Here is a 1,124,673-nt window from a genome sequence, read left to right as displayed (position 1 = left end):
CTGGTCCTGTCCGTCCTCCCCCTGGTCCTGCCATCCTCCCCCTGGTCCTGTCCGTCCTCCCCCTGGTCCTGCCGTCTTCCCCCTGGTCCTGTCGTCCCCCCCCTGGTCCTGCTGTCTTCCCCCTGGTCCTGCCGTCCTCCCCCTGGTCCTGCTCATCCTCCCCCCCCGCCCTGCCGTACTCCTCCCGGTCCTGTTGTCCTCCCCGTCTGTCCTCCCCCCCGGTCCTGCCGTCCTCCCCCTGGTCCTGCAGCCTCCCCCTGGTCCTGCCAGCCTCCCCCTGGTCCTGTTGTCCTCCCCCGGTCCTGTCCATCCTCCCCCCTGGTCCTGCCCGTCCTCCCCCTGTCCGTCCTCCCCAGTCCTGGGAGCACTTGGCCCCTCCAGCTTCCCCCCACACAAGTGACCTTCTCCTGCTGTTCAGCTTCTCCTGACTCCTACCAAGGAGCGAGGCCTCGGGCGTGAGGGCCCCAGGGCACCAGAGAGGGACCGTTAAGTCCCTGGTGCTGCCCTGGGCGGGGCTCCCTTCCCTGCACCCCAGGGGTCCCTCTTACTGTGTGCCTCCCCCGCTGCCTCGGGAGCTGTCAGCAGCTCGGAGTCGGGGAGGGTCCGGAGGTGCGGTGCCCGGGGCGGCCAGCATACCCACCCAGCAAGGCTCCGGCCTCGTCTCTCTCTTGGCATCAAAGTCCAGAAGGGAGGAGGGCACCCTGGGGGCGGGAGGGCCACGTTTACGCATTAAACACAAGACAGGCTTCCACCTGAGCTCCAGCCTGAGCGCGCGCACCGGTTGAGCTCAAGTGACAACTTTTCTGGGGAAGTCACTGCCGCGGACCGAATGCCCGTGTGCCCCCAGATCCACATGCTGAAGCCCCAACCCCCGTGTGACAGGCTCTGGAGGCGCGTCTTCAGCAGATCACGAAGGTTAACCGAGGACCCCAGGGCAGCCCAGGGCTGATGCCTCCAGGGCCGGGACAGCGAGGCCCCCGGCACTTTCGTCAACTCCAGCAGCCGACCCCTTCTACTCCCATGAGCGTAAGCAAAGCCCAAAGTCCCCCACCTTCCCGCCCTCTCTTGGCCCACGTCCCCGTGCCCCGCAAACCGAAACCCTCGGGGCCACGTCCACTGCCGGCCGCTCCCTCTCGAGCCTTCACCGCCAGGTTCCGGCCTGGGCCCCTCCAGAAGCCGCCCCGGCCCTGCAGCCGGCCCCCGGGCCCCCCACGCCTGGTCAACAACCCCATCAGCCCCCGAACGGCCTCTCTGCCTGGCTCTGGGTGCCCCTTCCTCTCCCGCCAGCTGGCTCCTCCTCTTGGGTGGGACCCCCTGATCGGCAGCCCCCTCGCATCGGAACCTGGGGGACCCCGGACCCACTCCTCCTCTGTCAACATTCAGTCCCACGGTGGCCCAGCTGGTCTCGTAGCCTTGATGGCATTTCACCATCTGCACACTCCCCGGGACAGGGGTGAGCTTCACCCCTGGATTTCTCCAGAATCCCGTGTAACTGCCCAGCACACACCTCCACACGGCTGTCCACAAAGCCGCATTCCCGACACTGGGCCTCGACCTCCCCACCCGGTTCTGCACCTGGACATCTGGCCACACACACGCCCATCCCTTCGGCTGCTGGGTCGGCCTGGGCACCGCACTTGACCTGGTCCACCAGCAAAGCCCGTCGGTCCTCCCCCTGATGGCAAGACAACCAGGGGCCAAGCCCGCTCGCCGTCCCCCAGCCCCACCCCGCCAGGCCGCCCTTCCAGGCGTGAGCTGCATGGGTGGGAGGAAGCGGACCGCGGACCCGCTGCACCGGTTGAAAAACCCTGCAGGGTCGTCCCACCCCCTTTAGGGAAGGGAAAAGTCCCTACAACCTGCGTGCCCCCAGCGCACTCCCCGACTAGACCCCACGCAGAGACCGGCCACGGGGGAACGGGGACCAGCCGCCTCACCTCCCGCAGCAGCAGGTTTGCAGTCACACGGCTTCCCGCCTACACTGGCCGTGGCAGGTGGTGGCGAGACCCCCACCCAGGGAAGCAGGGACCTACAGATGCGGGGGAGGGGCCGGTGGCACGCCCCCTTGTGGAGCCTTCTGGACTCACCGGCCCCTCCAGGACGGGCCACCCTCTCTGCAAGGCAGTCCTTACCGCCTCTGGCCGCTCCTCCAGCCCTCCTCTGCGTTCATCACTGACCTCTGACCTGCCCCTGGCCATTCACGGCCCCGACCGGGCCCCAGCCTCCTGCTGTCGGTGACGGCGCCCCCAGACCTCAGAGCCTCCTGTCCGTCAGGCTCTGCGCAGACGCGTGTGAGCACAGCCGTCTCGGAAAGGCCTGCTTGTGGGGTGGGTGCTCGGCCGGCACCAGGGATCTGGGGTGCTCCCGCCATTCCCTACTGGAAACCGTGGCCGCGGTTTCTAAATTCCTTGTCCAAACACCGCTTTATGCTGAGCACTGCTCTCCTTCTGGGAGCCGAGGCTTGGTCCGCGCCAGGCAGACGGTGGCCGTGTGACCGGCCCCCAGGGCCAACGCTGGGCGCGGGGTCTCTGAGAAGCTTCGCTGGTGGTGGGTGCTGCCCACGTGCCGTCACGTGTGTTGCTGGGGGCCGGTCGGGGGGGGGGGGTCCACTGGGAGAGGATTCTGGAAGCCTGGGCCTGGTTTCCTCCATCCTCCGGCTGCAGTCGACCGCAGCCCCGGGTCCGCCCGACGCGGAGTCCCGTCTGCCAGCAGATCGCGGGACAGGGACAGCAGCTCGCTCCCGCAGCCTCCGCCTCCCCTTGCCGCTTCTCGGCTCCCCTGCCCCCCTCTCCCTGCAGGGCTCGCTTGGCTCCCTGCCCCACACACGTGCGTGCGCAGCGGCACGAACCCGCCTCCAGGGCGTCCCCGGTGCCGGGCCGCCTGCCCTGTTCCCCGACCCGTCCCACTCGTCTCAAGTACCCAACGCCTGCTGTGCGTCGTCGCTCGGCCCGGTGACTCCGCTTCCTGCTTCACCAAGGACGGTCACGGCCCCGACCCCACGCCACCCAGGCCCGCGTCTGTGCCGTGCACTCTGCTGGACACACTAGCTGGGCTCCCGATAAAGCCGACCTCTCGCTTCGCCACCTGCTCTCACCTCCTCGGGACACCGGGACAGCTCCCCAGCCGCGTCCCCACTCCTGCGTCAGCAACACTGTTCCTCCCCGCCACACCTCTCTCGTCAGCTCTTGAGGAAACACCTTCCTTCTCGCCCCACTGGTCTTGCCAGTACCACCCTGCCCCTCCCCTCTCCTGTGGTGCACACTTCTGGAAAGAACTGACTCCTGGTCCCTCATCCACTGCCCACTCTCCTCCAACCTGCCCCAGCTGGGATCCCGGCACCTCCTTCAGACAAGACAGGGCTTTTCAGGGAGACAACGGCCACCCTCTGTCCCGGGGGGCTCTCACCACAGGACGTTTGCACACACCGTTATCCGGGCTGCATCTCCTCTCCTGGCTCCTGAGGCCTTTGGAAGCCAACTTCTCAGACAGGCCTTCCCTGGCCACCCCGGTAACAACCTCAACTCCCAAACTCTCCCTCTGCCTGCCCTGGTTTTTCTCTGTAGACTTTCCCCACCCTACATACAGGATTAAGTGTTGTTATCACCCGTCTCCTTCCACTAGAGTAAAACCACAGTTACTTTTCTGTTGTGTTCACAGCACCAAGAATGCCCAACACGTGGCAGACGTTCAACATCCCTCGAGGAACAAGCACACCGGAATGCGACAGACCCAAAGTTAGCTTAGAAGCAGTTAAGACACAGAATCAGAAACTACTTTGAAAAAGAACCAGCATGACAGAGGGGACAGACCTGACGCTCTACCCCGGGATGCAGGCAACGGGGAGATCGTAGACGGGGACGCTGCATGGGACAGTCGGCCCCACAAGTACAAGAAACACACACAATGGAAGAAACACCGTTGGAAGTAAAATACGAGAAAAGTGCCTGCAGCTGTAGACAAGACTTCCAAATACCTCCCGGAAACGGTCTGGCAGCGAAATGTGATGGGAAGAGACGAACACGAGAACCAGGTGTCAGACAGAAGTGTTTACTTTCTAAACTGACATCCAGGAACATGTAACACCCAGAAACCCACTCCCACCCTGGAAAAAATCGTTATTTTCTGCTAAAACACGAAATGCAACGGACAAGAGTTGTGACAGGGAAAACGGTACAACGATACAGCTACATAATAGATCACACTCTTGTTCAAAAGCAAACAAAACAGAACACACCCATGTTGTCAACTACTCAGGCTCCGAATACGCACTAGCTGTCACATCCGTCCTGAGACACCATTTCCTTACAAAAGCACCGAAGGCAGCAGAAAAGTGACGAAAAGCGACAAAATGTTCACAGGAATGGCGAGAATTTTCACCAGCCATAGGGTGCTAACTCTAAATTGTCATAATTAAGAAGCAGGAGCCAAACGCCCAATATAATGTTTAACAGAAAACACACTTGCGGACAAGCAAGATATAGAAAGATTAAGACACTCATGCCACAGATAGAAAGACGGATGGATGGATGGAATGATGGATGGGTGAATGGATATATGCATGTATGTATGGATGGATGGATAGGTGGATAGATGGATGGGTGAATGGACGTACGTATGGATAGATGGATGGACACATGGATGGATGGACGGATGAGTGGATGGATGGGTGGGTAGACGGATGGGTGGGTGAGTGGATGGATAGATGGATGGATGGATGGATGGATGGATGGATGGATGGATGGGCGGGTGGGTGAGTGGACAGATGGATGGGTGGATAGGCGGACAGACGGATGGGTGAATGGATGTACATATGGATAGGTGGATGGATGGATGGATGAGTGAGTGGATGGATGGGTGGGTAGACGGACAGCGAGTGAGTGGATGGATGGAGGGACATATGGATGGATGGATGGATGGATGGATGGATGGATGGATGGGTGGACAGATAGATGGATAGATGGATGGGTGGATAGGTGGATAGATGAATGCGTAAATGGATGCACGTATGGATAGATGGATGGACACATGGATGGATGGACGGATGAGTGGATGGATGGGTGGGTAGATGGATGGGCGGTGGTGAGTGGATGGATGGGTGGGTAGACGGATGGGCGGGTGAGTGGATGGATGGATGGATGGATGGATGGGTGGGTGGGTGGACAGACAGATGGACAGGTGGATAGGTGGATAGACGGATGGGTGAAAGAACGTACATATGGATAGATGGATGGACACATGGATGGATGGACGGATGAGTGGATGGATGGGTGGGTAGACGGATGGGTGGGCGAGTGGATGGATGGATGGATGGATGGGTGGGCGGGTGGGTGAGTGGACAGATGGATGGGTGGATAGGCGGACAGACGGATGGGTGAATGGATGTACATATGGATAGGTGGATGGATGGATGGATGAGTAAGTGGATGGATGGGTGGGTAGACGGATGGCGGGTGAGTGGATGGATGGAGGGACACATGGATGGATGGATGGGTGGGTGGACAGATAGATGGATAGATGGATGGGTGGATAGGCGAATGGGTGGGTGAGTGGATGGATGGATGGGTGGGTGTACAGATAGATGGATAGATAGATGGGTGGATAGGTGGATGGGTGGGTGAGTGGATGGGTGGGTGAGTGGATGGATGGATGAGTGGATGGATGGATGGATGGATGGGTGGATGGGTGGGTGGACAGATGGATGGGTGGATAGGCACAGACAGATGGGTGAATGGATGTACATATGGATAGGTGGATGGATGGACGGATGAGTGAGTGGATGGATGGGTGGGTAGATGGACAGTGGGTGAGTGGATGGATGGAGGGACATATGGATGGATGGATAGATAGGTGGGTGGGTGGACAGATAGATGGATAGATGGATGGGTGGATAGGCGGATAGACGGATGGGTAAATGGATGCATGTATGGATAGATGGATGGACGGATGAGTGAATGGATGGGTGGGTAGATGGATGGGCGGTGAGTGGATGGATGGGTGGGTAGATGGATGGGCGGTGAGTGCATGGATGGATGGATGGATGGATGGGTGGGTGGGTGGACAGACAGATGGACAGGTGGATAGACGGATGGGTGAACGGGTGTACATATGGATAGATGGATGGACACATGGATGGATGGATGGATGAGTGAGTGGATAGATGGGTGGGTAGATGGATGGGCGGGTGAGTGGATGGATGGGTGGACAGACAGATGGGTTGGTGGATAGGTGGACAAATAGATGGAAAGACTGATGCATGGATGATCAGATGAATAAATGACAGACAAGGTTCTCGAACCCCTTCCGCTAACAAGGAGCAAGTGCGAACACCCGAGAGAGGTGGGGACGGAAGCTGGAGAAGGAGCACTCCCAGCCTCCGCCGCTCACCCTGAAGGTCAGCTGAAATGTACCTGGAGAACAGGAGGCTCCGAGTTCTCCTGACCAGCAAAGACCACGAGAAAGTATTTCCAGCCCACGTCAGAGACGGGCTCTCTGGCTGGGAGTGAACACTGGACGCAGAGCAAGGGTGGAAGACGTGGTGGGACTGCCCGGGGGGGAGGGGGGGCGGGTAAAAGCGAGCAGGGTGCGGTGGGAGGGGTGACAGATTCCAGACTCGGCACCACGGAAGAGCCCAGGCCAGGCGGAGCTGGCCGGAGCGGGAACGGTGGCAGGGAGCCAGAGGGAGACAGTGTCGACCCGTCTCCATACCTGAGTCATCGTGAAGTTCGGGAGTGATGACGTCCTGGGGGTGCCAGACACACCCTGAGCCGCGGGGTAATGTGACCCCTCCCCCCCCGCCACCGTGTGTCTCACAGATGCTGTGAGAACTGGAGGGAGCCTGGACGTACCGCCTTGGGGAGCACTCACCCCGGAGACCTGGGTGCTCGGGAGTCGGGCACACGCACCTCTCATCCACGTTGGCCGATCCGAGCACCAGCAGTCCACCGCGAGCGCCCCGGGCCCAGAGGCTCAGCTGAGCAAACAGATAGGCCACGACCATCCGTATCCGAGCCTGGGTGACACAGCGGGAAATGTCACCTCGTGCCGGGCATGGGGGCAACACACACTGGCACCCTGCTCCCCGTGCAGCTCCAAAGAAAGAGTCCAAGTAACACGAGAGCTTTCTAGCGTCCAGAGGAAACAGGGTCCTGCGATAATTGTGTGCACCGAGCGGCCCCCGGATCAAAGACGGAAGGACCCGGAGCCGGGGTGCGGAGGGAGCTTCGGTGGCAGGATGGGGCTGCAAAGAACTCTCGGCCACGCGTTCCACCCCCTTCACAGCTGGCTTTGCTGGAGGAGGGAAGGGCACCGTGGCCACGAGAAAAGGGACAGAGATGTGACAGAGCCCAGTGGCTGGAGCCCAGGGTCCCTCTCTCCCTCCACCCACCGGCCAGGGCCCGGCTCCCCTGCGGCAGCCCGATCCCTGAAGATGCAGGAACCTTACAGGCACACTCACGCACACGCGCGTGCACACACCCCACCCTCATGCTAACACACGCTCCCGTGCCCTCTTACGCTCACGTGTGTGCACGCACACCCCCCACGTTCACTAACACACTCTCATACCCGCACGCACGCACTCACGTCCCCTCACGTATTTTCACACACCCACGCCTGTGCCCACACGCCTCCCCCCCCCGCTAACACACGCCATCGTGCTCTCACAGGTGCACCAGCACGTGCACTGAGACGCACACACGCGCACACACGCGCACGCACCCGTGCCACCGTCGCAGACACCCACAGCTGGTCGCTCTCGCGGATGCGCGCACCCCCCCCGGCCTCCCCCGCGAGGCCCCGTGACGCCGGCCCGGCTGGGGGCGCACCTGCACGTTCTGTAGCGCCAGGTTTTCCCGGCGGCTTCCTCCGTGAACCGCGAACAGGGGCCTCTTCCCCGTCGCCAGGCTGAAGATGCCCACGACGGCCTTGACCGCGGGGTCGACGTCGAGACCGATGTGGTGGCTGTGAGGGGAAAGGGCAGGTGTGCGCAGGGCCGGGGGCACCCGGCGCGTCCGCGTGCGGCGCGGCCACCACCCCTGTCGAGCTCAGGACTCCCCCTCCCCCCCCAGGGAGCCCTGTGTCCGGACGTGCCACGGAGACGCCCACGGTACGTGGTGCTGTGGCTGGGCCGTTTCCCTGGGCACCACGCTCTCGGGGGTCCTTCCGAGGTAGCGGGTGTCAGAAGCCCCTTCCTTTCTGAGGCCGAACGACGTCCCGCCGTGGGCACGGACCGCATCTGCTCACTGCCTCGTGTGCCAAGGGACACCGGGCCACTCCTACGTTCTGGCTGCCGCGCTCGACGCTGCCGTGGACACGGGGGCAAGACGCCTGAGTCCCCGCTCTCAGTTCCTCCGGGGACGCGCCCAGGAGCACTGCTGGGTGGGGGCCGGTTTGGGCTGAGAACAGAGGACTCTGAAAGGACCGAGTCTCCCTGACCGGAGAGACGCCCTCTCCGACCCTGCTCCAGCCCAGGGAAGAGGGGGGCGGGCCCTCACAGCGCCAGCCCACTCCCCAGAGCCGCGAGTGGGGTCCCGGGCTCCCACACCGGGCGGCGCATCAGCCCCGGTGGCCGGTGTCTGGGATGCCAGGAGGGGGCGGGGACGGAGGCGTGGGAATCCGACGCGGCTACGGGGGGCGGGGGGAACAGACACGGTTTCCCTAAAACCGGGCTCGCGCCAGCGGCCCCTCTACCTGCCGATCTGCCGGGCCAGCTCCGCGGCTCTGTCACGCGTCTCCCGGGAGGAGTTCTCGCTGGCCATGTAGCAGGTCGTCAGCACGCGCCCGCAGAGCTCTCGGGGGTCCCGGGGAGTGTAGTCGAGGTGGTCCACGATGGTCCGGACGTCGGCCAGCACTTCCTGATCTGAGAACCCGCAGACAGCAGGCGGTGCTCAGGGCCCAGACCCTCTCCTCCGCCCCGGGGGCCGCCCCCTCCTACGCAGCAACCCCCTCGCTCCTCTGGAGCGCACGCCACGGGGATGTCTGACACAGAGCGCGTGGGGGAGGCTTTCGACCCGGGTTTGCCCGACCCCGAGGCCGTCCGTGTTCCTCCCTCCAGGCCACGCTTCGGGCACACGGCCACGGCCGCCCTGGCCCAGAGGCCCGGGGAGGGGCTTCACTGGCCTGCTGTCCCCAGGTCCTGTTGCGACATCTGAGCACATCGGCGGAGCCTCCCTCACCCTTGACGGCCGGGACCCGGGGTTCGCCTCACCCCGTCCTCTGAGCCCCGGAGCCTCGCTCAGACCAACGGACGCCACCTACTTCCGTTATTCACGGCCTCGCAGACCTGGCGGCACATGGAGTAGACGAGGCAGGCGGTGGCCGCGCTGTCCACGCCACCACTCAGGGGCAGGAAGAAGCCGGCCTGGAACGGGTCAACCAGAGGCGGGTGTGGGCAGGGCCTCGGAGAAGCGACGCGCCCAAACCTCAGCCCAGCTCCACCTGCAAACCCTGACGGGCACCCACAAGAACGTGCGGGCGTCAGCGCTCTCGCCATGGGCCGCGCGTTCCGGATGGATTATTCTAGAGGGGAAACAGACCTCACGCTGCGATGAGCATCTAGGACTAAACCCCGATAAGTTACAGACATCACGACACAGAACCAGTGGGACGTGTATCCCGTTCCCTCTGGACGTCATCAGACGGGACCCCAAAGGCGGAGCCAAACCCCGGGGGGCGCTCTGGCGTCTGGCTATCGTGGATTAAGCTCCTGACCGAGGCAGAGGGAAGCAGGGCTCGCGTCGGGGGAGAAACCCACCAGCCCACCACAGAACCGAACAAAACACTGGAAATCTTACCTGCTGGCTGCGTCTTAAGAAATCCCAGAGCCAGCAGGCGGGTCCAAGGCTGGAGACGAATGGGAAGCGTTAGGGCCGGGGGCTGCGGACCCGTCGGCAATCTACCCGGGGGCAGCTGGCGAGGCGGGAGCGGGGCCAGTGAGAACGGCCAGCAGCGGCTGGGCCCAGCGCCTCGTGAGAATTAATGCCCTCTTGTCCCCAGACAGCCCTGGGAGAGGGGGGATGCCTTTGGCTCGTTTTAAGACAGGAAAACCGAGACGCAAAAGCAAAGGGCAGGGCTGGTGTGCCCGAAGCCCCCCGCACGAGGGAGCGACAGGGCCGGGAGGGGGAGGGGAAGCCAGGCCGTCCGGCTGCGGCTTCGGCGCCCTCGACCCCGAAGCAGCGCGGCCTCCTCCTAACCAAGCAGCCGCCCCGGGCAGGCGGTGAGGCCCAGCCGTCCGCACTGGCTCGGGCCCCTGCAGCGGGCGAGGGTAGGGGCCGCGGGGACAGCACGACCCCTCCGCGTGCTCTCGGGCGGCCACCTGATCTCCTCGGTGGGACTGTGGTACTTCCACTCGAGGGGCTCGGACAGAGGCTCCAGCAGGTCCTCGCGGGACGAGAGGGCGAAGTCCACCTTCACTCGGGGGTAGGGGCTCGCCTTGCTGGCCTGCCGACGGAGATTCACGACAGTGACGCCCCCTCACAGGCCGCTAGGGCCAGCGGGAAGGCACGTCAAGCCCACAGTGGTAGCCCCAGCCCCGCGGGACGGCTGGAGCCAGAGACGGGCAGTGGCAGGCTCGGAAGCCTCGTGCGCTGAGGCGGCCCCTCCGGGGACTAAAGCAGAGTGACCGTGCAGCCCGGTGGCCGCACTCCTAGGCGCACACCCAGGGGAAGCGGGAAGAACGCCCGCGCAAAAACTCGCACGCACGTCGACAGAGCGAACTCCTCACAGACCCGGCGTGGGGACGATCTGAGTGTCCTCGGCGGACGGGCGGTCACAGTGTCGTCCCGCCCAGGAAGAGGCACGAAGCCCGGACACCCGCCACAACGCGGATGGGCCCCGCAGACGGCCTGCTCAGGGACAGAGGCCGCGCGAAGGCCCTCAGGTTCGTGGTTTCATCTCCGTGAAACGCCCACAGTGGGCGGGTGGGGGGCCCGGGCTGGGGGCGGGATGCGGAGTGGAGGTGGGCGGGCACGGGAAAGTCTCCTTGGGGTGAGGAGGTCCCCCGCTGCCAGGACACCGACGAGGCGATGGCTGTGCGGCCCCGTGAGCGTGCTACATCCCCCGAATCACGGGGTGCCGGGCAACATCCCAAGAAGCTGCTGTCACAAAAAACCACAAAGGGCTCCGGGGCCTTTGTCAAACGTCCCACGTGTGTCCACGAGGACTCACCGCCAGGTTTCGAGATGAAATCTCCGCCCTGTAGCTCCGGACGTCCTCCAAATCCAGCGTCGCGGTGAGAACTTCCTGGAGGAGGGGGTTTCGAAGGGAAAGCGTGACTCCCACCTTCTGTGGCAGGGACTGGGGAGCTGTGGGCCCCTAGGGGCCCGGGGAGAGGGGACAGCCGGTGTTGTTGCTGACCTGCAGCCCCGCCCTCTCGCTGCTGCCCCCAGAACCTCCAGTGAGGTCGGACACCTAGCAGCGGTCCCCTAATCACGGCACAGGATTCTGCCGATCAGTATCGGCCGGGACCTCTGAGCCAGCTTCTCTCTTCTTAGACAGACGCATGGGAGACAAGGGCCCCTTGGCTGCTTTGGACGTGGTTGTGTGGAGACGGGATGGCTGGAGCTGCTGCAGCCATCCTGTGACCATGAGAGGCAACCCAAGCTCCAAGCCCACAGAGGGGAAGGACAAGCCGGACAATGGCAGATGGGTAGGTCAGAGCCTCGGCAGTCCACGCCAGTGCCCCTGCCTAGATGTGCTGCTGTGTGACAGCGGGTGACACTTCTCTGCCTTCAAACCCAGGTGAGACAGGAGTATGAAGAGTCAAAAAACACCACAAAATAGGAAAAGAATAAGATTTCAAAAAAATCGCAAAAAAGAGAATTTTAATTTCATTTTAATTTGTCATATTATTCCTTTTTCTACAAAAATAACTCCTGATCAAATTATGTCACTGTGACGTTGTCTCTTCATGTACAAGTGTGGGACAGTGGGAGCTAACCGGCACAGCACAGGGGGACACAGGACAGCCGTGGCCAACCTGCTCCTGCACCGGCCCCGTGGGCAACTCTTGCTGTCAGCACCGGGCCCGGGCCACTCTGGACGTGCCACAAAGACCAGCAAAACGGGGCTCGCGTTTGTCCTCCCATCATTTCCCGAAGCGAGAGGCCGCCCAAGCCACCCAAAGTGCAGACCCCTGGGGTCCCAGCCCCAAGGCCTGGCCAGGGCCCAGAACCTGCTCCTCCCGGTACAGGTGGCCCCCTCCACTGCCAGTCAACCCTGCGCAGGGCACGCGTGGCCCTGACGTCCGCCCGCCGTCCCGGCCACACCGACCCGGCCTGAAGACAGCGGGGCGTTCCCGTGGGACGCAGAAGAGTGGCGCCTTTTTCACGAACTTGACCCGCCTCTACCGTGGCTGACGCCGAACACCTGAAGGCCTGTGGGGGTGCTATCACCTGGTGAGCACGGCCTGGGGGACAGCTGGGAGGGAGGGAGCGTCCCTTCTGCCAAACTCCCGCCCCCCTCCCCCCAGCAGGAGAGCATCACGGAGTTCACTCGCTCCGCTTTGAAACGTGACTTTGGTTTCACACCTGCTTCCCTCCTAACCCCAGCGGGGCGGCGAGGGGACCAGCGTCCCCTCCGCGAGCCGAGTGCAGAGGAAGCGAACGGGAGGGTTCGCGACCTGGCGTGAGCTCGCGCTGCCGCGTCCCTGCGGACCTGTCTTCCGCTCCCACCTGCCCCCGAACTAGCATTTCCACCCGACCCCCCGAAAACGGGTGGTGCCGCGCGAGGACCCCTCGCGCCCGCACAGCCGAGGGTCACTTGTGGCGTCTGCACGGCTGGCGTTCGTGTCCGTCTCCGGAGAGAACAGCCATTTTTTCGTTCTGAACTTGAAAGACCTGTCGGTGCACAGACAGCACGGACACGCGCCCTCACTGCAGAGGGCGCGTCTCCCTCAGCTTCTCAGAGGTCGGCCCTGTCAGGGCAGGATGGGACAGGTGTCTCAGACTGCCTTCCTGGTTGTCTCCCGCCCCCCGGCGCCCCAGGGCTGCGGCGATGCCTCCTCTGAGCTCGCCCCACGCCTCCCTGCACAGACGTGCCTGACCCCAGCCCACTCGCGTGTCCAGGGAGACCAGACGGCCCACGGAGGGAGGCCTGCCCCGGGGGAGCCTCGGGGCTCCCAGGACTCGGGGCCAGGGCGCTGTGAGGCCCACGGCTAACACAGGTGGCCCGGACACGTGGGGAAGAGCCAGCGGGTTGTGTCAAGTGGCCTCACCGAGCTCCCCTCCACCCTGCTTCTATGGACGAGGCCCCTGACGAGGGACACCCTCCTGCGGGGACCGGGCGGTGCCTGCTCACTCCCTGGGGGACCGGGGCTCACCAGCTCTCCTGTCACGACACAGCCTGCCCCCCACAGCACCTGCCTGCTCGCCTGCCCCCTGAGGGTGACGGTGGGGCCGGGTCCTCCCCCCAGGCCGTGCACGTGTGACCCTCGCGCTGTGGTGGCCTCATCTGTCCGGGCAGGGCGGGTGCTGGCCGCGGGGTGGGGGGTGGGGCGGAGACGACAGCCCAGCACGAGGGCTCGGTCACGGAAAGGAGCAGACGCCCCTGGGGTTTGCGAGCTCGCTCTCACCACGTCGTCCAGGGAGAACTGGGAGCCCTGCGCCAAGATGTGGCCGTTCATCGCTATCAGGGCACAGCCATCGTAGTATAGTCGGTCCCCGTCACAGCCCTTCTGATTGGCCAGCAAGTAGATCCCGCCGTTCTGGAGAATGCAGGGGGCACCGACATCACCGTCCCTTCCTCGGCCCTCCCAAGGCCTTAAACAGCGCCCTGCAGGGAACCCCCTGCCCCCCCCCGCCCCCCTCCCGCCCTTCCCCACAGAGAAAGTGCCTGCACACGGCGGGGGGGGGGGGGGGCACAGTAGGGCCCGGGACAGTGACCCGCCGGCCTTCCCAGCCTCCAGGCATCACGCCCAATGCCCCTCCCCCCGCTGCCCCCCAGCACCCCTCACGCACCGACTGTCGTCTCTGACACGGGAGGAGGGGGGTCACGGAGGACAAACCCCACAGCGTGGAACAGAGACCCAAACCCGCCCCTCGCGGGCTCACGCTGCCCAGCAGGGGCAGCGCCTCAGGACAGCTCCCTGCGTTCCAGCTCGGACCCGCTGAGCATGCGGCCAGCGCGTCACTTGTCCCTCGGTGGTGCCTCGGGCCCCAGGGCCCTGACGCCGGGGCAGGAGGTGCCCTGCTTGCCTCGCAGGGTCAGGGGAGGTCGGGCGCGCGAGGCCCCAGAGGGCGAGTCAGCGCCCGTTTGCAGAGCGCCGGCCGAAACTGCGGGCACCAATGCCCGTCGTGCGGGCCCGGCCCTGCGTGGGCACCGGGGACTCGGGGGTGTGCGGGACAGACGCGGCACGGGCCCGCGGCAAGCGTGCTCCGGCATGGCGGCCCAGCGCCTACCTTGGTGGTAGCCATGGTCACCAGATCCACCCTGGCGTGGGCTTTGCGCAGCACGTGGTGGCTGCCTGAGGCGTTGGTGAAGATCTCCACTCCGTCCAGGCCCATGTCCACGTGCGGGCTGCGGGCAGACGGCGGTTGACGGCGGGATGGGCCGCGTGCCCCGCCCGCCCAGCCCCGCTGTCTCCACCCGCGGCCACCCGCCAGGCCGGGGCCGGGGCTGACCTGTGGGGCGTCCAGAGCTCCTCACAGATCTCGCTCCCGATGCAGGTGTCGCGGGTAGCCAGCACCGCGTCTCCGAAGGGCACGGTTTCCTGCGGTCAGAGCACAGGAGGGCACGAGACCCCTTGGCCGTCCCGTCTGGGCTGCGGCCCGACCTCACTGCCCTTTTCTTCCAGCCCCAGTGAGTCCCTGCCCAGCTGGGGAGCACTCCCCACCCCGGCGGCCCGGCATCTCCCCTGCTGACCCCCGGGGCCTCTGGTCACAGCGTTCACTAGGCAGGAGCCATGCTCTGAGCTGCCACAGGGCCCTCTGTGGCCCCAGCAAGCCGTCACTCCACTCCGGAAGTTTCCATTGGCACCAATCCCCGTCGCCATCATCGTTATTAAGGATAAAGGGTCTTGGGGTGACCGGGTGGCTCCATCGGTTGGGCGGCCGACTTCGGCTCAGGTCACGATCTCGCGGTCCGTGAGTTCAAGCCCCGCGTCGGGCTCTGTGCTGACAGCTCAGAGCCTGGAGCCCGTTTCGGATTCTGTGTCTCCCTCTCTCTGACCCTCCCCCATTCATGCTCTGTCTCTCTCTCTATCTCAAAAATAAATAAACGTTAAAAAAAATTAAAAAAAAAAAGAATAAAGGGTCTTGGGGCGCCTGCGTGGCTCATTCGGTTCAGAGCCTGACTCTTGATTTCAGCTCAGGTCACGATCCCAGGGTCGTGGGACTGAGCCCCATGTCAGGCTCTGCACGGAGCATGGAGCCTGCTTTTCTCTCTCTCTCTCTCCCTCTGCCCCTCTCCCCTTGTCGTGCACGTGCTCTAAAAATTAAAAAAAAAAAAAAAAGAAAGGAATAAAGGGTCTCGTTTGTCCAGGGTCACTCCACGCCTGCCAAGGCCCGAAGCCCTTTCCGGCATCATCCGTGCTCCCGACAGTGTGACCGGATCGTCCCACCCATGCCAGGAATGACCCGAGGGTCATGCGAGAAATCTGAGAAAAGTGACCCCGCTCCTGAGTGGCAGGGCCAGAAGCCACGAATGGTGGCATCCCAGGGCCGGGGCAGAGCCTCCCCCGGGCCGGCAGACGAGGCGCCGGGGCCTCCGTGTGCTGACCGGTCAAGCGGGTGTGGACGCTCTCAGGCACGCGGACAGCCCTGACTTGCTGTCTTGGTCCAACTCGGCTCCCTCTCTTGATCCCAAAGCTACAGATGCGGCGAGAACCGATCCTGAGACAGGGAACACGGCCGAGCACGCTGGGTCGGGTTCCCCGATGCGTGTGCGTGAGTCCGACACCCTCGGCTGCCGAAGGCAAGAACCACGGCGTAAACCTGGCCCTGCTCCCCGTGGCTGCGAAGAAAGCCCTCACGCGGGACCCCATGCTGGCCGCCGGGCACCTGGCAAATAGCCCACGGGGACGGCCGGGACCCACACGCCATCTTGCCGTGAGGCGGCCAGGGCTCAGGGCCACGGGGCCCAACGTGTCCACGTGTGGCAGGTCCCGGGCTGCCCTTCCCTTGTTCCCGAACACACCCCGGAACTTAAATCCGCGGACGGTCACGGGGGCCGATTCGGGCCACCGCCCTCGGTCAACCGCCAAGCCAAAGCCCTGCAACTTCAGACCACACCCCACAAGGGCTCAGTCATCTCCAGCGGCAAGGCCTCCAGGACATACTGGGACCCCGCAAGGATGAAACGGGGTGCAGCTCCCGGTCAGGGCTGTGCCGACATGCTTCAGACACGGGCTCCCGCCAGACACACACACGGACACGGGGAAATGCACTCATGGGCGCGTTCCGCGTTCTGGGTCAGGAGGATTTTCAAACTAGCCCACTGCTACAGTGCACGGTCAAATGAGTTTCCGGGACACGTGGGAGGTGACCGGACCCGGCTGAGCGCCCCTGCCCAACCTTGGCTGTGCCCGTCCCGGAGTGTCCACACAGGGGGTGCTGAGCCCAAGCCGGCCCCTCGAGGAGCCTGGCTCAGGAATCAAACCCAATGGCGGTGATGGAATCTGGCTCCCGAATGGGGTCAGCCGCCCAGCGGCCAGGCAGCCGCCGTCCTCCAGGGAAGAGGCAGAGACGGTCAAGAGGCAAATGGAGCTGGAACCCGGGAGGAAGGAGGGGAGAGGGACCCCCGGTCCAGCTCGGGTCCGTCCCTAAGGTCCAGCTGAACCCCTGCCGGGCCCTCCACCGAGGGAGTCCGGACCCTCATGAGCTGCCGGAAGGGCAGTAATCAGGGGCGCGGAGAACCTGGCAGCCTGGGAGGAACTGTGACCCACTCAAATTTCTGTGCTGGGGTCCTGACCCCCAGCACCTCTGAATGTGACTATATCTGGAGCCGGGACTTTCCAGAGGTGATCAAGGTGACCACGGGGTCCTTGCAAGAAGAGGGGATCGGGACCCCGACACGCACGGAGGGACGACCCCGTGAGGACACAGGGAGAGGACGGCCGTCCTGACACAAGGAGAGAGGCCTCGGGAGCCCCGGCCCCGCCCACGCCTGGACCTCAGGCTCTGGCCTCCAGGACCGGGAGTCAAGTATCTGCTGTTTAACAACAACCCGCACCCCCTGCCCTCCGTCTCTGGTGCTGTGTTATGCAGCCTGAGCAAATTAACACACTTCACACCAGAATGGGACCTCGGACAGAAACCAGACCAGTCAGGCCTCCCCCCGACACCTGCTCTGTGCCCCTGGCTTCCAACCACCCGTGGGAAGTGGCCAGAACAGGGTTTCAGCTGTCACCCCAGCAGCTGCCAGTAGGAAGAGGCTGGACAAGGCCCCCCGGCTAAGGCTGGAGATCAAAGCTCTAAAGGCCTGGCCCAAGCCAGCTCCAAAAGACAAGGGATTTCCGAAGCTGGGCCTTCACAGAACGAGCAGGCAGCCAGGTAACGTCTTGCTTGGATTTTGTAACTAGAACCCTCACCCCCCCCCCACCCCCCACAGCTTCCCGGGTGACCCGGAGGCCCAAGCACCAGCCCGGGCAAGGTGGGGCGGGGACCCCTCCCCCAGCTCCCCCGGCTCCCCCGGGGCCCCAGCACAGTGGGCCGGGCGGGAAAGGGGCAGCAACCGACAGGCCGGGCTTCGGGGGCGTCACCCTCCCTCCTCGTGCAGGAACCTGTCCCCGCATGCCAGCCAGGTGCCGCTGTGGCCTCGGCCCACAGGGGCCTGCCCCCACGGCACACCACGGCCTCCAAGAGCAACAGGTTCTGTCCCCAGAGACTCACCTGCTTTGTCAGGCTCTGCAGCATCCGGGGGAGAAAATACTCCTCTGTTTGCCTGGGAGGGAACAGCACAGATCTGAGGAAGAGCATCTAAGGCCCGGGGGGAGGGATGGCATCCGAACGGGGACAAAAATCGGCCCGGGAGCTTCCAACCGATGTGGCAGCAAAGGACTGTAGGGCATGCACAGGTGCCCCGGGCATCCGTTCGAGATAAAAAGGCGAGGACATGGGGCGCCTGGGTGGCGCAGTCGGTTGGGCGTCCGACTTCAGCCAGGTCATGATCTCGCGGTCCGTGAGTTCAAGCCCTGCGTCGGGCTCTGGGCTGATGGCTCGGAGCCTGGAGCCTGTTTCTGATTCTGTGTCTCCCTCTCTCTCTGCCCCTCCCCCGTTCATGCTCTGTCTCTCTCTGTCCCAAAAATAAATAAACGTTGGAAAAAAAAAATTTTTAAAAAGGCGAGGACGGGCGTGTTGGCGAAGATGCTGTGCATTTTACTCGGTGACACCGTGGCACCCAGTGAGCTCCCGCTGGCTGGCTTCCCGGGGCCTTGGTGCCTGGCACTCCCGAGACACGCGTCACGGGCATGATCTCCAAAGAGGGGGCGGTCCGGGTGGAATCCCTGATCGGAGTCTCTGAGTCAAGATCACGCCGCGCTCACCCAACACGCAATTACAAGCCTAAACGATAAAGTTACGCTCCCAACGGAGTAAGACGGACCGAGCCTAACACCTCCCACGCAGCCCCCGGACAAGGCATCCCCAGGTGCCACGCCTCCCGAGTCCGACCGCAAAGGGGCTGTTACGGGATGCCGCCCGAAGACGTTCTGTGAGCTGCGGCTCTTGCTCCCTTCTCAGAATTCACGGGAGCCTCCCGCGGTGACCTCAGTGGTCGCTGCCTAAGTAAACCACAAAGCTGGGAAGCTGGAGGGCGATGCCTTCTGTCCTGTGCTAAGGCCGGGGACAGGACCTCCCAGCCGCCTCGCTGCCCCACAGTGAGTCTGCGACCCACCATTCACGGTTTGCCGCCACGGGTGTCGCTGCGTCACGATGAGCTTTAGAGGGAGGAGCCCGCCGAGGCCTGTCCCTTCCTCCGCCTGCACGCCCCGCAAGATGCACCGAGCAGCAGCCCGGAGCAGGACCGCCAGGGCACAGGCGTGCTCACCTCCACTCTCTTACTCCCGAGGCCCGCCCTCACCTTGTACCCGGCCGGTGCGTTTCGCAGGTTCACCGAGAGCCAAAAGACGCCGCGTGAGAGTCCCGTGCTGCTGCCGTAGCTGGTCACTCGAGGCTCGGCTCAGGCCGGCCCGGGGCCCCGCACCCGACTGTTCGCACAGCCTGCCCCTTTCTCCGGCTGGACGCCCCTGCTTCTCAGTCAATGCCGTCCGGAAAGATCCCAGCAGCGCACTCCCGCCAAGAAACCATCCTTGGCCGTGCTGAATACAAGTCTTCTCCGCCCCCCGGGGGCAACAAGAGCCCCTGCGACCCCTGTGCCTAGATCTAGGGTCCGTCTAAGAACACAATGAAAACGCGTAGGTTCTTAAAGTCTCTGCAGTCGAGCATCAGGTTTTTGTTTGTTTTGTTTTCTTAAGAGGCCTGGAACTGCACTTTGAACCTGTCGTGGGTCCATTACGAGGGCGGGGCCACAGTAACCCGGCCGTTTTATCGTTTTATCGTCTGCATTTTGGCACAGCTCCCAGGTGGCCTTAATGTTGCCAAAATGCGAGCTGGTCGCTCCGGCTCGCCGCCCCTTCCACAGGCTCGAGGAAATGCGCGAGGCTGAAGGAGTCACCGTGAGACCCACGCGCCCGCCCCCCACCCCCCCATCCCGGGCAAGAGCTGGCACGCTCCCAGTAAATTCAGAGACAGCACGACCCCATAAAAAGTCTCAAACGAGAGATGATCGTCTGCTGGAAAAAGATGAAAAGCGAGCTTGTGAACTGGGAAAGGAATCGGAAAGATGTGCTGATCTGGGCAGCCCCGAGCAGCACCAGACCGGAGCCTCCGGCAGACTCCTGCACAGGGCGGACTCAGGGGGATGAACCCCGGAGGAGGTACAAACAAACGGGCAGAGAAGAGGAAAGACACGTACGATATCCAGGGACACGTGACCCGCACACAGCGGAGGCTCCTGGTCAAGAGCGAGAGAATGAAATCCTTTGAAGGTGGGAAATTAGAAAATGTTCCTGAAATCAAAAACCTGACACTCACGTCCAAGACACTCACGGCTCAGGGCGCCTGGGGGCTCAGGCAGTTGAGTGTCCGACTCTTGGTTTCGGCTCAGGTCGTGATCTCCCGGTTTGTGAGTTCGAGCCCCACGTCAGGCTCTGTGTTCAAGCCTGGAGCCTGCTTCAAGTTCTGTGTCTCCCTCTCTCTCTGCCCCTCCCCCGCGTGCACTCTGCCTCTCTCGTTCTCTCTCAGCAATAAAATAAACATTAAAAAACAAAGAGAAATGATGTTTGATGTAAGGAAGTATGAGAAAATGAAAAAGAGCTCTTAGAGAATAGAAAGTAGACGGATGGAATCTTCCAGGCCGTGGGAAAGAAAGGTCATGACAAATAGAGAAGCTGGTCCGGGAGAGTCTGATCTCCGATCAAGAGGCATTTCAGAAACAGAAAACAGAGCAGAAATCGCCCAGAAAGGACACGACGTTCACCCAAAACACGGGGGCCCTGGAGAGCCGAACACGGGAGCCCGGACACCCGCACCAGGGCTCACAGGATACAATTTTAAAACACCAAAGACGAAGAGAAGCTTCTGCGAGTGCCCACACAGAAAATACCCGCAAGAGCGAAGAAGAATCCGCACGGTGACCCCTCACCGACGGCACAAGCCTCCAGGCAATCCTTCACACAATACGTCCAAAACTAGGAAGGGGCATTATTTGTAACCTATAATTTGTTTTCCACTCTGCAAAGCTGCTCATCACATGAAGAGACAAATGAAAACACCTGCAGGCGGGCAAAGTGCCAAAAGTCCACCTTCCGTGGATCGTTACTTAGAAAGTGCGACTTTGTGATTTATGATGAGAAGGCACATTTGGTCTTTCTGGAGCTGAGCTCCCGAAACCCTTAGAATTTCCTGCGACAGGAGCCACCCGTGTCCTCGTTACGTCGTTATGTCGTGAGTGGCGTGGAGAAGGGTCCCAGGGAGGGGCGCTGGCTCCCTGGGGAGCGGGTCGGGGAGCTGGACTTTCCGTCCCCGTCCCCAGACCTGGGGAGAGCGCCAGGCTGGGGGTGGAGTTCAGGGGCCAAAGGCCAACGACGTAACCAATCAGGCCTGTGTAAGGAAGCCTCTGTAAAACCCCGCAGGATGCGGTTCCGGGTTCGGGGAGCTCTTGGGTTGGTGACCGCGTGGAGATCCAGCGCACCTCCGTGCTCTCCCACCCGGCTGTCCAGATCATATCCTCGTGTGTTAGAGCCGTGATCTAGGAATTGAACCCAAGGTGGGGGCGTGGAACCTCGAGAATCTACTGGAAGCCGTGTCCCAGCGAACGAGCCACTCGTCAGAGACGAGTGAGGCCGGACGCCCACCGGCCTGGGCGAGAGAAGCCCCACGTGCCCGTGCCGGAACCGGGTGGCAAGTACAAAAATCCCGTTTTCCCACATAAAAATACTGACCGTCCGAAAATCTAACGCTGAAGTTCTGTTTCAGCAACAGCAGCAACGATAAATGAAAAGCAGCAACCGTAACAGGAGGACAGGGCAGGGCTGCTCAACCGGGGACGGTCTTGCCCCCGGGAGACATCTGGCAACGTCTACAGACACCTGAAGTTGTCACAAAGGGACGTGTCTACCGGGAGGTCAGCCGCTGCACAGCTTGCCACACGGACGGCAGTCCCAGAGCGACCAGTTGGGGCCGAGAAAGCCTGGCACACGGGGTAACTGGAGATACAAGGTGCCCCGCGAGATTTCAGTGGTGTGTGACAGGTCATCTGTATAGCAGCAGCATCAAATAGCGGTACTTAGGGGCGCCTGGGGGGCGGGGCTCAGTCGGTCAAGCGTCTGACTTCGGCTCAGGCCATGATCTCACGGTTTGTGGGTTCCAGCCCCACGTCGGGCTCTGTGCCGACAGCTCAGAGCCTGGAGCCTGCTTCGGATTCTGTGTCTCCCTCTCTCTCTGTCCCTCCCCAGCTCACTCTCTCTCTCAAAAATAAATAAACAGAGTCGCCTGGGTGGCTCAGAAAGTTAAGCGTCCGACTTCGGCTCAGGCCGTGATGTCACGGTTTGTGGGTTCGAGCCCCGCGTCAGGCTCTGAGGAACCTGCTTCGGATTCTGTGTCTCCCTCTCTCTCTGCTCCTCCCCCGCTCGTGTTCTGCCTCCCTCTCGCTCTTAAAAATGAATAAACATTAAAAAAAAAAAACAACAGCGGTACCTAAATGGCAGGAACTTGTCCCAGACTCTCACGTCTCTCCCCCCGTGACCTGGGCCAAGGCCACACACAGGGAAGACCTGAGACAAGCGTCCACAGGGCGGTCACAGACCATGCCCCTTGGTGCCGGGCACCGTGACTCACCGAGTCCTGGACCAGGGGGTAAACCAGCGTAGCTCCCGATAGTTGCCCTCGTTTGCCAAGGCCATTTTGGGCCTGATGAGCAGGATCCTCCTACAGGCGGGAAACCGAGGCGGCCCCTGAGATGAACACCCGGTCACGAGGGGCACCCGTGGGTCCACGCGCCCCGGACGGTGGACGGACGACCACAGAGCAGCCGAGGCCCGGCAGGTGCACGCCGTGCGAGCGGCCGACGTCCAGGGGCCTTTAGGGGACCGTGACAGACCGCCCTCCCTCCGATGACTTCTGGCCAACAGGGCCACGTGTCCCCAACCCCCCCCCCTGAGGTTTCTCTCCGCTGAAGGTGGCAGTGCTGGGCGGAGGCCAGGGGAAGCAGTGACGTCACCTGCCCGGGGCATCGGCCCCCACCAACGACCGGGCGTTTCCAGAAGACGCCTCCTAGCACAGGGCTCCAGGGGCCATGTCTGGGGCGGGGCGTGCGGGTTCCCCTCTCCCCGCGGCCACCTACCTGTTGAGAAATATCACCCTGCAGTTGTAGCGGACGTTCCGGTGCATCACGGGCCTGCGGAGAGGAGGCACACACACGCGTCCGTGAACGGCAAAACCACATGTCTGTTTTATTTTTATTTATTTATTTAAAAAAAAAATTTTTTTTTCAATGTTTTTATTTATTTTTGGGACAGAGAGAGACAGAGCACGAACGGGGGAGGGGCAGAGAGAGAGGGAGACACAGAATCGGAAGCAGGCTCCAGGCTCCGAGCCATCAGCCCAGAGCCCGACGCGGGGCTCGAACTCACGCAAGATCACGCGAGATCTCGCGAGATCGTGACCTGGCTGAAGTCGGACGCTTCACCGACTGCGCCACCCAGGCGCCCCACACGTCTGTTTTAATACGAAGCCTCCTTGGGCCCTTGAAGAGGGTCACAAGGCCCCTCTGTGGCTTTTCTCAAAGTTAAAAATGAGCCAAGGGCTCTGCCACGGTTTAGGCTCTGAGACAAAAGAGGCTCTTCTAATGTTTATTTTGGAGGGAGGGAGGGAGGGAAGGAGGGAGGGAGAGTGTGTGCCAGCACATGAGGGAGGGGCAGAGAGAGAGGGAGACAGAATCCGAAGCGGGCTCCAGGCTCCAAGCTGTCAGCATAGAGCCCGACGTGGGGCTTGAACCCTCGAACCCGGAGATCATGACCTGAGCTGACGTTGGCCACCTAACCGGCCGAATCCCCCAGAGCGCCCCCGGGGCTCTTCTAAAGGAAACACAGTCAACCCCTCTCATGGCTGTTCCTCCTCCTGGAACGTTCTCAGACCTGTCAGGGGCCTCCTCCCTAGCTCTCTGCACACACCTGTCACCTTTTCACCTCTGCCCCCTCCCGGCCTCACGCACCAGCTCTGTGCCTTCCCAGTTCTCCTTCAGACCACTCCTGACCTGCCACCTACACCCCTTCTAGAAGGTGGGTCTCCTAGGGGGTGAACAGATTCGCCCGCTGCTCTGACTGGACCCCCTCCCCACCCCGGCCACCTGGGGTGCTCCCCTCTGGAGGTCAGGGGTAAAGCTCCAGAAGCCAGTGCTCTGCTGGTCCCGGGCGGGGGCGCGCCTGCACAGATCAAGGATATGAACGTTTTGTTTAGGAGCTTATAAGCCCAGATAAATGCTAGATTTTGAAGGAACATATCTCCATTAGTTGGTGGTTAACGTTTTAAGAGCGAAAACAGGATTATAAACGCCAAGCCAACAGAAGAAAGCAGAGCACAGAAAACCAACCTCAGACAAGGGAAAACAAGAGGACGACAAGATGGCCAGGCCACTTAGCACAACCGCAGGGACCAGCCCCGGTGGCAGCTGGATCAGGAGTCCAGGGACGGCCCCGGGCCCAATTCCTCACCTTCCGTGGCGAGGGGAGCTTTGCAGAAGTGACGACTAAGTGCGGACGCTGAGAGGGGGAGGCGGCCCGGGGGCCGCCCAGGACAGTCCCAAGTCCTTACCCGAGGGGGGAGGGGTCAGAGTGCAAACATGCGCACAGAAGCGGAGGTCGAGGCGAGCCTCCCCTGGCTTCGAAGGCGGAGGAGGCCCCGAGGGTTGCTGGCCTCTCTCTCTCTGCGAGAGCCTCCGGGCTAACCCATATTTAAGACTTCCGACGCCCAGAAACACAAGACAAAGTTTTTGCGTTGTTTCTGTGTTTCGCTGCCACCATCTGTCACGGCAACAACAGAACAGGGAACAAATACAGTCCACGTACCGCCACCGATCGTGATAAACGTGGACACAGCGGGTTAAAAATCCCATCTGTGTGCTGCTTATGCTAGGCCCTAGGTCGTGTCACAGCGACGTGGAAAATGAAGCAGTGGGTTCGCGTATGGTGCACCTGCACCCCCCACGCCTGCACCCCTGGAGCCCGCCCCTCATTCGCCTGCACCCCTGGAACCCGCGTCCCATGTACGTGCCCCATAGACGCCTGTGCCCCTCGGAACCTGCGCCCCACGCACCCGCCCCCATGTACGTCTGTGCCCCTGGAACCAGCACTTACATTCCCACATCACAGATGATATCCTGAGTGACTGGAGACTCCAAAAGGGCAGCCAGGACTTGGAGCGAATGCAAGAGGGTGTCCGACTCGTAAAAATGATCCCAGCACCCGTAGCCGCTGCAGAGGAAGGGAACAGCCAGGTGAGACCTGGAGACATACCAGGTGAGGGCGGGGAGGGGGGCCGGGGCCCACGGGCCAACCGGGTCAGACGTGCAGGGGCGCGACCAGGCAGTGGGATCTTTTTAAAGCCTCCTGGCTGATTCCACGGTGCACGCAGAGCTGGGGCCGCTGCTACAGACGAGGATGCCTTTCACGGGAAATGAAGAAACCCCAGGTTACTATGAGAAATTCTCTTCACTTTCGGTTACTATGAGAAATTCTCTCCCGTCAAGTGTCTGCCCGTGGATTTTTTTTTTTTAAACTTTTAATGCAGCCCAAATCACACTGATCTACAAGCAAAAGAAAAAGGCTGGGTCCACAGGAACGTGTTTCCAAGCAGCTAAGATCGTGAATATCGTTCCAAACACCATTCACAGAGCGACTCCTGGTTCTTGCTACAGACACTTGTGCTGGAAGCAGGCCGAATGGTGTCCCCTCCCCAGAAAGGTGTGTCCATGATCCTGGCCCCCAGAACCCGTGAGTGTGACCGTATATGGGAAAAGGGTCTTTACAGAAGTAGTTAAGGATCTCGAGATGAGCCCAGATGGCCTGGGCAGGTCGTGTATCCAACAGGAGGACACAGAGAAGGGGGTTGTGTGTGGAGCCAGAGCCGGAGGGACGCGGCCACAGGACAAGGTGCTGGGAGCAGAAGCGGGAGGAGGCAGGACGGATCCTGCCCTGGAGCTTCTGGAGGAAGTGGGGCCCCGCCAGCACCCCGAGTCTGGACTTCTCCCGAACCGCGAGAGAACAAATTTCGGCTGTTCGAAACCCCCCTCCCCCGGCGTGGGGAGCTGCGTTACAGCACCCCAGGAGACGCGTGCGGTGCTCTGGGACGTCGTCGAGGGTGAAGACAGGCGTCAGGGCAGTTTCCGGGAGCCGGGGGGGTGGGGGGGGCAGTAACAATGCGCGGAGTGTCTGTAAACTGCTTCTAGGCGTTCAAAGGCTTTCCCGCCTACCACGCAGCAGCCTGGAAGCGACGTGCCAAGTGCTGGGCAAACTGCGCACACAGACGCAGACCCCCCAACTGGCACTTGCGTATTGAACGCCTGGAAAGCATGCCTCCCCGCCTCTGCTTCCGAGAGGAAAAGCCACGGTGGTGAGATGAGAACGAGGTCGACGAGACGTCCCGTGAGGGCTCAGGCCCTGGGCTAGCCCTTCCTTTCCAAGGGCAGAGTCCTGCTCCACGGGATTCATGGCCTGGCAGCTCCCGGGCCACATATGCTACCAAACAGCAACGCGATGCCAGAAGTCACGTGCCTGATGTCCAGCCATCGGTTGACCCCTCGCCCCTTTGGCCGGCCGGCAACTGGAGGGGCATCTCATAGCGGGGGCTGTCGGCAGGTGCCCCCGGCCCATTCTGGGTGGGCAGCCTTCCATCCGTGAAGCCTGTAGAACGGGCCCAGAGGACACAGCCAGCCTCTGGGGTGAAGGACGCCCCAGACCCACGAGTCAGCCTGCCGCAGTGGCACTGGCCCCTCATTCTCCTTCCAAGTGTCCCTCTGGGGTGGGAGCTGCCTGGCACCAGAGACAAGAAGACGGCGTGCCCGGTGAACGGACTTGGCTCGACTCCTGCCCCAGCTTCCTCTCTGCAGACTGTTGCAAATAACTGTGAGCCTGCTCGGCAGGCTAGAAGCCACTGGGAGCCCAGCTCAGCTGGGCCCTTATCCCTGCTTGATACAAGTATGCCGCCCTGGGGTCCTGTAGCTAAACTCCTCCCCCTTTTCAAATGACAGGTCCAGATTTGGAGACCGGAGGGTGGGGTGGGGAGAGAACAGGGCAAAGGAGGACGTAACCTGGAGGTGTCTGGGCAGCGACTGCACCCGGGGGACAGGGCCGTTGAGGACAACCCTCCAGTGGGAAGAACAGACCGAGACAGGAGCTCAGGAGCAGAAGTCACTCGGACAACGCGGGACCCCAGGGCTCTGGCCGCCGGCTGAGAAGCATCTTAAAGACCAGGTCCAGTGCAGGTGAAAACGCTCTTGGGTATTATGGGAAACACCACCCGAGATGAAGTCACGAGTCCGAGGACAGAAATCAAGCTAGCTAGAAAAATGACAGGTGTGGCCTCAAGGACTAACACAAAGATGCCTGTGAGGAGACACTTTCTGTCTACACAGCCCCCAGGAGGGACTTCTGATTCCACAAACGGCGAGGACCTGGACACACAAAACGGGAACACAGAGGAGTACGGAGGGCGGCTGACGTGTGTCACAAACGAACCGCGGCTTGCAGTGTGGCAACCAGTTGCTTCCTTTTGAGGAAGGGACAAGGAGGAACCGGCTTCCCGATCACTGGAAAAAGGCAGGGCAGAAGGGGTCGCCGACACTCGCTTGTGGAAAGATGCGGAGACAGTGAGTGAGACCTGTTTGTGGCCGGCTATGAGAGTGAGGACTTGGGAAGGGTGGCGGCAGACAGAGCGGCCCAGCCCGGGCGGCTGAATCTCAGCTCCTCTCATCACCCGACACGGGGCTCCAGGCTTGCCCGGGCGCCCTCGCTCGGTGACGCGAAGCAGGTCCGCTCACGGGTTTCTGGCGCCCCTAAACAGCCCTGCACGTCCACACCTGTCCACACCCGCCCCCTTCCTTGCCTTTCTGCTGCAGGTAGCTAATGTGGACACCTCTGCCTTCCCCGCCCTGGGAGTCTCTGTGTGCCAGTCTCACCATATTTCCAGTTCTGGTCCAAGCCTGTATGTTGCTCCTTTGCGTTTGGCAATTTCGATACCTACACATGGAGGCAGAGACAGAAAGATTTCAGTACCTGCAACGTGTTCAAGGGCAGACAAAACACAGCTGCAAGCCAGACAACAACCAAAAAGCACTCGGTGATCTCTCTGACCCCAGGCAGCCAAGGACCAAGGACAAGGACGAGACCCCCCCCTGCACACCCTGCTTACACCCTTTGGAAGCAAAATGCTGATCCTTAGCCCCTTGGGGGAGGGGGAGGAGGAAGTAGTCAGTCCCTGGTAGTTTATTAACAAGGGGATGTGGAAGACCGGGTGCAGGGAGGAGGCAGGCCTCCAAGGAGCACAGCCTATGGCGGCACCAGCAACCTCTGCTTGGAGACAGCAGCGCCCAACTGCACCTGCGGACAAGAGGCCAAGAGAAAGGAGACCCCGCTCTGGCCACCAACCGCCTTGCTCCAACCCGATATGCTCTGAGCCCCGAGGAGATGAAAACAGGTAGATGTTGGGAAAAAAGAAAAAAAAAAAACGATGACGGTCTGGAGGCACGTGGCTGAAAAGATGCTGTCATTGGTGCCATTCCGTCGCGGCTGTTCTTAGTGAGCCCTCTCTCGGGAATCGGCTCAGAACAAGACGGCTGGGGTAACCTGAAGGACGGCCCCTTCACGTGCAGGTGTGGGCCGCCGGACCTTCCACCATCAAAGAGAGGCTGGTGCCGAGGCTAACGAGGTGCTGGCCCCGCGACAACCACACCCTAGTCTCTAAGCCTGCAGGCTCACCCCTTACTCTGCTTGCCTCTTGGGGCCGGCTTCTCCCAAAGTCTGCCCATCAGGAAGATCTGTAGGCACCAGAGACCGAAACAGCCCTCCCGCTGGTCTTAAGGGTTGACTGGCTTCAAGTTCATGCACTCCTTGCTTGCGACCTAAGTCCTCGGTCTGTAGCAGAACTGACCCACTGTCCTGAGACCTGCAGACCACTGGCCTTGAGGAAAAAAAGGACCAGACTCTCCCAGAAGTTAAGGCCTGACTGCGTTCGGAAACGGCGGCCGCAGATGCCAGCAACTGTGCCCAGGGTCATGTCCACATGCGACTGCCCCCCCCACCAGGCACCTGCTTCTCCCGCACCTTCCCCTTCAAAACCCTCCGGCTCCCCACCCCCATGGGGAAGATGGCCTTTGACACATAAGTCCACCAGGTTGCCGGGTTCCTGAATGAAGCATACTTTGCTTTCCCCCTGTCACTTGTCTCTCCAGCAGCCAACTGCAAAACCTGAGTTTGGAACCAGTTGGGTGCAGGCTAAGCCGCACGGGACCCCAGGATCATCTGAGGACAGGCAAGCCTCATCTCTCTCATCCCCACCTCTGCCTTCCCGGTGACACTTTTCCCAGTGCCCGTGTACAACACGTGTTCCCACCAGGCATGACAGACCACCCCCAACTCACGAGCAGCGCTGGGCACTTGCGGGGTGGTCCTTCTGCATCATCTTACCTGTCCCCACGCCCACCCCTACGAGCTTCCACAGAGCAAGGATGTGCGTGTAACAGAATCGAGCCAGGCGGCAAGCCTGGACCTTGCCCCCGCCCCATCCCGCCGGCCCCCAACCCCGTCCCCCCTCCCCCCCTCCCGGTTTTCCCGTCAACCCCCGTCCCCCTACCCCGGTCCCCCTCCGCCCCCCTCTACTGTCCTCCCTCGCTCCCCCCAGTTCCACGACCGGCCCCCACCCCGCCGCCCCCAGACTCACTCTTTAAAATCCTCTGCAAATTGCCCTCGAAGTCCAGGGCCCATTGGTTGAGCGCGCAGGTGGCCACGGTCACTTTCCGACCCATCCCGGCGGCCGAGTCCCGGGCACTTCCGGGCGCCGCGCGGGTCCGGCCGGGACTAGAGGGCTCTGGACGGCGGAGCCCCGGCGGCAGGCCCCGCCCACGCCCCGCTCGCCCGCGGCCGCGCCTGCGCAGAAAGGAGGCCCGCCCCCTCCGCGCCCCGGGTTGCAGGCCCGCGACCCAGCGCGGGGGGTGGTCGCTGGGTCCCGGAGCGCGGGTCCCCGTTTCATTCCGCACCTCCCCACGGAGTGCAGCCCGGGTGCCTCGGCGACTCGGCTTTTCCCTCTCCTAGTGTTAGATACGCTGTTTTCATGGTTTTTCTGCGGTGTGGCGCTGCATGGTGGGCCCGCAGCACGAGCGATCCGTTGCTTGCTGGAGGCTTCCGCACCGTTCGCGGCGCTGTGCCAAGGCGCGCGCGGTGTCTCCTTCGCGGCCGCCTGGCCTTTCCCTGGGTCTACGGGCGGCTTCTGGGCTCAGCAACACGCCGTTGCCACATTTCTCCCCTGAAGCGCTTGCCGCACCATTTACCACCAGCCGGCTTTCACTTAACGCATCTCCTTCTTGAATGCCTTTAGGGGACGAATCCAGTTGTTTTTTTTTCCTTTTCCGTGTGAATAAGTAACTCTCACCATCACTGATGGAACAATCCGTCTTTTTCTCTCGACCTCCGTTGCTTCTTTGTCATACACACGTTTTCACATTTAAAATACATTCCCCCCCCCCCCCCCCCCGCACGGGCGCCTGGGTGGCTCAACAGGTTGAGCGTGGGACTCCTAATTTTGGCCGAGGTCTTGATCTCACGGTGTGTGGGATGGAGTCCAGCCTCGGGCTCCCCGCTGGGCGTGGTTTCTGCTTCTCCCTCTCCCTCTGCCCTTGATTACCTGAGCGCCCTCCCTCTGTCTCTCAAAATAAGCATTTTATAAAGTAACACTTGTTTATGCTAGACAATTTGGGAACTTGAGAACTGCACATGCTTATTTATTTAATCCTCACTCTAACCCTTCCTTCTTGGTAGCTTTCATTCTCGGAAACCCCTCAGTTTTTTTCAGGCTTCTGCTCCGAGATCTCTTGCCCCCAACAGCTGATTCCAGGCCTAGGGTGGGAAAGAAATACACTTCCAACATCTGGTTGTTGCAGGAAATAAGGAAGTGCTCAAAGAATGATGGGGACATGTTATTTTTAAAAAAGAGGGGTGCCTGGATGGCTCAGTCAGTTAGGTGTCCAACTGGCTCAGGTCATTATCTCGGAGTTCATGAGTTAGAGCCCGGAGACAGGCTCTGTGCTGACAGCTCAGATCCTGGAGCCTGCTTTGGATTCAGTGTCTCTCTCTCTGCCCCTCCTCTGCTCGTGCTCTCTCTCTCTCTCTCTCTCTCTCTCTCTCTCTCAAAAAGCAAATAAACATTAAAATTTGTTTTAAAAATTCAAAAGGAGTCACTCTGAAGGGGCTCCCACTGGCTAAATATGGGACAATATCCAAAGATAATGTCCTCTTTTGAAAAAAGATTAATGACAGTACAGACAGTAGAGAACTCAGTGAGTAAAAAAACCCATTAGTCCATACTGACCAAGAAATTAAGAGAGGGAAATCTTTTCCAAAAAAATGTCAATAAATGTGGAAGGAAAGATGATGAAATTAGAAAATCACCCCTTTACAAGAAGTAAATGACTCAGGCAAGAGTCCTCATTAAATGCAAGATGACTGGCTAAAAGGTTATCTGGGAGCAACATAGTTACAGTCTCAAAGTTTCACTTATTTCCACGGATTATTTATTAATTACCGAACGAAAAATGGAGACTTCTGGCCGCAGCCACCTGATCACCAGTAATGGGATGCAGGGGCATCCCGCGGCCTCCTGACATGGTGTGTGAAGACATCGCATCATCTCTTTAGTACATTGTCCTGCCCCAAATGCATTGCCTAAATGCAAGGGTGAGGAAAACAGCCAAATCCAAGTTGAGAGACAAGCTGAGAAAAGCTTGCCTCTTTGACTCTTCAAAGTCGTTGTCATGAAAGGGCCAAAAAGACACACGGAAAAGAAAGAAAGAAAGAGAGAGAGAGAGAGAGAGGAAGGAAGGAAGGAAGGAAGGAAGGAAGGAAGGAAGGAAGGAAGAAAGAAAGAAAGAAAGAAAGAAAGAAAGAAAGAAAGAAAGAAAGAAAGAAAGAAAGAAAGAAAGGAAGAAAGAAAGAAAAGAAAAGGAAAAAAGGCTGGGAGTGTGCTCTAGATTAAGGAATGCTAAGGAGCCTTGACAACTAAATGCATGGTGATTCCCAATTGGATACTGACTTTTACTGATAGCTGTAAAGGACATTATGGGGACAATTGGGGGAAGCTGAATATGGACATTAGATAATAGCATTGGGTTGATGCGAAATTTCCTGAGGGTAATGCATTTTATTTTGGTAACGTGAGACATGGATGCTGAAGTATTTAGGAGGAGGATGTCACCTGCAGCGAATTAACAGTTGAGGATAAAAAGTGGGAGGGAGGTGATAGAAAGAAATAAATTGTGGCAAACTGTTGTCAGCTGCTAAATCTAGGTATATGGGTGTTCACTCTAGTGTATGTTCACCTGGTTTGTATGTTTGACATTTTTTCAAAATAAAAAACTGCAGGGGAAAAAACCCTGTCACTATGAGGGACACAGAGGTGTGCCAATCAGATCCGGATGCAAACGGAGGCCTTCGTCCCAAATGTTGGCCTGCAGACACCTTCTGTGGCCCACCCCTCCAGGGGCTGCTCGAGTTGCACAGCGGCCCTTCCCAAGGCCATGCCCTTGCAAGGGTGGCCCTGTGCCCTTTTCCAGACGCAGGAGCATGTGGCTTGGGCATTCCTGTCCAGGAGGACGGCGGTGGTGTGCTGTTATCACCGGAGCTGTCCCGTGCGCAAACACGTCGCCCAAGGCCACCTTGCGTCACAGCTCAACTCCTCCCTCCTTCCACCCCTGCTGCTTCTTCCCCTCCCACCTCGCAGGGTGATCCCGACCCTAAACTGCGTCTCCCTCACTTCTGGGGAAACCAGACCCGCCGGGCCTCCCAGCAGAGCCCCCTCCGACACCCCCCAAATCAAACTGGTACACGCTCAACCTCTCCCGCCCCGCGCGCATCCTCGCCACACCACCTTCGTTATCTGACACCCTCCCTCGCTGACGCGGCCCGAGCAGGTGCGGGGTCCCGCTGGCGCCGCCCGCCCGCCCGCCCGCCCGCCAGCCGCGGGGCGGGCCCTCGGCCGTCAATCTCGCGGCCCGCCGGCGCCGAGTGGCGCCTGCGGTGGCCCGGAGTCAGCTCAGGGGGTGGGGCGAGGCGCGCGGCCAATCGCGGGTCTCGGGGCCGCCGGCCGCGCCGGGGCCGATTGGTCGTCCATAGGAACGCGTCTGCCTGGGGGCGGGGCTTCGGGTGGGCCCTGCCAGGCCGGGACTCCGGGACACCGGCGGGTTCGGAGCCGGGCGCTCAGGTGAGCGGGGGCCGTGCAGCAGGTGGGGGGCCCGCGGGTCGGCGGGGCGTGCGCGGGTCGAGATGCTGTGCGTGCAGGTGAACCGGCGGGGGTGGTCGAGGGCGGGGTGCCCGCTCTGTGCCCCCCTGAGCTCTTCCTGCAGCAACGTGAGTAAAGAACCGGGCGCCACATCGGGTGCCCAGATTTAAGACGCGGGCAACGAGGGGCTGCCCAGTGGAGGGAAGAGGACCTTTTGTATCCTCTTGGTAGCGGAAAATGACCCGCTCAGAAGAGCGCAATTCGGCGACTTTCTTCTTGATAAAATGTTGAGGAGTCTTTTTTTTTTTTTTTTGGATGCATATCCAGTTTACTTATTTATGTATTTATTATTTAATTTATTTTTAAAATTGACATCCAAGTTAGTTAGCATATAGGGCAACAGTGATTTCCGGAGTCGATTCCTTAGTGCCCCTCCCCCATTTAGCCCCTCCCCCCTCCCACAGCCCCTCCAGCAACCCTCTGTTTGTTCTCTGTATTTAAGAGTCTCTTGTGTTTTTGTCCCCCTCCCTGTTTTTATATTATTTTTGCTTCCCTTCCCTTATGGTCATCTGTTTTGTCTCTTAAAGTCCTCATATGAGTGAAGTCATATATTTGTCTTTCTCTGCCTAATTTCGTTTAGTGTAATACCGTCTAGTTCCGTCCACGTAGTTGCAAATGGCAAGATTTCATTCTTTTTGATGGCCGAGTAAGACTCCACTGTATGTATATCCCACATCTTCTTTATCCATTCATCCATCGATGGCCATTTGGGCTCTTTCCATCCTTTGGCTGTTGTCGATAGGGCTGCTATAAACATGGGGGTGCATGTGTCCCTTCGAAACAGCACACCTGTATCCCGTGGATAAATGCCTCGTAGTGCGATTGCTGGGTCGTAGGGTAGTTCCATTTTTAGTTTTTGGAGGACCCTCCACACTGTTTTCCAGCGTGGCTGCACCAGCTTGCATTCCCACCAACAACGCAAAAGAGATCCTCTCTCTCCGCATCCTCGCCAACATCTGTCGTTGCCCGAGTTGCTCATGTGATGAGCCATTCTGGCCCGTGTCAGGTGGTGTCTCGCTGTGGTTTTGATGTGTATTTTCCTGATGGTGAGTGATGTGGAGCATTTTTTCATGTGTCGGTCGGCCATCTGGAGGTCTTCTTTGGAGAAGTGTCTATTCATGTCTTTTGCCCATTTCTTCTCTGAATTATTTGGTTTTTTGGGTGTTGAGTTTGCGAAGTTTTTTATAGATTTTGGATACTAACCCTTTATCTGATGTGTCGTTTGCAAATATCTTCTTCCATTCTGTCGGTTGCCTTTTAGTTTTGCTGATTGTTTCCTTCGCTGTGCAGAAGCTTTTGATTTTGATGAGGTCCCAATAGTTCATTTTTGTTTCTGTTTCCCTTGCTTCCGGAGACGTGTGAAGTAAGAAGTTGCTGCGGCCGAGGTCAAAGAGGTTTTTGCCTGCTTTCTCCTCGAGGACTTTGATGGCTTCCTGTCTTACACTTAGGACTTTCATCCATCTTGAGTTTATTTTTGTGTCTGGTGTAAGAAAGTGGTCCGGGTTCATTCTTCTGCGTGTCGCTGTCCAGTTTTCCCAGCACCCCTTGCTGAAGAGACTGTCTTTATTCCATCGGACATTCTTTCCTGCTTTGTCAAAGATTAGTTGGCCATACGTTTGTGGGTCCATTTCTGGGTTCTCTGTTCTGTTCCATTGACCTGAGTGTCTGTTCTTGTGCCAGGACCATATTGTCTTGATGATGACAGCTTTGTGATACGGCTTGAAGTCCGAGTCTGGTTTGTTTTTTTTTTTTTCCCAAAAATACATGAATGGCTGGGTTATGGGCGATGAGAAACAGGGGCCGTGAGAGGCCCGTTGTAAAGTTCAGAATAACTGCTGATAACAGCTAATCTTCCTGGGTGCAGTGCCAGGTACTATTCTAGCAGGCAGCCAAGAGTGTTTCTTGGAACCTTCTCTGAACAGCACCCGGTCTGGTTTGGAGACTTGTTAGTCTGAGAGTAATAGAGACTGAGAAATACAGACCTGCCCAAACTGAACCTAAGATGAAAACGGATGATAAAGATCAGAATCTGTGAGAGGGTGATTAGCTGCTCTCCTGGTGTGAAGACAGTTCTTTCCAGAGGCCGGGTAGACCTGCCTGTCCACCCAGCATCTACTCATAGGAATTTATGGGGTCCGGGAGGGCTTTGAGCACTCGGTGCCATGACCTCATATCCTTGAGTAAGTGGGTGACAGCTGCTTTGTGGCTGGCAAGTGTTGCCACAAGTCGAATTCTAAGCGAGCAGCAGGATCCGGTCCTGCTGAGAACTCACAGCCTTGATGGTGACGGAGGGACCCCCCCCCCCCCCCGGGCATTTACTGCACCAGCCCCCAGGATCTCTGCCATGGTCCTGGTGTCTAGTGCATCCCCAAATTACTACATCTTCAAGATGCCAAAAAGCTGCTAAGTCATCTGTTGTGTGGGTCTCAGCCCATAGATAGTGATGCTGTGGGCGGGAATGCCCGAGGCACCCTCCTGGGCTCATGTTACTGTGGCGAGTCCCCCCTCCCCACCAGCATGGATGGATCACCCTTTGGGTCCTTATAATTGCAGGACCCACCTTAGCAACAAGCACTGGGGAGCTCCGAGGAGCAAGGTTTATCACTCACAGGTCCTGGAGGGTACACAGAATGCCCAGAGCCACAGTGAGCTCATGGGTGGGGAGAGAGAGAGAGAGAAAGTGTGTGTATAGATCTGGGGCTCTGCCTTCTTTAGGCCCAAGGGTGGAGGCCTGAGGTTTCATGGGTTCACTCTTTATTGGCCAGTTAAAACATAAGAGTGGGAATAAGGGCTTGGGAAGAAGTGAATCCTGCAGCGGTCAGCCATCTTGGTCTTCTAGGGCTTTCTGAAAGGGTGGGAGTGGCCTGGTTCCTTCTCTGATTGTTTTGCTGGTAGCTGGGTCAAGCAGCAGCAATATGTTTATTTGGGATGGATGTCTTTGCCACAAATGCCTTGGCAGTCAGAAGCTTGAGGTCAGGCACTTAATACTGCGTCATCCTCAGACCCTCAGGACCGATGTCCCTTTAGCTTTGGCCCGTGGAACTAAAAAACCAGTTGAGGGGCGCCTGGGTGGCTCATTCGGTTAAGCCTCCGACTTAGGCTCAGGTCATGATCTCGCGGTCCGTGAGTTCGAGCCCCGCGTCGGGCTCTGTGCTGGCAGCTCGGAGCCTGGAGCCTGTTTCAGATTCTGTGTCTCCCTCTCTCTCTGACCCTCCCCTGTTCATGCTCTGTCTCTCCCTCTCTCAAAAATAAATAAATGTTAAAAAAATTAAAAAAAAAAAAAACAGTTGAGAGAGCTGACCAGGGTGCCGGAAAGCCCCATCCATTTCCCTGGCTCATCTTTAGTGTGGGACACTAACCATCCCTCATCCAGCTTTAATAACAGAACCTCATGCGCATAGGCCTTCATGACCCCAGACACTCAGGAAGGTCACTGGGTCCCGTGAGTGTACAGAGGGCCAGGCTCCGAGCCCAGGTCACTCTTGCTGCTGCTCTGTGTTCTTAGGCTCTCACTGGCTCCTAGAATGTACCAATGGAATGTGCTAACTCTAGGGGGCTTGATTCGGGCTGATGCACGCATGAGCAAGCTTCTAGTAATGTTGCAGAGGCATACGTGGCCGCTTGGTATAAGTCTTCAAAGGAAATGCCTTTTGGTTCATTGCTGTCCGTCAGGTCTGCAGCTGCCTGTTAAGGCTCATGTCTGAGGTGACGCTTTCCATGGAGATCTCCATTCAGTGCCACCCATTGTCATCAAGTACCTACCATTTGCCAGGTACTGTGTGTACCAGGCAAAGAAGCTGGGTGGTAATACTCCCTTCCTCCTCCCCTCCCGTGTGGGCTGTCTTCCACTTTTGAACCTTGGCACACTGACCTTGTACTTCTCACTTGGTTCCAACAGGCCTTGAATAAATACTGTGTGGGTCCTGATCTACCTTCGGTCCTGAAATGTCAGCAACCTGATGTATTTATCATCTTTATGTCCCTGCAGGACTTTGTTCAGTGGGTTGAGAAGGGTCAAGCAGGCCTTGTGAATCATAAGAGTCTAGAGATTTTAGAGCGGCCCATTCAAGAAGGAAGACTTCAATTTTGTTGTGAAATCCCTACACAAGAGGTTGGAGGTAAGCATGTCTCAGCACTGTTGTTCATGGGCATAGACAGTGACTTTTTAGCTTTGAAAAAGTAGACAGCTGGTTCATCAACTCCTGTCTGTGAGTCTTAGGAATAAAATAAAATATACCCCAAATACCTCCCTCTCCCCTGTTTCCACATACCTTTTGCCAAGAGTATGACTTACACGTTTATTATAGGATTCATTGCTTATGCCTGAGGGGACTCCTGGGTGAATGAATTCTATAATCTCAAAAAATACTTATTTGGCCTTATTTTAACCTGTAGAAGATACACTTTTTCCTTTTAGCAGTGTTTTCTGTTTGGCCTTTCCACACTTAGTTCTTTTTTTTTTTTTTTAAAGTAGGATCCACACCCAATGTGGTGCTTAAACTCACAACCTGAGATCAAGAGTCTCATGCCCCACTGACTGAGCCAGCCAGACGCCCCTACCACACTTAGTTCCGAGCCTATAGGTTTCTGGCCGTTTTGCAGTTTTCTACCATGTTTAATCAAGGTGACTGCCATGCACCAGGCTCTGTATTCGGTTTTGGGGCTGTAGAGTTGGAAGGTCCATAAAGAGTTCTTCACCCTGCCTTGTACATCATGGACAGACATTCCATAAACTAACCTGTGAAAATTAAGTGATAACAGGTACAGTTCCCACACTGCAAATGAAAATGCTTTTTATCGCTGAAATTTTTTTTAACGAATGTACCTTTGTATTAAAGTACTTTTTCCAAAAGACATTTTTCCAAAAGAAATTAGTGTTAAAAGGCTGATGCATAGAATAAACAGCTCCCTACTTCATCCCATAGTCTCTGTTCCCAGAAGCAAATACTTTTCATTCTTGTAGTTACTTCTGTGTTGCTGTTTTTACCCGCTTATTTTTAAATGATTTGCTTTTGTCACTCCCAACTTCACATGTCCTTCTGCATCCAAACATCTACCAGCCTGTAGCCAGATATTACGTTGTTATGACAAAGTTGCTAGTATTTACTGTTAAGCCAACTAACGTACTACAATTATGGTGTTTGTTGTTGTTTTTCCCCTTTGTATGACTTCTGATTTTTCCTGGAGTTCGTGATTGCCTCACTTTTTCCACTTAAAAACTCAGGTTTTTATGCATCTGTCATTATTTTTTTTCTGAATGCTATAACAGAGCTTCATATATATCCATAATTTTTCTACACACTCTAACACAATAAAATTCATCATTTCCATTCTCCCTCCTGCTGTAGCCATTCATTTTGTACCAAGGTAGACTGGTTACTGTCTGGTGCACTGCACAGTTCTCATCCCTTCATCCTTTCTCTCGGCTTTCTTTTTGTAGTTTTCTTGGATCCTGTGTCTTCTCCGAATAATAATTAACCTGCAAATGGAATTCTAGGTTGCAAAAAAGTTTCCCTCAAAGTTTTTAAAGTTTTCCATCATTATCTTCTAGAATCCAACTGGTTGCTGACACGATTCTTAATCCTGGATTTTTTTTTTTAATGTTTATTTATTTGGCAGGGGGAGGGGCAGAGAGAAAGAGGGAGAGAGAGAACCCCAAACAGGCTCCATGCTTAGTGCAGAGCCCGACATGGGGCCCAATCCCATGACCATGATTTCATGACCTGAGCCAAAATCGGAAGTCAGATGCTCAACCGAATGAGCCACAGAGGCACCCCTCTTTTAGAGCTTTTCTCTAAAAGCCTTTAAAATCATGTTTTCTTACCTCCAATGTTTTGAAACTTCACTGTTAGAACTTATTCTGGAAGTGTAGATGTCACTGCTTCCCCCTTGGACAAGTTCAGTTCTTTCACCTTTTTTTTTTTAGAGTGATTATTTATTGAATGCACTGTCCTAGGACTGGGTAGTAGAGCAATGGATAGGACACGTGGTTCCTGCCCTTGGGGAGCTTACATTCTAATGGAGGGAGGCAGTCAATAGACACGCACTCAAATAAATTAAAGAATTCTACATAATGAGAACATGAGAAAATAAAGTAGCAGGTGGAGTGCCTCAGCAGGGGACTACAGGCAGTGTAGAAGCACTGATTGGCCTGTATATTGGTTCAAGATGAATGGCTATGGGGGAGAGGGGGCATGGAAATGATAAATTTTATTGTGTCTGAATATGTAGAAAAGTTGCTGGTATGTACATTAGCTGTGGTAGAGCATTCACAAAAAAACGTTAGCGATAGATGCATAGAAATCTTCACAAATGGACGGGGCGCCTGGGTGGCGCAGTCGGTTGAGCGTCCGACTTCAGCCAGGTCACGATCTCGCTGTCTGTGAGTTCGAGCCCCGCGTCGGGCTCTGGGCTGATGGCTCAGAGCCTGGAGCCTGTTTCCGATTCTGTGTCTCCCCCTCCCCCGTTCATGCTCTGTCTCTCTCTGTCCCAACAATAAATAAAAACGTGGAAAAAAAAATTAAAAAAAAAAAAAAAAGAAATCTTCACAAATGGAAAAAGTGGGGCGCCCATTAACTCCAGGAAATATAAAAAGTCACACTAAGGAGGGGCCATTTTACAAAAGTCCCGAATGAGGAGACCTGTAAATTAAGTTCTAAGCAGAAGCAGCAGGTGTCATGAACGAGATGAACCATATCCAAGGGGCGTTAAAGACCCCGTGGAAAGTATGAGGAGAGAGGGGTGGGGGGGAAAGCGGGCAGGAGCGTATCGCAAGAGGCCTCGGAGCCCTGGCTGACCCGGTTCTTCCGGTAAGAGGGCGTTCTGCCGCAACCTGGAGAATTAATCAAGATGAGCGAGAGAAGTAGGAGGGCCAGGTGGGAGGTTATTGCAGATTCCAGGAGAGAGAGACTGAAGTGCAGTCTACAATCTCTTCCCTGCCTGGAACCTGCCGTCTAGAACAAGGTAGCGAGTAGGCTAGTAGAAGAGCCAGTCCTGCAGAAGTTCCGAGCAGGGGCAGATGTGGGAGATAATGGTGGCTGTTCTCTGTGGGACGATCTGAGTAGGACGTGTCTTCTTTCCTCAGGGCCCAATGGCTGCAAAGTCCCAGCCCGACGCTCCCCAAACCAAGAGTCGGGACAGCTTTGCCAACGGTGGGGCTGCCACTCAGGGGCAGTGGGGCCGTGCCTGGTAAGGCCTTGACAGTCTTCCCAACTAGAAAATGGAGCGAGATCTTAGTGAGAGGTGGCCCACCCTTGGGATCTTACGGACCGGTCAAAAACGCGAGTTTTATCATTAAGACTAACGAGAGATAAGCCGTCGCCCATTTTGTAAAGTAAGGGATTGGAGAAGGAATGAAAAGCTGGCTAAAATGGGCTGGCTCTGGTGGCGCAGTATCCTGTTGTCTGTATCCTCCTTGGATCGGAGGGCGTGGGGACTCGGGAGTGGGTGAGTGGCCCCCGCGGCCCAGAACCGGAGAGCCTCTGGCCTTGTGGGTCGCGAAAGGCCTCCCAGCGTTCGTATTCCGGGGTCCGGGCTTCCTGTGGATGTCCTCAGATCTGTCAGCCTCCCCGGAGCTGGCGGTGGAGCACGCACATTGAGCGGTTCCTGCAGGCAATGGGGAGCCCTTTGCACCGAGAGCGAAGGGCTGTTGGAAACAACGGGACCCGTCCGCACGTGCGGTGCGTTGTTGAGGAGGCCATGCGGCTGGGGGGGGGGGGGGGGGGGGCGCGTGACCTCCTGCCATCTGCTGTTGCAGGGAGGTGGACTGGTTTTCGCTGGCCAGTGTCCTCTTTCTGCTGCTTTTGGCCCCTTTCATCGTATACTACTTCATCATGGCATGCGACCAGTACGGCTGCTCCCTCACTGCCCCCGTGGTGGACCTCGCCACCGGGCGCGCTCATCTCGCAGACATCTGGGCCAAGACGCCGCCCGTGACGAAGGAAGCGGCCCAGCTCTACGCCTTGTGGATCACGTTCCAGGTCAGCTTCCCTGGAGGGTGGTTGGGGCACGGCGGGCGGGCGGCGTCCCTCCGGCCGGGAGAGTCCTGGCCGTTGGTCCGGGAAATGGGATCTGGGCTCGGGTTGGCGTTCTCCTTCCCGGGACCCGGCAGGGCATCTGGTGTCCGACGCACCTTCATTGGGAGCCTCCCCGTAGTTCAGGGGCGTGTGCAGCCCTGCAGGGACATGCCGAGAAGTAGGGAGCGAGACCCTGTGGGAGGGTGTGAGGCAGGGCTGGCCCGGGGAAGCCCCATGCACGACGGGAAGCGTATCTTATCAGTAGCCCATGAGAAGGAGCATTCTGGCCCCCAGAGGTACGCTCTCGGTGACGAGAGACCCCACTCGGCAAAGCCAAGGCCTGTGTTCCCAGCAGGTGGCCACACGGTCCTGGCCACGGACGTCCTCGACTCCGTTGTGACCCCACTGGCCTTTGAGACCAGAAGTTCACCAGGAAGGAGCTGTTTGCACAGAGGACCTGGTGAACAGGGAGAGCTGTGTATCATCTGAATCCAGGGAAAAGGTGGCGGGAGAAGGCTCCCTCCACACCCCGGGTTTCCTGCCCTAGAGGAAAGCTCCAGCCGTTCGTCGCGGTTTCTGCTCAGGGTGCCAGCTTGTGGGCGTTAGAGCCCCTCTCATTTCTGGTCTCTTGGTCCCGTTGGGTGAAAAGATGAGAAGGGGCAGCAGGAATCACAGAAGCCTAAAAGTAGAGATATCAGAGGCCGAGCGGCTAAAACAAACGTTAGGCAGCCATCTGAAGGAAGCACTCACCTGTCACAGCGTGGATGGACCTTGAGAACATTCGCTGAGTGAAAGGAGCCAGTTACGGAAGGCCCCAGGGCGCCGTGATTCCATTTATGTGAAACACCAGGGTGCGAAAGTCCGTAGAGACAGAAAGTGGGTTAATGGTTGTTGGGGGGGGGGCAGCGGGAGGGGTTGGGGAGCGACTGCTAATGGGGGTGGTGAATGTGTTCCGGGTGGTGGTGCTTGCTCACTGTGTAAATGCGCTAAATGACACTGAAAACGTGTCACGAGGGCGACTTGTACGGCCGGGAATTCTTGCAAATTTTTTAATGACTCCAGAAACGTGAGTGGGAAGGGCTCCCGAGCAGGAAGTTCATTACTGGCTGCTTTGGGCCAGTAATGAACTTCCTGCTCGGGGCTCCTCCCCCTTCAGAGCCCCCGGCCGGCCTGCCTGCTGCCAGGGCTCCAGAGCCACACGCTTCCGGAAGGAGTACCCGACCGTAACCTGGATTTCTGCCACGGGTCGCGTCGGTTAACGAAAGCAAGGGTCCAGCAGACCCCCCAGGCCATGGGTCAAGCAGCTTAAAATCCCCACCGCAGGTGCTTTTGTACTCGGCGCTGCCTGACTTCTGCCATAAGTTCCTGCCCGGCTACGTGGGAGGCGTTCAAGAGGGCGCCGTGACCCCCGCAGGTAACCTGAACCCGCGGGCCTCCCTTCTCTCCCTGCCTCTTTGTCTCATGGGGCCTGCCCTCTCCCAGGCGGCTCCCGTCCCCAGGTGTGCTCACACTTGAAAGTGTGACAAAGTGACAAAATGAGTGTGAATTTTGCTCGGCCACTGCCGCGGCCCCGGGCCCCGATCGTCTCAGGGCAGCCTGGGACTGACTTGGCGGTGAGTTGGAACATCAGGCCCTTCGGTGAACAGAGGGCTGAGTGGTCCCTGGCCCCACGGCCGGTTGTCACAGCTGGGATCCTGGAGCATCTCCCCACCGAGAACACCGCAGCCACCAGCGCCGTCCAGGAAGGGTGGCTCCTGTTCAAGTCACCCAGAGCCCTGCAGGGGGGGGACGCCACCCCTGTCCCTGCCTGCAGACAGCCCCCAGGGCCGCGGGGAGGCTGTGGTGCTTGCTGACAAGTATGTTAGGGGCATCCTCACTCCCTAGCGAACTGCGTCCGTCCATCCACCCGTTCACCCACCTACCGGAGCTCACTAGGGAGAACCAAAGGGTGAGTCTGCCCGTTCCCTCGTCCAAGGACCCCGAAAGCAGGAGCAGTTAATCCCCGGACTAACAGCGTGATGTGTGCTGCTGGCATTTTGGCCCGGGGCCCCGAGCTGTAGGGGAAGCTGACCGGCTTCCGGGCCTTGGCCTGGGTGTCCCAGACGGGCCCCCGAGCAGCAGCCGAGGCCCAGAAAGCAAGTAGGGCCTGGGCTGGCCGCCCGTTTTCAAGCGGAAACGCTTTGATTTTTAAATCGTCGCTCTGCAGGGGTTATTAACAAGTATGAAATCAACGGCCTGCAGGCGTGGCTCATCACGCACCTTCTCTGGTTTGCAAACTCGCACTTCCTGTCGCTGTTCTCCCCCACCATCGTCTTCGACAACTGGATACCGCTGCTGTGGTGCGCCAACATCCTCGGCTACGCGGTTTCCACCTTCGCAATGATCAAGGGCTACTTCTTCCCCACCAATGCCAAAGACTGGTACGTTCTTCGGCGGCTGGTCAAGCCTAACGTGGGATGTGGATGCTTCCACCCCTAACCTTTCTCTGTGACCTTGGGATAGGAGTCGTGAAGCCCTGAGGATCGAGAATCCTTGAAGGGGGAGCCTGATGGAACCCGCTTGATTCTGGGGAACATCCTTTCTATGTGTCTGGGGGCCTTCCTCCGCCTTAGGAAGCATGCAGTTGAAGGTGGCCAAGTCCATCTTTGGCCGAGTCGTCACCTGTAGGGCTGTCACGGGAGCAGGGAAGTCAGCCCGTTGCTTCCATTTGGGAACATGAGTGTGGCCTGGAACAATCTTAGTGAGGAATGTGGTTATCTCGGTGGCTTCAGTGTAGCACTTCCCAGGGAGAGCCCTACTGGTTCGTGCCTTCTCACGGAAGTCTTGGGTTGTGCTCCCCACAGCCAGCCTTCTCTTCACCTAGCTCTTTATCCATCCATCCATCCACCCATCCACCTACCATCATCCATCCATCCACCCATTCACCCACCTACCCAGCCACTCATCCAACCCATCCACCTACCCACCCATCCATCCATCTATCCATCCATCCAACCAACCACTCATCCATCTAACCCATCCACCCACCCATCCATCTACCATCATCCACCATCATCCATCCATCCACCCACCCATTCACCCACCTACCCACCTACTCATCCAACCCATCCACCCATCCATCCATCCACCATCATCCATCCATCCATCCATCCATCCACCCACCCATCCATCTACCCATCCATCCACCATCATCCATCCACCCATCCATCTAATCCATCCACCCACCCATCCACCATCATCCATCCATCCAACCACCCACCCACCTACCCACCCATCCATCCACCCATCCATCCTCTATCCACCCACCCATCCATCCACCATCATCCACCATCATCCATCCACCCACCCACCTATCCGTCCATCTACCCATCCTTCCATCTATCCACTCACCCATCCATCCACCGTCATCCACTCACCCATCCATCTAACCCATCCACCCACTCATCCATCCACCATCATCCATCCACCCATCCATCTAACCCACCTACCCACCCATCCATCCACCCATCCATCCTCTATCCACTCACCCATTCATCCACCGTCATCCATCCATCCATCCATCCATCCATCCATCCCATCCACTCACCCATCCATCTAACCCATCCACCCACTCATCCACCCACCATCATCCATCCACCCATCCACCCACCTACCCACCCATCCATCCACCCATCTATCCTCTATCCACTCACCCATCCATCCACGTCATCCATCCATCCATCCATCCATCCATCTATCCATCCCATCCACTCACCCATCCATCTAACCTACCTACCCACCCATCCATCTAATGCATCCATCCGTCAATCCATCTATCTACCTACCTACCCATCTAACCATTCAATCCATCTATTCCATTCATCCCACTTGTTCATCCACCTGTTCACCCCTATCCTTCATCCCTGGCTCCTTCAATCCCTCCATCCATCCCTCCCTCCAACAACAGATGTTGGTTGGGTTCGTCCTGTAGATGGGTGTAAGCAGTCACAAACAAGATTCTTATGCTTCGGTGCCTACATTTTAGTCCCAAATACATTTAGGGGCCCAAATAAAAAGCAAATGTGTTTCCTTTAACTCTTGCTCTTGGGAAATGTCTCTGGATGACGGTGCTTTGTGGTCTGTGTGGTAATTAGGTAATGAGGCTGATCTTCTGTGGCTCATGCTAATCGTCTTTGCTGCTTTATGACTTTGTATGACTTTGCTGTTGTAGACTTTGTATATTTTGCTTTTCTTACTTAACATAACTGAGGCACGTGGACATGAAAATGTTTTTGCCATTAACACAGAAACCCCTATGTGTCTGCAAGTTATTCGCGAGGAGGGTCTCCATATCAGTCATCTTGGCTGATTCTCCGGTCACCCCTGGGGAGGGCTGTGGGGGAGGAACCAGGGCAACGAATGTCCAGCAAGGGTTAGTGGTGGGCCCCCAAGCCAGGCACCTTGCTCTGGACTCGCCACCCTGGCTCACTCTCTACCTGGGCGGGATTAATAATTTCACTTGCCCGTGGGGACCCGGGCACTGGGAGTGACCGCAAACTGCATGCTTGGCTATGCAACGAAATCTTCGTGAAGTCAAGCCAGTTATGCAGCTCAGCCACGCCAGGCCTCAAGGGGGCCTGGGGGAGGGTGGGGAGAAGCCCAGCTGGTTGAGGGAAGACTTAAGCAGAAAGTGTGCGCTTTCGTGGGACGCAGCGAGCACCTCAGGTGCCAGGTCTCGGGGTGGCTCTGCCGGGCCGTAGCCGAGTGCCAAGGGAGAGCAGGGAGGCCTTGGGAAGCGAGAGGGACCGGTGTGCGTCCTCCGGCTGCCCGCATCCCTGAGCTGACGCAAGGGCCAGGCTCGACGCCCTTGTCCACGTGCACACACGGGCCCCTTGTCGCGAGACGGGCTCCTTAGCGAAACGTATCTGCTGTTTCTATTTTCAAGCAAATTCACGGGCAATTTCTTTTACGACTACATGATGGGCATTGAGTTTAACCCCCGAATCGGGAAGTGGTTCGACTTCAAGCTGTTTTTCAACGGACGCCCTGGGATCGTTGCCTGGACCCTCATCAACCTGTCCTTTGCAGCCAAGCAGCGGGAGCTCTACGGCCAAGTGACCAACTCCATGGTCCTGGTCAACGTCCTGCAGGTAGCCTGTCTGTGGCCAAAGGGGAGAGAGCTCCAAGGCTTGCTGGGCCCCGGGAAATCCTGAAAGCCAGATGTGTCTTGAAGAACCTCACTCCACTGCTCTTAGAAGGGAGTCGGGCCCCTGCCCGTGCGTCTCTGGGGAGCGGGCTAGCGAGCACGCAGCGAAAGGTCCCTCATTGTCTGCCGGGCGCCGCGCCGGCCCTGCGGCCTCACTGGGCTCGGGGCCTCTTTCCGGGAGATGCCTGTTAACAGCTCAAGGGTGTCGTGGTCCTGGCCACGTTCACGGTTTGTGGCCTCTGAAGCGTCTTCCCCACGTGGTCCCCGTGGGTCTCAGGCGGGGTGTGAGGGGTTCATTCTCACCTTTTCCCCACCTGTGTATAAGGCCGCTGGCCACCTGGCCGTGCCGGCTGCAGGGGCGGCCGGGCAAAGGACTTCCATGCCGGCGTGGGCCCTGGCGTGTGGGGCACCTTCCCCGTGGGCTGTCCCCAGCGCCTCCACGGTGCGCGACCTGCTCTCCGAGCGCCGCAGCCTGGGCATCACCGGCCGGGGCACTGCTGGGCGTCCCTCTCGGTCACTGTCTGTGGGCCCTCATCCGCTTAGACGGCAGGCTGTCTCAGCCTAAGGGCTCCCTCGCTGGCCTCCCGGGCCCCCCACGTCCCAGCCCCGTGGAGCACGTCACCGAGGAGCTCGGCGACACCCCGCGTGCCATCTCCTCATCTACGCGGGCGTGGTTTTCCCTGGGGCCCCTCGGTGGCCGTGGCCGGCACGTGACGGGTCCTGTTTTGTAGGCCATCTACGTGCTGGACTTCTTCTGGAACGAAGCCTGGTACCTGAAAACCATCGACATCTGCCACGACCACTTTGGGTGGTACTTGGGCTGGGGGGACTGCGTCTGGCTGCCGTACCTCTATACGCTGCAGGTGAGGAGCGGGGTGGCCGGCCTGGCGGGGCTTGCAGCTGTCCGGTCCCCAGGCACGCCCAGGGCGGCCCCCGGCAGACACAGCCAAGCACGTGCTGAGATCCCCTGTTGCACAAGTGGGGGACGGTCGAGGCTGGAGGCGGGAGGCTGCCCCGTTTCCAGGAGGAAGGAGGCTTGGTGCATTAGTGAGCTTGGGCCCCGGGACAGATACCATAGACAGGCGTGGGCAACAGACAGCCACTGTCCCCGTCCCGGAGGCCGGAGCCCGAGGTCCAGGCGTGGGCAGGGCTGGGTTCCCCCGAGGCCTCTCTCCTAGTGCGTGGACCGCCGTCCTCTCCCTGTGCCCTCGCGGGGTCATCCCTCTGCGCGTGTCTGTGTCCTTATTGCCTCTTCTTTTTCTTTTTAATATTTATTTTTGGGAGAGGGACAGAGCGTTGAGTGGGGGAGGGGCAGAAAGAGGGAGACACAGGATCCAAAGCAGGCTCCAGGCTGTCAGCACAGAGCCCGCCGTGGGGCTCAAACCCATGAACCGTGAGCTCATGACCTGAGCTGAAGCCGGATGCTTAACCGACTTCTGGCAAGGACCCCGGTCACACGGGTTCAGGGCCCACCCTGGTGACCCCGTGCCACCTTGCTTACTCTTAATAGAACCACTCTCCAGGTAGGTTCACATTCTGGGGTCCTGGGGGTCAGGGCTCCAACATAGGGCTTTGGGGGGGGACACAGGTCAGCCCATGACACTTAAGAAAGATGACAGGGTGTAGACTTTCGGTAAAAAAGAATAATTTGGCTGAACTGGGTGATGGGGGGTGGTATTCATATTCACACTTATTCGAATCTTAATGCTTAAAGGAAAAGAGGATTTCTTCCCTTTTTTTGTTCCTTAAATACTTCACGAGGGTCTGTGTGGCACCAGGCATGTGATGGGGACGTGGGAGCAAAGGAGACGTGTGTGGGCCCTGCCCGCTTCGGGCTCACGGCTGGTGGGAGAGGCCAGGCAGCAGGCAGCCCGGTGCGGGGAAGGGGTGCTGGAGACAAGTGGGGTCATCGGCTCCTGAGGGAGGGCCCAGGAGGAGCCCCCGGCCTGCCACTGGCAGCTGGCAAACGCATCCGGAGATAAGCACGGCCTGGCTGAGAGCGGGACGGCGAGGCTGGCGGGTGAGGACGTTCCAGATGGGTGGGCTGGCACGTGCCGTCTCACTGCACGGAGAATTCAGGAGGACGTCGGGCCCGGGCTCTGAGGCGGAGACCCTGTGCCAGGGAACAGCAGTCTGGAGTCCTCAGGAGAGGCCTGGCCTGCATCGCACAATCGAGGTGTGGAAGCGCTGGCCTGGGGAGCCGCAGGGACCGGGGTTCAGACCGGCGGGGGAGGTGGCCTTGAATGGCCCCAGACATCCCTGGAAAAGGAGGGAGGCGCCGTGTCGGGGCCGGGCGAGGCCGCGCGGGGGCACCGGAGCGGCGCTTGGCGGTGTGGCCGGGCTGCTCGGTCGCTGACCCCCATCCGCCCGCCCTGCACACCACGCAGGGCTGCCCCGGGGCAGCCGGGGGGTGCGGGGGGCGGGCCTCGCATCAGGCTCCCACGCCCTCCCAGCTCCCGCGAGAGCCCCGGCTCTGCTGCGCTGGCTGCGGCAGCTTGGACACCCTGGCCGGGTGCCACCTGCTCATGTTGTGAGTGAGGACGTCCGGGGTCAGAGAGAGGGTGCGGTCAGGGCTCTCGCTTAGCCGGCAGCGAGCAGGGTGGCTGCCTGGGCAGGTTGCGCGAGAGTGGCAGGAACCAACGTGGGAAGGCTCGGTGACCTGCGCCGGGCCCGCACGGGCGAGGGGTTACGTGCTTACAGCCGGTCGTGCGAGGCCCGGCGACGTGAACTGGCTGATCCTCTCTGTGCAGCATCCGGAACCAGGGGCCCCCGGGGAAGCAGGGGAGTGGCAGCAGAGCTGGGCTGGGCCTCCGGGTGTCCCGTCCCCGTGCCGTCTATAACTCCAGGTGCTCCCTTGAGTGCCCGTCACCGTCTGCCCAGGACCCGTGTCTCCACCTGGCTGCTTGCACGCTCCCGTGCTCCCCGATTCTGTGAACAGAACGATAACAGATCAAACGTGTACATGTACAAACGTGCATAGATCATGAGTGTGTGTGATCACACATCTGTGTCTCTCACTGTGAACCAGGCCTTGTTTCGGCCTCTCTTTGTATGTTGTATGTGTATCATTTCATATATCACATCATATCACATATATCGCATCATATATCAATCACATCATGTGTCATATCACATCACAGCTGCGTTAGAGTTCTCTCCACACCCAGAACCAATGGGGGTGTTTATGCACACCTATGTGTATACATACAACTGAATGTATGCCTATATACGTATGTGTGTATATATTCGCACATATATATACATATTCACACACAGGAGAGAAGCAGTAACTAACTCATGTGATCATGGGGCCCAGCAAGTCCGAAATCTTCAGGGCGGCCAGCAGGTTGGCGGTCCAAGGATGTTAGAGTCGGCTGGAGTCTGAAGGCCGTCCGTCTGCTGGCGGAATCTAGTCTTGTTCTGGCGGGAGGTCGGCCTTTTTTTTTTTTTTTTTTTTCTTTAAGCCTTCAACTGATTGGATGAGGCCCACCTACAGGGTAGAGAACAAGCTGCTTTGCTCAAAAGTCTACCAGTTTAAGTTTTATTTTATCTCAAAAAATACCTTCCCAGCAGCCATCTGGGCACCGTGGCCTCGCCGAGGTGGCATCCGGTGGACCATCATAAAATCACATTCAGATGATACTTCCATCGTATGTTTCGCTTAGGCTACATACGCTGTGCGTGTGCGTGCAGGTGCGCGGATCCGTTTGCCATGCACCGCGGCGGGTGCTTTTTACTCGCGGAAGAGGAAGCCGGCGTGTGGGATGGCGGGGCGGCTAGTGCGGGGATGCGAACCCAGGCCGTGCTGCTCCCTCTCGCCCCGCAGGGCCTGTACCTGGTCCACCACCCGGTGCAGCTGTCCACCCCCCGCGCCGCGGGCGTCCTGCTGCTGGGGCTGCTGGGCTACTACATCTTCCGGATGGCCAACCATCAAAAGGACCTGTTCCGCCGCACGGACGGCCGCTGCCTGATCTGGGGCAGGAAGCCCAGGGTCATCGAGTGCTCCTACACGTCGGCCGACGGGCGCAGGCACCACAGCAAGCTCCTGGCGTCGGGCCTCTGGGGCGTGGCCCGCCACCTCAACTACACGGGCGACCTGATGGGCAGCCTGGCCTACTGCCTGGCCTGCGGCGGGGGCCACCTGCTGCCCTACTTCTACATCATCTACATGGCCATCCTGCTGACCCACCGCTGCCTCCGGGACGAGCACCGCTGTGCCGGCAAGTACGGCGGCGACTGGGCGCGTTACACCGCCGCCGTGCCTCACCGCCTGCTGCCCGCTATCTTCTGAAGCCCCGCCCCGTGGGAGGGGCCCCCGAGCGCGGCCTGCTGGGGCTGCCTCCCGCCTCCCCCCCCCAGGTCCGCGAAATGGAAAGAGCCCGTCGCTTGGGGCGTCCGTCCCCTCCCCTTGTCCCTCGGCGAGCCCTGGGGGTTTCTAGGGCCTGCGCCCACCGGCGGAAGTGACCAGCGTTTCCCACGCGTGTTCCGCGGGCAGGTGGGGGGCCCCCCCCCGCTCACCTCGGGCAGCCCGCGATGACGACGTCTGTCCTCCGTGTCGTCAGCCCGAGCTCCTGTGCTGCCCGGACATCTTCGGCTCCCTACCGCTTAGTCTCTCTGAATCGGAGGCGCGCTGCACCAAGCAGGGGCTCCTGGTTCGAGTCTCGGTGATTCCGTTTCATTCCCTGGTCTCTCACGGTTTGGGGGGTGCAGTGGGGGGACAGCCAAGGCGCACGCCCAGAGCATGCCGAGGTCCCGGCACCGGCCGTGGCTCCCCGTGTCCGGCCCTCTGAGCATCCGGCCGCCAGCCTCGGCCTGCCGGCCCTCTGCAAGGGCTCTGCCTGCATGCCTGGCGACTGCACGCATCGGCTCGGGCGACCCAGAGAACCTGTGTACCATCCAGGGGGCCTTCTCCAGCGAGATCTGAATCCCAGCCTTGAAGAGGGGGATGTCTTCCAGGTGAATTTTTTTACTCTGGGCACTTGCCCTTGACCCTAGGGTTTTCTTGAAAACTCTTTAAACATTACTGCCTTCGTTGACTTGGTAATTCTTTATATTAAACTTGCCCTGTCCAAACTTCTGCGTGGTTTCTGTCTCCCGATTGGGCCTGACCGGACGTGAGGGCTCCGTTTCCGGTACGTAGAGGGGTGATGAGCTGCTTGGGCACTGCTTCAGGGCTGTGGGCACTCACGGTGGGTATTTAGGGGACTGGCGCCAGCCTCCCCCCCACTGCCCGCCAAAGGAAGAAATCCCAGCGTGGCTGCCTGCCCACGGGAGTGAACAGAGGTGCCGGGAAGCAGGCACCAGGCTTGCCTCCTGCCTGGAGAAACCAGCCGGGAAGGAGGTGTGAGCAGGGCGGGCGGGCGGGGCCGGGTGGGGCCTCCCCTGCTTCCATTAGGAACAGGCAGAACAGGCTGGTGGCTTCCTCAACAGCCCGAACGAAACCCGTGAGAGATGAGAGCTCGGGCCCCACCCAGGCCGGCTTGGAGGGTGGTTTTCCACCTTGCTGCTCACCACCCCCCACCCCTGCCGCCCGTTCATTCCAGCCCCTGGGCTGCAGGGAGGCCCAGGCGTCCTGTTTATCACAAGCCACATGTGTGGCTTGAATACTGGCCAGCCTGGGGAACCAGTGTCCTGGATGGCCCTGAGTAGAGTGGACCCTCTTCTTCCTCCCACATGGAGTGGATTCATTTCAAAGAGGCTAGAGTGTGCTGGTTGTGAGCTCTGACCCTGGGTCCGGTGTGGAGCGGCTGTGTGACCTAGATCAGGCGACTTACCCTCTCTGTGCCTTGGCTTCCCATTTGAGAAGTAGGCAATTACTATTTTCATGCCTTGCTTCGAGAGGGCTTCTCAGGCTGTTTGCAGAAGAGTTGTGGGTCCAAGTCTTGGATCTGCCCCTGCCCGCTAGCCCAGTCTCGTTCGTGGTAGCTCTCCCGAGCTGGGCTGTGCTGATCCGTGTTCTGTGTGCTCAGCAATTGCGAGGCTGGGCCGTGACCCTTCTTGCCGCTGTGTCATGCAAAAGAGGCCCAGCTTCTCCAGGCAAGGGCAGGGTGAGCCTGGGAACGCCTCCTCTGTGAGCCGTGAGACTGGACCACGGGGGCCACTGTGTTACAAGACACAGGAAGTTCTCAGGAGGGGCGAAGCCTCTGGGAACACGGCCTGCCTTCTGCCTCCTCCCTGGGAGAGGGGCTGCTGGACCCCCACGGCCAGGTGGGCTGGCCCGGGCCCCAGGGGGGCCAGCACAGAAGGGACGGTGAAGGCTCGTGGCCGGTGGCGAGGTGGGAGGGGGCGCCGCTCTGGAAAAGGGTCAGTCTGCCTCCCTTGGGCCTCGCCGGGCGTCAGCAGCCCCCAGGACAGGGCGGCCGCCAGAACCTGTGCGGCCACATCCAGAGGGGCCACTGCCCACGAGGAGCTTAAATGTGGCACATCCTCCTCCCCACTGGGCCTTGGAAGACAGCGGCCCTTCTCCTGGAACCCGCCGTATTGGTCCCCGCGGTGTGCCGTGAAATGTTAACAGCTGCCTGCCTTCTGGTCCCTGTGAGCACGGGCCTCTGTCCCCCGGGGCTGACGGTGCTAAGAGCAGCTCAGGGTTTGAAGCGGCCAATCTCCAGTGACACAACCAACGAGAGGCAGAGGCCACGCTCAAACGCAGCCATGTTTGTTTCCAATCTTGCAGTAGCCTTTCCAATCCTGCAGTGGCCTCCAGCTTGGTGGCTGAAAACGACACACATTTATTTTCTCACGGGTCTGGAGGTCAGAGTTCAGAACGGAGTCTTAACGAGACTAAAATCAAGGCATAGGTGGCGGGGCCCCGCTCCTCTGGAGTCTCTCCGGGAGGGTCCCTGCGCGTCTTCCAGCGTCCCCAGGCCCGCGGCCCGGTCCCTCCAGCCTCTCTGCCTCCCATCCTGCAGCCGGGCACGAGACAAAAGTGAGCTCATGAGTGGCAGGAAATGCAAACTGCAAACGAGCCACGAAGATCAGAGAAGCTGGTCGGTGTTTCCAGTGATTCGAGGAATAAAAGTTAACACCGTGCGACACTTGGTATTCTTGGTCCCACTGGCAAGTTTCATCAACTCCCCCCCCCCCCCCCCCCCCCCCCCCCCCCCCGCCCCAGCCGGACTCTGCTCAGGTTGGGAGGAGGCCAGCACTGCGCACTGACAATGCAGCCTTTCTGGAAGGCAGTTTCAGCATGTGTGCACGGAGGCTTATACGTACGCCCCTTGCCCTTTAAGTCGGCTGGACAGGTTAATTGAGTGAGTTATCTTGTGTTTCAGTGTGGAATGTAATCCCCACGTCGCCTCGTTGTGTCCGCCTCGCTGTGCGTGTCTCTGTAGTTCAGCCACATCTCCTGGGCTGGAAGGTGGTGGCCTGCTGCGGGGGGCGTCCTGTGGGTCTCAGAAGCGCAGTTCCCCCTGGTCACCAGAAGCAGGTGTTCTAGGGGTATCCTTGGGTGGTGACTGGGCTCCATTTGCTGCAGGCGCGCCGGTGGGCGGGGCCGGCCTCGACTTTGCTTGGGCGCCGGTGGGCGGGCCCGGCCTCGACTTTGCTAGTGCGCCGGTGGGCGGGGCCGGCCTCGACTTTGCTGGTGGGCTGGTGGGCGGGGCCGGCCGCCACCGCAGGCATGCTGGTGGGCGGGCCCGGCCTCGACTTTGCTAGTGTGCCGGTGGGCGGGGCCGGCCTCGACTTTGCTGGTGGGCCGGTGGGCGGGGCCGGCCGCGACTGCAGGCATGCTGGTAGGCGGGGCCGGCCTCGACTTTGCTAGTGCGCCGGTGGGCGGGGCCGGCCTCGACTTTGCTGGTGGGCTGGTGGGCGGGGCCGGCCGCCACCGCAGGCATGCTGGTGGGCGGGGCCGGCCTCGACTTTGCTGGTGGGCTGGTGGGCGGGGCCGGCCGCGACTTTGCTAGTGTGCCGGTGGGCGGGGCCGGCTTCGGCTTTGCTGGTGGGCTGGTGGGCTGGTGGGCGGGGCCGGCCGCGACTGCAGGCATGCTGGTGGGCGGGGCCGGCCTCGACTTTGCTGGTGGGCTGGTGGGCGGGGCCGGCCGCGACTTCGCAAGTGCGCCCGCGAGGGTGGGCGGGGCCGGTCACGACCTGCGGTCAAGCTGGTGGGCGGGACCGGCCGCGATTTTGCAGATGGGTTGGTGGGCGGGGCTGCCCCCTCCTCCCGGGGCGGGAGTGGCTTTGGAGGCGCGCCGGTCCAGGCAGTGGCAGGGCAGCAGTTGCTGTGGGGGGACACCGGTCTTAACTTTGGAGGGGTGCCTGCTGGGGTGAGCAGGTTGGAGGGACCTGTGTGCAGGGGATGCAGGGGCAGGGTGAGCGGCGCTAGCGAGATAGATGGAGAGTGTCAGAATTGGCACCCACCAGCTTCAGGCCAGTGGTGCTGAAAGGGGACAAGGAAAATGGTAGCCCACCAGAGCTTCCGTTCCTGGAGAAAGTTCCTGCAGATCCCCGCCCCTCCAGAACGTGTCCTAAAATTGGTCAATAAATGTCCTTCGTGAATGGCCCCCGCCTCTGTGCTGGGTCTTGGACTGAGCAACATTGCACGCTGGCCCTGTGAAGCTAGGGTCTTACATTTCTGTAGCCCTCCGGCTCTCCCAGAGTCAAGTCCGGTTGATTTTGAAAGCCAGACATTATGGGGGCTCATCTTTCCAGTGCAGATCCCTGGAGGGGTACTGGAGGTGGGGCTTGAACCCCTGGCTCCCCAGAAAGAACCTGGAAGCTGAGGTATCCACCCTCCCCACCCACAGATGGGTCCCTGCCCTGGGAGTTTTGTTCCCAACCAGCCTGCGTCTCTGCCCCACTACCCTTCCTGATGTGGCTTTTTCTGCACATGTTTAGCTGTGGCTGAGCTGTTCTGCAAGGAGAGAGTTGCTCTATGAGTAGCTGCAACCTTGGTGTGTCTGTGGAGGTGGCAGGGGGGTGGGGGGGGAGGTGAGCTAAGGGTCTCCCTCCTCCACTGCCTTCCCGTTCAGTCTGGAAATTACAAGCGTGATTATAATCAAGTTTTACATGAGATGCTTGCAGGAAAGACATGTATGCACCCACATGCTAAGACTCCTGAGAGCTGCGTGGTGGGGTGGTGGGTTGATTTGATCATCTGTTTTCCTGTGTTTTTATTAAATGTTATTTTTCGGTAACTCCTCTGTAGGGTTGCATTACAGATTAGGAATGCTGCCTGTGACTGGGGCAGATCTGAGCTGTTTGTAGACCTTCTGTCCTGAGCGGGCCAGAGAGAAGAGGGAATCCGGGCAAAGGAGGAGGTGGGGTCTGCCCTGGAGATGTGCTTCCGGCAGCCGTCGGGGCTGGGTTTCTGTGCTGCTGTGCACGGGACAGAGCCACTCCGGGAGGGACAGGGGCCCAGGCATGGGCTCGTACCTTTCTTGTCTGCAGGAGGGGTTCTGTTGAAAGTGAGTGTTGTTTGCCAGTTAGGTCAGGAGAGGAGAAAAAAGGTCAGGCCACGATGCAGTCAGAGTCTCTGGATGTGGAGTAGAATACCCCGTGCAGTATTAAGGCGTGAGTCTGCTGTGCGTATTGCTATTCTAGGGAAGGGCAGATTGCTTTTACCGCACAGAACCCCCCTGCCCCTTACTGAACGCCGATCTTCAAATCTATGAGGGAGTGTTTGCAAAGCATGCCCTGGGTGTTGCTTGGGAAGACCACAGTGACTGGGGGACAGGGGTGGGATGGGTGTGGACGGGCGTGGCTTCCAGAAACTGGGCGTCCCTCCTCTCGAGAGTCACCAGAGAGGAAGGACCCTGCAGACGTCAGACAGCTTCTGTCATCTCAGAATGTGGGTGGGGTGGGGGGAGTTTGCAGAGGGTCGTCAGTATGGCCACCTGGATGAACAGGGATCCTTCAGGAGGGCTCTTGGTGACAGGCAGGTAGCCAGGTAACCTCACCTGTCTCAAGACTTTACATACCTCCCAAACACTGGGACCTCTAAACGTCCCTCTCTGATGCCTGTTGCCTGAGCCCCGTGCACACGTCCAGATACACCCTCCACACCTCGCTTGGGTGTCTAGAAGGCGTCTCAAGCTCCACTCATCGGCAGCTCCTGATGTCTCCCCAGAATGTGCCCTCAGGGGTGGTAAGTCTGCCCTGGTAGTTTCCTGGACCCAAACATGCAATCGTCCCTGACTCCCTTCTCTCCCCCCCATCCAGTCAGAGGCCAGTCCTACAGGCCACCCCTGCAAACTGCCTCCAGGGTCTGACCACCTCCGGCCACCCCATGGGATCCCCTCCCGCCACCCCACGGGACCCCAGCCCCAGCCTCCGCCCACCCTCAGCTGGAGTGGTGCCATGGCAACCTCAGGGCTGGCCTGCCTGCCTCTTCTTGCCTGGCGCCTGGTCTGTTCTTAGCCCCAGAGCCGGACTGGTCCTGTTAAACACGAGTCAGAGCACGTCACCGCCACGCAGAATAAAAGCCAAGGTCGTTTGAAGGGCCTGCATTGACTCAGCAATGTCCTCCAGGGTCCCCAGTGGTCTGCAACTTACAGACCTGTGCATGGGCTGTTCCCTCCACCTGGAGCCCCCTCCCCAGACGTCGTGTGGCTCCCGTAAGGGCCTCGAGACTTTCCCGAATGTCCCCTTCGCAGTGAGGCCTTCCTGACTCGCTCATCCCGGGCCCCTGCCTTATTTTTCTTCACGGAACCTGCACTCCAGGCACAGAGTATCAATCACCGGCTTACTTTGTCTGCCCCTCCCCCACCACAGCCCGGAGCACAAGCTTGGGGAGGGTGAACCTCTTGTTACAAAAGTCAGGGAGGGAGGGCGGGGCTACGCAGGATGCGAGTGGCAGGACTCTTGCGGGCCCGTGGGGAGGAGACACCTGCCAAAGTGGGGGACCTGGCTGGTGGCAGAGTTCCACGACGAGGCATGGGCCTTGTCACCCTGCCCTCCGAGTGCCTTCGAGTTGAGGTTCAGGGGCTCACCAGTGCTTATAGCTCCTGCCCGGCTTCTGCAGGAGCTAGGTAGTCCTGAAGGCATGTCGCTTGGTGAGCTAGAGATAAAGAAACGGTGTAGGGACCAAGCAGTGGCCGGCGCAGTAAGAGTGTGGGAGGCACAGTGAGAGGTGGCCGAGCCTTGGAGGTACCCCCGCCTGCCTCTCGCAATCTGACCACGGAGGCCCGGAGAGGTGACTGCACAGTGAGGAGAAACACTGCAAATCCTGAGACATAAATCAAGGGGAAAGATCTTCATGACAATTCTTAGGAAAGAGGCTCCTGGGGAGGGTTGGCTGGACAGGAGCGGGGGGGGGGTGGAGTGGGGGGGGGCGGTGCCTCAGTGCCCTGCCCCCGCCAGCCCCTCCTAAAGGCAGGACGCGTGGGGGCACCCTGTTTGTTTTCTGCAATTGCACATTCCTTCCATTATTAATTTTTAAATATAGGCAATATGCCCAGCAATTGTACTTTTGGGTATTTATCCCAGAGAAATGACTCTGAAATAAATCAGAAATCACTGAGAAGTCTTTCCACGGCCAACGGTCAAACTAGCTGGTGCGTCCATACTGAAGCGCTGTGGTCTGAGTGTCTGTGTCCCTCCCCCCCCCCCCCATCCATATGTTGAAACCCTAGCCCATAATCAATGGGATGGTATTTGGAGATGGGGCCTTTGGGAGGTAATTTGGGTCAGATGAGGTCGTGGGGATAGGGCCCCGTGACGGAATTAGTGTCCTTATAGGAAGAGGAAGAGACACGAGGTCTGTCTTTGCTTTGTGAGGACACAGAGAGCAGGCACCCTTCTGCACACCGGGGAACAGGCCCCGAGCCAGCCAGTGCCTTCACCTTGGACTTCAGCCTTCAGGGGGTGAGGATAAGTCGTGTTGCTCAAGCCCTCAGCCCGTGGTATCTTGTCCTGGCGGCCGAACCGACTTGGCCGTGCGGAATACAGCTCAGCGATGAAAAGGAGTGACTGTCGATGCACACAACCTGGAGGGATCTCTAGAGAATTCCACAGAGGGAGGAAACAGATCCCAGAGTTACGTGCTATGCGGTTCTTGTCATAAAATGATGGAACCGTAGCCCCAGGTCGTGGTGACCAGGAGTCAGGGGTGGGGTGGGGTGAGAGCGTGCCTCCCGCGTCAGGACCCTTGAGCTTAACCCCGAGCTGTGAGTCCTCTCTGCTCTCAGGAGCTTGTTCGTAACCTTTTATCTCTTTCTGTACGTGGAATTCTGTTTCCAAGCCCGCAGCGCTCAGAGCGGCGACCTGGAGGGAAAGGGGACTCCTCCAGTCGGGTTCTGGGCGCCGGTGATGGGGGCTGGCATCCGGGTGGCCGATCCGGGGTGTTTGCAGACATGCAGCGGGACCCTCGACACACAGAAGCAAGGCTGTTAAGCTGACCGCCCCCCCGTGGCGCCTGCCGACCGGCAGAAGCAGCGTCACCGTGCCCCTGAGTCAGCACGGGTTCCAGAAAGCCAACCGCCTGTTTGTTCAGCCCTACCCGCCACGACGGGATGTGTGTGCCAGCCCCACGCTGGGCCATGCCCGCTCCCCTCCGCTCCGGGCGCGCACCGTCCTTTCCAGCAAGGTGCCCACAGAGGGGGCCCGCAGCCTCTTCCCACCTTGCCTCGTCCGGGCCAGGACGCCGGGCCCTCCTCCAGAGCGACACCTTTCCCTGCCGGGGGCGGAGCGCAGCTCTGTCCGGCAGTCATGCCCTCCGACCAGCTCCCACCGTTCTCCATCCTAGACGGCGGCCTCCGCAGGTCAGGCTGGGGGCTGGGGTCCCTGCCGCAGGACAGCTCCGCGGAGGCCCCAGGCTCCACAGCAACTGAACCAGGACAGGGCCCAGGAAAAGTACGACGGCGAACGTGACAGCTAAAGACAGCATGCGGGGCCATCTCCGGCCGGGACCTCTGTCCGGGCCGGTGCAGGGCCCCAAGGCCACCCCTGCATCACAGCACAGTGCCATTGTGCTGCGTCGTGATGGCCCAGGCTGCCAGGAGAAGACCACTCACACCGGCGTCCCTGGCTAAGGAGGCAGGCAGGTTGGTAGCTTCCCCGAGGGCTGCTTGCATGTCTGGAAAACGGGTGTGTTGTAGGAGGGTTGCCGTCGACGGAACGCCCCTTCCCGGGTGAACAGGGCCAGGGAGGCTGGTGGGTGCCGGCGGGGCAGGTGGCTTCTCACCGCGTTTTGTTCTAGCAGCTCTGCGTTCACCGAGATGCTTTCACTGCTCAGTTAAGGTCTGCGGGACTCTTCTTAAAAAAAAAAAAATTTTTTTTAATCTTTATTTTTAAGAGAGAGAGAGAAACAGAGAATGAATAGGGGAAGGGCAGAGAGAGAGGGAGACTCAGAATCCGAAGCAGGCTCCAGGCTCTGAGCTGTCAGCACAGAGCCCGATGTGGGGCTCGAACTCCGGAATGGAGAGATCATGACCTGAGCCAAAGTCGGACACTCAACCGACTGATGCGCCGAGCCACCCAGGCTCCCCAGACTCTTCCTCATTTTTGAACAGAGAAAATGTCACTGGGCACCACCAGAAACTGCTGAGTAGGCACCAGGCCCTGCAGACACCTCGTCTCTTCCCAGGGAACACGAAGGTGAGAAGGAGGAAGCTTCTCCAAAGCCCCAGGGCTCTGAAGAACCCTAGGCTGCGTGCACTTTGGGGGTTTGTTTCTCCCATTTACGAACTAGCAGTTTTGTGTTTTCTCTGGATGCTTCCTTTTGCCTTCTTCCTCCAGCTTTTAAAAAAGACTTCTTTCCGGGTGGGATGGAACCGAATCACTGCTGCGGCCGTGTGCAATTCTAAAATCATCTGGGACCGGAAGTCTCTGTGGGTCTTTTCTGAACTTGAAAATACCGGGAGTCTTTTTGGGCTGGAAATAATGGCCTGCACATAGTAGGTCTGCAACAACTTTTTGAGCGCGTGGATCAATGGGCAGTGAAATCCACACAGGAAGCTTTTTAAAAAAAATTTTTTTCAGGGCGCCTGGGTGGCGCAGTCGGTTAAGCGTCCGACTTCAGCCAGGTCACGATCTCGAGGTCCGTGAGTTCGAGCCCCGCGTCGGGCTCTGGGCTGATGGCTCAGAGCCTGGAGCCTGTTTCCGATTCTGTGTCTCCCTCTCTCTCTGCCCCTCCCCCGTTCATGCTCTGTCTCTCTCTGTCCCAAAAATAAATAAACGTTGAAAAAAAAATTTTTTTTTCATTTGAGACAGAGAGAGAGCAGAGGAGGGGTGCAGAGGGAGAGAGGGAGAGACTCCTAAGCAGGCTTCACTCTGTGCGGAGCCTGATGCGGGGCTCAACTCCATGGCCCTGGGATCGTGACCGGAGCCAGAATCAGGAGGTGGACGCTCAGCCAACCGTGCCACCCAGGTGACCAAGGACGGCCTGTTGGCAGAGGCTTCTCCGTCGACCCCGCTCGTCCAGGAGCAGGCAAACTTTTTCAGTCAATGGCAGCGTGGGTCATGGGGTCCCTGTCAACTACTCGACTCTGCTGTGGCAGTGAGAAAGCAGCCACAGACAGTATGTAAACCACCGGGCATGGCTGTGTCCTAAAACTTTATTTACTCAAACAGAGAGCGGGCCAGATTTGGCCCGCGGGCCAAAGCGTGCGGAGCCCTGCACTCCATGGACTCATCACTTCAACAGGACAGAGACCACATCTGTGTTCCCGCGGGACCCAGAACTGGATAGTTTAGTTTAGTACAAATGTATTTTACCACGGTGCTTAAAACCTATTTTAAGAAATGCGGTCAAGTTACTATGTATTGTATTAGGGGCTAAATTGAATTAGGGGCTAAACCGACTTTGCTTCAGAAGGAAAAGCACGTGACCCCATTACCTTTCTGGCTCTCGGATTTGGGAACCAGCTCCGTGAGAATTGTGGTCTGGGGAACGGCCAGCAGGGGACACCCCGGGCACCCGGGAAAGGAAGCAGCTTGGCATGAGGAGCCGCAGAGTAAATTCTGGAGTCTCAAGGGTGGGCCCCATCCCAGGTTGTGCTGTGCGCACACCGGGGTGCAGGACCTGAGATCCTGGGTGGGAGAGACTGAGCCAGAAGCCTTCTGACACCGTGGTCCTTGGAGGCTTGTGGTGCTGACGTGCAGCATTCACCAAATAAACGCTTCGTTTTATTCTACTAATAATTTTTTAAGGTTTATTTATTTTGGGGGGGGGGAGGAGCAGCGAGAGAGGGAGACACAGAATCCGAAGCGGCCTCCAGGCTCCGAGCTGTCAGCGCAGAACCCAACGCGGGGCTCGAACCCACGAACCGTGAGATCATGACCTGAGCCGAAGTCGGATGCTCAACCGACTGACTGAGCCCCCCGGGTGCCCCTAACTGCTTCATTTTAAATGGCAGTGGGATGCCCTCATTTCTAGACCAAGAAGCATGACATCCTAGGGGAGCAAGGTGATGACTCTTGGGGCCACATTATTTAAATAACTGACCAACTTCTGTTTGGGGGAGAAGGTGCATCCTGGGAGAGGGCACATGCGGGGCTGAGCCTCACCCGGGTCTCCCCTGAATTCAGCTCCGGCCCCAGCCTGCACGCCTCACGACTCCTCCAGATGAAGGGACTGTTGCTGTTCAAACACACCCCCTGGCTCAAATGCACGTACAGAGGAATAGGGAATAGTACGCAGTGCGGAACGTGAACCACGGCCATGTGCATCCATGCAGGAATGACCAAAGACAGAACCACAGAAGAAACGTCTAGGGAGACTATTCCACCCACGTAAAAGCCAAAAGCAGGGAAGCACAGTGTCGTCTTTAGGGACTGATCCAGGTGTGGTGACCCGTAGAGGGGAGTAGGAGAATTGTCAACACACTTCAGGGCGATGGGCGCCCCTGGGAGCAGGCTCGGTGGGGACAGGTGCGCGGGGGTTTGGGCGGGGCCTGCTGCCTCACACTGGGCGGCGGGTTATTAGTTACTCACTAAAACAGGTAGCTGTCTCCGAAACATCCGCGAACGAACGTTACGTAAGGAGGAAGCGTGGACCCGGGCCATCTCTATTCGTGACCGCAGGGTTTGCGGCGTGGTTTTCTGTAGGGGAGTGGATGACGGATGAACCGCACCTCGCGTGGGAGCCGGGCTTCGAGGTTCGGATGGGAGACGTGACATGGGGCAGCCGTGATGACCCCAACGGGGCGGGGCAGGGGGAGCCGCAGGGGCCTAAAGCAGAAGACCCCGGGGGCGTCCTTGATCCGGCCGATGGCCACGCACTGGCCGGCTCAGAGGTGCCAGGGCCCCGGTGTGGCCGGAACCCCGCTCGCTCCCCGACACCGGCTGGGGACTGTCTGGGTACCTGTCGGCCCACTAACCTCGGGCCCCCGAGCCCCGGAGCCCACCCTTCGGCTCTTTGCCCCCAGGACCCGCACAGCATCGGTCCGTGCTCACTGCCGGGACCGCCCCCTGTACCGTCTGCGCCCTCGCGGCTTTCTCGGGAAACAGGGGGGCCCGCTGTTCCAGTTTGCCCAGGACCGAGTTTCCGGGGACACGGTTCTTTCAACGCGAAAACCGGGAAAAGCTGGACAAACCGAGACACGTGGGCGATTTCACCCGGAGTTTGTTACTCAAATATGGAGGAGGGCCCGGTTGTATTCTGACTGACTGCGTACCGTGAAAGCACTCCAAACATCCTGTACGCCTTGTGTAAATGCTCCGTTTATTCCGGAAGGGTCCGGGGAAGGTTCGGCTTCATTCTCCACAGCCACCAGGTAGCTCCTGTGACATCTCGGATGAGTCAGGGCTCCCCAGGGTCCGCGGCGTTTTGTCGGGTGACACTGAGCCAGCCCCACGACTCACCGAGGGCAGCTGAAGTCAAGGAAACAAAGCCTCCAGGCAACTGCTGCTTCCCAAGAGGCTGGGGGGGGGTGAGAATAGGACAAAATGCTCTTTTAAAAAAGTTTGTGTATTTATTTTTGAGGGGGGAGTGGCAGAGAGAGAGAGAGAATCCCAAGCAGGCTCCGCACTGTCAGCATTAAGCCTGACTCGGGGCTCGACCTCGTCAACTGTCGAACCCTGAGGTCATGACCTGAGCCGAAACCAAGAGTCAGATGCTCAGCCAACTGAGCCAGCCAGGTGTCCCATGAGCGAAAATGCTTTTCAAGCTGGGGCACCCACAATCACTTGGTTTCTGTAATCAAAGATGGTCTTGCCTGGGGTTGTCAACCTTTTTCTGTAAGTGGTAGCAGGGTAAATATTCTAAGCTTTGTGGCCGTCTGGTCTCAGCTGTTCAGTTCTGCCCTGGTGCCCCCAAAGCCGCCATACGCAGTAGGTGAGTGAGTGGGTGTGGCCGTGTTCCGACGAACCTTTATTTGCAAACCAGTCAGTGGGCCAGATGCGGCTCATGGGCTGGAGGTGGCTAATGCCTGGTTTAGACCATTACTGTGTGACTTTTGATAACCTCCTTAGCTTCTCTGCATTCTCTGTGTGCCTGTGGTGAGTAGATAACTTTGAGCCAGTTGACAACAGATCATCAAGGTCGTGGGAAGGGTCATTTATTAAAAGTACAGAGACAGTTGTAGCAGAGCGTATCAGTCAGCTGTTGCCGCGTAACAACCGCACCAGACTTCGTGGCATTACAACAGCAACCGTTTCACTGTTTCTCATTGGTCTGTGCTTTGGCTGGGTGAGGGTTCTGGTCTGGGGTCTGTGGTGTGTCGGGGGCCACCCAGTAGGTCACCGGTGCTGGATGATTGAAGATGAACTTTTGCACATGTGTGGCAGGTGGTTGGCCATTGGCTGGCTGTCTCAGTCTCTGGCACATGGTGGTCTTAGCACAGCAAGAGGGGGTCGCAGAGCTCACACAGGGTCACCTCCATCACATGATGTTGGCCTCAGGAGGAGGCACAAACCCAGTCCCGATTTCAGAGCGGGAAAATAGGCTCACCTTTGTACCAAGAGAAGTTGCAAAGAGGTGATGGCTGTTTGCTCAGTAGCCAGAGGTCTGACTTTACTCCCCTGTGCCTGACTCCTCAGTGAAAAATTGAGGCTGGTGAGCCCCAGCCCCACAGGGCTGCTGGGGGCTTATATGAGCTCACTTAGACCCGCGTCTTGCATGAGAAAGTCCTCTCCGCGTGGGGGCGGGTATTAATGTGTCAGCGAACCCCACAGATGTGATAGCAGTGAGGGAGGAAAGATTCGAAGACGCCCAAGACCATCTGGAACGTGCCTTTCACGAACTTCCCCGAGGCCCGCCCCACTCACCCCAGACTCCAGGCCTGTGCCTGTCTGTTCCCCTGTCTGGAATCTGTCCAAGTCTTCCAAAGCCAACTCGCAATGCGGGCTCCTATTTATAGCCTTATCACGATGAATTAAAGGTTTTTTTTTTTAATGTTTATTTATTTTTGAGAGACAGCGAGAGAGCCGGGGAGGAGCAGAGAGAGAGAGGGAGACCGAGAATCCCAAGCAGGCTCTGAGCTGTCAGCGCAGAGCCCGATGTGGGGCTCAGACTCACGAACCGTTGGGTCATAACCTGAGCCGGAGTGGGACGCTTCACCGACTGAGCCACCGAGGTGCCCCGTGGGTTGGATTCTGCCCTGAGTTGGTTGTCTGGACTCTGAGGCGTGTAAGGAACGTGAGGCTAGAAATGGTCACAGGCGTGGTCTGTCCATTCACGGATGTGTCTGTGCACCTGTGCGCACATCTGTGTAACCGCCCGGCCCGGGGCTCACACGGGTCCCTGCAAAGACTTGGGCCCGCTGACTTACCTTCCGTTCTGTACCACTCCCACAGCCGCTACACGTGCACACACACACACACACACACGTGCGCACGCGCTCCCTCCCACCCCAACCTCTCCTGTCTGGGAAATTCAGATTATTCAAAATACCATAAGGAGAAGTCCTTCACGCTATAATCGTGGTCACTCTTTTCACAGTTCATGAAACACGAGGCTTCACATTCACGTGCTCGTCTGTAGTCACAACAGCCAAGCGGGCGAAGGGCCCATCAGGCACACCACGGTCACAGGTGGGAAGAACCTGTCCTCTCACATCCATGGTGGAGGGAGGCGGTGGTCAGGCACGGGGCACCGGACGGGTGTACCGTGCATTTCGATTCCCGCCACATCAGGTTCACCGCGTAGTGCCGAGCACGGGGAGTTGGATGTCACAAGCGGTGAAACGGTTCGGAGAATCACCTCTAGGAATCAGATCCATGATGGGGCGCCTGGGTGGCCCGTCGGTTGAGCATCTGACTCTTGATGTTGGCTTAGGTCGTGACACTGGGCTCGGTGCTGGGCGTGCAGCCTGCTTGAGATTCTCCCTCTCCCTCTCCCTCCACCCCTCCCCTACTTGTGTGCCCGCGCTCTCTCTCCCTCGACAGAAAAAATCAGGTCCGTACTGACTGATCTCTATGCCCCCTTTATCTGCCCACTTTTTACTTTTATTGAAAGAAACGTCAGGGCTCGTTTGCCTTAATCGCTGGGCTCTCCTGGCGGCCCCGGGTCAGGATGCGTTAAATCTCCTTGGGTGATTGGGGGACCCCCCCCTCCCCGGGCGACCCCACACACTCCCTGGGTGGCGGCATTAAGCACCCCACAGGGAACCTGGCTGGTGGGGCTGTTGTTTAGAAACTTAACGTGCAATAGCTTGTAGGTGCCATTTTGATATCCCGATGACAGCTGATGACATAACGATAGTAACGGTTAATGTCGACTGAACAAGTCGTGTGGACCGGCCGCAGCGCCTGCTCAACCCAACACCTGCGAGGCGTGCGCCAGACAGAAAACGGCTCACCGGGGCCGCGTACCCGCGGGTGTCGCATGCTTTTCCTGGCGAGACAAGCTCCACAAGTGCCTCCGCGGACTCTGTCGCTCGACGGATTAGCGCCGGCGCCCCCGGCCCCCCGCGATCTCAGCCGCAGACGTGCCAGCGAGACCCGGATTCGCCTCGCTCACCGCGACATCTCTCTTGTAATCCGCAAATATCGAAACTCCAGGCAGTGACTCGCTGAGATCACAGAGTCCATCGCAGAACCAGATGCCAACCCGCCGCCTGCTCCTGCCCCCCGCCCCCCCCCCCCCCGGGTTGCCTCCACCCGGGGCCTCTCTGATCCCACGTAGCACAAGTACAGTTACCTGAGCAGTTTGCACTCAACGACGGCCCGGCTTAGCCACTCACGGTTGGGGAAAAGTTGATCAAGAAGGGTAAAACAAAATAGGTTTAAAGAAAAAAGAAAGGGAGGGAGGGAGGGAGGGAGGGAGGGAGGGAAAGAGGGGAAGGAAGGAGGGAAGAGGAAGGAAGGAAGGAGGGAGGGAGGGAAGGAGGGAAGGAAGGACACACCCCTCCCCAATGCCTGTGTTTGAGTCTCCCTGCCGAGCCCTGTGTAGGCAGAGCTAAAATCTTCAAAGTGAAAAGAAAATGTTCAATTGTACGAAAAAGGACCGTGTTCATTCCAATGTGTGTAATAATAAGTGATAGGAAGAGAAATAAAACAGATTGAGGGGATTAATAGCGACCACTCTGAAAAGCGCTCTCCTGGCCGGGAGGTCACATGTACCGAGGCGTGAGGATGAGAAGGGTCCAGGAAGGTGGGGATACGGCCCTTTTTCGCAGCGGTCGGGGCCGCGGCCTTTGCCCCTGCTGTGGGTGCGGTAATAAGTCCCCACCGACGGGGGGAGGGGGCTCAAAACAACGAGAATTCACCGTCTCCCGGTCCTGGAGGCCGGGGGTCCGAGATCAGGGCTGGTTGCTTCTGGGGGCGGAGGTGGAATCTGCTCCCGGCTTCTCTCCCGGCTTCTGGCGGTTGCCAGCGATTCTTGGCGTTTCCCTGGCTGGTGGGCACATCGCTCCGATCTCTGCTCTGTCTTCGCGTGACCTCCGTCTGTGTCCAACTTTCCTCCTCTTACAAAGACCCCAGTCGGCGGGTGAGGGCCTGCCCCAGCGCATGACCTCATTTGAACTCGGTCACCCTTTTGGCGAAAAAGGTCACATTCACGGGTGCCAGGGGGCCGGAGAGCCACATACTGTCTTTTTGGGGGGCAGGGATGCTCTTTGCCGACACATCCCTCACCAGTGCCCTTTCCTCCCTGACAGTGCCACACTCGAATGCCGCTGCTGCCGTGGGGTTTGGAGATGTCAGGCACCCCGTGCTGTGCCGCTGGCCGCCGGGGCCGCAGTGGCTTACGACCGACCAGCGCCTGGGGGACAGTGTGCGCGGGGCTAGCTGCTGGTACCGCACCCGTGTTGGTGCCACCAGAGTCCCATGGGGAGGGAAGGCCAATCTGCCGGGGCGAGCAGGGCCGCGGCCACGTCCTGCTGAGGCAGATGACACAGCCCAGGGCACGGCATCGGTCTCTGCAGGCCTGGGGGTGACAAGGGGGCGGGGGAGGATGAGGAGACGAGGCCCGAGCCCCTGCGATTGCCGGCGAAGCAGCCTTGGCGGGTGAGGTGGCCAGGGCAGGAGCAGAGCTTCAAGAGGGGCCTGGGCTGCTGCTTCCTCACGTGTCTGGTGGCATATGGACCCGGATGCTTCACGCGGGTCGGACTTCGGCTCAGGCCGTGATCTCGCGGTCTGTCGGTTCGAGCCCCGCATCGGGCTCTGTGCTGACGGCTCGGAGCCTGGAACCTGCTTTGGATTCTGCGTCTCCCTCTTTCTCTGACCCTCCCCTGTTCATGCTCGCTTGCTTTCTCTCTCTCTCTCTCTCTCTGCCCCTCCCCTGCTCATGCGTGCACTCTCTTTCTCTGTCTCTCAAAAATAAATAAACATTAAAAAAAATTAAACAAAGAATTTTGAAAGCCCACTAGTTCCGGAAACTGCCCTCAGCACCCAAACGGTGACTTGACCCGGGGGGGGGGGGGTGCCCACTCCGGGCTGGGGGAGGGGTGACTGCACAGCCGTGAGCGCAGAGCCCACGTCCACCCCTCCCCCCGCCGTCGTGCCCCACATCCAGGCGGCACCGGCCCCGCCGTCGGGTGCCTTGCAAACGCTCGAATCACCCTGTTGTGTCTCCTGCAGCCCGTCCAGGCCGCGCTCAACACGATGGACGTGCCCCTCGTCTGCGACTACGGCTCGGGCTTCAGCAAGGTGGGCTTTGCGGGCATGGAAAACCCCCTGGCCGTGTTCCCCACCCTCCTCGGGAAACTTCGACACGACGTGAGTTGCTCTGACCGTCGCTGTGCCCAGGGCTGCCGGGGGCGCGGGTGACGCATCTGAGGCGCCGTGTTTGGCTCCCCCGGGCCTGTTCTCAGGACCGGATTTGCTGGTCCATCTGGTGATCGATTCTGTGTGTAAGAAATTCAGGTTTTTGCGTCGAGATCTCAAGGAGAACTCACTTTTCTGCAAACCCCACACAGACCAAACAAAAGTCACGTGCTGGCTGGAGGCACCTCCTCCTGAACCTTTCCCGGGGGCAGCGGAGAGGACAAAGGACGTGCTCCAGCTCCACCGGCCAGACCTGCGTGTCGTTTGCAAGGTGGCCACTCCCCCCTCCACCCCCGCCCCCCTCCCGCCACCGAGGGCCCTGCCACGTCCTGGAACATTTCCCACTCGAAGCAGCTGTGAGACACTTAGTTCACATAACGACTGTAACTCGCTGAGTTGACATGAGCCTGGTGGCCCTACCGGGGAGTTGCCGTGGGGCCCTTCTCCCTGAAGAGGGGCCGGCATCTCTGAGAGGAAACGTGCTCATGTCCCTGTGTGAGCGAGCAGTAGAGGCAGGACCCCCCCCCCCCCACCTGCCTTCAAGGCCCCGGTGCTGAGTCACCACGCTCCTCCCTGGGAAGCCTACCCATCCGTGAGAGGGGGCACCTTGGTCACGTGGGGAGCCCCACGTGTCCGGGTCCCGGGGTGATTACGCCTGGGCTCTGCATCACTTGGAGCAAATCAATGGCGATGTTTCTAGCAGGCCGCTGGAGTTTTAAGACCGGCCTTCCTACCAGGGCATGCTGGGGGGCAGAAAGCCAGAGAGTCCCTGCTCTTCCCTAGGTGGGTCACGGCAGGTGCCTGCGCCCTCGCTGGCTGGCCGGCCCGTTTCTTTGAGATCGCAGGGCTTAGCGGTGAAGCGTGGGGGGCTGCGGGGTCAGGAGACCCACATCCGAACACCGGCTCTGCCTCCGCACTTGCGTCACTGGGGGCAAGTTGCCTTTGGGGCTCCGACTCCCCGCGCACAGGGCGGGGTGAACGAACACACACGTGCCACATCCGGGGGAAGCTTCAGTGAGGCGGTGCCCGAATGCCTGGCCCCTCGCGGTGTGGAACGGGCTTGGGGATGATGCTCAGGGTGCTGGCGGTGAGGAACGTGAGTGTCCTGCTTGGGGCGGCCATGACCGGTGACCACGGACCTATTGTGTCCCAGCTCTGGAGGCCGGAGGTCCTAAATCAGGTGTGAGCAGGGCTGAGCTCCCTCCACCGGTGCTGAGGGACCATCCTTCCTTCTCCAGCTGCCGGGGCCCTGGGCGCCCCTGGGCTCGTGGCTATGCCCCTCCAGCCTCCGCTCTGTCTCTTATACGGACACTTGTCACTGGATTTAGCCCTCTGTCCCCCAATAATCCAGGATGATCCCACCTCAATATATTTAAATTAAAAAAAAATTTTTTTTAAGGTTTATTCGTTTTTCAGAGACAGAGAGAGGGAGATCATGAGTAAGGGAGGGGCAGAGAGAGAGAGAGAGAGAGAGAGGGAGACACAGAATCCGAAGCAGGCTCTAGGCTCCGAGCCTTCAGCACAGAGCCCGACGCGGGGCTCAAACCCACGAACCGTGAGATCACGACCTGAGCCGAAGTCAGACGCTTCACCGACTGAGCCGCCCAGGTGCCCCTGGGGGCACTTTGACCTTGCAGATCATTTTGCTAAAACGTCTTAGTGGCATCTTGAAATGGCACGCAAGCTTGAGAAGGCCACCACCGCCAGCGCCGTGACCTGGAGCGGTCCCCCAGCTGCACGTCACGGCTCCTCGCCATTGCTCCTTGTGCATCAGCACGTGGAAGCCGAGTGGAGGTGAGTCACCCTCGAGAGCTGACCTGTCCTGGCCTGTGTCTTTCAGAATCCGCTGGTGGGGATGGGTGAGGAGGACTGGTTCCTCGGAGACGAGGCTCAGCATAAGCGAGGGGAACTTAGCCTACAGTATCCCATCTCCCGGGCAACCGTCACGAACTGGGCCAACATGGAGAAGGTAGGCTGCAGCTCCTGCTGGGGTGGGACCTGTCCACGGGGCCCCTACTGACGTTTGGGGGGCATATCTGTTCCCTGGCACTGGCGGGGGGGAGGTGCCCTGGCATCCGGGCCTCTCTGGGCCTCTCTCTTGGTCCCTGTGGATGCTACACCATGCTACAAACCACACGGGTCGTGGGGTCTGAGACCCGAGCCTGAATCCTGTCTCTACACCTTATCATCTGTGTCATTTTGGACGAGTAACCAGCCTCCCTGGTCCTCTGTTTCCTTACCTGTAAGAAAGGGGTGTCATTTTTTCTTGCCTGTAGTGCTGTTGTATGGATTCGAGGAAATGGATAAAAAGTCCTTAATCCACTCCACGCCTGTTTAAAGCAACAAGCAGAAAAACGGGAGATGACAAGCGTTGGCCTTGGGACCTCACGCAGGGCTGGTGGGAACGTAAAATGGTGCAGCCACTCGGATCGCGGTACGGAGGTTCCAAAACATGAAAGAATCGAAGACAAGGGCAGGAAGAGACATCTGCACACCCACATTCACTACGGCCAAGGTGTCCATCGGCAGATGGATGGATAAACAGAATGTGCTGCACACGTGACGGACCGTCACTCCGCCTTGAAAAGGAAGGAAGTTCCGACACCTGCTTCAACCCGGCCGGACCTTAAGGACATGAGGCTGAGTGAAATGAGCCAGGCAGAAAAAGACAAAAACTGTGTGATTCCACCCATACGAGGACTCTTAGTCGTCAGATTCGTGGAAACAGAAAGGTGGACGGCGGGCACCAGGGGGCTGGGGGAAGGGGAATGGGGAGTTAGTGTTTAACGGGGACAGAGTTCTGGTTGAGGATGGTAAAAAATTTCTGGAGACGGATGGTGTTCAAGGTTGCACAGCAGTGTGAATATACTTACTGCCACCGAGCCGTGCGCTTTTTAAAAAGGTTGAATTAGTATGTACGTTTTACCATAAGAAAAAAAATTCCGTAGGTCAGTGCAATACAGACGTATTCAATACGGCTATTTGAACCACTCTGTCTTAGCAACCGAAGGTTCTGATCAGGGTCTCCATATATGGCTGAAGTTTGCACGCTGCCTAGGAAGATCTATTAATTATCTACGCTGCATAACAAATCACCCCAAAACTTAGAAGCTTAAAACACCGATGGCCATCTACTTCCTCTCACGGTTTTTGTGGGTCAAGCGTTTGGGAGCGGCTCAGCTGGGTGGTTCTGGCTTGGGCTCTCTCATGGAGCAGCAGTCAGGAGTCAGCTGGGGGTGCATCATCTGAAGGTTCGACCGGGGCTGGAGCAGACACATCCATGGTGGTGCTCCATGGGGCTGGCAAGGTGGTCCTTCTTGGGGACCTTCTGCAAGGGCCTTGGAATGCCCTCACAGCATGGTGGTTGACTTTCCCTGGAAGAAACAATCAAGGCGGCCAATGTGAAGGCTGCGATGGCTTTATGACATAGCCCTATGGGCCACACACGCCTTCACTGTTGGTATATTCTGTGGGTTGCACGAGCCAGTCCTGGTTCAGTGGGGGAAAGGTCTGCACAGGGTGTGGATGTCAGGAGGTGTGTGTTCATTGGGGTCGTCTTGAAGGGGTTGTGGGAGTGTCGCTCACAGACACTTCCTGTCTACATGGCTGAAGTGTTGGCTCTGATTCTGGCTGTAGCCCTCCGTTAGCATGTCACAGGGAATACAGAAACTGAAGCGGTGTAGACAGGTCTTTGGAGTGTGTGGCCCACCAGCCCCTGGGCCCCGGGCTGCCTGGGCCGTAGTCTCCACCCTCCCCTCCCCTCTCTGGTGCAGGCTCAGCTGCCTGGCTGACCCAGGGGAGCCGACTTCTGGTGTCTCTTCAGCTGGTTCCAATTCTTGGTTCAACGCTTGTCCAAATACCAGGATCATTGCAACGATCCTCCCCCATGGTACCCCTCCTCCTACCTCGCACCCCCGCCACGTTCACCCCCACACAGCCTGTCGAATGACTGTTCTACATCTGATCGTGTCACTTCCCTGCTCCAGTCCATAGTGGCTGGACATCCAGCTGCGAGCCCACCCATCTGGCCTTTGTGTTTCATGGGCGCCATGTTGCCGTGTGTTTCCGCATCCCCCCTTCCTGAAACCCTTCCTCCATTGAACTTCCCCTCACTTCTGTTTTCAGTTCCCCATGGAGCCTCCTCCCCAGAGGCAGGCAGGAGCATTATTCATTGCTTGTTGAGCACCTACTGTGCACCAAGCACTCGGTAGGTGCTGTGGCTTGAGTCGTGTCCCCCAGTTTCTTAAGTTGGAGTCCTGCCCCTGAGCACCTCAGAACATGACCGTATCTGGAGATGGGGTATTTAAAGAGGTGACCAAGGGGCGCCTGGGTGGCTCAGTTGGTGAAGCACCCAACTTCAGCTCAGGCCATGATCTCGCGGTTCGTGGGTTCGAGCCCCGCGTCGGGCTCTGTGCCAGCAGCTTGGAGCCTGGAGCCTGCTTCGGATTCTGTGTCTCCCTCTCCCCCGCTTCTTCAAAGGGGTCACTGGGGTGGGCCCTGATCCCATGTGACCGGGGTCCTTGTAAGAAGAGGGCATCAAGACACAGACACTCACAGAGGGACAACCCCGTGAGGACACAGGGAGAGGATGGCCGTCCACACACAAGGAAAGAGGCCTTGGGAGGCCCCGGCCCTGCCCACGCCTGGACTTCGGGCTCTGGCCTCCAGGACCAGGAGGTGTTGTTTAAGTCACTTGGGCTGTGGTCTTTGTTACGGCGGCCACAGGAAACAAATACGCTCGGTTTTCTACAAACGTTGTGCCAGACCCTCTACGATGTCCTCATGACCCTCTCCAAGGAAGGGAAAGTTTTCCATTTTATAGACGAGGAAACAGCACATAAGCGTCAAGTTCCTTTTCTAGGCCCACGCCTGGTGCCACGCTCCCCCCACCGCTGTGTCTCGGGGCCCATGTCTGCTGCCCAGTCAGACGAGGACTAGGCCTCACACTTCGTTGTCTGCTCCCCGTCCTGACTCCAGGCCCGGCACACACATGGAGCTTCTGTGTCTTGTCTTGTCTGCAGCCGCTCTGTCCTTCCTGCCGAGAATCACATAAGCTACCGCGGAAGCCACTTTGCAGGGTAGGCAGGTTCCGTCCCCCTTCCAGAAGATCGGCGTGGCTCACGGACGTGCCTCGCCGCGTCTCCTGCTCTCTCCACAGATATGGCATCACTCCTACCAGGTGCTCCGCGTCGCCCCGGAGCAGCATCCTCTCATGGTGACGGAGCCGCCTTTAAACACGATGTCCAACAAAGAGAAGATGTCACAGGTGAGGGGCGAGTGGGGTCAGGGAACAGGCCACGGGGAGGGCAGCTCTGGCCTCCCCTTGAGCCCTGAACCTCGGGGACCCCCTCAGGGCGTCATCCCTTTGCTCAGCGAGATGAAGACACAGGAGAGGTCTGTCCCCTTTGACCCTGGCGGCAGGCATGACAGGTGCCATGGGAGAGCTCACCAAGGGGTCACCAAGTGGGTGAGCATTTGGGTCTCGCGGCCAGTCTATGGGCTGGGCAGTTACAGTCCCTTTGCACAGAGGAGGAAATCGGAGGGTCTAGGGGTGGAAGTAGACAGGGCAGGTGGCTGGGACGCCCGCTGGGCCCTCGAGGCCTGACCCTGCGGCCTTGGTCTCTCGGTGCGGTTTGTCCTGCTTGGAGCTCCAACCTGCCTTGAGAGCTCCCACCTTCCCCCTGGGCCTGCCCCCCGGCAAGGAGTTGGTGGTATGTGTGGATCGGATCGACCAGGCTGAACTGGGTTGAGCTGCTTCTCGGAGGCTGTCAAGGACGGGCCGGGGAAAGAAGGAGAGTGCCCCCCAGCAGAGCCCTCTTAGGGCTGGAGTGAGGTCCAGGTGGGGAGGGGCCGCGGGGCCGCCGCTGGCTGTCCAGGTTCCAGATGCGTCATGAGGCTTTGCCTAATGAGGACGTCCAGGAGCTAATTAAGGAAACGGCAAGTTTCTGCCACCTGGCCCACAGCCCCTAGAGCCCGATGGTGTCCCCTGCAGTGAGCAGTGACCCGAAGGGCAGGCCAGCGGCCCCCAGCACCACCTGCCCATAGAGGAGGCCTGTGCCGTGGCCCAGAAACAGCGCCATCGATCACTGCACGGGCGTGAGCTGCCGCCTCATTTAACACAAAGCCCCGAGGGGGCCGACGAATCTTCCTCTGCACATGGACAGGTGGATCGCAGAAGTGGGCCACGGCTGGGCTCCACGTGGACATGGGCACAGAGCCCACGGCTTTGAAACAGCAGGGATCCAGGCTGAGAGCAGCGTGTGCCCATCAGAGCCCCAGCGAGCTGGAGAGAGAAGAGGGAAGCAGGACTGTCCCTCACCCGAGGGCGATGTGCCGCTTCCACACTGTCTCAGGGCTCTCCGGAGAAAGAGTGGGACACACACACACACACACACACACACACGTGTATATGTAGAAAGAGATCTGTTTTGAGGCATTGGTTCACACGATTACGGAGACTGACAAGTGCCAGGATCTGCAGGGCGAGTCAGCAGGCTGGAGCCTTTTGCTCTATTCAGATCTTCAACTGATTGGACGAGGCCCACCTACCGTGGGGAGGGTAATTGGCATTACTCAATCCATCAATTTATGTTAATGTTTATTATCCAATGTCAATGTTAATGTTAATGTTATCCAAAAACATCCTCCTCGACAACCTCAGAATAATGATTGGCCAAATGTCTGGGCTCCCCGTGGCCCAGGCAACCCGGACACGTAAAATTAACCCTCACACAAAGCGCTGTGCCGGCCACACAGCCTGTCTCCGGCACTTGTCCACCTGTCCGGGGTCCACTGCCTGTCTTCTTGCCCTGGGTCTCTCTGAATTCACCCCCTAATTATATCAGGGTCCCAGCAGGAAACCAAAGGGGTCATTTTGATGAGACTTTACTGAAGAGATTATATACAAAGGCAAGCCTAAATTCTAGAAGAGGGACATGAACGAGAGCTCTGGGCTGGTATCAGGAAGCTGTTGCCGGCTAAGCCCAACAGAGCCCGGGGGGTTAGTAGCCCTGAGAGGGCCTCTGCCAGGAGCCGTGGCCTCGGAGGGACCAACAACGAAGGAGCAGGGAGATAGCTGTACTCCTCCCCTCTCCGCCTCCCTCAGACCTCTCTCCAGGGTCCCCACGGGCGGAACCCAGGGGGTCGCCCACAGAAGGGGGCCCGTGGCTACAGTCCAGGGCAGAGAGTGGTCAAGAAGGATGGAAGCTTCTGCAGGAAGACGGGGGGGGGGGGCAGCCAGCAATGGTGGCCCGCCCCCCGGCACAGGGAACACCACCGCCGTGCGGAAAAATAGACTTTTCCCCATCTGTGGGCTCTTCCCTGCAGAGTCCCTCTGTCCCGATGCCAGCCTCCCAGGCTCCTCCCGGAGGCTGGGACAGACTGAGAAGGGCTGGGCTGACTTCTCCCGGAATCAGTCTGTGTGTGAGCAGGATGCCTGGGGCCATGGCCCAGCAGAGAGGCCAATGCGGGGAGCAGCGCAGCGTGTAGGGAAAAGCCCAGCTTGGCCTCAAGACCCGGATTCTGGCCCAGGCTCTCCCAGCACGTGTGACCTGGGGAGGAATATGCATCCTCAAGGTGTCCTGATTTCCCCATCAGAAGGATGGTGATGGTGTCACCCTGGGGGTATCGCGGAAACGAAATGAATCGAGGCCGTGAGATGCGTGTCACGGGGCTTAGTGGCTGTTGAGCATTCAGCAGATGCTGCTTCCTGTTCCTCGGCCTCGGAATTCTCATCTGCAAGATGGGATTTTGATCGCAGGAACCCAAAGACCCTCCCAAGCTCTGTGACCTCCGGCCTCACCTCAGGCCAGGGGAGCTGAGGTTGGGTTTTGTCTTTGTGCTTTTAGGGGCAGGGTCTCTAGTTGGATCACAAAAGCTGCCCGTCCACACCCGCCACTTCTCCACCAGGATGCAAGTTCCGGGGGCACCAGAGAGTAGCACAGACTCCCAGACACTGCCCCCCTGCCCTGTGTCCTCCGAGGTGGTGCCTGTGTCCGGGCCTGGCCTTCCACATGCCACGTTACAAACGCACATCCCGGTGGCCTCCACTTGGGGGCCATTGGGAGTAAAGCCGGTGCGAATAGGTGTGAACCAGTCTTTGCAGGGACACACGTTTTTGCTTCTCTTGGGTCAGTCCCCTAAGCCCCCCCGGGCGGCTGCCCCCAGACGCATGCTTAGTGACCCCCCCTGGGGAGTCACACGCTCAGTGGTGGACCCGGCTCTGTGGAACATCGTTGTCTCAAATGCTGGCTTTACTGGGTTTTGGGGTCTTTGGCTAGAGGCCGGCCGGATCACTCCTCAAGCAGCCTGCACCCCGACCATTTCCCTTATTGTCCTGTCCCGCTCAGGGCCACTGCTCGCCTGCCCTGCTTGTCCCCACAGCTAGGGACAGCCCCTAGGCCCAGGAGCCCGTGAAATTATTCAAGGGAGCCAGCCCACAGGGCTCCCTCCAAAGCCAGCTAACCACCCTGCCGGCCGCCCACAAGGTGCTCCCCGACAGCTCCAGCTGGCTGTCATCCTGTCCCCCAGGTGCCACCCTCCCGTGGCCCCGCCTGGCCAGTTTGGAGCTGCAACCAAGTCTGCCTTTCAACCGTCCGAGTGACCCCGCGTTGGTCCCACCCTCAAAAGAATCTTTAAATTGAGGCTCCTGGGGGGGGCTCAGTCGGGGACGCATCTGACTTCAGGTCGGGTCACCATCTCGCAGCTCGTGAGTCTGAGCCTCGAGGAGGGCTCTGAGCTGCCAGTGCGGAGGCTGCTTGGGATTCTCTCTCTCCCTCGCTCTCTGCCCCTCCCCCACTCATGCTTTCTCTCTCTCTCTCGGACTAAATAAACTTAAAAAAAGGACCTTTAAATTCCTGTGGCACCGTCTTGAAGGAAAATCACTCGCTCACTCAGCCAGCGTCACAGAGGCAGTACCTCGTCGTGTCTGGCAGCCCGGGTTCATGTTACACCCCTGACACCTGCTCCCTAACGTGTTTGTCCACTAGTCTCCCATGTGGACAGGGGAGGACGGTGTCACATACCTCCGGGGGGACGCCGCGGGCAGCAGGATCAGGACTGTGTCTCCCCTGTTCATGCCTATGTGCAGGCAGTACCCAGGACAGCGTTCTTGACCAAGGCAACAGTGAGTTTTGCTGTCGCCATTATTACAAAACAACGGACCATCCCAGGTCAAAGTGTTGGGATTTGCGTAAGGTCCGCCTACCCCCCAAGAGCAGAAAGGGCGAAGACGTGGAGAGAACAATGGTGGCGCTGGGAAGTCAGCACCATCCCTGTGGGGATGACACGGTGGTCTGCAAGATGTTGCGATGCCCTCACATCAGTCTTGTGACGGTCTATAAGGTCTCCCCCCGCCATAAGGTCCCCGGGAAGGACGTGAGCCCGCATCACAGGCTGGGAAACGGTGTCACAGGGCTCATCAGGGCAGAGCTGGGGTCAAGAGTGGCACACTCCCTGACCTTGTTGCCTGGATCTCTGGGGCAGCCAAGTGCCTCCTACCGGTGGGCTTTGTGAGCCCGGGAGCTAAGGGGGGACCCACTCGCTCCTCCAGCCTCTGGCCTGGCCGTTAGCACCGTAGTGTTCTTGTTCTCCGCAGATCCTGTTTGAGACCTTCAACGTGCCCGCCCTGTACTTAGCCAACCTGGGAGTCCTTTCTCTATACGCCTCTGGCCAGACCTCCGGTGAGTGGCCCTGCTCCTAACTCCCCTTGTGTCCCTCCGGACAAGCAGTTTGCTTCCGCTCAGCGCATGTCCTTCCTCTGCAGCTTTACTGAGGTGGGATTTGTGCCCGTCAAAGTCAGCGTGTCCACGCTGTGCAATGGGATATGTTCTGACGCGTGGATACGCTCGTGCGGCCATCCGTGCGGTCGAGATGACGAACGTATTCGTTGCTGCTAAACCCTTCCCCTCCACTGCCCACGCCCTGCTCTAGTCTGTCCTCAGATGAGATTGCATTTTCTAGAAATTTGTATAGATGGTTGGGTATAGGGGGCGCCTGGGTGGCTCAGTCGATTAAGCGTCCGACTTCGGCTCAGGCCATGATCTCGCGGTCCGTGAGTTCGAGCCCCGCGTCGGGCTCTGTGCTGATGGCTTGGAGCCTGGAGCCTGCTTCTGATTCTGTGTCTCCCTCTCTCTGCCCCTCCCCTGCTCACGCTCTGTCTCTGTATCTCTCTCTCAAAAATAAATAAACATTAAAAACTTTGTTTTTAAATGTTGTTGGGTATATACCCTTTCTTCAAAGGTTGTTTTTTTTTTTTTTAACGCAGCATAACTATTTGGAGAGTATTTCATTTCTTTTTTTTTTCAACGTTTATTTATTTTTGGGACAGAGAGAGACAGAGCATGAACGGGGGAGGGGCAGAGAGAGAGGGAAACACAGAATCGGAAGCAGGCTCCAGGCTCTGAGCCATCAGCCCAGAGCCTGACGCGGGGCTCGAACTCCCGGACCGCGAGATCGTGACCTGGCTGAAGTCGGACGCTTAACCGACTGCGCCACCCAGGCGCCCCTCATTTCTTTTTTTCTCATCAAGCAGTATTCCGTTGTGTGAACTCCCTGTAGTTTGCTTCTCTCTTTACCTCCGGATGGACATTTGGGTTGTTTCCAGCTGGGAGCTATTATAAATAAAGCTGCCGTGAACATTTGCCTACAAGTCTTTGCGTGGACACACGCTTTCATTCCACTTGGGTAAAAACAGCTAGAAGTGAAACGTGGGGTCAAATGGTAAGTGTATTTTAGCTGAAAAAAAAAAATCCGCCAAACTAGCGGCCAGCGTGGTTGCGTGCTCCACTGGGATTTCAGCAGCCGCGTGAGCGTGCGGTTCCCCCGCAGATTGGCGTGGCCGGTTTTTGTCATCGTGGCCCTTGAAGCAGGAGTGCGGTAGTATCTCGCGGCACCGTTTGGTGTGCGTATAGATGGCCAGTCGGCCCCGCGCCACTTGTTGAAAAGACCCTGTGTTCTTCATTGAATTGCGTCTGTGCATTTCTTCTGGCAAACCAGTTGTCCGTGTACGTGTGGGTCTATTTCTATACTCCGTATTCTGTCCCGTCGATCTACTCGTCCGCCTGTGGGCTGATGCCACATTGTGTTGATGTCTAAGTCTTGGAATAAGAAGTTAGTGTGGCAGCTTTTGGTCTCTTGTTTTATGATTTTTTTTTTTTCCGGAGAACATTCCAGGTTCTTTGCATTTCCATATGCATTTCAGGGTCCGTTTGTCAATTTCTGTCAAAACAGCATCTTGGGGCACCTGAGTGGCTTAGGTGGTGACACATCCATCCCCAGCTCAGGTCATGGTCTCATGGTTCGTGAGCTGAAGCCCCGCATCGGGTTCTCTGCTGTCAGCGCGGAGCCTGCTTGGGATCCTCTGTCCCCCCCTCTCTCTGCCCCTCTCCTGCTCTCTCTCACTCTCTCTCTCAAAAATAAATAGACATTGATCAAAACCCAAAGACGCTTTTTTTTAGAACTGCATTGGATTTATAGGTCTCTCTGGGGACAACTGATATGTTGACAACGATGTCTTCTAATAAACATAGAGTATCTCCTAAGGGTTCTCTAATTTCTCTGGGCAGCGATTTGTGGTTCACGGTGTAAACATCAGGCAAATCTTTCATCCAATTCATTCCCAAGTATTTTATATGCTTTGATTGTATCATAAATGGTATCTTTATTTAACTTTCTGATTGTTCAATGCAAGTATACAGAAAACAAGTGTCTTTTGTATAATGATTTCTATCTCGGCACCTTCATTAAACTCTTTTATCGGTGCTGGTAGGATTTTCTACTTAGGCAACCCTGTTGTCTATGGTTTAACTCCTTTATTTCCAAACTGGGTGCTTTTTATTATTTTGTTGTTGTTGTTTTTTTTCCCCCTTGCCTCATTGCTCTGGCTAGAACCTCTGGTACAATACTGAGTAGAAATGGAAATGGTGGGAGCAGACATCCGTGGCTTGTTCCTGACCCCAGAGGGAAATCATTCAGTTTTACATTACTAAGTGTGTTGTTAGCTGTAGCTTTTTCATAGACATCCTTTCGAGGAAGTTATCGTGTATTCCTAGTTTGACGAGAGTTTTTTTCTTTTTAAATCACGAATGGATAGTGGATTTTGTCAAATGCATTTTTCTGCCCCTACTGATATGGTCATGTGGATTTTTCTCTCTTAGTTCTTTAACCTGGTGAATTGCACTAATCGATTTCTGAATGTTAAAACAACCTCGCATTCCTGAGATAAAACCAATTTGGTCATGATGAATTAGCCTTTGTCTATATTTGCTAAAACTTTGTTTAGGAGTTTTGGGTCTGTGTTCATGAGGGATCATGGTCTGCTGTGTTCTTTTCTTGTGACGTCCTGTCTCTCAGGGACCACTGAGACTGTCCTTTGTTGCTTGATGTCCGATATATTGAGAACTGTTGTTTCCTGTATTTTATTCTCTGTTTTAGGTGTTTCAAGGGTGTGTTGGGGGACCCCCTCCTTGTTCCATAGCTTACCTGGACACGGAGGTCTTCTTGACCCATTTTGGCTTCATTTCCAATGTGAGGACCTCAGGACGCCTGGGCGGCTCAGGTGGTTAAGCCTCTGACTTCAGCTCAGGTCATGATCTCACGTTCATGGGTTTGAGCCCCACGTTGGGCTCTGTGCTGACAGCTGGGAGCCTGGAGCCTGGAGCCTGCTTCGGATGCTGTGTCTCCCTCTCTCTCTCTGCCGCTCCCCTGCTCACATTCTCTCTCTCTTTCTCTCTCTCCCTCAAAAATAAATAAACATAAAAAAAATAAATGTGAAGACCTTGGTTACCAGATCCAACAGGTGAAAAGAGCCCACCGCCCAGACCCCTGGTCCGCTCTTAATGGCCCCATGTCGTGCTTTCACACAAAGTGAAACCTGTGTCCCCGTGACCACATCACATCTTTTGGACTAGCACAGAGACCTGTACTTTGCCTTGCTAACTAAAAAGTAAACCGCCTTCACCACACCCAGCCTCGTCTGACAATCGAGTTGTGCCCCGAGTTTTTTAGGGAGAGAGCTATTAAGGGCAGAATATTCTCCCCCTCTTACCCTTTGACAACTGTTGCTAACATCTGTGTGTCTGGTTGAGTAAGAAAATTTGCAGGTGTTCTGTCCAAAACCCTTGGTCCTTGGTCTGATCCAGATAGGCTTTATCCTAGCACACCCCCCTACAGAAGGAAGTTTATTCCTCAGACCCTTTGCCTTATCTTCTTATTATCTTCTTATCTCTTCCTGGAGACTTGACATTGGTAAGGGATATCACGCACCCTGTGTTATGACGCCAACATGTTCTCTTGTCTAGGAACAGCCATTGAGTCTGGAGAAGGAATGACGTACTTTGTGCCCATCGTCGATGGCTGTCCTTTGCATCAGTCAACCATCCAGATGGACATGGCAGGCCAAGACCTAACCTCGTATCTCCTGCAACTATTGACAGACGGTGGGCACTCGTTGGTGAGCACAGGTAGGAAATTGCCATTCTTGTCCAGGTGAGCCAATCCCTGGGGTGTAATATCCTTCTTGGCTGTTCAACCTTCAGCCCTCAGTTTATAAAGCTAAGGCTACTTGACCGTGATTCAAGTCTTACAAATAGCTTTACCTATGTTTAGGGACACCTAGTGACTCATAATGACAATGGGGATGATGGTGATGAGGATGATGATGAGGATGGTGATGATGGTGATGGTCATGGTGACATGATGACGACGATGGGCTAAGCTTTACGGAATAGTTACTCTGTGTCAGCCACCCAGAAGGTGGGAGGGGTGCGACCTTCCAGATGTTTCCGGGTGAGGGGGCCTGGCTGGCTGGGGCAGCTGTCAGCAGGAGGGGGCAGCCCTGAGCTGTTCGCGACCAACATTCACAGCAGGTGGGGATCGGGGCACCAACAGCAGCCCCTGCTTTAACAGGTGATGAGATCGGGTTTGATCTTCCAGCCCCTAGAAACACACGCCATCCATAGCAGGATATCAACACGTAACACGCAGGCGGTTTCCAAATGTTTGCACCTCGGTTCGGGACACCCCTGCTCTGACGTTCTCTCCCACAAGCCCGGGCCCCCGGCATACGTTATAGATCACGAGGCGCTGGGATCTGAGATGAAAACGGGAACAGGTGCTATGATTGTGCCGCGTCGTCCCCACCGCGAGGAGCTGAAGCTTCAGGAAGGTGCTCCCTGGGGACCGGCTGCCTCTGTGAACCATCTCAGGCCACGCCCTTCTCTGTCTGGCCCTTGGCCTTTCCCCCCATAGGCGACCGGGAGCACGTCCGGAGCATAAAAGAACAATACTGCTACGTGGCTTTGGACTTTGACAAGGAAAAAGTAAAAACGGACTCGCCTTCCTACGCCCAGAAAGTTCAGCTGCCCGATGGCCAGGAGGTCACCCTCGGGCAGGAGAAGTTCTTCTGCCCCGAAGTGCTTTTCCAGGCGGACCTCATGGGTGAGTGGTGGGAAGGGGCCAGGGGTGAGCCCAGATGCACACAGTAGGGCCGCTGTACGGGGGACGGAGCCCGGCAGTCACAAGGGGGGCGCTGTCTTCAGTAGTGAGTAGGTGCCCATTTCTAATTCCTGTGGGAGCAACTATCACTTATTGAGCACCTACTGTATGCCCGTGACTCTGCCGACCTTTGTACGCGGGCCTGCAGCCTTCAATCCTGCCCCATGTGCCGTGGCTCACGTTACGGGTGAGGAAACCCAGTGCAGGGCACTAAACACTTGTCAGGTGTGCCCGAGTCCCCGGCTGGACCCCGCCCTGCCCTTCCGCTGTGTGACTCCTACTCCGCCTGCCTACACAATAATTTGAAAAATGCAAATGGAGACAAAACAGAAGGGCGAAAACCACAGATTCTGAGGGAGCCGGAAACGTTTTGGCTGATGTAGAGATTTTTTTTTTTTTAAAGTTCTAGTACAGGTAACACAGTGTGTTAGTTCCAGGTGCACGAGTTAGTGAGCGATCGTTTTTGCTTCGTGTTACAACCCCCCAGCTCCACCCACGTTGCTGCGAATGGCAAGATCTCATACTTCTTTGTGGGTGAGGAATATTGCCATGCGTGTATACCGCCTGTCCTTTGCGGGACTGTGGACAACAGCCAGACTATGGGAGCAGCCCCAGTGACCTCGCGGTCCTAGAGGAGTACTGAGTCGGCTAAGCTCCCTGGCAGGCATGGCAAAACAGGAACGATGGGATGGACCGTAGAAGTCCTTGATGGGGAAGGTTTCCAGGTCGCCACGGAAAACCAGCCGTCTCCTGGAATCCATTGGCGAAAATAATTGTTTGCATTTATGAGGGACAGAGGGGAACAAGAGCGACAAAACCACTTCCCCAGGATTAGTACCTGGGATTAGTACCTCGTCAGGATGTGGCTTTTACAGGTGGCGCGGGCGAGCTGCGTTCACCTCTGCTCTCCTCATTGGAGTTTGCGGGGGATAAAGGCTTCAAACATGGCCCATGCCCCCCGAAATATTAAGTTGGATAAAGGAAACCATCGTCGGATGAATTTTCTCGCCCACAACGTGACCCTTCTTCTCCGCATCTGGGGGGACCTCAGCGAGCGTGAACGCGGCCAACCCCGTGATGAGAGCCCAGCATTGGCGGCCCGCGTTCACGTTCATCAGGCCAGGCACGTTCTCGATGATTCTGGCGAATCAGCCTTTTCATTCTTCATCCCAAGGCTGTGCGGTAGGTCCTATCCCAGGTGAGGAGAGGGAGTAACCGTCAGGCACCCCCGGCCACCCCTCCCAGAAGCTCTCAGTGCTGAACACACCGGAATACGCGCCCTTGTCCTTGAGGGCTCTTCTCTGCGTACTTGTGTTTACGTCTATGGACTAATGATGAGTCAAGAAGATGTCAGCTGGACGTATTGTGGCGATCGTTGTGCAATATGTACAAATAATGAATCATTAAGTCGTACGCCTGAAACGAATATAATGTATGCCAGTTACACCTCAATAAAACAGAATTTCTTTTTTTAAAAAAGGAATCATCAGTATAATTTTTCAAAGGCCACCCGAGCAAGGACGTGGCCTCTGCAGAAATCTGTTCAGAAAGTGATAGGCCTGTGGCATTAAAGGTTAATAATTGTCAGTAACATCTGAATATAAATCATCTCAGACGAGAGAGGAGAAGTAATATTTGTGTATTCAGCCGTCAGCCGTTGAGCCCCACACATAAGGGCCCTGTGGTCGGTGGTTCTGATGTTTGCCCACTGCCCTCGGAGCTGAGATCCGGGGGGAGCCTGTGCCCCCCGCCCCGCCCCCCCCCCGTGCTTGCAGCTGGGAGGAGAGATCCCAAGGGTGCAGCCGGCCGAGTCTCTGGCCCCCAAACTTCTGTCTCTTTCCGCCCGTCCCGACAGGGAGAAACGACCTGGGCATCCATATGAAGGCCTTCCAGAGCATCAGCTCCTGCAGCCCCGCCCTCTGGAAGATTCTCTTCGGCCACATTGTCTTGTCTGGAGGTACCGGCTCCTGTTCCGGCCTGCGGTTCCGGATGCAGAGAGAAATATCCACCCTGGTCTCCCCTACAATTAACGTGAAGGTACGGTCCCCCTGATGCACCCTTTGGGGGCTTCCTGCGTTCATCCCGCGGATATTTCTGGAATAACAGGGTTTCTGGTGTGCCAGGCACGTTGTCAGGTGCTCGGGGAAGCATCAGTAAACAGAAGCGTGGAAGATCCTCGGCGCTTACGTTCCAGGGGCGTGGGGGGAGCCATAAACAACACGAGTCCGCACAGTAAGGAATAAATGTGTTAGGAGGGGCTATAAGTCACAGGGGAAGCCACGGAGGAAGCAGGGGTGAGTAGTCAGGGTGGGTCTCCTCTGGAAGGAGCAGGGGAGCCACGGGGATATCTGAGGAAGCGCAGAGGGAACAGCCCCTGGGGTGGCCCAGAGGCGTGCTTCCAGAAGGAAGGGCTGGGAGGGGCTGGCCGGGGCTGAGACAGGAGAAGGGCTGTGTGAGGCTTGTACCCAGAGGACGGGGAGGTTTGAGCAGAGCCAGGCTGGACGGCCGACTTTGGGGGCGGGGCGCAGACTGTCAGGTGCAGGTGTCAGGTGGGCCGGGGACGTAGGGGTGAGGGGCGAGGGGCGCCAGGGAGGAGGCAGCCTGAACGGCCATCCCTGCGGTGGGGTGCGTGGCTCGGGGAGGTAAGTGGCGCTCTGGTGCCAGTCGGAGAGCAGACCAAGGATGTTACAGAGTTTGGAGCTGGGACGGGGGCTCTGGCGGGCTCCACGAGCCCAGGGAGGGGTGTAGACGGGAGGAGGACGGGCTCAGGCGGCCGGGGGAGAGGCAGGCCCGAAGCCCGTCCCCTGCTCGAGGAAGCCCGTCACCCCGCCCGGCCCCGGCCTTGCGCCGGCTTCCCCCGTCGTCTTGGCACCCTGTAAAAGCGCGACGTATATATTCAGCTTTAAGTTAATGGCCTCTGCCTTTTAGAGGAGTGTTAGCTTTACGGAGAACGGAGCAGAAAGGGGACAGTTCTATGCACTCCCCGCCTCGGCCCGTTGCACACACATCTAGCTCGAGCGTGATGCGTCTGTCGCCCAAAAGAGCCGGCATCGGTGCCTCACTACCGACCCGAGTCCCCGGCTCACGGAAGGCTCCTCCCGGGCTCCCACGCTCTGCCGGTTTGGGGGCACGTGTGGTGGCGGGTGTCCACCCCGACGGTCTGACGCAGTCGCTCCCTGCCCTGGGGCTCCCGTGCCCGCCTGGTCACCCCGCCCCTGCCCCCGGCGGCCACCGGCCCTTTCCCGGTCAGTCCCCAGGTTGTCCCTTCCCCAGAATGTCCTGGTCAGGCTGACTTCTCTTCGGCCCCGGTTTTCACAACTGCTTTTCTGTTTTTCTCCCTGTGGAAGTGGCTCGCGGTCATGGCAGAAAGCCTACAAGTAAGGTCCAGGTAAGGGGTTGGGAACTTCTGGCCCCCTTAGCACAGTGCAGAATGTACCTTGCTGACTGTGTCTCTAACTCGACCGAGCCGGCTCGGGCACAAGCCCAGCCTGGCTGGCCGAGGCCGGAGGGACAGACCCACCCACGCCATGTGGGTTAAATAAAGGCCTCCTTCCCCCTCGGCCACCCTGGGCCGCCTCCACTGAGCTGTCCTCGTGCAGCCTGCTCTTTGCTTGCTTCTGGCCTCGCGGCCTCTGCTTCTACACGGTGTCCCATGTCAGCTGGGCCTCAGGCAGGCCGCGGGCCCCCCCGACCTGCCGCGCGGGGGCCCCCACAACGGGCTCCCACGTTGCAGCTCTCGGGAGCCCCTGCCGGAGACGCCAGCCCCCTCGTGTCCCGAGGCCCCCGCTCACCGCTACCCTTTGCATCCCCCGCCAGGTCAAGGTACGGGCACTCGGCACACCGTGTGCCAAGGTCCAGAGGCAGGAAGTGTGGACAGACTGAGTCCCTCTGTCCCTGAGCTCCCCAGCAGCCACCTCACGCCTCAGCCCGGCTTTTCAGGCCTGCTGGCAGGTGGGGGGCTCTGAGAGAACTTTCTGGCTCAGTTCTCAGTGTCTTCTGCTACCTGCCCAGAGCCCCACCTGCCCCCTGGCCTACCTGCTTCCTTCCCTCCCTCCTTCCCCAGCCGGACTTGGTGGTGGCTGGACTATGGTGGCCGGACTTGGTGGCCAGACTTTGGTGGCCGGACTTGGTGGCCGGACTTTGGTGGCTGGACTTGGTGGTGGCCAGACTTGGTGGTCAGACTTTGGTGGCCAGACTATGGTGGCCGGACTTGGTGGCCAGACTATGGTGGTCGGACTTGGTGGCCAGACTTTGGTGGCTGGACTTGGTGGCCGGACTTAGTGACCAGACTTTGGTGGCCGGACTATGGTGGCCGGACTTGGTGGCCGGACTATGGTGGCCGGACTTTGGTGGCCGGACTATGGTGGCCGGACTTGGTGGCCGGACTTTGGTGGCCAGACTATGGTGGCCGGACTTGGTGGCCAGACTTTGGTGGCCAGACTTGGTGGCCAGACTTTGGTGCCTGGACTATGGTGTCCGGACTTGGTGGCCAGACTTTGGTGGCCAGAGTTTGGTGGCCAGACTTTGGTGGCCGGACTTGGTGGCCGTACTATGGTGGCCAGACTTGGTGGCCTGACTTGGTGGCCGGACTTGGTGGCCAGACTTTGGTGGCTGGACTTGGTGGCCAGACTTTGGTGGCCGGACTTGGTGGCCGGACTATGGTGGCCGGACTTAGTGGCCAGACTTTGGTGGCCGGACTATGGTGGCCGGACTATGGTGGCCGGACTTGGTGGCCAGACTTTGGTGGCCGGACTATGGTGGCCGGACTTGGTGGCCAGACTTTGGTGGCCGGACTATGGTGGCCGGACTTGGTGGCCGGACTTTGGTGGCCGGACTATGGTGGCCGGACTTGGTGGCCGGACTTTGGTGGCCAGACTTTGGTGGCCAGACTTGGTGGCCGGACTTTGGTGGCCGGACTATGGTGGCCAGACTTGGTGGCCGGACTTGGTGGCCGGACTTTGGTGGCCGGACTATGGTGGCTGGACTTGGTGGCCAGACTTTGGTGACTGGACTATGGTGGCCGGACTTGGTGGCCGGACTATGGTGGCCGGACTTGGTGGCCAGACTTTGGTGGCTGGACTATGGTGGCCGGACTTGGTGGCCAGACTTTGGTGGGCCACGGTGACATTGAGAGTGAGCGCAGGGCGGCCATCCATGCTTTGGGCAGCATGGGTCCATCCTCCCTCCCCGCCCCTGCCACCGGCCGGCAGTCACTGGGGCAACAGAGAAGATTCGCGAATTCCCAGGAAAGGCAAACCCGGAGACGCACAAGGTCTCCCATGTCGGAGCCCTGTTTGTATGCATGTCATAGAATGCGCAGGAGGGCGGGACGCTGTGACCTGCCCATCCCTTCCATTGCTTCCTCACCATGAAATAGTAGCTGTCGCCGGCTTCCGTGCCTGAGAGGCACGCCCACACAGGGTTCCTGAGTCTGCAGTCGGCCTCTATGATCGCGTGCTCAGTGCCGTCTGTGGCCTCGGGGAGTTTGCACGGGCCTGCCTCCTCCCTGCGGATGCCTGCGGCCCCATTATTTCATCTTACCCGCCGTCCCAGACCTTGGCCCCTCGGGCCCTCGTGTGAAGCCCCGCGCCCTTCACGCGCCGGCTCTCGGGGGCACTCAGCGTCAGCGCCGTGGCCTGCAGTGAGGTCACTGAATCAGAAGGGAAGGCACAGCTTAGTCCCGAATGGAAGTCAGGGGCGTGGGACCTCCTGTCTCCGTGCACTGTGTCCCAACCAATCCCGCAGCGGGAATCTGTCCGGCCGTCGGCTTTGTCCCGCCCTGCTGGCGGCCGAGCTGACGTGTGGACCAAGCTTTTCCGCCCATCCCTCTTCTGAGTCCCCAGGGAAGCCCTCCAGCCCCCCAAAACTCCTCCATATGAAGCTCGAAGGTGCACCTGTCTCCCTTCACTGCCGCCGCCTGATGCCCTCCCGTCTGGACTCTCCCTGGAAGGGATGGGGTGCAGCGCACTTAACCTCCACGGCGCCCCCCCCCCCGGTCCTTCCTCTGAAGGAGGGACAACCGCTTCCGAGAGCCGCTGGTTCCCACGGGCCAAGCTTCAAAACGATCCTTCCTCCCGACAACCCAAATCCTGCCCTAACGAGATTCTTGGGATAAAGCTCTGGTCACCATTTACCCTTATTTGTTTACAATTTTTTTTTTCTGCCTTAGAATCCACGTCTACACGTGGATTTCCTGAGCCAGAAACGTGTGCTCGGCGTCAGGCTACTTGAACAGATGGCCAGATTGTGCCCGGGAGCTGCCGGCCTCCGGGCCGGTCGGCACAGGGGGACAGCGGCTCGCGCCCGTCCGCTCGTTCGGGCACGGGGACGTCGGTTGCTTTTCTATGCTTTTCTTTGCTTTTGCCTTTTTGGGAACCGAAGGGTGGCTGACACACGACGTCACGTTAGCTTCAGGGGTGAGACCCAGCGGGTATGTTGTGCTCACTGCGGGTGTGGGGGGCACCCGCCACCAGGCAGCCCGATGACAGTGCCACGGTGGCCGAGTTCACCTGTGCCTTCCCCCACCGGAAGCCCACGCCTCCCACCCCCCTTCACCCCTTCTGCACGAGGCCCTGGTTTTAAAGCTCTTCCAACTGGCTGGATGGAAAGCCCACGGTGGCTCTAATTCGCGTTTCTTTAATTCCTGCTGAAGGTGAGTACTTCTGTGGGTCTCCCTGCTGTCGGGAGTTATTCCTCTTAATTTTCTTTTTTATATCATTTTTTAAAAAATGATTCATTTCCTTTTTGAGACAAACAGAGACAGGGAGTGAGCAGGGGAGGGGCAGAGAGGGAGGGAGACACAGAATCCAAAGCAGGCTCCGGGCTCCGAGCCGTCAGTGCAGAGCCCGACGCGGGGCTTGAACTCACGGACCGTGAGATCACGACCTGAGCCGACGTCGGATGCTTAGCCGACTGAGCCGCCCAGGCGCCCCCTCTTTTTTTTCTTTTCTAAACTTTCTTAAACCTTTTGCTTATGTCAACCCTTTGGCCGTTTTGCGTTCTTCTGAATGCGTGAACCGTCCCAGTTTTGGGCACACTTTTGTTTGCTTTTGCGTGTGTGTTCAGAGAAGACGCAGAGGTCACAGGTGACTCTTCCCAGTGACAGCCTGCGGGTGGCAGCAAAGATGGGCGGAGGATGTGGGTGCCTGGGACTGACTGTCTCCTCTCTGCCTGATGCCTGGCCCTGAAGGTGCTCTGTTCCCCGCTCCTGACTCACCATTTCGGCAGTGTTTTTTCTCTTAACCAACAGCAGCCGATGTTTTCGCCCCAGGCAGCGTTCTGTGGTGTGACAGAGCCGGTGAGGGACGGTAACCCCACTGCCACCCGGACTTTCCAAGTCCTTGCCCCAGATCCCCTTTCCCCGCGGATCCCTGTAGCAGTGCATTTGCCTTCCCATTCTACAAAAACAAGGCTGTCCTCTTCTGATGGGTCCATGGGCGTCAAGGAAAGGCAGTGAACGCGTCAGGATGACAACCGTCTGACCTTGCGCAGGTGACTCGAACCTTGCAGAGCAGTGGTCCCCCCCTGGCGATGGGAGCACGGATGTCCGGCTCCTCCCGGCCCAGAAGTGCCCTGACCTGGCTCGGAGGCTGCCCCCTCTCCGAATCCAAGGTGCGGGGAACGCACGCGGGGGCAGGTGTCGATGCGGGAGTCAGAGCGAGGCACGGTGCAAGTCTCCAGGGCTGTGCACCCCAACGTTCAAGGGGTTTCTCGAGGTTGTTTGTGATTCTTGTTTGCTTCTCCGTATTTTCTAATTTTTCTGCAAAACACCCAGGCCTCCCACATGGACTTTAACCAACTCGGAGATGTGCCGTAGATCTCCGAGTGAGTCTCAGAGCCAAGGGTGACTCCTTCCCACTCTTGCTCCTTTTGTCCCGTGGTTTGAAGCTACGGGCAGTCGGCACGTGCACCGACAAGCACCTGTAAAGGTTGGAATGCATTGCATTTGCACGGAGGGAAGAAATGACCATCCGTGAGGTGTGTTCAGGGGGTTTATGTCTCAAATTTGGAGTAGTGTTTTGATTCTGGTTTCTTTCTCTCCCTCCTCTGACCCCTCCGCCCCTGCCTCGCCCCCTTCCCCTCCCTCTCCTGCTCTCCCCTCTCTCTGCCTCCTCCACCCTATCCAGGTATCCACCTGCCCCAACTCCACGTACGGCGCCTGGGTGGGGGGTTCCATCCTGTGCTCGCTTTCCACCTTCAAGGACATGTGGGTCACCAGCCAGGAGTATAAGGACATCGGTTCCTCTGTCATCAGCAGGAGAAGCTTCTGATTTGTGGCTTTGTGGATGCCATCTTCTGGCCCACCGATGCCAACTCCACCTTGGCCGGGCTGATCAGTGCTGAGAACCAGCTCGAACGTGAGGGTGGCCAGTCCTCCCCGGACTTCCATCAACCTGCTCAATAAAGGACAGACAGTCTGGGCAAGACTGGCAACATCTTGGGAAACGCTCACGGGCAGTTGCTTTGTTGATGCAAGGTGACAAAGGGGAGGGGATTTCTGCCGACCCCCATGGATTGGTCAGCATGGCTGAATGTGTGGCAGCAAGGGACATCCCCCCGGCTCAGTGCCATAAACAAAAGTCTGTCTCCCACTCACGCTGCATGTCCATTGAAGGCCAGCGGGGCTCTTTCCTAGATTGTCCCCACGGCAGAATCTGACCCACAGAGCAGACCCTGTCTGGAACGTTGTCATTTACTAGGGGTGAGGACAAGAGTGCCCGGTGGGCCTTTCATTGACAATGAAACACTCCAGCCGGACAGGGACACAGGGCACATCTGCCCACAGTTAATTATCTGGAACAAGTCACACGGCCCCCAAGCACCACAGGGGCTGGGAAGTGCCATCCTTCTGCAGACATGACACCCCAAATGGGAAGGATGAAGCACGTGCTCTGGTTCAGGAGGGCACCGTTGGGGTGGCAAGGGACCTGGTGTCCTTCTGGTGGCTTTAATCCTCATGCCCGGCTGTGAGATTGGTTTATTAAGGCTGATTTCATGATTCAGGAACTGAAGCTAACAGAGGCTAATTAACTTGGTGAAGGTCATTACACAATGACTAGGAGTTCAAATCTGTGGATAAACCTTGTAGGGGTGCAGAGGGTGAGCATTGCAGGGGAGAAGGAACCACAGACAGTGCAGAAGCATTTCCCCCACTGAAGACACGTTTTCCATGTGGACAGAGCCCTGGGAGAGTCCCACACACAGATGCTGTCTGATGACACTTCCGAGCATGGAAGGCGATGAATAAATTCTAGAGGCAGTGAGAGAAAACAGCAGCAAAGAATCCGGTGAAGAAATGGGCAAAAGACATGAACAGACACTTTTCCAAAGAAGACAACCAGATGCCCAGCAAACACATGAAAAGATGCTCCACATCACTCATCATCAGGGAAATACAAATCAAAACCACACTGAGATACCACCTGACACCTGTCAGAATGGCTCACATTAATACTTCAGGCAACAATAGATGTTGGCGAGGATGCGGAGAGAGAGGATATCTTTTGCATTCTTGGTGGGAATGCAAACTGTTGCAGCCACGCTGGAAAACAGTATGGAGGTTCCTCAAAAAACTAAAAATAGAACTACCCTCTGACCTGGCAATTGCACTACTAGGTACTTACCCAAGAGTTACAGGTGTGCTGTTTCGAAGGGACACATGCACCCCAATGTTTACAGCAGCACTATCAAAAATAGCCAAAGTACAGAAAGAGCCCAAATGTCCATCAAAGGATGAATGGATAAAGAAGATGTTGTGTACACACACACACACACACACACACACACAGGAATACTACCCAGTGATGAAAAAGAATGAAATCTTGCCATTTGTGACAACATGGATGGAACTAGGGGGTATGATGCTAAGTGAAATTAGTCAGAGGAAGACAGATCTCTTATGATTTCACTCATGTGGAATTTGAGAAACAAAACAATCGAACATAAGGGAAGGGAAGCAAAAATAAGACAAAGGCAGAGAGGGAGGCAAACCATGAGAGACTCTTAAATACAGAGAACACACTGAGGGATGCTGGTGGGGCTTTGGGTGGGGGGATTGGCTAAGTGAGTGACGGGCACTGAGGAGGGCACTTGGGATGAGCACTGGGTGTCATCACGTAAGTGATGAACCACTAAATTCTATTCCTGAAACCACTATTACACGATATGGTAACTAACTTGGATTTAAATTAAAAAAATTTTTTTTCAACGTTAATTTATTTTTGGGACAGAGAGACACAGAGCATGAATGGGGGAGGGGCAGAGAGAGAGGGAGACACAGGATCGGAAACAGGCTCCAGGCTCTGAGCCATCAGCCCAGAGCCTGACGCGGGGCTCGAACTCACGGACCGCAAGATTGTGACCTGGCTGAAGTCGGACGCTTAACCGACTGCGCCACCCAGGCGCCCCATTAAATTTTAAAAAATGGGGGGAAAAAGCAAGCAGGTAAACTCTAAAGTACGGCTACCAGGAAAAGTCCAGGATGCCAGGCTACGTATGACTTTCAGAAGTACAACCACCAGCATCTAGAAGAAGCAAGTCCCAAACATTGCACGTGGTTTTATTTGCTAAATCTGGCACGTGTACTTGGAAAGGAAGAGGTCCAAGTGCATCCACACTCCTACCTGCAAAGAAGGTGCCGGAAGAGAAAAAGTTGAAGGACATTTCCCACCTCGTCCAACCGGGCTTGAGATGTTGGAAGGAGATACTCTGGCGGCAAAGACCCAGAAAATTTGCCACCCCCCTCCGCAGATGCGCACAGCCATGCAGGACCTCCTCCCCGCTCCGGGCAGTGGTGCTTGAAGGTATAAATCAGGGTACTTGTCAGGTAGTAAGCCCTTACGGAACACTTTTCTTACTTGTGAGTGGACGACTGAATCTAAAGCAGTGCGAGGCAGACGGGCCGCTGCCCTTTTTCATATTCTGACTTGTGTACCATATGCATCAAACTTTAAAACGTCACTTGAGGGGGCGCCCTGCGGGGGGGGCTCATGGGTTAAGGGTCTGACTTCAGTCCAGGTCACAATCTTGTGGTCCGTGGGTTCGAGCCCTGTGTCGGGCTCTGTGCTGATGGCTCGGAGCCTGGAGCCCGCTTCGGATTCTGTGTCTCCCTCTCTCTCTGCCCCTCCCCCACTCATTCTGTGTCTCTCTCTGTCTCTCAAATATAAATAAAAGTTAAAAAACTAAAAAAAATCACTTTAACTTGGGGGCAACCAATGGGAGATAACAATGAACAGCACATTTGTGGCATGAGTTTACAAAGGAAAGCTGGAAAGGGACACACCAGGGCATGGGGACAAAATAAGCCGATGTCGAATAAAACCCAAGCAAAATCATTACAAGAATCACATATTTCACTTACGAAGGGTGAGGAGCAGCCGTATTTGAGATGTAAATCTTTTTACCTCTTTCGGTGCATGTAGCTTCAAGGCTCAGCAAGTGAAGGGGATGGGATCTAGAATACCCTGAGGACATCTCGATCTAGAATACGCCAAGAGCTTCTTGATCTAGAATACGCCAGGGGCTTCTCAATCTAGAATACGCCAAGAGCTTCTCGATCTAGAATACGCCAAGAGCTTCTCAATCTAGAATACGCCAAGGGCTTCTTGATCTAGAATACGCCAAGGGCTTCTCGATCTAGAATACACCAAGAACATCTCGATCTAGAATACGCCAACAGCTTCTTGATCTAGAAAACGCCAAGAGCTTCTCGATCTAGAATACACCAAGAACATCTCAATCTAGAATACGCCAAGAGCTTCTCAATCTAGAAGACGCCAAGAGCTTCTCGATCTAGAATATGCCAAGGACATCTCGATCTAGAATACGCCAAGAGCTTCTCGATCTAGAATACGCCAAGGGCTTCTCGATCTAGAATACGCCAAGGGCTTCTTGATCTAGAATACGCCAAGGACATCTCGATCTAGAATACGCCAAAAGCTTCTCGATCTAGAATACGCCAAGGGCTTCTCGATCTAGAATACGCCAAGGGCTTCTCGATCTAGAATACGCCAAGGGCTTCTCGATCTAGAATACGCCAAGGGCTTCTCGATCTAGAAGACGCCAAGAGCTTCTCGAAGGGCTTCTCGATCTAGAATATGCCAAGGGCTTCTCGATCTAGAATACGCCAAGGGCTTCTCGATCTAGAAGACGCCAAGAGCTTCTCGAAGGGCTTCTCGATCTAGAATATGCCAAGGGCTTCTCGATCTAGAAGACGCCAAGAACATCTCCCATTCGGGATTAACACACCCCTGATTGCAGCGTTCATTTGTGTCCCCGTGAGTGACCATGCCATTCTCCCAGCTGCTCAGCCAGAACCTCTACAGTAATTCTTTATTTTATTTTATTTTTTTAGTTTACTTATTTATTTGGAAAGAGAGAGACAGAGAGCGCGAGTGGGGGAGGGGCAGAGAGTGAGGGAGAGAGAGGATTCCAAGCAGGCTCCGAACTCTCAGTGCGGCACCCCACACGGGGCTCGGACTCATGTACCATGAGATCATGACCTGAGCCAAGACCAAGAGTCGGACATGCCACTGACTGAGTCCCCCGGGCACCCCCTGCACCCCTGAAGTCATTGTTGATGCTTCACGTCCACGGCCCACATAAAAGATTGGCAAATTCTGTCGATTCTACCCGCTAACAACATCCAGAGTCCATGCCACTGTTCTCCCAGAGGCCATGCCTCCACCACCTCCTCTGGGCTTGGCGACAAGCTGCCCCCTCCCACCCAGCGGCCCGCGCGGTCTTTGGGACACAGGTGCCATCACGGCACTCATGGCTTAAGAGACACTCACTGCAGCCTCACTGACACACCTCCCAGCCACCAAGATGGTTATTAGAAAACAAAAACCCCAGGAAACAAGCGTTGGTGACAGCGTGGGCAAGTCGGACGCTTCGTGCACAGAATCACCACACGAGCAGCTGTCCTGCCTCTGGTGCTCGCCCGGAGGCACCACAAGCAGGGAAACATGTGCACACGGCCTCCACACCACCCGTGTCCATCGCCTGCTGATGGGGTCCATCCACACAAGGCAATAGTAGTGAGCCCCAGGGAGGAGATTCTGGCACCTGCTTACAGCCCTGGGGACATGACGCCGAGGGAACCGGGCCAGTCACAAGGGTGCAGATGCTGCGAGATCCCACTCCTATGAGGTCCGTGGAGTCATCAGACCTGTAGAGACAGAGACTGGATGGGCGCTGGGGCGGGGGAGGGGCAGGGGGTCCGTGTGTCGTGGGAACAGAAGTTCAGTCGGGGACGATGGGCAGCTCTAGAGACAGATGTTGGTGACGGTTGCGAAATAACGGGAACGCACCTCATGCAGGTGAGCCGGGCACTTAGACACGGTTAAGACGGTAAAATCCGTGCCGTGTATATTTTATCACAATAAACAAAACAGTCCCCCCCGTGGCCCCTCATCCCAGAAGGAGACATATAGTCTCAACTGGGTCTTTGCCTATGTGACCTGCCGGCTGCCGCCTCTGTGATGTCATGCTCCCTGCACTGTGCCCCTCACTCCCCTGCTCTGCACGCTGCTCTGACTCACTCCCAACCCAGGGCCTTTGCACATGCCAGTCCTGCTGCCCGGGACACGGGGGCCCCAGACAGCTGCTTGCCGACTGGCTTCCTCACGGCGCTCAAGTCTGTGCTGAAACTTTCTTTGGTACGGGGCCTTCCCTGACCGTACTGCCCTACCCCCCACCACTCTGCCCTACTCACCCCTGGGAGCTCCTATCACCCCCACCTAGTGTCTGTCTGTCTGCGAATTGTCTGTCCCCAGCCGGACTGCCCGCTCTGCCAGGGCAGGGACTTTGTTCCCTGCTGAGTCTTGGCACACTGTCCCCCAAGACGGTCAGCAGGTACTTGTTGAACAAATGGATGAGTGAATGAATGACAGAGATGAACAGAAGGGAGAAACGCAGGTAGTTGAGAACATCATGGATCGGTGTGCAAACTCACGGGGAGATTTCTTCAGAATCGGGTGGACTGTAGATTCCACCGGCTTCGGGGAACAAGGGGAACGTGAGAAAGCTATTGCTCGACACCTGCCAAGTGGAGAGGCACGCCCGCGTCTCTGGGGCGGCTTGTGGGGGGCCGGGCCCCCCTCGCTCACTGCTGGGGGCGCGTTCCGTCAGCAGGGCTCTGGGGGGCCCTTTAATTGCGATCCCTCCTCCCGTATTCTAGTTCGTCTTCTCACTGGACGAGGTTCTGTTCCCGTACGAGACCCTTCAGCGAGGGCCTGCTGGCGACAAACTCTGATGTCTGTCTGACAATGTGCATATTTGGCCCACCCTTAAAAAAGAATCTTCACTAACAGCTCACGTGCCGTGAAAGCGTCCCACTTACAGTGTGTAACCCGGTGGTGTTTGACGTGTTCACGGAACCTGTCACCAGCACCGCTGTGATGAACCCGGAAAGAACCCGGTCGCCACGAGCCCTCACTCTCCCTGCCCTCCCCTACCTCCCGTCTCTGTGGATCTTCGTCTCACATTTTTATGTAAGTAGAATCACGCGGCCCATGGCCTTCGGGGACTGGCTCCTCTCACCGAGTGTGTCTTCAAGGTCCATCGACGTGGTGCGAATATCAGCAATTCTTTCCCTGTTACTGCTGAATGACGCCCCCTTGCACGGAGGGACCCCATTTTGTTTGTCCGTTCGCTTTTTGACGCTCACTGCTTCCAGGGTAGACGCATAAGCTCCCTCCCGCGGGCTACACCGGATCGACCTTCGGCTGACCTTGGGTGCCGTGGGGTGAAGATGGCTGGAGGCCGGGTCCCAGAATCCCTGCCTGGAGGAGAAGCACTGAGACCCTTAGACACTCAGCCAGCACACTGGTGTTGGGGTGAGCCGTGGACACGGCGGGCTGCCCGCTAAAGCAGCTGGTGCCTCCTGGACCGATACACGCGGGGACACACCCTGGGGGGAAACGGAGGCCCTGAAGCTTGGTTTTATCACGTGAGCCCAGAAGCCAGCCAGACCTCAGGCTTCCAGCTCAGTCAGATGAAAAAAATCGCCTGCCCTTTTTTATTCTATGCGGTTTCCTTGAGCTTTTCTTTATCACCTGGGAACCAGCTAACCCTACGCGATACAAGGTACGATCTGCCATAGCCAACTAGGAAATAACATTCGGGAAAGATAACGCGACACCCGGGGAGGAAAGCCAGGCGCATAAGACGTGGGAGACTCACAGGAAGAAAACCGTCAGCTTCTACTGGCATGCCAAAGAGGATCCGGACGTGCGGACGGGACAGCGCGGCCCTGCCCGAGAGGACAACGCACGGGGTGTCTACTCTGCCAACAGGCTCCTCCGCGAGGTGTGCAGACAACAGCCTTTCCTGACAGCCGGCGGCCCGCCCCGGCCCCGGCTTCTCCCCTTCCCGGCATGGCCCAGTGGCTTGGTCCCGGCACGTCACAGGCATTAGGCTTGGGGTACAGCTGGTCTGGACAGGAGGTCGATGACAGTGTGAGCTGCTGGCAACGATCAAGGTGAAGGGGACACTGCTTGAGACCGAAGCCGTCACAGAAGAACCTGGGGTGGGGAAGGAGGAAGAGAAAGAGAGAGACTGAGATTCACCACAGCGCTGCTTGAACCAGCTAGGCCTGAACTCCACCTGAGGACTCATTAGTTGAGAGGCCGGTAAATCTCACTGTTGTTTAATCTAGTTGATAATTAAAGATGATTCTTTAGAGCAGACAAGGTCTGGGACACAATCACGGGACTTGTTGGGGATATTTAACCTTTTCCTTGTTTGTGTACGTGAACCCTAATTTTGCGCTTGGACTTAGTCTCAGATGTGCTTTTCCAAACACCCAGCTTTAGAGCATGAAGATTGCATGCGTTCATCCACTCCCTCGTTCTCGTTCTTTCCAAGAGCCCCCCTCCACGAGGGTTCGTGTGGTGGGGTGGGTCGAAGTCAAGAGGACCCACGTCTGAGTCCTAACTCAGGCACACTCTAGTTGTGAGGCCTTGAACCACTCAGGTCCCCTCCTCCAGTCTGTGTTCTGCCAGCTGCGAAAGCGGGCCGGTGTGACCCAGCGAGCGGGACCTGTGGGGTTTTGTTCCGGAAGGGTCCTGATAGAGCCGCACATCTCCACGTCTTTGCCATCAGCACCGTGAGCCCGTGCGGGTTCCCCAGAGCGGAAGCCAGCCTGGCCGAGAGGGCTGTCTCTGCCCCACACCCCAGCCGCCAGAACATCCGACTTGCACAGAAGGAACGTTCTGTCGTCCCCGCGTCCCTCTCCCACACCCGCCATCCAGATCCTCTGGCTAAAGTTTGGGAGCACCGACGTGTACCGGGTGCCATATGTCGGTGCTCAGCACGAAGAGTAAAAGGCGTTGCCTCTGCCTCCCCTGAACTCAGCGAGTGTCTAAGGGAGGTTTTGGGGTGCAGGGGGTGCTGGCGTGAGGCTCAGAGAGGTTCGTGGATTCCCACCCCGTGTTCCATGTGGCGGGAGAGAAACAAATCACTGCCCAAGTGTCCACTACAAGGCGCGTCTCACCTGACTGGCGAAAAGTCCTCCTGGGGAAGAAAGAGCCGAGGGGGGTTTAAACCAGGAATAGAGCGCCACCAGAATCCAGGCGGGGCGGGGTCGCTGGGGCTCAGAGAGGACGAGAGCCACCCACGTCCAGAGATCAGCAGGACGTGGGGTCTCCCGACCTTCCGTGTGGTCTCCCCCCATTAACGCTTGTGCCTCAGAAAGGGCGATCTGTCAGGTGTCCCACTGGCCGAGGGCCGTCCTTTTCCTGGGTGGCCAGGCGGCTAGGCCTGCAGGTGGCAGAAAGAGCCGACGTCCTGGGGCTGGGGACGTGGGCTCTCCAAGGAAGCCTCTGATTCTGGTCGTCTCTCCCCTTGGCCAAGCTCCCCCAGCTGTTCTCGGCTGATGGCCTCCAAGCCTGTCCCTAGAGGCTGCTCGGAGCTTGCTTTCTCGGAACAGAACGTGGATGCGGGATGTAGGGGGAGGTGTGGACGGTGTAAAGTCGCCCGTGGCACCCCAGAGGGCCCCATTTGGAAGCTCCCAGCCCTGCCCCGGCACAGGCGGCCCATTCCCTTTCCTCTCGGAGGCTCCGGGGAGCACCTCCTGGCGTGACTCAAGATGGGGCTACCGAAACCTTCCAGGAGGCCCAGCGGGGCAGTGGAGTTTTGTTCCAGAAGGTTTGTCCAGACAATGGCTCCTGGTCATGGTGCAGAGTGGTGTTAGGATCTTCCACATGAACAGGGGGTGGCTAAGAAGCAGCTCTCTGGGCTTGGAAAACCCCAGGCCGCTGGGCCACCACCTGGGCGGTGGGGCTCGGGGAAGTCTGAGACCACCTGCATGCGCCACCCTCCCCCCCCCCCCATGGCCTCCGTGGTCTGGGGAACTCCCCTTCCCTGGGGCCAGGAAGTCACCCGTGCTCTGGACATGTCTGAAAGGGCAGAGGGGCACGTTCTCCAGTTGGTTGTCACTCAGCCCCTGCCCGCTGTGTGTTCAGGGACGTCAGGTGAGCATGGCCCTTGGTGCCCTGAGTGGTACGGGTGGAGGGGCGTTCCTGGGCCTGGGGCCCCAAGCGGGCTCAGAGCATGGATGAGGTGGAAACTCTGGCTTCCTGGGTACCACAAAGTAAGGTGAGGGTCAAGGAGCCCTCGCAGCCAGGAATGAGAGGTGATGGAACTAGGGGCCTCCTCCCCAGAGGAGCTGCTGGCAGGGACCCCTGAAGGGGAGGGGTGGGAGCTCATGGAAGTCACACAGCAAGTGCCCACAGCCAGACCACAGACCACAGCAGCGACACTGACCAAGGGTGGAATGGTGTCCTCACCCTGGACAGTCAGGTAAGGAGCCATCCCTTCTCCCTGCCTCCACCCTATGCACATTGGAGCACCCAGTGCAGCCAAGAGGATGGGGCGTGATATAAACAAACCCTTCTGCCCTCCTCACTCAGCTGCTCCCCTGGCAGAAGTCAGGGCTGGGCAGTGGTAAGGGGACATAGAAGAAGGTCTTTGAATCAAATGTGACATCCACTCACCCACCCACCCATCCATGCACCGTCCACCCATCCGCCCATCCATCCATCTGCCCATTCAACCATCCATCCATCCATCCATCCATCCATCTGTCCATCCATCCATTTATCCATCCATCCACCCGTCCACCCATCCACCCATCTGCCCACTCATCCATCCATCCATCCATCCATCCATCCATCTGTCCATCCATCCATTTATCCATCCATCCACCCGTCCACCCATCCACCCATCTGCCCACTCAACCATCCATCCATCCATCCATCCATCCATCTGTCCATCCATCCATTTATCCATCCATCCACCTGTCCACCCATCCACCCATCTGCCCACTCATCCATCCATCCATCCATCCATCCATCTGTCCATCCATCCATTTATCCATCCATCCACCCATCCACCCATCCACCCATCTGCCCACTCAACCAACCATCCATCCATCCATCCATCCATCCATCTGTCCATCCATCCATTTATCCATCCATCCACCCGTCCACCCATCCACCCATCTGCCCACTCATCCATCCATCCATCCATCCATCCATCTGTCCATCCATCCATTTATCCATCCATCCACCCGTCCACCCATCCACCCATCTGCCCACTCAACCATCCATCCATCCATCCATCCATCCATCCATCCATCCATCTGTCCATCCATCCATTTATCCATCCATCCACCCGTCCACCCATCCACCCATCTGCCCACTCATCCATCCATCCATCCATCCATCCATCTGTCCATCCATCCATTTATCCATCCATCCACCCGTCCACCCATCCACCCATCTGCCCACTCACCACCCACCCACCCATCCATCCACACATCCACTCACTCACTCATCCACCCACCTATCCATCCATCCACCATCCATCCATTTATCCATCCATCCATCGATCCAAACATCTCCCCTTCTCTCCATTCACCCACCCATCCAAACATCCATTTATCCATTTCTTACTTTGCCTGAGCAAAAGTCAGGGCTAACGTAGTGGGAGAGGGGTACTAAGGGAGAAAGGCCTGAATCAAACAGGACATTAACAATCCTAAAACAAACAGGACCAAGCTGCAGAAAAAAATAATGAAGCTGCCTCATCCCTAATAAAAGCATAACTTGTCAGCCCTGTCCCGAGAACCCTCTACATGTTACCCCCTCAGTCTGCACTGCAATCATGGAAGAAGGAGTTACAGTTATCCCTATTTAGGGGACACACACACGGAGGCACCTGGGGCCATACGCCTAAGGCTCAATCCCAGGCAGTTGACTGGCCCCAGTATCCTCTCCACAGTAACCAGAAGTATCTCAACAGCAATAGAATCGGGTGAGCTCTCCCCCAGACTCCCTGCTGTTCAACGAGAAAGAGCAGGGGTGAGACAGGGTCTGACAGCATAGTCAGAAGCAACTACTGGGAAAATGATCCACATTTGCATCCCCGTGAGTCCAGAGTCCTCAATAATAGGTTCCAAACACACATACCCAGAAATCCGGCTTGCCTGTGTTCTCCAGAGCAGTGTAACTATCAGCATCCAACATGCGATGAATCATAACCACTCAAGAGTGAGTTTCTCCTATTAAATACACAACAATTAGTGATCTTAATAGTCCATTACAATTTAATTGGATGCTGAACATTGCTTTGTTAAAAGCCAGTTGAGGGATTAGGGTAAATAACAATAAACTCAGCCTCCAGATGACTTTCCTATTCCTGGAGAATTGGTCCTCATCCTTGGCTGGGTTACTGTGTGTAACACAGTACGGGCAGCTCAGACCCCAGGGGCAGTCATTCCCCAGGAGTGACTTCAGGTATCATGATGCTCTGACCTGGGCAGGAGCAGTGAGGGAGATTGCAGGAAGGCTCAACTGGGGCCATTCTGCTACTCCCAGGGTTTCCTAGCCAAACTACAATTTCAAGTGCAGTGCACCCCTCCCCAACTGATGCAGGATGCCACAGCAGCTCTGGGTGCAGTCACTGGTCCCAGCCCAACCTGTGTCTGTGTACTTGAGTGTGGGCTGTTCAGGAATATAGAGGCTGGGCTAGAGATGATCTGAGGGTGCTACTTCCTAGTTTTTATTTTCATTCATCCATCCATCCAACCATCCAACCATCCAACCATCCATCCATCCATCCATCCATCACCATCTATCCATCTCTCCATCCATCCATCCATCCATCTATCCATCCATCCAGCCAGCCATCCATTCCCACATCCATCCATCCATCCATCATCCATCCATCCATTGCCATCTACCCATCACTCCATCTATCTCCATCCATCCATCCATCTCCTCAACCATCCATCTCTCCATCCATCCATCCATCCATCATCCATCCATCCATCCATCCATCACCATCTATCCATCTCTCCATCCATCCATCCATCCATCTATCCATCCATCCAGCTAGCCATCCATTCCCACATCCATCCATCCATCCATCCATCCATCATCCATCCATCCATTGCCATCTACCCATCACTCCATCTATCTCCATCCATCCATCCATCTCCTCAACCATCCATCTCTCCATCCATCCATCCATCCATCTATCCATCCATCCAGCCAGCCATCCATTCCCACATCCATCCATCATCCATCCATCCATTGCCATCTACCCATCACTCCATCATCTCCATCCATCCATCCATCTCCTCAACCATCCATCTCTCCATCCAACTATCCCTCCAACCAACGATCCATCCATCAGTCATCTACCTATTTATTCCTCCTTTCTTCACTCATCTGTTAAATACTGAGGTCATGCTGTGTACGTATACAGGTTTTTAGTCAAACCGCGTGTATCTGAAGCTGGTTCAAATAGGCTCTGTGACCTTGAACAAGTTACTTAACTTCCTATGTGGCACAGTGTCTTCATCCACAAAATGGGGAAAATAACAGGCTCAGAAACTCACCTTGTGGGTAATTCATGCTCAAGAAACTGTCATTATCACCAAATCTTTACCAAGAGTTGTTGGGAGCCAGATGCTATGGTTTTAAAGAGAGGTGCAGAGAATGTTCTGAGGTGCAGAGAATGTTCTGAGGTGCAGAGGAGTTTCTGGGGGCGGCTTCACGGAGCGGCAGGGTGCTTGGGGACCATGTCATACTCAAGTTTCTCAGACGTGGGGAGAAAGGGAGATCAGCTTTGGAACCTGGCAATTACACGTCTTATGCTACTTGGAAACAAAGACAACACTGTCATCGATTCCTATGTCATCTGTTAAAGTCACGGCTCCCCTGCTCGTTTTTACGCAAAGCGCGACACCACAGGAAGCTGAAGAGATCCTGAGTAAGATCCTGGATTAACGTGTCGAAAGTGACTTGGCGTTTTGAACCAAAACCAGTTGATTTCCTGAATTTTGGTGAAGAGAAAAACCCTCAGTTTCCATGTCTCCAAAAGAGGTCAGACCCAGGCGACGGTCAAGATGGCCACACACGCCGGCCGAAGTCGGGGTGCATCCAGGCTGCCCCACCTCCGAGGCTGCCTGTTTATAGACGATGTTGACTCTGCACGTGCAGCGCTTGAGGGAAAGGGGATAACTGAGGAGGAAGATGGCTGATTTAAAAATAAAACCCATGCCGTGTAGTAGTCAAGCTGACTTGACTAGTGGTATCGAAGCCTGCGCGTTTGCTCCCTGCCTGCCGTGGGGGGTGAGCCGGCCGGCCGGTCCGAGGTCAGGAGTAAAGAGCGGGACGGCAGTGGGTACCGGTCTGTCCCCAGCACGGTGTGGATCCCAGAGTGCCGTGGGCCAGCGTGTTGGGCGAGATCCCAATCTCAGTGCACGACAACCTTTGTGGGATGCTCCAGCGGGATGGAGGCCTGAATTTTAATGAAAACGTGTGCGGAACGCAGCTGAGAAATCATTGGCTTCTCCTCCTTTCAGTGTCCTTTCTGAAGGAGGATGGAATGGTGGAGAAGGGGGAACTTGGAGCCCTGGCCCAGCTCGGGCAGCTCACGTCAGCTCTCTGAGGTTCTCTCTGCACATCAGTCCTGGGCTCCAGTCCTCCCTCCCTGCCACACACACACACACACACACTCCCCATCTCCATCTGTACCCTTATGCCTGTACGTATGTCTATCTCTATCCTTATGTCTCTCTGTCCCCGTCTCTGTCCCCATCTCTACGAAACACCACGTGCAAGGCATTTTGTCAGAGCTTTGCCGCACTAGGCGTTGGCACGAACCAGTGGCTCTGGAACCTGACGTGCACGAGAATCATCCGGAAGGCTTGTTGAAACACCAAGTGCTGCCCCTCCCCCAACGCCCAGCATTTCTGAGCAGCGAGAGATCCCCTTCTAAGGTTCCCAAGGCGATGCCGATGCTGCCGGCCTGGGGACCCCACTTTGGGCGTCCCCGGCATAGGCGTTTCCCATTGATATCTGAGTTGGTCTTTGCAGGTTATGCTTCCTACGTGTCTCCGCCACAAAGCAGGATCTATTTTGTAAAGATTTAGAGATTTCTAAAAAGTGTCTTTGTAAATGCATCATTGTGGCACGAAAGAACAAGTGTATTGTCATGTTTAGTTAACAGATGGACCTAATGTATTGACCCAAAGTGTATTTAAGGTGCTCAGAGAGAGGGTAGAAAGTTCTAGAACTTCCCTTCCCCCAAGCCAGCCCAGATCGGGGCCCCTCAGTAGCCTGTTCCATGATCCTTTGAGGCCGTGGAGGATCCCTGTCCCTGGCCAGCTCAAGCCTTAGCAGGTGCCCATTTGCCAAAGCCCCGTGTCTGCGCCCTGACGGCGGTCCCTGGCGCGTTGTCTGAAAATGGGCCGCGGTCCTCTCTTCCTCCCCTCCCCCTCTTCCCGGGGAAATTTAGACAAAAGCTGGCAGCTGTTCCAATTGGCCAGGAGCAGGAAGCTGGGCGTCTAGGAGGGGGCACTGTTCAGAAAGACGGATGACTGGAGCTCGTTTCTCCAAACAAAACAGATTATATAACCCTGACCCCCACCGTCCACAGGGCGCCACCGAATTCAGAAATTCAGACCTGCTTCATCTCGTCCTTGCCATGCTGCCTGCTTGGTCCTAAGCAAGGATTTCACACTGGCTTTTACTCGCGACAGCCGTCGCATCCCACAGCTGTTGACTTGGGGTTGCTCTGCCGCGCTAGGCCGTTGGGGAGCAGGCGCTGCTTGGGAAAAGGGTGAGAGTGGGGAGCGGATGGAGAACAGAGGTTGGGGCCCCCATCCCGGCTCCCTCTGGTGTCTTCCTGGTCTGCGTTTCCCAGAAGGCCTTGCAGCAGGTGGTCCAGTTGGGATTCGTCTAATTGGAAGTGCGCAGAAGGCAGGGGGACAACCACCTCTGGTGACTTCTGGGAGCTGTCGCTAGACTCTCTTCTGGTGGCCGTGGTGGCCGGCCTCTGGAGCCGGAGGACAAAGCTCGCAGCTTCCCGGTTGAGCAGGTGACTTTGGGTCAGCAAAGAGCAAGGGGCTTTGCTGGCTCAGTTTTGCTTTCAAAGTCGCTCCCAAATCTGCAGCTCAGAACCCATTTCTTCAGCCTCGCTAACGCTTCCACTCGCCCTGGGGTAACCCACGGTGAACCCTTTCTGTTCTAACCGGCTGGCGCGGACCCTGTTTTCCGCAACCGAGCCCCGACAGGTGCCACGCAGGGAGGGGCGCATCTTCTGGGAGAAGGCCTCTCACTTTCATCAGCTTCTCGCTGGGGCCATGACCCAAGAAAGCCCGGAGGCCTCACCCATTTGTGATCCGCGGGAAGTTCTGCTGGGTCAAGGCGGGCGTCCGGGGAGGTTTGAGGAGAATGCTTCTAGAAAGCTCTGCTAATTTGTGCCCTGCCCATCTGGACTTTCAGATCCGGGGTCTAATTAACGCACTTGCCCGCAGCCATTTCACCTTCAATTCAGTTCCACAAATTCAGTGATTTGTTTAAGACACACGCACAGCGTAAGCCTCACCGGGTCCTGTGCTAGGAGCCGGGGAAGCAGACGCGCCTGCCGCAGGTCCTGCCCGGGGACTCCACCTCTGCCTATGGAGGAGAGTCCCCCAAAACGAACCGTGGTTATATGGGGCCATTACGGCCACAGAGACGCGTGCAGCCACCGGTGGAGGGAGCAGGGGACGAGAAAGCACCCCAGAAAATGCCTGTGAACACCCACCGTGGCGGGCGGAGAAATGGCCACAAATTCTGCCCCTCCCCCAGGGGGCAGAGCCCACGTCTCCGTCCCTTGAACATGGGTCGGTCCTGGGATGAGCCCGGCACAACGGCAAGCGTGACCCGAGCCGGGGCTCCAAAGTGCCTGTGCACCGGCTCGTCTCTGGAAAGGCCGCAGCCACCGGCGCGTAGACGGTGGGCACACCCGGGTTGGTGGAGGCACCGGGCCCGTAACCCCGTTAACTCCAGCCGCCTGTCGGCCAGTCCAAACGCGGGTGGGTGTGGACCCACTGGGCAGCAGCCGCCCTCGGACAGGGAGTGAAGCCCGTGGGGCCCAGCCTGTGGTTGGGGCACCTGGTCACGAGCTGATGAACCATTGTTCTTTTAAACCACCGAGTGGTGGGGCCGTTATGCCTCCCCTGTGCCCAGATGGCTGCCAGGCAGAATTGCAGTGGCAACGGGCAGAATATTCTCCGCTTTCAGCTGAGGCGTCACACCCGAAATGGCATTTGCGTTCGGAGCAGGGCCCCGACCGCCTGTGTGGCGTCAGTCTTCTGGAACTTTCTTCCCGGTCTAAAAGAGGGTAACGGTGGCTGATGGTCCCAGTGCTGTGCAGATTGAGTCCTTTGACACAAAAAGCCATGCTCCGAGCAAACTGAGGCTGCCTGGTCTGACGGACTGTCCATCACGGTCAAGGACGGGGGCGCGGGGGATGAGGCATGGGCGTGGTAGGCACTGACTCTTCGTTTGAGTTCTAGCCCCGCCTTTCAGCGTGGACATGACCTTGGGGAAGTCCGGGCACCTGTCAGAGCTGTCACCTGTCATTTGCCGGCTGGCCACCCGGGCTGACAACATCAGGTCCCCGGTAACCAGGGGGTGGGAGGCTCGGTGCGCACACGAGCCTGCACCTTCTTGCTCCAGGCTGACTCTCTCCGAGAGAAAACGGGCGGAGGAGTGACCTCGAGCCTTAGTCACGGCAGGGGCCACGCCTCCAACAAGCTGGGTGACGCCACGGATTGGCCTGGAGGGCGCTGCGCTAAGATAACTGAGCCGGACGCAGAAGGACCGACGCCCCACCCTCTCACTTGTATGTGGTATCGAGAAAGTCCAACTTGTGGAAGCAGAGAGTAGACATGGTGGCTGCCAGGTGCTGGGGGAGGGGGAGGGGCGGGTGACGGTCACAGGGCACAGAGTGTCACTCGAGTGGGACCTAATAATGGACGGCAGGTGACTGCAGTGAACCGTTCGGTGTTGTGTGCTTGAATGACAGGCCCGTCCCCCCAGAGGTCCGGGAGCAGAGCGCGAACAGCCAACGGCGGCTACAATGCAGAAGCGGCTTTAAAACGTTTTGTTTTTAAAATGTGCAGTTAGTATTCCCTCTCCGTAATACAGCTCTTTGTGTTGAGGTGAGACACTGAAATCCCTCGCCAATTAAATCGCCGTTAAATCTCCCTCCGGAGAGGAGTCCAGGGAAATGTGCCCCTCATCCCGTGAATTCTGGTCCCCTGGCCACTGCTGGGTCCCCCCAATCCCCCAGCCGGGTCCCCCCCGCCCTCCCCTAACCTGGCTCCCCCTCTGTCTCCAGCCAGGTCCCCCCATCCCCCAGCCGGGTCCCCCCCACCATCCCCTAACCTGGCCCCCCACTCTGCCCCCAGCCGGGTCCCCCCCATCCCCCAGCCGGGTCCCCCCCACCATCCCCTAACCTTGTCTCCTCCTCTGCCCCCAGCCGGCTCCCCCCTGCCCCCATCGGAGTGCAGCCAGGACGCCTGTGAGCACAGCTGACGTCTGCTTGTGATGACGGAACGTTTCCAAACCCCAATCAGGCAGCGTCAGTGCAGGTGCCGGAGGGAGACTGGACGAGGCCGTCGGGAACCGCAGGGACTTTTTGAGAGTTTAGGGGGACTCCGGCGGCCTGGAGCGTCGGGTCACTGTATGTCCTCTCGCTTCCCTCCCCATCGCAGAGCCTGACTGGCCTGAGTGAGCGGGCGGCCTGCTCCCTGCCTGTGCCACTGCGGGGACAGCAGGTGGGGACGGCGGGCGGGCGGTCACCTGCTCAGAGCCCACAACTGCCCTGACGAAGCTGCAGCTCCCCTCGCAGAGACAAAGGTCGTTCCGCTGCTACCTGAGCTCCAGCTGCTGCCCAGCTCGGGGGGTGCGAGGGCTGGAGGGGGGCAAGGACGGGGGGCCGAGGGCAGGTGGAGAGGTTGAAGGTGGGCGGGGACGATGGACACTGGGGGGTGAGGGCAGGAGGGGGCCGAGGGCAGGCGGGACGACGGAAGGTGGGGGGTGATGGCCACTGGGGGGTGAGGGCAGGCAGGGTGGGAGGGCCTGCGGGCCCAGCGGAAGCCGGTTCCTTTGTCAAGGGGCTGACTGGGCACCGAAGGAGGGCACAGCAACTTGCCCAGAGGAGGATTCCCGAGCGAGGCACGTTTTATCAAGAGGATTGACCGCAGGCCGGCACGTTGCCTTCCCCGGCACTTTCCACAGCTTTCTACAAGACGAGGAGGGTCCTGGGGCCCGGAGTCAGTGCAGAGCCTGGAGTCAGTGCAGAAGGCAGCCTGGCGTGGGAGAGGCAGCTCTGGGCTTTGAGATTCGGGGGCCGCTCTTTGCAGCCGTGCGCCTGCCCGCACGGCCCCCCGACTCAGGCCTACCCCGCCTCGGCGGGCCAGGGCCCGGAAGCCCCAGCCTTGGTCCGGCGTGTGGCGGGCCCCGAGTGGTCACGGCCCAGCTGTGGACTGTCCCTCTTCGGAGACAGCTGCGGCCTAGGCTATAATCAAGCCAGCACATGACGGAGCATCCGAAGGCCTGGGTTCAAGTCCCAGCTCTGTCCGGTGCCGGTCCTCTGAGACCCAGCTTCCGCATCTGAGATGGGCGTGGCTGGCGGGGCCCTGGGGCTCAGGCGACGGTTCCGGGGCGATGGCTGCGAATCACGTGTTGTCCTCTGCGTGGCACCCAGGCCACAGGCTAGAGGGGGCAGAGCCCGCACCTGGCTCCGGCCTCGGGAGGCTGTGACATCAGCCCTGTGTGTTCTGGGCAGCCGCACCCTGGGCACCCAGGGCATCTGGTCCCGCAGCAGCGAGCCTCCGACTGGGGTCCACGTGGGAGGTCGGCCCCTCCCGCTCGAGCGGAGACTCCTAGGGAGCCGGGTTGTCAATCCTGTCACCTCAGGGGGGCCCAGGCACCTCCCCCGGGGAGCTGTCACGTCTGGGGACGCCGGCCCGTCCATGTGTCATCTGTGCATCCAAACTGCCTGGTTGGGGGGGAGCCCCGCCCACCGCAGGGACCTCATGAGAGGTGGTGTTCAGTGAACCTCCTGAAAGTGCCCGCTTGGGCTCCTGCCCGGCTGCCCGGCCCCCTTCACCACCGTCCTTGAGCGAGTCTGTGCATCCCCCGTGGGGCCGCAGGGCCTGCCCCCAGGAACTCACAGCGCACGACGCTCTCTGAGCCCCTGTCCGGGGGAGGCCGTTAGGCCGCGTCTACACAGCACGGGCCCGGGCGTCCACTGTTCCCGTTCTGGGCTGCCACCCCCTCCCCGCGGGACCGAGACGTGGGACAGACTCTGCTTCTCCCAGACCGGGGTCCGAAGAGCAAAGCCAGGCCATGAGGCCTGCCCGCTGGAGTCGCCGCGAAGAGGAAACGGGGCCAGGCTACCAGGCACGGTCGCCCAACGCCAGCTCCGTGGCCTCTCGGTAGATACTCGGTGCCGGGAGACTCCCCCCAGCTCGGTGCCACGCGGGCCGCGTCCTCGGGGCACGTGGGAATACGCAGACTCAGATGGCCCAGCGGGCAAGTCAGCCCCCGCCCCGGGCAGGACCTGGGTCTGCGAGTTTGCACCCTCGGGTCCAGGGCTGTGCGCGAGTGAGAAGCGGCCGCCGGTAGGTGTCGCCCTGACGCAAGGTTGGCAGGTGGCGCTCCAGCCTGACTTTGCAAAGCGGTGAAGGTCGGCAGTGTTCTTTTCCGCCAGCGTGTGTGCGCGGGGGACAGCGTGGCCCCTGGAGGGGGTGCCTGTGTGCCCATGGGGGGCGTGTGTCGCGGTCTCCGGGCATTTAGAGAGGGGGGTGGGCTGCACAAGCACGTTCCCCACGAGTGTCCGGACGGCAGAGCGCCCCAGGGAGTCGCAGCCCTGCCGGGACTTGATTTCCCGGCTGTCACCGAGGGCGGTGGCCGCAGCACGGTGCAGGGTGGGAACCGCCAGAGAAGGTGTGGGATGGGGGGGCCTGTCCCTCCGTGAGTGTCAGTTGCCACGCGTGTTGTGCTGTGTGGTGTCCCGCGTTCGGCAGGCCTTCTGAGCCCGTCGGGGGCCCGGCACCGAGCTTCCCCCTCGTGCAGCTGGAGTCTCGGGGGGACCGGTCAGTGAGGTGAGGGAGGCAGGCGCCGGATGGAGCTCCTTCCGAGGCGCTGAGGTCCCAGATGCCACGTGCCGCCCCCCAGTGTGGCGACCGTGGTCCCCGGCGGGCGCCTCCCAGCTTGTGCCCTTGGCCCCGCCTCGACTTCCATAGCCCACGCTTTCGTTAACGTCTCCGCCCTTGAACCATTTCGGGGTAAAACCCCGCGAGGACCCTGACGAGGCGGCAAGCGAAATGGTGAGATTTGCATCTCAGAGCGACTTGCAGGCAGCGTGGACGAGGTCGTGGACGAGGCCACGGCGGGACGCGGTGTCCAGAGCCGGAGACCGGGGCCACGTGAGCCGTGTGGGGCCCGGGCGTGTGCCAGCAGGGGTGCATCCTCCGTGGTGGGCCCGGTCAACACTTTAGACTGCAGCAAACACTGCGGCCCAGAATCTTCCGGTAGCTTCGAGTCTTTCTCTGAAACGCACAGAGCAGTGATGATGGGTTCGCGGAGCGCCGGGCCTGAATCCTTTCCTGAGAGGAAATCCCAAGACCGCCAGGCCCGTCCCCCACGTCCAGGGCCCCCTGCTGTGCCCAGCCCCTGCCGGACCCCGGCTGAGGGGCAGACCCCGTCGCCCGCACCCCCCCCCCCCCCCCCGGAGCGGCGCTGGCCTCGGCGGCGGGGTCGGTGAGCCGGGGGCCGGGACGCCGTGGGCGGGAGGGCCCAGCCCTGCCCGGGAGGCAGCGTGTGATCCACCGCGGCCGTCCCAGTGCCAAGGCCGGACCGCACCCGTGGCCTGTGGGGCAGACACCGCCAGCCCGACGTGACTCGCCCTTCCCACAGGGAGCTGGGCCTGAGTGGGGAGCCGTCTGTCGTCACAGGCGGGGAGCAGAGTGTTGACTCCGGCTGTCCTACACGTCAGTCGTGGCTTCCTGCGCCGCTGGCTGGGGCCGCTGCTGGCTCAAGCGCCGGCCTCCCAGCCCCCGGGCCGTTCACCCATCGACAGGTTGGGGACGAAGGGGTTTGGGCCTCCCGGGACCAGAGGGCTTGAGCCAGTAGGGTCCCAGGAAACAAGAGAAGCAGAAACCCAGGAGAAGGCAGGCAGCGTGTGCGTGGAGAGAGAGGGACGTCAGCTCTGAGCCAGGGTTCTGCTCTGCCACTCGCGGGCAGCGCGGCATGGCCTTGGACTTAGCTCCCGGACCCACGTCCTCGTCGGTGAACCAGGGACAACGGGACGGACTTTGCAGTGCTGTTGAAAAGGAAGGACGCGTGTGAAATGTGTACCACGGCGACACTCGGCCAGCGGTCCCTCTCACTGTGGCTGTAGGAGGGCCCAGGGGTTTGATGGCACCCTGGCTTCCTCCCAGCTGCGGGCCCCTTGGGCTCGGCCAGCAGGTCCAGGGGATCCTCGGAGCCCCCAGCCCACACCGGGGCTCGGCGGATGGGCCTGTCCACTCAGACCCCAGCCAGAGCAGGACACCACAGCTCCCGAGGGCCTGCTCTTGGCCAGGAAATGCACGGAGACCCCTTTAACCCCACGAAGATGCAGAGCTCAGGCCCCCAAGGTCACCCAGCTACCAAGGACGTGGGGGCAGATGTCCCAGCCCTTCTCCTGGCCCAGCAGCCACCTGCAGTTCCCAGCTGGAGGCGCTTTGCGCTTCTGAGCAGAGACTCGAGGTCAGGGGAACCTGGCTGGGGGTGGTCGGGGAGCAACCGGCGATCGAGGCGGGGTGTCCAATCGCTTCTGCCTCTCGGTGAACGGCTGCACATCAACCTGATGAAGCCGGCACCCCGTGGAACTTCCCAAACGGTCGTGGGGTCTCCGAGAGGACCCTCAGGCCTCAGGCCTCTTTGTCTTAAAAGATAGTTTAATTATTAGAAGGGGTACACACAGGCCCCTCCCCTCTGTCACCTCCCGCTGAGCCGCCGGCCAGCATCAGGCAGAGCCCCGGCAGAGGACGGCCTCAGATCCGGTGCTCCACGTACCCCACAGTGCTCGAACCAGCACTTGGGCCCGAGGGTGGGGCCCATGAGCCCCAGTGGGCGCTCTCGTGGCCAAGAGCTCAGATGGCCTCCAGGCAGGTATGCAGGTGAACAGCCAAGGAAATCTGAGGCAGATAATGGTCTCTGTAGGCTCACACAGCCCGAGGGGGATGAGGGTTCAAACCTGCCCCAGAAATCCCAGCTTCTCCTTTCCAGAATCCAGGTTTAACTTCTTTCCCCAGAAGGAACCCTGTGAGAACCACACCTCCAAAGCCCTCTGGTCACGTGTCCCTGCAAAGTGAGATGCTCAGGGCATCTATTTCTTCTTCATTGAGGTCACCACTTGCCTCGGGTTGAGGGGTCAGGTCATGGGTCTCTTAACCCCTGCACGGATGGCCTCACTTTGGTTTGGCGACCTCTTTTCCAACCCCGTGTAGAGGCACCTGGGATGGAGGGATAGATTGGGTGCATGGATGGGTGGGTGGCTGGATGGATAGATGGGTGGCTGTGTGGGTGGATGGTTAGGAGGGTGGATGGATAGAGGGGTGGCTGGGCACTGGCTGGCTGGCTAACTGGAAGGATGGATGGATGGATGGATGAGTAGGGGGATGGTTGGGAGGGTGGATGGATAGAGAGGTGGCTGGGTAGCTGGCTGGATGGCTAACTGGAAGGATGGATGGATGGATGGATGGATGGATGAGTGGGGGGATGGTTGGGAAGGTGGATGGATAGAGAGGTGGCTAGGTGGGTGGATGGTTGGGAGGGTGGATGGATGGAGGGATGGATGAGTGGGTGGAGGGATAGAGAGGTGACTGTGTGGATGGATGGTTAGGAGGGTGGATGGATAGAGGGGTGGCTGGGTAGCTGGCTGATGGCTAACTGGAAGGATGGATGGATGGATGGATGGATGAGTGGGTGGATGGTTGGGAAGGTGGATGGATAGAGGGGTGGCTGTGTGGGTGGATGGTTAGGAGGGTGGATGGATAGAGGGGTGGCTGGGCAGCTGGCTGGCTGGCTAACTGGAAGGATGGATGGATGGATGGATGGATGAGTGGGGGGATGGTTGGGAGGGTGGATGGGCAGGTGGTGGGTAGGTAAGTAGGTAGATGAAGGATAGATAGACCAGAATTGGATGCAGATGGGCAGACAGATGCTGTGAAGGAGACCACACCCCTCGGCGCAGGCTCCCCCTCCCACCTCTGACCCCAGGGACCCTCCTCACTGCCTTTCTGCAGACTCGGGATGATTTTGCCATGTTTCCCCCAGTGAATCCCCTTTATGAATGTGGTGATGAAGCCTGTGGTGTGCACGAATCAGGGTAATTGTGCCCACTGATGACACACTTCATCATGCCCAGACTGGGGGCTCACGATAAGCAGAGTGAAGGAGACAATCCCCACTGCTGCAGCCGACGCTCTGCCTGGAGTCCAGGCTGAGCAGGGCCAAGATAGGTCACCTCTAAATGGCACCGACGCCTTGGGTCCTGACTTTACTGCTGACCAGCTGGGCGACCCGGGGCCAGGAGCCCGACCTCGCTGAGCCTCCATCCTCCAAACGCTGGGTGTCACCCCCCGTGCTCCCTTAGTGTGACGTCGGCAACAAAGGGAACCAGAAGCTCTGTCAGTTGCACAGTGTCTCACGCACCCAGAGACGCTGGCTATTGTCACTGTGCTCAGTGATGGTTCCAAGACCGGTTGTACCAACAGGGAGCATGGTGAAAACGATGGTGGCGGTGATGGTGGTGACAATGATGAGATTGGTGACGGTTGTATTATCTCCCATTTGTTGATTGCCCCATACCGGCAGGTGCTCAGCTGGGTACTTGCCATGCAATTCATTGTACCCCCACATGTCCCCGCGGGGAGCTACTAATACCACCCTATAGTGCATCCTGAAAGGCAAGCCCCCAGGAGGAGACTCTGTGGGTACAGGGGCCAACATCAGGGCTGGAATTTGACCCCGGAGCCTCTGGTCTCCAGACCCTGCTCCCGGTCACTGCACGCATCTATCTCCCTGTCCCAATGGTCCTACATCCCCAAAGCATCCTGAGGTCAGCCCCAGAATTTCCAGCCACAGGAAAGACCCCTCCCCTTGTAGCCAAGCCTGCAGGGCCCTGCTGTCCCATCCCACCACTGGGAATGCTGCGTCTCCCTGGACAGCCAGGGTGCAGGCTGAGGGGGTGGGGGGGACCCACTGTAGCCCGGGTGTGACTATGGAGCTTCTCCCGTGTCTCAGGCACCCTGGGTTATGGTCCTGGCTCTGCCCTGCCTCCCAGCCCAGGTTCCTCATGGGTCCAGCTCAGGAACCAGACAGACCGGTGGGCTGGTGGGCTGGGAGGCAGAGGAGAGTCCGTTAGGGACAGGGGACCGTTGGTGGAGAGCCTGGCCTTGCCAACGGTGACAGGGACTGGGCAGCCCTCCCCGGGAACTCACTCTAATCCACACGGGAGCATCCTTCTCCTTGCGTTCCTGGCCTTCCCAGTGCCTGCGGTAGGGTCTTCCCTCATGGTAGTGGGTGCCCCGTGTCAGCCATCACTTGGAGACGCTGGCCATTGTCTCCGCTTCCTGAAGGGCCTGGGGCCACCACTGCCCCGCTGGGTGGCCTCTGGGCTGCTGCTGTGGACGTCCGCTCAAAGTGGGCAGCTACCAGCGAAGGGCCACTTGGAGACGGGGGGCGGATGGAGACCCCCAGTGCAGCACACCATGGCAGTCCAGGGCACAGGTGGTCGTTCTGGCACCGACCCTAGTGGCCTTCCAATTTGTTCCCACCGAGTGCAGTCTCAGCGTCGTGACCCAGGCTGTACTACCCCAGGGCAGGTACTGCTGGGCGTCTCCTGATGAGACCAGCCTCAGCCTTGAACTCAGCATGCTTGCTTCAGCCATTGTCTAGTTCCCTTCCACTGTCCAGCTCCAGAAGACTCTCTCTGCTGGGCCGGGAGAGTCTGGGCCCTCATTTTGGGCCCCCAAGACCAGCGGGCACCAGGAAAGAGTCCCCATCCTCCTTATTCCAGCCTTGGGGTCCGCCTTTGAGAGGGAAACAGAACAACAGTCTGGAAGTGTCTGAGGCCCAGCTGCCGCCCCACCGAGGGTGAAGCACCCACTAGGCAAAGCCGCCGATCACAAGCCCAAAAGACTCCCAGGCTCTCGGCTCCTGTGTGACCCGGCACTCCCTCTGCTCCGAGGCAGAGGGAGGTGAGCTCTGAGTGAGGTCGCCATGATTAATGGGTGACACCAGCTTGTCCCAGAATTGAGGAGGAAGTGGGTCATCTTAGAGGACCTGGGCGAGAACACGCACGTGTCACCTCTGAGTCTGCACACACCACCAGCCAATGGGGAGAAACTTCTAGAAGGTGTCAGGAAGCAGAAGTCGGCCTAAAACCACAGGATGGTGGTGGATGGCAAGTGAAAAGATCAGGTGTGATTAGAGCTGGCATTAGACACAAAGGTAGAATATTCTTTTTTGTTTACTCGGTCCACAGGCACCCACACCTTGCGTAAGATTTGGGTTAATCTCAATACGGTTGTTGATTCCAAGATATAGAGAGACTCACATATATTTGTAGATTCAAAAACAGCTTTAGATAAATGCTTGCATGAGACTCTTGGCAGGATGGTGGGGAGGAGCAGGGACAGCTCAGACCTGGAGTTTGCTCCATGAAAGGGATATAAACCCAACAAAACAAGGCCAAAGCAAATAAAGGAATTCCTCTGTCTTGTATAACTGAAAAGTCTAGACATCGATCTTGTGTATCAGTTAGCCTCTGCTGTGTAACAAACCATCCCAAACTATGATAATACAGCCACCATCGTACTATGGCTGATGAGGTTGAGTCAGCTGGGCAGTCTGGCCATTAGCTGGGGCAATTAAACTGAGGACCTGACTCATGAGATGGCCGGTTGGCTCTGGCTGTCAGTCGGTGCTGGTGGTTGAGGGGTGATGGGGCAACAGGGCCACGTATGTGTCTCGCCCTCTAGCAGGCTGGCCCAGGAGCAGCAGGAGAGAGCAGCTCTACACACAACCTCTTTCCTAGCCTCTGCTTGTGTCATATTTGCTACCACTGCCTTGGCCGGAGTAAGTCACAAGGCCAAGCCCAGATTCAAGCAGGTGGAGAAGTAGACTCAATCTCTTGCCTGGAGGAGGACTCTAAGGTCACAATGCAAAGGAGCATGCTTACACGGAAGGGAAAGAATGTGCGGCCATTCTTGCAATCTACCACACTGGACTTCAGGCTAGGCCTGATCCAGGGATTCAGGCAGCAGCTTTGGAATCTCCCCATCCTGGCTCTGCTCTTTTCTATGTCAGATGCACTTGTAGGCTGGCTCTCCCCGTGGCGTAGCAAGCTGGTCACCGGCCGCTCTGGGACGACAGGACAAAAGACTGTCTCTCCCAAGGTTCTGAAGAAAATCCTGGAATGGCCTCTCCTTGGCTCTGATTGGATCATGTGCCCATCTCTGAGCAGACTTTGCAGTAGAGGAATGTGAAGCTCTGATGGCCTCCTTCAGGGACCAGAAGGGAGAGTGAGCTCCACCCAACCACATGGACAGAGGAAGGGTGGTTGCCCAAGGAAACCAGGTGCCAACACCAGAAGCCAGAAGATGCTCAGTAGGCAAAAGAAAGGCAAACACCCATGGAGTGCCAGATAGCCACCTGAAGTGTCTGTTCATATGTTTTGCCCATTTTTACTTGGGTTGCTTGCCTTTTTATTATTGAGTTGTAGGAATTCTTTATATATGCTGGATGCAAGTCCATGGTCTTAATAAATATTTTGTGAATATCTTTTCCAAGTCAGTGATTTGTTTTCCTTTCCTTTTGTTTTCTTAGTGGTGTCTTTTGATTTGATGAAGAGAGTTTTTAATTTGATAAAGGCTAGTAATTTAGCTTTCTTGTTGCTATTTCCTTTCTATGTCCTGTCTAAGAAGTGTTTTCAAAGTCACAATGATATCCTCTCGGTGTCTGTTCTAGAAGGTTTACAGTTTTTGTTTATACATTCAGATGTGTCGTTGAATTGAGTTTTTCTTTTGTTTTCTTTTGTTTAAATGTTTATTTATTTTGGGAGAGAGACAGAGTGAATGCACAAGTCGGGGAAGGACAGAGAGAGACAGAGAGAGAATCCCAAGCAGTTTCCATGCTGTCAGTGCAGAGCCCATGTGGGGCTCAATCTCATGAACCATGAGATCACGACCTGAGCCGAAATCAAGAGTGGGACACTCAACCAACTGAGTCATCCAGGCGTCCCTTGAATTGATTTTGGTGTATAACGGGAGGTAAAGGTTGAGTTTCATTGCTTCCCGATAGATATCCAGCTGTCCCAGCACATCCCAACTGCCCTCTGTGGCACCTTGGAATTAACATAGAACTCAGTAGCTGGAAGACACTAGAAACCCCGTGCTTGTATGTTAAGCAACACATTTCTAAGTAACCCCTGGGTTGAAGAGGAAATGACAGGGAAATTGGACTAAGGAAGGGACTGTCCTCAATGTCGCTGATGATGCAGCTGCAGCCAGGCCAAGCGGGGACCTCCATGCCTCTGCCTCCCACCCCCACGCCCCATCCCACCCCCATCCCCACCTCCACCCCTGACCCCCATCTCATCTCCGGAGTCTCCTTGACAAAGAGGCCAGCCGCATGCTCCCCCAGAACACAGAGCGAGATTCACAGAACTGGTGCTCTCCTGGAGAGGCTGATACTCTAGAGAAACATCTGAGGTCAAACTTGACCTTCTCTTCAAGTCCTCTGTTTCAAAGGGCACTCGCCCACTCAGCCCTCCACTCAATGCGTGTGGAGCTTCCCCCAGGCCGCGGGGAAGCTAAACCGCCACAGTCCTCACTCCCGTGGGGCTCCCGGGTGGGGGACTCAGACGACAGCATCTCAGCAGATACAGAAAGTAAGCAGAGGCGCGTGTGTCCTATCAAGGAAGCAAGGGCTTCCTAAGAAGGCGGGGAGCAGAGCAGGCCGAGCAAACACTCCCTCGGCATTTGGCTGATCTTATAAAACCCCCGGCCCCTCCCTCCGCCTGGTACCTCAGGGGCCACAGAGAACTGCCGGGAGGCAGGGGTGGCTTGACCCCTGCCCAGGGCACAGGGCGACCCTCAGGGCCACCTGTTTGTCCTACTCCCATTTTAGACCGTATGCCCCTTGCACACAGCCTAGTTCTGGGCAGATGCTCAGGGCACCCTGATGTCATTGAACCGAGTCCCCCTCCTCAGGCCCCGGTCACTCGAGGAGTGGGGACTGAACGGGAGAGTATACAGAGCGCCTGCTCTTTGTGGCCCCCATGGGGATCGGGGAGCTGGGCCACGGATGAGGGTAGCTGAGCCGGAGTAAACTTTGCCCTTTGCCCTTGACCCCTTCAGCCTTTAGGGCCCTCAGGACTGGACAGGAATTTAGGGCCCGCTCGATCCGAGTGCCAGCTCAATCTGGGACCCTTTTGTCATTCCCTTGCATGTGACCATGCTGGTGTCACTTGATTGCCTCTGTCGACAGGCCACTCTCTGATTCCCAGGGCAGCCCCATCATCTTAGGAGGTGGCCGGGAGCCTCGTGTGAAGGAAGCACAGTGTTCTGGGATACAGAGTTCTTATTCCAAATCCATGGCTAGCCCTTGAAATCCTTCTAAGCGTGCCTGTACATTCATCAGAAAACCCTGTGTTTTCTGTGACGGTCTACGGACTAGTCAAAAAAGCCAAGCGGTTTCTTTCTTCTAAGATCCTGGGAGGAGTGGCCACCTCCTTGCGTCTGGCCCCACGGGGTGCAGGTGAAAGCTGGGGGCGCCCCGAGCCCCTGGCGCAGACTCGGGCCGAGCAGGGGGTTGAGAGTCGCGGCAGGGGCTCTCAGACCCAAGGGCCCGGTGGGCGATCTGGGCCAGCAAATCTGCTCACACACCACCTATTTTGAGAAATGAGGACATCAAAAATAGCAAGGCCCTAATTCCACAGCCTGAAACTCTCGTCTAGAGAGCCGGTAATAAGCTAAGACAATAACTCCCAATCCCGTGACATTTTCACAATGGACTCTTTTTTCAAGTGCTTCAAACTCGTTGAGGAAAAAAAAATTGGCTAAATGGTCTTTAACGACGGCAGGGCTGGGGCAGGATAATCTGGTAAAGTCATCAAGGATGGCCCCTCTGGCCCCTCCACGGGATGTCGGGACTGGCCAGCCCAAGGGGGTCTCGCGCCCTGACTTCACGTGGCGTGAAATCTGCCAGCAGGAGAGCGGGCGGTCTGGGCAAATTCTGGCAGAGACGAGTGAGATCGTGGAGGCCTCCGCGCGTGCTTGGCCGGTAGGGCCCCAAACCCGGGGAGAGGCTCGGTCTTGCTTCAGACAAGCCTTACATAGGCAAAGCGGCCGAAGGTCGACGAGTTCTAGAACTCAGGGTGTTTAGGGTGACTGCTCCCCCTCACCCCAGACCTTGCCGGGAGCCTGGGTTGGGGCGAGACCGCGTGCACACCGGTGGCCGCCCAAACCCACGAGAATAAGCAGCCTCTGCACTTCTAAGAGCGCTGTGCGGGAGCGGATGTTTCTGGGGATCCTTCGCCGCCCATCACGAGTCTCCAAGTACTGATGAAACCCGGGCTTTGGGCGAAGGCCCGCGGCGGACGCTGCCTGGGCTCCCGACGGCACGCGTTCTGGGAGGGAGGACGGCACGACCACAGCAGGCGGCTGGCGGCAGAAAAGCGAGAAGGCAGCCGGCCCGGGGACAGACAAGAGGAAGAGGCAGCCCCCGCGGCCCCAGCGAGGGGGCTTGGATGCCAGGGGCCGGGATGGGAAAATAAAACACGAACCGATCATGCTTGACGGAAAGAGCAAACGATATGGGGGCCCCCGGGTGGCTCAGTGGGTTGAGCGTCTGACTCTTGATTTCGGCTCGGGTCACGATCTCACGGTTCGACAGTTCGTGAGGTCGGGCCCCAAGTCAGGCTTAGTGCTCACAGTGCGGAGCCTGCTTGGGATTCTCTCTCTCTCTCTCTCTCTCTCTCTCTCTCTCTCCCTCTGCCCCCTAATAAATAAATAAATAAGTCAAATCCTGAATAATGATTCGTGCAGAATCTGGGGGGCCACCGCTTGGAGAGAAACTGCTGGCTGAAAGGCAGGGAGACGCATAACCGTTCCGTAGATATCGCCTAAAACTGGCAGGTCAAGGGCTGCACAGAGCAGTGTTTGTTTCAGAAGTATAGATGACCCGGGGGCCCCCGGGTGGCTCAGTCCGTTAAGCGTCTGACGTCGGCTCAGGTCATGATCTCACGGTCCGTAAGTTCGAGCCCTGTGTCGGGCTCTGTGCCGACAGCTCACAGCCTACAGCCTGATTTGGATTCTGTGTCTCCCTCTCTCTCTGCCCCTCCTCTGCTCATGCTCTGTCTCTCAAAATTAAATTTATAAAAAAGTCAAAAAATAAAAAAATAAAAATATTTTGAGGGGCGCCTGGGTGGCTGAGTGCGTTGAGTGCCCGACTTCGGCTCAGGTCATAATCTCACGGCCCGTGAGTTCGAGCCCCGCGTCGGGCTCTGTGCTGACGGCTCGGAGCCTGGATCCTGCTTCTGATTCTGTGTCTCCCTCTCTCTCTGCCTTTCCCTGCTCACGCTCTGTCTCTCTCTTTCTCTCTCTCTCAAAAATAAACATTACAAAATTAAAGACAAAGAGGGATTGATGACACGAACGCTGAGGACTTAAGCACTGAAAGCAGGTGTCTCTGAGGAGGGGGCAGGGGTGGGGGTCAGTGTCTTCACCCGCCCCTCAGCACCGTTCGACGTGCATATCCGGGCGTGTGTGCACACGACACACGTATGTGCACACAGGACACGCACACACGTGCAGAACATTTCACACACACACACACACACCACGCACACACGCGTGCTTCACAAAAGCATAGAAAGATCTGGCCCTTGCCTCCCCTGAGGGGAGTGTGACATGGGTGATGAGGGTGACAAGGGGAGGAGATGCAGGGGCATCTCTGGAGAAGCCCAGACCGTCCCGTCATCAGGGGAACGTGCCGCGTTGAACCCTCGATTTCCCTTTAAAGCCTGCACGGCCTTGAAGACCCTGAGGCCCCTGGGACAGGGTGTGGAGCCAGGAGGTGACAGGGGTCTGGGCTCACGTTTCTGCCCACGTGTTGCCTTCTCAGCCGGGAAGCCAGGGTCCAGCCCCTTTGCCCACGGACGCCGCCTGCTGCCCTGCTGCTATGGGGCTGGCCACACGTCCCCCCGCAGGAGAAGGGGCACCAGGCGGTCCTGCGCTCGCCCCCGGGGGCACTGAGCCCCCCTCGGACCCCGCATCTGGCCCCCCAGAGTCGCTGAAGCGTGGGCCCTCTTCACCTGCCGCCCAGAGCTGCAGAGGCGGGCTGCCATCCGCGCACCGGGCACAGGGCGACTGTGGGCCCCGTGCAGGAGACAGAGACCTGGTCGCCAGCCCCTCCCCTGCCTCCGAGGTCCCCCAGCCCCTCCCGGGCCCTGTCATCCCCGGCCGGCGGCTCGCCTGGACAAGGCTGCCCGCCACGGGGACACTGCCAACTCGTGGTTGCGGGTCCATGACAATGTCGGCTGGGGCTTGGGTCTCACTGTGGCAGAAACTGGGGGCCGCGAGCCCCCGCCGGCCCGGGGACCTGGCCTCACCCGGGGGAACGCACCTGCACGTTCTCATGCTCAGACACGCGCAGCGAGCTGGCGGGTCGCTGCAGGACAGCCACGGGGACACAGCCCCCGCCCAGGTCGCTCCTTCTCTCCAAGCAGAGCCGCACCTGTTTCCGACTTCCCTATTGCGTCACTTTCCCCTGACGGTCTAACCCTGCTCCAGGCTCCGGGCGACACCAGCCAGGCCCTGGTGCCCCGTGGGAGGCCACGATGGGCCGGGGGCGGGGTCGTGCAGCCAGCCAGACACGGATCCAGGCTCCAACCCCCCAGGCCTCAGTTTCCCTCGAGGAGTGGGGAGAAAATGCAGATCCGCAGATCCTTGTTCTGATTCCCGTCCTCTGGCGTTGTCTCCTGGCCTCTCCCCTTCCCGCCAGGCCAGCCGTCCGTGTGGCAGCTGAGTCTCTGAGGTGAGGCAGACACAGTCACACGTTTGCAAATCAGCGCGTTTCACCGGGGGGAGGCGTGTCGGCGTGTTCTAGCACCTTGTCCTCTCGGATGAGCCGTGTACCCCAGAGCAGCTGAAAGAGGCGAGTCTGGGCCTGGAAGCCGGGGCAGTGGGTGGGAGAGGAGACACCCGGGCCCGGGGACCGCACAGCCATCAGCGTCTGGGACTGGGCGCCAACGCCCCGGGCTCGGGGACGGGCTGGGAACAAGGACGGAAGTTGAATCCTTTGCACCGTGTGGGGTCCGTTCTCTCGGACGACCAGGCTTCGCTTTCATGCCAGTCTCTCTGTCTCTGTCCCTCGGGGCACGTGGCCTATGGCTGCTGGGCTCAGAGTTTTCTGAGAGGAGGAGCAAGTCCCCGGAGGTGCCCTCGGGCGGTGACAAGAACCCACAGCAGCCCCGAGCCCTGAGAGTCGTCCCTTCTGAGTCTCCTCGGCTCCCGCCGCAGACAGAGGACGCGGACCCGGCGCCCTGAGGGTGTCTGTCCCCTGCTGACCCAGCTCAGCGCTCCAGCACCCACAGCGGCCCTGCCTTCCCACCCGCGGGCCCGACCCCCTGTGGGCGTCACCAACACACCACCCGCCGGTTGCCGCCTCTCCTCGACCCCACGGGACGCCTCCATCTCCCCCTTCTGGAAACACTCTTCCGTGCAGCCTCTGAGCCACCACGGTCCCGCGTCGGGAGAAATCGGGGACGGCTTCAAAAGGGGCAACCGACGACGACACCACAGTGTCCCCGACCGTGCTGTCCAGCGTGCCTTCCTGGGTCCCCGCTGCCCTCACTGAGCTGCTTAATAGGCCGCGGACAAGCGTGCCAGACCATCCCGTGGGACACAGAACCACGCAAATGACGTTGTCCACGGACACCAAATTCACGGCGGTGGCCGGAGCGGAGCGGCTCTTGTCCCGTGCACGGAACAGCGTCTCCAGACTCCCCACCGCGCCTGATCTCTTTGGAACTGCTCGTAACATCTGCTTGGTCCCCTCAGTCATTAATGAGTTAAACACAACCTTCCGTCCTCACGTTACACCCGCGAGAGCCACGGTTTTGCCATTTTGAAGCGTTATTCTTCAGCGCTTCTGCGCGCTCCTGCTTTCCTGGCCTTTCTTTCGTCTTCTGCTGCTGACGGCTGCACGTCAGCTTGGCCCCCGACGTGCCCTCCGGTCCCCGCGCCTTTCCGTCCACCAGCCTCCCTCCAGCCAGTCCGGCCACCGGCTTCACGACTGACCTCTGTCCCCAGCCCCACCCTCTGCCAGGGGCCCCGGACTGGTAAGTCTGGCCCCTCGACACGGCCACGGGGCCACCTGGCACGTGTCTCAAACGGGACAGCGTGGGGTCCCTCAGACCCGTTGCGCTTTCCTGGGCTCCCGGCTCAGTTAGTGGCTCAAGGCATAAATCTTGGAGCGGTCCCTACTTCCTCTTCCTCCCCCACCCCACGATCGGTTTCCCAGCTGCCACCCCCGCCGGGCGGAGCCACGTGACAGGGACCATGAGCTGCATGTAGGTGGGTGTGCAGGATGGAGCTCCGGGGCCGCGAGGGGCGGAGCAGCCGGGACCCCCCGTCGCTGCCAGAAGCGCACATCAGCGCCGCAAGCGACGTGGCCATCCTGACGACACCCGGGGGGCAGCCCCACGCCAACACGTGCGCCTCAGACGGCCGGGCAGGGCGCCAGAAGGTGTCGTGGATCGCCACACCGTCCCCGGGCTGCTGCCGCGTGCGGAGAAAGGTCCCTCCCTCGTGCACGCCGGTGCTCGGGAAACCAGTGTGCCTAAGAATCGCCCTGAAAGCGTGTTAAAACCCAGGTTCCTGGACCCCACACCCGGAGATTCTGCCTCATGGGTCTGCTGCTGGGTCCGTGAATTTTCTTTCCTGATAAGCTCCCAGGTGACCGCTGACGACCGGCCACACCGTGAGCGGCGGTCTGGTGAGGGGGAGGAAGCAGAGACAAGATTGCGGGCAGGAGAGGGAGGCACCGTGGTCGGAGACTCGTGGAAGTCATGGGTATAAGCCGATTAACCCACGAGCCCTCGCGTGGCAGGGGCCACGTTCGATTCATCAACACCCTCACTGTAGCCTTCCCTCCCTCCGCGTCCCCGTATCCTGCCTGTGTTCTAGTCCGTCCGAACCCTCGCCGTTGGAGGAGTGGAATGACATCATTACCTCTGCTGCTCATTTTCAGACGCCACACTGTCCAGACATTGTCCAGGCGCTGTGCGCTGCTCCTGGGGGCTGGGGGAGGCTGGCACTTGTCCTTTCGGGCCAGCTCCCTGGTGACGCAGAGCTGCTGGTCCACAGACCACACCTGGAGTTGCAGAGAGCCGGGGGTCCCGTCCCCAGCTCTCGGCACGCATGGGGGGGGGGGGGCTGGGAGCAGCCCGCGTCCCTCCCTGCAGGCCAAGGGGGAGCCACGGGGAAGTGTCCCCCGTAGCCCCGGCCCCTTCTCCCCAGGCCATGGCATCTGTCCACTCCGCTGTGACAACTCTTGGTGGTTTCCTGAGTTAGTTTCTCAAAGCAAACAGCTCAGGGCCTCCTGGTTCCCTTCTTTAAGTCACGGCATCCCTCGCCCTTTGGGGGCGCCCCGACGGGAGGGCTGCGGAGGAGGGTGGCCATCCCGCTGAGCATCGGCAGCTGCCGGCTACTCTCTGTTAACCGGACTTTTCAGCCCCAGCTTCCTGGTGGGGAAGACAGCGCAGACCTTCTCCCTGGGAGCAGAGGCTTGGGACGCTGTGAGTCCTCTGAGGTGCTCGGCGTCCCCTGGGAGGCACTCAGGGGAAGGGGCTCTCGGGCTTGGGGGAGGGACACAGTGAGCAGGATGGATGGGGCGCTGGACCCTTCATCCCGGCCTGGAGCTGACTGTGGCTCCCTGCAGAAAAAACCTCTGCCCAAGTCCAGCAAATCTGGACAGAGCGAGCCTCCAGATCAGGGTTGGGGAGGGCGCAGGGGGAGAAATGGGGGGGAAGGGAGAGGAAGCCTCTCTCGATGCAGCAGCCGCAGGGGCTGGGCCGTGTTCTGCGAGGTGGCGACGCTTCCCGCGGGATCTACAGCAGAACGGGCTGGCGGGGGCGCCTGCCCAACGCCACATAACCCCGCCTGGCAGTTCAAACTCAGGGTCCCCCCGGATCCCGAGCAGAAGCCCCCGGGGAGCAAGCCGAGGTCCGGGGTCCACCCCCGGCCTGAGCCACCCAGGCGCCCCACTATATTGTATTTCTTTTTTTTTTTTAATTTTTTTAACATTTATTCATTTTCGAGAGACAGAGACAGAGTGTGAGTGGGGGAGGGGCAGAGAGAGAGGGAGAGTGCAGAGCCGGATGCGGGGCTCGAACTCAAGAACCGTGAGATCCTGACCCGAGCCGAAACCCAGAGTGGAACACTCGATCCAGGGAGCCACCCAGGTGCCCCTGGAAAGCCCGCCACTCCAAAGTCAGCTACGGTGGGGACTTGTGTTTGGAATGACCATCTACGTATTTTAGGACACGGTCACAGAGCCCAGTGAGCCGTGACAGTGATGAACCCAAAATGCGCTCTGGGATGACCTCTGTGTCCCAGGCATTCCCTTTAAACGCTGCACTGACTTTTTAGGCCACAGCCAAGCATGCACAGTGCTCCCCCAGAGAGCCCGAGAAAGAGGATGGGGACTCCTTTAAGCTCCAGAAACATCTGGGGTCACAGCCGGGAATCCTGTGAGTCGGGGGGAAGTGCAGGCTGGGGGTGCTTTCTGACTCCGTGGGGCTCCAGGTTACCCGCCTGGAGGCCCCTGGGCTGTACCCTCCGTGCGCGGTGCCTCCCAGGGCCAGGCGTGCGGGCCGCACAGTTCGGGAACCCGTCTCCCTCCCCCTTCTCTGGTGATGCATGAGAACACAGAAGAAGCTTCCAGTCTGTCTGAGGGGAAAGGAGAATGCTGACGCTTATCACGCAAACGTGTTTCCTCTTCGGAAAGTGCTGGAGGCAGCAGCCCCCTTGGACAGAGCACGGCGCGTAAGTGCATCGTGGGTCTGGGCGCAGCGGGGCCGGGTCACGGGACCGGGAGGATCACAGGCACCAGAAACGGGCTCTTTGGAACATGAAAACGAACCATAATGACCCGGAAGGGTGCTGAGTCTTCGTCCTGGACTCCCGACGGCGGGGTACGTGACAACGCTTGTAATTTCGTGATTTGAGAGGGCATCGATTCTGGAACACGACCGCGTGTGCGTGTGCCTCATCGCTGAAGAATCGGCTGGTCTTAATAAGCCCTGGGGCAAACGCCACCGGCCTTCAGGGACGCATTGCCTAAAAGCCATTTAGCTGCCCGCAGATCTCCGCACGAAGCGAAGGAAACATCTCCCGATGAGGATTCAGAACACGAATTCCCAGAGGAGGCCACGGTGCTGGGCGGCCAACAAGGCACTTTGGAATCTCAGAAAAACGGCCAATAATCGCTTAGTGTAAGCGTGGTGTCCTGAATATTGCATGGGGCACACTTGGGCTATTAAAACAGAGACGCCAACGGAACCGGCCGTCCTGTCCTTTACCAGGCAGCCCCATCTGGGCAGCCAGTGTTTCATGGGGGAGCTTAACCGCCTTCGACAGACTGTTTCTGAAGGTTGGCCTTTCGTTTCTGAAAACGCGAAGCTCTTCACAGAAAAGAGGAGACCGGTTCATAAGGAGTCTGGCGGGCTGGCGCTTGGCTCTGTCAGCAGAGCCCCCGCTCAGACCCGCTCCGCGTCAAGGGCACGTCTTCACCGAACCCTGCAGGGTGGGGATTCGGGCAGGGCTCCGAGAGTGGCCGGAATTCCTCAAGCTCACACGGCAAGACACCCAAGGCTCTTTAGGCGTAAGCGGGAAGAAAAACGGACGCCGACGGGTGTGAGCAAAGTAGACGTTTATTAGAAAAGTAAAGGCTTGCATGCGACACTGTCAGAAGGCAGGGGCGCGTTGCCCCAAAGCTGTGCAGCCAGGGTTGCAGAACCGGGCAGGGGAGGAGGCCGTGCACCGGAACCCCCGCCCCGGTGCCAGACGTCCCAGGCGGGACACCTGCTGGCGGGTCCGGGTCGGGGCACACTGATTGGCCAAATAATACACGGCAGATGCATCTGATTGGCTGGGAAGTTTCGGGGCGGTGCATCAGGTTGGCCGGGAAGGTCGGGACAGGCGCGTCTGATTGGCCGAGTGGCTCGGGACACGTACACCGGATTGGCGGATCCGGCCGCCTTCCCAGGCCCGGCGCCCAGGAAGGTGGGCCCCCGAGGGGCCGGGGGCTTCCAGTTTGCATCGCCAGCAACCGTCTTCTGTGCTCAGCGCTGCACCGTGGGGTGGAAAACCGAAGTGAACCCAGGCAGCCCCGAGTCCGAAGCCCCCTTCCCCCCGTTGCATTTCACCTGCCGCCCCTCTGCGACCCTGGCTGCTGGGTGGGCTGGGTGGGGGGCCACGGGGCGCTCCCCCCTCTGGCCTCCGGGTGCCGCACAGACAGAGCTCAGTCTGCAGACACGCGGCTCCAGCGGGGCTGCCTGTAAGTCGGCCGCAAAGACGCGTCGGCCCCGCAAGGACGTCTCAAGACCCCACCTTCTCGCCTGATGTCCGCTCGTCCTCGCAAATCGGTGACCGTTCGGAGCAGCCCGGCAGCCACGCGTCCCCGTCTGCCAGGCCAGTCCCGCCTTACACCTGTTGCCCCGGCCTCACTGTTGATGGCACCGCTGTCGTTCCCCGAACCGTCCAGTCTGGATGAGAGATGTTCACGCCACCGAGGGAAGCTCCTCAGGGAAGCCCCGGAGAAGGGGTTCGTCACCTGCGCGCTGCCATTCTGCTGCTGTGTTCCTGGAGGTGCGTGTGGCTCCGAACGCTTTTTCCCATTTGTGTGTCCGGCATTTCCTGTTACTTTCCCCAGAAACACGAAAGGACATTAGCGAGAAAGACCTCTGGGCCTCTGCTCACATTATCACATTTTCACTCGTGGCTCAGCACCATCTGGGGACCCGTCTGCAGGTTTCCGCAGCCAGCGACACATCTCTGTCGCACGCGCTTGGTAAACGCAGCCGGGTAATAGCAAGGTTTTCCCCGGAGCCTTCTTCCAGCTGCCGGGGGTGGTCCTGGGCCCCAGAGCAGAAGGTTCCAGGCCTGTCCTCCAATGTCCGGGTTCTGTGTAGGCTCTGGAACGGCGAGGGTTTGCGGCGTCTAGTCTGTTAAAACCTGCCGAGCGCCCTGCCTCCCAGAGGGCTGGGCTGGCAGCTCGGCAGCTGAACCGTCACCCCGCTCACTGCACCCACCCCCGGAGGGCAGCCGTAATGTCAGATGCATCCTTCACCCGGCCTCGTCCCCGCTCCGTCCCCCCGCTTCCCTGGAAGCCCCGCTCCGCCTGAGCTCTGCCCAGGACAGTGGCCTCGAGAGCCCAGCTGGGCTCCAGGCTCAGAGTCCCGAACACTGGAGAGCTATCGTCTCAGGGGAGCGTGAAAACCGGGTTCTATGGAACGCGGCTCCCAGGCAAGGAGAGTGAGCCCCAGGAGGGGCCGAGCTTCGGGCTGGAGGTTCCCTTCGGCGTAGCCTCAGCCCTGGCAGGCGAGCGCCCACTGGGTGCCGGCTCCCTGAGGCCCGCGGCGCACGCCTGACCTTGGGGAGGCTGGTGACCCCCCTGCGCTGTTGGTCCCCTCCCAAGCGGAGAGCATCTGTTTACTGTCCGGTCCCGCGGCCGGCACCTGTCGTCCGATCTGGCTCAGCCTCCGCCCCCGCTGGGGACCGCCGGCCCCTCTCTGAGTGAAGAACCTTCTGGTACTGAAGTGGCCTGTAACTCGTGGAGGCGGCTGACAGGCCTGTGCCGCTCGCCCACCGTGCGTCCACAGTCCGTGTGACCGAGGGGGTGGCCCTGTCCCTGCTTCACGCTCTGTCCAGGTGGCCACAGGATGAGGGAGGCAGCGAGTTCCCCGCTGCGGTGACCGGGTTCCTGGGGCTGCGGGTGACGGGAAGGGACGGGGATTCATGCACCGGCCGGGCCTTGCTGCTGGTGGCTCTCACAGCCGCTTCCACGCGAGGACCGTCCGACAAGCTTCTGGGGAACCACAAAGGGCTCCCGACCCCCGGCCGAGGACAAAGCCCCAGGTGGGAGCTCACACTGACCCTGCCCGGGACCCGGTGGGCTAGTCCTCCAGGGCAGCGACGGTGAGGTGAGGGGGGGAGACAGAACGGTAGGGAGGGCTGGCTAATGGGCCAGCGGGAGGGGACTCCCAGGGCCCGGCTGGCAGGAGATCCCTAGCATCTAGGCCCTGCTCAGCGTGGGCAGCCCGGCGGATACGGATGAGAGGTCCCGGGGTCCAGCCAGGCTCTCCGCCCCCTCCGTCTGGTGTGAAGGCCGTCCTGCTGGGAGGGCTTTTAGCCGTGGGATCCAGTGGCTGTCTCGCAGCGGGGAGGAGCGGGGAAGAAACTTCTTTCAGGACAACTCCGAAACGGCCCCAACCCCAGGCTTCCGATTCCAGACCAGCCCTTTGTCCAGTGCCGCACTGACCCCCAGGCCCTTGTTTCTGTCCGTCTGTCCACCCTCGCTCACCTGTGCTGGACCCTCGCTGCCTGCCGACACCGGGGAGGTGACTTTGGCATCCCTTCCTCCAGGCCTCCTGCAAACAACCCTCTGGAGAGACGCGTCCGGCCCTGCCCGGTGAGAGCGGAGGGTCTGGGGTAACAGCAAAAGTGGGGTCCACACGTGAGCCCAGGTCTGGCTGCGGAGCCCCGCTTGCCCATCACCCCGCACGGCGTTGCTCCCGTACCGGACGGCAGACCCGGCCCGTTCAAAGCTCGAAGCGCGGAGGGAGCAGAATTGCCACGACCCCTTCGAGGTCCTGGCGGTGCCCGGCTCCCCAGGTGTGGGTGGCCTGGTGAACTTGCTGTCCCGGCTGCCTGCTGGGGAGGATTCCTGTGTTTGCAGCGGCCAGAAGGCTGAAAACTCCGTTTCCCAGGTGCCCCTGCAGCCGGGGTTCTGAATGCAAATCGGACGCCGTGTGCAAATCAGCGTTCTCCAATTGTACACCAGTGAGAGCCGGGGGCGGCCGCGTCTCTGCGGGTGGGCGCAGCCGTGGCTGGGGCGCCCCTGCGGTCTGGCCACTGGCTTCCTTGGCGTCGACAGGTGGCTGCGCAGCTGGCACTAGCTGAATGATCTAGAAGTCAGCCTTTCCAAGGACAGCCTCCTGATCAGCCGCGTCCCCGGCCGCGAACTTTTCCTGACAGCCTCTCCTGAGGGCGAATGGAAGCACGTGTTGAAACTGTGTCCGTTTAACAGATTCAGGGACCAGGCACCAAGGGGATGACCAAAGCAGTGTCCCTCGTGCGGCCAAGACCGCTCCTCCAGCTGTTCACTCCGGGGAAGGAGGGCCTGTGGCGTGGACTCTGGTAAAAGGTACTGTGTCAGCACGGGGACCCCTGCCCACCTTGACTCTTGGCTTCCAGGGTCAGTCTCCTTCCCCAGGGAGCTTCGCCAGCTCGTCCTCGGGGCGATCCCATTGGAATGGGAGCCACCAGGTAATGGGAGTCGTGTCATCTGTAGGAAATGAGTAAAAAACACGGTAAGACAAAAACGGACTATGCCACTTAGGATCCACTGTGATAATGCATATGACACGCAGATTTATGCAGATGCTTCCGATCGTGAAATCGCATAATCTCGTACCCTCCCCTTCTAAATCTCCACGGCGAGATGCGGCGTTTGCCTCGGGTGTGTCTGGACGCCAAACTGAGCTTGAACGAGATGAGAGGGAAGGGAAGCGCTGGCCCATCCTTTCCCGAGTCACTGCCGCGACATCGAGCCGCGGTGCTTTTAACGTCCTTAATGCGGCTAAAAGTCTAGAGAAGCCGTCAATGGTCCCATTTGCTGCTCGGCCCCAGTGACCGATGAGGGCCCCGCAGAGCAGCGAACCCCAGGGCACGGGGGGCCCAGAGGCAGCTCTCCGCTCCCGGGGTCGATGCGGGAGGGAACAGATGGTCCGGCCCCGGGCCGGCACCCGGGTCAGGGAGGGGCAGCCTGCCGAGGGGCGCAGGGGCCGAGGGGGCCGTTCTTTCACCGAGACTCTCTCTCTTATGACCGCCCCCCGCCCCCAACTTCTGGGGCTCGAGCAGCGAATGCCCACCTGCCCTCCCTGCCCCCAAGGGATGATAGTAGAGAGGAGCCAGGAAGAATGAGTCAAAAGGCAGAAAGTGTCGGTTCTGCGGGGTCGCTGAGTCCTGGGCGTGCTGTCCGGTGCAGGGCCCACAGTCCGCAACATGGGCTTCTGTCCTTCCGAAGCGGCGGAGAGTGGAGCTCTCGCGTCAAGTGTTCTTATCACGAGGTGATAATCATCATGGCGATGATAGCAAATGAGCGGGAGGGAGGGAGGGAGGGAGGGAGTGTCGGGGGTGCCGGGTGGGGTCATGGAGTAGACGGTGGCCACGGCCTCGCGGGCGCACACTCGCGGGCGCACACTCACCTCCCAACGCATCAGCTTGTGTACGTGAATTAGGCACAGCTCTCTGTACATCAAGTTAAAAGCAAGAGACGGAGACGCGGCTGGGGGAATCTCACGGCTCCCGCCGGGCAAACAGCGATGCTCACAAAGGGGGGTGGGGGGGGGAGCTTGTCTCTGCCTTTGTTTCAGTAGCTGGAGCCCCTGTGGGGTGACGGAGAGTTTGGTGGAAGGAACTGTCTTCCCAGGAAAAAGAAAGTGTGCGTTAGCATAACATCAGATCTCGGCTCAGGGATCCCAGCGCCTTTGCTTGGGGGGCGAGAGCCCGGGCGGCCCTGGGGGTGCAGCCCGTGGCTCTGACCCCCGCGTGGCAGAGGCCGGAGTTGGAGGCAGGGGTGGGCGGCAAGAGCCGATGGCCAGACTCACCTGCCCGCTCCCCTCCCGGGTGAGAATGCCACCAGGTGCTCCCGGGGTCACGTGGGGAGGACAGCTCCCCGCCCCCCCTCAGGTACCCACCTGTATACACCCAGTCCTCTTAAATCCCCGGAACTGACGTGATCTGACTTCCTGCGAAACAGCACCCCTGCCCTTGCCTATTGCAATTCGTCCCTTTTGTTTACAAACGGAATGTTCCTTCGGCCACTGGTGGCTGTTTTGGAGGTTAGATTTCTCGTTAGCATCTCATGATTTACCAATTTAGCCCCTCCCCCCTCGAGCCACTGTCCTCGCCGGAGTGGCCCGGCGAGTGGGGCCGGAGAGGGTCCCGGGCTGGATCCCGGAGAACAGGGGTGAGGCTTGGGTGCTAGGCGGTTCCCCCGTCCACAGCGGTCAGGATGGACAACCAGGTCCCAGCAGGGTCCCAGGCTCACAGCCTGGAGACAGAGATCACCGTGCAGATCTGCAGGCCAGGGAGCAGCCAGGGGAGATGAGCCAGGAGGGGCTGGACCAGACCAGAAGTCACAGCAGGTGGCAGCCAAGGAAGGCAGTGGAAATACTCTCGGTGATGCTTTTGGGCACGTGCTGCTCGGAGCACGGCCTGGACGGTTCGGCTAAAAACAGAGTCAGCATACGCAAAGCCTGTTCTGTTAGGTGGGGGAGGGGGGAGCAGAAACCCAGCCTGAGGGTGGGGACGCGGGGGGCACCGTTGCCATCCTGTGACCTGTCTCCTGGACCAGGTGGAAGGGAGGTGGTCTCAGAGGCTGCTGTGGGCTTCTGCCCGCTCCTGCTTCCATCCGGGAGTTGGGCAGACTGGGCTGGCCAACGATGAGGGCCCCCCACCCCCACCCCCACCCCGGCGGCCCCGACGTGCTGAGCTTGGCAGTCAGAAGCCAGGAGAGTAGAGCAAACCCATTTTGCAGATGCGCCTCAGCTGACATGTATGTTTCTCCGCAGGACACACGTCCAAACACAGCGTTTGGACGGCAGAAGGTCCACGCACCTGCCCTCAGGGACCCATCCCTGAAGTGGACCTCTCCCCCCCGCCCCCCCGTGCTGCAGCCCGGGCACCTGTGTGTCCACGCCTCCGTGTCCACGTCCCTCCCACCGACTCCTCAACTTGCGCGGGACTCAAGGGGTCACCGCGCCTGCAGCCCGGTTTTCCAAGTCTCCGTCCCTCTCCTGCTGGGACGCTCACCACTTAAGGGGCATCCCTGACGTCAGGGCTGTAAGCAGGAAGGGCTGGGGAGCAGGTCTCTGGGGGGCGGTGCCCGATGCAGCTCTGAGACCCTCCCCTCCCACGGCCTCTCAGGCCCCGCACATCTGTCACGCACAGATGGGAAGGCCGGACAAAGGAGCGGCTGTGTCTGCGGGCACCCCAGGAGCAGGACACACGTGGCCTTAATACCCCAACGAGCAAGCCACCAGGAGGTGAGCCCATCTGCCCCCGGTCCTCCTCACCAACCGGCCTTCAGGCATCTGACGGTGCTGCGGGAGACCGGCTCCTTCCTGGCCCTTCCCGGGACGCGAACCGCATTTGCAAAGCAGGCTGCCTGCGTTTTTGTCCAGGCTCGGCTTCCTGGGGGCAGGACCTGGCTCCATGGGGTGGGGCCCGCGGTGCCCGAGCCCAGGTGCCTGAGCCGGGGATGGCCTTCCCAGTTATGTGGGGTCCCGACAGGTGCCTGGGAAAACTAGATTGGAAGGGCAGTACCTTCTGCGCCTCGGGCAGGACCACAGTGGCCGAGCCCCACAGACAAGGCGGATGAGGCACCAGCGGGATCCCCCCGATGCCGGAGGCCCCAAGTCCCACCCGCTCCCTCCAGAGGCCCCAAGTCCCACCCGCTCCCTCCGGAGTCCCCAGGGACATGCCCCCCACCCAGCCAGGTAATACTGAGAAATGTGTTACCTTCTTTAGATTTTCCTTCTTTAGATTCTCTGTGTACGTTCTCTTTCCTCCACTGGCACCGACCAGATGTAATACGTGCATGTTATAAAAGCTCCTGGTAGCTGCCTTAAAAAAAAGAAACACGTAAAAGATGTTCAACTAATGTATTTTATTTCAGCCAAGGCATCGTCGTAATGTCACCTGTACGTACGGCACAAACCACGGTTCGAGCGCTGAGTCGCCACCGGTGGCTGGTGGCTGCCGAGTCAGATGGCGAGGCCTGTGGCTTCCCCCGGCCAGACGGCAGAGACGCTCTGCGGAGGGGCGGGGTGTCTGAGGGATGTCCAGCCTCTGGCTTCCAGAAGGGATTCCGGGGCGTCAGCGGCCGCCGTGCCGTGGGCTCCCTGGGTGAAGGGGGGCCGGTGCCCGTATCGCCACGGAAGCAGGTCCGGGCGGGCTCTGTGGGTGCGGGAGACGCGGGGCTGGTCGGCAAACTCCGTGAGTGCCGGACTGTAAGAGCAGGGGGTTGGCCGGGCCCCCTGGCCTAGGGGTTGGGGGAAGGGATGACGGGGGAGGGAGGAGAGTCCCTCCCGGGAGGGGCGGCAGGTGAAGGCACAGGACAGGGTGCCCACGGGCCGCCCGCACGGGTTTCCGGGTGGTCATAGCAAAGGACGACCTCAGGGGCTTAAAACAGGAATTTACTGTCTCAGGTTCCGGAAGTGTCGGGTGGGTTCCTCCCTCGAGCTCTGCGGGAGACCCCCCCCTCCCCCCCCGAGGCCTCTGTCCCTGCTTCTCGTGACCGTGGCCGTCCACAGCGTCTGTGTCTGCACACAGCTGTTCTTCTTCAGAGGACACGGGTCACAGGGGATCAGGACCCACCCCGGTGACCTCACCCGCACTTGGTCGCATCGGCAAAGACCCTATTTCCAAAGGTCACGTCGACAGGTCCTGGGGGGTTAGGACTTCAACAGAGCTTTATTAGGAGCGTTATTCGGCCCCCAGCAGCCCCTCTGCGTGCGTTTACCAACCCGGCCGTTCGCCCGTCCCCTGAGGCAGGAAGTGGACGGGGCAGGGGGATGGCGCTTGGGGCGGTTGACGGCTCGCGGCGGCGGCTGGGGGAGGCAGGCTGATGTTCCCAGAGCCCAGCGCAGGGCAGAGGGGGGCGGGCACGCGGGGGCCTCCAGAGCACCCCAGGCCAGCTGTGGGCTCAGGGGGTCACCCCGCCACTTCTGAGAGGTGGCCTCCCTCCCCACCCCTTGCCCCAGGCGCTCTCTGGGGCGAGAAGCGGTTACCCCAGGGGACGTGGAACCCCAGGGGTCGACTGGCGGCGGGGGCCTGGTGGGGGCCAGCTTAGCGGTGGGCAGAACGGCGGGAGATTTTCTCTGCGCGGCCAAGTTCAACGCGCAGCAAAGTTGCAGAGCCGCTGCGATGGCCCCCTCACCGGGTAGAACCTGGAGGCGGGGGGTGTCCCCGTCCCCTGTGCCCTCACACGCTGGCTGTCTGCTCCCAGCAGGCCAGTGCCCACCGTCCTCACGGCAGCGTGCCCGCCCCCCAGGGCAGCGCCCGGCCCTCAGCAGGGGCTCGAGAACGTTTGAACCCTGGGCTTTCCGAGGCGCTGTCCCACGGCGGCTCCCTTGAATCCTGGGGCCTTGCACCTTCCGCGTCCTGACCCGTCCCCTATACCATCACCGCTTTGCCCGGCCGCGTCGTTCACTCGTGTGTCCGCTCACTCGCTCGCTCGTTTGCCACCGGAGAGCCCACCGGGCACCCGCTGGGTAGCCCGCGTGGAACTGCCAGCTGGCGAGGGGACAGTCTGCAAAAACCCAAGAAACCTGTCACCGTCACCCGCGAGGGCCACTGTGTGGGAGAGGGGCAGGTGAGCAGGTGCAGTGATGGGGAAGAGCCAGGCGGCTCTGCTGAGGCGCCTTTGACGGGGGCCCGAATAGCCGGGAGCCTGCAGAGGTGGGGAGCGTGGCTCTTCAGGCAGAACGTCTGTGCAAAGGCCCTGAGGCCGGCCTGTGTGAGGCGCGTCCAGGAGGCAGGAGCGGCAGCGCCGGGGGGACTGTTGGGGGTGGGGGGAGGCGAGACTCTCAAACAGCAGGGAGGGGGGCCTGTGGGGCCTGACAGGCACAGCAAGGAATTTGGACCGTGTTCCTGGAGAGGCCAGAAGCTTCGTGAAGATTTTAAGAAGGGAATGTGGTGAACGTATCCTGGGTGTTCAGCAGATCAGGGCAGCCGTCTGCAGAGGGCACAGCATATGGCTGCTGAAACGGAGGGAAGGGTCCCTCGACGGGTCCGTGTGGGACTTGGTGGGGACTGAGGAGGACGACAAATGGAGAAGGTGGCCCTCGGTGGGGGGGGGGGCGAGGCCACCGGCTGAGCCCAGAGCTGCACTTGGGGAAAATGAGGCAGAGCCCTGAGGATGGCCGCATCAGGTACCCCGATGTGGAAACGTCTGGAAACACCACATGGGATGGGGGGTCGGGGGGGGGCAGGGTGGGGAGGAGAGTGAGGGGTCAGCACTGGGCGTCCTTACAGCGTCAGCAGAGAAGAGCAGACAGGACCGGGCAGGGGGGCCGGGGCCAGAAAGCATTTAGGGGGCAGGGGAGGGGGGCGTTAGGGGGCCACCGACGGCGGCCGGGGATGCGTCCACGTCCCACCCTCTGTCCTGTGATCGAGGGCTTATCGGGAAAGGGGTCTTTGCAGGTGCGATTACACCTAGAATATCTCTGTGCCGTAGAGCCCACCCTGGACCGTCGGGGATGGGGACAGGGGGCTAAATGCGATGACTGCCCTTACGAGAGGAAGGAGGGGGAGGCTGGAGACGCAGACGCGGAGGGGCCGCGTGACCACAGAGGCAGAGGCGGAGGAAGCAGTCACAGCCCAGGGATGCCTGCAGCCCCAGCAGCTGGAAGAGGCAGGGGGGACCCCCCCCCCACCAGAGCCTCCGGAGGGAACGGCCCTGCCCCGCCTCGCTCTCAGACCCCGGCATTCACCTCCCGTGGCCCGCACTCCGGCCACACATCTGGGGCAGGTGATGACTTTTGTGAAACCTAAGGCAGAGTCCGGGCCGGGCCGGGCGGGCTGAGGGTGGGGCGCTCTCCCAGGACGTCGTGTGCCCTTAGCCACGGAAGGATGGATAGACGTGGGACAACCAGAGCAACAGCGAGCACTCGCCTGGTGTTCCTGCACAGAGGAACGCCGCGTCTGTCTGTCTCTGTTCATTCGTGTCCGTCGGTCCTCCCCTCGGCCCTGACCGGCCCAGACCCTTTGCGTTCTCAAGCCCAGGGCAGGACTCAGGAACCGCTGAGTGTCAGCGGGCAGCTGCTTTTGAGACAATGACAGAAGGCCAGGTGTGCCCGGCGGGGGTGGGGTGAGAGGGCAGGGGTTCAGCTCCCCCAGGGCGGGGAGGAAGCTGGGGCTGGGGTGGCTGGATCCTCCATCCTGGGTCTCCCAGAGCCCCTCGCTGGCACCCCAGGAACAGCAGCAGGGGCCACGGCGCGGGGGAACGGAGGTGCCCCCCCACCAGTGGCCAAGATCGCATCGTCCACCTGCACCCCGGACAGGAGGTCGGGCTCGAGCTGGGGCCACCTCTCGGTCAAAGAAGACGTGCGACTTCCTGTACACTTCTGGGCTCAGAGTCGGATCTGCGGCAACTGGATGGAGTGACGGGTCACAAAACGGTCCTATTTCTCCTCCCCAACCTGCCGGGGGCATGTGTGACGGAAGAAGAATCCAAGTTCACGCCCCGTCCTCGGGTCCCTGGGGCCGGGGTCTGATCCCAGGGGGTGGTGGCTTCAGAGGGCTCTGTGTCCCAAGGCGCTGTGGGAACAGGCACCCTCACCTCGGGTGGGGACCCCGGCCTCAGGGATGGGGCCTCCGGGTGGGCAGGGGGGTGTGGGGGCCAGAGCTCGGGGAGGGGCCTGTGGTCGGCCTTCCCAGCCAGGGAATCTCCAGCAGGTGAGCCCCAGCATGCCCAGCACAGCAGCTAAGGGCCCCTGGAAACAGATCCGTTGTCCCAAATCCAGCGCTCTGGAGCCTAATTCGACAGTAGTCACACGCGTCCGACCCATCCAGTCTGTGGCCTGGCTCACGTGACCGCTGACGACAAGCTTGGTAACCTCGAGGTCACTGGTTGCCCCCAGCCCTGTTGCTGTGATGAGTGTTCACATTACATTTGTCGTTTCTCTCCGAGCAGCTGTAATTTGCTGCAGATGAGAAGGGGGAATGTCCTTCCAGAAACTGTCAACACAAAGGGGCAAAAGGCAGCCAGGTCACCCCCCCCCGGGGGTCCCACTGGACCCCCACGCCTCCCTGTGGGGCCACCACCGTGGTCCGACACTATCCCTGGGGCTCAAGATGCCTGCTCTGCACACAGCCTGGCCCAGAGGCACCCATAGCCAGGAGGTGGTTTAACCTCTGCTTTGAAGACGGGGAAACTGAGGCAGGGAGGTTACGTGACTTTCCCCAAATCAAGTGGAGGGAGGAAGATTTTGATTTCAAAGCCCGTTCTCCTTGTGCTGCCTTGACCTTGAGCTCTGCAGGGACAAGACCCCCCTCCCACCCACCGGTGGGGGCAGCGGGGGGGGGGGGGCTGGTCTGAAAGAAAAGCACAGAGTTGTTGCATTGGGTAGGAAGCCAGCAAAGGCACAGTCTGAAAAGACCAAGCAATGATCAGAGAAGGGCTCCGATGGGACGCAGACGTTTGACTCACCTGACGGGGAATTTATCCGTGATTAAAATGCTAACGGCTCTGACGGAAAAAGTCGACAGCCTGTAAAAGCAGATGAGTAACGTCAACAGAGAGATGGGACCTCCGAGAACCGATCAAAAGGAAGTTCTGGCAGGTGAAAACCGCGGGGACGGAAACGTAGAGGGCTCGTGGGCTCGTCAGGAGACGCAGGGAAGTCTAGGGAAGAATCTGAACGTGGAGATCGGGCAACACAGACCTCCCAAAATGAAAACAAAGAGAAAAAATAAATGAAAAAGAACAGAGCAGCTAAGAGTCGTCGGGCTACAAGGTTGGAGAGAGAGGAGACAACAGAACAGAGAACTATTTGAACTCATGACAGCAGAGGACTTTCCAAAATTAGCGAGAGACACCACACACACACGCAAAGAGCTCAGAGAACAGCAAACAGGATGAATCGCACGCACGCACGCACACACACGCACGCACACCCCCCCCAACCCTATCATATTCAAACTGCAGAAATCCAAAGGCACAGCACAATTCTTGAAAGAAGCCGGAGGAATAAAACATCGTATCTGTAGAGAGACAAGGATAAAAATGACAGCGAACTTCTCATTAACAACCGTGCAAGCAAGAAGAGAGTGTAGTGAAGTATTTCACGTGTTGAAATTTTTAAAAGGGATTCCAGCAAAAGATTATCCAGCGAAAGTATCCTCTAAAAGTAAAGGAGAGAAAATTCAAGAGAATTAACAACAACAACAACAAAAACCCCTCCTGGAACTAAAAAGTGATTATAGCACAATTATAAGATACAAGCCACGAAAAGTCAATTGCTCTCCTAGACAGCAGCAATGAGCGAGCTGAATTTGAAATTAAAAAAACCCTAATCCCATTACATTAGCATCCAAAAAAAAGAGAGAGATCCTTAGGTATAAGTCCAACCAAATATGTACAAGATCTATATGAGGAAAACCACCAAAACTCTGCCAAACAAAGCCGAAGACTGAATAAATGGAGACATGTCCCACGTTCATGGGAAGGAAGACCCAATATTGTCGAGATGTCAGTTCTTCCCAAACTGATCTATAGATTCCGCGCAACCCCAATCGAAATCCCAGCAAGTTATCTTGTGGATATTGACAAAATGGTTCTAGAGTTTATACGAAGGCCCAAGACCCAGAAGCATCGACCCAACATTGAGGGGGACGAGTGGTCAACGAGCACCACTCAGCCTCCAGACTCACGGCAGAGCTGCTGGGATCAGGACAGCGTCGCCTCGCGAAAGTAGACAAATGGATCAAGGGAACAAGCAAAGGAAGTACCACGAAGCAACACCAGTCTTTCCAACACACGGTGCTGGAGCACGGACGTCCGTCCGCGTGCGAGAACATGAATCTAGACACAGACCTTATCTCTTCTTAAAAAAAATTATTCGAGGGCGCCTGCGGGGCTCAGTCGGTTAAGCGTCTGACTCTTGATTTCAGCTCAGGTCATGATCTCATGGTTCACGGGTTCAAGCCCCACATCGGGCTCTGTGCTGACAGCTCAGAGCCTGGGGCCTGCTTGGGATTCTGTGTCTCCCTCTCTCTCCGCCCCTCCCCTGCTCATGCTCTGTCTGTATCTCTCAATGATGAATAAACATTAAAAAAAATTTTTTTTTTAATGAGAAGACAAGCCATAGACTGGGAGAAAAGGCTTGCCAAAGACACATCCATAAAGGACTGTTATCCAACATATACAAAGAACTCTTACAACAGCAAACAAAGAACTAGAATCAAAAATGGGCCAAAGACCTTAACAGTCACCTCACCAAAGAAGAGACTCAGATGGCGAATAAACCCATGAAAAGACGCATCCTGTCCTACGTGGCCGGGGAAATGCAGGTCCCAGCAACAAGGTGCCATTGGACGCCTATTCGAATGGCCAAAACTCTACAACGGTGATGACAACAAATGCTGGCGGGGACGGGGAGCAGAGGGAACCCTCATTCACCGTGGGCGGGAATGCCGCTCTGGAAGACAGTTTGGCGGTTTCTTGCCAAGCCAAACATAATTTTGCCATATTGTGAACCGGCAGTTGTGTTCCTTGGTGTTTACCCAAAGGAGTTAAAAACTTCCATCGATACCAAAGCCAGCACCTGGATGTGTATAGAAGATTTATCCATCACTGCCCAAACCTGGAAGCAGCCAAGGGCTCCTCCAGCAGGTGGATGGATAAACTGTGCTCCGTCCAGACAATGGAATATTATTCAGCACTAAAAAGACATGACCCATCAAGCCATGAAAAGACTTGGAGGAAACATGAATGAATCCTACTAAGTAAAAGAAGTCAATGAGCAAAGGCCACATCCTGTAGGATTGCAACTCTAAGACGTTCTGGAAAAGGCAACACTGTGGAGACAGTCACAAGATCAGTGGTTGGCAGGGATGGGGCAGGGAGGGGAGATGAACCGCCAAGCAGAGGAGTTTCAGGGCAGTGACCATACCCTGTATGACAGATATATGTTGTCATACTTTTGTCCACCCACATAGAATGTACAACACCGAGAGGGAACCCTACAGTAAACTGGATTAAAAAAATTTTTTTAACGTTTATTTTTTGAGAGACAGAGCGAGATAGAGCACAAGCAGGGGAGGAACAGAGAGAGGGAGACACCAATCCGAAGCAGGCTCCGGGCTCCGAGCGGTCAGCACAGAGCCCGTCGTGACCATGACCTGAGCCCAAGTCGGACACTTAACCGACGGAGCCACCCAGGCGCCCCATACGGTAAACTGGATTTTGAGTCGATTCTGAGTCTATGCAGCTGCATCGCTGGTAGCAAATGCACCCTCATGGTGTTGACACTCACGCGCGTGGGGAAATCCCTGTACTTTCAATTTTGCCGCAAACTTATAACTGCTCCACACAATAAAAATTAAAAGAGAAGAAGAAGAAAAATTGTTTACCGGGGGGGGGGGGGAAACGTGAAGGAGAAGTAAAGGTTTCCTTGGGGGGTAAACTCTGGGGAATTTATCACCAGCAGACCTGTCCTGCAAAAATTGTTTTCAGGCAAAAAGAAAATGATGTAGGTCAGAAACGTGGATCTACACAGAGAAAGGAAGAGCAGAGGAGAAGGAATATGTGAAAATGCGAGAAAATATTTTTTCTTGTTTTTAATTGTTCTAAAAGATAACTGTTTAAAGTAATAATATGAGGTATCTAGACTAGACACAAAGTACTAGAGTGCATTTGAACATGAACTTAGATTAGTTTAAAATTAATATTATAGGAGCACCTGGGTGGCTCAGGCGGTTGAGGGTCCGACTCTGGCTCAGGTCATGACCTCATGGTTTGTGAGTTCGAGCCCCGCGTTGGGCTCTGTGCTGACAGCTCGGAGCCTGGAGCCTGCCTCAGATTCTGTGTCTCCCTTTCTCTCTGACCCTCCCCTGCTCGTGCTCTCTCTCTCTCTCTCTCTCAAAAATAAATACATGTTGAAAAAATAAAAAAAAAATAATTAAAGAGATTGTCCAGAGTAGATTGTACAGAAAAAGAAAAAATAAGACACAGCTCTATGTGGCCCACAAGAAATACCTTTTAAATACAAAGATCCAGATAGGAAAAAAGCGAAGCGATGGAGAGGGAAATGCTGCAAGGACACCAATCAGGAGAAAGCTGAAGTAGGTAGGTTAATTTCTGACAAAGCAGACTTCAGAACATGGATATTGATCGGGGATAAAGAGGGGCGCTGCAGCACGATAAGGGGATCGATTTCTCAAGAAACATACCAATCCTACTTGTGTATACACCTAACCAAAGAGCTTTAAAAGTAAGGCAGAACGTGATAGCACTAAAAGAGAAAATAGACAAATATGCTATTATAGTTGGAGACTTTAATGTCCGCCTGTCGGTAACTGATTGATTACGCAGGGAGGAAATCAGGAAGGAGAGTGATGGTCTGAACCGTACTATCAATCAACTCGATCACGTTGAAATATATGGACTACTCCATTCAGCAACAGCAGAATACACGTTTACATGGAGCATTCGCCAAAGCAGGTGATATTCTGGGCTATAAAACACACGTTAACGTATTGAAAATAATAGAAGTCATATCAAGCGTGCTGTCAGACCACAGTGGGATTAATCTAGCTACCAAGAACAGAAGGGTAGCTGGAAAACTCTCAGATATTTGGTAACTAAGCAACACACTTCTAAATAATCTGGGGGTCAGAAAAAGCATCAGTAGAAATTTAAAATATTGTGAACTAAATGAAGACGAGAAAGCAACTTATCAAAATTTGTTGGAGACACAAAAGCCATGCTTAGAGGGAAATTAAAGGTATCTACTGAAAGGAAGAAAGATAAAAAAAAACAATAATCTCGGGGTCCACCTGAAGAAACTAGAGGACAAAGAACAAAATGAGCCGAAAGAAGACTTATTAACAAACCCTAATAAACATTAGAGCAGAAATCAATGAAATTGAAAATAGGAAAGTAACAGAGAAAACTCAATGAAACAGAAATCTGGTTCTTGGAAGATATCAGTAAAACTGATAACGCCCCAGCCAGGCTAACCAAGAGGAAAGAGAAGACCAAATTACGAGCATCAGAAATGAAAAGGGAATCATCACTCTTGATCTCACAGATACGAAAAAATAATCAAGGAATACTGTAAATAACTCTATTCTTCTAAATCTGATGGCTGAAATCTGTTTCCTTGAAAGACGCAAGCTACCAAAACTCGCACAAGGGGAACTAAGTCACCTGAACAGACCTAAATCTATTACAGAAATAGAATCAATATTTTAACACCTTCCAAAAGAGAAAGCACAAAGCCCAGATAATTTTTTTAAAAAGCCCACAAAGCCCACAAAATAACTAGGGGAGATAATAATGCTAATTCTCCACGAATTTTTCCAGGAAAAAAAAGCAGAAGGAACACTCCTCAACTCATTCTATGAGGACAGCATTACCCTGATGCCCAAACCAGATAAAGTCATTGCAAGAAAAGACAACCAGAAACCAGTATCTCTCATAAATCTAGACATAGAAATCCTTAAAAAAGCATTCGCAGACTGAATCCATCAAATGGTAGGATAATATGTCACAGATAAGTGAGATTAATTTTAGAAATGGAAGGCCATTTCAACACCCATAAATCAGTCAGTGCAATCTTTCATATTAACAGACTAAATAAAAAAAAATATGCTCACATTAATAGATGCTGAAAAAACATTCAACAAAATTCAGCTCTCGATCATGATAAAAAGTCTTCAAAACAAACAAACAAACAGACAAAAACAGCAAGAATAGCGAAGAACTTCCTTAACCTCATAAAGGAAACATATGGCAGAAAACCTACACTAATCACACTGGTATCACTTTTAACAATGTGAGCCTGAATGCTTTCCCCATAAAACTGGGAATAAAGCAACGATGTTCTCTCTTACCACCCCTAATCGATCTCATACTGGGAGTTCTACCTAATGAATAAGACAAGAAGAAATAAAAAGGTATACAGATTGGAAAGAAAAAATAAAACTTCATTTCCAGACGATATGATTGTCTATGTAGAAAACCCCAAAGAATCTACAAAAATAATTCCTAGAACTGAGAAGCAGAATCACAGGATACAAGATCAATATGCAAAAGTCAACTGATGTCTTTTATAACAACAATAAGCGATTGGAATTTGACATATAAAACATGAGATCATTTGGGAATGCCTGAGTGGCTCGGTCAGTTAAATGTCTGACTCCTAATTTCGGCTCAGATTGTGATGTCACAGTTTGTGAGATTGGGTCCCGTTTTGGGCTCCACAGTGACAGCTCGGAGCCTGCTTAGAATTCCCTCTCTCCTTCTCTCTGCCCCTCCCCCACTCGTGCTCGCTCTCTGTCTCTTTTCTCTCAAAGAGAGAAACATTAAAAAATAATATCACTTAAAACAGTGCCCCCAAAATTAAATACTCGGATAAAAATCTAACAGACTCTGTTCAGATTCTCTTTGTAGAAAACAATGGTGGAGAGATAGATAAATGGAGAGATATTTTGTGTTAATGCATTGAAAGACTTAATACATTAAGATAGTGACTCTTTTTGACTTGATCTGTAGATTTAATGCAGTCCCAATCAAAATCCTGGCAAACTGTCCTGTAAATGTCAACAAACCAATTCAAAAATTTATGTGGAAAGACAAAGAGGTTGGAATCGCTAACACAAGCCTGATCAAGAGCAACACGAAAGGACTCATACTGCTCACATCTAGGACTAAGAAAAAGGGATAGAAAGTAAGACAGGATGGCTTCAGTGAAAGAATAAATACATAGGTCAATGACATGGCATAGGTAAGATCTACACGATCTTAGATTTGGATATGAGTTTTTAGATGCAGCACCAAAAGCATAATCCATGGGAGAAAAAAAATAGATAAACTGAATTTTCTTAAAATTAAAAAAGGCTTGCTCTGCTGAAGAATGAAAAGACAAGCCATGGATGAGAGGGAACCATTTGCAAAACACATGTCTGATAAAGGACTTGTATCCAAAATATACAAAGAATTTAAAAAAGATAACAATAAGAAAAAAAAAGATAACCTTATTTAAAAATGGGCAAAAGATCTGATAAGGCATCTCATCAAAAAAGATCTGTAGATGGCAAATGAACTCATCTGTCAACCCAGGCTGCCAAAACAAAATACTGGAGGTGGGGGGGCTTCAACAACAGGTGATTATTTCTCACCGTTCTGGAGACTGGAAGTCCACGGTCAGGGTGTCAGCATGGTTGGGTCAGCATGACCCGTCTTTCAGACTTGTAGATGGCCGCCTTCTGGCTGTGTCCTCACGTAACCTTTCCTCCGTGCAGAGACAGTGAGATCTATCTCTCTACCTCTTTCTTGTAAGGGTGCTAATCCTGTCATGAGGGCTCCACCTTCTTGACCTTATTTGATTCCAATGCAGTGGGGGTAGGGCTTCAACTTATGAAATGCTATGAAACACACACACATTCAGTCCATATCAAAGCACAGGAAAAGGTGCTCAGTGTCACTCTTCAGTAGGGAGATGCAAATGAAAACAGAGACATACCGCTTCTCACTCTCTAGAATGGCTACATCCAGAGCACTGACAACGTCCAAATACTGGTGAGGATGTGGGAGGGGAGGAAGTTTCATTCTTTGCCGGAGGAAATCCAAATGGTGCAGACAATTCGGGGGAGCTTGACAGTTACTCACACAGCTAAACATGGTCGTCCCAGGCAATCCTGCAATTGTGCTCCTTGCATTTGCCCAAATGATCAGGACACTTAGGTCTACACACAAAAAACCCGCGCATGGATATTTATAGCAGCTCTATTCCTAATCGTGAAAAACCTGGAAGCAACCAAGACATTTCTCAGTAGGTGGTGGGTAAGCAAGCTGGAACACATCAGAACACAGGAATACCTTGCTGCAATAAAAAGGAATAATCTGTCAAGCCACGAAGGGACACAGAGGAATCTTAAGGGCATATTGGTGACTGAAAGACAAAACTCCGAAGATGGAAGAAAGCACCTTCTGCACAACCGAGGAAATCATCAACAAAGTGAAAGGCAGCCTACAACACGGGAGAAAATATTTGCAAACCGTATGCCTGGGAAGAAGTTAATATCCCAAATATATAAATCGCTTCTACCTCTCAATAACCAAAAAGCCCAGATGACCCGATTAAACAATGAGCAAAGGACTGGAACAGACATCTCTCCAAAGAAGACACGCGGATGGCCCACAGGCACGTTCGACATCGCTAATTATCAGGGAAATGCAAATCAGAAACACAAGGAGATACCACCTCACACCTGGGGGGATGGCCGTTGTGAAAGGGTAAGTGTTGGGGGGATGTGGAGAAATTGGGAACCTCGTCTCCTCTGGGTGGGGAGGTGGAGGGGTGCAGCCGTGGCGGAAAACCATATGGAGGTTCCTCAAGAGATTAAAAACGAAATTGCCGTCGATCCAGCAATCCCACTTCTGGGCGTTTATCCAAAAAAATTAAAATCAGGATCTCAAAGAGACATTCCCATGCCATGTTCAAAGCAACACGATTCACGACAGCCAAGGTGTGGAAACAAACTAAATGTCCATCAACAGGTGAATGGATTAAAAAAAGACATGGATGGGGTGCCTGGGTGGCTCAGTAGGTCCAACTTCGGCTCAGGTTGTGATCTCGTGGTTCGTGGGTTCGAGCCCCGCGGCGGGCTCTGTGCTGACAGCTCGGAGCCCGGAGCCTGTTTCGGATTCTGTGTCTCCCTCTCTCTCTGCTCCTCCCCTATTCATGCTCTGTCTCTCTCTGTCTCAAAAATAAATAAACATTAAAAAAAAAAAAAAAGAAAAGGCGGGAAGAAAACACCCATGACGCGCAAATGCCGTGGATTTTTTTAAGGAATCGTTAAATCCTCTACGACGTTTTTCTCCTTTCTTGACCCCGCCCCAGAGGGAATAACTGGAGACGTGGGCCCCACGCTACCCCACACGTCCCGGGTGGCTGGCGTGGGGACATTTAAGACGAGTGTGGCCCTGGTCCAACGTCGTCCTGAATGGCCTGCTCAGAGGGCTTCTGCCTGTCTGGGGTGCCGGCTGGGGAGAGGCCAGTTCCCAGGACTGCTTTGGTTGTTTGTGCCAGGGACGGTGGCGCCCAGCCAGCCGCAGCATTCCAGAAGCATCTTCTCAAGATGCAAATGGAGGCCAAGTTAGGGGAGGGCCCCCTCCCCCCAGCAGCCTTTGCGTTCGGCCTCTTTCGGGAGAAAGGGCAGCGTCAATCCCAGCGGCTGGTGTGAGCGGCTACACCTCCAGGAGGCCAGGCCAGCGAGTCTGGGTTGCCTCTTAACAAGAGGCTCCTAACAGGACGTGGTGACACGTCCCAGTGAGCCCCCCGCGTGCCCGTCACTGTGCACGGCGTGGGGCGCGCAAAGCCCTCACGGCAGGCCCGACTTCGGAAAATATGCAAGATCAGAACGTACGGTGCCATTTCTCGAGTGACAGCCTCTCACACCCGGTGCCTGTGGCTCTCACAACAAACCCCCTGCGTGTGCGTAGCCCTCTTATGGAACCCCAAGGCTCGGAACATTCCAGAACATGCACAGGGTCCCACGGCTGGTGAGTGCAGGGCCCTCCCTCAGACTCCAGGACGTCAGCCTGTTTCCACTATTCCTGACACGGCCAGTGGGTGGGACCCCCTGCCCCCACAGGGCACGTGTGACGGTATCTGAGGACACTGCTGACTGTCACGCATGGGGGGGCGTCCAGTGGGTCGGGGAAGCCTTTCCGAGATCAGTGGTCCTTGGGGAGCTCTGTTTACAGAGTCGGAGAGCCTCGGAGCAGGTGTTTCTGACATTGCCTGAGAGGCGGAGACCAGCGGCCGGGCCAGAGCGGGTTTGGGGAGGGGAGGGGAGTCCTCCTCCCGGGGCTTCTGTTTATCACTGGGGGGTCAGTGAGCCCCCAAAACCCATGTCCGGGTCCTGACTCCTGGAACCTGTGACCGCAGCCTTATTTGGGGAAAGCGTCTTTGCAGATGTCCTCCAATTAAGGATCTCGTTGTGACGCCATCCGGCATCACCTGACCGGGCCCTAAATCCAACACCTAGTGTCTTCACGAGGGACAGAAGAGGAAAACTCAGACACAAAGGAGCGGCCGGGTGACCACGGAGGCAGAGCCCGAGCGACGTGGCCACAAGCCCAGGGACGCCTGGAGTCCCCAGAGGCCGGAAGAGGCAGGAAGGATCCCTTTTCTTTTCTTTTTTTTCAATGAATAGACTTTATTTGTTAGAAATTTTAGCTTTCCAGAACAATCGAGCAGATAATAAAGTGCCCATATACCCAACTCCCAGTTTCCCACAGAGCCTCCAGAGGGAGCGCCCTGCCCACCCCTGGATTTCAGACTTCTGGCCCCAGGGTGTGCTAAGTTGTCGGCCCCAGAAAAGGAGGCAAATTGTCTTTGTCCTTTGGTTCCAAGTGCTTTCAAGGAAACCGCCCAGGGCGGCGTGAAATCCAGAAACGCTCCTGAGAATGTTGATCTGGGGTCCCAGGTCCCAAGTCCCTGCATTCACCTTGCTGGTGGTCCGAACGGCACCCCGGAATGACCCGGGGCAGTAGCTGGGGGCCGCCTGGGGTCCCCCTGCTAACACAGGAAGGGCGGTCAATGTTCCAAGTCAGCGGGCGCTGGAATTCACGGTGGGGCCGGGCACACGGTCACAAGGTTGACAAGATGACAGAAGGGTTGTTTCAGGGGCGCCCTTCCCTGCTCTTTAAGGCAACGGCCACCGTGATGGTCTGGTGAATCCTTAGCTTGTGTTTGGGCACAGAGAGCCCTGCTCTCCTCGCCACATTTTGGCTTTGGCCTTGCGCGGTCAGGTCGGGTGGGGACCCGGTGTCCCCACTGCACAGATGGGGAGACTGAGGCCCGGGGGCCAGTCCTGGCGGCATTTCATGCCGCAGGAACAGGCGCCCCGACTCAGAGCGCTTCAAGCAAGTGGCTCTCGTGGCTGGAAGCACAGAGCAGAGCCCTGGAGGACGTTGCTTCCCTGGACCCCCCCGCCCTGCTCCCCCCACTGTTCAGCCCGGTCCTGGGGTCCGGGTTTCTGTGCCTCACGTCTTCTATCCGGACCCGGCAGCGGCCGCCGTCAGCACCTTGAAATTCTTCACGATTTGTCTTGAGCCGTGTTTGCAGCTGATGCCTGTGGAGACGGCAGAGGGCACGTGTCCCTGCAGAGACGTGGGCCAGGTGACGCCCACCACCCGCGTCGCCCCTTCTTGTCCAGCCCTTGTGAGGCCCCGAGCGACACCTGGGTGTGAAGCTAGACTAGCTTTTATTATTTCATTTATTTATTTATTTATTTTAATTTTTTTTTTCAACGTTTATTTATTTTCGAGACAGAGAGAGACAGAACACGAGCAGGGGAGGGGCAGAGAGAGAGGGAGACACAGAATCTGAGGCAGGCTCCAGGCTCTGAGCGGTCAGCACCGAGCCCGACGTGGGGCTCGAACTCACGGACCGCGAGATCGTGACCTGAGCCGAAGTCGGACGCTTAACCGACCGAGCCACCCAGGCGCCCCTATTATTTTATTTATTTACTTTTTTAGTATTTTATATCTTTTATTTTATTTTATTTTTTAAAATTTACATCCAAGTTAGCATATAGGGCAACAGTGGTTTCCAGAGTAGATTCCTTAGTGCCCCTCCCCCACGTAGCCCCTCCCCCCTCCCACAGCCCCTCCAGCAACCCTCTGTTTGTTCTCTGTATTTAAGAGTCTCTTCTGTTTTTGTCCCCCTCCCTGCTTTTATATTATTTTTGCTTCCCTTCCCTTATGGTCATCTGTTTTGTCTCTTAAAGTCCTCATATGAGTGAAGTTATATATTTGTCTTTCTCTGCCTAATTTCGTTTAGTGTAATACCGTCTAGTTCCGTCCACGTAGTTGCAAATGGCAAGATTTTATTCTTTTTGATGGCCGAGTAAGACTCCGTTGTATCTATATCCCACATCTTCTTGATCCATTCATCCATCAGTGGCCATTTGGGCTCTTTCCATCCTTTGGCTGTTGTCGATAGTGCTGCTATAACCATGGGGGTGCGTGTGTCCCTTCGAAACAGCCCGCCTGTATCCCGTGGATAAATGCCTCGTAGTGCGATTGCTGGGTCGTAGGGTAGTTCCATTTTTAGTTTTTGGAGGACCCTCCCTACTGTTTTCCAGCGTGGCTGCACCAGCTTGCATTCCCACCAGCAGTGCAAAAGAGACCCTCTCTCTCCGCGTCCTCGCCAACATCTGTCGTTGCCTGAGTTGCTCATGGGAGCCATTCTGACCGGTGGCAGGTGTTGTCTCACTGTGGTTTTGATTTGCATTTCCCAGATGATGAGTGACGTGGAGCATGTTTTCGTGTCTCGGTCGGCCATCTGGGGGTCTTCTTTGGAGAAGTGGCAGACGTGGCATTCTAATACCGAGCGACCCGGGAATCTGTGTGATTCTCCTGTGGCTGCCATAACAACCCCCCAAGCCTAGGGGCCTCACCCAGCAGAGACTCACTGTCCCCCGCCCTGGAGGCCGGAGCCCGAGGTCCAGGCGTGGGTGGGGCCGGGTCCCCCCGAGGCCTCTCTCCTTGTGTGTGGCCGGCCGGCCTCCCCCTGTCTCCTCACGGGGCCGTCCCTCCGTGCGTGTCTGTGTCCCGATCCCCTCTTCTTGCAAGGACCCCGGTCACACGGGATCAGGGCCCTCCCTGGTGACCTTACCATGTTACCTTAGTTGCCCCTTTAAGTCTGGATCTCCAAGTACAGTCGCACTGGGGCTTAGGGCTTTGACACATGAATTTAGGGGCCACAGCTCAGTCCTCAGCCCCCTATCCCGTCTCCCCTGCTCACAGGGCTTCCTGCGTTAGTTAGCCGTGGATGCTGGGGACGTCGAAGGCAAAGGAGAGATCAGTCTTCAATCCCCTTCGCTCATCAATCAGCTGTGAGCAGAGAGCGTTGACAGAATGTGCACAAAGCAAGGAGCGAAATAAAAACAGTCGTGTTAGTTCCTTTTGTAAGAACAAAACACAGACGCGAGCGTGAACTGCAAAATACAAACTGGGAATTCTGTGACTCTGTGCTTAAGCGAAATGCTCTTGTATTTGCATTTAAAACTGGCATCATGTGGGGCGCCCGGGTGGCTCAGTCGGCTGTGCATCTGACTTCAGCTCAGGTCGTGATCTCACGGTCCGTGAGTTCCAGCCCCGCGTCGGGCTCTGGGCTGACGGCTCAGAGCCTGGAGCCTGCTTCCGATTCAGGGTCTCCCTCTTTCTCTGCCCCTCCCCTGCTCGCACTCTGTCTGTCTCTCCAAAATAAATAAACATTTAAAAAAATTAAAAAAAAAAACCCCGGCATCATGCAATGAAAAGGTGAATGTTAAAATCCATGCCACAAATTTAAATGTAATTTTCTTTTTTTTTTTTTTTTTTTGCTTACAACAGTATTAAATTGTGACTTAAAAAGCACCATCAGGAGACAGGTCAAGAGAGAGACGGGAAATAACGGAAAACTGGATATTTTAGCACCTTAACGGCACTTTATTCCTGCTTTTGAACGGGGGACCCTACATTTTCATTTCATACCGGGCGAGATTCTGCACCCGGCCTTCCGGTGTATAAACGGGCCGGCTCCCAGCCGCCGAGCAAAGTCCCCGTCTCCGTCCCGATTGGATCATCTCCACGCCAACTGCTACAGCAGAGGAGACGCTCTGTGCTGGCGGCCTCCGGTCTGGTGACGTGCCCTCCGCTGCGCGATCACAGTGCCGGTCCCCAGGGCCGCCCCGGGGCCAACGGGGTCCAGGTTAGCAAGTGGGGAGTGGGTGCTGGTGGGCGGCCGGTGAACGTCTGCTGTGAACGCTCTCCTAGGACCTTTGGGCTGCCATGGAGAGTCTGCACAACTTAACTAATTGTACGTCCCATCACGTGTGACTGTCCCTCCCCCGGAGAGGCTCACTCGAATCCCTCGTTCCTGCAGGGCAGTGAATGATGCCTGCAGAACAGGAAGCGTCCCCGATGGCTTCTGGAATTTGGAATGGATGGCAGAGGTTAAGATGCTCACTCAAGGACACACCAAGGGCTAAAACCCAGGGCTCCTGACCAGCAGTCCAGCCCTCCCCTCAAGGGTCAAAGGTCAGGAACCATCTTCCAGATCGGAGCCACAGGGGGCCCCACAGCCACCATCCCCACGGCCTCACTGTTGCCCACCAGGGTGGACCTGTGGCACCGAGCAGGGCAGGATTGCAGGGCTTTACCCAGCCGACCTCTTCCTTCTAGATGATTCCACCAGTCAGCCTTATTCTCCCTCCAAGGGAGTGTGTCTGTCGTCTGCAGGGTGCAATTGTTGACCTGACTTGGGGGCATAGGCACAGAGACTGGATTACGACTTCCCCTGGGAGGGGCTCTGAAGGCCTGTCAAGGTTGGGTTTGTAACAGAGGCTTGTGGAGTCACAGGCCGCCATACTGGATCAGCATGGAACGCTCAAGCCCTCGAACAGGCTGCTTCAGAGATCAGTCAGTGATGAGCCAAGATTACTCCTTTGCCGGCTCATGGGCCAGTGCAAGGCGGGGAAGGAGCTGATTTGCAGCAAACTGCTCATTGGCCAGAGCAAAAGATAGGAGTGTGGGGTCCCCTCAATTCCCGGCCGTCATAGCTATCTGCAGGTGTGGGAGGCGCAGGGAGGGCCCGCTCCCCACGCTGCCCTGCACTGGCTCCCAGCACCCCCCAGTCACCTCAAGGCGCTTTAGGGGGCAGCTCCTGCCTGCTGGGGCAGCGGGGCAGAGAGAGCACCCCCCCTCTCCATGCTGTGGTGGGCTGCTTGGGGACGTCCCTGCGGGGCGAGGTGACCGGAGGGAGGAGTGGCCGGGCCTGACTCCGCCCCTTAGCGCCCAGCACAGAGCCCTGCAGGTTTGCGCCCGGGGAAGCTGGTGGCGACCAGGCAGAGACGGCTTCTGGCCACTTTCGGAGCAGGTGATCAAGAGCTTGGTTTAGTTAAATAAAAATCTAATCGCGAATGAAACTCTCGGGTCCGCATGTTCAACCCTCTAGAATGTGGGGCCGCGATCAAGTTGAGGAAGATTCTCACTGTGGCGTGGGTGGGCACAAGCATAGGCCCCCAGCAGAGACAACCGGGTTTGCCGTGGAGGACTACTGCTGGCCAGCTCAGCCCACCCCACAGATGGGGAGACTGAGGCTCGGGGACCAGGTCCCAGGCCATCCCACTGCCCTGTGGGCTCTCCCGTCCCACGAGGCTATTTTCAGGGTACTGTCTGTAACAGTAAGGGCTTTAGAGCCGGGAGCCTGTCCACCTCTCTTATTCCCGCTGAATCAGAGCAAAAAGGCGGGGGGGGGGGGTGGCCTCAAATCATGTCTGCACATTCTTCAACATTCTTATGCTTTCCGGAGCCGCAGCCTCATTTCCATCCCCTGAATAATGGTCGTCTTAGTGACTGGCTTATTGAGGAAAGAATGTGGCCGATGTGGTCTGCGGGACTCCAGCTCCGAGGCTAGATCAGAAGGCTCACCGGGCCTCTGCGGGCTCCCCCTGCCCGCCCCTGCCTCCCCCTGGAAGCCGGCCACCGTGCTGCAGGAGAGCCCAGGGCACCCGGAGGCGGGCGGGCTGGGTTTCCAGCCCTGGGAGGGGCCGCTGCATGGCCGCCGGCCGGCTGCGAACATGCGAGGGACCCCGGGCGAAGCCAGTCACCCCCAGTCGCGCGTGGAAGAGAAAAATAAATGGTACCGTTTTAAGCGACGGCCTTCTGGGGTGGTTTCCTACCCAGCAACAGGTGACGGGGACACAGAACAGGGTTCGCAGGCGGGAGTCGAGATCCTGCAGACCCCTTCCCAGCACATCTGCCTCCAGGAAGCCCGGTGGGGCCTCTGCTCGGGCGTCAGTTTCTGCCGCTGCCCAGATGCTGCTGTGATCACTCCTGGCTGCCAGAGGACCGGCGGGAGCGTCGGCACCGGGGTGGCATGGGGGGGGTGGTGATTACCTTGTCTCATGAGGACGAGAGCGCCCCCACGCAGGCCCCACCTCCATCCGGTTCTGGAGGGCGGGCTCGCAGGAGCTCTCCCCACTGTTCCCGTGGTGATTCTTCCCTTCTCCCCGACACTGAGGTCATGGCCATTGTTTTCTCCTTGTTCCTCCGTCAGAAGAAAATGTTCTGGATGATTCTCGGTTCTGCTCTCTGTGTGGAGCTGTGGGCTCACTCACTGTCGGGTCCACCTCGTGGGACGGTAGCTGTTTCCTCCGCTGTCTCTTCCGCGTCCGGTCGTGGGGGCTGTGAGGACCCAGGCCCTCCTGCCTGCTGAATCTGCCTGAAAATCCTTGTTCTTGGAGGCAGGTTTCGGTTTGACCAGGGGTTCGACTGTGCCCTGCTTGTAGGCTCGGTTTCTGAGCCCAAACTGGGGCCCCCGCAGCCCTGGGCTGTCCCCTTCTGGGCCTGGGTCCATCTGGCCTCTGGGGACTGGCCCAAGCCAGCCCCCAGCAAGAAGAACAATCTGGAAAGGCGGGTGTTTCCTGGAGGCACCTCCTGAGCCCTCCTGAGCCCACCTCCCCACGATTCCCCCTGCTGCCCGATGGCTCCCAGGCGGGTCCCTCATTGTGCCATTACAGCTGGTCTAGGGCCCACTAGGCACATGTATTCGTTTTCTGTGGCTAGACTGCATGGCCTAAAAATATCGGAAGCTGATTCTATCAAAGTTCTGACCGGAAGCCCAAACGAAGGTGTCCGCGGGGCCGTGTTCCTTCTGGAAGCTGTGGGGGAGGACCCTTGGCTTACGGACCCCTCGCTCTAGGCTCTCCCTGGCTTCCCACTGCCCTCCACCCGTGTGTCTGGGTCCGCCCCATTCCCATACGGACACTGGTCACCTTTCCATCTTGAACTTAATTTCCAAATAAGGTTACACTCACAGGCGCTGGGGTTAGGGCCTAGGATGCACCGGGGGCACCCGAGCCCCTCCTGCAACGGGTTTTGCACTTTGCCCTCCTTCCTATTCTTCTCTTTGATCCATACTGGGTCACGCATTCTCGATGGCCGCTTGACGTAACGTGTTAACGTCCTGACTGCTTTATTGAAGAAGTTGGATCCCGGTGGAAGACGTGTATTAATCTTTGACAGGCCGGTTTCCGGGCACGTGGATTTGATCGCGCTGGGATCAGATCGGGAAGCCCTGCAGGTGACGCCCCTTCTCCGGGGCTTCCCATCTGCCAGCAGAGACAAAGAAGGACCTGTGCGCACCTGCATTGACGACCCATCGCCTTGCATTTACTGGTCATCTTGCTGCGTCAGACTTTGGCCAAGACCCTGGGGACTCAGGAAAGGAGAGCGGAGAGGGAGACGCACAAATTCCGGCTTTAGGGACCGAGGAAAGGCCCAGGAGCCAAGAAGTGGGGCGGCCTCTAGAAGCCAGAAGAGCAAGGAGAAACATCTCCCCTGAAAGCCTGCAGAGGGAATGCACCCTGCTGGTCTCAGCCCCTGCGTGCTCCCCGCGGCCTCTGAGCTCCCAAGCCGCACATACAGATCCGTCTCGTCTGATGCCCCCAAGGGTACAGCTTCCTACAGCAGCCATCGGGAAGGACGCGGGCCGTGACGGCCTCTGAGGCCGCAGGTGCTCCGTCACCACCGTCAGAGATGACGCATTGAGTGGGGGGCTCCCACGGCTCCTTGTTTTGGGGAGAACGTGAGAAAGCCTTCGTCTGTAGGGAGGATATTAGCTGCGAGACGCTTGCTGGGCAGAAACAAGAGGGGGTGTCTTTGCAGCAAAGCAGGAATTCGTGTAGGCACAGGAGGCCGTGAGGAGGCTGCGTAGCCCAGGGGCAGGGCTGTGTCAGTCCTAAAGGGGGGGCTCCCGCCACCTCCATGCTCCGCTCCTTCCCAAAGCTCGGCTGCTAGTCTGCAGACTGGCCACCACAGGCAGAGTCAGACACTGGGGCCCCCAGGGGCGCCCACCCTGCAGCCCCCCGTGTCTCCAGCTGGGAAGTCAGAGTCCAAGCCACGGCTCCCGAGGCTTCTCTTTGTGGGATGCAGGGGGGGGCCGCGATGCCCTGGGGGCACTCTCTTCACCTCCACAAACTGGCTGTGGGTAGTGGGACCCAGGGAGCGGCTACAGGGACACCCCCTCGGGTAAGCTCTCTTTCCTGCGGTTTCTGTCTCCTGACCAGACTTGTCAAGGTCACAACCCACCTGCAGGGAGAGTGATGGAGGAAGTGGGCTCCAGGACACCTGGGGGCAGAGGGTGGGTTCAGGTGGGGGAGCTCACCCTGGCACGGCCCCTCAGGCCAGCACCGCCCTCTGCGGTGGCCACGGCCCTGGAACTTTCCAGGCTGGGCTCACTGCGGGTAAGGCTGTCCTGCAGCTAGCTGGGAGAGCAAAGCGTGTTGGCAGAGTCCAGGGCACGGTGGGGGGGACCCCTCAGTCGCTCTCAGCGTCCCCAACACCACTCCCTCCCCTGCCCGGTCCCCCTCCCACACCGACAGAGGCTGAAACATTCTTAACGCTCCTGACAAAAATGCAGTCTTGAAAAAGGCTTATCTCCAGGAGAGACCCCGGGCGCAGATGAATTCTATGCCTTTGCTCACCCCTGCCGCCAGCATTTTCTCCGGAACCTTCCCTGAGCTGGCAGCGTGAGCCCCTGTGTCTTCCACTTTCCTGGCAGCCATGGTGCCCAGCCCTCCCGGGGTCAGCAGACACCAGTTCGGGTCTGGGATGCTGCCGGGGGCCGTTGCTGGGGAAGCTGGGGCCGCTGGCCTCGCTGTCGGGGGAGAGCGGGAGACGATGTCATTCTGCCCTTCTCTGGTCCCTAGAGACCCGAGCTTATACAGCGTGTTCTTTCTGGGCAGAAAAAAGAAAAAGGCTTCATCGATCACGGAGTCTGGATGGCAGAACAGGCAAAATCGTGAAATACAACATTTTTCATATTTTTATGGGTGCCGTGTGGCCGCCTCTCCCTCCTCGTTCTTTAGTTTTCCTGTTGTGATAAACAGCACGCACCTTTCATTCCAGGGAGTACCGCCGGGGAGAGGTTTCGGGCTGGTCCTGGAGGACGCACGCTTCCCGTCCCTCGTCACAGGCCGTGCCAGTGTCCTGGGGCTGCCGTGACAAACAAAGCGAGCTGTGTGGCTTCAAAGAACAGAACCGGACTCTCTCCCAGTTCCGGGGGCCAAAAGTCAGAGACCAACGGGTCGGTGTGGCCGGTGCCCTCCGGACGCTCCGAGGGGGGCTCTGCTCCAGGCCTCGCTCCTGGGTGCTGGTGGCGGCGTCATCCTTGCTGTTCCTGGGCTTGTAGACACCTCCCTCCAGCCTCGGGCCCCTCTTCATGTCACCTGCTCCTGTGTGTCTTCTCCTTTCTTCTCTTCTTGGGACACTGGCCGCCGGGGGTCAGGCCACGTGCATCCAGGTGAACACATGTCATGATGCGTCTGTCCCGACCACTGAAGGTGCACCACCAAGAGGGAACCCCAATGTCCTCCTTGGACTCTGGGTCAGTGGCGATTCACGGCCTGTGACAGATGTGGCATGCTGGTGGGGACGTGGACGGTGGAGGAGGCTGTGCGTGTAGGGGGGCGGAGGGTATTGGGATATGGGCATTCTCTCTACTCTCTGCTCAGTTTTGCTGTGAGCCAAAACCACTTAAAAAAAGACGACTTATGGGGCGCCTGGGTGGCCCAGTCGGTTAAGCGTCCGACTTCGGCACAGGTCATGACCTCGTGGTTCGTGAGTTCGAGCCCCGCATCGGGCTCTGTGCTGACAGCTCGGAGCCTGAAGTCTGCTTCGGATTCTGTGTCTCCCTCTCTCTCTGCCCCTCCCCCACTCAAGCTCTGTGTGTGTGTGTCTCTCTCTCAAAAATAAATAAAACATAAGAAAAAGAGATTAAAAAAAGATGACATAGTTTTTTTTTAACTTAAAGTTTATTTATTTTGAGAGAGAGACAAAGACAGAGAGCCTGAGTGGGGGAGGGGCAGAGAGGGAGGGAGAGAGAGAATCGCAGGCAGGCTCCGCACTGTCAGCACAGAGCCTGAGGCAGGGCTCGAACTCACGAACTGTGAGGTCATGACCTGAGCCGAAATCAAGAGTTGGTCGCTTAACAGACAGAAACATCCAGGTGCCCCTATACTTTTTTTTTTTTTTTTTAAATACAGGATGTACCGTCAAATTTGACTTTCGGACAAGCAATGACTAATCTGTTAGTGAAAGTATATGGCACGACGTGTTTGGGACGCGCTTATGCTGAACTTGTCTGTCTGGCAGGCTCGCTCCGGAGAGAGGTGGGTGGTGGATGTGATTTCTTGTGCGACCAGCGACCGAGGGGAGGAGCCAGCAGCCTCCCCTCTCCAGGACGGGGTGTCACCACCAGACTTGCCATCGGCTCTTTCTCCCGTAACAGACAAGCGGGGAGTCGTGGAATCCCAGCTTAACGCAGTCTCAGGGATGGGTGGGTCCGCTGTGAGTCCTGATCCGGGGACCCCATCCGTCCCTGGTGGGCGTGGCCGGCGTCCCCTGTGGGCAGAGCACAGGGGACGCAGCCCCCGACCAGCCCTTCAGGCACCTGCTGCTGTTCCGGGGAGGGGGGTGGGGGTGGGGGCTCCCGTCCCAGCCCTGAGACTGCAGCCTCGAACACTGAAAACAGACGGTTTTGGAGTCCCGTGATCCGGTCGCTTTCAGACCCAGCCTTTAAAGATCCCGCATCGCGTCCCCCGGCGTTGGGAGCCCCGAGTGCCAGGCGCACCTGGCTGTTCCGGCGGGGGCCAACTGCCCGCCGGCGACCGCAGGCACCCTCTTACTCACCATCAGTTGCCGCAACAGCTGAACGGACCCCCGACGGACTGTGCAAAGAGCATGTCAAAGGTCAGGCCCACGGCTCCACCGGAACAGTAAACGCGGGCGCCGTGTCGCCTCCCCAGCCCACCCGCCTCCAAGCCTGCATCTCGGAGGCCACAGGCCAAGCTCGCCACACCGTGCCTGGGAACACCGTGGCCGTCCGGGGCCCGATCCTCCCATGCGCACAGGATGTGCCTGTCACGGCACGTCTGCTTTCAGTCAAAAGTAACCCGTGCTCCCCTGTTTCCGTGACAAGTGGCAGAGATGATGCTCTAAGGCAAATCCGTAAAGGGGAAAAGGCAACCCCGTCGGGCAACTCACCGAAGGGGAGGCGGCACGTGCACACATCAGTGCTGACCTGCTCGAATCCACCGGGAGCCAGAGAAACGCAAATCAAAACACGGGGGTTCCCCTGACGCCCCACAGAGCTGTAGAAGTTCAAGGGTTTGGCTGATGGCAGGCGCGGGCAAGACGTGGAGAGGCAGGAGCCCTCCAGCCCACTGTGCAGGGTGGGGTGGGGGCAGCAGATCCGAGCGTGCCTTTCTGGAAAAGACGGGGCAGGACCGTGCAGGTCTGCGATCCAGCAGTCGGCCGGACTGACCCAGCGATCGGGCTCCTAAAGGCTCGCTGGAGAGACACGGTCCCTGCATCCTCCCCAGTAGGGACCTATGCCCAGGAGCCACCCAGCTCCGCCTGTGGGAGTCAGGTGCGCGGCAGTCAGCGGCTGGGTTAGCAAAACACCGTCAAAGAGCGGAGGGAACCAGGCGGGAACTCACTCCAGAGTCAGGTGCGCCTGCGGCAGCCCGTTCAGCGTGAGTGTGGCCTCGCACCCGTTAGGAAGGTCGCGATGAGAAAGGCAGAAAATGCCACGTGTCGGCCAGGATGTGGAGAGATCGTGCACGGTTGGTGGGACTGTAGAACGGAGCAGCCACCAAGGAGACTCCTGTGGTGACACCTTAAAATAAAAATAAAACACAGAATTACCATGGGATCCGGCAAGCCCACCTCTGGGTGAATATATACTCAAAGAGTTGAAAGCAGGGAGGGGCTCGAAGAGATATTTGTGGTTTGTCTTTTTTCCCCCTCTTTGGTGGATTTTACTTTTTGGTTTAAAAATTGTTGAAGACCCACCCTCCCCACCCCCGCCTCTCTGGTAACCATCAATGTGGCTTCTGCAGTTGAGAGTCTGCTTCCTTCCTGAAACCATGATTAGGCTCCACGTTCATTAACTTGGATTTAAATAAAATTTAAAAAAATGAAAAGCCGTTGGAAAAAGAGTCGGTTTCTTGGCTTGTCTCTTTCTCTTTCTTTTTTTCCCCTTTGCTTGCTTGTTTTGTTTCTTAAATCTCGCATATGCGTGAAATCACATAATATTTGTCTTTCTCCGATGGACTCCTCTCACTTAGCGTTATACGCCCTAGCTGCATCCGTGTTGTCCCAAATGGCAAGATTTCATTCTTTTAAACATTTTTTAATGTGTATTTTTGAGAGAGAGAGACACAGAGAGAGAGAGCCTGAGCAGGGGAGGGGCAGAGAGAGAGGGAGACACAGAACGTGAAGCCGGCTCCGGGCTCTGAGCTGTCCGCACAGAGCCCGAGCCGCAAGATCATGACCTGAGCCGACCGGACACTCAGCCGACTCAGCCACCCAGGTGCCCCATGATTTCGTTATTTTTGATAGCTGAATAATATTCCAGTGTGTGTGTGTGTGTGTGTGTGTGTATGTGTGTGTGTGTGCGCGTGCCACATCTTTATCCATTCGTCCGCGGACGAATGGGCTGTTTCCATAATTTGGCTGCTGTAAGTCATGCTATGAACTCTGGGGTGCGTGTATCCCTTTGAATTAGTGTCTTTGTATCCTTTGGGCAAACGCCCAGTCGTGTGATTGCTGGATTATAGGGCGGTTCTGCCTGTAGCGTGTTGAGGAACCTCCCTGCGGTTTTCCACAGGGGCTACAGTGAAGAGGCATTTGCACGGAGATGTTTGCCCGCCCACAGTCAGCAGCCCTAGTCACCACAGCTAAAACGTAAAAGCAACCCAAGTATCTGTCGGTGGATGGGCGGATACAGTGTGGTCCGTCCACACCCTGGGATATTATTCAGCCTTAAAACGAAATGAAATCCTGACACCCGCTCCAGCAGGGGCGGACCTCGGGGACATGATGCTGAGTGAGAAACAGCCAGACACAGAAGGACGCATACTGTCCGATGCCACGTACACGAGGTCCCTGGAGGAGTCAGAGTCACAGAGACCGAGCGTGGACGGCGGGTGCCAGGGGCTGGGGGAGGGGAGTGGGGGTCGCTGTGTCACGGGGACCGAGCTTCCGTCTGGGGGATGGGCAAGTCCTGCGGACGGATGGGGTGACGGCCGTACAACAGGAGTGCGTGATAATAAGTAACACCGACGAGTGAAAAAAGCTCGTGTATCCCACACGTGGGCCTGACACGGTGCACGGGGTGGGAGCAGACAGTAGGGCTCTCCGAGTTATGCTGAGTATAGGGGAGGGTGGTTCGCACAGCCCCTGCCTCCAGAGCCCCCAGGATAAGGGCACGATGGGGGGCCACCCCGCCGTCGGATGGTGGGGAGGGACACAGACGACCCAGGCTGGGTGCGTCCTTCCCTGGGCCGTGTGCCGCTGTCTCCACCAGAGCTCAGGCTCGCTGCCTCGTCCGCTCTGTCTCCACGTCTTCTTTTTAGAGCTCCCCTGGGGGGTCCCGCAGGGCCCAGGTCTCGTCCATTCTCAGGAACCCTGGAGTTCCTACTCGGGGCTTGGAAAACATAAACGTGTGACAGAGGTGTGCTGGTTTAGGCTGCCCCAACCCAGTCTTCTTCCTGGAAAGGGCACGTCATGTCCTCCTACGGAAGCAGCCTGGCCGGACCCTCCATGCTTACGGTTCCCACGGGCTGACCTCTCCCTGGCAGCACAGGTCGGCAGGGGGTCCCTGCTTGGCCTGGCGGGTGTCTGGGCGTCCACACAGCAATCGGCTCAGAGATGCACAGGCGTCTGATCACGGTCACGTGTGCCAAGGGGCCTTGGGTTCAGGGATCTCGTTGGAAGTCTCGGGAGAGAGATGCTCATTCTACTGGGGGCACGGTCAGCACACAGGAAGTTATGCGGTGTGCCTTCCGTGGACTGACCGTGCCCCTCAAACTGATATGTTGAGCCCGGAATCTCCCATGGGACTGTGTTTGGAGAGATGGCCCGTCGGGGGGTAACTTGAGTTACATGAGGTCCAAAAGGTGGGCCCTCGGCCAATGGGATGGTGGCCTTAGCAGAAGAGGAAGAGAGAGATCTCTGCCTGTCTCCACCACGTCAGGCCACAGCGCGGACGTGGCCGTCCCCGCAGCAGGAACAAATTCTCACCAGGTCAGCCGGCATCTTGGGCCTCTCAGCCTCCAGAACTTCAAGAAACGAGGGTGTGGGTGCTTAGTTACGGCCGCCAGAGCCGCCTGGGACAGGAGCTCGTGACCCCAACACCTTAGCCGTCTACAGCAGCAGAAGGGGGGGGTGACCACCCCCCAGCAGGGATTATGTCATCTGACACTGATGTAATCGTATCTGACACAAACCCATTTTGGGTGGCAACCCCCAGGACGGAATGACGGGAGGGAGCTCACCCGAGCGCGGCAAAACGAGACGCACACAGACACAACCGAACCTGGGGACCCGCTGTCCTGATGCACCTTTGACTTTTCCAGATTCGCGAATCAAGAAATAACTCGGCTTTTTTTCTTAGACCAACTGGGGTGAGTTCTGTGGCCCCGGGAACCTGGAGCTAACAGGGTCTTTTCCAACGTGGAGGGTTTAGCAGCCCTTCCTCGGGAGGCAAGGGCACAGTGTGGGTTTCCAGTTTATCTCTGTGGAGGACGTTCTTTGGCTCAGACCGTCCTAGGCGGAAGGGCTCCATCACTCATCGTGCCCTGAGCACCTGCTGTTATCCAGCTCTGTCCCTGGCACTGGGGACACAGGGAGGAGTAAGAGGTGGTCACCCAGTTAGGGGCCGTGAGATGCTACGGGGACCGCGTAAGGGACCAGCACGGACAGAGCAGAGCGTATGCACACAGGCAAGGGGCACCTTGGCCCCAGAGGAAAGAACATCTCCTGTCTGTGCTGCGTGGCCCCAGGTACAGCCGGGGTCTATTTCAGGAGTTGGGGACCACAGATGGGAGCCTAGACAGGGGCTTGTGGCCCTTGCTTGGCCTGGGGAAGTCTCTAGGAGGCAGGGACGTTCCCTGGGCCACGGTGGGGGTCACGGCATACTGCTGGTAAATGTTTGACGATCAGCAGTGGCGGGAGATGTGGTGCTGGGGGCTTATCTGTGGCACTTGCTGTCTCCCGTGGTGTAAATCCTCCCAGCGTGGACAAGTTCAGGTACTACGGGGTGTTAGTCAGCAGCCGGCAGAGAGGCAGGACCAACAGGGCTTGTGTGTGTGTGTGTGTGTGTGTGTGTGTGTGTGTGTAAGTTCCTGTCCAAATCTGAGTTCAAAGTCAGGGGCCCGAAGTCCCCGCCCAAACACAGGCAGAGAGCAAGAATTTCCCCCTCCTCAGCCTTTTGTTTCTCGTCAGGCCCTCGCCTCAACTGATTGGACGAGGCCCACCCACTCAGGTTCGTGGGAGGACCATCTGCTTGACTCAGTCTACCCGCTCAAATGCGAATCTCATCCAGAAACACCCTCACGTCCGCCGGGGCCCGGTGCGGTTGGCACATAAAATTGATCCTCACACACCGTGACGTCGTCGGCCACAGAGTTGGGACAAAATGCGCGGTCTACTCTTCCGAGCCAGTGCCAGCCGCTCGGGCACACCGCGGCCCTGGGGCCCATCCCCGTGCCCTCGAAGCTGGCCCCCCTCTGTGTTTCCCAGGCTCCGCACATTCTTGAACAGACCTCTTGGTCCGGTGGGGTCTCTCTCATGGACTCCGTCCGGCATCTCCGAACAATCGTGCCCTGTTTTATTGTTTGTTGGATAAACAAGCTGGATTATGAAAAACAGCCCCTTCTTCCTGATTCTTGCCCCACGCAACCAACCCGACCAGCCCGGCCTGTTCTGAGCCAGGCAGCTGGCACCCGTCAGCTTCAATGGCACCTCTTGTCCTAGAAGGGCCCGGAGACACTGGTGGCCGAGTGGAGCGCTGAGAAGCTGGCATCCCCTCTCCGGGCGGCTGGCCGTCCACCAGCTGATACTTGAGGCTGTAAAATCCCCTTAAGAAAGCCAGATGCGCTCGACCCTTCCTGAGCGCATTTACTCAGCACACAGCACTTGAGGACGTCAGTGGGCCAGGCGCTGAACCCAGTACTGAGGATTCAGAGTGACCCAGATACGGCCTCTCCCTCCATCCGGTTGGGGAGAGGGACCCCGCCAGACTAGGCCGGCCCTGTTGTCAGAGCCATGGGCGGGACAACGGGGGGTGGGTGGTGCCCAGGGATGCCACCCAGCCTGGAACATCAAGGAGGTCTGCCTGGAGGGGACGGCTTCACCTGCCATCTGTGTCCGGGGCACACGCAGCTCTTCGCACACTCGGGGTGCCCCAGGATGCCACCGGGCGGCACAGCAGGGAAAGTAACCCCGCTTCCCCCACCGCTGGATCCCGACGGGTCCGGGAACCGGATCGGCACCCACACAAAGGCGTTGTGTTCTAGCATCACCTCCCAGGCCGACAAAGAGCTGATTGAGGGCTCTCCACTCCTGTCTCCTAAGCTGCTCTCCCGTTCGCCTTCCTGTTCAAGGTGCAGTTGATTCGGAGCGAGGGGGGCCCGGCAGGGATGATGCCGCGACGCCTCGGTCTCCAGCGGAATTGCAGACACGGGCCTCCGGGGTCCCGGACTCGGGGGTGGCCTGGGAGAGGCGGGCTTCCTGAGACCTTCGAGTCTCTTCAATTTTCTTGAGTGGTTTTGTGGCTGAAGCCCAGTGAACAATAACCTTTGGCCAAAAAAAGAAAAAAAAAACCAACCCAGCATACGCACTTTTACATAAATCATAGCAGGGTCATACTTCCTGCGGGGGCCAGACCGAGAGCCAGGCCTCAAGGTCGTTCCCAAGTCCTTGTTACCTACAGGTGACGTGACAGCCCCACCTCTCCACCACCCCAGCCCCACGGGCCTGGGACTGTCTCCTAAAAACTCAGAGGCTGTTTTCACTTGGTCCACTGATTTTCTAAGGCCTGGAGCCCAGCTGAAATGTCATCTCCATGGATGACCTGTCACGTTCCTCCCCTGGAGGCTCAAGTCGGTTCCACGTGCCTGAGACGGGGGACAGCTTGCATTTGAGGGTCTCAATTCATGCCCGGCGGCCCTGGGGGGTAAATGTTGTCCCCCCCCCCCCTTGCTGCAGAGGGGAAACTGGCTCAGAGTGGTGACGAGATGAATCCACTGTCACCCAGCCAGCCAGCAAGCGGCCAGCCTGCATTTTCATTTTACAGCTTTATTGACGCGGAATTGAGATACCATGAACTGCCCATTTATTTAAACAATTTTTATTGCCTATTTATTGAGAGAGAGAGAGAGAGAGAGAGAGCACGAGCAGGGGAGGGGCAGAGACAGAGGGAGACAGAATCCGAAGCAGGCTCCAGACTCCGAGCTGTCAGCACAGAGCCCGACGCGGGGCTCCAACCCACGAGCGGTGAGATCGTGACCTGAGCCGAAGTCAGAGGCTTAACCGACTGAGCCCCCCAGGCGCCCCTGAACTGCCCACTTGGAAAGCGTACGATTTGTTACGTTTCAACGTATCCACACCCCAGGGTTTCGACCTCAGCACCACCGGCAAGTTGGGCTGGAGAATTCTTTGTTACAGGGGCTGTCCTGTGCCTTGCAGGATCTTTATTTTATTTTATTTTTTCAACGTTTATTTATTTTGGGGACAGAGAGAGACAGAGCATGAACGGGCGAGGGGCAGAGAGAGAGGGAGACACAGAATCAGAAACAGGCTCCAGGCTCTGAGCCATCAGCCCAGAGCCTGACGTGGGGCTCGAACTCACGGACCGCAAGATCGTGACCTGGCTGAAGTCGGACGCTTAACCAACTGCGCCACCCAGGCACCCCTTTGCAGGGTCTTTAGCACCATCCCTGGCTTCGACCTGCTAGCAGCCCCCCAGCTGTGACAGTGAAAATGTCTCCGGATAGTGTCACATGAGCCACAAAATCGTCCCCACGTGAGAAGCAGGGGTGCACGTCCACGCAGCCGTCACGAGCCCGCCCCTCACCCTCAAAGTGCCCTCACATAACCCCGACCCCGGGCGACCGCCTGTTTCCTATCGCCGTAGATCTTGCTGGTATTTTCTAGACTCTTAAATAAATGGAGCCGTGCAGTATGGGCTCTCTCGGTTTGTTTCTGAGCTGGCTTTCGCCACGCGTCGTTATTTGGAGTGGCCACAGCTCTGACTCAGTTCTGTTCTCTGTTTCCCACTCATTGGTTTCCCAGATCCAGGTCAAGGCAGAGCCGGGTGGGTGGGATTCCCAGGGAAGGGGAGGCCAGCAGGACATGATGGGTCATCTAGAAAGTGCCAGAAAGAGGGCACTGAAGGCACGATGTCAGGAACCAACGACTTTAGACCCTCACCAGGACCCGGCCGCCCCAGCTGGGCCACCCATACCTTTCCTCCGGGATCTTAACTTTCATATCTCAGTGGGTGTAACCGCCTTCCCAGGAGCCCGGGGCCTCCCCTGACCCAGGACAGGTCACATTCCACAGACAAATGAGCCGATTTCAATGACTTAACTCTTTTCAAACCGGGAGAGGCACGACCAGAAAAAGGATGTATGCCCCTCACGTGTCAGTGGTCATATGCCTGGTTCATATACTGATGGTGACAAATTCTATTTAACTTTTTCTCCCTCGGTTGCCCCCATGAATAACGTATCTGTGTCTTCGAAATGAACCCATAATAGACTTCCAGGAAACCTAATATGGCCATTTACTTTCTTTCCACTCACGTGGCTTCGGCTCTTAACTGCAAATCTTACTAGAACGGAAGAATTTTTAATCTGCAGGGGCAGGCCCAGAAGTGCCAGAGAACCGACCAGACCTGTAGGAAATGTTTTCCCTTCTTTAAAATCCTTTAATAAAGATTTAACAATCGACGTAATGACAGAATAAATAAGTCTGAATTCTTGCACTAAATGAGATTTCTTTTTTTTCAAGGTTAAATACAAACCTTACGATAAGGTAAACAAGGGTACAAAGACTTTGTGTTTCTTATTTCTAGAAATGTGGGGATTACAATTTAATCCATAATTTTAATGAGAAACAGATTAGTTCCGTGTAGTACATTAGGACTTAGTCCTGGCTGTAATATTATTTTAGAACATTACGCCTGTGTACTGAGAGCCTGATCTTAAACCACAGTTTTCTGGCCAGTTGTTGCATTGGAAACATTTGAAAATACGGGGGATATTTCTAGAATGACAGCAAGAAACTATTGTCTCTGATAAGTGGGACTGGGGGTTACAGTAGGAAAAAGGGTTTTTTTTTTTTTTATGGGCTATCCCATGTATCATATTTAACCCTCTATGTAATAATGTCATAATTTTAAAAGAATGCAAAACAATATTTGTGAAGAATCACCCCTAATTCCCCAAATCAAGAGGCAAATATCATTACGTTTTTAGTATGTGTGTTCACGCGTGTTAGGTATTTATGGATGTTTGCTGGCTTGCGAGGTTTAGAATACGTATACGATAACAAAAGTATTTCCGAACTAGCCATTTTTCAATCTACAACAGTGGAGACACCGCCCTGCATTAACGAATCTGTCTCATTCGATGCTAAAGTCGAGCATAAGTCTGTGATCCGGCCATAGGCCCGAGGCCTGGGCACATTCTAAGTGTATTTCTTCAAAAAAATTTTTTTAAAGTTTGTATTCATTTTTTGAGAGAGAGAGAGAGAGAGAGAGAGAGGGTAGGAGGGAGGGTCACAGAGAAAGGGAGACACAGAATCCGAAGCAGGCTGCAGGCTCTGAGCTGTCAGCACAGAGCCCAACTTGGGGCTTGAACCCACAAACCATGAGATCATGACCTGAGCCAGAGTTGGATGCTTAACTAACTGAGCCACCCAGGAGCCCCTAAGTGTATTTCTTTTTAAAGTTTATTTATCTGTTTTGGCGGGGGGGAGACAGAGAGAGAGAGAGAGAGAGAGAGAGAGAGAGAGAGAGAACAAGTGGGGGAGGGGCAGAGAGAGGGAGAGAGCGAGAATCCAAAGCAGATGTCGTGGGGCTCGATCCCACGAAGTTAGAGCTGAGCCAGTATCAACAGCTGGAACTTAACAGACTGAGCCACCCAGGTGCCTCACGTTCTCAGTGTATCAGTCAGCTTTTGCCCCGGTAACAAACAACCCCAAGATCATCCTGGCTCTCACCCCTCCCCCACACATGTGTTTCTTACTCACAGGTGGGGGGTTGGCCGTGGCTCTGCGGGCCCCACCGGGGCTGAGGCTGGCAGAGCAGCCAAATCTGGGGCATCAGGAGGTGTGAGGGGCCAGCACCTGCGTCAACAAAGAATGGTCGGTCCCCTCCAGACTCCACCGAACAAAGCAAACCAGAGCAGCGGGGTGGGGGAGTGCGCGCGGGCCCTGGAGGGGTGGCGGGCTGGGGTGGGACACCGGAGACAGGTAGCTATTCGCGAAACGATCCAATCTGTGCACTGGGTGGAAAGAAACAGCAAAGGACTTGGGGGTCTGCTGAGCAGCCACAGACAGGGGCGTCAGACCCACCAGCTGAGCCGGCACCTTGTGGTTGGCACAAGGGTTCCCGAAATCTTGCTCCGTGCCGTTCTCTGGACCTGAAATACGTTCCTGAGCGGAATGTCACTTATGTGTCATTAATACCAGCAACGGTAAGAGCTAATAACAACTCATTGTTGGAGCACACACGACGAGTATTTCACTTACGTTGTCTCGCCGACTCGTCACCACAGCCGGAGGAGGTGGTCGTCATTATCCCCGTGGGAGAGATGACAGAACCGAGGTTTACAAGTTGCTGGTGGGGACCAGGCAGGACTCAGATTCAGGTCTGTTTGACCCTAAGACCGGGCTCTTCCACACTATAGAAGGTTCAGAGTGCGTGTGTATGTGTGTGTGTGCACACGTGTGATTTTAACACTCTCTTATTGATTTGGGAGGGGAGTAGACTGTGTGCTCTCGGGGAGAAGAAGTTCCTGGTGATCCATTCATGGTGGGCGCCTCAGTCTCTAGGAAAGGTGACTCTCTGTATCTATAGAAAACGTCCCATTTCTGGGTCTCCCCACTGTCCTCCACCCTGTTCCCTTGAGGTCCGACACGGCCACATGACAGTCCTTGGCCAACAAAGCCCGAGTGGAAACAGAACGTGAAGGCATTGCAGAGCTGATGCGGGGTCTCCTCTAGGCTCTCTCTTCCTGTGCTGTGACACTTTTGGAGGCGCGTGGAGGACAGCTGTTCTGGAGAGTCCCCCAGACCCTCAATGGTGAGTGAGAAACAGACCGTCACAGCGATGAGCCATCTGGAATCAGGGGATGTTCGTGGTCACAGAGCAACTCGGCTGGTCCTGGCCGATACAGGTCCCTCCCACCTGCCCCCAGCACCACGGCTCTCTCCCCTTTTGAAGGTTTACTCTCCAGCCAGGTTTTTAACACACAGACACACAGACACACACACACACACACACACACACACACACTTCCTCATCTCTGACATTAAAGAAGAAAATTCAAGCCTAGTCTGCAATATTCTTCACGCTCTGATCTATGACCAGCCCTGCGCCCTGTTGGCGGCCCACATGTCCTCCATCACTGGTGTGAGATGGGGTCACTGTTGTAAGAAATGCAGTGGGGGCCCCCCGACAACGTTGCTGTCCCCAGACTGGGCTCACGGCTGGCTCACAGGCCTCCTGGCCCTGCAGGCGGGTCCCTTTGTGCAGCTGACATGTTTTGGACTCACGCTCCCAGCTCTGTACTGGAATTTGTGGGGTGACGCCCCAGCGTCGGGGGCTGTCATAGGAGGAGCCTGTGGGGCCCCGTGAGCCCGCGGCCGCCGTGCAACTATCATCAGCACCTTCTTGGCGGTTTGCTGGGCAGGCTGTTTTACAGCAGCTTTGGTTGTCACTGCTCTCAGGACTCGGTCACGGTCCTGAGAGACACAGGTCACGGTAAGATTCCACCAAAGTGCCGGAATGGAGCCTCGTGGCTCCGTGGAACTAGCCAGAGTTCCGAGTAGGACAGTGTTTCAGCTCTGACCTCGCCGGACACACACGCCCTCTCTTGGGCACGCACATGACCCGGCCCCGATCATGGAGCCCTCACCCCGTCCCGCCCAGGGCTCCTCGTGGGGACCCTCAAGCTACACAAGCTGCCCTTACGTTCTTAACCGTGTGTTCGGTTTTTAATTTGCTATTTTTAACCACACGTGCGGCGGCCAAAACTCATACCTGCACGAGCCTCTGAGGCTCCCTCAGCTCTCTAATTAACTGCATTCCCCACCGTTGTCTCTGTGTTCCCATCCCATCGTTATTAAGGCTCCATTCGAATTTTTCCTCGGTGCCTTTTACGGTGGCGAGAGATGGGCCCCTCTTGGCCTGTGGTGCTCTTAATGGGAACCGTCAGCAGCATCAGCGTTGCAAGGCACTCAGGGGACACGCGGAGAGAGGCTGAGAGGAGTCATGAAGTGAAGGACCGGTTATATAATTCCTTGTAATGCACATTTCATAATTAAGTTATTACTGTGTCAATTAACCTTTAACGCCAGGGCCCGTAACACAAACACGCGTTCAGCAAGAGTGTTAATCATGGCTAATGAGGGGGGTGTAGGAGGATCTCTAGGTGGAGCCAGGGTCCAGCTGAAACCTTTTTTGTCCTCGTAGGGTTAGAAGACCTTAGCTCCTCTTTTTTTCCCCTAATGTTTATTTTTGAGAGAGAGAGAGAGAGAGCGAGAGAGAGAGAGAGAGCACGAGCAGGGCAGGGGCAGAAAGAGAGGGAGACACAGAATCCGAAGCAGGCTCCGGGCTCTGACCTGTCAGCACAGAGCCTGACACGGGGCTCGAACTCACGAGCTGTGAGATCATGACCTGAGCCAAAGCTGGGCGCTCAACTGAGTCACCCAGGTGCCCCGACCTTAGGTCCTCTCTCTCATGTCCAGCCACACAGGGACCCCACGGCAGCCAGCCCAGCTCTACACGAGTGTGTCTTATGGCCGAGTGAGCGGCCCTGGGACACACTCCAGCGTTCTCACACAAGCCCAAGTAGGCTCCCAGGGCATGGGCCACACGCCTCCCCAAAGGCACCACAGAGACATCCTGTCCTTTGTCCAGCAAATATTGAAATGAATGTTTGCCACAACAGTGGGCACAGGAGTGGCCCTGTCATTCAGGGGGAAATCCCGGCTCACAGGGTCACCGTGTGGAGAGCAGATACTGCTTGCTGTGGACGGGAAGGAACAGGGTAGCATGGCAGGTGCACATGTCCAGAAAGACCACTGTTTCCGGAACGTGGAACGGCGGTTTCCTGAGTATATACAGACATCTGGTCAGGGCAGAAACGGATCCACTTGGCAGAGACATCAGCAAGAAGGTGGGGCGGCAGGGCTTTCACTGTCATGTAAAAAATCCAATTAACTTTAATTGAAAATGTAAGTGAAAAATCAATTTGTTTTACTATTGTAAAAAAAAAAAAGTGTTCTCAGAATTCTGAAACTTGCTTGAAAATCAATCCTTCCCGCTTCCACATGCGCCAACCCCCAGATCCCTGAATTCGAAAGTGTGCTCTGAATGCAATGTGGCCTCGTGTCGCCGAAAGGTCCGTGGATCGAACCCAAACTGCCGCCTCCGAGTTCCACGGACGGCACGTGGCCCCCGGGAGCTGGGCCACGTCATGCTCGCTTCCACACCCCGTTTCTTGGGGACTTGGTGGCAGCCCTGGGTGCCAACCCAAGGCTTCTATTTCTAGATTAAATATCCGGTTCCGCAGCCTTTCTCCCGACGATCGCCAGCTCTCACTGCGCATCTATTATGCGGCAGGCTCCGCGCTAAGCCGCTTTCTATGCATCGTTTCATTTTTACCCTCATAAAACCCAGTGAAACACACACTATTATCGTCCCTGTTTGACAAACAAGGAATCTGGGGCTCAGCGTGCCTGAGCCAGCCCACCAGCCCCGCACGGCTGGTGCAAATGGAACCGGGGCTCGGGCGCCAGATCACACGGCGGGTGCCAGCTCTACGCCGGACCCACCCGCCAGGCTCGCCCGCCTCCTTCAGGACGGCTCCCTGTTCTCCGCGTTCCAGGCTTGAAACGCATCCCTCCACCGGTCGTTTCGTGTTTGCTTTGTGGAGGGGGTGTGGGCGCGGTGGTTTTGAGGTCCAAAAACTTACAGGGACCCAGTTAGCGTCGACTGACAGGGCCCGTAACACCAGTACGAGCAATTCTGGAATCAGAGAAGCTTGGCCCAGCCCCCCTCCCTCTCCCCTCCCTCCTCCCAAACTCAGGCCCCCGTGCACCCCAGAGATGGGCCTGGAGTAACATGGTCGGGGTGGGGGTGGCCGTGCGCACAGACAGGGCACAGGTGGTTTTCCCCGTGAGACGATGCTTGTATTCTGCATCTGGGCTGTCTGCCCGGACAAAGGTTTGGTGTCCTTTCACTCTATTATTTTAATAATCATAATAAATAATAATGTCACCACGTTCCTAGCAATGTAACAAGAACATAACGCTCATACGTGATAACGAAGTCGTCCCCGTAATTACGTGATATTCACGCATACAAGAGGTCCGACGGGATAGCATCCCCGCTCCCACCCTACGCTCCCCTGACACCTCCACTCTCCCCGTGGGGGCACCGGGTAGCTGTTGGGACAATGCAGTGGGATAATGGAGGGGGCGCTTGGTGACGGGGGGCTGTGCCCTCTTGCGGCCCTTCAGGCTCCGAGATTCTGCCCCCGTTGAGATGGAGGATGGCCGCTCCCACCCTGAGGTCCATTTGTAGGAGGAATTTCACAAATGAAGAAACGAGGTCTCTGAGAACAAACGAGGTTCCCAGCGCGTGGCTGCCTTGGAGTGCACAGGCTGCTTCTCGGTGGGGGGGACCCAGGTCACCTAGATAACAGCAGGTGGCCGATGGACCACTGTAATATGGCAGGGGTCAGGCACAGAGGACGGGGGTGACACTGCCCAGGCTCTGCGGGCCGGTGAGTGTCAGCCTGCCAGGCATGGGCTCTGCAGTGACCCCACTTACCCGTTATAGTGGGCCTGCCCCGGATGGGGTGGGGGTTCACAGTGCCCCTGCATAGGGGACAGGCCAGCAGCAGGGCCCAGACCCCTCGGTGGGGATTCTGGGGCTCCCCCTGACTCCAGCCAGCGTGGCCCCTGAAGCGACCTCCTGTCTCAGGACCCCACACCCAGCCCCACTGCATAGGCACGGAGCTTTGTTAAAACATGGCGGACCGTACGCAGTCGGTTAAGCGTCCAACTTCAGCCAGGTCACGATCTCGCGGTCCGTGAGTTCGAGCCCCGCATCAGGCTCTGGGCTGATGGCTCGGAGCCTGGAGCCTGTTTCTGATTCTGTGTCTCCCTCTCTCTCTGCCCCTCACCCGTTCATGCTCTGTCTCTCTCTGTCCCAAAAATAAATAAACGTTGAAAAAAAATTAAAAAAACAAAACAAAACAAAACAAAACAAAAAACATGGCGGACCGTGACCCACACCCTGTGGTTCTGTGCAGGCCCCGCCTAGAGCGAGAAGCTGAATCTCCTTTAAGGAGACCATCCCACTGTTCTGCCTCACGTGTGTCCTACGGGGTGGCCTCTCCTGGGGAACCAGTGCACTTGGAGCCCTGTGCCCCAGGCAGAGAAGCCGTTCAGACTCCCGTCGGAGGAAGTCAAATAATTTACCTTGTGACGTTTCCTTTTGACTTTTTTTTTTTACCTATTCCGGCTGGAATTAATCCCCTTAACTCTGGCCTAGCGAAGGACAGAACCACAAGGCTCTGTTTGAAGTGGGCAACCCACCAGGTGGCCCCGGCTGCTTCCCGGACAGTGGTCACGGGCCCAATGCGTCGCTGTATCAGTCACTTCGTCACTTCCTCATTTAACACGGAAAAATGTGTCTCTTTGAAAATATCGCCTTCGGAGCCGTGGATGCCTACAAGGCGATTCTCCTGGAGAAAATCGGCTCTCCCGGTTCTCACACATTAAATCACCGTGGGGTTTTCGGCTAGTGCACGGCGGCCCCGGATACGTGTGGTCCGCAAGCATTTCTCTCTCTCTCTCTCTCTCTCTCTCTCTCTCTCTCTCTCTCTCAGGCGCCACACGGCGCGACCCTCCTGCATATTTAAGGAACATGTTCTCTGGACGGGAAGGCGGCAGAGGCCGGTCTCCTCTCTGTGTTTCATCCTGAGCTGCTCCTGCCAGAACGTGGGTGGGATTTGCCCCCCTGCATACCGTGGTCCCTGGTGGCTGCGTTTCTTCCATTAAATCAATTCAGAGACCTGGTTTGGAGGAGGTCGCCGAGAGGACGTGCCCCTCGAGCTGGCCCTGGGCGATCGGAGGCTCCTGACACCCTCAGTCCTTGGAAAGTGCCCACGTGGGAGCCGCTCCAAGGACTCAGCCTTGAGAGAGCAACGCGCGGATGAGGCACAAGGGGCGGTACAGCGGCTGAGCGCTGGTAAGGCCTCTCTGGGGAGTCGTCGGAAGGGGACTTGCTTGTACCTGGCCTCCACCCACCCCACTCCCCCCCCCCCCTGCCCCCAGGTCTCTGCCTGCCCTCCACGTTCAGGCCTGTTTGTGACCCAACACCCACCCCGGGCTCCAACATCCACTGGGCACTCTGCAGATTGGGGGGGGGGCGCCTTGGGAATGGGACCCCAAGCTGGTCAAGACAGACCCTCAGGATTTCCAGCCCCATGGAAGGAGAGCGGGGCGGGGGGGCTCCGTGAGGGTTGGAGGCCCGACCTGCCAAGCGAGACAGGAACAGAGACAGAGGCAGAAGCAGGACTGGAAGTTTCCCTGAAGGGTGAGGACAGAGCTGAGGGTGGGGTGAGAAGGCGGGGAGTCCTGAGGACTTCAGGAGGGGTATGACCCGGGTCAGGGGAGGCTGGGAGCCGAAGAGTTACTGCAGGGGGGACCAGCCCCGTGGACCGTGAACAAGAGAGCAGGTGCAGAGCTGGAGGGGACAGACGGAGGACAGGAGTCGTGCACCGGCCGAGCATGGGATGGGCTGGGGGATGCGAGGGGCTCGGGAGCCGGGTCCTGGAGCCACAGATAGTCGTGCAGGTTGTGGTGTGAGAACAAGCGCGTGATTTCTTTGGAGAAGCGCCTGCGTCAGACGCGTCTCTACGTAAAAGCGTACGTGACGCACGGCTGCTTTCCGAGGCATCCGTGTGCTCGCGTGGACGGCTGAGGGTCCATCCCCAGCAGGTGCGTGAATCCTGCCCTCCGTCCATCCCCTCCTTGGCCGGCACTGTGTTCCCCCGAGTCCTGTCCCTTCTCTGATGATTAGCGACGAGGAGCACCGTTCCGAGAGCGCTGGAACGCGTCTTTGGGGGAGGGGCTGCCCGAATCTGCGTTTGCGCCGGACTGCCGGTTCCATCACCGCTGAGTTCTGAGAACTGGTGATCGGAATCTTCTGGATGCAAGTCCTTTGTCAGATCCGCGACTTGCAAGGATGTTCTCCCGGTCCTCGACGTGACTTTTCATTCTCTTTATAGTGTGTCTTTCAAAGAGCGAAAGCTTTGAACTTTGGTGACATCCAGTTTACCCATTTTCTTTCCTTCCATGGCTCGCGCTTTTGCTGTCGTCACTAAGACCTCTGTGCCTGACCCCAAACCAAAACGGTTTTCTCTCACCTTTTCCTCTAAGAGTTGTGTAGTTTTGACCGGTTACACTGACTGATGGTCCCTGGTGATGTGTTTTGTTTTTTTGTTTTTTTTTTTTTTTATAAAGTGTGAGGGTTCCCTTGCTTCCCGTGTGAACATCCAATTACTACAGCATTTGTTGAAAAGATTCAATGACTTTTAACATTTTCAAGTAACTTTTACATTTCTGTCATGTATCCATCCTTTAATTAGGCTTTTTGATGATTTCTATTACTTTTTAAAATATATATATTTATTTATTTTTGAGAGAGAGAGACAGGGCGTGAGTGGGGGCAGAGAGAGAGAGGGAGACACAGAATCCGAAGTGGGCTCCGGGCCCTGAGCTGTCAGCACAGAGCCCGACGCAGGGCTCGAACCCAGAAACCATGAGATCATGACCTGAGCTGAACTCAGATGCCCAACCTACTGAGCCACCCAGGCGCCCCATGATGATTTCTGTTACTTTCTAAATAGATATTTGTTTTGTAAGTATCCTTTATATATTTAGGATATGCATTTACTTATTTATTTGTTTGAAAGAGAGAGTGAGCAAGCCCTTGGTGGGGGAGAGACAGAGAGAGAGAGACAGAGAGAGAGAGAGAGAGAGAGAGAGGGAGAATCTCAAGCAGTCTCCAAGGTCTGTGCAGAGCCCTGTGAGGGGCTCGATCCCACCACCCTGGGTTCATGGCCCGAGCCAAAATCAAGAGTCAGACGCTTAACCGATGAGCCACCAGGCGCCCCAATCCATTAACTTTTTAATGCAAAGCGTTAAATATCTTCTCTGGCCGTTCACCCTTCATTTTGGTCGGTTTTGTTCCTTGGGCTGTTGTCCGGTGAGAGGCCCTGACTCCTGCGTGGTCTGATCTCAACTCTCCCGTTAGAACACCCGAAACGTTCAGAAAGGCCTCCCAGCCGCCTCTGCCTGGAGACTCTGAGGACGATTGTCTGTGGCGTGCCAGGCTCTGTACAGGAGCAACAGGTCAAGGCGGAGGGGGACCCCAGGCCCTCTGCAAGCACACAGACCATACCTTAGCTTCGGCGGGAGCAGGCAGTCAACGGGGTGCGGGGGCAGCGGAAATATGAGTGAAGGAGAAAAATATCCGAGTCAAGACCGGACAGGACGCCGTTGCTAGGTCGGTTTCATTTCTGCATCGGCCGATGGCACCATCGGCGTGCTGCTGGTAATGACCGGAGCTTTTCGGGATATTTAATTTGGGGCCTCCTCTGCTTCCTCTCCTTTTGGAGGTGTTTCTTGCTCTTCGGCAGTCGACTTTGATTACAGACCAGCAGAGCGAGGGAAAAGGCGTAAATCACACCTGCAGGGCTCCAGAACTTTTCCCAGAGCGCACCTACCAGACAAGCAGCAACCAGCCCCAGGGACAGAGCACTCCGGGCATCCAGAAGTCCTCCTGGTCTCCCTGCAGGTGCCCGCCTCCCACACCACAGACCGTTTCTGCCCGTTTTCCAACCTTATACAAGCAGAATTATACAGTCTGTGCCTCTTTCACTTAATGCGCTAATCATGAGATCGGCTCGTGCTTTCGAACACGCGGCAGTGGTATATCCCGTTTGCCACAGATGGGCTTTCCTTGCACAAACACGGCGCCATTTACTCACGCCCATCTCCGTCGAGTGCAGTGAGCGTGCTGGCGCTCCCCTTTGGGGCAGGGACACCGTCATTGCTGCTGGGCGCGCGTGCCCCCCCGAGGAGAGGGGTTGGGTCCTGGCAGATACCGCGGGACCATTTCCCCGGGCGGCTGTCCCCACACGTCTCCCACCAGCGGCGCCCGGCGTGCGAGAACCCGCGTCCTCTCCCGTGTCGGATACCGCCTGCCTTTTTCGGCTTAGCCGGTGGGAAGCAGTCTCATCGTGGGTTTACTCCCTCTCTGCCGACTGACAACATTGGGCATGTTTTCATACGCTTCCAGTCCGTTCTGATGGCCTCTTGGGTGAGATCTGCCCATTCTTTTATTGGATCGCCTTTTTAATTCTTTTTAATTGGATTGCCTTTTCCATGTTCTGGACACACACAGCTTTGCTTTTTTTTTTTTTTTTTTTTTTGCATGGTTATTTCTTCAGCTAGACCGCAGGCCACCCCGGGGCTGCACTGAGTTTAATGCTGTCGAGCGGGAGAATCGTAGCTTTACGGTGTTGACGGTCTCCGTTTAAGAACAGCAGACGCAGTGACGCTGGAGACAGCGAGCCGTGCTCCCGAGTAGATTATAGGTTCACGAACTTAACCTTTTACAGCCACTCTGCGCGGTTCCTCTTCCCATGTTACAGGAATGGAAATTACAGGTATGGAAACCGGGAAAGAGATAGGATAGGGGAGTACCTAAGTTGAGCCAGTCAGAAAATCATAGCGCCTCCCCAAATGATAAGTTTGCCTTCTTCGTAAAAACGCTTAACCTTGGGGTGCCTGGGTGGCTCAGTCGGTGAAGCGTCTGGCTCTTAGCTGAGGCTCAGGTCGTGATCTCACGGTTCGTGAGTTTGAGCCCCAAGTCGGGCTCTATGCCGACAGCACGGAGTCTGCTTGGGATTCTCTCTTTCTCTCCCTCTGTCTCTGCCCCTCCCTGCTTCTCTCTCTCCCTCTCCAAGTAAATAAAATAAATAAATAAATAAAATAAAAATGCTTAGCCTTTCTTACTGAGTTTTCTTGTTCGATTGCGTTGGCTGGTATTTCCAGGGAAACACTCAGTACTGGTAATGTTAGCAGGCTCCCATGTCGTGTGTCTGGATTGAATGAGAGGGATTTATTTAGCATTTCACATGGGACACGATGCTGGCTTTGGTTGGATACTGAACAATCTTAAAATGTTTCCAAACTACTTTTTTTTTTTTTTTTTTTTTAACTAGGAAGTGTTTTCGGCCAGGCGTATCTCCTGACAGATTCACTAACATGGAAGCATTCGAGCGTTCTTGGGATGCATGTGGTTTTTCAAAGCTCTGCGGTATCGTCTCCTGGAGATCGTGAAGGTTTGCTTATTTGTTTGCTTGCCAAGCAAACCCCAAGAGTCCGGTTATAACGGGCTCTTCTGATGGGTCTGGTTTCCCGATAATCGCGTCGGGTTGCGGGTGTGGCCCACGTCGGGGCGCCCTGTCCCTCCTGAGCGTGACTTCCGGCTGGCCTCAGGTCTGTTCATCTCCGTGGCCTGATTCGGCCGGGACTCCTTCTTCATCGATGACACATCAGATTGCACTTTATTTTGGGTTCCCCTGTGAAGCTTTCCCCGAAGCAAGGACTTGGGTGCAGCCTGCTGTCTTGGAGAGGTGACCCGGGATGCAGGAGCGAGGGAGGAGGGAGAGGGGCCCCGGAGGAGGAAGCTCCCAAATAAGAGTGTTTTGTTAAGGTCTCCGCTGTGAGCGAGGGAGGCCCCAGACGCACATCTCAGAAGCCACACAGGTTCCCTGAGCGGGACTGCCGGCCGGCTGGTGGCCCCGAGCCCGCCCCTCCCAGCCTCCCAGGCTGTACCCACGGGGACTCAGAGCTGCCCCTGGATCTGTGCCTGCACCCCTCCTGCTGCCGTGGCACCAGCAGGGGACGCAGGAGAAGTCTGGCCGGCCTTGAGGGCACAGCCCTAGCCCCTCTCCTCCTCCTGCCCAGGAAAAGCTCCTGAGCAGCCCCTCTGCGGCCTCAGATTCCAGCACGAGCAAACTCGCCTTCCCCGTGTTAGCATCCCCGTCCCTTATGATCAGAGAAGTAAGTCTCAGGAAGCCTTTGAAACCGATCGGTGGGAAACGAATCCATGGGAACTAATGGAGAATAGCAAAATTCCTTGCCGAGGGGCAGGAGGACAATACGGGAGGCACGTCTGCGGAGGAGTGGAGGGGTCTGTAAGATCTGGGAGTGTTTCCAGGATCAGGTTTGTGACTGAGCTAGAAGCTGTCGCAAAATTATGGAGAAATGACTGAGCTGTCCAATATTTGATGCGCGGGGCCGCCCGAGGGAAGTAGATCTCTCGCTGGAGCGGGAAACGTGCTGAAAACCATTGCAGAAGCGTGGGGATCTGGCAGGGATGGGGGAGTGAGGCAAGCTTGTCGGCTGGAGAACCCGCCTTCACCTGCCTTCACCTGGCTCTGACCCCATGTCCTTGGGCAAGTCCCATGCCTCCTTGTGCCTCAGCTTTCCCACCTGGAAGCTGGACGGTGGTGATGCCTGGACAGCCTGAGAACCCTGCGCTGGGGGTGCCGGTCCCTAGGTCCCAAACCCAGGAGCGGCCCCGGAGGCAGGCAGGCCTCCGACCATTGGGGTTCATCTAAGCCCCACAATACTTATAATGTTTTCCCCAGGACAGAGAAGTTGGTTATGTTCTGCATGTTGTAGCGGTACGGTGTCCCAGTTTCTAGCGCTCTGTAAAATAGCTCCTCTTTCCGGGAGGTCCCGGGTGCTCTGTGCTCAGTGGACAAGCCATAAATACCGTGGCTGATGGCTGAGGGCTTCAGGTTTTACAGGAAAAAAGAGCTGTCAGATGGAAAACGGCGTATCTTTCCGCAAGCCCATTCCAGCAATATCAGACATGTCGGGGGGGGGGGGGGGGACCCAGGGAAAGGCAGCTTACAGAAACAAAAACGGGGAGCTCCCAGGTCGAGAAGTAAAAGAATGATTCTCCTCTTCCCACACTGAAACTAAAAGCAAGGCGCCCTGTGACTCGTGCTGTCCTGGCCCCCCGCCCCCCATACACAAGACGGCTGAAAGGCTCAGTGCCGTGCAAAGGCCCAGCACACGGCGGGGACGGGCTGTCAGGGGTGAAGGTGCGCCCTGAAAATCCCTCCCGGTGAGCGGGAAGGGGTTCGAAAAGGCGGTGGCCGCGGGTCCCGAGTCTCTCATGAGAGGCTCTTCGAGACTTGAAGGATGTTGCCAGGCAACAAACGGATCCCACTGGAGGGGTGGCTAGGGGTGTCCCCTTGGGTGGACAGGCTGGCAGAGGCCTGGATCCCTGGGGAGGTGTCTCTTGAAGGTGGCAGAATGGCTTTGGCGCTGGGACCCCTCTGTGGGGACAACGGAAATGTGTTCACAGCTGAACGATGGCCAGCTGTTTCTCTGCTGGCCCCAGGGTGGTCCTAGAAATCTGGGGAGGAGCATCTGGGGGGGTTGGGAATCTGGGTGGAGGAGGTGACATGTTGGGGACTTTGAGTTGGAATTGCGGGCAGACCCACTACTTTGTTCAGATGACACGCTTTGTTTGGGGTCAAGGGGTCTGATGTAAGTTATGGGAAGGTAACCCCCACCTCCACTCCCTCTAAGCACCCCCTCTACCCCTGCTTACAAGTCAAAGAAATGATGCCTGTCGGATCCTGCCAGGGCCTCATTCTTCCTGTTTAAGGATTACTGTTATTTGATGGATGGCCTCCTTTATTCACTCAACAAACATTTTATTAAGGCTCATGCTTAAGGAGGCAGCGGAGAGAAAGACATCTGCCAGGAGCCCCGGAAGAGCTACAGTATTTACTTCACGTGTGTCCTGAAATATTTAGGCCCCAAATACAACTTTTTTTTTTTTTTTCTAACCTAAGTGCTTTTAAAGACTTCTTTGAAATGTGGGACAATTATGCAAGCAGGGGGAAAAAAAAGTATCTAGAGCAAATATTTAACTTTGCCTTTGGTGTGTTGAAGTCACTGGCCCATGCAACTCTCTGAGGCGTGTTCTAGAAGACTGGCTTTAAAAAGTATACGGATCATAACATAGATACATAAAGATGTAAATGTACTTATGGAGTCTTTACTGTTCCTCCTGGGGAGACAGCGGTGGGGTTTCGCAGAATGGAAGGCTGGCTCCTGAAAGCCAGGTCTCTGTCACAGCCTGGAAGCTGGTGCTTGCCGCCCCCACCCCAGCACCTCCCCCACTCACACTGCACATCTCGGGCAGGAATGGCTCTCCCTTCCAGAACACTGGAGAACTCAGGACACAGAAGCCTCCATAGCTCGTGTAATTACCAGTGGATTTGGGGGGGGGGGGCTCCAGAAGTTATTAGCCAATAGCTCAGGCATCAGGTCGGGAGTGTCACAGCCAGGAGCCGGGGCCCGGGCTGGTGACAACCCCCTTTGGGTTTCGTCAAACCTGGCAGTCCCCGAGTCCCGGTTAGTGACAGGATCCCCGGGGGTCCCCGGGGTGGGGGGGTGGTGCTTGACCCCCGGGCTTCATCTGAGCGGCGGGTGTGTATCCACCCCCCCCCGCCCCCGCCCTCGCCCCGAGTCGCTCCTCGGCCGGGAGGGCGGCTGGCCCCCGGAAGGTAGGCGCCCAGGTGGAAGGTGGCCCGCGAGGCAGCCGGCGGCGTCTCGCCCGAGCACAAAGTTTTCATTTGCCCTGAAGACGCCGAGCCGTGCCTTCGGCCTCTGTGTTTCCGAATCCTATTAACAAAACACTCAGGGGCGGGAGCCGGCTGCGTTCGGGATAATCGCGCCGAGGACTTCGCGGTCCGAGGGCTTTCTCGCGGAAGGGGGGCGGCGAGCCGCGCCACCCGGGGCGGGGCGGGGCGGCGGGCGGAGGCGGCCCCGGGCGCCCGCCGTCTCCCGGGGTTGCCACAACAGACCCCGCGCGCCGCGCCCGAGCCGCCGCCGCCGCCGCCGCCGCCGCCGGGGCCGGAGCGGCCGCGGCAGGTGCGGGAGAGGTCGCGGGCGGGCCGCGCTCGCGGGTCCGGGGCCGCGCGCGCCCTCGGGCGGCGAGAGGACCCCTCCCCCACCCTCGCCGGCGCCTGCCGCCCGCGCGGGGCCGAGGGGAGGGACCGCCGAGCGCCCCCGCCAGGAGCCCCCCGCCCGGGCGGCAGCGCGGGGCGGGGCCCGGCGCCCCCCACCCCACCCCACCCCCGACACCTGCGCGGCGGCGGCGGCGGCGGCGGCGGCGGCGGCTCCGGAGACTCCGGCCGGGCTGGGCGCGGCGCCGCTCGGGTCCCCGCGGCGGAGCCAGGTGCGCGCGGACGCCCGCCCTCCCCGGGGGCTCTCGCCGGCCCGACTCCCGGGACCAGGTAAGGCGGCGGCGGCGGCGGCACGGGGCGGGGGCGGCCGGGAAGGACAGGAGGTGGCCCCCGGGCGCCCGACCCTGCTCCCCGGCTGCATCTCGGGTGCGTCTGGATTACGGGAGCACCAGCTGCCGGTTAAGCGCAGCACTGAACCCTTCGGAGCTGGGCACGGGGTGGGGGTGGGGGGTTGGGAAGGGGGGGCTCCTCGCGTCCTGGTGGGGTCGCTTCTCGGTGAAGACACCTTCCCCCCGCCGCCACCCCCGGCTTCCTTTGGAGTAGGGGCAGGTTTCAAAAGCCGTGGAAGAGGAGTGGGCGCCGAGAGTAGGAGCGACTCCTTTGTGCCCCCGGCGCACGCACCCCCTCCCGCCGGGGCAGCACAGACCTACCTCCACCGCCTGCCCGGGGTCTGGTTGCCCTCGGTCGCCACCCGCCGGCCCGGGGACTGGAGTCCGTAGGCTCGGCCGAGGAGCGGGCTCGGGGCCGCCAGGGGGCGCGCGGGGGGCGGGGACCCAAGCCGCGGCGGCAGGGTCCCCAGAGACCCTCCTGCGGTCACCCAGCCGCGAGCCAGCGCACAGAGCCCCCATCCAGATACGCGCGGCTGGAGCAGCGGGCTCCGCGAGGCCGGGGCCGGCGCACCCCGCGCAGGCCCCAGGAGTCGCGCGTCGGGCCCCCCACCCCGGTCCCGGGGTCGCGCAGTGCCCATGCTTTGTGTCCAGCCTCTGCCCGCCGCGCGCCCCGGCCGGGATACGGTGGGGGGGCACCGGGCTGGTGTAGGTGAGGGGCCCCAGCGGCCCGCCGCCGCCGCCCGTGAATTATGCAGGAGGCTGGCACTGGCGCGCTCGAGTTGCTCAAGTTTCCCTGGCAACTTTCGCCCGGGCATCCCTCCTCCCGGCGGCCGGGCAGCTCCGCCCGCGCAGCCCGCGGCCCAGGCGCCTCCGCAGGGCTGCCGGGGCGCGGGGCGCGCGCCAGGAGACACCGACCGCTCACGCGCCACCTGGGCCGGGGCCGCTGGATTGCGCGAGCAGGTGCGACCCCCGTGGGGGACTTCGCCCGGGTTCGGAGGGTTCGGGGGTCGGGGTGGCCCTTGCCGCCCGCGTTCGGAGGGTGCGGCCCCTCGGTGGACCTCGCCGCCTGGGAAAGGAGGGCGCGGGGGCCGGGGTGGACCTCGGTTTCGGAGGGTGCGGCCCCGCGGTGGACCTCGCCGCCCGGGTTCCACCGCTCTGCGCGGGATGCGAGGGGCGTGCACGCAGGCCAGGTTTAGTGTTTCCATGGGGCTGGGGGCGTCCAAATGGGGTGAGGCCGGTGCTCTTGGCCATGGAGTTCGTGGAGGAGCTTTTAAAGCGACCCTGGGCGGTTGGAAGGCACTTGGGCCGCTTAGGTCGCGGTTCGCGAGGGGGCCTGGGGGGCCGGCAGCTGTGGGCACGGTCCTGGGAGTCCTCAGAGGCCTTCCAGAAATGAAGTGGTTTCCACGTGGAAATTGGAGGCAGTAAATTGGTGACCTCTTTTTTGTTTGAAACTCAAGTTCGAATTAATGAGGTCAGTCCTCTAATTAAATTAAGTTTGGAGAAGCAGAGAGGTAATTTCGGAATCCCTCCGCTGGGGGATGGCGCTTTGATCTCCACCTGGGACTTGGCCCTCGACTTTACTGACCCGGGCAGGAGTGTATGCTCGGCCCGGATTCAGCCTTGATCCAGGGGTCCTGCATTAAATGATAATTAGCAGGGAGCTGGTGGTGCTGGGGGGCTCCGACCATCCAGAACAGCCCCCCCCCCCCCCCCGGGAAGCCGCTGCGTTTGGAGACCCGAACTTTCTCGCCACTCGTGCCTGATAACAAGGCTGCACTCGCCTGGAGATTAGTGCCCACTGCGGGGGTCTGGGGTGACTAAGGACGGAAAGTGAAGGTGACTGCCCTAGTGGCCAAGAAGGGGGAGCCAGTGGAGTTTTGCCCTGGAAGTGCCAATAGCCTTAAGGAGGCCGACGGAGACCCTTGTCTGCACAGGAATTAGGCTGTGTTGAGAGCAGCTGGATGTAAGGCTGCTGGGAAGCAGTCCGTTAAAGGAAGCAGGTGCCGTTCCCACGCTGGGAAATTTCTGGTTTTCCAAGAAGGAGAAATTGGATGGAAAGGCACATTGGGCCCCTACGGAAGGCGCTGTAACTGTTCGATATCAACAGGAATGCTTGATGAATAAGGTGATTTTGCCTCTAAAGGCAGGTCCCAGTGGGCAGCGCTTGGCTGCTTTGAACAAATCAGCTGTCCGTTGGGAAAGAGGGGTGTCCTCCCGGCCTCTGTCTGCGAGTGTAATTTGCTGGAGAAAAAGCCCGATTCATATTCAGGAGAGTGTCCTAGGGGCTTTCCTTCAGGGCCCCCAGCTGAGGTCCAGGGGTCACCTTGTGCCGGTGACTTGGTCCAGGCCTCTGGGGGGGGGGCAGGCTAGCTAGAGGGAGCCCTGGGCATCCAGGGTCAAAGGTCAGATGTGAAGAAGGCCACCTGGGGAAGATAAAGCAGCTCTGAGATAGTGTCCTATTTTACTCACATCAGTGATGGGGACACAGGTGGAAGAAAAAGCCGAGAAACTAAGAAAAACACGCCGGGAGCCATCCGATAGACTGGAAGACACTAGTAAAACCTGATTTTTATGGAGAAGTAATTCGTTATCTTACTGGCTTTATTCTCAAATATGTCAGAGCCCTAATTGAGAGTGTTCTGGTGTCCTTGTTGTCTCCGGTGAGTGATGGGGGTTCCCCAAATGGGGGCCCAGTTTGGGACTTGAGCTGCTAAGGAGGCCGAGATCGGCCTCCGGCTCCAAAGGAATCCTGGGGGTGAGGCTGGGGTTTGCGGTCTACCCTCTGACCCCTGAACTCTCGTTCTCAGGAAATCCCCCCTCCTGCTGCGTAAAGCCGGAGGCAGGCGGAGCTGAGAACCCCGCCCTGGGAAGGCAGCGGGAGGCAGGGGCGTGGCTGGAAACGCTCCAGGAAATGAACAGCGGCGGCCTTCCCGGGAGCCTCCAATTGTCCTCAGCCCCAGGGGGGGAGCGTGTGTGACCTTCCGTCCTCAAAGTGATCTCTGCAAACTTACTAATTCTCTGCTTTGACGGAGGGGAGTTCGCAAAGAGGTGGGCAGGAAAGCGCCCCCAACAGGAGCCAGTTTAAAAAAAATCTTTGGAGTCCCCAGCCCTTCGCCTGGGTGCTGGTTGAGAGACCGGGGACTGATTGGGCGTAGTAGGGCTTGCAGCCTGGAGGCCCCCGGCCGCGTGCCCCTTGTGGCCTGGCCCCTGCACCTGGCCCTCCCACCCAGTGAGGGGCCTGCCGCTCTCTGATGGTCCGAGGTGACCTAGCACGTATCAGATTTTCTCTGCACGTTGCACTGAGTGAGCTCAAACGGCTGCTGAGCACCAGGCGGGGAGCTGGCCACTGCGGCTGTCCCCCTCCCCCGCCCCCGGGGGCTTCCAGGCTAGCGGGGGAAGGGTTAATGCACAGCGGGACAGGGGATGTGATAGAAGTGACCTTTGGGTGCTGTAGGGCACAGAGAGGGTCCCCAGCCCAGCCTGGAGGAGGTCTGGTCATCTCTCTGCCTGTGCTGCAGCGGGAACTCGGCAGAAATGGCCACGTTCTTGCTCCCAGAGTGGGGACATGCGGACGGTGCCAGCCAGTATACAGCGACAGCCAGTATTCCCACGTGCTCGGTGCTTTCCTTCTGGCAGACACTGCTTTGCACTCTTGCTACAGATTATCTCATTCAGGTCTCGGGAAACTTGAGAGAGAGAGAGAGAGAGAGAGAGAGAGAGAGAGAGAGAGAGATGGGGTTGATTATTCTCACTGTATGGATCGGAGCCTGGAGCTCAGAGGATCGAGAAGTCGCTAGCCCCGGGCCACACAGCCAGGGCGTGGGGCAGCCTCGATTAGCAAACTGCCCGGGAGAGAGAGCCTAGCCCTCAGGCCCCCCCCCCCCCGCCCCTCCCCGCCACCGCCGCCGTGCCACCCTCGGCCAGGCCAGGGGACGGATTACCCAGCGGGAAGATTCATCCGGTTGGACAATTACTCTTCCTGTAGCTGCGGCCTGAAAAAGAGCTACAATCTTCTGATCAGACTTCTTGGTGTGAGGGGCCCTTTTATTTTCCTTGGAAGCAGACTCCAGAAATGTTTTCAAGTGGCCAGTGAAGGCTCACGTCTTTGGCCCCAAGTGGAAATATCGAGGCCGGTCTTTGGGGGTTGGGAATGCACGTGGCACGGGCCTTCCCACCCGTCAAGGGGTTTCCAGTCTTAAGGGGGCCGGGGAAGGTGAGCTCAGTGCTGGGGCGGATCCGAGAGCCTGCCAGGGCGCTCAGTCCGGGCCCTGGGTGTGCCCAGGGATGGGCCAGCTGAGGCACGTGTCCCTTTCTGGGAGATTAAACCCCTAAAAGCCTGTGGGGCTGCAAGGAGTTTGTGGCCAGCTGCAGTGGAGAGCAGGGTTGCCAGATGGCAGTGCGGGGGAGGGGGCGGGGCCTGTGCCCAGTGACCGACCCAGACCGTGCTGGAACATTGTCCTTGTGGGGTTTGCCAAGGACTCTCACGGTGGCTCGGTGAGGGGTGTGCGTTGAATGAGGCCATGAGCTCCTAATGTCAAAGCTGCAGATCTCAAATGCTGGACCTTGGGGGTGGGGGGTGCTCCTGGGGGTCCCCCCGGACATTCTGGCTGAGGCCAGAGGTGCAGGAGCCCGGCGCTCCCGGAGGGTCTGCACCCTCAGGGGTCCTCAGAGCACATTTCGGGCAACGCTCAGGGTTCCGGCCGGCAGGATGGTGGGCCAGTCCTGGGCTGGTGACTGAGGAGACTCACCGGGTGGCATCCATTAGGTGGATAATCATGGCACACACCTGCAGTGGCTGAGCCTGGCTGGGCAAGTGTCTTTTATTTCTTTTCAATATGTGAAATTTATTGTCAAATTGGTTTCCATGCAACACCCAGTGCTCATCCCAAAAGGTGCCCTCTTCAATACCCATCCCCTCCCCTCCCCTCCCTCCCACCCCCCATCAACCCTCAGTTTGTTCTCAGTTTTTAAGAGTCTCTCATGCTTTCGCTCTCTCCCACTCTAACCTCTTTTTTTTGGGGGGGGGGCAAGTTTCTTTAAAGAATTTTTTTTTTTACCTCTCAGCTCCCTAAAAGCATTGTTTTTATTTTTTATTTTTTTAAAAGCATTGTTTTTAAAAACTATGTGTTCCCCCCCCCCCCCCCCATGTTTCCTGCACCATTTTTGTGTGAAAAATTCGAATATGCAGCAAAGCTGAAAGAATCACGCCCCGGGGCCCCTTTATACCCACTCCGGTTCTGACCAGAGCCGTTCAACCACGCGCCTCGTGCATTTTTTTAAGTCAGCATCTAAAGTTGTTCTCGGTAGGTTCTAGAATTTGCTGAGAATGGAGAACCTCGCCTGGGAGGTAAATACCGGCATTGAAAAAGTGTTGGCCAACTCGAGCGGTGTCTTCTGTCCAAACCACCCGCGACGTGGCAGCTCCTGACCCTGGCAAATGGGCACAGCGGCTTCGGGGACTGTTCATCGTTCCTTTGCCTTCTCAAAGCGCTACTGCCCCTCGCCCCCAGAGTGTTACCCCAACGGAATAGACGTCCGAGCTTGTCGGTCTTTCGTTAATCGCTCGTGCATATTTCTGTGCGAGAAAATACACACATGGACTTAGAGAAGCTTTTCTTGTGACATCAAGGCGCTCACGCGGAAATGAGGTCTGGCTGGAGGAGGCGGTAGGTTCGAACCCCATGAAACGGTGTGGATTTCAGAAATGGTGGAAAGGAAGGTTCTACTGGGCATGTACCTGTTAGCCAGTGGGCGGCGGGTGATTTTGGTGTTTGAATTCAAGGCTTGCTTGGATTGCCTTCCTCTGTTTGGTACTGGGAGCCCTTCCCCACCCCCACTCCCTCCCCGGCGAGGTTCAGAGGGCCTGAAGGCCTTTTCCTCTGTAGAAGGTGGGAGAGGCTGCTGGGGAGGGGGACCCCCCAAGGCCTTTCTACACGGAGCAGGTCAGGAGACTGGTTCCCTTTAGACTGGCCCCTTGCCGAGGGTCCACACTGTTTAGAGCCCCCAGCGGGAGGGAGAGAAGTGGGCCAGATCCCGCCCCACTCTCAGGGTTCCTGCAAGCGAGTCCCACCCTGGGGACGGTGTAGACCCCTAGGTGACAGTAGTGGCAGATGATGCCACCTGAATGCTCCACATGAGCCACGTCCTGCAGACTGGGTGTCCTGCCCCAGAGTGTCCCTATTTGGGGGACCCATGGGTCTTCCGGCCCATGAGACCTCCCCCTTCCCTGGGCTGAGAAATCCCGCAACAGTGCCCAGATCCCCGGGTGGGTGGGGAGAGGCAGGGAGCCGGGACGAGGGGCTGACCAGGGGCTCTCCGGGGGCGCTCGGGGACCCGTGGTGGTGCCTGAGCCTGAAGAAGGGATGTGCACGCCGGGTCCCAGAGGGCCTGGGGCCAGGGAGAGGGTCACACATTCTCAGTAGAGCTGAAGGCCTTCCTGGGACCCTGGGGAGCAGGAACGCCCTGGGGGGGGGGGGGCACAGAGGCGTGTCTGCTGTGGCACTTGGGCACGGCTGCCACCGCCCAGGGTTTTTCCTGCCCTCCTGCCCCCCCTCCCCCCAGTCTTTCTCCTTCTTGATTTTGATGGTGTTCTGTGCTCCCACCATCTTGTGCCAGGGGCCTGCCCAGCTGTAGGCATTTGCCCTGACTTTGCGCAGGGCCCCAGGCAGACCGGTGCCCAGGAAGGGACTTGGGTCTCAGCGTCCTGTAGGGGCTCCGGTGTGGAGTGAGCCCCCCGGATGTTTTTGAAAAGACCGATTGGCTGGAAGGCACCACCATTGCATCATCCGCCCGTGATGGCTTCAGACTTTCCTGGACCAGTCAGGCCCCGGCCTGTCCTTTCTCGGCCTCACTCCGAGGGCTTTAGACTTGGGCCGGCCCACTGGCTGCACCCAGGCCCGGCCTCAGGGTCAGCATCCCGAGGGACGGATCTTCTCCTGTCCCCGATCTGCCAGCTGCTCGGGGCTTCAGGGAATGGACGCCCACTGGGACCGGGTTAAGGGGGTATATTGTGGGGACACCCTCTGTCTCTTTGTCAGTGGACCATCTTGCGGTAGCGAGTGGAGGGGGCACTTGGGTCTTTAAGTGCTTTTCCAGGTGCTGACGTCATCGTCACCACGGCCCTGACCACGGACACTTGTAACACCCCCACCTCACCCAAGGCAGATGGAGTCTACCTAACCGTGGAAGGTCACGTGGCCGGGCCAGGACCCTGCGTCAGGCAGCCACCTGTCCCTGCCCTCCCCCACGGGGGGCCCACACGTGGGCGAGGGCACAGGGGTTCTCACGTTTTTGGTCCAAGCGATGAAGTTTTGGGGTGGTGGGGGGCTCCTGGGGTCCGGAGCCTACGGCCAAGAAAGAAATCTTGAAGACATCTTTGGTGCAAAAACGTGATTTTATTAAAGTGCGGGGACAGGACCCGTGGGCAGGGAGAGCTGCACTGGGGTCCGGATGGGTGACTCATTACAGCCCCTCAGGTTGGCAGGAGGTCAGGGATAGGGTAAGTCCCTAAGGAATTTTGGAAGCAAGGTTTCCAGGACCTTGAGGGGCTGGCTGTTGCTAGGGAAACGCCATTTATTACCATTTAATAAAACACATATTCCACGGCGGGGGGAGGGGGGGTTGCCAGCCCGTATTTGGTCCCTCAGCCCGCCCCACGCTCCCTCATCACCCTCTTAAAGAGTTTTTAAGGACCCCAGGAAGCTTTTTGCTTCTGTGCCTTGTAGCTCCTGCTATTTATCCCATTAGAAACTTTTTTTTTTTTAACGTTTATTTATTTTTTGAGACAGAGAGAGACAGAGCATGAACAGGGGAGGAGCAGAGAGAGAGGGAGACACAGAATCCGAAGCAGGTTCCAGGCTCTGAGCTGTCAGCACGAGCCCGACGCGGGGCTCGAACTCACAGACCGCGAGATCATGACCTGAGCTGAAGCCGGATGCTCAACCGACTGAGCCACCCAGGCGCCCCATCCCATTAGAAACTTAAAAAGAGAAGTAGAAATACCTACATAAGACCGCCTCAAAAAGACAATAAGAAACCCATGTATGTGAATGTCAATCACGTTTTTATGAAAACCAGCTATTTCCAAAACAGGACAAACTTCAGGGAGAACCGGGCCATGGGTCTCGTGTTTGCAGAGTCCCTTCAGTGTCTGGTTTAGCACAGGACAGCTGGGTCCTTGTGTCTGCTCTGCACTGAACCTGTTGTCACGCTGCATGTGTGCGGTTTCTGGAAAACCCCTCTGGACACCAGGGAGGAGTGTGAGGGGAAAACAGCTTATGCCCTAGTGTTTCTGTGAGCGCGGTTTGACTTCACAGAGGCCTGAAACGGACTCAGGGAACCCCTGGGGTCCCCTGGACTGCACACCGGGGACCTCTGGAAGAAGCCTGGCACCCGCAACCTGGACGGGACGTGGGTTTGAACACTGGCTTTGCCCTGTAGTCGGGTGGATGTTTCCAGCAACATCTGTCCCTTTTCTTGTCATTTAGGATGCATCTGTGACGTTTCATTGGGGGCTGCAGAGGGTCATCGGGGGGTCCCCTCCCCTGAGGAACAGGCCTCCGAGGACGCAGAGTTAGGGAAGTGGGACACAGGCTCAGGGGAGGCAGGCAGCTGGCTCCATCCACCGCTGGGGTCTGATGGGGTGAGGCCCTTTATCTTAAAAAATTTTTTAATGTTTATTACTTAGTTTTGAGAGAGAGAGAGAGAGAGAGAGAGAGAGAGAGAGAGAGAGAGAAAGAATGAGTGGGGGAAGGCTAGAGAGAGAGGGAGACACAGAATCCGAAGCAGGCTCCAGGCTCCGAGCCGGCAGCACAGAGCCCGATGTGGGGCCCCAACTCACGCCCAGGTTTTCAGCGGAGGCCCAGGCACGGGGGGCCGGGGGTTGCCCCTGGGTGATGGTGGATAAGGGCGCTTTCTCCCGGGCCTGGGGGAGGGTCTCACACTTGGCTTCCCTACTCAGCTCTGCCTGGTGTTGGGACAGGTGAGGTGGGGACGGCAAAGGCAGCTTTTTAAAGTGAGATGAAACACACTGCAGACAGGGCCCCTGCCCCCTCCCTGCCCCCATCCCGCCCCCACTCCTCCCAAGCCGGGATAGATGCTTGCTGAACCCATGAGTCCCTGAAGTGGGCCTTTGTCACTGAGTAACTGAGCGCCTGACTTTTGTCCCTCCTTCGCCCCTGGCCCCTCTGGGCAGTAGGGCTCTGAGAGTCTGTCTGCGCCCCCTGCCCGTATTTATGACATTCGAGGAGGCGGAACTGGGGACTGGGTCCTGGGTCCTGTGTGTGTTGGGGTTCAGCGTGGCTTGAGTTCTGGCTCTGGGTCTTGGTTTGTTCCTGCTTAAACCCTACGGTGCTTTGTGGCTGAACAGGCCTGGGCCGGGCCGGGGTGTTGGGCCTCATACCCTCTTTGCAAATTTCAGCAGCTCCTCTCGACCCTAAATAACAGGCAGGCCTTTTTCAGCGGAATCTGTGCCGGGGGCCGAACGTGTCTTGAGCGGGTGTTCCCTGCTTCTTCCCTCACAGCTGGGATGGTGGTGTTACCCGGAGGGCAGCTGACGGGCAGACGGGTGGTTTCTGCACTTTGGCTGTTTCCAATCGGCACAGGAGCGTGTGGGTGCGTTGCTCTCGGGTGTTTACCCAGAAGTGGGAACACCGGGTCACGTCGTAACCTGATGCTTGCCCCTCCGGGGACCTGCCAGACTGTGTCCCAGAGTGGGTGGGCCGCTCTGCGTTCCAACCAGTGGGTGAGGGTGCCCCTTGCCCACACCTCCTCACCAGTCCCTGCTATTACCTGTCTTCTTGGTTGTGGTTGCTACAGAGGGCGTGGGGTGGCATCCGGCTGTTTTTTTAAGTTGCGTCTGTCTCCTGACGAATGATGGGAGTGCCTTGCGTGCTCCTTGGCCATTTGTATACCTTGCTTGGCGACATGCCTATGCCAAACCTTTGCTCACTTTTTAATTTTTTTTTTAGTCCTTTTATTATCAAGTTGTACGAGTGCCATCTTGATGATAATTTGTCCCATTCTCTGGTTGATAGCGTTCTTTAAAGTATAAAATTTTGGGGCGCCTGGGAGGCTCCGTCGGTCGGTGTCTCCCTCTTGATATCGGCTCAGGTCATGATCTTGCGGTTCACGAGGTTGAGCCCCGTGTGGGGCTCTGTGCTGACAGTGGGGAACCTGCTTGGGATTCTCTCTCTCTCCCCCTCTCTCTCGGCCGCTACCCCGTTCTCGCTCTTGCTGTCTCTCTCCAAATAAATAAACTTAAAAAAAAAAGGTAAAGTATGAACATCTTGCATCTTGATGGAGACCATCTGTTTTTATTTTTGTTACTTGTGAACTTTTAGTGCCGCGTCTAGGAAGGATTTGCCTAACCTGAGGCCCTGAAGATGTATGTGGGTGTTTTCTCCTAAGAATTTCATCCTGTTAACTCTTGCATTTAGGCATATGATCCATTTTGAGTTAATTTCGGTATATGGTGTGAGGAAGGGGTCCAACTTCATTCTTTTGCATGTGGATGTCCAGCTGTCCCAGGACCATTTGTTGAAAAGATGATACTTTCCGATTGAATTGCCTGGGCACTCTGGTTGAAAATCAGTTGGCCACAAAATCATGGCAGCATTTCTGGACTTTCAAGTCTCTTCCTTTGGTCTATATATCCATTCTTACTCCAGTACGACACCATGTTGCTTACTGTTGCTTTGTAGTAAGTTTTTTTTTTTTCAAGATATGAAATTTACTGTCAGATTGGTTTCCATACAACACCCACTGCTCATCCCAAAAGGTGCCCTCCTCAATACCCACCCCCCACCCTCCCCACCCTCCCACCCCCCAGTAGTAAGTTTTAAAATCAGGAAGGGTGAGTCCTCCAACCTGGTGTTTTTTTTTTTTTCCTTTTCAACATTGGTTTGGCTATTCTGGGTCCCTTGAATTTTTATATGAGTTTAGGATCAGCGTATCAACTTCTGCCAAGAAGCCAGCTGGGATTCGACAGGGATCGTGTTGAGTCTGTAGCTCATTTCGGAAAGTATTGCCATTTTAACGATATGAAGTCTTCTGACCCATGAGCATTAGATGTTTTTGTAATCAGTTAGGTCTTTTGTTTCTTTCAGAAATGTTTTCTAGTTTCCAGAGTACAAATTTTCCATTTCTTGTGTTAAATTTGTGCCTAAGACTTTAATCCTTTTTAGTATCATCATAAGTGAAATTGTTTTCTTAACTTTATTTTCAAATAGTTCGTTGTTAGTTTGTAGAGATACTATTCATTTTTTTGTATATCGATCATATATTCTGTAGTCTTGACGATCATGTTTGTTCTAATCATTTTTTAGTGGATTCTTTTTTTTGATTGTATTAAACATGTGTATTTATTATGCACATTTATTTTTAAATTTACATCCAAGTTAATTAGTCTATAGTGCAACTATGATTTCAAGAGAAGGCTCTAGTGACTCATCCCCTACGTATAACACCCAAGTGTTCCTCCCAACAAGTGTCTTCCTTAATGGCCCCTCCCCCCACCAAAACCCTTGCCCATTTAGCCCCTCCCCCCACCCAAACCCCTCCAGCAATCCTCCATTTGTTCTCCATGTTTAAGAGTCTCTTATGTTTTGTCCCCCTCCCTGTTTTTATATTATTTTTGCTTCCCTTCCCTTGTGTTCATGTGTTCTGTGTCTTAAAGTCCTCGTATGAGTGAAGTCATATGATATTTGTCTTTCTGACTAATATCCGACTGACTAACGTCCGACTGACTAATTTCGCTTAGCATAATACCCTCCAGTTCCATGCACGTAGTTGCAAATGGCAAGATTTCATTCTTTTTGATGGCCGAGTAGTACTCCATTGTATATATATCCCACATCTTCTTTATCCATTCATCTGTCAGTTGACATTTGGGCTCTTTCCGTACTTTGGCTATTGTCGATAGGGCTGCTATAAACATGGGGGTGCATGTGTCCCTTCGAAACAGCACACCTGTAACTCTTGGATAAGTACCTAGTAGTGCAATTGCTGGGTTGTAGGGTAGTTCTATTTTTAATTTTTTGAGGACCCTCCATACTGTTTTCCAGAGTGGCTGCACCAGCTTGCATGTCCACCAATAATGCAAAAGAGCTCCTCCTTCTCTGCATCCTTGCCAACATCTGTCGTTGCCTGAGTTGCTCATGTGAGCCGTTCTGACCGGTGTGAGGTGGTGTCTCACTGTTTTGATTTGTGTTTCCCTGGTGATGAGTGATGTGGAGCATCTTTTCATGTGTCGGTCGGCCATCTGGAGGTCTTCTTTGGAGAAGTGTCTATTCATGTCTTTTGCCCATTTCTTCACTGGATTATTTGTTGTTTTGGGTATTGAGTTCTTTGATAAGTTCTTTATAGATTTTGGATACTAACCCTTTATCTGATATGTTGTTTGCAAATATCTTCTCCCATTCAGTTGGTTGCCTTTTAGTTTTGCTGATTGTTTCCTTTGCTGAGGTCCCAATAGTTCATTTTTGCTTTGGTTTCCCTTGCCTCCGGAGATGTGTTGAGGAAGAAGTTGCTGTGTCCAAGGTCAAAGAGGTTTTCGCCTGCTTTCTTCTCCAGGATTTTGATGGCTTCCTGTCTTACACTTAGGACTTTGATCTATTTTGAGTTTATTTTTGTGTCTGGTGTAAGAAAGTGGTCTGGGTTCATTCTTCTGCGTGTCGCTGTTCAGTTTTCCCAGCACCACTTGCTGAAGAGAGTGTCTTTATTCCATTGGATATTCCTTCCTGCTTTGTCAAAGATTAGTTGGCCATACATTTGTGGGCCCATTTCTGGGTTCTCTATTCTTTTCCATGGATCTGAGTGTGTTTTTGTGCCAGTACCATACTGTCTTGATGATTACAGCTTTGTAATACATCTTAAAGTCCGGGATTGTGATGCCTCCAGCTTTGGGTTTCTTTTTCAACATTACTTTGTCTATAAGAGGTCTTTGTGGTTCCATACCAATTTTAGGATTGTTTGTTCTAGCTCTCAAGAATGCTGGTGTTGGGGCGCCTGGGTGGCGCAGTCGGTTGAGCGTCCAACTTCAGCCAGGTCACGATCTCACGGTCCGTGAGTTCGAGCCCCGCGTCGGGCTCTGGGCCGATGGCTCAGAGCCTGGAGCCTGTTTCCGATTCTGTGTCTCCCTCTCTCTCTGCCCCTCGCCCGTTCATGCTCTGTCTCTCTCTGTCCCAAAAATAAATAAACGTTGAAAAAAAAAATTAAAAAAAAAAAAAGGATGCTGGTGTTATTTTGATAAGGATTGTTTTGGGTAGTGTTGACATTTTCACAATATTCTTCTAATCTAGGAGCATGGAATATTTTTCCATTTTTTTTGTATCTTCTTCAATTTCTTTCATAAGCTTTCTATAGTTTTCAGGTGTGTATTTTTCACCTCCTTAGGTTTATTCCTTGGTATTTTATGGTTTTGGGTACAATTGTAAATGGGATCGATTTCTTGACTTCTCTTTCTGTTGACTCATTATTGGTGTATTGGAATGCACCTGATTTCTGTGCATTGATTTTATATCCTGCAACTTCGCTGATTTCATGGATCAGTTCTAGCAGGTTTTTGGTGGAATCTTTTGGGTGTTCCATACAGAGTATTGTGTTAGCTGAAAGTTTGACTTCCTCCTGGCCAATTTGGATGCTGTTTATTCCTTTGTGTTGTCTGATTGCTGAGGCTATGATTTCCAACACTATGTTGAATAACAGTGGCAAGAGTGGACGTCCCTGTCCTGTTCCTTTTTTAGTGGATTCTGTAGGATTTTCTACACACGAGTTTATGTCATCTGTGGGTAACAACAATTTTATTTCTTCTTCTCCAACCTGGGTGCCTTTATTTCATTGTCTTGTCTAATTGCCCTGCCTGGAAGCTCCAGCAGAAGGTTGAGTAGACGTAGCCAGAAAGGACGTTGGTGTCTTGCTTCTGATCTGAGGAGGAAGCACCTAGTCTTTCACCATTACGTGCGGTGTTGGCCGTGGGTGTCTTGTAGGTGCCCTTTATCAGGTTGAGGAAGGTCACTTGCATTCTTAGTTTGTTGAGTGTTTTTGTCACAGAGCAGTACTGGATTTTGCCAAGTGCCTCTTCTGCATCTGTTGAGATGATTAGCTCCTTTTTGTCTTTTCTTCTGTTAATATGGTGCATTGCATGAATTGATTTTTGGATGGTATGCCAACTTGGCAATTCTCGGGACCAATCCCATTTACTCATAGTTTATAATCCTTTTCATCTGCAGCTGGATTCAGTTTGCTAGGATTTTCAGCACTTTGCATGTATATGCAGAAGAGATATTGGTTCGTCGTTTTCTTGTGATGGTGCCATGGTAATATTGGCCTCATAAAATGAGTTGTAAAGTGTTCTCTTCTACCTTTTTGGAAATGTTTGTGATGAACTATATTTAATTCTTCCTTCAATGTTTGGTGGAATTCACCAGTGAAGCCATCTGGGCCTGGTGCTTTTTGTGTGTGTGCGTGTGTGTGTGTGTGTGTGTGTGTGTGTGTGTGTGTGTGGTTTTAATACAGTCTCTACTTGTTATAGGTATGTTTCAAGTCTTCTGTTTCTTCCTGCATCATGTTGGTTACTTTGTGTCTCACCGAAATCTGTCCATTTTTGTGTGCAGTTGTATATAGTGTTGCCTTATTGGCAGAAATGTGCTCTCTTTCATTTCTGAGTCTGCTAATTTGAGTGTTTGCCCCCCACTCCCGCTTTTTTTCTTGATCAGTCTAGCTAACAGTTTGCCAATTTTAGCCATCTTTTCAAAGAGCCACGTTGTTGGTTTCATTGATTTTTCTCTTCCCTTTTACATTCATTTTGCGCTAACTTTTTTATTCTTTCCTCCCTCAGATCACTTGGCTTTAGTTTATGTGCTTTTTCCACAGGGGGGAGGATAGGTTATTGAGTTGAGATCTTTGTTCTTTTTATTATAGACACTTACAACTGAAAATCTCCTTCTGAGGACTGTTTTTGCTGCATCTCTCAAGTTTTGATATATTTGGTCTTTTTCACTCATTTCAAAATTTTTCTGGCTTCTTTTTCTTTCTTCTTAGTATTTTCCAGTTTCCCTCTGATTTATTTTCTGACCCGTTGGTCATTTAGACAGGTGGTGTTCAATTTCCACATATTCATAAATTTCTATTTTTTTTTCTCTTATCGACTTAACAGTTTCATTCGGTTGTGGTCAGAGAACATCCTTTGCATGACTGAATCCTTGTTGCGTTTATGGAGGCTCTTTTATGGCTTAGCACGTGACCCATCCCGGACAGTGTTCCGTGCGCACTTGAGAAGAACGTGGGTTCTGCTGTCCTGGGATGGAGCGTCTCCTAAACGTGTCTGATGGTTCTAGCTAGACTCTTGGGGTAAAACAGTAAACCAGAGACACCTATTCCTGCCCTGGACGGCCAGCATTCGAGCCAGGGGAAACAAACACTGAGTGAGGGAGATAATATAGGAGCCTCGAGGCCATCTCAGAATAAAGGAGAGCTTGCTTAGGGGGCTGTGAGAGGGATGGTTGCAGTCTTCAGTAGGGCAGTCAGGGCGGGCCTCCCTGAGAAGGTGGCACTTGGGCAAAGACTGGAGGGAGATGGGGGGAATCAGGACATGGTAAGTCCTGTGAGAATTTAACAGAGATTGACGTGAAAACACTATTGTGCATTTAATGCTTTGTGAGCGGTGGTAACATATACATAACATAAATTTTACCATCGTAACCATTGTTTTAAGTTGCAGCTCGGTGGCTCTAAGCACATTCACGCTGTTGTGCAGCCCTCCCCACCATGTGTCTCCAGAACTTTCCATCTTTCCAAATGGAACCTGTTCCAGTAAAACATGGACACCCACCTCCTCCCCCAGCCCCGGCGCCCACCGTCCACCCTTCTGGCTCCGGGAATCTGGAGACTCCAGGGACCTCGTGTGGGTGGGTCACACAGTGTCTGTCCTTGTCTGTCCTGTCTGTCCTTGGTCTGTGTCTGGCCTGTTTCACTGAGCATCACGTCCCCCGGGTGCAACCACGTTGTGGCAGGTGTCACCCTTGTCAGGGCTGAATATTACTCCGTTGTGTGGATGGACCATGCCCTGTTTTCCCATTTCTCTGTGGATGGACACTTGGGTGCTCCCACCTTTTGGCCATCGTGAATGACGCTGCTGTGACCGTGGGTGTGCAGGTTCCTGTTCAAGTCCCTGTGTTCGAAAAGCACGTTTTAAAGCAGTGACCAACCCAAAGCCCACCTGGTCTCGGGGTTCCAAAGCTGAGACTCTCCTGCCAGCTTTGCCCACCCAGTGGAAAGGGGCCCACTTTTCTTCTCAGGTCTGGGGACAGAGCAGGGGTGACCCCGTATGTTGGGGAAATTGTGCAGTACGCTCGCGGTGTCCCCGAGATGGAAAGGTGCTTCTTCCTGGGAGCCTGGTGTCTCCGTTTCATGGGTTCAGTCCACTTCAGGGCAGGACCGAGGGCTGTGTCACACAGAGAAGGGGAAAGAACGTCTCCCGCAGAAAGTAGCTCATTAACTAATCGGCTGCTCTCTGGTTGCCTCATGACCCGAAACACCGGCTGGTTGAGCAATGTGGTGTTTACTTATCTCGCCAACATTGGGACATGTTAGCTCGTCCAGGGGGACCCAGGCACCCGTGTGGGGTGGGGGACGGGGGGAGGCGGGCTAAGGCACTGTCTGCTCCCTGGAAGCTTTGTCTTGGTGGCATCGGGATTCATAGCTACTTGAAAAAAAAAAAAATCCCACCTCATCACGTCGCTCTAGTTTGCACATTTTAGCGGCTGTGTCGTATTTCGTGGGACGGCGGACCCCAGGTCTCTGGTCTTCTCCTGGGGACTCCAGGCTGTTTGCCGTTTGTCTTTCAGGCTGTGCTGCAGAGAACATCCTTGGCCAGGACGGCTCTTTCTTAGGGTCTGTCCTTAGGGGACAGGTGTTGGCCTCTGTGGCCTGGGGTACACGGGTCCCGCCTTCTCGGATCCTCTCCTCCCAACTGATTGCTCTCCACAGGGACTGTGCCCAGCTGCAGTGCCATCGTCACAGTGTGAGAGCCGTCCAGTCCTCGCGGAGACTTGACCCTGGTGCCGTCTCGCTGATGCCCACCCGATGGGCGGGAACAGGCACCCGGTTCATTTGCATTTCCTTCGCTCCACTGAATATCTCCTGGTTCACGGGCCACTCGGCTTTCCGAGCCTGAATTTCCTGGATTCCATTTTCTTTTTTTTTAATGTTTATTCATTTTGGAGAGAGACAGAGACAGAGCATGAGTGGTTGAGGGGCAGAGGGAGAGGGAGACAGAATCCGAAGCAGGCTCCAGGCTCCGAGCTGTCAGCACAGAGCCCAACGCGGGGCTCGAACCCACGGACCGCGAGATCATGCCCTGAGCCGAAATCGGAGGCCCAACCGACTGAGCCACCCAGGTGGCCCTCATTTGCTTTTCTTCTATTGACCCCATCTGTCTCTTTCTCCAGAAAATGGCCCGCCCCAGCCCCTGATTGGTTTGTCCCTCCCTCTTGTCAAGGGCGGAGCCCCCAAGCTTGTTTGGGGACTGGTTTCGGGCTCTCTTTCCTCTCCTGTTGGTCTGTCGGTCCGGGCCCTAAGTCCACCCTGAGTTTGCAGTTGCTTTAAAAGCAGCTTCGATACTCGGCCGCCTTCTCTCCTTTAGAACTCAAGACAGCCACGGTGCAAATGACTCATTTTGTGGTCGAGAGAAGGGACCAGCTGTGAGGACCGGTCAGCCCAGGGCTCGTGCGGCAGAGCGGATCTGACTCGAGTGTGCCCGGCCCGGTGCTCGGTCCGTCCAGGGTGATGCCCAGGTGCGGAGCGTTGCCTTCTCTTCGGCGTCTGGACACACTCGTCCCCTGATGTGATGGCCTCCTGCATCGAATTTCTGTGGTCCTTTGTGCTTGCTGATTTGTCCAAAGTGAGTGGAATGACCAAGTCCAGGGTCCTTGGGAGAGGACTTTGCCCGGTGGAAGTTACAGCGAGGAGGGGCTGAGTACCCGAGAAGGAACCCCCGTGCCGGGTTGGTGGTTCGGGGACCCCGTGCGGGTTGGTGGTTTGGGGACCCCCTGTGCGTGTTGTGGGGGTGATCCCCTGTGGGTTTGTGGTTGGGGACCCCTGTGCGGCTTATGGTTCGGGGACCTCCATGCGGGTTGTGGGGGTAACCGCCTGTGGGTTTGTGGTTCAGGGAGCCCTGTGCATGTTGTGGTTTGGGGACCCCCATGCCGGGTTGGTGGTTCGGGGACCTCCCTGTGCGTGTTGTGGGGGTGACTCCCTGTGGGTTTGTGGTTCAGAGACCCCAATTCTGGATTGGTGGTTCAGGGACCCCCATGCGTGTTGTGGGGGTGACCCCATGTGGGTTTGTGGTTCAGGGAGCCCTGTGCATGTTGTGGTTCGGGGACCCCCGTGTGGGTTTGTGGTTCAGGGACCCCCGTGCGGGTTGGTGGTTCAGGGACCCCGTGCGGGTTGTGGTTCGGGGACCCCCTGTGCGTGTTGTGGGGGTGACCCCCTGTGGGTTTGTGGTTCAGGGAGCCCTGTGCATGTTGTGGTTCGGGGACCCCCATTCTGGGTTGGTGGTTCGGGGACCCCCTGTGCATGTTGTGGTTCGGGGACCCCCGTGCGGGTTTGTGGTTCGGGGACCCCTGTGCGGGTTTGTGGTTCAGGGAGCCCTGTGCATGTTGTGGTTCGGGGACCCCTGTGCGGGTTTGTGGTTCAGAGACCCCCATGCCGGGTTGGTGGTTCAGGGACCCCCGTGCGTGTTGTGGGGGTGACCCCATGTGGGTTTGTGGTTCAGGGAGCCCTGTGCATGTTGTGGTTTGGGGACCCCTGTGCGGGTTTGGGGACCCCTGTGCGGGTTTGTGGTTCAGAGACCCCCGTGCGGGTTGTGGTTTGGGGACCCCCGTGCGGGTTGTGGTTTGGGGACCCCCGTGCGGGTTTGTGGTTTCGGGACCCCTGTGCGGGTTTGTGGTTCGGGGACCCCCATGCGTGTTGTGGGGGTAACCCCCTCCCTGTGGGTTTGTGGTTCAGAGACCCCCATGCCGGGTTGGTGGTTCAGGGACCCCCGTGCATGTTGTGGGGGTGACCCCCTGTGGGTTTGTGATTCAGAGACCCCCATTCTGGGTTGGTGGTTCGGGGACCCCTGTGTGGGTTGTGGGGGTAACCGCCTGTGGGTTTGTGGTTCAGGGAGCCCTGTGCATGTTGTGGTTCGGGGACCTCCCTGTGCGTGTTGTGGGGGTGACCCCCTGTGGGTTTGTGGTTCGGGGACCCCCGTGCGGGTTTGTGGTTCGGAGACCCCCCATGCGTGTTGTGGGGGTGACTCCCTGTGGGTTTGTGGTTCAGAGACCCCAATTCTGGATTGGTGGTTCAGGGACCCCCATGCGTGTTGTGGGGGTGACCCCATGTCGGTTTGTGGTTCAGGGAGCCTTGTGCATGTTGTGGTTTGGGGACCCCCGTGCGGGTTTGTGGTTCAGGGAGCCCTGTGCATGTTGTGGTTCGGGGACCCCCGTGTGGGTTTGTGGTTCAGGGACCCCGTGCGGGTTGTGGTTCGGGGACCCCCTGTGCGTGTTGTGGGGGTGACCGCCTGTGGGTTTGTGGTTCAGGGAGCTCTGTGCATGTTGTGGTTCGGGGACCCCCATTCTGGGTTGGTGGTTTGGGGACCCCCCTGTGCATGTTGTGGGGGTGACCCCCTGTGGGTTTTTGTTTCAGGGAGCCCTGTGCATGTTGTGGTTCGGGGACCCCCGTGCGGGTTTGTGGTTCAGAGACCCCCATTCTGGGTTGGTGGTTCGGGGATCCCCGTGCATGTTGTGGGGGTGACTCCCTGTGGGTTTGTGATTCAGAGACCCCCATTCTGGGTTGGTGGTTCGGGGACCCCCGTGCGTGTTGTGGGGGTGACCCCATGTGGGTTTGTGATTCAGAGACCCCCATTCCGGGTTGGTGGTTCAGGGACCCCTGTGCATGTTGTGGGGGTGACCCCATGTGGGTTTGTGGTTCAGGGAGCCCTGTGCATGTTGTGGTTCGGGGACCCCTGTGCGTGTTGTGGGGGTAACCCCCTCCCTGTGGGTTTGTGGTTCAGAGACCCCCATGCCAGGTTGGTGGTTCGGGGACCCCCGTGCGTGTTGTGGGGGTGACCCCATGTGGGTTTGTGGTTCAGAGACCCCCGTGCGGGTTTGTGGTTCAGGGACCCCCGTGCGGGTTGGTGGTAGCCGTCTGTTATCCCTCCCCGCCACTCCGTTATTGTCGCCCGTGGATCGCGAGGATCACACGCACACCACCCGCCTGCCAGGTTGGGTTTCACGCTCTGACTGGTCCCCGTGCAGGTGTAATTAATATTTTAACTTTGCACCTGAATAATTTTACAGGGTAACCGTTACTAAGCCGGGGTGACCTGCCCTGTTGTCTGAGCTGGAGGCTCAGGAGAATCAGGAGCACTTTGTGGACGTTGGGGGGGGGGGGTGGCAGCCGTGTGTGTGGGTGACACCCGGCCCACGGCGACCTTCCTGCCCCATCCTGCTTTTCGCACAAGCCATCTCCCTTGGAGGGGGCTGCAGGGCTCCTTCAGGACGCCTTGCAATTACGATTTCAATCTCCCTAGAAATGATGAGCACTTCCAAAAATAGACGCAGACAGCAGAAGGCTAACATTTTTAAATAGTTCAATAATTTACTTAGTCTGCGGGGCACAGCGAGGATCGCTCTGAAATGAAGGCTTTTAAAATTTCCTGCAACCCAGTCAGCGGTTTCTTGTCTCCAACGGGTTATTGGGAGGTATTTCGTAGACCGTACAATTCCCCCTCGAAAGTGTGCAATGCAGTGGCGTGCTTTTGTTTTGTTTTGGTTTGTTTTTTGGTATCGTCACAGGGTTGTACGGCCATCACCAAAATCTATTCTGTGACATTTTCATCCCCCTGAAAGCGAGCCAGCGTCCCCCCTCCCCTCCCCAGCCCTCGAAACCGCTAAGCTGCTTTCTGTCTCCATGGATTTGCCCGTTCTGAGCGCTTCCTGTAACTGGAACCTTGTGACACGGGGTCATTTGTGACCGGCTGCTTTCGCTGAGCATCATGTGTTCAGGGGCCGTCCATGCTGCGGCGGGCGCTGGTGCTTCCTGCCTTATCCTGGCTGAACTGTGTTCAGCCGTGAACGCGTGCATGGACCACACCTGGTTCACCCGTTCATCCGTTGCTGGGCATTGTGCTGTTTCCACTTTTCGCCCATTACAAACGGCACCGCTGTGAACACGGGTGTGCAAGTTTTCGTGTGGACATATGGTTTTTGTCAGTGTTAGGTATAGCCCGGGAGTGGAATGATGTGCCCTGGGCCACAGGGTAATGCTCTTTAACTTGCTTTTTTATTTGTTTTGTTTTCCACGTGGACTTTAAAAAATAAGAAGCCTTGGGGGCACCTGGGTGGCTCAGTTGGTTAAGCGTCCGACTTCAGCTCAGGTCACGATCTCACAGTTTGTGGGTTTGCACCCCACATCGGGCTCTGTGCTGACAACTCACAGCCCGGAGCCTGCTTCAGATTCTGTGTCTCCCCCTCTCTCTGCCCCTTCCCCACTTGCACTGTCTGTCCCTCTCTCTCAAAAATAAGTAAACATTAAAAAAAAAAGTAAGAAACCTTTTTGTTTTTATTTATTTTAATGTTTATTTTTGAGAGAGAGACAGACAGAATGCAAGTGGGGGAGGGGCAGAGAGAGAGAGAGAGAGAGAGACAGAAAGAATGTGAGACAGGCTCCACGCTCTGAGCTGTCAGCACAGAGCCCGACGCGGGGCTCGAACTCACCAACTGCGAGATCGTGACCTGAGCCGATCTCAGGACGCTCAAGTCGGCTGAGCCCCCCAGGCGCCCCTAATAAACCTTCTTAGTTTTAACTAATTGGAATTGGAAGACATAACGCAGAGATCGTCGGTCCCCTCCAACCCCCTATAGTCTTCACTCAGCTCACCCCAATAGCAAAATCCTGCAAAACTGCACTGCCTTCTTACAACCAGGACATGGGCAGCGGGGCGGCCAGATAGAAGTATGTCCGTTAGCTCGAGCATCCCCTGTGCAGCCCTTTGTAGCCACAGAGCCCTCGCCGCCCCAGCTTCCTCACCCGCGCAACCTCTGCTCTGTTCTCCATCTCTGCCATTTTGTTGTTTTGACAGGTGTGCAAAGTGCACTCACACAGCTCACACCTCTCGGGATGGGCTTTCCTCTCTCAGCACAACCGTAGAGGCGGTTGTGTGTATCCACGTGTCTCCTCTTGCTGAGTAGCATCCGTGGGATGTTCGCACCAGCATGGTTGACCGCTCGCCCTTTGAGGGATGCCTGGGTTGTTGGCAGCGTTTGGCTGTTGTGACTAAAACTGCCGTGAATGTTAGGGTGTGGGTTTTGTGTTTCATTTCCATAGGGTGAATGCCCCGAGTGCAAACTCTGGGTCACAGGGTTGTTGCACAGTTAGATTTTTAAGAAACTGCTACATTTTTCCTGAAAGGCCACACTGTGTGACATCCCTACCAGCAGCGTGCAAGCGACCCTGTTTCTTAAGCGTCACCTGCGTTTGGCGTTACTGGTTTTTATTTTAGCCATTCTGACAGGTACTCACTGCTGTGACGCGCATCCCGTCGGTGGTGACAGCGTTGAAGCGACTTTCCCTGTGGTCATCCAACGTCTAGCTCTCCTTCCTCACGAAGTGTCTCTTTATGTCTTCTGTTCATGTTTTAAATGAACTGTTTAGCTTTTTACCATTACATTTTGGGAGTTCCTTCTAGTAAAGACTCTAGTCCTTTGTTAGCTACGCAGGTTGTGAGTGTTTCCTCCCAGTCCGTGATTTGTATTTTCATCTGCATAATGGGTCTCTCACAGATAGAAGCTTGTCCAGTTCATCCATTTTTCTGTGTGTGGCTTGTGCTTCTGACGTCCCGTCTGAGAACTTGTTGCCTCGTCCTAGATCCTGAAGATTTTTCTCCTATGAGAAAGTGTTTTTCTGAAAGCTTGATAGTTTCATGTTTTGCATTTATGTCCATGATCCATTTTGAGTTCATTTTTGTATAACTAAGGTTATGGTGATTATTTTGCTTATTCATTGCTATTTACCTTTGTCCTGAACCAGCTGGCCATGTTTGTGGGCCTGTTTCTGGGCTCTCTGTTGAGTCCTGTTGATCTGTGTGCCCATCCCTCCACCAGAACCACACCGTCTGATCACCGTCCCTGCAGAGTAAGTCTTGAAATTGGGTAGACGGACTTCTCTCACTTTATTCTTTTTCAAGTTTGTTTTGGTTATTCTAGTTCCTTTGCCTTTCCGTGTATTTTAGGATAATACTGTCTGTTTCTACAAAAACATGCTGAGAATTTGGTTGGAATTGCATTCAACCCGTATGTTGATTTGGGAAGAGTGACATCTTGACTATGTTGAGTTTTCCAATCCATGAACGTGGTATGTTCTCCACTTCTGCAGATCTCCTCTGATTTCTTTCCCCAGTGTTGTGTAGATTTTAGCACACAAGGCTTGTACCTGTTTTGTTAGATTTACACCTCAGTATTTCATTAGTTTTGAGCAGTTATAGACAGTGTTGTATTTTAAATTTTGGTGTCTACAGCTAGCATATGGGAATACAATTGACTTTTATATGTTGACTTTCTTCTATCTTATGACTTTATTCAACTCATTCATTATTTCTAGGAGGTTTTTGTTTGTAGATTCCTTGGGATTTTCTCCAGTCCTGTCATCTGTAGATGGGGACAGTTTTAATTCTTTCTTCTCAATCTGTTTGCTTTTCGTTTTCTTTCTTGTCTTATTGTACTTTATAGAATGTCTATCACTAGGTTCGATAAGAGTAAAGACAGCAGACTTCCTTGCTTGGTTGCTGAGCACAGAGGGAAAGCATTTAGTCTTTTCTGTTTGGAATAATGTCAGTTGGTGGACTTTCGCAGATTGTGCTTTATCAAGTTAGGAAGTTCCCCTCCTCCTATTTTGGGGGAGAGTTTTTGTCATAGATGAATATTGGATTTTGTCAAATGTTTTTTTCTGCATTTATTCACATGATTCTATGATTTTTCTTCTTTAGCCTGTTGATACATAGTGTATTATACAGACTGATTAAAAAAAAAATTGAACCAGCCTTACATTCTTGCAGTAAATCCCAGTTGGTCATGGGATATAATTCTTTTCATATACTGCTGAGTTCTCTTTGATAAAATTTTGTTTGAGATTTTTAACATTGATATTCATGAGGGATATTAACCTATGGTTTTCTTTTTTGTACTCTCTTTATATGGTTTTGGTATCAGGGTAATAATACTTGTTCCATAAAATATATTGGGAATTATTCCTTCCTATTCTATTTTCTGCAAGAGAATGTGTAGAATTGGTATTAATTCTTCTTTAAACACTCACAGAATTCTCCAGTGAAACCATTTGGAGATATATCGTTTTTTCCGAAACTGGGAGCTTTAAAATTATGAATTTGATTTTCTTAATAGTTACAAGGGCTAGTCAGATTACTTGCTTCATTTTGGATGAGTTGAGATAGGTTGTATTTCTTGAAGAATTGGTTTATTTTGGATTGTCAAATTTATGTGTGTAGAGCTATGTATATACTCCTTTATTATCTTTTTGATAATAAAGACTGCTGCAGAGACCATAATGATATCTTCCATTTTATTTCTGGTACTGGTAATGAGTGTTTCTGTTTTTTAATTTGTCAGTCTTGCTAGTTTTGTCAATTTTATTGACTTTTACAAAGAACTAGCTCATTGTTTTATTGATTTCCTCTACTGTTTTCCTCTTTTCAGTTTTATTTTTCCCCCACTTTTATGATTATTGTTTCCTTCTTTTGCTTGCTTTGGATTTATTTTCCTCTCCTTTTATTCACTTTTTGAGATGGGAACTTAGAATTTGAGATTATTATTTCTTTCCTAATGTATGCATTTAGTGCTTTAAATTTGTCTTATTATTGCTTTAGCTGTGTTTCACAGAATTTGGAATGTTTTATTTTATTATTTTATTTTATTTTATTTTATTTTATTTTATTTTATTTTATTTTATTTTTTGTTTCATTCAATTCCATGTATTAAAAACGTTTCCTTTGAAACTTCCGTTGACGCATAGGTTGTTTAGAAGTGTGCTGTTTTAATTTAAAAGTATTGGAGACTTCTGTCACCTTTCAGTTATGGATTTCTAATTTGCATCTGTTGTGGTCAGAGAACACACTATGTATGAGTTCACTTTTAAATTTGTTGCATTTGTTTTGTGGCCCTAGATATGCTCTATCTTGGTATATATTCCAGGAGCACTTGAAAGAGTGTATATTCTGTTGTTATTGAATGGCATGTTCCATGAATATCACTCAGAATCTGTTGAGCTCTTCCACTTCCTTGCTGACTTTTCTGTCTAGTTAAATTCTATCAGTTGCTGAGATGGGAGTATCAAAGTCTCTAACTGAAATTGTCTCTTTTTGTTTTCATTTCTATACGTTTTTGCTTTATATATTTTTCTCCTCTGTTGTTTGGTGCGTATACATTTAAGGTTGCTATACTTTTTGGTGGATTGACCTTTTGTCAATTATAATGTTCCTCTCTGGTAGTTTTTTGTTCCAAGTCTACTTTATCTAATATTAATATAGCTACGTGTACCTTCCTGTGGTTAATGTTCGTATGTCTTTTATTTTCGTTCCAATTATGTCGCTATTTAAAGAGAATTTTTGTAGACCTTATATAATTGGGTCTTTTAAAATCTTTTAAGTTCAAATAAAAAAAATAAAATAAAATCTAGTCCATTTGGCCAGTCTCTGCCATTTAACTGGTATATTTTGACGTTTACTTTTAATGCAATTATTGCTATGTTAAGGCTTACATCTGCCATTTTGTTTTTTGTTTTATGTTTGTTCTGTTTTTCATATCTGTTATCATTTTTCTGCCTTCTTGTGGGTTATTTGAATATTTTTAGCATTTCAATTGGATTTATCTATAATTGTTTTTGGGCTTTGCTTAGCTTTCTAAGTGATTAGGCATTATATTTTATATGTATAATTTTACCACAATCTACTGTGATATCAGTTTGAGTGAAATATATGAACCTTACTTCCTTTTATGTGTCTTCACCCTCCCCCACTTATAATAATATAAATGTCTTGAATATTTTCTCTACGTGCATTTAGAACCAAATCAGATTGCATTATAATTTTTGCTTCAATTGTTAAACATAATTTAGAAAATTTGAGGGGAGAAGATAAGCCAATTTTATTTACCCCTATTCTCCCTTACTGTGTTCTTTTTTCCTTCCCAGTGTTCCAAGATTCCTTCTTTTATTGTTTCCTTTCTGTTTAAAGAGGTTTCTTCAGCCATTCTTTTAGGATACGTCTATTGATTGAAAATTCTCTTGCTTTCCTTTCAACCAAGAATGTATTGATTTTCTCTTTTTTCTTCTAGGATATTTTTGCTGGATATAGAATTCTAGATTCATAGTCCTTTTCATTCGTTACTCCAAAAATTTTGTGTGTCATCCATAGTTGTTTCCCTACTATAAATAAAGTATCAGTTTTCTCTGCCTGCTTTCAAGATTTTTCTTTGTTACTAGTTTTCAGAACTTTAATTATGATTCATCTTGGTGTGAATTTCCTTGGGTTTATTCTATTTGGGACCTGTTAAGCTTCTTGAATCTGTAGGTTTATGTCTCTTGCCAAATCTGGGATGTTTTCTTCTGTTATATTGTTGAGTACTTTTTTGGACCTCCCCGTTCTTCTCTCTTTCTGGGTCTCTGATGAGGTTAGAGGCACACTGGTCCCTGAGGCTCTGTTTCATTTTTAGCGTGTTTTCTCTCTGCCGTGCAGCTTAGGTAATTTCTGTTGGTCTGTCTTCCAGTTATTTCTGTCCCCTCCATTCTGCTGTTGAGTCCGTCCAGTGAGCTGCTTATTTCGATGACCGCACTTTTCAGTTCCAACATTTTGACTTGGCTCTTCTTTGTTTCTTTGTTCAGATTTTATGTTTTTTTTTTTTTTTAAATGAAACTTCCAGTTTTTTCATCTGTTTCCAACACGTTCCTAATTGTTTATTCTTATCGGGACTGCTTTAAACTCTTTGTCAGATAATTCTAACATCTTTGTCACCCCAGTATCAGCTGCCATGGGTTGTCCTTTTCCCATTTGAGATCTTCCTGGTTCTTGGGATGATGGGTCATTTTCGGTGGAGATGAGTATGTTCTCATATTATCTGGTGAGACTCTGGATCCTTGTAAACCTCAGTTTCAGCTGGTGTTCTTTGACACTGCTCTCTCAAGGGAGGAGAGGGTGCTGTCCCATTGCTGCCAGGTGGACAGAGCAGTCTCATCAACAGTTTGGCCTCTGTTGACACTCCAGTGGGGAAGTTCTTTGTTATTGCTGGTGGGGTTGGGCGCTCCTGCTCCCTATGTGGTCCCCACCAATGCCGTGGCAGGGTGACCTCATTTCTGGTGGTGATGGAGAAAGTCCTGACTTTCCATTAGCTCTTTCCTGACACCAGCTCAGTGGGGTGAGGGAGGGGGGGGTGCCTTGTCGCTGCCGAGTGGGCGTGGAAACCCAGTCTCCCCACGTTGCCCACACTAATGCCATGGAGCGAGAGGAGGATTCATTACCACCTGGTGGGGAAAAAAGTCCCAGCTCTTACTTAGGCTTCTCTGACACCACCCAGTGGGGGGTTGGGGTGCCTATTGCAGCGATGCAGGCTGGAACTCTCAGCTCCCTACTCGACCTTTGCTGCGGTGGGTCCGGGTGGGTGCCATTTTTTCTCTGGTGTCTGGCTGCAGGACAGTGGTCATTGTGTAAACACCTTGTCTCATTAGGCTGCCACGTTCCTGGTCCCTTGGCTACAGAGAACAATCACCCGTGGTGGCTTTTTGTCTGCTTCTACTGAACGTCTGGGTCTCCGACTTCTTTAGCTCCATGCCTGGGCTAGACGAGGCAAAAACCCAGCCTAGAGAACTGCCCACCGTGCCGTTCCTCGGGGTCCCTAGTCCCTTGCCAATCTTCCTCCTTCTCTCCCCCTCCAGGAGTCTTGTGCGTGTCTTCTGTACAACATCCTGGTTTTTCATTGCACCGTGTGGGAGAGATGGGGAAAGGCGCACCTGTACCATCTTGGCTGAGGCAGAGGTGCAGCCCCTGGTTTTTAGCTCAGAGACGCCAGGATCCACTTGGAGATTCTGCAGGGGGAGATTCTGCCCCTCGACAGCATCTGCCTGACCGTGTCCTGGTCTTCTTGTCTCTCCCAGCTCTGAAAGTCCCTCCAGTCTCCGTGCCGCGGCTCACCGGAGCACAGACGGTTCCTGTCCTAAGAAGCTTTTCTGCAGGGCCCAGTCTGCCAGCGCCTCTGGTGAGTGAGTGCATTTTCTCCTTGTCTTTTTCACCTGCAAGCTGGTCACCACCGTCCTGATGTGGTCTGCCTCACCCCTTTTGCACTGTGGCCAGAGGATGGTCAGTTTCTTATCGTCAGGCTCTTGGTTTTGTGTTAGGCTGGGTGGGGGGAGAGGGTGGCTGGAGTTGTCCTCAACCCTGGAGAAACAAAGCTGCTCCCTGGTCCCCTGCTGATGTGACCTCGAGGGGACTTACCAGGACCATCGCTTGGGGCCCCAGCTCTGCCTTTTCCTGTCTGCTCTGCGATGTCCGAGCTGCCGTGCCCGTACTGGACCCAGCCAGTGTGGCTAAGGGTTGATGGAGGACAAGAGAGGTGCTCTGAGTGTCCCTGTACCATTTTTGCATGGTCACGGGGACACCCGTTTGTGCTTGGGGGCAGGGAACAGTGGAGGGAAGCCTGTGACCTCGGTTCTGGAGAGTCAAGACACGCGCTGAGCCCATTGTCTAGAGCCCAGTGCCCGTCTTACTGAGCACCTACTGTGTGCTCCGTCGGCATTGTTTCACGGGCAGCATGTGGTTAAAGGGTGGGCACTCGCTGAGTGCTGCCTGAGTGTGGATCTCACCTTGACCGACTTCACCTTTTGAGGTTGTTGTCATACTCAGGGGAGGATGTGGCACCCAGCATACCTCGCTCTCAGCCACAGGGGCATCGGGCGGCTTAATTCAGCTCAGGCTGAGCACACACTGTGTCCTCTCCCCTGGCCCTGTCACTGGCGACCTTCAAGGAAAGTGTGGAGGTCCAAATCCCTTTGAACAATGTTTCTCAAACTTATCTTTTGTTGTTGTTGTTGTTTTTAATATTTACTTATTTATTTGAGAGAGAGACAGCACGAGCAGGGGAGAGGCAGGGAGAGGGGGAGACAATGCCAAGCAGGCTCCACGTGGTCGGCAAGGAGCCCGATGTGGGGCTCAATCCCACAAACCTCTAGGTCATGACCTGAGCCGAAGTCAAGATGGGTCGCTTCACCGACTCAGCCACCCAGGAGCCCCTCAAACTTACCTTTTTTAGTTATCTGTCCAAGAAGATGTTTTCGATATTTTTTTCCTAATTGTCCACCCTGATGAATTGTTCGTGCTGTGAAATGCTGCGTATCTGTTCGTGTGTCTCTTCTGTATCTGCACCTTATACTTAAAAACCCGAGGATCTGTTTGGCCCCCCGAGACCCTGGTGAGAACGCGTGTCCTGGGGATATGAATAGAGCAGGCGAGGGCAGAGCGTAGGAGCCACTGTCCCGCCCTGGTCCTGGTCGCCATCGGCTTTGGGGGATGCCTCAAGCTCCCTTCCTCCCAGCCCTGCCTGAAACCCAGTCGGACCTTCCTCTTCCCCTGTCCAGGCCCTTCCACGGCGTCCCTCCGCTGCTCCGAGCTGCGTCCCGCCCCTCCGCCGGCGAAGATGGGCGTTCTCCTGGCAGGGGGTGGTGGGGGGCTCCGTGGGGGACCATGCCAGCCCCAGCTGTCCTGGCTGAGTGGGCAGGGCCGGGATCCTCCTGTCTCCAGCTGCTGCCCGATACTGTTCCCTTGTCGGGCTTTGAACCCCGGCCTGCACCCAGTTCCTGCTCCTTTGTTGTTGCCTTTGGGGGCGTCTGCCTCAGGCCCGCCGTCCGTTCATGACCCAACGTCCCTGAGCTCCAGCTCGCACCAAGGCCCTCTGACTTCTGGGTTTCTTCATGACGGGAGGACACTGGCCGGTTGATTGGAGCTCTGGCCTGTCCCCATCCCGGGGGCTGTGCTGCGGAAGTTTCTCTGGAGATCCTTGGTCAGGGTTGGGCCTCGAGTCTCTCCATCGGGAACGTGCATCGGCTCCCCGTTGGTGGGGAACACTCGATCTCAGAGCGGCCACCCCTGCGATGGTGGGCATTGCCAAACAAGGGGAAGGGAGAAAGGAGGAGCCGGTCTGGGCCCCACATGAGGGCTAGGAGTGAATCTACGGTAACAGTTGGCCACCTGTAGGATACGGGGGTGGCTGCTCCCTGGGAGACTAGCCCAGGAAGAGCTTCCCGGGGCCCCTCGGCTGGAGGCAGGATGGAGGTCCTTGTGTTGTGGATGCGGAGGGCCTTCCGTCGCCGCGACGCGGCTCTTCTGTGGGCAGTGCTGGGGCCCCGGCTGGTGGCAGAGCGGAGGCGGGATCCTCCGTCAGGCCGAGGTTTACCTGGGCCCCTTTTCTTCCTTCTCAGCTGCCCGTCCGGCAAGGGACCCTGCCCCTCAGCGGCCTCCTGCTGTCCTAAGGGCCTCCGTTCATCACGTACGGCCCCTCACACCCCCCACGCCCCGGCGCCTGCGTGGGGCCGTGTGTCACGCGATGAACCTGCATGGACTGTGTGTGTTTCAGACTCTTTGCCGCCATCCCCTCCTGCCGCCTCTCAGAAAAAAGCGGGAAAGTACCCTCGAGTGGCGATTTGGTTAGTAGCCAGGATGTCCCCTAAGTAGCGGCAGAAGGGTTCCACTTTAGAGTGACAGTTAATTTGCTTTCTCACGCGAGTTCTCACGGACGACTCGGAGGCGTTAGCCTGCCTGCGAGTGGGATTCGGATCTCCTCAGGTGTTCTTTGTTATTGCCTCAAACGATCCTTCCCGCTTGCGGGTGTAAGCACCCCCCCCCCCCCCCAGTGAGGGATCAGAGAGCAGAGAGGGTTTCTGGTGCCCCAGGTGGTCGTCCTAGCGAATGGGCCGCCAGATCGGTTCCTCCAGAAGGTTCTCCTCCGTCCTAGTGAATGAGCCGGGTCGTTTCACTCTGACGGCAGGGCCTCACCTGAGGACCAAGAATTCTTGGGCATCTCGCAGATTCTAGCACCGGATGCACAAGAAATCTAATTCAGTAGGAATCTGTCTTTGTGGCCTCCTTCCAGAATGATTCTGCTGCAGGCCACATCGGTAAAACTCCGCTTTAACCCCTCGGGATCCTTAAGACCAACCTCTGGGGTAAGCAAGCATCTTTACAGTTACATACGGTACTCATCCTGAGCTTCCTGGCAGCCAGGGCGAAAAGGGAACAAAGTTGAGCTGTCTGGTGTCTCACCCACGGCAGGATTTTCCTCGGCATTCCAGTCTAAGGACTGTTTTCCGTGTGACGTGGTGTTTTCAGTTGGGGTTTTGCAAAAACAAAAAACAATGTGGTTTTCAAATACTGTCTGGCTTTAGAGAAAGCTGAACAGCTTTGAGGTGGACCCTAGGCCAGGCCGGGTCAGGTGTGTGTTGCTGTCACAGATTTTGAAAGCGACTCAGGTGAGGACCTTAAGGAGCCCTGGGCAGAGGTGACTTTTGGCAAGGACAAAGCTGTCCTCAAAAGTACATGGAGGAAGAAAAGACAATCGACTGAGCGCACGCTGTGTGATTCCACTTCTGTGACTCGTCCCGGCGGGCACGTCTCTGAGACAGGAGTGCCAGGGGGTCCCAGCGAGCCCTCTCGGCCTGAAGTTTTAGCGCCGTTCCCCTGAGCGGGGGTAGGGAGGCTTCTAGGCTGCAGTGTCCCCAAGGAATTGGGCGGGGGGGGGGGGCGGCAGGCTGGCCTCCCGCTCCCAGGGTCCTATGTCCGAGGACCCCGGGCCTGAGGGGAAGAGAGGGCGGCCAGCCACACGTTCCGTCTCTGTTCTCTGAGATATTTTACCTCCAGCCGTGGGGCTGCCGAGCGAGTTCTCTGGAGCAGGGAGGGCCCGGTCTAGGTGTGGAATGCGGTTCCCCCGGAAGCCCGTGCCAAGTGGGTGGCAGGAAGCAGGTGGAGTGACTTACGACCTGGTCTTCTCCGTGTGCGGCTGGATTTACTGGGCTCGCGGACACAGCCGGTCAGTGAGAAAGAGGTCAGGCGAGGCTGGATGTAAGTAAAGGTATATTCGTGTGAACACAAACGTGCACGTGTCTCTTTCAACTGAGAAGAGCCTCACAGCCAAACGGGGGGTGTTCTGGGCGGGGAGGGTGCCATTGGGCGTCAACCACCAATTACCAAGGGTGGGTTTACAGAACAGGCCCTGGGAGCCCCCTAGGACTGAGGTTCACCCCCGAAAGGGCCCCTGGAAGCTCGCGAAAACGGCGCATTTTCCACCTCTGGGGGCCACAGACTTATTTGGGCGTCCGATGAGTCTCCTGGGACTGATGTGGGTCTGAGGCACCCGGCTCCCGTGTCCAGTGTCTGGCGGGTTGTCACCATTCTCCTGCTCCCGCTAAGGAGTCCACGCCACGGGATCTAATCCCGGGGTGGGGGGTGCCCCTCAGCGTGTCTCCCCGAGGAGCCAAAGCCCAGGGGCTCCGCTGGGGGATCCCGAGTGAGGACCTCGCGTCCACAACGTTTGCTGTCTGAGAGCCCGGGGGCCGCAGCCAGAGAGGTGATGCTGGACTAGAATTGGAGCTCACTCAGCTACAGGGGGCACCGCTTCGGGGCTTGATGGCTTTGGGGGAGTTCACGAATGCCAGGAACGTGTCCCAGGTCTAGGAACCGAGTCTGCGTGTGCGCGTTGCCGCGTGCATGCCCGCCGCATGCTGTGGTCCCGTGAACACGCCCCCCACGGGAGGGGCGCCGTGACCCAGTGAAGGCCAAGCATGCGTGAGGCGCCGGGCGACATGGGAAGCCCGACCCATGGGCTGGGTCGCTTGGCCGGGTCCCCAAGCCGGAGCACCCTCTGCAGGTCATTCCAAGGCAGATCAGTGTCTGAGTCGCCGTGCGCACAGCTTGGGGCACCTGTGCCCGTTCAGGTTTCCCTGGGGTGGGGAGTGAGATGTGCGTCCTGAGTGGCCTGGCCAGGTGGCTCCCGTGTCCTGCAGGGTGGCTTCTGGGTTAGAACAGCCCTTGGGAGCCTCCCACCCCGTGCTCAACGCACTTTGCCCACTCCGTGTGGAGCCGTCCCTGTGCCCCGGGCGGGCGTGGGCTTGGCCTCTGGTGTCCAGTCTGGTCCGGTCTGGTGCCCTCGTCCTCCAGTTCCTGCCCAGCCCGCCCCAGCCCCGGGTGACATGCAGAGACTCGGCACCTGACAGAGAGTTTTACACGAAGCTCGGGGGATTCGATTGGAAGGACAGGCTGTGTTTCGTGTTGACTTTTTCCGAGACAGTGGGGCGAGTGTCCTTTCTGTTAGGGATGGTGCTGATGGTACATTTCGCTTCCTAAGATATCTTCTTCTGGGGAAATAAAACGTTTGACATCCCAGCTGCGCCAGGGAATTTCTTTTTCTTAATCTCCCTGGCCTGTGATACGCCGACATTTGGTAGATTCTTGTCTAAATCACAAGGGGTGCGTGCATATGCGTGTGCACCCTTGGGCTCTGGCTGTTTCACGTTATTGTGTTGTGTTTGTTGCTGTTTATTGGGCACTTATGTCCGGGGTTAATGCTGAGTGGCTTTCTGGGTGGGTGGCCTTAAGCCCATCTGACAGATAAGAAACTGAGGCTTGAGATTAAATATCCCCCTGAAGGCCACATGCAGGGAGAAATGCAGGGAGAAACAGAGTCAGCCTTTCTCATCCCTGAGATGCCCTTTGGCCCCTGTGCTGTGCTGACTTGTTTCCTGTCTGAGCTCCTTCAGGGCCGTTTTATACCCAGCTGTGATGTCTGAAGCACCTGCCCAGGACTCCACAGGGGGTGGGGGTGGGATCCCCCTGAAGATCACATGCAGGGAGAAACAGAGTCAGCCTTTCTCATCCCTGAGATGCCCTTTGGCCCCTGTGCTGTGCTGACTTGTCTCCCATGTGAGCTCCTTCAGGGCTGTATTATACCCAGCTGTGATGTCTGAAGCACCTGCCCAGGGCTCCACAGGGGGTAGGGGTGGGGCACTCGTGTGCAAGCCCAGCTGGATGTGGCCTGGAATTTGGAAGCCGCACCAGACAGGATAGGGCTTATGGGACGGGGATTCCGTTTCCGTCCTTGGACTTGAGCCTCTCCTAGTCCATCCCGATGCCCCTCTGCTCTCACCTCTGCTGGGGCTCCCTCCTCCCTGGATGGCTACTCCCACCTTAGCACCTCCCACCACGCAGTGACTCCTGCTTCAAGCCCCAGGTCATCCAGGTGCCTCCCCAGCCACGCCTTGCCCACGCCTGGACCTCACCGAGCACTACCACGTTCACCTTCCGTGCCCCTCCTGGGTTAAAATACAGCGATATTGGAACAGCTGCGGCTCCAGGGCGGCCTTCTTCACGGTTGGACTTTAGACGTTTTGAGGTCTTTAGAAATTTTTCTGGGGAGCAGGCTTCAGACGGGCTGAAACCCAGCACGTCCCTCAGGCTCTAATCTCCGGCTGTCTGTGATTTGTTACTGGAGTGGGTTGAAACTCAGGGAAGGGCAACCCAGAAGCCAGCAGAAGGGATGCAGAGGAATCCCTTACTCATTGTTCAGCTCCCGAGCCCGGAGATGAGCAGTCCCTGTGGGCCCCCTCCCGAAAGGCCGGCTCTGGGCTGGCTTCCTGGGAAATGCCACCTCGGGGATTGGTCAGAGCTGTTCAGATTTGGGGGCTGAGGCCGAGCTCGACCTGGATGGGGAGGAATCTGGCTCACGGGGTCGGTGGGGGGGTGGGTGGGGGGGGGCACTGGTCCTGGCCTCTGGGAAGGTCCTTGCTCTGTAACTTTCTGTTTGGTGGAATCCAGATTGTCTCGTTTTTCCTCCCTCCCCTCCTTCCTTCCTTCCTTCCTTCTGACCGGTGATGTGTTTATCATATTGCAAGCTGTCACCCGATTGCCTAGGTAGCAAGCCGGTCTTTGGGAAGCACAGGGAGAGGAGCTGCGTGGTATCGCCGTGGCTCCGTGGCTGTGGACATGTGAGTCATGCAGCTTGACGTCTGTCAGAAGCGTGGGCAGGGATGAGAGGGTCGGCTGCGGGTTCCCACTTGCTCTGAACACTTACGCTTCTGTGTCTCTTTTCTGTTTATTCCTTCCACCCACGTGTGCATACACGCACCCTCCGTGCGAATCATCCCTGGGTGTTTTCCGAGGGGACGGTTCAGCGAGCAGGAGTGTTTGACGCTCCTGGAATAGATTCGCTGTCCCGTCTAATGAAAGGCACAGGAAATGCCGGATGTGGAGATGTAGTTCAGGCCCATCAGGCGTTTTCTCGTGAGCGCACCTGTCTGCAGCGAGGCCTTTCAAAGGCGGGATCCAAGGGGCCCCTGCGTGGCTCAGCTGGTTAAGCGTCCGACTCTTGATTCCGGCTCAGCGCGCGATCTCGCGGTTCGTAGGTTCGAGCCCCGCGTCGGGCCCTGCGCTGACAGCACGGAGCCTGCTTGGGACTCTCTCTCCCTCTCTCTGCCCCTCCCCTGCTCACGCTTGCACGCACTCTCTCAAAATAGATAAATAAACGTTAAAAAAAAAAAAGACAGGATCGGAGCTGGGGAGGAGAACCTGAGAATGCACCACCAGCGTGTTGAGGAGGACACAGAGGACGTTGCACTGACGGGTCCCTCCACGCCTCCCGCCTCCGTCAGAGCGAAGGCCTAGTGGGTCAGGTGTCCTGAGCTGGTTCGGGGAGTTCATTTGTTCGTTCTCCCTCTTGTGTTCACGGAGCGGTCACTTATGGGGATGCCGAGAGCCCCACACGGGCCGGCCTGGGGCTCGGGGACCGAAGTCAGACGTGGGTCCCCAGGGATGGGGCTGGTGGGACCCTCGTGGTGACGGGAGCCCCTCCCCCCGCCGCAGCCCAGGGGCAGCTCTCTGGTCTCCCCTCGCTCGGATCTCTGCGACCACATAAGATGACCCTGGGTTCGGCCCCGTGGGCCCCCTGCACACCCTCCACACTCCCCGGCCACCAGCCAGCTCGTGAATAGCCCTCCCTAGTCCAGACTTCCAAGTGTGCGTAGGGGTGACCCGGTAGGTCAGGGGACGGAGCCTCGGCAGGCCTGCCCCTTTTCTGCAGCATTCCTCCTGGTGGAATTTAGAGAGAATCCAAACGTGTCCCACCCCCATTTCAGGAACTTGTGGGCAGCCGACTTGGGTCTCCTCATATTGAATTCCAGCAAACAGGTGGGGGAGGACCCCGAGGGAGGATTCTGTCTTAGGGGTGAGGCCAGGCCCTCACTGGTCATCCAGTGGGCCAGTGGTGCCTTGGGGACCCTGTGGCCGTGCTGTCCCTCCCGCCTCCCGCCGGACCGTGGGCTGGGTTCCGGGAGGGAGTAAAGAGGCTGGAAGACGGGGACCCTGTCAGGAGTGTGGGCTGTGGCCAGGCTGAGGCTGGGCAGGGCTGCCGTGTCCCGTGTGGGGGCCGGGTCAGCATCGTCTGACAGAGAGAGGCTGTGACTGTGGGTTCTGGACAGCCCAAAGCTGCTGAGAATGACACCCGTGGTCCAGGCCGGTCTGGAAGATGAGGCGAGAACCTGGCGGGCTGGGCCACACCAGCGAGAGGCCAGGGCCCGGGGTCCTTCCGGCCACACGGCCACGGGCTCCCGGTTCCTAAAACGGGGCTCCCAAGAGCCCCGGGCGCACAGTGGCACCGTGGGGACACAGGGTCTGCCCTCTCCTGGCTTCTTCCTCTTGCCCCTCACGGGGGCTCCCTTCGCGGGAAAGGGGAGGCGGACCCAGATGCAGACGCTGGCCTCCACCACCTAAGTCTGGCTGTCTCCTGTCTGTGCTCAGCTCTGTCCTCAGAGGGGCTGGGCCACGTGTCCCAGCCCCGGGTCCAGGCGTCCATTCCTCTGCCCGGCATCCTCCGCAAGGGACGGGCCGGTGGGGAGGTGGTGTCTCTAGGGCGTCTGCCCCCGGCCCCCTCCCTGGGACCCTGGGCGGCACGGCTCTGTGGTCAGCGTGGAAAGACAAGGGGCTGTTTGTGGTGACCGCTGGCCTCCTCGTGTGTCTTACGTGGCTCATATGGGAACCATCTCCAAAGCAGACAGTGGCCCAGGCGAGGCCTCGCTGGGGACCCGCGGGAGTCCTGCTCTCTCCTAACAGCGCGGGGGCCGCCGGCTCGGGACAGACACCCGGGGTGTCTGTGAAGTCCCCCTGTTTCTGCCGTCCCGCGGTGGCGGCATCCGCCACGGGGAGGAGAGACCACTCGTGCTGCGTCTGCTGGGGGAGAGCCCGTCACCCGAGAATTTGCCTGTGGGGACTCGGGTCCCTTCCCGCACAGCCTCGCCTTACAGCTGTCTGGGCCGCCCAGACGGGAGACGCACAGGATCCTGTTACCCGTCTGTGGGATCCCCCCGCAGGGGCCGCCGTTCCCGGGACGCATCGCCGGGCACCTGGCCCTGGTGCTCCGGCCACCGTGTCAGCAGACAGAACGCCTCTGTGCAGTTGGATTTGCATCTTTGACGGTTACAAAAACGTAAATGGACGCAGGCCTCAGTTTCCCCACCCTGCCACGCAGCCCGCTCGTGGACTACAGCCACAGACAGGACAGGTACATTCAGGGGTCCCCGAGACCACCCCCCAGGATCACAGATCCTCTAGAAGGAGCTCAGTGGAACACAGTTGTGGAAGGACCCAGATTAGAGTCAGCACGGGTACGGGGCCGTCCAGGAGAGACCAGGCGCCAGCCTCCAGCCGTCCTCCCCGTGGGGTCTTGTGGACGGTGTCGAATTCTGCCGGCAGCCACGTGTGACCGCACGTGTGAACCGTCGCCGGTGAGGGAGGCTCCTCGAGCCTCGAGTCCGGGATCTTTCCGGGGGTCGGTCACCTAGGCACGGCCGACCTCGGCGTCCAGCCCCTCCAGAGGCTTTGGCCGACACCGGTGGGCCGGGGGTCCCCATTCCCAAGTCACACTGTTAGCGTAAACCGTGTGATGTGGCCCAAGGCCTCACGTGGCAGGAACACTAGATTAGGTAGATCATTCCCAGGACTCGGAGGGGCCACGCCTGGGGCCTTCGGAAGGGGCCGGGTTTGGGCGGCTCGGGCCTGCTGAGTTCACCCTCCCCCCCACAGCAGCCTCGAAGAGCGTGGGCGCCGTGTCTGAGCCACGCGGGACCACGTCCTGGTTCCACCACGTGTCAGCCCCTGGTTTACGTGGCTGTTACTTCTCTCGGAGCCCGGCTTTCCTTCTTGGAGACCGGGTGGTTAGCAAATGCCGGGCTCCGAAGACTCACGGGGGCTTGTGGTCTCGTTGTGGGGACAGTTGGCTTGGCCTGCCTGACTCTGCCCACGCCCACCCACTGCCCTGTTTCCCTCGTTCTGTGGAGTCACCGGCGTGGGAGGAAGGATCCACTGGGCGCCCACGTGGTACCGATGGGCAATGAGAGTCCTGTCTTCCCGGTCTTCCCCCAAATGCCTTCTCAAGGTTTGTCCTGCAGCGGGGACGTGCCCCCAGCACGGAGCCTGGGGAAGGTGCTGAATTTCGAGTCACTAAGGGTGAGCCCAGAGAGCTGGTCTTTCCCGGATTTAGTTTCTCATCTTGGAACGTGCATACCTTCTCCTCCTTGAGGGTCTGCAACCAGCTCAGCTTCCCAGGGGCCCAGGCTCCCCTCAGGGCCTGCCTGATCCTGGGGCTGTGGGTCCAGGAGGCCCTCACCGTGCGCAGGCCCCCGTCGAGACCCCGACAGAAGAATCACTCAGTGAGATGGGAGGGATCCCCCATCGGAGCCCTCGGGGTGACAAGCCCTGAGAATCCCAGGGAGCAAAGGTTGTAGGGTACGAGGATTCTACCCAGAGCGGGAGGACTGACCGCCTGTGGAGGAAGGGTCCAGACACATGAGCGCCCGGCAGGGTCTGCGTGGGGGCGGGGCCGGCCCCCCTTTCTGCTGTTACTTAAACACAGGGCTGGGCTCCTCGTTGGCCAGGTTCTCGCTGTGCCCAGTCTCCTTGTTGGCCTGTTCTCTGCATAGACACCACCCCTGCTGTCCCACTAGACAGAGGTCCTTGGAACAGAGAGTGGCCCAAGCCTCCCTGGTCTGTGATTTCTCTGTTGACAGCCTTCGAGCGCCAGGAGGCAGTTGGCAACAGCCGGGGTGACTTGGATGGGGGACAGAGAGCGTTTGGGCTGGGGCCACGGAGACCATTCAGTACAAAATGTCTGATGTGGCCACTGTGTTGGCTGATTAAATGGCAAAGTGGCGAATAACCCACTGAGCCCATCCTCAGCGAGCAAGCTCGTCCCCGAGCCCTGTAGGTGGGGGGCAGCATTGCCATATGGCCTAAGGCCCCAGGGGCCCCACGCCAGGCCCAACTGATTCCAAAGGCCATCCCCACCCCGTGCAGCTGTCGAGGGTCACCTAGGCCTGGGTGTTTTCATGTGTTTTCTGTATAAAAACTCACATATTTTGCCATCCTACAGAAAATTGGGAAAACAGAAAACAGGGCCAAGGTCACCAACGGTACGGGCCGTCCCGGGGACGTCTGACTCCCTGGCCTTGTGGGCCGTGGCTTCCACACCCGGGTCAGCACCGTGTTCCTTGTTTGCCCTTCTGCTCTTTCCGTCCTAGCCTGAGAAGGTGGGCGTTAAATGCACTTGGCAGTGTGGCGGTCCAGGTGGGGCCAGGAGCCCTGGATGCGGAGGAGTAGAGCCCCGGGGGTCGACCTGGATGTGCTCTGGCCCACCTGTGACTCGGGCACTTTCCCCAGGTGGCCTTCTGCCGGGTCCCCTCCGGATGGTGGCACTGGCTGATGTGGCCTCCTTGGACACCTGTGCGGGCCACCTGGCTGCAGGCTCCTGGAGGGGCTCCTGAGATGGGGACCTGGCTTTTAGCTCTGCCTCTGCCTGGCTGTGGCCTGGAATGCCCTCACCTCTCTGGCCTCTGTCTACCGATCTCTGAAATGGGACCCGTGAGCCCTGCCCACCCTCACGTGGGGTGCTGCGACCTGGGTTTGAGTCCCCGAGGGGGCCGACCGTGCGCTTTGGGGTCCCGTCCACACTCTGAGCTGTTGTTCCCTCACCTGCCTGGAGCCCCGGGGGGCCAGGCTGGGAACCAGCGTCCTCACAAGGTGAGGGCCGGGGTCCCCGGCCCAGAGGCCGCGACCCAGGCTGGTAGCAGAGGGACGATGCCCCCGCCAGGCCGCGCGTGGGACGCCTCAGGGCAGTGAGTTCGCGCCCCTGGGACCCTCGCCGCTGGGCCGCCGTCCACTCACGCGGCACTCCGTGGTTAAGCACCTGCTGTGGGCCCAGGGCCACGTGGGCACCCGCCTCGCGCTCACGTAGCAGCGAGGTCAGCAAGCGGATAAGCCAGCGCCTGCACAGATAATCCTCACTGTGCTCAGCGTCCTGCTCCCTTCAGGGAAGCTCCCGGAAATGTGGCATTGGAGAAGGCACTCGGCAGCTTCCAGAAGGTTCCTCAGTGCAGGGTGACCGCAGGGAGACTCTAGCTGCAGCCCCTCCCCAGATTCATTTCTGCCCCTCTGGTGATGACGCTTTCCTTCGGACCGGGGCGTGGAGGGCTTTCCCAAACCTGGAGTCTGTCTACGGCGTGTGGGTCGTCTGTGCTTGGTACCCACATGGCAGCCACGAGCCGCTCACCACCCGGATGTCTCGGGCCGCCTCTTGTCTGTAAAAAGGGAGGGTCGCTGGGCGCCTGGGTGGCTCAGCCGGTTAAACCTCCGACCCTTGATCTCGGCTCAGGTCACGATCTCACAGCCCGTGAGTTCCAGCCCCACGTCGGGCTCCATGCTGATGGCCCAAAGCCTGCTTGGGATTCTGTCTCCTTCTCTCTGCCCCTCGCCCGCCGGTGCTCCCTTTTTCTCTCTCAAGGTAGATAAAGAAACTTAAAACCGGGGAGGGTCGCTGGACTTACAGGACAGCTGTGATCACGGGGTGTGTGGGCTTGAAACTCGGCGGGGACGCACCCCTTCCTGGGAGCGCGACTTTGTGCTTGTGATGCTTTTTTCCGTGTGGTGCCTGAGAATGCCGCGGTTTTGTGGGCATCCCGGGGCCGGTGCGGGGAAGAGTAATGCACGTGAGTCTACAGGCTGTCCGTGGAGGGATGTGGGAACCAGCTTTTAATCTTGGAAGGAACTTTCAAGGACCGTTAATTTTCCAAAGCTGTCACCGTTGCTCCTTCCTGTGGGGTGGCTCGGGCAGGGATCTTTCATTCGCCCACTGACACGTCCTCAGTGCCCGTATGGGGCCCGCCCTGCCGCGTCTTAGATGCTCGGTAAATGTTTGTTAAGTGAGGGGTGGTCAAAACGTTCTCCTCGGTGTCATAGTCACTGGAACAAAGATCTAAAAACAATTGAGTAGTTGAGCCCTGAGGTCCTCCTGTGGTCTGGCTGCAGGTGGAGGCAGCTGAGCACGGCGTGGGCACACGCGGTGGCCGGCGAGGGGGAGTCGCCGTCCCGGCCACGCCGACGCTGGTGGCTAAAGCGTGGCCGCCCTCCGGGAAAAGCAGTCAGGCAGCTAGCTCCTCAGGGTTAAGCACCGGGCCCCCGTGTCCCCCCGGCAGGTCCATTCCTGGGCCCGTTCCCAAGAGAACGAGAGCATGTTACATCCGTACGTGCAGGAGAATCACACACACAGTGTGTGAACGCTCACGGCCGCGTTATTCACAATAGCCCCCAAATGGAAATAGCCCAACTAACAGCACATCAAGAGGCGAATGGCTCGACAGGTGGGGTCCATCCATCCAGGGGAAGACCATCCACGCGTCAGAAGGAAGGAAGCTTGGATACCCACTACAACGTGGGGGAGTGTCACATGCGCTGGGTGAAGGGAACCAGACACAGGAGGTCACACGGCGCGTGAGACGAGATGCACACGTGACCTGAAGCGCACGGGCCAGGCAGGCCTGCGGGGTCAGTCCGGGAGGCCCGGGCTCTTGGAGGAGGGTGAGTCGGGCGGTGACTCCTAACCAGCGCAGGGTTTCCCTTCGCGGTGACAGAACTGGCCCCTGAACTGCATATTAAGCCGCCCCCCACCCCCACGCACGCAAAAGGCCCCTGAATGCCCCCACGCACCTGCGAGAAGGGCCGGAGTCCGGATCTCTACTGCGACACGCTGGCGGGAGCTCCCACGCGCCGCGGGCGGGGACGCGGGATGGTTGGCAGTTTCTCGTGAAACGCAAGGTAGTCTCACCGTGGGATCGGTGTGGACACACAGGAGTTGAACCCCTGTGTCCACACGAAAACCTGCCCGCGGACGTTTACGCCAGCTTTCGGCACAGTGGCTAGAATCTGGAGGCAGCGAAGACGCCCCTCGGCAGGGGGTGGGCACGCGGGTGGTCGTCCCTCCAGACAACGGCGTCGTGTCCGGCGCTAAAAGGGGGTGAGCTGGGAAGCCGCAAAGGAGGAAACGTGGGTGAATCGTACTAAGCGAAAGAAGCCAGTCTGGACGGGCCACACGCTGTCTGTGACCTTCTGGAAAAGGCCGGGTCAGTGGCGGCCAGGGGTCGGAGCGTGGGGAGGAGCGAGCAGGGGGAGCACGGAGGAGCTTAGCGCAGGGAAATGACTCCTGTAGTGGAAACAGCCTGGTGCACCTGTCTACACCACAGAGTGGGCGGCTCCGGGAGGGACTCCGATGTCCGCGGTGGACTCGGGGTGATGCTGTTCTGGGGGGGGGTGCTCCTGCTGGGGACACAGGGGTGGGGCAGGGGGACACAGGCAATCCCGGGGCCTTCCCCTCAGCTTTGCTGTGACCCTGAAACTGCTCAGGAAAACAGACAAACCACGAGAACCAAAGCCGTGCCTGCCCTCAGGAAGAACCATCTGCTTTGGAGCGAAACGCCAGTGTCTCCACCGAGGGCTTCTCCGGCTGGCGCTCTGCGGCCTTCCCACATGTCTTACGTCTGTGACTCCGTCCCCGGCGACCCCAGCACGGGCCGCCCACGGCCACGGTGTCTGCTCATCCTGGGCAGGGTGCGGCTGCGTCTCCCAGCCATAGGTGACGTCCGTCTTTCCTTCCAGGGCCCCGGTGGCCCCACTGGCTTCATGGGCACGTTGGCCGATGGTCACATCTGCCCCCTCCCCTGAGCCTGCGGCTGCCCCCTGCAGGCTGCTACCGGGAGACTGAATTTTCTAGAAAAAGCCTTGAGAGCCAGGCCACCTTTTCCTTCCAGGAAGTGCCTGTCTTGGTGCACGACCGAGGGAGGAGATGGGGGGACCCGCTGTCACCCAGGGTTGGGAGGGTGGACAGCCGTGGGCCTGCTGCCGTGCTCGTGGTCCCTTCGCGTTTGGGGTCCGGGCCGCGGGCTTTTCACCGGTGAACACCGATTCACTGCCACGTCTTGTGATCTCTGATCCGCAGGTCGTTTTCATCAGCCCTTTATGTTTACCGGAGTCTGACTTCTGATGCGTTTGTGTTTCAGCCAGAAACGACACAGACGTCGTCTGATTTAACTGTCATGATGCTGCTCAGGGAGGGTCAAAGCTCCACGGGGCAGATGAGGGGCAGAGGTTCAGAGAGGCCGAGGGACATTCTCAAAGTCACACAGCAGGGGGCAGTGCCGAGACTGGGTCACGGCCCCGGGGGTAAGCGACACATGTCACTCCACGTCCCTGGTCACGGGTGTCTTTGGATGCTTCCTCGCACCCGCCCCCGAGTGTCCCACTCCCATCATGGGCTCTGGGCCTCAGGGCTGGGTGACGCGTGGGCCCTGTGTCCATCGTGGTGGGGTGGCAGGTGGCCAATATCCGTGCGTCATCATCAATGCCGGGTGGAGTGTCACCGACCACCATGGGCCCAGCAGGACGAGCCGCCACGGGGCACGGGGGCATCGGAATCCACAGCCACACCCACAGAGCCACCTCTGCCTCGGAAAATCCAGCCTCCGCTGACCCTGCCTTCTGCATTTTGGGTTTCTCACAAGGACGTCGTGGGACCTGGGAGCTGGTCCTGGTCCTGGCTCTCTGACGCTGCGAGTGGGAGGGAGTCTCGTGGGGCTGGAGCTGTTGCTCTGTCAGCTGTAACTCTGGACGTCATCCGAAGTCACTTCCCTGTGTTCCAACTTGGGCTTCTCCTGACTGGACTCCACGTGAGCAGGGGCCCGACTCCCACCTTCCGTGGCCGGCGCTTTGCTTTAAATGCCTTTTCCTTGGGCTGAGCCCTGGCGGGAGACGTGGCTCAGAAATTCCCTTCCAGTTAATCAGGTTATTTGTGGGACGCCTACGGGGGTGACTTTACAGGATGGGGACCCCGTCGGCCCCGGGATTTACTGTGCGATCGAGGGAAGTTTTGCCGGATGGACGGACAGAGGGCCCGACAGTCCGTGGACACAGCGCCTCCCAGACCCGGCTCGTGCAGCCTGGCCGGACGCTGGGTTGTGTGCTTGGAAGTCTTGAACTTGGAACGTGTTCCCCATCCTGGGAAGCTCCCCATCCTGGGAAGGTCCGGCCGTTTGCTCAGGAGAACGAGAGGCTTGGGGGTTCAAGCACACGGTGTTGGGTAACACTGACTCACGGGACTAAAACGTGTTCCTCCTTCGAGTCTGCTGTAATTCCCAGGAGAATGGGAGCCCTCCGGGTGGGGAGTTTTGCTGGCTTTGGTCAAACGTGTGTCCAGGCACCTAGGGAGGGGGTGAGGCGTGCCCGGATTCGTTCCCGGCCAGAACCTGCGCCACATGAGCACGGGTCCTTCGGAGAAATGGGTGGCTTCTGACAGATCTTTCTTTTCAGCAGAAAGAGCGGGGGGCGGGCCACACCAGCCACTGAGCGTGTCTTCTTGGTCCCCGAGCGGAGGCTTTCCACCCGGCAAAGAGAATTTCTGATTACATACAATTTTAGGACTGATCTTTAAGTTATTAGAGGTACACGTCCAAACACGTAACTTCCTGAAAGCTGGAGAGTGTAATTTCCAACTGTTATTCTATTTGTGAAGCTAGTTGATTTTGTAGTCCCTTAAGAGTGAGCCTTTGGGGGCACGTAGGTGGCTCAGTTGGTTGGGCGTCCGACTTTGGCTCAGGTCATGATCTCGCGGTTTGTGAGTTCGAGCCCCGCGTCGGGCTCTGTGCTGACAGGTCGGAGCCCGGAGCCTGCTTCGGATTCTGTGTCTCCCTCCCTTTCTCTGCCCCTCCCCTGCTCGTGCTCGCTCTCTCTCTCTCTCTCTCTCTCTCTCTCTCTCTCTCTCAAAAATACATAAATAAATAATTAAAAAAAAGAGAAGAGTGAGCCTTTGTGGGATCTCACAGACTCGAATTCCCTTCAATTCTAACAAAAACTCCTGTTTCAAATACGTAAGTGATTCTTAGCAATCTGATGATACTGAAGACAGGGGGAATCTTAAGGTCTCTGAAACATTCTAGAAGTGTTTTCGATTTCCTTAAAATGTTCGTACACATTCAGTGTAAAATCTTACACCGTTGTGGTTCGATTGTGTATTTGGCTGGGAAAACACCGTTGATCTGCGAGGCCCTCTTCACCAACAGGTGCAGTGTGTGAAGACAAAACCTCGTTGCTCGACTTCCTGTACCAAACACGTTAGATGCCTCTGGCTTCTTTCTTTGGGTCTGAAGCCTTCTTGGGGTCACGGAACCCCGACCCGCGAAGGGAAGAGACCGGCCCGGCGGGCGGCGTTGGCGTTTTCCCGCCTGCACGTGGCAGTCTCGGCCATCCTGGCTCACGGGGGTCCTGCTCACGTCGCGGGAGCCTCGAATGCCCTTCCCGCTTTGAGCCCGCAGTCCAAGTTCGTAGGGAGGTTTCACGTTCCTCGATTGTGTGGTGCAGATTTTACACTCCCTCGGCCCTCCTGAGACTTTGAATTCCCCTCCCCAGCCGGCCTGAAGTCACTCCTGGGCCGTTGTGTAAGATCCTTCACGCCGGTGACGGTGACTCCTTGAGGCCTCCTGGTCCCGGAACCCTCTGGGCCTTGCCTCGAAATCACCTGCATCCCTCCCATCTCGGTCTGGACGCTTCTGCTTTTCTTCTTCGAATAAAACTCGAGTTTAGACACGTGAGGCGACTTAGGAGTAGCGGGTAAGCAACCTCCAGGTGTGAGGTGTCCTCAGTTAAGGTGGTTTGTGGGCAGCTGAGGGCAGAAGGTGGGGGGGGGTCACAGCGGACGGGGCGTGCTGGCCACCTGTGCGCCCCGCGGGGACGCACGCCAGCCCTTGCCCCTGGCGCTGACGCCACGTTGACTCGACAGGCGTTTGCCGCTTAGTGGCACGAGGGGCTCAGCCACCTGTGGACACACCTGGTCAGACGTGGTCTCGATGACCACCTGGAACGAAGCCTCGCCCTGGAGCTGTCCGACCCGTCCTGCTCGCCCAGTCCTCGGGTCGGGGAGGCGTGCTCGGTGCTGGCGAGGCTTGGGGTTCTTCTGTGCCCCGCTTTCCCTGCTCTTGGCCCGGTGCTCCAGCCAATGGCGCCCTCCTGGGCCGAGTCCTGTCCCCCAGATTTCATGTGCTGGCGTCCGTAGAGGCTCAGGATGTGACCGTATCCGGAGACGGGACCTTTATCGAGGCGATTACGGCAAACGGAGGTCCCCAGGGTGGGCCCTGATCCCGTGTGACTGGCGTCCTCGCAAAAGGGGACGTTTGGAGACCGACGTGCGCTCGGGGAGGCCACCGTGTGAAGACGAGGACGGTCTCCAGGCCGAGGAGAGAGGCCGGAAGAGCCGACGGGGCCTTTCCTTGCAGATCTAACCGGGCACCAGCACCCTCAACGCATCCGGTTCGGACCTCCAGCCTCCAGGCCTGAGACACAATAAGTATCTGTTGTCACCTGTCCGTGGTGCTTTGTCACAGCGTCTCTGGCAAAGGAATGAGGCGCCGTGGGGTCGAGGCCAGGACGCGGGAGCCTCCGGGCAGGGAGCTCAGATCAGGAGGTGGTGCCGACAGTCCCCCAGCTGGACCCCCCGCCCGGGGCCCCCACGCCGGGGCCCTGGGAGACGTGGAGACGCGGCTGGCAGTCCCCAGGCCACCTCCGTGCCGAGTCAGGAGGGGTTAGACGTGCTGCTTGGTGCTAGGGCAGATGACCCGGGAAATGGGCTTGGCTTTCAATCAGTCAATCAATCAGTCAGTCAATCAATCAATCAATCAATCAATCAACCAGATGTCCCTTTTGGCTTAGCATCGCTGCAAGGCTGTGGTGAGGCGGCCACGGAAGGGGCGTGCCCACCGGGAAGCCCTCCTGAGTTGCTCCCGCGGGAGCCGCCGTCACTGTGGGCCCCAGCGCCACGCGGGAGGTGAGTGCGATCTGGCGGAGGGTCTGTCTCTCCGGGAGCCTGCGAGGCGATGGCGGGAGGAAGGATTTTATCCCCTCCCCTTTTTTTTTTTTCCAGTACCTGCCAGCTAACCAGACTTTATTAAGGTAGCAAGGAGGAGTGGCTTTTGTTTGAATTGGGTGTTGACGTTGGGTGAGGAACGCTCCCCCGGTGAAGCTGTCCGGCTTTACGAAAGGCGCTCCACTGTTTCCCCGGGCGCCCCGCGTACGACTTAATGAAGCAGGCTTGATTTCCTGTCACTTGCACGAGCTGATAGCCTCCCGATGGCTTGATAAAACCTCTAGGAAAAGGAAAGCCTTAATGAGTACAGATTCCCTAGCCATTTGCATTTGTGAGTAAGTATTCTGGCAATGACGGAAAGCAGAAAGTGTAAAATTGGGTCGATGAAGTGATTTTCCCGATACTTCTGTTGAGGGTGGTCGGTACGCGCTCGTCCGTTAACCCCGTGCCTCGCAGTTCCTGTCGGTGAAGATGTCCTCGTGGAGGTTTGGGTTCTGGCCCTTCTGTGAACCGTGGGGACAGCTCGGGGGGGCCACGGTGCCATTTTGTTCCGTGCAGGGGGACTGGGTCCCCGCCGGCCACGGGGTGCAGCATCACGTACGTGAGCTGTGGCATGAGCAGTGGTTCTGCGTGGTGCGTTGGTCGATGGGCTCATTGAGGCGGCCGCCATTTACAAGGAGCCCCGTGAGCACCGGAGGAGAGCATTGTGGGGGGCTGAGCTGTGTCCCCCCCCCCCCAAATGCGTATGGTGGAGCGCTGACCCCCAGCACCACAGAACGTGCCCGTATCTGCAGAAGCCCGTATCACCGCTTTACGGAGGTGACTGAGGTAACGTGACGTCACTGGGGTGGGCCCTGATCCCGTGTGACCGGGGTCCTTGTAGGAAGAGGGGATCATTGGGGCGCCCGGGGGGCTCAGCCGGTTGGGCGTCCGACTTCGGCTCAGGTCACGATCTCGCGGTCCGTGGGTTCGAGCCCCGCGTCAAGCTCTGTGCTGACGGCTCGGAGCCCGGAGCCCGTTTCAGATTCTGTGTCTCCCTCTCTCTCTGCTCCTCCCCCGCTCCTGCTCTGTCTCTCAAAAAATAAATAGACGTTAAAAAAATTTAAAAAAAGAAGAGAGGGTCAGGACACAGACATGCACAGAGGGACGACCCCCTGAAGACACAGGGAGAGGACGGCCGTCCACACCCAAGGGGAGAGGCCTCGGGAGGCCCCGGCCCTGCCCACGCCTGGACCTCGGGCTCCAGCCTCCGGGACTGGAGGACAGTACGTGTCTGCTGTGTGAGCCCCGTCTGTGGTATTTGTTACGCGGTGGAGCTGACTGATACACCCCTCAACTCGAGTCCCTGTAGAGAGCACCACCCTCCCGCTGCCTTCATTATCAGCTCTTTGTCTTGTAACCACCGACAACACACTGGCCCCAGCATTTCAGGAGCCACCCGTTGTCCCTTCCTCTGAGAAGGGGCACAGACCTCCTCTTCACAGACGTTCCCCCTAGGGGGGTCCTGGCCCCTAGGACCTCCGGAGCACTGAGCACTGACCCCACATCTCCAGGGCCTGCCTGTGCGCTAAGTGCAGGGAGAACACAGCCTTCCGAAGCTGTGGCCAGCCACGCCTTTCCCAGAGTTTATAGAGCATTTCTCTCCGGCCTGGACGGGAGCGTGCACTAGGGAAGCGGCCCCGGCCCTGCTGGGCACGGAGCTTCCGGGAGACCCGGGCGGCGGTAACCAGGCTTGCTGGTCGCGTGTTTTTCACGGTGGGCAGGTGGCCCTCGAGGTGGGCCGCACCTGGATGCACCCGAGGCTGGCTGGTTACGCGCTGCCCTCTTGCAGCATCTTTGAAAATGCGGTCCGTGCCGCCGGGGAGAGAAAGCCGCCCCCCTGCCAGGCGCCGCTCTGTGCCATCCCGCCGGAGGCTCGGTCTGCGTCTGTGGCTGGTCAGGCTGCTCAGCTCTCCTGCGGCCGTAACCAGGCAGCCAGCCCCGCCCCAGGCCCTGGGCTTTGAGATCTATGTGCTGACTTCCACTTGGAGGCTTCTGGCCTCGCGTGTCTCCCCAGAGAAGCCACAGGTCCGGCAGGCAAGGCTTCGGAGGCAGGTGTGCCCCTGAGACCCCCTCCCCCAAGCTGTGTGCCGTCGGAGACGTAATTCACCCTCTCTGGGCATCAGTGGGCTTGTGTGTGAAGACGGGTAGAATTCTCTGAGGTACGTGGGGTTCACCAGTTACGTACGCACCGATTGCTTGCTGTGACGCACCGGGTGCTGGCCTAACACCACTCGGTTGGGGACGGGAGACCATCACGGAGCCGAGGGAAGTGGACGGTGCCCGGGGAGCCCGTGGAGGCATCAGGGCACCTGCTGGGAGACTGGGGGAAGCCACGGAGTGTTCAAGAGGGAGCCTCGGGGACAGGGATCTAGAACAAAGGTATTGGAGAGAATGAGCGGCCGACGGTCTGGGGCCAGAATGTTGGACGCGTCCCTCCTGCGGCCGGGAGAGTCTTGTGTCTGTCCCTCTTTCCATCTGTGGTCACTGTGTCCTGGGTGGCCTCCCGCCCCAAGAGCGGAAAGGTCGGGCTCCTGGGAGACTGCAGGGACCTGAACTCTGCCTTTCTCCTCCTCAGCGACCCCAGCGCCACGCGGGGAGTGGGAACACGGTGAGCCCTTGGCCACTGAGACCTGGGGGTGGGCGGATGGATGGATGGATGGGGCCCCGGGGTACCCGCGGGGTGCATTCATGCTCTGCACCTCTTCGGCCTTGACTTTGGGGTACCATTAATTTCCTTGTCTCTGCTCTACCTGGTTGCCAGGGCGATTCATGTGGTCTCAGTTATTTCTGTCTCCGTTTTTCACAAACGTGTGCCTTTCCAGACGTCAGCTATAAACATCAGCTGTGTTTGCTGGTTACCTTGCACAGAAGTCCCCCTCCTCACGGGGAGAGGATTCTGTTTCTGGAAGGACCCATGCATGCAGGTCCTCGTGTGCTCCCGCAGAGGGACCGTGCGTTCTGCGGGGCGGAGAGCTGTGTGGGTGTCCCTGGGCTTCCTGCCGGGGCAGGACTCACGGGGGGCCGCCTGCCTCCTGTTCTTGACATGCACCGAGGAGTCGCTCTGCCCGGGTGCTGGTGGTCCCCGTGGCGGCCTCCCGGAGGTGGCAGGATGTGTGGTGGAGCGTGCCCTGTTCTCCGAGGGTACGCTGGTCAGAGGCCCAGCTCGCTGCCCAGCTCTGCTCGGCGGTCAGCAGAGCCAGACCTGCCCCTCGTCTCTTGTGGTGAGCACCGGTCTCGCCAAGAAGCAGACTTAGAATGTCACCCGCCGCCGCCGAAGAAAGGACACCGCCAGTCAGGGACTGGAAACAACGGCCCTTCCGCTCGCTTGTGATTCCGCGGGTCGGGCTTGCAGGCGGGGGTCGGCCGGCACCACGTGGCCCCGCAAATCCAGGCTGGCGGTCCTCCTCGTGGTCCTCCGTCCATGTGGCTCCCTGGGGCCTCCTCAGATCCCGACGGACACCTCATGTGGGAGCTGCCTTCCGAGCAGGGGGGACAGAAGCCAGCGCTCCGAAGGCTGCACGAGTTTCGTGGCTCTGTTTCTGCCACGTTCTGCCACTGGACGGGCCCAGATTCAAGGAGATGGGAAGTAAGGCTCGTTTATTACGATTATTTTTTAATGTTTACCTTTTAAAAGAGAGAGAGTGCGCGCGAGGGAAGTGCAAGCAGAGAGGGAGACACAGAATCTGAAGCAGGCTCTGAGCTGTCAGCACAGAGCCCGACGCGGGGCTTGAACTCATGAGCTGTGAGATCATGACCTGAACCAAGGCGGTCGCTTAACTGACTGAGCCCCCACCCGGGCGCCCCAGTAAGGCTCCTTTTTGATGGGAAAAGCTTGCAGACTCGTGGCCACCTCGAACCCAATGCAGGGTACCTCCTCTAACCTCTGCTGAATACAAACTGTCAGGGGGAGGGACCGGCGGGTTGCGATTTAACCTCGTGGTCTCTGAAGTCAGCCGGTGGTTTTGAATCCTGCCGCCACCGGCCGATGGCTGTGTGATCTTGGGAAGCAATGAAACCTTGCTGTGCCTTTACTGCCACGTGAGGTCTGTACGCTGGGGCAATCCTGACCCCGCTGGATTCGTGCCTAGATTAAGTGAGATAATGCACATAAAGCATATGGCCTTTGGTTAGCGTTAGTGATGGTTGACATCTGCTGCTTTGATGGGAAGCCGTCGTCTACCGACGACGTTGAGCAAAGGAGCCTGACCTGACTTGGGTGATGGTGCCCTGCAGACGTACGCTGTGATCAGGGGGTGGCGGCTGAAGGCGGTTGAGGCTGCCGCCAGGTGTGTGATGGGGAGGTGACGGGGGTGGGGGGTGGGGACAGGATTGTGCACACGGCACGCCATCAGCGAGGAAGAGGCAGCGGGCAGGCTCCGAGCGCGATTGAGGAGGTGAAGCTGTCTCAGGGGTGGCTGGGATGTGGGGGTTTGACATATTGAGGGCGATGCCGTAATTTGTGACCGGGGCAAACGAGTGGCGTCAGGAACAAAACCCCCGGGTCAGAGATGAAGACCAGCTCATCACTCCCAGCAGCAGCGGCGGGAAGCGGACATCAGCACTTTGTCCTGGTTCCCTGAGCCCCGATTCCCACGGGGCGATGCAGACGGGGCCGCGAGGTATTGCACGCGATGGGCTGCGTCACGGGGCGGGGGACCCTGGCCTCAGGGGAAGTGAGGCTGCTAGTCTGGACGGTAAGCATGCCCGCCCTGGCCCCTGTCTCTTCCGTCCCGGGTTCGAGGGAGTCCCCAGGACGTGTCGGAGCCCTTACCCCCCAGTACTGTGAACGCGACCTGACTTAGAAATAGGATCTTTGCAGACGGTTATGTTAAGATGAGGTCCTGAGGGCGGCCCTGACCCAGTACGACCAGCGTCCTTATGAAAAGAGAGCGTCTGGGCCAGACACGGCGGGAGGAGGATGCGAGGGCACAGGGAGGAGATGGCCGTCTATAAGCCAGCCACCACCGGAGGCTGCCTGCAGGAAGCTGGGAGGAAGGAAGGCCCGGAACAGGTGTTCTGTTAGATGCCCCGGAAGGCACCTGCTCACACCCTGAGTTTGGACCTCTGGCCTCCAGAGCTGTGGGACAACAGATGCCTGCTGTTCTCAGCCACCTGCTTTGCGGTCCTGTGTCCCGCAGCCCAGGAATCTAGGACATCTCTGAGGCTGTTCACTGTATGGATGGTCAGAAGCAACGAGAGCCCGCGTGTCTCCTCAGCAGATGTGCAGACACGCAGGTCCCCCAGCAGACGTGGGGAGCCCGCGACGGGACCAGACGGGGCAGGAACAGGCTTCCATTTCCGAAGGAAGGTTGTCTCGTGGGAAGAAAGGGCCTCAGCCTTCCAGAAGGCTGCAGAACTGGCATCGGTACCTGGAAATTGCAGGAAAGTGGATGTTTTTTTTTTTTTTCCTTCACGAAGGCAAAAACGTTTTTACCGGCCCTGTAAGGGGGGGAGGGAGTGGCAGCTAGGGGCCTCTGTCGGGCTTGCTGCAGGGGTCCCCGATCCACGGGGCAGGTGGGGACTCATCCCCGGGGCTGATGTGGCTGCACCCCGGAATCCTTGGGGTCAGTTTCTAAAATTCCACGTTGTCTTTACCCTAATGCCCCCAGGGATTCTGATTCAGCAGATCGGAATCTGGTGGCCCCCGGGATCTGAACCTTTTTTCTAAATGTTTATTTATTTATTTAGAGAGGGAGGGACAGAGAGAGAGAGGGAGAGGGGGAGAGAGAGAGAATCCCAAGCAGGCTCCGCCCTGTGAGCACAGAGCCTGACGCGGGGCTCCAACTCACCAACTGTGAGATCATGACCTGAGCCAAAGTTGGACGGTTAACCGAGTGAGCCACCGGATGCCTGGGTTCTGAACCCTTAAAATTTTTTTTTTTTTATTAACGTTTATTTATTTTTGAGACAGAGAGAGACAGAGCATGAATGGGGGAGGGTCAGAGAGAGAGGGGGACAGAATCTGAAACAGGCTCCAGGCTCTGAGCGGTCAGCATAGAGCCCAACACGGGGCTCAAACTCACAAACCACGAGATCATGACCTGAGCCGAAGTCGGATGCTTAACCGACTGAGCCGCCCAGGCGCCCCTGAACCCTTTGAAGTCCCCCGGGAGGCGTTGATGGGATCCAGACCTGAGGACTGACGGGACACATCCTTACAGCCTTCTTTTTTTGTGGCTTCTTTTTTGTGGCAATTCCATGAATTCGAAGGCGTCGGACGTGGCCCTGGACACGGGGCCCCCCAGCACGTCACCTCTAGGCGACGCCTCGTGTGTCTCCTTTGCTTGATTTCGTGCAACTGCCCCCAGTGCTCTGCTGTGCCCGTGTCCCCCCGGCCACTTCTGTCTGATGCCGGTGCCCCGGCCGATCTGCGGGGCCGCCGCTGGGGTCTCCCCGCCGAGGTCATTCTCGAGAGATCCTGCCTTCATTGTTGACATTTTTCAGGGCCACACGCGGCTTGTTAGCGGGTGGACCACACTCTGAAAACAGCCAGCGCCACGTTTTCCGATAGCACTTTGATCCTTTGCTCACTCAGGCAAACGTGCTGCTTCACGGTAAGGTACCGTCCCTCAGTTTCCCCTGGAAATGCTTCCGGATGAATCCTGCCTCCGTTTTGTGTTCTTCCTTCTGGAACGCGTCCAGTTATGCCCGAAAAGTTCTTGGACTGATCCTGTCCTTACATTGTTACCTCTTTCTCCTGTTTTTCCATCTGTTGGCCTTTTCGTTGTGATTTCTGGAAGATTCCCTCGGCTTCATCGCCCTGGCCTTCCTTGATCACACTTTGAATTTGCTCCGTGTTGGGATCTTTGGCTGTTTTTGTATTTACAACAGACCGCTGGGGACTCGATGGAGGTGGGCACGGTCAGGCCTCGCGGGCTGCTGGGCACCCCGTACGGGGATCGAAGGGGGTCTCGGTCATGTGGCTGGGGAACCCGGACTCCCGGTGTCTGTGCCTCTTTTCTCTTGGGTTCATCAAGTTCCCCGGACATGTCTCTGGTGCTGGGATCCAAGTGAGGGAAGCGGCTGGGACAGGGGCTGAAATACCCCGTGTTCGGTCTTGTTATCTGAGTGGTCCTGTGTCCCCACGTCCAGGTGTCACTCCACAACACCACCTTTCCCTCTTATTTTTTTTAAGTTTATTTACTTTGAGAGAGAGAGAGAGAGAGAGAGAGAGCGAGTAGGGGAGGGGCAGAGAGAGAGGGAGACACAGAATCCGAAGCAGGCTCTGGGCTGCGAGCTGTCGGCACAGAGCCCGACGTGGGGCTCGAACCCACGGACCGTGAGATCATGACCCGAGTCGAAGTCGGACGTTTAACCGACTGAGCCACCCAGGTGCCACTGGCCTGAAATTTCATCCACGTTGGCGTGTGGGCTGACGTGGTGTGGTTTATTTGTGTGGATCGACAAGCATTCTCAAACGTGCCGTCTGTAGGTGTTCTCTAAAAGCCTGTATCTGTTTTAGTTAGGAGTAAGCATTGTTTTTGTTTGTTTTGTTGTTGTTGTTGTTGGTTTTTGCAACCTGGACTTGAGCTGTGGACTTTCTGTGGGAAACGCTGTTCGGCGGGTTTAGGTAAGGAGCTTGGTGTTTTCTTGCGTCTCTTCCGTTCCTACCCTGGAAGGAAAAGCTATTTTAACTGCCCAGACCATACATTAGCAATGCTCGTCACCTCCTCCACATTTTTGCATGGAAACTGCTTCCTCTGTTCTCTTCATTTCCATCCTGTACCTGTTGATAAAGCTCACCAGCAGGGAGAGTCCCTTTAAATACAGAAAATCACGCGTTCTGTTTCCCGGGGCTCTTTCTCGTAAATAACAAGGTGTTGGTGCGGCCAGGCCGGGGCAGGGGGTGGGGACACCTGGTCACGGGTACATCTGGAAAAGGGTTACCCAGAGCTGTTTGCTTCCAGGTAACTTTTTTTTTTTTTTTTTTCCTGCAAGCGCAAAATGGAAATCATAGTATTTGTCCCCAGGAAGAACCTCTTGGTTACCAGGTAGCCGGCCGCTGTCAGCTTGGATGTGGGTTGTGGGCTCTGGGGAAGTCCTGTGCCACTGGCTCCCTGATTGGCCAACAGAGGCTTGTGTGAACTTGAACTCTGGGGGCCCTCGTTGGAAGGTCGTCTGTCTTTACCGACACCTTTGTTTCCCTCCGTGCTGTCTTGCTGTGTTCCGAGCGTAGGTATCCACATCTTTCGTCGAACATCCCCTAAGCCTATCGTCTTTTTCTGTCGATATTTTGCACGGTATTGCTTTTAAATTCCCATTTCCAGAGGTTCGCCGCAGCGGTTCACGAACACGGCGGATCGTTTTACACCGCCTTGCACCCTCCAATCTTTTTTTTTTTTTTTTTTTTTTAATTTTTTTTTTCAACGTTTATTTATTTTTGGGACAGAGAGAGACAGAGCATGAACGGGGAGGGGCAGAGAGAGAGGGAGACACAGAATCGGAAACAGGCTCCAGGCTCCGAGCCATCAGCCCAGAGCCTGACGCGGGGCTCGAACTCACGGACTGTGAAATCGTGACCTGGCTGAAGTCGGACGCTTAACCGACTGCGCCACCCAGGCGCCCCTGCACCCTCCAATCTTGCTGGACGTCGCTTCTAGTTATCTGGGCTGGTTTGGGGATCGCAGTGAGTTTCCCACACGCACAATCACGTCTTCTGCAAACAGAGACAGAGTTATTTCTTCCTTTCCAATCAGCGTGTGTTTTGTTTTTGTTTTCTTTCTGAACAGAAACCGTGGGAATAAACATCCCTGTCTTGTCCCTGTTCTTGGGGGGAACATTTTCAGGCTTTCACCGTGTGTGCTTTTCAGAGATGCCCTTTCTCAGGCTGAGAAAATTTCTCTCTAGTCCTGCTTCGCGGAGTGTTTCTGTCACGGATCAGTGTTGCATTTTGCCAAAAGCTTTTTTATTTTTTGCAGCTGTTGAGATGGTTTTTCAATACGGTGAGCTACGTCGATTTTCAAATGTTTAAGCCACCTTGTGTTCCTGATAGAAATCACCCCTGGTTGTGAAATATATACTGTCAGATTTGATTTGCTAAAATTTTGTTTAGAATTTTTGCATCTTGGGGCGCCTGGGTGGCTCAGTCGGTTAAGCGTCCGACTTCGGCTCAGGTCACGATCTCACAGCTCGTGAGTTCGAGCCCCGCGTCGGGCTCTGTGCTGACGGCTCAGGGCCTGAAGCCTGCTTCCGATTCTGTGTCTCCCCCTCTCTCTGCCCCTCTCCCGCTCACTCTCTGTCTCTCTCTGTCTCAAATCTCAAAAATAAATAAAAACATTAAAAAAATTTTAGAGTTTTTGCATCTACGTTCATGAAAGATATTGATCTCCCTTTCTTTTTCTTTTGTTAGTAACTGGGGGACATTGGCCTCATAGAATGAATTGAGACATTTTCTTCCCTTCGATTTTTTGCTAAAAATAGTATAGCTACTCTGGCTTTTTTGATTCATATTAACGCGTATGCCTTGCCCTATCCTTTTAATTTTCAGGTATTTTTTAACCGCCTTCTTTTTTTAAAGCTTATTTATTCTTTAGTAATTTCCCAATGTGGGGCTCAAACTCATGACCCTGAGATCAAGAGTCATTTGCTCTACCAACTGAGCCAGCCAGGTGCCCCTCGGCTCTTTTTGTCTTCATTTTTAATGCGTATTTCTTATAGAAATCTCAGAGTGGGGTCATATTTAATGTGTTCATGGTTTGGTTCAAATCTGTCACCTTGCTATGGGCTTTCTACTCGTCTCCTCTGGTCTCTGCTCACCGTTTTCTGCCTTTGCTTAGAGAAATAGAATTTTGTGATTCATTTTCCCTCCTTTGTTGACTTGAAAACTACGACTCCTTGTTTTGTTAGTTCGGTGGTTGCTTAAGGCCTTCCGGTAAAGACTTTTCTCTTATTCTAACCCGTCTTCAAGTCCCATCACGCCCGCTGATGGGTGAGACCCTTACGATAACTCATTTCCAGTTCCTGTCTCAGTTCTGTTATGTATTTTTCTTCTGCGTATCTTAATGAGCCGCCCCCCCTCCACCCCACGTTATTTTTTTTTGTTTGAAGAGTCCGTTGCCTTTTAGAGGGGTTTAAATGAGAAAAAGCCTGTCTTTCCCCCCATGGTTATCATTTCCTTCTGCCCGGAGCCTCTCCTTTTTAACATTGCCTATAGGGAACGCTCGCTGCTCACGAAATGTTGCAGCTTGCACATGTGTGGAAAATCTGATGGTGTTCCACATGTGTGGACCAAGACGAACATTCTTCATCTTTGACAGATGTTTCCACTGGTCGTGAAATTCTAGTTTTGCCTTTTTTCCTTCGAGCGCGGCCGAGATGGTCTTCCAACGTCCACTCACTTGTATGGTTTCCCGCCAGAAATCCGCTCTCGTTCTGAAGCGTGACTTCTTTTCAGATGTAAAAGGCCTTTATGTTTTTGACTCTTTGTCTGCTGTTAAGCTTGTTCTCCTTATCTTTAGTTTTGATTTATTATGGGGCGGTTCAGTTTTCGTTATGATTCTTGTGCGTGGATTTCATTGAGATTCTTGAGTTTGTGGGTGCGTATAGCTTTCATCAAATGTGTGCTATTTGTGGCCAGAATGTTTGGCCACATCTTCAAACAGTTTTTCTCTACCCCCTCCCCGTTTGGTCAGGGACTTCAGCGATACATACGTTAGGCTGCTTGAAGTTGTTCCATAGCTTACCGATCATCTGTTCTTTTAGCGTAACTTGTTATTTTCCCTGTATTTCATTTCGCAATCTCTTCAATCTCACCAGTCTTTTTTGTCTGGTATCTAATTTGCCACTAATCCCATCTGGTGTCTGTTTCATTTCAGATACTACATTTTTCATCTTTGGAAGTTTGATTTACTTAGTTTTTGTCTCTCATGAACATAAAGAATGTAGGTCCTAGACTTTTCAGTGTCTTGCCTGCTAATCCTAACATCCGTATCCGTTTTGGGTTACTTTTGGTTGGTTGACATATTCTTCCTTATGGGTCTTATTTCCCTGCTGCTTTGTAAGCCTGGTAACCTTTTATTGTTTGATTAACTTATCAATCTTTTTTCTTGCTCAGCTTTGTGAATTGTGGGTTTTTTATCCTGAGTCTGTGTATCTCTGCATGTGTCCGAATATTCTTGAGCCTTGTTCTGACCTTAAAAAGCGTGGTCGTGGGGCGCCTGGGTGGCGCAGTCGGTTAAGCGTCCGACTTCAGCCAGGTCAGATCTCGCGGTCCGGGAGTTCGAGCCCCGCGTCGGGCTCTGGGCTGATGGCTCAGAGCCTGGAGCCTGTTTCCGATTCTGTGTCTCCCTCTCTCTCTGCCCCTCCCCTGTTCATGCTCTGTCTCTCTCTGTCCCAAAAATAAATAAACGTTGAAAAAAAAAAATGAAAAAAAAAAAAAAAAGCGTGGTCGTTTCCAGTCTTGCCTTCAGCGTGTGTTCAGTGGGATCGCGGAGGCGTTTAGACCTGGCCTCAATGGTTCCCAGTCTGGAGGCAAAACCCTCCGTGTGTTCGGCGCCCCCGAGTCACGGGGTTTTCCAGGTTGGCCGGTGGGAACGGCACTCTTCCGGGACCTGTGTGGTCTATGTGTGTTGTTACCTCTGACCCTGCGGGTGCCTCCTTCCCCAGCCCCGGGTGGCTTTGTCACATGCGTGCGTTGATCCCCTGCCCCAGAACACTCAGAGGGACCCAGTGCACGTCTCCTGTGGCCTCCGTGCCCAGCCTTCCCTCCCTGCCCTCCTGACGCCGTTGCCCCACCAGGAACTCCCCCCTGCTTCGTTGGGCGGCGCTTTCTCTCAGGATGGCCTAGAAAAGCCGCGAAGGCAGTAGGCTGGGACCCATCATAGGGCTCACCTCTGTTGTGTCCCGTCTCTCATGTATTCCTGTCCTGCCTTTGAAACCAAGTTTTTCGTATATTTTAGCCTATTCTGGTGACTCCAGGCAGGAGACTACATCCAGCACTGTTACTGTGTCTCACCTGGACGTGGGGGTCCCCCCCCCCCCCTCTCTCTCTCTCTCTCTCTCTCTCTCTCTTTCTCTCTTGTGTCTCTGTCCGTTGTCTCCACCTCTCTCCACCCGCTTCCAGTGTGTCCCTCCCCTGCTCTTACCTGTCTCTGTTCGCCTCCCTCTGTGCTCTCTCCAGGTCCCCTCTCTCTGCCTCACTGTCCCCGTGACCACCGTTGGCAGCCGTGGCTTCCCGTTCACGACCTCTGTGGTCCAAGCACCATCAGTTTTGTGTTTTCTGGAGAGAACTGTCTTGCCCCGGTCTGCTCACACGGGACCCCCTCACCGGTGCCTCACGGTCCCCCAACCTGCGTCTGCTTGTTTACTATTCTTCGAGTGTGGACTCAGGCAGACGAGGGGCTCAGGAAGCAGCCGTGCATACAACGGGTTCTGCACCAGCTCTCCTGTAGTGACACAAAGAACAAACACTACACAGAGTTAGTGAAATTTGTGAAAACCAAGGTGGTAGGTGTGGCTGAAGGAGCATGCGTATTCTTAGCTTAAGAACAGGGGTCGGGGCGCCTGGGGGCTCGGTCGGTGGAGCGTCCGACTCTTGGTACCGGCTCAGGTCATGATCCCACGGTTTCATGGGTTCAAACCCCACGTCGGGCTCTGTGCTGACAGTGTGGAGCCTGCTTGGGATTCTCTGTCTCTCTCTGTCCCTCCGTCCCTCCCCCGCTCACTCTGTCTCTGTATCTCTCAAAATAGATGAATAAGCTTAAATTTAAAACAAACAAAAAAAAAGAGGGGCACCTGGGTGGCTCAGTCGGTTAAGCATCCGACTTCGGCTCAGGTCATGATCTCATGGTCCGTGAGTTCGAGCCCCACGTCGGGCTCTGTGCTGACAGCTCAGAGCTTGGCGTCTGCTTCCGATTCTGTGTCTCCCCCTCTCTCTGTGCCTCCCTGCTTTCTCTCTTTCAAAAAGAAACATGAAGAAAATACTAAAAAAAAAAGAAAGGGTGGTCAGGGAAGGGTGTTCAGGGAAGAGGAAGGAGGAGAGGAGGGATACTAGAGGGAACAGAGGGTGCGGGGTGGGGGCGCTCAGTGTCCACCGCCCCAGGGGCTCCAGCAGCACGGCCATTCTGTGCGATTCCCCCCCAGAGCCCGTATCCCTCCTTCCCTCGTCTGGTCTCTGCCTCGAGTGAGCCAGTTGCCGCTAAGGGCTTTTGTAAGTGTCACTGGTGATTCTGCGTCCGATGATTGCTTCCTTATTCTGAACAGGCACCGGGACCAGACTGTAGGTGCACATACAGCCCACAGAGAACTAAGTTAAGAACAGCATTGGAGACGCTACCCTTGAGTGTAAATTCTTGGTGCCTTTGCGTCCCGTGGCCGTCAGAGCATGCTGCCAAGGGCTGGTGGCTCAAAGCGGCAAAAATGCGTTCTCTCGTTGTTCTGAAGGCTGGACGTCCGCAACGGGGGCATCTGCGGGGCTGTCCTCCCTCGGAAGCCTCCAGGGGAGGGTCCTTCCTGCCTCTTCCAGCTCATGGCGACAGCTGGCAGCCCGTGGCATTCCTTGGCTGCTGGACGCCGCCTCCAGCGTCCCCGCCCCGACACCGCGTGGCTTTCTCGAAAGGACGCATCACGCGTCGGGGGCCACCCTCCCCGCCGTGACCTCGCTCACTCATTACATCTGCACAGACCCTGTTTCCAGATAAGGTCCCGTTCTGAGGTTGCAGATGAGTGTGAATTTTGGGGGGACTCTGTTGAGCCCAGCACGTCAAGTGATTATGCCTCTCCCTGCTCAGAAGTGACAGCGAGGGGGGTCGGGTGCTGGACAGGACGCTCCCTTCCCAGCCTCCATCACCCGGAGACGCGGCCCTGAGGCGCGTCTGGGAAGGATCCTGAATGTGCTGCACGCACCGTGCTCTCCCTTTGCACGGGTGCCGGGGCTCAGAATGAGGCCCGGCCACCTGCCGCCGTCCCGGCCCCGCGCCTGCAGGGTGCGTGTGCCCTGCTTTTCTGGGAGGCTCTCTGCTTGTGGGGCACGCATCCAGGAACACACATGTTCTGTGTGACGCCGTCCGGCCCTCCCAGGACCCTGTACGGAGAAAGCCGATGGACACACGGGGCAGGATGCTCGGAGCCTGCTGCTTTTCAACAAGGTTGCGTGAGCGAGCACACCTTCGCACCCGTGGCCACTGCTCCGCGTGCTGGGTGTGGAGGCCTTTCCTGGGCACCCTTCCTACCGCGTGGGGTCAGGGAGCGGCCGGCGGGGGGCACGGACGATGGTGCCCGTGGATGTGAGGTGGGGAGTGTCCCGTGTGCCGGCTGTGCTGGGAGTCCCGACAAGCATCTGCCCCTCTCGGTGACAGCACAGCACAGGGGGCGCTGAGTCCGTGATGCTCCTTATCTCATCGGAGCCTCAGGGGCCCTCTGGGGACGTCCCCTCGTGTCCCCCCCCCCGCTGCAGCCCCGGACCGGGCCCCCCCAGAGGGGCAGGGGCCTTGGGAGTGGAGGTGGGCCTTCCCCGGCTGGGATAGACGGGGTAGACGGAATATTCATGCTCCCCCCTCCTAAATTCCGGGCCCCCACGTGGCTGTAATTGGAGATGGGGCCTTTAGTGAAGCAGGTGATGTAGGCAAAATGACATCGTCACTGGGGTGGGGCCTTGATCCTGCAAGATTAGTGTCCTTGTAAGAAGAGTCGCCACAGAGCTCCCTCCCTCCATGTGAGGACACAGCGAGGGTGCCGTTCGCAAGCCGTGAGGACTGTGCTGGTCCCCTGATCTCGGACTTGAAGATGAATGTCTGTTGTGTAAGCCCCCCCCCATCGGTGGCGTTTTGTTACGGCTTCAGGCAAAGACCCTGGGCCTTGTCCCCACCCTGGGTCTGGCAGAACACCCTGGGCGTTCACGGGGCGTCCGCTCTCCCGCAGACTGGCGGCACGGTGAAGGTCAGATCGCGGTCTGGAGGGGGCCTCTGAGCCCCGCCGTGAGCGCTCAGTGTGGGGGAGCGGTCGTGCCCCCCTCTCGGCATGCCTGTCCGGATGTTCGGGCGGGGCAGGAGTACACGTGCTTCCTGTTTAAAATGATCCAGCCAGGGGCGTCTGGGGGGCTCAGTCGGTTGAGCATCTGATTTTGGCTCAGGTCACGATCTCGTGGTTCGTGAGTTTGAGCCCCGCGTCGGGCTCTGGGCTGACAGCTCGGAGCCTGGCGCCTCCTTCCGATTCTGTGTCTCCCTCTCTCTCTGCCCCTTCCCTGTTCACGCTCTCTCTTCTTTCTCAAATATAAATAAACATTAAAAATAATAAAATGATACATGCAGCTAGCAAGCTGTTAGATAAAACATGTTTTCACAGAGAAACTTTCATAGAGACAAAATTTTAAAAGTGTTTGGAGATTTAGGGCCACCTGGGTGGCTCAGTCGGTGAAGCATCCGACTTCAGCTCAGGTCATGATCTCACAGTTTGTGAGTTCAAGCCCCATGTTGGGCTCTGTGCTGACAGCTCAGAGCCTGGAACCTGCTTTGGATTCTGTGTTTCCTTCTCTCTCTGCTCCTGCCCTATTCACACTCTGTCTCTGTCTCTCAAAAAGTGAATAAACGTTAAAAATATTAAAAAAAAAAGTGTTTGGAGATTTGTCATTTCATGGGAGTGGAAGTTGGCATTATACTAAATATGACCGAATCCAGCAATGTCTGGAAAATAGTCAATGTTGTTAATTTTTACCTATTCTGTAAAATGTATTTGTCCTGCCTTCCGTTTAGCGAAATTGCTACGCACAATTTATGTTCCGCTGAGAGCATAATCTAAATAATTAAAAACCTAATATATTAATGTGCACAGAATGGGGATGGGTTTTCTTTTTAATATATTTTTTTGAACGTTTATTTATTTTTTTGGGACAGAGAGAGACAGAGCATGAACGGGGGAGGGGCAGAGAGAGAGGGAGACACAGAATCGGAAACAGGCTCCAGGCTCTGAGCCATCAGCCCAGAGCCTGACGCGGGGCTCGAACTCCCGGACCGCGAGATCGTGACCTGGCTGAAGTCGGACGCTTAACCGACTGCGCCACCCAGGCGCCCCGGGGATGGGTTTTCAAAAGAACAGAAGGGAAAATAAATTTAAGCATTTTTGGGTAAGATTCCAAAAAGGACAGCTACTGAAATATTTCAAATGACCCACGAAAAGGCAAAATACAAATTACAATTCCTGAGCCTTGTAATTTCAAGCGGCGATCATTGAAAACAGCAACACTTAAATTCGGCCTCCTGAGAAATTAACTTCCTGGGCTATTTTTATGAACCCAGAACGAGTAGCCAATGGGAAGATTCAGCGTCTTCTGCGTGGGTCGTATTTAGGGTTCTGTGGATCCAGGTTCTGGAGGCACATGGGTGGTTGAATGTTCCCAACTGTTCCTCAGACACCACGTGGCACCGTTGTGAACTCAGGCCCACCTTGGAGATGCGCCAGGCTGGGTTCCAGACCACCGCCAGGGAGTGAAGACCACAGCCGAGCCGGGCAGGCGAGGGGCTCAGTTTCCCGGCACGTATAAATGTTAGGTTCGCACTACGCTGCCCTCTGTTAAGTGTGCAAAGCAGTATGTCTAAAAAAATAATGTGCATGCTTTATTTTTTTTATTTAAAAAAGTTGTTTCTTAATGTTTATTTTTGAGAGAGACAGACAGCATGAGCGGGGAGGGGCAGAGAGAGAGGGAGACCCAGAATCCAAAACGGGCTCCAGGCTCCGAGCTGTCCGCACAGAGCCCGATGCGGGGCTCGAACCCACGAACCGTGAGATCATGACCTGAGCCGAAGTCGGACGCTCAACCGAATGAGCCCCCCCCGCCCCGCCGGGCGCCCCAGTAATGTGCATACTTGAAAGACTACTTTGTTGTGGGGGTGGGGGGCTCAGCCAGTTAAGCACCGATTCCAGCTCAGGTCATGATCTCGTGGCTTGTGCGTTCCAGCCCCGCGTTGGGCTCTGTGCTGACTGTGCAGAGCCTGCTTGGGATCCTCTTCTCTCCTCTCTCTGCCCACCCCTCTCAAAATAAATAAACTTAAAACAATTTCCTTTGTTGCTAAAAAATGCTAGCCGTCATCTGAGCTCTCCCTGAATCTTTATCGCTGATCACAGATCACTGTAACAGACAGAATAACAATGAAAATTTTGACATGTGGCAAGAATTACCAAAACGTGATACAGACCCAGAAAATGAGCAAATGTACTGGGGAAATGGCGCCGGGAGGCTCGCTGGGCGCAGGGTCGTCGCGGACCCTCCGCTTGCAAAACACGTGGCGTCCTTGAAGGTCAATAAAGGAAAGTGTGAGAAAGTGAGGTAGCCTGTGGTTCCTTCTGGAACCGGGGACTGGGAAGTTACACGTCCTTGTACCAGAAGCGCTGGGACCCTCGTTGGCCGGTCTCACTTCGCCTGCTCACACCGTCCGTCGGTCCGTCCATCCGTCCCTGCCGCACTGGAGGAGGAGGGGGACGCGGGTCAATGGCAGTGACAGGAAGGTGACTCGCTGAGGCAGGCAGTCACTGGGGAGGCTCCAGGCTCCTGGCCTGTGCTGGGCCCTGAGCCGGGTGGGACCGGGTGTGGGCTCGGCCAGGAGAGGGCATCCCGGCGGGGGGGGGGGGGGGGGGGTGCTGCTCACAGAGAAGAGGTCTCTGCTCCCGAGAAGATCCAGATGACAGGGTCTGAGGTGTCACCCGTGCCCTGACCGGGCCCCTGGACAGGCTGAGCTTAAAGGGCCTGAGGACAGACATCTCTGGGCCCACAGGTCCCACCGTGGGGTTTGACAGGCTGCTCAGAATGGACTCTCGGGCCTGCTGCGTGGGTCACTGTCCACACCGGGGGGCGGGGGGGCAGTGGGCCGTGCTGGGGAGAGGGTGCTGGAAGGGCGTCTCCCGCCAAGAGGTTGGCACCTCCGTTCTGAACTCCCCGGAGCGGGGAGGTGTTTCCTCCAGACGCTCTCTTAGGAAGGCCAAGGTCGTGGGTGCAGAGGACGGGCAGAGTCCCACAGCCGTGGCAATAACAGGAATTAAAGGAAAGCCGTCCTCGGCTTAAATACTGTCATCAGGGGTGACGGCAGGCCTGGGGGTGGCTGCAGCCCCGCCCACCGCACAGCAGGTGTCCCGAGCCTCTCACGTGGCCCCCAAGCCGGCAAGGGCCCGTCTCGGGGTTGGGAATTGTAAAAGCATTTTCATAACAGACACATCCCAGCTTTCAGATCTCGGTGACATTTGTTTCCCCCTGGAAATCTCAGAGCTCTGTAATTTTGCTTGAGGCGCCCGGTTCCCAGACCCGGTAATTAGACTTGGCCGCTGGGAACCCATCGTCTGGAAGGTGTGTCCGCCCTGTGCAAGGCCCCACAGACAGCGCTGCCCCAGCTGGAGCCACTTGGGGAAGCCGGCCTCCCTCCCAACTCCGCGGGCGGGGGTGGGGGGTGGAGGGGGACCTTGGCCGATGCTCCCTCGGTGGTAGGTCAGCGTGCATCGGGCAGGAGGACTCAGGCCGTGCCGCCTTCTCCGGGCATTCCCAGCACAGGGGCCAGAGCCCGGCAGGGGCAGGCCAGCTAGGACAGTGGGGCTGGGACCCACTCCTGAGTCCGGAATGCCCTGCCCGTCCAGGCCGTGCAACCATAGTGTGATTTTGCGTTTCATCTCGGAGCCCGAGGGCAGCTAGTTCGTGAGAGCCGGAGACGAGGAACCAGCTGAACTTTTCCCTGGCGGGTCAGGGTCCAAGGGAGAAAGCGGGAAGCTTGCCTGAGGAAGGACGTGAACAATAATGCATTTGTTAAAACGGAGCGGGGCCAGAGGGAGCCTGTGGGAAGTCTGTCCTGGCAGCCCAGCCTCCTATAAGCCTACGACTGCTGTAAACATTAAGGTCCACGCTTTAAAAACATATACAAATATATCCATAAATGCCAACATTCTGCATCCCGCCTGCTGGTGTTCATCAGCTGCTGTGTGGACGAGGGGCGTGCTTTGGTGCCCAGACCGGGGGGAATCGACCCGCTTTCCCCTTCCGGGGCCGCACACCTCCCTCCCCTTCTCGCGGGCAGTTCAGGCTCGAAGCTCCTTGGTGCCCAGGGCAGGTTGTCTTGGGGGTTTCCTGGGAGCGGCTCCAAGGGCACATCTGGAACCCACCCGTCCCGTCTGGGCCGTCCAGCTGAGGCGCCCTCCCTGCTGGCATCACGAGGGGCTGGGGCCGGGGCAGGTCCCTTCCTGGCTGCCCTTATCTGAGCAGGAGCCATAATGATACCCCCCTGCCTACCACACTCTTGCGAGGGTGTGGCGCTTGGGGTCGGCGCGCCTCGGCCCTTCCAGAGGCATCAGCTGTGCCCGGACCACACTGGGCGCCCCTCGGCCTCACCCATGCGTCTCCTTTCAGAATCTGGAGTAGACTTGATTGATCAGGGACTTGTGTCCAAAAAACCACTAGGAGGCAGATCCTGGGTTATAGTCATTGGATTTTTACAGCCACTGTTAATTAAAAACATTGTAACCATACAGAAAGGTAGGAGAACATAGTAAGTTATTTATTATTTTTTTAATTGTCAATTTTTTAAGGTTTTTATTTATTTTTGAGAGACACATGCACACACACACACACACACACACACACAGTGTGAGTAGGGGAGGGGCAGAGAGAGAGGGAGACAGAGAGTCCGAAGCAGGCTCCAGGCTCCGAGCTGTCAGCATGGAGCCCAACGCGGGGGCTCGAACCCACGAACCATGAGATTGCGACCTGAGCCAAAATCTGATGCTTAACTGATGGAGCCACCCAGAGGCCCCAATTATTTATTTTGTAAATGTTTATTTATTTATTTTGTGTGGGGGGGGGAGGGGCAGGGGCAGGGAGAGAGGAGAGAGAGAGAGAATCCCACGCAGGCTTCGTGCTGTCCACGCAGAGCCCGTCGTGGCGCTCCAGCTGACGAACGGCGAGATCATGACCGGAGCTGAAACCAAGAGCCCGACGGTGAACCGACTGAGCCCCCCGGGTGCCCCAAATATCGCATCAAAGCATAAGCCGTTCGGTGTTCATTACTTAGGCCTTTTAAAAAAAAGTTTACTTATTTCATAAAAACATTTGAAGATTTTGCCATACGTTCACATACGGTTCCACTTTTCTGGATTTACGTGAGAGAATCAGGTAGCTCAGCCGAGTTCTGTCCCGTCCACAGCGTGAGCTGTGGTCGCGCACGTGGTTACGTGTGTCATTACGGCCACAGCCGTCTGCCGGCCTGACCTGGGCTGGATTGATGAAAGGACTCGGGGAACCAGGGAGGGAGCTCGGGTGGATGACGTGGCACCAACGGGTGTCGGGACGGAGAGGACAGACGTCGTTTATCCACAGACACGGCGGGGATGGGAACAGAGACGTTACTCGGGAGGCTGGTTCCACAAATGCCAAGATAACCTGGGTAGGTGGCTGATTCTTTCCCCTGGCCTTTCCAGCTGCTCTTCCCCGCCCCCCTGCCCCCCTGCCCCCGGCTCCCCACTCCCTGCAGCCCAGAGCTCACGCCGACTGGTGGGCGGTTCCAAACCATGCGCGTGGCAGCCTGGGTGCCCCCAGCATTTGGTGCCAATTCCTGCAGCCACGACGGTGACCCTGTGTGTCCACGTCTGTGCACGGTCGCCGTGCAGCCCCCTGGGGGTCTCCCTGCCTTGAGGATGAGTGAACTTTATGCATTTGAGCGAGGTAAAGGTGGAATCACAAAATCCTGCTGCCAGCTTGTCGCGTATATAGGGTGCTTTGTGTTTTCTTCTTATTTTTAATCTTTTTTTTTTTATTTTTTTTTAACGTTTATTTATTTTTGAGACAGAGAGAGACAGAACATGAACGGGGGAGGGAGGGTCAGAGAGAGGAAGACACAGAATCTGAAACAGGCTCCAGGCTCTGAGCAGTCAGCACAGAGCCCGATGCGGGGCTCAAACTCACGGACCGCGAGATCGTGACCTGAGCCGAAGTCGGACGCTTAACCGACTGAGCCACCCAGGCGCCCCGCCTTTTAATCTTTATTTTTGAGAGAGAGAGGACAGAGCGTGAGCAGGGGAGGGCAGAGAAGGGGGAGACTCAGAATCTGCAGCAGGCTCCAGGCTCTGACTGTCAGCACAGAGCCCGACACAGGGCTTGAACCCACAAACTGTGAGATCGTGACCTGAGCCAAAGTCGGATGCTTTAATTGGCTGAGCCACCCCAGGCACCCCCGTTTTTCCTTGTTAGGCTCCCCAGGGGGGTGGGTGAGAGAAACACGTTCTGGGGGTCAGTGCACGTTACTGACCTGTGTTTTTATAGCCGCCCCAGAGGTCGGTGTGCCGAAACGCTTGCCTAGGGGTGGCGGGGGCAACCTTTCCTCCCCCAGTCCGGCACTGACTTCCCGAGCGAGGCTGGGTTCCGTGGCATTGCGGCTTTTGGAGCCTGCCCTGCCCACCACACTGTGGGGTGAAGAACCCCCGTGGCCCCTCTGACCCCCACGGTGTTGCCGGATAAAATGCAGGACGCCCGGTTCTGTTTGAATTGCAGACGAACAAAGAATAAAGACGAACATAGTTTTCTGTGGCAGCGCGTCCCACGCGATGTTCGGGAAATACGTCCAGTAAGACGTATTTATTGTTGATCCGAGATGAAATGTGGCCGGGCGCCTTCTCTGCCACCTGGCCGTCCTCCCGGGAGTTAATAATTAAATGTTTTCCCAGGGCTTTGCCTTTCCCACGGGCCTGCCCGTCTCGTGGCTCAAGCCCCGTTTCAGGTCAGGACCTTGTGCTCAGGTCTGCGCCCCGAGCTCCCGGGCCGTCCTCCGAAGGTCCAGGGCGCAGGCCTTTTCCTCTTCAGACCCGCCCAGTGGGGCCTCCTGCTCCCGCACTTTGGTGGCAGGCGCGTCTGTTCGCGGGTGTCACCCTGGGCCAGTGTGACGCGCCCTTGTGCGGGGGCCGCGTGCGGAGGTCCGTGGGTCACAGGAGCCTCTTCCTCTTCTGGCTGTCGGTTCTGTTTCTGGAGTCGAGTTTGACTCCAGTTGGTGTGAGCACCGTCGAGTCCCGTCCCGCCTTCTTTAATTTTCTGGAGAGTAAACCCCCGCGGGGGTTGTGCGCATTTCCCGACGGCTCAGACCTGCGTGTCCCTGACGGTCACCGGCCCGGTGGGTCCAGCTGCAGACGTGTTGCGGGGCTGGTAAAGTGACCGCTAGGGACGCTGAATTCCCCACGAGTGTCCTGGCCGAGTGTGTGCCCGAATCTGTCCCCCGTGAAACTGCCTGCCCGCCAGCCGCGGCCGAGCTCACCGTGCCGTCTGGCCACCTCGGCGCCTGTGCTTCGGCCCCTGTGCCCACCTCTCCCTGTCCGCTGAGGGCCCACGGTGTCCCACTGCTGCGGGGGGTGGCGGCGAATAAACAGAGCCCCCGTGCACACGGATGCTGAAGTGTCGCCCGAGCAAGGTGACCCTGGGGAGCAGCTCACATCGAGGCTGCGGAGGGCTTTCGAGGAAGGGAGCCAGGGCGGGCATAGATGGGGAGCAGTGCCCTGGCCGCCACCTCAGGAAGCGGGGCTGGGATCCTGCGTGAGCCCCCCGTGGAAGTAACTCGGCCCTTGAACCGTCTCAGACGGGCGTGCACTGTGCCCGCTTCTGCTGGGGGCTGTCCGCCTGCCCGTCTTGCGGATGCTGACCCTCGAGGCCCAACTGCGAGCCCCTGGGGCCTGCGCCCATCCTTTGTGGGGAGAGCTGGTGGGCCTGGGACGGCCCCCTTCACTTCCACCTGGCTTCCCATAAACCTGACGGCGTCCCTGCCCATCAGACAGGGATGCCCTGCTGTCCTGTGAGTGGGAGGCCACCTTCGCTGTGTCCTCTCTGTGTCTCTTGGTCCCTGCAGGGTCCGGAAGCAGCACAGGCACGCGGTGAGGAGGGGATGACGTGGTTCTTTATCGGACCCCCCCCCCCGGGAGCCCCGAGTGACGTACGGACCCGTCGGCTGTGTCCGCTCTGACCGCTGAGGCTGCGAACGCCGCGCCTCCCCGCTGTCCCTCACCCCCGGGAAAAGGCAGGTTTGCGTCTGCGCCCCTGTGGCCCCGCTGAGCTCTTTCAGGTGCGGCCACGGTCCCCTGGGGAGCTGTCGAGACCGCGTCCCGACCGATGCACCCAGAAATTCTGGTGCTTCTCTTGTTCTGAAACTCCTCCGGGTGACTTCTCTGCAGCCGGGACGAAGAGCGGCTTTTCTAGAGGAAACACGTCGCCGGAACCTGGGACATAGTTGCAAGTGGTGATGTGTGTGCAACTATACGACGTCTTTACAAGCGAACGTTTATGTTACTTATTATAACGTTATGATTACTGGCACGCGATGTGGAAATAACTGTATGTCATCGTATGATTTCTGCACCCTCGTTGTGACTATTCTGTATCACAAAGGCCGTGCGTAGGGTATTCTGTGCAGTTACGTTAGGCACGTCTTTCTTGCCTGGGGAGATGGTGATTGCAGTTTGGCCAGGCTGCTGGGGACCCTGCTAGGCTGGAGCCAGGGACACCCAGGTCCTGTCCCCGGCCACAGCCCTCTTGCCTCTGACCAGATTTTATAGTCCTCTGGATGGGGGAACGGGAAGCTCGAATCACAGAGACGTCTGGCAGTGACCACAGAAAAGACCCATCGGCTCTGACGTTTTAATTCGGAATCACACTGGCGTTAACTTAGGGGATTTTAACCGAAAACTAAGGATCCTCCTGGGTGATTGGGGCGATCGTGTCACTGGCCTGGTGACCCTCCGCGGGTGGTCTAGGGAGAGATGACTCTGGTCGGACTCTCTCTCGCACTCGTGGTGCGAGGGCCGGAAGGTAACTGCCACCAACCAGGAGAGCCCGGGGCAGAGCTGGAGAGCCCCCTGGGGCCCACGCCGCTGTCCCCAGCATCGCCTGAGCCTCCCGATGGTCACCACAAACCAGAAATCTGGCTTCTCGTGTGAAATCCTTAGGTTTGCAAACATTTAAAGCCCCGCGCAGGCCAAACAAAATAGGGTCTGTTGGCCACGCGATGGTGGCCCCTTCCCCAAGGACGGTGCAGACCCGCTGGGCAGTAAGGAGCCCTTGACCCTGGTCAGGGCCTCTCCATTCCCCTGGCGAGGGGGTGCATTTCTGGAGGGGCTCCTTTGCTTTGTTGGGCTTCCTGTGTACCTGGGTGTCTGGTGACCCTGGGAAAGTCTTGGGGGCGGCGCCCCTGGTGGCCACCTGCGCCCCAGGACTGACCCCACGGGCAGAGCAGTGGAACCTTCCACAGGGTGTTTGCTGTCGTTAAATGAACTCTGGAAGTAAACAGTGCGAGCCGGTTTTCCCACGATGAACACAGAGCTGACGCTGGGTGATCTGTGCCCCACCTGGGGCTTTCCTGAGCCTCCCGGGGTCACGAAACATGAGAGCGGGGGCCACGCACCCCAGCACCTGCCGGGCCTGGAGCCTGGGCCAGATGGCAGGCGTGCTGCTCTGTCCCCCTCCCTCCTGCAAATGGCTGGGTATTTGGTGTGGGGTCCTCATGTGTGTGTGTGTGGGGGGCCCTTCACGCTCACAGCTGTGCCCTCCGTGGGAAGACAGCAGGACTTAACCAGGCCGTCCCTGAACGGTCAGGGTGGCCTACGTCCCTGGGTGCTCAGGACAGCCCCGATTTTGCAGGGAACAACCTGCCCACGTTCCGTGTGCACAGGGACTTGACCTCCTTCACAGAGTTCACGTACAAGTGGTGTTGGCTGCTTTGGCACGGCACCCCCCGGTTCCCCCCGGCTTTTGTCCTCACCTCTCCGGAGCCCTGCCCACAGGGATGGGGGCGTCATTTGGCAGCCTGCTCCCAGAATTACGTCTACATCCTTCTCTGCCCTTCAGCGGCCGTGGTCCGAGGGCCAGTCGGCGCCCCGACCCGGTCTTTGCTGGGGAGCCTCTGCTTGGTGGCACAAAGGCTGTACTTCCAGCTGCCACAGACTTTTGGGGACCCCTGGGTCTCCCCGCATCAGCCTGCTCACGACTTCAGCTCTGCCAGGGTCCTGGGCGCGGGACGATCTTCCCTGTGAGCCTGGCCTTGCCTTTCTGTTCTGTTTTTGACATTACCTATCGTTGCTCTGTGTTTGAAGCAGAGGGGTTATTACGACATGAACTTGGTACCTTTGTGACCCGAGCCTGCGTTTCTTCCTCTCCTGCTGCTCGTAGAAAGACAAAAGGGAGTTTTTCTTCCTTACCTTGGGAGGCTTCCAGCTGCCCCCAGGGCTCCTCGGTTAGTCCCCATGAGCTTTGGTCATGGCCACCGCTAGTTAGGGCTCCCTCCGTGTGCCGGGTTTCCCAGCTCTGGGCAGAGCCCGTGGGCCCCCACGCGGGTCCTGGCCGCCTCCTGGCCCGGGGTTCCGGAGAGCACTGGGGGTGCCGAGTTCTCCCCGCCTTCGGAGGTCTGTGCATCACTCAACGGTGGCCCGGCTGCCCGTGCAGGGCCGTGAACCCGGGACGCCGGCCTCCGCGAGCGCTGGGGTTTGCCTGTTTTCACGTTGCCTCCTTGTTCTCCTCCCCGCGTAGACGCAGCGCAGCCATGCCGCGTAGCCCGACGTCCAGCGAGGACGAGATGGCCCAGAGCTTCTCCGACTACTCCGTGGGGTCGGAGTCGGACAGCTCCAAAGAAGAAACCATCTATGACACCATCCGGGCCACAGCGGAGAAGCCCAGCGCCCCCAGGATGGAGGAGAGCCAGGGCCACGCGGTGGTGATCCGTATCCTCATCCAGGACCTGCAGCAGACGGTAGGCCCCGTTGCTCGTTTCGGTCAAGGCCAAGCGTGCCTGCGGGCGGCCTCTGCCCGGCCCGTCCTGGTGGTGCCCCACACGGCGTGCGCCTGCTCCGCCCTCCCTCCTCCCCATCAGCTGCCTTCGCCGGCACGCTGGCACCTCGGTGCCCTTGCTGAGCACCTGCTGTGTGCCGGGGGGCGGGGGAGCCCAGGCCTCGAGGGCACGGGGGCCAGCCTTGCCGAGGAAATGCACACGGCGGACGCGTGGGCAGGCGGGGCCTCCGGCACCCGAGGGGGCCCTGCCTCTTCCTCCGCTGCTCTGTGCTCAGTGCGGCACGGCCCCCGGGGTCCCGTGCTCCTTCTCGCTTGCCAGGCTGTGCAAGCTCTGTCCGGCCTGCCCCTCCCTGCGCCGCCCACTGCCGACTCCCAGTTGTCCCTCAGGGTCTGGGCCCCATACCTGGGGCGGCCCCGGTAGCCCTCGGGGCTTGTCGTTGGCCCCGGCCCCGGCGTGTGCCCTGCCTTGCGCTCGTGTGGTTCCCGCGGGCCCTTGCTAGTGGGCCTGCCTGTGTGGCCGCTGCCTGGAGGGTCGGCTCGTGGGGACACGGGCGGGGCTGGGGTTGTCGGAGCCGCTGTGTGAGGCGCTGGTGCCGTGGGGGAGGCGGAATATGTCACCCGAGACCGCGAGCACCCCCGGGTTGGGGTGTGGGGTGTGGGGTGCGGGGGACCCGTCAGGCTGGGCCGGGCGGAGTCTGGGGCACACGGTGACACCAAGCGAGGCGGTCAGAGGCTGGCAGACCCACGGCCAGGCCGAGCAGGTGCACCCAGTGGCGACAATTCTCTTGTATCCGTGCGTCAGGTGACATGGTCTCTGAGCACAGCCCTTTCTCCCCTGGGCTCCCCTTTGGGGTGGGACTCAGGGGGCACCCGGCTGAGGTGTGGGTCATCTCACGCTCTCTGTTTTCCTCGTCTCTGTCGGTCGTGTGCAGGTGTGGACCCTGCGCGCTTCAGGTTGAAGGCAGTGGGAGCAGCGGGTGGTGTGGACGGCCTGCGGGGGGCCCCGGGGGGCGGGCCCGGAGCTCTGCGTCCACGCTTTGTGCTAAAGAGCAGAGTCCCCGGGCCGAGGCCGCGGTGGGGAGGGGGTCCTCTCAGGATCAGAGGAAGTGGCCGGTGTTCCCCCCCCCTTTGCGCACGTCAGGCCCCCGCCGCCTGGCACCGTGGGGTCTGCTATGTTGGCTCGGTACCTCGGAGCGCGGGGTCTCCCCTTGTCTGGGGGGAGCGGCTCCAGCAGGACACTGTCCTCTCCAGAGCGAGGCCTGGGGGTGCTGGGGTGCGTCCTGCGGACCTGTCGCCCACGAGCGGGGTCAGCCGGATGCCGCACCTTCCGGAAGATGCTCCAGAGCGGATCCCGCGGGCCGCCCGGCAACACAGGTGTGGCTTTCAGGACGGCAGGACGGCGTTGAGGCGTTCCGTCTTCTGCGTCGTTTACAATCTCTTACAAAAGTTACTCCTTATAAAGACGTCAGGTGTTGGGAAAGCACGCACACCAGCCCCAGAGCGGCTGCAGCGAGCCTTGGGTCACGTCCTGCACGCGACTCTCCAGAAGGTGACAGGTGACGTCACCGTACGGACGGAAGCGGGTCGGGGAACATGGGCCGCTGGCAAACCAACATCGCATGGTTTTATGTTAACATCAGAGGAGAAAAAGACAGTGAAGGAAACGCTGAACTTGAGCGATTCCTGGGCTGGAGGAGACTCTTTCCAAATCAATCCGTAAACGTAAACAATTATGAAACGCTGGAAGGCTGGAGGTTTCGTTGTTGTCCCTGATTACGGTTTTCCCCTCCTTTTCTCCGACCATAAGGAACTTGGCACCCTCTCATCTCGTTGGGGTAAATTAAGCTAATTGGAGCGGTAAACAGACTTCCAGACCTCAGGTGCTTAACACAGAGACGCTGGACTTCTTTCTCTCAAACCAGCCCGCTGGACCGACGGGGACGAGGACACAGAGATTCTGTTCCACACAGTCGTCCAGGGACCCAGACCCCTTCCGCTCAGTGGCCGGGCTGCCCCGGGGCTCTGGAGCCCTCCCCGGGTCCCCTGACCTGCCCAGAGGGTGAGGGCGTAGAGAACTGGGACACGTCACTTCCCCGACCGTGCCGGTTCCTCGGAGGCTGCCTCTGACTGCAAGGGAGGCTGGGAAACGGACTTTGGCTCTGAGCCTAGGAAGGAAGAGGTCGGTGTTGTGACAAACGGGGAGCTGGTTGTACAGGTGTGCACACGCACACACATGCGCACGCTCACTGACACACATGTGCACACATGCACACTCATGCACACACAAGTATACATGTACAGGCACACATGCACTCATGCACATGCACACACATGTATAGGCACACACATGCACACTCACGTACACACACGCACACACCCACAGGCACATGTTCACACGTATGCACATGTGCACACACCCACACGCACACACGCCCACTCATGCAGCCGTGCACACATGTGCACACTCACGCACACACAAGTACACATGTACAGGCACACATACGCTCATGCACACGCACATGCACACACACACGTACAGGCACACACATGCACACTCATGTACACGTGCACACACGTGCACACACACGCACAGGTACATGTTAACACGTATGCACATGTGCACACACCCACACATGCCCACTCATGCAGCCGTGCACACATGTGCACACTCACGCACACACAAATACAAATGTACAGGCACACATACACTCATGCACATGCACACACACACACACACGTACAGGCACATGCACGTACGTGCACATGCACAGGTACATGTTCACATGGATGCACATGTGCACACACCCACACACACACGCCCACTCATGCAGCTGTGCACACTCATGCACACACAAGGCACACATGTACAGGTACACATGCATGCACACGCACACACGTGCGCACAGCCACACATGTAAGGCACACACACACACAGGCACACACATGCACGCTCATGTACACGTGCACACACACGCACCCACACGTGCTCTCATACACACACATGCACACGCAGGCACACATACGGGCACATGCACACACGCACGCACACGCACCCCCCTCTGCTCCGCCACCTCCCGAGTCTCGTGGGTGCAGACCTGTCTGCTCACTGTCACCGTCCATCCCGCCGTCCCGCTTCAGAGCTCAGGAGCCTCCTGGTCTGGTCTGGCTTCCAGGGGGAGCACCAGCCAGCTGTTTCTGTTTGTGGTTCTGTTTATTTTATTCTCCTCTTAACTGGAGGGACGTAACTGTCCAGTGGTGCCTTTCAGGAAGCGTTCCTGTGGCCCTGCTTCCTCGGTGGCCGTGCTGTCGGTCTGCGGCAGTCCTGGGCTCTAACGTCGCCTCGAAGCAGCGAGCCCTGAGGTGCTGCTGTAGGGGGCGCTGGCTTCCTGCAGGCCCGCGGTCCCCACGTTTGCGTCCACAGGTCCGTACGTAGCCTTGCTCATGTGTATTCGTGTGTGAAGACGTTTTATTTAATACACGCCCTTGACTCATGAACCCTGAACACCGACAGTGCCACCGCTCACGCCTGGACGGAGCTCGTGCCACAGGGAGAAGCACACGGTGCACGTGGCCGTCCTGTGCTTAGACCGCATGGCGCCATCTCTGCACTGTGCCTCCGACCGTGGGAAACCACAAAATCACCAGCAGGAGCACAAAAACGGGCCCTGAGCAGAGCCCAGAAGGACCCTGGCGTGCAGGGCGCAGGATGAGCTGAATGAACCAAAAAGCCTGTCGCCGTCTCGCTCTACCTCGCCCGGAGCGTGCAGATCGGACACCACAAACGCTTGGCCGCTCCGTAAGTGGTCACGGAAGAGCCACGGATGCTGACTTGGGGACACAGACGAACGTTAGCGAGCGGGCAGACCCCCAAATGTGGAATCCGCAAATAAGGAGAATCGACTGTGCGTGTGTCCCTGTGGTTTTCATGTCAATTTCTCCGTGCGCCGTCGGAGGCAGGACTCCTTCCCACCTCACCCCACAGCTTCGGGGACGTCGCTCGGCTGCGTCCCGTCGGTGACCTGAGTTTTTCCTTCTTTAACCGGCTCCCTAACGAAGTGGCCTCGGTTCCCGTACGGGAAGCATTTGGTGCCGGCCGTTCTGTTTCTCCCGGAAAAGCTTCCCACCTGCAGGTTCTGTTTGCCCCTCGTTTCTGTGAGGTTTTCTTACACGCCGTCTGGGTTTCCGCGTTGCCGGTTGGGCTCTGTGTTTCTTGGACAGCATCGCCGTCACCTGGGTTTCTCCGTCTGCCTTTTCTCTGACGGCCTTCATCGCTGGTGCCTCCTTGTCCTCTGTGATTCTCTCGGGTCCTCCTTTATGGTGTTTCCACTTGGACCCACTCTGTTCTGCGATCCCTGATTGCATGTGGTCGTGTGATTTCGGATTTCCGTTTGATTTCACAGCCCTGCGTGGGCCCATCTTGAAAGCTATTCTTTTCAGCTGTTGGTGTTTTTACTAGGTTTTCTGGCTTCTTCTTTGCCCTTTGTAGGTCTTCCTTCTTTTAATTGGGGCGTGCTCACTCTGGATGAATGCGTGTCTGATTCCCGCGTGCCTTCCCGCCTACTTTCCTTGTCTCCTCTGTGGCATGTCTTTGCTGTCTCCGGGCTGCCTCTGCCTGGCGTGTCCACTTTGGCAGAAACTTGCTGTCTTTCTGGTGTTCTGGTTGCGTGTGGGTGAACCGTCCTCAGCTCCCTCCCATCCTGATGCCCAATGTCCTGCAGATGCATTCCCTCGGGGGGAAACCCTGGGTCCCGTAACGGCACCGTGGGCCAGTGTATTAAGGTCTTTTTGTTTTCCTGTCACGATGCTGCTTATTAAATTTGTGTGCACAATTTTGTCCCGTCCTTTTTTCATTATTATTGAAATTTTAGTTAGTTGACCTACAGCCCGATGTTGGTCTCAGGAGCAGAATTCAGTGACTCGCCCCTTATGTGCAACACCCAGTGCTCAGCGCACGTGCCGTCCTTAACGCCCCTCCCCCGTCTAGCCCACCACCCCCCCCCACCTCCCTCCACCAACCCTCAGTTTGTTCTCTGTCATGAAGAGTCTCTTGAGGTTTGTTTCCTTTTCTTCTCTCGCTCCCTGCCCTCCTGTTCCTCTGTTTTGTTTCTTCAATTCCGCGTATGAGTGAAGTCCTACGGTACTTGTCTTTCTTGGGTCGGTTATTTCGCTTAGTGTAAGAAACTCTCGTTCCGTCCACGTGGTGGCAAATGGCGGCATTTCCTTCTTTTTTATAGCCAAGTAATATTCTACTGTGTGTATAAACCACATCTTTATTCATTCATCAGTCTGCGGACACTGGGGCTCTTTCCATCCTTTGGCTGTTGTCGGTAGTGCTGCTATAAACACCGGGGTGCATGTGCCCCTTCGAAACAGCACACCTGTATCCCTTGTAGTGCGATTGCTGGGTCGTACGGTAGTTCTATTTCTAATTTTTTGAGGACCCTCCACACTGTTTTCCAGCGTGGCTGCACCAGCTTGCCTTCCCACCAGCAGTGCAGAAGAGACCCTCTCTCTCCGCGTCCTCGCCAACATCTGTCGTTGCCCGAGTTGCTCATGGGAGCCATTCTGACCGGTGGCAGGTGTTGTCTCACTGTGGTTTTGATTTGCATTTCCCAGATGATGAGTGACGTGGAGCATGTTTTCATGTGTCGGTTGGCCATCTGGAGGTCTTCTATGGAGAAGTGCCTACTCATGTCTTCTAACCATTTCTTCACTGGATTGTTTTTGGGGTGTTGAGTTTGATGCATTCTTTATTGATTTTGGATACTGACCCTTTATCTGAGATGTCGTTTGCAGGGGCACCTGGGTGGCTCAGTCGGTTAAGCATCTGACTTTGGCTCAGGTCATGATCTCACAGTTTGTGGGTTCGAGCTCCACGTCGGGCTCTGTGCGGACAGCTCGGAGCCTGGCGCCTGCTTCGGATTCTGTGTCTCCCTCTAGCTCTGCCCCTCCCCTGCTTGTGCTCTGTCTCTCTCTGTCTCTCAAAAATAGACCTTAAGAAAAAGATATGTCGTTGGCCAATATCTTCTCCCGTTCCGTCGGTTGCCTTTTAGTTTCGTTGAGTGTTTCCTTCGCTGTGCAGAAGCTTTTTTATCTTGATGAAGCCCCAACGGTTCACATGATGTGTGTTATTTCAGTTAGTTTGTGTAACAACCTGACATGGGCTGTGTTGTTGACGTACTTACTAAACACACAAAGTGAGCACAGTGTGTAACCAGCATGGGACGAAGTGACGGGATGTCACCCATGCCCTAAGGCCCCGTGACGCCCTCCTGGTCCCAGTTGACAGGTGAGTAGCAGGTGGCCTGGGACACAACGGCCTGCAGCCTCCAAACCTGCCAGAAGCTGGTGTTTGTTGTGGCCAGCGGGCAGCCTTGCAGAAGGCATGGCATGGGGTCGGGTGCGTCTGAGACGCTCGGGGTCACATCCCCCACCGTCCGCCCGTGTTTTGGGGCACAGCACCAAAGGTCTCGAGCCGGGGCTGTGTAGGCTGGCCGTGCAGCCAGGGCCAGGCGACAGCAAATGCCCTTTAAACTTCTGTTACCTTGATTGGTCTCCTTGGTCAAAGTTGGCAGTGTCTACACCTGGGAGGCCGTCACTGGTGGCAACGGAGAGAGAGTCCACGGCTGTTGAGACGCTCCACGGATAGTGAGCAAGGGTGTGAGAGATTGAAGAGGTCAACACGACGCCAGGTCAGGCGGACACAGGGCAGTGGGAGCCTGCCTGGAAGCCCGAGTCCCGCCTCTGCCTGCCATGACCTCTTCCTGGCGGGTGGCGTGGGGGACTTCTGCCCCCCCCCACCCCTCCCCCCCACCCCGGGATTCTGACCGCTCTGCCAGCGGCTTCGGGAACCCGTCAAGAATTACCGATGGAGAGACATCTACTCTCCAGGCCCGCAGTTACAAAGGTCCGCCAGGGTTCGGTCTCTACTCCCAAGAGTATGATTGTTTCCGGAACCTTCTAAAGATCACCTGTCTTCACTTTGTTCTCGGCAAACAAAGCCCCTGGAGGCTGAGCGCACAACTCCCACGGGTGTGAGCTCCAGCAACAAAGCAGCCATTGTTCCCGCGTATAGACCGTGCCAGGCCGGGTCCTGCGCAGGGGACGTGAGCCGGACCCTGGAATCCTGCCCGGCGGAGCCGTGCGAGTTGCCGTGGCCGGTTTGTCACCCCTGTGCCTGCCCACCCGAGGGGAGGTGGTGTCTCCAGGAGCTGTGAGGCTGTCCCTCTTCCGCCCCAGGGGCGTCTGGACCTGTCTCTTCTGCCAGAGTGACTGTGGTCCTAGGTCTCCCCCCCCAGTGGGATGACGTTCCCCGCCTCTGAGCGGGAGCCCCCGGCAGGGCTCACCTGCCTTCAGGAGCCCCTCCCCAGGCCCCCTGGAGCGAGGCGCACAGTCCGGGTGGGCCTGGGGCGCGGTGACCAGGGTCCCTTTGCTCCAGGCCGCCGCACACGCACAGGGGGCTCACTGTGGGCCCCAAGGCTACACCCGTCAGCAAACCCGGCCTCCAACAGCACGAACTGCAGTCCTTTTGTGATTTATAGTTTCGGGGAAGGTGGGTTTGGAGGCGGGAGCAGAGGTGGCCCCGAGCGCACGGCGGTCCGGTTTCTGCCGCGCACCGAGTGGCCCGTCACGAGGAGGAGCTCGGGGCCGGGCCGTGTGGCACTTTCCTTGGGTGCGTCCAGCGCCATCTCGGGGTTCGGCCCCGAGTCACTCCGTGGAGGCTGCCAGCCCACGTGTCCGTCACCACCGCCCGTCTGAACGGGTCCACGGAGGCGCAGGGACTGGCCGCCTCCTGGCAGAAGCTGTGGGAAAACGCGTCTCTCCTTTTCTGCTTCGTAGATGCTTCCATTTATTATGTAAGTGGGCCCAGCTTTGGTGTTTCGTGTAGGAAAAACCATCTCGGCCGTGGTCCTGACCCCCTGGAAGACACTTCGGCGCCACCCATCCATCCATCCTGTCTCTCTGTCTCCCCCACGGTCAGTCACTCGAACCTCCTCCACCAAAGCAGCAGCCCGTCACGTCTTCGTGGCTCCTGCCTCCCCACCGCACACATCGGCTGACCGGGACTCTCCACCGTCTATCACTTGCTTCCAAATGGACTGTTTGGTTTCCAAGCGACCTTGGCCCTTCTGCGTGACACTGAGGGTCAAAACAGAACTCCCGGAGCAGTGAGGTCCCACCTTCCCCAGGTTTTAATCCCTTCCTTACCTTTTCTCGCAGAGACACCACTGCATTTGCTTTTCGTATCTGAGGTTCCTGTGATTTTGAATGTTAGGACTTCTTCACCCGTCTTGGCAATTTCTGAGCCCCTAGTGCTCCCTACTGGCCTCTCGTTCTACAGAGACCGTCCATCGTGACGGAAGGTTCTAGAAGATCCGGGCAGGGATGGCTTCCTACCTTGCAGAGCTCCTTTTGAGCGCGTCGTTGGGCACGTGCTAACTCCTTGCACTTGGCCCCTCGGGAGGTGAGCGCTGGTGTCTTCTCGCATGGGGTCCGGACTTCTGGAAGCCAGCCGCCCCCCAGGTCCCCTTCACGGAAGTGTGTCCTAGGACCGTCTTTCCGGAGGGGGCTTGGGTTGGGGATCCCCCTGACTGGCTCTCCGCAGCACTCTGGCCCTGAGTGGATCAGCTCTGTCAAGACTTGTCTCCCATCCAAACCAGATTCCTTTGCTGAGAATCCCTCCCCTCCCCTAGACATTCCCATCTTCTACTTAACTCTCACACGAAGCTCGGGAGTCCCAGGGCTCACTCCATGCCCCTCCCACACTCAGGGCCTCAGTTACCACGTCTGAGCAACGGATGGCCACAGCCACGGCCGCACCTCCAGCTCTGACCTCTGTCCCGGGGGCCGGAGTGCACCCCCTTGACAGCTGCTCAGCTGAAAGGTCACGCTGCCTGAAGGGGGTGCCGGGACCCTCCCTTCCTCTCTCTCCAACCCCCCACGCCTGGTCCCACCGCTGTTCCCCCTCTCAGCTAGTGGTTAGTCTTGAAAAAACAACTTTATTAAGGTACGATTTATAAGCCGTAAGAGGCACCTCTCTTAAGGAAACCCACGCATGGACGTTCAGGGAATTTGCTGAGTCGTGCAGCCGTCACCGCCCTCTGCGTCGGGGATCTTCCCATTCACCGCCTGCCCGCAGCTTGTCCTCGCCCACGTCCAGCCCCTGCGTCCACTACCCTGCCTCGTGTCTCTGTGGTCTCCCTGTTGTGGGCACTCGGTGTTCATGGGGTCATGCAGGATGTGGATTCCGTGTCTGGTTTCTTTCACGCAGTGGAAGAGATTTGAGGCTCCTCCACCTTGTCTCCTTTCTACTGGCAGGGAGCATTCCGTCGATGGATGGGCCACACCTTGCTGTCCACGTTTTGGCCGTGAACTTCTGATTCTGTCGTCCGAGCCGGCATGCGGGGGTCCATCCCCGCCGGACGCCTTACCAGCCCAATGCCGGGTCCTGTCCTGAGCCCTCTGGGTCCCTTGGACCCCGGCTATCCTGTCCGCCTCCGTCACCCTGCCGTCTGTATCCCCGCCTTTCCCCCTGGCCCAGAAGAGCCCACCCAGCAGGAGACGCTCGTAGCGTAAACACAGTTCCACCGCGTCCTGTCGGTCTCCCCCAGGAGCCCTTAGGGTCTCAACGATGAGGATCAAATGCTTACCCGGTGCGCCTCCCCTGCCCCCACCGATCCTCCACGAGGTGGCCCTGTGGCCCTTGCTTCCCCTGCACCCCCAGCACACGCAGGTACACGCTCCGCAGGTACACGCTCGCGTGACTCCTTGGCCAGCGTCTCTCTCCGCCGGGGCTCCCGGTCTGTCTTGTGTGTCCTTGTGCCCCAGCGACTGGTGTCGCTGAATGAACACTGTCACTGAGAGAGTCAATGACGTCATCTGAACCCTCGTCTCCGACCAGTGAGGAGGGGACATCTGAGCAGAGCTGCTGTGGAAGGCTTGGTGCAGAGCGCATGACCTCGTTAATATTTGAGAAGGGGGATCTTGGCTTCTCTGGGTCGTGGGGTCCACGAGGAAGGAAGGAAGCAGAAGCGGGTAGGAGGCTCCTGCAAGAAGCCAGGGGGGCGTTGATGAAGGCGGAGGCCCGCGGACAGGTTCCTGATGAAGAAGTCGGTGGGATCGGAGGAGGTGTCACTCTTGCACGAGAGTGTGGTCTGGCCTTCCGAACGGTCCTTAATTGTGATGTATGTCAACAAGTTTTAAAATGCGATGCCTGTGTCTCGACAGTCTCTCAGTACAGGGGAGAAACAATATCTTGCAAAAATTGAGCTGAAATTCACCTTCTATACAGTTTGCCCATGAGAAGCACACAGTTCAACGGATTTGAGTAAATTCCCAGATGAGTGTACCTGTTGGCCGCAGTTACTCTTGGAACATTCTCATCACCCCGGAAGGAAACCCTCTGCCCCTCAGCAGTCAGCCCCCCTCCCCGTGCCGCGCAGCCCCTGGCAACCACCCATCTGCTTTCCATCCTCTGGATTTGCCTCTTCTGCACGTTCCCTCTCAGTGGAATCCCCCACTGTGTGGACTGGGAGACAGACCTGTGGTTTCCTTAGCTGTCTGCTTCTCCTGTGGGAGGCAAGCCCAGCATCCCTCAAGTCTGTCCCTGAGACCAGTGCTTACCACATTGGTGCCTTGAAAGCCACCATTAAATGGCCTCACGTGTCATCGAGTAGCCCAGGCAACACGGAGGTGAAAAACTCTTGCGTCCAAAAATGTGTTGGTCTTTCAGGCTGCCATTTTGATTCCGGATCTTCCTGTCTTGGAACGTATTCTTTCCTGCCCGCCCGTTTGCTGACCTAAAGGAAATTTGTTTGGGATTGTAGACTTCATTAGAAAATCAGTTGTACCTGACCCTGGCTTGAGCACATTTTCTGCCCTGAAAGAAAAGTCAGGAGGATTCAGGGGGCCGATGGAGACGATGGTGATAATGTTCTTCCTTCAAGAATTTTGACACTACGCAGTGTGGCCCAGGGCTGACTCCCATCTCCACCAAGGAGACCCCCAAGAGGCAGAGAGACGCCTTAGGTCTTTGTATGATGCTGTTTGTTTTTTTTAATATGCAGAAAACTGAAAATACAGGACAACACAAAGAATGATGTCATAAATACCATTGTATCTATCTATTATGAATCATTGACAGTGGTGAGCATTTTGTCACTTTTTTATCCCAGGATTAAAACGCTTGGCCCTATAAGGTCAAAGTCACCCTTAGTCCTCATGCCCAGCCCCCTCTCCTCAGCAGAAGCGCTGTCTTAAATTCAGTGTGAATCCCTCTTGCTCACTGCCTGTATGTATCAGTGATCGCTGTATAGTGTTGCGTCGTGTAAAAACGAACATATGTACCTGGCATCATACTGGGCGTGTCATTTGTAACTTATTTTTTCCACCTGGCAGGTATGTTTTTGAGATTTGTCTTTTAGATTATCCATCCATCAGTAATCCATTTATCCTTCCATCTCACCCTCCCTCTATCCCTTCCTCCCCCATCCATCCACCCCCCCCATCCAACTACCCATCCATCCTTCCCTCCCTTTACCCACCCACCCATCTATCCACCCACCCATCCACCCACCCACCCATCCACCCACCCACCCATCCACCCACCCACCCATCTCTCCATCTCTCAGTCTGTCTCTCCCTCCCTTTTTCATTACAGAAACAGATGGTCTGGATCTTTGATCTCTTCTTTGAGAGACCCTCCTGTGTCCTTTGTAGTCCCCATTTGGATCACTTTTGGGGGACGTGGAAGGCGTGGACTCTGGTTTTCTTTGTGGTTTCATTCATTGGTTGCTAAGGCCAAAGAGAGCCCCCCGCCCTTGCCCGGCCGCCGACTTCCCCCTGCCTCCATTTTCTCTGTGATGGCGGTGATGATCACCGACCTCCCTGTCCTTAAATGGAGTGGTTTACAGTTTACAGTTTTCATCAGGGAACTGGTGGGTTGTAAGTGGTTTAAAGCACGGCCAGGGCTCCAAGAGTAGGCCTTGATCATGGCAGGGCAGCTTGCTGAAGGCTGAGAGGGGCTTTACTTCCATTTCCATCATTAGGTAGTAGGGTAATGTTTTATACGCGAGAGGTCAGCCTGGCTTGCCGGGGTCTCCGTAGCCCGTGTGACAAATGTCTGAGTTGCTGTGCCCTTCTGCTTAAGCTTTTCTCTCTGAGAAGGTACTGTTTGGGGAAGTGGCTTTGGTCTGGAATGATTACACATTCTGCAAAAAAAAAAACCCTTGGCAAATCCCACATTGTGTTGGGAACACTGTGGTTCCAAAGGCCACGCTGGTGAAGATTAGGACGTCTCCTCCTCCCCCGGTGTCCCAGGCTGATAAGAATTACCCAGAAGGTGGCCATGCCAGGGCCGAACCGTCAATATTTAATTTTCTGCGTCAGATCCAAGAGCGAGGCACTTTTCCAGCACCTTCTGTGGTCAGATCTCTGTGACTCGTCCTGCTGGGTCTGAGTCCTGCCCGCCCATTTTTGACCTTTTTCTTCCCACACCTCCTCCCTGGATGGACGGGGGCTCGTTCCCCACAGTGTCCGTGTGGCGTCCACCGCCACCTCCCCGGCCCCTGCCCGTCTCCCGTCCACGTCACACCCCTGCCAGGGCAGCCCTCCTGGCCCATGTCTCCGTGTGCTTCTGGGACCCAGTGGGTCCGGCTCTGCCTCCAGGCCCGTGAGTTACAGCTGCACCTCTTACAGCTGTGTGGCTCTGGGAGCCATTCTGAGTTTTCCCTGTTCCCCTCTAGACTCAGGAGCACTAGTCCCAACCTCCGGAGCCCATGAGAAGACGTGTCAGCAGCTGCAAGCGTGTGGCCCCAACCCCAAACGTCCTGTCCCCGACTCCGCTTCCGGGGGCCGCCTGATGATGGCCATCAGGAGAGAAGAATTACCTCCCCTCCCTGGAGACGTGGGCCACCCCCAGATTCTGAGCGGCGCCTCTCCGTTTACCGTCACCTTGACAATGGCGGAGGACCACCAGTTAGCCCCTTAAAAATCAGCCCCAGCACTTGGTTCGCCCGCCGCTTCAACCGAGCACCAGGTGGTAGTTAGGCTTTTACTGTTTGAAAGGACTTATTCCGATTGGAAAAACGAATCCACGGCCGCTTTATCCTTTATTAGCGTTCAGACATCCAGAAGCACCCTCATGACTCCTGGCCTTCCTTCAGCACCCACGCACGAGGCTGTCCTCAGTCAAGGTCACCCAGCATTTCCTTTTCCCTCGGAATCCCTTATTTTAATCTTCATGCCTTAGCCATGAGGGCGCTTGCCTGTTTGTCCCCACAGGTTCCAGCCCGAGAGGTCTTTGTGCACAGCAGGGAGCAGTGTTTCCTTTGGAAACCGCCCAGTCCCGGTTTGGGTTGCCTTGGCGTTGGCTGTATTTCGGAGGTGGGCAAATCTGCGGATTGCACGTGAACAGCTGTTATTAAAGGCGCAAACATGCCTGAGTGTCCCTTGAAATGGCCCCTGGCAAGTTCTGTGTGTTATGGCTCTCTTATTTATTTATTTTTAACTTTTCTTTAATGTTTACTTTTGAGAGGGTGCGGAGGGGCGGAGGGAGAAGGAGACGCAGAATCCGAAGCAGGCTCCGGGCTCCGAGCTGTCAGCACAGAGCCCCACGCGGGGCTCGAACCCACGAACTACAAGATCATGACCTGAGCTGAAAGTTAGATGCTTGACTGACTGAGCCACCCAGGCTCCCCTATGATGGCTCTTTTAAACTGCATCCTAAAGGGACTGCTAATGACATAAAGTGTGGCCTGGAGGAAGTCTTAAATTGTGAAATGCACTTCTTTGCAATGTGTGGTGTGCTCAGAAGCCTGCATTTCTTTCAGCATATCCTGAGTTCTTGCTGGATGCTGCCTGCAGGTGCTCCAAGAGCTGGGATATTTATCCTCCCTCGGGTCTGTGTGTCCAGCTCTGGGTCCCCACAGGGTGATCCAGGGAGTGTCCCCTTGGCATCACGACCCCCGAATGCTTTGGCATCCTCTGTTTTTTTAACTCTTCTGGGTGGAAGTCAAGAGTGTGGTGGATTGAAGTGTCATCTGGGGAACACGAACGAACAGACGTGCTGGATGTAGTGGACCAAGAGTATCTGTGCCATCCGACCTTGTGGTGTCGACGGTTCTTTACTTGACCTCCAGACCGGGCCCTCTCACGGTGTTTATTTTATGCAGTGTGATATTTACCATTCTTTCAAGCTTTGTCTACCCCCTTCCCGACCTTTGTAAGACCTCACACAACAACGATTGCCATCATCCCCCTTGTATGGGACCCAGAGCAGATGTGGAGAACAGTTTACTCTTTTCCATGAAATTCTCTTGCCGTGTTATTGCAAGTCAAAACAAGAGATGTCCACTTGGGCATTGGTGGGCACATGACCCCAGAGCACAAGGGTTTTGATCCTTCATGGATTGTGTGAGTTTGTCGACACCTCAGACGTGGCCCACCCAGGCCTGTGGTCCTTAGTGTGAGGCAGAGACTTGGCCATGGTCACAGTGTTATGTGCTGAGTTGTCCCCCCCCCCCCATCCCTCTGCAGAAGTTCTAACTCCTGGCATCTTTGAATGTGAGTCTATTTGGAGGTGGGGTCTTTAAAGAGTTGATTCACGTAACATGAGGTCATAGGAGTGGGACCTAATCCAGTAGGAACAGTGTTTTAAAAAGGAGATCAGGACACAGACATGCACAGCGGGACGACCCCATGAGGACACGGGGGTAGGAGCCGTCCACACGCAAGGAGAGAGGCCTCGGGAGGACCTGGCCTTGCCCACGCCTGGGCCTTGGACACCAGGCCTCCAGTGGGGGACAGTGAATGTGTGTGATTTAAGCCCCCATCTGTGGTGTTTTGTCACGACAGCCCTAGGAACCTATACACCCAGCATACGTGGCAGACAGACTGGGTGTCTGCCTCTATCTGTGTCCAAGTCAGTGTTCTTCCCCTTGTGTCCTGGTATTCTCGGTTGTGAGCCTCACATCTTGCAGAACAGCTACGACTCATGCTGACCAAGCAGGAGAGTAGGCGGCTCTCACTCTCTTCATTTTAGACTTGAGTTTGGCCGTGAGCTTTACCAGTGGAAGGGTGGAGTTTCATACCCTTAACCACCCAGCCGACCACAGCTGTACTGCTTACAATTCTGCAAACACGGGTGCAAGTCTGCCCTCTCTGGATCTTTGCCGTATCTTAACGAGATAATGTGTTCCCGGTGTCCTGGGTGCAGAGCGAGCCCATGGTCACAGCAGCTCCCAGCATCCATCCTCACTGTGGTCAAGACCAGACCCTGCTCTGTGTCGGGCTATGTCACCCAGGAGCATTCCATTTCTGGAGGCTTGTGTTCAGTGTGGCTCACTTCCATCAGTGTATACGGAGCTTCAGGTGTGGATGTGCCAAGAAATAGACACACAGCCTTGTTCCCATGGAGCAGCTCATAGTCTGGAGTAGGGAGGGACACTAATCAGCGGGGTCGGGGGGGGCCTGTGCACAGGATTGAGGGGGGACATCTCAGAAGAAGATGTGGATGGTTTCCCTGTGTTCGAATGTGCCTCTCTCCACTGAGTCAAGGCCTCTTGGGGCTCAGAAGACCTGATGCTGGCCCCAGGAAACCCTAGGAGCTTCTGGGACAGACCCCTGAACTGAGGCTGATGTCGGTCACCGAGTCCCGCTCTCCCTGTTAGATTTCGCGGTTCTCTGCCCTGTCAGCCCCACCTCCCTTCCCAAGCTACCACGAATGCTCTGCTCATCAGGCCTGAGGGAGAAGCCGCTGTGAATTGGGCCTTGGGGATGTCATTACATCCTCGTGCAGTTTTCGGGTGTCTTAAGCCACACAGCCCAGCCCAGACACTCTGGGAGGTTTCCAGGTGGCTCTGGACGTCTCGGCATTTGGGGTGTCGCACCAGGAGATCAAAGAGTGACGGTTACTGAAATGTCATGAGGCAAAGTACATGCAGGATGGAGAGGCGGTGACCACAGGCTGGACAGGAGGGAGCAGCGGTCAGCCGAGTAGCTTGGGCTGTGGTCCGTGGGCGGTCAGATCAGCTCCCTGGGTTCTGTTCGGGACATTCGGTGGTCACCTCAACCTGGAGGGATGCTACAGAGGGTGAGTCCTGGGCCCTGTTGGGAGAGTGAGTATGATTTCAGCTGGCAGGTGAGGCAGGGAAGGGACGGTCAGCTGGAGGTGCAGGTGCACGGGGCACATACACGGCCTGGCGTGCCAGGTAACCCCTCTCCTTCCATGCGTGGTGGGTGCTACCTACGTGCTCACACCCGGCTCCAGGAAAGCCCACCGTGCGGCCAGCTCGGAAGACACCAGACACATCCCGCTGCCTTTCCTCCGTCACCCCTCCTCAACTCCCATCCTTCCCCAGCAGCCCATCAGGCACAGCCCTGCTGCGAGGGCAGTCCTGGCGTGGGTAGTCCAGTCAATGAATGACAGCTGGGAGGCATGAAAACCTCAATGAGAAAACCAGCCCTAGGCCATATTGGAGGCGGTGAGAGACTCCACTCTCAGACAGGATGGAGAAGCTGAACATAAGTGCTCAAATGAGCCCCCGTGGATGCCCCGAGGGAGGAGTAAGTAAGCTGTCTGCGAGGGCACGCACACCGTGGACCGGGCCCGGGAACAAAAAGCCACGGGAGGGTTGGGGATGGGAATTTCAGGTCAAGGGCTCAGCACAGGATCGGCAGGGGACAAATCTGGGGGGAGTGATGAGTCTGGCAGATGGAGCATGAAGACGGTTTCTACCTGAAGTGAGCTTTCCTCACCCCACTCTTACCACGTGATGCCTGATGAAGTGTTGAGAAGGATTGGTACCTTATTCCCGTCTCCCTATAGCCCTGGGAGATGGGTATGCTTCATAATCCGTCACAGGTATTCTCAGGGTGAGCGATTTGCCATATAGCACAGGGGGCATTGCCAAGATAGCCTGGGTGTCAGGAATCCTAGGGCCCAGCTACTGCCACTCAAGGGTGGCTTAGGGGAACGCCTTTATTCCTCTAGCTTCCGTCTTCCGCTTCTGTCTTCCGCTTCCGTCTTCCGCTTCCGTCTTCTGCATAAAGGGTCTTGTACCAGCCCTGGGAAGGGCATGGGTGGCAGGACACAAGATGACTGAGATGCGGGTCTTGCGCCTTAAGGAGCGCAGAGCCTGGAGATGACAATGACACCGTAGTGGTCAACATTTATTGAATCCTAATACGTAGGAACGGTGTAACCGCATTTCCCTTCACCACAACCACGAGTGAGCAGAATTATCATTATTATTGTTGTAGAGATAATTACGTGTAATCACATACTCTTACGTAATGAAAACAATCCGTACGGCACGCTTACATGTAACAAATACGATGATTACTGTTAATATAAAAACCATCATTATTATTCCCATTTCCCAGAAAACGAAGCTGAGTCTCAGATTCTCAAGTTCTAGGGCAAAGGACAACACGTAGGAGATTCTAAATCCTTTCTTTCAAAGGGAGAACGTCTAGCCTCTGAGGTCCCAATAGCTTTGCAAAATAGAGCGACAAAGTGCTGGGACACGGGTGCTGGGGGAGACGGTAAAACACGGCTGCGAGGAAGCGTGTTCCCCTTCCACCTGACGGCCGGGCCTTGGGCCGCACGCACAAAAGAAAGCCCTCGAAGGGCCGCAAAGCCGTTCCGACGCAGATGTTCGCCCAGTAGGAATCCCCTTCTGAAGTAAGGCTTGGAACCACCTCCTCAACCCAGCAGTGGCGGGACGGTTGCTCTGACAGGGCTTGAATACAAAGGCGCACACTGGCCACGAGCCCAAGCACACCGTCCGTTACGCACACGGCGAGTTAGACGCCAGCACACAAACGGGTAACTCGAGGGTCAACTCTCTGTTGCTGACAACGCGATCCAACAGCCCAGCCCAGCCCGAACTGACCGCTGCCCACACCCTCCCAAATCTCAGTGGTGGGACCACCTCCCATTCCGGGATCCCCGGAGATGCTCCTTGACTCCTCCCTGGCCTATACCTTCTAGGTCCCCCAAGGTTAATCTACAGCCTTGAGTGCTCGAGTCCCTGTCTGTGCCCCTACCCCTGCCCTGCGGGGTTTAAACCACAGACGTGTATTGTCTCCGGGTCCTGGGGGCTGGAGGCTGGGATCTGGGGGCAGGGAGGGCTGGGTCCTCCCGAGGCTCGGAGGGAGAGTCTGGGCCAGGCCCCTGCCCCAGCTGCTGGTGGCGATGCCTGGCGCTCCTTGGCTTGGAATGCACCGCTTCCGTCTCTGCCTCTGTCTTTGCGTGGTACGTGCACGTTTGTGCCTAAATTTCCCTGTTCAGAGGGACACAGTGGATTGCGGCCCGCCCTACTCTGTTACGACCTCATCTTAACTCGATTATATCTGCCAAGACCCTATTTCCAAATAAATCGCACGCACAGATAAAGGGGGTCAGGACGTCAGCATGCTTTGCGGGACACGTTCAACCCCTAACGGCCTGTATTATTTACGTTCTGTCTGACCCTTACAAGCCCATCCAGTTAGGTGGGTTCTGATTTTCACCCTGGGAACAGGGACTTCTGGGCCGGCGGGTTCGCCCAGGATCACAAAGGTAGTGTGGCTGGGCTGTAAGCCCAGGCCTTCCTGACCGCCAAGCTCCTGCTCCTTCTGGAAGTTTCTGAATTGGGTCTTCTTGGTGTTTCTTAGAGCAGGACAGTTCTTTGTTGTGCAGAACTGGCCCGCCCAGGGCATAGGCTCCACGGCCCCGGCTCCGCCCAGAGTGGCAGTGGGTGCTCTGTGATCACCTGCAAAGGCCCACGGGTCCCCTGGGAGCAGGTGCCAGCCTGTATTCCACTGGGTGCTCACCTGCTGGCCACAGTGCAGGGGCCCCAGGTCAGCCTGGGGTGCTGGCATCCAAGGGAACTTGGGTGTCTGTGTGGTTGGAACCAGAGGCCAATGGCGACTCCCGAAACAGGACTTGGCGTGTTTGTTATCTGCGGCCCCGCTCGGTCACGTCGGGCAGATCTAGTTTGTTGTGTCTCCAGATACTCCCGTCACCCAGCCAAGGCCGGCCGGGGCTGCGGCTGCAGTCATGAAGCGTCACCGAAGTGAACAGCCCACCCTCAGCCAGCCTGGTAGCCCCAAGGGAGCTCCGAGGTCACCCTTGAATTCAGCCATTGACAGTGGGGAGGGACGGACGGGTGAATCATGTGTAAGGGTCAGGTTTCCTGGCAGCGGGACCCTGGGCTGCCTGCTGAAGGTTCCTCATTGTTGAATGGGGCAGGTTCTTCTTACCTGGCGGGGAGGTGCTTCCCGGAGGCCGAGGCACGGGACGATGCGGGGAGGGCCTCCGTGTCCTTGGGCACGCCCAACCCCCAGTAGAGAACCCGTCCCAGCCTCCTGTCCTTTTTGAAGGTTTTTTTTACAGTGACAAGGCCATCTCGAGCCCCGGCTGATGGCTGTTCAATAGAACATCATTTTAATTCAACAAAAATGAGAAGTCACGGGGTGCCTGGGTGGCTCAGTTGGTGAAGCATCCAACTCTTAATATCAGCTCAGGTCACAATCTCGTGGTTTGTGGGATCGGGCCCCACCTTGGGCTCTGCACGGACAGTGCGGAGCCTGCTTGGGATTCTCTCTCTCTCTCTCTGTCTCTCTCTCTCTGTCTCTGTCTCTCTCCCTCTGCCCCTCCACTGCGTGTGCTCTCTCTCAAAAAAAAAAAACATTAAAAAAGTGGAAAAACAAAGTCTTTAAAAAAACGAGACGTGGTTAGAAGCAGATGTGATGCTGCGTTTGCTTTTCCTGGTTCGTTGGTGAATCTCCCAGAAGGGGGCCCGGGAGCATAACCCTTGGGTACTTAGTGGCACGGTTACACTTTTGCAAGGTGTGACTGATTTTGCAGGCCCCGTCTACACTCTTGAAGATTTAAAAAATTGCCACTCCTGGCACCCGATGGGATTTTTTAAGTCCAACTGTGTTTCATCACGGCCTTCCTTTCTGGTTTGGGAGTGGCGGGGCTGGTCTGTCCACAGTCCGGTGGAGTGGCACGGCCGCTTGCCGTGGACTTTCCCACCAGAGAGGTTACGAGCCGAGGCCTCCCTCCGTGTCGGAGATGACGTGCGGCCGACGTACGAGGGAAATCGTGCTGTGCTCTGCTTGAGCCGCGGGTCTCAACGCGTGTTCCCTGTCACCTTCACGCTCGTGACCAGTGCAGGTTTGGGGCCCGGACGTGCTGCCTCAGACGCTCTGCTGGGTGGCCAGGGGGTCGACACGGTGTCCACAAGCGCTGGGGGTTTGAGAAGCCCCACGCAGGGGGGGGAGCCGCCCGAGGCGGTCGGCGTCGTTGACCAGAAAACCACGGCCGGTGCCAAGGGTCTGAGTCAAGGCCGCAGAGGCCAGTGGCTCAGTCCTTGCTTTTCTCCTCCGGTGTTGACACCGTGTCTCCATCCGGGCGACAAGAGGGTCTGATCTCTCGTCCTGAAGCGTGGGGACGGGGGTCCGCTGCTCAGAGAACTTCTGTGGAAACACCTCTGACATCTCTGGCCACGTGCCGGGTGGGATGTGCCACTGATCAGGTGTCTTTGTCCTTCTCTGCAGAAGTGCCTTCGGTTTGACCCGGACGCGACCGTGTGGGTCGCGAAGCAGCGGATTCTGTGTTCCTTGAACCAGAGCCTGAAGGACGTCCTCAACTACGGGCTGTTCCAGCCTGCCAGCAACGGGCGCGACGGGAAGTTCCTGGACGAGGAGCGGCTTCTGCGCGAGTACCCGCAGCCCGCGGGCAAGGGCATCCCCTCCCTGGAGGTACCGGCGTCTGCCTCGCGGCCTGGATGCGGGGTGGGGGGGAGGACCTTCGCGGGACTCCAGGTCTGACTTCAACAGGGCAGCGACCCCCAAGTTCGAAGTTCGTTGCGAGGTTGGGGTTGCACCTGATTTGGCGAAGCTCAGACGGCCGCGCCAGCTCTTCTCCGTTTGTTTTGAGAAATCTTGGGGTGAGCCAACCTCGGGTGCGACTCAGGGTCATGTCGCGGGGGCCTGCGGGTCCTGGGGTGCGGAGTGGGGCCCGCTTCCGCCTCCCCGAGTCAGACTTCCGTCCCTGGATGTGGGCTGGCCAGTGGCCATCCGGCTGTGATCAGAGGCAGGATTTCCTTCCTGCTTCTTGCCCAGGAATGACCAGTGGGCTCGGAGCTGCTGTCGGTCCGGGCTGCCTCGTGAAGGGTCAGTGCGCAACCTGGGCCACACGCAGTGTGCCACCGGCCCCTGCCGCTCGGACCCCCGGCTTTACACGCGGTATTTCCGCGTGACGTATTAAGGCAGTTCTGCAAGTCGCTGGCAGGTGGTCATTTCTCCCGTTGCTGTTATCGAGTGATGAGGCTCATTTCGGCCTCCTCAAACAGCGGGGGGCTGCACGCGGGGAATCGTCACCGGCCCGTGAGCAAGCTGAGTGGGCTTTGCCATATTCTCAGCGACGAGATCACTCTGGAGTCAGAGAGGTCATGGACCGAGGCCGGACCGAATCTGCACGTGCCTGGGCTTGATAGAGACTTTGAGGCTGAGGGTATCGGGATCCCCATTTGGATGGAACATGTGTCAGACCAGAGGGAAGGGTTCAGTGGAGGAAAAGATGGGGTGCCACTTGGCATCCTGTGGTTCGCTGTTCCGACCTCAGTTTGCTTCTCTGTAAAAAAAAAAAAAAATCCCGCGTCAGGGCCTGTTAAGCACCAGACACTTCCTAGGCGTGCTCGCCGTGCACAGGACTGTCAAGGTCGGGTGTGCCGGAGCTCACGCTTGAGTGGCAGGTGACAGACCGGGAACAGGAAACGGGCGATTCATTTTGCGGACTGATCATTTCCACATTGGGAGTAAAACCTGGCGAGAAGACCAGGACGTCCAGAACCCACTCTTGATCAGAGGGTGACTCCGGCCGGTCTCCCACCCACCGAGAACCAAAGGAGAGGGTGTGGGGACACCCTGTAAGCTGGGCAGGGCAGTGCCGTGGACTCCAGAAGGGACACACTCGCCCTCCCTCCCACGTCCTGTCCAGGGACTTGTGTCAAGGGGCTGAGGGGGTGGTTTGTCTGGGGGGGGGGGCGCCTCTGTTCCCGCGTGTGCGTCACCCCACACGGGGCTCGGTTCGTTCCTGGTAGCTGTGTGGCCTGGGCCTGCCACCCAGCCTCTCTGGGCCTCGGGTTCCCGGCTTTGAAATCGAGGGGACGTTACTCCCGTCTTCCTGGGGGGCCGTGAGGCTCAAGGGAGGGTGTCCGCGGGCAGCTGGCAATCTCCTGCAAACGGGGGAGGGACTGTACTTCCGTTTACTCGTCTCCTCAGGCCTCCATCCCACCAGGTGATCCGCTGGGCGGAGGGAGACGGGCCTGGCCTCCCACCGGTCGGGGCGGCCGTGGCCGTGAGCTCTTTGCCCCTGAGAATTTTGGTAGAACGTGGTTGGCTGCGTGTGAAGCACTGAGAAGAGATCAGGGAAAGGGTTTGTGTTGGGAGCTGCGTCCCCGTCGCCACAGGCTAGACACGAGGGCGCCTCGGGAAGCTGTCCTCCTCCTCTGAGCACTTCCCGTCCCGCCAGGGGACGTTCGCGGCCCCAGCGTCTTTTTACACCCCGAAGGAGTCCCGGTGACTCGGATTCCCTTAGAGGCGTCAGTCAGTGAGCCCCCACCTCTCCCGACGTCACCCTCGTGGCTCCCGAAACCTCGGAGGTCTGACGGGTACGGACCGGGTGTTCGAGGGGCTCACGCAGCCCAGGGTGCGGGGCACACGAGCACGCGGTCCTGCTCGAGTCTAGAACCGGGGGAAGAAGTCCTAAACCAGGTCTGGGGCCCCTGCTGGCGGTCCGGCCAGGGGAGACGGACGCCTGCGGCCCGCGGCCAGCGCCCGTGGTCCCGGAACTTTCCACCAAACTTCCGGGCTTCACCACGGGCTCGTTTTGGCACTTGACAGAAAGCCCGGTTTCAGTCCGTGCGACAGGAATTTGTCAGTTCGGACCCTGTATGTGCAGTCGGTGCCAGGATGGGCCCCCCGCCCCCGCTGCCCCACACCGTCCTTCCTGCCCCACCCCCACCCGCGCTCGTGCGAACCCCCGGGCTGTGGCGGAACCCAGGGAGGTGTGGGGCACATCTGGCCAGAGCCAGTCCGGGCCAGGATGCCCACGCACCGTCCTCGGGTGTCCCCACCGACAGATCGGGAACCGGAGTCTGAGATGGGAAAGCGTCTGCCCCGGGCTGGCGGGACGTCGGTGGGGCTGGAACCGAACAGGTGTCCTGACCGGGAGTCTTCCCGCAGACCGCTGGTGCCCTCCCCAACCGTCAGTAGCGCCTCCGGCACGTTTTATCTCCGAGGGGCCTCCGGGCGCGGCCTGAGGCAGAGGTGCTGGGGTTCAAGGCCGACTGGCACCCGCACGTTGGTCTTGGGCACTTCCGACGTCGGAGGAAAACGTGTGGTTTCCAGTTTGGTGACGGGGGGGGGGGGGGGTGTGCACGTTTGCGGGGAGAGCCCGGGCCAGACCTGAGGCACGGGGGACGCTGGCTTCGCCGGGCCGGGCTTCTCACGCACGTTGGTGGGGAAGGACGTCAAAGAAACATCCTGATTTGTCCACGGGGCCACACGCACGGCCATGAGGACCCCGATCACCACTAATGCAGAGGAGCGCCTGCGTGGCTTCTCTGTGGGAGGATACGCCTCCTTCGTCCCTTTGGGTGGCTCTCCTTTCCGTGGCTTCTCAGCCCCGTGGCTGCGGATCCCTGCAGGTGTCATTCTTGCGATGTCAGGGGTCTGTGGGATGACTGTGCTTAGTTTCCCCGGGAGAGTTAGCGGTGGGGCCCCTGCCTTCCGCGAGGCGGCCTTTGAACACCATGTGATGTACTCACGTGTTTTCTTTCTTCCTGTCTCCATCTCTGTGCCAGTTTCGATACAAGAAGCGGGTGTATAAGCAATCCAACCTGGACGAGAAACAGTTGGCCAAGCTGCACACAAAGGTAGGCGGGGACGGCTGCCGTTTCCACACCTGGCCTCGTGTCTCTTACGTGGCATCGCCGTCTCCACGATCAGGGGGCCACGAGGTTTCCTCGGAGGCGGGACCCCGCCGCAGGGTGGGTCCGGACTTGTGCCCTCGGGGGCAAGGTGCATGCACCTGCATGTCCTCCGCTGGCGTGGCCCCCGTGGGCCTGACCAAACCACACAAATGAACGCGCCTTCCTGGTGCCCGGAAGGGCGTCCGCCCGCCAGAGCCCCTGGACGTGGCTCTCCTCTCCTCCTGTGTGATGAAAGCATGCTGGTGGCAAACTTGTGCATCGACTGGCATCGGAGGGGACGCTGCTGTAGGCACGTCCCCCTGGGTGTTTCTGGGAGGAGGGGTAGCCATTTTCTCTGAGCCACCGCTGGCGACAGGGAGGACAGCACTGAGCACAGAGTCAGCGAAAGAGCTGTTCGCACAAACCACCCAGAGGTGAGGCCTGCACGTGGCCGGCAGGGTTGACACAGAGAGCCGTGGGCTGCGGTCCGTGAGGGCTGGCTTGCTGGCGGGGCTCCTGCCCTTGGTCGGGGATGCCGTGCGTGTCCAGGGGCTGCTGGGGATGGAGCGCGTGGCTGCATCTGCCTTAGTGCTGGAAAGGATGTGTGATTTCTGAGGATGCCCGAGGACGTGAGCCCAGGGAGGGCCAGCATCAGGAAGCCGCCTGGACCCTGCCCCTCGCCTGTCCCGGTGCCGTCCAGGAGAGCTCGCGGAGGGCGTTCTCAGCCAGCGGCTTCCCCTGGCTTTTGTTCTGTCCCCGATTTGTGCCGCGGTAGACGCGTGGATTTTACCGTGCTCAGTGGTTACGGTACGCCGTTATTTCTTTCTGTGCTCAAGTTGCCCAGATGTGGCCGGCTCTCTGCCCTCCGGCATGTCCCCACCGTCCTCTGAGTGCTGACAACTTTGTGGCCCAACTAATGTTCCTGGCCCGCGTGCACATTCCTTGCCCAGCCTTGGAATCTGCCGGGGTGGCCGTGTTTAGACCCCAAGGTCTGGAGGAGGCTTCTGGCTGTTCTGATTACTTTCTGAAGTGTAGATAAGAACGTGCTTTCAGATTAATAAGAACGTTGGTTAGTAAATAGCAGTGAAAGCGTTAAGTGACACCCAGTGTCTCTTGTGTCGCTGGGCATCTGTTAATTCTGGCCGTGGAATGTACAGAAAACATTCGGGCAGAGAACCAGCCTGTGTCGGCGGGCCGGAGGTCCCGGAGCCCTCGCTGCTGCCCCTGCGGTGTGTGTGGGGAGCCCGGTGCAGGGGGCTGCAGAATCGGGCCCGCGGCAAGGGTTGGCGTCTTCACGTGGAGCAGACGGGATACCGTGGTCGTCGTCAGGTAGCCCGGGGGCCGTCTGGTCCCTGTTGCAGACGGGGCCGGGCAAAGCTGGGGAGACATCACTCCCCGCCAGGGCTGACCCACGGATCATTTTGACCTCCCGAAAAGTGAATGTCTCTCCTCACCTTGAATCGCTCTGTGCCCAGGCGTCCCTGTTTCCATCCACGTAGTCACGGGGTCCACCCAAAAGTGGATTAGCCCAGCAGGAGGCTGCCCTGTCCGCTCTCCGTCGCAGCTGCTGCTTTCGAGACTAGAGAACACGAACAGCAGTCCCTGGGCCTCACGTCCCGGAGGTGGAGTCTGACGGCCTGGGTGGACCCGGGAAACTAGTTTTTCAAAGGGGTCCAGCTGGTTTGTCCTTTCAAAAGCAAAGGAAAGTCCTGTGGCTCTTGGCGACGGTGAAAGGCTGAAAGGCGAGAGATTTCTGAAACCCGCATCCAGGGCGGCCTGGTTGCACGTGCCGCGTGCTGGGCTTCCAGATGCCCAGCCGCTGCCTGGTGGGTCCACAGTGCCCGGCGGGGGGGCGGGGGCAGGGGCAGGGGCGGGGGCGGCTCCCTCTCCAGGGCAGAAGCCAGGGCACACCCTGTCAGGAACCTTCCCGGTGACCCGTTAAGACATTTCTGTCTTTTCGTTTTTCTCTTTAGACCAATCTGAAAAAGTTCACGGACCACATTCAGCACCGCTCGGTGGAAAAGATCACCAAGATGCTGGAACGCGGCTTGGATCCGAATTTCCATGACCCGGACACTGGAGGCAGGTCCCGGGTGGGGGGGGACGTCAGTACGCCTCGCTGCAGCGTGGGTTGAGTCCGAGGAGGTGCTTCTGTCGGCACCCTGCACACGCGTGTGCGACACTGACACGTCCCTTGGTTCTTGAAAGGGCTTTGTCACTCCTGCGTGAGTCGCGGGCGAGGGGGGCTGAGCCGGGCACCCGGCCCGGCACCCGGCACGCGATCGGCACTCGTCCACAGCTGCCGAACGAGTGAACGGATGAAGGAGGGAACGGATGGCAAGGCGTACGAGCTGTCGTGCACCCCCCGTGGGACACGCGCTGACACGCGCACGTCTTCCTAACCTCCTTCCGCGTGTGGGCCGCTGGTCGTTCTCGGGTCAGAATCACAGGGGTCCCCGACCTCGGCCCCCGTGACGTCGTCTTTTTTAAACACTGCCTCTTCTTTAACCTCATCCCCCTCCCCGGTCTTACCGAGACGTAGTTGACCTGTAACGTCGTGTTGGCTTCGGGCTGCAGCGTAACCACCCGATACGTGTACGTGCACCTTGGGAACTGAGCCCGTAAGCCTGGTTAACATCCCTTCAGCGACTCGCACATGTGCCCTACGGTGACGTTAGCTCTCGTCCCCGGGCCGCACCGACGTCCCCAGGTCTCACCCGTCTTGTGACTGGAGGTTGGTGTCTTTGACCACCCACACCCGCCATCTGCTCTCTTTAGGGAGTCGGCGTTTTTAGGTTCGGCGCGTTGGCTCACACGGCATCTGTCTGCCTGGCTGAGGTTGCGCCGGGCCCTCTGGGTCCATCCGTGTTGTCAGGAGGGTGGGGCTTCCTTCTTTTTTATGGTGGGACCCTGCTCCACGGTGGGGCCGGGCGCTTGTTTGTGGGGGGAGGCGTCTGTGTTGTGGGGCGTTCACAGCACCGCTGGCCGCCACCCCAGGCACCAGTGGCACCCCCAGGTGTGACGACCAGACTGTCTGCAGGCATTGCCCAAGGTCCCCTGGGGCGGAGCGCAGTCACCTGGGGGGAGGGTGTCCCCTGCCGGGAGGCACGCCAAGCTGGGATGGCCGGGAGGACTCAGGTAGGCTCCGTGGCAGCTGGAGTGTTTGTCCCTGCAGGTTGGTCACCTCGGGCGGGAGAGCGCTCCTCCTGGACTCAGCCAGTAGGGCCCCCGCTTCCCCTCCTCTGGGGACCGGCCGGCCCTCTGTCCGGGCCACCGTCACTTAAATGTGTCCCACCGCTCTGGGCCGTTACTGGGCCCACAGCAGATGCGTATGTCAGCTCAAGAATGGAGCCTTCTCGTCATCTCTAGGGGCTCCTCTGACCCCCTCGAGCTGGGACAGGACCCCCACCTCGTGCCCGTCCAGCCGAACGTGTCCTCCCCCCCACCCCAGCTCAAGCTGCTGTGCCGTGATCACCGTTGACTTGTGTGTCTCCTAAATTTCACTTCTGACCACAGCTTCAGTGCCCGAGACGCCAGGAGATGGGACACGTGGCAGGGGGGCACCGAGGGCACACGTGGAGGGGACACAAGGACACACATGGAGGGGGCAGAAGGCACATATGAGGGGACACAGAGTGCATGCATAGAGGGGACAGAAGGATGCACATGGGACACAGAGCACACGTGGAGGGGACACAGAGCACGCATGAGGGGTCACGGAAGGCACACTTGAGGGGACACACAGGGCACACATGGAGAGGGCGTGTGTCTGTGTTGTCTGTGGGTCCTTCCTTGGGGCAGCCTTTGGCCTGGGCGTCCGCCAGCCTGGCCTCTTCCGTGGCAGTTTCCAGATGATTCCACGGGGCGGGGCCGGCGGTAGGGGGAGGTCGAGGGTCTGCTCTGGGCTGCCCTTCTTCCCGCACGACCCCCTCGCCCGGAAGCAGCAGTCGGCAGTGACGCGTCTTCCAAGGCAGACCCTCACCCGGCTTCCAGAGCCACACGGCTCAGAGCCCGGGTTGTCTCCAGACAGACGCCTGTGCCCTTTCCCGTGCCCTGCCTGGAGCTGGACGCCGCGGCCCGTAGGGGCCCATGTCTTCCTCTAGGGTGCCCCGTCTCTGCTCCGGCCGCTGCTTCTTGCCATCGAGCAGTGTGGGTTTGGATTTGTTTTCTCGTCTGGACAGAGAAACTAGAGACTTGTTTTCAATTGTTCTCCCAGGGTGGCAGCCAGACGTGAATTGTCTGGGTCAGGATTTCTTTTCTTTTTTTTCTTAATTTTTTTAATGTTTATTTATTTTTGAGAGAGACAGAGGCAGAGCGTGAGCGGGAGAGGGGCAGGGAGAGAGGGAGACACAGAGTCCGAAGCAGGATCCAGACTCTGAGCTGTCAGCACAGAGCCCGACACGGGGCTCGAACTCACAAACCGTGAGATCATGACCCGAGCCGAAGTCAGACGCTTAACCGACTGAGCCACCCAGGCGCCCCCTGGGTCAGGATTTCTCCTGGTGGTAGTTAATATTCTTCTGTTAAGCGGAATCTTCCCTGGTTTCTCTTCACCCTCTTTTTTTTGCTTTTAAAATCAGCCGACGTTATTTGTTAATGGTTTACAGAAAAGTTAGTGGATAAAGTGGGAGTTCTGTGGTCCGATAACCACCAGCTTCCCGCGTTGGCGTGGCTGATGGTCACACCCCACGAGCCGGCTATTACTAATTAGAGTCCGCGGGCTACCCCCGGGGGTCGCTGTTGGTCTTGCACATCCTGTGGGTTTTGACAGACGCCGTGACGTGTCTGTCCCTACAGTGATACACAGACTCGTTTCCCTGCCCAAGAGGCCCTCGGTGCTCCATTCATTCCCCCTCCGTCCCCGCCGACGCCCGGCAGACCCCAATGTCTTTACTGCCTCCGTGGTTTTGCTTTTTCCAGGGTGTTGTAGACTCAGAACCCTATAGTATGTGGCCTTTTCACACTGGGTTCTTTCACTTGGTTAGATGCATCTGTGTTTCCTCCGTAACATTACGGCGTGGGAGCTCACTTCCCTTTGGCGCTGAACGCGATCCCGTTGTCTGGAGGGACCACAGCTTGTGTGTCCGCCACCTGCTGAGGGGCGTCTTGGCTGCCTCCGGGCTTTGGCAATTGTGAAAAAAGCTGCTATAAACATCCGCGTGCAGGTTTTTTTTTTTACCGTATGTAGGTATAACTAACAAAGAGCGAACACAGCAAGTTTTATTTTTAAAGGCCAAACAAAACACGTACGGCCTGCAGAAAGGGCGTGTAGTTAAGATACAAAGCGCTGAAGCAGAGGCCGCGTGCGGCCCCGAGACCCTGAGCAGGCAGTGCCTCCGGCCCCTCGCTGCGCCCCAGCCCCGCCACTCTGTCCCCAGCGTCTTCGGATTCCTCATGCGCGTCCGCACGCCAGGCGAGAAGCAGCTGTTCCCGTCGAGGGACGGGGAGAGTCTGGGGACGCCTGGCTGTGTGGGGTGCAGTCGAAGGGGCCTCTCCGGTCTCGGTGGGATGACGGTACCCAACGGGGCGGGAGCGCTGGAGTGTCACCCGGCAGAGCGCATCACGTGTCCAAGGGCGATGCGTCATCTGCCATGAGGTCTCCGGAAAGGCCGTGCCGTGTTAGCACCGCGGAAACTCGAGATGTGGTGTTCTCCTTGTTTTGGACCCACGGGGACGACTCAGAGTTGGCCGTAGTGGGCTGCCTCCAGACAACAGCTCGTGTGACCAACTTGTCCCCGTTCTCCTGAAATGGCCCTGGTTTCCACACAGAAAGTCCCATGTTTGGGGTTCCCCTGGTCCCAGACAAACTGGTGCAGTCACCCTAGGGTGACAGGGCGCTTAATACCGCTGTGCTTACGTCACAGCCTGCTAAGTGTCCCGTGATGTGTCGAGGGTGTGGAAAGCCTCTTGCGCCTCAGTCCTCTTACGTCCCACGAAGCTGGCCTCTTTGCGCCCCAGTGTCCTCTGGGAGCCAAGGAGGTGGAGCCCAGGTTTAATTGCTCTGAGACCGCAGGGTCCCTGCTGTCACCCCCGGGGGGGAAAGGAGGTGGGTCTCTCTTCTCACACGCGTGCCTGGCGGGACGCAGCCGGGCCTCCGGCTGGTGCAGAGGGTCCAGGACCGGAGGGTCTGTGGTCGCTGAGCGAGCCCCCTCCCGTCCCCGGACGGGACCACGGGCTGCAGCACCGTCCCACGTGCTGACGCCACACCATCACCCTCACCGGCTCTGACAACTGGAGCGGGTGTCCACGCTGAGTTTGGTGACTTTCGCAAAGCCACTTGGCGAACAGCAGGATCCGCTGAGAAGCAGACTTCTTCGCCCCGCCCCGCCCTGCGCAGGCAGTAGAAAGCAGCGGGCTTCCTAAGGGCAGGAAACACGACGTTCAGACGTGGGCCGCGTCCCTGTGCTCGGGCTGTGCGGTTCTCTGGCGCTTCTGGGCCACCCGCGGGGCCCCGAGGTTGAGGAAGTGGCCCTTCGGATTGAAGGATGCACAGGAGATAATTAAATCTCCATGGAACCGCCTGTCAATTAAAACAAGGCGGCCTGTGATCACAGCCAACCGTCGGTGCCCGTTCTAGTGGAAATTTTAACAAGTGACGGCCAAGGTGGTCTAAAGAACTGAAGCCTTGGCCACCAGGGTCTGGGGGCTCATCTCCTGCTTTGGCTGGAACCGCTGGGACAACGCATGTGGTATTTTGAGCCCCAAGAAGGAAACAAAACGAGCACTTTGAGCGAAAATGAGTTTAGTGCTTTTATTTCGCACCGCGCTCCCCAACTTGAGGGAAGCCCGGGTACCACGAGGGCGGGGTGTTGATAAAGCCAGAAACGTCTTTCGACTCTTGAAACGTATTGAGAAGTAAAAGACTTCTCCTTGATCGAGTGGGTCTCGCCAGGCACCTGTGGTGAGATCCAATTTGGAGTTAGTTTCCGGGCCAGTGATCGTAGCTTGTCAGCTTGTCGGGCTGGCGTGGATTGTCATCCGTGCCGACGTGTGCTCGGGTCCACCACGTGTCACCGCAGCCTGGCTCCTGGGAGTCCCTACCCAGCTCCCACACGGCCCAGTTAGAAGGCTACGCGGGCATTCTGGATCCCTGTGCACTGAGCCTGGCCTCCTCCGAGCGCCGGCCTTGAGATCAGAAGAAACGCGTTGGACGTGGGTGGCGGCCAGGGTCTGTAAGCGGCTGGCTCCCTGCAGCCGCTGAGTGAATCCCGGGATGAGGCCCTCCAGAAAGAACAGCAACGGGCAACGGGAGAGGGGCAGTTTGAGCAGACGCGCTCTGGAACCTCGTGGACGTCGGTCTGCAGAGGGTCGGGGACTGCGGACGAGGTCTGTGCCACCACGGAGGAGGTCCGGGTCATCTGGCTGGTCAGGCGCACTTCCTGGTCCAAAGAGGGCCTGTCTTTACATGGGAGCTCAGGCAGAACAGCCAGTGATGTTACGGATTTGCTTACTTCTGCCCACCGCGTTTCAGCGAGGGCTACAGGAGACACATCAAGGTGCTTGCGGTGAAGAGGAAGGACATTAAGCGAGGAAGGAATTGGGTGGGGGCAGGACGAGGGCCCGCAGCGGGGGCTTGGCCCCGGGACACACCCCAGGGCTGGCTGGGGGAGAGGAGGTCAGGCTGGGAACGCCTCACAGCACCCCGTGACGTGAGGTGCACGTTCCTCAGGACGCCAGCCGGGGACAGGTCAGTGGCGGCATTGTCCTATCAGACCATCGCCTGCAGCACAGCCGTGAGCACGTGACTTATGCTGGAGCAGTGTCAGAGCTACAGGCTTATTAGGAAGACAGCACAGAATGTTCTACCTGCTCCCCGCGGCCCATTTCCCCGACGATGGCTGTCGTACCTGAGCGGGGCACATTTTATAATTAATGAACCAATCCTGATGTGCCGTTCTTAACCGCGGCGCATGCTATCCTCATAACTCATCAGTAGTTCCTTAATGTCCCTTTTCTGCCCCTGGAGCCCTCATGGAACTTCATTATCTTGTCTCCGTAGGCCCCTCTCGGTTGTGACGGTTTCTGGGGCTTTCCTTGTTTGTGCAGCGCTCGGCTCTTTTGGGGACTGGCCGGGTATTTTGGAGAACGCTCCCCCCCCCCCATTGGGGTTTGTCTGACGTTTATGTCATGATGAGACAGGGTTGTGGGTTTGGGCGGAGGACCACAGGGCGAAGCGCCCTTCCGGTCCCCGTCGCGTCCGGGCACGTGCTCCCCGCCTGTCTCGTCCCCGACACGCTGACCTTGCTCACCTGGCTGAGGTCAGTGTCAGGTTCCCTGCTATGTGGTCACTCTTCATCCCCTTTATGGACCATCCTTTTCAGAAGGAAGCCACTAAGCACAGCCCACGCCTGATGAGTGGGGAGTGAGGCTCTACCTTCTTGAGGACAGAGTTTCTGCACACGTGATGGGGAACTCTGCCCGGGAGGCTTCTCTTCCCGCCCCCCCCCCCCACCCGCCTTCATTTATTGACTCTTACTAACATCTACTCTGTTAGTTCTATTGGGATGGACTGATGGGTATTTAATTTGTAATCTGGGTTATGCCCCCGTGCTAGATTTCAGCATGGGGCTCCAGCTCTGGCCACTGACTCCCGTGTCCTTTTGACAGACCCCGTCCGTGTGGGTCGTTAGTTTTTGGCCCCTTGCTCACTTCCCGGCACTACAAGGCACCCCGGGCTCATCCTGTGTGCCTCCTGCCCAGACCTAGACCCGGCCAGTCCTCCGGGAGCCTGGTTTCTCTTCCTGGAGAATGGTCTTAGGAACCAAGATCTGGGTGCTGGGTGTGCTCGGTGCTGCCGGGGTGTCGTTGCTTCTGGGCCCTCAGACGACAGAACAACAAACTCTGTGTGTGTGTGTGTGTGTGTGTGTGTGTGTACTAACTCATGCCTACGTGCATACCTGCAATCAGTTCTGTATGTAACTATCTGTGTCCGTATGGAGCTCACCGTGAGCCTCCAGCTCTGATCCCCAGCCACACGGATCCCCGCCCTCCTTTCCGTGGCTAAGCCGTAACCTCCCCACTAACAGTGAGAAACCCGGCCGCCGCTCCCTGCCATCTGTTGATCTAATGGTTCAATCCCAGGGCCCGTGTAGAGTGGTTTCAGAGTTGTCGATCTGCACCCCACGATGGAAGCAGCTTTAGGTGCTGACAGGGCACAGCGCTTACCCGGGTTCACCTGGCCTTTCATCTTGCAGACCGCTCCATCCTGGGTCCGCAGGCCGGCACTCGGTTCCCCCACTCCCTCCCGGGAGGCCGATTCTTCCTTTTGGCCTGCGGTTCGACTCTTTTCGTCACGTCCTGCATTCCGAACTGAGATCCCCAGGTCTCCGAGATGAGTTTTTAAACTTCACTGAAAAAATCTGCAAGCCTTGGGTTTCCCTCCCTGTGCTGTGAAGTTTATGATTGTGACAGATGTTTGATCCTGGCGTTCACGATTAGAGCGTCATATGGAACAGTCTTGTCACCGAAAACGGTCCTCTGTGTTTTTTTAATCTATTCGCCCCTGTCCCTCTCCGCAGCCCCTGGAACCAGCGATCTGTTTACCTCTGCTATAGCTTCGTCTTTTCCAGAATGTCCTATAGTTGGAATCCAGCAGGCTGGCTTTTTCAGACTGCCTTTTCTCATTTAGCAGGATGTGTTCAAGATTCAGCCACATTCTTCTGTGGCTTGATAGCGTGTCGAAGCATGGCTGTTTGTTTTGGAGCCAAAATGCTGCCGGGCCGCTTCCAGGTGAGATGGTGTTGTGTGTTCAAGACCATCGGAAAAGATTAGAGCGGTATCTACAGGGCCATTTTGAGGTTCCAAAATATTTATCGAAAGCGAAGAAATGGCGAAATGCCAAAACCGGGGAGTGTTTTCAGAGAATTACGGTGCAAGGGACCACCGGTCCCAAGCTCGTTAGAGGAGCGGCCACGTGGTGATCAATGGCACAGACAGTGCAAGCCCCCAAGGGTCACAGGTTTGCAGGTGAGGGGCGAGCGTCTTCTTGGGGCGGGGGGGTCCTGTCTGCTCCAGGTGGGGTCTCGTCGGACGTCCCCTTCCTCAATGGTCTCTAAGCCGGGGGTCTCTCCTGACCTCCCGGGTGGGTCCCGGGCAGGTCTGAATGTGGTGAGTCTGGTGCGTCATTCGAGGAGGGTTTCTGGAGCCCTTGCCGCGAAACAGCGCGATGTCAACTTAACATCTGCTTTGGAGCACCTAACTTGTGCATCGGCCTTGTGTGGCGAGCCAGATAAGAAAGAAGAATCCTAATCGTGTTGAGGGTCGACCTTGCCCCAGACGTGCATCAGTCCTAAACGGACCTTAAATGCCAGGGGCCGGCTTCCTCAAGTTGCTGTAAGCAATTTGACTCTGAGGGGCGTGTGGGTGGCTCAGTCGGTTAAACGTCCGACTCTTGATTTCAGCTCTGGTCACGATCTCACGGTTTGTGGGGTCGAGCCTTGCATCGGGCTCTGCGCTGGCCGTGGAGCCTGCTTGGGATCCTCTCTCTCCCTCCCTCTCTGCCCCCTCGCTCGAAAAAACTAAACGTTTTAAAAAATTGACTTTGAGGCTTTTCACGCCCTTCACCTGCCACCCAAGGAACCAAGACCTCCCTGGGGCCTTCTAACACTTGCGGCCAGGCCACGGCTGGGGCTGAGGGGAAGGCCCACGGGCTCCCTCTCCCCTCTCTGCTGGGCGGGGGTCTCTCCCCAAGCTTGCTTTGAATGCACGTCTCCCCATTTCCGCGTGTCTGCCCCCAGGTGGGAGACCCTCGCCAGTCTCGACCCCCAGCGCCCCTCGCCGTGGGGATGTTCCCTGTGCAGGAAACATCCCCATCGTCACTGCCCCATTCTCTGCCCCAGAAAACTCCTAATTCACACAACATCCCTGCCTGAGAGGGTCTTTCTCGTAGGACCGCAGACCTGCGTGTGGTGGCACTCGTGAGACTCGTCCGTGCTTGGGACGCACGGGGACACACGTGACCAAAGCGGGAGGTGTGCGGCGTCCCTTGGGAGAGGGCGTGTGGGCTGTGTGTCGCACTCGCACACGGCCGTGTCCACGTACGCATGCTGGCCACCGGGAGTGGCTAAGCCCACGCATGTCACTGTGGAAAATCCAGGCGCAGGGTGACTCCCACGGCGAATTTATTTAAATTTTTTTTTTTAACGTTTATTTATTTTTGGGACAGAGAGAGACAGAGCATGAATGGGGGAGGGGCAGAGAGAGAGAGGGAGACACAGAATCGGAAACAGGCTCCAGGCTCTGAGCCATCAGCCCAGAGCCCGACGCGGGGCTCAAACTCCCGGACCGCGAGATCGTGACCTGGCTGAAGTCGGACGCTTAACCGACTGCGCCACCCAGGCGCCCCTCCCACGGCGAATTTAAATGGCGCTCGGCACAGTGCTCATTTGGGGGTAAATTAGCCCGGGGATCAGCAATAGATGGGGCAGGGGAGCTGCCCTGGGGACAGCAGGGATTGCGGCCGAGGTGCGGTCAGAAGGGAATTCAGCCCAGGTCAGATGCCCCGGTCCCTTTATTCTCAAAATGTGCTTCAAGTCAGAATGACTCCTCATCATCCCGTGCCGTGTGCGCCGTGTCTGGGTCTTGGGGACCTGTGTGCCGTCACATTGCCCTTGGCACTCTTCTGTAAGGTAAACGCCTCTCAGATGAACCGCATCATAATGGTGTGCCTTGCTCGGCTGTGGCGGTGGCGGGCACTCACCGAGAGGGGTGGAGAAGATGGGCTTAGACCAGATGTCGGCGTCCCCATCACAGCCAGCTACAGACTGGCCCAGAGTCAGCTGCACCGGGTGGGCGGTGGGGGACCCTTCCTGACCTTTGTCCCCAGGGGGGCGGGCTTCGTCTTTCCTTCCCCGGGGCTTCCGCCCCAGCCCTCATGCCGGCCGTTTATCGAGCCGAGCCCCTGCCATTGCGACGGCTGTTCGGGTCTCTGCCCGCCCAGACCTCCACGGGGCACAGGCTCCACCCCTCACTTACAGCCGGGTCCTGGCGTCCACCAAGATGCCCGTAAACATCATGAAATTGAGGTGAAAGGTGGGCATCTGCCTGCAGACCCTCAACTACAGCCCTAGTGGGCCACTCCTCCCAAAAGGAAGCATCCGGATGGTGCTGTGGGATTCTGGGTGCCCAGGGCAAGGGCAACGGGCGGCTTCTCGGACCCCTAGCCCGCAAGGGGATCGTGGGGAAGCTCTGGCCCGCCCCCCCGTGTTGACTTGCACATGACCCCAAACACCACCTCCGCTGTCCCCGGGGTCGCCGGAGCCATGCTGACTGACTCTGTGGATATCGGGGCTCATGGGCGGGTGGGAGCCGCAGTACCTCTGGGGCACGTCCTCCAGCTCCCTTGTAGACTCTGAACTTGGCTTAGGGAGCCACGGGCCCTGGCTGTCTTCCAAGTGGTTCTGAACTGCGTGTGTTCGGGTCCCGTAGAGACCCCGCTGACCTTAGCCGCTCAGCTGGACGACCCCGCGGAGGTGATCAAGGCTCTCAGAAACGGCGGGGCTCACCTGGACTTCCGCGCCAGAGACGGGATGACGGCCCTGCACAAAGCCGCCCGAGCCAGGAACCAAGTGGCCCTGAAGGTACCTTCCGGGGCCGTCTTGCATGGGGGACGCCTCCTTCCTGTCTGGTCTCCTGCCTGCACCAGCATGCCCTGTGCCCACCCCACCGTGGCCACCGGAACTGACCCTGAACTGTGTTCCCCCTGAGGTTAGAAAGCGTAGTCTGGGCCCCCCACTCTCTCTTCCTGGGGGTTTTAGAACTTGCTGTCTACAGAAGGTCCCCTGTCCCTCTGGTTCAGTCCGAGGCTTGTGTTTTCAGCCGGGAGGGGCAGCACTGGACGTCACCCACCCTGGGCGGCCGCAGACCCGGACTGCGGGCCATGAGCCGGCCTCGTGGGCCGTGAAGCCCATCCGGGGTGTGGGCCCAGCCCCCATCCTCCCCGCTGCCCCTGCTCTACCTGCCCTGGCCCTGGGTGTGGGGGGGGGCCTCCAGGAGCCCCGGCGGGGAGGCCAAGTCCTCATCGGCTGTGCCTCGTCCGCTGGCTTCGTCTGCAACCCAGTATTCATGACGGCGCTTCCTGGGTTTGCCCCCTCGGGGTGCACACTGAGATCGTCCTACGCCGCACTTTGGGTTGTAGGCGCACCTTCTCTCTTTTTCGCAAAGGCCGCCCTCTCTTTGCTCTCTGCTGGTCCGGGGGGGTCAGCAGGGCACAGGAGGTCTCTGAGTGCTGCAGGTGTGTGTCTGTAGATGCGTGTCTGTCACAGGTGCGTGTCTGTCACAGGTGTGTGTCTTCACAGAGTCCCCTGAGCTCCCGGATGCTCGTCCTGCATGCCGGCACCACGTGCTAGTTCAGGGCCAGAAACCTTGCTGTCTCAAGCTGGCACCCACTGAATTCCGGGAAGCCTGGGAAGGGCCGGAACCAAGGGCCTGGTCAACCTTGGCCGGGGGCAGAGTGTGACCCTCGTGTTTCTTTCTTGATTCACTCCCTGCCACAGCGGTCACGAGACCAATGACCACATGTTTGGTGTTTACTTCTAGACCCTTTTGGAGCTTGGAGCGTCCCCGGATTACAAAGACAGCTATGGCCTCACACCCCTTTACCACACCGCGATCGTGGGGGGCGATCCCTACTGCTGCGAGCTCCTGCTCCACGAACACGCGGCCGTGTGCTGCCGGGACGAGAACGGCTGGCACGAGATCCACCAGGTACACGATTGCCGTCCACCTGTGTGACCCCTGACGACCCCCCTCGGTGGGACGGGGCAGTAGCAGTCCACCCGCACCCTCCCAGTAGTTCGTTTGACCCTCGCGGAGTTTCTGAGATACTTGAATTGGTCGCCAGCAGTAAATTTCTATTTACCTAGAAACGCAATTTCTGACCTCTCCAGAGAAGCTGGAAGGTTAGGCCAGGCTCTTGCGTTTCTGTAAGGCGGGAGTCGTCTGGAGCTGTGGGCTCTCCGTGTGCCTAGCGTCTTGGGTGCCCCGATGGAGCATGGCACCAGGTGCTTTCCAAGCACAGGCCGCCCGGTGCCGTGCCCCTTTCCATGCCCAGGGCACACGTTTCCCTGATCCCCCCGGCGACCGTGGGGTCCGGGCTTGTGTCAGCTGCAGTCTCGTAAAGAAACAGAACCCACCGTGGGACGCCCGGGTGGCTCAGTCGGTGAAGCGTCCAACTCTTGGTCTCAGCTCAGGTCTTGATCTCAGGGTTGTGAGTTTAAGCCCCGCGTTGGGCTCCATGCTGGGCATGAAGCCTACTGAATAAAAAAGAAAAAAAAAAAAGAATTCCTCCTTGTGGCTCAGATAAAGAGTCTTTCATGGATCAAGGGCAAGGAGAGGGAATTGTGTTCTCAGAAGCAGGGACAGCCGGGGTGGTGGAGGGGACTCTCTGAGCAGAGGAGGGTGGTCCGTGGGTCTGGGACAGCAGACGGGGAGTATCAGCCCCGGACGGCAGGGGGAAAGGGCCAGCTCTGAGCCGTTCTCTGGACGTGCCGTGACTCTTATCACCTCCCAGGCTGCCTGTCGGTTTCCCTCAGCCACCGTGGCCCCACTTGCCCAGTCCGGGTGGGGTCATGCCCCCGACCCGCTGTGGTCAGAGGGCCAAGGAGCGCTGAGGCGTGGCAGGCGGGCCAGGGGGCGCAGGCAGGCCCACCCCACCGGGCCTCCTGCGTGCTGGGTCCCCCCTGGCTCTTCAGCGTCCCCGCGGCCTGGGGAGGCATCCGGTTCCCTCCCGCGGTGTGAGCAGGGCCCGCCGCCCCTGGGGCCGTGAGAAGGATCTAACGTGAGTCCCTGTGCTCATCCTGCCCTCTTCTCACTCTGGTCCCCGAGGCGGCACGTCTGGGTGCTTCCAGAGTCACTTCTTGGCCTGTCCCAACCCCCATAGGTCCTACCACCCTTTAGGCACAGCGAAGCCAACCCATCAGGAGTCGGCTGCCGTTGGAAAGATGGTGTGTTATTCACAGATCCCGAGAGGAGGGGCAGGTGCGGGGGGCCGCACAGGAGGCACCAGGCTGGGTGGGGAAGCAGCGGGGGTGGGGGTGGCGGGGAGTGAAGCGGGGCCAAGAGCTTTCACCATGGTTCTGAGGGAGGAAGCAGAAGGAACAGGATGAGCCGCCTGAGGCTTGGCTAGTTTGGGTAACTTCCGGGGCTCTGGGACACAGGGGCTGTCCCTGGCTGTCTGGGACCTGCCCCGGGCTGATCAGGACAGGTGGGTCATGGCCCTGAGGGTGGGAGCCCAGCAAGACAGGTGGGGGTGATGGCCCTGCGGGGCTCCTTTGCATTTGAGAGTCACCCTCGGGGCGACTCCTTTACTGTCAGAATGGACTTGCCCTGCGAGGGGCAGACCTTCCAAAGCCAGCAAGGCAGGTGTCAGGGCACCAGAAATACATAAGATGGGAGTGGGGAGTTGCTACGGCCTGACCCCGGCTGCAGGGCCCCAACTTGGCGGAGTTCTCCGAGCCGGGTTCTCGGCCCCCCTGCCCTCAACCCGCTGGAGGCCTTCCGGCTAGGGTCACTGTCCTCTGGTGCTTGTGGCAGTCTGGCCCCTGGCCTGTCTGTCTCACGCTGAGATGAAGGGTGAGTGTGTGCCTGGGGTCCTGCTGTCGCTGCCTGCAATGCCGGCTCCAGCCAGGATTTCTGGTCCCCAGAAACGTGTGCCGGGTCCCATCCCTGAGACTTGAGCGTGGAGTCAGAGCGAGCAGGCACCGAAGCCACCGAACCTCTTGGTCCCAGGGCCCCAGCCCCTGGCGCCGAGTTTGAGCTTGGAGGCCTGGGCTCCCAGGGCTGCTGTGTCCTGCTTCCTGCCATGGCCGGCAAGATCGTGCGCCGCTCTCCGGTGGTGGGTTTCTTTTTCACAACGTGCGGGAAGGCCGGGTCCTTACTGGAGGTCCCGGGTTATCCAGGGGAAGTGACCCAAGACAAGTCCCTGCCTCCTGAGCCCTGCTGCCTCGTGTGTCCCCGCCGTGACAGGCAGTGAGGGGTGGGTGCAAGGCGCTAAGCAGAGAACGGCCCACCGTGTGGTCCTCCGAGATTCTCACCACCGGTCGGCTCTGACGCCGTCCTGATCTGCCTTCTTTGCCTCATTGCTCACACCCTGGAGCAGCCCTAGGAGACACCCGCTGGCCTCCATTACTCAGAGGAGTTCACGGGCCCGGAGAGGGTGAATGACCTGCCCGAGGTCGCGGGGCCAGCAGCTGCCTGAGCCGGGTTCGCTCCTAGCCGCGCTCCCACCGCCGCGTCCAGGCTTTCACAGAAGCCGCCCCTAACGCGACGGCGCATCCGCGGTCGGGAGAAGCACCTCGGAGTTCCGGGATCTCGGGTTCTGCCTTAGAAGTCTGTCCCCGTGCCTCGCACCCTGGAGTGGGGACAGCCGTGTCCCAGCCGCCGGGCTCCGCGCCCTTCCGGGGATCCCGCGCACCCACAGCAAGGCCAGCTCGCGGGGTCCCGTGGCGGTTCTGTCTGCTTCCCCGGCCAAGGCCAGGTGCTGAACAGCTTGGCGGAGCCCGCACCTGCGGACGCGGAGCCTAGGGACGCCCGCCCCCTGCAGGCCTGCTCTGGAAGTGTGCGTTTTTGTCCGCCGCTGGTCTGCACGTTCTTTGTTCTTCGGGATTACTCTAACCGCTCAACACGGAGACGGTCAAAAAGTTCGAAGCCGCAGAGGGAAGAAAGCATAAAACACCCAGGTGCATTCCCACAACCCCAGAACATCGGGTTCCGACCTCCTGTGTGTCTCCCCCGCACCCTGGAGGGACCTGAGGACTGTGGGTCTGGTTGTGTCGGGACTCTAGGACATGTTATTGAGGCTGGGCGCTCTGGAGAGGGTAGCTGCCCCCAGGGAGGGGACAGCTGCGGGTGCAGGAGCTGACCGTTCCCACGCTGGTGGCTGCGATGTGGGGCCTCGCGCCCCCCCCCCCCTCGGGTCTGGGGGATTCCCTTCCCGTGCTGTCAGTCCACTTAAGTCTGGCCTCGAGTTAGCGGCCCCTCAATACTGCCTGGGTCGCCTGAGCAAGCGTCTTGCCCTCTCTGAGCGGGTTTGCTAATCTCTAGAATTGGCTTAGTGATCGTTCGTAGAGAGAGCTCTCCAGTTAAAGGAAAAAAATTCACGTGAAGCGCTTACTACAGTTACTTACAGGGGTAAGTGCACTGTCCTCTTGGCCACCATCATCTTTGCCCGGCCACGCCCCCATCCCGGACCTCCTTCCCAGACACGTCCCCGTCCCTGTCTTCCTCGCCTGGCCACGCCCCCGTCCCTGTCTTCCTCGCCTGGCCACGCCCCCGTCCCTGCCTTCCTAGCCCAGCCACGCCCCCATCACCATCTTCCTTGCCTGGCCACGCCCCCGTCACTCATCCTCACCCGGCCACGCCCCCATCGCAGTCCTTTTGGCCAGGCCACGCCCAATCGTGGTCATTCCCCGCCCCCCCTCCCCGCCCAGGCCAGCATCATCATTACCTGGCTGTTGTCAGTAAGAAATAATATGCGACCCTCAGAGAGCACTTCACCGCTTTGTTCACAGGCCTTCCTATGGATGTCATTTGATTCCCTCAACAGTTCTTTAAAGGACATTTTGTCACTCATCTTAATGTGTATTGGCCGCTGTTTATTATTCTAAGTTTTAAATTAGGAGTTGTAACCTGGAAGAAATGTAACAATTTATGGCCGCGGCTCCCCTCCCTCACCCGGCTCCCCCCGCCCCCCCCCCCCCAGGTCCTTGGAGTTTTCCCTGAGCCCCCATGGTAAGGGGACTGGCCCTGGGGAGGTTCCGAGGGCACTCATGGCACGGTGTAGTGCCTGGTCTGTTTGTGTGGGTGCTGCATCCCCAGCTCCCAGCCACACGAGGGCTGGACCGGGGGTGCCTCGGCTCTGCACCTGTGCACCACACGTGCCCCTGAACATGGGTTGGCTGAAGGAGTTAGCCTTCGGCTGGCATGGACTCTGGTCTTCCTTTGAGCTGGGGTTTCCCTAGTGCTCTGGGAACCCACCATGTCGGGGGAGCCTGGGGCTGACGGGAGCACAGGCGTGGACCGGGAACTCCCACAGGGAGTGGTCAGGTCTGACCAGAGCAGGTGGGAGGGCTTCACGCACAGCGGAGCATCCAAGCCTGGCCGCGGTGATGGGCGGATACTGTCTCAGGCCAGGGAAGGTGGCGTCCCTGGCCTCACGGGGTGGGGGCGTCACAAGTGCGCCTAGAGGTGGCATTTCCATGGCGCCTGCTTGGGCTTAGCACAGCCCAGCCTGGGGCCGTCGGCATGGGGACCCCAGAACGTTGGTGGAGCCTCTCCCTGGATGCAGAAGGCATCCGCACTGTTGCTTCAGTCCAGCCCTCCGGCTCCAACCACGCACCGCGAGCCGCCAAGTCCCCAGGGCCCCAGCAGTCGGAGCTGCAGGAAGGTGCCGCACCGTGCTTTGGGGGTCTGCTACGTACTGACCTGGGGCGTCAGATCCATATCCCGTGCCCCTACCCTGCCCAGATGAGCCAGGATCCCGCTGGAGAAGTGATCAAGGCATCTTTTGCCGTGGGCCTCCGGGGGGACTGAATGACCGTCTTTCCAGCCAGCCTTGATCCTTGGGGCTGAGAGGAGAGGAGGCGCCAGGAGGGGAGGGGATGGGTGAAGACCCAGACCGAGATGGCAGGGGCACCACCTTCTCCCCCTAGCGAGAGCCTGCGTTCTCCTGGGGTGACGTAGGTGAAGTCTCCAGAAACGTCTAATGTCCAGACACCGTGTTCTGGAAGGAACAGACCCTGTAGGGAAAGTGGGCAGGTGCCAGGATGCCGAAGCTCCTCTTTCCTTTTGGAGTCCTTAGCATGACACGTTTCCTGCGTCCTCATTTCAGGCTGGAACTTTCAGAGTAGTTGATCTGAACTGATCACATTGGTTGGTTAGGGCGGTCGTAACAAAGTCACGGACGAGGAAGCTCACACAGCAGACGCGTGTAGCCTCCCCGAGGTCCAGGCATGGGCAGGGCCAGGCCGGGGCCTCCCGAGGCCTCTCTCCTTGTGTGTGGACGGCCGTCCTCTTCCTGTGTCCTCACGGGGTCGTCCCTCTGCCTGTGTCTGTGTCCTGATCCCCTCTTCTTGCGAGGACCCTGGTCACCCGGGATCAGGACCCACCCTGGTGACTGAGTGTTGTTACCTCAGTCACCTCTGCAAAGCCCCTGTCTTTAGACAAGGTCATGGTCTGGGGTGCTGGGGGGGGGGTCAGGACTCCAACACAGGAATTTGGGAGGACATAGTTCAGCACATTTTCTCCACTCCCCTTGGGGCAGGCAGCAAGGCCACAACTGGTCTTTGAAAGCCACAGAACGGAGGGCCAGGGGCAGCCAGTGGCTCGAGTCAGCAAGCCACGTTTGCTTGTGTTTGGGCGAGAGAGTGTCTGTGCACCGACGGGCACCTCAGTTCCCGACCAAGTGAGGGCTGAAGGGGTGCGAATGTTGTTTTCTGAGCATTTGGCGGTGATGTCCCCGGCTCACGTTGTGAGCACGGGCTGTAGGAGAAATGCCTGAGCGTGGTGTGGTTGGAGGAATTTTATTGGTGGCACAGAACCAGCAGAGGCATTTGCTGCGCGTCTGCAATGCAGTGAACTCTGCATTGTTCCCACCGCATTGCAGGACCCCGGGGACGCCTCTCAGCCGGCTGCGCCTTTAGGGCTGTGGCTGCCTCACAGCAGGTGGCCAGCAGGTGGCAGTAAAGCGCTTGAAGGAAGGAGTGGCCTTTTCCCTAGTTTAACTCCAGATTATGGGGTTGGCCAGTGATGGCGCGGGTGTTGGCGTGGCTGGGATGAACCCCACATCTCGTGGGGACACTTCTCCAGATACGCATGCCCAGGAGTTTTGCAGGCAGTCGATGTGGGGTGGAGCCCCACACGCATGCGTTTCCCAGAAAGCGCCTGCTAAGAAACGGTTAAGATACAGGAGTGTAAAAGTGCTTTCTTAGATGTCAGCTTTCTGGCCTCTGGCCTCCCTTTTAAGCTGCCTCTCGAAGGCCAGAAGCCACAACACCCTTTCCAAAAGAAAGCGGCGGGGGGCGGGGGGGGGGGGACATAGTGTAGCTTATCTCGGGGGAGCACAGATTTCTTACTTTCCTGAGCTTTAACGTCTTTGTGTCAAACACATACTGGTTTCTCTTTCTAAATCGTACAGGACTATTTTCGTTTCAAACTTCCGGAAGAGATATAAGAATGCTACAGAGAACCCCGTGCACCTTCACTCAGGGACCACGTTCGAGTCTTGCCCCCATCCGCCCCGCCCCCCGACCATCCCTTGTACTGAAAGGCTCCCCTCGGGGGGCCCCGACGGATTGCCTGCCATCTGGGAGGGTCCGTGGGACCCCTGTGATATCACAGGGCAGGCGTTTTGGAGGTTGCCCCTCAGCTCGGGTGCAGAGGTCCGGGGTGTGCGTTGTGGCAGGAATACTTACCGTAGGGCCGGCATCGTGTGCCTGGCATTCACGTGTCGGGTGGCATGGGGTGACACTGCCCATCCCTGGCGACGTTAACTCTGACCGCCTGACCGGGTGGGGGGAGTCTGCCAAGCTCCTCTCTTTCCTTCTGTGATTAGAGTTTTGTGGGGTCTGTGAGGCTCCCACAAGTTCTTTCCCCCTCCCCCGTTCACCTGCTGGTGTTTCTCACCTGCATCAACCATCACCATCGCGGCTGCTGACAGTGGGGGGGGGGGCGGTTTCTGCTCCCATCCTCTGGGGACAGCTGATGAGCCAAGGCCCCTTTGACCTAAGGAACAGAGATCTCAACTCAACCTAGTGGAAGAAATAAAAGCTCTTCCCCGGCTTTGTGTCCTGGGAAGTTCGGGCATCGTTGCGGTTGAGGGGGGGCTCTGTCACGGGTTGTGTGCGTGTCTGTCCTTGTCTCGCGTCTGGCCTCCGTCCCTCCCTTTCTCTCCCCGGTGCCCCTTCTCCTTCAGGGGGACCCCAGCAGCTGTAGGCTTCGGTGGGTTTTCCGCCAGCTGTCCCGGAAGAAAGGAAGCTTCTGACTGGTCTTCCGGCCTTGTTCCTCACGGGGCCCCCGCGCGCCCCCAGCCTGGGGCCGGTTGTCCAGGCCGGTGGGCTGTGCCCGTGGCAGTGGTGGGGCAGGGCAGGCCCCCCCGCCCCGACCTCTGAGAGCGTGGCAGGGGCCCCCCAGGAAGCGCAGGACGAGAGGGAGGGCAGGTCAGACACCCACATGCAGATCACGCTGCTTCGTGAATTAGTGACTTTGCTCCACGGGAAGCACAGCAGTGCGATGGGCGTTTCTCGGGTTTTCTGTTTAAGCTCCTCCGGGTCATAGTTCCGACGTCTTTCCCGTCATCTCCCACTCCTCGGTGAGGCACCGCCCTTTCCTGCAGACCGTGCACAGGGGGCAGCCCCCCGGTCCGCCCAGTTATCCGGAATGCGCGACAGTGAGAGCTGCCCACCCCATCCTGGCCGGCCTGTGTCCTTCCCGCTGCGCGCCTCAGTGGCCACCCGCGGCGTAGGAAGTGCGGGTCGGGACCCGCTCCCTGGCCTTCCCGTCTCCCTTCCGGGTTGTCGCGTCTCACGAGGACACTGGCTTTCGTGCCTTCGATGCCGCCCGTCGACGGCCACACGCTGGCCTTTCCCGGGGTGCCGGGAAAGTGCGGGCGGGTGGGGTGGGGGGCCGGTTGGACCTGACTGCCTGGCCCGACACCGCCTGGCGTACCCTGAACCCCCTGCGGGAGCTGGATGGCAGTGCCCTGGTCGCAGCGTGGGGTTCCCGGCTCCCTGTGAGCAGCGGGCGGGGGCCGGCCTGGCGCCAGGCATCGCACAGGCCCTCTCGGGTCCCTTTCCCTACGTGATTCTCGTGAAAGCCCTGTGCGGAGTGGGGTTTACATCTGCATGTGAAGACATAGGCTCATGGGGGAAAGTTCTGGAAAATGGAAGGTCCGTGACTTGGGCACAGATCTGTTTGACCCCAGAGCCCTGGTGGTTTGTGAATAGCACGTGTTACCTCCTTGAAGGGCTCAGGGAGGGAGAAGTCTCCCCGTGGGGCTGTCTGGCCCCCGCCTCCAGAAAGCCCCTCAGTGGGTAGGTTACATTTTACAGTGGCAGTGGGGCTCCCTTCCCTGGACACAGCAGGGGCTGGACGCACCCCTTCTGGCTGTTTTCACACCCACCGGGGGGGATGGGGTTTGGGTAAGCAAGGCCGGGGCCGGAGCCTCCCGGTTTGCATTTTGGGGGGCCGGCCCCCAAGGCCAGGGGAGAGGTGCCCCGTGTGTCCCTGGGCTTCGGGCCCCCAGGCCTGAATGAAAGGGTCATCGGGGCCCTTCACAGACCTGCGGTCCCGGAGCCCCGGAGCCCGGCATACGTCCTCGTCCCGGCATGAGGTCCCCCACCCCCTACCCCGTCAGGGGTCTGGTGGCCCCCCGGAGGCTCAGGGCGCTGTGGGTGCCTGTGTGTTGGGGCCTGGACTGCGGTCGGCCACGCTGCGGCTGCCGGGGAGCTTGGGGAGTCACGGCGGTTTTCTGACCGAAGGCGGGGCTCTCGTTTCAGGCCTGCAGGTACGGCCACGTGCAGCACCTGGAACACCTGCTCTTCTACGGGGCGGACATGGCGGCCCAGAACGCCTCCGGGAACACGGCCCTGCACATCTGTGCCCTCTACAACCAGGTGAGTGGGCGTGCAAGCCGGGGCGGTGTCCGACTCGGCACAGGTGCCACCACAGGGCCCCGCAGGCGGGCCCCAGACAACGAGCATCTGTTCTCACAGGCCTGGAGGCTGGAGGTCCCGGATCAGGGCGTGGGCAGATTCGGTTCCTAGTGAGAGCCCCTCCCGGCTGCAGACGGCCGTCTTCTGTCTGTGTCCTCACGCAGTGGGGGGAGATCAGTGCCCTCTGGTGTCTCCTCCGACAAGGGCGCTGTCCCGTCAGGACCCGGGCGTGGAACCCTCAGCGCCTCCTCGAGAGCCATTTCCAAAATCCCTCGCAATCGGGGGTCAGGGCTTCACGTAGGAATGTGGGGAGACGCCTCCAGCCACAGCAAGGTGCGACCTTCACCTGCTTCTTTGAGGACGGTTACCCCGTTGTGGAAGAGAGGAAGACAGGGCGCCGGGAAGCGAAGGGAGCGGACGCCGGGCCAGAGCCCTTTCCTAGGCTGTACGACCACACTGTCCGCTTTCCGGAACAGGCCCGGGACCCCAGGGTGGCTTCTCTGCTGGGACGTGTGGGGGGCGGGGGACAGATGGGACCCGAGGAACGGGAAGGGTGCGGCGGATAGAGCCCCCGAGATGGTTCCGGGACCCGCAGGACTCCCTCAGGACCACGGTGCCACGAAGGCGAACCTCCCCACCGCTGCGTTACGAACAAGCTCCCGGTGGCTTTCTCTTTCTAACCTGGTAAAACGTATACGACAGAAACGTCTGCGATTTTGACCATTTTTAACCGTGTGGCTCAGTGACGCTAACTACGTTCGCGTTGCTGTGCACCCAGCCCCACCATCCGTCTCCGGGGTTTTCCATTTTCCCAACTGAAACTCTGTCCCTTTACGCACCGACTCCCCAGCCCCCCGCGCCCACCGTCCACCTTGGGTCTCTGTGCATCTGGCTCTGCTGGGGACCCCGTACCAGTGGAATCCCGCCCCATTTGTCCGTTTGCGTCGGTTCATTTCACCGAGCGGAGCGTTCTCAAGGTCCACCGGTGGCAGGTGTCAGAGCGTCCTTTTTCTTGGCGCCATAGTATTTCATTGTGTGCAGGGACCACGGTTTGTTTGCCCGTTCGTCCCTTGATGGGCACTTGGTGCCCACACCCCTTGCCGTTGTGAACAATGCTGCTGTGCACGTGGGCGTGCGGGCATCTCTTCAAGGCGCTGCTGTCAGTTCTTTAGGGGCTGAACCTCCAAGCGGAGCCTCGATGTGAACAAAAGCACGCGCTCTTGTGTGTTAGATAGGAGACCATGGGAAGCTGGAGATGAGCTTGCCTGGTGTGCACTGAGGGGTGGGGTGCGACCCCTGCCTTTCAGGAGTGTGACTCCTAAATAGGACCGTGTGACACCCCGCTGGTCCCACCGGGAGGCGCCGTAGTGGCGCTGAAGAGGGCGGAGATGCCCGCAGGGGCCGTGGAAGCGGCCGGGGCTTCTGGGAGGCGGCGGGTTGAAGCCACGGCTTCTGTGACCTGCACGGGGCTGGGAGGAGGGTCAGTGTCCTCGAGGCTCCAAGTCCAAATAAATAACTTCTGGACACCAGTATCGAAAGTGTTCTCAGCTCCTCCTTCCTTTTCTTCTTTCTCTGACTTCAAGGAACCTTGACTCTGGAGGGTAGTGCGGTCTGGACACTATGCTGAGAGCTGAGCAGAACGTTGGGGGGCTCCACCAGCTGGAGGAGCAGAGGGGAGATCTTCGGGGGGCCCCCAGGCAGTGTGCCCTTTGCTTGTCTTCTCTGCCATCAGCACCGTCTTCCCAGTTTCATGCCATCTTCCTGAGTGGAATCTTCAGCCTTTGTCTGCACCTGTGTCCTTTCGCTGGCCGTCCCTAGACTGGGCCCCTCCAGCCACTCTGAAGTCCCACCTTGCTTCTAGCTCTTAAACGTCCCTAGATTCTCTGCCCTGGAAAACTCCTATGCGTCCCTCCAGACCCAGCTCAGATATCCCGCCCTTGGTCAAGCCTTCTCTTGATGGGTCCCTGGCAACATTAGTCGTGTTGTTTCGTTCTGTGCCCTTTTGCAAGATAACCAGGGTGGACCGCCCAGGACCGGGCCGTTGTTATGCCTTCCCCGTTGGACCCCCTTGGGCCCACCTTCTCAGAGGCATAAACTGCCATCTTTTAGGGTGTCTTCCTTGTCTGGCACAGCAGAGCGGCTCAGCCAGAGGAGGGTGGGGCGGGGTTTCAGCTGCAGCCTCCTCCTCAATGGAACCGTATCGGCGGGATTTGCGTGCAGCTGGGTCGGTAGATGCCACACGGCGTTCGGATGTCGGGACGGCTACAGGAGCAGGGAGCTACCTCGCTGGGCTGCACCAGGGAGACGCACATTGGGAGGCTTGGCCGTGGCTGGCCAAACAGCTGTGCCAACATGTGCTTCTTAATTACTGCCTTAGAGGGGAAGAACGTTCCTTAATTTTCCCCGGTAGATTTCAAGCATATTTTATCATGAATTAAAAAAAAAAACAAAACAGGAAAAAATGTTTTCTGTCATTTGAAATAATTGTGGACAAGATGGTCTCTGAAGGTGCCGGTGGCATTTTCTTAGGAAAGGTTAAAACATCTCATTTCTACTCTGACTTACAGAGGGTGCCACTCTACCTGTCCCATATCCGTCCCTACCTCTCAGCTCACGGCTTCCGGAAGACCCTTACCCCAGGGGCCTTAGGAGGATTTTCCTCCTAGGTATTTTCTCGTAGGAGCAAACATTTTCTGTAAAGGGCCACTTAGTAAATATTTTCAGCTCTGTGGGCCACACGGGCTTTGTCACGGCTACTCCCCTCCACCACTGCGGTACGAACTTGGCAACGGACGATGTATGGATGGATGAGTGTGGCTCTGGCCGATCCAACTCGATTTCTAAGACCGGCAGGACAGGCTGAGTTGGGCCGTGGGCCGTATTTGCCAAGCCTGGGCCGGGAAGATCGCATCTACCCCCTCCCCAGACATGCGTGTAGACGGACCCCCTGCTCCAGAGCTGAGCGACTTCCTCCCCGTGTGCCAGGGGGCCCCGTGGGTGGGTGAGAGCCGTGCCCTCTCCAGGGTCCTGAGATCAGCCCTTGGCCGCTCCTGCCTTCACATCCGTCCTCTGCAGCACGGGTCGAGATGCTGAGGTTCAGCCACCTGTTATGCATCGTGTCGTTCCCGCTTGCATTACCTTCCAGGGGCTGTTGTGGAGGGTCACAGGCTCGGGGCTCGGTGGCCCCCAGCCCCTGGACACCACGTCCAGTTGGAAGTCAGCGGGTGCTCTGGGATCGAGCCTCGTGAATCCCTCGTTCCTTCCCCGGGGTGCTGGCGTGGCCTTTAATCTCCTCCTTCGGGCCCTCCCCTAACCATTGGGAGGGGCTGACCGAAGCAGCAAGAGGAGTGGTCCAGACGGCATCTCAGCGGGACTCAGAGAGATACAGCCCCGTAGCCACGTCCTCCAGGCACCTGTGATGAGCTTCTGGGAGCAGCGGAGTCTCCTGGTCTTTGTCCCGCACGTACCTCCATTGGGCCTGACCGGAGCCCCGTCCCCTCCTCTGTCACCCCTGTGCTGAGCTCCTCCTTCCTACCCATGCGTGCTTCACCTGCGGCATCAGGCCGGGCTCAGTGCAGGCCAGAGGAACCACTTTGCAACTTTAAGCAGGAGGGGGTGTCCAAGGAGCACGTCCAGAGCACTCTGGGAAATCATAGACTGCTCCAGGGGTGGGGACACAGTGTCATGAAGTCAGAATAGGCTGCAGGGAAAGGACTTAAGGAACAGCCGCAGTGAAGTGAACTTTCGGTGCAGGGAGACATGGCAGCCTGGGCTCCATGTGGCCTAAACCGTGACCTTGCTGCGTCGTCTGGGGCACACTCCTGTCTCTCTTGGGCTCTGAATTCCCCCTTTTGTAATGTAGGCACAATCCTCCCTAACTCCCAGGGTTGCTAAGAGACATAACGTGGAAAACAGACAGGCGGTATATCAGCCACACAGTGGATGCCGGGTAAATGGTGACTGTGATGGGGACGATGGGGATGATGGTGGTGATGGTGGTAAAGGTGAAGGTGTTCACGGTGATGACGGTGCCGAAAATGCTGGCTCTCATGGCCAGAGGCCGATAGTCCCACCGCTGCTGCTAATTTGCCTTTTGCCAAGCCTCTGCCCGCGAACTCTGAACGCATCCAGGTTTATGAATTTGATGTGTGTGTTTTATCAATTTTAGGCAGGCCTCGTCTGCACACTTCTAATAGAATACACTGCGATCAGAATATTCTCTTCTCTCATGAAATCAGCTAATTGGGGCTTTGATTGTAAGCGGCAAATTGTGTCTAGCCTGCCAGGTCCCTCGGCCTCGTGCTGGCTTTCCTGGAGCCCCAGAGGGAGGCAGGCAGCCTGGTGTTTGTTTTTTGGGCTCCGATAATGAAGGAAGGGAGGGGGTCTTAAATCTCAGAGGTTACCGGGCCAGACCAATTTGTGTGGAGGAGGAGAAATAATCCTGCCTCTTACTCCGGCGGCAGCCGAGGTGGGAAGAGACGGGCTGCATCTCTGTGCCCCTTCTGGTGTCAGTGGAGTGCCCGTCAGCACGGTGGCTGCCTCCACGGGGTCATCACAGGGTGGCCGTCCTCAGGGGCTCTGGGGGGGCTGTGTCTTGCTGAAGGAGGGCGTCCACAGGGACTTTCCATTTATCCATCTATCTATCTATCTATCTATCTATCTATCTATCTATCTATTTGTCTATCTACTTATTTATTTGTATGTTTTTACTTACTTTTGGGGGAGAGAGAGACGGACAGAATGCGAGCTGGGGAAGGGCAGAGAGAGAGGGAGACACAGAATCCAAAGCAGCCCGACGCAGGGCTCGAACTCACGAACTGAGATCATGACCTGAGCCGAAGTCGGACGCCCACCTGACTGAGCCACCCAGGCACCCAGGGACTGTCCCCTTAGGTCCCCCCAGTGAACCTGTGGTTGACATTGCCTTACAAGTGTCAGGAGATGGAACTTGGCCCAGGCAGCTCGGCTATGTAAGGGGCAACGCTGGGCCCCCAAGTCGCCCTGTATTTTGTCGCAACCAGGCTGTGGGGACAGATTCCTGTGGCCCTTGCTACGTGCACGTTACCTCTTAGATTTCCGTCCACCCACACAGGCTCGTTTCAAACTGGGGACGAGTCCCCAACTTACAGTTTGGGGTATTTGGCCAATCACATCTGTGACATTGACGGGAAGATCGCCTCCGTGCCCTAGAGATGAAAACACGGGTGGGACTTGCAAATCCGGAATTCAATCCCTGGCTGTGGCCTTGAGGCCGTGGCCTTGACTGGGCGGTTTTGGGCAAACCCGTAACCGGCATCTTGCCGCCCTGTCCTGTCTCCTCTCCTGTCTGCCCGTTTGCTTGTGTGCGGACCCCGCTGACCTTCCCCGGGGGCTCCCTGGAGCTCCCTCACCTGCCCCTCCACCAGGTTTCTGTCCCTCCTGCTCCGGCAGCTGGCCACCCCCATGTGCCGCACGGTGCTGTGGCCCACGTTGTCTCCATGGTGACCCAGGAAGACCTATCTATGGCCTTTGGTACTTTCTAGAGAACACCTCTGCCCTGAGCTCTGGCGGTGGTGCCTCATAGAAAACACGTAGGTGGCTCCTCCCACCGTGTCAATAGCCCCCTTCTCTCCACGGCCTCCTGAAGTCCCGCTGCCCTCTTGCTCCCCACGGCCACTTCTGGCCCCAGGCAGCCTCAGCTCCCGGCTGCCCCTCCCGCCCTTGGCGGCTGATGTCTTTCCCCTGATGGCCGCCCCCGGCTGGTCGTCCCCTCAGGCTTGCTTCTCTCTGATGCACTTTCCGTGGAAACCAGAGTGGCTTTGCACCGCGCACGTCTGCTGGTGTCCCTGTGATGGGAGGTCCCCTCACACAAACCCGAAGGCCCCTGCCCCTATGCACCTGTCACTTGTCACTTAGGCACCATCACCTGTCTCCTGCCCCTGTGCACCCGTCATCTGTCTCTGTCACCCACCCCTGTGCACCCATCTCCTGCCCCTGTGCACCCGTCACCTGTCCCTGTGCACCTGTCACCTGCCCCTGTGCACCTGTCACCTGCTGTTGTGCACCCATCACCTGTCACCTGCCCCTGTGCACCCATCACCTGCCCCTGTGTACCCGTAACCTACCTCTGTGCACCCATTATCTGTCACCTGCCCCTGTGCCCCTGTCACCTGCCCCTGTGCACTCATCACCTGTCACCTGCCCCTGTGCACCCCTCACCTTCCCCTGTGCCCCTGTCACCTGCCTCTGTGCACCCATCATCTGCCTCTATGCACCTGTAACCTGCCCCTGTGCGCCCCTCACCTGCCCCTGTGCATCTGTCACCTGCCCCTGTGCACCCATCACCTGCCCCTGTGCCCCTGTCACCTGCCTCTGTGCACCCATCACCTGTCACCTGCCTCTGTGCATCTGTCACCTGCCCCTGTGTACCTGTCACCTGCCCCTGTGCCCCCCTCACCTGCCCCTGTCACCTGCCTTTGTGCACCTGTCACCTGCCCCTGTGCACCTGTCACCTGCTGTTGTGCACCTATCACCTGTCACCTGCCTCTGTGCACTCATCACCTGCCCCTGTGCACCTGTCACCTGCTGTTGTGCACCTATCACCTGTCACCTGCCTCTGTGCACTCATCACCTGCCCCTGTGCACCTGTAACCTGCCCCTGTGCACCCATCACCTGTCACCTGCCCCTGTGCACCCGTCATCTGTCTCTGTCACCCACCCCTGTGCACCCATCTCCTGCCCCTGTGCACCCGTCACCTGTCCCTGTGCACCTGTCACCTGCCCCTGTGCACCTGTCACCTGCTGTTGTGCACCTATCACCTGTCACCTGCCTCTGTGCACTCATCACCTGCCCCTGTGTACCTGTAACCTACCTCTGTGCACCCATCATCTGTCACCTGCCCCTGTGCCCCTGTCACCTGCCCCTGTGCACTCGTCAACCTGTCACCTGCCCCTGTGCACCCCTCACCTTCCCCTGTGCCCCTTTCACCTGCCCCTGTGCACCCATCACCTGTCACCTGCCCCTGTGCACCCATCACCTGCCCCTGTGTACCCGTAACCTACCTCTGTGCACCCATCATCTGCACCTGTCACCTGCCCCTGTGCACCCATCTCCTGCCCCTGTGCACCCATCACCTGCCCCTGTGCCCCTGTCACCTGCCTCTGTGCACCCATCACCTGTCACCTGCCTCTGTGCATCTGTCACCTGCCCCTGTGTACCTGTCACCTGCCCCTGTGCCCCCCTCACCTGCCCCTGTGCCCCTGTCACCTGCCTTTGTGCACCTGTCACCTGCCTCTATGCACCCATCAGCTGTCACCTGCCTCTGTGCATCTGTCACCTGCCTCTGTGCATCTGTCACCTGCTCCTGTGCACCCATTACCTGCCCCCTGCCCCAGCTGCCTGTAGCCCAGACCAGGGCCTTTGCATTTGCTGCTCCCTCTGCTGGGAACACTTCCCTCAATTGTCATCCAGCCCTTCTTTGGTTTAGGGCTCAGCTTAGGGACCCCCTCCTCGGGGTCCTTCCCTGACCACCTGCCCTCCCTCTCTCTGTCACATGACCCTCTTTTATCATTTGCATGGTGCTCTGTGTCCCCGGGGGCCAGAGCAGTACTTGGCCCGGCTGACAGTCAGCATCCACTGGTTGAGGCATGAACGGATGTGCTTTCTGGGCCTGTTTCTTCGTGTATAAAGTGAAAATGGTGACATCCGGGCTCCTGCAGCAGGTGGTGACCCAGAGGAATGGCCTGCCTTGGCTGGGGGCTGAGCAAACCTCAGAGATCCTCAGGGAGGTGGGAGGTAGTTTGGTTAAGTGTCTCTGAAAGGTCTTGCCCAGAAGATAATTGGCAGTGAGGACGATATTCTTCCTGATGCTTTGGCTGTCAAAAAAAAAAAATGCAGACTGCTTCGTCTATACTCGGCTGACTTACTTAAGAGGATGGAAACACACCTCGGTGTATCCCAGAGGAGGCGCCTCGGGGAGGAACGTGGCAGCCGGCAGCCATTGGAGGGAGCAGCCAGGTCCCCCTCAGCCCTCCTCTGGGCCACGGCTCACTCGTCTTCTCCCTTTCTGAAGCCGCGGTTTTTCACTTAAACGTTCCGGGCCTCTGCTGCCTTGTCTGTGAAATGGGCCTCCTGTTAGTCCATAGCAGGGATGCTGCACGGCAGAGCACACATGTGCACACACACTCGCACGCCCACGTCCGTGCACACACGCATGCGCACACACACGGTATAATTGTTAGTAAGCCGGACGAGCCGTTTACCCTTTAATCGTGAGACGGCTGTGGGACGTGGCCTCACGTGGAAGTCGGGCAGATACTAGAGTGACGGACCGTGTCTCCGGGTGGGTTAATGCTGACTTGCACACACTCCCTTTGTAGGAAGGGACCCTGGCTGGATCCCACCTGGGCGGGTGTGAATGGCGAGGATTGATTCTCAGCGCTTCTGATGGGACTTTTCAGTGAACGTGCTTACTCAGCAAGTAGGGAGCGTTTACAAGGACCTGCAGAATCGGGGGTCCTGCGGGGCTGTCCAGTCCTGGCTGTTGCCTCTGGGAACCGTCGGCTGGTGGTCCTTCCGGGCTGCTCATTCACGCCCTTGAGCGGGGCTAGGGCACACGGGGGGGCCCGTGTAGCTCAGGGGAGATCCCCCCACCCTGCTCCCGGCCACACTCATGTCCCCTGAGTCCCAGCTGCGGTCCCCTGCTTGCCACCCCAGGGGATTCATGCTCTCTTGTCTCTTACGTGCCCCCACCAACGTTCTCCTGCCCCAGTTCCCTTCTCTGCCTCAGTTTCCTCAAATACCCTCTCCTCTGTCACCACAGACATCTTGCTCACTCTGGCATGATGATGCTGTTGTGTAAGTAATTTAATTGACTTCCTTTGGGTTGTCAGTAACAGGACCCAGCTAGGCTAATTCACGGCGGGAGGGTGGATGCTGGGCGGGCTCCAGGAGCCAGGCAGGGTGGGTAGGGCTGGGGCAGGACCAGAGAGCCTGGGGGCCTGTGTCCTAACACAACCTCTTCACAGCACCAGCTGTGCGGGATTCCAGCTGCCCTCCCCCCTCCCCCCAGCAAGTGTAGTTTGAGATCCTGGAATCAAATGGCACCTGCCTCTGTCCTGGGCTGTGGCCTCGGGCTGGCTGTCCAGGGCTTGTCACCACCTGACATGCCGGCTCGTTCATTTTTTTTAACCCTGGATGTAATGGCATCCCGCATCTGAAAGATTTTGTTTCCCGAGCACAGACACGTCTTTTCCGGTTTTCTTAAACTTTTCGAGTGACTCAAAGTTCTTTTTTTTTTTCTCTTTTTTTTTTTTTTTTTCAACGTTTATTTATTTTTGCGACAGAGAGAGACAGAGCATGAACGGGGGAGGGGCAGAGAGAGAGGGAGACACAGAATGGGAAACAGGCTCCAGGCTCTGAGCCATCAGCCCAGAGCCTGACGCGGGGCTCGAACTCCCGGACCGCGAGATCGTGACCTGGCTGAAGTCGGACGCTCAACCGACTGCGCCACCCAGGCGCCCCTCGAGTGACTCAAAGTTCTACATGAACACATGCGGGGGGAGGAAATCAGTGCGACAGAGCGTCCACAGCGATGCAGACGGCCACCGCGCTCAGCCCCGAGCTGTCCCTGGGGCCCTGGGACCTGGGCGCAGGTGGGAGCACAGGGGCCGGGAAATCCTTTCTGCAGGACTCAGATCCGCCCTCACCCGCGTCTTAGAAGCGGCTCGCGGTGCTGGGACGCCTCCCCTGCCTGCAGCACACAGAGCTAGGGTCCCCGCCTCCTCTGTGTGGCCTCCCCTTAACATCAGCACAGCGGAGGTCCCCGGGGCCCCTTGCCCGGGTCACAGGGCCGGGGGGGCCCCAGCTGGCTCCTGAGAGCTCACATCTGCTTCGCCAGACCCTGCTGTGCTCTGCTCTGGCTTGGCGTCACTGTCCTGGAATGGAAACTTCCGTCCGGGTGGTGCCCTGTCCCTCTGACTCTGTGTGTGTGTCTGTCTCTCTCTGTCTCTGTTTCCCTTTCTCTGTCTACCTCTGTGTCTATCTCTGCATCCCTGTGTCTCTGTTTCTCTGTCTCTGTCTCTGTGTCTCTGTGTCTGTCTTTGTTTCTTTCTCTGTCTCTGTCTCTCTTTCTCTGTCTCTATCTCTGTGTTTGTCTCTTTTTCTCTATGTCTGTGTCTCTGTCCCTGTGTCTGCCTCTCTCTGTCTCTGTTTCTCTGTGTCTGTCTCTTCTGTCTCTGGCTGTCTCTGTCTCTTGCTCTCGCTTCCTGCTGTGCTGATCCAGGATGCCCTTATTGAGGAATAGTTCACACACCATACAATTTCCCCTCTAAAGTATAGGGTTCCGTGGATTCTCACCCACAGCTGGCAGTCATGACCACAGTGAGTACTGGGTCCTTCCATCGCCCCACACAGCGCCCCGGGAGAGCCCACATCTCCCTCGGTCCCTCCAGCCCTGGCAGCCTCTGGCCCCGTTCTGTCGATGGGTGCCCACTCTGTCTTCGCTCTGCTGTTCTCAGGGTCCTGTGACCCCACAGCGTGCACCTGTCTTTCCCCAGGACACAGGTCCCCTTCAGGTCTGGGGCGGGGGTGCCCTGGGCGGTCACACCCGTCGTCTCTGGATTCTGCGGGGAAAAACGGGGAAGCCGGGGTGCCCTCGGGAGGCCGTGACTGGTGCTCCCCGGGCCGTCGGCAGGCTCCCTCCTGCAGGGTGCATGCACACGGGTGTGCAAATAGTAGGTGCTCCATAAACGGACAGGAATAGACTTATTTTCATTGTAAAAAACACACACACACAAAATGAATATTGACTGCCTTTAAGAAACATCAAAAAATACAAGTATGGGAAATAATAAAAAAAAGACTCCCCCCCATTGACTCCCTGACGCTTTGTCCCTTGCGCCCCGGGACGCTCCCTCCAGACTTGCTCTCCACTTGGCTACAACACAGGGGCTTTTAAAGCATAAAGGAAATTAATTAAGCTGTATTGTTGTTCTGAGACTTGTTTTTGCTTGGAAGTTCTTGGGTCTATTTCTTGTCAGGCTTTGTGGGTCTACCTTGTTTTTTCCTACAACTTTCCAGGTGAAGAATGTTCTGGAACGTATTCCCACTTCCCTTATTGCAGAACATTTATGCCGTGTCCAGGTCTTCTCTTTTTGTGCGTTACTTACGTGTTTTCCCTCTATTGTACACACACGTGCCAGGCATTCCGTAGCACACGGCCCTCAGGAGGGGAGGGGTTTGGCCGTGGGGTGCACACGTTATGAATTTTCATAGGTTCTGCCAAGCTGTCATCCCAAAGTGTTTGGAGAAGTTAAGTGTCACCCGAGAGGGTGCGGGGCCATTCTCCTTCGTCCTCACCGCCCTGGTGACTGGAGTCGCCCCCCGCGCTCACCCCCATCCTCACCGCCCCGCGCTCACCCCCGTCCTCAACCCCCCCCCCCCCGTCCTCACCCCCGTCCTCACCGCCCCCCGCGCTCACCCCCGTCCTCACCGCCCCCCTGCGCTCACCCCCGTCCTCACCGCCCCCCCCCCCCGTGCTCACCCCCGTCCTCACCCCCCTGCGCTCACCCCCGTCCTCACCCCACCCCGTGCTCACCCCCGTCCTCACCGCCCCCCACGCTCACCCCCGTCCTCACCGCCCCCCCCCCCCCGCGCTCACCCTCTTCCTCACCGCCCCCGTGACCAGAGGCGCCCCCTGCAGACCTGCGTGCGCGTCCCGGATTTCTTGTGCGCGCGGCCTCGGAGCGTGTCCCTTTGGAGGACGTCTGTGCCACCGGCCTCCAAACGGGCTTCTCTTCTCCCCCCTGCAGGACAGCTGTGCCAGAGTGCTGCTGTTCCGAGGCGGGAACAAGGAACTCAAGAACTACAACAGCCAGACCCCGTTTCAGGTAAGCGGAGCGCCCAGAGCCGCACCACCCCTGCGTGCGCCGTCGCGGGAGGCCACGCGGTTTCCGCACGGGCCCGTGTGTCCAGTGGCCCGTCTCGCGGGGACGTTGCCTGGTTCGGAGCCTGCGCCCCCTTCACGCCGGAGCCGCTGGCGCCTTTCGGTTTGCCCGTCCGCAGCCCTCCTTCCCGGTGGGCAGAGCGGCGGGAGCCCGCAGCCGTTCACCCCTGTGGGCGTGCGAACAGCCTCTGCGGGCCGATTGCAAGGGGGGCGCTTTGTGGCTCTGCCGTGGGGAGGCGGCCTGCCGTCGTCTGGCACCCCCACGGGGCCTGCTGTCCCGGAGTGGAGGGAGGCGACGCCGGCCCGGCGGTGGCCACAGGGCTCCGGGGCGGAGGGCAAAGCCACCACCTCCTCCTGGTTAAATTGTGCTGGTATGTATCACACAAAGTCGGCCGTTTTGACCATTTCAAAGGGCGCGTGTCAGGGGCCCTGAGAACATTCCAGATGTTGTGCAACCCTCAGTGCTGTGTGGATTCATCACCCCCAAAGTAACCCTCCCCCCCGCCCCACTCATTACCACCCCCCACTCTCCCCCACCCCCAGCCGCCGGCAACCACGAATCCACTTTCTGTCCGTGGATTTGCCCGTTCTGGACATTCCCTAGAAAAGGATCCACACACCGTGTGGCCTCTGTGTCCGGCTTCTTTCTCTCCGCGGGTTGTGTCTGAGGGCCATCTGCGTGGTCGCTCTCGGGGTGCCTTTTTCCCCTTTTCAGCTGAGTAAAATCCTGTTGGATGGATGATTTCGATGCAGCTGACCAGATGGTTTAGGGGGAAAACAGATTTGGGGGGGGGCGGGGCTAAGTTACAGAAATGCTGTTTGACCCTGAATGTGGTCGGATGTCTCCACTTACAGGAAAACCCAAGTGACCGTCATTTTTATTTGGAGGTAATTTTTACCTCTTACCGAGCCAGGAGGTCTCCGACTCAGAACTGGCGTGCGCCCTTCTCAGGCCTTGCTCCTAAGGACGGGTTTGACGTCCTGAGAATGAACCAGTCTGCTCCGAACCCTGGGCTGGCTGTTTAAAAACCACCCGTAAAAGTTACATCGTTGACCCACGGCGGGGGGCCTGGGTTGTGGTCTCGGATCTTGTGGCTTTCAGGCATTTACAGCAAAATGGGTCGTGGACGTGACTTCCCGGTTTGTTAACGGGTCTGAGAAGGCCGCCCTTACCGTCCCGGGAGACATCCTCTTGCTGGGGGTGCTTAGGGGCCGCGGTGGCACCTTCCACTTGCCTGCGTCTGCCCCCGAGGGCTTTGCTGTGGCTTGCTGGTGGTCCTGGTTTAAAGATTTCTTTTTTTGTCATTAAATGACATTTCTTTGGTCCCTCTGTTTTTCTCGAGTCAAACTATTGCTTCAGCTGCTTAGAAAAGGAAAGCCGATGTCCTTGTTTCATGGTAAGTAAGCCCTTTGGGGATACACAAGACCCGTTTCCGACTCTGGGGCAGCGCCTGGTAACTGACACGGGGTGCTCCCGGAAAGTAGCCGTGCGTGGCGTCCAGGACCAAAGGCACATAGGTGGCCTCCCCCGTGCCCCCCCCCCCCCCCGCTGAAGCGTCATCGCAGCGATCCCCTGGGACGGGACACCCCTTACGGGAGTCCTGGCAGGATGCTTGGTACACGCTCCCGGGAGCAGGGCGGCACCAGCTCCGAGGCCAGGCCATCTGTCTCTCCTTTGATAATCAGTCAAGTGCCCAAATGGGTCTGGAAGACAATTATGCAAAATGCAGCTGAGTAATAGGACCCTGTATGCTGCGAGCGTTGTTCACGTGACCGGCGGATTCAGAGTCCGGGCTACTTGGTCTGCATGCCCAGACGGGCTCCGCGGCTTCTGGGAGCTGGGTCCCTCCCTCGTGTCCCCTGCCTTCTCACACCGTGACGATGCAGAGATGCGATTCAGCCTGCGAGCCCCGCCTACGAAGTGCGAGGCTCTCATTCTCGCTCACGGTGCCCGCCTCCCGGTTGTGGAAGAGGAACCCCTTACTGTCCAGAGTGTGGCTGAAGCGATGGTTTGCTGCGCCCTTTGAGAGGACCAGATGTGCTCCCTGCAAAACACTCGTGCTCCTCGGCTGCTGTTCTGAGAGATCGTGGCCCGTTCCATGAGTTCATCTGGCCAAACATTTGCTTCATGGTTTCCTCCAAATGCTCAACCAGCAGCATCGGTGACACTCCAGGACTTGAGGGAAAATGCAGATGCGCAGCCCTCCCCCACCCTGGTCCCACGGAGCCAGAAGCTCAAGGGCAGGGCTTGGTGTCCTGGGTTCTGAGAAGCCCTCTCAGATCCTGGTGCCTGCTTGGGTTTGAGAATCCCAAGAGAGATGTTTCTTGAAGGAAAGGAAGGAGGAGGAGGAGAGACGCTTACAGTGGCCCCTGGGTGTAGATTAGACAGTGACGCTGATGGTGGCGGTGGCCTCGGTCAGCTCCGGCAGCCGTAGCCGAACGCCACAGGCTTAGACGACAGATACTTATTTCGCACGGTGTTGGAGGCTGGAAGTCTAGGGTCACGGTGCCAGAAAATGTAGTTTCGGGCGAGGCTCTCCTCCTGGCTGAAAGATGGCCACCTACTCGCTGGTCTTTCCTCTGTGCATGTGTAGAGACAGGAGGGGCTTTCTGCTGTCTAACCCTTTCCTTGTGGAAGCAATGGTTCCATCAAATTGGGGTCCCACCCTTATGACCACATGTAACATTAAAAGCCCTCTCCGCAAACGCTAACGTTTGGGAGTTAACATTTCACCGTTTGAAACCTGAGGGGACAAAAATGAACCTGTAAAGTGATGATGTGGTGACGTCGATGATGGTGATGATGGTGGTGGTGATGTTGGGGATGATGGTGATGATGGTGATGATTTTGATGGTGATGAGGATGGTGATGGTGGGGATAATGATGTTGGTGACGATGGGGATGATGATGATGGTGATCGTGATGGGGACGATGGGGATGACGATGATGGTGATGGTGATGGTGACGATGCTGGTAGTGAAGGGATGCTAGGGGTCGTGATGAGGGGGATGCGGATGGTGACGGCGATGATGGCGGTGATGGAGATGACGATGGGAATGGTGGCCGCGATGGTGGTGACAGTGGCAGCGGCAGAGACAGTGATGACGGCGGACGGTGTGATAGCGGTGATGATGGCGATGACGATGGGGACAGTGGTGTGACGGTGGCAATGATGGTGACGATGGCGAATCTTGCCAGTTGCACAGAATTCCAAAGCTTACAAACGCTCTAACGAATGTTGTCATTTGATGTTCAAAATCCCAATGAGGTAGTCGTTGTTACGCCCGATTCGTAGATGAAATGGGACGATAGAGAGATGGACGCACTGGGATGCAAAGTAAGCGAGTGGCTGGGTTTGCGGTCTCCAGGCCTCCGGACCCCCAGTCCAGCGCTCGGCGCACATTCTGTAGCACACCTTGTATCCTGGCTCGGAGTGACAATGTTAGGGGGCCTTTGTGCCTTGGACCGTTCAGCCCGAGGGAGCAAAAAACAACGTATCCCGATTTTGAAGACAAACGGAACGGAAGGAAGTCTGAAGACGTAGAAGGTCTACGTGAAGATGGAACGCAGGTCGGGCAGCTCCTGGTGGCCGGTCCGCTGCCCAGCTTGGCTAGGCGCTCACACCCAGCTACCCAACCACAGTAGCGTGGGCATTGCTGCGAAGGTGCGCTGCAGGCGTGGTTAAGCCACGTCTCCCGCCAGTTGAGTGAAGGCGATGAACCCTCCATAACGTAGGTGGGCCTCATCTAATCAGCGGGAAGCCTTAAAAGAAAAAAGGAAAGAGGTTTCCCAGAGAAGACGAAATTCTGCCCCAGGACTGTAATGGAGAGCTTGCGGGTTCGAGCCCCGCGTCGGGCTCTGGGCTGACGGCTCGGGGCCCGGAGCCCGCTGCGGATTCTGAGTCTCCCTCTCTCTCTGTCCCTCCCCAGCTCATGCTCTGTCTCTCTCTCTCAAAAATAAGTAAACTTTATAAAAATGTGAAAAAAACCCCGACCCTAACGCAGAACATCTGCCTGAGTTCCCAGGTTGCCGGCCTGTCCTACAGATTTCGGACTTGTCTGGCCCCGCAGCAACTCTTAATTGTGTGTCCACACACACATCCTATGGGCGTGTCCTCCAGGGAACTCTGGCTGGCGCACGGGGGTATTGATGAGTCCTTCCTGCCTCCCGGAAGCTCCTCCCCCAACGGGACTTCCTTGGGGTTGCAGGCAGGCCTTCCAGCACCCGGCATATTTGGAGAGGTGGCCTTTCTCCCCATGTGGGTCGCAGTTGTGTTGTCTCTAGGCTGCTGGTCAGATGTCCGGACACAGGGCGTGAGGAATAAGGAGACGAGGAAATGGTGAGGAGAGGTCTTCTGAAAGGCTGGCGTCTAGCATTAATACAGGCAGGAAGTCGGAGGGCAAGGGGGCGGGAAGAGGTGGAATCCGTCAAGGTGGAGTGCCGCGGCGTGGGCTGCCTTTCCGTGGGTGCAGCTCTCTGCCCGCCTGGCACTGACCTAACTCACGTCATCGGCAGTCGTTTCTCCTGTGGCTCCTCCCCAGGAACACTGGGTCCCGTGGCTGGTAAGGGTCAGTGCAGGTTGCCCTTGGCCACCGGACCTTGTGTTCATCCTCGACCGCCACGCAGGACATAAAAGCAGGGGGAAGACGGCCGAAGCAGGAAACAGGGACTGCGTTTCAAAGCACCGGGCTGTGGCTGCCTCGCAGGCAGAGTCCCGCAAGTTCTGCCTGCCGGTGCTTCCTGTGTCTTCACGCCCTTCGCTCTGTGATTCTACGGCGCCCAGCGTGTGGCCTCGCGTGTCCCCTGGGGGATCACTCGGCTCCTGAAAGTGACCTTGCGTCTTGTCTGAAGCCCCGGCTGTCATCCCCCAGACGACGAGTGTCTCGTGTACTTTGTATGGAACGCACGTCGAGCTCACTCATTCAGCGGCGTAGACGGAGAGGGACGGACACCTTCTCACGCGCGATTCGAGGTGGCGTGGTGAGCGCCTTGCAGAAGACCGCGTGCTCTGTCCTAGTCGTGCTCTTATCGAAGCAGCTGCTTCTGGGCTGGTGGGCAGACCAGCGGCAGAGGCAGTCTGACATTTTGGGGACATCCGGTTCTAGTTTTGCATATTTTCTGGGAAACCGATGAAATGCGCGCAACCTCTGTTCCTTATTCCCGCGAGGCACTTTCCTGAATCGTTTTGTTTCGCGACTCAAAACCCAAACTATTTGCTTGCGCCTTGTGCCCTTGAAATCCACATGGATTTTAGTGCAAGGTCAAGGCGATTTCGTTTCTCCCATGACCTTCCACTCCGTGCTGATGTCGTGAGCCGAGTCCCAGGATCTGTCCCGTTGTGCCGTCTTCTTCTGTGCTACATGTGGTGGTGGTGGGGGGGGGGGACACTGGGAAGTTGCACTAAGGTTGGGGGGGGTCACGTGACCACCTCCTAACTCGCCCTCCCGGCTTGCTCGTTCTATTCCGGACACCTGCTTTTTCTCAAGCACTCCAGACACGTTCTGACCCCAGGGCCTTTGCATTTGCTGTCACCTCTGGGAATGGAGCCTTTCTGCCGAGCGAACTGGGTTTCATCCCCCACGCCCAGTGAAAGCGCCCTGTATGTCCTCCTGTTGCCCAGAGCAGCTGACATCCAGAGCCTCCACTCTGCGTGCACGTGTTTCCGATGGAAAATGGGGCTGGCTCGGGGAAACCGTGGCGTGAAAGGCAGACGCCAGACAGAACCTGAGAAACTCAGAGACCAGAAGGGAACTTCGAAAATAGTATCGTCAATGCAACCAGGGGGGTAGAGCATGTGTGTGACATGAGGCGTTGAGGGGGCTCTCGAGAATTACTAATGACAGCAGCGACCCTGAAGAGGGTCAGGAGACGGGCAGAAGTGGGGTGTCAGAAAATTCAGGGAGTCGCCACTTGGGCCTGACATCTGAAGTTTCTAGACATCTGAGTTTCTAGAAGAAGCAGAAAAAAGAGAAGAAATTAGCAAAGAGATCTTTCAAGACAATGCTACTGACCAGGACACGAGATTCTCGATTGAAACGGCCCCTGAATTTCCAGGGTGACATATGAGCAAAGGCCCAGAGCCGGGACAGGGGTCACCAGAGCCCAGAACTTTGGGAATAAAAATAAAAACATGATTCTTTTTTAAAAAAAATTTTTTAACGTTTATTTTTTTGAGACAGAGACAGAACATGATCGGGGGAGGGTCAGAGAGAGGGAGACACAGAATCCGAAGCAGACTTCAGGCTCCGAGCTGTCGGCACAGAGCCTGACGCGGGGCTCAAACTCACGGACTGTGAGATCACGACCTGAACTGAAGTCAGACGTTCAACCGACGGAGCCACCCAGGCGCCCCCGAACGTGACCCTTACGTTTCAAGAGAGCAAAGCCAGTTTCTGTATAAAGGATTGGGGTTTGACTAGCCTAGCAGCAGCGTGGGGAGCTCTCTGACCGTGACCTCAGTTCTTCCTCTGGGGCTCCGAGGGAAGAGCCCTCCCAGCCAGTGTTCCAGGAGACCCGTATTCCTCCTGTGCACGCTGTCTCAGGGTGCTGCTGAGCGTGCGCCCCACCCAACGGGGGGTCAGCGAGAACGGGGAGACCCTGACCTGGGGCGAGGCCCTGGGAGCAGCCCGCCGGGCACAACGGGATGGGCTGCACCAGGAGGAGTGTTGCCTGGAAAACAAAGGAAACGGGGGTCACCCAATGTGTTTGCCCCTAGGAGGACTCGTGCTCGGCCTTATTTGTTCGTCCATCAGAAGGCGGGGATGGGTAGGGGCGCCCCGGGGGACTCGGTGGGTTAAGTGTCCGACTCTTGATTTCCAGTTAGGTCACGGTCTCACGGTTCGTGGGTTCGAGCCCCGCGTCGGGCTCTGTGCCGACAGCCCAGAGCCTGGAGCCTGCTTCGGATTCTGCGTCTCCCTCTCTCTCTGTTCCTCCCCTGCTCTCGCTCGGTCTCTCTCTCACTCTCTCAAAAATAAATAAAGATTAACAAGAAATTAAAAATAAGTAAAGAAATAAGAAAAGAAACATTACAAAACACTAAGAAAAAAAAAAGAAACTCTCCAGTATTGCCCCTCCCCCCACCATGACCTCACCTTTGCCTGGGAACTCCTAGTCACCCTTCAGAACCAAAGTTCTTCCTCTGCAGGATGTATTCCTGGGGAGCCTTGGGCCGCGGACCCTTGGTTTCGGTTCCCACGTTACTCGGTAGCATGCTGTTTACACGCCGTGTTAGAGCGGATGCTTCCTGCATCAGCTACCTCCCCCCGCTAAACCGTAAAGTTCTCTGAGTGGAGAGGACGCACGTTCTCCTCCAGCACCAGACCTGGAACCCTCACGACTGGAGCTGAAATGCACCGTGGCTGCCGGAGGCCGTGGGTCACGCGGTCCTTGCGCCTTTCCATGGCGGGCGCTAAGTGGCGATGTTAACGGGGGACAGCTCGGCACAGGTGTGCGGCAGGTGGGAAGCCGGGTGCCAGTGACCGACGTGAGACATTTACGAATCAGCTGTGTGTCTCCTGAAGAAATACCCGCCCCCTCACGTGAGTCCTCGGATTCTTTACCACGTAGAAGCGAAGTGGAAACGGCCCGGTGTCAGTCCATGTGGCCACCAGCACCGAATAGCACAGCCCGGGCAGCTGAACACCAGACGTTTGTCGCCACAGTTCCGGAGGCTGGAGGTCCGAGATCCAGGCGCCAGTCTGTTTGGTGGCCGGCGAGCGCCCTCCTCCCGGCTCGCAGACGCCGTGCGCCCCCCCCCCCCCCGCCCCGCCCCGTGTCCTCTCCTGGCCTTGCATGCACGTGTGCTTGGAGAGACAGAGGGCTCTGCCCGCGATCGCTCGCCAGGGCGTGAATCCCGTCGCGGGCCCCCTCCCCATGGCCTCGTCTGACGCCAACCACCTCCCAAAGGCGCCACCTGCAAATACCACACACGGGGGTCGGGGTGGGCTTCAACACGGGAATTCGAGGGGGTCGTGAACATTCTGCCCGTAGCCAGCCTGAACGGCAGGACGTGTGCTCTGGGCCAAGGGTGCTGAGTGTTCTGTGCGCTGCTCCGTGTCTTGTCTTTGACTCTGTCCCCTGCCGTCACTCTTCACACGTGGCCCTGGGCGCAGCCACGTGCCCGTGTGTGCATCTGGTGAGGCGTCCACCTAGTTCCCCAGGAAGAGCCCCAGCAGCAGGGACGACGAGGGCGGGGGCCTGGGGGCCACGCAAGGGGCCAGCGGCTTTCTGGGCCTGAGGCTGAAGTATCACGAATCCATGTGAAGATCAGCTGGGAAGGCCCACCTGAAATCTGGGACCGTGGACTCCAGCCTCGCAGCCCGTCTGGGCCCCGTGCCCCCTGGGCTCCCACCATCCTGCCCCATTTGCCGCTTTCCCCGCCAGGGTGAGCAGGCTCTGGGCAGGGGCGGGGGTGGGGTGGGCAGAGACGGGGCCCCTGCTGTCATCGTGGTATTCCCACACGTGGCCCCTGCAGGTTCCCCGCAGACCTCGGTGGGCCCACGAGTACAGTGGCCCCGTGACCCCCGCTGGCGGCCACTTTGCTCAGATTGTCCTTTCTCACTGTTCCTTTCCTGATCGCCTCTCCATGAAGCTTTAACACCACGGAGACACTAACGTTTTTTTCGGGTATTAGGTGCATAGCTGGGCTGTATGCATACAAACAGTGAGATATTTTCGTTCCCCGAGAACTGTTTCCCCCCGGGGGTGGGGTGGTTTCACCCCTTTTGAGAAAGACTTAAGGCGATTGAGCTTTCTGTGTTTGGAAACCGGCCAGCTCTTCCATAATTGAGTCATTTCTACCGGGGGTCCTCAGAGGGGGAGAAGGACAGTGGCTTAAAACAGCACAAATGTACCCTCGCAGCCTGGGGGCCGGAAGTCTGAATCAAGGTGTTTCAGGGCTGTGCTGCCTCCGGAGGCTCTGGGGGAGGGTCCTTCCTGCCTCCTCCAGCTTCTGGGGCTCCAGGGACCCCCGGGCTGTGGCTGTGCCCCTCCAGCCTCCACCTCCGCAGTCACAGGGGCCCTCCTCTGTATTCAAATCTCCTCTGCCTCTTTCTTACAAGGACACCTGTGATTACATTCAGGTCCCACCCGGACAGTCCTGAACAACGTCTCCGTCTCTGGATCCCTAACCTCGTCGCTCGGCAAACACCTGTTTTGCTATAGAAGGTCACTTATTTGCTGGCTCTGGGATCCAGTCATGGAATCTGTTGGGGGCCGTCACTCTACCCACCCCAAGAGGGAAAGGCTAGTGGCCAGAGGAGAAGGTTCTGGATAGGGGCTCACAGGCACCCTTCCCTGTGCCTGGAGCCCCTCCCCGACGGCTTGGCTGGTCCTGTCCCTCGGGGAAGCTCATAGCCCCTCCCTGAAGGGGGTGCCCACAGGTATCCTCACCCTACATCATCATTGTCTCCAGGGGTCTCCACCTGCCTCCCTTAACCCCAACCCTAAGCCTTATGTTCCTGTCACCCCTTGACTGAACATGACTGTTGGTTTTAGGAACATGCCATTCCTTGGGGAGGGGACGCCGTTCCCACAAAACCCCAGAGCAGTAACTAAGTGGATGACATTCATGAGGCCGGCTGCCTCTACCCGCTCACTCAGTGTTGTTCAGCCGCTGAGCATCCCCTCTAGGCTTACAGGGGTTAGAGGTGTGCCTGGGACCTCCCCCTGCCGCCTCAGTGATGCTGAGGCCCTGTCCCAGGGCCCCCGAGCTCCTGTCCTACCAGGTCTCATCAGAAGGGCTGATTCTGGACCACTCAGGCTGTGCCCCTCCGGCAGCTGAGGCAGAGCCGCGGCCTTTCAGCAGGACCATAAAGACCCCGGGGGGAAGAAGGGGGCCTGAATGGAGGCAAGGAGTGAGGACGTGATGTGGGTTTGTGTTCCTCAAATACAGTCGATCCCCGAGTTAAACAGGGACACCACCGCATCTCGGCCCAGACTTTGTTTCCCCAAGTCCTGCCTTCCCGTCCCGCTTGCCTGCCTCTCCGTGGGGGCATGTTCGGGGCTGATGGCGGGAGCCACCACATCCCCTGAGCACCTCCCAGGCACCAGGCACACTGAGCGCTCAGTGTGCTTTTGGTCCCTGTGGATGCGAGGTCAGTAACATCCCCACTCACGGCACAGGAATAGAACCTGGGTCGTAGGCCAGGGTCATCGTCACGGCAATCACAGGACCAGGTCCGTGCGGCCGAAAGGGAGCTCTTTTCAAGGGCGCGCTGGTGCCTGGGTCGCCCACGGTGTGCGGGCTGGCCCTGCTCCCTGGGCCCTGAGGAGGTCGCAGGGTCTGGAGACAGCAGGGGGCTGCTGGTGATGTGGCCTCCTGTCCCCCATGCAAAGCTCATCTGGGTGGGAGGCGGCCTCGTGCAGGCGCTGAGCCCAAGTCGCATCCACCCCCGGTGGGTGGGTCCTCCGTAGAGCCAGTCGGCAGATCTCCATGAAAGGCCTTGGGGTTTCTGTTTGGTCCTGAGTGTTTGGCCCTCTTTTCTGATTGCCAGTTGACTTTGGGACTTCCGTAAGATGTCTGTATTCTCCATTGCTAGTTTTAGGAGACGCCCCAGGGGCACCTTCTGTCTGGATGCATCTGGGTATCTGCTCTTGGGGGACTTTCAGCTTTCCTTGCAGACAGAAGCCGCTTGGAGCCCATGACTTTTCCCTAAAGCCCAGGGTCTCTCTGCTCATCATCTCCGTTTGTCCGGGGCTGGCGGCTGTCACGTTCGAGCTCCAGGCAGAGAACCGGAGTTTGGGCAGCACAGAGTGCCTGTCCCATGCTACAGATTCCAGGCTCCCGATTTACCGGCTGCAGCTCCCAGCCGCTTTTCCAGAAAGGTCAGGCCAGTCGAGAAATCCCAGGGAAGGAGAGGGATGCGAGGAGCTGGTTCCCGTGAGGAGCGACGCTCTTCCCGGGAAGTTCAGCATTGACTGAGTCGCGGTAGGGATCGCCCGTGCTGCTGGTGTAATTTACCCACCGCTTGGGGTCCTTGCTGTCTATACTCGCTCACATCCTCTGGTCCCTCTTCTTTAGGGGACTGTGTGGAGAAGCCACAAGTCCCTGCCCTGTCCTCACTCACCTGGCCACTGCTCTCTGTCTCTCTCACTGACAACGATTTCCGCTGTGGCTTCTACCTTCGAATGTGGTCATCAGAAGCCACGGGATTGCTAACAAAACAGAGAAATCTCTGGCAAAGACAGCGTGTGGTGGTCTGAGCTCCTTTTGTCTGTTGCTTTACAGGTAGTTGGAGGCTCTAAAGTCGGTGTTAGGACTCTGGTTTGTCTCCATCCTTTTTTCAAATTTTTTTAATGCTTACTTATTTTTGAGAGAGAGAGAGAGACAGAGTGCCAATCGGGGAGGGGCAGAGAGAGGAGGAGACACAGAATCTGAAGCAGGCTCCGGGCTCCCAGGTTCTCCGCTGAATTAGGGTTCCTGGCTGGTCGACCAGCTGTCTCGGACCTCTGGCCTCAACTGCTCTCCTTTGAGATAGACAAGCCTTTCCTTCGAGGCACCTTTGGGACCCAGGGTGGACGGGAGAGTGCTGTGACTCCTGGAGTCTCTCCCAAGTGACCAAGGAATTGTGGAACCTGGGCCATCCTCATAGGCGGGGACAGGTCCTAGAACAGTGTCTCCCATTCATCTGAGTATCTGGGCAGGTGGCTCACGGTGTTGAAAGCTCTCATTGGCCACCGGCACCTTGCCCGTGTTTTGTGGCATTTTATCATGTCCTCACCATCTTGGCTTCCCCTGCTTGCACTCCTCCAGAGATGGGGAGCTCTTCACTTTCCAAGGCGGTCTGCTGTCTTGGGCTCCCTTCCTTGCACGTTGACTCGCACGCTTCCCCCCCGGTGGCCCCATCCCTCCAACTCCGGCCCAAATCCGTCGGCCCCACAGGACAAGCCCACCCCCTGTGCTCTGACCGCTCTCGAGCTGGGCGGCGAAATGACCCAGGACACAGAGCAGGAGGGAAGGCGTGAACGGGGCACGTAACTGTGAGGTCGTTTCTGAAGACGGACTGCGGTATCTCCGTGAATATTTAAACGGCCTTCAGAGTCTGTGCTCAGGGATTCCTACTCACTGTGGGAAAGCGTTACTGCTTATAAAACGGGTACCAAGACCCTTGTGTCTCCACGTTTGTTTCTTTCTTCGGAGTCTGTTTCATTCTGTGGGTCCTCGTTTCCTTAAACGGAGAGGCTCACATACTGAGTTGCCTTAACGAGCGTACGATGGGTGCCTGCCTGGGCTCCTCCTTCCCCCACACCTGGCGGCCGAAGGCTCCAACCACTGGCTCCCCTTCCGGTTGCAAGCAGGTGGGGAGGACCCAACCAGGAACCAGAAGCGGGGCTGGCGATCAGTGGTGGGACGTGGGGGTGGCCTCGCCTTGTTCCTCCGGCCAGACCAGGGGATTCTGAAGACCCCCGTACCCCGTCTCATGGTTGGCAAGGCTCCGTGCGTGTGAATTCGCCCGCTCACTACAACGTGTCAGCCCAAAAGAAAAACAAGGAGCAATTTTTCGTTGTGCGTTTCCGTGTTCTTTGTTGGTGTTTTACGGCTTCCAGCAGCCCCCAGGCACAGTGCTGCCGAGCTGGCCGGCGATGTGAGCGCAGGAACGTGTCCTAGGGAGGAAGTGCGTGTCGGCTGAGCGTCGTCCGCGCGTGAGCTGTGGCCCTGCTTCCGTGAGGCCAGTGTTGGCGCGTCAACTGTATGTATTAGACAAGGTGTCCCCCCCCCCCCCAGAAACACTCATCGAGGCAGCTGAGCGCCGATGGCTTGGTGAAAACGTGAGCAGAGGCTGTGGGAACCTAACCCCTGCGTCTCCCTTAGGGGCACCTGCTCGGTATTCGCTACATCGGCGTTCACAGTGACTTCACAGGCAAGAGCTACTGCGAATGAGGAGGACAGACTGTCTATGCGCCAGGATGGCAAGAGGCTGGTGCCGTGTGGGCTTCCCACCGGGTTGGCCTTCACGACATCTCAGGCTAGACCTGCCGGGCTCGGATGGGTGGACAAAGGCCTGGCCTCGCGTGTCGCTTCTGCCAGGTGTTAAGTGCCTGGCCCCTTGCAAAGGCACATTTCACGGTTTCTGCTCGTGCCCGGGGCGGGGCTCGGATACAGAAAGAGATTCAAGGACACGGTTTCCCGACGTGCCGTTTCCTTCCTAAGCACTCTGGAGATCTCCAGGCGGTACCCACGGCCACCCGCTGCCTCACCTACCAGCTTTAAAAGGGTTTTCTTCACCTTGGTGGGCGGTCTTTAATAAAATGCATGTGTTTCTTGGATCAGGGTCAATGTAGCAGGATACCTTTGAAATACTTATTCTGTAAAGTCACTGATGAAACGCGGCATATACTTGCCCATGGCTTTCTTTTACAGAAACAGCGTCAGGCTGCTGATTCATGCAGATATAAATAGTGGCCCACTGTGAAACCCCACACACCTTCCCTCTGTGTTGCAAACTGTCATGTTGTAGCTGGCTCTCTACGTTTCCTGAGCGGCTGGTGGAGGGAGGCTTCGAGTAATGGTGTGCGGTGGGCAGGGGTGTTCAATTCCATCTGCCGAGAATCTGAGCCGGGACGGGGGTGGGGAGGGAGGGTCCAGGTGACCTTGTAGGGCTGGCGGTGGACAATGGCCAGAGGACAGAAAGGCACTGTCCGTGTCCTCAAAGCATTGCGTTTTGAGGGGAGGCAGAAGCCAGGCTCCAGAGTTGCTCGTTATGGGTGCCATTTTATGACGGTGGCCTCCCCTTAAGGCAGTCCTCCATGAAGGCTCCAACTCGGAAGGAGAGAAAGACCACGAAAGAGGGGCTGATGTCCGGCGTGCTCACCGCTATCTCGAGAGAGGAAGAGGTGTCACTCTCTGGGCTGGTTGCCCCACCGAAGCCTCTGGATGCGTAGAAAGTGCTTCAGATGTGAAGTCAGGGGTCTCAGCCGCACGATTGGGAGGGAGGCTGACCCTAGTGCGTCTGAAGACAGGCATTTCACAGCCACTCCCAGACCTGGTGTTCCTTGTGGTGGCATGGCGTCGGGCTCACTGCTGCGTCTTGGGGCACTTGCTGACTGGTCACTGGATGCCAGAGGCTGGAAGGAAAGAGGGGCTGCCTCGCTAAGCTAGTCAGGGTTCAAGCGGAATGATCTGGAGCTCAAGGGTGCAGGTGAAAGCCAGGAGTCCGGGCCGTCACCCGTATGGGAGAAATATTCCAACACCTGTCACGCGCTCCCTGTCAAACACGCGACCGTCGTCCAGGAGCTGTGGGCACCATCACGTCTCAGCCCCTCCTGCCACCGAAAGCATACTTTTTCCTTCTTGATGGTTCTTCCCGCTTCCTAGAGTGTGTTGGCTCCTTGAAGATTGCCCACTGGGTTTTGGCTGTCTCGGGGTTTGGGCTTGGGGCTCTTTGATGTCGGTTTGTCATAATATGGGTAGGTATTGCAACGCTTAGCAGCCGTAGGTTACAGATTTTTACAAATAAAATTGATTCTTTTGATTGCTTGTGATTTTGAAAGCATAAGATTTTATTGTAATTTATTTTTATGTCACCAACACAGCTTTCTCTTTTTCGTCTCTTGGCTTTGATGACACATTTAGAAAATTATATACCTGTACGTTTTCGTGCTCTCCATCACTTCCTTATCTATTTTCCATTTGCTTTGTGTTTCTTCCTGAATTTCCATGTTTCCCCACCCCCCCCCCCGCACCCCCCTCCACAGGATCATTTTTCTTTTGCCAGAATCCCTTATTTAAGATTTCATGCTGGTGATACATTATCTGCTTTGATCTTTCTGCAGATGATTTACTCAGCCTTACGGTTAGCCTGTCTTCGTCGGGGGCAGGTTCCAGATCGGCCCTTCCTTCTGGTCTGACCCCTCCTGTTTCTTTTCACATACGTGTAGGTAATGGTTGTTTGCCTTACTCTCCGTCTGTTTTCAGCATCTGCTCGGATGCTGTTTCTCCTGTTGCCCCAAATCCACACACCTCTTTGAGTCTCTGGATTCATGGATTGCATCGGCTGGGTCGTGACACGGGATAGCACGCCTGCCCCTTCCTCGTCTTGCCTGGCAGCTGTCCGGTCACACACGTCCGAGCTTCCGCGTGTTCCGTTCCTCCTTGCCGTGGTCCCCTCTCTCCCCGCTCTGTGCTTCGCTCGTGAGCTTCCTCCCGACCTAGTTTCCAGCTGTCTTACTCCTCTCCTCTGTGCTGTTGGATCCTAAACGCACCCTCTAGGTCCTGATTGCACATGTTGTGTTTTCAGGTCTGGAGGTCATGGTCGATTCTTTTTTGTTTGTCTGTTTTTAATATTTGAAGTACCATTGGCATACAATGTTACATTCGCTTCAGACATAGGACAGAGGGACTCGACAGCTCTGTGTCTCACTCGGGCTCACCGCGGCAGGTGTAGTCACTGTGTGTCGCCTTACGTCATTACAGTGTCCCCGCTGCACTTTTCATCCCCTGTGCCTTATTTATCTTAGAGCTGGAGCTTTGTGTCTTTTAATGCTCCGTGTCTATTTTGCCCATATCCTTGCCCTTTGGCGGCTATCAGACTGTTCTCTGTATTAAGAGCCTGTTTGGGGGGTTTAAACTGCTCGTTTGGTTTTTTTGTTTTCTTATTTTTAGATTCCACGTGCAAGTGAAATCATATGGTATTTGTCTTTCTTAGTCTCATTTCACTCAGCTAATACCCTCTGGATCCACCTGTGTTACTGCAAATGGCAAGATCTCATCCTTTTTCATGGCTGAGTAATATTCCTGCAATATGGCCGAACGGTATATATGCACGGAGTGTATATTCAAATACATACAAACACACTGCATTTTCTTGATCTATTATCCACCAACGGATGCTTGAGTTGTTTCCGTATCTTGGTTATTTTATTTTATTTTATTTTATTTTATTTTATTTAAAAAAATTTTTTAATGTTCATTCATTTTTGAGAGAGAGAGACAGAGTGTGAGTGGGAGAGGGGCAGAGAGGGAGGGAGACACAGAATCCCAAGCAGGCTCCAGGCTCCGAGCTGTCAGCACAGAACCTGACACGGGGCTCGAACCCACGGACCGTGAGATCATGACCTGAGCCGAAGTCGGACGCTCAACCGACTGAGCCACCCAGGCACCCCTAGTATCTTGGTTATTTTAAATAATGCTGCAATAAACATAGGGATACGTGTATCTTTTTGGATTCACGTGTCCATTTTCTTTGGGTACATACCCAGTAGTGTAATTTACTGGATCGTAGGTAATTCTAAGGTTTTTGAGGAACCTGCACAGTGTTTTCCAGAGTGGCTGCACCAGTTTGCGTTCCCGCCAACAGTGCACGAGGGTTCCCCTTTCTCCGCATCCTCGCCAACACCCCTTGTTTCTTGTCTTTCTGAGTCTAGCCCTTCCGACAGGTGCGAGGTGGTATCTCATTGTGGCCTTGATTTGCATTTCCCTGATGATGAGTGATGTTGAGCATCTCTTCGTGCGTCTGTTGGCTGTGGGTAGGTCTTCTTTGGAAAAATGTATATTCAGGTCCTGTGCCCACTTTTAATTGGATTATTGTGGATTTGGGGTGTCGATTTAAGTTCTTTATATATTTTCAGCATTAACCCCTTATCGAATATTTACTTGCAAATATCGTTTCCCATTCAGTAGGCTGTCTTTTTGTTTTGTTAATGATTTCTTTTGCTCTGAAAAGCTTTTTATTTTGGTGCAGTCCCAACAGTTAATTTTTGTTTCTGTTTCCCTCACCCCACGAGGCAGATCCATAAATGTGTCGCTAAGACTGCCATCCAAGAGATTACGGTCTCTGTTTTCTCTTAGGGGTCTTGTGGTTGCAGACCCCACGTTAAGGTCTTTCACTGACTGCGTCAGGCTTTCCCGTTCTCTGATGAAATTAGCCATCTTTTCAGCCCTTTTCCCTCGCTTGTCCTTTATTTTCTGGAAAATATTAACTACCGTAAAGTTCTCAGTGGCTCGTGCGACTGTCTGCATCATCTGTGGGTCTGTTTCTGTTGACTGAGTTTTCTGTTTGTTTCCCCCCACCTGGCACTGTCCCTGGGAATGATGAGTGATGTTTATCGAATGCCGAGCATTGCATATGTTGTCAAAAAATAGACTCCAGACAGATAATGTTCTTTGGTTTCGGAGAGGATTGCCCCTTTTTTTGTGCTAGCGAGATAGACTGGGGGCTCTTCTCTCTAGTCTGGTCACACGCGGGGCTGAGGCAAGGCTGGGTTTCAGCTTTGCGGGGGTTCATTGCAGCCCGTGTTGCCCTCTCTCCCGTCGTGGGGCCCTCGGATGCTGTCAGCTGAGCCCCTGCTGCGCTCACGACGCCCCTCTCCCTGGTGGGCCCTCCACCCCGGTGCTCACGCCCCGCTCTTTAGCCTTCTGTCCCTCCCAGGTTCAGAGGCCCCTAAGAAGGTTTGTCTTGAAAGGGAAAGCAGCTAAATGCCTCATTCAGTTTTCCACTCTTACTTCCCACCCGGACTCTGCCTGCAGGTCTGCGGTTTTGACTGCTGACTAGCTCTGCTTGTTGCTAAACACCGCGCTGATTTCTCCGCACCCGGTAGGGATCGGCCCTCGGATTCCCAGCCCTGTCCCTGAGTGGGGAATGCGCACCCGATCGCAGGGCAAAGCAGCCTCCGTCACCGTGGCCCTGCACAGAGCCTCAGCACCTCGGGTCTTCGTCGCCGTGGTAGCTCTGAGATGCTTTACGGAAATGTCCGTTGTGTCGTCTTTCCTAACTCCGCTCTCTTCTTGGGGGAGTGATCGCCTGCCTGTGGCCATTTCAGCACGCCTGTCCGCGCTCGGTGGAGGCTCCTTCCGTGGAGCACACACAGAACAGCCCCGCCAGCAACGCGATGCTCGGATGGTGAAGTTACGTTTGTCATCAGAGCACATCCTGTTAGGGACGTGCAACGACATCCGTGTTTGGAGGTCATTTGGCACAATTTTTCTCTGTGTGCTTACACCGCCAGCTCTGTATGCATTTACGTTCAGTTTGTTTAACTTTACTTCTGATTTTTAACAGCCGCCTTTTAGATGTTTTAAATGTGTATAGATACACAAAATATCTGCATCGTTCTAGAGTCAACTCTATAAAACGAGGGAAGTACGGAGAAGTCACCGTTTCTCCGTCTCCCTCTTATTCTCTCCTTTCTTCCCCTGACGTACAACGTGTTTTTCCAACATACTCTCCCGTTGTCTATTGAGAGTGCTTCTCACAAAGAGTAGCGATTGTACTAGAAACTACCATTTACTGAGTGCTAGAGGGTTGGCAGTTTGCACTAATTACCCTGCGCACAGAATCTCGCCGTAATGGACAAGTTGCCTGGGAGGAAGGGTCTGTCGTTCCTGCTGCAGATGAGGGGCTGAGGCTCAGAGATGTCAAGTCAGGGAGCCAAAGTCACACAGCAAGCACAGTCCACTCTGGCACCAGGGGCAGGGCCTTGGCCCAGGACGGCGGCTCAGCTCTGCTCTCTCTAGCTTTGGAAGCCGTCAGATACCTAGGCACTGCCTGGTTGCTTTTGATGACTGATTTGAAAAATATCCACATAGCCTTTTGACACTTTCACTCCAATGATTCTTGGGCTGTCGGAGCCACCTGGGTTGGACGTGGCTTGGACGCAGAAGCCAGGAGTGGGCGGTGGCCTTGTGACGCAAGGCCGGGGTTGTGTCTGTGGGAATGGCACCATTGACCCCTGTCCGCGGGGCAGGCGAGCTGTGACTGCTTATTAGGATCAGCGTCTGACTTTTGTCCTCTGAGATGGTGCCGGAGCCCCCGCAGGCAGGTGCTGGCACCCTTTCTGCCCCTCCCCCTCCCCCGGAACAGCAGCCAAGGGTGCGGGGATTCGTTCCTTCTTGTGGACTTCGGCTCTCGTCACGACAGGTGAGTGGGTGCCTGTGTTTTGGCAGCTGCCTTTCTTTCCTGGTTCTGGCAGTGCAACGATTTAAAGTGGGGGCTGGTTTGAGATGCTCACGTGGCAGCTTTTTGACGCCCAGGTGCGGCCTCAGCCCACGGTGGCATTAGAAGCAAGCTGGGACCTTGGACCGTGCGCAGCACAGAGAGGCGGCCCGGTCCCTCCGCCTGGACGCAGCCCACCGCTCCTCTGCGTGGCGGCTTTTCTCGGTCACCTCTCCTTGCCTCGCTTTCCCATTTGCTGTTTCCCGATAAGAACGAAGCGAAGCAAACCAGGGAAGTCAGGCCTGGCGTCCCGCAGACCACCGGGACCCCACTGATCAGAACAGAGGCCTCAGTTTCTGAGCCCACGTCGGTGACGTCACGGCCCCGGCCGGCCGGCCTCAGATCCCCGAGAACACCCAGCACGTGGCCCCTGAGTCGGCGACGACACACACGGGAGGTGCTCGCCCCGCTGCAGAGGTCGCCCCTGCCCGCCTGGGGAGGAGGGTGGGGGGCCCGGCCCCCAGGGAGGAGCCCAACGCGGGGCAGATGGGAAGACGGATCTTTTAGTTGCAAAATCAGAGTCATCCTCTAAAGCCTTCTGGGCAATTGGGCGAAATACAATCAGGTAAAACATGAATTTTTGTAAATAAACTCCCCTCACACACCTACACCAACAGACACCTGGGTGTGCTTCTGTGTGTTTCCCGGGCCTCCCTGCCTGGTACCTTCCTCCGGGGAGCCAGGGAGGCCCAGCTCTTTTCTGCGGCAGAGGGTCAGACAGGAAGTCACCCTGGGCCGGCCACGTCCCCTGGCCGTGTCTGTCTAAAGCCCCTGTGAGCTGGGGTGGGGCCCCTGCGTGGGCCCTGCGGAACAGGTGATCCCCCTCGGCCGCCGCCGCACCTGGGGCAGGGGGCGGACCTGAGCCAGACAAGCCAGGCTCTGGAACATTCTTGGGAGCTAACACTCAGGGGTGCCGCCCTGGGTGAGGGCGGGGCGTGGGCACGACCGAGAAAGGACGGCCAGAACGGAGGGGCCCTGCTGACCTGTCACGTGGTCAGGGTGGTGGCCAGAGGAAGGAAATCCCCTGACGCTTCCTGAACGCAAAGCTGGCGGAGACCAGAGACTAAATCCCGCCTCAGCCGCTCTCACGCGCGGCGCTGGCTTGTCCCTCCCGTGCCAGCTTTCCTGAGGCCACGCGGCCACCTGCAGACGTCGTCTCCGGAATTCTAATGGGGCGTGAGTCACCGGGAAGAGGGCGAGGCGGTGATCATCGGCCTCCGTCACTTAACTGGCACAAAGTCCCCCGGCCTTCCCGCAGCTGCACCGTTCGGCATCTCCCCGCCGTCTGAGCGAGGTGCAGGGTGATCGGGACCGCAGGGTCTGCCCTCCAGGCCTGCCCGTGTGCCCGCCAGGGGCCAGCAGCCGGGGCAAGGGGGGTCCGGCGGTAGGCTCGGCGTGCGGGGCACAGGCCTGCTCCCTCCACCGCAGGCACCTCGCCCCTAAGCCTCATGGTAGCTGGGGCCCCGGGGCAAGGGCCGTGAGCAGGGAAGGCGTCCCCGGTGTGGCCCCCGGGGCCTTCCCGTAACTGGGATGGGGCAGGGCTGCTGCTTGCTGAGCGATGACTATTTGGGGATCATTGTCTCTCATTATCTGTCCACAGACGGCATCATGAATCATAGCTGAAAGAATTAAAATGTTAGACACCGGGACGTAGTTGCTAAGGGATTTTGCGGGGGCGGGGGGTGCGTAGGGTGCTAACGTGCTGGCGGGTCCCGGGACAGCTGTCACTCACAGCTGAGACGAGACCCCCCGTGGCAGTGAGTGTCTCGAAGGGACCGCATCCTGTGCTGGAAAGAAGACCTCAGTGTTTTGATCTGTAACATCAAGACCAAGGACAAACATGTCGGGTGATACCCAGCAATCATCCGGAAAAGGTAGTCATGATCACAAGTCGGTGGCGGAGAACGGTCAGCTTCGCCCTCGCGGGGCGTCACTGGGACGAGGGGACAGAGGCAGAAACGCACGCTGCAGTGAGGCGAGGGCATTTCCGAAGTGAACAGCGCTCTCCCCCGGGAGGCTCCTCGGGGTTGCGCTTAAAGGCTTTCCACAACAGAATTCTCCTGCTTGTATGTGCTTGTAAGATAAGTTGGTTTTTTGAAGGGCCCTTTCTGTGCGAGCTTGGAGTTCTCATTCTCCCTCTGGTTCTCTGGAGGCTCCAGGACCGGCAGGTGCACACGGAGAGATTTCCTCCAGTCCCTGGGCTTGGGGAACGCCAGGCCCTCATTCTCCGGGTGACCAGGGAGAGAGTCTGGGGGAAGAGGGTGTGAGCCTGGGGCCTGCGGCTCCCAGCCAGCCCCCAGGGCCGCCGTCACAGACGGGCACCTGTGCCTTCTCAAGGTCCTGTAAAGGGGGGGCTGCGGGGTAAGGGTGTTCGGGTGGGGCTCTGCCGCTCCCTCCGAGGCCTGATGCCCCCCCTCCGCCTGGCATAAGTCCTCCCCTGGCAGGGTTTCCTCTGCTGGCTGCAGCAAGGTAAATACGCTAAATCAGAAAGTGGATTGATTTAAAAGCAATAAACATCCACGTAGCTGCTCTAACGAAAACATCCTGATGGCAGCCGTTTTCCCTGATGAAGCGTGGTAAGCGTTACCTGAGCAATTAGGTGACTGTGCATTTAAGCGGAGCCGTGTTTCCAGAATGGGAGTCATCCACTGGAACGCGGACCCCGCAGAGCTGGGCCGGGGACAGTTACCCCACCGTCCCGGGTGCGAGAAACGGCCCTTTCCCGGGAGAGGATCCTTCCAGGGCGTTTCCTGGTCTGAGGTGGGTTTTAGAGCTGGTATCTGAGTACCAATCCTCCCTTTCAGGCCCCGGACCCCAAAGGGGGAGCTCTGAGCCCTTGGCTTGTGGTTTTGCTTGTTTCGAATTATTTGAATTTATTTGATCTTAAAAACTCGTGTAGGGGAACAGCCCCCTCTCTGTGCCAGCGTTTACTAGCTGGCTACAGAGAGCTGAAGTCACTCTCTCCGGGTTTTTCCTAATAAAGCAAATGTCTTTGGCTTTTTTTTTTTTTTATTCCTGAAGGTATTAAAATGCAATTTTATGTTATTTCAACGTGTTGAATTTAATTCACGTACCTCCCATACATTTTAGCGGTGAGAACCCGCTGGGCACTCAGCACGCTCCCTGAGTGGTCAGTGTGCCCACAATAGGATCCGTGAGTTAGCATGGATGACGGAAAAAGAAGGGAGAGAAAAGTCTCTTTGTATAATAAGTTCATTCTGCGGCACTGGGGTTAATTACATGTTGGATATCTTTTTTCTTCCAAAGGACCTGATCCAGCCTGGATTTCTTTATAAGCACGCTAACAGGTATGAGCACAGGCGGGCAGAGTGATAAGGAGAGAGGGTCTTGAATTTCCTTTTCTTCTCCGGGGAATTGGGGACAGTGAATGACATCGGCACCCGGGCTCTGGCGTCTATGGCTCGGACCCGAGCTCGGGAGGTGGTGAGAGTGGGCAGCAGGGAGCAGAGCCACAGGGGGACTGGCTCTCACAGGATATCTGCTTTTTTCTAAGTTCATTTATCTAGTAAATGTTTTTACTATTGGTTTTTGAGAAAGAGAGACAGAAAATGTGAACAGGGAAGGGGCAGAGAGAGAAGGAGACACAGAATCGGAAGCAGGCTCCGGGCTCCGAGCCGTCGGCACAGAGCCCGACGCGGGGCTCGAACCCACGGACCGCGAGATCGTGACCCGAGCCGAAGTCGGACGCTTGACCGACTGAGCCACCCAGGTGCCCCCATTTATTTATTTTTCAGAGAGAGAGAAAGAGAGGGAGGGGCAGAGAGAAATGGAGACAGAGAATCCCAAGTAAACTCCACACTGTCAGTGCAGAGCCCGACGCGGGGCTCGAACCCGGGAACTGAGATCGTGACCCGAGCCGAAACCAAGCGTCCGATGCTTAACTGACGGCGCCCCCCGGGTGCCCCGGGATCTTGCTTTTTGACGAGACAACTCTAGTCCGTAACTCAGAAATTGCTTCCCGTGTGACAGGTGGCAGCCATTGTAATGAAATTGTGGATGCAGTTTCTTAGGGAAGGTCATCAAATAAAATTCCATATAAACACCAAACTGGCTCACGGTTTCGACGCCACACAAAGACGGTTTTCATGTATGGAATTCAATTTACTGAAGTCTCTTCCCGTCACTGAATAGAGGGAAGAATTGTGTGAGTGTGGAAGGTAAACCTGTAGGTGCTGTGACCCCCTTCGTCCTGATCGCCACCCTGCCATTCTCACCCTGGTTATTTTGGGGTAAGAAATGGCGCTTCTGGGTACATGGCCGTGGTTGCTGTCTTCTCGCGCCCTGGCCACTGTGGGTTCAGTAGCAGCGGCTTCAGGGAGGTTGATACTTTTGGTTCTTTGTCCAGGTCTTGGAATCTTTTTTTTTTTTTTTAGTTTTTTTTAATGTTTATTTATTTTTGAGAGAGAGAGAGAGAGAGAGAGAGAGAGAGAAAGGACAAGTAGGGGAGGGGCAGAGAGAGAGGGAGACACAGAAGCCGAAGCAGGTTCCTCAGAGCCTGACGCGGAGCTCGAACCCACAAACTGTGAGATCACGACCTGAGCCGAAGCCGGACGCTTAACCGACGGAGCCACCCGGGGGCCCCATGAGTTGATTTTATTTTAAAGGTAGCAACGGTGAGGTTAAAAAAAAGGTGCGTGTGTTTGGGGGCAAATGTAACTTAAAACCGCCCGTTTCTCACACACACACACACACACACACACACACACACCTGAATTAAAAAGACAGACCAAGTGTGGGTGCGAACACAGGGTGGCGGGAAGTCCGGCTCACTGCTGTAGGTGCCTACAGCGGCCCCTGTCTGGAAGGAAGGCAGTGTCTTGTCCAGCAAGACGTGCCCTACCCTGTCATCCAGCCACTGCACACCTCAGGGGAGGCCAGGAGGAAACAAACCGGACACGGCCACCCAAGCGCCTGCAGGAGCTCGTTCGGAGCAGCCTCATTCGTCGTAGCCACGCGTCCTGGCGGACAGGTGCATCCGTGTCGTGGGGCATCCCTGGGCAGAAAAGACAGAGACGTTGCGGAGCCTGCCACGGTGCAGACAGACTCCCAAGGCGGAGTCCCGAGCAAGGGGGGCCAGACCCTGCGGCGCTTGTAACTTGTGATGCAAACAGACGTGCTTGGTTTACGGTGAGAGAGACGGGGACCTCCTCTAGGTTGGCTGGGGGAGGGAGGGGCGCGTCGTCCAGCGGCTGGGGGAGGGAGGGGCGCGTCATCCAGCAGGGGTGTGGGAGCCTGTTGGGGCGACGGAGATGCTCCGGTTCTCGAACGACGCGGTGCCACGTGGCCTCACACCCAAACAAGAACGGTTGAAACACCAGGAGGGGTGGGGATGGGGCATTTTGGGCATGACTCCTGGTCCGGTCGTGTCAGTCCGTGTGGGGGCCGGTCCTTCTGTTCTCTGGACGCTGAGACACTCGGACGGGGGTGGGGCACCACAGCGGCTCAGCGAGAGCAGTGCGCCTTACGCCACGGCTCGCGGCTCGCAAGGCGCCGTGTGACCGAGGCGGGCAGCGGATTGCTGGTCATTGCCCTGTTCTTTCGGGTTTGGGGGTGCCTTTGAGAACATTCGTAACAAACTCTTGGGGTGGGGAAAATAAAGTCTCCGCGTAAAGATCAGACCCAGGAAGCAATTTCTGCTCTTGGCGTTTCCATCCCCGACGGTCATGTTCACGCGGCTCCCTGGCCCCCAGGGCACGGGCTCTGTAAACGTGCTGAGGGGAGCGGTTCTCGGGCCTTCGTGTGTGTCTGATGTTCGCGGAAGAAGGCACGTGTCTGCGAGGAAGCCGAAACGATTCTCCGGTTCCCGCGCCAGGCGAGGTCTGCTGGGCTGAGCTGTGTCCCCCAGATTCCTAGGTGGAAGCCCTCACCCCGAGCACCTCCCAGCATGACAGTGTCTGGAGATGGGGGTCTTTGAAAAGGTAATTAAGGTGATGCGGGGTCACCGGGGCGGGCCCTGCTCCCGCGTGACCGGGCTCCGTGTAGGAAGGGGGAATCAGGACACAGACGCGCCCGGAGTGACGGCCCCATGAGGACGCAGGGAGAGGACGGCCGTCCCCACGCGAGGGGAGCGGCCTCAGGAGGCCCTGGCTCTGCCCACGCCTGGACGTCGGGCCTCGGGCCCTGGGGACCGGGGGACAGCACATGTATATAGTTTCAGCTGCCCCGCCTATTGTCTGTTGTGGTGGCCTAAGCTGGCTCATACACAGCGTGTGTGGTCTCAGCTGTCATTTCTCTCATTGGTTGCTGTCCTGCCGAAAACGGTGCTGAATTTCTGCTTCCAAATCAAATGTCATCACTGATCTCCCTCACGCACCCCTTTTCAAGGGAGGGGGCTGTGCCTACACCGAGGAGCTAGAGGTTTCCTGGGGTCAGAGCCACCTGAGGCTGCATGGGTAGCACCTGGCTGCGAGCCTCCAGGCTTTGGGGCCAAACAGACGAGGTCTACCTGTACGTAAGGTAGAAGTCCCACGTCATTGAGTGGTTAGGAGCCCGCCTCCTCTTCCGTGGTACAGGAACAGGCATCGCGGCTACTGAGATGCCCGGGGAGCGCAGGTGCTGAGCAAGGTCCTGTTACCACTGTCAGCTCGAGCCTTAGAGTCCCTGTTACTACGGCGTGGGGAAGCCCGTCTAGGAGCGTCCGCCGTCCCCGAGCGTCAGTCTGCGCCCAGTGCGTCAGGGACCCGGAGGCCGCGCGGAAACATCTTGCCCCCGCATGTTCGTGCCTCTCCAACCTGATGGTCCCAACACAAGCTGCTCTCTTGAAGGCTGTTTCTCTGCAAACACAGCAAAACCGTTGGCTCTTTGTCAAGATTTCCGGGAGCAAATAGTGTCCTTCCAAGCCGGTGCTATTTCAGAGGAGAAATTTGCATTTTATTGGCAAATCCATCTGGGAGGGGGATGATGCATTTGGTCGATGTGAAATAATTACTTCCCGTTCCTTTGTGTGCATGCTAAACTTTTATGCCTCAGATGCTTTTTATGGCTTTTTTTTTTTTCCGCCTTGACTACCATAAATACTTTATGCAACCGAAGACTGGATAATACCGTGCAGAAGGTGCTAATACGTAAGAGGGTTGGGGCTCGGGGCCCCTCCACGGAGCGGGGAGGTGTTTTCATCCAGCACGGCTGGGGCTCAGCAACTAAAATGAAGGTAGGCCAGCTGGGTCATAGTCTGACTTTGCCTGTTGGAGGGTCATAAACTTCTAGTCACTGGAGGTGGCTTTTCTCCTTAAATATGAGCTCTCGGGGCCCTCCGTGGGGTTCCGTGTCTCCCTTGTGACCGGGGAGCAGTTCAGGCCCGAATCTCAGCCTCCCCCGTGGGCGTGGCCGTCTTATGGACCTCAGTGCCCTGTTGTGAAACAGTCTGAACACCACATGGAGCACTTAGCAGCGTCGGCTCTGGAGCTGAGGGTCAAATCCCAAGTGGCTCTGGGACCTCCGCTAAGCTCAGGTCCAAAAGGACAGCGTCAACCCGAATGCACCCGCGAGTGTTTCCGTGTGGCCGTCGTCGGGCAGTCGTGGCCGGAACAGCACAGGCTGAGGCACAGCCCAGACAGGGCGCAGCACCTGTGTCCTCCCTCCTAGCATCTGGTCTCACCTGGTGATGAGTACGGCATTTCTGAAGCGGCATCGTGGGACTTCCCGAGCCCGCCCTTAGGCTTTCCAGCTTTCGATTTTGCTCCTGCTGAACACTGTCCTGAGCCCACCGTGGAAGGAAGCCAGTCTGGTCACGGGAGGGCGGGAGGCCCGGCGGAAGGAAACAGACGAGCCACGGTTCATGCCGTGACTCGTGGGCGAGGCTCTCTCCGACCTGCCAGCCGGACCGGCCCCACACCCAGATGCCAGCCCCGCTTCTCGGTCCTCAGAATCTGTCCCCTCTTAGCTTTGGGGTGGCTTCTGATGCAGCCAGATGTTTCATGGATGCAGCGGCAGATCAGTCCCTTTTTATTGAGTCTGTTACGTTGTATCACAGATCGGTATTAAGTGTTGTCAAGTGCTTTTTGATCAAACACTTATCAAATTGGGTAACCGATCTGCAATCAGCAGGAATCCTAGAGATGTTTTTCCCTCTTTTCTTGGTGCGATGAAGGACGCCGATGTTTTTATTCCTGTAATAAGCCCACCTCGTGATGATGTCTTCTCCTTCGTAAGTAAATCCCTGACCCCCTTTTGCTCAGGCGCGTTTGGGTTTTCTGCTTCGGTGGGAGACACGACCAGCACCTTTGGAGGGGCCCGGTGGTGAGGTTAGCTGGCCTCATACACGGAGCTGGGGCCGTTCTCTCTTCATTCCCCGGGATTGGTTGGGTAAGATGGGTGTTAGCATTCCTCCTGTACTTGGGAAAATTCATGAGAAGCCACCTGGGCCTGGGTTTTCTCCGTGGGACTTCAGGCTCTGTTTTAAGCCGTTTACCAGCATTAACTATTTGATGAGCACAGGTCACACACGTATCGTTATCCCCAGCTACAGACAGATGTAATTGGTCTGCGTTCTCTGTGCTGGAAGGACTGACACCAGGAGGTCCGTGACCCTGACCGTGCTGTCCACGTGAAGGCTGACCGCAGCCCAGGGCGTCCCCTCCCTGGGGAGGGACACGGGGGCCAGGTGGTCTGCGTGGTGTTCTGAGAGATGGTGGGGAGCACTTCATTCCCAGCCTCGGGGTTTTAGCAAAGGAGAGGCCTGGCCTGGGCGGTTCTTCCCAGGATTCCTCAGGATCCCTGTTTAACCTGGGGTGGCCCGTCGGGTCACCTGGCCTGCCTCTTGGCTCGGTGCCTGGCCCGCTCTCCTCAAGCAGCCCCACGGTGGTTGGGGGCACCTCCCTCCCCCCCCAAGCGGCGTGGGGTCCCTGAGTAAGCCGAGGGCCTCCAGGTAACACGTCGGTTTGCCAAGGCTCCTGGCCCCACGTGGGATTTGGCACAACCTCGGGTGCTACTGCATTTGGAATCTGCAGGGTTGCCGACTGCGTCTCTGGGCTCAGCCCCAGAGACTGAGCAAAGACCCCTGTGGAGTCTGTCTGGCGGAGTCCAGGGCTGGGTGCCCAGCCCCCGCTGCGTGCCTGCAGGATGCTCATAACTGAGCCGTCCCTCCCAGGCTCCCAGGCCTCTGCGGGTCGGTCGCTGCCTGATTTGCGATAGGTCTCAGGTTGGCGACGTGGAGTCATCTGGAAGGGAAACTGAAGATGGGGACGTGCCAAGCCCGCGGTCTCCCCCGCCGTCTTTGCACGGAGCCGTTTTCCAGTTATAGCAAGGACACACCAGGGTCACAGAGCCGCCTATAAATAGCTTTCCGTGTTAGGAGGCTCATTTGGCAATGGCAACAGGAGGAGGCTGCCTTCGGGGCAGGGGAGTGGGTTCTCCACATTCTGCCTGTGCCTCAGGATCAGTAACATGGTCAGTAACATGGACACTGTCAGCTTCTCGTCCCGCCTGGTCCTAACTCCAGGGGCCGGCCAAGCGGATGCACTGTGGGCACCCCAGCAAGGCAGCGGCATCTCTAGGGTACTCACTGCCTGCCGCCGGGAGCCAGGGAGACCGAGAGCAACATCACAAGGGGGCACCTTTATCACTATGAAAGTGTTCATGCCCCTCCACCCGCCCTAAGCAGGAAGGCAGGAGTTTGTTGGCCCCCACTCGGAGCTCAGCATTAGACCAGATGATGGGTGGGAGAGGATGCAGGCCCACTTGATACTTGGGCTCAGGTAGAGTTGTTTCCTTATCTAGAATGCAAGCTTACACACAGAGACCGGGGAGAGCTTTGAGTTCTGGGGGCATGGGACGTGGCACATGGTAGTGCTCAGTTAATGGTAGCAGGGTGCATGGGTGGGTGGATGGTGGATGGATGACTGGGTAGTTGGTTGAGTGGGTGGATGACTGGGTAGTTGATTGAGCGGGTGGATGACTGGGTAGTTGGTTGAGCGGGTGGATGACTGGGCAGTTGGTTGAGCGGATGGATGACTGGGCAGTTGGTTGAGTGGATGGATGACTGGGCAGTTGGTTGAGTGGATGGATGACTGGGCAGTTGGTTGAGTGGGTAGATGACTGGGCAGTTGGTTGAGTGGGTGGATGACTGGGCAGTTGGTTGAGTGGGTGGATGACTGGGCAGTTGGTTGAGTGGGTGGATGACTGGGCAGTTGGTTGAGTGGATGGATGACTGGGTAGTTGGTTGAGTGGATGGATGACTGGGCAGTTGGTTGAGTGGATGGATGACTGGGCAGTTGGTTGAGTGGGTGGATGACTGGGCAGTTGGTTGAGTGGGTGGATGACTGGGCAGTTGGTTGAGTGGGTGGTTGACTGGGCAGTTGGTTGAGTGGATGGATGACTGGGTAGTTGGTTGAGTGGATGGATGACTGGGCAGTTGGTTGAGTGGATGGATGACTGGGCAGTTGGTTGAGTGGGTGGATGACTGGGCAGTTGGTTGAGTGGATGGATGACTGGGCAGTTGGTTGAGTGGGTGGATGACTGGGCAGTTGGTTGAGTGGGTAGATGACTGGGTAGATGGTTGAGTGGATGGATGACTGGGTAGTTGGTTGAGTGGATGGATGACTGGGTAGTTGGTTGAGTGGATGGATGACTGGGTAGTTGGTTGAGTGGATGGGTGGGTGGCTGGCATGAACCCACAGAGCGTATTGTGCACACAGTGCTGGGGTCTTCCAGGAAGTCCTGTGGAAGGGTGGCCTGATATAGGATGGGTAGAAATAGATCAGCAGAGAGGGCCAACCAGCTTTCTTTGCACCCTCCTCCCCTGTGTGTGGGGTCAGTTTTCCTCTGTCAGATCTCCCCCTGCCCCCAGTCCCCTAGTCTCTTTGCTCCTGGTACTGCACGATGCCCCCTCCACCATGCTGAGCCCCTCACTCTGTTCCTTACGTTCCTCATGTTGGTCTCGAAGCCATACAGGGGTAGGGGCACAGCAGTCTAGGCGACGGTGTGGGATTCCAGCTGTCTGGTGAGGGACGGCCCTGACCGTAGGGGTGGGGGTTCACCTGGGGCCCCCAGCCTCCAGCACAAAGCCTGGCGCCTAGTAGGTGTGCAGTTGGGTCAGCTCCCCTTCTTGACTTTGGGAAGGACAACAGGCAGGTGTCGGCGTGGGTTGTGGGTGGCACCTCATATCCTGCTGTGACGCACACAGCCCCCCACCTGCCCCGGTGTCCCCTAAACATGCTGTCCCCGTGTGTATCTAGTACAGCCCTTTGGCAAAAGACACGGACGGTTTGGGGGCACCCCTGATAAGGCGCCCTAAACCTTTCCCTGCTTACTGACGGGCAGAGTGTGGGTCTGTGGGTGTGCCCCACCATGGCCCAGTGTGTCTGTCCACAGGAAACCCTCTCGCCTCATCGATGAGGTGGGTGCAGGGCCTGGGTGGGCCAGAGGACCTACCTAATTCACAGGTTGATTCGAAGCATGCTCCCGGCTAACTCCGAGGGTGCTCCCTGGTAACTCGGAGCATGCTCCCTGCTCCTGTGTGCACTGTCTGAGACCTCCCCCCCTTCATCCCAGCACCCCCCATGCCTCGTGGGGAGTTGGCTGTTCCAAAGCTCAGGCATCTGTCCAACACCTCCTGGTCTGTTCATCCATACTTGACCTTCCGTCCTGCTGGTCCACACAGGTGCACTGTTGCCTTTTTTTGTTTAATCGTAAAATGTACAAACCAGAAGTCTTACTGTCTTAGTCTGTTCAGTGGCGTTGAGTACCTTGTTCTGAAACCATCACCACCATCCGTCTCCAGAACTCTCCGTCTTGCAAAACTGAAGCTCTGTCTCCAGGAAGCACGGACCCCCGGTCCCTCCCCCAGCCCCGGCGCCCACCGTCCACTCTCCGTCTCCGGGAATCTGGAGACCCCAAGGGCCTCGCGTGAGTGGATCACACGTGAGCATCCACTCATCTGTTGACCGGCCCGGGGGTGCCTCTGTCATTGGCTGTTGTGAGTGGCGCTGCTGTGAACGTGCGTGTGTAGGTACCTCTTTGGACCCCTGCTTTCTGAATCTGTCCTTGCTGCCATAACGGAAGACCACAGACCGGGGGGCTTGAACAACAGACAGTTCTGGGGGCTGGAGCTCCAAGGTCGGGTGCGGCACAGTTGGGTTCTGGTGGGGCCTCTCTTGCTGGCCTTCTTGCCGTGTCCTCATGTGGTCGGGGGGAGAGAGAGCGTCTCTGGTATCCCCCTCTTACAAGGTTGCAAATCCCCCAACAAGGGCTACACCCTCATGACCTCGTGTCACCCTAACTACCTCCCAAAGACCCCACCTCCAAATTCCATTCCCCTTGGGGGTTAGTTTTCAACACAGGGTGGGGGTGGGTGGGGAGGGCACAGACATTAAGTATGCAACACTCCACCCCCTGAGCCCCTAAACCCATGTCTTTCTGGCATGGAAAGCACGCTGATTTCACCTAACAGCCCCCCAAAGTCTCATCTCACTCCGGCACCATCTCTAAAGTCCCAAGTCCCACTTAAGCATCATCCAGCTCAGGTGTGCGTGAGACCCCAGGTGTGGATCATCCTCAGGCCAAGTACGTCTCCCGCTGGGAACCCGGAAACCGACGAGCTGGGTGCTTCCAAGGCGCGACAGCGAGACCCTCACGGGCCAGACGTCCCCGTTCCAAAAGAGAGGCTGAAACAGAAGGAAGGGGTGTCGGGTCCCCAGCGGTCTGGAGCCCAGCAGCCAGCTCCGCGAGGTCTTTCGGCTCGAGAACAGCCCTGTTTGCTTCGGTGTCCTGGCCTGCGGGCTCGCCAGGGCAGCAGCCTCACCCCTGCTCTGCAGGGCGGTCCCACCCCACAAGGCTCCTGGTGGAACCCAGGCAGTGGCCTGGTAGTCTCCGAATCTCCTTCTGGAAGAATGTTACATGTTTGCTGCCCAGGAGCTACTGTCCCCTCTCATCCAAACCAAGAAGCCCCCAGCCTTCCCCGGTTATAGCCCGGCTCCGCCCTCTCAGTTCAAACCCGTGGTGTCTCTGCTCCCATAATCCTGTGCGCTCTTTGTCCAGTGGTAGTCTGGCTACGCCACGCGCACGGTCTTCTCTTCAGAGCACGCTTTCTCACTGTTTGCAACAGGCATGGGCCGAGGATGTTCCCGCTCCCATAATCCCATGCGCACTTTGTCCAGTGGTAGTCCGGCTACGCCACGCGCATGGTCTTCTCTTCAGAGCATGCTTTCTCACTGTTTGCAACAGGCATGGGCTGAGGATGTTCCCCAGTCTTCGCGTTCTGGCTCCTTCCTGCTTAAGCCCTCCGCCTCCGGTTCGTCTCCCCTGGTATGTCACCACGAGCAGCCCGCTGCTCCTTCACTCTGCATAGACGTCTCCTCCGCCAAGTTCCCAACTCTCGCTCGTGTGTGCTGCCTTCCGCACAACCCTAGGACGCAAGCACCAGTCGGCCGAGCCGTTGGTGACTTTATAATGCATTTCCTCGTGATTCGGTGTGAGAGTCCGTCAGAATGGCCTTGGCCATCCGTGCACCCCAGACCTCTTCCAGCCTCCGCCGCCCCCACTCCCAAAGCTGCTTCCGCACTGGCGGGCATTTGTTACAGTGGCCCCACCCCAGGACCCAGACCTGCACTCACCAGGGAAACAGAGCCAGTGGGATGCACGTGTGCACGCGTGCGCGCGCACACACACACACACACACACACACCCCTGTATGGTGGCTGAGAAGTCCAGGACTGATGCTGTGACAAGCTGGAGGCCCAGGCAGTGATGTGTAGGTCTCAGTCTGAAAGCTGGCGGGCCTGAGGCTCAGCTGGTACTTCCGTCCAGGTCTGAAGGTCGGAAGAGACCTACCCGCCAGCTCAGCCGTCTGGCAGGCGGACTTCCTGCTCAGTCAGACTCTTTGTTCTGCTCGGACCTTCAACTGGTGGGACGAGGCCCACCAGAGCCGGGGAGGGCTGGCGGCTTTACTGAGCCTGCTGAGTCGGACGTTCGTGTCGTCCGGAAATGCCCTCGCAGACACACCCACGGTGGTTTTTGGCCGACTGTCTGGGCACCCCCGTGGCTCAGTCAGGATGACACATACAATTAACCGTCATACCCGCTTTCGGTCCCTTCGGGTCTGACCCCGGAGGTAGAATTGCTACATCACACAGTCATCCTCTTTCACTTCCCGAGGCCCTCCAAGCTGCTTCCCACGGTGGCTGAGCCTTCTTACCTTAACAGCAGCAGGGCGCGCGTGGGCGCAAACAGGCCGGGCTCTCCACATCCTCGCCAGCACTTACTATCTTCTGGATTTTGATAGTAGCCACCCATCTTGGCAGACCCAGGGGCCGCCCCTGAACCGCTCTTTGCCTTCTGGCTTTCGCTGACGTCAGCAGCGGCTCCCGTGGCTGGTCTTCCACTGGCAAGCCGGGGAGGGCCCGGCCTCGGCGGCCGGCCGCTCCTCTCGGGCGGCATCCTTGGAGGGCACCCGTGGAAAGCAGCGCCACTCCTGAGGGCGGGGGCCCGGGATCCCTGGGTGTCTGGCCACCCCCCCCCCCGGCCTCTGCAAAGCTGCCTCCATCAGGACGCTCCAGGGCAGCGGGCCCGACGGGTTGGAGAGATCTACACTGAGGCAGTTTCTTGTGACCAGCTGGTTCGCGTGACTGTGGGGGCTGGCGAGTCTGGGATCCGTAGGGCGGGCGGGAGGCTCGGGCGGGAGTCGCTTCTCCAGGAAATCAGGGTTTGCTAATAAGGCCTCCGGATGATTGGCTGAGTCCCACCCGCGTCATCACCGCAGGGCTGTAGATGTGCATGTGTCTCCAGGCTGGCACCTGCAGGCCTGGCTCCCGTGGGTGTAGACCGTCGCCTGTGGTGCCGGGAGCCCTGCCCACGTGCTTCTGACGCCTGGTCTCCCTCCCCCTCCAGCCCCACCCCGGCGTTTTCGTGTCAGCCCACAGATCCGTGGGGCCCGCGTTGGGAGCGTTTCCCGTAGGTGTTGGTTCTGGTCTTCTGCACGCATGCAAGGGTGGGATTTTTTCCACCAGACTGAAATCTGGTGAAGAGCTTTGGGTACTTTTTTGAGGATTCCCTTCTCCCTGCTTGTGGGGAGCGGCTCGTGTCTAATCAGAAGGACGGGACGCGCGGGCATGCCGGGCAGAGTACAGGACACGGTCCAGGGGCCCTCCAGACGCAGGCTCACTGAGCGCCCCACCCTGCTCCTGTGCAGATGGTCCCTGCTGGGGACCTTCTGGGCAGACGCTTGCTCTCCTGTAGGTTCTCGTGGAGTAAGAGCCTCACCTTGTCGAGTGGCCCGGGGCTTTGCGGGGGGTGAGCGTGATGTGTGGGGGCCGATGGAGCCTGTGGCTGCCGTTTTGAGAGTCATGACTGGGGTGCTGGGGGCTCAGTCAGTGGTGCGTCTGAGTCTTGATCTCGGCTCAGGTCAGGATCTCACGGTTTGGGAGTTGGAGCTCTGCTCTGTGATGGCAGCACGGAGCCTGCTTGGGATTCTCTCTCCCTTTCTCTCTCCCTCTCTCTCTCCCTCCCTCTCACATAAATAAACTGATTAAAAAACTTTCTCTAAAAAGAGTCAGGACTGTTCTCCCCGCTTGTGATAACATGCATGGGCCTGGAGGGCACCAAGCTAAGGGAATTAAGTCACACAGAGACATAAACCTTACAATCTCACCGATACGTGGAATCTAAAAGTCCAAACCCACCGGAAGAGAGGTCAGACGTGTGGTTGCCGAGGCAGGGGGCAGGGGGTGGGCGGGGGGGGGGGTGCAGGAGGCACTGACTTCCAGGTAAAAGATGGGCTGGTGGCCGAGATGTGGCGTTCTGCCCGGGGACTGGCACTCACCCTGCCGTAGGTGTGCTGGCAAGTTGCCAAGAGAGTAGATCCTAGAAGTTCTCATCCCGGGGAGAAGGGTCTCTGTAGCCACATGCGGTGACAGAGGTTAACCAAGTTGCGACCTTCCCACCGTCGCCGGCCGTCAAGGTGTTTCCTCGTGCACCTTAACCTCACACGGTGTTGAGTGTCGGTTACATCTGAATAAAACTGAAAATAAGGGTGTATGTGTCGTCTTTCTGGGGGGCCCTGGTGGGGCCCGTCGTGCGGTGCGGCCGTTGGCGGCGCGGACGGGTGCGAACAGCCAGGGCTCTGCGCTAACGTGATGTCTGCTCTTGGCAGGTGGCGATCATAGCGGGCAACTTTGAGCTGGCGGAGTACATCAAGAACCACAAGGAGACGGACATCGGTGAGTAGGCTCGGGGGGCAGGGCTCCGTCCGGCGAGGAGATAGCCCCCGCCGTCTCCCACCCCCGCGATGGCAGCTCTGCGTCCGCAGTTAGCAAACCGTGACGGGGAGCGCGGCCCTGGCCGCCGCGCCGTCTCCTCGCTCGCGCGTCCTCAGTACGCACGCGGTGGGCGGAGGGCACCGCTGTCCCCCTGGGGCCTCGAGTTCATTTGCGGCTGACCTAGGCTCGTTGTCCTGAATCGCACGCCTCCCCGCGTGAACTCAGAGGCGGCAGTGAGCGAGGCGGAGGGGAGACCGGTGTCGCCCCGGGTCCCCGTCTCTGCGTCCGTTCCTCTGCCCCCGCGGGGGTGCTCACGACTGTTCCCCTCTCTAGTACCCCTTGTGCCGACCAGAAGGACTGTCTCTGGGGCCCCTCCTCTGGCCCATCACCCTGCCGGCGGCTGGGCCCGCTCTTGCATCTTGGAAGAGCCCGCCGGCCTGTTTCCTCCAGCCCCGGGCTTGCACAGGACTTGCAGCGGGGAGCAGTCCCATTGGACCAGCGGTGGTGAGCTTTCACAGATGGTACCGATCCATGGACGGGGTGGGCGGTGGGCTCCGAGGTGCCTGGGAAGGTGGCTGGATGGCGTCTGTGTCTCACCGCCTGTGCCCCTCCCCCCGTGTTTGAGCAAAAGCACGTGTCTGGCTGTCGAGTCTTTACCGTGTGTGATGTGTGGCTGGTACCCACCTTGGGTCTGAGAACCGAACAAGGATGCGGAGCCAGGAGCTTTGCTGGAGTCACCCCGGGCTGTGCGCCGGGCATCGGGGCCTCCCGAAGGCCGAGCCCGATGCCGACGCCAGTCCCTCCCGTGAGCCAGGGCAAGCCGCTGCGTTGCTCTGAGGCCGGCGCCCCCGGGAGCGCGTCGTAAAGATGGATGAGTTCACGTCTGCCGTGCGACTCAGAATGAAGTGAGCCCGCGGGTGCCAGCAGCTCCCTCCCGACGTCGTCCCCGGGACGGAGGGCCGCGCGGTGGGATGGGGTTGTCTCCAGGTCGATGTATCAGATGCTGTTCCGGGAATCGGGGCTCTTTGAAGCAGGACGCAGAGCCGAGGCGGGGCAGGGAGCGTGTGCGGGCCTCACCCCACGACCGCGGTGGGGACGCGCCTCTTGAGTTGAGCTGTCTCTGACCCTAACGGGCCCTCCTTACTGCTCTGAGCACCGACCTTGATGGGCAGGAGGGAGTCGGGAAGTGGCTTCCCCACGCTGGCTCCTGGAGGGGGGCCGAGAGCCCCGTATCTCCACGCTCCCGGCCCGCCCCACCGCCAGTACGAGGACCAGCCCCTAAACGGTCCTACTCACAAAGTGACGCGTCCCTTGAGGTACCGAGTTGATTTTAAGACAGAGAGTGGGGAGCTTCTTGACTGTCTGCTCCGTTTTGAGATTTCGAGATCCCCTATACGGGATGCAGACTCTTGGAACCAACCGAGGGCTTTTCCTACGATGGAAGGATTCCTGTGTGTTGGGTGAATACGTTTGAATCACCGCTCGCCCGTTCTGACCAATGACTTATTTAGACTATGAAGGGCAGCCCTCCTGAGACCTGGGGACACTCTCCGCAGGCTTGTACGGCATCCGTATCTATCAGACCATATCTATCAGGTCTGCGGCATTTACTCCGAACCTGTGTAAGACCACCCAGGCTCCGTGAAGACACAGGGCCAGCTTTTCGGTCACGCGAGGCAGGGGTCCGCGCCTCCTGTCCCCTGCATTGTGGGCTTTTCCACCGTGTGCCCTGCAGGGAAGGGGTGGTCTGCTCCCTGTGGGGTCCCTTCGGCACCTCCAAAGAAGGAAAGGAGACCTCTCCTTTCCCCGGAGTTTCTGACGAGGGGTCCGACTGTGGTCCAGCAAACGGGCCTGTTGGTCCTTTGTGGGCATAGACATCCCTCAACGTGCTGATTCACCGACGCTGTCAGCCTGTTGTAAAACCCCGATTCAGCCCTATGCGCACTGAGCCTCTGCCCTGTGCCTCGCTTGTTCCCGGCGGGGAGCAGGTGCCCTGTGCGGTGGGAGTCTGGGCGGGGCAGCGCCTGCACCGGGCAGGAAGTCCGAACCTGGGAAGGCTTGAAGCTCAGGGCAGCCTCACCCACGGCGTGCAAGCCGCTCGGCCTCCATTCAGGGGCGCCGTGTTTTAGACGGAGTTCCCGGAGGCCCCTGTCCTCACCCACGGCCCCGAATAAGCTCCCACCTAAGGAACTGGTGGTTCCTCCCCGCGTCCTGACTCCTCCTTGACTCCGCGTTGCCCTCTGACACCTCACTTGTCTCCCACAGGAAGTGTTGGAGGTCCCGAAAATGCTCCTGCAGCACGGGGTCACGGGGAGACCTTGCAGGTGAAGGGTGCCCCCTGGTAGCGGCTGTCTGGGACTGGGACAGGGACATGGAGCGGGATGGAGGAGGACACGCGGGGTGCAGGGTCACCTCCACAAGGTGGCCCCACGGGAGTCCGGGCTCTGAAATCCAGAGCCCCAGCCGAGCTGGTGCCTCTTTGGAGAAGTTGTGCGTCCTCAAGAAAGCCGTCTGCTTCTCGCTGCTGGAGGGGGCACCCTTTTCCCTCTGGATTGAAAACCGTGTATTTTGCTGGAACCCCCTTAGGGAGCCCCCAGGGGTGCCCGAACCAGCTGGTACCCAGGTGCCTATCACTTCTTTCCACGACGACTCTTCATCGAGCACCTTCTCCCGCTCAGGCCCTGTGACCGTTTGGGGACCTTCTTCCCCAGAGACCTTCGTCCGCCTGAGGCCTGGCCGGGGAGGAAGTGTGAGCCACAGAGCCTGATGCCCCCTTTGCCACCCTGCCCCGGGTTCCGGAGCACAGGTGAAAGTCCCTTCCCGAGCGGGACAGGCTACTAACCCGTCACCCCATCACCGGAGAACAGCAAGCGACTGTTCAGAAAACTAGACTCTTTTGTGCACGTTTCCTCTTTGATTGGTGCATCCGCCCATTTCCCCCGTGTCCGGGACCCGTGCCACCCTGGCTGCTTCCTCGTCCCCCCTCCCCCTCAGTGAGTCTTCTGAGCTGCTGGCTGTTGTTCCCCAAACAGTTCGGGAACCACTGCCCCCTCCGCCCCACCCCCACCACCATTCCTGTTCCTGACTGATCATGAGTTGCCGACCCAAACCTCCAGGGTTCCCCAGCACCCAGCAGTGCGTGCCAAGTGTGGGGTGTGTCTGGGGAACTCTGCGGATGGAGATGGCCAGAGCCGCCCCCAGGGAGCCCGACTCAGGGGCCTGGTGTGGTATCTGTAGTCACCAGTCTGTGTCCCCCCAGCATTCCAGTGCTGGGCTTCCAAAGGCCAGACCCACCTGTGCCTCCCGGGACCCCCCGCCGGCCTGCCCCACCCCCGCTTGAGTGGGCTTGCTTCGGCCGTGAGGACGGACCATGTACCAGTGTCCTGGGGTTGCCATAAAGAGTTGCCAGTAGCCAGGCAGCGGGAATCAACGGAGATTTATTCTGCCTCCGTTCTGGAGACCGGACGTGTCGAGTCGAGGTGCTGGTGTGGTCGGTCCGTCCTTGCCTCCCTCTGGTTCTGATGGGACCCGGCGTCCCTTGGCATCCCTCGGGTGATAGGCGTGGCCCCTGTCTTTGTCGCTGCTGCACATGGCCCACTCACTGCACCTGTGTCCCCGGTCCCCTCCCCTTTCTCTGATAAGGGCGCAAGTCTTTGTATTCAAAGCCACCCAAAACCCAGGATGCTCTCGTCTTGAGATTCTTAAGTTGATCCAGGGATTAGGACTCACACGTCTTTTGGGGGCTACGTCAGCCACCATCGAGGGCACTCACGTTGTCACACGACTGTCCTTCTGAGGCTGTTACCTCTGCGAAGGTACGCGTCCCTGGCGGGGATGTGTTTGCTAGAGTATTGTGATGTTTTGCCCTCCCTCCGAGTCTGGGGGTGCAGAGCTTATGGGGGGACGGGGAGAGCAGGCATGGGGCAGTGGGCAGCATCGGGGACACAGTTCTCTACCCTTTCACCACGCAGTTCTGGGGCCATGCTGCAGTGAGGGTCTCTAGTGTGCTGTTTGTGAGCCTCCGTGGCTCTCCGATTCCACCCTCTGTGGCCTGGCTCCCGACCCCCATCCTCGTGACCTGTGAGGGTGCTGTCACTATCTGTCGAGGTCAAGGCCACTCCGCTGTCTGCCCCTGGACCCTCGGGTGCCGGGTGTCCAGCGTGATTGCTGGGGGGCTTCAGCTTGTCCCACGTGCCCTGGCTCTCCTCCTGTTAGCCTCACGAGTCCTGGCGGGGGTGCCGGGGAGGACAGGATGGGGCCGTGTTTCTACTGTACGATCTGCATTCAATCTTGACTTAGAAGCTACCCCACGGCATAGGAGAAACGTGGAAGATGGGGACGCGTGTCCTGAACTTGAGGCTGCGGGCCCTTGCCTCTGTCAGGACGGCCCATGATGCTCACTAGCAGACTTTAGCTGATCATTTAGTGGGGCTGGGGCACCGTTTTGGAGAACCAGGCTCACGTGTCGGGACTCTGGACCGAGGGAGTGAGGGTAAGGCTTCATCTGCATCCTGTTGGGTTGCATTTCCCAATAGGAGTGTGGTGGACGGATCCCCCAATCCCAAGCTGCGGGTGGGGACGTGGGGTCAGCGTCGATACTCAGAGGGAGTAAATTAAAAGGCGAAACGTTCTCCTGACTTGGGTAGTCGGCGACGCCTTTCTCTGAAAGACCCTTCAGATCATCAGCTAGCCTCTGCCTGGGAGCGGCGGGCCCTTTGCTTTCTGGACGGGGAAGCTCACGACCAAGAAATCGGGGCGCTAGGGATGCTCCGCCGTGGCTCTGGGGGAAGACAGGAAGCATGCTGAAAAGCGGTGAGGTGATTAACGGGCACTCCGAGGTCTGTAGAATCCGGAAATGGATCCAGAAGGCCGTGTGGATGCATCTCTGTCCCTTTAAAACGGAGATTACATCTTGTCGTGAAATGTTCTGCTCTCCATCCGGCCAGCATGCATGTTGCCAGCGCCTGATGCTGTGGTTCCTTCTGTTTTGTTTTGCTTTGTTTTTTTTTAACTCCCTTCCCCTTTAAACAATTAGACGTGACCTCCGTTTGGTTATTTCATTTGCCGCCTCCGAGAAAGTGAGGGTGTCGAAGCCGCTGCAAACACTAAAGTTAATCCCCATTTGCTGACATCCAGTGTTGAGCTGTCGTGGAGCCCACGAGCCCCCCGGGTCTCACGGGCTGTGCCGTGGGGCGTTTACGGCGGCTTCTGTAGGACGGAGGTCCCTGTGGCGAGGCTGCCGGGGAGCCGAGAGCTCGTGTCCGAAACAGTCATGCAAATATTAAGCGTGTTGCAAGCTGATGAGCTTTGGACCGGAATACCCTGTTTTTTCCAGTCTTTGTTATTTTTGTTCTTTGCCCGGCTTTGTGGGGAGATGAACTGTCAAATGGACTGAATGGCATGGGCTGTTCCTCTTCAGCTGAACAAGGTTTGTTTTCATCCATCTTGTCCGTCTGCAGTTCCAGACAGAGAAGCAAGGAGGTTTTGTTTTTCAGGATGAAGCACATTGAGCTGATGTGTGAGTTTGGGTGTCTGGGTAGCCGATTAAGAGCTACGTGGTTACTGTGTTGCTAGGTTTCGAGACCGAGTGCCTGTGTAATTACGCTTCCGATATGTATAGATGATGGATAGGGGGTGGTGTTTCCAAACAGATTTCTGAATGCAATATTGTGTGTGTGTGTGTGTGTGTGTGTGTGTGTGTGTGTGTGCGCGCGTGTAGGTGTGAGAATGTAAAACCCATGCTGATAACCGAGCGGTGATTTTCTTTTTCTTTTTTTTAAAAATACCTGTTCCATAGGTCCCACCTGCTGTGAAATAAACCAGATCTTATCTGAAAGAAGCATTCTGTTTTCCTGGCATTTTGGCTGTAAAATGTGCCACTTTACTTTGAGACATAGGGGGGGCCCTTGGTGCTTGCCAGCAGGTCCTGGGGAAAACCCCAAGCTCTAACCTATTTCATTTCATCGGGTCGGATCGATGGGGGTCAGCACGGCCGGGTCTCCTCTCTACGAGCTGTAGGAAGGAGCCTCCTCAAGGAAAGCCAGGCTGTTGTTGTACCTGGAGTTGGGTGGCAATCACACAGCTGTTGTCTGGGTTCCCAGAGCCAGCTGCGGAGGAAGGGAGACATGATAAAGCCCTGGCAAGACTCTGCCGCCCAAGCGGATGTGAGCAGCACGTGGCCGGCACCTGTCACGTGGCCTGTGTTCCTGGGTCCGTGGCCTCTGCGGGGTGCGCGAGCCGGACTCCCTCCCTGCTCCCTCTTTTCCCGTCTGCCGGTCGCGAGCCCGCTGCCGGGGTGCCCCCCCCGCCCCCCCCCCCCCCCCAGCCCCGCTTCTCTCCGCCTGTCAGTTGAGAAGTTTTATCCCCAGCAGCGAGCGGACGTGCCGGGACGCGAGCTAAGGCGGCACCCAGTCTGGGACAGTTCCAGGTTGCACGTGTGCCGTGTCGGGATGGGGTTTCTCGTGTGGCTGACTTCTGGCACGTGGGCTGGCGAGTGTGGACGTGGGAGCCTTCCCTGAGGTCTTTGGTTCGTCCCAAGTGCTGTGTTGTCCGAACTCCCAGCGACACCTGTCTTTGTCCTGGAAAGGTGCAGCCGTGGCACAAAGCCTTGGCTTCCCGTGGCCTGTGTGTGTCCACGTGTCTTGCCTTCCCCGCCCGTGGTCTGTCCTGAGGCTCCCCAGCACCCACGTCCCAGCAGCTTCTTGGCCCGTCAGGCATGCCCGGGGTTTTTGGAACGGTGCCAGAGGGAGGCCGGGCGGCTGGCGATCGGTCTTGCCGTGGCCACTGCCCACAGGGGCCTTGGCTTGGTGGCTGCACGTGGCCGCTGCGGGACGTGTCCGCTAGACGTGCCCAGCAAATCCTCTCACCTCCCACGTGTCTCCTTCCAGCCCTCCAGGTTGAACTCTTCCCCGAACCGGAGCCTCTCGTGGCTCTTCGCCTGCCGTTCTGGGGCGTTCGGGCCCCCAGGGAGGAGCCGTAGCCCCCACCCGCCCCCAGCAGAAGGGCCCCAGACACCCACCGTCTCCCCCAGACGCTCAACCACACGTGCTCTGGAAACCCCCATCGGTGTCAGCACACCCTCGGCCCCTGACTCCCCACCACATGGGGTCCCTCTTGTCACCAGTATCACGTGGCATCACCTTCATCATCGTCACGTGAAATCCACAGGGAACGTGGATGTGCCACGCACACGTCGTTGGTGGAGGTCCACCTAACGCCCCCGCCGGCCCGTAGGGGACCGGGAGGCAGAGCGGAATCGGCGGTGGCTTGGCGGTCAGTGCTTCCGTGAGCGTGTCCCGCCTGCGGGGCCCGCCTGTGCTCGTGCCGTCAGATCCGCCTTGGCCGTCGCTGGCCGGGCTTCCCGAGGCGGGGGAGCCCCTGGGTGACGACGTGCTGGACGAGACGCAACGTGCGCTTTCTTTCGTGCGGGCGGTGGTCGTGTTCCCACCCAACGCAGTGACTGTGTGCACCGTGCACGAAAGCGTGTGTGTGCGCGAGTCCCCGCGGGAGCTAATGCGCTCGGGCACACGGCTTTGCGTCCGCGTGAAGGTCTGGCGGGCCAGACGGAGCCCCCGGCGGGTCCCCGTGAGGACCGCCCTCCTGTAGGACCTGGGGTGGGCCTGGGGCGTGGGTGGAAGGCCCCTCTCCTGACCCCGAGCGCCCGCTGCTGGGCTCCCCGTCCCTCGCTCCCCAGTACCCACTAGGCACTAAACCGGGGCTCCGGGCCCCAGGGCTGCTCCTGATTGCTGTCCCCTGACCCCGCCTGCTGGTGCTCCCGGCAGGACCCTCTGCTCTGGAGGAGGACCGCCACGGTCTGGGTGTGCCCCAGGTGGGCGGGGCCCCCTTCTCAGGATGCGCTGCCTGGCAGGTGTGCCCCTTCTGCTCCGGGCTGGGGTCCCAGTGCCCGCTGGCCTGCGCCTGCCCGCTCCTCCCTCCTGGGCCCCCGTCCTCCTTCGCACCTCGCCCAGTCCGGTCTCAGAGGGAGGTGAGGGATGCCCCGGGCTCCCTGGCTCTGCCTCTGCCTCCCGCCTCCTGCGGGCCTGCTTGGTCTCCCCCCTGCCTTTCCCAGCCCCCACGGCCTCTCGGTCTGCGTTCTGGGTTTTCGCCACCCCGTGACAGTCTTCTTCTGCCGAGTCCGAGCTCCTGATGGAGGCCCTGGGCCAGGCTCCCAGGGTCGGCGGGGACAGGACGGCGTGATCTGGCTGAAGAGCCGGACTCGCGGTCATCAGTCCCCTGCCGAGGGGGAAGGTCTCCGCCTGTGCGAGGGAGCAGGTGGGGCTGAAGTCCACATTTGGGGGCGCCAATCCCAGTGGACTGTGGAGTCTGGACGGCTTCCCGGAGGAGGAGGAGGCGGCAGGCTGTCTTGATCCAAATAGCAAAACAAAAAGAGATCGTGCAGTTTCCGGGCCCACTCGTGCCCAGATTGCACTCGGTGCCTTTTATTGGCTCACGGTGACAGCCCTGCGGGAAGGTGGCCCCGTGACTGTCCCCAGGTTACAGATGAGGAGACGAAGGTGTCCGGAGACGTGTCACACGTCAGGTCAGAGGGCAGGGTAACAGGGAGCTGGGGTTTGGACCGAGGCCCCTGGCTCCAGAGCCACCCTTTCTGTCCTTGTGTGTCTCCTGGCCACCTGTACTTCCCGGTCCCTCCTGAGGCCTCAGACAGGCCTGTCCTCACCACTGTTCTTGTCCCTGCTGGAGCGGGGTTCTGTCCGCCCTGTGCAGTTCTGCCTCGTGGGGGTCGGGCCGGCAGCTCCCCTCCCGTGCTCCCCAACGCCGGGCCATGGGGGCGCTCAGTCCAGAGACCCTCCCATGGATGAGCCACTGCCACCTTTCACCGAATCCTGGGGACACCTGTCCTCTGCTCTGCCCCAGTGCCCGTGGCTGACTTCCTGAGCAGGTTCTGGGTCCTGCCCACGTGCCATTTTTTCCGCCTCCTTTTCCCCTTCCCTCTCCCCCTCCTCCTCCCCCTTCCCCCTCCCCTCCCCCTCCCCTCCTCCTCTACCTCCTCCTCCCCCCCACTTCCCCCTCCTCCCCGCTCCCCCCTCTTCCCCCTTCCCCCCTCCCCTCCTCCTCTCCCTCCCCTCCTCCTCTTCCCTCCTCCTCCCCCCCACTTCCCCCTCCTCCCTGCTCCCCCCTCCTCCCCCTTCCCCTCACTTCTCCCTCCTCCCCCCTTCCCCCTCCCCCTCCCTTCTCCCTCCTCCATGCTGCTGACCTGTCCCTGAAGTCCAGTCCTCAGTATGTCCCTTTGCAGGTGAAGGGTTTGGTTTGAAGTTTCAGACTTCTGCTTAGCAGTGACGGTTGATGTGCATTTTTACAAAGGGCCCAGTGTAGCCGAAGGAGCTCTGGAGAGTTCCAGAACGCTGCTCGCCCTTTACCCCCCTGCTCTGGAGAGTTCCTGAACACTGCTCAACCTTTACCCACCTGCTCCAGAGAGTTCCAGAATGCTGCTTGCCCTTTACCCCCCTGTTCCACAGAGTTCTGGAACACTGCTCCCCTTTACCCCCCTCCCCCTGATCGCACTTTACCCCCCCCCATTCCAGAGAGTTCCGGAACGCTGCTCGCCCTTTACCCCCTGCTCTGGAGAGTTCCTGAACACTGCTCAACCTTTACCCCCCCTTCCCCTTGCTCTTTACCCCCCTGTTCCAGAGAGTTCCGGAACGCTGCTCAGCCTTTACCCCCTGCTCTGGAGAGTTCCTGAACACTGCTCAACCTTTACCCCCCCTTCCACTTGCCCTTTACCCCCCTGTTCCAGAGAGTTCTGGAACGCTGCTCACCCTTTACCCCCTGCTCTGGAGAGTTCCGGAACACTGCTCAACCTTTACCCCCCCTTCCACTTGCCCTTTACTCCCCTGTTTCAAAGAGTTCTGGAACACTGCTCCCCTTTACCCCCCTCCCCCTGATCGCACTTTACCCCCCCCCCATTCCAGAGAGTTCCGGAACGCTGTTCGCCCTTTACCCACCTCCCCCACTCACCCTTAACCCCCCTGTTCTAGAGAGTTCCGGAACGCTGCTCGCCCTTTACCCCCCCTGTTCCAGACAGTTCTGGAACACTGCTCGCCCTTTACCCCCCTGTTCCAGACAGTTCCAGAATGCTGCCCACCCTTTACCGCCCTGCTCTGGAGTGTTCTGGAATGCTGCTAGCCCTTTACCGCCCCCCCCCCCCTGCTCTGGAGAGAAAGCCTGGTAGGGCCTCCCGAAGGGAGGACAGGCAGCTCCTAGGGGATCAGTTACTGCTCTAAGATGAGCCCCCACTCAGTCTTCACAACGAAGCTCTAGAATTTGAAGGTGTTTTCAGAAGTAATTGTCTTGTAGGGGTTCCAGTTGGTGGCCCCAGAGAACCCTGGACTCAGTGCGAGAGAGTCCAGCAGGGTGTCCCGGACCCTCCAGACCCCCGGGCGGCCCCCGTGGACCCTGCACCTGGCCTGAGTGCAGGCGGTGCTGGGAAGCGTGCTGCTCAGCGGGTGCTTGTTGTCGGGCCCCCACGCCGGGTGGGTGGGACGTCTGGGGTACGAGGGCAGGGTTGTTACGAGGCCCCTCTTCCCACCCCGTGGGGGCAAAGAGCCCAACCCACACCACAACGGCCCCTGCTCGACCAGGCACGTACCCCCAGGCCACACAGACCCTGTCCACTCCAGGGTGGCAGGTGTGGGGCCCTCGGAAACTACTGGTTCTCGAGGGGGCCCCGCTTACCTGTCCAGCCTTGCCTTTTTCCAGCCCTTTCCATGCAGTTCTTCTGGTGGATTCCCTTCCCCTTCCCCTCCCCCCAAGATGGCTGTGGCATTCCGCTGGCCCTGACACGTATTTGCTGGATGTTCCTTTTTTGCGATCAGAGTCATGGCTCATTTCACAGAAATTGGGGTGCACCGCGTATCCCCTGGTATGGACCGGGAGCTCTGGAGACCAGGCTCTGGGTCCTCCCTCTCCCCAGCACCCAGAGAACTCCACTCTTGGCCCTTACGTTTTGCTGGAGGGTGGTATAGCCAATACCTACCCAATGCACGGCGGGGCAGAAAACATGGCGGGGTAAACTCGGTGGGTGCATGTGGACACCCGCAGGTGCCAGGAGGGCGAGTGCTGGGATCCATTCACCTATGACCTTCTGTGGTGGTGTCTCTGACCCAGCAAGCCTGGAGCCACCGTGGGACCCCAGACAGGCCTGCCTAGGCCAGTGTCCTGATGGCAGGAGGGAGGGTCCCTCCCGCAGCGTGCCGCTGAGGACCCATCAGCTCGCAGGGAGCCTGGCCTTTCGGGAAAGGCACTCACTCCGGAATTTCCGGTCTTTGACACGTGGAGCCACAGTAGCAAGCAGTGTCCGGAAATAGTCACGGAAATCTTCATTTTCATCAACATTCAAAGGCAGCTGGGAAGTAGAACCTCAAAGAGAGCATTTGTTCACGTGCCACAGGGACCCGAGTTCCAGTCTCCCGTGTGATCTCAGGCCAGCCTCGCGTCTCTCCGGGTCGCAACAGCCACCACAGACGTGAGCCTCTGCTGCGTGGCAGCGATGAGGAATTTCTTTAGGGCTGAGCCCAGCTTCAAGCAGAAATAAGCCCTCAGTTCCCTCCTGGAGCTCCTTGTGGGGCTTGAGGATCTGAGCCTCATAACCGGAGCTGAGGACTTTGCGGGGTGGAATTCAGTTGAATGCAGAAAAGGGTTTCTATTCTGGTTTCCAATAAGCATAAGTGGAAAGACTTTCAGAGGGTTTTAGTCAGGGAGAGAAGGATTCGTACACGTGTGCGCACAAGTGCTGCTGGTTTTAGCCACCACAGAAGGGACACCTCAAAGAGCTAATGAAGCAGGTGACAGAAATGAGGCGGAAGAGAAAACCGTCTCTTCTTGGCTCGCGGGGCGATGACTTTCAAATCCCCAGCGGGGCCCAGGCACAAAACCTGGACACCCAGGTACACTCTTGTCCCTGAGGCCATTGGCCGCATGGGCGGCCCTGACCCGTGAGGCCACCAGGAAGGGGGCATCTCTGGGAATATGACAGTAAGGAGCCCCAGAGCCTTGGGAAGCCTGTCAGGGCTCCGAGGGCCAGCTGGAAAGGCGAAGAAGGGACCCAGACCCGCCCCTTAAACAGCCGTGTCCTCATTCAGTTCTGGGCCACGTGGCCATCCTGCAGCCAGCGGGAGGGGACAGAAGGGCAGGTGACAAATGGTGGCGAGCAGAGGAGACGGCTACTGTAGAAACTTGGTTCAGAAATCTCGGCAGCTCATCCAAGGTCACGTTCCGCTCGCGGGTGTGAGGTCGGGGTTCAGACCCAGGTGCTGCCTCGAGTCCGTCATGTCCTGTGCACTCTTCCACAGCCACCCAGCTAATGGAGGGCAAACCTGATGGGGATGGGCTCCACAAGGGGAAAGAGTTTCAGGCCGCCATGTTTCGATCTTTTTGTTATGAATTATCAGTGTTCGTTTGGGCGCCCACTGTAGCGATTAAAACATTGCTGAGGAAGAGAGAAGACAGTATTGTGTGGCCAGGGGCAGGCAAGCAATATTTGCTCATTTCTCACCGGTACCGGGCCGTTCCAGCTGTTCACATCTCACCGGCTTCTGTGCCGCTCACCTGGCTTCTAGACGGAGGACCTACCTTCCTGGGTGTGAAGGGGTATGGCTCCTTCTGGGATTCTCCAAGGCCCGGGTGGTGAGGGCCTCTGTCCTGTCTAGATGCACCAGGCTAAGAGGGAGTGAGGGAGGACGGGATGTCCTCCCTCTGGACGCTGGCTTAGCTGGATTGTCTCAGAATGTCACCGCTCAGACCTGGGGAGGCCCGTGTCCGGAAGGGAGGTCATGGGCATAAGCTGCCTAACAGAGCCTGGGGCAGAACGGGCATCCTGCGAACAGTGGGTGAGGCATAGACGTGTATATACGCCTCCTTCCGGCAAAAGCTTCGTGTTGAAGCCACGCCTGCCCGTCCCCCCTCCTCAGACCACACCAGCCCTCTGGTCGCTGACCACCCCGCGTCGTCGAGGATGGTCTGCCGGCGTGCTGGCTCAAGCCACTGCTGCCGGGAACAAATCCGATTCTGTCTTCTCATTAGCATCACCACTGAGTATCCCATTCCTGCCAGATACTGATGAACCACAGCAAAGTTTTCCATGAGCCGACAAAGGCTGGGGCGGGGGGGGAATGGAAACCGTCTCTGCCCTGGTTTTTCTCCTTTATGGAAAGAGAGGAGGGCGGTTTAGGTGGCTTTTGTAGGCACTGCCTTCCGTTGGCTTCTTTGCAGTGACTCTCGAGAAGAGAAGTGGCCCGGGCAGTTCTCCCAGACCGCTCTCGTGGAATCGTCCCGGACGCTGACATCGCCTTCCACCAGCCCGGAGACTTTGGCTGAAGGGCCGGGGACCCTGTCCGCGTGTGGCCCAAAGCCTGTGTTTCCATTTTTGTATTTTGCTCATGAAAAGTGCCTCCAGCCCTTGTGTCCCCTTGTCTCTGAGCAGATATTGTCCCTGGGAGCTTTGTGTCAGCTGTTGGAACACGTTCCTCCTGGTGGCTCACCAGTTTTTGTCAGAGAATGTGAACGTTTTCAAGGCAGATTTTATCAAATTCATTTAAAAGTAAAGCTCGTGGCTTCGTGTCTCAGAATAGTGGCTGAGTTGTGGGATGCCACTGTTGTCATGGCAATGGTGCTTTGTTTGGGGAGCCGCAGGCATTATCCTGTAAAGTGCATCGGTCCAAACGGCACGTTTCCCCTTACTTGGGGGCTCCCCACTTAGAAAGGCGGGGGCACTGCGTGGACTCGGGGGTGGTCTCCATCTCCCCTCTCTGTAGGCACCTGTGACCACCTTCAGCCTTTCTAATGTTTCGGGCTGAATGGGGTGTACAGAATTAAGGCGTATGTAGAAGGGATAAACTGTAGAAATGTGCCCGTCCTGCCCCAGAGAACAGGGTTCTTCAGGGTGTCGTGGGCTCCCTTCTTTCTGGTAAACCAAGAGATCCCAAGCTCTTTGCCAGGCTCAAGCGTGACCACTGGATTTCAGCACCATGGAGAGGAGCCCATCACTCTCAGGGCAGTAAGAGATGACAATTGCTACCAATCAAGTTTTAATTGGCCAAACGGGGGACGGAAGGGGTCATCTGTAGATCCCGGGGCTTGGAGGAGACACACCAAAAAGTTGGTGTGAATGTAGCCCGGGGATAGGACGCCATTCCACATGGCTCATGGCCGCGTGCACGGTGGCAGTAGTCCGTGGAGCACAGCTGTGTGGACAGGTGTCTCTCCTCTCTGTGTAGCTCACCTGTGACCCGCATGCCCTTTTGGGAACGCCCCACATGGGCTCCCTACCTTACAGCCTCTCCCGTTTGTCTTTCCTCTTCCTGCTGGGCACCCTGTCCCCGCTGCAGACCATCACCGCTCCCGTGCTCCCCTGCCTTCCCCACACATGCTGAGCGCAGCAGCCAACTGGCTGCAGGATCCATACCCTTTACTCTAAAAAGAACCTCAAACGTGAGAGATTTCTTTTTTTTAATTTTTTTAATGTTTATTTAGTTTTTTTGAGAGACAGAGACAGAGCGTGAGTGGGGGAGGGGCAGAGAGGGAGGGAGACACAGAATCGGAAGCAGCCCCAGGCTCCGAGCTGTCAGCACAGAGCCGGACGCGGGGCTCAAACCCACGGACCATGAGATCGTGACCTGAGCTGAAGTCGGACGCCCAACCAGCTGAGCCACCCGGGCGCCCCTCAAACGTGAAAGCTATTTTGTAACTTGTTGGCAGCCGGACTTGACCTGAACCGATCTGAATCTATTCATGGTTCTCATTTATCCTCCTTAGTGTGATGATGCGTCTGTCCCCCCGAGGAATCCTCATGGGATTGATTTCGGGACCCTGCCTGGACCCACCGGCCGTGTGACGTAATATGTGGCCTACGCCGTGTTTCCCTCACAAAGCTAGGCAACTCGAAAATAACAAAACACCTCCAGCCCACGGCTTTCAGAGACGGTGCCGTGGATCTGTGTCTGTTGAGCGAACAAAGGGTTCTTAATCTAAAACTAACCCTGGGTCTGCCTTTTAAGTGTTTCGAAGGATCCTTTCAAGATAGTGTTACCATACAGGATGGGGTGCACCTTTGCTTTAAATATTCGTGGGAATCTTACATAGAATCACAGGTGCCTTCGGAGAATCGCAGTCTAGGTCAGGCGAGACCTTTGCCCCTTTGTGCACCCCCAGGCCTCTCCTGCCCCCACGCCCCCCCCCCCCCGTTAACTACTAGACCCTGCAGGACCCGGGGTGACCGAGTGTGTCCAATTTGCCGTCTTTCGGGTTTCTTCTCTTCCCATTGTGTTTACTCCTAGATCCCTCTATCCTGTCATTTCCCTCCTGGCTTGTTCAACAAATGCTGGGGGCTCCGCAGAGGGGAGGTTGCCAGGGCTCACAGCCTGCATGAGAGACAGGCATGTCTCAGTGTGAGGAGAGTGCCCTCGGACAGGCTGCGCGGGACATCTCGTGCATCCTCGTCCTCCCTCTGCTCTCTGTCCCGCCCCCTCCTCCATGCCCCTGCTCGCAGAGCCATCCCCTCACCCCTGCTCAGAGCCTCATACCTCAGACCCGCCTCCCACCGTGAGGAGCTCCGTGCCTGGAGCCTGGCCGGGCAGCGAGGGGGCAGAGGCGGGCCGGGCCGGGCCGCATGGTGAGCCCAGAGCTCTGCCCTGAAACCCTGCAGCCTTTCCCAGTGCAAGTGGACCTGGAAGCCCGTGCTCGTCTCCAAGGAGAGACCTGGGGCTGTGAGCCCTAACGGGGTTAGTAATTGCAGGATAGCTCATGCCCTGTGCCCCGGCCTGCGGACATAGGTCCCTGTGGACTCCAGAGGGCTGGTCTAGGCTGTGGGGTACTGCGATGTCAGTGAGCTCACACTGCCATCCCACGGACGGGGGGCTCACACAACAGATGTGTCCTGTCCCCCCATCCTGGAGGCCTCAGCCCGAGGTCCAGGCATGGGCAGGGCCGGGGTCTCCCGAGGCCCCTCTCCTTGTGTGTGGCCGGCCGGCCTCCCCCTGTGTCCTCACGGGGTCGTCCCTCCATGCGTGTCTGTGCCCCGATCCCCTCTTGTTACACGGACCCCGGTCACACGGGATCAGGGCCCACCCTGGTGACCTCGTGTTATCTCAGTCACCTCTGTAAAGGTTCCGTCTCCAAATACAGCCGCATTTGTAGGTTCTGGGGATCGGGGCTTCCACAGATCAATTTCAGGGGGACGCAGTTCAGCCAGTAACACGTGGTGCCCACCTGGACTTGGCCTCTGCCTTTGGAGTCCCCGCCCGCCGTCCCTGGACGCTGGTGCCCTGGATAAGACTCGGGCCGCTTTGTGGAAGGGGCCTGTGAAGGGCGAGAAGGAGGCAGGACATTGCCAAGGCTTTCTGCCCCGGGGTCCCCGTCCTAGTGTGGTGACCGAGGCCTGGCCCAGGTGGTTGCCAGCAGGTGTTCCCTGTCCTCTGGGTGTGTCCACGGCACCTGCACAGCCAGGTGTGGGCACGGCACGGCTGCACACACGGGCTGCCTGCATGCACCCGTTTTCTCGGTTTGCATCCTGACTCTGCCCTTTAATGGCTGTGGGACTTCACACAAGTTACGAAACCTCTCTGTGCTGCAGTTGCCTTCTCTGTATCTCAGGGGTACGCGGCCGTCAGTCACCTCGTCGTGGAGGTAGTGAGGATTCCCTGAGTCGTGCCTGGCTTGAAGCAGTTGCTGCTGGGGGGGCGACTCCTCATCACTATACTCTTATCTCCACTTTACAGATGGGGAAACTGAGCCTTGGCAGTTTACGTAACTTGGCTGACTTTCCCTAGAGGGTGCAGGGCGGGGACCCAGGTTTGTCCGAGAGCGGATGATACAAGTGCAGGTCACGTGTGTGCGTCCCCCCCCCACCCCGCCCCGTCCCCCGCCAGCCTGAGCAGGTGGGCTTCTTGTCTAGGTGAGCCGCCCTGCTCACGGGCAAGGTCTTGAGAGAGGACCACACACCAGGGCCCCCAGACCTCTGTAAACTGTGGCTGAAGTGTCCTCGACGCACCTGCCCTGTGTGCACCGAGGGATGGCAGGGGTGGGACCCAGGGCTGGGGCGGCAGGAGGGTAACGGAGAAGAGGCCGCTCCAGACCCCGTCGCCGCACGTTGAGGGCAGCCACGGTCCGCTCTCGGCCCCGGCCGCCCTGAGGAGGGCGCCCCAGGCAGGGCTCCCTGTCGACGCGCTCCAGCTGTCCCAGATTCTTCCGAGGACGCGGGCCCCCACCCTCGGCCCCCTCCCTCCCCAGATCGGTTCCCGCCTGGGCGGCATTTGAAGGCCTGCTGGGACCCAGCGACAGACGCCACATCTCCTGCGGGGTCCGGGGGAACCCAGGTGGGGTATCTGTTCCCCGTGAGCCCCACGTCCGGTCAAGCGTGCCTGGTGTGTTCACATCCCTCTGGGCTACGCGCTCCCAGGCCCCCCCGGGGTCCACTTACTACGTTACTACGCGGTGCCTGGCCTCCCTGAACGGCAGCTCCCAGCGTCCGCGTCTTTGGCACAAGCCAGGGTGGGTGCGAGAGGGGACTCCGGCGGGGTCTCTGACGGGCCCCCCTCCCCGACCCAGAGAGGCCTCCGGGCTCCCCTCCCCCAGCACCGTGTCCTCTGGGCGGGTCTGCGCTGTCTTGCCGTGCAGCAGGAGGGCGGCTGTCCCTAGGACCCCCTCCGGAAAGGGGGAGGTGCCACTGGGTCCCTGAGGACCAGCAGGCCTGGAGCTGGAGCTGAAGTCCCCAGGCCCTGCAGCCGTCCGCTTCCCCAGCAAGACGGAGCACAGCCCTCCCCTCGTGAGCGCCAGGCTGCCCATTTGGGGCTGGTGGTCCCCAAGGAAGAAATGCGAAGGGTCATGTCCCGGGAAGTGAAGGCATCAGGTGGAGGTGTGTGGAATGGAGGCCCTGTGCTGGCCTGGACTTGCCCACCCAGGTGCGATCACTTGGGGGGGGGGAGGGGCGTTCTCCCCTCCGAGGGCCTCTGGACTTGCCCACCCGGGTGCGATCACTGGGGGGCCCTGTTCTCCCCTCTGAGGGCCTCTGGACTTGCCCACCCGGGTGCGATCCCTGGGGGGCCCCGTTCTCCCCTCCGCGGGCCTCTGCCCCTCCTGCAGGCGCTGTGAGCTGAGCCGTGCCAGACGGCAGGGCGGATACTCCCCCAGGTAGACACAGAAAATCTCCAGCAAAAACAGACGTTAGGAATGCCCAGAACCTTTTGTTTGTTTGTTGGCTTGTTTGTTCCTGGCTCCTTGCGTGAACTGATAAGAAAAAGTCATTCTTGCCGAAATACCATTTTTGATGTCAGGCCCTCCGCTCGTCCGCCGCCCTCCCCAGACCCGAACGCGCGCCAGCTGACCTGGGGCATGCGCGCGCTCCTGAGGAACGCAGCAAATTGTCATTTTGGCTTCCTGGGAAATCAACAGATAGGAGCCCTTTGAAACTCTTTGTAGCCAAATGTTACATCCTGAACGATTCGCGGTCTCATCTGCCCCCTGGTTCGGTTTCCCTTCTGGGTTTGGCCACAGCGCTGGCACTTTTGTCGCAGCCTCGGCCTCGGAATGCTAATTACCCAGTTCTCGAGACAGGGGATTGAGGCTCCGGCCTCCTCTCCCCCGTGTCTCTGCTCCTCCAAAGCCACTTCTCCCCACTTGGTGCCAAAAGGAAGCAATGATATGTTCCCCGGGATGTCTCCTGCAACTGTCTTCCAGTTGGCAGGAAGCAAGCGGGCTGTGCCGTCTGGGGCTGGTGCCAGCGTTTTGCCAGGAGGGTGTGGACCCGAGGCTTCGTGTGCCCAGACCGTCCCCTGGTGATGCGTGCGTTGGAGACTCATCGAGAAGACGGGGGCCACCGCAGGCCTTTCGGACGGGGCAGAGGATTCATTTCGAACGTGCAGATGGCTGGCTGCAGGGGCCAAAGGGCAGTGGGGGGCCCCCCCCACCCGCACCCCCTTAACTGCAGCGACAGAGCTGGGGGTGAAGCAGCTTCTGGGGAAGCTGTGCTGAGGCAGGGACCGCGGGTCCTCGGGGCAGGGCAGGAGTTCGGGTTCTGTGAATGAAGGCACAAAAGAATGAATGACGGGCTAACTCTGGCTCATTTGGAGAGACTGTCGTCTGGTCCGGTGCTGGAAGGAACACGCCTCTTGTCCGGCTGCGTGGAGAGGCTGGGTGGGAGGGGCTCGAGGGTGAACCGGAAGATGTGTGCTTCTGCTTTTTGTTACTGGGTTCACTCAGTGTCCCCACCTGCGGCCGAGGCGGGGCAGAGCTGTGGGGGAGGAGCAAGCCCCCCGCGGGGCAGGTGTCCGGTGAGGCCCAGCCCTGGGCACCTGGGGTTTTTAAGAGGAGCACCCTCACATCTCACAAACACAGCGTGTGGTGACCCGGGCTGAGCACAGCTAAAAAGCGGGGGGAGAGGAGGCCACAGGGCTCTGGTCCAGCACCTTCCTGGCCACGCTTTCTGCTCGAACAGCTGCGCGCGCGGGATTTCTTTTTCTTTCTAAGTGAGGTTTTCGTTCTTTGGCTGTTTACTCCTTTCGGCGTAATGAAACAACAGATTAATTGTAGTGAATTTCTTCACGTTTACTGATTGTATTTACGTGAAGGTAATCCCTCGTTAATTTTCTGTGAAGTTTGTTGAGATTATTTCAATAGAGTCCTTTTCATCGAAATTTAAAATAAAAAGGCACAAGTTTGCAGATGAGCGAACTGAGGCAGTTTGTACATTTTTATAGAGAGCACATGGACAGGGAGAGCGTTGAGCCGTCAGACTTTGGGTGAAGGTGTGGCTCCTACTCAAGACCTCATGTTTGCTGGGTGACCAGGCACTAACTCGGTCACCCAGCTTCACTTACCCGCTGCCTGAGTTCACTAACCCGCTGCCCGAGTTCACTTACCCGCAGCCTGACTTCACTTACCCACAGCCTGACTTCACTTACCCGCTGCCCAAGTTCACTTACCCGCTGCCCGAGTTCACTTACCCGCAGCCTGACTTCACTTACCCGCAGCCTGACTTCACTTACCCGCAGCCTGACTTCACTTACCCACTGCCCAAGTTCACTAACCCGCTGCCTGAGTTCACTTACCCGCAGCCTGACTTCACTTACCCGCTGCCCAAGTTCACTTACCCGCAGCCTGACTTCACTTACCCACTGCCCGAGTTCGCTTACCTGTACCCGGACTTCACTTACCCGCTGTCTGAGTTCACTTACCCGCTGCTGAAGTCCACTTACTTGCTGCCCAAGTTCATCACTCGCTGCCTGAGTTCACTTACTTGCAGATAAATTAGTCCCGTGGGTCTGTTGAGTTCCTTCCACGTCCCTCCAGAACAGGCACATTCTGTGTTCACACACTCTAGATTCTTTGTCAGGCTAAGTTTAGATGCCCAGTTCTGCATGGTCTCTCCTGTATAATCACTTCTCCGAGTGCCTGTGAGCCAGCATTAGAAGTCACTCTCTCGGGGTGTCCGTGGTGGGGCTGTGCTGACTCCCCCAGCCCTCCCCAGCATCCCGGGGACCCCAGGAGCCTCGAAGGAGTATTGCCATAGTGCAGCTGCCATGACACGTGGCTCATTAAACACAGAAACTTCCTCTCACAGCTCTGGAGGCTGGGGCTCCAAGATCAAGGTGCCGGCGGCCCAGCCGTCTTCCCGACGTGCACCCCGCCTGCCTCTTGTGTCCTCACAAGCTAATCACCTTCGAAGGCCCCACCTCCAAATACCACCATATTAGGGTTGGGATTTCAAGGTAAGAACTTGGGGGGGATACATTCCGCTCATTGCTGGGACAAAGACCCTCCCTGAGCAGCTGGTTTACCGTGAGAATCCCCCAGATCACTAGGCGATGTTGCCCAGGACACTTCTCGCTGGGCCTCCTCCGACAGGGAGGGCCCGGGGCCGGAGCCACCAGCATTTCGCGGTGGGCGTCGCTGGGCACGAAGTGACCGCAAGCACGCACAGCCTCAGGACCGTCCGAAGCTGGGTTTGTTTACCCCTGCTTTTGTGTTTTTCGCCCCATTTTCCTTCTCACACCCTCCCCCCTCTGGCGCCCCCAATTTCAATGTGCAAATAGCAGGGATCTCACGGGGTTGCCAGAGCCACAGAGAGCTGGCTCTTCCTTTCCCAGCAGGGCGGTCCCCTTGGAAGCACCCGTTCCCTTCGCCTTCTCTGTGCTGGAAGCTGGCGGACGGGGGTGACGCCTGGGCGTGACCTCGCCCTTGCTGGGGTAGCAGCGCCTCTCCCCTGAGTTTCCTTGTGGTCGTCGTTAGGGCTCCCGCAACCAAGTACCGCAGACTGCTGGTCCGTTCGTCCTGGAGGCCGGAAGCCCACGACCCAGGTGTCGGCAGGCCTGGGTCCTCTGGGGGCTGGCGGGGAAGGACCTGTTCCTTGACTGGCCATGGCCGTCCTTATGTTCGCGTGGTGTTCATATCTGTCTCCGTCCAAATTTCCTTTTCTTGCAAGGACACAAGTCACCCTGGATTCAGGCCCGACCTCATGACCACCTCTATATAAGACCCTATTTCCAAATAGCATCCTATCCGGAGCTGCTGGGGGGGGGGGGTTAGGACTCCAACATTTGCATTTTCCAGAAGACCCAGTTCGATCCATAGTATTCCCCGACAGTTGGTACCGAGAGGCTGAAATGAGGGGTGTGGTGCCTCTTGCCTGGGGCCCCTGCCCAGGGCGTCAGGGCAGGAACATGCAGGCGTCTGAAGGGAACTCCCTCCAGGATGGGTCACAGCATGTCTCCACCAGCTTGACTCACTGTAGAGGCATTGGATCCTGAAAATCAAGCCGTGACACCAGAACCAATGGATGAGCCCCAGAGGAAAGGAAAACCCCCAAGAACTCATATTTTCATGGCATGTGCAGGGGGTTCGCTGGCATCTGAGAGGCCAGGCCGGGGGCGCTCAGGGCTGGTCCAGGGCCTCCTGGGCTTGGTTGGTCAGGCTGAGGCCACGCTGTGTGTGGGGGCGCCTGGGCGAGCGCCAGCATCGGACTCGGGCCCTGGGTCATCTGAGACAATGACCAGGACTTAACCAGCGGTGTGGCCACCGTCCCGGGAAGGGTGTCACCTGTGGAGTGTGACCCAGTGGGCAGCTGACCACGGGCCACCTCCTCCTGACCCAAGACCTCTATAACCTCCTGTCTGTCCCCAAGAGTTCTTTTTGCTTTTAGGCTGAAAAGTTGGCTTTTCACATCGACCTCGTGTGTTCGTGTCCGATTTGTCCCTGGGGTGTGACGGCATACAGGGTTCTTCTGGGATTTCCTCAGGCTGAAACAGCCCCACTCAAGCCCCGCCCCCATCCAACAGACATGCCCCCCCACATCAGTGAGTTCTGGGGAGTGGCCTCTGCCCTGCTCACCAGGCCTGGGGGCCTCTGACCACCTGCCACGATCACGTGCTGGGGGCTCATCCCCTGCTGCACTGGAGTCCTGAGAGTGGGGTCTTAGCGGAGTCAATTCTGTGTTCCTGTTCCTCATCTGGGAATGGCCCTGTTGTTCTTGGACTGGGAGGCCGTGTGTGTGCTCCCTTCGAGATTCTTACCCCCAGTTCTTCAGACCCCAGCATCTGCCACCAGCGGCCACGGCTACTCCCGTGGGTCCCACAGGCCTCCTCTTATGCTGTGTGTCTAACATCAAAGCCCCCAACTTCCCAAGCACAGGGTTTCTCTCTCTCTCTCCATGACCTACCCAGTGTCCCAAGCGGGAAGACGGAGCGTCATCTGAAGCTCTTCCTGTTCTGTTACCCCACATCCAACCCATCAGCCTGTCCTGTCCTGTCTCCAGTCCCCAAATTCCAACTGATACACCTCTCCCACTTCTCTCCATTTCCACTGTCTCCACTCAGAATCACATTCTGTCATCCTGTACACGGACTAGTGCAGTAGCCTCCCAGCAGGCTACTGCTTGCTTCTGTTCCTTCCATATACAATCCAGCTTCCACCCCAGCAGCTGGAAGGAGAGGTCTTCCAGAAGAACCTTCGGTCAGATTCCGTCACCCCCAGTGTCCACCCATCCCCGCCTGGAACACTTCATCGTCGTCACAGTGGGTTCGGCATCCACGCCGGACTCCTGACCCGGCGTTCCCTGTGTGACCAGCTCCTTCCCAGCTGCCCCCCTCACCTCCTGCTCTTCCCGACTCTCTCCGGATTTCAGCCGCACCCGGGTCCCTTGTGCTCCTGGACCGCTTCGTCCAAACCGGGCTCCGGCCCGTGGCTCGTGGCCACGGCTGCCCGTGGACCGGACGGTGCCCCTCCAGGTCAGATCGTTCACTTATCCACGTGCTACTTTAGTCCCCGGTTCCAAGGGCAGGGGCCACCTCTGGCTTGTTCCCTGCCGTGAGCCCCGTGCCCGGCACGCAGTAGGCCCTCAGCTGAGGGTCTGGCCGTGAGAGGGGACCGGTAGCCACCACTCGCACACTTCCTGCCTCGGGCCTCGGCCCGCGGGGTCACCCCGGGGCACGCCCCCCTGCACCTGCCGCCCGGACCGTGACGCGCTGCGTTTGCGCCCGGCTGGAGGCGCCCGCGCCTCGAACCCCCGCGCCGCGCTATGGCCGCGAGCTGGCCTCGTGGAAAAGGCGCCCCGCTGCACTCGCGCCCGGACCGGGCATCCGCACAGGCCTCCTCAGCGCCCCTTGCAACTAAAACGCCTGCTTGCCACGCGGTCAGACTGTGGACGGGAAGTTCGGCTGGGATCGTCACACGTTCTGATGGGAGTTCGGGCGCAGGCCGGGCCGGGAGCGCTGTCGCAGTCGGAAGGCACGACCGTCCCGCCTCGTCTCCGAGCCGGTCTGGCGCCGTACGATGTCGGAAAACGTCCGCGTCTCCACCTTGACGCACTTTGAGGCACCAGAGTCCTTCCGGATCCCGTCCCGTGGTGTTAAAGCATCAGCCTTCACGGCCCACTCTGAGAGGACAGTTGGGGAGCGAGACCGTTCGTAGGCCGGGAGCCGGAGCTGCTCTTAACCGTGACATCGTGGCCGCGGGGCCGAAACGTCACGACGGTGAGTGGCGGGCCTACTACCCGGGCCTGAGGAAAGTGCCCCGCGGTATTCACCGCCTGAGCCTCGCAGCGCCGTGGACTCAGCACGTCAGCGCCCTCCCCTGCGCCCGGCAGAAGCCTGGGGGCCAGCACGTCCACTGTGCAGCCAGCGGGTCGAGGGACAAGGATAGGTCGTCGTCCTGGGTCTTGGGGAGAGAGCCTTAGCTGAGCCCCACTCTGGGCTCCTGGAGAAGAGGGAGTCTTGAACGAAGGGACTTTAAAGTGTGATTCACGTACCCTTTTTCCTCGTTGGCTTTCGCCTCCCCGCCCCCACTTGAATACAAGCTCCTCGAAGACCGTTTGGTCCATGATGTTATCCCAAGGGCCCAACGGGGCTTGGCGCAGCCTAGGGGCTCACTCGCTCTCTGTTGGGTAAACCAAGGAAAGGATGGACGGACAGGTGGGTGGGTGGATGGACGGATGGATGGAGAGATGTGTGTGGGGGGGGACTGGGGGCGATGGATGGATGGACGGACAGAAGGGATGGGGAGAGGAGGAAGGAAGTGCTGTTGATACTTAAACTGGGGAGGTTTGGCTTGACCACAGCTTCTGTCCCCCAACGCGATGATGAGAGAAAGGAGAGGAACGAGGTAAGGAGAGAGAGAGCAGTTAAGAGCCTGGCAAAGCACCTCCCCCACGCACGTGCGCACGCGCATACGCACCCCACATACTGCACGTGCTTGGTCACCGTCACAGACCAGAGTTACACGGTCGTGATCTTGTCTCAGGGCTGATAACATTCTCTTTCTAGAGCTATAATACATGATTGCGTGGTCATTTTCTATTTTTACCTTGACTCTGTGTTGGGGGTGATGGTATCTATCCATGTGCCCCTCCATCCACCCAGCTGTTCACTAACCCATCCACCCTCCTCTCTACCTACCTAGACACGACCTACCCATCCATCCATTCACCCATCCATCCATTCAACCATTTACCCTCTTATCCATCCATCTACCCATCCATGTATCTACCCATTCATTCATTCACCCATCTATCCATCCATGACCCACCCACCACATTCATCCATCCATCCATCCATCCATCCATCCATCCATCCATCCACCCATCTATCCACTTATCCATCTATTCATCTGTCCACCCACCTATCCATCCATCCATTCACCCATCCATCTGTTCAACCATCTACCTCTTATCCATCCATCCACCCATCCTCTCATCCATCCATCCATCCATCCATGTATCCACCCATCCATTCACTCACCCATCTATCCATCCATGATCCACCCACCACATTCATACATCCATCTGTCCACCCATCTATCCTCTTATCCACCCATCCATCTACCCAGCCATCCAGTCATCCATCCATCCATCCATCCATCCATCCATCCATCCATCCATGCCAGTATGTACTAAGATTTTTCTGACCCTATGTTAAGCATTGCTGCTACAGTGGGGGATAGGACAGCTGAAATAGCAGGGGGAGAGGGACCGTCCCCCCAGTAAAAGGATTATCCAGGACGGCTCTACTGAGCATGGCATTTGGGCTGAAATTTGCGTGGCAGAAGGGCCAGCTGTGCAGAGGTGCACAGGTGACATGTTCCTGAAAACAGCTTTTGCCGACACCCTGTGGTGTGGAAAAGCTTGCTTGGGATATCCTGGGCTCCCACGGGATCGCCAGTATGATGGCGTGAGCAGGCTGGCAAGTGTCTAGTCCCAGGGAAGCGGTGGAATGTTAGGCTGGAGACCGGAAGCTGGGTCCTTGGGGCCTCATCGTCCAAAATCAGCAGTCTGGATTTTGTTCTAAACACGGTGAAAAAAAAACCTCTGAGGAGTTTTAGCAAAAGAGTCACCATGATTTATATTTTTAAGAAGAGCCCACTCACTGCCGTGTGGACGGTTGTGGAAGGAGAAGGGAGTGTAGAAGCAGATGGAAGTGTCCGGGGAGACCCGGCAGCGGACATGGAGACAGAGAGCCACAGCCAGGCTGGGAGTCCACTTTGCTGCCTGGGAGGGGGCGTGCGGGGTGATGCCTGGGATTCTGGCCAGGCCAGCTGGGTGGCTGGTGCAGACTGAAGAAAGCGATGGTCATGCGTGTGATTTTAGGCACAGTATCAGCTACCCCGCCTACCAGACATGGTTGTGTCAAGGATTCAGTGAAGACGCAGCCCAAGCGCACAGCACGTGCAAATTAGTGGCCATCGCGGCCACTATTTCGTGCGAACGTGGCGGTGAATTTGGATGGCTCCGTTTAAAATGCATTATGAGCAGAGGGTGGGAAGCAGATGCTCTGGGGTGGTTTCTGAGCAGAACCCCACTCTTGACAGAGCACCGGCTGGGTACAAGCCTCACCCTAATTTTAGCTCCCAGCACATTTGGGCCGGGACGCAAGCTGAGAAGCACAGGTCGTGGCTATGCTGATTGGAACGCTTCCCTCTCTGCACGGTGTCTTGAGACTTGCCACGGGCCGTGAGAACTCCAACTGCAGAGCAGAGATGCCAGCTTGGGGCTGCTGGGGGCCGCAGTGGCCCCGCAGCATATGGGTTAGGTGGGACAGGGCTCCCTGCGTCGCAGCTCTAGGAGATGATGCGTGTTACACGGCCCCTGGCCCGCGGAAGCGCCGAGTCGCCGATACCCGCCATTGCTGCCTCCATTCCACCTTTAGTAGAATTAGTAGGACCTCTGAGCATATGCCGTGAAATGATGTCCTGGTAACTTTTTGGGAAAGCACGATGATTCGCGTTGGCTGTCTTGCCATGTGTTAAGGCCACCGTGTGCCGTGGGCTCTCCGAATTCCTCCTGGAGGGTCCCAGAGCTCCGGGACCCATCTCCCAGTCCTGCTTCGTGGCAGCCTGAGCCACAAGCACGGGGTTCTGGTGCGGACTGGTGTGCTGGGGATGACGGGGTGGGCCACAGGACTCGTCAGTCAACCACTGGTGAAGCAGAGGGCATCCAGAAGCCCCAGTGATGCTGGAGAGGGAGGGCACAGCAAGGCTGGGCGAAGGGCTCTGGGCACAGCCAGACAGCCAGACACGCGTGTTTGAGTCCCAGCGCCACCACTGGCTTACTGGGTGGGGTTTTGTAAGCCCTTCGGGGCTGTGCAGTACAACATGGGCATCAGATGTCTTGCAGGATTGGTTTAAAGCAGTCAACCAATGACGCATCAGGAAAGGTCAGACACCCTGTGCAAGGGCAGGGAAATGGGTGAAGCCAGCCAAGCAGAGGGCAGTAGTGTCTTTAAAAACACACCTGGCCTTCATTTTTACTCTTTTGAAAGACACACGGACAAGAAAGAATCTTTCCCTTCCCAACCCTACAAACTGTGGGGGAGCCATGAGGACCTGGAGAGCTCACACTTTTTGGGCAGGAGCTGGGCTTGGCTCGGGCGGGCAGGTGCCATACAGGAATGTGGGCAGGGTGCTATCTTATTCTCTAGTTGTGCAAGTGTGGCCAGAGGTACAGGCTTTGTATATGAAATATTTAAACTTGTATATGTTAGTGACTAATTAAAAAATGCTGTTTGATTTGGCCTCAGGCCACCTATTGGCAGCCTCTCTTAAAGAAATTAGCATAGAGCCTGACATAGATAATATTGTAATTTTCAAAGTACTCATCTACCCACTTACCCATCAGTCTATCCATTCATCCATCTATACTCTCATGTACACACCCACCCATTTGCCAACCCACCCATTCATCTACCCATCCATCTGTCCATCAATCATCCATCCTTCATCCATCCACCCATCTACCCACCCATCCATCCACCCATCTACCCACCCATCCATCCACCCATCTACCCACCCATCCATCCACCCATCTACCCACCCATCCATTCACCCATCCACCCACCCACCTACCCATCCATCCATCCACCCATCCATCCATCCATCCACTGACCCATCCATTCATCCACCCACCCACCCATCCACCCACCCATCCATCCATCTAACCATCCATCCACACATCCATCAATCAGTCCATACATCCATCCATCTACCCATTCATCCACCCATCCATCCATTCACACATACATCATCCATCCATACATCCATTCACCCATCCATCATCCAGCCATTTACCCACCCACTCACCCATCTATCATCCATCCATCCATCCTCCATCCATCTACTCACCCACTCATCCATCATTTATCCACCCATCCATCTAACCATCCATCCACACATCCATTAGCTATCTCTCCGTATATCCATTCATCCACCCATCCATCCATTCATACATCATCTATCTATCTACCCATCCATCCATTTATCCATCCATTCATCCATCAATTCACCATCCACCCATATATTCACCATCCATCTGTCCATTCACCAATCCATCCACCCACCCATCCATCTACGCACTCACCCATCCATCCATCAATCATCTGTCCATGTATCCCTCCATCTACCCATTCATCCACCCATCCATCCATCCATACATCATCCATCCATACATCCATTCACCCATGCACATCCAGCCATCTACCCACCCACTCACCGATCCATCATCCATCTGTCCATCCATCCATCCATCCATCCACTCCCCCACTCATCCATCATTTATCTATCCACCCATCCATCTAACCATCAGTCCATACATCCATCAATCATCTGTCCATATTTCCATCCATTGACCCATTCATCCACCCATGCATCCATTCATACATCATCCATCCATACATCCATTCACCCATCCATTATCCAGCCATCTACCCACCCACTCACCCATCCATCATCCATCCATCCATCCATCCACTCCCCCATTCATCCATCATTTATCTATCCACCCATTTATCTAACCATCCATCCATATATCCATCAATCATCTGTCCATATATCCATCCATTGACCCATTCATCCACCCATCCATGCATTCACACATCATCTATCTATCCACCCACCCATCCATCCATTCATCCATCAATTTACCATCCACCCATATATTCACCATCCATCCGTCCATTCACCAATCCATCCACCCACCCATCCATCTACCCACTCACCCATCCATCCATCTGCCCACTCACCCATCCATCCATCAATCATCTGTCCATGTATCCATCCATCTACCCATTCATCCACCCATCCATCCATTCATACATCATCTATCTATCCACCCACCCATCCATCCATTTATCCATCCATTCATCCATCAATTCACCATCCATCCACCTGTCCATTAACTAATCCATCCATCCACCACCCACCCATCCATAATCCAGCCACCATCCTCTCATCCATTCTTCCATCCATCCATCCCCCATCCTTCCTCCTCTCCTTCCTCCTCTCCTTCCTTCCTCCTTCTTTTCATCCACCTATCCATCTATCCATGCATCCATTCCACACTTGTTGCAAGCTTACCACACACTAGGCCCTGTGCTCAATGATGACAATGTGCCACGCACACAGAAGGCAGATTTCCTGCTAGCTATTCTTCCCCCACTGTCCCTTATGAGGTTGAGGGCTGAGGGTTGAACCCAGAAGTTCCTTCATTCCGGTTTTTGTTACCAATGTTCCCACACCCAGGGGAGTGACATAATAGGCCCTGGGTTCTCTGGCTGGTCAGGGACCAGAGATCTCCACCCTGCAGTCCCTGCTTTCTGCATAAGTGGAGCCCTGTCACATCTTCTGGCCAGCCTTTGATTTGATCCGCAAATGAGACGTCAAGTAGATGATTTCCCAGACTTTTTCAACTACTGGAATATTCCTGGTGATCAGAATGTTCTGTTCATCCTGCCAGTATAGCACTGTGGCACGTGTGCGGGGCCTACAGGAAGACAGAAAGAGGAGCCCTCAGGATGTGGACACTCAGGGTTTTATCGGTCAGTCCCGCAGCTGTGTGTTCTGAGGGCCAGGCACTTTGCCAGCCACCAGAGCCACAGGGATGCCCCAGATGCAGCCCTCTGGCCCCAGACCCCCACCTGGGCCTCTCAGGGGTACCAGGCAGAAGGCCCACTGAGCCCGTGTCCATAGAGGGGGTGCTGCGGGGACGCAGGTGATGGGAGAATTCTGCTACCTAGGACAGCCTCGCGGGGTGGTAAGGTACACCCCCAATCTCACAGGTGCTCACGAGGGTCAGTACGTGTCTGGTCATTGGAAATGCGCCTGACCCGCCCCAGAGCAGGGCACACGTTACCGTCTTCATCGGCGTCATCACTCGTGCGGGTCTGGGACGGTTTACAGCTGGAGGCGTTGGGGACTGGCTGCAGGTGGTGGCCTCTGATGGTCCTGGCGGGTCTGGGGACCAGGTAGGACCTTTGAACGCGGGGGCGGGGAACACAGGCAGGTGGGCGGGGCTAGGCCTGCGGGGGGCCTTCAGGTCCCTCCAGAGAGAGGGAGACACAGAAGAGCTCCAGCAGATGCCCTCCTGGGAGCTGCATTTCTGGGGACTCTCTCTGGCTGCAGTTGGATGAGGGGAGGAGGGGCCGGCTGAAGGGCGAGGTGTCCAGAGGTGCTGGGATTGTGGAGGGGACGAGAGCCGAGCGGGGGGCATGGAGGCCGGCGGGGAGGGCCCTGCGATCCTCTGTGACCGGGGTGGGCCATGGCCATGGGGGGCTTGCTGAGAACCCCTCTGCTTTCCCCGCTCCCACGCTGGCAGCATGCAGAAAACTGGTGCCCCCCTCAGCCGCCATGGCACAGTCCCACGGGCTCCCAATACCCGCCTGGCTCCCCCCGAGCTCTTGATGTGCAAGCCGCTTGGATCAGGGAGAAGGACTGAGCAGGGCAAGCCGCTTGTCATTACCACTCATGACGGGGTTGGTGGCAAAGAGGCCTGCTGTGCAGACAGCTGGGGCCACAGCGTCCGGCCAAATGGCCATTCTTTCTGTGTAACGGGTCACCAAGAGCGTCCAGATTTCTGGGACAGCGGGCTCAGGCCCAGACTGTTACGACATCTAGGGCCGGTTCTGCAAAAACCAAAACTGAGGGGCGTGTGCCGCTGTCCCCTCCCAAAGCAGTGAGGCGGGACACTGTGTACAGGAAGTAGGGGTCCCATCTCTTCTCAGGACGGACTGGCTGGGGCTGGGGCTCTCAGCATCCCACAGCTTTGCTGCCCGCCTGCCTGCTCCCGGCCAAGGGCATTCCTCTGGGCCCTCCGCTCGGGAACGCGGAGGCTCCCAGCCTGACCTTTCTGTGGTTACCGGCATGTGGCTGAACCATTTGGGGTCCATCCTTCGGCTCACTTCCGAAGCTCCTTTCCCCGAAGGGTCTTTGCTCGCCTGTACCTGTGCCGTGACCGTGGGGCCTGTGCCTCCCTCCCTCCAGCCAGGGGTGTGCCCGCTGGGGGGCAAGACTGGACTGGGGCCCCTGCATGCCGCTCAGTCCTCTGCCTTGAGCTAACTTTACGTCTGCCGGGAGCCCAGCTGGGCAGCAGTGGTCTCCCCGGTAAAAAGGCACCAAGGCTTCTTGAGGCACGAGCTGGGCACCTTCTCTCGGGTGGACTCACCGGGATTTATGTCAGGGTTCTTGGGGGTGGTAGTAAGTGCCTTTGGGACTTTATATAATTTTGCTTTTCATCAAAAATGTATTACTCGTTTACTTGATTTTTCTTAACAGAGAAGTAATATGCGACCTTCATAGAAATTACACACAAGCAATTGATTAATGCGTGTGCAGGTGAAAATTGCCCCAACCCCCGTCCCTCTGAGGTCACCACTGTTCATATTGAGATGTCTCCTTCCCTTGGGTTGAGTAGTGCCGTTCTCACCTCCCCCCCCCCACCCCCACACACAAATTCACGTCCACTCCGAACCTGTAAACATGACCTTATTTGGAAATAAGGACTTTGCAGATTTAATTAGTTCAGCTAAAATTAGGTCATGCTGGATTACGATGGGCCCTAAATCCAAAAGCTTGTGTCTCTACAGAGAAGGGAGGGAGCTGCAGGCACAGAGACCCACAGATACCCAGGGGGAAACAGCAGCAGAGGCTGTGGCCCCCCAGGGACATTGAGGTGCCCACAACTGGAAGAGGCAGGAAGGATCCTTCCCCAGAGCCCCCAGAGGGAGCACGGCCCTGCTGATCCCCGCGTTTGCTTTTCTGGCCTCCAGGCGGTGAGAGAATACATTTCTGCTGTTCAAGGAGGCCCGATGTGTGGTGATGTCATGGCCACTCTAGAAACTAATCCAGGGACCGCTAATCCAGAAAGGACATTGAAAAGCCCTGCTCCTGTCTTCTCCTCTGTGGCCACCAGGGCTGGAGAGTGCCTCGGATGCGGGCTTCAGAGGCAGACATCTCCAGGGTCAAGCCCCAGGTGGCTGTGTGACCTTGGGTGCGTCGCTTGACTTCTCTGAGCCCATCTGGCCATCTGAGTCTTGATCTCCTGACGCAGTCGTGAAGACCCAAGGAGCTAAGGGAGGACATGCTCACACCTGCTATAACACGGACAGACCCTGACGACATGACACTGAGTGACATAAGCAGACACTTACGACATACGGCATGACAGACACTGTGTGATTCTACTCACATGAGGTCCCCGGAGTCATCAGATTCATGGAGTCAGGGAGTGGATGGTGGGCGCCAGGCTGGGGGAGAGGATGGGGGCTGGTGCTTCACGGGGACAGAGATTCCATTTGGGAAGACGGAAAGTTCCGGAAACGGACGGTGGTGACGGCTGCACAACAGCGTGAACGTGCCTCGTGTCCCCGAGCTGCACATTGAGCTACAACAGCAAATTCTATGTTATGTGCATTTTACCGCGATTAAAAATAATCTCTTAAAAAAAAAAAGATAATGGCGGGGAGGACACGGACCCCCTCATCGGCCACAAGACTCGGTCAGCGGCAACTGTCCACGGATGTGGCGTGGCCTTTCTGTTTGTGTGCCGTGTGCTGTGGCCCCTCCGCGTAGCAGACACAGGTACTGAGAACATCCGAACGTGGGTATCAGCCCTTCGTCCTCCCGCGGTGAGCGCGTCCCCTCTTGACGGAGGAGGACCGAGCCCAGGGGTGTGGTTGCTTACCTGGGGTCATGCTCTAGCAGCCGTGTGCCCGAGCCCAGGCCCCTCTCTGCCTCCATCTGCAGCCCCAGTGGGGACAGCGAGCTCGCGGTCCCGCACACACGGCTCGGGCCTCCTGGGACCTGGCATTAACCCCCCGAGCGGGGTCTGCGGGTCAGAAGCCCCGAGTTGTCCGTGTGGGGCCAGGTCCCCCGTGCCCAGAGTCACATGCTGTTTGTCTTCCGGGTGGTCTCCAGAGTGGCTGTGTCGGGATCCCACCTAGGGGAACTTGAGATGGGACCCGAGGTGTCACTGCAGGTGGCCTGTGTCACGACGGCAGGCACCCCTGCCCTGCTTCTCTCCGCCTTTTGGTGCCATGCCCCCGGATGGCACACACACAGGCGCTGGGTTCTAGTGGGTTCCGTGGCTGCTCTGCCAAACACAGGTCTAATCCCACTGGAAATGCTGCTTGTTTTATTGCCTTCTCGACCCTCGGGATACGTTTTAGAACATTAAAGGCCCTGATAAGTCCTGCAGTAATGGAGCCCCCCCCCCCCAACTTTGTATGATCTGGCATTTCCCAAACTGGACCCTATAATCTGCTTCCAGGGTCAGGTGAAACTCACTCTGGGAACACTACACTGAAGCATCGCTAGGGCCACCATGGGACTGCTGGGCCCGGTGGGGGCTGGGGCTGGGCTGCCGGTACCCACTTTCCCCTGCAGGGGTGCTCAGAGAGGGAGCCACCGCCTTTCACACCCCCAGCCCCCGAATTCCAGGCAGCTCACAGGCAGATGCTCTTACCCATCCTGGAAGACACAGTTTGATAAAATAGCAACCAGTCGGCATTTAAAATCAGGAGATTTCATGCAGAAATCCAGGGTTCTGGCTTCTTTTTTAGGAAATAGTAATAATACCTGCTGTAGCTAAGAGCCTTGGGGAGAAACGGCTGTCCTGGGAGAGTCGCCCTCCTTCTGGTTCGTGGGCTGGAAAGGGAAGAGCGAGGGCCTCAACTCTTTTCGGCAGCTGAAAATGGACGCGCAGCCGCCCCCACCGGGCCCTGCGGGCCGCTTCCAGCTCCGTGAGGAACCTGTACCCCACGCCGGCCGGGCCCCCTAGGCTGCCCGGCCTGACCGCCTTGGGGCCCCCGGATGGCCCTGGGCACAGAGCCCGAGTGCTGCCCCACCCTTGCCCCGTTGCCCGTTCCTTCTGGTGGGCCCTGGGCTGGCTCTCGGGGCTTGGGGGAGGGGGTCCCCTAGCAGAGCCGAGTCGGTTCACCGACTGAAGGCCGCCGGTGTGTTTGTGTGGCATCGAGGCACCATCTGTGATCCCAGGGCTGCGGATTTGGGGCTTGGGAGTGAGACCGGCACCCGCTGGGGGCTGCTAAGTGCTCGGAGACGCCCAGACGGGCTTTGGGGCCGGTCCCCTCTCCGGGGCACTTCGGTGGGGCGGGGGCAATCCCCTCGTCGGTGGATGGCCTAGAAGCCAAGCGCGGCCCCCCCCCCCCCGACCCCATCTTTAGCTTCCGGGTCAGCAGCTTCCGGGACGGACCCTGTGCTTCTTGGGATCACTCTCTTGCCCGTCTGGCAGGGCTGCATTTGGGGGACCCTGTCGTCAGAACGGTGCTGACAGAGGTACGGGCGTTGCCACCCGGGTCGGCCGGAGGGACGGCCTCCCGCGGGGTGCCCCGACTCGGCAGGATCGCACGGCTGGGGCCTAAAGCAAAGGCCTGTGCCTCTGTCTCCCCACGAGCTTTCCAGGACCCTGCACTGGCGGGGGCCCTTCCTCCTGCGCAGGCCTGCACCCCTTATCCGTAAAGCGGAGCGTATCTTGTTGGGTCACACCCCTCCTCAGAGCAGAGAAGGGGGGCCGGGCCGATGGCAGGGTGTTTCTGTGCAAACACAGATAAATCCCCAGATGGCACCAGGCGTGCTGGGTGTGTCCCCTGTGCCAAGGGCTGCGACAAAGGCTCCACGTGTGGATCACCCTGTTTAGTGCTCGTGACACCGACTGGGGCCGGGTGCTGCAGGGACGGGAGAGTGCGGGCGTAAATTAGGGCACAGACTCCGGGGGCTCGGCCTGCATCCGGGCTGTGTGGCCTGGGGTGGGTTACTGAACCCCTCTGGTCTCGAGGGAGGGGAACGTTACCCCTCGTTGGGCTGGTGCTGCGGCCGGACAGGCCCCCCCTTCTCGCCGGGCTCGCGGGAGCAGGGCTGGGGCCTCGTCCCCAGCCGGTGCGCGTTTGCCAAGGTCCTGCCGTCGTCCGCGTTGTTCCCCATGAAATGTCCCGAGGCACCGGGGCTGCCCTTAGCCACACGTCTTCCCCGGGGAGACGGGGACCATCCGCGGCGCTCCGCCTTTCCTGCTTCACTGCACGTGGCCCGTGGTCCGACTGTGGGGAGCCGGGGACACAGCCGAGGCCACGTCACGCGGCGTCCGTCTTCAGCTGCCGGACGTGCGCCGTCTCTGCAGTCACGGGAGGTGCGTGTTCGATGACCGTGGCCATCGTTTGATTCACGTCACGGGGCTTCTCTGAGTGTGTGTCTCTCAACGGGGATCGCAACGCGTCCAGGCCCCCCCCCCCCCCAGAGCCCCGGTGTTGGCCTGTGTCCCGGCGTGGGGGTCCCCCGCGGCCTCGGGGGGTCAGGAGGGGGCCGATGTTGCCACAGCGCGTTCTCCGCCTCCGCGAGGAGACGCCCTTCTGGTCGGGACGAGCCTCTGGTGGAATCACATCCCCTCGGATACGCCACTCGCGGTGCGGGCGCTCTCGCGAGCGTGCTGTTCCCTGGTGGGAAGCAGTCTCTTTCTTCCTCCAGAAAAGAAGTTTTCTTCCTTTTCCGACAAAATGTGGTCGCAGCTGCCTGGTCGCGTGAATGGGTATTGCTCTTTGGGGAAAAGCGCTTTGCAGAACGTGTGTCCAGAGCCCTGGGAACGTTCAGAACTCCAACCCGGCAGGTCCGCTCCTGGGAATAGAATGTGAGGGATGGTTCCCGGGAAGAAAGGCCCACGTGTGCAAAGTCTGGGGCGGCCGATGCGCTGACCCGGGGCGGGAGCTCAGAAAGCCGTGACAGCAGCAGGGACGCCCTGAAAGGGCACAGTGCGAGGCCTGGTCCCGTGTCACCGGTTCCCACCGGGGGTGGGGGGGGGGGGCGTCTCCGGATCCTGCGAGGTGGGTGACTGGGCCAGGTCGGGGGAGCGCGCGTGGCCCTCGAAGGTCGGCCACGGGGCCAGGCTGCGCGCGCGTGTGGGGAGAGACCCTTCCGTCCCCCGGACGCGAGACTGCGTGACGGCGTCTGAGATGCACCGAGCGGCGTGCTGGTGGCTGAACGGCCCCAGTGTTGTTCAAGGCAGTGCTCTGCTGACCCAGTTAGGAAGTAGGACGTTCGCTGCGTATTTTTTACACGAGTGTTGGTGAGTTGAACGGGTGCCGTAGAGGCAGCTCCGGCGATCGGGACGATGGTGCTGGAAGATTCTTTCTTCGTGTGCAGAGACATGCGTGAGGGCCGGCAGCGGGCGCCCGTGGCCCCGGGGCTGCTCCCCAGGCCGACTCCAGGCCCCGAGCCGCGGCTCCTCCCCGGCCGGGCTCGGGGGGCTTTGGGGAAGGGTTCTCAAGCCTCGGGGGGGAGGGGGATGAACGTGGGATGGTCATCCATCCGAGGGGGCCACACACTGGGTGTCCGGAGCTGTGCTCGGGGGTCACAGACCACGGCGGTGTTCCTCTGCTCCGGCCGCTGTAACAAATACCACAGACAGTCACCGTCCCTGGTCCCGGAGGCCTCTCTCCCTGTGTGTGGACGGCCGTCCTCTCCCCGTGTCCTCTGTGCGTGTCTGGGTCCCGATCCCCTCTTCTCACAAGGACCCCGGTCACAGGGGATCGGGACCCACCCTGGTGACCCCGTGTTATTTCAGTCACCTCTTTGAAGACCCCGTCTCCAGATACAGTCACATCGAGGGTTAGGATTTCCACGTATGAGTTTAGGGGTCACTGTTCGGTCCATGACACCCCCCTTCTCACCACGGCCCCCCTCACCCTTCCGTGCTCGCCTCCCCGGACTCCTAATCAGAACCCCCACCTGAGACGCCCCGCTTCCCCGGAGCCCCCACGGCCCCGTCCTCAGGGACGGGGAGGCCCTCGTCCTTTAGGAGGCCCCCGCAGCCTCAGGCCTCCTAAAGGCTTATTCCAGCCTCCTCGCTCCCGGGAGAGCACAGGGCGAGCCCTGCCTGCGCACCGCGCCGGAAGCCCAGGTCGCCCTCGCGAAACACGCCCACCTGTGCAGATGTGAGTCCTGGCCCTCTGGTTCATACCGTGACATCAGGGAAAGGTCGCCAGCCTGGCCGGCCTCTGTGAGCCTGTGCCGCAAAGGGTCGCGCTGGCTGGTGGGAAGGTTCCGGACTGTGCCCGCCCCCCTCTGTGCCTTCTCCTGAACTTTGTATAGATGCTCAGTCAGAGGGAGACAGAGTGACCGTGTGACTCAGTGGGTGGTGACCGTCCCCCTCTGACACTGGGGCCCTCCTCTCCTCTTGCCACCCCAGATGCAGGCTCCGTGCCCAGATCTGGTCCCGCGGGGTTAGGAGTGAGTCACGGACTTCAGAGGAACCCGGCCCTCCACCTGTGACCTCTCTTGCGCCCGCGGGGACGCTTCTGGCATCCCACGGCGGGACAGGCGCTCTCCTGCCGTGCACTTGGAAAGCATCCCCCGTGGACCGTGGTGCCCGCTTTCTTGCCAACACGGACTCCTGGACCGGCTGCCAGTTAGCCTCGGGACTTCGTCCCGCCCTCTGGTCCGGTGCCCCCGTTCCAGCCACGGGGCTGGCTCCCAGGCCAGGGCCTGAAGGAGGCGGCTCGTGTGGGGGTCGCAGGGAGGGACCCAGGCCACCTCGCGGGCCGCTGGGCAGTGGGAGCCCCGCCTGCTCTCCCCACGAGCCTCCCAGCGGTTTCTCCTTCAGCTTTCAGGCGCGGCTGACTTCTCCCCTGAGCGTGACGTGAGCCCTCAGCGCCCAGGCGAGCCAGGTTCTTCAAAGCAGTGGCCCGTGCGCCTTTGAATCCTGGACTCTGCCCAGCAAAGTGTGCAGAGCTGTCCACGAGGCACGTGGAGCCTGGGGCTCACACTCGCCCCAGAGCAGGCCCTGGCTGGGCTGCACACCCTCCCCGCCTGCCTGCCTCGAGCCCAAGGGGCCCCCGAAAGAGCCGTGTGCAAAGGGCGTCACCAGAGCCTCACTTACAGGCTCAGAGAGGTCACGCAGCCCGTCTGCGGTTGCACAGCTAAACCTCGGCACAGACTGAGCAGGACCGGCAGGGCGCGAGGCCCTTGAGGTCGCCGGTACGGCGTCTCTGAAAGCCTTAGTCGATGGCCTGGCTGCCCCCGTCCGTGGTTTCCGCGCTGGCGGGCTGCAGAGCAGAGGGCGGAGAGGCGAATGGGTCCCACCCCATCCTGTAGGGGCCCCAGCATAGCGGGGGAGACACGCAGACCGCGCTTACGTGCCACAGGGACAGTGCTATGTCAGGAGGAGTGCAGGGGACACAGGAGGGCCACTCACGAGGGGAGAATGGTTGGGGACAGAGCAGGGTCGGGGATGGCTGCCCGGGATGTGACAGCGGCTGAGACCCTGCCCGACCCGGCTAGTGTGTGAGAAGCCGCATCGTGCCGGGGCTGGATGCCCCGGAGGAGGAGGGAGATAGTGTAGACGCCAACTCTGTGGGAGTGGGGAGGAGAGGGGTGCCGGTACCCAGGGCAGGGCTGGGATTCCAGGCGCCGGGCTCCGGGCGTGTGGTCAGCTGCCGGGTCAGTGATGGGCCAGGGGCAGAGCCTGTCCCGCCTGGGCTGGCGAGCGACCTTGGGCGACTTCCCGACCTGCCCTGTGCCCCGGGGGCTCCCGTGCGTGGCACCCAGCATGCTGTGGGGGAGGAGAGAGGCGGGGCCCTCGGAGCGGACATCGCTTCCTGTGCCACGTGCTTTTGTGGTTCTTGTACTTTTATTCCCAGATGCCATTTTCTGCACCCCGAGCTAGGGCAGAGCAGGCCAGGGTGGCCGTCAGGCCCCAGGGACACAGCCCGCGGTGGGCTGGCCTGAGTCTCAGAAGCGCCCCAGTGCCTGGGTGGCCGAGCGAGACCCCGGTGAGACCCTGTGGTCCCGTCCTCCCAGGAGGCCCCGCGTCTGCAGGCTCCAGCCTCCCCGTGTGGACCCCAGCCTTGGCTCGGGCCCCTGGGCCTAATGGCTGAGGCTCCAGGAGCTCTGGTGGGCCAGCCGGCCACAGGCAGGGCCGTCCCCGTGTGCCCTTGTACCCGCAGGAAACGTGGAGGGACGGGCGGACCTCCTCGGTTTCCACTTTGTGTACCGGGTGACGTCAGTGCCCCTGAAATCCTGCCAGCCAGCCCTGGGGACCCTCTGGCCCTTTCAGACGAGGTGCCCCCCACAGTGGATGAGGCCCCCGGATTTTCCACCGGGGGAAACATTATGGGCTTTCCACCCAGTTCCCTCTTTGACATATGGGGAAAATGAGGTCCAGGAAGGCAGGGACTCCCAGCCAAGCAGAAGCGGGCTCGGGAGACGCACACAGTGCCGTCAGCCTGTTCATTCGACGCCTCCCCTGCCCCCCGGCTGTGCCGTGTGCTGGGCTCCCAGGTGAGCCGCCCACCCTCTGCCCATGGGTCGGGGCACCCCTGGCCGGCTGTGCTGCTGAGGGGCAGGCGAGGCCAGCACGGCCCCGGAGGGACAGGCGTTGGGGAGCGGGCTCCGAGACCCCTGTGAGTCTCAGCCTCTGTGTCTGTGAGATGGGTGTGAATGCACCCACCTCACCGGGCTGTAGAGAGAAGGAAACGTGTCACAGGCCCGGCAGCCGGGAGCCATCACACTGGGGTTAGGGTCAGACCAACAGCCACAGCCTCTGTCCCGGGAGCCCCTCCGTTTGTCCCGGGTCACTCACACCACCACTCAGGTTGGGAGGCAGCTGGGAGTCTGTGCCCTCCCCCGCTGGGGTTCCGTGTCTGTTCACCTGCTGGCCGGCCCGCCCAAGGTCTGCAGTCCCCTCCTCCCTGCTCCCCTGCCCTTCGGGGTTGGCTTTTCCTGGATTTGGGGTTTTCCTGATGCTGCTGCCTGGTAGGAACTGGGCTGCCAGCTCAGCCCTGGAAGGAATTCATTTGAAGGTTAGATCGGTCACCAAGGCTTAATTAGTTCCTAAAATACAAATCGGCAGCAGGATCCGCTAACGAGGCGACGCACCAGGTGGGGACCGACCCGCCGCTCGCTCAGCATTGTTTCAAGCGCTCACTTTCCAGGGCCTCCTGGCACCTGTACAAGTTCTGATCAGGTAACACCTTGATCTCCAAGGTGGGGACCCGCCTGTGCACCTGCCCGCACTTCCAGCCGCCCGGATGTGCTCAGAAGTCACAAAAGTCAGGTTCTTGTGTTGAAATAAACTTGTCTCGGTGCCTACGATCCCTCCCAGCCGGGCTGCAGGGACAGGCATAGTTTCGGGAACTGTTGTTTGCCCCGGGCCCCTCTGCTGATGTGGTCGGTGGTCAAGGGCCCCTGGCCTCCTCACCCTGGGCCTCTCTCTGCTCTGACACACTCACCGTCTCCCCGCCGGGCACACCCCCTGCCTCCAGACGTGCAGATCGAACACTCACTGCATGCGTGTGCAGGTGTGCCCACGGGGGGAGCACCTCTTTGTTTGACTTACGTTTATGAGCCCGTGACTTCTGCCTTCCAACCGTGGCAGAGCAGCTCACGTCAGATGTACCCCTCTCCTGATAACAGCGACAAACTCTGGACAGAACAGAAATGGCAACAACCATTCGTGGGCTTTGGCAGGAAACCAAAAGCAGACAGAACGTGGGGCCCTCCCCAAAAGGGGAGTCTGTCAGACGAGAGGCATATTAATGAAGGATCCCCCTGACAGAAAGTGACTTGAGGATGCAGTGGTTAGAGGTCAAGGTCAGACCTGCCTGAGTGGCTGGACATAGAGGGGAGGACTCCAGAAAGGCAAGAGCCCCAAATCTGCACATAAACTCTCATCGAATCCTGGACTGATTTCTGAACTAGCACGTGCAGGATGAGGGTCCGAGGGCCCTAGTGGAACACAGCAGCTTAAATCTCAGAGACCTGAGGGGAGACTTCAGTAGTTTCCGCACGAGGGAGACAGAGCGCTGAGTCCTGCCTCATTTGAAGAACTTGGCAAATCCTTTGGGTTTTCTGCCTGAGACCTGGACGGGCCCATGATGTCAGAATCTCATCCCAGGACCAAACCAACAGAGATGCTTCCCCCCAAAACTCAAAGCCACGTCTTCCCAGGATGGAGCGTTCTGCCAGTATTGTGTTCCCTGCTAGAAAGACCCGACACCCTTCAGAGAAAAGGAACAGAATCCAGAATCTCTATAACACGTTAAAGATAATGGCTGACACAGAATCAAAAATTTCTAGACACGCAAAGACGCAGGAAAATGTGATGCGCGATCAGAGAAATTAACAGGAGCAGACCCACAGACGACCCCGGTGTCGAAGTGGCTGGTCAGGGATCAAAAATAACCAGAATGTGTATTTATAAGCCCCCACCTTGCGTCGGGTCTTGTGTCGTGGCCTGAAGATAGAAAGGTGTGTGCAGCCCCCTCTCCTGCCCCGTGACTTCCAGAAAGGCCCAGTTGTGCAGAGGGGGTATTCGGGGTGGGAAGCGTTCTAGAAGCAGACGTTCCACGCAGTGAGGCAGAGTGAACCACTCAACCACCAAGTCCTGGACGGGAAGTAGAGCGGTGCCTTCCCTGTTGAAGGCAGACAGGAAACATACTTGTGAGGCTGCGACCTCGGTTCTGGTGATGAAGGGCGAATGGGACAGCCTCAGCCTCTGGCAAGGTGACCTTGAGAGTGAGGGGCACAGCTGGATGGAGCCAGGGTGGGAAGGGCAGGTAACCCTGTGCGGCGGAGGGCGCCGCGAGGCAAGGGCCAGAGTTGTGTTCCGGGCATCGGAAGGGGTGGGCGGGGAGAGCCGCAGTGATGTCCCCCGGTCCCCTGGGGGCCTGCAAGGGCACAGCGACGTGGTCTGCCTGCGTGGTACCCTTGTCGGTCCTGGCTGCTGTGACAGGGGGCCACAGCCAGCTTAAACAACAGGCATTTATTCTCCCGGTTCTAGAGCCCGGGAGTCCCAGATCACGGTGCTGGCTGATTCGGTGCCTCGTAAGGACTCTTCCCGGTTCTCAGACGGCCCCCTACTCGCGGCGTCCCCACACGGCGGAGAGAACTCATCTCCCCGTGGCCCCATGGGGGCTTGGAGGCCTCACGTCAGCTCTACCCTCATGGCCCGAAGGCCTGTCTCCCAGCGCCCTCTCCCTGGGGGCTAGGGGCTTCACCATAGGGGATTTGGTGGGAACACAGACACTCAGTCCATAGCGCGTGGTCACTCTGGCCGCTCTCTGACCGTCTCGGGAGCTGGCTTTAATCAGATCGCTCCGTGTGGGGGGCCGCTGTGCGCGGCTGGCTCTCCAGCACGTCCTGAGACACGTGGGCGTTCTGGGGCTGCATCGGCTCTCTGTGTGGGCCGGGCGCCTGCAGTCCAGTCCCTAATGTACAGAGCAGTCGGGTGTGATGCGGGCAGGGTCCCTGCAGACAGCACCACCCTGGTGACTCACGGGGAAGCCGCCCAGCAAGCAGCATGGGAGCATCCAGTCTCTGGGTTCCCCCGCGGCTCGCGCCCACTGGGTTATCCAGCGGGAGGTCCCTTCCTCTGCGCCCGTGAACGGCCGTGGACACTGGGCCCTGTCGGCTCTAACTCTCTTCAGGGTGGGTGCTCGCCCTCGGGGAGGCACGGCGATGCGCCTGAGGTCGCAGGCGGTGGGGGGCAGGTGCGGGGCACCGTCCTGCCCCCCAAACCCAAGGCTTGCTGCTCCTGGTGGTACTCCAGGAGGCAGGTGCGTTTCCCGACCCTCCCCCTCAAGGACGAAGAGCCGGGCTTCCCGTGGGCCCCACGTGGGCAGCAGGCCACCCGTGGAGCACGGTCTGCTGCAGCCAGGAGTTGTCTGTGGCCTCGGGAACTCGGGGCACCTGACTCCACAGTGGGAATCCGAGCAGAGCTCCTCCCCGAGTCTCGGGGAGCCTGTTCTCCACCCTTGTGGTCCCCCCCCGTAGGGGAGGGAAGTCGGCAGGCAGCCCACCCCTGTGGGGCCCTCGCAGACATCTCACGAGCCCAGCGAGGTGGGGGCCGGTCTCCCCACTTTACAGATGGGGAAACTGAGTCCCACCCCGAGTCAGAGGCTGAACCAGGCAGGACTCCCCTCAGGTGCCATCACTTGGTAACACACGATGAAAAAAGGGCCATTCTGGGTCAGCAGAAAGGGGGTGGCCCAGCCCAGTGACACCGGTGACGTTGGTGTTTGTAACTGGTGCCGTTTGTGATTGGCATTTTCCCTGCAGACTTGGAGATTTGCACCAGAGTCTTTGGGCGTCCTGCCACTCCCGGGGGGCTCTAGGAGTCATTCTTGGGGATCAGGGCTGGGTGTGAGTGATGGGGGCAGGGCGGCATCTGTGGTGGGCCGGTGCCTGCCCCCTGCTCCCTCCCACACTCATCCACCTGGTCACGCAGCAGCCACCACACGCGGCCCCGAGGACTCAGACGTGTGTGCCGGGGTCCCTCCCGGGAAGCCCCGCGGAGGACAAAGGGGGTCGTGTGGTGCCACAGGTGCGGGCTGGGTCCCGAGAGCTCACCTGGGGATCCTGGGCACAGGGGATGCTGCGCTGTGTCCGGGAACAGGTGTCCTGTGACTGGCCGTGGGGGCCGGGGGTGACTCTGTTGGACAGACAGGGCGGGGCGAGCACAGGCGACTTGCCTCACGGCTCTGAGCCTCAGTTTCCCCCATGAGAGGCCAGGCGTCCTCAGTCACCCAGCTGTCAGACGGGCCACCCGGGAAGTGGCTCGTGCTTCCGTTAAGCCCCAGCGCTGCCCTTGCCCCCATGCCTCCCGGTCAGAGCTGGCACGCGGGGTCCGCGGGACTCTGACAGAGGCTGAGCTACGTGCAGGGAAGGGTAGGAGGTGCCGTTCGGAGCCGTGGTCCTTCCGCAGTGCGCCTCGGGGACCCTCGCTCTCCGTGGCCAGCCCCAGCTCAACCCTCCTGAGCTCTGCCCCCCGCCCCCCCGCGACCTTGGTCTTGGACCTAAATCCCGAGTCACGGTGTCACGGAACCCGCAGAGTTCCTGACCCCAGCCACCACCGGCACGGAGCCTGACCCGTCCCCGGAAGAGATCCAGACCCCGCGGGCATCGGAGGATCCCAAGTCGGGTGCCCTCTGCCCCGAGTATCCTTGGGCCTCGACGGATCCTCCAGGAGCAAAGCTTCCCTCAGTGGCCCTGGCTGCCACGACCGCTACAAACGCTGTAGGCACCTACATCTTTGTTCAAAGATAACCCCGCATTATTGCCGAGATGCCTTTTTATATCTCGCGTTATTTATAAAAGCGTGATTCATTTAACAATTATTGTGAGCTGGAGAAAGGTTGCCTACTAATATTTAAGCCGCAGTTAGCTGAAGCTGTGCGTGGAGGAAGCAAGGGCCGCTGTTCGGGGTGAGGTGGGGGGTGGGGTAGGCGGGAAGGTCCGGCTCCCGCCCACACCTGCCCGGGCCCGCTGCCTCCCCGGCCCCGGCTTGGCCGCACAGCCTTGCTCTTGGCACTTGGTTTTTGCTTCTGTGAGACAAAATAGAGGGTGTGGCTGGTGGGCCGCTGAGACCCTCTGGGGTTTTGTGTCTTCCTCTCAGCTCCCCAGGGGCCCCCTCTGTGAGGAGAGGACAGAGTCACCTCCAGGGGGCTGTATTAAGAAGAAATAGACTCAGTCTTCCCTCTGTTTCCCCAGCCCAGCTCCACGCCAGCCTGCGCTCCCTTCTCCCTTCTCCCCACAAATAGGAGGCGAGGCCAGGCCACTTGGACAGAGAAGGGAAACAGCCTCCATCTGGAATCTCAGGGTCTTGGAGAAATCATGGCCGAGCCCCAGCCTCCTTGGCTCTGTCGGCCGGGATCTCTGTGGCCAGCAAGGGTCCAGTCTGACCCGTTGATGCAGGAAAGGAGGGTCACAGCTCCCCAAGGAGGCTGGAGAGCCAGGCCTGGCATCCAGCCGCCCCTGGTTGCCCAGGGAGCTGGCACGTCCCTGGCGGGATGCTCGTCCACACCCACTGGCTCCTTCCTCCGGAATCAGAGCGCTGTGCCCCGCGTCTGCTTGCCTTGAGTCCCGGCAGCAGGGAAAGTGGAGGGAGTGGCCCACGGCTCCCCACAGCCCGCCAGGCAGGCAAGACTCGGGGTGGGGGCTGTGCAGACACAGAAGGGCCTCGAGGGCACCGGCCTGAGCGACGTCCAGTGCACCTGTCCGTGGGGTGTGGACGAACGCGGCCCCAGAGCCCTGCAGGGCAGACCTCCCCCTGGTGCCCGGGGGCCTCCGGGGGGGGGGGGTGGCAAGAAGGGACAGAGAAGCGAGGTGGCTTCAGGCCCAGGGAGACCAGCCCAGTGTACCTGGTGAGGCGCCTCGGGACACGCCGAGCAAAAGCCGGACTCGTACCTCGCTTTCCTTGGTTCATTCATCCATCCATCCGTTCATTCACATCCAGAGCTATGGGGGTCACCTCCGGTGTGCAGGGCGAGGGGGGAGCTGGGCATCCAACCTGCGTTTGGGGGCCTTGAAGTGCCCTGGAGCCAGGAAATTGCCTGAGGGCGCACTTCTGCGGGAGCCCTGAGGAGGGGTCTCTCCGTGGCCGGATGGGGGCTCATCACAGACAAGGGGCGGGGTTGGGGCGGGGAGGTGGCTATGCCATCTGCTGGCAGATTTTGAGTTAAATGCCTTTACTCAGTGACCCCTGCCGACCCTGTGGTGCACGCACCGTAACGGATGGTGAGTGGCTGGGTCCTCGCGACCCTCCTGGGAGGTGGCACCATTCACAACCCATTTCAGGGAGGGTGAGGGGTGGTCCTCGGGCTGGACCTCGCCCCTGGAAGGTCAAACGGGAGCTCAGCGGCTCACGGCCAACGCCGGGAACGAGGTGGGCTGTCCCCACCTACAGATGGGGAAACTGAGCCCGGGGCGCCCGGGCAGCCCACGGCCGCCGAGGGCGGAAGACGCAGAGCCGGGCCCTCAATCGGGCGGCTGGGGTCCCGCGTCTGGCTCCTCCCCTGCACCTGGCACCGGGCCCCGGCTGGGGGACGGGTGCGCTGGGCGTCGTGGGCACCGGACCGGCCCCGTTGCCAGGACCCCGTGGCACCCGCACAGCAGACGCCTCGCAAGGCGCGTTCATCACACCTGGCGCGTCCTCCCTGCCAGAACTTCAGAGCGCCTTGAAATGTTCTGATGTGCGAAGAGCCTTTTTTTACACGAGAAATGAAATTATTTTCAGCCTGTTGTCAGGCCGTTGTCAAAAGACGTGGCAAATACAGGGCTTCGAACGGAGGGTTTGGGCGGGTGGATCCGAGCTCGAGGCGGATTGGTCGGCCGCGCGGGGCTGGAGGCTGGAGGGAACGGCCTGGGGTATTTTTATTGTGTGTTTGTGTATTTATGGTCTTGGGTTTCTCACCAAGGGGCTAGCGGCGGGGTTGGGCTGGTGGTCGGGGTGGGGTGGAGGGGGACAGGCTGGTGGCTGAAGGGCCCGGCCGGGGGGTGACAGTTGGGGTTCACTTTGGGGGGATGCTCTGCCCTCCTGGGAGCTGTCCGGTTCGAGGGCCCCCCCCCCGTCTGACCTTCTCATCTGTCCCCGGACGTCGAGTGTCCCCGACTCAGAGGATTCTTGCTCGCCCTCTGGGGTGGGCGGGCGAGCAGGGCGAGCATCCTGCCACCCGCCGTGTCACCCCAGCCCAGCTGGGCTCCAGCAGCATGTGTTGTCACGTCTCCTGCACTCACTGAACAGCAACGCGGCCGGCGCAGCCCGCGGTGGTCACTCTCGGTCCTCCCTGGAGGACCCCCAGGCTGTGCCATCCGCAGACCTACGGCTGTGGGGGCAGCGAAGTCGGACCCCCGTGGGCCTCGCTCCTCTCATCCAGGGAGCCTCGCCGCCGGTGTCGGGGAGCCTGCCGGGGACTCCACAAGAAGGTTCCAGATGTCTGAGCCTCACCACGGGCTCTCCGGGAGCCTCGGGGAGAAGTGGGGGTTCAAACCCCGGCCTGCGTCTTTGTCTCAGTTTTTATGTTGGACCTTCAGCCCAGTTGTCCTCGGTCTGCTCGTCTAGGAGGGGAGGACCGTGTTAGCGGATTGCTGGGCCCGGAGCCGACCCTCAGCGTGCCTGCCCCTCTCCGCCTCTGCTGCCCCAGCTTTCCAGAGAAGCTGGCGTCACCGCTGGGCGTCCAGGCCTCGTGGCTTGAGCGGGGAGGGCGTGACGTCTGTCCCTCCCGGAGAGCAGGTTGCCGTGGACGAGCACGTGGCTGGCGGCAGGACTGCTCCGCGGGGCGGGGGCCGAAACGCTCCGCTGGACGTGATCCCTGCAGATCTCGTCCCGGCCCGGCCAGCCGGGCAGGCAGGCTTCAGGTGCACGTGTGCGTGGAGGGTGCAGATAGGTACGCGCTGCGGTACCAGATGGCCGCGGCCCGTCGATCTCCAGTAAACGTTTGCACAGAAAAGCCTGTTCCAGAGCGCAGAATGAAAAATGCCACTACAGATGGCTTCGCGTTTGTCGGGGCAGAATCTATGCTTTGTCCCTTCCGATTAGCATGTGGCAGACGCAAGCCTGTTTTCTGGCGAAGCGAAGGGAGATCCGCACACGTGGGCCCGGGGCCGGCCTTCGCCTCATGGTGAGGATGACGCAGCCTGTGTCTCGGAGCAAAAACCACTACACTCAGGTAGTGAGCTCCCTGTCACTGGAAGTATTCAAGGAGGGCGTGCCTGCCAGTGGTGAGGAGGTGGGTCCAGGTTGGGGGGGGGGGTCAGGAGGTGGGGTTTCTGGGGGGCAGAGCCCCGCTGAGGGCTGGGGACGCAGTGGGCCTGCACGTGAGTGTGACAGACCCCCGGTTCCCAGTTTCCGTCCAAGTTTCAGTCAGATTCCCAGCAGCGTATTAAACGCGTGTGAGGTTGTCGGAAGGCATCCTGTAGCTGAGGGGTGTTTCCCACAGTGCCCCCAATCCTATCATACCCAGAGTCTGGTCCCGTCCCCGCACCGGCCCCCTGGGCAGCAGAGAGGGAGACTAGCAACCTTTCCTGTTTGTTCGCTGCTGCGTCCGTCCGTGGCCTGCACAGAGCCCATGGCTCACCAACGCTGGCGGGGATGGGATGGGTAGGGACGGGTAGGGATGGCGTGGAGAGCCCAGCCGCCCCTCTGCACCAGGCCGCAGCCTCTGCGTCCTGCTCGTGGGTCTCCGAGGCTGGTCTCTGCCAGGCTCCCTGCCCAGGGCCCAGCCCCAGGGCCCCACCGTTTCCCGCTTATGGGCAGGTGCCCCGTGAGGAGGACCGGGGAGGCCCCGTTTCCCAGCCGGGCCCCGTGTCAGGACCCCATTCTGCTCCCCAGCCAGGGAAGAGGGCTCCGTCCCGTCCCCTCTGCTTTCTCGAGTTAGACAACGCATGGGGCTTTTGCAGTGGCGTCCGGGAAGCCGCCTCTTCCCCACGCCCTTCCCCCAAGGTCAATGGCAGGAACACAGACGAAGTTTCGGAGGCAGCACCCGTCTTCGGCGAGGTGCCACCCTGGAGCGCACGCCCCTCCACTCCGCGGCCGGCAGCGGGGGTTGGCGGGGGAACTTGGCTCGGGATGCGGCTCCGTGCTTCTGGGAGGGTATCGACCAGAGACACATGGAGGCGGGTTGAGCAGCACCGAGCCTCCCACTCTCCCAGAGGGTTCCCTGCGCTTTGGCGAGCTCTCCGGGCTCACGTGGCAGGGCCCGGCCTCTGCAGAGGAAGGAGCTCCCTGGGCTGTGCTGTCTCCATGGGTCCCAGCCAGGTGGCACCCCACCTGTGGCCGGCCCGGCCCCGGGAACCGGACTCGGCCACCTTGCAGACCCTACCACACCCACCCGGGGGGCGCCGCACGGTCTCCCCAAGTGGGAGCTGCTGTGTCCTCGGTGACACTCTGCAAGGCGGGGTGGGGGGGGGGGGTGGGGAGAGATGGTTCTGGCAGCCGCTCAGCCTCGCCCCACGTGTCCAAGGACACCGGGCTCTGCCTGTGCCCCTACCCACCCCCCACCCCGTCAAGGATGTGGATCACGAGACAAAGCCCGTGGGGTCTCTGATGATAAAACGTGCCAGCGGCTCGCCTCAGAAATGGCTTGCGCTCCGTCGTGTGGATTCGAGACCCAGCGCGGTGGGGTGAGGGGGTCGCCCGGGGCCGAGCTGGGGCGCGGCCAGTGAGCTGTGTGACTTGGGGCGCTGCGGGCATGAGGTGGGAGACAGTGCCTAAGTGAGCAGCTACTACAGGGCCGTCACGGGGCGCGTCCCTGGCAGCCCTTCCCCACCGCACGGAGAGGCCGCTGGGCGAGGCGTCCGACCCCCCGGGCCGTCTTCCGCGGCAGACAGACAGACAGACAGACGCCCGCGGCTTCTGGAGCTGCCATTTTTGTCGGCCCGAAGTATGTCGAGCACGTGGGATTCGACTTACATGTCCCCGTTGCTTTTTCCTCATCCCGTCTCCTCTCGCGCTCCCTGCCTTTTTAATTTCGGAAGCAGCTCTCTTAGCAACCGAGGGAACGCACGCTTAATTACAGCCGAGCAGCAGGTGCATCGGGCGACAGAACCGGCTCCCCGGATGCTGCATTTCGTGTTTCAGGAAGCCCTCTCTCCTCGCCCAGAAACAACCCCAGCGCCCCTGCCTCGGCGGAGCACACGCACACGCCGCCCCTCCTCCGTGCGGTCCTCACATAGGGCTTCCTCTCCCGGAGCCTCCCGGACTCCTCCCGGGGTGGAAATGCTCAGCACACGTGTAAAGGGACTTTGAAGACACAGTCATTTGATCAGCTGCCTGGAATCAGGGCGAGCAGGGGCGGGGCGGGGCGGGGGGTGGGGTGGTGGGGGGGGTAGTTAGTTTGTGTTCTCTCTCCTTAAAAAGAACGAAAAGCGGGGGGGGGGGGGGGGGCGGGGAGGAAATCCTGTTTCCTCCAGGGTAATCGCCACGGTGGGGTGAGCCGGGAGAAGCGATAGGTGCTTGTGTCTGATTCCTTCCGACAGAAATCTGGGTCACGTTCAGAGATTCCAGAAGGCCGGCGAGGGCTGCCCGGTTAAACGTGGGTCTGGCGCGGGGCTCATCTGGCACCGGGGCGTTCCGTCTTCTTGCCTCGCTCACCGCGTCTGCTGGCGGACAAACAAGCAGCGATCCGGGCAACTTGGCTTTCTCTTTAAAAATAAACCCGGAGGAGCACGGCGCGTTATTTTTAGCGCCCGGCGCGTCGGAGCAGCCGTGGCCCGAGCCGCAGCCTGAGTCTGCTCGGGGAGTCGGGGGCTCGGGGGCTCGCGGCTGCCTCCGGTGTTTCCCGGCCGCCCCGCCGGTGGAGGATGCCCGCCTCGTTCGGCCCTCCTCCCAGAGGCACTGATCACAAAGGCAGAGTAGAGCTGCTCACATGATGGGCGCCAGCAGCGGCCGCAGGGTTTGAGAGCAGCCCCAGGCTACGCACGGTTGGTTCCCAGCTGACAGACAGAATATGGGGTGGGCTCTGTCGCCAGCGCGCCGGGGCTCGCATGCCCCGCCGTGCTCGGAAGCGCGCAGCGCCCAGACGCCCGCCGCCGCTCCCCGGGTCCACGCCGCCGCACCGCCGAGGGGCCGGGCAGCCTCCCTTGCCTTCCTCCCGTCTGAGAAGGTTATATAATGAGCCGACTGCTGCCGGAGTCAGAGGGAAAATGAAGTCTTTGTTAAATGCCTTCACCAAGAAGGAAGGTAAGGGCGAGCTGTCGGGAGCGCGGTGCCTGGGCGCTAGCGGTTTCTCACTGCCTCTGCGGGGCAGCGGCGGGGGGCACTCCGGTCCCTCCCGGCATCGCTGCCGGTCCCTTCTCATCACGTAAGGGAGCGATCGCTTCTGGCGCGTGACCGGGCTTTGTGGCGGTGGGTCTGGAACGCGAGCCCCCCCGGAAGGTGCCGTTTTGTCTGCCTGGGTTCCTAAGTCCCCGGCCCCTGGTACCGTCGCGTTCCGGAACGTGCCGCGTGGGAAACTAAGTCCTATGGAAAACAAAGGAAGTTTTGACTAGTCCGTCCGCTCCCTGGCGGCTGCCGGGTGCTTGCTCGGGCACGAGGAGGGTCGGGACCCGATGCTGGCCGCGCCGACAGGGCGGACGCGTTGGGAACCACTTCCTGGGCTCTCCGTGGCCATCTCTGGGTCGCAGCTTCCCCGAGTGGATGGAAACGCAGTGTGGCAGACTCCGAGAGTGCATATGCTTTTTGTCACACCTTGTGTAATTTCTATTGTGGAAAGAAAATGTATAAATAAATGCATGTAAGACGGCTAAGAAAATATCCGCCCACTGAGAGTTTGCAGATCGCCTGAAAGAAGGAAACAGTTGGGTGGAATATTAATCATTTTCAGACAGGAAAAGAGTTATTTTTAACCCTTTTCGCAAAAAAAAAAAAAAAAATCAACATTTCCACGGATGGCTCCAGTGAGTTTCTCAGACAGAGAACTCCTGTCTTGTGAAATCAGGTTTATGAAGACATTACTTTGGAGGAATTAGGAAGGTACTTACCAGCCCGAGCCGTAGAACAAACACGGAAAAAATTTCCAATTATCTTACACGGGAAACTAATTTAATGCGAGTCTTGGTGATTAGGTGAGACGATTGTCATTTGAATGCTCGCCCTGACATTACCTATGCGATTCTGTTTGAGTATATCCACCTGATCCCCAGGGCAGGCTGTGTTTCAAAACACCCCGGCCCCTCCACCCCCTAACTCCCCCCCCCCCCACCGGGGCACCGGTCCTTCAGAATTCCGACCACTACCCACGCCCCCGCTCGCAAAGCCGGCTTCAGCCCCTGTCTTGGGAATTGGTCTGAAACACGGCGTTTGTCCAGGCTCATTATCTCACATTATTAACCCAGATTCGTCTTGTGGTACTTTGGGTTTTGTCATCCACGCACGGCGCGGAGACGTTTGTTGGGGTTCATTCCATGTGTCTTCTGTTTTTTCATAGATTTTTCTGCCCGCGTGAGTCTGTCTCAGCCTTTGGCAGGACCGCCCCCCTCCCCCAGTTCCTATTAAGGGCATTAATATCTTACAGTCACATCAGTCAGACAAATGGACCCAACTCCGTCGCCGGGGAAGCTGGAGGCTCTGGCAGGAGTTCACGTCACAGAATGCACGCGTTTCCTCGTCTGGGGGGGGGGTCCCCTCCCCACGGGTCGCGTGAGCCCTGGCCTCTCCTCGGGGGCGGGAGGTGGGGGGAGGGGAAGTTGGTCCAGGAGGCCGAGGGCCGGGTCACCCTTTCTGCCTTTTGTAGCTGCTTGAGGGGTTGGCTTTCTCGCTGTGACACAGTCCTTCAGCTGGCAGGCTCTGTGCACGAAAGGTAACCATCCTCTGGGGCAGGTGGTGCAGTCATCAGCCCTTTGCGCGGTCTTCGGTCCCCCACCCCTTCGCCAGGCAGGTCTCAGGTCACCCCAAGGCACCCACCGGCAGGTGCATTTTTCAGACCCTGAAGGATGAGGGCTCAGGCCTCACAGGAGTCATCCTGGCCTCTGTCTGCCCAGGGGGAGTGACCGATGAGGCTGTCCCTCACGACCAGCAAACCACCAAGTGGGGGATGTTCTGGCAGGTGGGGTCAGGCCCTGCTGATTCCCCGGTGGGCTGAGCCCCTTAAGAGACGGGGGTCCCCGGAGGAGGACACCGCCGGCCTTTGCCGTCGCCCGCCTCTCTCCCAGCCAGGCCGGCACGTGTGTGTTTCCTTCGAGGAATCCAGAGTGGGGTCCCGGCCGCGTCCTGCTCGGACAGGGGTCGGGCCGGAATGAGTGCACGCTGCCGCGTGTCGCAAGAATGTGACCTCCCGACGTGTCCCTTCCGAAGGCTCGGCCGCTGTTCTGGACGTGGATTCCCGGTGCCCATCCTGAGCCTCCTGCCGTTTTTACGCGTCTTTCCCGAGTTGGCTCCGTCCCTGCCTTCCCGGACCGTCCTGCATCCTGGCGAGGCGGTGAAGGGGTGACTGGGTCACAGCTGTCTCAGTGGAGCCCGGCCAGCGCCACCTCTGTCCCCTGTGAGCCCAGCTGCCCAGTGTGGTCGTCGCCGGGAGCAGGGGTTGACGTCAGGCCCAGGCTCCGTGAAGGGTGCACCTGTCCTTAGTTTTCATGAAGTACTTCACCGCAGCCTCTGACCTTGGGCAGCGCGGATGGCGAATTGTGCCCCGCAATACTCTTGTCCTCTGAGACGCTGAGACTCCCGTCTCCAGCCCAGCTCCCCTGGGAGGGCACGCGCAGCCCCAGTCTGTGTGCAGTGACGGCCCTGGCCTCAGGCAGCACAGACTTGGGAGCTCGCTCGCCCGCTTCGTCCCAAAGTACACCAACCCCATGGCGAGCGGGAAGCTGCCCACGTGGCAGGACCTCGAAGGAAGCCCGCGTCCCCGGCTCCTGGGGTCATCGGCATCGGACTTCTCCACAGCCTGGAGGGCTGCTTCTCTTAACATGCGTCTTCTTAGAAAGGACACTTTCTATTTCTGGCTCCAGCCCGCGGAGCAAGCCCGAGTGGTTGCAGCGTGCACGCCTGCACCCACGGTCCCCGTGGGCAGTGTCCTCGTTCTGAGTCTCTGGGACGCTGAACTCGGCAGAGTAAGGGCCTCGCCTGCAGTCTAGAACGTCGTAGGAAGACGGGTGAGGTGGGCTCACCTCTTCCTGCTTCACCCTGCGGGGCCTGGTTTGAAGGGTGGACAAAGAAGCATGTTTGGAACCGAAGCAGACGCCTTGGACAGTGCTTGGAGGGCCGTGTGCGTGTCCTGGGGCGGCTGTGACACAGTCCCGGAGATGGGGGGCTTACCCAACAAGATTTATTGTCCCCCTGGCCTGGTGGCCGGAGCCCGAGGTCCAGGCGTGGGCAGGGCCGGGTCTCCCCGAGGCCTCTCTCCTTGCGTGTGGACGGCCGTCCTCTCCCCGTGTCCTCACGGGGTCGTCCCTCTGTGCGTGTCTGTGCCCCGATCGCCTCTTGTTACACGGACCCCGGTCACACGGGTTCAGGGCCCACCCCGTGGCCCCGTGTTACCGTACCCACCTCCGTGGAGACCCCATCGCCACATGCCGTCTGGGGCGCCACATGCCGTCAGGACTCCAACACCGGACTTGCAGGGGGACCCAGTTCAGCCCACACCAGGGGCCAGGCTCGGGTCGCGGTGAGGACGTACCTGTGGCCGTCTCAGTGCCCCGGCTGCGTTGTGAGGCCCTCACACGCGTCTCGGCTGCGGACGGAGCGGGGCGCTGGCCCCGATGGAAGTCGGACCCCGAGTCCCTTCCATGTCAAGCGTTGGCTTGAGCCTCCGTGAGATGGAGAGGTTCTCAGTGTCCGCCTATCGCTGCTTCTGTGTCGGGGCGGGTTCTGCGCACGGCGGGGACCGGCGGGGGCTCAGGGCGCGCGCAGGGGCGTGTCCGCGCCCTGCACGGAAGGTGCCACGGGTGCGCTCACCCCCCGCCTTGTTCTCTCCCACCCAGTGCCCTTCCGAGAGGCCCCGGCATACTCCAACCGGAGGCGGCGCCCCCCCAACACGCTGGCCGCCCCCCGGGTCCTGCTACGCTCCAACAGTGACAACAACCTCAACACCAGCGCGCCCGACTGGGCCGTCTGTTCCGCCACCTCCCACCGCAGTCTCTCGCCCCAGCTGCTGCAGCAGACGCCCGGCAAGCCCGAGGGGGCCGCCAGGACGCTGGGGGGCTACACCCCCGGGCCCTACAGCCGGTCACCGTCGCTCAACAGGCTGGGCGGTGCCCTCGAAGATGGCAAGAGGCTCCAGCGGCCCTGGCACGTCGGGTAAGGAGTGGCCAGGGTGGAGGGGGCTGGCGATGAGCCAGGGGGCTCCCGCGGGGACCAGGAGAGGGGGCCCTCCCTGCTCCATGGCTCCTGGTTTCTAGGGCTCAGGGCACGCCCAGAGGCTGGCCAGAGCATCTCTGTTACTCCAGCCTGGATGCCGGGTCACCCGCACGAGCACGTGCCCGTGATGACCTCTCAGGGCAGGTGCGGGAGGCGGGGCTGAGCTGCCTGGAGTGACCTGGGGCTGGGGCTGGCGTCCGGGGCCTCGTTTCCTTTCCCTGTGCTTTGGACTCTGGCTTCCCAGAGTGAAAGGCGAACAGAGAGGGCGCTAAGGCCACCAGCCTGCTCCTTGCCCCTTCCTCCTAATGCCGCATTTAAGGCAAACGCACCTGCCCGATCCAGAACCCGGGGTCCCACTCGGGGTCTGGGCCCTCCCCCCAGCACATTGGCCACCTGGTCATGGAGAATTGCTCTCATGAGGATGGGACTTCTGGGGCGGGGGGGAGGGTGGGCTCACGGCTCAGGGCTGGTCAAACAATCAGAGCAGCCACGGCCCCCCGCTCCCAGCAAGGCCAGTCTACTCCCCCTCGGGCCTGGGCCCGGGTCCTCACGCTCCCGCTGGCCGGCCCCCTGCCTGCTGGTTCCTGGTGTCCACGCCTGCGCGTGGCGTTCCCAAGCGTCTGTCCCCTTGATCTCTGTCCTCACCCGTGGTGGCCCAGGAAGGCCCGCCGACCTGTTTTCCTGGCGAGCACAGGTGAGGTGTGGTGCCCACTTGGCCCAGCGTGTCACCGGATTCCCTGTCCCACCTTGTCCCATCCCCCCCACCCCAGGGCTCTGAGGGCACTTGGTTTGCCAAGCCTGCCACATGAGGCTTGCTGACACCACGTCCCCAGCTGACGTCTGTGATGCTGGGGACACGGGGGCCACCCCCCGGGGGGCTCTGTCCCACAGGTTCCGTGTGTTCAGAGTGGGGTGCAGGCGGGGAGCCTGGGATGGGAGGGAGGGTCCGTGCTTCACACGGTCCCGACTGGGGGCTGACGGCTGTGCTCCGAGCAGCAGCAGGCAGGTCTCCAGATGGGGGAGGATGCGCCCGCGGGAACCATGTCCCCCGGCCGCTGGGCCGGGGTCTCGGGCCTGAGGCTCTGTCTGGACGCAGGCACGATCCCAAGCCCACATCAGCACCTCCGCCCCGGCACTGCCTGGCAGTCTCGTTCTCCAAACAGTGAGATCCAGTTTCTGGCTCTGGTCTAGATTCTCAACTCTGAGTCGCCCCAAGGGAGAAGTCCCAGGTGCTAAGAACAGTTTAAAGCTAAATTAAAGGTTTCCCCCGAGGCGGCAAATCACACTGTTCGCTAGAATCACGGCTATCATTTTAAGAAGAGCGTGTCCCCTTCCTCCACGACGAAATCTAATACGATGCCGATGGCACTGTGGCCGGGGACCCCCAACGCCGCAAACAAAATACTGCTTGTGAAGGGGAGGGAGTAAAGGCACCGCTGTGCCTTGCCAGGGCCCTGCCTGGCTGTCCCTGGTGTCCTGTGCGCACGTGTGAGGTCCTTACAGCGGCCTGTTCTGAGCGCCCAGGACTTCCGGGCCCACGTTCTGGACTCCGCCCTGGGCCAGCTATGTAACACTTTTGCCTCATCCACACAAGGAGGGTCAGGGGAAGCCCGGCGCCCCGGGGCTGTCGCTAAGATGGGATGAATGAGCTCATGCTCGCTAAGTGCTCCGTCTACACAGGCCCTTAGGTGAAGCTCCAATCTGCGTCCAACCCAGGACTGGGCGCTTGGCCAGGCCGACTGCCTGTGTCACCCAGAGCTCCGGGCAGGACGGTCAGCCGTCCAGGTTTGCCTGGGACCATGGGATCGCCCCCAACCGTCGGCCCGCTCTCTGTCCTGGCCCAGCCGGTGCACTGCCCTGGGAAGCGGTGCCCCGATCCTTAGTCCTGCCGTCTCTGCCTTGTCCAGCCTTCCTCCCCCAACCCTGACAGGTGTCTCTGTTCAGGATCCAGCTCCCTTGCTGGACAGGAGCCACTCTGTGACAGGAGCCGTGAGCTGCTGGGGGGCTTCCCCCAACCCTCCTCTGTCCTAATGGGGACCTGCCGGGCACCCCAGCTGCCCCTGGGAAAGGTGGGCCTTTGAGCCACACAGCAGGCTGTCTGCTTCCTGGCGAGGAGACCACGCTCTGGCCTTTCAGACCACGTCCAGGCGTGGAGTTGGCTGCACAACCAGCCCCGGGGATGGGGGAGGCTGGATGCCGGTTCCACAGCATGGCCCCCGGGCCTTGTGGAGGGCTCAGGGAGGTGGCCGAACCCCTCCAGTCTGTCTTTGTCTTCGTAGCTCAGAGCCCAACCCTTCCCTGGGGCAGACGGACCCTGGCTGGCAGGGGGCCTTGCAAGGAGGCCCCCAGAGCCCTTCCTGGTTCTGGCAGAACCCAGGGTGGGGTTAGGAGGCCCCACGTGGTGGAGGGAAAAGCCTGCTCCGTCTACACATGCTGTCCCCACGGTAGCTGCTCCGGAGGCCCCCCCACCCGTGGAGACCCTGTGCCAAACCCCCGGGTCATGTTGAGCTCTGTTCCTGCCCTCCGTGGGACTAGACGCATGACCGTTCTGTGCGGTCTCCTGTGTAGCCAGGGGCTGGTGGTTTGTGATGAGGGTTAACTTGAATTTGACTCCCGTCAGGCTCACGTTCTGAGGTCACGTGTGGCTCACGGTGGGCTCCCCAGAAGCGTTTGCCGCTCTTGGCTGTCACCGAGACCTTTAGAAGGACCCCGTGGCCACCGTGGGCCGGCACTGGAGGGTGTCCGGGGCCACTGTCCGGGTGACAGCTCCAGCCACGAGGCAGGAGAAACAGAGGAAATCATGTCGGCCCGGTGGAGGGAGACCCAGACTCCTGACACGAGGGTTTGTCCTCAGGGCCCCCCTTGTCCCCTCCCTTCCCTCTCGCCACCGGCAGGGAATCCCAGACACTTAGCAACGTGATCAGGCAGAGCCCTTTTGCTGGAATGCCGAGCTAAGGCCCCAGAAACCCCAGCCGGAAAGGCGGCGGGCGCATCAGTGTGGCCAGACCCGCAGGTGCAGACTCGGTGGCTGGGTGGGGGAACCAAGGCGTCCCCAGCTGCCCGAGCCACTGCCTGGCTCCTGCTGGCACGGCTGACCGGAGCCCTCCCCTGCAGGGCTCTGTGCTGTGGGCAGGGTCAGCCTCCCCCGTGGAGCTGGCCTCCCATAGCCAGCTGACCTGAGTGCAGAGCAGAGAGGCAAGAAGGTCCGCAGAGGTCAGAACCCCTGTACCTGCAGACCTTTGCGTGGGCCCCAGGTGCGGGGCTCTGCACACCCCTGCCTACCACGGCGCCCTCTGGTGGCACCCACGGGCATGGCTCGTCCGCGTCCCTGAGGACCCCTGGCCCGTCGCCCAGCAGCTGAATGTGGAGAGGAGGACCCGGGGGCCCGCCAGGACCCCTCCCTCCAGTGACCTCGCAGGCTGTCCTGGTCTCAGCAGCACAGGGAAGCATTCTGGCCACCCTCTCATCAAGGGAGCATCTCTTGGTGGGTTTAGCTCAGCACAGTGGGGAAGGCTTCTGCTTCTGGGTCCAGGCAGAGAGATCCAGTGCAGCCCGGGGCCGGCTGGTGGCATCTCTCTGAGCCTGAGCCGTCGGGCAGAACCCGGCGGGGCCTCCGCAAAGTCTTGTACCCAAGTTACTATTGTGTTCAGAACCTGCCCGCGGGAAGCTGAGGCCATGTAGGCGCTTTTGGGGTTTCAGATGGATGAGATGGCAGGTGCCCGGCAGCCCCCCAGTGTGGGGGGCCTGGCCATCCAAGGGGGTCCAGGTGTTGGGGCGGCAGGTGCCCGTGGCCCTCTGGGGGAAGGTGACATCAGCATTGCCAGTAAGTGCCCCCTGAGTGGCGCCTGCCTGCCTGTGAGCGCCCGGGAAGGAACGCCAGCCAGAGACAAGGGCCTCGAATCCCAGAGCAGGTCTGCTCACAGAATAGAGCCTTTGGATGGAGCCGCAGACTTGAGAAGTGAGAGGCCCCGTCTCCTTCCTTGGAAGGTGGAAATGGGCTCTGGAAGGTTCTGGGGTGGCGGGAATCCATCTAGCCCTACACGCCGTTTCCAGGAGACAAAGTGCCCATCTTGTCAGGCTTATGGGTGTGAAGGGTCTAGCTTGGGTCTCTCTCCACGTCTGCGATCCCTCTCCCTGCTTCCTGGGGGCATGGAGACCACAGCTCTGCTCCCCCAGAGGAACCGGGACCTGGCTTCCTCAGTGAGAACTCAGTGCAGCGGCTGCTCCCTTCCTGTGCCTGCCCTGACCCAGAAAGGGGGTGGGGGTGAGCTCCAGCCAGCTGGGGTGAGGGCAGGGCTGCGGTACCGTCTGGGCGAGGTGGCCGCCGGGTGGCCCTCCTGCTGCCCCATTGCTGCCTGACCTAGTGTGCTAAGGGCGCGTCTGTCCGGGTTTGTGTCTGTCACCGGGCAGGCAGGTGGGGCCGGGCCAAGGGGACCCACCATAGGGGAGCAGGTACATCTTGGCTGCTGAGGAATCAGTGTCCAGGCACCTCACGGGCCACCCCTCACCTGCCACTCTCTCTCCTTCTATGTTTGGGGACGTTCAGCCTTTGCTGCCTCCGTTGGTCACACAGATGTGTGAATTCCCAATCTCCTCTGTTCTGGGCGTTCACCGTGTGGAAGTGAATGCCATGTCCCCACCCCAGAAGTGAGGGCAGGAGGCACATAAGCCCCTGACAGAGCCGCCCCCCGCCAGGAGTCAGAGCTCATGCAAGTCAGGGCTCAGACCTCTGTGGGGGATGGGGGGGCTCCATGGAGGAGGGGAGATCCCCAAGTGGGGAAAGAGGTGGGCCCCCCGGGCCCAGGGAGGGGTGAGGGGTCCAGTGTGACTGGAGCAGACAGCGGAAGGTGTCAGGAGGGGGCACGTTCAGAGCGGCTCCCCGTCCCTCGGGGGCTCCTGAGACTTCCTCTCCCCGCCGCCCTCTTCTGCTTGGAGCCAGGGGTGGCCTTGGGCTTGCAAACGGGCAGGAGCCCGACTACAGTGGAGCGTGGGTTACCATGGAGGAACGTGTTGGAGCGGCTGGACGGAGCCCGTGTCCGGTGGTTCTCACGTCTCTGGAGTCCACCAAGTCCCGGCTCACGGGGGTGCCCAGCTAGTGTCACTGTGGCCAGTGGCCACAGTGGTCATCCCGATGACCATCCATCCCCAGATCCCTTCTCAGGACCCCACGTGGAGGCTGTGGGTTGTGGGGTGCCGTTACTGCAACAGTAGAGGCAGGGCAGAGCACAGAGCCCACGCCGGGGCCACCGTGCCCAGGGCAGTGAGCGCTGAGGATTCCCGTGCATCTTCCTGGCCCGGGGGCAGAGAGGTGACGGTGCTGATGGCACAGGGGGTGACGCAGGGTCTGAGATTCTATACCGAAGACACAACGATCAGCGGACGGTAAGAACTTGGGACCTTTTGGGTTGGACCTGCCTTACCCTCTTTGCCAAGCTGCAGCACTCTCCTGCCCACTCGCCCTGGGTGAGCCAGGAACCTGGGGAAACCCCGATTTTAGCAGGTCCCCAGGTCTGCCAGGTCCCTGTTCGCCCTGCACAGCTGGGAGATGGCTCAGTTCACTCGTCCGTGTCACTCCACAGCCAGCCCCCCAATTTTCTGATACGGAGAATTCAGTGATTTGGCCCTTCGACCCAAACAAGTGCTTGGAATTGCATCTGGCTGTTCTTGGACGGAGCACAAGGGAAGTGTTGACAGTGTGGGGTGTGGAACTTCAGACCATCCTCACTGTGCAGGCGGGATGCAGGGGGCCCAGCCGGTCCCCCCATGCCTCCTTTCCCGGGAGGGGATGGCTCTCCCATCCCCAGGCCACGGAGGAGCTCTGCTCTGGCTTCTGCCGTGGGAAGCTGGAGCCTGGAGGACACAGTGCATAAACAGAGGACGTTGTGAACATAAGACACCTTTCCCTGCAGGGGAGGTCATGGTCACCAGGGCTCATCACTGCGCAGAGCAGGGAGCCCTGGGCTGGGATCAATGAGCTGGGATGTGAGGTCAGCTGTGTATCAGCGTCTAGGTCACTGTTTATGGAGACTCCATTTTCCATCTGCAGCATGGGACTTAGTGAGGTTCAAATGAACGGGGAATGAGAAGATGCTTTAGCTCTTGTGGGAGATCCAACATCACTGCACTAGGCAATGCCTACACCACACAACACTCTGGTCTTCAGGGACTAATTCCTGTTCTTAGACAAAGCCTTTCCAGGCATGGATTGATGGGCTAGGGAACTGACCGTCTGCAAACAGGCTCGGGAAACAACTCCCCAGATCGGACCTGTGTTCACTCTGACTTCTCTGCCCAGTGACGCACACTCTGGTGCCAGCTGGAAGCAGGCAGCTGACACAGGTAACTTGTTACCCACTTACCAGTGGAAGCAGGGAGTGGTAATGGTGCTAATGTTCGCTTAGCACCTACAGAGACTGGTTCCTGTTGACTCCTTCTCCATTCACTGTGGATCCTGCCCTCTTATCAGAGAGGGAAACAGGCTTCAAGAGGTTAAATCACTTGTCTAACATCTGTAGTAAGAGGTCAGCTGGGCATCTGGCAGGGTCCCTTTTGAAATTTGGGTGAATGGGTAAATATGAAGTTCAGATAAGTGGTAAGATGGATAGGTGGGTGGACAGATGAATAGATGGATAAGTGGATAGATGGGTGGATGGATGGATGGATGGATGGATGGATGGATGGATGGATAAGAGGGTACATGGTTGAATGGATGGATGTATGAATGTGGTGGGTGGGTCACGGATGGATAGATGGATGAGTGAATGGATGGATGGATGGATGAGAGGATGGGTGGATGGATGGATAAGAGGTAGACGGTTGAACAGATGGATGGGTGAATGGATGGATGGATAGGTGGGTGGACAGATGAATAGATGGATAAGTGGATAGATGGGTAGATGGATGGATGGATGGATGGATGGATGGATGGATGGATGGATGAATGTGGTGGGTGGGTCACGGATGGATAGATGGGTGAATGAATGAATGGGTAGATACATGGATGGGTAGATGGATGGATAAGAGGGTAAACGGTTGAATGGATGGATGGGTGAATGGATGGATGGGTAGGTCGTGTCTAGGTAGGTAGAGAGGAGGGTGGATGGGTTAGTGAACAGCTGGGTGGATGGAGGGGCACATGGATAGATACCATCACCCCCAACACAGAGTCAAGCTAAAAATAGAAAATGACCACCTGAGACAAGATCACGACCGTGTAACTCTGGTCTGTGACGGTGACCAAGCACGTGCAGTATGTGGGCTGCGTATGCGCGTGCGCACGTGCGTGGGGGAGGTGCTTTGCCAGGCTCTTAACTGCTCTCTCTCTCCTTACCTCGTTCCTCTCCTTTCTCTCATCATCGCGTTGGGGGACAGAAGCTGTGGTCAAGCCAAACCTCCCCAGTTTAAGTATCAACAGCACTTCCTTCCTCCCCTCCCCATCCCTTCTGTCCGTCCGTCCATCCATCGCCCCCAGTCCCCCCACACACACATCTCTCCATCCATCCGTCCAGCCACCCACCCACCTGTCCGTCCATCCTTTCCTTGGTTTACCCAACAGAGAGCGAGTGAGCCCCTAGGCTGCGCCAAGCCCCGTTGGGCCCTTGGGATAACATCATGGACCAAACGGTCTTCGAGGAGCTTGTATTCAAGTGGGGGCGGGGAGGCGAAAGCCAACGAGGAAAAAGGGTATGCGAATCACACTTTAAAGTCCCTTCGTTCAAAACTCCCTCTTCTCCAGGAGCCCAGAGTGGGGCTCAGCTAAGGCTCTCTCGCCAAGACCCAGGACGACGACCTATCCTTGTCCCTCGACCCGCTGGCTGCACAGTGGACGTGCTGGCCCCCAGGCTTCTGCCGGGCGCAGGGGAGGGCGCTGACGTGTTGAGTCCACGGCGCTGCGAGGCTCAGGCGGTGAATACCGCGGGGCACTTTCCTCAGGCCCGGGTAGTAGGCCCGCCACTCACCGTCGTGACGTTTCGGCCCTGCGGCCACAATGTCACGGTTAAGAGCAGCTCCGGCTCCCAGCCTACGAACGGTCTCGCTCCCCAGCTGTCCTCTCAGAGTGGGCCGTGAAGGCTGATGCTTTAACACCACGGGACGGGATCCGGAAGGACTCTGGTGCCTCAAAGTGCGTCAAGGTGGAGACGCGGACGTTTTCCGACATCGTACGGCGCCAGACCGGCTCGGAGACGAGGCGGGACGGTCGTGCCTTCCGACTGCGACAGCGCTCCCGGCCCGGCCTGCGCCCGAACTCCCATCAGAACGTGTGACGATCCCAGCCGAACTTCCCGTCCACAGTCTGACCGCGTGGCAAGCAGGCGTTTTAGTTGCAAGGGGCGCTGAGGAGGCCTGTGCGGACGCCCGGTCCGGGCGCGAGTGCAGCGGGGCGCCTTTTCCACGAGGCCAGCTCGCGGCCATAGCGCGGCGCGGGGGTTCGAGGCGCGGGCGCCTCCAGCCGGGCACAAACGCAGCGCGCCACGGTCTGGGCGGCAGGTGCGGGGGGCGTGCCCCGGGGTGACCCCGCGGGCCGAGGCCCGAGGCAGGAAGTGTGCGAGTGGTGGCTACCGGTCCCCTTTCGCAGCCAGACCCTCAGCTGAGGGCCTACTGCGTGCCGGGCACGGGGCTCACGGCAGGGAACAAGCCAGAGGTGGCCCCTGCCCTTGGAACCGGGGACTAAAGTAGCACGTGGATAAGTGAACGATCTGACCTGGAGGGGCACCGTCCGGTCCACGGGCAGCCGTGGCCACGAGCCACGGGCCGGAGCCCGGTTTGGACGAAGCGGTCCAGGAGCACAAGGGACCCGGGTGCGGCTGAAATCCGGAGAGAGTCGGGAAGAGCAGGAGGTGAGGGGGGCAGCTGGGAAGGAGCTGGTCACACAGGGAACGCCGGGTCAGGAGTCCGGCGTGGATGCCGAGCCCACTGTGCCGACGATGAAGTGTTCCAGGCGGGGACCCAGTGGCACCTCCCCCTTTCCGGAGGGGGTCCTAGGGACAGCCGCCCTCCTGCTGCACGGCAAGACAGCCCAGACCCGCCCAGAGGACACGGTGCTGGGGGAGGGGAGCCCGGAGGCCTCTCTGGGTCGGGGAGGGGGGCCCGTCAGAGACCCCGCCGGAGTCCCCTCTCGCACCCACCCTGGCTTGTGCCAAAGACGCGGACGCTGGGAGCTGCCGTTCAGGGAGGCCAGGCACCGCGTAGTAACGTAGTAAGGGGACCGCGGGGGGGCCTGGGAGCGCGTAGCCCAGAGGGATGTGAACACAGCAGGCACGCTTGACCGGACGTGGGGCTCACGGGGAACAGATGCCCCACCTGGGTTCCCCCGGACCCCGCAGGAGATGTGGCGTCTGTCGCTGGGTCCCAGCAGGCCTTCAAATGCCGCCCAGGCGGGAACCGATCTGGGGAGGGAGGGGGCCGAGGGTGAGGGCCCGCGTCCTCGGAAGAATCCGGGACGGCTGGAGCGCGTCGACAGGGAGCCCTGCCTGGGGCGCCCTCCTCAGGGCGGCCGGGGCCGAGAGCGGACCGTGGCTGCCCTCAACGTGCGGCGACGGGGTCTGGAGCGGCCTCTTCTCCGTTACCCTCCTGCCGCCCCAGCCCTGGGTCCCACCCCTGCCATCCCTCGGTGCACACAGGGCAGGTGCGTCGAGGACACTTCAGCCACAGTTTACAGAGGTCTGGGGACCCTGGTGTGTGGTCCTCTCCCCAAGCCCGCCCCTCTCTACCTACCCCAAGCCTCTTCTGAACCCATCTGATGCAGGTGAGTGGCCCCAGGGGCCACATTCCCTATTGAAGCGGAATTGGGTCCCTTGTTTTCCAGGACTCACCTTCTGTGCCCAGAAGCCAGAGAGGAGGCCCCCTCGTGCCCCTACTCTCCTCTGAGCCCTTGGTCTCTTGGGCCAAGCCGCCCTGAGTCTGGCTGAGATGAGGCGGACTGAACGAATGAATCGTGCCCTGAGCTCATGCAGATGCCACAGAAGGCTGGCGGGGTCCTCTCAGGTGGGAACACGGCCCAGCTATTCTGGCTTTCCCGAATTCTTTCATATGACTGCCAGGTGACCCAGGGTGTCCCTCCTCTCTGTGAGTCCTCTGCTTGCCAAGCTGTTACCTTGGACCAAAATGTGTGTGTGTGGGGGGGAGGGGGGTGCCCACAACATGTCTTTTGCAAAAGTCACTCCTCTCAGGGCTCCTGGCATGCCTGGGGGTAAATGACGTCCGTCAGAAGGAACCTCTGGGTCTTTGAGAGGAACCCCAAGGTGGATTTTCTTGTGCAGACACATTGATCTGTGGCTGGCCAGGCAGTGAGAGGGTAACCGAGGAGGTGCTGTGAGCCCACTGGGCAGGGGCACCTGGTGGTACCCAAGTTCACAGGGGCACCTGCACCCCCAGGATTCGGTGACCTCCATCTGTGGCTTGAACTTGGTCAACGAAGGCTCCGTGGGAGAAATCGCCTCCCTGGGGACACACGGCCCCCCCAGCCCACGCTCAGTCACGACGGTGAATGAGTCGCGGGCCCAGGACGTAGTGCTGCCCTGCTCGGTGAACTTCTACGAGCACGAAGCCAAGCATGTGCCATTTATCAGGGGTGCAGGGATGGGTAAGGACCGCGCAAAGAAACATGGAGGGCTCACATTAACCCCCCAGCGTGAGCGGTCCCGTCAGCTTCTGAAGTTCTCCCTGCAAGCCTGTTTCACGGCAGCCCCCCACCCCTGCCCGTGCGAACGTCCTCCTCGTAGAAAGCTCGAGGCCCCGTCCGTGGGCTCAGGGGCCACGGTATCCATAGTTGAGTGGGGCCCCACCGCTGGGGACGTGAATTTGCGACACGCGCCGGCCCCTCCTGAGACTCAGGTGTGGCTCCCCGGTTAGAAATCCCTGCCCAGCTTCGACCTTGTGTGTATGCTCTTCCTAAAAACCCCGTCCCGGGAAGACGGCTCAAGGACGCCTCGCGTTGTCACCCATAAGAACGAGGGTGGGCGTGCTCTCTTTCCGCTGCCCAGAAGTGGCCGGCTTTGGCCACCCGTCACGGGGGTGCGGGGACGTCGTGACAGAAGCCCCTCAGCGTGTTTCTCTGTGAACGCACCTCCCGCGCACGCATAGCCCCCCTGTTGGGGCGGCCGGGGTGTTTCTCACCATCCGGCCTGGACGTCGACCTGGAAACGTACGCTCTTTGTGGAATAACGTACAGCACGAAAGGAGGGGCCCCCCTCTTGTGAGACATCTGGTGAGCAGGGCTTCCGGGAGCGGCCACGAGTGTCATCCCGAGTGCTCTCACGGAAGGTGCTGCTGTTTCCGCACCGGGAGTGGCTGGTGCCCGCACGGCCAGAGAACCAGGGTCTGCCCCGATTTCTGCCTCGCTGCCGTCCTTTATTTTTATTTTTCTAAAAAATTGTGTGAAAGTGCACATCACATACGGTTTGCGATCTCACGTGTGTCCGCACAGTTCCGCGGCTCTGAGTGCGCTCACGCTGTTATACGGCCGTCCCCACGCTCCGTCTCCAGAACTGTCCGTCTTCCCAGGTGGAGGCTCCGTCCCCGTGAACACGGACCCCCAGCCCCTCCGCTGGCCACAGCACCCGCCGTCTACGCTGTCCCCATGAGACACTGACCCCCAGCCCACCATCCTACTTAGGGACTTGATACTCCAGGCACCGGCTTTCCATGGAGTCACGTCAGGGTCGCCTGCCTTTCCCGACTGGCTTCTTTCACTGAGCGTGACGTCCGCAAGGTCATCCATGGTGTAGCAGACATGGGAACGCCCTTCCTTTCTGAGGCTGGGTGTTGGTCTGCTGTGTGGACGGGCCGCACCGTTTATCTGTTTGTACTTGCTGGGCACTCGGTCGTTTCCATCTCTCAGCGTCGTGAGCAGTGGCGCTCTGGACAGGGCGTGCAAACGTGTGTTTGGGGCCCTGCTTTCAGTTCTTTGGGGTTTATTCCCAGAAGCGGAATTGCTGGAATTACCGTTCCCTTAACCACCAACGCTGCCCCCGGGCCTTTTCACGTCTTCGCCTCATCTAGAACCGGGGGCTCCTATGTGACCGCTTGAGCGGCACAGTGTTTGTGACGAACGGATGGGCTGCGGGCCTGGAGTGTGACGTGTGCTGTCTCAGGCCGTGACCCTCTCCCTCTGTCCCCTCCCCCTCAGGCCGGCTTTCCCGCCTGGAGCCAACAAGGACACGCTGTCTGCCTTCGAGTACCCAGAGCCCAAGCGGAAGCTCTACAGTGCCGTGCCGGGGAGGCTCTTCGTCGTCGTCAAGCCATACCACCCCCAGGTCGACGGCGAGATCCCCCTTCACCGCGGCGACAGGGTCAAAGGTCAGTGTCCACCCTGCTGCTGGGGCTGGGTCAGGCCGGGGCCCCGTTGGCCTCAGTGGACCCCACGTTGGGGTGTAGGCGCCTGGGGGCACATACAGAGCCCTGGGAAGGCAGAACGGGGAACAGAGTGACGCTCGCCAGTCATTCTGGGGGGACATAGCTGTGGCATCCCTGATGCCTGCTAGGGAGCAGCACACACACGTCTAGAATGAGATTCCATTGCAGAAAGTGCAGGGAGGAGGGCAGAGGTCCTTTCTACCTAGAAAACCCCTGAGGGCCCCAGGAAGAAGCGGCGTGGAGGGGGGCACCTGGGGGGGCTCAGTCGGTTGAGCATCTGACTTCGGCTCAGGTCGTGATCTCACGGTCCGTGAGTTCGGGTCCCGCGTCGGGCTCTGTGCTGACGGCTTGGAGCCTGGAGCCTGCTTCGGATTCTGTGTCTCCTTCTCTCTCTGCCCCTTTCCTACTCATGATCTGTTTCTCTTTCTTTTTTTTTTTTAAACGTTTATTTATTTTTGAGACAGAGAGAAACAGAGCATGAACGGGGGAGGGGCAGAGAGAGAGGGAGACACAGAATCGGAAACAGGCTCCAGGCTCTGAGCCATCAGCCCAGAGCCCGACGCGGGGCTCGAACTCACGGACCGCGAGATCGTGACCTGGCTGAAGTCGGACACTTAACCGACTGCGCCACCCAGGCGCCCCAATCTGTTTCTCTTTCAAAAATAAACATTAAACAAAATTTTTTTAAAAAAGCGGTGTGGGAGGAGGACCCGTCACAGGTCATATTTGGACATGTCTTGTTGGGATTTGGGGTGTCTAGGTAGATGGTCCAGCAGGAGCCACAGCCTGGGGCCGATGGCGTTCCTGGGAAGGAAGCCCGCCAGGTTGGAAGGAAGTATCCCCCAAGCAGAATCCTGGGAAATGTGGTCGAAGAGAATTGAAGGGCTCCATGAATGCCGGGCCAAGGGGTTAGACTGTGTGGCCGGGGTCCTAGGGAGCCAGCGATGGTTTCCGAACAGGGAGAGGAGGTATGGAAAGTCTTTCAGGAAGACGGGTGTGATGTGGGCATGAGCAGGAGGTTGGCAGGAGCTGTAGTCTGGCCCTGTCATCTGAGGACAGGCCTTCAGAAGATGCGTGGCAGGTGACAGACAGTGTGCCCCTTAGCGGTCGGCTGGCCGGGGCCAAGTCCTGCCTGCCCCCCCAGGTCACAACCCAGCGCCCTCTTCTGTGCCCTGTGCTAATCCGGCTGACCTCAGCTGGCTTTTGCGAGTGTCTGGTGACAGGTGGAGCCCCCTTCTCTCACGGCCCTGCCTGGTCGTCCAGCTGCACGCAAACTTGGCCATCTGGTAGCCCGTACAAGTCCCCGGAGCTCTGTTCATTTTCTTTCCGGCACTTTTCCTCACCTTAGATCACGTCTGTTGATCTTCTCCCAAAACTCTTTTCTCTGAAACGTTCCCTTCGCTGTTAAGGCCGTCGCGTGAATTTTTTCTAATGTCGGAAATTGCACGTTTAAACTCCAGAGTTTCCACGTGTATTGTTTCTGTCGTTTCCTTTCACGCAAGACCTCCCCTTGCCCTGTTGGGGTTTCTCGCTCCCCGAGAGCGTGTACTGTTCTAGGACACTGGAGTGGTCCAGTCGGCACACGGAAGTCCCGGTCTGTGAGTCCCCCGTCCGGGCCATCTCAGGCTGGCCTTGCTTGGTTTCCTCTCCTTGTGAGGACGGGCTTTGTCCTAGCAGGTCTTGGTGTGTCTGGTGACCTTCTGTTGCATTGTGGACATCAGGCGGCTTAGTTGTGGGGATTCTGACTTCACTGAGTTTTCTTCTGTTTGGCTGGGTGGCCTGGGTGACAGGCCGGCTCAGATTTGGCGCCCCGCTGAGCTGCTCGACGCCCTGCACACAGCTCAGGGATGGGGCGGTCTTGTCTGCGGGCCCCTCTCGGGCTCCTTCCCTTGGGACTCGCAGGCTCCGGGCCGCGGAGCGGGGCTCTCTGGTCCAGCTTCCCTCCCGCAGGCCGGGCCCGTGTGCCTCCCCGCCCATTCGGGCACCTTCCCTTCCGAACCCGGGGTTTGCGGCCGCCTTCCCTGGTGGCCGGCGGGGCCTTGTCCATCCCACCTGTAGGCGGAAGTCCCTGCACCGTCCCTGTCTGGGGCGGGATTCTTGTCAGCTCTCAAATTATAAACATTCCAGTCACAAACGTAGAGGTTCGCACAAGCCGCAACTTTGAATCTTAGCCCCAGAACGCGTCGCGGGGTCGACTTTGTCCCCTAGGAGCGAGCGGATTCCCGTTGTCCCCGTGACAAGGACGCGGCTTCTGCAGACGGGCTGGCTGGTGGTTCCGCCATGGCGATCACACGGGGCCCCAGACAGAAGGTGACAGAAGTGATTTTGCTGAGTGCCTGGGGGTCCACACTGCCGCCTCGGCGGTGCCGCTCCCTCGCGGATCCCCTGCGCCGTGGCTGCGGGGGGGTGTCCTGGAAGTGCCCCAGGGACGCGCCCCTCCCCCTTCCCCCAGCCTGGTGGGGGCACCTCTGGGAACAGGCCCTCTTCTGAGAAAGCTGGGCAGGCCAGGCCCCCGGGACTTGCCCCGTCCAGGAGCCCTCGCCTGAATACCGTTGGGTGATGCGCGAATCCGGGGGGGCTGGCGGCTGGTGTGAAGACAGAGCACTGCCCCTTATGGCCTGCTCTTACTGTGTGTGCACCCCACCCTACCTACCCCGTGGCCCCCAACACACCATCCGGGACTCCCTGGCCAGCCCAACTCTGAGGTCGGCTAAGCCCTCGGCCCAAGCCCCAGCCTTCCTTTGATTCCATGTGTTTCCATGGCGCTCTGCACCCCAGACCCACGCGGGCTTCAGCCCGGGCCGGCAGGTGACCACCGGCAGGTCGCTTCATATCTGGGAGCTTTGCGTCTGTCTCCACGCGTCGGAGACGATAACAGAGTAGGTGGAGGTGGAGACCCCCATCCCTGAGCGCCTACTGTTTACTCCGCACAGCACTGGGCACGTCACGTGCGTTTCTGCACGTGAACCTCGTAGCAGCTGTAACTCCAGTAAAGACCTCCCAGTCTTCCCCCAGCTGGTCACCAGGGGCCCAGGACCCAGGTCTACTTGGTCTGGACTCGGAGCCACACCAGTCCCACCCCTCCCGCTGTGTCCGCTCCGACCTCCAGCTCTGCTCGCCTGTACCCGTGTTTGTGCTCTCGACCCAGTCTTGTAGAGACGGGAGGCGGATTTACTGTGTCTCCTTGTATGCGGATGGGAAACAGAAGAGCAGACAGGGCACAGGGCTCGGGTCAGGGGAGTGGGGGCCGTGGGGGCGGCAGTGAGAGACGGAATCCGAGGAGACCCCAAGTCTGCAGCCGGATGAGGGGAGGCCGGGGAAGAGGAGGAGCCTCACAGCCCAGGGGCAGCGGGAAGGTGGCTCGGGGCAGAGGGGTGGACCCAAGCCGCCGAGGGGTCCCCCGCTGGGCAGGAGCCCTGTGGGCAGTGGTGTGTGGGGAGCCGGGCTCATCTCCCGTGGAGAACAGAGATCAGTTCCCAGACTCGCGCCTCAAAGGGCGAATGCAAAGGACTTCTGTTCTGAAGGCAGCTGGGCGGGCCATGCAGGCCACTGACAGTTGCCCTGGAGCCCGTTATGCTGGGCCTGGGCCCCCTTCCCTCCGGCTACACTGTGTGGCCTGGTCTTGTGAGCGGCCCCTCCATCCTGGCTGCCCGGCTGGCGGCTGGTGGGGTCCCGGCAGTAGGCGGGAAGGCCCTGGGGTCCTGTGGATACGCCCCCGGCTCCCTGACCGCCAGCCGTGGAGGGTGGATCTTACTATTCCCAGTGGACCACGGAGCCCGTGCCCCTGGGAAAGCATCTTTTGCATACCTCTCCCTAAGTGTGGGTGCCCGGGAACAGGGGTGTGCTTGCTGTGATGCCCCTTGGGATACTATGTGAAGGAAAGTCCAGGATGGCTTGAAATTCAGATGGCCTACAGCGACGTTCTAATCAGGGGGCTTGATGCAGAATGGGGGGCCCTGTCACTCAGGCTGTCCCAGCCCAGGGGCTCGCTCCCGGACACTCAGGTAGATCCTTCCTCGATGACCCAGGCAGGTGTATGGCAGAGGGGGGTGGGGACTCACTCAGTGACAGTCCCTCCCAAGCCCGGTAACGGCCCGGCTCATCTAGAACCGACAGTATTGTTTTCCAACGTACAAGGCAGGGCCATGTGTCTCTGGAGGGGAGAGGCCCGCCCGGAATAGCAGCCAGGAAGCGGACAGCTAGACCAGAACCTTCTCCAACCGCCATGCTTCAGCTGTGGCCTCGGGAGCGCGTGGGCTTATAGAGGGCGAGTGGATACTCTGTTCTCGGGGTGCAAAGTGTCTACTTTTCAGTGACTTGAATCAGCAGTTTATGGGTGAGCCCAGCCCAGCTCCCTGCTTGCTTACAAGGAACACCCTCTCCTACCTGGGGACAGGTGCACCCTGAGATGGTGGGCGGACACAGTCCCCGGGGCGCAAGCCCAGACGTGTGGCCGATGGTCCGGCCGACACGGTTGTGGGACTCCCTTGCAGCTCCTTAAGGGCAGAGGGCCGGCCGTGCGCAAGGCCTGAAACCCAGCAGACGCTCCAGCTGGGACCCAGCGTCCCGCCTGCACCCTCCACCTGCCCCCTGCCAAGAGGACCACCCGCCAGTGCTCGCCCCCGCGCCTCCCCCTATCCACCCACCCTGCCGTTTCTCCGTCAGCCTCTGCCCCTTCCCGTGGGTCTCGGGATAAAAGGAACACACTTAGAAGCATGACATGGTGTCCGTGAAACTGTGGCGTGTCTTTCCTGACTCTGTGGTGGGGAGTCTGGAGACGGATGGGCAGGGAGCATGGGGTCACGAGCCTCTGCGTCGCACGCGGAGCTCTGGGGGCGTTGTCCCGCTCTGACGGATCGGGAAGCCCAGGCCCGGGGGTAAGAAGCTTCTGTGCGTGCCACGCAGACAAGGTGTGACCTAGGTGTGTGGCTTTGGGCTGCCCAGCCCAGGGGCAGGTGCTGGGCCTCCCGCTGCCGCCAGGCAGTGCTCCATCCGTGGGGCCCCTCTGGGGTGTGGGTCCCGGCCAGCTGGCTGCCTGGGGCATGAGGGGCCGGCGTCAGCATGCGACAAAACGCTTGAAGCTGCTCGTGTCCGCATTTCACTGGCAGAGTGGCCCCCACGGGCAGGCCCACCACCCCTTCTCTCTAAGGGGATCGGCGAGCCCCGCTCCCTGCCTGCACCCGCGTGATCAACAGGCCCTTCCCTGACCGGCTGGCCCGCCGGAGGCACGGGGCTCCGGCTGGCGCCCTCCGCCTCCAGTGCTCCTCGCCTCGAGGCCGCACGGAACACGGGGTCAGGGGACAGCCCCCCGCTGCTCTGCCAGCTCTGCTGCACAGGGACTTCCCAAAACTGGTTTAAAAGATCAGGCAGGGGCGCCTGGGTGGCTCGGTCGGATAAGCTTCCGACTTGGGCTCAGGTCGTGATCTCACAGTTTGTGAGTTAGAGCCTGCATCGGGCTCTGTGCTGATGCCTCGGAGCCTGGAGCCTGTTTCCGATTCTGTGTCTCCCTCTCTCTCTCTGCCCCTTCCCCGTTCATGCTCTGTCTCTCTCTGTCCCAAAAATAAATAAAAGATTAAAAAAAAAAAGATCAGGCAGACCCAGACCTTTGGACCCCCCTCCCCCAGCTCGGAAGGGGCAGACGTGACCTCATCATTCCTTCTGTCTGTGGAGGTGACCTGTCCCCCCACTTTTCCCACCTGACATCGTTGATGGCAGGGACTTACAGTTCCCTTCTCCCGTCTCAACTGGGACACCAAGAGAGGGGACAAAGTAGCCATGGGACTCGTGGTCTCAGATTGCATTAGGTCCCCCAGGCCTAAGGGGAGAGGAGACCTGGGCAGTCTGGTGTCCACACCCTCAGCACCGTCTTCTCGACGGTCCCCTCGAGGTCCCCTCGTGGACGGCTGTGTAGACCTGGCCGAGGGCGCCGGCACGGCTCTGTCGCGGGCCCCCGAGCCCACCCGCTAACGGCTTCCCCCTCTTGTCTCTAGTGCTGAGCATCGGTGAGGGAGGCTTCTGGGAAGGCAGCGCCCGCGGCCACATCGGATGGTTCCCTGCCGAGTGCATAGAGGAGGTGCAGTGCCGGCCCAAGGACAGCCAGGCAGGTAAGGCGGGCACCACCCTTCACCGCCCCTCGGGCCCCGGGCGACCCATCGGGCGCGCGGGGCGTGCGCTGAGAACCGGCTGGTGCCTGGCTGCAGAGAAAGGCCGAGTTTCACAGCAAGGATTCCTCTGTGTCATCGAAAGAGGTTGATTCAATTCCTCTGGGCTTTGTCCAAACCAGAAATAGGTTGCAAGACAGTGCGGAAGCATTTAGTTAAGGGGCTGTTCGGTACACGTTCCAGAAAACTTGGATCGTTGGTTTCAGCTTCGGAAAAGGGCTTTCGTGGGTTGAGTGAGCCCTGCAGCCTGGTTATATCTGTCTCTCGTGCGGACGTCATGAATGGGCAGCTCGCCTTTCCTGAAAGGCCCTCCGTGCCCCCCCCCCGCCCCCCCCCCCCCGTAGAACCACACAATTTGATGTTTCGATGAAAACCACTCGGGAGAGGTTGGGGCTCGCGACGGAAAATCATTTCCCTGTCTCTCAGAACTCCAGATATAGCCTTTGCTGCAAACCGTGTTGAAATCAATTGCCAAAACATTGACTTGAGTAAAACGTTGAGAGGTGATCGCTGGTGTAAAATGGTGTGGGGCACAGATCTGCTGGCTGCTGGGGAGAGCGAAGCATTAGCCGTCGTCCGCGAGGAGCCGGGGCCGCGTGTGCTCTGCCGGCCCTTGGCCGAGTCCCGGGCACGTCACACACACGGGGGTCCGAAGCAGCCACGTTTGCTCTGCGGCCAGTGGCTTGGCTGCGTCCATCGTGCGGGCCGGTGGCCCCCGTCCCGAGCAGCTTCCCAGCCCACGCGCTCCCCAGGGAGCCCCTGCCCCGGGGCCAGCGCGGCCGGGAAACGAGGCGTTCTGAGGACATGTGCTCTGGAAAGTGCAGCGGTGTCTCCTGATCCCCGATCCCCAGCCGGGTCCCCCGACACGTGGCTGGCTTTGCAGCCGCTCGGGGACACCCAGCTCTCCAAGAACTTTGGTCTCAGAGGGCCGTCTGTTTGCTCTAAGCTTCCCACTGTTCGGTCTCTGCTCGGGTTCCCACACCAGTAGGGGGGGGGGGGGATCGCGATGTTCGCCGTATTGTAGGGGTGTTGAGGTAGGAGGCAGCCTGACCTTAAGCTTGGAAGGTGAGGCTGCCAGGTGCTCCAGTGGGGAAGGCGGCTGGGAGGGGCAGCCGCCAGCCGGCGGGGGGGGAGCTGGCTTTCCTGGGGGTGGTGATGCGTCCACTGAGCCCCTGATACCAGCCGGACCTCCAGGCAGTGCCTACGGCCCCCGGCCCACCCGCATCCTGTCCTGCAAATGGCCCGCCCAGCCCCTCTGGTCTGTGAAGGGCAAGGCCACAGCCTACGAGCGCGACTCCCCTTCCAGGAGGCCGAATGCCCCCATCCTCCCGGTCTAACTTCCCTCCTGACGGGGAGGGGAATCCAGCCGTCCTCCCCTCTCCTGCTCCTTCTCTGCCCGCCTGCCAGCACTGCCCCACTTCACCTGGATAAGATGCCCACAGGGCGGGTGGGGGCCGTGCAGCGTGTCCAGGCTGGTGGTCCCTCTGGAACGGCTTCCCGGGGGCTGTGGGTGTGTGTTTACCGCGGGGAAGCTGTCGGGTGTGGTGGACGTTCCTAGAGGGATGCTCCTTGCTCCCACAAGGCTCTGCAGGTTGGTGTCCTTTTGATAAAGCCGTGTTCTCCGCCCAGGCCGACGCTCAGCCCGGCGTTCAACACCCTGGGGCCCCAGCCAATCCTGGGGGTTGCGCGCGGGGCCTGGAGAACTTTGGAAGCGGGTCCCTGACTCCCGCACGACCGCACCAGACCCTGGACCGGTGGCACCCCATGCAGGCACCCTGTGCACGTTTCCTGAGCCCCCCTGGCCCGGACCGCTTGTGGGGCTGAGCCCGAGACTAAACATGGGTCATGTTGTCTGTAAGGATCTTAGGAGCTGGAGCAAATTGCACTGTGACAGATTACCACAGACACCAAAACTTCATTATCTTGTGGGTCCGGAGGTGAGGAGTCTGGGGTGGGTCTCACGGGGCCACAGTCCCAGCATCAGCAGGGCCGCCGGCCTTTTCCAGAAGCTCTAGGGGAGAACGCACCTCCCTGTTTTCTCCAGGTTCTGGAGGCCACAGCATGCTTGGCTTGTGGCCCCCTCCGGCCAGCCTCGGAGTGTGGGCCAGGCCCCTTACCCCGCATTTCTCCGACCCTCTCCCGCCTCTTCCCCACCTTAGGATGTGTGCGGTCAGATAGGCCCCCCCTGGGTCGTTCAGGCGAGGGTAAGCTGATTCGCAACTTCCTTCTCCCTTTTCCAAGCAAGGTCACTACTCACAGGTGCCGGGGATTAAGGCTGGAGTGTCTCTGGGGGCCCCCCTGTGCCCACCGAGGATGGGGAATTATGAGCCCAGTAGCTGTGCTGTGAGTAGGCTATGGGTCGGAGGGGAAAGACATCCTGTCACCTGGGATGGAGGGTGGTGGCACGGAGAGCAGGGTCTGAGCTGGATTTGGGGGCCGGGAGGTTCTGATGCGACTCCCGCCGGGCCCCGTGTGCCCTGGGTTTTCTGAGCTTGTGCCTTAGCACGATGGGTCCTTTTTCACAGATTTCTTTTCTGGAGGTATGATTTACGTGCAGCGAAACGCAGCGGGTGTAAGCGTAGTTCTGTGCGTTTTGACAAATGTATATCCCTGTGTCTGTGACCACACTTGGGGTACATTTTCACGACCCAGCACATTCTCTTCTGGGGGCTTTCCGGCCGCCCCAGCCCCTCCCCCGTCAGGGCTCTGCCAGCAGAGGCCAGTATAACCGGTTGAACCTCACAGAGACGGGCACCCCGTGGCAGGCACTTCTGGGCTAGGCTCCTGGCAGCCGAGCGCTCTCACGTTCAGCCACGCCGCTGCAGGGACCACGGTCCGTCCGTTCTCGTCACCGAGGCGTACTCTGTGCCATACTTTCTTTGTCCGTGCTCCCAGCAATGGGCATTTGGGTTGCTTCTCGGTTTGGGCTCATAGGGGGGTTTCTGCACGCGCCTTTCTCTAGACACGTGTTCCCCTCCCCCGGGGAAATCTCCGGCTGTGCACCTGCCAGGTCACAAGACAGGAGCGCGTGTCACTTTATAGGAAACGTGCAGACGGCCCTCCCTGCTGCCCTGCCTCTCGGTGCTCCGCCAAGTGAGGGCTCCGCGGCCCCACTTCTTTGCCGACGCGTGCGCCGACCTGTCTCAGCACTGCGGCTGTTCCGTGGGTGCGGAGGGCACCACACTGCCTGTGCCACACGGCAGGTGCCACACAGCGTTCTTGTGCATAAGCGTCTCCCGTGCGCTTGGCCACAGCAGTCAGCATCTTCCAAAGTATCAGAGTGTGTCTTTGTCTGTTTTTATATAACTTTTTTAAATGTTTATTTATTTATTTTGAGAGAGAGAGAGAGAAAGCAAGTGTGCAAGCGGGGAAGGGGCAGAGAGAGAGAGAGGGAGGGAGAGAACCCCGGGCGGGCTCCACACTCACCACAGAGCCCGACGTGGGGCTAGAACTCACAAACGCAAGATCGTGACCTGAGCCGAGGTCGGAGGCTCCGCCGGCTGAGCCCCCGGGCGCCCTGTCTTTGTCCAGTTTTCACTGCTCTGCCTCCTGCTCCTGGTTTTCTTTGTGTTCTCTGCTGTCAGCCCTCCGTCACGTACGTGTTGCCGGTACTGTTCAGAGCCTAGGACTTGAATTTTCGTTTTCTAGCTGCGTCTTTAAGGAATAGGAAGTTTTTAAAATTTTTTTTTAAATTTTTTTTTCAATGTTTATTTATTTTTGGGACAGAGAGAGACAGAGCATGAATGGGGGAGGGGCAGAGAGAGAGGGAGACACAGAATCGGAAACAGGCTCCAGGCTCCGAGCCATCAGCCCAGAGCCCGACGCGGGGCTCGAACTCACGGACCGCGAGATCGTGACCTGGCTGAAGTCGGACGCTTAACCGACTGCGCCACCCAGGCGCCCCAGAAGTTTTTAAAATTTTAAATGAAGTCCCACTTAGTGATTGTTTTCTTTCATAATTAGCCCTTTTTGTAGCCCCTCCCCACCCCCCAGCCCTGCCGTTGTTACATATTGACAGCGAGCTGACTTGGAATATACACGGAATCCAGACACGGTACAGAGTACTTTGCATGAGTTTCCACCCCACAGGCTCGTTCTGTACAAAGTCAGTCTGGTTTGGGGAGTTCTCTCCCTTTGGGGAGCCCTGCATCTCTTTGTTGTAAAGTGAGTATTTAGCCCGCAAATCCCGCTCACACGCATTGAATGAAATAGGTGAACGATTCAAGGAACCCACAACGTGCGAAAGCCGCTCAGGGCACCTTATGCCTGAGCTTGACCGACTGATTTCCCGTCACCCAGCGACAAACGTTAGGGGCTGCTGGCAGCCACCAGCAGAGTGACGTGGTGGCCCCAGGACGTTGGCTGGTTCGCTGAGACACCTTTGGCTCAGTGCCGTGGAGAGGTCGGTAGCTGTATGTATCTTCAACGTGGGAAGTGCTTGCTCTTCTGAAGCTTGGTTCTTCTTTCTTAGGACTGTGTGTTTCTGCCACGTCAAAGTTTCCAATAAGCTTTCCTTTGTGGTGTCTCATCCAGCCCGAGGAGTAAGGAATCATCCTCCCCGACATACATAAAAACACCGTCATCTCAGCACCCGGGAGCGCACAGGGAGGGGGTCACCAGGCTGGGCCGTGACCTGTTCTTTGGAACTCCTAGCGCCCTGCCCTGTGGTACCCTGCCTGGCAGAGCGGCAGGGAGATCCTGGAGTTACGTGCATGTCCCTCCCCCGTGCTTCTGGGGTGCAGGCTTCTTAAGGATGGGGACTCGTCGGCAGATGCATTAGGTGGGGTGATGTCCGCTGCCGTAACGAGCCCATAACTTCGGCGGCTTGATGTGTCTTTTCTGCCCGGCTGTGGCCTCATCACTCTCAAGGGCCGTAGGGGCCTCTGGCTCAGAAGGAACGTATGCCACTGCCTCTCTGTCCCCAGTGTCAAGGCCCAGCCGTGTGACCTGGAGGCCACAGGGCTCGGCCGTGCGGTCCCCTGCCGGGAGCCACCGCTGGCAACCGACCCCTCCGTGGGATAGACAGAGGTTCGTGGATATGGGCGGACACAGATACACGTACATGTTAAGAGAGGCCCTTTAAGGAATTGGCTCAGGCTTTTGTGGGGGCTGGCAAGTGTGGGATCCGCGGGGCAGCTGGCAGGCTAGAGCCGCGGGCAGGAGCTCAGGCGGCAGTCTTGAGGCAAAGTGTCTTCATGGAGCCTGTTCTGCTGTTTGCCGATGGGAGGGGCCTCACCCACACCGGCGAGGACAGTCTCCTTTACTCAGAGAGCTGGTTGCAGGTGCCGGGAACTGTGCCTACAGAACGCCTTCCCAGCAGCCCCCGGCTGAGTGCCTGCGGCTATCTGGGTGCTGCAGTCTGGTCAGGCTGACACCTGAAACTGACCGTCCCCATGACTGGCCCGCCCTGTGGATGGAGGGAGGGACGGCGCCTGCCTGGCGGCCCCTCTGCTTTCCAAGGCGTTGCGTCCCTGTCCCATAAATCCGGGACGATGGCGTGGTCCTTTCTCTGCAGAATTATGCCCATTGAACCACGAAGAGGGATGCCCCCCAGTGACACACCTCCAGTGACAAATGGACAAAATCCATCCAAAATCATCACTTGGAGCCATTGATGAGTCAGTTTATGGAAGGCAAAGGCATGCACACGCGACTTCCAGTGACCCGGCTCATGCATAAACGGGGCTCCCCGCTTGAGGACCCGGCAAGGCCAAGTCACTGCCAGGCAAATGGCGTCTTAGTTGCTGAGATAAAGGACCGGACGGTCTGATGAGAACAGGTGAGAAGGCGGCGTGAATGGCCACTGCCCATCCCTGACCGCAGCCTCCAGAGGCAGCCACATTCCGGTCGCCCGAAGGCCACAGAGCTGGGCAGTTCAGACCTCAGCTGCAGGACGCCCCGTTCTTAACTCCTGCCTCCCTACCGGGAGTGTACCCGGATGAGCCGCCCCGGCACGGTTCGGGGGTGTCACATGCCAAAGTGCTGCCAGAGCCCGTCGGACCCTCGGTAGATGCACCGACCCCCAGGGAGGAGGCCTTGTGGGGTTCCCGGTGGAATGGACTTCCGGAATCCAATGGTAGATCTCCTGGGTACAGGCTTGCGACCGGATGAAGGACGGTGAGTGTCCGGCCAGAGCTAGCTGTGCCCTCCCCGGTTGCAGTTCTAGAGGGTGGGATAAATCTGTGTTTAGGAGTTGGCCCCATTAGAAGATTCTAGAAGCTATCCATAAGAACAAGGTCTGGACCAGAAAGTTGGAGCACTGCTGAAGAATTGGATGTGCGACACGTCCCGTCTGCCTCTCGGGGAGCACCTCGTAATCACCCTTTGGGGAGGTATTGTGATGATCCCTTTTGTCAACAAGGAAACACCACGGGCCCCTCGTGTCCAGGCTGGGAACTGAACCTGACCGCCCACGTTTCCCGGCTCTCTCTTTGCACCGGACCCGTCTCGTTCCCGCTCCTGCTGGGGACCCTCCTTCCCAGCCGCTCTGCAGCTTACCAGGGTGGTGGCTCCTCACACAGAAGCCCCCGTCGGCTCAGCATCGACACTGACTCTGGGAGACGTCTCCCGAGGACCTCGGGCACATGCTCTGAGGGCCGATGACACGGTACTCCCGGGTCTGGGCTCAGACCCTATGGGTGGGCTGGGGCGCCATGTTGAATAGCAGCTTCCTCCTCCCAGAATCGGCTGTGAGCACGGCTTATGGCTGTGCTCCCTTCACCCTCCTGCTGCATCGGGGCTTGAAACCACGTGTGAATGGGCCCCGGAATCACCCCCTCCTTCCCCTGGCGGGCACTGCCATGTGGCCTCATCACCTTCAGCAAACGCTCTGGTCGGGGCTGAGCCAGAACGTGAACGTGACCTCGTGGTTTGCCGAACGTTTGTGAGCATTCACGAGTGGCTCGTGGCTTCCCTCCTTTGAGATTTCTTGTGTCTGTGCACGCTGATAAGAAGGGAGATGAGGAGGAGGGAGGGGAACCTCCTCCATGATGGCGCTGGACTAGGGACCTGTCTGCCTGGTGCATCCTCGTGGCCCGATGCTCGTCTACACCTAGGATCGCTCTGTATTCTCTGGGCAGCTGCGTTCAGCTCACCCAGCGTCTCCCAAGATTGTGCTGGGACCGGTCACAACTGCTCGCTGCAGGGCTGGGCAGGGTTTGCTCCGGCCCTTCCGGAGAACACGTCCGGACCCCTGAGAGCCCTTCACCTCTCAGCTCAGCTTTTGCAGGTGATGTCCGTGACCTTCACAGTATGCTCAGGAGGTGGGGACACGGTGGTGTCCCTCCCCCTATTTTACAGGTGAGGGTCAGAGTTGTAAGTGACTCGCTCAGAAAAGCACGCTTGATAAGTGGCCGAGCCAGGACCCAAATGTAGATACATCCAAGCCGACGGTCTGTTCCATCCATCCTCCAGACTGGAGCGTCTCCGGGGGATCAACCACCCTCTGAGATGTTGAGATTTGGTGGCCAGGAGTGGTTGTGGTAGTTATGGTGGTGGTGCCAGTTGGGTCAATGCTGGTGGTGATGTTGTTGATGGTGGTGTCGTGTTGATGGTCGTGGTGGTGATGCTCTTGGTGGTGGCACTGGGGTTGGCAGTACCGGTGATGGTGGTGGTGAGGCTGAGGATAATGGTGATGCAGTTGATGGTGGCATTGGGGTTGGCATAATGGTGATGCAGTTGATGGTGGTGATGGTAAGGAGGTGACAAAAGGAATGATGATCATCACATCTGAGGGTCCAGCTCGGTGAATTCTGCTGCTCTGGCCACAGGTAGGATTGTCTCACTTACCGCAGCCTGCCCAGCCTCACCCTCCTTTCTGGAAAGCTCCTGGGTTGCCCCTCCTGTTTCCTGAAGTTTCACTTCTTTCTTTAGGCTCTCCTTTTGGTGCGGACACATCACCGATACTGGGCTCCCTTGACAATAACCACGTTGCCTTTGTATGTCTGTTTTCAGCTGGTGCTCGCACGGTCTTTGTATTTCCAATGTTTTGCATGAAATACAACAAATAGAGGGGACTTCACAAACCATTCTGTGTCACTTAGTGGACAGCTCCAAAACACCACCCCTGCCCCATGCAACCAGCATCCCGGAAGTCCCCACGTGCCCCTTCTCAACGGGACCCTCTCTCCCCACTGCTAACCCCGCCCTGTCCTGCCCGCCATTCACCTCCTTATTTTGTGATAGCTTTACTTGCTTACTTTAAAATAAAAAATGAATGTTTATTTTGGAGAGAGGGAGAGTGCAAGCTGGGGAGGGGCAAAGAGAGAGGGAGACAGAGAATCCCAGGCAGGCTCCATGCTGTCAGCACAGAGCCCGACGTGGGGCTGGAGCTCAGAACTGTGAGATCATGACCTGAGCCGAAGTCGGATGCTTAACCGACTGAGCCTCCCGGGCGCCCCCCTGCTTTCTTGCTTTGCATCCCTAAACGGCGTGGCTTCCTTGTGACCATTTTTGAACGGTTGATAAGTGGAATCACCATGCGTGTGTTGTGTTATGTCCAGTCTCTCCCCTGACGTCTGTCCGGGATGTCCCGGTTGTGTGAGTGGCTCCGGCGCCCATCTTGCTGTGAGGTTGAACACCTGTGCTTCCGTGGGTGGTCACCAGCCCAGGGCTGTCACAGACAGCGTTGCTGTGGACTTGGCTCCTAGCGTAAACAGGTCTGCCCTTCATTTCCTCACACCCAGCAGGGATGGTGGTCAGGCTTGGGTGCGTCCTCCACTTTTCTAGATGCTTCAGCCATGTCCTAAGTGGGCGTATCAGCCTGTACCTGCTCTGTAACAAATAGCACAGACAGGGCAGCTTAAACAGCAGACATTTATTTCTCCAATTCCAGAGGCCGGAGGTCCAAGGTCGGGGTGCCGGCGTGTCTGGCCTCCTGGCTGGCGCACGGCCGCCTTCTCGCTGTGTCCTCACATGGTCCAGTCTCTGGTGCCTCTTCTCGCAAGGGCATCAATCCCATCACGGGGCCCCCACCTTCCTGGCCTCCCCTGACCCAAATTACCTCTCAAATGCCCCACTTCCAAATACCATCCCGTCGGGCGTAGGGCTGTGATAGAGGCACGGGGAGCACGAACCTAAAGTCCCTGGCAGTGGTGCGGCCACATCCTGCCAGCCCTCGCCGGCCGTTCCCACTACTGGTCTGGTGTCCGTGCAGCAGCAACGCGGGATTTCAGTGGGTTTCCCTTATGACTTCCCAGGGTGAGAACCCGTTTTGTACGTCTGTTGGCCACTTACTGGCATTTCTTTTGTGTCAAGTGTCAATTCAGGTCTTTTGCCCAGTTTCCTTTAGAGCGGCTTCTTAGTGATTTGTGGTCACTCTTTACATATTCTACGAGAGAGCCCTTTGTCAGTGATACATAGCTGCTAACATCTATTCCCAGACTGTGGCTGGGCTTTACACTGGGAGGCCGGGGACCCCCCCCCCCCCGCCTTCCACCTGGCTCTTGGGGTCACCGATTTCCTCCTTAACATGGAGAAGGCAGGCGTGGGCACAGGACAGGGCCTCCTGCAGACAGCGCACACCAGCTCGACTGTGACCCCATCACCTCCTTGACACCGTAGCCAATGTGAACGCACCTTCTGTCTACGGCAGGGGATGCTGGCTGCCCGTTTCCAATGGTGACTCGAGGAGCTCCTTGTAGAAATAAATGTATAGGGACATTGGGAAAACCCTGCCCTGCTGCTTTGGGGTAGCTTAGCAGTGACCCCTTTCCCAGGCAGTCCCCTGAACTCAGTTAGCTAGCTTAACCTAGTGAAAAAGCCCAGGTCGTCCAAAGGCCTTCAGGATGACAGGGTGGGGGGTTGCAGCTGTGTGCTCGGAGTGGGTGTCGTGGGTCTGTGGACTTGGTCCAGGCAGGAGGTCCATCATGGGACGGTGTGACGCTGGTGCTGTGCCAGCCCCAGGACCGGACATTTCTAGTCTCCAAAACAGTTCCATGAGCTGTCATCGCCCCTACCTTGCACGTAAGGAAACAGAGGCCCAGAGACATCGTACAATATGTACAGGGTTGCACAGCCTGTGAGTTGCAGACACAGGATTAGAATCTAGGCCACCCAAGCCAAGGGAGCCTTGGGTTCTTGAGCCCACGGATAGAGAAGCAGCACAGCCCCACCCCCACCCCCCGGAGAAGGCAGGAGCCAGAAGGACAGAAGTCACTGCTCAGTCAACAACCTGGGGGTCACTTGGAAGAGGAAAAACCCCCACATTAAAAACAAACACTCTATTATAAAAACTGAAATTGTCTATGAATATGCGCATCACTGGGGGCAGAACGGTTTTGCTCTTAAAGCATAGCGTCGTTTTGGGGGCATCACCTAATGAAAGCACAGAGTGGAGGGTTCCTCTAAGACTTGCTGCGCCCCTGGGAAGACTTGGGCTCTCTAGGCCCAGTCTGAGAAAACCCTCATTTGGGGTTCAGCCGTCTCTGTGCCAGAGAAGGAAGTCTAGGTTGCTGGTTGCTAAGAAGCAAACGCGTGGCTCATGGAAAAGCTGGGGCTGATTTTGAACTTCTAACCTGATTTTGAACTTCTAACCCAGGGCCTCTTCCTGCCGCATCCCAGATCAGGGGGTGCTCTGTTCACTGTCACTCCTTTAACTGAAGATGACAAAATCCCAGAGCTCCCCCTAATGCTCTCTTCCCCCCAAAAGGGAATTGTTATTGTATGTAATTTAAAAGCCCCCGAGTTCTGTCTGTCTTCAGGCATAGCTGGATCCGGGTGCTCAAATGATGTCCCCAGGGAGCTTTCTCTCCATTTTCAGGCACTGATTCTTCTATGACACCGTTGTTCTTTGGCCAGCCCACTTCCCAGGGTGGTCCCTGACAGCTCAGGGCTTATGTGCTCCCGAGAGCCCAAGTCCAGCACGGACAGAACACGTCTTCTCCTGCGTGCTTGGCAAGCGTCAGCGATCGGCCCTGATGGGGTTGACCTGAATCATGTAGTGGCACCCCAGAACCAGTTGCCAGAGCTGGGAGATGAGTTTGCTTAGGGCGCGTGGCTGGCTGGGCCCGGGACAAGAGTGTGGGTGGACGGCCTGCTAAGGGCAGCTGGGGTGCCGTGACCAGCAGCAGGAGGGAGGCAGCCGAGCCTCTGAGGATGTCCGCAGACGTCCCTTCAGCGGGGAGGCCCGGGCACCTGGGCTCTTGGAACAGGAGAGGAGACCACTGCCGTGACCTGCTTTCACCCAGCTGGGAGCACTTCCCCGGGAGACAGAGAAGGGGTCGGAGCTGTCACCCCACTTCTCTGGGCGGCTCTGCTGAGAGCCATCGAGACACAGGTGAGTGGAGTCCCGTCATACAACCAAAGTTCCACTTGTCACAGTGCATACGAAGCCGCTGTGAGATACCACGATAGGCATGGCCGTTTCTTCCAAAACAGGATGTATTTTGTTATCTTTAAAATACAGGCGAATGACTCGATTAACACAATTATAATCTGAAATGTTAATAAGCGACGACAGAGCCGGCTTCCAAAGGAGTCACGAGCTGCTCCCTAACGGAACATAAAGCAAATGTGAGGACTCATCGTCCTGGTCGCCAGTGGCTATGTTTTCGTTAAACAACCATGGCAGAATCACGCAGGCTTCCCCCGACTTCTTACTTTTACACCATCTTATTAAAACACACTCGGAGCCTCGCCTCTCTGGCGCGTGCACCCTATTGTCTCCGAGCAGCTGCCCTGTGTTTTAAATACCCGTTTCCACGTTCGGCCTCGCCCCCGAAATAGAGTTCTGCCAGGTCTGTCTGTAGCTTCCTGTTCTGTCGGGAGGATTCGGTCTCTGGCATTGCTCTGGGTCCCAGGCCCTCCGCTCCCTCCCCGGCAGCCGCGGTGGCCTGTGCCGGGTCGCCATGGCAACCGGCTGATGCTGGTTCCAGCCCTGCCCTCCTCCGCCACCTTCCCTCCTGCCGCCACAGGACGCGCGGCTGCGTCTGCAGCTCCTTTCACAAAGTCACCCTGTCCAGCGGCCGCCATGGGCCGGGGCTCTGGCCAGAGGGGAGCCGGCGTGGCTCAGACTCTCGCGGGTCAGAGGGACGTGCTTATTTCTACGGTGCATCACGTGCGTGGATGTTGGTGGGCAGGAAAGAGGTGTCTGTTACCCTGCCAGGTCTGCTGTGACAGAATGTGACAGCCGGGGCAGCTTCCACGGCGGGCATTTCTTTCTCCCAGCTCTGGATCCTGGCAGTCCTAGATCCAGGTATCAGGACACTGGGTTCCTGGTGAGGACCCTCTTCCTGGCTTGCAGATGGCAAGCTGTGTCCTCACATGGCCTTCCGCTGTGAACGTCCCTATATCCCTTTATCTTCTTAGAGGGACACCAGTCCTGTGGGATTAGGGCCCCACTCTTACGGCCTCACTTAACCCTAACTATATTGCTGAAGGCCCCATCTCCAAATATGGTCACACTGGAGTTAGGGCTTCAACATAGGAGTTGGCCGGAGGGTATATAATTCAGTCCATAACATGCTGGAGAGAGAGAGCCGGGAACTGAGCTCTGTTCCTGCCGCACACAGTCCCTTCCCACCACACAGTCCCATCCCCAGTGGGGCCGTCGTGTTGTCCGTGTCTAGGGCAGTGGTTGTCCTCTCGGTCCTGAGACTCTTATCTGACCAGGCTGCACGCTGATGCCCCAGCATTCAGGAACCTCTTAGGGTCCTTGTTCTGAAGACGGGGCTCAGAGCCAGGGCCACAGAACACACAAACGTCAGAGTCCGTGGCTCTGATTGGCAGCCGTGAGCCTGGAGCCAGAGCCTCACCGTCACCTCGCTGCTGTGTGGCCTTGGGCAAGTTACTTGGCCTCTCTGACCCTGCTCTCCGAGATAGCGGTGGCAGTGATGTGTTTACCACAACATTGCTGGGAGGGGGTGGTGAGCCCATCATGGAAGCACCTGGCACACTCTGGCTCACAGGCAGGCTCACCAAACATTGGCTCTCAGGTTGATATCATCCTGCGTGACATGTCTGCAGATAACCACAGAGCGGGGCCCTAAACCCAGCTGTCCGGTGAAGCCAGGGTGTGTGAGAGGGACCTGGGAATACGTATGTTTCAGTGGCTTTCCAGACAGGTGCTTGATGAGCTGGGATCTGAACCCTGAGTTGGAGTAGCTTTAATTGGTGCAAATTCAATTGGTGAGCCAGGGTGGAAGAAGGCCTGCAAGTTTTGGTGTGTAAATGCGTGTTTGTCAGGCCAGTGGATCAGCCCTCGTTGAGGGCAAAGAACTCAGAGGGTACAGCAGTTCACCTTAGTGTCCCCTACACCTAGCATGGTGCCTGGAATGTAAGAGATATTGAGAAGGTACTTCCTGGATGCATGGGTGGATGGAAGGATGGATGGATGGATGAGTGGGTGGATGAGTAGATGAGTAGATGGCGGATGGATGGGTAGATGGATGGATGGGTGGGTGGAGAGATGGATGGATGGATGGATGGATGGATGGATGGGTAGATGGGTGGACAGTAGATGGGTAAAGGGATGGATGGGTGGGGGGGTAGGTGGAAAGACAGATAATAGATGGATGGGTAGATGGGTACATGGATGGATGCATGGGTGGATGGGTGGATGGGTAGATGGGTGGATAGTAGATGGATGGGTAAATGGATGGATGGGGGGGGGGAAAGACAGATAATAGATGGATGGGTAGATGGGCCCGTGGGTGGTGGTTAGATGGTTGGATGCATGGGTGGATGGGTGGATGGATGGATGGATGAGTGGGTGGATGAATGAATGATGGATGGATGGATGAGTAGATAGTGGATGGGGAGGTACATGGATGGGTGGGTGGGTGGATGTTTGATCGATGGGTGGGTGGAAAGATGGATGATGAATGGATGGGTAGATGGATGGATGGATGAGTGGGTGGATGAGTAGATGAGTAGATGGTGGATGGAGGGGTAGATGGGTGGATGGGTGGGTGGAGAGATGGATGGATGGATGGGTAGATGGGTGGACAGTAGATGGGTAAAGGGATGGATGGGTGGGGGGGTAGGTGGAAAGACAGATAATAGATGGATGGGTAGATGGGTACATGGATGGATGCATGGGTGGATGGGTGGATGGGTAGATGGGTGGATAGTAGATGGATGGGTAAATGGATGGATGGGGGGGGGGGAAAGACAGATAATAGATGGATGGGTAGATGGGCCCGTGGGTGGTGGTTAGATGGTTGGATGCATGGGTGGATGGAAGGATGATGGATGGATGAGTGAGTGGATGAATGAATGATTGATGGATGATGGATGGATGAGTAGATGAGTAGATAGTGGATGGAGAGGTACATGGATGGGTGGGTGGGTGGGTGGATGTTTGATCGATGGGTGGGTGGAAAGATGGATGATGAATGGATGGGTAGATGGATGGATGGATGAGTGGGTGGATGAGTAGATGAGTAGATGGTGGATGGATGGGTAGATGGATGGATGGATGGATGAGTGGGTGGATGAGTAGATGAGTAGATGGTGGATGGATGGGTAGATGGATGGATGGATGAGTGGGTGGATGAGTAGATGAGTAGATAGTGGATGGATGGGTAGATGGGTGGATGGGTGGGTGGAGAGATGGATGGATGGATGGGTAGATGGGTGGACAGTAGATGGGTAAAGGGATGGATGGGTGGGGGGGTAGGTGGAAAGACAGATAATAGATGGATGGGTAGATGGGTACATGGATGGATGCCTGGGTGGATGGGTGGATGGGTAGATGGGTGGATAGTAGATGGATGGGTAAATGGATGGATGGGGGAGGGGAAAGACAGATAATAGATGGATGGGTAGATGGGCCCGTGGGTGGTGGTTAGATGGTTGGATGCATGGGTGGATGGGTGGATGATAGATGGGTAAATGGATGGACCGCACGGAGGTGGTTGCAGATACCCATTCTATCTCTCATACGCAGCTCACCCTAATCCAATTGTATAGTCTCCCCTACCTTTAAACCTCTCCAACCTTGAGATTTCTTCAAAACCATAGGGTCTGAACAGCAGGAAGGCAGTGGGCTATTATGAGACCCAAGAAAACACCAGCATTGTTGGCATCTCAAGCCAGGATTTCTTTGGGTCTTCAGCCACTGGAGATTGTTAAGGGAGAAGTTCCCTTAAGCCAACACGATGTGCAGTGGCCTCTGACTCTGCCTGCCTGCTCTGTCCTGTGAGTTCAGCAAGCAGGGAGAATGGCACTGGGGCTTGGGCATCCTACTTGGGAAGGGTGGTTGACCCGTCCTCCTCACCCATGCCACGAGTGACATGGGCCGTTGGGGGCCTGGGAAGACAGATGATGTCATGCCCTGTGAAAGGTAGGATAAGTGAGCTGCTCCCAGTACGGGCTGGCAGGTGAGGGAGGACAGACCTGAGGCCTCTCCCTCGATACCTGAGCACCCAGTTTGAGGATGGCTAACCAGTGCCAGGAGCCCCCCTCTAGCTGGGGCTCAGCGGGAGCCAAGGGCCATCCCGCCCAGAGTGCACCGTGGCTCATTTTGGAAAACGAAAGCCATCATATGGCGCTCTGTATGGAGTTAAGATGTTGTTTTTGGCTTCTCTGAAATAGACGATAGGAAACAGATCCGGGGATAATGAATAAACATTGGCTTATGGGGGCTGCATGCTGGGAACGATGAAATCTCACACTGGCAGATTAAATTTAAGATATGCATATGTAAAGCAGAGATGGAAGGGCCAGGCTCCTGCTCCAACAAATCACGTAGCCAAGGAGAGCATCTGGGAGGACGCTCTGTATGCGCCCCATCCCCAGCCAGTCGGGGTCTGGGAGAACCAGGGTGAGGAGGAGCCTGGGCTCCTAGGAGACAGGCGGGAAGTGGCCGCCTGGGCACCACCCAGACGCGGATCGGGAATCTGCACCGGGGCTTGAAAAACGCAGTCTCCCGAAGCTTCAGCATGGTTGATCCGATCGGATCGTCAGATCGGTTCTTGATGGTGAACTCTCTCCTGTCTCGTTTTGGTTTTTTTTTTTTTAATTTTTTTAAATGTTTATTTATTTTTGAGACAGAGACAGAGCGTGAACAGCGGTGGGGCAGAGAGAGGGGGAGACACAGAATCTGAAACAGGCTCCAGGCTCCGAGCTGTCAGCACAGAGCCCGACGCGGGGCTTGAACCCACGAGCTGTGAGATCATGACCTGAGCCGAAGTCGGATGCTTCACTGACTGAGCCACCCAGGCGTGCCTCTCCTGTGTAGGTTTACACCACTCTGTCACCTGAAGGTCTTCAGACGTGGTCCCCATCTTTCTATTTTCTGAAACTGAGATAGAATTCCCATGCCATAAAATTTACCCTGTTATGGTGGACGTTTCTGTGGGTTTTCGTATACTGACAAAGTTGTGCAAACATCACCACTGTCTGATTCCAGAATATCTTGGCCATCCCAAAACGAAACCCTGTCCCCACTGGCAGCCATCCCCACCCCACGTCCCCAGCCGGGGCGGGCACGCTCTCGTTTCTGTCTGCACGGGTTTGCCTATCCCGGACACGTCGTGTGAACGGAATCTTACAGCATGTGCTCTTTGGCGACTGGCTCATTTGGGCGTTCAGGCTGCATCCATGCAATAGCACGTAGTGGATGACATGTCATGTCATGTCAAGGCTGAATAGTATTCCCTCGTAAAGAGAGACCACGTTTTGCGTGTGCATTCATCACTGGGCGGACATTAGGGTTCCCACTTCTGGGCGTTTGGAAACAGTAGTGCTGTGAACATGTGCGTGCAAGTATCTGTCCGAACACCGGTTTTCAATTCTTCTGGACACGTACCTGGGAGTCGAACGCTGGGTCATGTGGCCACACCATCTTTAACCTTTCGAGGCCCTCCCAGGCTGTTTTGCTTGTTCCCTTCCCGCTAGCACCGTAAAAGGGCTCTTTAACGCCCCACACCCTCGCCGACTCTTACGTTTCGTTTCTGGATGATAGCCGTCCTACTGGGCGTGAGCTGGTACCTCGCTGTGGTTTTTCATCTACGTTTCCCTAATACCTCGTGACGCCAGCATCTTCCCGTGTGCTCACTGGCCGCGTACGTGTCTTCTCTGGAGGGGCTTCTGCCTTTTAAGTTAACGTGCCGTGAACACGTTGTGTGTGGTCCTGTAGCGGGTTTGGAAAGTACCAGGCGGTATAAAGGAGAAAATACAAATCACTCGTAACCCTAGCCCGTGTTGATAATCACCACTGAGGTGTCGGGCTTTCTTGGAGTCTAAATGTCTGTTGGACAGAATTGAGGGCGTCCTTTTATTTTTTCAACGTTTACTTATTTTGGGGACAGAGAGAGAGACAGAGCACGAACGGGGGAGGGGCAGAGAGCGAGGGAGACACAGCATCGGAAGCAGGCTCCAGGCTCTGAGCCATCAGCCCAGAGCCCGACGCGGGGCTCGAATTCACGCGAGATCACTCGAGATCTCGCGAGATCGTGAACTCCCGGACCGCGAGATCGTGACCCGGCTGGAGTCGGCCGCTCGACCGACGGCGCCCCCCAGGCGCCCCGAGGGCGTTCTTTTACGACGCAGATCCTGCTTGCTTGCTTTCCCAAGTGACGAAGGACGTCGTGTCTTGGGTCCAAAGTATTCTCCCAAAGCACCGTTCCCCGTGGCTCTCCAGGTTGTCGTCGGGAAGTCGTTGAGGAGTGCGTGCCCCTCACCTTTGTCACGGACGTGACACTGGCCGCCTGTCCAGCTCTCTTATGATTTGTGACGTTGCAGTTGCCCCCGCGTTTTGTTATCGCAAAAGCAGCAGGGCGGTGAACGGCCTCACGGTTCAGAAGGTCTCTGTCCATGTCCTGAATCCACTCGCCCGAATACTTGGCACCCCACGACGCCACCAGCCCTAGAAATGCGCTGGTGTCCGGGGGCAATGGCCGACTGCCTCCTTCCTGACTTTTTCTGAGAGTTCTGGAGGCTCCCTCAGGGCTCAGCTGCCTGTGGCCTCCTAGAGATAGGGGCTGCCACAGCCTGGGGCCGGGCCTCGGGGACGCGGAGTGTGCTTTTTCTCAAGCCAGCAAGGATCAGCATCATCATGGGCCGGTGACCCCGCCGCTGCGTGGGGCCCCACACTTCTTGACGCCCTGAAGCTGCCACCTTGGATTCTTAGTCATTTGTGAACAGGGGCCCCTTGCTTTCCTCTGGCTCTGTGTCCCTGAATTCTGTGCCCCTCGATTTGCACGGGGGACCCTGTGGCCTTGGAAATGCACCCGTGGGCCTCCGTCTTGCCCTGGAAGCCGCGGGTTTTGTGCTTGGAGACCCTCCCCTCCAGAGTGTTGCCATCTTGAATCAAAGGCACTTTGTTTTAAAGACTCCCAGGGCTGCCCAGGCCCCGCTGGCACAGCCTGGTGGATTCGGGAGTCCCTTCTGCAGCTTAGGGGGGGGGCAGTGTTCATTGTTTAAACAACCTCCAACCCCCCCGGGGACGGGGCTCTGAACTGCAGTGGCTTCCTGACCGCAGTGGGCCAGGCTGACCACACCCCCGGCCACCTGCTGCCCCTCGCCGGTGGGGCCTCAGCACCAGCTCCCGTGCCCCGCTGTGGCGGAACCGCCCCAACCACCCCCCCCCCAACTTCCTCTGGGTTGTTTAGATCAGAGATTTGCTGGAGAAATCCTTGCTGAGCACAGCCAGACCCCCCAGGAGCACGTCCATCCTGAAACAGCTGCTAACCGCTGCGAAGGTCCCCCTGGCCGCCCTTGTTTATTTAGCCGAGATGCAAACGTGCCCTTGACCGGAATCCAGAAATGGCACTCCGCGTGTGCGCAGATCGGCTGCCCCTGGGCTTCTCCATGGAGCCCGCATTTCCCGGGCCGGGCGCCTCCTCCATCGGGCGCCCAGAGGGGGAGCCGGCCGCAGAGTGCTCCTGGCCTCCGTGTCTCTGAACGGACGCCCCTCCCTCCTTTCCTTTCCTGGACCAGTGGATGGAGAAAACAAGCCCGTTAGCCTTGACCCGCTGTGTGGGGAGAAGGGGCTGAGCTCCCAGCAGCCAGAACAGCACCGAGTCTTTGTCCAAGGAGAGAAGGCCCACGTTCCCGTTGCTTCTAAGGAAACCGGAATCGGGGTCCCTCATCACCACTGCAGAGCTTCTGGTTTGCGAACGGCTACAACTTCTCCGATGCGGGGTCATTTTCCCAGAGTCTTCCCCAGGGCAGAGGGCGAGCACCCCACCCCTGAGGGCCCATTTCACAGATCAGGATGCTGGAGGCCGTCACACTGGGGCCCAGGTGTCCTGACCATCTCATGCACAGGGATGTCTGTCTCACTGGGTCTTTTAGGGACAGCAGGGACTTCAGAAGTAAGGTAGCAGGACAGCTAACCTCGACCCTGCCTGGCCGTGACCTTGACGGACTCTGGGAGTTCAGCAGATGCCTAAGGAGCGCAGGTTCCTAGCGATGTGGCCCCCCTGAGCCCGCAGCGTGTGTGAACGATTTCTGTTACTGGAGACAGAGCCAGGCTGGCGGCTCCGTCCCCCGGAAGGACACCCGAGGAGCCGAGGAGGGGGGATGGCCACGCTCCGAGTTCACATCCTGGAGTGGGCACTAGAACTTTCTTTCTCCCTTGACCAGAGCTTTGTGCGACCCGGATACCTGGCTGAGAGGGGTTTTCACCTCCCCTCCTGCACGCGGGCCCATCAGAGAAGGCCCACCTACCTTCCCCTGAGCCCGGGCTGGGCCGGAAGGGGCCGAGGCCCAGGGCCCGCCCTGCAGCTGCGGTAAGGCGGCTGAGGGCCATCCAGAGGCCACACCCTCTCCGCTGGTCTCCCTGAGGGGCCTGCATCAGGGCGGGAGACCCAGCCCAGCCTCCTGTGCCTTCACGACACTACGCGTTGCCCTTTCCCAGAGTCAGGGCAGTTTGGGGCGTCGCAGACCTCACTGGGGATCAAGGGAGGGCAGCGCACGCACACACGCGTGTGAACACGAGCTGAGCACACGCACATTGGACACGTAGCACCCACGAGCCTGTATACGCATGCACCACATGCAGTCTTCAGCAGGCTCAGGGGGCCCCGGCCGGGTGCAGTGGACACACGGTGCTCGGGGAAGTCTGTGCTCCGCCGTTGCTGCGGGGCCGTGCTGTCCTTGAGCCCTGGCACAGATACGAAGCCCCGGTGTTGATCTGACCTACTTCTGGCTCCCGAAGCTCCCAGCTTTTCTGGCGGGCAGTCCTCGAATGAGTCCGATTGCCAGGGTGACCGCGTCGTGCATCGTCCAAATGGGGACAGTTCTGCGCGAAGGAGGGCGGCTGCCCTCGCCGGGCAGCTGGCTGAACCAGGGCCGCCCTCCTTGCCACGAGGAGCAGGGTGAGGCGGCCCCTCCGCCTGGTGCTCTCCAGGAAAGGAGGCAAGAGCTGGGGCGTCACGGCAGGCCGTTCCTCACCCCTTCCTTCACCCTGACACCCTCCCACTGGCAGAAAACCGGGTGCCCGGCCCAGGTTCCCCGGAGGAGCGCATCACGGCATCACGGGTCGGGAAAGAGAAATGGCTGATCCCAGAGGCTGATGGCCGGCTGCTGGAGAAGCTTCCGGCTGCCCATTTCGAAGCGGCTTTGGGGGAGCGTGGCAAGGGCGGCTTTGTCTTCAGAGTGGATCTCCCGGCAGAGCCTTGGCACCTCGCGTGGGCGCTCGGCACGGTGCTCTCGGCTGCCACGTTGGCAGAGGAAGGGAGGTCCCCTTGGAGACCTGCCTGCGGACCCAGGGAGGGCGGTGGGGGCCTGAGTCCTCCCCCAGCTGGGGGCTGACCTGAGAAGTCTGGGATTCTGGGACCTCTCTCAGCTGAGTGGGCGGGTCTGTGGCGTTTAGACCCTGGTGACACCCCTGTCCCCAAGGCCTGCTCGCAGGGGCCCTTCACAGGGGCGGAGCCGCTTCGATGTTCGTGGCTCTGCACTGGCGGGGAGCCGGGCTTTGCCGAGTGCCCAGGGGATGTCACTGACGCTCTCCACACTTGGTCCCCCCACCTGCGGACGGTCCTCACATCCGCTGCCCCGGGCCCTGGTGCGAACTCAGAGGACACCCCCAAAAGCAGCTGGCATTTCCTCACGGAGCAGGCGACCGCAGCACACCTCGCTGCAAGGTCGATCACGGTCCAGCCACACAGCGTGGCCGGGGCCTCTCGGTGCGCACACAGGGCAAGGCACCCGAAGCCCCAGGCCGGGGCCAGCCCCGTACTGGCAGCCGGGTTTATGTTGTGGACCGTGCAGGGGCGTGGGCCCCCCCCCCCAGGTCTCCACAGCCAGCACCGGGGGCCCCGTGTCCAGGACTCCACTCCTCTGTGCACACCCTTCCTCGTGGCAAACTCCGCCCCACCACCAAGCATCTGCGAGGGGCTCCCACCTGCCAGGAGCTCTGCCCGCCTCTCCCTGGCACCCCCTGGAGGTGTCTCTGTTGTGGCAACACAGGTGGTATGTCTGGCTGTGGGCTCTTTGCCGTCCGGGAGCTCCGTGTGCAGGGCCGCGAATCAGGAGGGCAAGTCAGAGAAGCCCAAGGAGGCAGGAGGGAAGGGCCTCGCGGGCGGAGTAAACGCCCGGGGGAGGCTCTGGAACACGCACCCCCCCTCCCCCTCTGAGCTCCTCCTGCCTGACGCTCTCCCCCCAGCCCTGTTTCCCTTGACCCTGGAGGCCTGAGCAGGAAACCGCCCCAACCATGGTGTTCCTTTCCTTCGCTTATTGATTGGATCAGGGGCCCAGGCTCTGGAGATACCGGGGGCCTCGCACCTGCTGTCCCCCGGCCCCTCCACGGGAACAGACTTGGGAGCAGGGCCAGCCCACTGAGTGAAGGCGCCAGCGGGGGCGGCCCCTGCCCTCACACACACAACAGGCCACAGCGTGCGTGACTGTCTGCGTTTTACGAATTTCCCAGGACCCCCGCTAACAGGGTAGCTCACCCTGGGTCCACATCAGGTCTGCGTGTTTCCCGTCCCTTTGCAGTTGGGCAGGAGAGGCCCAAATGACCTGCGGCGGTGACCCCAGAAGTGGAGGCATGGAGCAAAGGCAACGGTGGGCAATCGGAGCCCCTGGCAGAATGTTCTGGAATCTCTTTTTTTTTTTTTTTTCATAATTGAGGTGAAATTCATCGGCCATAAAATTAATCGCTTTAAAGTGAACAATTCCGTGGCATTTGGAATACTCACAGCGCTGTGCGACCATCACCACTGTCTCCCTTGAGAACGTTTTCATCGCCCCGGGAAGGAACCCTGTCCCCATCAGCCTCACCCCGCCAGCACGCGGCCCCCACGGGGGCTCCGCTTTCTGCCTCCGTAGATTCCCCTGTTCTGGACGCTTCGTCCAAGTGGGATCACAGGCCACGTGGCTTCTTCAGCGAGCAGGATTCACTCCGTCTCCGTCCATTTCATGCCTGCTCGGGGCCGGTGTGTGCGGGGGCCACGTGGCGCATATCCACCCGTGGACGTTCGGGTGGTTTCCACCCCGCCGGCTGCCGTGGTTGGTGCTGCTGTTCGTGTTCACGTTCGAGGACCAGTTGGCCTGACTTTCACTTCTTTGGGACACTCAGGAGGGGGATTGTTGGGTCGCGTGGAATTCTGTGCTCCGGTTCGTGAGCAACTGCCAGACCCTGCCCCGTTCTAGCATCCTGGTGCGGCCGAGTGCGGTCCGTGCGGCCGGTCGCCTCCTGAAAGCAGGGGCAGGGGTAGGGACTGCACCGCAGCTCTCTCCGAATCTTCTCTGCAGCTGGCATTCGACGCACAAAGCCCAGCTCCTGGGTGGGCATCGGCCCCGGTGCTCCCCAGCGTCCAGGTCCCTGTCCCCCGCGTGCTCCCCAGGGCAGAGACCCTGCCTGCCGCTTCCCCCTGACCCGGCCCCCCGCGCAGCACCCCCCCACCACAAACGCTTGCTACATTGGAGCTGGGCGGCGTGGACATCGCTCCGAGACAGCTTGTTATTTTGTAACGAGCGGTAACCAGCCCGAAACAGATTTAGAATTCAATGTGGTTAAAAATCATCAGTCTTATGCCGTTTAAAAACTGCTTGTCATTTCGTATGCCAAGAACTCTTCCAGCAGCCTCCTTTTCCCAAACGATCGCTGATTGGAACAAAAACATTGCCACTAAAATTAGCGTGACAAAATGGAGTTGTTATGGAACAAAAAGAAACTCGACAGGTACCTGTTCACAAGCCAGGACGGCCCCTACCCGCGGGAGCCATGCCAGGCGGGGCCGTGCTGCCCGCCCCTCGGAGGGCATTTGCGGCCACGTGCATTTCCACTGCTTGGTTAACCTCGGGGCGAGACCCCACCTGAGAGAGACAGAGTGGCCGCTTGGGGATGGTTACCGTGGTAGTGAGCTAAGCTGGGGCCTGAGACGTGCAAGGAAAAGCTGGTTGGAAGATTCTGGTAAGATGCCTCCCGTTGGCATAAAACGCCAGGCATTGCTGTCTTGGGAGAAGAGACCCCGTCCTGCCCTTTGCCATCTCCCCGCACCCCAGCTGGAGCATCTGAGACGTGCCGCTCGTTTGTTTCTCCAAAATGCCGACACCTGCTGAGGTCCGTTCAGCCACACGTGCCAGGAGAAAGACAAAAGAAGCATGGTTTAAATGAGATAGAGATTTGTTTCTGTGTCGTGTTGGAGGCAGAGGAAGGCGGCCCAGAGCTGAGAGAGGGGCCCCAGGCTCATAGGGGATCTGGGCTTTTCCTTTCTTGCTGTTTCAGCATCCTTGACAGGCGCCTCATGGCTCAAGATAGCTGCTGAGATTCCACCCATCGTGTCCACTTTCCAGTAGCAAAAGGGGGAAAGAAAACAAACCGCACTCCCTCATTTTAGGGATTGTAAAGTCTCCGCTGTGCTTCCAACTATCAGCTATAATGGGATCTCAGGGAAGCCTGTAGCCTTTATTTCAGACCACCCTCTGTTGAGGAGAGTGGAGAACAGAAGTTGGGGTAGGCAGCTGGCCACTCCACCACAGCACCGTCTAAGTAACAGCCTTCTTCCCGTTTCCGTAGAGCCCACCCCGTCTGGGCAGCCTCCTCCCAGCCCCCACCCCATCCAGAACAGCTCAGGATGTGAGGTATACGGGGTCCTTTGAGTGAAGGACTGGGATGCTTTAAAAGCAACGACACAACATCTATTTCATGTGCGGGGAAACTGAGGCCTGTACTGGGGAAGGAACTTGCCCGAGAAGAGTTCGTACCTGTGCGTGGTTATACCAGCCACCCTGATGTCCCCAGGTTGGGGGTTCCAGAGTCTCATCAGAAGTGTCACCTCCTTCTGATTTCCTGGACCCCTCTCTGGGTCAGAGCCTGTGTCCCGAAGCACGGAACGTTACCTCTGTATCAGGCAGCCGTCTTGGTTACAAATGATACAAATCAAGGTCGACCTGGCCGAAGCCAAAGTGGGGATTTAATGGCTTTAAGGTTCAAGAGTTACAGCTTCAGGCATGGCTGGATCCAGGTGCTCCAGAAGCATTAGGGGGTTCTCTTTCCATGTCTTTTCTCTGGTTTCCTCTGTGTGAACTCCATTCTCAGACAAGTTTTCCCCATGCCATGTGAAGAAAGCTAACGGCACCAGGTTAAGCACCAGGTTTCGCAGTCATAGAAAGAGGAGAGTGTCTCTTTCCCAGATCATAAGAGAAGGTTCAGGACTGAGTTTCACTGGACTGATTTATAGCACATGCATGTTCTTTATATATATGTGTGTGTGTGTGTACACACACACACACACACACATACACGTACATATACATATATAATTTATTGTCAAGGTAGCTAACGTGCAGTGTGTACAGTGTGCTCTTGGTTTCAGGAGTAGATTCCCGTGATTCATCGCTTCCATACAGCACCCAGGGCTCATCCCAACAAGGGCCTTCCTCAAGTGTCCTCCTCACCTGTTTTCCCCTCTCCCCCACCCCCCACCAGCCCTCAGTTTGTTCTCTGTATTTAAGAGTCTCTTGTGGTTTGCCTCCCCCCGTCTCTGTTTGAAACTATTTTTTCCCCTTCCCCTCCCCTATGGTCTTCTGTTAAGTTTCTCAAATTCCACACATGAGTGAAAACATATGGTATCTGTCTTTGTCTGTATGACTTATTTCACTCAGCATAATACCCTTCAGTTCCATCCACGTCACTGCAAATGGTAAGATTTCGTCCTTTCTCATTGCCAAGTAGTATTATATTGTATATATAAGCCACGTCTTTTTTATCCATTCATCAGTCGTTGGACATTGAGCTCTTTCCATCCTTTGGCTGTTGTCGATAGGGCTGCTGTAACCATGGGGGTGCATGTGTCCCTTCGAAACAGCCCGCCTGTATCCCGTGGATAAATGCCTCGTAGTGTGATTGCTGGGTTGTAGGGTAGTTCTATTTTTAGTTTTTGGAGGACCCTCCCTACTGTTTTCCAGCGTGGCTGCACCAGCTTGCATTCCCACCAGCAGTGCAAAAGAGACCCTCTCTCTCCACGTCCTCGCCAACATCTGTCGTTGCCCGAGTTGCTCATGGGAGCCATTCTGACCGGTGTCAGGTGGTATCTCAGTGTGGTTTTGATGTGTATTTTCCTGATGATGAGTGATGCGGAGCATTTTTTCATGTGTCGGTCGGCCATCTGGAGGTCTTCTTTGGAGAAGTGTCTATTCATGTCTTTTGCCCATTTCTTCTCTGGATTATTTTTTGGGTGTTGAGTTTGCGAAGTTCTTTATAGATTTTGGATACTAACCCTTTATCTGATGTGTCGTTTGCAAATATCTTCTTCCATTCTGTCGGTTGCCTTTTAGTTTTGCCGATTGTTTCCTTTGCTGTGCAGAAGTTTTTATTTTGATGAGGTCCCAGTAGTTCATTATTGCTTTCGTTTCCCTTGCCTTTGGAGATTACATGCCCTTTCTTGACCCAGTTGTAGTGACCAAGGATAGTAGGATGGACCCTTTGATCAGACCTAGATCACACACCCATCCTCAGAGGGAGTTGGTCACAGTACATACACCAGAGTGGCCCAGGGTGTTTCCCCGGAAGCAGGAGTGGACGTTAGGCAGGCTGCCCACTTAACTTCCACCTCCGCTCCTACGCCCCAGGTCTCCTGCTCCGACTCTCCTCCCCTCTCCCCGGCCCAAACAGAGCTGCCCTGGTCTCATTCCCTGGAAGCCTGGTTCCCTGGCTGGTCTTTTAGGTTGTAAGTCTCTTTCTCCCAGCACTTAAGGACCTGTTAGGAAGGAGGAGAGCTGGAATGCCCTTTCTGAGTCCTCAGTACCAGTCCAGCACGAAACCTGGTGTATAATGGTGCTAACAGATGTCTGGCGGCCAGTTAGATAAAAGAAAGGATGGATGGCCAGAGTGATGGACGGAAGAAAGATGGATGGATAGATGGACGGCTGGCTGGCTGGATGGATGGGTGGGTGGGTGGATGGGCGAGTGCATAGATGGGTGGGCAGGAGAGAGGATGGATGGATGGATGGACGGATGGACGGACGGACGGATGGACGGATGGGTGGACGAGTGGGTGGATGGATGAGTGGATGGATAGACGGATGGATGGGTGGATGGATGGATGGATAGATGGATGAATGGATGGACAGATGGATGGATGGGCGGGTGGGTGGATGGATGAGTGGATGGATGGATGGGTGGGTGGGTGGATGGGCGAGTGCATAGATGGGTAGGCAGGAGAGAGGATGGATGGACGGATGGATGGATGGATGGACAGATGGGTGGATGAGTGGGTGGATGGACGGATGGACAGGTAGATGGATGGATGGATGGATGGATTAATGGATGGACAGACAGATGGGACAGGTGGGTGGGTGGATGGATGGATGGATGGATGGGTGGATGGACGAACAGATGGACGGTGGGTGGATGGATGGGTGGATGGGTGAGTGCATAGATGGGTGGGCAGGAGAGTGGATGGATGGATGGATGGATGGACGGACAGATGGACGGGCAGATGGGTGGATGGGTGGATAGATGGACAGATGGACGGGTGGGTGGGTCGGTGGATGGGCGAGTGCATAGTTGGGTGGGCAGGAGAGTGGATGGAGGGATGGATGGATGGATGGATGGATGGATGGATGGATGGATGGACAGATGGATGGGCAGGTGGGTGGATGGGTGGATAGATGGACAGATGGACGGGTGGGTGGGTGGGTGGATGGGCGACTGCATAGATGGGTGGGAGGAGAGTGGATGGATGAATAGATGGATGAATGGATGGACAGATGGATGGATGGGCGGGTGGATGGATGGATGAGTGGATGGACAGACGGATGGATGGGTGGATGGATGGATGGATGGGCGGGTGGATGGATGGATGAGTAGATGGATGGATGGATGGATGGATGGATGGATGGATGGACGGACGGACGGATGGATGGGTAGGTGGGTGGGTGGATGGGCGAGTGCATAGATGGGTGGGCAGGAGAGTGGATGGATGGATGGATGGACAGACGGATGGACAGGTGGGTGGGTGGATGGATGGGTGGATGGGTGGATGGACAGACAGATGGACGGGTGGGTGGATGGATGGGTGGATGGGTGAGTGCATAGATGGGTGGGCAGGAGAGTGGATGGATGGATGGATGGATGGATGGATGGATGGATGGATGGACAGATGGACGGGCAGGTGGGTGGATGGATGGATGGATGGGTGGGCGGGTGGATAGATGGATGGGTGGGCAGGTGGATGGATGGATGGGTGGATGGACGGACAGATGGACGGGTGGGTGGACGGATAGATGGATGGGTGGATGCGTGGATGGGTGAGTGTATAGATGGGTGGGCAGGAGAGTGGATGGATGGGTGGATGAATGGATGGATGGATGGATGGATAGATGGATGGACGGGTGGGTGGATGGATGGATGGGTGGGTGGGTGGATGGGTGAACGTGTAGCTGGGTGGGCAGGAGAGTGGATGGATGAATGTATAGATGAGTACATGAATGGATGGATGGGTGGGTAGATCTGTGTATGACTTAATAACCAGATGGCTAGCTGAGGGATAGAAAAATTTGCTTATGGGTCACACAGCCTTGATTAACTACATGCAGTTTAATATGGTAACACCATTTCATGCCAACATTGGACTTTTATACAGCTGACCCTTTTAAAAGGCATTTAGTAGTGCGTGTGGGTGACACTAAGCCACAGCCATTTGGGGAGAGTGGCGGGAGGCCAGGCCAGCTGAGCCTCTGTCCTGAGGAAGCATGTGCTGGTCCTGTGTTTTTTCCAGTCCCTTGGCCTGATTCAGGTCCCCCAGACTTGCCTGGGCCTCTCCCACCTTGCAGGGGCTGTGATTCTGGTGAGAAACACACTGTCCTGTCCAGGTGCCCTCTGTCTGTGTGGTCTTTATTCACAAAGCTTACATCCATTTTGCACACCTGTGACCCAGCAGGCGGAACCATCAAAACCAGGCGTGTGGCACCATCCGGGTCATGGGGCACCCTCCGCCTGCTGTGGACATAGAATGTGCCGACCTGAAAGCATAGACCACCCCCCCCCCGCCCCCGACCCATGTGGCTGACCAGCGGGACACAGCAGGGGAGCCTTGGGTGGGGCAGGCGCCCTTTCTCTGGCCAAAGTCAGCCCAACCCGGCCCTGAGCGACCCTTGGGCACCAGGAGGTGGGTGGGGTCATGAGCACATGTGACTTCCACGGGGTCTGCCCACGTCCCCTCACCCCAGTCCTCGGGGCAGTCCATCCAGACTGCTGGGCTCCGTGCCGGCTCGACCCCTCCCTCCTGACCTCCTGTGCCTCAGTTTCTCCTTCTGTGCCGTATGGACCCCCACAGTCCCATCACACAAGCTCGTCCCAAGGGTGGTCAAATGACCCAATCACTTTAAAGCTCTGATGGGCCTGCACACACGTGCTCGAGAAACAGTGTCTGTTAAGGTATTTAGTATTTTGGTGGCACTTGTCGTGACTCAGACCCATCCTCGAAGGTCCCTGGCTTTGTCTGTTTCCTGCATGAAGAAACTGAGGCTCAGAGAAGCCAGGTGACGTGCTCCAGGTCACACAGCCAGTGAATGGCAGAGGCAGGGCTGAGTGCAGGGATCCCATGTGACTGAACCTGCCCCCTCAGGTCCTGCTTCCTGGCAGAGCCGTGGGGGCATTGGTGGCTGGGGGGGTGGCGTTTCACTGCGGTATCACACAGCTTCCTTGCAGATGGGACGGGGTGTGCCTGGGGCCTCAGGCCTGACCTGAGCAGGGCCGTCTGTTACCTAGGGCAACGTGGCCCGGCTGAGCCACATGGTAGTGTGCAGGTGGCAGTCACGTGGCCTGGCCATGGGCATGTCTTTGGAAGGATACCCGTCTTTCTTTCTGAGCTTCTCAAACAAGGCCACCACCTGTCTGTCCTTCCTTCCTCCTTCCGGGCAAAATGGGGGCACCTGAAACTCAGGTGACCCGTGGGAAGTGCCAGGGTGACCCCGGTTGCCCTAACCTCCTGCCTCCCCCGGTGAGTGCGGCTTGCCCGGAGGCCCCGGGGGCAGCTGCCCCCGGCATGCACGGCGTCCCAGGCCATTCGGAATGGCATGCGCCTCAAAGGCTCATGCCCTCTGCTTCCCGCAGACCCATGGACGGGGCCGGGGGTCAGGGGCCGGTACATCTGAATTCAGATTGCGCTGCCCCGGGCTGGGGTCTTTGAGCCGTTAGAAGCTCCTGGGGCTGGCGGGGGGGGGGGTTCTCACAGGTGGCCACGGCTCTCTGCACCCGCGCCCTGAACTGTCAGATCTGTGACGATGCCACTGGGGAAGGTGCCACCGATGCTCAGGCTCCAGAATCAGGACCTCCGTGTTTCCACCAGCCGTCCGGGGATTTGGGTGCGGCCAGAGAAGCTTGCACCAGGCTTAACGAAGCCAAGGGCCATGCATGAAGCTCTTGCTGCCCCAGGGTCCACGGACCACGAGCGTCAGCACAGCCTCCTGAGCCCCTCGTCTGACAGAAATGCAGAGTCCCAGGCCCTGCACGACCTGCTGAAGGAGCGCCTGCCTGCTGACAGAGTCCCGGTGACCTGTGAGCACTCAGGAGGGTTGGAGCGTCTTCTCTGGAACGGGAGGCCACCTGGGGGCCCAGGATGGCCCCTGGAGACGGGCCAGCTGTCAGCCTTCCTCTCCTGGCTGACTCCCAGCCAGCGCCTCCCCGGCCCCACTGCCACCCGCCCAGACGAAACCCTTACGTGCTGCCCACAGCCTGACTGCAGAATTCCAGCCTCCAGACCGAGGGAATCAGCTCCTGTCGTTGTAAACCCTTCCGTGTCTTGGCCATTTGTGACGGCAGGCACAGGACGCGCGTGCCGGCCCCGTGGGGTGGTATCTCGGGTCCCCGACACCAGCCACGCGTCCGGTGATTCTCCGGAAGGACGCGTGGGGCTTGGCGTAGACTTTTCCTCACATTGAAGGGGTCTCACGGGTCTCACGGGGTTGTGGCTGGAGGGGAGGCTCGGGCTGAGTCTGGAGGAATCCACGCACGGGCCTCCCCGGTTCCTGGGAGCGGACGCGCAGCTCGCCCTCCCCCACCAGAAAACGCGTGGCCGCCCGCGGGAGATATTCGTGCGCGGGGAGCCCATTGGAACCTCCGTGCCCGAGGTGGGTGCTGTTGCATAGGCGGCTCTGCCCGGCACCCACCCACCCCGGCTCCCGCCCACCACGGCCCCAACTCCAGAAACGAGCAGGTTTACGTTCTGCGTCAGCCACGGTGTTTGCACGATGGCACAGAGTGGCCCCGGTGTCCCCACCTCTCCATGCAGGGACGTTTTCCTGCAGACTCAGCCGGGGCCGCCCTGCCTACAGGCCTCAGGGGGCAGCCGCTGGGACCCACTGGCTTTACTCCTTGCAGCGTGGGTTGGAGAGGGCTGTTTCTCCCTTGCTACAGGTAAGGAAACTGAGGCTAGGGAGGGCAAGGAACTTTGCCCAAGATCGCACAGCCCGAAAGTGGCAAAGCCAGGTTCAAACCTGGGGAGTCAGGGCTCTGGGCTGTTAACCCTGACGTGTCCCACCTCCTACGCAGAGTGGGGGCTCATTCACTGTGTAGGGAAGGGGTGAGTGGAGGGTAAAAATGAGAATAGTCGCGTTTACTAGGAGGCTTCCAGCTCCACAGGGAGACCCCTGGTCCTCACCCGACGCCCCACCTGCTGGCTGTTGCTAGGGCCCCATTCTACAGACGGGGACACAGAGGCAGGTCTGAGCGTCCGCCCAGGATGTGCCGGCTGGAGGCGGGGGCCTGGATCTGAACCCGGGCCCTCTGGGTCCAGGGTCCGCTCTGTGCCTACCGTGTGCATGCCACGCTGATCCACGTGAGTGAGGGTCAGCCCGGCCCTGCCCTCTGAGCCTGCAGCCCCTCGTCTCCTAGCAGCAGAAAGTGGGGTCCGGTGTGACCCTGTGACCTGGCCCAGCTGCCCCCGAGGACTCTGCCCAGACCCCACAGAGGACCCCCAAGTGGAGAGGCGGCCGTGGGGCCCTGCCCACGTGCTGGAGGAGGGTGTGCGCGCAGGGACGGTGGATTCAAACGGCCCACTTCTGGGACAGGATCACAGGGCCCCCGGACCTCGTGTGTGCTGTGCACAGGGCATCCAGGGAGGGCCTCGCCTGCTCGTGACGTCCGGCTCCTTCTCTCTCCCCAGGCCCCGCACGGTGCCCGGCCCTGCGGGCCTCAGGTTGTGTTTGCAGAATGGCCCATGAGCGCTCTGGGGGCCCCATTAGCCCGGATTTACCCGATGGGCTTTTGAGGCCCAGAATCCAAGGCACCCATTCAAGCGTTTCAGACAGAGAAACCTCACGCTCAGCTTCGGGTGCTCAGAAAGGGGGTTTTCCAGGCCTTCGGAGGGAGGGACGACGTGCAGCCTGGGGTCTGGGAGATTGTCAGCCCCCTCCCCGGACCGCCTTCTGGGGGAAACAAGGGTGTAACCGATGGGGAATCCGGAACTCAGAGAGGTTAGGCCACTTCCCCAAGATCACACACATCGTTGGCCCCAGGACGGAGCCCAGGACAGGGCAGCTGGTCAACACTGGGTACCCGAAAGCCGTTTTGTAATGGAAACGAACATCCGGTTTCCAAGAATCGGAGGGCAGTGCGGAAATTGTGCTGCTGTAACACTACCTGTCCCCCGACCCCATCAGGAGGTCCCAGCACCTCCCTTCCCGCTCTGCGTTCCCTGCCTCGGCCACTAGATGGCAGCCGCTGGGCGCAGAAGCCCGAGAGAGGGGCCTGGGCTGGATGAGTCCTTCTCCAGCCAGGCTCTTGGGGGGAGAAGGTCCTCCAGAGAAGCAGGTCCCTAGTGTTGCAAACCCAGCGGGGAACACGGTCTCACGGCTGGTATTCCGAGCAGAGCCTGCCTGGAGCTGTCAGCTGACTCAGAGACCTGAAGTCACCTGGCGGCCTCGGCAGGGCCAGGCGAGTGTTGGGGACGCCAGGAAGGCCCTGCCGCGGGGCCCACAGCGTGTCCAGGGGCCGACAGGTGCTGGTAGGAGAGTGGAGCTGGCGTTAAGAAGGCTGCACGTGGGTGTGCCCTTTATCCTAGACGCCCGGTGACCTCGGGCCAGCCCAGCCACGGGCATGGTGAGGCCAGGTGCACACGGAGCACAGCGGCCTCGGGTTTTCATCTCGGACGGGCATCCTGAGTGGGCGAGCCCAGGGATGGGCCGGTCACGTGACCCCTCTGGGCCTCCGTTTCCTTGAGGGTGGCTGTGATAGACCCTGCCCCAGTCGGCTGGTAGGGCCAGCCGATCTGCACGATGGGGGCACAGTGCCCGGTACGGGGCAGGCGGGTGAGTTAGTGCTGGTGCACGTTTCACTGCTGTTAATTATCGAGCGTGTTTATTGGTTATACGTGAAAGGGATTGGGCTCCAGGCTCAAATCGTTGTAAACGGTTTCCCCGCAGGGGGATCGTGCAGGACGTTTCCAAGTGCACCAGGTGTGCTGCTCATATTACTTCCAGTCGTTTCTATTGTGTCGGAGGAGTGATTGCTGTACCGCTGTGATTAGAGTCCTCGTGGGGCCGGCCCGCCTCCATCGGTGTCTCTCTGTGCCCGAGGCGCCCTTCAATCCAAGCGCTTCAGACGGCCCTCGCCTGCCACCCATCCGGGAATGTGCTGTGTTCCCAGGGGACGTGCTGGGTCTCCGAGGGTTCGGCCTTGCCCGAGCGCCTTGGTTTTTCCAATCTTTGTCTTCCGCAAACCCTCACTGGTCCACGCCGATCAAGCAACAGCAGAGGCCTTATCTCCACTTCCTCCTGCCTCCACCTTCCCGACACTGCGGGAGGCCAGCCTTGGCTGTGCTGCCCCTGCCCCTGCCCTGCCGCACAACAGGAGGCCGGCAGGGGGGCACGCCTCTGCCTGGGGACACGCTGCGATTTGTCAGATGCTTCTTCTGTATCTGGATCATGTTTTTCTTCTTCGGTTCGTGTATCCGATCGTTTACGTAAGCTGATTTTTCAGGGATCGAGCCGGCCTTGCATTCCCAGGTCCTGATGTTCTGCCGGGGCCGTCGTGAGCGATGCTGGTCTGGTTTTCTGATGCCGTCTTGGTCTGCTCTGGGCTTCAGGGTGATGCGGCCCCTCACGGATTAATTTAGAAAATGTTTGGAAACATCGTGTACAAATGGTATTGTTTCTTCCTAAAATGGTTGGTGACGTTCCCCAGTGGACTCATTTGAGTCTGAAGATGGTTTTTTCAGATAAACTACTAACTCAGTGTCTTCAATTGATATGAGTTAGGTTTACCTGTTTGTTGTTGGGTGAGTTTGGGTAGTTTGTAATGTTTAGGGAATCAGTCCATTTTATTTAAAAAAAATTTTTTTTGCTGTTTGTTTATTTTTGAGAGTGAGACACACAGCGTGAGCGGGGGAGGGGCAGAGAGAGAGGGGGAGACACAGAATCCGAAGCAGGCTCCAGGCTCCGAGCTGTCGGCACAGAGCCCGATGTGGGGCTCGAACCCACAAACTGTGAGATCACAACCTGAGCTGAAGTCAGACGCTTAACTGACTGAGCCCCCCAGGCGCCCTGAATCAATCCATTTTAAACTGTCAACTTTATCTGAGGAGAATCATCCATTGAGTCTCCATTATCTCTTTCCTGTCTGTCCTGTAGCAATGTCACCACTTTTGTTCCTCAGGTTGGTAATTTGGGTCTTGTCTCTTTGGAAAAAGAATCAAGAATCAGTCCTGCTAAAATGTTATTAATTCTATTGACCTTTTTGAAGAATCGGCTTTTGTTTCATTGATGGTTCTTTATTCTTCTGTTTTTCTAGTTCATTGATTTCTCTGCTTGTATTTAGCATGTCCTTCTTTCTGTGTGCTTTGAATTTAGTTTGCTCTCTGCCTAGTTTCACGGCTCCGGCTACGGTCTGCCTTGGTGAACATCCCACGTGCACTGAGAGCAGTGTGTACTCTGTGAATGTTGGGCACAGTGTTCCATAAATGTCACTTAGATCCTTCTGGTGGTGTGGTTTTGGTATTTATAGCTTTGCTGACTTGCCCTCTACTTGATGGCTGAGAGGGGGGTGTTGGCGTTTCCAGTAGGATCGTGCTTGTCCGTTTTCCCCTTTCCGTTCCGTCAGGTGGTCCTGGACGTGTTTTGGAGTTCTGGTGTTGGGTGCGTACTCACCCGGACATCATGTCTTCTCGGTGAACCGGTCTTCTTGACATTATTTAATGTTCCTGTTTATCCCCGGTCACTAGTGCTGGCTGGTGCTTTTCACCTACCTATGTCACCACGTTGATGCCTTGTAGCCCGCCTACCATTGGGTGTTGTTTCTACATCCATTCTGGCCATTTCTTTTTAATGCTTATTTATTTTTGAGAGAAACAGACAGAGCGCAAGCAGGGGAGGGGCAGAGGGAGAGGGGGGGGAGACACAGAATCCGAAGGAGGCTCCAAGCTCCAAGCTGTCAGCACAGAGCCCGACGCGGGGCTCGAACCCACGAACCGTGAGACCGTGACTGGAGCCGAAGTCGGACGTTTCACTGAGCCACCCAGGCGCCCCCTGACCATGTCTTTTATTGGTGTTGAAATAGACTATTTAATGCGATGATTACTGCGTTTATACTATTTAATGCGATGATTACTGCGTTTAATACTGTGTATTAATGCTACCCTTTTACTTCTTGTTTTCTATTTGTTCTCTCTTATTCTATTTTTTCTCTCCTGATTTTTTTTTTAATTTGAATATATTAACTTTTCCCTTCTAATTTACTTATCGAAGTTGGGCTCCGTGGGTATAGCTTTCTGTGCGTTGTGGTTGCTGTGGGATTGCAACACACATACTTAGCTTTCCCCAGTTTCCTCGCACCCCGCGGCAAGCGAAAACCCAGCCGTTTTTTGGTCCACTTTTTCTCCTCTCCTGTTGTCCTATGTAGTAAGTCTGCGTGAATGGAAAACCCCCTCATACAACGCAATACTTGTTACTTTCGGCGGCCATAAATACCTTAAAGAACGTAGGAGATGGAAAAGATTCTGTTACATACTTAGCCGCTCTCGTTCCTCCTTTTCTGTGTCTGATTTTCAAGGTTTCTCTCCGGTGTCACCCCCATCCCGTTGCAACACATGTCCTTCAGCAGCTGGTTTGCTGGTGGCAGATCCGCTTGGTTTTTCTTCACCTGAGACTGTCTGGCTTTAAGTTTGGTGTCTTTGAAGAGTCTTTCACTGGCTCCGGCATTCCGGGTTAACAGCACTCTTCAAATAGGGTTCCACTTCCTTCCACTAGCTTTCCGTGAGCAGTCTGCAGTCGCTCAGATGGTTGTTCTTTCTATGAAACGAGTCCCGTTCCTCTAGCTGTCGGGAGGATATTTTCTTTCTTTTTCCCTCTCAGCAGTCTGGGGATGGCATGTCTTGGCATGGATTTCTTGAGCTCTTCTAGTAGAGAGGCAGGGAGCTTCCTGACTCTGCAAAGTTTGTGTGATTCTCTGTCAGACTGAAAATTTTCTGTCGGTGTGTCTTCAAGTTCAAGATCACTGAGTCCTCCCTCGGTCGTCTTCTACTTTTGGGTCCATCCAGTGGTCATTTTTATTTATCTCGTTTCCCTTGAGAGTTAGCACATTGACAGTTCTTTGTGTGCTGAGTAACCTCTGCAGACGGTCGGGATGAGGTCCCAGGTTCCGACCAGCCTTTCACGGATTGTGGTTCCACAGTCAGCGCAGGGACCTCGTGGTCCAAGGGCTCCCTCCATGGGGATGTTTTGTTTTCCAAACCTTTGCTTGCTGTTCAGACCTGCCCCCGCCTAGGTACCCCCACCATGCGAGTCCTGGAGATTGGTGGCGTTTCCACACCCAGTATCCTTGGCACGCGGTGTAAGGCCTGATCACACACACCCGGTGCCATTTCATAGGAACGCTCCCCGCCCCGTCCTCATCCGTGTCCCTGCCGCCTTTCGGCCCCGGGGCCCTGTTGCAGCCCTCCAGACAAACACCTGGGGCCTCAACTTCCCTGCCTTGCGTGACTTGTGGCCCACATGATTCCACCCGCAGCCAAGTGACAGAACTGCAGGGGTTCGTCCGTGTCCTTGGAACCACAGCTCCTGAGTCCTTGCATGCTCGCCCATCGTCCGTGGCTTCTGCGCCACCCCGGCGTGTCCTGGGGCTGCAGGGGGGAGCAAATGCCAGAGAGAACATGCAGGCGGACGCCCCTCCCCCCATGCACGCTGAACACGGGCATTTCCTTGTTCTGCTCCTCGGGTTAAAAAGCAAAAGCTCCCCGTGAGCTGTTTTTATGCGCGCTTCGTCTTCTGGCTTGCGCACACTCTTTACGCATTCCCAGGTCTTCTGGCTGCCTTTGAGTCCAGCCAGGTTGTACCCAAAGGAAACAATAAACGGGAAGCTGACCGTTTGTTCAATGGTGTTTGAAGTCCGCTCTCCTTCCCCAGTTCTGCCTGCTGCTGTGTCCTTTAGTCCTCAGACAATCGCTCCTGCGTCTGTCCGAGCTTCATAACTGCATTCGCTGGGCGAGACTCGGCGGAGCGCGCACATTACTGGAACTTTCCGGGAACCAAAACCCCTTGCCGGTCTTTATTTCTTTCATCAAGTTTGGGAAGTCTGCATCCATTTTTTTTTCATTGTGTTTTATTAAGTTATAATTGACCTGTAGCATTAGCTTAGTTTCAGGTGTACGATATAATTTGATATTTGTGTATATTGTGAAATGATCACCACAATATCTCTAGTTAACATCCAGCACCTCACGTAGCAAAAGAAATTTTATGTGTAATGAGGACATTGTTTCCTGAAGTATTTTTTTTTTTTTGCCTCATTCTCTGGGACTCTGATTACCCAATTCTTGTATATCGTTTGAATCTCTAATGCTCTTTTTTTTTTTTAATCTTTTTCTCCTCTTTCCTTTAAGGTTGGATACCTTCATTGATCTGTCTTCAAGTTCACTGACTCTCCTCTGTGATCTCCATTGTATTATTAAGACTCTACATTGAATTTTTTTCAGATACGTTTTTTAGTTCTGAAATGTATGCTTAGTTCTTTCATATGCACGTATCAGCCCCAGCTCCCTTGCCTCGGCAAAAGAGCCATAATAACAGCATTGAAGCCATTGTCTCCTAATTCCAGCGTCTACATCACCTCAAGCTTGGTGTCTGTTAGTCGTCTTTTTCTCTTGAGAACAGGACCTGTTTTCCTGGCAGTCTTGGGTTGCTTGCTTGGCATTGTGAGCGCACTGTTGCATAGGCTCTGGGTTCTGTTATATTCCTCTGAGGAATCCTCATGTGTTGTTTCAGCTGATGGTTCTTCCAGTTGGATTTGAACTGTCAGCTGCATTTCAGCTTCTGTGGGTCCGTACCAAGGTCAACGATCTGTTGCTTCTGACTTCAGTTTTGTCACAAGGTTCAGGGTCAGCCCGAAACGCCTGCAGATGTACCCAGAATTGGGGACTTCCTCCCTGTGGCGGTCTTCCCTCCAAACTCTCCTTGCACGTTTCGGTACCAGCCACACCTGCCTAAGCTCTGTTCCCACATTCCTCCAACCAGAAGAGGGGCGGTTTCCACCGGGTTCTGCCTGCTGTGCTGTCCCGTGCCCTCCGGGCAAAGCCGCACGAGATGAAAACTCACCCTCTGTGCCCACCTGGCTCCTCCTGTTTAGTCTTCGGAATAATGCCGAGGTGACGGCCGTGGGGGTGCTGGATATCGTCCTTCCTGTGCAGAGGGCTATGGGTGTCACCCTGTCACGTGTGCCACCGCAGTTCTGTGGCTCTTGGTACCGCTGAGCTGAGCGCAGAACCTTCCCATGCAGGGCCGGGAATTGGAACTTTTCCAAGAGCTTTCCTGCACTTGGATGCCGGCGGGACGGGAGTCACCTGCTTACTTTGCATGTGTGGCCGACACGGTCACGGGGGCTCTACGTATAGGTGTAGGCATTTCGTGTTGAAGTGCAGGCGATTTCATCGTGGACTGCTGCTTTCTAATCCACCGGCATCTCACAGTTGAAAGACGTCATGTTGCGTAGGTCGTGTATCCAGGGAGGGTGTGTTCTCTGTCAGCTTCAATTCAGGAGACGATGGGACAGTGTCACAAAATACTCATCTTAAAGGCGGTCTGTCAGGTCTGGCCATTGGAGCAGCTGCCCACGAGCCCCGCTCCAAGCACTGGTCCCCTCTGATTCGGGGCTTTGTCCTCTGGCCTCCTTCCAGGCCACAGCTGAGGTTGTCGAGGCATCCGCCCGGAGCTGCAGGGCAGGACCGAGCAACCGCGTTTTCTGGAGGATGGATGTTTGCCCTTGATTTGCTCACGCTTGGGACCTCGTGGTCCAAGGGCTCCCTCCACGGGGCCGCGCATCACCAGCAACCAGAACTGTTGTCTCACGGGGCCTTTTATCTGGGGTGAGGCCACCGCTGTTGGGCTGGGCCGTTGCATCTCCGAGCACGGCTGGGTCTGCTGTGGGCATCCCGGGAGCAGCCTGGACGGGGTGGGAAGGGCATCCCGGGCCGTGTGGTGCAGTGGGCTGGGCACCGGGCTGGGCGCCCTGCCTGACGCCCCATCTTGGGCGAGTCCTTTAGCCTCGGATTGTTCTGACTGCAAAATGGGCAGGCGGGGGAGATGATGTGCAGTGAGGTGGACCTTTGACCTGCGAGGTCTGCCTGCTTCTGTCTGTCTGGGGGGCCACCGTTCAGCCCACTACACTAACAGGCCCAGAAGAGTGAGGGCCTGGCCCCATGTAGGGGGCCCCCTGTCCTGACCCGCCCGGTGCCCCCAGCCCATCATGCGGGCCACCCTCTGCCCACCCTTCCTCCTCCTCCAGGAGGGGCGACTCATCTGACAGGGTCATGGGCAGCCATCAGCCAGTCTATATGGGAGAACAGAAACCGGCTGCTTCGGGAGGGGGGAGGTCACGTGGGAGATCGGGTGCCCAGGGCCAGTGTGGAGACGGACAAAGACCGCCCAGATGAGAGCAAGCAGTGATGTGCCTGGCGGGCCCGTGTGCCCGCTCAAGGGAGCGTGCCGGGCCTTCTCCGGTCGGTCCTGGGTTGGAAACAAGGCAGAAGTCCGTGATCGGCCAAGTCCCGGCTGTGTGGGACTCCTTGTACCGAGCTTTGTGTTCGGTTTCCGGGACCGGGTCCTGCAGATCATGGGTCGCGGTCCTGTTGTCGTACCTGGTCTGGCTGTCACCCCTCCGTGTGCTCTGTCTCTCACCGAGGACCCCGAAGCACCCCGAGATTCCGGGCTGCGGAAAGCAGCTACCGCTGCCCAGGGTGGGGGCAAGGGGGCCCGGCCTGGACGGGGGGGGGGGGGGGGGGGGGGCATGGGTGGTGCTTGGCATTGCCTGTGGGCGTGTGGCCCCGGGGGCTCTGACCCGGCAGGAAGGGATGTGACCCGGAGGGTATTCCAGTGGCACAGGGCATCGGGCTCTGAGACGGGGCTGGCCCACGCCCCAGCCGTCACCACTGCGCCACCACCACCACGGGCCGCGTGCAGGGGTGTGGCCAGGTGGGTGCTGGCTGCTGGAAGGGGCCAGGAGCTGCACCCCCTCCGCTGTGGCCCTTCAGACGCTAGGGACGTGGAAAGGAGCAGGACGATGGGGGGAAACTTCACGTCTCCTTCTCCACCTCCTCCTGTGACTGGTGTGGGGAGTGTGCTGCCACCCCCAGGCTCGCAGAACAGACACAGGAGGTGGCTTCTGCTTTGGTGAGGGCCCAGGCCTGGCGGGTTTCCTGGGCACGCGGCCTCGGTGTGGGGCCCCCGGGGGGCAGGGCCTTCCCGGGCTGTGGCAGACGCCTGCACTGGGCCTGGGCCCCAAGCGGCCTGGGAGGGTGGACACTTGGCAGCTGCATGAACAAGCCGGCCCAGGTCTTCCCTCCTGGTCCCTCCCATCTCTTCCCGTGGGAGCACATCTGGGGGTGCTCAGCGTGGCCACAGCACATGCTGTGGGCCAGGGGCTTCTGCGTAAAGACTCCCCCGGAAGAAGGGGGTGGCGTGTGGTCCGATGGGCGTTTTAGGACGACGACTCAGGCCAGGTGGAACGGGGCTTTTGCGGGGCCTCGAGGGCCCTGTCGGAAAGGCGGGCAGGAGACGTGATGAAGAGACGTTTGTGAGCCAGAACCCTCTAGACGTGGCGGCCAGGGGACGGGGAGCTGGGCAGAGCTGGCCGGGGTCTGAGCTTCCGGAAGAAGGTGGAGAAGGGGGAGTGCCACCCTGCCCGCTCCTGCGGGGAGTCCTGCCCCGCGATCTTGCCACAGTCCTGCGCAAGCCCCAGAGTTCGACGTTTGCCAGATACAGTGCCGGCTGCTAATCGCATCTGCTTCTGTGTCAGTCAGCCGTGGACGCTGTCACGAAACACGAGACATTTATTGTCACGGTCCCGGAGGGTGGAGGTTTGCAGGCCTGGTTTGCAGACGGCCGCCTTCTTGCTGTGTCCTCGCGGGACAGAGAGAGAGAGAGAGGGAGAGAATTACCTTCCTCGTCTTCCCTCTTGAAGGCACCGATCTCGTCAGTGGGATCTCGTGGCCTGATCACCTCCTGACACCATCACACTGGGGATTGGGGTTTCCGCATACGCATTCGGGGGACGCAGACTTGCACGTTCTGACACGATGCTGGGCTTCCGCCCCCACAGCTTCCTCCCCTCGTTTGAGCGTGCCGCTCCGGGATCCCCCCACCCCCACCCCACTCTCTGCATCTGCACACTGAGCCAGGCAGGTGCGCACTGCTTCTCGGGGCTCCCTCCCCGTCCTCCCAGGCTCCGATTCCCTCTCAGGTCTGGTCCGCTCTGTAGCCACGTGCGAACGTTCAGGCCAAATGTGCCTGAAGCTTCTGGAGAGTCACAGATGCCAGGAGGCCGGGACTCCAGGCTACGAACAGGGCTCGTAAAACGCATACAGGTCCTCAGAGGTGTGAGTTCTCCGCTCCCAGCCCCAGGCAAACTTTTCTCTTATCAGTTCCGGTCACACCTGTGTGGGGAGGCAGAGCCGAGCTGTGTCCGGGCCAGCTCGCCTTCACTGCTCATCGCGGGTGGCCAGTGAGCCGTGCTGCCCGGCCGGGTGGCTGTGGCCAGACTGCTCCAAGCATGTGTGCTTTGGGGCCAAAGCAGATTAGTGCTAACGTTCCTTCCCCGTGCCAGGCCTGCCTCTCTGTCAGGCTGGGGGTTCTGCAACATGGGTGACAACGCACATGGGTGCCCTGCCTTGGAGTGCGGTTTCTGAAATTGGGGCCCCAGGCCCCCCTCATGTTTGGTCTTAGGTTCCCAGTGAAAGAAATATGCCAAAAATAGGCCCAGATTTGGGCAGAGAGACCATATTCAATCCTTAGAAAAGCGTCCGAAGCTTCTACTTTGTGCAGTGACCTGAGGGACAGGGACCCGTTGGCCCTGTCCTCCAGCCCTGTGGGCTCAAGGCCAGACTGTGGACCTCAGGAGAGAACAGAGCCTAGAGAGCCATGACCTCTCAGCAGGGCTGACTCTCGCCCTGGGTTTTGAGGGATGAGCATCTAGACCTCCAGGAGAAGGGGGTAGGGGCTCTGTTGCAGAGAGAACTAAAGCCACGGAGGGTATGGCTTAGGGATGGAGCAGTTGCCTCCAGTGGTTGGAAGTGGTCAGAACTTGCAGCTGCTTAGGTAGATGGATGGAGTAGCAACAGGCAACATTTGACCCTATGAGGTGAATTTCCTTAGCCCAGAGGAGGATGGGTGGATAGATGGATGGATGGATGGATGGATGGATAGATGGATATTTAGATGGATGATGAGGTGGGTGGATGAGTAGGCAACACCTCTGGGAAGTTGAGCGGGTCTGAAGGTGGAACAAAGTACCTGGTCGGTGCACAGTGAGTGAACAGTGGATGAATGTACAGGATGGATGGGTGGGTGGTTGAGTAGATAGGCAATTGGATGGATGGATGGATGGATGGATGGATGGATGATTAGATGGTGGATGGGTAGATGGATGGATGGACAGATAAACTCCCTCCCTTCTACTTTATGGCCCATCAAGATAGTCTTCACCTGTGACTTGTCTCCATGGCCAACCCACGCAATCCTCATTTGCCCTTACCTGCAGGTCCTCTGGGAACGTCCTCTCAGTGGAGGGACTCAGCTCTCTGCCATCTGCCTAATGGGCCCAGACTGGCTTTGGATGCCTGGAGCATCCCTGGGGGAGGGGCTGGCTTCAGGGACAAGCTCCCTCTGTCTGGTGGTGCCGGGATATGCCAGCTGACATTGGCTCTAGCCGCTATGCTCTACCCATGCCGCAGCTCCAATTAAACTGTTTAAGTGACAAAAGACCCTGGGTAATCATGTGATTTAAAAATAACTTGGGCTGGCTGATGCTGTTGCCCGAGCCTATTGAACTGGGCAGGGGGTGAGGTCGGGGGGGAAAAGGGATCCGTTTACAACTGCGGATCGTACAAGACCTGGAAAAGAACACCAAGGCTTCAGGGACTGGAGAGAAAGGCCAGGTGGTCCTAGCCTGGGTGAATCTCAGGCCACAGGACACTGAGTAGAGATCGGGATGATGCCCCAGCATTTACTGAGTACCTACGCTATGTTCCCGCCCCTGGTGGGTCATCAACAGAACCCAGTGCCGTGGGTTTTTAGAGTTTTCGTTCATGTGAATGCAGGGTGGAGGTTCAGGGAAACCCAGTCTTTCTTTCTATTCACTGAGCACCTACTATGTGCCAGGCACTGTTCCAGGTGCTGGGGATAGACCACCAAGTTTTTTCTTTTAACGCAGATGAAGGTGTTCTTTTCTTATTACAGAAATATTACGTTCCTCGTAGAAAACATCTTTAAAAAATAAAAATCACCTGTTACTTCACCTTTAAGAAACAGAGAGTTGACATTTTGGTATATTTCCTTCCCCACTTTTTGTTTTCTGACCTACGCGTCCCTAATTCTTCCGGCAGCACTTCCTCCGAAAGGATTTCCAGACCTCCTGTCCTGACGTTGGGAGAGATCATCCTTGCTTGCCCACGTGGTAGCTGGTCCATCATAAAATGCGGCCACTCAAAGTGCAGGGGACCTTCCAGGCACAGCGTGTCTAGGGTTGAGTGGAAGGGGACTTTATTTTAAGTAAAACTAAAACCATGAGGGGCGCCTGCCTTGCTCAGTCGGTAGAACACGCCGCTCTGAATCTCAGGGTCGTGAGTTCAAGCCCCGTGTAAGATGTGGAGCCTACGTAAAAAAAATCATGAAACTGTATGGGGCGTAACGTATACGCTGTGATGATTGGATGTTCGTACACAGGGTCGGAAGGGTTCCCCCCGCTGAGTCCGTTAGCACATCCATCACGTCACCCACGTCCTTTTGGGTTCGCTTGGGGGTTTTTTGGTGAGAACATTTAAGTGTTACTTTCTTAGCAGATCGCAGTACAACGCTTTAAACTCGACGCACCTTGTTACAGTTAGACCTCTAGGGCCTTATTCATCTTACGACTGAAGGATTGTGTCCTCGGACCAGCCTGATTCCCCGACCCTCCCCAGCCCCTCGCAACCGCGTTTCTGTGGTTTCTAGGAGTTCTGCCTTTTTTTTTTTAATTCCATATATAAATGAAACCACTTGGTCTTTGTTTCTCTCTGTCTGGCCGATTTTACACAGCGCCCCAGGTCCGTCGATGTTGTCGCAAAGGCTGAGTGATATTCCATTGTGTGTATATGCCGTGTCTCCTTGACACGCTCATCTCTCGGCTGTTGTGAATAATACTGCAGTGAACATGGGAGTGTGGGTATTTTCGACGACATAATGATTTCGTTTCCTTTGGATATATTCCCAGGAGTGGGATTGCTGGATCATATGGTATTTCTATTTTTAACTTCTTGAGGAACCTCCATACTGTTTTCCATAGTGACTGCACCTGTTTACATTCCCACCAACAGTGCCCAGGATCAAGAGAGGACTTTCCTTAGGCGCCAGGGAATCGCTGGTAAAGCCGAGGGGTCAGGGCCACGGTGATCCGGCTCACCTGGGCTCCTGTCCTGCCTCCGCCTTCTGTGCTCTCGGAGTTCTCGGTGCTTCGTCCGTAAAACGCACATCTTTAATCGTGCTCCTTTGAAAGATTATCAGAAGCCATAAAGAAACGTGTGTAAAGTGCTTGCTACGCGATATGTGCAAATAAACAATTATCACAGCAGCTAAAAAATTAAAAATAAATGGACTCTGAGGCCTGGGCGGCCTTGCCAGGAGTGAGGGGATGTGAGTGGGCTTGGGCTGCTCTAACAAAACACCGCAGATGGATGCTTTAAATGACAGACACTCACTGTCCCACGTCTTGGAGCCTGGAGCCCGAGGTCCAGGCGTGGGCGGGGCCGGGGCCTCCCGAGGCCTCTGTCCTTGTGTGTGGCCGGCCGTCCTCTCCCTGTGTCCTCACGGGGCCGTCCCTCCGTGCGTGTCTGTGTCCTGATCCCCTCTTCTTGCAAGGACCCCGGTCACACGGGATCAGGGCCCACCCCGGTGACCACGTTTTGCCTCAGTCACCTCCGTAAAGGCCCCGTCTCCAGATATGGTCACATTCTAGGGTGCTGGGGGTTGGGGCTTTGGCATAGGAATTTGAGGAACACAGTTCAGCCCTTTGCAGCTTCTGTGGGACCCGCTCAACCCCGGCTGATGTCACCCTTGCAAGCTTAGACTGTGGGACCAAAGCAGAAGAGAACAGAGTTTCTTCACGTGGGCACAGAGGCCAAGAGACTGCGTGAGAAGGGCAGCCTGGGGTTAAAGGCTTGTGTCTGTGCCCCTGCCCTCAGGGCAGTTTCTCCCAAGGTGAAGTGAAGAGAGAAATTCCCCATTGCCCCTATGCGTTCTTCTGGGAAGAGGAGAGAGGAGGGAGGGAGAAGGACATCAGGTGAGGGTCTACAGCTTGTGTGCATCCCAAATGCACGTGCTCTGAGGCTTGGTCATTGGTCAGTCAGGTCCCTTGATGGACACGGACACACCCGCCCCACTAGGTCATTGGCTAATAAGCCAAGCGGGACGTGGCCCCCACCAGGCGTCAGAACCAAGATGGCGGAAAAGGAATGCCTTGGCTGGAGGAACTCAGCAGCCTTGCTCATCTGAATCCTGAGGGCTGTTTGAACACTCTTTGGTCTCAGTGCTTGCTCCAAAGCCCTTCAGTCAAACCACAGACCCCTTCCATGCCTTGGAATGTAGAGTCCGTCCTATTTCTCCTTTGGGATGGCAGCAGGGCCCTCTCGGTGGCCTGGGCAGGCTGATGGGCAGTGCACAGACCTTGGAGCCTCCCATCAGCTGTATGACCCTGGACATCACTGGAGGGCATGTAGTGGCTATTTCCCTGAGTTTACCATAAATGACCACGTCCTCCAAAGAGCACTGTATTTTCTGGCAAGGTGGCCATTTGGCTCACCAGCACCGTCACCCCGGCACCCCTGCACACGGTCTTGAGATGATCTGTGTGGTCAGGGCTGGGCTCTCATGAGCAGCCCCCTGTAGGAAGATGGGGGCAGCGTACCCTCTGGCCGTCCCTCCATCTGCTCCTGATTTCTTCAAGTAGTAGGATGTTTGGGGGCCTAAACTGACCGGAACAAAGGGTTTGCAGACTCCAGGGGCTTCTGGGTTGAGTCTTCCATGGCCTTCTCCGTGGGGGGCTCCTTGAGAAAGCCTTCTCCCCTCAAGCCCCATCCGCACGCAGGCCACCCCTTTCTGGGCCCCTCGGCCATGCTGCGTATCCATCCCTCCCTTTAACCTGCACATCAGAACAACCCTCCGTTGTAGAGACTAAGCAGATTGTGTGTTTATATTTAGGGCAGGCTCAGGATTTTTCTGTGTCCCTCCAGAGCTTTGGTTGTTCTGCGGTTTAAGGATCTTGCCTGGTCTCCCAGCATTTTTGAACCCCGTGGCGTTTCGGCCAGGCCTCTCCTGGAAGGCAAGCCGTGGCCGCTTGGGGGTCTGGACACACTTTTAGACCTTTTGTGCGAAACCACATGATGCGTGAAGCCGCTGTCACCCCCGAGGCTTCCGTGGCCTGGCCAGACACCCTCCCAGCAGGCCGCTGTGCCCCGAGCCCTTCTGCCCTTTATCTCCCTGCAGACCCAAACAGGAGTCTCTTCCAGAAGGTTCCCTTCATGGGCTCTCAGACCCTACTGGTCCACAACCCCGGGTGAGGGTTTACCCCGAACACGGGGGAATCAGGACACAGGGTGCCGGGGTCTGGCCCCAGCCTCTCCTTCTAGAATTGAGTTCCAATGGGACATTCACGGCTCTCGACCAAATCCCTTTATTCGTTATTCCAAGGAACCTCGTCTCTTGTCATGCACGCTTAAGAACCCTTGGCTTGGCTTTGCGAGAAGATACGGCTCTTCTCTGTGGCGGGGAGGACTGAGACCCAGGACGTGAGGAGAGCCCAGGACATGAGCTTTCTGCCAGAGCCCGCAGAAGGGAGCCAGGCCGACGGCTCTGAGCCTCGGCCCAGCGGAAGGTTCTAGAGAAGCGGCAGCTCGTTCCTCCTGCGACCTCGGGAAGGTCCGCCCCCCTCTCCGGGCCTCGGGGCCCGTGCCATCCTTGCAGGACTTTGTAACGAGGAAGCGAGCGGGTGCCAGTATCGTGCTGAGCCCCGCAACGGGCCCGTGGCACCGAGAGGCCGGGCCCCCTTGCGTGCGGGCTTCCCCGCCTCGGCCAGAGCAGAGCTGGCACTCAGCTCCCGTGCGCACTTCCGCCGGGGAGCTGCATTAACAAATGGATTTTCTTGTTTCTTCGTTCACGTGCCAACTTTTGTTACTGACAAGGAGCAAATGACAGGCCTCCTCGCCATCTGTGCGCAGGAAAACCGGCCCCACAGAGCTCGGATTCTGGAAGCATCCGGCCTCTGAACGTTTGAGATGTAAGAGTCTGTGGGTGGAGTGGCCGCGGCCCCACCCTGGCGACCGTCCCGCGCCCGCCCGCCAGCTGGGGCCTGGCTGCCTCCCTGGCCAGTCGGCACAGAGAGGCCTTTACAGACGGCCGCGGTGTCGGGGAGGAGGAGCCTGGGTAGGATGGGGCGTCCTCTGACACACAGGCGTGTGTCCCTCTGTGCCACCCCATCCCCAGGACACGGGCACCGCTCTGTGAACGGCCAGGCCCCACAGGTGTGGTCTGGGAGGAAGATTTCCCTGCAAGTTTGCTGTGTCCCCAAGACCCCAGCAAGGGCATGAGTTTAGGGACCCTAGTCCTCCCGGCTCATTTTCGGGGGCAGGCGGTCTTTTGACTCGGCCTACCCTGGACACACCGCGTGGCAGTCCTGAAGACGTCAGCACTGAGAGTCAGGTCACACACGCACACCAAAATCACCTGCGTGAGTTGGTTTTCCTATCCGGGAAATGGGGGCACAGTCCCAACTCCTTTGCGAGGCTGCTGTCTGGGAGGCTGGGTCTCGCCGTGTCTCCACGAGGCAGAGGGAGGGGGTTAGGGTTAGGGTTAGGGTTAGCTTCTTACAAGGGCACTAATCCCATCATGCCCCCCCGTGACCTCATCTCGCCCTTAGCGCCTCCCAGTACCCCGTGAGGGGTATTCAGCATAGGAATCTGGGGGGGACGCAGACGTTTAGCCCTTAGCAGTCAGTGGCAAAATGTTGGGGCAGGGGCCGTGTCGAGATGGGTGGGGAGGAGCTGGGTGAGAGCACGAACTCAGGAGGACCGTGGGCGTCACGGGTCTCTGCCCAGCTCCACTGCCAAGGAGGATGCAGCCTTGGAGCTGAGCGCCAAAGCACACGTGGGAACAGCACGGACAAGAGTGGAACAGCAAGGGTGCTCCGAGGAGGGGGGGGCGGGGTCTGAGCCAGCGTCTGAGTGGCAGGTTCCGTGGCCGCCGTCACTGAGGTCTGTGTAAGGATGGAGTAAAACCAGAGGAGGTTTCTGGTCCCTTCAGGAAGGTAAGGCAGTGTAGCAGCCCACACTCCTCCCCTGTGGACTCACACTGGGATGCCAGCCGCGTGCCTGCACCTGCCCAGGTGGCACCTTCTGCGCATGGGCCACATCCTCTGATGACACCCCACCCCACCCCTCCCCTACGGGGTCCCAGTGCCAAGCACGCACCTCGTCCGCGGGTGCAACGTGCAGTCAGACCGTAGGTCCCCTTCTTCCTGGGGGAGGGTCCTGGTCACTGGACCCCCGCGGCCTTGGGTCTTTATCTGTAGAACGGGCTGGGTGGCAGGGGTGCCCCCTGAGCCCAGAGGGCTTTATGGCCTCCAGCGGGCCCTCCTGTAAGGTGCTCAGAGCCTGCCTGGGACCAAGGATGTTCTTGACGTTGCTCACTGTCAGCGTCCTGGGGCGGCCGCGACAAAGGACCACACACTGGGCACCTTGACACAATGGAAACCTGCCGTCTCCCGTCTGGAGGCCAGAGTCTGGATCAAGGTTACGGCAGGGGAGGGAGGGAGGGTCCTTTCGGCCTCCTGAGCTTCTGGGGATCCCAGGTGACCCTGGGCTCGTGGCCCTGTCCCTCCGACCTCTCCTCTGTGGCCTCGTAGCTTCTCCCTGTCTGTGTGTCTCTCGTCTTCTGTCTGACAAGGATACTTGCCGTTAGATTTAGGGTCTAACTGGGTAGCCCAGGATCCTCAGTTTCATCACATCTGCAAAGACCTCTTTTCCAAATAAAGTCACATTCACTAGCTCGGGGAGGAGCCCTCAGGAGCTATTTCCCGGACGAGTGAATGAGCTTTCGCACCTGCCCACGGTCACCAGCTGGTGGTGCAGGGCCCGTATGTGAGTGCAGGTGTGGGGTTTCAGAGCTCCCCCATCTTGGCCGGGGGTCACGGCCGTTCCTCTGCCGCTGGGGTCGGCTGGGTCCTTACCCGCGAGCCTCAGACCCGCACCAGGCTTGGGCCTCGCTTCCCTCCCTGGGGCGGCCACGGCCACTTCTACCTTCCCACGCTGTCCTCTGTGATGGATGGGGCCCGTTGGCTCCTGCAGCCCAGACTCTGTACAGGCCTCTCGCTGAGCACAGATGCACCGTGGCCGCCGAAGCCTGCATCCGCCCCGTCTCCCGGGTAACGCAGAATTCCCCCATGCAGTGCTTAAAATACCCTGCCGTTCCCAGCCACCCGGCGGGCATGCGCTCTGTTCATGACGGGGCCGCCTCCCCAGGAGAGTGGTGGCAGGAAGTCCTTCCCTAGGGGCCCTCCTCTCCCCGGTGATCACTGGGAAGGCCCGGGGCCAGCCCGCCACTCAGCTGTCTGACACGACAGTCCCCAGGCTGCCCCCTGGCCTCTAGGAGGCGGGGCTGGCAGCTGGCCCCTTGGCCTCTGGGACACAGGCCGTGGTGCCACAGCCTCTGGCTGACAGGTGCGCTGGCTGTGCCCCTGCTCCCTGGCCCTGCCCGGCCCTGGCCCACTGGACCCTCAGCAAGGACACAGCTGAAGGGCTGCCTGTCCCCGGGGCACTTGGACTTCAGCTCGAGCGGGTGTCACCAGCCAAGCACAGGTGTGGCCACACGGGGCAAGGAGAGCCTGGCCGTCCTTCCTCGCTCCCCATCACGCATCACGAGATGGGCTTCCAGGCACGTCTTTTAAGGGCGGGCTTCACACGGGCCTTCAACATCTCTCAGGTTTTAATTACTCTGATTCTCCAATACCTGCTCAGACGCGTCAGGCAGAAGGTTCCCGAGCAGACTAGCTCACATACCTGCTCTCTTAGAAGATCCTGCATTCACGGTGCCTCGTCGGGCCCAGGCCTCCATGCCTGCTGCCCAGCATCCCACCCCCCCGCCCCACCTCCCCGCCCTGTGCCCTCCTCCCTCCCTCTCCCCGCTGACCGACTCCTGGCGCTGGCTGCTCCTCCTCTGTCTCCTCTCACTACGCTCCTGCCTTCTGCAGGAAGCGTGTCAATGGTGACACACAGCTGTGCTCCGTTTCTTGGTGGCCCCGTGGCCGGGCGCAAGCTGGACCCAGCAGAGGTGCCCAGGGTAGCAGCTGCTGGGGGAGTCGCCCTCCCCTCCTGTGTCTCTCCTCTCCGTCACTTCCTGCATGGGAGCCGAGCCAACCTTGGCCCCGCCTGACCCTCTCGGCACGGCTGTCTTCCCCGGCCCCACACCAGCCCCTTTTCCTGAGCCCCGCTCCCAGGGGGCACGCCGGCCCCTGGCTCCCCTGCCCCGCCTCGTCGCCCTCCCCTAGGCCAGGGCTCCACAGACTGTACCTTGAAGGGCCAGAGGGCAAACCCGTGCCTGTTCGGGGCCCACGCGTCTCCCCGCTCCCAGGAGCCCGTGGGGGCCACACAAGCCCCGACCCCATCCTGCCCTCTGCTCCCAGTAGTTGTGAGGCTTCTGGAACGGGGTGGGGCCTCCCAAGGCCTCAGTTTCCCCATCCTTAAAATGAAGATCCCTGTCCCCACCACACAGGGTCGGACTGAGTATCTGACGAGACGGTCCGTGGGCAGCACGAATTGTTGACAGGAATTGTCATCGTCAATAACACCAGCCCGTCAACTCCTTGCCCGTGTGAAAAACCGCCAGTGTTTCCCATACCTCTGGGTCTGTGTGCTGTGTCTCCTGCCTGGGACCCCCTTCCCTTCCTCGTCCCTCTGCCGGACTCCTACTCGTCCCGCAAGACCCGGGGGGGGGGACGGCCCTGCCTCTGCATCTCCGACACAGCCCTCCTGGCTCCCGACCCCCTCGGTTGCTCCCGTGGCACGTGACACGTCTCTGTCACAGCCGAGCCCACTCTGTTGTGATGATCTGTTCCGTGCCTGTCTCTCCACCAGCCCGTGCCCTCATCTGGGCTTAGTCACGTCTCCATCAGCAGCATCTGACACACGGAAGACACCCAGACTCATTCACCCGGCAGAGATGTGCTGGTGCAGCCAGGGTTACGGCCGTGAGCTGCAGGGAGAAGGCAGCTGCTGGGCGTGGGGCGTGGAGCAGGGGGTCGGGGGCCAGAGTGCTGGGGAGGGGAGGGGAGGGGAGGGGAGGGCGGACACAGGGTGAGGGCCTCTGGCGAGGAGGGCATCACGACTGGAGCATGCTGGGGAGAGGATCACGGGGGTGACCAGAGGGGCCTGTGGGCCACAGTGAGACTCGGGGGTTTGTTCTGACACGTGGGCCCTTGGAGGGTTTCGACGGAGACGTGACGTGATGGGCCAGGCTTTCCAGGGATGGCTCTGGAGGGAGGCCAGAGGGCACCCCGACAGAGCCGTGACGAGCGTGGCCAGGAGGAAGGGGGGGCAGTGTCAGCAAAAGCCGCACGTTGGCCGCTCCCCTCTGCGGTGAGCATGGCACCGGGCACCTTGATGGGAGCTGGCGTGAAGTCTCATTTGGAGGGTTTGAGAAAGAGGAGATTCCAGAAGAATTCGAGGCAGGTGCGCAGACAGGTGCGTGGGCACCCACGTTCATGGCAACACTATTCATCCACGATAGCCACAGGCAGAAACGCCCGGGATGTCCACCAACAGGGGAGAGACACCCAAGTGTGGCCCATAGAGACGACAGAGTATCACTCAGCCATAAAGGAAAACAGATCACTGGCACCTGCTACAACGTGGATGGTCCTCAAAGTAATGACACGTGGTGGGAGAAGCCAGTCACAAAAGGCCACGGGTCCCGCGTCTCCACTGGTGTGAAACATCCTGAGTAGGCAGACCCACGGAGCCAGAAGGCAGCTGATTCGCTTCCAGGGCTGGGGAGAAGGGGGAGTGGGCGCGTCTGGGTCAGCACAGGCCACATAATAAAATACCACGGATTGGGGGCCTTAACAACGGACGTTAATTTCTCACACTTGTGGAGGCTGGAAGTCCAAGATCGAGATGCCAGCAAATTCAGTTCCCGGTGAGGACCCCCTTCTCACTGTGTCTTCGAGTGGCCTTTCCTCTGTGGGCACGCGGAGAGAGCTCCGTGTCCCTTCCTCTTCTTGTAGGGACGGAAGTCCTATCTGACCCCCTCCGTGACCCATTTAACCTTAATCACCTGCGTGAAGGCCCATCTCCAGCCGCCGTCCCAGTGGGGGTTGGGGCTCTGGAGTGAATATGGGGGGGGAAACATAACTCAGTCCGTAGCAGAGAGTGGCTGCTGATGGGTCCGGGGCCTCTTTTTGGGGTGCCGAGAATATTCTGGAAGTCGAGGGAGTTAGTGGTTGCCACAGGACCGGACTCTGAAACGCCTCGTTTTGTGTCACGTGAAGTTGCCCTGCACGTATAACAACCGGAAGAGAAGAGGTCCCGGGCACAGCAGTGAGGCTCTTCGTGGAAGGAGATCTCACGAAAGGGGGGTTGTGCACAAGTCGGGATGCGGGGGGGGGGGGAGGACACGGGGAGCCGCAGGGAAGGGGTGACCGTGAGCTGGAAACGTGTGGTGCGGGGGTTTGTGGAACAAATGTGTGCAGGGTGTTCAGGGGCGTCCACGGAGGGGGCGTCTCTACCACCGCGGGTCCAAGGGCCCCTTGCTGCAAACAGCTAACCATAAGCGGCCGACAGGAAGTTGCCTGCTCGTCTGCGGCCCACGCACGTGCGTGGCACGGGCAGCGTGGCGGGCCAGGAGAGCAGGGCATGAGGGAGGCCCGTGGCTCGCCCGGAGTCTCGAAGCCATACGTGGCGGAGCGGGATTGGCACCTGGGCCATCTGGCACGGGCACACCCACGCCCCTCTTTGCTTTTTTAGATCACTTTATCGAGACCTAACTTGAATACCGTGACAGTCATCCTTTGCAAGGGCACGATCAGTGGCGTGTGGCCCATTCACAGCCCGGCAGGTTCGTCGTCCCCACCGGCAGCCACGCCCCCTGCCCCTGCCCGGCGCCTCGAACCGCTGCTTTCTGGCCCGTGGGTCTGCTTACCCTGGACGTCGCACACTGGGAACTGGTTTGTGCCCAGCTTCCGTCTCCGAGCAGACGGTGGGACACTTACACGGGCAGAGGGCACGCATGGGGGAGTGTGTGATTAGAAGTTGTTGGGAGCTCGACTTTGTTTCTCTTTAAGGAAAACTGAATTGGGGGCGCCTGGGGGGCTCAGTCGGTTGAGCGTCTGACTTCGGCTCCGGTCGCGATCTCACGGTTCGTGGGTTTGAGCCCCGCGTCGGGCTCTGTGCTGACCGCTCGGAGCTTCAGATTCTGTCTCCCTTTCTCTCTGCCCCTCCCCTGCTCACACACTCTCTCTCTTTCTCAAAAATAAATAAGCAGTAAAAAAAAATAAAACCCCCCAGAATTTGGAGGAGCTTGGATGAAGGAGACCCCCACACATCATCCGTGACCTACGTGTGCTTGTTTGGACCTTGTTTGTTTCCAGGCAGATGTGTTGATTGGGTGGAAATGAATGCTCTCTGCCCGTCCAGCTAACGAGCCCGGCCCCGTTCCGCCCAGACACCCTGGAGCTGTGGTTTTCGTTTCCGGGTTCCTCAGAACCCTGGCACTCGACCTTGCGTCTAACAACGTGTCCCAGGTGTGCCTGGCAGAGGTGCGGGGCCGGCTGCCAGGGTGTCACGAGCCACGTGGCCATCGGCAGGGCCGTCGGCCACCAGAAGAGCCGAGTCTGATTGTTCCTGAACTACAGTGCCTCGGGTCCCCCCCTGGCCGAGCACGGACCCCGCCCCTTCCCCCTCACCAGGGAAGAAGGCTGTGTCCCGCCTCTGGATCCGGAGAGCCCCCGCTGCGTTCACAGAGGGGTGGGACGCCCCCGTCTCCGCGGCAGGTGGAGTGTGCCCGACAGGGGGCATCTCCCCTGTTAGTAACCAGGCTCAGCCCCCTCCGTGCCAGCTGATTTTATCGGAGACCCCGTCTCGATGGCGATAGCAAATAGGGAGCGGGGAGGGAGGGGCGGGCCCCACGTACACCTGCGGGTTCTTGCCCTGACCCAGAACACTTGTGTGACTCGTTTATTCTCCTTATTTAAAGCATTTACAGCCCAGAACAGTAAACACTCTAAATGCCTCGGCCAAGCCCTGTTGTCATGTAGGCTCCCATGTGAAGTAGATGTTGGGGCGTGGAGAAATGCAGAGCTGTCCCCCGCCCCGTAGGACGTCACGCTGGGAAGGAAGTCTCCGTGCCGAGCCAGCAGCTGACCCTCCTGGGAGGAAGGGGTATTTTGTCGGGAGCCGCAACTCGGGGCGCTCCCGAAGTTCGACCTCTGTTGTCTCCTTTCCACGTCATGTGCCCCGCAGGGGGTACAGAGCTGGGGGTGCAGCATAGCCATTGTACAAACAAGGAAGCCGCTTCTCAGGACGAAAGTCTCGCCCAAGGGCATGGGCCACGACGTGGTCGTGCGTCTGGCTGCAGAGCCAGCGTTCCAGCACCTTCTCTAGGGCGCCAGCACCCTGGATGCTCGAGGCTGGACCACGGTGCCTCTCACGTCACGGAGCCCGCAACCCCCACCTCAACTGCAGGAAACCTCCAGAAGTGCCTGGACGTCGGGGAGACCCCACGTCCTTGCGGCGAACCCCATCTGGACGAAGAGGCTCAGCTTTCCAGACCCCGTCCTTCTGAGGCTGGTATTTCCACCCTGTCACCTTGCACTTAGAAGCTCGCGGTGCAGTCCCTTCCTGACTCTTACAACAGCCTGGGAAGGGCAGGACCCACCGTCTCCGTTTCACAGACCGTGGAACCGCTGCTGAGGGGTCAAGCGGCTTGCTCAGAGTCACGGATGGTTCGCTGCGTGAGAAACCGGCCGGACAGCTGGGACCTCAACCATCTGTCTCTCGATGCCGTAAAGGAGCAGGTTGGGCTGGGCTCCACTGGGAGGCGCTGCTGTTCGCGGCCAGACGCCAGGGGCCGTCTCCAGTGGCAGCTGGTGAACAACCTGCCGGCTGGCGAGCGGCAGGCCAGCTGGGGCCTGAGGACCCCGCGGCTGTGCACCGTTCAAGCGCGAGGCCTCTCGCAATCCACACTCCCCCTGACACCTGTCACTGGCCCTACACCACTTCGATCCGCGGGCGGGACAAGCGGACTTTGTCCCCGTGGGTGGCGTTTAGTCCCCACCGCAAGGGGGCACGGACCCCGAGAGGGCAGCACCGAATTTACTGTGGCAAACAGTCCACCCCAGCCAACCACCTGCCCAGGGGGCAGCTGCTTCCAGGCACAGACCCTGTGCCTCCAGCCCCCCACCGGAGCCTGGCACCGGGGCTCCATGAAGGTCTGCTGGGCTCAGGGCACTTCAACCGCAGGCCTCCGGCCCCTCCAGCAGATCCGAGACGGCCGAGGGCCCTGCACCCCCAGCTCGCACAGCCAGCCCCCAGGAGCCCACGCCCCTCCCGCGTGCTGCCCGGAGGCGACAGGGTAGGGCTTCGGCTTCCACCTGCTCTCTGGGTTGGGGTCCGGGTACGACTCAAGACTTCACTGAAGCTGAGACACCATGACCGTAAGTGGCAGAGGGGGGTTGGAAGCCTCCCCGTCTGGGGCGGAGGAAGCACAGGTCTGAGGAGCCGGCTGAGCGTGGAAGAAACCGCATGGAGATGAGACGAGTGCCCCTGACTTGGGCCGCGGCCACCGGGCCACTGCCGAGTGACAGCGAGCACACGCGCTTGTGCACGCGGCCCTCGGAGGCGGCCTCGCTGTCGGGCGGGACCCGCGGCAGGAACAAGCCTTCCCCGGGGAGGCACTGGGCTCTTTCCGCGTGCGTCCCTTCCCAACGGCCGCTTTCGTCCACCGTGCATCCCTTTCCAGCTGTCTGCGGAAGGCACCGGGGCGCCCGTAAAGACCAGGAGTGCGGGTCCCTGCCGCGCACTGGCGGAGAGAGGACCCTCCGTAAACGCCGCGCCCAGAGTTACCGACGCTGGTGTTTCTGTGCCGATGTCCGCGCGTCTCCTCTCCGTAAGCGCTGTGGCACAGAGGCCGCCTCTGGTTGTCCGCGTGATACCCGCAGGTCTGAGCGATCCGTCCACAAGGACCCTTCTCGGGTACCGGGCCCTGGCTCGGACCCGTCAGCCCCGGCGCGGGTCGTGGCTGGGAGGCGGCCGCCCGGGCCCCTGAGCGCCGCCGAGCCTCGTTCTCTGCGTCCCACCGCGACATCCAAGGAAGTTCTTCCTACCACAGCCGGCTTGTCGTAGCCCCCGAACGCCGCAAAATGATTCACTTTAAACATGACACAGAACCAGCTGCAAATGAGTTAAACGTTGCTGGTTTGGGGTGTTAGTGGCATTTATGAATATTGTAGGAAAACATTTATTCACTGAGATGCCTCACAATATAAAAAAAAAGAGAAATCACCCCCTTCAGTACCCTCTGTGGTACCTATTTTTGCCTCTGTTATTTAGGCTGATGATTTTCCCCCAGCGAATCAAGCTCTGCAGCACCGTTTTCCAAAAACATAATAATCTTTTTTTTTCTTCTTTAAATCTGTGAGCGCTCATGAGGCATGGCAGGCGCTCAGCTGGTGTTTGTTTCCTTTCTGTTGGTCTCCGATGTGGCTTTGGTTTGGTTTGGTGTTTACGGTCTTGGAGACTTTTCTTTGTCTCTCTTAACTCATCCTCAAAGGCCTGCTCCCTCTAAGTGGGTAAGCGGGCATAAACGCGTTAGCCACCTCCTTCTGAGGGATGTTCACTACCTAATCGGCTCTGTAGATCTTTTTTTTTTTTTGATGTTTATTTATTTCTGAGAGGAAGAGAGAGAGAAAACACATGTGCACACACACATGAGTCGGGGAGGGGCAGAGAGAGAGAGAGTCCCACACAGGCTCTGCACCGACAGCAAAGAGCCCGACTTGGGGCTCGAACTCACGAACCGGGAGAGATCGTGACCTGAGTTGAAATCAGGAGTCACATGCTTAACCGACTGAGCCGCCCAGCGCCCCTCAGCTCCGCTGATCCTGAGAGAAGTCTCCGTCTCCAGGCATCGGGCGAGTGGCGCTGAGCTCAGAGGTAGCGTGGAACCCTGCGCACAGCTGCCCGGACCCAACCTGACCGCAGGCGCACCAACATGGCTCCCTGCAGATGTGCTTGGTGCAGGCATGTGGTCACCAGGATTTCTCAGAGAAACCCTGGGCCCCTTGCACCGTCTGCATGGCACGTTCCCCGCTATTTCTAAAGCCCACGATACGACGTCAAAGGAGAAGACAGATCAGCACACACCCTGCCCCACGGGTTCCGAGAAGGGTGCTCGCCTACTGCGGTGCCCTCAGCAGCAGTCCATGCACACGTTTGTGCACACGCACACATACGTGCACACGCATGCATGCAAATGTGCACGCGTGCACACATTTTCCTAGCACGTGCACGTGTGCGTTTTCCAGTGCGCACACACACACTCACGCGCAAGCACCACGGAGCCTGCTACACCATTGGTTCTTCTCGGATCCAGTGTGAGCGTGAACTTGGGGGCTCCGGGACACAGCTCACAAGGGGTCCGTGGCTTGATGTGGGCCTTGGGTCTCTTCCCTTCTGCCCATCGGTGAAGCCAGTGGCGAGGCCGCGAGAAAGCGCAGTTGTGCCTTTGCAGATCGGCCCCCCAGTGTGCTCACAACGGTGCCCAGGGGAGTGCTGGCTCAGTGAGTCACAGGGCAGAGCCCTGCCCTTTCTGTCCCTTAGATCAGTGTCTCGCACACTGTCCTCCACACTGTCTTTGTCTCCGCACCCACGAGAGCCCGGAAAAGTGCGTCTGGCCCACAGACATGTGGGTAGCGGCTTCCACCAGGTGAGGACACTTGCTCTGGTTCCTGGGCCTGCACCGTCTGGGACTTCAGAGCCCCCTCCTGCTGCAGGACGGCGTCATCCCAGACGGTGCTGTGGGTGCGCTCTTGAGAGCTGCTCCACTGGGTCAGGAGTGGGGCACAGTTTCGCTGCATCCCCTGCAAGGCTTCGCTCCGTGTGGCAGCGGGGCTGCATTCCCCAGTGACCGCGGAAGGGTCACTTTGAAGCCACGCGGGGCCGTCAGCGGAACGTGGTTCTCCGTGTTTGCGGGACCAAGGGCTCCGGAGGCCACAGGCCTCTTTGGGCCGGTGGAGGCTGCCTGCGATTATTCCCAGGTGGGATTTCCCAAGCTGGTCGCCTGCCAGAGAGACAGAGCCTCCGGCCAGAAGGGCTCCACACAATCTCACGTTTGACGTAGCCGGGTCGCTGCATACATCCCGTCCCCTTTGCTGGGTATTGCTGGGGGGAGCAAGTCGCCCTTGCGTGGAGGGAATCGGACCGGGGAGCCCACCTCCCGGGCTCCACGGTCTGTCCTCTGCAAGGGCCATCAGCGCGTTTTTAAACTCAGAATGGGGTCTGATGGCACTCTGTGGGAGGGGACGGAAGACGGGAGACCGGTTTCAGAAGACAGGTGGGAAGAACAGAAGGGGTGGGTGGTGTCTCTGGAGGACTGGTCACTGCAGGAAGCCACCACTGCTTTGTGTTACAGGCGCATAAGGCACAAAGAGGTGGGGCGCCTGGGGTGGCTCAGAGGGTTGAGGGTCCGACCCTTGATTCCGGCTCAGGTCACGATCTCATGGCTCGCGAGCTCCAGCCCTGCATCGGCTCTGTGCTGACAGTGAGGAGCCTGCTTGCGATTCTCTCTCTCTCCCTCTCTCTCTCTCTCTCTCTCTTTCTCCCCCTGCCCAGCTCCCTCTCTTTCTCTCTCAAAATAAATAAACTTAAAACAAAGAGGCAGCCCTTGGGTGTATGGGAGCTTCCTGCGGACACTGCCAGATGCAGGATCTCCACCAGAGACACGCACGACAGCGGGGCTTCCTGTCCTCTGCCCTTCAGACAGGCGTGTCCCCGCACCAGAACTGGCCTGCTCCCCTGGCAGAGGGTCAGGAAGTGCAGCGTCCACACTTGCCCCCGGACAGCACGGGAGGGCGAGAAGGGGGCAGAGCGTGTCAGCAGGTAGAGCACGACGGAGCCGTCCTCGTGGGGAGAAAGCGCCCGCGACGGCGCAGGAAGGTCACGTCCGCGCGTCCGCGTTTGGGCCCTGCCGGACCAGGAAGCGGGTTAGGAGGATGCTCCGTGCAGGGCTGGGCTCCCAGAGCGCGAGGGGCCCCACCACCAGGGGAGAGGTTTTGGGAGCCGGTCAGCGGTTGTGCAAAAGCTCCAAGCGAATGAGGGACGTTGTCCCTTGATGTCGAGGGTGTTGGTGTTTCGGACCATCTAGCGTGTGTTCGGTCCCTGCCAAACACGCTTCGTGCCTCACGTGACCAGGGCACAGGATTGTGCTCTGTTTTAAAAAGGGCTTTCGCTCTCTGGACTGGGTGGGGACCTCGGGAAGCGTGTGGCGCGGGGGACTCGGCGTGCGGACAGTGACCTCCCAGCACGGGACAGCCACGCTCAGCCGCCTGGACCCCTAGGGCACATGGGGAGACCCTGCTGGAGGCCTGGCTGCTCGCACACGATGCCCTGCACCTGTGCTCTCAGAGCAAAGCCTCCCTGCAAAGCGGGACGTGCACGGCGGTCGGCCCTGACCCCGCCAATGCCCGCCGTCCCGCACCGGCTGCCTTGCTCGCAGCCTCCTGGAGACGGTTCCGTCTGTGGCTTCTGCATGTGACTCTGGCTCATCTCTGACGTCCACGCAGCAGTCACTGAGAGCTGTGCCCCTGCGGAACACCCGTGCTGGGTACCAGGGAGGACGCGCCCGAGGCGGGAGGGGGAGAGCGGCCGTGAGGGGCTCACGGGCATCGAGGGAAGCCCCACACGCGTCCATACTGGCACACTCACGCCTGGTGGCCGTGGTGAGCTGGAGATGGGTGCTGGCCTCTGGGGAGGTTTGTCATGGGGACTGTGTCCGTGCGCCTGGCGGGGAGGAAGCCGGGGTCCTGGGGCGCTGGGGCAGGAAGGGCGCTGGCAGAAGCTACCGCACGCAAAGTTCAGCGCGAGGTCCAGGCGCAGCCCTGCCCCCGCCGGCAGAAGCCTGGGCCTGGGGCGTCGGGGTGAGGACGGGACTCCCGGGGGCTCTGGAAGGGAAAACCTTCCCGTTGTAGATGTTTTGAGATGGTTTCCTCTGGAGAGGACAAGTCTGCATCCTAGCCTGTCTTCCGTGTGTACGCGGGAGTTCACACACAACCGCCAGTCCTGCCTGGCGTCCCACTTGCTACACACAGCGCGTGGCCCTCACGTCTCCGTCCCCTCCCTCCTGGAAAGTGACGTGGGCCCGACGGCGGGCCCGTCCACGGCGGACGGGCCGTTCCCAGCAGAGGAGGCCCAGGGTGCCCCGCCCGTGCCCCCTGGGGAGTCCCCACCACCCTCTGAGATGGCGCCTCCTGCTTCCCCTTTCGTGGTGGGTCGGGGAACAGAGCACGGTAGACCAGGGGCTTAGACGGTGTTCGTTCCTCGCGGTCCTGGAGGCCGGACGCCCAGGGTGCGCGTTGTCTTCCCGATCTGTGTCGTCCTCGCCAACGGGAGAGAGCAAGCTCTGCCTCCTACAGGGACCCTGATCCCGCCACGGGGCCCCAAACCTCACCGCCTCCCAAAGTCCCCCCTCCAAATACCATCCCACAGGGGGGTTAGGGATCAGTGTAGGGATCGCGGCAGGGAGGGGACACAACTCACTCCACACCGCAGCACAAAATTCCGGTACATTCCTCAACCAGCGGGCCTCGCGAACCCAGGCACCGTGACCGCACGACGCGGAGCTGATCCCTTGCCACCTCTGGAGGTCGCGACGGGAAGGAGAAGGCCCGTGCGTGGGCGCGACACCCCGTGCACACGTGTGACTTCGTATCCACCCCCGGGCGGGACCAGTTGGCGGGAGTTGGCGGGCGTTTGCACAGTGCTTTACAGTTTACGCAGCGTGTGGGTGCGCTCGCGGCCGCGTGAGGGCATCCGCGGGTGCGGGTCCCCGTGAGGCGTCCGGTCAGACGGGCCTCTGCCCACGCGGAGCCGCCGTCTAGCCCGGTTTTCCTGATGGCAAAGCCGCATCTGGAGGGGGTGAGAAGCGTGCCCGTGGTCACAGATCGGGAAGGGCAAGCCCTCCACCCGAGGCCCCGTGGCCTCCCGCTGTCGCCTCCGCGGGCCGGCCCGGCCGCGCTCAGAGCCGTGGAGGGAGGTGCCCTCTCGGTGCAGCCGTGTGCTCTTGGCGTCCTGGAGAGACAGGGTGCCTCCAAGGACACCAGCCTTCGAGATGCCAAGTGCAGAGGACGTAGGACGTGGGGCTGCACGGGGCTCGTGTGCACTGTACCGAGCGCTGGAGAGAGGGGGCCGGTGCTGTTGTGGAAAACCCGCGCTATTTTTACCCTCCGTCTCTGTCTCTCCGCTTCTGCCTCCCACTGAAATCCCTCCCGGTGAGCGGCAGCCCTGGGGCTCTTGCGTGCCAGGCACAGGCTATTTTTGTGACCCCCACCCCCACCCCACCACGATTTGCCCAGAGGTCAGTCAGACCGAGGGTGAAAGGAAGAAGGGCTCCAGAGAACCAGGAACCCACTTGGGTCCGAGGGGTTGGAGCCTCTCTCTGAGCTCCAAGCTGACAGGACAGGGGAATGGTTCAGGGTTGGCCCGGGGCACCCGAGGAAAGACCCACATGTGATGTCCCGGGAGCGAAGCCCACGTCTCACACAAGCGCGGCCCGCCTGGGTCCCCATCCCCACCGTCGGCCGAGAGCCGTGCGTCCGGCACCCCAAGGCCCCTCGTCCCCGGGAGTGCCCAGGCAGGAGGTGTGGGATGCAGCGAGGGCACAGAGCTGGGGGGAGAGACCCGGGTTCCAGCTGCAGGCCGTGTGGCCTTGGCTCAGTCACTTCTCCGGGCCCCATTTCCTCATCCTTGATTCTTCACGGGGCCTTTATCCCGGCGTGGTTGGGTGAACAGGACGCAAAGCATAAGTTACCCCACAAACCCTGGGGATCTCTGGGTGGCGTTGGCTGAGCCACACTGCGGCGAGTGCACAGGTAACAGGCTGTTTGAGCCTCTCACCTGAGCGGTGGAAACAGCATCCTGTTTCACAGATAATCCGTTGTCCTCTCCGTCGGACAAATAGAACTGGAATGCGTTCCGGGTCACGGGGCCAGTGAGTGGCAAGGCCGGGAGCTGGGTCCTGGCAGTCTCCGGGGGTACAGAGGACATTCGTAGAGAATTACCCCCCTTCCGACCCATTTCCTAACCCACAGGAAGGCTCCAGCTCAGAAAGGCGAGGGGTCTCGTCTGAGGCCGCCCAGGGAGCCCCTGGTGGCCATTTAGGAAAAGAGAGCGATGACAAACGGCCAAAAGGAGTGAGAACCTCTGTTGTCCCGGCTGATACCTCCCTTCTCACGCGAGGCAACCTGGCGGGAAAAGGCTCAGCCCCCAGCCCCCAGCCCTAGACCAGAGCCCAGGCTCTCCAGCTACGGCTGCCGACCGCCAGCCTCCAAACCCAGTTTACAGCACGTCCCCGGATTTGTCCCCAAATCCCTCCATGCCTCCCCGAGTCCCCAGGCCCCCCACCCCCACCCCACCCGAGGGATGCAGGGTCCAACAGGAGGCACCTTAGCCCGGGACCGATTTCACAGCCACGTGGTTCCTTCCCTCTGCCGCTGGCTCGGCAGGGTCGCGTGGCCAAGATGGGCTCGGCTGCCCGCTGTCCCTCCACGGCACACGGGCCCCCTGGAAGTGCCGGGACGGAGAGCACGCCGGGTGGTATAAATGAGAAAGCATTACCCGGGATAAGGATGTCAAAGCCGCTAAGTGTTACCCCGGCCCCGTGCTAATAGCCGGGTTGAACCATTTTCCTCTCCCTGCTAATGGCATGCATAATTGCACTGGTTTTCCAGGCGTCCTTCACCCGTACGTATTTAGACTAGTGACTGATGCATTGCCATGGAAACCGGCACTAGGAAAAAGAACCATCCCTGGTACAGTGGGAAGTGGAAAAGATGTGAGCCCCAATCTGGAGCTTACAACTTGTGTCAAAGAACTGAATTTTCCGCCGCTCCAGCGTGTGGTCTTGGAAAGTCAGTTTCGCGAGCCTCCCTGTGGATTACGCGCTCCGGAACCATCTTTCTTCTCCCTCTGATTTCGGTCTCCTTTTTCCTTCTGCAACCGTGACCCCGGAGGGCCGCAACTTTTTTTTTTTTTTTTTTTTTTTTTCCTCTCGGATTAACAGACAATAGTAGATGAGGCCGGCGGCCTCGGGGACTCGGTTCCCCCCCATGGACCTAGAGCCGCAGCGGGACCAGCCTGAGTGAGATGGTCACACCCAGGCTGGAGATGATGGCAGAGAATTCGCGGTTCAAGAAGAAAGTTCATTTCGGAGGTATGGTGCCGCCTCCCCAACCCGCTTCGGGCTGGTGCGCGGACTCTTTGTTCTCTGCCAGAATCGCGGGACTGGCGGTCCTGCGGGCGCTCGCTCAGACGGGGCGGCTTGCTGTGTAGGCGATGGCTCTACACTTGGCGTGTTTGAGAATTACTGTCTCTGGTTGCTGTGCTTTACCGCAGAAGCCTATTGTTTCTGTAACGGCCCTCTCCTGCTTCCAGTGTAGACGGGAGGACCAGAGCAGCCGTCCTGCCATTCCGGGGGGCTCAGGCGTCTCTTGCTGAGCCCCCGTGGCTTTTCTGCCTTCTCAGGAGCCCCGTGCAGTGGCCAGTGGGTCTTTCGGAGCAACTCGGTCTTCTCTGCCTCCTGAGCAGCCTGGTTAACTCCAGGGGAAGGCACCCACGTTGTGAATGGCTTTGATGCAAACGCATAAATGGGCCAGGGTCCCCGTGCTTCCTGTGACCTGGCAGACTGCACTGGAGGGTCCCCAACCTGGTCAAGGCAGCGTGCCCTCCTAGCCAGCCCAGCCTGCCCTCCTCCAAGGAAGCATGGCTAGTTGGGGCTTTAGGTTGGGTGTCGTGTTTCGTTTTGTTTTGTTTTGTTTTGTTTTTAACCAAACGCACTGTGTGCTCCTTCGGCCTCATGGCCCCGGGGACAAGAGGACACCGTATGTAGTCTCAGGTCACGTTGCTTTCTTCAGCTTCTGCAGAAGGCTGTTACCGACGGCTCCCTGTCGCTCACAGAACTAGAGTGGAGAGGAGACCCCCAGCTTGTGAGGGTCCACCTGGTCAGATACGAACGCCTCTCCTTGATGGAGCCCCCTCCCGGACGGTGCTTCCGTGCGTGCCGAGAGAAACCGAGCTGTGACCCGTCCCCACTCCAGGGACACCCTCCCGACCCTGGTGTCAGTCAGGGACCTGTAACCTCTTTGGGGGGAGGGGGCGGTGCCTGGCCTCTCAGCAGGTGGGTGGGTCGCAGGCAATGAGTCCCCGAGGGGCTGGCCACCACGTGGGAGGTCATTGCCGGGTAGGTCCCCTTGCGATCCGCTCGCACCATCGGGGTCACCCTCCCCCAACTCACCCTGACCCTTCCAGGGCGAGCCCACTCATTCCCGTGGCCTTGGACCGTGGTCTGCCCACTCGGTGGCCTGGCGCCACGCTGTGAAGGCCCCGCCTGCCTTCCCGCACAACCAGGGCGGTTTCCTTGAGCTCCACAGGTCTGTCTTCTCTGTGTCCTAGTTCCTCAGCCTCAGCTGCCAGCGTCCCTAAAAAAGATTTTGAAGAACTAAAAAGAAGCCTCCCGCCCCCAGTCTGTTCTAGCTTGTGGTGCCCTTGGCTGGGGTGGCGGTGCGGGGGGGGGGCGGGGCGGCCCTGCCTGCGGGGGAGGGGTGTCCCAACCTGCTCTGGGTCACAGCTCCACAAGTGGTGGCTCTGGCCGGGGAGAGAGGCCGGTTCTGTGGGGGTCGGGTCCTGGGTGACCGAGGGGCAGGTGCCGGGTGGGGGCCCGGGAAGCAAAGGATCGTGCTGAGCGTCCATCCGACATCCTGGCACGACAGAGACACCAGGCTTGTGCTCCCTCTGGGCCGGCCTGTGGCTTCAGTGCCAGGAAAGGCTTTTCGAGATCCCTGCATGTGATCGAACACCCTCCTCTCCGCCGTGGTCGCTGCGGCCCCGGGGACAGCCACCCCTGGCCAGCGGCGGTGCGTCTGAATGGAGAGGGAGGGAAACGGGGCGTCCTTGGCGTGGATGTTCTGACCGAGCTCAGCGACAATGTGCCACGCGGGCACCCGGTCCTTCATTTACTGTAATTTCCACTGAAACAGCCTTTCTGGTTCTGTGCATGGTTGGTATAAATGCTTCCACTTAGCAGCCTGGGCTGATAAAAAAAAAAAAAAAAAAAAAAAAAAAGCAGGAGACATGCTCCTTACTACAGAGTAGAAACCAGCTCACTGACAGCCGATCTGGGAGGGAGGGGATGGGTCGAAAGTGCCAGGAGTTGGGCTCAGCTTCCTGTCCTGTGGTGTCCCAGCCTCGCTTAGCCCAGAGGCTGCAAGAAGGGGAGGACAGGACTGCAGACCCCCGACCACGAGTGCTGGGCGCCCCGGGTGGGAAGCGTCCACCGAGCCCACGAACCCAGGGGAGCAGGACCAGGAGCAGAGGGTCTAGAGGTGGGTCCCTGCGGTGTGACCTTGGGCGGGCCTCTGCGCCTTCTCAAATGGAGAAGGGCTTCCTTAGCCTGAAAGCCTGTGATCCCAGGGGCTTCCTGCATCCCGAAGGATTCTCGACTGTGGCATCGTAAAAGGCGTTGTCTGCAGGGAACTCTTCATCTCTGAGATCTGTCCTTTCAAAACCGCTCCGGGGAGGGTGTGGTCAGATGCGGCGCCCCGACCTTGAATCCTGGAGCCAGGGTTTGGGCCAGCTCCACCGCTGGCTCTCGAGCCGGGCGACTTTGGAAAGCGTCCGGTCGCACCCGACTTTCTCCTGGGCGGAACGAGCTTGCTTTGTGGCTCTGCTCTGTGGTCGTGGCAGAGGCGCTAAGGGGGCGCCGAAGACCAGTTCTGTCGCTCGCGAGCTGTGCGCCCGGGGACACCCTTCCGCGCCTGTTGCCTCCTGTGTGTCCTGCCTCTTGGGGCTGTTGGTGACCAAAACAGGAGACGCGGCTTTGCCCCTGGGACGATGCCGGGTGGGCTCCCAGAGACTAAGCGCAGAGCCCGTCACCTAAATGCACAGGCCCGCTCCATCTTGCCCTGCGTCTCCGCCATCCCAAGGTGGCAGAGTGGCTGTGACACTCCTCAGTCCGGATGGGAAAAGGGGACGTGCCCTCGGGAGGTCTGGTTTGCGAAGGGAGGGCCCGCCCGGGGAGGAGGCCGGGGATGTGGTGTTCGGGCCTCCCAGGCTCCGCGGAGGTGCTGTTGAGGGAGCCTGCTCTGTGTGTCCATCGGAGGGAGGGAGGCGCTGGGCGCAAGGCAGAGCGAGCACTCCATGGCCGGCCAGGCGTGCAGGGTGGGCCAGGGAGGACCACCATCTCCTCGGTCTCGCTGTTACTTTGTTACCCGTGCAGGGGGGACGACACTCCTTGTCACCCTGGCCAGCCAGGGCACCAAAAGGAGTTTAAGCATTTTGCACCTGGGACGGCGTATGGAACACGGGAAGGGCCAAGTAAATGTCACCTACGACGGGGATGGCAGGTGATGGCTGTCGACAGGGGGAGACAGTGATGGCCGTGGCGATGCGTCCCGCACCCGGGGCCGCCTCCCTCCTTGCCCTGCCTTGGGGGGTCCTGCGTTCCGACTGTTACCTGAGCGGACGAGGCCAGTGTCAGAGGGCCTCGGCGGGCAGGTGGGTGCACAGACCCCACGGTCGTAAGGGGCTTTGTGAGGCCCGAAAACTGCTTCGCGAAGTCACGATCGCAGAAGCAGCTTTCGCTCGGCAACACGGCCACCGCTTGATTCCTAAGGTGCTTCGTGTGAGCTTACGGTGTGACCCACGGTCCCCCGGGACACAGCTGTCGATCGGGGAGGGAAAACCAGCCCCCATCCCGCACCTCTTCCTTTGCCTCCGGCTTTCGGAGTTTGTAGATTTGGCTTTTGCACGGTACCTGAGCGTTCGGGACCCGCGGACGTGTGCCCTGGAGGGTTGGTGGTGGCGGGGGCACTCCCTGTGCCCTTGCGCACCCGGGCCAACTTTAGGGGAATTCAAAGCGCATGGTTATTCTGGAAAACCTAACGTGGCCCCTTGCCACTGGGGGCTTACCCAGCTGTGTGGGCGCTAGGCTGGTGTTCCCAGACCCGGGCAGGAGGGGAGAACCGAGCAGATGCCACACGTGTGCACACGCGGGGGATGGACGGAGCAGGGCTCGGAGAGCTGGGAATAAATAGAAGCCAGCGACTCAGTTGCTTGTGGGCCATAACCCACCACGTAAGTGGCTTCAACCACTGGAAACCACATGCTGGATGGGGGGCGGGGGGGAGAGCGTGGCCCCAGGGCTCGTGGCCCTGCAGGCCCCCGGGGGAAGAGCTGCCAAGCACAGAGCAAAGCGCTTCACGTCTGAGAGGAGGACCGTCTCCCCAAACTGCACAGAGGAGAGGGTGGGGCGTCGGAGGGGCTGAGGCTCACCCCGCTCCCGCCGTCCCTCGGGCAGAGCCGGACCTTGAACGCACCTTGTCTTGTGCCTGCAAACGGGGCACTGCATTCTCATACGTGACGAAGGGGAAGTAAGGTGGCCGACAGAGTGACGGTTGCCAGTTGCTGACTTGAAGAGAGGGAGATTATCTGGGATTATCCAGGAGGGCTCAGTAATCCCAGCAGTCGTTAAGGGGAAGAGGGAGGCACAGAATTCAAATGAGCCTAATGGCATCTGAGGACTGGGCCCAGTGCTGCTGGCTTTGCAGATGGAGGAAGAGACCCCGAGCCCAGGAGCTCGGGCGTCTCCGGGAGCTGGGAGAGGCAAAGGAACAGACTCCCCCCTGGAGCCCCCAGCGGGGAACACAGGCCTGCCCACGCTTTGTCCTCACCCGGTCAGATCCGAGTGGGATCTCCATCCGATAGGCTCTACGAGAAAACCTGCCTGTCGAGATAGGCCACCAGGTTCGTGGCACACACCCTCCCACGTCAGGCTGGCGTGGCCTGGTCCGTGGCATGGTCCGTTTTAAGAAAGCAAGTGACCTTACTTTCTCCTCCCTCCCCTGCCAGGCCAACACCTGGGGCCCACGAGGCGCCCCAAGGACGTCCTGCAGCCGATTTAGTGAATAAACGGTCAACCATGCTAGCCGCTGCTCTGGGTGTGATAAGTGTCCCCCGCCCCCACTGCCGTGACTTTCTGGCGGTGCCACCCGGCCTCCACACCTGGCGTGGGATTGCCCTGTCGGCAGAGCCCGAGGGCTGGGGGTGGAGCCGGGCCTGGGGACACACTGTGCAGCCCCCGCCCTCTGCCCCAGCCCGCCCCCTACACCCCGGCTTGTCCCCGCTTTCGCCGGCTGGAGTCTGGCCGGGGTGAGCCATAACCCCGATGGCCGGCCCTGCCGACCCAGCCCCACAAACCGGTGTCCGGCCCGGCCGCCTTCGTGCCCACTTCCGGCTTCTCCCCGGGCTCCTTGCACAGCAGAGAGAAGCGGGCAGACATCGCAGAGAAGCGGCATCTTTGGTTTTAAAAAAGAAAAGTTATTTCTGTCTTCATCCCCATCGGTAATCTCTTTCCTCCTTGTGGTTCCGATTCTGCATTTGGCTCGCCAGCCCGGGGTGTAGCCCGAGTGGTGTCTGATTTAAAACCCGCTGGAGATCACAGGAGCCTGTGGGAGGGAGGGGTGTGGATGCACAGCGCCGGGGGCTTGCCGTGGGACGGCCCAGCCACCGTGAACCTCCACCAGGCGGCCCGAGCCCGGCGCAGAGGCAGGAGGCCATGGGGCCGCACCTGACTCAGGGCGGGCACAGCGGAGGCGCTCCAACCAGAACGGCGACGACGGTTGGGTTGGGGGCTCCCCCACCGCTCCGGTGTCCCCCCGTGGTGGTTTTTGCCCCTTTGGGTGAGGATCCAAGAATGGGACCCGGGAGCCAAGAGAAGACCTGGATTCCAGGGGAGGGAGGGACACGGGGAGCCTCACGACCTCACCGAAATGCCCTCCTTTTCGTCTGTCTGTCTGTCTGTCTCTCCTTTTGGTGGGACGGAAGCTAAATCTTGAGGGAAATGGGACACAGAAGTCTGAGGGAACACAACCCCAGCTCTGTCCATTCTGGGCTGTACAGTAGGTGGCCACAGGCTCAGCGGCTCCCAACACCACCTGGCGAGGGGTTCACGGTGCCGGGGGTCAGCGGCGCAGGCGGGCTCGCCGGCTTCCGTGCTGGGTCTCGGGGGCCCCTTTCGGGCTGGAGCTGGAGCTCTGGGGGGGGATGCCTCCCCCGCACGTCGGGTCGGCAGCAGGATTCTGTCCCCAGGAGCTGCAGGACGGGGGACCCGTCTCCTTGCCGACCTCCCTCCGGGGGTCACTGTCAGTTCCAGCGGGTCCCCCACGGTCCTGCTTATGTGGCCCCTCCATCCTCAGACACGTCCGGTTCTCTCCCGTCCCTAGATTAGCCCCTGATCATGTCCCTCTGCCAGAGAACCTGACGTTTCCAGGGGAGTAAGGCCAGGGGTGAAGGTTTCCCGGCAGAATTCAATTCTTCACGATCACCTCTGGACTGACCTGTCCAGAGTTCACCGAATCGAAGTCTTTCTCCTTTTAAAACCTACCCCAGCGGTCAGCAAGGGAGCTGTAAGTCAATATTCCTTCTGTCCCTAGAGAGGAGGGTGCAGGCGACCTTGCTTTTGCCTCCTTTCCAAGACACGTGCGTGGACTTACGACCCTTTCACGGCCTCTGAGCTTGTGGCCATCGACAAAGTCAGTCTGAGGCACCGCGCCTGGGGAAGGGGACAGGAAGCTCGGGATGTTACCTGACGTGACCCCGCCATCGTGATGCGCGAGCCGAGGCGGCACGACCCGGAAGTGTTTCTGATCCTTGCAGGTCGTCTCCAGCCCACGGCCAGTCCCAGGGGAGACGGGAGCCCTTGTGTGTCCAGCGTCCTTCGCCTGGTCATTTTAACTGCTCTCTGATGGAGGGATGTCGGCGTGTGGCTAGGACGAGGTTGCCACTGCGGGGAACGCTGCCCCTGCGGTATTTGGACCCACGTAGGGGGTTGATTGTCACAGCAAATACCAGCACTTGGGAATTAGAGGCGAGGATGCCCAAGGGTCTGCAGCGTCCAGGACTGCCCCGGAAAGCGTCGTGGTGGACGGGCCAGGGGACCGTCACTTTCCACGTGGGTGACGACAGTTTCTAGGCAGAGTGACAGACAGAAGAGCTGAAAGACACCGTGCTTTTGGTTGCAAGAATCCTAAAACCTGCGTGATCTGGGTTACGTGGAGAAGCATCGTCCATCATAAGGATGCGGGGCCCTTCCTGGGCCCCGAGGGCAGAGTGTGTGGCCCAGCCGCCCTCCCCTGGTTCTGGGAGCAGGTTCTAGAGTCGGCACGGGCTTTGCCAGGAGCCAGGACAGCTCAGCCGGCTCTCTGCAGAGCCACACGCGCTCCGCCACTGCCCCGGGCTCTGGCCGTAGCGCCCGTCTGTTTCCCGTGGTGACGGCCTTGGTGCCCCAGTCGGGAAGGATACGCTCGCTTCAGACAGGAAGCTGAGACCATCCACGTCAATTCCATGTTCCCAGGAGAGGGTCTGTAAGCAGAGTCCCGGACAGGCTGCGCGGGGTCCGTTCACAAGTGCACGTGCCCCCGCAGCATTGTCACACCCTGCTCCTGGCCCCTTTCACAGATGAGAGAACCGAGGCCCGGAGAAGCAATTTCCAACCTGGGCCGCGCAGCCAGCAAGGGACTGGGCTCACGCTTGCCGTGTTAGATGCAGGCGCAGTGACCTTCCTTGCGTGTCTGTTCCATGCGGGCACCCGTGAGCAAGGGCGCCGCCCCTGGGGACCCTGGCTCAGGAGAAGGGGCCGCACCCAGGCTCCTTGCCCTCTCCCGTGAGGGCATCTCCTGACCCGAGAGCCCTCCTCCCCCCTCACCGTCCTTGGAACTACCTGTTGGCCTTTCGGAGTCTTTGAAAATCGTTTTGAGCAGATTGCTTCCCTCGGTTCCTTTTCCAGAACCAGTCACCCTGGGGGACCAGAGGCCATTCTCATCTCCCCACATGCCCCCTCCTAGCTCACTCGCCGAGCTACATGGCATAGTCTACCCAGCAGCAATGCGTAAAGGGCTATTTTAAATGCCGACAATCTGAAGCTTGTCATGCAATCTGTCACTCCTTTTCACGAGTCGCGAGAGGTATATGGGATGGGATTTCTAGCCTTTTTTTCTTCCCGTGTAGATTTTTCTAGGCCACACTCACAAAGAAGCCTCCAGGGTGCGTCCGCCTAAACACTGCCCGCGTGGGGTGCCGGGGTGCACGGCCGTCACCTGGGAAGGGGTTAGCCCCCAGCTGCGTCGGTGGCAGAGAGGAGGTGTCGTGTTGCGAAGCCAGAGACTCTGGGGTCATTTCGTCCAGCGGTCGGCTTGGTGGCCGAGAAGCTGAGGCCTGGAGAGGCAGCGTGAGGAGGGTGCACGTTGTCCCCATCAAGGTCGGGACTGGAGCTCAGGCCTCTCAGTTTGCAGGGCTGGCTGCTTGCACCCCAGCCGTCCCCGGGAGGAGCCACGTCCAGCCCTCTGTCCTCCAGCCTCGACCTGTCACGGTCCCACCCCGCGGGATGAAACTGCCCACGTTGAACAGGAGCAAAGGGCCCAAGGGCGTGTGGTTTTGCGCACAGTGACCGAGCACTTTCTGTGTGCCAGGCTGCGTTCCAGGAGCTGGCGCTCTGGCCGGGCACTGGAATTTGAGTCGGGGAGAGCGTGTCCCAGGGAGTCCAACAAGTGTAGAGGTCCTGAGGTACGGACGAGCTCGACATTTCCAAGGAAGGAAGGGGAGCCTAAGGTGACAGGAGTGGGGCGATTGAGGAGGGAGAACAGTAGGAGTCAAGGCCACGGTGTCAGGCCAGTGTCATCCAAAGACGCTTGGTGGGATTCTAATTCCATGGGAAGTTGTTGGAAAACAGTAAGCAGCACCGACATCACCTAATGCTTACATTTTTTAAAGCTCACTCTGCTCTACGGAGAGTTAGACCGAGGAGGGTAGGGACAAGTGTGGAAGCAGGGAGACCAGTGGCTACTGCAACGGTCCAGGCAAGAGCTAATGGTCGCTCAGAGGAGGGCGGAGGGATTGCTGGCCTCTGAGCTGCAGGAAACGTACAGACCTTGCTGCATACAGCCCTGGGCCCGGTGCAGGCCAAGGAGGGGGCCTGCGTGCAGACTACTTGGTTCTTGGCTTCAAGAAGCTTCTACGGGGTTAGGGAAACAGACAGGTTCCCTCTGGGTTGGTTAGTTTATGTCCTTTCTTTTTTTATTTTTTTTAATGTTTTATTTATTTTTGAGAGAGAGAGAGAGAGAGAGAGGGAGGGAGAGAGAGAGAGAGGGAGGGAGGGGCACAGAGAGAGGGAGACACAGAATCTGAAACAGGCTCCAGGCTCTGAGCTGTCAGCACAGAGCCCAACACGGGGCTCGAACGCACGAGCTGTGAGATCATGACCTGAGCCGAAGTCGGACGCTCAGCCGACTGAGCCCCCCAGGTGCCCCAGCTTATCTCCTTTCTTTATCATCAGCAGAGAGGCGTCTTCCTCTGAGACACATAAAGAAGCCATGTGCTGCTGTCCTTTGCTCTGTCCACGTAACTAGGATACGTTCCTATAGTCTGTTGGGCAGTTTTCCTTTTCTAGAAGGTATGAGCATCCTCCCAGACAAGGGGCCGAGCTCTGCTCTTGCGTTGATTGTGTCTAGTCTTTTTTTCTGCACTCACCGGGACTCCCGGTTGCTGTGACGAAAGCCAGCTCCGCCAGGCCTGAGCGAAACATGGAATGTGCTGCCTCTCGTGAGAGGAGGCCACGCACGGTCTGCATCAGTCAGCTCAGGCTACGTAAGCTGCAGTAACAAACGTGCCCCTAAACTTAATGACCTAAAACCACAAAGTTGTCTGTCTCGTATCCCAGGGGGCTCACTCGGGGACCCGGGCTGATGGGGATCACCGTCTCAAGTGTACTGGGCATCATGCCCCAGGGATAAACTCAATACTGGGGGCAAGGGGCAGTCTTGCATTGGGAACTAAATGCTCCATCCGTCCAGGAAGTGGCATAAGTCGCTTCTCGAAACTCACTGGGCAAAACTAATTTCAAGCATCATCTGGCCAAGCCGAGGTCACCTTCCTCAACATGCAGCCCTTGGAACATCTCAGAAAACGCCAGTGGGTCATGTGTGGGCCACGGGTCCCTCAGTACTAACGATGGGGTCCAGGACAGTCCTGCGTGATGCCTGGACCGGCCTGGGACACAGCCGTGCTCGTGGTGACTGGGGCGGCATGCCTCTCGAGAGGTGGCTCTCCCGGGACCCCCGCATGGTGACGGGAGCAATTGTTTCCCCAGGGAGGGGACTTGTAAGCACACGAACTCGCTGTGGGCACCACACCTCGGGTGGCGGGTCTCCTGGCTGTCGGGGGCGGCCTTGCAAGCAATGAAGTTCATGGCCCCATCCCTCCTTCCAAACTTTGCAGCTGTGAACAAGGGTTAGCCGCACTGTCTTCAGCCACAAAGGAAACGTATTCGGTGTGTGTCACTGAACAGCCAGGCGCAGCTGTGGGTTGTGCACAGGGCTTCTGACCGTGTCACCAGGGCAGTCGGTCGGTCCCCCTATCCCCAGCTGCTCTACTGTCCTGGGTGTGACTCGTTCTCAGGCAGCGTGTTCCCCACGGTGGCCTCAAAAGTGGAAATCGCAGCAGCAGGATGAAGGCTGCATTGTCCCAGCCAGGGTCACGTGCCCCTCCTCTGAGCCAGGCACCTGCTGTGTTTAAAGGAACAGACTGCCAGGCTCCCGTGCGCGTCCCTGGAATCCAGGGCCGAGCAGTGGGGGTGGGGAGGGACTGGGCAGCCGCACCTGACCACGTGGCCAGGCCAGGAAGGGGCTCACCCCAAAGAACAAGGGAGGGACAGCCCAGGAGAAGGGGAGTGGTTTCTGCACGTGGACTGTGAAGGGGGTGGCTGGCTGGTCATTTTAGAGTTTATTTATTTCTTTTGAGAGAAAGAGACAGAGACAGAGTATGAGTGGGGGAGGGGAGGGAGGGGGAGAGTGAGCGAGAGCATCCCAAGCAGCCTCTGTGCTCTCAGCCCAGAGCCCGATGCGGGACTCGATCTCACGTCCCGTGAGATCATGACCTGAGCTGAAATCAGGAGTCCGACGCTTAATGGCCTGAGCCACCCAGGTGCTCCTGGCCAGTCAGTTTAATGCAAGTGGAAGACAGAGGGTGATCGTGCAGGGTGTAGGGCAGAGGCAGATATAGGGGCCCGGAGGGTTCTTATGGGCCTCCCTGGAGGACCCGTGGCCTTCCGGCCGCACCTGGAAGCCTGGGGTGAGCTCTGCTGGGTGTGTGAGTGAGCAGGCCGGCCGACCTGCAGCCTTCGAACACGTGTGACCGTGTCCACATCAGAGTGACGGACAACCGATGATCCAGCTGAGGCCCAGAAGCCTCTCTGAAGGGCTCTGGGTCTGCGTTCAACCCACAGGGCTGCTGGCCGGGCCTCCGACCTCCTCCTGCTCCTCCCCTTCTGCGTCTTGTTTGCGACCCACGTGCATCTTGGGAAGGGGCCGGCCCGGGCGGCCAGCAGCCCCCGCCTCCCCACACAGTGACGGCAGATCCCGGGTTACCAGCAAAGGCCGACCCTGGTGGTGACACGAAGGGCACACCTTAACAGTGGGGAAGGGGCCTGAGAGCGATCCAGCCCACCTTCTCTCTTCCCCGGGTCAGACGCTGAGGCCAGGCAAGGGCAGGTCCACAGGATTCGGCGTCTAAGTGAGGTTAGTGATGGTCGCAATGTTGTGTCCCTCGGTGCCCCTCCCCTGATCTTTGGGGCCGTATCCCAGAGCAGAAGTGTAATTGTGTCCAGGAGCCAGAGCACAGAAAAGACCTGTGCAGTGGGAGTTTTTCACAAAGCATTCAGAGATAGTATCCTTTCAAATTAAAGAAAACGGGGGGGGGGGGGGTGGTGCCTGGGTAGCTCAGTCGGCTAAGCGTCCAACTCTTGATTTCAGCTCATGTCATGGTCTCATGGCTCATGGGATCCAGCCCTCTGGGAGGACGGCGCGGAGCCTGCTTGGGATTCTGTCTGCCCCTCCCCCGCTCACGCTCTTCTCTTTCTCAAAAGAAGGAAAGAAAGAAATAGTATCCTTTCTGAAGGTCTCCTTTCTCTAATAAAATAATTGAGGTAGAGGAAAGGAGCCCATTGTTTTGAACGTCCTTCCTGAGCCAAAATAAAAACGTGGTAAATCTTACGTCAGACTACGTTCTTCCCTCTTGTGTAAGATTTTCTTGATCCATGAGATCCCCAAATCTGGGAACCACTGGCTCACTGACCTAGCCTAGAAATGGTTCCCTTTCTGAAATGTTTCTTCCGGTAAACACACACGCACGTGCACACACACACACACACACACACACACACACATTCACTGACGCCCCCTCTGCTGCTGGAACCCTAAACCTCTGACTTTAGCCAGGGGCCCCCACCGATCACATCTCAGTGCCCAACACCTCCCTAGGCAACCAGCGCAGAGCTGCCTATGTGGGGCTTAAGCAACAGAGGCAATTATGAGTAATAACAGCTCACAGACAGTCCCCACGGTCGCTTGGTGGCTTTGTAAGCTACTCTGCTAAACACGATGAGGTTCAATTCCTACGTAGCCCTCCGGGGCCTGGCGCAGATGGGGCCCCCACACAGATGTCACAGGGCTGAGTCGGCCGGATGCGTCGTCTGGCCTGCGTGCTCCCTGCGCACCGTCATCCGACTGCTGGTGCCCTTAGCCCAGCTCACGGAAGGTCCTCGTCCTCAGGCTGCGTCTTCAACCCGGCCCCAGGATCCTGAGCCCCGGATCGCAGAGCTAAGGCCCCACCCCTGTGAGTCTCCTAGTCCCTGCATGTGGGGCACAGGACCCGTCTCCCCCCGTGGGCTTGATAAATGACTCACATTGCACATGTGTAAGCTACAGACGCCGGGGAGGAGGGGAGGTGGGTCCAAAACATCTGGGCACAGTTCGTCCGGGTGCGAAACACGGAAGAGGTACGTGCAGCTTGGCTGGACCAGTGCCCGGCGCGGCGAGGGCCCCATGTACTGAAGCCACTCTGAGGCTGTGTGGTGTGTTTTCTTTGCTGGTCGCACAATAGGTCGTGTAGGTCAGGTGGACAGGTACTGGCCCTGGGTAGCTACCAGGAATTAGGCATGGGGGTGGGGCATGTGGTGTAACACAGAGAAAAAGGCCATCACCACCCTGGAGCACCGTAGAGGGCATGGGGACTCGGACCCCTTCCAGGGGTCACTTAGTGTGGCTTGGTGGTCTGGAGCCCCTGGGGACTCATCCTGACCGTGCCATTTAGTGGGTGTGTGACTTTGCCTCGGCAGCCTTACCGTCTCCATCCATAAAATGGGCTCGGTCCCACCTCCCTCATCTGGCTGCTGTGACTAGTGAGGGGCTGAGCGCAGATGACCAGACGGGGGCACAGGGGAAGGACCCCATAAACATTAGTGTTGATGGAGCAGGGGCACGTGGAACAGAGACAGAGGGAGGGAGGACCCCAAGGTCCTAGCAGGATTTGAAAGGTGACTGGACGTGGTCGAGGCTGCAGAGCAGCACGTACCTCGCACGGGGGCTCGGGAGGTCCCGGAGGTGAATTTGGGAATGGCGCTCGGAGCCGGACCCGGTGTTCAGTAAGCACTCAATTAGTGTCCACGACAACAGTGGTGATGTTGATGTTGTTGCTTGTCAGAGAATCGTACCTTTGGTGTTCTTGGAGCCTCGGGGGTGGTGACGGGAAAGGGGTGAAGGGGCAGGTGGGAACCAAGTCCCAGAGGACCCGGGCTGCCTATCAGCTAAGGCAGCGTTAGCTGCTGTAACAAACAAGTCCCTCGAGGGTAGCGTGGGGCGACAGAAGTCTAATTGTTGCTCACTTCAACAGTTCAATGTACAGAGACCTGGGCATCTTGCAGGAACGCTAGAGGATTCCACCATCCTGTAGTGCCCCGGGGAGCGTCCTAGCTCTGAGCTGGGCGAGGTAGCAAGAGAGGGTGGGGAAGCACACAGGGTCGATAAAAGAGAAGCTTAGAAGAGAACCCCCCCCCGCCATCTTCACGATGGAATGTTCCATTGCATTGCTCACATTCCATTGGTGGGAAGTGGTCATGTGGCATGGGTGCAAGGGGAGCTGGGAAATGTAGTCCTGGGCTGGCCATTTGCTCCTCCCTCTCCCTCAGAGACATCTCCGTGCTGTGCAGAAAGCGAGCATGCATTTTTGCTGAACTAGCTGCCTCCGGGCATAAAAGGGGCTCGAGCAAAACCATGCCGACCTTCCTCGGTACCCTTACGTGCATTCACTTTTGAACTGAACGTGTGTGGGGGTTTGAATAAAAGCTCGTTCGCCTTGGACCATGGACTGACCACAGAGAGGGTTGTAGAAGTTATAATGAGATTTTGAGCCATTTCCTGAAGCCAACCGCATAATTTCTCTGTATTTTTCTTTTTCCTAGGGTTTAGGAAGGAGATTGTCCCGGAGATTTTATCCGTGGGGAAAATACCTGAACAATAAATCATTGATCCCCCGAATTTCTTGTATTTGTGTTTTTGTGGGTTTCCTCCCTCTGGCCCCCCGCTAGCTGTTAAAATCTATTTACATTCTTCAAACTGTGTCCGGTGAAGTTTACGTCCAAATCTGCTGAGTAAGAGAAGCAGGCAGAGGACTGAAATTAGGAACGTGAATCGTGTCTGGGGTTTTGTTTGTTTGTTTGTTTGTGTTTTAGGAAAGAACGTCTACAGCCAGAAAAGTAACAACAAGCCTTCTTTTTCCTCAAAGGCAGGTCATGTTCACATTAGCCGGAAGGCCCAGCAGCATCACCTGGGGATACGTACCGTTCTGGCGGGTTCTGTGAGCCACTGCTATTCTGGCTTGAACTACATGACTGTCTTCTTTGCAGAGCACTGCCTCCCGCCCCCTTCCCGAGCCCAGGACCCGGGGCTGTGCCTTCTTTCTGGAATGAGGCTCCTGGCTCTTCAAAAGTTGGCCTCGGGGTTCATATGTGTTCCTCACAGTTTGCAAAGTTAGGCCCCAGAGCGAGGCCTTCTCTTCCTCCAAGATTTTTCCCCAGGAGAGCGGGTCTCGCGCTTCGTAGGTCAGATAAGTGAGAGGCCCGGCCGGCCTCGCTTGGTTTCCGCATTCAGGGGCCGTGACTTTTCTAAACAGTGTTTCTCTTCCCTCTCTGTGCAGAAACTCGAGCAGACCGCAGCAAGAAACTCTTCAGGCACTACACAGTCGGTTCATATGACAGCTTCGATGGTTCCAGGTAAGACGTGGCTCTTTCTCCGCCAGGCCCCCTCTGCTCACAGATGCTCACGTGGGCCGCAAAAAAACGCTGGACCATCGTGCATGGAGCACTCGGGCGCCCTTGGCTTTTCCCCTCAGTGTGTCCATTGGGACCCCCGCCCCCAACCCGCCACGGACTGGGATTACAGAAGCCACCGTCTTCCGGAGAACCTGCCCAAGATGCGGTCTCCGTGCTGCCTGAGGTTTGGGGTCGGGCTGGAGCGCACCGTGGGGTGGCTCAAGGGAGAGGGCTGTCTGTCCAGGAGGAGGACGACCAGGCATGGTGTGGGGGGGAGCAGCATGGATGTCAGTGACGACAGTGGCTGGCCACAGAGCCACGGGGCAGCGCCCGGGTTGCACCCCATCCCGGGAATATTTAGGGTGCCGTAGCTCTGGGCTTCTACGTCGTCTGCGTTTTCCCTCTGCCTCCTGCCTCTGAGTTGAAGCTTTTGTACAAGGAAGGCTCACCCCGCACCCCGAAAGGCGTGCCACCAAGCAGGCAGGGCCTTTGAGCATAACGTACGTTCGTTCTGTTGTGCAGTCATGCCCACCCTCCGTCTCCGGAACTTTCCATCTTCCCAAACCGAAACACTGTCCCCGTGAAACCCCGAAAGCCCCCAGGCCCTCCCCCAGCCCCTGGTGCCCGCCATCCACTCTCTCTCTCTGAATCTGGTGACTCTAGGGGCCGCCCAGAAGGGGCATTATACGGTATTTGTCTTCTTTTGCGACTGGCACGTTTCACTCAGCGTGGTGTCCTCAAGGTCCGTCCGTGCTGTAGCAGGTGTCAGCGTCCCTCCTCTGCAAGGCTGAAGAAGGTCCCTCTGCAGGCATAAGCCACGTTTCGTTTGTCATTCCTCCGTGGATGCACACCCATGTTGCTTCTACCTTTTGGCTGTTGTGAATGGTGCTGTTGTGCACATGCTTGTTCAAGTATCTGAACACCTGTTTCTGGTCCTTTGGGGTGTACGTCTGGCAGTGGAATTGCTCGTTGGACCTGGCTTTAGTGCCGACCTGTCCCGACCACCTTTCTGTTGTACACAAGACGGTTTAGGACGGGAATCCCACGCCGGGCAGAGGAGCCGAGCCGCCCCTCCCAAGCGGGTCTTGCTGACATTGCCCACTTTTTGGCCTTGAAAGTTCAAGCTGCGGTCTGTGGCCCAGTACCGCCGAGAGAGAGAAAGCTCAGAGGCTGGTGGCTTCTGGGGAGGCACGGCTGACCCCGGCTTCTCTCGACCAGTCTCCGTGGGGCTCAAATGAGTTGCTTCTGCGGCCGCAGGCGGCTGCTGGAGAAAGTGGACCCTGGACACGTGGTCACGGCCGGTGTGGCTGTCCTGCTTTGCTTCCTTTCTAAGAAAGAGGGTGCCTGAGGCTCAGAGAGTGGCCGGACTGTCGCCATGGTTACGTGGAGGGCCATCCGGCCTGGGAGTGGGGCTTCTGGGAGAAAGGAGCCTTTGACAGCCGCGGCTCGCCCACAGAGGGGCTGTCCAGGGACCTGAGCTGACCGAGCCAGGGAAAGAGAAGACCACGGGGCCAGGCAGGCTGGCTGGGTCACGTGTCACATGGCTGACAGCAGGCCCGGAACACACTGGGGGACACACACACACACACGCACACACACACACACGGCAGCTTGGCCGGCAGAAGGCGTGCGGAACCGTTGTAGCTGTTCACAGAGAGAACAGAGCTGTCAGGAGGTGATGAGCTCCCCGCCACCGGAGGAAGCCAAGCCGGGTAGGCATTCTCTTGCGAGAATGTCCCAGGTGGTAGGACCAGGTGACATGTGAGATCCTTGTCAGCTCTGCCTCCCCCCGTCTCGACACCCAGAGGAAGGCTTTTGTTTTGCATGTTACCAACCACCGGCTCGGGGCCAGGGCCTGGGACCACAGAGAAGAGGGACATCCAGCCACGCCCCTCAGGGTCAACTGATGACTTCTGAATGGTAAGAGCTCTGGCCGCGACCGTAGTTCAGGAGTCAGTGCCGACTTTCCCAGGGTGAGGGACTCAGATGCGCCGTGGGCTCACATTGGCCAGAAAAAGATGCGAGTAATCGTGGCGCCATTTATGAACCTCCTGCCACGTGCCCGCACCTTGGCTTGGACACCACTGCTGCCCGATGGCCCTCCTCCAGTGACCTTGGAAACAGCGTCATTATCCGTTTCTCAGAACCCTAAGGTGGAGAAAGGAAGGTCACATTAAGGACCTGGCCCTCGGCCACATGGGTGCCGGGGCCTGTGTGCGAGGCGCGGTCCCCTGGAATACAGGACCCTTGCCCTCAGTCCCCTCTATCCCATGGTAAAGATGTTACCACCCAAGGCTGGCCAAGGAACTAGCTGCAGATTGAGAGAAATCGACAGATTCTAAACCGTCAGCTGGTGAAGTGTGTTGGGCGGATGGAATGACGTTACCTGGGTTATCAGGTCTGAGCTTTTCTGCCCAGGACGTAGGGCTTAGCCTGGGGGAGCCACCGCATCCCAGAACTGACCTCTTCCGGACCACGCGCTCGGCAAGGCCAAGGAGCTGGTGGCTCCCGCCTGCCATCGAAACCCAGGCGGCCGACGTGCGTGGCTCTTGGGCGGGTTTGGGGGTGAGGCTGAGCCCGGGCTCCTGTGGCTGAAGAGGCAGGAAGCGTCTAAGGGACTCACCAGCCACCGGCTCATTGACCCGCTTCGGAATCCGTGTCAGACACGGCCTGGCGAGCCACGGAGATCTGGGTGCCGCGCCAGCCCCCGGGCCAATTACCTACACCGTAGGCGCAGGGCAGCCGTCTGGGCAGGCTGCTCAGGGCTGAGGCCGCGCTGTTGCAGATGCAAATGTAATTAAAGAGAAGGCAATAAGACGCGGCAGTCAGTGGAGACGGTTTCTGAATCAGTCAGCCCTTTCTCCCCTTCCCACCCCCTCCCACCCCCTCCCACCCCGTTATGTCAACAGCTTTGCTCAGGGACTCGTTGCCGAGGAGCGGACTGATAAAAACACACCCGTTCGTTGTTCACTGGGTCCAGCTACTCCAGCCGCTCCTTTCCTCGGGATTCCCCTCCACCTACCCATCGTGTACATGGCAGAAGGATCTAGAAGCGTGGGCACGTGATCGAGATCAGAAAGCAGAGAAGCTGTAGCCATGTCTACAGCGGACCTCACGGATATTTCAATATTGTTCTTAAAAACACAGAGTATAGGAGTCTCAAGTTCCCGCTAGTTTTAAATCAGAACTCCAGCCTCATTAGCATGGGGCATCGAGGAGGAGTCTACCTGGGAGAAGGAGGAGAGACCTCAGGCTTTCATACCAGGCTGAATACACCCCATCCATCCATCCACTCATCCAGCCAGCCATCTAATTACCTGTCTGCCTATCGATCAGGCAGCCATTCAGCCATCTCCTGACTCATCCATTCATCCGTGCACCCACCCATCTAGCGAGCGCCGCATCCATTCGTCTCTCCATCCGTCCACCCGACCATCCACCCATCCATCGATTCACGCCTCCATTCACCCAACCGCTCACCCATCCACTCATCCATCCAAGCCAGCCAGCTACCAATTCCTCCATCATCTGCCCATCCGGCCATCCAATTTTACCTCTCCACCCATCCACTTCTCTTGTTCATCTGTCCATCTATTCAACCAATATTCATCAAAATCTGACTATCCGGGGAGCTAAGGATGTGGAGGTAAACAAGGCAAACACAGTCTCTGACCTCACGCAGATTAAAATCTAAGTAGTGAAAATAACAAAGTTTAGGAACAAATAAGCTAGAGAATCACACTTAGCAGTCAGTGCTCTGGAGCAAATCAGCAGTGTCACCATACAGTCTCTTGGGCAGGTTGGGGCAGACCTGCTTTATAGAGGGAGCCGAGGAAAGTCTAACGAAGTGACTTTTGATCTGACACCTGACCGTTCAGCAGAATCAGAAAGCCCGGCATGTGCAAAGGCACTGAGGTGATGTGCAGGAAAGCAGTGGCCTGGAAGGGAGTAGAGAGGATGATCCCAGAGAAGGACCTTGTGCTCTGTGGGAGGAGAGTGGACTTCCTCCCGTTTGTGCAGTGGGGATCCCAGAGGGCTTTAAGCAGAAGAGTAACATGACCTGGTTAACTTTCCTGGAGGCAAACAGAAGGAAGGGTGGGGGCCACCTGCGCGACCGTTGTCATCTTCCTGGCTGGGAAGTGGTGGTGACAGGCCAGTGGAGAGGTAGGGATAGACAGGTGGGTGGCTTCCGAGTGTAAGGTGTCATTAGAAGGGACAGGACCCACCCAGGCACTACATGGGGGGCAAACGGGGAGTGCGGAGGGCTCTCCTCCTTTGGGGCTCTACAGGGAGGAGCCCCGGAGGTGAGTGGGGTTGGACCCGTTCCCTGTTGTCATCAGGCACCTCCCGGGACCCCTCGCTACTCATCCAAATCTGCACCTGCAGCTTCGGACCCGCCTGGAAGCACTGTGTTCAGAAGCGCCATGCGGGGAACGCATCTAAGGTGCTGGGTCGTCGCTGTTCCTCTTTCTTGGTGAGACCAGTTGAATCGCAAGGGCAGCAAATGGTACCTGTTGGCCAGCCAGACGGCCCCTAGTGGTGGTTTCTTGCTCTCATGGCTGTCAGGCATCATCGTCTAACTTTGTATGTTTTTAAATTGGTAATTGGAGGTACATACATGCGGATAAATAATTCAACATGGGTGGGTATCGTGTTAGACTTAAGTCCTTACCCCCTGGCTCCCAGTTCTCTCCAGAGAGAACCTCTCCTGTCGGTTTCCTGAGGATCGTCCCAGAGGCGGACACTGAGTATGAAAGTGCACATGCACATGACCTGAAGCCTTTCAAAGCCCTTGAAAGTACAGGGCCCTAGGTTTTTACATCTGACTTTCCAATAAAGACCCCGTATATATAACCTTGGGCAATTCACTGTCCCTCTGTGTGCCTCAGTCCCTGACCCCCCAACCCTATTTGCAAAGTGGAGATCAGTCTTCCGACGCAGGCCACAGCCCCGGTGGTGTTCAGGACAAGGTGAATGGGGGCAACGTAGGATTAGTGTTTGCAGCTTAGAGGCACGTGCTGTACGAATCCAGAGGGACGCTGACTTGTGGACAGCATGGGTGGGTAGCTGATTTCCCTTGAAACCCTAACTCTGTGTTCTAGGAGAGTGCCTCGTGTAGGTAGTGAGAACTGAATGGCAAGAAACGTGGATGTCCTCCAACATTATTTTGTATTGGTATGTTTTCTATTCCTTCGACTTGAAAAAAAGGGATCAATCCCCGAGGACGTTCGCGGATTCGTAAGGGAACATACTTTGGTTTTTTTCCCCCTCGGTGGACTGGTGGCCGGGCCTCGTGATTAGTGATGAAGCTCTCAGGGCAGCTCCTTTGGGACAGAGAGAGGGGGTTTTGCTGTTTTGTCCCTACATATCTGTACTTGTACTTTTCACAGGTATGTATTGCTTTTCAATATTTTTGAGAGCAGGAAAGAGAGGGGTGAATCCCTGGGCCCAGGCAACATAAGAAGTCACCACAGCTGTGCGCGCCAGCTCCCCCCGCTGGCTCTCCCAGCGGGCCGTGTGCACGAATATGGCAGCTGGAGCCAGGTCTCCAGCTGGAGGAGTCACGGCCCCAGAGAACGCGTCCCAGTAGTTTCTCCTAGAACACGTTCTCCTCCACCATCTAGTCGTGGTGAACAGCACGCCCAGTGCCCACCTGGGAGACCCGGCGCCCCTCCCCTTCCCTCATCCATCACGAGCGTCCGAGGACTCCCACCCTCCTCCCCATTCTTCCACGGCTTGCCGAGGGGGTCGGCCCTCAGCCGTTGTCCACAGACCGCCTCCCTACCCCCGTGATTATACCTTACTTTTCTTTTGGTCTTGTGTTTTCATTGACGTGCAATCGACATATCACATTATACTACTTACAGGTGTAGAACGTCATGATTAGATATTTGTACGCGTTGCAGAATGATCGCCGTGAATGGGAAGCCTGGTTGAATCTGTCACCTTACTTTGTTACACTTGGTTTTCTCACAATGAGAACTTTTCAGATCTACTCTCCTAGCGACTTTCAAATATATAATACCGTGTTACTAATCATGGTCACGGCGCTATCCGTTACATCCCTGGGACTTAGTTGTCTTTTCTTTTTTAAAAATATTTATCTATTTGTGGTGGGACAGAGAGAGAGTGGGTGCAAGCAGAGGAGGGGCAGAGAGAGAGGGAGGAGAGAAAATACCAAGCAGGCTCCGTGCTGTTCGCACGGAGCCCGGCACAGTGCTCGATCCCACGAACTGTGAGATCATGACCTGAGCCGAAACCAAGAGTCAGATCCCCCAATTGCCTGAGCCACCCAGGTGCCCCAAGGGACTTATTTGTCTTACAGCTGAGAGTTTGTACCTTTTGACCACCTTGACCTATGGCATCACTCATCCCCTGCTCCTGGAAACCACCAACTTCTGTATCTATGAGTTGTGCTTCACTTGTTCATTTGTTTTGCTTCATTCTACATATAGATGAAATCACGCAGTATTTGTCTTTCTCTGTCTGGCTTCTTTCACCTAACATAATGCCCTCAGAGTTTCTTCGTGTTGTAAATGGCAGGATCTCATTTCGTTTTATGGCTGAATAATATTCCGTGTACACCACTTCCTCTTTATCCACTCGTCTACCAACGGGCACCTAGGTAGTTTCCATATCTTGGCTGTTGTGTCTAATGCTGCATTGAACATGGGGTGCGGATATCTTTTTGACTTCGTGTTCCCGTTTATCTTTGGATAAATACCCAGAAGTGGCCTTGCAGGATCATATGGTACTTCTATTTTTAATTTCCTGAGGATCCTCCATACTGTTTTCCAGAGTGGCTGTACCTGTTTACTTTCCCACCAACAGCGTGCAAGGGTTCCAACTTCTTCATGTCCTTGCCAAGAAAAGTTATTTCTTGTCTTCTTGACAATAGTCATTCTAACGAGTTAGTTAGTTAGAATTATCTCCAGCTACATTATCTACCGTTAGATTAGTTAGATCGTTTCTTGTGTATATTTTGACAGTAGCCATTCATACTCATTCAGGTGTGAGGTGATCTCTTTGACTTGTTTTGCCTTGTTCTTCCGATGGTTACCTCCCTAACTCTGTGACTACCCCTGCATTTCTTAATTTAACAACATAAAGCATCATTAATTCTTTGCTGTAAAAGTCTTTTAGGTTCTATCTATAAGTTGGATTCGAAAGTTTAAAGCCAGTGGAAAGCATCACATTATCATGATACTATAAATGTTTACATCATTTCCAAGTCAAAGGCTAGGACTGCAGTTCCTTTTTATAGACACATTCGAAGAAAGGGCTTTCTAATACCAGAACCCACTGGATTCTTTTTTCTTTCACCCCATTCGTTGTTCAAACTATTGTCACAGTTTAGCTTAATATTAGGGTCATGGTTTTCAACTGAAGTTCTTATTTTTTTCCTGGAGTTTCTGGTTGCCTTTTTTTTTCTTGTGGAAGAGGAATTAGTTCTTCAATATGCCACTAAAATGTCATCCTGTTTCTTCTGTATCACTAGAACCCATCTCATCCTTATCGGAGCTTTCTGCTCCCATTTGGACACCATTTCCCAGGTCCCAGTGCACGATTCTCATTCTGAGATTTCCCTTCATGGAGCTACTGGGTAAGCGAGGTGTTTCTTTAGCTTTGTTTTACCAGGACACATACTCAAGCAACAACCTCAGTAAAAGGTACCTGGAATGTCAACTCCCGTGTCTGAAAAGTCTCTGATGTGCCCAGTGCTGTAGAATTCTAGATTCAAAATAGTTTTCTTCTAAACAATTAAAGCATTGCTTTATTGACATCTTGCTTCTGCTCATTGCTGATGAGAGGTGATGGTGCTATCTGATCCACACTCCAGTATAGGTGATCCTTTGTCTTTCTCTCCAAAGCCTTGGAAGAACTTCATTGTTTCTACTTTTCCTTGATATTCTGAAATGTCATGCTGATGGGTCTAAGTCTCTTCTTTATTCATTGTGCCCACTATCCTGGGGGTTCCTTCAGACTGAAGCAGCTTCGGCTTTAAGAATATGCTTTCGTCATTCCCTTGGAAATGCCCTCACTTCCTGTCCCAGTTCCCTCTTTCTGGATTTCCTATCAGCCCATTCTTTCTTATGTTTTCTGTCCCTTTGCCTTTTCACTCTGTATTCTGGGAGATTCTCTCAACTTTCACCCTGTCTCTGTAAGTTATTATTTTGACAATCACATTGTTATGTTCCAAGAGCCTTTCTTTTCAATGATGGGTAAGCTTCTAAAGGTGAGCTTCTAAAGTCGTTTCCGGATATCTTTGGGAACAAGCAGGCAGCTGTGAATGGGCAGTTCTCTGCACAGAGGTGCTCTCGAGGCAGAGTCCACACCGATTGCCTGTTCCTTCAGGTCAAACACCAAAAAGAGAGAAATCCAGAGTCATGTTCTTTGCCCCACTTACCCCAGGAGCCCAAAAAGAGACAGATGCGGGTTCTTGTTCAAACCTGTGGGACAATAGTAGGGTTCAAATTGAAACTTGAAGGGTCGGGGTGTTTTTGTTTCGTGGTGAGCATGCCCAGATGCCCGGGCGATGAGGTAGTGGTGAGAGGGGTCCTAGGAATGCCGGGGCCAGGCTGAGTGGAGACAGCGGAGGATGCTGACTGGTGGTTGTAGGAGTGGGGGGGGCGAAGGTAGGGTGCAGACACCCTACCCTGCTCCTGGTGGCGTCTGAAAATCAAGAGCTGTGATTCAACCTCCATCATGGATCTTTGAGATTCAGATTTAATAGGCGGTTATGCAGACTCCTGGCACTCTGTCTATGTCCTGGGTCCACTCTGGTTCTGAGCCTCTCAGGACACGGGGGGTGGGGGTGGGGGGCAAGTGAGGGCCTCTCCCGCTCCAGAACTCAGTGATTAGACATTAAGTGTTCTCTGGCTTCACCACACCACTGTCCCCAGCGCTGTCATGATGTAAAGCGACCGACTTGGGGACTTCCGACCTTGCTAGAGTCCCCAGACTAGGGGACAGGGCATGTTCTTTTGGCTGGAGATAGGCTCAGACCCTCTAAAACCACAGGGGGGTCCACAAGTGGGAGGAGTCTCCTGGGGACCCAGGCTCAGAAGCCCCTGCATAGGGAGCCCTTGACCTCCCGTGTTGGGGCTCTTTACTGGAGCTGCTGAGCCTAGCCAGGGGAGGCATCCCAGGACCACCTGGCCCTGGGGCCGAAGCCGAAATTCTCAGAGAACACTCCCTCTCATTTCACCCTTTTTGGCGGGACTGGGCAGGAAGCCGTGGCACCTTTTCTCTGGACTGAGTGGCCCCTGTTGGGAGGCTGGGAGCAAAGTCCCTCCGCACAAGGGAGGCTCCTGGCTCAGAGCACCCTTGGGCCACATTTAGTACATTCCCAGGTGGCGAGTGGGTGTGTGGGTGGGGGGAGCGCAGGCGGATGGGTGGGGACGGTGGTGAAACAGCAGAGGAGGCGGAAGGAGGCTGGCATTCCGGGCACACCTCCAGGTTGGGACTGGCCGAGCCCCTGAGTAGCCCTCGGGCCTTCCTGGTTCTGCCCCCGGAGCTGAACACCGGCCTGCCGTCTCCCCAAATGCCCAAGCCACTCGGCACCAGAGGACAGGGTTTTCAGGGCTCCGTGAAGTCCTCCATGATGCCAGCTGCCAAAAGCAACCTCTGCCCCTGTGCCCCCCGCGCTGTGTCTGGCATCTGTTGTTCCCTGGTCGGTAGCCTTTGCCAGTGTCCACGTGTGAATACTCCCCCCAGGCTGATTTCAGGCTGCTAACATGAGCCACTGCAGAGCTGGACAGAGAAGACCCGAGCCAGCCCCAGCCCCCCAGCCCCCCAGCCCCCCAGGCCAAGATGTGTGTCTCCTTCTTGCCTTCTCCAGCCCCACAGCCCTGGCTCAGACTCCGAGTGGGGCCAGTCCTCACGTACTAGGTCTTAAGTGCACTAGTCTGAAGTCCTAGGGACCAGCTTTGAGCCTGATGAGGCTCAAGCCTGTGGGTTCAGATGCCAGGGTCCCAGTCCCAGTTCTGACACTAGCTCCCTGCACGGGCCTCAGTTTCCCCACCTGTAAAATGGCTATATCACCCCCCGCCCCCCAGGCTGGTCACAGAATTCTAAATATTCTGCTTGAAACCGCCATAACCACCAACCTCGGGTCACTTGTGAATGAACGTGCTTTCTACAGAACCGCAGGCCCTGAAATTCAGGGTTCAGGCCCAAGCTGCCAGTGGGGTGCCATGCCAAGGGGGTGCCGTTCCCGGAGAAGAGGGCTAGGCCAGTTCAGAAGTGTTCCCAAGGCTGTGTCTGGCAGTCAGTAGGTTCTCAGGAGGTGCTCATGCTGATTCCCCACCTCTGGCCAAAGACCTGGTCTTCCGAGCCCCCTCCTCTAGGAAGCAGGAATGCCTTTGGTGCCTGACTTGGGAGAAGCCAGAGGGACAAGCGAGCAGATCCTGGTTCAACTCCAGGTTACCTGGCCCAAGGGGGAGGCTGGGAGGTGGCTGTGTCTTTACACCTTGCACTGCTTGCCTCCCTGTGTCTGTCTTGTGCAAGATAGAATGGAGCTGACTCCAGCCTGGCATCTTCCCCGGCATCTTTCATGGGGCCTGGCAGGTGCTCAACCTTCAGAGATGCAGGGTTGAGGGAGTCCTGAGTGGGAGGACTGGATGGATGGATGGATGGATGGACGGACGGATGGACGGATGGATAGATGGGTGGATAGATGACGGACAGGTGGATGGATGGACAGATGGGTGGATAGATGAACTGATGGGTAGATGGGTGGATGGATGTTTGCTTGAATGAGTGGGCAGGTAGGTGAGTGCTTGGAGGGAGGGAGGGAAGGAGGAGGAAAGGCCAGCGCTCTGGCCTCGTGTGGATCGTAGGCATTTCCAAAGCAGACACAGCCGGCGTTAGATGCCAGCCACGGGCCCGTCCCGGTGGCCGGTCAGCCCCAAGGGCCATCAGCCCCGCTCGCGCATCCTCCTGGTTCCGTCTCCCCCACCCCTGCTGCCAGGGCCATGTTCGGGGGCTTCCCGCGTTCCTCCCTGGACTGGGCTCAGCCCTCTGACTCATCTCCTGGCCGCCAGCAGCTTTGTCCCCTCCGGGTCCACCCACCCGAGTGGCATTTCTGAAATATGGATTTCTCATGCTCCCAACCTACACCGGACACAGTGCAGTTCAGGCCTTTATGTGTGGGTATGAGCCCCCACTCTCCCCCGCCTTCCGGTTGTGCTGTCGCTGTGGTCACACCCTGGTGCCCTTGTCCATGCTGGGTCTGTTTGCTGGCACGTTCCATCACCGCACTCACCCCTGCCCCGGCCCCCGTCCCGCACCGTCCTCCACGGCTGCCCAGAGCGCTTCCCGGGCCTGGGCTCTCCCGCTCGAGAGGTGGGCGAGCAGCCTCCTTGCCTTGACCTCAGGCTCCTCGTCTGCACAGGGGGCGCAGTGACAGCACATCTGTGATCGCTTGCCCACGAAGCACTGGTCGGGGCCCTGCGCATAGTAGGCCCGCAGGGGCGGCTTTCTTCTTCTACCCGGCTCTCAGCCTCGGTTTCTACATCACAGGGGCCGATGCGGGCTGCGTCCAAGTCCTCTGTCCCCTGACCAGTCCTGTGGCTCCTGGGTGGCCTCTGCCTGAGCCCCTCCCCCAACACGGGGGCCAACACATTGAGCACCTACTACGTGCAAAGCACTGTCCAGGCGTTCTGGCTTCTGCACCTCACACTTCCTGGGAGGTGACTGTCATCTCCATCCACAGAGGGGGAAACTGAGGCCTGGGACCGTGCGTGCTCAGTAAGTCCTTCCACACACTGTTCCCGGCACCTGTCTTCATCCCAGTCCTTCGAGCCGGGGAGCGCTCGCGCCCCCCGCTTCACAGATGAGAAACTGTACGCAGAGGGGAGGGGTGGGGTCTGAACCCGGGCCGGGCCCTGTCGGTCCCGGTCTTCCTGGGATTCAAGGGACTTTCCTAATTTAGAGGCATATTACGACCGTTTTTTACATATTATGTTCAGCGAGGGCCCGACCTTCCTGTGCCTCTTCGGGAATAATTCCACTGGGAAGTGCTTACCCCACAGCTGTGGGCTCTCCTCGTGGGGTGGTTAGAATGTTCTGGAACTGAGCAGAGGCGGAGCGCACTAAATGCCACTGAAGTGTTTGCTTGAAAATGGTTAATTTTAGGGGCACCTGGGTGGCGCAGTCGGTTAAGCGTCCGACTTCAGCCAGGTCACGATCTCGCGGTCCGTGAGTTCACGATCTCGCGAGATCTCGAGTGATCTCGCGTGAGTTCGAGCCCCGCGTCGGGCTCTGGGCTGATGGCTCGGAGCCTGGAGCCTGTTTCCGATTCTGTGTCTCCCTCTCTCTCTGCCCCTCCCCCGTTCATGCTCTGTCTCTCTCTGTCCCAAAAATAAATAAACGTTGAAAAAAAAAATTTTTTTTAAAAAAATAAAATGGTTGGGGCGCCTGGGTGGCACAGTCGGTTAAGCGTCTGACTTCAGCCAGGTCACGATCTCGCGGTCCGTGAGTTCGAGCCCCGCGTCGGGCTCTGGGCTGATGGCTCAGAGCCTGGAGCCTGCTTCCGATTCTGTGCCTCCCTCTCTCTCTGCCCCTCCCCCGTTCATGCTCTGTCTCTCTCTGTCCCAAAAATAAATAAACGTTGAAAAAAAAAATTTTTTTTTTAAAAATAAAATGGTTGGGGCGCCTGGGTGGCACAGTCGGTTAAGCGTCCGACTTCAGCCAGGTCACGATCTCGCGGTCCGTGAGTTCGAGCCCCGCGTCGGGCTCTGGGCTGATGATGGCTCAGAGCCTGGAGCCTGTTTCCGATTCTGTGTCTCCCTCTCTCTCTGCCCCTCCCCCATTCATGCTCTGTCTCTCTCTGTCCCAAAAATAAATAAACGTTGAAAAAAAAATTTTTTTTTAAAAAAAGAAAATGGTTAATTTTATGTTATGTCAATTGCATGTCGATATTTTTGAAAAAGCAAAGAACCCACCTTCCCCAAAGGTCTGTGGTGTAAGGAGGAGGCAGGCAGCTGGGCAGAGGGGGCCAGGGCTACGTGCAGCGGCACAGCAGGGAGGGCACGGCTGCCACTCCTGCCCGGACAGGAGGGAATGCCGGGCACCCGTCCCAGCCCCCAGGGGACACAGCCTGTCCGGGCTTCAGTGGGGTGTGGCTTGGGAGCACCGCCTTGGGAGTGGTCACAGTAGCTCCAGACTCCGGGACGCCCTCCTGGGTGGCTGCCAGCTAGCACGCGGGGCTCTGTGCTCCTCGGGGCACGTGCCGATTGCAGACTCCGCTAGTCAAGGTCAAGGTGGAGGCTGGCACGGTGGCCGGGAGCCGGGCATGGCAGATGGTGCCATCACATCCCCGGTGCCTGGTGTGCAGTCGGCCCGTGGAGGAGGGGCGAGCAGGGGCTGGGGGACGAGCGACGGGGAGGAGCCGGGCTGGGCAGAGCTCTGTTCTGGAACGGGGCCCTGCAGGCAGGGGAAGTGAGCTCTGAAGGTTGGCGGAGGGCTTCCGCAGCCAGGATCCCTCTGGGGGTCGGGAGCTTTTCCCGCCCCGCGTTTTAGAAGCGTGGCCTCTTTCTGCACATGAGTCACCCTTCTGCCAAGCACCTGGGTCCCTCGCATGGGAAGGGGGGGGAGCCCCCTAACGGCACCACCTCGGGCCATGGCCAGGATTGAGGTCAGGGGTCTGAGTTGTGTACTGAGGGAGGTTTGGGGTCTGTGGCCTCGTCTTTCCGAAACACCACAGGGACCCTAGGGGATGGTCCTTCCCGCTTCTGCCGGCTTCTGGGGCCCCAGGCGTCCCCGGGCTATGGCTCCGTCCCTCTTGTCTTCTCTGCCTCCATGGTCACACGGCCACCCCTCTTCTGTTTACACGGTCTCCCTCTCTCTTGTAAGGACAGCCGGGACGGCATTTAGGGCCCACCTGGATCATCCGAGGTAATCTCCCCGTCTTGGGACCTGTAACTTAATCACATCTGCAAAGACCTCCCCCCCCCCCCGCCTTTTTGCCACCTAGGCTGACATTCATGGGTTCCGGGGTGTCTTTGGGGGACATTATCCAGCCGACATACACGTCAGTCTCTTAGAACAGAGATCCTGCACACCTCACACACGTTTTCTGAGGGCAAGTACCGTCCACACACCTCCCTCTTGGCACCTGTGTCCCCCCGTGCGGGGGTCTCTGCGGCCTCCTCCTGCCGTCCCGGGACACCTCTTGGCGCCCTCGAGGGTGTCTTCCCATCACATGGGGCCCTGCAGCCACCGTTGCTCGGCCAAATCCTCTCGCCCATCTGCCCCTGGAGAGTTTACACTGACCCAGGGCTGTTGAGCTCTCACTTCCCGTTTGTGCCACACGGTAGAGCATCTGCCCCTCACGGGGGGCAATGCCTGCCACGTCCCGCATGTGCTCCCCGTACATTCCAGCCTAAGCGAGCCCAGAACCTGCGTTTATAAATCCGGGTGACGTCTGGCCGTCAGCACCTGCACCCTGCACCCTGCAGAGCCCTGTGCGTGCAAACCTCCAGAGGGGGTTTCTGTCCTAAAGCCAGGAGCCCGGACGCACAGACCGAGAAAGGGTGGGTTTTCTCAGATGGGCATGCGTCCCCCTCGTCCTGCCCCCACCCTGGGTCCCTGTGTTAGGGACCGCTTCTTACATCAAAGAGGACCACATAGGCGGGAAACGGAAAGATCCGGGAAGCCCCTTCACTGCTCCAAGTGAAGAACTCTCCCCGCAGAGAGGCGCGGGGGGACCGCGGTGGGAGCCCGAGAATCGTAGCCCAGCGGTGCCCAGATGGCGCCACGGGCAGGTCCCGCCCCAGTGAGATCGGGGCGGGCGTGCGGTTGAGCCCCTCGAGGCCCTCGCGGAGATGATTGCCCGGGGGTCGGAGTTTCCTGTTTGCCTAGTTTCTGCGCCTGGAACCTGCTAGACTCTAACCTTTGCAGGATGGGGCTCTCGCCGGCCCTTGTCCGGATTTGTCAGCACTGTGTGTGTGCTCTGAGTTGGCCTTACGCAGAGTTTTTCCTGAACCCTCCTCGACCGCGAACCTGAAACTCAGAGAAACGCCCCCGTGCCAAAGCCGTTTATTGGTGCTTTCCGGGGTCAAGTTTGCTGCGAGGGGAGGCCCCCGCGAGGAGGGGCCGGTGCCAGCTCCAGTGGAGGGAAAGACCAGAAAGCCCCCGACCAGCCGATGGCACCACCCAGGTCCCTTGCCCCTCAGGGCACCTGCGCCCCAGCGTGTCGGCAGGAAGTTGCGTGTGGGCTCCTCACTGACCAGTCTTCGCTCCTGCAAGGCCGGGAGAAGGCGTGAACGTTTCCGCCGCGGTGCCTGTGTGCTCGTTCTGCGGTACCCATGCCAACGGGCTCCTCCGCCCTGAGCATCGCCACCGGGGCAGTGCCTGGGATGTGATGAGTCACCCCGTCATCAGCAAGGTTTGATGAAAACACCCCCAACCTGCGTTAGAAGCCTGGTCTGTCTTGCTGTGTCTCGGGGGACGGGGGGTGGGCTTGGGGGGTGTGGTGGCCACATACCACCCCCCCCAAGAGACGCCTACATCTAATCCTGGGATGTGAACATGTCAGATGCCCAAGGGGATTTAAGCTCGCCCAGGGGACCCTGCAGGGAATCAGCTGACTCTAAGATTGGAAAATGATCCCGGCGTATCCGGTGGGCCCAATGTGATCTCAGGGGTCCTCGTTAGGATGAAGGAGGGTGGGAAGCAGAGGGAGAGGAGTCCTGATGAAGGACCAGAGATCAGAGTGATAGAGGAGGGGTCCCGGGGCCGCCTCCAGAAGCTGCGAAGGGCAAAGGCCACAGGTGCTCCCCGGAGCTGCCCCACAAGAGGCCGCTGACCTCCATGTGCTGTGGGAGCCAGCGGGCTCGTGGGGGGTTGCACAGACCGTTTGTGAGCATGCCACACACTGGACGGGCCGTGTGCATCAGTGTCAGCCTTGAGTGTATGTATCGCCCCCGAGACAAGAGTGCCAGCCCAGTGCACAGATGGAGAAGCTGAGGCCGCAGGAGTTCCGTTCGCCTGCCCCTCCCACCGGCCTGCTGGGGGAGCCAGCCAGGCCACGCCACGTTGCTGCCCATCCCGGGAGCCTCTGAAGACCCGGAGGAACTCTCACGGCCGTGGTCCGTGGTCCTCTGTGGACAGGGCCCTCAGGGACGCGCGTCCGGCCCGGCACCTTCAGGGATTTGTACAGACGGAGCTCAGGGGCCTGGCGTTTGCCTCCAGCGCCCGGGATCCTGTCCGTGCTGCCTGTGCGGGTACAGAGCTGTGGTTCCGCCATGTAAGCCCTGCCGAGTGTCCCGGCTGCCCTGCAGATGGGCACACACTGGGCGGCTTAGACCACACGGTTCCGGAGGCCGCAAGTCCTAAGTCAAGGCGTCGCTGGGCCGCACTCCTTCTGGAGGCTCTGGAAGAGGATCTTTCCCACTTTGTGCAGCTTCTGGGCCCCGATGTCCCCGGGCTGTGGCCGCTTCCCCTCCAGCCTCTGCCTCTGTCTTCTCCTCCCGCCTGTCTCTCCTCTTCTGTCTCTTACAAGGACAGCGGTCACTGGATTTAGGGTCCCCCACATCCAGGACGGTCTGTCCTCAGTCCTCACCTTAACTGCATCTGAGACACCCTACTCCCAGTAAGTCACATGCCGCGTTTGGGGTGAACGTGCATTTTGGGGGGACGCTGTCCGGCCACCGCACCCCCTACATGTGCACCTTCCCTCGGGCACCCGAGAGCCCAGATCCGCACCCGGGACCGAGCCGCCTGCCCCTTCGCCTGAGGGCCTCCAGCTAAGGCCTGAATCGCAGCGCTGCAGGGGGGGGCCGTGCACCCGCCCCCGAGACAGGACACACACCCTGGGCCCCGTGGATGTGGAAACGGATCTCGTGCGTGCTGGTGGATGGGAGTCCAGGGCCTGAGGGAGGGGCACCTGTTCCGCTCTGCACAAGGTGCCGAGGATGCACGGTCAGCGGGACAGATGGCACCGGCCGTCCTGAGGCTTCTGGTCCAGTGGGGGGGGGGGGGGCGGCTCCAGGACATGTAGGCAAATGAGCATGCGATTTCAGCCGGTCATTGATGCTGTGGGATGGAAAGAACAGGCTAACGGCAGGGGGCGGTGGCTGGAACAGGCAGGGAGGCATATCGGGGGCGGGGGTGGGGGTGGGGGGCAACATCCCATCCTGACTCCCTCTCTGCTCCAGGAGTAAGGCTCTGGTCCCACCTGTCTCCAGGCACAAGGGTCCGTTGTATGAGTTTGTGGAAACACAGGAGGTGGGGCTCAGATCTCCAAGCCCGCTGTGCGTGGGGCTGCCCCGGACAGTGCACGCTTCAAAGGAGGGTGCTGCGGGCCCGGGGAGGAGCCCCGGGTCCTCCCTCCGTGGGCCAAGGGCAGGCCCACCCTGTGCTCAGAGAGGACCTGGCCCCACGTGGGCAAGAGCAGGGCTCCGCAGTCAGGCTACCTCGACGGGATGCCCAGCTCTGCCCCACGTCGGCTGTGTGACCTTCAGCTAGTCCCTGAACCTCTCTGAGCCATAGCTTCCTCTGTAAAGGGGGGGAGAAAACAGTGCCTCCCTCCTAAGTTTGTTACGTGAGAGACAGGACGGCTGTGGGGGCTGCACACGGTGCCTGGCATGTTGTGAACACGGGACCGTTGTGGCCGTTGGTGCTGTTTGTGTGACCCACATTCGCGTGGTCCAGTCCGTGCCGTTCTTGTTAGTAATGGGGTGGGGGGGGGCGGTGGGAGGGAAGGAGGGAGGGAGGGTCTAGGGAGTATATTTCCGCAGGGACCTGTTTTGGTAAAGTCAGACGTCCTAAGGTGCTCTGATTTGAGGAGAGTCAGTGTTTTGGAGTTTGGGGCAGGCGGGGAGGAAGTAGAAAGCAGCAGTGAGGCAGGAGGGGAGGGAAAGAAGACAGATACGGACACAGCCCGGCCTTGTAGACAGGTGTCTGGAGCCAGCGGTTGGGCAGGGGTCTGTTCGGGGTGGACTGGAAACCAGCTCTCGCCAGATGCCATGGAAAGCGGCCCCGTGGCAGGGAGCAGACGGAGCGGGACATCCCGCACAGAACAGGGACGCACAGCCGGAGACACGTGTCTCTGCTCCAAGACGCTGTCTTCCTCAGGCAGAGGCTCGCGGGCAGAAGCGAGTGTGAGCGACAGCGGCGTATCGGGGACAGTTCGGGGCTCTTGCCTCCAGGAGCAGCTCGAGAGCGTGTGGGCGTCTCCGCAGCTCAGAGGAGCCTGACCCTGCCTGTGCCAGCCCCGGAGGCCGGAGGGCACGTGGGGCTGCATCAGAGCAAGGCCAAGCGTCCTGGGAGTCCCGGAGGAGAGGGAAGGCTCGGGGGCAGCTCCCCAGCTCAGCTAGACGGGCTCTACCGCAGACACCTTTCGTTTCCGTTGCTTTTCCCGAACGGAAGCCCCATCTGTTGACGAGCTTGGCCACGGAGGCTGCGGGGTGCAGGGGAAGGTACAGAGTCCTGGGCCTGCCGTCAGCTTGGCCGGGGGCAGGCCTGGGCCCTCGGCTTTCCCTTCTGTCGGTCCAGGGGGCTGGTGCACACCAGGGTGAGGCCGCCATCCATCCAACAGCCGCCACCCGTTACCTCAGCTGAAGCTTTGGCATCTCCGGCCCACCGCACTTAGGGGTGGCTGGGGTGCTCGGGAGTCCTCGCCAAAGTTAACGGCACAGCGGTCTCGGCTAAGGTCAAGGAAACCCCCTGTATCGAGCTCCCGCTTTCCGAACTGCATCAGTTTGAGACGAGGGGCTATAATCAAAGCCTCCTCGGGAAAGGTCGTGTGGGGCCTCGGGTCTGTGTCACCAGGGCTCCTGAGTCCTCGCTGCTCATGAGCAGTCCTCGGAGAAGAAGGGGTCTGGATGGATCTTTCCCGGCCCAGATCAGGGCTTGAAGGCTGCTCGATTTATCGGAAAGTCTTAGCGTCCGGGTTCTGGGCATTTGCTCTAATCTTGTCACTTACGGTCAAGCTCTCCACCCTCCCTGCTCCAGCCTCCAGATGTCCGTGAGGAAGCTTCTGGTTGCAGATAACAGAAACCCACTCACAGTGGCTGAGACGTCAGCCGCAAGCCCGAAGGAGGGTGCCTCCAGGGTCACCTCTCCAAACCCCTTGGCCTTTCCTTGAGGGTTGCACGATGGTGGCCGCAGCTCCAAGTATCATGTCCTCAGAGCACATCCCAAGCAAGGATTTAGGGGAAGGAAAGGCACTAGGAAACCCCCCTCTAAATCTTTCCTGCAAGTAAGATCTTTCCCAGAGGGCCCTGGACTCTCGCCCTCGGGTCTCACGGACCGGAACTGGGTCCTGTGACCCATCCATGACTGCAGGGGAGGCTGAGAAGGCACGGCTCGGACTTTCCCAGCTCCTGTGGCGGGAAGTGACTGGGGCAGTGCCGCGGGCTGGGCGCGTGACAGGGACGGGGCTCTCCCAGAAGTGGTGGCTGCTGAAGGGGCTTCGATGAGTGGATAGGAGTTTGGCACGTAGCCAGCAGGCGGATCGTGCTCCGGGTGGAATCACAGGTATGAGCACACGAGCAGCACCCCTCTCTGTGCCGAGGAGACCCTCTCCTTGGGCAGACGGCCCGTGAGCTGAAATGGGACCTGGAGAAACGTGGCACACACCCAAGTAAGCATGCTGCCTCAGTGGTAGGACATCCGCGCAGATGTTCCCGCACCAGTTTTTGGACTCGGGGCCCCCTTAGCTCTGCCTCCGCTCATAAAGAGAGGTGAGTTTCTTTGTGTTTCGGGAAGGATTCTCCGTACGATCTTTCCGAGTCTTTCTAGGGCATCTCATAGATGACCTCGTTTCTAAAAAGGGTTTTTTTTTTTCCTTGGGTCTTTTCTGAAGCTCACATGATGTGTCAAACCAGGCACCTGTGTACCGTAGTGTAAGTATCGCTTGTGTAGGAGGGTTAACACTCTTCTTAACGTTTGTGTTACCGCGGTTACACGTGAGGTATCCCGAGGCGCTCACATACAGGTATGGTTCTGTCGATTCAAGCGTCTCCAGAACGTTGAGAACATGGCTTTAGAACCTATGGCCTAAGGACCAAAGCTGGCCCTCTGCCTCTTTGTGTAAGTAAAGTTTTATTGGAACAAGCCCCGCCCACTCATTTACATAGCGTCATGGCTGCCTTTGAGCCACAAGTAGCAGAGTGGGGAGCTGCCCCCCGGGACCACACCGTCTGCGAAGCTTGAAATACTTACTCTCCGGCCCTTTACAGGAAGAGTTTGATAACGCCTGATGTAGGATGTTTGCAGAGCCCCTTTCAAAGGACTTGTCCAGGTGTTCTGCATGAAAACGTACCTACTTCACACTTGGAGCAACTTTTAGAGCTGCCCCTGTGGCGAAGGCAACCTCATAGAAGCATTAGTACTCGGAACAGAAACAAGATACTCCGTGGGAAGAGGCTAGTGGTCTAGGACAGTAGCGATGGCCGGACCCTACCCTCCAGCTGGGGCCTGGCCTGGGTTTCTCATGACCTCTCACCTTAGAGGTCAGTGCCATCCGGTTGGCCAGGTGGGCCCTGTGGGGTCTCTGGGTGAGCCCCCAAGCCCCTCACCCAACCCACATTCAGCTCCCTCTCCAAAGCCAGGGTCACCGGGTGATGCTCGCGTTTGGTCCGGTTCCCACGAAAGGACACGGATTCCGGTGTTCATAGCTGTGGACCACGTCCACTGCTCCCCAGAGGGACTTGGGAACTGGTCTGCCCCAAAGCCCACGCACTGCGATCCTTCTGGGCGAGTTTCGAGACCGACAGATGGGGCAGGCCTGGACTCTCGCTTTAATCGCTGCAGGAAGAAAAGTCACCAACAGCCCCTTCCTGCATTCCTAGCAAAATGTCAGGCCGTTGTACCGTTCCACTGATTCTTTGGTCTTTTTAAAGAATATGCGGTTCAGGGTCAAAGGCAAAGGTTTACCCGCTGGACCCTCTGTGCCCTCCTGAGGGTAGTGATGGGAGAGGGGAACCAGCACCTCCTGGTTGGCCCAGGTGCAGCCTGGTTTTAAAAACCAGAAGCGCCCCGTGTCCCTGGCAGACCAGAGCGCTGGGTCACCCCATCTGCATCGCGACTGTATGTGGGAGTCCCGGTTTAGGCTTCATTCTGAATCAGTAAGCATCAATTAAGTACTTATTGGAATATTCTGATTTTCCACTTCACAGACACAAAGACCCAAGCCCAGGGTGGCTGAGGGTGCTGTCCAAGGTCCCACGGCCAGCTCTTGCTGGAGCCCAGACTAGGAAGTGGCCCTGCTCCAGCGAAGAGGTCCAGGCAGGACCAGGCCCTGCTCTGGCGGCATTCACATGCTAGTGGGAGAGTCAGACAGTAAATAAATGAGCAGACAAATTATAATTTCAAATACAGTGAGTGACAAGAGGAAAATACAGCCGAGGGAAAGGCTGAAAATCAGGATGCGGAGGGCATCTCCACGCAGTGGGAAGGGCCGCCCTGCAGAGGTGAGCTCAGGGACCTGAACAATGGCTGCAGTCTGGCTCATGCAGACCCAGAGCAGCATCCCAGGGAGAGCCCAGAGCAGCATCCCAGGGAGAGCCCAGGCAGTACAAGCGCACTGTGGCAGATGAGGTCGGCCTGCTGGAGGAAGAGAAGACCCAGCATGGCTGGAACAGGGAGAATTAGGAAATGGGGCATGGGTCGGATCAGGAAAGGTCTTAGCCATGGTGGGGAATTTGGGTTTTCATCCCCCACTCTGATGGGAAGCCGTTGCAGCATTTTGAGTGGCGGACGTGATCTGATTTAACATTTTTATCATAAAAGAGTGAATTCGGGAGAGACTCAGCAGCAAGCTTTTGTGGTCCTCAGCTGAAAAGCGATGGGGTCTCAGAAAAGGGGGAGGTCGTGGACAGGTGTGCAGATGCCAGCTCTGTCTCGGCGCTCCCGCTGATGGCACTTGCAGGCAGGTTGGGGAGAAAACAGAGCGTGTCAGGAGGACGCCGTGCGCTGGGGCTGGCACCTCAGTGCCCCGCATCCCCTTGGCATGAGCATCAGCTCTTTTGTCCTCCGTTCCTGGAGCCGAGATCGCCCTTTCCCAGGGCGCTGTGGGGGCCCCTCCGCAAGGCTGAGCTCCCTGCTCCACCAGGGAAGGCAGGGCTGCAGCGCGCACGCGGGCACCCCCGGGGCCCCCGCTTGGAAAGCAGAGTGGGGTGTCGGGGGCGTCCCTCCCTCGTGGGCCTCCTGCCCTCCTCCTGTGTGCTTACGGCTCCGCTGTTGCGACTCGTCTGCATGTGAGACCGCACGGACACGTCCTCCTGGTTTTGTGACCCGCGGGCGTGCCCTACGGGACATAGACGCGTGTTCAGGATGTACCGTCGCAAGGAAGGAAGCCCGGGGGCACCTGCCCGCGCCCTTGTGATGCTCCGAGGCTGCGGCGCGCATCTGCGTTTCGTAGGGGCGGAGGTTTGGTGACGCTGGGGTCCCCAGCCGGGCCTTTCGGGGACCGAGGCGGCCGCTTTCCCTTCCAGACCGCACTTCCTTTCCTCCCCGTGGGGAGTGGTGACCGCCTCCCGGTGCGTTGAACGCATCTCGGCCGTGTCTTTCTCTTCTCCCCCAGCCGCTCTTGGCAGGTAACACGCCCGGTGGCGCTTAGGAAATGCTTTGGGGTGATTTATTACAAAGTAACGAGACGATTTAATTTGAAGCAACTTCTTTGCACATTATTGCTTCTATTAGGAAAACTTACGTTGCTTATCGTGTTAGCGCCGAGGAGGAACACCAGGCAGGGCGCGTTCATAATTGCCGATCTGAGAAACGGTTCCTCCTCTGAGAGCGCGTCTCTGCTGAGTGGGCGTGCGGGCTCCATGGGGACAGAGCCCGTGTCCTCACGGGCGCAACGTGAAATGACGCTGCCTCCCTGCCCGTGGGGCGAGAGGGGCGCTCCGGCGCCGGGAGCCGCGTCATTTGTGAATGGAAAGCCCACATTCATAACTTCCTGCAGGTGACGCAAGACCAGCCTGGTGCAGCCTGCCTCTCAGAACACCAAGACGGCCCAAACGCGGGGCTCCGTTTCCCCCCGGGAATTACGGCAGCCTCCTGCTTGTGTGGGGCGGGGGGGCCAGAGGGCAACACCCAGTCCCAGCGGACCGGGAAGCAGGAAGCAGGGTGCAGGGTGCAGGATGCTGGGAGCGGCCGTGTGTGTGGACAAGGGCTGAGAGGCGCCAGCTCAGTGGCAAGTGACAGATGACTCGGGGAACCGCCCCCCCCCGCCCCCCGCTTGCTCGCAGTTGCCAGGCCTTCCCAAGGATGAGGCCCGGCCTTGCCCCTGCCCGCCCGCAGAGCGGCCCTCTGTGCCTCCCTACAGCCAGCACCGCCACAGAGCTCTGGGCCGCCTGCCCACGCCTGGCATCTCTGCCCAGCTGGGACACCTGTTGAGGCCACCGGCGCCCCGCTCAGAGGAGCTGACAGGCTCTCTGTCTCGCCTCATCTTTCCTGACTGGCAGAGCCCGGGAATTTCTAGGACAGCCACTGTCATTCCTGGTCCCTGGAGGTCCCTCTTTCTAATAGTGTCCCAGTTCCCGCCTGCATCAGGCTGTCACCAAAACGCGTTCAGGCCCCCGCCCTGCTGCTCTGGAGAGGGCGGGGCCCCACAACCACTCCTTGGATAAATGCACCAGCCTCCCTTACGGGAGTCCTCCGGGGTCCCCCCAGGCACCGCCGCCCCAGCGGCCCCAGCCCAGACCCGCCACCCGTACGCGCGGCCCGTGCTCCGTGGACCTCGCCAGGGAGGAGCTCTGAAATGACGTGGGGATCCTGCCTTTGAACCCACGTGCCTGCGAGCAGCGCCACGCGGTAATTCCCCCGGGGCTTCTGCAGCTCCTTGGCCGCAAACCCCAAAATTCTCTCAAAGTGAGAAAACCCGGCTTGCGTGTGGTGTTTGCACGAAATGGTGTGTTTGTGGATACGAAGTTTAACCAGAAATGAGGTTGACCCCACGTTGGATTTCAGAGACACCCGACGAAGCGTGGACCGACTTGCATGTGGCTGTTTGCTCGCTAGATTACACGGCACCGGGATTCAGTGCTAGGTCACAAGCGTGTCGGTGGGACCCCACAAAGCTCTGAGGCCACCGGGGGCCGGGTTGAGGGTCCTGATTGCTGAAATGTCCCTGCTGCCCCCCACCCCGCATCACTGCACCCCGCCTTCCGCAACCCCAAAGGGGGTCAACCCAGCTGACTCAGGGCACCTCCCCGTGTCTGTGTGCGTCCGCCCCCGCCGACTCTGGGCACGGCTTCCTCCCCGTGTGGGCGCCTCGTCCAACATCCGGGTCCTCCACGGGCCCAGGCGTCTTTATGACTCGCTCGCCACTTCAGCTTCATACTGGTGGCTCGGGACAGTTGTCACCAGCGGCAGCAGACGTTGGTGCGTGGCTTGTTTCCACAGAAACATGGTTGCTGGACAAAGTTCCCACCACGTGCGCAAGTCACCCGTGGGTCATTCCAGCGAGATTCAGGCCTGGCCACAGAGGGCTAGTGCAAGAAGATGGAATCGCTGTGCTCTGTGGTCTTCTGTGGTCCCCTTCTTGGGAAGAGCAGGGGCTGTCCTGCGCCCAGCTGAGGCTGTTTTACTGCCTGTCACCACCCAGCTGTGTCCCCTGGCCACCCACGGCCCTGTGTGACCGGCCCCTCCTGCCTTGGTGTGCCTCAGAACCTTTATCTTGTGGTCCCACCGCCTTCTGGAATGTTGTCCCCCCCCGTCCCCCCTCTGGCCTCCTGACCCATTCACTCACGCTCAGGCATCGCCCCCCCCCCCCCGCAGGAAGCCCCCCCGGCCACCTTCTGGTTGTCATTACACTGTATCCTGCATGCTACTGTGACTTTGGATACCTGTCTTCCTGCTCACCTGGGGTAAGAGTATCCCGAGGTGTCCGTCCCAAATGACCGTGGGCTAGGGGCTTCAAGCAACGGGAATGTCCTCTCCCCAACTCTGGAGGCCGGAAGTCCGAGCCCAAGGTCTCTGCAGGGCTGTGTCCCTCCAAGGGCTCGGGGGGAGGATCCGCCCCCGCCCCTCCCGGCTTCTAGTGTCCACCATCCACCCTCGGCACCCTTGGGCTGTGGCCGCGTCCCCTCCCGTCTCTGCCCCTGTCTGGCGGGCTTCACCTGGCTTCTGGCCCCAGGTGCCTCTAAGCCCCAAATCTCCCTCTATTTCCTTTATGAGGACCAGCCGTTGGTTTTAGGGCCCTCCCTCACCCAGACTGATCTCTTCTTGAGATCTTCCGACGCATCTTGCAAAGACCCTGTTTCCAAATAGGGGCGCCTGCCCGGGTCCCCAGAGTTAGGACTTGAGCGTATTTTCCGAGGGGCTGCCACTCAACCTGCGCCACCTGACACTCCGCAAGGGCCACACGGGGCCTGTCTGTCCTCTGCAAAGGGGCAAGTATCCAGCCCACCCCTGGCACTTACCGGGTGTTCAGCGAGTTCGGGCTGCATTGACCAACTAATGCACGCAGCTGAGCCTCTGGTCCCCGCTGCTTCTGAGCTCCAGCCCTACCCCAAAACCCGGCCCCAGAGGAGCAGGGAGGAAGTGTAGCTATCTGACGTGAGGTCTGTCCTAGCCCAGACCCTGAGAGCTGTGGGTGAAGCCATCTGGTCTACCCCAGGCGTCCTCGTGTTTGAAATCACCCGCCCCGATCCTTCCCGTGAGGGACAGGGCAGACAGAGCTGCCCCAGGGCCCCGCGTGGTCGCGCGTGTTGGCCACCCCAGGCCTGGCGCCCTGTGGCTCTACGTTTACACCCCTGCAGGATCGGGCACCACTGCCAAGGGACCTCGTGCAGGACTGACAAACCCAAATGCCAACGGTCATCGCTGGCACCTGCTACCTCCCAGAGCAAGTAAAGTGTGCTCTTCCCTGTAAGCCCACTGTGGGGCCCGCTGGGAGAATGTGGACCTCGGGCCACGGTTACAAGCCTCCTGAAGCCTGTGCACCTGCGGTCTTGCGAGGCAGAGATCAGGAGGGGCGTGGGGACCCTGGGGCCCACTGTGTGGCCGGCCCTGATTTCCCATGATCCCCTTGTCTCACTCCAAGTATATTCGGTGAACCCTTTACTGTGCTGTGTGGTGGGACTGTTGGGTGAATGAGAACATGGAAACCTTTAGTGGTCTCTACCGTATGGCTCCCCGGAGAGTTTCAACATGGCGTTGTCTCCCGATGCCGACGTGGTTCGATATGGATACCTCTTACGTTCTCCAAGGCGGCCAATGGCCTGTATTCCATCTTTATATGAACTAGAAAAAGTTGCCTGCCCCTCCCTCAAGGCACTTTACGGGCATCTGAGCCCAAATAGCCATAGTAAATATACGGTTCTAGGATGGCCGTCACGTAAATAGTATCCTGTATAGTTGCACTATGCACTACCTACACAACTGTACTTGGTGGGGCTAGGTGTCTTCCGCAGCCCCTGCTGCAGGAAACTGGCAAAGAACGGTACATTTTGGGTTCATCGAAGTGCCTTCCCACACTGTTCAGAAAACACATTTGAAGACAGCGCAGCTAGATTATGTTGGTTTGTTTAGTCAATCAACACAGGTAGACTCTCACCAAGAACAGACGTTGTGGCGCTTAGGGAGATTCCAAGAGGAACCAAGCAGGGACGTGTGCTCCCAGGGAGCCCACAGTTGATGGGTCAGCGGGTGAGAAGGACCCTATCAGAGGCTTGGGCCAGAGGAGAGAATGTGTGACGTAGCCCCTCACTGGGAGGGTGTGGGATGGCTTCCGCCCGGTTCAGGGAGGGCTGTGTTCACCAGGGCTGGGGAGGGTGTGGCAGACAACAAAGCAGGGAGGCGTGACGGGGGCCCACGTGCGAGGACTTGGGTAAAATGCAAGTTTTAGGTTCAGGGAGTGAAAATGTGCAGGAAGGCTGGGCAGTGACTACGGTCCCAGGCAGGGGCAGGTGCAAAGCAGGGGAGTGGTGTGACCGCTGGGGCTGGGCTGCTGGTTTCGCCAGACCCCGTCACCAGGGACCAGGTGGTGTCGGCCTCCGGGCGCGCACCAAGGTCTGCAGCGAGGAGCCCGCGTGGGCGCCAAGGCGGTGTCCCCGTGAAGCCGGCTCCCAGTGCGTTTGGGATGCGCCTGGAGAGCAGGGGTGCTGGCGTGCGGCAGGGGTGGCCAGGGGAGGCTGGGCGGCCTCTGGTTTCTGGGCCTCCGCGTCTCCATGCCGCGGCTTCCGGATATGGCCACGGCGGTCGTCCCCTGACGGTTTTCAGATCCATAAATCAGCAGAAGGAGCCCTCCGAGAGCGTCTCATCTCCAGGAAGGTTCCTCCCTATGTCCTGGGGGTGGGATTGCCCCGTCCGATTCGTGGGGGGCAGAGGGGGTGCTGCATGGCTGTGCCGTCCGGACGAAACTAGACGTGAGCTTCCGTTCGAGGGAACAACTCCTTCATTTGCAGCTCCCGGGGCGTTTCATGGTTTGCTACAAAGACTCCATACCTCTAGCGGCCTGCCTGGGTCTCGCCTGCCGGGGCCCGGCCGGCTGCAAGCAGTCGGCTGACCTCCTACCCTCTGGGCACAACCCGGGACCCAGGGATCGCCCTGGATGGAGGCTCCTTCCCCCGAGACCCTTCACCACCAGCACCGACACCGAGCTCGACCCCCGCCTTGTGCTCACACCCGATCTGCTGTCTCCCACAGACGCAGCAGGGTGCATGGCCCTTTGCCGGGTGCTGTGGGCATCTGGAGCGATGCCGCCCAGGACCCACGTCTCCTGGGGGATTCGGCAAGAGAGGACAGTTTCCCTGTCCTGGGGCCTTGTCTCACCCGCTGCTCCAAGTGCCTACAAGTCGGGTATATTGCTGCCACTTTGCAGGCGGGGAAACTGAGGCTCTGAGTAGCTGAGCTGGTAAAGGCCCATCTGGGACTCAGTACAAGTAAGACAGGGTCATGATGGGCAGGGGCCGGGGGCTATTTAGATCCTGAAGCGAAGCAGGAAAGAAGTGACGGGCAGTCCTTCTCCGTATCAGAGACGAAGGAGTTTGGAGCTTGCTCAGGACGTACGTAGCTACAGGTCTGGGGACAAGACGGGGATGTGTGAGGCAGAAAGTTCTTCAGTGGTGAGGGATCATTGAGAGGGCTCAGAGGGGCTCTGTCATTAGCCCGGGAGGGGTCCCTGCAGGGGAAGAAGCGGTTGGCCCCTGCAAACAGTGACCCTACTCGGGACGGTTGCCATTATTAACACGTGCTGCGTGCCTGGGCTGCGCTGGGATGTTGGATTAACTCCCCCTTGGCCCACGTGGAGTGTATTGTGCTTAATCCCATTTCTCAGAGCAGGACACTGAGGCTGCGAAGGTCAGAGTGACCTTGGGTCAGAGCACAGCTGGGATTTGAGCTGAGCTCCCTGTGATGCCAGCACTGCCCCTCAACCACCGTGGCAGAACACCCCCATGTGGTCGGTGGGGGTAGCCGAGGCCAGGCCGCACTGCCCCTGAGAAGCTCCCCAGCGTGGGGGTCAGGTGGGAGGACATGTACAGTCGTCCATGAGGTGCACAAAGCCAGAGGCAGGTTTGGGTAGCATCGGCTCCTGCGGGCAGAGGTGGCCCACAGTGGGACCACCGCCTGGAGTGCGAGACAGATGCACCTTGGAGCAGGGCAGAGGTGGGTGTTGGGGGCCGCTTGTGTCCCAGGGGAGATCAGGGCTCGGGACCTGCAGGGCAGACACTGTATTTCTGGGGCTCCAGGGCGCCGCTTGCCTGCAGCTACTCATGCAGGGCGAAGGCGGTGGCTCCAGCCGGGGGCCCTTGTGAGCCTCTCCCTGGAGAAGAGGGATTCAGGACTTGCACCTGCCTGGCACCCGAAGGAGCCACCGGGCCAGCGCCCCCCACCCCCTTAAAGGAGTTGAGCGGGAAGAGGTGGGTGGGTCCCCGGCTGTGTTCTGCTTGGGGGAGGCTGGAGACAGGAAGGTGGCCGGGCCTGGCAGAGGGTCCGCACGTCTCCGCCTGCCCCCAGCTCCTCCTGCCTCGACCCCTGAGGCTCCCCGGGGTCCTGGCCGACCGCCAGCCTGCTGCCGTTTCTGATGGCAGTTAAAGGGATGGCTCCCTGGGGCTCCCCTGTTCCACCGCACCGCCGTGGGGACTGCCCTTTCTGACCTCACGGTTACCCTGGGAGGCCCAGGGCTTGTTCTCGCCGCCTTATGACGTGAGGGGAAGGTTTAGAGGTTTAGAGAACTCCGCCCCCTACTAAGGGCCAGGCTGGCCGTGTGGCCCTGCCCATCGGCTCTCAGGGCCCTGGACCCCTGGCCCTGCTTCTGCCCTTTGCGATGGGCTTCGGTGGGCTGAGCCAGGGAGCTCATGGTCACGGCCAAGCTCCCAGAGCAGGGGCTCTCTGTCCCTGGCACAGGAGACAGAGCAGGAACACAGGGACACAGCCCCTCCTCGAGTTGTTAGACCACCCCAGGCCGGTCATCCTGGATTGCATGGTGTCTCAGCTGTGAGAGTATGTGTCCCTGCTGTGCCAGCCCTTTCTTGGAACTCAGGGTCACCCTGGCAAGTTCCACTGCGTGCTTGTCCCGTGCAAGGGCAGGAGTGCAGGTGTGGGTCAGGACATGAGTGCATTCTCCGGCTGTGTCCCCAACCTCTCTGTGCGTGCTCCGGCTGTGTCCCCCAACCTCTCTGTGCGTGCTCCGGCTGTGTCCCCCAACCTCTCTGTGCATTCTCCGGCTGTGTCCCCAACCTCTCTGTGCATTCTCCGGCTGTGTCCCCCAGCCTCTCTGTGCATTCTCCAGCTGTGTCCCCCAGCCTCTCTGTGCATTCTCCGGCTGTGTCCCCCAGCCTCTCTGTGCATTCTCCGGCTGTGTCCCCAACCTCTCTGTGCATTCTCCAGCTGTGTCCTCAACCTCTCTGTGCATTCTCCGGCTGTGTCCCCCAACCTCTCTGTGCATTCTCCGGCTGTGTCCCCAACCTCTCTGTGCGTGCTCCGGCTGTGTCCCCCAACCTCTCTGTGCATGCTCCGGCTGTGTCCCCAACCTGTCTGTGCATTCTCCAGCTGTGTCCCCCAACCTCTCTGTGCATTCTCCGGCTGTGTCTCCCAACCTCTCTGTGCATTCTCCGGCTGTGTCCCCCAACCTCTCTTTGCATTCTCTGGCTGTGTCCCCAACCTCTCTGTGCATCCTCCGGCTGTGTCCCGAACCTCTCTGTGCATTCTCCGGCTGTGTCCCCAACCTCTCTGTGCATTCTCCGGCTGTGTCCCCCAACCTCTCTGTGCATTCTCCGGCTGTGTCTCCCAACCTCTCTGTGCATTCTCCAGCTGTGTCCCCCAACCTCTCTGTGCATTCTCCGGCTGTGTCCCCCAGCCTCTCTGTGCATTCTCCGGCTGTGTCCCCCAGCCTCTCTGTGCATTCTCCGGCTGTGTCCCCAACCTCTCTGTGCATTCTCCGGCTGTGTCCCCAACCTCTCTGTGCATTCTCTGGCTGTGTCCCCAACCTCTCTGTGCATTCTCCGGCTGTGTCCCCCAACCTCTCTGTGCATTCTCCGGCTGTGTCCCCAACCTCTCTGTGCATTCTCTGGCTGTGTCCCCAACCTCTCTGTGCATTCTCCGGCTGTGTCCCCCAACCTCTCTGTGCATTCTCCGGCTGTGTCCCCCAACCTCTCTGTGCATTCTCCGGCTGTGTCCCCAACCTCTCTGTGCGTGCTCCGGCTGTGTCCCCCAACCTCTCTGTGCATGCTCCGGCTGTGTCCCCAACCTGTCTGTGCATTCTCCAGCTGTGTCCCCCAACCTCTCTGTGCATTCTCCGGCTGTGTCTCCCAACCTCTCTGTGCATTCTCCGGCTGTGTCCCCCAACCTCTCTTTGCATTCTCTGGCTGTGTCCCCAACCTCTCTGTGCATCCTCCGGCTGTGTCCCGAACCTCTCTGTGCATTCTCCGGCTGTGTCCCCCAACCTCTCTGTGCATTCTCCGGCTGTGTCCCCCAGCCTCTCTGTGCATTCTCCGGCTGTGTCCCCCAACCTCTCTCTGCGTGCTCCAGCTGTGTCCCCCAACCTCTCTGTGCATTCTCCGGCTGTGTCCCCAACCTCTCTGTGCATTCTCCGGCTGTGTCCTCAACCTCTCTGTGCGTGCTCCGGCTGTGTCCCCCAACCTCTCTGTGCGTGCTCCGGCTGTGTCCCCCAACCTCTCTGTGCATTCTCCAGCTGTGTCCCCCAACCTCTCTGTGCGTGCTCCGGCTGTGTCCCCCAACCTCTCTGTGCATTCTCCGGCTGTGTCCCCAACCTCTCTGTGCATTCTCTGGCTGTGTCCCCAACCTCTCTGTGCATTCTCCGGCTGTGTCCCCCAGCCTCTCTGTGCATTCTCCGGCTGTGTCCCCCAACCTCTCTGTGCATTCTCCGGCTGTGTCCCCCAACCTCTCTGTGCATTCTCCGGCTGTGTCCCCAACCTCTCTGTGCGTGCTCCGGCTGTGTCCCCCAACCTCTCTGTGCATGCTCCGGCTGTGTCCCCAACCTGTCTGTGCATTCTCCAGCTGTGTCCCCCAACCTCTCTGTGCATTCTCCGGCTGTGTCTCCCAACCTCTCTGTGCATTCTCCGGCTGTGTCCCCCAACCTCTCTTTGCATTCTCTGGCTGTGTCCCCAACCTCTCTGTGCATCCTCCGGCTGTGTCCCGAACCTCTCTGTGCATTCTCCGGCTGTGTCCCCAACCTCTCTGTGCATTCTCCGGCTGTGTCCCCCAACCTCTCTGTGCATTCTCCGGCTGTGTCCCCCAGCCTCTCTGTGCATTCTCCGGCTGTGTCCCCCAACCTCTCTGTGCGTGCTCCAGCTGTGTCCCCCAACCTCTCTGTGCATTCTCCGGCTGTGTCCCCAACCTCTCTGTGCATTCTCCGGCTGTGTCCTCAACCTCTCTGTGCGTGCTCCGGCTGTGTCCCCCAACCTCTCTGTGCGTGCTCCGGCTGTGTCCCCCAACCTCTCTGTGCATTCTCCAGCTGTGTCCCCCAACCTCTCTGTGCGTGCTCCGGCTGTGTCCCCCAACCTCTCTGTGCATTCTCCGGCTGTGTCCCCAACCTCTCTGTGCATTCTCTGGCTGTGTCCCCAACCTCTCTGTGCATTCTCCGGCTGTGTCCCCCAGCCTCTCTGTGCATTCTCCGGCTGTGTCCCCCAGCCTCTCTGTGCATTCTCCGGCTGTGTCCCCCAGCCTCTCTGTGCATTCTCCGGCTGTGTCCCCCAGCCTCTCTGTGCATTCTCCGGCTGTGTCCCCCAGCCTCTCTGTGCATTCTCCGGCTGTGTCCCCCAACCTCTCTGTGCATTCTCCGGCTGTGTCCCCAACCTCTCTGTGCATTCTCCGGCTGTGTCCTCAACCTCTCTGTGCATGCTCCGGCTGTGTCCCCCAACCTCTCTGTGCATTCTCCGGCTGTGTCCCCCAACCTCTCTGTGCATTCTCCGGCTGTGTCCCCAACCTCTCTGTGCATTCTCTGGCTGTGTCCCCAACCTCTCTGTGCATTCTCCGGCTGTGTCCCCCAACCTCTCTGTGCATTCTCCGGCTGTGTCCCCCAACCTCTCTGTGCATTCTCCGGCTGTGTCCCCAACCTCTCTGTGCGTGCTCCGGCTGTGTCCCCCAACCTCTCTGTGCATTCTCCGGCTGTGTCTCCCAACCTCTCTGTGCATTCTCCGGCTGTGTCCCCCAACCTCTCTTTGCATTCTCTGGCTGTGTCCCCAACCTCTCTGTGCATCCTCCGGCTGTGTCCCGAACCTCTCTGTGCATTCTCCGGCTGTGTCCCCAACCTCTCTGTGCATTCTCCGGCTGTGTCCCCCAACCTCTCTGTGCATTCTCCGGCTGTGTCCCCCAGCCTCTCTGTGCATTCTCCGGCTGTGTCCCCCAACCTCTCTGTGCGTGCTCCAGCTGTGTCCCCCAACCTCTCTGTGCATTCTCCGGCTGTGTCCCCAACCTCTCTGTGCATTCTCCGGCTGTGTCCTCAACCTCTCTGTGCGTGCTCCGGCTGTGTCCCCCAACCTCTCTGTGCGTGCTCCGGCTGTGTCCCCCAACCTCTCTGTGCATTCTCCAGCTGTGTCCCCCAACCTCTCTGTGCGTGCTCCGGCTGTGTCCCCCAACCTCTCTGTGCATTCTCCGGCTGTGTCCCCAACCTCTCTGTGCATTCTCCAGCTGTGTCCCCCAACCTCTCTGTGCATTCTCCAGCTGTGTCTCCCAACCTCTCTGTGCATTCTCCGGCTGTGTCCCCAACCTCTCTGTGCATGCTCCGGCTGTGTCCCCAACCTCTCTGGAATGCCTCTTCCTCGTCTGGATGACGGGAAGCTCTTGGCAGCCCGTCACTTGGTCCAAGCACCCCTGTCCCTTCTCCTCCCCGGGGCCACCCGGTCTGGGTTGGCTGTGCTGCTCCCAGATGGCTGCATGCTGGGGCCGCGTGCTTCCTGCAGGCTGTGAATCTACTGCTGGACAAAGCTGACCTTCAGTTGTCTGTGACTTCAAGCCTGTCAGCACACTGTTCCCAGTGCTTGCTGTCTGCGTCCCCCGGCCGCCCCCCTCCGAGACAGGGGCCAGCCGAATGCTTCAGGACCTCTGGCGCAGAGCCCTCCTGTGGCCGGCCCCTTAGGACCCTGGAGAAGGCCTCTCCACATTGCCTCCCGCCCCTCCTCCTTCCCTCCGCAGTGGCCTGGCCCTCCAGCTGCCGTCTTCCGGGGCAGCAGAGGGTCCCAGGGGCCATGCCGCCCCGGGGAGGCGGGGAGGGCCCCCGTTCAGCCCGGGCTGCGTGGCCTGCCAGGAAGTCCACTTCCGCCCTGCACCCCCAGGTGCCTCCAGGGCTGGACAGTCATGTGGCAGGGCGCCCTTACTGTAAACGATGGGAGCGTCGGGCAGCTGAAGCAAAGTCGAAGCTTCTGGGTTTCTTTCCTTTAAAAAAAAAAAAAAAGGCTGTGCCAAGAGGCGGGTGGTGTGGCTTTAGGTTGTCTCTCAGAGGGGGGAGCCCACGAGCCCCCCTCGCCCCGTCCCCACGACTCATCACCCCCTGACGGAGGCCTTGCCGTAAGTGGCCTTGGTGTCGCTCGAGCGTCCTGCCTCCGGCCCCCACCCATCGGCAGCGCCCGGGCCGCCCCCTCCGCCAGCCTGCGCTTTCTCTGTGCGGGATGACTCCCGGCAGCCTTGCGGGCTCCTTGGTGATCGCGGGGACACCACATTCATTCGGACCGAGAGGGAGGGGCCGCTGCGTCTGGACGCCGGCTCGTGCGGGGAGCAAATAGAATTTGATTTTCAAACACCCCTTGAAGAAGAAGAGCTGCTTCCTCATTTGTCCGCCGGCTGATCCCAGCTGCACCCCGCCCCCCCGCCCCCCGAAGATGCGCCGGCCTGCGCGCCCCAGCCCAGCTGCCCCCGGTGCCTTCCGGCCACTTACTTTCTTTGCCTTTCGGCGCCGGGAGCCAGCCCGCGCTGCCGTGGCTCGGCGGCCTCCCCACCATGCCTGACTCCTTCCTCCCGCTCGCCCGGGCTCGGTGCTGCCTCTGCCCGCCCCCCCTCCGAGCCCCATTGTGCCGAGCCCGCCTATCCCGTTAGCCGGCCCCCCAGCTGCCCCCGCTCCTCCTGCGCTCTGTGCTGCTTACTCTCCTCCGTGCTGCCTGGATCCGGCGAGCTGGGTGATTAATTGGCTATGATGATGAGCGGCCCCGGCTCAGGATCAGCCACGGTGATGATGACGGGTTACAATAATGGTCGCTATCCCCGGAATTCTCTCTACAGTGACTGCATTATCGAGGAGAAGACAGTGGTCCTGCAGAAAAAAGACAATGAGGGCTTTGGATTTGTGCTGCGAGGGGCGAAAGGTAAGTGTGGCTGTCTCCAGCCCGGGTACATTCACATGTCGTGTGAGTGTGTGTGTGTGTGTGTGTGTGTGTGTGTGTGCACGCCCGTATGAAAATGCTCCCCAGCTCGGAAAGAAGCCTTTTTTCCTGGGGGCACTTGGTTGCTAGACAACCGTGTTCTTTAACATTCTGCCTCACTCAGAAAACACCGGGGCTTGCTTTAGGAATATTTTCCATTTTCTGTGCACAATATTGCTCTGAACAGGCTCTCGCTCGCTCGCTCTCCCTCCCCCCACCCTTTCTCTTTTTAATAAGGAATCAGGGGTTCAAGCTACATTTTATGGTGTAGTTCAGCCCGGCTGTGGCTGGATGTGGAGCTCCTGTTCTCAGATGTCCACAATTACCCGGTGCTGAGTTTGGGGTGTCTAGAAACTGCCCCATTCTGGGAGTGGGCTTCAGTTCCAAGTGTAGCAGGCATCCGTGTGCCCGCCTCTAAGGTGACTTTGCAAAGGAAACGTGGCAAGATGGTCCCCTCTGCCGCGGACTGAGCCAGCAGCATCCGCATCACGTGGCCTGTGGTGGGGGGTTCCGGGGCGACATTCCACGGCAGCGCGCCCACCACCAGCCCTGAACCTGGGGGCTCCCCTTTAAAAAGAAAACAAAATGGCATCACCTCCCCGTGAGGGGAGGCAGCTGCCCACCGCGCGCGTGGGGTGAGAAGCCATGTGGAAGTTTCATCTCGGAGCCTCCGTGCCGTGCTGGGGTCCTGCACCTGTGCTGGGAAAGGCCTCCTTCCCCGGGAGCACCCCCACCTGCCCCAAGCTCGGGCTGCCTGGGAGCGATCTGTCCAGAGAGAGGAAGAAGAGACCCATCTGCCCCCGTGTGTGCGTGCCCACGGCTGAGTGATGTTCCGTCCCCTCCCCCTGCCGGGGTCATCTTCCCCTTGCCACCCACCCACCCCGGCCACTCGTAACCACCCAGGGAAGCCCGTCTCTCGCCCTGGAGTTTTTGTTCGGCAGCTGTGTGGGGCCCAGAGGCCGCGGCTCGCGCTGCCGAGGAGCGGGGGCCCAGCCTCCCCGTGGGTGCCGGCCGCAGAGCGGTGGCAGAGAGCCGGGCTCCCCGCGGAACGAATTCCCCAGCAGATTCCCAATCTGCAGCCACCCACTGGGTCAGCGCTATGATCTGTCCGTGCTCCAAGTTGAATTCCTTTGGTCCGCGCGTCTCTGTGGATGTACATGTGGCAAGTGGTTCAGTGTGGTGTTTCTGTAGCTCTGTGTGGTTATGGGGGGAACTTTGCCATTTTTAGAACTGAAAATGTTTAGTCACTGATGCTTTTAAAGAAAATGACAGGCGTGGACCTACAGACATGTACGGCAAGTGTTTTCGGCAGAAAGGCCGAGAGATCCGGGGGCACCACGGGGCAGTTGGTTTCACTGCTTGAATTGGTGCCGACCTATGGCCGTGGCTGTCGAGCCCTCCCCAGGGGAGAGCACCCACTTCCGGCGGGAGACGTGCGCACCTCCTTCCTCTCGGGGTCCCACGCGGGGCCAACCTGGAAACACCACCCAGGCTGGTATTGAGGTCTCCCTTGTCTTCCCAGCGGATACGCCCATCGAGGAATTCACACCAACGCCAGCGTTCCCAGCCCTGCAGTACCTGGAATCTGTGGATGAAGGAGGGGTGGCGTGGCAAGCCGGACTGAGGACGGGGGACTTCCTGATTGAGGTAGGGACACCGGTGTTTGTATCTTTCCGCTCGGGGAGAGCGCTGCCTCTCTTGCGGCCGGGGCCCGTGGTCTAAGCAGCACGGCCGTTGGGCCAGACCTAGGGCTACTCGTGGAGGCTGCTCCGGATTCGTGTCGTGTGCTTGTCTCCACCCATTGTGGATGCCACTTCCTGTGGGCCGGTGTGTGTTCGGAGCGTCTTTCAGGCCTCGGCTGTAGCTCTCTGGAAGGTAGAAATGTCTGTGGGCGTTGGCCACCGGTCTTCAAGTGGAAGTTAGAAGGAAGAGAGACACGTGGCTGCCATGACGTTGGGGACACGCGCGGATCTACGTGTGCTTCTGTTCTCGCTGAACGGAGAGACGCCAGGAGGGGCCGTCGCCCATGCTCGTGTCACAAGGGCAGGAAGGAAAGTGCTGTGCCACGGCCCTTGCTCACGTGAGGCCTGTAACGCTGGTGGCTGAGAGATCACTGACTCGGACGTCGCAGTAACGCTGCCCGTCCGATGACTGGCCTTCAAAGGCTAAGCGTGAGCGAGAGGGGAAGCCGGCGTTGACAGTACGAAAAGAAAAATTTAAATCCAGGTGCTTTGAGAGCGGGCTTTTCCCAGTAGGTATGAGAGGAGGGCACCTGTTGGGATGAGCACTGGGTGTTGTATGGAAACCAGTTGGACGATAAATTATATTTAATTTTTAAAGAAAGGAGGGAACTCTCTCCGTTCGAAGAATCCCACTAGACACGAGCGCCCTTGGTTTCCGAGCCCTTGCTGGAGTTAGCGTCTTGGTGCGCGTCACGCGTCCGGGCCGCCGGCGCTTCCGAGCTCCCCGCGTTTTGCGGGTTCAGGTGTTACTTTCCATCTTGTTGTGCAGAGGAATGTGTTACTCTTTGGAAATATTGACGATAAAAGAGGCTGCCGGACCTTGGAAAAATTACCGTTAAGGGGTTCGGTTCACTCAAGCGGTCCTCCTTGGGAGTTGACGTTTCTTGGGAAGGCATTCTTCCGGGCTGACCCCGAGCCCAGTGTCACCTGCACTGGAAATGTCCACGCAGGTGGGAGGGGTGGGATATGTGGTGCCCCCCCCCCCCCACTGGGCCGGCCAGACACTTGCTCTTCCTGCAAAGGAGACCAAGCCCATGGCGACGTGGCCACTGGGAGCCCTTCTCCCAGTCATGCCTAAGCTTCCCAGGGTGCTTTTGAGCTCGAGTTTACTCGTGGCCTCCTTAGTGCTTCTCAAGGCTGGTGGAGTGATGGGAAATCCAGAAGGAGAGGCACTGTGGTGGAAACAGACCCAAGAGCCAAGGAAAATGGAGAAGGTGACTTACCCTCTTCAAGGTGCCTTGTGCTGGTCTCGTTTCATTTGCTGAAAGATGTATTTAAATTATTGTTGACCAATCAGAGCCCGGCTTGGAAGAAACCTTGGGTGCGTGTGTATCCAGAAGGATGCAGAGTGGGGCCCGCTGGGCTTTCGTGGGTTAACCTGATTTGTAACCTCACAAAAATGCAGAGACTGGTTGAATCATCTTCTGTAGGATGTAGTTGTGATGTAAGTCTCCTGCGCGCGCGCGCGTATGTGTGTGTGTGCGGGTGTGTGTGTGTGACAGAGAGAGACCCAGAGACAGAGGCTCCAATAGGTTGACATAGCCGATGCTGGTTCTTGGGTTTAAATAATAAATGAAGGCTGCAGATGGAAGCGTGTCCCCCGTTGTCTGGCTCATCGGAGTGCCTCCTTGATAAAGTAGTCAGGAAGAAAAACGTGGGACCGCCTCGGAGCATGTGCTGGGCCCATCCCTTTCGCGAGGACGCAAAGCTACGCCTGGTTGGCGGGCACGTCTGCAGTGTGTGCCTGGCCCGGGCGGAGAGGGCCAGCCGCCCGGCCAGATTGAAGCCTCCGTGGAAATTGGGAGCAGGAAGAGTTTCTGCACTTCTGTTTGCAAAGCACTTCCTCTGACATTGCTGTTAACCTCTGATATGCAAATATATTTGCCATTTTGGAACAGGTTTTAGATTCCGGGTAACCTCTGAGCTCTGGGATTCTAGGAATGGCTGGCGCTGAGAGGCATGAATGCCGTGTTGGTGTTATTATGTCACAAAGACCCGAAGGAGGGCTGAGCCCTCCACAGCCACCCTGGGCCGCTTACTGGGGGTCACGTGCTAATGGGGGGACGGGGGTTGGGCTGCTGGAACACTGACCCACCCAGTGCATTTCCAAGGCTACTCTTGGGGCTCAGAAAGTCTCCTTTAGCTGCTTAGATTAAAAAAAGGCAGAGTCTCCATGAGGTGTTTCCTAGCTGCTGGGTTGTACCACTGGAATATTAGAGTCACTTATAGCCTCAGAGGTCCGTGCATTTTCCAACAGACGGTTTTTCCCCACCTTGTCCGTTGAAAAGCTTCGACCTTGGAGGGGTTGTTCTAAAAGAACCCATGTTGTCTCGGGCGAATCTTAATTTTGGCCAGAAGCCATCCCTGGAGTCGAGGGGGTTTCTGAGCCTTGGGGAAGTGCAGGGTCCCACCCTGCGTGTGGAAGGGTCACAAGCATGAGCAAATTGTCCCTGTTGCCCCGCACTCCTCTGGGCAAACCGCCTTCTCTCCCTGCTCTTGGAAAGGAACTCAGAGCATGCCAGCTGTTTGTATTCTCTTTAAAAACGTGTGCTGTGGTTTGAACGTGGGACCGAGGGGCAGCTTCCGGTGGGTCTGTTCTCTCCTCCAAGTCTTGCTGGACTCGCGTCTCCTGGACCACCTTCCTTCTTCCTTCTTACACGCGGTCATCTGCCGGTGCCACCAGCTCCTGTCGTGTGTGCTTTCCTTGGTGCTTGCCCTCCAGAGCTGACGTCCCTCCTGCCCTAGCATTTGGGAGGCGTTTGCTCCTTGGTCACCAGGACGGTTTCTTTGCTGACCTTGCCCCCCAAACTCCCCCCGCCGAAAAGCAAACACTTGGAGTAGAGGCCACGTGAAAGGCTGTCGTGAGCCCAGGAATTACATTAAGATAGGTGGGTCTAAGTGGGCCAGCCGGGTTGCTGTAAAAATTCATCTCAGAGGAGGAAAAGGAGAGGTGGGTGCCCCACAGAGGGGGCGTCTGAATGTGGTGGCTCCATAGGCCATGTGTGTTTGCGTTTTCAGATCAGCATAATGGGCTGGAGTCCCCTGCGTGGCTGGTGCCCCTGGAGCTTTCCCAGAGGGCTTCAGGTGGTGGTGGGAGTGGGCAGGGCAGCCGGGGCCGAGTCCTTCCCGGGAGGAGTGGGTCTGGGTGGCGATGACGGGCCAGGGACAGCAGTAAGCACAGGAGTCAGAGAAAGTTCCTCTTTCCAGGCAGGCCAAATATAAGCACGGGGACTCCACCATCCAGGAGTGACCCAACTCAAACCGGGCTTAATGATAATAGACGCTCATCAGAGAACTAAAAGCAAAGACTGCAGAGGTAGAATCAGCCTTCGGGCACAGATGGTTGAAGACTTCATCCGCTGTTTCCTCGAGATTATCCTGATTGGATCTCCCCACCCCCATGAGATGGGGCAGGAGAGGTCACTTATGAGGAGTCCCAAGGATGACGTAGAGAGTTTCACATCAAGTAATTGAGGAGACGTGGATGTTGGGATGTCACTCTGGTGTCCTGCAAGGGACTCCCCAAACTGGATGGCCTGTCAGCCTCATACAGTGAAACCTGGCCAGTGACAGAGTCACCTGTCATTATTTATAGAGAGACCTGGATGCCAGCCCACACCTACAGAATCAGAGGCTTGAAGCAGGACCTGGGCATGGCATCTTTAGGTCACTTAGGTGATGCTGCCGGGGGTTCCAGATCGGCTGGCCTGATCGTGTTGGCTTTTTAAAAAATGAGAGAGAGAGAGAGAGAGAGAGAGAGAGAGAGAGAGAGAGAGAGAGAGCACATGAGAGCATGAGTCGGGGAGGGACAGAGAGAGAGGGAGAGAGAGAATCCCAAGCAGCAAGCAGGCTCCGCTCAGCACAGAGCCCAACACAGGGCTCGAACCTGCGAACCGTGAGATCATGACCTGAGCGGAAGTTGGATGCTCAACCGACTGAGCCCCCAGGCGCCCCTGTGTTGGCGTTTTGAACCCTCCATCTGTCATCAGGTCCTGCATGGCCCTTGACACGAGGCCAGGACCATCTTCCGTCCACAAGCCCCCCCCCCCCATTCGGAAACCCAAGCTTTGTTTCTTGCTTCACTTTCTTAAATGAAAACGTTCTCTCTCAGAAGAATTTCTACAATACAACCAAACACTACACGTCAAAAGAGCAAACAACGTTTGCAGCAAACACAGCCAAGGCCCGTGTCCTTACTGACAGTAACCAAGGGTGTATCTGCCGGGCACTGCACAATCCCATCTAATCCTCGCAGCGAGCCTACAACGTGGCTTCTGTTGCCATCCCCATGTTACAGATGAGGAAACCGAGGCACAGAGAGGTTAGGCCACTTGCCCACAGTCACAGAGCTGGAAAGTGGATTCCAACCACGGTAACGCCAGAGCTCGGAAATTCTTGAGAGACGTGCTGATGTGCTTGATGTATAAATGGGCAAAGGGTAAGAAGAAAAAGAGATGACAAGGTGCCAGTTTTTATTTTCAAATTAGCAAATGCTTTTTTTTTTTATTATTATTACTCTACCCGTCGCGGGTGACAGCACTCATGTTGCTATGTGGAAGAATAAATTGCCATAAACTTTTCAGAAATCGATGTGACAGGATGTAGTAAGAGCTATAAAGCCGAATCAGGGATTTTGTATCTAGGAATCCATTCTAAGGGAATGATCTACAAACAGACAAAGCAGAGAGCACAGTGTAGCAAAAACAGTCTGAGGGGCTGGGGCTGGGACTGTAGGGGAATGGTTGAGGGGACATCATGCATCTGTTGTGGGCGCACAAGAAAGCATTTAAAAATCATGCTTGTAAGGAGTTCTTGCTACTAATGACAACAGATCACCTTATATCGGTGAAAAGGGCGGAACCAAAATTGTCTGCATAATACCACCTAAATCTCCCCCAAAATAGGCATAGGGGGAAAAAAAAGGAGAGGAGAGGTTAACCCCTGGGTGATGGGATCGTGTATGGTTATTTTCTCTTTTTTCAGACTTTTGTCTGTTTCTCAGATTTTCGAGAGTGACAGTATTAATTTTTTTGACAGGTACTAATTTCATAAATAGAAAGTTATTCCTTAGAAGACGCTGTCGCACACAGTTGAGTGGTGTCTCAGCCTCCGTGGCCAAGGTGTTGCTGTTTGCTTCGGGGACGAGAACACTTTTCCTGGGCATTAATTATTTTCCTGGGGCCATTGCTTACCAACCTGATGCCGAGCTGGAGGCTCCTATGGTTTTTGTGATTGTTTTCTTAGCCCTGAAGTGGCCAATCTCGTTTTTGTGTTAATTCCCTAAATAGGTTTTCCCTTGCAATTAAAAGCAGGCAGCAATATCCTTCATCCTTGAAAACTGATGCTTGAGTTTGCTAATTACTTTTCCTCGTATGAAATGCTTGTACTCGTGATGGCCTACAACTGTTTTATAATCTCAGTTTGCACCGAAGTGAGGATGCTAAGGGGGATGCCCCGGGGTTTTCCTCAGAGACCATTTGAGTATCTTAGGTTTCTTCGGCTGAGAATCGTAGCACGAGCTCTAACACACATTTGCCTATACCATTACCTGTCACCAAGCTGGGGCTGTGAACAGTTGGAAAAGCCCGGGGGTAATCTGCCAGCCTTCCCCAGCTTTGGCATTAAATCGCACGAAGGACAGGAAATGAAGTTCAGGTTCTGCCCCCTCGGTTGCTGCACCCGTCACTGATCAGCCCATGCTTCTTGGGTCTCAGTGTCCCCATCAGCAAAACGGGTGGTTGGGAGAGTTCGGTCATCAGGACGGGCTGTGTGCCACGAGCTCTGGGCGCATGGGCCGCTGTGAGCGCCGGTCTGGTTAGAAGGCCGAGGCCAGCAGTGCATGCCGTCAGCACTGGCTGGTGACCATCCTGTCCTTCGTTGTCCTTCATGATGCTTGACTGGGAAGAAGGAACCAATGACTATTAGTGGAACAAACAATAATGGGAAGTCATGATAAGTTCTAATGCTGGCGGGCGATCACCACCACTACCGTCGCAAGCATGGAGTGGTTACAGAGCACACCCACGCTGTGCCAAGCACATAAGTCAAGAGCACACTGGCCGTAGCTTCTTCATGCGTCTCTGTGGACGGCATATCAGCTGATGCGGCACCTGGCCCGCCCCACCTGCAAGCCCCAAATATCGCTGGCAGCCATGCCCCCGGATTTGGCTTGAACCTCTGCTCCCAGGGCGCGCCCTCTCTGCCTCGCTCCGTTCTCTTCTGGCACGAGTCGGGCTTTTAGGTAATCTTGGAATTTCTCTTCATGATTCCCGTTTTGCCCTCCAGCCACAAATCCCAGGGCTGAGGCCAGAGTCCTGTCGTGGTTTCCCCGGTGCCGGCATCCTTCCCAGACAGTTGTTCAGCCCCAACACCCAGCTCGCATTTCTCTGTCCTGCCTTTCGGGATATTGTGAGAGGCTTTGTCACATGTCCTGCTGGTGCCCACATGGCCAAGCTGGGAACTCTAGCCACCCCACTCCCCCAAATTCTTAACATCTTATTTAAATCATTTTAAAGGGTTATCTAAGTCAATAACTAAGTGAAGACCGAATGCCAGCTGATACGAGCAGGAAGGTAGGGTGACTGGTGACTTCTTGACTTTGAGTCATATTGATACTTCGGTTGTGAAGTTCTGTTGGTTTCATGTCAAAGACAAGCAGGGCCCAGTGGCTGGCTGTGGTCTCTCCAAGTGTGGAGCGTTTCTGTTCTGAAGCTCTGTGGCTTCTTGCTGTGCTCGTGTTGGAAGAGGTCTGGGCCCCTTGGCCAGCCTCTAGCTCTGGCTCCCCTGCTGCTGGGCTGCCGGCACCTAGGTCAGTGCAGAGAGTAAGCATGGCCATCTTGACTTGCCTCTTCACCTCCCTTCCCAGGCTTGCTGGGGTCTCAGCTCCCAGTCACTTTTCAGTGATGACTGAAAAATATTCCTTTGGTAGCAAATAAAAGTCAGCACAGAGGAGCATGTCTGTTTTTGTTGCTGGCCTCCACACGATGCCAGTGCCTGTGGCAAACTGCTGTCATTACAGTCTTGGCCTTTCTTTTTTTTTTTATTTTTTTTTCAACGTTTTTATTTATTTTTGGGACAGAGAGAGACAGAGCGTGAACGGGGGAGGGGCAGAGAGAGAGGGAGACACAGAATCGGAAACAGGCTCCAGGCTCTGAGCCATCAGCCCAGAGCCTGACACGGGGCTCGAACTCACGGACCGCGAGATCGTGACCTGGCTGAAGTCGGATGCTTAGCCGACTGCGCCACCCAGGCGCCCCAGTCTTGGCCTTTCAAGGCTGGCAGCATTGGGGTCTCTCTGTGTATCCTAGCACTGGGGTCTTTGCTCTCCAGGGCTCTAAAGAGACCCCTGCTCTGAGCAGAGCCCCTGAAAGTGTGGGAGCCTGGACCCCTTTCCTGCACATAGTCATAGCCCCTTTCTGTGCCTAGAGAATGATTCACTTTGTCCTCCATATTGACTGGGAACAGGTGGTCCGGGCTGAGGAGCAGCCCGGAATCCTGCTGAGAAGGTAGATGCGGGCAGTTTAGCGATTGCAAATCTGAAGTCTTGGCTCATTCATTTTGGGGTTCTAATTTGAAGCATCAGTGATTTCAATTTCAGGCTAAAAAAAGATTCAGAATCACTTCAGGGGACCACGGCTGCTGTGCTCAAGGCTCCATAGGCCTAGCAGATGGCAGTGCACTGAGTTGGATAGAGACAGAAAGGAGCCATGGTCAAGGGCACAGGCTGTGGATTGTGATCTGGGTTTGAATCCGGCCTCTGTCACTTGACTGTTTGAATGCGAACTTGGACAGATCTCTCATCCCTTGGCCTCAGTTCCTTAAACTGTAAATAAAAATGTGTTTGAAGCACGTAGCATGGCTCCTGGCAGGGTGATATCTCAACAATTGGTATGAATTGTACACATCACTTTTACAACTTCATTCATTCAGGTGCTGGGCTGCCATGTGCTGTGGGGAGAAAAGACATGAATCAGACTCAGTTCCTTGGGGAACTCAGCCTGGAAGGGAGCAAAAAGCCCCAAGATAAATTTGAAAAAGGGCTTTGCGAAAGAGATAGTGTCGGCACCGTGCTTAGTTGAGTACGTGGGGTTTCCATAGGCAGAACTCAAGAGGGTGGGGTTCCAGGGACAGCTTAGAGTGTCAGGAGCGTTCAAGGTGGATTTGGGAAGTGGCCAAATGTTATGGAGCTGGGGGTGACTGGGGCTGGTCCAGAGAGGACCTGGAATGTCAGTTTAAGTAGGGGCGACAATGTCTGGTCAGTGGCAGGGAGCCATAGGAGAATGCCTGAAATTGGGATCTCTCCGTGGTGCTGAACCTCTCCAGGGTGTGGGGACCTCTGCAAGGCGTGGGACCTCTCCAGGGTGCTGAACCGCTCCAGGGTCCTGAACATCTCCAGGGTGTGGGGATCTCTCTAGGGTGCAGGGACCCCTCCTGAGAGCTGGGAGGATGGGGCCTCCCTCAGGAGAAGCAGCCTGGTGGGAGGCCTCAGTGCTTCCTTTCTCATTCCCTTCACCTCCCATCCCTGGGTCCTGTATCCTTGGCCTTCCTGAGCACTGCAGTTTATTATTCAGCAAGTGTGCTTGCCTGCTTGCTGGGAAAATCTCTCCTGTGAGGAGAGGTGAAGGGACCAGTATGGCTCGAGCATTTGTGGCAGCCTATGCTCTAAGCCAGCCTTCACTCCGTCACTGAGATCGCAGCTTACATGTCACCTTCCCAGAGGGGACTCACTGGGCACCCTCTGGTTGCCCCTGACTCTGACACTCCACTGTGTGTTTCCTCCACCATCAGAATCATATGTGTTGGGTGGTTGACTTACCGTCCATCTCTCTCATGAAAATGCCTGCTCCCTGCAGGCTGGAGAGCTTGCTGACCTGGTCCCTGCTGTGTATCCAGCACCCAGTAGATGATTGATGCTTAACAGAAGTCCCAAAACCTGTGTTCAGTGATGGACACTCCTGAGAAGTAGGCATTTTATGCCTTCTTTGCAGGTGATGGAACTGAGAGATTCGACGGCTGCTGAGGGCCCCAGAGAGAGTGCTGACTCCCAAGCTTGCATCTGACTGATGCCCTGAGAAAGTCTAAAGTTTTTCAGACATAATCCTATAACTGTCTTCCCCAACCCAGGAAGGATGCTGTAGACCCAGCCCCAGTCTATATGCGGTGAGGTCTACAGGAGGCATGGTGAGCCAAGAGCTCCACGTTGGAAACTTCTGGCCCAGGGTTCTCTGATGTGCCTCTTGACTCCCCTGAAAGGAGCCCTCCTGGGTCCTCACCACCTGCCCTCCCTCCCTCCCTTCCTCCCACGCACTCACCTCCCAATGTGCTCAGCAGGCTCTCGTTAGCATTGATTTGTCTGTCTGCCGTGCCCTTTTGTGGGGCATTTCATGATACAAGCGGTTAGGTTGGCAAATTAAATGAAGGAAGGCCTCATGCTAAATGCCCTGTTGGATCTTCTAATTGATGGAGTTTGTCAGTCCTGGGAACTAGGCTGTGTGCAGGCCAACAATAAGAAGAGTTAAGAAGAGAATGGCTGGGGAAGGGGACATGGAAGGCCATGGTTACCATCCAATGCTGTGAAGTCATGAGTGGTCTGCTCTGAGACCACTGAGACCAACCTCCCCCAGGCGGAATTTCCAATCGCCTCTACCTGGACCTTTGGTTTCACGTAACAGACTTTTTCGTGCACCTCCTCTGTGCTCAGCCCTCGGTCAAGGAGATGAGTGGAGGCCATCTTTGCTCTCAAGGGGCAAAGTGGAGTGGGGAGGGAGGCCCGCAAACCTCTGCTGGGACTCAGAGCTGGAAGGGGATGGTTATTCAGATGAGCTAGGGAGGCAGCACACACATCCAGCCTGGAAAGACAGATGGGCCTTAACCCTGGCCCTCTCTCCCTGGTCTCCTGAACGTGCCACACTTCCTCCCACCCCCAGCACTTGCCCACACTGCTCACTCGTGCTCTCTGTTACCTCTCTCCTATCTTCACCTCCTCCACCTGCGTAACTGGCTCACCCTTGGATCTCTGCTTGATAGCCCCTCCTCAGGGAAGCCTCCCCGACAGTCCCTGAGACAGCCACTAGCAGCACGTGTCCCTGTCCCTTCCTGACCTGACCTCAGGGGCCAGCCAGAGCCCAGCTCATGACAGGTACACAGTCAGGGTCCGTTAAATGGTGGGAGGCACCACAGGGGGAGGGCACAGCCAGAGGAAGGCTCAGGGGCAGAAGCACATAGACCTGTGTGGAAAATGTCAGGAGGCCCAGGAAGGATGAACAGGATGGGCCCTCCAAGTCAGGGAGGGCCTTAAATGGGAGCTGAGTCATTGGGCCTCACTCTGTCGCCGGAGGCATGCTCGCTCGGGGATTTTAGCAGGAACTTCCGAGGCCTGCCGATCGCTAGGCTGGAGCGTTGCTGGAGAAGGGAGGTGGAGGCAGACTGGAGGCCACTGCCCTTGAGAAGCAGGTGAGGGTGGGGATTAAACGCTCAGTCCCAGGAGGCAGCCCATCTGGGTCCAAATCCAGCTGCCCTACCTATGCGCTGTGCGGCCTCAGGCAAGTTACACAGCCCCTCTGTGCCTCAATTTCTTTGCCAGCAAAGTGGGATTAAGAAGAGTATCTCTCTCCTAGAGCCATTTTCTGCTCCAGGGAGACTTCCCCACCTTCACTCTTCAGGAAGATCCTGTCCTTACCGTGGACCGCAGGACTCTACGGCTCCCAGCCTCCCTGCCCCCAGTCCCCTGCCCATCCCTTCCCTCCCCGGGGACACCCTCCCGCCAGGCCTTCCCTGACCCACCTCATCCGAGAGGTACAGACCTCCACAAACTGCAGCCGCTACTGAGGGATGCGTCTCTTCTCAGCTTTGCCACACGTTGAGTTTACATGACCCAAGGATGTGCTGGCTGAACATCTCCCCTCCAGAGCCCGGGTCCCCTCTGCGGGCAGAGCCCTCTTCCAGGGGGCGCCTGGGGCCATCCCAGCACCCAGGAAAACAGAGTCTGGTGCAGCAGGAGCCTAGAGTATGTCTGTTGGTTGAATGGATGAGCTGTGATCCCGGCCCTGGCCCAGAGGCTGGCTGACACCAATGAGGACAGCGGGGCACCCTGAGAGCTCATACTGGGCACTTCCGCATCGGAGGGGTGGCTGGTCTCTCCTAGACCACCTCCCTCGCATCCCCCCAGTCAGGCCCAGGACCTCGAAAGGCGGACAGAGACACAGGGGGCGACTGACTTACATCAGAGGGAACCGCACTTGGCCAGTCCTTCCCCTGAAGTTCCAGAATTCTCTCAAGAATTCTCTCCCGCTGCCTACTCAAATCCCACAGCCTTTATAGGGGGGTGTGTGCCCCTGCTCTCAGAAAACGTTAGGGATTTGGAGTAAACTCTGCCCCCGTGTATTCTTGCTGAGGGGTTTTTACATTAGTGCTGTTTCTTTAGGGTTGGCGTAAGTCACGTCCACCCGGGTAAAACTGGGAATACAGACAAGCCAAAGGGAGAAGTCAGCTGATGCCGACAGGAGACGGGGCTGCCGTACTGCTTACCTTCTCAGGTTGTCATTTCTTTGTACGTGTCTGTCAGAGACACATTTTGCCACGTGTGTATACGCGTGTACTCTTTTTGTGCATATCCTTGTTATTGTGATAAAATACACACACCATAAAACTGACCGGTTTAGCCATTTTTTAAGTTTAAGCCATTTTGTGCGACCATCTCCTGTCTCTAGTCCCAGAACGTTTTCAACCCCCATGAAGACACCCGTCTCCATTAGCAGCCACCTCCCATCCCGCCGCTTCCCTGCGCCTCGGGCCGCCACTGATCGACTTTCTGTGTCCATGGGTTTGCCTGGACGCATGGGTTTGTTCTGGACGCTCCATTGGCCTGGAGTCCTACGACACGTGGCCTTTTGTGCTGGCTCCTTCCACTGAGAACGTTTCCACGGTTCACCCGCAAGGTAGCGTGTGTCAGCACATCCTTCTTTCTGTGGCCAAATAACATTCCGTTGTGTGGATGACCCACACTGTGCTTGTCCATTCGTCCGCTGGTGGACGTTCAGATGTTCGGGTGCTTTCCGGCTTTGACTCTCGTGCATAAGGCAGCTATGAATGTGCGTGTGCAAGCCTTTGTTGGGGTCCCTGTTCCCGGTTCCTCGGGGTGTGCACCTCCGAGCGGACTTGCTGGGTCATGTAATTCTGTGTTTATGTAAACTGCTGACCCAGCCTCGGGGGGAAGCGACAGGCGTTCCGTGAGCGCCTAGCAAACGGCCATCTTTATGCTCAGCCTGGCAGGGGAAGCGGGAGAGCGGAGGGAAGGGGAGGCAGCTCCGGCCCACGGACCCAGAACTCAAACCCACCAGCACCTTCGCTGCTGGACAGCCTGTGCTGGCTGCAAATGACATCAGCCACGGTGATGACGGTAGCAACGGGAAATGCTCCCATCCCACGCACACGGACTCACTCGGTGCTCAGTTTCATTGGGCTCTTTGTTTTTCTGCGTGAGGAGCCTGGGGCACAGAGAGGGGAACTCACTTGCCTGCAGACGCACAGCAAACAAGCAGCCGAGCCGGGCTGTGGTCCAGGCAGGTGATTGCTTCGGAGGCCATGCTGTGAGCTTCTCCACCGTGAGGCCTGGAGTAGGGGACGGGGTGAAGGGACTGGCCAGAGAAGGAGCGCGGTGGGCTGGGGGGAGGGGGACAGGAACAGAACCAGCGCTTGTGTGCACTGGTGAAGCAGCATCCACGCAAAGCATCCTGCCCAGCATCCAGCATGCGGCTAAGCAAGGGGCAGGGCCTGAGAGATGAGGGTTGGGAGGCGGTGGGGTGGGAACAGCTCCCAGGGCTGTGGTGTCACCGTCACTGGGGCTGGCCTGGAAGTGGCAGGGCACACTTCACAATGCACCTTCCCAAGGGGGTGGCTTTTGTTAAGGAGACGCTTAGGCCCGTTGACCCTGGGTTTGCAGAGGCTGGGACAGGAGGCGGTAGGGCTGAGGGGGGCAGGGCCAGAGCAGCCAGGAGACCGCTGGTGGCACAGCAGGAGGGACTAGAGGGCAGATGTGCAGACGGGCAGACAGCTGGGTTTCGGTGACTGATCATCTCGGAGGCCATCGGCGGGTGGCTGGGAGGAGGGCCAGAGGTGGGAGGAATGAGGGAACCCGGGAAGGACACCTCAGATGAAGTGGGTCACGGCCTCCTGGGGGGGCAGTGGGGGCAGCGGGTGCCAGCAGCAGCTCCAAGGGGGGGGGGGCAGTCCCTCGAGCCCCAGGACTCCCAGCCAGGTGGGCGGAGTTTGTGTCCGCTGACAGGTCATGGTCCCCCACGGGAGCCGCCCTGTCTGCTGCCACTGCCACCTCATGTGGATGCCCCCCTCTCAGCCCTGTGCCCCCAGAGCACGGGTCCGGGACGCTCTGGTTCACCAGCAAGGACGCTGAGGCTCAGGAGGACCACGGGCCTCGCTCTCACGGCGGGCCTGGAGCCAGAGGGCCGCAGTGCCCTCCGTGTCTTCCCAGGGCGGGCCTCATCGCCCGGCACGGAGGCCCAACCAGAGACGGCAAAGTGGTTCAGGGCCCGAAAGGAGGCGTGGACTAAGCAGATGGAAAGTCCGTGGAGGGAGAGGCTGTGACTGACAGGAAGATACCTGGAGGGCTTCCTGGAGGAGGTAGGAGAGCAGCGTCTTTCCACCTCGAGGGGAACCGGTTAAGGATGGAAGAAAAGCCAGAGCGACCCCGTCTCCCCAAAATGCTTCTCAATTGTGTGATTCTAGAATTTTTCTGTATAATTGAGAGAACTCATTTCGAACCGGCTCAGCACGTAGAGAGAATGCGCTGATTTGAGTGATGAAAATTCCAGGGATGTTTGGCTTCAGGCCCAGCTGGACACAGGCTGCTCGCTCAGCAGTGTCCCCCCAGGACCTTGCTCCCCGTCTCAGCTCTGGGTTCCTCTGTGTTGGCTTCTCGCCAGAGCGAGCTCTCCCCACAAAGGTGGCAGAGTCAGGATCTCCAGGACTTTATCGCATCATGGAGGAACCCCAGCAAACAGGAGCACCCCATTGGCCTGCCTCAGGTCACAGGACCGTCGCAGAGCCAGTGATGGACGAGGCTGATGGAAGGTGCCGGGCGGGGTCACATGCCCTCCCCAGCGGGGGTGGGCTGGCTCCCAAAGGAAGGTTGGGTCCCGGGCATAGGGACAAGGAAGGCAATCGACCGGGCCGGCAGATTCACCAGCCTGCGATGGATTTCTGCCTCTCTGAGCTCATCATGCATGCTGTCCGCGGGCCCATTCAGCCCTGGCCCTGAGGCGGGACTCTGTGTTCTGTGCGGGAGAACACAGGTTCTCTGATACCCCCGTTCCAGTGACACAGACCCTGTGGTAAACTGAGGCAAAGGGGCCCCAAATTCCATGCTCTGTGGAGTATCCAGACCTGGTCCCAGGCACAGGCAGGGGCGTGTGGCCACGTAAGGTGTCTGTGCCTTGTAAGGACCTCCAGGTCCCTTCCGCACCGCCCCCCAGGCTTGGCTGAGCAGTGTCCCAGTGTTCAGAGGCTGAGCACGGCCCTCCTCTGCCCCAGAAGCCTTCGGGCCACAGCTCCTGCATGGAGCACAATCTCGGAAGTCGCGACTCTTCCTGGTTTGCACACGGCCGGCTTCTTGCTGTCCCCACATGGTGGAGAGGGCAAGAGACCATCTCTCTGGGGCCCCTCTTACAAGGGCACTAATCCCATCATGGGACCCCCACCCTCGTGACCTCATAGAACCCACTGCGAGTTAGGGCTTCAACATAAGAATCTGGGGGGAACTCAAACCTTCAATGTCCAGAAGAGCATGCTAGGGAAACGAGCTCCTGGCCCTTTGACCCGCCGTGCGGGGCGAGGGCATGTATGGAGCTCCCTGGAAGACTCGGCAGGCAGCAGGGAAACGATCTCTCCTGCCTGAGACTCTCAGCCACTTGCACCGACTGGCCCAGTGTCCGGAGGCAGCCGGGGGGACCAGGAAGGCTACTCTCTCGGCAGCTGGTCCCCAGCCTATGGTAGCAGGGGCCACACAGCACTGGGAATAACAGCACTCTGTGCTCATGGCTGAGCGCCCACCGTGGGCCAAGACCTCCTCCCGCCCCACCAGCCTCCCAAAGGGACGTGGCTTCAGGGAATCGGGGTTTGGTGAGCATGCCAACCTCAGGAGGGAGAGACAAGGCAGGACGTGAACCCGCGTGCAGCTCTGGGCGGGTAGCTCTTGAACACTGCGTGTTCTCCTGGGTCAGGGAAGGGGGCCGCCCGGGCCCCAGCACCCCCGGGCTCTGTTGCGTCTTCCTGGGACATGTCAGTCCCTGGGCAGGAGGTGACTCAGCCCGGGGCCTGGTGGCAGCAGTCCAGCCCCCGCAGCGGTGATGTGGGGACCGTGGTGATTAGTTTCCATTCCAGTGTCTGGCCTGGCCTCGTCTGTTCCAGGAAGAAATTGTGTTAATTTTCTAGGAGTGCTTTTTAATAAGCCTTCTGGGCAGAATGGCCTGATTTGGTTTGGGGGGGGGGGTGCGCATTTTGTTTTTGTTTTTGTTTTTGTTTTTGTTTTGAGAACAGGCTGTGTGCCCAGCAGCATCCCTTGGCCAGCCCTGTCCCTGCCCGCAGCCCTGCCTGCACACCCCTGCCTCCACCGCGTCCTCCCCTCATGGCCCTCCCACTTGCCCAGCGTCCCTGCTGGGCAGGGGCCACCCTACACGGAGAGCCGCCTCCTCATTTGTTTATGGCAGCCCAGATGCAGCTCTTGGCACAAGGCACGGGTTATTGTTCCAGGGACCGGGGGGTGACGTGACGGATGCGGTGACCGTCGGGCTCAGTGACCGTGTGAGGTCCGGCCAGCAGGTCTGGGCCCAGATGCTGACACCACCCTCTCTCCCACTTTGCTCCGTGAGGCCTGTGTGGGGTCACCCCTGAGGAAGAGGTGCCTTCAAAGATCATCCTGTTTTCCTGCAGGAATGGGAACATGGCCACCTCGCTCAGAGCAGGAGCTCGCCTGGAGGAGGGGCTGCCCTGGGATGGCCCCCCCCTCAGTTCTCACCTCTGTCCCCGAAGTGACCAGGCTGGGCGGCGGGGGCGGGGGGCACTGGGAAACAGAGGACACCATGTGATCTACTCCATGATCACCGAGTCTCCAGATTCATGGAGACAGAGAGTGGACAGTGGGTGCTGGGGCCGAGGGAAGGAGGGGGGGGTCACCATGTCATGGGGACAGAGTTTCCTTTTGGGAAGATGGACATTTCTGGAGACAGATGGTGCAGACGGCTACCCAACAGTGTGGATGTAGTTAATGCCGCTGAGCTGTGCGCGTAGAGATGGTTAAAATGCAAATTTTGTGTTATGTGTACTTTGCTCCAATTAAAAAAAATTTTTTTAAGGGAAGCAATGTTCTTGACTTAAAAAAAAAAAAACCAAAACACAACTTTTTGAACAAGAAGGCTTTACCGTTAGAGCTTGGGCTGGTCACGGCCTGTTTCCTTAGCTCCAAAACAAAGTGGGTGATGTCCCTGCGCCCTGCACATGGCCCTTGGGTCCGCAGAGACTGGGCCGTGCGGTGACCTGTTCCGTGGGGGGACGCAGCCCTCACACCTACGTGCGTATTCCCTGCAGCCGTGCTTGAAATGGCAAAAAGATGGGAAGGACCCTGACGGCCTGTGGCCGGTAGGGCTGAGTCGGGGAGGGGACCGCATGCATCCCGCCCTCTGTGCACCTTTCCTCCCCCACCCACAGCCCCTTGACCCGCTTCCTGTTTACTCAGGGCTCTTATCCACGCAGGGGTCAAATTCACAGTGTGTCAGGAGTCAGTCCCGCTCCCCCCCAGATGGGACCAGACACCCACCTGCAGCCAGAGCACCTGGCACAGGCAGGCGTCCAATAATTCCTCGTGAGGGCACAGAGCTGTCCCCAGTGAGTGTTCCTCAGTGACAGACACAGGACGATCGCCGTAGTTGACAATATCTGTGCCGTCTTGAAAACATGCAAAATCCTGTATTCATTCTCCATGCTCTGGATTTTCCTAGGGAACACAGAAGTGCACAGGAAGTGCTGGAAGTCTGCACACCGACGTGGTAACGGGGTGACCGGGGGGGAGGAGATGGGTGTGGGGTGAGTCAGGGGCATCTGGCTCTTCTGGAACGTGACTTCTTTAAAACTTGCGTCCGTCCCTAATGACAACGGCATCCGTGGCGAGGTGACGGCTCTCGGGCCGGGGGTGCTGCGGCTGCATTCTTGTCCCCGTCTCTCCAAGGACCTGTGTCACTCTTAGCCACCCTCGGCGGGGAGCCTCCGAGCCAGATACAAATCTCCGGGAAATGCATGCCCGTTTGTGTCACCTGCGATTTCCCAGAGTCGCGGGGAGGTGCCTGGGAAGGTGAAGGAAGCTGGTGCGGGAGGGCTGTCCCCGTAAATCACACAGACTCGTAACCGTTCACAAAAGCGGTTCACAGGTGACGCTGCACGGTGTCACCTTCCTCCCTGACTTAATGCCGAGTGCCCCTTTGTCACTCACTCGGTGCCTTGTCCGTTGACCGCCCATGTCCTGTACATCCCCCCCCCCCCGCCCCGGCGCTTGCCGTGAGGGATTTAAATTTGAACCGAATGGAAAAATCAAAGTTTCCAAGGCCGGGGCATTTTCAGCCATGAAAATCTACCTGGAATCCAGAGCGATTGCCAGTCATTCCTAGGAGTGGTTTCTGATCCAGCACGGTGCGCGAAGCGTGCGGACGGCTCTGTCTGGTTGATGGCAAAGCTCGTGAACCCGCCCAACTGGAAGAGCCTCCCTGGGGAATGCCGGTGACGAGGGGCAGGCCCCAGGCCCTGTCGACTTTCCCATCGTGGCGCCCGGCCCCCCGTGACTTTCTCCCCAGCCCCGGGAGCTCCCAAGAAAGAGGCTCCGTGCCGTCACCCCAGAGAGGCAGACCGATGACAATCCCGGGTGCTGGGCCATCACGCAGGCGACCTGCCCTCTCCGGCCAGCCGAGCCGCAGGCCGAGCAGAGGCTCCCTGCCTGCTCAGCTGCCCCTGTGCCCGTGCCCTGTAACAGACAGGCCCCAGGGGGATAGTGGCTGGAATTGAATGATGGAAGTCTGTTCCTTCCTCCTCCCAAGTCCCAAACGGGCCTCCCTAGCGGCAGCCACTGTTGTCCACGCTGCAATTCAGAGAGCCAGGCTCGGCCCCTCCCCTGGCTCCTCTGCTCTGGACGTGGGGAGGCCCTGGTCACTGGGCCCCACCGCATCTGGCTGGCAGGAGGGCGGCGCAAGGAAGGGCACACGAACCCCCGGTCGTGTTCCGTGGGCGAGAGCCGTGTCTCGGGGTTCGCTTCAGTAGAAGGAGGCAGGGTCCCTCCCCCTGGATCCCAGTTCACCAGGGATGGTCTGCAGGGGACACCCCGCCAGAGTGTCCTCACCTGTAAGTGGGGTCGGGCGAGTGTGCAGGGGCAGGACTCGGTGACCGCATGAGAGGCTCATCCAGCACAGAGCCCAGTGCTTGGCGGGTCCTCAGGGATCACGCGGTTTCTGCTCCGGCCTCTGCTTCGGAAGCTTCCCTTCCCGGCAACAGGCGTTCACGCTGGCCCACCGCCCTTGGACTCGGGGGCACACACGCCGAGGTGATTAGTGCACTTATCAGACCATGTGATCAACCTCTTTGCAGGAGGAAATTAGCCCCAGATTGCCGCGTGCCTCACAGCGCGCCGTGGACCGCCTTCCAGCTTCTCGCTGGCCCGGGAGCGCTACCGCGCACAGACCTGCCCGCGCGGGCCGCCTGGACGGACCCCTGAGAGCCCCAGGCTCAGCGCACCTGGCCGTGCAGCCCAAGCAGGCTGGTGGCTCCCAGACCTCGCACGGGGCTGAGCCTGGCACACAGCGGACTCACTGGCCCTCTCGAGGCTGTTCTGGGTGCCCGGGTGGCCTCACCTTGGGATTTCCGTGCACTGCCTGGAGGGCGAGAGGGTCTGAGTTTACAGGGCTCCCAGCATTCTGGGGGGTGCCGGCACACTCAGGGAGCCCGGTCTTCCTCTCTGTCCCAGCCCTATGAGTGTCAGGTGTCACTCATGTGAGTGCACGTCCTCCGTGAGGTGCTTGCTGCCTGGAGGGGTCTGGAGGGAGGTTGAGATGCTCTCTCTCTCTCTCTCCCTCCCCCCCCCCTTCCTGCCGTCTTTCTGCTCTTTTGTCTTTCGAACCTGGATTCTGCTTTCCAGGAAGTATCGCCCTGCTCACCCGGCCAGGCCATGAAGACAGGCAGGGATGGAACAAAATTAGGAGCCCAGGCCCCCCCGCCCCCTGTCTGTGAATAACAAATAAAGGTCCGCTCCCCTGCAGGCACACCCGGGTCTGGTCAGGCTAGCTGTGGAGGTTCTCGTTGATGGGAAAGGGCAGGATTCTTGCCACCAGGTCGAGTGCAGAGTGTTCATTTGGAAAACCTGTATTGAGAATCCATTCTGAGCCCTACAGGGACTCGGCCAGGAGCGGGGGCATCCCCTGGAGCCAGTGCGCCGTAAACATGTCAGCAAAGAACCGTGGCAGGACGTTGAAGGGACGGTGGAGAGGGAAACAGGTACACCCACACCTGCACACGATGCATGCACGCACACACACATGCACGCCGCAGGAGGTCAGTAACAACCATTCACAGACCCTAATCCCTGGGGCCTATAAATGTCACCTTATATGGAAAAAGGGTCTTTGCAAACATGAATGCAAAAAACATGGGGACGACCCTGGTTTCTCCAGGGGGAGGTTAAATACCATCACTCGTGTCCTCATCCGAGACAGGGAGGGAGGCCGTGCCTTCTGAGGATGTGGACCCGCTGACACCCTGATTTCTGACTTCTGGCCTCCAGAACTGAGAGAGAATAAGTTGCTGTGTTCAGCTGTCAAGTCTGTGGTCGATTGTCACGGCGACCTCAGGGCAGTTGCACACACACGTCCGTGCCCCGATGCTGTGGGAGTGACAGCAGGGACAGAGCCTTTATCTCTGGGGGATCAGGAAAGAACCCCGGAGGGGAGACGTCTAGGCTGAAACCCGCATGCGGGGAGGGCGCTGGGAAGGGTGGGCCAAGCGGCGTGGGCAGTGAGTGCAAGACCCTGACCAGGGCAGGAAAGGGCTCCATATGTTCTAGAACGCCCTGGGAGGGAGCGGATGCCGTGGGGAAAAGGATGGGGCCCAGGTCCCACGGGGCCTTTTAAGTTGCAGGAAGGCCCAGGGCAACGGGGGGCCATTGGGGTTTTGAGCAAGGTTGGGCCGAGTGTAAGGATCTATGAAGACCCGCACGGAGAGCTGGCCTTCAGGAAATTACAGCCTGCATTTACTTATCCCCTCCGCGCCCCCCCTTTTCTGCAATGACACCTTTTTAATTATTTTCTAAATTGGGGGAAAATACACGTAACAATTTACCATCTTAAGTGTGCTTAGTGCACAGCTCCGTGACATGAAGCGTATTCCCACGCTGGTGCAGCCATCACCACCAGCCGCCTCCAGAACTTTCCATCTTCCCCAACGGACACCCTGTCCCCATGAAACACGGGCCCCCAGCCCCGGCACCCACCGTCCACTCTCTGTCTCCATGAATCCGACCTCTTTGGGTCCCTCATGTTGCTGGAACCTGGCGGTATTTATCCTCATATGTCTGCCTCCTTTATAAGGCTGAACAACAGTTCGTCGTGTGCCTATGCCGCATTTGGTTTATCCGTGGACCCTTGAGTTTTCCACGCTTTGGCCGCTGTGAGCCATGCTGCTGTGAACGTGGGTGTGCAAATATCTGCTGGAGTCCCTGCTTTCAATTAATTCTTTTGGATATATACCCAGAAGTGGGACTGCTGGGTCCAACGGTAATTTCGTATTTAATTTTTTGAGGAGCTGCCATCACGATTTCTGCCGCAGCTGCGCCATTTACGTCCCCGCCAACGGTGCGCAAGGTTCCAGTCTCTCCACATCCTTGCCAGCCTGTCATTTTGTTGCTCCGAGAGTAGCCATCCTAATGGGCATGCGGCGGCATCTCATCCACGGTGTGGATTTGCACAACGGCTAGCCGTGTTGGGCAGCTTTCCGGGTGCTTGTTGGACATTTGCACGTCAGCCGCGGAGAAGCATCGACTCAAGTCCTTTGCCCATCTTTTAATCGAAATGACTGTTCTTGTTGTTGAGTTGTAGGACTTCTTTATGTATTGTGGATATTAATCCCTTATCGGCTACATCCCTTGCCAAGTATTTTCTCCTATTCTCAGGGTCGCCTTTTCACTCTGTTGACCATGCCCTTTCATGCACGCAAGGTTTTCATCTTGATGAAATCTGACTTGTCTCTTTTCCTGTTTGTCACCTGTGCCTTCGGTGGCGTGGCCCAGCAATCGTGACCATCCTGCTGTTCCTTTTTTCTCTTTCGTATCACTTCCCTCTCGCTCATGAGACCCCATGCCACTGTCCCACCTAAGCATCCGGCACGGTCCCTCAGAAATGTCCTGTCACGGCGGCGACTCTGACTCGGGACCCCGTGTGGCACTTGGTAGCTCTGCCCCGGCCGCGTTCTCCTCCAGTCTCTTCCATCCCTCCGCTGTCCCTGCCATCAGCGTGTTGGGGGACTGGGTCAGTTGGCTGTAGGCTGCCCACACCCTGGATGGATCTCTGCCTCCTTGTGTGTCTCTCAGGGCCGCCATTTTCTGACAGCCCCGTTGTGCTGGGTCCACCAGCACGGGGGCGGGGGGACCACATGCCCCATGCCTCACATCCTCAGGGCCCCAGAGATCGGGCAGCAGGTGGCTGGCTCCTCCACCAGGAAGCCCCTCTGGCCTTCCACCCGGGGGGCCTCTCTCCGGGGCGGGCTCTGCGGGCACTGATGAGCTCACCAGAGCTGGCACGCGGTGCTTTCCTAATCCTGACACACCTTCCTCGGTTATTAGCAGGGTCCTCCCATCGTGAAGAGCGTTCCCTTATCAGATACGACGATTGGGCTAAAATGCTGTCTGTCCAAGGGGGCAAAATACGTGCTGAACTCTTTCCTCTCCGTTGTCAAGTTTCTCTGCAAGGACTGGTGTTCCGTGATCTGCGTTCACGTCCAGGAAATTGGCTTGGTATTGCTTCTTCTGGCGGGGGCCGGGGGTCTTTGTCTGTCTCTGTCTCTGTCTCTGTCTCTCTGTTTGTCTCTGTCTCTGCCTCTTAACATCGTGACAGACGCGGGATTTTGTACGTAAAGTGTGTCTAAATCACAGTTGCAGGACATTATTCCCTTTGATGTCCAGATTGTTTCATTTTGCCCCTGTCGCCCCTCATCAGTCAGCCCCTCAGTGCGTAGTAATCTCTGTCTGTGACCCAGCCTCCCGGGACCCATGTGGCTGGACAGTGCCCTCTGCTTCTGTTGTCTCCTCGGTCCCCTCTGCCCCTCCTGGCGGCCTTCCAAATCAACACACCGTATTTCAAGAAATTAAAATTAATAATTTTTTTCTGAAGCCCTCTTTCTTTCCTCCCTCCCTCCTTCCCTTCCTCCCTTCCTTCCTTCCTCTCTCCCTTCCTTCCTTCCTTCCTCCCTCCCTCCCTCCCTCCCTCCCTTCCTTCCTTCCTTCCTCCCTCCCTCCCTCCCTCCCTCCCTCCCTCCCTCCCTTCCTTCCTCCCTCCCTCCCTCCCTTTCTGTTAGGGTGGCCAGGGGGGTTGGTGGGTGTGGGGAGGGTGTCGACTCTTGGCCAGGTCGAGCAGGAAGTGGCAGGTTTTTCGAGGGGCTCTGTCCGGGGGCTCGTCCAGGATTCCAGGATGTGGGCTGTGATCAGGCTAGAGATGAATCTGTTTTGTAGTTAGGGTCTACTTTCTGAGAATGTAGGGCACCATGGCCTAGAAAAGCAAAGAGTTAGGGCCAAGTGCAGAGAGCTGTGAGTTTGGTCTGTAAGTGAGGCTGGGGCGGGGGTGCTTCGAAGAGATGCCTTTCGCTTTCCTCTTCTTTCTGTGGAATGACCACCCCAGTTTCCGTATTTCGGTACTCGCCACGTCCCGGAACCGTCCCAGACACTTGGCATGAGCTCCCCACGCTCCGGGGGGGCAGGGGTCTCCAGGCCGCGTCGGCTGTGAATGGGGGCGGAGGGCATGTTCTGTTGTAAAAAGGGATTCCATAAAATAGTCAAAATTTAGATTTTTATCAAGAAAAGAAAGGCCCGAGATCGCAGGTGTGGCTCAGAGGTGCCGTCCACGCTGCCCTCCCACGCCTGTGTCTGTTGGGAGCGAACAGGTGACCCAGGGCACCTGGGGCCGGTGCCGCCCCCGGGCCTGGTGCGGTCCGCTCCCTCGGCTTGAAAGACAGATGTCATGGGAACGCCTAGCATCTAAACGTAGCGTTTCTTGGAAAAGAGCGAGCACGGTCATTGTGCTTTGAAAACATTAAGTCTCCGAAGTCGCGAATGTATTTTCAGAAATAGGGGAAATTGAATTAGTTCATTTCCCCATGTGGTTCTGAGGAATCTTTGGACGTGTTTTCAGTGAGGGGCCGCGGGCGATCGGGGGACAGAACGGCCGAGGGGGCATCCAGTTACATCGCAGGTGCCAGCCCCTGAGATGCTGGCTTGGGAGGCCTGGCATCCGGGATGGCCGTCCCAGCCAGGCCAGTGGGATCAGGGGACACTGCCCTGGGCCTGCCCCGTCTGCCCACTCGGGAATCACCCTGCCCCGACCCACAGCCACTGCAAGGGGCACCCAGGCCACCGTGTCCTGTGTCGCCCTGTCACCACCCTTGCACAGAGCTCGGCCTGTGTGCCCGGCTCTCAGGGCCCATCCAGCGAGTGCTGAGTTAGTCAGGAGCTGAGGCCTTGGGTTGCCATCCTCGTGATAGAGAAGTCAGCACTGAGAAAAAGGGACCAGGATCCGGTTTTGTCTGTGGGCAGAGGGTGTGTGTGCACGTGACCCTGGGAGCATTCAATGGCACAGCCCGGCAAGCTGCTCTCGGATTTCTCCGAATCAGGAGCCACTTGTAGAACATCTAAGAATCTGAGAATGCCCTAGACTGTCCTCAGTTGTAGGCAACTGGGCATTGACTTATTCTAGAAAAATCAGCTCCTCTCGGCGGTTGGCTGGGGTGTCTACCCTTGGTTTCCTCAAAGCTAGGCTCTCGGGGCTCGCTCTGGAGCGGAGGCCTCCCCGCCTCCCTCTGCCACCACCCCCACCTCATCCAGCCCTCCAGACACAGCCAGTCCTGGGGAGGCGTCAGGGTGCCCAGCTCCGTGAGGATAAGTCACCACGCTGTCCTCTTGGGGGGGCTGCCCTCTGTGTTCACCTGTGGGGGCCACTGTCACAAAACGCCTGTTGGGGGTGTTTGGACGACAGAGGCTCGTTCGCTCCATCGGGAGGCCAGAAGTCCCAAATCCAGATACAGGGAGGGCCATACCCCCTCCTCCAGCTTCTGGGGCCGCAGGCGTCCCTGGGCTGTGGCTCCGCCCCTCACTCTGTCTCCGTGGTCACAGGCCCGTCTCCCTGTGTCTTTTCTCTTCTTACAGGGACACGAGTCATTGGAGCAGGGCCCACCCCGCTCCACTATGACATCGTCTTCATTCATTGCCTCTGCGAAGACCCCATTTCCAAATAAGGTCACGTTCTGAGGTTCTGGATGGACGTGAATTTTAGGGGGACACTATCCAACCCACAACACCCGCTTATAAAGCAAAACTTCTGCTTTCTTTTCCCCCCTGAGAAGATTTTATTAAATCCACACAAGGAAAAACCTTATCGTGTCTATTCCCCGTCCTAGGGACCCCTTGTGAGGTCTCCGACCTGCTCTTTCTTCCCCACACCTCCCGTCACCTGTTCCCTGGAGGGGCAGCCGTGGTCCCCCTTACCATCGAGAGCACCAGGCTGGGGGCAAGCACTTCACTTCTCCCGAGGATTGGGACGACAGAGCCAGGGCCCCCGTGTCCTGCCCCAGGTGGGGAGACCGGGAGGCCCTACTCTTAACGCGTCTCACAGTGCTGGGCAACCAGCGGTACAAACAGAAACTCCAGACCCATTGGAGCTCCCTCCCGTCCCCCTGGCCCGCGGCCCCGGACACTCACAAATCTGCTCTTGGTCGCTGCAGTCTTGTGGCCATTTCGTATAAATGGGACCACACAATCTGTGGTCGTCTTCCACTTAGAGCTGATGCCTTTCGTCCTGCCGTGAAGCCGCCTCCCCAGACTGGGGTGATTTGCTCACCATCGCTGAGCCTGGCTGTGACGTGGCTGTGTGGTAAGGCCGGCCACGGGCTGAGATTATGGGGTCAGGTGATGGCAGATAAAGTGCTGGGGGTCGTCACCGACCCCGGACATAGATGTGCTGTCCCCGTTCAGAGTTTGCGCCGCTTAGGAATCGCATCCAGTGGCTGCGAACAAACGCGGAGGCTTTAGTCTAAAGAGAGATGGTGTGATTTTTGTGGGGCCGGAAATCCACGGGCCCTACTGTGGCCCCATGAAGCCACCAAGAACCAGGCTTTGTGGCTGTCAGCGTGGGGTCACCCCGGGGTCCAAGAGGCCCATTCTGCCCCAACAGGTCAGGCAAGTGCCACGCAGCAGGAAGGGGAAGGGCCAGGAACAAGAGGGGGTGCGCCCTGGGCCCGCCCCTCGCGGACAGCCTCTGGTGAGCTTCTCCAGGGTGTGATTTGCAGCGAGGCTGAGTCCCCATAGCGAGGAACGAGAGGAGAACAGAATGGGTGTCAGCAGACGGGGTCTGCCACGGGGCTGACCGCCAGGCCCTCTGTTGTACGTCTGGGGAAATTGAGGCCCAGAGTTGGGACGGGGCTCACCTGTCAGGTGGTCGCCCAACCCCCGCATCCTGTTACCAAGTTCGGGGTGGGACAACAGATGAAGCGTCCGGGACATTTGCAAGAGGAGGTTTCTGTGTGGCCCCTTGGCAGTGATAGTGCTCTTTATATATTGAGGCTCTCCCCTAGAATTGCGTACAGGGCGCCCTGCAATGCAGGGACCCTCCTGCCGGCCTTCACCAGGCTGTGTGCAGAGCACGGACGGCCGGGCCTACTTTGCAAACAGAGAAGCTGAGGCCCAGAAAAGCATGGCAGGGAGGGGCCTGGGTGGGAAGGAAGGAAGGGACGTGTGCCCCACGTGCCTCCTTCCATCATGGAATGAACACCCTCGACGTCAGCTCCCCTCCCCAGAGACTGCGTTCACCCTGCACATCCCCCCAGGACCTCGTGCGGCCCCTGCCTGGGCCCCGTCCCCCCAGGGAGGCCCACTGACCCCGCCAGGATCGCACCTGAGCTCCTTTCTTCCAGCTCCTCCCGGCTCTAAAACACGGGCTTCCCTGAGGGGGGCTTCCGCTTTAGGAAATCCCCTTGCGGGGTGGGGGGGGGTTTGCATTTTAAGTGGCATCCTTGAAGTGTGAGGCCCGCCTGGCCTGTAGCAGTCAGCACAGCCCGGGACAGGCTGCAGCACACGCAATCCCGAGGTCTCAGTGGCTTTGCCGTGCTCTGTGTCATGTTGTCCCCGCTTACAAACCCCGGTGGAGGGACCCCGCCCCTGCCGGGCCGCTGTGGCCCGTGGCCAAGGCAGGTTGAAGGGGAACGTGGTGGGCGGTGTAAGGCTTGTGAGTTCCACCTGGAAGGACACACGTCACCTCTGTTCCCCTTGCACTGGCCACACCCAGCCTCAGGAGGGTGAGAAGAAGCCTGCCTGTGTCCAGACAGGAAAGGTGGGGTTCCGCTGAACCCCCCTAATACCGCGGAAGCCAAAAGCAGGAGCTGTTAGTGCTGGAATGCCTGCCCAGAGGGAGGGCTGGTGAGCAGTTGCATCAGGACATTGTGTCCAGGCGGCCGTGTGACCCACATGGCTGTGCCTCCCAGGATCCCTGGGTTGGGGTCCCCCACAACGCAGCGTGTGTGGGCTGGCGTGCTGGCGACGAGCCTCTCGGGCCCCGTGGCAGGGCTGGGCCTGTGGCCTGTGATGACGTGGCCCGGGGTGTGATAGTCCTCCGCCACGGCAGCAGAGACCCCTGCCCGGCTCCGTCGGAGGCGCGAGCCACCAGCCTCTCGTGCGTGTCTGTGAATCTGCCGGGCCTCGGGCTTGGCGGCGGGAAGCCGGCTGCTTGGAGGTTGTGGGGTCGGACCGGAGGAGACGAGGTCCCGAATCAGCCAGGAGCGCTCGGCCCGCCTGTGACGAGAAGCAGGGCGTCCACCCTGGGGCTCCCCCTGCCCCTCAGTCCCAGGCTCCGTGCCACACCCGGTGCAGACCCGGTGGCCGATACGTTTGTTTCATAACCGTTCCTAAACACAGAGCGCGTGCTTGGTGTTCTCCAGAAGCCACGGGCAAGAGAGCGCTTGAGATGTTTGCAAAGGGACCGAGGCAGCGAGTGGACAAGAACACGCCTCTCTAAATGGGCCCGGCAAACTGTGTTGCTGGGGGTGTTTTCCGTCGCCAGCCGAGTTGTGCCTCTTGGCAACCGTCTCCTAGCAACCGTGGGTGCAGGGTACCGAACTCATCCCGGATGGGAGGGCTGGGGTGGGGCTGCCAGGGAGGCCCTGGAGGCCTGAAGGCCTGGGCTCCGCGAGCAGGCAGGGCTCCACTGAGAGCCGGGCCTCCCGCTGCCCCGATGGCCTCCGCGGGGGCGAGTGGGGAGGGACTGTCCCTCTTCCCTTGTTCATCCCTCTATTGGGTGCATCTTCTGCATGAGCGTGCCCTACGTCTCCATTTTTGTACAAAGACCTTTTATTCTGCTTCCTGGATTTGTTGGCGAGCGGCTGGGCGGTGTTCCTCTCAGCAGGGGTGTGATTGACCTCTGCGAGGTGGGGGGCCCCGGGTGGAGGAGCGGAGGGGCTGAGCCCACCACAGCCCACCTCCCCCAGGCAGGTCCCCTGGAGGGACCTCCAGGCCTCAGTTGCCTCCGCTGTAAAGTGGAGGGGGGCCCTTGCAGGGAAGAACTAACCCGCCGGGAGGAGAAGCTGGTCTTTGCTTTCAGCTCCTGGGAGGGGGTCTCTGGGCCCCCCCACACCCCCGCCCCTGTTCTGGCCTCCAGGAGAGCCTGGGAAGTGCGCAAGTTCACGCAAACCTCGGGGCTGGAGACTATGGGTCAGCCATATGGCAGGGGGTGACAGAGCCCCAGCGGGCACCCCGAACCTGAGGCTCGGGGCCTCCCTGGTTGGGGGTGCTCTCCCGTATTGTCACTCACTCATGCCGGGGGTGACACGTACCGACTTCAGAGAGACCACGGGTGCTCCACGTGTGGGCCTCCTGGACCCTGCCCCGTCCGCCTGTGCCCCTGGTGATGGTCATCCGTATCCTTTTCCCAGAATAACCGTAACCATGCACAGAAGCTTTCGGGGAGTTCTGTGAGCCTTTCTCGTGGGTCATCGAACCTCAGGGTGCCAGTAGTGGGGGGGAGGGAGGGCTCAAACATGCAGCTCGTGTCAGCAGTGAGATACTGCTCTAATGGCAAGTAGGCTAATTCCCCCAAGGACGGGTCTGTTGGGGTTGGCACAGAAGACAGGCGGGGACCTGCGGGCCACCAGGCCACAGGCAAATAGAGATGACACCGGGTGGTGATATTTTCCAGAACTGACCCACCGGGTGTGGGTGCCGGGTCTGGGGGCAGGAGGGGTCTCTCCAGAAGGGAGTCGCTGAAGCCTGAGAGGGGCAGTCCCCCCAGCCCAGGGAAGAGATTCCAGGCAGAAGGAACAGCCAGTGCAAAGGCCCCGAGGCACGGAGGCCCTGGGCACGTTCTGGGAGCTAAAGAACTCCCAGGAAGTCAGAGCGTTGTGCCGGGGCGAGGCAGTGGCACAGGTGGAAGGGGTGGCCTGGGCCCCCACGTCTTGGTAGGTCATGCTGCCTGTGGGTGGAGGGCCACTGCATCGGGAGGGCTGTGCAGGGGTGCCGGCGGGCAGGGAGACAGGGGGGAAAGCCAGCTGAGAGGAACAGCACAGCATTTGCCAGTGACTGAATTGTGGGGGATTGGCCTCGAGCAGCTGGGCGAGGTGACCGGATAGGCCGCTGGACGGGGTGGAATGTGGGGCCCCGCCCACTCCAGTGTCCCCTGTGGGAGAGACAAGAGACGTGCGGCTAGCCGCCGGGAAGGGGTGCCATCCTGTACCAACGCCAGGGGCACTTCCCAGTCCTGACAGCCCCACAGGCCCCCAGATGGTGCCAAAGGTCCCCTGGGGCCGCCTGAGGGGCAAGATGACCGCGTGCTCTGTTTTCGTTGCAAGCAGGCTTGCTGGCCGTAGGAGCATTTATTTGAAGGACAGGATTGGACGGCGGAGGCAGAGCAGGGAGTGAGTCCAGGCAGAGGCAGGAGGGACCACTGTCGCCCTGTGTGGGGGGTGTGCCCTCAGCCTGGGGAAGGGCTGGTGGGGATGGGGCTCCACCGCCCCCGACCTGTCCCACTGGGAGGGCAATCAGGTGTGCACCCACCTCGCGGAGGCTCCAGGGCAAGGAGTGCCGTGCCCGCCCCCCTGCAGACGCCCCCAGCCTCACCCCTGCTGATCCTGGGGAGGGGTGGTCCCAGGAGGCTCTGGAAGAACCTGGCTGGGCCTCCTCCCCTCAAGGGCACACTGGGCCTCCTGCTCTAAAGGTGACTGCACTTGAAACCGCCCCTCCCCGGGTGGGGGCAGAGGTCCCCAGTGTCCCCCATTTCCAGGGACGTCTTGCCCTCTCTTGGTGGCAGGTCCTGCTTGCAAACCCCCTTGGGACCGAGGCTGGGGACCACAGCACGGTCCTGTCTCCCCCACATCCAGCGTGGCTCCCACACGCCCAGGGGGGAGAGTCTCGGGGCCCCTGGTGACACTGACAGCATCTAATTCTGTCTGGTTGGTTGGTCTGGAGCAACACTGTGCAGCAGAACTTTCTGGAATGTCCCATCTGCCCGATATGGCACCACTGGCCACATGTAGCTAGTGACCACTGAAAATATGGCCAGTGTGACTGAATTTTTTATTTTATTTAAGTTAGGGTAATTTTTAAAAAATTTTTAAGTTTATTTATTTTTGAGAGAGAGAGAGAGCATGAGCAGGGCAGGGACAGAGAGAAGGGAGAGAGAGAATATCTCAAGCAGGCTCCTATCAGCTCAGAGCCCCATGTGGGGCTTGAACTCACGAACAGTGAGATTGTGACCTGAGCCGAAATCAAGAGTCGGATGTTTCCCTGACTGAACCACTCAGGCACCCTTAATTTGGCACACCTTAAATTTTAGTAGCCACAGGTGACTGGGACAACTGTATCAGACGTCCCATTTGGGGAGGTCACCTTCCACCTAGGGAACAAAGGAGCTGAGAAGACCTCCCGGTCCTTCCGTCCTTCCGTCCTTCCGTCCTTCCCTCCTTCCTTCCCAGCAGTCCTCCCGCCATGTCTCCTGAGAGCCGTCCTGAGCACCCACACCGGGCCGGCCCTGGCACAGCCTGTGGGCGCCTGCTGGAGGCAAGCAGTGATAAGTAAAGGAGATCATTTTAGAGTAGAGGTGAAGGCCGTGTGCTCGGCAGTAACACAGGGGTGGGTGTGCAGCCGGCTCCTAAGGGGAGAATGGATTGGAGGGTGCAGTGAGTTAGCATCCCCCAAAAGCTCATGTCCACCGGGAACCTCGTTTGGAAAGAGGGTCTTCGTAATTAGTGAAGGATCTTAGGATGAGATCATCCCAAGTAGGGTGGGCCCCAAACGCAAGGAAGGGTGTCTAAGAGGAATGGCGCACGCAGGGGAGGAGGCGGAGGGGTGCGTCTGGGAGCCGCGGCCCGCCCGCCCTCACCCGTGCCGCAGCCACCACCCTGGCAGACGGGCAGGGGACGCCTCCACGGGGGTTGATCTCGGACTTGGGCTTTCTGAACTGGCAGAGAGTCGGTTTCTGTTGTCGGAAGCCCCTGACTTTGGGCGGATCTCATGGGACTCCGTGTGGCAGGGCCGGGACCCTCCGCCCACTAAGAGGCTGTTTCCACGCCAGACAGTGGGGTGGAGAGAAAGAGTCAGATGGGGGTCCGTTCTGGGTTTAGGCTCACGCAAGGGGACTCCGGGATCTCCTCACACATGGCTGGGCGGCCTCGGGCCTGACTCAGAGCCCCGGGCGGGTGAGTTGAGGCTGGCACTGGGAGGTGGGGAGTCCCCTTGTGTTCTGCCAGGTTGAGGTGCCCATTAGACGTGGCACCAGGTCCAGATGGCCCCAGCAGGTGCCTGGGAGCCATTGGCCAGCCGTTCCTGTCACACAGGCGTCCTCACACCGGGTCTCCCACCTCTCAAGTTCCTTCTCCCCTCTCCAGGGGACCCGCAGTCTCCCACCAGGCGGAGGGGCTCAGCAGGGGTGAAGGTGCCTCCTCTGGCGATGTCTGTCAGTCACACTGCGTCCGGTTCTGCCATTAAGCCGTAAAATCAGGTGTTTCTCGGATATTTTGCGGGTGCTGCTGGGGAAGATTCATCTCCATCGTACCTCTTAAATCCCCCTCACCCGTGCGCCCTGGCAGAGTGTGCTCCCTCTGTGACGGTCACGGCCTGGGTCCTGGGGACGTCAGGCTCCGAGATGGCCGGATTGCAGCAGGGTCTCTGGGGCCACAAGGCCCGGGTTCAAATTCCACTCGTCTGTGTGTTCCTGCTGCGACCTTAGGCAAGCTTCTGCCTGGGTTCCCCACCTGATTGGGGAGGATTGGGACACAGCCCCAGAAAGGGGTTTGTCCCGGGAGGTCACAGACTAGGGAGCGAGCTCCCCGCCCACCTCCGAGCACCTGGAGGGGAAATCAGACTTAGTTTCACCCCTTGCAGCCTTCAGGGCAGGTGCTGTGGTCATCCACGTTGACAGGTGGGGAAACTGAGGCCCGGTGGGTATCACGCCTGCAACCCGCAATGTCTTAGCACAGCTGCCCATCAGAATGCCACACGCTGGGGCTCAGACGCCAGACGTTTGTCCTCACGGCACTGGAGGCCGGAGGTCCGAGGTCAGGGTGCTGGCTGATGGTTCCTGGCGAGGGTCCTCCTCCCGGCTTACAGACGGTGCCTCCTGTTTCACCGTGTCCCCACGGGGTAGAGAGAGAATGAGGGCTCTGGTGTCTCTTCTTATGTGGACACCGACCCCGTAGGATCGGGGCCCCTGTGAGGAGCACATGGGAAGACCTTAACTTCCTTCTCATCCTGAAACCCCACAAACACCCCGGTTTACATGAGGGGAAACTGAGGCACGGCAAGCTGTGTGTGGAGGGGGTGCCCCTGTGACCCCACGGCTTGTAAGTGCCAGAGCTGTGGCCTGTTTGCCCCTGAGCCTGGAGACCAGAGCACAGGGCAGTGAAGCCAGATGTGTTTGGAGCACGCCGGGCAGGTGCTCACGCCGGGGCAGGTGCTCACGCCGGGCCAGGTGCTCACAGCAGGACGTGTGGGCGCCCATGGACCCCGGCCGTCTCCCATTTTAACCATGGTGTTCCCATCACTTCTGAGACTTGAAGGTGCCCTGAGGTCAAACAGTGCCCAGGGTGGCTTTGCGAGTGGACAGCCCCGGTGACCACACTGGCTGGAGAGCAGATGTAGGACTTGATTGCCCATCCCAGTTCAGAAACCCCAGGCCCCCGGCAAGCCCAGCAGGCAGGTCAGTCACCGCCGTGCCACCTGCCGTCAGTCACTCACACTTGAGTATGAAGGAGTTTCTGCATCTTTAGGGAGAGCGGCCTTCCTGCACGAGAGAGGAGGCTCACTCCCTCAGGGCTGGTCCGGGCTGCCGCAGTGTTGGGACAGGCCCTTGTTGGGGGTTGTACCCAGTGTTTGGCTCTAAAGGCCTAGCAGGTTAGAGGAAAGAATTTTTAAAGAGCCACAAAATGGCCCGAAACTTATGAGGGCATCTGAGGCTGTAGTGGACAGGAGCAGAGTGTCTGAAAGATGAAGGCAGAGGGTGCGTGGACAGGCCCCGAGGCCTGGCTGTTCCAGCCTGTGGGGTCCCTGGCTGTGGCCGCCCCCAACACGGCTGTGGCCCTCAAGCCCGGTGACTCCCTGTGGTCAGCTGAATAACAGTCCCCAAGACGTCCACACTCGGGTCCCTCCGCCCGTGATGATGTGGCCTGCGTGGCGGCAGGGACTTTGCAGATGGGAGGAAGTTGAGGACCTCAGGGCAGGGACACTATCCGGGATATCCGGGTGTGTCCAGTGTAACCACAGGTGACCTCGAAAGCAGGGGGGGATTTGAAGGGAAAGGAGGAACAGGCAGACATCGGGGTGATGCGGCCACAAGCCCGGGGGTGCTGGAGCCCCAGGAGCTACGAGAGCAGGAAGGGTCCTCCCCCAGCGCCCCTGGAGGGGCCAGCCCTGCCCGCACCTTGACCTCCACCCAGCGAGGCCCATGTTGGACCCACAGAACCGGGAGGGAATGATGCTGTGTTGTTTTAAGCCACCGCATCTGTGATGAGCTGTTGCACCCACAATAGCAATCGAGCCCCCTCCCGTGTGGGCTGCAAGGCTTCCTAGGAGAGTCCCGGGGTCGAGCCAGGTGCACCGTGGGGACCCAGAGGGAATCCAGGCCTCGGGCAGGAAGGCGGGACGGTGTGGGGGTGCAGCAGTGACGCGTGCCCGTCCATCTCCTGGCCGTCCTCCGGGCCGGCTGTGCTGGGGGTCCCCCGTCCCCACTGAGCTCACCACCCCTGGCGTAACACTCAGGACCGGGTACGTCCCTTCCATTTTCACTGAGAGGCCTGAGAGCCGGCCTCAGGGTATTTCTGGACCCTTCCACCGGTCAGCGGCCCGGTCTCCCTGGCTGGATTGTTTCCATCCCTTGTGGTGTGAGTGTGTGGACGCGGGCTCATCTGAGCCGGCCGCTTGGTATTGTTGTCCGAATCGGTGTGAATGAGGCTGGATTGCTGCCATCGGAAGCCCAGAGCTCGTAACTCTTCCCTGAGCAGCCAGACTTGTGCTCTGTGGCTTAACCACTGCGTCCCAGCCTGCGGCCCAGGTGCCTGGCTCTGCAGCCCGCTGGGACCCCACACCCCCGTCCCCGTGGAGCGAGGCTGGTTCACACCAGGCACTCGGTCCTGAGGTCCCGGCACGTTCTTCCCTCGGAGGGGCTCACATCTGCCCTCTGAAGGGGCTTCTCCGTGTACGATGCCCTTAACACCGAGTGAGAACCCCCATCCCCTAGGGAGTCACACACTTCCACTTGTCTGATGTGTAGACATTGTTCGGTGAAACTTACTGTTGGAAGCTTAGCCCCCATGTTCAGCAACAGCGCCCGCCTGGGCGACGAAGCCTTTGTTCTTTGTTCCTGCCCATCTCCTGCTCTGCCCTCTCTGGCCTTGAACTTGCTCCCGTGTGGGCCCTGGAGACCGGGAGGGGCTGCTGTGTCTGCTGCAGTCTTAGCTGCGACGTCTCACCTCTCCCGAGACCCCGGGGCAGAATCCGCATCCTCACCAGAGTAGGTTGCAGTCTGAGCTGAGGCCGCTTACTTGGGGGGCCCTTGAGCCTGGCTTTGGAACGGCTCTCTTTCACGGCAGTGTTTGGCAAACCACGGCCAGATTTGACCCGCCTCCCGTGTTGGTGCACCCTGCAAGCTGAGAGCGACTTTTACATTGTTAAAGGCTTGTGCTCACACACCCACACGCGTGGACACACAGCGCGGGACTTCGACGCGAAAATATCTCAGCTCTGGCCTTTACAGGTGACACCTGCCGCCCCTCTCTCATGGCAGCACCTGTGGCCCCAAGTTTCCCTGCACGTGGGCGCTCACCTGTGGGCCCCATTAGGCGGTCAGCTCTGGCCCTCCCTGGAGCCATCCGGGGAAGGTCTTCACCTGGAAGGATTTGTTCAGGACTCAGGGCTGAACGCGGGGGTCTGGTCCCGGACCTGTGGGAAACAGCACCCCTGTGCCACCCTGGTGACCTGGTCCCGCTCCCCCTCCCTCACCCCCCTCCCCCCATCTCAGAAGTACCTCTGCCCCCAGGCACCTCCCAGCTGCTTGCCCTGGGCCCATTAATACTAGAACATTGATCTGCTGCTTGGCTCACCCCTCCCAAGGCCTTTCTCGGCTTCCTCAAGCCAGTCTCCCAGCTTCTGACAGTGCTTGACCCAATATGGGGTCACCAAGGGCCTGCCTGCCAGTGTGGGCAGGGTGCATCCTCCCGGGCTTGATAAATGCTGTCTGGACCTCACCAAACTGCCAATATTTAACCGTTTTGATCTACAAAGATGGCATTTTCATGTGGCCGCCACCTAGTGAGAAGCTGAAGGGTTTGGGGCCTGGGCCACCAGGGGAGACCACATGTCTGAGACCATCAGAGGAAGGGCTGGGGCCACCAGGAGAGAGAGCAGGCCTGGAGCCACCAGGGGAAGGGCTGGGGCCACCAGGGGAGAGAGCAGGACTGGAGCCATCAGGGAAAGGGCTGAGGCCACCAGGGGAGACCACATGTCTGAGACCATCAGAGGAAGGGCTGGGGCCACCAGGAGAGAAAGCAGGACTGGAGCCATCAGGGAAAGGGCTGGAGCCACCAGGGGAGACCATAGGGCTGGGATCATCAGGGGAAGGGCTGGGGCCACCAGGGGAGAGAGCAGGACTGGAGCCATCAGGGGAAGGGCTGGGGCCACCAGAGGAGACCACATGTCTGAGACCATCAGGGAAAGGGCTGGAGCCACCAGGGGAGACCACATGTCTGAGACCATCAGGGAAAGGGCTCAGGTCACCAGGGGAGACCACATGTCTGAGACCATCAGGGAAAGGGCTGGGGTCACCAGGGGAGACCATAGGGCTGGGATCATCAGGGGAAGGGCCAGGGCCACCAGTGGAGAGAGCAGGACTGGAGCCATCAGGGGAAGGGCTGGGGCCACCAGGGGAGACCACATGTCTGAGACCATCAGGGAAAGGGCTCAGGTCACCAGGGGAGACCACATGTCTGAGACCATCAGGGAAAGGGCTAGGGTCACCAGGGGAGACCATAGGGCTGGGATCATCAGGGGAAGGGCCAGGGCCACCAGTGGAGAGAGCAGGACTGGAGCCATCAGGGGAAGGGCTGGGGCCACCAGGGGAGACCACATGTCTGAGACCATCAGGGAAAGGGCTCAGGTCACCAGGGGAGACCACATGTCTGAGACCATCAGGGAAAGGGCTGGGGTCACCAGGGGAGACCATAGGGCTGGGATCATCAGGGGAAGGGCCGGGGCCACCAGGGGAGAGAGCAGGACTGGAGCCATCAGGAAAAGGGCTGGGGCCTCCAGGGGAGACCACATGTCTGAGACCATCAGGGAAAGGACTCGGGCCACCAGTGGAGACCACATGTCTGAGACCATCAGGGAAAGGGCTGGAGCCACCAGGGGAGACCATAGGGCTGGGATCATCAGGGGAAGGGCTGGGGCCACCAGGGGAGAGAGCAGGACTGGAGCCATCAGGGGAAGGGCTGGGGCCACCAGGGGAGACCACATGTCTGAGACCATCAGGGAAAGGGCTGGGGCCACCAGGGGAGACCGTAGGGCTGGGATCATCAGGGGAAGGGATGGGGCCACCAGGGGAGAGAGCAGGGGAGGGGAGCAGACTGGGACCTGGCACTTTCCCACCCTGTCCTTTATTCTTCCACAGCCCTCTGAGGTGTAGGACTTAAGGGGGCACCAGGAAGTGCTTGCCTCACCATCCTCTCACCCCCAGACAAGGAGGAGACAGACCGAGGAAGCCAGGGGTCAGAGGGCAGACACCTCCCTCCCTAGCGACACAGCCGGTGCCATCCGGGTGGCTGAGACTTCAGGGCAGGTAGACGGCTGCCAGCAAAGGAACTGGTCCTCACAGCGAGCCTGCAGGGGCGGGTGGGCAGAGATGCTGGGGCTCAGGTTCCCCTTGCAGACCTACCCAGGGTGAGCCTTTCTGCCTCCGCCGGCCCAACACCTCTTCCGTGAAGCGTTGCCGGGGGCACATCTGTTAACAGACGCTGCTCCCCGGTGGATGGTAGCCGGTCGCCCTCCTTCCTTCCTTCAGCCTCCGGAGCGCAGTGCCCGGCCGGGGGCAGAACCGCTGCCCATTCCGTCTCGCCCCTCGGAGCCTCGACACAGGGCTGCGAAACACAGTCTCCCTGCTCCGGTTAAGTGAGTGACATAGGGCACCTGCCGCTCTGCGTTGGGAGGGGCTCTGGCACTCACCCCACACTCGGGGACGTGCACATCCTTGGGGGCCTGAGGAAAGGTTTGGTGCTCCTTGCTCTCATGGCTACAGAACGAAGACCTGTTGGGTCCCCAGGACAAAGGCTGTGCTGGCAGGCGGGGCCAGGCAGGGCCTGGGTTGCTGTCCTGTACTCATTTCTCAGGGTCTTGTAACAGAGGACCCCAAACCAGGGGCCCTGAAACAGCAGAGACCTACGGTCTCCTCGCTCTGGACGCTGGGGATCCGAGATCACGGCGTCTCGAGGCCGCACTCACGCCGAGGCTCTGGGGGCGAATCCTTCTCTGCCCCTCCAGGTTCTGGCTTCCAGCCACATCCCCTTCAGTCTCTGCCTGTTGTCATGTGATGTTTTCCCCGTCTGTGTCTGTGTCCGACTTCCGTCTTGTATGAGCACAGACTGGATTAAGGGCCCACCCTTAACCAGCATGACCTCGTCTTAACTTATACCTTCATTACATCTGCAAAGACCCTGTTTCCAAACAAGGTCATGTTCATAGGTCCTGGGGTTAGTCTTCAACATACCTTCTGGGGGACACACTTCCACCCCTGATAGGCCCACCATAGCCAGGCCTCTCAAAGCCTTTTCGGGTTTATATACTTAGTGTTAAGAAAGAAAAAAAAATACATGAAAAGACCCCACGTTGCACCCTCTTTGGAAAACAGCTGGCCTCGTTCACTAAAGTTGAACTTGCATGGATGGTAAGAGGGAGCCGGTCACTCTGGCAGACGCCCCACCGACGGGCCGTCCCACACGTGCACCAGGGGACACACGCAGGAAGGTTCCGGGCACCTCTGTTCACGGGAGCAAGAAATCGCAAGCCACACGGGTATCTATTAACAAGAGGGATGATCGGGACATTGTGATGCGTTCCCACAGGGAACACTAGCCAGCAGCGGAAAGATGAATGAACACAGCCACGCGCATCAACGCAGAGAGACCTCGGAGGCAGAGTAGAACGGGAAACGTAAGCCGGGGAGGGATACGTGAAGCATGAAACCATCTACGTGAAGTTCCCCGAAAGAAAAGGCAGACGAGCCCATTTATTGTGTCGGGAAATGAACAGGTGCCAACCCTGGAAAGAAAGGCCACATGAAAGAAACAAAAGCAGAACCCCAGTTCCTGGGGGAGGGGGTCAGGGAGGGGCAGTCCAGGGTTTCAGCAGCCCCCATGGGGAAGACTCTTCAGACTTGCATTAAACCTCGTGCTCACGTGCTGCCTACTCCTGGAATGATGCCTTGTCGAAAGTACACATTTGTCTAAATGCACGTATAATCGCATGAAGGAGAGGGGTCTTCCCACAGGTGCATGTGTGTGTGTGTGTGTGTGTGCACGCAGTTAAGGAAGAAAATTCAGGGGCGCTGGGGGGGCTCAGTCGGGTAAGCGTCCGGCTCTTGGTTTCGGCTCAGGTTTGTGAGTTGGAGCCCTGGGTCGGGCTCTGCGCTGACAGCTCAGAGCCTGCTTGGGATTCTCTTTCTCCGCCTCTCTCTCCACCCCTCCCTACTCACGCGACTCTCTCTCTCTCTCTCTGTCAAAACAAACTTTAAAAAAAGAAGAAGAGAATTCAGGGGACTGCAGAGGTCAGAACGAAGGCCAGGCTGGCCCTTCCCTGCGAACTGATAGATGGCGCTGTCCGTGGTGAGGGGGAGGTGAGCAGGGTCCCAGGAGCCAGGGCCCTGAGCCCACTTAGCACGATTACCTTATACCCGTCCTGTTGCCCGGGCTTCTGGCGGCCCAGGAGGCGGGGCCCAGGTGTGAGGCATGTAGGGGGCATCTTCTGTGTCGACCCGCTGCCCTGGGCCCCACCCTACTCCCCTTGCTACAGACCTGTGTGGATGAGAAGGCCCACCTTCCAACCCTCCCTGCCCTGACCCACAGCCCCACCTGGAGACGCGGCCACAATCCCCTGGACGCGAGGTGCTCCCGGACGCTCGGCTGTCATAGTCGTTTGCCATCAGCCTGGGCTTCGTGTTCCCGTGCCTGGAGCCCGGAGCGGGGCGTCTCCACGGCCCTTAGCAGTGGGCTCGCTGTGAAATGTGAAGGCTCGCACATCCACAGGTGACCCAGCAGCTGCCCCGGTGCCCAGCTGCCTCCTCCTCGGAGTTTCAGCAGGACACTGTCCTCCCACAGCAGGCTCTCCGAGGTCACGGCGGGCTGCTGTCCTTAGCATGCGACGATCAATTTGGAGCCAAGCTTTCAGCCCCCGGTAGCAGCAGCCTGGTTTCATGCTCCTTAAATGCCTGGGACCAGAACTAAAAGTTGCCTTTTTTTTTCTCCATTTTCAGTAGAAACGAAGACAACTTTCTCACCTCCCTGTGGATCCTGAAAGGATCCTAAGTGCCCGGCTTCCTAGAAATTCTCCCTAAAGGGCTAACAGAATGAAGGATCCTCAGATGACACCTTCCCCTGGATGCCCTCCCGGATTGCCCCTAGCCATTGGGTCCCCTCTCTCCATGGGATTTTAGCCTTTGCAAAACCGTGGTTTGACGCGGAGCTGAAGGAAAGCACGAGAAGATACGCAAATGCAGAAATGGCTCTCAGGCCCGAAGCCCTCTGTCCCTCTCCTGTGTCACTCTGCCCTGTGAGTCAGCCCAGGGCTGAGGGGGTCCACGTAGGACAGGATACGGGGGGTGGGGTGGTGGGCCAGGGACTGGGGAGGCTCAGATGCCGAGGACCTGTCTGGGCCTGCCTCATCGGACCCTGGGGCAACACCGCCAAAGTCCGGCCACACCCGTGAACCTGCCCTTTCCGCCATCAGTAAATTTCCGTCGGGCGCCTCTGCCAGTGGGGACTTTGCTGCACTGCTGGGGCATCTGCCTGGGAAGCGGCATTTCTGCTGTCACTCGAGAACCCCAGAGCTCTTTTGTAAAGGGTGTTACCTCTCTGCCGCATTCTGTAGTCTCAGCATTTGTGAGACGGTGGGTCTGGGGTTGCAGGGGCCTGGAAACTCTGGTTTGCCTCTTTTAAAAAAAAAAAAAAGTTTAAGTTCATTCACTCAGAGAGAGAGAGCATGCCTGCACACAAACGGGGGAGGGGCAGAGAGAGCGGGAGACCCAGAATCCAAAGCAGGCTCCAGGCTCCGAGCTGTCCGCACAGAGCCCGACGCGGGACTCGAACCCACAAACCACGAGATCGTGACCTCAGCCGAAGTCGGATGCTTAGTGGACTGAGCCCCCCAGGCACCCCTCTGGGTTTGCCTCTTAACCACAGTGGCTCCAGGGCCAATGCTCGTCTCAAGGTGCCCAGAGATCCCATTTGGAACAACATCTTTCTTAAAGGACTACTCGTTTTTCAAAATCAGGGAGGTTTTTTGGTTTTTTGTTTGTTTTTAATTTTTTTTAATGTTTATGTATTTTTGAGAGAGAGAGACAAAGTGTGAGCAAGGGAGGGGCAGAGAGAGAGGAGGGACACAGAATCTGAAACAGGCTCCAGGCTCCGAGCTGTCCGCACAGAGCCCGACGCGGGGCTCGAACCCACAAAGCATGAGATCACTCCCTGGGCCAAAATCAGATGCTTAACCTGAGCCCCCAGGTGCCCCAAAATCACAGAGATTTAAGTGGAGAGAGGTTTTGGTAATCCTTGGCTTGAGTCCCGTGGGTCCCCACTGGTCCTCGCGGGTCGTCCCTGGGGTCTGAGAGCTGCTTTAAATACTCAGAAAGCTGAAGGAGCCACAGGGGTCGCCGTGCGCCCACCGGCACACTGTCGTGTTGGGTGCTCTGAGCCAAAATCGAGTCGGCTAAGTCCAGATCCCCGGGCCTGCTCCGTCCATGAGTGCCCCTCAGAGCCCTGGCTGGCAGTTACTTTTGTCTTTAGTTGGCATAAAGGGGAAAGTTAACTCTTCCTTCCCAAGTACAGACTGCTTGGGGGAGCACCGTCCTCGGAATGGTTGATGAACCAAGGTGTCACGCGTACGCGAGAAGCCTGACGCTCCAAGCCGGGCAGGGGGTGGCCGCGGACCCCAGGTGTGACCTGTGCACCGACACATGGACGCCCGGCCACTTGCAGATGGGCACTGAGCAGTCAAGTGGGGCATGAACACGTTCCTTGGAGTCGGGTGGCGGGAGGGGCCTTGAAGTGGAGGGTGCCAGGCCATCTGTGCAAGAGGCACACGCGTGTGCGTCGTCCAAATCCAAGCAGGGGCTCAGCTGCCGGAACCACAGGGCCACCAAGTCCCCTCTAAGGCCTGGGTTGGTTGCATAACTGTCTTTTTTGTTTTAAGTGTATTTATTTATTTTGAGAGAGAGAGAGAGAGTGTATGAGTGGGGGTGGGGGCAGAGAAAGAGGGAGAGAGAGAGAGAGAGAGAGAGAGAGAGAGAGAGAATGAATCCCAAGCAGGCTCCGTGCTGTCAGTGCAGAGCCAGACTTGAGGCTTGAACTCATAAAACTGTGAGATCATGACCTGAGCCAAAACCAAGAGTCAGACACTCAACCGACTGAGCCGCACAGGTGCCCCAACTGTCTTTTTGAATTGTGCTAAGATACATATAACATACAATGTTATCATTCTAACCATTTAAAAGTGCACAGCGCAATCGTATGAAGTGTGTCCACAGTGCTGTGTGGCTCCTTAGTCCCGGAACATTTTCATCCCCCTCAAGGGAACCCGGCACCCCTCAAGCAGTCACACTGTCCCGCTGCCCCGGCCTCTGGCAGCCACTGATCTGCCTGGCTGTGCACTGCCCCGTTCTGGGTGTTTCCTGTGAATGCGGTCATACGGCGCTTCCCTCTCGCGTCTGGCTTCTTTCCCTCCAGGTTTAGCCACCATGTAGCACGTGGCCATGCTTCCTTTGCTTTGCGACCAGACAACGTTCCACTGGGCGGGCAGACCCCACGGTGCTGTCCCTTCTGCTGATGGGCATTGGGGTTGTTTCCCGTCTGGGCCATTGCAAAGAGCGCATCTATGGGGTCCAAGCATTTGGGGACTCCGTTCTTTGGGGCCGTACCCTCAGGGTGGAATCCCTGGGCCATGGGGTCCCTCCGCCTTCCTGGAGGACGCCAGGCTGTCTCCACGTTCCACAGCTGGGTCCTTCCACCCCTCGGGCCGCTCCCGTGGGGGCGCGACATGAAGGGAGAAGGCGGCCTTCCGGGAGCTCTCACTCCTCCACGCCTCTGTCCCCGGTGCCTCTTCTCTCTTTTGGAAAATGCCTGCCTTCACAGCCATCCGGGTCTCCTCACATTTCCTTCTCTTTGGTTCCCGGCCTGTCTGGGCAGGAGGGTGGAGAAGCCAGCACCAGGCCCCTCTCCAGCAGCTTCGTGAGCAGATGTAAGCTCTCGCTCGTGCTGCCTCCGTGCACCACGGCCCCACGCGGATGGGGCCTCCCTTCCCCGGACAGGCGTCCTGTGCCCACACGCTGACCGCGGCTACCACGGACAGCGCTCTTTCCGAGCAGCAAAATTAATTAGCATCGGTGTGCATTTCCGTCATCTTGTTATTCAAAACCGGGCAGCGTCTTTCCAGAGACTTCCTGGGGACTGCGTTGTGAGGGTTATTTATAGCCGTCAGAGTGAGGTTTTGGGTAATAGACCGCTTTTAGCTGAGAGGTGTGTAATTTGAGATCAAGTTTTATCATCTGCTATAAACAGACAAGACAAAATAGGATCGACCTTCCGCTGTGAATGGGTGTCTGCGAGCCGTGGCCCGTGGCCAGGTGGGTTGTGTGGGGAGCCACGTCCCGCAGACAGTGACCAGGGCGGAGCGATGCCCCATCCTGATGGGGTGGAACTGGCCTAGACGGAGGGACAGAGCGGCCCCCGTGGGCTCCCCCCTGCCGGGCGTGGGCCGGGTGCCCATCACGAGGAGCCCTTACGTTACCCTGTTGTGCAGACGAGGAAACGGGGCTCCGAGAAAGGTTGGGTGGCTTGTCCAAGCGCCCAGGGCTCAGAGCATGGAGCTGAGGTGGAACCCAGCCTGCCTCGCGGGCCCAGGGGCCCCCCTCCCCAGGAGCTCAGCTTTGCGAGCATTACAGTCCCGAGATGGCCTCTAAGGCCCAACTGAGGAACTCTTTGTGCAGCCAGGGGCTGAAAAATTAACCCTCTCTTGTCTAAAAGGAAGACCTTCCCCCATTAGCGTTAAGGTTTCCAGGACAAGCATGTAAGGAAATTTACCTTTATTTCTACAGAAAACATGGTGGGAAGAGCTCAGGAGACCTGGTACTACCTTTCCTGTGTGACCCTGGACCAGTCACTCAGCCTCTCTGGTTCAGAGTCAACTAGAAAGCATGCAGCTGTTCACCCTGCCCCCCAGGGACGGAACTAGAAACGGGCCTTTCTTTCCACAAGGGGCTGGGGTCAGTGGTTGTCGTGTTCCCCTTGGACACGCCAGAAGGAGTGTGCAGGGACACGAGCCCCTCGTCCCGGCTGATCCACTCGGGGCCCTGGTGGCCGAAGGCTTCTTCTGAGGAGTCTCGGACCGGTGGGTACCAACACTGGCCACAGCAGGTCCCACGGCCAGAGTGTGCGGGGGGCTGGGTGCCAGGGGAGCGGCAGGTGGGAGCCTCTCCCACAGCAAACAGCTCCCCAGGTCCTGGGAATCTGCCATCTGGTCACCTCTGACCTTCCAGGGAGGCACAGCACGGAGTCTGGCCCAGAAACGAGTTCATTCAATAAAATCTCCCCAGAGCCCACAGTCTGTGGTCTGGGCCAGTCACCAATACCCAGAGGCTGGGGTTACTCTTTTCTGGCTCCAAGAGGGCACACATCCCCGGGGGGGCAGGGGGGGGCGGGAGATAGGGCTGAATGTTTCCCGGCAAGTGGCCTTCCTCTGAGACGCCTCACATCCTCGTGTGGATTGGAGGTGCGGGGGGTCCAGGAGCGTGTGTCCCCACAGGCTCCGGCCCCACCTGAACGCCTCCCCCCCCTCCCCCCGCCTGTGCACGGCCGCACGGGTGTCGTGGCACGGGACGTAGTGAGCCAGAAGCTGAACCTCCCCCTTCCCAGGGCCGAGTCCAGGGATGAGAACATTCCAGGAACAAAGCCCCTGCGAGGTGCTGCCCGTTCCCTCCTCCCTCCCAGCGTCTGCCTGCTGTTGCCTGACCCAGTAATGGAGACAGAGCTGGGGGGGCACTCTGGGTGCTGGGAACAGATGAGGTCTGCTCCTCCTGGCTCAGTACCCGGGCCCCTCCCAGCCCCGGGCTGGGTCCTGTCGGACGGCGGGGGGGGGGGGGGGGGGGGGCGCATAGAGATGGCCAGGGCTCGGGCCTGGCCCCCAAAGGTATGGCAGTCCAGGAGGAGGGGCCCGTGTGTCGGAGGTCAGTATGGTGCAGTGTGGCCCGTGATGCGTGAGGATGTTTGCAGACAGAGCGCTGGAAGAATGGAGTAACCAGGGCTCTAGAACCTTGGCTCCAGACGTGGCCCAGGAACCTGATAGAAATGCAGACTGAGCCCCACCCGGCACCTGCTGAGTCAGCCGCTGGACTCTAACAAGATCCCAGGCGATCTGCACATCGACGTTGAAACACGAGCTAGGATTTGCAGAGAATAGGTGGGAGTCTCTTGAATGGGAAAGATGGGAGCAGGATGTTCAGAGGAGTCAGAACAGCACCTGCAAAGGCACTGTGGCAGCCTGTTGCTGGACTTCCGGGGCTGTTCTGTGAGACCCTCGGTCCCAGGGCAGAGTGAGGAGAACGCAGAGAGACGGTTTCCAATATGGGCTGGGCTGATTTTCCGCTGGGTGTCTGATGGCGTTGGGGTGGCTCTGAATGTGCTTCCGGGCTCCCCGGGCCGACCAGCCTCCCTCCCAGTTGGGGCTCTCAGAAGCAGCCCACCTCATGGCTGTCTGTTTGGGGACCCCAGCCCTCGGGTAGGTGTTTCCCAGAGTTCCTGAATGATGATATTTCAGAGCATTTTTTTTCTCCCAGGGAGGGAGAAAACAATAGGTTATTTGAGAGGGATTGTTTAAATAATTGCATTTCCTCCTGACGGCTTTGTGCTTCCTGCAGAGAAAGTGGGCGGAGGTGAAGTCACATAGCTGGGGCTGCTGCGCTTCTCCTGAATCCAGTTCCAGACGGGGACGTCGCGGCTCCCCCGGTGACCACGGGCCAGAGCCAGACCGCCTGCGGTCCCCAGGGCTGACTGCCATCCAGTTCTGCCAGGTTCCCTCGGCTCTGGCTCCGGGAGGAGACGCGTCACGAAAGGGGCTGGAAATCTGCATCTGTGATTCAATTCTGTGCAGTGAATCCAGGGGACCTTGGAGTCATTTCGTATTCCTCGCCTCCGTCCTCCTTGGAAGAAAGTATCACATGGAAGGGTTCCCGATACGTCTGTGCTTTCACCGGGCAGTAATTGGGGTGGAAATTGCTAAGAATAAGGTCACTGGAGGCTGCCAGCCATTAAGAACTCCGCGGGAGCTCCGCCCGGCAGGGTTCTTTGGTCCCAGCGAGCTTGCTGATCTCTGGGAGGTGACAGGCCAGCGGCATTAGGAAAACTCAGGTGTTGAGTGTCTGACCTAAAAATGCAGGGCCCTGGGGGGCGCCCCAAGCAGGAGCGTTTTCCGGCTGCGTCCGAGCGTGGCACGCAGACTGTCCCCACCCCACGGCCCACGGTAGTGTGACCCAGCCTCCCGGAGCAAGAACACTCTCCCGAAGCGTTTGAGACTTGGCTTGTCTGGGACGGCATTTTACGTGCAAGGATGTGGCCGGTTGGAAGGGGCCTCCGGAGCCGGCACGCTCTTCTTCGTGAAGTGGGTTCACGAGCCCGCCCTCCCTGGGGACCCGCCGCGGCCTCTCACCCGGTCCCGCCCCCGGCACCCCGCTGCCCGTCCAGACTCCAGCTGAGTGAATGGAGCCCAAACCGCCGAACACGCCCTGTAGCCCTGGTGCCCCCCACAGGCGTGTGCGTGTGCACACACACACACGCGTGTGTGCTTCCCTAGGTCCGCCACCGTGCAGACGGGGTTAGGCGAGCGGCCAGAGCCAGACCGCCTGGGTTTGAGGCCCACCCTGACCTGCGCCACACGTCCCTCAGCCTCTCTGCCTCGGTTTATCATCTGTGAAGTGGGGATGACGACCCAGCTGGCCGCTGTGGCGAAGAGTCGGGGCCGGGCTATGTAGGCACGTGGGTGTTAGCACGTTGCGTAGATGTGCACGCGTAACTGTTAGTGTGTCGCACACGGTGGGGGGGAAACTCCGTCTCTTTTTCCAGCCCCACCATCATCCCTGCAGGCAGTGACCACTGCCCAGGCCCGCAAGCCCGTCACTCCCATCACTCCCATTGCCCGAGTCCAGCGGCCCAGAGTGAGGGCGACACCTCTCCCAGGCCGCCCTGGGGCCGAAGGCCCTACCAGACTCACCGTCCAAACCATTCAGAGCACAGAGGGTCCCCAGGACCCCCCCCCCCCCAAGCAGCTGTGCCTGTCAGGGACTCTCAGTGTCTGTGTGCACACAGGACAGAGGTGTGGAAAGACCCAGGGGCCGAGGGGGCAGGTGGGAGGGGCTGGGGGGTTCACACCAGCTGTCTTCACCAGGATCTGGGACCACCTGCTCCCGGTCCTGGGAACGCCGTCCCCCCCCCCCCCACACCCTGCCTGTCTTCCAGCCCTCTCCCTTCTCCGGAAGGGACCGCTGCCCCGGGGTCGGGCCGGCCCCGCTGAGGGCGCTCAGAGCACAGGGCCCTCCTCCCGGAGTTGGGTGGCCCGAGGTCAAGGCAAGTGCTTTTGCTGGCTTCGCTGTGGTCCAGCTGTATTTCCGTCATCCCCAAAGCCCCCCCCCCCCCACCGTGAGAGGGACAGTCGCTGGGTGGTGTCCACTGTGGCAGGGAGAGGGGAGAGCCGGGGCAGAAGGGGGACTATAGGGGGAGGTCCGTCCAGCTGGAGCAGCGGCTGCTGGGGCGTTCTCTCCACTGGCCGCCTTCTCCCCCTCCTCCCCCGGCTGGCCAGCAGCAGCTAACGCCCCCCACCCGTGCCCCTCGATTTTATTTGTGCATTGCTGCGGCACCCACAGCTAAGATATTTGCACCAGTGATATTCCCGCCCCGATCTGCTTCTCTGCCCCTGTCTGGGGAGCACCGGCCACCATCTGCTCAGCATCACCGCGTGTCCCCTGGGACGGAGAAAGACTCCCTGTGGGCAGACGGCTCTGAGGACCTGTCCTCACCTGCCGGGCACGCCGCGAGGAGGGAGGGTGTGGGGACATTTCAGGGACCCACCGCCAGCTGCCCTATTTTTGTGAGAGCACAAAGCTTGGGAGTGGGGGTGGGGGCGGGGCAGGACTGGGCTGCCCAGCGTGGAGGAAGCCCCTTCCCTGGTTTACTGTTCTAAGACCTTACTAGCTGTGTGGCCTTAGGCAACTTACTCAGCCTCTCTGTTCCTTGGTGTCATCATCATTATCAGTGACTCATCTCCTCAAGAGTCATTTGTGCTCCTAGTAAGTGAAGGCTCTTCTGGACTCTGGGTGTACAACGGTGAGAAAAATGGGAGTTTTTCTTGACGTGTCAGCTTATCGATTAAGGAGGCAGAAAACAGGGGCACCCAGGTGGCTCAGTCGGTTAAGCGTCCGACTTCAGCTCGGGTCACGATCTCACACTCCGTGAGTTCGAGCCCCGCGTCGGGCTCTGTGCTGACAGCTCAGAGCCTGAAGCCTGCCTCAGATTCTGTGTCTGCCCCTCCCCTGCTCATGCTCTCTCTCTGTCTCAAAAATAAATAAAAACATTAAAATTAAAAAAAAAAGAGACAGAAAACAAATAAGGAAGGGAAACCGTATGTGTTGTGAGAAAGCCAGGAAGGCAACGGACGGGGCATAAGAGACAGTAATGGGGGGGCCCTGGGAGATTTGGGTAGGTGAGCCTAGGGGGCTCCCTGGAGGAGGTGACACTTCCTCTGCAACCTGGGAAAGGTCTGAGAAGTCGTGAGCAGCAGGAGAGGAGCAGGCAGGGAGGAAGGAAGGGCCTGGGCCCCTGTGCTTTGGGCCCTCGGTCCTGAGAGACCACGTGGCTGCACGGGGAGAGAGGTGGAAGGAAGGTGTTGGGTCAGGAGGCTGCCGCAGCTGTGGATGGGCCGGACCGGCCGCCCGACTGGATCTGGGGGTCGGGATGCGTGCGAGGGGCGCCCAGGGGGACGCTGTGCCTGTGTGGAGGAGGGGAGGCTGGGAGAAGCGGCCAAGGAGTAGCGAAGGGTGGCGCTGGGCAGAGCGCACAGGTGACACCCGCAGCCCCCTGCCTGTGCTTAGCCCGGCTTGGGGTTCGCTTATTGTCCAGGCGTGTACTAATCGAGTGGACGTTGCCCTCGGTGATGGGTTCCATCCTGATGTCCCGTGTCCCGGAGGCGTCGGGGAGGCTCTGGTTGGAACCAAGGAACAGGTCGTGGGGACAGCAGGGCCCTTGCCCGGGAGCTGCCTCCCTGCCCCCACTTCTCCGGCTTTTCCTCGTGACTTTACCACCTGTGCCCGTCTCACCAAACAAAGCTGCCTTTTCCCTCCTTCCCGACTTCATATGAATGGAACTTGCCAGCTAGACTCTGTGATGGCTTACTCCTGCGGCTCGCCCCTGTTCTTTTGAGGTTTATCCGCACAGATGTGTGTAGTTGGTGTTTGTTTGTTTTCCCAGCTGTAGACGATTCCATTGTAGGACAAGACAGGTCCTTAGTCCCTTACCCAGGGCCCGTGGGGCCCAGTGCGTTTCAGAACAAAGATGATACATCATGCATATATTCATTCGAGGCTGGGAAGTGCATCTTGTAAAATGCAAAACGCTACGTGCTTTGTACCGTCCCAGCCGCGTGTCGCTCTGTGTAATCCAGCATAGTGATTCTTGAGCATCAACTCTGCGGACATTCACACGGCCCGGGACCGACACAGGTGATGAATGCCCGCCGGGCTCCTCAGACCGGCTCTTGCCACCAGTCGAATTACCGAGAAATGGGTTCTGCTTTCAGAGCTTTTGTGATCTGGGGGTTTGCGGCCCGGCACCGCGGAATCTGCCGTCCTCGGGTGGCCGTTCTCCCGCTGACGGACACGTGGCGGCCTCCCCGGTGTTGTGGCTGCGAACAGAGCAGCGCTGAGCACTCCCGCACGCGTCTGCTGGCGACCGCGTGCAGATGCTAGAACAGGTGCTGGGTCGCAGGGGGCCGCACGTCCAGCTTCCCCAGGTGGTGGCAGAGCTTCCCCGCGGCAACTTTGTTGCCGTTCCGCTTTGACGGGAGGCAGCTCGCGTCTCTGCACCTGCAGGATGGCAGCACCGTGAGGGCTCAGGCCTCATCGTCTGTGCCCGTCCAGGGGCGTTGCGCGGTCGCTCACTGGTGCCGTTGTTTGCGTTGCCTGGCGCCTCGTGGACTCGAGCGTCTTTTTCCAACGTTTATGGATATTTGGAGCTCCTTTTCCTTATAATGCTTGTTCTCGCCTTTTGCCCAGTTTCCTGTGAGGTTGTTTATTGTTTCCTTAGGGATTTGTGCTCGTTGTATGTTCTGTTCGCTACCCCCTTAGCTTGCCTTTTTACTCTTTTCACAAGAAGTTCTTAATGTGATGTCGATACGTGCATCAGACTCCTCCTCTGGGGAAAAGTATGCCTTTTTTGTGTCTGATTTAAGAAATTATTTTCTACCAAGAGTTCATGAAGATATTTTCCAGTCTCACCTTCTAGGAATTTGATCGGTTCGCCTTCCGCGTGTAAGTCCTTCATCCAGGGAGTCCTTTTTGTCTACGTGTATGGTGTGAGGTTGGGATCTGATCTCATTCTCCCCGCGTGTGGAGAACCCATTCTCCCAGCGTCGTTTGTGGGGTAAGACACTTCTCCCCGAGACCCACCGTGCTGGTGGATCATAGGCTTCCATTCACGTGGATACAGCCTGGTTCTGGGCTGTCATCGGTGCCATCTATCCTAGTGCTGTCTCAATGTCATCTGAACAAAACACACCATCCCATCTCCTGTTTTTCTTCAGGATTGTTTTAGCTATCCGTGCTTCTTTGGTCTTCCATTTACGTTTTTCAGTCCGTTTACTGAGTTACACACACACACACACACACACACACAAGTGCATGTGCACACACAAACCCTGTTGGGGTTTTTGTTAGAATTGCAATGACCCAGAATAGACCAATCTGGGGAAATCTGACTTCTGTACAGTATCGTCTTCCCACCCAAGAACGTGATCTAGTTCTCCACTTATTTGGGTCGTCTTTAATGTCTTTCAAACAGATTTTATAATTGTCTCCATAAAGAGCTTCTGCAACGTTTTTAGATTTATTCCTAGGTAGCTGAATTTTTGTCGTTTCGGGGTATATTTTTCAACATGACATCTGCTGACCGTTGCAGGAATATAGAAATGTGGCTGACTTCAGCATATCGATTTTTTTTTATTCAGCCAGTTCTTTAATTCCCATCTCTTATCTGCTGGTTGTATCTTTTTTAGTCCTTCCTCTCTCTGGTGGGTGGGATCTGCTAATAAAACGTTAACTAGAAGCAATGAAGGCAGGAATATTTGTCTCATTCTTGATCTTAAAAGAAATGCTTTCTAAATTTCTGTTGACTCTAGATTGGGGGGGGGGGCACAGAGTTTATCAGGTTAAAGCATTTCATTCCCTTCCTAGCGTGCCAAGAGGTTTCAGTTTAATTGCAAATGAATATTGAATTTTATCAAGGGCTTTTGTGCATCACTTAAGAAAATTGTGTGGCTTTTCTCCTTTGCTAATTAATTACATTAACTGATTTTCTAGTAGACCAGTCTTAGGTCTTAGGACAGCCCAACCTGTCAGGATGTAGTAACCTTTCTAACGCTAATGCAAAATTCCATTTGCTAATGTTTCAATTAGGGTGTTTGCGTCTAAGGTCACGAATAAGACTTGCCTGTAATTTTCCCATCGAATACTTTCTTGATTCGAGACTCAAGCTTCTGTCAATCTCACAACAACTGGGGAATGTCTTCTTTTTCTTTGCTTTGGAAGACGTTGTTCTGGTTAGAATTACGTGTCCCTTCCACGATGGGTTGACCCTGCTCAGAAAGCCATCTGGGCCTCGTATTCGCCTTTATGAGATGATCGGTAGCGCAGTTTCTTTCGTGGTGACCGGACTGTTGGGGTTTTTATTTCTTCTCCCTCCCCAGACATCCAGGGCCCCGCAGCCTGCGTTTCCAGGCTCTTCCCATGCCTTCTCCACCATCACGCACCCCACACCTGGATGGAACACGGTTGCACAGAGTTCCACACGTGTGCCCCTCATTCACGCCCGCATGTGCCTGACACACCCTTCCTGCTCCCTCAGCCGCACGCAGCTGGAAGTGAGCTCTGCCGGCCCCTCTACGAGCGGGGGATAGAACCCTTCAGTGCCTGTGCCCGGACATGGCAGGAGCCCCCCACCCCCGCCACTGTCCACCAGAGCCCGGAGGGGACGGGCATGCCTGCCCGCCTTGGAGGGAGGACACACACCCAGTCCATGGCCCCAGGGTGAGCCCCTGCCTGTGCCTGTGGAGGCCCCACGTCTGTCCCCGTCTTCTCGCAGTCACCCTGCCCTTCATATCTGGGCCTTTGCCCACAGGGCATGGTAGGCCTGACACACTGGGTCACCCCAGGTCCCTCTGGAGTGTTTCCCAAAGCCACAGCATGGACACCACTGCCTCCTCCGAGGAGCCTCCGTGATTACCCAAGCTCGGGTGAGGCCCCAGCTCTGGACACCCCAGTGCCCCACACATGCCCCATCGGAGTACCCACGACCCCATGGGGAAAGCAAACAACGGGGTGTGGGCCAGGGGCCACGCTTCTCCTGTTCACAGCCACACCATGGCAGGAGGCACTCCACAGACACTGGCCGAGGGAAGGACAGAAAGGAGCCGTGGAGAAGCAGCAGCCTGCCAGCCCTCTGAACCACCCCCCCCCCCAGCCTCAGTTGTCCCTGTCATCCCTGCTGGACCCCGCCCCCCCGGACCCACATTCAGATTTGTCCCCTGGCATTTTTTGTTTCCATTAAGTCCCATAATTCTCTGGGCATAGCAGGGCCTGGACGTGCCAGACCAGGACTAGTCTCTGGAACATGAGTTGCTCCTGCCCCAGAACCTGAGAACCCCCACAGCCGGCCAACCCCAGCGCATTCCCCTCCCCCGCTGCTACAGCCTGTGGCTTCTTCTGGATGCAGACACGCCCCTTCCCTTTGATTCCCAGACACCAGGTCAACCAGAGGGTCATGTGACGAGTGATAGGTCCTGTGACGAGTGGCAGCAAAGGGTCCCGATGCAGCCATGTGCCCCCAGGCCCTCTACGCATTTGCACCAGCACCTACTACGCGCCAGGAGCTTCTCAGGGCTAGAGGGGACGGGAGCACACCAGCAAAGTCAGAGCCCTGGGGCCACCAAAGGCAAGGACCACAGACCAGACAGCCTAAAGCAACACACATTTCTCCTCCCACTCTTCCGGGGCCAGAAGTCCAAACTCGAGATGTCAGGAGCACTGGTTTCTCTGGAGGTGTCAGGGGAGGACCTGTCCGGCGTCTTCCAGCTTCTGGGAACCCCAGGCGTCCCTGGGCTGTGGCCTCGCCCCTCCAGCCTCCACCGCGGCCTTCACACGGCCGCCTCCCCTGTGACCCAGTCTTAGCTATCACTTCCGCAGAGACCCATTTCCAGGTGAGGTCACATTCTGAGGTTCTGGGGGACGTGCCCACTTAACCTAGCACAGTGGGGATCCTTGTTCTGGGACCGGCCTGTGAGTCCCATCTCTCCCATGATGGGGTGGAGGCCGCGTCCGGGGCTGGGGCTGACCTCCTCTGCCTTCCCAGAGGGGTCGTTCCGGGGCTGCTGGTCTGCAGAGCAAGCAGCCCCGGGCGGAGAGCGCTCGCGCTGCGTGCCAGGTGAGCAGCGGCCCCCGAAGCCCCATCTCAGAGATAAAAGCTCGTCTTTAAAAGAGGCTCCGTCACATTAGAAATAAATTTATTAAATTACATGTTGCTGCAGATAGAGCTGTGTATTTTTAACAAACGCGGGCAGACTCAGCTGGCTGCAAGGGGGCACGGGGAGGGGGAGCTGGGGCCACGGCTTCGGGGTGGCCCGGCTGCAGCCCCCACCCCACCCCGGGGCCCCGGGGGCAGCGGTATGGCCCGCGGGGGACGGCGGAGCAGGTGCCCGGGCGCCTTGGCAGTTAGAGAGAGACGTGGGAGGGCAGAAGGAGGGGCCCTGGTGGCAGCGGCCGGCTCCTCCCGGGGGCTGCAGGGGCTGCCGGCCCCTTCCCTCGCCAGCCGCCCCGGGAACAGGAAGCATGACAGGAGTGTCACCAGGTGTGACGTCCACAGGAAACGGGCTCCAAAAACTCAACCCACCTCCCCGGGGCCTGAAACCCTCCTGGCTTATCATGTGTGCAATTCACTTTTTGAAATTCTACTGAGGCGGAAAGTAACCATTTCAAGAGGTACGACGCGGTGACATTTAGTGCGTCCACGGTGCTCTGCAAACCGCTGTCTAGTTCTAGAACATTCCGGACGCCCCTCAAGAAACCCTGTGCCCGTCAGCAGCCACTGCTGCTGCCTGCTCCCCCAGCCTGGCAACCACGAGCCTGCTTTCCGTCTCCATGGAGTCACAGTTCCCGACGCTCCGTGGGAACGGGCTCACGCGATGTGGCCTGTTCAGTCTGGCTTCATCGCTGGGCAGGGGATGGTGGAGGGCCCGCCCCGCTGTAGCAGGGGTCAGTGTCTCGTTCCTTCTTGCGTCCAAGCAATATTCCGCTGTGCGGATGAGGGAGTGTTCTGTTCATCCATTTGTCCACCCGTGGGTATTTGAGGGGCATGAAGCTCACTTTTTTCAAAGCACCTATTTTCTGCTGATGCAACCGCCTGTGGGCTGACGAAGTTTCCTCCTGTCTTGGTGGAAAGGGAGGCAGGACCAGGCCCGTGAGGATGAGGGAATTCGAGTGAGGCAGCAGCACAGGGCCCTCCCTGGTCTTGACCCGCTGACCACAGGGGCCGGGTGTGGCCGTGTGCGTGGGGCCTGTGGACGTGGCCAGGGTGTGGCCTCTGCCTGCCTGGGAACTCTGTAGGTGTCTGCCCTGTCCTGACCTCTCCTTGCCCAGCAGCCCCTCCTGTCACCCCGCCACATGGGTCCATGGCACATTTGACACTACGGGCCCCGTGCACACCGCTCACCATTGTATCAGGTGGGTGACTGGTGTGTACTTGGATGAACGAATGAATGAATGAATGAATGAATGAACAATAATCATGACAAACCGTCCAGCTTCGGTCACAGACCCCAGTCCCGGCCCACGTCATCAGGGGGCTATGAGGCTGCGGCCAGGCCATCCTGGAGCACATTGTCTTTGCAGACCTTCCTCCCTGGAAGCCCCGTGAGGCAGGCAGAGGGGACAGCCACCTCTATGCCCATGGGGAAACTGAGGCTCGGGTCATCAAAATGACACCCCTGTCTTCTGAGACCCTTTGGGGCTAAGAGCTCATTAGCTTCCTAAGTGCCAAAGAGATCTAGAAAACACATCTTAAGAATCCAGAATAAGAAAAGGTAATGGGACCGTTGAAATTAGCCGACATTTAATTACTACATCCCAACTTCATTCACTGTTCAGCTGAGCGTTCACTTTAAAACAGTTCGTGGGTTAGGTTTTCCCCCTGGGTAAGAGGTCCCAGAGGAGCACGCTGTCTCCTGGGAAGGTACTGTCCATCCGTGGTGAAGGGGCCACGCGAGCCAAACCACTGCAGGCACCATACCGCCGAACAATCGCACCTGCTGGGATGTGTGTGTTCGTGTTTGAAGAGGCTTGGGGCCAGCCCCCAAAAGTCAGCAGAGGTGGCCGCGGGCCTCCCCCGGAGCTACGGGGCAAGGCAGACGCGCACCACACAGTCGTGGGTGCGAGCAGTCGGCGAGGCGGGCGAGAGCCCCCAGCCCCACACACGTCTGCCATCCGTGGACGCCCCGGCATCTGCCGTGGGTCCCTCTTCCCTGCAGCACTGAGTGTTCCCTGCACGCGTACCGTTAGGGTGGGGCGATGGCCGGAAGCCTGCGTCGTTAGCACACGCGAGGCAGTGACATCTGGGGTGGACCGGGGACCCGGGAGGTCCCTGTTTCAGACGGGTGTGGCCGTGGGACTGGGTGATCACGTGTGTGACCTCCGTGTCGCCGGTAAGAGTGAGAGCCCAGAGCACCCACCTTGAAGGACAGGAACCCAAGCTCGCCTCTCCCCCGGGGGAGGGGTCAGGTTCAGAGGGAGCACTCAGCAGACGTTAGGTAACAGGTGGAAGTGTTGGGGAGGGTGTGGACGGAGCCGTGGGGCCCGGAGAACAGGATGAGGAGCTTGTCCAGCAGCCTTGGCCAGAGAGCAGATAGCTTTCCGCTGGAGAGAACCGATTCCCACCCGCCACGGCTGCACACCATGCAGTGGACGATTCGGGCTGTGCCCACCAGACTTGCTCAACACCCCCCCCGCCCCCCACTGAGCACAAGGCCCCTGGTTCTTCGTCCAGCTCAGGCCTTGTCCCCCTCTGGAGGCGGGCAGAGGCCGAGGCCCCCACGGCCCAGCTTTTCCAAGGCACCTGCACAGCCAGGTGGTGTGTGTACGGCCAGGGAAGGTGCCCATTGACATCTTTAACAGGTGTCTACTGATGGCCCATGGCCAGGCCGGTGCCTGGAGCTGGGGTGCAGGCTGCAGCTCACTCCCAGCAGGGCTGACAGAGAGACAAGCCGATGAGCACAGGACAAGGTCTTTGGGAGAGAAAGTGATGGGACAGAAGATGAGCTTTGAGGTCTCTATGAACTGAATTGTGTCCCCTGAGATTCCTGTGTTGAGGCCCCAGCTCCCAGTGGGGTGGCAGGTGGAGATGGGCCTTGGGGAGGTGATCGGGGTTAGATGAGGTCATGAGGGTGGGGCCCCTGTGATGGAATCAGCGCCCTTAAAAGAAGAGACCCAGAGCTCTGTCTCTGCCCTGTGAGGACTCAGCAAGAAGGTGGTCACCTGAGAGCCAGGAGGAGGGCCCTCACCCCACCGTGCTGACACCTGGACCTTGGACTTCCGGCCTCCAGTCTGTGATTTTGTTACGCGGCCCCAAGCTGACTCATACGCGGTCTGACAGAACCGGGTTCAAATCCTAGCTCTGCCAGGTCCCGGCCCCCCTTAGGCAGACGGGGGCCCAGAAGAAGGGTAGGGTGTTGTAGGTACCAAGGCACCTACAGAATCTTCTGAGACTCTCCGAACCATGGCTGTATGGGAGGTGGCCTGCGGGCCATGGAGCAGGTGCGTCTTTGCCTCTGTGTTGGCTCCCCCAGCCGGCCGGCCACTTGAGACCCCAAATCCCACGTGGGAGCCCCGAGTTGGCGGAGACCCTGCCCCTCGCTGGGGGCGGGAGCTGGTGACGGTGTCCCCTCTCCCAGAGGCCCAGAGCACCCGCCTTCCAGGACAGGAACGCAGGCTCATCTCTCCCCTGGGGGAGGGGGGGGTGGGCAGGTGGCACAGGGAAGGGGGAGCCCAGGACAATACCGTCAGCATCACCGCGAGGGAAACTGAGGCGGCACGCTGTCGCTCAACAGATAGTACTCGGGAAGATCTGGCACTTTACGGGGAAAGGGGCCTTCCTACCCCTCCTGTTTAAATTTAGTCTCATCGTCTCTGCTGCCCAGACAGACAGGATGCGTCCAGGGAGTCATAACATGAGCCTCCGGTTCTGCCGTGAGATGCCGAAACACCAGTTTGCCCTGTGGGTTCGGATCCCTTTGCCCATCTTGGTTTCTTCCCCTCGACCTTCCTTTCCCAGCCCACCCAAGCTCCAGACCTTCTGTCTCGCTCTATCCCGTTGTCTTTTCCTTTTTAAAAACCAGCATCTGTTGGAGGCAGGAATACCACTTACCAAGGTCATTCGTTCTCAAAGGGCAAACGTCATGCCCCCAGGAGGAGCCCATCAGCCCCTGGGCGCCTCCTCAGAAAATCGTGTTTTGTGGAGATCTTCTCCACAAACGCCTTTCCTCTCTGAAAATCGGACTCACTGCCACACGCTCTTTTGTAACCTGCTTTTTTTGAAACAACACGTGGAGACCATCTTTCCTCATCAGTAAGTGCTGCTGTCCATGATTCGGTGGCTACACGCAATTGCCAGAATGAATTTCATCTCTCGTCTCTCCATGGCTCTCACTCCTCCCAACGTTCCTGCCGGGTTGCCGCTGTTGACAGCCCTTTCCCCGGGGCCTCCTCCTCCGCCCCGTGGCTCTGACTCCCCAGAGCCTGCCTAACTGGGGTTCTCACTGGCCAGTCTACCTGTAGAGAGACAGCATAGAGGAGGGACCAATCCCTATTGTTCCACTTTCTTAGTGACTTGTGTGGCAGGCTCTCTCGTCCCTCAGTGTCCGAGAACATGGCCTTCAGAAACCCTAGCATGGCTCTCCACGGAATACTGTTTGGCCATTGAAAAAAGATGCCGGAAATCTGGGTGTCCAGGCCAAGACACCAAGATGGGTCCTACATGACAAGAGCAAGTTGCAGAAGGAGTCACAGACTCACGAGTGACCCTATTTTATTAGAAAGAACACCTACGTGTTTCCATATCCATCCATATTCCCAAAGACACGTAAAGAAAAGTCCGTTATACTACTACTCAAACTGATGTCTGCAGTCGCCCCTGGGAAGGAGGGAAAGGGGGACTTGCTTCTCCATGTTAGTTATGTATTCAGAAGCAGTGCGTTCTGGGACAGTGCTTTGTAAGCACCCCCCACTCTGGAAGGGAAGGCTCTCACCTGGCCCAGGTAGCGGCCACCCGCCGGAACCTTCCCATACTCAGCGCTGGCCGCAGGCAGTGTTTGTCTTGCCCTTCTCCTGGAAAAAGAGGTCCAGAGAAATAAATCTGAGGAAGGAAGTCATTTTTCAATTTTTTAGGTGCTTTATGACTAGTCTTGCCTCTTGGTTTCTGAGAGAGGCATGTCCCCTCCACATGCTGCTTGGTCAGCCACACAGATGCTGCCTCAGAATTAGCCACCAAGATCCCCGTGGAGACGTGTGTGCCCACACCGCCCAGCTCTGAGTAGCCAGCTGAGCCCAGGACCACGTGTGCCGTTGGTTCCAGCTCTGCCTGAAGAGAAGCAACAACAATAGATCAACACAGTGGCCTCCCAGTGGGGTCCCCCAGCCCCAGGCACCTCCTTACATCCACCTGGAACCCCACACCTGCAGGGATTTAAGATGCAAAGTTTGTAGTATCCTGGCTTTCAAATATGCCCAGAAGCTCACACTGAAGATGAGCCTCACCACCACCTCTTAGCTTTCTTGCTTTTGGGGTCCTGCCCTTCCTGGCTGGCTTGGACACTGGCCAGGCCTGATAGTCATGTGCTCAGAGGAGTCCTCCCTGACCACCCCCCCTCTCGATTAGAATAGCCCCCACTGCATTACCCCCAGGGCAGGCACGTGTACAATCCCCCAATCCTTCACCACGTTGGGGTGACTTCGTCAGTCATTGTTTCCACAGGCTGGGAGTCCATGGTGCCAGGGTAAAATCTGTCTTGTTCCCTCCTGTCTCCCCAGGGGAGATGCTCACTCAAAAGTTGAAATCGCTGTTAGATGGATAAATGAATGGCTGGATGGATGGTTGGATGGACAGACGGATGGATAGACAGATGGACAGATGGGCATGTGGATGGATGGATGGGTGGATGGATGGATGGATGGATGATGGTGGATGGATGGATGGACAGACTGACGGATGGATGGTGAATGGATGGACAGATGGGCATGTGGGTGGATGGATGGATAGGTGGATGGACGGACAGACAGATGGATGGTGGACAGATGGACGGATGGACAGACAGATGGATGGACAGATGGACAGACAGACGGATGGGTGGGCATGTGGATGGATGGGTGGGTGGATGGATGGATGGATGGATGGATGGATGGATGGGCATGTGGGTAGATGGATGGATAGGTGGACGGATGATGGTGGATGGATAGATGATGGTGGATGGATGGATGATGGTGAATGGATGGATGGTGAATGGATGGATGGACGGACAGATGGGCATGTGGGTGGATGGATGGATAGGTGGATGGATGGATGGACAGACAGATGGACGGTGGACAGATGGACAGATGGATGGACAGATGAACAGACAGACGGATGGGTGGGCATGTGGATGGATGGGTAGATGGATGGATGGATGGATGGATGGGCATGTGGGTAGATGGATGGATAGGTGGATGGATGAGTGGACAGACGGATGGATGGACAGATGAGCATGTGGATAGGTGGATGGAGGGAAGGAGGGAGGGAGGGAGGGAAGGAGGGAGGGAGGGAGGGCATGTGCGTGGATGGATGGATTGATGGATAGATGGGTGGATGCTCCAATGGGTGGGTGCATCCATGGATGGAAAGATACAGGGATCGATGGATGGGTGGGTAAATGATTGGACAGATAGATGGGTGTGTGGGTGGGTGGAGGGATGAAGGGATAGATGGATAAAGGCAAGCCTTCACTTATTAGGAACAAAGAACAAAGACAATTTCTGGCCAATTTTTCTTAATGACAGTTGGGGTTGGGGATTATTGTAGGACAGTGTGGCCTGGGAATCAGAGCTACGAGGACTCTAGGCAGCTCTACAGACTGGCTACTGGCCCTGTCCCTCCCTAATGCTATCTCAGCTCCTCTCTGCCAGTTGGTCCTATTATCACTGGCTCCTAATTTTCTGATTCTAGAAGCAGCCAGTCTGTCTGGTTCCACCAACCCTCCCAGCCTATTGGGCAATGCCCTTGGCATCAGCTGCTGGCCAGCCAATAGATGCGCTGCCCCTGGACCGGGTGCCCACTCATGGGTCAGTCAGGCTGCCACAGTACAAAGCATGCCGTGCTTTCCCAAGCTGGGGAGGGAATGGCTGTCCAGCATGGAGGGGCTGTGAGTGGCACTCACCATGCCTCCCATACAACATGCAGTACACCCCACACCCAACTCAAGCCTCAGGCTTTGATGCTCATCCCCGGGGTCGTGGCAGTGGGGCTCAGGGGCTCATCCTCCAGCCCTCCAACCTCCACATCTCTGCTAACCCTCGGGCCACCTGGAGTCCACCTGGGGGTCCCCTCCTCCCTGGAGCCTCCTTCACGGGTCTCATCGGCTTCCACACACCCCTCCCCCAGGACCAGGCACAATTCGGACTCACCCTGAATCTCCCACTCTGTCCCTGTCAGCCAGCTGCTCAGTTCACACCCAGCACCGGCCGTGACTGGCTGTCCGGCCATTTCTTGGTGTTCAGTGTCCCCCATCAATGTGGCAGTATCCTGAGCCTCACAAGGCTGCCGTGAGGATGGGAAGAGAAAGGCTCTCTTGTGAGCGAGCTCCGTAAATGGTTCCGGAGGCACCCCCTGCTTATTCCACACGCAGACCCCACTCACCCTGCCCAGACCCACCCAGTCAGCCGGTCTGGGGAGAGGACCCCGGGTTCCACGTTTCTCCAAAGCTCCCCAGCTGGCGCTGAGATCCGCACACAGTGGCGGCTGTAAGCAAAGCCCCCTTAGGTGCCACACTGCACCTGACACCAGGCTGGGTGCCCACGGGGACCGGTGTCACCCAGAAGCCACCCTTGATTAACCGGGAACTTGGGGAGACCGCTGCCCAGCCTCCGACCACCCTGCACCTCAGACCAAAGTGAGTCGCCGTATCGTGTGTATGTTATCCTCTGCTTCCATACGGAGCACATGGGCATCCAAGGCGAGGAAGATGAGTTACTGAGCGGGTGCCCTGTGCTGAGCATTCTGAGCAGACACAGTTTCAGCCGACTCGCCTCGTCATGTTCAGACATATGTTCTAAGCTAATTGGATCTGGGGCTGGACTTGGCGGGCTCCACCATGCTCCATCAGCGCTAATGGAGTTAAGGGGCTTGGAGGGACAGGATGTTGACAACACCCCTTGGCAACGGACGTGCTCCTCCCTGCTGTCCCCTCCCCCAGGCCAATTCCCATCACACAGACCCCTCCCGTGGTATCTCCTTGGTTCTGTTCAGGTTCTCTGGATGTCTCACAAAGCAGGCATGGGCCACACTTGACCCCACATCCCGTCTCCATCTGCTCTGTGCTCTGAGCCCTCCCCAGTTAGCTCTCTGGCTGGCAGGAAAGGCCAGGCCTGGCCAGGGAGCTCTCCCCACTCCCTGACTGGCTGCTCCCAGAGAGAGGCAGGGCTGACCTTTGTGAGCATCTGGGGCAGACATTCCAGCCTCTCCCACCTTAGCCTGAGAGATGGTTTTAGGACCATCTCTACAAAAACCATCTCTGTACTAGAGATTAAATGGACGCCCAGAGAGGTCAAGTGGCTTCCCAGGGTCACACAGCTGAGAGATGGGAGGGCAGGAATTGAAGCTGGTTCCTTCTGCCTTTATACCCTGCGTGCTGCCCTGGGCACTGGTCAAGTTTTCCCTCAATTAGTGGAAAAACTACATTGGGGTTATGGTATCGGTTAGAATTAGAAATGACACTAAAAATAAAGCCCAAGCAACCCTAATGTAATGCAGAGTTCTTCAGATAGAAAGGTGACCTCTTTGAGGAAGACAACAGGCTTTTCCTCACTTACTGGAATAAACAACCATGTTTGTGGCTTTATTTCAGTGGCCACAGAAGCTTTTCTTCCCATGCCCTCCAAAAAAAGAGAATTGATTTCCCCACTGTGTACCCCCCAACCAGGTCCTCGTGGATGACTCCTCTGTGGGAAGGAAGCATCACAGGCCTGCTGACCCTGTGGCACCTTTTGCCTCTGGTTGAGCATGTTCTGTCGTCCCCAGTTCTGTCCCCACTTACATCCCTGAGATGGCCTAATGCAACAGGTGCATGTTGAATGGCTGAGAAAAGCTGGAGTTTTGAGGGTCCCCTAGATATGGTGGGCTCTGTGGCAAGGAGCACCCCCCCCCCGGGTTCACAGAGGGGCACAGGAAACCAGCAGACTGCCCCTGGGCCCATCCTGGCCACCATGGGCAGCCCAGGCCTGCAGCCTCCCATCCCCATAAAAACAGCACGTGAGCCAGGCCTATGGGCCTCAGTGTTCCTGCCCATCCCAGCCAGGCCTGGCGGAGTCCCAGGCTCTCTCTAGCTCTCCACTGGCCACTGGTGCAGACAGCCTGAAGGGTGGGGGAGTAAGTGACTTTTGTTCGAGCCCGGTTGACCACCGCCAAGGAACTGTCCTTGGTCCTGGCAGAACTGGGGCTCCCTCCTCTCCCATTAGGAGCCCCTATTGGCTTGCGCGGCACAGGAGTGGGTTAATTTTACTTTGCAGGTGGACAGTGGATGTGGGTGAGTGTTCTGGAGGCCACGAGGTCTGTGAAACTCAGGGGGGACTCGGAGAGGGCCTGCTGGTGGCTTCGTGGGCTTCTGGCCCTTTTCGGGGTGCAGGCTGCCTTGTACCCCCTTGTGTTGAGGGGTATCCAAGCACAAAGGGAAGCCTCGTCCCCGTCGGCCCTGTTTATTAACCTGCTATTTATGAACAGCCAGAAGGGGAGGAGCTGGTCTGCGAAGACCTCAGCCGTGACCTCCACAGCTGGCTCTTCTCTGGGCTGTTGTCAACTCAGCTCTGCCAGCAGATGAGTTTCTGTGGCTGCTGTGACAGAGGACCACATATGTAGCGGCTTCAAACAACACACATGTGTTACCTTGGAGTTCTGGAAGTTACAGGTCCAGAACGGGGCTCAAGGGGCTAGAATCAAGGCATCAGCAGGGCTGTGTTCCTCCTGAAAGCTCCATTCCTGGCCCTCACCTTCTAGAGACGCCCTGGCTTGTGGCCCCAGCCCCTACTTCCAGCGTCATGCCTCCCTCTCTGACTCTGAGTCTCTCCTTTTGAGAGAAAGGGCTCTGTGGTCACAGTGAGCCCACCTGGATCATCTAGGATCGCTGGCTATCAGCACCCTTTACTCAGTCACACCTGCCCTGTAAGTCACACAGTCACGGGCACCAGGGATCAGGATGTGGACGTCTTTGGGGCCTCCTTGTACTGACCTGCAGAGGGCAGGGTCTGGGGGTACCTGTGGTCCTGGGATCCAGTACCGACCCTGGAGATGCTGCCGGGGCCTGAGCTCTCCCAGCAACTGAGTCAAATCTCGATGAGGCATTTCACCTCTCTGAGCCTCAGGGCCCTGGGAAACGCCAGGGTTGCTGGGTCTCAGGAGAGGTGATGTGTGGAGGGAACCATCAGCACAGCTGGCACGCAGTAGGTTTCCCCAAGGATTGCTCTCCTGTCCCCAAATGCCTCCCGCAGAAACCCAGCGTCCACCCTCCCCTTGGCTCCAGCTCCCACCCACCATACCGGGCATTTGCCCATGCTGTCCCTCTGTCTGGTGTGCCCTCTCCTCCTTCCCCAGTGCTGAGGCACCCCCCCCCACCCCTCTTTCCAGGACAGGCTTCTCCGCTCTGTGTTCTGTGCCCCTCCCCCTCCCCCAGCATTTACCACCAAGTGCACGTGGCTGTTTCCCGTGGCAGCATGGTGGTCCGTGTCCTTCAACATGTCCCCGCTTGGGCACAACGCCGGCCCAGGGAGGCTCATGGAAAATGTGTAGGATGCAGGTTGATGTCAGAGGGTCCTGGGGCAGGGGGCAGGCTGGGCCGACGGGGAACCATGTTGCACTTTGAAGTCCTCTGACCTTTGCAGACAACCTTGGGGTCCCCTCTGCCTGGCACGGTCTGGGCCTTAAGTTTTCACCGAGAGAGCCAGGTGCCCAGGTGTGAGCCTTCGCCCATAGGACACGAGGGCTCCCCAAGACAGTGCCCACCTCACAGGACCATCTCTGGTCGTGGCCACACAGCACTATTTTAAGGCCTGGCCCAGGCTGACACACAGCTCAGCAGCCCACCAGTAGAAGTGTGTCCATACCGACGGCTGGCCAGTCTCCAGGCCGTGAGCAGGGCCAGTCACGTTTGAGTTTACAGCCCCAGGCCCAGTACTGAGGCCGCACACCGTAGGTGCTCCGTACAAACAGGCCTCCTCCCTCCAGGCCCCTGCTCGGGGGCGGTTTCCTGTCGCTGCACACGGGCCCGGGTCTGTCTGGGCCTCCTTTAGCTAAGAGGCCTTTACACCCTGGCCCCAGCCTTGGACACACAAAGGCACTGGGCCCCGCCCTTCTGTCCCCTCCAGGCCCATGCTGGCAGCCACAGATTCTGGTGGGGGCCACCCTGAGGCCGGGCCCCAGCGCCCGCCCCATCCCAGAGACCACGCCCCAGGAGCATCCCGTCCATTTTGGCAAGAAGCCCTACCTTTGCTTTTCCTAGTGGACCCGCGCTTGTCACTTAGACGCTCAGTCACACACAATGAGTTCTCTTGCTGGGCATGATGCTCTCGACAGCTGTGATGGGTCCAGCACAGCCAGCACAGAGCAGGCGTGGGCTGGGGTGACGTCCAGACCCCCAGGTCCCCACACACCAGGAATCAGGTGGGCGCGCAGGTTTGAAAAGAATCTAACTTGACAAGTGAGGGTATTCAGGTAAACGCTCGCCCGCGTTCACGTTCACCCTCGCCTGCCTTCAGGCTCACACTCACCTGTACTCAGGGGCAGATAGGAGAGTCACCCATCCTGTGTCAAGGCAAGCAAAGGGCTGAGAATCACCACAGCTTCCCAAGGATCTAAACCATCACCAATGAGGGATGTTCTCATGGAAAGAACAGACGTTTCCATCTAAGAAGAAAGCTTAGTTACCTCTGAGCTGCACCAGGATCCTCCCGCTGGTTCCTGTGATTGCCCCGTGTCGCGTAAAAGTTTGTGACCCCCTCAGTTGCCTTCAAGCACAAGGCCACCCCTTGTGTGTGGCTGATGAGTGATGGTGTGCGAAATGAAGGCTCCAGCCCCGACCCTTCCTGGGCCCTCCGGTAATGGCCGCCCCACATCTCCCTCTGTCACCTTCACTGTGGACGCATGGCCATCCACCCTGCCCCTGTTTGGTCTCCAGAGTCTGGGAGAGTCCGGGGGGCCCGGGGACGACGTAGTCCGGGCTGGGCGAGTCCCCCGTTCACTGCCAAGGAGGATGGAGGTGTCCTACCTGACACCTCACGTTCTGTGCCAATGACCTCACCATCCTCAGGGGAGCAGGGGGGTGTCCTTCCTGAAAACTGCTTCACGTGCACGAGAATACAAGTTCAAAAGCAGTACGGATTCCTGCTTCCTTGGGGAGGCAGGAGTCCTGCTTTCTGCAGCCTGTTTGTAATTCTGAGAAGAACAAGCAGGCGGAGGGAGGCAGAGCCTGTGGGGTGAGCAGGGAGTCCTGGGGCGTCAGCCTGCCCAGGCCCGAATCCCACCCTGGCCAGGTGCCATGCACCTGTGCGCATCTAGTCCCCTGGGTGTCATCGAAGACCTGACATGATGCCGTACTCACCGTGTGTGTGTTTGCTCGGGCTGCCGCCTGCAAAGTCAGGCTGCAGGACGACAAGGTGTCACAGCCTGAGGGGCTTACACATTTATCCTCTCCCGGTCCCGGAGGCCGGGGACCCAAGGTCCGGGCGTGGGCGGGGCTGGGGCCTCCCGAGGGCTCTCTCCTTGTGTACAGACGGCCATCCTCTCCCTGTGTCCTCACGGGGCCGTCCCTCCATGCGTGTCTGTGTCCTGACCCCCTCTTCTTAGAAGGACCCTGGTCACCCTGGGATCAGAGCCCACCCCAGTAGCCCCATTGTAATTGAACTGTTTTTTCAAAGCCCCCATCTGCAAATACAGAGCCCTTGTGAGGTGCTGGGGGTCAGGTTTCAACATGTGACTTTCCAGGAACACAACTCAGCTCATAACTGTGTGCTGGGCACCGTTCAGGTCACGTCCTGGCCTTGACACCCACCCCCCTCCACAGCCCTGGCAGGTGCACCTGTTGCAGTAAAACCCCAGCAGCTGCCCCCCTCTGACTTCTTGTCATCAGATTCCCAGACCGGACCTTCTCTCCCTCTTTACATCTGCTCGCTCTGCTTCCACCTGGAGGGGCCGGTCCTGAACCCCCCTCCACGTGGCCTTCCCCACAGCACCCCGAGTACGTTCACTGTCCTAATGACCTCATCCATTTATGTCCTAGGGCATCCCCTCCAGCCCTCCCCCATCCCTGCCCCCAGCCTGGACGCTCCAGTGTGGTTACAACTGGACCCGCGGGAAGAATCGTGAGCCCAGCTGGAGCTCGGGGCTCCAATACACTAACAGCGTGTGCTTTCTTTCAACCCCCGCTGACGGGCACCTGGCATGTGACTGTCTGCCCTGCACCTGCCCGCGGGCCAGGCACAGCTCGAGGCTCAGCCCCGATGGTTGAGGAAAGATGTGCCCTGCATCTCTCCTCCTGGTCTGGGTCTTTGCCGGGGGCAGGGACAGCACCCTGGTGACACAGGCCGTGCGGTGGCCCCAGCTGCATCTTGGGTGGCCACCAAAGAGCTTTGGGGTGTGGTTTGTGAAGAGAGCACTCTGGGAGATGGAATGTTCCGGAGCAGAGAGGTGATGATCTAGTGGCTCGTGGACACGGGCAGGTCGCCAAGGGGAGCTGGGCCCCGGAGCCTCATCACTGTACTCACAGGCTACCGCCACACGCTGTGGGCATTGGTCAGGGCCCCTTGGAGGCCGCGAGCGGCCAGGGCAGGGGACCAGCTGGGCTGCAGGGGGATCACAACAGGGAGAGGAGCCGTGGGCTCTGTTTTCTGCATGCTGGGTGCCGTTCCATCCGACGGGCAGGAACCCAGGGGCCAGGGTCTGCTGCCCTGTGGATGTCCTGGGTGTCGGGGTAGCGGCTGCCGCATCCGTCCGTGTCTGTGCTCTGAGCACAGCTGCCCCACGCCTTTACCTGGCTGTATTCTGAAAAACAGCCTGTATGCCTTTGGCCCCCGTTTATGGTGAATCTGAGGCTCTGGGAGACTGTGTGACAACCCCCCCCCCCTTCCCCGCAAGCCCCAGAAGTGCTTCCCTGGGCTCTGAGCCAGCCCCGGGGACTCCCAGCCTGCCATGGGCAGGCAGGTAGGCAGCTGGCCACCGTGGTCTCCCCCTGAAGACCAGCGGGCAGGACTATGCTGCCAGCAACACAGGCCGCCAAGGTGCCCTCACTCAGCACATTTAGATTCCTCCTTCCCGTGTTCCTTGATATGCTGGAACCTTTTCCACCCGAGCCCGGAGCTTTGGGGACCAGAACAGTACCAACAGCCTCACTCTCCTGACTGGCAGGGCAGGGATTTTGAGTATCCTGGAGGCTTCTGGGCCCCGCAGGGTCACATCAGTGCCTCGGTTTCCCAGACTGAAGGAAGAGGGTCCTTGGCGGTGCGGTATGGGGACAGGGGTGGGCAGGGGGGACACTCACTGCTCACACTTGCCCCTGGGAAGGAAGGAGGGGGGGGCTTGGGGCCGAGGCCTCTGCATGAGAGGTGCAGGCCCAGCGTCCTCGGGCCCCCACCATTCCCGCAGGGTATCTTGGGACCATCATTGTTCGCTCGAGGGGCCGGCATTCACTGGGGATGTGGGGCCCACGGGCTGTGTCCCGGGGTGACTGGCAGGAGAGCAAGACCTACAGGGACCGTGGCTCACAAAGGCGTTGTCAGGGAGCACCACAGAGCCTCGCAGCAGCCCTGGGCATCCCCGTCGCATCACTGGGGAAACTGAGGCTATTGGAGGTCTTGGCCCCTCATTCAAGCTGCTGCTGAGGGAAAAGCTAGGGCTGGGAGTATGGGTCCTTGGCTCCTAGGCCACCACTTCTCCCGCAGGCCACCGTCTTCCCAGGTGGGCCGGGCTCGGCACTGGACTTGCCAGAAGTCACCGTGCAGCACTTAGACCAGCAAAGGGCCCCAGGGGTGCTGAGGGGCAGACCGGCTCTTGGTGGGCGTGAACGGCTCAGGCTCACCGCTCCTCAGGTGCATTTTCCAGAACCCGCCCCCCGGGATGCTCGGCCACACATCTGCATTCACGAGCTGGGGGAGCGCAGTGTCCCTCGCTGGCTCTCAGCGGCCCGGTGCTCTGCTGATTCGGTCCACAGTCACCAGGCGCTGACACAGGCCAGGCTGCGTGCAGCAAAGCCTCGGGGACTTGCCGTCGGTGCACAGATACAGACGTCAGGCCCAGCTCCCAGGAGCCCGCGGGAACTCAGAGTTCCTTTGCTCTCCCCAGCCGCGTCCCCGGACCTCTCTGCCCATCACCCAACCACCCGCTGAGCACCCCAGAGCACATGGCAGGGAATGCTGTGCAGCCCCAGAATCTCTGCCCTTCCTCGACCTCGAACCCGCCCCCCATGCGTGCGTCTGTTTATTTGTATACCGTAACATGTCCTCACGTGATAAAACTCGGCATCAGAGGCCCCGCACTCCCCGCCCGGGGTAGGGGGACCGGGTCTGCTAACGAGTCAGGGAAGGGCACAGAGACCCTTCAAGCCAGGCCCCCCACAACCGTGAGCAGAGGAACGACGGGCAGAAGTCCCGCCGGAGTGTAAACATGTGAACATGGAAGGAGCCAGGGGCCAAGAGCCAAAGTTGCATCAAGTCAACCTGTTCTCCTGCCTCCAAAGACCCCCACACCCCTTGTGTGCCTCCCAGTGTGGGGAGCTAGGATTTGACGGCCTAGGACATCAGCTCCCTAGCAGGATGCGTGTGGAGGGCCGAGGCATTCCTACAAGGCCAGAATGGCCTGGGACCAGTACAGAAGCCCCCACAGAAAAGCCCCAGACAAAACGTGTGGGGGAGACTGGTCAGCTGGGGTAAACTGAGGCAGGGTCTAGTGGGATTGGGTAGGGTGCCCCCATAAGCACTATGGGCTGTGGGGTCATGGGCTCCAGAGGGCCTGAGTTCGCCATCAGTGCCAAGGTGGTGGGGGCCGGTGGGGGCCCAACTGCAGCTGGGCCCCGGCCCAAGGAGACCAGACTTGCCAAAATTTGGAAATCCTGGCTGGGACTAGAGGCACAAGATAGGGTGGAGCTTTGGGCCCAGAAATGTGGTTTTGCTGGCGGCGAGAGAGAGCCTGGGGTCGCGGGGTCAGACCCAGGCAGGATGCAGAGACAGGGCTCTAACGGGGATGCCCTGAGATGTCAGCCTAGGCATGGAATGGGGTGGGGAGTGCCGTCAGCGAGCCCCCACTGCCCCCGAATCCCCGGGGTTAGAAGCACTTTGCAGACGCTGAGACAGAACGCAGAATGGTCTTTCTTGAACTGCTGTGTGGGGCGTAGGGCGGGAGCGGCAATGCTCGGTTTCCCGCCCTGCCCCAAGGAGCAGGGGGAGCCTGCAGGGGACATGGATCCAGACACTGTCTCCCAGAACTTTGAACCTGGATCCAGTCCATACTGGAAGGGCCGTTGAGAGGCGTTCTCGCGTCCCAGTCCCACTCACTCAGACTGTCTTCATCCCGGAGCCACTTTGCCCCCACGTGGGGCGTCCCTTCCGGTGGCGTCTGTGATGTGGCGTAATGATGTCTTTTTTTTCAAACAACTTGACTGAGGTATAATCGACATACAATAAACTTCACACAGTTAAGTTGTACAATACTATACGTTTTGACGCACGTGTCCCCTCGTGAAACCATCACCAGGTTCAAGATGACGCATCCATCGCCCCAAAGGTTTCCTGAGTTCCCGTGACCCCCACCTCCGGCTCTCCCCACCCCCGTTTCCTTAGCAACCATTCCTCAGCTTCCTGCTACTCCTGTAGTTTGCATTTTCAGGAGCTTTACATAAACGGGGAATCATACCGTCTGGGCTCTTTTTTTTTTTGGTTTGGTTCCTTTGACTCAGAGTCATTGCTTTGAGATTTGCGTATACGGATCGTTCCTCTGTATTTACGAGTGACGCTCCATGGCTTGGCTGGGCCACAGTTTGCTTAACCAGTCGCCCGCTGATGGGCATTGGACGGAACCCACTTCCGGGTGCTGCAGAAACGCGCTGCAAATTGTTTGCACTCAAGTCTCTGTGTGGACGTATGCGTTTGTTTCTCTTGGATAAATACTCAGAAGGGGAATGGCTGGGTCACATGGTAGATAAAGAAATGTGTAACTTTTTTAAGTTTACTTTTGAGACAGAGACAGAGACAGAGACAGTGTGAGCATGGGCAGGGGAGGGGCAGAGAAAGAGGGAGAGACACAGAACTCGAAGCGGGCTCCAGGCTCCGTGCTGTCAGGACAGATCCCGATGCAGGGCTCAAACCCGCAAACTGTGAGATCATGACCTGAGCCGGAGCCGGACGCTCAACCAACTGAGCCACCCAGGCACCCCTAAATGTGTAACTTTTTAACAAACTGCAAACAGGTCTTCCAAAGCAGCTGCACCGGTTGGCATTCCCCCGGCGGTGTGGTCCAGCTTTCCACTGTCATCGGTTCCACAGGTGCGCAGTGATGTGTCCTTGGGGTTCTAATCTGCGTCTCTCTTATGACTCAGGATGTTGAGTATCTATCCATGTGCTTATTGGCCGCCAGCACATCTTCGCCAGAGAAGCCAGAACTAGAACGTTGCGGGGAACACACGGGGTGGGGGAGGCGTCTCTTGTCCTCCCCTCTCTTCGTCCCCCCCACCCCCACCTCCTGACAGCTCCAAAAGGGGAACTACATTTGAGGTCCTGGAGGCGACTGAGCACGGAGCACTGCTTTCTGGGGTGTCTCCCGGTGCCGTCCGGCCCTTCGGCTGAGGGAGGCCCTGCAGCGCTCCCTCTTGAGCGGTGGGCCGGCTGTAGTGACCCGGATGGAGGCCGCACAGCCTGAAGGCTTCCAGCAGAGCTCAGAGACACGCAGGTGCAGGCTGCTCGGGGCCCCTTTCAGGGTAAAGCCTCCATGGGGAGCGTGGTGGTGGAACAGCGGTCCCGGTCCCCAGAAGCAGACCTGGCGTGTCCTTGACCACAGCTCCTAAAGGAAGCCAGGCAGCACCCTTCCCGGGGTCAGGGCCACCTGGGGTGGTGCTGGGGCCCAAAGTTCTGCCATTAGGAATAAAATAATGTTTGTTAAGTCCTCGTCAAGGACAGGAGCGCTGAGCCCCTCGCAAACCCCGGCCAGATCTAAAAGAGGGAAGGGCTTCAAAGGGCCAGGGGCGCTGCGGCTCAGCACAGCTACCCACGGAATCCGTTTTCATGCAGGCCTTTTCAAGGCCGGCGACAGAAGTCCCCCTCAGCATTCAGGGGAGCCACAGGACGCTGCCACTTTTATAGGTCAGAAAACAGTGAGGCAGCGGCGGCCGTCAGGGCCCACCCGACAGCCGAGTTTAAGTAGCAGGTCACGCGCCGCGCCGGTGATGGCACATTTAGGGGTGGGTCCCCGGATGCAGGCTGGATGCAGGGGTCCCGGGGCGCAGGTCTCCACTTCCCCCCCTCGTTCACGGGCCCCCTTTCCCGGCGCGGCAGGTCGTACCCGCCCACCTGCGGCCCTCACACCCACCCGCACCCTCGCACACCCTCCCGCTCCGATGACCGGGGACCACCTGCGCCGGAGACCCGGCCGGAGAACCCAGGCGGGGTCCTGATTGGCCTGGCTTGGGTCACATGACCTTTCTTAAACCAATCACTGTGGCCTGGGGAACGGGAAGCTCCGACTGGCCAGGGCTGGGCCACGTGGGCGCAACCCCTGCCTGGAGAGGGCGTGTCCTCGTGGCTGGGGAAACCGGAAGCTCCGTGGGGGCCACGTGAGCAGAGAAGCCCTGCCCTCGGCGGGCAGCGTAGGCGGAGAGGCCGGCGGTCGGAAGCGGGGAGACACACCGCACGGGACACGGGGGTCCTGCCTTCCCTGCTGGGGGTCTCTCTGCAGGTCAGCCCACCGGCCGCCCCAGGGCACGGGAGGGGGGACCTGGCGAGCGCTGCCCCCCCGAGCCAGAGGGCGGGCCCCCTGGGGGCCCGGTGCGTCCGAGCAGCCGTTGCCGGCGGTGGCTCGCCGTCACAGGTCACCAGCTGGGGTGGGGTGGCGGGGGCCGCGTCCCCACGGGGAGGAGGGGGGCGGGGCTCTCCGGTGGGGCGGCTGCAGGAACGGGTCTCAGAGGCCACACCTGGCGGGCTCCGTGCTGCCCTTACCCCGCTGCTTCCCTGCAGAAGGGGACAGGCCAGGGGGAGGCGCCGGCCGGGTCACCCTCCAGAGGGAGCAGTGGCCATACTCCACGGTGCGCTGGCTTTGGGGCGATTCACACGCTTTCTCTCCAGCCCGAGGTTCTCCCCGTAATGAGAAGCTCCCCGGCTCCACGGAGCTCTGGATTCCAGCCGCCCCCGAGAACCCATTAAGCGCCTTCTTCAGGATCGCCTTTAGTGTTTTTCTCTGAGTTATTAAGCTGAGGAGTTCCCTGCAAGGAGCTTTCGGGGACACAAGGGAGAGGGAAGGCAGTTCGGTTCTCTGTGTGTCTTTCATGGCACTGCCTTTTCCTGACTCCTCTCCCGAAGCTCAGGGCCAGGGGATTTTCAGAGAGGGAGTCGGATCCGCCCTGGGGCTGGAGACAGCTTCTCCTCCGGAAGGATCCCCCCTCGAGCCTCCCCAGATGCATGCCTCCCGGTAAGGTGGAAAAAAGCAGCAGCTGCGGAGGAAGCTGATTTCTAGATTCCTCCTGGTGGGAGTTCTCCTCGGATCCCTGAGCAGAAACCATGCCAGCCAGGATGGGTGTCATCCTCTAGCCACCTGCCCCTGGCCTCACAGCCCTCGGTGCATGGGCCCCCAGCCTTCAGTTCCCCAGAAACTGACTACCTGGACCCAGCTCGCTGCTAGTCTCGACTCACCGCCCACTCTTTGGTGGCCTGTCTCCGTGTCACAGTGTTTTGGTGTGAATACTCTGGTTCATTTGGAGGATCTGGAGCCTCCCTGCCATCCCCACGGAGGACACGGGGCTTAGCACCCGTCCTGTCGGCTCAGGCTGCCATAGCAGAGCACCACAGACCACGTGGCTTCAGCAACAGAGTCATTTGCTCAGAGTCCTGGAGGCTGGAAGGGCTGGTTTCCTCCAAGGCATCTCTCCCTGGCTTGCAAATGACCTTCTCCCTGCGTGGGGGCACCCCTGCTGTCTTTCTAGACTCTCAGTTTCCTCTTCTCGTGAGGACACGTGAGGCTGTTAGGGTGGGCCCTCCCCCAAATACAGTCAGGTGCAGAGGTGCTGAGGGTAGGGCTTCAACTTGGTTTCAGTGGGGCAGGGGGCAGGGTGGGGACACACCATCCGACCCATGACAGCAGCCCAATAAAAGATGATGCTGTGGACCATTTTCATCAGTTACAGCCAAGAGTGTTTGATGCGGGGTGGGAGGGCAGCACTCCTTGATGATGTTAGTGGTACTCAGCAGCTACCGAGAAAGTTCCAGAAGCATCCTGCCATCAAGGAAGGAAAATGGTACATCTGGCCAACCAAGGAACCAAGCACCACCACGTGGGGTTTCTTTGATCGTGTTCGGCAGATGTGGGGCAGAGTAGAGAGGCATGTTTCTGTCCAGGTAATTAAGGAGGGACTTCAAAAGCTTCAGAAGCTGGAGGCTTTCTGTTCAATTATTCAGACTGATGCATCCAAAGGTCTCTGAACAGGAAATAGGGAAGAGATTGCTAAGTAGTTATGATGAAGAGTAAATGAATTACTTGTCAGTGGTGCGCATGTGATCTCGGAGCACCGTGTGAGCTCGTGTCTCGCCAGGTGCGTGCTGTCCGTGAACGCTGGTGCGGGAGGGGTGGGTGGGAAAGGAGGCCCAGTCTCTCGGGAACGCCAGTCATTTCTTCCTTTTCCAAGATCGGTGGCCACCTGTGTCTTTGTCAGGCGTGATTACACACTTCAGCGTGAGTCTGAGAGTCTTGGCATTCAGGCCGTGGGGGCCACCCCCCCCCCCGGGCACCTGAGTGAATAGTCACTGTCCTGGGACGCCGTTGCGTCTCCACTCCCATTTGGGGTCAGCACCCGTGAGAAGCAAGGTAGTGTGGATTAAAAGCAGGGCAGTTTGAGATTGTCTCAGTAAGAGTAGTGCCCCCAAATGGATGATGGTGGAAATTTCAGGAGGGGTCATAGGACTTATTGTGGTACTTCTCATTACTTTTGTTTATGTTTGAGATTTCCCATAAAAAAAGAAACTTAAAATTATATATAAAAAAAAAAATGCCTCCTTCTGTTCATGGCCGTGATGGGAAAACAGAGCCTGGACTTGCCTTCCACAGGAAACGACCAAAACTCACACAAAATGTGTGAAACGAGGCCTTGTTTTGACCGTGAGAGATGCAAACACACAAGACAAGCCCTACGACTGCCCCGGCGTCCCGCGCTGAGTGTCCGAGAGCGAGAAGCCCGGCACAGGCTGGAAGGATACTCAGGTAGGGGTGGGACTGAGAGCCCAGGGGCCCACGGCAGCCACCGTTTGCAGAACAGAGTGCCAGAGAGGAAGTAGCTGCACGGAGGGAGTCAGGAAAGCTCCGACCAGCACACTCATGGGTGAAAAGCCAGAGAAAGCATCACCCAAAGGGTTCGAGAACGGTGTCTGGAGCTCACGCGAGATAAAGAGGCAGGGCCTCTTCCTACCCACCAAACTGGAAGAAGAAAAAAAAAAACGGAAAATTCATGCAGCATTGGGAAGGTACTCAGGAGGGTCCTGCCTTCACACTGGAGAGTAATCAGCCCTAAACTAATCATGTCTCTGTTCTCACCTGACAAATCTTAAAACCGAGACCTGAAACATCAGACCCTTTCCAGGTCACTTAGCTGCACCCAAAACAAAACTCAGGAATATTTATAAGAACACAAAAATATTCAGCACCCCAGCAAAGTGGAATTTGCAGTGTGTGGCATCCACTCAGAAATTCCCAGGTGTGCAAAGAAGCAGAAAACACAACCCATAGGAGAAAAATCAATTGGTCAAAGCTGACCAGGGATTGACACAGTTGTTAGAATTAGTAGAGAAGGATATTAAAGAATCATTATAACTATATTCCATAGGATAATAGTGACAGGGGAAAAAATTAAAATTCTCTGCACTGTACACTTAAAAATGATTAAGATGGCAAATTTTATGTTGTATTTCCCCACAGTTAAATTTTTTTTTAATTTTAAAACTCAATTTAAACTTCCAGAGATGAAAACTACAATGTCTGAAATGAAAACTACACAGCATGGGATTAACGGCAGATGAGACATTGCAGAAGGAAAGGACAGTGAACGCAAAGAAGTAATGCTAGAAACTGTCCCAAGGGTGACACAGAGAGAAAAAGGAACCATCATTTTTAAGGAAATAAAACAATAGAGCATCAGTGCACTATGGGTCGGCTTCATGTCAGTATAAGTTCCTGGAGTGGAGGTGCTCATGTGGGGAGAAAGACAGAAAAAATATTTAAATAACGATAAAAATGTTTCACAACTGCAAGTGAACTGTGAACTCACGGATTGAGCAAACTCAAGACCCCCTGGGGAAAAAAGTCCACCAACACACATAGTTTTCCAATTGCTCAAAACCAGTGACAAAGATAAAAATCTTTAAAAAGCCAGCAGAGTGGGGAAAGATGCATCCCCTACAAAGAACAAAGACAAGAATGACAGCAGATCCAGCATTAGAAACAGTGCAAGTGAGAAGTCACAGAGATGCGTCTTGAAAGTACTAACGGAGGAGGAAAACAGAGCTACTTCAAAAACAAAGGTAAAACAAAGACTTCTAAAAAACGCAAAGGCTAAAAGGCTTCATCACTGGCGGGCTGCACTTTGAGAAACATCGAACGAAGGACTTCCTTCAGGTACAAGGAGAATGACACTGGATGGAAATACTCAGAGGAAGGAAGGCACCAGAAATGGCAACAGCAAGACTATGTAAAGAAATGTGCTTACTATTTAAATCCCTTTAAAAGTCATTGGCTTAAAAAAATTTTTTAAGAAATAAAAGTCATTGGCTTTAAACAGAAATAATAACAATGTAGTTTGGGGCTTATGACACAGGGAAAGGTAATATGTAGGGCAACTGCTAAAGTAACCAAACAAAAAATTATAGCTAATAAGGTGACACAGGAGATAAAATGGAATCATAAAAATATTCAGCCCAAAAGAAGGTAGGAAAAGAGGGAAAGAAAGGGAGACAAAATACATATAGGGCAAATAAAAAATAGAAGATTGAAGTTAAACCTAACCGTATCAATAATCACATTAAACGTAAATGGTGCAAACACGCCCCAGTTAAAAGGCAGAATTATCAGGTTAGAAGACAAGCAGGACGCCTCCAAGGGGCACACCTTAACTATTAAGACACAGGTATGTTAAAAAGCAAGAGTGTGGTAAGGCTATACCAAAAGAAAAGAAAGCCAAAAGAAAACTTTCGTGGGCATATTAGCATCAAAGTAGGTTTCATAATAAAGGATGTTAACAGAATACCTTAAACTTATGAGTAAGGAACACAATGATTTGGGGTGACACCTAAATCCTCACTGCTGATGTGAGACGAATTTTTGAGTGGGTAAAGGTCATCCCTAAGGTGACCTGCCTGCTTTGCAGGATGCCTGGAAGTCCCATTCTGCCTGTTCCCCCTTCGATTACGGAAAGGATAGACAAGTGCACATGTAAAAAATGAGGTTGGGAAGGTCCTTGCTTCCTATAAGTAAGTGCCTTAACTGTGAAGGCTTTTTGGACCTGAGGTTGGCAACTCCCACAGCACCCCACCTCAAAAAAAAAAAAAATGTTAGCAGAGTTTAAGAATGTAATTTCGTAATGATAAAAGAGTCCATTCTGTAGAAGGACATAAGAACCATAAACATGTACGCATCTCATAACAGAGCTTCAAAATACATGAAGCAAAAATTGGTAGACCTGTAAAGAGAAATAGATCCTCAATTATAATCAGCTATTTCAATAGCCAATAGAGCAAGTACACAGAAAATCAGTAAGGATGTAGGAAATTGGAACAACGCTCTCAACCAATTTGGCCTAATTGACATCTATAGAACTCTGTGCTTTCTTTTCGAAAGCACTTGGAACAGTCCTCGAGATAAACCATATTCTGGGTCGTAAAACAGGTGTCAATAAACTCAAAAGTATTCAAGTCATACAAATTTGTTCCCTAGTAGAATTGTATCAGGAACCGATAAGAGAGAGATCTCAGGAAAACCCCCCAAATGCTTATAAACTAAATAATGCTGCTCTAAATAATTCATGGGTCAAAGTAAGAATCAAATGGGAAATTAGGTAGTATTTGAGTTGAATGAAAATGAAAACACAACCCACCAACGTGTGTAGGGCACCACAAAAGTAGTCCTTAAGGGAAATTTATAGGACTGAATGCCTCCATTAGAAAAGAAAGTGCTCAAATCAACGACCTCAGCTTCCACTCAGAAGCTAGAAGAAAAAGAGCAAAGTAAACCCAACATAAGGAGAAAAAGGGAATAGTGAAGGTCACAGCAATCGATGAAATAGAAAATAGAACAATAATAGGGGATATAATGACACCTAAAGCCGATTCTTTGAAAACAGCAGTAAAATTGATAAACTTCTAGCCAAGCTTCTCCGGGAATAAAAGGGGGGTGTGGCAGGCACAACCTCCCATAGCAGAAGCGAGAGCCAGGACATCGCTACCAATCCTTTCCCCAGCAGATTCCCTTTGTGCTCTGTCAGAAACCAGTTCACATATGCACGCAGGTCTGGTTCTGAGCTCTCTCTTCTGTTCCATCATCGACTGTCTTGATTACTGTGTCTTCATAATAAGTCTTGAAATAGATCGGGTCAGTCCTCCAGTTTTGTTCTTCTTTTTCAAAAACTTTTTGGGGGCTCCTGGATGGCTCAGTTGGTTGAACACCCAACTCTTGATTTCAGCTCAGGTCATGATCCCGCGGTTGTGGGATCGAGCCCCCCCCCATCAGGCTCCACATGTAGCATCGAGCCTGCTTAAGATTCTTTCTCTCGGGGCCCTCGGGTGGCTCAACCAGTTAAGCGGCTGACTCTTGGTTCAGCTCAGGTCACGACCTCATGGTTTGTGAGTTCGAGCCCCGCATCAGGCTCTACACTGACAACCCAGAGACAGCTTGGCAGCTTGGGATTCTCTCTCCCTCTCCCCCTCCCCCACTCGTGTTCTCTCTGAATAAATAAACTTTAAAAAAATCAAAGATTCTCTCTCTCTCTCTCTCTCTCTCTCTCTCTCTCTCTGCCCCCTCCCCCTTTCACACATGCTCTCTCTCTAAAATAAATAAATACATAAAATGTTTACAAAATACCTTTTGGCCGTCCAAGGGAGCTTGCGTTTCCATATGAATTTAGCAGTCAGCTTGTCATTTTCTATAAAGAGCCTGCCGGGATCACACTGAGCCCGTCCACTGAGGAGCATGGACTGCTGGACCCAGCCATCACGGAGCATCTGCTGCAAAGCCACAGCGAATCTCTCCATTGCGTTGGCTCGTCCGCGTCTCTCAACAGTGTTTTGAGGTTTCCCGTGTACAGGTGTCCCCAGTCTTTTGCCAAATTTATCCCTAACTTTTTCATCCTTTTTCAAGATATTGTAAAGGTATTTAGATTTTTCTGCTCATGGCGGTCTGTTGCTGTTACGCAGAATTACAAGGGAGTGGGGGCAGTGGTCTCCACGAGGATGCTGTCCGTTCCAGTCCATCCACTTGGTGGGCAACCCCGGCATGGGAGTGGCCCAAGGACAGCCATTCTGCCTCAAGGCTCTTTCTCTGTCACACCTGTCTGTTGTTTGGGCAGCAGTGGGGTGGGCAAGGGGCGCTCTCTTCCATTTTGGGGAGACGTTGAGCTGGCACGTCTTTTCCAGAGGAAACTCATCACTTCCTACTAAGGCACTAAATGCCAGTACCCTTTGCTCCCGCCTCTGCACTTCCGGGACTGTCCCCTACAGTTCTGCTGGCCCAGGTGGAAGCTCATGGAAACCACCCACGCAGCCCCAGGAGGGCATTAGTCCAATAAGACACAGAGTGTCCACGCAGGGCTGTGCAGTGGAGCTGTTGCAAAGACGAGGCGGCTCTGGTGTCCTGCTAGGGGACGACTGCCAAGCAAATGGCTTTAAGCGAAAAGAGCCACAAACAGAGCAGCGGCCAAACGCATTACTCTCGGCGTAAGAAAAAGGTGCCGTGTGCGGGAGCTCTTACTTTGTGCTCACCTTTTCTGTGAACTTAAGACTGATTTAAAGGAGCACCTGGGTGGCTCGGTCGGCTAAGCGTCCCAACTCTCGATCTCGGCTCAGGTCGTGGTCTTGCAGTGGTGTGTAAGTTCGAGCCCCACGTCAGGCTCAGAGCTGGCGGTGCAGAGCCTGCTCGGGGTTCTCTCTCTCCCTGTCTCTCTGCCCCTCCCCTGCCTGCTCTCTCTGTCTCTCTCGCTCTCAAAATAAATGAATAAACTTAAACTGATTTAAAAGATAGAGCCCTTTAAATTTAAGGGAAAAACACGAGAGGGACAGACGCACCGAGGAGGCCAAGTTTGCTGGAGGGGTTGTGTGTCTGTGTCACTGTTTCTTCTCACGTCCGCGAAACCAGGTGCCTCCTGGTTGATCTTGCGTCTCCCTGTTCAGCTCTTTCTCGGGACAGTGGTAGACGAGCCGTGTCCCATTTGGCTCAGTTGCCCCGTGCCTGGCACAGAGCCTCTCTCTCAGCAGATCTTCAGAGGTTTCCAGGGGTCATAGCCGTGGGCTACATTCTTTCTGGAATGTTCTCATGGAGCCACCTCGCATCCCTCGAGGGGGGCACTGAGACATCCACCTGTTACAGATGAGGCGACCAAGGCACAGGGAGGGTGAGTCATTTGGTTAAGGTTGTGCAGCTGAAGGTGGAGGGCTGGGATTTGCACCCAGGCCGTCCAGCTCGAGGCTGAGCCCTGAACGCCGGCCCAGCCAGCATCTCCGTGGCGGTGACAGGCACCCACTGTGCGGGGCTGGGCACGTGTACAGGGCGAGCCTGATGCCGGCTCACGGGGGGAGCCCGTGGCACCGAGCCGCCAGCCCAGGTGTGCGGTGAGGAGTCTACACTTGGCGGACAGCCGCGCCCCCACAGTGACTTCCAGAGGGAGTGGACCCAGGGTTCCCGTCCCGTGTTCGCCCTGTTCCAGGTGGCATTTCGGTTTCTTTGCTTAAAAGACGAAGGATAGTCAGACTTTCTGGTGGCATTTATTCTCCACTGGCATTTAAGATATTCGCCAAGACTGTCATTTTGAAGGGGGAAAACGTTCAAATAGTAGCAGTGACTCAGACCGGGACTCGGCCCCCTCGTCTGGCTCGGCCCCCTCGGAGTCGCTGGGGATCTCAGCACCGGGGGGGGGGCCCTCTGCTCCAGGAGAGCCAGGCCGAGTGGGGCCTTCTGCTTGTCTTTAGGGGCTATGAGAGCGAGGTGGCCAAGCGCGGGGTCTCGGGGGGCGTGAGCGTGAAAACCGTGAGCCTGCCCTCACCCTCAGTACTACTGGCCCGGCCTCTCTGTGTAGAGCTTGAGGGGCCTCCTGGCACCACGTCCGGCCTCGAAGCCAGGGCTGCTAACTGGACCCCGGGCTCCTTCGTCTCTCCGCCATGGAACATCCTTCCAGAAGTATCCACGTGGAGCCCCTAGGCTCTCAGCCTCTCCTTTCAGGCTTAGCAGCAGGGACTTCAGGGTGGACGGGCCTGGGTTTAACCCTTACCTGGAGACTTACTGCTGTAGGATAGTATGTTTGCGTGCTTTTTGTCTGTAATTCACACAAGCCTGAGACCAGTCGGTGGCTCTGTCCCCAGCCCCAGGGACAGACCTGCCTGCAGGAGGCACTCGGTAAACGGAGAGTGATGAGTAAAGCTTTTGGTGTGATGCCTGGTAATGTAATGAGCCCTTGAGATATGGAAGCTGTTAGGTCCTTATGAGTCATAGCAGCAGGTGCCAAGATGTTTATGGTCGTGGCTTTGTAAAAACATGATCAGGTTCCACATGCGTGTCTATAACGGCTTTATTCATCATTGCCAAAACGTGGAAGCACCCTCGAACAAACTGTGGTCCATCCATTCAATTCAATATTATGCGGCTATAAAAGGAAATGAGCCCGCAAGCCACAGAAAGACCCACGTAAGAGGAACCCACAAATGCATACTGCTTTGTGAAGGAAGCCAATCTGAACGAGCGAGGATCCCAACTATATGACATTCTGGAAAGGGCAAAACCGTGGAGACGGTAAAAAGATCCGTGGTTGTCAGGGCGGGGGTGGCGGGGGGAGAGGGCTGGACAGGTGGAGCACGGGGGGGTTTTAGGGCAGTGAAACTATCGTGTGCCACTGTAATGTCGGATACATGGCAAAACCTATAGAAAGTACGTGAAGCGTGAGCCCTGTGGGCTTCAGTTCATGAGAACATAATCAGGATTGGCTCATCACCTGTGGCAAACGTTAACACACCAGTCAGCGCAAGGTGTGAATAATAGGGAAGGGATGTGTGGGAATTTGCCGTAGTATCTGCTCAATTTTTCTGTCTGTAAACCTAAAAGTGTTCCAACATAGGAAGTCTCAGAATAAAGTCCGATCGGGCACTAACAGCCGAAGGTCTTACAGCCGAGAGTGGGAGTCTCAGGGAACCCGTCACCCAGAGAGTACGGAAGGGAAGGGGCTCCAGAACCTTCTACGGATCCGCACGGTGGTTACCATGACCTTGGAGCCTGTGTGGGGAGGACTCCCTCCGGATGCCGCCGGGGACGAGGTCCCGGGAAGAGTGTGAGCTGCCCAGAAGCGGCTGGCAGGTCGGGGAGGTGGGTGTCTAATCAGGAGGACGTCACGGGGGGATGGAGACTTGGCGTTTTCTCCTCCCCGTGCACCTGTGGGGAGGCGCCTGTGGACCCGGGACTTCCTGGCACACAAGCACGGGCCACCGCTGTCATCTGCCTCCACCCCAGAGCGGTCATTTTGTGGCTGTCACGCACACCGGGCACTTCCTGCAGCCAGTGGGCAACCTCTCGATGGCCACCCGCGCTGTTTCGGGCTGTCCTTCCCTTGACTCAAGCTACGACGTCCCTACCACACACGGGCTCACAGCCTCTTGTACGGCACGCAGCTCGACACCGTGGCCCCGGTGCCCGTGCCCTGCACTCAGGCTTGCGCGTGTGCCTGAGCTCTGGCCACGGAATGGGAGGGTGGCCTGTTCTAAACCCCCACGAGCCACCTCCGCACCCTCCATCCACCCTGCGCCTGGATGTAGACGAGCCCAAACCCGTAAGCTCCATGTTGAAAAGGGCAGCACCCAGGACCCTGAATCGCCCCCTGGAAGCCAGCCGCCATTTCTCGGGACTTTGCCCGGAAGAGAAGGAACTTCCCGTGGGACTGAGCTCTCATTCCTTAGGGGCATTGGTTCTGGAAGCCTGCTGAAGGAACATAGGGATATATCACACATCCTGACTTTGAACCCCACGTAGCCCACCTAATCACTTGAAACCCAAGAGTGTAGAGGTAAAGGGGACCTTTGAGAGCCCGGGTCAGCCCTCTCGCTTCCCCAGATAGGGGTCTTGTCAAAGATCACAAAGTCATTTATAGAAGGACTAGAGCATCTGGGGTTCTGACCCTGGCTCCCTGCCCCTCACCACCCGTCCCGTGGGCATGACCTCCGCCAACAACGAGTCAGGAGAGGAGTCTGGGCCAGCAGCTGGGAAGGGAACGTATTGTTGGAGACTGTCATGGGCTGAGTTGGGTCCCCAGAATGCATATGCCGGAGTCTTGACCCCTACCAGCTCAGAACGTGATCTGAGGCCATCTGGAGATGGGGCCTCGGAGGAGGTGATTAAGGTAAAGTGAGGTCACTAGGGGAGGGTCCGATCCAGAATGCATGGGGTCCTTGCAGGAAGAGGGGATCGGGACCCCGACACGCACGGAGGGACGGCCCCGTGGGGCCACTGGGAGAGGACGGCCGGCCACACACAAGGAGAGAGGCCTCGGGAGGACCCGGCCCCGCCCACGCCTGGACCTCGGGCTCCGGCCTCCGGGACCGGGAGACAAAGCGTCCTGTGGTGCGAGCCCCGACTATGGGACGGTGTTATGCTGCCAGAGCGAACTCACACAGAGATTGTTGGAACTGAGTCCAAGGAGAGGTCAGATAGACCCCCGCTCACCGTCTGCACGAACACCCTCATGTGTTAGAGAAACGCTGCTTTCCCGCTGGACTGGGCTGGCCCTGCGCATATTACATTACGGGGCGTCCGTTCTCTGGGCACTCCTCCGGGAGAGGACCTTTGGGCCACAGGTTTAATTAACACCCAGGATGAGCCCAAGGTGACCCACTCTCTGCCCAGGCTCAGCCTCTCCCCACGTGGGACCGGGTGGAAAGTAGCAAGCAGCCTTCCGGATGAGAGCCTGGGGGCCGGTGCCGCAGAAATGAGGCATCCCATCCCCTTTGAGAGTTAATCGTTTGCTTTGGGGATTAATTTTTCAGTTGTTGGCTTTGAGTTAAAGCACTCAGTAAATTACTCGTCGTGATGTGGGACATGCATGAGCTAAATGGAGCTATAAATCTCCCAAGCTTGGTGTTAAAGCCTGAGCCTCAACCCACGCTCCCTCCAGGAGGGGCCCACACGTGCTCTCAGCTGGGAGACCGGCCGATCCGTGATGCCTTCTCGGGGCTCCCCTGGGCCACAACCCAGGGCAGACCTCCTGCGGCCTGGCCCGGGCCAGAGAAGCTCCCATCAGGTTCTACTGGATCCCCTCCTCCCTGGAAGGGCCAGCTCACTGCCCCCTTGTCTGTGCGTCTTTCCCGGCCAGAAAGCCCGTGCCCTTGAAAGGCCCTCAGTGTCCCCGTCACTGCCCCGTCTTTGCCCTCCCACCCTCACATATCCTGGTCATGTTATCCTTCAAAACCAGAGTCAAGGCCCGCCTCCTCAAGGACCCCCTGCAGTCTCCCTTTCCTTGGGCTTCCAGTGGCTACCTGTGAGCTCAGAAGCCACGTGGGAGTATCTCGGTGCTCTTCGGGTTTGCATGCTGTCCCCAGGAAAGCACGCAGACCCTGGGAGGGAAGAAGCCCACGCACCCTTGGTACCCCTCCGTGTCTTAGGCTGGGAAGGTGCACAGCATGAGTGTGGTGAGTGGAGGGGGGCAGTCCCTCAGGGTCGCCCCGCCGGCCCCCAGCCTCCAGGCAGCACCGACTCGGGGGCCCCAGGCCAGTGTTCCTATGTGTTCATGCTTTTAGCGGGAGAATTCAGAGTTCCGACACGCCAGGGGTCGGGTGGAAGAGAGAAGGTGACGTGTCCCCAGTAGGGGCCACGTGCCCCTGTGGCTCACAGGTGATGCAGGGACGGAAGGGTCCACGTCTCCACTTTGATGGCACGGGTTCACTTTATCGCATGGTCATAAAACCGAGGCTCTATTCCTGCTGGGCTTTGGGGAGGGTATTGAGTACGGAAGACCCCGAGTCAGTGTAAAGAAATAATAACATATATGGAACCCAAGCAACGGGGCCAAAACCAGGGTCCTTGGTACCCAAATGATAAAGGTGGGGAGAGTTATGCTGTGGAGACACGATTACTATCCTATCACCCAGATGTTTCAGACCAAAGTCAGGTACAATAGCCGGGTGGATTATGAGTCTTCGGGAATGGCATCCACAAATTTAAAACAGGAGGCCATGCCAACCTCCCGCCGCCGACCTGCGTTCTTCAGGGTCGGCCTGGCCAGCCGGTGGGGGTGGGAGAGGCTGAGGATGACCATATGAGTGGGTGTGAACCAGACTCCGCTTAGGGAGCCGAGTGGGGATGTGGGGTCCGTGCACTTGAGAACATCAACGAAGGCAGAGGCAGGCGGCCCCGGGAGGGGAGGGCTGAGCCCCCCCGGGAAGCGAGGCATTTGGAGACACAGTGAATGTCCTCGGAGACCGAGGTCTGGGAGGGTGGGGGCAGGAAGGGGAGCTGGCTTTCGAGGCCTCTCCTCCACCCACCCCAGGCCCTCTGGGACCCTCCCAGACCGCATCACCCTTCCCGGGGTCCTGTGGCGCACGGACTGGTGTCCACACGCATGTGTTTATGGCACTGAGTGGCTGATCCCTCTCTCCTTCGCTGTCCGCAGATGTTCCCCGGGCACCCCCACCCTTCCAGGTCCTGCCTACGACGTCCCTGACCGATGGGGGTGGGTCATGGGGGCACAGGTGCCGGGACTCCCATTGGTAGCCCCTCCAGGGCTCAGGCCGGCGTCCGAGTGCCCGAGTCGACCCAGGTGCCCAGGACAGAAGGAGGTGTGCTTTTCTGCACCTGCTGGGCTTGCCCCGAGGCTCCCTGGAGCCACAGTCTTCCTTGTGGGGCCTCTTTCCCCGGGATTCTCCGGGGCCACGGGTCTCTGCAACACCAGCAAGGCCTCCTCAAATGCTCAGCGCCGTCCCACAGCCACGCTGGGCCCTGGACAGCCGCACAGGGACCCTGCTGCTGGGCTGGGGTCCCTCTCGGGGAGGGGCGATGGAGCAGCCAGCCCAGCCCCGCCCCCCCGACCCCGCAGCCAGGCCACACGGCCCCTCCTAGTGGTGCTTCTGGGAACACACTAGCCCCTCCTAGAACCCCCACCCCGTGCCATTTTGACTAAGGAAGGCCCGAGACCCTCTCACACAGGGAGGGTGGGCCAGAGCAGGTGGCTCCGCGCAGCGGCTCGTGGCCACCACAGGCGGGAGGGACGGGGGGATCCTTAGCCTTTGGCAAACGCTGCCTTTCCGGTCACTGGTGCCCGTTTCTCTACGCCTTGCTGGGTCCTTCCTCTAAACACAGCCAGCATTTCCACCCGTGGCTGCCCGTCGCGTGAGCCTCCACTCGGGCGAGTGATGGCGTGAATGCCGCTGGGGACAGATTATACTCTTGTATCTTCCTATTTGCGATTTTGTGGACCTGTGTTCCGGGGTCTCGGTGGGCAGACGGCCAGTACGGTCTCACGGATACAATCTGCAGGCGCCATCAGGAGGTGGCTGAGGGGTGGATCGGGGCTCCTGTGTCTGCAGACGCATCCCCGCTGGGGTGCCGTCCTGGGCCATCAGGTCCCCAGTGTTAGGCTGTACCCATGAAGGGGGTGCGCACGATGGCGGGCTTGGTGGGAGAAGCCTAAGAAAGTAGCAGTAAGGCGCGGGGCTCCGGCGTTCCCCGGCCACTCCCCCCAGAGCCGCCGTGCCTGCCCCACCTGTGCGTCGAGGCCCGAAACCGCGTCGGGGCCCCTTGAGGGCTCGCTGGTGTGAAATCTGGGCCGAGAAGTTCCGTAAGCCAGACCGTGGCCCCCGACCCCTGCGGGCAGGTGTGGGTGTTAGCACGTCGGGCCGTCTCTTGGTGCACGGATGCACCTGGGGTTTGCTTCCTGGGGCGGCCGCCTCAGAGCGCCACCCACTGTGTGGCTAACACAGAAATTTGTTCTCCCACAGCCTGGAGGCCGGAAGTCCAAAATCAAGGTGTGGGCAGGGCTGTGCTCCCTTGAAGGTGCGAGGGGAGGGTCCTTCCTGCCGCCTTCAGCTTCTGGAGCTCCAGGCGCCCCTGGGCTGGTGGCCGTGTCCCTCCTGGCTCCGCCTCTGTCTTCACACGGCCCCTCCCCTGGAGGTGGGTCCAGATCTCCCCCATTTGGATTAGGGCTTTTCCTGATGACCCCAGCTTAACTGAATCACGTCTACAGAGACCCTGTTTCCAAATAAGGTCACATTCACAGGTTCCAGGAGTTAGAATGTGGACACATCCTTTTGGGGGAGCACCGTTCAACCCACAGTGACCCCTGATCCCAGCACACACAAGCCTCCCCTGCAGACCACACCCCGAGCCCTCGACGACCTGCCTGAGACTCGGTGCCCTCCCTCAGGGACAGGGACACATGTGCAAACGGGCATTGCAAAGAGTGGGCTTCCAAAGCAGGACCCAAGGACAGCCTCCTGGTGCCCAGCCACCCCACCCCCCGGCCCCACCACGTGCTGTCGCGAGAGGGGGGTTCGGCAGCCAGGAGAGCAAGGCCGGGGAAGTGGGCGGAAGGAAGGAGGCAGGACACAGGCCGGGGGTCCTGGAAGCAGAAACCTCCCCACACAGACCTGGAATGAGGGGTGGTCCCAGGAGGAAGGGAGGTTTGGCAACCGATTGCTAGAAATGGTTGTGTGTCCCTATCTGCGTCTAAGGCTTTGTTCAGGAAGATTGTCGTTTTATGTGAAAATCCGGAGCAGCGATTTCAGACGGGAACCCGAGTGGTGAGGGCACCCCCCCGCCATCCGCTGGAGGGAGGGTCGCCCGAGAGGACGGGGGTCCAGGAACATCTGACCAAGGATGGCGCACACGTGGCTCCCGGGGCCGGGCCCCGAGGAGGCTCCCGCTGGCCATGCTGCAGGGGGGACCCTGGCAGGAGGCATCGGCATTTCCAGCTCTGGCCTGAGCTGATAATGAACTTGTCTTCGCTCTGTCGCCACGGAGCTCGGACCTGGGTTTCCAGGGACTTGACCGCAGCTTCTGAACTATTTGCACATGATCGTGGGCTTCCAGCATCACGGGGACCCAGGATCCCTGCCGTGGAGGAATTCGCACTCGGAAACCAGCTGCCTAGAACAAGCACTCAGTCTTTCAAGTCAGTTCTGCAAACCGGGAGTTCTTTTTCTTTTCCAAGTGGCTCCGGCCCTCCCTGAAGCCTGAGAAGTAAGGGTAATTCTCAGACACCTGCTCCAGCCAGGCCCACGTGCCAGTGGTGGGCATGGAACGGGCAGGGGCAGGATTCTGCCCAGAAGGTCGGCAGCTAGAGGGCACGGGGAGAAGCCCAGGGCGGGTGGGAGCGTGCACACCGCGCGCAAGCAAGGCAGCAAGCCCACGGCCGAGGTCCTGGGCCCGCAGGGTCCGCACGGCCCCCCGACGGAGTGCAGGGAGGGGCTCGTGCTAGAGGAAAGGCCGCGGCGAGCAGGGCATCGGGGCAGCCGAGAGCCGTGGCATGATAAATACAAATAAATAGGCTGTTAATAAGCATCAGCTCCTGGCCCTCCTGAGTCCCTAAACCCCTTGGAACTTACTGTCTCTCGTTCGCCAGTGAGATGGCTCATGGGGGACCCAAGACAGCTTCAGGATGGGTGGCCACCGGAGTAAGAAGGGATCTTACGATGAGAGGGTCAGAGCTGTCAGCCCCGCCCCCGTACCCACCCCCCAGCGGGAGCTGGCAAGGGGGAAGGGAGTCCAGTGATGCGGACAGCGGGGCCGGGAGAGATTGGGGTTGGAGGACCCGCAGAGACGTGAGGAGCTCCGGCGCCCCCCTACTCCGCCCCTCGCGTCTCTTCCGTCGGGCAGCTCCGGAGCCGTGTCCTAGCAAGTTACCCAACTGGAAAAGGAGATCGTGGGAACCCCCGGTTCCTAGCCGGGCAGGGTGGGTCAAAGTACGCGTGGCCTGGACTCGGATGGCACAAACGGAGAGGAGCCGTCACGCAGGACCAAGCCCCCGCCTCATGGGTCCGCGCCGACCAGAACGGACCGTGGGACCCCCAGCTGGCGTGGGAGACCAGAGAATCGGTGTTGGAATGACATATTTGCTGTCAAACACACGTACATGCACACACACACACACACACACACACACAGAGAACAAGAAATGCTCACTGTTTATTGAGCACCTGTCACGTGCCAGGCACCGTGCTAACGGGGTACAAGCGCGACCCCATCTAATCACACCGACAGCCCTGAGAAGTCAACCCAGTCGCTAGGCTGTGCTCAGGTGGGGAAACTGAGGCACAGAGGTCGGACTCCAGTTCCTGCGGTGAGCTTAAGGTAGATGCCCTCAGAGGAGAGGGGCAGCGAGCGGAGGCCGCGGGCAATCGGAGGCCGGACCACCCGACGCACAAGTGGGGGTCGGGCAGCGGGCTCGCCAGCTCATGAGGAGGAGACGCGCACCTACACAAGCTGACTGGCCACGCCGGGCGGACCTAGACCAGCCAGACCAGTGGCTCAGACAGTGCGCTCAGCAGCTGCGGAAGCCGCATCCATCCACGTCGCAGGCGGAAAGAGATGTGGCCGCCGTGCAGGGGCCGTGGTCACCCACCGAGAACGGTCCAGGGGCGTTCACTCGGGCTGGCCCCACCACCCCTGCGGTGCCCCTGACTTTGCTCTCCTTGGCGTCCATTGGCTCTGAAGGTCGCCGTCCCCAAAGGGCTCCTGGACGGGGACGTGGACAGTGGAGCCCGAGCCGGAGCCTCGCCCGTGGGGGCACCACAAGCTCCCCTCCCCTTGCACCTCGCGGGGTCCCTTCTTGACTCAGCATCCGGGCAGGGTCTTGGGGTGGCCCCTGACACACTCACTCCTTTGTTGCCCGACAAGCTAAGGGCAGGTCGACATTGCTCTTGCCCGTGGCGGTGAGACAGGACTCCAGGTCACGGGGGCGGATGGCCGGGCTTCCTACCTGCTTTTGTCTCCCATTGAAAGCAACAGCCAAGTCACTGCAGAGTGGCGGCCCTGCTCCCGGTCCCAGGACCGCCCTGACCCAGTGGCTCCCCCCTGCCCTTGCTCTGCCGAGGGCCCCTCCTGGCTCACAGACGGCCGCCTCTGGCTGTGCGCCCGTGTGGCACAGAGAGAGCCAGCTCTCCGGTGTCTCTTTGTGCAAGGGCGCCAGTCCCGTCAGGCGGGGACCGCTCCCCCATGACCTCACCTGACCCTCCCTACCTCCCAAAGGCCCCACCCCCGAATACCATCCCACTGGGGGTCAGGCTGGAACATCAGAATTTGGAGGAGGGGGTCACGAACGTTCAGACCATGACAAACGGCAGTCGTTACCGGTTGGCCCAGGAAGTCCCGCAAGTGAGAAGCCCACCTTTGGGGCCCCTTTTACCGTCACGCAGCTCTGAGCGGGGGGCCCGTGTTACAGACGAGGACACCGAGGCATGGGACTGTATCACGGCCTCTCTGCTGGCCGTGGGGAGCAGGGCTTTGAACCTGGGCACCCCACGCCTGGAAGAGGTGCAGAGGGGTGGGTGGCGAGACCGGATCTCCCGACGGGCTTGTTTCTTGCCCTTTCAGGGAGCTGTCCGGCCAAACAGACACTCGTTGGCCAGTCGCCTTCCATCGACACCAGATCGGGCACGTGGCTCTCTGGTGCCTTTCCCAAACAGGGTGCCCTCTGAACTAACAGTCGGCCAGCCGGCACCCCGCTGGGACGGTCGTGGGTTCTGGTCGCCCGCCAGCCCCCCACCGCCCCCCAGTCCCGTCCGCCAGCCTGGCACCCGTTACCGGAGTGGATTGGCCGGCCATCCTCGGGCGCTCCCGGGGAAGCCCGGTCAGCGTCTCGGCTCCCCTGGCACCCAGAGCGCTGTCCGCACGCTGACGGAGCCGTGAGAGGGTCAGGAGCCCTGCGGGACCGAGGCCCCGGAGGCAGGGCTGAGTGCCGACTGCACCAGCCTCCCGGAGCTGCTTGCTGCCACGCGGGGCCCCCAGCCGGGGGCTTCAGACAACAGGAGCTTCTTCTCTCCCAGCTCTGGAGCCAGGCCGACTGTGAGATCAAGGCGTCCGCGGGGCCCAGCCCCCTCCAGAGGCTCTGCAGGAGGACCCGGCCTCGCTCCCTCTGACCCCCGAAGGCTCGTGTGTCCTCACACGGCTCCTCCCTGTGTGTCTTCTCCTACCTGTCAGGTGAATAGGGCCCCCCCAGGTCATCCAGGACGAGCTCATCGTGAGATCCTGAACATTACCGCATCCGCGAAGACCCCATTTCCAGATAAGGTCACAGCCGCAGGTCACAGGGCTTAGGACATGGACATACCCTTTAGCAGAGCACCGTTCAACTCCCTGCCTAGCGGGTTCGTCATCTCCCCGCCCCCGCCTCTCCCCTCGGACGAGGCAGGCCGCTGTGACGCACCCAGGGACTCAGTGGCCCTCGCGCAGAGGAGCTGGACGGATCCTGGGCGGTAAATCCCTTCTGGGCACCGTCGGCAGGGTGCGCGACAGCCTGTCCTCACTGCCGGTCCCTCCCGCCGAGGCTGCCCTCAGCACAGTGACGGCTGGGGCCAGACCGTCCCCCCTTGTGGGGCTCCGGGCGCACCGTGGGAGGTCGGTCCAGCTGTGACAACCAAAATGCCTCCAGGCCTTGCTCAATGGCTCTGGGGGTGAAGGCACGATCACCCGCCGAAAACCACCACCTGGGACTACAAACCGGTCCCAGAGCCTCGCTCCGGCCGTCAGCGCCTGCTAGCCTGCTGCGCCCTGCAGAACCGGGCGTCAACTGACCCGGGCCCACCGCCCGCCCCCTGGAGCGCAGAGCTGGCCGGGTCGGGAGGGCGCCCTGTGGAGCCGCCAGGCCGACCTCCGCAGCCTCCCACCCACCCGCTTTTGGGTTTTGTTTCTTACGAAGCCGAGGACGGTCGGTCTGGGACGAGAGGGTGTCAATCATGCCCTTCCCCCTTGGCCGATGGAGCAGGAGACACGTGTGGTCCGGCTGAGTGGAGAGAGAGATGTCCTCGGATGAAGAGGAACCCTGATGGCGGGCGGGCGGGCACCGAACAAAATGCAGTCCGTCCACGTGGTGGAATAATACTCGGCCCTTAAAAGGAAGGGGATGCTCGCACCTGCTGCAGCAGGACAGACCCGAAGGCGGGACGCTGAGGGACACGGGCCAGACACGCAGGGACGCGTGCCACACCCTCCCACTTCCGCGAGGGTCCGACGGGAGTCACACGCATGGACAGAGAGCAGGACGGTGGGCGCCGCGGCGGGGGGAGGGCGTGTACGCTGACGTTCACAGGGCTTCAGTCTGGGAAGATGGACCACCCTGGATTTCTGTCTCACCGCCACGTGGACATACGTAACGCCACAGAGCGACGCATCCGAACGTGGCTAAAGCGGTCCGTTCCGTGTTACACGCCTTTTGCCGCCACTCAAAATAAAAGATCACCGGGCCGGCCCCGAGGTGCCTCCAGAGGGGTGACCGAGAACGTCTGGAGGTCTCTGCCGTGTTGGCTTTTTCCTCTTGGTACCAATCACGAGGCCACGGCTCCCGGCCGTCGGACGCACATTGGACACTGTGGTGGGCACCTCGCCCGGGTTCTCACGTGGGCGCACTGCGGCCCTGTAACGGGGCGTTCGGATCGGCATCGTCCTGCTCGCCCTGACCTCGCAGAAGAGGGTGCGGTGCTCAGTCTGGAAGCGGCAGGATGGGCCCCGACTCCGTTCCTCCCCGGGGACCCCCTGGCTGGCCTCAGTCTCGTCCTCGCCAAGTCGGACGAGACCGGCCCGCCCTCGCAGGGAGGCCTGGAAGACGAGCCTGTCTGCCTCCTCGCTCTTGTGAGCTGAATTACGTCCCCCCGAATTCGTACATCGAAGTCCTAACCCCTCCGGGCCTCAGAATGTGACCTTATTTGGAATTAGGGTCTCCACAGATGTGAGTGGTTAAGATGGGGTCTTCCCGGGGTGGCGGGGGTGGGGGGGCGGCCTCAGTCCGGTGACCGATGTTCCTGTAAGAAAGGGAGCTTGGACCCAGGCAGGCGGGCAGGCAGGGAGACACCGTGTGAACGTGGGAGCAGGGATGGGGGGAGGGGCCCCGCAGATGGTCAGCAACCCGCCAGAAGCAGGGGGAGGGCCCGGGACAGACTCCGCCCCGGCCCCCAGCAGGAGCCAGCTCTGCTGGCATCTTGATTTGGGACGCCCGGCCTGCAGACCGAGACGGCTCGTTTCTGTGTGTGTCGCGACGGGGGCCGCGGGAAGCCCGGACCCCCCACGGGAAACCGGCCTGCGGGGTCAGGGCTCCAGGGGGCGCTGTGGTCCCACCTTCTGTGCTCCGAGCCCTCAGGCCTGCCCCGGGTGGCGCTGTCCTCGCCGTGGGCCACGCCGTCAGCACTGGGTGTAGAGCAAGGGGGCGCGGGCCCCGAGGACGAGACGGGCCTGTCCTGCCAGCTCAGGGCTTTTGTGGCACCAGCTGGCTGGCTCAGGAACTTCCTCGCTGACGGGCTCTTCTGGACCGATGGACCAGTGATTCTCTGCGGGGGGCGGGGGGCCCTGAGCCGGTGCCCAGGGTGGTCCCCACGCTCGGACACGTGGCCACTCGCGTCCCTGTCGTGAGCTCTGCCTTTCTGCTCCAGAGTTGGGCTTTTCCCTGGAGGCTGGCTGTGCCCAGGGGGCTTGCTCTGACTCGGGGCCATCTGCTCTCAACCCCAAGGGGCCCTTCCGTCGTCCCCGGAACACAAGTGACCCGGCTTCCCGCTTCCCCGTTTGTTTCTTGCTCTAGAAATGTCACCCCGGGGGCGCCTGGGTGGCTCAGTCAGTTAAGCGTCCAACTCTTGATTTTGGTCGTGGCCTCGCAGTTTGTGAGATCAAGCCCCACGTTGGGCTCTGTGCTGACAGCACAGGGCCCGCTTGGGATTCTCGCTCCCTCTCTCTCTGTCCCTCCCCTGTCTCCGTCTGTCTCTCTCTCCCAAAATAAATAAACTTAAAATGTTTTTAACGAAAAGGAAAGTCCCCCAGCTTCCTCTTTCTGTCCCGACTCAGCACTGACCAAGGCCAGGGCACTGATCATCTTAGAGGACAGCAGGGAGCCACCTCCTTAGCATCGGCTCAGGGCCAGGACGGCTCCCCCAGAAGCCACTCTCCCTTTGCCCCATCCTGAGCCTGGCACGGAGCCCCACATGCCATCCAGAAGAGGCCCGGGTGGGCGGCTTTGCTCCCCTTGGTGTCCTGGGCCCAGCCCCTCGGGACCAAGGCTCAGGTAGCCACCGAGCCGCCCAGGGAAGGAATAGAGGACGTCTGGAGGGTGCACGTACCCAGGGGCCCACACACGGTGGGCCGTGTGTGGGTGGTGCACCCCCCCCCCACTCTCCCACATTCGTGGACCCTGCTCTCCTGATGCTGGACCAGGACCAGGTGGCTGAGTGGGGGTTGGGTTTCACACAGTCCAATTTTTGGACACCCCGTCAGGGGGTCCCAGAGCCCCCCATCTACCTGTCACGGTCCAGCCGGGCAGGTGACCGACCTGGGTGCCCCGAGCAGTGGCTCCTAGGCGCAAGGCCGAGGACGGCCGCCCAGCCCTGCACCCACCCGGTCCCTGCCACCAAGGCGCCCCTGGGGACGGAGGCAAGGCCGGCCACGCAGCATCAGCAGCAGAAGTGTGTGCGTGTTCCGGGGTGGCCGCCGCAAAGCACCACGAGCCACGGGGCTTGGAACGACACGAATTTATTCTCCGTGGTTCTGGAAGCCACAGTCCCAACGCAGTTATCACGGGGCTGAAATCAGGGTGTGAGCAGGGCCGCGCCCCCCCCACCCCCCACCCCGAGGCTCCTACCCTCCTCGTCTGGGGCTCCAGGCCTGCGTTCCTGGCTGCTGGCCGCGTCCCTCTGGTCTCTGCCTCCGCCTTCACGTGGCCTCCCCGCTCCGTGCGTTCTCCCCTCCACTGTCTCAAGGGCACCTGTCTTGGGACCCCAGGCCCGCCCTAAATCCAGGGTCATCGCGTCTTGAGATCCTTATCTTAGTTACATCTGCAAAGGCCATCCTTCCAAATACGGTCACATTCACAGGTGTCTAGGGTTCGGGCACGGACACGGCTTTCGGCGGGACACCAAGCCCTCCTTGGTCCATCGGGCCTAAATTCTGGGTGTCGTCGGGAGACCAGACCCCCGCAGGGGCTCCCGTGGAGGGAGGGGCGCTCAGGGAATAGGTGGGGCGCACTCTGCCGGCTGGGGGAGGAGAGATCCGGGCTCAGGGGCCGGCACCACTTTCCTCCGCTGGACCCTGGACAACTGCAATGACCCTAGCTCCCCTCTCCCTCCTGGGGCCCCTCCTCACCCACTCTGCCGTCTCTCTGCCCCGGAACCGTCCCGGTCTGGCCAGCAGCCTCCCACGGCCCTCACTGCTCCCTCCCTCCGTCTCCGGCTTTCCCCAGCACACGACTCACCAGTGCCTCTGCCCCGCTGCCCGGCCGCCCTCCTCCCGCCCTCTGTGTCTTCCTCCCCTCCCCTGTCCCCAGGCCTCCCGGACGCATCTCTTAGGTGCGCGTCCCCTGTACCAAGCTGCAAGCGGGACCCCCTGGGCCAGCCGGCACCCACTCAGCAGATGCGTTCGGCGTGACGTGCCCGGGGCCAGCCACATGCTGGGGGCCGCGGAAAGGGAACTGTGCCCGCACAGGGCCCTCAGGAGAGAGGTGTGGAGAGCGGTCGGTCCTGTCCCGGAGGGCAGGGTTTTTTCTCTCAGCTGAGGAGAGGAGAGGAGAGGAGGACCCAGCCTTCCCAAAGAGCTGGGGTCTGTCACTGATCGATCCTTCTGACTTCTCATGAGAGCTGTGGGCATAACGATACAACAGAGCAGCACCCACGGGCATGGGAACCTGGAGCCTCTGAGTTGGACGACTCTTTCCCAAGTTTATCAGTTAGGGAGTAAAGACAACCAAAGTAAACAGCAGCTTTGAAACAACTTGGAGGTTATTCGGTCTTTAAATCGGAAGGTGGAGAGTTGAAGGCATTGATTCCACAGGTCAAGGACACGAGAGCTTAAATTCTCTTGGCCATCACCTCGCTGTCACAAGACGGCTGCTGGCGTTCCAGCTGTTAGCATCCACATTCCAGGCAAGAAGGCCAAAGGAAGTGGCAGATTGGCACCTAAATTAGAGAAGCCAAACTTTCCTGGAAATTCCCAGCAGATCTGCACCTGCTTCCCATTGGCTAGGACCATACTATGCATCCCCCCGCGGTTTCAAGAGAAGCCAGGAAATTATTCATTTTAGAACCTGGGGGTGTTGCTGCGCTAAACGGCCTCAGGATTGCGGTGGGACGGGAGAACGGGAGGCCAGCTACCAGCCAGGGTCCTGGCCGTCCTGCCGCTCTAGGCCCCTGGGGGACAGATATCTTCAAACCAGAAGCTGGAAGCCCCGGGCCTGGGAGCCGGTGGGGAAGAAGCGGAGAAGACAATGAGCAGCCTGCTGCAGCCCCCTCCCCATCCGCAGCCTCACTGGGGAGCCCCTCTTCTCGCTGGGCTTCAGTGCAGAACCTACCACTCGACACTCGAAGGCGCTCCGGAAACACTGCGTTTGTCTCCCGGGGGGAGAACACTCCTCTGCTTTGTTCTGCCCCCACAGTTCCCCCCCGCCACCGCTCCCCCCCCACCGACAGTTCCCTGGCACAAGAAGTCGGAGCCACATCGGGGATGCCTGACTCCCAGCGCTCGCGGGGAAAACTGAGGGTGGCCACCCGACGCCAGGCAGCGGGTCCCCAAGCCCTCCAGACACGGCCTCCGAGCCCGGGGCCCGCTTCTCTGCCCTCGGGCTCCCAGGAGGTGACAGTTCCAGGGCCACACAGCAGCAGGTGGCCCCCGGCCCCACCCCCGCCCGCCGCGGAGCCGGCCTCCAGCCCGCAGAGCCAGCCCACACACTGACGCACCTCCGGGTTTATTTTAGACCAAGCCTCATGCTCAGCACAGTCCAACAGACTTGAACTTTAACAAAAAAAGAAGCATGACAGGCCCAGCCGCACCCTGTCATTTACAGCTGGCCCAGCCCCCCGGCTTCCGGCCACGTGGGGACATCTCTGCAGGGAGGCAGCGGGGGGGGGACCACAGGGGGCTCCTGGGCTGCTGTCCTCCGGCCGGCGTGGCTGGGATCCAGCCCAGGGGACCAACCCTGGGAGGGCAGGTGTGGTGACGTCTCAGAGCCTGGACCTGGGGGTGCCAGGCGTGTGCCCGTGGCCCGGGCGGGGGGAGCGTGTGTGTGCGTGCACACAGAGTGGGGTGCAGGCCCCACCCAGCCCATCTCGGTTGTGCAGGGCCATGCCCCTGTCCCTGGGTCCCCAGCCAGTATCCGCACCCTGGCTCTCAGGGGGCCTGCGGTCCCCCCGCCTTCTCCGTAGACTCCCAAGGGCTGGGCCCTGCTCCCTGTGGGCACTGCTGGCCCAGGCTCTCCACGTTGGCCGCCCTCGTGCTGAACTACGTGACCCTCACAATGCTTGACCCTAACAGACGTCAGACCAGTGGACGAAAGGCTGGGTGGACAGACAGACAGACAGATGGGCAGACAGGCAGATAGATGGATGGATGAGAGTTGGGGGTCGGTGGACAGGCGGGGACTTGGGATGGACAGGTGGACGGATGGATAACGGGTCGGGTGGGTGGATGGACAGGTCAACCAGTGGAGGACGGACAGAAGGATGGATGAACCACGGACTGATAATGGGTGGGAGGGAGGGAGGGAGGAAGTGTGTCTGTAGGAACTTCCTCCGGCGGTGAGCGTCGCCCTGTGCACCTGCCTTCTGTGCCGGGAGGCTGATCTTCCCCGCAGCGTCAGCCCTGTCCCGTCCGGTGTGGGCGGGAGGGCTGTTCCGGGCAGGTGCGCATTTGCGTGTCGCCCTGTTCCCCGGCCCCGCGGGCCGGGCACCCCTTTGGGCAGGTGTGACCCTGGCAGCCCGGCCCCATGTGCTCCGAGCGGCTCGGGCCCCCAGCCCCCATCTCGCTGGACTTGGCCTGAGCTCTGGGGAGCGGTCGGGGCATCAGCTACGTGTCCCCCAACTTACACGGGTGGTGGGGGGACACGACATGCTAGAGTACTTGTCACAAATTCAGACCCCCCCCCCCCAGCAGCCCCAGGACACGGTCCTTCTCTCCTCCGGCTGGGTCTGGAGCAAGAACCTAGGCCCCAGGGCCAGACGCTGGGCTGAGTCTTGCCCAAGGGGGACGGTGACAGGACCTGCCTCCCAGTGCAGCGTGGACTCCGTGAGCTTCTGCCCCTCCTGACTCGGTGCCTGGCCAACGCCGGCTCTGATCTCAACTCCCCAAAGAGCTGGAGCCCGGCCTGAGTCCGGGGCGGCCGAGCCACCCTGCCCTGGGACGCCCATGGGAACCCACGCCGGGGAGCAGTCCTCACCCTCAAAGAGGAGCCAAGCACTGACCCTGGCCACGACGTGGACGAGCCTCGAAAAGATGATGCTGAGCGAAAGGAGCCAGACACAGAGATCACGTGTTGCGTGATTTCATCTCCCGGAACAGGCAAATCCAGAGACAGGAAGTAGACGGGTGGGTGCCAGGGCTGGGGGGGGCTGGGGGGAGGGGGACACGGAGTGGCAGCCGGTAGGTACAGGCTTCCTTTGGGGCAGCAAGAATGTTCTGGAACCAGATGGAGGTGGTGGCAGCACAGCACTGAGAGGTGTTAAATGCCACTGACTGTGCATTTGAAAAGGCACAATGTAATTTCATTGTATGAATTGCACCTCAATTTTGTGAAAAGTACACATAAACCACAAAACCAGCTCGTGGGAGCAGGGAGATGCCAGCAAGGCCGAGGCAGAGGGTGCCCGGAGGGCAGGTGGGTGGCGTGGGACCGGACCCCGGCAGGGAGCCGCAGGGGAGGGGCGGTCGAACGGGGTCCGTGTCTCCCGCTCACGGTGGCTCCGGTGGGGAGGACGGGCCGCGGGAGAACGTGCCCGCTTCCTCACGGTCTCCCCTAGGCAGCCGGTGTCATCCGTGCGGTCTGCACGCTGATGTGACCCCAGCACGCTGCCCTCCCAGCCACCCTGCTCCCATCGGGCCAGCCAGGGCCACGAGCTGTTTGGGTTGGCACCACGGCTGCCCCGTGGGGTCCGGGCCTGGCTATGGGGGCAGCGGACAAGAGCAGGTGGCGGGGTCCGTGACGCGGTGGCCAGCCCGGGCGGTGGGTCCCAGCCGGGACGCCCACCCTAAGGGGCCCCGGAGGCTGCACTGCCCGCGGACGCGGGAACCCCCCCTCCGCACCCCTGGCCGCCCGGCCGAGCTCCCCCTTCCATCCAGCGCCCAGGGCGGGGGGACCCGCTTCGAGACGGGCTCTGGGGGCAGCTGTGCTGCCTCTGGGACCCTCTGCTTAGGGGGGCCGCTTTCCACACAGGGACAACACAACAGTATCCCGTCACCGTCTCTGTGTGCCCCCCCCCACCTGCACCTTACTGTCCAGCTAAGAGGTGACGGTCACCATGTGCGTTTCTGGTCCGTTTCTTTGCAACGTGTCCAGTGCGAGGCTGAAACCTGACCCTCCACGGCTTTCCCACTTCGTAGACGAGCCTGAGGCTCAGAGGTGGGGCTCTGACGAGGTCCGCGCTCGGGCGGAGCAGGACGGGACCCCAGGACTGCCGCCTGGCGTTGCCCCCACAGCCCCTGGCCCTGGCACAGCCACTGTCCCCGGGTGCCCCCTGCAGCAGGGGCTGGTTCCCTGGGCAGCCTGGCCTCCGGCGGGAGGGCCCCGCGCGTCCACACCGTGCCGGGGCTCACCGATGTGTCCCCGGGCCCCCCTCCCCAACGATCTCCGTGTCTGAGTCACCGAGTGCCCAGAACGGGGCTGCCCGTCCCTGGTGAGGTGGCCTGAATGGCAGCGGGGCCGCAGGGGGCCGCGGAGTCCTGGCCGAGGGGCCCCGGCTCCTTTCAGTGCCGGGCAGGGTCTGCAGCGCCGAGATGCCCCCTCGCGAGCCCAGGCCGACTTTAATTACACACATTAGTGCTGCGGGCGAAGCTGCTGGAACCTTTTTTCGGTGGTTGCCCTTCTGAGTTAAGAGCAAAATGACTATTTTAAACACACCGGGAAGTCAACCACTTTAGGATTCCCCAGCCTGAATCCGGCCCACCTGAGCCCACGCATTCCCCAGGCCCACGGGGGCTGTTCCAGAAAGCGGTCCAGGCTCTGCCCCGGAGGGAGGGGGCAGCCGGAGTCTGCCCTCGGGCCGGTCACTGACACCCTCTCGGGGGGGGCTTACGTCCAGGGGTCCTGGACACGTCAGTGTCCGCACCCTGAGCCCAGGACTCCCTGGAGAATGTGGTCCCGGAAAGGCAGTGCCTGTGTCAGGGGTGGGGCCTCAGTGGCCCTTGACCTCGCGTGGGGCCCTCCCAGACCGAGGCTGCAGAGGGCGAGGCCATGTCGGAGGAAGGGTCCAGAACAGCATCCTGCAGAGAGGCGCTGGGGTCGTCTTGTCCGCAGCGAGGAGACTCGGTGGCCGGCACATCCCTGGGAAGGGTCGGGGCGCTTCTGGGGGGCAGGTCGGAACCAGCAGGTGCAGAAAGGTGAGCCGGGGTACAGACGGACCCCCATAGACGGCATGACGAAGGGACAGGTCCCCATCACCAAGGCTGTTCTGGAGGGAGGGAGGAGGGCAGGGGCCTTCCTGTTATGGGGGGGAGTCTTCCTTGGGGAGGGGGCCAGATGCCCAGGGAGCCTCCCGGGGGCTGTGGTGAGTGGGGCCTGTCATACTCCCATCGGTCATCTGCCTGCCCCATCCGAGACCACCCCACGCTGTCCCCAAGCCAGCCCACAGCTGAGCCCCGGCCCGGCCCCCCGACTGCTAATTACCCTCCAGAAACCCTGGGACAGCCTACCTACAGGCTTACCTCAGGGTCCCCATCTGTCCCCATCCACTCACCCCACAAAAATTAGCCACCGACTCCTCCCCCTCCATCCAAGTGAAAGCAGGCTCCACCCCCTTGACCCCAGCTCCTGCAATTTGAGGACTGTGTCACCCCAGGCCTGGTGCCCTGCCCCCCCCCAGGGGAGGTCCTCCCAGGGACAGGAGCCCACCCACTGCTGTCCGAGGGTCTGCCTCCCCAGAGACCGCAGCCAGCACCTGGGGGCATCTTCCTGAGGCGGAAAACCTCCTCCTGCTTCCTCCTCCCCCCAGGGCCCCGTCCCGGGGCCGCCAGGTACCGAGGCTCAGGGCGTGGACACTGATTTCGTCATGACCCCCCCGCTCGGACAGAGACCCATTGGGCACGGGAACCAGGGCAGCTGAGGCCCCTTCCTGAGAGAGACCCAGGCCTCGAGATGAGGAAGGGGCTCCGTCAGGGGGGACAAGGAGCCCTGGGCGGGGGGGGGGAGCTGGGAGTATGGGGTCCCAGGCGGTATACCCCCTGCCTCGACCTGGACCCCGGGGTGCTGGGGAGTGGAGGCGAGCCCCGTCTCGGCCTGGGAGGCTGTTTGCTTTGGCCCCTGGTCGCCGGCTCCTCTGCTTCCCCAAACGCCGTCTTCTCCTGTGTCGGCGCGTCCTATGCTCCCGGCGGAAAGTGGAGGCAAAAAGAGGGCTGCCGGCTTGGGGCCCGCGGAAGGGGCCAGGCTGTCCCGGTGCCTCCGGGCGGCCGGCCGTGTCTGCGGTCGGTTCCAGCGCCGCCTGAGGGGCCGCCGTGCGGGGCTGACCCAGCTGTCTGACGGGCGGCGGTGGCCACCAGCTGGGTGAACGTCGGTGGGTCGTCCACCGCCCTGGCCTCAAGCCCTGGGGGCCACCGCAGGGTGGCTGTCCACAAGGTGGCTCTCCAGAAGCGGCCTAGGTCTGCTCCACAACCCTAGGTAGGTCTACGCTGTGACCCTCCCGGGGGGGCTGGCCAGTGGCTCTGAACGGCGCCCCTCTCCGCCACGGACACTTTCAGCCCCGTTGGGTCCCCCGGACCACGAGGCCAGCTGCTGCTGCCGTCTGGGAGCGGCCGTCGGCGGTCCCCGCTCAGAGCGGGCGGCCCCACGGAGGCCTTGAGACGTGCTGGAAGCTCGCACTCGGAGACGGCGTGTGTGGCGTCCGCGTCGCAGAGGGCCCGGCAAGCACGGCCCCTGCTCTCGTGCGTGCCCGCGAGCCTGCGCGGTGGGGGGCCGGCGGGGGGGGTGAGGGCAGCCCTGGTCGTCACGTGGGCAGGGACCTTCCGACGTGTCCCGGATGCCGGGCCCCGGAAGCCCGCCTTCTGGGGAGGGAGGCAGGCCGGGGGCTGGGAGGGCCTGACCCTCCCTTTACGTAAAGGGGCGTGTGGCGCACAGGCTTCCCGCGTGTCAGACGTGGGCACCATCGCGTCGTCAGCCCAGGGCCCCGGGCAGGCATCCTGTGGGGAGTCGGGCTGGCCAGGGTCTCTGCCACGTGTTTCCCCAGAGCCGAGACTCACGGCCCTGGGGCCAGGCCACGTGCCAGTGCTGTGGGCCATAGATCCAATGGCGTGGGCGTTCAGGTCCTCAGCATGGGGATACGTTGGAGGTGCTCCCGGTGGGGACTCATCGGAGGTGCTCCCCGTGGGGACTCGTCGGAGGTGCTCCCGGTGGGAACTCGTCAGAGGTGCTCCGGTGGGGACTCGTCTCAGGTGCTCCCCGTGGGGACTTGTCGGAGGTGCTCCCGGTGGGGACTCGTCAGAGGTGCTCCCGGTGGGGACTCGTCGGAGGTGCTCCCGGTGGGGACTCGTCGGAGGTACTCCTGGTGGGACTCGTCGGAGGTGCTCCTGGTGGGACTCGTCGGAGGTGCTCCTCGTGGGGACTCGTCTCAGGTGCTCCCCGTGGGGACTCGTCTCAGGTGCTCCCCGTGGGGACTCGTCTCAGGTGCTCCCCGTGGGGACTCGTCTCAGGTGCTCCCCGTGGGGACTCGTCGGAGGTGCTCCCGGTGGGGACTCGTCGCAGGTGTTCCCGGTGGGGACTCGTCTCAGGTGCTCCCGGTGCGGACTCGTCAGAGGTGCTCCCCGTGGGGACTCGTCTCAGGTGCTCCCCGTGGGGACTCGTCTCAGGTGCTCCCCGTGGGGACTCGTCTCAGGTGCTCCCCGTGGGGACTCGTCGGAGGTGCTCCCCGTGGGGACTCGTCTCAGGTGCTCCCCGTGGGGACTCGTCTCAGGTGCTCCCCGTGGGGACTCGTCGCAGGTGCTCCCCGTGGGGACTCGTCGGAGGTGCTCCCCGTGGGGACTCGTCTCAGGTGCTCCCGGTGCGGACTCGTCGGAGGTGCTCCTCGTGGGGACTCGTCGGAGGTGCTCCCGGTGGGGACTCGTCGGAGGTGCTCCCCGTGGGGACTCGTCGGAAGTGCTCCCCGTGGGGACTCGTCTCAGGTGCTCCCCGTGGGGACTCGTCTCAGGTGCTCCCCGTGGGGACTCGTCAGAGGTGTTCCCCGTGGGGACTCGTCTCAGGTGCTCCCCGTGGGGACTCGTCTCAGGTGCTCCCCGTGGGGACTCGTCGCAGGTGCTCCCCGTGGGGACTCGTCGGAGGTGCTCCCCGTGGGGACTCGTCTCAGGTGCTCCCGGTGCGGACTCGTCGGAGGTGCTCCTCGTGGGGACTCGTCGGAGGTGCTCCCGGTGGGGACTCGTCGGAGGTGCTCCCCGTGGGGACTCGTCGGAAGTGCTCCCCGTGGGGACTCGTCGGAGGTGCTCCCCGTGGGGACTCGTCAGACGTGCTCCCCGTGGGACTCGTCGGAAGTGCTCCCCGTGGGGACTCGTCGTAGGTGCTCCCGGTGCGAACTCGTCGGAGGTGCTCCCCGTGGGGACTCGTCGTAGGTGCTCCCGGTGGGGACTCGTCGCAGGTGCTCCCGGTGCGGACTCGTCGGAGGTGCTCCCCGTGGGGACTCGTCGGGGGTGCTCCCGGTGGGGACTCATCGGAGGTGCTCCCCGTGGGGACTCGTCGCAGGTGCTCCCGGTGCGGACTCGTCGGAGGTGCTCCCCGTGGGGACTCGTCGGGGGTGCTCCCGGTGGGGACTCGTCGGGGGTGCTCCCCGTGGGGACTCGTCGGAGGTGCTCCCGGTGGGGACTCGTCGGAGGTGCTCCCGGTGGGGACTCGTCTCAGGTGCTCCCTGTGGGGACTCGTCTCAGGTGCTCCCCGTGGGGACTCGTCTCAGGTGCTCCCCGTGGGGACTCGTCGCAGGTGCTCCCCGTGGGGACTCGTCTCAGGTGCTCCCCGTGGGACTCGTCGGAAGTGCTCCCCGTGGGGACTCGTCGTAGGTGCTCCCGGTGCGAACTCGTCGGAGGTGCTCCCCGTGGGGACTCGTCGGAGGTGCTCCCCGTGGGGACTCGTCAGAGGTGCTCCCCGTGGGACTCGTCGGAAGTGCTCCCCGTGGGGACTCGTCGTAGGTGCTCCCGGTGCGAACTCATCGGAGGTGCTCCCCGTGGGGACTCGTCGGGGGTGCTCCCGGTGGGGACTCGTCGCAGGTGCTCCCGGTGCGAACTCGTCGGAGGTGCTCCCCGTGGGGACTCGTCGGGGGTGCTCCCGGTGGGGACTCATCGGAGGTGCTCCCCGTGGGGACTCGTCGGAGGTGCTCCCGGTGGGGACTCGTCGCAGGTGCTCCCGGTGGGGACTCGTCTCAGGTGCTCCCGGTGCGAACTCGTCAGAGGTGCTCCCCGTGGGGACTCGTCTCAGGTGCTCCCCGTGGGGACTCGTCTCAGGTGCTCCCCGTGGGGACTCGTCAGAGGTGCTCCCCGTGGGGACTCGTCTCAGGTGCTCCCCGTGGGGACTTGTCGGAGGTGCTCCCCGTGGGGACTCGTCTCAGGTGCTCCCCGTGGGGACTCGTCGCAGGTGCTCCCCGTGGGGACTCGTCTCAGGTGCTCCCGGTGCGGACTCGTCGGAGGTGCTCCTCGTGGGGACTCGTCGGAGGTGCTCCCGGTGGGGACTCGTCGGAGGTGCTCCCCGTGGGGACTCGTCGGAAGTGCTCCCCGTGGGGACTCGTCTCAGGTGCTCCCCGTGGGGACTCGTCTCAGGTGCTCCCCGTGGGGACTCGTCTCAGGTGCTCCCCGTGGGGACTTGTCAGAGGTGTTCCCCGTGGGGACTCGTCTCAGGTGCTCCCCGTGGGGACTCGTCGGAGGTGCTCCCCGTGGGGACTCGTCTCAGGTGCTCCCCGTGGGGACTCGTCTCAGGTGCTCCCCGTGGGGACTCGTCGCAGGTGCTCCCCGTGGGGACTCGTCGGAGGTGCTCCCCGTGGGGACTCGTCTCAGGTGCTCCCGGTGCGGACTCGTCGGAGGTGCTCCTCGTGGGGACTCGTCGGAGGTGCTCCCGGTGGGGACTTGTCGGAGGTGCTCCCCGTGGGGACTCGTCGGAAGTGCTCCCCGTGGGGACTCGTCGGAGGTGCTCCCCGTGGGGACTCGTCAGACGTGCTCCCCGTGGGACTCGTCGGAAGTGCTCCCCGTGGGGACTCGTCGTAGGTGCTCCCGGTGCGAACTCGTCGGAGGTGCTCCCCGTGGGGACTCGTCGGGGGTGCTCCCGGTGGGGACTCGTCGCAGGTGCTCCCGGTGCGGACTCGTCGGAGGTGCTCCCCGTGGGGACTCGTCGGGGGTGCTCCCGGTGGGGACTCATCGGAGGTGCTCCCCGTGGGGACTCGTCGGAGGTGCTCCCCGTGGGGACTCGTCGGAGGTGCTCCCCGTGGGACTCGTCGGAGGTGCTCCCCGTGGGGACTCGTCGTAGGTGCTCCCGGTGCGGACTCGTCGGAGGTGCTCCCCGTGGGGACTCGTCAGGGGTGCTCCCGGTGGGGACTCGTCGCGGGTGCTCCCGGTGCGGACTCGTCGGAGGTGCTCCCCGTGGGGACTCGTCGGGGGTGCTCCCGGTGGGGACTCGTCGGGGGTGCTCCCCGTGGGGACTCGTCTCAGGTGCTCCCGGTGGGGACTCGTCTCAGGTGCTCCCCGTGGGGACTCGTCGCAGGTGCTCCCCGTGGGGACTCGTCGGAGGTGCTCCCCGTGGGGACTCGTCTCAGGTGCTCCCGGTGCGGACTCGTCGGAGGTGCTCCCGGTGGGGACTCGTCGGAGGTGCTCCCCGTGGGGACTCGTCGGAGGTGCTCCCCGTGGGGACTCGTCGGAGGTGCTCCCCGTGGGGACTCGTCGGAGGTGCTCCCCGTGGGGACTCGTCAGAGGTGCTCCCCGTGGGACTCGTCGGAAGTGCTCCCCGTGGGGACTCGTCGTAGGTGCTCCCGGTGCGAACTCGTCGGAGGTGCTCCCCGTGGGGACTCGTCGGGGGTGCTCCCGGTGGGGACTCGTCGCGGGTGCTCCCGGTGGGGACTCGTCTCGGGTGCTCCCCATGGGGACTCGTCTCAGGTGCTCCCCGTGGGGACTCGTCTCAGGTGCTCCCCGTGGGGACTCGTCGGAGGTGCTCCCCGTGGGGACTCGTCGCAGGTGCTCCCGGTGCGAACTCGTCGAAGGTGCTCCCCGTGGGGACTCGTCGGGGGTGCTCCCGGTGCGAACTCGTCGGAGGTGCTCCCCGTGGGGACTCGTCGGGGGTGCTCCCCGTGGGCTCCCTCTTGATCTTGCTTCGTGAGTCCCACTGCACGGCCGCCCCCCTCCGTGGTTCCAAGTGGGTCGCCTGGGCCTCCGGCCCCTCAGACCTCACGTGGGGCCGTGTGGAGCCAGCGCAATGGGGGGCAAGGGCAGCTCTGGGAGACGGGGGAAGGGGGATGCTGGCATGGACGGTCGTCCTGGCTTCCCAGCACGGCCGGGTGACACTCGGGCAGCGCCCATGGGGCGTCTGTGCGCTGCTTTGAACGGAAATGGCCGGCGACCGCCAGGAGAGTGACAAGGTGATGGGCTGAGAGCCCCCAGAGCCCCCAGTCTGTGCCAGATTGGCCCCAGCTGGAGCAGGAAGGGCCGGACGCCCGACCCCACGGGACCGACTGTCGGCGGGTCAGCGACAAAGCGCGAGACCGAGCCGGTTCAAACCAGAAAGTCAGAGGGGCCGGCTCGCAGGCCCAACCTTGACTGGGAGAAGGGCTGGGGCGGGAGGGGGCTGGGGGTGCAGCGGCCCCCTCCCTGCCAGAGCAGAGCCTCCGGTTTGGCTGACACGGATGTCACACACCCATCCCCCTCCTCGGCCGTGGGATCGCTGGACGCCGGCTTGGGGTTTATTCTCCCGGCGCGTCGGACGGGGCCCGTGAGACTCAAAGGCCCGGTCCAGGTCCCTCGCTCGCTTGGGAGACAGGGAGCTGGGACCCGAACCCAGGTCTCGGACCCCGCCCCCGCTCAGCGTTTTTCCGCATTCCCAAGTATTTACTGAGCGCTGTTGTTCGGGGTCTGGAATCTGCATCCACGACAGGTCCCAGCACCGTGATGCCTGCTGACGGGAGAGGCCAGCCGCCCCGCGTGAACACAGAAACGTGCGCACGGCGCCCGCACGGGCCTCACAGACGGGGCGGCGGTGGGTGCAGCAAGAAAGCGGCCACGCTCCGAGCCCACGCCGGCTGGTGCGCCCACGGCTGGCGGACACGCGGGAGCCCTCTGCTCGCCGCCCGCTGGCACCACGGGCAGGCTTCCCCGAGGGGGTGTGGGGTGGGGTCCCGGGCGGAAGGAAGTCCCGGGCGAGGCAGCCCGCCCACCGCGGCCCCCGGCTGCCCCCACGGCACTGTGGCCGGGCCCGTGCGGGTGTCCCGGGGATAGAGCGCACGGCCGCATGCCGGGAGGCCGTGAGGTGTCGTCAGCAGGGGGGGACCCCTCCGCGTGCTGCCCTGCGCTGCCTCCAGGATGCGTCGTTCCGTAAGAAAGGCAAGGCTGAGAGAAGCGTGACCAGAAGGCTACCGTCTGTGCAAGGAAGGCGGGGACCACACACCCGCACGGGCACACGTGCACACAGACACGTGCACACGTATGCACAGGCATACGCACGCATACAGACATCCACGCGGGTATATGCTCGTTTCTTCTTTTCAACGGAAGGATGACGACGCGCCATTGTTTTCGATTTCCTGCTGCCTCGGGGGCTGGGTGAGGAAGAGAAAGAAAAGAATCCTGACACGATTTGTCTTATACATTAGAATAGGAAATCGGGTTAAAATTGCACTTCCTTGTAAGACACAAACCAACCTTTTAGAAATCAAGAGCAAGACAATATCAACGCCATAACCTGCCGATGAAAGCAATGCATTAACAGAGGAATCACTTCGAGCGGCACCTTGCACGTGGCTGCCAAGGGGAGGAAGCACATCTTCAGCCCTGCTCGTGCTCGGCAACTGGACCGCTGCTGGGACCCTCGCTACACCACTGCTTCGAATGATCGATGATGGATTCGTGGATGACACGCTCGCAGACAGGGCGAGCAAAGAAACCATCACCTGCACGCTGGCCGCGAGGAGCCCCGATTTTTAACAAAGAGACAAAAAAGGGAAGCCAAAGGCCTAACACACCTGCTGTTCTAACGTTCAGTTGAAGTTGTCGGCACAGATTCACCAAGAGCCCGGAACACCGCGTCTCGCCTGCGGGCAGGAAAGGTGTGCAGGTCCCATGAAGACGCTGCACAGAGCGGGTGAGGGACCAGTAGGGCGGACCAGGAAGGGTGGCCCCGAGCTGCGGCTGGGGCCAGGGAGGAAGTAAGATACAGAGCGTGGAGGCAGGGCCCAGGGACACAGGACACAGCCCCGGGGCCAAAGCAGGGCCAACCTTGAGCACCAGAGTGCGTAACTACCTAACAGAGTCTGGGGTGATAACCCAAAGTACAACACAGGTGATATCTGGGAGTCCTACTGATGTGAACATGCCGTTGAACACATAAACAAAAGAGGAGAAGAGACAAATCTCCCCTGCAGAAGAACCCAGAATCCCTACAATTTATGAGGCCACACTGGTCTCAGTGAGATGGGCCGTAAGCCGCCCGAGGTGCGGCTGCACAGTGGCTTTCTTCGGTTGGGGACAGCGTGGGAACAAGAAAGAACAACTGTATGGCAGGGATCTGACGCTCACTTCAGCCAGGTGACCAAGGTCAGCATCGCGGGGACGAGTCACGGGGGGGGGGGGGGGGGGGGGGGCGGGCACGTGTCCCGACGTGATGGGGATGAGAAGGGCTCTCACCCTGTGGTCGTCCTCCCAAACCCACAACCCCATCTGACCGTGAGAGGGAAAATCATGATTAAGAGATGGTCTACAAGGGGCGCCCGGGTGGCTCCGTCGGTTGAGCGTCCGACTTCGGCTCAGGTCACGATCTCGCGGTCTGTGGGTTTGAGCCCCGCGTCGGGCTCTGTGCTGACAGCTCGGAGCCTGGAGCCCGCTTCGGATTCTGTGTCTCCCTCTCTCTGCCCCTCCCCCACTCGTGCTTTTTGTCTCTCTCTCTCACTCTCAACAATAAGCATTAAAAAAATTTTTTTTAAAAAGAGAGATAGTCTAGAAAATACCTGAAAGGTACTCAGAACTGCCAAAGTCATCAGAACGGTCACAGCCAAGAGGAATCTAAGGAAACACTACTGACAGTCACGTGGTGGCCTGGATGGGGTCCTGGACAGAGAAGGGACACTGAGTAACAATTAAGATCTGAGTAGGACGTGGGCTTCAGTTAGTAACAACATGTCAATATCGGTTCACTAATCGTGACGGGTGTGCCACACTGATGTAGGACGTACAGAAGAGGGGAAGCTGGGTGTGGGGACCAGGGATGCTCTGTGCGCTACCTTCCTCACGAGTCCTGTGCACATCTGAAGTTGTTCTCAAATAAAAGCTTGCTTAAAAACAAAGCTTGTATCAAAACAGACAAAAAGCTTGTTTAATTGCAGAGGATTCAGATATATCAAAAATGGTTTTTGTGGCACCTGGGTGGCTCCGTCGGTTAAATGTCCAACTCTTGGTTTCAGCTCAGGTCATGATCTTGCAGTTCGGGAGTTCGAGCCCTGCATCAGGTGGGATTCTCTCTCTCCCTCTCTCTCTGCCCCTCTCCTGGAGAGCTTGTGCGCTCTCTCTCTCTCTCTCTCTCTCTCTCTCTCTCTCAAAATAAATAAATAAAAACTTCTTAAAAATGGTTTTGGGGCGCCTGGGTGGCTCAGTCTGTTAAGCGTCCAAATTCAGCTCAGGTCACGATCTCGCGGTCCGTGGGTTCGAGCCCCGCGCCGGGCTCTGGGCTGACGGCTCCGAGCCTGGAGCCTCCTTCGGATTCTGTGTCTCCCTCTCTCTCTCTCTCTGCCCCTCCCCTGCTCATGCTTGTCTCACTCTTTCTCAAAAATAAATAAACATTAAAAAAAATGTTAATGGTTTTCAAACACCCCTGATTTCATGATGATGCATCTTAAAGAATGGGTCACTTTTGAAGGAACCAATTCATTAATCTGGAAGCTGGTAAAAGTCGAAAGAAGCAAGCACTTCTCTTGCACAGCAGCTCAGGGCAGTGTAACGATTGAGAAGGGCAAGCTTCCCTTCACAAATGAGTCCAACTGGTAACTGGAGAAGGAACCACAGAAGTAGGAAGTCACCATTTCACCGCCCCTGGAGGTACAGAATCCAGGCAGCGGCCATCAGGGGCTGGTAAAAATGGGACGTGACAGGGCACCTGGGTGGCTCAGGTGGTTAAGCCTCCGATTTCGGCTCAGGTGACGATCTCACGGTTTGGGGTTCAAGCCTCGCGTCTCAAGTCTCAAGCCCGCTTGCGATCCTCTCTCTCCCTCTCTCTCTGCCCTTCCCCCACTTGTGTGCACCCTCTCTGCCTCTCTCTTTCTCTCAAAAGAAATAAGTAAACTTAAAAAAACAGTGACATGACAAGCTAACGGGATGGATCCGGCTGACCATTCCTGAACTGCCCCCCGCCCCCGCCAAATCTTAACGTCCCTCAAAACACAAGCAGAAGTTCAGGGGCCCCTCAGGTGGGGGGTACGGCACCACCTGACCCGTCCACCTGCCCCAATCAAACCTGAACATGGTCCAGCTTCCAACCTCCAGATCAAACAAGACGAGAGGCGGGCCGACCAGGTGCGACATGTAGCTGTCATGACTCCGGTAAGCCGGCTGTGCACTTGGACGCAGGCAAGACCCAGCCTCAGCCACGACAGCGGATGGTTGTGATGACCTGAGCAATCCGGGTTGCCTTTCCGGTGTGATCATGGTATTGTGACTATGTTTTTACTACGGGGCTGGGTCTTTCAATAAAAAGCCTGCTGAACTGCCTTCCGGAGAAGTGATAGAAAGCTGGAATTCACAAGAATGTGCGGAGGGCAGGGGTGCATGGGGTTCGGTGCAACTGCCTCTCTGCTTTTGCACATTTGAGGGACTTTTTCCATAATAAAAACTGTAGTAATGAGCTTCTTTTTCAATGAGTGGGCTTTACTTGTTGGTAGTTTTAACTTACAGAAAAGAATAGAACGAAAAGTACAGAGAGTTCCGAACACTCCCTCACCCCTCCCCACTCACTCATTTCCTCTACTTTTTTTTAAGATTAGTTATTTATTTTTAAGAAAGACAGAGATAGTGTGAGCCAGGGGAGGGAAAGAGAGAGAATCCCAAGCAGGCTCCACATCGCCAGCACAGAGCCCCATGCGGGGCTCAAACTCATGAAACTGAGATCGTGGCCTGAGCTGAAACCGAGTCGGACGCTTAACCAACTGAGCCATCCAGGTGCCCCATTTCTCCTACTTTTAACATCTTGTTCTAGTGTGGTGTGCATTTGTTACAATTAATGAACCAGTGTGGATACGTTATTATTAAGTAAAGTCCACAGTAGACGTTAGGGTTCACTGTGCTTTGTACGTCCTATGGGTTTAGACAAACGACATGTGTCCACCACACAGAATGACAAGTTCACTGCCCTCAAACTCCCCTGTCCACGCCCCTTCTGTTCATCCCTCCCTTCCCCCTGTCCTCTGGCAGCCCCTGATCTTTACTGTCTCCATAGTTTGGACTTTTCCAGCATTTCCCGCAGTTGGTATCACACAGTATGTAGCCTTTCCAGATTGGTTTCTTTCACTTAGTAAGATGCATTGAAGGTCCCTTTATGTCCTTTTTGTGGCTTGAGAGCCACATTGAATAATATTTCTTTGCCTGGATGTCCCATAGCTTGTTAATCCATCTACCTGCTGAAGGACAGCTTGGTTGTGTCCAGGTTTTGGCAATTGTGGGTAAAGCCGCTATAAACATTTGCGTGTGGGTTTTTGCATGGACACAGGCTTTCCGCTTATCTGGGGTAAATGTGAAGGTTTGCAAAGAATTTCTCCCAGTATATGGCTTCTTATTCTCTTGACAGTGTCTTTTTACAGACAGTGTCTTTTAGTGAAGTCCTCCTTACCACTTTTTTCTTTCGTGGTTGGTGCTTTTGATGTGATAAGGAGTTGTCACCAGGGGGCAGCTGGATGGCCCAGTTGGTTAAGCGTCTGGCTTTTCATTTCAGCTCAGGACACAATCTCATGGTTTGTGAGTTCGAGCCCTGCATCAGGCTCTGCACTGACAGTGCACTGCTTGCTTGGGAGTCTCTCTCTCCCTCTCTCTCTCTCTGCCCCTCCCCTGATTTTGTGCACACATGTTCTCTCTCTCTCAAAATAAATAAATACACTTTTTAAAAGAGTCCTCACCAGATGCAGGTCACACAGATACTCTCCTGGATTATCTTCTAGGAGTTTCACAGTTTTGTGTCTCACATTCAGGTCGATGACCCATTAGGGTTCATTTTTTGTGAAAGGGTGTAAGGTCTGGGTCTAGATTCATCTTGCAGCTGGATGTCTTGTTGTTCCAGTGGGACACAGAAAAGTCTGTCTCTTGTCCATTGCTCCCTCATCACAGATCAGGTGACTATTCTTGGTGGCGGGGGCAGTTTCCAGGTGCTCTCGTGTTCAGCGTGTCTGTCTGTCTACTCATTCACCAGTCTTTGATTGCTGTGGTTCAATAGTTAAGTCTTCAAGTCGGGTGCTGTCTGTCCTCCAACTCTGTTCTTCTCTTTCAATATTGTGTGGGCTCTTCTGTGCTTTTCCCTCCATATACACTTGTCGGTGTTCACAGAATAACTGGCTGGGACAGAAATCAGCTCTTTAGGGGCCACTCGTAGATATGTGCTGCCTGCCAAGAAGCACCGTGCACCTGATGAAAGAATGAGTCTCGCAGGTGAGGCAGCCGGGTGGGGACCGGCAGCTCCAGCAGCAACCGGGGTGTAGAACACTCTCACGGGGTCTCTAGTCACAACGAGCATGTTCTGGGGCCTCACCAACCTCTTGGTACCCTGAGGGGCCCGACTGGGGAGTCATCATCACCCCGCTGGTGACCCGTTCACTTTGCTCCCCTCTTTCGGCTGATTGCAGTTCTGGCCCACCTCAACCCCTCTTTGGACCCACAGTTGAAAGATGAAGCCACCTGGGACCTCAAGTGTCACTGGCCTTGAGGAGAAAGACCCGCTCCCCAGCACAGAGTCATTGAGGCCACATTCTTCTAGATGCAAAGTCCCCTCCAAACCCAGACCACCTTCCTTGACTCGCCTCGGTTGGCCAGGAGGTGCCTTAAACATTCACTCCGCTTTTGAATATCTTATTCTACAAAGCGGTATTCATTCCTGTCTTTTTTTTTTTTTTTTTTTACATTTTGATGCATTTTGTGCCTCCTTAACTGACTCCATAAAATGTTTACACACCTTCTGAGACAGAAGGCACTGTTCTTCTGAGAAAGACGTTGCTGTCTTCTCGGAACCTGGTCATTTAGAGAAGACTCCAGCCTGCTCACAACATGGGAATCGGTGAAGTGTTTAAAAACTGTCACGAGTCCGTGATTCTCCAAGGGCACAGTCAGGAGGAGGACGGTGTTCCCAGGGAGTATCTGTCCCAGCAGAATTACACTGAACTGTATTTTCACGATGACTTTCTTATTTCTGCCACCTTCTGGAATAAATTATTTTTCTGCTTTCTATGAAAGAAAAAGAATTTGTAAGAAACACAGAGCCCAAAACAAACATACTATGGAGAAAATGGAGGACACAGATCACACAGGGCGACTAGGATTTTGAAAAGTTATTATTAATGTGCTCGGTGAGATAAAAGGAGATACTGCATCCTCGATGTTAGAACAAAAATACTCTTTTTAAAAGTAACATTCGTAAGACAAAATCAGAGCTCTCGAATTTAAAACTACTCTAGCAGATATGAAAATTCTGACAGCTGGATTACAAGATAAAACAGACGGGAGTCTCTAAGAAAGAGAAGACATGGTAAATGGAAGAAGAAAGACAACTGAGTTGGAGGACCAGTCCAGAAGAAACAAGGTTGCCTTGAAGAGAAACAGAAAGGAAGAGAATGGCCAAGAAATGGTTGAAGGAAGCGTTCCACACCTAAAGAGCAAGAATGTCCCGGTGAAGAGGGCCCTACTTGAGAGGTGAGGACAGAGCCACACCATGGTGCGTCAACACATCTTGGTGAGCCTGGGGCAAAGAGGCCATCCTGCAGGGCTCTCCACCCTGTGGGCGGGGGCCACAGGGAGGGGACTCACGTTCCACGAACACAAGTGGTCACAGATCCCTCCAGAACAAACCTGGTCACCAAAGTAAATGAATGAAAGCCTTCAAATTCCTGAAGGAAAATTGTTTCCAAACTAGGGGCACCAGGCAGTGGCTCAGTCAGTTAAGCGTCCGACTTCGGGCCCAGGTCATGGTCTCACTGTTCGTGGTTTCAAGCCCCACATTAGGGTCTGTGCTGACAGTGCTTGGGATTCTGTCTCTCTGCCCTTCCCCCACTCTCTCTCTTTCAAATAAATAAACTGAAAAAGAAAAAAAAAAAAGAAAGAAAGAAAATTATTTCCAAACTTGAACTGTATGGCCCTGTACCTCATCCAGTTTGGTGAGTGTTCCACACACGCCCGAAGGGAATGTGTGTTCTGTAGTTACTGATCCATAAATATCAGGTCAAGATGATTGTTCAGATCATCTAAGTCTCTGTTGATTTTCTTGCCCAACTGTCCTATCAATTTGAGAAAGGGGTATTCAGTGTCCTGCTGTATTTGTAGAATTGCCCATTTCTCTCTTTTATCCTGTCAAATTTTGCTTCAGTATATCGAGGCCCTGTGAGCAGGTGCATAAGTGTTTATGACTGTTACGTCCTCTTTATGAATAATCTCCTGTAGCATTCTGAACTATCCCTCTTTATTTCTGGTAATATTCTTTTCCTGAAGTCTATTTTTTATTTTTTTAAAGATTTTATTTTTAAGTAACCTCTATACCCAACGTGGGGCTCGAACTTACAAGCCTGAGATCAAGAGTCACACACGCTACCAACTGAGCCAGCCAGGCGCCCCTGAAGTCTGTTTTTTTAATACAGCTTTATTGAGATATAATTCATGTCCATAAAATTCAACCATTTAAGGCACCCAATCTGGTGGATTTTAGTATATTCACAGAAATTTGCAACCATGAGCACAGTCTAATTTTAGAACATTTTGTCACAGAAAGAGATCTCACACCCATCAACAGTCTTTCTCCACCCTCCACCCGCTTCTCTCTGCTGCTAGGAGTAATGCCACCATGAAATTTTGTGTGCAGGTATTTGTGCGAGCATGTCTTCAGTTCTCTTGGGAATACACCTGGGACTGGAGTTTCTGGGCCATCTCAAAGCTCTGTGTGTAACTTTTTGAGGGACTGCCAAACTGTTATTCAGAGTGGTTGAAGTCTCTTTTGTCTGATGTTGATATAGTGCTCAACCCACGGGAAACCTTCTTCCATTTGTTTGCTCTCTGACCTGCAGATTAGGTCTTTCTCCACAATCTATTTTTATAGTGTCTGCCTTTTTCTTTAAGTTTATTCATTTATTTTTGAGAGAGAGAGAGAGAGAGGGAAGGGGCAGAGAGCAAAGGAGAAAGAGAATCCCAAGCAGGCTCCACGCTATCAACACAGAGCCTGACGCAGGGCTCAAACTCACAAACTGTGAGATCATAACCTGAGCCAAGAGCAAGAGTTGGGTGCTTAACCAACTGAGCCACCAGGTGCCCCACTTTTTTTTTTAAGTTTATTTATTTTGAGAGAGGAGCAGAGACAGGGAGGTAGAGAGAAAATCCCAAGCAGGCTTTGCACTGTCGGTGCAGAGCTCAACACAAGGCTCAAACTCACAAACCCAGAGATCATGACCTGAGCTGAGATCAAGAGTCAGGTGCTTAAGCAAAGGGAGCCACTCAGGAGCCCCTATAGTATCTGCCTTTTAACTGGAGTTTTATCCCATTAACATTTAATGTAATAATTGGTGCTTTTCAATGTAGGTCCACCAGTTTAGTTGTTTCTGTTTCTCTTTTCTGTTTTCCTCTGTTCTCCCTTTTCTGCTTTTCTTGGATTATTTGACTATTTTTAGAACTCCATTTTAATGTATTGGCTTTTTGCTGTACTTTACATTCTTTTTAGTGCTGGGCTCTAGGATTACAGTATATATCCCTAACTTTTCAGCCCACTTATAATCCATACTGTACAATTCACAGGAAATATAATGGCTCTACAACCACGTAGGTGTGTCTACCTCGCTCCTGCCTTCATGTACTCTACAGGTGTCACATTTACTTACATTGTAAACCCCACAAAACAATATTCTTCTGCCTCAAACAGTCATATCTATTTTTTAAATGAGAGGAAAAATAATATTTTCTATTTTACCTAGGTACTTACCATATCTGATATCCTCATGCCTCTAAGATCTAGTATCTGTATCCCCTCCAGCTTGAAGAACTTCCTTTAACGTTTTGCTTTTGTTTTTGTTTTTTGTAGTGCAGATTCGCTGGCAACAGATTCTCATGGTTTTCATTTATCTATAAATGTTTTATTTTGCCTTCGTTCTTTGAAGCTATTTTCACTGGGTATAGAATTCTAGGCTTCACAGTGTAAAAATGTTCCACAGTCTTGCCTCCAGAGTTTCTGATGTGAAGTCCACAGTCATTGAAATCATTGTTCTTCCATAAGTAATGTATCATTATTCTCTGGCCACTTTGAGATTTCCTCCTTTTACCTTTGACTTTCAGCAGATTGGCTATGATGTGCCCAGGGGAGATTTTCTTTATATTTATCCCGTTTGGGATTCACAGAGTTTCTTAAATCTGTAAATTTATGTCCTTCACCTGACTGAGGAAGTTTTCAGCCATCATTTTTTTTTAAATATTTTTTTTAACGTTTATTTATTTTTGAGACAGAGAGAGACAGAGCATGAACAGGGGAGGGGCAGAGAGAGAGGGAGACAGAATCTGAAACAGGCTCCAGGCTGTGAGCTGTCAGCACAGAGCCCGACGCGGGGCTCGAACCCACGGACCGTGAGATCATGACCTGAGCCGAAGTCGGAGGCTTAACCGACTGAGCCACCCAGGCGCCCCTCAGCCATCATTTTTTAAATTATTTTTTCTGATCCATTTTCTCTCTCTCTTCTGGGATTCCAATTTTCTCCCTTCTGGGACTCAAACTAGTAGACCTTTTGACATTGTCCCTCAAGTCCTTAAGATTCTGTTCACTTTTGGAAATCCTTTCTCCATCTTCTTCATATTGGATAAATTCTTCAGATGTTTCTTCAACTTCACTCTTTGCTCTGCCGTATCCATTTCGCTATTGAGCCCACCCAGTGCCTTTTTTAACTTACGATATTGTATTTTTTAGTTTTAACATTTTCTTTTTTTTTACATTTTTAAAAATGTCTTTGATGGTATTTCGTACCTTTCATGCGTTGTGAGTATATTTTCCTTTACCTAGTTGAGTATTGTTGTGATAGCTGCTTCAAAGTCCTTGCCTGAGAATTCCACCATCTTAGTCATGTCTGGGTTCCTTAAGTAAGTGTTCATTGTATCCTGAATATTGTAAATACTATGCTGTGATGGTCTGGATTCCATTAGATTCCTTGGATGAGCATTGATGTTTGCATTTTCGCTGGTAATTACCGTGGCTAGTCTCCAACTACAAATATCTGGGAGGCAGTAGGAGTAGCTCAAATGTCAGGTCAGGCATATTAGCCTTATCTGCAAGCTGCGTTGAGTCAACCCAGTGCAGGCACAGTTTCATACCCTCTATCGGATATTTGGGAACAGTTTACACACAGAACATGGAGCTGCCATTCCCTGACTCTCTCTTTTCTGGGACGCCCCCCTCACTTTGGCAGCTGTGGCCACCCCCCAAGGTTCTGTCCTCTGACTTTTTAAGCCAGAAAGGCTGAAGTTTTCCATCAGGGCTTTGAGTGACCCGCATCACACTCTGTCCATGACACAGCACTTCTGACTTTCCACTCCCATCCAAAATCCGCTTACCTTAGTTCACGCTCCAGAGCTTTCAGGGAACTGCTTTTGTTTGTTTGGGTTTGGGGGTGGGGGAGTTGTTTTGCCGAGACTTTGTACACATTCCCTGCAGAGGAGTTGGTCTTAGGATATTTACTTTACCTTACCCTCCAACCTCAAATTTTGTACCCAAACTCCCAGTTAAGTGTGCAGTTAAAGTCATTTTCAAGTAAGCATTGTATCAAAAAAAAAAAAAATCTCCCAAACTCCTTTTATTGGAAAGCAACTCGAGAATGTCCTTTACCAAAAATGAGGCTTTATACCAAGCAACAGCCAAAAATACATCCAGGGGGTCTGGGATTTGGGCGACCCAACACAAGAATGAATCGGAAGGAATCCAGGGGACAGAGGTAATGGGACACGGGCGTAGAAAACACCAAACCCACGTTGTGCAGAAAAGAGCTGAAGTCTTCAGGAGCAATTTCTTCAGCATAAACTTAACAAAATCCCCAACATATTTGAAGATTTTGAAAAGAGATTTACATAATTAGGAAGTGTTTGGATTGGAATTACTGTTAAGTACATGGGAAATTAAACCAATAAACAAACAACAGAAAATGATTTTACCCTGGGGAAGACATAATGTATGGGAAGACAAAGTCATCATAATATACTACATGATTTAGCTATGAATAGATATTACACAGTCGTGATGTAAACCCTGAGTGTTGATCTAGTCGGAATTATGATACAACTGTAAGCTGAGGTTGAAGTCCTGGGGGATGAAAGGAAAGACCTGAATTCGTGGTTGTCAACTGAGGGCGACTCTGACCTCCCAGTGGACATTTGGCAATGTCTAGAAACATCTGCAGGTGCCACATTTAGGAGGAAGGGGATGTTGCTGGCATCCGGGGCTACTGCCCCACATCCTATCATGTACACCCACAACAAAGAATTAAATGGTCCACATTTGCAACTGTGCCACTGTTCAGAAACCCTGGGATAAGCCATCATGTTCCACATCAGTGTGTCAGCAGACCACATCTACAATGTAAACACTGGGGCGCCTGGGTGGCTCACTTGGCTAAACGTCCAACTTCGGCCCAGGTCATGATCTTATGATTCGTGAGTTCGAGCTACGTGTAGGGCTCTGTGCTGACAGCTCAGAGCCTGGAGCCTGCCTCAGATTCTGTGTCTCCCTCTCTCTCTGCACCTTCCCCGCTCGTGCTCTCTTTCTCTCAAAAATAGACATTTAACATTTTTTAAAAATAAATGAATAAAATAGAATGGAAACATCAAGGAGCAACCACATAAGCATGTTCAGAGACTCAGGGATAAATTAGAGTGAGCTGAAGGCTTTGGGAGTGACAGGTGGGGCCTGGGTGACGTCCTCTGGGTTTTGTAACCGGCCCTACAGAACGCCGTCTCTTTAAAGCGCGTGCAAGTGTGAGTTTTGTGTTCTGAGTGACAATTCATGTGGAAGAAGAGAATGATTGAGGAGAGTACGAAAGTGTGCAAAGGCAGCCTGACTTCCTGTTCTTCACAGAAGCTCTCTGAACCCTGGTGGATGCTAGCCCTGGGTTCTTGCCCTCTGCCAGGATGTAGCCGTGGTTTGCTCCCTCCTTAGATGGCTCCACGTCTGCATGGAAGGACGATGCCTGGAGGGGCATGTTACTCTGCCCTGCAGTTAACTGGATCCATGGCTCATAACCCGTGTCTTTCTTCTGCAAGGCAGTCATCCCAGGAGGCTCATCATTGGGGTTAACCTTCCGTAAACGTGGCAGGCCCTCGAGGCCCACACCACCCCCTGGCGGCAGCATGCCAGAATTGCAGGCCCAGGTGTTCTGAGGGACACGGGAACCCCGTGGAAGTTCAAGACGCCAAGCTGGACATCTGAGGAATCAGGCAGCATTTCACCCACTCAGCCTCTGAGGCTCCTGTCCCCACACAAGCAGCCCAGAGCACCTGTCGTATGGCCGGTAGCTGATTATAATGTCCCTCTGTGGGTTAAACTGAATTTTGAGTTTGTTTAAAGGCTGGGACACCTGGGTGGCTCAGTCAGTTAAGCATCCAGCCTCAGCTCAGGTCATGGTCTTTCAGTTCGTGGGTTCGAACCCGGTGTCAGGCTCTGTGCTGACAGCCTGCTTTGGATTCTGTGCCTTCCTCTCTCTCTGCTCCTCCCCTACTCATGCACTGTCTCTCTCGTTCTCTCTCTCTCTCGAAAATAAACATTAAAAAAAAAATACATTAAAGGCTGGGGAATTCTAAAATGTTTATTTATCTTGAGAGAGAGAGGGAGGCAGAGAGAGAATCCCAAGCAGGCTCCCTGCTGTCAGCACAGAGCCCAGAGCCCGACGCGAGGCTCGAGTTCGCAAACCATGAGGTCACGACCTGGTCTGAAATCACGAGCCGGACACTTAACCCGCTGAGCCACAGGCGCCCCTGAAAGCTGGGAAACCCCGAAGTGCGGCTTTGCTCGTCCTCTTCCTCTCTTCCGTGCCCCCCGTGCTGGGAAGGAGAATGCAGCCAAGGGGCCCGTCCTGCCTTTAGTCCTGCTCTGCGGGTTCCAAGCTGAACCTGCTGCCTTGCGCCTTTGCCCGCTCTTCTCAGAGGAGGACGCTTACAGGCATCATAGCACAAGCCACGTGGCACCCCTGTGCCCTCGCTGGCCAAGCGCTCACCCGCACACCGGTGGCTGATCCACGAAAGCCCGGAGCCACGCAGCCCGCTGCTCCGACCTTGATACGTTTCTTGCTTTGGGAGAAGGACTCTATCCAAACGTATTCACTTTGCAGAGCAGGATGGGAATTTAATATGGGCCGTTTGAGGTGGGGCCCGGGGCGCTGCCGGCACCCATTGTCCTGCAGCGGGGCTCCCCCAGCCTGTGCCCGGGCCCCCAGCCCCCACCCGGCCCAGGCCCCTGCCTCCTGTTCCCTGGGCCTGTTTTCTCGGGTGACACTCCGCACACCTGGGGTTACACCTGTTCACCGACTCGTGTGGCCAGCCCCCCACAAGAACATCTGCTCCGGAAGCAGGGACGGGCTGCCCACCAGGGTCACCCCTCACCACCTGACTTTTTGTGGGTGCCCTGAGCAAAGTGGTGAGCGAGGGAATAAGCACACAAGTCACTTCTCTGGTGTGTGGCGGGGAGAGAGGGAGAGGAGGGGCGTCAGCTGCGGTCCCGGGGCTTGCGTCTGTGTCTTTCTCGGGGCCGCGGAGACCGCGTGTCTCACCGAACACGAGTTCCCCTGTCTGGCGCTCCGAGGCCAGGAGGAGCGCACCTGTCGTCGGTGTGGGGACCCCAGTGCCCAGGTGTGAGGAGTCATCGGGCCTGTTAACGTCTCTGTTCGAGGCTCCCTTGCCCTTGATGGGTTTTTAGGGAATCCCCAGCAGGAGAAAGTACCACAAAATGGGGACAGCGATGGCAGGGATGGGCGGGGCCTCAGGGGCTTCCCACCTGTTCTTTGCAGTGGGGGGAGGGGGCTTTTCTTTCTTGGAGGACGGCGCACAGGGCGATCTCGGGTTCACTCCCTTGCCCCTCGGTGCCCGGCGCTCACCCTGGGAGCTGTGGGGATGGCAGGTGCCCACGCCCCTCCCAGAGGGGTCCAGTTCAGTGAGCGTGAGGGGCAACGCCGGGCCAGAGATGTGGAGCCCCTACGCCCGAGAACCCCCCAAACTCCAGGAGGTGCAGAGTCCCCTCGGTGTCGGAGTTCAAGGCCCAGCCCCGGCTCTGCCTGCCGATGCCGTGGGGACAGACAGATGTGAAGGGGGAGGCGGGGGCCAGGAGCTCGGCGAACACCCGAGTGGCCGCGGTGGAGGCATCCTCCGGTGTCACTGGATGGGCAGGGCGGCGGACCCGTGGCCCTTGGCACCTCGTCTGCCAAGTTTCTGTGCCTTTTGCAGCGTCCCGGGCAGGAGTGGAGGAGGGAGGGAGCACCTGGAGGAAATGAGCCGTTTCAGTGGATGTGTGTTCCCCAAATCTGTGAAAAGCAATTAGTGTTTCCTCTTAAGTGTGACAACGGAAAGCTGTAGGGCCACAGCCCGGGACCCTGGAAATCTGTCTGGCTTTTCGCGCATCACTGGTGGCCAAGAAATTCCTCCCGGGTTCAATGAGAATCAGCCCTGGCCGCCTGGCAGCTGGAAACGGCCCTGCGCAGAGTGACAGGCACCCCCTCCACCACCAGGCCACGGTTAGCTGGACTGCGGCCACCACAGAGCACCCCCTGGCCCCCCCAGAGCACTTGTGGTTCCAGAAGCCACGACGGTTTCCCTCTGTCCGTCTGCTGACCGGGCGGGGGACGGGGGGCAGGGGGCATTGTTCCCTTCCTCCCGCGCGGGCCCCTCACCCACAGCCCCTGTCTCCCGCAGGTGAACAAGGAGAACGTTGTGAAGGTCGGCCACCGGCAGGTGGTGAACATGATCCGCCAGGGAGGGAACCACCTCGTCCTCAAGGTGGTCACGGTGACCAGGAATCTCGACCCGGACGACACCGCCAGGAAGAAAGGTGCCCGCCCCGCCCCGCCCCCCTGCACCGCCCCCCACATCTCCCGCCCGGGGGGCGGCCCCCCGAGAGGAGGAAAAGAAGCCAGACGGGGAGGTGAAGAGAGGACTCGGGAGCTCGGGCCTCAGGCAAGGCTGTGCTCAGCAGCCCTGGGTCCGGGGGGCACAGGCACACGTGTGAGGCCCGGGTCCTCGCTGTGACGGGGTGGGGGGTGGGGGGCGGCCGGCCAGGGGCTACAAGGCTGCCGGAACCACCAGGTCCGTTAGTCACCCGCAGGCACGCGGCGGAAAGAGGGCCGGACAGGCTCCCCTCTGTGCGTTTCTGCTCCCTCGGGGAGGGCAGGGGTGCCAAGTGCCAGGTGTGCCTGGGGGGCTCAGTACAGAGCGCAGGGGCCCCCCACGCAGGGCCTGTCCCGGTCCCAACCCCTCGCGGCCCGAGCGGAAGCTCAGCGGGTGACACGGCTGCTTCCCCACCTTGGGGGCTCGGGGCCGCCGGCCCCCAGGTTGTTCTGGAAGCCGGGTGGGGGCAGGGGCACATCAGGGCCAGGCTCTCACACCCATGTCTCTCCCGCCTGCCCCTCAAGCCCCCCCGCCTCCCAAGCGCGCCCCGACCACGGCCCTCACCCTGCGCTCCAAGTCCATGACCTCGGAGCTGGAGGAGCTCGGTAAGAGTCGCCCGTCTGGCCCGCCCGGCCCCCCGCTGCCGCCACCCCCGGGACCTGTCCGCGCTGCCTCAGCCCGTGCATGGCCCTGTGCCCGCTTGCTTGTCCCGTCCCCTGCCCCTGAACCCCTGGAACGGCATCAGGAGCCCTGCGTGCGGGTGGCTCCCACGCTGGCATGTCCGTGGGAGTCCTGCTGGCTTCGGGGGCGGTTGCTAGTCTTGCCTTTTGCTGTTTTCGGCTCGTCTAACATTGTTTCGTTTTGAATTTTTGGGCCTCTCACTAGTGGATAAAGGTAAGCCGCCCCACGGTGTCCCCCAAACAGCTCCCCTGCTGTCTCGGGCGCACCCCACCCCCCAAATCCGCCTCACCACCCCCGCGTGCTGGACGCAGACCAGAAAGCTCCATCCCTGGGGTTTGGTGTAGATGGTGGTGGGGCCAGCAGGCCTGGAAGGGTGCGCACCAGGGGTAGGGGGCTCCTAGAATCTTCTAAAAGGTCTGAAAGGCACAGGAGAGCTCGAGCCACTGGCCCTATCAGAGAGACAGGGAAGGGTGTTCAGAGCAGCAAGGGCCCCGGGTCCAGGGCAGTGCTGGCTACTGAGAGGGAAGATTCTAGAGCCGGCGCGGGCCATCCGGATGCTGGCTAAATGTCGTGCTGGGGTGTCACCCATGGGGCCCAGGGACACGCTTGGTAGGAGGCTGGCTCTTCCACACAGAAGTGGCGAGAGGGCCGATGTGCTTGCTCTGCGGAGAGCGTGGAGAGGGGCTGGCCGGGTGATGAAGGGCCAGCGTCTGGGCGCCCCGTGCAGCGCGGAAACCGGCCCTGAGCCCAGGACCCGCCCATCAGGCACAGCTGGCTCAGTGGGGGGAGTCCGAGCTCCCCCCCGTCGGCGTTTAACTTGACGTCACTCCCACCTGACCCCAGCCTCCCGGGGAGACCTTCTAGACCCTCCCGGAACCCATAGTTCCTCACGAGCCCCTTTTCTCCCAGCCACGTCCTGTCCGTCCGAACAAGGCTCTCCAGGAGAGCCCTGACTGTCCCCGTGCACCTGGCGTGGCACCCGGTGGGGATGACCACAGAATTGCTGCACATCCTTTAAAACTGGGCAGCACGTGCTACCCTGGCCCCTCCCCCGGGCCTTGGCGTCTCTCCCCCGTGCGGGGACTCCGTGTTCCCCTTGTCACCCCGTGCCGCTTTGGCACAGTGCTGCGGGGACAGTGTCTCACCCGTGGCCAGGAAGCAGGTTTAGCAGCCGGTCATGTTGGAAGGGGAAGGTCACCCCATCACCAGGTTCCCGGGAGAGCCATAAACCCAGCTGTCTAGACACCCCACCCTTCTGCGTGTGGCCCGCGTGAGCTTCCGGTCAGCGTTAGGTTTCCGGGCCCCCTAGCCAGGCCCCGGGGGAGCGCTGCCGTCGTGGACTCACCCTCCCCTTTCTGTTTGCAAGCCTCCATCCGGAAGAAGAAGGGTAAGGGGCCAGCCCAGTGTCTGTTCCCAGCCCCTGCCCGCATACCCCATGGAAGAGACCCCCTCTGTGGCTGTCGGCGTGGCGTCTACACCGCCGTACTCTTGCGCTGTCTCCTCCCTGTGCCGGGGCCTATGGAGGGGCCCAGCTCTAGACCGCGTCCTGTCTCAGTCTGTCCTGTCTGCTTTGCTTTTCCCAGTGTGGTTCCTCTCTCACCCCTGACGTGTTGTGCGTCTCCCCCAGAGCTGTGTCCTCATCGTCATGACCATGAGGCCCGTGGGACCCTCAGGCTGTCACAGCTGGGCCCGCCCTACCCGCCGGCAGCCTCGAAGTTGCGTCCGGTCCACGGCCACACGCAGCAGGCAGCCGGGGTGCAGGCCGGCGGGGCCCCGACGCGGGGCGAGGGGCTGGTCCCCTGACTGCTAGCTGCCTGGGCCTTGGGGGCAGGGGCAGCATCCTCGAGCTCACAGAAAGCCCCTGGCTCTCACGCTCTCTGCCTGCGGGATAGCCGTCCTTAAGCTTGCAGGGACCCGGGAGCCGACTGGCACGGGGTGGGGGACGGTTTGCAGTGCTGTGAACAGCAGAGACACACGCGCCACGAGAGCCCCAACAACAGAGCCCCAGAACGATGCGGGCTCCTCCTTCAGCAGCATCCATATTTTGGGGTGTTTCTCACCTGACTGCTGGAGACAACGATCCCAATGATAGAAAGAAGCACAATAAACTCAAAACTCCTTCTGGGGGTCTGGGGGAGCACGGCGTGGACCCCATCACGGGAGCCTAGGCGCTGGCGTGGAGGCACAACGCGGTATTCTGAACGCTGAAGTCGGGAGGTGGGTCTCAGAATCCATCAGCCGGTATCTGGGGGCACGACCATGGGTCCTAGAGCATCAAGTCAGAGCACCTGCTCCTCCTCCCCGGCCTCCACCCGCCACCCCCAGGACTGCCCAGAAATTTTCCTGGGATTCCATGTCTCCCCGAAGTCCCCTTCAACCCAAGGCCAACACCCTGCTGCCCCAGGGATGACCCCTCTGTCTGCCACACCATCCTGAATAAGGCACCCCGGCGTGGGCTCCCGGGACTTCACTGCCGTAACAGAGCTGGCCGAGAAGGTCCCTTGTCAAGGGGACGCTTCCAGCAGCCATCCTGGACCGTGTGAAAAGACAGGAGTCACAATCCTTGTGGCCAGCACGGGCACAGGAGACAGGGAGTCCTGGAGGGTGGAGACCCACCTGGCTTTGAACAGCAGAGAAAACTGGAGGCAATTTGAGACCAAATGCCCCTCCCCCACATTTCCCGACCCCAGCTGGTGCGGGAGACAGTGTGCACGCAAGACCCCAAAGTTGCCCCGTGGCTGTGGCCCACCCAGCTCCTGTGTGAGCAGTCCACGGGGCTGGGGAGATTGTGGGGTGCAGTGTGGCGCTCCAGCGGCCCACACTGCGCAGCGAGGGAGTGGACAGTCCGGCCTCACAGAGCTTGGAGCATCGGACGCTGGTGGGCATGCAGAGAATGCTTCTTGCACACTGCCCCTGCCATCTCTTCCGGGAGACCGGTCTAAGCTCAGAACCTGCCAGTCTCTTCCGGGGGACCGGTCTAAGCTCAGAACCTGCCAGTCTCTTCCAGGGGACCGGTCTAACCTCAGAACCTGCCAGTCTCTTCCAGGGGACCGGTCTAACCTCAGAACCTGCCAGTCTCTTCTAGGGGACCGGTCTAACCTCAGAACCTGCCATCTCTTCCGGGGGACCGGTCTAAGCTCAGAAGTATTCCCCATGCTCCAGGGCCATGTGCAACAGGGGGGAAACAGACTTTTACAACATACTGGTTGAATAGCGTCCCCCCAAAAACCCACGTCCAGCCAGAACCTGAGAAAGGGACCTTATTTGGAAACAGGGCCTTTGCAGATGTGAGCCTGTTGAGGCTGCACTGTATTGGGGTGGACCCAGAGCCAATGACCATGACCTCACAAGAGAGGAAGAGATTCAGACACACACAGAGGAGGGCACAGAGGCAGAGTTTGGAGCGACGCGGCCACAGCCCAGGAATGAACGCTTGGAGCCCTGGAACCTGGAAGAGGCAGGAAGGATCCTCCCCGGGAGCCTCCAGGAGGAGAAACATCCTACTGACACCTTGACTTGGGAATTCTGGCTTCCAGACTGACGGAGAACAAACTTCTTTCGTTCTGAACTGTTTGCGGTGGTTCTAGAAAACTGTCACACCAGTGAGATGGCCCCAGCCCTGGCTCCCCCGGGCGACCCCGGTGCTGCCTGCACCCACAGGCCTGACCCTTGGAAGGTGTGAAACGCATCAGGGCCATCAGGCCGGGAACAGCTCAAAGACCCCTCCCCGCGCCCTCACGGCCTCCCGGGAAGACTAAGCCAGAAGTGGGCCAGCCGGCCACAGCCACTGCCTCCCCCGGGGCTGGCGCGTGGCCTCTGGTGCCGTCGGTTTGCGTTTCCCTCGTGCAGAGGAGATCCCACTGAGGTCTGGCTCGTGGAACGTGGGTTTCTGCCTTGGGAGGGCTCAGGGCGCACTGGCTGAAGCCTGCCAGCGGCCAAGGGTGAGCTCCTGGGCTGGGGGGGTTGGGGAGGGGGGGGGGTGAAGGCTTGTGACGCTCTGGCTGTCCCTGCTCTGGTTCCCCGGGGGACCTAACCGCTCTTGCCAAATATGCCACCTCCCCTCCTAAAACACGCTGCCCCCTCGCCAGGAAGCGGGCAGTTTATGGACGGTGAGCATCACCCCAGTCCGTACGTTTGCTTAGAAAATGACAGCACGTGGCTGCCTCTAGAGGCTTCTCCTCAACTCCCTGCTAGGTGGTTTTTAAGATGCGTCTGCGGGATTGTTCTCAGCCGCAGAGCACTTCATTTTAGGGCTGCAGGGGGCTGCGTTCGCTAATCCTCTTTATCCCCGAATAGAGACCCAAACCCAGGCTCTCTTAAATGAAGCACAAAAACCTGGAGACTCTACAACGAGAAGTGGGACTCCAGCCTGACAGCTTTTCCTAAAAGCCTTCATGTTCTGGTAAACAGACCCTCAGAGGCGGGCGCAAGGCAGGAGGAGCCCCAGGCCTCCCGTGCGGAAGCCACGGGCTGTCCGTGTTCCCATCTGAATCGCACAAACCACACTTAATGGCTGTCACTGAAAGCAATCGTTCCCAGCCGTACCCCCCACAACCCAAGAACTCTGGTGTTCTGGTTCAAAAGAACATTTGGGGGGCACCTGGGTGGCGCAGTCGGTTAAGCGTCCGACATCAGCCAGGTCACGATCTCGCGGTCCGGGAGTTCACGATCTCGCGAGATCTCGAGTGATCTCGCGTGAGTTCGAGCCCCGCGTCGGGCTCTGGGCTGATGGCTCGGAGCCTGGAGCCTGTTTCTGATTCTGTGTCTCCCCCTCTCTCTCTGCCCCTCCCCCGTTCATGCTCTGTCTCTCTCTGTCCCAAAAATAAATAAACGCTGAAAAAAAAAAATTTAAAAATAAAATAAAATAAAAGAACATTTGGCTGGAGGTGGAAAGGCCAAGATTTAAAACAAGGACAAGGACAAGGACAAGGAGGGGCGCCTGGGGGGCCCCGCCGGGTAAGCGTCCAACTTCAGCTCAGGTCACGATCTCGAGGTTCATGAGTTCGGGCCCCGCGTCGAGCCTGGAGCCTGCTTCGGATTCTGTGTCTCCCCCTCTCTGCCCCTCCCTCACTCATACTGTCTCCAAGATAAATGGACATTTAAAAAACTTTTTTCAATAATAAATAAAACAAGGACGAGGACATCCACTCACGGTGGCCACGACCCCCAGGCACGCACTTCTGGGCACCCCTAGACCCGCCCCTCTCAGCACGGGGCGACTGGTGTGGACAGTGCCCTGACTCCTCAGCCGGCTGGAGCGGGCAGACCATCCCGATGCCCACCGCCCTTCAGGGCTCAGGACCCCTGGCCCAGGGTGGGGTGGGGATGCGGAGGCCGGCAGACCCCGGCGCGAGGCCCAGCTCCCACCCACCGGCTCGCCTGGTCACGGGTTTTTTAGCCGCGTGACCTTCAACATCGCAGACCGGGACCGCTCCCCTCCCCAACGGCCAGAGAGGAGAGGAGGTGCTTAGGACTGCCACCAGGGACCACTGCTCCCGACACGGGGTCTTTGCCTCACCTGTGCCCGCCCATGACTGAAGGTGTACTTTTGGGGTGCCTGCCACGTGCCCCGGGGCTCCAAGATCACAGCGGGCTCCCTGCTTATTCCGGCTCGTGAAGAGAGTCCAGGCGCTACTCGGATACCGGGCAGCAGCCCCTCGGCCTGCTGGGAAATTAGGGTGAACCGCCCATCCGCTTGGAGGAAGGGGGTTAAAACCAAAGAAACGGCTAGAAACAGGAGACTGTCGAAGGTGCTGCTGGTTAGCTCTGCGTCACAGGCGAGCATCCTGCCCTGGGGCCCCCGCCCCGTACGGTGCCTCCCACGGGATGAGTGTTGGCCTCTAGTCGCTCTTTCTGTGGCTCGGTGGCACCCCCTCCACGCCCCGGAGGCCCGGCAGAGCCCCACTGAGTGGCATGCCCTGCGACCAAGGCCAGACCTGGAGAGACGGCCCGAGCCCGAGGACGGGCCCCCAGCCCCGAGGACACCCGACTCCCCGCAGCTCAGGCTGAAACGAGCCGACAGCCAGCACCAGGGGCCCAGCTTCCAGGGAGAGGCCACGAAGACCAAGGAGGCCAGCCAAGCACCACCTGAGCACGTCAGTGAGGGGACCCCGCGCCACGGTCAAGGGAGCGAGGCCCGGCCGGAGGGGCGGGGTGGGGGTCTGGCACAGAAACAGGTTAAACCCCAGCCACCGAAGGAATCCCGGCCCAGATCGGAGGTGGGACGGCTCCCCAGAGGAAGCAGCTTTCCGGGACCGTGGGGTGTGCACAGCACAGCGGCAGGGACAGGGACCCGGCAAAGGGAAGGAGCAGCAGCTGGTGGCCAGGAGGGGGTGAGTGGCGCCTCCCGGGGCCCTAAGCACGGCTGAGGACAGGACAGCTCCGTGGGCCGTGAGGAGGAAGGCGGGCTGGGGACACGGTGACCGTGGCTGCGAGTGGCCCAGAGACATAAGTGTCTCTGACCAACTCCCTGAGGGGCTGATGCTCCCTAGCACCCATGATGAGGAGGACGTGCCCTTGGCCGACCAGTCTGGACCGCAGGGCAGGACACAGGGAGGGAGTGGGTCTTTTCTTCACGAGGGAGAGACGTGAATGCGCGTGTGTCAGGGGGAAGGGCCTTCTCAATGCGGCTCGGCCAGAACCCTCTGCGCCCGGGGCTCCCGGGCAGGTAAACTGGGACAGGGTCCGGGCCAGGGGGCAGGTATTTTCCAGACAGTGAGGGTTTTGGCTTTGCAGGCCACGGGCTCTCTGTGGCACATTCTCCTTCCCCTCCTTTTAACAGCCTCTTAAAAATGTAATCGCAGGGGCGCCTGGGTGACTGCGTCAGTTAGGTATCTGACTTTGGCTCAGGTCACAATCTCACGGTCCGTGAGTTCGAGCCCCGCGTCGGGCTCTGTGCCGACAGCTCGGAGCCTGGAGCCTGCTTCGGATTCTGTGTCTCCCTCTCTCTCTGACCCTAACCCAACCCACTCGCAATCTGTCTCTGTCTCTCTCAAAAATAAACATTAAAAAAACCAAACACGTAATCGCTGCACGCAGGGGGAGTGTCTGCCTGCTGGCAGTCAGGATCTGGCCCAAGGGCCTTAGTTTGCTCACCCCCAGTCCAGGACACAGGTCTGGACCCAGGAGTCTTGTGAGCAGTTAGTCACAGATGTCAGAGGCCCACCTGCTGGGTGGTCTGGGAGGCTGGGGTGGCCCTGGTGGCTGCTTGTCTGCCTGGCCCCCTGTCCCTCCCCCACCCCACACACCTCCTCCCTTTTGCAGTTCCTCTATGGGGACCCTGGTGTGGGTGGCTCGGGGAGGGGGGGGGCTTTCCCAGGGGATTCGCTCCTCTTGGGAAGCCCCTGTGGTTCCAAGTGGCTGTCCTGCCCGGTGGGAACAAGCAGACGCCCCAAGCCTCACACCCTGGCCTGACAGCTCTGGGTCTGGGCGAGACTCCAGGGGCCTGGGAGTCTCTTCGTGACAGCAGGCACTTCGAGGGGAGTCGCCAGACCCCAGAAAGGATCGGGGTTGCTAGGAGAAGGCCTCGGGCTCGTGGATGGAACGTCCAGGCCTGCGTGTCCTGGGGATGGGGGGCAAGGACGGTGCCGGGCCTCACGAGGCCCAAAATGGGATATTCCCATCAGGCACCGCCTCGCACTGGCTTTGCGCCACCTGGGCCGTAGTCTTTCCGGGAGGGCGGGCCCCAAGGCCCCGCGGGGTCTCAGACATCCTACAGATGAAGCGAGGGCTTGTGGGTGATCCTAGGCCCCGCTGGAGTTTTCACGTTTTCCAAAAGTTGTAATGGTGTGTTACATTTAAATCGTAAAAAGTTTTTAATCTGTAAGAATTACACATCGCTAACCCTTGACTCTCTTTTTCACCAAGAAGAATGTTGTGCTGTTGGGAAATTGGGTGTCCCCCACGCAGCACGGGCTTGGCGGCTGGGAATCCCGACGGCCGCCTGACTGTGCCCGCCACCTCTAGCCCCGGGCGCGAGGGCCTTACAGCCCGGCAGCCGCAACCTGTGGCAAAGCACCTACGTATGCCTCTGAGCTTTTAAAGAGGAAACGATCCCAAACCCTGGTTTAGTTGGCGCGGCCAAGAGTACGTCCAGCAGCGAAAACAGAGCGGCTCCGGGGAAGACTTGGCTTTCAGGGCGTTGCAGGCCTCGGGGGCCGAGGCTGTGTCACTGAGAGTCTTGTCCGCGTGCGCCTGCCCGGGGTGAGGGCTCGGGAACGGACTTGGCGTCGCTGCAAGTGCATGTGGCACAGAGACGCATGCGTGACCCACACCGCGGTGACGAGCGCCCGCCTGCATGGTTTGGAGGCCGGAGCAGTTGAGTGGCTGTTCACGTGCGGAGGGCACCTTGTCAGAAGCCAGCCCCCGGGGGTGCTTCGGGGGCTCCGGCCGCTGACGCCCGTTCCCACCGTCATGTTCACGTTGCAGATAAGCCCGACGAGATTGTCCCAGCCTCCAAGCCATCCCGCACTGCTGATAACGTGGCCGTGGAGTCCAGGGTAGCCACCATCAAGCAGCGGCCCACCAGCCGGTGCTTCCCATCCGTCTCCGACATGAACGTGAGTGGCCGTGCCCCGGGGAGGCGGGCGGGCCGTCCCTGCGGTGACAGCTCTCACCTACGGTAACACCTGGAAACGTCGCCCGTTGCACAGGCCAGCCTGGCGTAATGCACGTTAGAACAGACCCACCTGCTGGTGTGAGACCCCCATCCCCGCCAGAACCCCGGGGCTGGCGGGGGGGCAGGGGGCGGTAATCCCACAAGCTCTGGGCCGCCCCACTGCGGGGTCAGCCCCCAGCCCCAGCCCCGTCTCCCCATCCTCGCTGCCCGCCTTGTTTGTGGCCTCTCACCGCATCTTAAGCCCCATGTGGCCCAGACGCTGTCCGGCCCGGCCTCGGGCCCCAGACCCCGGGCAGAGGGTGCTCTAGGAAGACGGCCTGGGGCCCTGAGCACAGGATGCCAACGAGCTGACGCTCACGTGTCCACCGGGCTCAGCCGCCTCCGGTGCCACCGACCGGGGGGCGACCAGCAAGCCCAGCGTTACAGACGAGGAAGCGGCGGGTTGGGCGGCGGCTGCACGGGGAATCCGTTTCCCAAGTGCACGAGGGAAGCCAAGCTCCCCTGGGGCCAGCCCACCCGCCGCAGGTCCCTGCCGGCGCCGCTGGCCTCGGGGCTCCAGGGCAGCCCTTGCGCTTGCTCACCCCCCCCCCCCACCTGGCTCACCCTGTCCCGTGCCGTGAGCCGGTGTTCCTGACCCATCCTGTGGAGGAGGGAAACGGAGACTCCTGCACTGCCCACCCGCTGTGCGCGCTTTCCTACCGAGCGTCTGCCGCGGCCCCTTCTCAGACGTGTCGGCCAGTCCACGGCTCCACGGGGCACCCTGGCATTTAGAGGCCAGGAGCCGGGGGGGGGGGGTGGGGAGTGCCCAGCAAGAGCCTCTTCCGGCTCCCTGAGGCTGGTATGTCTTGCCGGCCTCGGCTGGACACGGCTTGCTCCTGGGGGGGCAGCACGGGAAGCCGTGTGACAGGTGGGCACAGGTGCTTCCGTGTCACCCTCCGGGCCCGGATGCCCTGGGTGGGGCTGGTCGGGGCTCGTCTCACTCCGGGGTCTCTGGTTTGCAGTCCGTGTACGAACGACAGGGGATCGCCGTCATGACGCCCACTGTTCCTGGGAGCCCGAAAGGCCCGTTTCTGGGCCTCCCCCGAGGTACGATGCGAAGGCAGAAATCAATAGGTAAGAAGCATGGCCTCCACCCACAGAGGTTGCCCCCTGGCTCTCAGAGAAGCCCTCAGAGTCCCCCGGGCAGAGCTGCCCCCTGGTGGGGGGGGGCCCTTTAGACCCCCACGCAGACTCAAACTTTTCTACCTGCTGGAAACGACATCCAGCCTCGCGGGCCGAGCGGGCCGTGCTAATGCCAGCGGGGTGACAGGCACGCGCCAGGAGGGAGGCAGAGGGTGGCCCAGGGCAGCCTAGGAAGCCCCCTCCACCGCCCTGCAGGGACCAGAGTGGCAGGTGGAGGTGGTCGCCCGCTCAACGCGATTCCCACATCCCCCGAACCGCCCGGTCCCTGCCACGTTTCAAGCGGGTGAGCTCAGCGGACACACTTCTAAGGGTGGTTGGGCCACGTTCTAGAACGCCGACAAACTCAATGTGCTGCGTGTCGTGGAAAGCCGCGTGCCTTCTTGTTAATGCCCCAGCGATACCTACGGGCACTTCCGGGCATGGCGAACGTGACCCTGCCGGACAGCCCCCCGTTGCGATAACCCGACGCTGTCTGTACCGTGTAAAGCCTCAGGGGAGCTGGGCCACTGCCGGACCCGGCTGGACCCGGCGGCCCCAGGCCGGCCCTCGGGGACGCTGCGGGTGATTTCTGGAAGCGCCTCCTGTTATCGGAGGCCTGGCTCCTCGGTCACTAGCGTGAGGTGGCTCCCAGTCTGCCGCTCCTCAAACCCGCCCTCCCCAAGAGCTCAGGGCCACCGCAGAGTAGCGTAGACGCCACTTTGTGCGCTGGCTCTGTTACTGCTTAATAACAATTCATTTCCTCCTGTCAGACAGCAGAATCTTTCTATCAGGTTAGTGAACCTTACGCTTCCGAATCTGTAATCTGAATGTAACCCCTATACTTACTCCTTAAGGCGTATTCTTAAATTACGACTCCTTGGGAAAGTTGTCGGGCGACCCAGGTGTTAGCGACTGGTCGAGAAGGCCTTTTAGAAATCCGTCTGTTCGATGCCAAAACGCCCTCCCACAGGAGTACGTTAAATTGGGAATACCCCTATCGAATGGAGATTTTCATTAGAATAAGTTACCGTAGTTTGTCCTACAAGTTTTTTGATTTGAAGTAACCCATTTTGTTACCTCCTTGAGCAACCCGCATGCCCCCCCTCCCCCCACCGAGTGAGACCCCAGTGCCTCCCATCTGTCGGTGTCTGTGTCTGTGTTTCGCTTCCGTCTCCTCGAGTGCATTCTGTTGATGTTTCGATACCTCGGACTGTTGGAAAGAGGGTCCGGAAAGCCTGGCCCAGCCGGCCCACACACAGAACTGGGGCCATCGCCATGCCGGGCCCCTCAGCACTTGCACACCCGACATCATCCGCTGCTTCGTCAGGTGGGGTCCTATGACGTGACCTGACTTTGTGCCAAGTCAGCTGAATGTCGACCCCACTTAATCGTGATGCTGGGAAACCCCCCGGCCCAGAGGGTCTTAGGCGGGACCCGGACGGGCTCCTGGGGCCAGTGGCCCAGGGTCTGCTCAGGAAGCTGCTCCCGGCTTGGGCTGAGGAGGAGTCTGGGCTCCCTCCCCCCGTGGCCGTGTGTCCCTGATGGCCCGGGAGCACCAATACCCTCAAGCCCTTGGGTGGCCCAGAGAAGTCAGGCAACAAAACGGGTCCCTGTCACGGGGCTGAGGCCGGCTCCATCGCCCCTCGGCCGCAGCACCAGCCACGGCACTTCAGTCGATGCGGTGGCACCCTCCCCCTCATCTCCCACGGGCAGCGTGACGGTGTCGGCCCCCAGACCCCACGCCCCAGGCCCGGGCCAGGCCCGAAAGGACAGATGCGTCCCGATCCAGCCCAGTCCCGACGCTCGCCCGCACACACGTGCGCGCACACACGCGGCTGGCTGCCCCGGGCGCCCCGCCGCGGCCCCACGCGTCGCTCACACCTCTGCTCCGGGCACCACAAGCGGAACATCTCAACAGCACGCACTCAGTGCCTCCCAGTGCCTTTCCCCTTTTTCCTTTCTTTCCTTTTCCCTTTCTTTTCCTTGCGGGGGGCTCGGACGGGCCCCGTACGCTCCTGGCGTTGTGGCCTGTGCTGTGCTCCGTGAACAAGTGCTCCACTGTGAGTGTGCAAGACGTAGGGCAGCGCACCGGCCTAGGGGCTTGGTGGGGGGCTGCCGTCACGGTCTAAAGCTGAGTCTGCCTTCTCCTTTTGCAGGAATAACGGAGGAAGAGCGTCAGTTTCTGGCCCCTCCGATGCTGAAGTTCACCAGAAGCCTGTCCATGCCCGACACCTCGGAGGACATCCCTCCCCCGCCGCAGTCCGTGCCCCCGTCCCCGCCGCCCCCTTCCCCCACCGCCTACAACTGCCCCAAGTCCCCGACCCCGAGAGTCTACGGGACCATCAAGCCGGCGTTCAATCAGAACGCCGCCGCCAAGGTGCCCCCCGCGGCCCGCTCGGACACGGTGGCCACGGTGATGAGGGACAAGGGCTTGTACTACAGGAGAGAGCTGGACCGCTACTCCCTGGACTCCGAGGACCTCTATAGCCGCAGCGCCGCCGCCCAGGCCAACTTCCGCAGCAAGCGGGGCCAGATGCCCGAAAACCCGTACTCGGAGGTCGGCAGGGTGGCGAGCAAGGCCGTGTACGTGCCCGCCAAGCCCGCCCGGCGGAAGGGCATGCTGGTGAAGCAGTCCAACGTGGAGGACAGCCCCGAGAAGACGTGCTCCATTCCGATCCCCACCATCATCGTGAAGGAGCCCTCCACCAGCAGCAGCGGGAAGAGCAGCCAGGGCAGCAGCACCGAGATCGAGCCCCAGGCCTCCGAGCAGCCGGGCCAGCTGCGGCCTGACGACAGCCTGACCGTCAGCAGCCCCTTCGCCGCCGCCATCGCCGGGGCCGTCCGCGACCGGGAGAAGCGGCTGGAGGCCAGGAGGAACTCCCCGGCCTTCCTGTCCACGGACCTGGGGGACGAGGACGTGGGTCTGGGGCCGCCCGCCCCCCGCGTGCGCTCCTCCAACTTCCCCGAGGAGGCCGACTTCGGCGAGGAGGGTGGCGCCGAGCCGCTGTCGCTGCCCGCGCCGGGGGCGGCGCCCAGGGAGCCCGAGAACCATTTCGCGGGCGGAGGCGAGGCCGCAGCTCAGGGGGAGGCCGGCAGGCCGCTCAATTCCACATCCAAAGCCAAGGGCCCCGACGGCGGCCCCGCGGTGCCCCCCAAGGGCGGCAGCGCGGCCGGTCCCGAGAACTACGTCCACCCGCTCACGGGGCGGCTGTTGGACCCCAGCTCCCCGCTGGCCCTGGCGCTCTCCGCAAGGGACCGAGCCATGAAGGAGTCGCAGCAGGGCTCCAAGGGGGAGGCCCCGAAGGCCGACCTCCACAAACCTCTCTACATCGATACCAAAATGCGGCCCAGCGTGGAAGCAGGCTTCCCTCCCGTCACCAGGCAGAACACGCGGGGGCCCCTGAGGCGGCAGGAGACGGAGAACAAGTACGAGACCGAGCTGGGCAAGGACCGGAAGGGCGAGGACAAGAAGAACATGCTCATCAACATCGTGGACACGTCCCAGCAGAGGTCGGCCGGCCTGCTGATGGTCCACACCGTGGACGCCACCAAGACCGACCGCCTGCTGGAGGAAGAGGAAGAGAAGGCCGACGCGGAGGCCAAGCCAGACAGCCCGCTGTCCGAGGTGCCAGAAGGCGCTCCCGAAACCGAAGGTGCTTTACAGATCTCCGCCAGCCCCGAGCCCGCCGCCGCCGCCGCGCCCGGCAGGACCATCGTGGCGGCGGGCTCCGTGGAAGAGGCGGTGATCTTGCCATTCCGCATCCCTCCTCCCCCTCTGGCATCCGTGGATTTGGACGAGGATTTTATTTTTACAGAGCCATTGCCTCCCCCCCTGGAATTTGCCAATAGTTTTGATATCCCCGATGACCGCATCGCTTCCGTCCCCGCCCTCACGGACTTGGTCAAGCAGAAGAAACACGACGCCTCCCAGCCCCCTCCGTTGAACCCCAGCCAGCCGGCCAACTGTGCGGACGGTAAGAAGCCGGCCGGCCTCTCCAACTGCCTGCCCGCCTCGTTCCTGCCACCCCCCGAGAACTTTGACGCCGTGACGGACTCTGGGATCGAGGAGGTGGACAGCCGGAGCAGCAGCGACCACCACCTCGAGACGACCAGCACCGTGTCCACGGTGTCCAGCATGTCCACGCTGTCGTCCGAGGGCGGGGACAACGTGGACACCTGCACGGTCTATGCGGACGGGCAGGCGTTTACGGTGGACAAGCCCCCGGTGCCTCCGAAGCCAAAAGTCAAGCCCATCATTCCCAAAAGCAACGCGCTTTACCAGGACGCGCTGGTGGAAGAAGACGTGGACAGCTTCGTCATCCCTCCCCCGGCGCCCCCGCCCCCGCCGGGCAGCGCCCAGCCTGGGGCCGCGAAGGTGACGCCGCCGAGGACCTCCAAGCTGTGGGGTGACGTCTCGGAGGTCAGAAGCCCGATTCGCTCGGGCCCGAAGGCAAACGTGATCAGCGAATTGAACTCAATCCTGCAGCAAATGAACCGAGAGAAATCGGCCAAGCCGGGGGAAGCACTGGATTCGCCCACGGGCACCAAGCCCGCCAGCCTCGCTCCCAGGTAAGTCCCACAGTCGGCTTAGACAGAGACTGCCCCCTGCCGGCCTTCCCATCTCGCCCAGTCAGTGCTGGCCAGGAAGCGCCCTTGGGGAGCAGCCGGAGCGGACACGCGCGGGCCACACCTGTTACACAACGCTTGCGTCCCTTTCCCCTCCTCTCCTGGACGCCGGCACAGCCGAGTGCGGACCGCATCCACGCTGGCAGGACGTGTGGCTCTCCCGCGTAAAGACCTGTGATAGAAGCCAGCCAGCCACGGCAGACCATCCCTGCCCTGGCTTCCAAAGAGGAGCACTGCTCCCTGTGGTTCCGTGTTCTCCAGATCCTTGCCGGGACCCCCACCCCTCCCCCCGCCCCGTAAGGCCATTCTGGAGCCTCGCAGAAGCCAAAACGGGTGAGCTCCACCAAGCTGGTGGCAGGGGAGTAACCGCGCCCATGGAGGGTGAGCGGGTCGGGGCGCGCACACGTGCGCGTGTGTGGTGAAGCGTGCACGGATCCTTCTCGCCTCCTCCCGTCGCCGACCGGCCGGAGGGCTGGGGAGGTGCCAGGCTGTGGCTTCACTAGTCAACTCGGAGGGAAATGGCAGCCCCCCCGCCGGCCCTTCCCGACCCGGCTGGCAGGCGTCACGGAAGGAGGCGGCCGGTTGCCCACGGGGCAGCCAGTCACAGTCTGACGCAGAGTTCGAGGTGCTGCCGTCGCGGCTGGGGGTAGAATGTGAGGGGCCACTTGTGAGGCTCTGCCCAGGCACGCCACGCCCTAGAGCGGGCCGCTGGCTCTCTGCCTGGAGCCCCTGCCCAGACCCTGGGGGTGCCGGGCGCTCCCCCCGCTGTCCCGGGAGCCCGTTGTTTGCTGGCCTCCGCTGACGTCCGCGCCTAGGTGTTGACGCTTTGACTAACCCGTCTCCTCCGTACTCCCGTTGGACAGGCGTTTGACTCACACGTCTTGGGCCGTTAACCAGCAACACCACACCGTGGTTGGGCCTGCACGTGCGGGCCAAGAGCCACAGTTTCCCCAGGTGTCTTTCCGTATGCACGGAAATCAATTTCTCACGTGGCTCGCGTCACACCCGGGAGAAACACCGACTGGCCGGCCGTGGTAGAAAGAAGCACGGTAACACGCCGTCTTTGCATAGAGAATCCACCACCAACTGTGAGGTTCAAACAGTACCGCCAGTTGAAGACAGAGTCCACGGAAGACCCCATTTCTGGTGGGCATCTACACACAACTTCAAATGTTATAAACTCGAAAGTCCTAAAGGACTTAAAAGCGGTCGGTTTTGCCCCTTCCTCTTAGGTAACAGTACAGCTCTTCATCGCTACCTGACGTGAGAGCACAAGTATTCGGATGCTTTCTCCTCGTGTTTCACACCGTACCAGGTGCTGGCATGTGAGCGAAGCATCTTGAGGACACTGACTGGGGAGCAGGGGGGGCAGGTAGGGACTGTACCCATTCTCCAGGAAGAGTGACCGAGACGCCGAGTGGCAGGTCCCCGTGCGCGGCGGGAGGCCGAGCGGGGACTCGGGCTGAGGTCTCCGCCTGGCACTTCGCCTCCTTAGCCACGTCTGAGCATGCACGGGAGGGTCCCGAGGGAGGAGTCCAGGGCTCAGGCTGCCGAGGCTCCCCTCCCCGGTCCAGGGGCCTCCTCCGTGCCTTCCCCAACCGGGTGAGCACCCCCGGAGGTCGGGGGCAGCGGGCGTCGAGCTGCGCCTCCCCAGGGCTTCCCTGCCCGCGCTCCCCTAGCGGGGAGGGGCCTCGGGGCACACGTCACCCGGCCGAACCCGCCGGATTTCTGGAGAGCTGCTGCAGGACCGCCTCCAAGCGGTGCTCAGGAGCCAAGGACAGCCGCCCCCGGTCCGTTCTGCTATTTATAACCCAATTCACTCACAACGCGAACATCAGCCGGCACCTACTGAGGCCTCACCAGATGCCGGGCCCCGTGCTCTGCGGGGCCTGAGCTTCTGCCCAGTGAGCACAGGAGCAAACCGGAGGCCGAGAGGGGGAGCGCCTGGCCAGGGTATTCCACCGGAAGGCAGAGAGCCCGACCTCCGACCCAGGGGGCGTCTCAGGGTCCGACTCCTGCACCCTTGGAGGAGCCAGAGAACAGCCTGGGAGGAAGGCGCGGCCGGCCAACCCGCCTGCGGGGCTGAGTTCGCCGAGGGTGGCTCGCCCGAGCCCCGCCGCACACCCAAGGCAGCTCTCTGCTGGTCACCAGACGGCCTCCGGCAGCGATGAGCACCCGCAGCTGGCGTCCTATCCTCTGCTCTCGGCCAAGGCTGGCACTGACGTCGGTGGCAGCCGATGGCCCCGAGGCCCAAGGACGGAGAGGAAAGTCATTGCCTTTGGGCACTAAACTGGGCACTCTGCCGGCTACCGAGGCTTTGCTGATCCCACGGCCTCACCAGGCAAAGCCCTAAGTGGATGTGGGCTGCTGGCAAGGGTGAGGCTGGTGACAGCTGCTGCGCAGGGGACGGGAGGGGAGGCCGGGCTGCCCCCCCCGCTTGTGGGTCTGTCCCCAGAGCAGGCCTCTCCCCTGCTGGGTCTTGCCTTGGTTGTCAGACCTGGGTATTTGCCCGTTTGGGGAGCAGACACAGCCTGCAAACTCACCCGCCAGGACACTCCCTGCCACGTCTACATGCATCTCGAGGCTCCTGCCGGCACGGCCCTGGCGGCGTGAGGCCCGGGCCCTCGATGAAGGGCGTCCTCCTGAGGACAGGGAAAGGTTTCTCTAGGCAGACGGAGGGGCGGCCGTGTGCGCGAATCGCATCCCCACAGAAACGGTGTGGTCTCCCGAGAGGGCCGAGTTTTGGAGCTCACCCCTTTGGGGTCACCTGCCCCCTCGGGTCCTTCTTAACAAGTGCGGTGAGACCCTCACTTCTCACGAGAGCCCAGGGTGGGACAGGGGCGACGAGAGCGACAGGCCCTCGCTCACGGGGGACACGCGTGTCCGTTCCCTGAGATCGGAGAGGACACGGGTCTGGGGGTGTCTGATTACGAATACCTGGTAAGAAGGTGAGCAGGCAGCCTTCCCGCGTACTACCGTGGGAGGTGCCTCCTCGGACCACCTGGAAACACCCTGCCAGGCAGGCAGCTCAGGGGAAAGGGCGCCTTCGGCCGCGCAGGCTGACTTTTCCAGGAAGCAGCCTCAACTCTGAAGAGAGTGTCAACCCAGATCAAAGGGCAGGGAGTGGGTGAGGACGCAGCAGAGCCCCGGCCGCTCCCGGGAAGCTCAGAGTCAGGGTGCCGGCCCGGCCACCCTCCCTCCACTGTGCTGGAGGGTCCCCACGAGTGGTGTTCTCCCCGCTGGGGAGTGCCTGACGTTTTGCCGGAGGTGGCGTGGCGAGGGCAGGCTCCCCCAGGGCAGAGCTGGGAAGCGAGGGGACACCATCCTTGGGCCCGGAAGCCTCACTGGCCGGGAGTCCCCGGGCTGCAGTGTGGTAGGAACCAGTGCCAGGCCGGAGGGCCGAGCGGAGCAGGAGGGGTCCACGCCCGCAGGGGCCCGGGCCCTGGGACACTGGGCAGCAGATGCATGGTTAGTGATCGACTCTCCTGAGCCTGGGGACCCACCCCCGAACCAGACGACGTTCCAGGTCTCTCCTCTGGGGAGCTGCGCTCGCGAGGGGGAAAACAGACAATAAGTGATGAGACAAACCCAGAGCACAGCAAGTGCCACAAAGGAATGAAAGTATATTCACGAGTCAAGTCGGAGTGCGCATGGGCAGGAAGGAGGTGACCGTCCTTGAGGAAGGGACCTTTGAAGGACCTGAAATACGAAAAGGAGCCAGCTGTGTGGAAAACCAGGAGCGGAGCGTCCCAGGCACGGGGGCGCGAGCACAAAGCCCAGAGGCCAGAAAGCGCTCTCCACACCGAAGAAACTGAGGCCCCCCGGAGAGGGCTGGCAGGCCGTGGGGGGTGGCGGAACTGCGTTCCGAGCAACGGCGGCCATCCCCGGCTTGCTCCAGCCTTAGCCTGACCTCATCTCCGTGTCATGAAGATTACCGGCAGCCAGGCGGCTCTCGTGGTGGCACAGGTACCCTTCAGCAAGCTGCTTCAGGGCCCACGTGCAAAGGCCAGCGGTCCTGCACTCCGCAGACGAGGGGGTAGATCCGAAGGCCGAGGGCCTCAGGAACGCAGAACAGCTCCGTTGGCCTGACTTACACGCTGTGGCGCCCCAGACATCGTTTCCAAAGCGAGATACGCACGCTGCTCTTTTCCCAGCATCCCATGGCCCCAGAAAGTCAGTCTCACTGTGACCCTGTGTGTGCCGGGAGGAACAAGGGCAGCACAAGCTGGTAGGGATCCCCGTCTGGCTCCCGTCCGGAGGGCCTGGCATCAGCTGGGTCCCCAGGCCCCTCCGGATCACCTCCCCTTCTCGGTGGGCCCAGCGGTAACGTGGGCCTGGCCCTCCCCACCGCCCAGACACAGATGGGCTTGTGGGGGAGGAAAGTCATCCCCTGGAGGCCCCGGGGGTGGGGGTCCAGGCTGCCTGGAGGTGTGAGCAGGGCCCAGTCCTCGGGAAAGCGGCCCTCAAGCTCCTGGCTGCCCTTCTGAGGCCCCCACATGGCCGCCCCCTGTGTCAGCCCTCGCCTGGCCCCTGCCTCCGGCTCTACGGCAACTCTGCAATATTGGTCCTGAGAGCCTCCTGGTTTTAAAATAAATCAATTTGGGTTGTTAAAAAATTATCTGTGCCCAGCTGGTCCCAGAGCACAGACTTCAAACCTGGCTCAGTAACAGAAGCTGCTTAATGGCATTTTCATAACCTCAGTGCCGTCAGGCTGGCTTTATCATCTCGTGGCCCCCGATTGAAGTGTTAAGGGGATGTCGGTGCAGATAATTAGGCGAGTGCTACTTACAGGGGCTCGCGAAATTTGCTTTCGGTGTGTTTTCTCGTAGACCGTGTTCCAAGAGGGTTCTCCCGGCCCGGCTGCGGGCTGCCCCTTGCTCACGCGACCTCCCGTTGCAAGTCTGGTCCTTAGGGTCTCTCTTTCCGGTCTGGACATTAGGATCGGTCCGCGGGAACGCATCAGTGGGTGAATGCTTCTCCCTGAAACCTGGGTTCCTTCTTGACCTGCTTGGACGTGAATGTTCTGGCGGGAGGACCCAAGGCACCCGCTCACGCGCCCAGTCTGGCTCTTGTAACCTCGGTCATGTCACTTAACACGCCGATCAGGAAACAAGTTTAACTGTCTCCACCCGCCATCCACACAGCAACGACACTGCACACCGACTGTGGGCCAGAGCCCGGCGAATGCAGACAGACTGGGGCCATCGGGGTGCTCAGGGCCCGGGGTGGCTGTGAGTTCTGGGCATCAGAGGCAGCAACAGGCCCCAGGCGTGGAGTTGGGGAGAGACACCGATGGCAGCGCTCGGACCTCGGGCAGGCTTGGTCCTGACTTGGTTCTCCTCCCCATCCCCCGTGTGTCTGTAACGCCCCACCTGTCGAAACGCTGTGCAGACAGCTTAAGCGCGGGCAGCAAACACGCCGAGCCGTCGTCACTGAGCGGCCTCTGGCCCACGTTCAGTGGTGATTGTTCCGGAGCGAGACGGAATTTGTAAACACAGTGAAAAAGCCGCTTGACTTTGCCTTCCCCCATCGCAGGTACCCAGTACTGACTGATGGCATAACAGCACGTCTCTGGGTACGTCCCTGGTTAGCTCTCAGTTCTTGCTTTAATTCCGCTTCCATGTGGATTTGATCTAAAAGGCGGCATAGAGAGTGCGGATCCAAGGGAGAGTGTGTGCGTGCGCGTGTGTGTGTGCGTGCGCGTGTGTGTGTCTGTGTTCCAAACGAGGGCAACAGATTCCTGTGTGTTCCGCCCGGGAACCCAGCAGTCGCTTAGCAACGTAATGATCTCTGCCACCAGGAGGATCCTGTGAATACTGTCAGCGTGGGGGAACCGCGAGGAACAGAGCCACCGAGAAGGAGGGCAGGATGGGCCAGCCCAGGGCCGGCCTTCACCCTGCCTCTCCGCCTCTCCCGGGTACTCTTTCCGGGGCGCTATCCCGCAGGGGTCAGGGGCCGGCCCCAGACACGCGGCCAGATCTGATGTCCCCCCCATCGTTAGCCGCCGGGCTCTCATCTCCTACTGTGTAGATTTGCAGCAAAGCACGGGAACCCAAGGGGCGCCCTCCCGCACAGGGCACGTTGATTCGGCCTTCACGCTGCCGGCGCAGAGCCCAACTTGGGGCTCGAACTCATGAACCAGGAGGTCGTGACCTGAGCCCAAACCGAGAGTCAGAGGCTCGACCGCCTGAGCCACCCAGGCGTCCCCCGTGTTGTCTCTTTCTTGACGGGCTTTCCCTGACGACGGTCTTCTCTGTACTTACGTGCTCCCAAGCCACAGAAGGCAGGGTCGTGAATTTCCCATTGTAACCACGAAAGCAAGGCCCGTGTTCATCCTCCGCTCTGGGCTGCCGTGTGGACCGCCCACTCGGCCTGCCTCCTTGGCCAAAAAGGACGAGCATCAGTAGATTCTCGTCCAGTGTCCGTACCACTGCTTTCGTTTCATCTGTCGAAAGAAGCTGCTCTGTTTTAATTTTAATTAATTTTGCAGTGTTGTCTCAAGCCATTCCATTCTGTCATTTTCACGTGCTCTCGTGATGGGTGTTAACAGAAGAGGGTCGTGCTGAGCAGAAGTAAGTGCCGCCCGCGAAACTGCCTTGACCTCTGGGGTGTGCTGCTGTCCCTCCCTGCTGCCCACCCGCGTGTGGCGGAGCCTCCTCTTCGCCTCTGACGCTAGACGCAGCCGCCTGCGAGCTTTCCTTCGAAAATGAACACTCCCAGCTAAGTGAGGACGGTTGGGATACTTGCAGTGGGCGAGCGGTGCCGACCAGCGGCCTCTGCTCAGAGACGCCCCCACGCCCTGGCCACGGGGCCCGGGCTTGGGGACCAACTCCCACACCGTACCGCTGTGCTGGGGCCGCCCGGAGCCGGGGTCCTGGGCGCCGTCGCCACGCCGCGTCACCTTGGGAGAAGGCACCCCGGGACTGTTGCCGCGAGGCAGCGCCCGAGCAAGGGGGCTCTTGTGGGAGGCTCGCCCACCCTCCACGGCACGGCTGTCCTCCCCCAAAGGTCCTTGGCCCGAGTTACCAACTCGGATCGCCTCTGGATGGAGCAGCCTTGTGTTGACTCGTGATTTCATCTCCACCATCTTGCTTAATTGCTGTTATCGCAGCAGAACGAACGGGTCTTCCCCCGAACAGATGGGCCCTGCCGTGTGCCCTACCACCGGGGGGCAGGCAGAGAGGCCACGCTAAAGAGCCCCCCACGGCGTTAGCCGCGGCCCAGGCTGGCACCGGAGTGGGCTCTCTCCAACCCGCTCGGGCACCAGAATCTGCAGGCTTCTCCTTAAATCTCTGCTGCGTCCACAGCCGACCCCTCCCTCGGGAACCCGGATCTAGATGCGGGAGGTGCCAGTTCCCTCTCCCCGCGTGGGGGGCCGGACGCCAGCAGGGCTCCTCCCCCTTGATGCTGAGTAGCCCAGCCTGGCAGTAGCACATGGGTGGTCTTTACCCTCCGGTATAACCAGCACCCACAGCCCCCGGGGCTTCTCGACCGGGTTAACAGACCCCACCTGGGGCGCCTGACCCCCAGGAAGCTGCCTGTGGATGGGGTGGGGGGGAGGGGTCCCTCGACAACTGCTGCTCCAGCATTCCGTGCTTAAAGCCACAACGGCTGCCACCGAGTGGGGAAGTGCCACGAGGCTTAGAGGCCTCAAGGCAGCCGACTGGTGGTTATACCCAACTCTGTCAGTGGCAGAGAAAACAAACAGCAGCAAAAGGAAAGCTGAGGCAGAGAGCAGGCAGAGCGGGCCGCGTGCCCAGCTCACCCCTCCCTTCATAGAGGCCCCCCCATCCCTGTCCTTGTCTGTTTTCACCGCCCACCACGTTAGCACCTGTGCCACTCTCCCCGCGCTCCCGAGCAGGCCCCCGCTCTCGCCGGCTGGGAGGGAGGGGACCCCAGCTCACACACGGAGACAAAGGCTCACAACGCGCACCCACTGGTGTTTGGCCGGGATCTTTCCGGAAGGGGGCGGGTGGTCCATCCACGCTCCCGTGAATGAGCCCAAAAGGCAAGAAACCCACAGCTGCTCTCACCGCCTCTCCAGGGGCTGTGGCTGTCCCCGGGCAGCGGCACGGATATGCCTTCAGTTTGGGGGCAGCAGGGAAGAGGGTGAACCGGAGCCCGGGGGCCGGACGGCCTGCTGCGGGCCCTGGCCAGGGCCAGTGAGGGGCTGCACCTAAGAAGGCCCCTCTGTACAGGCGAGCACACAGACCAGAGCCTCATCTGGTAGCACGATGCAGCCTCGTCACCCCTCAGGGCCAGTGCAGGCGGAACCTCAAAGATGAGGCTGCCCCCGGCCCGGCCCCTGGACTGCACCTGCCACAACAGGAAGGGCATGGGGGGGAGGGGGGGGACTCCCGCTGCCACTCGGGACAGTGGGGTTCCTTTCAGATCGCTGCTTCTTTGCCAAGCATCAGACACACCACCAGCGAGCCTCTCACGCTGGCTTCACGCGGGGCTGAGGCCGCCCGAGCGAACCACCCCATCCCGCAACAAAACGGCCCTGCCGACGCTGGGCAAAGTCACAGCGCTCGGGCCCAGTACAGGTTGCGTCTTGGCACATCGCTCCTTGCTTGCTCTCAGGGTCCGTGGACGGTTTCCTCAGACCCCAAGTGCCCCCAAGCTAGGTGTGGGGCTGCCCACTCACTGCAGCAGGGCCAGCCTGCAGGGGCCCTTCCCCGCCCTTGTCCCTTCAGGCCGAAAGGCTGAAGGCCTGACAGGCAGCTGGGAGAGAGAGTCTCCCCCGAAGGGCACTCTACCTTCTACCTGCCCAAATGGAGGCAAAAGACGTCCTTGCCTCCCGCTGGCGATCTACCTGTGATGTCCCCAGACACGTCGCACCCAGGGAGCAGGACCTCGTTCAGGCCCCGACCTCAGGTCTTCGAGGGAGCCCTTAAAAGCGCCTCAGTGGCCATCCTCGTCTGGCCCTCACTGCTCCCGCGGCACAGGCGCACCTCCCCCCTCCCCACCCCCCCGCCCCAGGCAGCCGCCCCCCCCCCCCCCGCCCCGCGCAGGGCCAGGTGGGTGGGCGGCCTCGGTGTGTGTGCTGTGGTGTCTTCTCGGAACTCTGCCTCCTGCCCCCTTCCTCCCTGCCCCGGTCCTGGCGTGGCGCGTCGTCCGCTCACTTGCCAGTGCACCTGCCCTCAGCATGTCTCCCGCCGCCTCCTCGGCGACCTGCGTCCCGCAGGCCCCGCGCCGCGACCCGCCTTGTGACGCCCTTCTCTCTTGTTGCCGTTTCAGAAGCCCAGAGGTCATGAGCACCGTCTCAGGTACACGGAGCACAACGGTCACCTTCACGGTTCGCCCGGGGACCTCGCAGCCCATCACCCTGCAGAGCCGGCCCACAGACTTTGAGAGCAGGACCTCAGGAACGAGGCGCGCCCCGAGCCCCGTGGTCTCGCCAACGGAGATGAACAAGGAGATTCTGCCCGCCCCCCTGCCCGCTGCCGCTGCCGTCCCTTCCCCCACGCTCTCAGAGGTCTTTAGCCTTCCAAGCCAGCCCCGGCCGGGGACCTGTTTGGCTTGAACCCAGCGGGACGAAGCAGATCGCCGTCCCCCTCCATACTGCAACAGCCAATCTCAAATAAGCCTTTCACGACTAAGCCTGTGCACCTGTGGACTAAACCAGACGTGGCGGACTGGCTGGAAAGTCTCAACTTGGGTGAGCATAAAGAGACCTTCATGGACAACGAGATTGATGGCAGTCACCTACCAAACCTTCAGAAGGAAGACCTAATCGACCTTGGGGTGACTCGGGTCGGGCACAGAATGAACATAGAAAGGGCTCTGAAACAGCTGCTGGACAGATAAGGGTGGCTGCTCCTTTACCTTCACAGACTCCTTGTTATAAGTAGAGATGGGCTTCTACTGAAATATGCGGGCGGCCAAGCACGGTCTGTGAGCGCCAACCCCATTCCACGGGTTCGTCTCCCGGTACCCAAAGAAACGCCGAGTGTGTCCGGGTGTGGCTGAGCGAAAGCCTGGCGGCTCCCCCACTCTGCACGGGGGCTTCACGGGCTGTTTCTGTGCAGCGGGGGACAAGGGGAGGGAGTCCTGCCACCACGGAAAGAGAGTCACGGCCTGCCTCGCGGCGTGCAGGTGACCTCCCTTTGCCAGGTCCCAGGGACGCCCCCGCCGGTTTAGCGCGGGAGCCCGGCTCTCGCAGGCAGACACCGGTGCGCTCCAGATACCTCCTGAGACCTCCCTCCTCTGCTTTCCGGGCAGCTCCCGCCCCCACCCCCGGCCCGCCTCAGTTCGCGGCCTCCGGGAGGACACTCCATGCTCACTTGCTCCTTTCTTTCCTGCACTTGGCTTACGGTAAGCCACCCAGGCCTGTCTCTCCGGTGCCCCTCGCTGGGCCCCAAAGGTAGAGAATCTGGTTTTTTTCCGTTGGATTCTTTACCCCGCCTCCTCCCGCGATGTGCATCCGTGGTTCTCTGGCCAGGAAGTTCCTGGCCGTGGTGGGGAGTCTGATGGGATCGTGCCCGGCTTTGCTTAGCTTTCTTTCTTTCTTTCTGCAAATCTATTAGCATAATTCCAAAGTGGTCAAACAGATGTCACGTGGAGTTAGTCAAAGCACAAAGTCACGATTCCGAGCAGGAGGGGAGGCCCGGCCCCGGGAGCCAGCCGGTGCGCGGCCGCCTGGGTCTCTTCTAGGGGAAGAGCGGGGAGTTGTCCGCCGAGCGTCCCCGGCGCGGTGAGAAGGGGATTCTCTGCCTTTCGCACGTTTTTAAAATGGAAAGTGTGTCTCGTTCTGCAAAGACCAGAGCAGGTGAGCGTCCACTTTACCACGAGGGGGAGACACAAGGCTAATGGCGGGCATGTGCTGCTGTGGGGGAGACGGCATCTTCCCCGGGTGCCGGGTGGGGCACGGTGACCTCTGTTCTGAGCCCGGCCAAGGGTAAGCATCTCTGCCGAGACCGCCCCTCTGCTCTCTGAGGCCAGGGAACCCCACCAGTCTGGCCGGTACGACAGGCTTTTCGAGAACCCGGTGGCTGAGGCGTCCGTCCACACAGGACCCAGGGTCCAGAACACGCAGTGGGCTGCAGGCTGAGGGTGGGAGCAGACACATGAAGAAAGGAAAGACAGGGAGGTTTCCCGGGCTGCACGAGGCAGGCCCCTCTCTCGCGAGGTTTTCTCGAGTCGCACCCATTCTCTTCCCTGGAGTCCCCTCCCCTGTGACAATACCTCCAATTTCCAAGGGAGGTTACCACCTGCACAGGCGTCACCGGACATCCAGCCAGGCTTCCAGCACATTCTCCCACACTTGGAAGAAACTCGAACAGCAGGTTTTGGCTTTTATTATGATTTCAGAACTAGCCTAGCCCATCTCTAATTATAAAAACATGGTATTTTTTTTTTCCTTTCTTTTCTTTACGCTCACAATCAAGTGTCTGATTAGGTCTGGAACAGCTCTAGAATGAACACGTAAAATTTAGCAATTTAAAATCTCTTTCTTTACTGCAAGTTTAAATAGTTGTACAGATAGTTTATAAGCACAATATTTTAAGAAAAAAAAAAGTGGCTGGTCTACTAGGCAGCCTTTGTGCCACTTCAGTGCTAGAAAGTTAAAGAAAAAAAAACTTTTGTGATTTAATAATACTATTTCTGTGGAATTATAAAAGTATGACCTTTTTAAATCAACCTTATTTGGATGCATCTGAACCAGCAGAGCTGTGTTATATTTTCTATCTTTGCTAGAACTTCGTCATCGAAGGACAATTATTTCTTCAGAAGTGGTTACAATTCACAATGCAGCGGTTTCTCCAAAAACAAACATGCACCCCCACCCCCACCCACACACACACACAGACACACACGCACAGTTTTTCCAGCCACGTGCCCCCCGAATTGGAAACTGAGTTCCGGCCCTTCCTCCGCTCCAAACCCCTCTGCAGTCAGACTGGACCTGCACGCCCCACCCCTACTTGAAGTCAGTTGAACGTGAAGGCGCTTCTCCCCCCCCCCCCACCCCACCCCCCCCCGTGCCCTTGCCGTCTCTCCGTCGTGGGGTGCGCCAGGACGCCGTGGGTGGCCTGCTGAGGCCGCCTGCTCGTTCACAAAGTGTAAAGGTGGTGGTTTGGCCATTATTCGTCTTCCATTTGGTGAGATTGCCAAATTCAGTCAGTACACCGCCTCACCGTGGCCCTCCTTTCTTCTACCTACTGCTGGCATCACCTCCGTGGCCAGTGCCAGGCGACACGCCGGGGCGAGGTGCGAGTGAGGGAAAGGCGCTGCTGGGTGGCCACCGGTGGCTGTAGAGCCACTGGACCCTGGCGGCCGGGCGGTGAGGGTGGCTGCCACTCCCTTTCTTAGACTTCAAGCCACGGGCAACTAACCAGGAGCGAGCAGACTGCAAGGGGAAACCGAGAGCCGAGCAGTCATCAGTTTCTGCCTTGTCTTATTAGAGAAAAGTCACAGGAGCCCGCAGAACCTGCACTGACCGAGAATAACACGTGTTGCCAAGACCAATCCATCTCGAGCCCCAGCCAATGGTTTTGCTCCAGAAAGCAATAGTTCCTCACTTAACTCGCTGCCCAATGCTCTTCCCCTGCCCCCCTCGGACACGTTAGGACCAGGCCCTCTTCCATGGTGGGACAAACGTCAAACTGCTCATATAAGGATCATGTGAATACTATCCCGGGTTTTCAGATCAACTTTTCTTACCTACTGTAATTTAAATAAATTGCATTTACATGCCTCGTCTCTGTAACATTGTGTATACAAAACCAAAATTTCTCCAGATGTAAATTATGTACACCTGCCAAGATACCTTCTCCAGGGTGTCTGTGCACATTTTAAGTTAATTCATAGAATATAAAATGACTCAATGTGACTGTTGATTTGCTGAACTCTACATATCACAAAGTGGGTTATCTGTGGTACTTTAGTTAGTAAAATGGTGATTTTTTTTTTTTCTGGGTTACCGAACAAGCAAGCATTACCCAGGTGATCTGGCGATGACTTCGTGTGTGGGCCACAAACATGGATTTTTTTCCCATTAACCAGTTTTTTTTTTGTTGTTTTTTAGAAACTAATATGTTTCACACTACGGTTTGTGTAACTTGTGTTCGCATTCTCTGTGTTGCTGTTACTTTTGTGCTTTTATTCCTTTTAAACTTTATTTTGAAAAAGAAAAAAAAAAAAAACGAAACAAAAAACGAGCTCCTGTAATCTGCACTTCCTCCCGATCCTTCGATCTCTTGTATGGCAACCAAAATGACTGTAAGAGAAATAAATATACGATTGCACTAAGGTTGTGGCTCTGATTACGCACAGTGTAGCTGTCTGAGTGGACAAGTTGCCAGCTTGCGATCTCACGCAGGTGGGACAACACCGCCACTCTACCTCCGTGCAACTGAGCAGGTACTAGGTTTCGTCCAAGAGTAAGAACCTTCCTTCCGGCAGCTCACCTGCCGTGGTTCTGCTTCCTTGAAGCGCTCTCGTGACGCAGACGGAGACACGCCTGACTTCAGAGCCAAGTGCGTGTCGGCGTGCACGTCTGTGAGCTCCGAGAGCCCGGCCGAGGCCCGGCCGTCCTCTCTGGTTTGGGACGGCAGTGGGGGTGGGGCCGAGGGGGAGCGGAGTCACAGCTCTCCTTGAGGCACAGACCCCGATGCCCCCACCTGCTGGTCTTCCCCCCACCAGGCTCTGGGGCCACAGCACCGGGCGGCCTCTGTCATTCCCACGAAGCCAGCCATGTTGTGCTAAGCCGGCGGGCCCCAAGCCTCGAGGCAAGAGGATTCGGGTCCTTTGGCAAAGAGCTGAGCCGGGGAGACACGGGCTATCCCTTTGCCTGCAGGGAAGTAGGTTTTCAACACCGAACCTCTTCTTTGGCCTCGTCAGCGAAAACCTGAGGTCTCTGCTTCTTGGGCACTTTCTACTGTTTTGGCACATTCTCCACCTGCACAGCAGCCACTATGTTTCCGTGCTCACGAAAAATTCTAAGCCTCAGATCTTTCGTAGTGTCCTCTCCCCTAGGCCCCCTGCCTCGCTGTCTGGTGGTTTCTCCCAGACCTTAACCACCCCCATCACCTCCAGTGGTTTCTTCCAGATCTCCTCTAGGTCAATGTAATCAGTTTGTCTTGCGGGGGCGGGGGGGTGGGTTAGAAATTCGAAGCGTTTTTCCTTCCCTCGTACTTTATTTGAGGCGTTTTAACAAGCAGGGCACTGGAGTGTCTGCCCACACCTGTAGCTCTCCGTGTAGACACCGGGTGGTTGGAAGCCCCACGGCACCCGGGGGAGCACAGCCCCCGCTGCCCCGGGGCAGCCGTGCTCCCGGGGTGGGGGGGGGGGGGGGGGACTCGGGGAGTTTCCAGATGCGACCCTCCGACTCCAGCAGACCTGACCACTTCAGTTTCCGAGCCGCACTGTATCAGTGATTTTCTTTCTTTACTGTTCCTGTACCATGTTTCTCCATTCCACAGTCTTTACCGTTCTGTGTTTAAGATGACAAGCACTGTCCATTGCTTCTACTCTGGAACTCTCTGTTTATAGCAATTCTGAGACTTTAATATGAGCCTTCAAATAAATACAGAAAACAAAAACAAAAAACAAAAAAAAAACAGGAAAAAAATCAAGTGTGTGCCTTGGGTGTTTTGAACCTGATCTGCATAAAAACCATATTGTATTCAAATGCTGTATATTTAATGAAAGGATAAATCTATCTTCACTGTATTAATGTAGCTGATAAAATAGTTATAGTGCCTTGTTTTCTGAACTGAGAAGCCCGTATCAATGCACAACGTAAAGTAAAAAACGATTCGAGAAATGAAATGTTGAGAAGACCTAGACATGGTTCTGGAGCCTTCATCCTAAGACTGTGCCACACACACAGTCGTTTAAATTTAAAAATAAAAAGAAAATTGAAATAAGATTGTGTTATCAGTTAATTTTCCACTGAAAGTGCTCTCTGCTCTTACTTCCACTATTTTTGTTCACTTAAAACAGAGCGTGTCTGAGAGGCCCCGTGGGCGAGAGGGGCGCGCGGGCAGGAGTCCTGGGCCCCCGCCTGCTGCCCCCGCTGCCGCCTGGCCCCTGGCGGCCCTTGTCGGTGGCTTGTCGAAATCAGCGGTGTTGACTGTTTGCAGAGTTTGTAAAAAAATGAACAAAGTATTTGCTTTTAGTGACGGAGGCCACCCATCCCAGCACTCTTTCCGATGTTTACAAGCCAAAGAAGCAGCAGCACACAGTCCGATTTTCTTGTAAAAGAAAAATGCCAGGAAATACACAAATTCTGGCCCAACGCCACCACACTCCTCGTGCTGAAGGCCACGTGAGCAGCCCTTGTCATCTCACAAGTTGTCCGGGGTGCAGGGAGCACGTCGGGGCCCACCGCTCCACCCGCAGGGCCACGGTGCAAGTGGGGGATGGCTCAGCCAGCCCGGAGGCAGGGACACACCACGCGCTGCGTCCCTCGCCACGTCTCTGGGCTCTCTGCAAACACGCGTCTGGAGGGAGCAAGGACCTACACGGGCTGTGCCTGTTTATCTCGCGAGACTCTCACCGGTGCCGCTGCGTTACCAGGCCAAAGTCAACTAGAGATCCAAACTTCTTCACTGCAGGCCACAAATGTAGCCGATCACCTGACAATCTGAAAGGGGCGGTGTGGGAGACACGGCAGGGTTTCTTAGGGGTCCCCGTTCCGCATGCCGCTGCCGCTGCCTCTGCCGGAAGCGTGCACGTGTCCAGAGCCAAAGGGGTGCGCCACAGCACCAGCCACGGCCACCAGGCAAGACCGACGGGCAGCCGGGCCCCGGGCCCCACAGGAGATGGGGATCAGACAAACGGCGGGCTGGCCTTCAGGGCGGCCAGGTGAGCAGGTGTGAGCGCAAAGACAGCTGATCTCAGCCGTCTCCGGTGGCAGCACACCTGACCTGTGCCCCTAGCCATCAAGCCTTCCCGCCACCGCCCACTCGCGGTCTTTCTTGCCAAGGGGCGTACGCGACTTAAATGTGTTCTGCAAACCCCAGAGCCCAGAGGGCAGGAGGAGAGCACAGCCTCTGAACTGCCAGGGAGGTGACCACAGCAAAAGACAGACCTCGGCTAATTTCCCTGCACGGTCGCAAGAGGCAGCTGGAAATAGCAGTACATCTACCGGGTGCCTGTGTGCCAGGCACCATCCAGACCGCTGTCCTCGCTGAGGGTCTAGCAGCCCTGTGGTCGGAACAAACAGCCCCATTTTACAGATGAGGAAGCCAAGTCTTGCCAAGGTCCACGGTGAAGGCCCACCCAGGATTTGCTATAAAACCTCCATGGCGAAGTCCCTCTGTAGGAAAGAGAACCCCCATCAGGCGCCCCGAGAACGGCTGCTGGTGTCAGGGTCCGTCACTTTCTGCCCCTCCAAAGTCAACTGTGCAGGGCCAGGGGTCCAGGAGGCTGGGCAAGGTGGGGGCTCCTTCCAGCCGAACCGCCTCAGGGGTGTGACAGAGGGAGAAGATCCAGTTCAGAAGTAACCTGTTTACCTCGCTGCCCTCGCCTGGGATCAGGGAAGCCAGGACCTAGGGATCAAAGGCTGCCTTTGCCAAAGACCTGACAGAGGCCCGCAGCTGAGAGCTTCATTACACGTGGCATCTGCTTTAAGGCTCGCAAGGATCCACGAGGTAAGTACGGAAAAGACGATCGTCTCTCTTAGCGATGACAAATCATCCTGAAGACGGTGAGGCCTCACCAAGGGAGCACAGCTGCCCTGGGCCCCGTCCTTCCCAGGCCCTCCCGCTAAACGCTTCCTCCCTTGGCTCTGGGCCACCCAGAACCCTCCCAGCGCGTTCCTGCGTGGCCTTCGTCCACCAGAGCCCGCCTCTGTTGCAAGCAGCGAGGCCGTGCGGCGCACCGCTCCCAGCCCCGATGCCCGTGTGTTCGCTCCCACACCCCTCAGCCTCCTACCGCCAGGCAGAACGGGCGCAGCCCCTCCTTGCCCTTCACAGTCACCCCCGGGGGCGGAGGAGAAAAGGCGAAGCAAATGGAAGACAAGGAGCCAATCACATGGCTGCAGAATGAGTTCGAAAGTGAGTCTCACAGGCCCACACAGCTTTGAAGCTTTACTGAAAGCCACAGGCACCAGGTCTCGGAGCCTGCCATCTGGGCAAGCTAAAAATAAAGGTTCCGTTTTGGAGCAAGAGTTTATAAATGTGACTACAAAGGTCCCGATAAAGACATCAACGCTCTGGGGGAACCGCGTGGCCTGAAACCTCTAGCCCTGGCAGGGGTTGCCAGGGAAGCCCAGCCCCCACCTCCCCCCCCCCCCCCCCCCCCCCCCCCCCCCCCCCGGGCACCGGTGGCCAGCTTTTTCCGGCAGCAGTCGCAAAGTGAAGAGGAGAAGGTGACGGCTCTTTACGGCTGGGGGGGGGGGGGGGCGGGGGGCACCACGAAAGGAGAGGGCTGGATCTAGCTTAGCGGCAACACGGACACAGCCGCGAGGACCCCAGCCCTGCCCTTGAGGCCCGGGCCCACGTCATCCGGAGCCGTCGGACCCCCGCCCACCTCCCCAAGCTCCTCCTTGCTCACCTTGCTGCCACAGGTGGGGGCTCCAATCTGCCTGCCCCTCTTGGCGTCTGGAATGTTCTTCCCCTGTGTCTGCACCGCCTCCTGAACCATCAGATTCAGAGTAAAAGTCATCTTAGTCACCCACTCACATCGCCCTGTCTTCTCTTCTCAGGGCAGTTATTACTACCTCAAAGTGGCCCCTTAATTAGCTGACTGGTCCTCCCCCCCCACCAACCTGGCGGGCAGACACATCCACACCCACCCACCCCAATCCGGAAGACACGACCGACAGCACAGGAGCCTGTCCTGCCCCATCGCAGGCACTGCTGTTTCCCTGCCTGAGCAATGCCTACAGAGGCAGCCTCTCCTTCCGGACACCCCCCCCCTCCCCGGACACCCCCCCCCCCCCCCCCCCCCCCCCCCCCGCAGCTGCGGCCTCAGTGCCCGCGGCTCCCGTCTGGTCCTCCCAGTCCCGGTAAGGGAGGCAGGCTTCCCTAGGGCTCCAAGGCCCTGCCCGCCCCTGCGCTGAGCCGCCCTGTCCTGGAAAGTTCCCGGGGCCTCCTGCCCTCGGCCCACCCGTTTAGGTGCAGCTCCTGCCGCAACCATCCGTGGCCCCTGCTCCCCCACGACACCGGGCACCTGTTGTCTCTAGGGCTGCCTGCCTCGCAGGTCCTGCCTCGGGGAAGCTGCGGAAGCGGTAACGGGAGCCCGGCCCTGGTGGGGATGGGGGTGGCGGTCCCTCCCCAGCGAGGGGGCCCGACGGGGAAGTGGGGCTCAGCCCTCCTGCTCCCCGCCTGCCACGGGCCTGCCATGCGGCACGCGGGGTGTCAGCGGCGGCCGCGAGGGCTCCGGCTGGCGCGCAGGGGCCCGGACGGGGGGTCTGGGGGAGGCCGCCTCACCCTTGGCTCCCGGAGAGGCGGCCCCCGGGTCCCGAGCTCCGACAGCGGTCTCCGTCACAGCTCCGCCGGGCCACGGGAGACGCCACGGCCGCCCGCCTCGGCCGCAGAGGACCCTGGGCCTGTCGGTCACGTGCCCCGCGTGAGCCAATCAAGGCCGGCACCGGGACTGCTCTGCACGTGCCCGGCGAGGACCAATCCTGACTGGCAAAGGGGGGATCGTGATTGGCCCAGCTGGAGGAGAGGCAGCTTTCGACCAATCCCGGGGGCCAGGAGGCGGGCCGTGGATGAAGCGCCCCGCCCACTGGGGGAAAAGCTCGCCGGCAGGTGAGGGCACAAATAAGACGCTTGCGGTCCAGCCTCAGGGCTTCTAGCGGGCGAGGCTAGAGCGACCTCACAAAGCTGCGAGCATCTATCTGTCTTCACCCCCCCCATCCCTGGAAGCAGACCAGTATAAATAAAAGGCAGATTGGGGCTGCAAATAATGGAAATTCCACTTAACGATGGCTTCAACAAAAACTGCTTTATTCTTTCCATAGGGCTTTGTACAAAAATGTAAGCTCCGCGTGGGCAGGAATTTTATCTGTCTTGTTGGATGCCCTGCATCGGTAACAAGATGTTCCCAGTAAGGGTGTGCTGGAAACATGGGTGAATGGGAGGACCCTAGGTGGGTGGTCCCTGGCTTTGATCTGACAGCTCAACATAGGCCTGAGATTCAGCCTCTCCCTCCAATTTCTCAGCCTCACAGCAACAAAAGGCTGCTGCCACCCGACACGTCGCATTCTGTTCCAGGCGAGGAAGAAGAGGAGAACACCATGGCAGCTGTGTCCGCTCCCCTTTAATGGAGAAGCCAGTGCATTCCCAGAAGTGTCTACCAATATGTCATAGGCCAGTGGTATCTAGAACCATCCCTAGAAGCAAGGCACACTGGGAAAGTGGGCAGTCGGCTCCACACAGTGCTGCGAGGAACAAAGTTGTGGATGTGTAAAAGACAGAAGGTGGGGGGGGGGGCGCCTGGGTGGCTCAGTCGGTGAAGTGTCTGACTCCTGATTTCAGTTCAGGCGCTGATCTTGTGGTTTGTGACTTCCAGCCCCAAATCGGCCTCTCCACTGCCAGTGCAGAGCCTGCTTGGGATTCTGTCTTTCCCCCTCTCTGCCCCTCCCCTACTAGTGCACGTGTGTGCACTCTCTCTCTCAAGACAAATAAACACAAATTTTATAAAAAGGGGCGCCTGAGTGGCTCAGTCGGTTAAGTGTCCAACTTCGGCTCAGGTCATGATCTCGCGGTCCGTGGGTTCGAGCCCCACGTGGGGCTCTGTGCTGACAGCTGGGAGCCTGGAGCCTGCTTCCGAGTCTGCATCTCCCTCCCTCTGCCCCTTCCCCACTCATTCTCTGACTCTCAAAAATAAGTAAACATTACAAAAAACTTTTTAGGGGCGCCTGGGTGGCTCGGTCGGTTGAGTGTCCAACTTCAGCTCAGGTCATGATCTCACGGTCCGTGAGTTCGAGCCCCGCGTCGGGCTCTGGGCTGACAGCTCAGAGCCTGGAGCCTGTTTCCGATTCTGTGTCTCCCTCTCTCTGTGACCCTCCCCCGTTCATGCTCTGTCTCTCCCTGTCTCAAAAGTAAATAAAAACGTTTAAAAAATTAAAAAAAAAATTAAAAAAAAAACTTTTTAAAAGTTATAAAAAAAATAATTTTAAAAGAAGGCAGAAGGTAAATGGAGGATGTACGGACAGGTGACGTATGGGGTCACAAGAGCGTCCAGGTGGATTCTCCTCACTGAGCATTTGAAAGTGCACAACCAGTGGCATTAAACGTATTCACACTTCCACAAGGCTGTCGGCACTGGCCCGTTCCATCCTGCCGAAGAGAAACCCTGTGCCCGTGAGCAGTCACCCCCCCTTTTACCCACTGTCCCCGGCCCCAGGCACCCAGGGATCTCTCGGTCTCTGTGGATTTGCCTACTCTGGACATTTCATGAAAGTGGAATCACACATGTGGTCTTCTGGGTCCGATTTCTCCCACGGAGCATTTTTTCAAGGGTCATCCGTGGGACAGCGCACCTTTTACGGCTCAAGGGTGTTCCGTTGGAGACGGAGACCACACTCGGTTTTTCCCTTTGTCGGTTGATGGACGTTGCGGGTTGTCTCCCCCTTCTGGCTGTTGAGAATAGTGCTGCTGGGAACATGCGTGTGCGAGGATTTGTTTCAGTCCGTTTTCGGTTTTTTGGGGCGTGTATCCTGGGGGTGGAGTTGCCGGGCCATGTGGTTGCTCTCTGTGGAACCTGTTGAAGGAATCGCTGGACTGTTTCCTGCAAAGGCCACACCATTTACATTCCCACCAGCGGTGGGTGAGGGCTCCTCCCTGGAGACTTTCGGGGTCCTGTTTCTGCAGGCTGAAACCCTTCGGGGCCCGGTCTGTAGCTCACGCTTACACGTACAGCCCAGGACCCGGGAACAGGCTGGGGCACAGAGACTCTGCGTTTCCAGCGAGCCCCCAGCCAGGCACTGCTGGGGAGACTGGTGTGGACTGCTCCCCTCCCCTCCCCGCGGCTGGCAGGCGGGGAGCGTCTGTGAACAGGCGGATGATCAGGCCTCCTCCCAGGCATCCGGTTTCAGTAGGAAGTGTCAAAATTCAGAGAGCTTTACTCCTATGAATACTTTATCGAGGGAGAAACAAACTGTTCTCGTCCAGGGAGATCTCAAATTTGAAAGTGGTAGGAAGCTCAGGGGCGTGTCATTATAGGATGGCTTATAAAGCAAGAATGGTTACCAGGTGGGAGTTTCCAGATGGCAGGGAATTGGTTAAACAGGAGTCTCTTACACCATTTGGGGAGGAGAAGACGTCTTAGGTTTGCCACGTATGGCTCTCGGAGGCATCGACAACGAACAACCTAAGTTCTCTTGTTTGTGAGACGAGCAGGGTTAAGCTTGCTTACATGGGTTAACTGGAGCTATCCGCTCGGGAACTTCAGGTCTGGTCTCTATTTTATTTGATTTTTAACAAGAGGAAGCCCCCGAATCTGTGCGGTTAACGCTCTCCTGGGCGGGTCTTACGGGCAGTTCGAGAAACTGCCCCTCGCATCCCCTGTCCACAATCGGCAGGCGTGGGTGAGAGGTGGGTGGCGACAGCCTGGAGCACAGGTGACTTTGTGGCACGGGCAGCTTGTACATCTGCTTTCTGGAACTGCCAGTGCCCGGAACGTTGTCCCCCGTGCCTCCGTCGGTCTACAAAGCACAGCAGGGGAGGGTCTAAGGCAGTGGGTCTCCCAAGTCTGGTCCCTGGACCGGCAGCATCAGGGTCAGTCACCTGGGACCGGGTTAGAAATGCAAATGTTTGGGACACCTGGGTGGCTCAGCCGGCTAAGCGTCTGGCTCTCGGTGTTAGCCCGGGTCATGATCTCGCGGCTCGTGGGTTCGAGCCCCAGGTCAGGCTCCAGTGTGGAGCCCGCTTGGGATTCTCTCTCCCCCACCCCCCCGCCCCTCCCTTGTTCATGCTCTCTAAATAAATAAATAAATGGGGAGGAACGCAAACGTCTGTCCCTCCCCCACCCGCAGAACGAGCAGCTCTGGGGCAGGACCCAGCCACGCAGGCTAACAAGCCTTCCAGGTGACCCTGGTGCCTGCTGGAGTTTGCAAGTCCCTTCTCCAAAGCGACCCCTGCAAAATAAACCTGCCCCAACCCTCTGTGCAGTGTCAGGGGTCGCTGCCACTCCAGCAAGTCCCACGTGGCTGTGTAGGGCTGAGTGCGTGCCCCACTCCCCCAGGGGCTGTGGCCCGCAGGTCACTGAGGTCTGCGTGTGGACGCCTCGGAGAACAGCTCACGGAGCCAAGCTGAATGCCCCGAGGGAGGGCACCGGGAGCCTGAGGCCACTTCCGTCCTGTGCCAAGGAAACCCACCCAGCGAGTTTCACTGCTCAGCGTGGGACTTCGCCTGGGAACCAGCCGCCCGGCCCCCCTCTGCACCACCCACCAGTCACCCACCAGTGAACCCCGCAACCTCTGGGCTCCTCAGCGGTCTCATCTGAGATATGGACTGACGATCCTTGAGGCCCCAGGAACCGGTGGGGGCACACGAGGTCTTGCCTGGGAAATGGCATACCACTGCCAGCGGGCATAAACAGAGACAGATGGGATCCTCTTGTTAATCAAGTGTCGAATGAAACTCAGGAAAGTATCAGGCAAGAGCGTGTCTCCCTTCCCCGCCGGCTTCCCGAACCCCAGGGTGCCTCCCCAAAGCTCTCGCCTATTAAGGATTCCTTGTGATCCTTCCCTGGCCTGGTGCATACATCTGCAAGCATATGCGTATGAATCATTTTAAAAACCCAAATATAGCTCACTCTACTCACTGCTCTGTACTAGTCTTGCTCCTTTCAAAATTATGAAACCGATCGGTCTGAAACAGACGACGGGGAGCAGCGAACACTCACGTCCACCGCCCAGCTTGAGACGTCGGACGTTACCGGGACGCTCGTCCCTTTCGTCCCTCCTGATTCCACCTCCTTCCCTCCACCCCAGACGTAGCCACTGCCCTGAACTCGGTGTTTATCATCTCTCTGCATGTCGCGACATGCGCATCGCTTACGCATGTGCCCATAAATGATATGTGGTAGCACCATGCACATTTTAAAACCTTATACGGGCGTCTGGGGGGCTCAGTCGGCTGAGCGTCCGACTTCGGCTCAGGTCGTGATCTCACATTCGTGGGTTCGAGCCCCGCGTCGGGCTCTGTGCTGACAGCTGGGAGCCTGGAGCCTGCTTCCGATTCTGTGTCTCCCTCTCTCCGCCCCTCCCCCCCCCCCCCATTCGCACGCTCTCCAAAAAATAAATAATAAAAATAAATAAAACTTGACAGAAACTGTCTGTACGTCATGCATGATCGGTTAGCAATCCTCATCAAGAGAACAGTGCCTGACGCTGAGTCCCCAGCCAGTTAACCAGTGGCTAGCATCATCATCGATAGTATAATTATCGGCAATCGTGAATCCCGCAGCTGGCTTATTTCAATTATCACTTTTGAGGCTGATCAAACACAACAGATGCAGCTCGAAATCATTCATGTTCACAGTTGAATCTATTTCATTATAGGAATATATCAAAATTGATGTATCCCTTCATCTGTCGATTAATCTTCACATTATTTTTATTTTTTTTTTTTTGCTATAAAAACAATGCTTTTCGACATCATGCTGAATGAAACAAGCCTTCCCCGAATTACCACGTGTTGTATGATCCCATTTACATGATGTCTGGAGCAGGAAGATTCAGAGACAGACAGGAGATGATGAGTGGGTGGCGGGGGCTGGGGGGGGGGGGTTGGCTGCTGCCAGGCATGGGGATGCTTTTTGGGTGACGAGAATGTTCTGGAATCAGACAGAGGTGATATTCCCGTAACTCTGCGACTACACTAAAAGCCGTTAAACTGTGCACTATATAGGTGAGTTGCACGGTAAGCAAATTATGTCTCAATACATCTTTTGGGTTTTTTTTGTTAAGAAAAAAAATGGTTTTTTAAACGTAACGTGGGACCCTACGTTGAATCTTGGAGCAGAAAAGGACACTCGTGGAAAAATTTAAATCCAAAAAAAGGCTGCCATTTAGTGAATGGTGTTGTACCAACGTTAATTTCTCAGTTTGAATGAGGGGACCGCGGTTGGATAAGAGGTTAATCTTAGGGGAAATCGGCAGGGAGTATGTAAGAATTCCTCGTATCATAATTCACAACTTTTCTATAAAATTATTCCAGAATTTAAAAAAAAAAAAAAAGCGAGCAGGGCTGCCGTGAATACCCCCAAGTGCGCGTGTAGGGGAGCTCACTCAGGACCGGAGTCGTGGAGCCGAAGGACACGGCATCTCCGGGCTCCTGGGAAGGACCCGGCCGCTGCCCCCAGGACAGCGTGCCTGCCAGCTGACGCGCATCTTGGCGACGGCTCCCAGGCGCCCGGCTCCTCGGCGCCGGTGTTTGGCACCGTCCCGCAGGCCCCGCGGATGGGCACAGCGGTCATCTCTGCTCCACGCACACGAAGCATAACCAGGGTAAATCCCTACAAGTAAACCGTGGGGGTGAAGGGCGTTTGAGCCACTTTCTTGAGTCCTCGAAGGGCCTGACGGCTGCCCCCTCACGAACGGTGTCGGGGACACCCGTCGGCACGGCCACATCTTCTGCGAGGGAGCCCTTGCCCGTTCTTTGCTGGATTCAAATGAGAAACTCAAAACATCTCCATGGTTACGTGTTGCCACCTTACAAACTGCCCCCAAGTTTAGTGGCCTAAAGTAGCAACAGACACTGATTGAATCTCCTGCTGTTTCCCTAGGCCAGGAACTTGGGACCCAGGTTAGCAGGGCGGTCGTGGGTCAGCAGCTGTCGCGAGGCTTCGGTTGAGGTGCTGACCGAGATTTTCTGGGCACGGACGGTTGGTTTCCAAGGTGACGCACTCACAGGGCTGATGGCAGGAGGCCTCGGTCCCTTGCCACCCTGGCCTCGAGGGCTGTCGGAGTTTCCTCACGACAGGGTGCCGGCTTCTCTGAGAGCCCGTGATCTAGGAGAGCAAGGCAGGGCCTGCCGTGTCTCCTACGACCTCCCGTCTGGAGGTGGCACCTGCCACGTTCACGGTGTCCTATTGTTACGCAGGTTGCCCCGTTCTGGGAGGCAGGGACTGCACGAGGACACGGTACAAGGAGGCAAGGAGTACTGGAGTCATCTCGGGGGCTGGCTGTGACCTCACCATTGCGCTTCACGGATGAAGGTAGGACCATAAACCCACTTAGTCAATTCTGTTACAAAGGGGTAAAGGGCATCTACCAAAAACTGACAGGTGACACTGCACTTGATGGTGAAGGACTGAGTGCTTTCCTCCTAAGGCTGGAAACAAGGACGTGTGCTGTCACTCCTCTCGGCACAGCACTGGACGTTCTAGCTGAGGTGATATGGCAAGAAGAGGCACACAGACTGGGAAGGGAAAAAATACAACTGTCTCATTTTGCAGGTGATTGTCTACACAGAAGATCCCAAAGAATCTACAAAAAAAAAAACTGAAAAAACCCACGGAAGTGTCTAGAACTTCTGAGGGAGCTCAGTAAGGTTGCAAGATATAAGATAAACATACAAAAATCCACTGCCCTTCCATAGACTACCAACGGATGCGTGTGTACTGAAAACGGAAATGTAGCTCATGGCTGCGAAAAAATAAATGAAACGTAAATGTAGATCTGGCCAAACACACGCAAGACTTCTATCCTGAAAACTACAAAAAGCTGGTGAAATAGATGAAAGAAAATGTAAAGAAATGGAGGGAAATACCGTGTTTCTATAGGGGATGGCTCTACCTAGTGAAGACGCTATGTAAGTGTTAACGTAATTCCTACCCAAATCCCAGCAAGATTTTTTTGTGGATGTCAACAAGACGGTTCTAAATTTATACAGGATAGCAAAAGAACTACAATAGCTAAAACAATTTGGAAAGGAAGGCTAGTGAGAGAAATCGGTTTACCCGATTTCAAGACTTACTTTAGAGCTGCTATAATCGAGACTGTGGTATTGATGGAAAGACAAAGGGATCAATGGAACAGGGTGCAGAACGCACATCAACTCCAACCACACATTCCTGCCAACTGAAAAATGTTTCGTTTTGCGTACCAACATAAATATTACTGTTTTCTTTGCGGTAAATGGAACATGAGGCCTTTATTTATTTTTTTTCCCCAAGGACACATGGCAAGAGGTAGTAAGAACCCCTGAAACACACAGGGTTAAATCCCAAAACTTTAGTTTTATTTATGACCTTCGTCTTTCAGGACTCTGGGGCCAAGAAGTCGGGTATCACGTGGGCATCAAGATGCCTAAATGATCCTTCCGGAAAACAGATGGGATCTTCAGGGCTTAAAAGTCTGCAAAAACCCCTGGGTGCACTTCGAACAGAGCCCAATCCTCTTAACTGGCGCGTAAAGCCCTTCATGACCGGCCCTGCCTGTGTCTCCAGCTCCCGTGTTGTCCTCTGGCACGCGGGCTGCCCCGCTGGGCCTGGCTTTCCTGTACTTGTCCTCTAACACTCAGCTCCGGCCTGACCTCATCCCACAGTCTGTCCGTGGCTCTGCCCGGCTGCCCCCCCACCCCCCGGGCTGCCCACGGCACCCCTACTTGTCACACGGTAACAGGACTGCCCGCCTGTCGTCGTGGTGACGAACGACAGGACTCAGAGGACCTCTTCCCCTCAGACCATGCGCCATTTCAGCGTGCAAGCCAACGGCACGTAGTGCATTCACAATGTCGTGCGACCTCCACCTGCATCGAGTGTGGGGACGTCACCGCCCCAAAAGGAAACCCGAGAGCCAATGGCAGTCGCTCCCCCCTTCCCCCGTCCTCCAGCCCCTCGCAACCACTACTCCGCTCGCTATGGACCTGCAGAGACTGTCTCCTTATCCCCGCATCCCTAATTCTCGAAAAGGATTTTTTAATACTTATTGATTGTTGAGAGAGAGAGAGACCGAGCGTGGGCGGGGGAAGAGCAGAGAGGGAGGGAGACAGAGAATCCCAAGCAGGCTCCGAGCTGTCAGGGAGAAGCCTGACGTGGGGCTCGAACTCACAAACCACAAGATCGTGACCCGAGCCACAGTCGGACGCTCAACCAACCGCGCCACCCAGACGCCCGTTTCAGCTGCACTGACCAAACGTCACACAACCTCTTTTCCCCAGCCCAGATCTGAGGGCCAGACAGACAAGTCACTTCGGTCTCCAGCGTTGCCAATGGGCAGATGCCTCCCCGCTGAGGGCCCCGGTTTCACTGGGCTCCTCTGCCCAGGGCTGCGTGCACCCTGCTCGGCCGGGAGCCTTACCTCCCGCCCCCGTGTGCGCGCAAACCCCTCGGCTGTCGGTTCCGCCGGCTGTGACCGATGACCTCACGCTACTCAGACCTCGAGGGCGAGCCTTCTGTTCTGCTCCTGCTGCTTCTTCTGCTCTGGCCCCTGAAGAGGTCCTCGACCTTCCTACAGGCTCAGCTCTATGTGTAAAAGAGGTTTGTTGCAACTCATCTCACGCTTCAGGTGTTTTGTGGCAGGACGGGTGTCATGACGTCTAGTCCCCGGTATTTCCAGGACCGAAAGCCCTTGTTTTGAATTTTTACCATGAGCCCGTCGTGAGTCACTCGTGAGTATGGAGCAAACAGACGATGAAAAGGACAGAGAAGGAAGGAAAGAAGGGGACCGACCACTGAGGGTAAAATGAAGCCCAAGAAACAAGAATGTGCATCTCCGCTTACTAGACTGTCAGAGATCTCACGTTGTTACAACACTTGAGTTCGGCCAAAGAAGAGACGTGTTCTCACGTGGAGGCTAATGCAAACCTTTTCAGAGGGAAATTTCATATTCGCGGACCCGGCGAATCAGCTGGGAAGCTGTTCGCGCTTACAGCAGAAATGACAATGGTTTAGACGGAATAAAAGTTTCTCTCTCTGCCTCATCAGAACACACAAGCCAACAAAAAAAGGTTCCGAAGCGTGCAAAACCAACGGGGCAGCTCCTTGGTGTCGTCATGAACCCAGGCTCTTTCTATCTTTCTGTTGCACTATCCTCAGAAAGTACCGTTGAGGTGCCTCGTAGTCCACTAGAGTTGGCAGAGCTCCAGCCATCACACCCACATTCCAGACAACAGAAAGGAGACACGGAGAGAGGGGAGAGGTCAAAAGACACTCCCACCGTCAGTCCCCTCTGCAAGGACCGTCCCCAGAAATCCTCCACAACCAGGTTTCACTTCCAAACCACTCACGTAGCCTCGTCGCGTAAGTGATGGGAAATACGGTCTTTTAACCGGGTTGCACTTCTGAAGACAACTGAGATGGGTGACTAGGAAGTGGGGGAAAGGCAAGCAGTGGTCTCTCCGGCACTCAGCCACCCCCTCCGATCGCTCACCCTCCGGACGCCTGCGCCCAGGAATGCCAGGACACCGAGAGGCACCGTCCGTGACAGCAAAATAAACATCCATCTGTGGGGCTCGCCTAATCGCCACGTTCCCAAGTGAGATTCTGCACAGGGGACACAAAAAGATGTAATAAAGCCCGACAAAACGTATTGTTTAAGAAGCAAGTTGCAGGGGCGCCTGGGAGGCTCGCTCCGACTCTCGGCGTCAGCCCAGGTCGCGATCTCCGGTTCTAGGGTTCGAGCCTCGCATCGGGCTCTGCGCTGGCAGCGTGGAGCCTGCCTGGGATTCTCTCTCTCCCTCCCTCTGCCCCTCCTCCCCCGCGTGGGCGATCTCTCTCAAAATAAACAAACTTAACAAATAAAAATAAAACGGAAGAGCAAGTTACATTCGGCAAAACACCGTGTGAACCTCTGTGCGTGTTAAAAAAACTCACTTGTTCTACACGTGCAGTTGTATACGGAGACCCCTTCCCGCAAGTCGCTGACAGAATCACCTCCAGGGCACGAAGGAGAGGACAGAGGGGGAAGAGGTTTCGTTTTCCACGACGGGCCGTGTGGCACTGTCTGTGTGCTTTTGGACATCAACTCCTAATGCTTTTATACTATGGGATTTGCAATTCGCAACCAGTACAGCAAAGTAAGTCGTAAAAAGGGCCGGTGTGCACACAGGCCTCCCAGGACCCTCTACCTCGCCTTCCTTCCACCCCCGCCTATAGGAACCCGGCCTCTCCCCTGGCAACGATACTCAGAGGCAACTTCTGAATCGACTTATTGGGGGCCAGAAAGATCTGCTTAAAAAACACTCTGGATTAACAACGTATGGCGTTTCTCTGACACGGTGAACGGAACAGGTCCGGTGAGTCGGTAACACGGAGCCCACGGCACAGGCGGGAGACAGGGCACAGCTCCCGTTCAGAAAAGACGGTGCGGATTCCACGGACACGGAATGTCCAGGAAGGGCAAACCCAGAAAAGAAGGGAGTTGGGTGCCTGGGGCAGGGGTTGGGGAGTGACCGCCAATGGGCGCAGGGGTTCTCTCTGGGAGACGGGGGGGGGATTCTGACATGCGGCTCATAAACCTGAACGCACTGAAAACCACCCACCTACGTGCCTGAGATGGGGGACTCGTGAGATTTGTGAACTGTATCTCAATAACCTGGTTTTAAAAATCATGCAGGGGCACCTGGCTCGTTCCGTCGGTAGAACACGTGGCTCTTGATCTCGAGGTTGTGAGTTTGAGTCCTGCTACTGGATGTAGAGATTACTTAAAAATATAATCTCAAGAAAAAACAAAAACAAACCACACAATGTGATGTAAGTACTGTCTGCTGTGATAAAGAGAAGGGAAAGGGGTGGGGGCTAGGTTTGGGCAGACCCACAGATTTAAGTAGACTTTGAGGGAACACCGGCTGGGGGGGGGAGGGAGTGAGCCTGGGGGCACTGGCAGAAGGAACACTCCAAAGTGCAAAGGCCCTGAGGCAGCGACGTGCTGGCTCATCAGGAGGGAGAGAGGGAGGGGCGGTCAGCCTCGGGACCCTTGGTGAGGACCGCAGCCTGACTCCCAGGGAAACAGAAGCTGCTCTGGGGTTCAGAGTCCCAGGAGGGATGTGAATTCACGTTGGAAACGTCTTCAGAGGGCAGGGGAGGTCGGAACCGCGGCTGGGAGGGACCTGGACGGGGTGGGAGCAGGAAGGCGGACCATGCCTCCCCGTCACGGCGGCCAGCCGGCTAGCAGATGGGCCAGAGGGGAGAAGGAAGAAGTCAGGGTGACCCCAAGGCTGCAGGCGTCAGAAAGGGAAGGATGGAGCTGCCTTTGCGGAGTCGAGGGTCCGCAGGAGGGGCAGGCGTGGGGTCAGCTTTGGAGTCCGGCCGCACGGGGACGGCAAGAAGGCGGTTCGGCATCTGGACGGGGAGGCCCGTCTGCAGGATCGTCCCCAAGCGTGGGTGTCTGCAGGCCAGGAACGTGTCCGAGGACAAAGCCCTGGGGCACCCCGCCATTTAAAAGTCCGGAGGAGAGAGTATCACGCATCAGGACCAAGAGGGGACAGGAGAACAGGGGTCCCGGGAGCGGCTGCTGAGAACGTTCCCAGGACAGATGTGGCAGCAGAACCTGGGGGCACGTCGGGTAAGATGCAGCTCCGGTCCCAGCCCCCGGGGATCCCCGAGGGGGCGTCGGCGGACTGGGGTGGGCCGGGCAGCCGGACGGAGCAGGTGCGTGAGGAAACAGGAACACAGCAGCCAACAGGCGGAGGCAAGCCCAATGTCCGTGAACAGACGAGCGGATGGACGAGGTCTGGCCCCACCCTGGACTGTCACTCGGCCCTGACAAGGAGGGACACCCTGATGCCTGCCACAACGTGGCTGCGGACCCGGGGGACGTGATGCCGAGTGAAACACACACAGAAGAACAGACCCCCCTGTGATCCTCCCGCACGAGGTCCCTACCACTACCCCGGGGCGGTGGGGGACACCAGCTCCTGAAAAAAGGAAAAACGCATGAATCTGGATGGTCTGTGATCTGTGCTGCCCCCCCCCAACCCCCCGGGTCTTCCAGGGGCGGCGAGGGCAGCTTTTCCAGAAGTCTCAAAGCCCTGTCCTGCCACACGAGACGCCCGCCAGGGGAGGCCTGCCTCTGGCCGTGGCCTCTGGGGGGCCAGGTCTGCGGACAGCACGTGGCCCCTCCACACCAGACGGCGAGGGGGGACGGCTCCACGGCACAAACCCACATGACCAGGAGTGGACCGCCTCTCAGCTGGGCGGCCCACGTCTGCTCACCGAAGCCGTCCACCCGGGCAGGTCCACGCCAGCCTCCGCACGCCCCGTGTTCACCGGCTGCTTCTAGGTTACCGTGTCCAGCGGTCGGCCCAGGGCAGGCCCAGGAGCCAGGCCTCGCGTCCACCGGCCCCTCTGCTCACGAGTGTTGCTCTCTTGGACCTCGATTTGCTGCACCCCAAAGGAAAACGGAGCCTGGGCCGCACGATAACCATCTCGGGGTTTCGGAAGCATAGTTCAAAAAATGGATTTCTAAAGGAACGTTTTCTATTTTGCTTAGAATCCTCGTCCAAAAACCTGACAACGTCAGAGCATAAATACAGTTCCCTCATAAAAAGTGCCTCTTAAAACGGGGATCCTTAGTTGGTCTAGAGCTGAGAAATTACAGGGTCAGGGGTCAGGGAGCCACCTAAGTGACTAAATCCCAAAACAAAATCAGCAAGCAAGTGGATCAAAAAAAGTTTATTTTGAATATTTAATTAAAAAAAAAAAAAACCACACCTAGGACGTGTGCTACAGACACTTAGATACATTAATTGCATATAAAACCCAACCTAACCGTGGTAAAGCGAGGACTAAGCAGAAACGCACTCCAGGAAACGGACGCCGACGTCTCGAGCTCCGGAGACCGCCCCCCACACACCTGGGAAGACACCACTGTGACCGCGGCAGGCGCTGACCCGGCCGCCAGGCCCCCAGGAGGGCAGCGGCCCCCCGTGCAGCACCCGCGGGGGACATCCTGGCCGGGAGAAGGCCCCCTCCGCTCCGCTTCCTAGCCGAGTCCGCCAGTCCCATCCTAGCGCCCTGACACGGCATTTTGGCACAAAGCGCAGGGGTGCCTCGACAGGGAGAACGCTTCTGGCAGTTTCCGGCAGAGAAGGCACCTGCCTGCCCGCAGCGGTGGCCGTTTTCTCACGCAACAGACGCAGAGCCGCGTGCGGCCAGGGGCGGCCCTCCGGTAACACACTGGGGACGCCGCTTGGCGGGTGGCGGCAGTCGGGGGAGGGCGGCGGGAGGGGGACTGGGCCTGGGGAACGAGCCCCGGGGGCCTCCCAGCACAGGGGGCTCCCATCTGGAGACACAGCCACCGCCCTCTACCCCCACCTTGGTCCTGACCTCCCGTCAGGCCTCCCTCCTCCTGGGACGGCCAGCCCCACCCGACACCCACACGACCACGTCCGTCAGGGGCCCCGAACGCCGCCGCCGAGGGGCGAGGACAATACCACGCCCTCAGGAGAACTAACGGTCCCCCAAATGGCTCCATGTGACAATGTGGCAAAAAAAAAAAAAAAAAAAAAAAAGGAAAAGAAAAAGAAAAAGAAAGAAAATACCTCGAATGCGTAAAATCAATGACCAAAGTCCTCCTAAGGAACGTGATTACAATATATTAGCAAATTCTGTGGCATAAACATTTCCAAAAGCATCAGCAGAAGTATTAAATATAAAAGCGGCACGTCCACGGCCCTCCCGGCCCCGGAAACCCACGGACGGCGGGAGCGACGCGTGGCGCGGGGCCGGCGGGCCTACTGCCGCAGCTCCACGTAGTTGGCCGGGAAGAGCCCGTACCTGCCCTTACAGAGCCCCCGCCACCAGCCGTCGTCGATCATCTCTATGTTGGTGACGATGTCGTCGGGGTCGAAGGAGATCTCGTCGTCACCCGCTAGGAAAGAGGAGGATGCAGAGAAAGGACGGTGAACCGCAGGGTCTCCCGCCACGGGCCCCGCCGGGCAGACACCTGGACCTCTGCACCCGGGCCGGGCAGCACCGCACGCGCGCCCAGGCTCCGGACGCCAGGCTCCGCCCACTCTCCCACCGCACAGGGGACTTTCACGGGGCGCACAGGGGAGCCCAGACGGCAGCCCGCGCGGCACAGCACCAGGATAAACCCACCAGGTCGTGCAAATTACAGACGCCCAATTTCACAAAACCCACACCCAGGCACCCAAGCGCGTGGGCACGTCCGCAAACCACAGGAGGGGAGCAGGAAACTGTCCGTGGCCGCCCCCTCACAGGAGCATGGCCTCAGGCCGGCTGGGGGTCGGCCCGGGAGGAGAGGCGGTGAGGTGATGCGGAGCGGAGGGAAGCGGCCCCGACAGGACACGAGGTGCCCGGACGGCCGGGAAAACGTGGCTAGACCGCAGGCATCCTGGCATCTCAGTGCCGACCGTCTCACTCGGAGGGGGGACCGTGCCTTTAGTCTGGGCAGCATCCTTGGTCTTGGGGAATTCACACTGGGGTCTCTAGGCGCAGGGACAACACTGCGGCCACAAGTGACGGGAGGCTCGGGGAGGTGCGGAAATGCAGAGAGAGGGGGCATTTCTGTGACCGTGAGATCATCCCAAACTTTTAAAGGCTGTTAACAACGCTCTCGGAGTCAAACTCCCAAGAGCGGAGTGGCTGTGGAAACGACTACCAATGGGCACGTGGGCATCTCACCAGCCTGGTAGTCGTAGAGCGCGACAGCCGTGATCCCAAGGTCGTTTTCGTATTCGTCGTAGGTGTTCTCCTCTAAAAATAAACCAAGACAAGAGCTGAGGGGTAAGGGCAGCGCCACGGAGCCGTCCGCCGTTAATTTCTTGTCCGCGAGGCCTTCCGGGCGGGAGAGGCCGCGGGGGGTGCCGGGCGAGATTCAGGAGGAAGGACTCCGGCTTCTGAGGAACAAACCCACCCCTTCCCAAAGCCGACACCACCAGGCGCGCACGGTGACCCGGACGGGTACCGTGACGGCTTTCAGAGAATGGTTTTTGAAGGTTTAAAGATTTAGTACTTTCAGGAAGGGTCACGTCGTGGTTAAGTGACTGGCGAGCCGCGGGGGGACCGTGCTGCCCAAATGCCCCCAGTCACGCTTGGGGAAAAGTTAAGACTCCATCGTGAGGTGTGCTGTCTGATGGATTCAGGTTAAATCTGTCCAAACATACTGAACGAAATCTCGTCTTTAAAGATAAGAGACCGATTTCGGTGTTCGTCCCGCCGAAGCGTCTGTAAACTCTTCGGGGTGTACGGAAGCTGTTCCCGAAAACCTCAAGACACTCCGGCCTCCCGGAGCCCGGCTGTCGCCAGCTGCCACTTTGGAGAGAGAGCAGCAGAGGCCCCTGCTTCCCACTCGGCCCCGCGGGCCGCCCCAGAGCAGCAGGGCCTTCCAGAAACCACACCCGAGAGGTCGGGTGCCCTCCCGGCAGGGGGGTGGACACCCCACAAGCAGGGGGAAGGTGGAAGGGGCCAGGCAACAGGGTGACGGACGTTCTCGCGAAGGAGCAGAGGCAGAGGGGGGCGTGGCAGGCGCCCCTGCGCCCATACCTGCTTGATAGTGGCCCGAGGCCTCCGCGGCCTCATAGACGGCGTCCGGGGCGTAGCCCAGGCCCTGCTGGCCACCAGCCTCTCGGTAGTCGGCGGCCTCCACGCTGTACGTGGGCTGAGGCTCAGCCTTGAACGAAACCGCGTCCTGGGGGAGGGGAGCGTCGAGGAGACATCTGCTGTGGCCGGCAACGAGTCCCGACACGCAGCTCTGTCTCAGTCCTAGCGGGATCGGCCACGTGCGCGCGCGAACGAGGAGGCCTCGCGCCCGCTGACGTTCAAAGAACACTCGGACTCCAGTCGCGGCGAAGCAGCGTGAAGGGGCCACGTGCCATTTCCTGCCGAGTAACTTCCCCCCATCACGGGCCCCCCACGCCCGCAAGTAGGGCTGCAGGGCCTACGAGTCCAGGGGGCACGGCCGCCGTGCAGAGGGAGAGGCAGCCTGGACAGGGCCCCGGTGGCCACGTGACCCTGCCCCCCCCCCCCCCCCCCGCCCCAGGACCCAGACGCGCCGTCTGACGCTCTCCCGGGTTCACGAGCGACCCAGACGGCTCACCCCCTCAAGACTCAGCTGAGCTGAGCTGCGTTCTGTCCCTCACGCCCCAGTGGCCTCTGACGACCTCCTGCTGAGAAGGTGGGCACGGGAAGCGGGGCAGTGGCCGCGGGGATGCAGGGGACGGCATGCAGGGCTCGGCCAGGAGTGGTCATGGGCCCGGGGCCAGGGGTGCCCCCGAGAGGCAGAGAGCCCAGTAATTCAGAGACACGGGTTCTGGGGCACAGGTGGGCGGTCACGAGGCACCGACGACGAGACTGAGGAGTAAGGGCCGAGGACAGTCTCTGGGGAACACAGTGTGCGAGGGGGACTGAGGGAAGGAGAGCGGGGAGGGCGGCCGGCGAAGCCAGGTCACGGGGAGGGTGGCAGGTGGGTGCCGGGACACAGAGTAAGTGACATGAAGACCAGAACCCACATCCACGGCATCAGGGGATCTACCGGAGGCGACGGACCAGCTGAGCACTGTGCCCCCCACCCCCCCCAGCGCTCATGAAGGCTACTCTCCAGGCCACCCTCTCGGGTCAGGCACCAAACGGGATATGTGGGGGTCCCTCCCCGTGCAGGGTGGCTTCGACAGGGGAAGGGCGTCTCTGGAGAGTCAGAGACTCGTTCGCCAACTGAATGGCAACACCAACCTCATAGACGGGGCTTGAGGGCGGCCTCTCCTCAGCCGGCTGAGGGGTGGGAGACGGGGGGGTTTGCTTCTGGGCTTGGGCTTGCTCCTGTAATCGAGAGACAAGGAAGGGTCGTCACCAGGCCGCCTCCACAGCAGGACTTCCCAGGGAAAGGCCACAGCCGAGCGCACACTACAGCCAAGTGCGGGGAGGACTAAGCACGGAGACAAGCAGCTGGGACCGAGAGAACAAGGGGGCGTGAAGGTCAGGCATGGTCACAGACGGGACGTCAGGGGTGCAGCCGCCACCACGGGCAGAAGAGGGTGGGCACAGCCGTGCAGAGAGCCCGGCAGCAGCACGGCCGCCCCGCGCCCCGCACACACCGATCTAGGGGTTCGGACAAGGATGTCGCGGCTCTGAGCTCACGCTGGAATGACGGACGCTTCTGGGGCCCTGAAAACGGGGTGAGCGTGCTCTGCGCGGGGGACGCGCACGGGAATCCCTGGGGCCAGAAGGTGGACAGCGGAGAACAGAATAGCGGCGCCTCGAAGGCGCGGACGGCACGTCCCCCAGATCCCGGGGAGGGGGGGACCTCACACGGCCAGAGGGACCGAGGGTGTAAGAGGTTCGACAGGAGACGAGAGACGGCCGCGGGCTCCCCGGGGCCCGATGGAACCACAGGGCTCCTTCCTTCCCGGAGGGAGGCAGGCACGTGCGAGGCGGACGAGGGCACGCGGTCCCGGGAGCGGAGGCTGGAAGGGGCCCCGAGCCAGGGAAGGCGGGCGCCTCTAGAAGCGGGCGAAGGCGAGGGGGCGGATGGCCCCCTGGAGCCTCCACAGCCGAGAGAGGATAAACGCGTGTTGCCTCCACCGCGGCCGTGACCGTGGGGTGTGGCGGCCCCAGGAAGGCAGCGCCGGCTGCCAGCCTGCGCGGTGGGGCCGTCGTGAACGAACTGCTGAGACGGAGACCCAGAGAGGGCGGCCGGCGCCCCGGGGCCACGCGCCAGGGAGCGGCAGCACCGTCCGTCAAGCGCACAGGCTGCTTGGGACCACCCACGGTGAGGCCTGTGTCCGGGCCGCCCGAGTGCGAGTCGATGTACGAGGCTCCGCCCGTCAAAGCGCCTGGCCGCACGCCCTTCTCGTGGGAGCTACCGAGACCCGACGGCCCGGCACGCGTGGATTCGCGAAGCCCGGCCCGCCGGCCAACGGGAGCCTCCCACAGCCAAGAGGACTCTGGGGTGAGGGGCGCTGGGCTGGCAGTCGCGCACGGGGAGGAGCAGACGACAGGGCAGGGGCCAGAAGCGGGGACGACACGGCCGAAGGGGCGGCGGGGGGCTCGGAGCAAAGGCGCGAGTGCGGCAGAACGGCGGACGCGGCCCTTCTCCAGCCGCCCGCTCCTCTGAACCTTACGGGCGGGCGGGCGCTGACAGGCCTCAGCGGTTAAAGCCTCGAGGCGTAACGTGAGGAAGGCGTTAATCGCTTGCGGAAAGAAAAGCAACACAGGCGCCTGGTGGCTCAGTCGGTTAAGCGTCCAACGCTTGATTTTTGGCTCAGGTCAGGATCTCGCGGTTCGAGAGTTCAAGCCCCGCATCGGGCTCTGCGCCCACAGCACAGGCGGGACGTCAGGGGCGCAGCCCTCCGGCCAAACCCGCTTGGGATGCTCTCTCCCCCTCCCCCACCTGTGTTCTGTCTCCCTCTCAAAGTAAAGACATAAACATAAAAAAATAAACAAACAAAAAAAGCAGCAATTACACCAACGCGCTGTCACCCTGCGCGCACTGCAACTTTCGGGGCTTGCTCGTGCCTCGGGTGCCTGGTGCGCGTTCACGCTCTCCCCCACCCGTCTCTCCTCGCTGGGGGTTCTCGGGGCCCAAACCACCGATCTGGGGAGGAAGGGCCCACGGAACTAAACACCGCTCCCGTGCCCTCTGACTCCGCGTAGCAGCCCTCCAGAGAGCGGCGGTGAGCTCCTCCGCGCCCGTTCACAGGGGGGGCCGTGGGGCCGTGGCGCACAGGCTGCCTGGCCAGTGGGTGACGTGCCACGGACGTCCGGTCCACGCAGAGAAGGCCGAGGACGGGACGAGGCCCACGCCCGCCTGCTCGCGTCCGCCCCCCGCCCCCACCTTCTCTGGCGACACGCAGGACACAGAACACAGGCGACAGCAACAGACCAGGAACAGAAAGCCGCAAGGGTCACCCAAGAAGCAGAAAGCAGGGCGGCCGCTGCACGGGGGGCTCCTTTCGCACCCTCGGCCCTCTCCCCGGGGGGAGAGGTCCAGAGGCGACGGGTCGGGACAGACACGGCCAGGGGCACATCGGGACAGGGCTCAGCGGCGGGCGGGCTTGCGGGTCAGCAGCACGGCGGACCGTCCGGCACCAGGCAGCCAAGGGCTCCCTGACGTGTGGGGTGAAGCCGCGGGGCTCCCGAGAGCACAGCCCGCAGTCAGGGCTCAAACCCGGTCCTTCCGGGACCTGCTGGACTCACGTGCAGCTGCCTCCGGGCCTCCTCCTGCTCCCGTCTCTCCTTGGCCATCCTCTGCGCCCTCTCCGCTTCCGCCTTCCGCCTGTCCTCCTGCTCCTTCTCCTTCGCCAGGTTTTCAAAGTTCGCTCTAATGTTGCTGGTTCTGCTGTGTGCTGCAGGGGGGGGAGGAGAGAGGGGCACGGCCGGCGTCAGAGCAGCGACGGCTCCCCTGGACCGGAGCGCCGCGGGAGCCAACCGGGCGTGGAGGCGTGCCCCGGCGGCCCGCCTCCGGGCCACTCCGTCGGCTGCACGCGGTGCAGGACCACGGCACGGCGCAGGCCTCGCACCTGGAGCGTTTCACGTTCCGAACAGCAGCACTTCCTCCCTAAGGGTGCCCTCAACAGAACAGCAAGCACTCATGTGCTGTAAATCTCGAGCCCTGAGAACACGTCTGTCCACCTCCTGAGACGGGCGGGAGGGGCCGCAGGCGCAAGCCCTGTGGTCTCGAGGAAAACCACTGGTGCGGCGGAGGCGCACGCTGATCTGATTCTCCACAGAACGTTCTCTGGCCTGAAATAACCGACGAGGCCTGAGCACGCGCGGGCTGGCCTGTGGCGGACACGTCTCTGAAATGACGGAACGGAGTCCGTCGTGTGCAGTTATCGGGCAACGGCGAAGTCACGCTTTCAAGAAAAGTCACGATTGTGGAAAACTCATACCCGCTACCGCGAGCGTGACATTTCCCCGATTTTCCCTGGAGATGCTGACAAGACGCAGAATTCCGTTAACGAACGTAAGCTGGGGGTTTGTACAATGAAAAGAAACACCACACTTCAAGGGTCAGCTGAACTCAGTGGCCTCGTATCTTCCAAACGCCCACCGCGTGCTACAGAACCAGGCCACTCTGTGCGGGCACCTAACCCCCGAGACAAGCGGGAACCCCCGCCCGTCCGAGACCGGAATCGTGAAAGAGCGTCCAGGGACCCGAGGAGCTACCGCCACGCCCTTCTCGCCTCCGCCTGTGCATCTGGGGGGTCCAATCGCCTTCCTAAACGTGATTGGCCACAAGACACTGAAGGCAGAAGCAGCCGTGAGAATAAAGACCTTGCGCTAAGCCAATGCCAATGCCGCGCTTCCACGCGGTTTGGAAAACGTACTTACTTTTTCCACGGAGAATATCATCACGTGAACGCGTAATATTTTATCGTCACTCGTAACATCCGAGATTCTCGGATTTTTGTTTCTCTTAATGTTTATTTTCGAAAGAGAGAAACAGACCAGGAGAAGGGGAGGGGTGGAGAGAGAGGGAGACCCAGAATCCGAAGCAGGCTCCAGGCTCCGAGCTGTCGGCACAGAGCCCCACACTGGGCTCCAACCGATGAACTGTGAGATCATGACCTGAGCCGAAGGCGGACGCTCAACCCACCGAGCCACCCAGGCGCCCCCTTAAATTCTTGGTTTAACCTCACTACAGTAGAGATCAGGAGACGCAGCCCCCACACACGAAAGCTCTCGGGGGCCCTCAATGATCCCCACAAGTGTGCAAGTGTCCCGAGGCCACCGAATCTGAGAAACACTGACCCAGGGAGCAAAGGGGACACTCAGCTTCCTATCTTCGACTTGCCCCTTTCCATACGGTTTCCCCAGCTCAACAAACTCTCTAGGGCCTGGCCCACGTGAGGGAAGGGCCTAAGGAGACCTTTTCTCATAGCGGCCACCTCCGGGGATGGGGCGTGTGCACCCTGTGCGGGGCCAGGGGACAGACGAGGCGGGAAGGTCTCCGTCAGCCTCTGCGCAGGCAGGCGGCACACTCCTCACAGCACAGCCGCGGCTGACGCGGGCACCGGAGAACCTCCCAGAACCCAGTCCCGGCAGTGAGAAGGGCCCTTGCGGACGGGCGGTTAACCCAGCCCTGCCTCGGGAGGCGCCCCCAACACAGACCCCGTCGCCAGACGGCTGCCACCACGGCTGACGGGAGCCTGCGGGCGTCCGCGGGGACAGGCTGGCCTTCCGCCCGAGGGGGGCAAAACGCTGTCCCTGGAGGGAGCAGAACCAGGGTGCCCTCCACTGCCCCAGCCGCTCCCAGCCGGCACCGTGCCCCCCTGCGGGAGCCCCATGCGATGCCGGGTCCGTCCACCAGAACTCACCTGCCTCGACGGGGATGGTCTTCTGATAAGCAGGGGCCCCCTGGGTGACATCCTCGAAGGTGGAAGCATTCTAGCAAGAGAGAAGCAGGACACTCAGGGGAGCACCCCCCTCGCCCTCCACGGCCCGTGCGGGCTCCTACCGCAACGCAGGAGCCCGCCGGCCCCACGCCCACCTCTCCGCCCGGCATCACGCTGGGGTACGGCGTCAGGGCGGGAAGATGACCCCGCGGGACCCTGCACCGGCGGAGATGCGTCATCATGCACCCACGTGGACCCACATGGGGGACAACGTCAGGAGCGCACCCGATCTCAGCCACATGAGCCTGGGCGACGGGCACACGTCAGCACAGGTTCGGGGCTATGACAAACGCATCGCCCCGGCAGGGGCGCGGATAACTGGTCAGGGGAGAGGGTGGGCCCGAGTGAGGGCAGGCGTGTCTGCCAGACGTCTGGAGCGTCCTCTCACGTCTGCTAAAACTGCTCTAAAAAAACCTGCCAAAAAGCTACCCCAAAACTACACGTCGGCCAGCATCGGGCCATCATAACCCAAGCGTATGCTCCTCCCAAGCCCCTCGCCCACCCCCCTCCTCGGCCACGGAGAGGGGCTCGAGAGCCGGCAGGAACCCCGATGTCTCTGCTGGGCCACGTTCAAGCCTCGCTGGGCCTGATCGCCCACGTTTCCCAAGGCACAAGACCCCCCCCCCCCCCCCGCACCGCCTCATCGATTTTGGAGGACAAACTGTCCCACCAAAGCGACAGTGTGACTGTCGGATCCAGACGCGCAGAAGGGCTCACGGAGCGCGCCAGCCATCCTCGGTTTCCCTGTCAGGGAAACAGGCCTGAGGCTCAGGACACTGCCGGTTTTCTGACGCACAAACGAGGAGAAAGGGGCCCCGAGGTGGGGAGCAGGGCAACCCAAGCTCCCCTGGCTGCCGGAAACCTCTGAGAGGGGCACGCGCCCCTGGCCCACCTGCTCCCCCCCCCCCCCCCCCGGCCAGCGGCCCCCCGTTCCCGGTGCCCGCAGCCCAGAGGGGTCACCGAGCCACACTTGCCTCGTCTGCAAGGCGCGGCTGCTGGCCGTGTGACCAGACCTGCCCCATCCCGGACACCCCCTCCCAAACTGCCGGTGCGGGCCATGCCGCTTTCGAGAACACCCCACGCTACCCCCGCCCCCGCCCTGTCCTTGAGGGAGGAGGGCATCAGCGCCCTCCCGACTGTTCCCTGTGGGTTCCGCTGCACCACGGCCTGCCCCGTCCAGCCGATTCCCCGGCACGCCGCTCAGGGTAGTCTCCGCCGCCACCCCGGGGGCTGTCGCCTCCCCATCACCGCGCCCTGCCTCCTCACTGACCACGACCCCCTCCCTCCACCCCCCTCCCCTGGTCCCACCTGCCGGGCACCCCTCCACCACTCCCGCCGTGGACCCGAGTCCCAGCGACCCACCTCACTCAGGGACCACGTCGCATCACCACCCGGCTCTCAACCCCTTGTACGCATCTACTGGGACCCGGGCAGTCACCACACCTCCCCAAGCCCGTGCCCCGCCCCTCGCTCCCAGGGCCACACACGGTCATGCATGGAGTCCCCTGGGTGATGACATCTGTGTGGTCGGCTGTGAGTCCGCCGGAACTCCAGAAGACCGGCCGTGCCACCTGTGACCACGGGCCGGGCACGGGACCGGTCTTTGAGGACACTGGAGCCACAGCCCGGGCAGTCCATGCTGACGTGGCAGGACCACAGCCACCCCGGGTGTGAGGACTGACTTGCTGAGACTCTGAAGCCACCAGAGGGGACAGAGTCCCGGTGAGAGCAACGCGCTGGCTCTGGACACTGTCCCACGGGCCCCCTGCAGTGAGGCAGGCGTTCTGGATGCGCGTGCTCCCACACGGCAGCCAGCGCCCCCATGTGCCCGGTGAGCTCTTCTACTGCGGCCACGTGACCGAGGGACTCCACTTCCGATTAGGTTTGCTACTGATGGGAATTCACGCGGCCACACGTCCTCAGGCTGCCCTAGCGTCTGAAGGTCCGAGTTCCGAGGGCAGTGCAGCCGCACGCCTTGGCATTTTATAGTGCTGCGGCTGAGCTCGGGGCCCGCCCGGGCTGCTCCCTGCCCCACAGCACGGCTGTGCGGGGCCCAGCACCCGGGAAGCAGCGTTCCGAGTGTGGGTACCTCTGAGAACAGGGCCCAGCACCCACCAGCGACGGTCCACGGGGCGGCGCGCGGCAAGGGCTCCGCAAGCTCCCGCCCCCGTGGGCCCAGCACACCGCACCCCGGGCCGGGGCCACTCACCTTATCCATCCGATCCTTCTGCACCCCGTATTTTCCGCCGAATCCTTTGGAATAGTCTGAAATGTGGCACAACGCGACACTTACTCTCAGGTCGAGCGCCAGGAGACGCGTGCAGGCAGATCCAGAAAGAGCCCAAGAAAACGCACCCGGAGCGAAAAGAGACGAGAACCGCCAGGCGATGGGTCTTGCCTCGCCAGGCGAGTTTTGTTGCTACAACAGTACTCAGTACGCAGGCAGGCGAGGGGCGGGCAGAAAAGAGGCGTGTGTGCGTGCTTTCCACACTCTCCCGAGGGACAGAGGGTGCGGGGTGGCAGGCAGGGACAGCGAGGGGGCCGCGGCCCGGGCCGGGGAGGGCACCGCTTCAATAGCACAGGCCTCCGCCCAGCAACGGCTGACCGTCCCCGCCCCTTCCTTCCGGCGTCCTGCTCTGAGCGCCACAAGGAGGCTCAGACGCGGGCTCCTCTTGCTTTTGACGAGAAAGAACAATTCCACGGGGAAATTGTGGCAGCCGAATATTCGTGTCGCGGCAACGCAGACCTCCGTGAGGGTCACACCGCCACGCGGCATCAATGCCACGCGGAGCCAAGGCCACGTCCAGGCCGTGTGCCGGACCAACCCGAGCGCGTGGTGCGCCTTCCCTCGCCCGCCCCCGGCACACGTTGCTAACACTGGCACCAGAGGCCTGAACTCTGCCTTGGGATCCAGGGCCGCACTGCTCTCCAGCCGGGGTCCCACCCCGAATGGCTGAGTCCAGATCCTGACTGTAATCAAGTGAGGAAAAGAGGCAGCTGCCACTCAGGCTCCCGATGCCTAAAAGTCCCTGTCCCTTTTCAGCTCTGGGCACGTACTGTCGGCTCTGTGTGAAGAAGTCACACGTGACACAGGTGGTGTCACCCAAAAATGGAGAACACACATCCCCGCCCCAGCCAAAGACACTACCACAGAGGAAACACAGAGACCACACGGAACACGCCTGCCCCACGCCCCTCGCTGCCACCTGGCCTCTGGCCTAAGGCTAGTGGCCTGGCCGAACCACACACGCCCCCCCCCCCCCCCCGCCCGTCTCAGAGGCAGTGAGGCAGCTCGTTCAATGGCTCCCAGTGGTCACGGTCCACAGCACGAGCTCCTGTAGAAGGCTGCTGGGAGACCAGAGACAGCCCATCCCAGAAACTACTCACACGATGGGGTCAGAGTGACATTAACCTGCGAGCTACCGCCTCATTTTGCCAAACCCGAAGTCTGAAGGATAGAGGGGAACGGGGGAGTAGACGAAGGAGGGGTGCAAGTTAGAATCACTCCAGCGTAAAAGTGGGTTTCAAACCCCCCGTGCCCCCGATGAGGGATGGCGGGGAGCTCGGAAGGCTGGGCCCCTGAAGTCCGTGCTAGAAGCGGCTGCCCCAGAAGGCGGGGGGGGGGGGGGAGGGGGCCGGTGAGCGACTATGCCTTGCTGGGACTCGTGCTTGGCCAGTCTCTCCTTGTACTCAAACCCCACGGCACAGGAGTCCCGCCTCTCGGACTGAACACCAAATGTGCCTCTGAAACCAGCCTTGTAATCTGAAAATCCACCGGCAACGGTGGGGAAAACCGAGACAGGAAGCAATTCGGTTAGAATCGTACGAGTGAGTGCACGAATCAAACGTGTCATTTAAAGAAGGCAGGGGCTCTGCCGGGCTCAGGGGCGGGAGCAGCTCCCGGGCTCACAGAGAGTCCAAAGTCAGCTCCAAGGTTACGGGACAAACTGAAACTCTTAACGCTTCAGCCAAGACGTGAAAACAGGTTAGGAACTGCGTCTGAAGTAATTCACAAAAGGCACTCCATGCTCTGAGATTCCCTTCCAGGCCCTACCCGTGCCGCAGACACGAGAGCACGTCTCTGTGCACGTGAAGAAAGACACGGTGTACAAAAGGACCGCACGGCCCCGCTTCCCGGAGTGCTGGCCGCAAGGGCGGGTGCAGGTCTGCGTCACCCACGAAGGTGCCCGCCACCCCCACCCCGCACCCTACGGCCCAGGGACACACTTCCGAGTAGAGGCAACGTCTCCCCTCCCGAAGCCCAGCACACTCTATCAACGGAGTTCATATGCGGGCAGAAAACAGCATTCCCGAAAATGCTACGGGTCCTGCCAGGTGCTTCAGATGCACAGGTGAGCGCAGGGCCTCAGCGGCAGCTGTGGGGGAGGGGGGGGGGGCGGGGTTCATCGCTGCACTAGCTGAAGAGCTTTTCAAAAATGTGGGAGGCACAGGACAACCGCAAACAGTGAAGATAAAACAACACGCTACAGAAATACGGCAGAAATACGGGACGTGGATGGAACTGTGGATAAAAAAGAAACGAAATTCTGGAATGATCTCAAGCAGGAGCAGGCAAAGTCAGCGTACCTTTTTGGGACTCGTGCAGCTGCAATTTCTCCTGGTGATCCCAGCCAAGAGCACATTTGTCTTGTCTGTCCGTCTGCACGCCAAACTTTCCTCCAAACCCTTTCACATAGTCTACGTGCACAAGAAAAAGCCACAAGCTAGTGTTAGCGGAGGGCACGCTTCCCATGCGGCCAAACACCCACCACGCGCCACATCCCTCCTTCCCCTCCCAGACCTTTCGCAAAACTTTGGGACGCGTTCACGAGGAGGACCTCCTCGCGGCACGTCTGGAAAGCAGCCTGATCTGTTGTGTCCATATTGCGAACGCACACACACGGGACCCCAACAAGAAGCTCCGCACAGCCTGAACCAGCACCCACGGGCCACCACGATCGCACCGTTTGCAACACAGACGTGTGGCACGTGGCCACCATTACAGGCGACTGTTGGGGTCACGGGGTGCTGGGGCCAAACAGGTGTGAAGATACAGTTTCTTGCTTAACAGCTGTGTTGGGACTTGTGTTTTAAAGCTCGATGTTTAGGGGTGCCAGGGAGGCTTGGTCAGTTGGGCGCCCAACTTGGGCTCAGGTCACGATCTCGCAGATCATGAGTTCGAGCCCCGTGTCGGGCCCTGGGCTGACGGCTCGGAGCCCGGAGCCTGCTTCGGATTCTGGGTCTCCCCCCGTCTCTGCCCTTCCCCCACTCACACTCTGTCTCTCAAAAGTGAATAAACGTTCTAAAAAAAAAAAAGCTTAAAGTTCACTGCTGAATTACAAAGGGGCATCTACTCTAGGGGTGGCTGGCCACGCTTCCCGTTTCCGTTCTGGTCAACAGCACTCAGCCCGTGAACAGTGGCTGGTGAGAGCAGACACCACGGGAGTCACCTTTCTGGGATTCGTGCTTCTCCGTCTTGCCTTGGTACTCGAAGCCCACGGCGCTTCTATCCACCTTGTCCTTGTCGATGCCAAACTTGCCCCCGAAGCCCTTGGAGTAATCTGCAAACGAGGGCGGCACCGTTTTCACGGCAGCAACGCAGTCGAGCGCGGGGACCTCTGAGAAAGCGCTTCTGTCACCCGAGCAAAACCGAAACAAACCCAACAAGGATCCCTCGGCCGCAGCGGAAGGTCACTAGCAGGGGGGACCCTGGAAGGCGTCACTTGTACGTGTAGGAACAGAAACATCCAGAGTAGCAAACAGAGCAGATGAACGGCTATCGAATCTTCCCTTCGCTCCAAAGGAGATCAGAAGCAGGCGCGTTACCAAGCTTCTGAGGTCGAGACGAGCCACGGAGGCGCCGCGGCGAGCTGTCGAAAGGTCACCCTGCTTCACGAACTAAAGCCAGCAGAGGTGCACCGGTGGCACCTCCAAAGGAGGAGGACATGCACGAGGCATCTTCCAGAAACCTCACTTCCCCGCAAAGCTAAGTCACGGAAATACACGGCCTGATACTTAAGCACGGCTCCCCCAGGGACACGTGCGCGGAACAGAATGCGAAGATCAGAACCCTCAGGAGGCCCGGGGGCTGCCGAGGAGCCCCGTCTGCCCCAGGCACGTGGGCTCCCGCCACCCGACTTCCCGCAGGCGGTTTCTGCTCCTCACTGCCACATCGGGGAGAGAGTCTGAACAGCACCGAGCGGGATCCAAGAGCAGGCCCTGATCGGCAGGGTCACAGTGGGCAGAGGGGCGGGGGTAGCAGGCAGGGGCTGCGCACTCCAGGGCCAAGACTGCGGCCTCAGGGCAGACGGGCAGGCCTGTGACAGGAAGCACCCCGCGGGCCCACCGGCAGCTTCCCTGGGTAAATGCCGAGCCGGTGGTGTTCCCAGTGGCAGGATTTAACCTTGTCTTTTAAAGAAACCCGGGTTTTTAAATAATATAGCGAGCTCTCTGTTTGTAAGGGTTGGCAATTATTTTTAAAAACTTAAATGTGCAGGGGCACCTGGGTGGCTCATCTGGTGAAGCATCCGACTCTGGGTTTCAGCTCAGGTCACGATCTCCTGGCTCACAAGTTCAAGCCCCGCGTCAGGCTCTGCACTGACAGTGCGGAGCCTCCTTGGGCATCTCTCTCTGCCCCTCCCCCAATTATTCTAAATAAACAAATAGATAAATACACAAGAATATTCAAACGTGCAGGGGTGCCTGGCTGACTCAGTTGCTGGAGCACGTGACTTGTGACCTCAGGGTTCTAAGTCTAAGAGCACACTGCATGTAGCAATTACTGAAAAAAGATAAAATCTTAAAAAAATGTAACGTGCACGCGAAATAAACGCAAAAGAGCCAACAATCCGCGGCCTCTGCAGGAAGGTACCGCGTCTGTAGGGCACCCCGCACGGATGCAGCGGTCTGTCACCGATGCCTGGCAGGGGATCTAACCAGGGACAGGAAGACCAGCCTGGCCTGCAAGGACCCTCTGCCAGCATCCACCAAATTTTAAAGTCAAGGTCCTGTGACCCGGCAATTCCTTTTCTGGGAATTTACTCTTCTGAGTAATCACATACGTCTATGACACAAGAGAACAAGATTTTTAACTTCAAAAACCACCAAGAGGGGCGCCTGGGTGGCTCAGCCGGTTGGGCGTCCGACTTCGGCTCAGGTCACCATCTCGCGGTCCGTGAGTTGGAGCCCCGCGTCGGGCTCTGGGCTGACGGCTCAGAGCCTGGAGCCTGTTTCAGATTCTGTGTCTCCCTCTGTCTCTGACCCTCCCCCGTTCATGCTCTGTCTCTCTCTGTCTCAAAAATAAATAAACGTTTAAAAAAAAATAAAAAATAAAAATAAAAAAAATAAACCACCAAGAGCCCGAATCCCATGGTCCAAAGAACGACCTGGCTCGGCAGACTACGGGCTCTTCACAGGACGGGGCTGAGCCGCCGTCCGAAGGATGACAAGCCCCCTGAGCCCACGGAAGAGACAGGAGGGCCCTCACACATTCAGGTAAAAAGGCTGCGGGCGTGTCATGTGAGCCGGTCTCCCCGGGGCTGGTTCTGGGGATGCGGGAGGCCGGGGCCACGGCGGGACATGGGGGGCCCCGAGCGGGGAGCGGGGGGGCCCCGCCGCAGGCCGACCTTTCTGCGACTCGTGCTTCTCCGTCTTGCCCTGGTAGTCGAAGCCCACGGCGCTCTTGTCCACGCGGTCCGCCTGCACACCATACTTGCCACCAAAGCCACTCGAGTAATCTGAGGGGACAAGACAGGGGTCGGGGACAAAGCCCAACGACAGACGGTTCGCTTGTCAGCGACTCACGACAACAACATTCCGGAGTTAGGAGTCACCGGGAGATGAGGCACACGTTTGAAAACGCCACCCACGGTCACACACCAGTGAGCCGGGGCTCGGCCTACAAGCTTGCGTCCCGGGCAGCGAGGACCCCAAGCCTGTGACGGGCACCTGCTTCCCGGGGCAGAAGCGAGCCGTGTTCTCACTCGGGAAGGTAACCGTCTGGAAGTTACGTGGCTGCGATCCCTTTCCAAAGGGACAGGAAATGTCTGCGCCCTGGCTCATCCGATGACAAGCAAGAGGCGGAAGTCACCAGTTTGCTCGAGACACATCAAGTGCCCTGAGAAGGCGACACACTTTCGCTGGTAAAAAAGGTTCTAAAAGACGGGCACACCGTAAAGGCCAGCCAACGCTGTGTCAGAGAGCACGCGTGCACAGTAAAAGTGAACCATCGTTGGTTTAAAGGTTCGCGTTTCCATTGTTGGGGGGACGTTAGCATTTCACGAAGCGGGCCCCAGAGCCGACCGTCCAGGGAACGCCGCTCAGAAAGACAGCTTCCGCGGCGGCGACACGGGACCCAGACACCTGGAGAGCACAGTCCTCCCCGGAGGCGACGCCGCCCTCCCCAGGGAGCCACCTCCGGGGACATCGCCCTCCCCCACCTCGGCCGCAGGCCTTACCTTTCTGCGAGGCGTGTTTCTCGGTCTTCCCCTGGTATTCAAAGCCCACAGCAGACTGCAATTGCCACAAAGAGGGGAGCACGCTTTTAGAGGCCTCCAGAACGGTTCATCCGAACCCCGAACACACGTGCAAAGTTTGAAACCACGAACCGTGTTAGTTTTCTACCTCCGATTCCCTAAGCCAGGGGCAGGCCTAACGCCCAAAGCTCCGGGCGTGGAAATTCGCTGCCACGAAATGTTCAGCAACGCCCAGCAGGCAGCGCGGGCGGACCTGTAGCCGCCCGCAGCCCCCGAAGGGCACGTGGGGCTCGTGGACTTCAGCCCCACGATGGCAACCCGGGCGACCCCCACCGCCACACGTACGCCTGCTTTTCACGTGGGCTCCTCCAAGGACAACACTAACATCAGTAGCGAGAACGGGCACGGCGGGGGCATCTGCGCACACAGCCCCGGGAGACGGGAAGCCCCATCGCCCCGTTTTACAGGCAGTTCACGCAGAACCGCGGCAAACGGGTAGTAACGCCTGAGTGCAGACAGACGTTGAACTCCAAAATCCAACTGCTGTGATATAAAACAGGGTCCAGACGGCCTTCGCTCAGAGACCGAGAGGCTGAGGCCCAGAGGTGCCAGGCGGCACCTGGAGACCGGGCCTCAGCCCTGGATTGGGCGCGTGCGTGGCCCTCTGAACACCGCCGCGTCAGGACATCCGTGCAGGGAAGGTGGCTAGACACGGTCCCCAGGGGCACGTTCTTGGGCAGTGGAAGGCTATCCTGGTCTGTCCGTTCAGCAGGTGCCAACGTGGGGGATTCGCACAGGAACCAGTGTGTTCCTGCTCTCACGTCGTAACCTGACCCATCATCTCAGAGCCAGGGATCGGGGGGCTTCTAGAAGCCCGGACGCCCACCACAGTCCTGCGTCGAGGCGCTATCTCAAGCGGCCCAGAGGACGCCCCGGTCTCGAGGGAGGGGCCCCATCACCCGCGCTCTGGTGCCCCCGACGCCTCACTCACCTGGTCAACTCTGTCCACCTGGACACCAAACTTGCCTCCAAAGCCCCGGACGGAGTCGACCTGGGAGCAGTGCTTGGAGAGCTTCGACTGATACTCGTGGCCGACGGCTGACTGAAAACAGGTCACAGAGAGAAGGTGTCCGTGTCAGACACCCCCGTGGCACGGCCCACGGGGAACAGGCCCCCACGTGCGGTCCACGCCAGGGCTCCTCCCCGAAACACACCCAAGTGCGCAAGCCGGCAGAGGGGGGATCCCCGAAGCCACCCGAGACCCTGCCGGGTGGGGGCTTCTGATGTGACAGGCGCGGGGAAGGGGCCACGAGGCCGGTCCCGTGCAGAGCCCAGCCTGACACCCGGCACCCCCAGATGGCGATACAGTCGCTCGCTCTGCTGAAGCGAGGCACCCGCCTGCCGCGTGGCGTAGGAAAGAGGACCAGAGATGCCCGCCGACAGACGGAGACGCAGACTCGTGCTCTCGGGGGCGACACGCGCTCGGCCACCCTACAGAGCCACCGCGATCGCGACGCCCACCCCGTCCACCCACGGGGTCCCCCACACGGTAAAGTCAGGGCGTCCCGCCACCCGGGCCTCCGCAGGGTCAGCCACCCGGGGCCTCGGCGCCACACCGGGCGCTACAGCTGTTGGTAAACAAAGCTTCTGGAACGCAGCCCCCGCCCCCGCCGTGCATTTACATATGAGGCCGCTCCTGGGATCCGACCACCAAGTTCGGTAAATGCCAGATGCCCACAGCCCGCGAAGCTGAAAAGACTGACGACCAAGCTCCCGGGCGGCCCCCGACCCCGCCCAGCCTCCCGGCACCAGGCTCTGTCCCCAGCGTGGACGGCCTGGACGCCTGACCGAGTGTCGGCATCTGAACCTTCCTTCTTACGGCCGACGGTCTCACCGCCTGGGACGCGGCGCGGACAGCCCCCCGCCTGGTCTCCCCGGGGCTGCACAGGACGCCTGGGTCAGGAGGAGCCGGGGCGGAGGCGGAACTCGGGGGGCCGTCTCAGCACAGCGCAGGGGAGAGAGCGGCCGAGCTTTACTCGAGGCCTCAGAGCCGGGCCACGCTCTCCCCTCCCCGGCTCCACCCTGATGTCCGTCCTGCCTGGAGACCGGAGGCACACTGACCTCCCAGGGCCTCCAGGCTCCCACTCAAAAGTGCTGACAAAGCCCCCCTCAGGGGACCGGGGCCCAGCGGCTGCCAGGCCTGCCAGACCACACTCCTCGTGCAAACACGTGCCTGCCGGAGCAGGGTTTTGTTCTCCGAGTCTCCGTCACGTTCTCCTCAAATCTTAACCCAGAGATCTCTGGGCTCTTTCCAACTCAGAGCGGACAAGTTACAGATAACTCGAGTTATGTGTCTTTGGAGTCTCATTTTGTTTTTAAGCTTCTTTACTTATTTTGAGAGAGACGGACGTAGCGTGGGTGGGGGAGGGGCAGAGAGATGGGGAGAGAGAGAATCCCTAGCAGGCTCTGCGCTGTCAGCAGAGAGCCCGATGCGGGGCTCGAACGCACAAACCGCGAGATCGTGACCTGAGCTGAAACCAGGAGCCGGGACTTAAGCGACGAGCCACCCAGGCATCCACGGAGTCGCGCTGATTTCTGACAACAGGTTGGTCCAATCGTGCCCCTGGGAGCTGCAAGCTAACCTTGCCTACGGGTGCAGTGAGGCACGGAGGGAGGGGCTGCGAGCCCATGGGAGCACCCCTACCACATTCATCCCTAAGGGGAGCCCCCCCCCCCCACTACACCAGCTGTAGACACCCGAGCGTTTCCCTGAGCCGTCTGGGCACCGTCACTGTCACTCGTGAGACACCGCTGAGCCTCCCCGGTGCCAGGCCAGGCATGAGGGGAGGAGGACAGGTCCCAGCCCCGGAGAGCGTCCACGGAAAGGCGGCGACGTCCAGAGGGAGCGGAGGCCCACAGGGAGAAGGCACGGGGGAAAGGCAGCTGCAGGCAGGCTGGCGGGAAGGAGGGCTCCCCGGGGAAGCTTCGGCGACTAGAAAGGCCGGAGCCCAAGGCGTTGGGAGGACAAGAGCGGCAGAGAAGCCAGAAGTGACAGCCGTGTTATCACTGCCATCTGACAGCTTCATCATGTGCCCCAACGTGTCGCTATTCCAACCCAGACCTGGGGACCCAGACAGACCACGAATTTCTCTCTGCTTTAGCTCCCCCCAACACCACGGGCACAGGCTTTGTCTGGGGTAGGGAAGGCTTCTCCCTGTTTCTCTCCTGTCCTAAGCACGTGGGGCCGGGGGCCGGGGGCCGGCGGGGAGGGTTGGTCTGTTCGTACTGCAAAAGGCCACCAGGCTTCTTCTTTAGAACCCGAAGATTATTCTGCTCCCCACCCTGCCTGTCTAGACACCTCCGGGAATGACAGTCACACCAGGAGACGTCCCGTCTGTTTCCTGCAGCTCACTCTTGGTCCAACCCCAGCTTAGGCAAATCCGGGACCTGGCGCGGGGGGCCCACGGGCCCCCCACGCATCTGCCCTGTGCTAACACCCGCAGCGTGGCACGCGGGGACACAGCGGTGCCATTCCGTGCTCGGCCCAGACACGGACTCCGATCCGGGCAGGTCTCGGGTTACAGAAGTTCCAGATCAGCTGACGGTTTCCCTTGTACGCAGAACAGAGGCAGACGGCTGTCGGGTCAGGACGTCACGCTGGTCAACCCGGGAAATTCACGTCTACGGGGAGGTCTGCGGACCGCACGCAGGAACCTCACTTGGGAAACACGTGACCCACCACCCCTACTCCGTATCCTCTCGCAGGGGGGTGGCGAGCAGAGCTGATCTGCTCCCGGTCTCTCAGGACAGAGGACGCAAAGTGCCAGCCGAGGCTGATGCGTTCAGTCGACCACGATGACGCCGTGTAGGCGGGTGGCAGAGAAGGCTCGCCCGCTGCCCTCAGGGAGTGCTCTCTCCCGGCCTCACGGGCAGTGACTCTACACAGAGGGCCAGGCCATGCTCCTCCGTGAACATCACCGATGCCTGGAGGACAGCAAGGCACCTGCTGGCTGAAGGCTCGCCCGCGCCGTGAACGAGAGCCCCCCCCCCCCCCCGTCTGGTTCCGGTCCGCAGACCGGCTCAGGTGAGGCTTGTGGTGAGCCGCGGGCAGCAGGGACGCCGACACCCACACTCAAGATGCCCCTGGGCTGCCGTCCTCGTCCCAGAGCCCCTCCCCCCGACCCAGGCCAGCCGCCACATCGCCCACACCCCGGCAACCGTGCAAATCCCAAAAGAGCTTCTAAGACACAGGAGCCCTCGTGAGGAAGGTCGGTCCACAGAGGGCATCTCACCTTCACCGCGCTGACGCAAGGCTTTTAACCAAGAGGTCTGGGCCCCTACCTCGCCAGCCCCGTCCCCGCCGAGGTCCGGCACGCGATGCCGTTGCCTACCTTGTCCATGCGGTCCTGCTCCACGCCGAACTTCCCGCCGTAACCGTGAGAGGCTTTTGGTCCCGTTTCAAGCTCCTTCTCCTTCAGGCTCTGGTGTTCTTGAAAAACATTCTCTCTCAACTTGTGTATGCTGGAAGGGGAGGGGAGGGGAGGGGAGGAGAGGGGAGGGGAGGGGAGGGGAGGGGAGGGAAGACACAGACACACACTGAGAGGGCGGGCGGCGGGACCGCGCGGCCCCTTTCCTCCTCGTCCCCAGTCCCTGCCTTCGACGGGCTCCGGGCTCCCTTCCTCCGCCAGCCGGCCCATCTGGTCAGCAGAGCTCAGAGTGACGCTTACAGGGAAAAAGGAACTAATCTGCGCCGGGCCAGTGAGTCATCCCAAATTCAAGAGTGGCCGCGCTAAAACGTGAGTTTTTCTCTGATTTCTTATGGAGAAGAGGTTCTCTTTCCCCAGGTAGCGGGATCAGGAGAAGCCCTTTTGCCGGCATCACCTCACGGCACAAGCGGAAACCAAGCCAACGGTCCCGCATCCCAGAGACCCTGAGGACGCTGCTCAAAGACCGTGAGACCCAACGTGGAGACCACGTCTCTACTTGAGGTGTTACTGCTTTTACCTATTCCAAGGTGACACGAGAGACTTTCAGAATTTATCATCTAAAGCCACTTTCTACTTTTAACACCGGGGACAGCGAAGCGGATCGCAAGACATGGCCAAGATGTGGCAGGTCAAGAAGCTTCTAGAGCTGCCACCATCAGGGGACCATAAAGTGGCACAAAGGCCACCCCACAGGGCTGTCCAGGGGTCACCGTGTCCACACATCTGGACAATCCCAGAGTGCACTGAAAAAGCAGACCAGGCCTGGCCACGGCCCAGTGCCCTCGGAGGGGCGGGGGGAGATACTGTTCCAACACCTGGAAGGGCCACGGGGCGCCCACGACCGTCCCAGGGGCTCACGCGACATCCAGCACGTTTCGAAGCCACGGGAACAGAAACAACGAGGGAGCCACGGTGACTTCACCAGCTCGGGAGTCGGCTCCCACGGCCTCAACGTCCTCACGTGGCTTCTGTGGAAGGTGTGGGCTCAGCAAGTCAGGGAGGAACCAACACTTGGGTCTAAAATACCCACGCTACAGACTTCACCCTCTTTTGGGGATGATTTCCTGGCTCTGCCTCAGCCAAGAACAGCTTCATTTTCCCGAAAGATACGGGGCCAAGGAAGACAAACTCCGCAGGCGACCCGGACAGATCACAGGGACGGCCCTTCACGGCAGGGACAGGAGGGTACAAGCGGAAGGCGGTGCGGCCTAAATGAAAGTCTGAGCACAGTTTCAAGGCTTTTGCCTACACTTCCTGACAAGGAAACACCGCCGGAAGGAGCAGGGCCCACTCTCCCGCGGGACAATCCCTCAGCTCTATTTGGGGCCTTTCGGGAGAACACGATGCTCAGAATCCAGCTCCCCGGTACCCCACAGGCAGTGACAAAGCAGGAAAATTAAGAGTCGTGGGGGTGGGGGGTTTAAGGTGTAAGGTATTTGAACCCGCCGTGTGGGGCAGGAACCCCCCACCTGCAGACCGCGTCCCTTAGAGATGCTAGAATCGTCAATACAAGAACTGTTTGTGACGGGAGCTTCTCGTGACCACGTATACGTGCAAACACACGGAGAGAAGCGTGGAATCGCGTCTCGCGGGAACCTCAGCTCGCGAGACAGGCCGAGCTGTGCCAGCGTGCGTTCACAGAGGAGCTGTGTGTCCCCCCCGCACCCCCCACCGGTCTGCATCTTCGCCCTTCAAAAGGCCGATTTCATGCCAACGTTGAGAGCCTCTTACTTGATGTGCTCCTGGTGCCCCGACCCCTGCACGGTCTTGGCCCCCCATCTCTGCTCCTTCTCGCTCACGTCGTTCTGGAAAGAGAAGTCAGTGAGGAGTGAGGCCCACACGGGCCTGGAAGACACACGGACAACCCGAACGGAAACAGGAAGAAGATCACTCCTGGGAAAAGTGACATAGAGGTAGGCTGGTGACTCCTACCACAAAATCGGGGTCGGTCTCCCAGTCATCGGCGCCCCCGTCGTCCTGGGGGACGGTCACGGCGTGGCCCGCCGAAGCTTTCCACATCTGAAAGAGCAGGGCCCGGGGTCAGGGAGGCCTGGGAGAACGGCTCTCAGAGGCCGGCCAACAAGCTCTCTGGCCACAGCATGACAGCTCGGAGCTCGGGGGGCTGGGCGGCCGGGCCACCAAATGCCCACCCACAACCCCGCGCGGGAATGACATCAGACGCAAAAGAAACATCGTGTGAGATTTCTAACACCGCTCTCGAGTGGCATCTGAGACCCATCAGAAACACTCCGGCTTCAACTCAAGTGGGAAAGTATGCTGCAAAATAAGAAAGTCACACGTGCATTGACATCATCCATGAAGAATACATCCCTCCAGGGGCGCCTGGGTGGCTCCGTCGGTCAAGCGTCCGACTTCGGCTCGGGTCACGATCTCGTGGTTCATGGGTTCGAGCCCCGCGTCGGGCTCTGTGCTGACGGTTCAGAGCCTGGAGCCCGCTTCGGATTCTGAGTCTCCCTCTCTGTCTGCCCCTCCCCTGCTCACGCTCTGTCTCTCTCAATAAATATATGTTAAAAATTAAAAAAAAAAAACAACAAAAAACCACATCCCTCCAGGGGCACCTGGGGGGGTTGGGCTCAGTCTGTTAAGCGTCCAACTTTGGCTCAGGTCACAGTCTTGCCGTTCATGAGTTCTAGCCCCACGTCGGGCTCTGTGCTGTCGGCGCAGAATCCGCTTCGGATCCTGTCTCCCTCTTTCTCCGCCCCTCCCCCGTTCTCGCTCTCTCTCTCTCTCGCTCGCTCTCTCTCTCTCTCTCTCATGGGCTGTCCCCTCCTCCTCCAGCACGTCAGCGCCGGAAGGGGCCATCTGGCACAGAGACCAGGGACAGCGGCCTCACACCTGAACGAGACAAGACTTTTCCTGACTGCGAAGGTAAAATCGAACTTTTAAGGATTTCAAGAGAAACCCATGTGTGTGAACGGGCTCGTTTTCCACACAAGTACTGGTAAAATTTCCCCTCAGCCAGGAAGCAACTGGAACACTGTTTTAAGTTGATCACCCAGGAGTTCCAGCCACGTGTCTGAACCGGGGACACCCAGTGGGCGCTCTGTGGGGTGCCACACGGGTGCTCCTGTGGCTTGAATTCAGCCACAACGAAAGCCCGTCTGGACCCGCCCCCTCCAGCTCTACTGGGTCTCAAGTCCAAATCCGGGTGGCAGCGAGAGGCAAATCGGGGCACAGCTCTCACGTCGCCAGATGCGACTCCTGTCACTGTCTCCTGAACAGGCAACAGTTTGTAGCAGGTAAGGCAGGATCCACACTGTCCCCTCAAGGCCACCTCAAACCTCGCTCCCTTCTGTCTAGGTGTCGCAAAGCCCGGCAACAACTTCCCAGATGTAATCTGCTGTTGACACCATGTAAAAAAAAAAAAAAAAATTTTTTTAACGTTTGTTTTTGTGAGACAGAGACACAGTGCAAGTGGGGGAGGGGCAGAGAGAGGGAGACACAGAAGCCGAAGCAGGCACCAGGCTCCGAGCCATCAGCACAGAGCCCGACGCGGGGCTCGAACCCACGAACCGCGAGATCATGAACCGAGCCGAAGTCGGACGCTTAACCGACTGAGGCACCCAGGTGCCCCTGTTGACACGATTTTAGACAGCAAACAGACTCAACTCTCAGCCCGGGAGGGGCAAACCAGACTATGGTCCTGGGGCGCCCAATCACAAAGGAAAGAATGGATGACCGAAAGTCGCGAGATTTGCCCCCAGTCTCTTCGTCTCCAGTCAAGTGTGCCCCGTGGCCCCGAGCTTGAAAGAGGCCGCCCAACTGCAGGACTTCAGCTGCCTGCGGTTCGGGCCAGAGGGGACAGTCACGTGAAAGGACAGGGTCTCCGGGGAGGGCCGGTGAGGCCAACTCTCCCCAGAAGGTGAAGGCGAAAGAGATCTCTGCCCGTTGTTCTAGACTCATCAGGAAAACACGGCAGGGCCCCACCTTCCCTGGTCCTTCTGGAATCCAGCTTCACCAGAGGGCAGAGAGAGCACCTGTGCCTGCCTCCTCACATCCTGCCTGGGAGCCGCGCCCACCATCCACCCGCTTCCTGCTCCCCAGTTCGAGCTCTCTTTCGAAACCACAGGCCACACTGGAAACTGGGCGTGACGTCTTAGAAGTCACTGACTCGTTTATTCGCAAGTAATCTCTACACCCAACATGGGGCTCGAACTCAGGACGCGGTGACCCCCAGGTCAAGAGTCACGTGCTGTTCCAACAGAGCCAGCCAGGCGCCCTCCTGACTTTACTTTTTACGTAAACAACAAAATATCCTCCCAGCAAATTACTGTCCCGACAGACCCAAAGGGAGTCCCCTCCCCTTCCCGGCTCACGGACTCACCCCGGTGGCCCCGGGGGAGAGGACACGATGGCAACAAGGCACAGACCTTTCTTCCCGCCCCAAGGTGAAAGGCTGCTCACAGGTCCCTGTCTGAAACGCGGTGATCCGATGAGGAAATCCCAGGCATCGGGAGCGATTCCGTCTGTAACACGATGAAGAAGCAGCAGCTCAGGAGGGCGTCTGCCGCCAGGCTCTCTGGGCAAGTGGTCACGCGTGCAGAGCCTCTCAGGAATCCGTGACCTCCTCCCGCACGTCACACGGCTTTGGGAAGAAATCTGAGAGGAGGGAGGGAGGGAGCGCACTCTACTAGCCAAAAAGCTCAACCGGTCTCCGGACACACTGAGAAAATACAGAAGACAACAGGTCTCCAAAGATTTATAGCTGCATAAAGTTTTCCCTTCGTGCAAACAGAAGTTATTGCTGCAGCCTGCCAGCATACATCTCCTGTCGGCCTTCTAAACAACGACATTGCTGGGGCGCCTGGGTGGCTCAGTCGGTCGAGCACCCGACTTCAGCTCAGGTCACGATCTCACGGTCCGTGAGTTCGAGCCCCGGGTCGGGCTCTGGGCTGATGGCTCGGAGCCTGGAGCCTGCCTCCGATTCTGTGTCTCCCTCTCTCTCTGCCCCTCCCCCGTTCATGCTCTGTCTCAAAAATAAATAAATGTTAAAAAAAATTTTTTTTTAAAAAAGACGTTAAAAGTAATAAAATCTATTACCATGAGTTAAAACACACACACACACATACACACACACACACACACACACACACACACACAGAGGGCCACCTGGGTGGCTCAGTCCGTTTAAGCATCCGACTTTGGCTCAGGTCATGATCTCAAGGTTCGTGGGTTCGAGCCCCGCGTGGGGCTGTGTGCTGACAGCCCGGAGCTTGGAGCCTGCTTCGGATTCTGCGTCTCCCTCTCTCTCTGCCCCTCCCCTGCTCACGCTCTGTCTCTCTCTCTCAAAAATAAATAAACATTAACAAATAAATAAGCTAAGGAAACCTCTCTGAAAGGGACCGTGATGCGGCCGGGCGACACGCGGCACGGGGACTGCTGTCTGGATGAGAAGCGGGGCGACTCGGGGAGCAAGGGAGAAGCCGGCTGCACTTCTAATGAACGGTTACGGTTACTGCACAGAGATCAAGACTCCAATTAGTCAAGCCACCGACTCCCCACCGACTCCCGAAAACGATACGGCAGCCTCGACAGGCACCGCACGGTTGGACATTACGGAACAGAGGAAGAAAGTCCCCTCGTTCCCTAGAAACAAGCCAGTCCCGAGCACGCGCCGCTCACACCCGCGAGCAGCTCCGTCACAGACCAGGAGCCACAGCGGCGGTGCTCTGCCAGCCTTCCTCATGCTCCATTTCCTACTGAGGTCCTGACCCTACGATTCACGCCCGCCTTCTCCTCAGTCCCCTCTGGACACCCTAACTTCTGCAGGCTGCTCCGCACACGCCAGGTACCGAAGTTGTTACCGTCATCAGCAAACATCTAGAAACATCCACACAAAAGCAGCTAGTGATAGCCTCACATCTACAACAAATTAGTACCCGCTCCAAATTCTAAATTAAAAACAATTTTTTTAAAAAACATCGCAAGGATAACTAAAAATGTAAAAGCCCGCATATTTTTTGGCACCCAAACATAATGCCTTTGGCCCCCTACCTCACACCGTACACAAAAACCGGTCAAAGATCTAAAATTTAAGCGTAAACTATTAAGCTCTTACAAGGAAACACAGGAATAGGTTTTCATAACCTCCAATTTGGCAACAGTTCTTAGCACGAAGAAGAAGTGGAAAGAACAGGTAAAATGGACGAAATGTGAAACTCTGGGCTTCCGAAGCCGCCATCAAGAGCGTGAGGACAATTCACAGAACAGGGGAAACTGTTCCCTAGTCCCATGTCCAAAACAAGTCAGGAATTCCTGCACTGCATTAATATAAAGGACGCTTAACCACACTGCCAAACGGGGAAGGACCTGAATAGACGTCTCCCCAGAGATATGAGAGCTACTCGCATAAGCTACTAGCTACTAAGCTCACAAAAGAGACCCGGGATGGTGAACCGTCAAGGAAGCGCAACCCGAGACACAGCGGATACCGAGCCTCTCATTCCAGGATGGCTGAAACCAAAGACACAGCCAATAACAACTTCGAGGGGGGTGTGAAGAAATCGGAACCGCCTCCCCCCACGGGTGGGAATGCAAAGCGAGGCACCGTGGGGCAGGTCCTCAGAAGCTTAAACACAGTTACCAAATAAATGACCCGGGGGTTCCAACCCCCAGAGACGGACGCGAGAGAAACGACAACTTCCGTCCGCACACCAACCTGCACGGGACGCGCACGGTATCCTTCACGACAGCCCCAGAGCAAACACGATGCCAACGCCCGTGTTACGTAACCGGCCCACGTGAGCCACTAGTAGGAGGGAACAGGATCTGGCAAGAAACGGGAGTGAAGGCCGGATGCCCCGCAACACGATGACGTGAAAACACACGAAGCAAAGCAGCCAGATGGCGAAAGACCGTGTGTTACACAGTCCCGTGTGCGTGCAATGTCCAGAACTACCAAGTCTACGGAGATGAAAAGCGGATGGGTGGTTGCTGGCCCTGGAGGGAGGGTAACAGGGATTCTTCGTGAGGTGCCAGAATTACCCTAAAACTCATCGTGGCGACCGATGGCTGCTCAACTCTGTGACTAGACTAGAAAACTATTTAATGGGACCCTTAAAAAAACTGTTTTTAATGTTTATTGCATGTTTGAGACAGAGAGAGACAGAGCACGAGCAGGGGAGGGGCAGAGAGAGAGGGAGACACAGAATCCGAAGCAGGCTCCAGGCTCGGGTTGTCAGCACAGAGCCCGATGCAGGGCTCGAACTCCTCAACCGGGAGATCACGACCTGAGCTGAAGTCGGACACCCAACCGACTGGGCCACCTGGTCGCCCCTTAATCGAACCCTTTAAATGAGTGAACCACACGGTATGTGAATTATATCTCAATGAAACGGTCACCCAGAAACACTGTTCACTGTTCACCACGAACAGACCTTCCTTGCAAACGTCACACGTGCCCACCGACACCACACCAGCATGAACTCAGCTCGCACTGCCACACAGAGTGGAAAACTCTACAGGACAAAGTTTCAGATGATGGGACAGAATTCACTTTCCAGCAAGCCCGCTACCTTCGCTGGGGCAGAGGAGCAGAGAGCGAGAAGGCATCTGAGCAGCCAACACAGGGGTCTCGGACGCCCGCGCACCACCAGAGGAACGCCCCGCCAGAGGAACGCCCCGGGGGGGTCTGGGCCTGTGTGCCCTCCTCTGCTCAGAGCGCCCGCGTGCACGCCCACAAGGTGAAGGCCAGGGACTGTGACCCAGTCCACCCGTGGCTGGCACAGTGCAACGCAGGGCAGGGCCCGGAAGACTCGCACACTCAACCACGCCCTTTCTGAGCACCTTACCTGTGCTGCACGGCACCCACCAAAGTCTGAATCACCAAACGCACGCACTTAATTAAAAGTGTTCTAAAGATGAGCCCGTCCAAATGCTTCCACCGGAAGGCAAAGGCTGTAGTGACTAGGAGACCTAGGGTCAAACCGGAGTCGGCATCCCCCTCCCCCTTTATTCCTGGGTCCGTAAGTGACCTTCAGGACGCTTCCCGCTCCTTCGGGATCTGGGACTGCTTTTCCGAGAGCCAGAGAGACACCGGGGCAGTGACTCACCAGGCGGTCAGAGGGGGCAGGACAGGAGGGGCCCCGGGCTGGCCGGGCCTGCTGGGCGGAACCCCGCGGCCAGAACCCAGGGGGTTAATCCCTGAAGGAGCGCGGCGCCCGCAGGGCGGGCCGGGGAGGGGAGGCCTGCAGAACTGCGCTCAGCGGAAAATGGCATTCCTCCCCGAGAGGCCCCACAAGGCCACGGATTCCAGCCCGAGGAAGCCCGGTCCCCTCCCCCCCCCCCCCCGCCCCGTCCCTCCAGCGGGGGGATCGCGCGCCCGTAACGTGCAAGCGATGGAAACAGAACACGCAGAAAGCCCCAAAGCACCTTTCCGGTGACTTCCAACATACCCAGAGGAGGGGCCGCCCCAAATTTAGAGCCTCGCAACTTGCCGCAGGGGCGCACGTCGCCGCACTCCCACTGACCTGATTGCACGACCTCGCGGAAGGTGCGGGCTGCGGGAGGACCCCGACCCCTCGGATCCGCCCCTCCCCTGCCCCCGCGACCCCGGCCGCTCCCCGCCGGATTCTCGCCTCTGGGACCCCGCCCCGCCGACCCCGGCCCCCTCCCCGCCCGTCCCGGGCGCCCCCCCCCCCACCCGACCCCGTTCCTCCCCCACAGGGCCCCTCTCCCACCCCACCTCGCCCAGACCCCCGGCCCCTCCCCCTCGGGCCTCCCCCCTCCCCTGCAGCGCCGAGGCCCCCCCCACCCCCGTCGCACCCTCCGCCCCCCGTCCGCTCCGCAGCCCCGACCCCACACCTCAGCCGCCCGCCCGGCCCGGGGACGCCTCGCCCGAGCTCCCCCCGCGCCCGAAACCGCGAGCGGAAGAGCGGCGAGACCGCAGCGACCGCCGCTTCCTTCCCGTTCCGGGGCTGGCGGCGCCCGAGGGACGAGGCAGAGAAGCCGGCCGCCCCCCCCCCCCTCCGCCCTCCCCACCCCGAGGAGGCCGCGCTCGCTCACCGCCGCCTGGGGTCCGTCCGGGCCCGCTCGGTCCCGGCCCCGCCGCGCCCGCCGCTCCCGGCGCCCCGCTCCGCTTCCGGTTCCGCGGCGGGGAGGCGGGGCCGCATCCGGGTCCCGGCAAGGCCCCGCCCCGCGCCCCCGCGGCCCGCCGCCGCGGCCCCCACGGCCGGGAGCGGCCTCCCGCGCCCACGTGGCCCGGGCCGCGCCCTCCGCCGGCGCCGACGCGAGCTCCGCCCGGGTGCGGGCCGCCCGACGGGCCTGAAGTGCACTCGGCCAGGAGGAAGTGCCGCGGGGCGCCCGCTCGGCCTGCGATCGGGTGGGGATTCCAGGTCTCCCGGCCCGGGTGGAAGGAACGTGCGCCAGGCGAGCGAAGGAGCACACTCATCATCCCCCGCCCTCCCCGTCCGTCCGACCATCCGTCCCTCCACCCACCCTCCATTCACCCACTCACCCAGCCGTCCGCCCTTCATCCGTCTACCCATCCATCCTTCCATCCACCCATCCATCAGACAGCTATGATCTGTCCATCCACGCACCATTTCTTCGCCCATCCACCCGCCCATCCTTAGTGGGTCACCTGATCTTCCACCGACCCACCCTCCTGTGCATCCAGAGAAGGCCACAGATGTATGCAGAGAAGTTCGGCAGATTAAACATGGACCTTGGCCGCAGGGTCCTTCAGCCTAGAGAGGAAGTCAGGCATAATCACGCAGATACATAACTAAGAAACAGAATAAATGCAATAAAGAAGGCAAAGGTGTTGTGAAATCGTTTTGGAGAAAAGGTGGGACCTGGACTCACCCAGGAGATCAGAGAAGGAGTCTCTGAGCAATTAACATTTGTACCAAGATCTGAAGGCCAAGTAGAAGGAAGGAGGGTAGAATTTTCCAGGTAGAGAAAACAGCATGTGCAAAGGCCCTGAGGCAGAGAAACTGAAGAAAGTTCAGTGTAGCAGAAGCATGCTGATGAAGCGGGACAGTGGGGGAAGACGGACCCAGGTCACGCAGAGGCTGGCAGGGCACACAAGGACCTTAATCTTGATTCTAAAATAAATGGGAAGTCCTTAAAGTTAGGCATAGACGAGACATCATAAAGTTTGAAGTGTAATGAGATCCCTCTGGCTGCAGTGTGGGGAATGGATGGGAAGAGGGCCAGGAAGGAGCCTAGCACAGCCAGTTCAGGCAAACGGGTGGTGGCAGGTAAGATGGAGAAAAGGGAGTAGATACAAGAGGCGTTTAGGAAGTTAAATTCTCTCGGGGCGCCCGGGTGGCTCAGTCGGTTAGGTGGCCGACTTCGGCTCAGATCAGGATCTCGCGGTCTGTGGGTTCGAGCCCCGCGTCGGGCTCTGTGGTGACGGCTCGGATCCCGGAACCTGCTTCACATTCTGTGTCTCCCTCTCTCTCTCTGCCCCATCCCCGCTCATGCTCTGTCTCTCTCTGTCTTGAAAATAAAATAAAAACATTAAAAAAAAATTTTTTTTGAAGTACAAGTGGTTTTTTTTAAGTTTTTATTCAGATTCTAATTAACATTCAGTGCAATATCAGTTTCAGGTGTGCAATATAGCGATTCATCACCTACAGAGAGCACCGAGTGCTCATCACAAGTACCCCCCTGAATCTCCCCCTACCCGTTCAGCCCATCTCTGACCCACCTCCCTCCGTCAACCCTCAAGTTTGTTCCCTAGAGTTAAACGTCTGTTTCTTGGCTTTCTCTCTCTCTCCGCCCCCTTTGCTCATTTGTTTCTTAAATTCCACATGAGTGAAATCATATGGTATTTGTCTTTCTTTGCCTTATTTCGCTTAGCATAACACGCTCTAGTTCCATCCACGTTGTTGGAAATGGCAGGATTTCATTCCTTCTGATGACTGAATAATATTCCGCTGTATATATACCGCATCTTTATTCATTCATCAGTCGATGGACACCTGGGCTGCTTCCATATCTTGGCCGTTGAATATAGCGCCACAATAAACAGAAGGACGCATGCATCCCTTCGAATCAGCGTCTTTGTACTTTTCGGGTCAATACCCACTAACGTGATTGCTAGACTGTAGGGTAGCTTTATCTTTTTTTATTTATTTTTGAGAGAGAGAGAAAGAGACAGAGCGTGAGCAGGGAAAGGCAGAGAGAGAGGGAGACAGAATCCAAAGCAGTGAGCAGGGAAAGGCAGAGAGAGAGGGAGACAGAATCCAAAGCAGGCTCCAGACTCCGAGCCATCAGCACAGAGCCCGACGTGGGGCCTGAACTCACGAACCACAAGATCATGACCTGAGCCGAAGCCGGACTCTCAACCAACTGAGCCACCCAGGTGTCCCGGGTAGTTCTATTTTTTTTAACTCTTTGAGGAACCTCCACACTGTTTTCCAGAATGGCTGCGTTGGTTTGCATTCCCACCCGCACCTGCTGTTTCTTGTGTTGTTGAGTTTAGCCACTGTGACAGGTGTGAGGTGACATCTCATTGTGGTTTTGCTTTGTCTTTCCCTGACAATGAGCGATGCTGAGCATCTTCTCGTGTGTCCGTTGGCCATCTGTTTTGTCTTCTTTGGAGGAGTGTCTGGCTAAGTCTTCCGCACATTTTGTAACTGGGTTATTTGTTTTTTGGGTGTTGAGTTTTACAAGTTTTTCATGTATTTTAGATACTCTGAGATGTGTCATTTGCAAATATCTTCTGTAGGCTGCCTTTTCGTTTTGTTGATTGTTTCCTTTCGCTGTGCAGAAGCTTTTTATCTTGAGGAAGTCCCAATATATTGTTGCTGTAATCCCGTAGTTTTTAGTATAGTCACAGGCTGATAACGACCGTGACCACAAGACAATTTTAGGACATTGGCTTTTTGTTGTTGTTAATTTTTTTTTTAACATTTATTTTTGAGAGACAGAGCACGAGCCGGGGAGGGGCAGAGAGAGGGGGTGACACAGAATCGGAAGCAGGCTCCAGGCTCCGAGCTGTCAGCACAGAGCCCGATGTGGAGCTCGAACCCACCCACTGCGAGATCATGACCTGAGCCCAACCGACTGAGCCACCCAGGCGCCCTGGACGTTCTCATCCCCAGCAAAACCCAGCTCATGAGCAGTCACTCCCACTACCCCCCCCCCCCCCCCCCCCCGCCCAAGCTGCTACGTCCTCTCAGCAAGGCGGGTGTCCTTGCTTCCACTTTTCCGACGAGGACAACCCAGGCTTCCTGGAGATTTTGCGTTTGTGACGCCCAGCGAGGGCTCTGGCTGCTGGGTGGAGAACCGAGCGAGCCTCCGGGAGACTCCCGGGTGAAAAGGGGCGGCCGCTGCCCCCTCTGACGCGCGGCTCCTGTCCTGCAGGAGGCAGGGACTGGCTGGCTCCATGGCAACTGCAGACACAACACACGTTTGCAAAGCACAGACGTACAGCCAGGCTCAAAAGTGAGTTGAGCGTCTCCGCGGACCAGAAACGAAGAGAAGTGCAAAGTGCTGAGGGGGGGCCAAGGCCGCGTGCCTGCTGGGCCTGAGCCACCACCACCCCCGCCCCGCCCCGTCTGTACAAGAAGACTGGAAAGGTCACTGCAGCCGGGCAGGGGGAAGCACCCGGTATCTGCATCACCAAGAAGGCCCGATGCCTCCGAGGGTGTGGCAGAGACTGGAGCTGTGACAGTCCCCCCCCCCCCCCATGCCCTTCTTCCGCACCAACCGGGCATGTGTCGCTACAGGATGGCTCTCGGCTTCACTCGGACATGGGTGCGGAGCGGCGGGTTCTGGGCCCGGCCCCTGGAAACCCCCGTGGACACCCCACGCTATGGGATGGTGTGGCGGCAAAGGGGGTCACTTTCCCCTGGCTGCTGTGACAAATTAGGACAAATGTAGCCGCTCAAAAAATCCCCAAAAAACAACCACCCCACTTGGTTCTCCTAGAGTTCTGGGGTCCGGAGGTCTGACGGCAGGGTCATGGGGCCAAAGCCAAGGTGCTGCCCGTGCTGGTCCTTCGGGAGACCCGAGGCAACAACCTGCTTGTGGCCCTTCTCCCTCCCGAACGTAGCTTGCAGTCCTCGCCTCACTCACACCTAAGCCTCTGTTGTCACATGTACTTCCTCCTTGTAGTGAAGTCTCTCTCGGCCTCCCTAGTGTAGGGACACCTGTGATGACAGGGCCCACCCGGACGGTGCAGGGCTGTGGCAGCTGAAGCAGACGGGCCGCTGGAGCCCCGAGTGAACCGCGCTCCCACGTCCACGCCTCTTTGCAGCCTGACGGTCCTGGTCCCTCTGGGTCGCCGTCACAAAAAAGCACCAAAGAGGTGGCTTACGGGCCACAGAAACGTATTTCTCACGGTTCTAGCGGCCCGAAGTCCAAGATCGAGGTGCCAGCAGACTGGCGTCCAAGGAGAGCCGGCCATTCGCAGATGGCCACCTTCCCGCCGTGTCCTCGCGTGGCAGAAGGGGCAAGGGAGCCCTCCGGGGTCCCTTCTACAAGAGCCCTGGCAAGAGGTCTCCACCCGCGGGACCGAAGCACCTCCCAGAGGGCCTGCCACCGAGTATTATCATGTTGGGCACAAGGTTCAACATAGGAATTTGGGGACACACACACACACACACACACCTCACAGCAGTGACATTGCTGTGCCTCCTGTCCAGAGGCAGATGGGGTCCATTCCCACAACCTCTGAAATCGTGGCTGGCCTTGTGACTTGTTCTGACCAACATAACGTGGCAGAAATGACACTGTGTGAGTTCTACATACACCGTTAAGGGGTCCAGCCTTCGGGACACCTTCGTTTCTGCTCTTGCACTCCCGGAACCTGAGGCCGCATCGCGGAGTGTGGGAGAGCCGCGGGAGCGGGAACTCAGGCGCCCCAGCCTGCAGTCGGCACTAGGGGCCAGTGACCGCCACCACGTGGGGATCCGGCGAATCCAGGAAGATCTGGCAGAAGAGCCACCCCGACTGGCAATCCACCAAATCGGGACAAACGAGGGATCATTGCTGGTTACTACCACCGAGTTTGGGGGTGGATTTTCACACAGCGGATGAGAAAGCAGAGCAGATGGTGATCCTTTAGTGGATTATGAAATCAGATTCCGGGGGGGGAAAGGCAGCATGCAAAATAGAAGGCAGCAGAAGAGAAAATGTAACCGTTCGTGCGTCCACAGGAGTTGCGATTATCTGCTGCTGTGTGAGAAACCACCCCAAAGTTAACAGTAAACGGCCATTTGATGATGCTGCGGTTCCGTGGAGGGGACGTTGGGGCAGGGCACGGGGCAACGGCTCATTTTTGTTTCCAGGGGAGCCCCAGCTTCGGTGGCTCAAATGGTTGGCCACGGCTGGGATGAAATGACTGGGGCCATGTGGCTGGGGCTTTGGTTCGGACTCTTGGGGAGAGATTCTCATTTCCTCTCCCCATCCTGTCTTTGGGGACCAGACGTCCAGTGTGGCTTCCGCAGATGCTGGGCACATACAACAGGTACTTGGACTTCTTACTTAGGGACTGGTTTGTTTTTGTTTTTTTTTTAATTAAATAATTTGCAGGAGACAGAGAGAGAGAGAGAGAGAGAGAGAGAGAGAGAGAGAGAGAGAGAATCCCAAGCAGGCTCCACACTGTCAGCTCAGAGGCGGACACGGGGCTCGAACTCACAAACCGTGAGATCATGACCCGAGCCAAAACCAAGAGCTGGATGCTTAACCGACTGAGCCCCCCAGGCACCTCTGGGGGCTGGTTTCTGTCGGGCTCCTGATGGCCTCAGTTCAGCGGTCCCCGAGCATCACATCTACATATCCATTTGGTCAACTCTGTCACTGAGGCTGGCCCAGGCTCAAGGGAAGGCCTTAGACTGCACCCGCTCAACGGGAGTTGTAGGGAAGCACCTGCCGCCCATCGTGACTGTGACGTCATCACATGCCGCGTTTCAGCAAGTCTAAGACGTCACCACTTGCGGGGCGTGTCCTGACGTCACACGAATCAAAATGTGTAAAGCAGGGTCAAGATGGAATCGTGATGTGTAGCACGTGCGTGATGACTTGTGGCGGGGAGATGTGTCTCCGCTGCCGGGTGCGGCTCAGAGTTCGAACCCGGGCTACGTTACGTTCCAAAGTGAGGGCCAGGGAGCAGTCCGTCCAGGCTGAGACTGTCTATTGCACGGAGGGGATCCCTAAACAACTACTGACGTTTTCCATTCTAGAAACTTCCGCACAAATGCCAAAGGAGGGTAGACAGTAAACCCTCATGAATCCATCAACCCAGCTTCCGCCAGTATCAACCCACACGGTCAGTTAATGTTTGACGCATACCCCGACCTAACCCAGGGCATAGAAGTCGCAGAGGTTGGGTTAGTTCATGTGTAAATACCGGGCCATACGGTGGCACCGCGAGCCCTTTCTGTTGTAGTCCTAGCAATCCATGCGGCTGAGCAATAATAATGCTTTATTGCCTCGATGCCACGAGATAAATCTGAGATGGATGGGCCGGGGCCCACACTGAGCACACAGGAGCTGGTAGGGAAGCAAGGGGAGGAAATGGAAAGATCAGGAGCACACGGGGTAGGGAGGGGAGGAAGAACCAGAGCGGGGCAGCCACGGTTGGTTTCCCTGGAAATAGTGTGCATGCTGTCACTGTGAGCAAAAAATTAAAAACAGGGAGGCACCGGGAGGGCTCAGTCACTTGAGCTCTGACTTCCGCCCAGGTCATGATCTCACGGTTCGTGAGTTCGAGCCCCGCGTCGGGCTCTGTGCCGACAGCTCGGAGCCTGGAGCCTGCTTCGGATTCTGCGTCTCCCTCTCTCTCTGCCCCTCCCCCACTCACACACACACACATTCTCTCTCAAAAGTAAATAAACATTAACAAAAATAAAATAAATAAATAAAAGAGGGGCACCCAGGTGGCTCAGTTGGTAGACCGTGCAAGTCTTGATCTAAGGGTCATGGGTTTGAGCCCCACGTTGAGGGCATAGATTACTTAAAATCTTTAAAACTAAATAGAAATTAGGGTCACCTGGGTGGCTCAGTCGGTTTAGCATCTGACTCTTGATTTCAACTCATGTCATGATCATACAGTTCATGAGATGGAGCCCCATGTCGGTTCTGTGCTGACAGTGTAGAGTCTGCTTGGGATTTTCACTCCCGCTCTCTCTCTCCCCCTCTCCTCCACTCTCTCTCTAAATAAATAAACTTAAAAAAAATTTAAATTAACATAAAAATTAAAAAGAAAATAAGGTGTTGGAGACTAAGACGTCTTCAGCCCTCTAATTGTGCAATGTCACAATCCCTTAGTCACCACGATCATCAAAATTAAAAAGTTTTTTATTTAGTTTTTTAAATTTTTTTAGAGTTTATTTTGACAGAGAGCACATGCGTGAGTGGCGGAGGGGAGAGGGAGAGAATCCCAAGCAGGCTCCGAGCCGTTAGCGCAGAGCCCCAGGCGGGGCTCAAACACACAAACCGTGAGATCACGACCTGAGCTGAGATCAAGAGTTGGACGCCCCCCCGGTGCACCTACTTAAGAGATTTTAAATCCATTTACATTACCTTTAAAAAATCTTTAAAAAATTTTTTTAAAGTTTTTTTTATTTTTGAGACAGAGAGAGACAGAGCATGAGCGGAGGGGGGGTATCGAGAGAGGGAGCCACAGAATCCGAAGCAGGTTCCAACACACAGCTGTGGGCACAGAGCCCGACGCGGGGCTGGAACCCACGAACCGTGAGATCGTGACCGGAGCCGAAGTCGGACACTTAACCGACTGAGCCACCCGGGTGCCCCAAGGACGAACGTTCCTACAAGAGGCGGCAGGTGAGGCACACCGAGAGGGGGCGCAGCACCCAAGCTGGGCAAGGACGGAGCCTCCCCGTCCCCCGCCCGTTCCTGCCCAGGCGCCGGCCCAGGTGCGGACACCAACTTGTGGGGGGGGTGGGGGGGGTGGGGGGGGGCGGGGCACAGCCAAGTGTGGCCAACGCGTGTTCTCAGGCAAAAGTGGAATCACCACACTAAGTTTTACTAAAACACCCGCAACTTAATGAACCCTGGTGAATTGGGCTGTTTCCAGAAACTTTCAGATGCCCAAGGCTTGCCCAGATTTGATGGGGAAAAACGGAATGTTGGATGTAAAAAGCCAGGAAGCACTCCGCGGTTTCAAATCTCACACTTAAGGGGCGCCTGGGTGGCTCAGTCGGTTAAGCGTCCGACTTCGGCTCAGGTCACGATCTCGCGGTCCGTGAGCCCGAGCCCCGCGTCGGGCTCTGTGCTGCCGGCTCAGAGCCCCGAGCCTGCTTCCGATTCTGTGTCTCCCTCTCTCTCTGACCCTCCCCCCATTCATGATGTCTCTCTCTGTCTCAAAAATAAATAAACATTAAAAAAAACAAAAAAAAAATCTCACACTTCACACTAACAACTAGGAGGAAATGCAGAAAATAAAGATCAGCCAGCACAGGTTCTGAACAGGAAGACACAGAGTGACCTACCTATGCCCTGAGGGACCGGAGACAGAAAGTATGACCCCACATGAAGAAAACACGCGGCCTTTCACGGGAGTAGCCGGTCGGCCCTGGCAGGAGACACAGAACAGGAAGGTGAGAACCGAGCCATCTTCAGCAGTGCCCGCCCCCCACGGCCCACGGCCCAGGGCGTCCATCCCCGGACCGGATGGCCATACGCTCTACGCGGCACAGAGGGAGGGAACCGTCCGGACACCTGAGCCATCGGGGAGCTTGTGCCAGAGCCGCCCGGGGTGGCCTCGTGAGGGCTGCCAACCCCAGTGCGGGCAGACCCTCCCCTCTGCCACGCCGACTGGCACGGGACTCAGGACTGGGTCTGAGCTACGGGAGAAGCAGCCCGGCAGGTTCCCAGGGGCTGAGATGATGGGGAAGGCCCTGGGCACCGTCTTGTGACCTTGGGAGGACAGCAGCAGGAGAGGAAAGCCCACACGGAGGATGGAAGCGGAGTGGAGACAGGGTGGAAGGCGTGCGTGTGCCCACGGACGCACGCACGCGCACACGCATGCACACCGCTGCCTCCTGTCGGCCCGGAGGAGGGGCGGCCTCAGCCGGCCCTGTCCGCGGACCAGTCCCCTGGTCCGGCTGGCCTATCGCCTGGGCCCCCAGCTGCACGGATCTTCTGGGGCCGCTTCCTCTGGGGCACGACACCCGGCCCTCCTCCGGAGGACACCCCCATCCTGTACGTCCACCTTCCAGCTGTGTTATTCTATCAGCTGGTTTCCACACTAGGCCTTCCACGCGGCAAAAGTGCCTCCGTGGCCCAGAGCACGAGAGAAAACCACGGCAGCCACTTCTCAAGGTAACGGCAGCTTATGCTCAGTATTCTTTATTGGCAGTGGGAAACGCTTCACTACTGTATTGAAAGACAGCAATAAATAATACTGTGATAAAAATAGTTCAAAAGTAGACTGTACATACTTTGTTACACAATCAGGAAGTTCACAAAAGATTAATAGAAAAAACAGAACGGAAACGGTCAATTGTACAAGTAAATTAAAAGCAGAAACCAAATGTAAAAAGACATGCCGTTTCTCTGTATCAGCTGCATAATAAATAACACACCATGATCTGAGCACATTTCTTGCTGGCTTTTTAATATGCCGCGTACAAAGTAAGTTACATTTGCTACTTCTATAAACCGAAGTGGCTGTCGCATCAAAATCTACAAATGGACGATGAGGTCCACTCTTTAAACATGTTTACAAACAAATGTAAAAAGTTGATTTCCGTAAGAACAATAAGGCCTTTATTAGAGTGGCACTACATTATTTCCAGGATCTTGCGCCCTCCTCCTGGGTGGGCACCCAGCACCCTGCCCCGCGGTGGGAGCCCAGTGCTTCCTGATTGGTCCTCTGAGAGTTCTGGGGCCAGGGAGCTCGGGGTGCCCAGGCCCCCCTGCCCAGGCTTTCTGGGTCCTCAGCTCCCGGGTCCTGCCGGTCACTCCAGGCAAAAGCTGCCCAAGCCCCCAGGGACAAGGCTCTGAAAGGGCTCACCGGTCCTAGGAGATGCTTGTAGTGTTGCGATAACCCTTCCGCTCCCAGTTTTATTAGCTGATATTTAACACCAGATATTTTTAATCTGTTCACACTGCAGAATAAAGCATTTCTTGCTAGAAAAAGTGTAGTTAAGGTCAGTCATTAAAATACAACAACTGCTCAAAATTAAGTCTGATTATTTCAAAATGATTGTATGTGACATTTGTAAAGGAAAATGCACGCTGTGTCACGATGATTTTACAAACGCGGTAAAATCCTTTTCTCTGTCAGGGTTTATTAATAAAAAATTAAACAGTGATAATTACAATAAATGCATAATTTACAAAAGCCCTGTATCTGTTCATAGGATTTATACATACAAGCATTACAAGTACATTCGTTTGAAAGACTAAACTTAGACAGAGGAACACGAATTGATTGGAAAGGATATTTATAGCCTGGATATACATGAAAAAGTGAGTAACTATATAAAAGAAGTCATAAGTTTACATAAATATAAGAAACATTAAACTCTAAAATATTTTCTCTATGGTATTCGTGAGTTCTTCACTAGTTAAAAACTCTGTAATAAAATATCTCAGGGTCCGTATAACAGGTATTAACAGATTAGAGATCCCGCTGAACCTTGCAGCATAGTCCCCTCCGGGCTCCGAGTGCTGCGTGGTCACCGGTAGAAGTAGTGTGGGTAAGCTGGAAAATAAAAGCAAGAGAACGACTCTTAAGACAGCAGCCCGAACAGCACCTTCCAGGGCCCCAGGTGGGACCCGGCACACGCGCCCCTCCCTTCCTGTTTTAAGCGCTCCGAGAATTTGGAGAAAACATGAACAGTTTGCATATCGAGAATTCTCTGATTGACTTCATTCTGGCATACGACTAAAAGTTACCAATTAAAAAAAAAAAAAAAACATACAGAATCCAATCAAATATTCTTTTTTTTGAAGATTTTCAGTCATCTCCACACCCAATGTGGGGCTCAAACTCACTACCCCAAGATCAAGGGTTGTAGGCTCCACCTCCTGGGCCAGCCAGGAGCCCCCACCAATCAAATATTGTGGCTGAGACAGGAAAACAGAAGAAGAGCAGAACAAAGCCGCCCCGCTCAGAGCAGGGGAGAAGAGGGCTGGGCTCCTGGGCCCACACCCGAAATCTCCATGTTCAAACTCAGCCCCTCAGATGGTAATGCTGTTCCGTTTTTAAAAACCAATCTCTCAACTGAGAGGCTATCGCCGTCACTCACGTGATGACGGTATTGAATCCGCTGGGGCCTGGTTCATTCGGGAAGGTGTATTTAAAACAAGCCCGCCAGCGCCTGCCGACCTGGGAGCTCCACCAGGCCAGGCAGAGGCAAGTGCCACGTGCTCCCGAACACCGGGGCGGGGAAGGGGGGGGGGGGGCGGTGGTCATCTCAGCTCAGAGCAGCTCCCTTCTGCTCCGGCTGCAATCCTGCCTCCCTACCCCAAAAGACATTAGCAGACGTTGAAGCCAAACTTCTGTTGTTTAAGGAAAGAGTGGAAATACAGTTTTCCCCTGAAAAACTGAGGCCACACCAACCTCTTTGTTAAGTGTAATAAGCACACACAAACCCCAGGATCCTCTTAGCAGGTGCAGAGAGGCTCGTGTTGTGCGTGTGTGTATTTCTCAAAGTCCCTAAGTGAACCTGCGTGGGCTCTCCTGGCGCCCAAGGACATCGCGTGGACAGGACACGGGTGCCCAACTGCGGCCTGCACGGACGGTGCCCTCTACTCACCACAGGGGGGGTCAGCAGGAGTAAGTCCTGACTGTGGCGGAATCCAGCCTCTGCGGTCCCGAAACGCTGCCTGCTCCGACCAGCAGCACGAGGGGCGGCGTGCAAACACAGCATGCGGTTAGTCTCAAAACGTCACACGAGGGCACTAGTACAGCCGCGCACATTCTAACCCACAGCAGCACCCACCGAGGGCTCCCGGGGCACCTCCGAGTGGGGTTCTCTCCACCCCGAGCGGCCTGGGGACTCCCTGGGAGTTCGCTCTAAAACAGCAACGGGGCGGCAGATGCCAGGAGAACAACTTCGCCGCGTCCATCTGCACGCGTGACGACTCCTGACACGGTAACTCTCTTCCCCCTAAACCCTCTAGAGTTCTCGACTTTTCCGGACTTTTCCCTCAGCCCTAACGATCCTCTGTAAGGAGAGTATGCGGTGAATGACCCAGTGAATGCCAGCGGCCCACTGAAGGGTGAAGGTAAACCGAGTCCAGTGCCGTCCTGATGCCCGCTCTGCCCTCCCCGGAGGGGGTGCGGGACAGCGACTCGGCCAAGAGCACTGAAGCCCGGCCTCGGCTCCTGCCGGAAACAGCGTGAGAACAGAGGCTTCTGTTGTCAACAAACGCCCTGCACGGCTAAGTTTTCCAACCTCCGCAGCGGGTGTGTGTGGCTCCCGAGTCCATGTTCCGTGTTCCGGCAGGTTCCGCGGGAACACAGCCTGTCAATATTCGGCCGAGGTATCGGGGAGCGAGCTGTGCCGCCGGCGGCCGCGGGCCACCTGGATGAGCCCCCGACGCGGAGGTCCCGGGAGACCCGCCGCGGCCCCCCGCACTCATTCTGCTTTAGGAAGCCACGAAGACGCCCGCTGTGCTGGCTTTGCTCAGTCACCACACGAGGGTGTGGAGCCCCCTGCCACGCGACACGCTCCCCACGCCTTTTTCTAGAGTCATGTTTACCCGAACTCTAATCCAAACATCACCGTTGACACTTAACCCGCAAGACGTGGTTTTTGAAGATGGAGATGGTAATAAGGCCGTGAGGAAAATCAGAGGGCAGTCAGGGTAGCCAACCAGCGGAGGCTAAGTTACAACGAAAACTTATAAAAATTATCTATGGGCTCCACGAGGAAAATGCTATTTTTTAAAAAGTTGGGTTTTTCCCTCATTAAGCATATTACTGAAGTCTGGCAAAGAGAAGGAGTTTTTTAATGAAAATGCTGCCCTCACTCAAAGCTCAGTAAAGGCCTTACGTAAGTTACTTTCCCTGGTTTTTACAGAGGAGAGCGAGAGCAAAACTCACAAACCCAAGTACGGGCAGGGCTAATAGCAGGAAACTGTAACAACCACACCGTACGATTCCTACAACCACGTCCTTCGTACAGTTTTCCAAGACCATCGAGGGTGAGCGTGATTGTCTGTGACAGGCCTACCGCTGCAGTGGCCCGCGGGACATGCCTGACCCTGTCCAAAAGCTTCCTGTGAGGGACTCACTGAGCCATCACAGCCAACCAACGAGGAAGACACCAGGGCGACGACCACTCTACAGACGGGGACGCTGAGGCCCAGGGCCCAAGGCCATGCACCTCCCTCGTGGCAGAGCCGGGCTCTAACCCAGGCATCTGGCTCCCGATGCGGTCACTGAGTGGGGCATAATCGGAGCCGGGAGATCGGCCTACAAATCACTCATCAGCCGTGGCCGCAAAGCAGAAGGATGGTCAAGGGCTGATCGCCGGCCTGACCCGACGTGGCGACTACACAGCCGATGTGGGTTCCACAGGACGGGCCGCGCTCCGTGAGGACAGCCCAGGCTCGCCCTCTTCCTTCTCTCCGTCCTCTTATGACATGTACTGACACGGAGAAGCAGCACAGGGACGGAGGTGGGAACTGTGCTCCAGACACTCCTCCAGTGTGGAGGGCAGTCCTGGGGGGGAGGGGGAGGGGGGAGCGCGGCTTGAAAGCCACCGCGCTGCCATCTTATAAACGAGCGCCCTAGGGCCGCCCATCACATACGTAGCTTTGCAAGCGTGGGTGCTGGTCCGACGCTCGGGGGACACCCACGAAGCCTAGCTTCAGTAGTTGGAAGAATACGCTAATATTCAACCAGATAGGAACGTTAAAACAATCTCTATCGCCGTGAGACTTTGAGAAGCAGAATTGGGGTTAATCTTAGAGCATTCAAGCCTGAGCACGCCACAGCACCCGAACGCCTTGTTACGCATCAGGTCGTTCCAGCCAACGAGCCTCCTGTGCCACCGCCGAGGGGCCGGGGCAGCGTGGGACGTCACGTACCGTCCAGCTGTATCTTCTTTGGCTGCATAGAGGGTGAGGACAGAGAGGAAGTGACCCGGAAATTTGCGGGGAGAGTCTCTGCAGACCCAGCAGCCAAGCCACGAACGTCCTTTGGTCTGAATTTTTTTCTCCAAGAAGGCGCCCTCCTAAAGCTTTTATCATCATCCTGGGAAATAAAAGACAAAAATATATAGTAAAGTTACCAGCCCTTGAAAATGACCTCACTCCGCAGTTTTGTTTCCACGTATTTACCCCCATTCCTGACAGCCACCGGGCCGCCTGCCCAGACGGGAGCCCCAGGGGGTAAAGGGAGGCAGGGTCACACTTGTGCCGGGACCCTGATGGGCACAAGTCAGGACAGTCCTGGGCCGCCTGGGGCTGCTCCACTGTCTACGTGAAATCACCTTCCTGCTGTAAAAGATACTACGTTTTTGTTCTCAGAACGGTCTTCAGGCTGCGGACAGTCCCGCAGCGCCCTTTCGCTTGCCCTGTTCTCGTCACACCAAGTGTTCTTATGGCAACGAAGACAGTCTTAAGTAGTGGTGTGGGAGTAAATCGGTCCTGGTTTTGTATAAGGAGAAAGCAACATTTTGTGTCTTTTCAAATAAACGACTGAAACCTTCCCCCAGAGCACAGGGCCCTGGATTGCAGTGAGATATCCTGCTGCCCCCAAAAACACAACTTACAGGCTCTATTCCCAGGCTGCAGCCAACGTGTTATGATGCGAAAAATATTTCTGAAGAGTATCAAAAGTCAAACAGCAAAAAGTAAAAAAACCGAACCACCCATCTCTGTGAAAATATTGGTTTCTCAATAGCTCATTTGTTTTTTTTTATTTTTTTTGAAGTTTATTTATTTAGTTTTGAGAAAGAATCAGCATGAGTGGGGGAGGGACACAGGGAGAGAGGGAGACAGAATCCCAAGCAGACTCAGCAGTCAGACGTGAGGCTGAAACTCACAACTGTGAGATCATAACCTGAGCCAAAACCAAGAGTCAGATGCTTAACCGCCTGAGCCACACAGGTGTCCCTGTTTTTTATATTCTGAGAGAGAGAGAACGAGTGTGTGTGAGCGAGGCGCAGAGAGAAAGAGGGACAGGAGACCCGAAGCAGGCTCCACGGTGACAGCAGCGAGCCCAATGCAGGGCTTGAACTCACAAACAGGGGGATCGTGACCTTAGCGGAAGTCAGACACCTAACTGACTGAGCCACCCAGTAGCCCTAATGGCTCGTTTGTTAATAAATTAAGAGCAAAGCTTAAGTTGTAAAGTAAAATTATCTCCACATTTGCAAGAGTTATCTGATATGTGGCTCCTACAAATTTAGTAATCTACATTTATTTTTTATTAAAAAAAAATTTTTTTTAATCTTTATTTGTTTTTGAGAGAGAGACAGACAAAGCATGAGCAGGGGAGGAACAGAGAGAGAAGGAGACACAGAATCTGAAGCAGGCTCCAGGCTCCAAGCTGTCAGCACGGAGCCCGATGTGGGGCTCGAACCCACAAACCGTGAGATCGTGACCTGAGCTGAAGTCGGACGCTTAACTGACTGAGCCACCCACCTAGGCGCCCCGACATTTACTTTTTGTTTTGAAGATTATACTTTTAAGTAATCTCTATACCCAACATGTGGCTTGAACTCACAACCCTGAGATTAGGAGTCCCATGCTCCTCCAACTGAGCCAGCCAGGTACCCCCAAATATTAATAATTTACAGTTAATGGAAATTTAGTTATTAGGTGGAAAACTTACTTCATCGAATCTTCTGTCCGTCCCCATGACCAAAAGGTTGTTAAACTCCCTTTCCAAGACGGCACGAGCCTGAAATCATAAACCAACAGCCCAAAAGTTATGTCAATCTAAAGGATGTTAGCATATCGCAATTATTTTTAAACCAAGACTGGAAAAATTAAAAAAAAAAACCCAAGGGATAAATGCCTTGAATCCTAATACTGTATTTTAAATAAGGATTTTAATGTGAAGTCCATTAATGGGCTTTATTTATTTTTGAGAGGCGGGGGGGGGGGGGGGGAGACAGAGCTGAGCAGGGGAGGGGCAGAGAGAGATGGAGAGAGAGAATCCCAAGCAGACTCCACGTGGTCAGCACAGAGCCTGACATGGGGATCAAACCCACAAACTATGAGATCAAGGCCTGAGCTGAAACCAAGAGTCTGGCGCTTAATCGACTGAGCCCCCCAGGAGGCCTACGGGAATGGGCCTTTGGGGAGAGGGGTCCATGCTCCCTGGGAAATTAGACCAGGGTGTCGTGGTGGGGGGGGGGGGGGGGGTGTTTCCAGTGGGGAGACTGAGGGCGTTCCCAAAGGTGTATAGTGTTCTGAAGAAGAATAACAACTTCCTGACTCTCCAGTGAGCCCATGAGTCAAAAAAAATTCCACAGGGAAATCAGAAACAGAATCCACGAAACTTCCACGTGACACACGGAAGTAAGAGTGCTTCTCTCTCCATGTAAGGGCTCAATGCACACCAGGCTCACGAGCCTGTGACGGGAAGGGACAGGCAGAGCTCAGGCAGGAGGAGGCAGCGCCGTGGACTCCGGGCCGCAGAGCACAGCCCAGGCTCGAGGAGAGAGGCCTAGCTGTGCGGTGTAGCCACACGCTGCCTCGCTCAAATACAGGGCGCAGGGTCTCCAGCAGGAGAGCGGCGGGCGGGCCCGGCCGGCCCGGCGTCACCTGTGTGTTCTGGGTCGGGATCTGAAGCAGAAGCGCCAGGGCGTTGAAGTCGAAGGTCTCATCTAAGGCCATCAGCGCACCGTGAACGCCACTCTCTACGAGATTGTTCGCAAACTCTTTAAGGCCAATCGACAGGACCCAGCGAATCACTCGGTCATTGCTCCAAACCAGCACATCTGCAGACAGTAAACACCGATGGTCAGAGCGGCTGCAGAAAGCTCTCTCCATCACATCCACACCCTGTAACGCAGGACAGGGATCCCCGCTGTGCGCCCTGAGCCTCCGGGTCCCGACCCGAGGCGTGACCCAAACGGGCACGGAGGGCACCGCCAGGTGGGCAGACGGCCCCTGCTGCGCTCACACGCTGTCATCCTGGCCCCTCGCCAGCCTCATGCAAACTGTCCCGTCGGAACCCACTCCTCGAGGAAACTCTCGAACAAGGAAGTTCTCATGCACACTGACTTTCTAGAGAATACAAAATGACCAGGGCCCAGGCATTGGGAACCAGAAGGACACACGAGGCACGACTATGCTTCATCTACAGACTGCGGGTCTGCTGGAAAACCTTCCTCCCATCAGACGTGTTGGCCCCGTGTCTGGGCACCTTGTGGCTTGAACACGAACCTCTCAGTTACAATCGTGAAGCCCGTTTTCTTGACTCATTGGGAAACCAGAAACTTGAAGATACTCTCCAGCATATTAGAGACTGTGAGGGGAGACCTCATGTTTATGCAAAGTAATAAATATTGCATTTGCATTAGGAGAGATCTAAAAATCACCAGATGATCACCAGTTACTTTGAAAGACTGCTTCTGTCAACCGTGAAAAGATTTAAAATGGAAGTACACAATACATGAAACACATTTACCTAGTTCATTTCCAAGGTCCTCTTCTAGGTAAAAGGACAGATATACACACGGACACACGAAAAATACTTACAGATCGTTACTACGTTTATATGTTACATATGTTACATTATATATGTACAGAACCTGTATCACAGATATTGTCTTATGGTGTTTCTTGTGACTCACACTAACTCAATCATGGCTAGACTACCCTTCAAATGGGCTATCTTCCCAGCCATTTTTTTTATGCTTATTTACTTTTGAGAGAGAGACAGAGACAGAGTGGGGGGGAGAGAGAGGGGGAGCGCGAGAAAGCGTTGGGGCAGAGAGAGAAAGAGTGCAAGACACAGAATCCCAAGCAGCCTCCAGGCTCCAAGGTGTCAGCACAGAGCCCAACGCGGGGCTCAAACTCATGAATCACAAGATCGTGACCTGAGCTGAAGTCGGACGCCCAACCCATCTGAGCCACTCAGGCTCCCCTCCAGCCACATTTTTTTAAAGTTTATTTATTTCAAAATAGTTTTTTAATATTTATTTTTGAGTGGGGGGGAGGGGGACAGAGTGAGAGGGAGACACAGAATCCAAAGCAGGCTCCAGCATGTGAGCTGTCAGCATAGAGCCTGACACAGGGCTCAAACACACGAACAGTGAGATTATGACCTGAGCCAGAGTCAGACGCTTAACTGACTAAGCCACGCAGGTGCCCCCTAAGTTTATTTCTTTGACAGACAGCGACAGTGAGAGCTGGAGCAACAGGGGGAGGGGCACAGGAAAGGAGGGAGGGAGAGAATCCCAAGCAGGCTCCACACTGTCAGCACAGAGCATGACACAGGGCTTGAACCCACGAACCCTGAGCTGAAACCAAGAGGTAGATGCTCAACCGACTGAGCCACCCAAGTGCCCCTTCCGTAACCACACTTTTACCTTTCTTTCTTAGTAAACACGAGGGATGAAAACAGCACTCACAGGACGGTGGTAAGGATTAAATAAATTAACCTTTGTGCTTGGAGTTGGTAAGTCCGATCTGCTATTACCATTCTTAGTGATTTCTTTATACTGAAAATTTGGGGAGAGGTTACGTTGAGCTTAATCGTTAACGTCTTGTCGCAAAACAAACTACTACACTTGCTCAGTTAGAGGTGCCCTGGGTGTTGCTGTCTTGGCTGAGCACCATGTCCTCTCATACGCCCCTGGGCCTGCTCCCTCCTCGAAATGCCTCTGCCTGCTCCCCCGCCCCCGCGCCCCAGAAGAGGCCCCCCACCCTGTCTGCGAGGCCCAAGTGCCCCGCTGACCCCATACCGCTCCCTCATCCACAGGAAGAAGAACCACGCTATGCTACTGTGGGCCCCTCGAGTCCTTGGAGAGACAGCCAGGGCAGTACTTTTCACACTCACACCAAGACGCACACAGCAGGGGCCTGTTCACCTCTGCTCTGTTGCTCTCTAATGGTGTGTAGCAGCTTTTCTGAACAAAAGAGGACGTGTATCCTCGTAAGAGGAAATGTCTAAGGTCATAGGAAGAATGTTTACCCGGAGACCCTGAACCTACAGACTGACGTTAAGCACGAGAAAATGGGCACAGGGTCTCTGGCCGCAGAAAGGGATCATCTCTCCCTCCTCTGTAATGATTCCAGACTACTTTTTTCCACTTCAAGCCTTTCCTGATTTTTTTAAAAAGCAGGAAATCACCGAGGCTGTTCACACACGCTGCATGAATTGAATGCCATGTACTAGCCTTTTACTTCACTCTGGCTTTCTTCTCTTTTTCTCTCTAGCTCTTTACGGTCGTAATTCAACCTTCGCAGGCACATAATTCCGCACTGGAAACTGTTTCTGTTACCAAAAACCAAAAACAAAACAAAACAAAACACAATTAGCCGTGGCAGTGGGCAAACATCTCTTAGCCAACCAGGAAGGGCCAACGTGCAGCAGCACACCTGTGGAAGCTGTCGACCATCTTCAGCTGCCCTCGGAGGTCCTTCTTGGTCAGGTGGTCCAGCATGCGCGCGTCCACCAGGCACTCCATGAAGTAGCTGCGGTACTGCGCGAGGCCCAGGCTGGGCAGCCACTCGTTGCCGATCCACTCGTGGTTCATGTCCCCGTATGCCAGCGTCTGCTCGCGATAATTAAGAACATCAGTTCAGAAAAAAAAAACCCAAAAAACAGAGAGGACGTCGCAAGGGTCATTTAAATCATCTTTACACTGAATTTTTAATCTGTTACGTATTTTCAAAGGCCAACCCAATAATATGGCTTTTTATAATTTCAAAATAATTTGATCTCCTACTTACTGACTTAAATTTTCTATTAAAATTGTACACAAAGGAAATTCTACCATTAAAAATCTACAACTCATTTGTGCTAATGCATATAATGTAATCACCAAACCACATTAAACCTGTAACTGATTACATGTTAGCATTCTGAAACAGTTTTCATAGGTAATAATATAACAACAAAGAATGATCACGACTCATGAACAAGTTTGAAGGATCAATCCAGCTCAACTCATTAGAACTCTCTCTGGCTTTAATTTTATGTTTAACACTTTGTTTTCCATATTTCCTTAACAAAATATTTGTTAATTTCAAAATGAGTTTTAAAAAGTGAATACAAACATAGATTTAAAAGAAGACATGAACCCATTAAGACCGAGAGGAGAGACGGTTAGAAGACCTCCCTTTCCCCGTGGTTGAGTAGCTGACTGAGCAGGTGAGCCAGAATGATAGGCTCCCAAGGACGGAGAAGCCCTGAGCGGCACCATCAACTAGCCCAACCCAATTGCCGTGAGAGCACTCTAGCCAACAGCAACAGTGCACACAGAATGTTCCCCAACACAGACAAAGCTCCACGTGTTTAAAGAGACTGAACTCATACCAAATATATGTCCCCTGACCTCCACAGAATTAAATTAGAAAGCAATAATGAAAAGAGATCTAGAAAACTCCCAAATATTTGGAATTAGCACACTCCTAACTGACCCACGTGCCAAAGAAGAAATCACAAGGGAAATGGGAAAAGCTTTTGAATTGAATGAAAGTGAACACACAAGGGGCATCTGGCTGGCTTGGTCAGTGGAGTGCGCTGCTCTCAATCTCAGGGTCATAGGTTCAAGACCCATGTTGGGTGTAGATGTTACTTAAATAAAATCTTAAAAAAAAAAAACCATAAAGAAAGCACACACACGATATATTCATAAACTGTGGGACGCTGCACTAGCTGCGGGAAATTTATAGTATTAAGTACTTACGTTATAAATGAAGGTCGCAAATCAATAATGTAAGATGCTACCTTAAAAAATCTGAAAAAGGAGAACAAAGGAAATTCACAGCAAACAGAAGGAAGAAAATAAAAGAGCAGAAATCAATGAAACAGAAACCAGAAAAATAATAGAAAATAAAACAATGAAAGTAAAACCTAGGTCTTCATAAACATCAGTAGAATGGAATGACCCTACCCAGAGTGATTAAGAAGAAAGATATAAGTTATCTACATCAAGAATGAAAGACCCTACAGACACTGAAATCACCATACATCAGTACAGACCCTGCAGACACTGAAATCATTGTACATCAGTACAGACCCTACAGACACTGAAATCACTGTACATCAGTACAGACCCTACAGACACTGAAAGGGTAATAAGGGAAAATTGTAGACAGCCGTAAGCAACCTGGATAAGACAGGCAAGTTTCTTGAAAGACATAATCTACGAAAGCCACTCGGAAAGAAACTGGTAACCTGTACCTGACTTTGTAGCTATAACCCACAGACACACACACATGCACATCTCTACCTCAAATGCTCTTGCCATTGATCTCTACCAAACATTTATGAAAACAGTACCAATTCTACATAAACTATTACAAAAAAAGTGAAGAAGAAATACCTAGCTCATTCTATACGAGCATTATTTTGACACTAAAACCAGACAGATTATAAAAAAAAAAAAAACCAGATCAATAGCATTCATAGACAGAGATGCAAACTCCCTTAACAAAACATTAGCAAATCGAATCAGTAATAAGTGAAAAGAATATGATATCATGACAAGTGGAGTTTATCCCAGTAACATAGCTTGGGTCAATATTTAAAAGTCAAGGAAGTTCACCGTACCAATGTACTGAAAAGAAAAAACCACAGAGATGGGGGAAACGTGTGTGACCAAATCACTCATCTATGGAAATCTCAGCAATCTAGAAACTGAAAAGATGGCTGCCTTGACCTGATAAAGGGCTTCTACAAAAAAATGTGGAGCTGAATGCACACTAGTGGTGTAAGACTGAATGCATTTTCCCTAAAATCAGAAACAAAGTTAAGGATGTCTGCTCCCACCACTTCCATTCAGTACTGCACCAGAACTCCCAGCCACTGTGGTAAGGCAAGAAAAAGAAATCAAAAGCACATGGGTTGGAAAAGACATAACACTGTCCTGATTTGCATATGACTTGATTACCAACACAGAAGATGAATACAGGACAGCTATCAGAACTAACAGGACCTGTATTATTAAATACTAAAAAAATGAGCTGGAGATGGAGATTTTTAAAAATACCATTTATAATATTGTGAAAAACTATGAAATCCTTTGGGATACATCTAACAGAAAATGTGCAACATTTGTGCCATGAAACAGAAGTAAACACATTATAAGTATATGCACACATATCAAACAAAGGCACTGGATTTCTTCGGTGCAAGAAGGCAAAGCTACAGTCACAGGAATTCTGTAGTTACCTTATGGAATCCTTGGAAATATTAACTCTCAACTACCACCATGTTGTGTCTTGAAAATACAGCCTCTTATCTAGTATTCACACCAAACAAACTATAGAAGGAATGAGTCAGATTTCAGTAAGAATGCTCAAATTCAATAGAAGAAAACTGTGTGTCACTACTTTCTGTAAATAACCATGAGTGAGAAAAGCATCGAATGTTTTTGGCAAATTGTCACAATGTCATGTTTTTTCACTCTTTCCAACCTCACTCTCAATATCACAGACCTGACCCTTAGGGCGTGAATAGCCATCACTGCTTTCTTGCTTCTGTTCATGTATTCTTACATGGACACAAAATGCAAAGAAATTTCTAAATAGTCTCATGGGAGCAGAGTCCTCCTTCACGTTGTTCACATACTCTGGTCCCACTTGTTAAGTGGCCCATAACACATGCTCCCGGAGGACCCAGGCTCAAAACCGGGGAGACCCACACCTCCCGGGCTGCTGTCACAGCCTTCTGAAGAAAGCATACGACAGGGATCTCTCATGGTCAGAGAACACTCGGGCCGCAAGAGACTGCCGCTGCACAGGCTCTATTTTCTCCAGCACCGGAATGGTCACAAAGCCAATTCAGCTTTGCGACCTCTGTAAAACATGACAGGTGAGGGCAGGTGTTACCAGCAAGCAGCTCAGTTTTGCACGGGCAGTACACGGCCGGTACTTGCTAAATGAAGGCATCAGGGACTTGACCACACCTGGAAGTCTGCTTCCCCTGAGTGCCCAAGCGCATCTCCAGCTCCCCCTTGGCTTAAGAGCTGGTCGCTATGTCAGAGCCCGGGGAAGGCACACTCTATGACCGCTGCCCTTGGCGGCAGGGGGCAGGCGCACAGAGACCAGGACGCCTCTTCGTTCTCCTCTCGTCTAGAAGACGGATGGAGTGAAAACCATCCTTGCTTATGCTGAAGACTGAGTGGGGGCTAATTCTGGCGTCACTGGCACGGCTCATCCTTGTTTACGTTTCCACTGCAAAGAGCAAACATTCGGCTTATTTCATTTACACATCCCACCCCAAGACAGGGAATTTCATACTTAGTTGCTGCCAGAGCTCTTCTTCTTAGTGTGGAAGACGCTGATGTTGAAGCAATTATGAAATGCACCCTTTTCAATTCACTGATGGCCATTATTGGCCCCATAAAGAAACATCTCAGCAGGCTAAGTGATTAATGATATTTATCTAGAGTATTGGCACAGAGGGCTTAGATCAAACGGTTGAAGAGGGAACGCATGGAACATTAGAGTCACTCTCCTCTTTTGCTTTTTAAAAAGTGATACGGGGCACCTGGGTGGTTCAGTTGGTTAAGTGACTGACTTCGGCTCAGGACATGATCTCACAGTTCGTGAGATCAAGCCCCACATCAGGCTCTCTGCTGGCAGTGCAGAGCCCGCGTCAGATTCTCTGTCTCCCTCTGTCTCTCTGTCCCACCTTGCATTCTCTCTGCCTCAAAAATAAACATTAAAAAAAGTTTAAAAATAAAAAAAAAATTTTTTTTAAGTGATAATACGTGCTTCATTTTAGGAGTACAAATAGAGAAAAAAAGGTGTTTCAAGCATCAACTGGAAATGAGAAAAATTCAGATGTAAGAGGAGTTTGATTGTTTTTGCTGACATACAATTATCCTCTGCGGATCCTTGAACACGACACCATCAGTAAGAACTGACTGGCTGCAGCCTGCAGCCCTCGAAACCTAAAACCTTTTCTAGCCCTAAGACCTAACGGTACGTCAGGCGGCAACGTTACTGGAATCCGGGTAGGAGACCACTGCTTTTTAATCAAGCTGCCCAAACAAGGCTGCAAGAGAGTCGTGCCGGAGCTTTTTGTGAGCCTGGAGAACGAGGAAGCTGAAAATTCAAATGTACGATTTGCAAGCAGAGGCTTCATTTCTGAGAACCCCGGGAGTAAGAAAGCCTCTCAACGGACACAGCGGCAGGACGGCATGGAGCGACACGCTGATGCCCAGACGGGGAGGGAGGGTCCCCTGTGCCACCTCTCGTGCCAGGTATTTATCGGAACATCTCCCGTCAGCACGCCTTGGGAGAAGTGTCAGCCCACCGGGGACGGCCTTCTATGATCCCAGGAGCTGCCAGGGCCCAGGCACGGTGTGTGACAGCCACCGGCCAAACAAAGCGACGTGTGTTTTAAGCAGAATTAACCGTGGTGCCCCATGAGAAAGGTTCAAAATTGTCCATGAGACGTACTCTTTTAATCCTATGCTTTGCTCTAAGACTTTAAATCACCAATGATATTCGGCATAAAGTAAGATGTTAAAAACGTCAAGAAAAGTCAATTACAAGCTTTCACACTCCAGCTCTTTTGCTGCTGTACATATAGTGAAGAGTATATTATAGAGAGTCTCCAACCTGAGCCCAGCTTCCCTCCTCAGCCTCCTGGGGTCACGAGGTTAGGAATGCAAAAGAACACAACTGTTAGTACTGCTGGGCCTGGGCATGCGAGCAGATCAGCTCTGTCGGGAAGGCGTGGAGCGACTGGGTGACAGAGTGAGAAAGTCAAAGCGTCATGCAAAACTCATGCAAAACCACCAATTCCGATTCTCATGCAAGGAGCCGACTCCCCGTGGCAGGCACGTCCATTAAAGGAGACAACTAGGGCCACAATGTGGAGACCGCGCGCCAAACCGAGGTCTCTCCGGAAGGAGATAGGAGTTCAATCTATTCTAAACAGAGCTAGTCTATCCATTTTAAGTTCCTGGGAAAAATCTAAAATAGAATTCTACTTCACGCATTTCACTAATACCTAAAGGAAGTACTGATCCGAACAATTTAACGTGAAAGGACATTTTTGTTTCCCACAGAAAAGCCCAGAATCGCGCCATTCTCGGGGGCGGGAGGAGGGAGCACGGAGGGAGGACAGGCTCGGGGCTGCGACTGACCGTTTGTGGCGTGGCCGTGAGCGTTTCCATCTCTTCATGCGTTAACCAGATATTTCCTGTGGTCTAGGGCGGCCCCAGTGACAACCACATCCAGGGCAAGGGAGGCAGTGACAAAGAGGAAAGGCAGCAGACACGTGAGCCTCGGGCACATAAAAGGAGCAGGCGGCCGCACAGGCCATTCTTCCCGCCTTCTCGTTTCAGATGCCCACACGGAACACGACAGAAGGTTAAAACAAGCCCCGCCCCTTGACGGAGAACCACCACGCGCACCACCACTGTGCTGGCAGTGACCCCAGGACAGCCCACGGTTTCTGGAGCTTCATCTGCCACGCGTACCACCTGACACACGGGAAACATAAAAGCGACCTATTCGGTACTTCTGAAAACTATTCCTAATTCTCAAGGAACTCTCACTTCGATATGTTTAAAACATTCTCCCCCAAAGCACGAAAAGACCGTCTGGCCTGTGGACGGCTCCCCACAGGCGCTCCACAGCGATGGGGCCACGTGGACGGGACAACCTCACCTGGGGACCCTAAGAGGCCCAGCACAGGGCTCAGCGTGGCACACAGAACGGCCACTGACTTCAAGGAGCCAAAACACCGGCACCGCGGATGTGGCGTGGCAGACCCGAGGCCCGTTAGCGCCCTGCCGGCCCCCGGGCCCCTCGGGGAGAGGTTCCCTGTTCCAGGTGTGCTTGTCATCACCGTCCGCTGACTCAGCTCGTGAGCGGGGGCCTTCGCCGAGACGGTTTCTAAGACTTTGCGAAAGCCACCCTAACACCTTTGTTTCTACAAAGGTCTCTCTAACTGGAAACAACCAGGCAACGGGGACCTGGTCGGATGCCGTGACAGAACATTCCCGGGCCACAGGTCAGTGCACAGACTGACTGCGCATTACAATTCTGTCCTTAAGAATCGAAACAAAGATGCTGGCAATCCTTTCTGTGCAAAGTCCCTGCAAGTCCCGAATCAGGCGCTGACCTGCTTGCTACTCGGAGAAGAACGTGGGAGGCTGTGTCCTCGCCAGGTTTTCTCTTCGGAGCAGAGAACAGCAGAGTGGGAGCTGAGCCAACGTACAGAGCCCACAGCAAGGAGCCGGCCCACTTTGTCCCCCAAGAACCATTAACGTCGTCCTCAGATTTGTTTTTTAACGTTCAACCAGGAGGGGCGTCGGTAAGGACGGCCAGGGTCTGCCCGCGTGGAGCACGGCCGCGCTCAGTGTGCAGGGGCAGATGCACAGGCTGCTTAAAGCCCTGAGCCGCCGGGACCCACGGCTCCCTGAACGGAAAGCAACAACGGGCTGAATAAGTCAGACAGTAAAACACTGATAATAATGCAAACAGGGATCTGAGCTCTTTCCCCTTCGCTTTTGGTAAGTTTGTACTTAAATCGGGGATTAATTCCTTGTCTACACTTTAAAAAACTCCTATGTCTATACTGCAAAGTCAAGCTGTTCTGAGAGCACTCAATAAAGTATCTTTTAACCACCCGATCACGTATTTGAATGCTAAAACGTTAAACTGGAACACTAGTCGTGTGAGGCAACGTGAGCGGCAGATGGGCTCCTTCCACAGGTGCGTACCGTTCTCGAAGTGGGAGGGGCTGACGGACTAGTCAAGGACATGATCTCCTGAATGGCCAGCCGCAGCTTCAGCCGGTGCAGAGGGTTGCTGATGCCGATCTCACGCTGGATCTCCGTGTCGGACAGCGCAGACATGATGGCCCCGCTTTTCACGTTGGCTCGGCAAGCGGCCACGTACCAGGCAGGCATCCCGACCCAGAGCTAGAGACAGGAAGTGTAAAGGCCAGAAGGTTCTGCACGGTGTACGAATGCATTCATCCTGCTCACAGATGTGACGTGCTCCGCCCAGGATTCAAAAGAAACATACCTCCAGCCAAACAACAACGGTGGGCCCGTCCCACTGGGCGAAAGGTAAACCTTGTCTCCGGGCTTCCTCGAGCAATTCGTGCCTGCAAATAACGAGAGAATTCAACGCTGAAGAGTCACGAGCGCCTGCGGGTATATAGCAAGTGAACAGAGGTAATTCCCTGTGCACGTTTTCAAAAGCATATGGGGCGCCTGGGTGGCTCTGTCAGTCGGGCGACCGACTTCGGCTCAGGTCACGATCTCACGGTTCGTGAGTTCGAGCCCCGCGTCGGGGTCTGAGCTGACAGCTCGGAGCCTGGAGCCCGCTTCTGGTTCTGCGCCTCCCTCTCTCTCTCTGCCCCTCCCCTGCTCACGCTCTGTGTCTCTCTGTCTCTCGATAATGAATAAACATTAAAAAAAAAAATTAAAAAGCAAAAAAAGCGTAACAGAGGCGTCTCCTGGCAGAATTAAAGAATCAGTGTCAACATCAACCAACCCCGGCAACCTTCACGTCCGAGGCAGGACAGCGGAGGGAGTACCTGGACAACAAGGAAAACGGCAGGAGGGGGCCGCACCTGCGTCTGAGTGAGGAGCTGCTGTGAGGGTCTCAAATACGTCCGGCCAAGACAACAACACAGAACAGCACAGACTTTAGTACCGGTAATGGTCTGATACGGCAACTAAGGAACGGGCGGGATTTTGGCGGTTTCTATTCTACACGGCGATTCAGGCTAATACAGGTATCTGCTAAGTTAACAGAGTGGGTCATCCCATGGTTTAACCCACAGGCTTCAGACCCAGAAACTCTGAGTCCCCACCGCTGGGGCCAGTGCACACAGGGCAGCCTGTGAGACTGTGATCCTGTCACAAGCCGACACCAGGAAGCCGTCCTGGGATCCTCATCGCATCCGAAATATTCTGTCCGCCACCCAAACCATAACTTCACCATCTTAACATCTTTAAAAATGATCGTCCACTAATAACATAGTTACGTAAGAGACAACGCTATAGGCTTTGAGAATTTCACCTCGCCCTTTCATGTTGTGTACGTACGAGGCTTTCTGAGAGACACGAATTCTTTCTGAACGGGAAAGGCCTCGCAGAGAAGGTGGGGTGGGACAGAAGATGGTTTACCCTATGTGCCCGGGCCTCCTGAGGCATTTTTAAATCCCTCGGCCACTTGTAGTGTTATCTTTCTTTGATAAATTCTGCAGAACACATCACTGAATCTCATGTTTCTGAACAAACACATTGGCTCTTCAACATATTTAAACAGTATCAGACCTTTCTTAAGACTGTAAAGTCTACATACAATTCGAGCTCAAAATGTTTCACATCAAGTTTCAAGTAAGTGTTCCTGAAGTCAACCTTAGGTTTCCTGGGGGTAGTAAATGTTCTAATTGTGCAGGAAGGGTTACATCAGGGAGGGCAACAATTTTTTTTTTTTTTAAGTAAGCTCTATGCCCAAGGTGGGGCTTCAACTCAAGACCCTGAGACTGAGTCACATGCTGCACTGACTGAGCCAGCCAGGTGCCCTAGAATGCAACAAATCTTAATAGCCAGAGGAAGGAAGGGAGGGAGGGAGGGAGGGAGGGAGGAAGGAAGGAAGAAAGGCAAAACTTCCCTCTTTAAAACGAGCAGCAAAGCTATTTACTCACATGGGAAAAAGAAATGGGAGTCCACTGGGGCTGTGGTCACCCTGACACGGGGCACCCACACGGAACAAGCACGGGGAGAAGGGCCCCCCTCGCCGGGCCGAGTGAGCCATCCGTGTGCTCAATTTAACGCCGCTTTCCGTGTCCTACGGACAAATTCTCAACGACAGCAGCAACATCTTATGTGAACACTTGACGTAAGCCGTGCCACGTGACTCATACACACGATACTGATCGTTCCTTGGCAGACGGGCCAGGGAGAGACCTGAGCTCCGAAAGCATGGTCAGGGGCTCGGTCCCAAGCAGCCCAGCCCGCGGGAGGGGTGCGCACGGCTCTGCTGCAGGGCCCAGGGGGCTCGCAGATGCCCCGCACTCCGAAAGCAAACTGAACGGCGACCGGATTCGTGGCACTCTGTCTGCCACGCTTTGTCTTTTCACACGCAACAGGTATTTAGGGGCACCTGACTGCCTCGGTTGGTAGACCACAGGACTCTTGAGCTCAGGGTCGGGAGTCTGAGCCCCACACTGGGCGTGGAGCCTACCTCAAAAAAACATCTCACATACACGCTCACCGTCCACCCCTACAGGGTTACAGACGGCCCATGAACCCCACTACCTGGAGGTTGGTGTCCACGATTCTGACTTCACCCTCACCTTCCTCCTGGCGGTGGCCATTTGTTTACGAAAACCCTTTTCTGGTACAGATGCGCTTGTGGGTTGGAGCTCAGGCCCGAGGTCCCGCCGAGACCACGCAGAGGCAGCGGAGCCAGGGCCACGCAGCCGCAAGACCCAGGAGGCGGCGGCGACGTGGAGCCCCCAGCCGGGCAGCCGGCCCAGGTCTCTCTGCACTGGGCCCCGTCCCCTACCAGGCCGGAGCGCCGCCCAGGAGACTAAACACCGGATGGACCCGGGGGGGGGGGGGGGGGCGCCTGCACCCCTTCCTTCTCCTGGGGGGTCAGTGCCGCCCCCGTAAGCGGAGGAGCCAGAGCACCTGTGTGCACCCAACCCCTCCTTCGCCTGATGGACGAACTGCGCTTCTGGAGCCTGCCACTGCGGACGGCCAGCCCCCGTCACCTGGGACTCGCGTAAACCAAGGGCCACGTACCCCGGAAGAACCTGCCCGTGTACCCACACGGTCACTCCAACGATCGACGGAATGATCCGTTTTTCTCCTTGTGGACCACAAGCTACAAAATTAAGTGGGGCGGCTCACACTTTACCGTAAGGACATGAGGTTTGCTTGCACAGGTCAATACTCCAGAAAGCAACGCTCTCCGCCACCAGTTCCGAAGCCTGAAACACGAGGACTAAAGAGGCAGGGACTCTGATCTGTCTAGCACTTCTCTGCAATTTTTTTTTCGTGTTTATTTTTGAGAAAGGGCAGAGAGAGAGGAGACACAGAATCCGAAGCAGGCTCCAGGCTCTGAGCCGTCAGCCCAGAGCCCGACGCGGGGCTCGATCTCACGGACCGCGAGATCATGACCTGAGCTGAAGTCCGACAGTTAACCGACGGAGCCCTCCAGGCGCCCCTCGCTTCTCTGAATTTTCAGTGGGCCGCCAGCACCTAGCTCTGCACGGAGGAACGGGAGTTACAAGCCAACATCCTGGAGGCATGGGAGCCTTGTCTGACTTTCGCGGTTATTTCCTTCCTTCCTCGGCTCTCAGACGCCGCATCCCCCGCTGTGGCCGCGCCCCCCTTGGTTTACAGAACTCTGCCTCCCCCACAGGGTAAAATGCATGCGCGCTCTGACCGCCGTGGGCCAGGCCTACTGAGCGGGGACCTGATCCCCCTCAAGGACCCAATTCTCGACACCCCACGTGATTTTCTGAACACTCGCCCTAACAGTAGACTCATGCGGAGTGCTTCCCAGCCTTACGGTTAGAGCCGCAGGAGAAAGACACTTAGAAATCTGCTGAATCCTCCGGGGAGCAGGCACACCCATGAGGCCGCGTAACCCATGACTGACAACACGCATCTCACAGTCAGGACATAAATGGAGCGGCGAAGTGGTCTTTCGTAACAAGAAGCGTCTCATCAAATACGACATGACCACCGACACCACCGAGACTCATTCTCCTGAGGCGGACACTGTCCACACTAGGGCACCTCGCGTGGGGACTTACGGGGCCCTACCTCACCACCACGGCTCTGCCATCCGGGCAAAGCACCACTCTCGAAAATCCGAGCATAACTTCTGACTCCCTGAAAACTTAACTCCTCATAGCCCACTGTACCCAGAGGGCTTACCGATAAACAGTCGGTTAACACATATTTTGTAAGTTATGTATATATGCCATATTCTTTCATAAAACAAGGCAAAGGTTATTAAGAAAATCACAAAGAAGAGAAAATACATTTACAATACTATACTGGATTCATTAAAAAAAAAAAATGTTGCATATAAGTGGACCTTCTATTCAAACCCCTGCTGTTCAAGTGTCAACTGTATGGTCTGGAATTTGCCATCATGATCACGGAGTCCAGAGAACGACCCGCTCTCAGACACTCGGCTGCAGCTATGGTAACACAGAACCAAAGCCGGCAATTTGAACATCTCAGCCCCAGCGAAAGCTACCTACACACGCTCTGTGAAATTTCATCACACGCTGGGGCAAATAACTCAATAAAGGCCGTCCTCCTATGACCAAGTACTTAAACATACCTCCTGAGGATGACAAAATAAACATAGGAGACAGAGTGAAACGTTCTGGCCAATTTACGTTACTTCCGATCCTACGTGAAATACACATTTCTGGGAGCAGTGGGGTGGGAGACCCAGAGGGCACTGCCACGAGTCTCACTGTTTTCACTGTTTCCGTTACAAAAAGTGTAAGGATGTGAAATGAAACACATCGGCAACATCGAAGGGACAGAATTTTCCCAGCATGGTTCCAGGAGCAAAAGGCCTACTTTCAGTATCAAACTGCACACGGCCAGATGGCAACTATCCAAGTTATCTCAAAACACTTTTATACAGTTCAAACATAGCAACATTCAAATCAGACCGCTGTTAAGTGGTTTCCACAAATTTCCATTCCCAGGGAACCAAAAGCCTGACTGTTCCTACGGAATTGTGAGCAGTAACAGAAACCACAGCGTTTCACCTGAAACACAGCCCACGATGTGCCAGTCACGATCGTTATTATGACTTCTGAGAAGAAGACTAAACTGAGGCAGGTTTAAAGGAAAACCGACAGACAACTCCAGGGGCTGAAGGGGAACCGGCCTCTAGCGGCACGGGGCCCTGTGGGCCCAGTGTGGCCATGAGGCCCCGGCTCCAGACCGTGCAGGCCCTCGGAGCGCTCGAGAGCCACCGGACGCCTCGCCCGCCCACTGTCAGGCCTATCGCGGAGCCCACTGAGTTCTGCCCCGGCTCAAGGCCCAGAGCCCCAAACTGACCCGTACAGGAGCCGGGGCTCAGGGCCAAGTGCTCCGAGGTCTCACCCTCACGTGAGCCACAACACAGCCTCCCTGCACAACTTCTCAAGGTGGAGTGGGAATCCACGGGAGCCCCTTCACGATTTCACACGTGCTCTACGCCTCCAGGAGGCCCAGTTTAACAAGGACCTCAGGTTCAGCCTGGAGGGAGAGAGTCCCTCTTTGCAGCTACAGAGCTCAACGAACAAACAGCCACTGCTTCGAAACCAGGTACGGCTGACAGTACGCAGAGAAGACAAAGAACAGAACGCTTACTTTTTTTGAAGTTTACGGTTTTTCTCAGCCTGTCCGCCCAATTTGCTGAGTCCCAGGGCGTCCTGAGAGGAGTTTTCCACCTCCAAAACAGCAGCTGTGGGGAAGCAGAGTGATGAAATGGGGGGCGTGGGGGGGGGGGGGTGCTCAACAGGCCACGTGAGGGTCTCCCGACAGGGGGAGGAACCTGCAGGCAGAGCGATCACGGTTCTAGACGAATGACACCAGCAGGACCACCTGCGCGTGGGAGCCACACACGGGACACCAACCTGGTCCCGCGGGATCCTTGCCAGCGTGGCCCGGACGGCCCTTTTCTTTCTTGCCAAACAGGCGGCCGATGGAAGACTTGATGCCCTTCTTCTTGGGCGCTTTGTGCAGCGAGTCCTGGCTACTGTTGCTGCTGCTGGGGTTGCTCACGGGGCCGTCCTGCGAGCCTGTCGAGCTGGAGGACGGGGGAGGATCTTCAACGCAGGCTTGGCACACGACACAGCGCCCCACGCGAGTGAGAAGCACAGGCCCCCAGCTCCCGGGGGAGGGCTGCCCCCCGGGGAGCTGACGCTCTCTCCCTCCCAAGAAGATCTGGACTCCAAGCGCCCTGGGCCAAGAATGCACGGCAGCCCTTCCAGGCCGTGACCCGGGAGCACGGAGCACATGCACAACCAGAGCCAGCCGGGGACACGGTGCGAGAAACAGCGGCTGCTGGAGCTGCCCGGTGGGGGGAAGATGGCTCCCCAGAGCCCCTCGGGGCACAGAGCTCGGCCCAGGGGAGGGCAGAGGGGAAGCCTCAGGACAGCCGGCGGTTAGGATGTGGGCAAACGAGGCCGCCCTACAGCCGCCTGCACCGCCGGACTCCGGTCTGTCCCAGCGGACTTGCGCCCCGGCGGCCGCACCCCCAGAGACCCGGCAGGTGCCCCAAGAACATCGTGCACATAAACTCAGTTCGCTGGCGTTTCTTTAGAATCGCCGTCCCGACCCTTTCTCCCCCAAGAAGATCAAGGGTTTCTCGGAGCTGAAAACCAACGCGCTGGCGTGTCCCCTGTGGCGCCTGCGCCCCTTACTTTCTGGCGTCCCTGATGTCCTCGTGGCTGGCCGCGTGGAGCACCCCCTGGTGCAGTCTGTCCAAGCGCAGGGACCTCGGGGAGGAAGGAGGGGACGTTTCACATTTTATCGTTGCCTTGTCGTCTCGTACCTCTTCGCGCGAAGCCGGCAACTGCGGGGTCGAGAGGAGGGTGACAGGAGTTCACCGCGGGCCCGACAGACGAGCACACAGCCCTGAAATCACAGCCAGGAACTCATCTGAGTAGCTACGAGCTGCGCTTTCTGCGGCGTCCAAAACACCTTCTTAGCGTCGGCCTAACTCCGGGCCACACGTTGGGCAGCGGGCCCGCCGAGACCCCGGGCCATCTGCACCCAGCGGGTGCGCCCTCCCCCGGAACCCCATGCCACCGCGAGCCCGGCCGCGGAAGGCAGCGGCGGAGACCTTCGCGAACCACGCCCCGAACCACGTCCCCATCGACCACCGCCAGCTGAGGAGGAAGGTGCTGGTCTCCTGACGCCATTCAGAGCAAACCCTGGTGAGCAGAGGCTTCCCGTGCACGACTGTGCAACGCTCGCTGTCTGGGGGAAAAGGAACCAGCTTGGGCCCTAACCCAGTGTCACTTCCAGTAATGACGCAAAGCCTGGACCCACGAGCACGGGCGGAAAGTGAGAAGGCACCCAAACCCCCGCCCCCCCACCCCCACTCGGGTCTGACTTCTGCTTCTCGGGGACATTTCGGTTGATGTTACAAACTGATGGACTCATCTGCAGGTTACAGACAGTCTGCTCGACACGGTGGAGACACAGCGTCCCTTGGCTGCCGTCACGACAAATGAACCCCTTCAGACTCCATTTTTCCTTGTGTGACAGGCTGTGGGTCTGCGGCTATGTGGCTGTGGGCCCTGGAAAGGACGGCGGGGCCACGGACCCGCCAGCGTTATGACCCTTGACAGGTCCTGGTGGTGAGGCACCCGTGTAGGACTGGCGAGACGGGCACCGCCAACTGGGTTTGTACCAGGGCTTCCGAAGCTGCGTGGGGCTCGGGACACCCACGGGGGCCGGGGGTCAGCACCAAGCGGAGCTGAGCTCAGGGAAGACACCAGCTTAACCGACAGCTACAGAACACCTGCCTCCTCTCCTGATTTCCATGACCATCATCAGACAACAAAAGGCTACCTTAACTGGCGACAAATTATCAACATAAAAGTAAACAGGGTCAGACTTAAGTCACAGAAATAGATTTCAAATCCAGGTGGAGGCAAGGATATGGAGAAAACAAACACCAAAAGGGAACAGGACAGGGAGCCACACTAGGGACCCGGCTATGAGGTGAGCAGAGACGGAGGGTTCCGGGCGCAGGCCCTCCCCTGTGTCACAGCGCAAGCCCCCGCCCGGCGCTGGGTCCCGCCAGACTTGGGCCTATGGGCCATTTCGGTCTCAACCGAAAGGGAGGCTCCCGCGGGGCTGGAAAGCGCAACGCCCGTGCTGGCCCCGTGCGCGCGGACCTGACACCCACTTCTCGTGCACCTAGTCTTCATCCCCCAAAGCCTCCAAGGAGCCCTCCAAGGAGCCGTCAGTGAGCTGCGGGAGCAGGCCGTCCTGCCTGGGTGTTCACCACACGCCCCTTCCTTCCTTCCTCGAGAAGGTCTTGCTACCGAGGAAAGGGCGGCACGAGCCAGCGGACTGCAGGGCGTGCTCTGCGCCCCGTCGCCGGTGAGAGCTCCCGAGCTCTGTGGACCGTGCACCGATGGGCAGTTTGTGGACACCCCGAGGGCCACGATTCTATCGCTGTCCTCACTTACCAGGGGAGCAAACCAGGGCAAAAAGGGGGTGATTAACACGCCCGGGTCACGAAACCACCTTTGACGGAGCTGGCACTCGAACCCGGAGTTTAACTGAACGGCCACACCGTCCCTGCGGGGGCGGGACTCCCCCGGCTGCCGCCCAGCTCCGTATCAGAGGCACGGCCCTGTCAGCGCGTGGCCGGACGGGTCTGGGATGGGGGTACGGTCCAGGGAGCAAAGCATCCCAGTTATGAGGGGGGCGCTCCGGTCCCGAGGCACGGCACTTCCTGTGAGAAGGGGACACCCAAGTCATGGTCCTCTGGACACAGGAGGTGCCCTGCCCCGGCCCGGGGCGCCGTAAAGGAGAGAAGGGCGCCCGAGCAAAGGTGGGGTACGTGGCAGAGTGGTGTCGTGGCCAGCGTTTGCGCTGCAACGCGGCCTCGGGCACAGGACCCGGGCTCTCGGCCCGTTTCCACATCTGGAAACGGGGGTGACCACACACGCTGCGGCTCGCAGGGGTGTGGGTGGGGGCTGGGTAACAGGCTCCTAAACCACTGCACACAGCAGCTGGCGGGCCCCAAGAGCTCGCCGAACGCTGCTGGCCGCGACTGTCCAAGGTGGTTATCCCCAAATCGAACATCTAGGGCTCGGCTTCAGTCATTTCTCTTCCTAGAAACTTCTATGTCCCGCATAACTGAGTACGCAGCGAGCAGGAGACAAACGAGAGAGAAAGGCAAGCTCTCACATCCCTCGCAGGCACCATGGAAACCGGCCGCCGAGCTCGAGCGCCCAGCGCTTCCCGGGACACACCGGCCGCTTGTCGCGACCCGGTTGTGGTGCCCGCTCTGCGAAGCGACGGGCACTCTCCCACCCGCCACAGACAAACACAGGTAGGTTACGCTACCGAGCACTTTACCTTTCTACGATGCTTCCTTAAATCGCTAGGCTGACAGAGGCATGCAAAGAAAGGAAGAGAAATCAGATTTACTGCACGCTCGGAAGTCACACATTCAAGGACAAGAGGCAAACGTGTTTTAAAAACAACAACAGCACGGACATAATCGAGAGAAGGTTTAGAAACAACCATAACTGGAAACAGAACTTTCCACCACACATTTAAACATAATAGGTTATTCAACATTTACTAGCGAAACTATAAATTATTACTCAGGGAGATAAGGTTCCGTCACGACGTACATAATTTATTAAAATACGGCATCCTGTGCAACAGAGATCTAACAGCTGTCTACGCCGAAGCTTTCTGTAACTGTTCTCCTCGTTGAAGGCCACGTTCCGCTTTTACACCATCAACCTCGTGGATGTCGAAGAAGTGACCGCGACACCCGGTAGAGCACCGAAGCGACCTACTCTGGTTAAGGACCTGCTGGCTGTTAGCGTCAGGTCCCGACCTCGAATCTGAGTGAAGACTTCCCAAGAATCAACGCGCCGTACGTGCAGGTACGTGACAAGAGCGAACCCCGTGTTTCCGTGTGGAAGGCGGCACTTGTGCCCGGTAAGCCCGTGAGGTTTGGAGTCCTGACCGCGAGCGTCGGCACCACAGAGCGTGCTGTGTCTGATCTCTTTAGAAGAAACCCTTCGCTGACGAGTTATCTGTGTCACACCCGCGCGTACTACACGGTGACACGCTAAGTGCCATTGGTCACCATCGGGGCGAAACCCCACCACCTCACGAGAAACGAAGACAAAGCAGGAACGACACGAGAGAGCCACGACTGACCACGGACGCTGCACACACAGGATCACGGCCACGGGAGCACGCTGCGGAGGGGCTTACGGCGTGGGGCAGAGAGGGGCGGGGGTGGGCGAACAAGATACCGGCTGGGGGGCGGGAGGCTGAGGTCTGCGTGAACAGCGGTAAGCAAGCGAAAGGACGAGACGGCAAATCAAAACCCAGCACAGAAGCAGATACACTCTCGGCCGGCACACAAATTCCATGGCAGGGAAAAGAGCCGATTATTTTTACAGCGACGTTCACAGATTCTCCGAGAGGAAGAAAGCGTGAAACCACAGATGAGACCGTCCAAGAGTTTAAGGCACGAGCTGATCAGCTAATGGCGCGAATTATACACAGAGTGACGTCAAAACAACACAAAACGGACTAGCTCCCGCGTCACAGGCCACGGAAGAGACTCCCGGCTGATCTAATCACAGGCTGGCCAACAGCGCAGCTGGGAAGAAAAACTACGGTAACGGGACAGATTCTGAGACGCGAGCGCACTCAGAAACACAGCGTCGTATGGGGCGCCTGGGTGGCGCAGTCGGTGAAGCGTCCGACTTCAGCCAGGTCACGATCTCGCGGTCCAGGAGTTCGAGCCCCGCATCAGGCTCTGGGCTGATGGCTCGGAGCCTGGAGCCTGCTTCCGATTCTGTGTCTCCCTCTCTCTCTGCCCCTCCCCCGTTCATGCTCTGTCTCTCTCTGTCCCAAAAATAAATAAACATCGAAAAAAAAAAAAAAATTTTTTTAGAAACACAGCGTCGTAAACGTGATCGCAGGCGGAAAGAGGGGACGTGCTCTCCAAACCTAAGCTACGTACGCGGCGAAGTTCCGCGACATTCTGCAGAGCCTGCGCGCTTCGCCCAGAAACCGCACGGTCACCGTGTCTCCAGACACCGAGGAGCGAAGACGCGCTCCCAGAAGCCGTCCCCGTGTGGGGCTCACGCTGCTGCCGTGCCGGGCTCACGCACGCGCCGGCGTCAGGAGAACCGACTTGAGCTTTACTTTGCTTTTTGAGTGCGTGTCCCGACCCCTCCAGTTAGGCATCTCTAATGCGGAGAAAGACGGCACCGCCCCACTCTGCGCCTTCTCTCCCGTCCGTACTCACTGTGGTGAAACCGCCGACTCCCCGAAAACAAGAACACGCCCCTCGGAGCCACGGTGCCTGGCACGGGCCCACATCCAAAGTTCCACACCTAAAAGCTCTGACGATGAGCTCACGACGACGGCTAACCCGCTCACCCGCACAGCACAATCCGTGTGTCACCGGCTACTGCTGACTGACTAAATACAGGCTGGTTTAAAAATTCTCGCACCTCTGAGCGTGACAGATGAACCGGCTTTCCTTCTGGGTAAAACACGAGACAGAACCATCTTCGTAGACTCTGGCACCTAAGTCGGGGGCTGGGGTGGGGGGAGCGCCGCAGGAAGAAGAGGCAAATACTCACTAGAGTCATGACCCCCAGTCTGTCCACCTCCCTGGCGGGGCTGTGCGGGCCCCTCCGTGGGGTGGAGCGCCCGCTGTGTGGAGGGGAGGGGCCCGCGAGCGGGGACGCGGGGTGCGGGGCGCCGGAGCCCGCGGGTCTAAAACGGCCGGGGCTGTCTAAGCTGCCGCTGCCCACTCGGCTCTCAATCTCCTCCGCCCGCTGTTCAGCGCTCTCCTTCTCTTCTTGAATGAGCCTGCAACGAAAGCAGACAGGTCACCCTCGCCGCCCTGGCAAACCCGTGAACGCACCTGCGGGACAATTCCGTGCTTGCTCCCGCGCTGCGAACGTGCGGGCCGGTGAGCTCCGAGGACAGCTGCTCCGACCCCACCTCAGCGAGAACGGTCGGTCTCCCTTTTAGTGTCTTTTCGATACACCCCGTTTCAGAACAACACGAGGGGACTCCCGCAGGGCGTCCCGTAAAGCTCCTTGCACCAGCCGTGCTTGATTTTACTCCTGTGCGCTCGGATTCGGCCAGAGGCTCACCGGCAGCTCTCGCCGTACGACGAGCTGTGAGTTCACAACTGCCACCTTCCCAATTCTCAGACACGTCGATGTACCCGCTTTGCAACTGGAAATCGGGACCTCTGACCTAACCGGAGGACCGACCCACGGAGCAGCTGGGAGTTCCCCGACACTGAAGCCTCTAGACTAGATGAAAACACTGAGTTTTTGGGTTTTTTTTAAGGCTGAATTCAAACCAGTTTATTTGATGGAATGTTCTACCAGCCTCCTCCGTACTCCATTCATTTGGAACTCAAGGCGAACACTCTTCACTGCCAGAGATCACGAGGGAGGATCGCTTCTCCCTGGCCACACGCCGCACAAAAGCAAAGCCGAAGCGCGGGCCCTCTCTCCACTCCCGCGCTGACCTGACGGGGCACGGCTCCCACAGAGCCCACCGCTCCTCCCCACTTCTCCCGCTGGCGTCTGTCCTCACCGCCCGCTCTCTGCAGGCAGGAAGGAGCACGTCTGCCCGTGCTAGCTTCCCAAGAACGAAACGTGGACAGTGGCTCTACCCGGATCCACGGCAGCAGGGTCCCTAGCACGTGCCCGCTCCCCCCCCCCGGGACCTCAGGACTGCAAAACAGAGCAGCTCCCGGGCCCCCGGGCCCACCATCCTGCCCACCCTGCCGCCTCCGTCTCCACGAGGGCCAGGCTCTGGGTTCTCTTGCCTCCGCGGGACCAGAGCTTTGTAAATTCGCTACCATAGCTGCTAAGAGGATTTCTAAAGAAAACACCCTTGAAATAGTGACGAGCGTAAAATGATTCAAACACACGCCCCCTGAGCGCTCACTGCTCCACAATGGACCGATTCCGACATGTTACGTTCATGCACGCGGCCCGCCCCACACACCCTCCCTCTGCGCCGTGGATCGGGGAGGCCTCCCCGCACCCTGGGCTTTCCGCGTCCTGGCCGACCCTGGAACCTCGGTCGGACGCCGCCGAGGAGCATCGCAGGCGCACACTGGGCACCCACGCGGTCCTCTCTGGCTGTGCTGTCGGCTCCCGCAGGAAGGGACTGCACACCTCCCGCCCTTCCCCAGAGGTTACGCGAACCTGTCCACGACTGTGGACAGATGCCCTGGTGAACTGAATTTTATAACCTAGGGGAATCGCACAATATTCTTAAAATAGACCAGAAGGAGCTTTATCGTTATGGGACGCTCAGAGCATTCAGAGTGTTTGTTCCAGACCTTCCTGAGCGCAGTAACAGTCCCTCGGAGACACTGTGGTCTCTGCGGTGCCGCGCACGATCACGTGTACCTGATCTCTTTGTTGATGGCGTCCAGCTGTTCCTGCAGCATCATGGCCAGCGTCTGGGCATCGGCCTGCCCACTGGGCGAGAGCAGAGCGGCCGAACTGAAGAGCGTGTCCCCGTCGTCTTCGCCATCAGACACGTCGACGTCGCTCTCGAACGCCTGCGCCACATTTGCTAGGACGCTAGCTTGTTGGGCACGTTCCCAATCCTGTTCGTTAAGAGTCTGTACCTGTGAGTAAAAAAACTCAATCTCGGCAAAGGCGGAAAATAACAATGCAGTTCTAGAAACCTACAAGAAATCCATCAGAAACTTGAAAGGTTTTCAACTGGAAGCCCAAAGAAAGCGGGGAACTGCCTTGTGCTTACAAGCTGCTGACCTACGAAGCAAGCAGTACTTAAGGCACAGGTGAGGAGGGCGGCCTATGACTTAGACCCCCTTGCGACGCTCGTGCCTCCGTGGACGTGGGGCATTTCTGTGACATCGTCCACAGGGTGGGACGAGCAGACCAGAAACAAAAATGGGAATGAAAAAATACATTGGTGCCAGCCAGCCACCCCCGTGGGTAGTTACAAGGCCATTAAATCTGAGTGCACTTCTGCGGCCCCACCAGCTCGCCGGTGTTCCAGGTAGGGGACGTGCAGCCACTGGAGCGTCCCCCGCCTCCCTTCCTGAGGCTGGTGTGACCGAATGGAAGGAGCAGAGAGGACCCAGGAGCAGCCCGCGAACCTGCTCTTCTCGGGGCTACCCTCGAGTGGCAGAGGCGCCTCTGCGGCCGAGCCCAAACCCTGTGGCCTGAGGAGCAGGGCGCGGGTGCGAGCAGCGGCTCTCCTGGAGGCTTTCCTGCCCTGCTCACCCATCCCCCCGAGACGGCTCCGCCCACGGGCACGAGGCCCTCGGCTGGCTCAGGGACATTGTTCCGCCCTCTCTCTCTGGATGATCACCTTTCTAACTTCATCCACGTCAGCCTAAAAACGCCTTCCCCCTTTTCCCTCCAAAATAACGGAACACAAACCACAGAACTTTTACCCTGTGTCTCCCTCCAGCTAGCACTGCGCCTCTGCTCCCAACCACAGTTCAAGTCCTCCAGAAAGCTGCCCCTACTGTGTCTACACAGACTCTGGAACTCGGGCGAGTGGGCTTTAGCACAACTGCTCCTGGACCAGACCACCGTGGTCCTCGGCCTCCACCTTGCCTGGCCCCACCCGGCACGACCAGGCCCACCGGTCTCCCGTTCCCTGAGCACCTGGCCCACTGGGCTCCTCCCACCACTTGTCGGGACCGCTTGGTCTCTGCCAGTTCTGTCTCCCTCTCTCCACTGCCACGCTGGGCAGTGCCCAGAGAGCCGCCCTTGGACTCTGGGGCTATCCACAGGTGCCCACCTAGGGACTTCATGTGGCCTGTGCCTCTAGAAGCCACCAGCGTGTTCTGGCTCTAATCCTTCTCTCTAGTCAAGGTCTCCTGAGGCCCAGACTGGGGTGTCCAACTGCTCACCGGACGTGTCCCCTTGGTCCGACCTCTTGGAGCTCCCCCCGCCTGTCACGTTCTCTCATGCCCTAGGTCCCTTCCATCAGCACCTCTTGCTGGCACCAACTTGTGATCTATCCACACGGCTCCTTCACTTGGCCCCTGGGGCCAGTGCTCAAACGTAACCCTCCCGGCGATACCTCCCTGTCTGACTGAGTTTACAATTCTTATTCCCTCCTCATCTCATAACTCGCGACACCCGATTGCCTCTCCCCGCTTACTCCCATCTGACACGGTGGTGGTTTCAAACTACGTCTACGAGTTCTTCACTACCCCCGTCGAGGGGTGGACCCCAAGTGTGGGCTGGCCCTGCAGCTCTAACGAACAGAACGTGGTGGAAGTGAAGGCAGGCAGCTCCCAAGACTAGTACGGCACAAGCTCTGGGACCTTCTGCCTGCCCTCTCTCCCCGTGAGTTCTGGGGAAGCCGCTGCTGTGCCGGGAGGACAGCCAAGCAGCCTGTGGGCAGGTCATGTGGTGACGACCTGAGGCCTGCCTCCAACACCCAGGCAAGGGAGCGCACAGTGCACCCGCCAGCCCCAGCCGAGCCTCCTGGTGGTGCAACCTCACGAGCCCCTGAGCCACAATCACCCAGCTAAGACTCTCCTAAGTTCACAGAAACCAGCCACTGCGAAGTGTTCCTCCTAAGCCGCTCCCCTTCCCAGGGATTTGTCAATCATCTGTCAGACAGAAATAGGTAACTAACACACATATCACCTTTTACTTCCCATTCGCTGCTGGTCTCTCCTCACTACACTGCGCACAGATAGGGGTGCAGGCCTCTCCTCTGACTTTTTATCTATTTATGGTTTTCTTTGTTTTATTTTAAGTGGGGGAGGGGCAGAGAGAGGGAGAGAGAGAGAGAATCCCAAGCAGGCTCCAGGCGCGGTCAGCGCAGAGTCCCATGCGGGGCCGCGGGGCTCGATCTCACAAACCGAGAGATCGTGACCTGAGAGGAAATCAGGAGTGGAACGCTTGACCGACTGAGCCACCGGGTGCCCCTCATCTGGCTTTTTTCGGTCATGCTGCAGCCCTAGGTCTGGGATGATGACTATCGGTGCTGAAAACATACACAAGTATATAAAAATATACGCTGCTGAAGAGACAAAAGTACAAAAGTATTTAAACTCCAAATGTGAATTCTTTTTTGCTTAAAGATGAATACACCTATTCACTGAATCTTCATTAGCGTTTCAAAACTACTAATTAGCATTGTGCTGTGCTTAACAGTAGGTCCCATCTTAACCCACATTTCTACTCTTCTTCGAAAAGAAAGGAAAAAAGCTCTACAAAGTAAATTGTGAGCCAGCAAAAGAAGAATGGGGGAAGGGGACAAGAGACAGCGGCCTATCAGCAGTTTAGTTCCAGAAGAGCCTCACAGCCAGAGGATAAGGCAGGTGACACTGGAGCAGGCGGGCGGGCGGGTCCCGCGAGAGCCCCCGGAGGACGGAGGTCCTTGCCTTGGAAGGCTCATCTCGCAGAGCGGCCACACGGCCTTTCCGGGGGCGCAACACCGCGCTGCTGTAGGCATCCGTGGGGCCGTCCGCCAGAGGGAACCTGAAATCTGGGACGCTGCCCAAGTGCGGTCGCCTGAAATATATGGGGGGGGGTGGGGGGAGAAAAAGGTCATTATCAACAAGAAGTGAACTTTGTCAGCCAGGCCAGAACCCGCCAATTTGGAAACTGAGGTCACAGAAGAAGGTCTCCAAGGACACCATCTTTTCTCCTGGCTCCCGTCCCAGCCTGCCAGCCAGGCCCTGTGGAGACAGGGTCTCCCGGGCCCAGCAGGGGCAACGCCTCGCCGCGGCCCAGCCGTCCCCGATGTGGAGCAGGGCCCGTGCTCGGCCTCGGCACCTGCCCCCAGTCAACCTGTCGCCCTGTGCGTCTGTGACACCTGCTGCCCGACTGACCGGGAAGCGCTCCCGTGCGTCCCTCTGGCCTTCAAGTGCCATCTCCCGCGCGTGCCAAGGCCCTCGCCGTGAGGCCGGGTGACCCCAGGCATCCCTCCTCTTGCCACTAACCGGCACCTCAGGGGCACCCATGGCAGGATCCTCGGGAACCGCAGCTTGCAGCTCCCGTGGACAGGAGGCGGCGATGCGCCCGGTGTTTCCAAGGCAAAAGCGTCTCTGGCCTGTGCCCACTTAGACTGACAGACAACCGTCCCCCTTGGCCACAGAAGTCTCCAGAAAAGTTCGACGGAGCCCCGAGCCCCTAGGGTGGAGTCACTTAATTGGGCTGTCAGCTGCTCCTCTCAGCAAAGGCTCTGGGCACGAAGCTCTGGGCAGCAGCTGTGAAGGAGCACCCGCCAGCCCATGTGCCCGGCCTCAGCCACGGGCTCACCCTCTACACCTGCACCCTGCACGGGAGTCCAGTGGCTCCTTGCTCTCTGGAAAAGAAGAGAGGCTGGCTTCCGTTTCAGAAATCCTTATGGTCTCGGGAGACAGAACACGCCCATCGGATTCACATCAACTAAAGAGGGGGCCCCGGGCGCCGCCCCGCGAGGCCTGCAAACAGAGCCCGCGTGACAGGACGTCTCCTCTGCGTGCTTCGCGCTCCTCCTCTCTGCGGCCTTTAAAGAAACGTCCTCGAGAAACGCTGCCTCAGGCTACTGCTTGTTTGTAAGACAGCCAAGTCCGAACCGCCCGCAGGCCACAGCCACCCTTCCCTCCTCCCGTCCCCCTATTCCCGGCGGAACTGCTCACCTGCGCTCAGGTGGCCCAGCGTCACCGCTGGGGGCCACGGCACGTTGCCAACCGGTGAGAGCTACACGTGACACCCCGCGTGTGGTCTGGGATGGTTCGTGGCTCCTCCGAGGCTCGCGAGTGTCCCCTGACTCTGACACCCTGTCTCGGGCCCCCGGGCCCCCGACCCGGCCACCCCGCATCCAGTCCTATCCCAGAGCTCTGTCCCATCTGCCCCGCCTGCGTGTGGAAGTCGGTCCGTCACCTTCCTTCTCCTCCGCAACCCAGGCCATCCCGTCCTGCTAGAGGAGGACACGACACAAGACTCGGCTGTGAGGTCGTGCCAGGAGGGCTCGGCTGGCCGGGTTGCCTGCCACCTCCTCAGTCCCGTCCCCGCGGCCGCCCGTGCTCACGGCGACACAGCTCCCACACTGGTGGGAGAGCGCCATGTGAGACGGCTTCAAGCAGACCCCGTTCCCGACCAGCCTCCTGCCCGCCGTCCGCACACCACAGGGCCACCCGTGACCGCGGCCGCTCCCTCCGCACCACGGGAGCGCACGGCCCCTCTCTATCCCTCTCGCTGGCCAGCACGCCTCAGGCGGGCGACGGGCATGGACCTCCCTGTTACTGCAACTGCCCCACGGTGCCGGCCTCCGGGTGCCCGCACGGCCCCTTCCCTGGAGAACTCCAACGTGCACGCCGGTGGCCCGTGCTGCGTCTGCTTTGCTCCCGTTTGCTCACTTGGCCTCCTCACACATACACGCCTTCAAGCCCTTGAGCGGCGACACCGGCCTCCGGCCGGCGAGGAGCTCCATCAGCCAACCGAGAGGCTGCCCTGTGCCCTCATCTTCCCGTGCCCTTCCCTCTCTGGACACACACTCGCTGTGCCACCAGCGGCTCCACGGACAGGGAGAGCCTCTCGCGACCCGACCTTCGCTGACCTCTCCTCTTTCCTACGAGCAGGCTCAACAGGGACAGCCACAGCACACCCTCGACCTTCCCGAGAGCCCCCATCTGCAGCCACCCAAACCCCTGTGCGGCCCGAGCGGGCCTGCCTTCAGAGCAGGAGCCTGCTCCCTGCACCTGAGGGGGCCCAGTCAGCTACTCGAGCGACTCTCGCTCCAGCGGACGCTCACACGGTGACTATTTCCTACAAAGAAGCGAAGAAACCTTTTAATACCTTGCTGACAATTACTGTCTGCGGGACGCAGCTCACAAGCCGGCTGACTCACTCCTTCACAGGCGACTCACAGTTGTCCCAACAGACTTAAAGTGACTACGCATCATTCTCCAATCTTTTCAAAAACATAAGAAGCTACAAGCACTGTGCTAACGCCATGAATGTCAAACTGACCTTCACAATCATGGCCGTGCGGCCACTCCCATGGCGACCCCACTGGCCTTGTGGAAGGGACCACAGCTCCCAGGCACGCGGGCCCTCACCTGGCATGCTGGACCCCTCCTATCCCCAACCATCAGTGCCACGCTGCGCGGGGGGGGGGGGGGGGGGCAAATTAACCCACCCACAACAGAAACTGATCATTCCCTACCTTCCACACCTCCCCCTGCGGCTGCGAGCTCTGTCATGCCTCCCGGTCTCCCGGGTGTCCAAGCCTATCCTCTGGAGTGATGCTCTACTTCTCCCTCTCACCAGCTACTAAGCTACCGGCTCCCTGAGCCACATCAGGTCACTCTGCCCACATGGCCAAGGGCTCATTCTCGAAGATACACAGCAGGTGTTAACACATGTGTCTGTGAGCTGGTTCGTGTCAGAGCCATGGCAAAGGCAGTGCCCCCCACCATCAGCTATCAGTACCTGGGAGCTGGTTCGCATCAGACCACAGCGCACCCACGGTTCTAGTGTGTAACTGTGGGCTGGTTCAGGTCATATTCGTGGCAAAGGGAAGCATCTGGAACAGATCTGTGAACCGGGAAATGTCATACCCGTGGTGAAGGGAAGAGCCTCTCAGTCTCGCCTGCTCTAATTCAGCCCTCAGTGCTTCCACGTTCAGTAGGAGCCGATCCTGCAAAGCAGCAAATGACAATGACACCCGCTGCAGGCAAGGTTTACGATCACTTGCGTCAATATACCCTTAAACACAGGGCACAAACTGGGGGTTGCCAGAGGGGAGGAGAGTGGGGGCGGTGGGCGAAAGAGACGACAGGGATTAGGAGGCATAGGCTTCCAGATATAAAATCAGGCAGTCACGGGGATGAAAAGCACAGCACAGGGAATACGGTCCGTGATACCCTAAGGACTCTGTGTGGTGACACACGGTGACCACAGTGATGATGACGAGCACAGAGTAAGGTGCACAATTATTGAAACCCTATGCTGTCTACTTGAAACTGATACAACACAGTAGGTTCATTAGAATTCAATTAAAAAAAATGAAAAAGCTATCTGCATCCGGTGTGCTCAAATGTCAACCATCATAACCGCAATGGGTAAATTCAGCAGTTATGAACCCCAAGACCATTCTCCCCAAGAGTCCTACAGTAAACACCCGGATCACCAAGTGAACGTCCTAAACCCTACTGAACACTTAGGTCTCAGGCACAGCAAGGTTACAGAGGATAAACACCGAGCCACTGACACTTCTTCCTAATTATGTAGAGAGGAGCAGGACTTTCTGGGCGGTGGGGGAATAGCCCTTCTGTGCAACAGGCACGTGCTCCTTCGTGGACTCTCTGCAGCCCAGCCTCACTTCTGCACACGCAGCACCAGGGAGCAAAACCGACGAGGAGCTTCGGTCACACAACAACCCCCTAGGCAGTGCCATCCCAGGCAGCAGACACCGCCGCACGTGGCTGAGCGCCCAAAATGGGGCTGGTCCCGACCACAGGGGATGGAACTGTGAGACGCCCCGTGGGTTGCAAGGACTGAATGTGAAAAACAGTGTAGAGTAGCTCCTTCATTTCTACAGTATTTACATGATACAATAACATGTTGCCTGCATCGGGCTGCATGAAAACTAACATCACCCGTCTGTTTGACGATTTCAAATGCAGCCGCGAGAATCCTTGGGATGACACCCGTGTCACCTGTTACCTTCCTGCTGGGCAACGCTGCACTCAACGAAAGGTTTACGCGAACATTTTAGCTTTCGAGTGAACCCCCGAAGGGACTCGGAAATCTGAACCCCAGAGGCTGCTCGGCTCCAGCTCCGCCACACGCGTGCCGTTCAGACTTGTGAGCGTGGGGCCGCTCGAAAGCACAGCGGTGGCCCACCGTGGAGGAAGTGGGAGCCCCAGCGGACACCTGCTCCTTTCCGGTCTTGACGGATCTCTGAAGGATTGAGAGATGGAAGTACCTTCTCACGTTGCGTTTCTTCTAACTGCTTTTTCACATTTTCAACTTCTCGTAATAGAGAGTTCTGAGAAAGACACAGACAGTCCTTTACTGTTGATTCTCGAAAACAGTGCACAGAGCATAGCTATGTTTCTCTTTACGATAACGCAGCATGGAAAAGGAACGGACCGTGTGGCTGCACCAGCGAACAGGGTCGCATGCCCACAGAGTGAAATGCTGTCTTTGAAACCACAGGAACAGCCTTTGGTGATGCTTTGTCCGTGTACAATTTCTTCACGGATCAGTTTCTGGATGTAAGTACGACAAGTTCGTAAGTTCATTTTAATTAGTTAAACTGGTCCGTACTAGCTTTCAGGGTAAATCACCGGTCACTTGGGAAACATGACCTAAGTTTCGTACGTGTAATTCAAATCTAAGACAGAACTACTCTACCTTAAGGCTGGGCCCAGAGATCAAGGAGGCAGCGAGGTAAGAACCCTACGCGGGTGTAATAATGCACTTCCTAACGGTTTTTATGCAAAATAAGCGTGTCACGTAATTAGCAGTGCTCACTGGTGTCTCCAAGTGCCAATCACAGGAAAAACTCTGGGCTCATCTTCAGGGACACGGGTGTAGCCAGAACGGTTTTATCAGGTCCGAATCCAACTGTTTCCACCAGAGCTTCTCTGGCACAGATCCTATGACACTCCTTCCCTCCTGTTACAGCTAAAGTGTTTCCATGATGACTGTGTAAGAGTCCAGGCTTAGACTTTTTCCAAACCAGATGCAAAGAGAGAAGGCAGGAAATGGAACGGGAGAACCTGTTTTCAGCTGATTAAATGCCTTACATAACAGCACACTCCTACAGCGTCATCTCCATACACGAGGTTGGAAATCAGCTCCCCACGCAAGGACCAGGTGAGGGCTGGACCTAACACAGGTCCCAGCGCGGGGCTGGCCAACGAGGGCCTGCCGACCACATCCAGCCACCGCCAGGTCCTGTAAATAAAGGGTTACCGGCCCACGGCCACTCCACTTAGTTATGTACTGTCTGTGGCTACCTCTGTGCCATTTATTGATTAGCACGAAGCTACCTTACTCCTTAAGTCTCAATTAGCAAAAGCCTAAAGTGCTCCCTCTCGGGGGCCCTTCCCAGACCAGACTTCTCTTCTAGACAGTAACGCACACCTGCCCACACACGTACGTCGGGCAGGGACGGGACACTGGGAACTTAGCGGGGAGTGGGAAACGGTCTGTGGTCTTTCCGCGTTAAAGAACAACGCGAGGGGGCTCCTGTGTGAGGCCGGGAGCCCTCAGCCGCCGCCTGTCCCGTCCTACCTTGTCTTCCAGAGCGGCCATTCTCTCCTTCAGATGAAGCTGCAACCGCTCGTTAGACTCGGAAAGGAGCTTGTCGACAGTGTCCGACAGACGCCTGTTATGCTCCTCGTTCATCTTCTCCCTCTGCCTTGCCTGGAAGAGGAGACACCAGCTTCAAGCCAAAGTGCGATGACCGGCGCAGACGCGCCGAGGGCGTGCCGAGGACGTCCTCGTCCTCGGCTGCCCCTTCCCACAGCCTTCTTGGGCGCGCTTGTGCGTCACTGCCGGAACCGACCTAGCGGGGCACAGAACCGCAGGAACGTCCCTCCGAGGGATCGTCCGTTAGAAGGTCCCGTCGTTTCTGGGAAACGAAATACGCAGGGGGCCTCAGGAATGTCCTGATTATGAGCTCTCAGATGGGCTCAGGAGGCAAATGTACACGCAGGAACGAGCAAACTTTTAAGGGCATCAGCTTATCCACACACGGGAGGAGGAATCTCCCGGTGCATAAACAGAAGCTCGGATCCGGCTTCAGGGAGAAAGAAATGAATCCACAGACAAAAGCGAAAGGTAAAAAAAAAAAACCTACTTTGGAAAAAATTCGGTGGTGAGAGAGACTTTCATCTGCTTTTCTTTATATTCACACATCACCTGAATGTTTTGTGACGGACACTTGCATTAAAAAAATCGGAACGAATTACCTCCAGTAACTTTCAAGTGTAACAGCAAAGCTCACGGGTCTGTGTTTTATGTAACTGTCATCAACTGCAAGGTTTAAAAAGCTCGTTTCTGCCCCATATCCTGACGAACACAAAAGAGAAGCGGCGGGAACAGGCCGGCGGCCCTTGGGGGCTCCTCCTGGGTGGAGGGCCATAGGGCACGGGGTAGACATGTGCCCTGCAGCCAGGGGGTCCAGGTAGGAGGAGGAGCCCACAGGACACGCCACAGGCTGGCAACGGTCAGCCCCACCCCACCCCCGCCCCTGCTTGCGTTCCCTCGTCTGTAAGACACACGTGCTGACACCTCTTCCCTTGGGAGCAGTGAACAGAAAGCACGACCGTCACACCCCACCCACGGCAACGGCCATCGCTTGGAGGAGACCCTGGCCACCCAAGAAGGGATCAGCACCCACGTATTTTTCAAGCAAAACAGCTTAGGAGTTTCCTTGGAATTGCCTCGGTTACGGAAGAATCCTTATCTCAACGCCCGTCCTTTCAAACTACAATCCAGTCCCGAAAGTAATGAAGTGCATCTCTAAGTAAGTAAGGTCGAATTCTTGGCCCAAGAGGCTCGCGTCTGCCTGTGCGCGCGCGTGGGATGGGAGGCCGGGGTCGGCCGACACGCGATCTCGTGCTAGCATCAGGACCTTCACTGCCCGGAAACTCATGTGTGATGCTCTGCGACCTAGGGCCAAGCACATGAGTTTCCGGTGAAAACAAAACCTGACGGCCTTGGATGGACGTGCCAAGGCGGGGTGGCCGCTGCCTGGTCTGTCTCCTGGGTGTTTCATGTGGCCCTTCGACCAGCTCCTCCAGGGAAAAGTCTCAGGGGAGTCAAGGGACACGGGCCTCCCTTTCGTCAAGGCTCGATTACGCTATTCCTCTTCTTGGGAACATCCACCCCGACCTACGCCTTTCCGTCTCGAGTAGTCATTCAGGATGTGGGGACCAAGGTCAGGCCCGTGACCTGATTTCAGGACCTCAATGTCACATCCTAAGCAAGTGGACTACTCCTCTAGGACGGGCCTCACCCCAGGCCAGCACCTCTGGTTTGGCCGAGGGGCACCTGCAAGGTCCCGCGTGCACCGCGAGTAGCTGCCGACGAGCTGGCGGGCACCGTGGGCTGTGCGGGTGCCTCCACCCCGGGCGGCACTGCCTACGGGGCCCCCGCGTCCAGAGAACATCTCCCACATGCTAGGAGCGCTCACCAGCGTCCAACTCGCACCAGAGGCCACCATACCCCTGACGGGAGCGAGAGGGGGCCTGGCGTCCACGTGCGGAGAAGTGGGAAACAAGGCACCGCTCCCCACCCCCACACCCCCGGCCTGCGCCTCCTCCTCAGCCACCGCCAGGTGCGCGGCCGCTCCGCTCGGACACGTACCCGCTGCAGTTCTTGGTTCTTTTCCTCCAGCTGGGCCTCCATCTGCCGCAGCCTTTCCTCGATGTTGCCATGCCTCTCCTCGGCCTGTGGGCGACAGCGGGGTCAGAAGAGCCGGCCGCCCCGCACCACACGCTGTGCCGACGCACGACATGCCGTGAGCGGCCTTCCGCCCGCTCACACGCCCTACCGGCCTCACGCGTGCCAGTGGGAAGCGGTGGGCCTCCAAGCTGGTGACCGGGACTCGGCAACGTGCTCGTCCCCACCCCGGGGCCCGGATCCGTGGACGGTGCCTCCTCCCCCGGCAGACGCCCGCGGTCCCTGAGCACGGACAGCAGGAAGCAGCAAGCGGGACAGAGCAACGCACACGTGCTACCTTCCTAAGCTGGGAAGCGAGTTCCGACAGTTTAGCTTCCTCAGCAGCAGAGTGTCCAGAAGATAAAGGGTCGGACTACAAGGCCGACCGGGGACAGGAGAGAGGACAGGGGAGAAAAGAAACGGAGATTTTACACGCAGATCACAAAGGAGAGGAGAGGCTCTGTTGGAGCTGTCGGTCTGTGGGCGCCCGGTACCACCTGCCCGACCCGACATCAGCCATGAGGGTCAGCATCCCGTGCCTACGCCTTCCCAGTGGGGGCCTGACTGCACAGGAGCCGGTGAGACAGAAGCATGGACAGGTTCCCTGCGTTAGGCTCCCTCAGCCGAGGCCCCGGAAGGCCGGACCGTCTGCCGGGTCATGTGCTCTCTCGGCCCGTGTGGATCACTCGATCCCAGCACCGACCACGTCACGTCTGGAAACCGCCTCTTCAACCGCTGGCTTCCCCCTGGGTGGTGAGGGCTGTGAGAGCTGGGAGGGCAGGGACTATGTCTGGCTCAGGCCTCGTCTGTATTTGTTGAACCAGTGAATGAATTACTTCAAAATTTACTTATTACAGGGATGCCTGGGTGGCTCAGTCAGTTGGGCGTCTGACCTTCGGTTTCGGCTCAGGTCATGATCTCACGGTTTGTGAGTTCGAGCCCCGTGTCAGGCTTTGTGCCGACAGCATGGACCCTGCTTGGGATTTTCTCTCCCTCTGGCCCTCTCTCTCTCTCTCTCTCTGCCTGTCCCCTGCTCGAGCACGTGCACACGTTCCCTCTCTTTCTCAAAATAAATGGACATCAAAAGAATTTTTTAATAAAAAAACTGTTACAAATTTATTTTGACTATTTTTAAAACAGAAGAGGATGTTTCTATTTCTGAGAAAAATTGTATCCTTCTAAAAAATCATTTATTTACTTATTTTTTTCAGTAAGCTCCACACCCCACAGGAGGCTCAAACTCACAACCCTGAGGTCAAGAGTCCCACGCTCCACCGACTGAGCCAGCCGGGCACCCCTGTCCTTCCCTTATCCAAGGCTGCTATCTTGAGCTTTGAGTCGCTGACTGAACTCTGAGAAGCAGCGAGTCTTAGATCGAGCCAACTGGAAACAGCACACAGCTGACAAAACCGGAGGCAACAGAAATGGGGAAGCTGCCTGGCATCTGAAAAGCGTTCCGATCTCAAAGTAGCACAGAAAACAGATCTGAGCTGTTCTGTGGACTTGGGCGCGCCGACGTGAACAGTGACAGGTAAGGGACACGAACAGGCCACCGTGAACATCGCCATCCCGCCATCGGACCCAGCGGGAAGGGCGGGCCCCACCTTGGAGAGGGCGGCCACCCTCTGGGCCAGCTCGGCTTCCACCTCGGGCAGCGTCTCGGCCTTCCTCAGGGTCTGCTGCAGCTTCTGCTCCGCCAACTCCAGGCGCTCCTGCAACTGGCGGTTTTTATCCTCCGTCTAGGAAATGAAAGCAAAGCATCAAAATGTAGCAAGTCTTCCATCCGTTTCTACTTGTAATAAAGTGACACAAAATCTAAACGCAGAGATCTACTAACTCAGTTCTCACAGAAGCCAACTGTTTCGGGAGCCGCTTCAGAGTAAACCTTTCCTTTCTGCAAGGAGGCTCCCACTCCCTGGGGCCTGATTTCACCGCGCAAAACACCTCTCGCCAAAGTATTTGCTTTTCTTCAGTGTCTTTCTTCAAAGAAGTCTTTCAAAAGACAAAGTTCCCACACGTTAAAGAAAACCCATCTTCTGTAGAAGCTTGCTCGTTCTTCCCAAGTTAAGGATAGAAGGGTTCAGTCCTAAGCCTTCTTAAAAATAACCAGACTTGTCGTCTGAGGGCTCGCTCCTTAGGGCAGACTGCCGTGGGCACGTCGGCCAGCACAGAGCCTCTGAGAATATGCCTCATGCCAGTCGAGTTATTTTTGCAAGTGTGTGATTATTCTAGAAAAACCCTCTCACTCTTGAAAAAAAAAATCAATGGGGAAAATTTAGACAAGGGATTTTTTTTTTAAGTAATTTTAAAAATCACGTAGAAGTCGAGGTTCCTGTGAGGTTAACACTTGTTTATACACAGCCTCCTCCCTTCATCTGTGTGCATATAGTTCCGTGAGTGCGGAAAGACCACATATCCCGCTTTAAAACCCTGAGAAAATAAATCACATGCTGTACATAGTATTTCGTGATCTGCCTTTTACAGTCATTATTTGGAACACCTTACATGCTTTTTTTTTTTTTTTTTTTTTAATGTTTATTTACTGAGAGACCGAGCACGAGCAGGGGTGGGGCAGAGAGAGGAAGACACAGAATGCGAAGCAGGCTCCAGGCTCCGAGCTGTCAGCACAGAATCTGACGTGGGGCTCGAACTCACGAACCGCAAGATCGTGACCCGAGCCGAAGTCAGATGCTCAACCGACAGAGCCAGCCGGTGCCGCTGGAACATCTTACGTGCTCTTAAACCGCGCTCCTCAATACGATTTTTAGTTGCTTCCTAGTATCTGACTCTTATTATTATTTTCTGTCTAATGACACACTTCTAAACACACCAAACTCGCTATGTTTCCAAGAAGCTGGGTTTGGGTCTCCTATTTAACGCCGGATGACCCGTGACGACCAAGAAAGAGACGTGCGGCCTCTCAAAACACAGGAGACTCACGTCCTCACGCCAGACTATGTTTCTGCACCTGCCCTTCCCCCCTGATCCCAGGTACTAACAAAAGTGGTCAGCTGCCTGCGTGTTCCTGGCCACTCCCTGCTCCTTTGGAAACAGCGCTAACAGGGAACAGATTAACATGCAGTTAAAACAAGACAGAAGGAAGAATCACGCGGTGTAGCTCCATAACACGGCTACATAAAATCCCGAATAATTAAAACGTGTAAGGTGAAGTAACCCACGCTTTTGAACACAATGTTCCAAGATCCCAAAAACTTTGCATTGAGACTTGATTTCCAACATGAATGCCACAGGAGAAAGGTATTTAACTTCACCTGTGATTAATAAAAGTTGGATGAATTTCAGCAAAATTAGCTACCTGTCGATGCATAGAGTCTTTATTGGCAATCTCATTTTCAAGTTTGTCGTTGAGGTCGTGCACAGAGGTGGCTTCACGCTGTGCCGCGAGGTAGCGCTTCTCAAGGGTGGTGATCCTCTCCTCCATGTCCTCCTTCTGGGCCACGGCCTACAGCAGGTATTTCAGAGGGAAAACAGGGAATGACTAGTGCAGGACACGTTAACACACTCCAGACACAAAAACTGGGCTAAATCCTGATCTTCCAACCGAACAGAAAACCAGCGCCCTCGGGGCACCGGGGAGGCTCAGCCGGTGATCTCGGCTCAGGTCACGATCTCGCGGTTTGTGAGGTTGAGCCGCGTGTCAGGCTCTGCGCCCACAGGGCGGAGCCTGCTTGGGATTCTGGCCGCTCAGTCCCCGGGGCTTATTTTTTCCGATGTGTTTCAAGAGAAACGTATAATAAAATCTCCCGGAAGTCTCGACGTCTGTTGCCTCCTGACGCAAGTGAGCTTTCCACAGAACAGGGACTGGCGTCTGGAAACACACGCTGGGAGATACAATCATCATTTTCCCGGGGAAAAGATGGACGAAATCTCATCCAGTTACCAAAGTTAAAGCAGAAGTGTTAACAAACTGAGACAAAACGCAAACTTTTATATAATTGGAAGTAACCTTCTGAAGCCTAATCCTGTAACAATACTGTATCACACGGTATCTAACACTGAAAATGGAACCAGAACTTTCTGCCCTGCCTTTCCTGTCCCCTACCCTGAAGATTCCTCTTTCAGCCCTCTTTGTTTACCAAGGAATTTATGTCAGCAGTCTTAACGTGAAAAGTGATGAGTCTTAAGAAATGAATTTCTAAATTGTCTGCATCTTAAACTCTGCTGAAGAGCCTCCTCCCCCAACCCCTTGCCAAAGAATAATTTCACTGAACAGGTTACGTAATTTCTGCAAATATTTTTGCTTTAAATTCTCACACGACCTCACCCACACTAAGCTACTAGACAGAGTGCACCTGTACATCCAGGCTCGAGGGTCTGAGAGGGTCTTCCTGAGGTGGCCGTGCTGGGCTGGGGGCGGGGGGCGGGGGACTGTCCACAAAGGGCAGCTCACAGGGACAGGAGGAGGGGCAGAGAGACCATCCTGCCCTTACTAGTTTCTGTGACAACAATCAGGTTCCCATAAACGACCACACGTGCAGAAGCGGCTGCACTCCCCCACGATCCTGCCCCACGGCCGGCGGGCCGCACCCTCACTCGCTCCGACCGCCACGACCAGCGGCACGTAACCCCCGCGAGCAGGTCAGAGCAGCAGAGGCGGCCGGTGACGGCCCCCCGGCAGAGCCGCCCGCGTACGCTCGCGGCCCCGTAAGCGACCCGGCAGCACCGTGGCGGTGTGGACGTGCCGAGGGTGTTACTGGAACGGACCGCGAGCACGGCCCGCACTCCGCACCCGAGGGTGCTTCGCCGCCCGCCCGCCGGCCTCTCCCGGGGAGAGCACGGGGAGGGGAGAGTCCGCCACGCAGACGGGGAGGCAGCCCGCCCCGGGCCCGGAGCACCGTTCCCTTCTGCTGCCGCTGCCACAAAACTCCCGAAGTTCGAAAGCCGTGGGAGAGGAAGGACCCACCGGGCAACGACCGAACAGAACACCCCACGTTCGGCTCGACGGCGGCGTGGCCGTCTCTACCGCCACTCACTTCACGGACATCGCGCTGCAGCTTTGTGTTCACTTCTTCGGACTTGATGAGGTCCTTGCGTGCCGTGTCCAGGTCCTCCTCCAGCTCGGCCACGTGAGCGGAGAGGGCGGCCAGGCGCTCCTTCATCTGGCTCTGCTCCTTTGACTGCTTGTCCACGATTTCCTGGAGCTCGATGACCTTGGCGAGGTCTTCCTCGTGGCTTAAAGAACCGTCAGAAGCTCTCTGGTGGGGGAAAAATCCTTAACTAGCCTTGTCTGGCGAGCTAAGAAACAGGGCACTTCCGGGAAATGGGTCAAGTCCCACGATCTGTGCCGGCTGTCGCGGGCGCCACGCGCCTTAGCAGCAGCTCTCCAGACAGTCCTGCACGCGCCCCCACGTCTGCGGGCAGAGGAACCGGGGAAGAGACAGAGAGAAAGCCTGAGGACTTGCCTTTCCATTCGTGCTCGGCATATTTTCTTGTTCGTGGTTTATGTCATGCACTCCATCTGTTAGGGTTTTTTTCTGATTATTCTGTTCTTTAAGAATCATTAGCTAAAACCAAAGAATTGAATATGAGGGTGAGGAAGTAAATACAGATAGAGAATCTCCTCTCGGAAAGACACAACTGCAAATTGTGAGCACAGTTCGGGGGAAACGGGCGGTGATGTCCCGCAGCCAGAATAAAACAAGTGACCAAATCGGAACGTATTCTCGGCTGCACGATGGCAGGTAAGAGACCGTGCAGCTGGGCGCAGACAGTGAGGTGTGCCGGCCCTCGCTCGCCAGTCAGAAAGTAAGCGACAGGTGACGGTCCCCACCGCGAGTCTTACACGTTTTTTTAAAGACCAGGGATAAAAAGGAAACCCCCTCAAATCAACTCCCGTCATGACGTCTGGAGCTTACCTCTTTGTGTGTGGCCCCTAATTCTTCTTCTAACAAACTACACCTTTCAAGTGCTACTCGTAACCGCTCTCTCACCTGGAAACAAAGGGACTGAGTTTGTACGTGTAGGTGTTTCATTTCTCCTTACTGTACAGTTACCCGAAGGTCCCCTTAACCTCAAATCACATGACAGAGTAGCTGGTAAGGTCTTTCGCGGATGCCAACGTTCACACACTTGCTCGTTAACAGCTTTCAATTTCACACTGGAGTGAAATCTTCCCCGAAATAAATTACATTACGCGATTCGTAACAGCAAATCGAGACGCACAACGTTTCCGCCAACCGCTACTTTTTAACCACACAGACCTGTCTTCTTACAAGAATTCGAGAAGCTTAAAAGGAAACTCCAGTCCCACAAACACGCGACGTGTGCCTCACGGCACACAGCAGGTGCGCGAATCGAGAGCCGCCGTGGCCGGAGGCACCTTTTCATCCAGAGCTTTGTGGTGCTCGAACAGGGACTTCAGGGCCTTGAGCACCTCCACCTCGCTGGACACGCCGGCCGGGGACTGCGCCTGCCGCTTCACCACCGTCATCCGGAGAGACCTCTCGTGCCTGGACACGAGGCACTCCAAGTGCTCCAGCAGCAGCTGGTGGGAGAGGCCAAGGGAAAACCGTGTTTAAACAGCACTTTCAGTTTTGGGCCCCAATGAGACCAGATGCGAAACCGAGTCTGAATCCCTTCAATTCGGTCCCCGGTTAGGGAGCCGCCCCCGCCCTTGCACGTGTTAAAATAGCCTTAATTCTCCTCCCGGATCAAACAAGGTGTGAGAACGCTGGACTCATGGCTCCCGGCCAGCTCCACGGGGACGTGTGGACAAGGGGAGTGGATGGGGTCCTGTGTGGAAAGACACTGGCGGTGCGCCTACTGACCCTGGTGTTGTTCCTCTCTGCCTTCAGTTCCGCGATCTCCTCCTCTCTCTCCAAGAGCTGCTCCCTGCAGACATTGAGCTCCTTAGTAAGCGCCGCAAACTCCTGGGGGCAGGGAGGGAGATGGGGGTCTTCAGCCAGAGCGCACCAGGCCTCCGCGGCCCACCCTAGCCCACCCACCCACCACCCTCAAGTAGCATCTCACACACCGGTCCCCTCCCCACCGCCCACAGGAGTCCCGGGGATTTTCGGAGGGACCGACCCTCCAGGCGACGGAGACATCTTCAGGTGCCTGGCGGGTCTAGGACTCAGGAACTCTGCTGACTCGGGAGCGACAGGCCGAGAAGGCTGCTGCCCATCCCCAGCCTCTGGCCTCGTCCGGGAAGCAGGCTTGTGGAGCGGCAGCAGGGAAAGGCTGACGGTCCCCAAAAGCAGGCTTGTGGAGCGGCAGCGGGGAAAGGCTGACGGTCCCCAAAAGCTGCTGTCGTAGCCTGACAACCGGCTCAATCAAAGTCAACCATACGAAATGGACCTCTCAAAAATGCTGGTAGGCCTCTTGACGAAAGGGAGAGTTTAAGACTGATTTCCTTACACGAGCAGGAAACTTTCTGGATGAAGCGTCGCCGAGGAGAGTGATGCCAGGGCCCGCCACCCCGCGTGGGGTTTCTCTCCCAGCAATACCGAGCGCCCGCCCGGGACACGGCGTAGAGGCGGGCTCAAAGGAGGTGGACGCACACTCTCCGGTCGGTCGAGCGCAGAGCCCGGTGCAGGTCTCAGTCTGTGAACCATGACATCGTGACCTGAGCCCAAACCAAGAGTCGGACGCTTAACCCCCTGAGCCACCCAGGCGCCCCAGAGGTTTTGTCTCTGAAGGACAAACGAGGAGGTAAAGATTCACTTAACAGCCTGACATGCAAATTCAGAAAGTGGTTGATTTCGGCAATTCTAGAAAATCAATGTACAAACAGGTGACATGCTTATGTCATACTTATGAAGTTCCTTCATAAATTAACCCTTTCCAAATCAACGGGAACTTGACCACAGAACTGACCACGTTCCTTGCAATCTGACTTGACAAGGTGAACCCCCAGAAGCCTATCTGATCCTTGACGTAGAGCTGTGCAGGCCCATTTCCGTGTGGGGATTTCTTTCCCAATAAATACATTGGAAACTTTTCTGGAGATGTGTGACATTTGGAAAGACTGGCAGATGAGCTGAGCAGCCTAGAGATATCAAAAATATTAAGCAAAAGGTAGGCCACGAATGCATGAAATCTACGCAGATACTAGGCTATTGTACCGTTTACTACCCGAAAACATACACAAACCTACTCTAAGTCTAACAAGGCAAAGCTTATCAAAATTTGTGCACGTAAAGAGACCGTACCTACATGGTGCCATTTGCAGTCAAGAGAAAGGCAAACAAATGCGGAGACGCAGGATTAAGTCCTAACCGCCTAACACGAGCTGTAGCAGACGCTGTCCTCGGGGGGAAGTGTGCACCACCTCCTGTTGCCATTGAGGTCACCTCAAGGGTTGCACGAACCTGCTGATCAGCTCCCTTCTCCGGTAAATCACGCACCACAGGAAAAGCGATTTCTCAGGGTTCCTTGTAATTTTCACCGTGTTAAGGGCAATACCATGAACCCTGAATTACGCCCTGGGACCCGTCTGAAGTGTCCCCAGGGATGCTGGACGTGCTCCCGCGATGCGATGCAGAGAAGAGGCATGGCATGACAAGAAAAGGCTGAATGGCCTGACCTGTACTGAGGCCCACAGCGGCAGCGGCCAGCCGGCCGGCGTGAGGACCACGGGGACACAAAGAAAAGGAGACTCTCGAAGCTCTCGCTGCGGCCACCCCAGCACATGCAAAACCCTGGTGCGTTTTGTGAGACATCTTTTCGTCTCGTGTGGAAGACGTGGCATCTCTGTGGACGTAGGACTGCTGTGAGACGGACACACCTGCGGACTCGACTCAAACTGCAAGACAAGTGAAGTCCTGCCATCACGACGTAAGGCAGAAGGAAGGGAAGGATCGAAAACTGGCACATTTCAATCCAGGCACAGGACAGCTTGGTGATTTGAGAAAGGGGTTGGCTTTAAAAATGGTCGAGACGACAGGAGAAGCAGCTTCCACCACGGAGAGGAAGCACACGCTTCCCAGACGCCCCGGAGAAGACTGCGGAGAAGCAGGAACTACCGTCCTCCGCGTGTCAACCCCTCCCAACACAAAACGTGAAAAACCCAAGAAAATCGCTTGAGGAGACCACGGCTGCCTGCACAGGTTTTTCATGCAGAAGGAGGTGCCCTGTCGAGGGGGAAATGCCACAAACGACATTTATTCACGAGAAAGACAAGTGAGCACCAAGATGCTGGGTAGGAAGGGGTGAAGCAGCGACCGTCTGAGCGGACACAGGCGGGGGTGTGAGCAGGGCGGCTGGCCCTGCGTAGGCAGCTCACCCCGGGGCCCTGAAGGCAACAAGTGCCAGTGGCCAGTGGTCCGGCTGCACAACCAGAGCCCTTGCCCTGGACCAGTTCCATCCCGGCTCTGTCCCTCAACTCAGGAAGTACGCCGAAAGCAAGGGACTGTCCTCTCAAGTTCTTCTGACACCGGACAACGTCCTGGCCACCCAGAACCCCACGGGGCACCACCAAACGTGTCTGGGCGGCCCACTCGCTCTGGAGCGCGGCGGGTCCAAGTCCGCCTGCGGACCAGGGGCCACGAGGACCTGTGAGGCTCATGACACAGGCACTTTACGAGGAGGACGGTCAATGCTACCGAAGAGAACCGCCACGGGGGGAGCATTTTGAAAGCCGGGAGGATGCCACGGGACGTTACAAACAACGCCGTGAAACCGTCAAGCCCAACACAACGAAGAAATCCCTGCTGGAGAGGACCGTCCAAATGGCGCGCGTGATTTCACGGGACGTGCGACACAGCCCATCGGGGAAATCGTGAGTGGGACTGTGGAGACGGCAGAAAGGGCTGGAGGATGAAGGGGTTCAAGATGCGGATCCCGAAGAGGGTCAAGAGCTCAGGGAAAAGCCCAGGGGAGGTCGCAGAAGACGGCGGCGCGGAGAGGAGAGCTGGTGCAGCAGCCGGAGGGCGAGGAAGGCGGCCGCGCTGGGAAGCACGCTGCCCTGCCGCGAGGAGGCCCCGGCACAGGCTCGGCTCCTCTCACCACACGGACCTTGCCGAGGCCTGGGTGCGGAGACGTTGACAGGGAAACGGGAAGGCACGGAGGGAGACAGAAACGCACTTCCGGAAAGCTGCATCGAGGGTGCCCGCCTCCCCCTGCTCCCGCCCCCCAGGCCCCGAGACCCAAGACGGCCCCACCCAGAGGGTCCCCCCCACCCCAAGCAGGTCCGCACACGAGGACCTCCGGGACGACCCGCCCCCGCTTCCCGGACAGCAAATCCTCACCGCGGCGCCCAGCGAAATCACCTCGCCTGCCAGGCGCGTGTCTGTGTGTGAAAATCAAGTGAGCGCACGGCGAGGCCACGCGAGACGCGTGCGTGTCGCCACCACCGAGGCGTCCATCGGGAAGAACGTCGCGTGCGAGACTTGTGTGCGGTTGGACAGCCTGTCCTCGCACGCACGGGCATAAGGGGAGTGAGATCTGACCTAAAATGAGTAACGTGTTGTCTCATAGCTTGGCTTTCAAAGAGCGACACTACCTTGCAGCGTGCCTCTCTCGGTCCCTGCAGAAGATGCCTCCCGGCCTACTATCTCCCGCCGTTTTGTTAAGATAACAATGTGTCCAACGCTGTACTGTGAATCCGGCTGTAAAAGCATCGGCTGGGCCGACACAAAGCAACGAAGCAACCAACCTACTGATTACACCAGGCCCAGGCCGTCATGAAGCATTCACCCTGATACGTCTGGTTGTGAGTGCATGAATTGTTACGCCTGCAAATAAACGTGAACCTTTCGCATTCTTCTCATTTCTGACGCCTAGTGCTAGCAACACACGTAACCACAGCTCCTTCTGTCACGGAAGACACAGCACCGACGCGGGTTCTGACAGACGATTCACCCTGTAATCCGATAATAAGCTTAGGTATCAAGACAGCACGGCGCTGTGAATCTGCTTTCCCTGTCACTTAAAATTTTTTTTCTAGGTTCCTTTAAGAATACAGTATAATGAACTACTGGGACCACATCAAAGTAAAAAGCTTCTGCACAGCGAAGGAAACAATCGGCAAAACTAAAAGGCAACCGACAGGATGGGAAAAGATATTTGCAAACGACAGACCAGATAAAGGGTTAGTATCCAAAATCTATATAAAAAAACTTCGCAAACTCAACACCCAAAAAACCAAATAATCCAGAGAAGAAATGGGCAAAAGACATGAATAGACACTTCTCCAAAGAAGACCTCCAGATGGCCGACCGACACATAAAAAAATGCTCCACGTCACTCATCATCAGGAAAATACAAATCAAAACCACACTGAGACACCACCTGGCACCGGTCAGAATGGCTCCCATGAGCAACTCAGGCAACGACAGATGTTGGCGAGGATGCGGAGAGAGAGGGTCTCTTTTGCACTGCTGGTGGGAATGCAAGCTGGTACAGCCACTCTGGAAAACAGTGTGGAGGGTCCTCCAAAAACTAAAAATAGAACTACCCTACGACCCAGCAATCACACTACGAGGCATTTATCCACGGGATACAGGCGGGCTGTTTCAAAGGGACACACGCACCCCCATGGTTACAGCAGCACTATTGACAATAGCCAAAGTATGGAAAGAGCCCAAATGTCCATCGACGGATGAATGGATCAAGAAGATGTGGGATATACATACAGTGGCGTATTACTCGGCAATCAAAAAGAATGAAATCTTGCCGTTTGCAACTATGTGGATGGAACCGGAGGGTATTATGCTAAGTGAAATTAGAGAAAGATAAATATCATATGACTTCACTCATATGAGGAATTTAAGAGAAAAAACAGATGAACATAAGGGAAGGGAAGCAAAAATCATATAAAAACAGGGAGGGGACAAAACAAAAGAGACTCAAATACGGAGAACAAACGATTACTGGAGGGATTGTGGGAGGGGAGATGGGCTAAACGGGGGAGGGGCATTAAGGAATCTACTCCTGAAATTTTCACTATATGCTAACTCATTTGGATATAAACTTTAAAAAATAAAAAAATAATAAGAATACAGCATATAATACATACAACATACAATATAAGTAGCGATGGACTATTTGTGTTACTAGTAAGGTTTCTGGACAACAGGAGGGTATTAGTAGTTAAGTTTTGGGGGGAATCAAAAGTCATACATGGATTTTCGACTGTGGGCAGGACGGCACCCCGAACCCCAAGTTGTTCAAGGAACAGCTGTACTCATCCATGAGGAATAACAAAGCAAGCAGCACTGCTGTAATCAACAACAGAAAAGAGTAAAATAGAAAAAGTTTTTCTTTTTTAATTTTTTAATGTTTTTATTTATTTTTGAGAGACAGAGTGCGAGTGGGGGAGGGGCAGAGAGAGGGGAAGACACAGAATCCGAAGCCGGCTCCAGGCTCCGAGCCGTCAGCACAGAGCCCGACGCGGGGCTTGAACCCACGAAGCGTGAGATCATGACCTGAGCCAAAGTCAGATGCCTAACTGACTCAGTCACCCAGGCGCCCCAGAAATATTTTTTCTTGACTGTGGTTATTTCAGGGGGAGCACACCGAAGGGGATGGGGAGGCAGGTAATTTACAGAAACTGTGAGTGTTTTCATGGGTGTATAATAAGCTAATGGTCATTTCACCTAATTTACCTTGTAAACCAGAGTGTCGTCTTCTAGAGTCCACAGCTACGGGTGATCAGCTTTCACCTTCCCAGCATGAGAAGGCCCTACAGACCCGCTCCCCCAGGAAACCTAGGGAGAATTATGCCTAACAACAGCGATTCAGCCTCCAAAGCCATCCAAAGCACACAACAAATGAAGAAACACCAATTTTTTTTTTAAGTCTATCATGATTCACTAAGGAAGGGGAGTCTGTAATATCTGAGCCCAAACTGACCCCCCCCCCACCTCCCACTTCCTCCCAGCTCAGGGAGGTGGACCTTCCACTGCAGAGGCCACAGCCAAGAGCATGGGAATCCCGTGCCCCCCAGCTACCCGTCTGCTACAGAGGCCACATCCTGGGCACGAGCGGCGGGAAGGCCGGGGCGCCCTGGTTCTGCCCAACCCCGCTCAGGTAAAGGAGGCCGGAACCCTGGCTGGAAGGGGCAGGCTGAGGCGGCCGGGCCGCGGTCATCTTTGCCCTCGCTCTCTGCCGAGACGGTGATGGACCCCAGGCTGCTGCCCGCCCTCCACCAAGTAAGTGCTCAGCCCCTAGAGCAGGGGTGTCCCCGGACAAGCTTGCCACTGTCCCCAGCCCTGGTTCAGAGGTGTTGCCGAGGGAGAGGAAGGGCAGGAAAAGAGAGGACTCCTAACCTCCTTCCAAAGGAAGGGACGTCACGGGCAAAGTTTAAAGCCAGAGGAGGCCGTACTGAAAGGCAACTGGGCAGAGACTCAGCCCAGACTGCAGGGTGGCCCTTGTGCAGGAGAGAGGAGATTAAGGCAACCAGAGGAACCCTCCCAGGGCCAGGACAGTATCAAACACCGACTCAGGCACAATTCCCAGGAAGGAAGCAGAATCTGCCTGGTTTAGTTTGCAGAGGCATTTCTAGCCCAGAAGATTATTGACAACAACAGAGCAGATGGCTGGCGGTGAGCGCAACTCACAGCTGAGGGTGGTCAGGGAACCAGCGGGAGAGCACCCGACAGGTGCCACGGGCACCCACCTCACTGCAATCGTCTGGCTCTTCAACAAACTGCTTACGATGTTCAATTCATTTCCTAGATATTTCAGGTCAATTCACCCCATACACGCGCACACACACAAACGCGCACACACACGCGCGCGCACACACACACACACACACACACACACACACACACACACACAGTGCTCTTTGGACACAAGGCTGCTCCTGCTAAAGAATACAGACAACCCTTTACTTTACTTCAGTATTTCAAGGCATACCTGCAAACACAAAAAAATTACAGCAAAACGAAATGAGAACAATCCAAACGTGTCTTCAAACCTGACAAAGTCTGTTGGGTGCTGAGCTGTCTTCAGAGGCCCAGAAGGCAGCACTGAGAAACGGGCCCCGCGGTCAGGAAGCCAGGATCTCCCAGCAAGGTCTCGCAGAGATTCCGTCCACGGGAACCCGAGGGAATCAGACCAAACCCCTCGCTTTCCATCTGCTCTGGTAAATAACTTTAGCTGACCGCCAGGTCATCCGATGCCTAATGTTGAGAGATTTGCATCTAATCTTCAAGACCTCGGATCAGAAAACACTGTTCCTGTTGTAGGTGAAGGAGAACCAGACTCAACGCGGCGTCAGCGAGATGCGTGGTCACTCACACGGCAGCCAAGCGCAAGGCGCAGCTGGCTGCAGGCCTGCCCGGTTCAGGGCCTCGGGTTTTTATCTCCATATTTTGTCCCCTTGTGCAGGAATCTGGGTCAATTCACTAATTCTGTCTCTAATTATGTCCGGTCCACGTTCATCGTTCCAGCCAGCACCGTCTTCATTCACTGGATCTCAGGCTGTTTTCTGTCCTGCCCTCCTTCTCTGGTACCATTTCTGTTTGCTTTAGAATTTCTTGTTTCCTCAGGGATGTTATCTTTTTAAACATCTCAAACACACTTACTTTGACAGTTTTACTAGACTACCCGTGCGTTCTGGAAGAAGCAAATGCATCGTTCTGTAAGGGGCCGACTCTGGAGGCTGTGGGATCTGGCTTCCAGCTCAGCCCGCGTAGGTTATACCGCTGGCACTTCCCTCCCTGCCTAGTGTCCAGCCACTGCCTCTCCGGGCCTCCCAAGGCCTCAGGCCAGAACTAGGCTTCCACGGTGACAGAGAGTTCCCGCTGCCTGGCTCCTTACAGACGGTGTAGACCCTGTGAGAGAGTCACCGGACGTTGTGGCACAGCCCAGGCCCTGCTTCCTATCCTCCCAAGGCCCACCACTTCCCACAAAGCCCCAGTGTACTGGGGACAGTGACCTTAACGTGGGGAAGCCTCATCTAAAACCAGCTCCAAAAGCGAGTCTGATTTTAGTTCTAATTCCACCGGACACCTTGGTCCCTGTGACCCCGGGCGACAGGAGCCAAGCTTCCTACTGGCCCTGCATGCTCGGTGCTTGGAGCACAGCGGGCGGGGGGATCTGGCCAACTCCAGCTTACCGCGCTGGGTTTCTCTTCTGTTTCTGTACTGAGGGGTATTTTTCTCTTCTGGGGGTGTGGCTGTATTGTTTGGTCTGTCTGTTTCTCTACTTACATTTCACTCTCCCACTGCCGTTGGGAGTGAGGTCTGTCGAAGCACGTTTGTGCTGCCATCCCGACTGGAAGTCACGATTCGTTCGAGCGACGGCCGCACGGCAGACAGGCGGGCCCGGCCCCTCCGCAGGGCGCGGAGCACACAGACAGACCAACAAGAGGCCCAGCGCGGTCCGCGCCCCGAGTGAGAAAGGCCCGGGCTACGGGGGGGGGGCAGCACGGACGTCGCATGTGGTGGGAGGCAGGCGCGCTGACCCGGAGGCCTGCCGACGGAGAGGGCACGGCGGGTGAACCGTGAGCCGTGTGGCAGGAGAGCCTCGTCATGAGAGCAAAGCGGCGTCTGGGAGTGGGGAGGGCGTCAGGGGCTCGGGCAGCGTGTGGGAAGCGGTAAGGGAGGCTGGGCGGGCAGAGGCCAGACTGCAGGCCCACGCGCACCCCAGTACGGAGCCCGGATCTCATCCCGAAGGCTCCGGAGTCGTCCATCTACAGACTCTGAGGGCCCTCCCGAGGGAGCAGGCCAACCGTTCAAAGTCCCAGGCAGTGCTCAGACACAAAGGGTTCGCTGAGTCAACAAAAGCCCCCGGGAGCAGTGCAAAAGCGGGGCTGGGGGAAGAGACGAGTGACACAGCAGCTCCCAGGCCACGGCAACCCCCCGGGAAAGAGGAGTGTCTGAATCAAGACCAGGGTTAGAGAGCTGCCGCAGCCCGAGAGAGAATTCTAAGACGGAACACAGCATCCCACGTGCCTCCACTGGCTGTGCCCTTCATCGGTCTTAAAGGGCCCCCTGGAAGGAGGGGGAGGCCAGAAGTGAGGAGGCAGGTCGGGCGCCGCGGTAACGCGCAGGCCCAGGGCACGGGAGAGGCAGGCGGGTTCCCAACAGGCTTTCCGGCAGTGCCTGCTGACAGACGGGCGAGAGAGAAAGGCCCAGGACGACTCCAGCAAGTGAAGGACACAGTCCCCATTTCCTGAGCGGGGCGGGGCTCTGGAAGGGAGACCCAACAGCCCGCGTGGGCGTGCTCCATTTGGGACGTTACAGGACAGTCAGCGGGCAGCACGGAGCAGAGCTGAGGCCCCCAGCGGGAGCTCGGTGTCGGTGCGGGTAGGAGAGCAGCCTCGTTCCAGGCCAATCACGAGGCACTGAGCGTGGGTCAGAAGAGAGGTGAGGTCCCAGCCACGTGCCCACCTAACAGCGGACGGTGGGAAAACGAGGGATGGACTGGGAGTGGTCGGCAGGCAGGAGGGAACCAGGGAGGGGCCGGCTCAGGAGTCAACGGCTCTCCGCATGTGTGACCCTGGCAGAGGGGTCAGCTGACTGACTGCCTAGAGGAGGTCAGTGGGGGGCCTCCGGCACAGCAGTCCTGGAGCAGGGGGGCGCAGGCCTGCCTGCACAGAGGGAACCGGGGACAGGAGGAGAGGCCACAAAGCCATGAGCCGGGGTGGGGGTGGGGAGGTGGGGACAGAACTAGGGTGGTGGCTACGCAAGTCACAGGCCCAAGAAAGGCCTTGGGGGGTGACCCAGACGCCTGCTGGTGGGGAGAAGCCAGGGGAGGGGGGCTGACAGAGCGGCCACTCTGCGCAGCTGAGGGCAGATCACGGGGGCGGGGCAGCAGCAGACGGCCTTCCCTGGGAGCACGCAGCCCCCCGCGCTGGAACGGCAGCTGAACACGGGGGCGGGGGCGCGGACGCGGACGGCCTGGCAGTTGTGCGGTGGGATTTAGGGAAGTCCTCTTCTGCCGTCTCCCAGTGTCACTCACTGCAAGTGACATGCAGACAGACTTGCGTAAGGCGTGAGCACGGGCAAGGAGCACTGGGGAGAAGGAGGGCTGCCTGGAGGAGAGGGCCCCCGCGGCCACCGGTCACGAAGGTGGATGCGGGAACACACTTGACCGGCGCAGCCCCCTGCCAGGTAAGGACGGTGAAGCGAAGGCAGGGACGGGGCCGAGCGGCAGGCCAGGCTGTGGTGAAAACAGACAGACCACAGGACTGCAGGCAGGTGAGGAAGAAAGCAGAGACGTGGGGGGGACGAAGGACCAGAACACCAACACCCTGGCAGGGTCACGGGACCATAGGTCCAGGAGGGCTGGATATCAGCGTTTTATTTTTAAACGTCTCGCCATCTATTCCCAACAAAGCTCACTGGCTTTAAACGAAATACCCGGTCAAAACACCACAAGCAGACTCCAGAAGCTCGGGGGGCGTGAGAACAGGGCTCCAAATTCCCGACATGCTCCAGCTAGGAGGTGCCAGTCACCGCACAGCCTCCCGATCACTCCTGCGCCCCCAGCTAGGAGACGGACACCCCACAGCCTCCCTGATCTTGGCGACAGGCCCCTGGGAACGGATGGCACCCGGCCTAGCCCCACCTGCACTCAGCTATGAGCCCCTTGCCTCCACACCCCCACTGGTGCACTCTTCCTGTAACACTCCTTCATCACCAAAGTCCAGAGTCCCATTACGTTTTTCATAAAGTCCCAAACTGTCTGGGTTCATCTACTAAGAGAATATATCTACTTCCCATCGTTTTGGTTAAATGAGTTTCTTACGACAAATTCAACAGCCAAATCATTCCACGATAGACCACTTTGGCCACAGCAGAAAACAAATTTATGAAAACTTGACAACCACTTTTACTCCTTAAAGAAAAACCTTTCTCTTTGGACAAAAGAATTCAAGTGAAAAGAATGGAAGCAAATTTAAACTTAGGAGTTTAGATAAACATTCGACAGGAAATTCCAGAGTTTAAGATTCCAAAAAAAACACGTTCATATGTGCACTGTTTGTATTATTATTGCAGAGAAAAGCTGGTTGTAGCTCAAACGGCCCCAAATACGAGCAGTAAATGAGCTACGCAGTGAGCACCAAGAAATCCACGGGTCAGCAGCCACACTTTCTCCTCTTCAGAAAGAATGTTTGTTTAAAAAACACCGCACACCAAGCATCCTACTAGCAGTGACATTCTATTTACCGTAACCGAAGTTTGGAGTATTTTTTGCAACTGAGTAGATGTAATAGTCACTGGAATATTCCCATTTTAAATAAAATCTGAGCAAAGCAGATGTGTGTTTCTTTGGACATTCCCAGAACCGAGAACAAGAAAAGCAACACTAAACCATCAGCGTCAGTTCAAGAACTTGGTTTCACACGGTGCTTGTGCACGTTGGTGTTTATCATTTCAGGACAAGAGGCCCAGATCTGGGTAACGGGTTCAGATCGTACGAACCAGACACTGTTCATAAAAATCCACAATCAGGCCACTTTTAAACGAAGTCCCATGGCTCGGATGCGACACTCCACTCCCAAAGTGACGAACACAGTTGTCCCCGGGGCTCCAGGAGGACGACTCTGGGTGGAAAGCACGGGTGACGCCTCGCGCCCACCCCCGGCTCGGAGCCCTCCCTTGTCCCGCGCCCTCCCCCTGGTCGCCCGAGTGACATCACCACAGCTTGTGGTTTTGACCGTGTCCATCACTGGCCCCATTTTCTTTCTTAATGACGTTTCGCCGTTCTGCTAACCTGCTGACACAGAGCAAAGCCTCCCAGAAGGCACAGAACCCGTGTGTTCTCAGTGCAGAGACACAGAGCACAACAGAAACAGGCTGTAATTTTCAGCAAACGGAAAGGAACACCTGAAAACCTGACATGCTGAACTGGCTTGGATTATTTTCTGTCCATAGAAGCTATTTGCCTCCACTTGAGGTTTAAAAGCATGTCAAATCTGGAATAAAAAGAAAACGGGAAGTTTATACACTGAAACTAATCAGCAAATCTTAGGCTCTAAACCCCCACTGTCTTGATGAAAAGTAGGCTCAGCTATCCATCTATGGGTATGGGAAGTTTCTGGATAACCATCTATGTGGTAACCTACTGACGGGAGAGAAGACAGACCAGGGGACACTGAGGAAGCAAACAGCAAACTTTCGCCTCCGTAGCACGTGACCCGTGGACGCACTGGACGTTTAGAGCCATGTAAATGCAACAGCACTCGACTTTCAATCCCCGATCACTATTTGCAAGCATCAGAATAAAATTCATGAGCAGTTAAAAAATCCCAATACATACAACGTATTTTTCCTTGTCGGTTTAAGCAACAGATACTGAAAAAATGTATGCTCGTTCTTAGTACTTAGAAATGAAATAATCAAGATCGTGTAACCTGAATCCAAAAAGGCCTGGTGCAGAACAGTATTTCAACGTGACCTCAATTTGGTTAAACGCAAACATACACGCGTATTTTTCATATGTACATAAGATAAGATATAGATGGACAGCCACCAAACTGCTAATGAAGGTCACCCACTGTGAGTGGGAAAGGGGGCTGGAAAACAAGACTTTCAATCTATATTCTTCTTTAATTTCAATTTTAAGTATGTATTTGCTTTGGATTAAAAAAAAAAAAAAAAAAAAAGACCAATCTCCCGTCTCTTTTCTTCTTTCTAAACAAAACGGGACACGAGCAGAATGTGCAGGGCCCACGTGGACACACAGTTCCCCCGAAGTCCCCGATTCCTTTTCTTGGTCTCTCACCAGCCCCCACACTTTGGCTTCGGCCCCCACCACTGCACTGACTGCAAGAGCTCTGGCGGGCACCCCAGTGATGCCCTCGGCATGGCCGACCCAGGGCCGCCTTGCATACTCCCCACACCTGCCCGATCGGGAGCCTCCTCCCTCCTCCCTCCTCCGCCCTCCTGCCTCGCCCCATCTCCATGCTTTCTGCTCACCCCGTACCCGCTGGTGCTCCCGTGGCTGCATCCTCGGTCCCCAGCCCACCCTGCACACCATGCCTGCCTGACCACGGTCCAAGGCTGCCCCCTCCCACTCGGGGCGACTGTCCACCTACCCACGATGCGTCTCCACTCCAGGTTTTCTAGGAGACTCAAGCCATCTTCTCCAAACCGAGCTCATCGGCGTCCTCCACACTCCAGGGTCCACCCGAATCTCCGCCCCGGTGCGGTACGGGACTGTATCCACCCAGCGTCCGAGCCAGACAGCTGGACGCCACATCGCTGCCGCCTCCTCCCTCCACGCGAACTGACCGCTGGGGACTGCTGACTCTACCTCACACCAGTGCCTTCTGGAATGTCTCTGCTGCCTCCCCCGCTGCCCCGGCTCCCACGTCTCCCTGGTCTGGAGGGGTGGTTCCGGGAGTCAGCTCTGCAAGACCCCTCTCCCGCCCCCACCGCTCTCTCTGGCCACCTCGCTCACCGCTTTGTGCCTCGCGCACAACGCGTGGTCCCAACAGACCCACAGTTCCCTGAACAACACGGCGCTGCTCCTTCACGCACGCACGGCTGTCCTCTCCGCCTCAGACCCTCACACCCGTGATCAGCCAGCGCTCCCCTGACCGGCTCCTCCTGCCGCCAGAGGCCATTTCCAAGCCGGGCAAAGCACACATCCGCCCCGGAGGTTTCTAGGCGGCTTCTCGGCCTCCCCTCTGGAACCAACATTTGGGGGGAGCGGGGCGCGGGGGAGACCGGAATATGTATCTTGGTTCTTTTCGCACCGTACGGCCCCCTCCAGTGCTCACAGCCCATCAGCCAGGAAGCTGGGCATTGGTTCGGGCTGCACACGCCTCTGGCACACGTAAACTCTGAGCCCCGCAGACGAGTGTGCGCCATCAGGGCGCCACCAGGCACCGGAGCGTTTATTTTGAAAAGCTTCCTCGGGTAATTCGCCATCCTTCCGTGTGGGGCAACAAGTCAAGTTCTCCATCTCGGTCACGCATCTACAAACGTGGGCAGCAGCACCGGCGTCCTGCCTCAGACCACAGGTGACCCAACCGAACGAGGACACCGTCGACGCATCCGCCACCTGTCCGGCAGCCCCCTCCCCGGGCAACCCCCACTCCCACCGGAAGCCAGCAGAAGCAGGGGTGCCGACGGGGTTTGGGGTTCGATTCAACCTGCCATATTGCTAAAATGAAGGGACTCAGACACCTTCACACGTTAAGTCGGTTCCTAACGGCACCCCACGCACCAGAGGTAAGAGGCACACCCCGCTCAGGGGCGACGGCCCGGGCTCCGCAGCTCCCGTCCACCCGCACCTTTATCTTCCGCACAAACTTCCTCGTGGAACAGCCTACGTTCTCCACCTCTGCCTCCTGCGCGTCATACACCCAAGTTCTTGGAGCCCATCCCCCCTTCTCCTCACGGGTCCCCAACTGCTCTCAAGGATCAGCGAGGCTGAGCAGCACTCGGAACCCACAGATCCCGGGCCCCCGCCTCTCTCCTGTACCGGGTCCCCTGCCTGGGATCCACAGTCACCAGCATCAGGCGCCCAGGCCCAGTCTGGTCTTCCGGAACTAGTCTCTACCAAAGACTGAGGCTCCAATGCCACCAACGTCATCTTGAACTGGTTCTGTCCAAAAACCGAACGTGATTTTCATTTGGAGGAGAAAAACAAAATAAACACCACCTTAGTGTTTCCTTAAATCTGCGGACGGACCAGGTTGAGAACGCACCATGCCAAATGTTTACAGCAGCTCCATCCAGAATTGCCAAAACCTGGAAGCAACCAAGACACCTCCAGCAGGTGGATGGACGACCAAGCGGGGGCCACCCAGACGATGGAGTATTATCCGGTGCCGAAAAGATGTGAGCTCTCAAGCCACAAAAAGGCACGGAAGAACCGAAAATGAATTTAAGTGGAAGAAGTCAATCTGAGAAGGTCACACACTGCAGGGTCCAGCCCGATGACATTCTGGAAAAGGCGGAACCACGGACACGGTAAAGAGATCAGGGGTTGCCAGGGGTTAGAAGGGAAGGAAGGACGAACAGAGCACCGAGTCTTAGGGCAGCGACTACTCTGTAGGACGGTCACTGTCCATTTGTCTACACCCACAGGACGTGCGCCACCAACAGGAACCCCGATGTCAAGCACGGACTCTGGGTGATGACGACGGTCAGTGTCGATTCGCGGACTGTCACAGATGTGCCACCCTGGTGGGACGTGGACGGTGGGGGAGGCTGTGCGTGGCGGGGGCAGCAGGAGGCGCGAGGGCAATCTCTGTTTCTCCCCCTCAATTTTGCGCTGACCCCAAAACTGCTTTAGAAAGCATAAGATCTATTAAGAAAGTAATAACTGTGCCAATTTTCTACCCTGGGCTTAGCGATCAGCGTCACTAATCCCAAACCACCTTCACTGAGGGCTGAACCCAAAGATCTCGCCGCAGGACGCGGTCGGTTTACCGGCCACGGTGACCCCGACAGGTGGCGTTCGCACACACAGCCCGGGCCCGCCCGCGGTGAGAGCGAATCGTTTCCGACAACCTGCCGAGCTTTGTTCTCTCGGCATCACGTTTTCGAGGTTCGCCGGTGGTGGATGTGCGTCGGGGCCGGAGAAGACTCCTCCTCCGTGCGGGCAGAGCGCGTTCTGCTGCCCAGTCGCCCGCTCACGGACGTCTGGGCGCTTCTGCTTTGTAGCTCTCGTGAAGAACACCGCCGTGAACTCTCCCATGCGAGTTTTCATGTGGATCCGTGTATTCTCCTCTCGGCACACTGAGAGGAGACACGCTTCTCTCCAAGGTAAATGCGCGCAGCCTCCCCTAGCGTCTGACCTCGGGCTTCGAGGTCCGGCTGGCTCAGCCGTCCCTCTTTTCTCGTTTGCAAGGCCCGGCCTTTTAGGCAAAAGGCAGCAGGCACGAGTCTTGCGTCCCGTGCTGTTGTTACCTTTCTGCTGAAGAGCGAACCGAACTGGGCGTGGTGGTTACTCGCGAGGAGGGAAACAAAGGCAAAGAAAACTGTAACCTAAATTATGTTTTCTTACAGCTGGCAGCCACTGACGACCGTGCAGGGCGTGGTCTTCCTTAAGGAACTCAACGGCCGCCTGAGTGCTTTTATTAAAGGCTAAAAGTAACCTTATCTTAAGAGCAGCTAGCCCCCCAGGGTCCTGAAAGCCTTGCTTGCAAATTTCGTAGAGACTTCTGCTATCCTGGGGTGCCTGATGGCAAAGTAGGTTGAGCATTCAACGCCTTGATTTTGGTCCAGGTCATGATCTCACAGCCCGCGAGTTGGAGCCCTGGATCGGGCTCTGCGCTAACAGTGCAGAGCCTGCTTGGGATTCTCTCTTTCTACCTCTCTCTGCCTCTCCCCCACTCATGTTCTCTCTCTCAGTCTCTCTCAAAATAAATAAAACTTTAAAAATAATTTAAAAAAATTTTTTTTCAACGTTTATTTATTTTTGGGACAGAGAGAGACAGAGCATGAACGAGGGAGGGGCAGAGAGAGAGGGAGACACAGAATCAGAAACAGGCTCCAGGCTCTGAGCCATCAGCCCAGAGCCTGACGCGGGGCTCGAACTCACGGACCGCGAGATCGTGACCTGGCTGAAGTCGGACGCCTAACCGACTGCGCCACCCAGGCACCCCCTAAATTATGTTTTCTTACAGCTGGCAGCCACTGACGACACCTGCTGAACCGTGCAGGGCGTGGTCTTCCTTAAGGAACTCAACGGCCGCCTGAGTGCTTTTATTAAAGGCTAAAAGTAACCTTATCTTAAGAGCAGCTAGCCCCCCCAGGGTCCTGAAAGCCTTGCTTGCAAATTTCGTAGAGACTTCTGCTATCCTGGGGTGCCTGATGGCAAAGTAGGTTGAGCATTCAACGCCTTGATTTTGGTCCAGGTCATGATCTCACAGCCCGCGAGTTCGAGCCCTGGATCGGGCTCTGCACTAACAGTGCAGAGCCTGCTTGGGATTCTCTCTCTCTCTCCTCTCTTCTCTCAACATAAACACTTAAAAAAGAGAGAGACTTCTGCTCTCCCTAACCCCCACTAATTAAAAGTACATCATCAGTCACTCCTCACAATCCTAGTGCGGCTCTCTCTGTCCCCGTGCTATAATAAAATCGCCTTTTTGCCCCCAAAAAAGTCTCAGGAATTCTTTGTTAGCTGTTTGCTCGTGGACCCCACTTCATAATTTCATCAAGTAGCATTTCCGTATTTGAACACAAATAATTTCTTACACTTAGTCAACGGTGAGTATGAATGCACACGTACGTCAGCACAAACATGTATTTCAGAAGTGTATAATATTAATGAAACGTTCACAGGTAAAAACATTACAATTAAATTTTAGAACTGAGCTGGGGGGGGGGGGGCAGGGGAAAATCCAACTAATGAAATAGAAAAGCGCGGAAATCCTTCGCTCAAATAGGAATGAGTGCGTCCTGGAATCTTCTATGTAGGGTTTTTTTTTTTTAATATGACATCATTAGCTTAGAAGAGTTTCGGATCAATTAAAAACACGACAAAGTAGTAAGATGGAAACAACATGAAGCGCACTAACGCCCAGTCTATGTTTACAGGTTTCGAGCTTCGCGGCGGAGTATGCTGTTTTGGGCGCTGTTCACACTCACTGGGGTTTAAGAGGGCTTTCATTTCAAGGATTTAATTTCACAGATGTATGCATCTGCCGAGAAATTACTGAATCATAAACTGTCTTTAAAGTACGCGACCATGAGTTTGAGCCCCGCATCGGGCTCTGTGCTGACGGCTCAGAGCCTGGAGCCTGTTTCGGATTCTGTGTCTCCCTCCCTCTCTGACCCTCCCCCATTCACGCTCAGTCTTTGTCTCAAAAATAAATAAACGTAAAAAAAAAAAAAAAATTTTTTTTTTTTTAAAAAGTACGCAACCAAAAATGGCCTGTCTGACCTCGACAGTTTATTTATTTTTTTTTTTAATTTTTTTTTCAACGTTTATTTATTTTTGGGACAGAGAGAGACAGAGCATGAACGGGGGAGGGGCAGAGAGAGAGGGAGACACAGAATCGGAAACAGGCTCCAGGCTCCGAGCCATCAACCCAGAGCCCGACGCAGGGCTCGAACTCACGGACCGCGAGATCGTGACCTGGCTGAAGTCGGACGCTTAACCGACTGCGCCACCCAGGCGCCCCTAACCTCGACAGTTTAAAGCTAAAATTAGGAACAGTGTAAGATCCACTATTTCCACAGAGGTGTTTTAGTCATGATAAACTTTTTTAAAAACCAGTAACAGCAGCAGCACCGGAAGGGGGCTTAGGCCAGAACTTTTTCTTATACAAACCTTTAAACATTTTCTTTTTTAATGTTTATTTAGTTTTGAGACAGAGAGACAGAGCATGAACGTGGGAGGGTCAGCGAGAGGGGACACAGAATCCGAAACAGGCTCCAGGCTCTGAGAGGTCCGCACAGAGCCCGATGCGGGGCTCGAACTCACAGACCGCGAGATCGCGAGATCGTGACCTGAGCCGAAGTCGGCTGCTTAACCGACTGAGCCACCCAGGCGCCCGCCCCTCTTACACAAACCTTTAAAAAAAAATGTTTTTAACGTTCTATTTTTTGAGAGAAAGAGAAGGAGCGAGAGAGCAAGCATAAGCAGGGGAGGGGCAGAGAGAGAGGTGGGGGACACAGAATCCGAAGCGGGATCCAGGCTCTGGGCTTTAGCAGGGCTCAAACCCACGAACCGTGAGATGGTGACCTGAGCCAAAGTCACTCAACGAACTGAGCCACCCAGGCACCCCGACACCATTTTTGGACACAGTAGGAAAGGACCACGTGTGAGAGTCTCCCTCCACTCTGCCCCCCTCCCTCCCCCACAAGGCAGGAAACTACAGTTACGGCTTTCCTGTTAATCCAGGGTTTTTTTACGCGCATATAAACCAATACATACACTCCTTTCCCCTTGTTTTTCTTCAGTTAACGATGTAACTGAAGAGGTTTCCAGGTCAGGTCATAACTCCGCCCTCCTTCTGCACAGCAGTTCTGATCGCATACATGAATGAATCCAGAAGTGATCATTTATTCTCCCCCGAGGGACACGGATGTTTACGCTTCTCATCTTCCACCTTTACGAACAACATGGCAACAAATAACTCACTCTGAACACGTGCCAACGGTTTCGTCTTAGAATCTCTGAGTCAAAGGACAATTGTTAATTGTTAATAGACACTGCTGAATCCCTCCTCGGGGGCCAGCAGTCTGTGAAAACACCTGTTCCCTTGCAGCCCTGCCCTCCCCGAACCATCGAACCTTACTTAGCTTAACAACATGCTCCTTCTTGGGTCCGTCCTCCATTCCCCGTGCCCGTCATACAGGGCCCCCAAAATCTTTTCGGCTAGCCAGAGTCTGATGAGCGTCTGAGAGGCAGTGTGTCCCCTGCGACACTCCATCACTCTCCTGACCTCACGATCACGGGAACGATTCTGACATTTCACTTACACAGCAGCTCAGCTACCTGCTCATTTTCCCCACCTGATAATCCGCAACACCAAAGGCGCGTCACGCTTCTTTCAGTTCTGTGACGCCCAAGTGAGATTAATCTGTTTTTCCTTCTCCTCACGTTTGGAGGTGGCGGCCACGGCTTCTTAACGGGCGTCTGTTATGCCACAGAACGGCTTCTGATCGCTGTCTCTGAAACTCCAACGTCCATTAGCAGAAGAGGCAAACACCCACCTTAGGCGTTCTGGAATGCTCGTGCCTGCTATTTACATAAGGAAAGGCTTTACTGTAAACTGATTTTCACTTTGTTTACCTTTATGTATTTACTTTGAGAGACAGAGAGAGGGGGAGAGACAGAGAATCCCAAGGCTCAATGCCACAACTCTGAGATCATGACCTGAGCCGAAATCAAGAGTCAGACACTCAACCAACTGAGCCACACAGGCACCCCTGTAATCTGATTTTTTAAACTTATTTTATATTATAATTAGGTATTGTATTTATTTTCTGAAATTATGTGTTTAGATAGGGTTTTTGGTACTATTTCATGACAGCAAAGATTGTCATTAAAAATATTATAAAACAGGGGCGCCTGGGTGGCTCAGTCGGTTAAGCGTCCGACTTCAGCTCAGGTCACGATCTCACAGACTGTGAGTTCGAGCCCCACGTCGGGCTCTGGGCTGATGGCTCAGAGCCTGGAGCCTGCTTCCAATTCTGTGTCTCCCTCTCTCTCTGACCCTCCCCCATTCATGCTCTGTCTCTCTCTGTCCCCAAAATAAATAAACGTTAAAAAAATTTAAAAATATATATATATATATATTATAAAACAAAGTACCGGGTTGCTCTGGAGTGTAACAGACCTGCCGGGTCAAAGGTTATGCGATTCAGCTCTCCGTATTTGCAACGTCACAGATCACAGTGAACTACATAAACGGGAGTTCCACTGGTCTGTCATTTCCATATACATTTGTAATTTACAATAAAGAGAGGCTTTAGTGTCCTGACCAAACACAGAAATGTACACGTCACAAACAAGCATCACCACCTCCACTGATGGCTAAGCCTGCACCATCACTCTTATGGCCCTGGGCAGAGTGAGGGCCCCCTTACTACTTTGTAAGCGTGAAGCATTATTTGCAAAAAAACAAAAAACAAAAAACAAAAAACCATTTATTTTGTTCAAATGTCACAATTTCTCCATTTAGAATCTCTGCCTTTTTCAACTCCCCCATGACAGTAAGGGATAGATTAAGATCTTATCCTATTACACAACAGTGAAAGCAATCACAAACCTATGGTTATTCGGCTCAATATCCAAATTATTAATGTAAATACTGCATATACAGTATGTGTGCCCAATTATAAGGCAACCACGAGTAAGAAGCGATTCCCCCATTTTCTGATCTAGACAACTGCTCAAAGTCTTGGCTACTTTACTGTGTACCTGCTAGGAACGTGTTATATATACAGGCAGCCCAGACTCAGACTCAGACTCAGCCCTACATGCCGATTACAATGAACAGAGAGAGGAAACTGCTCATTCTAGCAGCCTGCTCAGGTACTACGCCTAACACGCTGATTTTCCACCTCCGGTTACATCACATGGATTTAGAACATCTCCAAGAGATCCTTGAACCACGTTTCCCGCTTCTCTGCTGTGAGGACACTAGCGCATCTTCTGGTGAACCACTGTGACACCAACCACCACGTGGGCCCCCCTCTGGCTGCCGAGCACTCTGGTTGCAGACACCGGGCAGACGACTGCTCCCGTGCTCACCCACCGCCACGTTCCAGAACCACCGGGGGTCCTGCCCGAGGATGCCGGTGGTCTCCCTCCCGGCTACGACGGCACCATCCAAACACGGGCCAAATAAATGCACGGAAGTGACGGGAGGGTACTCATGTTTCAGGCACCCTGAACCTGAGAAGGGACCCAGTGCTGCCCTGAAGGAAGGGCCGTGCCTCCAGTCACGTGGTGTCAGGCCGGCCCCTGGCACCACTCAGGAACCGCCCTGACGGTTTACAGGTTAGCAGTTCTCCCAGGAAGTCTCAGGGTGTGCACGAGGTCCCCGTGAGTTACGTACAATTCGGACACACTTCAGTGCCGTCAGTTCACACAAGCGCTTCCGTTCTGCAGAGAATGCCACGCTCGGCGCCCTCTTACGTGTGACTAGCACTCTGAACTCATTACACGAGGACGTCCCAGATGCGTGAGACGTGCTAGACCCCACCTTCCAGGGCTCTCCCAGGTAGGAGTAGGTGCGATCACGTGGACAGGACCAGACATTTCCACCCACCTTCTAGCAGGTGCCTCCGAAGAGCAGGACTCTGAATGCAACAGGGCCACCTAGCCCTGCATGTGACCGCGGGGGCCTTCCTGAGAGAATTCCAGAGGCCATGGCCAGCATTTTCACAGGCACGCAGGTGAGAGACAGCAGGGGCCCAAGGGCCAGCACAGAAGGCCCGGGGGCGGCAGAGTAGGCCTCCTGCCGCAGCCTCTGGGGACGCCACCCGGAAGACGGGCCTCTTGGGATAAAGTAGGGCCAGCACGAGAAACTGTACCCAGAAGCCTCCCGTGGCTCTGCGAGGCTGCAGGTCCTAAAACGACCACATGGCCGGCACTGCCCGATGTCCCTGGGACATCCGCCCACAAGTCCAAGAGCAAGTGTGGCGGCCCTTGGGGCCACATGGCTCAGGCGGAGAGTGAGAAGACGACTGAACCTGACAAGGGCTCTGCTTCTCTCCGGGGCAGTTTCCACAAGAATGACACCGCCTACGGGAAAACGACATGGCCACGCTGGTGGAAACGGGCAGAATAAAGGGTCTGCTGTCGAAGGACGAAGCAAAGCATCTCTGCGGCCTGCAACCCCGACGCCACCTGTCACTCCACGGCTGGACTCGGGCCCTCGGTGACCACTTCCCGGTGAGCTCACGCCCCCGCACCCCTTCCACAGACCAGCCTTGGGGCACCAGCCGAGCCCGCAGGCTGCCCCCCCACCCCGCCCTCCTGAATGCCCGATGGGACGCCACACACGGGGCTCGGCCACTCGACCTCCACGTAAGGGCGCTCCCGGCCCTCCGATCCATCTGTGCGGGAGCGCTGGGGCACACGCGGTTCCCCGGTCTGCTCATGGGGAGAACCCCCCCGCCCCCGATGTGCTCACTCTCCAGGCCCCAGCAGAGCAGCAGCAAAGCGTGGTCGCCCAACAACAGGCACGCGTGGAACTAAGTCCGTGACGTCCCACTGCCAACAGCACCCCCCAGCGCTCCGGGACCCCGTCCGACCTCGGTTCCGGGCGTTCACACCTTGCGAACCTGTGTCACGAAAGCTTCCGTCCCCGACGGTCTTGCTCTCCGACTTAACAAGAAGCAGGGGTGTAGGCACCACACTGTGGCTGGAGGCACGTATTCGGGATCGTCTCCGGGTAAGCTTGGCAGACAGGCACACAGGCTAAGAATGAGCAGCCCCTTTCATCTGGACACACGATTTACGGAACAAAACAAGATTTCTGAGGTGCCGTGCTGCGTATTAGAAGATTCAAACATCGATCTCAATGACTCTATCTTTGCTTCACGTTCCATACGGTTTTCGAAACTGTTCCCTGTCCTTCACCACGTGGGTTTCTCAGCCCCTCCGCAGGGGTCACATAATTACCTCACTTCACACACCGAACACAGGCCCACACAGGTCAGCGGGGCCCGAAAGTCACGGGTTAGTAAGCAGCTTGGGACTCAGAAAGCAACAGGGACGTCACCTTCGGGGGACAAGAGCACGCCAAGTACCCAGATCACGTCCCCGTGCAGGCCGACTGCGTGCGGGGTCCCGGGGGCGCGCGAGTGCACACTCGTCACAGGGTGCAGGGGGCTGCGGCCCCGAATCTGCGTACAGCACGGGCAAATGGATCGTATTCTCTACTGTACGGATGACACAACAGACTCGGGAGTGAAACACTGTCCATGCGTTAGTGCGAAGAGGTGGAGGGGAAGGGAGAGGGGGGGCAGACAGGGGGAGGGAGGGAAGCGCACTCAGTGGTGAGCGGTCCGCCGGTAACCCACCAGAAAACAAACAGACGGCCACGGACCCCCAGGAGACCTTTCTGTGATTCCTTCTGTCCCCCGACGACGGACGACCTTGCTACACGCTTAAAACTACTATTTCATCTCTGTCTTCCCTAAAACTGATGGCATTTTTAGACGCCAGAGAAAAGACAAGAGAACAGGAAGCGTCAGGCATCAGGCCTCACCCTCTGCTAGAGATGTGACAGACCCGGAGACTCGGCGGGTACCGGGTGGTCAGCGGGCCTCGCGGGGCTGACCTCGGCCCTGAGAGACGGCGGTCTAACACAAGGGAAGGTGAGGAGGCACGTCCCGGAGCTGTGGAGGCCAAGGGAAGGAGGGCATGATGAACACACCGGTGTGGCCAGAACGAGGGGTACAGGGAAACGAGCGGAAGCTGAGTTAGGCCAGAACGTGGGGGCTGGGAGTCCCAAACCGAATGAGTTTGGAGTCTGCCCCTGCAGCCACAGACAGGCCCCGCAGGACAGCCGGCAGGGCGAGGTCCGGGCCACGCTGCTGGTGGCCGTAACGTGTGCCGGATGGGCTGGAAAAGTTAAAGGTCCGTGCGGGGCCTCACCCCGCTGGCCTGTGGCAGGCACACAGGGCCCAAGCTAGGGTACCGGAATCAGAAGGAAGTCAGGACAACGCTGGAAAAGAGAACACAGACAGAAACCGGGCCAGGGACAGGGGGCCGAGAGGGGAGGGAGGATGATCACAACTCGGAACACGTCATGCAGCGGGACACCTCTGGCTTGCACGTAGAAGACGTGACACAAGGCAGGTCCAGGGCATGGGAGAACATCACAAAGGTGGGGCTGGAGACACAAACGGAGCCATCATCTTCCAGAAGGGCGGCTGACCCCACAACGTGAGCGCACGCCCAGAATGAAGACTACAGAGGAGAGGAAGGGCAACAGACGTCCTCACACAAACACGGTACTTTATTAAATGGAAACGGTCATCCCCACGTCTCTGCCCAGCAAGTGCTCCTTTCCCTCCATTCTTCCACAGACGTTCCGGAAGGTGAAGGAAACACAGACGTGGATACGAGCACCAGGCAATTCCCCAGCTCCCTGTAAGTGCTGGCACTTTTTAAAGTTACTTTAAACTACATTATGTGTGTCAACATCACTTTCCGCAGCGTGACCATAAAGTTGCAAGTAGGGATGCGCCTGGGTGGCTCAGTGGGTTAAGCGTCTGACTCCGACAGCGGCTCAGGTCATGATCTCACGGTTCGTGGGTCTGAGCCCTGCATCGGCCTCCCTGCTGACAGCTCGGAGCCGGCTTCGGATCCTCTCTCTCCCCCTCTCTCTGCTCCTCCCCCGTGCGCGCGCCCTCTCTCTCTCCCTCTCTCAAAAATAAACATTTAGAAATGAATAAAACGTGAAAACTTGCAAGGAGAGAATCTAAAGATGAGCTCCCAAGGGAAGCAATGCAGCGTTTGTTTTCAGAGCAGAGGAGATGCGCAACCCAAGTCCAGACTCCAAGTAACGTCTCCACTGAGTGCCGTGGGGCTCTCTGAGCAGCACACGGAGGTTCCTAGGCCTGCTCCGCCTGACGGATCCACCTGGAAGCTGCTTAATAAACAGGCTAGTTCGCTAACGCTCACAGGTTCTCTGGAAAACACCTCACCTCCGGGCAGCGCCTCACCCTTTCACGGTGACGACACGGTGGGGGGCAGAGAGGGCGGCACCGGCCACTCAAGGGCGCGGGCAAAGCACACAGAGCCGATGGACGGTAATGCACTTTAAGCAATCTCTTCATTCATCGTCAAGCCTTGCTGGCAACAAGTATTTCCAGAGTTTGCACAAGAAAGCCACCTTGGAGTGCACATTCTTTCCAACTCCCTCCCTCTGTTCTAACCACCGCCTACCTCCACGGGCCTTCCTCACCACTACAGGTGACCACACACCTATCACAAAGACAACATTGCTGTTTGTGAATCTTCCTTGTACTTTCTCCTCGAAATGCAGTACAGATGATCAGACACCCTGAACTTGAGAATGGACAGTTCAGCCTTCTCAAGGGAGAAGAAATAACACAGGGCCGTGGCATTACAGAAGAGATGAGGGAAGGAAGAACATCAGACAACCAATTTCGATCTTTACTTGACAAGCGCTTTCTTCCTTTCTTTCCAGGGGCAAGTGGGGCACAGGGCGGACGGACGCGGCAGGCTTCCCGGACGACCCCAGCCGGGGTGTGCACGAGGAAATGCCTACCTGCCGTCTTCAGATGGCTTTACAGACACAACCGTCAGTGTCGTGAGTCGGCTGGCGACATCTGTCATCTGTCTGGCCACCCAGCCTCCGTGCCCCCTTCCCTCCCTCCAGGAAGAGCCCCAGGCCCCCAGTCGCTGTCAGGGTCCGCGCTGCGCACAGGAGGGAACACGCACCCGGGCAGGACACACAGTTTCACCGGAGCCCTTCACGGCAGGACCGGGCTCCCACCTTCCCAGTCCCCAGGGTGACTCACTCCTCCGCACGGATCCCCCAGGTAGGTCTGGGACCAGGCCCCTGGGCTCGGCACGCTCGCTCTCCCCACGACATCGTCACAACAGAGGGCCCCAACCACGTTTCTCAGCGCGGGTCCAAAGCACACCAGCTCCAAGTGGGAATACCCCGCACTGCGGACGTGCTGGGGGAGGACGCCGTCACTGGGCACGGCACGTGTCCACGGTGCTTGCCCGTTCCCACGGCGCTCACGGTTACCTCTGGAAATCCTACAGAAAAGCACTTTCCACCGTACCGAGCTTCCTTGTGTGGCTCACAGGTGACTGCGGGAATACTGCCCACGTTCGCTACCGCTTCTCAATTACACGGGCTCTCAAGGGGTCTTCAGGGAGGCACCGTGGTCACCGTCCCCACGCTCTGCCACTCGGGCCCAGCAGGAACCTCCCTCTGAGCACGGGCTGCAGACCACATGGCACAAGAAAGCAGTTCCTACGAACCACGCACGCAGGGACAGCGGAGAAAACACCTGTCCTTTCCCTTCAGACACCTGCCTCCCTGCCCTTCACCCGCTCACGGTTCCTGCCGGACAGCTAAAGGGCGTGGACAGGCCGCAAGGGGGAAACGTGCCAGAAGCACCCCCACCCGGGCCCCGTCTGTGGGGAGGACAGAAGGGAGGGGTGCGGGGGACGCGGACTCCATATGGGCCCCAGCGCTGACCTCCGAGCCCCGAGGACCAGCAGGAGGGAAAGTACGGGAGGCCCCCAGACGTCTCTATGCCCCCGGGCCTTCCTCTGGAAGACAGGGCAGCGAACAGCAAGGTGCACAGTATATAGTCTCACAGTGAGGACGTGATCCCACACGGAGGCCCGGAGGCCATCGGTCCCGGCTATGGACTCACTCAATCCCCAGACACCCGCCGGCCCAGCCCTTGAGCAGTGCAGCAAAGGGCAGCCGCTCAGGAATGTCTGCTAGATAACGAGGCTGCTGCCCCCAGGGTACTGACGAGGGTACTGACGAGGCCGCTGGAGGCTCGGGGAGGAGGCGACCAGGGAGAGACAGCGCGAGTCCTGCTCACTGCGCGGGGACAGACCGTGGGCCCACGCTGACTGAGCAGTGCGTGCGGGGAGCAGGTGGGACCCACCCGCAGACCCAGGCCGAAGCAGAAGCGATGGGGTGGCGGATGCCCGCACACCTGCTTCCGGGCATCTGTCCGCCTGGGGACAGGGACGCACCTGCTTGCGGAAGATTCTGCCCAAGGACACATTTGCAGGGAGACTCCCTGGGTGCAGGTGAGGGGGCGGGGCCGCAGGGAGCAAGGGAAAACTCTGCAGACTTTCTCCAGCCCTTCCCATCCGCGGGATGTCACCGATGAGCCCTTCCAGCACAGCAGACTCTGAAATCAACATTCAGGCTAGTCAAAACCATCTTGCGTGCCACTGCTCCCTTTCTATTTCGGGGCCCACAGGACACCGCGGCCCTACCTGTCACCCACGTTTCCCCATAAATCATTTTCAGGTGGGGGAAGTGCGTGCCCTAGCTTCCGAACAGCATCTTCAGACTTCGAGAGAGACCGATGGCTCAGAAACACTGATGAGCCTCAAGGAGAACTTTAACTTTCACACACAGGATTCAACGTCAGCATGCCATTGTGCAAACCAATTTTTGGTATTACTGTTGGCAAAAGTCTCAAACCAGATAGGCAGGAGGGATAATTAGCCCATTTGCAGAGCAGAAAAACTTGGAAATGCAAGACATGTTTCAAACTCCCAAGTTGATTTTCTTTTTTTTTTTCCCCCAAATTGATTTTCAGAACAAAATGACATTTCTTCCTCAGAATAAGAATGACACCCTGAAAGCCAAGGGTAAAAATCCACGGGCGGGCCTTCCCTGCCAAGTGAGCCACAATCCCAGGCTGCAGAATTCAGCCAAGAGCCTGCTTCTAGCTGCAGGGAAAAAACCTACAAAGTGGAAACATTTTGTCCACATCTCTAAATGCGCCTCAGCAAGTGCCAACAAAGCTTTAGCTGCACGTCATTCCTGAAAGAGAAGAGGGCACAATGACTGATGGCTCCAGGGCAACAGGCAAAACCCAGGACCAGCTCGTGCAAACCAGGACTCGGGGCCGCCCTACCGGTAAGAGGTAAGAGGTAGGTGGCTCGGGGACATGAGGAGCAAGACTGAGACTGCCTTTTTCTACAGTTCTGACTGCTAAACCATGTAAACAATGAAGCCCAAAAGAAAGACTCAAACCCTAAAATTAAGAATAATCAGAAACAGGGGCACCTGGGTGGTTCAGTGGGTTAAGCGTCTGACTCTTGATTTTGGCTCAGGTCATGAGCCCATGGTACCTGGGTCTGAGCCCCACGTCAGGGGCTCTCTCCCCCTCTCTGTGCCCCTTCCCTGTGCCTGCACTCTCTCTGGCTCTCAAAATAAATAAGTAAACTCAAAAAAAAAAAAAAAAGAATACACAGAACAAATAAACCTAATATCAAATTGTGTACGGTTATGTTACCAATCACATTGCTTTAAAACTCATTATTCTAAGTGCACAGTCTTGGGACCCACTTTTTCTAAAACCCAGAAGAACTGCAAAGACATTCTAAAACGTCACTGCACAGGATGCCTAAACCAACGTGGTATCACGAGCTGAAACTATTTTGTGCGTATCAAGGAAACGATACAGACATCACGAGAAGTCAAAGTTGTTTAAGAGACAGGAGACCAACATGAAATAAATCAAGGGGGAAACTAAGGTTTATGGTGAACAGAAGAAACACCAACATGAAATCCAAGTTTCTCTCCTTACAAATATTTTCGTCTGGCTCTGTCTCCAGAAAGGACCTCAATGATGCCAACCGCAGTGACAATGAGCATGCCTAGCTCATCTGGATTTCCAAGTATCACTTCCACACTAAAAGGAACCCAGGCTCCTCAGAGGAAGGATTTCAGATCTGAGGCAGGAAAAACACAAAGTGAGCCTGGGACAAATTCCCGTGCCAGAAAACAGGGTAACGTTCAAAGACTAACGGGGCCCTGGCCAAAGGACACGGGAGCCACTCCGAGGGGGACAGCAGAGTACCTAAGGAATAGGGATGATAACGGACCGTGGCACAGTGAAGAAACACAAATCCGAGTGTCCACAGCAATTCCAAGGAGAGAAGAATGACAGGAGTGCTCTTCACGGAAGAGGGCCTGTCGGTCCACGGAGGAGGACAGAGGCCGGACGATCCCCTCTGTAGCTCCCACGCGAGAATGGGTGTGCGCAGGACGCCAGGGACAACGCGGCCCACGGGGAGTGCCCCAGGGACTAGGGCTGTCACAGGCTCCGGAGGGGGTGCACAGAGAGACTCGGAGGGGTCTGGCGTCATCTGGCAGTCCAATGATCCCACCTCCGACCACAAGAACGGGGCCATCGGAAACCACGAGCCTCCGGAGGCGATGCCCAAAACGGGGGAGACGAGGTAAGGCTGGAGGGCCAAAGTGAGAGGCGTTAAAGTCCCGTGGGACGGGGTTACGCGGCATTTACACGGCAATACGGTTTATAACCAGCATGTTACCCCTATGACTGCCTAACCAACAAGACACGTAAGTACAGTTTGGGGCGCCTGGGTGGCGCAGTCGGTTAAGCGTCCGACTTCAGCCAGGTCACGATCTCTCGGTCCGTGAGTTCGAGCCCCGCGTCAGGCTCTGGGCTGATGGCTTGGAGCCTGGAGCCTGTTTCCGATTCTGTGTCTCCCTCTCTCTCTGCCCCTCCCCCGTTCATGCTCTGTCTCTCTCTGTCCCAAAAATAAATAAAAACGTTGAAAAAAAAAAAAAAAAAAGACACGTAAGTACAGCAAACTGCTAACGGCAAGGTCACTGCCTGCAGTCTCCTCCTCCCTCTGGATAAGAACGCTTTCCCCAGCAGGAACACCGCCCCGTCAGAATACGAGTTTTTTTTTTTTTTTAATGTTCATTCATTTTTTAGAGAGACAGAGACAGAGGGCGAGAGGGGAGGGGCAGAGACAGAGGGAGACACAGAATCCGAAGCAGGCTCCAGGCTCTGAGCTGTCAGCACAGAGCCCGACACGGGGCCTGAACCCACGGACCGTGAGATCATGACCCGACCCGAAGCTGGCCGCTTAACCGACGAAGCCACCCAGGAGCAGAACAGGAGCGGTTTGGAGGGTCCTTGTACACAGGGCAAACATGAGTCCCCAAACGAGCTAGTTACCGAGTTGCTCAGCAACACTCAGCACTAAGGGCCAGCAGGCAGGACACGGGTTCAGGAAGAAAGGCCGTCTTCTCAGAGAGCGTGGCGTATTGTACACGGATGGGGCAGGACGCCGGCATCTCTGCCCAGCGGGAGGCGCCCCCCGCCCCACAGGCAAGCTGCTGCGAGGCGAGTGGGGCCGGCGCAGGGAAGACCGCAGGACCCGGCCCCTCCCCGAGTCCACCCGAGTGAAGACAGGGTACAGATCTCCAGGGACCTCACAGATGGCCTCTGAGACAGGCAAGCTCCACGCCACAGGACCCACGGACCGGCAGGGAGAGGGAAGAGCAGGAAGGAGGCAAAGCCGTCTCCCTGGCTTCTGACCACCGGACCAGAGGGCAAGCTGCTCCGTTCCCAGGAGGAGGCACAGGTGTGGGGAGGAGGGTGGTGGTCCCTGCGGAACTCAAAGAGCCCACAGTCCGCCCAGATGGAGCTTCACTACGAGGTGCTCGGAAAGGCGTCCGGGAGACAGAGTGGGGTGCATGAAGGAGAACACAGGGCAGCCGAACCTCCCAAGGAAAACCGCCTCCCCGGGTCTGACCCACGCCGACCCATGGGACAAAACGGCCATCCTGCAGCCGCACTGTGCACACGTTCCCCCCATTCCAGCGAACCACACACTCCCATGCCCTTCTATTGCTCTCCGTAAAACCGCATACGTCTCTGGGCGAGGTAACTGCAGCACATAGTGTTCAGCACCTAGTACCGTGCCCGCCACGCACTCCAGAACAGGTGAATACTTTAGTGTAAGCCTTGTACCCACACACGTAAATATTACACACGCTGCTTTTAAACATTACGTAGTTCTGTATAGGATATCAAGACGCACACTGTCCTGTGCTTTATGTGATGGGTGATGTGAGGGGCTTGTACCTGTTGCCTAAAGCACGAATCTTACAGCTCAACCCACACGTTAGAAGGAGCCACTCCACCCAATGGCGTCTACACTGCATCCATTCCTGTCTCCTCCCCCAACCCACTATCCACCCAGTACCAGCACCAGCTTTTAAAAAATTCAACCAAATCATGCCAGTCCCTCCCCCTGAGGCCACAATGCCCCGGGGCCCTCAACCGAAAACCCGGCTCCTGGGGGGGCAAGGCTCTGTGCCACCACCAGCTGCCTGGCGCCCCACCTGGCTCCCCTTCCATGGCTTAAAACAAAGCCAGGTTTGTCCTTGACCCCGGCCTCCGCTCCCGCAGTCGCAGTGCTGGGAGAGTGTTCTCTCAGCCTCAGCCCCTGAGCAATCTCTCCCGAAAAGGCCTCTCGTGGACCACAGTGTGCCAGCAGGCAGCGCTGCCTCCTAACTCCTTCCCTCTTCCAGGTGTGCCTCCACCGCGGTCTCCAAGGAGCACAGAAGCGGGAGCCCGGAGCCTGTGACGGTGCAGAGTCACCAAGGGGCTCAGCAAGGGTGGGCGGTTGTGCCTGTGCAGATGATTCAGGTGCAGCAACACAGAAACCCTGGTGGTGGGGGCTGCACTGCAGTTGAGGGGCATCCCGCCCCCAGCCTGCTTCAGATTCTGGGTCTCCCACTCCCTGCCCCTCCCCTGCTTACACTCTGTCTCTCTCTCTCAAAAACAAACGTTAAAAAAAATTAAAAAACAAACAACACTGGTCAGACACTGTGACCAAGTCACAGAATAAGTGTCACTTAAGCCATCCACCTCCTCAGCCTGCCCTGTATGGCCAGATCGTCACCACGAAGCCTGCCCGGGGCGGGCACCCGGCAGGGGAGGACAGCGGCACCGGGGGCTGGCCCGCTGACACCATCACCACTCCACGGACACGGGCTGAGCGTGGGCAAACTGGAGATTCAGATTAGAAGAACGACGGGTACTAGGCCAGGACTAGTGGGTTTCGTTTTCTCCCGTACCAACTGGGGATGACCAACACGTTTACTGTGCCTTCTAGGTCTTCCCGCCTTCACTTACACACGAGTAGTCTGTAAGCCAACCCATCACAGACTAGAAAAGACGAATACGATTTTAAGCGTGTCTGGAGGCATCGAAGAGATACTGAGGCGGCCACGACCGGAGGGACTGAGACCACAAACAAAAGGGAAGCCCACTGAGCCAACTCTAACGTTCAGAGTCCTCTCTCTCTCCCTCAAGGCACTGGATGATTCTGATTTTCATCGGGGATTTGAGACAATATACCAATGAGCTGGAAAGGAAACATAACGGAAAGCCAGGCAGAAAGTCGCGGCTAACCGAGCTCTGGACACCACAGGGAGGCACAGAAAATGACCCCGGCACTCAGCAAGCACGGCCTGAGAAGCTGAGCCTTCAGTGATCTCACGGTGCTGGGGAGAAAATAACCGGGCTTCGGGACCTACCACGAAGGAGGGGCCCTGGGACACACTCAGGGCCTCCAGATGGAGATCCTGGAGGGTTCCATGGGGGTGGGGGGCAGCGGGAAGGCAGCTCACACTGCACCTTACAAAGCCTGAGCCCCACTCTCAGGTCACTCGCGCCTGACTGGGCCCAGAAGCCTCCCCACGCGGGGTGTGTCGGATGAAATGCCGAAGGAATACAGCTCCACGAAGAGCCTCTACACCTCTCCATAATGTCCCACATGCAATCAAAAAAAAAAAGAAAAGAAAAGGGATGCCTGGGTGGCTCGGTCGGTTAGGCACCCAACTTCGGCTCAGGTCATGATCTCACGGTTCGTGGGTTCGAGCCCTGCATCAGGCTCTATGCTGACGGCTCAGAGCCCGGAGCCTGCTTCAGATTCTGCTTCTCCCTCTCTCTCTGCCCCTCTCCTGCTCATGCTCTCTCTCTCAAAAGTAAATAAACAGTAAAAAAAAAAAAAAAAAAAAAAAAAATTTAATAAAACAAGTAAAAAGGAAAGAAAGAAAGAAAGAAAGAAAGAAAGAAAGAAAGAAAGAAAGAGGCACAGGGTAGCTCAGGCTAGTCAGTTAAGCATCCAGAACTTGGTTTCCACTCAGGTTTGTAAGTTTGAGCCCTAGGTCGAGCTCTATGCTCACAGCATGGAGTCTGCTTGGGAGTCTCTCTCTCTTCCTCTTTTTCTGCCCCTCCCCTGCACTCTCTCCCTCTCTCTCAAAATAAATAAGCAAACTTAAAAAAAAAAAAAAAAAAAAACAAGGTATAACATAAGGACCAAAAGAAAAAAAGAACAGAAACAGACCAGGAGGAGACCCATAGACTGGAATTACTGGATGCCAATGTCAACTGTTCAAAAACATATTTGACAAATGGGAGATTTTCAGATTTTCGAAACAGATTCTAAAACTGAAAATTATTGTAGCTAAAATTAAGAACTCAATCTGTGGGCTTAACATCAGACTAGACACAGGTGAAGAGAGACTCAGTGAACTGGAAGATAGGTCAGTAAAAAAATATACCTAGACAACAGTCAGAGGAAAAAGTCACGAAAATAGAGGAGCCCGAGGGACACACAGGACACGGTAAAAAGGTCCAATGAGAACCCTCAAAGTAGAGGAAACACAGAATGGGGAGTACTAGATCCCTACAGAGATAAGAGTCAAAACTTTTCCAAAACTGATAAAAGAACCAATACAGTGACTCCACAAAGAATGCCCGAGGGAAAAAGATGTTAAAAGTCATGAGAGGAAAAAGATACCACCTTCCATGGGACAACAACACTAGCAGCTGACTTTTCAAGAAAAGGAAAGGAAGCCAGATGATGGATTAGCATCTATAAAATGTTGAACAAAAATAACCACCGACCTGGAAGCCTTTACCTAACAGAAACGTTCTTCAAAAGTGAAGGCAAAGTAAAGATTGTTTCGGGGGGAAAAACAAAAAAAAAAAGGACACCTCACCAACCAAAGACACGAACCAAAAGAAGTATTAATGCAGCTCTTTGAGGAAAAGAAGTCTCTGACAGAAACATGAAAAAACAAGGAATGCAGAAGTTCACAACAGAAAGGGTAACTATGAGAACAAATCGTAACAAGCATTAACTGCGCAACGCCAAAACCAATCTAAAATTTAAAAAAAATATTACCCGACAAAGAAGGTGAAGGGGAGCTCGGTGCAGTTCAAGTGTCAAAGGAAAGAGCAGGGTCAGGGAAGGAGTTGCAAACACTGAATCAGGCGTAAGTTTAAAATGCACCTGCATCTAGCAACATACATATATCCCAATAACCTAACAGGGAAGCATACAATTAAAAAATACGTCATACTTCTAAAAGAAGGCCAGAGAGGGGCACCTGGGTGGCTCAGTCGGTTGAGCGTCCGACTCCGGCCCAGTCACGATCCCACGGTACGTGAGTTCGAGCCCCGCGTCGGGCTCTGGGCTGATGGCTCGGAGCCCGGAGCCTGCTTCGGATTCTGTGTCTCCCTCTCTCTCTGCCCCTCCCCAGCTCATGCTCGCACTCTGTCAAAAATAAATTTAAAAAACTTAAAAAACAAAAATCTAAAAATAAATAAATAAAAGAAGGCCAGAGAGAAAAAGAACACAGAACAGGTGGGACAAAGGAGAAACTAGTAATACGGTACATGTAAACCAACATATCAGTCATTACATTTAAACAAACACTCCGAGCAAAAGGTAAAGACTGTCAAATTTATTAAAAGAAAACTAAGCATACACCGTCCACAAAGGTCCACCTTAAAATGTAAGATCACAGACAGATGAAAGTAAAAGATACCCAAAACCCTACCGAAGAGAAAACTGATGTGGCAAATAGGACCAGGCAATAAAGGAACCTCTAAAGCAAAAAACACTACTAGAGACAAAGAAGAACATTTCGTGACGAAAGTTCCGTCTACCAAGAAAACAAGAGTTCTAAATTTGAACGTACCTAATAGCGCAATCTCAAAATACATAAAAATTGACAAAAATAGAAAAGGAAAAATAGCCACATCCATAATCACGATGGGAGACTTGAAGATACATCTCTCAGTATCTGACAGAACCGACAACAACAGAAAAACCAAGGGAGGAGGACGGGGCTGTCCAATATGCGGTCACGTGCTTTATTTTAAGTACTTGAAATGAGGCTCCTCCAAACTGCGATGTGTGGAAAGTATAAAATGCACACCATATTTTAAAGACAATACGATAAAAGAGAATGCAAAATGTTTCATTAGCTTTTTCTCACTCTCACTATACACCGAAATGATATTTTGGATATGCGTGTTAGTAATATTATTAAACTCATTCTCACCTATTCCTTACTTGATTTAGAGTGGTTACTAGAATCTGAATTACGTCATTAACAAACTTTATCTAACCTATAAATATAGAATACTGCATTCCCCACAATACACATTATTTTCACGTGCCCAAGGAACAGTTAATGAAAATGAATATATGCTAGGCCATTAGGAAAGTCAACTCATCTCAAAGGACTGAAATACTGCAGGGCGTATTTAGGGATTGCATTAGATTAACAGTTTATATCCTCCCAAAATTCATCACCCCCAAAGTGATGGTATGAAGACAGGGAGACTTCTGGTGGTGACCAGTCACGGGCGGCTGAGAGAGCACCGTCACCCCTGCCACCACATGAGGACAGGGAGAAGCAGGCTGTCGATGAACCAGGAAGCTGGCTCTCACCTGACACTGAATCTGCAGACGCCTTGATCTTGAGAACTTCCCAGTCTCCTGAACTACAGGAAAGAAGCTTCTGTCGCTTATTAGGCAGCCAGCCTGTGGTATTTTGTTAGAGCCACCCAAAAACACTGAGACAGATACCTTCATGGAATTAAGCTAGAAATCAGCACAAAGAGAACGAGAAAATCCCCCTAAACATCAAGATGCGATATGCTCCTAAAAATTGTTATGAATTAAGAAAAAGATGCCACAATGAAAGTTAGAAAATAGTTTCACATAAAAGACAATAAAAATCTGGCTTATCAAAACTTGGGAGATCAATAAAGGTGTGCTTAAAGGGAAACTGACGGCTTTAAAATACACATATTATAGGGACACCTGGGTGGCTCAATCGGTTGGTGACCAACTCCTGATTTCGGCTCGGGTTATGATCTCAGTGCCACGGGATCAAGCCCCGAGCCAGGCTCCGCACTGAGTGAGGAGCCTGTTTGAGATTCTCTCTCTCTCCCTCTGCCTCTCTCTCCCCTGCTCACATTCTCATTCTAAAATGAATAAACAAACAAGCAAACAAGTAAAATACATATACTGGAAGAGAAGAAAGGCTAAAAATCAAATTAAATATTTAGTTCAAGAACTAGAAGAACAGCAAACAAATACAAAGTAGACAGAAGAAAAAACAGACCAGAAATTAACTCAATAGAAAACAAATATTAAACAGCAGAAATCAAAAGGGCACCCAAGTTGGTTCTCTGAAAAAGAGACAAAGCACCAATTACCAATATCAAGAATTTTTAAAAGGAAGTATCACAACAGATGCTGCAGATAGGAAGGATATTATAAACTACTTTCCACTTATTACTTGGAAAGTCTGGGTGGTCTGAGCAAATTCCTAGAAAACAAAATGCCTTATCTAAACAGACACAAGAAGAAATATAAAATCAGAAAAATCATATTTCTACAATAAAAAATATGAATCTGAAATTAAAAACCTTCTCACAACAGCACCAGCAGGTTTTGCCTATCAATTCTTCCAAAAAGTAAACACAAAAAACTTCTTCTGGGAAAGCACAAGGTGTGCTTCCTCCCTTGTTTTATGAGAGCAGCACAACCTTAACCCCAAAGCCCAGCAAGGCCGGTACCAGAAAGTACAACTGAAGACCCGCCTCTCTCATGAATACAGATGCAAGAATCCTAAGCAAAATATTAACAAATAGAATCCAGTGAAAAGAGAATACATATTCTTGGGATTATTCTAGAAGGACAAAAACATTTTTAAGGTAAACCACAACATTATAAAAAAAAAAAAATTGTCCCAAAAGATGGAAAAATCACATTTAAGAAAATTTAATATAATTGATGATAAAAAAAAAAAAAAACTTAGGAAACTAAAAATAGAGGAGAATTTTCATATTTTGGTAAAAGTATCCACCAATAAAGCCACGGCAGGTGTCATATGTAGCGGTAAAATACTGAAAGCTTTGGGGCACCTGGGTACCTCAGTCAGTTACGTGTCCAACTCTTGATTTCAGCTCAGGTCATGATCTCACAGTTTGTGAGTTCGAGCCTGACATCAAACTCCGTGCTGACAGTGTGGAGTCAGCTTGGGATTCTCTCTCTCTCCCCTTCTCTCTCTGTCCTTACCCCATGCACTCTCTAAATAAATAAATACGTAAGCTTTAATAAATACTAAAGGTCACCTTGCTGGAAACCAAAGCAAAAATGAACTATTGGGGCCTCATCAAAATAAAAAGCTTCTGCACAGCAAAGGAAACAATCAACAAAACTAAAAGGCATCCGACAGAATGGGAGAAGATATTTGCAGGTGACATATCAGATACAGGCTTAGTATCCAAAATCTATAAAGAACTTATCAAACTCAACACCCAAAAAACAAATAATCCAGTGAAGAAATGGGCAAAAGACACGAACAGACACTTTTCCAAAGAAGACACCCAGATGGCCAACCGACACATGAAAAAATGCTCAATATCACTCATCATCAGGGAAAGACAAAGCAAAACCACAATGAGATACCACCTGACACCTGTCAGAATGGCTCACATTAACAACTCAAGCAACAACAGATGTTGGTGAGGATGTGGAGAGCGAAGATGTCTTTTGCACTGTTGGTGGGAATGCAAACTGATGCCGCCATGCTGGAAAGCAGTGTGGAGGTTCCTCAAAAAACTAAAAATAGAACTACCCTACGACCCAGCAATTGCACTACTAGGTATTTATCCAAGAGATACAAGTGTGCTGTTTCGAAGGGGCACGTGTACCCCCATGTTTATAGCAGCACTATCGACAACGCCCAAAGTACGGAAAGAACCCAAATGTCCATCGATGGATGAATGGATAAAGAAGATGTGGTGTATATATATATACAATGGAGTCTTACTCGGCAATCAAAAAGAATAAAATCTTGCCATTTGCAACTACGTGGATGGAACTAGACTGTATTACGCTAAACGAAATTAGGCAGAGAAAGACAAATATATGACTTCACTCATATGAAGACTTTAAGAGACAAAACTGATGAACATAAGGGAAGGGAAGCAAAAATAATATAAAAACAGGGAGGGGACAAAACAGAAGAGACTCATAAATATGGAGAACAAACTGAGGGTTACTGGAGGGGTTGTGGGAGGGAGGATGGGCTTATAGGGGTCAGAGGCACTAAGGAACCTACTCCTGAAATCATGGTTGCACTATACGCTAACTAATTTGGATGTAAATTTTTAAAAATTAATTAATTAAAAAAATCACTTTGCTAATAAAAAAAAAAAATACCGAAAGCCTTTTCTCCAATATCTGGAAGGAGACAAGGACACCTCTTCTCACCACTTCCATTCAACACTGTACTGGGGGCCCTAGCCAGTACAAGGCAAGAAACATAAAAATGGTTATACTACTTGGAAAAAACAAAAGAAAGTTACCAAAAGGCACCACTGAGAGAATGGAAGGCAGACACACACAAGAATGTGAAAACATCGGCCATTCACGGATGTTCAAAATACATAGAAAGAATTCCTTCGAATCAATAAAAAACAAAACAGACAACCCAATCATAAAATGGGCAAAAGGCAATTATGTCACAAAAGAAACACGCAAGTGGCCCAGAAGCACACGGGGGGCGGGTCCCGAGGGAGCAGCACGTTCGCGCCACACCTCCCGGCACCCGGGCCCCAGCACGCAGCTCACACACGAGAACCGGCACCAGCAGGCATCGGCCGGCCCCGAGCGCCCGCGCACCGTTGCTGGCGGGGAACAGACCCACGTGCCACCACTCACGCCCCGCTCCGCCGAGCACACCCTGCAGAGATGTACGCGGATCCGCGGGGCGGCCTCTGCACGAACCGGAGCACCCGCAGGAGAAAGAATAAACCGTGCTGTGCTCGCACACTGGGCCCTCGGCGGCAGGGGAGGACCGGCACAGCCACACGAGGCAAGCAGGCGCACCGCGCGCGCACAGCGCTGAAGGGTTAGCTCGTCGCGAAGCCAAGAACATGCCAGAGCAATCACTGGTGAAAGTCAAGACCGTGGTTAGCTCTGGGGGACGTTCGCCGGGAGTGGGCGGGAGGGGAATTCTGGGAAGCGCGGTAAGGTTCCATTTCTTCATCCAGGTGGTGGTTCCAAGAATGTGTTCGCCGAGTGAAAAGTTCACAATCGTGAATGGACATTTCAGTGAATTTTTTGATGTTACGGTTACAATTTTTTAGAGTATTATTACTCGCGTACACAACGCGCCCACAGCACAAGCGCGCTCACTTCACTTACATACCTACCCGCCCACACTATCAGCTGCCAAACGTGAGACGGGGATCAGGAGAGGGACAAGTTTACTCAATGGTTCCCGTGTTTCTGAAATGCTGGTCTCCGGTCCTCAGGGGAGGTGGGGAGGCAGGGTGGTGGGGAGGTCCTCAGGTGGGGAGGCAGGGCGGTGGGGAGGGGGGAAGAAGGGGAGGTGGGAAGCCACCGTTGCATTCTCCACTCAGCGAAGCACTCCCAGGCTGAAAACAAATCACTGAGCGACTGTGTCACCACCCCCCCGGTGTGACAACCTCTGCTGCACAAAACTGCTGTCCCTTCCATTCTGTCATGATGTGGTCCGTGCTCAGTCTTTCAAAAATCTAGCTGCTCAAACACAGAAGCGTTTCATATGCACTTCGGTGCACCACCTCAAGTTCCACTGAAACAAATACAATTACAAAACAAAGAAACAAACAAAACTACGAAAAACGAAAAACGAAAAACGTACAAGCACAACGAAATCCTGGTAGAGCTTCACTTGGCCTGCGCTCTTGAGCTCGCGGAAATAAAGCCTGGCCTGGACACTCCAGATGATTTGTGAGGCTCCTGTGAGAAAGCCGTGACGGTTCTCTGCCCCAACAGAAAAGGAGCGCTACGGGAATAACGTCAGATTATTGCTGCTAAAAAGGAAATGCAAACGTTGGGCTTATCGACCTTTCAGGAGAGCGGACCACAGCCAAGAAACGCACTCGGGCTAGCAATTATTCATTTACTACCTGCGCACTGCAGACCCGCACACGCGTGTACGCGGGATCCTGGGTAAGCCGAGGGACGCCAACGTGGCGCGTGAACACCCAAGCAGCCCCCGTGCCTCCCGCACGCTCGGTGCCACTCATCTTCCGCCTGCCAGGGCGACGCTTTCGGCCCTCACCTACCATTACATCCTCGCTCAGCTCCGCCAGAAAAAGCCACGAAACGCCAGGCCCGGGGTAACCTACTCAGACCAACAGCTTCAGTGATCTCTCAAGCTTTACGATTCCCATCAGCCACATGGAAAGTTCCAAAGGAATTAATCTCAGTCTCACAGCCCCCATAACAACTTCGGTTTATAAAACGCGGGTGTTCGTATAAAGACGGCCTGTGAAAATATCCTTCCTGGGAAATCAATCCAGTCTGTCCATTAAATTTCATTAGAAAATTGGACATCTGTGACAAAACCCGGGAGAAGTACACGTGCAGCAGGAAATGGCCTAAGATGACAGAAGAGAAGGCACCACGCAGCTTGGTTGCCTCACGGCCCTTTCCCAAAATCTCTAGGGCGGCGTCCCCCATCTCCGCGGTTCCTCCTGCTTCCCGAGGAAAGGGACAAGCGTTACGAGGCACACAGAGTGAAGCGCCTGACTTCAGAGCACCGCGGACTCTGTTCCCTGCCGGGGGGTCAACTCTGTCCGAATGTGACTTACGAAAACCAGGACCACGACTTCACAGATGGTTACGCACGACACTCACCCAAAATATTAACACCACGAAAGCCGATACTGGGACACAACGTTTAGAAGGAGAAAGTCTGAGCGGGTGCAGGTGAAAAGCATCCGTACCTGTGGAAGGGCAGTGTTGAGCTGTCTCTGCAAGGAATCTCTTTCATGACCGACCTCATGCAACTTCCCCTGGGTCAACGCCAGCGTTTCCTGAGTCTCTCGCAGCGTGTCCAGGAGACGGTCCCTCTCCTCCAGCATGGACACCATCAACTGCTCAAAGTGGGAATCTGCATCCGGCTGCGAAGGGGAGCCCGACCCGTGGGTCCCGCTTCCTCCGGGCGGGCCTTCTGCCTCACTGATGGTCGGCATCACCTCGCACATCATCTTGAAATAAAAGACCCAGGCTACAGTCATCAAGTGCAAACTAAAGGCTCCCACAAACCTGCAACTTTACGGCTACCGGTAGCTAGTGACTGAAAGGTTGGCGGCCTCGTTACTCTCAGAGCTGGCTGTTACGCTCTGAACAGACGAAAAGCCGGGAAAACACCAAGCCCAAGTGCCAGAACACGCGAGATGAACACGACTGCACGGACAATAATCCAGTTTAGGGGTAAAGACCCAAGCCTGCCCCTCCCCTAAAGGACAAACGCTGTGGCATTTTGTTTGCAAAGCTGTACTTTCTAGTTGTTGAAAACAAGTGTGCTTCTGTAAACTTTTTTTTTTTTCCCCGATTTCCCGGTGGGGGGAGAGAAAAAGTCAAAACGCATGCCACCCAATCATTTTTCAGGAAGAGCACAGAAGGAGCATACAGCCAGTAAACCTGACAAGTACAAAATCCATCAGGCATCTTACAGGAATGTGTGCAGTCAGCTCCCGAGGAGGGCTGACGGCTCCCCGAATTCTCGGGCTGGATCTGGTGCAGCGCTAAAAGGAACTGGATTCCTTAAGGGCCGGGAAAGGTGTTTTTCAACGGCTGCAAACGAGCAACGGCCGGTCAACCTAACTTACGTAAGTTAACAGCCAGAAACAAAAAAGAGAGAGAGAGAGGAGGAGAAAGAAAACTTCCACAAATGAAGCAGGTCGCTCCGGCCGCGGGCGGCCAGGAAGGAAGGAAAAGTGAAAGGGGAGACTACGAGCCGCTCCGAAGGGTCTCCAACCGCACGCCGGCACGAGGGCCGGGGGGCCGGCTCCCGAGGCTGCGCCCCGGACAAGGCGATGCCCAGGGCTGCGCGCCGGACGGCGACAACGACCTCCGCCCCACTCGCGGCCGCGCCGGGCGCCGCAGAGCCGCCGGACCCCGGGGCGGCGGACAGCCGCCGCCAGCCGGAGCGCAGCCCGGGTCGCTGCTTCTCCCGGCCACAGGTCCTCGGGCCCCGCGCCCGGCGCCGGGGTGACCGAGTGACCGGGGCCACCGGGGCGCCGCGGTCAGGGGAGGGAGCAGCGCGCGGCCGCAGGAGCCCGTCCCTCGGGGCGCGTCCGCCGGGGGTCCCGGCCGGGGAAAGGGGGGGGGCTGACAGCGAGCGCCGAGCAGCCGCCGCGGGGAGGGGGCCGGCGCCCGGGGCGACCTCGGCCCCGCTCCGCCCCGAGCCCGCCTCGGTGTCCCGCTCCCTTACCTTGCTCGCCGGCGGGAGCGGGCGAGGCTCCGCGGCGGTCGCGGGCGGCTGCTCGCTCCGGGCGAGCTCGGGGCCCGACGAAGGCAGCCCGCGCCCGCGCCCGCCGGCCCCGGGCCCGCAGCCCCCAGTCACTAAGGCCGGCCCGCGGCCGGACACTGGCGGAGCGCAGGAGGAGCGGGCCCGGCTGCGCGTCGCCGGCGTCAACGTGCCCGACGTCGGGCGCGTCGGCGTGGCGTCAGCGCCGAGCGCCGCAGGGCGGCCCCGCCCCCTGCGAGGAGAGCCGCGGAGGCCGAGTGCGCAAGCGCCGCCCTCTCGGGTGGGCGGGGCGAGCCTTCCGGGAGCCGATTGGCTGGGTGCCGCCGGAGCCCCGCCCCTGCCCAGGTAGCGGGCGGGGGGGGGGTCTCCCCGCGGGAGCCGCGGCTCGGGGCTGAGGTCCGGCTCCCCGAGGGCCCCTGCGCCACGTATCCTCCTACAGCCGCGGGGACGCCGAAGGCCGTTACCGAGCGTCCTCTGTGCATCAGGTTCTGCGCCAGACCCTTCCCAGACGCCACGTCCACACACCTTATCGGACGGCGCGCCCAGGCGCGAGTCACCTGCTGGCGGCGGCTCCTGGGGACAGACGCACCAGGACACGCGGTTTCTATGTAGGGCCCCCTCTCCGAGGCTTACCTGCTATACCTGCGGAGGCCCAGGAGGGCCGCGCAGGATGCGGAGGCTCCTGGGCGCTGCGCGGGGAGTGCAGGCTCTGGAGCCAGGCCCGGCTGGTTCAACTCCCAGCACGTGCTTCAACCTGCAGTGTGGGCCTGGGCAACTCAGGAGAGCCCGCTGGGACTCAGCGCCTCATCTGCAGGATGGAAAAATGACACAGACCTGCCCCACGGCTGTTATCTCAAAGACAATCAAAGGGTGGTCATTCTCACCCTTGTCCTTCTTCATATTCACGTTTTGCACTTAACCTTTTGAAAACACCTGTTACGAGCCAAGTGCCGTGCTAGATCTTGCAGACGCAGAGGAAGATAGATACATCTTTAACAATTTAAAGCAGATGCTCCCCCTTCACAGTTTGACGCCTGGAGCACAAACTCTTCCCAAGGCAAAATGTCAGAGCATTGCCGCCGGGCGCCACCGGCTACTGACTGCCCGTGGGGAGGCAGCCGGGAGCCCCTGAACTAACCCAAGTCTAAGTGAAGTTGGCATGGGGAGCCGGTGAACCCTTCTAAGGCAGATGCCTCGATTCCCGTGGTGAGCTCACCAAGAATGGGCGTTGCCTCCTATGGGCTTTATCTCCTTGGGTCCAGAACCACACCTTTCTTTCATTCATGTATTCATTCATTGAACAAACATTGACTACACATAAATACGAGTTTGCACCCCCTGACCCAGGGTCTGGAGCAGAGGGAAACTTCCAGCTCTCCTCAAGTGCACCAGCTTAATTCATCCAGCCAGTATTTGCACCACACTCAAAGTATCTGTCTCCCGAGAAATCGACAGGATGCCAATATTTAGTTCCGCGGAGTGGAATGTTCATTTCATGAACAGGTGCAGACCACTCTGAGCCAGGCACGGTCCAGGTTTGGGGAACACAGAGGGGAGGGGAGAAGAGAAACAGACCATCACAATGTCTGTTACAAATGTCATGTTACAAGTATGTAACTGAGCGCTGCGGGACCCCACAGTCAGCAAGAACCAACTCTTCAGCTGGCATCACAGAAAGGGCTTCACAAAGGAGGTAACATCGAGCTGCATCTGGAAGGATGAGTCGTTTCCCAGGCCCAGAAGGGAGAAGCCCAATTGGTACAGCTCCAGGAAAGTGAGATCCCAGATTTCACCATTTACATGCATGCGTTCATTCATCTCCCCCAGATGGCAAAACCAGTCAGAGGAAAATTGTAAACAACTTCAATGGCCCCCAAAAAGAGACTGATGAAATCTTTGCACTTTCAGGGCGTCTGGGTGGCTCAGTCGGTGAAGCATCCGACTCCGGAATTCACCTCAGGTCATGATCCCAGGGTCGTGGGATCAAGGCCCAAATCCAGTTCCTCACGAAGCATGGAGCCTACTTAAGATTCTCTCTCTCTGTCTCTCTCTCTCCCCCCTCTGCCTTGCTCTCTCTCAAAAAAAAAAAAAGAATGAATCATGGCAAATGGCTTTGGGGAGGTTAAAATGACTTTTATATGTATCTATACCACCCAACTATAAACTATTTCCACAAAGTGTTTATCCCAGAAATACTTGGGAGATTGGGTGGCTTCCTTGTAAGGTTCAGGCAGGAAAACAAGGAGCAGGGAAAATGTTTTCATTCCAATTCTGTTGAAGGCTCGATAAAGAAAGTACGGTACTACGGGCGCGGAGGGGATAGACAGTTCACACTGTGCCCAGGGTCGTGTTTTTGCAGGCGTAACCACCACAGCCTCAGCTCTCTGGATGATGTGGGTTTTGTCATCCTGGAGCATGACCCAGGCCACCTCTCCTTTCTCGACCTGCAAACAGTTCCAGAGAAGGGTTCTTCTAAGGTCTGAGAGTGTCCCCCCGTCTCTCTAGAGTATGAAAAACGGGGCCCTGGGTGGCTCAGTCAGTTAAGTATCCAACTTCGGCTCAGGTCATGATCTCACAGTTCGTGGGTTTGAGTCCCACGTCGGGCTCTGGGCTGACAGCTCAGAGCCTGGAGCCTGCTTCAGATCTGTGTCTCCCTCTCTCTCTCTCTTGGCCCCTCCCTCGCTAGTGCCCTGTCTCTCTCGGTCTCTCAAAAATAAACATTAAAATTTTTTCTAGAATATGTAAAACAGCCTAATGAAGGGTGGGGTGACAATATGGTTCTGGGAAGCTCCGAACTGGGGGTGGTTGGCGGAAGATGCGACCGCCTGTTCAAGAGGAGGAAACCAAAGCCCGGAGATGCCAAAAAGGGTTTGCCCACAGGCCCCCAGTTAGTTTAGAGCAGATTCGGAACTGGAGCCATTAGTGAACTGGGGGCTTTCGGTTCCCGATCCAGTCGCTGTACTGTTAGGACCAAGGAGTGGTCGCTTGAAGGGAACACCGAAGAGTAGGCATTCTGTCGGTGGGTCTCCAGTGCTGCCCAGGTAATCCAGCACTGTGGGAGAGGTAGGGGCCCTGGGCTTGGTGACTTCAGTCATCAGAGTCAACCTAGTTTGGGCTTCTCGTGTGTTCCTGCTAAGGTGGTGATCAGTGAACAGGAAGAGAAACAAAGAGAACCGTTTCACTTGTTTGGCTCATTTAGTTCTTTTTATTTATTTATTTTGAGGGAGAGAGAGAGAGAGAGAGCACACGCGCAAGTGAGGGAGGGGCAGAGAGAGAAAGAGAGAGAATCCCAAGCAGGCTCTGCGCTGTCCAGACCTGAAATCAAGAGTCGGACCCTCAACTACTGAGCCACCCAGACGCCCCTCATCCAGTTGTTAAAGTAATTCCCCACACGTGGCTGTCCCCGTGTCCTGCTCATTATGCAGATGAGGAAACTGAAGGCCAAGAGGTTGGTAAGCAGGAGAGACTGTCGGCCAGAATGTTCCGGTTGCCGTGGCAATTCCATTTCTCACGGTCAACCAGCCCTGAAGTTTTTGATCCGTGGATGAGCCACTCAGGAGGTTAGTGGATGTGTGCTCACCCCTGTGAGCGCAGATGGGGAAATCACAGTTGCAGAACCTTCTGTGGAGACCCCTGTCCCCCCAGAGCCTCACTCGACCCTCACGGGCACATCCTACATCCTTTTACGATGAGGCCACTGAGGCTCGAGAGGTTAGCTTGCTTCTCCGGTTTATAATTTGCCTAGAGCTTGGTCTTGAACCCAAGACTGCTCCAAAGCCAGCGTTCTGGATGCTACATCAAAAGGTGTCCCCGGACCCCCAAAGCTGGGGACAAGACCCCTGGACCAGCGCCGGACCACCGAGGTACTGACCCCAACGCCCACTAAGGGTCTGGGGGCCTCTCAGCCACCTCGTCTGAAATGTGCCACTCTGTCTCAGCACGATGCCAGGCACAGGGAGCCGCCGGCTCCTAGAGCATCTCGAGGCTTCCCCCACGATGTGAATGAAGACTTCTGTCCCCTTCCTCTATATAATTACATTTTGAAAGCAAGTCATAAGCTTCTTGCAATTTGTTTCTCTTGACAGCTTCACTGTGTTGATCAGACGGAGCCGATCGTAAAATTGCCCAGGAGAAGGGCCCAGAGAGGTAGCTCAAAGTCTCCGAGGGCTTGGCTGGAGCCCAGCCCTCACCTCTACCTTGACCTTGGGTGAGGCCCGTAGCCCGTACTGAGCCTCATATCCTCATCTGACAGTCAGGGATGATGACGGCCACCCGAACCAGCACGCGGGGCCTTCTGGAGACTCGCGACAGGAAATGAGACGTGACTGCCCCGGGCTCCCTGCCGGGTCACCATTTCCCTCTGTGAACGGTGCTTTCTCGCAGTCGCTGTAAACGTAGACTCTGGAGCTGGGCGGTCTGGTTCAAACCCTGGTGCGGCTTCTTTTTGCCATGGCTGTGTACTCTCAGGCAAGTTGCTTGCACTCTCTGGGCCTCGGTTTCCTCGTTCCTGAAGCGAGGGTGATCGTGCTGCCTCAGAGGGTGGCTGTGAGGGTGAAGTGAGCCGGGAAAGACGTACAGGAGGTCATTGCTAACGGAAGTCGTCTCATCTGGGCCTGGCCCAACCCCCTGGGGGGGATCGGGATTGGTCCCAGTCCACTGCCTGTTCTCATCAGTGCCGCGTAGGGGACGGCGTGCGGGGTCTTCTGGAACTTTCCTCTGTGGTAAACGAGAGAGCTGTGCGGGGAGAGAGCCCGGCCACCGCCCTTTCCCGTTTGCAGCTTGCCCTGGAGGACGTGTGGCCGGGCGCCGTGACAGCCGTCTCGAGCCCACAGGACGTCTTGAGACAGTGCCCAGCGTGTTTCCAGACAGGAGTTTCTTCCCAAAATCTCTCGGAAAGGTCATGTGTTCCCCAACCCCAACGAGCCAGAAAGACCGATCAAGGAATCCAGAAAAAGGGAAAGGTAGATGATGGCTCTCCTTGTGGAGTTAAACTTGATCGCCACGCGGAGGCCAGTGGCCCATCAGGTCAAAGCAAGGATGGGAAACGCTGCCACGCGGACTGAAGGGCAGGGTTGAGAGCTCAGAGCTGGAGAGAAGTGGCGTTTGGGGCACACGCAAACGGCACCAGCCTCCGTTGCTCGCCGCTGGGCCTTCACACCGTAAGTGCCCGCTCTTGGCCCGGCCTCCGCCGCTGATGAGTTGTCCTTGCACGGGAGTTAAATATGAACGCGTTTACACACGCGGTATGCTTCAAACAGATCCTGTGAGCGGTTTGCTACGGAAGAAGCAGCTGCAGTGCTCAACTGGTTATTTCAGGGCGTATGTCGTGCCGGTCGGCTTGCTGGGAGACCTAAACGGCACGTTACTCGAATCCACTCCGTGACACTCGCCGGCATCCGGCAGCGTTCGAAGAGTCACGGCGGGCTACCGTGCCTTGTCACGCACCTGAAATACTTGTGTTGTTAAAACACCACCTCACGGGTGAGCCGGGAGGACGTCGGGCTGCGTGAAAAAAGCCCGTCACCGAAGGGAAGTTTCGCATACGAGGGGTCCCTGGACCGGTCGACTTCACAGAGACAGGGAGTGGACGGCGGGCGCCGAGGCTGGGGAGGGACGGGAGTGAGGGTCTCACGGAGACAGACAGTCAGTCTGGGGCGATGGAACGTTCTGGAGACGGATGGTGGTGAGGGCCACGCGACGGTGTGAAGGTGCTTTAATGCCACCGAGCTCCGCACTTAAAAATGGCCGAGACGGTAAATTTCGTGTTAGGTATTTTCTATCACGATGAGAGAAAGCCACCGGTTCTCTTTCCCAACCTAACGGTGCTTTGCACCCACTCCTAAAGATTTGACTAGTATCGATGACAAATGAAAGAGCAGCCCAGACGCTGGAGATACATCAGTGGATCAAGACGTCAGAACTCAGCGTCTGGGCGCCGAAGGGGGTGAATGAGCCGACCACCCACATCTGCTTTGAAAACAGAATGCGCTTCGGCCAGCGAGCGCTCTGGAGACAGGCTCACATCGGGCCATCGCCTAAGTCAAGAGGAGGTGAGGCTGCCGTTGGGCTTACGGCTCCTCTCCCGCCTCCTGCTTCTCCCATTAAGTGGGAAAGGAAATGAGCTTCCGGGGAGAAGCCGGAGAGTGGCAGACGGATGGGAACTGGGGATCGATTAACTGATGAATCCACGTGTTAAGCTAAGAGCTCTTAAGCGCATTTTGGATCTTCGTCTCGGACAGTGTGGTTGTCAGTCTTCACTGCCGATGCCAAGTGAATTTAGAACCAAGGGTGTGGGACCCCGGTCATGTTGGATCAGGACCCACCCAGAGGACCTTAAAGCATCTCTTCAAAGACCCAAACTCCAAATACAGTCACATTCTGAGGTCCAGGAGGTTAGGACTCCAACACAGAAATTGTGGGGGGGGAAACAAGTCAGCCCCTGACAGCCTGCCTCCACGGTGCCCTTGGCTTTGGACAGCGCAGATACCCTGATAACCTTCCCCCACGTCCAGTGTCGCCTCCCGCCCAACCATTTTTCCATTTTCACGGTGCGACGCTTGACTGGCGTAAACCAGACGGACCAGGCTGGGACTGGAGGGTTGCAGGATACAGTTTACTGCCTCAAGAGACTTGTGAAAATGAATCTAGAAACGCTCAAGCTGGGGGCAGATTCTCCAGTCCTCATCAGTGAATTGTATTTTTCACTTTCACGCCTGAAGAATGTGTCGTTTCTTTACACAACATCGTGGAGAGTCGCCTTTGAGCCTAGCTGGCAGGTGACTTACTCCTGGCTGTTGTCTTCCTCTAACTGTGCGTTCACAGCGAGTTTAGGGAGGAATCTGTGACTTTCTTGTGCTTTATAGATTCTCGCACGTCGGATCCTTATTCCAGGCTGCTGCTTTCATGTGACGTGTGACTTTCGATCAAAGGAATCGGGTGGGTCAGATCCCACGTGAAAAGAAAGACCTCCCCATGCGTGAGGCAGATCTGCTTCCAACGAATGGGGCCTCGACCGCCTGCTCCAGCCGTCCCACGGGGGTGCCTTCCCTCCCCCCCCCCCCACCACAAGCCGCCCTCCTCCCCTGCCCCCTGCCTTGGATCTCGCCCTTGCCCACTGCCCTCCACTTGTGCATCATCTCCCGGCCCCAGGATGACGAAATGATTGTTGGAGATTGTTGCAGAACATTCCCAGAACCTGCTGGCTGGGACCCAGAACACAGGAAGGGAAAGAGTCCTTGTTCTTGGACGGTGGGGGAGGGGAGGGAGGCGGTGGTTGATTTGGATGGAGATATTCACCTCTGTGCTTCCCCTGGGCCAGGCAAGGCGGCCGTGGGTCCTGATGAAGCCGGGAAGGCCCGAACGAGGCATGGGGAGCAGTGTGTGGGAACAGGGCCCAGGGAAGGAGCTTCCAAGCTCCTGGAAGAAGCGAGGGCCACGTCCTCCCGATCGACCAGCCCCCAGCGGAGACCGCTCCAACAGGAACAGAAACAGCCCCGAGCTCGTGTCCCGGGAGCGCTGTGCCAATGGATTTCCGAGACCGGATTCCCTGAGAAGGGGCAGCCTGGGTCCTGGGAATGCACAGGCTGGGGGCTGCCTCCCCCCCCCCCCCCCCATCCAGCTTCATACAAATTCTTCGCGCTCGCTGGCTCGGGCTTTTTGATGAGTCAGAAGGAGGACTTGGGGTACCTTACGGGGATTTGCGGGAGTTTCCCCAACGTGGAAGGTTGCGGAGTGGAGGGTCCTTCACGCGGCCGGCCGAAGTCCCTTCCCCAAGTGTGAGCACAGAGAAGGCTGTAGCAGGTGGGGGGAGGGGCCCAGGGCAGGGTCCTCAACCCCAGCTGTGCGCAGGGCCCCCGCGGCAGTCAGTCCCTCCGTCTGTCCCTCTGTCTTGATCTCGAGCGCAGAGCGGGAGCTCAGTTGTGGACCAGTCGCCGCTCAGTCAAGGGGGCAGGACCCGTGACAGTGACCGTGGCTTGCCTGCTGCTCTCCGCGGCTGTAGGAGAGGGCCCAGCGAGGCCATCTGGAGTAATCCCTTCCTCCTGGGCTGGTGGGGTGCCCTGCTGTGACCCGGCCCACCATGCAGCCTCCTTAGGACCGGGCTAAGAAGGGCCCAGGTCACCCACGCTGGACTTCACGCATTCAGTCCGCAGGGACCTCTGAGGGCCTGCAAGGCGGGAAGGAAGAGAACAGGCAGGATCCCCGGGGGAGACAAGCCCTAAGCAAGTCACTACCCACCTTGTTTCTTTCATGACAAGAGGACAGGATACGAGGAGAATGGACGGCAGCGGTAAACGGCACGGGCCCCTCCAGGCTAGTCTGAGGGCGGAGGGTGCTGTGGATGGCAACGCGGGCGGAACCGGCCACCCCACTTCGTGCCCGTCCACATCCTAACTCCCAGCAGGCTCCCAGCAGCCTGAACCCCATCCCTCCGCCTCCACCGCACTGAGCAGCTGGGGTACCTAGAAGCCCAAGACGTGGCCCCCACCCCGCGGGACAGGCGGCACCAGGGACATGCCCTAAACTGTTTGATCGAGCACCCCAACAACTAAGTAAATTTCGAGCGCATTCCTCTCTGTAGTGGGCGAACAGAGGCCCTTAAAAGATACATCCGTGCCCTAAGCCCCCACCCCTGCGAATGCACGCTTCTTTGGAATACGAGGCTTTGCGGATGGAATCGCGTTAGGGATGTCAAGGTGAGACCGGCGTGGATTTCGGGCGTGCCCCACACGGTATGGCTGTGCCTTTATAAAAAGGGGCGAGAGGGGCGCCTGGGTGGCTCAGTCGGTTGAGCGTCCGACTTCAGCCAGGTCACGATCTCGTGGTCCGTGAGTTCGAGCCCCGTGTCGGGCTCTGGGCTGACGGCTCGGAGCCTGGAGACTGCTTCCAATTCTGTGTCTCCCTCCCCTGTTCTCTGCCCCTCCCCTGTTCATGCTCTGTCTCTCTCTGTCTCAAAAAAATAAAATAAAATAAAATAAGATAAAATAAAATAAAAAGGGGCGAGAATGCAGACACGCCGGGAAGAAGGCCGCGTGAGGACGGAGGCAGAGGCCAGGGCCGTGGCCACGGCCGGCAGCACAGGTTGTGGCCAGCACGGAAAGCCGGGAGCGGGGCCCGGACACCGTCTCCCCCGGCAGCCCCGCAGGAGACCACCGACCCTGCCCACACCCGGATTTCGGGCCCCCGGCCTCAGAGAGACGTGAGAGAATGTGTTTCTGCTGTTTTAAGCCGTCCAGTTTGTGGCCGTTGGTGAGAAGAAACGAATACAGCGTAATACACGTGTATTTCTGTGCCCACACGGGAAACATGAACGCTCTGTGTTCGTATGCTGTGTACCGTAAAACCAGAAAGCAGCTGGCAAGAAGCGGGAGGAACATGGAAAGAGGGAAGGTGGGAGTGAAATCGGGGCGCGGGGTTACCTGCGGGGCGAGCAGCCGTGGGTCGGAGCCGGAGGGCTGGCGGGTCCTGGCGCGTCTCACTTCTGTCCGAAGCGGGAGTGTGGCGCCCGCGTCACCTGCCCGCCCCCCTCTGTTCTCGTGTGAATGAACGACTCCTTAGTAACCGACTGTTTTCAAGGGCACAGGACTTGGAGTCAGGTGCCGAGTTCATTTCCTGGCACGTTCTGGCCTGTGGCTTGGGTACGTCTCCCAAGCTCTCTGGGCCTCAGTTTCCTCACCGGTCACATGGGAGGAGGTGAAGGTACCCTGTCACACAAGTGGAGGGGTGGAGTGTGCCTTGTCGGTCCCCCAGGGACGGGGCGAGACCCCCGTGGGGAGGGCAGGTCCTTTCTAGTAAGAGACAACAAGAATGACTGACCCTTTCTGTCGCATAACTTAATGTTTTTTCACATCAGGACTTAGCCCTTTGTGTAAACACCTTGACCTCAGACAGGGGCGGCCTTGCCGCTTTTGCTTAAAGGCGAAAATGCTCACTGAGCCACATCTACGTCCCTGTGGGTGGCTGAAAAACAGGTTCTCTCTGCCCCTGACCTACTTCTCACCGGGTCATGTCAACTCTGAGAACCGGAAGGTGACTATGGCTGCCCCCACGCCCGCCCCTCCCCCACAGGATGGCTTTCCTCCTGCGCGAATATTCCCAGACAATGGCCAGCACCTGCAGGGTGGCAAAGGTGGCTGGGGCAGGGGAGGTGTGGGACCCGGGGAATCCCCCAAGGCCTGCCGCTCCGTCTCAGCTCTACAAGCCACCCTGGCGCCCAGAGAGCCTCCCCACAGCAGTGCCGGCTGAGTCACAGCACGTCCTTCCCTGGTTTCCGACACACTGGGAATAAAACCCACAGCCCACCCAGCTCCACCCCTACTGGCCTTTGTGGCCCTCAAACCTGCCACACTGGCTCCTGCCCCAGGGCCTTTGCACTTGCTGCTTGTCCTTGCCCAGAACACTCTGAGCAGGCCCCTTACACGACCGGCAGCTCCCAGTCACTGAGTCCCCGCACCATGAAGCCTCCTCTCCCAGGAGGTCGCCCTGCCACACAGCCCCCCTTCGTCCAGCCTGCCCCTGCCTCTGCTCCGTCTGACACAGGAGCGCTTTGCGCCATCACTGGCTGGATGTGAGCCCGGCGCAGGGGGTGGAAGCCAGGAGCCTGGGGCAGTGAGGCGATGAGCTCCACGAGCTCGGTCCCCAGAGCCGAAGGAGAGAGAGAGAACAGGCCAATTCCCGTCCCAGCTGTCGTAAGCCCATGATATTCTGTGAGGCCAGGTACGGAGGACCCCAGGTGGGCAAGAACACGTGGCCTCAGCCCTCAAGGAGCCGAAATTCCGTTGGCAGAGACAGAAGGCAGGGGAGGGAGATGAGGGTAGGGCGTTTTCCAGGAGCACAGGGGAAGTCGCCACGGCAGGCCCGTGGGAAGCGGGGTGGTCTTCCTGGAAGAAGCAACTTCGAAGGCAGGACAAAAAGGATAAGAGTTGGTGCCTTGAGGAAGTGGGGCGGGAGGTCCCGGCAGAGGGACAAGCCAGCCCCAAGAGCTGCGGAAGAGGGGGAAGGGGGCTAGAAGGGGGCTCCTCCCTACCAACCCCTTTCCCACGGCCGGCAGCGGGCTCCGCCCTGCCCCAGCTGCCAGCTCGGCCCCGGGGGAGTGTGGGAGGCAGCCCTCCCGCTGGCCATGCGGCAACTTGCTGGGGATGGAAGAAAGATCAAGAAGCCGTCTACTAAAGACTGAGCAAACCAGACCAGACCAGAAAACCTCGCTGCTGCGGCCCAGGTGAACGGGACGGGCCCGTGAGCTTCCTCCAGGGCCTTCGCTGGACAAAGCCCGTCCGAGGCGGGAGGCGGGGAAAGGAGAAGGAGGCCGGCCGGCAGGGCCCAAGTCCCAGATCCAGACAGACGCCCGCCGCCGCTCTGACGCCCGGAGGCGCCTGGCTTTAGGTGTGCACCTGCCCTTCGGACCCCAGCACCCAGGCCCCGTCCTGTCCACGCGGCCCCAGGCGAGGCCAGAGCCCAGACGACAGGCCCCGGGCAAGACGGCCTCCAGGCCCCCCTGCCCCCGACACGGGCCCATGCCATTCGGGCCTGTCGGCTGAGGACAAGGGGCGGGGTCCAAAGCCACGCCCTCTGCGGCTCTGTGAGCACGGGGTCCAGATCTGGGTCCTCCCTCCCCCACCTCCCGTGCCGACGTGGCTGGGCGACTCGGCCTCTCCGTGCCTTGGTTTCCTCAACTGCCTCGCGGGGGTCACCGCCACGCTCCCGCAGCACTCTTAGGGCCGCAGCAGTCCGCCACAGGGTTCGATGGGCCGGTCCAGGCGAGCGAAGCGGGCACACAGCACCCCACGCACATTAGGGGTCCATGGGGCTCCTAGGCCCCCAGGGCCGGGAGCACGGACCCTCTCTGGGGGCTGCCTACCCACAGGCCGGGACTGGGAGTTGCAGAAGACAAAGAGAGACCTTGGGGACAGAGGTCTTGCCAAGCGAAGGCAGGGGCCGGGGAACCGAAATAAAAGCAGTCGATGGGAGTGGGAGGCACCCCCAGGCGACATCTCGGCAAGGTCCCTGCAGCCAAGTGTCCCCCGAGGGGCAGGTGCACTGTGGTTCGTTATCGCTCCTCTCTCCACGCTCCGCACGCGTGGTCCTGTCCCGGGGATGGAGAGTGAAGGTGGTAAGTGAGTGGTGGGCGGGGACGCCCTCTCCAACCCTGGGGACCTGGGACAGATGCTAGGTCAGTGCCCGCCGGGAGGCCAGGCCCAGCTCGCCCGCCCACTCACCCCCACGTGCTCCGTGTCTGCTCAGTGCCTGAGCCCCCTCTCCTGTCCTTTTGTACCCTCCCTCCCAAACCCGGGCAATGGTACCTTCTAGATGCTGGTGGCCCCTGTACAGGTTGGGCAGCGCTCCCCCCACCCCCCCGGTTCACACCCACCTGGGACCTCAGGCTATAAGCCTATTTAGAAATGAGTGTTTACAGATATAATTAGTTAAGATGACGTCACCCTGGAGTAGGGTGCACCCTAAACGCAGTGACTGGTGTCCCTGTACGGGGACCGAGTGAAGACACACAGGGAGGAAGGCCACGTGCCCCTCCAGAGGCCGAGACTGGAGGGATGCAGCTACAAGCAGGGGACACCTAGATTTGTCAAAAGCCACCAGGGGCGGGAAGAGGCAAGGAAGGGTTCTTCTCTGGAGCCCTTGCAGGGAGTGCGGCCCCGCAGACACTCTGATTCAGGACTTCTGGCATCTGGAAGCCGTTTTCCGGCACCTGGTTTGTGGTCATCCGTTGTGGCCTCCCCAGGACCCTCAGGCAGGCCCCCGTCTGCACCCGACCACGACCTGTCTCCTGAACCTCACACCTGCATTTCCACCTGCCTGCCGGGCCACTCCTCTCTCTCGACATCTGTTCCCACTCTGGGACTCCTCGCCTCGGGGGCTGCGCCACCGGCCTCCCAACCCAGAGCCCAGCCGTCGCTGGACCCCTCCCAGCGCCCCGCCCCCCCCCCCCCCCCCCCGACCTCCAGTGACTCATCAAGCCCTTCGAATTCCACCTCCCGCGTCTTTCTTGGACACCAGAGAGTCGTGACCCAATGCAACCCTGGAAACCTGATGCGTCCTTGGCTTTCAAAACAAAACCCAACTGTAAACGCTGTCCCTGAAATTAAGTGGGGAAGTGTGCACACAGGCTGGACAGGAGATGCTGTTGAGTTTCCAGCAGGGCCCTGGTCTGTGGTGAAGGAGGAACGTGCCCTCGCTCCAGGAGAGGCGGCTGGAGGGGCTGGGGACGGCAGCAGCATGCAGCGACCTGCTCTCAAACGTTCAGGACAAGGAAATCTGCCTGTCTTGCCGTTTGCCTATTGAGAGAAGGCAAAAGGGCAGGGAAGCGTGTTAATGATTGCTGAATCCAGGTGGAGACAAACAGCGTTGCTCTGCTGTTTTCATCTTGTGGAAGGGTGTGAATCTATGTCATAAAAAGTGGAGGGGCGCCTGGGGGGCTCGGTCGGTTGGGCGACCGACTTCAGCTCAGGTCATGGTCTCACGGTCCGTGACTTTGAGCCCCGAGTCCGGCTCTGTGCTGACAGCTCGGAGCCTGGAGCCTGCTTTAGGTTCTGTGTCTTCCTCTCTCTCTGCCCCTCCCCTCCACCCCCACTCATGCTCTCTCTCTCTCTCTCCAAAATAAATAAACATTAAAAAAAAAACTTTTTTTTTTAAGTGGAGGGGAGAGCTTAGCCCATTCTCCAGACCCTTGCCACCTGCCGCTGCCCGTGCCTTCTCTGCTCCAGCTTTCCAGCTGGCTCCCTTCCTGTTCACCCCCACCTGCCATCCACTCCAGCCCGCCGTCCACACTGCAGCTGCACTGGTCTCCCCCAAACCAGAGCCTATCATGCCCTTCCTGGCTTGAAGCCCTCCGAGCCTGCTCTTGGGACAAAGTGCAAATTCCTTAAGTGGCCTACGAGGTCCTTTGTTACCCCTCCAGGCCCACGCTGCTCTCCACCTACCTTCTCTCCTCCTACCCTTCACAGGGATGTCCTTCCCTCCATCTCCACCTGCCTGTTCCACCTTCAGGTGTCAACTTAGATGCCCCCTTTCTTCCAGTCGTGTGTTTGCACCACGTGCTGTTTGGAGCACATTTACTCTGTACGTGATCTATCAAAGCTCAGATGCTGTAGATACTTTCCGAGGGCATTTCTCTTCCCCCTGACAGAATCTCCCTGAGGAAAAGAACTGAGACTGAGTCATTATCTCCCACCAGGCAGAGGACTTGGCACATTGTGAGTATCAATAAATAGCCAATGAGTGGATGAACATATTGGAGCTGGGTGGATGGACGGATGGACGCGTGAATGAGTGGATGGACAGATGGATGGACAGATGGATGGACAGATGGATGGATGGATGGATGGATGGATGGACGAATGGACGGATGGACGGATGGATGGATGGATGGACGGACAGATGGATGGATGGATGTGTGAATGAGTGGATGGATGGATGGATGGATGGACAGACGGATGGATGGATGGATGGGTGGATGGATGGATGGATGGACAGACAGATGGATGGATGGATGGACGCATGAATGAGTGGATGGATGGATGGATGGATGGATGGATGGGTGGATGGACGGATGGACGGATGGATGGATGGATGTGTGAATGAGTGGATGGATGGACGCGTGAATGAGTGGATGGATGGATGGATGGATGGACAGATGGATGGATGGATGGATGGATGGATGGACGGATGGATGTGTAAATGAGCGGATGGGTGGATGGGTGGATGGGTGGATGGATGGATGGATGGGTGGATGGACAGGCGGATAGATGGATGGATGGATGGATGCGTAAATGAGTGGATGGGTGGGTGGATGGATGGATGGATGGATGAACAGACGGACAGATGGATGGATGGACGCGTGAATGAGTGGATGGGCGGATGGATGCTAGAGCACAAAGATGCCACAGACCTCAGAGGAGGTGGGGGTCAGGTCAAGCTGCAGGAGGCAGCCTGGAGGACTTGAGGGGCAACACTTAGGAGACAGCCGCAATTTAACGAGCACTTCCTCCTTCCGGGCACCTCGCTGGCACTTTATGCGCGATGCCTTCCCAGCCTTTGGAGTTAGATGTCTTTCCCTCTCCTAGGTCCCTTTTCATTGGAAATGACTATTTTAATGAAAATGGTAAATACGTAGCAGTTGCATTGACATAGCATTCAAAAGGTGGATAAGGACAGGCAGTAAAAAATACACTTCCCCCACTGCTGAATCCCCAGACTGTTGTCGACCTAGTAGGAGCTCAATAAACATGTATGAAAAGAATGACATTTTCCACGTGAAGGAATTAACGCTCAGAGAGGTTCGGGAACTTGCCCAACACCCCACAGCTCGCTAAATCAACCACGTAAGGGTCTGTAATTAAGGTTTGCGGTTGGGTTCCTCTAACTCCAGACCGCTCGGTCGACCCGCGGGGGGGCGGGGGGCGGTGGTGGGAAGCAGGGTTGGGAGCATAGGCGTGGTGGGGGTCGGAGACAAAGGCTCAGAGGCAGCAAAGTCCTGGCACCGTCCGGGGACAGAGAGGGGCTTGGCCAGAGCGGAGGGTGGTGTCAGGAAATGGGGCGGGGCTGAAGGTGCCGTCAGAGCCTCGAACGCCAGGCTGAGGAGTGGGCACTGCCCTGCCCGGCTCTAAAGGGCAGTGCTGGGAGCTGGGGCAGAGCCAGACACAGGAAAAGGGCAAATGCAATCTTTTTGGTGTCTGGAAAGCGGGAGGCCCGGGAGACGCTGGAAAGGCCGGTATTTCGGAGCGGGGCGAAGGCAGGAGCTGCTGAGAAATCAGCCAGACACGGACTCGAAGCCTCAGCTGGGGGATGGTCGGAAATGCAGGGTGGGGGTTGCCTGACGAGGTGGGTACAGGTTCTACTCGACATTGAGTGGGGGGAGGGGCAGCGTGCTAGATCATTCTAGAATCGCGTATTAGGAGGGGGAGAGGGGCGGTGCAGGATGCCTGTCATAAAAGGGGACATTGGGATCCTGACGCCTGCTGTGGCCTGGGTGCATCTGGAGGACCTGTGCTGAGAAACAGGCCAGACACGGCGGACGGATCCTGCAGGGTCCACGCACGGGGGTCCCGCGAGCGGTCGGAGTCACAGAGACAGAGAGGAGGATGGTGGGCACCAGGGGCTGGGGGTCTCATGGGACAGAGTCTCGCTTTGGGAAGACAACCTTCTGGGGACGGATGTGCTGACAGCCGCACGACCGTGTGACTGTGCGACACTAAGTTGCTGAGCAGCGCGAGTGAAGATGGTTCAGGTGCTGCGTTCTAGGTCATGTGCCTTTTACCGGAATAGAAACCGGGGGCGTTAGATTCAGAACCACTGATCCCGACCCACAAGCTAGAGCAGGCAGGGGGACGTGGGGAGACCGTGCATGCTGGGGGACGGGACTGTGAAGGAGTGTCTGGCCGAGGGACGCCCGGGTGGCTCGGTGGGTTAGGCCTCCGACTTTGTCTCGGGTCGCGATCTCACGGTTCACGGGATCGAGCCCCGCGTCGGGCTCTGTGCTCACAGCGTGGAGTCTGCTTGGGACTCTCGCTTTCCCCTCTCTCTCTGCCCCTCCCCCACGCTCTCTGTCTCTCAAAAATAAATACATAAATAAAAGTCGTAGAACCAAGGTGCACTCTATCCAAACGGCCCGGGTCCTCCCCCCTCTCCCTCTTCTCTCCACCCAAGGGAAGAGTCTATTCCCTGATTCTTGCTCCCTGAGAAGGTTGGGGTAAACCGGGGACCCAGCGCTCACTGCCCTTGACAGTGAGCCCATCGTGGAATCCGTCCGGCAGAGGGCCCCTCTTTGTCCGTGAGAAAACCACGAACTTCCTCCCGGGCGTGTGTCACTAAAGACGGGGACTGATGTGCAAAGACCCGGGGGCTTTCCCGGAGGTGATCTCGCTCTCCTAGCAAGTGTAGACGGGTACCCCACGAGGCGACGCTTCTTGGCCGCGCAGCAAATGCAGTTGTGACGTCTGTAGACGGTCACACTTGGTGGGCGTCGGGTCTTCGTTGGGCTTTTTAAAGAGTGAAAGGTTTTTTTTTTTTTCTTTCTTCCTGCCACGGCTGGTAAGTCAGACAGATCAGCTGAGGGGGCGGTCTCAAGCAGGGGGTGCGGAGGACGGAGGGACCGGGGAGGTCGCCGGAGCCACGGCTGTGTTGTACGAGGGTCCTCCGGTTGCCGAAGCAAATGCCCCCCGACTGGGTGGCTTAGAGTGACCGAAGCGTGTCGTCTCCCACTGTGGGGGCCAGAGGTCCTCGAATCAGCGTATCAGCAGGGCTGGCTCCTTCTGGAGGCTCTTGGCGACGATCCGCTCCGTGCTACTCTCCCAGCTTCTGGCCGGTGTCGAAAATTCTGTGCTTGTAGCTGCCTCGACCCAACCAACCCCTGCCTCTGCGTCCTGCAATGTTCTCCCCCGTGGGTCTTTCTGTTCAAATTTCTTCTCCTTCTCCTTCTCCTTCTCCTAATATTCATTTATTTTTGTGAGAGAGACACAGAGCACAAGCAGGGGAGGGGCAGAGAGAGAGAGAGAGGGAGACACAGAATCCGAAGCAGCCTCCAGGCTGCCAGCTGTCAGCCCAGAACCCGACACGGGGCTCGAACGCACCAGCTATGAGATCATGACCTGAGCTGAGGTCGGACGCTCAACCGACTGAGCCCCCCAGGCACCCCAAATGTCAGCTTCTTATAAGGACACCGGTCACTGGGTGTAGGGTCCACCCTAATCCGGTGTGACCTCATCTTAACTTGGTGACACTGCAAAGACCCCGGTTTCCAAATTCGGTCCCATTTGGAGGTCACAGGGGGGACATGAATTTTTGTGGAACGCCATTCATCCCAGTAGGGGGCTCGTGGAAGGCAGGGACCCCAAGCTAGGGTTCCCTGTCTCCCTGGCCTTTCATGTTCTCCACGATGAGGGGCCAAGAGGGCCGGCCAGATGGATGCCAGGAACGCTGCCCAGTGGAAGGTCCCCTTCCATGGGAATTCCTAATTCAGCGCTGCTCTGGGGGAGGGGAGGGGAGTGCGAGGCTCTGAAAGGGGCGTGCCGGCAGACAGCCGGCCACCCTGCAGGCAGAGACCGAGCATCGGGTCAGCTCACCGGCCTGGGGGGAAGCCCGGCTCCCGTGTGGTGTCCCCGCTGCCTGCCCGGCCTGCACAAAGGCCTCCGCCCCGCGGACGGCCACCCCAAGAGAACCAACAGGTCTTTGTCTCCTGAGAGCCGGTTCCTGTGGGCTGCGAGCAGGATGCAGCCTGACCAGGGAGGGGTGGGAGCAGAGGGGCAGGTTTCAAGAACAGGCTGATAATAACAGGGCAACGATTGTGTCAGAGATCACTTATCAGGCCCTCGCCACGTTTCAGGTGTTTTCCACCCACAAGCCCTCGGAGGCCAGCACGACGGTATTTTCCCACACGCTCTTCTGGAACCTTCCCACCGCCCCATCACAGAGCGGATTCTCGTTTCCCTCTCCTCGACTCGGGGCAGGCTGGTGACCCGCACTCGTCTCGAGCCCGAGCCACCCCTGTCGGCCGTTCACGTGGGGCCGCCGTGTCGGGGGGAAGAAGCCCTCCCTGGGAGCCCTTCCTGAGTCCCGTCCCGAGGGATCCCGGGACACGGGCACGATCGGTGTTTCAAGCCACCGAGTCTGGGGTGGTGAGTTTGCACAAACAGATCACGGGGTCGTCAGCCCGTTTCTCGGGGGAGGAAGATGAGGCAAACTTGCCCAGGGCCGCACGGCACACGGACAGGAGAGTCTGAACCCAAAGCCAGTCTGTGGACCTCCAGGCCCGGGCCCCACAGTGCAAACATTTTCTCCACCCGCCCTTGCCCTTCAAGGCGAGTCGGTGGCGTTTCCTGGGCCGGGAAGAAAGCCACTGGAGGCCCTTTCCCGCGGGCACGGGAGGAACGGCCGGGCTCACGTCGGGGACCTGGCTCGGAATCCGGACGTGCACCTGCTGCTGGGGGTCTGGGCCGCCTGACCCTCAGCCCGGCTCTCTTGGCACATGTGTGTCTCATGGGGCCCATCCCTGTGTCGGTGCCGTTTCCTGAGCTCCTGCTGAGTGTCGGGCTCCCGCCAGGACCTCGGGAGTCAAAGGTGAATAGAGTTCCCTGCACAGGTGAGCCATGCTGACGGGCAGAGGCTCTGGAGTGTCACCGGGTCTCCCCCAGCAGAGCAGACTCCCTGCCCGTCTGGCTCACTGCCTCAGCCCCCTCGCCAGACGCAAAAAAATAACAGCTGACACGCCCTGGGGGCCGCGCTCTCTTCTGCGCCCTTGGTATGTGCCGAGTGAGCTAACCCTTCCTGCCCATTTCACAGAGCAGCAGGACTGAGGCAGGGAGAAGCAAGCAACATCGCCCGGGTGTCCCCGGCAGCAGGAGGCAGTCCTGACGGTCTGGTTCTGGAGCCGGTAGCAGGAACTGTAAACAGCCAGCGCTGGAGAAATGCTTCCACAGTGAATGGCCAGGCGGTTCCAGGCTCCGGGGGGGGGGGTGGGGTGGGGGTGGGGTGGGGGGGGCGTCGATGGGGCGCCGTGGGAGGCCAGCCTTCACCGCGTCCTGCCAGCTGATGTTAGGTAGCGGTGAGGTAAGGGACCTGGCACTAGCTAGCACTGAGTCACATGGTGGGAAAGTCGGTCCCGTTTCAATTATTGGTCAGCCCTGAATAAACGGAGACAGTCTCGGGCTAACGATGACTAACGCCTTTTTGAACAAAGACGCCCTCGAGGCCAGAGCCTCGAAGGGCAGCCGATGCTGTCAACGATTTCGATTTCGGAATGTTCCATTTTCATTGCACTCATTTGTATTGTGTCTGATACTCCAAGTGAGACTGCGTCGTCATTGGCGGTAGGTTCGCGGCAAGCTTCTTTAATCCCTGAATCACACCGGCTTCGGTGAGAGAAGTTTATTTCTCTCAAGCGAATGCAGCCCTGAGATAAAACTCCCAGGGCTGGTGGAGAGGCTCCGCGGCCGTCAGGAGCCCCGGTTCCTTGTGCCTTCTTGCTTTTCCCCCATGGTCCAACACGGCTGCCAGTGTTCCAGCTATCGTGCTTGCATTCCAGAAGGAAAAAGGAGATGCTGAAGCACACATCCTCCTCCCTCAGGAGGGAACCTGTGGGACACCTGGGTGGCTCAGTTGGTTAAGCGTCCGACTCAACTTCGGCTCAGGTCGTGATCTCACAGTTCGTGAGTTCGAGCCCCAAGGTGGTCTCTGTGTTGACAGCGTGGCGCCTCCTTGGGACTCTCGCTTTCCTTCTCTCTCTGCCCCTCCCCTGCTTGCTCTCTTTCTCTCTCTCTCAAAAGGAATAAATAAATATTTAAAAAAATAAAAGAGGAGGGACCTTCCACCGGCCACTCCTGCCCACACGCAGAACTTTGGTGAAGGTCCACGCCTCACTGCGAGGTGAGCTGGGACATACGGCTTGGACTCTGGGCAGCCACACGCTCAGCTACAAATCAGGGATCTCACGTGAAGACGGTGTGAACGCGTGATGAGGACACACACTGCTTTCCTTCCTCGACAGTGACATCAAGCTCTCTTTTTAATTTAAAATTAAGTTGGGGAAAGGGGCGCCTGGCTCGGTCGGTAGAGCACGCAACTCTTAATCTCAGTCAGGGTTGTGAGCTCGAGCCCACATTAGGTGTAGAGATGACCTAAAAAAAAGTAAAATTAGGGGCGCCTGGGGGGCTCAGTCGGTTGAGCGTCCGACTTCGGCTCAGGTCATGATCTCGTGGTTTGTGGGTTCGAGCCCCACGTCGGGCTCTGTGCTGACGGCTCAAAGCCTGGAGGCTGCTTCCGATTCTGTGTCTCCCTCTCTGTCTGTTCCTCCCCTGCTCGTGCTCTGACTCTCTCTGTCTTTCAATAATAGATAAATGTTAAAAAAATTAAATTAAAAAACAAATTGAGGAAAGAGAGTCACTTCAATTTTTTTTAATGTTTATTTATTTTCCAGAAAGAGAGAGGGAGACAGAGCACAAGCAAGCTGGGGAGTGTCAAAGAGAGAGAGGGAGACATAGAATCCGAAGCAGGCTCCAGGCTCTGAGCCGTCAGCACAGAGCCTGAAAGGGGCTCAAACTCACAGACTGTGAGATCATGACCTGAGCCGAAGTCAGATGCTTAACCGACTGAGCCACCCAGGCTCAAAGAGTCACTTTATTTTTTTTTTAATTTTTTTTTTAACATTTATTATTTTTGAGACAGAGAGAGACAGAGCATGAACGGGGGAGGGGCAGAGAGAGAGGGAGACACAGAATCGGAAGCAGGCTCCGGGCTCCGAGCCATCAGCCCAGAGCCCGACGCGGGGCTCGAACTCATGGACCGTGAGATGGTGACCTGAGCCGAAGTCGGACGCTCAACCCACTGAGCCCCCCCAGGCGCCCCTCAAAGAGTCACTTTAAAGAAAAAGCTAAGTAGAGGCGCCTGGGTGGCTCGGTCGGTGAAGCGTCTGACTTCGGCTCAGGTCATGATCTCTCGGTCTGTGAGTTCGAGCCCCGCGTCGGGCTCTGGGCTGATGGCTCGCAGCCCGGAGCCTGCTTCGGATTCTGTGTCTCCCTCTCTCTCTGCCTCTGCCCCCACTCATACTCTGTCTCTCTCAAAAGATAAATAGACATTTAAAAAATTTTAAAAAATAAAGGAAAAGCTAAGTAAATAAAGGAACAGGCGGCATGTCACTGAGGCAAAAACCGCCAAGCTGACCCCGGGGTCACTGTGATTTGGGAAGTGGAAAACAATAGGGTCAGGTCTGGCCCTCAGGAGGAAGCCTCAGGCCCGGTGTGGAGGGGCCTGGAGCAGAAGAGGTGGAGACAGGGGTCCCAGGTGCTTGTTCCGGGAGAGAGATGGAAAGCATCTGAGCCAGGAGTGCGGGGTGCGGTGGAAGAGAGGTGTCCGCAGGGCTGGGGCGGCCCGGTGAGGAAGGGTCCTACCGGCCGGTCTCCATTCACTTCGGAATCAGGAGCCCAGGCCACTGGCGGGGAGGGGGCGGGAACCCGCAGCGGGGTTGAAGAAGAACCAGAGAGGTTTGGAGCAGACGTTGGTGAGGTTAAAGGGGCATAGGTCAGAGGTCAGCAGGTCAGAGGCGGCGGAGGGGAACCCACCAGTCTGTTCGGCTAAGCCCGCAGGTGACCCTGCAGAAGCCAGTGGCCAAGGCCCAGTTAGGGCGGCACGTGGGGCCAGGGCTCCTGCGTGCCCCGTGCCGACCTCGTCGGCATCGTCCCTTTGCATCGTCCCAGAGCAGCGAACCTGCCTCCAGTCTGTCCCCGTCGTACCGCGCGGGGATGCTGGGCCCCGCGATCTCACAGCCTGTGAGCACAGCAGACCCCCCCGGAGCCTGGAGCCCGGAGCCCGATGCCCAGAGCAGGGCCTGGCGCCTGCAGGGTCACTGAACAGAAGAGCCGGTCACAGAGCCAGTGAATGAATGTGTGGGTGGGAGGAAGGGCCACCCTCTTCCTTCTGGGCCCAAACGTCCTCCAGCAAGAGCTGCCTGGACCGAAGCCGCCCCGGCCGGTGGGGAGGCTTTGATTTTCCCAAAATAAAAGGGTGTGGGGACCGGAAATGTGGCTCTCTGCCTCCACCCGGGCTTCTCTGGGCGGGAAGCCAGCAGACGGGCTTATTTCCAGGGCTGGCTGGCCGGGCCTTTCAGCAGAGTATTTTTGGAGCACACGCGAGCCTTATTTTAGCTTTTGGGGGGGCTCCCGCGCTGGGCAGAGACACTCCCGGTGACGGCCTGCGGGGACACCTTCCCTGGGAGTCCCCGGACAGGATGCGGGCCGGGACAGGCTTCGCCCCCGCCCTGGACTGGGCCACTTCCGGGGCCTGCCGTGCCGGTCCGGGAACTAGAAAGTTCTGCAGGGCAGGCCGGTTTTTGGTCTGGCGGAGTAACCCAAGACCTCACCCTTCCACTTCCTACTGCGAGCTTCCCGCCCCCCCTCCCCCCCCCACCCCCCCCACCCCCGGGGCTAATCACCAGCCTCTCTCTGCACCTGTTCGTCTTACCTGTCCAAAGGGGAAAACAGTCTCTCTCGACCACAGTCCAAGTTCCCTTGGAGCTCAGACAGGAGGCGAGCCCTCAGAGCACCTTGGAAACATCCAAAGCCGCTACACAGCCTGAGCCGCGGCACTGCGGCCTTCTGAAGCCGTATAGCACCTGTTAACTCCGTCCTTTCCCTTGAGATCAGCCCCAAAGCTGAAGGACGACCCTCAGCAAGCTGGCCGGTGTTTGGTTTTCCATTTTCTGACGAACAACTGTGTTCACTGGGTCTCCAGTAAAGTGAACCTCACATTCAATCATGTCCTGCTTCCAATATGTTACTGGCTCCTTTTTGTCCAGAAGATAGACCTTCAGGAGGCAGGCAACCCACCAGGAACCAGCCCCAGCCCCACCAGGCTATCTGCTTGCTGCCTCCCAAACAAGGCCGCCAAGTTCATGCCTCCTGGCCTTTGTACGCACTGTTTCCTGTGCCTGAAGCGCTCACTGTCTGGAGAACTCCTACTTATCCCACGAAACCCAACTCCAAAGGTCCCTTCTCGGAAACACAGGTGTCCCGGAACTGGCGTGGGCCTTGGAGTCAGAAGGCTCGGCTTCCAGTTTGAGTTCCACTTGTGACTTGTCACAGGAAATGCAGGGTTGGGGGTCAGTGCCCACCCGTCCCTCAGTGGGGTCCCCCCTTACCCCCCCCCCCCCGCGGGTACCAGCACTGGCTGGGGAGTCAGAAGGGCTTGGAGCCCCCCCTCGTGAGGAGGCTGTGAGTGCCCAGCCGTGTCCCGAGCCGGGACAGGGAGGAGGGAGAGTGAATCCCATCCTGTTTGTATTACAAATTGGGTGACAGAGCCTCTCAGATTAACCGGAAACAGAACGAACACCGAACACCGAATGCACTGTGTGTCCCTGGCCTGGGGGCCGTGGGCTTTAAACCCCCCCGGGCTCAGCCACCAGTGCCCCTGGAGGTGACCACCTGCCTCCACGGGACACGCCCCCTCCCGCCCCCTGCGGCTCTGGGCTTGCAGGGGTGGGAGAGGCTGGCAGAGCGGGGACCACCCTCTGTGGCCCCATTCCTGGCGTGTCTGGGGCGGCCAGGCTTTGGGGGAGGCCGAGCCGAGGGGACTAGACTCGATGCTTCACAGTTGTGATTAAATAGTCATCCTGCCCCAGGCGGTAGTGAGGCAATATTCCCGGGCTCCACCCAGGGCTGAATCAGACTCTCTGGGGGTGGGGCCTGGTATCTGCAGTTGGAACACACTTCCAGAAGATTCTCGGGGGAACTGGGGGGGGGGGGTGCAGGTGCAGGGTTCCACTCCTATGCTGCGCCTTGGGCCCCGGCCCCTCCCTGGCCAGTGGGCACCCACACTCACAAAGACCTCACTCCGGCCCCCGCGGTGCCCCTCCTCGCCCACTCAACACCCCCTCGAGCCTCCAGGGCACCTCCCTGTCTCGTGCCCCGGACGCACGCCAGGCCCAACCGGCCCGGAAGCCGTTCCCGCTCGTCCCTCCGGCACCACACACTGCCCCAAACCCCCTCCATCACCCCCCACCCGGCCCAGTCTAGCTGCCTCCAAACCTGGCTCCCGCGCGGCCCCTCGAGCTCCCTCCGGGCCAGCCTACAGCCGGAACGGTGCTGGGAACATGAGGATCTGATCACACGGCCTTTGCGGGGCCTTCCCCTGGCTCTCAGGACAGAAGTCCAACTCCTGGCAGGTTCTAGCCACAAAACTGGAACGGGAAACAAAAGGGAACAAAGCTCAGACTGGTTTCTGCCACAAAGCAAGGTGTTACAGGGGGGTGGGAGGCTCGCAGGTCTCGAGGACCAGTGCCCCCGGACACCAGGGGACCTGCTCCGGGGAACCTTAGAGCTGGCACTGTCCCCAAAACCACCATGAGACCTCCAGTCCCTGCAACAGGCTCCAAGAGACTGCCGTCCCCCCGCCCTTCCCAGCTGCCCCTTCGCACCTGAGAGAGGCGACCTCCCCGGCCCCGTGGGCCTCCCCTCCTTGTGGGATCACACAGTCTGTTCCTACGATTCCTGGATTTAGGTCTGTCTCTCCAGAAGCCCCAGGACAGCGGCCGGCCGGCGCATCCCATCCTGGCCTCGCCCATCATGGAGCAGGTGCTCAGCCGATGCTTATTGAGAAGGGAACGAACGAATGACATTGAACAGGCTATCGACCCTAAACTTCTCAGTTCCTTTGTCTGTGACCATTTCACAAGCGGCCATCCGCCTTCTACACCTGTTGATACAGCAGCCCCCTTACCCGCGAGGGACCCCTCCGGAGACCCCCCGTCCCCCCGCCGCCGGATGCCCGAAACCGTGAATAACGCCAGACCCCACACACGCCATACTGTTTCCTGCACACAGGCACCGCTGATGTTTTGTTTTTTTATTATTTAATTTTGAGAGACAGAGAGAGACAGAGCACGAGCGGGGGAGGGGCAGAGAGAGAGGGAGACACAGAATCCAAAGCAGGTTCCAGGCTCTGAGCTGTCAGCATAGAGCCCGACGCGGGGCTCCAACTCACGAACTGCGAGTTCATGACCTGAGCTGAAGTGGGACGCTGAGCCGACTGGGCCACCCAGGCGCCCTGCACCGCTGATGTTTAATGTCAGAGACGAATAACAATACAAACAGAACAATTAGATGTGAACACGGACCCTCTCTCAAAATCCCTTGTCCTATCCTCACTCCTCTTTATCATGATGGCACAAGACGAGAAATGCCCACGTGGTAATGTGGTGCGAGGGGACGGGCGTAGGCGTTGGGATGGAGCGTTAGGCCACTGTTGTATCACCGGCAGGACGATCACCTATTCAGGACCAAGGGCAACTAAATCCACGGGAAGAGAAATCATGGGTGAGGGATGGGGTTGGCAATTGGAGTATTTTCTTTGACAAGTAGACGTTTCTAGTTCTCTAAGTAGTTGGCATGAGAAGTCTTTGTTTTGTTTTGTCTTTATTTCATTGAAATTCAAGTTAGTTAGGGGCACCTGGGTGGCTCAGTCGGTTAAGTGTCCGACTTCAGCTCGGGTCATGATCTCGCGGTCCGTTGAGTTCGAGCCCCGCGTCGGGCTCTGTGCTGACAGCTCAGAGCCTGGAGCCTGTTTCCGATTCTGTGTCTCCCTCTCCCTGACCCTCCCCTGTTCATGCTCTGTCTCTCTCTGTCTCAAAAATAAATAAACGTTAAAAAAAATTAAAAAAATATTCAAGTTAGTTAACACACGTAGTGTTAGTTTCAGAGTAGAACCCAGTGGTCATCACAGCAAGTAACCTCCTTAATGCCTGTCACCTCCCCCACCCCCACCTCCCTCCATCAACCCTGTTTGTTCTCCGTATTTAAGTATCTCTTAGGGTTTGCCTCACTGTTTGTATCTTATTTTTCTTCCCTTCCCCATGTTCATCTGTTTTTAAGTTTACTCATTTTGAGAGAGAGAGAGAGAGAGAGAGAGAGAGAGAGAGAGAGTGGGAGGGGCAGAGAGAAAGGGAGAGAGGGAGAATCCCACACAGGCTCTGTGCTGTCAGCACAGAGCCCGATGAGGGGCTCGAACTCAAGAACCTCGAGATCATGACTGGAGCTGAAATCAAGAGTAGGACACTCAACCGACTGAACCACCCAGGCATCCCTCATCTGTCTTGTTTCTTAAATTCCACATATGAGTGAAATCATGATACTTGTCTTTCTCTGACTGACTTATTTCACTTAGCATAAGACCCTCCAGTTCCAACCACGTAGTTGCAAATGGCAAGATTTCATTCTTTTTGATTGCTGAGTAATATTCCATTATATATATATATACACCACATCCTCTTTATCCATTCATCCGTTGATGGCCATTTGGGCTCTTTCCATCCTTTGGCTATTGTCGATAGTGCTGCTATAAACATGGGGGTGCATGTGTCCCTTTGGAGCAGCACACCTGTATCCCGTGGATAAATGCCTCATAGTGTGATTGCTGGGTCGTAGGGTAGTTCTATTTTTAGTTTTTGGAGGACCCTCCACACTGTTTTCCAGAGTGGCTGCACCAGCTTGCATTCCTACCAGCAGTGCAAAAGAGACCCTTTTTCTCCGCATCCTCGCCAACATCTGTTGTTGCCTGAGTTGTCAATGTGAGCCATTCTGACAGGTGTCAGGTGGTATCTCATTGTGGTTTTGATTTGTATTTCCCTGATGATGAGTGATGTTGAGCATTTTTTCATGTGTTGGTTGGCCATCTGGAGGTCTTCTTTGGAAAAGCGTCTGTTCATGTCTTTTGCCCATTTCTTCACTGGATTATTTGTTTTTTGGGTGTTGAGTTTGATACGATCTTTATAGATTTTGGATACTGACCCTTTATCTCATACGTCACTTGCAAATATCTTCTCTCATTCTGTCGGATGCCTTTCAGTTTTGCTGATTGTTTCCTTTGCTGCGCAGAAGGTTTTTATCTTGATGAGGTCCCAATAGTTCATTTTTGCTTTTGTTTCCCTTGTCTCCAGAGACATGTTGAGTAAGAAGTTGCCGTGGCCAAGGTCAAAGAGGTTTTTGCCTGCTTTCTCCTCGAGGATTTTGATGGCTTCCTGTCTTATGTTTAGGTCTTTCACCCATTTTATTTTGTGTCTGGTATAAGAAAGTGGTCCATCTTCATTTTTCTGCGTGTCACTGTCCAGTTTTCCCAGCACCACTTGCTGAAGAGACTGTCTTTTTTCCATTGGATACTCTTTCCTGCGCTGTTGAAGTCTTTTATCTGATGGTCCTCCACTTCCTGTTCCAGATGACAAAGACACCGGCCCAGTCTTGCTTCACGGCTTCCCCCTCCACACCTCCCGTGGCCTGGGCTTCACCGCAGGAGGGAGGTAAGGGCCCAATGACCTCTCCCTACAGACCCTACCCTGTGGCTCATTTTTTTCTCATTTGAAACATCATCTTTATCATAGTCTAAATTCCCATGTGATCCCCTTCACTGCAAATACCAGAACATCCAAACTGGCTTAAAGAATTTCTTGAAAGAGTGGTAGCTCATGAGACAGGGAGCCCCGAGGCGGGGCGAGTTGATTTAGCGACTGTGAGATTCGTCCCTGGCTGTGCTGTCACTGTGATCACAGGACAGCAGAGCTGGGACCCGAACCCGGGCAGTGGACTCCGCAGGCCAGCCTTCTGGGGAGACTGTGCCTCCCTGAGAGGTGACAGATGACTGAGTCTCCTACTCTTGTCGATCTATGTGCATTTTCTGTTTCCTGTAGTCTTTGGTTTATGGTCTGGGGCACAGACAGCACCAGTGAGGCCAGACGACACAGGATTCCTCATTCCCGCTGTCCTAATATGAACCCACTGACAGGACTCGGCGGCCAGCTGAGAGGCACGGGGGCTGGTTCCCCAGACAGCGTCGGAGCCTCCAAGACCTCCAGGATCGAACCTGTGACTCACGAGTGTTTTGACCCAGCCAACCTGCTATAAAGACAAGTCTTTTTAAAACGTGCCGCCACTCAGGAACAACAAAAATAGCATTTAATGGCCTTTACGATGTGCCCGTCACTCCCGGACACGACACCGCGTCTCTGAGTCTTGCGGCAGCCCTGGGCTGGGGGGCGCTTCTCAGGCGAGAAGGGAGGGTGGAGTTGGGGCTCCACTGTGGGCTCACCCGGCTGCAAGGGCACGCGGACAGCCGAGTCCCAGCCGTTAGCCCTTCGCTAGGGATCTACTGGGTGGACGCATGGATGGATGGACGCGTGAATGGAGCGGACAGCCCACAGCCACGAGGTGTGCGCTCTTATGCACGTGGCTGCGACCCCGCCTGGCGGGAGGGACCCTTGGGGTGGCCTGCGGTGACTCAGGGCGTGGGAGGCACCTCCTCGGGTCCCCGGACGGACCTCCATGGGACTAGGCTGGGACACGCTGGCTGGGACACGCTGGCTGGGGGCACTGGCATCAGTGATGGACAGAGGGGTGGCCTGGCCCCAGAGGGAAGGCTGCCGGCCGGCCCGCATCCACCCCAGCCAGTGTCACAGCCCAACTGCCTCCCTGCTGCGCGCTCAGGGGAGCGGGGGCCGCAGGCAGGCAAGGCTGCCATCCGATGGGGTGTCTGAGCAGGGCCTCAGGCCCACTAGGGATGCAGGTGCAGGTGGAGGATGCAGTGGATGAGGGTGGGTGTTCAGGGCCGGGCAACCCTCCCGTGTCATGATGCTGCAGAAGAGAAGAGCTCGATCCTCGGGGCCTGGGGACCCTTGGAGCTGGGTTTCTCCAGCCAGAAACCCCTTTGGGAGGAAGGGCAGGGACCCGGTCTCCCAGCGATGAGCAAGGTTTTATTTATAATCATGTTACCTCAATATGTACGCACATAAGGTCAGATAGAAGCTCACGCTTCTGTCCTCATGAACTATAAAATGCCAATAGAATTACAAATCAGGGAGAGAGAAGCCCACAACACACACACAATTTGGACTAATATTGTAATTAAATGCATCGTTAATTTAATGTGATTTTTAATGGTAGAATGTACGTAAAATTTACACTTTTGGCCATTTTTTTTTTTAATTTTTTTAACGTTTTTAATTTATTTTTGAGACAGAGAGAGACAGAGCATGAACGGGGGAGGGGCAGAGAGAGAGGGAGACACAGAATCGGAAGCAGGCTCCAGGCTCTGAGCCATCAGCCCAGAGCCCGACGCGGGGCTCGAACTCACGGACCGCGAGATCGTGACCTGGCTGAAGTCGGACGCTTAACCGACTGAGCCACCCAGGCGCCCCAACTTTCGGCCATTTTTGAGTGCCACCGAGCACATTCACGATCTTGCATGACCATCCCCAGCCTCCACGTCCAGAACTCTCCCGTCTCCAGCTGCTCTGCCCCGTGAAACACGTTTGCTGAAGCAAGATGGTCACCTAGTGTCTACAGGCAGGTCTGGGACATCGAGAGGCCTCGCACCTGACGCCTCGGGTGACTCGAAAGGCCCACGATGGTTTTCCACTCCAGCCATGCCACGAAAGCCTCCTCCACAGGTCATGTGGCTCTGGCTCAAGGAGGACTCCATTCTTGCACTGAATGGGTCTCTGTTCCTTGGTGACGATTCACATGGTTGATACCTATGTGTGACTCTTGCCACAGTGTCTTAACTCGGTGACTTACGAAGCTGAGGGCGGCTCCTTCAAGGCAAGTGGATCTCAACTGCACGTTTTCCCTGTGGAAGTTCTGCCTGTCCCTCGGCAGATGTGGGGTGACCGGCCACCTTCACGTGCACACGTGCTGCTCCCGGTCACGCTGGCGGCTTCTGAACGCGACGCACACGGAGTCATGTGGTTAGAAAGCCGTCAGCGAGGTGACTCAGAGTAGTTCTCATGGAAATACAAACACAAAACTAAAAATACGCGGGGAGACTGCCATTTCTAAGAATAGTCAGGGGTCTGGAGTATGATTCTGCTTGTTTCTGGCTGCTGATGGAGGGTGTTTCCCGGGAAGGGGTAGGGCACTGTGGGGGGAGCCAGAAGGGGGGTGGAAAGGAGAGGCTGGGGAGGTAGGCTGGAGTTGGTGTGGGAGTGAGCCCCAGGCAGGAGGGGGCCCGGCCCGCTCCTCTGGGCAACCGGGTAGATCACGGTGCCGGGCACAGAACTGGGCACAGGTGGGGGCAGATGCCAAGTGAGTGTGGTGGGCAGAATAATGTCTGACTCACGATGCCCATGACCTCACCCCTGGGGCCTGGGAACGCTCGCTAGCATGGCAGAAGGTGTGGCCCCCAGGCAGCTGACACTGCATCTGGGGGCCTCAGAGAAACACTGTGGGTGGCACCTGGGACCTCACAGGTGCCACTCAGGTCGGGGGGAGTGATCCTGGGCTGCTGGGGAGGGAGACGAGACGGAGGAAGGCAGAAGTGCGATGGGCAAGGGTCTGCCTCGACCCCTGCCCCCGTGCCAGAGTCCGGAAGGGCCTGGAGGGGGGTGACTGAAGGAGCTCCCTGGGCGCCCACGTCCATAACCCAGCAGGGCCGGCTGCGGCGAGGGCGGAAGGGGAGGTGGGGAGGGGGGTGATGTGGGGACATCTGCGGGGCCGTGAGACTAGGGGGTTGACCCCTCGTTCCAGGAAACACGTGACCAAACTCCCTTTCGCCGGCCTGAAATCTCCCCAAAAGCACATGCATTTGGGCCTTTCCCCGCATCTTTCTCAGGACAAAAAGAACCAAGGCGCAAAATGCGACTCTGACCTTACTTTCCACGTCAGCCACGTGGCTTGTGCACACCTTCGCTGGAGGCATACGTGTCACCCCCCAAAATTCACACAACAAATAAATGGCACACGGATCGTCTTTTTTTGTGAAGCTGCCGCGAGAAATTCCTGTCTAAACATGGTGGCCGCTCGCCGTCACAAAGGTCATGGTTCTGATCAGATGTCAATCAGCTCTGTCCCAGCAGCGGTTACCATAGACCCAGAGGACCTTCTACCCCGAAGCAGTGTTTCTAATCACCTGGGGTTGGGGGGGGGTGGGTGGAAAGACATCCCAGGACCAGAGGCCACAGGCGGGGCTCAAGTGCGGTGAGGTCACAAGGACCGGAAGAGCCTCTCGACAAACCTGTGGGGCTCTGGGTGAGATGTCACCGCTCACGTTTATGGGGCCTGAGGAAGAAGCTGCCACGCACTTGGGCAAGCGCCTGACACTTATCTAGCGGTCGCTTCTGAAGATGGTGAGGCCGGGACCCGACCCGGGTCAGACTGGAAAGCCCCCCTGCTCCCCTGCTCTCTGGGGCCTCTCCCGCCTAACGGCCCAGGGCACACCCGTTACCCGTATCTGGTGGATGACGAAAACACAAGTACAGAAAATGTGGACGATACGGGAAGTCTAAATATCACCCAAAAACCACCATTCTCAAACGTCTGCCGTGGGTCTCCCCGCCCGCGGCGCCCACACCAGCCCTCTGCTTCTGCCGCAAGCCACACACTCTCCCTTCGTCCCGCGAGGCAGGGGACCCGCGGGCAGGCTGCTGGCCCTGCCGTGGCCCCTCGATGCCCGGCCCCGCGCTGGTTTCGGCGGGGGCGTCCTGGCCACCGACGCGGGACCCGTGCTTCCGTCCGGCCTTGAGCTACCATCTCCCGGGGGCAGCTTGTCGGGCAGGTTCACCCCTGTCACCGGGCCCCAGGGCTCTGCCCCGGCGGCACCCAGCTGGCGGGTCCCGGGGAGCGGGTGGCGCGCACGGCCCCGCAGAGCAGGACGGAGACTCTCCTCACCCGCCGTCTTCCCCGAGTCTCGGAGCTCAGATCCGGGCCTGGAGAGGAGGTCCCGCGAGGCTGCTCCAGAGCCCGTGCTCCGTCCCACTCACCACATGCACAGGGGTGCCGGGGGCACCCTGGTGACTCGCCACGCGCGGGACTGAGACGGGACGCGGCGGCAGAGCCGCGGAAAATTCCCCGTGCGGGAATCACAGGTCAAGGCCCCTATCAGCGCACCTGGTGTGGAGGGTCGGGGGCTCCTTCCAGGGGTGGGAGGCACGTAGGGGGGCACAGGGTGGATGTCAGGGTGTCTGGGCACTCGCACATTTCAGCGGCTTTGAGGGGACCGAGGACCTCTGAAGTCCGTCTGTCCTACAGGTAGGGGCACATTTTCCGGAAAACCTGCTGCCCAAAGCCACTCGTCAGCAAAGCCGCCGACAGTTACGGGCCGTGACGACGTCTGTTACCCGCAGAACCCGCTCTGACACAGGCTCTGAGAGGCAGGCGCGCTGGCACGTGGGGCACACGCCCGGCACACAACGCAGGGCCAGGCCGGGGGGCAACGGGCCCCAGACTGGCTCAGCCCCCTGGCAGCGCCCGAACCCGTGAACCGGTTAACGCCTGTGCTCCCGGCCAGGTGTCCGCGGTCTGCCGAGCGGGCCGCCTCATCCAGCCTAAGGTCAAGGTGGCACGGAAGGACATCACGGGTGGCTTTCTCAAGGCCGTGGCCAGAAGGCCCGAACGAGGGACAGCCACGTGACTCTCTGGTGCCTCTCAGAGACAGGCGGGCCAGGGGCTGGCGAGAGGTGGCCAAAGCTCCCTTGCTGGCGGCTCCTGGAACCGTTATGAAGAGCGGCCATGCTGTTCCCAGTTCAGCCTCAGATAAGCCACAAGAGGTATTGAAACTGACCCGACGGGACTTTCGAGAACATGAGAAATGAGATCATCATCAGGGAGGGAAATTCTCTGTATTGTGCAGCTTCTCACCGTACAGACACAGGCTTTAAGAGGATTACCTCCGAAGCACGAAGACCGCTCTTTACAATTACAGGATCCAGCTCCCTTACTAAAATCCGTTATTAGAACAGTGATTTTGATAGTCATGATTTTGAAGTCATAATACTTCTAAGAACTAACATCTGTAGAGCACGGACTCTGTACCAATCACCCCTGAGCACTTAACAGTGTTATTCCCGGCCGTCCTCATAAGCCTTGCTGTCCCTTGCTTGACACACGCAAGGGCCACGAGCCCACCAGCTTTCCCCACGCCACCTGTCTGGGTACACGGGTCTACGCTGATGGCCTCAAAGCCTCTGGCCGGCTCTGGGAGCAACAGAATGACCCTGTGGGCCCGTGTGGACGCTGGAGCCTCACGGCCCCGGCTCAACTCCCTGCTTTCCCACGGCTGCCGACCGCCCGGCCGCTGGCCTCGGCACTGTCCCCCCACCCGTATGGTGACGACAGTGATAACGCTGACTTTTATGTCCCTCTGTGTGCTGGATGTGGATCCCAAACTTCCTCCCGCAGGGCCTCATTTAATGGGACAACAGACTCCCCCTCTCTGGGGCGATCACGAGGAACGGATGAAAGCATCTGTACGCGCCCAAGTCCCGTCTGGCACAGAGCAAATGCTCAGTGAATGCCAGCTCTGATGGAGACGCCACTCTGGGCCTTGAGCGCTGGGTCCCTCGTCCCGGCTCACGGCTGGGACTTCACGGCACTGGCACGCGGAAGGCACGTGGTCAAGCTTGGCGGGGGAACCAAAGTTCGGGCTGTGCCGATGCCCCCAGGCCCCCGGGGAAGAGCCGCTGGGTCACCAGGGGACCCCCGAGGACGGCCTATCTGAGTCCCGTGACGTCAGGGACACGGTGCTGGTGCCACCACCTCGACTGGTCTCGCTCTCGAGGCTCCGGGCCTGCTGATCGTCCTCGATGAGGTCGGCCACCAGGTTCAGCTGGCAGGCCCTGAGCGCCCTCACCAGGTGGGACACAGCCGGGTCCTCCTTGTGGATGTTCTTCCAGACTCTCAGCGACTCCCTCACCTGCTCTGTCAGATTGCGGGGATACTTTTCCTCGATGGCATCGATCATGGCGTCAGACACTCGAAGCTGGCGGGCCAGCCTTCTCCAGTCCTTCCCCACGTGGTCACATATGATGTCGAACGCTGCACGCAGGTCTGTGGAAAGAACAAAACAATTTACCAGGAGTTGGGGAGCCCTTTAGAAGACAGGTAACCCTACCTTCTCAGTGGGCTCCTCAGGGCTAACCTGAGCGCTGGGTAGACAACAGGTCCTCTCGTGCAGGCTGAAGGCATCCAGGAGTGGAGGGGCTGGGGGAAGAATGTCCCGGAGAGCCCAAGGGTGGCCTCCAACCCTGTCCCAACCCCACTCCCAAACCGCTACTCAGGAGGTGCGGCCTGCCAAAGACGTGCTGGCTGGGGCGTCGTGGAAGGGGTCGTTGTGGAGCTAACTGCTCGGGACAGGGGAAGCGGAGGGAGGGCCTGTCGTGGGTTGAATGTGGCCCCCGGGTCATGTCAAATCCCCAGAACTGTGAACGGTAATCTATTTGGAAAAGGGTCTTTGCAGATGTGATTCAGTTGAGGATCTTGGGAGATCATCCTGGATTATCCAGGTAGGCCCCAAATCCAGTGACGGGAATCCTTGTAGGTACACAGAAGAGGGAGCCACGTGCCCACGGAGGCAGAGACTGGAGAGACGTGGCCATAAGCCAAAGAATGAATGTCCGCGGCCCCCAGAAGCTGGAGAAGGGGGAAGGACCTTGGAACCTCCGAGGAAGCCTGGCCCTGCTGACACCTGGATTTCTGACTCCTGGCTCCCCTCTGGGAGGGAATCTGCTTCCCGCTATTCAAGGCCCCAAGTTGTGGTCGTGTGTATGTCAGCCGCGGGGGAACGGAGACAAGCCAGTTCTTATTTTGGAAGCTGCCCAGACTGACCACCAGTCTTTGGTCCCTGGCTACCCTGTCCTCATCTGCTGAAAAGTCACTGCTTTTCAGAGACGAGCAAGCGGGGCCACTACAGGCCAGAGGCTGTTTCGGGAATGGAGGGTGAGCAGAGGAAGGACAAAACGCTGCTCGGAGGCCCCTGCGAATGTGTGTCTTTACCTACGAGCCCTCAAGATGCTGGCAGCTCGTGCGTCGCCTCTTCCAGCCCCGGGAGGTGGGCGCTCCTGGTGCAGACGAGGAAACTGAGGCACAGGGAAGCCCCGTGATTTTCCTGAGGTCATACAGCTAGACTACAGCACAGCCAGACAGTGAAACCCTGATGGCCTCGTGCCAGGGTCCACTCCCAACCGCTAGGCTACACTGTCATCCTCGAAAGACGAAGAGTCACCCCGTGCCAACCCGCCCACACCTGCTCACCTCCGGCGCGCTCTCCTGCAACGTACATACAAACACGGACACGCGTAAACCTAAAATGTGATCGCCTGTATTTTGGGGACTGCTTCTTAAACGTATCAGGTTAACGATCTCCTCCTCAACTGAATGTCCCTGGAAACGGGATTCTAATGCCACGCGCGTACCCCAGGCCGCCTCAGTTGAGTCCTTGGTAGGTATTGGCAGTGCATCTCAGGCAAGTCACTTAACGCGTCCCCGCCGCTGTCCTCTGGCTCGTAAGACCGGAATAGGACCAGACGGCAGTACCTAACTGCTGGGGCTACTGTGAAAATTAAGTACGCGAAGTGTCCGGGGCACTAAACCCCTGCCCAACAGCCATCTTCCGGCGCTCACACGGCGGTAGAGGGTCAGCTGGGGCATTCCCAGAGGCAGAATGAAACCAAAAGCAGCGGGGCAGGTTCCCCTGGCTCCTGACCCCCCTCTCTGTCCACTCCTCTCTACCCACAAGGTGGGCAACATCCTTTCCTTAACCGGAGTCACTTCCAATTAACTCGGAAGAATCGGGGTGTGTATGTGTTCACCTTTTGCAACCCAGACACCGTACGTTAGCTTTTGGGATTTTGGCTCTCCCATCTGCGAACTGGGCGTTTCGCCCGCTACCCCCCCCCCCGCCCCCGCCCAGGGCCGGTTACCCGCCTCCGGGCCCCCCGGCCCCCGCGCCCACCTCGCTCCTCCGACGAGACCTCGGCCGCCGCGCCCGCCTCGAAGCTGTCCAGGCGCCCCAGCAGGTCCTGGCGCCGCAGGGAGGCGAGCAGCTCGCGCAGCAGCCCGGTGCGCTCGCGGTCCAGCTCGTTCTGCTCGAGCAGCACGGAGAAGAGGTCGAGGCCGCACTGCACGCGCTCCAGCTTCCTCTTGCCCACTCGGCTCTGGCACAAGAACTTGAGCTCGGTCAGCTCGCTGCTCGACAGGCCGGCCGACACCGAGTGCAGCAGCACCAGGAACGGGTCCATGGCGGCGGGCCACGGCGGGGCCCGGCCCGGCCCAGCCCAGCCCAGCCCAGCCCAGCCCGGCCCTCCGCGCAGCGCCCCGCTCCGCCCCGCGGCCCTCTCGGCGGCCCCGCGGCCCCACCGCTCCCGGATTCCCCCTGACGCGCCCAGCGCCGCGGGCCCCACCACCGGAAGTCCACGCCAGAGGCCACTTCCCCGAAATCTCGCGAGAACCCCGGGACCCACGCATGCGCCCCTGGCCCTACCGTAGCCGTTTCCGCCCGGAAGGCGCCCGGCCGCCGCCAGGGGGCGCCCCTGGAGAACGGGCGGCGCCGGGCCGGGAGGGCGTCTGCGCCTGCGCGCTGCGGCCGTTCTCCCGCCGCGTGGGGTCCGGCGGGCGGTCCGGGGGACGGTTCCCGGACCTGAGCGAAGGCGGGGAAGGTAGGCCCGCGTTTCCCGGGCGGGGTTGCGCTGCAGATGCCGATAATACACGCATTTACCGTCAACGTTTGCGAAAGTGCAAGTCAGAACGGGTCCTTCGGAGCGCCCTGTGGGTCGCGTTCGAAATAGAGGTTTATTGAAGCGCTAACGTTGGATGTCGTTAATATTTGATTTTGAAAGCTTCGGTCATGTATGCTTTTTCATGTTTCTAGTACTTATGGAAAGCCCACTGTACGCCAGGCAGTGGGTGCCGGGGACACATTTGGGAACAAAGAGTGGAAGTGCCCCTCTGCCTGGAGTTAAGTCCTTAGTTCTCAAGCTGACAGATTCCGGATAAGAAAGTCGTGCAGCATGCCAGAAGTTAATGAGCGCCGGGACAAAGAGGATAAGGGGATGGGGAGTGCCGAGGTGGGGACATGATTAGAGGGGGCGGTCAGAACAGGCGCGCAGGTGCGGGCGCAGGTGCAGGTGCAGGTGCGGGGGCCAGAGGCAGGTGTGGGGGAAAGAGTGCAGGCGGGGGCAGGTGAAGGTGCAGGTTCTAGGAGCAGCTGGGAGACCCGTGGGTCTGGAGCAGAGCGGGGTGGGGGGGGGATGCAGGGGGTGCCGGAGAGGGGAGGGGCAGACTAGGAGGCGGCCTCAAGGGCCAGGTGCAGACCAGGCTTTACTGCCCCTGAGATGGAGCCGCAGCAGCGTGAGCAGAGGAGTGAGGCCATCCGAGTTACCTTAAAAAAAAATAAAAAATAAAGGGGCGGGGCGGGGGGGTGGGGTGGGGCCGGGTGGCTGAGTCGTTAACAATCCAACACTTGATTTGGGCTCAGGTCATGAGCTCACCTTTGGTGAGATAGAGCCCCCCCCCCCCGCCCCGCCCCCGCAAGGAACCGGCTTGGGATTCTCTCTGTTTCTCTGTCTCTCTCAGATCTCTCTCTACCCCTCCCCTGGCTCTCCCTCTCTCTCTCTGTCTCTGTCTCTCTCTCAAATAACTAACTAAATAAGCATTTAAAATATATACGTATATTTAATTGAGACCATTCACAACCCACACAACTCACAGTTTAAAGAGTACATTCTAGTATAGTCCTACGGTTGTGCAAACCTCACCATTAGCTACTTCTAGAACATTTTCATCGGTCCCGGTAGAAACCTGCTACCCATTAGCAACCACTTCCTTTCCCTCCTCCTCCCCTCAGCCCCTGATAGCCACTCCTCTATTTTCTGCGTTTTTGGATTTGGCTGTTCTGGACATTTCGTAGAAATGGGACCATACACTAGGTGGCCTTTTCTGCCTGCTTTCTTTCACTGAACAAAGTGTTTTCAAGGTCCATCCATGTTGTAGCAGGTGGCAGTGCTTCGTTCTTTTTTAATGGGTCAATAGTCCATTGTGTGGATAGACCACATTTGTATATCCCGTCATCAGCTCATGGACATTTCGATTCTTTCCACTGTGAAACAATATTCAACTGAGTAAATCTGAGGATTGAATTGACTTTCGTTCAACAGTTTGTGAGCCAGGAATGTAGCAAGTAGAAAGGAGCTTTGGGGAGCTGAGTATACACAACAGAAGGCTTTTATGGGCAGAAGAACAAGAAAAATAAGTTTCTTGTTTGTTTTTTTTGAGAGAGAGAGAAAAGGCAGAGGAGAGGCAGAAGGAGAGGGAGAGAAAGAATCTTAGGCAGGCACAGTGTTCAGTGTGGAGCCTGACTCAGGGCTCAATCTCATGACCCTTGGATCATGACCTGAGCCGAAGTCAAGAGTCAGATGCTCAACAGACAGAGATGTGGATTTGGGAGTATTCAGCAGACAGATGGTGTTCATGATAGTTAATTTTATGTGTCAACTTGGCTGGGCTAAGGGCTGTCCGGATAGGGGTCAACCATGATTCTGGGTGTGTCTGAAGGTGTTTTTGTAACAGATGAGCATTTTTTTTAAATTTAAATTTTATTTTAAAGAGAGCAAGTGAGGGAGAGGAGCAGAGAGAGAGAGAGAGAGAGAGAGAGAGAGAGAGAGAATCCCAAGCAGGCTCCACGCTCCAAGCAGGTGGAGTCCCATGTGGGGCTCGATCCCAGGAGCTTGGAATCACGACCTGAGCCAAAACCAAGAGTCAGATGTTCAACTGGCTGAGCCACTGAGGCACCCCAAGAGAGGAGCATGTGAGCCAGCGCACTGAGTGAAGCACATGGCCCTCCCCAGGGCGGGTGGGAATCATCCAATCCATTAAGGGGTCAAATAGAATAAAAAGGCGGAAGAAGGGAGGATTCACTCTGTCTGAATTCTCTGAATTGAGCACTAGCCACTCCCCTGCGCCCTGCCCAATTTTCAGGCATTCACACTCAGACTGAAATATACCCCTGGCTTTCCTATGTCCCCAGCTTGCGTATCATGGGACTTCTTGGCCTCCATGACCACTTGAGCCTTTTTTTTTTTTAGAAAGAGCGAGAACAGGGAGGGGCAGAGAGAGAAGGAGAGAGAGAGAGAGAGAGAGAGAGAGAATCCCAAGCAGGCTCTGAACTGTCAGTGCAGAGCCTGATGTGGGGTGTGATCCCATGACCCTGAGATCATGAACTGAGCCAAAATGAAGAGTTGGATTGACTGAGCCACTCAGGTGCTCCTTGAGCCAATTTTGTAATACATCTTCTCTTGTATAGATCACGATATATCCTACTGGTTCTGTTTCTCTGGCGAGCCCCGACTCGTATAGTATTTAGAGCAAGAGGAGGTCACCTATGTGAAGAGAGCGGACACTAGAGGGTCAAGAGGTGAGCTCTGGGGTGTCCAGCTGTGTGGGAGAAGTGGAGGAGCCCATGAAGCCCCTCGAGGCGGGATGTGAACCAAGGAGGGTCAAGCGACACCCCTACCTGCGAACCCTGCTAGGGTTTCTTTGTTCCTTACGTGTCCCTTGTCTCCTGATTCACCATATACTTGGTTTCCCGCTCTGCAGGTTCTCACCATCTCTCCTGCCAGAATGTGAGGCAGTGACCCCAAGTGCCAAGGACACTGGCTGGAGCTTGATAGGTGCTCACAAGATGTTAATGAATGACTCTTACATAAGGCGTGGTTAATTTGAATCTCCCTTGGCACAACTATACCCATGCCTGACCCACTGCCTCGCTGTCTGAGGCTTGTCTGTTTACTCTCTTTATGCGATCTTTCATACAGCAGATTTCACTTTTGTTTAATTTTCCTTTTATGGATTATGCTTTTGGTATCAAGTCTAGGATCCCTTGGCCTACCCCTGGGTCCCAAATATTTCTCCTATATATATTTTTCCTAAAAGTGTTCTAGTTTTGTGTCATTCTGTGACCCATTTTGGGTTAGTTTTTGTACAAAGTGTAGTGTTTAGGTTGTTTTGTTTTGCTTTGCCTGTAGGTGTCTAATCACTCCTGCACCATCTGTTGGAAAGCCATCCTTGTCCCTGTTGGAATGCTCTTGCCAAAACTCCATCAAGCACATTTGTTTTCCTTCGATTTTCTCTGTTCTGCTTCATTGATCTACGATTCTATCCCCCACCAAGACCATGCTCTGTTGTTACTATATGGGAAACCTTAATTTTGCGTAGAGCAATTCCTCTGACTTTATTCGGCTTTATTCTAGGTTCTGTGTCTTTCCATATCAATTCAAAAATAAGCTTGTCTCTGTCCAGAAAACTTGCTGGGATTTTTTAATAGGAATTGCATTAAATCCATGGATCAGTTTGGGGAGAATTAACATCTTTTACCACATTGGATCTTCCAATCCATGAACATGGTATGTCTCTCCATTTATTTGGGTTTTCTTTGATTTCTTTCACCAGTGCGTGCACGCACACACACACACACACACACACGCACACACATGCACGCACACACACACACACACATTCATAGAAAAATCAGGAGGAAATACTCATGACCATTACAGTCCTCACTTTTGTGAAGACCAGTAGGTCCTATGGTCATCGCTGGTGTTTGTAGCTCCCTTCTTCCACTGCCCCCTCTGCCTCCACTCCCTGCACCCTCAGCAAGCACCCCAGATGGTTGTGGTTCTTAACCTGGTGGAGCCACTCAGCGCTTCCTTCCTGGAGGGTCCGGACCATTGCTGGTCCTCCCTGGGTTGGGCCGTCGTAGTTTTCCATTGACCTCAATCCCAGGGGTGGTACCACTAAGAGACGCCCTACAGGCTCTGCTGTGCTCCAGACACACTCTTCCTTCCTTGCCCCCCCTGTGGAGCAGCGATCCCGTGTCCCCTGGCTGTCAGGATCAGTCACTCCCGACGACACCATACCTCCCTTCCCTGCCTGTTGATTCAGGGGCATGAGGGGCCCAGGGTGGCCAGGTGGCAGTCTGAGCGGCCGGTCCAGTGGAACCATTGTTGTGTCTTCTGATGGAAGACCTCCCTCCGCGGCTAAGACCTTAGGCAGTGAGCATAAGGTCGTGGGGACGGGACGCAAACATCTTGCTAGTGGGTCCCTGGTAGTGAGTGGGGCCCCTGCCGTTTCCACCCCTTGATTCCTGGGCCCGTGAATCCTGGCTCTGGGAGACACAGCCCCGCATGCTGGACACTGACTCAGAGCACGCACGGCCTTCGAGAGAAGCCCGTCCCAGCCCTGGCGGGCATTGCCACCTCACCGGGGCTGTAATGGAGCCACTGTTCTGTCATGGCAGCCGCTACAGTTGGCGGGAGCCGTGGCGAGACCCACCATGTGAGCGTGGACCCAAGGCCACGCTTCGTTTGCGGTGGAGCGAGTTGCTGGGTCAAAGCTCTTCTGGCGGAACACCACGAGGGTGGATGAGGCATCCTGGAAATCCACGATGTCACTTGGGTGGAACACAGCGTACACAGAAGGCAAATCTGTGTCCCGAAAGAGTGTCTCTTCCAGTAGGGACAGCCCTGCCCTTTCCGTGATGGAAGCTGTGAGGTGCAATCCACCTGCCGGCAGGTGGCTGGCCGGTCGCCCCGGGAATGGTGCCGCGTGAGGGCTCCGTGTGGGTTTTGGCCGCTGGCACACTGGACATACACTGGTGACCAGAGCCAGTCGGCTTTGGCGGGTGAAGTCCATGATGCTGAGCCACGCATCACCTCCCTCTCTGCCACCACAGCCCCTTTGTTCACAGCTCAGTGGGCGATGGCAGGGCTGGCTGGCATCCACGGAGTGGGCCATCCTACCCACCTGATTGTGAAACCCTCTGCCGAGCTCCCGCTTCGGTGGGCATTCACTCGGGGCACAAATATCCACAGATGTGGCTAGCCACATGCCTCCGCCCCAAATTCCTTTGTTATCAGTTTCCCAGTCATGGTCCTTCCAAGTCCCTGACCGTCCAGCCAGACTGGCCACGGCCCATGAATCGGTGCGTAACCTCACATCCGGCCCTTCTGCTTCCGGGCAGAGGGCACGGCCGGGTGTGCTGCCCACGGTTCCGCACCCCGGGAGGATGTCCCTTCCCCGGGCCCTTCAGGGGTGTCCAGCGAGGAGCTGCAGAGGGGCAGCGGTCTGCATCTGTGCAGGACGCAGAGCCGTGTGTTAACCAGGCCCGGGGCTCCTCTCCCCCGTCAACTGATCAGAGGGGACTCCCCACGAGGCCACAGGTGCACATAGGTGTACAAATATCTTTTTGAGTCTCTGACTCCAATTCTTTTGGGCATATACCTAGAAGTGCATCTGCTGGGTCATATGGTAATTCTATTTTTAAGTTTCTGAGAAACAACCATGCTGTTCTCCACAGCGGCTGCACCATTTTGCATTCCTGCCAGCAGTGCCTGAGGGTTCGGCCTCTGCACATTCTTGCTCACTGACTATTTTCTGTTTTTTGGATAATCGCCATCCTGCCGGGTGTGAGAAGGTATCTCACTGGGTTTTAATTTGCATTTCCCTGACGACTCTTGATGCTGAGCCTCTGTCCATGTGCCGTTGGCCATTCGTGTATCCTCTCTTGAGAAAAACGTCTGTTCGAGTGTTTTGCCCGTTTTTCATTGGGTTGCTTGTGTTTTTGTTGTTCAGGTTGAGGAGAGTCTTTATATATTCCGGATATGAATCCCTTATCAGAAATACGGTTTGCGGGGCGCCTCGGTTATGCAGTCAGTCGGGCGTCCAACTCTTGATTGCAGTTCAGGTCATGTACTCGTGGCTTGTGAATTGGAGCCTCGCTTTGGGCTCTGGGCTGACGGTGCGGAGACTGCTCGGGATTCTGTCTCTCATTCTCTCTGCCCCTTCCCTACTTGTGCTCACTCTCTTCCTCTCAAAATAAATAAATAAACTTAAAAAATGAAAAAAATGAAGGGCACCTGGGTGGCTCAGTCGGTTAAACATCTGACTTCGGCTCAGGGCATGATCTCACGGTTCATGAGTTCGAGCCCTGCGTCGGGCTCTGTGCTGACAGCTCGGAGCCTGGAGCCTGCCTCGGATTCTGTGTCTCTCTCTCTCTCTCTCTCTCTCTCTCTCTCTCTCTAAAATAAACATTAAAACAATTTTTTAAATGAAAAAATACAATTTGCAAATGTTTTCTCCTATTCTGTAGGTGGATGCTCTGTGGATTGTGTTCTCTGATGCACAAAAATTTTAAATTTTGATCAAGTCCGTTTCACATATTTTGTTTCGCTTAGCGTTGTGTCTTTTTAGAACAAGAAAAAAGCATTTGCTGGTTTCATGGAGGCAAACTCGTCTCGGTGAGGACGATGAGCAGAAGAATTTCCTTTCTTTTCTCCTTGTATCATTTTGGTTTCCCCTGGGTACTTTTTCTGTTTGTTTTGGTCTCTCTCAGTTGTGTGGAAGCCTTTTCTCAAACATCGGGGGGCTCTGGGCTTTGCTTGGGGGTAGTTAGTCTTTTCCAAAGAAAAAGATCCCTTCCTGATGGGAAGGGGTATGTGCTAGGCTATAGAATGGCCCATAAGATGTCCACATTCTAATTCCCGGATTGTGAATAAGTTAGTTTATGGGGAAGACACAGAATATATGGCAGAATGTGTGGTGAAGATTCAGCTGCTGAGATGGGGAGATGATTCTGGATTTTCCCAGGGACCTAGTCCTTGAAGATGGTGGAAAGCGTAGAGCCCGTGAGGCCCGTGTCAGACATTTCACCCATGGAACTGTAAGATAATATATTTGCGCGTGTGTGTGTTTTTAAATTTATTGTCGAGTTAGCTAATATACAGTGTGGACAGTGTGCTCTTGGCTTTGGGGGTAGATTCCCATGATTCATTGTTTATGCCCATGTCCCATTTTCCCCTCCCCCCGGCCCTCCCATCAACCCTCAGTTTGTTCTCTGTATTTAAAAGTCTCTAATGGTTTGCCTCCCTCTCTGTTTGAAACTGTTTTTTCCCCTTCCCTTCCCGCATGGTGCGCCATTCAGTTTCTCAAGTTCCATGTATTAGTGAAAACATATATCGTCTTTCTCTGCCTGACTTATTCCACTTAGCATAACACCCTCCAGTTCCATCCACGTTGCTGCAAAAGGCCAGATTTCATTCTTTCTCGTTGCCACGTAGTATTCCATTGTGTATACAAACCACAATTTCTTCATCCATCCATCAGTTGATGGACATTTGGGCTCTTTCCATAATTTGGCCATTGTTGAAAGTGCTGCTATAAACATTGGGGTACAAGTGCCCCCGTGCATCAGCCCTCCTGTATCCCTTGGGTAAAGTCCTAGCAGTGCTATTGCCGGGTCATAGGGTAGATCTATTTTTAATTTTTTGAGGAACCTCCACACTGCTTTCCAGAGCGGCTGCACCAGTTTGCATTCCCACCAACAGTGCAAGAGGGTTCCCGTTTCTCCACATCCTCGCCAGCATCTAGAGTCTCCTGATTTGTTCAGTTTAGCCACTATGACCAGCGTGAGGTGGTATCTCAGTGCGGTTTTGATTTGTATTTCTCTGATGAGGAGTGACGTTGAGCATCTTTTCACGTGTCTGTTGGCCATCTGGATGTCTTCTTTGGAAAAGTGTCTATTCATGTCTTTTGCCCATTTCTTCACTGGATTGTTTGGTTTTTGGGTGTTGAGTTCGGTAAGTTCTTTATAGCTTTTGGATACTAACCCTTTATCCGATATGTCGTTTGCAAATATCTTCTCCCATTCTGTTGGTTGCCTTTTAGTTTTGTTGATTGCTTCCTTTGCAGTGCAGAAGCTTTTTATCTTGATGAGGTCCCAACAGTTCGTTTTTGCTTTTATTTCCCTTTGGAGACGTGTCAAGCAAGAAATTGCGGCGGCTGAGGTCAAAGAGGTTGTTGCCTGTTTTCTCCTCTGGGGTTCTGACGGCTTCCTGTCTCACATTGAGGTCTTTCATCCATTTTGAGTTTATTTTGTGTCTGCTGTAAGAAAGTGGTCCAGGCTCATTTTTATGTATGTCGCCGTCCAGTTTTCCCGGCACCACTTGCTGAAGAGACTGTCTTTATTCCATTGGGTAGTCTTTCCTGCTTTGCCAAAGATCAGTCGGACACACGGTTGTGGGTCCATTTCTGGGTTCTCTGTTCTGTTCCATTGATCTGTGTGTCTGTGTTTGTGCCAGTACCATACTGTCTTGATGAGTACGGCTTTGTAGTAGGGGCTAAAGTCTGGGATTGTGATGCCTCCAGCTTTGACTCTTTTTTAACATTGCCTCGGCCATTCAGGGTCTTTTCTGGTTCCATAGAAAGTTTGGAATTATTTGTTCTAGCTCTGTGAAGAATGCTGTTATTTTGATAGGGATTGCATTGAATGTGTAGATTGCTTTGGGTAATAATGACATTTTAACAATATTTCTTTTTCCAATCAATGAGCGTGGAATGTTTTTCCATTTCTTTGTGTCTTCTTCAATTTCTTTCATAAGTTTTCTATAGTTTTCAGCTTACAGATCTTTTACATCTTTGGTTAGGTTTATTCCTAGGAATCTTGTGGTTCTTTGTACCATTGTAAATGGGATCGATTTCTTTCTCCCTGAGCCCAAGAACACGACAGGGATGTCCACTCTCATCGCTGTTGTTTAACATGGTGTTGGAAGTCCTCGCGTCAGCAGACGACAAAATGAAATAAAAGGCGTCCAATTTGGCAAAGAAGAAGTCAGACTTCCACTTTCCGACACCCTGCATGGAAAACCTGAAAGACTCCACCAAAAAGCTGCTAGAACTGATACATGAATTCAGCAAAGTCGCAAGATATGAGATCCGCGTACAGAAATCTGTTGCGTTTCTATACATCCATGATGAAGCAACAGAAAGAGAAACCAAGAACTTGATCACATTTGTGTTGTTTGAAGCCATGAAGTTTGTGGTAATTTAACAGGCTTCGCTGCCCCCAGTGCAGCCCCCACAGGCAGCCAGCAGAGGGCAGCAGCCACCAACAAGCGGAACGAGGCAGGCCTCGCTGGGGCCGGAAGCCAGGACCGCAGGTCGGGTCCGCTCACCGCCGGGTAAAGACCGGGGACCAGAAGGGAGCATCCTGGCTACAGGCGTGTGTGTTTTCTGTGGGAGTTGATCGCACATGTAAGCTGAACGGTTTTCTGTGCGTCCTCCTTCGGTAAAAATGTAGGGGGAGAGCCAGGAAGGCATAGAAGCAGGGGGCGAAAGCAAGGGGGTTGAGAATGGGACACAGCAGGTCGATTACTTAGCAGAGCGGAGGAAATTAGACCTCAGCGTCTCCAAGGCTGCCTTTTCCCCAGGGGCGCATCCTGGCCGGCTCCTGGCAGGGGCAGCAGACGCCAGCCCGTCTGGGCAAGCCAGGCTGAATCCCTGGGCTGGTCCGGGTCAGTGCTTCGGGTGCCACACACTCTTCGGCCAAAAGCCGTGTGAGGAGCAGTGAGTGGGCTGCTTGCTGTGGACATACCTGTGGCACCCCCTTACCTCCTCCGCCCATGCGTTTGCCAGCTGGACTCCAAGGTCCACGCAGCCCAAAGGCAGAAAGGCCCAGTTGTCAGTCCGTTGCTTTCTCCGTCCATCTACCCACGCGTCAAATAGCCATCATTCCGTCTAACCATCCACCTCTCTGTTTGCATCCTTCTTTCCATCCATCCATCCATCCATCATCCATCTAAATGTTCATCCATCTAAACATCCACCCGTATCCATCCATCTGTCCGGCCATCCCTCACTCACTTATTCATTCATTCAACACTTTCTGGTGCCTCCTCTGCGCCTGGCACGGCACCACTTCCCCTTACTGGCCTGTTTTCTGACAAGAGCTCGCGGTTCTTTACTTAGCCGTGGCTCTTACAAAACATGGACGAGTAAATGAGTGTTGCCTGAGTAGGGGACACACGCCATCTGCGGTAGGGGGTTATTTTAAGGGGCACGCAAATGACTCCTGGGGACCTGTCACATATGAATGTGTGGGGGTGGTGGGGAAGTGGGTACCCCGGAGCAGGGGCTCTGAATCCAGTCTTGGGCTGGCGACACCCCTGTCCCAGGCACACACCCCGGCCAAGCTCTGTTCCAGGGAATCTCAGGGCTGGCCGGGGATCCCAGGACTGGGCCTGGCCCCAGCGGCCCTCGGAACCACCGTCGCGGCTGTGTGCTTCGTCAGTGGGCAGGCACACTTGGGGGGGCGGGAGGGGGGCTGGGGAGACTGCAGGGTGCATGCACCATCTAAAGCACAGCAGCCACCAGGGGCTCCGGTCACCTGGGAGGAGGTGACAGGCTGCAAAACGGGGCTGTGTTGTCAGATGGCTTGAGAATTTTCAGGAGAATGTGCAAATCTGGGTTTTTATGTAGGTTTACTTGCTTTTTGCATATTAAATCAACTACAAAAATGAGCAAACGCCGAACCTGCCAAACGGATATTGTATCGGGCTGGATGTAGCTCACGGCGGCCTCCGCCTGTTGCAGGGGGGGAGAGCAGAGCCCCCAAAGCAGGTGCCAGCACGAGTGCCCTCCCCGCCCCAGACCTCAGGCCTCTGCGGGCCGTTGCCCATCACTGTCCTGCTGTGGGCGGGCGCGACGCCACTCTAGGACCAGTAGCAGACAACATTCAGCGTCGGGGGCCACGGGGCCTGGGTTCGAGAGACGGCTGTGTCGCTACCCTGCCGTGTGACTGCAGCGGAGCCCTGACCCTCTCTGGGCCCCATTGTTGCTGAGATAACCGTGCCGGCTGACGGGCTGATCTCTTCCAAGGCCAGAAGTCGGGTCTCTGTGGCATCATCTCTCGGTTTTTCTCCACCCACCTCTACCGACCCCATCCAAACCCTACCATCGCCCTCCTGGATCTCTGGAACACCTCTCTTTGGCTTCCCATCCCACTGCAGACTTCACCCGACAAATGCAAAGACCTCAAAATGTGCATCAGATCCCATCTCTGGGATGGTTAACACCACCCAGCCCCTGCGGTAGCTTTTACCGCCAGGCTCCAGGTCCTTGGGTCGCCTGGGAGCCCTGTGTGAGTCGCTTGTGGCTCCCTCCCCTACCCTGTCTCCTGCCGTCGCCCCCGCCCCGCCCCGCCCCGCCCCTCAAGCCAGCGGTCCGCACCCTGCTGCCTCCGGGCCTTTGCACTGCCCTTCTGCTACCTGAACTGTCCCGCTGCCTCCTTGTTACTCAGGCCTCCAGGGGCCTTCCGGACCAACCGTGTCACGCTCTGTTCTGTTTCATCAGTGTCTCTTTCTTCCTCTGAAACTATCTGGTTCTGGGTTCCATTTTCTGGTTAAGCGTCTCACACTTTCTGTAAGAAGTCATCGCCTGGGGGGAGGACTGGTCTGCTTTGTCCACTGCTGTCTGCTTGAACCCTGCACGAATGAATGTCTACAAGGTCCGGGCGCCAGTCTCGGCTTAGGTGCTACGGAGCCCTGTGACCTCGGGCCAGTCACTTGCCCACTCTGAGGCGGTTTCGTCATTCGACAGACGGGGCTCAAGATCCTACCAGGAGCCCTCACGGGCTCCTCACGGTCCTTGCGATGCTGTCCCCGGACATTGCCTTCATGTCTAGACTAAGGAAGCGGTTCCAGAGCTTGAGAAGGATGCTCAGGGCATTGAGCTTGTGCTTTGCTGATGTTCTTGGGGATGCAGGAACGTGAGCACTAGGGGGCGCTCAAAGCTCTCCCTGGTGCCGGACGCACGTGAGGCGGAAGGAAGGTCCCTGGCCAGCAGGGCTGTGTGGCTTTGCTGGCCTTGGGTGTGAAAAAATACCTTTCCTTCCTGAAATGGTTGTGTTTCTAGGTGGCAGTTTTAAAAAGTGTGCACACGTGCCCCAGTGCAAACACCGGCAATCCTAGGTGGGTCCCCGAAAGGGTTGGGGATGCTTTAGGTCCGTGGAATCCTCAGTGCTGTGTTGGGCTGGCGGGACCGGGAATGGGAACTTGAGGATCGCGACCGCGGAAGAGGCTGCTGGGAAGGCGTGACCACGACTCCCATCCCAACATAAACGCAGGTGCACACACACACACACAGGCAAACACAGGTACACACAGTGCACACACGTGTGCACACCGCCCAGACATCAACACATATGCACACGTGTGCACAGGCAGACACGAGCACATGCAAAACCACACACGTGCACACACGCTCTTACAGGGCGAGGGAGTCCCAGGAACATCTAGGACAATCCACGTGTCTGACACGGGAGGAAATGGATGCCTATGATCCCTCCCAAATGTGCAGCTCGACCCGGGGGCTCTGAGGACAGCCGCCCGGCTTCCTGGGGCGAGGGGCCGCACGGACCGCGCTCAACTGAAGTTAAGTGGTCGTGTATCCAAATTTATTTAGTTGAGTGAACCTTCAGCCACGATCCTCTGCAGATTTGTGTACACGCTCTTTTTTTTTTTTAAAAAAAAAGTGGTTTCCATAGAAGGATTTTTGGTAATCACCTAATTTTTAATACAATGTTTATATACAAAAACCCCATTTCAAGCTACTCACTGTACAAGAGAAAACAGAAGCATCAGACCGCACGAGCTTGGCAAATAGCGAAAACCTATGGCACCTACGGACTTCGATCACAGTTGGCGACCTAAGGGAATCATATCACACCCGACCGCATGTTCAAGACAAACACTTTTACGTTTTCTTCCCTTTCTTTGGTGAAACATTTCCTGTGTTTCTCTCGGTGCTTGAGAAACTTCAGGTAATTGGTTAGGGTAATTGCTGCAAATTTAGAATGCTCATGTCATCTAGGAGACTTGCTTTTACAAGCGTTAAAGTGGTAACTGTCCAACAGTAACATTCCTGTAAGTAAAAATATAGAGAAGTGTTACCAAAATAGAAGGCTTTATTAATAAAAATCTTTGGTAGGAACAGTATTTTAAATTCCTCTCAATGATATCTGGTTAACTAATAAGCTCCTTCCACGCTTGAGCTACAGAAAAAAACCCTCACATCCACCGTAGAATTGATTAAAAACCCAATAAATATTCTAAAGCTGCAAATGTTTTCCCGATGCCTTAAGACTTCTTGAAACCTGAGGCCGTCTTTAGAAATGCCTCCGAGGCCCTCTCTCTCTGCTCATTTTCCCGTCGACCCGGTTTTCTTTTCTTTTCTTTTCTTTTTCTTTCTGTCCCACCAAGAGGACGAACCGTTCTGAGGCCGGCTCGGCTCGTGGTGGTGGGGCAGGTGTGTGGCTGGCGGTGGGGGTGGGGACCCCGGAGGTGCGGGTCACCTGCTTCCTCGGGGCCGCCCGAGCCCTGCGGTGCTCCAAGAGCAAATTCTAAACTCACAGGCACCTCTTTCTGGCCACAGTGACTCGCTTTCTGAACTAACCGGAAACAGAAGATGAAAAGCCGTCGGACTTTTCCGACCCGGAGGCAGGCGATGCCTTCTGGGACTGGTGTCAACCTCATTTTTCCATTCTCCCTCCAGTACCGCACGGCGTTTGCCCCGATGCTTTGGGACACCTTTTCGCCTCTCTAAAGGCATCAGGCGGGGTCAGAAAAGACGCTTTCTGGAGGCCTCTGCTCACGTTCCGCTGCAAAGGAAACCCACGGTCCCCAAGAAGTGTTTCTGCAAAGCGCCCGCATTCCCGCGTGTTATCACCCTATCCCCAGCGATCATTTTGATTATCCTTGAATACTAAAGATAAAAAAAATTCCCTGCGTAACAGTTCTGTGCAAAGACGAGGAGAAAAAAAAAAACAACAACAGAAAAGAAGACGGGAAGAGGTTGTCCTATCAGGAGGTGGGCTTCCAGGTTCTCCGCGAGCACAGGAGCCCCGGGGCCCGGCGGAGGGGGCCCGGCGGCCTGGAGGCCAGGGGCAGCTACGGGGCGCCCCGGGCCACTCGGGGCCGTCCGGGCCGGCTTTGGGGCCGTGACTGTTGCAGGGCTCATCGTTCTTCCGGTCCTTCTCCATCCACGTGCCCAGCAGCTGCTGCTTGCCCTGCTCCTCCCTCATGAACAGCTCCACCATGAGGACCTTCTCCTTGTGGATCTGCTGGCTGATGTCCTTGGGGATGTCTGGGATGACCCAGTCCACAAAGTCACTCATGAACATGACCAGGTTCTGCAAGGACAGTCGGTGTGTGGGGGGTGGGGAGGAGGGCCCCCGCCCGCACCCCGCCCCCCTCCACCGCTCCCAGCCCACCTCAGACACATACTTTGGGCTCCCCGGGCCTCGGTTTCCCACAAGGTATATATAAACGAGGCAGGAAACCAGCCAGAGGGCCATCCGGGAATGGTGGCTGACGCCTATAAGGGAGCTGAGCTCAGGACACGGCAAGTTTCTGAGTGGTTCTGACTCGCGGGGCTGGGAAGCTCAAGAAAGGATACGATCGGCCTACAACGAGCGTCAGGCTTTAAGGAGAGTAGGTAAAACAGAAATAGCACAGAAGCGGATGGAACCTAAGTCTCTGATGATTCCACAGCCCCTTCTTCACCTCGCAAGGCCTCCCAGGGCTACCCGAAAAGTCCGCTCCCTCCCTGGGGAAGTTTCTGGTGCGCAGAAAGCAAGTGATGGGCTTTTACAGAAAAACCGAAATCTGTTTTTAAAACTCTTGTCCAGTGATCGTTTGTCAGCACATCCGGCTGAGTTAGACACCTTGTGGGTGGTGCCGGCGCCCTCCCTCACCCTCTTGCCTTTCCTGGGGGGTGCCCCCAGCCCCCAGCTGCGGCCAGTGCTGGCTGCTGACGCTCACACCTGCCTCCTCTCCAGGGAACCGCCCCCTCCTGTCTGCCTCTTCCCGGCCTGAACGGCCTGCGGCCAATGACCAGCCAACACGAGTGGACAAAAGGCGCTCTCTTGCCTCAAGGTGGGCCCACGTGTGCTGGGGCTCGTGCTCTGGAGCTCTCGCGAGATCAGGGGAGTGTCTCCCGCTGAGACTCCCTCTCCGCCGCACTCCCTTCCCCTCTCCTGGGAGGCTTCCTCCAGTAACCCACTTGCACAGAATCCTTGCCTCAGGCTCTGCTTCTGGTAAACTCAGCCCCAGACACTAGTTATTCCTATTGCAGAGTGTTCTGGAGAGCTGACAGGTGAGGCAGCACAGCCTCAAGGAAGGCGGGGGGTGGGGGGGGGGGTGGGCAGAAGTCCCGCCCGCAGCCGCATTGTGTGTAAAAGGCAGAGCGGAGGCTTGAACCCAGTTCTTGGGATTCCAGATGCTGGTGGGACACACGTGAATGGAACCGTGGCTGGGCCCACGTGGCTAAGGATGCTCCCCCATCTCTGGGACCTCAGGTGCTGTGTGTACCAGTGTGGTCCCCGGTCTGGGGTCCCATCCACTGGGAGTCACTTCGGCCTCGGAGTTAAGCTGTCTCCTCCCTAGAGACCAGGTGGGGCTGGGTCCCCCGGCTCCTGGCTGGGGTCTGCAGTCAGCGGGGAACCCACTGGCCTCCTGCCTGTACTGGTCCTGTCCTCTGGGGATGTCTCCTGATGCACAGAGACAGTGAGAGGCCGAGAGGGGAGACTGTCTCCTTCAATAGAAGCCACTTATATGGAGCTATGGTGACCTCAGGTCCCTTCCTCGGGGGCCTCGGAGTAAGTTCCCCGGGCCTCTAAACGTCCCCGTTGCTGGCCAGCTCCCGCCCTCCGACCCTGTCCTGGGCTCACGGTGCTTCCTCGGTGCCCGATCCTCAACCCTTCTGGAGACGGGGACCTTCCGCACCTGGAAGACAATGACGAAGGCCAGACGGGCTGCCAGCACGGCCCAGAAGTCCTTGGAGACGTCGTACTTGCGCTCCGACCACGGGGGCTCCCGGTAGTCCTTGTACCTGCAGAGACGGCCAGGCATCAGTGTGGCCTTTGAGCAGGAGCCGGGACTCCGGCCGGCGCCCTGCGGCCTCGGGAAGGCCGCGGCCAGCTCTCCAGCCACCGCCGCCGCGGGCGGCCCTCCCTGGCAGAAGAGGCTCCAGACCAGCCGCCCCCACGGTGGGCGAGTCACTCTCGGTGTCGGAGGGCGGGGCCTGGACCCCCGAGGGCTGGGCAGGGCCCGACACCGCCGCGTGGCCCCACGGGCCCACCCGTGAGCTCACAGCAGGCGACTCTGGGACCATCCGGGCCTGGGGTTCCAAACTTTTTTATTTTGTAATGTTTGTTTATTTTTGAGAGAGAGAGAGACACACACACAGAATCCGAAGCAGGCTGCAGGCTCTGAGCTGTCGGCACAGAGCCCGACGCGGGGCTCGAACCCACTAACTTCGAGATCATGACCTGAGCCGAAGCCGGACGCTGAACCGACTGAGCCCCCCCGGGCGCCCCATGAGGTTCCAGACTTTAAAAGGCAGCAAAGCCCTTCTTCCTAACGGGAATCTCACCTGAGACTCTAGTGGGTCACACAGAGCAAGTGGGGGCGCCTGGTTTCCCAAGCCTGGAGCCCCCCAAACTCAGCCCAATGCCCACCGTCCATAAGACCCCCGCTGGGTTCCATGAACCCCAGGTTTGAAACCCACCTCTCCAGTCTCTCCTGTCTACTGAGGGGACTGCTGGAAAACAGACCAACACACACATTCTCCGAAAGCAGCCCAAGTATGAGGTCAAACACGCGACTGGTGGGGACAGGACCCGCCAGTCAACTGTCCCCCTGCCTGCCGGCCCCACGGGACCCAGCACTGCAGGGGCACCTCCTTCCTCTCTTCCAGCTGAAGCTTCTTGGCTGTCCCCTCCTTAAGTCCACATGACACCGGCCCATCCCCCTCCCTGGGTTACCAGGTGTAGACGCTGCCCGCTGCCCCTTGCCTGGGCGGACACCCTCTCCCCGACTGACCCTCGTTCCACAGAGCACCGTCCTCACTGCCTGCCTGTCACCGCCCTGCCATCGCGCACTGCCCCCCCCCCCCCCCCCCCCCCCCCGCTTCAGAGGGCCCGGCCCGCCCTCTCATTCTCAGAGGTCCCGAGATGACCAGTCTGCGGAGGCGGGGTGAGGACGACAACCCAGGGTCCCGCCTCCACCCAGGCCCTCCAAGTTCAGGGGGTGCTGTTGGCTTTAGTGGCGCTGACCCTGTGCTACGCATGGCAAAGGCTTCCCCAAAGCCATCAGAGCTGTGGCGGGGGCGGTTTCCGGGGACCGGGCTGTAGGCGCACCTGCTGGGCACCGAAAAGCTGAGGTCCAGTGGAGGGGACCAGAAGAGTAAGCACCTGGCTCTGCGGGCACAGCCCTGGCCTGCATCCAGAACCAGTGACCGCCTTGCTGTGTGTTCCCGAGCAACGGCCTGGCCCCTCTGGGCCTCAGTCGCCATCTTCTCAGTCACACTAGAAGCATTTATTGAACAGCTACTACATTCCAGCCCCCGTTTCGGGGGTGGCCACTCGGGAACCCACTACAGACAGGGCCCCTCACCCACGGAGCTTTATTTCCGGAGCGAGCTGGATGGGAGTCTCTGAGGAACCACTCGGCACTGAGCTGCCAAACCCAGAGACAGGACCGGGCGGGGGAACGTGCACTTGGGTGCCAGCTGCATGGTGACACAGGACTCGCTCGACCTGCTCTCTGATGGGAACAGGCAGCCCCTGTTCTTCCAGCGTCAGAGGCCACACACACCTGCTCCTCCCTTTCCTGTCTGTGCTGGAAAGTATGTTTGGGCCCCCTGGCAAACTCCTACGCATCCCTCAAAGCCCACTTACAGACCTGTCCCGATGCCACCTGCTGCCATCTGCACCGACCTCTATCAGAGACGGTCTTACTCTCCCCTTCCCGGCTCTGCCTGCCAGCCCCCATGGGGAGGATACTAACGCTCTCTCTGGGGGTGGCTGTGACGATCAGATGGGACAGTGCCTATCTTGGTGCAGTTCTCAGTGCTGCTCTGCGTCTCTCCACACCTGCCGCCCCAGGCTGGCGCACCCCCTGCCACCAATTCCTGTGAGAGGCAGCGTGCGTGGGTGCGGCTGGCAGAGGCCCGGAGCTCCCAGGCCCGCGGTGCAGGATCTTGGCCAAGGGTTGGGGCGGGGGGGGGGGAGGGGGGGTAAGGCTTGGCTGGGGCCTGAATCCCAGGGAGCGGAGCGGTCTGACCCACGGTCTTCTGAGTCCATGGGGGAAAAAACAAGACACTTACAAACGGGTCCCGGCCCTGTGTCCCTGGCCCCTCCCCCACGTGGCCAGGACCCTGGGCTGATGCATGGGACGGAGCTGCTTCCTCAGCCGGTGTCTGGGACCCAGCGTCCGGCTCCGGAACCCGAGGCTAACCTCGTAAATGGCAACACTGACATTTCAGAGGGAATTTCTGATAACGTGAGCACATCTCCGTGCCTTCTCTGTTCGTTATGATTCTTGCTCTAAAACGGACCCTTAGCAACGTGGGTCAAGCCTGTGTGCTTAGCGTGGAGCCTTCAGACAACACAGACGAGGCGCTGGTGGAGAGGAAACCCAGGGGGCCGGAGGCCCCCTTCCCTGCACTTCCAGCCCCCCACGCCGTCCCCTCCCCAGGTCACCACCCCGAAGCTGGCAGCAGACCATTCAGGGCCTTTCCTGGGATTTCCGTGCCCGGTTCCGAGCCCGCCGAAGCGAGTCGGTGGGTGGGCTTCTGGGAACCGGGCTATGTCGCGGGACTGGCTGTGTTACGCGCCTTCTCTACCTGGCCGGCCTCGCTCTCACTTGCTCCTTTCTGCTGCCGTCCCTGCCCTGGCTGTCGTCACGCAGGGCCAGCCGCGAGCGCCTGCTGTCCACAGGACCTCCGGAGCCCCGAAGCCAGGCAGGCCTGCTTCCCTTTTCCAAAGGCCCCGGTGCTGCTGGTTTTCCAGTTCCTGGGCCTGTTTTTTCTTGCTGCCGTCGGTACCCTGGAGCCTGGCAGTCGCCCCCCACCCCCGCCCCAACTCCCCTTCAGTTGGTCAAGGGGATGGAGACGTATGAACGAGTCCATCGGGCTATGTGTAAGGTGGGGCAAGGACCCGCCGAGCTCTACCGCACGGGCTCCGTGGCTGGGCTTTTGGCCTCCGAGGTCTCGCGTCTCTGAATCTCAGCTGAGTTAGATGAGCTCACACCGGTTCCCTCCTCCCTGCTTTTGTCCGCATTGCCCCGCCCCTGCACTTACCACCCCCGCCTCCCCCCCCCCCCCCCATCCACCCTTCACCTGCCTCCCCTCTACACTGATCTGCAGCGAGGTCCCTGGATAGCTGGGACCGTGCCACACGCTCCCGGGTCCGCAGACCCTAACCGAGGCGGGGAAGAGGCCCAGGGCATGGCCAGGTCTCAGCTCTGCCTCCCATGCCGGATCCAGTCTACCCTCTGGCCACAGTGCTTCCCTTAGGGATGGGCAGGCCAGCGAGATTCAACCCCGACTCTTGAGAAAGACGTTCTGCCCCTGGCCTGGCTGAGCAGAGAGGGCGTCTTCACTGCCTGCCAGAACACAATACCACCACGGAGTAAGGCAAAGCTGGGAGGCGGTGCCAGAGGGGGGGCCGGATGGCAAGCTGTGACCCCTGGATCCAGCCATGCCTGAAGCTGTCCTGGCCTTCTTAGTTAAAGGAGCTCACAGGGGGCACCTGGGTGGCCCAGTCGGTCAACGTCTGACTCTTGATTTCACCTCCGGTCATGATCTCACAGTTCATGAGTCCGAGCTCCGTATCCAGTTCTGCACTGACAGTGCGGGGCCTGCTTGGGATCCTCTCTCTCTGGCCCTCCCCTGCTCACGTTCTCTCTCTCTCTCTCTCTCTCTCAAAATACTAAATAAACACGAAAGCAATTGCTCAACGACCAAAGGAACCAATAAAGCCCCTCCTGGTGCCACCATTCTGGGGCTTGCCCCTGAAAGAGCCCTCACTCGAACTGGGGTTTGCCCAGAAGCGCCCCGAGAGAGATGCTGAGAGCCGTACCTGCAGATCTGCACCTCGTAGCCCAGATCCAGGGGGTCGTTGGGGGCCGTGCCGTTCTGGAAGTCACTGACATTGAAGGAGGAGAGGGTGTGGTTGACGAAGCCGTGCATGGTCCCGTTCTGGCTGTACATGTACAGGTACACCAGGCGAGGGATGAAGTCGGACGTGAAGGAGATCACGAACGCCTGAGCCAGGGGACAGCGGGGTGAGCGCGGACCCCCGGCTGGGGGGGGGGCTTGCCCCGAGCGGGCCTGGCCATGTGACCCTCTGCCCACGAGCTGGCCATGTGAGCAGCGTGTTGAGCAAAGAAATGAGAGTCCCAGGCACTCCCGGAGGCCCCCCCGGTGGCCGAAGGGGAGGGCCTGGGGGCAGGGAATAGGACACCCCGAGCAAGAAGGCCCGGGGACAAATGCTGCCTCTCACCGGCTGTGTGGCCTTGGGTGGGTCACCTAACCTCTCTGTGCTCCGCGTGCTTCACCTTCCTGGCTCGCTTGAGAAGGAACATGGGAGTAGGAAGGTCTTTGCAAATGGCCATGTATTCCAGAGCCGTCTCTGGGGGCAGCCCGTGTGGTGCCAACGGCAGGGCAGGGCCCCGGAGCCTGACAGCCTCAGGTGAGGTCCAGCCCGGCCTCTTTCTGGCTGTGTGGTGGTGGGCAAGTCGCCTGACCTCTCTGTGCCTCTGTAGTCTCAAACGTAAGGTGGGCCATGACAGCCCCCTCCCTGAAGGTCGTGTGTGTGAGTGGGTGGATGTGTGCAAAGAGCCTGGAAGGGCCTGGAAGATTCTAGATGCTCGATAAATGTTAGCTGCCATTACTACTGCTGTTGGTTGTTCCCATGAGATGTTTCCAGTTGCTCGCAGCACCCCTGTGCCCCAGGGAGACTGTCCCCTGTTCCAGCACCACCCTCCGCCTCAGAGCCCTGTGCTCAGCCACCCAGGTCAGGATGAGAGGCTGTCGCTGTCCAGGGTGCCTGCTCTGCCCGCCGTGGCCCTTTAACGAGGGGTTTCAAAGCCTCGACTGGGCAGGGGGGGGCGGCCACCAGCAGGGGAAGCAGCGTCGGAGGACTCTGAGGGTCCCTTCTCCGCGACTGAGCTTTACTTCCTGTGCTGTGGGGGCCCGATCCCCAGGCCTCGCCCTGACCCTGACCCTGACCCCGACCCAGCATGGTGCAGGCCCCAGGCTGTGCCTACTCCTGAGAGGAGTCGCCTGTGTGCAAACAGGCAGCTTCTGGGGGCTCGGGCACGACCAGAAGGCGGAGGGCCGAGGGTCCCAGGGTGGTGGACCCGTGAGGCTGTCTGGGGTTTGCACGCCTGGGGCTCAGCCTTGGGCGCAGAAGCATGTGTTAGGGGCCACCGGACAGCTCAGCCCAGGGCGGTCCTGGCCCCAGCACGGTCACGTGGACCTAGATGGGCGGCTGCGGGGGAGACTGAGGGCTGGTTAGCATGACAGAGGGGCCACTGCCCTTCTAACCTGTAGGCTCAGAGGCGGGAGAGGGTGGGAGGGTGGGTGGCACCATGGGGCAGGAAGGTGTGGATGAGATTCTGGGGAGGAGGGCTGCCCGGGCAGGAGTCTGGTAGGGAAAGCAAAATGCTTTGCGAGCTCCAGGTGTGTGTGTGGGGGGGGTGGGGGGGTGGGGGGGGATGGCAGGCTTCGCCCCCTTATCTGCATGTTTCTGCGTTTCCGGAACCTCTGAAGAATAGGCATGCGTTTTATATAAAGGGGAAAAGCTAAGTTTTTAAAAGAGGAACAGAATGATTGCTACGGAGTCATTTCTGTCTTCTCTCTTTCTCTCTCTCTCGTATTCTCAGGACGTTGGGGAGAGAGTGGACCTAAGAGCCAGGGTGGACATACGGAGAATTTGGCTCACGGTTATAGAACAAGGTCGAGAAGAACTTGCCATTCCCATCCACCGCTCATCCCAACCCCTCAATACGAGCAAGGGACGTGTCTAGACAGGAGATGCTTCCGCCAGGCTGGGGCTGCACCGGAGTCGGAGGCAGGGACCCCACCCAGCTTCCCTGCGAAGGGCGCCCCGCCGCGTGTCAGCTCGGCCGGGGCCTCCAGTCGGCAGACGTCCCCGGCGTCACTTACGTTGATGATGACCGCCAGCTTCCCGACACCTCGGAGAATATTGTACCAGATTCCTGGGGGAGGAGAGCAGCGGTTTCAAGACCCCCCCCTTGCACCCGGATCTCAGTGACTCGGGCTTGCCGCCCAGTGGGCCCGCTGTGATGCATATGGCGGTGAGGAGATGTTCTGGAGCTCTGGGCAGGGGTGGGGGGGGGCGGCCCTGGCTGACGACAGAGCTGTTTGTAATCTGCAAGTTGTAGCTTCTGAAAGAGGTGCTTCAAATCAGCTGTTGCCTCTCCCGTGAACCTGTTCACACTGCTAACTGGCGTGGATAAAGCCCTTCCTTCTAGAGAGACAAGACTCACTTTGGGTGCGGTTCCTGCCCCTAAGGGTCCGAGGTTCGGGTGTGGCCCTAGGAGGTTCGGCTGTGGTCCTAGGACTGTGTCTAGGGACAGACCAGACGTAGTGTCAGGGCCAAAGAGCAGTACCGGGGCCCCTGGCTGGCGACGCCGGCCTCACGACCTGAGTTTCACGTGACAGCAGCGAGGTGCGAGACGCTTCCCGTCCGGGAGCCCCGGTTTCCGCCAGCCCGGGGTTGTCCTGCACCTAATCACGGCTGAGCAGAGGGGGCCCCGCCCAGCACCGGACAGACGCATGTTCCTCTGCCGGCCTCCCCGGCAGAGGTGAGGGGAGCAGGGCCCGGGGAGGAAGTGCCCTGTCTGAGGGCCCCGGGCGGCCTTGCCCCTTAGGCCCCTGACTGCCCCCCTCCTCCTCCAGCCTAGCGGGGCCCCGTCGGGCCAGGCACGTGTCACGGGCAGCTGGTGGGCTCAGAGCCCAGTCCCGGTGGTCCCTCCCTGTCCCGGACCCATCTGAGATGGGGACCCATCTGAGATGGGGACCCATCTGAGATGGGGACAGAGGTCTGGTGCTCCTGTCGTCATGCAACAGGACGGCGGGGTGGGGTTCCTGCACCCAGGGCGGAGACCGCTGCAGGCATGGCCAGGGAGAGCTACACGTGGGCATTTCTGCCCTCGCGGGGGGCGCTGCGGGGCCCAGAAGCGGAGGCCGCAGGCTCAGACGCAGCCGCTGAGCTCCGTGCCGCAGACCCAACTCCGCCAGGCTGCGTGGGAAGCGAGGGTGGCCTCCCCGCCTCCGGCGAGCAGCTCCAGCACCCGAGGGAGCCAGGACCGGACCTTCTCCACGACCGGGGCGGCTCTCAAGGCGCCTTCCCGCCGGAACAGCATGGGCGGGCACCCACCCTGCCTGTCTCCCCTCACGGGGGCCGGCGGGGACGGGGGTGAGCGGGCCGCGGCCCTGGCAGGGGTGACGCGTCCCCGCAAGGTCAGCTGCCGGTGCTTCCTGCCTGCTGCTCGGGGCTGGGAGACCCTTCTGCAGAATCCGGGCTCCGGGGCGGGCTGCGGGCCGCGAGCTGCTCCTCCCTGCGTCTCTCCTGGCGTCCAGCGTGCTGTCTGGCACCTGGGGGCTCGGCGCTCCCGGGTCCGCGTTTGCCGAGTGCCCGCAAGAGGGCGGAGAGCCCTTCACATCCTGGCACGAGGGTGTTTCGTCGAGCTCGCTCACGTGTGACTTAAAAAACATTGACTGGTGCTTGCAAAGCAGGATGATGTGTTTTTAAAAACCTGGACGGACCCGCAGCCCCTGAGAGAGAGAGAGAGAGCCCCGCTCTGGTCCGCGGGGGCTGGCACGGCGCCATGGCTGTGGGGGCGCCCCCTCCTGGCCGGGCCACACACTGCGGTTCTGTTCTCTGCAGGCCGGAGCCACCACGGAAGCCTCCCAAGTCCAGTCCCCGCTGAGCGGGAGGACGGGTCACGGACGAAGGGAGTGCCCGCTGCTCTGTGCCACGAGAGCATCCTCTGGGCCTGCTGTTCACTCCTTCACGTGGCCGCCTGGCCCTGCGGGCACTGGGTTTGAGACCTCGCAGACGAGGCGCTGGGCCATGGGTAAGCCTGGCACTCCCCGGGGAGGCGGACCCACCCGAGCGCAGTGCGTGGAAAGGAGACAGGTGACAGGCCAACGGGCCACAGGAGGCAAGCCTGGGCAATGGGAGTGTTGAGGAGCCCGGCCCACGGGCCCCAGGACGTCTCTGTGTGTCTAGACCCGAGATCCGCTGGGGGGCCCCGTGCCAAAATCACGGGGTCTTATTCAAGACGAGCAAACCCAGGACGCCAGCCCCGCCCGCAGGGTCAGTCTCTGTCTGTGTCTTGACCGTCCCTCTGAGCTACTTGGCCACACGCTGTAGAGAGCACACGATGCTCCAATGAGCTCCAGATACAAGATGAAAACCTTCCGGCTCCTTGAGAATCTTGGCGGGGGGGGGGGGGGGGGCGCGGTCTCAGTCTTCAAGGTGTCCCCGCCGCACCGGGGGACGCTAAACCCCATTTCCGAGAACGAGATGGGCAGGTGTTCAGTCTCGCCCGACCACACGTGGTGCCCAGGAGCTGAACGCGGGCAGCGGCTGTTCGCCAGGAAGGCTCCAAAGAGCCTGGTGTCACAGGTCAGGGCTGGGAAGCTGGGGCCGGGCTCCCCCTGGCAGGGAGTTGGGTCCCCACAGCGCCTCCCCTCGGAGCCGCCCCTGGCGCCTGGGCGCAGGCCGTGGGGGCCCCTGGGGCCGCGTGTCCCCTCGGGGCGCACACGGATCACAGGAGCAACACAGAGGCCTGTTCGAGGAAAGGTTACGGTGAAGGAGCCCATAAACACCCCGGAAAACCCGGCAGCTTATGCCTCCAACCAAGCAGACAGGAACCAGGAAGTGAGCAGCTGACCCGTAAGAACGGGGAGAAAAGGGGAGGCGTGGGCAAAAGAATGAAGACGGGCGTCCCAGCCTCACTGGCGGCCGGCAGGGAGGGGAGGTGGCCCAGGCGCTCCCTCTCAGCCCGATGGGTTGGCGAGTTTCAGGACGCGGCCGCAGGGGAAGCACTGACAAGCCAAGGGGCCAAAGCAAACACACACCCGCTGTGGGCTCGCCCGGGGCCTTTGGGCGCCTGAGAATCAGGCCTTTGTCGGGGAGGCCACACTCTTGTCTTTACCGCCACAGGGCTCCAGAATTCCCAAGGGCTGTCCAGGGAGCGCCTGGCAAGCGGCCCTTTCCTTCTGGGGACTTTGGTGTGCAACGTAAGCTTTTCCAGGCAAAGCCTCTCCTCACGGACGTGCACAGGAACGGGAGACCGGGGCGGGGGTGGGGGGTGCTGGGGGCTTCCCGTCTCCGGTTCCCGCTCAGCGTTGTTAACTACCTGGCCTCAGTCTCCCCATCCGGTAAACGGGACTGAGGATTTCCCCAAGCTTCCTCGAGAGGTTCCTCGGAGGACCCGACACTGAAGGCCCCAGGAAATGGTCAAGGCCCCTCCCCCAAACCCGGCGTAACCCTCCGGGGTTCATCCTCAAAGCGTGGCACTGTCTGAGTCGTCCACGTGGGTGGCAGGCGTTTCCCACAAGGATGATCCAGGGCCAGGTGCCGGAGAAGCCCCCACGACTCAGCAAGATTACATCTGCCCTGATGGCATCCCGCCCTGGTCTCAGGAAAGTGACAACTTGCCTAACGGGCCACTCAATCTTTGTGTCTTCTGTCACTGAGCACAGACGGGCCGTTCTAACTAAAGTTGTGTGAAACGGGACTTCAATACATCTTTGTGATTTTCCATCTCATTTCAAGACACAGCGGGACCTTCCTTGCCTTCACCTTGAAAACGGGGTCCTGGTTTAGTTAAGTCGACTCACGTGGAGAGAATCACCCTCACGGGTGACACTGTGGTCAGTTCCCACGATCCCCGCAAACGCGGCCTCCCGAAACCCTCCGCCTCTCTCCTGCGCCCCCATGAGGAACCCTTAGTGACCTGGGGTTAACACCCCGGGGGCCATGCAGTGCCCTTCGTGCGTCAGTGGGAGGGGCCCCTTCCCGCCTCCCCTTCCCTGTTTGTGAATGCTGACTGAATACACGACACGCTACAGACTGCCCGTCTGTCTAGCTCCGTCTGTGCTCCGGGGGCCACACGGACAGGAGAGGGGGGGTGCGGAGGGCCTGGGAGAGCACGTGCACCTCGGGGACCTCCTCGTGCAGCAGGCTACGGGGACACGCACACGTCCGAGGCACTGACGCTCTCAGGAGGCCCGGGGCTGGGGCGGGGGCGTGCAGGAGCCTCGACGTCTCGAGCCCCCCACACCCGGCCCCCGAGTCTCCATCCAGCACAGGCGCGGCAAGGAGCCCAGGGGGACACGTGCCTGACCCCACTCCTCCGGCTCTGGGTCAGGCTCCTGGGGAGCAGAACGCCCTCCCCAAACCCGGCGTGCCCTGAGAGCCAGCTCCCGAGGGTCACTCACCGATGTCTTTGGCTCTGACGGCCACCGGCCTGCGGAGCTCGGTGACAAACTTTTTGGCGTCCAGGCGGATCTCGATGATGTTATTCAGCAGCGCGAACAGCGGGGCCAGGGGGAAGGACGCGACGAACAAGGTGACGAAGCCAAACTGGATTACTGCAAGGACAGCAGGGCAATTAGCTCGTCGCCGCGCCCCTCGGCCCCCACAGTGGGACCCCGCGGCGGCGGCCCCCAAGGCGGATCTCTAGAGTGGGACCCCGCGGCGGCGGCCCCCAGGGCGGATCTCTAGAGTGGGACCCCGCGGCGGCGGCCCCCAGGGCGGATCTCTAGAGTGGGACCCCGTGGCGGCGGCCCCCAGGGCGGATCTCTAGAGTGGGACCCCACAGCAGGATGCACGGCCCCACGGGCCGCAAGCTGAACTGCGTGGGCTGGGTCTGGCTCGCGTCCTGCCTCTGACGTGGCCCCTGCACCCACATAAGGAGGGCCCTGGGGACACACCCACCGCAACCCTGGGTGACCCCGGGCTAGGAGGGGGCTGTAGGGAAGATTCCACATTTTGCTCTGGCCCTCAGCGTTGACCCCAGAATAACGGGTATGCACTCGCGTATCGAACATCTCATCCTAACAGATCACGGGGAAAAGGCCCTGTGCGCAGGAAGGCCCAGCCTCGGTGCCCTTGCCGTGCCTGGGCTGGCAAGGGCCTGGCGGGGGCAGTCCTGAGCAGCCAGGGGTCCCGCCACCATCCCTGGTCTCCCAGAGCCCCGTCGTCCCCTCCCATGGGGCCTCGGGGAGCCGGCGGGGCCCACTGTCCAGGACGGTCCGCCTCGTGTCCCTCCTCTTGCCCATCACCCTCACGGTCAGCAAGCCGGCGGTGGGGCTTCGCCCTCGGGCGCCGCGGCCAGCGCGGAGCCGGGCTCCGGGGAGAGGTCAGGTAAAGGTTGCTGCACGGAACCGAACGGGGGAGGCCGGTTCAGGAACTGTACAGTATGTCCAAGGGCCCTGGCTGCCAGGCGGTAAACAAGGAAGCCGGCAGAATGTCACCGTGTGCCCGGCAGGCTGAGTGTGGCCATTGTTAGCGCCGCAGGTGGGGGCCCCAGGGGAGCCTCCGTCTGGGAGCCGGGCCGCTGGCTTCTCCCTGGGCCCGGGGGCCTCCGTGGGACGCTTGTATGGACGTGGCCTTGCCTGAAGGCGGCTCTAGAGGTGATGGAGGCCTCAGACGAGCTTGGCTGTGGGCCCCGTGTGGGCTGCTGGTGCCCGGGGCCGTGGGGTCCCCGCTCCCGCCCGGTGCTGCCTCCTGTTGGTGGATCTCGAAGCGGGCAGGGAAGCCGGAGATGGCTTGGGGCTGGGCTCCCAGCTGCGCCTTCTTTCCGGTCTCGGGCGTTGTGTGCCACGGGCGTTCAGGGGGGGGTCTGTCCTCCAGGAGGAGACCGGCAGCGGGTACGGCGTGGGCCACAGGGTGGGCCGCTCCCCGGGCGGGCAGGGGCCTGCCCCAGGGTCTTACCATACCCAGCAGGAAAGCGGGACGTAACCTCCGGCCGCCCCAGGAATCCAAATCTGGGGGGGCACCTGTCTCCCAGCCGGTGACGGGCCACTTTTCTCGCTGCCTGGTCTCCCGCTGGCCTCGGGCAGGCAGGGGTGACCCTCCTCCCGGACCCCAGGGCTGAGACTAGACAGCCAGGGAGGGAGCAGGCCCATGGGGGTCCGCGGAGGTCCATGAGGGCGAGGGAGCCCCCCGACCATCTCTGGTTCATCTCGGATTTCGTTGCAGGAGAAAAGAGAATGGAACCTGAACACGGCACCATCTCCAGTTTTCAAAGTCTTAACGCGTTTTTCCTTCTGAGTCAACGGCGAGGTGCTTCTTGACAAATCATCTGGGGAGCTGGGTAGGACACTGAGCTAGCAGGCGAGGGGCACGCGAGGGAGCCACGCTGCCTTGTGCGGGTATCTGTTACCAAGGCTAGGTCCCAGGCCGCACCCTGCACAGACCTGGTCCCGGAGCTGGCATTTAAAACGTGCTGTCCGTGGTGGCCAGGGGCCCTCCGCTCTGGGACCCCTCCGCCGGGGTCTCCCTGACCACCTTTGCTTGTCTATTCTGCAAACGCACACGTACGAATGCCCACCATACACCTCGGAGGACCGCCGTGGGCCCGCTCCCTCCCTGGCTGTCTAGTCTCAGCCCTGGGGTCCGGGAGGAGGGTCACCCCTGCCTGCCGGGATCCGTTCTAGGTGTAGGGGGTACGGCCGTGAAGAGAAAAAAGGGTCCTGCTGTCACAGGACTTCCCTCACTCGGCCGGGGGATAGAGGCGAAGGCACAACGGGGACTTGAGAGGCCGGCTGGTGCCAGGTGTCAGAGCAGGGGAGGAGGCCCAGGGTCACAGCTGGCAGGGCAGGGGCTGCCCCTTTAAACATGTGGTCAGGAAGACCCCTCTGGTGGGGTCTGAAGGGAGAGAGTAAGTCACGCAGATATTAGGGAGGCAGGGCACGGCTAGTGCAAAGGCCCCGTGGCAGGCATGAGTGTTTGGGTAACGGTGAGGGGGCCGGTCTGGCGGGAATGGAGGGGGGAGGTGGGGCCGAGGGGCTCCAGGTGGCCGTGCAGGCTGCACCCGCCCTTTCCCCACTTCTCTCTCTGGCCCCGCTCAGAGTGCTGTGCCACCTCTGAGTATCCTCCCGTCCAGAGACACGGCTGCTTGGTGACATGGTTCTGCCCCTGCGTCATCTCCTTTTATTTTCCAGTTTACTTCTTTATCTTGAGAGAGAGCACGAGGAGGGGCAGGGCAGAGCGGGAGAGGAAATCCCAGGCAGGCTCTGCGCCCCACGCGGGGCTCGGCTCACGAGCCGGGGGATCACGACCCGGCCCGAGATCAAGGGTCGCACGCTCAAGCCGCTGAGCCCCCCGGGGGCCTCTCCGGTGCACGGGGCCGCGGGAGCCCCCCACCCCCACCCCAGGCACCCCGCCCCCACTCACTCATCTCCATGTACTCTGGGGTGAGGCCGGCGAAAGGCTCCAGCGTGTAATCTGCCTCGTAGCGCTGCCTCTTCTTCCCGTACTCGTCGTGGTCGGGGGGGCTCTGGCGCCGGAGCCTCAGGTAGCGGATGAACTTCTTCATCTTCCTGAGGGGACACGGCGTCACTGCGGCCAGGTGTCTGGGAAGACGGCTCGGGGCCCGTCCCCTGCGAGTCGCGTTTCTAATTCTCGGAGCCGGTGTGTGTTTTAAGCCCTAACGCGCTGGGAGCGCCTCTCCGTCCGGGATTTCCCCTGCCCTCCCCCAGAGGCAGGGGTCGAGTGTCCTCGCTTGGTTTTTGACAGAGGGCAACGGGTGCAGGGAGGGCACACGGCCACCTGAAGCCCCAGGAAGGGCCCGGCAGGTGTCAGGGGACAGCGCGGTGGGGGCGGGGCGTGGGTCACTGAAAAGCGTCCAGTGTCCCTGATTCCAGAGGGCAGGCGGCCGTGGAGAGGGAGTGGGGCGCGACTCTCAAAGGGCACGAGGTAAGGACACAGAGCCTCCAGGGGGTCCACCTGCTGATCACAGGGAGCCGGCTCGCGTGTCTGAGGGTGCCTGTCAGCGCCCCGAATCTTCAGCCCGCTGGGGAGCAGGGGGTCATCTCGGCCTCCACCCCCTCCTCGTCCCCCACGGGGTGGCTCTGCCCTGCTTCCCCCCGCCCACCCTCCCCATCTCCCTGTTCCTGGTGCCCCATCCTGGTCCAGACCCCACGCCACCTGTCCCCCACTCAGACCACCCCAGAGCCCCCCCGGGGCCCCATAGGGCCCCATCCCCCGCCCCCCGCTCTACTCGGACCCGAGGCCACACGCTACTCACGGGATGCCGATCTCAAACAGGTTGTTTTGAATGAGCTGCTTGCCCAGCATGATGATGCTGAGCTGGATACAGAGCTCCATCAGGCAGCCCCCTGGGGCACACTGCGGGACAGAGAGCAGGTGCGTTAGCCCCTCCCCCACTGGGGGACAGAGAGGAGGTGCATCAGCCCTCCACCCCCACTGCGGGACAGAGAGCAGGTGCATCAGGCCCCCACCCCCCAACTGCGGGACAGATAGCAGGTGCATTAGCCCCTCCCCCACTGGGGGACAGAGAGCAGGGGCATCAGGCCCCCCTTCCCCTGCCCATCCTGGAGAGACGGCCGCAGCCCCCAGCGAGGGGAGGTCAACCCTCATGTTGTGGGTTGAATGTGTCTTTCACAGAGATATGTCCGCATCCTAATCCCCAGAACCACAGAGTATGACCTTAGTTGGAAAAAGAGTCTTTGTAGATGTGACCGAGTTAAGACGAGGTCACACTGTAGTAGGGTGGGCCCTGATCCCGTCACTGGTGTCCTCGTGAGAAGAGAAAACACACAGATACACAGAAGACTGTCTGAACACACAGACAGAGATTGGCGGGCCAGCTGAGGATGTCGGGACAGAGGCCTGGAGAGCCCGCTCCTGAGCCTTCAAAGGGAGCACAGCCCTGTTGGCTCCTTGATTTTGGGCTTCTGGCCTCTAGAGCCGTAAGAGAATATACATTCCTGTTGTTTCGGGGCCACCTGATCTGTGGTCTTTGGCTACAGCGGCCTGGTCCCACGAACCACTGTCCATCTACAGTCCCCCCGTGTGGCCACGGCAGGCCGGGGCCTGTGTAGTTGGGAAGCCACGTGGTGAGGCAGCTGGCCACCCCTTTGAGGTCTGACGTCCCTGTCCCCTGTCCTTGCTGGGCCTGCACCAACCGCCTTAGGCTGGGTGATGGGCAGGCAGGTGACGGACCAGAAGCTTCACTTGTCCAAGTGAAGAGAGCTCACGGGACACTGGGCGGCCCTCTGGGGCAGAGCTGACCCCTCTATAGGCCCAGGACAACATTTTTTACAATTTATGTTGGAGAGCCACAATTTCATTTAAAAAATGATGTCCTTTGCTCTATTTATTTTACAAAGGCATTTCTCCAATTCCTGCGACTATTAAAGAATTTGGCAGGGTATCATTTACGTAAAGAACGAATCATAGAAGGGGAGATCGCTTCACGGTCCTTTTGCAAACATGTTACTGCAGGTGAGGCCCACGTCTTGGGACGTTCAGGGGCCAGCACTCAGGGGGCTGAACCTCTAGGCTGTGCCCTGGGCAGCCAGATCACCCTGTACCTGAAGCACACCCCCATGCTCTCTACCGTGCTTCACAGGGTCTTTATCAGAAGACCTATCCCTTGTTTTCCAATAAGCTGAATTATCCTGGGCATTAAACTGGCTGACTGTTCCCGAGGCCTGAGCCACGGGCGGCCCTGGGGCCCCGGCTTGGTCTGACGGGGCTGCGGGAGCCAACTGAGTGGCAGGTGCGCTAACCAGACCCACGGTGGCTGGATCGGCCAAGCAAAAGCCAAAGGCCACCAGCACAGATTTAGGGGAGAGAGGTGGGCCTTTCTATGTTAAAGTCAAACAATGAAGCTCAGTTCTGTTTCTCCCCCACGAATCCATTCTAACCAGAGACAAAAACATTCTAGATGCTAGAAAAGTGGGGGGGGGAATACAACTGGCATCATTCTTTGGTTTCTCCTTTGGGGGTAATCCTACGTGGACACACCAAGTGAGATCAAAACCCCACCCCAGCGGCCGGACAGCAGAAAAGGACTCCCCCAAGAAGGAGGGAAACGCTACTTGACAACATCTGCTTCTGCCGAGTCTGCCGTGGGGACACAACCAGGGAAGCAGAACGGAACACGGGGTCAGTTACCTCCTCCATCCGGAAAGAACGGAAAATGTACACGTAGTCACCCGGGCGGCCGACAAACCTGCAACAAGGCGGGCAGTGGGAGAAGAGGGGCAGCGCGGGAGACCCCGAGGAGGGGGCTGGAGCCGCCCCCCCCCCGAGCACACCCCCAGGCTGAGCCAGGACTGCCGTGCTGTGTATTACTCCCAAACCCACGGGGGTGAGATGAGACGGAACTTCAGAGGGAAACCAGAGGGAAGGCCCCGCCCCTCCGGCCCCGGGGCAGCAGGGCAGGGGTGGGGAACTGAGGCGAGGCAGCTGGAGGGCAGACTGTTCCACCTGCCACGGTCAAGTCAGGTGGGGGAGGGGAGGTCCCTGAGGCAGCTTCTCGGCCTCCTGCAGGACGTTCAGGGCGGGGACCTCTCAGGTCCTGCCCCGTTGTCATGCATGATCTCAGGGGAGCCTGGACCCCTTGGCTGGGCTCTGGCATGGGACGGTGGCCACTAAATCACACGATGCTGAGGAAGAAGACTTTGGAGGAGTTCTGGGATCGCACCCGCTAGCTCCTGGCAGGAGGGGTGCTGGGGAGTCTTGGGGGGTGGGCCACAAGCCCCTCCAAGCCCAGGGCGGCTCAGAGGGTCCCGGCACAGGGTTCGCCACACCACTAGCTGGAACAGCAAGCTGGCCATGACTGCCTTGTCCTACCTTCTCCTGCAACCCTAATCCTCTCCAGTCAGCCCGCCCCCCTGTGAGGGCACCTGGAGCTCACTGCCCAGGGCTCTGCTGCCTGGGGTCCTGTTGTTGAGGGTCCCCGCTGCCCGGGGTCCCTGGTTCCTGGGGTCCCTCTTGCCCCAGGTCCCTGCTGCCTGGGGTCCCTGCTGCCTGGGGTCCCTGCTGACTGGGGTCCCTCCTGTCTGGGGTCCCTCCTGTCTGGGGCCGCTCCTGCCTGGGGTTCCTGGTGTCTGGGGTCCCTGCTGCCTGGGGTCCCTACTATCTGGGGTCCCTCCTGTCTGGGATCGCTGCTGCCCGGGGTCCCTGCTTCCCACGGTCCCTGCTGTCTGGGGTTCCTCCCGTCTGGGGTCCCTCCTGCCCTGGGTCCCTGCTGTCTGGGGTCCCTGCTGTCTGGGGTCCCTGCTGCCCAGGGTCCCTGCTTCCCATGTTCCCTGGTGTCTGGGGTCCCTCCTGTCTGGGGTCCCTCCTGCCCGGGGTCCCTGGTGTCTGGGGTCCCTCCTGTCCGGGTCCCTGCTGTCTGGGGTCCCTCCTGCCCAGGGTCCCTCCTGCCTGGGGTCCCTCCTGCCCCGAGTCCCTGTGTCTGGGTCCCTGCTCCCCATGGTCCCTGGTGTCTGGGGTCCCTCCCGTCTGGGATCCTTCCTGCCCGGAGTCCCTCCTGTCTGGGGTCCCTCCTGTCTGGGGTCCCTCCTGCCCTGGGTCCCTGCTGTCTGGAGTCCCTCCTGCCCAGGGTCCCTCCTGTCTGGGGTCCCTCCTGCCTGGGGTCCCTGGTGTCTGGGGCCCCTCCTGCCTGGGGTCCCTCCTGCCCGGGGTCCCTGGTGTCTGGGGTCCCTCCCGTCTGGGGTCCCTCCTGCCCGGGGTCCCTGGTGTCTGGGGTCCTCCCGTCTGGGGTCCCTCCTGCCCGGGGTCCCTGGTATCTGGGGTCCCTCCCGTCTGGGGTCCCTCCTGCCCAGGGTTCCTACTGTCTGGGGTCTCTCCTGTCTGGGGTCCCTGCTGCCTGGGGTCCCTACTATCTGGGGTCCCTTCTGTCTGGGATCGCTGCTGCCCGGGGTCCCTGCTTCCCACGGTCCCTGGTGTCTGGGGTCCCTCCCGTCTGGGGTCCCTCCTGCCCGGGGTCCCTCCTGTCTGGGGTCCCTCCTGCCCGGGGTCCCTCCTGCCCGGGGTCCCTCCTGTCCGGGGTCCCTCCTGCCTGGGGTCCCAACCGTCTGGGGTCCCTCCTGTCTGGGGTCCCTCCTGCCCGGGGTCCCTCCTGCCCGGGGTCCCTGGTGTCTGGGGTCCCTCCCGTCTGGGGTCCCTCCTGCCCGGGGTCCCTGGTGTCTGGGGTCCCTCCCATCTGGGATCCCTCCTGCCCCAGGTCCCTGCTGTCTGGGGTCCCTCCTGCCCAGGGTCCCTCCTGCCTGGGGTCCCTCCTGCCCCGGGTCCCTGTGTCTGGGTCCCTCCTGCCCAGGGTCCCTACTGTCTGGGGTCCCTCCTGTCTGGGGTCCCTGCTGCCTGGGGTCCCTACTATCTGGGGTCCCTCTGTCTGGGATCGCTGCTGCCCGGGGTCCCTGCTCCCCACGGTCCCTGGTGTCTGGGGTCCCTCCCGTCTGGGGTCCCTCCTGCCCAGGGTCCCTCCTGCCCGGGGTCCCTCCTGCCTGGGGTCCCTGGTGTCTGGGGGTCCCTCCCGCCTGGGGTCCCTCCTGCCCGGGGTCCCTGGTGTCTGGGGTCCCTCCCATCTGGGGTCCCTCCTGCCCCGGGTCCCTGCTGTCTGGGGTCCCTCCTGCCCAGGGTCCCTCCTGCCCGGGGTCCCTCCTGCCTGGGGTCCCTGGTGTCTGGGGCCCCTCCTGCCTGGGGTCCCTCCTGCCCGGGGTCCCTGGTGTCTGGGGTCCCTCCTGTCTGGGGTCCCTCCTGCCCCGGGTCCCTGTGTCTGGGTCCCTCCTGCCCAGGGTCCCTACTGTCTGGGGTCCCTCCTGTCTGGGGTCCCTGCTGCCTGGGGTCCCTACTATCTGGGGTCCCTCTGTCTGGGGTCCCTCCTGCCCGGGGTCCCTCCTGCCCGGGGTCCCTCCTGCTCGGGGTCCCTCCTGCTTCCCGGGGTCCCTGCTGTCTGGCACCCCTGTAGAAGCCAGGCCTCTCCATGGGTTCGGTGGCAGTGAGAACCACACTGACCGCTCTGCCCTGGGCCTTGGCCCCCGGCCTGCAGGGAGATGGGGAGGAGAGTGTCTCTTGCACCGGGAGGACCGTGTTGGGAGAGACCGTGAGTTTCAGTAAGTGAAGTCCCCACCTGCCTTTGAAGAAAGCCACGTAAAAGATGGGGGTGTAGGAATTCACAAACTTCAGCAGGAAAGCCTTGAAGATCAGCCTCTCCTCGAAGCTCTTCTCCGTCTTTGGGACTTCTAGAAGGGGTGAGATGCACGTAACCACGTATTCCCCTCTCACGTGAGTGAAGCCCAGAGAGGGTGAGGGGCCAGCCCAAGGCCCCCCAGCGGGAAGGCGGCCACGGTCGCCTGGGGCGCGCACTCACCAATCTTGGTGAGCCACCTGGCTATGCAGCCATAGACCTCGTCCAGGAGGATGATGACCACCAGGTTGATGATGACCGCGGTGGCCGTGACCGTGACCCGGATGTTGGACCGCACGGACGGGGAGGAGTTCATGGCTAAGGCGGCTGCGGTGGAGATCCTGTAGATGATGACTCCCAGGACGATGGCGAAGGTCACGGCAATCTGCGGGGGGAGGAGATCCCGTCAGACCCCCACACGCCTAGCTCCAGCCCCAAGCCTACAGCAATTCAGGCTCGACACAGACATGGGCTCCTGTCACCCTCTCAATGCCAGGGCTCTAGGCTGGCAAATCTTCACGGACAGATGAACGAGGGACTGGTTTCTGTTTTCTGAAAAAAGGCACTGAGTTCGGAGAGGCTAGGTAAGCAGGCCAGGTCACCCAGCTCGAGCCGGGATTCACCAGGTGAGTCCACCCAGCCTGACATTCACGGGGTCTCTCTGCCACCTGCCGTGGGGCACCGTGCCTCCTTCCCCACCCACGGACCCCAACAGGGCACAGGGTGGTTGGAACCCCCGGGGCTGGCCTGGTGTGTGCGAGCCAGGCTGACTTGGGGGGGCAGGTTCTGCCCACAGTGTGGCCCTGAGCAGGAGGCGTTCGGTAACCGAGGCGGGGGTGGGAGGGGGGGTGCGCTGGCTGGGACGGTGACTTTAGTCCATGTGGAGCTCTGGGTTCCTCTTCCTTTTCCTCAGAGGCCCTAACTCCCCACGGATGATTCCATCTTTACTCTCAAGCTGTCCTGCACTGGAAGGAGGACACAGGCAGCCCCCCCCCCACCCCAAGGACGCACTGAGGATCCCCCCACCCCAAGGACGCACTGAGAATGAGGGTGGCTGAGCCCAGCTGTGGACCAAGCCCAACTCCACCTGTGGGCCAGACTCTGTGCTTTTTCCGTTCCCTTCTGCGTGACCCGTGTCACTTCTTCCCGTTAAGGGTGGGGAGGGCAGGCCCTGCCCGGGTAGGCTGGTCCCTCATGGCTCCCGGGACCCGGACCATGATGCAGAGGCGTGGGGTTGTCCTCTGTGTCTCAGGTCACAGCCTGGAAAACTTGTGGCTTCCCCTCCCCTCCCCCCCCCCCCCCCCCCCCGAGCAAGGCTGCAGCCATCAGAAATCTAGGAAAGCTCCTATTTTAAACTTCACTCTGCACACATCTGTGGGTGCCCGGTGGTGACCACGCCCCGCTCAGGAAGCTTCTGCAGCCCACGCCACACCCTGACCGAGTTCCCCGGCCAGCCCCGGGAATGAGGGCTTTCCTCGGAAACTCCCTCTCTCCTGCCAAAGGGCCCCACCCAGGGGAGGGCACCACCCTGGCCCCAGAGACGGCCCCAGGCAGCACGTGGAGGTGGGGACAGGGCGGCTGGCCCGCAGGATGACTCAGTGGGGAGGGTGTCCCCCTCTCCCCACCAAGGGGCTGTGCGCCCCCACAACGGTCTCACTGCCCGCGGGCGATCCCCCCTCTGGGTCAAAAGGGCCACGGGGGTCTAGCCGGCGTGTTCACACTGGCCTTCCAGGGACCAGGAACATGGGGGCACACTCAACCAGCGTGTGCTCGGTGAATGAAGCTCCTGGGCGGGGGACAGAGCCGTGGCTGATTCATCCATGAGGGACAAAGGCACGCCCCCCACCTCCAGTTGGGTTCACACAGAGCAGGGGGGCTCCGGGGGCAGGATGCCTGAGTGGCACCTGGGCCTACCACCTCCTGCCTGGTGGCCTGGGGGGAGGGACGAGCCCCGTGGCCTGTGTCCTCATCAGCAGGAGGGGGAGGTATCAGGCCAGGCAGGTTTCCAGGACTCAGTGAGAGACGCCCCGCAAGGCCCTCAGGCCGCTGGATTCGCACTCAGCACCGGTCAGGTCCACAGAGGCCAACCCCAGGCCCCTGGGTATCAGCCCACAGGGCTGGGGGCCGTGTGAAACTCTAATGTAAAGCTGGGCAAGGGGCCGGTCCTTTGTACAGTGCCCGCAGGTGGCCCTGACCTCTCGGGGAGGATCAAAGAGCAGCTAGCAGGGGGCTGAGGCCTTCCAGGGATGAGACCCAACTCATGTGGGGTGAACACCCCCAAAGAGAGCCAGGGTGTTGGCTGATTTAAATCAGCAGCGTTGATGAGCCTGGAGTGACAGACCCTTGGCGAGGTGGCTGCCTGGGAGGCGGGAGGGCTCTGGCCAAGACGTAGCTGCTTCAACAGCACTGTTCTGATTCTTGTTCTGTCTGTGCATTATTTATTTCATGATTTTCTTAAAAAAAAAAACCCAAAAAACCCCACCCAGTTTTGTCTCCACATGGGTAAAATTTTAGGTTTGAACGACTAATGGCATAAACGTGTCACTCTGGGAGCGAAAGCCGTGTGCCGGGGACCGTGTACCCTGGGGCCCGTGGGTCCCCTGGGGTCTCTGTGGAATCCTGGTCCCCTCCCATCATTCGGGGCCTCCCCCCACCCTGCACCCTGGGACGGGAGCAAATGTCATGTTGATAGCCGGCTCTGGTCTGGGCGAGCACACACCTCTCCCCGTGGGCCTCCCTGACCTCTCCCGCCTCAGCCTTCCGGAACTTACCATGAAGACAATGGAGACCAAGTTGGTGACGTAGGCTGGGAACCGATCTCTCCAGGTCAGCTTCACCTTGTCTGTCTACAACAGGAAACAATGTTGGGTCACTTGGTGGGAACCGTCGCGGAGGAGAGAAGTCTGTGCGCGCGCGGTGGGGCATGGGTGAACGACTTGGACAGACAGAAATACTCAGAACACCTTTGAAAAAAAAAAAAAAAAGCTTGCGGGTGATGCGTGAAAGCAGACGCCTAGCGTCCAAGGAGGGGCCTGGGGTCTTACCACCTATCAGACGATGTCATGTGACAGAAAAAAATAGCGTTTAAAAACGTGGTTCGTCTGCGTCCAGGGCGTAACAGACCCAAACACCTTTCTAAAGGAGGCGCTTAGGCCCACGTCTGGGAGAAGAAGCCTGCGTCTGCGGCCAAAGTCTCCCGTGGAAGGCGAGAAGATCTAAGAGGACTTGCCCTCTGCCACCCAGACCATAAGAGTTATTTTTCCCTCTGCAGGGCAAGCCGAAACAGGCAACTAGCATTCCAAGGTAAAAACGCTTGTTGCCGCGTAGCAATGGCGAACCGCGGCGACTCGTGGCCCCAAGGCTCCCTGGCTCAGGGACGGCCCCGTCTGGCGGGCCCATGAGTAGCAGCAGCTGGTCACCAACCCACGAGGCTCCGAGAACGGGGGCGGGTTTCGGGACGGGGACACGCACGTATCAGGTCAGACGACACTGGCGAGGGTGCCGCACGGGACGCCGTGCGCTCCGGGGCCGGGCGGCATGCGGGTTAATGGAATGCGACAACCGCTGGCAGGCAGCCGTGACAAGCAGGACTCACGAGCTCCAGGCAAGGCCGGAGCCCCCTCCCCGCCCCCCGCCCCTCCCCCCCACGCAGACCCACTGGAGCCATGCAGTGACATCTCCACACACATGGGCACGGCTCGACGGGTGTGGAAGGAAGGCAAAGAGGCGTGAACGTGAGTGTTAAAGAAAAGAACACAACAGACTTCGTGGAGGAAACACACAACGGACTTTGGTCGTCGGCAAACAAGTCAAGACTCGCGTTGCCCCCAAAACAGAAAAGTACCAATTTCACCCCCGCCATGGCTGTCTTAACCCTCTGCTTCCATTTGTTTGTTGACTCCTCTGGAATATGCCGGCGCTTCTGGGGGCGGGTGGAGGGAACAAGAGAGCACCGTGGGGTGAAGCGCGACGAGGCTCGGAGGCCGCGGGGCCCAGGCCGATTCGGGTTCTGAGCGTTTGCCACCAGTAAGAGATGGCAGCAAAGGTCGGGCAACGGGAGACCGGGCTTTCGCGATGGCCTCAGCGGGGAAAGGCTGGCGAGGCTCTGAAGCGCCCGCTGGGGACGTGGCCACTGTCGTCTCCACGGCGCGCAGCACGCAAAGACAGGTTACTCTGAGCGGTTTACGGCGGCGACGGAAGCCGCGCCCAGAAGTGCAAGTTCATAGGCCAAGTAAGGGGTGGGTCTCTTTTTCTCTGGTAACTGAGTCTGGTGCCAGAGCTGGGGAACAATTACAACCATAAAGTAGCCGCTAGGGGCCCAAGGAAACCGAGGAGAAAATCCGGGGTGTGCCCACCAGGAGCATACGGGCCCTGGGGTCGCCATCAGAGCCCTGCGTGAAGGAACCAGGTACCTTTGCTGTTCTCACGATCACAGCCAAGAGGCGGAGTGACAGCGTCCGGGAGGCGCCCCTGGCACGGCTGCCCAGATCCGCTGTTGGGGCTTGGTTGAGTCCCGCGACCTCAATGGATGTCACGGGTGCCACAGAGCCTATTGCTAAGAGGTGCCACCGTGAAGCCACAGGGTGGACTGTCTCGGGGGCCGCACATCCGACACAGGCTGGGGGTGGGGGATGCTGCACGGAACACGCGTCTTGGCGGCCCACAGTGAGGTCTGCGGGGCTTCCCGGACAGCGGTGTGTCCAGGCCTCTCCCTTTAGGAGAGGAAAATGAGGCTGAGAGAGCCTGACGGGGCTGATCAAAGCTGCTGGGCACCTGCTCCAGACGCAGCGTGCACGCGGATGTGCATTCGTTCTGATTTAACTGAAACAATGACCTCACTTGGGGTGACGACTCACGCCCGTGTGGCTATTTGCAGACTGGAGTCCCACTCAACCCCCAAGAGCGCGCACCCCCTTCCTGGGTGCAGCGGGACTAAGCCGGATTTCTGCCACGTTCCGGGAGCTGTGGCCCGAGACCAGGGTTCTGGTGCGCTCACTTTATCCCCCAGAGGGGACCGTGCCAACTGCCACCTCTGGCCGCTCGGAGCGAGCAAACCCCGTCCGCGTGCCTCAGTAGGAAGATAAACCCAGGGGTTCGCCTCAGCAGCCCCAGAGGCTGGGGGGTGTGAGTGTGGACCGTGGGGCTCAGGGAGCGTCTGCCTCCCACCCTTCAAGGACAGACACAAACTTCCCCAGCCACAGGCGGAGGCTGATGGGGGCCAGCGCCCTGCCCTCCGGGCTTGTTCCAGGGCACGTAAAACACCTTCCAAAGAAAACAGCCACGCGCCTCTAGAGGTGGGCCAGAAATCAGTCTGCAAACACGAGACAGCCCATTTGAATGAGAGGTTCGGGGAGAAGCAAAGTCCCTGATTATCAACAGGTCGTCATCTTGAGACCAGCGTGGAGCACTTCTCTCTTGCCCCCACGTCTGGGGGGGAAACAGGGAATTGGCCGTGTGCTCAAGGGTGCTGGCTGGGCAACCCCTTCCTTCAACACGGAACACAAGGGCTGGACATACTGAATGTCAAGCGTCCTGTGAAAAAGCTCCACAGCTCCCTGGCTCCTGGTGTGGACGTGTTGGCTGAGGTCCGAGACGCCCCTAGGATAGATCAAGGAGGGGGACCCACAGCAGAGTTCGGAAAACTTCGGCCTGTAGGCCAAACCTGGCCCCTTGCCTACCTCTCGTCTATGGCTGCGGTTCACCTACACACAGAAGAACTGAGTGGTCGTGACCGAGGTCTGCAGAGCCTAAGATATTTACTCTCCGGCCCCTGTCTGGGGTCCGGGCCCTGGTCTCCACCGCCGACGGGCGCACAGTGTTTTATTACTAGGAAAGCCACCTGGGCAGTGGCCGCCGTACCTCTTTGCTTTTGGATTCTTTCCTAAGTGACTTCTCCAAAACTCTGGCTTCGTATTCGGCTCTGGGATGGTCCTGTGGAAGAAAACCAAATCCACGCGGGGCCTCGTTAACTGTGAGTTTGAGAGCCTCGGCACGAGCCCACAAGACAAACTCAGCCCTTGGCCTCGGGCGCCCCGTGGGGGCAGTTCGTAGCTGGCTGCTGCCCTGTGCCCACCCAGGACTCTCCCCCTCGCTGGGAACCCCGGCCCCCTGGCGTCCGCGTCCGGGAGGCAGGTCGTGTGTGCGAGGCTGCGGCCCGCCCAGCGCCCCCCCCCCCCACCCCACGTTCCCGTTGTGAGCACCCAGCCACGAACTGGCCCCCGAGATGGTTCTGGCAGGAGCCGTGGGGGTCGGAAGAGACGGCAGTGAGCATCAGCGAGTGCGGGCAGACGAGAGGCGCCGGGCCTCAGGCGAGCCCAGAGCAGGTCAGCGAAGGGGGTGCTGGAAGGAAGAACGAGGGTCAAGAGAGGCCCGGAGGAGGGGGAGGAAGCAGAGACCCCTGCCCACGGTGGAAGCCGGGAGCTGGGCAGCACAGACGCGTCAGTGTGTGAGAAGGTCCCTCTCCCAGGAAGACAGGCCACGGGCAGACAGTGGAGTGACAAAAAATCCAAACCTTGACGGCCTCCTTCGGGGCACCAGGACGTAAAAACAAAGACAAAAAGATCGCGTTACTTTGTGCTGTTTTTTAAAGACAGGCTGCGTCCTCTCGAGATCGTTTTCTCAAGAACTAGGAAGGAGGAAGGTACGCACAGCGGGCGAGGCGGGCGCGGGGGTGGGACCGGCCGTAGCCGTGGCCGCCCGGGTGGCTCCTGCAGCTCGTGGGGGCTTGGGGGGCCCCCAAGGGCCGGATGTCGGAGACCGGGGGGAAGGGCACGCGGGCCAGCCAACCGTGCTGGCTGCCGGCCCGGGGCTCAGACCCCCACAGAGGAACTGCCTCCCCACCAGTGACCAGCTCCCGGCCAGCTGTCGGGGGGCGGGAGGCTCACTCCGGGGAACTCATTCGGGCTGGGGACCCGTGTCCAACGTCCCCGAGGGATAGAACAAAGGGGGCTGCCCCTCACCCCGGACCCCACTCGCCTTCAAGCACAGGCACGTCATTCTAAATCTTCTTAAAGAGGAAGACGACCGCCTTCTGTGCTACTCGAGTATTTCTGATAGAAAGTTACAAGGAAGGCAGCTTGCCCGGCGGACGCCCAGGTGGATGGCCGGGCCGTGGGGGCAGCGTGCTGGGTTCCATGTGGGGCAGCACCCCTAAAGAACTGCCCGCCGGCGGTGGCTAGCTGGGGGCCCGGTTCTGGGGCCCTTCCCGCGGCTGGGCCCTGCTCCAGATCTGCTGAACCTTCAAGATCCCCTCAAACCCCACCGAGTGAGGACTATTCCTCAATCTGTATTTGAGAGGCGAGGACACTGAGGCACAGAGACTCGCCCCAGGTCACAGGGCGAGGGCGGTGCCGCATCGGGACGGGACCCAGCAGCCTGGCCCGAGAGGGCGATCTTGTGTCTCCAAGCCGCTGTGGTTCTCTCACCCCCTTGTCTACCGACGGCACAGTCAGCACAGGGGCGGCACCGGCCTCCCCGGCTGACCAGCGGCGGGCCCTTCAGTCCCAGGAGGGAGCGCGGTGTGTGGAAAAACACAAGCACAAGAGGGATGTTAAGAAAATCAGTGGAAGGGATTTCCCCGTCACAGTGAAAGCGCAGGAGAGGCTTCTTTAAACAAAAAAAAAGCACGTAGGGCCGCCTGGTTGCCTCAGTCAGAAGAGCATGTGACTCTTGAACTTGGGGTCGTGAGTTCGAGCCCCATGCTGCGGGCAGAGTTTACTTTAAAGATAAAATAACATAGGGGCACCCGCGGGGCTCAGTCGGTGAAGCGTCCGACTTCCGCTCAGGTCATGATCTCGTGGTTCACGGGTTCAAGCCCCACATCGGGCTCTGTGCTGATGGCTCAGAGCCTGGAGCCTGCTTCTGATTCTGTGTCTCCCCTCTCCCTGCCCCTCCCCTGCTTGCACTCTGTCTCTCTCAAAATAAAATAAAATAAAATAAAAACGTCAACAAAACCCATAAAAACTAAAAAACAAGAATGTGTTTTATAAAAGGAAGTCGTGGCCGTGGGGCCACACGATGAAGCTCCGTCCTGTGCTGCAGCTGTGTGTGGCGGCCGCTTTCCTCTTTAGTCCCTCCCACCGCCCCCAGGGAGTTCTGGCCGGAGCTACTGATCCGGGGTGGGGCAGTGGCCAGGGGCTTTGGGGCAGGGGTCTCCCCAGCCAGGCCTGACTGCAGGCAAAGAGGATGGCCGGCCCTCCCAGGCCCTCCGGGCCGCCCCAGACGTGACGGGGTCAGTGCGGGGAGCCTGGGCGCGTCCACGGGAGCTTCGAGATCACAGACTCGAGCAGACCCCGCGATCTCAGGCTCCCCTGTGAGTCCCCAGGAGGCGACCGGCTGGGGGCAGGGGTGCGGCGTGGGGATCGCAGGGACAAACCCGCTCACCTCCTCTTCCTCGAAGCCAGTGAGGTCCCAGCGGTAATTGAGCCGCATCTGTTTCCGCTTCCAGTGTTCCATGAAGGTGGCGGCTGCAGGCAGGGAGGGAAGGCAGAGTCATCGACGACACAAGGGCACTCTCGTCCTCTGCACCATCTGGCCGGCGAGGGTGACGACATTCTGGACCGAGACCTTCACGCGAGTTCACCTGTTCTGCCTTCCCTCAGACCCCACAGGACAGGGACGCTCACTCTCCCATTTTACAGATGGAAAAGCCGAGGCACAGGAAATCAAGTCCCGGCCAAGGTTACTCAGCCAGCCAGGGAGGGGCCAGGCAGGCTGGTCCCAGAGCCTGTGCTCCTAACATCCTGCTCTGTCAATCCTGAGGACCCCAGGTCACAGGTGGGTGTCTTGAGGTCACAAAGGGCGCAGCGTGGGCCAAGGTCACTCACTCCAGCTTCACGGCCGCATAGACAGTCTGACTGCTGAGCTGCACTCTTAGCTGTAATCCCAACAGACTAGACACAGTTCAAACGCTGCCTCCTCCAGGAAGCCCCTGATCATCCCCCTCAGTGTCAGAGAAAACCCAACTCTTCTTGGGACCTCTCTTGCTCACGGTGTCCACACCACCTTCCATATGATCCCTATCCCGGGACGGGGGCCCTTCCGCGGAGTGGCGCTCGGTGAATGAATGAATGGCTCTTAGCGCACAACAGTGGGGAATCATCTATTATCAACGACCCTCCTCCCCGAACGACAGTCAGCGGAGGCTGAGGGCTGGAGGGATGATAAGGGCGGTCATCACGTCAATCCGAGCTCTGAGCTCGCGGGTGCCCGGCACTGTCTTGAGACCTGTCACAGGAAGTAGTGACCTTATTTAAACCTCCCGGGGGTGCCTGGGTGGCTCAAATGTCCGACTTTGGCTCAGGTCATGATCTCGTGGCTGATGAGTTCGAGCCCCACATTGGGCTCCTCACTAATGGTGCAGAGCCTGCTTGGGATACTCTCTCTCTCTCTGTGCCTCCCCGACTTGGACACGCTCTCTCCCCTCTCTCAAAATACATAAAGGAACTTAAAAAAAAAAAACCCCAAGAAACAAGAAAACCCCAAACCCTCCCACAGTCATCAGAGGAAGGAGGTGCTGTTCCTTCTCTGGGTTTCCAGAGGAGGAAACTGAGGCCCAGAGGAACTTAAATGGCTTGTCTGGTAAGCGGCGGGGTCAAGATGGAAATAAAGTGAGATGTGCCGCTGTGAACCTCTGGGCGAGCCCCCGGCAGTGAGCTCCGTCACCAGGAAGGGATGTGGCCTCGGAACAGGCAAGGAGGGGGTCTGAGTCTGAATCAGCTTCAGGTTCAGAGGGCTTTCATTCATCTAGAAGCGCGCCCCCTCTGTCCAGAAGCGCCACTCTCTGTCCAGAAGTACACCCCTCCATCTAGAAGCGCCCCCCTCTGTCCACAAGTGCCCCCCTCCGTCCAGAAGTACCCCCCTCTGCATTAAGGAGGCGTCAGAACAGGGCCTCTGAGTTTGCACATGTCTGTGCACAGTGGGTGTGCTTTCGGTATGAGCTGCTGAACCAGCCGGGCCCAGCCAGGAACCAGGAACCTCTCCAGGTCTCTCAAATGGGGGTGATTTCATCGTGGGAGCCGGCCGCCCAGCCAGCGGGAGAGCCCAGGAGACAAGGGCGGAGGTGAGCGGCTGGAGGTGAGCGGCCGGCGGCTGGAACTCAGCAACAGGAGGCCGCTGGCCGGGCAGGTCAGGGAGGGGGGACGAGAGGCTGTGTTGTCAGAGCCCCGCTGGGCCACCCCCGAGCAGCCAGCGTCACAGTGTGGGGGGGGGGGGGGGAGCCTTCCCGTGGGTGTCAGAGCCACAGAGCTGGCAAAAGCCTCTGCCGGAGATGCCCCGGGGAAGCAGGGGACGCGGGCAGAAGTACCCCATCCCTCCCTCGGCCCGCCTTCTGACCTCCAGGGCCTTCCCGTTGGCGATACGGGGCACGGGAAAGCGAGGGAGCTGCAGAGACGGCCCCGCGGGCTACCGAGGTGCGTCCAGCAACCACATGCTGAGCAGCGTGGCCGTGGCCGTGGCCGCTGGGAGAAAGCTGGGCCGGGCGGGCCAGGCTGAGGCCGCACTATCTCCCAGGAAGGAAGACACGAGGGGGTTTCTCCACCCGACGCCCGTTCTGGAAGGCACCTCACTCCTCTGTCCTGCCCGCCGGCCCCTCCTCTCAGTGCTCAGGCCAAGCGAGCGTGGGAACGTGCAGAAGGGCTGACGGCGCACCCCTAGGGTGGGCCTGTTCACCCGCCCCGTCCGGCCTCCCGTGTCCTCCCTGTTCCCGGGCTGGCCCTCCCCACCTCTGCCTCTGGGGCCCCACCTGCCCGTGTGCTAACACCACCACGGGCTCAGGAGGACTCCCCTCTACCGCGCCCTGTGCTCGCAAGTCACCGGCGGGTTAGCCCGACCCTCGCAACCCACGCCACGCAGTAGGAAGGATTTCTATCCGCGGATTTACCAACGACCACAGAGACGCGGGAGGTTGAATGCCATGCCCAAGGTCAACTACAGGACAACAGCAGGGCTGGGATTTGAACCCGATCCTGTTTGGCCCCAGCATCTACACTTAAACCTGACCGGCCCTCTGTACGGACACTCGCTCGTCTTTAAAGGGAATAATAATCACGGCGAAAAGAAGTCTGAGGACTGGCCAAACTTGTACTGTCCTTTTATGGACATTTTATGGATGAGGAAACAAAGGCACAGAGAGTTTAACAACTTTGCCCAAGGTCACCTGGTATTTGATCCCAGGCACTCGTGCTTAGAATTTGTGCCTGAAATCTTTTTTTGTTTAATTTTTAAAAAATGTTTACTTATTTTTGAGAAGAGAGACAGAGTGAGAGCAGGGGAGGGGCAGAGAGAGGGAGAGACACAGAATCCGAAGCAGCTCCAGGCTCCAAGCTGTCAGCACAGAGCCCCACGCGGGGCTTGAACCCACGAGCCGTGAGATCATGACCTGAGCTGAAGTCGGATGCTTCACCGACGGAGCCACCCAGGTCCCCCCGATCATTTTTTTTTTTTTAATGTTTACTTATTTATTTGGAGAGAGTGAGCGAGTGAGTGGGAAGGGCAGAGAGAGACGGGGAGAGAGAATTCCAAGCAGGATCCATGATGTCAGCTGTGAGATCGTGACCTGAGCTGAGATCGAGAGTCGGCCGCTCAACCGACTGAGCCGCCCAGGTGCTGTGACATCTTAGGACAGATACTAGGACCCTCTCCCAGAGGTATCTGGGTCAAGGACCAAGACCGGAGCCCGATGGCCAGGAGTGCGTTTGGTATACAGACCAGCCTCATGTGGCTTCGCTTATGTCTGAGAAATAAAAACATTTTATATAAAACAATTAATTTCCTGCTTCTTTAAACCTCGGAAGCATTGGCACCAGGAGGCTGGAGCTGTGGGGAGACCGTCGTTCGTCAAAGGTTGGGGGCACCTTCTCCACTTGGCCACAGACCCCACCAGGCCCCGCTGCTGGACCCTGGCACTGAGGCTGTCGCTCCAGCTTTGGAGCCAAGGGGTAGAGTCATTGCGGACTTCAGGCCTGGCCGGCAGCAGGGGATGTGAGGGCTCACGCTGCGCCCGGGGGCAGTCCCGGGGTCTCAGCTCAAGGGACACTGTGAGCGACTGGGCTCACAGGCGAGTGCCCGTCCTTCTGTCCTTCCCAACTGTGCTCTGAGCCCTGCCCCCACCCCGACCACGCGGACAGCAGTGGGTCTCGCGAGGTTCCCTCGCTTCCCGCGAGGTTCGTGCCAGCGTGACAAGGGGGTCACGTCGCACAGACGTGATGTGAGCCCCACCAGTGTCTGCACGCCCCGTCTCTTCCCACCCCAGCCTCAAGGCCTCCACGCGGGGATAACGCACCCCTCTTTACGGGCGCCCCAACTGAGGCTCTGAGCCATCCGGTGACTGGTTCATCAGGGGCAGAAAACCGGACCCAGAACAGATGCCAAGATGGGCCGGGTTGGGGTGGCGGCCCCCCCCCCCCATCTGAGGGCAAGCCGTGTGCTGAACGTGGTCAGGGCGCAAAAGAATGGCCACGTGGCCTCACCACCGCGGCCAGCGGGCCCAAGAGACGAGCCCAGGTCCCCGAAATCCAGAGCCCGGAGGACAGCAGGGCACGAAGACAGACGCCTAAGAGGGAGTCAGGCCAGGACGGAAGCAGGCGCTCGAGCTATAATTCTTCTTTCTTCAAACATTTGTCTTTGTGACACAATGGTCGGCAAACACATGCTTGTAGGGGAGCCCGGAGGCAGCAGGTGAGCACGGGACGCGGGAGCCACCCTGGATCAAATCCAGGTGTGAGCCTGGGCCCCTGCCCCCTGCAGCACCCCCTCCCCCCGTCTACACTGGGGGCTCGATCACAGAGCCTACTCTGGGGGCCTCACGACCCCCCTGAGGATCGTTCCTAGGACCCGGCTCTCGTGGAAGGAAACGGCCACATGTGGTATGGTTTCACTTACAGGAAACACCCGGAGTATTTACTGGTAAATCCGTAGAGGCAGAAGGTGGATCGGTGGTTGCCAAGGGCGGGGGGGGGGGGGGGGGCGGGGTAGGGGGGGAGGCAGAGGGGAGCTTGTTAAAACTCAGATTCCAGGGCACAACGGAATCTGCATTCTGAACAAGCCCAGCAGGCTGCCCATACGCAGGCAGGCGAGGGTCTGAAGCGCCGACCCGTCCGTCTGTCCTCCCAAACCTTTGCCACCTGCTCCCCAGCCCATCCCTGGGGTGTCAGTCCCCGGGGCCCTGGGGGCAGGCAGGGCTCCACGTCAGCCCAGGGGCGCGTCCTCCTTGAAATGCCACCCACAAGAACTCCTCCGCGTGGGGACCAGAGGCGCACCCCCCTGAGAGCCGCGGGTCCGGCAGATGGACCTTGAAAACGCCCGTGACCGCTCAGCGGGGGACGGGGCTCGGGCGCGAAGGCCCCCAGCCCTTCATTTCCTCACTGAGTCACCAGGCACCGTACTTGCTCGCCCCGAACAAGGGTTAACTCGCGAGCGGCCACTGGCCGTACAGCTCTCCCGACACTACCCCTCCCTGGTGGCTTGGGGGGCTTGACCGGGCCCAGCCCAGCCCCCGGAGGGATGTCAATCACATCTCCGCCATTTCATTAAGGCCAGGGCCACCTTTCTGAGCCTTCTTGCAGCCGGGGCTCAAATCAAACAACCTGCTTTGTTCTGCACGGAACTGACAAGCAGTTAAAACCCCATCATTATGCCATAATTCCAGAAAATTGATCCCAGCAAGTAGCTAAGCGGGGCTCCGAGCTGCTTTGTGGCGCACCTTATCGGAGGCTTTGAAATGTCACAAATCCCAGGCGGCAGGGAGCTGACGCCTCTGGGCCCGGCGTGTCAGCGCAGGGGCACGCGGACCCCACCGCGGAGCGGGCGTGAAGTTAGAGCAGCGGGAGGTGACACGGCCCGGCTCCCGCTACGGGCGGTGGCAGGTCTGGTGGCTCTGCCATTGTGCCAGCAGAAACGTCAGCAGCCGGGGGACAGAAGAAAGGACACGAGAAAGACGCACCGGTGGGAAAACAATCCCCTAGAGGGAAACGAACGAACGGCTGAACGAGGGATTTAAAGAAAACGAACCTCGCGGTCTCCGCCAATTACGCGTGACGGCGACTGTGCAGAGGCCAGGGCCGAGGGGGCGTCTCCTTCTGCCTCCCTGCACCAGCGGGGGCTGGACCGCACCTCCCGTGCCCCAGCCCTCCCCACCCCCCCACCCCCCCGCCCCGGCTCTTTCCTGTGGCTTCTGTCTCAATTCACCATAAGCTCCTTTTTTCCTAAAGTAAGTGCTCCACGGGAGTGGTGTGGCCTTTTTGTTATTTTCTCCCCCAAATGGGAGTGTGTATGCTGAACTTGCACTTGACAGACGGGCGCGTTGTCGTTTCTCTGTGGTGGAAATGAAGCTGGGGAAGGTGTGGGCCGGGGGGGGGGGCAGCCAGCAGGAACACAGATTTGCCCCTTTCCGTATATCTTGGGGGGGGGGGCGGGGTGGACGCATACGTTGGTCTATCTATCAAGGGCCGGCCGACACCTTTGGGGCTACAGAGTGGCACTGCCCTGCACCTAGTAGGTGCTCAAGGAAGCGTGAGGGGACCAGGCTGGCCTCCCTGTGCAGGTGTCAGAATTTGACGAGATCCCCGCAGGGCCGGCTAGCTGATGGGGCCAATCACACCCTCTCTGTGCTGCAGCGTCCCCATCAGAGAGTGACCACCCACCCCTTCCCCCGCCCTGCTCCAGGGCTGTTGGGACGGCACTGAGGTCACCCACAGCAGGGCCCTCTCCCGGGGTCTGGCACACAGTCAGCCCTCAGGGCAGGTTCTGAGGGGAGGGAGGCATATTTGGGGGCAGATGGGGAAGCTGTCCAGGTGAGAGCAAATCTGGGGCAATGCCATCGGGAACGAGGAAGGCCCGTGTGGAGCACGCGTGTCGGTGGGAGAGGGTTCACGGTGCAGGCAGAGGGAGGAGGGGGCAGGGGCCAAGGAGGGGGCTGGAGAATCAGGAGGCGAGGGCTCAGGTTCTGCACCTGCCTCTTCTTTCTGGTTCGCCAGAAAGCCTGGGACAGCGGCCTCAGTGTGCTCATCTGTCAAATGGGGTCATCAAGCCGCCTACCTGCTACGGCCACTGGGGGCATTACTGAGCACAGCAGCTAAGCTGCTTGCACGGTGCCTGGTGGAGAGCAGGTCTCCCCCGAACGGGGTAAAGTGACGTGTTTGACAGAGGCCCCCAAGCACGGGGTGAGGGATCACCCTGGAGCTCCAGCCTGCCAGGGTCCGGGCTGTGTCCACAGTTTCAAGAACCAAGTGTTCGCTGAGCCAACGTAACAGCTGACACAACGCGACAGCCAACACCACGCACGGGCCCGACGGTGTCACCAGGAATGACGCACCCAACGTTCCCAGCGACCCCCAGGGTGGCTTGCATCATGATCTCCATTTTACGGATGGGGAGCCTGGGGCCCAGAGAGCAGAAGCAACTTGCCTGAGGTCACACAGCTGGTGGGTGACTGAGCGGGGAGACCCGACCCCGGGTCTGGCCCGGGAAGTGGTGCCGTTAACCTCTCGACTGTATGCGACCAGCCCGGTGCAGGGCCGACCCGGCTGAGTGTGGGATGGGACCCAAGCGTCAAGCCTGTGCAAGCTCTGCTCCACCGGGCCGGGGTTGGGGGGTGGGGGGGCACTGCCAGATGCACCTGCCAGGGGCACCTTCCCAGCTCGCAGCAGGCCCGGGAGGCCGTGCGCCCAGCCAGCAGGTGTCCCAGGCTCCGTCTGGGGCTTCCTGGGACCAGACCAGAGAGGCAGGGGGTGGAGGGGGGTGGTGGGGGAGCGGCCCAGCGCTGAGGTCTGGAGGGAGCCCAGCGTGAGAACCACGGGGAGGCTGTTTCAGGCCGAGACCCTCGGCTCAGGCATGCGGGACAGACGAGCCCAGGGCCGCTGCCGCTCGGGGAGCAGGGCCGGGCTGGGCCTGGGCGGGGGCTCCCGGGAGCCAGGGTGGATGGACAGTCCCGGATACGCTCTGTCGCCCGAGTGTGCACGGGCTGCAGGTGCCCAGCGAGCGAGGGATGAATCTGACCGCCGGGCACTGGCTGGCCCACCCCTCCCGGACTCGGGCGCGGCCTGTGTCCGCTCTGGGGTGACTGCCCGGGAGAGAAGTGCAGCGCCCCACGCACGTTTGCACATTTGCACGTGCTCCCGCGGGCGGCCGTGGAGGCGCTGGTACGCATAAGACGACGCCTGTGATGGCAGGAAGCCAACGGAGCTCTCGGGGAGGTTTGGGCAGGACCCCGTCTCTGAACACCTGGTACCGACACCTTTCGGCCGGAAACACAGGCGTTATGGCTCAAGATGGTTCATTTCTGCACCGAGCGCCCGGGACCTCTGCTCCCGCCCCCTGCCTGGGAACGGTCTCTCACTGGGCAGGGAGAAAATGGACACAAAGTGCTGCTTTGCCGAGGAGAAACGCCGCCACCTATAAATTACGATCTGTTCCGAGAGGCTCGCAGAAGCAGGCGTGTTCGCGGGCTGGCCTCCGATGCCCGTGCTCCAGGAACCCGGGGGGCCTGCTTGCTCCCCATCCAGAGGCCACGCCCGGGACAGGCAAAACCCAGGAGGCCGACGCCCTTCCAGGCCTTGTCACGAGTAGAGGGGGGGACGCTCTAACTGTACCGCTTGTGCGTCACAAGAAACCAGCCCAGCCACGCCTGCCGGCTTCTCCTCAACCGTCGGGAACGGCCCGCGTGAGAGAGGAAACAAAGGCCCGAGTCCTTTCTCTGCAGAGTCACCTGGAGTCTGGGGGCTGGGCTCCTCTCAGAGCGCCCCTCGAGGGAAGTGGGTTGGGTGGGACAGCACCGGCAGCCCGGGGCTGGGGAGGGAGGCGACACAGTCTCCTGACGGCTGCTGACCCTTCCTACAGGCCCCCTCCCTGCTCGGCCGTGCTGTGCCTCCCTCAGGATAACCCGGCTTCTCACCATTGGCCCAAGCACCTGCCGCAGAGCTCGCTGTGGTGACGAGCGTGACCACACGCTGTCCCCACTGCAGCTGGGTTGGCCCTGCCTTCACTTTTTTCCAAGCCGTCCCTGTATCTGCTGCTCGGACTCCAGAATGGGACACAGGCACACCTTTGGCACAGCGGGCTGACGGCACTGGCTTCTGATCCGTCCCCGTGAGAACACAGGCCCCGGCTGGGCTTCTGAGATCCTCCTGCACCCTTCCCGCTTGCTCCCTGCCCCCGGCAGACCCCTTCACCCGGCCCCGCACCCCCGCCACAGGGCCTTTGCACATGCTGCTCCCACTTGACTCCTCGATTGTAACCTTCCAAGGGCAGCGGACACATCAATTTTGCCTCCCAGGCTTCCCTGAACACGGGCAGCCCCCCTCAGCCAGGCACCGTCACAACACATCTTCTCTACTTCTCACACTGCCCCGCGTGGTAAGCACCCCCAGCGGGTGTGAGGCCAGCGGCAGGACCCCCACTGGCTCAGCTACGCGCTCAGCATCGGCCGAGGCTCCGCAGCCAGGGCCTCTGACCCGTGCCACGTGGCTTCCGGGGCGAGGTGGGGAAGAGGTGGGGCTGGAGTCCGAGTTCCGAGGGGGGTTTAAATGCCCGCTGGGCAGCATGGGCCGACAGTCAGAGGGGCACTGAGCCACCTCCGAGCAGCTCAGGAGCTCGGCACTGCTCACGGGTCACCCTACGGACCACTGGGGGCGGCGGCCTGGCCGCCACGCAGGCCTGGGCACTCCGAATGGGTGAGTAGAGCCAGGGGCCCACGTGGAGGGTGCTTGTTGGGAACCACCCCCTGACCAAGCGGGCAGAGGTGGGGGCTGCAGCGTCGGGCCCGGGGCACGAGGCACGAGGCCTTGGGGAGGGAGGCCCCTGGACAGGGGCTCCTGCTAAGGCCACCAAGCGGCTCTCTAGATTCGAGGGTGGGTGGGGGGGTCTACACAGCATCTAAGGGGAGACGGTCCAGCTCACATCCTCACCGGGACCCATCCCACAGCTGGCGGCCACTCCAGTCGCCCCGACCCCGTTTCCAGCAAATGCAGAAATGTACCAGAGGAACCGGGCCCGATGCCCAGCCTTCTGCTCCCGGGCCTCCCCCGAGACGCCTCTCAGCCCGCCCCCCTCTCCTCCCCGCCCCCGGACGCCCGGCGCTCCCGGACCTCGCCGAGGATTCTCTCAAACCCCACCTTGGGTTTGAACAGACTCTCGTGGGCAGGGGAGGAGGCTGCCGGGCCGTGCCGGGGCGGGTTCAGGCCCGGTGAGGATTTCGGCCACGTGCAGCCCGGCCACCGGCTCTGCTCTGCCGCGGAGGCTGGCTCCGCCCGTCGTCCCTTCTCTCCTGCCGCGACAGACCTCCCCAGGCACCCCCGGGGCAGCTGCCGAGTCGGGAAGCACAGGTCCCGCCTTCGAGGATTCCGAGATTCCGAAGAATCCTCCCGAATGGAGGGCTCCGGTGCATCTGCGATGACCCACTCCGCTTAGCAATGAGCCGCCCGCACCGGATTCTCCGTCTGACCGATCCTCGCGGATCTAGGTCACGCTGACGGGTAAAAACCGCACGCCTGGCTGGCCGGCGGCAGCCTCTGTCCCCACGTGCAGAATAAGCAGCTTCTGAGCCCATCCCTGCCCCTCGCCTGCCCACCGTGCACGGGGACAATACCGAGTGTGCGGAGCCCCGGAGGGGGCCCTTCAGCAGCAACGTGAGGCTCCGGGAGGCACCGGCCCGGCTGTCCCCAGGCCTCCCTGTCTCTACGCTGAGTCCCCGCACCACAGGTGCTCAGCATCTCTGCCCTCAACGTCTTTAGAACCCAGCTCGAGGGGCTCACACCTCTTCCAGGAAGTCTGTCCTGACTTCCCCCTCCAGGGCTCTGGACCCGTAGCTCCCGTGCCCAGCTCCGTCCCCTACTAGATGGGAGCCCCTGGAGGCGAGGACTGGGGCTCCGGCACCCGGGGGACAGGTCAGCACGCTGCCGCCCAGGGCCCGAATCCCAATCTCCAATCCCGATCCTCCACAGGCAAAGCTGTGACACAGGGCCACAGAGAAGCGAACGGGCCAGTCTGCTAATCCAAAACCACCTGCCCAAATGCACCCAACCGCCACGAAGCATCCCAGAGGAGGAGCTGAGTGCCCTGGACTCGGGTGGCACCGGAGTCCAGAGGGCACAGGCTCTGGAAACAGGACAGATGCACCCCTTAGACGCTCTGGAGCTCAGTGATCTTGGGAGAGCCGCACCAACTGTCTCTAGGCCTTGGCGTCCTTCCCTGTTGGGTGGGCACGCGGACCCTGCAGGGAGGCTCTGAGGATCTAACGAGCGATGTGCCCCAGGGCCTGGCCCCATCAGCCTTCCCAGCATCCCCTGGCACTCCGGGTTCTGAGGCCCCTGCCTTCCTGGGCCAATGAACCCGGTCCCGGGCGAGAGGGCTGCTTCTAAGAGCAGAGCACCTTCCCCAGCTTTGCACAAGGGGCTGGGGGCTGAGTCGGGAGAACCAGTCTGCCTCTGGGACACAGCCCAACACGGGGCGTAATCTCCCCCGACTCTCCCTCCCACGTTCGATGATCTCGAGAAGAAGGAAGGAAATGGAGGGGCCCGTCCAGAGTGCCCCTGCCCCCCAGAGCCGGGCGGCGGCTCTCTGCTTACCCCAGAGGGCCATGAAGATGGAGAAGAACACGGTGGCGGGGTTGTCGAAGAGGTGGCTGGCCCGGGCCGTGGCGCACGCCGAGCTCATCTTCCAGTAGCTGCAGGTCTTGTCGCACAGCGGGCACATGGTGATGTTGTGTCTCTGGTCACACATCTCCATGCTGGAAGAGAGGGAACAGCCTGCCAGTCCCCGGGCCAGGACGCGCAGGGCCTCTGCCCGCGCGGGCCGGACGCCTGCTCACGCTGAGTTACGATATTCGAAGGCCATCGGCCGTGTGAGCAGGAGGCTGCAAGAGCGTCGTCTGGCCCAGACCGGCTTTGGGGACGATGAGACTCCCGCGTCCACTGACGGAGGAAGGAGTCCAGAGAAGGGACGGTCCTGGCTTTGAGCCACCCAGCAGAGCGGGGACGGGGTCCCGGTCTCTGTCTGTAGAGCCCGTGCCGTGCCCGGCTCTCGCCTCCTGCTCCCGGGTCCTCCTTTGACTATTCCCGCCCTCTGTGCCCCTGGCCAGGCCATCCAGCCCCAGACTCAGTTTCTCCTTCTGGAAGTTGAGGAGAGGGGCCGGAGTAAGGCCCTCCCGGCTCTGGCCTGCCCTGAACTTTCTCCTCCCTGCCGGCCTGGACGAGGCACCGAGCCAGGAATAGACACCAGGCAGGAGTGCTCATTCCCAGGGGCTGAAGTGGAGGATGGTTTTACTGTTCTGTTTCTGGCCGCACACGGACTCATGTGCAGAATCGTGCCCGGCCCACAGCAGTCGGTGTTTAATCAACACCCGCCGGAAGGCTCCCGTCGACCCTCCTCTGCCCGGCACGGGGGGCCTTCTGGCTCACTTCTCAGTTACCCTCAGCAGCTGTGAAAACAGCGTGAATACAATGTGTGTGCCAGGCACGTCAGAGGCACCGGAGATGCAAAGACGAATCAGAGTGAGGCTGCGCCTCGGGGCACGTGGGGGAGCGAGTGCGCGTGCGTGGGGGGCAGGGGGGGGACGGCACACGCAGGCGCTGGGCAGCGTGGCCCCCCGAGCCAGCCGGCTCTGCCTTTGGGCCTAGGCTCTAGCGTTTGTCATCTGTGCGGCCTGGGGCAGGTTACTCGAACTCCTTGGGCCTCAGTTTCCCCACCCGTATGGGGGGGGGGCGGGGCGTGCTGGGAATGAAGCTGCCCCCGCAGTCGGCTGTCGAGAGGATTCAACGGGAAAGCACAGGAAGGCCCTGGAACGGTGGCACCCATCGTTAGTATCACGGGGGTAACCAAGCCCAGACGGCTGTGTGCGCCCCTGGCTGAACCTCCTCTCTGCTGAAGGCCCTTGCTGGGTGGCAGGTGTGAGAGGGGGTGGGACGTCCCACCCTTGCCTTCCTGCTGATAGAGGCCCCCCGGGGCCACGGCGACCTGGCCTGGGGGTGGGGGGGCGGGGCACGGAGGGCCAGGCCTGCCGCCCGGCCCTCCTCCGCGTTGGCATAAACAAGGCCAGACAAAAAGCCTTTTTCTGCTGGTTTTAAACCCTGTGCCGCGCCCTTCATCACCTGCAGCCAAAATAAAGACAAGGAACGGGAAGGTCTGTTCTTTGGAGTGGATGGGTGCGGTGGGGCGGGCAGGCGGCTCCTCTAGGGGCAGGGCGGATCGGACTCCAAAGGGGACACACGCCTCCTGCTTCGCACACGGCACCAAGCGGGCAGAGGCCGAGAATCTCCGAGGTTCCTCTGGAATCCCCAGGAAATGCTGTTGGCGTCTCTCGCCGTGTCAGGGGGCGGTGGTGCGGGCCTGGCCGAGGGGACCTCGGCATCGTTGTGGGGGAGCGCACACGCCTGCCAGGGCAGAGCCTCCTGGCTGAGGCTGCAGCCGGTGGTGCTGCCCTCCAGGGGAGGGAGGAAAGGAGGTGGAGACGTCCCCAGGGGTCCCGGCCACTGGCCAAGTCCCTCGGGGCTCTGGGGTTAAATCCCCGCCACACCTAGGCTACTTTGACGGCCACAGTCAGACCCAAGCACGGTGACCTCATGTCACATTAGCCAACAAAGGCACAAGCTTCCTCTGGCCTGTCTGTGCCCAAAATAACCCTGGAGGGGACATAAGCCAGATTCCTTTAGCGTTTTGATTCCGGGTGGGTGGAATACTTTAGGTGTTACTCATGTATCAAAGCACCATTTATACAAAAATTTGCCGGATATGGCCTTTCTGCACTGCTGAGTCGTAATGAGCCACTTTCTCGGCCAGGTAGAGACTCATTGGATCTTCAGTGACGGGAACTACAGACGAATTTTCCAAGCCACAGCCCTGCTTTGGAGACACCGGGCTGGGTCGTAAGAAATACAGCCAAAGCAAGTGATGTTCTAGGACCTTCCCCGAGGGACTGCAAGCTCGCGGAAGGGGGGGCCAGCGGGCGACCCCGGCAGGGTCGCTGACGGAGGCAGGGGCTTGTTCCGCGCATGCAACCCAGTTCCCTCTGGCTCCGTGTTAGCGAGCCGAGGAAACAGTCGGAAAGGACCAGAGAGACTCCTTGTGCACTGAGAAGCAGCCTCCAGGCTCCCTCCACTTGACTCATGTTCTGGCTGCCATGTGGGGAGAGCCACACCCCGGCACCAGGCCAGGCCGCCTCGGGGACCCCGGCCTTCTTCCACGAGCTCCCCATGCCTGACGTGCCGTTCGGGGGACGGCAGCGGGAACGTCAGCTCTGAGCTCAAAGACCTGGGTCTGCCCCTGCGCCACGTCCCAGAGCCCCGGGGACAAGGGAAGCTGGAACCAAGAAGAGAGGGACCCGGGGGCTGAGCCCAGGCAGGGTGGTTTGTCCCCTTCCCGGAGCTCACTGGGAGGCAGCGGATGTTCTCATCACATAGGGACTGAAAGCTCAAAGCGGGGGAACAACCCTCCCAAGGACGAGAAGGAGTCGGATGCTCAGGGACGTCTTCCTCCGGACGGGAGAGTGCCTCCCAGGGCGTCTGTGCTCGGAAAGGACACCCGCGCTCAGCGCTCGAACCCACGGCCGCGGCTTCCTGGGGGGCCGAGTGCCAGGACGAGGGGTGTGGCGCCCGCCTACCTGGGGATGTTCTCATCGACGGTGGCACATCCGTACAGGAAGACGATGATCCCCACCACGGACGCGGGGATGAGCATCTGGGTGTACACGCCCAGCCAGGCAAAGTACAGGCCGATCTTCTCCCCAAAGTACTTCCTGTGCCGCGGGGCAAACAGAGACCGGCTTGCGCTCGCCCCACACCCCTGCCCGCCCCGCAAAGGAGCGGCTCCAACCGGGGCCCCGGCTTCTCCCGAGCAGGACTCGGAGGGTGGGTGGGGGCCCTGGGAAGGTGGGGTGCTGCTGGCGGGGGGGGGGGGGGCGGGGGGCTACCCGGGGGCTGTCCCAGGTCCTGGTCAGCGTGAGCGCAAGACGCCAAGAGGACGTATTAAGGGTCTCTGGCGCTTGGAGGGGCTTACATGAGTTTTGACGGGCTGGACTCCCGTCTCCAAGTCCCCACAGGACATCCGTCGCCTACTCCACTCCCCTTCCCGCCCCGGGAGAGCGGACGGCTCTCGTCTTCCTCCCGACCCACAGACTCAAGAAGCCTCACCACTCAGCGGGGTGGGGCCCGGGCTGCGGGTTGGGGAGGAGGGGGTGAACAGGACGGAAAAGAATCTGTGGGCCCGTGGGAGACCTCGGGCCCCCTGCCCAAGCACAAGTTCAGACAGGCTCCCGGGTGCGGAACAGTCAGTGCGGTGAAAACGCACAGGGACGCTCAGCCGACGGGCTGCCCACCAGGGACTCGCCTCCCACCGCCTCCTTCCGAGCAGCCGGGCCTGCTCGCACCCGGCGACCCCCTCTCACCTGACCAGGTCGATGGGCTGGTACTTGTAAAAGACCCCGTAACTCGCCCACTCTTGGTACAGGAGCTGGGGGAGAGCAGGCAGTGAGGACCAGTGGAAAGCAGCTTTGCTTCCTAGTCTTGGCTTACGGTGCACCGTCCATTCGTTCAACAAAACCCCTCGAGAGCCGGCCACATGCCGGGCACGGTGCTGGGCACTGGGCTTTCGGAGGGGAGCACGGCGGACACAGCCCTGAGCCCCGGGGCTCCCGTTCTGGCAGGGGAGACCCACACAAACCCTTCGGCTCCCACGAGGGTCTCAAAGAACCCACCGCCGTGGGAGCTGAGCTGGCAGGGGAGGCCGGTAGAGGCCTCCTTTTTAATTTCTTCTTCTTCTTTTTTTTTTTTTTTTAACATTTATGTGTTATCGAGAGACAGAGAGACACAGAGCGCGACCAGGGGAGGGGAAGAAAGAGGGGGAGACACAGAATCCGAAGCAGGCTCCGGGCTCTGAGCTGTCAGGAAAGAGCCCGACACGGGGCTCGAACTCACGAACCGTGAGATCATGACCTGAGCCGAAGTCGGATGCTTAACTGACTGAGCCCCCCGGGGACCCCCAGCTTGGGGGGGGGTGCTCCTCAGCAAGAACGGGCTACTTCTTTAAGTGCGGGTGAGGACGGGAGAGAAGCTTCTAGAATCCCTATGGAACCCTGACTCTACATGATTTGATCCGGAATTGATCTAAAACAGCCCAATGCTGTGAGGCTTTTCCCTTCAGGGTTCTTGGTTGTCCCAGTCAGACACCATGTCATTGTTCATAAAGGACAGAAACCACCAGGCTCTGGGAGCCGAGAAATACCGGTGGCAAGATTTTTAAAAACCTCACGGGATGCAAAGAGAGCTCGACGTTCGTCTCCCGAGATGGGCTGTCTGATTAACATGGCTTCGTGAAAATCAGCACACACCCCGTTGCCCCCCCGGGCTTTGGGCAGGGATGGTAATGAGCTTGTATGAACACGTAGAGAGCGTCCTAGGAAAGACACCAGGTTAGGGCTGCGGGTTTTAAAAAAGCAACCCCACTCCTGGGGCTAATCGATGCTTTTCCAACCTTAATGCGGAGCCGAAGTCACACGGCCAGGACCCTCTGCGTGGGGCCGCCTGCCTCGGCTGGCACCAGGCAGGAAGGAGGAGGGAGGCAGGTGTGAGCACGGCCCCAGGGGCCCCCTGCTCCCTTCCGTGCCACACGGCTTGCCTTGTGACCTTCCCCCATCTCTCGACACTTAAGTTTAACATTTTGGGGGCGGGTTTCCCAGACTCACATCGTGCGCTGGTCCCTGGGAAGCACACTACGCCATGTCCCCACCACAAACACGCCGTCCTATGGACCGCATGGGTGTCCCCCCACCCTCCCCGCCCCAATTGGTCATGTCGAAGCCTTAATCCCACTGTGCCTATATTTGGAGATGGGGATTTTGTGGAAGTGATTCTGGTTAAACGACATTGCGCGGGTGGGGGTCTGATCTGAAGGGACCGGTGTCCTTCTAAAAAGAGACACGAGAGGGGTGCCTGGGTGGCTCCGTCGGTGAAGCGTCCGACTCTTGGTTTCGGCTCAGGTCACGATCTCGCGGTTTCGTGTTCGAGCCCCGCGTGGGGCTCGGCGCCGACAGTGCTTGGGGTTTTCTGTCTCCCTCGCTCCCTGCCCCTCCCTCACTCACACTTTCTCTCTCTCAAAATGAATAAACTTAAAAAAAAAGAGAGAGAGAGACACAAGAGCTTTCTTTCACCACGTCCGCGTGGAGAACATTGTGAGACAGCAGCTGGCCGCGAGCCAGGAAGAGGGCCCTCCCCTGAACTCGGCCCGGCTGACCCCAGGATCTTGGGACCTCCAGCCTCCAGAACCGGGAGGCCATGAACGTCTGGGGTTCTGCTGTCGGTGGCCAGCCCTGACGGATACGCCTGCCCCCACTCCCCCACAGGCCGGAGCGGACAGACATGACCTTTACGTGCACGAGACATCTTCAAGTAATTCTCTGGAAACCAACCATGTGCAAACGGTTCGCCGGGAGGGGTCCTGTTTCCACGGACCAGGGAGTCAGCGGTCCCTAGAAATGACCCTCCAACTCTCCATGTCCTCAGGATCCTTTGCAGCTCTGAGGAACAGGACTCAGGGGAGAACATAAGTCCTCTCTTCAGAGTGGGGAGGCAAGTATCAGAGAAGCAAAATGCATCCTCAGGGAAGTACAAGCAAACCTCGCTGTCAGAATCCTGGGTTTTGCCTGCTCTGATCTCTGTGTTCAGCCGGGTCCACGTTCTGGAGGACTAGGGGCCGGGCCGGCTGGTGGGCAGCCTCTGCAGCCCCCTACGGAACTGGGGTGCATGGGGCCCCCCCAAGAGCTAGAAGCCCCACTCCTGTGCCAAGATGCGGGCTCTGCTGGGCCCCTGGTGGGCATCCTGGGCACTGAGTCTGAGTCCCGAGCGCCAGGTGGGGCCCCCTCCCCTCTGAGCCCTGTCCGGGACAGACACTCCCCTCTGAGTGTGTGACAGGCTCTCCTTCCTCCCTGGTCTGGGGGGATCCTCACGGGCTTAGGCCTAGAGCTGGGGCCTTCCGTGTCTCAGCAGGCCCAGGTATGCAGAAAAGAACGCGAAGGCCCCCCAGTTTCATCCTGCCAAGCGCCAACTTTGACGAGGGTGCGGGGCACCTCCGGAGAAGCGAAGCGACCACCAGTGACCCGGGTGGCTTCCTCCCCGAGCCGAGATCAAGCTGACGCCGCGGGCCACACGCAGGCTGGGAGGCACACCAGAGATGGGGCCAGAGGGAGGAGAGAGGGACGAGGATTTTGCCAGGGGATGGAAGGCCCTCTCAAAGGCATGGCCGGCCACGTCACACCGGTCCCCATGCTCCCTGGCCTGCCCAGTGAAACCGGCCTGCAGCAGGCCGGCCACCCTTCACTGGTACGTGTGGCACACGGTGGCTTCCTACGTGACCACTTCACCTCCACGTGACTCTCTTCCTGCCAAGAAAAGAGTATCAATCACCCTGCAGCTGTCAGCGTAGAGAAATCGAACTCGAGATTTCCCTGTCACGGTTGGCAGAGCTCCAAGGGTGCACCTCAGCCTTGCGAGCAGGGTGGGAGGTGTCAGGGCCCTGGGGTCCGCCGGCTGGGGGCTGGTGGGCCCAGTCACAGTGACCTAAGAGCCTCCCAGAGCCCGGGCCTCAGAAGGAGCCCGGCTCAACCCGCTGGCATCTCTCCTGCTCAGACCTCCCTCCTGGGCCCATGTGGCTGGGCAGGCCCGTTAGGGCACTAACGCTGTCCTTAATTTGTCCCTTGCTGTCTCCCTCTAGCACGAAGGCCCAGGAAGGCCAGGTTTGTCTGGTTCATGTTATCCCCAGAGCCTCTAACAGGGCCTGGGGCAAATAACAGGGTCCTAGTAAGTAACTGGGGAAGGAAGGAAGAAGGGAGGGAAGGAAAGAGGGAATAATAGGTCAGGGTCCTGTGGCTCTCAGTCCAGCACAGGGATGGCGACAACTCAGTTGACATCTGGAGCAACTGCCCTGCCCCGTGTCCCCGGATGAAGGAACGCTCGCTCCCAAGGGCCCTGAGGATCAAGCTGACAGTTATAGCCGTGCTCAGCCTTGGGTCTAGCCTGCCTCCTGCTCAAACATCCCTACTGTGCCCCTGCTCCTCCAGCTCAGCACAGAAAAATGGCCTTAGCTAGACTGCAACCCCCTTTCCATCCTGTGAGGTATCTTGGGTCAGGCACTTGGGGCTATTGACACTGATGGGACCAATAATGGGGGAACCACAGACTTTGTCACTGGAAAGGCAACATACTCAGAACCAGTTTGCTTAAAATGAAGCCACACGGAAGAAGGAGAAGTTCTCCAAAGCTCTGAGTTAGGACGCAAACACTTATCTGGGACATTCCCCCCACCCTCCGTCCCTTCCACCTGTCCACCCACCCAGCATCCCCACTCATCATCCATCTATCCATCCAACTACCCACCCATCTCTCCATCCATCCCACCCATCACCCATCCATCCCTCCCTCCCTCCCATCATCCATCCAATTACCCATCCATCCATCCATCATCCATCTACCCACCTCTGCATCCCATCCATCATCCATCCAACTACCCACCATCCATCCAACTACCCATCATCCATCCCATCCATCATCCATCCAACTACCCATCTATCCATCCATCCATCCATCATCCATCCACCCGCCACTCCATCATCCATCCAACTACCCATCATCCATCCATCCATCATCCATCCATCCCTCCCTCCCATCCATCATCCATCCAACTACCCATCTATCCATCCATCCATCCATCCATCCATCATCCATCCACCCGCCACTCCATCCCATCCATCATCCATCCAACTACCCATCATCCATCCATCCACCCATCCATCCACCCATCCCTCCATCCCATCCATCATCCATCCATCCCTCCATCCCATCCATCATCCATCCAACTACCCATCATCCCTCCCTCCCTCCCTCCCTCCCATCATCCATCCAACTACCCATCCATCATCCATCCATCCATCCATCCATCCATCATCCATCTACCCACCCCTCCATCCCATCCATCATCCATCCAACTACCCATGCAACCATCCATCCCTCCCTCCCTCCCATCCATCATCCATCCAACTACCCATCTATCCATCCATCCATCCATCCATCCATCCACCCGCCACTCCATCCCATCCACCATCCATCCAACTACCCATCATCTATCCAACTACCCATCATCCATCCATCCATCATCCATCCATCCCTCCATCCATCCACCCATCCCTCCATCCCATCCATCATCCATCCAACTACCCATCATCCATCCATCCATCATCCATCCATCCACCCATCCCTCCATCCCATCCATCATCCATCCAACTACCCATCATCCATCCATCCGTCATCCATCCATCCACCCATCCCATCCATCCCATTCATCATCCATCCAACTACCCATCATCCATCCATCCGTCATCCATCCATCCACCCATCCCATCCATCATCCATCCAACTACCCATCATCCACCCATCCATCATCCATCCATCCCTCCATCCCCTCCATCATCCATCCAACTACCCACCATCCATCCACCCATCATTCATCATCCATCCATCCCTCCATCCATCCACCCATCCCTCCATCCTATCCATCATCCATCCAACTACCCATCATCCATCCATCATCCATCCCATCCCTCAATCCCTCCATCCCTCCACCCACTCACCCCCCCATCCCCCCATCATCCGTCCATCCAATACTCCCAGACTACCCCCATGGGCCGGGCCTGGTACTCACTGCTGGGACACTAAATTCAGTGGGGGCGAGGGGAGTGGAGGGTGGACAGCATTCTAAGCAGAAGGAACAGGTAGATCTGAACAAACCTGGAATCGTATTTGCTGGGCCTGGTGCCCAGTGACGCCAAGTAGTTCCCGAGTAGGTAACTGAACGAGACACTTTTGGTGCCAGGTGGCCACAGGCTGCGGAGTCTCAGATTAGCGAGGTGGCCAGCGTGGCTGGTGCACAGGGAGGCAGTGGGGAGAAGCCACAGGAGGACTGAATTGGGCCTGAAGGGGGTCCCCGGGGCCCAAGGAGGAAGCTTCCCTAGGTGGAGAAAGGGCATCAGACAAGCGACCCAGGGGCACAAAAAGATGAAGGGGGTGGATTCTGAGGCCAGAGCTGGCCCAGGCAGGCCTGGGGAGGGGACGGCGCTTCTCCAACGGGATCGAATGGGGGAGTTCTGCAAGTCACAGGGTCACAGACAAATGCCAGATGTCCCACTAAAAATAACCAAATATGTAATTTTTGAGCTAAATCAGATAGTATCTTCAGCTGGATTCCCGGGCGGGCAAGTTGTATCCAGTACCAAAGGTTTAAAAACATGTACGGGGGGCTGGAGGGAGGCAGCAATGGAGAACATTCCTCGCACAGAGGTTCCCAGCCCGAGACTTGGGACAAGGCCACCATTGTGAGGTTCTCAGGGAAGTATCTCCACCCACTGCCTCCGGAAGGATCTGCTCTTGGGGGACAAACACAGGTCCGGCGAGGACTGTTCCCCGAGGTGAATGAAGTTTGCATTTGGTTGGGAACCGGGAGGGGCTGCGGTGGACACGGGGAGGAGGCTGGACGCCAGGCATGGGTTTGGGCGCTGGACGTCTGGGAAGAACCTTCCGGAGCGTGGGGGATGGAAGAGAAAGGGCCACGGTGGGGGTGGGGTGGGGCGGGGTGGGTGTGGGGAAGCAGGGAGCCTGGGCTGGGAGCAGCAGGGAGAACACTGAAGAATAAAAAGAATACTCCGTGTCTCCCGACGTGTAACCCCAGGAACAGTAACTTTTCCATGAGAAAGGCTTCCAGGCCGAATAAGCTTGAGAAACACCGGCTGAACGCGTCCACCAGACTCGCCGGTGTGCGGAGGGGGCCTGGCCACAGCGGGGCCCAAACTTCCTCACCCAGGAGCCATGCGGGATCAGGCCCAGCGTCCGCAGAGAGCGCGGCAGACTGAACACCCGGGTGAGATACAGGTTTGGGGGCCCGCGGGGAAGGTCCAGGTGGAACAGCACACCCTTGGCCTTTATGCAACCCCCGCAACGCGCCCCGGACACTTGTCAGCATCAGCGAGAGGGGAGCAAGGCAGCGGGCAGGGTTCAGCGCCTTCCCCCCAGGCGTGGGGGCTCCCGCGGGGGCCTCGGAGCAGCCCCACCCCACCCGGGGCCCCCAGGGCCGAGCAGCACGGCCTCCGCTCCACGTCCACTTACTTTTCTGTCGTTGAACTCCACGTTTTCACCTTCGTAGTCTCCCTGTTCAGAAGGAGGAAAGAGAACTCTCGCCACCAGATGCAGCTTTCGAGTAGCGCAGATCCGCGTCCAAACGCGAAGGCCAGACGGCGCATCGCAGGAGAGGGAGGCTGGCCTGGCCCAGCACCTCCGCCGGGCAGCCCTCCTGCCCTCGCCCCCTGTCACAGAGGCCACGTCCCGGAAAGGACGCAGGGCCACTTGCTAGGAACCAGCAGCATGCAAGAAAGGGGCTTTGCGTGGCCGTTGGGGGGTGGGGTGGGGGGTGGGCGGGACAGTCCCAGTGCCTTGCCCTGCAGGTGCTGGGAGGACAGGAAGCTACACGGTCACTGAAGACAGATCAGTGAGCCCCACACTCCCATTTCACACGTGGTAACGCTGAGGCTCAGGGAAGCAAGGTGACTTTTCCGGGACAGACTGCTAAGCTGGGACCCGGTTCCGAGTCTTTAAATCCAACGCAAGGGAGGGGGGACCTGAAAGTCAGAAGCCTGCCCAGCATATCAACAGCTGGAACCAGGGACTCAGGGGAAGCAGCAGAGAGAACGTGGCCCCCCGCGGGGCTGGCCTGGCCAAGCGGACTTGAAGATGGCCGGGAGGAAGCTCTGAGGCCTCCCGGAGGTCTGCCGGGTACCTGCTGCACTCACCAGATCCTTCTGTGACCCTCCCGCCCCTCCAGGCAGGGAGCACTTGGCCTCACGCTCTCTGAACAGAGGTGCCCTGAGACCAGTGTCATTAATGTTTCCCCCTGAGTCTTCAGGGCACCCTCCCCCACCCCAGCCCAACCCCGGAGGCTTTCTGGGTGTTTCTCTCCATGGCCCAGACAGCCACACACTCCAGCAGCATCTCATCTATTCGGGACCTCGAGGGTGACAGGTGCCAACCAGGAGGGAGGCCGCCAAGCCGCCACCTGAAATGTTAGTCCTGTCCCTGTATTTGATGCACGAATTCCAGGAGCCCTCCTTAGGGTCTCGCTCAGGGCAGACCCCTACTCCACACACCATTCTCACAGTGGCTCTCTGGTTGCCATGGCATCCAGCGCCTTGCCTGATGGGTATTCTTGTGGAATGAATGACCGGATGAACGAATGAGCACGGTAAACGAGGCCCTGCAAGGGGGTGGCGATGCCGCGGGCGACGCACTGAGGGCAGCAAGCCGTGACGCAGGACGATGGCGGAGTTGGAGCAAGGACCACCCAGCATGCGGCCAAGAGCCGGGCACCTGAGCCTGGGTGTGTGGCTTCACGGTCCCGCCCCCTGCTTGAGCATGCGGGGTACGTTTGGACCAGTTCAGAGTGATTTATGTCCCCAAACGTTCCAACATCAGCTGTGGTACCTACGGGGGTGGGTGCCCTTCAACTGTGGGGAAAATTCATGGCTGTAAAATTCTGTAGTCCCTCAAGACGCCCAGAGTCCTTACTCCGGCTGGAAAGAGCCCCGCGGGTAGAGCTGGAGGCTGTGTGCCCCTGGGCAAGCTGCTTGGGCAACTGCAGCCTCAGTTTTCCCGTCTGTAAAGCGGGAGCGGGCCCCCCACGGAGGGTCTCTCCACTGCCGCGTGAGGTTCAACGTTGGGCCCAGCTGCCCCCGCAGAAGCTGCTGCGATCCGGACCACGTCATTAAGCCCGAGTCTCCACGTCTGCACCAGATTAAAGGAGACAGAGCTCCCACCAAACACAGCTCTCTGCGTACAAAGGGCGCTCAGAAATGGAGATGTCTCCCCTTTCCCTTTCCAGCCTTAGAGGGCTGACTCCAAGCAGGTCTGGATGGCCCAGAACAGGCCCTGGCATCTCAGCAGGGGTGAGATCAAGGGCCCAGCAGTTTGTGAACTGGCGCAGGGCTGCGGGGCGGGGCCGTATTCCGGGAGCCAGCGGGGTGAGCACCCACTGACGGGGACGGTGATCGAGGCCGCTTCAGCCAGGACCACCGGCCAGGACCCGGGAGGTCTGAGCCCTGCCCTTGAAACACGCAACAGGTCGCCGGCCAAGGCAACCGACCCACGCGACCCAAATCAACACGGCGCTCGGTGAGCACCTAGGTGCCGAGTGCTGCGCCTGTCCTGAGACCCGTGGGCGAGGACCAGCAGGCAGACGGCGGTGTCTCTGTGGGACGGGGAGCATTGGAAGCCAGGGGGATGGGGGGAAGCAGGGAGACATCAACGGGGCAGGGGCAGGGGCAGGAGGAGGGGGAAGAGGAAGGCTTTGGGTGGATGGTCTGTCCCGGGGAGGGCGGCTGCTGAGGAAGAGCTTGCAGACGGAAGGGACAGCATCCCCGAAGGCACAAAGCGGCTCAGGTGACCCCACCTCCCCACAGGGAGTGACGCGAGGCTGGCAGCTGTGTGTCTCTTGGAGGCAGCGGTCAGGCAGGGCGGGGGGGAGGGGCGGCCCTTTGCTGTCGCGGAGATTGGGTTTCTCGGATCCAGCATTTCACTGGAAGCCCTTCCGCTTCTGTGATCCCCCTGACACTGCTGGGAACCACTCCCACTTGCAGATGGGGACGCTGAGGCTCAGCGAGAGGACAGGGGCCGCCTCCGCTCAGGGCTGCGGAAGAGAGCGGCCAGGACGAGACTCTGGGGGCCCCGCCTCGAGGCCCCCAGTCCTCGTAGCCACGCACGCCTGGAAAGTTCCAGAGGCCCTCTGTCCGGGGTTCCCACACTGCTGGGGCCCCACGGTGCATTCCCAGTACCCTGCTGAACCCTAGCCCCGGTCTCCATAGAGACAACAAGAAGAGACTCATCCCTCTCCAGCCAAGCCAGTGCACGGCCGTGGCCATGGGCTATATTTGTCGGGGGATACCGGAGGGATTTGGAGATCCCGCTCAGGAAGCTGGCCACTTGCTCTGCAGAAACAGACACACACAGAGCCTGGGTCGTTCTGCCAGAGCGGGGGCGGGGTGGCCGGGGAGACCCAGGCAGGGGCAGCATCTCGAGGACCAGCCGGCCACTGGGACAGGGTGTCGGCCACAAACGCCCCTGCCTCGGTGGGCTCGTTCTGCAAGAAGAGATGCTGGGGCGGGGGGGGGGGTACAACAGCAGGGCCCCCACCGGGGGAGCAGGGAAGGGCTGCGTGCCGCTGACATTTACAGGAGAGCCAAAGCAGGAAGCCAAGACCGCAGGATAATTAGAGCTCCCCGGGGGTGTGGCCCGCGGGGATTCGGGGCGGCCAATGACGCAGGGGCAAACTCCGTCAAGGTTACTTACATCGTGCAGGGGGTAGGCGGCCGAGTAAACGCCATTGGCCAGCAGGCTGGTGATACCTTAAAGACAAAGGCAGAGCGAGGATTAGGGACCAGGTCTGTCTCCTGCTTCTCTCTTTGCAAACAGAACAGTCCCAGGACCGACTCAGTCGCCGAGAATTTTCTCAAAGCCCACTGCACCTGGCCGCCCAGAGCCAGGCCGCCTTTCTGGCGTTTCCTCCCCGGGTTCGACCAGGAGACGGTAAAAAAAAAAAAAAACATGCTCTATCGGCAGAATTAGGAAGACAGAGAGGACACCCCGAGAGAAAGTTCCATCTGGGAGGAAGGAGGTTCCCCGAACCTGCCAATCCACCAACTACCCACAGCTGCTGGAGGGCCAGCCTACAGACAAGAAAGGTGGATTGTAAGTGGTTAGAAAAGCTGAATCACGAGAAAAATACGGACGGGAAAATTGATGGTGTCAGGAAACACACATACAATTTGCAATTAGATTTTAGGTTGATTGGGAGAAGCCGGAGGGGAGGCCTGTGGGCCCCGCGTGGGGGCGGAGGCACTTACCGTATTTACTACATTTTCGCCTCTTACTTAGAAGGGCAGAGTCCTTCTTTCTTCCCTCTCCTTGCCCTGTTTGTACATCGGGCTATTAGTTACATGAAAGGACCAAAGCTGCATTTGGGGGAGAAAGCGCTCGGTGGGGCGGTGGCCGGGCCTCGACGGCTGCCCCAGGCCCTGCGCTGGGCGTGTTACGAGAGTCGCCATACCTGCACCTCCCGGGGCCCGGAGGTGTGCATTCGGCACCCCGCCCCTGGAGACGGAAAGGCAGAGCCGGCCACGCACGCACGGGGAGCCGGAACTCTGATCTCGCGCACATCCTCGGGGGCCAGCGCGGCACACGAGTCTCCAGGAGCCCTTTCCTGGTCACAGAACCCTCTGCCTGGCCGAAGGGGCTTTGTAGGGGGTCAGTGGGTCAGGGTTTGCAGTGGCCTGGCCGGCCCATCCTGTACTACTCCACGGGAAAACGGTGGGAAAGTGTCTTCCTGAAATCCACTTAAAAAGAAATCGCCTCTCCGGTCAGTGATCTGGAATGCTCGGGGTACCTGAGGGATGCTTGGAAACCCAAGCCAGCGAGAGGCGGAAGCCTCCGGCTAACGCCCACCTGCGTGAGAATTCATCTGTAATAAAAGCGGACGTGGGTCTGATTCAGGTTCATTGGCTCTTTACTGTCCCTAGAACACTCTCAACGTGGCGTTGCCACAGGGCCTTTGCACAGACTGCTCCCTCTGTCTGGACCCCTCATTTTCTTCAGCTCTCTGCTCAGATGTCCCCTCATCAGAAAGGCCTTTCTGGTCATTGATCCTAAATCCTCCTGGCATCCCTTCCGACAGCAGCAAGACGATGTTCTTCTGGCTTTTCTGATTATTTATTATCTATTTCATCCCCCAGAATGTAAATCCCCCGAGGGCAACAGAACCCATCAGTACTCGCTGCAAGGTGAATGTGTGACCTCGGAGGTCGGCAGGGCTTTCAGACAAGGGACCGAGGTGAAACGGGGTGCAGCAGGGACCCCTCACCTATCTGCTTTGCCACCGGGTTTGCCAGAGAACCGACAGGAACACTCAGAGACGTCCACCCCGGGGAAGACCCAGAACAGAGATCAACTCCAGCTGAGAAGCCCCCAGACCCGGGACCGCTTACAGACCTTCATAGCAACCACGCAGGTTTGTGCTGGAAGGGACCCGACAGGGACCCGACAGGCAGACTGAGGTCTGGGACACAATGCAGGGACGACAGCCACACTTTCTCCCATTTTTGGTGACCCGGGCCACCCTGGAAACTCCTGTTCCCCCTTAGGTGGGCTGGGCCTCCGGAGACAAGTCTCCTGGGCTCCTCCTTGACCCGTGAAGGGGCCCCCGCTCCCATGGACTTAGGACACGGGCTTAGAGACTCCAGGCCCAGAAGGAGTCCCTGTGACTGGCTATCGGGCATCCCAGCAGGACATGTCAGCCCAGAGGGTCCAGCCTCCCCTCCCTCTGACTCCGGAGGGCCCAGCCTCCCCTCCCTCTGACCCCGGAGGGCCCAGCCTCCCCTCCCTCTGACCCCGGAGGGCCCAGCCTCCCCTCCCTCTGACTCTGGAGGGCCCAGCCTCCCCTCCCTCTGACCCCGGAGGGCCCAGCCTCCCCTCCCTCTGACCCCGGAGGGCTCAGCCTCCCCTCCCTCTGACCCCGGAGGGCCCAGCCTCCCCTCCCTCTGACTCTGGAGGGCCCAGCCTCCCCTCCCTCTGACCCCGGAGGGCCCAGCCTCCCCTCCCTCTGACTCCGGAGGGCCCAGCCTCCCCTCCCTCTGACCCCGGAGGGCCCAGCCTCCCCTCCCTCTGACTCCGGAGGGCCCAGCCTCCCCTCCCTCTGACTCCCTAGGGTCCAGCCTCCCCTCCCTCTGACTCCCGAGGGCCCAGCCTCCCCTCCCTCTGACTCCGGAGGGCCCAGCCTCCCCTCCCTCTGACTCCGGAGGGCCCAGCCTCCCCTCCCTCTGACCCCGGAGGGCCCAGCCTCCCCTCCCTCTGACCCCGGAGGGCCCAGCCTCCCCTCCCTCTGACTCCGGAGGGCCCGGCCTCCCCTCCCTCTGACTCCGGAGGGCCCGGCCTCCCCTCCCTCTGACTCCGGAGGGCCCGGCCTCCTCTCCCTCTGACTCCGGAGGGCCCGGCCTCCCCTCCCTCTGACTCCGGAGGGCCCGGCCTCCCCTCCCTCTGACTCCGGAGGGCCCAGCCTCCCCTCCCTCTGACCCCGGAGGGCCCAGCCTCCCCTCCCTCTGACCCCGGAGGGCCCAGCCTCCCCTCCCTCTGACCCCGGAGGGCCCAGCCTCCCCTCCCTCTGACCCCGGAGGGCCCAGCCTCCCCTCCCTCTGACCCCGGAGGGCCCGGCCTCCCCTCCCTCTGACCCCGGAGGGCCCGGCCTCCCCTCCCTCTGACTCCGGAGGGCCCAGCCTCCCCTCCCTCTGACTCCGGAGGGCCCAGCCTCCCCTCCCTCTGACTCCGGAGGGCCCAGCCTCCCCTCCCTCTGACTCCGGAGGGCCCGGCCTCCCCTCCCTCTGACCCCGGAGGGCCCGGCCTCCCCTCCCTCTGACTCCGGAGGGCCCGGCCTCCCCTCCCTCTGACTCCGGAGGGCCCGGCCTCCCCTCCCTCTGACCCCGGAGGGCCCAGCCTCCCCTCCCTCTGACCCCGGAGGGCCCAGCCTCCCCTCCCTCTGACCCCGGAGGGCCCGGCCTCCCCTCCCTCTGACCCCGGAGGGCCCGGCCTCCCCTCCCTCTGACCCCGGAGGGCCCGGCCTCCCCTCCCTCTGACTCCGGAGGGCCCGGCCTCCCCTCCCTCTGACCCCGGAGGGCCCGGCCTCCCCTCCCTCTGACCCCGGAGGGCCCGGCCTCCCCTCCCTCTGACTCCGGAGGGCCCGGCCTCCCCTCCCTCTGACTCCGGAGGGCCCGGCCTCCCCTCCCTCTGACTCCGGAGGGCCCGGCCTCCCCTCCCTCTGACTCCGGAGGGCCCGGCCTCCCCTCCCTCTGACTCCGGAGGGCCCGGCCTCCCCTCCCTCTGACTCCCGAGGGCCCAGCCTCCCCTCCCTCTGACTCCGGAGGGCCCGGCCTCCCCTCCCTCTGACCCCGGAGGGCCCGGCCTCCCCTCCCTCTGACCCCGGAGGGCCCGGCCTCCCCTCCCTCTGACTCCGGAGGGCCCGGCCTCCCCTCCCTCTGACCCCGGAGGGCCCGGCCTCCCCTCCCTCTGACCCCGGAGGGCCCAGCCTCCCCTCCCTCTGACCCCGGAGGGCCCAGCCTCCCCTCCCTCTGACTCCCGAGGGCCCAGCCTCCCCTCCCTCTGACCCCGGAGGGCCCAGCCTCCCCTCCCTCTGACTCCGGAGGGCCCGGCCTCCCCTCCCTCTGACCCTGGAGGGCCCAGCCTCCCCTCCCTCTGACTCCGGAGGGCCCGGCCTCCCCTCCCTCTGACCCCGGAGGGCCCGGCCTCCCCTCCCTCTGACTCCGGAGGGCCCGGCCTCCCCTCCCTCTGACTCCGGAGGGCCCGGCCTCCCCTCCCTCTGACCCCGGAGGGCCCGGCCTCCCCTCCCTCTGACCCCGGAGGGCCCGGCCTCCCCTCCCTGCCTCCTGGGCCGTCCCCCAGCAAGCCCCCACACTCCTGCTCTCCGCTTGCTTCCGGCGGTACTCTCCCCTCTGCGGGAAGCCACGCGTGCGAGGGTTCCCTGTCCTGCCACAGGCTCTGTGCCAGCCAGCACCGCCCTGTACCCCTGGAGGGCGTTGTGCACACAGCTCTCAGCGGGGCGAAGGAGGGCTTAAGGAGAAGGGGGAGCGCTAGGCAGGGACGTTCCTTGGCCCCGAGTCTCTCATTCTGGGGACCTCAGCCTGCCGCTGCGAGCAAGGGGCCTGCGCTGGGTGGGGCCGGGGGTCCAACTCTGCACACCTCGGTCGGGAAACGTCTGCATCTGTGGCTTGAGGTGTCCTATAAACCGGCACCCGAGGCGCCCAGCCGGGCTGGTTCCGCGGCAGGTTCGGAACCTGGGGCGCGTGTCAAGCACGCGCCTTCTGGCGAGGCTTGGTGTGGGGCCATGCGGGTCCCTGGTGGGGTGCCTTCCGCCCCCGGCCGGAACCCTACATCCCGCTGGACCGTGAAGGTCAACGGCAGGGGACAGGGCCTCGGTCACCCCTGTCGCGTCCGGAGGCCAGCGGGAGGCTCCGAACGGCACCGCGGAAGCCTCGAGCAGAGAGAAGGCATCCTGAGCACCGGGCCGTAAAGCGGCCCCGCGGTCCCAGAGCGGCCCTCCCGTCGGAAACGGTTAGACCAGCTGAAACCAAAACACGCTCAGAACCCCCAAACCGGCAGCCCGCCCCCCACGGAGACGATGGAGGCAAGATTAGCCCGGGGAGGGGAGCGCTGGGCTCAGGCCCCAGCAATGTCCTCACCCATGCTGTACTTGGCCTTGGTACATGTCGTTCTTTTCAGGATTTCGTAGACCTGTTGCGGAGACAAGAGGGGGGGCAGACGGTTATCCAGGCGGCAACGGCACGCAGAACCTGCCAGGCAGTGGCTCAAGAGGGACGTGGCCGAGCGTTACGGGCAACGACCCCCCACGGCTCTCTGAGGACAGACGGCAGCCTTCGTGAGGTGCGCAAGAACAGGACCAAGGGCGTGGCGTTCTCAGGGATGCGTGTGACCCAGGGGTCCCGTGTCGCGTTTCCCTCCGTGGGGGCACCGGCTGTGTGGTGCTGTTCAGGGTTGAGGGTTGTCCCCGGCGCCCTGGGGGACGGGCCGTCCTCCCTTTGGGCTGGGAAGGGAGTTGGCATTCAGAGCCACAGGGACCCAAGCAACAGCGCCCCTCCCGGGTGTAGCCCTGGATCTTCTAGAAGCCCGAGGTGGGGGCGGGTCTCGGGGTTCCATGCCACCGTGCGTCACGAGGCAGCAGGGCGTGGGGTGCCTGGCGGAGGCCGCCTGGAAGGTCCCACACCAGCCCAGCTCTGGGCCGTCTTCACTAACGAAAGGCTTCACCCGGTGGCCTCGAGAGCCCAGGCTTGGGAGCCTGCCCAGGTCTGGGCCTGGCTTCACGTGTAGATGTGAAGGGCAAGCTACCTCACCACCCTGTGCCTTAGTTTCCCCACCTGCAAAATGGGCTGAAAGGACTGGCCCGAGGCCACAGAAGTGAGAGCGGGGGCGCACAGGGCTCTCCCACGGCTGCCGGCCACCCCCAGGCCCTGCTCCGTTCACCCCTGTCCTGCGTCCCCACCTGTCCCAGCCCCGGCCCAGCAACCTGGCCTCAGCAAACCCTCTCCCGAGGCCCAGGCCCTTCGCTGTCACTGTTCCTTCTGCCAGAAGCACTTGTGGCCGGAGACCTGAGGCTACGGGGCAATTGCCACTCTGTTGCTCTGCCTCCTCACTCTGCTCTTGTCCCGGGGTGCTCCCTACCACCTGCCAAAGAGGTGCCTGTCGCCTCTCTCCTCCCGCCGGTGCTGGGCACACACCAGGTGCTCCCACAACCGCCCATGGATACATGAACAAACCACTCAGTCAGGTGGCCCCCTCCCTGTCACCTCCCGAATCTAACTGGTGGCCCCGTCCTGACCTCGCCGATTCTCCCCTAAGTACCTCCTCCCCATCCATCTGGGGTCACGGCCGCCCTCATAACCACATCCGCCTCCACTGGCTGTCATCTTTCTAAGGACAGACCTGATCACAACCCAAACCTTGCTCTGCAGCCTTCTGTGGCTCCCTAGTGCCAGAGGCTGAAAGCCCGAGTCCCAAGATTGACATGTCCGGCCCTTCCTGCTGATCCTGACTCCTACCCACGTGCACACTGGGCGACCCTGATGCCAGGAGCACGGGGGGTGGGGGGGGAGGCGGGAGGGGCTGTTGACTGTCGTACCTTTGCCTAGAATGACCTTCCCCCAACGCTGGAGACCGTCAGGTCTCAAAGACCATGGGGCCGGACTAACCAAGGGCAAAGTTCTGGACTGCCACTTTCTCTGGGGGTTGGTGGTTTACAAACTGGCCTTCGAGGTCTCTGGGAGAGGCCACCCCCAGCCCGGAGGTAAAATGGACCGGGGGGTCAGGGGCGGAGCTCTATTACAGAGACCCCTAATGAGATGGGGTCTAGAGCTCTCCGTTCACCTATGTTCCCCCTTTCTCAGCAGTGTGAATTCACGAATTTGCACCCTGCCCTGTACTTCTGGGGCATCCTGGCAACCCCAGATCATGCAAAAGGCGGGGGCACGCGCACAAACTGAAGCCGACACGTGACTCAGTCTCCCTAGCTGGTCGGCCCAACTCTTGCCCATTTCATGGTGGCAAAGAACCGTGGCTGGTCCTCCTCCTCTCCCGTGCTCGAAGTCGGAGGGAGACGCACCCCTGGTGGCTACTTGGTGGCCCCCAGCTACGCCAGAGGGCCGATATTCCTGCATAAACGAGTTCCTTCTCGTTTATTGTAATGAGACTTCATTGCCAGGATCAATCAGTAACACGCTGAGTGAAAATCACGCTGTGCCCAGGTCACCCCGCGGGGAGGTGAACCACCGCCCTTCGAGCAGGAAGCCAGAATCATCCTTGTTCTGATGCAGGCTCAGTGTCTCCTGAGGTCACGAGGCTCGGAGGGGACCGAGGGCGGATGGCACCCAGATCTGCCTTCCCGAGCCCCCCTCGCCAACGCGACCGGCACTGCTGTCCCACGCCCGGCCACCTGCCGGCCGGGGGACGCGGCCGCGAGGGGCAGTTATCTGTTCAAGGCCAATGGCTGCTCCCCCCGCCCCCCAGCCCTGCACGTCTGCCCTCCAGGCTGGGCCTTCTGGGCAGGGGAGGCAGCGGCAGTGGCCTGGCTGCAAGGTTTGTTTCTGGTGTAGAGGAAAGTCGGGTCCCGAGCCGCGCGTGGCCCAGCCTGGCTGGCAGACAAGCCGGTAGCTGATGCATAAACATTAAACCGATACCTTGAAGAGGGCAGGGTGGCCTGCTCAGATCTCCAACTGCAGTGCATTCCTCTAGCACAGCCCCCGCAATCTACCCCGGCCCACACAGCTTTGCCCCCCTGCCATCGCTCCTGCTGGGACTGCCTGCCTGGAACCCTCCGGGCCTGGGGCCCCACGATCTCCACTAAGGGCAAGGGCAGGGAGGCGGGGGAGAGACGCCGAGGGGTCTAGAGGCTCTCCTCCTCCCGAGGAGGGGCGGGGGCTCCCCCTGGGCCCCTGAAGCCTCCCCGTCTCATTATTCTAATTATTGCTGTCGCAGGCAATTAGAGCGGCCCTCCACCCGAGGCGTTCTGCCGAAATGGAATCATCACCCGTGTGTCCCCGGGGCCCCCCTGCTGGTGAGCCAGTGGTTCCCACGGCAATACTTACTATCGTGCTCCGGGTTTTGCTGTCGAAAAAGGAATCCTTGTCAGACAGGTCAAATCTGTTGAAACATTGGGCAGAAACAGACACACGGTTCGCTGGGGCCGCGGCTCTCCCGGTTTCCAAGGCCCTGGGAGGCCACGCCGTCCCCAGGAGCCGTGACCGTGAAATCGGGCAAGCTCCCTTCGAACGCCAGGGGTGAGCCAGCCCTGGGCGTCTGGAACGGTCCGTTTCGTCCCTCTGCCCCCCTCCGGGAGGCCCGCACACCCACGCCTCCCTCCTAAGGATCTGCTTCCTTCTGACGACACCCCCAGTCTCTGCTTCAACCGATGATGCCAACCCGCCGTCAGACAAGTCTAGTATCTACGGCAGTCTCCCTGTTCTTGACAAATGGTTTTAGCCCTGTGGTCTTGGCCCCCACAGAGCTTTCCTGAAGTTTCCTGAGGGCAGAGCGATGTCTCTGGGATGTGTTACCCAAGGCACTCAGGGTACAGCCGGGGAGGGTGGCTTTGTCCCCATGGAGCCTGCAAGCAAGCTGGGCTTGGCCAAGGGTGTCAGCCAGGGCAGAGCCGAGGGAGGCTGGGGCGTGGGGTGGGGGTGGGGGGGGGGGTCCTAGGAGGAGGGCGTCTCCCTCTAACACCCGGGGTGCCCCCGTCCTGGAGCCCCCCTCCTGGAAGGAGCTGGGCTGGGGGCCACTTTTTAAAAACTTCCTATCCCTGGCAGGATCGAGAAATACAGCGGAGTGCAGCACGTGGTCCTTGCCCTGTGACTAATACATCTGCCCGAGCAGGAGCCCCAGTTCTGAACCGAGAAACAGTTCTCCACGCCCCAGGAGACCAGTGGCATCTTGGTGACGCCCCCGCCCCCGCCCCGAGCTTGAAATCCACGTCCCACTGGGCCCAGAGCCCGAGCCCTCTCTGTTCCCACCACTGCTCACACTCCAGCTGTGTCCTGCGAGGCCCCACGGAAGCCGCAGCCACCAGCGACCCAGGGGGCTATGCCCCACTGCCCCTCGGGAGCCGAGTAGGAGGGAAGGTTCCAGAACAGGTGCCAGGCAAGCCTGCTGGCCGTGAGTCCCTGGGGCGTCAGGACTCCAGCTGGGGCTGCTTTTCAGCTCCTGCCTCCCGGATGGAGCTCGGCAGCCTTCGGGAGGCACGGTCAACCGGACCCTCCCACTGGAACACGTCCCAAGAGGGACGGAGAGGAACGGAGCGGGGCGGGAGGGAGGAGGTGCCCAGATCACCGCTTTGGGGCTTCGGGCCAAGGTGCAAGCATGCTCTCACTCGAGCCCACCCGATTTGTCCTAAGTGTCCCCCGGCAGAAGGACAAGACTCTTCGCCTCACAACTCCTCCATGGACGGTGACCTTGGAAAGCACTCTTGAACCTCTTCTGTGCTCGAGAACCATAGGCTTTTACGAGGACGTGCTTCTGGGGCCGAAACTCCCACATCCTTGGGTGATGGGGAGCTTCCTTCGGCCCCAGGGGACTGTCCTACAACCTGCACCTCTCAGGTCACCCACCATGCTGCGGGGGCCACCCGGCAGGGCCCTCTGGGAAGGGACGAGCGGGCGGGGGGAGGGGTGTTTCTCCACTTACAGGTGCTGCTTCTCCCGGGAGAAGGGGTAGGACAGTCTCTTTGTGGTCTGGGGTCTGTGGCCTGCCACCTTGGGCTGGATGGGGTCCGTGATTTTCTGGAGCACGGAGTTGATCTTTTTCAGGAGGCCACGGGTCTCGTTAATGTGATACAGCTGCAGAGCAGACCGGGAAGGGGGGAGTCTGCGTCATCTGCTGAGCCGTGACCCTCGCAGTCTGTTCTCAGAAGGTCACAGAACTGTCCCTCCCCACCGAGATGGCAGGTCCTGGGAACAGAGCTCCGGGATGGGCCAGAAGGCTCCCTCCGCGCCTGCTTTCCAGACAAACCCAGCGGGCCCGGCGGAGTCCGAGGAGAGCCCCGAAAGCACACACCCTCCAGAAAACCTGCCCGTGGACTTTCCTTCATTTCAAAAGAGGTAATCCAGACGGTCTCAGTGGACCCGAGAAGCCGGGGGCTGATTTACGCCCGAGGACAGCTTCGCTTCCTGCCTCCCCCTCTCTGCACGCGAAGGTAAACAGGGACGCCTCGCTAAGCTTCAGGAACACGCTGTCAGGCCGATTCCCGGCCGGAAGTTTTTAGAGATGACAAAGAAAAATCCCAGCAAGCTAGGAAACGTAATTAAAAGGAGTCTGATGAATTAGCCGAAACACCGCAAGCAGGAAAAGCAAGACTGAGAAGCCTGAGTTTGTGTTTATAGCAGGTTCCTCTGACCCCTCTGCTCACGCCAATCTCTTGCTGGGGTTTGGTCCGGGGTCTCTAAAGGCCCCCCCCCCGGGGCCGCCCCACACCCCCCACAGTCAGGACACGGGAGCCCACGGCCCTCGCTCGGCTTCTCACCACAGCCGAGGAACCCCCCCCCCATCCCTCCCCCCTCCCCCCGGGTGGCATTTCCCCCGCCACGTGCCCCTGCGACACTCAGACCTCGGGGCAGGAGCGTCAGCACCAACCTTCTTCGTCGGCATCTTCAGTTTCAAAAACTCGGCTTCTCTGCACAGCACGTTCCAGGGCGCGTGGATTTTTACAAATCCAACCCCGTGAATTTTAGTCTAGGGAGGAGAGAAGTGCTCGGTCAGCGCGCAGAGCCCGGGCTCGGGGACCGTCTTCCCCCGGGGGCACGGCCGCGGCTGCTGGGGTGCTCGCTCACTCCTCCTGGCCCCCCACCCCTGCAGGGCGCCCGGCAGCCAGAAGGGCCTGGACCGGGGTCCCGGACTCCGGGACACCTGGGGCATTTTCAGGGACTCCAAGCACCAGGGCCGCAAGAGAGGACCTTTCACAAGGGAGCTTGGGCCCGTTTGACCCGGGGGATACACGAGCCGCCCGGTGTCCCCGAGCAGGGACGGGCAAAGTGGAGGCGTCCCCACCCCCGGGCTGGATGTCTTCCCTCCGTGGGGCCAGGCCACGCCTCCACCTGTGCCCAGCAGACCCCTGCGGTCCCCCTGTGGCCCCTGCGTCTGCACCCACTGCCTCCATGCTCACGTGAGCGGACAGCCCGGTACAGGGGCTCGAGGGGCCTGTTGGAGCCTGGCACCCCCCAAACCGCTGAGAGCTCGGAGGGGGAGTCGCTTCCCCCTGGGCCAGCGGGTCTGAGGGACAGCGAGGAACGGCCCAGGGCTACAGGGGCTGGCTGGCCGGGAGCTGCACGGCCAGGGGCTTTATCAGCGTGGACACCACGGCCCTTCACGGCGGGAACAGGGGCTTGGGGAGTAGAGTCACGGCCTCGCCTCCCCCCCAGAATGAAAGCAGCACACGGTGCCTCAACGCCCCCCGCCCCCCAGCCCCGGCTGTATACCCAGAGAGAAAAAGCCTGGACCTTGGAAAGATACGTGCATCCCACCCTCACGAGCACCCTTCACGCCGGCCAAGACAGGGGAACCGCCGCGTCCAAAGATGGACGAGCGGGGAGAAGACGCGGTGTGTGCGCACAGAGGAGGATCACCGGCCACGACGTGGCAGAAATGCCGCCATCTGCCACAGCGTGGACGGACCTGTGCCTTCTGCCCCATGAGACAAGGCGGAGAAAGAAAACACCCCGTGGGACCCCCGACACGCGGGATCTTCGACGGCGGGTTTCACAGAAGCGGAGAATCGACCGCTGGCTGCCAAGGGAGGTGGGTCAGAGGCTGCAAGCTGGCGTTAAAGGAAGCCGGGCTCTGAGGTCCCCGCGCAGCACGGCGACGCCCACACCGCGGAGATCCTCCGCGGCGGCCGCGTCCGAGATCTCACCTGGGCCACCGCCCCCCCCCCCCCCCCCGGAGTAAGGGGACCGACCGGGAGTCTTGGCAAAAGGGGCCCAGGCTGTGGAAGGGAGGGTGTCGCCCGCGTGAGCCCGGCACCCAGACTCGGGCCCAGGCTCCGTGTCGCGTCCCCAGCCCGGGAGTGGGCATAGCGCGTGGCTTCGTTGCAGGTCCGGGGGGGAGGAACAATGGGGCCAAAGTCACGTGGGGAGGGATGCTAAGAGGAATATCCTCCGTGGGCCAAATACACCCGCCCACCAGCCCGCGAAGCCGAAATTCACAGGAACCCAGGAGAACGCGGGCAGCTGGGCGGCGGGAGGCAAAGCTTCCAGGTTGGCACAGAGAGTGACAGGCGGACCCCACCTGCACCCGGCCCGGGGAAGGGGGCCCTCCCCGACGCCGAGCTCCAACTGGGGCTTCCTCCCCATCCCAAGAGAGGGGGGCAAATGCCCTCTGGCGGAATCCCAGCCCGCCCCTCCTCTGCCAGAGCCCCCACTCCCCTCGGGGGCCAGGGGAGCCGTCCTGTCCGGGACCCTGGCCTCAGTGCCACCTCACAGGCCTCCTCTGCGCCGCCCCAGCACGAGGGCCGGTCCCGGGCACGGCGCGCGCGCCCCACACGTGCTCGTCCAGTGAGGGGACGAAAGCCAGACACAGGAGGAACTACCAGGTGTGCGTGGACTCAGCCCGAACACAAGCCTGGGGGGTGGGGCCGGGCCTCACTGCTGTCCTCGTCTTGGAGCTGGGGACCCCGTGCAGGCTCACGACACGCACTGTGTGGCTTAAAACGACGCGGATTCGTTCTCTCACGGTTCCGGGGCCGGAAGTCTAAACTGAGCTGCCCTCGCGGCCACAGTCCGCCTGGAGGCTCGAGCGGGAAGGTCCTGCCTGGCTCTTCCAGCCGCTGGGGGCTCCAGGCGTCCCTCCAGCCTCCGCCTCCGCCACCACGTGGCCTCACCCGTGTGTCTCTACGTTTCAAACCCCTCCTTTCTCTTCTAAGGACATCTGTCATTGGATGGAGGGCCTGCCCTAAATCCCGGGTCGTCTTGCCCAGAGACCCTGAACTCCATCCACAAAGACCTTTCTTCCAAGCAAAGTCACGTTTGCAGGTGCCAGGTGGACGCAGCTTTGGGGGCCACCGTTCAGCCCGCCACGCGGGTTGTAGAGCTGCAGCTCTGAGCCCCGCAGGGCTTTGTGCAGGGAGCCTGTCTACGTGGTCAGAGGAGCTTCCAAGAAGCCTGGGCCCAGGAGCTGGGGCCTGAGGTTGCCTCAGAGGGACCAGCCAGGACCAGGGTGCTTGGGACAGAGGCCCGACGGGTGAGGGCTTCAGGGGCCCCGGCGTGCCGTACCCAGCTCAGGGGGCTCTGGGGAGCGGAGGCCCCATCCTCCTCCAGGGCCGGCGGGTCCGGCAGGCACCGGATAAGGTCCTGAGGTTGGGTGGCCCGAGTCAGCACCCTGCCCCAACCCTGTGTGTCTCTGGCAAGTGATTCAATCTTTCTGAGCCCGTTTCCCCATCTGCAAATCTCTGCAGCGTAAGACTTGCTGCATCCTCAGGGCAGCCCCTGGTGCCCCTGGCGTCCCCACCCAGCCCCCTGGCGGGCAGGAGAGGTCACTCTGTTACTTCTGCTCAGGAACGCCTCCCCTTGGCCACGGGGCAGCCGAGGCCATGCAGCTAACGTGCACGGGCGCCCTTGGCCAGCAAGCCCGGGGAAGCCCCGGCGGGCACCGAGATCTGAGAGGCCGCAGGGCCCCGGGTCCCGGTGACTCACGGACACAGGCTGACCCCGCGGGGCACCCGGGGTGGGGATGAGTGACCGTCAACAGCCCACACGCAGCAGGAGGCTGTCTTCCCGTGTCACAGACCCGGGTCTATTTCTGGGCACCGTTCACCCACCCACAAAGACCCGAAATCCACTCTCCAGAGTCCCACGGAGATTTGTGTGGATGACGACGAAGGAGCTGGTGCCTGTGGCCGGCCTGCCTGGGAAAGCACGCTCCTCTGTTTACGTGAGCAACGAGGTCTCTCCCAGGAAACATCTGGCGGGATTTGGGAAAGGGGCCGTGGGACCAGTTCGGAAAAAAACACATGTGGGATGTTCTCGGACGTGGTGCCCGGCCTGACCGCAGTCCGCCCCCAGCGGGAAGAAAGCACGAGAGGGCCGGGTCCCCGTTTCCCCAGCCGGATGCCCGGAGCAGCGAGGGGCGGGAGCGCCCGCAGGCCCCTGGCGCTGTCCTGGGCAGGGGCAGGGGCAGGGCCCCCGGCGCCCAAGCCGAGGACATGCCCACCTGTCCAGGAGCTCTCCGGGAGCAAACTAAGTACGTTCAAGTCTCTGTTCTGAGCCAAACTCGCAAAAACTGTGACCTCGCCAGAACTGTTTCCAGCACTTTCCTTTCAGAAGGAAGCAGAAAGTCACAAACCAAACAAAATAACATCCCCACAGGGGACTCGCGGAGGTTGAGAGCCGCAAGGGCTCCCCCCACATCCCCACGGCCGCCATCTGGTCGCGGCCTCCTCCGGCAGCTGAGGGCTCGGGGATTGCTGGAAGGTTCTCGGCGGCAAGGACCAGGCATGGGCGGTTTCTGGTTGCCCTTGGCTCCCCAGAGCGCTCCGGGCAGCACGGTCTCCTCGCCCCCCTCTGACCCCCAGGCCGCTTCACGCCCCGCAGGCACCTTTCTGGCTGCCGCGGGGTCCTGGCCGAGGGAACTGAGGGTCCCCAGGGTGCTGGTGGCACCAGGAAGGTCTCCGCGGCGGCTCCCGCCCTGTGTGCTGACCCTGCCCCGGCTCCACGGGCGCTGGCTCTGCCATCCCCAGCAGGGACGCCTGAGCTCAGTCTGGAAGGGGAAGCCCAGGAGGGGTTCAGGCTGGACCCCCGGCCACCACCCGGGCCTCAGCTCCCGACGAGGACCTCGCGACGCCCACCTGGCACAGGCCCCCTCCAGACCCTGCCCTTGGAATGCCGGGCCCGCCCTCGGGGAGGGGTCCTGTTCTCTGCCACAAACAGGTTTTCGTGGCCCGCGACGCCCGGTGCCGCGTGTTCCGCCAGGCGCATTTTCCGCGGCACGGGTGTCTGCCTGCTCTTCTGGTCGGCACCAGTGTCCCGCACGGATGTGACCTGGAACACTGGTTCTGGGCCAGAGATGTCCGTTTGGCTGACCACGGATCCCCTGATCCTAGGGATGGAGAGGGTGCCTGGTGCCCCGGGTCCCTGGAGCAGGTGCTCGATGACGCTCGCCGAGTGGGCCGGGGGGAGGAGGGCGAGGCCACCCCTGCCGAGCACCCGCTGGGCGCAGCCTGGGGCGGCCCCCTCCCCGACCCGCTGGCAGGTACCGCCGTGCCCTGGCTCGGGGCAGCTCGACCCTGGACCCCTGCTCCCCACCCACATGGCGTCCCGGAGTCACCCTCCGTCACCAGGCGTGTGGTCCGCTAACGGGCATTCCCCGCGTCACAGTCTCTGCTGACCATGTCCAGGAGGAGCGGTCACGTCGTGCACTGGGGCAGTCACGCCTCCTACACCATCACACCGCTGTCGCCAGAGTCAAGGCTCAGGTGAGCCGGGGGGAGGCCGAGAACGGGAGCGAGGACAGGGCGGGGGCATCTGTACCCCCCAGTCCCTGCCACGGGCTCTGCCCCCAGGCCTGGTGTGCTGAGGAAATAAGTGATAAATAAATCACCAAAAATAGTCCTTCGCGGTCCTTGTTCTGTGAAAGGCAAAAAGTAAATAAAATGAACGTCACAGCCTCAAAGGAGCTCAAGGGGTAAGAGCAGGGCGCTGATGGGCTCAGAACGCTGACCAAGGCTGGGCCGTTCCCAGGGTGCCCCAGGCCCACCCCCTAGGGAGCTGGACACCCCTGGAGACCCCCAGGAAGGGCCCTCCCCCTCCACACACGGGCAATTGCAGGGAGGGCGGTCGTGGTGCCGGGCAGAGCAGGAGAAGGAGGAGGTGGAGATCGCCCTGAAAAGTCCTGGCCCCCAAACTCCTCGGATCCAGTGCCTCCGGGGACCTCAGCCTGTGACCTTGGTTCAAGGTGGTTCCAGCTGTAACGCCCTCACACGGGTGATGCAGACAAGCCCCAAGCCTCTCCGGACGAGGGCCCCTTCCTCCCAGGCTTTGGGGACCCCTGGGCATGTAAAGGGCAGGGGCTGGCGGGCGAGAGGGCCAGGCGCCCCAGGATGAGAGGCGGCCGGGGAGAACGTGTACAGGGCCCCCTCCGCCCCCCCCCCCCCCCCCCCCCCCCGCCAGCCAGGGGACGCAGAAAGGATTACATGGATCACAAACCAGCCATGTTTACCTCGTTCAAAGAAATAAACGTCAAGTCAGAAAGGTCCCGCAGAGGACAGGAAACCACGGAAAAAGTGACACAGCCAATTTGGGAAAGAACCAAGCAGAACTTCCAGAAACAAAAACGTGTCGTAAGGAGCCCTAACGCTCAGCAAACGTGTTTGAAGATCCTCCCTGCCTGCAAGGGGAGGGTCAGAGGAGTCGGTGAAGCGTCCGACTTCCGACTTCGGCTCGGGTCACGATCTCACGGCGCGTGGGTTCGAGCCCCGCGTCGGGCTCTGTGCTGACAGCTCAGAGCCTGCTTTGGATCCTCTGTCCCCCCCACCTCTCTCTCCCGGGACCACGGCAACCCTTCCCACCACCAGCCATGGTCACCTCGTGTCAGTGTGGTGCACGAGGGGTCCCCACGCACCAGAGGACCCTGCCCTGCCCAGATATGCCTTTTGATTCCCGTTGGGCGGGAGGGGTCCCGGGGGGCTGCGGGCAAGGAGCTGTTTGCTTTCCAGCCTTCGCCCAGCACTCCGCGAGGAGGGAAGGGCCATCGTCCCCATTTCACAGGCGGGAAAACTGAGGCCCAGAGAGGAGAAGCCCCCCGGCTGCCCCGGCCGAGCGGGTCTGAACCTCACTGGGAGCTCGGAGGCCGACCTCCCCGCGGCACCGTGCACCCCCGAAGCTCGTCTGGAAACAGCAGCCACTCCTCCCGACTCGCTTTTGAAAAGCAACATCCACGCTAACAAAGATGGGAAACCCTTGCCTCGGGGGCCACGTCAGCTCCGGGGCAGGCATGCCGAGAAGCGCCGGCCGGCCGGCCTGGGTGCAGAGGCGAGCCCCCGTCAGCAGCATGAAAGCAAACAGACGTGACAGGGTTCCTGCGTCCGTGGCCTCCACAGCTCTACCAAAACCAGGGTCAAGTTCAACCCCGGGGCAGGATGGGCCCCAGCCACCCCAGCACACACAGCCGGGACTTGAGCGCGTGGCCTTCTCGGCAGTGACCCGCGGACATAAATAATGTCCGGCAGGCTTTGAGGCCAGACTTGAAAAAACGCTGACGGGTTTCAGTGGCAAGGAAACGTTGTCCTCCGTTTGGTGGGAAGCCCGGACGCTGGCCCCGCTGCGGTGGGTGGGGAGGGGGCGGACACCGCCCTCCCTTCCCGCCACTTCCTGTCATGCCGTCCTGGGGCCTCTGACACGGGAGCCCTCCTGGACCTCGTGTCCAAAACGGACGTGTGGGGCCACCCTCCGGATCGCGGCACCGAGGCCTGTCCGCCCCGGGGTCTCTCCCTTCCAGGCGTCTGGGACGTGGTTTTCAAATGGGGTTCCTCGGAGCCTACGGTGCCTGGGGGAGGGCAGTGTGGAGGGGAAAGATGGGGGACCCCCGGCCACAAGCTCCACCTTTACTGTCCCGTACCCGGGGTGGGGGGGGGGGGTGTGAGGGACAGTGTGTGTCCCATGCCCCGTGCGCCCTCGGCCCAGCATAGCCACTGCTGGGGTCTCTGTCCGGGGCTGCCTCTGGGGGACCGAACAGTGCACGGCGGGGGGCTCGCGTGGACACAGGGGGGCCCATCTCGGGGGATGCTTCTGCTGGCTCATGGAGGAAAAGGCCTGCTAGCTCCTCACAACTCCAAGTACGTTCCGGGCTCCTCAGCCACCGTGCACCCTGGGAGCTGGTTGGAGACACCGCTCAGGCCCGCCCCCGGCCTGCTGAGTCGGAGCAAGCATCCCGATGGGACCCCCCCCCCCCAACCCAGCGCTCCTGTGCGTCTCCGGGCCCTGCAGCCGGACAACCTGCCCGAGGCCGGACCCCGCCCTCCAGACCACCTGCCCCGATCTGCCCCCGACCACGAGCCACGCCTCTCCCGCCCACCGCGGGCACCGCGCCACCCCTGAGATGCCCGCTCCAGCGCAGCCTCAGCTGTTGCAGGGGGTGGGTGGCATCCCCCAAAGAGACGTCCACGTCCTAACCCCAGAATCTCAGAACGGGAGCTTATTTGGGTATAAGACTGCAGATGCGCTCAAGTTAAGACGTGGTCACAGCGCGGGAGGGCAGGCCCTTACAAGCAAAGGAGACACACGGAAGGCGGCCCCGCGGAGGCGGAGGCTGGAGGGGCGCGGCCACAGCCCAGGGATGCCGGGGGTCCCCCTAAGCTGACAGAGGCAGGAAGGACCCTGCGCTTGAAACCTTCAGAGGGAGCACAGCCCTGCCGAAACCTGGATTTTGGACATCTGGTCCCCCAAACCGTGAGACTCAATCTGGTCATTTGTTTGGGCTGCCCCAGGGCACTAACCGGTCCGCGTCCCTAGGACGTCATCCCAGGACGTCTTCAAAGCAATAAACCTCCTGACTCGGGAGAAAGGCCCCGTCGGGGCGCACATTCTGCCCAGGAGCAGCGCGGCCTTGCACGCCCGCTGGCCTCTTGTGGAGCAAAGGCAGGTCACGTCCGTGCCCTGGTGACCTCTGGGCGGCTGCCCGGTCGTGGCCGCAGAAGGCTGGGCCAGCAGAGTGCAAGAGGGGCCCTCATCCGGGGCACCTGGGCGGCTCAGTCGGTTGAGGGTCCCACTCTTGGTTTCGGCTCAGGTCACGATCCAGGGGTCGTGGGATCAAGCCCCGTGTAGGGCTCTGTGCTGGGAAGCCTGCTTGAGGTTCTCTCTCCCTGCCCCCCGCCCCCGCCCCATTTCTCTCCCTCCCTCTTTTCCTCTGCCTCCTCATCCAGGCTATCGAATGCAGGGTTTCTCCACCAGGAGTGATGCTGGCTCCGAGGACGTCTGGAAACCTCTGAAGCGTTTTGGTGATCGGGACGTGGGGGCGCCACCGGGGCATGGCAAAAGCCCCTCCTTAAAGAGTGACTCCCCACCTTGCGAGCGTTTGAGTATCTGGTGGAACGCGTGGGTTTTTCTCACCAGGAAAGCGCACCTAAGCCCCGGTGCCGCTTCCAATCGGGTCAGCTTGCACAACTGGGTTCTCCTGGGGCTATCCTATTTCCAAAACTGCCACCCCTTCGCTCCTTGTAATCGGAGCACACACACCCCGGGAGTGATTCATTAGCCAGGACGTCTCTCCTTGAAATCGAGGCGACAGCCGCGATCTGCTAATCACGCTGGCAGGGGCCCGGGCACACCTCAGGGCCGCGTGCGCCCAGACGGTCTCTGAACAGATTCTGGGTCTGCCCGTGTCCAGCAGGGCGGGGGGAGGCACCAGGCTGCGGCGGGCGGATGGTTCTGCCAACCGCCTTGGGCCCTGGCCATCTCCGATGAAAGCCCGGGGGGGAGAGGGGCCCTCGTAGAGCACGGTTTAGGACTCGAGGGACCCCGGGAGGGAGACGACACGGCCTGGCTTCAGCCGCTGGAGCCTGGAGCCGCCCGGTGCTGCTTTCGCTTTTAAAACGACCCAAATCCACTGCTGAAAAACCTCTTTTAGCCATAGGGCAAAACTTTCAATGAAATTCTTAGGTCTTGTTGGGAAAACCGGATCTTTTGTGGGATAGTGCCTCCCATCTCTCCGTTTCCTTTTTTTATTACTATTTAAAAAAATTTTTTTTTCACTTTTGAGAGAGAGAGAGCGAGAGAGAGCAAGCGCTTTCGTCAGTGGGGGAGGAGCAGAGAGAGAGGGAGACACAGAATCCGAAGCAGGCTCCAGGCTCCGAGCTGTCAGCACAGAGCCCGACGCGGGGCTCAAACCCACAGACCGCGAGATCACGACCAGAGCCGAAGTCGGACGCTCAACTGGCTGAGCCTCCCAGGCGCCCTTCTGTGTTTGCTTTCTACTTCAAAGTCACGATCACATCCTATGAGGTTTCAAGAAAGGCGTGTGTGTTGCAGTTGACTGGACTTGGAAAGGCTCCTCCCCCCTTCCAGATGAACCACAACACGTGATTTAACGTTAACGACAGCCCAGGATTGGCCTCGTGCCAGACTCGAGTTAAGCCCCTTCCCTTTGCTCACGATCACCCAGTGATACAGACACGACTGCCATTCCACGTTACAGACGGAGAAACTGAGGCCCACGCAACCCGTAAGCCTTGCGAAGGGCAGGCCAAGGCTCTGGGATCTGGCCGGGGTCAGTGCGCATTGCCACACCTCAGGGGGGCCTTCCGGGCGCAAGACTCTGAAGCCGTCGTCGGGAAAGAATGACGGGAACAGGGAGCGCATCCCTTAGCGGACGGACCAGGCACAGGTAGCTCGGAGCCCAAGCTCGCCGCTCTGTGCGCAGCCCCCAGCAGCCTCTCCTGACTCCGACGGAGCCCGTTGTCTCCTCCAGCAACGAAGCGCCACGTCAGACCTCAGTCTGCGTAGTGGCCACGTTGCTCGGACAACAGCACGGGGCTGGCCGGGCGGAACGTGCCGGAAGTCAGCGCACCGACGGCTCCCCTCTTCTGAGCGGCCCAGGGCTCAGGTCTCAGACAAAGTGAGGAGACAGAAAATCCCAGGGGATGGGCACATGCGCGGCCTGCCCTCGAGAGAGCCCTCTGCAGTCTCCTTAGGACCGCGAACATCAAAGCTCACACGCCCCTCCGACGGGAACCACTCCAGCCGCAGAAATCAACCCCGGCCAGGGAGCCGAGCCTCCGAAGGAGAAAGTCACCCAGAGAAATGCTCCGTGTGCAGCACGAGATCCCTCGACTGCTAGGTCAGGGGAGAGAGAGGCCCCACACGCGTTTCCGGACGCGTTCGGGGCCAGCACTCTGAGCGTGTCGGGAAAGGGCGTTCACGCCAGCTGACTCTGCCGACCGGCTCGCTGGTCGGAGGGCCCCAAAGGCGTCCCTCTCGCCAGACCCAAAGCATCCATCGTTTAAGGACGCGGTGGTTCTCGGTGATACGCGGCAAACCGAAACCGACTTTGGCTCACGACTCCCACGCGCCGTTGGCTCACGACTCCCTCAGGCCGCCTGCTGACTACTCAACGTGTCGCAGAGACTTTTGCTCATTCTCGGCCAGTCTGCACGGTGACAGCGCTGTGGGCGAGGGGCCTGTCCCCCCAGTGCTCACGGAAGGAACCCCCCACCACCCTGTGCACAGAGAGGTTAAGGAGCTGGCAGGGGAGGGCACGGCAAGCTTGCTGAGAAGTGGAGGGAAGCACCGACTGTCCCAAGGGCTGCCGAGGCCCCGCTCCCGGCCGCTGCCCAGCCTCCCGCCACCGGGGCGGCCCTGCACCCCGGGAGACTCAGCCTTTCATTCTCCCCAGAACGCTTTCCTTCGAAAGATGCTCAGGCTTCGCCAGGGACGGGCGCTCCAGAGAACGGTTTTATGGTCGGGGGATTTCAGAGCACCAGGGCCCCCAGAGATCAAGCCAGACTGACCTCCCCACTTGACAGATTGAGAAACTGAGGCCCCAGAAGGGCCAAGGTGTCTCCAGGAGAGCTTCATCCTCAGTCCCTGGGGAGGGGCACGTCTTCCTTAGGGAAGGACGTGACCAGAGCAGGAAACGCCCTGACCCCGAAGGCCAGCCCCTCCCAGAGAGCAGGTGCCTCCGGGGCTGGTGGGTGCGGGTTGCTGGCTGGGGGGTCTCCCCCAAACCCGAACGAGCGATTTCTGCCCAACCTTAACAGGAGCGGCCTTTGCGTCGGCCCTCGTCGGAGAGCGGGCTAAAGCCAGAAGGACCCCTGGCCGCACCGCCTTCCGGACACGGCGCCGGGGCCCCGGCCGGCCTGCGCACCCCGCGCGCCCACAGGAAGCGGGGACGGTTACCTCCTCGTCCCGCTCCAGCTCCAGGCCGGCCTCCAGGAGGTTGCCCTCATACTCCTCCCTGCGGAAACGCTTGTCGTCCTCATGGTAGTCCATCGGGGGCTCGGGCCCCCCCGCCGCCCCCACGTCCCCCTGGCCCGGCAGCGGCTGGTCCTGCCTGGTGCCGCGGGCTGCGGGGGCCGCGTCGCCGTGCTGCACCCTCCTGGCCAGGGTCCTGCTGCCCGAGGGCCTCTTGGGGTGATACACTAGGATGTAGTCCACCTTGCGTCTGCCGTCCCGGAGGTAGAGGCCGTGCTTGCACTCGGCGTCGGGGTCCACGGACAGCGCGTTCAGCAGCTGCGAGGGGAGGACAGATCACCGCTGTCAGACCGTCAGGGGCGGGCCCGTGGAGGGGAGCGGGGTCCTAACCGCCCGAGCGCCCACCCTGGGGCCGGCAGGGTGGGCGCACGGCGGCCCCGTCTCCGTGGAGCCGGCGTTCGAGGAGACGTTCGCCGTCACCGATGCAGGGAGGCCGGGCCGGACCCCCTCCCCCCCGCCCCCCCTGCTCGGGAGGCCTCCCGGTCTGCGGAGGTGGAGCGGGCTTGCTGGGAGGGCCCGGCCTGCTTGCAAAGGCGGCCAGAAAAAGTGCAAGACCACCCACCCCCTCCAACCCGGGGGAAGTGACCTTTATTCGCTTCCCCAGGGTCCCCGGCTGGGGCAGAGCCACGCTCGGGTCCCGCGCCTACAGATCTCAGCCTTTGATGGCCGGCGTGCGGGGTAACTTCCCGGCAGCATGGCCGTGGGCCCCCCCCTCCCCCCCCCCCCGCTCCGGCCCAGTTCCAGCTCTGCCGCCAGTTAGCTGTGTGTTAGTCTGGGTCCCCCAAGGGCAGAGCCTGAGTTGAGTGCGTGGGTTCAGAGGTTTACCCGAGAGGTCGTCTCGGGGGCCAGAGTGAGGGTGAGGGGAGGTGGGCACGGAGGGAGGGGCTGAGAGAGGCGGGCGGCAGGCAGGGTCACGGCCTGGGGCAGCCGGGCTCCATCCTGGGTGGTTATCTACCTACTCCTGGGCATTAATTCCCCTTCCCAGGTGGCCTCCACGTGCTCCCGCACCAGGGGGTGCCCTGGGGTGGGCAGAGGGGTCGGGGCAGGGCCCTGACAGGGTCTGCTCTGCATGGATTTGCTTGCCTCGGTTTCCCTGTCTGCCTGAGGGGCTCTAGGGGGCCAACGAGACAGAAATGGGGGACTGAGGAGTAAAAATTAAAACCTCCAAGCGCCTGGGTGACTCAGTCAGTTAAATGTCAGACTTCAGCTCAGCTCACGATCTCACAGTCCGTGGGTTCGAGCCCCGCGTCGGGCTCTGTGCCGACGGCTCGGAGCCTGGAGCCCGCTTCGGATTCTGTGTCCCCCTCTCTCTGCCCCTCCCCGCTCACGCTCTGTCTCTCTCAAAAATGAATAAACGTTAAAAACACGTGAAAAAAACCTCAGCACAGCTGCACTGCCACTAACACTCAACGCGAATTTCTAGAACTCCCGTGGGATTTCGCTGGTTGCCGAGGGCAGACAGGTTAATCAGCAAACGGGTCTCCGGCAAGAAGGGAAAAGAAAGAAAATCATGCTGGAAGTAGCCTCATGAGCAGCTCTCCTCAGAGCCGAGCCTCAGTCCTGCAACCTGACCTCCCCGCTTTCACCCCATTCCTGCCATCAGTCCTAGACACGCACCTTCATCCAAGAATGAGGCCCCCCCAGCGCGTGAGCCTGGCACGTGGCTGAAGGCAGGCCCCAGGCCCCATGGCTCGAGGACAGAGCTGTGCTCAGAGTCTCCCCACAGGGTCGCCTGGAGACCCAGGATGCCCCCCGACCCCCGCACCGGGCTCCGACGGGCCTCGCGCGTGGTCAGGAGAAGCCGTGGGAGTCCCGAATTTCGGGGCTGATGGTCTGTGTTAGGTCCGAGATGCAACAAGGACATCTGGAGGGCGGGGGCCCCCGTGTGATCAGGTTTCCTTCCAAATGTCCGGCTCGGGGGCAGCGGGGAGACAGGAGAGGGAGAGAGGCAAAGTGACGGATGCACGCCTGGAGGGAGAGGGGCGTTTGGGCCTCACCCCTGGTTAGGGAGGGGGGCGTCACGCCCCCCCCCCCCCCCCAGTCGCAGCCTCCCTGGCTGGTGTCAGGGTGCTCACAGCCCGACAGGGCGCGGCCTGCACCCAGGGCCGGCAGGTGGCTGGACGTGAGCGGTCGACTTCCACCCGCAGCGACTGGGAATCTAGGGCCGCTCAGGCGGCCTTCACGGGACCTGGCAGTGTGGATGCCCAGCCGGCTTGCTCTTACGGGTGTCCATCCGGAGACTCGTGGGTGAGCAAGGGCCAGGGCCCCACCTGCGCGGGCAGGGTGGGAGGAGGAGGGGAGAAGGGAGTCCCAGCCCCGCCAAGCCCCGCACGGGACACGTCCGCCCAAGACCCCAGCCTCTTTTCAGGGTCCTGAGAGGCAGGAAAGAGTGGCTCTCCTCCTCTCCTCTGGGAGGCAGGGGGGGATACAGCACAGGTGGGGAGGCTGAGCCCAGCCCCGAGTCCCGTCTGCACACCCAGGGCACCCCCCCCCCCCCGCCCCAGTAACTGGGACAGGGGCGACACTCTTCCTCAGCTCAGAGCACGTCCTCTCACTGAGTCCCGACCTGATGAGGGAGCACTGTGGTACCATGGGCAGGACTATTTCCCACACAGCGGGTGGAGGCTCACCCGTGGGAGGAGGTCAGCCCACGCTGCGGGGGCCGACCGCCTTCTCCAACCTGCCTGTAGCGACTTCCCTAGCTTCCTCTCCCCACTCCCGCAGGCTCTGCCCGAGTCGGGACATCCGTCTCCCCCGTCCTCGCCTCCGCACACGCCGTGTTCCCTCCCTGCAGGTGCCTCCCTGCTTCCCGGACGTGGGGCCGATCCCCATCCCCAGTGCTCCGGGGGCCCCCTGGTCACTCTAGCCAGTGGAGTCTCTTGGGCTGGGGCTGTCTTGGGACCATCTACTCACGAGGTGTTAACTCCCAGGAGCAGGGTGGTGGGATCCCCAAAGCCGGGCCAGGGACCCCCCCTTCACACAGCTCCATCTAGAACCAGCTACACACACAAGGGGCTTGGCACCTGCCGGGGGCCCTGCAGATGCTCCTGGGTGGCTGGGATAATGGCTAGTATTGAACAAAGTGGACAAAAAAAAAAAAAAAAAAGCTGTAGTGAATGGGAAGGAATTCAGAGTGAGCCCATCAGGTCAGAGGGCAGGGAAGTGGGTCTGGGGACATCCAAGAATCCCCCACCAACACGAGACAGGGAAAAGTTAACCGGGTTCAAAACTGAACACTAACCATCTGTCTGCTGGGGCCCGGTCGTGACCTTTCAGGGCCTTTGTAGTCTGGGGGAGAGAAAAAATATCCCTGAAACACCTCCCCCCCCACCTGGGGGGAACGGCACGGAGGCCTCGTCAGGAATGACTATCCCAGTCCCTCAGGGCCTGGCCTGGTCACTGATTTGTTGTGGACCAGGGGCGTTCTCTGTTTGGGTCTTAGTTTTATGAAATGGGGGCGGTCCTATCTGAGTCAGTGTAAGGGCTTAGCAACCTTTACACAGAAGGTGTGGGTTCCCTTCCTACCACACTGTATGCAGATCAGAGAGCGATTCTGAGCTGGGTATAGAAGGAGCTGGAGAGGGAGTCGCAGAGCAAGGCCACGGGGGCGGCCGTGGTGGCCATGTGTCTCCGTGGGGCCCTTCCGTGGAGCGGCGCAGCGGGTGCTTTTCTCGTGCAGGACGGGACGAAGCGGTGAAGATTTAAGTTGCAGCAGGAAGGTCACGGGTTAGACTGTATGTGCAACTCTCCAGTGCGAAAAAAGCTTGAAAAAAGCCTCAAGACCTTCTCCTCTCCGGATCCTCGAGAAAGGGGCAGGTGGCCCCTCGGCACACCTTTCTTGAAGGCGGGGGATCTGTCATCATCTTTTTGACGCCTGGCGCCCAATGCGCGGTTAAGGAATGAATGAGCACGCGCACACATAAAGGGCCACCGGAGCCGGGCCTCTGCCCAATTCCCGGCGGGCGTCGCCAGGTCAAGGATCCCGGAGCTGAGACCCAGCCGGGCCAGCAGCGGTAACACCACACTCCCCAGCCCCGAGCCTCAGTTTTTCCGTCTGTAAGGTGGGGACAAAAACACCCCCTCGACCTAAGTCACGGGATTCTTACGCGGACACGCGTCACGGGAGATCCGAGGATCATCCCCAGAGCGCCTGGCAGGAAGCGCTCCCGGAAGGAGCTTCCCTGAGGAGGACGGTAAACATAGTGGAAAAGAAACGACTTCCTGAGGTCACACGGGAGGATGTCAGGGGACCGGGGTCCCCTCCACGGCAGGCCTGCCCCAAGCAGCACAGACAGCGGGAGGGCAGCCTACATCCAGTCCACACCTGCTTCTCTAAACTCTCTCCCCGAGCTCCGAGAAGACGGCAGAAGAGGCGAGCTGGCCTAGGACCAGAATTCGTTTATTTGGCTTCTCACTCGGAACCGGAGCTCCAGGAGCCGAAGTCACACGTTCGTGCGAGATGGCCGAAGCCGGGGCAGGTCTAACTGGGGGCAAAGAGAAGCTGCTACGTTCCCTTGTTCCTAAAACGGGGAAAAGGAAACCAGCCACCTGCAAAGTTTCTTTCGGTTCTGGGACTCTTCCCGCGTTCACTTGCGAACTTCACTTTGCTTCCCCAAACGTTAAAGCTTAGATCACCCGCGCGACAAATGACTGTCGGGCGCTCCCCACCACCTCCACACGGATCGTCCCCGGTCGCCGACAGAGAAGCCTTCTTATTTTGCAGGCAGGTCGATACCAGGCCCGGGCACTTCTCTCTGCGGCTGTCTGGGCTTGTCGGGGCATACAGATCTGGGGCCGCCGACAGCCAGCGGAAACTCTCAAAGATAAACACAAAGAAAACTTAGCGAAGTAAGTTGCGTTCAACTTGGCCTCTGGCTCTTGAGTCGTTTCTGGCGCCTCTTGGTACAGAAACAACGAGCTGACTCTTATCCTGGAGCCTGGGAATGGCAGGAAAGGTAGAGGCCCGGGGACTCCGGCTGGGAAGTGGAGCCTGCACGGGAGGGGAGTCCCGATGGCCAAGTTAAACTCCGTGCATGCTGCAGCTGCACGTATGCAAGCTCGTCTGGGAACTGGATAGGAACTCTGTGACCGGCCCACGCCCTCCGGCCTTCACCGGGTGACTCAGGGTAATCACCGAGCAACCATCACTGGCTTGAGCTGTGCTGGGGATGCCCTTGGAGGCTCTCCCCGTCGTGCTCCCGGCCCGGCCTGTAGACATTTCACTGGCAGGACACTGCTCGTGGGGTCAGTGCCCCTGATTCACGGCCCTCCGAGCCCAGGGACTGCCCCGAAACCTGCCCGTGGGAAGAGCCGTGTGCCAATTAAGAGGCGACGGTCTCATCGGGGCTTGTCTACGCCTTCCCAGGCTGTGAAGACCTCTAACGAAGGGCCAAGTCTTTGCAGGTTTCGTGGCCCCCGCCAGGGTCGGGGGCAGACAGAGAGTTTCTGAATCCAGATAAGTAAGCAACAGGCCCCTGAAGTACAACTCCGGAGCCCAGGGCCATTGTTAAGGGCTCCGCTCCCTCTTTTAGACCCAGCCCATCATCAAGGGGAATTCGGTTTTCCTCTGGAATGTCCACCCCTCTCCACCTCTCCGGCTGGCATCATCTCTGATGCCTTCTCGCTGGTGCCCCCACACTCCCGCCTCTGGGTGTTGCCACCGGAGAGAGACCTCTTTGTCTGGAAGGCCCCACCCGACCCCCATTACGGGTGTAACCAGCTCCTTCCCCGGGACGTTTGTTCCCCTGGCAGGCCGTCCATGACACCCGCTTCTGTGCCTAGGTCCCAGTTAGCTCCCCTCCCAGCTGCTGGGTGACCCCACTCCCGGCCCCCGTGTGCTCACGGGTCGTAGTAACAGCGCCTACCCCCCCGAGTCGTCAAGATTAAGTGGGCTAATTCTCAGCTCCGGCCCCTTCTACGGAAGGGTCCCTCCGCCACTGTCCTGGGCCACGCTCCGTCACCACTCACAGAGCCCCAGACGGGTGCCGCTCCCCGTCTCATTCCCCGGGGGTGCCCACCGCCCGACCCGATGTGGGCACACGGTGTTTTTGCCGAAACGATGGCTCCGAGCTTCTGAGGCCAGTGGTATTTATCCCAAGCAGACACCCCTCTCTCCATCAACACCCGCTCCCAATGCCCCCTGCATCTCTGTGCAAACCCCAGTGCAGAGAGGGCGCAGGGCCTGAGGGTGTCTGCCGTCCCTGGAACACTGAGAGCCGCCCTGCCAGGATCCCATCCCACAGGCGCCTCCCTGAACGCCGGCCGGCCGGGCTCTCCAGTCCGGGACTAGGGAGGCAGGCCTGCATCCCCGCGAGGTCAGAGCCAAGAAACAAGGCTGGGGCCTCAGCGGCAGCCGCTGTAGGGAAGAGCGGGGGAAGGAGAGTCTGATCTCTGGTCCGGAGTGAGCACCCCGGGGTCCCCTCTGCTCTCACTGAGGGCCCCTCTCAGCCCTTCCCGCTCGGGGCAAACTTCCTTCTAACTTTAAACCAAACCCCCTCACCGGCGAGTTCTGCCCTCCAGGGGTCCCCCGTGACCTCTGGATCTGGCCCCAGAGGGAGCGGTGGGGGTAGCAGGCCCCAGAGAGGGGTCCCCAAGCACGCGGCCGGCTTCCACTCCCACCAGGCGCCGGCTGGGGACGGACCCGCGCGGAAAGAAGTCCGGTTCCACCGGCGTCCCCTCGCTGGCTGCCCGGGCGTTGAGCGCTCCGAGCGGGGCACGGCGCGTCCCGGGGATTCCGCGTGCCCCAGCAGGTGAGCGACTCGCCGGAGGGTCCAACCCCAGAAGGGCGCGGCTGTCGCCACGGGGGGGGGGGGGGGGGGGGGCCGGAGGCTGCCACCCTCCGGCGGCGCGGCGAGGCGGCTCCCCTCCTCCCCCACGGCGCTGCCCCCGCCGGCCCCCACGGCAGGGGGGGGGGGCGTCCCCCCGGGGACCCAGCCGTGCCCCCGGGGTGGGGGCGGGGCGGGGGAGGCCGGCTCCGCGGGGAGGCGCCCCCCCCCACGCGCCCCGGCGCGCCCCCCCCCCTCCCCGGACGCGGCGCAGGTGAGCTGCCCTCCCTCCGGGGCGCGGCCGCCCGCACTCACCGTGCCCTCGGACGGCAGGTAGCCGATGTCCTCGATGGCGCAGATGTTGATGATGTGGACGCTGCGGTCCTCGGCCGGGAGCGTCGAGTACTTCTCGTTGACCCTCATCGCGGCCGCCTGTGCGTCCGGCCGGCCGGGCGGCGCGCCCTCCGCATCCACGGCCCCGGCGGCCTCTGCGGGGCGGACGGGGCAGCGTTGGCGCGCTCGCAGGGGGCCGGGCCTCCCGCCCCGCCCGCCGCCCGCCCTGCCCTGCCCTGCCCTGCCCGCGCCCCGTGCGCTGCGGCCGCCCCCCTGCGGGCCCCGCGCGCTGCTGCGGCCGCTGCTGCGGCGGCTGCCGGGGCTGCCGGGGCCGCGCTGGGGCAGGGGCGGCGGCCGCGCGGTCAGAGTTTCCGAAGAAATTTAAACACAGGAAGAAAGCGCTCCGTCCCTGGGCCCCCTCCAAGTGTTCTTTTCACCCGCGAGGGCGCCCCGTGCAGTTTTGGAGGGTGGCCGCGCTCTCGTCCCCCGGGGGGGGGGGGGCGGGGGGAGGCTCCCAACAGCCCCCACCTTCAGGAAAAGTCTCCAAACCTCGCCCTGCTCAGCGGCGGGGTCGCCTTGCCTGGGGGAGAGGGAGGGGCTCCTGGGGTTGAAGTGGGAATGCCCGCCCTGGGGGATTTTTGCTACCACTCAGACACCTCCTCCGGGGAGCCTCCCCTGCTTCCTGTGGGCCCACCCTCTCCAGCTGGCCCTGGCTCCCTCTGCGGCTCCCTCCTCCGGGGTAAGCATCTCTCTGAGCCCCCATTTACGGGAGGCTCAGTGTCCCGTGACTGTGACCGGGCACAGTCTGGTCCTCACTTTGCAGCGGCGGGGGGTGGGGGGTGTGGGGGGGTGTGGGGGGTTGGGGGGGGTGGGGGGGGGTGGGGGGGGTGGGGGGGGTGGGGGGGGGTGGGGGGGGTGGGGGGGGTGGGGGGGGTTGGGAGGGGTGGGGGGGGTGGGCTTCCCAGGGCCAGGGAAGGGGCCTGGAGTCCCTGCACGACACTCTACTGCCTCCCCGAGGGAGGGACGGTGACTTAGATGGCTCTCATCCCGGGATTAGCAGGGACTGGGACCGGGCACACGGTAGGTAGGCAGGCAGGTAGGGGCTTCTCAGGACATGTTTCTAATCCTCCCTCCGATCAAGAGGATGGCACAGGTCTCCAGGAGCAGCCGTGCTCGGGTTCGGCCCCACCCCCACCCCCAGGGGCCACGCTGGCAACCCTGCCCAGGGGAATGAAGTCTCCTTTTCCTCTGCCTCCCCACGTCTTGTTAGTTCCTCGGGGGGGGGGGGGGGTGTACCGAGCGCCACCTCCTCCGGGAAGTCCCTCTGGATTGCTCCTCGCCCAAGCGCTCGAGCCTAAGACCCACTCTGCACCTCCCTTTCCTCCACCTCACTTTACGCCAGGTTTATTCCATACAATCAATGCTCAACAGCTGCTGGCCGGCCACCGAGGAACATCCAGGGCCTACAGAAGTGACCAGAAAGCTGTCCTCCAAGGTGGTGGTGTCACCGGCACGCTTTGATGCCCAGGGTGCATGCTGGAATCACAGAGGACGGGGTGGGGGGATGGGGTGGGGTCCGGTTCCAGCTCCAGCACTTTCCGGCCTGATCTCCGTCAGGCCCCCTCAGCCTCACAGAGGCTCCGTCCCGTGAAAGTCACGTGTGCGTGAAGCTGTGTTCGTTCGGCTCAGCACCTGGCACGGGGAGGCTGGTCTTGCCACTGTCGTGACCTTCCCTGCTCCCTCACCCCTCACCCCCATTTAGGCTCGGGGTTGTGAATTTCTTGAACTCGGAGAGGTGAACATCTACGAGGTATGATTTGGGAAAAAGGAGCAAAAACTAGAATGCCTCCATTCTGGGTACACTGAGAGTCCCCAACGCCTGGGAAGTGGCACCCGAGTGCGGACCAAGAGCGCTCTGGGGTGCAGCGGCCGGGCGCTTCTGGGAGATGCCGGGTGGGGCACAGTCTCTCAGGCAAGGCCGTGCCCACCTCCCCTCTGTGGCTTTGCCCAAGAAGCTGGGCTTCACCCGTGTCCGTGGTTGATGATGTGGCCAGGTCCGGACACGGGTGCGCTCGCCAGGCATCACGTTTCTCGGCCACACGTCGGCCGATTTCCTTGCTCTGCCCCTGGCCTTGAATTCTGCGCCCTCTCCCGACCCCCGGGCTGCCAGGTGCACAGTGTGGAAACGCTCGAGCAGACGGAGGGGGACATGCAAGGTGGCCTCTGTGCAGAGCGGAGAGGACAGGCCAGCATGGATTCGTTCCGTCCCCAGGGCCGCTTGTGGCCTGGGCCGGGACCGTGTGGGTCTTGGGATCTCGGGGATCCAAAACGAAAACCAGCATTCCCCGCCCCCTGCCCCCAAACCAGGGAAGGCAACGGGGTTCTTCTGCCTACAGCTCTCCTCCAAGTTGGGACTCGGAAGGCCTCCCTCCCCGGTCTCCCGCCTCGGCTGTCCTGCCGGGACTGGGTCTCTACCCTGAGCCGCTAACTGCTCGTAAACCGGACCTCTGGAAACACTGGTGCGCTGGTTTCGCACTTTCTGCTTTTTGCCTCAGTGATTCTCATCGTTCAAAACCCAGAGGGACAGATCTCGCCAGCCGGATTAAGTCCCCGCTCATGAATTAGCAAAAACCCAGCCTCATTAGTCTAAATGGTGCATTTTATCATGGGAAGTTCCGGGCGTCACCGCCCACCCTACTTTGCCGCGACGCTACCCTCTCGGGCTGTTGTGATGTCCAGTGCTCTCACGTCTTTGCCGACATTTGAGTAATCGCCAGGAGCACAAGACGGGGTGACAGGGCAGCCGGGCAGGGGGCGGAGCTCGCAGTCAGCTGCAAGACAAGCTCCCTTTTAAGAGGCTCAGGGGGCCGGCCAGCGACATTTATTTCCCCTCCTTGCCATCGCCCACGAGAAGGGACACCTTGCTCTGTCCCTGCCCGGCTGCACCTGCCAGGGCACTCCCCGGCCGTCAGCAGCCTAGCGAAAAGGTAAACAGGCCAAGCTTTAGAAAGTGAGGCAGGTCAGGTGAGCCCCAGGTCACCCGTCCAGGCCCTGGTGAGCCCCAGGTCAAGGGTTATTCGAGCGATGGCCTCTCCTAATGGGGCGCCCTCCGGCTGGGCTTCTCGGAGGCGCTGCTGACATCTGGGCTGGCTCGCTGTTTGTCCCGGGGGGCCAGGCTGTGCCCCGTAGGAAGGTCAGCGACATCCCTGGCCTCTGCCCACTAGATGCCGATAACAGCCTCCCTCCCGGTGTGACAACAACAAATGTCTCCAGACATTGTCAGATGTCCCTGGGCGGGGCGGGTGGGGGGCAACCCCCCCCACCAAGGTGAGAACCGCTGTCCCCAGGCTCCCCGTTGGCTCCTGCCTGCCTCTCAAGACACGCAAGGCTGATCTTACCACCCACGTCCTCGGATGGGAGGGCAGAGGCCGGGAGAGGTGATGTCCTTGGCTTCAGGCCCCAGCCAGGAGGCAGCTCTGCCTTTCCATCTAGGTCTCCTGACCCCGCAAACCAGGTCTCGTTCGGTGAATTCAACATGCACACATGCCCACGCACGTACACGCATGCACGCGTGCACACACGGGACTAGACCGATGAAGCAGGAGATTCAGTTTGTTTTCACAAAATGCACACGTGGCCCTCGGGCTGCCCGCAGCCAGTGGAGGGAGCCGTACTGGCTCTGGCCGTCCCCGCAGCAGGACAGCCCTCGCCCCAGTACCCGTCTCTGCACTCAGCGGTGCTAAATAAATGCTGTTGACTCACGCAGGCAGCCGGGTGGGGAAGACAGCATGGAAGCAGTGAGCCACTCATGAGTCAGGGCTATTGTGAGCCCAACGGCCCCGTCCCGCTCCCGCGCCGGCCCCGCGCCCCTTCCAGGGTCCGGTGGGTGACCGCCAGAAAGACACGCGCCAAACAGGTGTATGACCTCATGCGCTAAATACGCCTCGGGGTGTCATTTCCCCCGGGGAAGACGTGCCCGGGAGCTGACAGCTGAGATAGGGTGGGCAGGAGACGGGGCTATTGTCACTTCCTTCCCTCGCATGATGTCAGAGCCCCGAGAGGCGGCGAGGGAGACTCCGCGGGCACAGACCCCGCCAGGCCCGAGTTCTGGAGCACGGCCAGGGCATGAAGTTCTGTCTGATCCCTGGATCAGGCGTTTTCAGACGCCTCGTGTGTTTTGCTAACCCGTGCCTGCCTTCTGAGAATTCCTAAGAACCCCGCGAGCACGCCCGGCTGGGTTAGAGCCCGGCCAGCTCAGCCGGCCGCCGCCTCCTCCCGGAAGCCTCTCTGTCCGGCTCGGTTGGTGCGACCCTCCTCTCCTGGCCCCGCTCCCGGCTCCGTCCCGGCACTCGGGCTCGTCTCTCCTCTCTTTCCACCCTTCACCCCCTTCCGGTCCTCAGCACATCACAGACTTCCCTGTTGGTGTTTATTTATTTAACAAGCAGTGGCACGGGGCTTGCTGTGAGCCCGCACCGTGCTGAGCCCTCTACAGACATCAGCTCGAGCTCTTACGGTCATTACAGCCGTCTGCAAGGAGATTGGCACAGCCGTCCCCTACCCTCCAACCCCGGGGTCCTTCCTTCGGAAGCGTCGGGGGAAGTCCGGCCTGAGTCTCCCTCCTCCCCAGTGCCCCTTTGGGAATCACAGCGTTAATCCTCACGACAGATGCCTGGGCCTCAGAAACCCCGCCCCCCCTCCCCGCTCTGGGGGCTTGGGGACAGGGACAGCCCCCCTCCCTGCCGAGGCCGAGCCAGCCGCCAGACCCCCCTGCCCAGCGGTGTGGAAACTCCGCGTCATGGCCCGCCAGCCCCTGCTTCTCAAAAGCAAAGCCTCAGAAGCTCCTTTTCTGCTTTAACTGTTCTCCCCGGGGTTTGAAAGAAGGGAAGAGCTTCAGACTGCCCTGCTCGGGGCAGGGGGGAGTCCCTTGCACCAAAGCTCCCGGCGAAGACAAAGGACGCCCATCTCACCTACATGAATTGAACTGCCGTCCCCTGAGCCTAAACCAGTCCGCACACGCAGAGCCTGCCTCCCAACCGCGTGCTGCCTTCCAGGTGGACGGGAGGCTCTGACAGACCCGGACGGGGTGCTCGCTCGGGGTGAGGGCAGGGAGGCCTCCGGGCTGCGGAGCTGGGGGGCGAGCCGGCGCCCCTGCCCTGCGGAGAGCGTGTGAACATCCCCCCCGCCCCACGCAGCCCTGCATCCTCCACGTGTGTCGGGGGGCACGCGTGTGTGCATGTGCACGCGCGCGTGTGTGTTGGGAGGGTAAATGCATCACACCTGCACGGTCGCTCCCCTGGGGTCAGTGGCCCCACGCTGCCCTTTAATTTCCCTAAGGACCCATCTCCAGGGAGGCCGGACCCTGACGTCACGGGCTCTGGCTATGGCTGGACGTCCAATCCCCTTGGACGTGTGTGGCTTCATAGAGTTTCCCCAAGGATCGAGCAGACCCAGAGCCCCCTGGACAGATGACCAGGCTTAGGGATCTTTATGGGATGATTCTGATGCTTTCCTGGGGGACTGGAAATAAGGGACAGGAATAAGCGACCTTTCCAGGTTTTCGCGGGGCCCGGAATGGCCTTCCCCTGGAAACCCTGACGTTCAGTTGGTCACGCCCTTCACATGTACGTGACTTCGGTACGGGCCAGGGTCTCCGTCCTGCGCCGAGCTGCTGGGCCACAAGCCTCTCTCGGGCGGACACCCCCGGGGTATCCCTGGGGCCGGCCCGGCCGGGCACAATTGCCCACGATGTTTGCGGGACATACGAACGAACACGGAAAGCAGGGGCCTCAGCAACAAGTCAGCCCGTCTCCCCGACCCAGCCCCGGCGATCAGAATATGAACCGCAGACCTCATCCTCCGGAAGGAACTTCTCTGAAAGGAGGGATTTCCTGGACCCTACAGAACGGCACTGGCCGACGGGAACGTGATGTGAGCCGCGCAGGTAACCTGACATATTCCAGTAGCCACATCACAAGCGTCAAATAATCGGGGGGGGGGGGTTAATAAAAGACTTCATGCAGCCTATTTGACAGAAAAGTAACATCTTTTCCATAGGTGATCAATACAAAAGTTACTAATGAGATATTTTACGTTTCTTTCCCCTACCGCGTGTTCGAGACCGAGGGGTGCCTTTTGCCCCGACGGTACGTCCCAGCTCAGACAGGCCACGTTCCCGGGGCTCGGCCGCGCGGGGTCAGGGACGAGGTGTCGGAGAGCTTGGCTACAAAGCTTTCTGCCGTGTATCCTTCTGCGCTTCCGGAAGCTTCCGCAAGGAACCCGAATTAGTTTCTTCACCAGGAAACGCGTGACGGTTTTGGACGCCACTGACCTCCCGTGGGGCCTACGGGCTTCCGCTCGGCCCTTTTATCGTTTAAGGGAAAGTGACCCACCTGCTGAACTTTTCTCTCTCCGGCACCACTCGAGAGAAGGGCCCCTTTGCCTCAGAGCCGATGGAGCACGTTCCTCAAGGTTCTGACAGAGCGTCTCCACTCACCAGACGGGTCACGCGGAGCGGGTCACGCGGGCTTTGGGTGGAGGGGGCGGAGCTCTCCAGCCGGCCGCGAAAGCAAGCCCACCAGGGCTCCCCGAGGGCACCCGGGGCCCTCCGTGTCAGCCTCACCACCGCCCGACCGCGTGCACAGGGCTGGGGGCGTCGGACCCAACCGCCTCCCCTGGGGAGCCCTGGACTCAGGCCGATGCTCAGGGGGTGGCGGGCCCCCTGGAGGAGGTGTCTCAGGCTCTTCTGCCAGCACCAGGATGTCTGGTTGGGGGAGGGGGTGCTCATTCACTTGTTTACCCAGGATTCCCTCACTCATTCATTCATTCATTCATTCATTCATCTGCCCTGTTCATTCCCTCCCACCGCACTGGCTTATCGGCAGGTGTTCTGCTATTTGCTCCCTCCCCCTGCCACCATCCTGTCACCTCTGCCCTCCTCTCCCTCCCCTGGCTTTGTTTCCCTCTCCAGACTTTGGGGCCCTTGTCTTGTTTGCTGTCTTGCCCCTCCCCCTTGGCTACAACGTCGGCTTCAGGCCAGTTTGTCCCGAGTCACTGGTTCTAGATCTTCATGCCTGAAAATGACACCGGCAGTAGCTGTGGGCACCCAGGAGAAAGGCACACACACGCGTGCACGTATGCACACACGTGTGCACACACACGTACGCGGGGAGACCGGCTGATCCCTACGGGGCCCAGAAGGGACCCAAAGCGTCTGACCTCCTCTCTCCCGTCGATATAATTAGTGGCCCTGAAATCCATCCGGAAGCTCAGCCCGGCTACAGCCCAGCACTGCCCAGGTCTGCGGACATCGGCGGCCCCCTTCGAGGCGCCCGCACCCCTCGACCCTGCACGACTCGGCCTCCCCACTCCCTGTGTGTGGACTGTTACCTCTGAAATCAGACTCTCTGGGAAACCAAATGTCTCTGCTTTCTTTCCCCTTTCTTGCCCCTCCCACCCACCCTTAAGCAGCTAGAGAATCCCTTGGACAGGTAACGTGTCGGTTTTTGATTTCGTGGTTGGATTCTCGGCGCAAAGACCTTGAGATTTTCTTAAGCATCACGCCTCCTCTCTGCTTTCTTCCCCATTTGCTGGAAGCCCGACCTCTGACCTCAGCTCTGGGTACAATGCCCAAGACCCCTGCTGGCCCCGGCTCCTTCCTGCCACCTTTCCGAAGAGAAAGCCCATCCTATCCGTGCTCAGGGAGGACGTCGGAGCGCCCAGTTCCTTCCAAAAGGAGAACAAAGGGAAGGAGAAACTCTGGACGGTGCCCAGAGGTGGACCGGGTCCTGTGTGAGCAGATGCACTGAAACCATTCGGTGAGGCAAGTCTGTTGGGGGGACATCCCGCTGTCCAGGGGGACACCGAACGGGCCCTGCCCCACCTCTGTGAACGCGCCTCAGAAAGGATAGCACGGCCTCCGGCCCTCGGTGCTGGACGGCCGTCTGCAGCCCCGGGACGTGTGGGGCCGGCTTTCCGGCGAGGAGCCAGGTGCTTCCAGTCCTACGGCCCCAGGTCACGGCCTTGGGGACCAGAGCAAGGGGACTGTTCTCCCTTAAATGACTCCTGGGACCCCCTCACCAAGGAGCAGCCTCTTGCTAACGCCCTCACGGGAGTTCACTTCTTCCCCTTAGGCTCAGATAGCGCCTTTCCAGAGCGCGTCCCCCGGCCCTCGCTCCCGAGCTCCAATCTGGCCTCTGTCACTTGTCCCCTGGCTAAGTATTTCCTCTCTGTGCTACGTGAGGGGGCTGCTGTCCGTCCTGCTGTCTGCTGTCTTCTCAGCACCCAGTGGAGCCTGGCACTCGGCAGGCTGCAAAGGTCTTTTTCCGAAGCACGAACGAACGAATAACATGCGCTCCATCAGCGTCCACACGTCCCAGCGCCATGCAGAGCGAGAACTGGCACCCACGGGCCCGTTTTCATCTGCGCGGCCTGCCTGTCACGGGACGCCGGGAGATCTTTACAGACGGGTTCTTTCCGGGAGCGAGGAGGACGAGGTTGTTGTCTTAACATTTTCAAGCTGATGCAGCAGCTAGGGAACGTTCCGGAGGCCACTGGTCCAGCGGCCACAAAAGCACCATTGACAAGCCCCTGCCAGGGGAGGGGGCAGGGCTGGGCTCTCCAGGCAGGACGGCACCCCCCCCCCCCACAGGGGCCATCAGCGGATTTACTGGGGTCCTACCAAGAGCTGCCTCGGAGCTGTGGGCCACAGACACAAAGGGACACGGACGGACGCAGCTCACGGCTGCCAGGGAAAGTAAAAAAGAAAAACCCATGGGCTACAGAAGTAGAGACAGATCTGGGAAAGTTCAGGAAGGTTCTCCAGGGGGAGTGGCTTCTCAGCGGAGCCCTAAGAACTCCCCCGGGGACAGGAAGCGGCAGAGGAGGGGACAGTTGTTCCAAAGCAGGGGGAGGGCCTGCAGGAGCCCAGAGGAGGCCTGAGTGGGGCCGGCAGGGCGCAGGGGAGACGGAGGGGTGGCAGGGGAGGGCAGGGCGGTGGGCTCATCCATCCCACTGCTGCCCGGAACACAGCATGACACGGCTGACCAGGCGCCAGGACCAATAGTTTTCAAATAGTATTTGAAGGGAGCTTTTTTTTTTTTTTTAGAGAGAGAGCGAGAGAGAGAGAGCATGCACGAGCGGGGAAGGAGCAGCAGAGAGAGAGGGAGAGAGAAAGAATCCCAAGCAGGGTCCGCGCTCAGCACGGAGCTCGACTCTGGGCTCGATCCCATGAATGGTGAGATCATGACCTGAGCCGAGATCGAGAGTCGGATGCTCAACCCACTGAGCCACCCAGGAGCCCCAAACACGAGGATGTTTATAAATAAAATGTTTATTTATTTTTGAGAGAAAGAGACACAGTGTGAGCGGGACAGGGGCAGAGAGAGGGAGACACAGAATCGGAAGCAGCTCCAGGCTCTGAACTGTCAGCACAGAGCCCCGACTCAGGGCTTGAATTCATGGACCTGGAGATCGTGACCTGAGCCGAAGTCAGATGCCCAACCGACCGAGCCACCCAGGCGCCCCAAACACAAGGATTTGTAATGATGTACGTTGGCACTTTCTTTTCGGCAGCAAGGGTGACCCCTGCAGAGCAACGTCCTTGGGGACGAGGGTGACCGACATGGGCAGTGCTGGTTGTCAGCCTGGGCGCAGGCCACAGACTGGCCTCCCTCGGGCCTCGGGACGGCCTTTCCTTGCTTCTGGGCCCTTCTGCACGTTCGTCGGGGCGGGCGGGCACTTCCTCGATGAACTATAAGGGGGTGGCCCTGGGGTCCTCTGACCCTCCGTGGCCTGGAAGGTCACAATGGTGGCCTGGCCTGCGTCCGTGCTCCTGGACGGATTTAAAAGTCCTCGGGGGAGCAGCAGGCTTGGCAGCCACCAGGGGGAACGCCAAAGTCAGGGCACCCCTGCCAGCCCCGCCCTGAATCACTTGACCCACAGCAGGTGCTCCAAGAGCCTGGGAGACACTGGCCCAGGAGGCTTCCAGAAGCGTTAAGTCCTCTGCTGGGACGCCCCGAGAATCCCGCCAAGTCCCCATACGCTTTCAGGGCGACCTTGGGCAAATTCCCTTGGCTCTGGGGTCCCTGTTTCCCCCTGGCTCCCAATAACAGGCTGTTGGGATGGCGGGAAGGGACCCAAGACGCCCAGCACAGGTCCCACACGTGATGCAAGCTTCGCGCCCGGACCCCGCTGGTCAGGGCTGTGACGATGCGGGCGGAGCTCCGCGCCTGGCCGTCTGCTCGTGACAGCCGCCGATCGTCACAATTGTCTCGGCTCCGGAGGGGCCTGAACGGAAGAGCACTCAGCCGCCCGGGACCTGCCTCTCGGCCACCAGTCACAGCCACCCACTGGACGCCCCCCGCGTGCCCGGCCGCTGTGCCCCCTGCGCCCGCGGGGCCGACACCCCAGCGCGGGAGACAAAGAGCAAGCAGGAGCGTCAGCGGGCCGCCGTGGCGACGGGGACGTAGGGATGGTCGTGCGGCCCCTCTGGGCAGGTGTCCACTGAGCAGAGGCCACAGCAGGAGCCAGCCCAGGTTCCGGTTCCATCGGCCATCAGCCCTGAGCCCGACGCGGGGCTCGAACTCACGGACCGCGAGATCGTGACCTGGCTGAAGTCGGACGCTTAACCGACTGCGCCACCCAGGCGCCCCGCCAAATCATTTTAGTAGGTGAACAGGGCAACCGGCAACAGGCCCACAGATTCGTGGGGATGAGGGATGTGAAGAAAGGGAAAGAACTTTCCACAGCAAAGGGACAGGGAAGGAGGAACAGGGACAAGGAAAACTTGTTTCTTGCTGGGCTGGCCTGGACGAGCTCAGGCCTTCGCTGCCCGGTGCCTTGACTTTGGCCGCCAGCACAAGCAGGGAAGGGGCCAGCATCTGCCTGATCCCCAGGGGGGAGATTTTAAAGTTCATCCTAGTCCAGGGTGTCCATCTGAAAAGTTTCTCCACTGCAAAAATAGAACCAAGAACAAAGGAGAAAAAATGGTTCAGAGAAACAAAGGGCAACATGGGGACTGAGAAACCTGTTTTTCAGATAAGCATCTGGCCTTTGGAGAAGTTTTCCTTCTCGTCTGTGGGGCTGAGGCCAGGGAACCAGCACGGGGGGGGGGGGAGGGGGGCATGGGGTTCTTCCCGATAGTCGGCGCCTGTGTGCAGACCCGGGCCCCGGCTCCCCGGGCACAGGCTGTGGGGCCCCACGGACCTGCCCCTGCGGGCTGAGGCTCCAGCCCCATCAACCCGATGCAGGGAGCCCCGGAGGCAGGAGGGAGGACCCTGGGTGGTATTTCATCAGTGTCCCCCCCTCACGAGCCATGACCCTGCCAGTGTGCCAGGAGAACCCCTCGGCCGTACCCACCGTGGAAACAGCCTCTGCAGTGGGGCAGGTCGGGGGGAGGCCAGAGTGAAGCTTTTTGCTTCCACATTGAGAAAAAAAAAAAGAATCGAAGAAGAGAAGAGAAGGGAAAGAAACCGGCAGGGGCGGGGCGGGGGGGGCGACTCCAGCTGGCTCACGGAGGGAAGAAAGGCTGGTGGGGAAAGCCCGAGACGCCGGCCCAGAGCCAGGCAAGGTCCTACCTTTGTCTCGGGGGGCTGGGGGGGGGGGCTGGCTTTGATTCATCAAAAAATGAGCAAAAGAAGGGACAAATGGGGCTCTGGGGCGGCCGGTGGGTGGGTGAGGGTCACAACGTGCTCTAAGGTGACGGCACTCTCCTCATGGATGCCAAGAAGACAGCGCTGAGACCTCGGGAAGGCCGGACTCCCAGGGAAGTGTAATGCCCCAGTGATAAGACCTGCGTTAGCATACATGCGCTGTCATCTTGAAGAAAGGCAGAAATCGGTCGGCTAAAACGCCCGCTCCCGTTGCAAGGCGGCTGGTCGCCAGACCACGCCGGGAGCTGGGTCTGCCGTGGGACTGGGGACTGGGCGCCGGGAGCTGGATCCGCTCTCCGAGGGAATGTTTCCCTTCCCTCCCTGCCTTCTTGCAGCGAGCACAGAGCGAGCGCCAGCACCCTGGAGCCGACGGCACTTTCCTGCCCCAGCAAAGTGCAGCGTCTCGGCCAATGTTTACCGAGCGAAGGTCTGGGTAGTCACTGCTTTAGAAAATGCCAGATGGAAGTCTTCACGTGCAGAGATTTCAACCGCTCCGAGGGGCTCGGAGGGCAGCTGGGGCTGGGGCGCCCCCTAATCTCAGGACGACGGACATGCACACAGGGGGCCACGATGCCGCCGGACCAGTAACCCCTTATCGATCGGGCACAGAGCCCACGGATGCCCCGAGGAGGGGCTGCTGCACAAGGCTGAAGAGAGACGGTCACATCTGGACCGGGGCTCTCTGCATCTTTATTTTTTATTTTTTATTTTTAAAAATTTTTTTTTCAACGTTTATTTATTTGGGGGACAGAGAGAGACAGAGCTTGAACGGGGGAGGGGCAGAGAGAGAGGGAGACACAGAATCGGAAACAGGCTCCAGGCTCCGAGCCATCAGCCCAGAGCCTGACGCGGGGCTCGAACTCCCGGACCGCGAGATCGTGACCTGGCTGAAGTCGGACGCTTAACCGACTGCGCCACCCAGGCGCCCCTCTGCATCTTTATTAAGAAAAGAAGTCATTATTCTCGGACTGCCTGTGGCTACACTCCCTATGGCTCCTCCTCCCACAAAGTCTCTGAAATACACGGCAAGGGGCTTCGTTAGACCATTTCGCAGGCAAGAAAAGCGAGGCCCGCGCACAGATGCAGGGGCTTGCTCAAGGTCACGGTGTTGGAAGCAAGAGGGGGGGGTCTCTCCCCTAACTACTTGACCCGGGGGGCAGGCTCTTCCTCTGCTGTTGGTCTGAAGTCCCACCTCCGCCCGCCCCTCTGCGCCTACACCCCTCGAAGGCACACGGGGGCCTGCAGGAGCCAGCTTTTACGATGCATAACGGGGAGCCCGCTTCGGGCCATGGCACAGCGTGACCGTGTCAGAGGAGCCTTTCTGCCAAGAGCAACTAGAGAAGCTGGATAGAAGCAAAAACGGAAACAGAAGGGCCCGAGTGTTGGGAGGGCCTGGAGGGTGGCCGAGGCAGACAGAACTCGGGGGCTGAGACCCCAGAGAGAAGGGGACCCCCGAGAAATGGGTCCAACACTCTGCTCAGCTGGTCAGACAGCTGCCGGTGCACAGACCGACAGGCTGAGAAACAGGCAGCCGGTCGGAGACCCCAGCAGGACCCCTGACGCCGGGGACACAAAATCCAGGGCCCATCAGGAGGCGGGGGTCCTCGTAAACTTACCGGCTCTCAATCGAGCCTGGAAAATGTACGTTCCCAGAGCCCAGCCTCCCCGAATCAGGACGTCTAGCCGCAAGTCCTCTGCAGCCCTGAGAGAAATGAGCGGACATGCCCACCAAAGACACAAAGATCCTCTCTGGAAGAGGCGAGCGTCCGCCAGGGCTGCCCCCTTTTCACACACAGCATCCAAGTTGTCGAGGAACATTACAGCAGGTGCCAGGAGGAAGGGTCAAATCGTTAAAACTCAAGCAACACACACACACACACACACACACTCCCTTGACAACAGAAATGGTCCAACGGCAGCCCCAGATGTTGGGGGTCATCAGACACGGGTGTTAACCTGCTGCAGAAAACGAGGAGAATGTCATAGAAGGGCCGGAATCTGCAAAGGGCATCAGAGACTCTAAAACCCCAAAGGAGAATTCAGAAGGGGGGTAGAGCAGCAAACTGGAGAGCGGACGAGGTCCGCGAACGGAGAGATGGGCCAGTAGAAAATACTCGGCTTGGAGCAGAGGGACAGGAAGGGATGCGAAACAGAAAAGACTGTGAGAGACTCACAAGTTTTGGGGGCCACACAGCCAGAGGGGGTGGGGGAAGCACTGTGTTCGAAAGATCGATCGTAAGGCCAACGGCTGACTTTCCCACAGAAAACGGTGGGACGTTAAAAGGCGGGACGATATGGGGCGCCTGGGTGGCGCAGTCGGTTGAGGGTCCGACTTCAGCCAGGTCACGATCTCGCGGTCTGGGAGTTCGAGCCCCGCGTCGGGCTCTGTGCTGACAGCTCAGAGCCTGGAGCCTGCTTCTGATTCTGTGTCTCCCTCTCTCTCTCTTTCTCTCTCTGTCCCTCCCCTGGTCATGCTGTCTCTCTCTCTAAAATGAACAAACATTAAAAATAGAACTAAGGGGCGCCTGGGTGGCACAGTCGGTTAAGCGTCCGACTTCAGCCAGGTCACGATCTCGCGGTCCGTGAGTTCGAGCCCCGCGTTGGGCTCTGGGCTGATGGCTCGGAGCCTGGAGCCTGCTTCCGGTTCTGTGTCTCCCTCTCTCTCTGCCCCTCCCCCGTTCATGCTCTGTCTCTCTCTGTCCCCCAAAAAATAAATAAATAAACGTTGAAAAAAAAATTTTTTTTTTTTAAAAAAAGGTGGGACGATAAAAGGGCATAATTAAATTGCTGGGAAAAACCACCACCCACTTCGGGTTCTGTATGGAGGGGAAAGATCTTTCAGAAATGAAGGTGAAAGAGATTTTTCAGACGAAGAAAATCTAAGGGGACTCACTGCCCAGGCCTGCGCTAAGGGAAACGGCAAAGGGAGTTTTTCAGACGGAAGGGAGATAACTCCAAATAGAAGCAAAACGGATGGGTGCTGGGAAGGGCAAACGTGTGGGCAAACCACTGCTTAAGCCAGAATGATCACGTCCCGTGGGATTAGGATATAAATAGAGTTAACCCATGACAAAAATGAAACAAAAGGGAAGAGGGCTACATGAAGGGAAAGGCATTTAAGTTTCTACTGGGCTCAAAAGTGGTAACAGTGCTATTTTGAGGCAGACGCTAAAATGCCAGGATGCATTTCATAATTTCCGGTGCAACCTCTTGAAGCGAAATAGAGGAATGTGCGGTTAAGCAGCTAATCAAAAAGCAACTGGAATTAAATAAGAATTTATTAACCAAAGAGGAGGTTAAAAAGAAAAGGCCCCAAAAACCAAACAGGACAAATAGAAAACGAAGAGTAAGGCAAATCCAGACACATCGATGATTACACTAAGTATAAATGGACTAAATACTCCAATCAAATGACAACGTCATCAGGCTAGATTTTTTTAAAACTTCAGCTCCGTACTATTTACAGAGGACACACTTTGGTATAAAGACCCCGGATGCTCACAGGTTGAAAAATGGGAGAAATACAGGCCACACGAGCACGATCAAAATGAAGCAGGTGCCAATGTCCTAACACGGAAGAGGCTGGATTTCAAAGCGAGACGCGAGATGTCTTCCCAGAGACCAAAAGGGATGTTTCGTAACATAAATCAACTCAGCAGAAAGATGTAGCAACTGTAGAGTATGTTCATTAATCTCACACTACGGGAAACCAGAGCTGACAGAGCTGAAATAAGAAATCAATCCTCAGTCACCGGGAGATTTTTTTAAGGCTTTCGGCAGAGCGAAGACTCCGTCGGAACTACCGAGTACGGACTTTCCAAGGGCCCCCAGGCCATGTGCCTCAATGGCCTGGGCTGGGCTGGGCCACAAAGACAGTCTCGAGACGTGTTGAAGTGAACTCCCGTCCTCTGGGAGCAGTGGAAGCAAATAGAGACCAATAACAATACATGGCTAAAAAAATGCACACTAGGGGCGCCCGTGGGGCTCAGCCGGTTGAGCGTCCGACTTCGGCTCAGGTCACGATCTCACAGATCACAAGTTCGAGCCCCGCGTCGGGCTCTGTGCTGACGGCTCGGAGCCTGGAGCTGCTTCGGATTCTGTGCCTCCCTCTCTCTCTGCCCCTAACCCACTCACTTTGTGTCTGTCTCTCTCTCAAAAATAAACAAACATTAACAACAACAACAACAAAAAGCTGCCATCACAGACCTTAGAGATGAGAGTCAAGAGATCAGGAAAGTTCTTCTAAGGCTCGGGCCTTGAAGGATGCATAGGAGTTCAGGAGGTAGATGGGGCCCCTATGTGGCTCAGTCAGTTAAGCAGCTGACTTCGGCTCAGGTCATGATCTCACGGATCGTGGGTTCGAGCCCCGCGTCGGGCTCTGTGCTGACGGCTCGGAGCCTGGAGCTGCTTCGGATTCTGTGTCTCCCTCTCTCTCTGCCCCTCCCCTGCTCGCACTCTGTCTCTCTCTCTCTCAAAAATAAAGATTTAACACAAATAAAAGTATTTCCTTAAAAGATCCACTCCCAGTGGCCCCATATGCACGCGACGTGGTGACTGCCACCATCGCTCCACAGAGAAAGGCTACTTAAAAGCTGGAGAGACCCCACTATGTCCTCACCGGAACGTGGAGGGCAAAGCAAAACAGAACAAAGCACTCAAACCTCACAACCCACACGTGGGGGACGGGGCGGCTCAGGCCTGCCCGCGGAAGTCCTGCCGGGACGACCACGTTGGAAAGCGGGCGGCAAGGACCGAAGGGGCACACGAGCGTGTCCTCGGCCCTGCAGCACCTCTCCCAGGCGGGGGCCCCGTGCAAGGGCGTGCTCAAGTTCACCCGGAGACCGGCTCGTTGCTAATCACAGCCCCAGCTGGGAACAACGCCGACGGGCTCAGCAGGAGAAGGGGCAGCTGTGGACGGTCCTCTCCACTTCTCAGCCACGTGGGCCTTGTCTATCCTCCTAACCACTTCTGGACACCCCCCTCTGGCTCCCCCGAACCCCACTGGCACCCCCATCTTACAGATGAGGAGGGCGAGGTCAGAGGTGTGAAGGAACCTGCCGGGGGCCACGCAGCCGTGAACGCACCGGAAGAGTCGAGCCCAGGTCTCCCGGCTACAAACACCTCGTCCCTTCTGCCTTTCCAAAGTTCGCCGACCCTGAGGGGAGGCCAAAGAGCCGTGACCCCCAGGCGTACGTTAATTTGAGTACCAACCTTCTGTAAGGCACGCTTGGGTCCCCATGGGACCGATGTTCCGGGTGTGGGGAAGGTGCAGGCATAGGCCTCGCCCCGAGGAGAGTCCCAGGAGAGAGGACTCAGGCCCACAGTGGCCGGGCAGCGATTTCCCCGCAAGGAGTCAGGTGGGCACTGAGGCACCTTGCGGGTGGGGGGCAGGGGCCGAGGTCATCGGAGAAAGGGGAGGAGCACCGGGGTTGGGGAGAGTCAAAGAAGGCTCTGGAAGGAGACAGGGGGCTGGGCTCGGGGCCGATGAGGGACCGGAGGGGGGGTGGTCTGTGAGGGGCGAGTAGGAGCCGAGGCCCCCCGATGCCAACAGCCCTGCTACGTCAGCAGCCTCCACAGTTGAGACCCCGTCTGCCTGTCATAGGCGCAGAAACAGCAGCTATGGGCTCGCGCATCAGGCTAGCTTTGTCACGATGCGGCCTCACCCACGAGGGGTACTGGCTTCCACGTTAAGGGACTGGGTCCAGGAGGAAAATCTCCAGGTAACATTCAAGAGACTTCCCCAGAACGCCGTCTGTCCTCTGCAGGGATGGCATGATCTCACCTCAACGCGCCCAGGGGCTGCATCTGCTCCTTAAAACACAGGTGGACGGACGTTTGTAGAGGACTAGGGTGGGCACATCATTCACTCACTCATTCATTGATTCATTCACTCATCCATCCGTCCGTCCATCCACCCATTCACTTCCTGGATAAGTTCTATCATTGCATTTTGGCTTTTGTCTGATGAGGTAAATGCAACACGAATGTTTTAACGATCTAGCCCCAGGGCCCATAACAACGCCCGGAACATAGTAGGTGCTCAACGCACCACCTGCTGATTGAATGAACAAGCCACCATTTATTTGACACCAACTAGGTGGCGGGTGTTTCACGTCACACCCGCTACGTTGGTCATCTTCGAGAAAACCTTTAGGCGGGGACTGGTTCCCCCACCTGCCGGATGAGTGACCGAGGCAGAGAGAGGCGAGGTAACTTGGCCAAGCGCACCGGGCTGTCAGGAGCCGGGTCAGGGCTCAAAACCGCCAAGCCAGAGTTCCAAGCCAAGAGGCCCCCGGGACACCTGCTGCTTCTGCTGGTGACATAGGCAGGGGTGGGAAGGCACAGGCAGTGGAGGCTGAGGTCTCGGTCTTACTTCACGCGGGTCATGGCTTTCTCTGCTGAGCTGGGCTCTGGCCCCTTTTGAACCTCAGACCTCCACCTCCTGGGTGTCGCGGCCAGCTCCCGACCTGAGCCACCAGAAATCGGTCAGAGGCCATCGCCAGTGGCAATTGCTGTGAAAAGCAGTGGCGGTCCAGGAAGAAAACATCCTGCTCGTCCGGGAAGCATATGCCCAGGTGTTCACCCAGGACACACATAAAAACACGAAGAAACAAGGCAGAGCCCTGCACATTCGAGTAAAACCTGTTTCCTCTGGCAAGCACAGCGCCCAGAATCCCGTCGGCCCACTTTCTGGTGGCGGTGAGGCCCCAGGTTTATCATTTCCTGGTGAGCAGAAGCCAAGTGACAATTGGGAGAGGTCTAGCAGGTGCCACACAGCACCTAGTGGCCGGAGAGGTTAACTGCGTTTCCCTCTTCCCACCTGGTGGGGCTGGGGGGGGGGGGGGGGAGGGGGGAGGGAGCGAGAACCCAGGACAAGGTTTATGTCAAAGCTTGGATTTCCTGAGCTCCACTCTCACACCTAATCAATAAACCACACCCCCGCTCATTGTGTCCCCTCAAAAACTTGATTATACACGAGCAGAGGGGACATCCGTAACCATTTTGGAAACGAGATGGGGGAGAACAGAACATCCGCGAATATTAAAGGCAAAAAACCACACGCCCCCATGAACCTTAAACTTTAGTCAACCCTAAAAGACGCTGAAACATCTAATAGATTGATACGGTTTATAGAAACTAGATAGATGATCAAACAGGAAAATGTTTACTATGTTTCAAAAATTCGAATCACCAGTTCATCCACTGGGTAAATGTTTATCTCAAAGTTCAGGGGCAAAGTTAAACTGTTGAAATAAAATGGAATTAAGCGTTAATATTTTGTTTTACTTTGAGTACAGAGGGACGACAAAAATAATAGCTCATAAAACGGAAAGTTTCTATTTTCACCAAAATATTTGGAAAAGTTATTTTATTCTTAATTTGGATACCTAGATTCAATGTAACTTCTGCTATGGAGGTCCTCAGCTGAATCCTGTGAGCTACAGTATCTGGAAACTGGCTGGGGTTATTATTTAAAACATTCATTCCACGGAGATACAATTTATTTCTAAAAGTGTCATTCCGGCCAGAAACTGCCTGTAAACGCAGGCTTGTAAAATCCTAGCGGCTCCAGGGGAAATTCTCTGCTTCTTTTAATTTGGCGGCAAGTCAGGTGACAAAGCACAGCCCTTGTGAGCCTGCACACCTAGGGCGACCCTCCGATTGTGTCCAGTCCCTCCCGCCTTCCTGGCGGAGACGTTTTGTCATCTGGAGCTTTTGTTGACGACGACGACGGGTTCACACGCAACCCTCAAAGTCATTTCCAAGGGGGTCACGGGGATGCCGAATGACAAAGGTCATTAGAATTCGAACAAGTGTATAGAAAATTTTGTCTCCTCTCTTTGTTTTCGGCTGAGGCGACAGTTTTCAGAGACCCAAAAAGTAGACAGAAGTTATTCTTAGTGGAAGGTCCTTCTCTGGTCTATTTTCTCTGCCCCCACTGCAGAGCCGGGGCTCTTTGGACCGGGTTTCTGCCTTCTTAGCGCGCTGTGAGATCGAGGCCTCTCCCAAGCTGGCGTTCTCTCTCCTTCTGACCACTCGAGGATTCTTGCAACTTTGACAGGTCCTCAGGGCTGTGGCCATTATTCCTGGTTTTTCATATAGTTGCTTTTGTTGCTGTTGCTTCTGGGATAGTTTCAGATTTACAGAAAAATTGAGAAGGTGCTACAGGGTTCCCCAAACGTCCGGTGTCTAGTTGCTCCTCTTACTAACATCTTACATCTGGGGGTACACTAGCTCTCGTTAATGAACCCATTTCGATATGCTATTATTATTATTATTATTATTATTTTAAGTGCTTATTTATTTTTGAGAGAGAGAGAGAGTGCGAGCTGGGGAGGGGCAGAGACAGAGGGGGGGATAGAGGATCCCAAGCAGGCTCCCCACTGACAGCACGGAGCCCGACGCGGGGATCGAACCCACAAACCGTGAGATCGTGACCTGAGCCGGAGTCAGACGCCCAACCGACTGAGCCACCCGGGCGCCCCGATACGTTATTACTGAACAGAGTACGCACTTTATTCAGATTGTCTTAGTTTTCACTTAACGTCCGTTTTCTATTCCAGAATCCCATCGAGGGCATCGCATGACATTGTTATTCTTTTCTGAGGCTCTGGCGGCCTCATCTCCGGCCAGCCCGCCCAGCGCAACGAGATGGTCCTTTCCTCCTCCGGGACCTGGGATCAGCCAGCTCTCACGGGACCCCAGGCGGGTCCTTTATCTCAGTTTGCCGCCCTCCTGGAAAAGCTGGAGATCACAACGAGCCACGTTGTGCTGGCATCTGGCCTGCTTTTGTGACATCCACAGCCGGGAAGTTCTGCTAAGCCCTCCGGAATCCAGAGGTCCCCGGCTGCAGGCCCTGTTAAAAGTGTTCCCGGGGATGGCCTCTGGGGTGCCTGTCAGGTGACAACCAGCTACTGTGTGTGTCACGCTTACGCTTGGCACGCCCACGCCTGAACAAACAGAAAGAGCCTCGCAAAACCTCGTCACAGGGGCCCACAGGTGCTTTCGCATCATTTCAAAGCACAGAAGGTTGGCACGGCAGGTGGCCCGCACCGGCTGTTTTCCGGGGAAGCCGATGACTTCCACGTCGTTCTCGTGTCTTCCCGGTTATTCGTCACGCCTTTCGCATCCATTTAGCTCTCGGGCGGGCTCTTCCGCCTGGCGGCCTCGCTGGCCTGTGGGCCATCGGCCGTGATCTGGGAACCGAACTCCCCATGCCTCTCCTGGACCTGGTTTCTGAACGGTCGTCAGAGGAGTCGTCACAAAGTGCAGAGCAAGAAAAGACGGGACGGCCGGGGAGGGAGCGCCGCCTTCTCTCCAGGGGCCAGTCCCCAAATGAACAAGTCTTACCGCCTTGCACCCCTGTACCCCCGGATATCTGCAGCACACCTGTAGGGGCCCCCTTTCCAGTCTGAACCAGTGGGTGCCCAGCTCTGCTACTTGTGGGGCGAGCCTAGAGCATCAACAGGTGTGGGGACAGGGATGCGGAAAGCGTAGAGATTCCCTTAAAACTCCCACTCGCGAGGGGCGCCTGGGGGGCTCCGTCGGTGGGGCGTCCGACTTCAGCTCAGGTCACGATCGCGCGGTCCGTGAGTTCAAGCCCTGTGTCAGGCTCTGTGCTGACGGCTCGGAGCCTGGAGCCTGCTTCCGATTCTGGGTCTCCCTCTCTCTCTCTCTGCCCCTCCCCCGCTTGTGCGCGCTCTCTCTCTCTCTCTCTCTCTCTCAAAAAATGAATAAACATTAAAACAAACAAAAAAAAGCTGCATCCATTGGCTGCTGTTGGAACACCTGCCCCGGGAGCCTGGCCTGGAATGTTTGCTGGTGATCGTTGGCGTCCCCATCACGACATTTTGGGGCCAGGGCGAGACTGCTGAAGCTTTTGCTCTAAAAGAGCCTCATTCTTCAGATTTGCTCTCTTCCTGCAGGAACACAGCTTTCCAGCCGGCACCAGGAGCCGGGTCTGCACCTCATGGTTGTGAGGTCGAGCCCCGTGTCCACTCTGAGTGTGGAGCCTGCTTGGGATTCTCTCTACGTACCCCCTTCCCCACTCACGCACGTGCCCCCCGCCCAGTCTCCCTTCAGATACTATCTCTCCGCTTCGCGTATCGTTTCAGAACCTCGTGGCCACATACTTTCACAGATTCCTCCCGCACTCCGTGCGTCTTTATCCAACTATTACTATTCCTTTTTGCGATAACAACCAATTATCTTATAAGGAGATGCAAAAAATAAGAAAATGCTCCAATGTTCACCCACATACTGGTTATTTGCTTTAAATTTTTTTTAACGTTTGTTTATTTTTGAGAGAGAGAGAGAGAGAGACAGAGGATGAGCAGGGGAGGGGCAGAGAGAGAGGGAGGCACCGAATCCGAAGCAGGCTCCAGGCTCCGAGCCGTCAGCAAAGAGCCCAACACGGGGCTCGAACCCACGAACCGTGAGATCGTGACCTGAGCCGAAGTCGGACGCCCCACCGACGGAGCCCCCCAGGCGCCCCTGGTTGTTATTTATTTGTGAATCACCGTACTTTCCATCCCTGTGTGTCCTTTCCTTCTGCTTGAGGAACTTCCTCGTGGAACAGGTTTGCTTTCGTTATTCCGAGAACGTCTGTCTTTCACCTTCACGCCGAGATACGTCGCTGCTGGATGAAAACCGTAGGTTGGAATTTCTCCCAATACTTCAAGACGTCGCCCCTCTGTCTCCTGAACGCATGTGTTTTGGGGCAAGTCTGCTAGGTGCCCACCCGGGGCCTCCCCTCTGGCTGCATTTAAGATGCTCTCATCACCACTGTGTTCAGCAGTCTGATGACGACGTGCCTTTGTGTGTTTTCTTCACGTTTCTCCTGCTTGGGGTTTATTAACCTTCTAAATCCGTGGGCTTGTAGTTCACACTCATAATGGAAAATTCCTGGTCACTATTTCTTCGAAAGCTTTCTCTGTCCCCTCTCCCTCCGTTTCTTGGGCTTCTACGCGGGGCCACCTGAGAGCGCCCCCCAAGACGTGGAGGTTCTGTCTTTTTCTCCGTCTTTTCCTTTTCTGTGCCTTAAAGTTTCTATTGGGGCGTCTTCGAGTTCACTGATCTTTTCTTCTGGGCCGTTTTATTTGTCATTAACCCCATTCTGTGTGTTTCCCAACCACAGACATCCCACTGGGGAGCAGTCCGACACGCTTCAGGGGACCCTGCGACGTGATGCCCCACGTATCACGGGACCCCCCACCTCCGCCCGTGGGCACACAAGCTGTTGCCACACATCTGTGCGTCCTCAGAAGTGCGTTCTGGTGGCTTGTGCCCCAGCCTTGGGTAGTTTTGTCTCGTGTCTGGACAGACATGTCTCAGCGCTTGGCCAGAGACGCGTGTGTATTCTGCAGACGTCCCCCCCCGGCCCCCCTGCTCCCCCGACGGAGCCCCCCGCATTGGGACGTTTAGAAAGCTCTGTTCTCCGTTCAAATATTTGCTGACGCTTCTTAAAGCTCTCACCGGCTCCACTGCATGATGCTGAGGCCGCGGAGTCTCATGACTCACTCGGAGCCTCTGTCCTCCATGCGGCTTCGATCTGCTCTGCTCGCTTCTCCTGACGGGTCTCCCCGGAACACGGTTCTGTGTCCTCCTCGCACGTCCCGCTGTCATCCAGCCGGGCTCTGGGCGGCTGCCCCGGGCAGGCACATTCAGATCCTAGCCTCCCCGCCTCTGCTTTTGCAACACAAGAGCGGTTCCCTGCTTTCTCCCGGGGCTGGAATCCGAGACGGAGCCCCGGGATGAGCTCTGTGACGGCAGACGAGTGGCTTAACCACTCACGACTGCCCAGTTTGCTCCCGGGCCGGCGGACGGGACCGTGCTCATCTCGGGGTGGACCTGAGTGCCGGGTTATGACGCGCGGAGCCCCGGCGCTCGTGAGGGCTCCACAGACACTACCCAGGACGGCTGTGCCCCCCCGCCCCCCCGCAAGAGTTTTACCTACCACCCGCTTTGGGTGTATCCTTCCGAGTCTTCACGAAGCCTTTTCAGAAGCACGCGGCGGAGGCGGGTTTCGCCCACGCTCGTGTGTGACCTGGGAAGACACACTCTTTCCACTGGGCCACCCGGTCAAACAGGCATGGCTCCTTCTCTCCCGTCTGCTTCCCAAATGTGGGCGTTCGCGGGGCCGGCCCTCCACCCCCTGCTTCCACGTTTGTCCTAACCACCCCTGTACGTCCATTACCCCCCAAACCCGAATTCTTCTCCGGCCCCACACCCCTCCCTCCCCCGACCTCCCCCACGGCTCCGCCCAAGTGTCCCAGAGGCGCCTGTCCCCGCCTGCCCTGCCCGGTGGCACACGTCTCCATGGGCCGGGGCCACCCTGGCCCAGACGCCGATGCTGAAAGTCAGGGCGGGACGTGGATGCTGTGAAGCTTCCTGTGACGCTGGGGCCACTTCTCGGGGAGGAGGGGCGGGACTACGGGTGACGGATGACTGAGGGACGGGGACTCACGGGCCATTCATTTGCTCACTCACTTACACACTGAACAGATGTTCATTTAAGGCCAGCAAATCACCAATCACTGCCTCAGATGCTGGGACACAAGCGTGCCTGAGACGCGGCTCCTGGCTTCGGGGAGAGAAAACGTGTCAAAAACTAAGGGCGTGCAAATGTCAGAGCTGGTGCAGAAGGGGGCAAGGGTCCTCAGCCCTTCCTCTTATGTTCACCCCCAGAGGAAGAATCACAGACTATGCCTCACGTAGCCGTGGGCAGGTGTGGTGGGTTGAACGGCGTTTCAAAAGCACGTGTCTGCATCCTGACCCCCGCAACGTGGGAATGTGGATTTCTTGATTCTTTTTTAATTTTTAAATTTGTTTTTCATTTTACTTTTTATCAAAAAAATTTTTTTAATGTTTATTTTTGACAGAGAGAGCATGAACGGGGGAGGGGCAGAGAGAGAGGGAGACACGGAACCGGAAGCAGGCTGCAGGCCCTGAGCCGTCAGCCCAGAGCCCGACGCGGGGCTCGAACTCACGGACCACGAGATCGTGACCTGAGCCGAAGTCGGACGCTTAACGGACTGAGCCACCCAGGCGCCCCTAATTTTTTAAATGCATATTTATTTTTGAGAGACAGAGACAGGATGTGAGCAGGGGAGGGGCAGAGAGAGAGGGAGACACAGAATCCAAAACGGGCTCCAGGCTCCGAGCCGTTGGCACAAAGCCTGACGCGGGGCTCGAACCCACAGACCGAGAGATCATGGCTTGAGCCAAAGTCGGCACTTAACCAACCGACGGAGCCACCCAGGCGTCCCCCTGAAATGAGGGATACAATTTAGGGATAAAATCATAAAATTTAGGGATAGATCTCTAGGTAAGATCATCCTGGGTTATTCGGGGGGCCCTAATCCAAAGACAGGTGTCCTTATGAGAGACATGCAAAGGACAGACACAGGGGAAGAGGAGGAGGCAATGTGACCCTGGCCACAAGCTTGGGGACGCCTGGAGCCCCCAGGCCTGGAAGAGGCAGGAAGAATCCTCTCCTAGAGGCTGTGGAGGCAGCGGGGCTGTGTCAACCCCTTGATTTTGAACTTCTGGCCTCCAGAACCACGAGAGAGCAAATCCCCCTCAGTTTAAACCCCCGGTTTGTGGCCTTTTGTTATGGTCACACAGAGACCCTGACACAGCAGTGTCATAAAACATAAAAAGGTCCCAAGTGGCAGGAGAACTTGCCCCCTTGCTCCTCCCTTCTCACGCGTCCTCGGGCCGGCTGTCAGCTGGTGACAAAACCCACAGGAAGTGGACGCAGGCCTCGCGCATTTCTGGACCCATCCGGCTGCCGGGCAGCTCCACAGGGGGCACACCCTGGAGGGCGGGGAAGCGGGACCCCCTGCCCTGTGCACGGCTTGCTTGGGAACGGGGAGAGCCAGGACGGTCACCCCCTGGGGCCAGACCTGCTGGATCCCTGGCCGTCAGAGCTTCTAAGAGCACCCGAAGCCCACCCGAAGCCCACCGGGGCGCCACGTGGGGCCACTCGGGTGCAGGAAGGAAGCTGTGGCCGCCAGACCCTGGGACCCTGCGCCTTCCTGGATCCGCGCCCCTTCCTGGATGCAGCGAGAACCTTACATCCGTCAACTCAGCCAGTGCCACCTGCTGAGCCCCGGGGCCCCCGCCCACTGCTTGGGCTTCGCTGGTGCTGCCCCCACCTCTTGAACTTCCTCCCTGTTCGATGACAAAGCCCCGACACTCGCAACGGTTGCTTCTGCCAAAAGTCTATCTTGTTCTGTGTATGGTTTGGAAAGAGCGTCTCTGCCCCGGCTCATCTTCTCGAGTTGCTTCCCCTTCGGACGTGCAACCTTTGTCCAGGTACGTCCTTAGTGTGTCAGCAGCCCCCCTCCTGCAGCAGACCGCCCCCCCCCGCCCCCACCTTGTGGCTGAGACGGCAAAGTGAACGACAGATGGGGGGGGGCCACCACCCGATGCCTCCCTGTTTCTTTTACGATGAGGAATTTATGCGCGTGTCTTACACTGCATCGACCAGGAGAGAAGCTGACCGCCCCCTGGCACGGCGCGGCCTGAGCTGACCTCGTGTCCTGCGGCTTCTCGGCTCGACGAAGCCCTGACCCGGGGCGGTGGGTGCCACGAGCCACGGAAGCGGCCGCTGGGGGCCGTGATACGCACGGGCCGCGGGGTGGTCCCTCTGCCCACCTTCAGCCGGGCCCGGGTCGTGGTGTTGACTCAGCACCAGGAGCCAGCGGTCTGCAGACGGCGAGGGGAGCACCACCCTCTGACTCTGGAGGAGGGGGATGCAGACGGCGCCTTGGGTGCTCCGTCCCGGTCACGCATCCGCCAGAGTCCGAGCCTCAAGCCCCGTGACGCGGCACCCACCAGGGCTGCCGGGGGGGCCAGCGCCAGCCCGCCTTTGCAAAACGTAGGGCCCTACGCGGACAGGAAGGCCCTGGGCCCCCAGCCTTCGCTCCTCTGGTTGGGGCACAAAACGAGAGGTCTCACGACCAACCTATTTTTTTTTTTTTTTAAACATCACTGCACCGATGAAGGATTTTGGACTTGATGAAACTCTGGATCCTATGGAGTCTTGCAAACTTCTGGAACAACCCGAACTAAGGCAAAGCCGTGGCGGGACCCTGATGGGCTCCAGCTGTCCCGGAACACGGAAACCTTCTGCACACGCACGCGACATGCACACACGCCTGCCCGTGATCTTAGCTCCGCGTTTTGGAAACGAGAAAGGCAAAGGATCACGTCTGGAAAGGAAGAGTGGACCTGACAGGCACCTGTAAGATAAACACCAAAACCACAGGCAGCGGCCTGTTAGTTTTCAAACGTTGCTAAGGCTGAAATGTGACAGACCTGCCTTTAAAGACGTTTCATGTCTACATCCAACAGGTTTTAAAACCTACCCATCTGCCCTTGGGGAACAGGGTTGCTGTTTCTTCAGACGCGTTTCTTCTGGGGGGAGCCTGTGGTACCTAACTGATAGAGAAATAATCTATTTTTTTTTCAACGTTTATTTATGTTTGGGACAGAGAGAGACAGAGCATGAACGGGGGAGGGCAGAGAGAGAGGGAGACACAGAATTGGAAACAGGCTCCAGGCTCTGAGCCATCGGCCCAGAGCCCGACGTGGGGCTCGAACAAATAATCTATTTTTTAAGAAAACAAAAATACCGTCTACCTTTCTTTTTAAAACCCCATGGGTGAATTTAACTTAATTATTTTGTTTTTTGATGTTGATTTTTGAGAGAGACACACACACAGAGCGCGAGTAGGGGAGGGTCGGAGAGGGAGAAGGAGACACAGAATCGGAAGCAGGCTCCAGGCTCCGAGCCGTCAGCACAGAGCCCCACTCGGGGCTCAAACTCACGAACGGTGAGATCAGGACCTGAGCCGAAGTCGGACGCCGAACGGACTGAGCCACCCGGGCGCCCCTAACTTAATTATTTTAAATACAAAGGAAAAACACTGAGGTTCAACCACAGATGACCCGAGACAACAAGAATGCCAGAACAACAGAGACGAGGGTTTTCCCGCTGTGCCATCAGCGGTGGTGGGTTAGCCCCCTTGAACGAAAGTTGAGCAGGAGCCCGCATCTTCCCCGAAGGAGACGTCCACCTGCACCCAAAGCATCCCTGGGAATGGCCCGACCCCTGCGGGTGTATCCTGCCCAGCTCTGTCTTCAGGGTTACTCCCAGGCACAGCAATGGCGACGGCTGGTAAGTCGTCACCAGCTGTGATCCTACTGCGTGCGAGGCCCCGTCCTGCGCGCGGAGGCAACGGTCCCCACCTTCTCGCGGCTTACGAGTCAGCGGTGGAGGCAGGCAGTAAACCTCCCAGTATACGACTCGTCTGGAACTGGAAAAGCGCACAGTGTCCGATGTGGGTGCGGTTAGAGGCGTGGCTATCACACTCAGAGATGTCAGGGGTCCTGCCTTCACCGTCATATCACTGGTACCACTATCCCAAGAGATACCAAGTCCTTCCTGCACGTCGGAAACGGCGCTAAGATTCTGGGTGTGGTTTAATCCTGGCCACTGCCTTATCGGCTGGACGTTCGGTCACATGCCCTTGTTTGGATGAGGAGCCTGAGGCTCACGGAGACGAAGCCACTTGCTCACGGTCATCCAGCCGACGGGGAGAAGGTCTGGCCACGGAACTTCAGTCCGAGGCCGAGGCGGGCTCTGAAATCCCGCTCCGGCCCGTCCGGTTCCCTGAGCAGCCCTGGAGAAGCCTTTATTTTCGCTGCCTGTCTTTTTCCCTCCGCGAAGACCATCCGATGGCCTCCCGCTGTCACGGGAGCCCAGCATTTCAGCGCCGAGTCCTTGGAGCTGGCCGTCCCCTGCCTGCTGACCCCTGCGTGCCTGTGAAGGTCGCTGCTGGCCCCTCGTGGCCTCTGCCTCCAGAGCTCACGGCTGGCGGGAGGACCAGCGAGTCCCTCCAGAGGTGCGTCAGGAGACCCTGCTCGGACTCAATCCTCCTCTCCCGGGGAAGCAGCTCTGTGAGCTCGGCCCGGGTTTCCGTGCATCACCCTGGACAGACGCACCTCCCACAAGGGGCTGTGGCTCCTAAGCCTCAGTTTCCTCCTCTACGAACGGAGAAGAGGGCCGTCAGCCCTGACCTCCCGGCAATGTTCCAGGAACGAAAGCAGATGATGCTTCGGCCACGGTGCCAGACCCGCCAAGTGTGAGAAACCTGGGCCATTACAGTCTTCTTCACGACGTCTGAGGAACCCCTTGAAGAGGGGCTACTCTCTAGGGGGGTGGGGGAGCCCACAGCGTGGAGTCCTCTGCCCAGCTTCCATTCCCGACGTTTGTTCTCGGCACTCCGGTTTACCTGGAGGACCGACCAGCGTCCTGTCTTAGCCCACACGGTTCAGAAGCAGTGGATGCCCACCCCCCCGACCCCCGGCTCTAAAGAGTGGCCACGGGGGCTGCTTGTGGTCAGTCCCAGCTTAGCATTCCCCGGGCCATGGGGACTCACTTTTAGAGACGCTCACGGACCCACGTCAGGACAATCAGAGCTGACCTTGGAACTCTCGTTTGGAGGGCCCAGGGGACGAGTGCTCTCTGTCCCCAGAGGCTGCATAGGGTGCAGAGTAGGAGGCACACCTGTCACCTGGCCGCCAAGAAAGAACTCTCCTGAGGGTGGGCCCAGCTCGAAGGACAGTAGAGCCACGAGACGGAGGAAGACGGAACTCTGCAGACCTTGAGTGCCCGGGTCCAGCTATGACGGAAGCTGGATGCTGTTTTCTGTCACTTGCAACCCGAATGCTCCTGAATCAGATGGAGGGCTTGTGCTGAACCGCCTGAATTCTCACTCCGCGTCTGTGTGGTGAGCTCTCCCAGATTTCAAGCACCACCTGTGTCCTTCCTTTGTCTTCCTCTCAGATGCTCCCAGACGGCCTGGGATAGACACACGCTTCTAGGCCCATTCTGGGAAGGAAACTTCTCCGTGAGTTCATTAACAGAGCCTCTATTATCTTAAGCCATTTAGCGACGGCTTGAATATTTGGCATTTCTTAAAATAAACAGACCTTCTCGCATGGGTCGTCTTGCAGTCTGGGCGTGAGTCTGTGAGTCCGAAATCAGAACAGAACAGAAGCCAACCTCCCTAAGCCTTGACGTTGGTGGTGGCCGGGCCATCTCAGTGCCGGGTCCAGTCCCACCCCTGGAGGAAGACTGAATGATCCCTCCCCCGACCTGAAGCCTCGGGAAGGCTGTCCCCCGCCCCTTCCTCTGGGCATCCCCCGTGCACGGCAGCATCCGAGAGGACGGGTTGTGAAGAAATCGACTCCACTTGGTTTAGCCCAGGCTCCCCCAAGCTGGTCGGCTCCAGAGGGCAGGGGCTGGCACTGATGGAGCCCCAGGGCAGGAAATCTGCCCCGAAAGACACAGAACCACAGGGCACCGGAACAGCTTTCCCCTCCGCTCGGGGCTCCTACCCCATCGTCACAGCCAGCAGCCCATCACCGTGACCTCTGCCTCCCGTCTCCTCTGGCCTCCCTGCCTCCCTCTTCCAAGTTCAGCGACCCCGCGAAGCCACCCGCATCACCCAGAATAATCTCCCCTCTCGAGGTCAGCTGCTCAGTAGCCTTCTTTCCACCTGCAAACCTAATTTCTCCTTGACACGTAACGTAAGATTTTCACAGGTCCCAGGGGTCAGGACGTGGGCCTCTTGGGGAGGCCATCACTCTGCCTCTGCTGCACCCCGAGTGTGAACGGGTCCCGCGTGGGGGGAGAGGAACTGGAGAAAAGCATCCAACCTGCCACGCATGCACTCGTGCAGTCACTGATGTTTTAAAAGAAAAAATTGTGTTAATATTTGTTTATTTTTGAGAGACAGAGAGAGACAGAGTGTGAGTGGGGGAGGGAGAGAGAGAGGGAGACACAGAATCCGAGGCAGGCTCCAGGGCTCTGAGCAAGCGGTCAGCACAGAGCCTGACGCGGGACTCGAACTCACGGACCACGAGCGAGATCATGACCTGAGCCGAAGTTGGACGCTTAACTGACTCAGCCACCCGGGCGCCCGTTCATTGATGTTTATTGAGCACCTACTGTGTACCAGGCTCTGTTATGGCTGCTGGGGAAACAGCATCCAGGAGGCCAGACCAAGTCCCTACCCTCAGGGGGTCTTTTTTGGTTTTGTTTTTAATTTTTTAAATGTTTTTTTTTATTTTTCAGAGAGAGAGAGAGAGAGTGTGTGTGTGTGTGTGTGTGTGTCTGAGCGGAGGAAGGGCAGAGAGAGAGAGAGAGACACAGAATCCAAAGTAGGCTCCGGGCTCTGAGCTGTCAGCACAGAGCCCGACGCGGGGCTCGAACTCGTGAACTTCGAGATCGTGACCTGAGCCGAAGTCGGACGCTTCACCGACTGAGCCCCCCAGGTGCCCCTTCTTTTTTTTTTTTAACCGAAGATAGTCTGTTAGTGAAAACAGAGAGGCTGAGGGAGGTGATGAGCCAGTCTGAGTGGGTCCCAGAGGGTGAGCTGGGGTCTCCCCACCCCCTCCCCAGGCCATGCACCCACCCGTCTCGGAAAACCTTGTTTTTCTCTGGGAGTTCTTCTGCAAAGGGAAATGTCAAAGGGCCAGGAAGCAGAGAGAGGGGAGGAGGAGGAGGGGGGGAGGAGGGGGAGGAGGAGGAGGAGGAGGAGGAGGAGGGGGTGGGGAGTTTTCTGGGGAGAAGCAGGATCTCTCAGGTTGGGTTGATAAGAACACACAGCAGCATGCCTGTTCTCAGTTCTGTCTCCCTGTTTTGTTCTTCTGACGCTCGCGTCTTTGGGACAACAAGCTGTCATGTGATGGCGGCTCGGTTTTAAAATACTCTGAGTGCTTTTCGAGATTCAGTTCACACGCTCCTGACTTTCCAGGTCACCGCGGTGGGATGCAGCAGGGCTCCGACAGCGGCCGGGGCTGGACGGTCTGCGGGGCTCAGGGTCACGGATTCACGGGCTCTCACTTGGCGTCCCTGGGGCCTCCCGGGCAAGAGCCTGGCTCCCGAGGCCTCGCCCAGCGGCCGGCCCACGTGGGACGGATCTCACCGCTGGGGTTTCTCGGCCGAACAACATGGGAAAACCGAGGACGGGGGCCGAGGAAGCAGACGCATTAAAAATAACGAAGCTGCTTTAAATGGACAGAGGTTCCGAGGGAGAATGTGAACCAAGCTGTTGGTTTATTTTAAAATATACTTTATTTTCCATTCTGCCTCTGCTTAATCTCTTCTGATAGAGCTAAAAAAAAATAGCCTTCCTTATTCTAAAAACTGAAATTTATACAGATCTTAAAAGAGAAATGGGGGCGGGGGCTAAAATATAGGTCAAAACAGCGCCCTGCGAGGACCACGGGGCCTTGCCACGGTCGGGTCTGACAGGGCAAACAGACACTCAAAATGTCCAGAGCCCCGGCCCCGAGGGGGACAACAGCATTGGCACATTTAAAAGTTCCATTGTCTTTTTTTTCTTTGAATTTTGTTCTGAAGTCTATTTTGAGAGACAGAGCAAGTGGGGGTGGGGGGGTGGGCAGAGAGAGAGGAGGAGAGAGAGAGAGAGAGAGAGAGAGAGAGAGAGAATCCCAAGCAGGCTTCACGCTGTCAGCATAGAGCCTGATGCGGGGCTCGAACTTACAAACCGTGAGATCATGATCTGAGCCAAAATCAAGAGTCGGACGCTTAACCAACCGAGCCACCCAGGCGCGCCCCAAACAATGTACTCTTAAACAATCAATCGGACAAAGAAGCAATCACAAGGGAAATCAGAGATGGGCACCAGGAGGTGACATCCCAGGTGATGTCCCAGGAGGGACATCCACAGCAGTAAATGCCTGTATTAAAAAAGGAAGAAGGATCTCCAATCAGTAAACTAGCCATATGCCTTAAAGAACTAGAAAAAGAAGAGCAAAGCAAGCCCAAAGCCAGCAGAAGAAAGGGAGGTAGTAAGGATTAGAACAGAGGTGAACACAATGGAGGATCGGAGGACAATCGAGGAAATCCATGAAACCAGGAAGAGGCTCTTTGAAAGATCTACAGAATTGACAGACATTCAGCCAGATTAAGGCAACAAAAAGAACAGACGACTAAAATTAGAAGATTCCACCGTGTCTAGAACAGGCAAATTCGTAGAGATGGAAAGTTGGGTCGAGGTCGCCAGAGGCGGGGGGAGGGGAAGGGAGAGTCATTGCTTAATGAGTACAGAGTTTCTGTTTGGGATGATGAAAAAGTTCTAGAGGCAGATAGTGGTGATAGTTACACAACACCGTGAACGTGCTTGGTGCCACTGAACTCGTACGCTCGTAGATGGTTAAGACGGTGAGTGTTATGTTATGTCAAATACAAGATTTAAAAAAATTCTTTTTAATTTTAATGTTTATTTATTTTTGAGAAAGAGAGAGAAACAGAATGTGAGCAGGGGAGGGGCAGAGAGAGAGGGAGACACAGAATCCGAAGCAGGCTCCGGGCTCCGAGCTGTCGGCACAGAGCCCGACGCGGGGATCGAACCCACGGACCGTGAGATCGCGACCTGAGCCAAAATCAAGAGTCTGATACTTAACTGAGCCCCTCAGGTGCCCCCATCGCTGTCTTTCTTGATCTTTGCACAGATCAGCGTCCTTTTTTCTTTTCTACGTAATCCTATGGTGACGCGGTGGGGAGACGCACTGACTTGAGCATCTGGAAGTCAGAGTCCGAGTACTGTTCTGTCTTAGCAGCTCAGGGGGCTTGGACACGCCCTTTCACTTCTCTGAAGAATAAATACTAACGCCCACGGGCCGCGCCCTGGCGTCCTCGCAGGGCGCGCTCACAATGCCGGGCTCAAAGGAGCCGCTCTTAATAAATCATAAATGGTTATTACCACTGGTGAAAATTATGTCGCAAGAGTATTAAGAAGCTGGCCTGTTTTTTCTAATAAAGATAGCTCTTGGCATCTTTTACTGCATGGAGAGTGATTTCTTTTGCTGGCTAGTTCTGATCCAGGCTAATGACACTTGCTTGGATACCACTTGCCGAGAAGGTGGCCAGCACCGTTTCGGTGACCCTGAGCTGGACGCCATCCTCAAGATCGCAACGGGGATGACGTCACATTGGACAAAGAGAGAACGCTTCTTGGGAGAAAGTGCTCCGAGTGAGGGGTGCCTCTCCTCGCCCAAGGCCCGGGGGAGACTCAAGGAGTCTCGGGGTGAGACTCGGGGTGACAGCGGACCGGAGACCAACTTGCGCTTTGAAATTGGCTTTGCTGAGGGGGGACTGTCCTCCACCAGCAGTGGGAAAGGAACACGGGCGCAGAGGGGACAAGGGTGCCAGGTTCCCGTGGACAGGAAGTGGGCCTTCGGGAGGGCCCCCACGCAGACCGAAGGGATCCTGTGAGTTCCCGTCAGCCTCGGAGGCTCGGGGAGGGGGTGGGGGTCCGAGTGGGATGTTTTCGTCACAGCAGGGTCTAAAAAACCCACAAAAGCATCCTCGAAACAGTCAGCTTCAAGCGTGCACGCGGGCCTGGGGATACAAGCCCGCCCGCCCCACTCACCCCAGCCCTGGAGGGCCCCGGGGCCTCGGAGCGGGGCGGGGAGAGGGCGAGAAGCAGGGCGGGGATGGGCGAGAAGGAGCCCCGCCCGCTCCCACACCCAGGCCTCCAGCCCGAGGCTGGCTGGGCTGGAGAAGGCAAACGGCGCCTGCAGGGAAGTCTTACGTGGGACGAGAGCAGTTTTTGTGACTAAACGCGGCTGGGGAAGCTTTTATCACGACAGTGACCCGGAAGTCGCAGGGCCTGCTCTGGAATCACCCCGGGGCTGGGAGGCACCCGCTCCAGGGGTGGGTGGGTGAACCGCTGGAGTTCTGCTTCTTTAACCTGATGGTTTCCCTGCCGTATTGTCCTTGGGAGCACACTCCGCACATTTGCACACGTGTGTGCCGCTTCCGTGGTCCTCTGAGCCTCCCGGTGCAGAACAGGCACGCGTGTCGACCACCGCTTAACCTCCGCGGCACAAGCCTGCAGAGGCCCGTCTGCAAACAGGCTCTCGGTGTTTGCCAAACGAATGAAGAAATGCGTGACGGGCACACCTCCTCCGGGAAGCCCACGGGGAGCCGGGTGGCGCCATCCACGCGTGTCCCTGGAAGGAGGGGGACCCGGAAGTGGTCGGTGAGCGGCGTCACGGGGCGCCCTCGCTTGTTCCTGACGCAGGCAGAGCGGCGGGTTCAAGCCCACGCACGGGCAGGAAGCGCTCGCACAGCGTGACCCGGGTGGCGTGGGTTCTGGAGCTGGCGTCTTGTGAGGGACGTGAAGCACCCAGAGAGGCTGGGCACGGCCACGCGCTTCTGCACGGAGAAGCCTTCGGGGACACAGACTCAGGCTTTCAAAGACTCCCACCTGCCCCCCAAGAGTTTGCCTTTACGGTTCACCGCGTAGGTGTTGTGGTGCCGCTGGGGCGGGGGAGGAGGCGCAGCCGAGAGAACACGGTCGTGCGGCCGGCGAGCCCCCCAACCACCCACATCAGGACCTACGACGCACACGACGTGTTGGCTCATTCGCCGGATGAGGACCCGAGGAACAGTCCCCCCAGCCTGGCATCTTTCTGGGGAAACGGGCAGTGAACAAAACAGACAAAAATCCCGGCCCGCAGCGGCCTGCGTCCCCGAGGGGGAGAAAGGTGCGGACACGAGGCGTAAGGTGGGAGAAACAGTCACGGTGCAGGGTGGGGGCGTGGGGGCGGAGGGCGGCCGTGGGCGGGGGAGGCCCGGAGATGGCCCGATGGCTGAGAGGACACGCCAGAAGCTGCCTCGTCCCATCCCGCCGCTGCCCTCGGTGTCCAGGGCGCAGCCAGCCCGGGCTGGGCCTTGACCCCCTCGATTCTGCCGCGGGCCCGGCGGCCCGGGCAGAAAGCCGTACAGGAGGACAGATGAGGCTCCCGTCTACAGGCGTCACTGCCCTCCCGGGACTCCCCGGGCACGGAGGCAGCAGGCAGGGCCCTAAGAGTGTCCCAGCTCCCTCCCTCTCGGGCCATGTGTCATCCTCGGCACCCCGGGCCCGCCTCCCTCCTTCATGGGAAAAATCGAGCGACTCGAGTAGGGCAGAGGGCCGGGGGCTTCCATCACCTCCTCCCCTCCTGCCTCCGGTGCAGGGACAAAGGCACAGACACACAGCTTCAGCCCCCAGAGCCCGCCCCCAAACCCCATGTCATTTTCGCTACAGTGCAAATCAGGAAGGCAGTAAAACAGCGACGCCCCCTCCGTCCAGCATTATCACGTAGCGGGCAGCTCCGAGGGGACATCCCGTCCCCCTCCCGCCCCCTCACAAGAAGGCACAGAGGGCAGCCTGTCAGTGGAAGGGTCCTCACGGCCGTGTGGGCACGTCTCCCGAGCTCCGCGGGGTCGCGGGGCCCCTGCCTTGTTCCCTCTTCCAGATCCTTCTGTGACCTGGTCCTCAGGAGCGTCAGGACCCGCGCCGAATCTCGCCTGGTGGTAAGCCAGTGGCGGAGACGGTGAGCTCTGATGCAGGCCAGGGAGCCGGGGAGATGCAGCCCGTCGAACTGGGTGGCCCGGGGGGCAGTCGTGGAGCCAGAGTCACAGCGGGCTCAGCCCAAGGGACAGAGAGGAGTACGGTCCCATCCACCTCTGGAAGCGCTGGGAACACAGCCTGTCCCCCCGGGGGCACTGAGCGAGCACACACAGACGTGCCTCTGACCTGGTGAGGAGCCCCGGCCTGGCGCCCCCCCCGGATTATATGCCCCGAGGGCAAGGAGCACGTTTTAGTCCCCTGGACCGCCCCCCAAATGCCCTGCGCCCTGTACGTCCCCCATAACTGCTCAGTATCTGGCAATTGGGCCCAACAGGACTGGAAAAACTGTCCGAGAAACTCCGTCACGGGCATTTCACCTTTTCTCGTTGGCTTGGGGCTTTCAAGACCTTTCAGAAAGCGGTCCGAACAACAACCGAAAAACCCACCAATGGCTCCGGGAGTGGACGGAGAAAATGTGCGAGGGACACACAGGGGCGCACACGTTCTCCATGAAAGGGGCAGCGGGACCATTCATGAAACTGGGCTCACGGAGCCCTGGGCACGAGGCTCGCAGACCCGCTGTCGGCCCGCGAGCCTGGATCCCCAGATCGGCCACAACTCTGGCCTCCCCACCCCGGCTGCCTGTCGCCCACACGGTAGCCAAGGTGATGTTTAAAAAGGCAACTCAAGGGGCACCCGACTTCGGCTCAGGTCGCGATCTCACGGCTCGTGGGTTCGAGCCCCGCGTCGGGCTCTGTGCCGACAGCTCGGAGCCTGGAGCCCGTTTCGGATTCTGGGTCTCCCTCCCTCTCTCTGCCCCTCCCTCCCCCCCTCCCCCGTCTCTCAAAAATAAATAAACGTTTAAAAAATGTTTTCAGGCCACCAGGTGGTTAGGGTGTAGAGGACCCGGAATTCTCGTCCTGCGCTGGCCAGAGCGTCACTCGATGAAGCCATTCCGGAACACGGCCTGGCGCGACCCCCTAGAGTGCCACTCTGGGCACGCACCCGCCAGAAGCGTTCCCTCGCGCCCACCACGAGGTCCGCACGGCAGTGGCCGGACAGCACGGCTCCTGATGCCCCCACGGTGCACGCCCCCCAGCGGCCGGGCAGGTGGGCGAGGGCTGGTGTGCACGGGCTCACACGCGTGACGCGAAGAAGCCACACGCAAGGGGGCCTGCGCTGTGCGATTCCGTCGGTACACGGCTCAAGCGGAGGCAAGCCTCCCTGCAGTGCAAGAAGGCACGGTTTGGGGGTGGGGGTGGCCGCAAGGGGTCACGAACAGGGTTGAGGGGTCACGTGCCTTTTCTTTGAGCGCCGGTTCCAGGGATGTGTGTGCCTGACGAACACCCACGGAGCTGTACCGCCATGGCCTGAATCGTGTGCTGCCCGGAGTCACATGCTGAAGCGCTGACACCCCCTCCCCCCAAGGCGGCTGGATTGGGAGACAAGAGTCTTTCGGGAAGAAACTAAGGTTAACTGTGGCGAAAAGCATGGGGCCCTCTAAGGGCTGGTGCACTCGTAAGAAGAGGCAGGGATCCCAGAGTCCCCTTTCCACGCATGCGTGGAGGAAGGCCACGTGAGGACGCCACAGGAAGGCGGCCCTCTGCGAGCCAGGAAGGGAGGCCTCACCAGACACCAAACCCTGTGGACCGAGATCTCAGACTCCAGCCTCCAGGACGTGTGTTGTTTAAACTGCCCGGGCTACGGTGCCTTGTTACGACGGCCCAAGCTGACCATATGTGTGCACTTGTCCCCACGTGTGGCATATTTCATTCCAACTTGACTTAAAAAGGCAAACCTGGTTATAGCCCTCTTCTGTTTGCCATTTGTCCCTGACTTCCTATCTGCTCTTAAGATCAAATTCACAACGTGGTCTTGAAGACCCAGAATGATGGAGCCCCCATTGGCCTCTCTGGCCTTGGATCACATAGCCACAGCTACTCTGACTTTGTTTCAGCTGCTTGAACGTGCCAAACACCTTCCTGCCTCAGGGCCTTTGCACTTACTGGTCCCTCTTCCTAAAACACTTTCTCACCTTTTTCCCTGGCAGACTCCCACCTGTCCTTCATGTTCTAGGTTAGCCATGTTTTTTCCTTGCAAAAGTTATCCTGATCCCAAGCTGGGTCAGATTGCTCTGCTGGAAATTCTCACACTACCTGCCTTTTCCTTCACTACACCCATCACAGTTGGAAGTAAATGAAATACTGCTGCCTACGGTCTACATTCTCCACTAGACTATGAACCCCCTGAGGGCAAGGGCTTGTCTTATTTTCCAATGGGACCACAGTGTTCCTTGTGAATGAAAAGATGGATAGTTGGATGGATGGATGGATGGATGGGTAGGTGGGCATGTGGATGGGTGGGTGGATGGATGGATGGATGAAGGGTGGATGGGTGGATGGATGGACACGTGGGTGGATGGACAGACAGGTGGGTGGATGGATGGATGGTGGGTGGATAGACATATGGATGGATGGATGGGTAGATGGATGGATGGATGGATGGGTAGGTGGGCATGTGGATGGGTGGGTGGATGGATGGATGGATGAATGGGCGGATGGGTGGATGGATGGACAGGTGGGTGAATGGACAGACAGACAGGTGGGTGGATGGATGGATGGTGGGTGGATAGACATATGGATGGATGGATGGATGGATGGGTAGATGGATGGGTGGATGGATGGATGGGTGGATGGATGGATGGGTGGATGGATGGATGGATGGGTGGGTGGATGGATGGATGGATGGGTAGATGGATGGGTAGGTGGGCATGTGGATGGGTGGGTGGATGGATAGATGGATAAATGGGTGGATGGATACATGTTTGGGTGGATGGATGGATGGATGGATGGATGGGTGGATGGGTGGATGGATGGGTAGGTGGGCATGTGGATGGGTGGGTGGATGGATGGGTGGATGGATGGGTAGATGGATGGATGGATGGACAGGTGGGTGGGTGGATGGATGGATGGATGGTGGGTGGATATATGTTTGGGTGGATAGACATATGGATGGATGGATGGATGAATGGATGGATGGATGGGTAGGTGGGCATGTGGATGGGTGGGTGGATGGATGGACAGACAGGTAGGTGGATGGATGGACAGGTGGGTGGATGGATGGATAGATAGACAAGTGGATAGGCAGATTGGTGGATGGGTGGATGGATGATGGATAAACGGATAAATTTATGTACGCATGGATGTCAATCCCCAGTAAAAATATCTCCGACAGCAACAATTCTGCTTACAACTGTGTTATTACAAACATCTCCTGAAACTTTGAGGTGTGTGAACATTGTGGGAGTGAGTCAGCACCCTGCGGTCTGCTGATTTTTAGGAAATGATCTCAGAATACATCTTTGAGGCTTTCATCGATGAGGCAAATGGTGGACTTCTTTAAATATTTATGTTTTTAAAGTGCTAAAGTTTGGAAACACCTAAAAAACATTGCTCACTGTGCTGCATTGCCTTAGAAGGCCTTCTAGCCACATGGAAAGAAGAAAAGAGAGAATTTTTTGCAAATGCATGAAGGACGTTTCCCCGGCACCAGAGGGGGGACGGAGGAAGGCTCTGGTTCCTGGAGGCCGGGTGTGTGCACAGCTGGTACATCCGGGATGCTCCTCCGTAAGCCGCAAGGTCACACGGGCAGAGGTGGGGGTGGGTCCCAAACACCGCACCCAGCTCACAAGGCGCTGACTGTCCTGACCCTTGTGTAACTCCCGAGGGTCGTTTTCCAACTCCCCTGCTGTTCCCCAGACAGACCCCGTATCTTTTAGCTTGTCCATCTGGGCTCTCCCCTCCAGGCCTCTGCACAGATCGTTCCCTATGCTTCGAATGCCCTTCCTATCTCTTTCCGCCCAACTAAGTCCTACCTATCCTGGGAGCCGTCAGCAGAAAGGTCGCTCCCTCCAGGAGGCCTTCTGAGATTTGCTCCCAACATATTACATCAGACTCTCCTTCCGCTGCCCTGTGTCCCCTGGCACCTTCCTTGTACGTTCGATCCACACTCCCAGAGAACCACCTACTGCGTGCAGACGCGTGGGGGCACTGGGAGTGTGGCAGTGAGCAGGACAGGCTGCCCTGCCCCCAGGGATCGTTCCTCCTAAGTGGATTTTAAAGGAGGAGAACAAGCAAGCAGGTGGGGACCCAGCGACTTCGTCTCACCGCGGACACTGGCTGCTCCATACACGCTCATCCTTCAGTTCCTTGACGTCCCCCCCCCCCCCCCGCCGCTAACGTATGCGGGATCTGAGCTGCTGAGTGTGACACATCCACACAGACTTCCTAGAGGCGGTGTCTCTATTCCCGAAGAGGGGTGGCTGGACAGTCTCCACCACGAGCAGCGACTCACACGGCACGTAGGACAGCACTTAGGACTGGCCCTGTCTCCCTTTGTAAAGTCTCTGTGCCCACCACCTGCCACCAAATCTAAAGGGCACTTGCCTCGTTCAAGGTTGGAGAGAAAGCAGAAGCAGCTTCAGGACATGTACGTCTTCAGGCACAAAGACAAATACCACACCTTTTAAAAAGAGCTAACAGCTCACAAAGAGTGTGGTAATGGCATAAAGACAGACACGGGGGCTGAAGAGACAGAACAGACAGCCCAGAAATGACCCTCGCATAGGCAGTCAAATGAACTTCGACGGCGGGGCCGAGATCAGTCGGCGGGGAGGTGACGTGTTTGCAACAAACGGGGTGGGGGGAACCGGACATCCCGATCCAACAGAGTGAACTCGGACCCTTGCTTTGCACCATATACAAACATTAACACAAAATGGATCAAAGACCTAAATGTAAGACTCAAAACTATAGAACCCGTGGAAGAAAACACAGGGGCAATCTTCATGATACAGAATTTGCAGTGATTTCTGGGATATAACATCAAAAGCTCAAGCTACAAGAGCAATAATGAATACACGGGACTACATAAAAATTGAAAAACTATGCAGCAAAGGAAACCACTGCCGGGGTGAAAGGCGACCTACACAATGGGCAGCCCAAATATCTGACAAGGGATTAGTATCCAGCTTATATAAAGAAGCCCTACAAGTCAACAACACACACTCAAAAAAAAGCTGATTAAAACACGGGCAGAGGACTCGCTTGGACATTTCTCCAAACGGGATCTACAAATGGCCAATGAGTGTATGTATCACCTCACGTGTCCTATCAAAGCACAATCAGACATCACCTCACACCCGCTGGGATGACTGCCGTCAGAACACCAGACGAGAGCAAGCGTTGGCGTGGGGGTGGGCAAACCAGGACTTTGCACACGGTTGGTGGCGATGCAGAACGGTGTGGCCGCCGGGGAAAATGGTACGGCAGCTCCTCAAAAAATTAAAAACAGAATTACCCTACGATCCAGCAGCCCCACTTGTGGGTACATCCCCAGAAGAACTGGAAGGAAGCGGGATCCCAAAGACGTATTTGCACACCTTTGCTCATCCCAGTATTATTCACAAAAACCAAGAGGTGAACACAGCCCCGGTGTCTGTTGGAGAACGAATGGATACAGAAGACGTGGTCCATCCACACAATGGAATATTATTCAGCCTCAGAAAGGAAGTTCTGACGCCTGCTACAACACGGATGAGCCTGGAGGGGACATGACGCGCAGTGAAATGAGCCAGACACAAAAGGACAGACGCGGTATGATTCCACTTACAGGAGATTCCTAAAGTCGGCAAACCGTTAGAAACAAAAAGTAGAATCGTGGTGCCAGGGGCTGGGGGGAGAGGCAGAGAGGGTGTTGCTGCTCGGTGGGTGCAGAGTTTCTGTTTCGCAAGATGAAAAGTTCTAGAAGTGTGATGCACGGTAACACGCACACAGGTGCTGCTACCTTATAACGAACAATGGTCAAGATGGCAAATTCTGCGTTATATGTTTTCCACCACAATGAAAAGGAGCCGAAGGCTCTTCGAAGGGTGGGAATTTGTGGGAAAGGGCGGGTGCCTGGGGGTTGGGACAGAGAGCAGAGCCGAGCAGAGGCGGGCAGGCAAGCCACTCACATGCTGGAACAGCTTCCAGGATGGAATGTGGACGCGGACGGGGCCCAATCCCGGGCCATCCCCGGACTTGGCAATTTCGCTCAGGGAGCCAGGCCCGGATGAGGTTTAGTTAATGCAGGGCAGACACAGGTGGGCAGGGGAAGGAGCTGCAGGGATGAGGTGACCATGCGGGGGCAGGGAAAGCAAGGTCGGCAGAGGTGGGAAGTCACCAGCAGGTAGAGGCAGGGACAGGTGGACACAGTTAGGGACCACGGCCCATCTCCACGTAAGAACTGAAAATCCCGCGCTAACGCGTCTCGAAAGGGTTCTCTTCCCACAAACACCCTTGGTTTGCCAAGTGGTGGCGGTGCCATCTGGGAGCTACCGTGAATGTCCCCGCTAACGTGAGTTGGGACTTTGCACGGGCTCTTCCACGGCCAGGCGTTCCAGGGCTCTTCCACGGCCCGGCAGGCCAGGGGAACACGTTCTGGGCCGGAAGCCACGGGCTCAGAGCTGCGCAGATCTCAGGGGCCTGCGGCGCCTCCTGGCCCCGCCTTGGTGCAAACCGTCTCACAGACTGAACGGTGAAGATGGGGCTGTCGCTCAGTCTACGACTCTTCCCGATTCAGAAAATGGAGTGCTTGCGGTCAAGAGAGAAACTGGTAGCCCCTTCACACGAGGATCATCAAAAGCGATCAGAAGGCACTCGGGACAGAGGGATGCAGGTAGGGTTCCCTCCAGGTGCTCTGGGCCATTAGGCTCTTTAAAGACACAACTGTCCCTCCTCTCACTCACGGGAACTTTCCATTGTGAATTCTTTGGCATTTGATTGGTCACCGCACTTGTGAATCGTGCACAAAATGGGGGGCGGGGGGAAGCCACGGCTTTATTTATAGAAACCTCATTTTTTTGCTATTCATCAAAAAAAATAAACACAACCCACCTCACACTAAAAATATGCATCTGAAGATCAACAATGAGGCCATGTTTGGCCGACTCCGTAGAGAAGTGGAGATTTCAAACCGTAGGAATTTCTCACAGACGTTCTTAGACTAATCCAGGACACCGTGCCAACAAGCTTTTTTTTTTTTTGTCATTAACATTTTAAGCAATGTGACACCTCCTCCCTGACTCTGAAACTGGAAAAAAAAATCTTCACGCTCTGATATATTAGTACACGCTGTGTGACCTCTGCCAAGCTACTTAACCTCTCTGAACTGCAGTCTCTTTGTAGGGTGAGGATCTACCTTTCAGGGATGCGGTGAGGGGTAAACGAGGTAATCAACTCATTGTACAGTCCCGAATGCGAGAGAGATGTTCGGTAACCGGTAGCGACAATCGTAGCGAACTCGGGGCGAGGATTTTTCTGTCACTGATTCCGATTCCACAAGTCAAGGGCTATTTGCAGATGTGCTGGTCAGAGTCAGCCTCCCTTGGGACCACCAGGTTAAACCTCTCCCAGCAGCCCTGAATGACCGCTGAGATTGAAGGAAACCAGGGCACGCACGAGGAGAGCCCTATTGCTGCGTGACATGTGTTGGAGACAGAGCCACAGAGGGGCCCGTGGTTACCAGCCGTAGAAACCAGGGGAGCCGCACCATGTCCCGACGGGTTTTACTCGTGTTGAATCCGCCCGAGAGCTGGCCGGAGTGCTTGAAGCGCATGGTCCTGCTGTGTGGATGCGAGTGCCCCCCCCCCCCCACTTCCTAACTGTGCCACCTTCGCCGTTTCCTCATTTGTACCTGGGAGAGCAGCAGCGCCCTCCTTAGTAAGGTTCAGTGACAAGCGAGGACACGCACAGCGTCTGGGGGACAGTCATGCACAAGGAATCCCAGCCGTTATAATTATTGAGAGTGAGAGCATTCTGTAATCTTTCCGCTTAACTGTGTTCCACATCATGTCTGTTTTATTTACCACCTCCAACTTCACATCGAGCCCAAACCAGGCGCTCAACAAATATCTGTCAACAAGGCAGGAACACACCTTGCCATCACAGACATGGAGTCTAGTGAGGTGGGGGTGATGATCATACCCACTGGAAGACCTGGGGGCTTCGAGGGGCACGGGGGGGGGGCTGCTGAGGAGCTCCCAGGGATGGGGTAGGTGTTAGGAGGGAAAACTCTTCCTTGTGGAGCACCCATGGTGAGCACTAGGCTGTTTCCAGTTGTTCACTGTTCCATGTGAAACCTTCATTGCTCACCTCCTGCTCAGTCAATTCCTTAGGATACATTTCTGGAATTAGAGTGACTGGATCAAGTGTAAACATCTGTTCCTTTCACTTCATCACCTGCCACCCATCATCCATGATCCATCCATCTATCTGTCCATCCATCCATCCATCCAACCATCCATCCATCCACCCAAACATCTATCCATCCATCCAAACATCTATCCATCCATTCATCTAAACATCCATCCATCCATCTGTCCATCCATCCATCCATCCACCCATCCATCCAAACATGTATCCAACCATTCGTCTAAACATCCATCCATCCATATGTCTGTCCATCCAAATGTCTGTCCATCCATCCATCAATCTGTCCATCCATCCATCCATCCATCCATTCCTCCATCCAAACATCCATCCATCCATCCATATGTCTATCCATCCAAACATATGTCCATCCATCCATCCATCCATCCACCCAAACATCTATCCATGCATTCATCTAAATATCCATCCATCCATCCATCCATATGTTTGTCCATCCAAATGTATGTCCATCCATCCATTCCTCCATCGAAACACCCATCCATCCATCCATATGTCTATCCATCCAAACATATGTCCATCCATCCATCCATCCATCCATCCATCCAAACATACATCTATCCAACCAAACATCTATCCGTCCATTCATCCAAACATCCATCCATCCATCCACCCACCCATATGTCTATCTATCCAAACATATGTCTGTCCATCCATTCTTCCATCCAAACATCCATACACCCATCCACTCATCCAAGCATCCATCCATCTCTCCATCCACTCACTCATCTATCCACCCAAACATCCATCCGTCCACCCCCCAACTACTTCTTAAGCCCCCACCCTGTGTCAACCCTGGAGAGAGAGGTGAGCGAAGCTGGCTGACCACTACCCCTCCAGGGTGTGGCAAGTGCCTCAAAGCCTGGGGAGGGTACAGACGGGAAGGCTCTTCACACAAGATCACCTGGCACACGGCAGGTCCACAAGAAATCTGTGGGGAATGAATGGTCACACGCTGCCAAGTTGCCCTGAGGTGCAGGTGCTGGGACGTGTCAGAGTCAAGAGCTGCCTGTGGAGGAGCGTTTCCTCTGTGGGCTCGGCCCTCAGAACGCTGATCAACATGGCCGATCTGATGGGCCAAAGGGCATCTTGGACACCGCGTTTCTCTGATTTCTCTGTCTTTTCTAGCTGTTTAGCCTTTTGGGGTAAATTACCTATTTCTGTCTCAACTAGTTTTCCTATCGGCACGTGGGTGAGCTGATCACGGCATGCCTGGCTTATCCCCGGCTTCAGGGTGCTCCCTTTTCGTGGGTCACTCTTCCACATGCTGACGTTGGCTCTTGGCTCAAAACAGATATTTCTAATCCTGTTACAAAGGTGCCCTTTCTGGGTTTTGTTTTAAAGATGTTTCAGTGGGCAGAGATGGCGAACGCTATGAAACGCATATTCTAGTATTAAGTCAAGTTGATCGTATGGTCGTGGATCGCAGAGAGGCCACGGTCCGCCCCACCTCTGCCTGTATCTCCTGTGCCAGGCAGTGCTCCCCACCGAGGGGGGAAGGGTACTTCCGTGCCTTGACTCTGGACTGGCCTGTGACTCAGTTTGGTCAACAGGATGCGGCAAAGCAACAGGCTTCGTGAGGCCTTGCGTGCTTCAGGTCTTTATCGCGGACCCTCCGTGGGTCTGGGAACTAGCCCGGGCCAGCCCGCTAGAGGACAAGAGGCACCTTATGCCATCACCCCAGCCCACGGCCCGTTTGCCACCGGTAAGGATGGCCACCCTCCACCAGCCAACCGCAGCCGAGCTGCCAGCTGGCCGTAGATGCGTGAGTCCAGCCAAGCCGGGCCCTAGTCGGTCCCCTGGCCCCTGATGAGCAGTATCACACAGCTGTGGTTTGAAGCCACCAAGTGCGGGGACGTTTACTGTGCAGCCATAGGTAACTATACAAAGGCTTCTCTCCTTTGTCCTGTTTAGCAGGAGCCGATTTCTACAGAGCCGCCCTGGCAATCACGGGCTGAGCCCGCATCTGTGACCTCGGCCAATCCTTCCACCGTCCTGCTGAGTCGCCAAAGCCTCAGCAAGGGTGACCAGGCACTCTGTCAGAGCCGGCTACCTGAGACCTCACGCAATGTGAGGCTCATTTGGAAACGTCTGACTGCCTCCAAACACGATACCACAATCGGTGCGTGGGAGACGGTGTGGTCTCCGCATGAGCCCACAGGCCCCGGGTGGGCAGGCAAAACGGTCGGAGGAGAACGTCCTGGGTACGGGCACCCCAGAGGCGCAGGCCAGCCGAGGCCACTTTCTGACCGGGTGGGGCCCAGAGACAGAGGGCTCCACTCCGCAGTTGGTCACGGAATCTAAGCCGAACGAAGCCCTCAGATGCTGCCGCCCCTGGAGTTTGCTACGGTGGATTTCGAGCACGTCGGCAAATTCTTTGAGATGCCGCCATCCAGAAAGGAGCTCATCCTCCTCCCCTTGGGTGGGCCGGACTCCGCCCTTGCTTCTGACGAACAGAACAGGTGGACGGGATGGTGTGGGACTCATGAAGCCAGGTCGTGAAAGGCTTCTCCGGGCCTTCCTCGCTTTCTCCCAGACCACCTGCTCCGGGGGAAACCCATCCATGTGGCGAAGAACTGGGGCCTCCCCCCGGCAGCCGTGCGGGTCCGCCATCTTGGTGGTGGGTCCTCCGGTCCCGGGCGAGCCTTCAGATGAGGCAGCGCCTGCTGACGCCTCGGCCACAACCTCCCGAGAGACCCCCGACTCAGAATCGCCCAGCCAAGCCATTCCCGACTTTCCGGCCCACAGAAGGGAATGGCGATAACAAATGTGGCTTTTTTAAGCGACTGGGTTTGGAGGTAGTTTACCCGGTGCGAGATAACCAATACACCTGTCCCAGCGAGAGCTCCTCCTTGTGAGTTTCCGCCTTTCGTGAGCTCCGACCTCCCGCTAGCACGGTCTCAGTTTACCGGATGCTCTGCCTAAGGCGCGTGAGTGGCGTGGCCGGGAGCAAGCCTGGGTTTCTCAGACCAGTGCTGTGCCTGAAAAGCAGGAGGTCTCTGAGCACGCTTCTTCTACAGATCACCGAGGGAGAAGCCCCCCAGAAGACACCCAACACCTGTTCCAGCTGTCCTGGCATTGTCCCAGCAATCCCTGTCCTGGGCAGGGATTGGCAATGCTCAGCAGGGGGTTCGGGGCCCCGAGTGAGACGACACGCTGTGATTCCAACGGTGGACGGTGGGAGTCGGGCTCAGCAGGGACGCTTCCCTGCAGGGCTGCTCAGGTGGCTTCGAGCAGGGGTGGGTTCGGACCCCATCCTTTCCTGGCTTTGCAACATGTTATAGAAGCACCCCTGCCACCCCTGTCTCCCCCCCCACCGCACAGGATATGTGACCGATTCCTTGAGTTTCCGCTAACTGAATACGCATGCGGCCAGGCCCCACCCTCTTCCTCACCCCCAAGGGAAACCATTGTCCGGATTCCTGTCTCCACAGATTCACGGAGCGCGTTTTGGTCTGTTGTATAAACAGGATCATAGCGCGACACCCTTTTGTGCCTGGCCTTCCTTGGTCATTCATCCCGGTCTTGGTGACTCTTCCCTGACCGCCGCCCCCCCCCAACGGTGCACACAGCTCCACGGTTGTCCATCCATCCCAGTGCCGGAGGGCGTCTGGGGGGCACCCGGTTTGGGGCCGGCACGACCGGGGAATGTCCACACGCAGCTTCGGATGAGCAGGCGGATGCGTTCAGTTGAGTGGCTTTGCTGGGCCACCAGGTGCACATTTGTTCAACGGTAGCGAATACCAGCCATCGGTCTTCCGGAGGACCAACGAACACTCCCAGGGGCAGCGCGGGAGGCTCCCGGGTCCTCTGTTATTTTCCGCGCTTCGCCATTTAGCCCCTCGGGTGGACGGGCGTGGGTCCCCAAGTGCACTTTCGCTCTGTTTCCCGATGGCTAACGGACGCGTGCCTTCCACACGCTTAGCGGGCTCCTTCTTTGAAAACGCTTTTGAGGGGCACCTGCGTGGCTCAGTCGGTCGATCGACTCTTGGTTCCGGCCCAGGCCACGGTCTCACAGTTCGTGGGTTCGAGCCCTGAGCTGGGCTCTGCGCTGACAGCACGGATCCTACTTGGGATTCTCTCTCTCTCCCTCCCCCTCTCTCTCTGTTCCTCTCCGGCTCAAGCACATGCTCTCTCTCTCTCTCTCTCTCTCTCCCAAGGACTCAGCGGTGAGCTCCCCCTGCAAGCAGGTGACCCGTGTCACTTCTTTCCTCTAAGAGGGCTCCAGGGGCGCCTGGGTGGCGCAGTCGGTTAAGCGTCCGACTTCAGCCAGGTCACGATCTCGCGGTCCGGGAGTTCGAGCCCCACGTCAGGCTCTGGGCTGATGGCTCAGAGCCTGGAGCCTGTTTCTGATTCTGTGTCTCCCTCTCTCTCTGCCCCTCCCCCGTTCATGCTCTGTCTCTCTCTGTCCCCAAAAAAAATAAATAAACGTTGAAAAAAAAAAAAAAAAAGAAAGAGGGCTCCAAACACACTAATGAAACCACTAGCTAATCTGGGGTCTAAGGACGACCTCCGGGCTCACAGTTTCTCCACAGACACACCTTGTGTGGCTACAACCCGCTTGAACGTCTCTACCCGACGACTCAGTTCCCAGAATCACAGGTACAGATTTTCCCCGAGAAGATCCCGCCCCCCCCAGGGGTTTCCCCGTAAGTGTCTTCCCGGGACTTTGTTTTGGCAGAGGTGAGCACCTGGTGGCAGCCGACTCAGAGCCTTTCCAGAACCATGCAGGCCACGCTGTGTGGAGGGCACACGGGGGCTCCCTGCCCTCATCCCTGAGGACACCCTCGGCCCTGTTATCGGACACTCCCTCTGCGGTCTCCGAGCAGACACGGGAGAGCCGGGTGCCACGCTCCCCACTTACACGGCAGGGCAGGGACTCTAGCCTCCTGAAGCCCAGTGACGCGCGTGGATCCCCGGCCAATCAGCAGCGGGAAAAAACCACACCTACTATGCACCCAAAGCAGCCCGAGGAGTAAAAGGCCGCAATGATTCTCAGACCCGCCGGGGGCAGACGGAAAGGGCGGGAACACTTCGGCCGAGCGTGTGGCAGTTTCCTGAGCAGACACCTTCTCTCCGAGGAGCCGGTAGTCCGACCGTGGGCGTTTGCTGGAGACATGGGAACAGACGTCCACAAAAAGCGTTGTTTCCTGTAGCTTCCTTCACGACGGCCCCAAACTGGAAACAACCAACCTCTCCAGGAGGACGGCCACACAGACGGTGGTCCGTCCACACAATGGGATGAGGTCAGCGACAAACCCAGCACTGGCGTGAGCAAAACGTTCCGGTGAGCACCAGAGGCTGAACTTGGGACAGCTCCCACCGCCTGTTTTCACGATAAGATGGGCAGAACTTTCCCATGGCGAGGAGGCGGGGGACAGAGGGGGAACGGGCACGCGGTCACTTTCCGGGGCCGAGAGGAGTAGCCCGTATCTTCACGTGATGTTAGGTCACACGGGTGTGTGAATCGGTGCTAGAACTGATGGAAATGTGCACTGAAACCCGGGCATCTTACTCTGTGTGAACTACCCCCCAACTAAAATTTTTTTTTTATGTTTCTTTATTTTGGGGAGACAGAGACATGGCACGAGTCGGGGAGGGGCAGAGAGAGAGGGAGACCCAGAATCCGAAGCGGGCTCCAGGCTCATCAGCGCAGGGCCCGACACGGGGCTCGAACTCACGGACCGCGAGATCGTGACCTGAGCCGAAGTCGGACGCTCAGCCGACTGAGCCACCCAGCTGCCCCTGAATTATACCCCAATTTAAAACATTGGATTAGGAAGTAGGGTGGGGTGTGGACGCTCCCAGGGTGTGGGGTGGATAGGATGGTCTCTAAGGCAAGAAGATGAGAAGCGGGCAGAGGGAGACTGCTCCAGGGGAGGGCACTGCAGGTGCAAAGGTCCTGTGGCTGCCGTCTGCGGGAGGCTGGGGAGAGCCTTTCCTGAGCCCCGAGCGTTTCATTTCACGACCCTCTGGTCTGTAGTGACCAGCAGGCCTGGCTTCTCGACCTGCTGGGGCCCTGGGCTCCCTCCGGGCTCCCTGTTGGCTCCACTCTTGGCTTCCTTTATTTTTTTGTTTCACCCTGGTATTAATTTATGCTCTTTTCTTATATCGTATCCGCATGTCTAAGCGGACTGTGATCTCTTACTTGGGGGGTAGGAGGAAACGCCTGGTACTTTTTTTTTTAATTTTTTTTTCCAACGTTTATTTATTTATTTATTTATTTTTGGGACAGAGAGAGACAGAGCACGAACGGGGGAGGGGCAGAGAGAGAGGGAGACACAGAATCGGAAACAGGCTCCAGGCTCTGAGCCATCAGCCCAGAGCCCGACGCGGGGCTCGAACTCACGGACCGTGAGATCATGACCTGGCTGAAGCCGGACGCTTAACCGACTGCGCCACCCAGGCGCCCCTGCCTGGTATTTTTTTTACAAATATAAAGTGAATTAAACATAACACGTGAGCCAGCCCAGGTATGCTTTGGGAACCTTCCACACTGTCCTCGTGGGCACAGCAAACTCACGCAGATTCAACTCCACCGCCGGTCCCTCCCTCCAGGAAAAGAAGAGTGAAAAAAGCAGACCCTTCAACCCTGCAGGGGGGTCCACCCACCCCCACGGCCAGGGAGCAGAGTCCCCGGGGAGCCTACGGGGCGGGGGGGGGGGGACGGGGCGGGTGAACCCACCGTGCCTGGTTCAGGTCTCACGCCTGACATCTCCCACCTGCCGGCTTGGAGGTGTCGCCCACTCCGCGGGGACCCCGGCCTTCAGGGAGGTGCGTGCGTTCTCCACAGCTCACTACCCTCCAAACTGCAGCTGAGAACTTCATCGGGCCCTCAGCCGAAGACACGGGTGTCTCCTCCAAGGTGGCAGGAAACACGGGTGTTGCTGGACCAATCTTTCTTTTTTGAAATGTTTTTATTTTTTTTTTAATTTTTTATTGTGTTTTATTTATTTACTTTTTTTTCTGAGAGAGAGAGAGAGACAGAGAGCAAGCCGGGGAGAGGCAGAGAGAGAGAGAGAGAGAGAGAGGGGCAGAATCCAAAGGAGGCTCCAGGCTCTGAGCCGTCAGCACAGAGCCCAACGCGGGGCTCGCACCCACAAACAAACCACGAGAACGAGACCTGAGCCACCTGAGCCATCCGGGTGCCCCCGCGCTGGACCAATCTTAAAGGCGGGGGTCCACGGTGGCTTTCCAAAGGGACTTTCAGGGCTCACCGTCCTTAGACACCGACCTTCTCCTTATATTCAAGAGGAAAGGACAGAGGAGGATTTGCAGTAAAAACACACATGAGCTCTAGTCCCCCGTCTGCCACAAACCGCTGTGTGACCTTAGGAATATCGCTCCACCTCTCTGAGCCACAGTTTCCTTCTGTTCCCGGGAAAGTGAGGGGGTTGGCCCTGGCTTTCTCATTCGGGGGTGTCTGGAGGGGACCCGGAACATTCATTAGCTTTTTTAAGGGCAGCAAAGCACCTGCTCCAATGACTCCTTGTTAAAATCAATGACACAATTACTCAAAGATTTCCCCTCTGACGTGTAGGTCGGGGAGTCTCTGTGAGTAACTGGGGTGGTGGGTTGTGGTCGAGCCTCCATTTATCGCGTTGCGTCTGGCCACGCCTGGAGGTCTGGCCCAGCGAGGGCTCGAATTGTTCGTGTTCTTAGCGGCAGATCGCGTAACTTACAGCTACGGTGGACCGTTGGTGGTGTCGGTGGTGTAAGGGACACGGAAGTTACAGCACCACGCGGGAGCCCACGTACGGCAATCATTCAGGAAATGCAGCCAAGATGCTTTCCTAAGCCGATGGCTCTGATCTAAAACTTCCCGTGGCCCGGGAAGAGGCCCCCGACGCTTCGGATCCCAGCGTCAAGGGCGAGGCCGGTAACCGTCCGGCGGAGAAGCCACACGGTGCCTCGGCCAGCCGGGCGGGCAAGGTTGGCATCACGGGGACGGGCCACGTGCGTGGCGGCCACGTGCCCCACGCGACGGCACGCACTTCTCCCTGTGGTCCTCCTCCCGAACGCACAGCCCCCGTCTGGGCCTGAGAAACAAGTCCCAGCTGAGGGACAGTCCACAAAATAACTGCATCGTGCTCCCCAAAACAGAGCACGAAGAGGGGGACAGTGCTCCTGTCCCAGAGGCCGTGTGTGCCAGGACCTCAGGCATCAGGGAGGCAACAGGCAACAGGGCAGCAAGGCCGGAGAGGCCGTGGGTCGAGAGCTGGGCGGGAGCAGCGACTCTGGAAGCAGGCGGGGGGAGCCACCCCGAGGGGCCAGCCAGGCAGGGCGGGAGGTGGTGTGGAGGCCGCGGGGGACCGGGGGCGGGCTGTCCGGACTTGGAGAGCCGCGGGCAGGTTTGAGATGTGCTGCGCGAGGTGGTGGGCTTTGTGACCTCCGCGAGGTGCCCCAGCAAAGCGATCGGAACCTCTACAGGAGGGCAGAGCTGGGGTCCGAAGCCACCACCAGGCCCGGCCTGAGTCTGCAACGGGCGGAATGCAGCCCCGGCCTCTGCCCCGCGCCCGGCTCCGCACGGCCCCTCCGTTCCGGCCCCCGCTGCTCACCGTCCGGGAAACACAATGCGATAAAAATCATGCCGCTCACGCCTCCGCCTCCTCCCCAACAGCTCACGTCAAAAGCTCCGTTTCCACCACAAACGGCGCGTTCAGACGTTTGCACTGAGGTGCCATTCAAAAGCATCAAAAGTCATTATACGCCAGAGGCCGGACGTGGGCAGAAATAATCCCGGTCGAGTGTCGAAGGGAAAGGATTAGATCTTGAGCGTCACGGGTAATGTTTGCACATCACGCCCAAAGGCAAACAGGGGTGCAGCTGGAAACGGGGGCTTTCTCTGCTGACCCGGGCGGGGGGGGGCGGTGGAGGTACGTCCGGGGCCTGATGTGTGGGAACCCGGAGCCCAGCCCAACGGCCAAGACGGGCCCCCGAGGGGAGCCAGGCGTCCCCCTGGGGAGAGGAGAGCAAGCTGAGTTACCAGGCAGAAGCCTCTGCGGCCCACGCAGGCCCCTCCAAGGGCTAAATGCGTGAAACGAGTAATTTGTCTACCTAACGGCCACGTGACCCTTGTCAAATGCATTTCTGAGGTTGCAAGGCTTTTAATACTTCATCACGCAGCGTGAAAACCCCAGCACTGCTCCCAAAGCTGAGGGCTGAGGGCGGGGACAGCCGCCGAGGGCTGCCTGGCAGCGACTGGAGAGATTAAGATCTCTCTAGCCACACCTGGCCCCCGGCCGGGCCCCCGCAGCAAGGCGCCCACGGAGCGCTGCCTTCTTCCAGTTCTCCTCCAGCTGTCCCCCCCCCACTCTGTCTGAGTGTCAGGGTCCCCCCGGCAGAGTCGGGTATGGTTGTCCACCTGACTGATTCCAGGGCACGCTTGGCCATGGGAGGGTGGACACATGACTTGGTCTCTCTGTGCCTCAGTTTCCTCATTTTTCAAAAGGGACTCATACTATTCCCAACGTAACGAGTGTGAAAGAAGGTGACATGTGTACAGGGCTTACCGTAGGCCAGGGAGGGGACACGTTGGCAAAACCTGTCAGCTACCATCCATCCATCTGTCCACTCCCACATCCATCCATCCATCCATCCATCCTTCCATCCATTCCCACATCCATCCATCCATCCATCCATCCATCCATCTGTCCATCCATCCATCCATCTCTCCATCCATCCATCCATCCATCCATCCATCCATCTCTCCATCCATCTATCCATCCACTCCCACATCCGTCCATCCATCCATCTGTCCATCCATCCATCCATCCATCCATCTCTCCATCCATCCATCCATCCATCTCTCCATCCATCCATCCGTCCATCCATCTATCCATCCATCCCTCCATCCATCTGTCCATCCATCCTTCCATCCATCCATCCATCCATCCATCTGTCCACTCTCATATCCATCCACCCATCTCTCCATCCATCCATCCATCCATCCATCTATCCATCCACCCATCTCTCCATCCATCCATCCATCCATCCATCTATCCATCCATCCATCTGTCCATTCATCCATCCATCCATCCTTCCATCCACTCCCACATCCATCTCTCCATCCATCCATCGATCCATCCATCCATCTGTCCACTCCCACATCCATCCATCCATCTATCCATCCATCCATCCATCCATCCATCCATCCATCTCTCCACCCATCCATCCATCCACCCACCCACCCATCCATCCACTCATCCACCCACCCACCCATCCATCCATCCATCCACTCACACACCCACCCATCCATCCACTGAGTCCAGTCTGGTATGAGTTGAACCCCTCCTTCCCCCCTCCCCCCAGGCAGCACCTCAGAGGTAAGGGGGGGTGGGGTTGCCAGTATGGACCATACTCTGCACACACAGCTAACAGACAGCTTAGCCAACATCAAGAAGCTTCCACAAATGAAATCACGATGAAAACCTACATGGGCTGTAAACTCTGTGGGCTCAAGGACTAGCTATCCTGTTATCCAGCCTCTGGCACTGTACTTGGCCCACAGAAAGAGGATCATCTAATATCTGTTCAAGTTGAATTGAATTGCGTATCAAACTGCCGTGGAACAAGACAAGACAGTGTCCTCAATTAGTCACATCACAGAACAGAAGAGAAACTCTTTGTATGTCCGAGTGCATCAGAGAAACATTATGAGAAAGTGAAGACAACCTATAGGATGGGAGAAAATATTTGCAAATCACATAACTGGTAAGGGTTTAACATCCAAAATATATAAAGAGCTCCTACAATTCAACAACCAAAAGACAAACAACCCATAGGAAAGCAGGTAAGGGAATGGAATAGATAAATAAAGAGGACATACAAATAGCCAATAAACACACGAAAAGATGCATAACGTCATTAGGCATCAGGCCAACACATGTCAAAAGCACAGTGAGATACCATTTCACATCTATTGGATGGCTGCAATTTAAAAAAGAAACGCAGGGAGGCGTCTGTGTGGCTCAGTCGGTTGAGCGTCGGACTTCAGCTCAGGTCGTGATCTCGCGGTTTGTGAGTTCGAGCCCCGCGTCGGGCTCTGTGCTGACAGCTCGCAGCCTGGAGCCTGCTTCGGATTCTGTGTCTCCTCCTCTCTCTCTGTCCCTCCCATGCTCATGCTCTGTCTCTGTCTCTCAATAATACATAAACGTTAAAAAAATTTTTTTTAAAAAAGAAACAGAATACCAATCCCTCTGTGCATTGCTGGTGGGATTGCCCAGTGGTATGGCCCCTGAGGAAGACAGTTAGGTGGTTCCTCAAAAAAGCGGAAGATCCAGGGATGCCTGGGTGGTTAAGCGTCTGACTGTTCAGTTCAGGTCACGATCTCACAGTTCGTGGGTTCGAACCCCTGCATCAGGCTCAGCGCTGACAGCACAGAGCCTGCTTGGGATTCTCTCTCTCCCTCTCTCCCGCTTGCGGGCTCTCTCTTGCTCTTACTCTCTCTCAAAATAAATCTAAAAACTTAAAAATAACTAAAAATAAAATTAGAGATAAGATCTAGCCATTTCACTTCTCGGTGTTAGTCCAAAAAAACGGAAGACGGGACTCGAACACGCATCTGTACACAAATTCCAGTGCAGTACCACTCACAACGGCCAAAAGGTGGAAATGATTGAAGGGTCCACTGACAGACGAACGGAGGAACGAAATGTGGTGTTTCTGTAGGATGCACTGTCACTCAGCCACACGACGAAACGGAACTGACACCTGCTAGGACACGGACCCACCGCGACACACACGCGAAGAGGAATGTGCCAGATGCCGCAGGACAACGTGGCGCGATTCGGCTCATACGGAGCGTCTAGAATAGTCAAATTCATAGAGGCCAGAAGGAGACCAGAGATTCGGGGCTGGGGTGGGGGGTGAAGCAGGCACACGGCTTCTGTTCAGGACGAGAAAACAAAGTTCTGGACACAGTGGTGACGGCTGGGCAACGCGGTGAATGCAATTAATGCCCGTGAACGGTGCCCGGAAAATGATCACAATGCTATGCATATTTAGCCTCAGTTTACAGAACAAAACCAAAAACCCCCAACGCGATTCCCTCACCTACCGCCCCCCTCTGCCCCAGAACAAAAACGCTTCTGTTTTTCCTGCCCCCCAAAATCATGGCGCCGGCCTTGAGTCTTCTCTACCGTCACCCCCACATCCGACGTGCGCCCAGTTCCCATCGGCTCTGGGCTCAACACGCACCCGGAATCTGACCTCTGCCTCTGTCCCGACCCACGTCTCCAGCACCCGGTACCCGGATTCCTGCAAGAGCCTCGGGACCAGCATCCTGCCTCCCCCCTCGGCCTGCCCCCCTTGGAAGCAAACAGAGGGGTCCTGCCCACCCCGAAGTTATCTCCCGTCCCCTCCCGCTCCAGACCCCCGCGGGGTTAGGTGGCCAGTGGCCCGTCACGGTCGGGACCGCCCCTTCCTGCTCTACTCGTCTTCACGGGACACACCACAGCCAACACATTAGATACGTCATTCTTCCACGTGGTCCAGAAAGCTCCACAAGGCCATGCCTGTGTCCACCGTGCCCCCCGAGCCCCCAGGACACAGTGTCGGTCACCCAGAAGGCGCTCTATAACTGTTGGCTGAGCAGGCGAGGGAAGGCTTCGGGAGACAACAGGGAGATTCTAACGCACGGCCAAGGCTGCCTTGGGATTCAGATCCTGCCTCTTGCTTGCACTTACTCATCAGCCGTTTGACCTGGAGTGGTCTCTCTGTGCCTCAGCTCCCCCATCTGTAAGTGGGGCATCAACAGGGTCCCCCTCACAGAGCGAGTGACACGGTGACCGTGCGGGAAAGGACTTCCGCATCCCCGCAGGCGGCGGGGGGACCGGTCGGCCAACGCCAGCAGCCTTTTCCCTCCTCCTCTTTCCTTCTTCCCTCCCTTCCCGCCTCCCTCTGGGCCCAGGCTGCCATCCGTGTAGACAAGGCTCATGGAACATCCCAGCAGGGTTTTGAGGCACGCCCAGGAGTGAGCTGGGCAGACACACTCCAGTGGAGGGATATGCCCACCTCCGACCCGCCCCAACTCCGCCAGCCCTTACGGGATCAATAAGTGATGAGGAGCTGGTAAAGGAGGTCGAGGGGAAGTGGCGTCTATGGCAATCGATTGTTCTAGGGAGGACGAGCTGGTCCCAGAACGCCAGGCACGATTTCACACCTGGGTCGGACGCACGGGCTCGGAGCTGGTGGTGGCGGCGGCGAGGAGCGTGACGACGACCCGGCCCTCGTGCAGAGCGGGGACACTGAGCAGGGAGGCTACGGGCTCAAGCCAGGCCCACGGCAACCCGCTGGGCTGGCAGCTAAGGCCCAGAGCGGTGGCGACGTTGGCCAAAGTCACACGGCTGCAGGCAGCAGGGCGGGGGTGCGGACCGAGCTCCAGAGCGCGCCGCACCGAAAAGACTCCCAGGTCGGACAAAGTGGGGTTCACCCGGAGTGCCAGCGGCGGCCTCTGGGTCGTCGTTACGCCAAGACAGCTCGAGGGGGCGGCGTGGTCCTAGAAGGGCTTGTCCCCGAGTTTCCCGCACGGGGACAAGGCACCCAGGAGCAATTCCAGGAATGGGGGTGGGGGCGCCCGCCCTGCGGTCTTACACCCCTGAGCCTTGAAGCCCAGAGCAGAGGGGGCGGGGACCCTCCCTCCACATGAGCCCAGACGCCGGTGAGGCGTCCGCAGAGCTGCGTCCGTGCTTATGTCCCGGAGCATCCACCAAAGCTCCCTCGAGCCGCAGCGCTGAGATCGGGCTCCCCAGCCTCGCCCCCCATTTAAAGACTGATAGAGACCAAAGGGCGGGCCTCAGCTAGCACCCCCTTGTGGGTGATTCTGCCTACGGTGGGTGGGGCAAGGGGCAGCCAGAGCCTCGCAGGAGCAGGCGCTAGGCTTGGAGCCGGCAGGTGCTAATCCTGTGGTCTCAGTTTCTCCGTCTGTGCAATGGGGAGACTGCGTTCCCACCGTACAGGCTGGGGTGGAGGACGGAACGTGTGAGGTGCTGAATCCCGTGCCCAGGCTGAGGCGGAAGCTTGGCTGGATGTTCACAAATGCGGGGTCCGGGGCTCCCGTGACCAGCCGCCTGCAGAACGGGTCACGTCTACAACGTGAGCTCCAGGAGGCCCCTGGACCGGGCAGGCCAGCCGGGCCAGGAGTCCCCTTCCCTCCTGCCCCCGGCTCCGGCCGGCAGGGTCCCTCTCTCTTCCTCCTGGGCCCCTCCTGTGGTGAGTATACAGTGGTACTTCTAGAAAGACACCACATGGGGCTGTTGAAGGAGCAGCCGTCAGGAGAAGTTTCTCCATGGGAATCCACAAAGAAAGAAGGGGGGTGGGTGGGAGGAAGAGACAGGAGAAGGAATAAAACGGGGTGGGGGGGGGTGCTTTCCAGCTACAGCCAGCAGCTCCCCGCTGGAGGTCGTGTCCCCATTGCAGGGCCCGCAATCCTAACCCGCCATCGGCTCCGGGAGGGTGGAACTCAGCTCTGCAAGGAAATAAAACCGAGTGCGCGTAGCCCCTGTCACTGTCCCGCTCGCTCTGAGGGTTGTTTAATAACCTCTGAACTGGGAGGGAAAATCACCCAGGAAACACTGCTCGGGTCATTTATTTTAAAATTATTGGTATAAAAATATCCAGGGTCGTGATTTATGTGCAGGGAGGGGCCCAGGAAGTCAGGGACTCCCCCCTCCCAACTCCAGTCAAACCTCATTTGTCTCCCCCCCTCCCCCCTCCCCTCCCCTCCCCTCGCGGCTTCTCTGCAGTTTCCATTAGACTTCAAGTCACACGAGTTACTTTACATCGCAAATAAATCTCCAGAAGAGCACGGAAATATTATGTGTATTAATAGCGCCTGTAAAAACATCCGAAAACCTTCCGTCCGCCGCGGCCCGGAGATGCTCTCCCGGGACCGGGGACGCGCGGCCCGCCTGGCAGATCCTGTCTCCAGCCCAGCCCGGCCCGGCCCGGCCTCCGGGGGTCTGCCTGCTGTCTGTCCGTCTGTGGGTGACCCCGGTGACCGGCGGCCGCCAAAGCCCTCCCCCCACCCCCACCCCGCCCCTGGCAGCACGGGGTGGGTCCCCACCACCGGAGACAGGGGGCCCCCCTCCCCCCCGTCTCCGGCCCCTCGTGCGCCCCTCAATCCCCGGGCAGCGGCCGTCCCAGGGCATCCCCGACGCCAAGGACGCCTCGCCACGGTCCCTCACCGCTCCCCGCCCCCACCCCGGCCCTGGATACTCACGGGCTGCGGGGGCTTCCTTGGGGGACAGCCCCTCGAGGCCGATGTCACCCTCCAGCATGGCGCGGCTGGCTGCCCGGTTCCGGTGCGCCTCGACCGACCGCAGCGCGGCCAGGAGAGGGGGCGACGAGGTCAGCCCCGAAGGTCTCCGGCGGCTCCGAGGGCCGGGGTCGAGCCCCGCTCGGGAGGGGACGGTCCCCCTCCTCCTCCTCCTCCTCCTCCTCCTCCTCCTCCCAGACGCAGGACGCGAAGCCGCGCGCGCCCAGAGCCAAACTTGGCCGCCCTCGCGCACCGCCGCGCCGCTCCTCCCCCTCGGCCTTTTGGGCTGGGGGTCCTGGCCGGCCTCCCCGCCCCCGGGGCTACCTGCGGACGCCGCCCTCGCCCCGCCCCGCGCTCAGCGCGACGCCCCGACCGCCACCCGGACACCGCGCGCGCGGGCGCGGGACTCTGGGGAAGGGCAGCGGCGCCCGGCCCGCCCCCGGCCTCCCGCTCCCCCGGGTGCGTCCCCACCCGCCCCGGGCCGCCCTGCCAGGGCGGCCCTCAGGGGGCCCCCCAGGGAAGGGGTGCTGGCGGGGGGGGGGGGGGGGGAGGGGCAGATTGCGTGGTTGGCCCGGTCGGGTGGAGAGTCCTCCGCCCCCTCCCCCAGGCGGCAGGACCCTGGTACATCACTCCAGCAATGCCTCCTAGGAGGAGGGGGAGGGAAGCGCAGGGCTGGGCCGGACATGCGGAGGTTGCGGGGCAAGCGCTTGGCCTGAACTTGAACCTCGGCACAGGCAGAACTCAGGCATCTGGGCAAAGTGCGAACTGTCCCCAGTTGGAGGGACGGCTGTCTAAGGACTCTGGCATAGCAAGGCAAGGAGAACCTGGCCGGAGGCGCTGGGGAGGGGGCCCTTCTGACCCACATCCTCGGGGGCTGGGGGCTGGGCTGGAGGAGGGGCCACTCTGCAGCCCCACTCCTGCTTAGAGAGCCACCTCTGACCAGTGCAGCACCGATCCAGGCACCAGAGAGCGCTCGGAGAGTCACAGGCAAGGCGCCTCCTGTGGCCGCAAACCCCACATCCCTGACACCTCCAGATAAATACAATAAATTCCGAGGCCGAACTGCCCTAAACAAAACGTGAAGCTGCTCCCTGACCACAGCGCGGGTGGTGATGGGACCGGGGCATTCTGCCTGGCCTTTCGAGAGGTCATCCCACACTGCCTGCACCCGGAGGAGGAGGAAGGCTGGTGCCAGGAGCCAGCCCACGCCAGGGACCCCTGGACCACCCGCCCGCCAGCTACACGAGCCACTATCGGCTTCGGGGGGCGCCATGTGAAGACAGACCCAACCAGCCCCTGGAGCCAGACCTTGGGCACGTGCAGGGGATCCATGCGTCCTGAGGATAACCAGTCCCCTCCATCCCCACTGGCCTGCTGGCGTTGGTACCCGAGTGCACTGTCGTGGGTGGAGATGCTCACCGGTGGTAGCAGTCAAACCACAAAGAAACGTCTCCGGCCAACGTTCTCCCCTGCCCCCCATCCCAAGTGCTATATTCGGAGAGGAGAGTCAAGCCTTCCTCCTCCCAGCCGGTCAGGGAGAAAGGTCACCGGCCATCGCCTTTAGCATTCATCTTGTTTTCAGTCTGGACTAAGGATCGGGGAGACCAGGCACCCGGTGGGATTGATTCCTTATCGGCTGGGGGTGAAGGCTCACCGGTGAAGGAAGGCTCCGTAAGGAGCCCCGAGATGTGTGCTGTGTGCCCCAGATGCCCGCCCCGGGAGGGCAGAGGAAGCTGGATGGAAATCAAGTGGCCGGGGCCACATGAACGGCACCGAGATTTTCCATCTGACCCAAACCAGTGTGGCTGGCGCAGGAATGGAGATAAAAACTCGTTTTTCTTGGAAGAGTCTGATAGCCGATGTGATACATAGCAATAGCTCGGCTGTATAAATACACAGAGAAATTCTGAGAGTTCTAACCCCTGGAACCATGAACTATAAACCAAAAAGGCTCAGGGGGGAAAAAAATGTAAATAGGTACCAGGGCTATTTTTAACCGTCATTGTTTACCTTTTTGGGGCAGGGATGGGCTATTGTATATTTGGCCAGCTTTAAAATGCACGTTATTTAATGCATTATTATTAGCAGAAATATGTTAAACAGCCATTAATAGATGTTGATTCCTTCCAATTGGAACATTTTTCTTCTTTTCATTTCCTTGGCCCCGGTTACGTTGTGTTCTGGTGAAGGGCTTCAGCCGAGTCCAACATGTGCAGAAAAGCCGGTCGTGGATCCAGGCTGTTTCAAAAGATCTTTAATCCAGCCCGGTGGAAAACGGTTATTCGAGAAAATACCTGAACCAGCTCAATTTTACGAGGACCGGCCTCGCTGCCACGCAAGAAGGATGTTGACAGGCTAGGGCCTGGACGGGGAGAGAGTCCGGAAGGAGGGGCCTCGAGGGTCCCCCCCAGCCCATCTCGCGGGAGCCCCGTGCCCGTGCGGCAGTCAGGAACACCCTGCGTGGGTCAGGGAGACGTTTATGGCAACAGCGGAGCCGGGCAAGCGGACCGGCACGCCTATGGCAGGGCTAACATTACGGGACACGGGGGTAATCACGCCGCACCGTCCCTGTAATTATGGGAAACCGTTTCCCTTTTCGGTGAGGCTGCGAGGGAAGGAGAGGACACAGCCCCCGGGGTGAGGCTCGGGCCAGGGCTCATGCCCTGGGGTTGGCCCAAGTTTAAAATAGGCTTTGCAGGGTGAGGCCCGGCCCACTGGGACAGGCTCGTTCTCCCGGCCCGGGGGCCTTACCGCACTGGGGGAGGGGGGCGCTCCTAGAGACCCTGACCCGGCACGTGACTCAAGGCAACAGCACTCAGGCCTCGCTGTTCCCAAATGATGCTCAGGGTGGCTCGGAGGCCACTTGGCCAGCAATGTCGGGGCCAAAGCCACCCCCTCTGCAGACCTCAGCGTCTCACCAACAGTTCCCCGGGGCCCTGGGATAAGCCGGGAGATGCCCAAACGTCCCAGACGCTCTGTCCCCGCCGTCATTCACCCGCTGAACGCGAACAGGGGGGCATGGGTCATTTAAATACCGACTTCTTGTGATCACAGGAAGCCTGTTTTCAATTCAACCTGGTTCTTTGGGCACCTGTTGTGGGAGGGGCCCCGATTCAGGGTCGGTAGGGCGTGGGGTACAAGAGGGGCTCGAGGAGGCCCCAGTCCCCCAGAGCCAGCACGCTGTCAGAGGAGATAAGGGGTGGGGGCATGCAGCGGATCACAAGGGGCTGGAGCCCAGGCTCAGACAGCTCCCTCTTGGAACCTCCGTCTGCATCTGTAAGAAGGAAGGGCCTTTGCACAAGCTCCTCCTCGGGGTTTTGCGAAGCTTCAAAGAGAATCTAACTTCCAGCCCAGAACCTGGGGGTCGTAAGGGCTGCTGTAGAGGGGTGTTGCTGTTTGTAACATCCTCAGGGCGGGCAGGCAGGGCCAAGTCGTGGGACATTGAAACGCAGGGGCTTCTGCTCCCAACAGCGCGGGGGGGGGGGGGGGGGTGCTGGCAGTGGCCCCTGACCTGGGGGCCATCAGAGGGCAGGTGGCTTCAGGGCGGAGGCCGGGAGGAGACACACAGAAACGGGCCAGCGTGGCAGGCGCTGGGGGACCAGCGAGAGACGAGTCAGCAGGTGGGGCCAGATCAGACCCGGACTCGGGGCCGCTGCCCTCAGCAGGACAGAGCGAGTCTTTTTATGAAATAAGAAGAGAAAACACAATTGTGCGAGGACGAAATTCGCAGGACGTGAACTTAACCATTTTACGGTGAACGACGTAGTACCTTCTCGATGCTGCGGGACTCTTCACCACTGTCTGGTTCCAGGACCTTCCCGGGGCTCCACGGCGAACGCCTGGAGGGCGGCTCTCTCCGACTCCTCCCCCAGCCCCCCCCCCCACCGCCCGTCTGCTCCCTGCCTCCACAGACTTCCCTGTTCCGGACGTTCCTTGTGGATGCAGCCACCCCACGCGTGGCTTCTGGTGACCGCTCCTCTATCGGTTTACCTTTTTTGCTATTTAACGACCTGCATAATTTCATCATTTCTTGTCTGTAGGTTTCTGAGGGGCGTGGATGTCGTCTACGTCGGAACGTCGTTTCTTTTCGTGACCGAGTAATAGTCCACGGTCCGGCTGTGCCACATTTGCTTATCCTGTGATCCCCCGATGGGCACTTGGGCCGCTTCCTAGGGGGCCCCACCAAAGCGCCTGTGGGGGCCGGGGCTCCCACGACGGCCGAGGGGCCCCGGCAAGGCTGGGCAGAGAGCTCAGCGGCTGTGCGGTGCAGGCAGCCCGGGAGGAAACAGTTCGACCTGGGGACAACCCAGCCTGGCCTTCCCGGCCGGGGCTCCCGAATGTGGCACCCTGCGCCCCGCGTGGACACAGAAGGCCGGCATCGGGAGCGGATCTTCCTCCAGGGGCTCGACCGGCAGAGGGGCCCTGGACTAGGCAGGCCGCCTGCCTGCACTCCCCTCCGGAGTCTGTTTATTTAATAAGCCCTGAGACGGCACTTAGGAGGCCAGGCCCTGTTCCAAGCGCTTTATAAGTATCAGCTCTCCGCAGCTGTGCTGTCATCACTCCCACTCTACGGATGGGGAAACTGAGGCGCAGAGAGGTGAAGTCAGTTGCCGGGAGGAAGTCACGCGGGAGGAAGTGTGGAGCTGGGCCCAGAATCCAGGCGGCCTTCTCCGGAGTCTGTGCTGAAGCATGTGCTCTGGGGTGGAGACCCCAGGATTCCCGGACATCGGCCAACCGAGCCCCACGTCCCAATTCGAGCCCAGGCCGTGATCCTCCTGGGCCGAGATTTACTGCCTACTTTTCTTCAACCCAGCTCACTTCTCGGTAACTTTTTGACTATTTTTATTTTTTCAATTATGGGAAATTATATAGGACATTAATTTACCATCAACCACGTTTAAGCGCACAGTTCAGTGGCATTAAGCACACTGCTGTGCGGCCGTCAGCCCCATCCATCTCCAGAACTTTCCGTCGTCCCAAGCTGAGCCTCTGTCCCTGTCAGACACCAAGTTCATTCTCCATTGCCCCTTGCCTGACGCCCACCATCTGCTCTCCATCTCTGGGACGACCCTAGGGACCCACTGTAAGTGGAATCATACGGTTTTTGTCCTTTTGTTTAAAAAAAATTTTTTTTAACATTTATTGTTGAGAGACAGAGACAGAGCATGAGCGGGGGAGGGGCAGAGAGAGAGGGAGACGCAGAATCCGAAGCAGGCTCCAACACAGGGCTGTGGGCACAGAGCCCGACGCGGGGCTCGAACCCATGGACCGAGAGATCGTGACCTGAGCCGAAGTCGGACGCTCGACCGACTGAGCCGCCCAGGCGCCCCAGGTTTTGTTCTCTTATGAGTGACTGACGCCATTCGGCACAATGTCTCTAAGGTTCGCCCATTTATAGCACGTGTCAGAATTTCCATCCATCTTAAGGCTTATCAGACTTATTTTTACAGAACCCGATATCGCTACCGGAGATGGAAAGGTAGAATCATCGGCCGTAAGCAGAAGGTGCTGGCTTAATAAAGCACAATAACAACGCAGCGATGTGCGGTCTACCTGGAGGCTCCGTCCTGGGGACCCTGAGCTTGACCGGGCGACCCTCGGTGGAGGCGACCGACCAAGCCAAGCTTCCTCTATGACATGCTCCAGAAGTCCGAGAGAGGAGAGGACGGAGCTGTGTCCTCACCACGTGCTGCAAAGTCCCTGTGCCACCTAAACCGCTTCCCTTTGCACCGAAAGTAGGTTTGCAGAACGCGGGTGCTGGGGGTGCCCCGTTTGGGGAGATACCAAAAATAGCAAAGGCCGCTTCTGCGCACGACCAGGGTTTTCGGGCTGCCGCTGTGGCCCCCGTCGCATCTGCTGTCTTCCCGTCTGGCTGCAGGAGGGCAGCACCTGGTCACGGAGATGTCGGGGGACGTAGTCACCCTGGAATGACATGTTTGCTCTATGATTTTCCGCCTGGGTTGTCTCAACCATATGAAGGACGGGTTATCACCCCTCCTTGCGGCTGAGGAAACTGGTACCCAGAGAAGGGGGCGCAGCTTGCCTGAGCCCACGCCACTGGCTGGTAAGTGTCCCACCCAGTCCAAAAGATTCTAGAACTTTCTAGTCAAGTCCAGAACGCTTTCCGCCGCACCACGCCAACCTTCTATTTGGACCCAACGCAGTATGACCAGGGCAATGAGAAGGCTGTGGGAACAATAGAAAAGCCATCGTACTCAGTCCCTTTAATCTGCTGTGTCCAAAATCCGGCCACACTCCTTGGCCTCTCCTCCACCTTCCGCTTGTTTGTTTGTTTGCGGGACGAAGGAGCAGAGGGCCTAAAGGAGACACTCAGCTCACCGGCGTCCAGGTATGACTAACATCCTGTGGCCTGTTTACAGAGGCTGCCTATATGGCTTGAGTTTTGCGAGTTAGACAGACACTAATTAATGGTGCAAATATTTACGCTCAGTGCCCCATCAAAGGACAAATACGCAGCCTGGGTTTTGTTTGTTTTCTTTCTTCAGAGTAAACGCCACCAATGCCAAGGCTCTTGGCAAGCGGGCAGAGGTGACATTAAGGGCTCCAGGTATGTTTTTCGAGTTATTTGAAGACGGGAGATTTACACACGAGGTCCTTTCTATAATCCAAGGCGGGCGGTGGAGCCCCTCCCTGCCCCCTCCCCCTCCCCCGAAAGGCCGAAGGAGAGCTCGGTCTTTCCTCGGTGGAGACTATCCAGCTTCCACTCGGGAGTCGGTGGCAGAATGCCTCTCTAGACAGAAGGATCGCTTTACCTGGAGTTCGGTTTTAAGATAAAGCAGTCAAGGAGGCGGTCGGGCGGCCGTCCCTCGGGGGAGTCTGCGTCTGGCGGCTGGGGTCTCATTCAGGTGCTTCGCCAGCAAAAACCTGAGACCTCGCCATCTGATCGGGCTGCTTGCCTGGCGAAACGGCCCATCAGGGGCTCAGGACACCAGCCCCCAGGAGGAACCCGAGGGCGCGTCTCGGAGTCACCTGGGCGGTTTGCGCACAGGAGAGCGGTTCTGTGCCCGGGCCTCACCCTTTCCTCCAGTGAGGGGCCGGGGGATCAGGATTCCCAGGGAAAGCAAACACCGGGCCCAGCTGCCCTTGGGGACTCCCGCTGAGCTGCTTGAGTGTCCCCTGGCGAGGTCGCCTTCCTCCCGCAGCCACAGTATGCAAATGACCACAGCCCAGAGAGGACACTGTTCAAAACCCTTCTCTCCCCAGGCTCCCGAGATAAACGCTTTCCCAGACTTTCGGAGGGAATCTGAGAAGGAAAGCTCCACCCCAGTTATCTCCAAGGGGCCCCAGGACATTCTGCCCGCGGGGGGACCCTGGGCGGTCCCCACACAAAGCCACCGTTGCCTCGGGGACAGTCCTGCCGTGGAGTCCTGCTTCCACTGTCCCTAAAAGCAGAGGGTAAGTGCCTGTCCCCAGGCTATCCTTCTCCTCCCCTTAGGATGCCTTTGATTGAAAAGTCTCAAGCAACGTCCTCAGGGTCCTCAGGCTGGCTGGCTGGCCCTGGGGGCAGGGGCGGGGGCTGGGGAGGCGGGCTGGCCTGCGGCTCGGCTCGGGTCCCCGGGTCCCCGTGTCACCAGACAGGCTGTGCCGTGTCCCCTCCGCCCCCTGCTCGTCCTTGTGTCCCGCATCCCTGCTCAGTTAGTGGCGCACACGGGCGCTCGGGGCAGCAGGGGAGAGTAGGGGGAGCGCGGGCCGGGCTGGCTGGCCCGGCGTGGTCTCTGCAGTCTCCCCAAACACAGCCTCCCCGTCTCATCCACCGTCTGGGGGTGGCAGCAGCATGGAGCGCCCATCTCTGGGGGTGGGGACGAGGGCGAAGTGGACCCGAGCAGGGAGCCCCCGGCCCGGCCCCCTTCAAGCTCTCACTGCAAAATGACTAGGAGACGTGCCAGTCGGGGCCCGGCAGCGAACAGATGGCTCGGCCACGGGGGGTTTGTATGAGTCCGCTGGCCGCGTAACAAACACCACAGCTGGGGACTCACACAACACACACGGACTGTTCCCCGTCCTGGAGGCCGGAGCCCGAGGTCCAGGCGTGGGCGGGGCCGGGGCCTCCCGAGGCCTCTCTCCTTGTGTGTGGCCGGCCATCCTCTCCCTGTGTCCTCACGGGGTCGTCCCTCCGTGCGTGTCTGTGTCCTGATCCCCTTTTCTCACAAGGACCCCGTCTCACGGGATCAGGGCCCAGCCCCGTGTCCCTATGTTACCCTAATCACCTCTGTAAAGGCCCCGTCTCCAGATACGGTCACGTTCTGGGGTGCTGGGGGTCAGGACTCCGGCACAGGAATCTGGGGGCGCGATTCGGCCCCTACCAGGCTTAACGAAAGGACAGTTTACAGAGGCTCGGGTCAGGGTAGAGGGTCAGCAAAACGAGATCAGGCCCCCCCCCATGCTAGCAGCAGGGGGGCACTGTTACCGGGAGGGCGGGGGCAGTGGAGCCCGGGCCCCAGGAGGCTGGGCTGGGGACCGGACTGCAGCCCGCGGGCCACGGGCCGCTTGCTGGAGCGGTCGGAGGAATAGCCTCTCAGCCGTCTCTGTCTTCCCGTCCTCTGTTCTGATGACCGAGTGTGTTTGGAATCCAGAGGGCGACAGGTGGACCCACGAAGGCCATCTCCCCCTTGCCGCCCCTTCTCCCGGGCACAGAGCAGGGCAGGGCCGCGAGGGAGCTGGGGACACACAGCGTATGAGTGCTCAGACTCCAGCCGTGCGCACAGCTTCAGAACCCAGACGAGCCGGCACGCATGAAAACCAACACGTGGGTTGACCCTGCCAGCCCGCCGGTTTCCAGTGGACCCTCCCACGATGTGAGCCACCCCTCCTGGTGGCCGGCTGGCCCCCAGCTTCCTGCGGGCTCACAGGCAACGCGGCCCAGCGCCTCACTCCCCTTCCCACTTGTGGGGGGACCCTCTGGGTGGGACGTGGGTGGACACAGAGCCCAGGCTTCAGCCAGTCTTCCAGCTTTGGCTCCCGGGCACCATGGCCGTGGACACGTGACCCCGGTGTGGCCCATCAGACACTCCCGGGGACGCTGGGCCCCCCCACCGGAGACGGCAGGGTCGGGACTGTCTCAGGCCAGCGGGGCACTGCCAGTGGCTTGAGACGACACAGGGTGGGGCGGGACACTGGCCCTTCCCTCCAGTCCTGCCTCCCACGGGACCGTCCCTCACGGTCTTCCCCAGAGAGAGAACCGCAGGCAATTTCTGTCGCTTGCGGCCCGGGGTTCCTGACCCACGGAAAGCGATGCTTGCGCTCACGCCCAGAAGCCTGCTGGTCTCCGGCACCTTCCCTCGGAGCCGCCGGCACGGTCTTATTTTGTGAGCCCCACGTTCCTCAACCCGGTGCCAGGCCAAGAGCGTCGGGGCGGGGGGTCCCACCGACTCACCCCCGCCTGCCCTTTGCCAGCTCAGCGATCCCAGGCAAGAGCTCTTCCTTTCTGGTTCCTTCTGTAAGATGGAGACCCATGGAGCGCCCGCGCCCAGCGTTGCCATGGCGAGCGAGCGAGCGAGCCCGCGACAGCCGCTCAGCAGGTGCCGGCTGTTAATTGCGGCCACTCTTCCTCCGGAACCTCATCTTCCCTGCGCCTCGTGGTTTGTGTGACCCCCCCAATTACTGTTTCTTGTGGGGTTTTAAAAACCTTGCTAAGCCGCCTTAAGACCCCTTTAGAACAACGTGGGACCCAGAAAGCATCCGTTCCGACAGAAGGAACGCGCCCGTCTCCTACCGCCGGAGCACATCTCCCTGGAACGGCGAGATCGCGGAATTGCAAATAGTTTTCATCTTTAATAGCGTCTTCAAGGGCCGAGGGAAAACACTTAGAACAGCGAAAGACCTCAGGCCATAAATATTTATTGAGCGCGTCCCCTCGTCCTGGCACCAGCTCCGATGCTCTCAGTTGGAGGGCACAGGGCTTTACGAAATTCCTACACGGGAGAGAGGGGATAAGCAATAACGTCGTGCTGGAGAGCGAGGGGGTTGGAGGGAAAACAGAGCAGCCTGCGGGGGTGGGGGGGAGAGAGCAAGTGACCATAGGCGGGGGGGGGGGGGGGGGTCAGGAAGGGATGTTTGCGTGGCCGCCTGAGGAATCAGGGCAGGGCGTCGTAGGGGCATCTGAGGAGGAGCGTTCTGCGCCCAGGGGACAGCTGTGCAAAGGCCCTGGGGGCAGCTGGCTGCTACTTTTGCAACACGCTTCACTCCCTCGGGAATGCTGGTGGAGAGAACGGAATCCCCTTGGATTTATGGACCGCGTCTGCAGGATAATCCCAGGTGAGTGTCGATCCGGCGTATTTACACGGAAACATCCGAGCACCGCGCAGCGTGAAGGCGGCGAGAGCCAGCTGGTCCGGAATCTCTTTACAGCTCCCAGATGATGACACGTGTCACGTCACCTGCAGGGCCTCGCGGTTTCCGGAGCCGGGGGAGGCGGGGGGACGCGGGGGTGTGTGCAAAGCGTCGGCGGGAAACGGGGGCCGTTCATCCGTCCGTGAGGCACTTGCCTCGTGGCCGAATCGGTCGCACATCTCAAGTGTGAGTACAAGGCGTGTACCCGACTGACCGCGCGCCCGCTTGTCAGGAAGTTCTGGGCGCCACGGCTCCCTCTGCCCGTGTCAGAGAGAGAGGGCGCAGCCGGGCCGGCTAACACTCCAGCGGGTCCCCTCAACGCGCTTCCGTTTGCCCACGGCAGAGGCCACGGGGACCGATCGTCCCATTGTACAGACGAGAGACTGAGGCCCAGAGGGAGGAGCGAAAACCCTAGTCCCTGGGCAGCTGGCAGCACAGTTCCCTGTGCCCTGTGCTTTGCCTCCTTTTCTTAATATTTATTTTTGAGGAAGAGAGAGAGAGGGACAGAGTGCGAGCAGGGGAGGGGCAGAGAGAGAGGGGGACACGGAATCCGAAGCGGGTTCCGGGCTCCGAGCCGGCGGCACAGAGCCCGACGCGGGGCTCGAACCCACGGACCCAGAGTCGGACGCTTAACCGACTGAGCCACCCGGGTGCCCCTGACTTTTCTTAAAATGCCTAGCTTGTGGCTGGCCTGTAACTGCCCAGGCCAAAGGCTGCATGTCGCTGCCCCCTTGGTGGCTCGGTGTGGCTGCTGTGGAACTAAGCTGAGGTCCGTGGGAACGAATGAACGTGTGTGGGCAACTCCCAGGGAAGCAGAGCACCTTTTGATGCCTTTTCTCTCTCTTGTGCTGGAATGCAGACTTGATGGCTCGAGCTCAAGCAACCATCTTGGGGCATGAGGTGGATGCCTTTTGCTGAGCATGGCAGGGCAGCCTGAGAGAAGGACCCGGGGTGTCTGATGACCTCAGGAAGTCCCCACCAGTCCTGGAATCCTGCAACGCCCACCCCTGGGCTTGTCTTGTATGAGAGAGAAGTCACTTTCACCGGCTTGAAGATGACTTTTCTATCCTTTGCTGCTGAGCCCACAGCGGCCTTCTCCTCTATGGGCCGTTGACGCAACTCCCTCATCATGACAGAAATGACAAAACAGCCCCAGAGGGGGGTGTGATCCATCCAAGGTCACAGGTTGTTGCATAAACATTTCATTTCGAGCCTGCATGAAGTAACTGCGGACGCAAACAGCCCCTGCCTCCCGAGTGCCAGCCAACACCATGGCCAAGCCAGTTCACGGGAGGACGAATCAATGAGGCCGGTGACGCTTTGCAGCCCTTGGCCACCGTGGCTGCTATCGGCCCAGCTCTGCCCCGGCCTCCCCGAGGACTCGTGCAGAACCTGGTCCCTCCACCCGCCTCTGCGAAATCACTTCCCTGAGGGTCAGCCTCTGGGACGGTGGGAGGCGTGGATCCGTCATTCCGGTGAAGCTTGTGATGTGGCCGCCCCTGCTGGGATCCCCTTGGTGGAGACAAGCTCCCGCAGGCCCTCCTCGCCCCTTGTCCTGTTTGTCTGCATTTCCTGGGGGCAGAACCTTTTTGGTGACCCTGAGAACATGGCAGCCCCACCCCCCGTAACTGCCTCTGACCTTCGGTGATCCCGAACCTCGTGTTGGGGACCCCTCCTCTGATGGATGAGGGGTGACGCAGCTCATCCCGGCCACCTTCCTGCCGCCGGGTCTCACAAAACCCCAAGCTGCCTCTCGCTCCCTGTCTTAAGAGCCTGCGATGGCATTTCGTGACTTCTCTTGGCCAAAGACTGACAAGTTGTCAGCAGTGATGATGAAGGCGAGATGAGTGACACAGCCAGAGGGAGGCCCTTCCCAGGTCCAGCATCACACGGTGAGCCTCCCCGGGGACAATGCTGCTGTGTGTGCCCTGTCACACCAGCCAGGCAGACGCGGCACCGGGATCCGGCCCCTGCCCCAGACCAGACCCCGCGCCCTCCCCCCTCGACTCCACACTTGGCCCTGAAAGGGAATCCATGGGACTTTGGTGACAGCTGGAGGAAGGGAGTGGCTTATCACCACCCGCTGTGCACCCCTGCCCCTTGGCACGGACCCTCCCATGGGCCCCGCAGCCCTTGCTGTCCCATGGCTGTCCAACACCCTGCCGTGGGGCCGCTGTGCATTCAGTCACAAGTCACCTCGTTTATACTAGGGTGTGACTGACCCATACCTGTCAGCCGCTCCCCACCGCAGACGCCGGGGTTACAATCAAGGGGCCCTGTTCCTACGGCTTCGTGACAAGCACGTGGAGACTGATGGAGGCAGCTGCCAACAGCGAGCGAGGGGTCTTCCCAGGCGATCGCTCAAGTTTAACGGAGCTGCGGCAGGGAGGAAGCCCGGGGGCTGTGTGGCTAGCATAGGAGTGTCACTCACTCTGCAGCCGCTGGACAGAAATCCCACGGAAGAAGCGCTCCGGGGAGAGGCGGAGGCCGGTGTCTGAACCCCCAAGGCACCCGGAGATTTGCGTGCTCACCCCCTCCAGAGGCAGATGGCGTAGACACCCCCGGTTCCGTCCCGGCCCTTCCCTAACAGGACCTTCCAGGCGGCCCCTCGGCAACTACCTTTAGCTCCACCCCCTTGGTTTGAAGGCCCGTGCATTCGCCCCACGATGGGGCATTTCCCGCAATTTCGAGACCGGAATCCGCCCCGCTCCTCTGTGAGTGCTCCCCACCCCCACGCCGGGGGCCTGCCTCACCGATGACAGAGCTGTGTCACCACGTCTGTGACGTGGCTGTCCCAGGACCACCTCGCAGGAAACGGGGCCTTAGACCATCACGGCGCAGGGAGTTCAAACACTTGGCAACCCTTGGTCGCTATTTGAGGGCTTTTCTGTAAACATCTGATTGCCTAATTCACATTCCTCCTCCCTCTGCCTTGACTCTCAGACGCTTTGAGAACAAGCCAAAAATAAAAATTAGTCCTTTTCCAGCTAATTCGTTCATTTTTGCACTGCCTCGCTCTGTCCCTCTCCGCCCTGGGACGCCGTCTCCCAAAGGAGGCTGGGGCGGGGGTGGGGGTGGGGACGGAGGGGCAGTCTCATCCCAGCTTTGGCCGAGGAAGTCTCTGGAAAGGGAGCTGCCTCAGAGGCTCTGACCGCCGAGCCCTGAGGGGGACGCGTGGGGTGGGGGCGGCCAGAAACCACCTCCCCCTGCCCCCGCCGTCAGGCATCAGGGGACACCCCTCGGGGGAGCCAGGGGACATCAGTCGGCCACGTCTTCGTTCACCCGTTCATTCACTTAGAGACGGAGTGAAGCCATTCATTCATTCACTCACTCGCTTCCGAATCAGAGGACGGAGGGTGGGGCTGGTCAGACGGATCAAAGTCTTAGACTCGGTGGCCGCCTTCCCATGAGACAGGAGTTGGGCTCTGTCCCAGAGAGGCCCTCTGGCCCGCCTCGAGTGTCCTCCGGCTGGTCCCCCGATGCCAGGAAGGCCCTTGGAGGCCCCCCGCTCCCCCACCCCCGGCAGGGGCGCCTCTGGGAATCTCAGGCAGGACACTCGTGGCCTGGGAACGTGGGGCTTGCCGTCCTCCCTCCCTGAGCTGCGCGGGCCTGGGCCACCCGGCGGGGAGGGACGGGACCGACCCACGTGAGAGCCCCGCACGCCTCGTCAGGCAGACGGGGGCCGCTCAGCACGTGTGGCTCGGAACGGGGACTGCTCGTCGAGCAGGCGTCGAGGCCCAGAGCGGGGAGCCAGCCGGCCTCTTTGGTCTCGGCCCCCCGTCCGTACAACGTCCCCTCTTTCTGCACGGGCGCGAGGGACCCACTGGTTCCAAGAGCGGGCTCCGGAGACAGGCAGCGGGGCCCGGCCCCTCCCAGCCGGGTGACCCTCTGGCGAATGGCTTCATCTCTCTGGGCCTCAGCTTTGCCCTTCCGGAAAATGGGATGGAAACCTTACTTGGTAGGCGCCACGCCCTGTGCTTAGAGCAACCTCAACCTCAACCCATTTTAACTGGCGGGTTTCCCTGCCCTTCCTTTGGGCCCGACACTACGACTGACCCCATTTGGCCAAGGAGGGCACCAGGGCACAGGGGGGCGAGGCAGCTTGCTCTGGATGGTCCAGCTGGGAAACGAGGGAGTCGGGGCCTCACCCGGGGGGGCCTGGCCCCAACTTCCTAGGGCCCCGCGAGGCTCACGCGCGTCACGGCCTGAAGGCTCAGCTGGACGTCGGGTCCACAGTTAGTCAGCGGTTCCCGGGGAGGGGGTGGCCTGCCATGAAGGGACACCGGGCGGCCTCTGGAGACGTTTCTGGGTTGTCGCCACCGGGGGCGGGGTGCGGCTGGCCTCTGCTGGGTGGAGGCCGGGGGTGCTGTCACACATCCCACCGTGCACAGCGCGGCCCCCACCGCAAGGAGCGGTCCAGCCCCAAACGTCAACGGTGCCGGGGCTGAGAAGTCTCGGCCGCGATCACTGCTTTCAGGAGGGGCTTGCCTCCAGAAGGCGCCTTGTATTAACACAGCCACGGTGGGCCTGCCCATCCCAGGGGCCGCTTTCCCTGCTCGCGGGCCTGGGCACCGCCTAGAAGCCACGTTCACGGCGACCTAGACGGCAGACGGAGTGTCCAGCCTGGGCTGAGCGGCGCTCCCCGGACCCCCACCCCCGCGGACCCCCCGTGGCTCCTTACCGCCCAGCAGAGGGTGCAGCGTGGTCTCCTCCATCGGAGCGCCTCCTGAGCAGTGGGCTCTAAAGGGTGCCGGCTCCCGCAGCGGGTGCGGGGGAGGGCAGGGCCTCCCATCTCCGCCCTGAGATCTCGGGCAAGGTGGCACAGGCCACTCCCAAGGGCGAGCGGGGTTTGCAAAATGAGTCAGCGAGGCAAGAGGGCTGGAAGCCAGGTGTCGATCGTGGGCTAATCATTAACATGCAGACACTTCTCCGGGATCCCAAAGGACCCCCGGCCACGGCCTCAACCAGCCTTGACCGGGGTCCTGGGGGACCTATCCCATCAGGGCCGGCCTGTTGGCTGCTGAAGGGGAGGGTCGGCGCCCCGGGACCCTCTCTCCATCACGCACACGGCCTCAGCTCTGAGAAGTCAGGGCCACGGCCCAGTCAGACCGCCCTTCCCTGCTGCCGTTCCCTAAGTGCCTCTTCTGTTCCCCATGCTGTGCCAGGCACTCGACATACATCATCTCCTTGAATGTTCTCCCAAACGATGAGTTGTGTCTTCATCTCTCTGGTGGGGGGTAGGGGGGGTTGTCCAGTGACAGGTGACAGGCCTGGTCGAGAGCAAGGAGGAAAACGAATAAATCGTTCCTTCTCTGGGGGGGGGGGTGTCTCGCTTTCCACATCTGATAAACAAAACGGCTGTGGTCCCTGCGCTGAGGGCTACTCAGGGGCTTAAAAGTGAGGCCATGCAAGAAAAATGCCAAGCACGGGTCCCTGGGCACACAGTAGCGCTCAATAAATGCTGGCTGTGTCCCATGTCACGGGGCCGTGCGTCAAGACCCAGGACCCTCGCCTGGTTTGTCGCTGGTGGGAAAGCCCGTGGCGAGGGTTGGATGAATGGCTGTCGGGTGACTTGGCCAAAGCCACAGGGCAGGACGGTCTCGGGGCAGGTGGGTCGGCCTCCCAGGGATGCGGTCTTCTGGAACATTGCCTTCAGTCCTGAGATGTTGTTCATCACCTGGGGAAGTGGACTGCACTCCCTGCAGGGGCGTGGGTTTGAGAGCCACAGTGCCGGGGGTGGGGGGAAGGGTGGCCGCGGTCTTCCCCACCGCACCCCCGCTGAGCTGCCCTACGTTCCAGCAGCAACGCGACAGCGGGCAGGCCCTGCGTCCGTGGCTCTCCTGACCGGAGGAGGGTGTGAGGCTGGGGACGGGCTGGGGGGGCTGGCGAGGAAGCGTGGGGACACGTCCCCCCGGGGGCAAGGGAGGCTCTGGGTCCACAGAGCCTCCTCATGGGTTCCCGACATTTACACGTGTCTGATTATTCACACCAACTGCTAAATCCCGGCCCACCAACCACGCATCTTCCTTCATAAACGCGGTCCGCACAGGAAGGTCACCCACAGCTCTCCGTGGCAGCCGCCACGGCCTTATTTTCAGCTCAGTTCTCGGGGCAGAAGAAGACGGCTCACCGACAGAGCTCCGCGGGCCGTGCTGAACGAGGCGCCTCTGTTTTCGCTCAAGCCCTGGAATAAAACTTCTAGGGTCCCCCCCCCCACCCCCCGGCCTCTTAAATCATGCCTGTGGAAGTTCAAAGCCGGGGTCCGCCACCCGGAGGAGAGACTGGGTCACCTCTCCGGTCTGTTAGTGTATTTAAAAAATGACGAATGGTTGTTTCTGTAAGGAAATTCTAACCGGCTTCGGGCAGGGTTACTGGATGTTGGGAACGGACAGCACGGAGAGTGTTTCTCCCCGGTGCCCTCCGAGCCTCCCGGCTTCACGGGCGGCTGTAAACAGTGAAATGTAATATTGCCTTATTTGGTCACAGAGCCAAGTTATCACTTGCAGGGGCCTCTCTGCTCTTGACTGTGTGAGAAACAATTAATTCCGAGTCTGCGTCCACCAGGCAGTGGGGGCAGGGGGGGTGCCGCCTCGGTTGGCCCTGCTGGGGCTTCAGAAAACCCATCTGGACGGAGCCCCCCAGGGTCTGGTGCTGCTGGCCCTTTGCACACCCAGCCGGGACGCCGCCCGGGCGAGGGGAGCGTCGGCCCAAATCCGGGGCCCTGGCGGGCTTCGCACCAGACCGGGTGTCTGCGAGCGCGGGACATGGGGTCAGAAGAACTTCCTGTTTCTTTGCAGCTCGTATGGCACTCACATGGGCTTTAAACACTGAAACTGGTTGTCTTGGGGGGAGAGCAGGATCCAGGAACGGCAGGTGGCCCTGGATTTCTGGGGGGTCCAGCGGATGCACAGAGCGCGGGAGGGAAGGCAGGGGCGGACGTCGGCTGTGGTTGGTGTCACCGGGGTGCCAGGGCTCAGCACCCGCCGCGCATTCTGGACACTGAAGGGGGCTGGCCGGGGCCCTGGGGCTTGAACCCAGGGGTCTGCAACCGCCTCAGAGGGACGCTGCCCGGAGAGCCCCGTGGAAGTTTCCTTGGGGAACCAGCTGCCCGATCCCCCGGTCCAGGGACAGGGGAGATCCTCATGCCCTTCTGGGAGAGGCTGGCCTCCATGGGACAGGCAGCCTCCCCCGGAGGCCATCTGCTTAGTCCCTGCTCTCCACACGCGGGCGTCTCCCCTGAGGGGCCATCTCGGATGGACCGGACAGCGTGATCCCGGGGAAACGGAGAAAGAACACGAAGGGGCCGTGACACAGGTGGCCCAGAGTGGGTGGGCCCTGGGCTCTGGCTCCAGCCTTGCTGTGTCCTGCGGGTGGGGCTGTAGGCAAGGCAGTCCTCTCTGAGCCTCGGTTTCCCCATCCATGAAATGGGCTCACCAGGACCTATCTTCGAGGGCTGTTGTGAAGCAGCTATAAGATTAAGTATATGCAGAGAGGCCAGTGACACATGGGAGGTGCTAAACTGATGGTGTGGGACTAATTACAAAATTTAATGAGAAGAATTTTCCTAAGGTTTTCACAATATTATTTCCCCTATAGTTAATTACGATCGTGCGTAAGGATGCCACTTCTAGGAAGTATCCTAAAGGAAGAGTCCTACCCTTCTGCTCTCCTCTCCCCCTTCCTTCCAGCTGGGATAGAGCCACGATGGCCGGAGCCAGAGCAGCCCTTTTAGACACGAAGCGGCTTTGGGAATGGAATCTTCATGAAGCAGAGCAGCAAAATGTAGGAAGCCTGGGTCTCTGAACACACCCCGGGATTTTTATGGTCCATAAACACACTTCCGTTTGGCTTAGGGCAGTGCATGAAAGTGCCTCGTGAACTCTGATGCGCACTGCAAAGGGGAGATAATGACCCCAGCTCCAATATCCAGAGTGAAGGGAAACTTAGTTAATCTGCTGCCTTTGTTTATTATCTTTAAAATGGGTCCAACAGGGGCGCCTGGGTGGCGCAGTCAGTTAAGCGTCCGACTTCAGCCAGGTCACGATCTCGCGGTCCGTGAGTTCGAGCCCCGCGTCGGGCTCTGGGCTAATGGCTCGGAGCCTGGAGCCTGTTTCCAATTCTGTGTCTCCCTCTCTCTCTGCCCCTCTCCCGTTCATGCTCTGTCTCTCTCTGTCCCAAAAATAAATAAACGTTGAAAAAAAAAATTTAAAATGGGTCCAACAATGGGAAAAGATATTTGCAAATGACATATCGGATAAAGGGTCAGTATCCAAAATCTGTAAAGAACTTACCAAACTCCACACCCGAAAAACAAAAAACCCAGTGAAGAAATGGGCAGAAGACACGAACAGACGCTTTTCCAAAGAAGACCCCCAGATGGCCAACCGACACGTGAAGAGATGCTCAACGTCACTCCTCATCAGGGAAATGCAAATCAAAGCCACACTGAGATACCACCTCATGCCCATCATAGTGGCTAAAATGAACAGATCGGGAGAGACTCTGGATGCTGGCGAGGATGTGGAGAAACGGGAACCCTCTTGCACTGTTGGTGGGAATGCAAACTGGGGCAGCCACTCTGGAAAACAGTGTGCAGTTTCCTCAAAAAATTAAAAATAGATCTACCCTATGACCCGGCAATAGCACTGCTAGGAATTGACCCAAGGGATACAGGAGGGCTGATGCACGGGGGGACTTGTACCCCAATGTTTATAGCAGCATTTTCAACAATAGCCAAATTATGGAAAGAGCCCAAATCTCCATCAACTGATGAATGGATGAAGAAGACGTGGTTTATATATTCAATATAATACTACTTGGCAATGAGAAAGGATGAAATCACACCATTTGTAGCAACACGGGTGGAACTGGAGGGTATTACGCTGAGTGAAGTAAGTCAGGCAGAGAAAGACAAGTATCATGATTTCACTCATACGTGGATCTTGAGAAACTTAACGGAAGACCATGGGGGAACAGAAGGGGGGAAAAGAAAGCCACAGAGAGGGAGGGGGGCAAACCTTAAGAGACCCTTAAATACAGAGAACAAACTGAAGGTTGATGGGGGGTGGGGGAGAGGGGAAAGTGGGTGACGGGCAGGGAGGAGGGCACTTGTTGGGCCGAGCTCTGGGTGTTGCGCGGAAGCCAATTTGACAATAAATTGTATTTAAAAAAAAAAAGAAAATTTGTTCGGCAAAACTGGGAAAAAATAAAGTCAAAATGAAATCAAATGGGTCCGATAATTATGACTCTGATCGTGGCTATTTTCTCTCCTTTTGCCTTTCATAGTCTTGAGTCCACGGTCATCCTCCGGTGTCCTCACTCTGTGCTCCTGGGTGCCCGCGTCCCCTCCCCCCGCCCCAGGTGATTGTCCTGCTCTGTCTTCTGTGCTCGGGACAGGCCTCTGACAGACTCCTGGGACTTGAGGGGTCTCAGCGCTGACTGCGGCTCTCGCTCAGTGTAGGCTGGCCCACGCAGCATCCCGCCAGCCTCTGCTTAAATGTTCCCAGGGACGGGGTGCTCACTCCCTCCCACGCGACCTGCTCATTGCTGGTCAGCTTTCCCGGAGCTGAGCACCAACCGTACGCTCTGGGACTTCCTCACCTACCCTAAATCTGCTCTCTGGGGTTCATCCATCCCCCCCCCCAAGCTCTATTGGGCACCTGGTTTCTGCGGTGCTGTGTCCGCTGCTGGGAGCCAGGGACGGATGATGCTCATGTCTCCAGAGAGGCTCACCTTCCAGCGGGAGAGCGGCCCAGCACGAACAGTCGCCAAGCAGGTAGTTAATTGTAACTGGAACGGTGCGTGAGGGGAGCAGGGAGCTGTGGGCGCATGAAACGGGGTGAACGCGGCCCCGCCCGCCTGCCCAGGAGTGACCACGTCCGCCTTCCTGGCTCGAGCCCCCGGAAGTCCCACACCTCAGGGAGCGCCTCCGCTCTGGCCACCCCGGGTCGGTCGTCACCATAGGGCAGGCTTTCCAACGGTATGCGTGTCCTGCGGCCGCTGTGACAAGTCACAGCAAACGGGGCAGCTTAAAACAACAGAGACTCACTCTCTCCCGGCTTCTGGCGGCTGCCGGCCAGTCCCTGGTCTTCCCTGGCTGATACACGCACCCCTCCCGTCTCTGACTCCGTCTCCACCTCGCCTCCCTCCCTGGGTCTGGGTCTTCTGTCTCTTGAAAGGACACTCGTCATCGGGCTTCAGGCCCAATCCATTCTAAACCCAGAATCATCTTATGTCGTGATCCTTGGCTATAACTTGAGTACGGCTACAAAAATCCTATTTCCAAATGGATTCACAGGTTCTGGTGGTTAAGACTTGGACGTGTTCTTTCAGGCACCGGAAGGACAGGCTGGCACCGAAAAGACTGGAAGAACAAAGGTGAATTACCTGGGTGGAGAAGGAGGACAAAAGGGACTCCAGGCAACAGAGGTAGCATGTGCAAGGGTCCTGTGGCCACAAGGAGCAGACATATTAGGAGCTGTGTCTGGAGAGGAGGGAGGGGAGACCCAGGGGCACCTAGGCAGAGCAGTGCAGGCCACGAGGAGGAGTTTGGCATTTTTCACAGGTGGAAAGGGAACTTATGGTAAATGGTACGCCGATGGGGCCTCGAGCAGCCCAAGGGGCCGTCCCTCGCCCAAGCTTTAGCTGCTGGGACGCTGTGAAGAGGGTGTCACGAGGCTCCTTACTCCCAGTGACGCTGCCGCGACAGACGGGTGGAAAGCCTCAGGACAGGCCTGGCGCAGGGCCGCGGCCGGGTGAGCGGCGGAGGGGGCCTTGCGGCCCGGAGGCAGCCCTACGCAGGGTCCAGGCCGTTGTGCGGCCTTCCCCCCAGACACCCGCTCCCCGGGCCTCCCCGTCCGTAAAGCCAGCGAGGCGGCCTGGATGAGGACGGGGCTGGCGGACCCCACTGTGGACAGACCACAGTTTCCCGCGAGCTTCCCGACGTGCCCGGCACTTTCACAAACCTCGTTTCCCGGTTCAATATCTCGGTCTGTTTGCGCCAATTTGGCTGCCGAGCCAGCGGACCCCTGACCAGGCCAAGCCACTTGGCCAACGTCACTCTGCGTGCAAGAGGGGGCCCCTGTCCCGGCCGAGGACCCGCGGGGAGTCTGGGCCGGCAGCCGGCTCCCGGGCGAGGGCAGGGCGCCGCACCTCCGGAAGCCTCTCTCCGGAATCTGTAGGCACCCCCTGTCGCCAGGGCTGGCGTGGAGGGACAGCACGGTGCGAGCCCTTGGACTTCCCAGAAGCCCTCCTGGTAAGCGGGCGGCGGGCTTCATTCTGCCTGTTGAACCCGACCCTCGCCCGTCGGTTCCCTACGTGCCGCGCGGTCCTTTTGAACGGCCCGCCAGGATGCCGGGCGCCGCAGGGTCGGGGGGGCGACCCGCCAGGCACTCTTGTCGGGGCCAGAGCCACAGTCACGCCCGTCCTGCTAAGGGGGAAGCAGAGGGGCGGCGTGCTTTTCTTTCGAAAACGGCCTCCCAGGTCTGCCTTCTGGGCTGGGTTCCTGAGGAAACGCACAGGAGACCTTATTTGGGAATATTGAGTTCCTCGGATCTTCCGGGCGTTAAACACTCGCTCTAAGCGCCGTTGTCGGGGCTTCGGCCCCTGCGGTGGGCCGGCCCAGCACAACCCGGTCACTGGGGCTGGGGCTGCTGTGTGGCTGGGCAAGTTGCTCGACCTCTCTGAGCCGCTGCCTCCGCCCCTGCAAGGGGCAACGATGACGTCACAGCCGCGGGACGAGCAGGACGAGATGTGCGTGTGTGTGTGTGTGTGTGTGTGTGTGCACGCGCGTGTGGGGGGTGGGCGGCCTCCAGCGCTGAGCCCCCGGGCGGTGGGCTTAGCAGGGGCATCCCGCCTGCTGTGGCCCGGGGCTGATCCAGGCAACTCAAGGCTCGTTCAGGCCTCACAACAGCCCCGCTGGCTGGATGAGGGAAGTGAGGCTCAGAGGAGTCGAGCAACTCCCTCAAGGGCACACAGCCGGAGCGCCCCCGCCAGGGCTGGAGCCTAGATGGGTGCCTGGCAACCACCCATGCCACTCCCCGGCGTCCAGCGAATGCCTGTGAGTGACGGGGACCCGGCCCCGTGGCCGGTGGCTTCCCGGCCACGCCACAAACCAGGCCTGTTACCAGAAACAAACCCAAACCCCTTTTGGGAATGTCAAACGGTACAGCCGCGGCAGCAAGCCGCTTGGTTCTTGAACAAGCTGGCCACAGGACTGCCACGTGACCCCGCAGTGCCGCTCTGGGGGATCCGCCCGGGAGAAGTGCCCACGGGGGTCCGAGGAAAAGCCACGCACCGATGTTCGCAGCAGCGCGATTATGCAGCACGGCCAAAAGCGGGAACAGCCCAGACGCTGGTCAGCAGAGGAAAGGAGGCACAAGCCGTGGTCCTTCCGCTCGTGGGGTGTCGTCGGGGCAGGAAAGAAAGAGCCCCGGACGCGCGCCACGACGTGGGGAACCTTGAGGACTCTGCGCGAAGTGAAAGAGGCCGTTTGCAAAAGACGGCAAGTTGTCGACCTCATTTGCACGAGACTCGAGAACTGGCGGGTCCACGGGGACGGGAAGCGGACGGATGGCCGCCGGGGCGGGGAGGGTGCGGGCACCGGGGCACCGACAGGCACGCGGCGGACAGGCCGGGAAGGGGACCCTGGCGGGCTGCAGGGGGAGGGCGGGGAAGCGGGCGCGTGCCAGACGGACAGAAACCCTCTCTGTGTCACCCGGAAGTCCCCAGCGAAACGTCTCCCTCGCAGATGCGCTGACGTGAGTGGGTCTGTGTCCTGGGGTGTCAGGGTGAGGCTGGGGGTGCGGGGAGGGCAGATCCTCCCTCCAGGGGCTGCTCGCGGGGCCTCATGGCTCCTACATCTGTGTATCTGGCACAACAGTCTGTGACGACCGGCCACATCGCAGACACGGAGGGGCCACAGACGTGTTCATGTGTCCCTTCCCGCATTCTCCGCTGTCCCCAGGGGCTCGAGACAGCAGGCACGGTGTCCCCAGGGGTGACTGGCTATTACTTCCTGGCATCCAGGGCTCCCTCCAGGAACAGGCCCCAGCTTTCCCTGGAGGCCACCTTCCCCACTCTGGCCGCGAGTCCCGGATGAGGCTGACCTCCCTCCAGCTTTGGGGTGGCCCATGACCCACTGGAAGCCTTGGGCTCCCGTGACAGGTCCGGGGACGACCCTGTGGTGACCTGAGCTGTTCCGGCGACGGTCGGACCCGAGAGCTTTGCTGGATTTTGCCGGAATCTTGGGTGAGACACAGCCTAGAGCCGCTGGGGACAGCGCAAGGGGGTAGCCAAGCTGAGCACCGGAGGGAGGCAGAATCCTAACCTGGGTCCAGCTGGGCTCAGTCAGCAGACCCCTGACCTTCCCGGCCACGCGACCTGACCGTCCCTTGTCTGAGTTCCAGAAGCGCCTCGGGGAACGTAAGGGTTGTGGGAATTCGAGCAGCACCAGGGGCAGGGGGCCATTTAGAATAGCAGCAGCCGACTGACCAGGAGACCGCTGGGTGCGGGAAGGGGCCTGCCCGCCGAGAGAAAGCAGGCTGCAGCAGGGCGCCCCGAGAGGGGCGCCTGTGGTCACCCCCTTCCTCACTGCAGCCTCGGGGTCCACACCCGCCCCCAGGGCCAGACTTCCCTGCCATTCAGTTGGGAGGAAGGAGTCGGGCTCTGGCACCAGCCAGAAGTGGGTGCGGCCCTTTCCCACCAGGTGCCGGCTGTGTGACCTTGGGCCGGACTCTCGTCCTGGAGACCTCTGTCCTCACCGGCAAGCTGGGGACGGCGATGTCCAACACCAGGCACCGTGGCCGGGAGGGCCGTCTGTCTTCAGGCAGCCTGGCTCAGACCCTGCCTCCGTCACTCCCTAGCCACTCTCCTCTCCTGCCTCAGTTTCCCTGACTGTCAGATGGGGGCAACAAGGATATTTCTTTCCCCGGGGTGGCGGACCGAGGACGAGTGGTGCGTAAGCGCTCAGAACGGCGGCCGGGCATCACTTAGTGGCCGTCAGCTCTCCCTGGCACGGCTGCGGTGGGGACAAAGGACACGGTCTGGGGAGGGCACAGAGTTGCCTTCCAGGGGGCATCCCCCTCTCCGCCCCACCCCCGAGCCGCTCCAGGAGTCGGAGGTGGCTGCAGCCGCCCTCCCTCCGGAGTGGGCCAATCTGTCACCTGGTGACAGCCGTGCCTGCAACCCTTGCCCAGTGCCCAGCTGTGATGCCAGCGTCCAGGAATGCCTGGTCCCGCAGCCTTCAGCCTCTCCTCCGGGAGCTCATGCATCACGGCCTGAAGGTAAATACATGCCATACGCCTGGCTCGGGCGCCCACCCAGCTGGTGCACGCAGGCGCCACACAATGGACCTGACGGCTCCCTGTTAAAAATGGGGTGCGAAGGAGGCTCGGCCCCCTCAGCGGGGGGCCCGGTGGCTCCCTCCTCCGTCCTGGGGGGAAAGGACGCTGGTGTCCCTGGCCCGACCCCCGGCCTGTGTGTCTGCGGCCCCTGCGAGCCCTCCACCGTCCCCCATACTGCGCCTTCCCCCGGGCCCCCCCTCCTCTCTCCCTCCCGCCCCCTCCTACTCTGGGCGACGCCAGCCCCAGGCCCCCAGTCTGGGAGGGAGAAGGACAGGCGACTCGGGAAGATGAAACTCCCTGCCCGTCTTTGGGGATTTGGACACACGCAGATTCGAATTAGAAGACGAGCCTTCCAGGTCTAGAAACCTCGCTGCTAAAAAAGAAAAAGAGAGAAAAACACCCGGAAGATAAAGATGTTAAATTAAATCTGTGCCCCTAATTTCACCCCGAGGGGAAGGAACTGTGCTCATTAACCAAGGAACGTGTCGCTTATAGGATTTGTGACCTAGATAGAATCCGAAGGCCCCTCCGTCCCCAGGAAACCCTCTGGGGTCCCGCACAGGCCCGGGGGTTGCAAGACATGGCGGTTTGAGCGCACTCTGCCTCCATCCGAAAGTCCTTCGTGATCTCATCTTTGAACTTGGCGTTTCGGCCCCGCCTGTGCCCGGCAGAGCGTTCGCGATGCGAGTCGCGGCTGGCGGGGTCCAGGCCGGGCCCGGTCGGCGGGACCCCGCAGCCTGACGCGGGCCCCGGTGTCTCAGCAAGGGAGCGACCCGGCGATCCGTCCCGTCCTCCCGCCCTGTGTCGCCTCCCGGCCTCGGCCATCACTCACGCGGACGCAGATGCCGCAGAAGGAAGGGGGAGAGGCCAGATGGAGACTGGGAGGCGGCTGGTGAGCGCCACAGACCCGCGCGGCTCGGACGCCCCCCACCTGCCTTGGCCTTCCAGAAGACGCCGAGCCGGAAGTCCTCGCTGGCGGTCTGGAGTCGTCCCTGTCCCCGCGCCACAACGTCCAACAGCGAGCGGAAACGTCTCGACGGGCCGAGAAAGACAAGAGCTTCGAGGTCTGTGCCGTGACCCACGTCGTCTGCCCGCTTCCCCGCCAAGGGCCGTTCGCGGGCTGCGCCAGGCCCTGCAGGTGGCAAAGCTGGAGGCTCGGTTTTCCCGTCCGAGCCCCAGGGGCCTGTCCGCTCGCCGTGGACACAGGAATTCACCCGCAGCCCCAGGCCCGCGGCCTCCCGGAGACCCGGATGCCCCCGGGACGGGCGGGACCGAGGTTCCTGCTCCCCCTGCCCCCGCGCCCCGGAGCTCTGAGCAGGGGTCGTGGGCTTCCCTCCAGGGCCGCCCCGCACGGGGTCTGCAGCCCTCAGCCGCCCTCCCTCCTCCCTTCTGGCCGCAAGGCTGCTCCCGCTACGGGCTGGTCCACCCAAGAGGCTCGCGGCTTCACCCCTGGAGCCAACCCGCCCTGCTGGGTGGGCTCCAGACCCCTGGGACACCCCCTCCTCCCCCCCCAGCGCCCAGGCTCGTCTCTGCCGGTCCCTCCGGGGCGCTAACCTCTCCTCTCTCCTCCCGGGGAACGCTTGCCCTTGCCACACAGCTTCCGGGCTGCTCAAACGCGCGGCTCCCTCGGCCCCAGGACACCTCGTGCTTGGTCCGCAGGCCTGGGTGCTTTTCCACCACGGAGGCCTCCCCTGCCCCCACCGCCCCCGGGAAGCCCTCCAGACCAGCTCTGAGCCCCCGAGCTCACTCGTGCTGTCTGTCCCCATCTCTCCCTCCGTGTGTGTGTGCGTGTCACTGTCCTTTTCTGCCTTCCTCTTGGAATCCCTCAGTCTCGCCGTCTCTGGGTCTCTGTGGGCCTCGCGGTCAGGCTCTGACTCGACCTCTGTAAGCGCCCACACCCACCAGGTCAGACGGTAAGCTGCGCCTGCCTGTGCTGCCCGCCCCACCGCGCCCTCCTCTCTGACCCGCCCCTGCAGAGAGGCCCTCGGGCCCCACGTCCTGCAGGTGAGGAAACCGAGCCTCAGAGCAATGAGGCACCTCGTGCTGCGAGCCTGGGCCGCCCACTGCGGAGGGGCTGACACGGAGGGGGGGCTGCACACAGTAGGGGCTGACACGGGGGGCTGCACACAGGAGGGGATGACACGGGGGGCTGCGCACAGGAGGGGATGACACGGGGGCTGCGCACAGGAGGGGATGACACGGGGGGCTGCGCACAGGAGGGGATGACACGGGGCTGCGCACAGTAGGGGCTTCAAATATCTCTGAGCCTTTGGCCCCTGTTCCCACCCCAAGTCTGCAGAAGCTGGGACTCCGGGCTGAGCTGGGGGCAGAGAATCCACCACTAGTCCTGACTGACCGGAGATGAGGCGGAGGGCTGGTGACCCCCTCCCCCTGTGGTGCCCCCAAGCTGGGGTCCTGCCGGGAGGTGCCCCACATGCGTCAGGGAGCCGGTCACCAGGCCGCCACAGGGGAGTCGAGGGGCATTCCCGACGGGGCTGACCTGTCGTTCGTGCTGCCCTCCGGTCTCCGCGGCTCTGTGTGGCCAGGCGAGGCCGGGAAGGGACCTTCGGGCGTCCTGGTCCCTGCAAGATGCGAGCCCCGAGGGTCTTCCTCCCGGGGACGGGCAGATGCTGTCCTCTCGGGGCCCTGACCACGGGGTGGGGCGGGCGCATGAATACAAGCAGCAGCTCGGCTTGGGCCAAGGTCACTTCAGGGAAGCCGGAAGAGCCTCCTCGGGACGGTCCCGGGGGGAGTGCAGGGTCCACAGAGGGCAATCCCACTAGGAGTTCTGGCAAGGGTGGCATCTCACTGGGCTCACCTGGAGCGCAGGCCCTCGGGACACCTTCCCCACCTCGTCACCTGCATCCCATTTCGTACAGAGAGCTGGACAAGGAGGAGAGGGGCAGCATCACGGGGACAGCCTTCGGAGTGGCCTGCTCCATACCTCTACCCTCAAGTGTCCCCTCCACACCCGACCCCTCAGTTTCCTTTGATTTGGCATAAATTTGAAGCCCACCAATTAGTGGGTAATTTGGCTCAGGTGCCACCTTTCTGAAAATGCTGATAGCTCTTAGAGGCTTTAGCTATCTATCAGCCACTTTCACTTTAGTATAGATCGGTTTGTTCAGTGCGCTTTCCTGCTAACACCTGAAAGGAGATGGGCTGCACTGAGGGGACAGGATCTCTTGGGGATGGATCTGGGGTCCCAGAGCACTGCCAGAGGTACGGCTGCCTACGTGGGCCGTGTCCTGGGAGCTTAGAGCAAGGGGGCATTGGGATAAATGAAGCTTCCAGAGGAACCAGGGAGGAGAGACAAAGTCCCGCGTCTTCTGTTTCAAAGTGTTCCTAATGGGCCAGTCCTGACTTGAGACTTAGCCACCCCACCCCACCCCACTTAGCCCCCACTCAGGGCCCCCACTCTCGAGACTCGGGATTACGTTCTGCGCAAGTTCAGCCCCACCAGGCAGGGTGGCCGAGGGGGTACAATGTCACATTTCCGTTGCTGTTGAGCCTGGGAAGGCGTCACCTGCTTCTGTGACCGTGTGGATAAAGGGGGTGATAGTATAGAGAAGGGGTTTGGAGGTTGGGTCCCGGAGAGGGTGGGGAGGCGGGACCTTCTGTGCCCCTGGGGAGCAGTGCTGGGGAGGAGGTGGGCACACGCCTCCAGGGGCAAAGAGTCTCCTGCAGGAAGGGCGTAGAAGCCCTACTGCCCTCAGGTGGGAATGGTTCCCAACCGAGGTCACAAACGAGGGCCCGAGGACCCACAGGCTCTCAAGCCCACCCCTGGGCTCCCCAGTGGAGCCTGAGATTCAGGGGAGCCGCACCCGCCAAACTGGGGTGAAGAGTGACAAACCCTTGAATCGGTAAGCACTCTGGAGCCCGGGCAGAGGACGCCAGGAGGACCTGATCAGGTCTGGCCCAGACGGGCAGCAGGGATGTGCCGGACCCGAGTTCAACAGCAACACCGTGCACGTGGCCGCAGTGGGGGGGCTTTCATCCACCGTGGGCTCTGGGGGGTGGGCAGAACCGTCCAGACCCTCTGGCTCCCCTTTGGAGTTGACCGAACCCGTTGGGCCGCACAAACCCCCGAGGTTCTCGGTCAATTCGCGGCGGTGCAGGAGGCCTCGGGCGGGAGCGGGAGCGGGAGGCTCTCGACTTCAGGCTACGAGGGACAATGAGAGAACAAACGGGAAATCGGGAAACTTCAAAGGAAGTGAGGGTCTGTGTCGAGGAGGGTGCTGGTCACACTGGTCGTGTCCTCACGGGTGACGCGTGCGTGCAGGGCTGGCCTGGGGACTTCACCAACAATTCAGCACCGAAACAGGGATGCGCTTTCCGGCTGGCGCAAAAAGCTCTTTCCCGGTGACGTGTGGGACTCGGCCAGCCCCATCCAGGGCTCGTGACCTTCCAAGGTGTCGGACGAGGCCGCCCCGTCCCCCGCCTGCCTCATCAGGGTGAACTCGGCCTCCCCCTGGCTTTCCGGGGGACCACGATGGGCCCCCAGCCCCACTCTGCGACGTCCGGGTTGGAGTCCATTCGTCCCGGCGCCACCGTGCTCCGGGACAGGGCTGATCCGTCGGGAGTCACCTGGAAGTCCCCTGTGACCCTGAGCCGTGGGGGTGGCTGTCACTTGGCGAGCCTGACCCGACTGGCAGGCCCTGGTGGCCAAGCCCACGGAGGCTTGCAGATGCGTATTTGCCATGGAGCCCGATTTCGTGTAGGCTGGCTTAGCATCCCACACCCCCAGGAGCAGGACTTAGCTCGCCCCGAATTCTTCCCACCGGCAGGCGTGACAGGTCACGGAGGCCGACACCCTTCCAGGGCCAAGGATCCCTTCTCGCGTCCAGGGTCGGTGGTGCGTCATAAACCTTCCGCCATCCCATGGAGCCGCCCTCCCCCGAGGGGGCATTGCCACCGGGGTGGGGGGGGGCTCTCACAGCACAGCTTCATCCTGTCCAGTGACCCCCCTCCCCTGGCCTCCTCAGTGTGGGACACGCGGGCCCCCCTCCTCTGCTGCCAGCCGTGGGGGCCCCAGGCATGTCTCTGTCATTGGTTTCTCTTTCCCCTGGTCACACCTTTGAAAATACAGGCGACCCTTGAACTGTGCGGTTTGCTTACGCACAGATTTTTTTTTTTCCTTACACGCGGCCCGGGGCTGTAAATGCATTTTCTCTCCTTTATGATTTTCTTTTTTTATTGAATGTTTACGTATGTATGAATTTATGTATTTATTTATTTTTAAAGTTTACTTATTTATTTTGAGAGACTCAGAGACAGTGCGAGCAGGGGAGGGGCAGGGAGAGAGGGAGACGCAGAATCCGAAGCAGGCTCCAGGCTCCGAGCTGCCGGCACAGAGCCCGACGCGAGGCTCGAACTCACGAAACACGAGATCGTGACCTGAGCCGAAGTCGGACGCTTGACCGACGGCGCCACCCAGGCGCCCCCCCCTCTGATTTTCTTAATAACACTTTCTTTCCTCTGGCTTGCTTTATTGGAAGGATACAGTATATAATACACATCAAAACAGAATGTGTTCGTTGCCGATTTATGCTATTGGTAAGGGTTCCAGTCAGCAGTAGGCTGTTAGTGGTTAAGTTTTAGGGGAGTCAAAAGCCGTGTGGGGATTCTCGACTACGAGGGGGCGGGACCAGTCTTTAGCCACTCTCGGGCCCCCCCCCTTGGGAGCGGCCTGAGTCATTTCTCTTCCAGGGAGAATTCCTCGGAAAGGCAGCTCAGCGCGGGGCTCGGAAGGGGTTTCTCTGTGTCACATCGGTCCCTTATCACGGCCACCCCTTATCCTCTGCTCTCTGTGCCATGAGTCAGGCCCGCAGATGCCGGGAGAGAGCCTTGCCGCCCCCCTGTTTCTCGTTCCCTGCAGCCTAATCTCCCCCCACCCCCACCCCCGGAGCTTCCGGCCCCTCCCCAGACCGGCTTTGTTCCCGGCTCACACCCGGTGACTCAGGGTCCCCTCGACAAGCAGGCCCAACCTGAACGTGTGCCCTTCTCGATGATGCCAGGCGGTGGTGGGGCTCAGAGCTGCAGGAGACGCCCAGGGCTCGGAGACGGGGCAGGGGGCAGGGCTGGGAGGGGCAGAGCAAGTCCAGGAGACCTTCTCAGCCAGACCGTCTCAAGGGCGTGGCGTGGGGGCCCGCTGAAGTTTGTCGACTCGGATTCTCGGGATGTACACCTGCCCGGAGGGGAGGGGGCTGGCGGGGCGGCCAGCAGACCCGCAGCCCTGCGTGGCCGTGGCCGTGGCCTGGCCCTCGCTGTGGATTGGAGTCACCTGGAGAGATTTTGAAAGCACAGGGGCCCAGGGCTCTCTGCGGACCCACAGAACCAGATGTCGCCAGAGATATCCAAAAAACACCTGAGTGCCGGGGACGTGGGGCCCGGGTGGGGCTGCTGAGCTCAGGGAAGACCGTGGGATGGGGAGAGGCACGGCCACCTCTGGGCCAAGAACACCTAGGTCAACCGGAATTGTTCTTCTCAGAAGCACGAGCTGAAGCCCCGGGGCCGTTTCCACGGATTGTAATGCTTGGAGCATCAGGGACGGGGGTTTCCAGAATGTCCTGGAATAGTCCAGAACGTTCCATGGGCCCGGAGGGTCCCACAGACCACTTTGGGTTTTCATCTCTTCTTTGATAACTGCAGAGACTGTGGAAATGCCAGACTCCGGGTGTGTGGGTGTCCCTCCGTCCGCGCTGCTGGCCTCTGGCTGGGTGGCCATGAGGATGCGTCTTCCTCCTGACAGAGGGCACGGCGAGTGCGCACATATGAGGTCTTGCGCGGACGACGCCCGAGGAGCGGTGCCCCGGCGTGGGACACAAAGTGCATACTGACACGGGCAGGCGGCCTGTACAGAGGTCTCCGTGACCCCCGACCTGGGTGGTTTTCCCTTCAGGCCGCGTGGACCCTTTCGTACAGGAATAGAGGAGAGATTCTGCGGTGGCTTGGGTGTCCCTGTCCCCCCGCCCCTCCCAGATTCAGCCGCCCCCGCCATGGCCGCCCGCTGAGCGCCTCCCTCCCTGGGCACCTGCGGCCTCAGCAAAGACCGAGTCCCGCACTTAAAGCCCTCCTTCCTGGCGAGGCGGTGGCTCGGGCTGCTCTCACTCAAGCGTGGTCCGGGGCTCCCGTTGTCTCCCACACGGAAGAGCACAGGACGAAAACCGAAACAGTGAGCAATCTCAACGCCTGCTGAAAACTGGCATGAGTCCTTGGTCGCCCGTCATTGTCAACGTCTTTCTACGGTAACGGGGTTTCCCTCCTGGGAAACCCATTCACTTGCCCACCCATTCACCTCTCCGTCCACACCCCACCCGCCCACCTGCCCATCCGTCCATCCGTCCATCCACCTCCCCCACTCATCCACCCCCCCACCCGTCCATCCACCCCCCACCCACCCATGCATGCCCCCACCCGCCCATCCACCCCCCACAAACTCACTCATCCTCCCTTTCTTCCACCCATCGGCCGTCTACCCACACATCCAACTTCCCTCCTTCCCTTCTTACCTCCCTTCCTCCCACCCACTAAATAGTTGCTGAGCGCCTGCCATCTCTACGGTCCCTAGGGAGTGTCCGCCGGGAAATGAGTCTTTCCTGGTCGAGGCCCCTTGAGGCCGAAGGCCAATATCCCGAGGACCAGCCTCAGAGAAGCAGCAGAGGTCCTCGAGTGTCCTCGACCCCACGCCTCCCACGGACGGTGGCTCAGACTTGCATTCCTCGGGGCAACAACTCAGCCACGGAAGCTGTGGTCAGTGCGGGTTTCAGAGTTGCGTGGCATCTGCCAGGTGAAACCTGCAGGTGGGTGGGGGTAGCCTGAGCCCGGTGGGGGGCGGAGGGGGAAAGGCCAGAAGCCAGAGGGGGAGGCGGCTCCAGAGAAGGTGTGCTGGGCCCCGGGGAGGATGTCTCCGTTTTACCTGAGGGACCCAGCCTTCCGGCCCCGGAGCAGGAAGCCCCCCCAGAGAGCAGACAGGCACCCTGAGAGTGCATTCCACAGCCTGGGGGTGCAGGCTTCTCCCCCCCCCCCAGGTCCCTCTGAGCGGGGGAGGAGGCCAGACCCAGAGCCCCGGCCCCAGGGGTGATGGAATGAGCTGTGACAGGTTAGCACGGTGAGAACCGAGCCCTGGGGGGTACCAGGCTTCCGTGAACCCCACTGTCGTGCAGTCTGAAGGCCGGGCTTCTGCCTCAGTTTCCCTCGGTGTTCCAGCCCCTCCTCCCACCTGGGCCGGGAGCCTTTCCTTGAACCCTGCCCAGCGTAGCAGGGGTCTGGGGTCCTCTTGCCAGCTCTTCTGTGCCAAGGACCTCTGGGGCTCAGGCAGGTGACGCTCCTGCCCTGGCCACCCGCCTCGCGCCCCTGAGCAGAAACGGTGCCAGGGGAACTCAAAGAAGGGGCCGTGCCCTCCCAAGAGGTGCCGACAGCCCTACAGGCTTGTCAACCGCCACCGGGTGATTCCAGGGAAATGCTCGTTTGTGAGGAGGTCGAAACGTTCCAAGTGACTCTTACCAAGAACCTTCACACGACAGGACGTGATTAGATTCCTTTCTACCAGGAAGGTTCTCACCTGGTCCCCACCTTCAGGGTCCTGATGGGAAACGAGTTTCTCTCCTTTAGTGGCAGGCCCGAAGGTGTGGAGTCGGAAGGGCCTTCGGGGTCCTGAATTCAAGGCCTGGACAAGGGCCCCAGTGGACCCAGGAGGCCCCCTCCCTGCCAGCGGCCTGACGCAGAGCGGCCTCCTCGGGGGGCGTCTCCGGGGCTCCCGGCGGGAGTCCTCTGCTGCTGCTCTCCCAGGGCCGGGCCTGGAGAGACTCCCAGCGCCTGCTTCCGGGTCTGGCCGGGGCCAGTCCCTGTAATAGCCTCCCTCCTGGGACCTGGTCTTTCCACTGCGGGAGGGGGCGGCGTGGGAAAGAGCCGCTGTGATGCGGACCCCCGCCACCCTCCGGTCTGGCCCCCGCGGGACGTGGGAGGGGCGCCTGGAGAGCAAGCTCTCTGTGCTCCCTACCCTTCGCATGTCGCTGGGAACAAAGGCTCCCCAGGGCCTGGGTCTGGGTCAACCTCAGCACCTTCCGAAAATTCCAGAACCCTCCGTCCCTGCCCTCCCACACGTCGGAGGTCTCTGCGCGCCCACGTCAGGCCGGCTTCATCGAGGGCAGAATCTGCATGCGGGTTCAGTGGCCGGGCTGGGCAGTGACTCGGTGGCCAGCGGCGGCCTGGAGTCCGGCCCTCGGTCGCTGGCGGAGGGAGAGCCCTCGTTGGTGCGGGCTTATTCATTCCTCTAGCCCCCAAGTCGCCACGGCGCCCTGCCTGCTGTCGAACTGCACGTAGGGGCCAAGGCAGGCCCAGGCCTCCCCTCCTGGGGGCTCACGTCTGAAGGGCAGACCGCCTTCGATCCAGAAAGCACACAGACTGGTGACACCGGGGCACCTGGGACGTGGGTACCACGCAAATGGGTCCTGGCCAGCGAGGCCAGGGGACGCCGCCTACAGAAGATTGTGCCGGAGCTGAGGTCTGAGGACGGGAGGCAGGCTGCCCGCCAGCGGCCTGGACGTCGGGGTGCGGCCAGTTTGCTTTTTGGGGTGGAGCTTGGATCGGAGGGGCCAGAGTGGAGGTCAGAGGAGGAAGCCGGGGCCGCCGTCCGGGTGAGAGGCCGCGTGGGTGGGGAGGGGACGACGGGGGCAGGTGTGCTCCCCTCCTCGGATCCGACAGTCAGAGCGGCTTCCTGGCTAGGCGACGTCTCCGGCCGGAAGCTCCCCACCCCCTGACGGCCCTGACCTTTGCCCGGCTGGCTCCTCAAGGGTCTTCTCCACGTGGATCCCGGCCTGGGGGAGAGGGTGCTGTGCTCCCACCGCCTCCGGCCTCACTGGCGGTTTCATCTGACGCGCCGGACCTCTTGGCGCTAACGATCATTTCTTCTGCTGAGGGACCCTGTCTGGGCTGTCCCTTCAAAGACCCCTGAGGGAGGCCTCGGGTCACAGGCGGGTAGGTCAGGGCCGGGATTCACACCTGCTTCAGACACAGCACCTCTGGCCTCAACCCGCCAGACCTGTAGGTCTTTCCTTGTGGAGCCGAGCGGAGGAGAAATGTGCGGGTGGCCCCGGGCAGGGGGAGGCCGGGCTCAACGTTTGAACAGACCCTCGTCTTCTCCCTTCCAGCTTCCTGCGGACAGGAAGGCTGCCCCGGGGCAGTGATTTTGCCCCCCGGGGGGCCACTTGGAGTCGTCTGGAGACAGTTTTGGCTGTCACAGCCGGGAGGAGGGATGCTGTTGGCATCCGGTGGGTGCCAGGCCTCTAGACAGGCCTCGACTGCAAAGAATGTTCTGACCCCAAATGTCCATAGTGCCGAGGTGAGGACACCTTCCCTGGGGGAAGCCCAGCCCAGCCCCGGCGGTGGGCTGATCTTGGGATTCCTGTGGTGGTCCTGGGGAAGCCAGAGGAGAGTAAAGACCGGAACACGAGCGGGAACGGCTCATGTCACCAGGCACAGAGACACACACAGGCGAGGTTACGGCTGGATGGGGTTCTTGCTGTCGTTGGGGGTGATGGATGGCAGACTCCCAAACAAGGAACTTAGATCTGCCTCGTGGGTGCAGCTTTGGGGTGGGTCAGGATGAACCAGGCCGAGGGCATAGCATGTGCAAAGGCCCTGGGGAGGGATCCCCCAATGGGTTAACACCCAATTATCTGAGATGAGAAGCTGGAAGACAGAAAGACCCCCTGGGGGCCCCCGGATCAGGCTCAGCTTGGGAGCGGGTGACTCTTTGGGGCACCCTTGTCCTTCCCTGGGACCCCTGAGTCCCCAGACCACATTCATCGGCCTTTTTACTTCACTGTCCCTGAGGGAACAATGTCGACGGCGGTCAGGCCATCAATGTGGGCCATTAGTACGAGAGAAACGGCAAATCCTAGGACTGCTGCCCTGGTGACAGGGACGGGACACCCCCCCTTTCCTGCGCCGTGGCTGGAAATGCAGCCCGGGATGGCTGTGCTGACGGGTCTTGGAGCCCGCCCAGCGCCCTGGTCGCAGCCACCCCACAGTCCCTCCCAGGGCTGGGTGACCGGTTCTCCAAGCACGCAGGACAGGGAGGGGGCAGCCCCGGGGGACAGCTTGAAGCTGCTCCCCCAGGATCCTGCCGCCAGGCAGACCACGGTCAGGGCAGCGTCCTCCCGTGAGCACCCAGAGCTGCCGCCACCCTGGGCGCCCCGCTGGGAGGAGGGAGCGCTCGACCTTTGCGAATACGTCCACTTTGCCGCAAAAGCTCTCGGCTGGCCTTCAAACTTGGCGGATGAACTTCCCGGCAGAGATAATATCCTAGCAACCTCTCGGGTAACCCGGACACCCGTGGCTGGAGTCACAAAGTTGTTTACATTGAGTTTTATGGCGTTTGAGAGAACTGGGCTATTTCGAAGCTGGGAGGACGGTGGTTCGGAATTTCCAGAAGTCGCTCCTGGGGCAGACGGGCCTACCAACAGAGGGAGTGACTTTTCAGGAACGTGAACTCTAAATTTCCAACGCACCCCTGGGCGTTTGGAGGCCACGGGGCCGGGCCAGCCGGCATCTTCTCTGAGGAGCCACATGTCCAGGGAGAGGCCAGGGCGCCTGCCCCCGGCCGCTCCCTCGCTGGGAAATGGGGCGGGGGCGGGGGAGCAGGGAGCGAGGCGCCTGCGGTTAGATCAGAAAAAGGATCGAGAGACGCTGAAAGCTGTGAGCTAGGGCGCAGAAGGAAGTCAGTATTGAAGGAAAAAAGAGTGAAGCAGACTTTTGATAATGCTGAAAATTGTGACGGGGCTGTGCTTGTTCGCTTACCGTTATTACCGTTTCAAAGAGATACAGGGATGAGGCGAAAGAAAGAGAAAGAAAGGCAGGGGCGCCTGCGTGGCTCGGTCGGTTGAGCGTCCGCCTTCGGCCTGGGTCACGATCTCACTGTCCGTGGGTTCGAGCCCCGCGTCGGGCTCTGCGCCGGCAGCTCGGAGCCCGGAGCCCGCTTCGGATTCTGGGTCTCCCTCCCTCTCTCTCTCTCTCTCTGCCCCTCCCCTGCTTGCATTCTGTTTCTCTCTTAACTTAAACATTAACCAAAAGAAGAAGAAAGAAAGAGAGAGGGAAGGAAGGAAGGGGGGAAGGAGGGGAGGCAAAAAGTAGTGTCATTTCCCGGAAGCACAGTCACTAGGTCCGGTGGAGAAGCATCCGATGCATGCTTCGGAGACCGATTCATGGTCTGAACGGCCGCGACGAGCGGCTCCGTGTTGAGTCTCCCCTCGCACCGCGTGTGACCCACCTTTGGAATCGTGGGTAGGTGAAGTCGTGTGGCTTCCTTCTGCAACTCCCCACTTTCACCGGAGCTCAACTATCTTCGCGTGTGCGGGAGTGACTTCGATTACTTCCCCGTGAAGCCGCCGTGCCCATCTTGTGTCCCTCTTCCCCGCTGGGCGGTGGGCCTTCTCGTGGTCCCCGTGAGTGCTGCTGGCTGAACCCGGTCACCACGTGGCCAGACTGGACCCCATTTTGTAAAGGGTGGTTTGCACGTCACTACCAGGCTGAGCCTCCAATCACCAGTGTGAGGTCTTTTCTGCCTGGCATGGCAGACTGGCACCGTTTGAGATGGTCCCCGAGGAGCAGTGGCGAGCCCGGGATGTCCCCAGACCCTGGACGGACGTGTATCATGAGCCAGAAACAAGCCATCGCAGTTTCAAACCTCAACGGTTTGGGGGTCGTTTCGTTACTGTAGCATAACCTCGCCTAGATTGACTGGCACACCTTTTATTGATTCGTAAATGCTATTTACTTCTTAAGGACACGAGCTCTTAGTCTGTCATATGAATGACAAATATTAAAAAAAATGTTTTAATGTTGATTTATTTTGGGGACAGGGAGAGACAGAATGTGAGCAGGGGAGGGGCAGAGAGAGAGAGGGGGAGACCCAGAAGCCGAAGCAAGCTCCAGGCTCCGAGCTGTCGGCACAGAGCCCGACGCGGGGCTCGAACTCACGGACCGTGAGATCGTGACCTGAGCTGAAGTCGGACGCTCGCCAGACTGAGCCCCCCAGGTCCCCCGACAAATATTTTAGTTATTTTCCTTTGACATTGTGCCCTTTGCCATGAAAAGATTACAATTTTTGCCCTGTCAACTTTATAGACAGTTTGCTTTCCTCGTGGGTTTTTTTCTTTTCACACATAAGAAGGCCTTGCCCGCTCCAAAACATTTTTTTAGACCTTCCCTGGTTTTTTTTTTCCCCTTTCCCTTTCTTTTTATGGCTTTATTAAGAAAGAATTCAAATTCCATTTTGTAGTGTATGTTCACGGAGTTGTACAAAGTAACCACAGTCTAATTTTAGAAGATCTTCGTCACCCCAAAGGGAACATCGACCCCAGTTAGTAGTCATTTCCTATTCCTACCCTACCCCCCAACCCCACTAATCCACTTCCTAGCTGTATAGATTGAGGACTTTCTGGAAATTCTGAGTCAAATGGAATCGTACCGTTTGTGGTCGTTCGCGACTGGCTCCTCTCGCTCAGCGGTTATGCGGAGTTTCGTCTGCCCCGGAACACGCGTGAACACTCCGTTCCTTTCACTGGCTGGACCATATCCCGTCTTACCAGTTGGGGCACATGTGGGCTGTGCCTGGTCTGGGGCTGTTCGGGATAATGCTGTTCCGATCACACATGCACGAGATTTTGCACAGACGTGTTTTCGTAAGTACGGGGTCCACGTGGTCCGTTTAGCATCTGGAGGAAACTGCCAGACGGTGTTTCCAAGGCAGCTGCATTTTGCGTTCCTGCCGGCAGCAGACCAGGGTGCCAATTCTCCACATCCTCGCCGACGCTTGGGATCATTTGCTTCTACACTCGAGCCACTCTCCTCGTGTGCCCTTGCCTCTTGCTGTGGTTTCGACCAGTGTCTCTCTAATGACTCAGGGCCTCAGGCGTCTTTTGTCTGCTTCCTGACCCTTCGCGCGTCTTCTTGGGAGACGTGTCTCCCCAAACACGTTGCCCACTTCTAAATTGGAGTTAGTTCTGCCTTGTGGTTGAGTTGTAAGAGCTCTTCGTATACTCTAGAAACAAGTTCCTTATCAGATACACGCGTCAGAAATCTCTTCCTCCCATTCTTAGCTGTGTTTCCACTTTCTTTTTCTTTGTTTCTTTTTTTTTTTAATTTTTTTCAACGTTTATTTATTTTTGAGACTGAGCATGAATGGGGGAGGGTCAGAGAGAGGGAGACACAGAATCCGAAACAGGCTCCAGGCTCCGAGCTGTCAGCACAGAGCCCGACGCGGGGCTCGAACTCAAGGACCGCGAGATCGTGACCTGAGCCGAAGTCGGCTGCTCAATGGACTGAGCCACCCAGGCGTCCCTGTTTCTTTTTTTTTTTAATGTTCATTCATTTTTTTTTTAAATTTTTTTTTTCAACGTTTATTTATTTTTGGGACAGAGAGAGACAGAGCATGAACGGGGGAGGGGCAGAGAGAGAGGGAGACACAGAATCGGAAACAGGCTCCAGGCTCCGAGCCATCAGCCCAGAGCCCGACGCGGGGCTCGAACTCACGGACCGCGAGATCATGACCTGAGCCAAAGCCGGATGCTCAACGGACCGAGCCACCCAGGCGTCCCTGTTTCTTTTTTTTTTAATGTTCATTCATTTTTAAGAGAGACAGAGACAGAATGCGCATGGGACGCCCGAAGGCTGTCTTCGCCTCTGGCTCTTGACCCAGACGAGCCCCGATCCTTTCCTGGCTGCAGCGTGAGGAACAGACTGGAAGGGCAAGAACAGAGGTGAAGGTGTGTGCCTGGGGGCTGCCGAGGTCTGGGAGCAGGAGAGAGTAGCCGCACCCCAGAAAATGGGGGTGTGCTGGGGGGGTGCCACGGGGGAGGGCCCGGGACCCGGGGATCAGACCACACAGCTTACGTGTTACCATTTATTGCTTTCGGCGTTCCTTCCCAGGGGCCCGGGAATCCCACGAAGCTACAAAACTGAGACGGGGTTGAAAGGTTCATTCACAGTCTCTCAGCTCCGCCCTTCACCCCTGGCAGATCCCCGTGAGACCTTGCAGAGAAAGAGACGGGGTTCTAGAGGCAACAAGAGAATGTGATTCAACAGCTTGGAAGGACAGCACCCCAGCTGGCCCTACGGCCACCTGCTGTGGACACCGCGGGAGGGACCCGCCAGCTCCGGGGAGGCCCGGGCGGGGTGCCCGGACCCAGGCTGCGGACGTTGGGAGGGCTGGTGGCCCGCAGCCCCCCTTTCCCCCAGATGCTAAAAGAAAGAGAAACCCAGCAAAACCTACACTTTTCGGATGGGTTTTATGTTTTGTTTGCTTCGTTTTTTGGCCATCCCGTCCAGGGACTCGTCTAGGAAATAGGGTGTTCTGGTGAGTAGGGGCCTCAGGCATCATCTGAGTCACGTGGACTCCAAGCTGCTCGGCAGAGATGGGTCCGGGGGAGCCCAGGCGGGGGTCTTCCTGTTGCCCGTACCCTCCCCCTCCGGGTTAATCTGTGCGGGGGGCCGACTGAGGTCCCGCAGCGAGTCCAGAGCTGAGTGGAGAAGCCGGGTGTCCCGCCCCCAGCCACGGTGTGCAGGCTCACGCGTGTGCCCCTGAGAGCAGACACAGCACGGCCGGCAGGTGGACACCCTCCCCGGCCTTAGAGTTTACTGCTTTATTATTACGTTTAAAAAGACTTTTATTTATTTTTGAGAGAGAAAGAGACAGAGTGCCAGCAGGGGAGGGGCAGAGAGCGAGGGAGACGCAGAATCCGAAGCAGCTCCAGGCTCTGAGCTGTCAGCACAGAGCCTGACGTGGGGCTCGAACCCTCAAACCGTGAGATCATGACCTGAGCCGGGCTCCAGGCTCCGAGCCGTCGGCACAGAGCCCGACGCGGGGCTCAAACCCACGGACCGCGAGATCGTGACCTGAGCCGAAGTCGGACGCTCAACCGACGGAGCCACCCAGGTGGCCCAATTTTTTAAAATTATTATTTATTTTTGAGAGAGGAAGAGAGAGCGAGCGAGCGAGCTCCGGGGTCCGGTTTACTGGTTTAAATGAACCACAGACACTGAGTTTCTGCATCCGAGATGCCAGGTGCACGACTCCACCCCCTCTGAGCCGGGGGCGGGGGTGTGCGTCCGAACCTAGAGCCTCTCGGCCACTGCCCCTAGAGGGCGCGCCTCTGCCCCAGGGACCCCCCACGTGATTCGGCACCAGCCCCGTCTCCCCACCTCCCTCCCTCTACTTCTCCCCACCTCCCTCCCTCTACTTCGCTGTCCCTAAATTGACTTCCTGTCGCCAGGATCAGGCCTGGTTGCTGGGCATCTGGGTGAAGGCGCCCACAGCGTAGGGTCAGCCAGACATTTGCAGAAACCGGTACAAATCAGGGAGGCGGGGGCCCCCCAAGAGCTGAGGGGCACTGGGATCTTAACTAGTACACCGTAGTCGTGCCCTGGGCCCTGGCCATGTCCCAGGTCCTGTCACGGCAGACCAGGGCAGTGGCCCCTCGGGAGCCAGCAGGGAGTGAGCTGGCCTCCTGGGTCCCCCCCCCCACCGGGAAAGGGCTTTGTTGCCCCAATTCTTAAGCTCGGACAGCCTTGTCAGATGTCCCCTCCCTGACCCGTCATCAAACGCACACTTTCTGTGAAGCGAATACAGGTTAGAGTTCAGATTCTCTCTCTACCCAGGTGCTTCCCAGGGTCCCGGGAGGGACTTCAAGCATTGCATTCACAAGATTACAGGGTTTTTAAACATTTTTTAAAATAAAGTTTGCAAAGGGGCACCTGGGTGGCTCAGTCGGTTGAGCATCCGACTTCAGCTCAGGTCACGATCTCACGGTTCGTGGGTTCGAGCCCCGCGTCGGGCTCTGTGCTGACGGCTCGGAGCCCGGAGCCTGGCTTCGGATTCCGTGTCCCTCTCGCTCTGCCCCTCCCCCACTATGCTCTGTCTCTCTCTGTCAAAAATAAATAAACATTAAAAAAATATTTTAAATACAGTTTACAAAAAATAAGCAATTTTTATGTGGTGGACACACTCCAGGGTGAAGGGGAGAGATGGGGGGGGGGGCGGTTCTCAATGAGTCACATGCTTGTGAAATTCTCTTCCTTTGAGCCTGGGCAGATCCCGGGACCTACCTATGACCAACAGAATATGGCAAATGGGATGGGATGTCATGTCTGTGAGGATGGATTGTTACAGGGCAAAGGTGAAGGGCATTTGCCGATGTACTCAAAGTCCCTAGTCAGTTGACTTTGGGTTCATCATGAGAGTGAGGCTGGGTGGGCCTGGCCTAATCAGGCAAGCGTTTAGAAGAAGGCCGAGGCCTGCCCTGAAGTCCGAGGCTTGACCAGGAGCTCCAGACCTGCCAGAACATGACCTTTGCTGACACTTCCAGTGAGTGTGGGGGCTGCTCCTCCCTGAGGCCACCTTCATTTCAGCCGCCTAAGCCCCCAGGCAGAGGGCCCAGCTGCCCCCGATTCCTGGCCCAGGGAACCGAGAGACAACAGGCTGAACGCGCAGAGACAGGAAACAGACGTGGCCCCACAGTCCCCCCACTGTCACCCAAGGCGCCCGTGGCTTTCCGGCCATGGCGGAGTCTTACTCCGCCCGTGATGACCCCCCCCCCACCAGTCGGGTCTGGTCTGTGTACAAATCCTGTTCACCACCGCTCAGGCCCCCTCCCCGCACTCAGACCCCCCTCAGCCCCGCAAGGCGGGAGAGTGGGTGCGGCCTCCATGGTCACGTGGCCCCTCCTGGGTTCCCCTCCCCTTCCCTTATAAGGACATAGTCACTGGATTTAGCGAACCCCTCCCCCCTGACAATCCAGGGGGATCTCGTCTCTATGTCCCTGGTTTAATCACACCCGCTTAGACCCTTTTCCCCATCAGGCCTCACTCATAGGATCCAGGGATTCGGATGAGGACATACCTCTCGGGGGTCCCTGTTCAACCCCTACAACTCTGTTCAGAATCCTTTCTCCAGGTGAACAAGGAGGCAGATGTGCAGCAAGCTGTGATGTGAAAGGCAGAGGAGGAGAAGAGCAGGGACGTGTCCAGGAGGACGGGGTGTTGGGGCGGCATCTCTGTCTCCCGAGGAGGAGGCCACCCTCTGAAGGTGGGGTCAGGGAGCATCGTGGGCAGAGGCGACCCCACGGATGCAGGCCGGTGTGGGAGCGGAGGGCCGGCGGGCCTGGAGGGCGGTGGACGGCAGGGAAGCGGATGGGGCCAGGCTGGCCGGGAAGGCCCGTGGAGACAGTCCCCCAGAGGAAGTGACAGTCGGCCAGGCGCTGGGCGACAAGGAAGGACTTCCGGGGACAGGGTCCTCGGCGGGGAAGATCTGCCCACCTCCTCGGGACCCCGGACACCCTCTGGATGCCCGGGTGCCGACCGCCCGGCCCTGTGTCTGCTCGACGTGAGGACCGGATGAGGCAGGGACCCTGCGAGGTCAGGCAGGGCCTCCTTTATCTGCCTGGAACCCCACTCCTGCCATAGTTCTGAGGGTGGCATAGAATACCGTACGAAGCCGTGCAGATTTACCAGACGTTCGATGAGGCCTTGAGGCCATCAGAGATCATGCTTAGAGGTATCAGCCACCTGCCCCTGTCCCGTGGCTCAGGACACGGCCTCGCGGGAGCCTCTGCTGGACCATGAGGCCGCATCCACGGGAGCCCGGAGCCCCACCAACGTTCCCTTGTGCTGCGGCCCCTGGCCGCCAGGCCGTCCTGCCAGGCGTGGCCCGAGCCCCGCTCCCAGGCCCTTGCACCACAGAGGGAGACAGCGACGAGGGGGAAGGAAACCGTGGTGACTTCACGGCTGATCCTTTCAGACAACGAACGCCGAGCACCTGCTCCTCTGTGTCGGGGACCAGGCGTCGTGGCCACCTCCGAGCGTCACACGGCCCAACGTCCCCGGCCTTCTGGGGCCCACGCATCTGGGGACAGGGGACAACAAACAAGTAAGTGGACGATGCTTCAGGAGGGAGGGCAGCGGGCTGGACCACAAGGCAGGGTGTTGGGAGGCCTCTCGGAGGCGACCCTGAGCGTCCATCCGACAAATGCCGCCGTCGATAAGCCGGCTCCAGCTGGGGTCTGAGAGGCTGGGAAGGACTGGGCGGCCCGGGAGTCCGGTGGCCGAGATGGACAGTGAGCGGGGAGCTGGCTGCCTGGGAGTGGAGTCGTCCCCACGAGACCCCAGGCTGGCCCGCGGGAAGGGGACGCTGGCTCCCAGGGGGCGCACGGGGCTGGGGGTGCTCACGGCTGCTCCTTCTGTTTCCCGGAACGTGTCATGGCCACGGAGCCCACGTGGTCCATGCGGTCACGGGTCTAAGTCTGAGGTGGCAGTTCAAGTCCCCACTCCCCGAGAACTACCAGCTGGCAACCCGGGCTGTCCGAGTCTCGATTTCTCCTCCCACAGGGGGCACTGAGGGCTGGCCTCCCCGGACCCTGGCTGTGACCTCGGCCCATTTACCTGCTCCGCCGCCCCCCGCCCCCCGCCCCAACCCGGAGCTTTGTTTCCCTGACGAGAGCCTGGCCGACTGTGGCCATGACCATTAGTCCACAGCAGCGAGACGACCACCACCGTTCGTGACCCCAGTGTCAGTGGCTCCGCACAGCAAAGGCCTGTTTCTTCCGTGAGTCGCGGACGTCGCGATTCGACACGGGTCCGCGGCGGTGGTGGGCGTGTCCACTCCACAAGGTCATTCCGGGATCCAGGCTCCTTCCGGCTTGTGGCCCTCTCGGGGCTTCAGAATCTTCCTCCAGAATCCTCTGCAGAGGAGCCGACGGGCCAGGCCTGGGCCGTTTCCGCCCGCGAGCCACGGCCACACCAAGTGGGATGCGCGCTGGGGCTGGCGGGTCCGGGCGGAGAGAGGCCAGAGCCGGTTGGCCGACCGGCCGGCCTGAGCTGTTACTGCGTTACCCCCCTCCAGCTGCTGGGGGCGCCGGGAAAGGGGCGCGGAGGGCCTGGCCTGGGCCAGCGGTGAGCATCTGTCACCACCGTCACACCACAGCCGACTCTGAAATCCCCCGGGCGGCTGCCAGGCTAAGCGCAGACCTCACAGGGCTCCCCACGTAGTTGGCTCTGTGCGAGTAAGAGATTTTTCTTCCTGGGCGTATGTGTATGTCATCAGCCGCCTCTTCTAAGTTGCTTAATCTTACTATTCCTTTGCGGGAAGGCTCCAAACATTCTTTTCATAGTTAAAAAAAAAAAAAAGCTGACAAGTTCTTAAATAGCCTTTTTTTTTTTTAAACTCCTGGATCTCTAGGAGGGTCATTCCCTGTTGGGGAAGGACAGGGTCCTGCTGTGTGTTAAAAAGCAATCCTCGGGGCGCCTGGGTGGCTCAGTGGGTTAAGTGGCCGACTTCGGCTCAGGTCTTTGATCTCACGGTCCGTGAGTTCAAGCCCCACGTCGGGCTCTGTGCTGACAGCTCGGAGCCTGGAGCCCGTTTTGGATTCTGTGTCTCCCTCTCTCTGTGCCCCTTTCCCCGTTCACGCTCTGTCTCTCTCTGCCTTTCAAAAAAAATGAATAAATGTTAAAAAAAAAAAAAAAGCAATCTTCAAATAGTGTCTCCTTGAGGCCTGGACCCTGGACCCTGCCTGCACAGGGTCTGGTCCCCCTGTCACCAGCCCAGGCGGCAGAGGACGGGCTGTTTGCACCACCAGGGCCCAAGCAAACGCTCTGTCCTCTCCAGTGGCCTTGCCAACCCTCTGCTGCAAGGTCAGATGGCAGAAAGTTCTTGAACCTGGCTGTGTATCCAACTCACTGGACGCACTTGCCAAAATGCAGGTCTCCAGGCCCCTTCTTAGTTGCAGTGATGCTGAAGGTCTGAAATCTTAGCATGTGCCCTCAGGGGGCCCTGCCATCTGTCCTCGGCCTGGAGTTTGGGGAGCCTGGCTGCAGGGCACAGTGCAATGAGCCCTGAGCCAGACACACCCCTGTCTCTGGGAAGCTGGCCACCTGGCAGAGAAGGTAAGACGTAGACCCTGACCAGAAACCTCAGCCAGGGGCGCCGGGTGGCTCAGTCGGTTGAGCATCCACTCTTGGTTTCAGCTTGGGTCATGATGCCGGGGCCATGGGATCGAGCCCCACATCGGGCTCTGTGCTGAGTGTGGAGCCTGCTTGGGATTCTCTGTCTCTCTCTCTCTGCCCCTCGTGCTCTCCCTCTTTGAGAAAAACACAAAGAAAAAGAAAAAAAAAGACAAACACAAAGAAAAAGAAAAAAGAAAGAGAAAAAAAAGAAAAAGAAAGAAACGTTACCCAAAGACAAAGAAAAGGAAAGAAAAAGAAAAAAGAAAAAACAAAGAAAAAGAAAGAAAAAGAAAAAGAAAAAGAAAAAAGAGAAAGAAAAGGAAAAAAAAGAAAAAGAAAAAGAAAAAAAAAAAAAAAGAAAAAGAAAAAGAAAAAAGAAAAAAAAGACAAAGACAAAGACAAAGAAAAAAGAAAGAGAAAAAAAAGAAAAAGAAAGAAACATTACCCAAAGACAAAGAAAAGGAAAGAAAAAGAAAAAAAGAAAAAACAAAGAAAAAGAAAGAAAAAGAAAAGGAAAAAGAAAAAAAAAAAAAAGAAAAAGAAAAAGAAAGAAAAAGAAAAAAAGAAAAAAACAAAGAAAAAGAAAGAAAAAGAAAAAGAAAAAAAAGAAAAAGACAAAGAAAAAGAAAAAAGAGAAAGAAAAAAAAGACAAAGAAAAAAAAGACAAAGACAAAGAAAAACAAAAAAAAAGACAAAGACAAAGACAAAGACAAAGACAAAGAAAAAGAAAGAAACGTCACCCAGGAACAAGGCTGCTTCCTAACCACTCCGTTTGTATAACTTGTGCACGGGACCCGGCCACGTGCCTTCTGTCATTGTGTCTTTGTGGATTCCATTTTACGGATGGGGAGACTGAGGGCTCCTGAGCTCCCAGTTACCCACAAGTACGGGGGCTGGAATGGGGCCCAGAAGTTCCTCCACTATTAAGCCCACAACGCGGATGGTCGGGCCCTACCGTGGGGAGCAGTCTTCTGTGCACCTGTCACCTGCTGGCCCCGCCGGCCGCCTGCCCAGGTGTCCCCATGTAGGTGCCTCCCAGAGGGACCAGGTGCACTGAAAAAAAAAAAATTGACATGAAATTCACGTCGCGTAAAATGAAGCGTCTCAAGGCGAACAGTTCAGAGCCGGCTGGTATGGTCCCGGTGCTGGGCAGCTAGCGGTCGATCAAATTCTGAAACGTTCTCATCACCCCGAAAGGAAACGCGGCGCCCGTTAAGCAATTATTCCCCTAGGCCCCCAACCTAAACTCTGGCAGCCATCGATCTGCATTTTGTCTGTATGGATTGCCTCCCCTGGGCGTTTTTGTAAAGCGGGTCACGCGCTGGGTGGCCCTTTTGGATCCGGCTACTTCCGCCAGCAGGATGGTTTCGGGGTTCACCATCTTGTCTCGTCTCGGGGCTCCTTCCTCCTGCTGGCTTCCCACACACACTCCTGCCACCTCCTCGCTGCGGAGCAGGGAGCTGCCCTGGGGAGCACGGGAGGGGAGGAGGCAGCCCCCTGGAGGACGGGAGGGCCCCCACTCTGGGCCGGGGGAAGGGGGCTCCCTTAAGTCCCAGGCTTTTGTCCCGCTTTCTGGCCACCCCCAGGTGAGCCTCTGAGGCAGGAAACCACGAATGTGTCTGTGACCTTCCGAAGCAGGAGACGGATCCCCGCAGGCCACAGGCTGGGGCCTCACCTCCTTCCTCTCCTCCAGCCCCAGGAGACGCATATGGCAGCAATTGGCTTTTGCAAATAACCTCGTTTGGACTGTTTGAAAGTGCTGTTGGGGCGGATGGTTCCAGGTCCCACTTATCTGTCAACCCATTTCCTCCTGAAACAGCCCCGGGCTGGGCAGAGATGCTCATCCGGCGTGGAGTGACCACCTCCCCCGCCAGACGAGCGCTCAGACGTCAACCGACACCAGCCGGTGTTCCTGGGGTGCAGGACGGCCCCCACCACCCTCCTGCCCCGGCTCCCTTCCTCCGAGGGCCCAGCCTGTCCCGGGAGGCCCTTACCTCTGCAGCTGAGCTGAGCAGGAAGTCACGGCTGCCTCCCTCTGTATTTCCAGAACCCTGGGGGTCTGGAGTGGGATGCCTGGAATCCCAGGGCCTGGGGACGTGCTGGGATTGGGGCACTTTGGGCACCTTCCGGCGGCCGCCCTGCCCGCCCGGAGCATTGGACGGGCCACGGTTCCGGCCAGCGTGAGGCGCGACCCCACGCCGGTGGCAGGAGGAAGCCATTTATCACCACGGAAGGATCTGGCTGCTGGCATGTTTATCTAGAGGAAGGAAACGAACTCTCCACCTCCTCCAAGCGGCGTCTGGCCTGCCCGCCGTCCGCGACGTCCGTGGTGGAATTTTAAATAACGAGCCCCATTCGTCAGTACCTGTTTTGTGTCTCCCGCGGGGCTCTCGCTCATCACTCCCTGGGTGTCACGCTTTAGTGCTGCTTCCTCCTTTAAATAAACTCTGCCATAAACTCAGTGCTGTCGGAGCCGAGCTGAGTTAGACATCTGTCCCAGGAACACGGGCCGGCAGGGCAAGTCTCCCTCTCCGGGCCGGTGTCCAGAGCAGACTGGCCAGGACACCTGCGGTGAGCGGGGTGCCCGCTGTGGGGCAGGAGGCTGCGGTCCTGCAGGCTTGGGGACCACGCGGTTCGTTTTTCCAGATTTCCAAGCCAGGAAATAAGTTGCATAGGCCCCGCAGCTTCCCCTCCACCCACACATCCATCATCCATCCATCCATCCATCTATGGAGGCCCCATCCATGGCAGCACTGGCCACTTCACAAGCCCAAGGAAATGACACCCCAAGGAAGCCCTTGGCTGTGGAGAGAGGGGGCCTTCGTCTTGGGGTGCATGGGATGTTTTGGGTGGTTGGGGGGGCGGCCACCAGGCTGTGCTCAGGGAGGAAGAGGTGCTCTGTCCTGCTGCAGCTCTCAGGGGAGGGTGGGGTTCAAAGAAGGTCTCTACCCCACTTATCTCGTTAGTGTCCCGGGGCTGCATAAACCAAGTGGGCGTGAACAACAGAAACTTCTCTCGCTGTTCTGGACCCCAGCGTTATAAAGGCGCGGGCGGGGCCACGCTCCCTGCAGGTGCCGGGGAGAGGTCTGTCCAGGGCCTCTCTCCAGGCTCTGTTTATGGTGCTGTCACTGCAGACTCGACTGGACGTTCTCCTGTGCGTGTCTGTCTGTCCCCCCTTGTTACGAGGACACAGGTCACATTGGATTAGGCCCACCTTACTCCAGGAGGACCTCTTCTTAACCAATCACATCTCTAACCACGCTGTTCCCAAATATGTCCCCATTCTGGGGTCCAGAGTGCTAGGGCTTGGACAACGAATCCAGCGTTTGGGGGACACAATTCAACTCTAACACTTGCTGAGGCTGAAATCCGTCTAAGCCTGAAAAAGACAGACCCTTTGGGGTTCCCTGACTCTGCTTACCCAGAGGGGTGGGTGAGGAGCTGGTTCCTAGTGGCCGGGAACCATGGTATTTGTGGGTTTTTCCTGTCTTCCAGAACACAGGTCAGCAGGGCTCAGGGGACCCAGAGCCCCATGGGGATTCAGGCCGGGCTTAGGACTCCCTACTCTGCCCTCTGCCACCCCCAGGCCGTCCCTAGGAGCCTCAGGTCCCCCTGGTCTTTGGGCACCCCGAGTTCCCCGAACCAACCCCGGGATGCTGTTCCTGGAGCAGTTTCCCGGGCCACACTGTGCCGGTCTTCGAGTCCCCACCCCCAGCAACCCCTGCCTGGGGGCCACAGTGCTCTGGGAGCCCCGAGGGGCCAGGAGTAAGTCCTGAGGCGCTGGCTGGCCGAAGAGCCACCTCGACCAGCAAGAGCAGCGGGGTGGGGGTAGGGTGGGGGGCACACGTGAATCACTTTATCCTTCCCGACGGGCTGGGAGCCCAAACGGAGCCCTTGGGAATGAAGCCCCGGCTTTCCACACACCCATTATCTGGAAAGAATTGCTCAAGTCTGAGTCTGGCTCTCAGACCGAGGTGGGGACACCCGCACCTAGTTCCTGCCACACCCACCCGCGCCCCAAGCCCTGGGCACACCCGGAATGCAGTCTCTGGGCCTTTGTGCATGCCTGGGCCCACACTCCCCGGGAGTGCGCTGTCCCGCCCTCCCGTGGCTGCACTCCCGCCGTCAGGAAGCCCCGGGGCCCGTGTGTCCACCTGCCCGGGGCACTCTGTCAGCCAGTCTGGACCGTGAAGCCGGGAGGGCAGTGGGCCTGGCTCCCTGGCCCACCCTCCCCGCCGCTCAGGACACTTGGTCACGGCTCTCCACTTGTCCCAGTGAAATCACATCTGGCCCCCAGCCCCGAGTGCTGGGGGTGGGGGCAGAGTCCAGATCCTCACAGGTTGATGGCCTCGGCCCGGCGACCCCCGTGGTCGTGGAGACAGGGGAGGCCCTGTGTGGGGACGGGGACTTACTTGTTCGCTGCCCGCTAAGGGAAGTTTCCCCACGAGACCACGGGACGGGACCCCCAGCCCCACCGAGGGTCCCCAGCCCGCAGGCCCTTCTCCCTGCTCTCGGGATGCTCCCCGCTAACCTGGCCGCTCCCTCTCCTTTCTTTCAGGGACCCCCACCCCGACTTTTTTCCTCAAGGACAAACAAATGTATCTTCCGGCCAAGGTGGGCGGGGAAGGCTGGGGTCCGGAGGAGTCAGGAGGCTGTGAGCCGCCCAGGCACCCAGCTCTCCTGCCCCACCTGTCCCCAGTGGGGAGGGGGCTCACGGCTCGGCAGCTGACCCCCTGTAACCCCCATCTCAGAGACTGGAAATGGGCTGTGAGTGGGAGCCTTGGAACCAGCCCCCCGAATCCTCGGGCTCCATTTCCCAGGGGCCCCCGGGGTCCGACGCCACGGGCTCCGAAGGCTCAGGATTTTGCAGACCACCCGTGGTGGGTGTTCTGGGGGTGGAGTGGGCACCCCTGGCAGCTGCGCCGCTGAAGACACAGTCCAGAGAGAGGCAGGGTGGAAGCCGGCCGGGGGGACGAAGGACCCCGAGGGGGGAGTCGCTGCAGAGGGGGACTCGGCTCATTCTGGGCCCCCAGAGGGGTGTCCTCACCTGAGTCAGGGGCCTCACCCTGAGGGGCAGCTCCGGCTTCGCCAGGGAGCCTCCGGGTGTCAGTGGGGGGCGACCCCCAGGCAGCGGGGCGACAGCACAGGGAGGGCCTGCCCTGCAAGCCTGGGGGATCGCCGCGGATGGGCACGTGTATGAGTGAGTTGTCCGTGTGTGTGTGTGTGTGTGCGTGCGTGTGCCTGAGCACCAGGCAGGCACGCCCAGGGGGGTGAAGGGGGTAAGGCCGCACGTGGCTCTGGGACACGGGAGCCTTTCGAGGCACAGCTGTCTGGGCCGAGGCCCCGGTCCTGTCTGGCTGAGGTCAGGTGTGAGCCTGGTGGGGCCCATGCCTGGGGGAGGAGGGAAACTGGGCGGGACGAGGGAAGGGGGAGCCCGGAGGCAGGTGCGGGCCGGGAGCACAGAGCCAGGGAAGGCCCTGGGGTTTCACGGCAGGGATGGGGGGGACCGTGCACCATGGCCTTTCCTGGGCCCGAGGCAACCTTGGGGAGCCACTCCTTCCCTTTGTAGGAACAGGGAGGCAGGGTCTGGGAAGGATCCAGCGGCCGTTCCAGCCCCCCTCCCCACCTCCGCCGGTTCCATGAACCCAGCCGCCTGGGCCCTACTGGCCGGGGGCAGAGGCGGGGAGACCCCTGGAGGGACTCAGAGGTGAGAGTTGAGACTGCCCCCTGGTGGTGGGTGTGCCCGTCCTGTGCTCCCCAGTTCAAACCTTGGCGCGGGGCAACTTTGCGGCAACCCCTCCGAGGCCGGGGGACCTTCAGAGTGAGGCCCCGTGGTCCGGTGGCCTCGTGCTGGGGGCAGGGGAACATTTCTACTCTCCACCCCCTCCTCTGAGGCAGGGGCTGCTGGCCCGTTTACAGACACCGGGCCTGTCCCATAGAATCCAGACTCGAACCCCGACCTCTCCGCTGGACCCACAGCTCTACTGTTCACATTTTATGCTGGGGGCGGGGCTGAGGTCCCTGGGACTGTCCCAACACCAGCATCAGAGGGCCGGCCTGCCCTAAGCTGTCGGCCTCAGTGGTCCAGGACCCTGGGGATCCCGGGCCTCGTGGGGGGACATCTCTAGAGGTAGGAGACACCCTGCGTGAAGGCCGAGGTCATTCCCTGGAAGAACGGGGGGAACGGAAGCGTGGGACAAGTCCTGGCTTGAGCCTCAGTGTCCCCCGAGAATCAGGAACCCCAAGACCCGCCACCCCCCCCCCAGACTGGTGTGTGTCCCCAGGCCGGCGAGGCCCCCGGCATGCAGCTCGTGGTCACGGCCAGCCCCTTGAGCACCCCAGCTGTGTGCAGGGGCTGCGGCTGAAACACGGCCCCGCCCCCAGGACGTGCACATGTTGATGTCCAGAACCCGTGAAGCCGTGACCTTGCGTGGGGAGCGTGACTTTGCAGGTGCAACTGGGTCAAGGGTTGAGATGTCAGGTGACTCTGGATTCTCCCGGGGCCGTGTAGTCACGGGGGTCCTCCTGAGACGGGCAGGACAGTGGAGCCGGGCCAGACAGAGGGACAAAGGTCAGCAGGCGCTGCCCCGTCCCCCCGCCCCCCAGGGCTGTCACAGAGCACGTGCGGTCCGAGCCATCTTCTTTGTGGTCGAGTGTCGCTGTGTTACAACAGGGACGGGAAACTCACACAGGTCCTGTTCCAGGGAGTCATCGGTGTCCTGCAAATGACAGGTCGCTCGGGACTGTCCCCAGGGCTCATGTCAGTCACCCCAGTGCCATCCGGAGGGGACTCCAGACCCCAGAGCAGAGCGAGGAGAGGAGGGGGCCGACCAGGGGCGGCCAGGTGGCCTTGCGGGGAAGCTGAGGCAGGCAGCCTCCGCCCCCTCCGGGAAGCAGGTAGCTGTGACCGCCCTCGGTGTCCCGGCTGCCCAAGGAGGGGCCGAGGCTGGGGGCGGGGGGCTCGGGGCTGGGAGCCCCCCAGGAGCTCTGGCTAGTGAGACGGCCCTGCCTTCTCCTGCTCCTCCCGCCAGGGCTTGCCAAGCGCGACCAGAGAGAAATAATAGAATGTTCCTGTTTGGACATGTTTCCTCCTATTTTTAAACTGTTGCTTTTTTCCCCCAGAACTGTTAGCACGTTTGACTTCAGCATCCGGGGAGAAAAACAGCCACCAGCAACGTCCCCTGGTCTGTCTGAAGGTGTCTCGGGGGCACAGGCTCCCTGCAGTCTATGCCCTCACCTCCCCCGGCCACCGAGCACAGCCACCCGGCGTGGAGGGTTCAGACCCTGGGGCTCGGGAGCAGAAGTGACTCAGCCAGTGTCGCTGGCTCCCGAGGCAGCAGGGCTCGGATCCAGACCCAGGTCACTGGAAGCCGGTTGGGCTTTTTCCCACGACACCATGCTGCCCCCCAGAGGTGAGTCTGATTTTCCAGAAAGGAAACTGACCCAGGAGCGACAGCGCCTGGGGGTGTCCCTCCCGGGCCCCACGGTCAGACCCAGGGCTGGAGGTGACACGGGAGTGTCACTCAGAACCCAGCGGGTCCCAGTGCGGAGAGGCTGGGAGCGGGCATCCCCTACGTGGGGGAAGCAGGTAAAAACCCAGCAGTCAGGGATCCAGCTGCGTTTATTTCCTTTGGGGGCCTTGAAAATGTAACAGCGAGTGCCTCGTGTCTTTGTTCGAAGAAAACGTATTGAGTCTTACTATGTGCTGGGCAGAGAATGGCCTCAAAGTAGTAAAAGTCACTCCCGACACAGTGCCCTGGAGACTGGGAGGCAGAGGGGTTGAAGCTCTGGGGGAAAAGCGTTCCAGGTAGACAGAACAGCAAGTGTAAAGGTCCTGCGGCAGGGAACAGCCCGCCATAGTTGACGAAGAGCAGTGAAGTCTGTGTGGCTGGTGCGGAGTTGGGGGCACGCGGAGGGGGTGTGAGATAGTGGAGGGGGGGCGGGGGCCAGAGTGTGGTGGGGGAGGGGAACCTTGGGGGCCGTGGTGATGAGCTGGGCAGTGAGTGGCCTAGGGCAGTCCTGGTGAAGGCCGTGGTGTTCGTCGACCTTGCAAAAGTGGGTTTACTGCTGCGAATCTCAACCACGAGATTGAAATCCCCGCAAGAAGAATATGATTTGCTTTGCAAATCGGACCTTCCGTAGCCGCTTGCTTCCTCCTGCCCGTCGGCACCAGGCTTTCCGACACCCGAGGGTGGAGACCAGGCCTGTCTTGCTGACCACGGCCTCCCCAGCATCTCGCACAGGCCTGGCACGTAGGGGGGGTTCAGTGAGTGCTTGCTGAGTGGAAGGCCGGAAGAACGAAGACGCAGAGGCACACGCTCACGCACCCTGTCACGAAGCGTGCCGCTCTCTCCGTCACATGCATCCTGAAGAGGAAGATCCGCGTCAGGGCAGGCTGGCGGCAGTGAGGATGGGCGAAACTAATTCTGGGGGACTGTTCCGGGCTCTGTCCATCAGACCAGTCTCCTACGCCACCTCTCCCTTCCCTCAACGTCTTTCCCTTTTCCCTCGGCCGCTAGGAAGCTCGGAGCCAGCTCGTGTAGCCAGGGGTCGAAATATCTCCCTGAGGCCCGAAGAACTCCCTCCTGTCGTCCCTTCTGTCCCCTCCCTGCTCTGCTTCTGCTGTTTCCGACTCCTTTTCATTGCCTGTCGCATCCCAGTGCTGCAGAGATCAGGCAGGCGACAGCAGGAGGGAACGGAGCCGTAGGGAGGCAGTGCTTGGGGGAAGGGGGCAGAGGCGGGTCCCAAGGCGGGAGGCCCCACCCCTCGGGTCAAGGCCTGGCGCCCGTGATTGCCCACCGGGGCCTCCTGTACCTCCAGGAGCCAGCTCCAGAATCCAGCAAGGACGGGCAGATAAGATCTCGCCAGATAAGTGATCCATTGACCCCGGCCGTGGAAGGACACCGCGGGCCGTGAGCTGTAACCACCTTCTGGCATCAGACTCACACGGGAATAAAAATACCAGGTGCGGGTGGGTGTGGAGCCTCCAGAGAGACTTCCCAGCCTGGCACCGCCCGGCTGGGGACACCGCTCGGAGGCGGGGAGCGACCGGAAATTCCGAACCTGGCCCCACCCAGCAGGAGAGGCCGCCTTCGACGGCCACCCGGCCGGCCCGGGGCCTCGGCTTCCTCGCCCGGAAAATGGAGCCACAGCGAGCCCCCCGCCCGGGTGGGTGTGGGGCTCAGAGGAGACGGTCTGTGGGACCTGCCTCGTCTGCTGTGGAGGGCTGTGCCCCCGCCGCGGGCCCCGGCTTGCTCTCTCTGAGGACCCTCGGCTCCGGGCAGCCCCCACGGCCGCCGGCTGCCCCATCTTGGACCAGCAGAGGGAGATAAGCGTGTGGGTGCTGCCCCCAGGGGCTCCAGAGCGCAGCAGGTGGCCCGGCTGTCCTCGGGGGGGGGGGGGGGGGGACCGTTCTGCTCCCGGCGAGGGACAGTCCTGGCTGCTGCTGGCCTGCTTCCGGCAGGCGGGAGGCCGGGGCAGGGCATCACGGCGCCACGCGGCCCGGTCTCCCGTCGGGCTGCCGTCCTCGGCGGGGTGCGGGTGGCTCCTCGCGCGCTCTGTCCCCACGGCAGCCGCTCTGAAGGGCTCGTTCTGTTAGCCGGGCCTTCCGGGCGCCCATCCCAGATGCGAGAAGGGGGAGCCCAGGCCACCGTCCGAGCCACACTTCTGCCCCGGGCGCGCTGGTTCCCGCGTGAGTCCAGCCCCTGCGGGTCCCGAGGACGCGGCCCCAGAGGCTCCCGTCCCGCAGGTGCGCGTGGGACGGACACCAGAGCTGTAGGAAGGGGCCGCTCCTCTGCCGACTCTACCTGGCCCGGCGCTGGGCACAGGAGCCCAGATTCTGTTCGTCTGTGAAGGAGCGACGTCGCCCGGTGCCCCTGGAGGGACCTGCCCTGGAGAGGGGCTCCGGGGGATCCATGAGTCTCTTGGGCATCAGCTGGCACCCCCCACCCCCACCCCGAGGAGACAGATTCCAGCAGGGCCCTGCTCGCCCAGGAGCTCCAGTGTGTGCCCGGATCAGCCACGCCTGGCCTGAGTGGCACCCGGAGATGCTCGGGCCACTGAGGCTGCCCTCCAGGGGGCAGTGCCGACCTGTGTCCCCTCCCCTTCATTCCCCGGCACAGGCCAGAGGGGCTGGGGACTCAGAGGGTGACGGTTCCTGTCCACACTGCCAGGCTTAGGGGCGGCTCTGAGAGCCAGGGGTTTCCTTCCCGTCGGACCTCTGGGCCGCACCGTCTGGTGGGTCCTGCTAAGTTTCGGAAGTCCCAGACCCTGGGCGACAGGTGGACATTGGAATACCAGGAGCTGGGCCTGGCGGGGACGTTGAGGCAGGTGCCCGCCTGGGCGCCTGGGGACCCCCGGGCACCTGCACTGGGGGGGGCGGGGTGGGCATGATGGGGGGGGTGCCAGGAAGGGCCCAGGAATGGGGCTCAGAGACCTGGGTGGGCGCCAGCCTCTGCCAAGTGCCATCCAGATCCAGAACCTCTCTGAGCCTCAGTTTCCTCATCTATACAATGGGGCCAGAGCATCTGTTCTGTCGGCCTCCTGGCAGGAAACGGGTTGGGGCGGGCCGGGGCGGGGGGTGTCTCAGAGGCCCTGTGGAGATCTTAGGTCAGTTAGAAGTGTCCCTTTCTGGCCAGTGCAGCGTGATCTGGTCCTCCCCTCAAAGGCTCACTTGGAAAGGTGTGACCTGGGGCCTCAGCGGTGGGGGAAGCGGGGCCCAGCTGGGAGCCAGTGCTCGGGGCCTGTGAAGCTCTGTTAGGCCAAGTGCAGCTCCTCGGGCCCACTGGCTGGAGGGGCCGCCCAGCAAGGCCGAGCACGACCTTTCTCAGCCCCCTGGTGGTTACCATCACTAACCAAAGCCGTGTTGCCCTGAGGGAGGCGGTCAGCTCCCCCCCGCCCCCCAGGGCCGATTTCAAAGTGCGAGTCAACCCAGGGGCTGCTGCCGATGCCGGGTCCTGCCTGCACCGGCCATGCATGGGAGTGAGCTCCCCGTCCGTGGGACATCCGACCCCGTTCACAGACTCTCCCCGGGCTCCACGGTGCAGAGCAAGAGGTGAGTCTCGGAGCAGTGAGGTGGCCGAGCTGAGAGCCCGCAGTCCATCGGGGTGGAGGGAGGCCAGTCCCTGAGTGGTGGCAGGGCCCCTCAGCATTGTGGTGCCCTGGGCCGGGCCGCCGGGCACAGCCAGGGTGCCCTGCTGCATTGGTACCCCGCTCTGAAGAGGAGTCCTCGCCAGTGATGGGACAGCGGGGACCCCCTGGGGGCAGGAGCAGGAAGGGGGAGGACAAGGAGGAGGCGGGAGGCCCCAACATCGGGGGACAGCCTGCACGGAATGCTGCACCCCTAGGTGGATGCCCCGGGGGACAGAGGGGAGGCTCGTGGTCCCTCTCCCGCCAGAGGCCCTAAGGGAGGATCCTTCCCGCCTCCTCCAACTTTGGGGGCCCCAGGCGTCCCTGGGCCGGTGGCTGCGTGGCTGCAGCCTCTGCCTCCGTGGCCACGTGGCCCCTGCTCTCCGTGTGCTCTCCTCTTCCGTCTCCTGTAAGGACGCTTGTCATGGGATTCAGGGCCCGGCCTCACCTGGGATGATCTACAAAGACCCTTATGGGAAATAAAGTCACGCTCTGAGGTTCTGGCGGTTAAGACACGACGTCTGCTCCGGCGGGTGGGCCTGCAGTTCAGTCTGCTACACCTCCTGCTGCGAGGTCCAAGAGAAAATAACACCACCCGATACAACCAGTTCCGGTAAAACCCGTGTCTGCACATGTCTTCTCCGCACTCTCCCTTCCCGTCCCTCTGTGTCATTTGGGCTCTTCCCTTGCAAGACGGGCCTGTCGATGACCCCACCTGTGCCACAGGCGCAGGTCCCAGAGGGGGGGGACAGAGATGACAGGGGAGGGGTCCCGGAGGCGGGCCCAGCACGGTCCCCTGCACGTGGTAAGTGATCCGTAATGTCGTGAAAGAAACTGATGCCCCCAGGAGGTCGTTGTCCGGTGCAAGGGGGCAGAGGGGCCAGGACCCGGGGCCTGACCTCTGAGTCCTTGGCTGTGTCTGAGCTGGAGGCCAGCGCCTGCCCACCCCATACGCCCCCACCGCAAGAAGGAGCCCCCGGGAGCGCTGCCTGCAACCACACGTTCGCCTCTTTCCCGTCTCCAAAGGGTCCAGCCTGCGCCCCGGTCAGATCTGCCCGCTGCCTGCTTTCGTGCGGCCCATGAGCCAAGAATGGCTGTTCCATTTCATTACTATTTTTTAAGACTTTATTTTTAAGCAATCTCCACGGCCGACGCGGGGCTCGAACCCCCAACCGCGAGATCAGGAGTCGCGTGCCCTGCCGACACAGCCAGCCAGGCGCCCCTCTCCTCCGGTCTTCAACGGGTGAAAAAACTCACAAGAATACAAATACACGTGAACAGGACACGGGTTTCCCAGTCGGCGTCCATCCGCGGGTGTTCTTGGCACACAGCTGTCCGTTCATCGACGTTGCTGGGGCCGCTTTCCTTCCACGAGGCGGGAAATTGAGGGCCGATGCGACGAAGACAAAAATCTACCCTCTCTGGCCCCTCGCGGAAAGTTTGCTGAGCCCTGAGCTGCGCCCTCCCCCTCGTGCGGGGCGGGCAGGGACTGGCCTCCCGAGGGGGTGGACGGCGAGTCCCCCCGGATGGTGACAGGGCACGCCTCTGCGTCACCAGGAAACGCGTGCCGAGGACCACCGGTGAGGCGCTGCGCGGGTCACGGCGCACAGCCAGGCTGGCCTTGTGAGCAAGGGCACCGGCTCTGGACTCGAGTTCCAGCTCCGGGCACGTTGTGCCTCGGTTTCCCCATCCTGAAGGCGGGAATACTCGCACCTCGTGGGAGAAAGGATCCTGTGAGTCACAGGGCACAGGACGTGGTCCCCAGAAGGAGTCACCGGGTTTCTCTCAGCCACCCCCTCCGCCCTCTGCCTCTTCGGCCACGGCGCTCCCCACACGCCCCCTCCCGCACGCATGATGCCACAACTCCCCTCTGGTGTCCCCGCTTCTGCCCTGCCCATCAGCCCACCGTCCCCCCCCTCCGCCCCTCTCCAGTGGCAAGCGGGTAGATAACACAGTTATTTGCTCTGATCCGCACCCGCTTTCCGCGGTCTCATTCCCCGCAGCCTACCACGGTCCGGAGACGAGCCTGTGTGAAATCAGCCCGCCGCTCCGTCAGGACGCCTACACCAGTCCCCTCCCTGCATCTCGGGACGTGGGCACTCTACCGTCTCACGCCATCACGACGAGAAGGGTGAGGACGGGATGTCCCGAGAGAGAGAGAGAGAAACCACACTCACACAACCTTTATTAGCATAAATTGTTATAACTGTTGTATTTTATCATCGTGGTTGTTCATCTCCTACTGGGTCTAGTTTATGAATTAAATTTTAGCATTGGCAGCAATGCATAGAAAAAACATAGTCCATACAGGGTTCAGTGCTATCCAGGGTCAGGCATCCGTGGGGGTCCTCGAATGCATCCAGCGTACATGAGGGGGACCGGTATACATCATTCTCTCCTGGGCTTAAAATGCTCCAGGCCCCATCCCACCCAGAGTCAAAGCCAAGCCCAAACCCTGGTCCCTAACCCCCCTGATTACCTCTCTTAACTTTCTCCCTGACCCCTTACCTCCAGTTACCCCTCTGGCTGTTCTCTGCACACACCAGGCTTCTGCCCCAGGGCCTTGGCACATGCCACGGCCTGTCTGGGCCTTTCTTCTCAGGATCTCCATGTCTCACTTCCCCATCTCCTTTGGGTCATAACTCGAGGACACCTGCCTGGTGAGGCCTTCCCTGGGTCACCCGATGGAAAATTGAGCCTCTATCCCCACTCCCTCCAGAAGTTTCCTATTTGGATGTCACCATCATATAACGGACCATACACTGTCGTGTTACTGTCTGTTTAGTTCCACTGGAGGAACTAGCCTCTGCGGTGTCTGTTTCAGCCTCTGCGGTGCCCCAAGCATCTATGCTGCCCACCTGGTGGACACTCAGTGGCTATTTGTCCAACGGATGAATCCAGAGGACCGGAGTTTGGAACCTCTCACCTGACAGAATGCACATCCATGGCGCTCAGCCTAGCCCCTGCCAGCTACCTCAGAGTGCACACATCCTTCGGGGAAGGGATCACAGACTGGGCCCCTAGAACCTGCTACAGACAGCGCGCCAACCGTGCCAGCCGGTTAACAGGACCCCAGACGCTGCCGCCTCCCGCGGTGCCCCACGGTCACACTGCAGGGTAGGGGGCTCAGCGTCTTATGCCCATTTTATAGGTGAGGACAGTGGAGGCCCCGAGCAAGGGCCTCACCCCGGCGCCAGACCCAGTGCTTTCCCCGCCCTGGTGGGCAGAACAGTGGAGAGCAGGCTCTGTGGGATCCAGGTGTTCCAGGAGGGGCGGGACATTGAGAGGGGGGCGAGAAAGGGCGTGGGGGACGGGGACCGCCCAGGGCCTCCCTCCAGAGGCTCTTCTTCCCGTCACTTCTTCTGGCCTTGTCACCAGGGGCTGATGACCCCGGCTCGTCCCTGCCCCTCGCCTGGCCCCCCCACCTGCCCCGCGGGGGTTTCATGGGTTCACGCGGCTGCCGAGCCAGGGCTGGCTGGGGCCCAGCGCTTTATAGGGGAGGAGTCCTGGTCGCCTCCTGCCGCCAGTCACCTTTGGAGGTCGCTCCTGCTTGCTCAGGGGAAGCATACCGGCCTCGTAAAAGCATAAACCAGTGACTGGCAGTGAGAGGCGGCTGGAGATAAGGTAGGACCTTTACAACCAGATAAGCTGACAACAGCATCCGGCCCCTTAAATCTGGTCCAGCACCAGGCCCGGGGGCCGCCGATGCCCGGCCGGGCTCGCACGAGATAAGAGAGGGCAGAGCGGTGGGCTTCCTGGGCCCGCCAGAGGGGGCCGGCGGGGCCGGCTGCAGGCCTCCGGATGGGGGCGCTGGGCTGGGGAAGGGGCCACCTGAAAACCGGCCACATTAATGGTAGGTGGGGCGGCTCAGAGCCCAGTGGGCTCGGTGTTTGGGGTTGTGTTTTAATTTTTGTTTTCTCTGGGTTGCCAGAAAGGGGCTGTAAGGGCATCTGGGTCCTGCAGCTCGAACAACGTGGGACCCCGGGCTCTGTTGTCCTGGGTGCCTGGTCTCCGCTGGCCTCACTCCGGGGCGGACGCCCCCTCCCCTTTCACCCCCTGTGAAACCCCGGCAGCTCAGGCTGGCGTCTCTGACCCCCGAGTCCTTAGGCAGGGGAGCATGTGTCCCCAGAGTTTCTGCAAAAGCCCTGGAACAGAGGACCTCCCTCCCACCGCTGACCTCAAGAGCAGGCCTGCAGCAGGACCGGGGCAGGGGTAGCCCACGGGGTCAAGGAGGGGGTTGGTGGCCTCGGGGGGGGTGGTGGCAGAACTCTGGTTGGAGCCGGAGGGGGACACCCCACAAATAAGAGGTTGTGGGCGAACCTGGCTCTGCCCTTCTCCCCCTCGGCCTGGATTCATCGCCCACAGCCGTGGCCTACAGCCTGGGGCGGTTCTCACACTCTGTGCCTGGAACCCCCAGGGTTACACAGCGGGTCGGCAGACTTCTGAGTCCCAACCTTCAGAGGTTTGGATTAAGCAGAGGTGGGGTGAAGTCTCAGCTAACAGACCCGGGGGATGCCCACGAACCACCTGTGGGGGTCCCTGGCCCCCCCCAGGCATTTCTTTCTCTTTGTCCTTTTCTTGCAAGAGGAGGTGGCCAAGGTAAGGGGCAGTGAGGTCCTCAGGGAGGCGGAGTCCCGCCCACCTGGCCCTGCTGTGACACAGACCTCAGACCCTGCACATCCCATTGGCTCCACTGACGGGAGGAGCACCCTCCTTGGGTTCTGGGACTTTGCCCGAGTGGTTCTCTCAGGCTCCCCTGGAGGCCAGATGGAGGCCAAGGGAACAGAGTCGATGGAGGCCGGGGGGGGGGGGGGAGGCTGGGGGGGAGGTCGAGAGGAGCATCGCTGGAGGCTGAGGTTCCACGGCTGCCCCTGCAGTCCCCCTGCTAGAATCGTGGTGTCTGGACCCCAGGAAAGGGAGCGGGGGCCCCCGTGGAGCTCCTGGGGGAAGCCGGAGGTCTCACCAGCAGCCCATCCAGCCTCCTCCCCTTGGCCCGTGGCCTAGCTGCCGTCTTCAGAAGCGTGTTGAGTTGTCCTCCGGTAACAGTGAGCCATTTCTGTGTAGTTGGAAGAAAATAATCAAATACTTCCCTTCGTCCTCCCTTTCGCCCACCCCCAGCCCAGAGGCCCATTTTTCCGGGGTTGCGTTCGCGGCTTCTTACGCACCATGAGAAGCGCTCGAGGCACCCCGGGCGTGCGTGCCCACAAGCGCGCACCTGTGTGCGTCCGTCCGGGGTCCCCCGTTGGCCCCAGCGCCCTGCGGCCGCCTGGGCTCGTCGGCTGATGGGGGCAGCTCTGCGTCCGCTCAGGTGGCTCTCTCTGGTTCCCTTGGAAGGTCGCACAGTCACCCGTTCCAGGAATGACCACAACTCACCGCCGCCGTCCCTGTGGTTTCTCTGTCGAAGATCCGGCAGCAACACCCCGGAGCCTCCGCCTCGGGCGGTGGGGGAAGCTGTTCGGCGGGGGCAGGGGGATTCCTAGACCCAGCAGCACGGACCCCCAGGGTGTGCCCCCTTCCCCGCTGGCAGAGGGCCCTGTTACCATCCAGAAGCTCACGGCGAGCGCGGGAGGCCGGCCTCCCCGTCCCACGTGGGGACGCACACTGGGGCCTGCAGCTCGGGGACAGTGCTGGGGGGGCCGGGATGCCTTATGAAAAGTGGAAACTAGCCCCCGCCCTCCAGGGTGTTGAAGGCAATAGAAGTTTGAAGGGGAAGAAGAGGCCGTGGATGGGGTCTCGGGGGAGGGAAGGGCCACAGCCTGAGTTGCTAGGTAGCTTTCTCTTCGTTCTTGTTCTCAAGGACAGCAAACGTGCCCTCTTGTCATGATTTATAGAAGGTACATACCTGTTTAAAAAGACCGGAAGGGGTTCCCTGGGGGCCTCAGTCGGTTGAGCGTCCGACTTCAGCTCAGGTCATGATCTCGCGGTCTGTGGGTTCGAGCCCCGCGTCGGGCTCTGTGCGAACAGCTCGGAGCCTGAAGCTGCTGCAGACTCTGTGTCTCCCTCTCTCTCTGCCCCTCCCCTGTTCGTGCTCTGTCTCTCTTTGTCTCTCAAAAAAATAATAAAATAAAATAAAATAAAATAAAATAAAATAAATAAATAAACGTTAAAAAAATTTTTAGGCAATAAAAAGACTGGAAATAAAGAGGCTGACAGGTTCAAGGCTTGACTTCTTCTCACTTGGCTCTTTTCTGAAACAGTCCCATTTAAAAATACACCTTAAAAGCTCCCCACCTCCTTCCCCTGACACTGGAGGTAACCCCCGGGCATGTGTGGGGGGGCCCCCCCGGGTCTGGGTAACCTGGGGACAGGACCGGCAGGTAACATATTAACCAGGCTGTCCCGAGTGGGAAGCAGGCCCAGGGAGGGAGTTTCCTTCTGGTTTAGCGCAGGAATGTGACTCAGCAGGGGCCTCCGGGCACCCCGGCAGTGGTCAGGGACGCGCCCTGAAGGCCACTGACCCCTCCAGCCACCCAGGAGCTCGCGGCACCCTGACAGCCGTTATCAGGAGCCGGCCCCGACTCCGATCTGGCTCCCCACGGCCACCCCGGTGCTCTGCGGGTGTCACCTCTGGCCAGGGGATGGCAGGTGCAGCGGTGGCCGGGACCCAGGCAGGACGGCAGAGGGCGGCTGGTGTTCGGACCAGGGCAGAGAGCGGCATGAGTAATATTAAGCTCTCTATTTGCCACGTGAAAAACAGAAAGTTCATTTTAATAATGTATTCTGTTTAATCCGCTAGATCCAACGTTATCCTGTCAACACCGAGGACAGTATACTTTACGTCCCTGGTGCCTTCACGAATAAGTCCTCCGGGCCCGGCGAGCGTCCCACACCCACGGCACGTCTCGGCGTGGAGCCGCCACGGTTCACACGCCCCACGGGGGCGCAGGCGGGCGCGTGGCTGCTGTCGTGGACGGCACGGCCCGGGCTGGCCCGGCTCGAGGGGGTCCCCGTTCAGAAAAGGGCGGTAGAAACTGGCGACAGCAAGGGGAAGGACCTGGGCCCCTTTTCCAGCTCTCTCCTTGGTGAGAAGGCAAATGCAAGTCTGATTTATCAGGTTGTCACGGGACCTGTGGGAGAGCCACCGGGCGAAGCACAGCAGGGACACACTTCCAGGCCCCGCGCCCGTGACACGAGGGTCTCGAGGCCGTGGCCGGGGCGGGACTAGAGTCCTGAGTTCGCTTTGTCACACCCCACCCGTGCTTACACCCCACCACTGTTGCTGGAGGAAACCGAGTGAAAGGCGCATGGGGAACTCTCTGTCCTGTCTCAGAAAGTTCTTCGTGACTCTAAAATTTGTCCAAAACAAGTAAGTTTGTAAAAAATTAAAAAAAAAAAAAGCTCTCTATTAAACGTAAAGGACTGAGTGATGTCTACGACAGACCCCCGTTCGTACCAGTGAAAAAGATACGTGCAACCTTCTCCTTTGGGCTAAAGACCCAGACAAAAGATAGGAGACCACGGTGTTCAAGAGGCTGGACGTCAGGCGGCACGGACAGTAAATCCCTAGGAGGCAGCGAGTCTGGTGATTTCCTCAGCTTTCAACCTTCATGATGCGGGGCGGGGCTCCCCGAAGTAAGACAAGCCCCAAGTTCAAGGAGACCTGGGCACAGGAGAGTCCGGGGGCCTGCAGGGGGCCTCCTTTGAATAGTCAGCCAAGAACCGACCCCCTTGCATGGGAAGAAATTATCCCCCGGGCTGAGGAAAGAACCGCCCAAAAGAACACAGGACACATAATGCCCGTTTTCCCCAGACGGACTGACTGAAGCCCTCATGTTTTACAAGGTTTGGGGTTGAGTGAGCAGAAGCGTCTTGCTTCATTACTGAGCGAAATTAGCCCTAGAGGTTAAACACTGCTCTGGTCCCATCTGAGAATTTTAAAAGCAAGACCCCAAATGATCAAACCTAACTACAAACATGGAACTTAACTATACCCTGGGGCAAAACTCAAAGATATCTGTGGGCATAAAAAGTATCTGGTGCCAACCGACGTGAGATTCAGGGTCTGGTCCCCAACCGCACACGCCAGCCGGGGAGAGAAGGCCGATTAGCGGATGGCGACCGCCCGCCTGCCCCCACCCCTGGGACAGCCCAGCCCGCTCCCTACCCTGTCTCCTCGTCCCAGGAGGCTGACTGCCCGGCCTGTGGGTTCCAGGTGGGTCCAGCTGGTGGGAGGAGCCAGGAGCAGGTCGGAGCGTGAAAGGAGAGAGGGGCTCGCTGGGGTCGCGGATGTCCCCCCTCTACCCAAGGCCACGGCTCCTGTCAACACCCCTCCCCCCCCCCGAGCGCCCCACCTCCGGGTTCTGTAACTGCCCCCTCCTGGCCTCGGGACAGTAACCAGATTCTTCACCATCGTTTATCTTCTGTGTCCCCTTGGGGTGGGCGGCCTGCTTCCACAAGGACCCTGATTGACATCCAAGTCCCTAGAACTAAGAGTGACAATGACACGACACCCCTTGTAGGGCACTTACCATGGGCCGGGGACACTTTATTTAATGCTCCGAACAGGTGTGTGGAGTAGGTGTTCTCATCGGCCCCCTTTTACAAAAGTGGAAACTGAGGCACGGGGGAGCAGATTAGCAGCGTGGGTATTCAAGCCAAGGACTCCAGGACCGGGAAGGAGTCGGGGGGTCTTCTCTGAAAGGCGGGTGTGGGATCACACCCAGTCTCGCGTGACAGGTCAGGCCGTCACGTTTAGGGTCCACAGGCCCCAGGGCCCATCACGTCCCCCTGTGGGCCCTTAGATGGACACTTTCACCTGTGGGTCTGGCCAGGCTCTGCTCAGCTCGCACACCCCGGGGGGCCCAGTGCCATTTGCCAGATGCGGCAGGATTGTCGCCGGAGGAAGCTTGACCTCGGTGGCCTGAGCGTTGCCCGAAAGTTACCCCGGAGTTCAAGTGACCTGCGTGTTACTCTCCGTTTCCTTTCTGCTCGAGCGGAGGATTAAAAAGGAAAGTCGGTGATCCCAGGGGTAACAGCGCAAGCTAAAAATACTCCCAATAAATAAACAAACAGGGTCAGTGATCGGCGCCCCATGAGGCAGCATTTCCAGACGCACAAAGACCATCGTTTATGGCTGTGGATTCGGGTCAATCGTCCAAAGGATGCCGTGCCCAAGATAAAGGCAGGCAGAGTCCTGCCGGGGAAGGACGCCATGACCCATGTCAAGTCGTTAACCACCTCTGGCTTCACCTTGACGGTGATCCGTGAGCCTTCCTGGGAAGGGCGCCGTGGGCCGCGATCCAGGTGGGGACCAGGCCGGAGTCGGGCACGGGGCCAAGTTGGAACCGGCTGGCTTGCGGCCCAGTAATGAGGACACACTCTGGCTGGGGTGGTTCATTGTCCAGACGGCACAGTTGTGGAGCGTTTATTATGCGATTACTGTCGTGTTATCAGGCTGAACTCTCGAGGGCAGAGCTGCGATCAGTGCAAGGGGCCGATGCTATTTACCAGGGAGGGCCCGCCCCGCGCCCCTGCCCCCAGCCAGGCTCAGGCCTGTGGGTGTGGAGTCTGGAGGAGGAAGCGGGGGGGGGGGGGGGGGGGCAGCTCTTCTGGTCTTTGATTCCGGGATTTTAACCAAGAATAAATGCATCGGTTATTTCAGCAGATGGGTCTTACAAACTCGGGAAGACCCTCGAACCTTTCTGAGCCTCAGTTTGCATAAAACAGGGGCAATAATAGAGCCCGCGTTCTAGGACGATCGAGAAGATTCCAGAAGATTCCGTAGCACCAAGGGCCTTGCACGGAGCCCGGCACAGAGAAGGTGCTTGACGATCGAGACCTGTGTCTGTTACTGGTGTGGGACTACCGTTTGGCCGACTTCTTAGTCTCGAGGGCTCTGAACACGGGTGCTGAAGCTGGTCGACCTGAGCACACCCCGGATCCCCAGGTAACGGCATCTGTTGTGGGCCCGGCTCATACCGGCGGGAGTTCTATTTGGAGAGGACTGACGGCCACCTTCCAGGTCACCAGAGAAGCCAGACGGTCCTCCGTGGACACAGGTTGCGTGTGCCCTGGGACAGGTGCGTGCCCTGGGAATGCCGTTTTGTCTCTCCACTTAATGGCTTGGGAGCATCATCCTGGGCTTTATTGCTCAAAGTTGCCCGAAGAGTTCAAAGCCAGCCAGCGAGCCCACGGGCAGATTCTGGGCGTGGCCTGTGTCCTCTGCACTTTGCAATGTCACTGGCCCCCCGGAGGCTCCAGGGTGGGAAATGGTTTGGAGGCCAGGCTGTTTTACTCCCTGAAGTGGGCGCCTTGACTCCTGAAGAGGGGAGGGGCCCCGGAATTTCTACTGGGGGCCTCCGGGGTGCCGTCTGCTGGGGGGCAGGGCCAGGAGGGGTGGTCTTGACTCCGCACTGCTGTTCACGTGGGGGTGGGGGCTGATGCAATACATACAGGGCCCCGGTAACCCCCAGCCCACCCCCCCCCCCCCAAGCCTGGGCCTTCCCAAGAGCTCCCGTGGCGGGAAGGCAGCCTGGAGGTCCCTGGCCCGTCTGCACCAGCACGTCCAGCACTTTTAAAAGCTTAGTTTGCACATGACCTCGGAACTTTGGTTTGAAGGCTCTGCCTCGGCCCTGCATTTACCCAACCGCTGGCCCCTTCGGGGAGCCCCTGATGCAGGGCTCCGAGGCCCACAAAACCGGCCCTGTACATCCTCTGGAAGGGAGAGCCGTCAGCCACTCTGCTGGGAGGGAGTGGGGGTTCTGGGGCCTGGGGCAGCAGGAGACCGGGCGCCCCCCTCCCAGGTGCCCAGGGAGAGAAGCATCTGGCTCTCAGCAGAGATGACTCTCGCACACCAGCCCCCCAGGACTCTCTGACTTTCCAGAACACTTCCTTGTTCCTTCTCTTCTCAGATCCTGGAAGGATGCTTCCCCAAAGCGAAGCCTGACGCATCCCGGACACGACCCGGGCATCTTCAGCCGGGAAACCAGCGCAGGCTCAGCGGACGGAAACTTTTGTCGCAACGACGGGCAATTAGCACGTGTCTCGACCCCTCCTCTCCCTGGACGGCTGTTTCAGATGTCAGATTCCTGCCAAGCTTCGCGTCTCGTCCTAAAACCTCTTTCCGGGGGCACTCGGGGGAAATTAACGTTTGGCTGGAAGAGAAGGGGCCCCCGGGGCCCGAGCACGTGGCGCTCTCCCGGGGAGGGAGACGGACCCGCGTTCACCTCGCCCGTGAGAAATTAATTGGTGTGGAACCAATTATGGAAACGCGAGCAGCCGGTGCCGCCTCCGATGCCTTTGGAGCCGGGGGGCGTGGTCACGGAGCGCCACACGCCAGGTCTAGGTGGGCTGCGGAAACCCAGCCTCCCGCTTCCGTCCTCTCCGAGACCCCCTCCCCGGACGCCGCCGGGAGCCCGACGTTCCGGGTGTGCAGAACCGGGGAGGGGTTGGCGCACACGGTGCAAAGCCCACACGGCCTCTGCTCACACACATCCGTTGACCGGGCGCCGGGCTGGGCCCTTCGCAGGGGCTTTCATCAACCCTCCCGACGATTCCCCTTTGTGGATGGGGACACTGAGGCACAGGGAGGGCTGCCCGCGTGCGGAGCGTCAGAACCCGGATTCGGCCCCTCTCGGAGCCAAGTCCCAGCCCCTCTCTGCCAGGCAGGTGGTGTGGACCGGCAGGTGTGGAGGAATACTACGTCCCCTTTTCACCGTCGAGGCTTCTTGGTCGTTTGTTCCCCGAGTGGCTACGAGCTGTCGTCCCTGCAGGCTGGGGGGTGGGGGCAGGGCGAACAGAGTCCTGCTCCGGAGCTCAGGCTCTCATGGGGGCAGGGGGAGCCCAGAGGAGATGGGGGGTGCTGAAAGGTATTATAGACGTCTCTTCTTCCCAGCTAATGTCTGAACCGGCAGGGGGGAACCCCTGGGAGCTGTAGGCTCAGGCCTCACGTCGGGGGGGGGGGGGGGGGGGGCAGCCCAGTCTATTCGTGGGAAGCCCCAGGGCAGGAGGGGTGGCTCTAGGTATCTTGAGCGTCAGTATCATGGCCCCATTTCACAGATGAGGCGAGAAGCCCGGGGGGGGGGGGGGGGGGGGGGGGGGAGAAAGAGGTTTCCCAAAATCCCCAGAAGAGCTGGGCTCTGGGCCCAGGTGACCTCAGGCCCGGCAGGAGCCCGTGAAGGGCGGCGGGGAGCAGAGGAAACGCTGGTCCGGACCAGAGCAGGCTGGTGCCACCTGCCCGAGGTTGGGGGGGGGGGCGGGGGGATACAGCTGGTGTCCGCCCACCGTTGGAGCTCGGCTCTGAGGGAAAACCCTTCCCGAAGGAAAGAGGCCTCTGGCCTCCCACCTGGTCCTGCTGCCACCACAAGATGGTGCTGTTTTGTGGGGCCGCGGTTTGGATTTTGTCAGTCCGCAACCTAAGAGCAGGGACCCCGGGGACCTTCTCTACCTGGTGATGCTCTGGGGCTTGTGGGGCTGAAGGTAATGGTGCCGTCCTGGGGCAGGGGGCAGGGTCGCCTTCCCGCGGGGTGTGCGAGCGCCGGTATCTCCAAAGCCCCGCCTTCACAGGCGCGTCTCTGTCCGCACGGTGCACACGCGTGTGTTTGCGCACCCGTCCGTGTGTGTTCCTATGTGCGCTACCCTCCGCGGGGGGCGTGTCTGGTGTGCCCGCGTACGCGTGCAGATGGACACGTGCGCGCGTCTTTGCGTGCCTGGCGTGCGTGCGCGTCTTTGCGTGCCTGGCGGGCGTGCGCGTTTTTGCGTGCCTGGCGGGCGTGCGCGTCTTTGCGTGCTTGGTGTGCGTGCTGTGCACGCGTGTCTGTGCACACGTCTCTGCACGTGCATGTTGGAATCACTGAGGCCTGGCTGTCCCAACTCGTCCTCCGGCGGGTGCTGTTCATTTCTCAGGACCAGGTCTGGGGTCCTTGGTGCTCAAAGACCAGGTCCCTGAGCAGGGGGGCTGGGTGGGGGCCTCCTCAGGGCCTGGTCACAGCGCGAGTGTCCCGCATTGCCATCTTTCCCCAGCAGGCTCGGAGTTCCTCGGGGTTCAGGTCTGGATGACGTTCAACGAGCCCCCAGATCCGGGCGCAGGACCTGGCCTCTAGGGACCCAGAGGTGCTGAGTCCTGAGCGGGGCTTCCTACCAGCTGGCCCTGCTCTGGGCCATCTCCACGGGTAATTGAGGTCTTTCCGTGGCCCTCCGAGGCAGGCCCTGTGATGGGGAAACCGAGGGCCAGAGAGAGGCTGGCTCCCTCAGGCTGCCAGCCAGGAAGCGGAGGGCTGGGTCCAGCGCAGGACCTGAGTCGGTGACAGGGCGGGGTGAATAGAAGCTTCCACCGGCTGGAGTGTAGTTTGGGGACGGAGGCGCTGCTCCCATCTTCTTGCTCCAGGGAGCACGAGTGCCCCCCCTCCGCAGAGCAGGAGTCCAGGGGCGGCCGGCCGCAGTGCTCCCTCTCTGGGGAGCCTCCCCGACCCCCACGGAGCGAGTCTGGCTTCTGCGGTGTTCCCGCAGCCCGGGGCCCCACCTCGCGTCCCAAGTGCCACGGGTGGTTCGCAAGGCGGTGAGCAGGCAGCCGGGGGTCCGGGAGAGCCTGAGCCTTTGAGAATCTGCAGAAGCCCGTTGGGCGCTCTGGAGGCCGGGGTGATGCAGGCACTGACAGAAATCCCCCCTGAGTTTACGGGGCTCACTGACCCCGAGGCTCGGCATTGTAGCTCAGGCTAGAGCCCCGCCAAGGGCCAGACGGCATCGTGTGCCCGTTGGGGGGCCCGGAAGGACGCCCTGAGCTGGTTGGGCCGCCGGAGGCCTCTGCAGCTCACCAGGAGAAGCTTGGGCTGCCTCGCACCCCCACGGCCTCACCACCTCCCCAGCTCCGAGCGACCCCTTCATGCGAGTCCTGCTTCTGGGGGTGGCAAGGATCCTCCCCAGCTGCTCCGAGAGCCACCCCAGGAGCCGCCGAGGGGCCAGATGCCTTCCTCACTGCCTGTCCCACGTCTGCACAGACACCTGTGTGCACCCTCCGACGCCGTCTGGAGAGAGCAGCTTTGCCAAGCATCGGCTTCCTGTGTGTGTCCTTACTGGGTTGGTCGATGGGGGGCGCTTTGTGGGGCCCAGTGGACACCGGTGATCAAGTCATTGGCCCTTCTGTCTGCGACCACCTTCCACCCGCGGACCTCAGGCAGGGTCCTCACCCTGGAGGAAGGAGCTGCAGGCTCTGTCCCCCCTTCCCTCCTTTCTGAACAGCAGTCACATCCAGTGGGGCCCCGTCTGGACATTAGCCTCTCGAAGACGTCCCAGGGCACCTAGACCGGCTGCCGGCAGCCCAGCGTCCCCAGGGGGCGGTTGTGTCTGGGCCCCGCACGGCCCGCACCCACCAGCGTTGAGCCGGGTCTCTGTACCCCCCCCCCATAAAGGAGAGCTGCACTTGCCGGAACCCCCACTCAGCGCGCTGCGAGGCCAGGGCCCTGAGACGCGGTGCCAGCCGTGTGTGCGTGACAGACGTGAGATCACAACAGGACAGAGAGGAAGTCCTGCCAGCAGGCTCCGGGAGAAACCGAGGGCGTAGATTCATCCTGCGCTTTGTGGGGGGAGAAAAGGAGAAGGAAAAAATATCCCCCGAGGAACTCATGCGTAGAAAGCCCCCCGGAATCTCTCTCCAGACCCAGCCTCTGGAAGCGATGTGCCGTCCGCTCCACACCCTTGCCCCTGGCCTCGCCCTCCCCTCCATGCCCCCCCTTCAGGGTCCTCCCGAAGGTCACCTTCCCCCGGAGCCGGCCCTGCCCCGAGATGCTCTCCCCGCTCAGGGCTCAGGCACACTCGTGCCCACAGGTCTGTGTGTCAGAGATCTCTGTGAAGTCCCACTGGGTGCCTGCTCTGGGCCCTCGGAACATTCCAGCTGGTATAATAAATTCATGGTTTGGGTGTCCCAAGTGATGTGAGGTCTGTCTCTGGATGTAAGAGAGACAAGCTAAGCGGGGATGCATTCTGACCCCAGACTCGGAGGCATTAATTACTCAAATGAATAAGTATGAAATCAAAGGCCTGGCTTTAAAAATTAAACTCAGATTAGCCCCTTAGTCCGCTTCCTGTAAAATCAAAGCCATTTGCTTCCAGAATGGCTGTCCTGGAGGGGAGCGCGGGGAAGACAGGCCTCTCAGCCAGCGTCCGTCCCGCGGCGGGGTCAGGGCTGACTTCCGGGGAGGGGGCTGCTGGCCCTCAAGCCCCCACCCCGCCCCACGGCCCTGGATGAAAACCCCGGGCTCAGCAGCGGCCTCTCACCCCGCGTCCTGCATCCAGCCAAGCCCGGAGGGGGAAGAGTCTGGAATTCCCGACACACGTTCTCACGACGTCCTCCGTGATCTTTCCAGGAGGCTCATCTGACCTTGCTTCACATCCTGAAGGCTTCTGCCTACAGCCCAGGAACACGAACTCCTCTGTGAACTTCAAAGCCCTGCAGGGGTTGCCCCCAGATGCTCTGCCCCCCTGGAGAACGTGCTGCCAGGCCTGTGCTTTCCCTGCTCCTCGACCGCCTACGAAAGCCCTGGGTCCGGCGGAGGTGCCCCCGATTCCCTCTGCTCCACTTCTCCCCCAGACCAGATCAGTTACGGGAGATTCCTTCCAAGCCTCCGGAGGCATGAGCCGAGCGTGATGGCCACCGAGCGTGTCTGTGGCCCAGCACTGCTCTGACCACTTACCTGCGTTGGTTCAGGCAGTCCTCACAACGGCAAGGTCAGCAGTATACCCACGGCGTATACTCTGTGTGCGTTGCCCACTGTATACCATAAGACCTACTGTCTCCAGCTTGTGGATATAGATGCTGAGCCACAGAGATGGGGTGTCACTGCCTGGGGCACTTCAGCAGGTGCTGGTCAAGCAGGACCCTTACTGTCCCTCGGGCATCTGTGCCAGCCCCCACCGGCCTTGAAGACAGGGCCAGGGTCCTGTCCGCAGCCTCTGTGCCCACACTCCAGAATAGGACACGGAGGATGTGTGACGTGCTCCTCCCCTCCAGACAGGCTGTGGCCCCCTGGCCTTCACCAGCCCCACTGCTGTCTGTGTTTATGTGTCTGGTCTGAGCGGGGCACTCAGGGCCACCAGAGGAGCCCGGGAACACCGTGTCTCCTTTCTTCGGACTCCCCTGACCAGAGACCAGTGGCCTTCCCTCACTCTGTGCCTCCCAGGTCTCTGCCTCTGTGTCCCTTGGGTGCGCAGGCTGCTCTAGGGGACACGTGTTGTCTGAGCTGGCCCTGTGGTGGCTGGGACAGCCCTGGCAATCACAGCAAATGGGACCATATAGGCTCTGGGGCCACCAAGGAGCCCTCAGACGGCACAGCCCCTGCCCTGCGGCAGCTGGAATTCTGGGCTGGGTCTGCAGGTGTCAGACCCGAGACAGGGGGCCGCCCCGCATGGCCTCTGCCCTCACCTGCCCTCTTCATTCCTCACGCCCTCCTTGCTCCCCGGCCCCACCTGCACCTGTATTTGCCCTGGGTTTATGGTCCCACTGGCCCTGAGCCATGCCGTCCCGGGCAGGGCGCTCTGTCCCACTTGCCTGAGTCCCCACACGGCCAGGCGGGGACGGCACCTGCTGGGGACAGGAGCTCAGCCGGGTCCTGGTGACAACGGAGGAGGTGGCGGCCAGGGGGGCCAGGTGGGAGGTGGTGTTCTTCACCTGGAAAGGTCACCTGCTGCCGTGGGGAGTGAGTGTCAGGAAGCAAGGTCAGGCAACTGTTCAAGTTTGAAGGTGGGGTGGCCTGGGACCCTCTTGAGACCCCAAAACAGGCCTTCAAGATAGAACGTCAGTGGGCTCTTATTTTTTTTTTAAGTTTATTTATTTGGGGGCGGGGGTAGGGGCAGAAAGAGAGGGAGGGAGAGGGAGAGAGCCCCAAGCAGGCTCCACACTGTCAGCAGAGCCTGACGCGGGGCTTGAACTCGCAACCTGCTAGATCACGACCTGAGCCGACATCGCGAGTTGGAACCTCGACCAACTGAGCTGCCCAGGCGTCCAGGGCTTTGCGTAGTGCCTTTTAGCTTTTAGTGCCTTTGAGAATCCCTCTGCCTTCTCTTGTGAAGCCCCTGCCTCAGGGAAGGCAGACCTGCACGGGGCCAGAGGCCCTGCTCTGAGGGTTGAGGGGGCAGCTGCCCTGGGGAGGGAGAGTCTCATAAAACCAGCCCTTCGGACCCCTTCTAGGCTTGGGTCTCTGCAGGACGCCTGGGCCTGGGGCCCAGGGCCGTTCCAATGCCTCGGCTCAAAAAAACACCACCATTTGGCCCATCAAAGCCCTTTTGTCCCTGGCCAGGCCCAATTTGCACCTGGTTGCAGGTCCCGGAACAGGCAGGGGCGGAGTTGGCAGGGGTTTACTACTGTGCGGGGTTGGCACCTTTTGGAGCCCCCACCCCCCCTGTCCGGCTCCGCCTCTCTCTTAGGGTCCCACCCCCACCCCACCCAGGCCGGCAGGAGGGAGCGCGCGGCCTCCTGCCGGGGAGGGGGCAGCCCGGGTATGCGCCGAGGCCCCCTTCCCCGGTCAGCCAAGCCGGAGCCCCTCGGCCCCCTGCCCCTTCCAGTCTCTACAGGGCAGCCAGCGTGGTCTTTCTGGGCTTGTAGCCTTCCGGAGCCTTCTGCCAGGCTCAGAACCCCCGGCTGCCCCTCCCCTGGCTCACAGGGCCCTGCTCTGTCACGCCCCACCTCAATTATCACCTCCCCAGGTAGGTCTTCCTGGATCTTCCCTCCCAGCCGCCCAGCCCAGCCAGAAAGCGCAACACCCCCCCCCCGCCCCCCCCAGCCGTCTCTCACAATCTAGATTTCACGATCTGATCAACATCTGTCTTCCCTGGGAGGGGCCCTGGAGCTGTTTGCTCACCTGTGTCCCCAGCCCACAGCAAGCCTTGGGGCATAGCCGGCCCTCCCCTCCGCACTGAATGTGTGCTGGGCGGAGTGAGGGCATGGGGGGAGGGGTGTTTGCAGGTGTCCTGGGTGAGCATCTGGGGGGCGGAGGCCCCGGGGCCCCAGTGGAGACCCTCGGAGTGACAGAAATAAGCTGGGGGGCTAGGGCAGCAGAGGCTCTGCGAGAGACCTCAGTGGGCTCAGGGGCCCTATGGCCCCATGGCCCTGCCTGGGCAAAGCTCTGGGCTCCAGCGCGAGCCCCTCCCCCGGCCCCCCTCCCCCATCAGGCCCTCCAGCCCCATCAGGCCCAGGAGCCAGGCACCAGCCAATGCGATGAGACACAGCTCCCGGGGACGGCACGCAGGGCCCGGGTGCCGGCCACGACTGGCACATCCCAGGCAGACCCAGGTGGGAAGGAAGGGGTCCAGCCCAGGGGTGTCCCTCGGCCTCCGTCACAAATGGCCACAAACCTGGTGGCGTAAGGGCAGCAGGAACGGGTTCTCTCGCGGCTCTGGAGGCTGAAGGCCTAAATGGGCTGTGGCTGGAGTCCTGTCGCTGTGACCCAGCTCTGTCCTTTCGCAGCGCCGGGGGACACTGCTCTCGCGGGTTCCCTGGCTCCTGGTCTCATCACCCCGACTTCTGCCCCAGAGTCACGTCTCCTTCTCTGACCCTCCCTCCGCCCCCTTGTAAGGACCTTGGGATTCCACAGAGCCCGCGGAGCAGACCATCCAGAGTCACGTCTGCTGCCGTCGAAAGGTGACGCGTTCACCGGTTCCCAGGAGCAGGACGGGCACATCTGGGTGAGGGGGGCACGCTCACCACCCTCTCCGGGCCCTGAGAGGGCAGCCCGGCTGGCACCAGGAAGCCTCTGCGGGCCTCGCTGGGGGGATCCTGGCCCCCGGGCTGGACCCTGGTTCACCTGTTACCCCAGGTATTAGAGCAGCCCCTCGGGGAGGCATCATGATGGCTCCGTTGCACATTAAGAAACCGCAACCAACCAAATCAGCCGGGAAAGCTGGGGCTGGAGTCTGGCGGGCGCGGGGGGACAGGTCCCCGAACCTGCATACCTCCCTGCCCCGTCCTGTGACCGTCCGTGGTTGGTTTTAACCTTGACTTCCCTGGCATGTGATATACACACAGCAAAGCACACACATCCCTCATGTACAGCTCGGGGGCTTTTCTCAAAAGCCCCCCCCCCCCCCGTACGGCCGACACCCGAGACCCCGGCCACGCCCAGACCCTCGCCCAAGGCAGCCGTGAGCCTGACCCCTAACGTACCTTGCTTTCGCCAGCCTCTGTGCTCTGTATGAAGGAGTCACCCCGTGTGTGTGCTCTTGGGTCGGGGTTCACCGTCTTGACATCGGTCCGACCCAGCCCCGTTCGCGGGCAGGGTTTCGGGCCTCGTGTTCTCACAGCTGAGAGATGGCTTCCTCCCTCCACACTTACTTGTCAGCCCTCCACAGGCATCCGAGTAGAGTCCAGCTCGGGCTTTTGCAACCAAAGCCGCAGAGAACATTCCAGTACGTGCCTCTTGGCGTGTGCAGGGGTGCGTTTCAGTCGGGCATATACGGGGAGCAGACAGGCGGGGCGAGGACCTCCCTCTTTGGTGCGTTTTTCGTTCATGGTTTTATTGAGATACAATTCACAGAGCATGCAACTCACCTGTGGAGGGTGCGTGATTCAGCAGTCCTTGGAACATTCCGGCGCCGTGTAACCAGCAGCACGCTCCAGCTTGGCACATTCGCGTCATCTCAGGGGGAACCCCGGTGCACATCGGCTATCCTCCCCTGTCCCCTCATCCCCGCCAGCCTCTGGCAGCCTCTCACCCACTTTCCCGACTCTGGATTTGCCTATCCTGGCTCGACGTGCCGTGTCCACGAATCACGCGCTGCGTGCGCTTTTGGGCCCGGCTTCTTCCGCCGAGCAGGAAGCTGTCGAGGTCCACCCACACAGTAGCAGGAGTCAGAGCTTCCTGCTTTTTTACGGCCGGTCATATTCCGGAGCGTGGCTGGGACACGTCGGTGGGGACATCCCTCGGTCCGCCGATGTCCCCACATTGGACTATGTTGGATGACGCTTCTCTGGGCCTCCGTGTGCACATTTCTACGCTCCCCTGTTTCCATTTCCAGGAACGGAAGTGCTGGACCATACAGTCAGTCCACTTGTAATCCCTGGGGGAGCTTTCGGGGCGCACCATCTCGTGTCCTCACCGGCAGCGAGTGAGGGTTTGTTTTCCCCACCTCCGTCGGGGTGCGCTCCCGTGAGGTGTCGAGGTTACGACGCCTGACAGGGTTCCTCGGGGGGCAGGGGTGATCTCTGCGGCATGAGAGAGGGCCAGGGGTCCTCCCGCTGCGGCCCTGGGCTGGGTCCCTGGGTCCGGGGCCATCAGGACGCCTGCCTGGCGCACGGCCACGGGGGCATCTCTTTGATTTCCACCATGAACTGCTCTCTGGGGCTGCTGTGTCCCTGGGGCCAGTCTCTGAAGCTGTCCCTTTCCCAACAAGAAGGAGAAACTCAGTGCTGGCTGATGGATTACCAGCTGTGTGCCCGGGGAACGTTCTAGAATCTAGAGATTCAGGATGAATGGGGAGGTAAGGGCCCTGGCTTCCTGGGCCCCGCATCCCGGGGGGGGCGGGCCAATAGTCACGTGAGACCAAGTCAGATTGTGGTCTCAAGTGCCTTGAAGCCCAGTGAGACACTGAGCACAGGGCGCCTGGGGCTGGGGGTCCCCGGGAGGGGTGCTAGGGACCGGTTTGCCCAGGCTGGTCCGCACTGTCTGGCCAAGGCCGCTGCCCACAGGGGGACTCAACAACATCTGTAGGGCAGGTGGGGCCCCAGGGTGTGGATGTGGAGGCAAAAGCATCTCTTTAGAAGCGGCCAGGCCTTAGAGCCACAGGCTGAGCATCGCTGAGCCCGGAGCTCTGAGCCGAGTGTACGAGGGATGAGGTGGACTGGGGAGTCCCGGTCTGAGCCAGCTTAATAAATAGCTAAACAAAGAAACCGAGGAAGGCTTTGCAATTAGCCCGCGTTCCTGGCGAAGTGGCAGGTAGTTCCCCATTTTCCTAACCTAAGTTCTTTCCGTGGCTCCGCGGAGGAGGCGTCGGGACAAAACGACCGAGGCCGTCTCGGCGAGCCCTTTGTGGTTGCAGGACACGTGGTCCGCGGCCCCCGGCCCCGCGTCCCCTTGGGCATCTGGAAGACCCAGCACGGCTGGGGATGACAGACACGTCATCCTGGGTGTCGGGGGGCCCCTGCGATGCAGACCTCCCCCGCCCCTCCCTGGCAAGCCACACTGGGCCCAGGAGACCCAGCTGGCACTCACCGGCAGCCCGGTGACCCCGGGAGCGGCGTTTAACCTCTTGGCCTCCCTGTGGTCTCTGCAGCCCCCCACCCCCACCCCAGGACGGAGCCTTGCAGGAGCCCCGCCCCCCCGGACCTTACCCACCTGGGCTCCCGCCTCGTGGCACAACTCCATGGGCATAGTGTAGGAACTCACCTACGAGCACGGATGTGTCCCCCAAGTTCCCATGGTCACATCCTGAGCCCCGATTTCTCAGAATGGGACTGTATTCGCCGGTGGGGTCCTGAAAGAGGAAGTTAAGGTAACGTGAGGTCGTTGAAGTGTGCCCTAATCTCATGTGACTGGGATCCCTCGAAGAAGAGGGCATCACGGGGCACCTCGGTGGCTCAGTTGGTTAAGCTTCCGCCTTCGGCTCAGGTCACGATCTCAGGGTTCGTGGGTCCGAGCCCCGCGTCGGGCTCTGTGCTGATGGCTCGGAGCCGGGGGCCCGCTTCGGATTCTGGGTCCCCCCTCTCCCTCTGCCCCTCCCCTGCTCACGCTCTGTCTCTCTCCAAAATAAATAAATAAACATTAAAAAAAGAAAGAAGAAAGAGAAGAGGGGATCGAGGCAAAGACAGGCCCAGAGGGATGACCCCGTGAGGACACGGGGAGAGGATGGCCGTCCGCACACGAGGAGAGAGGCCTCGGGAGGACCCAACCCTGCCTAGGGCCCAGGCTGATCTCAGGCTCCAGCCTCCAGGACGGACAGGGACGGACAATACGTCCTGTCACATGAGCTTTGTCTGTGGTGTTTGTCATGGCGACTTCGGCAAACTAACACAGCCCGGGATGCTTTGGCCTTGTCTCCTGATCTCTCTGAGAGGTCCCCCTGCCCTCCAGCTGGGCCCCACACCAACCACAGCACATGAGATGCCACGAGAAAGGGCATCTAGTGTCAAATTCTTGAAATGTGCTGACCACACGCTCTCCTCACGAGCTCCGTGAGCCAGGGGCCACCTTTTAAATCAGACCTGAGCCCAGACAGCATCAGAGGCCTGCTTCCAACCTCTTACCTCTGGCTGCTGGGGGCTGGGGAGCAGAGTAGGGCAAGACCGAGGGCGGAGGGCTCTGTCTCAGGGCTGGGAGGGCACGGCTTCCTCTACACCGTCTCGCAGAGACCGCCGTTGGGGCCCTTCCATCTGAGTCTCTGCACCAGCCGACATGAGGCCAAATGGGGACTGGAAGGTTCTAGAAGCTCGCTCCAGCCACTGTGGCATCATCAGGCACCCTCGCCACGCATCCACCGGTTGTTTGTGGATAAGCTACTGTAAATGGGCGGGGGGGTGAGGCTCCGATAATTAATGCTAGTGGGCGATGAGTGTTGAAGTGTGTGGACCGGCCAAGGTGACCTGGGCTGAGGACCAGAGAGCCCGCAGCTGCAGCCCGCGGAGCCCTGCCACCAACGTGCTGCGACCCGGGGGCGTCTCTGCTTACGCGTCAAGCTCGGACCTCTCTTCCGGTCCTCAGATTCTCTGCACAATCTTTTTCCAACTGGTTGGTTTGTTTCTAATGTTTTTAGTACAGTTTGAGATTCACGGAAACGATTGAGCTGACAGTAGGTAGCACCCCGCATCCCCTCCCTCCACCCGGCTCCCCCTATGATGATCGTGTTATTAGTGTGACGCATTTGTGACAACTGATGAATGGGTACCTATCGGTTGTTGTTAGCTGAAGCCCATGGTTTACGCGGAGGCTCCCTCCTTGCGTGGGTGTGCCAACCGTAGGATGACATATCCCGTATCCCACGGAATAGCTGCATCCCCCTAAAACGCCCTCGCTTTGCACCATTTTTAACGCGAGCCAAAAGTCAGATTCCGGGTGATGTGTGAGCCAGGTGGGTGCCTGTCAATGCATGTTCACAAGGACCCTGATGGCAGAGAAGAGGGTCCAGGTGGCGAGAGGGGTTCAGATGGACAGAGCATGACGTCTGCTGTTCTCTGCTTGGACCATTAACCTCTCTGTCGTCACATTTAAAGTGGATCGCGGGGGCGCCTGGGGGGCTCAGTCGGTGGAGCGTCTGGCTTCGGCTCAGGTCATGATCTCGCAGTCTGTGAGTTCCAGCCCCGCGTCAGGCTCTGTGCTGACAGCTCAGAGCCTGGAGCCTGCTTCCGATTCTGCATCTCCCTCTCTCTGCCCCTCCCCTGCTTGTGCTCTGTCTCTCTCTGTCTCAGAAATAAATAAAACATTTTTAAAAAAAAATGGATTGCATACTTTTGTCTCCAGTATGACCATTCCTGCCTTTTATGTGGGAGCGTTTAGACCATTTGCATTCAGTGTGATCACTGATACGGTGCTGTTGCCTCCAGTCTTTTTCTTAAATTATTCTACCTGTATTTCATCTCATCTCATCTCATTTCATTTCAGACAGAGAGTGTGTGAGTGGGGGAGAGAGGAAGAGAGAGAGAGAGAGAGAGAGAGAGAGAGAGAGAGTCCTAAGTAGGCTCCACACTCAGCGCTAAGCCCCCACACAGGGCTCGATCCCACAACCCTGGGATCATGACCCGAGCTGAAATCAAGAGTCAGACACTCAGCCCCCTGAGCCACCCAGGTGCCCCTAGTGTTGCTGACTCTAGTCTTGAAGCTTTTTTTCTTTGCCTTCTGACCTCTGTCTCCCCTGTCCTCTTTCTTTGCCTCCTTGTGGATTAATTGTGTATTTATGATTCCTTTCTATCTCCCTCATTTGCTTCTTAGCTTTACCTTTTGGTTTTCTTTGCCTGGTTAGTGCTTGCCTTGGAGTTCTGCGTCACAATCTGCCTGCATGATGGACCTCACGCGATGGCCCTCTTCCATGTCGGTGAGGCAGAGTTATAGTTTTAATGGGCATTGCTTTGACTCTAGAGCATCGAGTGTTTTATAGTTTGTATAGTAATACTACTGAACATTTATTGAGCACTTACTCTGTGCCATGCTCTCTGCTGCCTGCTTCATGTCGAGAAAGGCACTCACCGAAACGGCTCTACGAGGTGGATTCTGTGCTCTGTCTATTGTTACAGAATAGAAAACTGGGGCACCAAGAGACTGTTCCCACCGTCTCCCATCCCTGCTGGGCAACACGAAGGCCACTCCACTGCCATTTCCCGACATGGTACAGACCAGCTGCGGCTGGACAGAGGTTGCCTGCAGGATGTACTTCATGACCTTGGTGTCTGGCCTGTCTCCAGAGCTGCTGGCCACTCACAGGACCCCCTGCAAAATCAAACTAAATAAGCCCCTTGTTGAAAAGTTATTAAGAAGCATCCAGAATATTAAGAAGCATTAAGAAGCGCCTGGGTGGCTCAGTGAGTTAAGCATCCAACTCTGGCTCAGATCATGATCTCACGGTTTGAGTTTGAGCCCCAAGTCAGGCTGTGCGCTGACAGTTCAGAGCTTGATCTGGATTCTTCCTTTCCTCTCTCTCTGACCCTCCCCCATTCATGCTTTATCAAAATAAATAAACTCAAACATTTTTTTAATGTTTATTTATTTTTGAGAGAGTGAAAGACAGTCTGAGAGCACAAGCATGGGAGGGGCAGAGAGAGAGAGAGAGAGAGAGAGAGAGAGAGAGAGACAGACGGAATGTGAACCAGGCTCCAGGCTCCAAGCTGTCAGCACAGAGCCCCATGCGGGACTCAGACTCACAAAGCGCGAGATCATGACCTGAGCCGAAGTCAGATGCTCAACCAACTGAGCCACCCGGGCACCCCAAAATAAATAAATAAACTTAAAAAAAAAGAATAAGAAGCATCCAGGATATATACAGAACTCTTACAACTCAACAATAAGAAAAACAAAAAAACCCATTCAGGGACTCCTGGGTGGCTCAGTCGGTTAAGCATCCAACTCTTGATTTTGGCTCAGGTCATGATCTCAAGGTACGTGAGCCCCTCGTTGGGCTCTGTGCTGACAGTGCGGAGCCTGCTTGGGATTCTCTGTCTCGGCCCCTCCTCCACTCATGCTCTCTGTCTCTCAAAATAAATAAACAAATAAACTTAAAAAAATGAGCAGAGGACACAGACAGACATTTCTCCCAAGAAGACGGGCACATGGGCAGGAGCACATGACAGATACTCAACATCATCAGTGCTCGGGGAAATGCAAGCAAACGCACGATGAGACACGACCTCACACCCACTGGGGCGGCTGTAACAAAGAATGAACAAGTGTTGGCAAGGATGTGGAGACGTTGGACCCCCTGTGCGCCGTCGGTCGGGATGTCAAATGGCACAGCTTCCGTGAGAAACAGCTTGGTGGCTCCTCGAAAGTGAAACAGAATTGCCATGTGGCCGAGCAAGTCCCTTTTTGGGTGCAGTCCCAAATAAATAAAGCACGAGTTCAAACAAACACGTGCACCTGTGGTTCCCAGCAGGCCGAACGGTGGAAACACCCCGAATACCCATCAGCAGATGAATGGATGAACCCAATGTGGCCCGTGTGTGCCACAACGGACACAACGGTCCGACTCTTGGCGTGGGCTCAGGTCAGGATCGAACCCTCTCCGTGTCGGAGAGCGTCCCGACCGTCCCGTCCAGGGTTCCCCGGTGCCCAGTTACCCCGCCCCAGGGAAGCCAATGACACCATGAAGTAGGCTTTGCAGTGACTGACCTTCTGCCCCATCTTCCCGGCGCAGGGAGGCCTGGGGGTCCACGTCCTGCTCCCCCAGAACCAGCTGTGCTCAGCTCCGTCTGATGCAGGAGATCTGATGTCCCTTCCTGGTAAGAGAGGTGTCCTTGCAACACTTGACCGTGCCAGCTCCTGCTGGGCCTCGGGGACCTTCCTGCTGGTCCCCGTCGTCATCCTCCTCCTCCCGTGGGCCACCCCTCCTCCCACATAGCAGGTGCACAGCACCCACACGTGCTGGCACTTCCTGACGGAAGCTGAGAGCTAGGCTCACAGCACAGCAGGGCGGTCATTTTGAAACTTGGTCCTGGAATAGCCACCACCCCCCGTCATCCTGCAGCTAACAGCTGCAGAGTAACGTCTCCCGACTCTCAGACCAGAACCCCCCCTCCCCGCACAACGGGCCCACAAGGCCCTCTCCAGCCTGCCCTGCCTCCTGCAGTACTCGGCTCACAGCCCTCTCCCTCCTGTCTGGGCTCCAGCAGTGGGCCACACTCTGCTGCCACAGGATCTTTGCACATGCTGGCTTCCTGGTTTGTAGTGATCCTGGGCATCCACCCTCACCTGGCTAACACCCTTTCCTCCGCTTAAGTAACGTCACTTTGTGTCTCGTGTCCCCTCCTCCCGGGCTCGCACCTCACTGAATTCTTTAGTCACCTTGCCTCCCCCATCAGGCTATGCGTCGATGAGTTACGGACCGAGACCGGTGTTGCCCGTCGCTGGGTCCCGAGGGGTGGATGCAGCTGGTCAAGGAAGTCAGCGCTACCCAAATGGAAATCAGCGCTGGGCCTCAGGAGGTGAATAGCCTGGAACAGGGGACTGTCACTAGCCTGGCCACCAGGAGCTGCGTGTGCCCCTCCTGAGAGGTAGCGACACAACCCTGGCATTGTCTGTAGGTTGGTAAGTCAGCAGTCGTGGTCACCGCTGGGTGACCAGGTCTCTCCCCTGCCGGCCCAGGAGCAGCCACAGATCGTGGACGTGACCTCCCTGGGCCTCTGTTTTCCCATCTCTAAAATGGCAGTGATGGTCCCGGTCCCCACTGGTGGGGCTGAGAGAGGATACGGGCGTGAAGGGCCCTGCTGGCCGGGTGCTCGGCACTGGGGTCACGAAAGCGTGTCCCCCGTTTTGATAAGGACCCACCGGTTGCCTGTGCCAACGGCACTGGCCATGGGGCTCCGGTCACCCCGTCGGACAGCAAAGAGCCCAGAGGGGTGGGGGGCCGACTGGCCTTTGGTGTCCCTTCAGCGCTGTGAGGGCCCCTTTGAAGGTGCCGAGACTGACGGTCCCTTTGCACCGGTGTGGGGCTCGAGCCTGGGAGCTGGCACCCCGTCACCGGGGCGTGACCGCGGGGAGAGGACCTCCCCTCTGTGGCCCGGGGCTTTGTGCCGGCCGGGCCGGAGACAATGGGGGGCTGCGGCCCGGGCCGGGGGCTGGCATAGCGGCCTAGCAGCGGAGCAGAACAAATCCGCAGAGACCTTCCTGTACCTCCGCCCGCACGAGTAACCTAATCCGGGGCGGGGGGGGGGGGAGCAGGGCTGCGGCCCGGGGTGGGGGGCCGCTCCGGCCCTCGGGCAGCACTGTGTGTTCACGGTAATTTGAGGGCGTGCACTGGGGGGCTCCCGATCATTTGATGTGGCAATTAGCAAGGGGACTTTTGTCGTCCGGAAAGCAACAGCCACTCACTCCAATCACCCTATTTATGCCCCTGCAGAAACCAAACAGCCCCGGCAGCAGATAACGGGAGGACTTCAAACGGCTGCAGGTCGGCCGCCCCGGGAACCGCCGGGCCGCGCAGGCCCCCCACCTTCCATGCAGCCAAAGCGTTACTTTTCCCATGAGAAATTCTGGCCTTAATGGCATCAGATGACAAAGGAGGCCCTCGCCCACTCGAGCCCTTTTTATGTGGGTGCCTGGCTCTGAGGTGGGTGGGGGAAGGGACCGGCCGCTTGTCCCCGATCCCGGGCTGCGTGCCGCCCCCCCAAGTGGGGCAGGCGGGGGTCCCTTGGATGCTCACAAGGGCCTGGGTCCCTGCCCCCCCACCCCACGCAAGACGTGGCTTTTGCTTTCCCGCGCCCCCATAAGGAACCTCGCCTTTTGAAGAGTGAGTGCCACTTCGAATCAGATCCAAAGTCCCCAGTTGGTGACCGTGAGGACGATGACAATATCAGCCTTCACCACCCCCCCCCCAGCCCCCCCGCCGGAGCACACCGGGGCCGGGCCCGGTGCCCCGCATGGCCCGCCAGCCTCAGCAGGAGAACCTCAGGCCGACCCCCACCCACGCCGGGCTGGAGAAGGTTCCGGGACTTGTCCGAGGTCGCACATGAGGGGACTAGAGCAGCTGGAGAGGCCGGGTCCGGGGAAAGGGAGCCCGCGGGGGTCGGCTGGACACACGTCCGTCCGGCCTGCCATCCGGGCTCTTGCTGCTGAGGGCAGCCGAGCCCCGTCATCCGGAGAACAAGCCCTGCACCCCTGCTGGAGCAGAGGGTGTTTGGGGGTTTTCGGGGAAGCTCAGTCGGGGCGCCCCGGGGGACTCGGTCCCCTGGCCTGTGAGTTGGAGCTCGAGAGGAGGAGGAGGGGCGAGCACCCGGCCCACCGGCGGGCGCTTACCGCACCTCTGCCCTCCCCCCGCTCCCGCACGTCCTCGCCCGCCTGCCCGCCAGGGCCACGCCTGATGTCACCCCAGGTTCCTCACAGGCTGCGTCAGGGCCGCCTGGACATCCGTGCCCATTCCCCTCAAGCCGCAGCTGCCGAGCGCCCCTAAAACGGTTGATTCGTTCTTCCCAGACCATCCGGTGTGCCATGGACAGGTTGGGGGACCAGGCAGAAGAGGGACCCACACGGCTAGGGGTTGTGCGTGCCAGGGCGACTTCGGGTGACTTCCAGAGTTGAGATCCAGTTCAGTGTCATATCTGCTGGGTAGAGCCGGAGGGAACCAGAAACTCCTTGGGATCAGGACCCTGCAGGAGAGGTAGACGGGAAGCCGCAGAAGCTTACTGGAACGCGAGCCGGGGGAGGTCTGGGCAGACTTCCTGGAGGAGGCTACAGGTCGAGTCGACTCGTATGGGCAGGTTGGCCGCAGCAGGCCAGGGCCTCCGGATAGAGGCACCACTGCGGCTCGCTTCTCGAAGCCCCAGGATTCTCCCGCTGGGGCCGTGCTTGGACGGAATCCTCAGTCAGCCCTGGTCCTGGTTTCTTCTCTTCAACCTCCTCGGCCGCATCCGGTGGGTTGAACATCAGCCCAGGGGCTCAGGTTTTCCTTCACGGATCGCCTGACGTGTGCTGAGCCCCCAGGGATGCGTCCCTGTCTGGGCGGAGCGGGAGACAGGGGTGAGGAGTCAGCTCTGTTGACTCCCTTGCTGTGTGACCCCAGGTAGGAAGCCACCCCTCTCTGGGCTGGCAGCCTCTCTCTCTTCCTGACGCTCAAAGCGCACATGACTCGTCACCGTCTTTCTTGCCGGTAAGTGGAAAAGTGGGGTGCTAACCCGGACTCTGACCACAGCCAGGACTTCTCCAGTCCCCCCCGCCCCCGCCGCACCCCTGCAGCCTCCCCAGGCCCCGTGCCAGGTGTGAGGGCTTAGTCCCCACCCGAGGGGCACATCCAGCAAGTCACGACCCCCGACCCCAGCTGAAGCAGGAAACGAGCACAGGCCTGTGGACACACCGAGCCCACGGGGGGGGGGGGGGGGTGTCGGGGGCCCTGACCCAGGACAGACAGAAGTGTGGGCCGTTTGCTGCTTGTATGGAAGACCAAAAAAGGCGGTCAGGCTACCTGTGAAAACCACGGGCTCATGAGTTCCAGCTCCTTCCCTGCTTGGGTCCACATCTCGGGACTGGAAATGTGGTTTTGGATTTGTTTTAAGGTCTGTGCACAAAGAGGCACGGCCCGCCCAGGGGCTGATGAGCCCTGCTGGGGGCCGGGTGCGTTCTCCACGGCTCTGACAGCCTCTGTCCGTGTGACCCCCTCCGGGCCCCCCGGACGATGCCACCGTGCGCCTGGCCCCAGGGGCGCGAGCCCCAGCCCAGACCGACCACTCATCAAGGAGAGCGTCTCTTCCTAATCTCTCTCTCTCAGAGGAGAGCTGGAGGGGAGGCCCTGCCCCATGCACGCATCCACCCGGAGTGAGGTCACGAGAATCAGGGCTCAGCCTCGGGGGTCTGCAGGAACCTGCTCTCTGCGTGGCCCGGGTTACACTAGTCAGTAAAGGCGTGAGGGGATGTGCGGGTGCCCGGGCTCTCGAGCGGGTCTGCGTCTGGCTCTGCCGCGGGCTCCGTGCTGGGGCGCCTCACTCTCCTGGCCCCTCCTGGCCTGCGACGTGGGAAGACAGCACTACGTCCCCACCGCGTGGCCCTGAGGACTCGGACGCCATACGCAGGGCGCTTGGGCCGGCCTGAACAGGGCTGCTGCGGCCCCCAACCGTCCCTGTGACCATCGCTGTCGCCGTCACCACCACTGAGGCGGGGGAGGCCCCGGGCACAGCTTTGCCGGGCCGCCCCCGAGATTCCCAGCACGGAGGAGGAAGGAGAGGCTTGTCGGCCGACCGCCGCCGGGGCGCAGAGGAGGGAAGAAGGTGCCAGAACAGGTGGGGCCGGCCAGGAGGGTGCCCAGGGGAGCAGCGGCCGCCGGGTCTCTCGGGGACAGCTCTGCATCGAACAAGAGCTGGAAAGGTCCGGACCCTGTGGGCAGGGAGCCGGAGGGTGAGGGGACCCAGCGGCCTGACCCCCGGGGAGCCCGGGAGTTGCTGGTGGTCGTTGCCTCCTCCGTGGCCGGTGAAGCTCCTGGGGGAGGGGGGCGCCCCCCAGGGACAGGCCTCTGCCACCCTCCTGGACACGGGCTGAAGTCGTCGGTCTGGGGAGAGCGTTGCTTTCAGACAATTTGCCACTTCATGGTGAGCATGATGGATGAGCTCGGGGGCCGGGACAGCCAGCCCTTTGCAGGAGCAGCGGCTCCTAGACCACCCGAGGCTGGAGAAAGGCCGCTGACGGGCGGGCGGGACAGAATGTTTTCTTACCGCCCGGTGCCGGTGACAGGCCCCCTCAAAGGAAATGCAGTCGCTGCAGAAGCGATTCACGGTCGGTCTTTTTGTGGTGCTGAGGCCGGCTTTTCTTTGGCGGCCGAAGAAAGGGCCACCCGCTCCTTGTTGTCCCTGGGAATGCCGTCCCCGTACCCCCCCCCGTAGGCCACCAGCCCCCTGGCCAGCACGCTCCAGGCAAGTCTTCATTTCAACGAGCTTTCAAAAAGCCCGGGCCCGGGGTGAGCGCCACCTTCGGGGCCGCTGAGCTCGCTTCCGGGGGAGACGCGCTGTCTCAGCGGTCCCTGGACCTAGATAGCACCGGGTCCCTGCAGGGCCCGGGCCCCACCGCACGGTCGCGGAGGAGTGAATGGTGGCACCGGTCATCTCGCTCCCCACTGGAACGTAGCCTCCCCTGGGGCTGTTCTGCGGGGGGTTTGATTCCGGCCTGGGGGGAGCAGGCTCAGCGGGGCCCCCTTGGCTTGGCTTTGCTGGGAGGGTGGGATCAGGCCCCCGAAGGCCCCCTCCCCTGTCCCCAGGCAGGGACACCCTCGCCTCCGTCATGGGGGCGGGCAGGCAACCCCGCACTTGTCACGACCCCCAGAACCGGATGCCGTAAGAGTGAATTTCACTGGGTGTAAATATCAAGAAGGTGACCCCAGGGGGGACTGGGGGGCAGCAACGGAAGCCCGTCTTCTTTGCTTCTGTCTTCTGTGGTCTGCAGGATAATGGCCCCCCCAAACGCCCGTGTCCTAGCCTCCAGACCCCGAGAGTGTGTGGCCTCAGAGGGCAAAGGGGGCTTTGCGGGTGGGATTGGATTGAATCCTAGGACAGGGGGCTTGTCCTGGATTACCAGTGTGGGTCTAATGCCATCGAGGGCTCCAGGGAAAAGGGAGGCAGGGGGAGCTGGGGCGCGGAAGCCGAGGTTGGGTGATGGGGCCGCACACCGAGGAGGCAGGCAGCCTCCAGGAGGAAGTGGACGTTCCCCGAGGGCCTCCGGGAGGCGGCGTCCCCACAGAGCCTTGATTGGAAGACGTCTGATCTCCAGAGCCGGGAGGAATCGGTCCGTGCTGTTTCAAGCCGTCGTTGGTGGTCATTCGCCACGGCCGCCACGGGCGACTCCTGCCACCTCCTTCGGTAAATCCGACTCTGCAAGCGGGCAAATATTTCATGTCGTTAACAGGAGCCAGATTGGATCACAAGCAGAACCCCTGGAAGTCAAAGGCAAAGCAGAAAAGCAGAGGAAAACGCAGGCACCACCGCAGCCCGACGCGGACTCGGGGTGCAGGGCTATGTGGTGGCAGGTCACCGTGCCGGGCCCGGGCTCAGCGGACCCAGGCTCTGAGCGGGACAGGAGGCCGAGGCCCCTGATGGACTGAGGCCTCAGAGCCTCCCCTCAACCAAACCCTGTCACAAGCGAGGGAGAAGGCAGGGCGGGAGCCACCGAGACTTTGCCCCGAGGAGCCGCCTCCCTGAAACCACAGGAGAGGAACACAGCCCTGGGGCCTGACCCCGAGCCTCTGCTGACTTGACCCCTCGCGGCCCCCTCCCTGGGCCGAGTCCCCTTCTTCCTTAAGGGCCCACGGGACAGCTGTGGCCTGATGTGCGGCAGGGGCTCCGGGAGGGCCGCCACCCAAGGCCCTAACCCTGCAGCTGCCCGGAGCAGGGGGCTCAGCGCCACGCGTCCTGAGCCACGGCCACGCTCCAGCTGAGCAGGGCAGACGGAGCTCCCGGGCACACGTCCCAGAGGGGCCGCGGGCGACGTGTCCCGTGTGACCCAGTCGGGAAAGCCCTTCGGGGGCCGTGAACAGGCGAGACACTGGACGATTTCTGCACGTTGGGTGTCCTCGCCTCGAACGTGGGCATACTGGGCACTATATGGGAAGGGTGCACGGAGTGAGACAGGGCACAGGGCACATTCGGCTCAGCCGGGCGCGGCGGGACCCCGATATCTGGTGGCCACTGTCATGGCCGCTGCCGTTGTTAGTATGCAGACGCGGGTCATTCCGGGAAGAAGTCTTGCCAGTGAGGCCTACTGGCATTTACCGATCATTCCTGTAGCTGCGGCTCACGGGGCAGGGTGACCCTGGGGACGGTCCCTGCCCGCGGTGTCAGAGGCCGCCTGCACCACACAGCCCAGCTGGGCCGCAGTCCCGGACTGCCCGGGTCCGTCCTGGGTCTGTGCAGGGCAACCCCGAGGGGTGCTTTCTGGCTTTGGAGGTCATGGGTCTGCGGACGTGACGGCTGAGATTCGCCGAGAGCAGGAAACGTCATAGAGAGAGCACCGGACTGAGAGCCCGGAGCCCCGGGTTCGGACTCGCATTTGCCTGGCGGGTCACCTGACTGCTCTCGGCGTTACCCGTCCTGTGACAGGCTGGACCAGAGGAGCACTTCAAACACCGCCTCTCTCTGAGCCCCAGGGGTCGACGGAGGTGCTGCAGGATCTGGTTTTGGGGCGACCATGTGCGGACCGTATCAGTCAGCTACCGCTGCGTGATAAACCGCCCTCGAACCCAGCGGTTTCGTGTGACGAACGTTGGTGTCTGTCTTTAGGCCCACGGATCGGCTGGGCGGTTCGCCGACCTGCCTCCGATGGTCTCGGCTGGACGCACCCACACGTCCGCCATCAGCTGGCCGGTCGGCCGGGGGCCGGCCGGTCTAGGGAGGCGTCCCTCACGTGTCCGATGGCCGGCTGGCTGCCTGCCTGCCGGGCGACACGGGCGTCTGGCCGTGCGTCCCCTCCTCCGGCGAGCCAGCTGGTCCATGTGCTGGGGCAGTGGCCTCCTGAGGTCCAGGCTCACAACTGCCCACCGGTTACTGCTGGCGTGTTTTACTGGCTAAAACAAATACAAGATCGACCTAGGTTCGAGGGCAGGGGCACGGACTTCACCTCCCGATGGGAACGGCTGCCTCCCGAGGTCCGATCCAGGAGGAAAGCAGTTAGGAGTGTTTCTGCAACTGTTCCACCACAGGAACCAACACGAGGGGCTCAGAGAGGGAGCTGGCCCAGAAGGAGGGGGGATGCCGTGTGGATAGCACCGTCTTCAGAAAGCGGCTTGGGTTCCAGCTCAGGTCTGGATTTCACATCTTCCCCTAAGCCACCGCCTACGCTGTTCCTTCTTCCTGGAACCACCTTCCCCACACCCTTCCCTGGACATTTCTTTTAAGCAAGAAAACCTTGCTTCTGCTCCGTGTGGCTCGAACGGCCGTTCACGCAACCAGCGGGCTCCGCGAGGACGCCCCTGGAGCCCAGTTAGTGGCTCACGAGGCGTTTTCACGTGGCTCTCTCGTGATCCCGGCGGCGGTCTGGCGAGCGAGGCTGGGACCGCCACCTGACCCCACTTTGAAGACAGGGAGACCGAGGCTCGGCAAGGAGACAGCCGGCCCGAGAAGGGAGCCCAGTTTTCCCGGCTCTCCCAAGCCTAGTGTTCACGCTACATTTTTTTTTTCTTAAATTGAGGTTCAGTTGACCATGCAGTGAAAAAGGCCGACCTGGGGTGTGCGGTCGGATGGGTTTGGACCGAGACCGGGCTCCTTGGAGACACGTTTGGTTCCTGGGGCTCGGAAGCTACGAGATGAGCACCGTTTACGCAGGAGACGGGGGAGGAAGCGCTCCCAGAATGATGAGGACGAGTCCGAAGGGGCGTGAGGGGCTCCCACTGGTCAGACGCGGAAGAAACTGAAGATGGGAAGAAACGAGGGTCGTCGTGTATCCTCACTTGGAGCCGTGAGTCCACACAGGTTACTGCGAAGGGAGGAAGAGAGCGGAGAGGGTTGATCAGAGGCCACCCTCGCCACGCGCCCTAGGCGAGCCGCACCAGCCGCAGGCCGCCCGCAGCGGAACAGCCACGCGGGCTGCTGTGAGGGGAACACAGCATCGCGTCTAGGACGCTCCCACAAAACAGGCACACCCTGCCTGGCTGTCACCATGGTGTCACGTCAGACGCACCCAGATGGAGAGACGCTCTTCCCGATAGGTGGCCCGAACCCTTTGCCGACATCAGGGGCGATGCTGGGGACCGTTCCAGACCGACGGAGCCTAAGATTCTGAACTGGACGCTTTGCTGGAAAGATACTCGGGGGGCGTAGTGACAGGTCAGGGCCAACCTCTAGATTCGGATGGCTCGGTGGTGATAACGTAGGACAACATCTTTGCTTCTAAGGAACATGCACTAGACGGGGGGCCCCGGGAGGCTCAGTCGGTTAAGCGTCTGACTCTGGACTTCGGCTCAGGTCACGAGCTCACGGTTCGTGAGTTTGAGCCCCGCATCAGGCTCTGGGCTGATACGGCAGAGGCACTTGGGATTCTCTCTCTCTCTTTCTCTCTCTGCCCCTCCCCTGCTCATGCTTGTGCTCTCTCTCTCTCCGAAATAAACTTAAAAACCATGAAAAAAAAAAAAGAATTATGCACTGGAGCATTCGGGGCGATGGAGATACCACACTGGCTCCACAAAAATAAAAGTTCCTCGTGAAGTTCTTAAGTTTGAGGTTATTTCCCAAATTGAAAACTCGCTGTCCAGCGGGGGGAAGACAACGCAGTCTGAACTCCCCCCACCCTTGCGTTGTTTTCCCGGCTCAGCATTTGGCATGAATGTCTGTGCTCCCCCCCAAATTTCTCTGTTGGTGCCCCAACCCCCAGTGCGATGGTATTAGGTGGGGGGGGGGGCTGTGGGAGGTAGGAGGTTTAGGACATGACTAGTGAGAGGGGGGCCCTCAGAACGGGTTAGGGCCCTTCCGGGGAGAAGAAGAAAGAGAGAGAGACTTCTCTCCATGCGCACGCACGGGGGAAAGGCCGGGTGAGCACGCGGTGA

General features: G+C 58.5%; 8 protein-coding genes and 1 non-coding gene across 32 annotated transcripts in view; 4 read left to right on the top strand and 5 right to left on the bottom strand.

Moving 5' to 3' along the window:
- The window catches only part of NADSYN1 (NAD synthetase 1), a 38,070-nt gene extending 8,478 nt beyond the window's left edge, over positions 1–29,592 (bottom strand). Inside the window, exons 1-16 of one of the 4 annotated variants that reach the window (XM_043581972.1) lie at positions 29,421–29,592; positions 27,661–27,721; positions 24,842–24,958; positions 22,831–22,884; positions 22,326–22,415; positions 17,820–17,871; positions 14,613–14,701; positions 14,391–14,508; positions 13,565–13,696; positions 11,161–11,235; positions 10,310–10,434; positions 9,789–9,837; positions 9,253–9,355; positions 8,686–8,854; positions 7,821–7,956; positions 6,900–7,006 (exon numbers count right to left, since the gene is read on the bottom strand). In XM_043581972.1, coding sequence (XP_043437907.1) covers positions 6,900–7,006; positions 7,821–7,956; positions 8,686–8,854; positions 9,253–9,355; positions 9,789–9,837; positions 10,310–10,434; positions 11,161–11,235; positions 13,565–13,696; positions 14,391–14,508; positions 14,613–14,701; positions 17,820–17,871; positions 22,326–22,415; positions 22,831–22,884; positions 24,842–24,958; positions 27,661–27,721; positions 29,421–29,505 — 1,562 coding nt within the window. In that variant the 5' untranslated portion in view covers positions 29,506–29,592. Of the gene's footprint in view, positions 1–6,899; positions 7,007–7,820; positions 7,957–8,685; positions 8,855–9,252; positions 9,356–9,788; positions 9,838–10,309; positions 10,435–11,160; positions 11,236–13,564; positions 13,697–14,390; positions 14,509–14,612; positions 14,702–17,819; positions 17,872–22,325; positions 22,442–22,830; positions 22,885–24,841; positions 24,959–27,660; positions 27,722–29,420 lie in introns of those variants that run through there. The other 3 variants (XM_043581975.1, XM_043581973.1, XM_043581974.1) reach the window with 3 other exon arrangements.
- A 3,287-nt stretch (positions 29,593–32,879) lies between these two features.
- On the top strand, positions 32,880–51,302 carry DHCR7 (7-dehydrocholesterol reductase). Of its 3 annotated transcripts, none has more exons than XM_043581971.1 (9): positions 32,880–33,097; positions 37,018–37,147; positions 40,114–40,217; positions 40,786–41,008; positions 42,368–42,458; positions 43,251–43,464; positions 45,969–46,173; positions 46,961–47,092; positions 50,056–51,302. In XM_043581971.1, exons 3-9 carry the CDS (start codon positions 40,120–40,122, stop codon positions 50,518–50,520), a joined length of 1,428 nt encoding a protein of 475 aa, XP_043437906.1. In that variant the 5' UTR covers positions 32,880–33,097; positions 37,018–37,147; positions 40,114–40,119; the 3' UTR covers positions 50,521–51,302. The 3 variants fall into 3 exon arrangements, with proteins under 3 accessions (XP_043437906.1, XP_043437905.1, XP_043437904.1); XM_043581970.1 differs by having other exon boundaries at positions 32,883–32,951; XM_043581969.1 differs by lacking the exon at positions 32,880–33,097 and adding an exon at positions 36,702–36,801.
- Positions 51,303–68,123: 16,821 nt separating this feature from the next.
- On the top strand, positions 68,124–92,179 carry LOC122484107 (actin-85C-like). The gene is made up of 8 exons (XM_043581967.1): positions 68,124–68,261; positions 70,150–70,278; positions 73,468–73,575; positions 77,905–77,989; positions 81,608–81,769; positions 82,557–82,745; positions 84,658–84,839; positions 90,929–92,179. Exons 1-8 carry the CDS (start codon positions 68,148–68,150, stop codon positions 91,070–91,072), a joined length of 1,113 nt encoding a protein of 370 aa, XP_043437902.1. The 5' UTR covers positions 68,124–68,147; the 3' UTR covers positions 91,073–92,179.
- A 119,834-nt stretch (positions 92,180–212,013) lies between these two features.
- On the top strand, positions 212,014–688,776 carry SHANK2 (SH3 and multiple ankyrin repeat domains 2). Its single transcript, XM_043581937.1, is given in 26 exon segments — positions 212,014–212,131; positions 256,641–256,860; positions 277,446–277,649; positions 280,757–280,828; positions 282,838–282,946; positions 293,291–293,442; positions 294,401–294,568; positions 303,355–303,471; positions 315,301–315,378; positions 350,470–350,536; positions 405,032–405,347; positions 417,535–417,704; positions 423,752–423,865; positions 502,105–502,180; positions 536,855–536,937; positions 538,517–538,641; positions 660,246–660,381; positions 660,962–661,042; positions 661,323–661,331; positions 662,485–662,505; positions 669,546–669,676; positions 670,737–670,848; positions 671,667–671,687; positions 673,053–675,465; positions 684,763–685,019; positions 685,022–688,776. Coding segments are annotated over 25 exon segments (5,550 nt in total). The 5' UTR covers positions 212,014–212,131; positions 256,641–256,653; the 3' UTR covers positions 685,333–688,776.
- LOC122484629 lies at positions 614,835–614,984 on the top strand. The gene has a single exon (XR_006297669.1). It is a non-coding gene; the product is annotated as a U12 minor spliceosomal RNA (small nuclear RNA).
- Positions 688,777–707,031: 18,255 nt separating the features above from the next.
- Positions 707,032–737,813, bottom strand: CTTN (cortactin). 4 transcript variants are annotated; one of them, XM_043581959.1, is made up of 18 exons: positions 737,716–737,813; positions 733,037–733,178; positions 730,624–730,710; positions 730,423–730,496; positions 728,596–728,725; positions 725,196–725,306; positions 724,187–724,241; positions 723,356–723,466; positions 721,181–721,291; positions 720,318–720,428; positions 719,383–719,493; positions 717,940–717,995; positions 715,653–715,722; positions 713,530–713,678; positions 711,067–711,153; positions 709,882–710,026; positions 709,021–709,092; positions 707,032–708,244 (listed from the first exon to the last, which is right to left on the bottom strand). In XM_043581959.1, exons 3-18 carry the CDS (start codon positions 730,708–730,710, stop codon positions 708,108–708,110), a joined length of 1,617 nt encoding a protein of 538 aa, XP_043437894.1. In that variant the 5' UTR covers positions 733,037–733,178; positions 737,716–737,813; the 3' UTR covers positions 707,032–708,107. The 4 variants fall into 4 exon arrangements, with proteins under 4 accessions (XP_043437894.1, XP_043437890.1, XP_043437892.1 ...); XM_043581955.1 differs by lacking the exon at positions 719,383–719,493 and having other exon boundaries at positions 737,716–737,812; XM_043581957.1 differs by lacking the exon at positions 719,383–719,493 and having other exon boundaries at positions 733,083–733,178; positions 737,716–737,734.
- A 9,134-nt stretch (positions 737,814–746,947) lies between these two features.
- Positions 746,948–838,569, bottom strand: PPFIA1 (PTPRF interacting protein alpha 1). Of its 7 annotated transcripts, XM_043581944.1 has the most exons (32): positions 838,329–838,509; positions 836,836–837,099; positions 795,673–795,774; positions 795,225–795,389; positions 794,761–794,835; positions 794,308–794,409; positions 793,879–794,100; positions 792,201–792,347; positions 790,489–790,623; positions 789,183–789,257; positions 788,810–788,893; positions 786,731–786,862; positions 785,415–785,477; positions 784,045–784,124; positions 780,880–781,009; positions 777,902–778,125; positions 776,099–776,330; positions 773,832–773,861; positions 771,152–771,303; positions 770,363–770,535; positions 770,097–770,190; positions 764,770–764,851; positions 764,463–764,663; positions 762,879–762,941; positions 762,349–762,375; positions 757,150–757,325; positions 756,948–757,045; positions 754,366–754,541; positions 753,428–753,496; positions 751,678–751,843; positions 749,397–749,466; positions 746,948–748,339 (listed from the first exon to the last, which is right to left on the bottom strand). In XM_043581944.1, exons 2-31 carry the CDS (start codon positions 837,097–837,099, stop codon positions 749,408–749,410), a joined length of 3,798 nt encoding a protein of 1,265 aa, XP_043437879.1. In that variant the 5' UTR covers positions 838,329–838,509; the 3' UTR covers positions 746,948–748,339; positions 749,397–749,407. The 7 variants fall into 7 exon arrangements, with proteins under 7 accessions (XP_043437879.1, XP_043437873.1, XP_043437874.1 ...); XM_043581938.1 differs by lacking the exon at positions 789,183–789,257 and having other exon boundaries at positions 838,329–838,556; XM_043581939.1 differs by lacking the exons at positions 762,349–762,375; positions 789,183–789,257 and having other exon boundaries at positions 838,329–838,511.
- A 32,867-nt stretch (positions 838,570–871,436) lies between these two features.
- FADD (Fas associated via death domain) lies at positions 871,437–875,020 on the bottom strand. The gene is made up of 2 exons (XM_043581962.1): positions 874,566–875,020; positions 871,437–872,662 (listed from the first exon to the last, which is right to left on the bottom strand). Exons 1-2 carry the CDS (start codon positions 874,849–874,851, stop codon positions 872,301–872,303), a joined length of 648 nt encoding a protein of 215 aa, XP_043437897.1. The 5' UTR covers positions 874,852–875,020; the 3' UTR covers positions 871,437–872,300.
- Positions 875,021–887,872: 12,852 nt separating this feature from the next.
- On the bottom strand, positions 887,873–972,839 carry ANO1 (anoctamin 1). Of its 10 annotated transcripts, XR_006297538.1 has the most exons (28): positions 972,658–972,839; positions 965,504–965,836; positions 954,258–954,356; positions 953,313–953,464; positions 951,722–951,776; positions 948,806–948,857; positions 944,408–944,473; positions 943,854–943,909; positions 940,626–940,667; positions 933,866–933,930; positions 933,083–933,217; positions 930,054–930,214; positions 918,877–918,959; positions 917,006–917,017; positions 916,354–916,425; positions 914,339–914,416; positions 913,266–913,340; positions 910,678–910,879; positions 910,438–910,549; positions 907,473–907,530; positions 905,578–905,678; positions 904,725–904,870; positions 901,763–901,915; positions 897,452–897,504; positions 895,362–895,546; positions 891,223–891,328; positions 888,893–889,628; positions 887,873–888,361 (listed from the first exon to the last, which is right to left on the bottom strand). XR_006297538.1 is itself a non-coding variant. In XM_043581945.1 (27 exons), exons 1-27 carry the CDS (start codon positions 972,763–972,765, stop codon positions 889,167–889,169), a joined length of 3,222 nt encoding a protein of 1,073 aa, XP_043437880.1. In that variant the 5' UTR covers positions 972,766–972,839; the 3' UTR covers positions 888,387–889,166. The 10 variants fall into 10 exon arrangements, 9 of the variants coding, with proteins under 9 accessions (XP_043437880.1, XP_043437884.1, XP_043437882.1 ...); XM_043581945.1 differs by lacking the exon at positions 887,873–888,361 and having other exon boundaries at positions 888,387–889,628; XM_043581949.1 differs by lacking the exons at positions 887,873–888,361; positions 914,339–914,416 and having other exon boundaries at positions 888,387–889,628.
- Positions 972,840–1,124,673: the final 151,834 nt, after the last annotated feature.

This window comes from Prionailurus bengalensis, chromosome D1 (assembly GCF_016509475.1).
Source record: "Prionailurus bengalensis isolate Pbe53 chromosome D1, Fcat_Pben_1.1_paternal_pri, whole genome shotgun sequence".
Lineage (NCBI taxonomy): Eukaryota > Metazoa > Chordata > Mammalia > Carnivora > Felidae > Prionailurus > Prionailurus bengalensis.
This window is presented reverse-complemented; position numbering and strand designations above follow the sequence as displayed.

What these genes read in the sequence shown, in the direction of transcription:
- DHCR7 (XM_043581971.1), top strand. Translation starts at nt 40,120, where the DNA reads ATGGCTGCAAAGTCCCAGCCCGACGCTCCCCAAACCAAGAGTCGGGAC. An exon ending in GGGCAGTGGGGCCGTGCCTG is followed by an intron (nt 40,218 to 40,785) that starts GTAAGGCCTTGA and finishes CTGCTGTTGCAG; the next exon opens with GGAGGTGGACTGGTTTTCGC. An exon ending in CCTTGTGGATCACGTTCCAG is followed by an intron (nt 41,009 to 42,367) that starts GTCAGCTTCCCT and finishes TCCCCACCGCAG; the next exon opens with GTGCTTTTGTACTCGGCGCT.
- LOC122484107 (XM_043581967.1), top strand. Translation starts at nt 68,148, where the DNA reads ATGGACGTGCCCCTCGTCTGCGACTACGGCTCGGGCTTCAGCAAGGTG. An exon ending in TCGGGAAACTTCGACACGAC is followed by an intron (nt 68,262 to 70,149) that starts GTGAGTTGCTCT and finishes TGTGTCTTTCAG; the next exon opens with AATCCGCTGGTGGGGATGGG. An exon ending in CGCCTCTGGCCAGACCTCCG is followed by an intron (nt 77,990 to 81,607) that starts GTGAGTGGCCCT and finishes TCTCTTGTCTAG; the next exon opens with GAACAGCCATTGAGTCTGGA.
- CTTN (XM_043581959.1), bottom strand. Translation starts at nt 730,710, where the DNA reads ATGTGGAAAGCTTCGGCGGGCCACGCCGTGACCGTCCCCCAGGACGAC. An exon ending in GAAGCACGAATCCCAGAAAG is followed by an intron (nt 720,429 to 721,180) that starts GTGACTCCCGTG and finishes TTGTGCACGTAG; the next exon opens with ACTATGTGAAAGGGTTTGGA. An exon ending in CAAGCACGAGTCCCAGCAAG is followed by an intron (nt 717,996 to 719,382) that starts GCATAGTCGCTC and finishes GCCACATTTCAG; the next exon opens with ACTATTCCAAAGGATTCGGC.
- PPFIA1 (XM_043581944.1), bottom strand. Translation starts at nt 837,099, where the DNA reads ATGATGTGCGAGGTGATGCCGACCATCAGTGAGGCAGAAGGCCCGCCC. An exon ending in AAGAAACGCAACGTGAGAAG is followed by an intron (nt 784,125 to 785,414) that starts GTACTTCCATCT and finishes GCTGCTTTGCAG; the next exon opens with GATCGGCTCCTACTGAACGT. An exon ending in AAGCCAGAGTGAAGTAAAAG is followed by an intron (nt 754,542 to 756,947) that starts GCTAGTACATGG and finishes TACTGTCTGCAG; the next exon opens with ATGTGCTGGTTTGGAGCAAT.
- FADD (XM_043581962.1), bottom strand. Translation starts at nt 874,851, where the DNA reads ATGGACCCGTTCCTGGTGCTGCTGCACTCGGTGTCGGCCGGCCTGTCG. An exon ending in GGTCTCGTCGGAGGAGCGAG is followed by an intron (nt 872,663 to 874,565) that starts GTGGGCGCGGGG and finishes TTCTTTCCACAG; the next exon opens with ACCTGCGTGCAGCGTTCGAC.
- ANO1 (XM_043581945.1), bottom strand. Translation starts at nt 972,765, where the DNA reads ATGAGGGTCAACGAGAAGTACTCGACGCTCCCGGCCGAGGACCGCAGC. An exon ending in GTTCTTTCCGGATGGAGGAG is followed by an intron (nt 905,679 to 907,472) that starts GTAACTGACCCC and finishes TCTGTCCCGCAG; the next exon opens with TGTGCCCCAGGGGGCTGCCT. An exon ending in CCCAGAGTACATGGAGATGA is followed by an intron (nt 901,916 to 904,724) that starts GTGAGTGGGGGC and finishes CTGTCCTTGCAG; the next exon opens with TAATCCAGTTTGGCTTCGTC.